General features: G+C 52.8%; 34 protein-coding genes and 12 long non-coding RNA genes across 150 annotated transcripts; 14 read left to right on the forward strand and 32 right to left on the reverse strand.

Annotated features, from left to right (window-relative positions):
- Positions 1 to 3,358: 3,358 nt before the first annotated feature.
- Positions 3,359 to 22,796, reverse strand: LOC308182648. 4 transcript variants are annotated; one of them, XR_013941978.1, is made up of 5 exons: positions 22,325 to 22,796; positions 20,049 to 20,226; positions 17,365 to 17,448; positions 17,013 to 17,216; positions 15,539 to 16,028 (listed from the first exon to the last, which is right to left on the reverse strand). It is a non-coding gene; the product is annotated as an uncharacterized lncRNA (long non-coding RNA). The 4 variants fall into 4 exon arrangements; XR_013941977.1 differs by lacking the exons at positions 15,539 to 16,028; positions 17,013 to 17,216 and adding an exon at positions 3,359 to 4,834 and having other exon boundaries at positions 22,325 to 22,792; XR_013941979.1 differs by lacking the exon at positions 15,539 to 16,028 and having other exon boundaries at positions 16,036 to 17,216; positions 22,325 to 22,792.
- Positions 22,797 to 34,489: 11,693 nt separating this feature from the next.
- On the reverse strand, positions 34,490 to 47,094 carry LOC308182653. Its single transcript, XR_013941993.1, has 4 exons — positions 44,830 to 47,094; positions 44,563 to 44,683; positions 34,793 to 34,911; positions 34,490 to 34,714 (listed from the first exon to the last, which is right to left on the reverse strand). It is a non-coding gene; the product is annotated as an uncharacterized lncRNA (long non-coding RNA).
- Positions 47,095 to 80,252: 33,158 nt separating this feature from the next.
- On the reverse strand, positions 80,253 to 84,612 carry LOC308182576. The gene is made up of 4 exons (XR_013941896.1): positions 84,233 to 84,612; positions 84,011 to 84,072; positions 83,150 to 83,277; positions 80,253 to 81,036 (listed from the first exon to the last, which is right to left on the reverse strand). It is a non-coding gene; the product is annotated as an uncharacterized lncRNA (long non-coding RNA).
- A 16,134-nt stretch (positions 84,613 to 100,746) lies between these two features.
- On the reverse strand, positions 100,747 to 137,106 carry LOC308182649. 8 transcript variants are annotated; one of them, XR_013941981.1, is made up of 5 exons: positions 132,550 to 132,975; positions 110,775 to 113,207; positions 108,512 to 108,689; positions 105,826 to 105,909; positions 100,747 to 101,426 (listed from the first exon to the last, which is right to left on the reverse strand). It is a non-coding gene; the product is annotated as an uncharacterized lncRNA (long non-coding RNA). The 8 variants fall into 8 exon arrangements; XR_013941982.1 differs by lacking the exon at positions 100,747 to 101,426 and adding an exon at positions 101,468 to 101,999; XR_013941983.1 differs by lacking the exon at positions 100,747 to 101,426 and adding an exon at positions 135,939 to 137,106 and having other exon boundaries at positions 104,614 to 105,909; positions 132,550 to 132,670.
- LOC308182655 lies at positions 112,889 to 115,400 on the forward strand. Its single transcript, XR_013941997.1, has 2 exons — positions 112,889 to 113,018; positions 114,092 to 115,400. It is a non-coding gene; the product is annotated as an uncharacterized lncRNA (long non-coding RNA).
- Positions 137,107 to 143,344: 6,238 nt separating the features above from the next.
- On the reverse strand, positions 143,345 to 155,686 carry LOC308182652. Of its 3 annotated transcripts, none has more exons than XR_013941990.1 (3): positions 155,643 to 155,686; positions 154,701 to 154,956; positions 143,345 to 152,255 (listed from the first exon to the last, which is right to left on the reverse strand). It is a non-coding gene; the product is annotated as an uncharacterized lncRNA (long non-coding RNA). The 3 variants fall into 3 exon arrangements; XR_013941991.1 differs by lacking the exon at positions 155,643 to 155,686 and adding an exon at positions 155,429 to 155,631; XR_013941992.1 differs by lacking the exon at positions 155,643 to 155,686 and adding an exon at positions 155,374 to 155,631.
- A 2,961-nt stretch (positions 155,687 to 158,647) lies between these two features.
- Positions 158,648 to 174,612, forward strand: LOC308182654. 3 transcript variants are annotated; one of them, XR_013941994.1, is made up of 3 exons: positions 158,648 to 166,776; positions 167,102 to 167,337; positions 168,406 to 174,612. It is a non-coding gene; the product is annotated as an uncharacterized lncRNA (long non-coding RNA). The 3 variants fall into 3 exon arrangements; XR_013941995.1 differs by having other exon boundaries at positions 158,648 to 164,574; positions 165,577 to 166,776; positions 167,102 to 174,612; XR_013941996.1 differs by having other exon boundaries at positions 158,648 to 163,440; positions 163,578 to 166,776; positions 167,102 to 174,612.
- Positions 174,613 to 212,622: 38,010 nt separating this feature from the next.
- LOC308182650 lies at positions 212,623 to 230,193 on the reverse strand. The gene is made up of 2 exons (XR_013941989.1): positions 227,837 to 230,193; positions 212,623 to 214,293 (listed from the first exon to the last, which is right to left on the reverse strand). It is a non-coding gene; the product is annotated as an uncharacterized lncRNA (long non-coding RNA).
- Positions 230,194 to 263,515: 33,322 nt separating this feature from the next.
- On the reverse strand, positions 263,516 to 271,091 carry BUD13 (BUD13 homolog). Of its 3 annotated transcripts, none has more exons than XM_080567618.1 (12): positions 270,915 to 271,091; positions 270,706 to 270,796; positions 270,179 to 270,263; positions 269,954 to 270,011; positions 268,413 to 269,170; positions 267,848 to 267,989; positions 267,661 to 267,754; positions 267,196 to 267,304; positions 266,561 to 266,699; positions 266,031 to 266,215; positions 265,566 to 265,647; positions 263,516 to 265,046 (listed from the first exon to the last, which is right to left on the reverse strand). In XM_080567618.1, the coding sequence occupies exons 1-12, from the start codon at positions 271,028 to 271,030 to the stop codon at positions 264,953 to 264,955; spliced, it is 1,953 nt and encodes a 650-aa protein (XP_080423744.1). In that variant the 5' UTR covers positions 271,031 to 271,091; the 3' UTR covers positions 263,516 to 264,952. The 3 variants fall into 3 exon arrangements, with proteins under 3 accessions (XP_080423744.1, XP_080423743.1, XP_080423742.1); XM_080567617.1 differs by having other exon boundaries at positions 268,413 to 269,287; XM_080567616.1 differs by having other exon boundaries at positions 267,661 to 267,989; positions 268,413 to 269,287.
- An 87-nt stretch (positions 271,092 to 271,178) lies between these two features.
- ZPR1 (ZPR1 zinc finger) lies at positions 271,179 to 275,797 on the reverse strand. Its single transcript, XM_080567654.1, has 14 exons — positions 275,579 to 275,797; positions 275,334 to 275,495; positions 274,823 to 274,913; positions 274,586 to 274,656; positions 274,311 to 274,397; positions 274,103 to 274,225; positions 273,852 to 273,905; positions 273,685 to 273,751; positions 273,413 to 273,483; positions 272,757 to 272,846; positions 272,529 to 272,639; positions 272,159 to 272,245; positions 271,829 to 271,894; positions 271,179 to 271,485 (listed from the first exon to the last, which is right to left on the reverse strand). The coding sequence occupies exons 1-14, from the start codon at positions 275,714 to 275,716 to the stop codon at positions 271,357 to 271,359; spliced, it is 1,347 nt and encodes a 448-aa protein (XP_080423780.1). The 5' UTR covers positions 275,717 to 275,797; the 3' UTR covers positions 271,179 to 271,356.
- Positions 275,798 to 277,887: 2,090 nt separating this feature from the next.
- On the reverse strand, positions 277,888 to 279,488 carry LOC308182665 (uncharacterized protein). Its single transcript, XM_080567655.1, has 3 exons — positions 279,331 to 279,488; positions 279,051 to 279,177; positions 277,888 to 278,888 (listed from the first exon to the last, which is right to left on the reverse strand). Exons 1-3 carry the CDS (start codon positions 279,377 to 279,379, stop codon positions 277,961 to 277,963), a joined length of 1,104 nt encoding a protein of 367 aa, XP_080423781.1. The 5' UTR covers positions 279,380 to 279,488; the 3' UTR covers positions 277,888 to 277,960.
- A 701-nt stretch (positions 279,489 to 280,189) lies between these two features.
- APOC3 (apolipoprotein C3) lies at positions 280,190 to 281,058 on the forward strand. The gene is made up of 4 exons (XM_080567656.1): positions 280,190 to 280,334; positions 280,455 to 280,514; positions 280,609 to 280,735; positions 280,839 to 281,058. The coding sequence occupies exons 2-4, from the start codon at positions 280,457 to 280,459 to the stop codon at positions 280,933 to 280,935; spliced, it is 282 nt and encodes a 93-aa protein (XP_080423782.1). The 5' UTR covers positions 280,190 to 280,334; positions 280,455 to 280,456; the 3' UTR covers positions 280,936 to 281,058.
- Positions 281,059 to 281,630: 572 nt separating this feature from the next.
- Positions 281,631 to 283,562, reverse strand: APOA1 (apolipoprotein A1). Its single transcript, XM_080567657.1, has 4 exons — positions 283,292 to 283,562; positions 282,983 to 283,038; positions 282,562 to 282,715; positions 281,631 to 282,474 (listed from the first exon to the last, which is right to left on the reverse strand). Exons 2-4 carry the CDS (start codon positions 283,023 to 283,025, stop codon positions 281,877 to 281,879), a joined length of 795 nt encoding a protein of 264 aa, XP_080423783.1. The 5' UTR covers positions 283,026 to 283,038; positions 283,292 to 283,562; the 3' UTR covers positions 281,631 to 281,876.
- A 1,550-nt stretch (positions 283,563 to 285,112) lies between these two features.
- Positions 285,113 to 369,383, reverse strand: SIK3 (SIK family kinase 3). Of its 4 annotated transcripts, none has more exons than XM_080567643.1 (25): positions 369,178 to 369,383; positions 325,501 to 325,617; positions 322,128 to 322,191; positions 315,923 to 316,084; positions 309,827 to 309,951; positions 309,323 to 309,446; positions 307,672 to 307,790; positions 307,211 to 307,321; positions 306,909 to 307,052; positions 306,560 to 306,637; positions 306,334 to 306,443; positions 305,245 to 305,398; positions 304,589 to 304,744; positions 303,918 to 303,988; positions 300,105 to 300,248; positions 296,856 to 297,006; positions 295,963 to 296,088; positions 295,571 to 295,656; positions 294,755 to 294,864; positions 293,880 to 294,237; positions 292,371 to 293,260; positions 288,855 to 289,018; positions 287,954 to 288,086; positions 287,422 to 287,589; positions 285,113 to 287,042 (listed from the first exon to the last, which is right to left on the reverse strand). In XM_080567643.1, the coding sequence occupies exons 1-24, from the start codon at positions 369,376 to 369,378 to the stop codon at positions 287,432 to 287,434; spliced, it is 4,056 nt and encodes a 1,351-aa protein (XP_080423769.1). In that variant the 5' UTR covers positions 369,379 to 369,383; the 3' UTR covers positions 285,113 to 287,042; positions 287,422 to 287,431. The 4 variants fall into 4 exon arrangements, with proteins under 4 accessions (XP_080423769.1, XP_080423768.1, XP_080423771.1 ...); XM_080567642.1 differs by having other exon boundaries at positions 306,560 to 306,640; XM_080567645.1 differs by lacking the exon at positions 300,105 to 300,248.
- Positions 369,384 to 370,327: 944 nt separating this feature from the next.
- PAFAH1B2 (platelet activating factor acetylhydrolase 1b catalytic subunit 2) lies at positions 370,328 to 377,978 on the forward strand. The gene is made up of 6 exons (XM_080567658.1): positions 370,328 to 370,488; positions 370,991 to 371,078; positions 371,608 to 371,697; positions 372,624 to 372,740; positions 373,684 to 373,806; positions 374,402 to 377,978. The coding sequence occupies exons 1-6, from the start codon at positions 370,469 to 370,471 to the stop codon at positions 374,678 to 374,680; spliced, it is 717 nt and encodes a 238-aa protein (XP_080423784.1). The 5' UTR covers positions 370,328 to 370,468; the 3' UTR covers positions 374,681 to 377,978.
- Positions 377,979 to 379,041: 1,063 nt separating this feature from the next.
- SIDT2 (SID1 transmembrane family member 2) lies at positions 379,042 to 386,703 on the forward strand. Of its 2 annotated transcripts, XM_080567646.1 has the most exons (27): positions 379,042 to 379,651; positions 380,192 to 380,313; positions 380,423 to 380,584; positions 380,692 to 380,737; positions 380,817 to 380,918; positions 380,995 to 381,078; positions 381,223 to 381,334; positions 381,436 to 381,501; positions 381,629 to 381,722; positions 381,887 to 381,942; positions 382,337 to 382,408; positions 382,492 to 382,566; positions 382,809 to 382,871; positions 383,148 to 383,269; positions 383,361 to 383,434; positions 383,536 to 383,602; positions 383,743 to 383,816; positions 383,925 to 384,048; positions 384,134 to 384,251; positions 384,318 to 384,454; positions 384,538 to 384,646; positions 384,776 to 384,852; positions 385,006 to 385,052; positions 385,369 to 385,474; positions 385,611 to 385,721; positions 385,797 to 385,910; positions 386,045 to 386,703. In XM_080567646.1, the coding sequence occupies exons 1-27, from the start codon at positions 379,457 to 379,459 to the stop codon at positions 386,105 to 386,107; spliced, it is 2,592 nt and encodes an 863-aa protein (XP_080423772.1). In that variant the 5' UTR covers positions 379,042 to 379,456; the 3' UTR covers positions 386,108 to 386,703. The 2 variants fall into 2 exon arrangements, with proteins under 2 accessions (XP_080423772.1, XP_080423773.1); XM_080567647.1 differs by lacking the exon at positions 382,809 to 382,871.
- A 1,008-nt stretch (positions 386,704 to 387,711) lies between these two features.
- Positions 387,712 to 391,116, forward strand: TAGLN (transgelin). The gene is made up of 5 exons (XM_080567659.1): positions 387,712 to 387,866; positions 389,514 to 389,713; positions 389,800 to 389,977; positions 390,069 to 390,171; positions 390,448 to 391,116. Exons 2-5 carry the CDS (start codon positions 389,534 to 389,536, stop codon positions 390,587 to 390,589), a joined length of 603 nt encoding a protein of 200 aa, XP_080423785.1. The 5' UTR covers positions 387,712 to 387,866; positions 389,514 to 389,533; the 3' UTR covers positions 390,590 to 391,116.
- A 295-nt stretch (positions 391,117 to 391,411) lies between these two features.
- PCSK7 (proprotein convertase subtilisin/kexin type 7) lies at positions 391,412 to 409,707 on the reverse strand. Its single transcript, XM_080567648.1, has 16 exons — positions 409,566 to 409,707; positions 408,358 to 408,852; positions 407,850 to 407,984; positions 407,240 to 407,405; positions 405,173 to 405,263; positions 404,633 to 404,687; positions 402,923 to 403,061; positions 402,028 to 402,128; positions 397,692 to 397,859; positions 396,503 to 396,610; positions 395,425 to 395,527; positions 393,777 to 393,933; positions 393,550 to 393,644; positions 393,225 to 393,318; positions 392,788 to 392,905; positions 391,412 to 392,589 (listed from the first exon to the last, which is right to left on the reverse strand). Exons 2-16 carry the CDS (start codon positions 408,838 to 408,840, stop codon positions 392,179 to 392,181), a joined length of 2,424 nt encoding a protein of 807 aa, XP_080423774.1. The 5' UTR covers positions 408,841 to 408,852; positions 409,566 to 409,707; the 3' UTR covers positions 391,412 to 392,178.
- Positions 409,708 to 409,718: 11 nt separating this feature from the next.
- Positions 409,719 to 418,290, forward strand: RNF214 (ring finger protein 214). Its single transcript, XM_080567651.1, has 15 exons — positions 409,719 to 409,853; positions 409,930 to 410,179; positions 410,285 to 410,344; positions 411,176 to 411,316; positions 412,000 to 412,139; positions 413,138 to 413,206; positions 414,028 to 414,124; positions 414,307 to 414,395; positions 414,876 to 414,966; positions 415,417 to 415,515; positions 415,889 to 416,265; positions 416,768 to 416,903; positions 417,198 to 417,305; positions 417,679 to 417,774; positions 418,035 to 418,290. Exons 1-15 carry the CDS (start codon positions 409,771 to 409,773, stop codon positions 418,098 to 418,100), a joined length of 1,902 nt encoding a protein of 633 aa, XP_080423777.1. The 5' UTR covers positions 409,719 to 409,770; the 3' UTR covers positions 418,101 to 418,290.
- BACE1 (beta-secretase 1) lies at positions 418,196 to 427,766 on the reverse strand. Of its 2 annotated transcripts, none has more exons than XM_080567653.1 (10): positions 427,391 to 427,766; positions 424,654 to 424,742; positions 424,253 to 424,469; positions 423,659 to 423,796; positions 423,377 to 423,511; positions 422,952 to 423,053; positions 422,671 to 422,820; positions 422,387 to 422,558; positions 422,001 to 422,276; positions 418,196 to 418,577 (listed from the first exon to the last, which is right to left on the reverse strand). In XM_080567653.1, the coding sequence occupies exons 1-9, from the start codon at positions 427,637 to 427,639 to the stop codon at positions 422,035 to 422,037; spliced, it is 1,494 nt and encodes a 497-aa protein (XP_080423779.1). In that variant the 5' UTR covers positions 427,640 to 427,766; the 3' UTR covers positions 418,196 to 418,577; positions 422,001 to 422,034. The 2 variants fall into 2 exon arrangements, with proteins under 2 accessions (XP_080423779.1, XP_080423778.1); XM_080567652.1 differs by lacking the exon at positions 418,196 to 418,577 and adding an exon at positions 418,592 to 421,325.
- Positions 427,767 to 427,890: 124 nt separating this feature from the next.
- CEP164 (centrosomal protein 164) lies at positions 427,891 to 475,710 on the forward strand. 15 transcript variants are annotated; one of them, XM_080567630.1, is made up of 36 exons: positions 428,044 to 428,273; positions 429,355 to 429,455; positions 429,828 to 429,939; positions 430,379 to 430,589; positions 431,941 to 433,614; positions 436,060 to 436,218; positions 437,193 to 437,321; positions 437,736 to 437,813; positions 440,562 to 440,672; positions 443,035 to 443,475; positions 445,030 to 445,113; positions 446,775 to 446,858; positions 450,117 to 450,202; positions 451,849 to 451,998; positions 453,999 to 454,217; positions 455,443 to 455,574; positions 456,036 to 456,252; positions 456,852 to 456,929; positions 457,188 to 457,319; positions 457,613 to 457,735; positions 458,170 to 458,313; positions 458,530 to 458,613; positions 459,484 to 459,552; positions 459,907 to 460,085; positions 460,525 to 460,651; positions 461,070 to 461,137; positions 461,334 to 461,541; positions 461,978 to 462,085; positions 463,217 to 463,331; positions 463,570 to 463,923; positions 464,380 to 464,446; positions 464,968 to 465,090; positions 466,016 to 470,379; positions 471,074 to 471,250; positions 472,551 to 472,602; positions 474,315 to 475,710. In XM_080567630.1, exons 1-33 carry the CDS (start codon positions 428,059 to 428,061, stop codon positions 466,113 to 466,115), a joined length of 6,282 nt encoding a protein of 2,093 aa, XP_080423756.1. In that variant the 5' UTR covers positions 428,044 to 428,058; the 3' UTR covers positions 466,116 to 470,379; positions 471,074 to 471,250; positions 472,551 to 472,602; positions 474,315 to 475,710. The 15 variants fall into 15 exon arrangements, with proteins under 15 accessions (XP_080423760.1, XP_080423756.1, XP_080423755.1 ...); XM_080567629.1 differs by having other exon boundaries at positions 471,140 to 471,250; XM_080567634.1 differs by having other exon boundaries at positions 427,891 to 428,194; positions 466,016 to 471,250.
- A 2,358-nt stretch (positions 475,711 to 478,068) lies between these two features.
- DSCAML1 (DS cell adhesion molecule like 1) lies at positions 478,069 to 579,016 on the reverse strand. Of its 5 annotated transcripts, XM_080567640.1 has the most exons (35): positions 578,900 to 578,931; positions 578,784 to 578,826; positions 578,470 to 578,540; positions 567,631 to 567,948; positions 564,645 to 564,791; positions 506,845 to 506,991; positions 505,464 to 505,742; positions 504,414 to 504,689; positions 503,664 to 503,960; positions 501,250 to 501,522; positions 497,696 to 497,974; positions 497,402 to 497,521; positions 497,088 to 497,264; positions 492,578 to 492,777; positions 492,057 to 492,153; positions 491,740 to 491,868; positions 491,142 to 491,309; positions 490,936 to 491,006; positions 489,572 to 489,812; positions 488,682 to 488,828; positions 488,457 to 488,612; positions 487,173 to 487,312; positions 485,536 to 485,689; positions 485,223 to 485,340; positions 484,953 to 485,116; positions 484,766 to 484,864; positions 483,151 to 483,339; positions 482,450 to 482,737; positions 482,209 to 482,364; positions 482,033 to 482,063; positions 481,701 to 481,819; positions 481,289 to 481,441; positions 480,937 to 481,131; positions 480,324 to 480,635; positions 478,069 to 478,744 (listed from the first exon to the last, which is right to left on the reverse strand). In XM_080567640.1, exons 3-35 carry the CDS (start codon positions 578,492 to 578,494, stop codon positions 478,299 to 478,301), a joined length of 6,111 nt encoding a protein of 2,036 aa, XP_080423766.1. In that variant the 5' UTR covers positions 578,495 to 578,540; positions 578,784 to 578,826; positions 578,900 to 578,931; the 3' UTR covers positions 478,069 to 478,298. The 5 variants fall into 5 exon arrangements, with proteins under 5 accessions (XP_080423766.1, XP_080423765.1, XP_080423767.1 ...); XM_080567639.1 differs by having other exon boundaries at positions 578,784 to 579,016; XM_080567641.1 differs by lacking the exons at positions 578,470 to 578,540; positions 578,900 to 578,931 and having other exon boundaries at positions 578,784 to 578,807.
- On the forward strand, positions 506,998 to 529,263 carry LOC308182670. Its single transcript, XR_013942011.1, has 2 exons — positions 506,998 to 513,311; positions 516,385 to 529,263. It is a non-coding gene; the product is annotated as an uncharacterized lncRNA (long non-coding RNA).
- A 3,601-nt stretch (positions 579,017 to 582,617) lies between the features above and the next one.
- On the reverse strand, positions 582,618 to 585,697 carry FXYD2 (FXYD domain containing ion transport regulator 2). 2 transcript variants are annotated; one of them, XM_080567667.1, is made up of 6 exons: positions 584,794 to 585,697; positions 584,084 to 584,122; positions 583,927 to 584,001; positions 583,124 to 583,160; positions 582,992 to 583,022; positions 582,618 to 582,822 (listed from the first exon to the last, which is right to left on the reverse strand). In XM_080567667.1, exons 1-5 carry the CDS (start codon positions 584,885 to 584,887, stop codon positions 582,998 to 583,000), a joined length of 270 nt encoding a protein of 89 aa, XP_080423793.1. In that variant the 5' UTR covers positions 584,888 to 585,697; the 3' UTR covers positions 582,618 to 582,822; positions 582,992 to 582,997. The 2 variants fall into 2 exon arrangements, with proteins under 2 accessions (XP_080423793.1, XP_080423792.1); XM_080567666.1 differs by lacking the exon at positions 584,794 to 585,697 and adding an exon at positions 584,559 to 584,724.
- A 317-nt stretch (positions 585,698 to 586,014) lies between these two features.
- Positions 586,015 to 595,334, reverse strand: FXYD6 (FXYD domain containing ion transport regulator 6). Of its 6 annotated transcripts, none has more exons than XM_080567663.1 (8): positions 595,178 to 595,334; positions 589,277 to 589,336; positions 589,009 to 589,047; positions 588,824 to 588,898; positions 588,683 to 588,719; positions 588,374 to 588,423; positions 588,208 to 588,250; positions 586,015 to 587,735 (listed from the first exon to the last, which is right to left on the reverse strand). In XM_080567663.1, exons 2-7 carry the CDS (start codon positions 589,332 to 589,334, stop codon positions 588,222 to 588,224), a joined length of 288 nt encoding a protein of 95 aa, XP_080423789.1. In that variant the 5' UTR covers positions 589,335 to 589,336; positions 595,178 to 595,334; the 3' UTR covers positions 586,015 to 587,735; positions 588,208 to 588,221. The 6 variants fall into 6 exon arrangements, with proteins under 6 accessions (XP_080423789.1, XP_080423787.1, XP_080423791.1 ...); XM_080567661.1 differs by having other exon boundaries at positions 589,277 to 589,339; positions 595,178 to 595,330; XM_080567665.1 differs by lacking the exon at positions 595,178 to 595,334 and adding an exon at positions 594,093 to 594,480 and having other exon boundaries at positions 589,277 to 589,339.
- Positions 595,335 to 600,723: 5,389 nt separating this feature from the next.
- TMPRSS13 (transmembrane serine protease 13) lies at positions 600,724 to 611,602 on the reverse strand. Of its 7 annotated transcripts, none has more exons than XM_080567672.1 (13): positions 610,287 to 611,602; positions 605,214 to 605,385; positions 604,851 to 604,952; positions 604,180 to 604,302; positions 603,952 to 604,081; positions 603,752 to 603,844; positions 603,582 to 603,664; positions 603,205 to 603,364; positions 602,932 to 603,104; positions 602,545 to 602,643; positions 602,173 to 602,315; positions 601,935 to 602,087; positions 600,724 to 601,846 (listed from the first exon to the last, which is right to left on the reverse strand). In XM_080567672.1, the coding sequence occupies exons 1-13, from the start codon at positions 610,305 to 610,307 to the stop codon at positions 601,832 to 601,834; spliced, it is 1,467 nt and encodes a 488-aa protein (XP_080423798.1). In that variant the 5' UTR covers positions 610,308 to 611,602; the 3' UTR covers positions 600,724 to 601,831. The 7 variants fall into 7 exon arrangements, with proteins under 7 accessions (XP_080423798.1, XP_080423800.1, XP_080423796.1 ...); XM_080567674.1 differs by having other exon boundaries at positions 603,621 to 603,664; positions 610,287 to 611,267; XM_080567670.1 differs by lacking the exon at positions 610,287 to 611,602 and adding an exon at positions 608,367 to 610,149.
- Positions 611,603 to 613,004: 1,402 nt separating this feature from the next.
- IL10RA (interleukin 10 receptor subunit alpha) lies at positions 613,005 to 618,394 on the forward strand. Its single transcript, XM_080567669.1, has 7 exons — positions 613,005 to 614,337; positions 615,188 to 615,308; positions 615,418 to 615,596; positions 615,843 to 616,009; positions 616,398 to 616,548; positions 616,699 to 616,823; positions 616,954 to 618,394. Exons 1-7 carry the CDS (start codon positions 614,271 to 614,273, stop codon positions 617,959 to 617,961), a joined length of 1,818 nt encoding a protein of 605 aa, XP_080423795.1. The 5' UTR covers positions 613,005 to 614,270; the 3' UTR covers positions 617,962 to 618,394.
- SMIM35 (small integral membrane protein 35) lies at positions 616,304 to 630,060 on the reverse strand. 4 transcript variants are annotated; one of them, XR_013942014.1, is made up of 8 exons: positions 629,224 to 630,060; positions 628,854 to 628,988; positions 625,964 to 626,143; positions 624,694 to 624,852; positions 622,453 to 622,569; positions 622,105 to 622,138; positions 621,769 to 621,887; positions 618,546 to 621,007 (listed from the first exon to the last, which is right to left on the reverse strand). XR_013942014.1 is itself a non-coding variant. In XM_080567704.1 (7 exons), the coding sequence occupies exons 3-6, from the start codon at positions 624,707 to 624,709 to the stop codon at positions 621,782 to 621,784; spliced, it is 273 nt and encodes a 90-aa protein (XP_080423830.1). In that variant the 5' UTR covers positions 624,710 to 624,852; positions 625,964 to 626,143; positions 628,854 to 630,048; the 3' UTR covers positions 618,546 to 621,007; positions 621,769 to 621,781. The 4 variants fall into 4 exon arrangements, 2 of the variants coding, with proteins under 2 accessions (XP_080423830.1, XP_080423829.1); XM_080567704.1 differs by having other exon boundaries at positions 628,854 to 630,048; XR_013942013.1 differs by lacking the exons at positions 618,546 to 621,007; positions 624,694 to 624,852; positions 625,964 to 626,143; positions 628,854 to 628,988; positions 629,224 to 630,060 and adding exons at positions 616,304 to 616,439; positions 616,677 to 616,780 and having other exon boundaries at positions 622,453 to 623,795.
- TMPRSS4 (transmembrane serine protease 4) lies at positions 627,201 to 634,464 on the forward strand. 2 transcript variants are annotated; one of them, XM_080567679.1, is made up of 13 exons: positions 627,201 to 627,336; positions 630,095 to 630,128; positions 630,200 to 630,313; positions 630,431 to 630,583; positions 630,688 to 630,817; positions 631,504 to 631,605; positions 631,705 to 631,745; positions 632,232 to 632,391; positions 632,648 to 632,814; positions 633,101 to 633,196; positions 633,309 to 633,448; positions 633,703 to 633,852; positions 634,090 to 634,464. In XM_080567679.1, the coding sequence occupies exons 1-13, from the start codon at positions 627,301 to 627,303 to the stop codon at positions 634,099 to 634,101; spliced, it is 1,335 nt and encodes a 444-aa protein (XP_080423805.1). In that variant the 5' UTR covers positions 627,201 to 627,300; the 3' UTR covers positions 634,102 to 634,464. The 2 variants fall into 2 exon arrangements, with proteins under 2 accessions (XP_080423805.1, XP_080423806.1); XM_080567680.1 differs by lacking the exon at positions 633,703 to 633,852.
- Positions 634,465 to 634,618: 154 nt separating this feature from the next.
- SCN4B (sodium voltage-gated channel beta subunit 4) lies at positions 634,619 to 645,469 on the reverse strand (the record flags this gene model as incomplete). Of its 4 annotated transcripts, XM_080567695.1 has the most annotated exons (6): positions 634,619 to 636,944; positions 637,035 to 637,164; positions 637,326 to 637,551; positions 638,155 to 638,318; positions 641,324 to 641,363; positions 641,542 to 645,469. In XM_080567695.1, the coding sequence occupies 6 exons, from the start codon at positions 641,824 to 641,826 to the stop codon at positions 636,851 to 636,853; spliced, it is 939 nt and encodes a 312-aa protein (XP_080423821.1). In that variant the 3' UTR covers positions 634,619 to 636,850. The 4 variants fall into 4 exon arrangements, with proteins under 4 accessions (XP_080423821.1, XP_080423819.1, XP_080423820.1 ...); XM_080567693.1 differs by lacking the exon at positions 641,324 to 641,363 and having other exon boundaries at positions 641,542 to 641,593; XM_080567694.1 differs by lacking the exons at positions 641,324 to 641,363; positions 641,542 to 645,469 and adding an exon at positions 639,609 to 640,673.
- A 139-nt stretch (positions 645,470 to 645,608) lies between these two features.
- Positions 645,609 to 651,153, reverse strand: SCN2B (sodium voltage-gated channel beta subunit 2). Of its 2 annotated transcripts, XR_013942012.1 has the most exons (5): positions 650,841 to 651,153; positions 648,428 to 648,594; positions 647,978 to 648,188; positions 646,717 to 647,839; positions 645,609 to 646,061 (listed from the first exon to the last, which is right to left on the reverse strand). XR_013942012.1 is itself a non-coding variant. In XM_080567697.1 (4 exons), exons 1-4 carry the CDS (start codon positions 650,908 to 650,910, stop codon positions 647,640 to 647,642), a joined length of 648 nt encoding a protein of 215 aa, XP_080423823.1. In that variant the 5' UTR covers positions 650,911 to 651,153; the 3' UTR covers positions 645,609 to 647,639. The 2 variants fall into 2 exon arrangements, 1 of the variants encoding a protein (XP_080423823.1); XM_080567697.1 differs by having other exon boundaries at positions 645,609 to 647,839.
- Positions 651,154 to 652,568: 1,415 nt separating this feature from the next.
- Positions 652,569 to 660,576, reverse strand: JAML (junction adhesion molecule like). 7 transcript variants are annotated; one of them, XM_080567682.1, is made up of 8 exons: positions 659,576 to 660,576; positions 657,075 to 657,306; positions 655,374 to 655,537; positions 654,779 to 655,004; positions 654,502 to 654,631; positions 653,966 to 654,026; positions 653,352 to 653,447; positions 652,569 to 653,166 (listed from the first exon to the last, which is right to left on the reverse strand). In XM_080567682.1, the coding sequence occupies exons 2-8, from the start codon at positions 657,115 to 657,117 to the stop codon at positions 653,005 to 653,007; spliced, it is 882 nt and encodes a 293-aa protein (XP_080423808.1). In that variant the 5' UTR covers positions 657,118 to 657,306; positions 659,576 to 660,576; the 3' UTR covers positions 652,569 to 653,004. The 7 variants fall into 7 exon arrangements, with proteins under 7 accessions (XP_080423808.1, XP_080423811.1, XP_080423810.1 ...); XM_080567685.1 differs by having other exon boundaries at positions 657,068 to 657,306; XM_080567684.1 differs by having other exon boundaries at positions 654,502 to 654,628; positions 657,075 to 657,363.
- Positions 660,577 to 660,713: 137 nt separating this feature from the next.
- Positions 660,714 to 668,508, reverse strand: MPZL3 (myelin protein zero like 3). Of its 3 annotated transcripts, XM_080567689.1 has the most exons (7): positions 668,372 to 668,508; positions 667,220 to 667,386; positions 666,005 to 666,215; positions 665,188 to 665,353; positions 664,288 to 664,345; positions 663,103 to 663,273; positions 660,714 to 662,292 (listed from the first exon to the last, which is right to left on the reverse strand). In XM_080567689.1, exons 1-7 carry the CDS (start codon positions 668,436 to 668,438, stop codon positions 662,266 to 662,268), a joined length of 867 nt encoding a protein of 288 aa, XP_080423815.1. In that variant the 5' UTR covers positions 668,439 to 668,508; the 3' UTR covers positions 660,714 to 662,265. The 3 variants fall into 3 exon arrangements, with proteins under 3 accessions (XP_080423815.1, XP_080423817.1, XP_080423816.1); XM_080567691.1 differs by lacking the exon at positions 663,103 to 663,273 and having other exon boundaries at positions 668,372 to 668,504; XM_080567690.1 differs by lacking the exons at positions 663,103 to 663,273; positions 664,288 to 664,345 and having other exon boundaries at positions 668,372 to 668,506.
- Positions 668,509 to 668,588: 80 nt separating this feature from the next.
- On the reverse strand, positions 668,589 to 674,170 carry MPZL2 (myelin protein zero like 2). The gene is made up of 6 exons (XM_080567698.1): positions 674,032 to 674,170; positions 672,031 to 672,197; positions 671,187 to 671,397; positions 670,803 to 670,947; positions 670,368 to 670,455; positions 668,589 to 669,853 (listed from the first exon to the last, which is right to left on the reverse strand). The coding sequence occupies exons 1-5, from the start codon at positions 674,084 to 674,086 to the stop codon at positions 670,395 to 670,397; spliced, it is 639 nt and encodes a 212-aa protein (XP_080423824.1). The 5' UTR covers positions 674,087 to 674,170; the 3' UTR covers positions 668,589 to 669,853; positions 670,368 to 670,394.
- Positions 674,171 to 674,218: 48 nt separating this feature from the next.
- CD3E (CD3 epsilon subunit of T-cell receptor complex) lies at positions 674,219 to 685,440 on the forward strand. 4 transcript variants are annotated; one of them, XM_080567700.1, is made up of 8 exons: positions 674,219 to 674,349; positions 677,884 to 678,027; positions 678,927 to 679,041; positions 680,491 to 680,511; positions 680,792 to 680,812; positions 681,330 to 681,518; positions 682,397 to 682,549; positions 683,532 to 683,879. In XM_080567700.1, exons 3-8 carry the CDS (start codon positions 678,957 to 678,959, stop codon positions 683,648 to 683,650), a joined length of 588 nt encoding a protein of 195 aa, XP_080423826.1. In that variant the 5' UTR covers positions 674,219 to 674,349; positions 677,884 to 678,027; positions 678,927 to 678,956; the 3' UTR covers positions 683,651 to 683,879. The 4 variants fall into 4 exon arrangements, with proteins under 4 accessions (XP_080423826.1, XP_080423827.1, XP_080423825.1 ...); XM_080567702.1 differs by lacking the exons at positions 674,219 to 674,349; positions 677,884 to 678,027 and adding exons at positions 678,650 to 678,809; positions 683,934 to 685,440 and having other exon boundaries at positions 683,532 to 683,578; XM_080567701.1 differs by lacking the exon at positions 677,884 to 678,027 and having other exon boundaries at positions 674,230 to 674,349.
- Positions 685,441 to 687,625: 2,185 nt separating this feature from the next.
- Positions 687,626 to 690,534, reverse strand: CD3D (CD3 delta subunit of T-cell receptor complex). The gene is made up of 5 exons (XM_080567696.1): positions 690,145 to 690,534; positions 688,959 to 689,159; positions 688,575 to 688,706; positions 688,298 to 688,341; positions 687,626 to 687,948 (listed from the first exon to the last, which is right to left on the reverse strand). The coding sequence occupies exons 1-5, from the start codon at positions 690,386 to 690,388 to the stop codon at positions 687,886 to 687,888; spliced, it is 684 nt and encodes a 227-aa protein (XP_080423822.1). The 5' UTR covers positions 690,389 to 690,534; the 3' UTR covers positions 687,626 to 687,885.
- Positions 690,535 to 691,325: 791 nt separating this feature from the next.
- On the forward strand, positions 691,326 to 704,438 carry ZW10 (zw10 kinetochore protein). The gene is made up of 16 exons (XM_080567668.1): positions 691,326 to 691,484; positions 692,031 to 692,165; positions 693,346 to 693,447; positions 693,625 to 693,702; positions 693,824 to 693,983; positions 694,531 to 694,680; positions 695,353 to 695,544; positions 695,796 to 695,959; positions 696,783 to 696,965; positions 697,460 to 697,698; positions 698,720 to 698,791; positions 699,643 to 699,812; positions 700,102 to 700,232; positions 700,706 to 700,837; positions 701,375 to 701,577; positions 702,462 to 704,438. The coding sequence occupies exons 1-16, from the start codon at positions 691,368 to 691,370 to the stop codon at positions 702,580 to 702,582; spliced, it is 2,349 nt and encodes a 782-aa protein (XP_080423794.1). The 5' UTR covers positions 691,326 to 691,367; the 3' UTR covers positions 702,583 to 704,438.
- Positions 704,285 to 727,211, reverse strand: TMPRSS5 (transmembrane serine protease 5). 2 transcript variants are annotated; one of them, XM_080567677.1, is made up of 14 exons: positions 719,342 to 727,211; positions 717,580 to 719,001; positions 707,798 to 707,918; positions 707,473 to 707,580; positions 707,206 to 707,328; positions 706,920 to 707,055; positions 706,627 to 706,740; positions 706,411 to 706,454; positions 706,157 to 706,319; positions 705,881 to 706,056; positions 705,422 to 705,520; positions 705,028 to 705,170; positions 704,772 to 704,924; positions 704,285 to 704,566 (listed from the first exon to the last, which is right to left on the reverse strand). In XM_080567677.1, the coding sequence occupies exons 2-14, from the start codon at positions 717,820 to 717,822 to the stop codon at positions 704,558 to 704,560; spliced, it is 1,632 nt and encodes a 543-aa protein (XP_080423803.1). In that variant the 5' UTR covers positions 717,823 to 719,001; positions 719,342 to 727,211; the 3' UTR covers positions 704,285 to 704,557. The 2 variants fall into 2 exon arrangements, with proteins under 2 accessions (XP_080423803.1, XP_080423804.1); XM_080567678.1 differs by lacking the exons at positions 717,580 to 719,001; positions 719,342 to 727,211 and adding an exon at positions 708,018 to 708,197.
- An 8,209-nt stretch (positions 727,212 to 735,420) lies between these two features.
- Positions 735,421 to 750,980, reverse strand: LOC308182587. 16 transcript variants are annotated; one of them, XR_013941898.1, is made up of 9 exons: positions 750,558 to 750,980; positions 748,446 to 750,368; positions 747,451 to 748,251; positions 744,171 to 745,309; positions 742,006 to 743,976; positions 741,683 to 741,815; positions 737,751 to 739,701; positions 735,620 to 737,561; positions 735,421 to 735,438 (listed from the first exon to the last, which is right to left on the reverse strand). It is a non-coding gene; the product is annotated as an uncharacterized lncRNA (long non-coding RNA). The 16 variants fall into 16 exon arrangements; XR_013941899.1 differs by having other exon boundaries at positions 744,171 to 746,090; positions 746,281 to 748,251; positions 748,446 to 750,365; positions 750,558 to 750,979; XR_013941900.1 differs by having other exon boundaries at positions 744,171 to 746,090; positions 746,281 to 748,248; positions 750,558 to 750,979.
- Positions 750,981 to 753,349: 2,369 nt separating this feature from the next.
- LOC308182589 lies at positions 753,350 to 756,698 on the reverse strand. 10 transcript variants are annotated; one of them, XR_013941916.1, is made up of 3 exons: positions 754,631 to 755,793; positions 753,995 to 754,276; positions 753,350 to 753,641 (listed from the first exon to the last, which is right to left on the reverse strand). It is a non-coding gene; the product is annotated as an uncharacterized lncRNA (long non-coding RNA). The 10 variants fall into 10 exon arrangements; XR_013941917.1 differs by having other exon boundaries at positions 753,995 to 754,286; positions 754,638 to 755,792; XR_013941918.1 differs by having other exon boundaries at positions 753,995 to 754,286; positions 754,635 to 755,792.
- An 8,086-nt stretch (positions 756,699 to 764,784) lies between these two features.
- Positions 764,785 to 792,842, forward strand: DRD2 (dopamine receptor D2). 4 transcript variants are annotated; one of them, XM_080567911.1, is made up of 8 exons: positions 764,785 to 765,258; positions 784,220 to 784,532; positions 787,312 to 787,421; positions 788,965 to 789,101; positions 789,744 to 789,934; positions 790,786 to 790,872; positions 791,665 to 791,857; positions 792,348 to 792,842. In XM_080567911.1, exons 2-8 carry the CDS (start codon positions 784,251 to 784,253, stop codon positions 792,539 to 792,541), a joined length of 1,194 nt encoding a protein of 397 aa, XP_080424037.1. In that variant the 5' UTR covers positions 764,785 to 765,258; positions 784,220 to 784,250; the 3' UTR covers positions 792,542 to 792,842. The 4 variants fall into 4 exon arrangements, with proteins under 4 accessions (XP_080424037.1, XP_080424035.1, XP_080424036.1 ...); XM_080567909.1 differs by having other exon boundaries at positions 764,786 to 765,258; positions 790,786 to 790,870; positions 791,504 to 791,857; XM_080567910.1 differs by having other exon boundaries at positions 764,788 to 765,258; positions 791,518 to 791,857.
- Positions 792,843 to 812,212: 19,370 nt separating this feature from the next.
- ANKK1 (ankyrin repeat and kinase domain containing 1) lies at positions 812,213 to 822,095 on the reverse strand. 2 transcript variants are annotated; one of them, XM_080567705.1, is made up of 9 exons: positions 821,796 to 822,095; positions 819,137 to 819,431; positions 818,590 to 818,741; positions 817,605 to 817,654; positions 817,345 to 817,500; positions 816,961 to 817,079; positions 816,156 to 816,179; positions 816,007 to 816,052; positions 814,145 to 815,628 (listed from the first exon to the last, which is right to left on the reverse strand). In XM_080567705.1, the coding sequence occupies exons 1-9, from the start codon at positions 821,981 to 821,983 to the stop codon at positions 814,280 to 814,282; spliced, it is 2,379 nt and encodes a 792-aa protein (XP_080423831.1). In that variant the 5' UTR covers positions 821,984 to 822,095; the 3' UTR covers positions 814,145 to 814,279. The 2 variants fall into 2 exon arrangements, with proteins under 2 accessions (XP_080423832.1, XP_080423831.1); XM_080567706.1 differs by lacking the exon at positions 816,156 to 816,179 and having other exon boundaries at positions 812,213 to 815,628.
- Positions 822,096 to 823,105: 1,010 nt separating this feature from the next.
- Positions 823,106 to 834,804, reverse strand: LOC308182689 (uncharacterized protein). Its single transcript, XM_080567710.1, has 7 exons — positions 834,563 to 834,804; positions 833,302 to 833,539; positions 827,012 to 831,500; positions 826,219 to 826,458; positions 825,374 to 825,530; positions 824,751 to 824,880; positions 823,106 to 824,261 (listed from the first exon to the last, which is right to left on the reverse strand). The coding sequence occupies exons 2-7, from the start codon at positions 833,357 to 833,359 to the stop codon at positions 824,110 to 824,112; spliced, it is 5,226 nt and encodes a 1,741-aa protein (XP_080423836.1). The 5' UTR covers positions 833,360 to 833,539; positions 834,563 to 834,804; the 3' UTR covers positions 823,106 to 824,109.
- A 1,689-nt stretch (positions 834,805 to 836,493) lies between these two features.
- Positions 836,494 to 854,213, reverse strand: TTC12 (tetratricopeptide repeat domain 12). 3 transcript variants are annotated; one of them, XM_080567708.1, is made up of 21 exons: positions 854,012 to 854,213; positions 853,634 to 853,785; positions 852,987 to 853,017; positions 852,403 to 852,480; positions 851,773 to 851,894; positions 850,921 to 850,980; positions 849,869 to 849,940; positions 849,115 to 849,175; positions 848,844 to 849,032; positions 848,190 to 848,259; positions 847,032 to 847,120; positions 845,783 to 845,948; positions 844,098 to 844,190; positions 843,833 to 843,896; positions 842,673 to 842,807; positions 842,040 to 842,141; positions 841,669 to 841,737; positions 840,715 to 840,816; positions 839,732 to 839,831; positions 837,758 to 837,983; positions 836,494 to 836,820 (listed from the first exon to the last, which is right to left on the reverse strand). In XM_080567708.1, exons 1-21 carry the CDS (start codon positions 854,070 to 854,072, stop codon positions 836,745 to 836,747), a joined length of 2,118 nt encoding a protein of 705 aa, XP_080423834.1. In that variant the 5' UTR covers positions 854,073 to 854,213; the 3' UTR covers positions 836,494 to 836,744. The 3 variants fall into 3 exon arrangements, with proteins under 3 accessions (XP_080423834.1, XP_080423833.1, XP_080423835.1); XM_080567707.1 differs by having other exon boundaries at positions 845,783 to 845,951; XM_080567709.1 differs by lacking the exon at positions 849,869 to 849,940 and having other exon boundaries at positions 845,783 to 845,951.
- A 5,662-nt stretch (positions 854,214 to 859,875) lies between these two features.
- On the reverse strand, positions 859,876 to 976,402 carry NCAM1 (neural cell adhesion molecule 1). 4 transcript variants are annotated; one of them, XM_080567594.1, is made up of 24 exons: positions 976,313 to 976,402; positions 973,919 to 975,627; positions 916,324 to 916,398; positions 914,570 to 914,788; positions 913,684 to 913,827; positions 912,688 to 912,825; positions 912,079 to 912,196; positions 911,697 to 911,866; positions 911,022 to 911,164; positions 906,526 to 906,555; positions 902,663 to 902,813; positions 901,910 to 902,094; positions 901,426 to 901,522; positions 900,501 to 900,671; positions 900,193 to 900,324; positions 899,024 to 899,038; positions 897,114 to 897,149; positions 895,319 to 895,360; positions 883,728 to 883,852; positions 882,186 to 882,366; positions 869,211 to 869,418; positions 868,675 to 868,791; positions 866,066 to 866,848; positions 859,876 to 863,664 (listed from the first exon to the last, which is right to left on the reverse strand). In XM_080567594.1, the coding sequence occupies exons 2-24, from the start codon at positions 973,968 to 973,970 to the stop codon at positions 863,544 to 863,546; spliced, it is 3,453 nt and encodes a 1,150-aa protein (XP_080423720.1). In that variant the 5' UTR covers positions 973,971 to 975,627; positions 976,313 to 976,402; the 3' UTR covers positions 859,876 to 863,543. The 4 variants fall into 4 exon arrangements, with proteins under 4 accessions (XP_080423720.1, XP_080423718.1, XP_080423719.1 ...); XM_080567592.1 differs by lacking the exons at positions 895,319 to 895,360; positions 897,114 to 897,149; positions 899,024 to 899,038; positions 906,526 to 906,555; XM_080567593.1 differs by lacking the exons at positions 866,066 to 866,848; positions 895,319 to 895,360; positions 897,114 to 897,149; positions 899,024 to 899,038; positions 906,526 to 906,555.
- Positions 916,405 to 931,110, reverse strand: LOC308182635. Its single transcript, XR_013941973.1, has 3 exons — positions 926,742 to 931,110; positions 926,557 to 926,653; positions 916,405 to 926,416 (listed from the first exon to the last, which is right to left on the reverse strand). It is a non-coding gene; the product is annotated as an uncharacterized lncRNA (long non-coding RNA).
- Positions 976,403 to 983,750: the final 7,348 nt, after the last annotated feature.

Here is a 983,750-nt window from a genome sequence, read left to right on the forward strand (position 1 = left end):
CTGGCGACGGTTCCATGCCAGCTAATTGCATCCCGCTTATCTCTGGTCCAAAGAAAAGACTGATTTAAGTCTTGCTTCTATTGGAAGTGGCATTGCTTATGCACAGCTGCACACATACTTCACAGGCTTTGTGCCGGCCTGTGAAATGTCAGACAGACTTTTGCATGGAACAAGTCTACACACACACACAAAAAAAATTGTATTGTATTTAAATATTCCTTAAGTCATTTTAATGTATTTAAGTCTTAATTCATCTTCTCAAGGTTCCTTTTCACTACATTAGTGTGACGTATTTGACAGAAAGATGAATGGCATTATTAAAGAGTCTCTCTGGCATATTTTTGTAATAAAATCTTTCTTTCCTGTCTGCATGCAGGCCTTTTGCTTCCTTACTCCTCAAAGATTTTTCCTGGGTTTCTGGGAAATGCGTGAAGATGCCTCTAGAACCTTTGCAGTGCAGACAATTCAGTCCCATTTTGGGAGGCTGCAGGGGATCTGGATGGGACCGCACTCTGCCCCCCGCCAGGAGAGCCCCAGGTGTGTGCAAGGCTCCTGGTACGCACGCATGTCCTGCTGCAGGCACCCCGAGCAAAGCCCCGGCTCGGCGCCCTGCTGCGCCCTCACCACCCAGCAGCGAGGATGATGGGGGCCTCCCAGGACGAGCCTTGCATTCCCCCACAGCAGCCCCAAGCAGACACCCTCTGAATTTATGCACTGCTTTCCCATTCCTTCTTGATTTATCATTTCCAGCGTGCCAGAGAAGTCACACGCATTAATCATCCTGACTTTTAAACCATCTCCCCTAAATCATTTCTCACGCTGGGAGCCATTTGCTGGGAGTGCTGGCGAGCCCCTCTGCTGTGTCTGCGGCATGCAGGCCGGGAGCTGGGACAAGCAGCCTTCCTGCTCCAAAGCCACCCCACGAGGATGCTCCTGTCCCCTCCGTGCAGCAAGCCGAGGGGAGGCGAAGCCGTGGGGATGCCCAAGCTTGGGGCAGCTCCCACGCTCCGTAACTCCTGGCTCAGGGGCGGCGTGCTCTGATCCCTGGCTGACACAAACGTAGCTTAAAAATAGAAAAACTCGGATCGAAATTGCTAAGAGAAACTCCGGGCTCTGTGTGTGCTTTATATGAAATATTGAAGAGCCGGCTCAGAACGGAGTTGTCAGCACTTTGGGAGCTGGAGAAGGAGCGAGGGGATGGCTCTGCTCTGCCTTTGTGTTCGCTTGGCTGCATGGAGGAAGGTGATACTGTGAGAGCTTCCCAGGTCACAGCTGGGTGAGGGAGAAGGGAGGCCCCTTGCGTGCTCCCACAGGCTGGGGGAATCCCTCAGCTCCTGGGGAAACCCACTGGGGACTGGAAAGGGAAGGGACCAAGGGCAGGGTCTCCCCAGTGGCCCCGCACCAACGGGGCAGGGGCACAGGCGGCTCCGTGCCGTGTCGAGCTCCACAGGAGCAGGGGGTCTCGCCTGCCTCGCTCCAGCCCAGCCTCAGCACATCCCTGAGTGCCTCGTGTCCCAGGCACGTGAGGGATTTTATTTGCCAGACTTCTGCCTTGCAAGTTCTGCTCTTTGCCCTGAACAGGAGGAATTTTACTAACTTTATCTTCTGAATCCCAGCACGCAGAAGAAAGGAGAATAAAATCATGTCATGACCTCATCTGTCTGACCTCAAAGAGCAGAAGCAGGCTGCAGGCTTAGATGCACCCTGAATTTTCTCCCGGGATGCAGAGCAGCAGCCAAAGCACAGTCAGAGCCCCAGACCTGGGTTTCGAGCGTGTGAGCTGGGTGTGGGGAACAGCAGCACATCCCCTGGGCCCTGCCCTGCCCTGCAGGTTGGGCTGGGGGAGAGGCATTGCAGATGGCAAGGAAATCACAGGAATAAGCTTCTGGATTTTTCTTGGTGTTTCTGCAAGTAGATATTGCACCGTTTGCTGAGACCTCATGTTGGATGCTTGCTATCCTAAATCAGTGTCAGTGATTGCCAGTCACCATTATCCATCCATCTCCTGTCTCTGCAGAATCCAGCCTCAGGTATCTCTCTGATAGCCCGTCCCTGCTGGCACGTTGTTTCAGTGAAATGCCATAGCCTGAAAGTGAGGCATTTGGGAGTTTTGGAGTAGTGAAAAGCAGACTGTGGAGGTTATAGTCCCAGGCTGCCGTGTGAGGGGCTCAGCATTGTGAAAGTCCACATCAAGGCAGGGTCTGCGTGTCCTCCTGATGCACTTGGTTGTGCTGGGAGCCATGAGCACAGCAGGTCTGCAGAAGCATATTGCTTACAACAAAGGAAAGATCTTCTGCTCTCTGACTGTTTAGACTCTCCAAAGCTTCAGTGATCTACCTAGATTAGGCCTCAACAAGCCGAATTTCTGCTCCAGGTATTGCAGCTGCTCCTTGCTGAATAAAACATGCCGTTTGCTCTGCTGTGCCCAGAAGATGAGCTCCAAGAATTCTTTTATTTCTTTTTCTATTTGTACACGCGCTTGCTTTTTGGCAAACCTTTGCGAAGAGGGGCACTGCCTGGTGCTCCTCTTGGGTTGTTTCACACAGGGAAGGATTTTGCTGTTTTAATAAGCCTCCCATCACTTGCACAGCAGATGCAGGTGCTGGCACCCAGTCCACGAGCAGCACGAGCAGTGTGCTAGCCCTGTTCCCCAGGGCCAGGAGCACCAGTGACACCAGTGACACCAGTGACGCCCCCTTGCCCAGCAGAGGCAGCGCCCCTGGGCGCTGGATTTATGCTTCAGCTAAGGTGGGACAAACTGCTCGGCTGGGGTATTTGTACGGCACCAGCCATACGCAGCATTTAAAGCGCTATTCATTTCCATGGCTGTTGTTACCACTTAGAAATTATCTTCCAGATAGCTAGAGGAATTTTCTGCCTGTTATGTTTGGTCCAAGCTGGCCGCTCAGAGTCTCTTGACTTGCTGTTTTCATTTACTTACAGGGAACACAGCTGGAATGGATTGTTTCTGCTTTGCGCTCAGGTCTTCAAGAAATAGAAAAAATGAGAATCAAGTAATGACTGTTGCAGTGCAGCTTTAATTAAATAATAGGACAGTGAAACTTCGGGATTGGGTAGGCATTTTTGCACGAGTACGTGCTGGATACGTGCGGCTTGCGGTAACCATTCAGTAGGTCCTGGGCTCTTCATGTCCTTACTCTCGTATTTGCTGAATTACTGCCACCTGGGCCCACACTGTAGCTAGCAGATCACACCTAAGGGTGTGCAGGTTCGACCAGCGTGCTTGTGTAGGTGAGCATTGAGGGCAGGATCAGACCCCTCACGGCACAGCACCATGGCTTGCAGCAGCGCCTGCACGTGTAAAGGGCTCCACATGCAAGCAGATTTGCAGCTGTGTTTGCATGTGTGCACGCCCCTGGGCAAACCTTCCCCCAGTCCTCCCAACTTGCCAATGAGCTCCGAAACCCCTTTGCAGCAGTACAGCGAGTAAGAGTCTTTTTATAAACATTTAGAGATCTAAGTTTGGCATCTGCTCCCATAATGATATAGCAGATCATTACAATTTGTGACATCCCACTATAAACAGAAAGCTGTAAAACCCTGTAATTTAGAAAGCTGGATCAGGTACTCATGTGTTTTGCATAATCCAAAAGGATAGTGGGTTTCAGGCTGTTTTCCCTTTTTTTTTTTTTTTTTCTTTTCCCCTTTCTTTTTCTTCCTTTCTGGTTGACATGGTTACAGCATCCTGAGGATGGGGTAATAGGACACGACACATGCATTCGGGTAGACTCAGAAATCCACTGATGCCTCCCGGAAAACTGAAAACACACTGTTTAGAGACAATTCGGCTGCTTTATCTTCTTGTATTTCTCTTCCTCTCTTTCTTATTTCCAAAGAGGTATTTGCATGAAAACACTGTTTTCTTTCCTGAAGCTTTTCACCCACCACTGCTCTTTCCCTCCACAAACCCTTTGTTCCCTGCCTGGGACGTCAGAGCCACTTCTGCTGTGACCCACTGCTACAGCAGAAGAGACCCAGGCTTTGGGTTGGGAAACAACCTGTGGCAGGAGCAAGTGCTGACAAAAAATAGATAGATGGAGACAAAATTGTTCCTAAATTGAATGTTTTTCACAGTTCTTCCAAGCAGTGTCTGCAGTACTTTAAGATTATTCTCTCCCGGGGGGCCTCATAAAAGCTGTAAATACTCTGAATAGCTTTCAAGGCTAGCCTTATGACAGTTCAGTTCTCAAGAAAATATATGCTAATGTGCATCGCCATCATTATCTGGGAGACCTCGGTGCTGATGCTTTTGTGTCTACGAAGAAAAGATTTCTGATTGCCGGTGTTTTGCTAAAAGTTAAATACATCCAGGCTTTGAAACTCACGGGGAGAATTCTTAAGCAGAAATCGCCTGATGGCAACTCCCGTGCGCCGTGTCCCAGCTCTGGGATTTATTTAAAAGCGATGGATCAAATCTTTCCTGCTCCTGCCACAGCAGCCAAGGGATGTCACAGGCGCTGGTGGCAGCTGCCCACAGCCCTGAGAGCACCTCCTGCGTGGATGTGCTTCCTGGAGGAGACCAGCCCATTGCCACGCTCACATGGCTCATGCTGTACCTGCTCCGGGTGCTAGGCAGTGGTGCAAACACTTCCAGCATGCTTAGCTTCAGAGCTCTTGGCTGCGACATTTTTGTAGCTTTCCTCTTTTATACATGGAGCCTGGGCAACATACCTCGGAGTTTTGCAGAAAACACAGGAGGCAAATGAGTTACTGAAAGCAGGTTTCTGTAGGAAGAGGAGCAGGTTCTGCAGCATGTGCACACGTGGACTTCCTCACTCCGTCTCCCAGAGAGTTTTGTACCTTGTCATCAGCACTGACATGCAACAAAATGGAAACAAGGCTATTTAAAAGCTTCCCTACAGTATGGTGCTTAAAAAAAAAAAAAAAAAAAAAAAAAACATACACAAAACAAAACACACTTAAGTGTAAATGTCAATGGGACCAAGCTTGTAATGTAGGCACATACTAAGCTACTTTACTTAATTGAGGCTGAAAGCACCAAAAGGGGGAAAAAAAAAAAAGTCAGGGAGCCGTGCAGATGGAAGCAGCAGAGCACCAGCAGATTCACCGTGCCCGCTCCAGCACAAGGTGCCCGTGGGCAGCCCGGTGCAGGCTGCTGTCGGCGGAGGCACCCACGCAGCACCCTTCACTCACTGCTCCTGGGTGAGGGATGCGAAGCCAGGCAGCAGCCTGCAATCCACCTCAGCTGGAAGCAAGGAGCCCAGTTTGCCCTCGGCGTACACGGGGCCGTGCCAGGGCTGCAGGGAGCTGAGCTCACCCTTGTCCACGTCTCTGGCCAGGCTCTGCTCCCTGTGCAGGGCTCCCAGGGGCACTGCTGGGCTCGAAGGGCAGCAGCACGGGCTGCCCAGGGGCCACGAAGCCACGGCTCTGGGGTGTCCTGGGGGCGAGGAGAGAAGGGGGAAGAGCAGTGGGAGGCAACAGGAGGCCCAGCTCCAGAGCCCAAAGCTGGAACCATCCTTCCTTCTCAGACGGGTTTGCAGCTCCCCTTGGTGGAGGCAAGCGGGGGGACAAGGGAGAGCCAGAACAAAGTGAGGGAAGGACTTTTAGGGTCCTGTGGAAAGGAGAGTCCTCTCTGTCCTGAAATGCTCTGCAGAAATGCTTTGCCAGCGCAGACGTTTCCAGGGCTTGGGGTTACTGGTATCAATCTCAAGTGTGGGATGTTGTTTATGGCTGTCTCGGTACAGCAGTTTCTGCAGCAATCCAATTCTTTTGTCCCAGGGGGAAATCAAAGTGCTGGGCTTGCACAGAACAGCAGTGCCTCCAGGAACTGCTGTTAGGGTGGCACCTCTCCCGCACCACCCTGCGGGGGGGGGACCTGGCCCTCACCGGGCACCCATCAGAACCAAATAAATCCTGAAATTCCTCTCTCATCCTTCTGAAGTGTCCTTTGCTTTCAAACTGTGTTTATCATGCATGATTGATATTTGACATTACGATGTACCAGGAACATGCACAACATCGCTCCGCTGGGACGCAGCACCGCTCCCACAAACACATCCATCACAGCTGTGAGTGCCACCCCGGCACCAGGGCGATGGAGGAGCCATCCCGGGGGGGAAACAACAGCTCCAGTCCCACGAGGGACCTCGCCACACATCTGTGGGCTTAGGGAGCAGAGAGACGTACAGGGGTCAGTGCAGCTTTTAAGATGCAGCCCCTGCAGAAAGCCTCCCCGAGCACAGCGGAGCCGTGGTATCGCTGTGATCAGACAGGCTGAAGGATGCTGTCTGCAGTCCTCCACCCTGTGGGCTGCAAGTGCCCTTGAAAGATGGCTGAGAAATCCTTGAAGAAAGCAGAGGAAACGAGGGCTCTGGTGGGTTTGCCTTTCGTTCCTGTGACCAAGGCGAGGGGAAGCTTCGCTGCGAGCAGCAAGCTCCCAGATCCAGGAACACCAAAGTCTTTAGCAGATGGAGATAACAGGGGAAGTATTGATCCCAATTTCCCTTTGCTGTCATTTGAGAAGTGGTTGCTGGAAGATTGCATTATCTTTCTGAAACGTGCCACTGTGCGTGCACATCAGGAAGAGCCAGTGTGCGATTCATTAAGCAATTCTTACAATAGTGCTGAACTACAAGAAATACAATGAACTTGGCTAAATAATTCAAGGGCCTGATTCTCATTCCCAAATAAGACCTCTCTCAGGCTCCAGCCGAGTAAAAGGCTCTCGTGAAGGTCTAGCTCCCCAGCTCTGGGTATGAACATGAAAATGATGGAGTTTCCCTGCCCCAGGATACGCTGTGGAAGAGGATGCCCATGCCGGAGGGAAGGGGCTGGACACGGGAGTCCCACCAGGGCTGAGCTGAGCTCAGCTGAGAGCTCAGGAGCCGGCCAGAATTAACAGGTCTGCATTGATTTTTGTTTAACTTCTCATTTATTACAATGCTGTGGATAGAGATTAACTTTCGGTGCTTAGTATTTATTATTGTTTCAGCTGCTTTCAAATGGAAACTGAAAGCACTTTGATAAATGAATCAAGAGCTTTGTCTGGCTTCGCTGTACCTGCTGTGAAGGTGCATGCTCTGCGCTGATGCTCCTGCACAGCGGTGTGGAGTGGCTCTCCACGGCAGCCAGGATGGCTACATGGCAGCAAAGAGCTTGCTGAAAATACGATGCCCTAGCACAGAAACACAGAGCCCAGGAATTTGTAAGCAAGCTGTGCTTCAGTCCTCCTTCACCACCCTCTCCAGCTGCTGCCGAAAAGAGGGACAGTGTCCTCATGCCCCCTCACACCCCATGCTTGAAGGGCTCCAGAGGACACCTGCACAGTACTGGGATGCTTATCCCAAGCTGGCAATGAGGGAACACAGAGGGCAGATGCCTGGGAGTTTGGCTGGGGCACAGAAATCCCTGCAGATCCCTTGCAGAGAGAACCACCACGGAGCTGCCCCAGGGGGCCCCAGCTCTAAGCTGCCTTCCTGAAGCAAGTCCCACTCCTGCAGCACCTTAGCCTGCAATCCCAAAAGCATCTGCTGTGGGGAGGGGAAGCAATCCAGGAAGCAGTCTGCAATCCCAAAAGCTTTCCCTGAACCAAAACAAAGAGCAAGTGGTAGTCAGACAAAGCTGGTACTTCCTCCCTGCCAGTTCGTGCTCCCAAAGCAAATCATTAATATGCATTTCTCTGACGTGCTGTAAGTCACTTGTGGTGAAGTGCTGCATCTAATTGATTTGAGATGCATCAGCCGAGCCTCACGACTGACTCTGTTAGGCCTGCGTGTAATAAGTGCAACACACTGGAAAGAGGGGAATTACTCTTGACACTGGGATTATATCTCTGCCAAAGGCATCAATATTCTATTAAAGATATGTGATAACATAACACTAATTACCAATTGAGGGTCCATTAAAGGCAGCCTACAAACAGCGGTTCGATCTCACCTTTCAGATTAAAAACACCACAATGATTTCCTGTTCCTTGTACTTTATTTCTGTTTTTTCTACCCATGCATAATTCAGGAATGCAAATTGCCAGCAAATACCTAGAAGATTTCTGTCTTCACCTGCCATCCAGGGGCAACATCTTCCCGAGCCCGGGCTGAGCCAGGAAGGAGATAAGTCATGTCTACAAGCCAAGAGCAGTGCAGAGAAGTCCTCTCCCACTTGGATCTGGCTGCCTGCCTAGGGGCAGCGCAATGAATGGCCGTGACTCAGCAGCAGAGGAAAGCACCAGGCGTGCAGGATGGACGGGCACCAGGCTGGCCCCGCAGAACCTTTTGGTAGCTACGCATTCAGCTCACAGATGAAGCAGGGCTCTGCTTTCCAACCCAAAGGGAGAGTTCTTGGCTGCAAATTAATTTCAGCGAAGCTCCAGGTGGGCCAGGTAGAGGTGGGAAGGAGGCTGGTGCACAGCCAGTTCCTCGTCCCTACCTCAAGCAGGGGAACAGCGTACGGGTACCTGGAGTACTCGCTGGCCACCCGCAGACACACAACAATCCCCACAACGGAGACCCCCGGACGGAGCCTTCCTCCACGGGCTCTCCTGCGGGGCTGCGCAGCCTCCCCCAGCCGGCTGAGCCCTGTGGGGAGCCTTGCGGGGGGCTTGGTGGTGCTGCCGGCCCCCCACTGCCCCCCAGCAGAGGGTCCCCTGCGAGGGGCATCCCCTCCTCTGCGCTCAGCCTGTCGCAGCAGCTGCCTCGCCTTCCCGAGATGCTCCAACTCCCTTCCCAAGGCTCCTGCTGGTGCTGGCAGGAGTTTAACAGAAAACAGTGTGAGAGCTGATCGCAGCCAAGCTCGCACGGAAAGCCGTGCTCGAGGGCAGGCATCCAGCATGGCACCAGGGATGCCAAGCTCTTGCCTTTAAATGCAGCACCTTGATGAGACTTTACAAGTGTCACTAACCCTGCGTGGGGGTTGGAGACGCTCAGCCTGCACCACCGTGCACATCCCGGCAGGAGCCGGGGCACAGCCAGAACTGAGATTCCCCCTCCACCATGAGGACGGCAAGCCAGTCTCCCTAAATGTCATGGCGCATTTTGCAGCAAGAACAAGCAAATTAGATTCTTCAAAAGCTTCATTTCTTAAAGATGTTTTTTTCTGGTTGTAAAGATTTTTTTTCCCCCTAAAGCTACGGAGGGTGGACAGCCTAGAACAATGACCATGAGGTTAATGAAATTGAAATGAATATGAACTCCAGCACCCCTCATCTTGTAGGGGCAAATCTGATTCTCTCAACAAGGCTCGGTGCCCCAAACAGCAGAATATTTTGCAAAATAAGGGCCTAAAAGACAAAACTGGACTCCTCAGACATCACTGTAAGCACCAACAGACGTTAGTGGGCATAGCCCGTCCTGTAATTTAGTTATTGGCAAGAATAATATGAACATTATTGTTAAAGAGGGAATAACTTCCCTGCAGAGAAACAGAGGAATTAGAATCCGTCTCCTACTCCCAGCCGATGTTAATGGCACGATTTAGCTCCAAGCAATGCTTTTGGAGGCCAACGTTGAGGAACACACATTAAATAAATGTCTAATAAGGGACAAAGCGAATCGCTGTGGGAGGCTGAGGAAGGTCATGCAGGAGCCAGCGATGAGGAGCTGCATCGCGTGCATTTCCTCGGCCGGAGCCTCCTGCAGGCTGGTGCAGCCCGGCTGCTCGGGAACTCCCCCCCGCATTATTCTCCTGCATGCAGCAGCAGCTGCCAGCCATGCATTACTTTAATGAGACACAATAATATTCTATCAGTTCTACAAGCTATACATTGGAGCCACGGAGAGAAATAGTCTGAACCTCCATATGATCAATCTTGTCAAAACATGTTCATTTAATCCCTTGCAAATGAAAGGAAGATGTGTTTAAAATGTCGTCCTTGGGGTCTCGGAGCCAGGTTCCTATAAATCAGTCAACTCAGGTAAACTGTATTATTTAGGAGCTATTTGACAGCATACGTGCTGAAAACATTTTTTAAACTATGCACGCAAGGTTTACATTATCTCAGACATTAAAGTGATGTGGATTTTTTTTGTTTTACCTTTCTGTGACTAAGTGCCCACCGTGCAGTGATTGCGCTCTGAGGTGCACACGGAGAAGATGGATAGGCGGAGGTTAAACAGGGACGCACACAACTCACTGCTAAGCAAACGCGCCAGTAAACCCAGGGACTAATAAGCTTACGGAGCTGACAAGGAGGGACAACCGCGTACAAAATTTCAGGCAGTAACTTACTCTGCTGGGGAATTCAGCCCTCAGTCTGACAGAGACGCTTCTGCAAGCAGGACTGCGCACCTGAAGGTATCCTGAGCAGCCCCCAGCCCACTCTGAGCCCTGCTGCTGCCCGAGGAGAGATGCCCAGGGGACACGCAGGCACCCACGCTTACGGCAGGTTCATTTTTCTCCAGCAGCTTAAAAAAGCTCAGCAGTAATCCAGGGAGATTTTCTGGGACACCTCCAGAAAGGACCAACTCTGCAGCCCAGCTGTGGAACAGGTGGGAATTGGGAGCGATTGGCTTTGCTTGGGGATCTGGCATTGGTTTGGCTCTTCTGTGTCATGGGGTGAAGTACTTCACCTCCTGAATCACGTTTAACTTACGGGCTTAATCATCTCCAGCTTTGTCAGAGGTAAGTTGCAAGGCATCATCTGATGCCCAGACGAGAAGCTCAAGGAAACTTACGGAGCATCCTGCAACAAGTACCCCGAGTTGCCCACCTCCAAACTCCACACGACTTTCTTCTGGGGGAACAACGTGGCCTTTTTTGGATGAACACCCACATGCCCATTTAACAGAAAGGATGTTTGACAGATATGACAATGGACAGGGATTGGTTGGATTCTTTATTGGTTCTGAAGGTGCTTATATTTAAAACAATTTGTTAGGCTCTCTGTGATTTACTGCCGAGCTGGAAAATGGGGCTGAGTATTGATTCTTTGCCTTTTCTATTGCAAATGGGTGTAATGTTTTATAGTATGTCAGAATAATAGCAGCGGGCACTTTATCAATGTCAAATGTTAAAAATGATCAGCTATTGTGATGTAGGAGATTAAATATGAAAGCTTGATGGGTATATAAAAGCAAAATGGCAATAATAAAGGGATTTTTATGTTCAACTCGTTGCTCTCCTGAATCTACCTGGGGAGCTATTAGAACCAATTGTGCTGATCAGTGACATATCACCATGGGTTAAAGGACTGGAACGTGCTGGGTTTCGTTCCCCAGGGGGCCTCTATTTGTTGCTGAGCTGATTGAGGGGCTGGAAGCCAGCCCTGCCCTTCCCCGCGAGGACTGGCTGCGCGGCATCGCCCTGCGCGGGGCTGGAGCCTGGTGGCAGGATGAGGTGGCACCCAGGCAGTGCCAGCATCAGTGAGCACAGCTCCTGGGTGCCACGGGGCCGAGCGGCCCCTCCAGCCCCTCATCCCCCAAGGAGGGGCTCCACAGATGGGAAGGCAGAGGGCAGAGGGCTGCCTGCCACGTGCAGATGGGCTCCTCGCTGCAAATAGCCCAAACTGCAGCAAAAACCCCCGTGTTTCTGGTTGCTCCCACGGTTCTGTAACCCAGACAAACCAGCTAATAGGAGAGGAAGTTAATGTATTGATTAGAAAGGCTAAGATGCAATAATAAATGTGACATATTCAGCTAAGATGCAGCCCCTGGACCTGCTGAGAGCAGCAGCGTTGGGTTTTAGCCAGAGTTTGAGCAGCTCTCACTAAAAACGGTTTTGAAAAATGTGAAGTACACCTACTTGGCTTCTTTAATTGAAAAATTGAATACCTTTCAGTGAGGATATCTTCCAGACTAGCTAGACCTTAAATTTTTAAGATCTGAAGCACAAGCGTTTGTCAAACACCTCTTTTCTCCACCAAAGAGTTGAGCTGCTTTAAACTGGCTGCCGGGGCTGGGCTGGCTGCTAGGTACTGAGCATAGCTGGGGAAAGACAGTAGCAGAAAGGCTCAAGCAGCTGTTTCAAGAGCAGAGAAGAGCTTCCTACAGCACAAGTGCGAGGTGGAAATCTTGAAAAGAGCCTGAACCCAGCGAGCCCCCGGAGCCTCATCCACACGCGGCGCTCGTCCCCGGGCGCGCTGCCCCTCTCCATCGCCCGCTCTTGAGAACACGACGCAGGTCTGCCACAGAGACCCCGCGCAACAGCTACTGCCTGCAGCTCTGTCCTCAAACACCACTGTAAGAAACAGGGCTAAAAATAACATTTCCCTCTCTTTCCCCATCTTCCTTCTAGCTTGCAAACCTCAGCCACCACCACTAAAGCCCACGGCGCCCCAGCACCAGCCCTTTCATAGCCAGGGAAGGCCCTGATTCCCCTGGCAAACACCTGCTGCAGCTCAGCTCTGCTGGTCCTCCAGCCAAGGCTGCCCTTAACTCCTTCCCTGCCAGCCTCTGCCCCTGCCCCCGGCGCTGAAGCCTGAGCTCTGCACCGCTCTCGCATTCCTGCGCTGATCCTCTGAGCCACCTGGGTCCAGCCGGCAAAATTAAAGAGCAGTTACACAAGAGAAAGCGGTAATTTGGCTGGTGGCTCTTACAGTTTGCTGGACAGGGGAAAATGAAAAATTCTACCCCCTGGAAAAATACCGCGCTGGAATTGTTCAAGTCAGAGTCAGGCAACGGGCATCGGTTCGAAGCCAACACGCGGTACGAGCACAGAATGGATGCTGCCGTACGCCCCGCAGACAAACCACCATGCAGAGCGGCTGTCAGACACTGCGAGGGCACAGAGGGAAGGTGAGATCTTAAATGCTGATTTCTGGCTGAGTGACAGCTTGCTGGATGGAAGCGAAGCGCGGCCCCTGCCTCCTTAGCCCGGGAGCAGCTCTAGAAAGCAGCGTCCCTGGCACCAACATGTTTGCTGCAGACAAGAGATGCGCCCCACGAGCATCATTCCTGGCGCCCTGGGGGGAATCAGCTGCTTCGGCTGCTATTTGATCTGTCCCCGGGGACTGAGAGCACTCCAGCTCCTGCGCCTTCAACTTCAGAAAAAAACTGCCAGCAAGAGACAAAAAAATGAAAAGTTGCAGAACTTGATCAGTAAGGGCTACTTCCGCTAGTAATTACTAATAGTTTCACAAATATTTTGTTACAAAGAAAAGGTAAAAAAGGGAAGAAAAAAAAAAAAGAGAAAAAACAAATAATTCTTGAAGCCTGGACTCCAATTAAATTTTTCAAATTATTGTAAGCAAGAGGAAAAAAATGCACAGGCAGGACAAACGTTCTCCTAATTACCCAAACACTTTATTAACCAATGCTAATTAAAGCGTTTCTTGGAGTCTGACAAATGTCTGAAATTGCTCAATTTAGAAGTTAGTTTTGACTCCAGTAATTTATGCAGCATTAGAAAGTTACGCGGGAAAAGTATCTTTCAGCTAATGTTTTTTTATTAAAGCTGACAGCAATAATTAGTTATTTGCTACTAATGGGGTGGCCCCTTGAGGGGAATTTTCCGAGATGGATGGATTGGGCTCCTTCCAGCATTAATTGGTCTGAGCCTCGGTCAGATGCTCCAGCAGAGATTGTCCCAAGCACAGCCTCTCCTCTTCAAACTCACCCTTTGGTTCCCTTACAAAGAAAACAAGCCGTATGACTTGATCTATAGCTTAGAAAAAATATATTATTTTTAAAAAATAATTCCAGCCAAGGAGGCGCACCAGCACTGGGCGCACCGCCTGCCCCGCCGGGAGGGGCCGGGCCCCTGGGCTCCAGCAGGCAAAAGTCATGCACTAAAATACAGCTGCTAAAACCAAAGTTCAGCAGTACTGGGAGCAACGCACCGTCTCAGCAAATGAAGCTGAAAGCAGATTTCCTCGGAGCTCTTGTTTTGCTGGAAGTAAGTATTTTGTGCGGTGCGGTCCTAGCAGGCAGTCATCACCCAATTAGTGACGAGCTACTCGCTCAGAGTAGAAGTAATCCACATTACAAACGTCATTTGTTTTGTTCCTGAGAATAATTGATCATCTTTTTAAAGGGACAGTGTAAAAACATTAGGCTTGAAATTAAAGCTTTACCCAGCAAAGAGAAACCCGAATTTAACGCTGAACTGTTATCATGGGTCTTTATACCATTGTGTCTCGTAAATCCCCAGCCACTGGAGTCAACTGATTACGTTAGAACCTCAGCTCTTGTTAAAAGTAGATTTCTGCTTTTCTCAGACACAGAAAAAGCCCTGAACACAGGAAACTAATGAGCTGCGTGGATTCAGAAATCAGAATGCAAAGAAAGAAGATCCAGATTTTCTTTTCATCTCATTTTTTGAGCTTGACACATAATTTTGGATGCTTGGGTTGTCAATACCTTTTGTTTCTCATCTTTCCTATAAACTGCAAATGATCCAATTATAGAGTAAAAAGAACAGAAAGGGGGGAAAACTGGAGAAATAGAATAATCTATGGGGGAAAGAAAGTAGCTGAGATGAAAAGCTAATGAAATGACAAATGTAACACCACTCAGACGAATTAAAAGGGATTTGGTGTCAGACAGAGAAGAGAAGGCAAGAAAGTATGAGATCAGCCCAAGGACTCAGTTCTCATCCCATGGCTCCTGGATCTCTGCTTGATCCACACTTCTTCTCTCAATCCAATGCCTGAGTCCATGCTGGATTAAAAGCATAGCAGAGGAGAGCTATTCCAAGCTCTGGCTGAAAAATATCCCAAGCTACGTTCTCTCTGTGTTACAGAAATGCTTTTCTTTTGTGTTGAACAGATTTGCCATGTTGTAAAACAAACCTGAATTCAACCAGAGAGGATCTCTGGAGCCTGATGTGAAAAGCTCTATTTTTCTTCTCTTTCTCTTTTTTGAAAAAGATAGAAGGGAAATGTGCCATAGGCTGAGAAAGGCACTTAAATCATGCTTGCAGAAGAGGTTAACGGGGAAGCCTTGACAGGTATGCTAATGCTCTGCTATTTAGTCTGTAGGAACTGACATTAAAAGGCCTTGGTTAAAGACACGACTCAGTGTTTGAGCAATTTAATGAGGTGTTTCACATATCCCGACTTTGTAGGAACTATCACAGCTTTCCGAATGTTTCTGGTTGTGTTGGCCATTTGGGCTGACACCTGGACGTGTTGCTCACCTGCAGAAGCTGAGCCCCTGTGCCAGCACCTTCCCTGCGCACAGCACCACGAGCAGTGCGGGTACGGGGGCACTGCGGTCAGCAACGCGCCCTCTCCTTGTGCTAAGTCCAGCAACACCACTCCACCTCTCACCATGTGCTTGAGCCCTCGACAGACAGCATTGACCCAAAATGCAGGAAAATCTATGAAAAATGTCAGGCGCAGAATGTATCAATTTTGACCTTTAAATTTTCGAAGTCTCTTTTACCACTCATTCAGTGTAAGAAAGGAAAGCTGATTTGACTTCAGAAATGGAAAGTTTTGATAAAGAAGTCAAAACCTGGCACTGGGACTATTTCAAAGTTAAGCACGAACTGTGCGTGACAAATGCCACGGCTCGGCAGGTCTGACACTCAACAGGACAGCCAAGTCTGGCTCCTACAACGATGGCAAACTGAAGGTGTCGTGGCTGACGGCACCAGCAAATCCAAGCCAGCACCCATCCTGCCCCATCACTTCCCTGCCCGCATGCCTCAGAAAAGGGTTCTCCTGACATACGATCATCAGTTACTCCTCTTGCCTTCTTTATTCTTATTCCTTTGGAACCAAGTCAGCATGGTACATTTTAGCAATGGGCTCTTAGGACTCACACTGCTTTGGATAAATAGATATACGAGTGACTTAGCATTTAATATTTTAAAGTCTTGGGGAACAGCACAGCATGCAGCACTTTGCCCAACTTGAGCACCGCGTGTAATTTACAGGTTGCTGCATGCTCAGCCAGGAAAGCCTCAGGGTCCATATTTCTCTTCTCTCCCTGGAAGCTGCGTGTGGATGCACTCCTGGCTCTGGCAGCGCTGAGTAGCAGGCACCAGGGAGCTGCAGCAGCTGGGAACGTGAGCTCCTGGTGCAAGTAAGCGCAAAAGCTATTTCCGAGCTATCTCAGGGGCTCAGAAATCCAGCGCCCATTCATTCCAATATGGCCTGGCCATCAAGAAGCCTGAAAAATTATAACCTAAGCCTTAGCAAAGTAGCAAGAGCAAAACACGCAGGGCTCATCTCAGGGAAATCCCTTGCAAGGCTTTGCTCAATTCACCAACTACAGCCCCTCGGCCAGCCCCACACGCAGCCCCCACTGCACCACGCACCCATGGGACCCCCCCAGGGGGCTTGCAGGTCCCTCATGCCCAGTGGACCTGCAAACGCCAGAAAGGAGATTTAGGAACAGAAGAGTCACTTTATTTTAAAGCTTTTAAGGGAATATTGAAAAGAGTGGAAAGGGGTTTTGATCTTTTTTTCTCCCCTCCAAACTTGGAAAAAAAAAAAAGCTTTTAAAATAAATAGCTGGCAATGTCTCTTGTTTGAGTAATTCTTTGCCAGCAATAAATGTGTCACTCTAAAGTGCTTTATTTAGAAATAAAAAAAATGTTTTTCTTTGTAGAGCGCTCTGCATTACATCAAGTTAAAGGCTGGAAGCGAAATTCTCTTCCTCACTCTGCATACCCCTCCCTGCTTGATACATTCATATATTCTCCTATAATCTGATCTAGGTTATAAAAATATATATAAAAAAAAGAAAAAATAGAGAGACATCTGGCTCTCCCACACATCTGACATTTCCCTTTATGCCTGGTTTAACTTTTTTATGACTGCCTGGGTTCGCTTCACTGGAGAATTTCTCCCTTCAAATGAGTTTCCTGTTTTATGTTAGAAAATTTTCCTTTAGACAAACCTGATAATTTTTCAAGTTAAAATGTGTACGTTTTAAGTACTTAGGAAGTTTAAGGATCCTACTGATGGGGACATAAATCTGAGTTTATTCACGCTGGAGTCCCTGTGTCTAACCGATCCTTTTAAAAAAATAAAAGGGAGAGAGAGAGATAGATGGAGACATAGGGAAGAGAGATTTTTTTTTTCCTTGTGTTAAAGCAGAACCCCCCCAAACTGTCAATTCAGTAAGAAATTTATTAGTAGCTGCTCGTACTTTATGTGCTGACGCCGGTGGAAGGCAGTACTTGCAGTTCCTCCCGCACGTACGTGTTCAACAGCAAGCAAAGAGGGGGCTGCCCCAGCATCACCATCACGTACGGGGTCAGACCTGCGGGAGCCCAGGCTTGGGTGCTCTGTCCCTGCTGGGGCACCGCCTTGGCACCAGCAGCTTTGGGCCGAGGCACCGGAATTTTTGTCCCTGGGAAGGCAGGAGGGGCCAGGGCACTCATCAGAGGCCAGGTTTGGTTTTACCCAAGCAGTAGCCATGCAGGCTGCACAATGGAGGTGCCCGATCTGGGCACACGTTAACTGGGAGCAAGAGGGTGTCTCTGCCTTCCACAGCTCACCTCTGGGTCAGCCTTCGTCTCACCCACTGCTCCTCCTCCAGCTCCTGCCTCATCCTCCTCCAGCTCATCACTGACGTCGGGCTGCTGCAACGCAAGATCACGTAATGAATAAAAGCAGGACGAGTCCTATTGTTCAGTAGCAAGGAGAAAAAAAAAAATGATCAAAAAAGCCAGGGACTTAAAAGACCAGAATTATTTCTCACATAGAATAGGGGGAAAAAAATAAAAACCCTAACATGCCTTATCGCAGCGGAGAACAAGCGCTGTGCAAATGTGTGGGCCTGTGAGTGGCGTGCAGGTTGTTTTGAATAGACGTGTGACATTGTCAGGGAACTTTCCATTGTGCCTCTGAAAGGCACTCGCAACATTGCATGAAAATCAGTCATTTGTGTCACCCTGAGAATGGGAAAAGATGCCGTGGAGGTTTTTTTTTTTTTTTTTTTTTAAAGGCAATGTCCCCAGAATAAGACCTTCAAAGCCAGATAAACCTTATTTCTGAGAGGCATGGAAAAAAAGGCAAGAAAGCAAAAGTTTGGGGAAGCTCAACAATCCAGGTTTCTTTAGATAAACAGATACAGCCATCCTTCCCTGGGCCATCAGCCCTGCATCCAGAGCCCCTGGTCCGCCTTGTCCCTCCCCAGGCACAGCTGGGACCACGGCCATAAAAGAGCTGCAGGCACCCACGGCTCCCCCAGACCCAGCCCCGCTGCAGGACCTCACCCCTCCGCGCCTCCCTCCTGCATGCCAACCCCGGCTATCGGGGCAGAAGCGCTCCCCCAGCCCTGCTCCCCATCAACTTAGATGAGAAAACACGATCGATCCCGTCCTCCAGCATTTTGCAGATTGTTCAGGGGAACAACAGCTGGGGAGACTTTTTTTTTTTTGACAAATGCACTTTCATTTTCAGCTGAGTTTCCTCTCTGGGAAGAAAAGATATGTTCTGTCGGTTCTAATTAGCTGCCCCAGTCACTCACAGCAAGGGACTTCTGATTTAGCCTTTGCTTAAATCCTTCCCAGCTTTCTCCCGGGTGGCAACCCCACATTTCCACCCCTGTTCTGCCAGCCCCAGGCCCACATCCCTGGGGAGGATGTGGCCCCAGTGCAGGTCCAGCTCTGCTCGTGCATGGGAGGAAGCGCCCACCGGGCAGGGCTGGGGTGGCTTTGGGCTGTACGTGTCCTCCTCGTGCACATCCTGCTCCATGCCCCATCACGTCCCACCCAGCAGCTCCCAGAGCGAGGAAAAAGTGGATTCAGCCACCCCCAGCACCAAAGGAACACCGCGAGGTCCCCAGGGTGCTCCCGTGTCCCCACGCTCCCCTCTGCTGCTGCAGGGTGGCCTCAGGATAGAGCTGGTGGGGGGACAAGGGGGCTCTGGCGGACTCAGTCCCAGCAAAGGCTCCACTTCCAGGTTTCATCCAAGTGCCTAATTAAATCTTCAGAGCACTAACTGCTTGGGCTCCAACACAAATAGCTGCAGAAGCCAGAGGGAAGGCAGGGGAAGGACAGAGGTGGAAAAAGGAGGGAGAACCCTAAAATAAATAAATTAATTAAACAAATAAATAGATAGAGGAATAACAGAGGGAAAATAAAATAAAACAACCTGCAGTGCCGGATGCCCAAGCACTCATTAACAGCATGAGAGAAGGGAAGAGAAGTGTCTCATTGTCTGAGGCTGTCATCCTTCATTCTGACGAGCACTTAGAGAGTCGCGACCCCTTTCAGCATCTCCACACAGACAATCAGCCCCGCGCATCGGTCACTGCCGTGCGCTCGCCGCATCCCCGCCTTATTACAGGGATACGCGGAGGGAAGGATATCATACCATCGGGGAGGGCTGCGCCCACGCCACCGAGGAGGGAGCAGGGACGCGGGCACTGCCCTGCTGAGCCCTCCGCAGCAAAGCCCCATGCCATGGGACTGCCTTCAGCCCAGCACCTCTTCTCCTGTGCCTGCAGCTCACACACCCCAGCGTGGAGAGAGAGCAGAGAAGGAGCGAGCTGATGGGTCTCCTTCCTCAGCTGGTGCCTGTGGCCCCCCAGCCCAGGCTGCCTTGCAGGAGGACAGGACTATTCCTGCACACACCTATGGGCTCAGGTGTCTCTGGGAGGCCTCGCTGTTAGCAGCTAAACAATTAACAGAACTTGGTTTAAAGAAAAAAAAGTGTCATCTGCTTAGAAGGAGCCCAGGAGGGGGCAAAGTGGCATTTGTGGAGAGGCCAACAGATGGGGGACTGGGGAGATGGACGAGGCAGAGGTGATGAATGAGCAGGAAAGCTGGAGAATCTGCAAACCTGTGTTTTTGGTGCTCTACAGACTGAAGATTTCAGCTGAGGCTGCTCCCTGGCATCACAGCTTGTTACCTTTCTGCCTGAGCTCCCTTTGTGCTTTATTATAATTTTAAAGCATGGTTAGCACTAGTGAGAGATACTGAATTGACAGCCCCAGAGTGATGCCTCCAGCACGCTGCCCTCCCACTTGGGTTGCTGTTGTTATTTGTGTATTTGCAAGCTCTGACAATAGGCTGATCACTGCACGGATAATAGAAGCAACCCCTGGCTCGGTGGGTTCATCTCCGAGGGGGGGAAGGACATCAGAATTCAGGGTTGGTTCCAGCCAGGAAAATAAAGGAACAGGGCACACTGGTGACAACGCTTTTGGGGGGCACGGAATAAATATTTGAAAGACCTGTTTCTGTACTCGCTTGACCACTTGATGAGTCAGCAGCACCAGGAGCCTGTTTGTCAGGAGGGGATGCTCCCCGGGCTTCGGTTCCGTCTGCATCGCCCCGCAAACCGCAGCGATTCCTGCAGCCTGGTCGCCATAGGAATAGCTCGTTCCTCCTTGATGGACTCCTCTACTCAACCTGTTGTGATTTAAATTAAAGACAGCTGGTCTCATGCTGAAACCGGTGTCACATGCCTTTTAGCAGCAGCTTGCCTATCAGTTTGCATTCCCTCCTCCAGTCATCCCAGGATGCTATAGCTCTCTTAGGTGGGGTTTATCATGACACAGAACAAGCACTGTCAGTGCTCGCTCTCAATGAAGCAACAGCTCGGAGCACACTGAACGCCTCTGGATTTTCTCTGCAAACATTGCTTGTTGCAGGGAACTCCCGTTCTGCCGGACTGTTTGCTCCTCGTCAACACAGGAAATTTGGCTGGGTGCTTCAGAACCCCTAGAGCAAACACTGTAGTTATTTAGGCAAAAAAAAGCAAACAGCTTTTAGCGAAATGTGGAGAAAATGGGTCCGCTGCTTTATCCCATGTCCTGCATGGGCTGTCACAGCCCACGAGGCAGGGGGCTGGCTGGGGAAGTGCCCCCAGGGCCACAGTGAAACACCAGGAGGGGACAGGGCCATCGGCCCCACAGGCAGACCCAGGTCCCATTGCCTGCTCCCCGCGTGCTGGAGCAGATTCTGGCTGCCCTGCTGTTCCACCTGCTCCTGCCATTTTCTCCTCTGCGGTGACTAATAGCTGTTCTCAGCTCCACAGCCTCTGCGTGCTTTCCCTCCTCCTCCTTTCCCTCTCTGCACAGCTCCTGAGCCATGATGCTGTGCTTGCCACCAGTTCACCTCGCTCTGCCCAAAAAACACCTCCTGCCTGCCTGCCTGCCCCCCCCCCCCCCCCCCAGGTTGAGGGCAGCAGCCCCCCCGTGTCAGAGCCCAGCACCCCACAGGACCCCGTTCCCCAGCCAGGCACCGCTGGTGCTACCCCAATGCTTGGGGCTCGCACACCAGAAGCCTTCCCCCCCTCGTTTTGGGGGAGCTGCTGCTGCTCCTGGCTGGGCTTCTAACACTTGTTTATTTATCCAATTTTACTGTACTGAAATTGAATGTGTGTTCCAGTTTTTCCCCGATTCCGTAAAGGGACACCAGTTACATTGTAAGTCCAATTTATCCTTTGCAATGTATTCATTAAATCCCAGTTAGGTCCTGCATTATTTAATGCAATTGATGATGTAATTAAGCTACAGGCAGACATTAACAACCAGAACCGTCAGGGAAGTTTAGGATCCTTTACTACCCTGTTCCTGGTGTTATACAGCTTCTAATTTCATAACAATTACTCTAACCAGTTGGTTAAAGCCACACACTTCACGCATACTGAACGCCCAAAGCACGGCTCTACAGCAGGCTGGGGTGCAAGGCTGTGTTGTCTGCTGCCTCACTGCAACATCCCACACGAGATATGTGGATGGCATTTCTGCTGTCTTTGCTTTGCCCATTGTCCTCTATCCACCTAATTCAGAATAGAAATTCCTTTATTTGTATATAAAGGAATTTTGATCCTGAATATATATATATATATAAATACAAAAATCCCCATGCTGGCTTCCTCTGAATTAATCCTGTTTTACTCCAATAGAAGTTGCAAGTACTCTAGCCCCCTTTCACATCTTAAAGTGAAATGCATAACCCTCAGTCTCAGGTTTCACAGCGTGGGAATAATTAACTTGTTTTATTACTGGGGGCTGGAGTAGGAGGAGAAGTTTGGGACCATCTGCAAATTACTCAGAGCTGCGCAGACAGGGTGCAGCAGTGCCATCCTTAAAAGTACATCAGAGCCAAAGACATGAACGCCTCCAAAACGTGCGCGTGACCTGATTTTCACTCGTATTCAGGGGAGTTATTCCAGCACAGCATGGAGGCTTTAGATAGCAGATAGTCCTGCCCAGGCACTCTTTCCTCAGCAGAAATCCTCTTTTCCCCCAACACAATCAAGCCTGTTCTGGACCCTCCACTTCTTATCCACAGGTAGAGGGAAATGTGGAACCAGCACATCAGCTGGAGCACTCCAGCCTACCCTGGGGCTAAACAAGTGACAGCACAGAGCACTTCCAGCCCCCAGCACAGGGTGCACCCCTGCTCCCAGAGCCCCCCGCATCCACCTGGGCACCGAGGTTTCCCACCAGGCACAGCACAAGCAGCAGCTTCTGCAGAACCCAGGCAGATAAATACTCACCTGCTGATGTTCACCGACCACCGGGAGACCTGAGGTTGGGCTTTGCAAGCTGAGGAGGGGATTTTCACCTCTGCTCACAGGAGCTGGCCAGCAGCAGAGGCTGCAGCAGGGAGGAGCTGGTGCTGGGCAATGCCTGGGTGCTGCAGGCACAGCAGGGAGGCTGCAGCTCTTCCCTCCAGCTCCTGCCTTGCTCTTGGAGCACCAGCTTGCTCTTAGTGGCACAAGCACAGGCCTGAAGCTGAACCTACCAAAGGCTTTGTGGGACTGAGGTGAAGCTTTAATAATAACTGCCATTGCATTAGGAGATTGCTTCCTTGTGCCTTATCTGCCCAGAGATATCAGCAGCCAGGATCTTATCACACTGTAATTACCAGGCCTAGATTTGCACTAATTGGCTCTCTGGAGTAAAGTTACCTCCAATCTGTGTATTATGGGTGCTCAGCAGGAAGCGATTTACAGCTGAACAGGTTATATGGGATGATCTAAGAAGGATTAGCTGCAGCTGCAGCCAAGGGGGTGAGGAACAGGGGGGCATAGTGAGAACATGCCTCTGCCCTGGGCTCTGCCCCAGCCCCTTCAGAGGGTGCACAAAGCAGGGTACTTGTGATGGAAGTGTGCTCTGTGAGCTGCTGTCCCTCAGGGTGCACAGCCGGAGCCTGCCGGGGGGACACAGTGCTGTGCTTGGCCAAAAACCAGGCACCCTGTGCTCTTTCTGTTGGTTCACATGTTCCACCTCCAAAGCCTGCTGTGCCTCCCCAGCAAGCTTCTCCTATGTCCTGTTGCCATGCAAAAAGTGCACAACAATTACAGAAGGTCTCTGGGAAAATGCAGAAGCAGCTCCGAACACCTGCGGGGGGCTGGCAGCAGCGGAGCCACGCTCCTGAACCAGAGCGCCTGTTTGGATGCTGCCTTTTCGCTGTAATTAGTGCATATTTGTCTCTTTGACTTCAAGTGATATTTAGCAGTTTAGAGCTTGGGACCCTCATTACTTCAGCAGCGTGATAAAAAAATAGATATGTAATTGAGATGCTGTTCCACTCCTCTGGGACCGCGGCGCTGCCTGGCTCGGCGGGATGCGGAAGCGTGTCGCCCTGATCAGAGGCAGATAAGGAGGCCAGTTGATTAGGCTGGATCCCACAGGCAAACCCTAATCTCGCAGTCTGTTTGTTAACTATCTGCCTTTTTGTGATGTTTGGTTTGCATAATGTGATAATGTAATAATGTGATAGCTCTTTAAGAGGGAAATGAATCCAAATTAGGGGTGGGGGACGGGTGCACTGCAGTGAAGGCAGATCCTTGTGCCTGCCCGTGGGACTGGGATGCTGTGGAAGTGGCAGAAGGGTGGGCCAGAAGAGTTCTCAGGGAGCACCAGTCCATGCCCCAGCCCCCGGGCAAAGGGCCTTTTGGTGCCCTCGGACACTTCCAGCAGCAGCTTTTTGCCCTTCCCTGGCCGCTGGCCCCAGTGCCGCTCCTGCAGCTGCATCGCTCTCTCCTAGCAGCTGGTGTGGAAACCTCATTTCCACCGAGTCCAGCTGCTTTCCTGCTGTCCATCCCATGTCCTTGGAGAGTGACCAAATGTCATCTTTTCATTTATTTATTTTCCCATAACACTATACTTTGGGAAGGCAGGTAGCACACGGCCTTTCCTGGGCTCAGGCACGCCTCGCTCCATCCCTTGCAGGCCAGGTCTCAGCGAGCTCTAGCAGGGACACAGCTGTGTCCTCCTAGCGCGGACAAGGTCATATCCTCAATGCTGTCTGCTAAAATAGCATAATAAAATTACCTCACATGAGCAAGACGTTCCTGCTAATCACAGCTTTGCTGGTTTAAGTGCTGCTACATGAAAGGTTTTGCTGGCCCAGTTTCCCCACTCTGCTTCTCACCTCTGCTAGCGCAGCAATGTCAGCGGAGGACTGTGGCGTACACATGGGTTCTACAAATTGATGCTCAGCAGCCACGTTTTGGGCTCATCTCTTGTCCACAGAAATAAAGAAATCCAGCAAGAGCTGACTTGCCACCTGGGAGCCCACCAGGACACGCGATCAGTTGTTCCCATACCGTGTCTCCGTCCGGCATCCGTCGCCTGCGTTACCAGCCACAGCAACTGCCGACGTCCTCCTGGCGGCTGCGGGTCCTGGTGGGCCCCGTCTGCCACACTCCACAGACCCTGAAAGAAGCAGTCCCAGCCCCGGAGAGTTTAAACTCTGGCAGACAGAAACAAAAGCTGAAAGATGAGCAGGTACGTGCCATCCCCCAGCTGCTCCAGCGGCTGCAGGGTCACAGAAGTCAATGGAGCGAGGAGGCTCCGTGGCACCCGCAGAGGTGGCTGCAGAGGGCTTCAGATGCACCAGGCTCGAGCTGTGCAGCTCCGGGCAGAAAGCACTGCATAAGCCTGGGAAATTACTCTTCTATTTTCTGCTAGCTGCAACTAAAAAACAGAGAATAAGAGAATCAGGCAGATGAGAAGCTAAGTTAGGGATTTTTTCTTCTTATTTTTTTATTTTTAAATTTATTTTCTAAAATAAAAAAAAATCACCTCAGAAAATCATAGAATGATCATCTGGAAACCATGAGGCAGCGGTCGTACAGTGGGCCCTTCCTTGGGGCAAGATTTTTAATAACTTCCTAGCTATGGGAGGCTGCTATCAAATCGCAGCTGGAAGATTTTTTTTTTTCGCCCAGCTGGATCTTGAAGGCTTGTTACATCATTAACTCCCCGAGATAATTTTTGAAAGGGAGTTGTTTGTGGCTCGTTTGATTTCTTTCCTGACATATCTTCCAGGTAAATCTCTGCGCTTCACAGTGCTTTTCTGTTTTCTGAGCCAGAATAAAGCCTCTGATGTGACAATCATCTCCTGTCGGACAAAAACATGGGCTAACATGCTTTTACCATGTGAATATTACATTAACACCAAATATCACGACTCCTTTGCTGGCCTCTGCAGATGAGGAGCAGAAAGGTTCCCTACTTGGTGATGTCTGACTGGTTTTTTAATTGCTGTCCTCGCAGTACTGGCGCTCGGTCACAGCAAGCAGCAGTACAAGCCGAGGTGCACTAACACCGGCACGGCACCACATGGCTCTCAGCTGCCTGGTTGCCATCTTTTGCTCTTTAGCTTATGTTTAAATTGACAGATTTGGGGTTGAGAAGAATTTTTTTCCTTCGGATCATATTAACAGCAATCATAGTAGTCTCTCTTTTTTCTTTAGGTATAAAGAAATTCCTTGCTATTGAGAAGGCCTAAGGTCAATGCTTTCCATTCTCCTGCTCTCACTGTCTCACATTTGTTATGTTTCTCTTTTTCTCTAGATCTGAAGTTTGTAACAGGCACTGAGAGATGCTTCGTGGCCCCCGGTAAATGAAGGCTTTCTGTAAACTCTTCTGAACTGCTGCGTGAACGCCCTAGATAATGGAGGACTTTCTCCTCCTGGTATGCTGCCTGAACAGAGGGAGCAGCAGTCTTTACCTCACGTATAACACTTTCATTAACTTTGGCTGAGGACTTGGGGATTTGATACTTTTTCCTTTAGTGTTTAGTTCCAAGAGCGGAGTACACAGAAACCCATCATGCAAATGAGTCCTCAGAGTTTGGGACCGTTCAGGTTGGCATCCACGTCTTGAACACTGTAAGTCTGGCCCACTTCTAGTCTATTAAACAACTCACAGAAGTAACTGGACATCAGTCATCATTCTTTTACTCCTTACCAAGTTATCACTGGAAAATGACCCTTTATCCATGAGTTGTCTCAAATGCACTTGTGCACCAGTTTTAAATGAGTTGCCTTTTAATTCCATCAAGTGCTCGCTTGGTCCTGCAGCATGGGGAAGGATAAATATTGCTTCTGCTACAGGAAACAAAGTGGCTTTGGCTGAGAAAATATGCCTGTGGGGAAAATTGGTCTGGAGTCGCTGTTATTGATGACTCAGGTACAGAGGGAACATCTCTTTTGAAATCTTCTCCCCCACATGCTCTGTCCTGTCCACATGACTCATCCTTGGCTTAAAGGGATTACTTAAGAGTGACAGGGGAATTTGATCTCCATTAAAACCAAATCATTTGTCACTCTGCAAAGAGCAGTGACAAGGAGGACAATTAGTGCAAACAGGGAGGCAATGTTTATGATGTAGAGGCTTGTCCATTAGTCAAGTGTTTATCAGTGTGGGTGTTTGCCCATCCTTGAAGGATAATGAGATATTTTGGTGGGGTCATGCAAAGGCCTCCCCATCCTTCTCCAGAGCCTCAGCTTTCATTAAAAAGATAATAAAAATAAAATAATAAAGTAGTTTTCTGGCTGTCGTGTGCAGCTCAGCCCTCCTCAGCAGCAGCAGGTGTAGCTGATGCTGGCTGTCCTGCCTGCTTTTGCAGAGAGCCTGAGCCAGGGCATCCAAGTGAGCAGATCTCTGTCCCCAGGTGGGCAGGGGTCCCCACATCAATGCCCGGGGCTTGGTGCACTGCCTTTCCACAGAGCACATGGGGGGAGATTGCAGAGATGCCCACTGGTGAGCCATGGCACAGTTCATATTTTAATCCCTCAGCAGCACAGGGCCACGGGAGGAGTTTAATTCCTTTAAGTGTAGGCTCAGCTGTCAGTAGCACGGGAAACTTTGCATTAACTCACAGAGAGAAACTCACCAAGCAACTGCTCATAAGTCAGGGCACAGTCACGTTCCCTAGGAATGGCTTTGCAGCATCATCCTGCTCTTGGCTGTACCCCACTTGAATCGCACATGAACCCTGCGACCGCTGCATGCCCTTCATGCAGCCCCTGCCCACAGAGGCTCCTGCTGGGGTCCTGGGGGCTCGCCTGGGGACAGTACAACCTGCTCTGCCTCCCCACCACACCCTGCAGGCTCCTGGCACCACGAAGCACCGTAAGAGCAGACAGCATGTCCTTCCTGCTCAAGTGGCCTTGGGAGCGCTTCTGTTCTGCAAACGTCCGCCCCTCGCCTTTTTCACTCCATTGCTTTCCTTTGGCAGACGGAGGAGTTTCCTGGATATAGCATTTGCACTCATCTCTGCTCAAATCTCCCAGAGAAGCTGAGACCTGGGCTTCCTAGGGACGTGTCCCATTTTCTGCTTTCTGCACTAGCAGTGCTGGCAAGGCACTGGCGTTTGGGGAGGGATGCGCTGTGCCGTTCTCTGCCCAGAGCACCTCGCTCTGGGCTGTGGTTTGCATTCTGCCTGCGGGTGGGTGGGGGACTCTGAGCACCCGGGATCACCGCAGCATTATGAGCTTTCACGCCGAGGTGAGTGGCTCTGGATACAGAAGCAGGTCATGCACAGGAGTGTGCTGGAGACGCTTTGATGCACAGGGGAAGGGGGAGGCCAGGAGAGAGGAGGGAGGAACTGACTGCCCGTGGCACAGACACCAGCAAGCCCGTGTCCACCTGCCCTGGCTTTGCTGAAAACTGAATTACTGAGTGCTTGCAGGTCTGCATGGGCTCCTCCAGCTCACATTAAGCAGCCCCTGGGACCTGAAGACTTCGGGGGGCACAAAGCGTGTGCCCAGAAAAGGGAACTGGAGGAAGGAAGAAACCGGGGGCCTACAGGAAGCCCTCTGGCCCGTGGCAAGGGGCACAGCAGCAGGAGGAGGGCAGCTCCGGGGAACGGAGGAGCCCCAGCAGCGGAGGCTGGCTGTGCTGCTCCCCGTTCAGCCTCCAATTTGCTTCAGGAGCCCGAAGCGTCTGTTTCCTCATTTGCACAACGATAACGATACAATTAGTTGTCTTTGCAGAGTGTTGCGCGGTTGGCTCTGTAAGGAGCATGAAACGCTCAGGGATTCACAGACAAAAGGATTTCCATGGAAATCGAAGCCTGCCTGTTTTCAGGGATAACGGAGGGATGCAAGGCGTGGAGCCCCGCAGCAGACCCTCCCCTGCCCGGCGCTGAGCTGCCTGCCTCAGCTGCGCTTGTGCTGGTGCAGGGGGTGCCACAGGCTGCTGGGGGGGAACCGTGCCCTGCCGCTCCCCATCACACATTCCCTTAGAAGTGTTGTGCCACTAATGAAGGAACGTAAGAGACATTACTCTCCGTCACTTCCAGTTACGCACCCCCTCGCCCCCCCGTGTGCACGGCTCTGTCAGCATTCCCCTTCTTTGCAAGTGTAGCGAGCCTCTGCTAAAAAGAAAGGCCATTAATAATAATTACCCACAAAGAAGTGCACCCCTTAATGAGTCCTAAAAAAATAATTCTTAATTGAAAAGCTTTCTACTTCGGAGACAGCACCGACACTTCAGAGAAGTCCAGGCAGCTCCAGCAGCTGAAGATGAAATGAAGAAACTTGCCAGAGAGTGCTGGATAGGGCTGTGAGAGACGGACCTCAAAGTCAGGGGTCAAATGAAAGCCATCACTTAAATTCAAGGAACCATCAACAAGGCAATAATTGGATTGAAAGGAGGCGGCAGATGGAGAGAAACAAAGCAGCAAAACAGCTTTGTAACAAACATCATTAAAAACAAAAGTTTGGGGAAGCAAAAGGAGCAAGTCCTGGAGGCAGAGCGGGGCCTGTGGAGCCCCCACATCCCCACAGCAGGGTCCCCCCCACGCCTCCTTCCTTCCACGCGATGCAGACAAGCCCGGTGCAAGCCAGAGAAGCTGCACCTCGCCCCCAAGGCAGGAAGGCTTTCCCCGAGCTCAGGCGTGGTGCAAAGCAGCTGGCTCGCTTCTCTCAACACAGGGACTTGGCTTGCGGGGGCTGATCCCAGCTGGGGCACACACGGAGGAGCCGGCAGGGGTTTGTCCTGCTGCTCCACTTGGGATTAAAACCACCAGTCGTTTGCGGACACCACGCGCTGAGCTCAGTCCTGTGCTCCCTTCCAGAGCCACAGGCTGGGGACCGGGTATTCACCCAGCCAAGGCCACAAGGTGTGACCACAGCAGAGTTAACTCAGCCCAGTGCTGTAAATCAGGAAGGCTTAAAAACACCAGCCTTCAGCACAGTGCATATCGCTCCAGGCTATTTCCTGTGTCCAGTTCATAACTATTAAGTTAAGGCTTTATCACCCAGCAAGACAGACCCAACAAAGAATCCATCACTGCTGGTGCTTTCCTGAATGGGTCACTGAGAAGTGCCCTGGACACAGACCTCCGTGAGCGGCCATAACTCACTTCCCCCACCATGCACACCTTGCTTCGCGCTGTGCTCGCCGCCTGGCAGCAGCCCAGCCCAGGGCTGGAAGCACTTCCACCGGGGCCCAATCAATGGTGAATCGCCTTTGGCTGCTCACTTGCTGGATTGATGGGACGCGGGATCCAGGATGTGGCCACCCGCTCTTCCTGATGGATTGGCTGTGTCCTTCCTTGCTGCCGCAGGGCAGGAAACCCAGAAACCACCAGGCAGGTTGTGGTCCACGGGGAACCTCCTTCCAGTGCTTCTCTTCAATCCCGAATTCCCACATCCCTCTCCCACCACATAAGCATTTATCATGAGGCCTGAGGTGCTCAGATGCTCCTCAAATAACCCTCTTATTGCAGAGCCAGCTCAGTATACAGGACTGCAGAATTATTTTGGTGTGATTTTAGAGACAGAGAACAGCAGAGGAACAAGCAGGACCCCTGACATCTTGGTGGAGTTGTTCATCTCCTTCCACAGCTTTAGAGGACAGCCAGGACCAAGGCTGTCCCCCTGGATGGCCAGCAAGGTGTGGCAGCCCCCCATGCTTCCTATGGACCCTTTTTGGAAGCTGTGAATGACCAGAGCTAGTCAGAGCAGTTCTGAAGAGCACAACGCCATAAATAAAACAGAAACCACTTTAATCTCCTCTCCACCAAAGTGTGCCACTAGTATTTCAAGTAGGAGCAGTGTAAGGGACCAGAGAGCCCACACCAGCCAGCGAGTGCTGGCTCAGCTCCACCAGAGGTGATTGACTTACTGTAGCTGAGGACTTGGCCTTAAACTTTGTCTTGTGGTTCAATTAATGAGCTAGAAGTAGGGATTAGACTCAGATGCTGGCACAAGGAGTGCAATGGGTCCTCAGAGACTGCTGCCTCCCCGGGGCCAGCTCTTGCACAGTGTAACTCCTGGCTTTGCTGCGACTCCAAGCCCCTCCTTCACAACAACCACTTCCCCACACACAACCCCCCCTCTCCTCCTCCTCAGATGAATCCTTAAGAACTGAGGTTTCTCTCTGTGCAGCAGCACGTCCTGGCATTTTGCAGGCAGTCCCCACGGAGAGCTCAGCAGCACATGGACGCTGCTGTCCTGTGTGCTTAGAGCACCCGGCCAGATCCTGCTCAAGGACGGTTTTCACTCAGTGAAAAGTGCTTGGAAGAGGTGGGAAATTGAGTTTTGGGGCCCAGTGACAGATGCTGTGGCCATGGCCTGCAGGGCTGCAATTCCTCTATCCCAGCACAGGGAGGCTGGGGTGCTCTTGGAGGAGCACCTGGGGAATGTTAGGGACCAGTGCCCCATCCCTCTGCTCGCCTCTGGGCAGCCCCAATGGACAGGGCAGGCTCTGTGCCTGGACACTTTGGCATTCCTCTCCCACACCTTTCCCCATTTTCCATTTCAATTATTTCAAACCACGGCTTGGATACAAGCTGCTGCCCAGCACATCTCCAAGTCCTGTGGAGAAGCTGCTCACATGCCCAGTGCATAGAGATGTCTAACCTTGGCCTTAATGTTGAAGCAGACATTAGGACAGCCTTCAGCCACGCTCTGGAGGATGCTCACCCATTTTCCAAGCAGGTGTTTTGCCTCCCACTTCTGCAAGCGCTCCCCAGATTCTGCTGCAGTTTCCTTTGCATCTTCTCCATAATTACAGCTCTACCCACTCATTTCAAAGGCAGTGTAGTTTTTTCCTGGAGCCTTTAGAAAGGCCACCGCACTTCCTCAGCAGCACATCTTCGCGCTCCCCAGCTCCTTTCGGACAGAGCGCCTTCGGGGGCAGCTTCTGCTGGGCAGATCCCACAAAGGTGAGTCGCTTCCTGGCCCAGAGCCTGCTCGTGTGCTGTGGCTGCGGATGCTATTGTTGCTACTGTGTAATTATGGCGTAGTGTATATTCTATAATTACAAGCAGCTGAAAGTATCTGTTTCATTATTTTTATGCCAGCAAATGCTCTTCCTGTCAGACGCCACAGCTTGGCTGATACACGCTCACTGCACTGTTCCTTAAAGTAGCTATGCAAATTGGATCTTAATATCATTCAGATAAATGGTTTAAGGAAGAAAATGGATACAATAGTCTGTCACAAAGTTAATGTTATAGGCTCTACCTCCCAAATTGGCTCAGAGAAATTAGCAGGAAGGAAGGAAGGATCAGATGAAATAATAAACCTGCTTACCTGCTCATTAATTTAATCTTTTATTTTTTTTCCCTTTCCCTCTTACAGCCTTGTGGTTTCTGTAACCATAGAATAACTAGAGAACAGCAAAGTCCTAGATGAAAGGGAGACTAGGTCTGGAAGCACAAAGATTAAAGGAGAGTTTTTAGGATTAATCTTTGATTATTATTTTTTTTTATCTTGGGTCTGTGGTGATTATTCCTGCTCCTCTTGAAGCAATCCTTCTGGGTGTATCTGACAGCACACAGGCTCTCAGGCAAGCTCCTTGCATTTTTCCAAGGATGCTGCAGTAGAGGTGCATTAGCAGCAGAGCAGGCAGCCGGAGCCCCACACACCTCAGAGACCCATCGTGTTATGTGCCTTTTTCCAGACACAGCCCGCCTTTGAGCTTGACACCCCAAACCTTGAGGCAGCTCTAATTCAGGCCGCTGCTAACTATATGGCAGTGAGCGTTTTTGTTAATTGCAGGTGAATCAGGGAGACTGACCTGGTTAACACAAGGCTTACTGCTTGATGGAAGGTGAGCTCCAGGCAGAGCCGAACATCCCAAGGAAGCGTCCCAAAGAACAGAGCCACCTCAGCTCCATCTGGGGCTTGGCAAGGCTCATTGTCCAGTTATCGTTGCCCAACATTTTCCAATGGATTTGTTTTTTCAACCACTGTTCACATCAGCCCCTTTTCCTTATCCTCACATCCCTGAGGTGCAGCTGGAACCATCCCCTATCGGCAGGTGATTTAGTGACAGGAATCTGCAGGCAGTTAGGCAAGCAGGGGAGGAGATGAACAATGAAATGGAGAGGAAGGGAGCAAGCAGAAGCAGCTGCAGCCCCCGGCGGGGCAGAGCGGGAGGCCCGGCTCCCGTCCCAGCCTCAGCAGCCTGCTCACTGCAGGACCCTGTGGTGGCTGGGCAACACCAGCCACCACCAATTAATTAGCTTTTGTTTAGCCAACATCCTTGGACTGTTCCCAAAGCCAGTGCCAAAATAAATAAGCAAAACCAAGTAATTCCCCTTGTTTAAACAAAGAAAATGTCCTTGCTAGACAAACACAAGGGAAGGCGGTGCGACCATGAGGTCGGGCAGTCCCGCTCTGCTCTGCCCAGCACGGCCCCGGGCACATCCCCACAGCCCCCTGCTCTCTCGTGCAGGGCAGAGCCACAGCTCCCAATCAATGAAGCATCGAGACAGGGAGCAGCCTGCGCCAGGCTCGGAATATGATTTATGATCTGGCAGGCAGTCTGAAGCACTGTGGTTGGGTTTCTTGCTGTAGCGGCCTCTTGGTGAGCAGTATCCAATTAGGTGACCCCCTAGGTCTCCCTATTGATTTTGGCAGGGGGGAAAGGTGCAGTTTTCTCGTTACACCTTCAGCAGCAGCACTGGCTGGGCTGGGACACAAGACCCGTGCAGAGGAGCAGCCTCTCCCTCTCACATGCTCTCTCTGCCCGAAGCCTGCAGCAAGAGGTTCATTTCCCAAGTGACTCCCTCCCCTCTCTCATTAAACAAAGGAGGGGGAAGAGCTGGCGAAGACAGAGTTCTTAAATTAATCAGCACAGTTTCCTAACTAATGCCCTTTATGTTTTACATAATAATATAAAGCTTTATTCAGAGACAACAGCCTCCTACATCAAAGATTCCTCTCTCACATTCTGAACTTTTGAGCCCTTCTCCATGCAATTAATGCAGAAAGATCTAAATAAAGTTACACAGAGCAGCTTGCAGATAATATCTAGAGCTACGAAGCAGGGCTCGCTTTGCACTGCAGGCAGAATCACAAAAGCGGCTTTGCTTGATATTCCCTGCCTGCAGGGACCCATTCTGCTATTGTTAGGCTGCGCGTGTGTATAAAAGGCGAAATTGCTAGAGCAGCCATGGTGACTGGAGGTTGCGGTGCTCTTTATCCCACAGAGCTGGCATCACTGGCTAGGAGGGAGTTCAGAGGAGGAAAAAGTTTAATTTGATTCTACAATATCAAAGCCCGTGCCTGGAAAGCTTTGCATTGTGCACTGTGCAAATACACCAGGACAGGCTCCGGTGCCCTTATTTACACTGCACCCTGACCAGCCCCATTAACACTTCCAGAAGCTCATCGCAGGCTAATGCCTGGGAGCATAGGATCAAGGACAGCCCACCCCAGCCCTTCATTAATTAATCTAGTTCCTAAGCTTGGCCATGAAGCTCAATAGCCCTCTTCAGGTGGGTTGCTGCTGAGAAAGCAAAAGCACAGGCACTGGTTGGTTCTTCAGTGGATTAAAATTGTGGTTTTTTCCTATTTCCAACCTGGGATATGATCACTTTGTGGTCCCCATGTTTCCATGAGCTGGCACAGGGACAGGTCAGGAGTCTGGGGGTCCCTGCTTGGGGTGGCATCACCTCTGCACCAGATGCCGGTGGAGGAGCAGAACCCTTCTGATAAGGAAAGGCAACTGCACGTTTTCTTTTTGCAGGACACACTGGCCTGGTTTGATGACGGCAACCAAAAAGCAGCAGCACAATGGAGGGCTGGATGTATGAGGGCTGCCCAGAGGTCACACTGGATCGTGACGTGGTACAGAAAGCACAGCAGGGTCAGAGCTGCTCCAAGGGGATCCAGGTCCTCCGAGCACCTCCAAGACAAACAGAGCACCCCGGGGACACAGGGCCATGTCCCCCCACCTGCCTTCCCGCAGGCTGAGCTCTGCCACTTCTATTCTTAGATCTCTGCAAAATGCTAATTGCTATGCCTGACCTCCAAGATAACAAGGGAAAACCTCCCCTAATTAGCACCACAGTCTGTGGGTGAAAGAAACCAAATGTTGACTGTAGAGCGACTGCACTTACTGTAAATTCCAACATATGCTGTGGAAAAACGCCGCCTAAATAAGACTTCAGAAGCATGGGGTGTTTAAATAATAATGAATACCCACTGCTGTTTATTACAGAACAGAAACGTAATAAAAGACAAAGCTGCAGTCGCATTTCATCCTTCCTTCCAGGACGTACTGTAACCAGCCTGCAGTTGGGAAGCAGGAGGGAAAAGGAATCCAAAGGCACCAGAAACACAGCAACAGCAATTCCAGGTGCAGGCACCACATTTATGGACATTAGCTAATTAGGCCTTCCAGCATCCCTGCAAGCCGGGTAATTATTATTAGCCTTATTCTGCCACTGCAGAAACTGTGCCAAAGGGGCAGGGTGAATCACTCGCCTGGGGCCAGGCTGTAAGACACACCGGGGAGTCGGGCACTCAGGGCTGCAGTGGAGGAAGAACCTCCAGGGAGGCTGGAAATGGGGAGAGACCAAGGGCATGGTATTGTGGAACAGGAGCTGTGGGGAGCAAAGGGAGACGTAGGAACACCTTAGCAAGTAAAGAGCAGGATGCTTGGCAGCAGGGGGAGGGAGGACTGCACGCCAGCTTCACCTAGGGCTCAGCTCCTTTGTGGTGTAGCTCCACTGACTTGCTCAGCACAGAAATTCAGCCTCTGCTGTTCTCTTTACAGGTGTGTGAAAACCTCCCCCAGCTTTTCATGCATTTATGCACATCCTTCCATCTACAACACGCAGCCTGGACACTGAAGATATCAGCGCCTACTTGAAGGAGCAGCCCTGCTGGATAGGCACTGTTCAGACAAGGCTGCTACCCAGATTGTGCTCTTTGCCTGTGTATCACTTGCTGCCTGCCCGACAGGGCTGGTCCTGTGCACCCGGAGGATACCCACGTCCTGCCCCACTGCACACCAAGGCCCCAGCAGCTGCAGTTCCTCTCGAGGAGCTGAGCAGGGCAGGGGCTGACGGCTTCAGCAAGGACTCACAGCCAGCACAGAGACTTTCTCCAACACTTCTGGGTTTCCACTGGTCACTTGCAGTAGTCCAAAGCACAGAATATTTATTTGCTCCTAATTAGGAGTAATCACCACTTAACCTAGAGGAGGGATGTACCCAGTGTGCCCAGCAGCTCAATACATTTACTGCTGAACAGCCTCTGCTGCAGCTAATTAAAAGAGGAGGGCTCCTGCAAACTTGCAAAGACATTGCCAGGTTTGTTTGTTTTAGTGAGGGGGACCTCGTGTAACTGAGCAACAGAGCTGCTGATACCTGGCCTCAGTAACTCAGGGCAATTTCTTCCACTCCTCTCCCATCCAGTGCCACCTCCAAGCACTGTCCCCTGCGTGTCCCCAGGCATCTCAGGGCAGGCACTTTGGCACAGGGCTGCCCTTTCCCCCACCCTACCCTAAGAGCTGGACAGGCTGAAAGAAGGTTGTTAATAAGACACCCAATTAACATTTCTGTAATAAGTCTTTTTTTTGTAAAATAATTCTCATTGGTAAAGCTTTACTTATTAGTAAAGCTTATTACTATTCCTCTTTACTGCTTGGAAATCCTTCAGGGCAAGAAAAGTTCCAGTAGATCAGCTTTGGCTTTGCTCTCCCTACTGAGCTGCTCGCCACATGCAGAAGGCTGTATCTACTGGACAGATTTATCCCAACACTCTTTTGGGAAAGGGACGTAACCCATCACCCCCATTTCATGCCTGGGAAGTTGCCTCACCCAGAAATCAACTGTAGCTGCTCACACGGAGGGAGCTGTGCGAGCCCCTCGGCTGGGTGCTTGCACCCTGCTGACCACAGGACCCCCGGGAGCAAGCCATGAGCAAAGCCCAGCTGCACATGGACACGGGAGGAGAGCGAGCCACAGCCATGCCTCGCCTGCCTGGGTCCGAGCATTTTCCTGAGGCTCTGCAGTAAAAAAGTCAACCCAGCTGACCTTCTCCCTGACTCCCCAGGGAAAATCCTGACCTCCCGTTCAATGTACAACCCCCAGCACAGCCTGAATGAACAAACACGTCTTGAAAGGTGCCCTGCAGGGCAGAAGACTTGGACTTTTTTGATCCAAGTGAATTCCACGGTTGGGGGATTCACCTGAAAACCAGGGAAAAGGTTCTTTTACATGCTGAGAACTTGATAGATTGAAAATAATAAAGCCCATTTCAGACTGAACTAAAAATTCAAGATCCAAAAGATGTCAGTGAATGACAAAGCAAAATGAGAGCCAGCAAACACCCCTGAAAAAAATCCAGGTAAGACCAAATGAAATATTTTGTTTCCACAATTTAAAAGCATGATTTGTAGTTGTATCCAAATCTTTCACTTGCAATAAATTTCCTTTCCAGAACATCTACTGCTTTAACATTGTTTTGAAAATTGAAAAACACAATCTTTAGTCAATATTATAACTACTCAGACTTCCAAACACAACTGCCATTTCACCTGACCCCTTCTAATAAATTGTTTCGTTTGAATGGACCAGTATTAGCACCAAAGAAGAGTAACTGAAGTGTGCTTAAATAGCTTTTCTACACACACAGTCATCCCGTCCCACACAGATATTTCAGGGAATAGAGTCAGTTTGCTCATCTGCCAGTGCAAACTGCAATAAGGGAGTAATAAGAGAGTTAAACTTTACATGTTTACAAAGGGCTTTGAGAGCCCTGAGAATAGGCAGGAGCTTAGCCATCCAAATGCTTTAGGAGATGTCAGGACGAGGTGTCAGGCAGGTCTCACTGGGCACCACCCCAAATTTTCATGACCCCATAAAGGGGGTCATAAACCATGCAGCAGCAGACCTGGTGGCACCCAGCAGAAGACCCAGACCCTACAGGAAGGCTCGGTCCTGGCCATTCTCTCCAGCTCCCGGCCTCCCTGTGCTCACCCTCCTTCCTGCCAGCCACCATTCACCTCACCCGCGCTGAGTTTTGCCCAGGCACCAGCTCCAAAGCCACAGGAGCAGTTCCCCAGGCTGCTCCCTTCCTTATTCTCTCCTGGAGAAGAGCACTGGGCACGTAACCAAGTTTTAAGGACTTAAACATGTTTGGACAGAGCAGTGTGAAAAATACTCATTTAGACTGGCATGCATGCACACTGTCTCAGGGAAAATACTATTTTCTCACTGCAGCAATGAGGTTAGAGCAGCCTGCGGAGACACAGGCTGCGTATCACAAAACCCAGCGTCTGCGCGTGCGGGAGCCTGCTGTGCCAGTGCCGTGTGCTGGCCTTCCAAGATCATTTCTACTGCAGGCGCTCCTTTTGCTCCCCTCAAAGAAAACCAGCAGTGCCATGGGTGGTCGCAGACACGTCACATCACGCCATCCACCCGGGTCACGGTCCCCGTGGCGTGTGGGCTCTCCTGCTACCACTTGGCTTGGAGCAGCAGGGGCAGCTCCTGGAGGAGCCCCAGCACTCGGTGCCACCATCCCAGACAAACCTTCGCATCCGTTCAAGGACCAGCTGCTGCCGACAGACAAAGGTTTCTAAAACGGTGCCGGACCCAATAAACAGCTGTTCTGCCCTGCTCCTGGCCATCAATCACAGCTGACAGCCTTCCCCCCATGGTCAAGAGTGTGAATTTCACCTTAATTTCTTAGAAGGGCTTTTTCACCAGTTGGAAACTCATAAATACCACTTTGCAAGCCCAGGTAGGGCTAATGATGAATGTCTGCTTCACAGATATGCCAGAGGCTTTGACCTAATTGTCACCGAAATACTTCCTGATTAACTAATAGATAAAACCCAATTAAAACTTCTGCTCTTCCTGAATTCCCTGCTGACTACTTTTTCTCCGCTTCTCGAACTGCTTTCAACCAGATCCAAGCTAAGGGACTGCTCGGGATGGACCACAATGCCCTGACCTTGCGCTCCATGGGTGCCCCTTGGGGAGCCCAGGGCAAGGACTTCCCTTGGAGGGGCTCTGGGGAGGAACGGACAGACCCAGGGAGGTTTCCGAGTCACCCTGCGGTGGTCTCCGGGTGTGAAAACCCCTTGGGGAGCAACTCACAACCAGACAGCCGTAACAGCAGGGAGAACACGATTCCCACTATTTTTTTTTTCCACTTCCTTCTTAAACAGAAGGAAACCACTGCACAGAAAAGCTTCTTTAGCACATTTGCTTTGATGTGCAATAAGTTAATTACCGTAATAGGTTCATCTTTTTCCCCCAGTATTGAATCATGTAGAACATCCATATAAATTGTCATCGAGTTGTTCATTTTGAAACAATTTGTTCTTTAAACAGATCTAGCAGGAATATTCCTGCTGCCAGTTCAGAGGGATATTTTTAAATCCCACATAGCAGGTGTATCCCTTATCATTTGTTCTCCCAAAACTCACTTTGGTTCACTCTTGCCCCGAGGAGACCTCCCGAGGGGATACAGGTCATTTACCCCCCAGCCTTGCAGCTGCCGGGTTAGGGAGATGCTCCCAGGGAGTGTGAGGCTGGCTCACCTCAGTGCCAAAATGCAGGGAGGCTGAGAGCCAGGGTTTGGGGGACAAGAAAGGCCCTCAGGTCACTGGGAGGGACCGGGGGGCTCCACAAGCCCCCTCCTGTTCAGCCTGGCTGCCCCCCACTGCACCCCAGTCCCCTCAGCACACCCTGCAGCCCTCAGGAGACCTCTTTGAGCACTCCTGGCTCTCTCCTTGGGGCTGCAAGAGGAACCTAAAGCTTCACCTCCTGTTTTCAGCATAAAACTCCTCTGCCGGTTACAGCAGGTGAGCAGGACGCCACCCAGGTGCAGGACACACGGGATGGAGCAGGGCTCTCGCCCTGTTCTCAGAGAGCTCAGGCTCTCAGCCCCCAAGCAGCTCGCAGAGCCCCACGCCCGGTGAAAGGCTCTCCGCTGTGCCGAGTGATACACCGAGCAAGAGGGATGAGAGCCTACAGCTTTTCCACATTACCACCTGCACTGCTTTATCTCCCAGACAAATGCTGGACTTGTTTTTAACCTTAAAAGTTAGCATGAGGAGGGCTTGGGAAGTAGCAGGTGATTCACAAGGCAACACGTGCACAGGAAAATTCAATACCTGGGTTTTACTTGTCTTTCCTGGTTCTTCCCTCTTCCCTCCTTCTCTGAAAACAATCTCGAGGTAATGCATTCAGTCCTGCTGGGCTGCTTTATATCACTTGTGGTGTTTGCCAGTTGACTCTCCCCTGCTGAGATCAAGTCTCTTATCACGGATTAAGCCTGTAGCTTGGGAGTGCAGCTCTGAAGTGTGCCGGCAGAGCAGGCAGCTGGGACAAGAGAGCCCAGCAGAAGCCACGAGCACCGAGGGGGCCGGCAGCAACCCCACAGCAGCACAGACACCCCAGCACCAGCCTGGGACCCCCGGGGAAGGCGAGCCTGGAAGCCAGGCTGAGGAAAGGAAGAGCACGCACAAGCAGGAGCACTGGGGGATAAAGGACCTGGATAATATCTTGCCCCCGCCCATGTCAGCTGTTTGGGGGTGACAAAGACACCGCCACTGCTCGCAGCCAGGGCTGAGCTCAATGTGACACAAGCACATCACACTTCTCGTGGTGTGAGCAGAGGTACATCGCTGTCCCAGGCAAAGGGCTCCAGCCCCAGCCTCCCAGCAAGGCTGGCAAAAAGCCTTGTGATGAGATGCATTGAAAAAAAAAAAAAAAAAAAAAAAACATTTTGCCCTGCAAAACCTCCTGAGGAAAAAATTTGCTAGGCACGCCCCAACCACAAGGAGACCCCCTGAGGACACAGGTGGGAGTCCATCCTTCAGCCTGGGAGGTGTTTGCAGAGAGGTTTGCGAGTCTGCCAGCAGCTGCCCCTGATTTCAGGCTGTGCATGCTGAGCTGGGGCAATAACCAAGAGGAGTAGGGCTGAGTTCAAGTGCCAGGACAACATAATTTCCATTCATTAATTTAGCTTTGTCATGGTCCCCCAAAAATATTTCATAAACCTCACACACACAAGGAAAAAAACATTGCAAGCATCAGGATGAGGTAGTTACTGCTACCAAGCAGGTGAAGAGGAGCTTTGGTGGGGAGGACATTTACAACCAGCCAGCACCTGCAGCAGCAGGATGGAGCCAGGTCCCTGCACACAGACAGCCCCTGGTCCACATCGCAGTCACCCCAGGAGCACTGGGCAGCCCCCATGCCCTGCACTGATTCTCTCTTCTTCCTCCGATCCCGTCCTGGGGCCCCTCTGACACTGCTCACAAGCAGGAAGCGCTCCAGCACGTTTCTGAAGGTAGGACACTAAGCTATCTTCTTCCATCCAATTTCCTGTTCTTGAACCAGCTCCACAGGCAGGATCAGCTTGAATGGGCTCATCACAGCTGTTTTAACCTCCGTGGAGCTGCACCGACGTCCGCATGACAGTAGGAAATTGGAAGCAAAATGCTAGCCTCGGCCAGGTCTGCAGCTCGCAGGCGGTATCCGCACATCAGCACCACGCCAGCCTTGATGACCTTGCTGCCAGCACGGCAGGGGCACAGGGGCTGAAGCATCGCCCTCGTGTCGCTGCTGGCCTGGGAGCTGGCGAGGCGAGCTGCGAGCCCCCGGTGCTGGGGGGTCTGCCTGCCCCGCGCCACGGAGCGCCCACCCCACCTGCACTGCTGCCCAGAGCAGCTCCGCAGAAGAGGCCATCACATCTGTTTGCTGCTTTACACAGGCTATCATGTGCTGTGCCTCAGCGGGGGACTGTAAATGACTTTATAGTTATTGTTCCTCAAATTGGACACCCCCTCGGAGCTTAGATAATATGAGACGAAACAGCCCGCAGGAGGCTGCAGTCAAGTGGAACAGTGATAGAGGCTTTTTTCCCCTTCCCGAGAAGAAACACTCAGCATATTTACTTCTCCTCCACACCTCCTCTCCTCTGTCACAATTTCGAACAGAGCCACACCTGGCAGTGACAAGGGTGAACCTGGGTATAATCACCAAGCAAACTGAGCTGCCTGAACCCTGTACGGATGAATGAATTTTGCATGCTAGGATTTGGAAATACAGATTTGACAGCAAGCCCTGAAGAGGAACGGGAAGGGAAAGAGACTGTTGTGGTTTTCACTATTTGCTATTGAAGAGGGGTTTGCAAGGAAACATTATTACTGGCAACGCAGAAATATCATTTCATGTCACTTGGCATCACGGAGCCCGTGTAACCGTCTGAGTGCTGAAGCAGAGGCAGAGATGGCTGCTGGAGGGAGTGGGTGTGGAAAGGAGGCTTTGAGGTGAGAGAGCACGGGAAAGAAATAGAAATAATGAGGGATTTGGGGAAGGAGGATGTCAGGGCTTACAGCAGTGAGAAGGGAAAGGAGCTTGTAATGGAAAAGGGGGGAAGCAGAGGGCTGAAAAAAGGGAAGAAAGTGAAGTTCATGAAACAGTCTGTGTCTGACAAGCAAGGAATGGGTTTAGACAGGAGGGACTTGGATGGAGATGCTCAGCCTGGAAAATAAAGACCCAGAGTGGAGAAATGCAGATGGGGACAGGCAGGAGGGGAGGAAGCAGCATGATGAGAGGCACCAGAGACTTGCAAGACTCCCAATGCTCCAGCTGAATGCCCAAAAACATGGAGCAGAAGAAAAATCACTCTTTACTAAAAGTGGCATTTCATACATTTCACAAACCACAGTGAGACAGGGCCAGACATATCAGGGCAAAGCCATGCCTGGCAGGGGAGAGCTTCTGGGGACCATTTGGGGCTTCCCTGAAAGCTTTTTTTGCAGGCATATAAGTGTATATATCACCTTTCTTTTAGAGCATACAGATTTTTTTTTGTTGTTATACAGACATTAGAGGTCGGTAGCAGTTGAAAGCTGCCTGCGGGTGCCCACACATTAGCGTGTCCCCCCAAGCAGAGAGGGAAGGTTTGCTTTCTGTTCTGTTTCAGCCCTTAGAAAGGAGCATGGTGATGAGAAAACCACCAAGACATTCTGCAGCAGCCTTCCCAGCTCCAGACACTCGCAGGAAGCCAAGCAGAGGGAAAACTCCAAACTGCGTGTGATCACAGTCATTCTGTTTGCCTTTCTCCATAGCAGATCTGATGATTTAAATTAGGTCTCGATTCTTGTTTAAATTATAGTTTACTGTTCTGCGCCCCGCTCAGAAGTGAATTACCTTAAGCAGCAGTATTAATAACACGGTTATAATTAAGCTTCATTACTGTAGGCAGTTTGCTGAAACAAATTGCTTCTTCATTATTATTATGGCACCTTTGGTAAAAAGACATTTCCCCAGAATGCGACCTTGATGCTTTATATAGCAAAAGCTGAGAGATGATAGAGATGTAAGGATGAATTAGCATCTTTTACCTTCTATATCAAGCTCATTAAAAGGAAAGCAACTCAAGTCAAAACCAAGCAGCCTTGATGGAAATTTTAATCCGAGTGAAATGGATAATGAATAGGTTTGAACTTTTCCTGACATTTTTATGGTGGTGCTTTATTTATATTATGCTTCTGCTAAAACATAAATAAATAGCACGGGGGCAGGACTGCAGATGGACAAGGAGACAGGCTGGCTCTCCTGGGTCAGCCCCAGGGCTGCCACAGAGCCAGCTGAGCTGCTCCCCGCACCACCAGCTCCATGTGCTCGCATGCAGCCAGGTGGAAGCCCACTTTAAAGCACACCACACATCTCAGGACAGGGATAACTTTGTGTCATCCCCTTCCAGCCCCACGTACCTCATCTGACATCACCAAAGCGCTCAGTCCTGTCCTCTTAGCAGATGTTTCCCCAGGTCCCCCAGGCTTCCTATGGGGACCGCTTCCTCCAGCAACTGCTGTCACCCTAAGTTTAATTTCCCGTTTCATTTCGTGCAATTGTAACAGCACTGTACACAACTCTATCCCCTTCAGCAGCAGATCCTGACACTTATTAATGAAGCCTTGTCATGCCTGCAGGAAGCAGTGCCATTAGTATCGAGCAGCTCTGGCTACCACAGCACACACGGGGCTCTTCAGGCTACCACAAGCACTCCCTGGCTGTGTCTCCAACCTAAACCACGCAGTGTGCCTCTCTGAAGTGCTCAGGTCCAGAACTTCATCCAGTGCCTAGGCCTGCCCAAATCCACAGGGTCTAAGGCTGCTCAGCACCCTTAAACATGGGCTCTGCTTTGACTCAGCTTCACTATCCCCAACTCAGGTCCAGCAGCAGTAGGCATGAACTGAATTCTGACACCTTTCTGCTCCTCCCATGGTACCAATTTTGATTGTCATCATACAAAGCCTTTCCCACAAATGCTTCTTCCAGGTGAAGCCTGCTTTGAAAAATACTCCTCTGACTCTATTGACGACTTGCTTAGACCAGCTACAGGAGAGGACTGAATATTCTGAGAGCAAACACCCGACCCTTGGGAAGAGAACAGCAGGCTCTGCAGTGGGTGTGCAGCTCCCGCACCCTGCAGCCAACCTCACCCCCAGGTACCCCGAGATACCCTGCTGCACTGCAGCACACCTCGCACCTTGCTTTCCCTACAGCTATTAAAATGGAGACATTAATTTCTGCATTGTAAGTGCTCAACAACTGAAACAAGCCATTATAGGTGGGACGGAAATAGATACTTAGAGTCTAGAAAGATAAAGGTAGAGCAGTTTTGGAAATTATGAGATTAAAAGACTATAGAGAGGAAACAACCTGTTTAAGCATGACATCAGAGGTATCATTACAGGTTAGAGAAGGGGGCACCACCTGAGCAGAAATACTTGTGGAGTGAATTCAAAGCTAGATGATTTGCTCAGCTGAGCCAAAGAAACAGAACCACAAGGAAGCAATCTGAACTGAAAGAAGTGTTTTCTCTTTTTTCTTGCCCCCAAAAGAAGTCCTGAGCCCCACCTCCTCGCCTGGCACAGGACATCCCTGGGAGGTCACTGAGCAGATTTGGAGAAAACCCTCCCAGAAAGAGCAGCACAACTGCAGCCACTCTCCTCTGCCAGAGCTCAGTGGGGGAACTGCTCTTGGCCTCTGCCTTCATGCCAGCCAGGACACCTGGTGGCCCACTGCCAGCAGCAGCAAACAATTAGCCCTTAATTATCACCATTATCACTTTCACCTATGCCGACTCCAAGCCCTTCGGCCATTTAGCAGAGCTGCAGCCTCTCTCCCCCGGACCAGAGAGCAGGGAAATATTTAAGCCATCACTACAAGCCCCGCAGGCTAAAGCTCTGCCCTGCGGCACAGCAGCCAGTCACCTACCTGCAGCAGGACACGGGGACACCTGGGGACAGTGCCCTTGCAGGGGCCTGCAGCATTTCCACAACCAACAGAAGCAGCACTAGGAGAACAAGTTGCGGTGACCGTTGCACACACCATCAGGCTGAAAAGAAAAGATGCCACACTTACCTGGTGGTAGCCTCCTGGCTTCAGAACAGGCCTTGGGGCCTTCCTGGCCTTGTCTCTGCTGGTGAGGGCTGAAAAAGCAGAAGTGAAGTGCCTCCACACCCCTCTGCCCACCTTCAGTACCTCTTTGAGCCCTGAAAGAAGGAGCTCTTGATCCTCTCAGCTCTCCTGCCAAAAGCAAGCTGCCCTGGGCAGCACCAACTTAAAGGCTCCCCGTGATGCGCTGCAGCTGCCCGTCCCCACCAGGCGCTCTGCTCCAACCCCTCACTGAGCAGGGAGCTGGTTCCCTCCTGGGGGACGCACGTGGGGTATTGTCTCTGCCCTGTGCACCGTAGCTCTTGCATTCTGCATACAAAAAGTCATTGAGAAGAAAAGCTCTGGCTTCCCCAAACTCAGCAGATTCCTCTGAAAAACCTTCCATCCCACCACCCTTTCTACACCTGCCCTTGTGTTGCAGGTCTGTGCCAGCTGTGGCTCCTGGCTGCCACGCTGTGCCACCAGCCTGGCTGCAGGGACGCTCCTGCAGCGCTGGAGACATGCCAGACGTGCAGGGAACCCACCCCGTCAAACTCAGCAAAGCCCAGAGTCAAACTTTAACGACCCTTCAACTGTTGTCATTTGCCTTCCGTGTAGCTCCTAGCAGCCCTCAGTGAGTGACTGTTAGCATGCAATTAAACTAGCTTCTCGAAAGGTTACCGATAAAAATATTTCTCCCCATTGTTAAACTGGGCGTTTATTGGGTCTCCCTGTGACCTTTAGCATGACAGAATTTAACACTTTCTCTGCAGGGGTATTGGAGCTTACTTAAAAGCATGCACACGGAGATGCCAGGTGCCACGGGAGGAGCTGGTGCACGCAGGCACTGGGCAGCCTCCTCACGGAGCAGGAGCCCAGGCACCAGCACGCCCGGGGAGAGGCACCCCCAGCACCCCCAGTTCAGTGCTGTACTGCAAACGCTTCAGGAGACGTTAGGATTCCCCACCGAGCTGCTTATTGAGCACGCACGGAGGTGGGATTCCCCCCAGGCCCTGCGGCGAGGGCACCAGCTGCCTGCTCCTGGAGACGTGGCTGCGTGCGGCCCGCTGGTGCCAGCGCCAAGTGCTCAGGAATGAATTCCTGTCTTAATGATTTCCTGGGACATTTGGTCCCGTGAGTTGACAAAATGCTATTACATCAGAATTTCCCTTTCTGTATTCACATGAAAAGTCTCTCCCCTTCTACGCACATGTGTGCCTCTCTATGTGTATATATACACACTCATTAAACAAATGCTAGCTATCAATTTCACTGAGTGCTTATTCTGATAATAGCTATATTTATCATTTAGCATCTCTGGATGCAGTTCAAGTCTAAAATGTATTATGGGTATTATGATATTTAATAACTGTGTTTTATTTTTAAATGCAATAAAAAATACAGATAAGGAGATTTTTTTTAAAGCCACCTCCTGGGTTCTAAATCCATCTCTGTCACTGACATGCTGAGTGACCTTGGATAGGTCGCTCAGTCTGTCTGTGCCTGAGCCTCCTTGTGTGTAGGATGGGGATAATCATACGATCTGCTGCCCAGGGGGGTTGTGTAGACTCATTCTTAATTAATGTTTCTGGAGTGATTCCGTATCCCTAGGCAGAAGGGGAGAGCTCTCGCTGCTGCTTCACCAGGAGGTGCCTGCAGCCCGCGGGTGACGCCGCGAGCCCAGGGTGTATGCAGAGGGTGAGTGTGTGCTCCCATGTTTATGAATAATCGACAGCTCATCAAGTGCTCATTAGGAACACAGAAATCCTAATGACAAGAGTGTGCCCAGGGCTGGGAGGGGGTGAGCCCCTGGCTGGGAGCAGTGCAGGGACCTCAGCCCCTGCAGGGGACAGGGGCCACGGGGACCTGAGTGGGTCCGGGCTCAGCCCTGAGGGACCATTTCCATGGGCTGTGGCTAGGAGCAGGTCTCGGGGGCCACCAGATGCCCCCCACCTGGTTGGAGCAGACCGGGGCTGTCTGTCCTTATTTTGGGGCAGCCCTGAGTGTGGCAGAGCCGCAGCTGAGGGGTGAGGGAAGGATCCCCCGAGCTGCACTGGGACAGGGCCCAGCTAGTGATGGGGCTAGGATGGGGACAGGGGCACGCCATGCATCCCCCTGTGCTTGCCCAGCCCTCGCTTGTTCCTCCTGAACATGCCCACGTGTGATTCAGCTGCATTGCCAGCCCCAAGCCTGGAGTGTGGAACCTGCTCCCTCGTGACTTCCCCAACTGCCATCACTGTGCTGTATGTACATAAGCCCCAGGTATTTTTTCCAGCCAAGTAACAGCAGAAGCATCACCTGCTGTGGCATCCTTTTGTCTTCCGCGCTTGTCACCATGCTGTACAGGTTGGCAAGTCAAGAGCAAGCTCCAGCTGATGCTCTCAGGGCATGATGGTGCTGCAGATGTCAGCCACCATTGAGCCTCCCTGCCCATGTGTGGAGGGGTCTGGCCCTGTAAATCAGCGTGATGAGCAGGAGCCCGTGTCCCTGCTCAGGCTGGGGAGACAGCCTCTGTGTGGCCAGGCAGCAGCCTCTCTAAATCACTCCCTGTGCTGCCAAGAGCCCTCCAGCCTGCCCCCTAAGTGGAGTGTTTTATGGTGGCACAGCAGCTGGGTGAGAGGAGTGGAGGCTGGGAGGAAGGATCAGGGCTGAGGCAATAAACAACGGCCTCCAGCTACCAGCCAGCACCCAGGAAGCGGTGGCCACGGCATCCATCATCCCTGCGGGGCCCGTGGTCCCAAGGACAGAGGTGCAGAGGCTAATGTCGCTGTAGCAGCTGCGAGTTTCCACCATAATTTCCCATAAAAAGAGGGGCAGCGGGCTGCGGAGGCAGGAGGCAGGGAGCTGGCCCTGCCTCTCACCAGGCAGCAGGAGCCTGGCTCTGCGGATCAGGCCCAGGAGGTGGCTCACAGGGGCAAGGAGCAGCCGGTTTGCCGTGTACCGAGCAATCCAGGGCAAGGAGGGCAGGAGGGCAGCGGCAGTGTGCTGTCCCCCCTGCTGTCCCTACCCCAGCAGTGTGCTGTCCCCCCTGCTGCCCCCACCCCGGGGAGACGACAGGAGCCAGCCCAGAGGCTGTGAGCGGAGTCAGCCCTCACCACACCGGTTGTTTATCAAAAAAAATCTTTTGAGCTTTTGCAGCAATTTACCTCCCTCAAGGATGAGACAAATGTGCACCTCCTCTACCCCTCTGAGGCAGGAGATGTCATTCCTTGGCCTCGGAGAGAGCCTCACCTGCAGAGTGTGGCCCCCAGGCCCCAGCGCAGCCCCCAGCCCTCGCGCCCAGCCTCCGAGGACTCGCTGGATTCACTGCCCCGTGCCGGGCGTCTGGCTGAAGTCAACGTGGTGAGAGATGGCAGGAGGAAGAGACAATGCGACAGCAAGGACCGGAGCGATCTTTGCTCCCCAGCTGCCAGCCTCATCTCAGCGAGCGCTGCTGAATAGCGGCGAGGCTTTGTCCTCCTTATCGGCGCCAGCAGCCGCCATGCCATGGTAACCGCAACCCGGAGCGGGCTGCGGCGGGGGCTCCCCGGCCTCGGGGGGAGCTGCACCGCCCTGCCCTGCCCTGCCTGCTGCCACGAGATAAGGTCACCTTGTGCTCCGGTTCCCGTCCCAATCGCCAACCTTGGTGGCATCTCGCTGGGAGGAGAGGCGTCCCGCGGAGGAGCGGGGTGCCGGGGGAGCGGGATGCTCGTGGCCATGCAGATGCAAGGTGCTGGGTCCTGTTGTGGCCCCGCTGCGGTGCTGGCTCGATGGCACTGTGCACAGCCTGCCACAGCACTGCCCTGGCCGTGCTCCCTGCCTGTGGGGCAAGCCGGGGCTGCCCGGTGGGCAACCTCCCTGGTCGCACTGGATGGCTCCTTCCCCATCTCAGACACGCTGCAGGGGAAGAAAACTGTCACCTCCCTCCCTGCTCCCCTGTCCATGCCGTGTGTGTAAACTTCGGCTGTGGTGTCCTATAGGCTTTAGTAAAAAGCACAAGAACCACTGTCAGGAGGAAAGGCAGCGCTTACGCGTTGGTCACTGTTATTATTTTATTATTAATAATCATCCACTTCCTTCAAAAGGTGTCAGGCTTACTGCTCCCGTTCACTGCCCTTGGTCTGCACGGTCCAGTGGCCTTACACCCTTTCACCACATAGTGGACAAACAATTTGCATAACTTAATTAAATTTACAGTAATCTTCACTGAAGTCAGCCTGTAAAGGATGCTGTGTACATGGTCTTAAAGCAAATCACTGCTAGTGATGAAAGAGCCTATTTCAGTTAAGCAAATTACGAGGAGGCGGGCGATGTCCTCAGTATAATAATTCCATGTGAATTATTTATATGGAATCTGCAATTACATTGAGCAAAACAGTGTTGTGTGCATAAAGCACACTTAATTATCCAACCACCTGTTATGAATTCAGGCACAGCCAATGGCAGCATCTCCTATAAATTACCCGCCGCTGGAGCAGCAGGTTAGCGGCGTCCTGGGGAAGGAGAGGAGGAGGAGGGAACAGGGAAGAGCCCAGGCACAGCTTCCAGCGCCAACAACGTGCAGAGCGGGGCTGGCAGGAGGGTGGTGCATTCCCCAGGCACCCCCGAGCCCAGGCAAAATGCATGCCGGGGGCAGGAGGGCGAACCAACAGGGATTTTTCTATTGGTGCAAGAAACTCAACTTCAGATAGACTTAAAAAGTTTAATTTCACTCTGAGAAAGGTCCTGCTTAGTTTGTAACACTTTTCAATCTACTCCCTACTAAATGGCTTAAATAGGAATTTTTTTTTTGAAACAAAAAGCCAAAGTGAAATACTGGAGGAAAAAAAAATTAACGTTATTGCACTGTTTCTACCTGCTTTCACCAATCCCTGGAGAATTACACAGAGCAAACAAACTCACTGAAGCAGGGAACTAAGGCATCGGTCAACCCCATCACCAGAGCAAGCAAAACCCCTCCCATCCCACTGCCAGCTCAGCCCCGCACGCTCTGACCGAGGTTTCTCAGGGCCGATTCGCATTGTGCTTTCGGGGAACGGAGCCTGCTGAGCCCGTGCTTTTGGCCCATCAAGGAACAGACCAGTCCTGAATGCTTAGCAGGAAAGAAGTGAGTGTTTTCTTCTTTAAAGATTTACCATGTATAAATGTATGAGAATATTAAAGGCAACAATTAACTTTATTAGAAACTTTATATTCTCCAGCCTCATTAGAACTGCCAACAAGATCTATTATTAGTATTACTATGCAGATAATGTAATAAAAAGGGTATTTAAAGTGGACAGTTTTGCACTGAAATAAAATAGCTTTTCTTTCCCTTTCTTTCTGCCTTTCTCCCTTTTGCCCTAAGTTGCATTGCACTGCTCAGCAAACAGAAACCTCCCTGGTGCTGGACCCCAGAGGTTATGAGCCTCTCCCAGGTGGCTGGCACCTCAGGGGAAGGGAAAGCAAGAGGGAAGCTGTGTGCCTCCTAAAACAACAGGGACAAAATGAGGAACTGGCACTTTTTTGCCAAAGACAACCGTGACAGCCTAAATATATTGTCCAGGGCCTACTGGACCTGGAATGCTGTAGATTAAGAAAGTATTCAGTGGTGCTTGCCTTTCTGAGGCAAAGCTGTGAACTTTTGAGGGACAAAGACGTATTTCATCAGCCCATTTATTTAATTAAAAACCCTCTTTTCTGCAGGAAAAAGTATCAATGGAAAAATTCCTCCTCCCCCCCATGACTTCAGAGCCAGAGCAGGACTCTGCTTCGCCCTGCTGTGTTGGAGGGAAAGCTGTGCTATGGAGACTGCTTTGCATCATTAAATTGCAAAGAGGGAAGCTTGCTGCTCTTAATGATGTCTAATTTTTTCTGTTTTGTAAGACACGTACATTTCTCTACCATTACGTCTGCTCTTCTTGCAGGGCTTAGAATTTCAGTGTTGCCATCCCAAAGCTTCCTTTCACTGAATCCATTCAGAGCAACAGGTAGCTGCAGGAGAAAAGCCAGCCTTTAAAGAATAAAGAAAAAAAAGGTTTCCTTTTGTGACACAAATGTCAGGACTTCTTCTCCTCTCACCATGGCTTTGCTTTGAGTGATAATTTAAAAACTGAAGATAAAACTCAAAGCAGGAGTCAGCTGAGACTGCAGCTCCCCTCGGCTCTCTAGGGCACCGTCAAGGCCTGGGGGAGGTGAGGAGAAGGTGGCAGCTTCGCCTCTCTCAGTCCCAGCAAAACCCAGCCTGGAAGCACCTGGCCAGAGGCAGGGACACACGCGAGCAGCAGGGCTGCGTGGGGAGGGAGCGACCGCGCTGCACCCGCACGCTGCTCGTGAACAGCGATATTTCAGCTGGCGTCAGCCTCCTGGCGCTGCCGCGTGGAGGGAGAGGTGTTTGGGGACCGGGGACGTGGACTCTATCATCATAAAAAAAGAACCTGTTTAATTTGTGGGTTTAAATTTTAAATAACTGTTGGAGTAGAGCTGCTCGCAGCTCTCAACGTAGCGCTCAGCCGTACTATTCACAGTCTGCTTCTGCGAGAGTCCCTGGTGGGGATTCAAATGCCATTTAAATGAGCTCATTTCTCCTTCCTTTCTTAATATTACTACAGTGCAGAGCAGGGGCAGGTTAGCTTTGCCTCAGGCCCAGCTGCCACCTGCCCCGTGATGCCCCGGGATGCATGTGGTACCGTTCACCTCCTGGGGACTGGGCCCTGGATGAGAGCCAGGATGGGTAACGTGGGGCACAGCAGCTCCGTGAGCAGCTCCGTGCCAGGCTTCAATGGCCTGAGCCCAAGCATTGAGAGGACACGAAGCAGACACTGGAAGAGAGGAGCCCTGACACTTCAAACAGAGAGGTTACTTTTACGAAGAGCTCCATGCAGATGTCCTGTGCTGGCATCCCATTTTCACCCTGTGGGATTGGGGACATCGCTGCCACGCAGCCCCCGAACGGGGCTCATACGTGCGCAGGGTGGCTGCTGGCAACATCTGGCCCACAGCTGCTGAACTCATTTCCAGCAGGGTCACACAGCTCAGTGCTGGGTCTCCTTTTTAATACGATTTCAGCTCTGTAAGCCTCTCTGCCCTTCTGCTGGACGGGCGAGGTCAGAGCTCAGGCTGGCCGCGGTGGCTGCGCCCAGCGCAGCGGCTCCTCCGCGAGCTGCAGCGGCCCCAGCCCCTGCCGAACCGTGCCTGGGCGCTTTCCATCACGTTTATTACACCCTGCAGTCTAATTAACAGAGACGAGTCAAAGGACCCGAAAGCAATGATTGTAATAAATAATCGCTCAGCGACCACGGAGTTAATATTCCACCAGGGTCTCCTTCTGGCCTCCAGAAGAAATGGCAGAGACAGAATGGAAGAGAAATGAAACCTCGCAGCTTGACGTGCCGAGGGCTGCCTGGAAGAAAAGTAGCGCTGCTGCAAAGGCTTCCTGCCCTTCCCCGCTTCACCTCTCCTCCAAAAACTTCACAGCACTTGTAACAACTTTTCTTTGCAGGTTTTCACGTGGTGGCTAGAACTTGGGAACACTCAGGAAATCTTAAGAAGGCAGAAAAAACAGTATGTACAAATTCACATCTTCTGAATGAATTGTCACAGAGAGAATGAGGCCACCACATCTTGGACTACAGCAGCTCTTCTCCTCTCGTGCCAGCCGGTAGCTCCCAGCACAGCAGGATCCTGATCTTGCACCCATGGAAACCTCTGCAGTTGATAAGGAAAAGGAGCACACGGAGGTGTCGGGGTTGCTGCGCTGCTGAGAACAACTGGATCTTGAGGTCTTCATCCTGTCTCCTCCTCTTCCTCCCAGGGAGGGTCGCTGTGGATGCTCCTGGTGCTTCGTTATATGTCCTGTAACCCGCTGTACAACTGAGCTCCAGCTCGTCATGAGTGCCACGGTGCCCAGAGCACCTTCGAACCGGCGGCTGGCAGCGGGGTCCAGAGGCTGCCATCAGATGCTGAGCACAGCCCCATGCAATTATCTGCAGAGAGCTTGGCTTCGCTGATAATTTGTTAGCTCCACACATATCTCTACTAATTATAAATCTCAGCTGAGATTTGCATTTTTATGAAATGCTTGTGCTAGAAATCTTTGTAAAAAACCTGTACATATTAATTCAATCTAATCTTGGTCATTTCAGGTTCCATAAGAAAGCATTTTCATAAAGCTACAAAGCTAACATCTATAACTTTTCAGTTTCACCAGAGAGCATACCTCCATGTTATGTTGTACATTTATCTTTGAGGACGGCATTTATAATGAGCTCTAATGAAGTGAGAGCCCTCCACAGCCCCAGTCAGAAAGCCTGGGCCAACGCACGCCTCAGGGATGCTCTGCCACGGCTGTGCCTATTGAGCCTTGCAGGAGGGAAGCCAGGGGAGCTGTTTATACTGCTGATGCTCAGGTTTTTAGGGGGTGAGATGGAGGCACGAAGGCAGGCAGGTGCTCAGGTGCCCCCCAGCAGCTGCTCCTTCCTCAGGCAGGGCCCCTCCATCAGCTCTGGCACCGTTCCTGTCTTCTGCTATTTCTTGTTTCTGTAACAGTGCCCTGGAGAAGATGAAGAAACACGTGGAACGAGGACGAGGCATCTCAGGCAAACCTGGAGAAAAAGCAACACAGACCTCAGCCTGCGCGAGGCCGTCTGGCACTTGAACTTGGACTTTTTCCACCAGGAACCTTTCTGGGCTCGGCCCCAGAGGAGCTTTCGGGTGCCGTCAGCAGCAGACAGAGTTACTTGATGGTGCAGGGCACAGCCTGGCCAGGCTGCTACACCTCAGACCCCAGAACAACCTTGTCGCCTGCTTTTCTGGCTGTTTCTGACAACGTGGGACAGTAACGAGGGAAGTCGCAGCGCCCACCACGGTGGCAGCGTGGCTGCAGGAGAAAGTCTTGGCCCCCGGCAGAAAAAAGATGGCTTCATCCCCGACAGCGCTCAGTTAGAGTCTTGGAAAATGACTTTCTTCCCTTTAGCAGCGACTCTTTTAAGTGGGCCTTTCCCAGATGAGGCTCAAAGCCAATAATTTCATCAGCAATTTGTATCTCATTTCAAATGCCTTTGTCTGGAGTCAGGGGAAAAAAAAGATTAACTTTTCCTCCCTGAAATATGGCTGCCGGATGCGAGGGAATAGAGAAGGCAAATAAGCAAAGCAAAGTTAAGCTTTCTGTATAGAGCTGAAGGCTTAACGGTGCAGATTACAACAGCAGGTGATGAGCAACTCTAGCCTCTGCTGTGTAGGCTGTGAAAAATCCTGTTAAAGTGCAAAGGCGTTTTAGCTACAGCTCCACATTTCAGAAATGATTGAGCTGAAATCTGAGGGACTGACAGCAGCCAGGGACCAAGCAGCATCTAGCTGAAGGCCAGGAGGAGTCCCGGGGGCTGAGCAGAGCAGGGACACACGGGGTGAGCATGGGCTCGGAGCCTGTCCTCCTCCCTGGCACCAGGGGGGAGCTGCTCCTGCGCCCTGGACCTTTTCGATGGTGATTAATGAAGGGAAAATCTGGCAGGATGAAAGCACAATGGGAAACAAAGCAGCCTAAGTAATGACACCAGCGAGCAGCCCAAATGTAGGAGCAGAAGAGTGTCTTGGGGCAAGCTCAAGGAAAGGTCAAGAGCTTTATTTATTGCCTTAAATAATGTATTAAGTGCCCATCTTCAAAGACTCTGGCACAGAGCACAAAAACAAGAGCAGAGGCACCACAAAGGGGCAGGGAGGGCGCGAGGGGCGGCGGAGCAGCGCGGACGCTCGAGGCTTCACTTGGAGCTCTCCTTCGGATCCCGCTTCCTCAGCAGCTGCCCGACCTGCCAGTGACGGCAACAGATGCCAGAGAAGTTCCTGGCCATTAGCCGCTAATAAGAAATTAATTAGCTAATTAGCTAATATTTGATCTTTTGGACTGGGTTCTGTTGGTGTCTGTGGATCTGGGCTGCCCCACATGGGCACAGCTCTGGCTGAAGTCAACACCACACTGCCACTGACTCCTGGGGAGAGGAGAGGCTTCAGGCAGCCAGCGAGCACAACCCGACGCGGGGAGCATCATCCTGCTGAGCTGGTGCCGATGTTCCCCGCAGAGGTGAACCTCGCTTGTGCAAACCCCAGGTCCTCCCCTGCTGAGAGGGGCTGTCGACAGAGACCCGTGTCCATGTGCTCATCTCACCATCTCTCTCTCCTTTGTCTGTCTTGTCTCATCTCACTTTCTCCTTGCAGCAGCATGGCCGGATCCGGGGCTCCCAGCCCTCCTGCCTGCCCAGGGACATCCTAGTGCGGCAGCAGCCAGCCGGGGCAGGGGGAGCCGTGTTTGTTCTTCTCTGAGAAGGCATCGAGCCTCCCAAGAGGATAAGCAACACCTGCTGCTGCTTCACAAGGGTTCAAATTCCAAGTCTCCTGGTACAACATGAAAGGCAAAATGTTCCCAGGCTACACAGGATATCCCTGGAGGTTGTCCCAGTCTAGGCTTAAACCCACCGGTGCCTTTTGTGCAGGCACAAAGTGAGCGTTTACTCTTTCCTAAAGAAAAACATACTGGGGTGCCCCTGGGTTAGCTCTTGTGGGCTGGGTGTGCAGGGAAGCGCAGCAGGGCATCTGCCCCCCCCGGCAGACAGACGTGCCCCTGGTTCTGTGTCGGGACAGCGGCAGCAGCGCCACCCGCACGGCTGCGGATGCTTGGGATGAGCCTCGGCAGAGCAGCCAAACTTTGCAGGCTTATCCAGACCTAACCGCCAGTCCCTGAGAGGTTTGGCCTTCACTAGAAATTAGAGACAAGTTTCCAGCGCTTTCCTCCGCCATCTGCCCCGGCTTTAGTTGAAATGCAACATTTTACTCCGGCAATCAGTAGGTAATCTTGTCAGCATTACTTAGAGAAGCTGGGTCTGTCCTGCCCATCTGATGCACTGTGCAACAGAGGGAAAATCACGGGTTCCTCTTGAAAGGAGGGAAAAAATTGAGGTTGACTTTGGCACAGGAAAACAAGCAATCCAGAGATGACAATGTGCCACAGGAGCTTAAAATAAGCATCAACTAATTCAAACAAAAACAAATCTGCATTGAAAATAGACTCTTCCCCAGACCACATCCCCACTTTAAAGAGTCTTTGAATCCTCCCAGGCACATTTAGAACATACTCCCCCTTCACAGTCTCTCACTCGCTTTGTTTTGCTATTGCGTAGCCAGCAAATGAGGGCTGAAGTTTGCAATGATGTTTTCCTATTAGCCCTAATGCTAATAAATAGCCGTGCCCCCTGCTCCCCGTGCCAGCACCGTGCGCTCTGCCGGGGGGAGCTGGGAGGGGGGCACAGAAGCTGCTGGCTGGGCTGCCCCTGGCCCAGAGCCCCTCCTGCAGGCAGGTGGGCAGGAGAGCAGGGGAAGGGTGGATGGGCATAAAAAAGAAGTGTTTCTGCTTTTTTTTTCCTAATATTATGAAAACCAGCTTAGCCTGACAAGGGGCACGGCCCGGGCTGTGAGGCTGAGCAGCCAGCAGTGCCCCGCACCCTCCTCTCCCACCTCCTCCAGCTGCTGCTGCAAGCCTCGGAAACACGGCTTCCCCAGCACCACCTGGAAAGAAAAGAGAAATCAAACCACAAGGTCACCAGCAGGCATCAGCCGATGGGCTTGGAAATGGCCACGCTTCCGCTGTAAATGGGTGTATTTGGGCTTATGGTTGTTCGCTCCCTAAGGACTGCAGTTTACGAGCAAATCTCGCAGCTGGCCTGGCCTGGGGGGGGGGGGGGGGACGGGACGGGGCCATGGCTCAGCTCGGGGTGCGGGGAGTAGGGGGATGCTGCAGGCACCAGCACCAGCCCCAGCACGGCCGGACCCCCCTGCGGCTGCCGCACAGCCCGGCCGGCTCACTCCTCTCTGCTGTCCAGGCAGAGCAGCGGGCTCATTCTGCTAATTAAAAGAAAAGCAGGAGAAAGGGAGGAAAAGGATCACCAGGTGAGTCCCCAGGAGGCAGGCTGTCTCCCACACCTGCCAATCCCCTTCAGACGTCTCTCAGATCTCCTCCGCCGACACCACCTCCTCGCTCCCGCTCTCCTCTGCATGCCACGCAGGAGCCAGGATTGATAATTAATAAATCTTGCAGAAGGGAGTGGAAGAGGCTGTCGGATGTGCAAGCAGTGCAGGCACCGCCGGAATTGATTATGGTGGAGGCTGAATCGCTGCCTCTAATTAACGTATTGTTCTTTACGTGCTGCTCTGCTGCGGGCTGCGGATGGGGCTCACAGATCAGCCCTCGTAACCTGGGGTGCTCAGGTCCTGCCCTGCAGCCTCGCAGTGGGGACAGATGAGGGGGGTTCAGGGGGATGTGGTGGGGGCAGACGTGGGGGGTTCAGGGGGATGCGGTGGGGGCAGACGTGTGGGGTGCAGCCCGATGGGCAGTGCTTTCCCATGGAAGGGGAACGCAGAGGAAGCTTCGCCATCCTGGGCAAGCCACACAGGAGCTGAGCCCCTTCTGGGTGCATGGGGAACGTCACCATAACGCTTCCCACAAACCTCATCTTGGGCTGAAATGGCCTGGAACGGATGGCAGCAGCTTGTCGGGTTGGGAAGACAGCAGTGCGGGTGACAAACACCAGCACTGCTCAAGCCAGGACCTGCAGCAGCACAAAGACCGTGCAAGGGCACGGCAACTTCCCAAGCGTGCAAACTTGTACCAAAGCACTGCCAGAGCATCTGACAACAACCCTTTTTTCTGGCCACAGTTCCGAGCAGAAACCTGTATCCTGCCCAGCCCCAAAGCTTTCTGCACGAGACTTGTGGAGGTGCAGGGGAACCTCCGAGGACACGGTGTGTCCGGCACCGCGGGTACAGGGCAGGCGCTGCCGAGCCCCCACGTGCACGGCTGAGGGCTTCTCACTGATAGCTGCTGGTTTTGGGGCAGATTATGAATTGTTTGATATGGAATTTCAAATGATCACTTAAGTAGCTAATTAGTTCGTAACAACTTTGAGCAACCTGGGTGTAGTGTGTATTTAAGTGTTTAATGCCTTTTTTTCCTCTCTCTTCCTTTCTAATTGGCATTTAATTAAAAGAATAAATAAAAAAGAAAAGCAGCTTTGCCTGGGCTGTTTGGGTTTAAATATTAAACAGTTTGCTTCTCCTTGAGGAGCGAATTGCTTCGGCTTGGGCTCCCGCAGCAGAGGCGAGGGGCGAGCAGCTCAGGCACCCCCGTCCCTCGGTGCTGAGTGCTCCTGGGGCGCCAGGCAGCTTGGCTCTGAGGCTGAACGCACCATTTCAGCTCAAATGCATTGTTTTCTTCAATGCCATTTAAATGCCACCCAACTTTTAGACCGGCTCACGTCTCCCTTCTGCATTTAAAGTCATTTTCAGGTTGACCTGAAACGACGACCTCCCCTCACTTGCTTACATTTTGCACCACTCCCAAAATACGGCTTTCTGCACCGGCCCGGTGGAGGTCTGCCCCCCACCAGGGGAACATTAGGAGCCCCTGCACTGCCGCCGTGCAGCTTTTGCTGCGAACCAGCTGGAGACGGTGCCTCCCTCTCACCTTGCAGCCTCCTTCCTCACCACATTTTCCAGCGGAGAGCGCGCCTTGGCAAGGCTCCCTTTGGCTTCCCCCTGTGAAAGCAGTCTCAGTGCCCCCGTGAAGCCCAAGAGGGGATGCTCTAGAAGGAAATGTCCATTAGTGAAGCACTCAATAACTTCTGCTCTCTGATTTATTGCAGTCACTAATGTCTGAAAATCATCTAGTGCTCTGGCTTCCTCTCTTGGCAAGAGGTGGCAGAGCTGGCTGGCCTGCCAGATTAAGTTATAACAGCTTCGGGAAGGCTCTGATGTCTCTGCCGCTGCTCAGACATCCAACACTAACTGAGGACGAGACAGTCCCGAGGAGCTTTTGAACAAAGCAGAGCTTTCAAAGCCGTTCTCTCTAGAGGTGCGATTATAAAGGGGAAGGTGGAGCATGATTCCCCCCCTGCCACATCCCTGCCTCGGGGTCCAGGCTGGTGCCTGCAGGGTCTGAGCCTGTCGCCGTCCCCAGCTTCGCCCTCGCCGCAGGTAACCTCACATCCCCGTCCTCGGGTCAGCACCCCTGGGGAACATCGAAGCCTGAGAAGGGAAAAAAGTCCCTGCTGTGTCTGCTACAACAGATGAGCAAACGTCCACTCAGAAAAGTTGGTGTGCAACGTGTAACCTTCCCCTCCCTCATTAGAATCCGGGTGGATCTGATGCGAAACTCACCAAAAGTGTATGCCTGTGAATACCAAGCATGTTAACAGGTTAAAGTAAATCCAAAGTAACATTTGAAAGCTGAAAGATGAAAGTAGATCACAGGCCAAAGATCAAACAATCTAGAACCACTTCTAAGCCTTTTAGTGCTGCAGATTATTAGCATTTGAAAGTGAAGAGCATTAGTGAAAGAAGAGGATGGGGAGAGTAGGAAGGAATTTCAGTTGTGCAGATAAAAAGTGAAGTAAGTGACAGTGGGAGAGGAAGAATGAGAATTATACGGCTTATTAGGCACTGCACAAAGGGGTGCACACACGCAAGTGCGTGCACATCTGGGAGGAACCAGCGGTTTGTTTTCAGCCCTCAGGTGAACATCTCAGGCTCTGTCCCTGCTGCACTGGGTGTGAAGAGGGCTAAAAACTCCCTCTGGCTGTGGGCTCAGAGCAGTCTGGGCAGCAGGATGGCTTTTCTCTTCGTGTCCCTCTCTTTGCAGGTGCCGGGCTGAGCCCGGCCCCGCAGCGGGTGCACAGCTCTGGCTCCCCCACGTGCAATGCACCGCCTCCATCTGCAGCTTCAGCAGTCTCAGAAGAGAGGCCAGGAGGTAATGGAGCATGGAAACCAAACTCTGCTTTGCAGCATGCAGCAGGACCTTCTGCACCATCGAGGGAGCTTTTGGAAGAAAAATATCCAAAAAGGAGCAGCAGAACTGAAGGCTAGGGCATTTGGTGCCACCAACATCTCAATCACTTGGAGCTGCCCGGTAGAGGAAGGCCTTTGAAAAAACATTTAACTGGAAAATTAAGTAATTTACTTTACTCCTATATTTATAATTAACTTGGTGGTGCTGTTTTACTGCCAGGAGTACTGGCACCTTTTCCAGGGCCTGGATACCCCTCCACTGAGACAGGGGAGAAAAGCATCCTTCCCTTCTGAGGGCAGTGCCCAGCAGAGCTGGAAGGAAGCAGACAGAAACACTGAGGGGCAGGTTGCAAGAGGCAGCTGGGGGATGCAGAAGAGAAAAGCCACGGGAGGATGGGAAATGCAACACCAAAAAGCCACAAAAGCAAGGCTTTCAGGACTCAAGGAAGTTCTGGTTCACTTTTTAGATTGAAATGTAAATGTGAACCGCTGCAAGATAGCGGAGAATGGGGATCTGTGCAGCAATGTTTATGTCGCTCCTGGTGGGAATTTCTCTATAAAGGACCAATTGTTCGGTGCCTGTGCCTGACAAAAGTACAATTGGAAAAGTGGAGGAGAAAAGAAGAAAATCTTCTCGGTAACTTGTGCCCTTCAGAAGCGGCCCCTGTCGCATTCTGTGCCTGGCGGAGCTGCCGCTGCCTTGGGAGTCTCAGATCTTTGTTAAGAAAAGGACACGAAGAGAAACACGAGTCCTCCCGAAGGCTCATTATTCAAACTGCTCCTGACCCAGCGCACAAGTGCCGGTGACTTTGGAAGATGAACAATCTTATCTCCTGGGTGAAAAGGACCATTTGTTGTTTACTGTCCAGGAGAGAAAACTCACAATAGACACGAGAGGAAACTTGGAAAATATCAGAGCAAAACTTGCCGTGCGAGCTGCGACATGCGGAGAGCAAGGAGCGATGCTGCTGAGCGGGGCAGGGCTCAGCACAGCGAAGGGATGTTTTTCTAGCAAACGGTGTGGGCAGCTTCCTGGGCCCCAAAACTTATTCAGACATCTTATGGGTTTCTACTGAGAAACAGCTAAGGAAGGAGATGTAGATCCCACAAAAACCTGTGAGCAACTCTCCTAGAGGAGCGAGCCAAAACCTGCCTAGGCAGAAATTAAATGATCAGATTCTGTTCAAGCATCTGTCCATGAGAAGCATTTTCTCACTGGTTTTGTTCAGCCCAAAACCAGGCATCACCACATTGCAGGATGATAGGTGCCCCTGCACTTTCCGCCCCCAGTACCTGTGCTGCTGCTGGTGAGCAATCCCCTGCCACAGAGCAGCCCGGCAGAGGCACATGGGTTAATTTGGAAATCAGCTCCTGCGTTCATCCCTGCCATTCCACAAATTGTGGGCTCTTTGGAGCCACCTCCCAGAGTGAGCCAGGCCTCCAGAGCTCTGCCTAGCTTAGATATTTCAGCCTTTGACTTTACCAAAAGCACAAAGCAAGAATGCTCTGTTATTCGTTTCATCAAAAACTGTGCACATATAAATGCGTGCATGTAGCTAAAATATAGTGCACATGGAGAGAAACATATAATTTATTCTAGCAACTATATAAACAGTCCCTCAAAGAAAGGGCTTCTTTTACTGAATAATGCACCCAGGACCCTCAGCAAGAACCTCTGGGTGCAGTGGGAGGAGGGAGCACCAGCACCAGTGCTGATTTATCAGCAGCATGCTGGGTTATCCTGTCCTCTGGGGACAGGGGAGGAAGAGATTACACAGAGAAATGCACAGGTCAGCGCCCATCTCCCTGCCAGAGGAATGTGGCAGCAGGAGCACACAGGAACATCATGGACCACAGGGTTGTCCTCCTCCTCCTCCTCCACAAGGAAAGGAAATGGCAGGAGGAGAAGGAAAGACAAGGAGAGAAAAGCACAAGCTGATCGCCCTCACCCACCCTCTGGAGCAGCATCACAGCGAGCGCCTGCAGCACGTCCTGGCAGCAGCCCTGCCTGGCTGTCCTGGGGCTGCTGGCAGATTTGCAGCCAGTGTTTGTCTTCGTCACTTGTTTATTTGGAGAACACGATGCCAGCACTGGTTTAGATGGTCTCTGTGGTAGCTGGAGGAGAGCAATCCAGGTCCCCGGAGAGCTGGCGGCTGGGCAGCGGCGTGACTCATCACGGGCACACAGTTAATCAAAAGAGGTTTTGCACCCCTTCTTCCCCCCCTCCTGAATGGCATCTCTTAATGATAAAAGTCCCCGTGGTTTATAATTACCAGTTTGACAAGTTCACAAGTTCTCTGTTAATTATTATAATTAGCTTTCACTCGGTGAGAATGCAGGAGTTTAACAACAATATTAACAATGGGAGGACTATTATCAAGAATTAACTACAAAGAGCCGACTAGAAAGAGTTCCTCCTGCCTGCCGGGGAGACCTATTAGTGAGGAGCCCTGCTCTGCTGTCCTCAGCCTTGCTTAACTCAGCACTGCCTTGAAACTCGCTTGGAGAGTTAAAAGCAACAGTTGCATCCGCAGAACTGGTAATGGAAGGGAAAAACTCCCCCTGTGCTGCTGCAAATAGGACGGAGATTCCAACCGGCAGATAGGAGGAAATTACAGCCGGAGGCTGCCAGGGACCGCAGCCACACTCCAGAAAGGAGCCTGGTGCCCCGCTTGCCCTGCTCGCATTTGCACGGCCACCCCCCCGGGGACAGCCGCGTGTCACGCGTGGCAGCAGCAGCGGGGTGGCCGGTCCCCAGGTCAGGCCCTCACCCGGGGTGCCCCGTGAGCCCCAGCCTGTCAGCAGAGGCAGGAGGGATGTGCACAGCCCAGCACACAGCGAGGTGCAGGCCGGCACTGCTAAAAGCTGGGCGTTACTCAGCGCGTTCAGCGCGGCGCCTCCTGCGAGCATCCCTGGAGCCCAGGGCCCCCTCACCTCCCCGTGCCCGCCTGCAGAGCCCCAAAGCCAGGAGGGTACCAAAGAATTCCTAAAAAGTGGGAGCAGCCCAAAACAACAGCCCAAGGCTGTGCTCTAGGAAGTACGCAGCACCAGACAACGGGCTGAACAAATATTAGAAAAACATCAGTTTTCTGCACCCCATTTGCTGAAGAAAAACACACTGACTTCTCCAACACAGCGAGACCCAGAACAGCCAACACGGTGCAACTCCCTCGTTTCCAAGTTCAACTGTATACAAAATATTTATCCGAAGCGCAGGAGAGCCCAGAGAGGCAAGCTGTGCGAGTAATTAGTTATCTTAAGCTCTTTCACACCTGAAACAGGAGGTTGGAGGGTTTTTGTTTTGCTATTTTTTTTTCCTGATCGCACCTTTGTGAAGCAGCAGCAATGACCGAGAAGCTTTGGGAATTGACAATGCCAGCAGAAAACACCTTCTGAAGCGCACGTGAATGTACCTGAGCCTGGGACCCCACTTCCAGTTTCCTTGGCTGGAGAGCTTCACTTGCTTGTCAGGCAGCATGCACTTCTACACACGCTGTTTGTGAGAAATACTCAATTTCAAATACACTCACTTGTTTTTTTTTTTTTTGTACTGTAAACATGTTTTGATGAAAGTCTCAGTGAAATATTTTGAAGTTTTTTGGAATGAAGTGCTTTAGTGTATACTATATCAATTTCCTTGGAGTAATTTCTGTCTGAGGGATTTAAATTTGCTTTTACATTCCAAAAGCAGAATGGGGAAAAGAGTTGAAACCACTAAGATTCCCTGCAGAGAGAACAGGCATTTCCCAACTACATCTGTTGAGGGAAGAAGAACTACATAGCTTGAGGTCTGTGAGACAGCAGCAAGATAAATAGCTTTATGCCCTGCCAGCCCGTGCTTAGACCTCTCCCCCCACACAAGTGTCCATGCCGCATGCCAAGCGCTTTCTCCTGGGACAACAACCCCTCAGCACCCAGCCCCGAGCACAGCAAAGCCCCTGACCCCGGGACCTCACAGCACTGCCCGGCGAACACGGCGGTACACCAAGGGCTGAAGCTGCAGCAGGGACTGCGTCCTTGCCAGGACCAGCTGCTCAGCACGCACACCCGCCTCAGTCCTCATCCCCGCTTCACTCTTAGCGGTAGTAATTTATTCATGAAATTCCCCAGGGAATAAATTCTTGCAAGCGTCTCAAAACTACAGACAGAGATAAGGAAAAGACCACAAAAAAGTCAGATGTTATATACACACACACACATATAATATTATATATAGCGAGTGAAAATGCAGAAGAACAGAGGAAACAGTAACAGTGCAGGGTGAGTTCTGTTCATGTGTGGAAAGCATTCATTCTCTTTCCAGGGAATTGTTAAAGGGTTAGCATCAGGGAAAAAATAATTTTTAAATGAAGGAATTCCTTTTGCTTTGCCCTTGCAAACAAATCATTGGTTAACAGGAGCATCAGTGTGGAGATGCTGGACTGCTCCTCTCTAAGCCTTCTGGGAAACTCCTTTGAACACTTACAACATCAGAGCATAGGACCTGATTTGTTAGACAAGCCTGACTTTATTATTTTTTTAAAAGGGGGATATTATCTTCTGCCTCCAAAGGAAAGGGGAAGAGGAAAAAGCCATTGATGCAGAAGGATACAGAAGGGGGTAGAGATACAGAACCTCATTATTAAACAAAATAAATAAAATATACCAGCAGAAAAAGTGTCTTGGCTTTATTACTATATTCTGTCCTCTAAATATTTCATTTCCAACTAATGCACAAGCCAAATGGAAAAAAAATCAAGCAAAACTGCACTACTTAGAATATACTTAATTATTGATTCAGCCAAGAGGAGAAAAAAAGGAAAGAAAATAGAGGGGAAAGAAAGGCAAGGAGCTGTTGGCGAGTTCTCTGTCTTGGAGCTCCTGTTTCAAACCCAAGCAGCTCTCTGGGGACAGCAGAGCATCCCAGCTGCCTGCAGCCCATGCGCTCCCTCAGGTGCCAGGGCTGGGGAGCCCCATTCCTTTAAACAGAGCCAAATGTTGTCCCTTTTCCTCCATTTTGCAGGCAGAGCCCAACACAAAGCAGAGCACGCTGCACACACAGCTCACTGTCACCCACACTGATTTTTCTCATTTTCTATTTCCTTTCCTGACTCCACTTTCTCAGAAGCACAGGCCCAGGCACTGCCAGCCCCAGAGAGGCTTTGCAGGGCAGAGAGGATCAGGACAGCTGCTGGTGCTCCGGCTGGCTGTTCTGCCAGTGCTCACTTATTCACCAGTCCAGAGTTTTGCTTCCTCTTAAAACCATTTGCACAAGACATTCCCAGAACATCATTCCCTCAGAAACACTGCCTCAGCGGTTAAAGCTAGAAAACACACTGGAGCAAAGAGCATCAACTCCTGCTGGCAACTGCCAGCATCCCTCCCTAGGGACATTCTGCCTTAGACAACCCTCGCTGGCTTCCCAGCTCTCTGACACACAGCAGCAGACACGGTACGAGATATGAGATCAGAAGCGACTCACCCGGGCTGTCCCCAACCTTGTCAGCATCCTCATCTTCCTCCCAGGACACAGCAGCACCAAACTGACCCATCCCCAACCAAGCCAAACAGAGGCAACCCTTTGTAGTGTCTATTTATACCGAAGTGCCAGCAGCTGGAAACAGGAGCTTCCCACCGCGATAAAGGGGCGAACCGAGCACACCTGTGCTGGGGGCATCAGCAGGAAAACAGCTTTGGACAGCGGAGGAAGGGAACAGAGAATGGGAAATCAATGGCGAGTTGAGGCCAGAGAGAGCAATTAGGCCTGGGAGCCCTGCCGCTCACTGAGACAGGAGCGAGTTTTTAAGCATGTGTGAACCAGATTTGTGCGCTTACACAGGGCTGAAAATCTGCCAGACAAGGCAGTTTAACAGCATTGCCACTTATAGGGAGAAAAACCTAAGCCTCAGTGCATTTGCAAACAGACTCAAGGGACCCGATTTTCTTCCCCTGCTGGGATAAGCCCAAAGCAGCAGTTCTGAAGTTGTGGGAATTGCACGGGAAGAAACAGAGGGGAAGGGATGACTGCAGCTGGCAACGAGCACAGAGTGGAATGAGCTGTCAGGGCTCAAAGGTGTTCAGCAAATAAAATAAAATAAAATAAAAAAAATAGGCAGAAATACCAGGACTGACATTAACTTTCATGCTTGCTCTCCCTTCCAGCAGGTATTTGCTGTAGGAAGAGAACATTTTGGTCATTGTTTTTTTGTGGAAATCCTGAGGTCCATGTTTTAGAACAAAAGGCAAATGGAAACACTGACAAAACCCATTTCTAATTCACAACAAAACATTCCCCTGAATACATAAGCTCGGAGTCTGATTTCTCACAAGCTTGTCACTGCCATCACCCACATCTGCCCTCCATCTCCTAATCTGGAGAACCATCCACCTTTCCATATTCAAATCCTTCCTAATAAGCTAATTTCTCCCACGAGACACGGTTTATTATAGATGCAGCAGGCTGTTAACCCTGCCTCTGCACAACTCTCCGTCACCCTTCCCAGCGCCTCCCTGGCGCCGTGCCCTCGGGTGCGTCCAGCCCCATGGTGACGGGACGGGAGCTGCTCAGGGCTCTGAGCATCCCGCGGGTCCCACGCACCCCCAGCGCTGTGGTTAACACGAGTCTGCCCATGTGTGTGTGCCCGCAGGGGTGGCGGGGCTGGCAGCGAGTGTCCAGCTGTGCACAGAGCCCCTCCTGCAGGCACGCTATTTATTTATTAGTTATTTACTTGCTCTGGGGCAATTATTGCCTGCCCTGCGCGGCACAAGCATGAGCTGGGGCCGCCTGGACAGGTGGTGGCTCTGGGGCACAGTGGCACTGCCCCTGAGCTCCAATGCAATTTTGTCGGGTTTACAAGGGGACAGGGTGACAAGATGGGATGTGCCAGATGGGACGCTCATTTCCCAGTCACACCAGACTGGGAGTTGTGGTCTGAGTTTCCCACACAGGTGATTAAAAGCCCCTCTTTCAACCACCTTCAGCTTTCATCCCTTAATGTCTATACATGTAGGTGTCTAGATGTCTCAATCTATACTTTCCTCTCTCATTCCTATATGTGCTGACCTTTCCTCATGCCCACTGACAAACACAAAGCAGACCTGCCTCTGAGTCTATAAAGAAGATAACAAAAGCTGGTGCAGAAGGCTTGCATTTCAACGTTTTTGTGGGAGAAAGGCAGCAGGAGAGGCAGCCCTGTGTTTTCCAGCTACCCAGATCTAAATATTTATAAGTGACTTTTGAGAATGCCTGACCTTCTCGAACCCCTTCTGATGAGCTGCCACCAGGCTCAGCGCGGGAGCAGGGGGGGCACCGTGGAAATTACCGGCACGGCCCCGCGGGGCTGGGGAGCAGCTGGGACGTGAGCCGGGGAGCGGCCCCTGCGACGGGCACGCTGAACGGGGAACAGCACGCCTGCAATGCCAGTTGCAGATTCAATTAGAAATTTCACTGAAATTTCAAATTATGGCCTTTTTTTTAAGTGACAGAATTATGCTGTGTTAGAGAGAAAGTGACAGGTAATTTGGGACACTAAGGATTTCTTGGACTCGGTAGTTAATAGGGAGTTTAGCACCAATTCCTCTGTAATTTGCACTTCTGAGAAACCACGTTATTATAAAGTCAGAAATCCCGAGCACTTTCAACTCCGGATCTGCCATACTGAGGATGACCAGGAATGGAGACGGCCTGCGCCCACAGGTCACCCATTTCAATATCTGAGGCTGGGTGGCTTCCAAATGCGGCCGCTCCAATTGAGGAGCTGAAAATTGGAGGTGACATTCAGAAGTCTCTGAAAATTATAACCCTGACTTCCTCCTTGAAAAGCTTATCTGAATCCTAGCTTATCCTTTGATGAGGTTACTGAAAAAGCATTCTGTTCCTAGTACTTGAAAGATAACAGGCAATATACGGCACACTTCTCCCTGGGGGGAAAACACTATCGAACATGCTGAGCATGGGACGCTAATTAAATGGTCTGAATTATGCTGGACATTAAGGTCCTGGGGTGGCTTGGGTTAACCCCTTCCTGTCCTCGCACACACGGAGCTCTTGTTCAGGCAGAGGACTCCTGTGAGGAGCTGTGGATGAGCAGCCTCAAGGAGCCCCCGAGACTTTCATTAGCTAAATAAATTGCCTCCGGAGACCAAACCCACTTTACTTCTGGAGAGACACTGAGCGGAGGCCCTGGCTAATCCTGTCCATTGGAAAAGTTGTGGCAGTGTTTAAATTTTTGCTTAAATTTAAGCAAATGCTTGGGTTTCTTGGATTCTAATGGATGTTAAACCCATAGCTATGACCAAACATCTTCATGAGCTTGAGGAAGGAAAGCAAAGTGAGTGGAGAAAGAAATACTGTCATATCAAAGAAAAATGGCAAATTCAGTAATGCTTAATGGGCTGGCAAAAAGGCTATGAAAATTGACCCAACTCTATTTGTGAGGGAAAATAATGTGCCTACTTTAAAAACTAGAGAAGCAATCGCAGCTCAGAAGGGGGCAGGGAGAAGGAAAGAAAATGCACTAAAATACAAGATACTATGGTAAAATCAGTGCTAATTGCCAGGAGCCAAAGTTCTTCCCTTGCAGCAGTGGCCATAGGAGGAAGCAGCTCTCGTGAAGGCGAACGTCTCATGAGGGCAGTGTCTTCCTGACATGCCTCCCTCGAAGGGCACCCTGCTGCCACCGGCTCATCCCCAAATAACAGCAAACTGGCACAGCGTGGATCTGGGCACGAATTCGGGGAGGGATGGTGGCAGGGAAAAGCTATTCCTGCAGTTTAGCATTTTAATAATAGTAAATTATGCTCTACACAAAGCCTCCTCATAACCCTCTAACATGCGTTCAAGATGCAGAGTGTCATTGCTTCCTCACCTAGAGGCCTGCAGCAGCAGGGCCGTACAAGACGTGCCTTTATGCCACCCGTCCTCCTCAGGCAAAGGCTGCAAATCTCTGGACTTGTGGCAGCCGGAATTACAGCATTATTTTGCTTTACTTTCAACTTTAAATAACTTATGACGATTCAATACCCAATGTAAGACGGAAACAAGGTTTGAAATGTATGAATTATTGGTTACTGAGTGAAAAGCAACTTGCGATAGAGGTTTTCATGACAAGCTGCTGAATGGGTCAATCTCTGTGCAAACATTTGGTATGATTAGTAGACAAGTGCAATCCTGGAGTGCAGAGGGCTTGTTTCCAAATAAAGGAAACTTTGCCTCCAAAGCTCTCGACAGTGCTTGGGCTTTGTGTGCGAGAGTGGTCATTTCATGGGCATTTCAGAGAAGACAAAATTGAAAGGTTCCAAACCACAAAGGAAAGCACAAAGAGAAAATTGCACAAAATTAGAAACTTTTAAGGCAGAGTTTGAATTTGTACCAATCAAACTGTGCTGGGGGAAGTCCTCTGAGAATGCGGAAAGTAGCTCTGGCAGGATTATGAAGTCGGCCCCAGGGATGCTGGCATCTCGCATCACGAAGGGTTTGGATTGGGCTCCAGCGTGGGCTGAGGACCACGCTGCTGCCTGCAGATGGCCGCAAAGGCACAATCCACATCCCATCAAATGCCTCATTTAAAAATATCGGAGCACCATGAGCAGTTGTTTCCCTGCTTTGTCACCACCAGAAGCCACTTTTTGTGTGTCCCTGGCAGGAGCACCAAAGCTCCCCCTGCAGCTGTCCCACGGGCAGCTCTCCCCACCCCGGGGACAGCTCACCTGGACGTGCCAGCGCTGCTTCTCTTCTGATGACTTTGTGGCTGAAAAAGCAGACAAAGGGAACAAAAATATTTTAATGGCATAATTCATTTTAAAATTAGCTCTCTCTTAATGCTGCCCCACCCTCCAAAATGCCGATAATTGTTTTCTGGTTCCCTGCCACATTTCCAGCCAGTGCCTTCAGCACTTCAGGCACCGCTGTGTAAGATTAGCCGGGAAGTGTTCTGAGAGCCTTACATCAAAGGGATTGAAAAACTATAAATTTAGCAGAATGTATTATACAGGTGGGGGAAAAATTGAAGTTCTGTTAAAAAAGCAGAGCTCATTTCACCCTGTTCTGGGGCAGGGCTCAAGGCAGTTAATGTGTCTCTGGGGAAAGGCTCCAGACCGCTACCACTCAAACAGCCGCAAGCCTGGAAAATGGGGGAAGAGCAACAGGTGGGAGAAGTCCCCCAGTCCCCTGAAAATGGGGAAAAGCACGCGTTTTCAGCAAGTGGTGGGAAGTCTCAGGTGGCCAGCATGTGTCAAGTCAAAGGTGAGGCTTCTGGTGCAGCTTGGATCATTGCACCTCCACCAGCAGGCTCCTGGATTTGGCTCCTGAGACGTCCTGTGCAGGCAAGGGAGCCCCGAGGGCAGGGGCAGGGCAGGATGGGGACAGCTTTTTGTGCCCTTCTGTGTCCAGAGGCTCTGCTGCCCGCACGGAGCGCTGGGGTCGCTGATCCACCGTGCGCGAGGGGCAGCGCAGGAGGGTACGAGCAGGGGCAGCATCGGGTGGGCACCCAAGGGGGGCTCCCCCCGCAACACCTCCTGCAGCCACCTGCAAAGTGAAGACGGAGGGTAGAAGATGAAAAACGAGGAGGAAAAGATGAAGCTAGGAGGATCAAAGGTTAGGAAAATGTTTTGTGAATTGCCCGTGACAAGCTGCCATCCTTAATAAACCTCTCCCCGCTCGCCCCAGCCCCCGGCCGCACGCTGCCGGCGCTGCCTGCTGCGCTACGCGGGCTCACAACGGCACGGTCGCTGGCGGCGCTTGTGCTGGCCATGGTGGCCAAAACAACAAAGCCAAGCAGCACTTGGGGGAAATTCTTCAAAGGGCCCTCGCCTCAAAAACGTTGAACATTATTTCCATGGGCCCTTAAACAGAATAATTCATTAGTCAGCTAAGAACAATCAATATCGCGCTCCAACAATTTATACACTGACTCTGTTTACCCAGTAGACCCTCTTTGATAATATTATTTATGATTCTAAATAACTCCATCGGTGTTCAATAGAGCTGGGAGGCACCTAGGGGACCGGGGCACAATCAAATTATGAAGACATATGGTTTACTCAGCGCTGGAAATGTTCAACTGCATTTCATTGCTGTTAGTCCTGCCGCAGCACCTTCCCCAATCACTTATACAACCTTCTTAATATCGTTTGCTGTAAGGGAACACTTCTTCAGGGAGAGGGCTCTTACGCAGCTGACTGAGGGATGTGGCTGTAAAGGGAATTTTATTGTGGCTATTTCTGCATTCTCGGCGCTGAAGGACACGCCAGGCGGCTTGATGCATCCCAGGCCGCGGCGGCAATTAAACCTCTGCCTTGCTGGGGCTTCGTGGAGGTGAGGGGGGGACAGGACGGAGGCTGCAGGCACCCGGCCCTGCCTGACGGGCACACAGCACTGTGCTCCACAGCTCCTGCCTGTATTTATGCTCAATGCGTATACTATGCACATTTTAATAAAGTGCTTCTGATATACCCACAAACTGGCCAAATGCTGAGTCATTATTATCGACAGAACATTGCATAAGTACTCTGCCAAGCGTCCTCTGGGCTTTGAGGGTGTATAAAGCTAACGCTGGTGCTATATTGCTCTATAAACTCTAGTCCTCCCCGCAGAGAAACAATAATTAATCAGACGATGCATGATATGTAACAAATTAAAAAGATAAAACTTCCCAACAAAAATTATGGGACTAGAGAGACGCGGGCTATGCGTTGCAGCAAGCTGTCCCTGGCATCCCATTTCCCTCCCTCTGTTGGCATATAACTTACAAAGGCCGAATCCTGCAAGCACTACAAAACATCAAACCCTGCCGCTCTCAGGCTCCACCGTAGCAAAACACTGAAGCACGTTTATCTGAGGCACCGAGCTGCCTGGCCGATGTCAGCACATCCTCGGGGCTTGCAGGATAAGGCCGCAGGGCAGCAGGCGAGTGCAGGCGCTGCTGCTCGTGCTGGGGAAGGCAGCAGAGCTCGCTATAAGGGGGCAGATGAAAGTCAGCGCTTTCTGCTTTTGAACACATCCTGAAAACATTTCTCAGCAGCAATCATGCTTGTTCGCAGCTAACAAATAGCCAAGGCTATAAAATAAAGTGAGAACAGTTACCACTGTGGAAATATAATCTCTGAGAAAATCCCACTAGAGTAATAATTAAAACAGATACTGAAGACTCTGACAACCCTGGATTTATTTTGGGTTTTAAGCTATTTCTGCTATGCAATTTCCTTTTGAAAAATCAGCATCTCCTTTCCATAGCAGATTCAGATATTTCAGTATCTGTTCCCCACCCCCAACCCCCGAAGTGCAATGGAAAACTAAACAGGGACATTTACTCTGGAATGGAAAGACGAGACATTTTTTACTTGGAAATGTCAGGTTTTTTTTTTCACTTTCATTTTCACATGCAAATTTGCACTTTTGTTGAGACCCTGTTTTATACTGGGAAAACGTTTAGGTGGAAAATATCCAGCCAGCCCCTGTAATTACCCAGGATGTATGGCATGCAGCAGCCTTCTCCCTACTCCTCCTAAAACAGTAACAACGGGAACATCTCTTTGTATTTGCCAGCTGAGGATGATTAAGAAAGAAGCCAGTAGGGGGCCAATATGTATTTTTTTCTTATTTAAAACATTTGGAAATAACCTATCATCATGCATTCGGGCACACGGCTTGGCTCTTCCTCTGCTCCTTCCCATCACAGCTCCTCTCTCCCCTCCCGAGCTTCCCAGACGGACTGCTGCACGCAGCTCTGGGAGCCGCTTTCATCCCCAGTCTGCAGAGCAGACACGTCGGTAACAGCCATTGATTGCACCGGCGGTCAGCAGGAGAGCCAGGGTCTAACTGTAAAGTCCTCTCTGGGCGGCCAGCCGGGTAAGATCCCTGGGCAGCAGTGCTCCTGCTGACCAAACAGCGAGCCAAACTGCCAGCCTCGGGCTCGTGCCTCTCCTCCATCCCCGCGTCATGCGCCCATCGCCCCGCCAGCACTGCTGGGTGGTGCTGCTGGCGGCCCCAGGCCCTCTGCTTGCTGAGCTCCCTGCTGAACAAACTCACAGGCAAAACGTGTCAGGGGTCATCACTGATTGCAAACAAATAGATAAAAAAAATAATGAAACGAGACAGGTTCTGGGAGCGTGTTCCAACTCCCTCTCCCTTCCCGCTGCTCTCTCTTGCCTTCCCTTTCACACTCCTTGCTCTCTCCAGACTTCCCCGATTAGCCAAGGGCCCCGCTGTCCGGGCAATCGCCACCCCAGGAGCTGCCTGTGCAGCACCTTGCCTCCTTCCCCAGCCCCGGGGCACCTGGCAGTTTTTGGGGTAGCTGTCAGCAGAGGCTTGGTGTGGCAGTGTAGTTGTGTCACCCCTCCAGTACCTCCTGCGCAGGAGGCACTCCTCTATCTGCTTATTGCTCCTTAGCCAGCCCCTTCCTTTCAGTGAGCAAAGCCCCAGGCGATGCACACCGGCACGCTGCGCCTCCCAATGGGCCCGCTCACAGCCGCTGATGGGGACCAGGTCCTGCTCCCGTCCTCCTGAAGGTGTGCCTTAACAGCACGCCGGGTACTATACTTCTTATTCCTCCTGCTTAATACCCCGAACTCTTTAAATGGTGCTGAGTCTAACTGAGTGGTGGATAAACATTAGTTTCACAGCTCACAAAGCAGAACTGCCGGCTACTGCCAGTCTAGACGTAATGAGTTCCTCCCGGGGCCCCTGGGAGCGTTTAGAGTGGGCTCTTCTTTACCCAAGCTGCCAGTCAAGCTGGTACCAGGGGGGAAGAAGCGCCGTTAATCTCTTTCCCACCATCCCATCCATAGCTGAAATCCCTTCGAGCATGTAACAGTTTTATTTTAATGTGCCGTCCTGGCGGCGCGCGGACAGGAGCGGCGTGGGCAGCCCGCACACAGCCCCCACGCAGGCTCCTGCGCCTGCCGCTGCCACCCCGGCTGGAGGCTGGGCTTCAGGGGCTGCCATGAGCCGGCAGGACGGAGCAAACGGCAAGGGAAAAGTCTCTCCTGTTCTACTTTTCATCCAGACTGGTGTTGTCACCTCCACAGATATTCCTTAATTAACAGCAGATTGCTGTTCTGTGGAGAGAGACTAATTTAGCGCCCGGAAGAGAAGCAAAGAAAGTTTGCTTGGCAGCCGGTCGCCAGTGGCCAGAGACATCTCCCACTGTGCCGCGCTTTCACTGGGACTCTAAATCATTTGTCAGGAGCTTTTCCCAAGCGGCCGGAGTGAATCAGCTAATGAAGATGATGTCAGGCAGACTTCGAGGCATCCCAGCGGCCCGGCCAGCTGCTGCCCAGTCCCTCGTGTCCCCCTCTGGAAGGTGACACACTGCTCGGTCCCACCTCTGCTTTCCTGCTCCCACCACAACAACAACCCACAGCCAAATCAAGACAAGCAACGCCATCAGTTGTCATCACTTAATGCCATGGGGACAGTTTTAGGAGGAAAAGGATTTGCTGCTCCCCCTCCCCTGGGTCTGGGATGTTACTTCCAGGCGAGGTGACCTGGGATGGATCCTAGGCTCCAGGCTGGGGAGGTCCCCACCAGCAGCACCATCTCATGCAATGCCAGCACATCTCTGGAGCTATTTACAGCTGCTAGTTTCTGCAATTGTGCAGCCATGAGGCTGGACGGCCCCAGCCTCCACTGCCCCCATTTGGGAGCATCCCCAGGCTGGGATGCACTTGTGTGCTCCTGCTGCACGCACGCACGAGCTCACACCTGCTAACAAACACACAGTGACAGCACATGCAGGTGCCTACATCCCGCAGGAGATGCACTGGCTCCCGGCTGAGAGGTGAAAGGAGCCACACGTAGGATTTATCTATTGCTTCTCTGCAGGCCTCTTCCCAGAACAGGTTGGACATATGAGATGGAGAATGAGAAAGAGTCACTGCTAGGCCCTTTCCAAAAGCCTGATGGACTGCCTGCCAAACACTAAATATATCCAAGCTCCGTATGTCAGCCCAGGGCTGCTGCTCCCACATCCTCCACGTCAGCAGAGCAGCAAAAGCAAAAGCGAGCTCTAATCCGCAGAGATGGGCAGGGTGCCAGAGTGGACTTTTCCATCCCTAATCTCCAAGACGATGGACACCTGTGCCTCTCCTCTCTGCCTGGCCGTATTTAGCAGCTGTAATTATATCCTTTCAATCTCTGTATAAATAACTGGAATTCCGGGTAAAGTGTTGGTTTGCTTGATTTACATCCCCAGTAAGTCAATAAGGTTGCAACAAGGATAAATCAAGGCAGAACTGCATACTCAGATGATCTGAGAGGAAGAAAGAGAAACTTCTGCTCCCCTCTCTCTCCCATTACTCATGCTTGTTTATAAAGTGGCTAGGATAGTTTTGGCATTAAATAAACATTATGTGATTGCTAGAATATTTCATCATTGCCCTAAGTGCCCACAGAGGGTTGCGGGAAGGAGGCACTTGTTTTTCCAGACTACTTCTGTTTTCAGGCCACCAAGAGCAGGGCTATAAGGGCAGGCTGACAAACTGAGGCTGCTGAGGGGGGCAAAGCCCCTTCTCCTCACCCCCGCCCGCTGCCCAGCCTCCCTGCCTCCAGCTGCTGATTTGGGCTGAATTTCTGTCAGGACCTGAGGAGAGGTGGGGAGCGAGCTCCAATTCCCCTGCCCTGCTCCTTAAAGCTGCTCATCTCCAGGGCTCCCAGGAATTCCTCCTTGGAGCAACCTTGCTTTTTTCTTTGCAAAACAGAAGCTCGTGGAAGTCAGGGAGCTTTTGCGAGGCCCTGGAGCCCTGCTGTCACTTCCTCTCCTCCATCCTTCTCCTCCAACTCCCCGGAGGTGGGAGCATGCCCTCCTGCTGTCCCACCCACCCCAGCTGCCCTCGCCTGCGTGCTACCCAATACCCCAGCCCCAGGCACCATAACAAATGTTTTCACATCAAACCAGAGCTAGACATTCATCAATACTCCAGTCCTTGGCTGAGGGGAATGTGAAAACAAATCCCCACCTTGCCACTGATTTGCAGAGTTGTTAGTCTCAAGCTAGACCATAAATCGGTGCATATGAGCAGGCAGCAAGAGGGGAACATTAGCTGGTGAAACAGCAGCACTATGCGGTGAATGAAAAATCATTCCCCACCCCATGCCCTTCCAAGAGCAGCACCCATCGCAGCCTGGGCTGGAGATGGAGAGGCCATCACCCCCCAAGGGAGCTGGCAGCAGGGCCGTGGGGCTGGGGTGCCTGCCAGCCTGCTTTGTCCTCGCACCCGGGGAGCGCTGCTGGGCTGCGCCTTGGTGCCATTTCACACCGGTATGTGCTTTGGAAGGGACTGGCCGAGCCAGGTAGAGGCAGGGAAAAGCCATGGCATTAACTGCGGTGTCTGCATCATCGGACAGCAGGCTGCATGGTGGGGTGTGCGATGGTAGATGGACGAGTCTGTCCTGGATGTTTTTCAAGTGGAGATTAACCACTGAGTAGGTTCTTTTTATTTAAGATGCCATATGTCTCTTCCCTCTAAATATCTCTTCCATCAGATACTGCTGTGATTCCCAGTCTGCCTTCCAGCCCTGCTTTTCAGCCACTATTCCAAACACTTCATAAAATCACATTAAATCAGGGATGGAAAATACTTTGAAGACTCCTTCTGTCCAGTCTCCTGCTATATATGTCAGGCCCAAATGTACACACAGCTGCTTCGTCCACTCTGATTCAAAACCTCTCCACTAATAGAGTTTTCAGGCTCGTGCGTTTGTGACTTCCCCATTAGAGCTGCAGGGGCTTCTCCTGGGGCAGGGTCCTACCCGCTCCCTCCCCCTGCCCCACACCATCCTGCTGCTACCCTCGCTCTGCATCTCTGCTCAGCCTCTCCTTCCCAAAGCGATCATTAGCTAGGTGGAATCAAGGGCCCTAAAGGTCACTACACAATACACATTGTCACTGTCTCTTAATGGATTTTTCTGACGCGTGATTATTTCTGAAGCAGCGCGCGTGCCGCCAGCGAGCTGCAGGTAGCGGCGGCGACCAGGAAGCTGAGAGGGGCCACAAGCAAAGGGCCTGGGCAGCCAAATGTTGGCATTCAGTGACAAAGGTTTCACTAGTGAGACATTTAATTACCTGGAGAACTTCATTTCCCACTTCATGGGAAAAAACGTGAGCAAGGACACCGGATGCTCAGAGCTGCACTCACACAGAGGATGGGCCAGCACGCTGGAGCAGCAGGCTGTGAGCGGAGGCAGCTTTTTGTCTGGGGGCAGAAGCCTGCTCTGGCTTGGTGACTTATTTGATTACACTGTGAATTCTCTTCTCCATCTGTGAAATGGGGATGGCAACACCAGCCTTTTCCCCTGCTGTGAGTTTCAATATATCAAGGACTTTGAGGCACTTAATACTATGTAAATGGGAGACATATCAGCTGTGCCTCAGATAAATGAATTTCACTTAGATTGATGGGTGTGAAGCACTTCCAAAATTAGGCCTATTCTTCTTAAATCAAACAGTTTCCCCAAGCCAGTTCAGCTCCATTGATGTAGAGGAAGTCATCAAGATGCAATTCATCATCAGGTTCAATAAAATACCCTCAATAGACTGACCCACCATGTGCTGCCTCTTCTTTACAGTGCAAGTAAAAGTTTGGTCAAACGTACACGGAACATGACTCTCAATCTCTGCAAGCAGCATCACTTGGTCTGCAAACCCTGGACATGCTCTTGACTGGACTAAAAGCACATTAAAGTGTCTTACACAGAGCTGGGAGCATCGCCTGCATATGCAGGGTCATATTCACAGTGTTTATGGATCAGTGGATTTGAACTGCAAAACACTGCTTTCCCCAAATATTTGCCTGATCATCTTAGCCTTCACGGCTGAATGGGAAACAAATCAAACCTGGGTACTTCTGTGACCCCTGCCTCACTACTACAGGTCTCTGCTACTCTTCTGCAACCTAAGGTAGAGGACAGGCACTATTTCTGGGCACTAGGGCTGAAAAAGCAGTGCACAGTAACTGGAGTGCCTGCTCTAATGTTTAGGCTGAACTCTATTTATGACATTAAGTGCTCTATAACAGTATAGATAATGTCATAAACCTCATTTCATTCGGTTAGCAAACAGTAAATCCATCTCACACATAGAAACATCACTGTGAAACTGCAGGTAGCTGAGTAATGTTGTGGTAAACCACCCCGAGCTGTTAACTACAGCTTTATGTTCGCATACATGTTGGTACTATAATTTCTCTACGAGGCAGCGCTCAGCCCTGGCACCAGGTGTGAAATCTCCCCATCCCATGAACAGACACTGCAGCCCGGGGCGGGGGGGGGCTCACACCAGCATGACCAGGGAGTGGGGGGCACGCCAGACCCCGGGGCTGCAGCTCCCCCCCCCCCCCGAAAACGAAGTGCCTCCCAGCTGAAAGCACCCGTATGTTGTTTATACGTGGAGCAGCTCAGCTCTCTCCAACTTTTTTAACTGCAGATAATCAGCAAAGCTGGGCAAATAATTTAGCACGTATAATTTATTCTATGAATTTTGATTCTTTGCCCACAAGCTGCTCATGCTTCTCACAGAGGTCCTATGAAATTATTCAGAGGAACTGGTGCCTTGGCCTATAGCTTGTTCAGCCGGCTGACAGCAAGCGTTTGACACCCCCAGCACTGCCATGCTGCCTGCTTGGTTTGCTCCAATTAGGTGCCTCTATCATCCGGTATCTCTTCTGCTCATAGCCTGGAAGAAAACTGACCTTAGGGGACACTTCCAGTGGTCGAAGCGTTGCAATAGAACCCTTACCTGGGTGCCCAGGACAGCCATTTCCAGTCCCTCGTACGGAACCAGGCATCGTGGTAGACTAGGTACAGCAACTGGTTAGCTGAGTAATCATCGAAATATGGTCACATCATCCATATGTTTGTATCAAAATGCCCCACACTGTCATTAAATGAAACTAAATATACACAGGAACAGCAGTAAGCACAGCTGTGATGTTTTTACCCATTGGCAGTGGAAGGAGATGTTGCTGCAGCCTCACGCCTAACTGCAGTGCCAGTTACCAAGCTTTCCTGTACTTATATTTAAGCTGCGAATTAAATGGCATCTGTTTGGGGCTGTTTTTCCTGTGCCACCACGCTGCACTTCTCCCCCACACAGCAGAGCATTGCCACAGGCTGGGCAGAACCAGGCACAACCACCGGCAGGGGCTAAGAACTGTGCAGTTTGCAACCCCAGGAGCAGCACTGAGGCTACAGAGGCAGGAAAAGGGCTTCGAGGCACCTGGCAGGGCTCGGAGCAGGTTGCAGCATCCTCCTTGGTCGCGCTTCTTCTCCCGAGAGAAGTCACTTGTCTGCTCCCTGCTGCACGGCAGCACAGAGCACGCATCTGTTGCGATCGCTCAGTGTAGCCCTGGCGCTCATCTCCAACTTTAGCTCTGACTTCAAAGTTCAAGAGCGTTGAGCAACATAAAGTAGTGTATAATTCCAAGCTTTGGGAAATACCTATTTCAAGTTTGCTAAAAACTATTTTCACGGTGGCAGACTAGTTTGTTCCTGCCCGACTAACATGCTAATTGCAACAGGGGTTTACAGCCATCATCACACGGTGTTGTCTGTGTGTGTGACAGGCAGTAAAATAGTGAACATAACTTCCCAGTAACAATGCTTCCAAGGTGGGAGTTGATATGTTTGTAAAAACTGCCATATCAATGTCTGATTGTAAATTATCCTACTGGCTCTTTAGGAATGTCTTGATTGTTACCATTCCCAGCCACAGGGAATTCAGATGGCAGCCACCCCACGGACACCCTCCGTCCCCTTTCTTTATCACCTAAACATTGTGATCCTGTCTGCAGGAAGAGCTATGGCCCTTGAAGTTAGACGTGCCTGCCAAGAAAAATGTTGATTTTCTTTCTCCACCTACATTCAGTTATCTGATTAATTCAACGCAAGGAGCAAGGAATTAAGCTATTTTTTTTTTAAGCTCAATACAGAAATATTGATGTAGAAAAATACAGTGGCTGTTAGAGCTGTCTTGTGACCAAGACAGCCTTAAAATGTGTTTTAGCCTGACTTGGCATGCTAGCTTTTAGGAGCTAAGCGGAGAAGTGAACTAATCCGAGGTCTTAATGAATAATGTTCAAATCCAACTTCCATTTTCAAATGCGTCCATACGTTAGAGAATGACTCACAAGGTGTTTGTTGTGTGGCGGAAGAACAGACGAACTGGGAAGGGTATTTTTATGTGTTTGTGAATCATAGTATATGATATTTTCCTCCACTGTGCTTCTCTGCCCTAACAGTTTTCTGCAATGAAATCCATTCAGCTGTACTGGAAATGTAGGCACTTTATAGAAAATCTTTAATAGTGCTAGCACAAATGGATGGCTCTTATTTCCTCCCTGCAAAGTGGCGATTTGCAAAACCACTGCCAACAAATATTTACCCCCCTCCCCCAAGCCATTAAATAAAGCCTAATGGAAATGCCTCCCGCACACGCCACCAAGACAGACGTGCCTCGCAGGCAGCACCCCACCGGTGTGGGCACCCCAGGGGGCACGCAGCACCCACACTCCTGCAGCCTGGCTGCAAGCTCAGGAAGGCAAGAACCACTCATCTGCATAGCCAGATGCATACGTGAACACAGACACGAAAGGCGTTGGATGATGCATGGGTGCACATCCCTGCAGTTTCCCACTGCAGGGATCAATATGGAAACTCACACTCACCAACGCACATCAACACGGACATGTGAACGCATGGCTACACCAGTACCAGCATCCATACAAATGCATGCAGATAGACAGGAAAATGCATAGATCATTTCCAACACTTTCCATCCTGGCTACAGTGCCTGTTTATTTTCTGGTACACTCGTCTTGCTGGAATTTTTAACATTTAATTAGTTGAGCCAGCTGCTTTCGCTTTACAAAGGGCTGCTTAGTTTTGTCTTGTTCTAAATGTGTTTCTTTTGTTAGCAGGATCAATACACGCTCTGGCCGAGCTGCAGAGCCCAGTCCTCCAGAACCCACCACTGTTTATCTGCTGCATTGTGCTCCAGACCAGGGGTCAGGTATAGGCTGCTAGCTGCAGGCTTTGCATGAGCGGTGTCAGCCAAGCCAGCCTGGACTCCAGCCTGGGCTTGGAGAACAAAGCACGGAGCTGCGATACGTTTCCTCTTCATCCTTCTCCACTGAATCGGAGCTGAGAGCGACCTTACACTCTGCAGATTATTGTCCCTTGGAAACAAGACGAAAACCGAAGGATTCACTAAGTAGAAGAAAGATTTCTGCCCAGTCGTGGTGGGGCGTGGATCCTGCTCCCCTGGCAAGGGGATTCTCACCAGCTGGAGCATAATCACTGCCCGTGTGGATGAAAGATGCTGAATTTTTATCAACAGAGCTCAAAGTCCCCCCTAGGAACAGACCACGGGAGAGCTCTCTGGTTACAAGTCCCCACCAGGCAGCTACAAAGGCTCTGTGAGCAGACACATCAGCTGGAGCCGCGCTGGCTCGGCACCGCCAGCCTCTCCAGGCCAAGCAAGGCAGCTGGGCGAAGGCACATCCATCCCTCCCCGAGGTCCAGCGGGGATGCTGGGCCCTGCAGGAGCTGGGCATTTGGGTCTGTAATTAAGGACAGGCACAGGTCAGCTGCTGAGCATCCCCAGAGAGGCTGCTTCCCCCAGGAGCACATGCTCAGCAGAGGGCTGGGGCACAGCTACAGCGTGGCCCCGGAGAGGGAACCCCGTGCGGCTGCAGAGCCTTGGCTTTGCAAAGCTAGTTATATCGGGACCCTCATCCGAGATCAAATCACCAGCAGTGGAGCTGCACGCTGACTACCAATGTTCCATCAAGTGGCGTGCGCTCCGAGCACGGCGCCTGCTTTATGCAGAGCACAGCGGCTCCAGGCACTGCCCTGTCCCTTTCGCGATGCAGCACACATCTCGTCCAGCAGCCGAGCTGCTGATCTCCCTGGGCACTTCGGCAGCCTATGCAAAACCCTCTGGGGAAATACAGCGCATCTGGGGCATGTCAGGAAAGGAACAAGAGTTCCCTTTTGTAGGGCTACAAGGTATTGCTGGCACTCATTACACTTCTGTTAGCGGAGAGGCCAAAACTGCAGAGCCTAGAGAGGAGGTGTCACGCCAGCACAGGGAAGGGCTTGTTCAGACAGCGGTGCAGATGGGAAACAGGCACGACCAGCCCCACAAGCCCTGTACGAGCAAAAGGATGCTGTGAAAAGCCCATCAGCTTTTCACACATGCACAGGCATATCTGACATCCACTGCTGCCGCAGGCTGAGCCCAGCAAGGCAGCGATGGTCCCTAACAGGCCAGCGAGGAGCTGGTGCCGCGCTCGGCTCTGCCGCAGGCTCCTGACAGAGCAGCGGGCAAGGGGAAGCTGCAGATTCACAAGCAGCACAAACCAAAGAGCTCCCCTGCTCCCCGCACAGGCTGCAGTGCCCCGAGGTCTGCTCTGACTTGTCTCAACCCTGGAAGGAGGTCACGGCCTGTCCTTAAATCTTTTGCTGAATTACCAGGCAGGCATGCAGCCTTTAACTATTTTCTAGCTACTGAAGACAGTCACAAGCTACACTTATTTTTTTCCAGATGATCATGCATGCTATGGGTGTAAGATAAACAGTGTGAAATCCAGGAAAGATACTCAGATGACAGGCTGTTTGAAGTACGACATCGCACCCTTTCCCAGAGCAGCATCCTCCCTCTCCAGAGTGGCTCTGCAGCATTAACTCGGCTTCAAGGCTGACTTTCACATCACCTTTCCTTGATTTTGGGTAAGGTCAGTTTTTCCTTTTGGTCTTTCAAGTCTGGGTTTTGCCTCGCTTGCTTTGTCTACTCTGCATGCCCACATTCTCTTTCTAGTCCTAGCCTCTGTAGCTCTTGGAATTACTTTGGGTTAATCACTTCAGTAGGTTCCTTCCTGTCCCAGGTCCCTCTCCCCACTCTTTCCATCAGATTTGGGAAGCTCCCTGCTGAAGGAGCGAGGACAAACAGTTACAGCACCACCGTGCTCCCCATCCCCTGGCAGCTCTACCCCGTGCTGCTGCTAATTCAGCGCTGGCAGAGATTAGGAGAGAAGCGCCGGCCCCATTAAGGTGGCTGAAAAAGAGTCCATTGATTTCAGGGGAGCTGGGATTTCAGCCTGATTATCTCTATCGCTCATGAAAATACTTCTAAGGAGTTTGCCTTTGGAAAAGGGCAGATTGCCTCAAATGTCAGGTGTTAGCAAAGCATTTCTGCATCCCTAGACAGACTCCCTTCCCCAGCTTCAAATGGCACAAAAGGACCCCTGTGCTATTCTATTCAGACCAGATGAGAGCTCATCCCTTTAAAGGCGAGAGAAGTTTGCCTGAAAATACACACACGAACTTCTTTTTTCAATAGTTCTAATAATGTTTTTTCTCCCAGGAAATAAATTTTTAATTGTTCTTATTCTTCCATATCACCTTTGAAAAGGATTTGCTTTTTCATTGAAAGTCCAAGATAGAACACTTAAAAGTTTTCAATTTTCAGGCCCATACGAGCCTATCACTTCTGACATAAACAAACAAAGCCTGAACATGTTTAATGAAACAGTTTGGGCTTTAAAAATGAATGCTTTTGTTTTGCTCAAAAAGCCATTTGTATCTCCAATCCCAAAGACATTTTCCCCAAACCCATTTAATCCAGCTCTAAAAATCTTTTCTTCGAGAGAGGTGTAATAGACACTTGCTCACCAGGCTGGATTTGCCTTCCTCCTCATTAGAGCTACCAGAAGCGAGCCCTGTGCTCGGGAGGGAAATGAATCCGCTACCAGCTGCTCAAGATAGCGGAGGGAGCGTGGCGCTTATCGCAGGTTAGTCCTCTGATAAAAGAACAAAAGTAGAGCTCAGCAAACGATATCTAGCAAACAATAATGTGCACTTTTTCCCTCTATTTCCCTTTTCCAGTTGTCAATAAGCAAAACTTTATCATCTTCCCCAGCACGCTTGTCCCAGTAATTGCATAGCTGACCCCAGACGGGGATTTCGGCCCTGGACACCGTGGCTCTCCCAGGCACCCCTCCAGCACCAGGCTTTGGTTGAAAACCCTTCTCTTTATGAGCTTCAAATTCATTTCTAGCAGGCACTAACATAAAAACTGCTGTCCATGCAGTTGTTCCTGCCAGCAAACTCATTAGCAGAGATATTCATTGAGAATGAGCATAAAGGAGAAATGAACTCAGCCGCTCAGGCTCTGCCGGCTGCTGCTCCCCGAGCAGAGGGGCAGCCGTGCGGACACGCACACCCCTGCTTGCACAACACCCCGCTCACACCTGCCTGAGCTCCTCGCACCCTTTGTGATATCTCGCTCTCAGCCTGGGCTGCTTCAGGGAATGCCAAAGCTCTGCCACAAAACTGCTGATTTTGCAGAGCTCCAGCTCAAGCTAGGGAGCTTCTGGCCGCAAGGCTTCAATAACAACATTCACTTGGAGGTTGGCACCCAGCACAAAGTCACGTCTGCACCTAAACCACCCCCAGGCTGCTGGGCTTGGGCTCTGGTAGGAGATGTCCACATCTCCGGCCTGATACAGAAATGCAAAACGAGGGAACGCTCACTGCTCACGGTGCCCAGCTTGCAGTGGGGTATCCAGTTTGGGGAGATGCTGATACCAGGTCTCCTGCAGAGGAGCAGAGCACATTTCTGTACCTGCAAAGCTTCAACCTTTTTGAAACAGCCAGACTTCATTGCCAGGCAGCTTGGTAGCTCTGGGCATGTGTGAGCCCCCTGCAAGGAGGAACACTCACCCCCTGCTTCCCCAGCCCCGCACCCTTCCCTACCTGGCAGCTCCGCAGGCTCCTGGGGAGCGCCCAGCACCTCACCAGCCCCTACAGCTGGGACAAACCCACTGGAGAAGAGGAGGAGGAAGCACCAAGAGCTTCTTTATCACGGGGACCACCCCTCGTTAAACACCCCCTGTACAGCCTCAGCTGCTCCCAGTGCCCTGGCTGGTGCAGGCGGCTCCCCGATGGGCGCAGCTGGGCACGCACCCTTGCTCTGCCCGTGCTGGGTGAGGGGCTCCGTGTGGGGCTCCGTGCAGGGCTGCGGGGCTCCGTGCGGGGCTGTGGGGCTCCAGTCCTCCCCCAACCCAGCTCTGCGGGCTCTGCCTGCCTGCTGCTGCAGCCTGAGGGTGGTCCCTTCGCTGCCGCAGGGCTACCCCCGAGGGGAACTCCTCCAGTGCTGAGCTCCGGCACCAGCATTGGGAACGTGGTTTACAGTTCTTCACTGAAAGAAAAACAAAAGAGCGTTAAAATCGAGTGGAAACAAAGACAAGAGGGTTTGGAGGGTCTGACTTATGAGGAGACATAAAGGAACATAACATATAGGCCTGTAAAAGAGTAAAGGGGCAGAGGGGAGATGTGAAGGATATGAGAAAGCTATACAAATAATAGTAATAATAAAAATAATGTTATTTATAAATTGCTCACTCAAGAGCATGGAGGGACCCAAGCAGACAATTAAAACACAATAATAATAAACAATAATAATTAAAATCTCATAAAACACATCGTAGGAAAAGGAAGCAAAATATTCTAAAGCTCATGAAATCCTGCAGAGGACATAAAATAAAGGCAAGGGGGAAAACTTGTCTGAGGTTGACCGAGAATATATCACAACCAGTAATGGGTTTCTGCCAAGGGAAAGGGGATGGGGAGAAGAGAGGCTGAGACTAGACAGAAAGGCAAAGACCACTGTGGTTAGGGCCATGGGCGGTGGCAGGACAGCACACAGCTCGTTATGCTCAGCAGCCCCAAGTGCTGGGTGCAGAAGGGTGCTGGGGGTGCTGGCACAGCCCTGAGCACCACCGTGGGCAGGCACGGGCACTGCCCTCCCCATCGGGAGCCTGCGAGTGTGCCAAGCCACATCACAAGCTGATTTTCAGGGAACTGTTCGTGGCTATTGTGAATCATTTGCTTTCGGATAGTGTCTAATCTGCTAGTTTTTCACCAAATATTGGATCACATTCCAGGAAACAGTGGGCATCAAATCTGAACCCAGCAGGATGCCTTTAAATGATGTTGTACTGGTGCGTTCTGTCATGTCGTCCCAAACTTCAGCGCGGCGCAGGCTGGCAGGGGGATAACACGTCCTGATTAGGAACTGAAAGACAAGTGCAAGCTCTCACTCTCTTTCTCCGTGCACTTGTATGTGTACGCGTGCTCAGATCCTCACTGTATATTCTGTGGAGACAGGAGCTGGAGATCAGGGTAGTCTAAAATGCAGCATGACTGCAGCACATACAAGCAGGAGCGCACCAGAATGCCTCTGACAAGTTACACCAATTATATACCAGTTATTTGTCACATCTGTTAACTCATCAGTTTGCATTTCAGGCATGAGACTACGTCTAAAGATAAGACAGCAACAAGAAAGTGGGGCAGACTGACGGTGCAGAAGGGTGATGTTTATGAGGCCTTGCCCAGCACCAGCTCTGCCCGCCCTAGGATGATGCACCATAAATATGCATGCAGCATGGCAACAGGGTATCGCTGCATTTTGACATGTATTATATGTTGGAATAACTCAGAAGGATTTCTGCTCAGTATAATAATGAGCGCACCCGGTAATAGCCAGCTCCAGGAGAGGAGACAAATCTGGAGTTACTGCACCTGCAGTTTAATAGTTGGAGAATTGTGATCTTAGAAAAACAGTTTGCCCTAACGACATTACCCATACAGTGAAAGCCTCTTGTCTCGTTTAAGCTGGCTGTGGGAGATGTTTGCAGCCAGAAGACTCTCAGAAAGGATACGTTTTCTGACAGTGAGAAGGTCACCCAGACCGAGAGCAGTGCTGTGTGCTTCTGCTGCATTGAAATTTCCGTGCCCTCAATTCAGCATCGTGATAGCAGACGAGCATTAGGGACAGGGAGGCCAGCCAAGAAAATGCTTTTCTGATGGGCTTCAGAGCCAGGAGCTGCAGGGAAGCATCAGGGAGGGACCCGCACCCCAGAATCGGGGGGCACTGAGCAGCGGCTGCTGCCCCTGCTGGGGAAGGGGTACCTGCCTCCCCAGTCTGGGGGGCTGTGGCTTCTGTGCAGGAGGAAAATCCCTCATCCCTTGCTTTCCTGCATCCCAAGCGTGCCAGCAGGATGTGGCAGGAAGGGCAGAGGCCGTGTCCAGCGGCACTGCCTGGGGGTGAGTGTCACGAGTCGGCAAAGCCAGGCTGGGAAGAGCTCGGTGGAGGCTCTGCACATCCCTTGCCGTGGTCGGAGGCTGTGATTCATTACCCTCCAGCTCTCCCAAGGTGGCTTTGAATCAAGGGTGACTGGTGTTGAGTTTAATTACATAGAAACACATTATTTGACGGGTGCACTGGTCTGCCGGGGGTGGCATCTTGCCCTGGCAGCAGCCAGTGTCCTGCCCTTCAGCGGGAGGTGACACCGCAACCTCTGTGGGCACCGGGCAGCCCCGTGCGGCAGGGGGACCCTTCCTGACCCGCAGAGCCATTAGCTCGTCACCTCCAGCATGAGAGATGATTAGCCCTCTGTCTTCTATGCACGGTTACAAATGTTATTATTAATCATAAAATTACGCAGCTCCTCTAAATACAGCTACATTTAACTTGGTGACCTCTGACGGCTGCAGCTCTGCAGGCTGCCAGCGTGCCAGGTGAGGACCACGCGCGCTGCTCTCTGCTCTACACCCATCCGACCTCAACCCCCCTGGCCCTGTGATGCAGGGAACGTTTGCCTTTCATCTTCCTCCTCCTCCCCTGAAGACCTCGGGGCGATGCCTGCCCGAGGCCAGCCCTGCTCTCACCAGGGCGCGTGGCCGGGAGCAGGGCGGACGCAGACAAGGCGAGGATGTTTCCAGATGAACCTGGGTCTCTCGCTGCTCCCAAGGTAAACAAACAGATTGTTGTCGAGGGTTTTTAATTTCCTCTGCCACGGAGCTGCTGCGCGTCTTTTATACGGAGAGCGAGCCTTTAAAGACTTTGGGAAGCAATTCCAACATTTTCTATAGGCGCGGGGAGATAATTGAATGCTTTCAAAGACCACTGCATGGCAGGGAAAGTTCAATTTTTGCAGCGTGGTGCATCCTGCACTGACTGAGTTTTATGCTTTGGCAACGCTCCCCTTCTTTTTTTTTATTTCCTAGAAGCTGAATTACTCTCGGTGTTTTTCTGCGGCTTCTCTCTGATGAAGCACTTAGGGCTGAGAAGCAAAAACAAACTAAAAGTAAACCAAGACCCTTGCCATAAGATAAATAAATAAATAGACACAAGCAGAGACTTCTCTGCCTCCTCTGAGAGGGAGGCGAAGGCATCTGCTCCACTCGCGGCACCGATAGGCAGAAAGTCTCTCTGCCGAGCTATTTTTAGTCCTAACATTGCAGAACAAGAAGCAGCTCCAGGCAATTTTCTTTTTCTCTCTTTTTTTTTTCTCCTCTCTTTTTTTTCAAATTTATTCATTCAGAGACAGAACAAAAGTGGTGTTTCGGGAGGAGGGGGGGGGGGGGTCTCTGCGTGTCCTCAGTGCTTGCTTGCAGTGCGATTAGCTCGGGCAGGGAGCTGGCACCTGCCGGGGCTGCTCCTGGGACATGGAGAGGGCTCGTCCCGTGGGTGCATCCCTGCTCTGGTCCCCAGCGTGGCCGCCAAGCATCGCCTCTTGTGCCAACATGTGCCCCCTGTTCAGGGTGTGCTTGCACTGCTTTGGGTCTGCAGTCCTGTGCCCTGGTGCTGGGCTCAGCCGCGGGCACCGTCCTGGCTGCTCCCAGCCGTGGTGCCCCAGCAGAGGCTGTACGGAATTGTGGCCTCATAGCCTGTAAATTGAGATATGTTTCTCTTTCTGGGATAAAGGAGAGAACAGTGGTGTTTTTCACGCAGTAAAATAAATATGTCCTTGTTAATGCATATCCCTTTGGAGGAAGCAGCAGGTGGAAATGTTCGGGTGAAGGTTACCGGCAGACTGGAATTTAAAAGCAGCCAGCACCGAAGCAAAATACCTCCCTCTTCAAGCTTCCTGTTGCTTGCGAAGGGCAGTGGGGATGCAGAAGATTTGCAGGGGAATTCAGCTCTTATGTTCACTCCTGGCGACGGTTCCATGCCAGCTAATTGCATCCCGCTTATCTCTGGTCCAAAGAAAAGACTGATTTAAGTCTTGCTTCTATTGGAAGTGGCATTGCTTATGCACAGCTGCACACATACTTCACAGGCTTTGTGCCGGCCTGTGAAATGTCAGACAGACTTTTGCATGGAACAAGTCTACACACACACACAAAAAAAATTGTATTGTATTTAAATATTCCTTAAGTCATTTTAATGTATTTAAGTCTTAATTCATCTTCTCAAGGTTCCTTTTCACTACATTAGTGTGACGTATTTGACAGAAAGATGAATGGCATTATTAAAGAGTCTCTCTGGCATATTTTTGTAATAAAATCTTTCTTTCCTGTCTGCATGCAGGCCTTTTGCTTCCTTACTCCTCAAAGATTTTTCCTGGGTTTCTGGGAAATGCGTGAAGATGCCTCTAGAACCTTTGCAGTGCAGACAATTCAGTCCCATTTTGGGAGGCTGCAGGGGATCTGGATGGGACCGCACTCTGCCCCCCGCCAGGAGAGCCCCAGGTGTGTGCAAGGCTCCTGGTACGCACGCATGTCCTGCTGCAGGCACCCCGAGCAAAGCCCCGGCTCGGCGCCCTGCTGCGCCCTCACCACCCAGCAGCGAGGATGATGGGGGCCTCCCAGGACGAGCCTTGCATTCCCCCACAGCAGCCCCAAGCAGACACCCTCTGAATTTATGCACTGCTTTCCCATTCCTTCTTGATTTATCATTTCCAGCGTGCCAGAGAAGTCACACGCATTAATCATCCTGACTTTTAAACCATCTCCCCTAAATCATTTCTCACGCTGGGAGCCATTTGCTGGGAGTGCTGGCGAGCCCCTCTGCTGTGTCTGCGGCATGCAGGCCGGGAGCTGGGACAAGCAGCCTTCCTGCTCCAAAGCCACCCCACGAGGACGCTCCTGTCCCCTCCGTGCAGCAAGCCGAGGGGAGGCGAAGCCGTGGGGATGCCCAAGCTTGGGACAGCTCCCACGCTCCGTAACTCCCGGCTCAGGGGCGGCGTGCTCTGATCCCTGGCTGACACAAACGTAGCTTAAAAATAGAAAAACTCGGATCGAAATTGCTAAGAGAAACTCCGGGCACTGTGTGTGCTTTATATGAAATATTGAAGAGCCGGCTCAGAACGGAGTTGTCAGCACTTCGGGAGCTGGAGAAGGAGCGAGGGGATGGCTCTGCTCTGCCTTTGTGTTCGCTTGGCTGCATGGAGGAAGGTGATACTGTGAGAGCTTCCCAGGTCACAGCTGGGTGAGGGAGACGGGAGGCCCCTTGTGTGCTCCCACAGGCTGGGGGAATCCCTCAGCTCCTGGGGAAACCCACTGGGGACTGGAAAGGGAAGGGACCAAGGGCAGGGTCTCCCCAGTGGCCCCGCACCAACGGGGCAGGGGCACAGGCGGCTCCGTGCCGTGTCGAGCTCCACAGGAGCAGGGGGTCTCGCCTGCCTCGCTCCAGCCCAGCCTCAGCACATCCCTGAGTGCCTCGTGTCCCAGGCACGTGAGGGATTTTATTTGCCAGACTTCTGCCTTGCAAGTTCTGCTCTTTGCCCTGAACAGGAGGAATTTTACTAACTTTATCTTCTGAATCCCAGCACGCAGAAGAAAGGAGAATAAAATCGTGTCATGACCTCATCTGTCTGACCTCAAAGAGCAGAAGCAGGCTGCAGGCTTAGATGCACCCTGAATTTTCTCCCGGGATGCAGAGCAGCAGCCAAAGCACACTCAGAGCCCCAGACCTGGGTTTCGAGCGTGTGAGCTGGGTGTGGGGAACAGCAGCACATCCCCTGGGCCCTGCCCTGCCCTGCAGGTTGGGCTGGGGGAGAGGCATTGCAGATGGCAAGGAAATCACAGGAATAAGCTTCTGGATTTTTCTTGGTGTTTCTGCAAGTAGATATTGCACCGTTTGCTGAGACCTCATGTTGGATGCTTGCTATCCTAAATCAGTGCCAGTGATTGCCAGTTACCATTATCCATCCATCTCCTGTCTCTGCAGAATCCAGCCTCAGGTATCTCTCTGATAGCCTGTCCCTGCTGGCACGTTGTTTCAGTGAAATGCCATAGCCTGAAAGTGAGGCATTTGGGAGTTTTGGAGTAGTGAAAAGCAGACTGTGGAGGTTATAGTCCCAGGCTGCCGTGTGAGGGGCTCAGCATTGTGAAAGTCCACATCAAGGCAGGGTCTGCGTGTCCTCCTGATGCACTTGGTTGTGCTGGGAGCCATGAGCACAGCAGGTCTGCAGAAGCATATTGCTTACAACAAAGGAAAGATCTTCTGCTCTCTGACTGTTTAGACTCTCCAAAGCTTCAGTGATCTACCTAGATTAGGCCTCAACAAGCTGAATTTCTGCTCCAGGTATTGCAGCTGCTCCTTGCTGAATAAAACATGCCGTTTGCTCTGCTGTGCCCAGAAGATGAGCTCCAAGAATTCTTTTATTTCTTTTTCTATTTGTACACGCGCTTGCTTTTTGGCAAACCTTTGCGAAGAGGGGCACTGCCTGGTGCTCCTCTTGGGTTGTTTCACACAGGGAAGGATTTTGCTGTTTTAATAAGCCTCCCATCACTTGCACAGCAGATGCAGGTGCTGGCACCCAGTCCACGAGCAGCACGAGCAGTGTGCTAGCCCTGTTCCCCAGGGCCAGGAGCACCAGTGACACCAGTGACACCAGTGACGCCCCCTTGCCCAGCAGAGGCAGCGCCCCTGGGCGCTGGATTTATGCTTCAGCTAAGGTGGGACAAACTGCTCGGCTGGGGTATTTGTATGGCACCAGCCATACGCAGCATTTAAAGCGTTATTCATTTCCATGGCTGTTGTTACCACTTAGAAATTATCTTCCAGATAGCTAGAGGAATTTTCTGCCTGTTATGTTTGGTCCAAGCTGGCCGCTCAGAGTCTCTTGACTTGCTGTTTTCATTTACTTACAGGGAACACAGCTGGAATGGATTGTTTCTGCTTTGCGCTCAGGTCTTCAAGAAATAGAAAAAATGAGAATCAAGTAATGACTGTTGCAGTGCAGCTTTAATTAAATAATAGGACAGTGAAACTTCGGGATTGGGTAGGCATTTTTGCACGAGTACGTGCTGGATACGTGCGGCTTGCGGTAACCATTCAGTAGGTCCTGGGCTCTTCATGTCCTTACTCTCGTATTTGCTGAATTACTGCCACCTGGGCCCACACTGTAGCTAGCAGATCACACCTAAGGGTGTGCAGGTTCGACCAGCGTGCTTGTGTAGGTGAGCATTGAGGGCAGGATCAGACCCCTCACGGCACAGCACCATGGCTTGCAGCAGCGCCTGCACGTGGGAAGGGCTCCACATGCAAGCAGATTTGCAGCTGTGTTTGCATGTGTGCACGCCCCTGGGCAAACCTTCCCCCAGTCCTCCCAACTTGCCAATGAGCTCCGAAACCCCTTTGCAGCAGTACAGCGAGTAAGAGTCTTTTTATAAACATTTAGAGATCTAAGTTTGGCATCTGCTCCCATAATGATATAGCAGATCATTACAATTTGTGACATCCCACTATAAACAGAAAGCTGTAAAACCCTGTAATTTAGAAAGCTGGATCAGGTACTCATGTGTTTTGCATAATCCAAAAGGATAGTGGGTTTCAGGCTGTTTTCCCTTTTTTTTTTTTTTTTTCTTTTCCCCTTTCTTTTTCTTCCTTTCTGGTTGACATGGTTACAGCATCCTGAGGATGGGGTAATAGGACACGACACATGCATTCGGGTAGACTCAGAAATCCACTGATGCCTCCCGGAAAACTGAAAACACACTGTTTAGAGACAATTCGGCTGCTTTATCTTCTTGTATTTCTCTTCCTCTCTTTCTTATTTCCAAAGAGGTATTTGCATGAAAACACTGTTTTCTTTCCTGAAGCTTTTCACCCACCACTGCTCTTTCCCTCCACAAACCCTTTGTTCCCTGCCTGGGACATCAGAGCCACTTCTGCTGTGACCCACTGCTACAGCAGAAGAGACCCAGGCTTTGGGTTGGGAAACAACCTGTGGCAGGAGCAAGTGCTGACAAAAAATAGATAGATGGAGACAAAATTGTTCCTAAATTGAATGTTTTTCACAGTTCTTCCAAGCAGTGTCTGCAGTACTTTAAGATTATTCTCTCCCGGGGGGCCTCATAAAAGCTGTAAATACTCTGAATAGCTTTCAAGGCTAGCCTTATGACAGTTCAGTTCTCAAGAAAATATATGCTAATGTGCATCGCCATCATTATCTGGGAGACCTCGGTGCTGATGCTTTTGTGTCTACGAAGAAAAGATTTCTGATTGCCGGTGTTTTGCTAAAAGTTAAATACATCCAGGCTTTGAAACTCACGGGGAGAATTCTTAAGCAGAAATCGCCTGATGGCAACTCCCGTGCGCCGTGTCCCAGCTCCGGGATTTATTTAAAAGCGATGGATCAAATCTTTCCTGCTCCTGCCACAGCAGCCAAGGGATGTCACAGGCGCTGGTGGCAGCTGCCCACAGCCCTGAGAGCACCTCCTGCGTGGATGTGCTTCCTGGAGGAGACCAGCCCATTGCCACGCTCACATGGCTCATGCTGTACCTGCTCCGGGTGCTAGGCAGTGGTGCAAACACTTCCAGCATGCTTAGCTTCAGAGCTCGTGGCTGCGACATTTTTGTAGCTTTCCTCTTTTATACATGGAGCCTGGGCAACATACCTCGGAGTTTTGCAGAAAACACAGGAGGCAAATGAGTTACTGAAAGCAGGTTTCTGTAGGAAGAGGAGCAGGTTCTGCAGCATGTGCACACGTGGACTTCCTCACTCCGTCTCCCAGAGAGTTTTGTACCTTGTCATCAGCACTGACATGCAACAAAATGGAAACAAGGCTATTTAAAAGCTTCCCTACAGTATGGTGCTTAAAAAAAAAAAAAATACACAAAACAAAACACACTTAAGTGTAAATGTCAATGGGACCAAGCTTGTAATGTAGGCACATACTAAGCTACTTTACTTAATTGAGGCTGAAAGCACCGAAAGGGGAAAAAAAAAAGTCAGGGAGCCGTGCAGATGGAAGCAGCAGAGCACCAGCAGATTCACCATGCCCGCTCCAGCACAAGGTGCCCGCGGGCAGCCCGGTGCAGGCTGCTGTCGGCGTAGGCACCCACGCAGCACCCTTCACTCACTGCTCCTGGGTGAGGGATGCGAAGCCAGGCAGCAGCCTGCAATCCACCTCAGCTGGAAGCAAGGAGCCCAGTTTGCCCTCGGCGTACACGGGGCCGTGCCAGGGCTGCAGGGAGCTGAGCTCACCCTTGTCCACGTCTCTGGCCAGGCTCTGCTCCCTGTGCAGGGCTCCCAGGGGCACTGCTGGGCTCGAAGGGCAGCAGCACGGGCTGCCCAGGGGCCACGAAGCCACGGCTCTGGGGTGTCCTGGGGGCGAGGCGAGAAGGGGGAAGAGCAGTGGGAGGCAACAGGAGGCCCAGCTCCAGAGCCCAAAGCTGGAACCATCCTTCCTTCTCAGACGGGTTTGCAGCTCCCCTTGGTGGAGGCAAGCGGGGGGACAAGGGAGAGCCAGAACAAAGTGAGGGAAGGACTTTTAGGGTCCTGTGGAAAGGAGAGTCCTCTCTGTCCTGAAATGCTCTGCAGAAATGCTTTGCCAGCGCAGACGTTTCCAGGGCTTGGGGTTACTGGTATCAATCTCAAGTGTGAGATGTTGTTTATGGCTGTCTCGGTACAGCAGTTTCTGCAGCAATCCAATTCTTTTGTCCCAGGGGGAAATCAAAGTGCTGGGCTTGCACAGAACAGCAGTGCCTCCAGGAACTGCTGTTAGGGTGGCACCTCTCCCGCACCACCCTGCGGGGGGCGGACCTGGCCCTCACCGGGCACCCATCAGAACCAAATAAATCCTGAAATTCCTCTCTCATCCTTCTGAAGTGTCCTTTGCTTTCAAACTGTGTTTATCATGCATGATTGATATTTGACATTACGATGTACCAGGAACATGCACAACATCGCTCCGCTGGGACGCAGCACCGCTCCCACAAACACATCCATCACAGCTGTGAGTGCCACCCCGGCACCAGGGCGATGGAGGAGCCATCCCAGGGGGGAAACAACAGCTCCAGTCCCACGAGGGACCTCGCCACACATCTGTGGGCTTAGGGAGCAGAGAGACGTACAGGGTTCAGTGCAGCTTTTAAGATGCAGCCCCTGCAGAAAGCCTCCCCAAGCACAGCGGAGCCGTGGTATCGCTGTGATCAGACAGGCTGAAGGATGCTGTCTGCAGTCCTCCACCCTGTGGGCTGCAAGTGCCCTTGAAAGATGGCTGAGAAATCCTTGAAGAAAGCAGAGGAAACGAGGGCTCTGGTGGGTTTGCCTTTCGCTCCTGTGACCAAGGCGAGGGGAAGCTTCGCTGCGAGCAGCAAGCTCCCAGATCCAGGAACACCAAAGTCTTTAGCAGATGGAGATAACAGGGGAAGTATTGATCCCAATTTCCCTTTGCTGTCATTTGAGAAGTGGTTGCTGGAAGATTGCATTATCTTTCTGAAACGTGCCACTGTGCGTGCACATCAGGAAGAGCCAGTGTGCGATTCATTAAGCAATTCTTACAATAGTGCTGAACTACAAGAAATACAATGAACTTGGCTAAATAATTCAAGGGCCTGATTCTCATTCCCAAATAAGACCTCTCTCAGGCTCCAGCCGAGTAAAAGGCTCTCGTGAAGGTCTAGCTCCCCAGCTCTGGGTATGAACATGAAAATGATGGAGTTTCCCTGCCCCAGGATACGCTGTGGGAGAGGATGCCCATGCCGGAGGGAAGGGGCTGGACACGGGAGTCCCACCAGGGCTGAGCTGAGCTCAGCTGAGAGCTCAGGAGCCAGCCAGAATTAACAGGTCTGCATTGATTTTTGTTTAACTTCTCATTTATTACAATGCTGTGGATAGAGATTAACTTTCGGTGCTTAGTATTTATTATTGTTTCAGCTGCTTTCAAATGGAAACTGAAAGCACTTTGATAAATGAATCAAGAGCTTTGTCTGGCTTCGCTGTACCTGCTGTGAAGGTGCATGCTCTGCGCTGATGCTCCTGCACAGCGGTGTGGAGTGGCTCTCCACGGCAGCCAGGATGGCTACATGGCAGCAAAGAGCTTGCTGAAAATACGATGCCCTAGCACAGAAACACAGAGCCCAGGAATTTGTAAGCAAGCTGTGCTTCAGTCCTCCACCACCCTCTCCAGCTGCTGCCGAAAAGAGGGACAGTGTCCTCATGCCCCCTCACACCCCATGCTTGAAGGGCTCCAGAGGACACCTGCACGGTACTGGGATGCTTATCCCAAGCTGGCAATGAGGGAACACAGAGGGCAGATGCCTGGGAGTTTGGCTGGGGCACAGAAATCCCTGCAGATCCCTTGCAGAGAGAACCACCACGGAGCTGCCCCAGGGGGCCCCAGCTCTAAGCTGCCTTCCTGAAGCAAGTCCCACTCCTGCAGCACCTTAGCCTGCAATCCCAAAAGCATCAGCTGTGGGGAGGGGAAGCAATCCAGGAAGCAGTCTGCAATCCCAAAAGCTTTCCCTGAACCAAAACAAAGAGCAAGTGGTAGTCAGACAAAGCTGGTACTTCCTCCCTGCCAGTTCGTGCTCCCAAAGCAAATCATTAATATGCATTTCTCTGACGTGCTGTAAGTCACTTGTGGTGAAGTGCTGCATCTAATTGATTTGAGATGCATCAGCCGAGCCTCACGACTGACTCTGTTAGGCCTGCGTGTAATAAGTGCAACACACTGGAAAGAGGGGAATTACTCTTGACACTGGGATTATATCTCTGCCAAAGGCATCAATATTCTATTAAAGATATGTGATAACATAACACTAATTACCAATTGAGGGTCCATTAAAGGCAGCCTACAAACAGCGGTTCGATCTCACCTTTCAGATTAAAAACACCACAATGATTTCCTGTTCCTTGTACTTTATTTCTGTTTTTTCTACCCATGCATAATTCAGGAATGCAAATTGCCAGCAAATACCTAGAAGATTTCTGTCTTCACCTGCCATCCAGGGGCAACATCTTCCCGAGCCCGGGCTGAGCCAGGAAGGAGATAAGTCATGTCTACAAGCCAAGAGCAGTGCAGAGAAGTCCTCTCCCACTTGGATCTGGCTGCCTGCCTAGGGGCAGCGCAATGAATGGCCGTGACTCAGCAGCAGAGGAAAGCACCAGGCGTGCAGGATGGACGGGCACCAGGCTGGCCCCGCAGAGCCTTTTGGTAGCTACGCATTCAGCTCACAGATGAAGCAGGGCTCTGCTTTCCAACCCAAAGGGAGAGTTCTTGGCTGCAAATTAATTTCAGCGAAGCTGCAGGTGGGCCAGGTAGAGGTGGGAAGGAGGCTGGTGCACAGCCAGTTCCTCGTCCCTACCTCAAGCAGGGGAACAGCGTACGGGTACCTGGAGTACTCGCTGACCAGCTGCAGACACACGAGAATCCCCACAACGGAGACCCCCGGACGGAGCCTTCCTCCACGGGCTCTCCTGCGGGGCTGCGCAGCCTCCCCCAGCCGGCTGAGCCCTGTGGGGAGCCTTGCGGGGGGCTTGGTGGTGCTGCCGGCCCCCCACTGCCCCCCAGCAGAGGGTCCCCTGCGAGGGGCATCCCCTCCTCTGCGCTCAGCCTGTCGCAGCAGCTGCCTCGCCTTCCCGAGATGCTCCGACTCCCTTCCCAAGGCTCCTGCTGGTGCTGGCAGGAGTTTAACAGAAAACAGTGTGAGAGCTGATCGCAGCCAAGCTCGCACGGAAAGCCGCGCTCGAGGGCAGGCATCCAGCATGGCACCAGGGATGCCAAGCTCTTGCCTTTAAATGCAGCACCTTGATGAGACTTTACAAGTGTCACTAACCCTGCGTGGGGGTTGGAGACGCTCAGCCTGCACCACCGTGCACATCCCGGCAGGAGCCGGGGCACAGCCAGAACTGAGATTCCCCCTCCACCAGGAGGACGGCAAGCCAGTCTCCCTAAATGTCATGGCGCATTTTGCAGCAAGAACAAGCAAATTAGATTCTTCAAAAGCTTCATTTCTTAAAGATGTTTTTTTCTGGTTGTAAAGATTTTTTTTTCCCCCTAAAGCTATGGAGGGTGGACAGCCTAAAACAATGACCATGAGGTTAATGAAATTGAAATGAATATGAACTCCAACACCCCCCATCTTGTAGGGGCAAATCTGATTCTCTCAACAAGGCTCGGTGCCCCAAACAGCAGAATATTTTGCAAAATAAGGGCCTAAAAGACAAAACTGGACTCCTCAGACATCACTGTAAGCACCAACAGACGTTAGTGGGCATAGCCCGTCCTGTAATTTAGTTATTGGCAAGAATAATATGAACATTATTGTTAAAGAGGGAATAACTTCCCTGCAGAGAAACAGAGGAATTAGAATCAGTCTCCTACTCCCAGCCGATGTTAATGGCACGATTTAGCTCCAAGCAATGCTTTTGGAGGCCAACATTGAGGAACACACATTAAATAAATGTCTAATAAGGGACAAAGCGAATCGCTGTGGGAGGCTGAGGAAGGTCACGCAGGAGCCAGCGATGAGGAGCTGCATCGCGTGCGTTTCCTCGGCCGGAGCCTCCTGCATGCTGGTGCAGCCCGGCTGCTCGGGAACTCCCCCCCGCATTATTCTCCTGCATGCAGCAGCAGCTGCCAGCCATGCATTACTTTAATGAGACACAATAATATTCTATCAGTTCTACAAGCTATACATTGGAGCCACGGAGAGAAATAGTCTGAACCTCCATATGATCAATCTTGTCAAAACATGTTCATTTAATCCCTTGCAAATGAAAGGAAGATGTGTTTAAAATGTCGTCCTTGGGGTCTCGGAGCCAGGTTCCTATAAATCAGTCAACTCAGGTAAACTGTATTATTTAGGAGCTATTTGACAGCATACGTGCTGAAAACATTTTTTAAACTATGCACGCAAGGTTTACATTATCTCAGACATTAAAGTGATGTGGATTTTTTTTGTTTTACCTTTCTGTGACTAAGTGCCCACCGTGCAGTGATTGCGCTCTGAGGTGCACACGGAGAAGATGGATAGGCGGAGGTTAAACAGGGACGCACACAACTCACTGCTAAGCAAACGCGCCAGTAAACCCAGGGACTAATAAGCTTACGGAGCTGACAAGGAGGGACAACCGCGTACAAAATTTCAGGCAGTAACTTACTCTGCTGGGGAATTCAGCCCTCAGTCTGACAGAGACGCTTCTGCAAGCAGGACTGCGCACCTGAAGGTATCCTGAGCAGCCCCCAGCCCACTCTGAGCCCTGCTGCTGCCCGAGGAGAGATGCCCAGGGGACACGCAGGCACCCACGCTTACGGCAGGTTCATTTTTCTCCAGCAGCTTAAAAAAGCTCAGCAGTAATCCAGGGAGATTTTCTGGGACACCTCCAGAAAGGACCAACTCTGCAGCCCAGCTGTGGAACAGGTGGGAATTGGGAGCGATTGGCTTTGCTTGGGGATCTGGCATTGGTTTGGCTCTTCTGTGTCATGGGGTGAAGTACTTCACCTCCTGAATCACGTTTAACTTACGGGCTTAATCATCTCCAGCTTTGTCAGAGGTAAGTTGCAAGGCATCATCTGATGCCCAGACGAGAAGCTCAAGGAAACTTACGGAGCATCCTGCAACAAGTACCCCGAGTTGCCCACCTCCAAACTCCACACGACTTTCTTCTGGGGGAACAACGTGGCCTTTTTTGGATGAACACCCACATGCCCATTTAACAGAAAGGATGTTTGACAGATATGACAATGGACAGGGATTGGTTGGATTCTTTATTGGTTCTGAAGGTGCTTATATTTAAAACAATTTGTTAGGCTCTCTGTGATTTACTGCCGAGCTGGAAAATGGGGCTGAGTATTGATTCTTTGCCTTTTCTATTGCAAATGGGTGTAATGTTTTATAGTATGTCAGAATAATAGCAGCGGGCACTTTATCAATGTCAAATGTTAAAAATGATCAGCTATTGTGATGTAGGAGATTAAATATGAAAGCTTGATGGGTATATAAAAGCAAAATGGCAATAATAAAGGGATTTTTATGTTCAACTCGTTGCTCTCCTGAATCTACCTGGGGAGCTATTAGAACCAATTGTGCTGATCAGTGACATATCACCATGGGTTAAAGGACTGGAACGTGCTGGGTTTCGTTCCCCAGGGGGCCTCTATTTGTTGCTGAGCTGATTGAGGGGCTGGAAGCCAGCCCTGCCCTTCCCCGCGAGGACTGGCTGCGCGGCATCGCCCTGCGCGGGGCTGGAGCCTGGTGGCAGGATGAGGTGGCACCCAGGCAGTGCCAGCATCAGTGAGCACAGCTCCTGGGTGCCACGGGGCCGAGCGGCCCCTCCAGCCCCTCATCCCCCAAGGAGGGGCTCCACAGATGGGAAGGCAGAGGGCAGAGGGCTGCCTGCCACGTGCAGATGGGCTCCTCGCTGCAAATAGCCCAAACTGCAGCAAAAACCCCCGTGTTTCTGGTTGCTCCCACGCTTCTGTAACCCAGACAAACCAGCTAATAGGAGAGGAAGTTAATGTATCGATTAGAAAGGCTAAGATGCAATAATAAATGTGACATATTCAGCTAAGATGCAGCCCCTGGACCTGCTGAGAGCAGCAGCGTTGGGTTTTAGCCAGAGTTTGAGCAGCTCTCACTAAAAACGGTTTTGAAAAATGTGAAGTACACCTACTTGGCTTCTTTAATTGAAAAATTGAATACCTTTCAGTGAGGATATCTTCCAGACTAGCTAGACCTTAAATTTTTAAGATCTGAATCACAAGCGTTTGTCAAACACCTCTTTTCTCCACCAAAGAGTTGAGCTGCTTTAAACTGGCTGCCGGGGCTGGGCTGGCTGCTAGGTACTGAGCATAGCTGGGGAAAGACAGTAGCAGAAAGGCTCAAGCAGCTGTTTCAAGAGCAGAGAAGAGCTTCCTACAGCACAAGTGCGAGGTGGAAATCTTGAAAAGAGCCTGAACCCAGCGAGCCCCCGGAGCCTCATCCACACGCGGCGCTCGTCCCCGGGCGCGCTGCCCCTCTCCATCGCCCGCTCTTGAGAACACGACGCAGGTCTGCCACAGAGACCCCGCGCAACAGCTACTGCCTGCAGCTCTGTCCTCAAACACCACTGTAAGAAACAGGGCTAAAAATAACATTTCCCTCTCTTTCCCCATCTTCCTTCTAGCTTGCAAACCTCAGCCACCACCACTAAAGCCCACGGCGCCCCAGCACCAGCCCTTTTATAGCCAGCGAAGGCCCTGATTCCCCTGGCAAACACCTGCTGCAGCTCAGCTCTGCTGGTCCTCCAGCCAAGGCTGCCCTTAACTCCTTCCCTGCCAGCCTCTGCCCCTGCCCCCGGCGCTGAAGCCTGAGCTCTGCACCGCTCTCGCATTCCCGTGCTGATCCTCTGAGCCACCTGGGTCCAGCCGGCAAAATTAAAGAGCAGTTACACAAGAGAAAGTGGTAATTTGGCTGGTGGCTCTTACAGTTTGCTGGACAGGGGAAAATGAAAAATTCTACCCCCTGGAAAAATACCGCGCTGGAATTGTTCAAGTCAGAGTCAGGCAACGGGCATCGGTTCGAAGCCAACACGCGGTACAAGCACAGAATGGATGCTGCCGTACGCCCCGCAGACAAACCACCATGCAGAGCGGCTGTCAGACACTGCGAGGGCACAGAGGGAAGGTGAGATCTTAAATGCTGATTTCTGGCTGAGTGACAGCTTGCTGGATGGAAGCGAAGCGCGGCCCCTGCCTCCTTAGCCCGGGAGCAGCTCTAGAAAGCAGCGTCCCTGGCACCAACATGTTTGCTGCAGACAAGAGATGCGCCCCACGAGCATCATTCCTGGCGCCCTGGGGGGAATCAGCTGCTTCGGCTGCTATTTGATCTGTCCCCGGGGACTGAGAGCACTCCAGCTCCTGCGCCTTCAACTTCAGAAAAAAACTGCCAGCAAGAGACAAAAAAATGAAAAGTTGCGGAACTTGATCAGTAAGGGCTACTTCCGCTAGTAATTACTAATAGTTTCACAAATATTTTGTTACAAAGAAAAGGTAAAAAAGGGAGGAAAAAAAAAAAAGAGAAAAAACAAATAATTCTTGAAGCCTGGACTCCAATTAAATTTTTCAAATTATTGTAAGCAAGAGGAAAAAAATGCACAGGCAGGACAAATGTTCTCCTAATTACCCAAACACTTTATTAACCAATGCTAATTAAAGCGTTTCTTGGAGTCTGACAAATGTCTGAAATTGCTCAATTTAGAAGTTAGTTTTGACTCCAGTAATTTATGCAGCATTAGAAAGTTACGCGGGAAAAGTATCTTTCAGCTAATGTTTTTTTATTAAAGCTGACAGCAATAATTAGTTATTTGCTACTAATGGGGTGGCCCCTTGAGGGGAATTTGCCGAGATGGATGGATTGGGCTCCTTCCAGCATTAATTGGTCTGAGCCTCGGTCAGATGCTCCAGCAGAGATTGTCCCAAGCACAGCCTCTCCTCTTCAAACTCACCCTTTGGTTCCCTTACAAAGAAAACAAGCCGTATGACTTGATCTATAGCTTAGAAAAAATATATTATTTTTAAAAAATAATTCCAGCCAAGGAGGCGCACCAGCACTGGGCACACCGCCTGCCCCGCCGGGAGGGGCCGGGCCCCTGGGCTCCAGCAGGCAAAAGTCATGCACTAAAATACAGCTGCTAAAACCAAAGTTCAGCAGTAATGGGAGCAACGCACCGTCTCAGCAAATGAAGCTGAAAGCAGATTTCCTCGGAGCTCTTGTTTTGCTGGAAGTAAGTATTTTGTGCGGTGCGGTCCTAGCAGGCAGTCATCACCCAATTAGTGACGAGCTACTCGCTCAGAGTAGAAGTAATACACATTACAAACGCCATTTGTTTTGTTCCTGAGAATAATTGATCATCTTTTTAAAGGGACAGTGTAAAAACATTAGGCTTGAAATTAAAGCTTCACCCAGCAAAGAGAAACCCGAATTTAACGCTGAACTGTTATCATGGGTCTTTATACCATTGTGTCTCATAAATCCCCAGCCACTGGAGTCAACTGATTACGTGAGAACCTCAGCTCTTGTTAAAAGTAGATTTCTGCTTTTCTCAGACACAGAAAAAGCCCTGAACACAGGAAACTAATGAGCTGCGTGGATTCAGAAATCAGAATGCAAAGAAAGAAGATCCAGATTTTCTTTTCATCTCATTTTTTGAGCTTGACACATAATTTTGGATGCTTGGGTTGTCAATACCTTTTGTTTCTCATCTTTCCTATAAACTGCAAATGATCCAATTATAGAGTAAAAAGAACAGAAAGGGGGGAAAACTGGAGAAATAGAATAATCTATGGGGGAAAGAAAGTAGCTGAGATGAAAAGCTAATGAAATGACAAATGTAACACCACTCAGACGAATTAAAAGGGATTTGGTGTCAGACAGAGAAGAGAAGGCAAGAAAGTATGAGATCAGCCCAAGGACTCAGTTCTCATCCCATGGCTCCTGGATCTGTGCTTGATCCACACTTCTTCTCTCAATCCAATGCCTGAGTCCATGCTGGATTAAAAGCATAGCAGAGGAGAGCTATTCCAAGCTCTGGCTGAAAAATATCCCAAGCTACGTTCTCTCTGTGTTACAGGGATGCTTTTCTTTTGTGTTGAACAGATTTGCCATGTTGTAAAACAAACCTGAATTCAACCAGAGAGGATCTCTGGAGCCTGATGTGAAAAGCTCTATTTTTCTTCTCTTTCTCTTTTTTGAAAAAGATAGAAGGGAAATGTGCCATAGGCTGAGAAAGGCACTTAAATCATGCTTGCAGAAGAGGTTAACGGGGAAGCCTTGACAGGTATGCTAATGCTCTGCTATTTAGTCTGTAGGAACTGACATTAAAAGGCCTTGGTTAAAGACACGACTCAGTGTTTGAGCAATTTAATGAGGTGTTTCACATATCCCGACCTTGTAGGAACTATCACAGCTTTCCGAATGTTTCTGGTTGTGTTGGCCATTTGGGCTGACACCTGGACGTGTTGCTCACCTGCAGAAGCTGAGCCCCTGTGCCAGCGCCTTCCCTGCGCACAGCACCACGAGCAGTGCGGGTACGGGGGCACTGCGGTCAGCAACGCGCCCTCTCCTTGTGCTAAGTCCAGCAACACCACTCCACCTCTCACCATGTGCTTGAGCCCTCGACAGACAGCATTGACCCAAAACGCAGGAAAATCTATGAAAAATGTCAGGCGCAGAATGTATCAATTTTGACCTTTAAATTTTCGAAGTCTCTTTTACCACTCATTCAGTGTAAGAAAGGAAAGCTGATTTGACTTCAGAAATGGAAAGTTTTGATAAAGAAGTCAAAACCTGGCACTGGGACTATTTCAAAGTTAAGCACGAACTGTGCGTGACAAATGCCACGGCTCGGCAGGTCTGACACTCAACAGGACAGCCAAGTCTGGCTCCTACAACGATGGCAAACTGAAGGTGTCGTGGCTGATGGCACCAGCAAATCCAAGCCAGCACCCATCCTGCCCCATCACTTCCCTGCCCGCATGCCTCAGAAAAGGGTTCTCCTGACATACGATCATCAGTTACTCCTCTTGCCTTCTTTATTCTTATTCCTTTGGAACCAAGTCAGCATGGTACATTTTAGCAATGGGCTCTTAGGACTCACACTGCTTTGGATAAATAGATATACGAGTGACTTAGCATTTAATATTTTAAAGTCTTGGGGAACAGCACAGCATGCAGCACTTTGCCCAACTTGAGCACCGCGTGTAATTTACAGGTTGCTGCATGCTCAGCCAGGAAAGCCTCAGGGTCCATATTTCTCTTCTCTCCCTGGAAGCTGCGTGTGGATGCACTCCTGGCTCTGGCAGCGCTGAGTAGCAGGCACCAGGGAGCTGCAGCAGCTGGGAACGTGAGCTCCTGGTGCAAGTAAGCGCAAAAGCTATTTCCGAGCTATCTCAGTGGCTCAGAAATCCAGCGCCCATTCATTCCAATATGGCCTGGCCATCAAGAAGCCTGAAAAATTATAACCTAAGCCTTAGCAAAATAGCAAGAGCAAAACACGCAGGGCTCATCTCAGGGAAATCCCTTGCAAGGCTTTGCTCAGTTCACCAACTACAGCCCCTCGGCCAGCCCCACACGCAGCCCCCACTGCACCACGCACCCATGGGACCCCCCCAGGGGGCTTGCAGGTCCCTCATGCCCAGTGGACCTGCAAACGCCAGAAAGGAGATTTAGGAACAGAAGAGTCACTTTATTTTAAAGCTTTTAAGGGAATATTGAAAAGAGTGGAAAGGGGTTTTGATCTTTTTTTTCTCCCCTCCAAACTTGGAAAAAAAAAAAAAGCTTTTAAAATAAATAGCTGGCAATGTCTCTTGTTTGAGTAATTCTTTGCCAGCAATAAATGTGTCACTCTAAAGTGCTTTATTTAGAAATAAAAAAAATGTTTTTCTTTGTAGAGCGCTCTGCATTACATCAAGTTAAAGGCTGGAAGCGAAATTCTCTTCCTCACTCTGCATACCCCTCCCTGCTTGATACATTCATATATTCTCCTATAATCTGATCTAGGTTATAAAAATATATATAAAAAAAAGAAAAAATAGAGAGACATCTGGCTCTCCCACACATCTGACATTTCCCTTTATGCCTGGTTTAACTTTTTTATGACTGCCTGGGTTCGCTTCACTGGAGAATTTCTCCCTTCAAATGAGTTTCCTGTTTTATGTTAGAAAATTTTCCTTTAGACAAACCTGATAATTTTTCAAGTTAAAATGTGTATGTTTTAAGTACTTAGGAAGTTTAAGGATCCTACTGATGGGGACATAAATCTGAGTTTATTCACGCTGGAGTCCCTGTGTCTAACCGATCCTTTTAAAAAATAAAAGGGAGAGAGAGAGATAGATGGAGACATAGGGAAGAGAGATTTTTTTTTCCTTGTGTTAAAGCAGAACCCCCCCAAACTGTCAATTCAGTAAGAAATTTATTAGTAGCTGCTCGTACTTTATGTGCTGACGCCAGTGGAAGGTAGTACTTGCAGTTTCTCCCGCACGTACGTGTTCAACAGCAAGCAAAGAGGGGGCTGCCCCAGCGTCACCATCACGTACGGGGTCAGACCTGCGGGAGCCCAGGCTTGGATGCTCCGTCCCTGCTGGGGCACCGCCTTGGCACCAGCAGCTTTGGGCCGAGGCACCGGAATTTTTGTCCCTGGGAAGGCAGGATGGGCCAGGGCACTCATCAGAGGCCAGGTTTGGTTTTACCCAAGCAGTAGCCACGCAGGCTGCACAATGGAGGTGCCCGCTCTGGGCACACGTTAACTGGGAGCAAGAGGGTGTCTCTGCCTTCCACAGCTCACCTCTGGGTCAGCCTTCGTCTCACCCACTGCTCCTCCTCCAGCTCCTGCCTCATCCTCCTCCAGCTCATCACTGACGTCGGGCTGCTGCAACGCAAGATCACGTAATGAATAAAAGCAGGACGAGTCCTATTGTTCAGTAATAAGGAGAAAAAAAAAGTGATCAAAAAAGCCAGGGACTTAAAAGACCAGAATTATTTCTCACATAGAATAGGGGGAAAAAAATAAAAACCCTAACATGCCTTATCGCAGCGGAGAACAAGCGCTGTGCAAATGTGTGGGCCTGTGAGTGGCGTGCAGGTTGTTTTGAATAGACGTGTGACATTGTCAGGGAACCTTCCATTGTGCCTCTGAAAGGCACTCGCAACATTGCATGAAAATCAGTCATTTGTGTCACCCTGAGAATGGGAAAAGATGCCGTGGAGGTTTTTTTTTTTTTTTTTTTTTAAGGCAATGTCCCCAGAATAAGACCTTCAAAGCCAGATAAACCTTATTTCTGAGAGGCATGGAAAAAAAGGCAAGAAAGCAAAAGTTTGGGGAAGCTCAACAATCCAGGTTTCTTTAGATAAACAGATACAGCCGTCCTTCCCTGGGCCATCAGCCCTGCATCCAGAGCCCCTGGTCCGCCTTGTCCCTCCCCAGGCACAGCTAGGACCACGGCCATAAAAGAGCTGCAGGCACCCACGGCTCCCCCAGACCCAGCCCCGCTGCAGGACCTCGCCCCTCCGCGCCTCCCTCCTGCATGCCAACCCCGGCTATCGGGGCAGAAGCGTTCCCCCAGCCCTGCTCCCCATCAACTTAGATGAGAAAACACGATCGATCCCGTCCTCCAGCATTTTGCAGATTGTTCAGGGGAACAACAGCTGGGGAGACTTTTTTTTTTTTGACAAATGCACTTTCATTTTCAGCTGAGTTTCCTCTCTGGGAAGAAAAGATATGTTCTGTCGGTTCTAATTAGCTGCCCCAGTCACTCACAGCAAGGGACTTCTGATTTAGCCTTTGCTTAAATCCTTCCCAGCTTTCTCCCAGGTGGCAACCCCACATTTCCACCCCTGTTCTGCCAGCCCCAGGCCCACATCCCTGGGGAGGATGTGGCCCCAGTGCAGGTCCAGCTCTGCTCATGCATGGGAGGAAGCGCCCACCGGGCAGGGCTGGGGTGGCTTTGGGCTGTACGTGTCCTCCTCGTGCACATCCTGCTCCATGCCCCATCACGTCCCACCCAGCAGCTCCCAGAGCAAGGAAAAAGTGGATTCAGCCACCCCCAGCACCAGGGGAACACCGCAAGGTCCCCAGGGTGCTCCCGTGTCCCCACGCTCCCCTCTGCTGCTGCAGGGTGGCCTCAGGATAGAGCTGGTGTGGGGACAAGGGGGCTCTGGCGGACTCAGTCCCAGCAAAGGCTCCACTTCCAGGTTTCATCCAAGTGCCTAATTAAATCTTCAGAGCACTAACTGCTTGGGCTCCAACACAAATAGCTGCAGAAGCCAGAGGGAAGGCAGGGGAAGGACAGAGGTGGAAAAAGGAGGGAGAACCCTAAAATAAATAAATTAATTAAACAAATAAATAGATAGAGGAAAAACAGAGGGAAAATAAAATAAAACAACCTGCAGTGCCGGATGCCCAAGCACTCATTAACAGCATGACAGAAGGGAAGAGAAGTGTCTCATTGTCTGAGGCTGTCATCCTTCATTCTGACGAGCACTTAGAGAGTCGCGACCCCTTTCAGCATCTCCACACAGACAATCAGCCCCGCGCATCGGTCACTGCCGTGCGCTCGCCGCATCCCCGCCTTATTGCAGGGATACGCGGAGGGAAGGATATCATACCATCGGGGAGGGCTGCGCCCACGCCACCGAGGAGGGAGCAGGGACGCGGGCACTGCCCTGCTGAGCCCTCCGCAGCAAAGCCCCATGCCATGGGACTGCCTTCAGCTCAGCTCAAAACCTCTTCTCCTGTGCCTGCAGCTCACACACCCCAGCATGGAGAGAGAGCAGCGAAGGAGTGAGCTGATGGGTCTCCTTCCTCAGCTGGTGCCTGTGGCCCCCAGCCCAGGCTGCCTTGCAGGAGGACAGGACTATTCCTGCACACACCTATGGGCTCAGGTGTCTCTGGGAGGCCTTGCTGTTAGCAGCTAAACAATTAACAGAACTTGGTTTAAAGAAAAAAAAGTGTCATCTGCTTAGAAGGAGCCCAGGAGGGGGCAAAGTGGCATTTGTGGAGAGGCCAACAGATGGGGGACTGGGGAGATGGACGAGGCAGAGGTGATGAATGAGCAGGAAAGCTGGAGAATCTGCAAACCTGTGTTTTTGGTGCTCTACAGACTGAAGATTTCAGCTGAGGCTGCTCCCTAGCATCACAGCTTGTTACCTTTCTGCCTGAGCTCCCTTTGTGCTTTATTATAATTTTAAAGCATGGTTAGCACTAGTGAGAGATACTGAATTGACAGCCCCAGAGTGATGCCTCCAGCACGCTGCCCTCCCACTTGGGTTGCTGTTGTTATTTGTGTATTTGCAAGCTCTGACAATAGGCTGATCACTGCACGGATAATAGAAGCAACCCCTGGCTCGGTGGGTTCATCTCCGAGGGGGGGAAGGACATCAGAATTCAGGGTTGGTTCCAGCCAGGAAAATAAAGGAACAGGGCACACTGGTGACAACGCTTTTGGGGGGCACGGAATAAATATTTGAAAGACCTGTTTCTGTACTCGCTTGACCACTTGATGAGTCAGCAGCACCAGGAGCCTGTTTGTCAGGAGGGGATGCTCCCCGGGCTTCGGTTCCGTCTGCATCGCCCCGCAAACCGCAGCGATTCCTGCAGCCTGGTCGCCATAGGAATAGCTCGTTCCTCCTTGATGGACTCCTCTACTCAACCTGTTGTGATTTAAATTAAAGACAGCTGGTCTCATGCTGAAACCGGTGTCACATGCCTTTTAGCAGCAGCTTGCCTATCAGTTTGCATTCCCTCCTCCAGTCATCCCAGGATGCTATAGCTCTCTTAGGTGGGGTTTATCATGACACAGAACAAGCACTGTCAGTGCTCGCTCTCAATGAAGCAACAGCTCGGAGCACACTGAACGCCTCTGGATTTTCTCTGCAAACATTGCTTGTTGCAGGGAACTCCCGTTCTGCCGGACTGTTTGCTCCTCGTCAACACAGGAAATTTGGCTGGGTGCTTCAGAACCCCTAGAGCAAACACTGTAGTTATTTAAGCAAAAAAAAGCAAACAGCTTTTAGCGAAATGTGGAGAAAATGGGTCCGCTGCTTTATCCCATGTCCTGCATGGGCTGTCACAGCCCACGAGGCAGGGGGCTGGCTGGGGAAGTGCCTCCAGGGCCACAGTGAAACACCAGGAGGGGACAGGGCCATCGGCCCCACAGGCAGACCCAGGTCCCATTGCCTGCTCCCCGCGTGCTGGAGCAGATTCTGGCTGCCCTGCTGTTCCACCTGCTCCTGCCATTTTCTCCTCTGCGGTGACTAATAGCTGTTCTCAGCTCCACAGCCTCTGCGTGCTTTCCCTCCTCCTCCTTTCCCTCTCTGCACAGCTCCTGAGCCATGATGCTGTGCTTGCCACCAGTTCACCTCGCTCTGCCCAAAAAACACCTCCTGCCTGCCTGCCCCCCCCCCCCAGGTTGAGGGCAGCAGCCCCCCGTGTCAGAGCCCAGCACCCCACAGGACCCCGTTCCCCAGCCAGGCACCGCTGGTGCCACCCCAATGCTTGGGGCTCGCACACCAGAAGCCTTCCCCTCCTCGTTTCGGGGGAGCTGCTGCTGCTCCTGGCTGGGCTTATAACACTTGTTTATTTATCCAGTTTTACTGTACTGAAATTGAATGTGTGTTCCAGTTTTTCCCCGATTCCGTAAAGGGACACCAGTTACATTGTAAGTCCAATTTATCCTTTGCAATGTATTCATTAAATCCCAGTTAGGTCCTGCATTATTTAATGCAATTGATGATGTAATTAAGCTACAGGCAGACATTAACAACCAGAACCGTCAGGGAAGTTTAGGATCCTTTACTACCCTGTTCCTGGTGTTATACAGCTTCTAATTTCATAACAATTACTCTAACCAGTTGGTTAAAGCCACACACTTCACGCATACTGAATGCCCAAAGCACGGCTCTAGAGCAGACCGGGGTGCAAGGCTGTGTTGTCTGCTGCCTCACTGCAACATCCCACACGAGATATGTGGATGGCATTTCTGCTGTCTTTGCTTTGCCCATTGTCCTCTATCCACCTAATTCAGAATAGAAATTCCTTTATTTATATATAAAGGAATTTTGATCCTGAATATATGTATATATAAATACAAAAATCCCCATGCTGGCTTCCTCTGAATTAATCCTGATTTACTCCAACAGAAGTTGCAAGTACTCTAGCCCCCTTTCACATCTTAAAGTGAAATGCATAACCCTCAGTCTCAGGTTTCACAGCGTGGGAATAATTAACTTGTTTTATTACTGGGGGCTGGAGTAGGAGGAGAAGTTTGGGACCATCTGCAAATTACTCAGAGCTGCGCAGACAGGGTGCAGCAGTGCCATCCTTAAAAGTACATCAGATCCAAAGACATGAACGCCTCCAAAACGTGCGCGTGACCTGATTTTCACTCGTATTCAGGGGAGTTATTCCAGCACAGCATGAAGGCTTTAGATAGCAGACAGTCCTGCCCAGGCACTCTTTCCTCAGCAGAAATCCTCTTTTCCCCCAACACAATCAAGCCTGTTCTGGACCCTCCACTTCTTATCCACAGGTAGAGGGAAATGTGGAACCAGCACATCAGCTGGAGCACTCCAGCCTACCCTGGGGCTAAACAAGTGACAGCACAGAGCACTTCCAGCCCCCAGCACAGGGTGCACCCCTGCTCCCAGAGCCCCCCGCATCCACCTGGGCACTGAGGTTTCCCACCAGGCACAGCACAAGCAGCAGCTTCTGCAGAACCCAGGCAGATAAATACTCACCTGCTGATGTTCACCGACCACCGGGAGACCTGAGGTTGGGCTTTGCAAGCTGAGGAGGGGATTTTCACCTCTGCTCACAGGAGCTGGCCAACAGCAGAGGCTGCAGCAGGGAGGAGCTGGTGCTGGGCAATGCCTGGGTGCTGCAGGCACAGCAGGGAGGCTGCAGCTCTTCCCTCCAGCTCCTGCCTTGCTCTTGGAGCACCAGCTTGCTCTTGATGGCACAAGCACAGGCCTGAAGCTGAACCTACCAAAGGCTTTGTGGGACTGAGGTGAAGCTTTAATAATAACTGCCATTGCATTAGGAGATTGCTTCCTTGTGCCTTATCTGCCCAGAGATATCAGCAGCCAGGATCTTATCACACTGTAATTACCAGGCCTAGATTTGCACTAATTGGCTCTCTGGAGTAAAGTTACCTCCAATCTGTGTATTATGGGTGCTCAGCAGGAAGCGATTTACAGCTGAACAGGTTATATGGGATGATCTAAGAAGGATTAGCTGCAGCTGCAGCCAAGGGGGTGAGGAACAGGGGTGGTGGGCATAGTGAGAACATGCCTCTGCCCCAGGCTCTGCCCCAGCCCCTTCAGAGGGTGCACAAAGCAGGGTACTTGTGATGGAAGTGTGCTCTGTGAGCTGCTCTCCCTCAGGGTGCACAGCCGGAGCCTGCCGGGGGGACACAGTGCTGTGCTTGGCCAAAAACCAGGCACCCTGTGCTCTTTCTGTTGGTTCACATGTTCCACCTCCAAAGCCTGCTGTGCCTCCCCAGCAAGCTTCTCTTATGTCCTGTTGCCATGCAAAAAGTGCACAACAATTACAGAAGGTCTCTGGGAAAATGCAGAAGCAGCTCCGAACACCTGCGGGGGGCTGGCAGCAGCGGAGCCACGCTCCTGAACCAGAGCGCCTGTTTGGACGCTGCCTTTTCCCTGTAATTAGTGCATATTTGTCTCTTTGACTTCAAGTGATATTTAGCAGTTTAGAGCTTGGGACCCTCATTACTTCAGCAGCGTGATAAAAAAATAGATATGTAATTGAGATGCTGTTCCACTCCTCTGGGACCGCGGCGCTGCCTGGCTCGGCGGGATGCGGAAGCGTGTCGCCCTGATCAGAGGCAGATAAGGAGGCCAGTTGATTAGGCTGGATCCCACAGGCAAACCCTAATCTCGCAGTCTGTTTGTTAACTATCTGCCTTTTTGTGATGTTTGGTTTGCATAATGTGATAATGTAATAATGTGATAGCTCTTTAAGAGGGAAATGAATCCAAATTAGGGGTGGGGGACGGGTGCACTGCAGTGAAGGCAGATCCTTGTGCCTGCCGGTGGGACTGGGATGCTGTGGAAGTGGCAGAAGGGTGGGCCAGAAGAGTTCTCAGGGAGCACCAGTCCATGCCCCAGCCCCCGGGCAAAGGGCCTTTTGGTGCCCTCGGACACTTCCAGCAGCAGCTTTTTGCCCTTCCCTGGCCACTGGCCCCAGTGCCGCTCCTGCAGCTGCATCGCTCTCTCCTAGCAGCTGGTGTGGAAACCTCATTTCCACCGAGTCCAGCTGCTTTCCTGCTGTCCATCCCATGTCCTTGGAGAGTGACCAAATGTCATCTTTTCATTTATTTATTTTCCCATAACACTATACTTTGGGAAGGCAGGTAGCACACGGCCTTTCCTGGGCTCAGGCACGCCTCGCTCCATCCCTCGCAGGCCGGGTCTCAGCGAGCTCTAGCAGGGACACAGCTGTGTCCTCCTAGCGCGGACAAGGTCATATCCTCAATGCTGTCTGCTAAAATAGCATAATAAAATTACCTCACATGAGCAAGACGTTCCTGCTAATCACAGCTTTGCTGGTTTAAGTGCTGCTACATGAAAGGTTTTGCTGGCCCAGTTTCCCCACTCTGCTTCTCACCTCTGCTAGCGCAGCAATGTCAGCGGAGGACTGTGGCGTACACATGGGTTCTACAAATTGATGCTCAGCAGCCACGTTTTGGGCTCATCTCTAGTCCACAGAAATAAAGAAATCCAGCAAGAGCTGACTTGCCACCTGGGAGCCCACCAGGACACGCGATCAGTTGTTCCCATACCGTGTCTCCGTCCGGCATCCGTCGCCCGCGTTACCAGCCACAGCAACTGCCGACGTCCTCCTGGCGTCTGCGGGTCCTGGTGGGCCCCGTCTGCCACAGTCCACAGACCCTGAAAGAAGCAGTCCCAGCCCCAGAGAGTTTAAACTCTGGCAGACAGAAACAAAAGCTGAAAGATGAGCAGGTACGTGCCATCCCCCAGCTGCTCCAGCGGCTGCAGGGTCACAGAAGTCAATGGAGCGAGGAGGCTCCGTGGCACCCGCAGAGGTGGCTGCAGAGGGCTTCAGATGCACCAGGCTCGAGCTGTGCAGCTCCGGGCAGAAAGCACTGCATAAGCCTGGGAAATTACTCTTCTATTTTCTGCTAGCTGCAACTAAAAAACAGAGAATAAGAGAATCAGGCAGATGAGAAGCTAAGTTAGGGATTTTTTTTTCTTATTTTTTTATTTTTAAATTTATTTTCTAAAATAAAAAAAAAATCACCTCAGAAAATCATAGAATGATCATCTGGAAACCATGAGGCAGCGGTCGTACAGTGGGCCCTTCCTTGGGGCAAGATTTTTAATAACTTCCTAGCTATGGGAGGCTGCTATCAAATCGCAGCTGGAAGATTTTTTTTTTTTCGCCCAGCTGGATCTTGAAGGCTTGTTACATCATTAACTCCCCGAGATAATTTTTGAAAGGGAGTTGTTTGTGGCTTGTTTGATTTCTTTCCTGACATATCTTCCAGGTAAATCTCTGCGCTTCACAGTGCTTTTCTGTTTTCTGAGCCAGAATAAAGCCTCTGATGTGACAATCATCTCCTGTCGGACAAAAACATGGGCTAACATGCTTTTACCATGTGAATATTACATTAACACCAAATATCACGTCTCCTTTGCTGGCCTCTGCAGATGAGGAGCAGAAAGGTTCCCTACTTGGTGATGTCTGGCTGGTTTTTTAATTGCTGTCCTCGCAGTACTGGCGCTCGGTCACAGCAAGCAGCAGTACAAGCCGAGGTGCACTAACACCGGCATGGCACCACGTGGCTCTCAGCTGCCTGGTTGCCATCTTTTGCTCTTTAGCTTATGTTTAAATTGACAGATTTGGGGTTGAGAAGAATTTTTTTCCTTCGGATCATATTAACAGCAATCGTAGTAATCTCTCTTTTTTCTTTAGGTATAAAGAAATTCCTTGCTATTGAGAAGGCCTAAGGTCAATGCTTTCCATTCTCCTGCTCTCACTGTCTCACATTTGTTATGTTTCTCTTTTTCTCTAGATCTGAAGTTTGTAACAGGCACTGAGAGATGCTTCGTGGCCCCCGGTAAATGAAGGCTTTCTGTAAACTCTTCTGAACTGCTGCGTGAACGCCCTAGATAATGGAGGACTTTCTCCTCCTGGTATGCTGCCTGAACAGAGGGAGCAGCAGTCTTTACCTCACGTATAACACTTTCATTAACTTTGGCTGAGGACTTGGGGATTTGATACTTTTTCCTTTAGTGTTTAGTTCCAAGAGCGGAGTACACAGAAACCCATCATGCAAATGAGTCCTCAGAGTTTGGGACCGTTCAGGTTGGCATCCACGTCTTGAACACTGTAAGTCTGGCCCACTTCTAGTCTATTAAACGACTCACAGAAGTAACTGGACATCAGTCATCATTCTTTTACTCCTTACCAAGTTATCACTGGAAAATGACCCTTTATCCATGAGTTGTCTCAAATGCACTTGTGCACCAGTTTTAAATGAGTTGCCTTTTAATTCCATCAAGTGCTCGCTTGGTCCTGCAGCATGGGGAAGGATAAATATTGCTTCTGCTACAGGAAACAAAGTGGCTTTGGCTGAGAAAATATGCCTGTGGGGAAAATTGGTCTGGAATCGCTGTTATTGATGACTCAGGTACAGAGGGAACATCTCTTTTGAAATCTTCTCCCCCACATGCTCTGTCCTGTCCACATGACTCATCCTTGGCTTAAAGGGATTACTTAAGAGTGACAGGGGAATTTGATCTCCATTAAAACCAAATCATTTGTCACTCTGCAAAGAGCAGTGACAAGGAGGACAATTAGTGCAAACAGGGAGGCAATGTTTATGATGTAGAGGCTTGTCCATTAGTCAAGTGTTTATCAGTGTGGGTGTTTGCCCATCCTTGAAGGATAATGAGATATTTTGGTGGGGTCATGCAAAGGCCTCCCCATCCTTCTCCAGAGCCTCAGCTTTCATTAAAAAGATAATAAAAATAAAATAATAAAGTAGTTTTCTGGCTGTCGTGTGCAGCTCAGCCCTCCTCAGCAGCAGCAGGTGTAGCTGATGCTGGCTGTCCTGCCTGCTTTTGCAGAGAGCCTGAGCCAGGGCGTCCAAGTGAGCAGATCTCTGTCCCCAGGTGAGCAGGGGTCCCCACATCAATGCCCGGGGCTTGGTGCACTGCCTTTCCACAGAGCACATGGGGGGAGATTGCAGAGATGCCCACTGGTGAGCCATGGCACAGTTCGTATTTTAATCCCTCAGCAGCACAGGGCCACGGGAGGAGTTTAATTCCTTTAAGTGTAGGCTCAGCTGTCAGTAGCACGGGAAACTTTGCATTAACTCACAGAGAGAAACTCACCAAGCAACTGCTCATAAGTCAGGGCACAGTCACGTTCCCTAGGAATGGCTTTGCAGCATCATCCTGCTCTTGGCTGTACCCCACTCGAATCGCACATGAACCCTGCGACCGCTGCATGCCCTTCGTGCAGCCCCTGCCCACAGAGGCTCCTGCTGGGGTCCTGGGGGCTCGCCTGGGGACAGCACAACCTGCTCCGCCTCCCCACCGCACCCTGCAGGCTCCTGGCACCACGAAGCACCGTAAGAGCAGACAGCATGTCCTTCCTGCTCAAGTGGCCCTGGGAGCGCTTCTGTTCTGCAAACGTCCGCCCCTCGCCTTTTTCACTCCATTGCTTTCCTTTGGCAGACGGAGGAGTTTCCTGGATATAGCATTTGCACTCATCTCTGCTCAAATCTCCCAGAGAAGCTGAGACCTGGGCTTCCTAGGGACGTGTCCCATTTTCTGCTTTCTGCACTAGCAGTGCTGGCAAGGCACTGGCGTTTGGGGAGGGATGCGCTGTGCCGTTCTCTGCCCAGAGCACCTCGCTCTGGGCTGTGGTTTGCATTCTGCCTGCGGGTGGGTGGGGGACTCTGAGCACCCGGGATCACCGCAGCATTATGAGCTTTCACGCCGAGGTGAGTGGCTCTGGATACAGAAGCAGGTCATGCACAGGAGTGTGCTGGAGATGCTTTGATGCACAGGGGAAGGGGGAAGCGAGGAGAGAGGAGGGAGGAACTGACTGCCCGTGGCACAGACACCAGCAAGCCCGTGTCCACCTGCCCTGGCTTTGCTGAAAACTGAATTACTGAGTGCTTGCAGGTCTGCATGGGCTCCTCCAGCTCACATTAAGCAGTCCCTGGGACCTGAAGACTTCAGGGGGCACAAAGCGTGTGCCCAGAGGAGGGAACAGGAGGAAGGAAGAAACCGGGGGCCTACAGGAAGCCCTCTGGCCCGTGGCAAGGGGCACAGCAGCAGGAGGAGGGCAGCTCCGGGGAACGGAGGAGCCCCAGCAGTGGAGGCTGGCTGTGCTGCTCCCCGTTCAGCCTCCAATTTGCTTCAGGAGCCCGAAGCGTCTGTTTCCTCATTTGCACAACGATAACGATACAATTAGTTGTCTTTGCAGAGTGTTGCGCGGTTGGCTCTGTAAGGAGCATGAAACGCTCAGGGATTCACAGACAAAAGGATTTCCATGGAAATCGAAGCCTGCCTGTTTTCAGGGATAACGGAGGGATGCAAGGCGTGGAGCCCTGCAGCAGACCCTCCCCTGCCCGGCGCTGAGCTGCCTGCCTCAGCTGCGCTTGTGCTGGGTGCAGGGGGTGGCACGGGCTGCTGGGGGGGAACCGTGCCCTGCCGCTCCCCATCACACATTCCCTTAGAAGTGTTGTGCCACTAATGAAGGAACGTAAGAGACATTACTCTCCGTCACTTCCAGTTACGCACCCCCTCGCCCCCCCGTGTGCACGGCTCTGTCAGCATTCCCCTTCTTTGCAAGTGTAGCGAGCCTCTGCTAAAAAGAAAGGCCATTAATAATAATTACCCACAAAGAAGTGCACCCCTTAATGAGTCCTAAAAAAATAATTCTTAATTGAAAAGCTTTCTACTTCGGAGACAGCACCGACACTTCAGAGAAGTCCAGGCAGCTCCAGCAGCTGAAGATGAAATGAAGAAACTTGCCAGAGAGTGCTGGATAGGGCTGTGAGAGACGGACCTCAAAGTCAGGGGTCAAATGAAAGCCATCACTTAAATTCAAGGAACCATCAACAAGGCAATAATTGGATTGAAAGGAGGCGGCAGATGGAGAGAAACAAAGCAGCAAAACAGCTTTGTAACAAACATCATTAAAAACAAAAGTTTGAGGAAGCAAAAGGAGCAAGTCCTGGAGGCAGAGCGGGGCCTGTGGAGCCCCCACATCCCCACAGCGGGGTCCCCCCCACGCCTCCTTCCTTCCACGCGATGCAGACAAGCCCGGTGCAAGCCAGAGAAGCTGCACCTCGCCCCCAAGGCAGGAAGGCTTTCCTCGAGCTCAGGCATGGTGCAAAGCAGCGGGCTCTCTTCTCTCAACACAGGGACTTGGCTTGAGGGGGCTGATCCCAGCTGGGGCACACACGGAGGAGCCGGCAGGGGTTTGTCCTGCTGCTCCACTTGGGATTAAAACCACCAGTCGTTTGCGGACACCACGCGCTGAGCTCAGTCCTGTGCTCCCTTCCAGAGCCACAGGCTGGGGACCGGGTATTCACCCAGCCAAGGCCACAAGGTGTGACCACAGCAGAGTTAACTCAGCCCAGTGCTGTAAATCAGGAAGGCTTAAAAACACCAGCCTTCAGCACAGTGCATATCGCTCCAGGCTATTTCCTGTGTCCAGTTCATAACTATTAAGTTAAGGCTTTATCACCCAGCAAGACAGACCCAACAGAGAATCCATCACTGCTGGTGCTTTCCTGAATGGGTCACTGAGAAGTGCCCTGGACACAGACCTCCGTGAGCGGCCATAACTCACTTCCCCCACCATGCACACCTTGCTTCGTGCTGTGCTCGCCGCCTGGCAGCAGCCCAGCCCAGGGCTGGAAGCACTTCCACCGGGGCCCAATCAATGGTGAATCGCCTTTGGCTGCTCACTTGCTGGATTGATGGGACGCGGGATCCAGGATGTGGCCACCCGCTCTTCCTGATGGATTGGCTGTGTCCTTCCTTGCTGCCGCAGGGCAGGAAACCCAGAAACCACCAGGCAGGTTGTGGTCCACGGGGAACCTCCTTCCAGTGCTTCTTTTCAATCCCGAATTCCCACATCCCTCTCCCACCACATAAGCATTTATCATGAGGCCTGAGGTGCTCAGATGCTCCTCAAATCACCCTCTTATTGCAGAGCCAGCTCAGTATACAGGACTGCAGAACTATTTTGGTGTGATTTTAGAGACAGAGAACAGCAGAGGAACAAGCAGGACCCCTGACATCTTGGTGGAGTTGTTCATCTCCTTCCACAGCTTTAGAGGACAGCCAGGACCAAGGCTGTCCCCCTGGATGGCCAGCAGGTGTGGCAGCCCCCCATGCTTCCTATGGACCCTTTTTGGAAGCTGTGAATGACCAGAGCTAGTCAGAGCAGTTCTGAAGAGCACAACGCCATAAATAAAACAGAAACCACTTTAATCTCCTCTCCACCAAAGTGTGCCACTAGTATTTCAAGTAGGAGCAGTGTAAGGGACCAGAGAGCCCACACCAGCCAGCGAGTGCTGGCTCAGCTCCACCAGAGGTGATTGACTTACTGCAGCTGAGGACTTGGCCTTAAACTTTGTCTTGTGGTTCAATTAATGAGCTAGAAGTAGGGATTAGACTCAGATGCTGGCACAAGAAGTGCAATGGGTCCTCAGAGACCGCTGCCTCCCCGGGGCCAGCTCTTGCACAGTGTAACTCCTGGCTTTGCTGCGACTCCAAGCCCCTCCTTCACAACAACCACTTCCCCACACACAACCCCCCTCTCCTCCTCAGATGAATCCTTAAGAACTGAGGTTTCTCTCTGTGCAGCAGCACGTCCTGGCATTTTGCAGGCAGTCCCCACGGAGAGCTCAGCAGCACATGGACGCTGCTGTCCTGTGTGCTTAAAGCACCCGGCCAGATCCTGCTCAAGGACGGTTTTCACTCAGTGAAAAGTGCTTGGAAGAGGTGGGAAATTGAGTTTTGGGGCCCAGTGACAGATGCTGTGGCCATGGCCTGCAGGGCTGCAATTCCTCTACCCCAGCACAGGGAGGCTGGGGTGCTCTTGGAGGTGCACCTGGGGAATGTTAGGGACCAGTGCCCCATCCCTCTGCTCGCCTCTGGGCAGCCCCGATGGGCAGGGCAGGCCCAGTGCCTGGACACTTTGGCACTCCTCTCTCACACCTTTCCCCATTTTCCATTTCAATTATTTCAAACCATGGCTTGGATGCAAGCTGCTGCCCAGCACATCTCCAAGTCCTGTGGAGAAGCTGCTCACATGCCCAGTGCATAGAGATGTCTAACCTTGGCCTTAATGTTGAAGCAGACATTAGGACAGCCTTCAGCCACGCTCTGGAGGATGCTCACCCATTTTCCAAGCAGGCGTTTTGCCTCCCACTTCTGCAAGCGCTCCCCAGATTCTGCTGCAGTTTCCTTTGCATCTTCTCCATAATTACAGCTCTACCCACTCATTTCAAAGGCAGTGTAGTTTTTTCCCGGAGCCTTTAGAAAGGCCACCGCACTTCCTCAGCAGCACATCTTCGCGCTCCCCAGCTCCTTTCGGACAGAGCGCCTTCGGGGCAGCTTCTGCTGGGCAGATCCCACAAAGGTGAGTCGCTTCCTGGCCCAGAGCCTGCTCGTGTGCTGTGGCTGCGGATGCTATTGTTGCTACTGTGTAATTATGGCGTAGTGTATATTCTATAATTACAAGCAGCTGAAAGTATCTGTTTCATTATTTTTATGCCAGCAAATGCTCTTCCTGTCAGACGCCACAGCTTGGCTGATACACGCTCACTGCACTGTTCCTTAAAGTAGCTATGCAAATTGGATCTTAATATCATTCAGATAAATGGTTTAAGGAAGAAAATGGATACAATAGTCTGTCACAAAGTTAATGTTATAGGCTCTACCTCCCAAATTGGCTCAGAGAAATTAGCAGGAAGGAAGGAAGGATCAGATGAAATAATAAACCTGCTTACCTGCTCATTAATTTAATCTTTTATTTTTTTTCCCTTTCCCTCTTACAGCCTTGTGGTTTCTGTAACCATAGAATAACTAGAGAACAGCAAAGTCCTAGATGAAAGGGAGACTAGGTCTGGAAGCACAAAGATTAAAGGAGAGTTTTTAGGATTAATCTTTGATTATTATTTTTTTTATCTTGGGTCTGTGGTGATTATTCCTGCTCCTCTTGAAGCAATCCTTCTGGGTGTATCTGACAGCACACAGGCTCTCAGGCAAGCTCCTTGCATTTTTCCAAGGATGTTGCAGTAGAGGTGCATTAGCAGCAGAGCAGGCAGCCGGAGCCCCACACACCTCAGAGACCCATCGTGTTATGTGCCTTTTTCCAGACACAGCCCGCCTTTGGGCTTGACACCCCAAACCTTGAGGCAGCTCTAATTCAGGCCACTGCTAACTATATGGCAGTGAGGGTTTTTGTTAATTGCAGGTGAACCAGGGAGACTGACCTGGTTAACACAAGGCTTACTGCTTGATGGAAGGTGAGCTCCAGGCAGAGCCGAACATCCCAAGGAAGCATCCCCAAGAACAGAGCCACCTCAGCTCCATCTGGGGCTTGGCAAGGCTCATTGTCCAGTTATCTTTGCCCAACATTTTCCAATGGATTTGTTTTTTCAACCACTGTTCACATCAGCCCCTTTTCCTTACCCTCACATCCCTGAGGTGCAGCTGGAACCATCCCCTATCGGCAGGTGATTTAGTGACAGGAATCTGCAGGCAGTTAGGCAAGCAGGGGAGGAGATGAACAATGAAATGGAGAGGAAGGGAGCAAGCAGAAGCAGCTGCAGCCCCCGGCGGGGCAGAGCGGGAGGCCCGGCTCCCGTCCCAGCCTCAGCAGCCTGCTCGCTGCAGGACCCTGCGGTGGCTGGGCAACACCAGCCACCACCAATTAATTAGCTTTTGTTTAGCCAACATCCTTGGACTGTTCCCAAAGCCAGTGCCAAAATAAATAAGCAAAACCAAGTAATTCCCCTTGTTTAAACAAAGAAAATGTCCTTGCTAGACAAACACAAGGGAAGGCGGTGCGACCATGAGGTCGGGCAGTCCCGCTCTGCTCTGCCCAGCACGGCCCCGGGCACATCCCCACAGCCCCCCGCTCTCTCGTGCAGGGCAGAGCCACAGCTCCCAATCAATGAAGCATCGAGACAGGGAGCAGCCTGCGCCAGGCTCGGAATATGATTTATGATCTGGCAGGCAGTCTGAAGCACTGTGGTTGGGTTTCTTGCTGTAGCGGCCTCTTGGTGAGCAGTATCCAATTAGGTGACCCCCTAGGTCTCCCTATTGATTTTGGCAGGGGGGAAAGGTGCAGTTTTCTCGTTACACCTTCAGCAGCAGCACTGGCTGGGCTGGGACACAAGACCCGTGCAGAGGAGCAGCCTCTCCCTCTCACATGCTCTCTCTGCCCGAAGCCTGCAGCAAGAGGTTCATTTCCCAAGTGACTCCCTCCCCTCTCTCATTAAACAAAGGAGGGGGAAGAGCTGGAGAAGACAGAGTTCTTAAATTAATCAGCACAGTTTCCTAACTAATGCCCTTTATGTTTTACATAATAATATAAAGCTTTATTCAGAGACAACAGCCTCCTACATCAAAGATTCCTCTCTCACATTCTGAACTTTTGAGCCCTTCTCCATGCAATTAATGCAGAAAGATCTAAATAAAGTTACACAGAGCAGCTTGCAGATAATATCTAGAGCTACGAAGCAGGGCTCGCTTTGCACTGCAGGCAGAATCACAAAAGCGGCTTTGCTTGATATTCCCTGCCTGCAGGGACCCATTCTGCTATTGTTAGGCTGCGCGTGTGTATAAAAGGCGAAATTGCTAGAGCAGCCATGGTGACTGGAGGTTGCGGTGCTCTTTATCCCACAGAGCTGGCATCACTGGCTAGGAGGGAGTTCAGAGGAGGAAAAAGTTTAATTTGATTCTACAATATCAAAGCCCGTGCCTGGAAAGCTTTGCATTGTGCACTGTGCAAATACACCAGGACAGGCTCCGGTGCCCTTATTTACACTGCACCCTGACCAGCCCCGTTAACACTTCAGAAGCTCATCGCAGGCTAATGCCTGGGAGCATAGGATCAAGGACAGCCCACCCCAGCCCTTCATTAATTAATCTAGTTCCTAAGCTTGGCCATGAAGCTCAATAGCCCTCTTCAGGTGGGTTGCTGCTGAGAAAGCAAAAGCACAGGCACTGGTTGGTTCTTCAGTGGATTAAAATTGTGGTTTTTTCCTATTTCCAACCTGGGATATGATCACTTTGTGGTCCTCATGTTTCCATGAGCTGGCACAGGGACAGGTCAGGAGTCTAGGGGTCCCCGCTTGGGGTGGCATCACCTCTGCACCAGATGCCGGTGGAGGAGCAGAACCCTTCTGATAAGGAAAGGCAACTGCACATTTTCTTTTTGCAGGACACACTGGCCTGGTTTGATGACGGCAACCAAAAAGCAGCAGCACAATGGAGGGCTGGATGTATGAGGGCTGCCCAGAGGTCACACTGGATCGTGACGTGGTACAGAAAGCACAGCAGGGTCAGAGCTGCTCCAAGGGGATCCAGGTCCTCCGAGCACCTCCAAGACAAACAGAGCACCCTGGGGACACAGGGCCATGTCCCCCCACCTGCCTTCCCGCAGGCTGAGCTCTGCCACTTCTATTCTTAGATCTCTGCAAAATGCTAATTGCTATGCCTGACCTCCAAGATAACAAGGGAAAACCTCCCCTAATTAGCACCACAGTCTGTGGGTGAAAGAAACCAAATGTTGACTGTAGAGTGACTGCACTTACTGTAAATTCCAACATATGCTGTGGAAAAACGCCGCCTAAATAAGACTTCAGAAGCATGGGGTGTTTAAATAATAATGAATACCCACTGCTGTTTATTACAGAACAGAAACGTAATAAAAGACAAAGCTGCAGTTGCATTTCATCCTTCCTTCCAGGACGTACTGTAACCAGCCTGCAGTTGGGAAGCAGGAGGGAAAAGGAATCCAAAGGCACCAGAAACACAGCAACAGCAATTCCAGGTGCAGGCACCACATTTATGGACATTAGCTAATTAGGCCTTCCAGCATCCCTGCAAGCCGGGTAATTATTATTAGCCTTATTCTGCCACTGCAGAAACTGTGCCAAAGGGGCAGGGTGAATCACTCGCCTGGGGCCAGGCTGTAAGACACACCGGGGAGTCGGGCACTCAGGGCTGCAGTGGAGGAAGAACCTCCAGGGAGGCTGGAAATGGGGAGAGACCAAGGGCAGGATATTGTGGATCAGGAGCTGTGGGGAGCAAAGGGAGACGTAGGAACACCTTAGCAAGTAAAGAGCAGGATGCTTGGCAGCAGGGGGAGGGAGGACTGCACGCCAGCTTCACCTAGGGCTCAGCTCCTTTGTGGTGTAGCTCCACTGACTTGCTCAGCACAGAAATTCAGCCTCTGCTGTTCTCTTTACAGGTGTGTGAAAACCTCCCCCAGCTTTTCATGCATTTATGCACATCCTTCCATCTACAACACGCAGCCTGGACACTGAAGATATCAGCGCCTACTTGAAGGAGCAGCCCTGCTGGATAGGCACTGTTCAGACAAGGCTGCTACCCAGATTGTGCTCTTTGCCTGTGTATCACTTGCTGCCTGCCCGACAGGGCTGGTCCTGTGCACCCGGAGGATACCCACGTCCTGCCCCACTGCACACCAAGGCCCCAGCAGCTGCAGTTCCTCTCGAGGAGCTGAGCAGGGCAGGGGCTGACGGCTTCAGCAAGGACTCACAGCCAGCACAGAGACTTTCTCCAACACTTCTGGGTTTCCACTGGTCACTTGCAGTAGTCCAAAGCACAGAATATTTATTTGCTCCTAATTAGGAGTAATAACCACTTAACCTAGAGGAGGGATGTACCCAGTGTGCCCAGCAGCTCAATACATTTACTGCTGAACAGCCTCTGCTGCAGCTAATTAAAAGAGGAGGGCTCCTGCAAACTTGCAAAGACATTGCCAGGTTTGTTTGTTTTAGTGAGGGGGACCTCGTGTAACTGAGCAACAGAGCTGCTGATACCTGGCCTCAGTAACTCGGGGCAATTTCTTCCACTCCTCTCCCATCCAGTGCCACCTCCAAGCACTGTCCCCTGCGTGTCCCCAGGCATCTCAGGGCAGGCACTTTGGCACAGGGCTGCCCTTTCCCCCGCCCTACCCTAAGAGCTGGACAGGCTGAAAGAAGGTTGTTAATAAGACACCCAATTAACATTTCTGTAATAAGTCTTTTTTTTGTAAAATAATTCTCATTGGTAAAGCTTTACTTATTAGTAAAGCTTATTACTATTCCTCTTTACTGCTTGGAAATCCTTCAGGGCAAGAAAAGTTCCAGTAGATCAGCTTTGGCTTTGCTCTCCCTACTGAGATGCTCGCCACATGCAGAAGGCTGTATCTGCTGGACAGATTTATCCCAACACTCTTTTGGGAAAGGGACGTAACCCATCACCCCCATTTCATGCCTGGGGAATTGCCTCACCCAGAAATCAACTGTAGCTGCTCACACGGAGGGAGCTGTGCGAGCCCCTCGGCTGGATGCTTGCACCCTGCTGACCACAGGACCCCCGGGAGCAAGCCATGAGCAAAGCCCAGCTGCACATGGACACGGGAGGAGAGCAAGCCACAGCCATGCCTCGCCTGCCTGGGTCCGAGCATTTTCCTGAGGCTCTGCAGTAACAAAGTCAACCCAGCAGACTTTCTCCCTGATTCCCCAGGGAAAATCCTGACCTCCCGTTCAATGTACAACCCCCAGCACAGCCTGAATGAACAAACACGTCTTGAAAGGTGCCCTGCTGGGCAGAAGACTTGGACTTTTTTGATCCAAGTGAATTCCACGGTTGGGGGATTCACCTGAAAACCAGGGAAAAGGTTCTTTTACATGCTGAGAACTTGATAGATTGAAAATAATAAAGCCCATTTCAGACTGAACTAAAAATTCAAGATCCAAAAGATGTCAGTGAATGACAAAGCAAAATGAGAGCCAGCAAACACCCCTGAAAAAAATCCAGGTAAGACCAAATGAAATATTTTGTTTCCACAATTTAAAAGCATGATTTGTAGTTGTATCCAAATCTTTCACTTGCAATAAATTTCCTTTCCAGAACACCTACTGCTTTAACATTGTTTTGAAAATTGAAAAACACAATCTTTAGTCAATATTATAACTACTCAGACTTCCAAACACAACTGCCATTTCGCCTGACCCCTTCTAATAAATTGTTTCGTTTGAATGGACCAGTATTAGCACAAAAGAAGAGTAACTGAAGTGTGCTTAAATAGCTTTTCTACACACACAGTCATCCCGTCCCACACAGATATTTCAGGGAATAGAGTCAGTTTGCTCATCTGCCAGTGCAAACTGCAATAAGGGAGTAATAAGAGAGTTAAACTTTACATGTTTACAAAGGGCTTTGAGAGCCCTGAGAATAGGCAGGAGCTTAGCCATCCAAATGCTTTAGGAGATGTCAGGACGAGGTGTCAGGCAGGTCTCACTGGGCACCACCCCAAATTTTCATGACCCCATAAAGGGGGTCATAAACCATGCAGCAGCAGACCTGGTGGCACCCAGCAGAAGACCCAGACCCTACAGGAAGGCTCGGTCCTGGCCATTCTCTCCAGCTCCCGGCCTCCCTGTGCTCACCCTCCTTCCTGCCAGCCACCATTCACCTCACCCGCGCTGAGTTTTGCCCAGGCACCAGCTCCAAAGCCACAGGAGCAGTTCCCCAGGCTGCTCCCTTCCTTATTCTCTCCTGGAGAAGAGCACTGGGCACGTAACCAAGTTTTAAGGACTTAAACATGTTTGGACAGAGCAGTGTGAAAAATACTCATTTAGACTGGCATGCATGCACACTGTCTCAGGGAAAATACTATTTTCTCACTGCAGCAATGAGGTTAGAGCAGCCTGCGGAGACACAGGCTGCGTATCACAAAACCCAGCGTCTGCGCGTGCGGGAGCCTGCTGTGCCAGTGCCGTGTGCTGGCCTTCCAAGATCATTTCTACTGCAGCCGCTCCTTTTGCTCCCCTCAAAGAAAGCCAGCAGTGCCATGGGTGGTCGCAGACACGTCACATCACGCCATCCACCCGGGTCACGGTCCCCGTGGCGTGTGGGCTCTCCTGCTACCACTTGGCTTGGAGCAACAGGGGCAGCTCCTGGAGGAGCCCCAGTACTCGGTGCCACCATCCCAGACAAACCTTCGCATCCGTTCAAGGACCAGCTGCTGCTGACAGACAAAGGTTTCTAAAACGGTGCCGGACCCAATAAACAGCTGTTCTGCCCTGCTCCTGGCCATCAATCACAGCTGACAGCCTTCCCCCCATGGTCAAGAGTGTGAATTTCACCTTAATTTCTTAGAAGGGCTTTTTCACCAGTTGGAAACTCATAAATACCACTTTGCAAGCCCAGGTAGGGCTAATGATGAATGTCTGCTTCACAGATATGCCAGAGGCTTTGACCTAATTGTCACCGAAATACTTCCTGATTAACTAATAGATAAAACCCAATTAAAACTTCTGCTCTTCCTGAATTCCCTGCTGACTACTTTTTCTCCGCTTCTCGAACTGCTTTCAACCAGATCCAAGCTAAGGGACTGCTCGGGATGGACCACGATGCCCTGACCTTGCGCTCCATGGGTGCCCCTTGGGGAGCCCAGGGCAAGGACTTCCCTTGGAGGGGCTCTGGGGAGAGACAGACGGACCCAGGGAGGTTTCTGAGTCACCCTGCGGTGGTCTCCGGGTGTGAAAACGCCTTGGGGAGCAACTCACAACCAGACAGCCGTAACAGCAGGGAGAACACGATTCCCACTATTTTTTTTTTCCACTTCCTTCTTAAACAGAAGGAAACCACTGCACAGAAAAGCTTCTTTAGCACATTTGCTTTGATGTGCAATAAGTTAATTACCGTAATAGGTTCATCTTTTTCCCCCAGTATTGAATCATGTAGAACATCCATATAAATTGTCATCGAGTTGTTCATTTTGAAACAATTTGTTCTTTAAACAGATCTAGCAGGAATATTCCTGCTGCCAGTTCAGAGGGATATTTTTAAATCCCACATAGCAGGTGTATCCCTTATCATTTGTTCTCCCAAAACTCACTTTGGTTCACTCTTGCCCCGAGGAGACCTCCCGAAGGGATACAGGTCATTTACCCCCCAGTCTTGCAGCTGCCGGGTTAGGGAGATGCTCCCAGGGAGTGTGAGGCTGGCTCACCTCAGTGCCAAAATGCAGGGAGGCTGAGAGCCAGGGTTTGGGGGACAAGAAAGGCCCTCAGGTCACTGGGAGGGACCGGGGGGCTCCACAAGCCCCCTCCTGTTCAGCCTGGCTGCCCCCCACAGCACCCCAGTCCCCTCAGCACACCCTGCAGCCCTCGGGAGACCTCTTTGAGCACTCCTGGCTCTCTCCTTGGGGCTGCAAGAGGAACCTAAAGCTTCACCTCCTGTTTTCAGCATAAAACTCCTCTGCCGGTTACAGCAGGTGAGCAGGATGCCACCCAGGTGCAGGACACACGGGATGGAGCAGGGCTCTCGCCCTGTTCTCAGAGAGCTCAGGCTCTCAGCCCCCAAGCAGCTCGCAGAGCCCCACGCCCGGTGAAAGGCTCTCCGCTGTGCCGAGTGATACACCGAGCAAGAGGGATGAGAGCCTACAGCTTTTCCACATTACCACCTGCACTGCTTTATCTCCCAGACAGATGCTGGACTTGTTTTTAACCTTAAAAGTTAGCATGAGGAGGGCTTGGGAAGTAGCAGGTGATTCACAAGGCAACACGTGCACAGGAAAATTCAATACCTGGGTTTTACTTGTCTTTCCTGGTTCTTCCCTCTTCCCTCCTTCTCTGAAAATAATCTCGAGGTAATGCATTCAGTCCTGCTGGGCTGCTTTATATCACTTGTGGTGTTTGCCAGTTGACTCTCCCCTGCTGAGATCAAGTCTCTTATCACGGATTAAGCCTGTAGTTCGGGAGTGCAGCTCTGAAGTGTGCCGGCAGAGCAGGCAGCCGGGACAAGAGAGCCCAGCAGAAGCCACCAGCACCGAGGGGGCCGGCAGCAACCCCACAGCAGCACGGACACCCCAGCTGCCCCTGATTTCAGGCTGTGCATGCTGAGCTGGGGCAATAACCAAGAGGAGTAGGGCTGAGTTCAAGTGCCAGGACAACATAATTTCCATTCATTAATTTAGCTTTGTCATGGTCCCCCAAAAATATTTCATAAACCTCACACACACAAGGAAAAAAACATTGCAAGCATCAGGATGAGGTAGTTACTGCTACCAAGCAGGTGAAGAGGAGCTTTGGTGGGGAGGACATTTACAACCAGCCAGCACCTGCAGCAGCAGGATGGAGCCAGGTCCCTGCACACAGACAGCCCCTGGTCCACATCGCAGTCACCCCAGGAGCACTGGGCAGCCCCCATGCCCCTGCACTGATTCTCTCCTCTTCCTCCGATCCCGTCCTGGGGCCCCTCTGACACTGCTCACAAGCAGGAAGCGCTCCAGCACGTTTCTGAAGGTAGGACACTAAGCTATCTTCTTCCATCCAATTTCCTGTTCTTGAACCAGCTCCACAGGCAGGATCAGCTTGAATGGGCTCATCACAGCTGTTTTAACCTCCGTGGAGCTGCACCGACGTCCGCATGACAGTAGGAAATTGGAAGGAAAATGCTAGCCTCGGCCAGGTCTGCAGCTCGCAGGCGGTATCCGCACATCAGCACCACGCCAGCCTTGATGACCTTGCTGCCAGCACGGCAGGGGCACAGGGGCTGAAGCATCACCCTCGTGTCGCTGCTGGCCTGGGAGCTGGCGAGGCAAGCTGCGAGCCCCCGGTGCTGGGGGGTCTGCCTGCCCCGCGCCACGGAGCGCCCACCCCACCTGCACTGCTGCCCAGAGCAGCTCCGCAGAAGAGGCCATCACATCTGTTTGCTGCTTTACACAGGCTATCATGTGCTGTGCCTCAGCGGGGGACTGTAAATGACTTTATAGTTATTGTTCCTCAAATTGGACACCCCCTCGGAGCTTAGATAATATGAGACGAAACAGCCCGCAGGAGGCTGCAGTCAAGTGGAACAGTGATAGAGGCTTTTTTCCCCTTCCCGAGAAGAAACACTCGGCATATTTACTTCTCCTCCACACCTCCTCTCCTCTGTCACAATTTCGAACAGAGCCACACCTGGCAGTGACAAGGGTGAACCTGGGTATAATCACCAAGCAAACTGAGCTGCCTGAACCCTGTACGGATGAATGAATTTTGCATGCTAGGATTTGGAAATACAGATTTGACAGCAAGCCCTGAAGAGGAACGGGAAGGGAAAGAGACTGTTGTGGTTTTCACTATTTGCTATTGAAGAGGGGTTTGCAAGGAAACATTATTACTGGCAACGCAGAAATATCATTTCATGTCACTTGGCATCACGGAGCCCGTGTAACCGTCTGAGTGCTGAAGCAGAGGCAGAGATGGCTGCTGGAGGGAGTGGGTGTGGAAAGGAGGCTTTGAGGTGAGAGAGCACGGGAAAGAAATAGAAATAATGAGGGATATGGGGAAGGAGGATGTCAGGGCTTACAGCAGTGAGAAGGGAAAGGAGCTTGTAATGGAAAAGGGGGGAAGCAGAGGGCTGAAAAAAGGGAAGAAAGTGAAGTTCATGAAACAGTCTGTGTCTGACAGGCAAGGAATGGGTTTAGACAGGAGGGACTTGGATGGAGATGCTCAGCCTGGAAAATAAAGACCCAGAGTGGAGAAATGCAGATGGGGACAGGCAGGAGGGGAGGAAGCAGCATGATGAGAGGCACCAGAGACTTGCAAGACTCCCAATGCTCCAGCTGAATGCCCAAAAACATGGAGCAGAAGAAAAATCACTCTTTGCTAAAAGTGGCATTTCATACATTTCACAAACCACAGTGAGACAGGGCCAGACATTTCAGGGCAAAGCCATGCCTGGCAGGGGAGAGCTTCTGGGGACCATTTGGGGCTTCCCTGAAAGCTTTTTTGCAGGCATATAAGTGTATATATCACCTTTCTTTTAGAGCATACAGATTTTTTTTTGTTGTTATACAGACATTAGAGGTCGGTAGCAGTTGAAAGCTGCCTGCGGGTGCCCACACATTAGCGTGTCCCCCCAAGCAGAGAGGGAAGGTTTGCTTTCTGTTCTGTTTCAGCCCTTAGAAAGGAGCATGGTGATGAGAAAACCACCAAGACATTCTGCAGCAGCCTTCCCAGCTCCAGACACTCGCAGGAAGCCAAGCAGAGGGAAAACTCCAAACTGCGTGTGATCACAGTCATTCTGTTTGCCTTTCTCCATAGCAGATCTGATGATTTAAATTAGGTCTCGATTCTTGTTTAAATTATAGTTTACTGTTCTGCGCCCTGCTCAGAAGTGAATTACCTTAAGCAGCAGTATTAATAACACGGTTATAATTAAGCTTCATTACTGTAGGCAGTTTGCTGAAACAAATTGCTTCTTCATTATTATTATGGCACCTTTGGTAAAAAGACATTTCCCCAGAATGCGACCTTGATGCTTTATATAGCAAAAGCTGAGAGATGATAGAGATGTAAGGATGAATTAGCATCTTTTACCTTCTATATCAAGCTCATTAAAAGGAAAGCAACTCAAGTCAAAACCAAGCAGCCTTGATGGAAATTTTAATCCGAGTGAAATGGATAATGAATAGGTTTGAACTTTTCCTGACATTTTTATGGTGGTGCTTTATTTATATTATGCTTCTGCTAAAACATAAATAAATAGCACGGGGGCAGGACTGCGGATGGACAAGGAGACAGGCTGGCTCTCCTGGGTCAGCCCCAGGGCTGCCACAGAGCCAGCTGAGCTGCTCCCCGCACCACCAGCTCCATGTGCTCGCATGCAGCCAGGTGGAAGCCCACTTTAAAGCACACCACACATCTCAGGACAGGGGTAACTTTGTGTCATCCCCTTCCAGCCCCACGTACCTCATCTGACATCACCAAAGCGCTCAGTCCTGTCCTCTTAGCAGATGTTTCCCCAGGTCCCCCAGGCTTCCTATGGGGACCGCTTCCTCCAGCAACTGCTGTCACCCTAAGTTTAATTTCCTGTTTCATTTCGTGCAATTGTAACAGCACTGTACACAACTCTATCCCCTTCAGCAGCAGATCCTGACACTTATTAATGAAGCCTTGTCGTGCCTGCAGGAAGCAGTGCCATTAGTATCGAGCAGCTCTGGCTACCACAGCACACACGGGGCTCTTCAGGCTACCACAAGCACTCCCTGGCTGTGTCTCCAACCTAAACCACGCAGTGTGCCTCTCTGAAGTGCTCAGGTCCAGAACTTCATCCAGTGCCTAGGCCTGCCCAAATCCACAGGGTCTAAGGCTGCTCAGCACCCTTAAACATGGGCTCTGCTTTGACTCAGCTTCACTATCCCCAACTCAGGTCCAGCAGCAGTAGGCATGAACTGAATTCTGACACCTTTCTGCTCCTCCCATGGTACCAATTTTGATTGTCATCATACAAAGCCTTTCCCACAAATGCTTCTTCCAGGTGAAGCCTGCTTTGAAAAATACTCCTCTGACTCTATTGACGACTTGCTTAGACCAGCTACAGGAGGGGACTGAATATTCTGAGAGCAAACACCCGACCCTTGGGAAGAGAACAGCAGGCTCTGCAGTGGGTGTGCAGCTCCCGCACCCTGCAGCCAACCTCACACCCAGGTACCCCGAGATACCCTGCTGCACTGCAGCACACCTCGCACCTTGCTTTCCCTACAGCTATTAAAATGGAGACATTAATTTCTGCATTGTAAGTGCTCAACAACTGAAACAAGCCATTATAGGTGGGACGGAAATAGATACTTAGAGTCTAGAAAGATAAAGGTAGAGCAGTTTTGGAAATTATGAGATTAAAAGACTATAGAGAGGAAAACAACCTGTTTAAGCATGACATCAGAGGTATCATTACAGGTTAGAGAAGGGGGCACCACCTGAGCAGAAATACTTGTGGAGTGAATTCAAAGCTAGATGATTTGCTCAGCTGAGCCAAAGAATCAGAACCACAAGGAAGCAATCTGAACTGAAAGAAGTGTTTTCTCTTTTTTCTTGCCCCCAAAAGAAGTCCTGAGCCCCACCTCCTCGCCTGGCACAGGACATCCCTGGGAGGTCACTGAGCAGATTTGGAGAAAACCCTCCCAGAAAGAGCAGCACAACTGCAGCCACTCTCCTCTGCCAGAGCTCAGTGGGGGAACTGCTCTTGGCCTCTGCCTTCGTGCCAGCCAGGACACCTGGTGGCCCACTGCCAGCAGCAGCAAACAATTAGCCCTTAATTATCACCATTATCACTTTCACCTATGCCGACTCCAAGCCCTTCGGCCATTTAGCAGAGCTGCAGCCTCTCTCCCCCGGACCAGAGAGCAGGGAAATATTTAAGCCATCACTACAAGCCCCGCAGGCTAAAGCTCTGCCCTGCGGCACAGCAGCCAGTCACCTACCTGCAGCAGGACACGGGGACACCTGGGGACAGTGCCCTTGCAGGGGCCTGCAGCATTTCCACAGCCAACAGAAGCAGCACTAGGAGAACAAGTTGCGGTGACCGTTGCACACACCATCAGGCTGAAAAGAAAAGATGCCACACTTACCCGGTGGTAGCCTCCTGGCTTCAGAACAGGCCTTGGGGCCTTCCTGGCCTTGTCTCTACTGGTGAGGGCTGAAAAAGCAGAAGTGAAGTGCCTCCACACCCCTCTGCCCACCTTCAGTACCTCTTTGAGCCCTGAAAGAAGGAGCTCTTGATCCTCTCAGCTCTCCTGCCAAAAGCAAGCTGCCCTGGGCAGCACCAACTTAAAGGCTCCCCGTGATGCGCTGCAGCTGCCCGTCCCCACCAGGCGCTCTGCTCCAACCCCTCACTGAGCAGGGAGCTGGTTCCCTCCTGGGGGACGCACGTGGGGTATTGTCTCCGCCCTGTGCACCGTAGCTCTTGCATTCTGCATACAAAAAGTCATTGAGAAGAAAAGCTCTGGCTTCCCCAAACTCAGCAGATTCCTCTGAAAAACCTTCCATCCCACCACCCTTTCTACACCTGCCCTTGTGTTGCAGGTCTGTGCCAGCTGTGGCTCCTGGCTGCCACGCTGTGCCACCAGCCTGGCTGCAGGGATGCTCCTGCAGCGCTGGAGACATGCCAGACGTGCAGGGAACCTACCCCGTCAAACTCAGCAAAGCCCAGAGTCAAACTTTAACGACCCTTCAACTGTTGTCATTTGCCTTCCGTGTAGCTCCTAGCAGCCCTCAGTGAGTGACTGTTAGCATGCAATTAAACTAGCTTCTCGAAAGGTTACCGATAAAAATATTTCTCCCCATTGTTAAACTGGGCGTTTATTGGGTCTCCCTGTGACCTTTAGCATGACAGAATTTAACACTTTCTCTGCAGGGGTATTGGAGCTTACTTAAAAGCATGCACACGGAGATGCCAGGTGCCACGGGAGGAGCTGGTGCACGCAGGCACTGGGCAGCCTCCTCACGGAGCAGGAGCCCAGGCACCAGCACGCCCGGGGAGAGGCACCCCCAGCACCCCCAGTTCAGTGCTGTACTGCAAACGCTTCAGCAGACGTTAGGATTCCCCACCGAGCTGCTTATTGAGCACGCATGGAGGTGGGATTCCCCCCAGGCCCTGCGGCGAGGGCACCAGCTGCCTGCTCCTGGAGACGTGGCTGCGTGCGGCCCGCTGGTGCCAGCGCCAAGTGCTCAGGAATGAATTCCTGTCTTAATGATTTCCTGGGACATTCGTCCCGTGAGTTGACAAAATGCTATTACATCAGAATTTCCCTTTCTGTATTCACATGAAAAGTCTCTCCCCCTCTACGCACATGTGTGCCTCTCTATGTGTATATATACACACTCATTAAACAAATGCTAGCTATCAATTTCACTGAGTGCTTATTCTGATAATAGCTATATTTATCATTTAGCATCTCTGGATGCAGTTCAAGTCTAAAATGTATTATGGGTATTATGATATTTAATAACTGTGTTTTATTTTTAAATGCAATAAAAAATACAGATAAGGAGATTTTTTTTAAAGCCACCTCCTGGGTTCTAAATCCATCTCTGTCACTGACATGCTGAGTGACCTTGGATAGGTCGCTCAGTCTGTCTGTGCCTGAGCCTCCTTGTGTGTAGGATGGGGATAATCATACGATCTGCTGCCCAGGGGGGTTGTGTAGACTCATTCTTAATTAATGTTTCTGGAGTGATTCCGTATCCCTAGGCAGAAGGGGAGAGCTCTCGCTGCTGCTTCACCAGGAGGTGCCTGCAGCCCGCGGGTGACGCCGCGAGCCCAGGGTGTGTGCAAAGGGTGAGTGTGTGCTCCCATGTTTATGAATAATCGACAGCTCATCAAGTGCTCATTAGGAACACAGAAATCCTAATGACAAGAGTGTGCCCAGGGCTGGGAGGGGGTGAGCCCCTGGCTGGGAGCAGTGCAGGGACCTCAGCCCCTGCAGGGGACAGGGGCCACGGGGACCTGAGTGGGTCCGGGCTCAGCCCTGAGGGACCATTTCCATGGGCTGTGGCTAGGAGCAGGTCTCGGGGGCCACCAGATGCCCCCCACCTGGTTGGAGCAGACCGGGGCTGTCTGTCCTTATTTTGGGGCAGCCCTGAGTGTGGCAGAGCCGCAGCTGAGGGGTGAGGGAAGGATCCCCCGAGCTGCACTGGGACAGGGCCCAGCTAGTGATGGGGCTAGGATGGGGACAGGGGCACGCCATGCATCCCCCTGTGCTTGCCCAGCCCTCGCTTGTTCCTCCTGAACATGCCCACGTGTGATTCAGCTGCATTGCCAGCCCCAAGCCTGGAGTGTGGAACCTGCTCCCTCGTGACTTCCCCAACTGCCATCACTGTGCTGTATGTACATAAGCCCCAGGTATTTTTTCCAGCCAAGTAACAGCAGAAGCATCACCTGCTGTGGCATCCTTTTGTCTTCCGCGCTTGTCACCATGCTGTACAGGTTGGCAAGTCAAGAGCAAGCTCCAGCTGATGCTCTCAGGGCATGATGGTGCTGCAGATGTCAGCCACCATTGAGCCTCCCTGCCCATGTGTGGAGGGGTCTGGCCCTGTAAATCAGCGTGATGAGCAGGAGCCCGTGTCCCTGCTCAGGCTGGGGAGACAGCCTCTGTGTGGCCAGGCAGCAGCCTCTCTAAATCACTCCCTGTGCTGCCAAGAGCCCTCCAGCCTGCCCCCTAAGTGGAGTGTTTTATGGTGGCACAGCAGCTGGGTGAGAGGAGTGGAGGCTGGGAGGAAGGATCAGGGCTGAGGCAATAAACAACGGCCTCCAGCTACCAGCCAGCACCCAGGAAGCGGTGGCCACGGCATCCATCATCCCTGCGGGGCCCGTGGTCCCAAGGACAGAGGTGCAGAGGCTAATGTCGCTGTAGCAGCTGCGAGTTTCCACCATAATTTCCCATAAAAAGAGGGGCAGCGGGCTGCGGAGGCAGGAGGCAGGGAGCTGGCCCTGCCGCTCACCAGGCAGCAGGAGCCTGGCTCTGCGGATCAGGCCCAGGAGGTGGCTCACAGGGGCAAGGAGCAGCCGGTTTGCCATGTACCGAGCAATCCAGGGCAAGGAGGGCAGGAGGGCAGCGGCAGTGTGCTGTCCCCCCTGCTGTCCCTACCCCAGCAGTGTGCTGTCCCCCCTGCTGCCCCCACCCCGGGGAGACGACAGGAGCCAGCCCAGAGGCTGTGAGCGGAGTCAGCCCTCACCACACCGGTTGTTTATCAAAAAAAATCTTTTGAGCTTTTGCAGCAATTTACCTCCCTCAAGGATGAGACAAATGTGCACCTCCTCTACCCCTCTGAGGCAGGAGATGTCATTCCTTGGCCTCGGAGAGAGCCTCACCTGCAGAGTGTGGCCCCCAGGCCCCAGCGCAGCCCCCAGCCCTCGCGCCCAGCCTCCGAGGACTCGCTGGATTCACTGCCCCGTGCCGGGCATCTGGCTGAAGTCAACGTGGTGAGAGATGGCAGGAGGAAGAGACAATGCGACAGCAAGGACCGGAGCGATCTTTGCTCCCCAGCTGCCAGCCTCATCTCAGCGAGCGCTGCTGAATAGCGGCGAGGCTTTGTCCTCCTTATCGGCGCCAGCAGCCGCCATGCCATGGTAACCGCAACCCGGAGCGGGCTGCGGCGGGGGCTCCCCGGCCTCGGGGGGAGCTGCACCGCCCTGCCCTGCCCTGCCTGCTGCCACGAGATAAGGTCACCTTGTGCTCCGGTTCCCGTCCCAATCGCCAACCTTGGTGGCATCTCGCTGGGAGGAGAGGCGTCCCGCGGAGGAGCGGGGTGCCGGGGGAGCGGGATGCTCGTGGCCACGCAGATGCAAGGTGTTGGGTCCTGTTGTGGCCCCGCTGCGGTGCTGGCTCGATGGCACTGTGCACAGCCTGCCACAGCACTGCCCTGCCCGTGCTCCCTGCCTGTGGGGCAAGCCGGGGCTGCCCGGTGGGCAACCTCCCTGGTCGCACTGGATGGCTCCTTCCCCATCTCAGACACGCTGCAGGGGAAGAAAACTGTCACCTCCCTCCCTGCTCCCCTGTCCATGCCGTGTGTGTAAACTTCGACTGTGGTGTCCTATAGGCTTTAGTAAAAAGCACAAGAACCACTGTCAGGAGGAAAGGCAGCACTTACGCGTTGGTCACTGTTATTATTTTATTATTAATAATCATCCACTTCCTTCAAAAGGTGTCAGGCTTACTGCTCCCGTTCACTGCCCTTGGTCTGCACGGTCCAGTGGCCTTACACCCTTTCACCACATAGTGGACAAACAATTTGCATAACTTAATTAAATTTACAGTAATCTTCACTGAAGTCAGCCTGTAAAGGATGCTGTGTACATGGTCTTAAAGCAAATCACTGCTAGTGATGAAAGAGCCTATTTCAGTTAAGCAAATTACGAGGAGGCGGGCGATGTCCTCAGTATAATAATTCCATGTGAATTATTTATATGGAATCTGCAATTACATTGAGCAAAACAGTGTTGTGTGCATAAAGCACACTTAATTATCCAACCACCTGTTATGAATTCAGGCACAGCCAATGGCAGCATCTCCTATAAATTACCCGCCGCTGGAGCAGCAGGTTAGCGGCGTCCTGGGGAAGGAGAGGAGGAGGAGGGAACAGGGAAGAGCCCAGGCACAGCTTCCAGCGCCAACAACGTGCAGAGCGTGGCTGGAAGGAGGGTGGTGCATTCCCCAGGCACCCCCGAGCCCAGGAAAAATGCATGCCGGGGGCAGGAGGGCGAACCAACAGGGATTTTTCTATTGGTGCAAGAAACTCAACTTCAGATAGACTTAAAAAGTTTAATTTCACCCTGAGAAAGGTCCTGCTTAGTTTGTAACGCTTTTCAATCTACTCCCTACTAAATGGCTTAAATAGGATTTTTTTTTTTTTGAAACAAAAAGCCGAAGTGAAATACTGGAGGAAAAAAAAATTAACGTTATCGCACTGTTTCTACCTGCTTTCACCAATCCCTGGAGAATTACACAGAGCAAACAAACTCACTGAAGCAGGGAACTAAGGCATCGGTCAACCCCATCACCAGAGCAAGCAAAACCCCTCCCATCCCACTGCCAGCTCAGCCCCGCACGCTCTGACCGAGGTTTCTCAGGGCCGATTCGCATTGTGCTTTCGGGGAACGGAGCCTGCTGAGCCCGTGCTTTTGGCCCATCAAGGAACAGACCAGTCCTGAATGCTTAGCAGGAAAGAAGTGAGTGTTTTCTTCTTTAAAGATTTACCATGTATAAATGTATGAGAATATTAAAGGCAACAATTAACTTTATAAGAAACTTTATATTCTCCAGCCTCATTAGAACTGCCAACAAGATCTATTATTAGTATTACTATGCAGATAATGTAATAAAAAGGGTATTTAAAGTGGACAGTTTTGCACTGAAATAAAATAGCTTTTCTTTCCCTTTCTTTCTGCCTTTCTCCCTTTTGCCCTAAGTTGCATTGCACTGCTCAGCAAACAGAAACCTCCCTGGTGCTGGACCCCGGAGGTTATGAGCCTCTCCCAGGTGGCTGGCACCTCAGGGGAAGGGAAAGCAAGAGGGAAGCTGTGTGCCTCCTAAAACAACAGGGACAAAATGAGGAACTGGCACATTTTTGCCAAAGACAACCGCGACAGCCTAAATATATTGTCCAGTGCCTACTGGACCTGGAATGCTGTAGATTAAGAAAGTATTCAGTGGTGCTTGCCTTTCTGAGGCAAAGCTGTGAACTTTTGAGGGACAAAGACGCATTTCATCAGCCCATTTATTTAATTAAAAACCCTCTTTTCTGCAGGAAAAAGTATCAATGGAAAAATTCCTCCTCCCCCCCATGACTTCAGAGCCAGAGCAGGACTCTGCTTCGCCCTGCTGTGTTGGAGGGAAAGCTGTGCTATGGAGACTGCTTTGCATCATTAAATTGCAAAGAGGGAAGCTTGCTGCTCTTAATGATGCCTAATTTTTTCTGTTTTGTAAGACACGTACATTTCTCTACCATTACGTCTGCTCTTCTTGCAGGGCTTAGAATTTCAGTGTTGCCATCCCAAAGCTTCCTTTCACTGAATCCATTCAGAGCAACAGGTAGCTGCAGGAGAAAAGCCAGCCTTTAAAGAATAAAGAAAAAAAAGGTTTCCTTTTGTGACACAAATGTCAGGACTTCTTCTCCTCTCACCATGGCTTTGCTTTGAGTGATAATTTAAAAACTGAAGATAAAACTCAAAGCAGGAGTCAGCTGAGACTGCAGCTCCCCTCGGATCTCTAGGGCACCGTCAAGGCCTGGGGGAGGTGAGGAGAAGGTGGCAGCTTCGCCTCTCTCAGTCCCAGCAAAACCCAGCCTGGAAGCACCTGGCCAGAGGCAGGGACACACGCGAGCAGCAGGGCTGCGTGGGGAGGGAGCGACCGCGCTGCAGCCGCACGCTGCTCGTGAACAGCGATATTTCAGCTGGCGTCAGCCCCCCGGCGCTGCCGCGTGGAGGGAGAGGTGTTTGGGGACCGGGGACGTGGACTCTATCATCATAAAAAAAGAACCTGTTTAATTTGTGGGTTTAAATTTTAAATAACCGTTGGAGTAGAGCTGCTCGCAGCTCTCAACTTAGCGCTCAGCCATACTATTCACAGTCTGCTCCTGCGAGAGTCCCTGGTGGAGATTCAAATGCCATTTAAATGAGCTCATTTCTCCTTCTTTTCTTAATATTACTACAGTGCAGAGCAGGGGCAGGTTAGCTTTGCCTCAGGCCCAGCTGCCACCTGCCCCGTGATGCCCCGGGATGCATGTGGTACCGTTCACCTCCTGGGGACTGGGCCCTGGATGAGAGCCAGGATGGGTAATGTGGGGCACAGCAGCTCCGTGAGCAGCTCCGTGCCAGGCTTCAATGGCCTGAGCCCAAGCATTGAGAGGACACGAAGCAGACACTGGAAGAGAGGAGCCCTGACACTTCAAACAGAGAGGTTACTTTTACGAAGAGCTCCATGCAGATGTCCTGTGCTGGCATCCCATTTTCACCCTGTGGGATTGGGGACATCGCTGCCACGCAGCCCCCGAACGGGGCTCGTACGTGCGCAGGGTGGCTGCTGGCAACATCTGGCCCACAGCTGCTGAACTCATTTCCAGCAGGGTCACACAGCTCAGTGCTGGGTCTCCTTTTTAATACGATTTCTGCTCTGTAAGCGTCTCTGCCCTTCTGCTGGACGGGCGAGGTCAGAGCTCAGGCTGGCCGCGGTGGCTGCGCCCAGCGCAGCGGCTCCTCCGCGAGCTGCAGCGGCCCCAGCCCCTGCCGAACCGTGCCTGGGCGCTTTCCATCACATTTATTACACCCTGCAGTCTAATTAACAGAGACGAGTCAAAGGACCCGAAAGCAATGATTGTAATAAATAATCGCTCAGCGACCACGGAGTTAATATTCCACCAGGGTCTCCTTCTGGCCTCCAGAAGAAATGGCAGAGACAGAATGGAAGAGAAATGAAACCTCGCAGCTTGACGTGCCGAGGGCTGCCTGGAAGAAAAGTAGCGCTGCTGCAAAGGCTTCCTGCCCTTCCCCGCTTCACCTCTCCTCCAAAAACTTCACAGCACTTGTAACAACTTTTCTTTGCAGGTTTTCACGTGGTGGCTAGAACTTGGGAACACTCAGGAAATCTTAAGAAGGCAGAAAAAACAGTATGTACAAATTCTTCTGAATGAATTGTCACAGAGAGAATGAGGCCACCACATCTTGGACTACAGCAGCTCTTCTCCTCTCGTGCCAGCTGGTAGCTCCCAGCACAGCAGGATCCTGATCTTGCACCCATGGAAACCTCTGCAGTTGATAAGGAAAAGGAGCACACGGAGGTGTCGGGGTTGCTGCCCTGCTGAGAACAACTGGATCTTGAGGTCTTCATCCTGTCTCCTCCTCTTCCTCCCAGGGAGGGTGGCCGTCGATGCTCCGGGTGCTTCGTTATATGTCCTGTAACCCGCTGTACAACTGAGCTCCAGCTCGTCATGAGTGCCGCGGTGCCCAGAGCACCTCCGAACCGGCGGCTGGCAGCGGGGTCCAGAGGCTGCCATCAGATGCTGAGCACAGCCCCATGCAATTATCTGCAGAGAGCTTGGCTTCGCTGATAATTTGTTAGCTCCACACATATCTCTACTAATTATAAATCTCAGCTGAGATTTGCATTTTTATGAAATGCTTGTGCTAGAAATCTTTGTAAAAAACCTGTACATATTAATTCAATCTAATCTTGGTCATTTCAGGTTCCATAAGAAAGCATTTTCATAAAGCTACAAAGCTAACATCTATAACTTTTCAGTTTCACCAGAGAGCATACCTCCATGTTACGTTGTACATTTATCTTTGAGGACGGCATTTATAATGAGCTCTAATGAAGTGAGAGCCCTCCACAGCCCCAGTCAGAAAGCCTGGGCCAACGCACGCCTCAGGGATGCTCTGCCACGGCTGTGCCTATTGAGCCTTGCAGGAGGGAAGCCAGGGGAGCTGTTTATACTGCTGATGCTCAGGTTTTTAGGGGGTGAGATGGAGGCACGAAGGCAGGCAGGTGCTCAGGTGCCCCCCAGCAGCTGCTCCTTCCTCAGGCAGGGCCTCTCCATCAGCTCTGGCACCGTTCCTGTCTTCTGCTATTTCTTGTTTCTGTAACAGTGCCCTGGAGAAGATGAAGAAACACGGTGCAACGAGGACGAGGCATCTCAGGCAAACCTGGAGAAAAAGCAACACAGACCTCAGCCTGCGCGAGGCCGTCTGGCACTTGAACCTGGACTTTTTCCACCAGGAACCTTTCTGGGCTCGGCCCCAGAGGAGCTTTCGGGTGCCGTCAGCAGCAGACAGAGTTACTTGATGGTGCAGGGCACAGCCTGGCCAGGCTGCTACACCTCAGACCCCAGAACAACCTTGTCGCCTGCTTTTCTGGCTGTTTCTGACAACGTGGGACAGTAACGAGGGAAGTCGCAGTGCCCACCACGGTGGCAGCGTGGCTGCAGGAGAAAGTCTTGGCCCCCGGCAGAAAAAAGATGGCTTCATCCCCGACAGCGCTCAGTTAGAGTCTTGGAAAATGACTTTCTTCCCTTTAGCAGCGACTCTTTTAAGTGGGCCTTTCCCAGATGAGGCTCAAAGCCAATAATTTCATCAGCAATTTGTATCTCATTTCAAATGCCTTTGTCTGGAGTCAGGGGAAAAAAAAGATTAACTTTTCCTCCCTGAAATATGGCTGCCGGATGCGAGGGAATAGAGAAGGCAAATAAGCAAAGCAAAGTTAAGCTTTCTGTATAGAGCTGAAGGCTTAACGGTGCAGATTACAACAGCAGGTGATGAGCAACTCTAGCCTCTGCTGTGTAGGCTGTGAAAAATCCTGTTAAAGTGCAAAGGCGTTTTAGCTACAGCTCCACATTTCAGAAATGATTGAGCTGAAATCTGAGGGACTGACAGCAGCCAGGGACCAAGCAGCATCTAGCTGAAGGCCAGGAGGAGTCCCGGGGGCTGAGCAGAGCAGGGACACACGAGGTGAGCGTGGGCTCGGAGCCTGTCCTCCTCCCTGGCACCAGGGGGGAGCTGCTCCTGCGCCCTGGACCTTTTCGATGGTGATTAATGAAGGGAAAATCTGGCAGGATGAAAGCACAATGGGAAACAAAGCAGCCTAAGTAATGACACCAGCGAGCAGCCCAAATGTAGGAGCAGAAGAGTGTCTTGGGGCAAGCTCAAGGAAAGGTCAAGAGCTTTATTTATTGCCTTAAATAATGTATTAAGTGCCCATCTTCAAAGACTCTGGCACAGAGCACAAAAACAAGAGCAGAGGCACCACAAAGGGGCAGGGAGGGCGCGAGGGGCGGCGGAGCAGCGCGGACGCTCGAGGCTTCACTTGGAGCTCTCCTTCGGATCCCGCTTCCTCAGCAGCTGCCCGACCTGCCAGTGACGGCAACAGATGCCAGAGAAGTTCCTGGCCATTAGCCGCTAATAAGAAATTAATTAGCTAATTAGCTAATATTTGATCTTTTGGACTGGGTTCTGTTGGTGTCTGTGGATCTGGGCTGCCCCACATGGGCACAGCTCTGGCTGAAGTCAACACCACACTGCCACTGACTCCTGGGGAGAGGAGAGGCTTCAGGCAGCCAGCGAGCACAACGCGACGCGGGGAGCATCACCCTGCTGAGCTGGTGCCGATGTTCCCCGCAGAGGTGAACCTCGCTTGTGCAAACCCCAGGTCCTCCCCTGCTGAGAGGGGCTGTCGACAGAGACCCGTGTCCATGTGCTCATCTCACCATCTCTCTCTCCTTCGTCTGTCTTGTCTCATCTCACTTCCTCCTCGCAGCAGCATGGCCGGATCCGGGGCTCCCAGCCCTCCTGCCTGCCCAGGGACATCCTAGTGCGGCAGCAGCCAGCCGGGGCAGGGGGAGCCGTGTTTGTTCTTCTCTGAGAAGGCATCGAGCCTCCCAAGAGGATAAGCAACACCTGCTGCTGCTTCACAAGGGTTCAAATTCCAAGTCTCCTGGTACAACATGAAAGGCAAAATGTTCCCAGGCTACACAGGATATCCCTGGAGGTTGTCCCAGTCTAGGCTTAAACCCACCGGTGCCTTTTGTGCAGGCACAAAGTGAGCGTTTACTCTTTCCTAAAGAAAAACATACTGGGGTGCCCCTGGGTTAGCTCTTGTGGGCTGGGTGTGCAGGGAAGCGCAGCAGGGCATCTGCCCCCCCCGGCAGACAGACGTGCCCCTGGTTCTGTGTCGGGACAGCGGCAGCAGCACCACCCGCACGGCTGTGGATGCTTGGGATGAGCCTCGGCAGAGCAGCCAAACTTTGCAGGCTTATCCAGACCTAACCGCCAGTCCCTGAGAGGTTTGGCCTTCACTAGAAATTAGAGACAAGTTTCCAGCGCTTTCCTCCGCCATCTGCCCCGGCTTTAGTTGAAATGCAACATTTTACTCCGGCAATCAGTAGGTAATCTTGTCAGCATTACTTAGAGAAGCTGGGTCTGTCCTGCCCATCTGATGCACTGTGCAACAGAGGGAAAATCACGGGTTCCTCTTGAAAGGAGGGAAAAAATTGAGGTTGACTTTGGCACAGGAAAACAAGCAATCCAGAGATGACAATGTGCCACAGGAGCTTAAAATAAGCATCAACTAATTCAAACAAAAACAAATCTGCATTGAAAATAGACTCTTCCCCAGACCACATCCCCACTTTAAAGAGTCTTTGAATCCTCCCAGGCACATTTAGAACATACTCCCCCTTCACAGTCTCTCACTCGCTTTGTTTTGCTATTGCGTAGCCAGCAAATGAGGGCTGAAGTTTGCAATGATGTTTTCCTATTAGCCCTAATGCTAATAAATAGCCGTGCCCCCTGCTCCCCGTGCCAGCACCGTGCGCTCTGCCGGGGGGAGCTGGGAGGGGGGCACAGAAGCTGCTGGCTGGGCTGCCCCTGGCCCAGAGCCCCTCCTGCAGGCAGGTGGGCAGGAGAGCAGGGGAAGGGTGGATGGGCATAAAAAAGAAGTGTTTCTGCTTTTTTTTTCCTAATATTATGAAAACCAGCTTAGCCTGACAAGGGGCACGGCCCGGGCTGTGAGGCTGAGCAGCCAGCAGTGCCCCGCACCCTCCTCTCCCACCTCCTCCAGCTGCTGCTGCAAGCCTCGGAAACACGGCTTCCCCAGCACCACCTGGAAAGAAAAGAGAAATCAAACCACAAGGTCACCAGCAGGCATCAGCCGATGGGCTTGGAAATGGCCACGCTTCCGCTGTAAATGGGTGTATTTGGGCTTATGGTTGTTCGCTCCCTAAGGACTGCAGTTTACGAGCAAATCTCGCAGCTGGCCTGGCCTGGGGGGGGGGGGGGGACGGGACGGGGCCATGGCTCAGCTCGGGGTGCGGGGAGTAGGGGGATGCTGCAGGCACCAGCACCAGCCCCAGCACGGCCGGACCCCCCTGCGGCTGCCGCACAGCCCGGCCGGCTCACTCCTCTCTGCTGTCCAGGCAGAGCAGCGGGCTCATTCTGCTAATTAAAAGAAAAGCAGGAGAAAGGGAGGAAAAGGATCACCAGGTGAGTCCCCAGGAGGCAGGCTGTCTCCCACACCTGCCAATCCCCTTCAGACGTCTCTCAGATCTCCTCCGCCGACACCACCTCCTCGCTCCCGCTCTCCTCTGCATGCCACGCAGGAGCCAGGATTGATAATTAATAAATCTTGCAGAAGGGAGTGGAAGAGGCTGTCGGATGTGCAAGCAGTGCAGGCACCGCCGGAATTGATTATGGTGGAGGCTGAATCGCTGCCTCTAATTAACGTATTGTTCTTTACGTGCTGCTCTGCTGCGGGCTGCGGATGGGGCTCACAGATCAGCCCTCGTAACCTGGGGTGCTCAGGTCCTGCCCTGCAGCCTCGCAGTGGGGACAGATGAGGGGGGTTCAGGGGGATGTGGTGGGGGCAGACGTGGGGGGTTCAGGGGGATGCGGTGGGGGCAGACGTGTGGGGTGCAGCCCGATGGGCAGTGCTTTCCCATGGAAGGGGAACGCAGAGGAAGCTTCGCCATCCTGGGCAAGCCACACAGGAGCTGAGCCCCTTCTGGGTGCATGGGGAACGTCACCATAACGCTTCCCACAAACCTCATCTTGGGCTGAAATGGCCTGGAACGGATGGCAGCAGCTTGTCGGGTTGGGAAGACAGCAGTGCGGGTGACAAACACCAGCACTGCTCAAGCCAGGACCTGCAGCAGCACAAAGACCGTGCAAGGGCACGGCAACTTCCCAAGCGTGCAAACTTGTACCAAAGCACTGCCAGAGCATCTGACAACAACCCTTTTTTCTGGCCACAGTTCCGAGCAGAAACCTGTATCCTGCCCAGCCCCAAAGCTTTCTGCACGAGACTTGTGGAGGTGCAGGGGAACCTCCGAGGACACGGTGTGTCCGGCACCGCGGGTACAGGGCAGGCGCTGCCGAGCCCCCACGTGCACGGCTGAGGGCTTCTCACTGATAGCTGCTGGTTTTGGGGCAGATTATGAATTGTTTGATATGGAATTTCAAATGATCACTTAAGTAGCTAATTAGTTCGTAACAACTTTGAGCAACCTGGGTGTAGTGTGTATTTAAGTGTTTAATGCCTTTTTTTCCTCTCTCTTCCTTTCTAATTGGCATTTAATTAAAAGAATAAATAAAAAAGAAAAGCAGCTTTGCCTGGGCTGTTTGGGTTTAAATATTAAACAGTTTGCTTCTCCTTGAGGAGCGAATTGCTTCGGCTTGGGCTCCCGCAGCAGAGGCGAGGGGCGAGCAGCTCAGGCACCCCCGTCCCTCGGTGCTGAGTGCTCCTGGGGCGCCAGGCAGCTTGGCTCTGAGGCTGAACGCACCATTTCAGCTCAAATGCATTGTTTTCTTCAATGCCATTTAAATGCCACCCAACTTTTAGACCGGCTCACGTCTCCCTTCTGCATTTAAAGTCATTTTCAGGTTGACCTGAAACGACGACCTCCCCTCACTTGCTTACATTTTGCACCACTCCCAAAATACGGCTTTCTGCACCGGCCCGGTGGAGGTCTGCCCCCCACCAGGGGAACATTAGGAGCCCCTGCACTGCCGCCGTGCAGCTTTTGCTGCGAACCAGCTGGAGACGGTGCCTCCCTCTCACCTTGCAGCCTCCTTCCTCACCACATTTTCCAGCGGAGAGCGCGCCTTGGCAAGGCTCCCTTTGGCTTCCCCCTGTGAAAGCAGTCTCAGTGCCCCCGTGAAGCCCAAGAGGGGATGCTCTAGAAGGAAATGTCCATTAGTGAAGCACTCAATAACTTCTGCTCTCTGATTTATTGCAGTCACTAATGTCTGAAAATCATCTAGTGCTCTGGCTTCCTCTCTTGGCAAGAGGTGGCAGAGCTGGCTGGCCTGCCAGATTAAGTTATAACAGCTTCGGGAAGGCTCTGATGTCTCTGCCGCTGCTCAGACATCCAACACTAACTGAGGACGAGACAGTCCCGAGGAGCTTTTGAACAAAGCAGAGCTTTCAAAGCCGTTCTCTCTAGAGGTGCGATTATAAAGGGGAAGGTGGAGCATGATTCCCCCCCTGCCACATCCCTGCCTCGGGGTCCAGGCTGGTGCCTGCAGGGTCTGAGCCTGTCGCCGTCCCCAGCTTCGCCCTCGCCGCAGGTAACCTCACATCCCCGTCCTCGGGTCAGCACCCCTGGGGAACATCGAAGCCTGAGAAGGGAAAAAAGTCCCTGCTGTGTCTGCTACAACAGATGAGCAAACGTCCACTCAGAAAAGTTGGTGTGCAACGTGTAACCTTCCCCTCCCTCATTAGAATCCGGGTGGATCTGATGCGAAACTCACCAAAAGTGTATGCCTGTGAATACCAAGCATGTTAACAGGTTAAAGTAAATCCAAAGTAACATTTGAAAGCTGAAAGATGAAAGTAGATCACAGGCCAAAGATCAAACAATCTAGAACCACTTCTAAGCCTTTTAGTGCTGCAGATTATTAGCATTTGAAAGTGAAGAGCATTAGTGAAAGAAGAGGATGGGGAGAGTAGGAAGGAATTTCAGTTGTGCAGATAAAAAGTGAAGTAAGTGACAGTGGGAGAGGAAGAATGAGAATTATACGGCTTATTAGGCACTGCACAAAGGGGTGCACACACGCAAGTGCGTGCACATCTGGGAGGAACCAGCGGTTTGTTTTCAGCCCTCAGGTGAACATCTCAGGCTCTGTCCCTGCTGCACTGGGTGTGAAGAGGGCTAAAAACTCCCTCTGGCTGTGGGCTCAGAGCAGTCTGGGCAGCAGGATGGCTTTTCTCTTCGTGTCCCTCTCTTTGCAGGTGCCGGGCTGAGCCCGGCCCCGCAGCGGGTGCACAGCTCTGGCTCCCCCACGTGCAATGCACCGCCTCCATCTGCAGCTTCAGCAGTCTCAGAAGAGAGGCCAGGAGGTAATGGAGCATGGAAACCAAACTCTGCTTTGCAGCATGCAGCAGGACCTTCTGCACCATCGAGGGAGCTTTTGGAAGAAAAATATCCAAAAAGGAGCAGCAGAACTGAAGGCTAGGGCATTTGGTGCCACCAACATCTCAATCACTTGGAGCTGCCCGGTAGAGGAAGGCCTTTGAAAAAACATTTAACTGGAAAATTAAGTAATTTACTTTACTCCTATATTTATAATTAACTTGGTGGTGCTGTTTTACTGCCAGGGAAACCCACACATGGAGCAGACCCCCTTCCTAACAGTCACCTGCTCTGCGTAGGATCTCCGAGCCTTCCTGTACCCCTCCGAGGTCACGCACACCCTGCCTGTCTTCTCCTCTTTTCCCTTTTCCTCTCCTTCTCCTGGCCTAAAGGACTTCTGTTGCAACTACAGCTGTCACACCACGGAGATGTTAATCCCCTCGGGGGCTCCGTCGTGCAGTAAGAGGCCCGTAAGCTCTCATCCCCGTGGTGCAGCAGGAGCTGGTGCACCGGGCAGCAGCGCTGGGGTGCAGACAGGGAGGCACCACGTTCCAGGTGCAGGGCTTTATCCTGATCCTAACCCGCAGCAATGTCCAGCATCACCAGGAAAGCTTACGGCACTGGCAGTGAGAAAAGAAAACTCATTTTGTGCTCGCAGCCCGGCCAGCCGGCTCCAGAGCCAGTAAAGCAGGAGCTTTTATTTCATGGTCTCTTTACACAGCACAATTGCCTTTTAACCTCTTTCGGCTAAATGTGGTATGTCTCCGGAGTCTGAAAAGGCTCCAGTTAGTTCCTGATGGTTTAGCTCGCGTCACCCGGCGTACGTTCCTCTGAAACAGCCAGGCTGACATCTGGACATGGCCACACACCAGCCTGCCGTGCCACCAGGGGCTGGGACACCGGCGGGCGCTCAGGAGCCGGGGCTGCAGCTGCTGGGGGGGGGGGCGGGGGTCCGCACCCCCTGCCCCAACTCACAGCAGGGAACCCACAACGTCCTTGCTGCCCCTCTGCTGATTTCCATACAGCAGTAATTGGATGCAATTAGGCCCAGCCAAGTGCATGGGTATCCAGCTCACATCGCTCTTGACTGCGGGCTTTTTTCTCTGTTCCAGGGCTGCCAAAACTCTCCCAATGCACGCGTTGTGGGAGTCTGTTAATTGCTGTTTGCAAAAGCTTTCCGTGATATCGTCCTGTGTGTATTCTTTTCGTTACCTGGGCACCAGGATGAAAGCTGCCGCGGCAAATAAGACATGAGCTGCTCCCCAGGCAGAAAGCAGCCCTGCGGGGAGCGCTGGAGCTGCCCTCAGCAGGCAGTGGTGCTGAGCCGGCAGGAGGGGACCCGGCCGGCTGCAGGGGTCTCTGCTTGTCCTCTCCTCGCCCGCTCTGCTGCCACCAGAGACCCTGGGCACCTTTGTTTATCTCAGGTGCTCCTCTGTGTGGCTGCAATCGCAAGTAGCAAATTATGAGAAAGGAGAGAGGGAGAGGGAGGCGACTGACTATCGTCCCTATTATATGCAGCCTTGGCTGTAATAAACAGTGAAGTTGACTATTCCCAGAGGGACTTGCTAATATAGGAGATTGATTCACTGCAGTGTAACCCCCCAAGGGCTTTACACACAACTCCGACTAAACTTCCTATAAAATCAATCCAGCCTTTTCACCACTTTTGACAGGGTGTTCTAATATTAATCTACTCTCCTTGTCAGTCAGCTCCACTAACAAAGGCTTTAATGATTTTAACCAGGCATAATAAATACTACACAGGTAGGTGGAGGATTCCTGGATCCCTCCACAAGAAAAAACATCCCCTCCTTTCCACCGGTGAAGGACTCACATTGATTATGATAACAATAAATAATAGCAAAATAATGATGATGATGATGACGACAATGCAAACAGCTTCCAAGGCAAGGCTGGAGCTGGCTGACGACCACATCGCACACCTCACCCACTCCAGGAGTGAGCACGCAGCGAGGACTCGCCCTGAATTAGGTGCCGTGGGTGCAGAGGCGCGGGGCGCTCGCGGTGCCGCTGCCCAGCGCTGTGAAAGACAGTGCCTGGCAGGCAAGTCAGCCTGATGAGCTCCGGCACCGCCATCCAGGCTGCACTTAGCCTCAGGCACCTGGAGGAAACGGAGGTTTGTTGTAAAAAATGTAAAGCACCTGGCCCCTGTGATTAAGCCCAGCACAGACTATTCCCTTTCTCCTGCATCATTTCCACATCTCTGCCTCTGACTCACCGCTAACTTGTCCTCCCTGACAGCTAGACAGACAAGAGCCCACCTCCGTTCGTTCACACTGCAATTAGGAAAGTCCTTAGCTTCCTAAATGTGTGTGGGGCAGGCTCTGAACACCCGACAGGATGGAAACGCAGCGTGAAGTCCCTTTCCAGATCCACGGAGCCACTGAGTTAAGGAATCCGTACGAAAGCACAGTGAGAGACAGAGCAGCCATGGAGAAAGGGCTCACAATGGCCAGGAGTCAGGCAGAGCACAGCCCCACACCTCAAGACCAGGCTCCAGGTCAGCAGCAGGGTTTTCTTACACCCCTCCAGTCAGCAAAAGCCCCAGGATGGGGCCCTGGGTGCATCTCTGCAGCCTGGCCTCCATGGTCTACTGCAAACCTCTGTGCAGATCCATGGGCACCTCCAATTTCCCCCCAGGCAAATTATTCTTCCCACCTGCTGTGGGAGGAGCCCCAGCACACCTCCTTGTTTTCATCCTAGGTGGGTCTTAAAGACAAATTAAAGACCACAGCGAGTTTTTTTTTTTAAGCAGAAATGAGCGTTTTATAGCAGGCGTGCTCTACCCTTGTGCAGCCTCCCTTTCCAGCCCCAGCCGGCGGTGCTGTGTTGAAGCAGGTGCCCTGAACACAGTTATGTTTAAACAAAAACGCTGTTTTGGGCATGGGCCAATGCTGGGCTGCTTTCAGCCAGGTCACTAGTTATTTGTTTGCTTTGGAAGCAAGAGTTTGTGGAGAGAGGAGCCCTGCAAAGGCTCTGCCACGCGCAGCAGTGCCACGCTGCTCACTAGGCAAGGAGTTAATGGGCGTGCAACACACGTACAGCTCGTCAGCGTGCTCATCGCTGCCCCTGCCACCTCTGATGGCAAGGTGGCTGCCTGGGGCTGAAGGAACTAGATCATTCTCTCCTTCCTCAAGCCGTTCCGGTTTGTGCCTTTGCTTCTGTTTCTTGGGGTGCCACCAGGCGGGCTGGGCTGCACAGCCGCTGGGCGGCACACTCGTAGCTGGGGACACTGGGGACACTGGGAGCCTCCCTCGCTCAGCCCAGTGATCCATCCTGAACATGCACCAGCGTGGCTGACAGCAGCCTTTGGCTTCTAGCCCCGAGCCGTACTGCTCTTGTTGCGGCGTGGGACAGCTTTAGGGCAGATCTTCAGGCGGCGTACGCTGGAAAAGTGCCGCTGAGCTCCGCGGGGCTTTGCGGGGCTGAACGTGCACATCTTGGCTTTCCCTTATTGTAACACAACAGAAATTTTAAAGGGAGACAATGGAAATCGGAGGAGAGAACTCAAAGGGATCATCATCTGAACTGATCTAGCAATTAACAAGTCCAAAAAATCTGCAGGATCCCTTCATTGTGCTTAATTATATGGCAAATGGAATTGCAAATATTTACTCAAAATTAATGTCACGCAGGCATCATCAGGAAATCCCAGAGACGTTTCCTAAGGATCACCTTAATGTCTTTTGCTGAAAAGGAGGTCCTGAGTGGGTATTACACTATCCATAATGTTATAAACAAATCTAATGGTCTGCTTTGCTTCCCCCCTCAACAGAACTCTTAATTATGTATCTTGCAAATGTGCTTGGAAAATGGATTAGCTGCACCAGCTGTTTGCTACCATGGCAGAGTCTTTTCCGAAGCGTTTGTAGTGGCTCCAAAGTATTATCCACGTTCCCTGCTCTGGCAGCGCAAGCATGTGATGAGGAAGGACCCGCTTTGGTTCGGCGTGGAGATTAGCTCGGGCTTTGTAGACCAGACGCGAGGTATTTTGCTGGAATCAGTCACAGCTGTCTCCACTCGCAAGGCAGGAATCAGGACAATTTGTGCAAGGTTGGTTTACTTTGTTGTGTACGCTGCTCTGCAGCGGGATGGCAGGAAAAAATACAGAAGAATTTCAAAAACAAACAACCGCCACATTAAAGGGATTTATCTCACGAGCAGTAGCTGCGGCAAGGTGTAGAGGGGCAGGGCAGAGCAAGCAGGCAGCGACTTTGCACTGGGCTTGGCAGAGAAGGAAGAGCCGAAAGCAAAGGACCGGCCTTACAGCAAAACACCACGCCTAGGAGGCTTCGAGGTGTTGGTGGCCTGGCCAGTCCTGAGCTGCAGCCCCTGCTCGGCTCTGGCGTTTCAGGCGCCTGTAGGAAAAGGGCAACCTTTCGCTGAGCGCCGCTCGTTCCAAGTCCCAGCTTTGTGAGGCTGGGGAGCCCTCAGCCAACACGGGTGATCAAAGAGGATCATTTATTATTTACAGTCAGAGGAGCCAACTTTTTGTTCTGTGTTTATTCAGTGCTTGGCATAATAATGTCCTTGCGCAACCACATCCCAGCCTGGGACCGGGCATCCCGGGGAGCCACAGGCAGGAGCGGTGCCATGCGCCCATCGTGGGGAGGGCAGCGGGTGCTGGAACCGGCCAGACCACCACCCTGCTGGCCCTGCTGCCCCTTCAGAAATGTGTTTGAGGACACGCACAGGTCCGAACTGTGCACGTCGTTTTATCCCGTGCTGAAATGAGGCGGGTGGAGGTGCCCTGCGTGGGCTGAAGCATCGCCTGCAGAAAGAACACAGCCCACAGTGGTCGGCCACATGCCGCAGGGGTGACACGTCCCATGGCTGCTGCCAGCATCCCTCGCTGCCTTGGTTCTTTCCCATGTTCATCTCCAATGCAGACGAGGAGCTATCCTTTAAATAAGCTCCCGAGGACACCCATTAATAAAATGCTACTTATCTCTGCGTGCTCTGAAATAGCTAGGTGGGCAGTGCACCGTAATGGAACTTTTAGCTCAAGTAGCAATGACTTTGACCGTGCAAAATTACACTCTATTCTGGCCAAATTAACTAGGTAATGCCTTGCATTAGTGTAAAATCCTCCATCAAACCATGAAGGCTGCCGTTAAAAACACTCAAGGCCAAAAAAAATATGGTGCTGGGGGGAAGGCATTCTGCGCAGTTAACAACCTGAGAGGCTGATTTTCCACTGCCTGGCACCTCGTGCTGCCCTTTACACGTGGGCGAGGTGGGGACAAGGCAGGGAGGAAACGCAAACGCCCTCGCTCGGGTGTAGCGGACGCTGCTGGGAGCAAGGAAGGATGGAGAGAGCACCACGATGTGGGCTGTGCTTGGGCTCTGACCTGCTGCGGGGCTGGGGGCTCTCCCCAAGCCCAGGCACTGCCTGGACCCTCGGGCACCGGCAGCCCCCCCCTGTCCTCACCCATGCCCACAGGCAGCTCAGAGCTACGCTGCAAACTCCATCTCCGCCTGCCCATGTCGGCAGGAGGCGTGGGCTGCATATATTAACATTTCCACATTTCCTTCATTCCGTCAGTGCTCCCGAATCGCTCTGAGTCACGACCCTGGGGGGTTCCGCTCAGAGATGCCATCGCTGCTTTACCCCTTCCCAGGACGAGCGGCCGGGCCACCCCGCTGTCAGCACCGCTCACCCGCCTGCCCCAGCTGCGATTTCGGCTGGCAGTGGCTGCACGAGGTGAGCGAGGTGACCCCTGGTTGTGGCCGCGGAGAAGGAAGCAGCCGCACGTCGCAGCCCTGGGGATGGACACGCTGGGTCGGGGCACTACCAGCCCTGTTCCCTGGCCAAAAACGCCTCTCGCCTTTAACTCCCCACCCAGCGGAGGGAGACCCTGCTGGCTGCCATTGCCACGCTGCTTTTTACACTCAGTGTTGTTCTACTCTTTCTTCTTTTTCCCTTTTTTGCCTGTAACTTCAGATCAGGCTGGGGGAATTGTCTATTAAAAGGCGATCCAGGAAGCTTGAACGACTCAAGCAGAAGAATACCTGGAAGAAATTAAAGGATCTCTGATGGAAGAATGCGCAGACATCAAATGAGGCTTAATTAGGAGAACACAACTTTTGTATTAGCGCTCCCCATCCATGTGACACAGGCAAAGGGAAAGGGAAGAAACTGCCAAAGAGCTTATTTGTTTTGCAATTACGGATGAAATAAAAAATTACTTGGTCTAATTAGGCCTCTTTTAGTAAGAGAACCATGCAAAATAAACTCCATTTCATTATCAATGCCAACACAATTCTCTCTTGCGCTTTATATGTTTAAGTGAAAATGTGGAAGGTCAATTTGCTATGTAAATTTTCACAAATTTGGCTAAACTAAAACGATTACCCTAATGCTTATGCAAATTAGCTTAATTGATAACGACTTCTCTTGGTAACTTTAAAGAAAGGGAGGGGGGAAATTATTCCAATTGTGACAATCCTCTGAAGTGTTTCTTTGCCCAATAAAGAAATGATATCTTGACAAATTAAAGAGAATATAATGAAATCAGATTAATTAATGCTAAGACCAATTAGCACATGCAAAGAGAGAGTGAGATTTACAGAAGCAAAATTCACTAGAGAAGACTACAGGAATTCATCATCTTTCATAAAGACATTTATATACCTTAATATTCTTTGGAGTACTGAGGAGTTCTTTGCTTACACCAGTAGTTTGCTGTTGAAATAGACACTTTGCTCAGCGGGAGGAAACGAAACAAATCCAGAAGCAAAGGCGCCTCCGCCTGGTGCTTGAGCGATGAGCCCCCTTGTGCCTCTCTTTGCCCGGCCAAGGATGCTCCCCGATGCTGGTGAGCAACCGGCTGAGCAATCCTCCCAGATCCTGCACACACCTACCCCTTCCCCAAAATGTTGCAGAGAAAGGGAGCAGGGCGGCAGGGCACGGGGCAGAGGCACTGGTGTATCCCAGCGCGTTCCTGAGATGCCCAGCATGGTTCAGCAAGCTGGCCCCACGTGCTGTAATGCCCCGGCCCCAGCTCGGCCGTGCTGGGCTGTCCCAGAAAACATTAATTACACCTGGCAGAAAGCAGCGACTCAAAACTCTCCCTACTACCACTATAAAACTCATATGAAGTAATAAAAATAATTACCAGCAACACTGTATGCAATATCCTTCTGTGTCATCTCTCTCCTGTTGGCAATAAAGCTACCTAGCAAATTAACTATAAGGGAGGGCCCGTTTATTTACCTTGTAATTGGACCATGCTGGAAAATGCTTCATAGAAAGCGTCTCTTGGACAGGTATAAATTCAGGATGCTGGCATGTGGCGGCGTCCCCACGCAGTGCATGGGCCAGGGTCCTGTAGGTGATGGAGTGCTCTGGGGCGGGGAATTTTGATGGTATTATCTGAGTTCTTCAGACAGCTGCACTACTGAATAGGCACTACTGCAGGCTTTATGGCACCGCTCTGCTGAAGTTCACATCTCCGATGCATTACCTCACCCTGGCCATTCAGAGAAGGGAGGGGAAAAAAAAAAGGGCATTCTATTTTTTTAAACAAAACAAAAGTCCTCCCCCCATATCACACATCAAAGCAGCAGCCAGAGCCCTGGGCTATGGGGCGGTGGAGGTGAGGAGCAAGGGCCAGGGGAAGGCGGGCGGTGAGCCACTGCCAGAGGCTGGCTTGGGGTGCAGAGCGCTCGCAGGACAGCAGCCCCCAGAGCCCCACAGCACCAAGCCCTGCAGCACCCCATCAGGAGGCACCAAGAAAGCAGCCAGGGCCCCCCCAGGGCACAAAGGGGGCCGAGCTGCCAGCACCCCCACCCCTGCCTCCAGCCCGCGCCGCGGTGAAAGCTGTGCCACCGGGGTGGTGAGGCTCATCAATTGCTAGAAATCGCCCAGACAACACTTTCTGACGTACATTAGACTGCAGCATTTATAAAAGTAAATCAATTGTGCTATTAAACCCTGCTCACAGCCCTTATTTGCTTGCAGCCCCGATCAGCCTCTGCCACAAGCGAGTGCTCGGCCCTGCTTTTTGTGCTGCCGAGCGGGGAGGCTTGCTCTGCGTCTCCCTGCCCGGGACAGGAGCCCTGGCAATTGCCAGCTCCCACCCAGGAGAAGCAGGGCCCTGGCGCTCCTCTTCTCTCCTCCCCCTGCCCACCATCCTGCCCTTCCCCTGGGCATCACCCCAGCGAGGGAGGAAGGCATCTGTGGGGAGGAAAATCCCTCTGGGATGGGTCGAACTGGGTTCTGGGAACATCCCTCACCTGTTAAAATATCTGCACCTGTGGAGACCGCCAGTGACGGATGCATCCATCCCCTCCTGTGAACCCTGCAGAGCTGGGGGTGGTGGAAGGAAACCTTTTGCTCGATTTATTTCACTGCAGTCAATTGTGTGGCGTGTCTCCCAGTTCGTCAGCACCTCTGGAGCAAAACAGGCCCTTTCCATCTCATTGGCGTTATGCATGAGCTAGGATAGGAAATGAGCAAACATGCTGCTTGGATAAATACCCTGAAGAGGGTCTTTCTTTCCTTCCTTTTATATTGCCACCCTCTTTTCTCTCTCTCTCTTTTTTTTTTTTTTTTTTTTTTTTTCATTTTGTTGTCTACAAAGACAGGCAGCAAAAAGGAGAAAAAAGCTGCGCCTTTAGATTCTGCGCCAGCAGAAATTTCTCTTCACTCCATTTTCCTCCGCTATTTGTTAAACTGTACAACATTAAAGAAAGAACTGGAGGGGGGGAGATGTGTTTTTTCGACTTTGTCTCTCATTTGTTAATTGTGCTCATCAGCGAAAATCATTCGTTGTAGAGATGGGGAGCAAAGAAAAAAAAAAAGGAAGGAGCTGATCATATGCAGGGGAAATAACTCAGATGTGAAAATACTTCAGACTAGGAGATTGCACTATTTATTCACACAAGTGTCCTGCTGTGCCTCAGAAATGCAGTGATTTAATGAGCTGCTGCAAAGGTGTTTGTTATTAAGAAATTCTGTCTCTGGTTATTCTCCCCCGTGTGATTAGGACGGAGCGTGGCAGAAGTTCTGACTCGGCGTGTTATTAAAGATTTAGCGGCTCTTCCCTCCCTGCTCCCGGCTCCGCGGCGCTTTTGAGCCTGTTCCAGAAATAAACACCGTACAAGCTGAACGGGGCTTGTTCGGCGCAGATGCCGAGTGAGAGTTAAGAAGAAATTAGGAAGGCATTTGTGTTAACAGATGTTCTTCCTCCCTGCCGGGGATCTGTGCGAGCACGGAGGCAGTGCGGGGCCTGGAGGGAGCGGGGAGGGGACCTGGCCCCGGGCATCGGGGGTCACTGGGACCCGTGGGGACAGGGACGGGTGGGGATCTGGGGGACCACCCCTCATCCCTGGGCTGTGCTGCTCAGCAGGACTGCCTCCATCCATCTCCATATCCCCCGGCAATCAGAGGTGCCCTCTGCAGCAGGATCTCCCATCCCGGCGCTGCTGCCACCTCTGGTGCCGCACCGAGCAGGTCGCCGAAGCCACCTCGGATGCGTCGGGTGCAGCACGGTGGGCACCAAGCCTTCCTCACACCCTCATCCCTCACCCTGGCACCGGTCCCCCCGCCTCGCCCTGCAGCCTCCCGGTGCTTGTGGAACTCAGAGAAATACAAATATCGGGGGGGTTCTGCCGCGCCCAGCTCCCGGCGAGGTGAGGCGCGCGGCGTGTCGGCGCTGGGCGCTTTGCTGGAGCAGAGTGTTTCTCCTTTCAAGTCACTCAAGCACCGCTATTACTCCGAGGCTAAGCAGCTCTAATGGAGAAAGCAGTCCAAGTTTCATTTTCCTCTGTAATGGAAAATGCAAGAGTGAGATTTCAGTCTGTGAGCACTTGTATGAAAAAACAAATATCTTTATTGGCACTGGACAGCCTGCCAATCAGCCACAAAATTGCTGGCTTCTCTTTCTCCCCTGAAGGAATGCCTCTGCATACAAAGATACCGGAAAAACTTCAGGGCCTGGAGGATAAAAGGGCCTTCTCTGCCTTTCATTGGGTGATTTGCAATGCATTGCTTCAGCATAATTTCCCATCTCCACCGCTCACAAAGGGAGCTCTGTTGCTATCTGTGAGTTTAATAATTTCTGTTCCCTACACCTTGCATTCATAATGCATCTTTCAACACCTCAGCTTGTGCTGCCCAACTGGGCTATGACTCTGCCTGGGTTCTGCCTCTGAGCTGGAGCTAAAGCAGTGATAAAACCAGAGGTTTCGCATCCCAAAGGGCCCTCGAGGCAGGGATGAGTGGGCAGCGGGCGGCCTCCTCCCTGCAGCCCCGAACAGGACTCACAGAGCTTCCCAAAGAGCCACGAATAACCTGCCCCTTCACATCTTCCCAGGCAATGGCTATCATCTCCTTGCAGCCTCGGTACCTCCAAAGTACCAGGCACACTCACCCAGGGCCAAGCAAGCTTCATCATTTTGTCCTTTTGGGGCTTTTTGGCTCACGCCACCCAAGCCTGCATCTTTGCCACCATCACCACGAGAGAAACTGCAGCAAACTTGTCACCACCTGCGTTCAGATGGGAGGATTTGCATAAGTTATTCCCCGAAGCCTTTAGTCCCCACAGGACATATTCTTTATCCATTTAGCCAGGAATTCAACTATTAAAAGCCTGCAGACATGCAGCATTTGTAAAATTAGTACAAGAGGCTCCAAATAATCCATGGCTCCATCTGTTACGTGAGCCACGTGTCATCGTCTCTTCTCCTTTTTGCGTTCCGGGAGGAAAACACCAAGATTTCTGGGCTAGGTGCAGCGCTGTGTTTGTGCTGAGCCTGCTGCGTGTGTGCGTGAGCATCACCGAGGGGAGGCCGGGGGTGGACAAAACGCCCCAGGGAGACAGCAGCAACGCGGGAGGCAGCGCTCGGTGCGCAGGGGCACGGCCTGTCCGTCTGTCTGTCTGCGTGCCTTCAAGGACACGTGGCTGGCGGGGCTCGGCTGAAGGAGCAGAGCAGTTCAGGACAGCCTCACTAACACCAGGACAGCCTCGCTGTTCAGGACAGCCTCACCCAGCCCCTCTGGCCAGGAGGGCTTCGCGCAGCAGGGACACCTGGGGCTCGGCTCACGTCCTCCCGGAGGCCCACGGGACGGTGCTCGTTTTGAATTTGGCACGATTCATTATTTCAGCTGGATGCCTCTTCCAGAAGCATCTTCAGATGGTGAAGGCTTTCTGAAGAGATAATTGCAGTGTTAACCTAACAAAATCATTTCCTTCCAGCAGATGAAAACCGAATGTACAAAGCCCTGCTTCCACAGACACCTGGAGTTACCGCTCCACGCACCATGATGCCAGCACCCAGCTTGGGCAAAACCCCAAGAGCTGGGGCTGGAGGCTGACCCTCCGCAGCCCCCAGACCTTCCTCCTGCCTGTGCACGGCCCCAGCACAGCCTCGATCCCCCGGGCCCGGGAGAGGTGAGGCAGAGACATCAGCTCGGGAGCGGGCGAACAATCGCTTTGCAGCGGGCGTCAGCGCCGGGACCTTTGTGTTGGCGGCATTAAATAAATGTCTCCTGGCTTTCACTCACCACTGCCTGGCTCTTTTATCAAAATGCATCAAAAGGTTTCTCCCGCGTCAGGCAGGAGCTTTCACAACAGCGAGGGAAGGAAGATGCTCTATTATTTATTAGGACAGCCCTTACAAAGTTTTGCCCGAGTCACACAGGAGGCGAAGTGCCCGCGAGCCCGGTATTTTCGGCAGGTGCCAGGGGAACAAAACAGAGCCTGGAACAAAACAGTGCCGCAGCCCAGCTGGCTGCACTGGGGAGAAGCTGGTGGCTGCAGACCCCGGGGGTTTCTGCTCCCCAGGCTGGTGCGCTCTCCACCCCGCTATTCAAAGTGAATTGTGGTTTCTCCCCTTCGAGCAAGCATGTCAGCCATTTCCCAGTTTCCATGCTGGGAAACCTCTGGAATTTCACTCTGCCCTGACCCACGAGGCCACCACACATTCCCCTGCAGAACTGAGCGCCTCCGCCTTGCGCTGCCGCCATCCAGCTCCCCGCAGGCTGCGAGCACCTCCTGCACAACACGTAACACACCGGCACCGCCCGGGCTTCACGCAGCTCTGCCTGCGTGCACACCGCAGCAGAGAAGTACATTACAAAGCAATCGAGTTAGAGCCTGGCAGAGCGGTGACTGTGCAGATGGATGCAGCAGCCAGCGTGCTCCCAGGGAGCTCTCCCCCTGCACAGAGCAGCCGCCCGCTGTCAGCGCTCCCCGCGCCAAGCAGGATGTGTGCGGTGGCCGTGCACAGAAACCTCTGGGAAGCCTTCCCTGCCGGGCCAGCGGCTTGGAAGGAAGTTTGCAAGGAATGCATCCAGGTGTTTTGCACAGGTATGGAGTTCTGTAAGAATATTAAATTATTAATCCACCAGAGTTGTCTCACCCTCCGCTTGCCGTGTGAATGGATCGTTAATTACCTGCCGTATGCAACAGAGGAGGCAGAGGATGCGACAGAAAGCAGAATAAGAAGCATTTGGGCCCTTGCACCCGCCCCTCTTCCTTGCAGCCTCCTGGTGTGCAGGATGAGACCCGTCCCGAGGAGACCTGCACCCAACCACACAACCACTCCATTACAGGCGCAGCCTGCTGTGGTCTTATTTATTTTTTTACGGCTCGGTGTGTAGCACAACTGTACACAAATAAATAATTCAGACCACTAAAGACTGCTGCAGAGGCGACTTTCCTGGAGATTTAATGTTCGCATCCCTCACACTCCTGCCACAGCAAAAAAGAAAAATTACAAATTGATCCACAGGACTGGGCTCCCCTCTCACACTCCTCTGCTCCCTTGATATAAATATTGGCCAAGCCCCTCTGGTAGGCTGGATGCACCCTGCAGGATGGTGGGCTGGGGCTGGGGGGACGTGAGGTGCTGTGCTTTGGTGCTGGGGTGGGGAGGACCCTCCAATTTGGTGCCACCTGCAGAGCCAGCAATGCCCCCCGGCTCCTTGAACATCCGTCCCTGTCCCTGCGCTCACAGCTGCCCAGGTGGGCGGCCGAGGGCTGCTCCTCGCTCCCCCGTGCCCCGGGTGCCTCTCATGCAGTCCTTGACATTTTCTTTCTCAAGGGGCAAGTCCCTGGTGCATCCTCACAGAGTAATTGTGAAATTATTATGGTTGGTGATTTTAATTTAAATTGGATGGAGAAATGTTGTACTGCGGCTGACTCATTTGCTATGGATTTTCACTTAACCAAATTGATTAGTCAACCAACTAGACTTAACTTGAAAGTTGTAATCATTCATTATTAGATCTAATTTTCATGTTGCTCTCAGACTACATTCAGAAATTGAACTGCAAAGACTCTAACGAAGTTCAGGTGGAGGGCCTGGGAAACTTGGGCAGCGCCGGGCTCATCCCTTGGGGCTGCGCACCCTCACACCGAGCAGCGGCAGCCGGCTTTCCGTGGAATTACCATTTCTTAGCAAAAGCAAAATACAGCACGCAACACATCCCTCCTGGGGTTTACAATGAAAATTGAACAGCAAAAGGTAGGGAGCCTAGGAGAAATCATCTGCTTCAACAAAACGTCGTGCCTAACAATAAAATCCCCCTGCTCGCACCCGCCCCGTGCACCTGGAGCACCGGCATGGTGCAGAGAGCAGCCAGGGCATGGCCACGGGGAGGACAAGGCCGGATCCAGCCCCAGACGTGCATTCACCCCGATGCTCCCCACCTCTGTGCCCAGCCACACCAGCAGCATCCGTCCCCCCCAGGAGCACATGTGGGGACAGAAGCCCCCGCACCAGCAAAGCCCTGCCACCCGCCTGCACCCGTCGTTTGAGGGCAGCTCCGTGCATCTCTAATTACTGCAGAGGCCACCGTCTCTTTAAACAAGCAGGCTGCATGCCAATTAATACCTTTAATTAACAGCAAGGACTTGCTGGAGGGACTAGGGCTTGGTCTCCCAGATGGACTCTGCCTGTTGATCCAAGTGACAAGGCTCTGTTAGGTTGGGCTGGCCAAGACCCGCTGCCGAATTACTGGCCGTTCCCTGCCAATTAAAATGACCGCGAGGGAAAAGAGACCTGGGGTGGGACAGACGGACAGACAGCGAGGGACAGACGGACAGCCCGGCACCCTGCAGGGCACGGGAATGCTCTCAGCCATTTGGGAAAGCCTCGGCTGCTTCGGGAAGAGAAGGGCTGCGGAGCAGCACTCTGTGGGCAGCCCAGCACTACCCCAAGGAACAGCTCTGTCCAGCAACCGTGCCTCTTCGTGAGAGCCCTTTATAAGCAACTAATTGCACCGATAAGAGGTGTGAGAGCATCCCCTCCTGCCCACGAGCAGAGGGGACGAGGAGCAGGGCTGTTCTGCCAGGCAGGGACACTGGGGAAACCACCACATCCTCAAGGTCCTTACCCCCAGAGCAGAGGTTGCCTCTCACTGCCTTCAAATGCCTCTACAATGGAATGGTAATTGTTAAATACATAATGCTGGCTTAAAAAAGGTAAGAAATGAACACGAAATACAACCAATACTGTATAAAGCAGTAGATCTCCATTTACAGGATGTTATTGGTGTGGATCACTCCAGGAGGTGTGAAATCATCACTAGGAAACTTAAAAAATATTAGACACAGGCCCATTGGAAATGGCGTGGCTGCGCTGACCCCATCCTGGGGCAGGGGGACGGGCAAGACGAGGTCTCCCAGTGCCTCCCAACCTCCTTCTCTGGATCCTGTGGCTCTGCGATGCACAAGAGTGAGCCCCGAGGAGCTAATCCCTCCAAGTCGTCTCCAAGCTGGTCTCCCCCTGCCTGGCACCACAGCACAGAGGCTCCGGGGCGGTAGGGCTGCGTTTCAGCTCCCCACCTTCTCATCCAAATAATTGTCATGGTAGCAGGTGCAGGAGCCGTGGGCCAGAGGGAGATCTTTATTCAAAGCAATGTATGTTAACGTCTCCAAAAGCTTTTAACGGAGGCCATTATTCCCACCCTGAGAATCGATGCATTTTAATTCCCTCCGAGCTATTTGTTTGGCTTTGCTTCTGTTTTTCAAACACGCAAGACACGTTTAACAAAACAAGGGAGCCCTGCAAGAGAGACAGCGCATTGCATTTTCCCTTGAAACTACTGGAAGTTCATTTTCAAAGCAGGGCAGTTTTCTTGGAATCAATGCATATCAACCAAAATCAATAGTTACTTTACGCAGATGGGCTGAGACACCTAAGTGATAGCACTCTATGGCATTGGTATCCAAATCTATATGTTTTCAACAAGTCAATGCATTTTAGCAGCTGCTACTGTCTTTTCACTTAAAAATAATCCGATTGTAGATAAGACCGTCCCTTTCCACTGAGTCCAGCCGTACCCTCTGTATATTTACCGATGCCAACAAACATTTATCGAATCAAAACCTTTCCATTTCCAGCTTTCTACACCCCAACCCGCTCTCCGCAGACAGGAGCTCCAGTTGCCCCTTCTCTCCACGTGGCTGCCCGGATAAGGGCTGGCACCAGCCGGGCTGGGCCACAAGCCTTGGGCACGCCGGGGAGACACCACAGCGTGCAGGACAGCACCCACGGTGCCTTCCCAAACGCTTTTGCTCCAAGCCCCTGCAGGATGGGGACCAGGAAGCCCAGGGGGCACCAGCAGCTGTCTGAGCCCCGGCTGAGGCTCAGACATTTACAATCCAACACAAATCCTGCAGTTAACACTGAGCCCTGATAGTTCACTCCTCCTCTCAATCTGGGATGAAAACCACTGCTGAACAGGCACTCCAGCTCTTGACCACTTACATTTCTACTGACATTTGATAAGCTTTTTCATCTGGCTTTGCTCTTCTGTAGTGCAATCACCAGCGTGTCCAGGTGCGCTGGCATGAAAGGCAGCATGTAAGCATATTTTTGCAGGACAGAGACATTCAATTTAGTTAAAAGGCTCTGCCAAGTGCAGTGCCTTTAAGAAGAGAGAACTGTGAGTCCCACTCGTCCCAGATACTCGGGGAGAACTCCAGACAGGGAGATCGGCCAGGGTGAGTTATTTCCATCAAATGCTTCTGTGATGTTCAGAGGGAGGCATTTTCCTCTGCTTTTTTTCTGTTCCTCTTGCTGTATGCAAATCGCTGTTCTCTGTGAGTTATTAGATAACAAAGGGCTGTTTTCTCTGCAGAGACTTGCTTGTGTCTGAACCTTGTGAGAAGGATAATTAAGGAATGCCGCAGGAAGCTGCACGGAGGATCATTTCCACCCCTTCCCCAGCGCGGTCTCAAGGAGGAAGCTACAAGAACTTTCCTCCCAACTGAAACACAGTGGACCAGGGGCAACAGAGGCAGGATGGGTGCCTGATTTGTGGGGGGCGTACCAGCAGCCCCAGGTCAGCCCTATGGGCGCATGCAGTCACCTGTTTCTTGCTTCCAAAGGTGGCCACATCCCCGGCTGCCCCATCGCTGCCAGCAGCAGGGCCACAAGCGGGATGTCCCGTGCTGGGGCTGTGCCATACGGGTGCTTCTGGCACACAGCAACGTGGGCAAACCAGGCACCCACCCACACCACCAGCTATTTTCTGGCTAATTGCTGTCCCCACAAACACCCCCAGCCCGTGCAGGACTCTGGACATTCACCACGATTTCTTTCTTTGGACAAAAGCAAGGCAACGGGCAGTGCCACGACGTGCTGGAGCCGTGCAGCATCCCTGCTCCATGCCCCACGGGGACATGCCCAGCCCCGGGCTGCCACCAGAGCCTCCCTGCAGCCAGCTGCCCCCGGAGCCCGGTCCCCCCTCGCAGGCATCCTGGAGGCCCGGCACTGCTCGCCACCGGCCGTGTTGCCATGGAGAAGATTTCTGTGCCACCAGCGACACAAAGGAAATTACGCTTTCCCTGGGATGCAGCGCTAATGAGGAGGAGGAGGAGGAGAAGAGTGGGGAAAGGGCTGGCTCGCTTCCTTTCTTTCGCTCTTTATTTCTTGCAGGAGGAAACGATTAAAAAAAAAAAAAAAAAAAGACAAACAAGAAGGCAGCGTGGGGTGGGAGGGGCTCAGCCTCTCCCCTGCCAAATGACGGAGCTGTTAGCAGCAGAGCAGGATTTGTGTGCTCCTTCCTGTGCAACGAGGCCCCGCTGGGCGATGGCAGCGAAGCCGCACGCTCACCGCGAGAGCCAAAGCAACAGGTGACATCCCGTGCTGCAGCCCCCAGCCCCGTCCCACAGCCCCCAGCCCCGTGCCGCAGCCCCCAGCCCCGTGCCACAGCCCCCAGTGAGGGGCTGCATCTTCACCCTGCACTGCTAGGAGCCACCAGGCTGCCCCTGGGGAACACGGCCAGGGGAGGGCAGTTCGGGTGCCCCTGGTGTTCCTCCACCCTGGAGGCTGAGAGGTGCAGAGACGGGGATGGGAGATGGCCAGAGAGAGGCATGGAAACACGTGGCTCCGGACCTGGGCAGCCAAGCCACTTCCCTGCTGTGCCGCCATCCACCTCTGCAAGTTGCCACGCTGAGCCCCGGGGGACGGAGGTGGAAGGCCCTGCTCCTTAATAATTAGCCAAATGAGTCCTTAGCCCTACGTGCAGACAAGAGAGGGAAGGGAGGCTGGGGATGTCAGGGTGGCAGGACAGCCAGACCTGCGGGGACAGGTACATAGAGAGGGGCAGGCGGGCACGGTGGGGAGATGGGGTTATACGGCCTCAAAGAGCCCCCCTTCCCTCTGCTCTCCCCCAGCACAGCCAGCTCACAACACGCTCCCTTTGCTGCCTTGCTTCTCTCTGTATACGTACATGAAAACCAACCCTGAGCAAAGTCCATCCGGTGGCACACCGGTCCCTTGTCCCCCACCTCCCCTCCGCAGTGCCCACGTCTCAGGGCAGCCCAGGGGCACAGCCGTGCCGGTGAGTGGCATCCCGGGCACTGCTCTGCTGCCCTGCCACCTCTGCAGCCCGCTCAGCTTCATAAATTCTCATTTGCTCCATAGCATTTGATTTCTGAGCATCTCCCAGACACTTCCTCACTTTACTACAATTGATGGGATCATGTGTAATTTGTAAATGATATTAAGTGAGGTAATAACACTCTGGGAACCGAGAGAAAATCATAAATTATTAAAAATTACTGCACTGAAATGTTACTTCTTTGCTTTTGTACCTGACTGATGGCTCACGTGCTGTCTTCTCTGCCCCCGAGACCTTCAAACCTACTCTTCCCCATCCATTACACCTCCGTGGGAGCCCGATGGGTGAGGCGCGGGGTGAGCTGCAGGAACAGCCTCGCCAGCACCTCCAGCATCTTCCCCGAGTCCTGTGTGGGAATGGCACGGCCATGCCGTGGCTGCCTTCAGACATCCTCTCTCTGAAGATTGCCCTGGTCTTCTCCTGCCATTAGAGCTCTGGTTGCATCTGCTGCCACCAGCAGCAAGCACAGAACAACACAAGGGCAGCGTACCTGCACACGTTATCACCAACACCACAGCGCTCTCACCACGTACGTAAGCTCCGTCCCTCACCCGCTGCCAAATATTTTCTCCTCGTCTTTGGCAGCGTGCGCTCGTCGGGCTGTGCTCATCAGCACCAGATCTGCTGGAAGCCCACAGAAACCCCGGTCCTTCCCCAGGTCTCCCCGAAGCCCGCGAGCCCCCAGCTGCCCCCGGCTCACCGTGCGGGCAGAGGACAGCTCTGGGGCCGTGGCCCCCGCTCAGGGCTGCCGCAGGTTCCCGTGCTCCAGGCGCTGCCCGACAAGGGAGCAAGCTCATGCATTTTTCAAGGCGATCGATGCAGCCAGGCACCCCGTAGACATAATGACTGCATTGGCCAGGATGCAGAGACAGGCTGGGTGAATGGCTCCGAGTCTGGCGTAATAGTCAGAGCCCTTGGAAAGCTGGGCATTATTTATAATTTAACTTATAATTTGCTGCTCAAACCCAGTGGTTTAAAGTGGTTGGATGTCAGCGTGCCTTTGGAGAAGGGAGCGGGACGGCAGAAAGAAGAGCATAGTTTTTCCCAGCTTCAAAACCCAGGGTGTTTGAAAAGCTCCTCACTGAGGTTCTGACCTACTTTGGAAGGCAAGAAACAGCCTCCATCATTAAAAAAAGAAGTCAAAAACCACAAAATGCAGCCCAGCGGGCTGTAGGAACGCAGACCAAGTCCCTGCACAGCAATCAGAGGCAATTTGGGAACAATGCCGCAGGTAATTATCCCAGATTTCGGCTCCAATCCCCCTGCCCACCATGAGGACGCAGGAAGGCACTGGGGGAGCAGGAACCTGCCCTGGGTGACGGCTGCTCCCCAGGCGCCAGCACCCTCCCCGGCTGCGGACACACATCCCATGCACCTTACTGATGACGGGCAGAGAGGCGACATCCAGTGTGGGTAGCAAGAAAGGAGTGAGGTTGGTATAAAAGTGTTTTGTCAAAACTTTTTTTCTCCTATGGAAAACAAGGTTTTCAATCAAACTGTTTCTGGTTGAAAGCAATCTGCTTTCTTTGAACAGCTTTCCAGATCCAGCAGTTTAGGCCAAAAACTTGTCACTTCCAAGCCAGCTCTTTTCTCATCTTTCAGCAGATTATTTTTTATTTTCAACAAAGTCATAAACCACCTTCTGCCTGGCATTACAAAGGTTATAAGCGTGTAGCCATCCCCAAAATTATTTTCTCTGAACAAGCAGTTAGAGATGCCCATTTGCATTCAGCTCTTGCGCTTCCCTTCATTTTCAGTGAACCCTGGTTCAAGGCTGGACACGGGGGAAGAGCTCGCACCGGGTGGCGGAGAAGGACGAGCTGGGGCAGTGGCTGGAGCACGAAATGCTTCCAGGGTGCTCGAGCTGTGGAGCTGAGCCCTGCTGGGCGGGATGCGACCCAGACAGATGATGCATGCACCCTGGCCAAGGCATCACCCGCAGTTCCCCGCTCCCATGCGACACCCACAGTGGGAATTTGTTCCTGCAGACCAGGTATTGCATTGCTGCCATGCCCATGTGGAGCTGGAGTAGAGAGGACGTGCATGCCAGGCTGGCTCCCGGCCCCTGGGAGCTCTTTCCCTGGGGCCAGCGGCTCTTGCAGATGCACACAAGAGCAGAGGCATGGGGAAGGCCCCCGGGGTGCAAACACCTGCGCCCACATCCAGGTGATGCTTTGCAGAGCCCGGCATTGTGCTTCGGCACGGGACCTCATCCCCCCGCAGGTGCCGCAGCGAGCACGGGGCAGTTTTGTTCTCCCATCCTGGCACCTCATTACAATTGCACGGCGATCCTTCTGGGTGGGTTTGCCTCCTGCCTACTTTAAGCTGAGGCCGTTGGATCGGTGCAACAGCCTGTAAGCTGTCAAATTACATTTTCGGAAGCAAATTGCTTTTATAATTAATTTAATTATTATTACAGTGCCGAGTTTTTGTATTGGCTTAATAAACATAATCAGGTTTTGCCCTCAGTCTCCTTCCCTACTCCTTCTTACTTCCTTTCGTGAGTTGGGCAATTTGGGGAGGAAATAAACAGACACAGGCTGAGTAATTAAAGTTTCAATTGTTGTCATTCGTTAAATGGTACATGTTTTAATTATCCTCTGAGTCTGCCCATGCATTCATGTCACCCGTGGCTTGTGAGAAGAAAAACACCACCCCAGCCCACTGCCAGCGCACACAGAAGCAGGGAGGCTCTTGCGCGAGGGCTGGTCCCTCCTCCCCAAAGTGAGTAATTTTGAGTTGCCATGGAAACTGACGGATGGGACCGCTCACGATTTTGTTGCTGCTGCTGCTGCTGTCAGAAGAGCTTTAAACTTCTGAGCTGGGCAGCCCCGCTGCCAGAGGTCCTGGCCCCAGCCCAGAGGGGCCACGGGGGGTCCCCAGGCACCCCAGAACCAGGAGCAGGATTTCCATTTGGCCATCCTTGGTTGTACCCTGCTTGCACATTGCATCACGTCGCCTCTCGGTGACCTGCTTCCTCGTATGGTAACTCCAACACCAGATCTGCCCACTCCTGCAGGCTCTAGCCCCAACAGCTGTGTGCTTTGTGCTTCTGTCTCAGCAGAAAACCCGAGGCCAGGAGCAGCGCTGAGGGGATGCTGGCAGAGGCGCTGCACCCCCCGAAGATGCCACGTTTCTGCTTGCAGTGAGATCTGCCACTCAGCCTGTTTTTAATCTCGTCAACGTCTGCCACCTTGCTCACCGCATTTCAGTCCCTTTCTCCAAACGCTTCGGAGCACCAACTCAACTGTCTGCAGAAGCTGAGCTGCACTACATCAACATTATTACCTTTATCAAGCAAACTTGTAATGTAATCAAAAAGATATCAACTTCGTTTGACAAGATCCATTTTCCATGTACCTGTGTTGATTGGCATTTATTATATTACCTCCTTTAATTTTTTATTAATCAGATCCTGTATCAGCTCTCCCATTATATTGTCCGGGATTGATGTTAGCCTGACAGGCCTGTAATTACCCACATCATCCCATTTACATCTCTGAAACACTGGCAGGGCTCTGGGCTTTGCACCACCCTCAGCCCCGGACGGGGCAACCAGGGCAGGGAGCTCTGCTGGGGGCCCACGGGGAGCTGCAGCACCGCCGAGCCCGGCCACTGCCTCCCCGCCGGGCACAGCTAGCGGGGCTCCCGGTCCTGTCATCTTATTAATTCCTAATTTCCAATTTGCAGGAGGAGAGAACCTTAGCCCTCCATCATGCTAGCCCAGCAATCACAGCGATGAGCCAAGTATCTCTGGACAGTCTTTAATTTATTTCCCGGCGCACACGGACACTGCTGAGAGACTTGATGGCACCAGCTTAAACATAATAAATTACTCAAGTACCAGAGATTAGTTAATAAAGTGTCAAGCGCCCGTAAAGTGCTGCTTTGTCAAAGATACAAAATATTCCTCTGTTTCTCCCAAGATAAATAGCTCCGGCGGAGGGAGGAACGCCCCAACGCCCGCAGCGCTGCCACCGCTGCCTGTGCTGCCCGCGCAGCCCCGAGCCCCACCTCGGCCGCATCGTGCTGGGAAGATGAGGCCGGGCTCGGCATCAGCGAGCCAAGCCACCAGGACTTGGTGGCCCTTGCCATTGCTCTGGTCCCCCGTGCACCGCCTGCTTTCTGCCCCCAGCTCTCCGGGCAGAGGGGAGCGCGTTGCCTGGGTAGTTTTTTTTCCGGGCGGATTTTGCCTCTTTTGGCTCTGCGAGGCGTCTCTGAGCATTTTCCCTGGCAACGGGTCTTGCTCCAGAAAAAGGCAAGCTGTATCCCTAAAATAACAGTCTTTGGGCATATCAGTCATCTGCCAGCGCGGTTTGTGCCCGTGGCTGCAGTTCGGCACGATGGGGACGGTCTGTGTGCCGGGACCTGCAGCCTCCAGCCTCTCCTGCTCCTACCCACTCCATCCATCCTAAAGGACACGGCTCCGCCTGCCATCCGATCACTGCCCGAGCTGCTGGAGTCCCCCAGCCCCGCAGGAAACCTTCTGCTACCTGCAGAACGAAGCCAAATCACCAGTCAGGCTGAAAATTCCCTCTGACTGGACGGTGTTTGGAGGACATCCCAGGCGAGCAGAGCGTGACCCCCGCCAGCCGGCCGGCCGGCTCGCGGCAAGGGCTGCTGGCAGCTACCAGGCTCTGCGCCATGACCCGCGGGCACCCAGCACCAGCCACAGGCCGAGGGGAGAGGCACGGGGACCCCAGTGCTGTCACTTGGCTCCACATCTGGATGATCCCAGTAACAGAGCCACCTCTGGAGCTCCTGGTGACGGCTGGCACACTGCAGGCTATCCTGAGCATCATCTCCTCTGTCTCTTCCCCAGCCCCGCGTCCCACACCGGGCACAGAGCAGCAGGGGGCAAGGGGTAGCGAGTGAGGGTTCGGAAACCAGAGAGATTAAACAATCTGTTCACAATCAGCGCCGAGCGATGTCTGCAACTGTGCGTGAAAAAAAAACGTGATTGGCAGCTCCGAGGTGTTGACATCATGCCAGATCTGAGCTCACTAGGTGTTTCTGGACTTGTGCTGCTTGATTTAATTACCAAACAACGGATCAGATATCTAGAGAAGAGCAATTACAGAGTGCGGAAGGATTATTTGGGGGCAAAAATATAAAATATTCTGCAAGGAGCTACCAGGAACCTCTTGCAAGCCCCATTGCTGCCCAGAGCCCCTTTGGAGGCAGGATGCTCGTGGTTTGGGAGCGCTCCGTGGTGGCACACAAGTCCCCTGCGAGCACTGCGTGCCCTGCAGCAGGCACGCTGCCCCCGAACAGCGACGCTGCCCGCACGTGGTGCAGGATAGCCAGGTTCTCTCGTCAAGGAGATGTATTTGTTATCCACAGCGACTACGTGGCGGGTTACTGTGCTCTGCGCTAATTAACAGACCTGTCCTTTTACAGCAGGAGTGAGCTAGTCTGTATAGAGCTGGCTGACGTTAACACAGCGCTAACTGCTGTGACTGCCGCTCCGGAAACCCTCGTGCCGATGTTCATCCTGCTGGCAGTACCCGTCCTGTGCACCCGGGAGGTGGCCCTGCGGTGACGCCAGCCCCCGGTGCTCCAGGTGCCCACAGGCACTGCCCGGTGCAGCCCCGTTCACCTGCACCCTGCCAGGCCACCCGGGGTGCGGTGCCACGGCGGGCACCTCTCCCTCCTCATCCTCAGCTCCTGCCCTCCCTTGTTTTATTTCACGGCAATGGTGGTACGCGGAGGAGATAAAATATTCAGCAAGGCTTTCAGATCTCCTGTGTCGTGACCAAGTGTCTGCAGGTTATATTTTGGCTTTTTCATTACAAAGGAGCTCTGTATTTAATCAAAATGTAAGAGTGATTTCATACCGCATGAAATGTGAATCTGCATCCGTCTCCCTCCTCTCTCTCCAACACAAATCACACTCTCTTTCTGTCCACACTGCACACACAGACATCTCTCTTGCTCAGATCTCTTTTTGAAAGCGACAATACTGAATTTCTCTTGTCAAAGCGGTTGTATTTATCCCATTGGTGCCTATCCCAATGTCGCCGTCTGACTCACACGCCGAGAGATTCATTCTGCTCCCATAAAATAACAAATGAGATGAACGGCTTCTAGGAAAGTTTCCTTGATAGGCCGGGTGAGGCTCTTGAAATTGTTCAGCCACGCCGCTAGCACCGCTAACACCCCCTGAGCCCCCACGGGCGGTGCTGTGGGGGTGTCCCCACTCACCCCCTGCTCAGCCTTGGGTGCTGAGCCAGCCCGGACGGCGGCGGCTCCCTCTGCAACAACAGCTCTACGCCAGCATGCCAAGACTGATTTCCTTCTGGGCTCTAAACTCCCTCGGTTTGGATCAATTAGAGTATTGACATGGACGCGCTGCAGATCAAAACTGCCACCCCTGTTTACACGGTGTGTGACTCCCAGTCAATAATCCTTGTCTGAAAGATCTGGTGTATTTGCTCGATACAACCTTTTGGGGCTGGGAAAACCACCAGGGCTTGAAAAAAAAACATTTTAAACAGGATTTCCGTATTTAAGTCTTTGCACAATAGCAGAGTCATTTCCCTGCTGGTATTTCCTCCCTTGCATGGAAGGGGAGCGGTGCAAGGCAGCAGAGAGAGGCGCAGCCCTGGTCGGGATTAATAAGCTGTTAGGGAGCGATGCCTGGGGGAAAAGGGACGCACAAGGAACCGGGCACGCTGCTTCCCTGTCCCCCCACTGCCATGTAAAACCAGAGGATGGTGAGCACAAAACTGCTGCTCTCGTGCTTGGCTCTTTCCACAGGGTTGAGGCTGTGAGTGAATCCCATGGGCGCAGCCAGGATCCCGATGGCCACATCGGGTTGCCACAGCTCCGGATGGGGGCAGGCAGAGAGATGTGGGGGGCAGATCAGCCCCGAGCCATGGCATGAGGAGCAAAGCACCACGCAGAGCAGCAACAGCAGATGATGAGATCGGGGCCAGGCATTTTGGCAAGAAGCGGGTGCTCTGGGGTCCCCATCTCTAGCTCCAGCCAGACCCTTTCTCCCAGGCAAAAGATTCCCCCCCTCACCCCCCTGTTTGCCAAAGGGAAGGAGAGCTGTGAGCCAAGGCTGGGGAGCAGCCCTCGGGGGGATGCCTGCCCTGGGAGCACGGCAGAGCGAGGGGCTGGGTGCTGGATTCAGCACCCGGTGGGAGCGAAGCCCATGGGCGCAGGGAGCGATGCCCTGTGGCACCCAGCAGGAGCTCAGCAGCTGCCAGGGAGCTCGGGGGGCTGAGAGTCTTGGGAGAACCGAGGGCCAAATTTTTGTGTGCTCAGCATCTGCAGTGAAAGACAGATTATTCAGAAGTCTTAGAAACATTCCCCTGCTGCTCAGATGCTCTTGGGAAAATCTGGTCCAACATATGCAGGCAATTAATATGATATCAGAAAAAAGAAAAAAAATTCCAACCCCGAAGACAAAACAGAGCCCCAACTAACACCATTAGCATTAGGCTCAGAGAAGTGTGAGTGCTGCTGGAAGAAGTCCCATTATTATTGTGGTTGAGTTTCTTTAATGAATTTGCCTTGGCCCCCGTTCCTGGCACTGTGGTGTTGGCTTCCTGAGAGCACCCAGGGGTGGGTTTGAGCCCCCACGCTCAGACTGAGCAGCCGCCAGAGCCCCACGCCTGGGGACGCCTCGTGTGCCCTCCAGGGACATGTGCACGAGCGGCTGGGCAGCGGCAGAGCCCAAGGGGCACGGGGACGTCTGCCCAGGGGGCTCCTGACACCACGGCGCAGGCTGACGGGGCACAATGGCACGTGGTCAGCTTCGGGTGGTGATAATTTGGGAGATGATTCTGAAAGGTAAAACGGGTTTGTGGAAATCCCTCTTTCCAGGCGCTCCTGAGCAGAGGCAGGGACCCTTGTGAAAAGGCAAGTTAGGGTTTCCTCTTACAATAATAATCCCAATCAGATTAGTAAATCCCTGAATCAGATTACCACAAAAAAAAGGGGACTAATACGAAATCTATAGAATTTCAATCACATTTTTGAATAGACTACAAACAGTTATGCAAGGATCTGTAATTCCCTTGTGTACATCTTTGCATGCTTCAGTAGAGTTTGTGGAGTCTATTTACCACATCTAAGACCAATTTCCTTCCCTTCAGTTGCTTTGAAGATAATTGAAGGTCCTTGCATTGTCTGCTTTCGAATGTAAAAGCCGGCTAATGCTGAAATCGATGCTTCCTAGTTAATGCTGCCTCTCCACTGGCATTGAACAGCGTGTAACAAAGCCCTGGGTGACTGGATCAGCAGATCTTTGCCGGCCAGGTACTTTGTTAATCAGAGCAGGCTGGGAGCAAGCCCCGGACCCTTTGATGGCACCAAACGTATTGAGTTGTTAAGTCCGAATTAAATATTTAATAGCAAACTTTGCAGCACAGTACGGCTGTGGCGATTGCTCTCGGAGGAGCAGAGGCAGCAGGGCAGGGCTGTGCCGCCACAGGAGCGCCGGGAGCGAGCGCCTGCGGGACCACCCGGCTCCTGGGCACGGTCCCCAGGGAGGTGCAGGAGGAGAGGGAGCAGGGGAAAAACCGTTCAGTGCACAGCTCAGCATCTGAGGGGACAGCTCAGCATCATTCCTGGGTACCGGTGTTATCGCTCCTTCCCTGAGCCGCCGCTCAGCACCTGCTCTCTGCCCACCCGCAGCCAAAACGATGCATGAAAATAAGGCGCATGCTTCTGTACATCATATCGCCATCTCTCCCCCTCCTCAGCCCTTCTTGTCCTGCCCGTCCTTCGCCCCGCGGGTGCAGGGCTGTGCCCAGGGGCTGCAGGCTGGTGCTGGGGCACGCCACAGCCTCCCACCACCACCGAGTCCTCAGGGAACGAGGAGTCAGACTTTCCCAAGCCCGGGCAGAATGCAGTGTGAAAGGTTGTTTTTCCACTTCAAGCTGCACGCATCAGACTTTCTTCATCTCCAGACAACGAAGATATATATCAAACTTAGTTACTGTTGTTACCATTAGTGGGGGAGCCTAAAGGCTCTCGCCAACATCTGCGCCGGGCATCGTACAGCGATGGAGAGAGAAACAGAGGATGTCCTGGAGAGCTCGTGATGAGAGCAGGCAGGATAAGACAGAAACGCACCGCGGGGCGGCTTGCAGCAGGGAGCCAGCACCAGGCAGCAGGTGCCAGCCCTTTTCCACTGTGACACCGCTGCTCCTCTCCCTGGGCTGTCCCCGGGCTGTCCCCGGGCTGTCCCCTTCCTCGTTCCTTGGGGACACTGCTGCTCCAGCAGCACCCACAGTGCTGCATTGGTCACGCTCGCCCTAACACCAGAAATGGCTTTCATTAAAACCCAATGATGTGACATCCATAACTCAGTTTTGTCACCTGCAAAATGGGAAATGAAACGCACAATTGTGCGGGGCTCCCTAAGAGGGGCACGCATCGGGTGTGACCGCGGGACACCCCCAGGCGCCCGGCCCCAAATGGGGCAGTGTGGCACAGCCGCTCAGCACCAGCCTCCACCTGCAGCCCCAGCACAGCTGCACCGGCCGGGCAGCCCCAGGTCTAGAGAAAACATAAATCCTCCAGAGGTTTTGAATTGCAGCGAGAAAGGAGGAAAAAAGAAAAAAAACCCTTTGGGGAACTGAGCTGCTGTATAAAGAAAAGCTTTGAGAGGGAGGAAGGACCAGAAATGTCAGGCTGGGAATGGATTGAATTGTGACACAGTCAATAAAACAAGTGACCCCTGTGTGAAGCTGTAATGGGGTGGTGTTTTTGGTATTTAATTCATAGACTATCGCTCTCGATACATGCCCATCTCTTCAGCTCCCAGCACCTCCGCATCCAGCCGCTCTCCGACTCGCCGAGCCCTCCCACCCGGTCCCCGTGCCTCCCCCAGCACCAGGCACTCCAGTTATGACCAGTCCACCATTATTCATTTGCCAAGTGCCAGGCACCGCTCCCTCCCCCTGGCCCTCTGCTACGCTTTTCCAGGTGCCTGCTTGTATCTATACGCAGCTTCATTTTTTTATAACTTCCATAAACTTTATTGCGCGGCAATGAAAACTCATTATTTCACCTGAGCCTGGTGGATCATAATAATACATAGGGCACTTTTACGAGGCTGCTCAGATTGCCGGGCAGACCTTTAATGAGCGACCCCATGGCTTTGTGGAGAAGGGCTCCCTTTTATTGAGTCACAGGCAGGAGTAACACACAAATAAGCAACAACCACCGCAAAGGGACTGTGCCATAACAAGCTGCCAGCACCTTCTTCAAGTGGGCTGACCCCTTCCCACCTCTCACCAGGGCAAGGACATCTTAAATGGCGGGGATTGTCTGCTGCTCCGGATGCACACATACGCCTGGGGCAGCAGGATGCGATCTGCTCCCCCCGTGCTGTGCAGAGCTCCGGGAAGCTGAGCCGTGCAGGGATTTGGTGGAGCAGGATCGCTCCTATGACCTGCACGCTGCAGCGAAACCAGCGGAGGACGTTTATTATAAGAGCTTTCGGGAAGAACTTCTGAAATTAAATTGTAGCTCGTGAGGGATTCTGGAGAGCAAATATCTGGATTCCTTTACCTGCTCTTACCACTAGACTGGCAGTCAGCCTTCCTCCAGCTCCCCCTCCCTCCACGTCCAATCAGTGCAATTATTTCCTTCCTCCTCCACCTTTCCCGCAAGAGAAGAAGGATCATTGCCAAGGTGGCTGCTCCTCAGAGCGTGAGCTGCCCGAAGGGGAAATGACACCTACAGCATCGCGTGAGGGTGCCTTGCACAGCCCGGTAGGCTCTGGGAAATGCTCTGAGATGCTCCTGGTGCTGAGCAGCAACCACGTTTCAGGGCTTTTCTATCGATCCAGGTTTCTCTGGGTTTCACAAGGACTCGGCGTGACTTCTGCTGATCCAGAGGACCACGGCACCTCTGCGGTCCTCCGCCACAGATCCTGCAGCTGGAGCTACGTGGTTTTGCAGGAGGGAAGGAAGGAGCTCGGAACGCGGGCTACATTTCTTTGTGTTCGACCACCTGTTGGTCGGCCTGGCATCGCCAGAAGGCTGCTGCTCGTACACTTCCCATTCTGTGGGAATAAAGAGGCTTCTCCCAGCCCTGCGCAGAAAGGTCTGTGCGGGTGAACAAGCAGCCCTTTCCCCTCTCTCTGTGATGGCATTTGCAATCACACATAAAGGCAAAAGTAATATGCAGAAAAGCACTTAAACACGGCGCATACAATTTTAATTACAACCAAGTCTGACCCAGATCCTTTCACATTAGTACATACCTGTTCCTGGCAATAACACCCTTGTCCTTGTATGACTAAATTAAAAGGTTTAGAAAGTACAAAAGCGGTGTGGAAGCTAATTGTATTCCTAAAAGACACTTAGAATAAGACGAGTTCAGCTTCATTTTAATTATACAAAGAAACCCATTGGAGCTGCCGGAGCTCCCTGGAAGCTGTTAATGTTTTAAAAGCAGCCACGCAGAAGGACGGAGGGCAGAAAGCAGGGCTCAAACACTGTGCAACTCCTCCAAAAACCCCTCCACAAAGGCAAGCCTGCCCTGCACCGGGAGCCTCCGCCAGGCACCCGCGGGAATTTATCTGCGAGCTCAGTGCCGGGGAGCGCTGCCCATCGCTGCTATTTATAAACCCAGGACACAGAGTATGTAAATATTTCACAATTCAATATTTATGAAGTGCTGACTTGAGCCTGCTGTAAAATACGACGGCAAATGGCCTGAGCACAGCAGAGCGCAGGGCCGAGGCAGCCGGCGGTGCCGTGCTCAGCCCACGTGGCCTCACGCCCACCCTGCCGGTGGGAACCCCAGCCTTCGGGGAGGTTTATCCAGCAGGGAGGGAGCACGAGCCCGGATATCCCAGCCCTGTCAGTGAACTCTGCACCAGGCTGCAATGGAGAAGCGCAGGAGCTGGCCCCAGGTCTGTCCCAGCCCCATCAGGGTGGGCAGAAAGGCGCTGGCAGGTTATGGTGGCTCCTGGGCAGCCCCATGGGCAAGCCGGGGATGGCTCTGCACGCACAGACTGCTGCAGAGATAATCCTTCGCACCAGCTCTCAGCATTATTACTGTAATTTTCCCTCTGCATTTCAAATCCTCCCCACCTGTGCCTTCCCCAGGAGTGGGCACGAGGAAGCGGCACAAAGCAGGATGAGACGAAGGAAGGAGATGGCCATGCCAAGGAAAACAAATGCTAATGGCAACAGCAAGGAAGGAAAACGTAGAAGATGCCCCTTCTGCTGCTCCGTCCTCCCTGGAGCTACCTGCGGCAGCGCTGCCTCCTGTCCCTTTGTCTCCAGGACTGTAAAAGCATTTCTAACCTCCATTTTCTCCTTCTTGGGTCTTGCGAGCAGCTGTTTAACAAAATGGATCTGCACAGAGCAATAATTTTGCTGCATTACTTAATATAGCTCTCGGCTAAAGATATAATTGAGTTGGTTAACTAATCAATCTTTCCATAAGCATAGATTTCATTTTGGTGCCCATTTACAGGAAAAAAAAAAATAAAAATAGAAATTCTGCAAGCTAAAAAGCGGTCATGAGAGGGCCTGGGGACAGCGGAGTAAACAAGGGCTGAGCCTTTCCTGGAAGGGGCTGCAGCGATGCAGAGGACTCAGGCTCCCTCGCTGGAAGCAAGGTGCTTTCAGAAAGGACACCGGGACCAGTGGCTGCATGCACAGAGCTGCCAGCACAGCCGGCGCTGACCCCACAGGGTGCCCGCTGAGAAATCCCACACCCCGTGGCACCAAGCTGGCTGCGATCGCCTCCCCTGCGAGCACCCGGGAGCCAACCTTATGCCAGCCCGGCTATCTCAGAGCAAAGCAAGGCGCTGGCTTCTATCAGAAGCATCTTTTCCAAAAGGGTTTGTCCCTAAGGGTATGGATAACTCCCACGGCTGCTTCCTTCCCTGGGGGGTCACGGCTTGGGAAGCGCCCAGCCTGGTCCCCGGGCACTGCCCCAGCCCGCACACACCTCGCCCTGGCCCCGCGCCACAGACAGCAGATTTGGAGGTACTTCGAAAAATTAAATCAGTGCAGAGCGGAGCTTGGAAGCAAGCTGCTGTCTCTGGCAGCAACAAAGCCGACGTGACCCCGCGAGAGGCTGCGTGCCCCTGCAGTGAATTTTCCAGCACGGAGGGGAACGGAAAGCAAGAGCGAGGAGTTTCTTGGCATGGCTGGGGCTGGGAGTTGCAGTTATCTGGTTTTATCTGGGCAATTGCCCTTCCCTAGGACATATGGTTCCCAGGCTGGGGCAGCTCTGAGAGGACACGCTCCGTCCTGGTCCTGCCTTCATCTGATGCCCCCAGATGGTGCCGAAAATCTCTAGGAGTGAACCTGTACTTGGACAGGTTGCCAGCCAGCAGCCCAGCCTGTTTGCTGTAGCTACATATGTCTGCTTATTTCGCTTCCAACATCACATATTATTCCCCACCGATGTGTAGAGGGAGAGCAAAGCGCACAGACAGGCTTTGCTACGACCTCCTGCGTGGCCTAAAATTAGAGCCCATTTCCTGGGTGCTCCTGGGTATGCCTGTCACACGCAGACCCGACGAATTTGTTAGCAAGAGCCCTGCTAGAGCTGTTGTTAAAAGCTTCCAAAAATAACCCCTGAAGCATCTCTGACTCAAGCCATCTAATTCAGGCTAAGGATTGATCCTCCTCCAACTGTTGTTTCACGGTGTTAAAAGCAAGATTGATTGTAAATTTATGTTGTAAAAGTGCATCATTATTTCAGCACATTAATGCAGCGCCTTTCTGTGCAAATTGATGTTATTTTTATGATGTTGTTTATGGGCTTGAATAATCGGATTGATTCTTAATTTCCAAGGCTCTGTTGGGAACACGAGAGGAGACTCCAAAGCCAGGCTCCATCTCAGCATCTCTGCGCAGGTCTGCGGGACACGGGGCAGGCCTGGCATCGGGATGGTGCTGTCTCAGTGTGGGTCACCACTGGGACTCAAACTGCCCCAAAACGTGCAGTGTTGACTGCTCCTTCCCGTGCTCAGAGCAGCATCCGTGGCCAGCATCACGATGCCAGACCAGGGCAGAGGTTGCCATGGCGAGCCCATCGCTGAGGGCCAAAATACAGACGTGGAGCCATGGACGGGCTCCTCCTCGTGCTGTTTGGGCATCACCGAGGGCCAAAATACAGACGTGGAGCCGTGGACGGGCTCCTCCTCATGCTGTTTGGGCATCACCGAGGGCCAAAATACAGACGTGGAGCCGTGGACGGGCTCCTCTTCGTGCTGTTTGGGCAGCCTCGGCCAGCACCGGTTTGGGGTCGCAGCCGCGTGCTTGTTGTAATCGATTCACGGGTGTACAGGCAAACCCTGCGGAACTGCCTGCCATGAATAATGAATTCCCACACAATCCCAGCCCGGATCTCCTCACTGGGGGGCTGTTCCCCTCCATTTCCTATCACTTTCTTTCTCCACTTGTTCTTCTAGCACAGATATGACAGACACAGAGGGTGAGAAGTTGCTGCTTCTGCGGAAGAACTTTGTTACTAGGCCATTTAAATCATTCTAATTACTCCAGAAACACACCATTAACTTTTCCAATGAGGTCTGCAGAGGGGAGAGAGGGAAAAAATATATATATATAATGTATTTTATGCAGCTTACAGGAATAATGCGGAGGAATAAGACAAGGGCAGAGAGAAAATAAACAGGCAATGCAATGTCCTGACATTAGGAATTCAGAATTCATTAGAAAAGTATTGATTGCCACGGACTGATTTAGCACAGAGTGTGATTGTCAGGAGTACAAGAGAGCCCACAGAAACACATTGTAATTCAGAATTACTCAAAAAATAGCAACGCCATGAGACAAGGGCTGAGCAGCACCGCTCCTGTTCCCTTCCCCATCCCGGCAGGATTCTGCCCTGCTTGGAGGCAGAGCTTGGCCAAAGCAGCGTGTCACGGGGTGCCTTTGGCTTAGCCCCCACAAAAAAATCAGCTTTCTCATATTCGGGTCAGCCCAGACCCCCCTTGCCTGGGGGCAACGCCCCCATGAATGCCCGGATTCTGCCAGCACCCACCCTTCAGCCTTCCCGAGAGGAAAGGAGCACTCCCAGGAGCACAAAACCCCAGACACACAACCTCAGGACCGCTGCCTTCTGTGGGCAGTTCTACGGGATGAGCACCGTGCTCAGCACACTTCAGTTCTCCAATGCGAAATTAGATTTCAGCCGTCCTTCATTTTTCATTCGTATGATATTGTGCAAAATTAAAATTAAAATGAAATGTACCACTTAGTCAAAGTCATTTTCTGGTAATTTTGTTTCAGGATTGTTTTTCTTTTCTTTTTTCTTTTTTCCCTATGTTGGAAAGGCCTTTGGGAAAGCTTCACCTCCAGCTAACGCCCACTGTGCCTGCCCAACGCTAGTTGTGGTTTTGGGGTGCGCACCCCCTCTCCTGCCCCATCCACCAGGACTGCATGGCCCTGCAGAGACGTGGGGATGTGAGAAGCCCAGCTTGGTTTGTTATTTTCCTTGAAAGCCCTCAGAGTCCAGGAGGCAGCTCCGGGCTGTCTCCACAGCGCGAGGCAGGAAGACGAGGCTGTCAGCACAGCGAGCAGGGGGGATGCACTCGCTGCAGAAGTTGTTCTTACAAATCTAATTTATTCAATTACCAGGCGATAATCTAGAGCTCTAAATGGGCTTTTCAAAAGGTTTAGACATAAGTTACCCAATTATCCTATCAAAATCTCCGTCACAGCATCCGCTGGTGGGTGCTGCCTGCTTCCAGGATGATGGGAAACCAGGGGCAAGCAGGAGCTGCATCCTCGCCGGCTCCCCCAGTGCTTGCAGCAGGCACGGCCACCGCAGCCTGCTGGGAGCCCCGAGCCCCGGCAAGTCCCCAGCACCTTCTCATTGCAGAGGACACCACGCAGCTGCTCTTATTTAAACCCAGCTTTCCACAAGGCTTTGGACCAGGTTTTCCCACGCACGCATCAGGGCAGGCAGCAACCCGAAGGGAAGGTGCAGCCCCTGCTGAGGACGGGACCCCAAGCCCGCAGCCCCCAGAGCCCCCTCCAGGCCTGGCCGTGCCCATGCCCCTCGCTCCTCCACCTCCCGCCCTCACGCAGGGATCGTGGGGTGCGCTAATGAGCATCATTTTTCTATACGTCCCTAACTGTTAATTACTCCTCTCCTGCGTTCTGCCTCCCACTGTTAATTAACGGGCTTTTTTGTAGCAGCGCATCCCCACAGCGTCAGATGCGGCTGGCAGATCTGCCTCTCCCTGCAAACTTGAGCGGCGCCTCCTGCCTTTCTCGTCGGTTCGGGGGGGAAGATCAGTCAGCGCCGATAATGAATCCGGCCATCCTCCAGCGCCCGGGGTTTGAGCGAGGATTAGTGTCTGACCTAGCTTGGGAAAAGGCACCGCAACCGTGAAATTAGATCTTTACAAAATAATTACGGGGTTTTGTAAAGTAAATAAACCCCGGATCTTGAACAGAAGCTGGGGAGGGGCCCAAAGCAAGCCCAAGGAGATGGTGCTGCGCTCGCCCAGGAACAACGGAGCTTTGGGGAAGGCTTTGATCCTCCTCCTCGAGGGTAAGGCCGGAGCTGCTACACTTCAGGGCAGCATGGGCAGGACTTGTCTTCTGGTGCACGATAGGGCCGGGAACGGCTCCACACAGCTTTCCAGTTAGACACGCTCTTTGATTCCTCACGCAAGTCCCTCCAAGGTGCTCGGCTCGCCCGCAACGGGCTTTGCTTGGGGTTGAACAAAGCGTTTCATACAAGTTGAAACACTCTTGGGTTGTTTCTGCTTTACGGTTGAACTGCCTGTCAATATTTCGGGTAGGCTTTGCTTTGTTGGGAAACAAAGCCTGAAATCGCTGCCTGATGCGGGGTATACGCAGGCATCCGAGCAAGCGCCGCCGCTCCCCACACTAGTGCTTGTGCCCAGCTGTGTGCCCGATGTGCACGCGTGGACATCCCACACAGGGCACGTGGAGAGGCTCCATCCAGCTCCCCAGCTTGGGTGAGGGCCCCAAGAAAAAGGCAGGAGGGACCAATCCTGCTGCCTGCACCCCAGTGCTGCTGGGGGTCAGCACCTGCTCAAGGTCAACACATCAGGTTCAGAAGCCACGCACAGAAGTAATCGTGCAATTAGCACTAAATGTGTCACTCCTACAGCGAATTATTTGACTTTAATCAAGCAAAAGACAAATTACTGGGGTTTTTAAAAAGTGATATAAAAATGGAGTTATTAAAATAATATTTTTTGCTTCCATGAAATCTATTCCTTTTTAATGAGGGCATAAACGAGCCCTCTTTGCCTGACAGACTCAGGTCTACAGGCGGAGAGGGTCGGGGAGCGCGGTGGCTCCTCCATCCCCACTGAGCAGGCAGCGTCCTGCGGCACGCAGAGCTCTCGACCTGGCACAACTGGGCTGGCCTCCAGGCAAGAGGAGATTTGGGGCAACTTCTGCTGCTCAGCCCTTCCTAATTGCACTCAGACAGCCCTTTCGCAGTGGCTGCGTGCCAAAGGCTTGGTCTGGCTAAGGGATTATTAAAGGGAAAACAAAGAAACTTTACAAAAAAAAAAAAAAAAACAAAAAAAAAGGATCTGAATTTTTTACTTTTTCTCAAGAGGTTCACAAAACCTGTGGCTACAAAAAGAATTTTCTGGGGCTTATTTTCCACCGTTCTTTTGTTCCAATCTTTGTTTTTTTTAAAACCTCATCGAGGACCTCAAAACCCCTGAGTTTTCCCACCGATGTCAGTGGGAGATGCCGGGAGCTCCCTAAGGCAGAGGGCTCGGGCCCCTTCTGGACACGGCTGGAGGTGCAAGGGCAGCCCAGCACCCAGAGGCGCAGCTCCTGCATCCTTCACCCAGGCGGGGGCCCCGCGCCTCCCCCCTCACCTGCTGCGCCGCGGGGCCCGCAGCCGCTCGTCGTTAGGCTGAGTAAGCCAATCTTGTGCTAAATAGAAAAACGGGAGATCTTGGATGTGAAAAGACACTTATTTATCCTTTTACCAGACGGTCTAATGAATAATTTCATGTTTGCAAAAGCTCATTTTGAAATTTGAAGACAAGAGATATATTGCCAAGACGACTGGGAGACTGCGACATTAATTTTGTGCTGAAAGATTTACTTAAAAATTAGATTTTACAATTTTAATGCCTCCATTCTTTTCTTTAAATAAGCTGTGAAATGCAGTTAATTAGACTTAAACCCTAGAAGCTTAGACATTTGGGCTGCAGCGTAAGCTACAAAAGAAAACGATCTTTTTCACTTGCAAATTAAATCTAAATTCATTACGTGGCTCAACCTCCTGTTAAACACAGGCAAGCCTGGGGGGCTGGGGGTGCGGGAGCCCCCTCCCCACAAGCAGAGGCAGGCGCTGAGCCCAGTCCCGGCTTCGCCCCATATCACCAGTGGCAGAGCAACACGAGCAGGGCTGTAGGACGGGGAGCCTTGAGAGGAGGCTCACTCGCCTGCAAGATTTCGGGAGGCTGAGGGGTCAGAAGCCCTCGCGGCCGACATCAAGCAGCGGCATGCTCGGCTCCGGAGCGGTTTGTGTGCCCGCTGCTGCAACAGCTCCCCTGGGACACGCCTTCTGTCTGCCGGCAGCAGCTTCCCATCGCAAGGACGCTAATTAATTTTCTGGGAAATCCGGTAATGGCAGAGAACCCAATAAATCCGGCCCTAGGAGTTCAAGAACAAATGGTGATGGAGGCGATGCAGCACGTGCAGCTCCAGCTGCACATCACCCGCGTCTGGGGAGGGCACCACATGATGGCCATGAAGCTTCGCACACGGCAGCAGGCAGCGGCCAGACCCCTCCCAGCCACGGTGCCTCTGTGCAGGTGCTCTCCTCCCCTCCGAGCACCCCCTGCCTCCAACCCTGCTCTGCACCCCCCTGCACCCAGCCAGGATCGGGGCCAGTCCCTGCCGTGCTCCGCAGCAGCTCCCGGTGCAGGGAAGAGCAGCGTCCCTGACTGCCCCCGCTCACACCTCTCCGCTTTGTTCTCCGCTGGACTGGACCAGTCCAAGCTTTTCTCTTTAATCATTTGGAAACATTTTTTTTTTTTTTGATTTTTCCTATTCTTCACTATGACAAGATTTGTATTTTTGCATGAAAAAAACCCTTCTGAATTTAAAAAAAAAAAAAATCCATCTTCATCAAAAGCATCTAATTTCAGAACTATTAAGGAGAAGAAAATCCAACCAGGAGCCTCTCGGAAGCCCAGCCTTCTGTGCGCATGCACTGAGGAGCCCCGGCCAGCTGCTTGCACCCGCTGCAAGGCATCTGCCTCCCAGACAAACAATTTCACAAGACACATGCTCCAATTTTTAGCCCGTTTTCTTTCCTGCAACCCTGTCTGCTCTCTCACGAATGTTCCAGAAAGCACATTTCTCAGCAGAAGCCCCCACGAGGGCAGCAGATTAGAAGCAAGGAGCAGCACAGAGCATCCACGCAGTGCGGACAGCAGCCAGATGCTCACAGCACTTCACACCAAGCAAGCCTCACTCCAGGCGTAAACGTGCCCCAACAGAAAGACTCAGACCACGTGTCTTGGGGAGCCAGCGTGGCCCAACATGTTTTGAGCATTCCTGGCTGGGTGAATTTTTCACCAACATTTTTTTCTGAACAGTTGCAGGTGACACACGGATACCCCAAAGCCGTGCCCCCAGCCCCGCAGAGGCAGGCGCACCGCTGGGCTGTGTGCACCCCGCGCATCGCCAGCAGCGGGGAGCTCCCGGCCCCATCCCACACCCAGGTAACCCTAATTGCCCGCCACGGCGACCCCTGCACCTTGGCGAGGTGGCCGGCAGAAGGAAAGCCTATTCACCGTACAGCACTCTGTGTCTGATATCACCCAGATCCACACACTAAGTACCCAGAGGGAAACAAATCCCGTGTAAATTGGAGCGATACCAGCCAATCCCTCCCTATGCCCGGCCGGCGGTGATAAGGCCATTGTCTGGCGCCGCAGGGTCTGCGCTGCTGACCCCTCCTCATCACTGCACTTAGTAGCATTTCCCCAGCTCCCGAATTTCGCTGGGACTGGAGCAGGTGACGCCTGCCTTGGGTGCAGACAGGGCTCACCCCACACTGCCCAGCACCAAGGTGCGGAGCAGGGCGCAGGGCACAGCCCCTCATCTGGACACGTTACCGGGTCCTTCATGCCACCAGCAACGAGCACGTCAAGAACAAAGCCTCCAGCCTTGCTCCAGCATCCCTGGGGCAGGCCAAGTCCCTGCTAAACCTGCAGGCTGCCCCCAGGCCATGAGCACCCTGCCCAGCAGCATCAGTGCCCTGCAGCATCCTCCCCTCTCCCTGACAGGAGGTGGAGGCCAGTGTGGAAACAGGGCAGCCCCAAGCTGACCCGCATTAAAAGAAGAGAAGAGAGGAGGGATTAAGAGTTAGAAGAAAGCAGGGGATGCCCTGCAAGGCAGAAGATCCGCTCAGGCCAGTCCACAGCAGGGGACCAGAGGTGGCAGCACCAGAGGGGGATCTGGCTGCTAGAGAACAGAGAAAATTCTCCACGATTAAACCCAAAAGGACACAGAGGGATTTGGCAGCCAGAGAGGAAGCGATGTTTTGCCAAGCCCCTCAAAGGAGAAGAAAGTCTGTGCAGCAACTGCCTTGTGATAAATTATACATCAGGCAGGATGGGCTGGTGGCACGGGCCCGGGGGCAGGCACCAGCGAGCTCACGCCAGCACTGGGCTGCAAAGGTCTAAGGATACGGGGGGGACAGGGCTGGGGGAGCTGACGCTGTGTGTCCTGACAGCTTCTGTTGTTTCAGACAACTTAGTTGTGCGTGTGTTCAACCAGGAGCCAGCTCTTAAGAGGCGCAGCGGGTAATTGGGAATAGCCTAAAATAAAGAAGGCATCTCAGGGCCCTAGGGGAAATCTGTTAAAATACAAAATTATGAATGGTGTTAAACTGTAGAAGACAAAATGATGTCTCTGTTTAGATGTTGAATTTACAGTAAATACCAAGTTCTCCCTGTGGCTGCTGTTGTATTTATTAATATTATTTGAACACATCATAGAGCCTGCATTCAAACAGGCTTCAAAGAGCAGCAATAAATCTTTTCCAGGTGCCTGCAAGGAGAGCCCTCCTCCTGGGGCGAGGGAGCTGCGCCCGCGTGCTCAGGTCCTGCTGCTCCACGTGAGAGCATCCCCTGCTCCTGCGGGCAGCCGGTCCCTGCCACCCCGGGGGTGAGCACCCGAACCCGCCGTGCCCGTGGCAGCAGAGGGGCTGCTCCCTTCCTCGCCCTGCCTTGGGTGGGAGGCCCATTAATCTTGTCACTTCCCACCCGTGTTATAACCATTTCTCTCCCTCAGTCTCATTGTATCGCCAGGGATGACAAAATACGTATTTTAATAAGCACGGTGCTCTAAGCGTGCCCAGGCCGTGTGTCAGCATCAGTTTGCAATACTGGTGGCAGAAGGATCTCAAGATAATAGAAGCCTCTTCATCTTCAATGGAGCTGGATTGGAGCAATTGAATGTCTGCGCAAGATTACAAGCAGTTATGGATATTGCTTGTCATGCTGCCATCAGCAGCCGCCTTTTTCAATTGACTAGCCGCATGCATTTCCAGAATAGGTAATGCCACCTATATTTACTGTAGCAAAATGAGGTTGCGATGGCCCTCAGGAATGATTTCTGGGTGTCGTGTTAATTGGGCCTACGGCACCTTAACCCTTCACCGAGTCTTTTATGGTGTGCTCAGAAGAGCTGTGTCCGTCCCGAGGCACACGGCACAGGGGCAGAGGCTCCGTGGCGCAGACGCACAGCGAGCAGCACGTGGCTGGGGCTGATTTTGGTGCCTCCCCAGGGCACGCAGCACGACAGGGGGTCACCAGCTGGCTCCAGCCCCAGTGACAACGGGAAAGCTCGCACAGCACGGCACAACTCAACGGGGAACAGACGTCAGCAGCACAGCTTGTGCACGAGCACGGTTCACCTGGCAGAGACACGCTGCACAGCTCTCAACCGCCTTGGAAGCACTTTCTGTTTAAAGTTTCCACCGGCTTTTGAAAGGACTGGGCATGGTTTAAGAGCTGCGTCGCAGCTTAATTCTCAAAGAGGAATGAGATTTGTTTGCTCCTGATCCTGAAAGCAAAGAGGAGGGATAGAAAAAGATCACAAGGCTGCGTGCTTGTGTGGGTGTATCTACACACACCTGCAGCCGGGCAGCAAGATTAACAAGCAGAAAACACCTCCCGAGGGGAGAGGGATTCTCCTCCATTAAAAAAAAAAAAAAAAGAAAGAAAGAAAGAAAAAGAAATGAAAATACCACCTGAAAACACACTGGGAAATTACCTTGAAATAAGCACCACAACCCGGTACAACAAGGGGACCTGCTCATACACGTCTCCCCGGGGCAGCAACGTGCGCAGCGCTGGGCCATGGCCCTGATTAAGGAGCCGTATGATTGCATCCATCTTAGGGGCTCAGGGCAGCAGCAGGAAGGAAGGAGCTAATAAATAACAAAAGCAGCTGTGCTCAGCAGCTCAGCCTGCTCCGCACGCCCTGCTCCAGCCCTGGCGGGGCGCTGGGCTCTGCCCCAGCCCGGGACACCCCAAGCTGCTCAGGGAGGCAGCACCCACCCCGGGGAGCGTGGTGTGATGGACAGACACCCATCTCGGGCAGGCTGACCTTTGACGGCAGTACGGCTCTCGGCAACTGCTGCAGTGCTAGTCAGAGCAGAGCCAAGGCGTTTAATAAGGTGTCGGAGAGCTCGCAACAAGAACTTCTGAGCTCTGCAAGTTCTTTTGCTCTTGAACAATGCGGGCAGTGATTAGAGCTGACGAGCTTCTCCCTCCAGACCCTGTCGGCCTGCAGGACTGCACGTGCCCTGCTGCTTGCTGACAGAGAAATGAGGCTGCCCATCCATCCACCGCGAGGCAGGAGCCAGCCCAGCACCAGCCTGGCACGGAGCTGCCTCTCGTGCAGCCTTGCTGGGCAGGGCTCAGATTAACCAGATAGCAAGTGGTTAATTACCGCACTGTCCTGAAGGTAAACACGGGGTTACGTGCCATCTGCCTCCCAAACTCAAACGGTTGACCAGGAATATTCATTCTGTTCCTATTAAGTATAATTACCCACTAATCTGTAGGAGCCTTTTATTTCTAATTAATTACAGGATATTCAACAAATAAGCCAGAGAAGGGTGGAACCGTTTGGGGGATGAGGCTGGGTGCTGCGCTGCTGCTGCCTGTGCTGATGGCAAAGCTGGGACGGGGAGGGGGTGCCAGTGGCATGGGGGTGGGGAAATCAGGTTGATAGGCATGGAGTGAGGTCCTGAATGGGAACGAGGTGGATAAATGCCAGTGGCCATCAGCCACCCTGCAAATGAGAGCAGCACGGCACGTCCCTGGGGTGGCCGGGGACAACAAGAACAAGAAACAGCTCCAGCCCTGAGGTACGACTAGTGTGTGAGATGAGGGAAAGGCAAACACGACCACACAGGAGCTGCTCAGAAAGTTGCAAAAACTGTTTGGTTTTTCTATATAAAGCCAGATCTCTTATGCAACTGGGAGCAGAGAGTGTGAAGGAACACTCAGCAGACCAGAAAGCTGATACGTGTGTGTGCCAGCCCTTATCACACCTTCCTGGTGCAAGCACACGGCCAAGGCTCAGCACAGCCACCCGCTCCTCCAGGCCTGGCGGTGGCACCGGGGCCCAGCACAAGCACTTGCAGCCCTTGGGCTGACCCTACAGGGAGCACTTCGTGCCTCAGTGGCCCCGGGTCGGGTGGCTGAAGTGCCACGACCCTGGGCTGGAAGCATCTGGGACAGGTCCCATGCGCCTGGCACGGGGGCACCCGCTGCACGGCTCCTCCCATGCCCCGGTGTGAGCCCCTTAATATTTATAAATCACAAGATAACCTTAGCCCAACTCACAGCCTGATTTCTGCCTCAGAGAGCTCAGCTGTTTATTTATCACCTCCTTTCCTCGCTCGCAGCGGCCGCCTGGCATCGCCACGGGACGAGGCTCTGCTGCGGCCACGATGCGCTGCCTCCGAGCCGCTGCTGCCAGCGGCACGCGAACCATGGCTGCAGTGGCAGCGGCGGGCTGGAAGGGAAGGCTTGCTCTGCCTTTGGAAAGCAGCTGAACGAGCTCCAAAGACTTCTGATGCAAATCGTGTTCATCCTTTAGGTAAAGGCTGGCTTGGGAAACTGCGTTTGACAGGTGTCTCATCGGGTAGCTCCGGTCATCTTTCTCGGAGCAGCGCCCTTCTCCAGGGGCAGCGCAGCAGAGCCACGCTGTCTCCCTCATTTGATCCCATCATTTCTGCCTCCGCTGCTAAAACGCATGATTTACTCGCTGGGTACTCCTCCATCTTTTCTCTCCAGTGCCCCCAAGTAAGGGGGCTCCCTGTACCCCCTGCTCCCCCTGCAAGCTCTCCCCAGGTTCCTTAACGGTTTCAATCCCAGGTCCGGAATCAGGTGCAGAAAGAAAGGAGGAGGCATTTTTCATGCCCCACCACAGCTCTGCCGTCAGACCTCTGCCAGCAGCACGCCGCTGCCCTGTGCTGCACCACTCACACTGCTGTTATTAAACACGCAACTGAAGCACCTTTAGCCAGCTGGTGTTTTAAAGAAAAAAAATCAAGGGGATAATTGCTTAATTTAAAGTGATTTATTCCATTAAGTAACTCTTTACCATAGGCCTTTTTTAGACATTCAAGTGTATTTTTCATTAGTGCTGCATAATAAAATAATTGCAGACATAGGAAGGAATTTACCTTTATTCTGTAAAACTGTCCTACAGAGAAGCACAAGTATTTACTGCGCTTTCTGCTCTTTCTGCTACAAGCCTGAGTCTGGCCAGCAGAGACAAGGGAGAAAGAAGTTCAAGACTCCCCGCAAGGCAGGGGACCTTCCTGTGTCCCCGGGGTGAAGCCCCAAGAGCCCCCGTCGCCCCCCTGCTGCCCCCAAGCCCTCTCCCCTTGGGGGTGCTCATGGAGGCGCACACCTCGGCATCCACACCGCCGCAGGGCATCAGCAAGCACTGAGAAATGTGCTCCACACCGCGTGGGGCAACCTTGCCCAGAAGGCAGGAGGTAGAGGCGGGGACGGGGATGCTGCGGTGGGCACCAGCCCCGCCACCACGCCCAGCGCACACGCGGGGATGCTGCGGGTGCTTTGGGGCCACGGCCCGAATCCTGTGGTCCCCGCGCAGCAGGGAGCGCCCGCGAGAGGCAGAAGGGCCCTCCTGGAGGCCCTGCTCCGCCGCCTTCCCTCAGCAAAACAAAACGCCGGCAGTTCCCGGCGGCTGCCGGTCGTGCAGGCTCCGCAGAACCGCAATGGTCTGAGCTCCCCCTCACGGCTCTGCAGCAGCGGTGCCTTCCTCCGCGGGCACCCGGGGCCGCTCGGCGGTGGCTCGCCAGCCCCGCGCAGCCCCGCAGCCGGTCGTCAGCACGGAGCAGTGACCGAGGCCGGGCTGGGAAATCACTGCTCGCCAAGTGGAAAAAGGCCTAAAGCGGCACAGAAATGAAATCAATATTCTCCAGGTTCTCCGGGCAATTTACGCACAATGGGAAGCGAGAGGCGAACAAGATGCCATGAACAGCGGTGACTTTTCCGGGTGCTTCCAGGGACACAGCCCCTCCCAGCCGGGGAGCTGAGCCGTGCCGCAGCCCAGGGTGGGCGAGCTGCCCGCCTCGCACAGCAGAGCCAGGGCAGCGTGGGGTGGGTGTGAGGGGGCCGCCAGCCCTCACCTTGCAGCCCCTTCCCATGGGATGCCCCGGTGCGAGCTCTCAGCGGTCCCGAGCCCTCGTGCCCACGAGCATCCTCACCCGTGCCTCCCAGGTGCAGGGGCGGCATCAGAACCAAAAGGTGGTCACATTTATTCTGGAAATTCTGAATTGTTTGGCCTTCTTCATAAACTTTTCCTCCACACCTTCTTGGCCAAAGCTGTTTGCCAAATTCAGCCTCAACCACTTAGCAGCGCTGGTCCTTCCCAGTGAGATAATTGACCAGGTGTTGGGGGAAAAAAAACACAGTTGCCTGGCTTTAGTCACTGGCTGCTTTCAGCAGTGCTCCTTGTCTCTGTGGCTGGTTTCTCATAATTCATTCCAGGTAAAGCTGCACAGATGCATCTCCATATGATTTTTACAGAAGGGCAAAATAAGTTGGAGTTGGATATCCCATGGAAAAAAAAAAAAAAAAAAAAAAAACACACAAAAACATGCCGCTCTTATTTTTCCAGTGAAGACAAAGAGGAGGAGCAGATAGGTGCTCCATGGAGACAGCCTCTCCAGAGCAGCTCACGCATGCACTGAATTTAATAGAGCTGTTTGTTTTCGGAGTACAGCCTGTGCCAGTGTCAGATGGCATTTGAGGGACTGGTATCGCGCCTGACCCGACAAATCTATCCTTTATTGTCAGTCCTGTATTTGCTTCCATGAACTAATTAGGAGAAACGAGAGAGCCCACCAAAAAGGAGGGAGCAGGGAGCAAACCAAGCCCCAGCAGACGCAGCCACTGATGATCCAAAACACTGCGTTTTTGCCCCAGCAGCAGCACAGGTGAACATCCTCAGGCTGGGAGTGAGCATCCTGGCCCTGGGGCCGATCCCCCTGGCACCGACAGCAGCGAGGAGAACCCTGTGCCCCAGCTCACCCTTTTGCAGAGCCAGGAAAGCTCCCGGCCCCGGGGGTCCTGTGCTCCAACCCAGCCGCTCCCTGGCTGGCGCCCGAGATCAGGAAGGCGAGAGGAGCACGGGTCCACGCAGCTGACGAAGTTTGTCTCAGCAAAGCCAAGATTTTCGTTGGCGTCTCAAGAAAGGAGCAACCTCTCTGCATCCCCTTCGCCTCCCTCATTCATCACTGTCACATCTGTAGAGGTTTTTTATTTAACAAGCAATTTATTTCCAATTTGACTAATCTCATGCTGGAGCATCTCACACAAATTCACCAAAGATGCTGGGGTTGTAAATAGACTTACGAGCCACACCGGTTAATATAAACTCCCATCAAAGTGCATCAGACAAAAAGATACTGGAGGGAGACTGCAGGCCACTAAAATATGCAAGCAGCTGCAGTAAACAATCCCTCCTCCTCCTCCCCGTGGCTGCAGGGGCCTTTAAGCGGTTTAGATTTATATATTTGCCTTCCGGATTGCCCCGTCTCACCTTGGGAAGGCAACAAAAGCTTTCATAAACAATTTACAGGGAGATAATGCAGAGGGGCTGGCGGGAGGGTGGGCAGCGCAGGCAATCAGCACCGGGAGCCGTATTTCTCCGGGACCGCTGCACTGTATCACTCCCAGCGCCGCGTTATCGTACCCTTGCCTGTAAGGTCATGTTGCAGCCGTAGATGTACTTTGGAACAACAATTACTCTAGATAAGAAAAATCTAACTGGATAAGGGGACAGCTAATCAGGAGACTACAAGCCCCCGAATTGCTCAAGGAATCCATATTGATCCGAACAAGATATCAAATGTAAAATAAAGGATTTTACTAACTCCACAGGCTGGTTCAGCCCCTGCAGCCTGGCACTGGATCTGCAAGAGAGGAGCTGAGGGTCCCCAGTTCCTCCTTCCCAGGGACGAAGCCTCACCCTCCCACCCAGAGGCAGGCGCTGCTTTTTTAACTGTGACATTAGAAGCACCCTCCCCATTCTCACCCTTCCATAAGCCCACAGATGTGACAAGATAAACAGCTCCTGTAAGAGGGGCCTCTTCTCCTCCACTCTCTGAGGGACCCCCAGGTGCAGAGGAACTGGGAAGGGGACAGTGACAGAGGGGGAGCCGTGTCCCCCACGCTGCTCGTGCCCCTCTTGGCAGAGGAACCCTCGAAATCTCACCCCAGCCACCATGAGAGGCAGAGGCAAACCACTCCACCTGCACGGCGGCAATTACTTTGAGCAGGCATGTCCTAGAGAGATGTCGTTTTTAAACTTTCCCACTGGAAAATGCAGCTCCAACGCTTCCAGCCCTGAAGCAGCTCGTGCCACAGGTTTATGATGTACCCCGCAGAAGATTTCCCCTTTCATCCCTTACCCTCAAGCTCTGTAAATCATAAGAACAATTCTCCTTCTGTCTTTCTACCCCCTTCCCCATCTCCTTATTTATTTAAAAAGCTTTAGCAACTGATCGCCTCTCTGCTCGTTTCATGCTCTCTCTCTACCTTGAACTGCAAAGCTCTTTGATAAATGGATTGAGAGGTTTGCCTGCTTCTGACGGCTCTCCTGTACACACCGCTGAAATACAAGGCTGTAATTCCTCGCCGTAGCTCTCATCACCGAGTCACAACAGATATACTCCCTCCAGCAAGAGCATCTGTCCCCACCACCCCAAACTGCAATATAGACACACAAAGGGCCGGGCTTGCTTTCTGCGCTACGGCAGCGTAAATCAGGAGTTAGGGCGCTGACTTCAATTCACAAACAGCAACACAAGTGAGGGGGAACTCGGGCCTTAATAGCCGGCACGATGCGCTCTCAGAAACCAGCAGCCCCCTGAGCGCAGCCACTCTCCCGGCTGGCCACGGGAGGCTGAGCCCCCGGTCCCTTTCCCCCAGCCCTCCGTGTGTCCAGCCCTGGCGCAGCGCTCGCAGGTCCGGACAGCAGCCGAGGAGCTGGGGATGGAGCAGCACGGCCCTGGGGACCTGGGGGAAAGGAGCAGGGTGATGGTGACCAGACCTGGCCTCCCTGAACCTCGCTCAGCTCTGTGCTTCCGTGTCCACTTAGCAAGGAGTTGGTGTATGCGAAATAAATGCTGCTTGGTTATCAAAAGCATATCTACGAAGGCTCAGCAGTGATGGTAGGAGAGACGTGACCAGCGGTGTGCTGCCCACTGCCGGGCTGCCCAGCGGCAGGGCAGCGTGCTGGGAACACCCCGGGTCTCTCCGCAGCACTGCCGGGAGCCGCAGACACCGGCATGTTAAGCCAGTGCAAAAATCTGGCCTTTCTTCTGTTTGCACTCAGCTCTCATCCTGCCTCTAATATTTCTGCAGCAAGGCCCAGTAGCCAAACAGGACTCAAAGAGCAGCTGGGAGGCTGGAATTGTGCCTTCCTTCACAATTTAAATCCAGCTTTCCTTCCCGAGGTTCTGCTCAGCCTCTGCCTTCTTCTGGGTTGAGGACCAGAAGGGGAGGCACTGCAGCACCCGAGCTGCCGCCCCCCCGGCTGAGCAGGAGAGCATCTCTCCCACTGGTGTTTTGACGTTGCCATGGTGATTGCCAAGCGATAAATCTTGATTATTATTGCCCAGCGCTTTAAGCCGCAAGCAAAAGCAACCTTTCTGAAGCTGCTGGGTTCCCTTTGTTTTCATTCTCCACCCTCTCCTGGCTTTTGTGTGCATAGATCTCCCCTCACCATGGCAAGCACACCCGGGCAGCCCGCGCCGTGCACGAGCATCCTGATAGGGGCCGGCGCGGGTCCAGACCCCCTCCATCCCGAGCACCACGCACCCCTGCAGCACCCACACCCACTCTGCCTGGGCCACATCCACCACCTCGCTTCTCCCTTTTTGCCCCGCAATGATGTTTTCCATGCCATGAGGCTGGTGGAAACAAGCAGGGTCCCCTTGCGGACCCAGGTTGGTGCACTGGGTTGGGGGTGCTGTGGCTTTGTTCCCCAGGTGGCCAAACACAGCCCCACAGCTAGGCGCTGGGTGTGCCTGCACGGGAGAGCTCCCTTCAGAAACATCGTGTTGTTTCAGCCCGCTCCAGCTCTCAGCCCTGCAAATCCTCTTACACTTGCAGATTCAAATGAGTATCCCCGGCTCATTTTTGTGTGGCTTGCCCAGCTCTAATCAATAGCTCTTGAATCAAAGCACTGAGCAGAGCTGAGGGGTCTAACGGGAGTTATCAGCTCTTTTGCAGTACCTGTTTGTAGGTAATACCCATTCTGCCTCCCAGCCTCCAAAAAATCTGGGGGTGTTGGACCCCCAGACTGCACACATCCTGCTTCTGAGCGAGCCCTGTCCCTCCCGGACAGCTGTCATTTGCAATGTATATTCTGGGCTGCGCTTTCATCTCGGTCCCTTTCGTATTTTGCCAGAATATTTCTCTGTGTAATTTCACCCAGGGGGAAACACACGTCTGAAATTCTGCTTTTAAAATTCCCTTTCCTTTGCGTCCCTAGCTCTCTCCCATGCTGGCTCTCCTCTGTGCAGGCACAACCACAACTGGCAGTAAATCTATAAGCCAGCTCCCTTCCCCTTTGAAGTACAACCGGCGCTGCTTGGATTCCCCGACTTTTTGCTCCTTTTATCTTTCCTCCTATTTCACTTGTGGATATTCAGATCCACAGATTACATTTGTCTTTCAAAATTGTTTTCTCGGTTGGTAGCTCCTTCCCCAGCTTGCTCTTAACTGGGTTTGCTCAGCCACTTCTCCAAGCGTCCCCGTTCCTGCTGGCTCTGCATCGCGGTGACACCTGAAATCCCAGCTGAGAGCGAGGACCTGGGGGAGCGGAGCCCCCACGCCACGTCCCCCGGCCACGCCAGGCAGCAGTCCTGGCGAGGAGCCCAGGGCCGCCCCGGTCTCAGCACCGCTCCTTTCATCAGAGACCGTCAGACGGTGACGGCAGGGGCACGGCACTAATGGGGAGACGGAGCTGATGGGACTTGGACGGACCCAGGCTTGGCTGCCAACATCAAAGAAAGATAATCAGAGCTCTGCGCTGCTTCCGGGGAAGCAGATGCTGCTGTGGATGCTTTCTGCTACCCATTCTGGCTCCACTCTCCCCTCCCCAGGTCCCCCCCGCACTCCTTCAGCTCCCTTTCATCTACAAAATCATTAATTGAATTAACTCTCCAGCAGGGACATCAGGACAGGCTCCAGAGCCATCCCAGCCAGCATTTGCCTCGTCGGCTGGGCGCCGTGCAGCGCAGTCAGAGCTCGGTGGGAGCCCTGGACAGGAGGGGAGGAAGGGGCTGGTGCCCCCACCTTTATCCAGGGTGTCCCTGCCACTCGGCCCCCACGTGCTCCCTCCTGTGCCCCCCGCACCCTGCCCTCTCCCACCCTGCTCCACAAATGCCCAGGGACCCCATCCTGGGTCTCCCCAGTGCGGGGACGCGATCTGCTCGCTCAGACAGCACAGGGAAAGCACGGCGACAGCCAGCCAAACATTTCGATCCATTTATCAAACCTCCAGCAGTTCCTCTTTCAGGGTGAGCAAAACAATAAAACACATGGAGCATAGAAAGCGGCATCCAGAACATTGTATTAAATGCAAGGAAAAAATAAAGTAGAGACCTGTTGGCTCATGCCATCTCTTGTTCTATATCAAATGCCTCGCTCCCAGACTAATGGTGTTATGTAGACTGTTATATTGGTCCTTCGCTTTACGGCACTCTACATCCACCCCTAACGCTGGAGATTGATTCCCCTGTGCTCAGCAATTATTTGCCACGCTGTCCTCGAACGCCACCCGCGGTGTCGAGCTGCCATGCCCGCAAGGAGCGGGCGTCCCGCGGGGCTGGGCAGGGCTCGCAGCGGGAGAGGCAGGAGCAGCTCCCACAGTCACCTTGGCGAGTCATTCCTCCTCGTCCCCGAGCCTCCTCATGTGCAAAATCACCCTTTGCTAAGCAACTACGGCTCTGCAGATAAAAGCACCGGGCACCAGCCAGGTGGCTCCTCCCGGCTTCGCTGCTCCAGGGTCCCAGCCCCACGTGCTGCAGGCGGCTGAGCGTGGCACGGCACAGCACGGGAAACAGGTGGGGCGAAACCTGGGGGAGAACCCGCTGAAAGCCAGTCCCTGAAAGCACTCATTTGCCATCCTGAATCAGGAATTGTGTCTAGCACAGGTGCATGCATTCAGATCTCCCCTATCCCCTCCACTGCCCCGTGCTGCTACAGCAGAGCCGAGCGCTGCTCGCTCAGAAAGGGGGTTTTGTCATCTGCAGGGTTATTAGCAGGTGTGCCAGGGATGTTTTTCTGCAGAAGGATAAATCGGTTCCTTCCTCAACATCTGACTCGTCTGAACGCCTCATTTAAACATTTATCATAGGGCATGGCACGCGATCTTCCTTACAAATTGAGGTGTTATACAGCACTGAACGAGCTGACACACTGCAGATAGCACCGCGAGTATTTTGTCACCCTGATATTTCACCGCGGAGTTGTGTAGCACTTTTGACTGCTGTTTGTTCATGAGGTGTAATGATCCCTTTTAAACAGTGCTACTATAATTAAAGTTTTATATAAACCTTCCTAAAGGAGGGGAAGGAAGAGAGAGCCGTCTTTGAAACCTGCTTACAAAGGGATGTCACAGAGGGAGAAGGAGAAACTTTGACGTGTGCCGCGATCACTGTGCCGCGCTGCAGCGCTTCCCTGCAGCCAGGGACGCTTCTCCTGCCCCTGCACAGCCAGCAGGCTCCTGCCCTGCCTCCCCGCCTCTGGTCAGTGACACCTCTCCTAGCAATTAATAAGCAAGCAGGGCCCTTCCCTGCCCCCCAGCTCCATTTATTAAGTTGTTTTTTCCAGGCATCCTCAAGGAAAGCAGTTTCCTTCAGCACGCATTTTACTGAAGCTGGAAGTACCTGGAGTACAAAGATTAAACTGCAGATCTGCAGCGCGGTGCTGGCTGGTGCCTTGGGTGTTGGGGTATGTCTGGATGCCTCCCTGAATTATCGGAAGTTCCTGAAATCTCAGGCCCTGAGCCAAAAGCTGCTCTGTGTGACCCGCACCGCGCAGCACAAAGCACAGCAGGCTCGCAGGCTGCCGCCCAGGTCTGGAGGTGTGCGTGCCATGCAAAGCCAGGCTGCACCTCACTTCCCACGGGGAAACGCTGCAAACCAGCGGCAAGCAGATTTGGGCATCCCAGAAGTCAGGCACAGACGGGAACCACCCCTGCTCTCGAAAACGCTTCCGCAGCCCCACGAAAGGAGCCCAGAGGCTGCGCGCCTCGCGTGGTGCCGCGGCAGGGCTGGCGGCTCAGCAGCAAAGCCCTGGCTCTGTAAGTGCCTGTCCTGCAGCCATGGTGCTGACGGTGGGAAGAATCTGGCCAGGTGCTTTCAGGCTGGGGGGAGAGGCTTGGAAGGCAACTGCACTGCCCCGGTACCCATGCGATGGTGGGGGTTGTCGCCCCTCCGACAAACACTGAAGGCGAGGGGCAGCCACTTCCCCAGGACCACACTGGGGACACAGGCGGGTCCTCTCCTCTCCTCCTCCACCCCCACAGCCCCTATTGACAAACACCACTGTTAGGCACACGCTGCAGCCCAGGGCGGAACAGAAATTACGGGCTTTTAAGTGCAGGAGGAGGGATTTACGATGCAGTGCTATTAGCATTTGGCACGACTTTCCCACAGCACATCACTCGGACACCAAAGCTTGAGAGATTTACGGGAGGTCAGGGTTGGTGGTGGGGGACGTAATCCCTAATAGTGTTGCACTAATTCTCCTCAGGCAGAAAGGGCTGTGACAGTGTGATGGACTCGGAGATAAGCAGATTATCTTGTCCTCCCTCACAGAGGAGTGCCGACCTGTGACTCGCTGAGCCCGAGATTAAGACTGAATTAACCTCCAGGAAGGAGGTTTGGCAGCAGAGGACAGAGTGGGCCGCACGACGACGTCTCCCCAGCCCCTCCTCACCCGACACGGCTCCCGGGGGTCTGCCAAGGCAGAAGGAGCTGCTCCCTCGCGATGGGTTTGGGGAGAGGTATCCAACAGCCTGCAAGAGGCAGGAGACTGATGGTGCAGGCAGACATCCACTGCAAACGTTCACCTGCCCTGGGAATAAGTGAGCTACAGAAATCTAGACAGACAGACGCACAGAGACATACAGATAAATTAAAAGAATTCAGGGAGCTGTCCTCGCACGAAGACAGCCACCTCGATCAGAGGCTGCTGCGAGCCGCCTGTGATAGCAGCGCCCATTCCCTTCCAGGCAGGCTCCACCTCGCTAGGAACAATGCATCATTATCAACCCAGTGACACAGAAATCCGCAAAGAAGCCAAATGGAAAAGACAAGTTAAATGTTGTGCAGGTTCATTTTGCCCCACGGCAGCTCGGGGGGAGGCAGCCCCGCATCACCGCTGCACGGGGCTGGGCTCCCAACTGCAACAGCCCCGCTGGGGAAAGGAGCAGAGGCTGTGCGGATGTGAAATAGCAGTGCAAATAAGCGAGGGCCGTGGAGATGGCATGGCTATAACCAATATACCCGGCCAGCCATGCATTGCTCTGCTCGCTGAGCAGTGTGCCCATTTTTTAGGACCAAAGCTGTGAAACACTGCATGGGTCGGGTGTTTGCTTGGCGCTGAATCAGGAGCAGATTCTGGTGCTCACATTTTAAAGCCTGCAACAATGAAGTTATCCTCTAAGGGCAACACTCAACTGCCTCAGATTTCCTTCCCCTCCACTTTCTGCCATTCTGAAATGATTACAGATAAAAACCCGTGACAGAGACGAGTGCTTGAGCATCGTGGCAAGGGGAAGCAGAGCCCCGGCCCCGCAGCCCCTGCTCCACACTGGCTCCCCCGTGCCCTGTGGCACCTCCAAGGCTGCAGATCATTAAACTCGATGATGCAAGGAAGTCCATGGCCTTCCCGATCCATCCATCACTGCCAAGAGCCCCCCATATTGCTTCCCAAGCCCCCAGCTCGCCGAGGAGGTTTTATTTCCGTGTTACCTCTGCCCAGCCGGGGCTCAGTTGGAGAAGAAAAACACAGAGGAGGGAAGAAAAAAAGAAGAAAAAAAAAAAAGAAAAGGAGCTTTTTCAATGCTGGTGAGCAGGTTTGTTATAGGGAGACATATTTATTTATTTAAGTGCGTGACAACCCGAGTCACTCTTATCTGACCAAAACACTTTGTTGATCAGACTTAGAAAAGCATCCCGGGCAGCAGAGCCATCTCGGCGCTGCGTTGGGAAGTGCTCGCGGACCTGCTGTTGTGTTCAGAGACAAGAAATCACCTCCGAGTTCAAAGACTGGCGGAGGCGATAGTCACCTTGGAAACGCGCCGCGGCAGCCGCAGCCGATCCCGCACGGCCCCGGGGTGCAGCGGGGGCAAGTGTCCCACGTCCCGCATCCCGAGGCCTCTCCCGGGGATGCTGGCTCTGCGAGAGGGAGGGATCCCGGCTTTTGGGCGCAGTCTGATCTTTATGAACCCATTTATTATTCACATCCGTTGGAGGGAAGGAATTTACGTGGCTGGATTGCAGTCCCTGGGCGCACACACGTTGCCCCCTTCCCTTTCCTTTAAACCTGTGGATCTGTCATCCAGCTCTGTGAACAAAACAGCTTTTGCAGATATTTTGCCTCAGCTACAGGCTGATATGTCCATAACTGGCACGTACGTGGAGCTCCGAGCAATGTCACAAACTGGATTTTGCAGCCCTCATCTACGTGTAACAATGGACCGAGGGGATGTTCAGCTCCCCAAGCCAAACAAACGCCTGCTGCAGCCGCATTGCAGCCCGTTAGCTGTCCTGGAGCAACCCGGACCGGGTGAAACATCAGCATATCGCTAATGAAAGCGCACAGCAATTTCCATCAGCTGCCCGCTGACATTATGTCGGGGCAACTTTGAGCCATAACACTAAAAGTTATCTTTCTTTCCTGCAGTAACAGAAAGCACAGCACGGAGATGAAAGTATTTACAAGCCCAGAAAAACTCGCCTATGGTGCCTTTGCAAAGCATTGCTGGCGGCCGAGGAGTAATAACTTGTCCCTCCAACCCCCTGGCCCTGGCACTGCTAAGAGGATCACAGCAGCTCCCGGATAAAAGCCGAACACCCTCCGCCAGCCGAGCTTGCTCTGAGCCGCCTGATACCCCACCGCCGCTGAGCCGGCACTGCGGCACCTGCAGCAAAGGGAGAGCCCGCGATAAGAGTTGTCACTTCAAGTTTGTTGGCTTCCCTTTTCCCCGGTGATCCGATAGGAATCGTCCCCTGGCACCAATGTTGAATGCTGCTGCCTTCTCTCTGTGCGTATATATATATATATACGTGCGTGTGCGTATATATATATAATTTATAACAAACCTGACTTGGAATTGATGATGCCTGGTATGAAGCAGTTTGTCACCTGTGCTTTTATGATTACAGAAACTAAGGGGAAAAAGATGTCCTTTCAGATAAGCATTGAAAGTGGGGAAAAAAAGGAGCTTTCAAAGGGTCTTTGTTCTCTTGAAGTGCTCTGCTCCAGAAGCTGGCAGATTCCTCAGAGGAGGGGGAGGAGGTAAAATTTAAAAACAAAATGCGTCCTCATTTTCAAACTGCTTCATATTAACAGTCATCAATTATGGAATTTGCCTTGACTAATGTTTCAGGCCGTTATATCACCCTCGATGTTTATAATTGGATCCTAAATTAGGATTAATTCTCAAGGAAAGGGTTCCGTGCTAAACAGGTGATTTCTCTCTCTGGAGCTCCAGTGACGCTCTCGTTACTAAAATAATCACTCGCTTTTTAACATATATACAGACAGATTAAAAGCCCCGAGGCACCTCTTGCGGAAGCGCTGCGCAGGCAGCCCGGGGCCAGGGCAGGGCCTTTGGGGGAGGACAGGGCCAGGGCCATGGGGACCCTGCTCGCCGTGCCCTGGCCCTGCAGGGCAGAGACCCCCGCAGCGCGGCCACCAGCTCTGCTCGGGTTTTCAGCTGCTTTCGAGCCGCTGCTGACCGCAAAGCAGGGAAGCGGCAGACACATGTGGCACTGGTGACCGAGGGCATGTCCCCGACCCAGGCTGCAGGGACGGTGGCCCCGTTCTTCACCCACCTGCACCGAAGCACACATGCAGGGCTGTCACCGGCTCTGCTCCTCGCCGAGGAGCCACCGCCACCCACCGGTGCCTGCCGAGGAAGGGCGACCTCTCACGTGCCGTTAATTTACAGACCAGCCCGACTTCCATTCTCACTTGAGGGCGTAATCACATCAATTAAAGCCTTTGCTCTCAGAGTTCTGCTTGCAGGCCTGAGCTCCTGCTCTGACTGAAGGGGCTGAGGGAGCTCGGCGAGGACCACCCGCAGCTACTTTACCTCTGCCTGACGGGGTTCGGGCACAGGTGGGAGGGAAGAGGCAAGTGGCCTCCATCTCCTCCCAGACCCACCCCACTAAATCCCTGTGGGGTCACAGGGATCCCTTCCCCAGGCCCCCAACATCCAGCAGCGCTCACAGAAGGGATCGGCACAGGCAGGGGGATAGGGCAGCACCCGAGGAACGCTGCCACGCCAGCCCTGCCGGGGTCCTCAAACTCTTTGTGCCCCTTCTGAATGGCTCAACAGCGCGGCATTGTTATTATTTATTAAACAGTCGGTGTATTTCTTAATAGAAATTTCATTAGGAGCGTTAGGTATAGATAGTCACCAGCCCAGAACCTACAAGTAATTATGTTTAATTATTATGCCTGTATGTTTGGAATAACGATAGCTCCTGAGCACTGAGATTAAGAAGCGGAGTCAATTGGAACAGGAGCTTTTTTTTTTTTTTTTTGCCTTAACAGTTCTGCTCCACTCCTAATTGGTTTTTGCATTTCTTAACAATCAGTAAGAGTTTGCAAGAGACACCTCGCCATGTCCAGCCCTGACAGAGGCACTTCCCTTGGGATTTGTTCCCCCAGGCAGAGGGCTGCTAGCAGGAGAGGAGGGGAACACTTTGCTGGAGCTGTTTGTGGGACAAGAGTAGAGATGGGTGTGAGCCAGGAGGAAAGCCTGGCTCGTGGGAGCACCATGCCCATGGCACAGGCTCTGGCTCCGTGAAGAGCCTTCCCACAGACTGCTATTGAAAAGTCCTTGTTTTTTCCTCTAAAAAGTAGCTTTGTAGAAGGTTTCCCTTATCCGCACCGAGCTGTTGGAGCCCCTGGCCCAGGAGCAGCTGCCCAGATGGGAGCGTGCCTGGAACAAGCCGGCCACTGCATTTCAGCTCCTTGCCAACGAAGCCGCCCCCGCAAGCTCATTTTGCACTAACGAAGGGCACTGCTGAGCAGGAGCAGCACTGGGCTGCAGAGACCCAGCACCGCCTCTCCCAGCCCAGCCAAGGGCACCACCAACCCACAGTGCCTCCCCAGCTGCGAGCCTGGAGGAATCCGAGTGTTTGGGAAGGGAAGCAGTGCTACAGAGAGACAATGTTGAATGTAAATATCAGTTAAATATGCATTACCATATGCCTGTGCCTTTGCGGTCTGTTAGTAGGCAACGCGAGCCAGGGAGATGTGGGAGCGAAGAGCTGGAGGCTCAGAAAAGCGTGCTCCCCCCCTGCCAGCCCGGCACCCTCACCCCACGCTGGGGCCGTGTAAATGAGCAGCCGTGGACTGCTCCCAGCCTCCTCCCCAGGGAGCACAGCCTGCTGCACACCCAACGCTGCGCCCTGCCGAGGCTGCGACCGCTGGGCTGGGACTGGAAACCTCTCCAAGGGTGAAGCAGAGGAGAGGGAGGAAGAGGAAGGAGCCGGAGCTGCAAACCACTTCCCCGTAGGATGTCCAAGACCACACAGCACAAGCGACGTGGCAGTGGCAGAGTCCAAGGGCAGCATTGCTGCACCCACCCTGAGCCCCTCAAAGGAAACCACCCTGGGACTCGTACCTGCACCCAGCCCTGCCCCGGGCAGCTCTGGCCTGCCAGGTCCATCCGCAGCGAGGAGCCCCTCTGGCGGCAGGAGGGCAGGACACCGCTCCCTGGGGACATGCAGGCAGGGGTGGCAGTGCCTGGGCTGCCCCCGAGCAGCCCCCCACAGCAATGCCCCTGCCTGGGTCTGCAGCTTGCATGAGCGCACCAAGCCCAGATGGTAATCGTGGCTGTCTAATTAGGCGTGCATATGATATTAGCCAAAAATGTTTGATTATCTCCGGAGTTTCAGAGGAGATCAGAAAGCAAGTCTGCTCGGGGTGCAAGGATTACGCAAATGGGATAATTTGTTAGCAGGCAGTGCTGCGTAATTCCATCTTTTGCTTTGCCTTGGGTCCTGCTGCCTCCCTCTCATCTGTACGCCTTCTCCCCGCTGCTCGCAGGTCCCAGCACTGTGAGTTTGCATCCAGCCCCCCGGGGCACTGATTGCCGCCTCTTTGTGCACGGTGCAGCAGGGGGCTTCTCCAAAAGGAGAGCCACGAGTGTGCGCTCCCGGGGGGAGGATGCGCATCCTCTGCCTGCAGGAGCAGCCAGCCCTGCATTTCCCACCTCCCTCCTCCCTAGTGTGGTACAGCAGTCTAGGACAGCATGGCCCCAGCGTGGGGTCTGGGCATTTTCCTTTGCCCCACCATCCCTTCCCCAGGCCAGGCTTTGAAGGGAGAACAGAATCCAAACTGAACCCTTAAAATCCCAAACCTGCCTTTGCAAACTGTCCCACGCCCATAAAACAAGTGCCCGCTCCTTGCCCACGAAAACACAACCAATATTCTCATCCATAAGCCAAGTCATGGCAATCTGAGCAGCAATAAAACTATTTCCCTGCAAAGGTTTTTGCAGCAGAAGTGGCCCTCTCCATTCAGGCTGTGTGGGCAGTTAATGAAGCCCGCATGATTCATAGTGAGACGAAGGACAACTGCTCTCCCAGATCCATCCAGCATCATTAGGTATGTACCTGGACCTGACAATGCTGCTAGTTCTGTAACGCAATTAACCGCATGCTTAAATTCCAGCACATTTTCAAGTGCTTTGGTTAATTGGAAATATATTAAACATGGGTTTAGAAAAGTTAAACATGTACTTAAATACTTTGCTAAACTGCAGTGCAAAGCCGCACGCAGGCAGAGCTGCGCAGCATCCAGAGGTGCAAGAAGGGTGCAGCCACCACGAGTCAGGGCCCTCAGCTACCGCAGAGCCCTGGCCAGGACCAAGGGGGTGGCTGGGCACCGCAGCGATATTTCCACATGTGCAGAGCACAAACCCATCGTGTCCCACACGATGCCTTTACAGGGGCTGCAGGTAGCACTCCCACGGGAGCAGCCTTTGGCCGTTGGTTTAACATCCACCAGCAAGGCCATGCGAGCAAAGAAATAAATAAACAGTAATTTGACTTTTTTTTTTCTATCAGTGTGTTGTCATCTCGTTTAATGGATGCTTTAACAGGTGCCTTGGTGCACCAGAGCAGCAGACTTGGCTGGAGCAGCCTCCTGCAGGGTACAGGAGGTCACCCCATTACATTCACTCACACCAGCCAAGGCTATAATGGAGGTACTTGGGCTGCATTTTTGTAATTATTCTTATGTTTTCTATAGAGTTCCCTTTCCATGCCGATTCTATTTAATCCTGCTGCTTAACAAGTGAGAGCAAAGAAATAAATTCAACAAAGAGGAGAAAACATGGAAACTATTGTCCCAGCATGGCATTAGAGGGGTTCCAAACCGCCACATTTTAGTTTTTTTTGGCTGGCTTTTGGTCTGCTGTGAATCTCTAGAGGCGCACTCTCAACTCTTCTTTAACAAAGGCTCCCTTCCAGTTTACCAGGTATTAATCTGGAGCTTTAAGAACACACCAAGAAGTCACCCGACTTGACTGCAGCAGCACAACATGGCTGGGACTGTCCCAGTTTGACCAAGGAGAGCAAAGAACATCCCACCCAAGGCTCTTCTCTGCCTTCTTCCCCAAATTGGGCACAGACACACTGCATTTCTCTCTGAAGTGCCTGTGTTTTATAGGTGAATCTATTTACATAACATTTATCACTCCCTTCCCACGAAGTCTACAGGGGTTCTCCTTCCTCGCCTTTATTGCGGAGCGCACCACCATTATTTAGCTCCTTTTCACCGCTCTGTTTTTCACCCTATCACGCTGGTGCAGACACTCATTAGGCAGGAGCGCCGAGGTTCCCCCAGCAGTACAGTATCGTTCGTTTAATCCAGGTTATGCATAACTAATGAAGCATGGCACATTGTTGCACGAGGAGACATATCTGATAGGACTGCTGCAGTACACGGGAAGCACAGGACTAGAATAACTTCGCTTTGGTGCCTCAGCTTCACAGCTCAGCTTACAGGGAGTCTCCTGAATCGCTGGTGCTGGGTACTGAGGAATGCAACCTGCCATCAGCCCTACAGACCATGCCTGCACTGGGCGAGGACCATAGGCAGGAGCAAACCTCCCCAGTCCTGCCCTTGCTCTGCAAGGGTCCTCACAGAATCTGACTGCCTGTAGGAACATGCACAGCACTTGTAGGGTGTATGGGCAGGCCAAGGGGCCAGTGCTGCTGCTGGGCTCAGCAGCCTGTGTCTCTGCAGTGTGAAAATACTTTATTGGGTTACATGAATAAGCCTTTCCTGACTCAATCTTGAGTGAAGGGCTTTTAAGAGGTGATGGCGAGCAGGGAAAAAGAGATAGAGTGCAGCAGCAGCTTCACGCCTCTCTCTCTCTCTCTCTCCTTCCGGAGAGGGTCATCCTTAGAGAAGCTGTTCCAAGAAACCAAATTGACACAGGCAATTACAGGGATATCCACAGCAGCCGGGTCCAAGTCCCTGCAGTTCAGTAGGCAAGAGCAGACATCACTGAAGTGTACATGCATGCTCAAACTGCCCGTGCTTTGCTGCTGCTCCCCGTATTTTGGGGTGGTACATCACAGCAGCTGGGGTCAGCACGCAGGCTGTCGAGCTGTGCAAGGACTGCTCCCAGCTCCAGGAGGGAGTGCTGATGTAGCCAGTACATGGCACTGTGTGGCACTAAGACAGGATACGATCAGGTGCAGTCCTTAGCCCAGTGCCAAAGGGTTTGGTCACATCAGCAAGGGCTGGGCGGACAGCATTTACAGGCAAGAAGCAACACTGCTCTAGCCGGAAAGAGCTGCTGCATTTGACCTTACTTTGTTCTGTTCCTCTCTGCAGCTTTTGGCCACTCTCCAGTTTCGCCAAGCATTTTTCAGTTCGTCTCCTCAAAACCAGGCTGGGGCAGCCCAGCAGCAGCAGCTCTGCAGCGATGAACCCAGGGTGCCGGGAAGCACCCGTCCTGCACCACGCAGCTCCTGCTGCTTTCCAGCCGCCACCTGGAAGCAGCACAGGAGCAGTGTGTGGGGACACCGTCCCTCAGACCTGCGAACACCGCTGCAGCCGGCCACCCCGGCCAGGGCTGGAGCCAGCCCACTGCGGCAGCGCTCCAGGAGGAGAGCGGCGCCTGTCCCACCCCAGCGCATTCTCCTCTGAAATCTTTTGGCAGGGACAGAGTCAGCTCTAATTGCAATTTCCATTCTGGTGGCTGCGCTCTGCAGGCAAAATAGGTTCTGTCTATATAATGAGTCACTCCTGAATATCAATCTACGCAGGATAAAATGGAGACAATAGCTGCTTACATGCATAGTGAGTTAATTATGAGCATCTGCTATTAATCTTGCTATCAGACTGCTAATTGCTCCTTCTCCTCCACAAAGACGTGCTGGAGGTGAATCAGCTCCGCCGCCCTTCCCCAAGCCCTGACTCTTTCCCAACAGGAGGTCTCGGCTCGCGGCTCCGCAGCACACAACTACAGAAGGAAAAAGCAGAAGCTCCACGCCGAGGCGTTTCAGCCTTTTCTGGAGCCAGCGGCTCCTGCCCACGGGCCTGTAGGTGCTGGGGCCTGCTCGCTGCTCAGGAACAGGCACATGGGTGCAGACCAAGGGCTCCCACAGCCTGGAGGAGCAGAGCCTCAGAGGAGGATGAGCAGGCTGGCAGGCTGCTTTCTGGCTGAAGGCACCTCCACACCAGATGGAGGGGTCTCACCCTCCCCATGGGGGCTGTGGGGCAGAGGGGAGGGGTGCACAGGTGGAAACCACCCCAAAGGGCAGCAGGGCCAGGAGGCAGGGACACCCCAGGACACCCGGGAAGGCGTGTGGCAGCTCCCCTGTGCCAAGCACCTCCACGAGGACATGGCGGGGACCCTGTCAGACAGCTGCTGCGGGAGATGGAAGCGTTTCAGGAGGTTTGCACGCAGAAGAGATGTCGAGCCGCACTCTCACAGGTGAGGACTTGACATATCGCGTGTAATGAGGAAAGAAAATGCATCAGGAGCATTTGGGGAAGATGACAGCAGATCAGAAATGCCTCCTTCTCCCACAGATTTATTTTGTCAACCAGTCACTCAGAAAGGGGGGTGGAGAGCCCAGTGGAAAGAAGGCACTTTGAGGAGCCAGGGCTGCGGCTGTCCAAGAGCCCGGGCCCTTTGAACCCGCAGGCGCTCAGCGACTGCCTCAGACCAGCTCCTGCTCGGGGCTGGCACCGCGTTAGGTGCCCAGAGGGTGGCCAACTCCCGGCCCGTACTAAGGCTGCTCTCGGAGAAGGGCTGAGGAAGGGTTGGGGAAGCTCCAACAACAAACAGGGCCTGGCACGGGAAGCAAGGACCTCATCAGCATGTGAATAAACGTGAGATTAAATCTGAGCCCTGAACGTGTTCTCCGCCTGATGTAGGAAATGTTTGCTCCTGTCTTCTGAAGAGCTGGAGAGGAAAACAAAGCCGCAGCTTCCTCCTTTTTGCCCGACAGCCCCACCAGCGGGGCGCATCCCACCGCTGCCGCCGCCTGCGGGCCAGGCCCAGGCAGCCGGGGCTGGTGGTCCGAGGGCTGCGAGGGTCGGGACTGTGAGCTCCAGCCCGCTGCTCTCCCCCCACAGCAGCTGGCAGAAGCCAGCCGTGGAACAAAGCGCAGGCTGAGCACAGCTCGTGCTCCTCGCCATGAGCTCGCCTTGCTGTTCTCCACCGAAAACCCCCAGATCCCTCACCTGAAGCTGGCAGGTATGATTTGCAGAATACATATAACCTTTGAAAACGGACAAACTCATTTGTTTATCTTTAATTAGTTCCATTTTTCCGTCTGCCTGAAATCTAAGTTTATCAGGGCCTTTGGAGCACACCGTGGTCCCTTCTCCCAGCACGAGAGCTCTTTGCAGGGCTCCTGCAGCATCCCCAGGGGCACGGCTCTAGGGGTGTGCTGAAAGGCAGAGCCCTGCCACCCTCTGGTTCTTGTGGCCTGAGCCAGCCAGGAGAAGTAAAGTTAAATTGTTCTGATATCCCCGGTGCAAAATGAGTGAGCTGGGCAGGGAGCTCTGCACAGTTACCAAGAAATCCCAGGAAAAACTCCCACGTTCCCACTGAAACTATCAAGCAGCACGATGAGAGCGGAGAATTTAGGGTATTTTAAGACTCTCAGAAATCTTCTGTATTGATTTCCCCTTCTCGGTAATTAGATGTAGTGATTAGACTCTCCATTACATTGCAATGCTGTTTTGAGCAGAGGCAAGTAGAGCTTAACATCCCTGTTGTAAACGCTGGCAGTAACATAACCTAATCCATATGCACGGCAAACAGCCCAGCTGTATGACCAGAGAAACCTCCCTATGAATCTGGATGCTATATACATAATATATAACAAGCATGTTTATCAGATGATAACACTTCGCAGCTGCTGTTAAACGCGCACACAAGCCTTGAACTGCACGGAAACTTCATGTATTATTTAAAATACTTTCCCATGAATGCTGTCAAATCAAAACCAGCTACTGTGCCCATGAGGATAGTGGTCAGGGTACTGCAGCAATGTGTCTCAATGATAATGCCTGCTGTGCTCCTGCCGGCGAGCAGCATGGAGCGCTGAGCCTGGCACATGGCCATCCCGGGCTGCAGGGAGCCCAGAGTTACACCACCAGCAAGCAGGGCGTGCACGGATGGGACCAGTACAGCACAGGTTGCTCTCGTTTCCAGTGGGAAAGAAGCCTCCGTGGCCCCGAGGAACTTGACTTCTGAACCATGGGCCTCTCCTTCCAGGAGAAGAATCAAGCGCTTCGTTTTGAAGGAGATGAAGGGAAGGATTAGAAATCTCCAGTGGGATTTTATTAGATCATTTTAGGTAACTTCCCTCTGATCTCCCCAGCCTTCCCAGGTAGGATCCTGAGCAGCATAGCTCATAGCACCCACATCTTACCACCTGCACAAACAACAGGATGTGGAAGATAACCTAAACCTGACTTTTTTATTTAAGCTTACCACTTCAAAGAGTATTTCTACTGATTCATTTCCTCTGGGGAATTATGTCACATCTGAGACCATCTCAAGTATTGAAAGCTCCCAGAAACACTGCACAGACCTTGTAAAATACTGTGCTCTTAACCTCCCTGCCTCTTGGTTTGTCTGTCCATACAACTCCCCTTGCACATCAAGTGATGTTCAAGTGCTCCGCGCACTCCCAGCCCCGTGCCAGCCAGACCAGCTGTCTCACAACTTGGTTTTGCTTCATCTGCTGAATGAAAATCCAGCGGCTATCCCCTCCCACATGCAGGGCATCCCTCAGCTTGCCTCGTGCAGCCTGGGTCAAATAAATGAGGATTTAGCACCACTTCCTCCAAAATAGCAGCAGCAGGCACAGCACGCTATTGATCCATTCTAAAGCAAGCAGCCAGTGTAACCTTGTTTGCTCGGAGCCGGTATAATTTGGAGATTATGCTTTAATGAACAGATGATGTATGTTTCAATATACGGAACAAGAAAAGTAATGGAAATTTCAGACATGTAAATAGAAAGCATAATTCGTGACTGATGGTAACAAATCCCCGGCACTGCCATAATGAGGTCCTGCCTTCACACTTGGTCACCCGAAGCAGAGGACCTGGCCCCACACCGCCCTCAGCCGGGGCTGCTCTGGCCGTGGATAGTCAGGAAGCCAGCCCATGCTGGGAATGGCAGCGCTCCAGGGAAGGCTCTGCCGTATCCCAGTGAGATGCTCTGAAGCAGCTTCCAACAGATGAAGGCAGAGATGGAGACAAAAGTGCTCCCCTCTCGCTCCCAGCAGCTGCAGCCATCCTGCCCTGCAGAGGCTGCCCCAGCTGAGAGCCTGAGCTTGCTCTCAGGGCTCAAACACAGCAGGAAAAGGAGCCGCCCTACAAGATGGGGGGAGAGCAGTCCCTGCAAAGCAAGGGAGCTGCCTGGAGGGGCCAGACCCTGCAGCGTGCCCTGTCCACGGGGCATTTTAGGGCCTCCCCAGGCTCAGCTGCACCCCATCAGCCCATGCACCCGGGCTGAGCTGCAGCCCAGCTCCAGCACAGCCCCACACAGAAGGGAAACAGCTCGCAGGAAAGCACCCGCCTGCTGCCAGGGAGCCGAGCTGCCCTTTCTTCCTCCTCAGGCATCACCTGTCTGCACTGGCTTTCTCTCAAGACTTGAGGGCTCGAGCAGCCCTGTACAGTTGAGCTCAGCAGGGGAGCTAAAGACAAATGGTTTAATATGTGCTAAATCCAGACTCCAGCTTCAACACTTATTTTTCCTCTTCTCTTTCTTCTTAATATTTCATACTGCTCCAGATAAGAATGAATACAACTACTGTTATTAAAATCTTTTTTTATATTATACACACAGGTCAATGTGGTTTGCCCTACTATCTGCATTTTTAAAGGTATTTCAAATACAGGCTTTCCTTTTCACTGGGAAAATAAAATAAACCTGCACACCAAGCAGGACTAATACATCCCCAGCCACAACTGGGGCCGGAGGCTGCTGCTGGGGAGGATTTCTCTTCCAGATTGTGACACGCTCTCTGCAAGGCCACTTCCCTGCTCCTTGCCTATCCCTTCTGCCAAGAGGAGCAACCAAAGCCCAAGCCCAGGCAATTTCCAGCAGCCGGTGAGGCATCTCCCATCCCTGTTCACCTGATTTTTCTAGACATTCACTGCAGCAGCATTTGCGGGGTGCTGCCCCATCTGGTTCAGCACCCACCACAGAGCCAGGTGCCGACCTCAGAGGCAATGCCCACCCAAACCTCCTCGCCCTGGGGCACTGAAGGAGACCAAAGGGAGGAGCAGATCCCCCGTCCTCCCCCTGCTGCCCCCGGTGGGGCTGGGATGCCAGCACCCAGCCGCCCGCCCATGGCACCCAGCAAACACGGGGCCAAGCAGGGCTCTAGGCAGCCTTTCTGCTTATTTATTTCCATTAAGCCTTCTGCACACAACCTGGAAGAAACAGCCATGGGATTTTTTTCGTTGTTTGAGAAAAGAAAAACTGCCATAAATTTATTTACTTAAAGGATTTCTCACCAGAAAACAGCCCCTCGAGACTCCCATTTTCCGAGAGTGAATCTCTCACCTAATCACAAAGTGCTGCTATTTACTGTATCTGCTATCAAGACAGGCAGTCTCTGTCCCGCCTTTCCTAACATCTATTTACCAAATCCATTTGCAAGTCTAAAATTTAATCAGCCAGGTTTCATCTTAGAGGTATTAACATTCAAATGGGACTCACTCCCAGAGACGGAGCTGGAGTAAACTGACAATTCGGGGGGAGTCTGTGCATTAATAACAGGCGCCTGCGAGCCGGGCGGCTCTCTGGCTGCTGATTTAGGTATTCATCGAGTTATCCACAGGTTATTCACAAGCAAACTCTCCGTGGCAGGCCTGGAGGCAGTATGTGCATGTGTGCAGGATGGGTCCACGCACTGTCAGCCCCTTTGGAAAAAACAACACTGCTCTGCAGTAAAAACCCACAGAACACCAAGGAAATCTATTCAAGAAGGATAAAAAGAAATATTCCCAACCACCTCACTAACACGTGCCTCGTGGGAGGGATTCATTAGCTAATGCTCATAAAGCATGTTTTATGGCCTGCCCTTCTCTCATTGAAATGGATGGGAGGACCACACTTGACCTCAGTAGGAACAGGAGACATTTAATGACAGGAGCCAACAGTATTTTATACAAACCAGATTAGCAGTCCCTTTAAAGCATCCAGGCTGCCAGGCCTCCCACAGGACAGACGGAGGCTGTCTTGCTCTGAGGAGCAGAGAGCAAAAAAAATTAGCAGTCCCATCAGAACCAAGAGAACCCTGATTTTTTGTTTGTTTTGTGTTTTTGTTGTTGTTTTTTGTTTTTAGGATCTCACAAGCTTTTGGCAGGCACACAGCCTCAACGCCACTAGTGGGTGCACAGCCCCTCATCCCTGCTGAGCACCTCTCCTCAGCACTGCCATGAACTTCTCCTACATGCTGCTTTTCCCACTTATTTCACCAGTTCCCCAGCTCATCCCAGGAGAGGAGGTTTTTGGCCCTGCTGCTCCAATGTGCCACAAGTAAGAGATCATTAACTGACATCTCCCCTTCCCGTGCCTGGCCAGGGACTGCAGCACTTTAATGAAGTGTCTGTTCCAGCTGATATAGCCAGGATGTCAGACATCATCTGGGCTTCTTTTCATTATTTTCACTTTTTGCTGTCTCCAGCATTGACAGATTAAAATTATTTGCACCACTTTCTTGCATATTTCATTAGATTTGCTTTAGCATCTCTGGCACCCGGAGCCAGCAGTGCCCAGGCAGTGTGGACGGGGGCTGCCCGCTGGTGCCACACGTGGGGGCTGTGCTTGGGAGGAGGAGAGCTCAGCCAAGAGGCACTGTGCAGGCTGCCCTGTCCACAGCGTATCACGGACTCAACATGCAGCAGCTGATGCAGCACCTCCTGTGATCGAGGGTGGCTTTGGGAAGGCACCAGCACTCTCCCTGTTTCCCCATCAGTAAATACAGCCAGTACATCTGTCTCTTTCCAGGAAGGGCAGCGCAGGACAGCATCAGGCAGGCAATGAAATACTGACACACTTGTTCCTAGCATCCACCATGCTCTGCTGAAGCCTGAGATTCACTGCCAAATCCGAGCAGGCTCAGTGCTACCAGAGGGACCAACAGGTTCCAGGCTCTGCGATATCAAGCGAGCAACGTTACGCTGTGCTGCGTGATATTTCATCTCCGCTGCAGCTCACCTTCCTCCCTGGCATCAGCTCACCAAGCACAAACCCATGGAAGGAGCTGGTGCTGGTTTGAACATGTGCAGGAGCATCGCCTGGGGATGCAGAGCCCAAACCCGCACCCAGCTCCACCAGCAGGGAGGCTCCACGGATGTTTCACCCAGTGCTGCTGGGTGCAGGCCAGCAACAGTCCCTCCTCGTGGAAATACCCTTTGTGTGATTTGTTACAAGTCATCAGAAGAGAGCAAGTGTGAGAGCAGGGAGACATTATGCGTCTCACTACAATAGCGTGCGATGTCTTCCACTCCAATAAAGGCAGAAATATTCCTCCAGGTCCCTCTTGCGTATCTAGCTGATATCACTGGGGATCTTCCATGCAGCAGACAGGAATCTCATCTACTGCCTCGTGCAGTCAAATGGAAGCAGCGGGGTGCCTGCCACTGAGCCTCTGGCTCCTGAGAGGGACGCACGTAATGAAAATGGAAACAGATTACGGCCAACCTGATACCCAAATAACAAATAGGGATCCTGGAGAGAAGCTTGTTTTATTGGTGTTGGAGGGGGATTCTGCTGATTTGCCATCAGCTCATCCCCACTGTGCTCCTCAAACGTGGAGCCAGGTGGAATTGTGCTCCTCCACAAGAGTGCTTGGCAGCGACAGCAAAGGCAGCAGTGCCAGTACCCAAACACTCCCTGCACGGGAGGACATCAGTGCCCACACCTCATCTGCACCGAGGCAGTTTGAGGAATAATTGCGGGAACAAACAGGAGGGGCAGCCACAGGTCCCCATGGAAGGCACTGCTCCGCTCTCACCAGGCCAAGTGCTGCAGGATGGTGCTGACAGCAGGGATGGGGCAGACCCAGAAGCACACAAATTCCTGGAAAAACTGATTTCCAGGGAAACCCAGAGTAAAGGAAAGGAATAGCAGGGGCTGCAGAAGAGACAGTGGCACTGAAATCCTGCATGTCACCCCCTCCGAGAAGCACCAGCCCTGACGTGACCAGACAGGGTTTGAAGGCTTGCTCTCGTCTGGCGTGGTGTCCAGAGAGCAAACGTGTGAGCAGAGCCTCGCACCGTGCTGGAGCTGTGCCTCCGTGGAGATGCCCCCAGCCACATCAGCTGCCACCTCCCACCTTCCTTATTTAATTAACTCCCTCCTGATGTAGGTAATGGAGCTCTGGAGCTCTTAAACAAAGATTTAATCAGCCCAGGCTCTGCACTCACAGCAACTAACTCCCTTTGTTAGATTGGTGTGAAATCCAGGGCATGTTTAGCCCATGACAATGTCCTCACTGTTAATAGCTTCTAGCACCGTGCGTGTCCCTGGATAGTCCAGCACTGAGTCCTTTGGACTCTCTTCTCTGTGCATCAAAGAGTCACCTGGGTCATTGATTTTTAGCATCATGCAAATCGAGCCAGCAGGGAGCTGGCAACTCCAGTGCATTATTATTTAGGATGGATAAACTCTTATTCCTGGTTCTCAGCATCTTGCCGAGACCAAGGGAGGGTTTCTGATTTATCGTGATTGTTTTTAATCCTGCGGAGGAGCCACAACAGAAAAGCAGAGGGGAGGGGAAGTGGGCAAAATTGTTTCCATCACCAAAGACCTCGCAGAATAAGGTGCTGCCCAGGACGAGGGTCCCCACCACATTTCCTGCTCCTCTACAAAAGGCAACATTTTTGACCTCCATCAGCTTTGTGGGGATCAGAGATGGGCACCAAGGGAATGCCCAACAGATTGCCCCGCAGCACGTAGCCTTGCACCAAGATGTCCCTCGGTAAGTCACGGCGAGCCCCACACAGCCCAGGCAGAGGCTGGCACATGCACAGCTCACCGCAGCCACTCCCAGGCTGCACAAAGTGCACCCCGAGTCCCTGCCAGGTTAGCAAATGATCTCCTTCAGCAGCAGACGATGAACAAGACAGTGATCTATCGGCAGAAAGTAGACATCCAAAAGCCCTTCCAGACCTCTCCCCCACCCCCAGCTCTCTGCCCCCACCAGCAGCTCCTTCCCGACCCGAAGCGAATTGCAGATAGATTGGCTCCCGGTAAATGGCAATAACTTCGCAGAATGCCATCTTAATAAGTGCATCTCCCAGCCAGGGGTGAGAAGCAGCAGCTGAAGCGCCGGCATGGATGTCAAGTTACAAATGAGACATCCAACTGCTTCATTTATTAGAGGGAATCAATTCGACTTTTCATATTCACCAGGAGTTTCAGGCAGGAAGGACCCCATCAACAGCCTGCACTCAGCCCATTGCGTTTTAGCACAATGCAACACATGGGGGGGGCGAAGGGAATGAAAAATCTCTCACCGCACAGCATCACTGGAAAACACGAGTGCTATTTTCCAGAGCCAGGAAGGGAAAGCACGAGGAGAGCACGCTGGATGCAGTGCCCCATCCTCCCAGCGCTGCTGGCTGCAGCTCCAGCAGATGCTGGGGAATCACAGCAGGAGCACGGGCTGTGTTCATGGAGCACGATTAAGCTACGTATCTGAGAACAGCAAATGTCATTTTTGTCACTGAAAAAAAAGGAAAAAAATCAGAACCATCCCAGACTCCTTCTCCAGCAAGAACAGCTGGCAGGCTAACAAATGGGAGCACAACAGCACTGGACCCAAATGCTAACAGGGAGCCCCAGCGCTGCTGCCAGTCGGTCCTGAGCCCCGGACCAAACCTCTGTTCCCTACAATCCAAGCCTGCTCGTGTGCATTCTGGTTTTACAGCGTGCTGGCCTCATTAGGCTAAATGGGGTGAGGTAGAAGTGTTGGTTCTCTGCACTGGGAAGCTTCATTGCTGCCCTTTAGACTAAGTTAACAGGTTGTGTGTGTGCATGCAGTTTAATCCTCCAAGAGCTGTAATTGCGACTGTACAAAAATATTACAGGCCACTAGAAGCAATTTAATGATAATAATTTTTTTTTTAAATAGAAAATGAAGCAGCTGTCATCCTTGATTTTCAGGCTTCTTTATCATGCAAAAACCTCCTGTTCGTTTCCCCACAGACAATTAACGTATCTGCAATCACAACAAGAAATCTGCACTAAGTGTAAGGCCCTGGGCAAACCAAACCTCTTCCAAGGCAAGCAGAGAACACTCGCTCAGCTATAAGTGCGCTGGTGGTCTTCAAGGCAGCCCCGTTTCCCACATCTCCAATCAGTGTGCAGAGGAAGGACCCAGTGGGGACCTGGGGGAACACCAAGCAGAGGCTCACAGCCAAATTTCTCATCTGTCCGGCTCCTGACTCCACACACCCGCACCTCCCATGCAAATGGGACTGTGCCCAGCTGCCCCATCACCTCTGCCTTCCCCGCAGCTCCCCAAAGGGAACCCTCACCTTAAACCATACCTAAAACACAGGTAATCGCAGGCATGTCTGTTAATTAACAAATAAATCAAGTTCGTCATGCAAATTAAGAAAAGTATCAAGTGCTGCACTCGTGGCAGGACGCCTCTGTCCCACCCCGCTGACTGATGGTGTTTGCCCCCAGATGTGTGCAGGGGGGCTGCATCAGGAGCAATCCCCCCTCGGTGCGATATTTGTAGCCCGATTCAGAGCACCCCAGAGCTGCTCAAGAGAGACACCTGTAGGCAAAATACAGAGAGACCCTGGAACCCAGCCCGACACAGCCCTGGAGAAAGGGAATGTTTCACTGCCACCGTGATCTCTCCATGGGCAGGGATGCAGCGGGGGATGCCCCCTGAGCTGGGGGGCAGGCAGGGCACGGAGGCTCCCAGTGTCACAATGAGGCCAGGAGCACGGCCCCACAGCTCGGCACCACCGCCGAGGCAGCAGGAAAGGTCACGCCACTGGAGATCACCTCCACGTCTCACCTGCCACGCTGCCCATTACAAGGCTGTCACATCCTCTCCAAGACACTTGTAATGAGAAAGGGGAAGGGAGAGGGGAAGGAAAAACACAGAGCTAAATTAATTCTGATGACAAAGATAATAACAAGATCAGGAAATGGTGCAAAATGAATCCATTATAATTACAGTGTCAGCACTGTCAGCCCCAAGGTCTTCCTCCAGGCTGCTGGAGACGAGCAGAGCAGCGCTCACAGCAGTGCCGGGGCACCAGGCACAGGCAGATCAGCTCCACAGAGCAAGTTGCCATCGAGACAAATGCTCTCAGCTGGTATGAGACCTCTCCTCTACCACCCAGGGACATGTTGATTCTCACAAAGAGGGCTTTAAAGCACCCAGCAAACTCATATCCCACCTGCTTTGCTATTGCATTTATACTCCAGCTGTTACCCTCAGCCTCTGTGCACGGTGCTCACAGCTCCCTGCTCCCCTTCCCAACCCCAGACCCCGCTCCTCAAACCTTTCTCCAACAGCTGCCAAGGCTCACACTGTTCCCAAACCCTGCTGAGCCCAGGGTATGGCCTGGCTCAAACAAACAGTGCAGGATTTGGGATCATCGTTGGGTTTTCCAACATCAGGCTGCCGCCCTCCTGGCCCGAGCACCAACTCCCCGTACTCCACAGAGCCAGGTGCCATGCCCTCCTTGCTGGTGCTACTTTCCAAATGACTAATTGATAGCATTTGGCAATCTTTCAACTCTTTTCAATCTCTTCAAACACCAACTAATTAATCTTCACAACCAGAGCTTGGCTGACTCTGTCACAAATGATTTACCCAATTAATTTGGCCCTTTTCTTTGCTCAGCTAACTGCAATCAGATAGATTTTAGCAAATAGCTTTGTTATTCACAATTGTTCAATGAACCTGCTACGTGAACTTATTTCGGTCTCTGGGCAGCTCAGATGTATTTGCTTCATTTGTGTCATTCCTCGTTATGCCTTAACAATGGTCACAGGATTGGGTCCTCCAGAACAGGAGCTGCACCTCAGCTTGCTGGTTGAGCAGGCGAGGCACAGCAGCCTCCGAGTGTGCAGGCAGCTGGAAACCCTTCATGGGAACACACGTGAGCCAAGGGCTCACACAAGCAGGAGCAAAACAAAAAATGCCAGAGCACAGAACCCAGTGGTTACTGCAGCCACACAGAAGAAATGTTATTTGCTTCCTTATGCACTACCTGCAAACGCCAGTGTCCTGGTGGAGGAGGGAAGTCATCACCTGGGCAAAGCAGCACAGCCATGTGAGGAGCAAACCTCAGCTTTGTGGCCTCCAGTTTTGGCTGCAGCAGCCTGAGCAAGCAGGAACAAGATTTCTGCCAGCACTGCGCTCCCTGTCCCATGTCCCACTGACCCTTTGGGCACTTCTGCAGGGACCATCCACATTCTGCTTTCCACTGCAAAACCTAAAACCACAGATCCCTGCACAGACAGGGCTGGTGCTCAGCAGCTTGGTGCTGCCCAAGCCAGCTGGGGCTGGGTGACAGCGACCCCCTGGGACAGGAGCACAGCCCCACCACGCTCTCACCCCCAGCAGCCCCCGACACCAGGGCACAGAGCAGCACATGGGAGCAGCACAGGTACTTGCAAGCCGCTCACCAGCTCTTGGCAGCACTTTCCTGCCTCGGGGTCCCCTCCGGGGCACAGAGGAGAGCAGCAGGGTCTCGGGGCCCTGTCCCCTCGTGCCATGCAGGCACTTGTCAGAGCTAGGCAATGGCGACACTGTTATTATACATGGCCTCACAGCCCATTCAAGGCACTGGAAGATGAATTATGTTTCATTTATATCAAAGAAGCAATCTCAGAGCCCATTTGTGATCAAATTTGCTGTCAGAGAAACTTTGCTTTATCTCATTACATCTGATATCTCTTGGCTTCTTGTCCTTGAGACTATTAAAGTTTAATGTCAAATTCGAGATGAAATGGAATCTTTGCTGTATCATCTCATCAGGGCCTGGTGCGCCCCGTCCATCCTCACGTTCCTGACAAGTCATTACAGCGGGGCAGCTGGGGGGGGGAAGCCTTCCTCCCCTGCCAGCACTGCCCTGCCCAGCAGCATCACACCTCGGAGGCGGTCAGCATCAAGGGAGCAGCACCCAGATGGGCTCTGCCAGCCCCTCGTAGGGCAGAGCCACCCCCAGCATTGCTGAGCACCTTCACCCATGCAATGCCTTCTCCAGAGCATGGGGCTCAGGGCAGGAAGGGGAATTGTCAAGCACAAGTGGTTTTCTCTTCTGCTGGAGGCCACCACACTGCCATGCCCAGTGCCAGGGACGGGGCACGCTGGGGACATCTGAGCTACATGCCCAGGTAAGCCTGGTCCTGAAAACCATCAGCGAGCAGCTTGCACTTTGGTCCTTTAGGGACCGAGCTGGGCCACAGCACAGGGAGGAATTTGAAATTCAGAGCAAGGCTGGGAAGCAGACCCCTTTGAGGTGATACACCCTTTCTGGATCATTTAGTCTTTGCACAATGTTTCCTGCAAAGACTAAGCATCTTTGATGATAGGCTTTAGTGGGCTCCCAGGAGGCTTTCCTGGAGCTAACTTGTGCAACCTCCTAAATATGTTGTGCAGAAGGGTCTGCTGGGTCTAGATTAAAGCGAGCCCTCCTTGACTGATCCATGAAAGCTTTCTAAGATGAACACGCAGTCATTTTCAGCTCTCCAGGAAAATAACTCGCATATGCTGCTGCTCCCACCTCCCCAAAGACAGACAACATTTTCTTCTACCACCACCAAGGGGGGAAAAAATACCAGACCACAACATTTACAAACACAGCACTCACCCTGCCCGCAGAGGCCAAGTAGCAAAGGAGAAGCAAGCAGAAAGCAGCAATTCCCCATCTCCCCCAGGCACAGGGGGGCAGGCACACCAGCACAGGGCAGAGTGCAGCCGGGGGGGAACACTCAAAAGAGCCAGTGCTTCCCTGGGAAAGCCATTTCTGAGGAGTTACCATCCATCACAGGAGAAAAAAGGAGAGAAAATGAACAGAAACTTTCCAACCGTGGCTAGCACAAGCCCTCTAATCTCAAAGCCCGGTGCAAAAAGGGGGAGAGGAGCACAAAGACGTAATGGGGTGAGTTCTCTAAATACCCTCTCGTTTTCAGGTGCCCAACCTTAGACTCTCTGGCTGGGATTTTCAAAGCAGCCGAGGGACGCAGAGGCACAATTCCTGCCTTATTGCAAAAGTCTCAAGGAGTTCAGTCTTTCCAGATTAACAAAGAGAAGGTGATGAGGTGACTTGATCAAAGCCTTTAAATACCTACACAGAGAACAAAAAAATTGATAGTAGAGGGCTCTTCAGTCTAACAACAAAGGTGTAAAAAACTCAGTTGCTGGAAGTGAAAGCCAGACAAATGCAGACCAGACATCAGGTGCACAGTTTTACAGCAAGGGTAATTAAGCAGAGAAATTTCATAAAAGGGTTCTCAGCACCTGGAAACTGCAACCCCAACGGGGTGTTTTGGTGAGAAATCTCCCCTGCTAAACAAGAAGCCGCTTGGGAACTTCCCCACTCCCAGTAACACAGGATGCACAACTACAGCAGCCACTCCCCAGCTTTGTGATTTACTGGAAAAGTGACTCCTTTTAAATTAAGGGAAGCTGGCTATCTAGGTCCCACGTGTATATAAATCTGGAAACCTCTGTCCACAGAGCTTCAAACTATGATGGAGGCCTTGGTAAAAGCCGAGCTCTCTGGGGCAGACCGAGGGGACGCGTGGCTGGGGAAGTGACCCCGGTTCTCAGGGTAATGAATTAGCCCAGGCAGCTGCCACGTGCCCCTTGGTTCCTCAGCCCTTGTGCAGAAGATCCTGCAGAGAGCAGTTTGTGTGATCTGCTGTCCTGGTGTGAAATCACTCTCTGCATATTCTCCCCTGCTCAACTTCAGGCACTGTCTGCCTAAGAGAGGTACAAGAGGGGAAGCCACTGCCGCCCTGCTTCAGCTTGCACCTTGCCGGAGCTGCATTTATCCAGAGCACCGCACGATTGTGGCGTTTGTCAATGTGTATTTAACCACAGAAACGTAAGTGAACATACACCGACTGTAGCTGCACTCCTAAGCGAGGCTTTACCATTTAAAAAGCAGCTTGCAAGCAGAGCAAGCATAGCCTGACTATTTGCATCAGTAATTTAACACGGAGACAATAAGCGATCCAATCGATGGGAGGTAATTCCCCGAGGGAACTGCCATAGACGCTGTTATGTACTACCCCAGCGCCATATTTTCGGAGCCTGATCCTGTGAGATGTAACCCAGCAAGCTTCAGCCCTGCCCTGCCCAGAGCCCGTCCCGGTGCCCCCCACCAGCAGCGCAGCAGGCTCAGCCCAGCTCCCCCGGCATTACGTGCAGGAACAGCACCCAGGGCCAGCGCTGCCAGGGATGAACACCAACGCCTTTCTTCAATGCATCAAGCAGCTTTTCCAGCCTCGGCTAAACCGCCGGCATCAATAGCTGCTAAACACATCATCATCCACACTTAAAAGAATAAACAGCAGCCTTCATTAGGGGACCCAGGCAGGGGCCAGGGCTTTTCTTTTTTGCTTTTCTGTTTTTAATGGGTTAGTTATGGCACTTTCAAAATGAATGAACTCCCAGCCCAAAACCCACAGTTCAATTGTCAGTTATTGCTGGCAGTTTATCAGCATTAGCTGATTAGACTCAGAATGATGGATTCCCCTGCCTAAGACTGGTGCAAGGCAGAGGAAAAACCTCCTTTCCCTCGGTTTTCTCTGTCACCCAGCAGTAATTGCTGTCTCTAATTCTCCCCAACTGCTTCCCCACCAGCCCCGCCACAGCAACCTCTAACAGCAGCAGCTTTTGTTTTCATCCTCCTGCAATCACAGAGAAATAATAATAATAAAATAAAATTCAAATGAGAAGGAAGCTCAGCCCCAGCAGAATTTAATTGATGATCATTACACTTTGGAATCTAAACTCTTTTAATTTCATTGTGTTTCACAGAGATGAATTATGAAATTACAGCTGGCCAATTATAGATCGTGCCTTTTGCTTTGTGTGCCTTTCAATTCCTTTCTCCCTTCCAAACGTCTGACTCTTTCCTTTGAGACAAGGATTGATATCAAAGGGGAAACGCTGTCCTTTATTATCCACGGAGCATCTTCCACCCATTGGAGGAAAGAAACAGAGGAGAAAAGCAGTGCTGGGGGGTTTAACCTATTTGTTCCCATCGATAATTGGGGATTGATTGTGGTTCCCAACAGCATGAGCTGGGGCTCACCCTGCTCCCCAGCACCACCCCAGGCAAGGAGCAGTGCAGGAATGCCTATGGCTGGGGACAAACTGGGGATGCTGCCCTGGGCTCTGCACCCAGAGGTTGTTTCAGAGCTGGACCAGCAGGTGCCTGGCTGCAGACCCACGGGACACCTTGCTAAAAGCCCTCACAGAATCGAGGGCACCATCCAAGTACAGCGACATGGAGCTGCTGCTCCGTGCAGCCGGTAAGGGAGAGCCTGCCCTTGGGGCAGCGAGCACAGCCTGCGCCAGCCGCTCAGACAGCGGGGCCTCTGCCCTCCTGGGGAGCTGGGGACACTCACTGGGGTCTGGGTGTCCCTGCTCAGCTTTCCCATCGTGGCTCTGCAGAAGTCACAGCCGGCTGGCACTGAACAGGCTTGAAACCCATTTGGCACAGCATAACAGACGTAAAGAGCATCACACCTGTAATCTCATTAAAGGAAGCTTTAAGGGAGCCTGTCCCTCAGGGCTCTAATAACAGTTTCACGCATTAAATTTCTTCTTGTTTTGTTTCATTTGCTGGGACAATTTTCACTATAAGTGGAGCTGTGCCTGCAAGGAAGGGGAGAGATTTAAAGACTCACGTATTGCTAGGCACAGCCTCACAAGCCTCTCCCAGACACCATCCCTGTCCCACCTGCTTCACTCCTTGCCCCTACAGTGCTCCCAGCATGGACAGACCAGCAGCAGGGTGCAGAGCAAGTCCCAGCACCACGCCATCTGCTACCACTGCTCAGAAAGCCCGGTGCCACTCAGCACCCAATTTAAAAAATAAATAGTGGTGGACAACTGCTCCGCCACCTGAGCGGTCCAGCAGTCACTGCACCACTGCAACTGAGCACCAAGGTACCTCCTTTACCTCCATGTGGATTTTATTACAGAGCTGGCTTGCTCCTTCATTTTTTTTTTCCCTCTTAGGGCTGAATGGGAAAATAAAGCCTTTTGCAAAATGTCACTTGAAGAAAAATACATGCCACCGCCACAGACTTGCAAAATAAATAAATAAAAAGTGATAAATTTTGGCTGTCTTAAAAAGACAGGCCAGTATTGCTTATCAACCACGATTTGACCAGATAGCTGCTTCAGAAAACAGACACTGGTCTGCGTGTAATAAATGAAAGCAATAAAGCCAAAGTGCCTCCTCAGAGCTGTAATTAAGAACTGCAGTGCCTCGGAGCGAGCGGAGCCAGCAGGAGCCGCTCCCCAGGCAGAGGGGAAGCCTCCTGGGCACCCCGGGGGTCTGCAGGTGCCTTTGGGGCCCTGCGCCACCTCGCCACACATGAACCAACCCTCGAAGCCATTCCTGCTTGTGCGGGCTGCTGGTGCTGCCGCTCAGCGAGCAGCGGGAGCGAGCCCAAGGCTGCGCGCCTCTCCGATCAACATCCCCGGAGCTGCTTTTTCTTAAAGAGGTGTCTATTTAACACCATTTCCATCACAAGCAGCTGCTTTGCATTTCTTCTGGCTTTATTAAAACTGATTTTCTATTTGCACTATACAAGCTGATCTGATTACATTTCCATTTTTTCCCCTAAAGAGAAGGGGCTCGCTCTCCAAAGACAAAATGGATATCAGGGCTGGCTCCCCCCTCCTGCTGGAGGGCTCTTCTGCGAGGGACCGGGGACAAGGGCCGACGCGCAGAGTTCGAGCTGCGAGATCAGCTCTGCAGCATCCCACATCTGTTTCCATGGGGACAAGCAGACTGCGATTCAGCAGGCCTGATCCTGCTTTTGCTTGTATAAATATCAGTCAGAAGCCATCTCACCAGAGACGGAGGATTTGCCTTGCAGAGCAACAGAAACCAGCGAGCCTGGGAAATAAATGCCTGCAGCCAGCAGCCTGCTGGGGGCCCTGCAGGACACTGCCCAGCGTTTTCCCTCTTCCTCCTCAGGGCCAGAGGCCCGGGCTGGTTAGTGCTGCTCTGTGAGCTGCATGCCCACCCACCGGTCAGGCTGTCAGCAATGGCAGCAGGCACTCGGGTCTGGCATCAGAGGGCAAAAGTGTCCCTAAAATAGGTGTTAATAGATAGGTCAGCATCTCGCCACGCAGCACAGCTCCCTGAGGTTTGGAAAGGCTACCAAGCAGCACTATACATTGCATGAAGAGAGGGGCAAATGCATGGGTCCTTCCAGGCTGTTAGCAAGAGGACAAGTCAGGCTCAGCCAGGCTACCCACACACAAGACCTCGTCCCTGTGATCTCCAAACCACCCATACAGGGATTCTTCCGTTAAGCAGCAACGAGAAGTTTTCATTTTGGTTAAAGACTTCTAAAAATTAGGAAACATCCATTAGTGTCCCTGCATTCTACAAGGCTTCATAATTTGTCCCCATCTTCCTCTACCACTATCACCAACCTTGTGGGAAACCATCACTGGGAAGACACTTTGAAGTACCAGCTTTATTAAGATTGATTCCGCCCGCCTCTGGTTTTGACAAGTCCAAAGCAAGCACATGGGGCCATGGGGAGATTTGGTAATAATTACCATCTTTAATTACTACTAAAACATCAATTGCTCTTGTTCAATTAGTATCACAGATTCAGGCATGGCAAATTTTGTAGCACAAAATAAGCTGAAAATTGATTTCTGAACACTTAATGCAGATCTGAAATTGCTAACCTGATAAGGGGGCAATAGCAGAACAAGCGCACCGTCAGTGAGGAATTTCGTGCTGATGTAATTGCTTTGGTGGAAGATTAATAACTTGTATACTTACATCTTGTACATCAAGTAGGAGTTACTCATTAGGGGGAGCGCAAAGAAGGGGAGAACATGTTAACAAGGACAAAGGCAATTAGACATGAAGCCACAGCAGAAACACTCGCAGCCCATTGACTAGCGAGCAGGGCAGTGGTTTGGGGGAGGCACGGCAGGGGCTGCTGCCCAGCAGCCCAGCACCAGCATCCCCTCACAGCAGCAGCACGATGCCACCCACAGCAGGAGCACAAATTACGGGTCTCCCACCCAGTTCCCAGCCCCACTGAAGCAAGGACAGGGTGAGCAGAGACACCCCAACCACACCACTTATTTTCACCAAAACCAAGCAAGTATTTACAGCAGAACTGAGCAAACATCTACAGCAGAACATTTAAAAACTTCACCCAAAAACCAGCTTCAACAAGCAGCCAATATTTTCATCCCAACTGCAGCAAGGAAGCACCTCCTCGTACCCCATCAGCACTCCGATCCTGTGGCTCATTTGCAGTCCCCAGGGAGGAGGAGAAGGGGAAGGGGTGCACAGGCGAGGGGCCAGGTCTCTCATCCTGCCACCCCCAAGCCACCGAGCACCTTGAGGGAGGCAGCTAATTGCCGCAGCAATAGGCAGGAGCATTTGCATAATGAAGCACAGAAGGGATGTTTAGCTCATGTATTTTTTAGAAGGTTTATCTTTAATTTTATTTAGCTTAAGAAGGGCATGTCACTCAAACTCCGCTGGTCATTTATAAAAACATTTCAATTGTGTCTGTGCGAAGCTGTCTTTAGGCCTAAGTGGCTCTCGCACCAGCGCCGAATACTAATAGGAACGCCATCGACACGCGGGCGAGGGAGCCCGCTATTAAACTGCCGGCTGGGAAGTTTTCTCCCTGCTATTCTCATGCGTGATTTTGTGCAGAAAAATCTCTACCTCTCTACATTGCGAGTAGCAGTTTTCTTTTTTTAGCCTTCTGAGAAACATTTTTGTTAGTGAAATATCAAGATTAAAGTATCGACTGCCTGTAGAAGTCCACGGGCAGCCAGTTTCTGAAGAAAGCTCTAAATGAAGGCTGCTTGCAGACTCTTTATGTAATTTAAAGATAGACTGCCTTTGTTTTTGTACAATGAGCAAGTGGATTAAATTAGCTTAACCCTCTGCTAGCCTGTCCTCAGCACACCAAAAGGCCTGGACTACACGTGTGGAAGGAGCTGCCCTTCAAGGACCACCTTGCCCCCAGGGCCACCAGGGCTTGGGGACACCAAGCCAAGCACCCTCACTGGGGCCCACCAGCAGGCACCAGGCACAGCATCTCTGCCCCCTCATCCTTCCTTCAGCAACAAACCCCTGCAACAGCCCATTTTGGTATGAGGACCAGGGGGATTGGCCAACATCTTCCCAAAGGCCGCCTGTGACTCAGCACCCAGCATCCCGCCCAACACCCCAAAGACAAGGCTTCCTCCAAACCTTTGTGACAAATGAAGGGCAAACGACTGAAAAGACACAAAGAAGGTGCAGTTGCCTATTTGCGTGTCATGTTTTATCCTCTTTTTCATCTGCTCTTCCTTCCATCTTCCCTCCCACACTGCTTCACCTCCCACACCTACCAGGAACTTAAAAGGAGAAACTTAGCTAAAATGTTGAAAGCCAGAAATTCAATACGTGCCTTTATCTGTGTCACAGGTGGCTACAGAGACCTTTTTTACATTGTCTTTGGTCCCACACAACACAGCCCTTCTTTTGCCTTCCAACACTCCCTGGAAACCTCTCGCAGAGCCCATCTGCCTGTTTTGCTGTGGGTTGATAAGGTTTCTCAGCACCCCGTTACTCATCTTCATCCCAGCCACGGCGCAGGGTCTGATGCGTGCCACAGAAGGGCTGCAGAAGGCTCCCGAGGAACGGCTCTCCCGGGGGACAGCAGCACATCCTTCCAGGCAGCAGAGACCCCAGCGCAGCTCCCCACAGCTCAAACCACCAAGGCAGGCAGCAGCTGATTCACTCCCCTGGCACCTGAAGCCATTCAGATGCAAGGATACAGCACAGAGTGCTTCACAACTTGGGACTCAGAGACCCTTTGCAGCACAGAGAAAGGCGGCCCTCACACACACAGCGCCCCACAATCAGACCTCTGCTTCTCCCTTCCAAAGCCCATAAATTGTACAAAAGCCCCACATTTTGGGGAGGGACTTGCCTGGGCTTTCCAAGGCTGGAGAGCAGCTCCTCCTCATCCCAGCAGCACAAGAAGGCCCCACCTGGCCCAAGTCCTGCAGCCCTAGGGCTGGTGGGGGAAGCCTACCTCTATTTCAAGGCTCTCAATCTGCCCAATTATCCCTGCAGCTCCTGCTGAAGCCCTTGGTTGTTAATGAGCAGAACTCAGCTCAGGTGGGCAGCAGAGCTCGAGCTCACCTGAGAGCTTCTCGCCGCTGCTCGGCTCACGATGAGCTGATTAAACTGGCACGCGGACTGCAATGAAGTTGGAGAGAGGGCTCCAAACTAATTAGCACATGTACAGCCACTCATTGCTACCATTACTATGACATTATTAATTTCCCCACCTCTCATCTGCAGCTTTTCAGTCGCTTCATTTCAATCTGCTTTAGCATCGGGAGATGGGAATTAAACCCAAGCTAAACCCCTTCCCGTGCTCCATCGTGCCCAGCTGCCCCGTCCCTGTGCCCTGCTGGCTCTGCCCTTCTCCATCCTGGGCCGGGTCAGAGCTGACAGCCATTTCACCCCTAAAAGTCAGGGTTTTGCTAACAGCAGCAGCATCAGGCACTCCCATCCTCTGCACAAGAGCCAGCGAACGCAGGAGCATGTGGAGGGCAGCAGCCACGCAGGGGAAGAGGATATCGTGGCTGAGACGTATTTGTTGGGAGTCATTAGCTACTCCCTGTGATCAGTCTATTACCATAAACTTAAGCTTCCATATTCTTTCATTTTAAATGAATTTTCATATCGGATTTCCAAATGAGCTCTGCCTCCAGTCAGCTCCCATTTATCTAATAATGCTATGCAAATATTTTGTTATATTTCAATGAAATATGTCGAAAACTATTACCCAGTGTGTTATCTTAGCATCAGCACGAGGGCTCCGGTCCCTGCTGCTGGCAGGCTGTCACTCATCGTGTCCCAAGGGACAGGAGGACACTGACTGCCCCGTGGCTGGAAGGTGACCCGAGGCAGGCACCAGCCCTGCCAGCGGTGGCAGAGATTTCTCAGAGGGACCAACGCTCCCTGCCTAAAATGCCTCTAAGCACGTGCTGAGCCACAATCCTGGAGTGAGAGGAGGGCAGGACGTGGTCGCCCACCCCAAACGTGCCCCAGCCCCAGGGCAGAAGCCCTCCACACACCCTGACCCGTGGCCACGCGGGTGCCTGTTGCACGAGGATGGGTTTGTTGTGCAGAAAGGAATAGCAAAACGTCCCCTGGGGGGTGCAGACACTCGGGGGGAAGATGTGTTGCCAGCCCCTCTGGCTGGGGCAGGGATGCTTTCAGCCACGTGTCCACTCGCAGAAGCTGTCCTGTTTGCGCTCTCAGCAGAGGGAAATTTGGGAGTTTGGAGAAAAAGCAGACACCAGCCCGCTCTCATGGCCTTCACACAGCCCCTCCTCACACGGGTGCTGTGAGCCAGGACAGCTTCGTGGCTGCAGGTCTATTTATTTACTATATGCCCTGTGTCCACTTATAAGATCCACCCTCTCTTTTCCCTGGCTACCAAAAGCTCCCAAACCCCATTGCTGAACCAGCGTTGTTGATCCCTGGATTAGCACAAGGCAGAGCTGCAGCCCCATGGCCTCGTTAGAAGAAGGGAGAAACATCCCCGGGCAGCGAGGAGGCGGCACGGGAGCAGCTGGGAAGGGGAGATAGCTGATTTTACACGCTCGGAGCTTTCACACGGAGAGGCACTGTTTTCATCTCCAGCCCCTTCAGCTATCCTTCCTCCCTCTCCACGTCTCATCCACCCTGTATTTTGGGGAAACGGTGAAGAACTGAAGGGACAGTGCCCCTCCGGCTGCCCGCCCCCAGGGGAGCAGCAGGACACAGCTGCTCGGAGCTCCTCCTGCACCGCCAGGGCCATGCAGAGCCCAAGGCTCCTGCTGTCACCCCATCCCTTCGGGCACGGTGCTTCGTCCTTTTCCCTTGCTCCCCACAAGAGCAGAGACCTTGGTGGGCTCGGTGCCCGCAGGCAGCCTGCGAGGGCTGCGCTGGTCCATCGGCCAGCCCTCAGCGGAGGCTGGGAGCACGTTTTACACGTTAACCACCACGGCGAGCTGTAATTGCGTGTTGCTCCTTTTCTTTCCTCCCCACGTAATGATTTCTGTCAGAGGGGCAGCTCCCCTGCACTCCCTGCTCTGCAGTCCGGGAGAGATGTGCCACTCTGCTGCAAGCCAGAGGGTGAGACACCCGGATAAATAACCCGCCTTTGATTTCCAGCAGACGCTGCTCTGGTACCCGTGCTATATCTCTTCGGTGCCCCTCCTCCCTCCCCTCAACCCCTCAACTTGTTATTGCCAAATGACACAAAGTGCCATCCCCACCCCCCCCCGCACACACACCCCCTTCTCCTGATCTGAGGACTTGGCTTTATAGATTTTTTTGTAAAAGTACTTTTATATTTTTAATTGGTATTCTGCAAACTCAGAGCCTTCCCCAAGGAACTGGGATGTTTGTCTTCAAAAAGCCTTTTTAAAACAATTTTTTTTAAAGTACAAATTTTCCTGGCATGGATGAATGAGCTGCCATGTGCCCCATGCGACCTGCCCGCAGATGAGGCTGCTTCTCCAAGTTTAAAGAGAGAGTTTGAGCTGGGGAGGAGAGGCAGCGCAGCAGCACGCCACCTCCCACCAGCAATTCCTCGGGCTCGTGCCCTCGCCTTCCTCTGGGAGGAAGAAGTGACTGCACGCCAGCAGGGCTCGCCCGGGGTGGAAGAACACAAGGTCCGGACCTGAGCCCCGCAGGAGCCAGGAAAGCAGCTGCAGCCTCCTCTGCCTGCACTCTCCTGCACTCGTACCAAATTAAATAACCGAAACTCCCTTTTTATTTTCCATTTGACAGTAACGTATTGCAAATGCAGCCAGTTTTGACATCCTAATATTCAGACTTGTATCCCTTGGGATAAACACGTCATCTGTTATCTGAGCAAATGATTTGTACCGGGACAGTACAGAGCAGGAAAATGGAGCAGACGGGCAGGGAGGGGTGCAGCGCGTGCGCCGAGCCCGGCACCCACCTGCACCCATCAGCCCAGCCCGGGCGGGCAGAGCAGCTCGCAGGGCTCTGCCTGCAGGCTGGGGAGAAATGTGTCCTCACCCCGGCCGGGGATGGACGTCCCCCTGCCTGAAGCACGGGGTTAATCTGCTGTCTTCTCCGGCACCGCAGGTCACATCATTGCCAGGGTGAATAGGGAAAATGCTGAGAGCACGGTGAATAGGGCAAGAGCTGAGAGCTCGGCGGGGGACAGACGCAGTGATTAGCAGGGCGATGGCATTGCTCTGGCTTTTGTCTTTTCTCCAGCTCCGGCTGGCTGCCTTTTCTTTGCCAGGGGACGTGCCCAGACCATTTCTGGGGCCCGTGCAGAGAGCCCGGCGAAGACGATTGCCCGCTGCGCACCAGCCTCGTCCGGCTTTTCAATGGGCAGCCCTTGCATTTCACCAAGCTCTTTTGTCCCTGCTACAGGACGAGGTACGCAGGCAAAAAAATCACAAAAAGCCTGATCACTCCTTGTCAGCCCTGTGAACCGCTGAATAGCTCAATCACGGGCCCTCCATCGCCTCCCTTCCTGGGGAAGAGTGCGAGCCCTGCTCTGCACCACCTTGCCTCGCAGCCACGTTGTGAGCCCGGCCGTCCTGCGTGAGGCAGTGGGGACAGGACAGGACGGCTCCTGCTCACAGCTCGGGGAGCTGGCTGCCTTGGCAGAGCAGCCACAAAGACAGCTAATTATCTTCGTACAGTGCCCAGCAACACCGGGCTCGCCAAGCCGGCACTGACCCCCTTACAGAGCCCAAAACAACTTCGTTCCTGGTGCGTTAGGCACTCATCCTCCCGCTGCCGGGGCATCCCGAGGGCAGGAGAGGCAGCACCCGCAGCAGGAGACGTGCCTGGCTGCCCCGCGGGGCCTCCCAAAAGCTCAGCACCAGGGCTGCCTTTGGATGCCGGCAGCGTGGTGACCCGATCAAGATGGCAACAAAGCATCTGTCGCCCAGCTAATTTTATTAGGAGAGATCGCAAATGGCTAATTTCCTTTTACTAATGAGTAAATTAGTTGAATCTCTGATCTGTTTTTAAGGCACTTATACTAATAAAACATGGAGCGACAGCTAAATTTGTTATGAAATGTTGTGACATGAGGTGCTGAAGGCGTGAGAAAAACGCCAGCAGGGGATGCGCAGCAGATGCACAGGGCACGCGCAGGGCGCGCACGGGCCACTCGTGGCCCCCCCCGAGGGCAGCCCAGGCTCGCAGCCCCTGCTGGCCCCGGGCAGCCGCGCCGCAGCTTGGCCACGGACCCAGGCACAGGTGGCCATGGTGAGGAAGAGGCAAAGGAGGGATTTGTGTCCTTGCGAGCTTTGTGGTTGAAATGGCAGAAACAGTGAGCAGTGCGGCGCCCCAGCCCTGCTCTCCTGCACGGGCAGCAGCCTCCGGGGCAGCCACACCATGCACTCATCCGTTATTCAGCCCTTCCCGCTTCATAAAGACCTTCAGGCCAAAATGCTCCCGTTCTATTTCCTTTCTTTCATCTCTAAGGACATGGAAGGAATAGAGAAACCTTCCCGCAGCCCAGCCAGGGACGCCAGGGAGGGAGCTGCCCCCCTGGCAGCAGCTGTCAAGCTTTGCTGGTGTAAACGGGATAATTATTCGGGGTGCTGGAAGGCCGTGTGTGACTTCCATGCTGCACCCACCTCCGTGAGTGTCAGGCAGAAGAGACAGAGCCGCCATGCTCAGAAACCCTCCTGCAGAGGCGTCAGGATGCAGCCGAGGCGCGGGGCGGCAGCGCAGGCAGCCCGCCTCTCCCAGCTCGCCCCCAGGCTTAGGCTGTATCAAAAAATCAATTGATTATGTTGCTATATGTTTAAGGAATAAAAGCGGGGCTTCAGAAAAAAAATCCTTTGAGCACGCAAGACAAAAATGATGCTCATGGCTGAGTGCAGAGCAAATGTAGGCTTTATTTTTTATCTTCCCAAGCGCTGTTCTCCCGCACTTGCTCCACGGAGGAAATTGATTGTTGGGTGTCATTTTATCAAAGGCAGAAGCTGATTCCTGACTATCCAGCCTCCCGCTGGGCCCGGCAGCTGAGCTCTAACCCAGGTACCTGTGCAGTGCCCCCTGCCCAGCCGCCCTCGTGGCACGGCCCCCGTGCTCCCGCTCCACGTGCCGGGGAACAGCTCAGCACTGGGGGGGCGAAGAGGCCCCTCTGGGGGGATGCATCGTCTTGGCAGCGGGTGCATAGCAGCTCCGTGTGGTCAGCCACAGGGCTCAGCCGCTTGGGGGTCCCTGGGGTCTCCTCCCTGCTCCTGCCCATCTTCCGGAGTCGGTGTGGTTTGGGACATGGAAGAAGAGGATGGGGCGATGAAGGCCCTGGCAGCCAGCTTAACCTGCCCCTGCTGCAGGGGAGAGCCAGGCTCGCTCTGGGGGTGGGAGAATTTCTGGGATTTTATCCTAGCCAGATCAAACAGCCTACATGGTCCCCACGGGCTTTGAGGTTTCTCTGCCGTGTGGCGCCCTCCTGTAGGACCTCGGCTGTGCCCTAGCCTGGATGGTGGATGGCAGAGGGGACTGCGGGCGGCAGAGGCTCAACCTTTTCCTCTTGTCTGAACACGCCAGCTGAGCATCTCGCTGCTTTGCTCTCTTAATCTTCATTTTGCTCCTCCCTTTTTTGACTGGGAGGAAGGAGATCGCTCATCTCAGATGCTGTTAAGCCACCTCTTCCTGCCCAGAGAGGCTGTGGTGCTTGGACCAGCAACATCCTCACACCCCAGCCAGTGCCTTGTAGGTGCCCTTTGGCTGGGACCAGCACACCAGATGTGGGCTGGGGGCAGGTGAGTTGTGCTCTCCTGGCTACTCGTCTGGAGCCCGGCCCCAGGAACGTGAGTTGGGTGTCCCAGAGCCCCTCCAAGCCTCTGCCTGGCAGGGTCACGCAGCTCCCCTCGTCCGTCTCGGTGCAGGGTGGCCGGGAGAGGCAGAGCAAGCTCCGAGCTGCGCCCCTGGGCTGCAGCAGCCAGAACACATCAACAGCCAAGGCTGCTTTGGGGGACTGCCAGGCTGAACCTGCAACCGTGGAGTTAATCCAACCCGCAGCCTCGGCAGCCCCGCTCTGCTGCCCCTCGCACCTCTCCCTCCCCGTGTCTGAGGATTTTGGAGGGGGGACATTTGCTGGCTGTTTGGAGGTTTTGTATTAAAATCTGTGAGGTAGGAAGAAAAGGGACCGGTGCCCATGAATATTCTGTAGGAGGAGATGGATTAGTGTCTGAGACGTATCTGAAGGGATTTGCAAGGGAATTATTTATGGTGGTAACAAGTAAGCACTCATTTAGCTTATATTATACATTATACAAACAAGGCGTCGAGCTCTGGAAGTTAAGGCAGTAATGCCACTCTAAATTAAATTCATCAGTGCCTTAATTAAGATCTATATTTAGTTCTTAATTAAGGGGAGTGGAGGTGGGGGTTAGATGTTTGTGGGGAGGGATGCTGCGTAGCAGCGAGGACGCAGAGCCCGCGCTTGGCACTCGCAGGCTGGTGCCGCTGCCCGCACCGGGGACGTGCCAGCAGTACCATGGGCTCTCATTCGCCCCGGGAGCAGCCCCATCCCTCCAAAACTGAACAGCACCACCACACCAAAGCCATCAGATGGAAGGTGTGACCATGCGATCCTTTCCTTTTGCAGGTATAAATGTCTGGGACAACTGAGCCGCTTTTCTGCACGCTTCCACTCGGCCACGGGGACCAACGGTGGAAACCGCCCCGGTTCCTGCAGGCTGGGAGGGGAAAGGGAAGTTTGAGAGGAGAAAGTTAACTCGGCAACAATTGGGATATCAAAGCAGCGGCGCATGTGGCTTTCTTCTCCTGCCTCCCCTGTACCCGATTCATCAGCGGCTACCGCACGCAGCTTTGATCCCAGAAATCAAACCCGAGTCTGATGGGTGACTTGAAGTTATGCTAATCCAAGTTGATTGAGCTGAGATAATTACACTTCATCCAGGTTTCCTGGGAGTTTTGAATAAATATTGATGCACAGCTGTCCCCCCACGCAGGTATGGCACGGAGCTCTTTGCCGGCTCTCCCTGCCTGCTCTGGCCAGGCCAGGCTCGGGGCTGCTTGGCACCGAGTGAGCTGCTGGTTTGTGCAGGGGGCTGGGGACCGCCACCGAGGGGGGCCTTCCCCACAAGGGGACCTCCAGGAAAGCAAGAATTCCTAGGAGGTTTCTGTAGCCTACATGTCACAGTCAATGACCAGCCCCGAAGGGAGCGCAGGGTCAATCCCGAGCTCCATCTCCACCGCCAGGCCAGGGGCTGCCTGCACACACGCTCTTTCTTGCTCTTCTTTGGCGGCCTCCTTCTCCATAGCGGGACAGCACAGCATCCTCTTGGAGGCCACCAGCCTCCCTTCCGCACCATCACCCTCTTTCTATGCAAGAATCAGGAGCAACCATCCCAAAAACGCACCGACACCGCCGGCACTGCATTCCCCCAGCTCACTGGGACCAGGCTCCCCCACACTCCCAACCCCTGAAGCCCTGGGATGGGGCACCCCTTCCCAGAGCACGAGCACTCAGCACGGGCACGGGGAGCAGCCGGGGGGGGCTCCAGCTGCCTGGGAGCTGCCTGCGAGCACAGCTCCGTGTCCTCCAGCAACAGCGCCAAAGAGAGAGGCTTGTGACGGCTTTGCTCAAGCCCGTGGCTGTCACAGCACAAACCAGCCAAGCTCTGATGCCTCTTCCCTCCCCGCGTGACATTTAAATAAAATAAATAAGCACAAAGTTGTGTAAATAAATTTTGCAGAAGCAAAACACCACGTTTCCCGCCTGGCTGACAGCAGGCAGGCTCTGCTCCCACGCCTTCGCGCACGCAGGCGCCGCCGAGCAGCTTGGCCGGGCCAGCCTTCCCCTCGCGCCCCAGGTCTGCAAAGGGGGGATGCTCAGGGAAGATTTGGTGTGGTGTGCTGGCCCCGCTGCACCAGTCCTCCCTGGCTGCTGCAGGACATCTCCAGGAGGTTTTTCAGAGCCCACAGGGCCCAGGCTCCATGGCAGGGGAGGACGGGTGGGGACGGGGCTCTCCGGTGTCACCTCCAGAGGCGGAGAGCCCAGCGCCGCGGGGAGCTGGAGAACAACCGGGGAGCCCCCAGGACGGGGCCATCTCCACCAACTTGGGGATGAAAGAGATGCAAGAAAACAAGCTAATCAAATTATACATTCCTGAGAACCATTTATAAGCTGTGTGCATTCTTTAATCTTAATTAGAAATCTTAGCAGCTCCTGCCGACTCTGTAATCAACGTTTAAACACGGCTGACCCCCATCGCGCTAACCTTGAGAGTCTTGAGCAGGTATTTGATGAGGGAGCTGGGGAGAGAGCCGGCTTCGCCGCGCTCATTGTAGCTGGGGAAGCCTGGGGGTACGGAGCCTGAGATCAGAGCAGAGCTACGGGGTAATGATGAGTGTTATGTCTGAGCTCTAATTAAACAGCATTTGCTGACAACTCCACGAGCCCCTAATAATCTCTCTCATTTGGCTCAATAACATCCGTATTTGCAAATAAACATCATTTCCTTGCGCCCCCTGCAAGGGCAGGCGGCTGGGATGTGGGGAGGTGACCCCAGCACCGGAGCTCTGGGGCAGCGGGTGCAGAGCAGCAAGGCAGCAGCAGGTCTGCCTGCCTCGCACACGTTCCCTCTAGTTCTCACTTCCAGAAGCTGCTGGAACAGCAATTCCCCCTAGAAGCCCCCCACTGATCAGAGCTGCAGGGCAGCCCCTGGCTCCCCATCCCGTGCTGGGTCACCGCTAGGCACCGGCACATCCTGGGGACACGCCAGCCTCCAGCAGCTGCTGCGCGCTGCCCTCCCGGCCCTCCCTAGCACAGGCAATTCCCTGTTGGACGAAAACAAATGCAGATGCAACTGAAAGGCCTGTGCTTATTGGGAAATCAATAGCTGGTTGGGCGCTCCCCGGTAAGTATGACATGTTGTATACAGGCCCTCTGCAAACACCATCATCTTCTACGTTATTAATGGGCAGCGTTCGCTGCCTCTTCATTAGTGCTGAATATAAACAGAAAATCGTTTACTTACTGCAGATTCCAGCTTGAGCTAAGCAAATTTAGACAGGGATAGTCAAACACAGCGTTTGTTGTCTGGCTAATTGTGCTCAGGGTGTAAAGTTTAGATGCAGCAAACCTGACAGCTGCCAAGGGTGCTGGGGCCGGCTGGGGCAGCGGTGCTGGGAGCCCAGCAGCAGCGTGGGACAGCCGAGGCAGGCTGGTGTGACTAGGCTGTCGGTTTTTCCCCTCCACCAGTCCCTCCTTATGCAGAGCCTCAGCCTGAGTCCTGCTAACTCGGTGCTAGAGGGGAGCTTTGTTTTTTCCACCAAGCGCATTGATGAGAACACGAGCGCTCGTTTGGCAGCAGCAGAAGCGGGGAGCGCCGGAGCCCAGCAGAGCCCCTGGGACATTGCCTGCGGTGTCAGGACTGCGGCTGCTAGTAGGCTTGCGTCACTAGAGGAGGAATTAAAACAGTCCTGCCTTGTGCAATCAGATGAGCTTTGTGTTTTTATTATTGTTATTGCATCCTGGAGTCCTTCCAGGGTTTGGTGCCCGGCCAGCCCCTCCCTACCGAGAGCTGTGCACCTCCCAGCCCGCAGCACATACCTGCAAGAGGCGTGTTGGATGTAAATGTAAATAAACACAACGCTGCTGGGTTCATCCACACACAGACAGGGCTTTCTGCCTACGCTTTTCCCCAAGGGGAAAGGGGTACGGGGGCTCGGCCAGGCTCTGTGCCCGGCGCACTGCACGCTCCCTGCCCCACGAGCGCAGGGCCCTGGCTGCTCTCCGCGTTTTCAAATTTTTCTATGAAGCTTGGGAGTAAACAAAGCAGTGGTAATAAATAAGAGAACCACCATCCCAGGCGTTACTCATGTAATTTGCAGTTATTTAATAACCTCTTTGTGACTTTAAGCAATGCAGCCACAAATCCTTCCCTCCAAGGGAAAAACTACAGGGCATTGCATCCTGGGTACTGCCATGCATAACTGCTAATAAGCAATAAAGACAGAGTTTTAGCAATAATTAAAGCTACCAACGGAGGACTCCCACGTTCTCAGAGTTAATGACTGCAGCCGCTCGGCACAGAGCGTCGGAAGGGGAAGGAGCATCGCGGTGCCCCTGCCGCCCGAAGCATCGCCCAGCCCCTCCCAGCCGCCCACCTCCCCGCCTGCTGCCCGAACCGCCCCGTCCCCACCGAGGGACTCTGCTTTTGTTTTATTAAGGGCCTTGAAAATAACAAGACCTCACTGTTTTAATCTATTCTATAGATTAAACCAGTTGCAGACTCACGGACTGATTAAGCCGTGTCCCTCCCCTCCCAGCTGGCAGGGAGCGGGTGGCACCATCCCCGATCCCGCAGCGCATCCCCAAACGCGGGTGCCTGCCACTCCTCCACATCAAGAAGGGAGGACTGGTTAGCATCCTTGCTTCTGGTCACAGTAAAAATAAATAAATAAGGGGGAGAAAAATCCCTGTGAACATGAGTAATGGGCCAGGAATGAGCAACCCGAGATAAAACTGAATAATAACATGTCAAAAACTACACGATGTGGGTTTTTATTCCCCAGCGGAGCTTCCTTCCTGCTAATCCATCACTGCGGAAGATGCAAGATTACTGCTTTCAGAAAAAAACTCCGGGAGATAAATGCGAGTAAATTAGGGTTTATTATATTATTTAGGATGATATAATTTCAAACATTCCGTTATTAAATTATTTATACCCCTTGTGGTGGCCATGCTGGGCAGCGGCCCGCCCCGCTAGCATCCCGCATGCCATGTGGCGATGGCTGCGCTGGGGACCACGGTGGTGGCAGCCCCCGGTGGGGCTGAGCCATCACGTCCCATGGCTGGGACACCGATGGGGTGGCTGCAGGAGGACAGGGGCTGCACCCCGGGTGTCAGCACGGCCGGCAGCGCCCCGCGACGATCCGCACGCGGAGTGAATGAGCCCCGTCTCGCTCCCCTCCCCGCCGCCATTGAACCAAGGTGTCGGGCACTTTTCTGTAAATTGCAGCAAAATTACAGTCACATCAATAATGAAAGGCTTGTCCTCCTGAGGGGACACTGGCAGGAACCAGCCGTCCTGCTGAAAGACAAATGTACCCTGTATTTAAATCAAGCGGCACAAATGCTCACTGGTGTATGGCCTTTCTATTAGCGAGGAAGCAGAGCCTCGCGGATAGGTCAGGACTGTCAAAAAAAAAATGAAAAGAGACCACAAGTCCGAGACAAGCAAAGCAGGTAGGGAAAGGTGAACTTTGTCACGGCAGGGAAAAGAGGCTTCTGACAGAAATTTAGTGTGCTTAATGAGCAGTCGGGCTCCTCCGTGTCAGGTCTGACGTCTCTGTTTGCCAAACCAAGCGGCACCTGCCCGTCAGCAGCACGGTGCCGCCCGTCCCCTGCCCGACCTGGTGCCACGATCCCCGCTCATCGCCTGCAGAACCGGGAGCCCTCGCAGCCAGCAGCCACGTGCAGAACCCAGCCTGATGCTCCGGGCTGTGGGCAGGGCTGAGCGGAGCCGGCAGAAGAAACGCCGCCTTGAAGGAAGCCTTCGGTTTGATGCTCTCGGCACGGACGGACCCCAGGGCTGCACGAGTCTCTTTGCAACCTCAGCACCCTCAGCCCCACCCGATCCCTCGCCCTCTGTGCCCCCCGACAGCATCGTCACCGCAGCCGGGGTCCCGGTGGGCAGCAGCGCCCATCCCTCTCGTTAGCAATCCCGAGCGCCTCCGCGGGCGGCTAACTAGAACGGAGCTGACAGGGGAGGATTACCCACTCCCAGGAAGCCGGCGTGATTGTGTTTACTCCGAAACCTGGGCCTATTTAGTTGTCGGTGTGCATCATTAATCTTCTTCTACAATCCCTTCCCCATCTGCTCCCACTTTTTAATGAACTGCCACTTGCCACACTCAATAAAATCAGCGCTTTGCAAGGATCGCGGCAAGAAGGGGGAAGCGAAAAGGGATGGAGGGAGGGGACAAGGATAAAGATATGCGCTTTGGTTTGGGAAGATGCTGTCTTATCTACATGGGCAAATGAATCACAACATTGCTCCACGAGACACTTTTGGCTGTCTTGCCCCCAAGCAAGTTACTAATAACCACATCAGACCGAGCTGAACGCAAATCTTACAATGCAAAATGTCAGCCCAAGTTTGAGCCCAGCTACACTGTTTTACACAATTATTTTCAGTGCATGAATACTGCAGGCGGCACCAAGATTGTAGTTTTCCAGCTTGCTGGCAGCTCTGGGGATTCATCCGATATCAGGCTATTACCTTCTGATTACTTTACTTGGCAGTCAACCCATTCAGAGCTGGCAAATAAACAATAGGGAAGAGTGTGATGGGGAGCTTAGCTTTCAAATTACACTTTTCAATCATTTGTCACACCAAAGGTATAATGAGTGTTTAATACAAAACTCAAAAGACTGAAGGGCTGGGGTGGGGGATTGCTTTATTTCTGTGGCGAGAGCTTGGTTCAGGTGGAGCTCTGAAACTTCGGGAGCCTCCGTTTCTCCACGTCTCTCCTGTGAAGGACTTCGGTCCTGCTCAAACCCTCAGCTGTGCCCTCCCTGCCACTGCCCACAGTGCTCAGGGATGGGGAGCAGGGGGGACAGGTGAGCACTCAAGGCTGAGCCCTCTTGGCTTAAAGACCCTGCAGAACAGGAGATCATCATCTTGCCCACAAGTGGTGCAAGATTCCCCTATCCCTGCCTCTCTTTTCAGAGAGAGGGCTTTTGCAGCCCCTCACTCTGGGCAAACACGCCCTGCAGAAAAGCATCTGCCCTGCGTGGTGGGGGCACAGCAGGGCCCCCCACCAGGCCATCACCGCGTGCAGCACCGCCTGGCACAACGAGCCCCACTTCACCCACCCACCCACCTCCCCCTCCTCCCTGCCCGCGCACCGCCTGCAGCTCCCTCATCCACGCAGTTTAAGTTTTCATGTGCTTCAGTTTGTTTTGTCTGCGAACCGTGCTGCTTTCTAGGCAGGAAGAGAGAGATGCAGAGCTTTCTTTTATTGTTTTCCTGCCTTCTCACCCCAAGACCTATTGCATTCCCTCGCTGCCGCCTCTCTGAGGGCTGCCTGCAGCAAGCGCAGCATTGCTGAGCACTCGCTGGTGGTGCTGAGCTGCTCCTGGTGCTGCCCCATCGCTGCGTGGGCAGCCAGGTACCTGCATGCCACCCACCCAGGCTGCCCTGCCAGCACACATCTGCCTGCAGGGCACCACAGGCTTAGGTAGAAAGTGCAATCAGGCATCCTTCCTGGGGACTCAGTGCTGGAAACACATCTACACATCTACAGCCTCGTACATCACCTACAGAGCCTGGCTGTCAGAAATTGCATCAAACCCAAAGAGAGGTGAGCGCGGGCCATGCGCAGACACGGTGACATGGGTGCCAGGACGCTGTCTTCCATGTGCCCCACGCATGGCATCTTCCAGCTTCCTTCCCCACACAGGGCATGTGAGGGACACACAGGCAGAGCCACGCACCCGCCGCAGCCCGTGCTCACTCTGCTGCATTCGCTGCCGTGATGCTGCGCGACCAGAATACCTCACGTTAATGTGGATCTAATGTATAAATCCATACGAGCTCCAGAGTCATTCACTATTAATTAAATACCGCCATTATATTACTTGGATTGCTGTGTGTTTATTGCTCTCTGCAATTAGCAGATGAAACCTGCGCTGCAGCTGCGCTTGCCTCCCCGCACCGAGCGCCCCGTGGAGGAGCCCTCTGCCTGGCACGGCAAGCAGGGTGCAGGGCAGGGAGCCCGGTCCAGGGCTCAGCAGCTCCCTCAAATGTCCCCAGTGTCACCTATGGGTGGCCTCACCCCCCGGAGCGGGGCCCTGAGACACTCGCAGGGAAAGCAGGGCAGAGAAGAGCCCAGGGGTTTAATGGGCGAGAGGTCTCCCACCAGCCCCAGCACCCGCAGGCAGCCACCTCCTGCCCAGGACAAAAGTTCCTGCTGCAGAACAGGGAAGCAAAGGCAGCTTTCAGAGGCAGGAGGATGCGTCTCGGTCTCGGCTCGCTCCCCCGAGGTGTTTAAGTCCTGTCTCGTTACTCAGGTTCGCAGTCCCTCTGCCCACATGTCAGACGGGAGAGAAGAATAGAAATCGCTCCTTAAAGTTCACAACCCATCACTCCAGCTTTCAGAAATACAAGCAAAAATGGCAAAGCAGTAGGGGGAAAATCCATTTCTTTCGCGATGATCTTTCCCTTGAACATGTCCTGTTGATTTGCAGTCAGGGAAAGGAGAGCGTGTTTGTCTGAGATAGGGGAATCAGATCTGTCTAAACTCTTCCTTACTCCAAACTATCCCCTTCAAAAGAGCTTTTAAAAAAAATAGACAAACCACGAGAGAGAAATCTCTCCTGTTCGAAGGTTGTGAGTGTGCCCCTTGGGAACCTGTGGATTTGGGGTTGTGCCCTTCTCCTGCAGAGGCTGGGCACCGCGAGCAGCACCCGGAGCCAGCCGTGCTGCTGGGCCCCCCCGGGGGTGCCACTGGCGGGCTCCCAAGGGTGTTGGTGCCAGCGGAGACCTGGCACAGGGGATGATGCCCCGAGCCCTGATCTCCTAAGGGACAAAAGGTGTCAGCGGGGCTGCCTGAGGGCGCACAGCCCCAAAATGTGCACCAGCAGGGAGCGGGGGGCGCGGGGTGCTGTGGGACGGTGCCGGCAGCGGGGCCGGGCGCGGTGCGGGGCTGTGAGATGCTGTGCGGGGCTGTGGGATGCTGTGCGGGGCTGTGAGATGCTGTGCGGGGCTGTGGGATGCTGTGCGGGGCTGTATGGGGGCTGTATGGGGCCGTGCGGGGCCGTGCGGTGCGGTGCCGGTGCAGCAGTGCCACCTCCCGGCCGCGCCGTGGGGACAGCCCCAGGCTCGGCCACCGCCACCGGCAACCAGCGGGGAAGTCAGAGGGTGGCAGGTGAAATAAACCGGGGAAAAATGTTAAAAAATAGTATTAAAAAAAAATCAACAATAATGTAATATAATAAATAATAAAGCTAAAATAATAAATAATAAATATTATACGAAATGTATTACTGAAAAAACTAAAAACTGAAAAAACTAAAAACTGAAAAAACTAAAAACTGAAAAAAAACTAAAATCAACCCCCACCAGCCACCCCCCCGGCACAAAGGGGAGGGAAGGGCAGCCTGTGTATGTGTGCCTGGGTACCCCAGAAGTGGCTGCAGAGAGAGAAACCACAGAGCTGCAGGCTGCTCATATTTTCATACACCTGGGAAGCACTTAGGGGTTTGCTCTGCTATTTTGTCCTCCCCGGTCACCTTACGGGCTCTAACAAAAGGCCCCCATGGAAAAGATCAGTGTTAAATTTCCCTGCCATTATTTCGAGGTAAGGCCCCTAAATCCTCACTTGTAAGGGCTGTGCCAGGGGCAACTCGGGCAGAGCTCAGGAGCCTGTTCGTAGCAGAGGCCTGGGAGCCCAACATCCATGACAGCCAGCAACCAACGAAGGTTTTTTATGTCACTTCCCTATGGGGACATTTGTCCCAGGGTGGTACACCAGGAGGAGACCAATTGAAAATTTTGCCTGCCCTCTGGCCACACACAACGAGCTGCCCCCAAGAGAGGAGGCCACAGGTTTTATCAGACAGCCCACGGCAAAGAGGGCCCTGAGAAAGGAAGCGAAAAGCAAAACGCAGAGATAGACAAGCCACATCAAGGGAGAACAAGCTCAGGAGAGGATGGATAAGTGGTTCGGGTAATCTTGGACACCGCAAGCAAACCAGTGGCACAGGGAGCACAGCACCAGGACGGGCGCGGGCACAGCCACAGCACCACCAGCGAGCCCCTTCCCCAAAACTGCCCGTGAACAGGGTGCAGGAGAGCTGGGCAAAGGGCCCCGGAACGGAGCCGAGAGCGTGTGGTTCTGCGGAGAACCAATTTAGTGAAGAGAGAGCAGGAGGGTTAGGGAGATGAGATAAGGGAAGAAAAAAGAAGCAGTGCAGGAAAATAAAGAAAGAGAAGCAGAGAGGAGACGTTGATGCAGGGGAGAAGAAAAAAGATCAGATATGAAATACGAGAGAGCAAGGATAAAAGCTGTAAAGAGGCTGCACCAGCACTCCAGCTACCACGACACAGTGAGAATTGTCTGTCTTGTTAAGCACTATATCTATATTGATAAATCTTAACCATCATCACACTCTATTTCTCTAGAACAAGCAATTTCTGCAGTTCCTTCAAAACTTGGGCTTACTTTTTCCCCTTTTTATTTTTGTTTTGTTACTTTCCATCCCTCCCGTCTTGCTCACTTTTTATTTTTCCCATTTTGCGCAAATCCTCTCGCATCCCACCACGGCTGTCCCTACCTGCCCCTTGCCTCCCGATTCCCCGCGGTGCCTGGGCTCGGTGCTGCTGTGCCATCCCGGGTGGGAAAGGCTGTGCCCAAAGCCCTGAAAAAGCGCTTGATGGGAGCTGGTTTCAGGTGGAACAGCCAGGCGAGGAAGAGCAGAACTCACTACCACCCCCCTTTCTTTGTGGAGGGGTTGCTGTTGGAGCCAATGAGTGAGCCAGGCAGCGTTGGGGGAACATAAGGGCAACCAGGGGGGTGCCTTTTCTGGTGTACCACACACAGTGTTTATGTTAAATAAGTAAAATTAACAAAAAATCCAGATTGTTACCTGTTGGGGCACAGACTCAGCAACGTGCTCTTTTACAGGGAAGCTCAGGTGGGGCCCCAGCTGCCCACACTTGTGGCTGATCAGCCAGCACTGGGGTGAGGCTGAGGAGGTATGGCTCCAGAAAACAGCAGAAATCGATTTGGAAACAAAGCCTATGTTTCTGTTGCTTTGGGGAGAGGTTCATTTTCCTCTTAACTCACTGGAGCAGAGATATTTAAAAATTAGGTTTAAAAATAATTGGTGAGATACAGAAAATCTTGGAGGCAGCACTATTTCTTCCTTCATAACAAGGGACAGTGAGGCAGAAGAAGAAGAAGGCCACACCATGAGCGGGTGACAATGCTGGGAATGGGATCCAGGTGCTCTGCCACCTCCAACCCTTTGCCCATGGCCTCTGCTGCAGCTTTGGGGACAGTTGCACGTCCCCTGCACGGCTCTGGAAGCAGCACCAGCCCAGGGAGCCCAGCTGCTTTCCAACCAACCCAACCACACCACACTTTGCAAGGGACAACTCGGTTAATGTAGGGCAGCAAACAGCCCACAATTAGCTCCCGATCTTAATTACGCACATTACTGATGAGCTCATCAACTTAATCTAATTAGTCTGCAGAGCTCAATTGCCTGTCCCTTTTTCTTAAATAATGTGCTATGTAAGCCTATTATCCCTTTTGACAAAACCTGCTCACTTACATGATCCATCAGCTGGGCTAACAGCCTGGCATGGCCAGCCCCACCTCGCACACCTGTGGCACACCACCCACCGTCACCTCCGCGTCCCCACGGGCTGATGTGCAACAGCAACAGCGTGCCCATGTTCAGGCAGCCCTCAGCAAAGCACCAGGGTGCTGGGGCTCACTCACACCCCCTGGGGGTCCCGCTCCCTGCAGAGGAGCCCTGTAGCATCGGAGCAGAAGGCAGAGAGGAGGCCAAAGGCTGAACATCCTCCTAGAAGCCTTTCTAGATGAGTGCCAAGGAGCCAGCTGGGCGCCCAGCCCAGCCAGGTGCCCAACATGCCCTCCATTCGGACTAAAACAGGGAACAAAGCCCCCCATCGCCCACCCAACACTGTTCAGCTGCTGGCTGACCCTGCACCTCCCTGCTCCTCCTCTCGGCTCCTGGAGGGACACCCGGGCTGGCAACTGACCATGGCCAGAGCTGGCACTGCTGCCCCAGGGGAGCAGGGCTGGCCGAGGGGCAGCACTTGGGGGATGGACGGCTCTGGTCCCGCTTTGGGGCATGACAAGCATGTCTCTGACAAAAACATTATGTTCATTGCTGATTTACTGCCTTTGCTTTCGGCTTGGCTGCGTTGTGTTTCTTCCAGTGAAAGCAATAATCCCAGCGCTCATGACTGTTTAAACAGGAAACCTCTGATAGCAGCCACAGCTTTGTCACCTTTGTTCTGGTCCATCAGTCAGGGCCTGCATGGTCCGGCAAGAAAAATATCAGCCTTAAACAATTTGTTTTTCTTCCCTTAACCCAAAGCTGTCCTCTCCCAAAGCAGGGTGCGTGGATGGAGAACCTCCGGAGGTGCCCGCAGGACACAGCCCCCGCCAGCACGTGCTGCCCTCGTCTTCCCCTGCCCTCTCCCTCTCTGCACAAGAATCAATGAAATCCCCTAAAAGCTCATAACTCGGAGGTAATTATAAGAAGCATCAATTACCCAGCTATGTGGATTTCATGAATTCAATTAATTTGCATAGTGATCGATTCAGGCGGGTCTTCTCCAGGTCCCTGGAGAAAGTTAGGACATTGTTCTGCACGCTATTGATTTTACAATGTAAAACCAAAGCTCTCTCTCCTCTTATTCAGAGCTGCTCATTCAGCCATATTAACTTTCAGATCATTTATTTTTGTATGTCTTTCAACTCTGTTTGTTGCTATCACACAAATGCAGAGTATTACATTGTAGAGAATAATTGAATCAATACAGTCATGGTACTCTGGGTCTCCCAGACTCTCAGGAACGCGAGCTGGCAGGAGCCCGCACGGAGGCTGAGAGGGTTTTTTTTTTAACCTTTCCCGTTATTAAAACGCTCGTCTGTCTACATATTAACTTTCTGCACTGTGTATTTGTTATTGTTTCGCCTGCATTGGAGTGGGAGACGCTGGCGCTTTGCTGAATACAAGGAGAGGCTGGCTGGGTGTCTCTGAGCATCCTGCAGCCTCGGCTGAGGGGCTGTTGTGCAGCAGCCTGCACACGCCTGAGGGAGCGGGGCCGAGGAGGGCAGCTGTCCTGCTGTCCTGCTGTCCTGCTGTCCTTCCATCCCAGTGCCCAGCACCCGTGGGGACGTGCAGGAGCCGGTGGCACAGGCAGCACGACCGCCCCTCGCCCGGCCAGCCCTCCTTCCCCTCTCCATTCTTCTCTGCTGCGAACGGCCACACATGCAAATAAGGGAATCAGAGAGAAAAAAAAAACCTTCAAGTGAAAAGCCACCAAATAAAAAAGGAATCCTCCTTCAGATTCAAATGGCTCTGAAAAGAGAGACAGTTTTTAATTTTGCTTCCCCTCCCATTGGGATATTAGACAGCTAAATAGCAGCATGCCTGTTTCCTTCAGATAACCGGTTCCCAATGAGCACCCTAATTGTCCCCGGACCCTCTCTGCCACTGTACAGAGCAGGTCATTTACTGCACAGCACACGCAGCTAAATACAAATCCATTTTCCAAGGGAAAATTCTATTCTTATCTGAGTTCTGCAAGAGGGTTGCAAGCGGCCCGTGTTAATTGAAGCTTTGATGTTTGTTGGAGGAGGCCTCTAATCAGCTCCACAAAGGGGCCGCCGCGCCACGGTGCACCTAGCCGCGCAGGGAGCGCGGGGCTGCGCCGGGCTCGCCTCACCCAGAAGGGCTTTGAGAGGAAGAAATATAGGCACAGATAAATCCTCCCTGGGCAGCGAGGGGCAAGGAGCCGAGGCCCCCGAGCCCCCTGCAGGGACACACAAGGCTGACGGCCAGGGTCCCCTGCAGCGCCCAGTGCCCAGCCGCGCACCCACGGCACGCAGGCACTTCGGAAGGGAGAAGCGTCTTTTCAGTGCTTTGGCAGGTCTTCTGCAATATCCTCCAGCAAATCAAGCATCCCCTTCTTGGGATGTTTTCAATCTGCTTTATGTTGATTTTAATTAAAGAATTTGAAACTGAACAAACAGTTCGTAGCAGGTGGCCATACAAGTGTGAAATAAGCAAACTGTTTTATCTGCCACAAACTCCACTAGTAAATTCCTTTAAATTAATCCCAGCCTTCGAAAGGCTGCTGATTCCGACTGAAACGCTGAGCAATTTGGACTCTGCCATTCTCTAAATATTTGCCTTCATTACAGCGTCAGGAGCAGGTGTGTCTGGCAGCCTGTGTGTGTGTGCTGACGCTGTTCACCAACAGGTCTGCCTTCCCGTTCCCATGCGCCCAAGCCCTCTCCTGAGGGCAGGATGTTGGGCTTGCTGCTGGAAAACTTGCACGAGGATGGGTGAGCAGCCCCTGGAGCCCTGCAGCCCCTGCCATGCCCACCACTGCTGTTAGAAAGCCACGAGCGCGTGGTGGCACAACCTGCCCGGCACGGTGGCACTTCCTGCATGGCACGGGAGCAGCCGGTGCCGCGGTGAGGCTGGGACACTCTGCACCCTCTGCGGAGCCGAGCGTACTGCAGAGCACGGCGCTGCGGTAACCTTGACGGTACAAAGGCAGCACAGGCCCTTTATCGAGGTAACGGGCCCTGCATATTGATAGAGCCCTGGGGAAGGGAGAAGTGGAGCACAGATGCCCACAAGCTTTTCTTCTTGCAAGGCTGAGCCGGAGATAGCTAGGAAAAGAGTAAGAAGGGAAAAGAAACACATACGCACACTCTTCATCTTGCAGTCCTGCCCTCTCTCACAAATCTTACCGGCACCTCTGAGAGTTCACATTTTGCCACCTGGAAGTGCCACAATTCCCTCCGCTGGAGGGGCAGAGGCACCCCTGGCTCGGGCAGTGCTTTGGGTGCTGTGCCCCTGTGTGGTCACTGGTGCCCGTGCAATCCCCAGGCGGGTGGCAAACGGCCGGGTTTCCTGGGGCTGCCGGTGCTGGTTCTGTCTGTGCTGCTGGCTCCCGTCCCCGTGGCAGAGTCCAGCACCACCCGTTGCTGCCGGCTGTGCAGGAGCGTGCTCGTGCCATGGGGCAGCCGCACGTGGGCACCTCAATGCCCGGTGTCCAGCGGCAGTGGGCTGGCAGGGAGGGCGGCTATCAGCTGCCTGCCCGCTCCTTCCAGGAGGAGACACAATTGTCCGTCAGCTCCTTTTATCCCACTAATGTTCAGAGCATGTTCAACATCAGATCCATCCTGTTTGCCCTCCCTAATGACCCAGATCTGGGAAATTAGAGCAGCGCTCGTGGTCAGCATCCACTCGCGGGAGCCTGTGTTTGCCTGTGCTAGCCAAGCTACTGAGATAATTACAAGATGTTCTGCTTTCCTGGGATTACAGTCAGTTTTTCTTCTCTTCCCCTCAATAAATATGGATGCACAGCTGCTGTTAAAAAGAATCAACAAAAATAAAAAGGGGCAGGCTCCAAACCCTGTGTGCTTCCCTTCAGTTATGCAGTCCCAGTGCTGCCTCTGCCCTAAATTCAGACAGGTTGGACTGGGGGAGGGCGGGTTGTTTGCTGCTTTTTTCCCCCCAAATATCAGGCTCAGGTGGCTGCAAAACCAAAACAATGAGAACAAATGTGTTGGGAAGGATACGGTGTGCAGTGGAAAACGATGCAGCGCTCCCTCTCCTGCACCCTCATCCCGAAGTGCGGTGTCAGACCCGCAGCAGGGCAGAGCCTGCGCAGCTGGGACCCCTGCACCCCCAGCCTCTCAAGGACGTGTTTTGGAAGGATGCGTTCAGATCCCACAGGGCTAGCACCTTTCTGGTAGGAATTGCTGGAGTTTCCCACCCTAACATTTCCTTCTGGCCTTTAAAAACCAGGATATGCTCTGCTCCATATATATTAATCTCCTAATCACTAAATTAATTTCCATCTCAGTTACAGCACATTCAGAGTCTATTAGTAAATCATGTCAGAGCTGCTTAGCAACTTTTGTTATAAGACTCCTATTAGGCCGTGTCTCAAACCAGTGGAGATGGAAGAGCTATAATCCTAACAGGCTGAACTTTGAAGCCACCACAGCAGGGCCGGGCAGTGGCAGGGCCCCGGGCAGCGGCTGCCCCCGGGGGTACCCGTCCTGTGCCCTGAGCATCGCGGTGCTGCAGTGAGCATCCACACCCCAGGGGAATGAAGGGAAAGAAGTCTTTTGGCAAAGGGACAGACCCTGACCCTCAGCACGGGGATGCAGGACCCTCGAGGCATGTTGGGCAGCAGCTCCTTCGGCAGGCGTTTGATTCCCTCAGCCTCGCCCCTCTGAATGAGAAGTGGCAGCCTCCCACGGGGAGGCGGGGGGGGGCTCTGTGGTGCTGCTGAAGGAAGGAATAGCTGGCTATGGGTCCCCAAACTCCTGCCGTCGCAGCACAGGGGGAAGCAGCCCCTCTTGCCGCAGTTGCCTGAGCCTGCTCGGGATGCTGGACACAGGAAGAGCCTTCGCTCGCCATCTCCTGGGGACCAGCCTTTGGCGAGAGCCGCTTTGAGGTGCACATCAGAGCAGGAAGCACGTTGCGGGGATGCTGCTGCTCCCTGTGCAGGGACGGCTGCCAGCTGGTGCTCACAGGCACCCCTGAGCCCGGGCTGACCCCTGAGGATGGGGTGAGCAGGGCTAAGCTGGGGCAAGGTGTGCGGTGTCGGTGCGGCCATCCCCGTGGCATCAGGGCGGGACGGCAGCACGGCATTGCGTCGCTCCCTCCCTCCGGTCCAGGCAGAGCTGTCCCCCGCTGGGCTTCATTTCAGAGTCCGGGGCTGTCATTACAGGGAGAAAAAAACATAACAGTTTGCTCACTCGTCTGTGCACCAATTTTCATCAGACCTCGCCGCTCCTCTCCCGGGGACGCTGCTCTGGAGCCGAGGAGCCCCCGCAGACCTCTGTCTCCTGGCACAGGCAGACCCGGCACAGCATCGGGGCAGCCCCCGGCCGTGGGGCCACACTCCCCCCTTGCTCCCCAGCCGTGGCAGCGCTGCGCCAGCACAAGCAGCCCTGCGGAGTTCAGCCAGCACAGGCTGGGGGCTGCACAACGAGGAGCCCCAGGCAAGGCCCAGCTGGCTGCAGCCCCGTTCGGCACGGCCGGGTGCCCTGCGTGCGCACCGAGGCGCTGCTGGCAAGGGCTCACTGCAGGCAGCCTCACCACCCAGCCCTCTTCCCCCCTCGCCATGCCGCACGCCAGTTCCTCCGGCTCATTGCCGTGAAATTTAATTTGCAACAATCAGCTGGAGGTGAGGCAGGCACGGAATTAACTCGACGTGCTAATGTCGCATCCTGCCTGAGCCCCGCGGCTCGCAGCCAGCTGCGGCACAGCCCCCTGCCCGGCCCCTGCCCAGCCCCCAGCACCCCTAAATTGTGCAAGTCTGAGCAGAGCGAGGGGAAGCACGAGAGCAAGGGCTCTCCCCTGCTGCCAAGCACACGTGCCCCGCAGTTAATTCAGGACTTGCCAGGGCCGTGCCGAGGAACGCAGGAGATTTCAGGACTCCTCCTGTCTCGTTCCACAAGCGACGCAAAGGGTGAGTTATAGCGTAGCTGGATGCACACATATTCTGATAAGGAAGAATAATAACTTGTCAAAGATATATATGATATGTGTTTTCTTTCCAGACAGAATATATATTGGGATAATTCATCAACTTGCCTAGCACTGGCCAGAAGAGAGAGAGAAAAGAAGAATCCTAACAAAAAGAAGCCAGCGTGGAGAAACCCCTTTGCATCAGGTGCCTCCTCCCTGCTCATCCCTGCTCCCAGCCAGCCTGACAGGGCCCCACAGCTGGATTTGGGGCTCGCTGTGGCCCCGTGCCGGGCTGGGGCAGGATGAAGCCGGGGGACACCCACACGGTGCCGTGCAGAGCCGTTTGCTGCAGGCAGGGTGGCCGAGCGGGCAGAGGTTTTAACACCAAGCCTCCGTGTTATCCAAATGGGCCTTCTGAGATAACAGCAGCTTTACAGCACCGAGCCCTAAATCCAGCTCAAATGCTAGCGAGGAGCAAGGCGGCGTTCCCTCCGGGTGGGGAATAAAGCAGGCTGCAGCTAAACCATCCCCTGCAGCTCCCGCCCCGCCGCCAGGGCCAGCCCTCGCCCAGCCTCCATTTCTGCCTCATTTCCTCACTGCAAACAGCGCTGCCCCTCCGCCGTCCGCCCAGACAGGCTGTTACGTCCACGAACATATGCAGAAATACATAGATCTGTCCATCGGCAATTACCTGCTCCCCAAACTGGACACCTGCTAATTATTTTCAGCCAGCCAGATGGTGCAGTCATAAAGCGCTCGCCACAGCCGTACATGTGTGCGCCCACAAAAATGGCCAGATTTCCCTCCTGTGAGCCGAGGGATTAGAAATAAAGCTCTTCGCCAATTAATTAGTAATTACTTTGTTTGAAAAATAAACATTCTGGTAAATAAAAGTCACAGCGAGGCAGGGCGGTGCTGAGAAGCAACGGCAGCATCCCCGGCGTGCGGCCAGCGGGACAGCCCCTAGGCAGGTTTCACGGCAAGGAGGAGCAACACAAGAGTGATGGAAAGAATGATTTGAGAAAAAGAGAACATATAAATGTGCCCCCACACTCTGCTTCGTAACTGAGCAAGTAGAAGTGGTACCAGTGGGAAAACCGTGCACCTCCCGTGTGTCCCCCCGTGGCTGCGTGCGGGAGCTGCTGGCACAGCTCTCCCTGGTACGGGGACCTCAGGAAGCTGCAGAGCGGATTTACAAAATGATTTGTCAACTGACAAGCAAAAATATATTACCAATTTAGGGCCGTGATTTGCCTGCAACTTTTTAATCCTTGAGTTGTTGTTGAATAGATTAAAGTGTCTGCTTTGATCCAGGCTTTTAGATGGAAACATAAATATCACATCGCTGACGCTCCCCGCAGCCCGGCCAGCTCTGCCGTGGTCCCGGGGCCGGCGTGCCGAGGGGCAATGTGTGGCCCCAGCCCCCCAGATCCCACTGCCATGCAGCGAGGGCTTCTCCCACCTCCTGGTTTTAGCAGGCTGCTCGTTGCCCACCTCACCGGACTGCCACGTGCAGGGCCACATTTGGCGTGCAGCTCGCAGTGCGGCAGCACGCATCCTGCAGCCCCAGCCCTGGTCCCTGCCTCCGCCCCCCCATGCTCAGAGGGAGGGCTGTGCACCTCCCAGCCCCACCAACAGAGCAAATCCCTCTGGTGCTGAGCCACCAAACAGCACCGGGGTGCCCACGGCGGTGGTTTCCCCCCTCCGCTGCCCAGGGCTGCGTTGGGGATGCTGCGCGCCCCCACCAGGGCTGGGGCGAGGGGAGCTCGGCTCTGCACCAGGACGATTTTCCACTTTCCGGCTCTCCTCCACATCTCTGCCCTTTTGCTGGGAAAACAGCCTGGTCTGGATGCAGACGTCATGCTAGAAAGCCTCTTCCGTGGCTCACAGCAAGTGCCAGGCCCTGTTTTTATTTCTGTTGTGAGCCCCCAGGCCCAGGCAGAGGCGAACAGTGGGATAAAGGTCCTGAGCAGCACCGAAGTAACAGCAAAGCCCAATAAGACCTGGGGAAATCAGCTCCCAGCAGCATGCAATTAGCTCTCAGACAATGCCCACAGAAATGTCACGGTAGCAGGGTGAGACACGGAATTACCCTGACATTTTATTTAGTGGAAATTTCTGTGGACTTGCCAATGTTTTAATTATGGTATAAAAGCTGCTGGCTCCGGCGCTGCCTCAGCAGGAGATGCCACCTGCCAGGGGCCACTTTGGTTTGTGCCATGCAGAGGGGAACGTGGCCACACGCGGATGTCCCCAGCCCGGTGCTTGGGCACGGGGCACGTCCTGGTGTGGGACACGGGGACCGCGGCCACCGCCACGCACGGCACGGCCAGCAGCCAGGCAGCATCCCCGCCACGGGACGTCCCCCGAGCACTTTTTGCAACCCCAGCGGTGACTGTGCTGCGGAGGCGCAACCCGAGCATCTCTTCCTGAAACAATAAGCAGAGATCAATGTTCTGGGTAATTTTATGATGCAGAAATACGGAGCATAATTCAATTTTCAGCAACAGAAACAAATGAATCTCTGTTTGCTCCCCTCTCATTTTTTCCCCTCCTTCCAGCCCTCATTTGATACCGCTCCATGTGGCAACATCAGACAATCTTTGAATATTTTAGCTCCTGTAAAATATTTATATTATAATGCAAGGAAGGAAATTGGTTGCTTCCAAGCCATGTAAACATATGCCTTCTAACAGCTGGATTCCTGGCAGCGCTCGCGAGGCGAGGAAGCGGTTGTACGACTGTCACACTCTCAGGTACTTGAAACAAAACCACGACGCCTCTGCCAGCTGAAAAGCCCTTCAAGCAGGTGAGCGGCACGATGGCAGCGGGCACGTGGCAGCCACTGGCACTGGCACAGGGCGCACAACCCTGCCCCGCTGGCAGTGCCAGGGGCGAGACCCCCTCCTTGGGAGCTGTGAACCCGCTCCCTGCAGAGCTGCTCGCTGGGGGGAGAGGGGGCAGCCTGTTCCCACTCATGGGGCACAGGAGGTGCAGAATCCAGCCCCGTGGCAGCGAGCTCCGGCTTTGTCTGCACGTGATGTGGTGGCACTGGGTGCCGTGCGTCTCCCCGCCGCAGGAAAGCCTTCTGCAGCCTCACCACCACCTGAGGTTACCAGCTGCAAGGTAACCTCCCCGAAACAGCCCGCCCCTGTTCATCCCGCTCTCCTTAATCCTTTAATCAGCATTGCTAATTAATTATTAGTCTGATCCAGTGCTAAGATCCTACTCAAAGCCCGGCGTCCCTGCCTGGCCAAGCGATCAGCCCGCTTCCTCCTCGTGCTCCCCCGGCAGCGCGCTGGGAATTGCAGCGGCACTTGAGGCCCCGTGTGGCCCCGATGAGCCCCAGCTGCAGAAGAGGCCGTGCCGTGCCGTGCCGTGCCGTGCCATGCCAGGGAGCGTGAGGGCCTGCCCTGCGCCCGGGGCAGGGGCCCTGCCTCCAGCCAACAGGAGATTAATTGAGGACTGCCATTAAAATGTCACCGAGAAAATTATTAAGTTAAGGTAAACCACTTCCACGCGTCAAAAGCAAAGGCAATCAGTCCCAGGCATGTCCCCCTAGGAAATTATGTGGAGTAATTAATCAAAAAGCTAATGAGAAATGTGTTTTCTTTCCCAGCCTAACACCACATCATATTCTTATTAGCCAAGGTTATTACAATAGTAATCATGCATGCTCTGAGTTCAAATTGGGTTTTTTTGCTCCACTGCCGCCAATTTAGAAAGCCATTAATGGAAAAGATAAACCCCGATACACAAACCAGCCCTTTGTGTTTATTCACCTGTCAGGTGATAATCGCCGCCTGTGACCTGCACCCCACCAACACGTGTTTGCTGTGACACAATTACGGGCTGACCCCTGCCCGCTGCGCCGGCGCCTCGGTGCCGCCGCCGTCCGTGCCTCAACCCGGGTGCTGTGCACGCATCGCCCGGCCCAAACAGGGCGAGCACCGTATGCACCATGAGCAGGGTGTGCAGCGGGGCCGGGCAGTGATGCACCCAGCCACAGGGATGCTGCATCTGCGGTGCTAGCACCTGGCCAGTGCCGTGGGTTATGGCACGGCAGGGTTACGGCACGGCAGGGTTACGGCACGGCACGGTTACATCAGCCAAGTCTCTGCACTTCATTTCCTGGGCTCTCAGAGCGGGTGGCAGAGCCTTGCTCACAGCTCCATCGGGCACCGCTCGCCAGGCCCTGCTGGAGCATCCTCCCACCGCGAGCTGGGGCAGGACCAGCAGGTACCAGCTCGGCGGTGCCGGCACGCAGCCAGCTCGCGCCTCGGCACCTTCCCAGCCAGGCTCGCCCCAGGCATCTTGCGGCAGCCAAAAATGCAAAAAGGAGTTGTTTTGGCGGTGCTGGTTTCGGCGGCGCCGCCAGCTCCCCCCGCCGCCGCCAGCTCCCCCCGCCCCCAGGTCTCCCCTGCTCTGCTGTTCCAGCCGTTCCCAGGGATGGAAATAAATGCTCAAACTTCAGCAGATTTTCGTGCCGCACACAAAGAAACGGAAACACTCTGCCTTTGTGGGGAGTTTGTAAGTGTTTAGTGCTGGGTGTAGCTCAGCAGAGCCACTGGGTGCTCAGCACTTCAGCAAATCTGGCCTATTTATTTAGACGCCTTTAAGTGGGATCTTAGTTATTCTGTAAATCTGGCTGTAAGTGGGTAATTTGCTCTGTATTATGGGTTCCCCCTCCGCCCACCTCGGAGAACAACCATCTGCCAATCTTTCCAGACCTAAAGTGCACAGTCAGCAGCCCAGCAAAGGGAAAACATCGCTGCTTAATATTCAGCATTAAATAATTCAGCCCCCCTGCAGAGAGACCGGGGAGAAGAATGAGTCTGACAAAAAATGTAAAGATTTCCTATGCCATGTTAAAAATGCATTGACCTGATTAGCTCGCTCAAGAGATGCTGAGCCAGGGTGGATCAGAGCAGGGAAGCTCACTCTCGGTGACAGGAGAAGCAGAGAGGACATTTGTGGAGCAAATAAAACTCTCCGGCATGATGGCCTTGTGTGCAATTTATAGAGCTTTTCCTTCTTTTCCGTGCTGGTGGAGGGAGAGGTCTTGCTGCAAACGGGAGTTCCCTCGTCCAGGAGCCATCTCCCACCTTCCTCTCGCAGCTCCGTGGCTGCCTTGCTTGGACTTTGCATCCCTCGTGGAGAAGAGAGCTCCTTGCTCCAAAGGCGAGATGCCCTCTGCGTGCCCAGTGCTGTCCCAGGGCTGCTCCCCCCAGCTCCAAGCTCCCTGCACATGGTGCTGGTGGCCTTGGTGTGCGCCTGCCCTGCGCACCGCCCTGGCAGCCGGCACCACCCCTCCACGCTGCTTGGCAGCTCGGGCTCTGATGTGCAGCTTAACGAGAACTGACGAGCTGGAGACAAGCCTTCAGAAGCCCAAAGACAGGGCCCGGAGCAAGCCTGGAAGGGACGAGACGTCTTGGCGCGCTGCCTTTGATTGCGCCGCGCTCGGCTTTGCCTCCGGCAGCGGGGCGAGCGGCCTCAGCGGGGCCAGCACCCGCCTGGCTTGGCGAGGGCACCCGGGCACCGGCGGGCTGCGAGGCAGGGCAGTGCTCTGCGGGGTGAGGCTGCCCCCAATGTGCCCAGAGACACGCCGATACCAGCATCGAGGTGCTCCGAAGAGGAGCAGGTGCGCTCTCATAAACCCCTGATCTGCCAAGGGGGTGACCCCCCGGCACAGCACCTCCTGGCAGCTCAGTGGGCACACAAGGAGCAAGCCAGAGGCAGGGGCACTGCTCGGCTGTGCCCAGCACAACGCAGCTGCAGCTCCAGAGGCAGCCAAGTGCCACTAATCCCCTCCCCACAGGGGGCTTCCCTCCCGCTGGGGCCCACCACCCGCATCGCCCCGCTGGCCGCCCCACCGGGACGGCCCCTGCTGGGCACCACCAAGCGCCCGCATCGCCCCTGGTGCCCCCGCTCTGCATTAAGCCCTCCGACGAGAAATCTATCAGCTGGTAATTACGTGCAGCCTCGAACATTGCGGTTTTATTACAGCCATAAAGCACTCCGCAATTATATCTGTAAGTCCTGGCGCAGGGCGCTTACCACCGGAGGCACACCTGGGTCGCAGCGCTGCGCCGGCTCGGACCCCAGGGCTGCGGATACGCTCGCACGCACCAAGGATGCTGCTTGGAGCTGGATCCAGTGAAACAGCCCCTGGCAGGAGGAGAGGAACTGGTGCTGGTCCCCAGCGGCCAGCCTCCTGCTCCCGCTGCAGCCCCAGCCCCGTGGTGCTGGGGCAGGATGAGCCCTGCCAGCAGCCGGAGGGCTGCGCAGCCGGGCTGCTTTGGCTGATGAAGTTGCAATTTCTGAAGTTCCTCCAGAATGAATATGGATGCACATCTGTCTCCGCTTAGGTGTAACAAATTGTCCGAGATTGTGTTAAATTACCCCAAAACCGCGTCCACCGCTGACATCCCAACTACCACGGGCACGTACCGGTGGCGGCCCGGATCTGCCAGGAGCTGTTCCGTAGCCTGGAAAGAAGCAGCACTGCAGGCTTTTAATGTTTCATCAGCGCCATGCACTAACACCCTCCGCTGCCTCCTCCTCCGGCCGTTCCCCGGGCAGGCAGCCGCCCCTGCAGCCCCTCACCTCGCCGAGGGACGCTGCAGGGAGGCAGCAGGGGCTTGGGGCTCCCTGGGGAAACTGAGGCACGGGGCTGCCCCCGCTGCCCTGCTCGCCTCGTGGCCGCTGCCGAGTGGACCTGACCCCGAGCCCCAGGACGCGGTGTTTTGCTCTAACCACTAGGTAACGCGTCTTAACTGTGTTTATTTCCATCCAGGCTGCTTTTTAATTTGATTATTTATCTCCCGTTTAGCCTTTGACAGATCAAAGGCTCGGCAGAGGGGAAGCAGAGCTGGGCTGCGCATGAGAATGAGCCTCGATACATAATTAATTAACATAAAACAGTTTCATTAGGAGACGGTGTTACACGGCTGCTTGTCTTAAAAATTTAAACTGTGTAAAGAGAATGAGGGAAAACCCATCTCCCCGCCGGGCGGCCGGCGGAGCGCTGCGGGCTGACCCAGCCTGCCCCCTGTCCGTGTCCCAGCCCTGTCCAGTGACACCAGTGACACCAGTAAACACCAGCCCAGCTCCCCCCAGGCAACAGGACCGAGTATGGGAACGCGCTCCCCAACCTTGCTCCCCACCCCTCTGCCTTAATTGCGTGCAGTGTCGCCTCCCGTTGATTATTAATCTGTTTTTAATTCTATTAAGAGATGGCCAGGAGAAAGAGTATCAATTTTAGATTAACAAGGTTATTAGCACTTAATTATGTGAGGTGCCTTTGTAATTGAAAAGGAAAAGAGGAAGCGCCATAAATATCCCCAGCCTCTAAGCTCCTCGGGGTTTGCGGGTGGCTCCTTTTATTCACGAGGATATGGAACCATAAATATTAAATATCTTGTGAAAAAAATTACGAGGAAGAGAGAGGATGCCCTCTGGATATTCCCGCGCTGAACGTTCTTGCATTTACAAATATTCATTAACTGGGATCTGCAAAGTTATTTCCACCAAGACTCGGAGAATGAGCAAGAGAGAGAGGTTATTTAAAAAAAGTAAGAGTCTAGAGTAAATATTATTAGTAATTTTTATCTCGGCATGTCCCTAATTATTCCATAATTAGGAAAAGCGCACACATGCATATACAATCACTAACCTGTCAGGCTTGGTGGTTTTCGCTCCCGGCCCCGCTGCCAGCCTGGGGAAGGGGTCGTTGCGCAGCCCAAAGCGGGGGGCTCGGGGTGAGCCCCCCCACGGTGCCCTCCCCTCGGCCCCAGCTGCCCTCCCCTGCCCTTCCCCTGCACCCCGGGCCCTGGAGGAGGCCGCGGAGGCGCTGCCAGTTGGAGAAAAATTTAAATGACAAATCTTGGGCTCTTTTTAATTAAAAAATAATAGGAGATCTCAGCAGGAACCAGTTACAATAACGTGTCATTTGCCAGAACCTGCTTTATTGGAGCTATTTAAAAAAAAAAAAAAAAAAAAAGAGCCTGGTGGCCGGGAGAAGCCACATTTCCCTCCGTCAGTCTCGCTGATGGATGTCTGCCCCGGGGGCACGCACGGAGGCAGTGGTGGGGGTACCCCGGCCTGGAGAGCTGCGGCAGGGCACCCAGGGCTCGTTAGCTGCAGAGGGGCTCGTTAGCTGCTCCCAGGAGGCCCCAGCACCCTCCTCCCCCAGTCACCCCCTCAGGGCCCTGGTGGGGAGCAGGGGGGGAGGTCGGTGCCCCCATCCCACCTCCTGGTGGAGGCTGTGACCTGCTCAACGGAGCCAGGCGAGGAATTCAGAGGTGAGGATGGGACACCGGGGAGGGCAGGGACTGGGACCAGGAGCCCTGGAGGAGCGCACGGCCTCTGGGAGCCCCCCCAGCCCCTGCTTCCTCAGCAGGGTTTCCCAAAGCAATCCCCAGCAGCAGCAGAGCCCAGAGCAGCGCGGGGACGGGGGGAGCGGCGCGTGTCGGGAACCGGAGACGGAGGGGCTGGAGGAAATTACAGCATTTCAGAGAAACCGCTTTCAGCTGTTTCCCAGCGTGAAGTATCGACACGCATACGTCTCTCTGCCTTCTGCGAACCTGCTCCGTTCATCCGCTGAGGGGGGAGCACAGCGAGGGTCTGCGGCTTTCTGGGGGCTTCCAGCAAAGGGCGACGGGGAGGAGGAGGCTGGCACAAGTGGCCAGAGGGCTGGCTCCAGGTCCCTGCAGCGGGCTCCCAGCCTGCCCGCAGCCACGCCTGACCCCTCAGCAGGACAGGGGGGGCTCTCCTGTCCCCTCTTACGCTGGAGGGCCGGGTTATATCCCCTACATTCACGCCGCTGCACCCAGAGCAGCCAGCGCAGCACTCACCCCTTGCCAACACCTGTGTGACCCCTCCAGCGCCCTCCCCCTGTCCCTCCCTCGCATCCTTCCCGTGCAGAACGACTTTCCCCGGGCCGTGGTGGTGCAGAAGGCCAGAGGCAGGGCTGGAACCCTCCGTCCGAGGCCGTCCCACGCCACCCACCCCCCTGCGACTGGGCAGGGGGCGTGGGGGGCAGCTGGTGTCACCCACCAGGAATTAAGCTCTTAATCTCAACTAAACACATTACTGATGAGCTCATCAACAAAAATCTAATTATTATGTGTGAGGCCAAGCTTAATTGCTTGTCCTTGACATGAATAATGCACCACGTAAGCCTATTAGCCAGTGTAAGCCTATTATTATTATTATCGTGCTCACTGTCAAAAGTATAAAAGTAAAACAGTCGAACAGGGGAAAAAAATAATGTTATGCAATTAGCAGCAAAATGCCAGACAAATAAGCTCATTAATTCTTAGAGGGAGCAAGCTCCACCAGTAATTAGCAACTGCCCGTTTGGGGGCTGGTCAGGGGTGAAGCCTGCTCCTGGCTGCCGGGACAGCGGGCAGAGGGACGGGGACGGCAGCAGAAAGGATGTGATGGGCAGGGGCTGGCGGCCACCCCCAGCACCCCCGGGACGGCAGGGGCACCCCAAAAGAGTGCAAATCCCCGGGGAAGCGTCTGAGAGGGAGCTGGAAGCCGGGAGCTGAAAGTTCACTCCCCGTCCCGGCAGCGGCAGCACGGCCGGGGCTGGCAGCGCTCCCCCCTCACCTGAGCGCAGGCAGCGGCCCTCGACCTCCCCCCAAACCCCGCTCGGCTCCTCTGCAGCATTTGCTAATTAAATCCCGCTAATGAGAAAATGAGGATGCAGGAGCCGGCTGAACAACGCTGCCTCCTGCGCACCCGCTCCTTGCAGACTTATCACTCGTCACAGGATGTTTACAATAATTTTTAATTTGTGCAATTATTAATCATTTTTCTATCTGCCTAATTTGCATAATAATTACTCTGCTTGGTGTTCGCCATGACTGTGAATGACAGTGTTTTAAATTAAATTAAGATTTTAATATTCATTTTTTTTTTTGGTTAAGGCTAATCAAAGTTGCCGGTAGACGCCAACCATGGCTGCTGCCCTTCCAGGAACGGTAACGAAGAGGTTCGCTCCCAGCGGCGCTCGCTCCATCTCCACCACCCCTCTCATCCCCGAGGAGCCTGGAGCATTTTCCAGCTTCTCTGCTGCCAAAAGCACTCACGCAGAGCCACGTCGGGGACAGGAGAGCTGCGTCAAAGCTCAGGACACGGACCGAGGGCGTGGGGGCAAACCAGCCTCCCTCCTCCTTGGCCCAAACGCGTGCCAGGCACCAGCTCCCCGTGCCCCCAGGGTCTCCCTTCCCCAGGCTGGCAGCACCCTCTGCCGGCTGGCAGGGCCCGTCCTCACCCCCCTCCTGCTGCCTCCCCGGGTGCGGGAGCCTTCAGCTTTCCTCCTCTTGCTGTCGAAGCAAAATGTGTGCTCAACGCCATCCTGACAGCGACACTGCCGTTTCCGCTCCTTCATATCCCGGTCTTCACCGAGCGATAAGCCAAGGGCTGACCTGACACGAGCCTCCCAGGCCAGGGCCTGCAGCTTTCACAAGAGCTATGAGAGCTCTGCTCTGCTTCCAAAGGGTGGCTGCCGGCCGGCCCTTCAGCTCAGAGCTACAGGGAAAAGCATTCACACCTACTGTCAAATCTCAAAACTCCCTTGGAGCCACTTCCCACTGTCCTCCCATCCTCCTAACGGAGCCCAGCACAGCGGGACGCTGCTGGCCAGGATGCTCCGCAGCAGGTCCGGGCTCCCCAGCAACTCCCGCTTGCAGCAGGTGCCAGCAGAAGGGGCCCCGCGTGGATCACAGCGCTCGTGCTCCCTCCACCAGCTCACGTTTGCAGGCCAGGCCTGCGCCACGCAGCACGCACCTACCCTGGGGAGGTGAGGATGGCACGAGCGGAGCAGGAGAGCCCCAGACCTGGTTTCTCCAGCGGGCACAGCCCCAGGGAGCTGCAGCAGCAGTGTATCGGCAGGCCCTTGGCAAGGCACCAGCACGACTCGAGGCTTTTTCAGTCCAGCGGCGCTCCCAGGCCGCTCAGCAGACGGGGAGAGGCGGCTCTGCTGTCCCTTCTCACGCTGAAGGGCCATTTCGGATCCCCTGGGTTATTAGGCCAGCTGCATCCACATCAGCCATCACCGCACTTGCCAATTTGCATCCAGGCAACGATATAAAAGGATTCATTTTAATGGTTAAATTGCATCATCTAAGCTCTCCTATACTCTGTTACTTCGCACAGATATATCTTGGCAAGGAAGTATCTGGTAATAAAATTGTAATAGATGTATTATATAAATCCAGTACCGTAGTGAGCTCTGCTCTAAGGTCCCTATGGTAGGAATAAACACGTACCTCCATTTAAAATTTTAAGACTGGAGCCTTCAAAGTAAGTTGCAGGAGCAGAAGTTTATGCTGTTTGCAGGTGCTAAAAAAGCACCGTGCTTAGTACCAGTGCCACGATGGCTCTGCCTTCCTAAACAGCAACTTATGTTCCCTACTTTCATGCTAGCTAGCCAGCTGCGGTCTCCTGCTCCTCTGTAAGAAAGCAGCATGCTTCCACCCAGGCGGGGTGGACAACAAAGTACAAGCATCTAAACACAGCAACAATTCTAAGGTGAATTCAGTAATTCAACATTAACAAAAGTAAGAAAAAAATAACACAAGAAAATACATCTCCAGAAGCACTCTTAAGTGAGATCAAAAATGAGTGTGTTAAAAGTAACTCTGTCCTTCAAGGCTGCAGCTCCTCCTGGTTACAGGAATAAACCAGGACCTTGGTGGTGAAGGGAGAAGTACACGCAGAACCTGCGCGTGACTGAAGAGCGGGTTTTCAATATGCTGCAGCGAGCAGCTCTGCAGCACTGAACCATTACTGCCGCTTCCCACTACTGCCTCGCACTCCCAAACTACCTTCCTGCCTGAGAGGCTACAGCAGGGCCCACACAAGCCCAGCGTTCCTTCACACCGCCTTTGTGTCCGCAAAAAATGAGCCCTGCTCAGGGCTGTTTCCCTCGGTTTAGCTATTAAAGTAGAAACCACAACTCACTCCCACAGGATCTACAAATGGCGCCTCATTCTCCATTCCTCTCCTGACCCCAGTCGCTGGCTGTGGATAGAAGTCCGTGGTTTATGTACTTGCAAGCAGAGATGGAGGGTACCTGTGCCCAGCAGCGAGGCTTTTCCGACTACCCCATAAATACCAGCGGGGCTGTCAGCGCAGCTACGGTCCAGCAAGTTCCCGCTTTTAGCTGGATAGTTACCAACAGACTCAGAAAAAGACGTTAGCAAAGCACAATTTGTTTGGCCAAGCAAACCACGGACTGTGATGGCAGCAGAGGAAATTACATCCAATCCGTTCACCAGCAGGCTGACAATTATTTACCCGCCTCATCCTTGCCTTGGAAAAAAAAACAGCACACGCAAATCAAGTAAAAAAAAGAAAGCTGTTATTTACAAGTGTACATACAGATTTCAGGATGGCTAGAAACATAACAGGGAATGAAAAACAGGGAAGAAAGTCTCAAGGCTCACACACTCCAGAGAAAACTTTGTCATTATATTCTCACCCACAGCCCTCCTACTGCTCGCGGATCGCTGCAAAGAGCAATGCTGATGACTGGCCCCTGATCACTATTGAAGACAAGGCATCTCCATGGAAACTGCTGGCTGCAGTTAATACATGCTCTCTGGGACGCAAACAAGAACAACTGTATTTATTTCCAGAAGTGCTTTCTCGCAAGCAGGGTTTGAGTGAAACACTCTGCCTGGCCTCCAGCTCCAAGCCCGACAAATCTGATCACAAGAGAGGGGTTACGTCCCGCGCTGGAGCGAGCCCCCAGGCAGCAGTGGTGAGGAAGTGCCAAGCAGCACTGTCCGGAGAAACATCTGTGGGGACTAATCCACGACCATTAGCTACTCTGAAGCAAATAGTGGTCAGGGGAAACAGTTGAAGCAGCCTCTGCATGTTTATTTCCACAAGAAATCGACCCCCAAGGAGCTGCTGGAGCTTCTGAAGATTTTGCCTTCAAGTATAACACCGCGTGTTGTTCTTTCAGCCTCTTCCAGGGTAGAACCAGAGCGATAGATACACAGCAAGCAGCTTCCTGCCACAGACCAACCCGCCTGGCACAACTCCAGCAGGACAAGGAGCAGCTCTGCTTTACTTATTTCACTGCAAGCCGATGACTCCGTGAACTAGAGGGCACAATAGCTGCACAAAACGGAAGAGAAGCCCTCTGGGCTCACTAGCAAGGACATGGGGGCAGATCTGACAGGAGCCCAGAGGCAAATCAGCTCACAGTACTGAGTGTTAGGGCACAGATGCTCTCTGGAAGAACTCAACCACAACTGGAACAGACCGACCTACTGGATGAGGTTAACTCTCCAGCGACCAAGTTCTCAGCATACTTTCACCATGAAAAACCCTGAGATTTAAGACACCTGAAGATCTGTAAACCACCTTCAGAGGACAAAGCATTTGGCGTAAAACAATTTAGCATAGCTTCTACAGCTTGTTAGACGAGGAATACATGGGCCAGGAGTCTATGTCTGCAGCACCACACGAGGGAGCGCCAGAGAGCAGCAGCAGGCAGCAGCCACTGCACCTCCCCAGCACACTCGGCCACTGCAGCACCCCACGTAGCACCGCTGCAGCTCTCCACACTAGTCCACGCTGGCTGGCAGGAAATCCTCTTTCAGCAGCTCTCCTCTAAATGCAGCCTTGCCTCTTGGCAGACAGCCCACTGGGATACGCTGAGGGCAGCGCTTGGTCCAGGCAGACGGAGCCACTACTTAGGGCCCCGGCAGCGGCAGAAGGTGGTCCTCCGGTCCAGGCGTGCTGTTCTGCATGGTTTTCTTCTGCCTACATGTCCTCAACGCTCCACTTGTACGCAAGCTCCTGAACCGCCTTCTTGTTGGCTATCCTGGCAAAGCGCTGCTGCTCAAATCCATTGGACCTACAAAGCGATACCAAGACTGCAGTACAGGAGATTTTCTAAAGCAACAACACTTTTTTTTTTAAGAGACATCACAAGTTTTTCACTACTTTTGCTTTGCCGTCTCCAGCTGAGCTTCCACCTTGATCTGTGGTTAACAGCAGCTAGTGCCTTTGATGAGACTTCAGCGACTACATCCTGAGGCTGAGGGGGTCTCTCTGCCTCCTGCCCCGTGTTCACGTCACAGAAGCTATTTGCACCGTTGCTATCAGCCAACAGATGCAACGCTGTGCCAACACACAGCACAGCATGCTCCCCTGGTGCCTCGTCAGAGCCACTACAGGCCTTGAAGGACCTGACCGGATTAGAGCCTTGCTCCTTTCTGTCCCAGGCAAGGATGTATTTACCACCCGTTCATAATTGTTGGCAATGTAAAGGCTGAATATGCTAGATCTCATTCACTGTAAGCTCTTTGAAGTAAAAGCTCTTTTAGTTTTACTGTTATTCTACGATATCAATGTCTCAGGAACATTTATGTACCTGTCCACGCCATCCCAGCGATGCCCCGGCCATATGTTAAATCTGTTGAGTGGAGGTGCTGGTCCATTGTACCTAGGTTTTTCTAGAGACAGAAAGAGCAATACAACCATTTACTACTACAGCGCAATCTTGTGATCACATCACCCTAAAAGTATATATATCTACACAGACCTAACACACAGACTGCCCAAGAGCCAGCTGGAGCTCACAGTGGAAACTCCCAACACTCCCTTAATCAAACTGCAGTGTGCTGACTGCCTAAGTCACTGGATACACTCTCTACGGTAACAAATAACAGTAACAGTTACTAGTAACAAGCCACTAATAGCAAATACTGCTGTGTCACTAACTCCAGACAAGGACTAAGCTGCCATGAAGCAATGTTATGCTATTAATTAAACAGCAGCTGCACTTCTACGCTCCTTGGGCCTTAAAACCTACACCAGCGTAGCTTAATACCCATACCTTTCTTTTCTTTGTTCTCCTTGGCCTTCCTTTTTTTGATGAAGTCAGCCATGGGGTCTCCTTCTCTCTCCTGTTCTCGCAGCATTCGATCCAGATCCTGATCGTCAATATAACGGGCCAGTGGCTTCTGCATCTCTTTTATTGCATCTTCCACATTCTGCTGCTGTTGCCTCCCCTGTGCTAGCCTGAAAATGAACACAAACAAAGCTTTATCCCAAAACCACAGAATCCTTTACTGTGACTTGCAATCACAATCCTGAACTTCCGCTGTGCGCAGCATTCCCAATGCACATGCAGCAACGGACAGGATAATTCAGGGGGTCTCTAAGGCACGTTGGAGTATGTTGTACCCTGGTCCCAGGCTCGAACTCAAAACATTACTAACCTTCAGTCCCTGACCCTGTGAAATGACATGCCACAAAAACCACCGCTATAAGCGGTACCTTTGCTGGTACCAGAACTGGATGAAAAAGCAGGGAGTGGAGTTGTGATGCAAGACCCAGCGACCACAGATCTAGAAAGACCCTTACCCTTTTCCCCATCTGGCATATTGTTCATCTCTCTCGGACTTGGCTTCATCTTTCTGCTTCTGCTCAAGTCGTTCCTGCGCAAGGTCCCTCTTGCGGCCTGACTTGTCTCGGAAGACGGTTTCAGTGTGCCGGGATTCCTCTGAGGGTGACAGATGCCCTAAATCACTCATTTTGGAATATTTCGCAGTCTCCAGATAATTCAGTGACTAACTGTAACTCATCTCAGCATATTTTCCTTTTACGTGCTCTAGCCATTGAAAGAGGTTACCCACTGATAACAGGGAAGATCACAGCCTTTCCTTTTAGCTGCTGCCCCACACAGCCACACTCATACCACGAGCTCTTTGAACACCAGTTCACTTCTTCAGATTAGGACTTGCAGCATAAAAGCCTCTCACCTCCCCAACTATTTCACTAGCATTGCTTTGAAATCACCATTTATAAGTGTTTTTTTTTCCAAGAGGCCCACTGACCCTACCCCCAGGAATCCATCAGCACGTCTAGATGCTGCTCCACAGAGTTGCTCTCCATCACCAACCAGCACTCAGGACAGGGCCTGACACAGCATTAAGAACCAGCAGAAAGCAGAGAAAAATAAAGCAAGCTGGTGCTCGTCAGTGGTTTTAGACCCCTACCTTCCAAGCGCTTGTTACTTCTCTCACGCTTCTTGAGCTCTTGCTGCTCCCTCCGCAGCACATCAGCTGACACCAAGCCAGCTTTGACCCCAGACATCATCATGTTTGCCTGTGAATCAAACAAGAATCACACTTGCTGCTAGCTGAGAGCTGTCCAGTAACCCAGAGGCATAATGAGGGGATGGCCCAAAGTCAAGAGAAGTATCAGGAAGGACAGCCACGTTACAAAGCCACTCTGCTGCCAGCCCTGGGAACAGCTTCCACAGCCCTCCAAAAAAAAACAGCGGACTGAGACAGAGTCCCCTTATGCCTACCTCACGCCTCATCTCATAACAAGTTGACAGTCCAGCACAGCTGCATGGATGAGGTGTATTTCTGCTCTACAGTCCGTAAGCCATTGGACTTTTGAAGTTTTCTATCAGAAGGAACTCATCTAGAGCTCAGATGGAAAGACAAAACCCCTACCTTCTTGGGAGATCCCTTGGAGTCACGGTGGTGATGAGGCGAGAGATCAGTGGGACTCCTCGAGCTCTGCTGATCCTTCCCAGTGGGCAGAGTCCTTCGCAGAAGAGAGAAATCAGAGTCGGAAGAGTTGCTCTGACTCTGTTGAAGAGGACCCTGCTTAGGGGAATCACTACGGAACAGGCCTAACCTGCGATCCTTGCGTTGGGGAGAAAGGTCTGCATCGGAGGCGTTCCGGGTGGCCCTCCGCGGAGGCGGCGAATCGGAGTCATGCCTCAGCCACCTCTGAGGCGAGGGCACGTGCCTAGGCTTTTTCGTGTCTGGGGAAGCACCTGTAACGCAAACACATACCAGAATCACGGGAGGTCTAAACGTGGAGATGCGCGAGGTAACTCACGGAAAAATCAATACCTTAAGAGGTGACAAGCTGCAGGGAAAAGACAAACACGCGGCATCAGTCTTTAAATTCTATTCCTTTGAACATGCATTGCTTGGAGACAAGGTGTAAGTTTTCCTTTCAGACAAGTCTTTAAGCCTCACCCAGCTAACCTGTAGGTTAACTCTGCTCAAGCTAATAACAAGTAGGATTACAAGCACTGGTTTAACCAGCAGAAGCGGCAAACTGCCCACTACCGTTCCCTGCTTACGGACTACTAACTCCACACTGCTCACCCTCAGAAGCATGCAAACACCACCACAGACGGGGCAGCCAGCAACGATCAGCAGAGACAGAACAAGCACTCTTGCAGACTCACCTTTTGTTCTACTCGGCTTTTTCTGACTAGGTGACCCAGACCTCTTTTGCCAACGTGGCGATGAATCTGGGTCAGAATCGTCTCTCTTCTTCCGTGGAGGGGACAGATCTGGAGTAGCCTGCCGCTTCTGACGTGACGAGGACTTGTCAGAGAAGCCATGCCGGAGATGAGGTTGCTCTCCTCCTTGCATCCCCCCTGACAGTGACTTTTCTGTTGTTTTGCAGCCCTTTTTTCCCGTTGCTGAACTGACTCTCTTTGGAGAGACATCAGGGGAGTCGTGGCGCTTCCGTCTCGGCGGGGAGAGATCCGGGGAGTCGTGGCGCTGCCGGTTGGGAGCTGATGGGTCTGGAGAGTCGTGGCGCTTCCGTCTCGGAGGGGAGAGATCGGGGGAGTCGTGGCGCTTCCGTCTCGGAGGGGAGAGATCGGGGGAGTCGTGGCGCTTCCGTCTCGGAGGGGAGAGATCGGGGGAGTCGTGGCGCTTCCGTCTCGGAGGGGAGAGATCGGGGGAGTCGTGGCGCTTCCGTCTCGGAGGGGAGAGATCGGGGGAGTCATGGCGCTTCCGTCTCGGAGGGGAGAGATCGGGGGAGTCGTGGCGCTGTCGCTTGGGAGGTGATGGCTCTGGAGAGTCGTGGCGCTTCCGTCTCGGAGGGGAAAGATCGGGGGAGTCGTGGCGCTTCCGTCTCGGAGGGGAGAGATCGGGGGAGTCGTGGCGCTTCCGTCTCGGAGGGGAGAGATCGGGGGAGTCGTGGCGCTGTTGCCTGGGAGGTAAGAGGCTGGGGGAATTGTTTCTCTCTCGCCTGGGAGGAGACAGATCCGGGGAGTCATGCCGCAGTTGCCTTGGTGGTGTGTTGTCTGGGGAGTCATGGCGCTGTCGCCTAGGAGGAGGAGGGAAACTTCAAATGAGAATTAGCTTGTGTGTTTTGCTTTGCTGTCTCCAGACCGGAAACACGAACAAAATGGAACCTATAAAGCTACCAGGAGGACAGAATAACAGCAACCTGCATGACTGAGCCACAGACTTACCAAAACAGATCCGAGAAACCTTCCAAGACAACTCAGATCACAGGAAAACTCTGTTAGTATCACTTTAAAGTCTACAGGAACCCCCGTAACACTCAGACTATAAAACCCATTTTATGCCCTCATAAAATCACCTTCTCACAACAAAACGCCCCACCAGGCTGTGTCTGAGCCTGGACTCTGATCACAGAACATCCCGCAACTGCTGTCAGAGGAGAGGCACATTGCAATGCTGCCATCCTCACTGTATTTCAGGTCTACAGCCAGTCACCACCCAGATTTCTCTGATATCAAAGGACTGCAGGATGGCTGTTTGCATATCTTGCAAAAATCTAAACAACGTGCCAGCTGACAGCTTTTCTCCCCCATCCAGAGGGGATTCAACAGCGGAAGAGGTATCCCCGTGTATGCTACTTCTCCCACTGCAGCAGACTTTGAAACTGCAGAATGAGACAGAGGATGACCAAAACAAATAAAAAAAGGATTAACTAAGAGAAGAATTTGTAGCTGGAAATACAGACCTTGCGGTAGATTTGGCAGGTACTGAGATGTCCGAACTCTGGGAGTCTTCATTCTGGTCTACAGAAAAACCATCAGTGAGTTACCAGCAGTAAGGTTTTCCACAGACTGTGATCTCTTCAGCACTTAAAAGATTTTTTGCAAGCTAGCAATATTTTACCTTGCCGTTTTATTGTTTAGAACGGCAAAAGCATTCAGGGAGAAGTGACAGGAAGGCCTAGCCTCACCTCCTAAAAGCTTCCATTTCGTATTTGTTCGGAACTCCTCCATGAGCTTTACTTCATCGGGACGCTCATCAACGAACTCTGCCACCTAAGGATGAAACGCCAGAGCAAACAACGCAACTTATAAAAGGAAAAAGAAACGGGCTTACGCTCTGCAAAAGAAGCGAGTAGGTGCGACTACGTGGGTAAGAAGGATGTGTAAGCTGCCTGCTCGTGGGTGACAGCAGCAGCTGCCCAAGGGCTTGGACTCAAGGATTTTGGACTCGAGGCTTCTCTGCCCTTTGTCTTGAGTCCCAGGGGTGTTTGAGGAGAGGCTGGACGTGGTGCTTGGGGACACGGGGACACGGTGGGAGCGGGCGGCTGGGCCGGATGATCCTGGGGGGTCTTCCAGCCCTAACGATGCTGTGACTCCAGCCCCAACGACCCTGCGACTCCCAGCAGCCCCGCTTTCTCTCCCCCCCTCGCCCCTCGGGGCCGTTCCGCCCCTCGCAGGCCCCGCCCGGTGCCCGCCGCCCCCCCGGGGCGCTCACCACGGGCAGGTCGGCCTCGTCCTCCTCCTCCTCCTGCTCCCCGCCGGCGGCCAGGCTGCTCCAGCTCACGTCGTCGTCCACGATCCGCATCCTGCGGGCGGGCCCGGGGCCTCCGTCAGCGGGGGGGGGGGAACCGGGCCCGGCGGGGAGCGCGGAGCCGGGCCCGGGGCGGCACTGAGGAGGGGAGGAGGCCTCGGCCCCGCACTCACCCGGCCCTGGCGGCGCCCGGCGGCTTCTTCCTGCGGCGGCGGCGGGGCTGGGCGGCGGGCGGGCCGCTGAGGTAGCGCTGCAGGTACTGCGCCTTCGACAGGCCCCGCGCCGCCATCGCGGGACGGGGACGGCGGCCGGCGAGGGACACGGCGCGGCGCGGGGGCGTGGCCAGGTGACGTGTGAACAGCGTGTGGGCGTGGCCACTGGAGTGGGCGTGGCCTCTTCCCCCCCCCCCCCCCCCCGCGAGGAGCCGGGCGCAGGGCGGGAGCTGCAGGCGCTTTATTGGAACAACACCCGGAACACCCAAACCCACCCAAACCGCCCCAAAACCACCCCCACGCGGCCCTCGCGGCGCTCCCAGCAGGCCCCCGGGAAGGAGCGAGTCCTGCTGCTGAGGAAGCGGAGGAAGGAGGGGGCTTGGCCCCGCTGCTATGGGTCCCGCTATCGGTCCGCCGCCGCCTCGTAGCCCTCGGTCCTCATGTCGTTGAGGCCCAGCTCCTCGTTCTGCTCGAACGTGCGCTCGTAGCGCTCCACCTTCAGCTCCGGGTCCTCCTCCGGGGCGTACACGTTCTGCGGGGCAGAGAGAAGCCTCCTGAGCCTCCGTCCCCTCCTGCCTGGGGCTGAGGAGCTCCAACCCAGACAAACCCAACACCCCCGGACCCAGCCTCAGGCTTGTCCACCGTGCCCCAGACACAACTACCCCATTCCCAGCCCCAAATCCCACACACAGACACCGCTGCCATCATCCCTCCCCCCAGTTTACCAGCAGTCTTCCTTCCCCAGGCAGAGCCCGCAGAAACACCCTCGTTACACAAGCCCCCAAGGAACCCTGACAGCCAAGACACAAAGGAAAAAAAAAATACACCCCAGCTGTTCAGAACGCTTCAGGAAGTCTGAGTGCACACCACTGTACCTGAAGGTAGCTGTTGCCTGCTGGATCATCCATTATGAAGTGAGCCTTTGTCTTTCCTTCTATTATCTGCAGAAAGAGAGCATGCCAATACATTAAGGCTTTCTAGTCCTTCGGCACTTCTGGTACCAAGAGATCCACGGCACACTTCAGAGAGTTTAACACCTTCCTTAGTTAACAGCAGCTGCTTGACAAACATGTGAGAGCAGAGAATACAAGCATGGAACAGCTCAAAGAGGTTCTGTGGCACTCGCCCTGGAGTTCAGTTAAACACACTCCATTAACTGCAACGACAAAACCACACTGGAGTTTGAGGGTTAAGAGGACACTCACCTCTTGCAGTCTGCCAACAAACTCTTGCAGCTTTTCTTTTTTGCTTGGAGTAGAGCTGTCCCCCAGAGTGAAGGGGTTTCTCTCAACCTGGAAGAGCAGACCCAGCACTTACGCAGGGCAGGAGAAACCCAGGAGAAACCCAGTCCCACAGTGTCCTTACCAGACACAGGCCAAACGTTAATACAGAGCTCTGAGCTCTCATTAATACTGAGCTCTGCTGAGTGTCGAGAAGGACCCTTCAGCACAAGCACAACCAACACACCGTGCTGGGAAGGGAACAAGAAGCATGAGAGGAGCAGTGCACTGCTCTGCAGAGGAATACAAACACTTCTGGCATAGCTCCAGTAGACAGCAGCACAGGACCACTTACCAGGTCTTTGATGTCCTTCAGCAGCCCTTCCAACGTGGTGAATTTCCCTCCCAGCGCTCCCATTCCCAGCTCAAACTCCAGCTCTGGAATCTCCACGCTGCACGTCTCCGACTGTAACAGGGACCCCCACCTGAGTCCTGACAGCCCACCCCACAGCTGGGCCACCAGGCACCCTCTGCAGGGGGGGCAGTCAACAAGCAGGCGGGCAGGTATCAGAAGGCTCTTCACCTTTAGGATGTCTCTTGTCATGTCCGAAGGATCTGTAATCCGAAGGGTAATCCTGGTGCCTTGGGGTTCTATTGCTCCTCCAGACTTCACCTAGGAACACCTGGCAGTCAGTGGCCCCAACTTTTTTACTGGTCAGGCCATAATTTATAATGGAAGTCAGGCCATGACGCCCTCAGAGGGGCTGCTCTGGCAGCTCTGAGCTCGCAGTGCCAAGGCTGAACCAGACGCAGGGACAGCCCCTTACACTTAGGGAACTCAGGCAGGTTTGGAGCTCGATGACCCCCTTTCACTAAACACAGCTCTTCTGTACAGAACTCTCTCCCCTCATTTGGGGAACTCAGGAGCCTTCCAGCAAGTTGAACAGACCCAGCCTAACCTCGCTGTACGCGTCAGCTTCAGCACAGCTTGCAGGTGATCTGGCCCCCACCCATAAGCAAGTCAGTTTTTCAGCTTTATGCTCAGTGCAGTGCACTTCATCAGTGTACCTCATGAAACAGACTGTGAGCCCAGCCTCCCCGCTTGGCTTGCCCAAACTGCTGCGTTTTGAGCAGTGTGAAACACTGGCAGGGAGTCTGAGAAACATCTATCCATAAAAGCACAGAAGAACTCCCCCCAACACACAAAAAGAAGAAGAGCTCCATAGTTTACCAGCTCACCTCATTTGTCCTGTGCCCACAGGAGTCACAGTTTGTGGCCATGATAATCACTTCCTTGAAGTGGGGGATTTCTGGAGCAGGCAGTCAAGGAAAATTCAACAATAGAAAAATCTCAAAGTGGCCTGTGCCCTCTGCTAGATATCATTTATTCATGCCTTATGGATGCAGCAGAATAGGTCTAGGGCAGCACACAAAGCAACCCTCACCCTGGCCTTTGCACAGACCCCAGCAGACGCCACCAGCCTGACCCCGTGCTGTCACTCACAGGATACGCACTAGCTTCATGTTTGTGTTAGCTGGAGCGTTGCACTCGGGGCAGTTGGTGTTGAACTGCAGTACCTAGATCAAAGGAACGAAAAGGGCAGTCAGGGAGTATCAGCCAGCCCCATGTACCAGAGTCACCTCGACACAGTCATCATGAGATTGCAAAGTCACCCACCTCATTCCTCAGATCCTCTGCAGAATCAGCTGGCTTCTCATCCAACTCCTCTCCCTGCAACAGGAGAGGCCAGAAACAGCATTAACTTCTACCTGCACCTGCCTTTTTATTTGGGGTCTCCCTGGCAGCGAGGGACAGAGGAGTGCATGCCCAGGCCATGTGGCCTCACACGTGCAGAAAGCTGACACCACACCACCAGCGATGGGGAGGGCACAGCCGGCCATGAAGGGAGCACAACACCTCCACGTTACCTCAATCCCCAGCATGGCAGCCTGCTGGGGAGTCCTCTTGTAATGAGTAACCACAAGAGCTTCATCCTTCTGTGGTGCATAGGGGTTCTCCACAAAGCTGTTCCCTGAAGGATCATCTATGATCTACAGCAGAAGAGAGCCAAAGAAAGCCTTAGGAAGCCAGCCCACACTTCCAACAGAACGGGTCTGCCCTTCTGCACATACTTACAAATGTGAAAGGGGAATGTACTTCTTTTAGCTGCTTTAATTTACCAATGAACTCATCTATTTTACTTGCCACCTCTTTGTCTGTTGCCTGCAAAGAGAGAGACACATTTGAGAGTGACGTCAGGGGTAACCCAGAGCTGAAGATGATGCTGTCAACAGAACAAACCAGAGCCTGATACGCTTCTAATCAGCAGAGTGGAGAGCCAATAGGTAGGGGAGCAACAAAGTAAGCATGTACCAAATCTCTGAAGAGATTCCTCTTTCACAGCATCTTACCCAGCGGACAGGCTGGTCCTGCTCCAGGCCCGCAACAGCTCTGTCAATTATGCCTTCAATGGTGGTAAGAACTTGAAAGGGAGAGAAAACAGAAGCATCGGCAGCATTAAGTACACCACAGCAGTGGTGCTGGCCCTGCCAGCTCGCACTGACCACACGCACAGACACGAGGCCGGCTCCTCACACTGCCTTGGAGGTGATGGAGGCATGCAAAGGGGGCGCAGGCGCCATACCCACCTCCTTTCTGGGAGAAGGCAGGGATCTCAAAGTCCAGCTCTGGAATCCGAGTTGTGGCGCAGTCAGTCTTCACAACCTCCCTGTTCATGTCCTGCACGCGACAGTTCACGATCGCCACGAGCACCCTGCGCAGGCCCAGCACCTCCCACACCCTGCCGAGCACGCCGGGGCACGCAGCTCTCCCGGAGCAGCAGCCTTAGCCCCGGGCCAGCTCCAGCAGCCTCCCCGCTTGCTGTGGCGCACGGCCGGGACGCCACGCTTGGAGCTGGGGTTTCGGGGACCGCTCAGCGCCCAGCTCAACCCCTGCCCCCCGCGACCCGAGGGGCAGCCTCCTCACAGCCCCGGCGAGGCCGGCGGACGCCCCTCGTCACAGCAGGGCACGCAGGGAGAGCCCCGCACCGCCGCGGCCGCGCGCTCAGCGCCACGCCACCGTTACTGCCGTCACGGCCCGGGGCTCAGCGCTGCGCTCCCGGCAGGATGAGGCCCGGCGCGGGACAGGGGCGCCGCTCACCTGCCGGGAGGCCACGGCCAGGGCGTAGCGCACGCCGCGCTCCTGGATGCTGCCGGCCGCCTGGATCTCGGCGTCGGCCCAGCCGCAGGCCCCGCAGGAGAAGGAGCTGACGATGAGCTCCCTGAAGAACGGCACCCGGGTCAGCAGCAGCCGCGTCACGCCCTGCAGCGGGGCACGGTGAGGTGCGGGGGCCGCTCCCGGCCCCGCCGCCACCACCGCCCCCCGGCCGCCCCCCGGCGCCTCACGTTGCGGTGGCACTTCATGCACAGCGACTCGATCTCCGCCGGCCGCTGCTCGCCGTCCTCGGCGCCCACGGGGCGGAACAGGGCGGCCGCGGCCCCCCCCGGCCCGGCCCCGGCCTCCACCGCGCCCAGCGCCGACATCTTGCGGCACGGCGCGGCCCGCACCGCGCCTGCGCGCCGGGCCGCCACGTGAGGGCGGGGACACGTTGTGAGGGGGGGGCGGCCACGTGAGGGCGGGGCCACGTGGGGAAGGGGGAGGGAATCGGGGGAAGGCGGGCGGGGCGGCGCGTCTGTTATGAATGGCCGCGCCCGGGAGGCCACGCCCACTGGGCGGTGGCCACGCCCCCTCCTCGTGGCCCCTCCTCCTCCCACGCGTGTCCGCGTCGCCCCGCGGCCCCCGCAGAGCGCGTGGAGCCGAGGAGGAGGAGGAGGAGGAGGAGGGGGAGGAGGAAGGCAGGGGTTCGCGGAGCAGCCCGCAGAGCCCGGGGACGGCCACCCCCAGCAGGACGTGGGGCCCGGGTGAAAATCGCCCAAACGTGGGCCCGGGTGGGGGTGCTCTGGGCGGGGGCAGGCGGCCCCCCGGCAGCGCTGGGTCTGTGGGCTCCTGCCGGTGGCTCGGCGAGTCACGGAACACCCCGGGGACACGGACACGGACACGGACAGGGCGGCACGCGGGTATCACGGGACGGGTTCAGGGCACCCTGTGAATCCACCCCCTGAGCCGCGTGAGCAGGGACGGCCGGGGGGGGGGGCCGCTCCTTCACCCCCTGCCTGGCTCTGGGCCGCCCCCCTGCCGCGGGCAGCCTAGGGTAACCGTGGCACCCACCCGGCAGGGAGGCCCGGAGGGCGAGCAGACGCGCAGCCTTCGGGTTCATGATCTGCGGGGTGATCCACAGCAGTGGAGCTGTAGGAGAAGGAGAAAAGGAGGCGTCAGCTCGTGCCGCAGCTCCTGTCCCTTCGGTCCTGCATCGCGCTCCCCAGGCACACCGGGGTAACGTCGGTCCCCAGGGGAGCTGCGAGGCGAGGCCGGCCGTGCTCTCCTGGGGACAAGGCGTCCCAGGGCCGGGCGGCTCCCTGCCCCTTACCTGGCCGCTGCTCACCTCCCACGTCCCCCGTGCGGGGCGCCCGGCACGGGCTCACTTCATACGGGCGCCCGCGGGAGGCAGAAGAGCCCAGCGATAGCGCGTCGGCAGTGGGAGACCTTTTGGACCTCACGCCATGTAAATGCAACGTGGAGGTTCACCGGCGTGCCTGAGGCATGACGTGAGTGCAGGCATCTGACCGCCGCCTGCCCGCGCATCCGTGCCCCGCGCCAGCCCGGACCCCCGGCCGGCCAGCCTCAACCCCCCCGGGCTGCAGCCCCGAGCCCACCCGCTCCCCGAGCATCCACACCTGGGGACCACAAAACCCCAGCCCTGGCAGGGTTCGCCCATTTCTTTTACAGATTTTCCCCCAGTGAAAAACACGTCCATGTCCTCAGTCCGGCTCTTGTCCCCGTGAAGAGCGGCTGCTCCGAGAGGGGCAGGAGAGCCCCGGTGCCAGCCAGGCAGGGGCTGCTGCGGGCGGCTCCCCCCCCGGCCGCTCACCCGAGCTGCTGACACCGGGCTTTGAGTGTTTGCTCTGAAGCAACCCAGCAAACAGGGGCGGGAGCAGACCCGCTGCAAGAGGCACCTCTGGGGCTGCCTCGCACCGGTCGGGCTGGAGGCCAGCACCCGCGGTGTCTCCGTGCGCCTTGGGCAAAGTCCGGCACGCGGGGTGAGGCCCCAGGGGACTCCTCCGGTGCCCACATCCCCCCTGCTCCCGTGCCCCTGCAACAACCCCGAGCACCCCGAGGTGCTCTGCTGGTGGAGCCACTGCGAGGTGTCCCCATCGTGTCCGGGTACCGGAGGGGCTTGGGGCTGGTCGTCCCTCTGGGGACATGGGACCGGAGCAGGGGGTCCTGGTGCTGCAGAGAACCTGCTGGTGAGGCCCGGGGCGCCCAGCCCCTGCCATGGCAGTGGCTCCAGCGGGGATGCTCGGCGTTATGCCTCCCCCTCCGGAGCCCCGGGGGAGCCCAGGTGCCACAGAGACACTGCAGCACCGCGGTGCGGTGACGCCCCAGGCTCAGCCCCCGTGTGGGGGCAGCCAGCCCTGGCTGGTGTGCTCACCTGGCCGAAAGGTTCCTGGCCCCCGCGCAGCACCCGCAGCCTGCCCTGGCCCCCTCCCAGCCCCACGTCTGTCCCCGGGCCCAAATCCAGAGGTGAGGCCAAGAAACACCCGGGGGGTTTCGGGACAGCAGGGTGCAGGGGGAAGGACGGACACAGACCACCGGGTGCATCACAACGCGCCAGTTTATTTCTGCCACGCGGAGAAGCCCTGAATGCTACTGGGGGAGGGAGGGGGGGCTCAGCTCTCTGCCTGCTCTGTGGTGCTGAGGAAGGTGGCCACCTTCTCCCGCACCTCCTTCTCCAGCAGGTCCAGGTGGTCCTCCACCCCCGCGGTGCCCGACTCCAGCTTCTGCCGCATCTCCTCCAGCCGCTGCACCAGCTGCTGCCTGAAGGCCTCGCCGACGGGGGCTGCCTGCCTCTGGAAAGCCTCCACCGTCTGCCCCACGCGCTCCTCCAGCTGCTGGGCCAGCGGGGCCAGCCGCTGCTGCAGCCCCTCGGCGTCGCTCTTCAGCGCCTGCTGCAGCTCCAGCGCCAGGGGGCTGAGCTGGGAGCGCAGCTCCTCCAGGTTGGTGGCCAGGCGGGTGCGCAGCTCCTCGGCCGCCCGCTCCATCTGCAGCGAGAGGCTCTCCAGCTGCCGGTTGAGGCCGTCCTGCACCTCCTGGGCGTAGGGGCTCAGCCCCTTGCGCAGCCCCTCCACGCTCTGCGCCACCTGCCCCTTCAGGTCGTCGGCCAGCGGCGTCAGCTGCCCCCGCAGGTTCTCCACGCTGCTGTCGATCTGCTGCTGCAGCCGCTCGGCGTAGGGGCTGAGGGAGGCCTGGATGCTGCCCGCGTTGTCCTGCAGCCGCTCCCGCAGCTCGGTGGCGTAGGGCTCCAGCGCCCGCCGCAGCTCCCCGGTGCCCCGGTCCACCTGCGAGCGCAGCTCCTCGGCGTAGGGGCTCAGCTTGGCCTGCAGCTCGCGGATGTTGGTGCCGATCTGCTGGTGCACCTCGTCGGCGTAGGGCGCCAGCTTGGCCTGCAGCTCGGCCAGCTCCCTGCGGATCTGCTCCTTCAGCCGCTGCGAGTCCTGCGCCAGCCGCGCCTGCAGCTCCGTGGCGAAGGGCACCAGGCGCCGCTGCAGCTCCTCGGTGTACGAGCTCATGCTCTTCAGGTTGCTCTGCAGCAGGGTGCTGGGGAGAGCAGGTGGTCAGTGCCCAGCGCCCAGCGCCCAGGGTCCAGCGCCCAGGATCCAGCGCCCAGCACCCAGCACCCAGCACCCAGCACCCAGCACCCAGCACCTTCCCCTTCCCCTTCCCTGCAGCCCCGAGTGCCGCAGCGGCCGCTGCACTTACTTGATCTGCTTGGTGATCTCGGCTTCCTGCAGCTGGTCCACGGTCTCCTTGGCATTGCTGCCCAGCTCACTGAAGTACTTCCAGAGCACGGTGGCCACCTGGTCCGCGCTGACATCGGCCTGCGTCCCTGCAGGCGCATGGACGCGGGGTCAGAGCTGGCACTTCCGTGCCTTGAGACCCCCCCAGGGACGTCACACCAGGTCCCCATCCCTCCCCAGGGCAGAGCCCCGTGCTCAGCCCCGCAATCCCCCCATGGGCCCAGGACCCCGTGATGCCTCACCTGCGATGGCAAGGAGCACCAAGAAGAGGGCGGCCGCCTTCGGAGACATCCTGAGCGGTGCAGGAGAGGCTCCCCTGTGCTGCTGCCTCCTGTAGGACCTGCTGAGCCGGGCAGCGCCGCCCGCTATTTATGCTCCCCGAGCAGCCTCGCAGCTTCCACGCAGGCCTGCGCCACGGGCCCCGGGCTTGGACTTTAGCAAGGTTGCGACGTGGAAGCGCCTGACGTGTGCGCGGCGCTGATAGCACCCGCAGCTCTGCCAGCCCTCTGACAGGGGGCCAGGGGCCAGCGCTGCCAGGACGTGTGGGCAAGGCCAGCGAGGGGACGGGGGGAGCACGGGGACCCGGGGCTGAGACCCTCCTGGGACGGGGAGGCTGGGGCAGAGGGGACAGCACGCCAGAGTGGAGGCCGGCGGGGATGTGCGGTGCTGGGGCGCAGCACAGGGATGGCAGGGGCAGGGAGCAGCCGGGCACCGGCGATGCTGAGGTCCAGAGAGCCAAGGCCAAGGCCCTGCGCCGCTCCCGGCCTGAGCACCTCGGGGTGCCCGGGGCTGGGGACGCAGCCTGGGCACTGCCAGCAGCCCCCCCAGGGTCACAGCCCCCTGAGCAGAGCCAGCCCTGCGTTACCCCACGCCAGGAGCAGGTGCCACTGGATGTCACCCTTGTGCTGTGCGAGCCCACGCCAGCCCCGGGCCTGTCCCCACGGCCACCCTCATCCCGGCGTGGCTGCACGCACACGTGTGTGCACATGCACATGCACAGCCCCCAGCCAGCCCCTGCAGCCTTGGCCCCCAGTGCTGGGGGATTTCTCAACTCGGGGCGGGGGGAGAAAAACCCACCCAGAGCAAACCTGGCAGCGGGAAAGGGCTCTGGGAACGCACCCCCTCCCCGCGGCCACTCCGCCGCTGACCTTTGCACAAGCACCCTCGGAGGCGGCTGTTGGGGAGGGTATAAAGTGGGAGGCCGGGGCTGCCCCCGCGGAGCAGAGCCCCAGTGCAGCACGGCCAGGTGAGTGGGGAAGCCCCCGGCAAGCGTCAGGGCCGGGACAGGCGCCAGGCACCGGGGAAAGGGGTTGGGGACGGGTCCCACACCCGCCGCCCCACGCCACGTGCTCTGCTCTCTCCCCAGCCATGAAGGTCTCCGTCCTGCTCCTGCTCGTCTGCGTGGCCGTCCTGGCGGTGGGAGCACGTAAGGGCGACGGGAGGAAGGGGGAGGACGGAGCTCGGGGTGCGCGGGGTGCAGGGGTGCGCACACACCGCTCCCACGGGGCTTGTGCTTGCAGGGGCCGACACGCCCGATGACACGGACACGGTGGTGAGGAAAGTGCAGGAATACGTCAAGCAAGCCACCGACGTGGTCAAGTCGGTCTTCACCACGGTGCAGGAGTCAGAGGCAGCTCAGCAAGCCAGGTGCCCCCGCGCGCCCCCTCCCCACCAGCTGGGCACCCTGCCCCGCGCCCCGTGCCCACCGGTGCGCCCCCGGTGCCGTGCTCTGACCCCGGTCCCCTTGCAGGAAATGGCTGTCGGACAACGCCGACGTGGTGAAGCAGCAGCTGGCCCGGCTGAAGGAGCAGCTCTCCGAGTTCTGGAAGCTGACGCCGGGCGTGTAGCCCCGCCGCGGGCTGGCGGGGGGCGGCCGGGTGCGGGTCCCACCTGGCCACCGGCCCCGGCTCCCCCACGGAGCGACGTGTCCCCTTCGGGGCGGTTCTTGTAATAAAATGGAGCTGAAGCGAGATGGGTGGCTGTGCCGGGGGTCACTGGGGGCACGGGGTGGCGAGGAGGAGTGTGCAGCGTGGGCGAGGAAGGGCGCGGGCTGGGGGTGGGCACCTCTGCCGCGGGTGAGCACCGCGCAGCACCAACACACGCACACGTGTGTCCGGGGTGGCGAGGAGATGGGGGCCTCTCCTGCAAGCTGGGGGGGTTCAGCCGACACCAAAGCAGCCCCTGCCGTGCCTCCCCCCCCAGCAGATGCTTCTCAAGGCGTTCAGCGTGACAGAGCCCGTGCTGGCCCAGCGCAGAGCCCTCAGCACAGGGAGAGCCGCGCGGGGCTGCGGCAGGCGCGGAGCTGGGGCTGTGCCCTGGGCAGAGCTGGGGCCGGCACCTGCAGGGCTCAGAGGTCGGTGGGGGCAGCAGGGAGAGCCCCGGGCACCCACCCTGCCACCTCCCTGTCCCTGCTTCCCCTGGCCCCCCCAGCACCCCCTGCCCTAGGGATGCAGCTGAGCCCGGTGCCACTCGCTGCACCCGTGCGTCCCCCCTGCAGGCTGCCCCCCTCCAGCATCCACTGCAAAGACTGAGTGAGCTCCAATAACTTAAGTCGTGTTTATTTGATAAAAGAGAGGCGAAGCTGAGACAGACTCCGGTTCGGGGAGGGAAGGGGGTGTGCGAGGAGGAGGTCCCTGGGGGGGCTCCCCGGGGCTGACCTGGCCCAGGGCCCCCGGAGCCGGTCCCCTCGGCCACCCCGGGTGCCGGGCAGCCCGGGCAGAGCGGGGGCGGCAGCGGGGGCACTGCGGGAGCGGGACGGGGTCAGTCCCTGGCCGCGCCAGCTGGCCGCTCAGGCCACGGTCTTCTGGAGTTCGTCCAGGAGGGAGATGAAGCGGGTCTTGAGGTTCTCGGCGTAGGGGGTGAGGCGCTCCTTGAAGTCCTGCACCAGGGGGGTCATCTTCTCGCGCAAGTTGCTGAGGTGCTCCACCACCTTGGCCTGGTACTCGGCGGCCTGGGGGATGCCCTTCTCCCGGATCTCCTCCAGCTTCTGGCTCAGCTTCTGCCGCAGCTCGTCGCTGTAGGGCGCCAGGTTCTTGCGCAGCTCCTCCACGTGGCCGCGCAGGCGGTCCCGCGCCTCCTCAGCCACCGGGGTCAGCTTCTGCTGCATCAGCTCCACCTTCTGCTTGGTGAGCTCCTTCAGCTCCTGGGCCACGGGTGCCAGGCGCTGGCGGTACTGCTCCAGCTCCTCCGTCCACTTGGTGGAGAACTGGTCGAGGAAGGGCCGGATCTTCTCCTTCACCTCCTCCAGGTCCTTGGTCAGCTCCGTGCGCAGGCTCTCGGTGTCCTTCAGCCACATCTCCCGCACCTCCTTGTAGTAGGGGGCCATGTCCTCCCGCAGCTTGGCGGCGGCGGCGCCCAGCGTGTCCAGGTTGTCGGCCAGCTTCAGGCTGGGGAGAGCAGAGCCAGGTCAGGCACGGCGCTGGGCGCGGGGACACGGCCGCCAGGACCCCCCCAGGGCAGCCCCCCCCACTTACTCCAGCTGTTTGCCCACGGCAGAGGCCTCGAACTGGGCGATGGCATCCTTGCCGCTGGCCTTCACGGTCTCCAGGTACACGTCCACCAGGTCCTTGAGGCGGTCCAGGGGCGCCTGGGGCTCATCGTGCTGCCAGAAGTAGCGGGCCTGGGTGCCTGCGGGGACAGACGGCGTGCTCAGGACAGACAGCCAGGAGATCCAGGCAGATCCAGCCCCGCTGCTGTGCCCGGGACCCGCTGAGCCCTCACCACCCCGGGGGTATTCCCGGAGCCACAGGAGGCGCGGGGCCGTGGCTTGGCTTTGCAGAGCGGTTGGGAAGCTGGGTGCTCCCCGCAGCGCTTGCACTGGGCTCGGCTGCCCCGTCCGTGGGGGTGAGGAGTGCCTGCCCCGTCCCCGTCCCCGCTGCCCCCCTTTGGACCTACCCGTCAGGAAGAGCAGGGCGAGGGTCACCACCACGACTCTCATCTTCGGGCCGAACCTGGGGGCAGAGCAAGGCAGTTGGGTGAAGGGAGCCCTCAGCAGAGCCAGCCCAGGACCCGAGCACCCCGACCCAGCACCAAACACCCCAAGGGTGCCCCCGGTGGGTGAGCGTGTGGGACGGTCCCTGCGTGGCCCCCTCCCGCTCTGGGGCAGGACGCCGGTCCCGTGCCCCGGCCGGGGGTCCTGGAGCAGCCCCGGAGCCGGGGGCAGCCTGGGCGAGCATCCCGTCCCGGGGCGGCGCGGGCTCTTACCAGCGCTCTCCTGCCACCGCTCTGCTGCTGCTCGTCCCGTGTGAGCCCGCTGCTTCCCCGCGGCTGCTATTTATGCAGGAGGGGCTGCTCCCGCCGGAGATAAGCCAGCGCTGCAGCCCAAGAAATCACTCCCCGGCGCGGGCGATGTGGCGCGGAGAGTTCAAGGATCGTGCGCACAGCCCGGGCGCGGGCCAGCACGCCAAGGAGCGCCGGCTTGGCAGGGCCGCGAGCAAACAGGAGCTCCCCGCGGGACGCGGCGCGCTGGCCAAGGAGCCTGTTTACGCTCCGGGTGACCCAGATTCCTGCCCGCTGCTCCGGCCCCACCAGGGCCCCTCGGCAGCCCCCAGGGATTGGCCGGGAGCCCGGGGACAAGGTTTATACCCGCAGGGATCCGGCCTGCTGAACCCGAACCCCTCGCCCTTCTTCCTCCGCTGTTGTGGGCCCCTGCCCCTTCCTTCCCCAAGCCCCCGAGCCCCTCACTGCTCACATCCCCCCGGTTCCCGGCATGTCCCCGTGCAGAGGGCCTGGAGCCGCGACCAGGGGCTGCTGCGTGCCCACGCCAGCGTCGCCAGGGACCTGGGCAGTGAGGCAAAGGCTCAGCCCCGAGCAAACAGCCAGCCTGGACACAGCACCCCGGCACAGCCACCCCAAAATTCCTCCTTGGTGCCCAGCTGCTCGGCAGCCAGAGCGAGCGCTCCCTGCTTGGTGCAAGGGCCGAGCCCGAGGGAAGGAGCCCGGTGGGGCCTGGGGACAGAGCAGGGCACAGCCCCCAGACAGCGCTGCGGAGGAGCACCAAGCACCAGGAGGGGCTGCTTAATGCCACGGGGAAGCCGCCTGCGGAGGAGCGATGCTCCCTGCTCTGGGGCAGCACGGGCTCTGCAGCCCCAAGCCCAGCCGAGTGGCCGGGCACCGCATCCCCATCCCGGCGGCTGCCCCCTGCTCTCCTCCCCTGCCCGCGGCTTCGGTCTACTCCTGCTCCAGGCCTTGCCCCGGCTTGGGAAGGAGGCGCCTGGCACCGTGGCTTTGACCCCCAGCCCTGCCCTTCCCCGCACGCAGGGGATGGAGAGGGGTGCAGCACACGGGGCCAACGCCGCATCCCGCTGAAGTGCTCCCACCCTGCAGGCTCCCGGGGCAGCCTGGGGATCAGGACGGGCACCTCGAGGCACAACTGGGGAGCAAAGGGAGCGGCAGCGATGCCAGCACCACGACAGCTGCTGGCAAAGCCAGGGTGAACAGCACCCGGCTGCACCAGCCGAGGGAGGGAAGCGCTGCAGAGGGGGCCTGGCTGCCCGCGGGCGCTGGGGAAGCGCCGCTGGGAGCTCTGGGCCCGGTGTGTGTTCGTGCTGCAGGCTCCAGCTCTGCTCCCGGAGCCCCCTCCCCGGGCAGGGCCCCGCAGCGAAGCCCCCGTCACCGTCACCGCGCAGGAATCATCCGCAGGATGAGTCAGCCGGGGCGCAGCGCTGCTCGGCGCCTTCGCGGGAGGCCCTATCGCTGCAGTGGGGGCAGGGAGATAAGCCAAGGATTTCAGGAAAACATCTCCAACCCAGGCTGCGGCTGCGCCTCCGCCATGCCCCGGCGCCCCTGCGGCCCCTGCCAGGAAGGCGCAGGCGAGGCCGGGAGCGAGGCAGCCCCGAAGCACCAGGCGCTGCACGGGGCCACGTGCGCCCCACGCCCGCCGCGAGGACGCGGCGCTGCGGCTGCCCCGTGCCCGGCTGCGGGAGGGGACAGCGGTGCCACCGCGCCAGCCTTCGCCCCCGGAGCCCCCGGCCGTCCCCGCCTCCGCCCCCGGCGTTGAGCAACAAGGCAAACAAGAGAGCGGGGGAAGATCATAATCATGGTTTTATTTGTCATGATCCCACTGTCCAACTAATCGACTAGTTGCAAGTGACCCACAAAAAAATGGACTGAAGATTTACCGAAACTTGTTTTTTTTTTTTAGTCCAACATAAATGAGGAAGAAAAATACTTCTGACATTTCCAAAAAACAGAAATAATAGCAAAGTATATTAATATACATTCAACATATACTGCGCGTATTGATTACTACAATACAAAGCAATGATAAAAAAAAGTGTGATACTGCGAAATGGCACGGTTAAGCGAGTCCCTGCTTTTTTTGGATGCTTACTGTAGGGTGGCTGTCAACTCTCCCAGAAATACAGTGTCATGTAAACAAAAGGAAAACAAACCGAAGGTACAGAGCGAAAGGCTTTCAGTGTTTCCTGGCATCTTCCCGCCGAAGCCCGGCAAGCCCTGCCCGGCTCCCCGCGCCCCCCGGCCCGCACAGGACCCCCTTCACCAGGTGGGGAAATAAATGCAGCAGGACAGCTACGCCCCGACTCAGCCCGAGCAGCTCGAGGGTGCCAGCAGGAACACTGGCCGGGGAGATGCTGCTTGGCAGCTGCCGAGTTTTTCCTCCTTTCTGGTTTTCTGGGCTGCAGATCCGTTTAGCATTATTTTCCTGGGGACAGGGTGGGGAGGGGGTGGGAAGAGGCATTGGTAGCAATAGCGAATTAACCTCTGCCATGCTGGTTTCACACTTCCTTCTGTGCAAATTCAGGAGGGCTGGGTCGATTTTTCCTTTTTTTTTTTTTTTAAAAAAAAAGATTCCCAAAGTGTCAATAAGAAGAATTTCAGCTGTAGCTCGTGAAGTCCCGAAGGCAATGATGACACCAGGTGCTCCCCGAGCCCCGGCTGCTGGGGGTTTGCTTTCTCTCAGTCAAGGAAAGAATGGAAAGGACAAAGAAGAGATCTATGCATGTCTGAACTGTATAAAGGAGAATACCACTTTCGCCACTGGCACGAGAGAGAAAACCAGTCACAATTACAAAGTCATTAAAAGAAATAAAATACTTTGAACAAAAGGTGCAAGTCACAATTCATATAGAACAGAATCTAGTTAAAAATTTCTCTCAAACAGAAATTCCTTTTGCCTTTTATTAATAACAATAATAATAAAACAACATTTACCAAAAAACAATTCCTACATGATCAGGAGGAAAAGCTAAGAAAACAAAGAAAAAAAAATCTGTCTTCCCTACATTAAGCCATGAGGAAAAAAAAAAAAAAAAAGTTGTATGCGGATTTGAAAATAAAAGGTTAAAAAGGGGGAGGGTGGGGGAAGAAGTGATCCTCTTAGCACGATGACAAAATGAAGTAAGAACAAAAGCAGACGAAGGTGAGACAAGAAGCGTATTGCACCAGGGGTAGGTGCTCCCGCGGGGAGGGCCGGGCAGCGGGGCCCCCTCCTTCTGCCCCCGCTCCCAGGCTCGGGTCCCGCCGGGTCCCTCCCCAGTGCAAAGGATTCGGGAGGGAAGGGCAGCACGGCCTCCTGGGGACGGCTCCGCTCCGGGGCTGCGATGGCTCAGCGCAGCGCTCAGCTTCCATCCCCGCCTGCTCCTTCCCCATGCGCCGGGAGGCAGCGGTCCCTCTGCTCCTGGGCCAGAGCAGCCCCGCGGCCCTGCCCGGCCGGTAAAAGCCCTCCAAAACCAGACTCAGTGCTCAGGCTCCGTGAATCCTCTGCTGACGTGTAGGACTCGGGTTCTCTGGTTATTTCTGTGATAGCTGGAGTTACAGGCAAATATGGCAAAAATTAAAGAAACCAAAGGAACAACACACTGGATGAACTGATTATGAGGAAAGGGGCCATGGTATTCCAGTTAGTCAGAAATACTACGGCAATTTGGCGCAATGCTGCTAGATACTGTTGGTTTAAAATGGACCTTTTTCATTTCAAAGCTGTACATAAAACCTGCAACAGAGAGAAAAAGCAGAGATGCGTTAGGAGATACCACAGGATGGCAATTCTGCTCCCACAGCCCCTTGCCATATTCATGGTCCTGACCCACAAGCTATGCCCAGAACAGAGCCACTGCCAGTAACGCGTGGCACAAATGTGTGACAGCAAGTGCGTGGAGGAGGGCACCTTCCCTGAAGGAGCAGAGGGGACAGCAGACAGCCACAGAGCGCAGAAGCTCCGAGTTGGTCTCTTCTCCAGCCTTGCACCAACACCAGAGCAAAGGCACGGGGAAGGAGGCATACGTGAAAGTCTGGCCAACACATCTTTGGGTCTGCCATCCAGGCGAGCCTGGGTGCGTGGTTGGAGAGAAACAGACGACACAGATACTCACTCCCTCCTCGTTACACCCCTGCCTGCTCCATCCCAAAGGGCACCTCCGGGTGCTTGTAACTCAGTAGGACGTCCGTAATACATGTCGACGGGTAACAGGAGGTGTTTAGATGCTGGTTGCCATCACCTAGGTTGGGATGCTCTTGACCTTCCAAACCTTCTCCGCATTCTGTAAGATCAAAGACCAACATCAGGGCTTGCACTAGGAGCACTAAAGAGTCACAGCTTCTGCGGGGGGATCAGGCCAGCAGGTGAGGCTGCCTGGTGTTCCTGCAGGAAGCCCAGATCGCTGCCCCCACCATCTCTGGCCAAGAGCACGCAGGCAGTGAGCTCTGCAAGCTGTCACAGGCTCGTACCCAAAAGTATGTCAGGGCCAGAGAGACCCCCTGCTGCACTGCTCACGGGGAGCAGAGGTGGCTCTGCAAAGCGGACCGCGAGCTGTCAGGACCACATGGATTCTTCTCAGTTCCTGACCCACGCCCTGCGCGGGGTCCCACGGCCTCCATGTCTCTGCAGCTCGGCCACGTCCTTACCCTCGCTCTCCCTGTCCCGCAGCTGCTGGCTGGCCATGAGCGACGACTGGCTGAGGACGGCATCAGACATCCGAGCAGAGCTGAGTGCTTTTCCTGCCATTAAACTCATTCCAGGCAAGTTATCTAACTGCACCTGCGGAGACACCAGTGCACAGGTCAAAGGGGGATCAGAACCAGTCACCTGCTGCGCCCCCTGCTATCCCCAACAGGCTGCCCAGGGAGCTTCTGCAAGCCTTCAGTGATGGCTTCTAGGAAGAAGTAAAAAGCAGACACTGGGGACAGCAGAGGTGTGGCTGATGCCACCTCAACACCTGGGAACGGACGGGACGATCGGACTGCGCCCCAGACCTGCATGTGACTAATGAGGGAAGAGCCCTTCTCCCTCGTAGCAGGAGGAAACTGTGCCAAGGAACACGCCAAGATGCGAGTATGACTGTTCTCAGGGATACAAAACATGGGAAGCAGAGCAGCTGCTCTTTGTTCCTGGTCAAGGTCTGGGCTGTAACAGCCAGGTCATTTAGCAGCACTGCAGAACTGAAAGCTGGGCTTTGGGCTCCTGTAATCCTCCGCAGCCAGAGCCAAGCCTGGGGCAGCCCAAATGGCTTCACCAGAAACGCCTTGGGGGAAAAAGAAGAGGTGCCATAGCTACGGCAGCCAGCTCTGGGGCAAATCAGGCAACACACGAGCAAAGCAGTACTTCCCATGTTGGTCTCCGCTAAAATGTTTTCGGTATTAGCAAACTGATGTGCTGACTGGGGCATCTCAACAGCAATTCGTTCTTAGCAGCCCCGCGGAGCAGGGTGCCGTCCTTCCTACGTGACCCCTCGTCCATAATGCACACACGTCGAGGGGACTCCGCGCTGTCTCTACATCTGCTGGGCACAGGCCTCTTCCGACTTACGTAGGCGTCATCGCTGTTCTGGATGGTGTGATGTCTCTGCAGGGTCCTGGGCCGCGGGTGCTCGCCGGCCGCGGGTCGCGCAGGGTAGCCCAGTCCGTTGTGGTCAGGCACCTGCATCGCTTGGCCGGGGGAGCTCCTGTCCATACAGTTCCCTACGATAGACTCTTGAAAACCAGACAAGACAGAAAAAGGGCAGGTTATTACAAGGCACTGGCAGCTCTCGGTGACACGTGACGCTGTGAGGCTGCGGGTCTGTGCCCTGACAGCAGGAACAAACACCGCTGCAGAGCAGCGCGCTGCCTGCCAGGTGGGACAGAACCGCTGGCTGCTCCCACGCACGTGGTGCAGCATCTCCCCGAGATGGCAGGCAGGCAGACCTCTCCCTCCGTCGCACAGCATGCCCAAGCTTCCTCCCCCTTGGACCCGAGCACGTCCTGCACCCTGCTCCGTGCATTGCCCGTATTACACAAGAGAAGAGGGAGAAGGGTCTCCCAAGCCTCCAACACAGGACGTTCTAGCAGGGCCCCTTGGCAATTGTATGCAACATATCTGGCTGGAAGAGTTGCCAGGATACTAGCTTTTATCAGATGACTTCTCCCTGCCCTCCTACAATCTGGCTGTAGGAGTACAAGAGTGTTCTGCCTGGCAAAGTCCATCTGCACCGCAAGCTCTTATGACCGAGGGTAAAGGCTACATTCCTATCAAGCAAAACCTATCGTCATCAAGTACATGATGTTTTGAATAAAGTCCTGAGGTATGGAGAGGCCTATCGTTGGCTCTGATGCATGTAAACAGTTCTCTCTTGGTGAGGAGTCCTGCAGAGCACAAACATGCAGACGTGGCCACGAGCACTGGGGAGCTGCCCCGAAGTGACACCCCGCAGGTAGGTTCCCGAAGAGTCACTGGGTTTTACAGGCCTTACTCAGCAGGAAGCGATCCCTGCAAGACACTTCCTGGCTGGGAGATGAGAGAAGTGCTCTCTCCGGAGAGACTCGTCCCTAAAATTACCAAAGTCCGGACCAGACTTGGTCACAACCGAGCTCTGCCACCCGGGCTCTCTGCGCTGCTCCCAGGCACGCGGCCACGCCAGCTCGCCCGCTCCAGCATCCCTCCCTGCGCGCAGACACACGGGGCTGCCAGCACCACGTCCAGCAGCCAGGGACGCAGCCGGCCTCCTCTCCTTTGCACAACCGGGGGGTTAAGCTTGGTTAACGGTCAGCCTTCCCGGAAAACACGAGAAGGAAAACATGAGCTAACACCGAGCTGGCAGAGCCGTGCCACCCACGCACCGCTCGGGCCGCTCTTCCAACTGTGGGAACGGCCGCGCGGGCAGGCAGGCGCCAGCAGCCCGCTGCTGCTCCTCCATAAACCAGGCTGGGCCCGGCAGCGAGCCCTGGCACCAGCCGGAGGGAACAGGGGAAGGCCCCTCGGCCAGGCTCTGTGGCCAAACGGGGCCCCAACCCACGACAGCCGCACACCGGCGGTCCCAGCAGCACCTCTGGGTGCAGCAGCACCTCTGGGGACACCGCCGCTCAGGCAGCAGAGGTGGGGAGCCCTGAATTCGGGCTCCTTTCCTCGCCCCAGTGCCGTTCCAGCAGGCTGAGCCCGCAGCCAGAAAGCCTTTTCTCCTCACCCCCCCGGGCCAGGCGGGCTTTGTGTCCCCGCAGCATGTGACGCTGGCACCGCGCGGGGCCACCGCCGCCAGCCTGGCTCCTGCGGCGCGGGGGAAGGCAGGGTTCCCACGGCAGGAGACTCAGCAGGCCCGGCAGAGCTGCTCAGATGCAGCTGGGTCACATCCTGAGTGCAGGTTTGGTTGAAACGGGCACGACCCCCACCCACCACCTCCGGCTGACGCAGGGGGCGGGCATCTCCCGTCCGTCAGCACCCGTGCACGGCACTCGGTAACCCCAGAGCTGTACCACGCACCAGTGAGTGACACCATTATGGGTGCTTACAGGGAGATTTATAGGATTTCAGTGTAGGTAAGTGTGCCCAGGCCGCTCGGATGCCCACTCCGCTGGGAGCCGAAGCAGCACAGGCCGGATTCCAAGTGGGTTATGGGAGCCCGGAGGAAGGCGCTCTGAGCAGCTGCGTCTCCGAGCATGGTTTACTACATGAGCCCTCCAAACAGCCCCTGTCAGAAGTGCTTACACAACACTATTTGTAAACATTTACTTGCTTTTACTCATTTACAAAGTCTTGTAGTCTAAAGTCCTTTTCCCTTGTGTAACCCGTTTTAGCACCATCAGTACCGGGGCAGAAATTTAGCTCTGACTTCACTAACCCCTCTCATTTCACACGTTTCAGCCTTACGATATTATGATGTAAACTCAAGATTGGGTCCAAAACACACTGCCGAGCTTCCAACCTCCGCTTAACCTGGGGCGATTCTTCCCTTCTGCGCTTCAAGCACCGCAGGGAAACCGAGGACTGAGAAAACACCCCGGTAACACAATTTCAGAAGGCTTCAGAAGCACCGTGCCTCGCCCCCACGCCCCTGCCCCCAGGCTGAGGGCCACGGCTTGGCATGCCCGCGCTGCCCTCGGAGCCGCTCTGTTCCAACCCAGTACTTTCCCAACAAACCCATGCTGTGTCCCCAAACAAAACGCTGCCTCCTGTGCCCAGGACACTGCTCCTCTGCAATAGGGCTCTCCGTGCCAAGGGCGAGCTGATGGCTTCAGCCCAGCACAACTCAGTCCTGCAGTGAATGCCGATCCACCCCGCTCGGCCTGGAAAGCCAACCTTCAAAGCCCTTTGAGCTAAGGGGTAGGATTTTGTTTTTCCTACAGAAAAGGCCTGTAATTGCAGCTCAGGCAGGGTTTTCTCTTACAGCACATCTCTGCCAATGCAGCCACCAAGGAGCAAGGGCACAACTAGCAGGGAAGGTCTTCACACACTAATGGCAAGTTTAAACTAACTTTCTTCGGCATCATCCCCTCCAGCTCAAGCGAGCCTTGCTGCTGCTGCTGCTGCTTCCCGACGGGCCGGAGCAGTTGGTGCAAGGCAGATTTAGCAGCAAGTCATTTATCACAGTTCTTAGGGAGCTTGTTTATGGAAGCTTTAGCAGTGCCTGGACTCAGGGGTCTGCTCAGAAGGAATACGCCCCACTGCAGTTACTGCTATACCAGTAACTTAACTTCTGGGCACTTGTTTACACAGGGTGGGGAACATCACCGAGAATAAAGGAGTCAGCAGATCACAGCATCTCTTTGGAGACCTATCTCTTTGGTATCCTGAGACCTGGCCTTTATCTGCCTGCAGAAGTAGGTCAAATTCCAAAGAGAAGAATCTGGTCAAGTTCCCTTCTTATTTAACATTGTTTATTAGAGAGACTATGCCTGCAACTTACTTATGGCCACAGAAGCCAGAAAGAATCTAGGTAATTCTGTGCTATGCAAAATATGTCACGAAATCCTTGCTGTACTGGGTAGGGATGGTGTGCTCTGGCAGAAACACGAGCAATACGCGGCCAACATGGAAAAGCATTTCATCCATGCGAGCAGCACTAAGCCTTACCTCTGCTGGGCACCTTATTCCTACTGAATCCAGCAGCGGGCTGATGTCTGTATTGATGTGTCCCCAGCTCCTGCGCGTGATTAGCAGTTCCTAGCAAAGATTCTGGGTCCCCGTGCCCTCCTGCATTTACAAGCAGAGGGGTCTCGTGGCAACCTTTGGTCAATGTGTTTGAATTCTTACTGTCTGGAAAGCTGTCCCTGGCGCCCTCGCACGCACAGTCCTCCTCCATGCTCTCCGAGTGGAACAGAGCTGGCTGGTGTACGTATCCGTGCGGTGGCACGGATGCAGGTACCTGCTGGATACATTCTTGCGCCCTGATTTTTAAGAGATGCTGGGGGCTGTTCTGCGGATGGTACGTGTCAGCACTCTGGTAAGGCAAAGACAACGACTGACGCTCCGACAGGCTCTGTCCCATGCTGGTGCCCATGTTCCCAGCATCCCCTTGACTCATATGCCTGAACAACTCTTGAAACTCTTGCTGCTGCTGCTGCTGTTGCTGCTGCTGCTGCTGCCGCCGTTTGATGAGCTGTGCAAATTCTGCCTGGGGCAGCCGCATGTCCGTGTGCCCCGTGAGCGAGTGCCGGGGAGAAAGTAGTCCCTGGAGGATGTGCGGTACCTGCTGGTGTCGGCTGTAATCGGGAGGTGTCGGGGACAACAGTGCTTGCTGTAGTGCCGATGCAGTGTAGTGCTGCTGTTGCTGATGTGCATTTTGAGGGAAATTGGGATACTGGTCAAGCTGCGGGACTTTCAGAGCTTGCTGAGCCGGAGGAAACCCAACTCCTCCCGATGGGCTGTAGTTACTGGGGGACACACGAGGCTGCTCCGGGAACAGGTGGGGGTGTAAGTGCACCTGGTCGTAGTTGGCAGGGGAATACCTGTTCACGTTCAGACTGCAAGGAAGAAAACAGAACAAGTGACTGTACTGCGGCAGCTCCAGCTGAACAAGGCTGTTTTCTGTGGTCCTGCCGTGCACAGGGCCCACTTGATCTGCTGCGCCCACGTGAGAGCAGGGAGGCGACAGCTACTCCAATGGCAGAGTGACCACAGTCACCCAAGCGACCCATCAGGGAGAGCTGAAGCATGAGGTGGTGGAGCCCTGTCCAGAGCTGCTAAGTGCGAGGGAAGCAGGAACCCTGACTGTACCGAGAGGAAAACATGATTTGGGGGGGGGGGGGGAAATGTTTTATGCAAAAGCACCCCCTGCTTAGCTTTTCACTTACTAGCCAACAGGCCCCTGGCAGGAGGCAGCGGCAGCCACCCCGGGCAGGAGGTGCTTCCCAAGCCACAAGGCAGTGCAGCCTCGCAGGTTCCCTGAGCCCCCACCCTGGGTGAGGAACTGCTGCTGGTGGCAGGGAGACAGCTTCATCCCCGGAACGAGTGCAGCACAGCCCGGGGCTGCTGAAGAAGCCCCATCTCCATGTGACGGACAGCAGCTCTGCCTGACACCCATCCCCACCGCTGCTCCCCCCCCAGCTCGGGGGAGCGGTGCAGGGCGTCCGGCGGCCTTACCTGTGCGACTCGGCGCTGTCGGCGCTGAGCTGCTTGGACAGCTGCCTGTGGCCGTAGGTGAGGGAGGCCATCAGGTTCGCACGGTGCTGCATCTGCATCTGGTTGGCGCTGGGGCTGATGGACATGCCCCGCGCGTGGGAGGACATGCCCTGCCCGGCCACCGAGGCGCCTTGCAGGAGGTTGTTGCTGACCATGTCACCGGGCTCCTGCACTTGGATGGTGACCTGCTGAGGCTGTGACTGCTGCTGCAGGCCCAGGCACGTCAGCCCCATGTTTGGGGGGGGGGAACAGTTACCAGACTGCGGGAAGATCGTGTTGTGGGACGGCATCCCTTGGAACTGGGACTGGGAGGCTGCACCTACGAGGAACAGAGACTCTCAGCACCTGCAGCAAGGCTCAGGAGAGAGGAGCTGCTGCTCTTTGGGACGTGCTGAGAGCCCCAGCACATGTCTGCAGGTGGTGAGGGGAGAGCTGCTCCTGAATCCTGTCACACTGCACCCGGGTGCAAAAGTCACGGCTAGAGGCCCTCGCACAGAAAGGGAAACAAAGCAGAGTTGACAGTGATTTGCATAAACCCAAGAATATCAGCCCTTCCTCCCCACCCCCAGGAGCGATAAGTAAGGATCTCATGACAAGAAACGCATCAACACATTCCAGCTGGCAGATCCTTGCGAGCTCTTGATAACACCAGCCCTTGCTGCCAGATGGAGAATCTTTTACATCATCAGCAAACCGCAAGGACTCGAACGCAGAGGGACCAAAGCCCCCAGCACCCACACGCACTGTTTTCCCCGGAGCTTTGCTAAGACCATACGGTTCTGCCAAGTGGCCCGCCCCGAGGAGTGCAGATGGCTCAGTAAACCGTCGGTGCTTACCGTGGGGCTGGAGCACACTGCTGCTCACAGGAGGTGGGCTACTGTTTGGTTGCCTGAAGAGATGGTTATTAGGGTGGTTCGGGGGCGGGCTGGATGGCTGAATCCGTAACCTACGCAGGGAAACAAGTGCCTTTTCATCATGCGTGCTCCTCATTAAGATGCCTTTTCAACTGAGAGAACTGACGCCAAATGCTACATCTCTGTTGTTTTAAATAAACACCACAAAGCCCGTGTTTGGGATCCCGAGCTCTCTGCAGCTTGCCTTCTATTTTGGAAGCCATCTAACTTGCCTAAGTCACAGAGGTAGTGAGCATAACCCAGTGGCTAGAACAAAAACCCCGGGGACAAGGACACCGCAAGCTCTCTTCCTGAGTCACTCTGGCCTGTGAGAAAGCCTTCCTTTCTCCTTCCCCAGAATTCTGCCTGCCTCATCCACAAGCCGGGACGATGCAGACAAGGACTGTTACCTAACAGATAGCCTGAAGAGGACTGAGAAGCCCAGAAGCAGCTCCGAGTAGAAAGCATGATAGGAACTGGCTCACTGAAGGTAATGTTTTCAAGCTGGCCAAAAGGCAGAGCTGTCAATCACTTGTTCAAAGCAGTTTTGTGCCTTTGAATCACATTTCTCTACTTCCAGAGGTCCTTCAGACAGAATCCAGCAAACAGGACCTCGCACATTCACCTGGGAACTGGCTCTGCCATTCTAATTTTACACGCTTCCAGCCTGGCCCTGGCCTCTAAGTGTGCTAGCTCACCCCTGGGCTTGAGGTAGAGTAAATCCTATCCCCCGGAGCTTTACTAAAGCCATTTCTTTACCTCTGAAGCTGGTGAGTGAGCAGAGCCGGCTGGTTTTCACATTGAGCTTGCAAGGGTGGAGACGGCTGAGGTGGCCGGATACAGTCCTGAACCAGGCACCAGAAAACGAGAAGTGTTTGTGATCAATAATGGAGCAAGAAATACATTTAGGAAACGCTGCTTGGTGAAGTAGGACATATCCATGTTCTCCAAACACTTGATTCCTGACTGCAGTTTTAGCTATCACAGCAGCTGAGTAAACATCGCTGCTGAACTCCTTCAGGCTTGCTTCTTACTACAGCAAGCTGAGCCATCTACCCTCCTCAGTCCCACAGGGACCAGCTCAGTATTTATCTGCAGCCATGCAGGAAACCCAGTTAGGACATCAGAAGGTCTGGTCCAGGCTCTAGTACCTGAATCTGCTGATGAAGAATCTGATGGTGCTGCTCCTGCTGGTACAACATGTGCTGCTGCTGCGTCTTCTCCAGTGTCCTCTCATCCATGTGCCCACCATACATCTTCTGAAGCTGCTCACACTCCTGCAACAAATGCAACACAGCCTCCAAGTGACTTTTTGTGCATGGCAACAAGGCAGTCTGTTCTCTACCTATCTGAAAAATCCAGTAAAGAAAACCTGATCCATTTGACAGAATCGGGTGTGTAATAACATGGCTAGCTCAAGCCTTAGATAACAGAGAAACTGCACGAGACCAAACCAGCACCATTGCCTTCCCTCAGAAATGCAAGCACAAAGCTTTTATAATGATAGCTTAAAGGTGAAAAGAGCATCTCATATTTCTCCTGTGTTTCAAGGTGAAAGTCCTGTCCCAGTGCCAAATCCCACTGAAGCCACTGATAAGACATACACTGGCTGCAGAAGGAATACAATACAACATACTCCAAGCTCAAGGTGTAGGAACTGCCCTTTGCCCAGACACCCTGGAACAGCCCCAAAACTTTGCTGCCATAGGAAATGTGGGAGAGCAGCAGCGGCAGTCTGGCAGTGCTGATGGGACCACAAGGGCTGGCAGAACAGCCCACGTATGGGCACAGCACCTGCATTATTTCCCCCCAGAAAGAGTGGGGTGGAAGCCCCCAAGGTTCACAGACTGCAGCTGACAGCACATTTAGAGGACATTCGGCAGGGTTCCTGCAGACATACAGGAGGAGGAAGCTCCTCAGCTGGAAGGCCACTGCATGTCCACAGCCATTGGCTGTAAAGACTTCACCTGTTGCTTCCTGAAGTCTGCGACAATAAGAAACCCTTGCAGATGCTCTTTGGAGGTCCTCCACGCCCCTCTTTTACCTGCTGAAGCTGTTTGATGCTGCTGTTATTGCCCATCTTCTCCAGGTGGGCTTTGAAAGCCTGGATGCTGGCAGCACCATCAGAGAAGCGCCGAACCGGGGAGAAGCGTTCAGTGGGGAGGTGCAGAGTATTGGAGTCCTTGTAAATAGAACTGAACACATGGGGAAGTGGGTTAGTGATGCCAGATTTAAAAAACAAGCTCCGGTAGAGACATTTAATTTACAGCAGCCACGCCAAGTTCTACCTGCCCACTCATCCAGAATAAATCATGTTTTAGATTAAGAAATAATGTGCTATCATCACCGTGAACAGGAAACGGGATTACCGAGTATCCTCAGTGCCTGGGCAGATAAATGTGTCTTAGAGGTTGGACATGGTTCAACCACCAACCAGATCGGAGATGGGCAGCAACTCGTCTACCCAAATACATCCATCCCTTAGAGATAGAAAGTTTAGAGAAGCTATTCAGCATCCTAAACACGTAAATTCACCTCTTCGGTAGTCACTTCTGGAGCTTTCCAGCTCACGAGGTCCCTGACTACCTCTCAGGGACTACTGATGCTTGTGGACAACAGAAGAGGCACGTGGAGAAGGGAGGTTTCTCCTGCTCCCAGCCTGACGTGTTCCACGGCCACTGAGGAGGAAGGGGGGCTGGCATCCATGCTCAGAGATGCACTGAATTCAAAAAGAGGGCAAGACCATAAAACTCTGCACAGTAGGCAAAGTCTTCCTAAAGCATCAGCCAAGCTGTCACTTCACTCGCAGAGTCCTGGTTGCTTGGCCCTGTGCAGTCAGAATGGGCACCTTGAAGAGCAGACACAGCCAGCGTCGACTGTGCCAAGAAACTACACACGCCTTCTCTTCACCGTGAGATTTCTTCTTCGCCATAAGAGGGAGCCAGAATAGGATTTTTTCGGGAGCTCATTTCTTCCACAGCTGGGGCTCCCCCTTATCAGAGTCGAGCACTAAGCTCCTGCCCTGCTATCAAGGTGAAACCTGTATTATCATTAACAAGGTTAACTTCCCACATGTGTAAAAATGTGCCCTCTGACAAACAGGCAAGTTTCTCCGCCTGCCCTAATGGTTTCTGTGCAAATTCATTCTACAAAAGTAATCCATGTTTAGTGGTAGGGGCTCCGACCGAAGCCCATCTGCGAGGTCAGGGAGACGTGCTCCTTCCAGCACTTCCACAGCCTGGCCCTGGACCCAAGAGGAGCTCCTCTGCCTGCAGACTGGTGCGATCCTGGTGTGTGCGACTGCAGACGAGTCAGTGTCGTAGCTGCTGTGGGTACTGGCTCCTTGCTGAAGCCTGTTCCAAGAAGAACAATGATTTCTCCTGGAGAGGCTTCCCTTGTCAGAAGGTGACCGATGCCGGAACACTGCCAGCACGCTGGGCTCAGTTCCTGTCACTTGGCCTGGCTGAGCAGGACACACTTCGTTTCTATAGATTACACACGACTTTGTTCCAAGGACAGAGCTGTGCCACTGCCTTCTGATGCTATCCCATCCATTATCCTAATCCGTTTGATCTTTTGTTCTATCAGTGGAAAGCAGAAGCTACAGATAAAAATTACACCGAGGTTCCCAAACACACACGGCCAAGGCAGATCAATGCTGCCTACTGTACTTCCATTCTGCTTCCAGATCCTAAGTCGTCATGACCAAAACTGGTGCTATGTATAAAGAAGATGGCTTAAAATATGTTAAGTGCTAAAATAAGCCCCACCAGCTGTTCAATAGCCAAGGTCTATTTATGTGATGACAAGACTGCTAATGGTTTCTGTGCTGTGTGTCTCAGACACGACTGGGGGAGTCGCTTTGGGCCGTGGTCAGATGAAGTTTCCGTATTTCTCAGGCGAAATGGGAGGCAGGCTTAGAGCATGTTACGACACTGAGGGTGGAATGAACAGATGCCACCCTGTTCATGATGCAACCAGCCTCAGGACTCCAAAGCCAAGAGGCAGAGGTGATACCAACGTATTGACTGGGTAAGCGCGTTTCAACAATTTGTTAAAGCAAAACAAAAACCAGTTCCTGCAACGCGTGAGTGACCCAGCTTACCTTCACGATTTGAAGCAATCCTTAAAGTAGGACACAGCATATTCTGGCTGTTTTGCAAGCTGCACTTCTCTTCCTATCAAGCTTTTCTGTGACCCTAGAAACCTTTCCCCCCCTCCCGCTCTTTCCATCCCCCAAGCAGCTCTGGGGGAGTAACTTCAGCGCACGGAGGTGCTTATCTTGGTTGTCTGGAGTTCCAGCGTGGCACTGACTCTGCCTCAGTCTGCTCAGAGTTCACCTGTCTCTGCTGATTACATCAGTGCTCAGCTCAGCAGGTATCTGGCTACAATAAAAAGCGCTTTGTCAAGCTTGCCAGTGTGAGCTGGCTGAAGGATTTAGCGTGAGCACAAATCCAGCCTGGTAGGCAACTTGCTTTTTCAACAGGGAGACTAACGGGCAGCAAACTGCAGTCTGCAGCTGGCACCGAGAGGTTCAGAGTGCGTGTTTTAAGCTCTCTCTGTGGCATTAGTGTCTCCGGTTTGCTGCTGTGCCAAGCACCCTGTGTCAAATTAACACCTCTCAATCAGGAATGACCCACCCAAACATTCTGAGTGCGTTAAGATACAATCTGCAGCAGTTCCCTCCTTTCTATTGTGATTTTTATTCCCTCCCAAGGTTCTTTTCCCCACATCATTCCCATCAGGGGTTGCAGATCAGAAATAAAATGGCTCTCCAGGAGCTTTGCAAAGAGACTTTGCAGTCTAAACACACAACTCTGGTGCAGAACAGTGAGGTTTTTAAGCCCTGGCATAGACGATTTTTGGTGCAGTCCTGCCCCTGCATCTGACTCTAAAATATTCCATAGAAAACCTGCTACCTACAGCTACCTTGACACCTACCAACACAACAGAGAAAAGCTCTCCTCTAACATGAATAGTTTACTCCCATCCCCTTCAGTGATGGCAGCCCTTCTGGCAAGTCATCTCCAGCCACAAACACGGGGCTGGAGGGGAAGAGCCAGCTGATTGCTGCCCCGGCACTGCCCGCATCTGCGGGCATGGAGCCTGTGCCAGGGCAGAACTCCAACGTCCCCAGGGTGGTCAGACATCTGCCCTGGGGCCTGCTCCTGGTACTTCTTCCTCCTCCTCGCCCCTCCCTGCCAAGCAGGATGTCCTCAGAGCTCCGTTCCCGGTGACATCCGAGCAGGTTTCCTGGCGCAAAGCTGCCCGAACGGCCGGTGCCACTACTCACCGGTGCTGATCGGGTACCAGGTGTGGAGCCCAAGCCCGGGGTCGGAAGGACTGCTGTCCTAGCTGCCTCTGCAAGTCTGGAGGGATTTCAGCTGTAGGGTTGGTCATTGCCAGAGTGTGCCTTTTTGACCTATTTGCCAAGTATCTGCAACAAGCAGGAGCACATTTTATAAGAGACTGATGTGATGATACTCCAAAAACAGGGAGTGTTAGATAATCCAGAGGAAACGTGAAGGAAGAGCGCTTGCTGCAGTGCTCAGGACCGGCTGGGAGCTGCGTGACGCCCAGGGAGAAGCACGCCGCAGACACACTGCCCATGCCTGTCAGATCGCCAGGCCTGCAGTGCTCAGGGGACACCTGCAGCTTCAGCTGCTTGTGCGCTAACACCAGCCTCAGAGGGAGAGAGCAGCCGCTTGCCTTTCCCAGCAGGAAAGCCGCATCTCAGCTCGAGGGGAATGCTGGTTATTCCTTTGGGAATACCAAAATGACCAGCTGCTGTCAGCGTGGATTCACTCCACTACAACAGGCCTGCCTCCTTCTCAAGGCCCTACCGAGCCTCAGGGAAGTCTTTTCATGGAGCCAAGAGACTGGTCATGAGAAACCTCGCAAGACATGGCCGGGGAAGGGGCGCAGAGCAGAGCTGCTGCTCAGCACCCCCTTGCAGGCCGCCCTTTGCACTTCAGACCTGACCTGTCACACCCTGGGCCCAGCGCTCGAGCAGAGGCCAGCTCAGCACAGCACGGGAAGGGCGCGTAAGGGACACCCCACCGGGGATTAAGGGTGAGTAGAGGCTCGGCTGCCTCAGGAGCATGACAAAGTGCACGGCCGAGCGAGGCCTGGTGCCCAGCCCGGTCGCAGGGCGCCATCTAGGCCCTGCTCCGCTCCCCGTGGAGCAGAAATCGCCCAGCGATGAGCAGGGGAAGAGCAGCGAGGGAAGCTGAGCAGCGAGACAGTTCCTTCTCCGGGCCACAGCCCTCGGTGAAAACCCTGGGCTTGCCTCTTGCACCAGAGCCCGGAATCGGTAGTGTAAGCTGAGGTGCCCCCTGCACTGGAATGAAAATCCTGCAGCTCCTCTCCAGCCCCTCTAGGAGCGGGGAGCACGCAGAGCGCAACCCAGAGCCTCCGCTTCGGTAAGGATGTGAGGAACGCTGCGCAGCCCTGACAGCGCCTGCCTGAGCTCGCAGGGACTGGTGGCAACGATGCTCGGAGAGCTAGGGGCACGGGGCCAGAAAAGATAAGGGGTGAAGCACCTACGCAGGGTGCCCTGGTGCCAAGCGCCTGGGCAGCACACTGCCCGCTCAAGGACAGGCGGGACGAACGCCCGCTTATGAACCCAGCTGTTCCTGCTGCTGAGCCAGGAGCAACGCGGCAGCTGTGGTAACTGTGGCAAAGATCGCTGGGCCAGTGACACAAGGGATACTAAGAGTGGATTCTCACCGTTTTTTAACCCTGCTAAGCCTCCTTGCAGCCGCGCCTTCACCTTGTAAAGCAGAGAAGAACAGAAAGCATAAAAGTTGTCTCCTCCAAAATCAGCTTCTGCCAGCTACTACCGCCACGGAAGCAGAAGGTAGCAAGTTAACAGGAGGAGGAGCGCTTAGCATCGTGGTAACTTGCCAAAGTCTGTGCCATTAGCTGTTTAAGAATCATTTGATGCAGACAGGGAAAGTTTCCCAAAGAGCTTTACAGTTGTGGTTTGCTAAGATCATTTTATTTCAGACCTCCAGGGAACAATCCAATCATGAGCTCTAACAGTGTTTCGGGTGGAAGAAAGTTTCCCAAAGCTCAAAGGAGATGTGGCTGTTCCCTGGAGCAGAGAAAAGAATACACGCTGCTTTCAAGGTCAGATTAAGAAGGGCAAAAATTATTCGCTGGTGGCTGCATACAGAGTGTTCAGAGCGCTGTTCTGAGAAGCTAAATATTTGCATCCCTCCCTGATGTTATTGCTATTTACCCTTCTCCTCTGATGACTAGTTATGGGTTGCAACATAAGGGGGTGGAGAGCAAGTTAACACACAACCTGGACGGGGCTTTTGCTGGGCCATCTGGTGGAAGAATGTGTGGTCTGAGAGGACAGCACTGCTGAGAATAGTGAAGTGACCTGCAGGGCTAAGGAGACTGCCCTTCAGAGGGATCTGAACACCTCCGCAGCTTGCACCCTACAAAATACTGCACGTGGGTTTTGATATCTTTCCAACTGAGCTAGTTCTTAAACAAGACTTAAGTGAAACCTGAGCTTTTAGAATAGGAGAAGTGAAAATCTGGCCAGGTAAGATGTCCAGGTGCCACCTTGCCAAGTTGCCAAGAATCAGGCTCATTTATCTGATCTGAACTTCCAGAAAGACTGTCTACCGTGTGAGATGTTGTCAGTGGAGATAAAAGTTGCAATTTTGAGGCCTGTAAACAGCTACCTCGGTGGCACATCTGTGTACAGCTGCCAGCACAGAGAATCTTTGTTCCCGAGCCCTGCTAGGGAGGACAGTGCGCAGTTAGGGTACAGCAGCTGAATGGTAACCGACCACAGCCTGCACTGTCTGGAGGTGCGTGCTCTTCACCTGCTCAAAAATACGACTTGGCCTTATTTCTGTCATCATGTTGCCGGGGGCAAGTGGATGAACTGCAGCTCATGAAGCTGGAAAACACAGAGTGAGCACAAAGATGAGGATGGCAAAGAACTAGAGTACAAGGCTATGCAGAAAATACAAGATGTGTTCTGCTGAAGGGCTGCGTCAATTCTAAGGCAGGGTTGGAAGCACGTTCTTTCCCATGGACCAGCCTTGACTTCCTTCTGAGCTCTGGTAGGCAAAAGGAGTATCAGCACACATTCTGCACAATCCGTCACTGCACACACCCACTGTTCAAATCCCCGTGCTCTGAAGCACTGAAATGACAAGAGCTGGCAAAGGCTCTGGGATATGAGCTCTACCCACCCCAGAGCTTCTGTGCCTGCAACCAACCCCTCATCTGAATCCTTCTCCCAAGCATAGCCCCTGAAAAAATGTTGTCTTACTTGAGGTAATGGCCTGTACAAACTCGGGGAAATCCAGAAAACTTTTCAAGTTTGAGGTAAGAAACAGGAGCACTCCATAACCAAACCCAACACATAGTGCACCAGCTGGTTAGGACAGAAGGAACTACACAAAAGCTACTGAGAAAATGTTAGCAAGGACATGGTTAGTGTTTTCATGGATTGAGAGAGTACAAGCACATTCTACCCACTTCCCAGTATGTGTCTGGAGCAGACAAGGAATAGAAGTTTCCAGCCTGATGTCTAACAATCCTTCTCTTATTGGAGCAGACTGTTTTAAGGCCTACTGCTAAAATTAGAAGCCCAGAGGTACCTACATTTCCAGCAAGCTCACTTTGTTTAAGGCATCAGAGTTGGATGTTTACTGCACGTCTTGATACAAAAGCTGCATTTACACCCAAGGCCACAGATGAGCCCTTCCTACCTCCATCACTCAGCAGGGAGGGGTGAATCACTTAGCACTCATTTTGCAGGTTAGTGTGGATTGCATGCTGGTGCACACTAAGCAAAGGAATTTAGCAGTTTCAGAGTTTCTAGAGAACATACTGCTTAAATAGCTTACAGAATTTCAGGGGAAATCCAGTTTTGTAAGCACCTAGTAGCATCAGAGGAGTAATTGCCTACAGTAATCAACACCCACAAGAACAAGAGAAGTGTTAAGCCTTTGCTGTAATCAACACTGTTGCCTGTAATGAGGTTGCTCGTGTTTTAATTCAGCAGCCAGCGGAACACCACAGGGTGAGCCTCTTTGAGGGTAATAAGGGCAAATGTTAGCAGACTGGGGGTTACCTCTGCACAGCTTCCTGATCTGGCTCCCCGTCGGAGCTCTCCTCATCCACAGGAGTGACAGCTGGGACAGCCTGCGGAGAGAAGAGAAGCCGTGGGCTCCAGAAGGCAGCCAGCGTGCTCCCATCCGCACAGCAGCCACCTGACCTTCCCAAACAGGCTTTTGCAGAAAGATGTGCCAGCCCCTCTGCAGCACCAAGGGCACTCAGCCAAGAGCCCCTTCCCACCTTCCTTTCCCCATACACTACTGCCTGAGCAAGGCTGCTGCTTCTGGTGCTACCAGGAAAATTCATTGATGTAGATGCAACAAGGAAGACAGATTGTGCGCTAACACCCAAGTCTGACATTTTAATTTTCTAACAGCAAAAGAGCAGAAAAACAACTGTAGTAAGAAGTTCACAAATCCTCCGTCAATTCCAACGAGGAAAATCATCCCAGCTTCTGGCTACAGGACACCACAGAAACTCTCCTATGTGGGGACAGAGCCCCCCACCGCTCCGGAGGCAGGGAGCCTTTTGGAAGCAAGCAGGCACTGCCACTGCTGCGCTTCCACAGAGCGCTACAGCCTGAGCCTACTGCTTGGTCTGCTGTGACCTGGAGGCCGTTATCTCTGCCTCCAGGAGAACGTATTTTTAAACGCACCACCAATTCTGCTCTTTCCTTTGGCTACTTACTGGCGTCATAGTGACAAGTGGAGATGGACCTCGAGGACGTTTCAGCAGTTGCTGTGCGTGTAACTGGATGTTAGCTCCGCCATCTGACGCTCTCCGCCCCAGAGGGCCCATGCCATTCAGCAGCTGCAGGGTGGGGGGCTGCAGCAGGGACTGCTCCTGGGAAGCACATACAGTGCAGTTACCAACCCAGTACCAGATGCTTCTAGAACCCTGGCTTAAGGCCAACGACTGGGACGTTAGGACGAAAGAAGACAAGTCTTCCGGGCTTCAGGAGAAATGAGAAATCATCACCAACATCTCCAAGCTGAAGTGGGGCAGCGAGAAGCAGTGTCAGTGGAAAAGTAGCGTTTAACTCCCTGCTTCCCAGCACTCTTCTTTAGTTACCAGGCAGGCTGCCACCTGCAGCTCCAAAGCCAGGGAGCAGCCCTATCTCTCCCCAGCCCATTCAATTTCACATTCCTGTCGCCTTTCATTCGTAGTTTAAGTAACTAACTAGAATCATACCTCAAGCAGCAGCAAGAGTGTAATTCTTGAAGCTTACAGAGTCCAAGGAATTGGCAGATAGAGTGAGAAAGCAAGCGTGAGCACAAATGCACAACCACACGTGAGTTGGTGCGGCACAGAGCGCAGCAGGGAGCACACGCAGCAGGCAGTACCTTGTACTCCAGCTGACCCGTGGGCTGCAGGTTCTGCCTGGGCAGCACGTTGTGCATGAAGTTCACGTTCGGGGTCACCTGCAGGAACGGAGCCTGAGGAGTGACACGAGGGAAGCCAGGCAGGAGCTTCTGCAGATCTTCCATGACTTCCGTCCTGCACAATCATATTTACAGACAGGTGACTTAGCAATGATGCAAAGGGAACACCCATGGGCTCAGCACGCTCAGCTTCCCTTCACAAAAAAGCTTTTTACTCCACTGGAAAGTGGTCACAGAAAGTAGCCAGGGCACTTTTCAGTTTTCATTTATCCTTTTTTTTTTTTCCCCTCCAGGTTGAGCTTTTTCCAGCACTTGCTCTTCGTATTAACCTTGAAAGCACTTATCACAAAGACTTCAGCTAGGACATGACAGCAGTGCAGCTTAGGCGAAAAATTGGCTTGCACAACAGTCAACACAGCTATAAGCTTACACAGAGCTAATCAGCAAGAAGAGAAGAATCTCATCCTCAGCTCAAATGCTAACCAAGTTGTTCAATGGGACTAGGATATTTTTAATGTTTCATACACTTAAAAAGACACTATGGCTGAAGAGACACCTTGCATTTCTTTCCCCATCTAGCAAAAACTGAGTTTGCAGGAGTAACTCCAAGCCACTCACAGTAGGAGCAGAAAACCAAAGGTTTGATACCAGCTACGATACAGATACATGCATTCATCACCACCTGGTCTGGCTAGAGTAAAGCTGAGGTCTGGAATCAACGGGCATATTGTAAGGTGTAACTCTCAGCCTGGTAAACTGGAGACCACTGCCAACCTGAAAGGTATCAACTCTTGTAATACAACAGAGCCTAGAATTTCCCTTAAGGCAGTAACCTCTGATCTGCCAACGTAACACATGAATAAATCTGTGACATCTCAGAAGGACCAAAGTCACATTCTAGGAGTAAACCTTTACTACAGGCGCACTCACTGTTAATAAGAGATCACAGAAACCTAAAAATAAATAGCCCCAAAGTCTAGCTAAGAAAGGGTTTACAAGTAGGAAGAATGCCCTTAATCCTCCATCAAGGAGGTAGAGCCCAGTACTAACCGTGGGTCAGCTACTCCAACCGTGTGCCTTCTCATCGAGAGGTAACGGACCAGAGCTTCAGGTGATGGCTCTTCCCCTTCATCGCTGTCCAAGTTCATTGTTCCATCAGTCTGGGCAGAAAAAATATTGGAGATGTTGAAACATAACGTGAGGGTCAATCAATCAAAAGGCTTCAGTGCAAGCCTGGGAAAAGAACTTGCAGGGGTCATCAAGGGGAGCACCTCACCTCCACAATTTGGTTTTCAGGATTGATGAGCTGGACTTGTGGCACATTGATGCTCATGGTATTGCCTGCCTGCTCTGTCTGCTGAGCAGAGGGATCAAGATCAGAAGACATGAAGGTAGCATCTCTTACAACTCCTTTACAAACACCACTAGATTAACACCAAAGATCAGACCTAACCACTTGGGAACAGAGAGATTATGGCACCCTAAGTATACAAAAAGATCTCAGACGAGGAAGATTTTGACACTCGTCAGAACGAGGATGCTTACAAGGAAGTTCAGGTTTAGCAGGTAAGGTTTAGAAGGCCAGCCTTCTAGGGCTAGAAGAACGTTATACAAGCAGGACATACCTGGATGTTAGCAGAGGTGGGGAAGGTCATGGTCCGTGGTATACTTGGAGATGGTGCAATGCGCAGATTCTTGTGTCTCTTCAGACGGTCGCACAGCAAGCTGTAGATTGCACTGTAGTGATCATAAGCATCAGCTCTCAATGACTAAAAGAAAAGGAGAAAGTGGTCAATCGCTTTCTGTCAAGCAATGAAATAAGCTACATACTGCGCTGAAGTTGCTCAGTTACCAGACATGATAAACAGCACAGACATTTGCTCTCCGACCAGAAGAGGCAGCACAGAACTACCGGCTGTGGTGTTACCTGAATTGTGCGTTCCTTGTCCAGCCCCATTTCTGCCATTGCTAGCAGCACATCCTCGTTCAGTGGCTCCATCTGCCTCTCAGTCTTCAGGTGCTGACACTCTGCTATCAGCTGCAAGAGCACAGACGCAGACTTCAGTGCTTACGTTCCCAAAGGCACACGGATGAGTCACAATGCTCTACAGCACCAATTCACCAGGCTGCAAGCTGCCATGAGCTTTGAAGGCTGACGGTACAGTAATTCAAAGGGGGAAGAAAATATAAAAGCATACAGAGCTGAAGGCTGATGTGGAAAGCAAGACAAAGGGGACACAAAGCAGAAAGGCAGTACGCCGGCACTTGGAACAAGAGTTCCCAAGCAGCTGAAACACACTCTGTGGCACTACTTGCCCAGAGTCTATTTGCAGTCCTATATGCACTAAGCAAACCCCATTCGCACACCAGCTCGCTTCAGCTTCTCACCCTGTCAAACTCTGCATCAGCCTCTCCAAGCTTCATCCACTTGTGTTTGCAGATCTGCTCCATTGAGAGCCGCTTACTTGGGTCCAAGACCAGCATGTGGCGGATCAGATGTTCACATTCTGCAAGAGAACAGAGCTGTGAGTAACTCGCAGCGAGGGGCACAACTTCCGCAGGCGACAGCCTTGTGCTGCAAGGGCAAAAGGAAAAAAAAGGCCAAGTCTTTCTTTCAGAAGAACATGCTTTTCTGTAGGAAGTCATACACAACAAAAATACCGCTTCTCCTCCTGCACTTCGTACCCGTTCAGTCCTCAGTGCGCCACTTGCTGCAGACATTTGATGCTACCTGCAGGCAACCGTTGGGACAAGGAACACGGCCCCTTCCAGACAGAACCAAAGGCTGATGCTCAAAGTTAATGGGGCCACATTTGACACTGAATACCCACAGCCCTCTGGCTAAGCACTGATCTAAATCGGATGACACAGGAATGAAAGTCTCTCTCAAGACACCTCAATAGCTGCTGCCACCCTGACACGGGAGCATCTCCCGTTTTCAAGCTACCAAGGGCAACGGTGGCACTGGCTCCCAGCGCCGAGCTTCCAGCGCTACCGCAGCTCCTACGGGTGAGAATATCCTCAGTCAAGGAATATTTTCAATGGTCTTCCAAAACTGATCTGAAACTACCTTTGGAGCAAGGTTTTCCTGCCAATACAGCTGTAAATCAGTATGCCCCTGTCACACTTCCAAAATCTCACGTAGGATTTCCCCATGCTAGGGAGGAGGCTGGCCAGGCCACGGTGCCCTTGTGCTGTTTGCCGGCGCCCCTAGGTGGCACGCTGTCACCCTGTCCCTGCCCGCCTTGCTGGCATGGGCCGGGGACCCAACTGGCTCTTTGGGGTTGAAGAACAAACCACAGCAGCCATGGCTCAGGCTGCCAGCATGGTGCTCCTAAGGCTTACTGCAGGCACACCTCTCCCAGGCAGCTCCCGCAGAACCGTGTGTGGCACCGCCACTTGAGCCAAGCTTGGAGCGTGCAAGTGTGGTGAGACGTTCAGCTTGGAACCAGGAAAGCGGGCCTTCAACCCCCATTTCCACTTAAAGGTACCATAAAATACGAGCTGCTCTTAAGCAAAGCTGGTTTTACCCGAGAATTAAGCACACTTTTCAGAAACAGGATTTATTACTTAAGTATTCCAAAACACTTTTGCAGAAACAGGACATGGACGTTCACTTGCGGTGGGGCTACTGCTGGAAATTAATGTGCCATAATGCTGTAAAAAGCCTCGTCTAAAGCAGATATAGTGAAAGCCTCCATATTCCTACATCACTAGTCCATTTTTAGCTTTCACACTTCCCAGAATTTAGTAAGTGTATCTTTGCTAACGTTTTGCTATAGTTTGCAATTATGTATACAAGAAAGCAGATTATTTTTAGGTAAGAATATTTGGGTTTCTAAATTCTAGATTCAGAACTCATTTTAGCTTCTGTTACAAACTGCTATCCAGCAGATAAGGTTCCTGGCACATCACTCACCCACCACACAAATCAAATGGTTTATTAAAATTTAAGTGTTTCAAGGGGTCTGTGAGCAGAGATGTGACCAGAGCCCTGCCCGGCGCTGCAGGCAGACTGCGGAGCGTGTGTGCGCCTCACCTGTGGACATGAAAAATGGAATGCGAAACTTCCCGCTGAGCACCCTCGCGCGCAGATTCTGCAGCGTGCTCCCGTCGAAGGGCAGAGCGCCGCAGACCAGCACGTACAGCACCACACCGAGACTCTGCATCCAAACCCAAGGTCACGTCAGCAACAGAGGGAGAGACCGAGAGAGGTTGTGGTTAATAGCAGTAAACGTTGTTTAAATAAAATAGAAAACAAGAAAGAGCAAATCCTTGGAAAGGACCTCGTGATGTCTCGGTCCCAGGCCAGCCTCATTTCTCTCCCCTTCAGGCTTAATTTAGACTTTCTTCCAAGCCTCAGAAGCCAATGGCTAACCCAGCCGACAGCCCAAGCCTGCCCACGGCAGCCCTGCACCACCACGGTGCCTGCGTGCCCGGATCAACGCAGCGTCAGCAGGCTGAGCACCGCTGCGACGGCAAGCATCAAAACCAAACTGAGCAAAACCAAAATCAAAGTAAGAGAAGGAGGTTCACTGCATACCCAAATGTCAACTTTTGGCCCATCGTATTCCTTTCCTTCAAAGAGCTCTGGAGCGGCATAGGGAGGACTTCCACACCAGGTTTTAAGCAGCTGGCCGGGTGTGAAGATGTTACTGAATCCAAAATCTGAAAGAGTAACGAGAGCTGATTAGTGCAGTATGATCCACCTCAACTGTCACGAACAAATGGTACTGAAATAATTCGCTGTGTCTAGTGAAGTCCCACAGAACTCCACAATGGATAACTGATATTCGGACACCAGAAAAATAAAGAGTGCAAAAGAGGCACCTGGAACAGTGTGCAAATTTCTTTCCTCCACACGGAGAGAACAGACAACCAAATATCAACAGCTGCTTGTCCACTTCATACGACAACTCGCCCCATTTAAACAACCTGCTGCAAAACACCCCAGCTTGGGCCTGCTCCACACACTCTAACTATACTGCTTTTCTTTAAGAACACAGATCTGAAGCTTGCTCTCCACTTTTCAGACACGTGATTTCCGAGCTGGAGTCAATAAACAGCAATCAGACCAGCCAGGGATGCTCTAAGTCGGGTGAAGGGGTTGGAATGAGGTTTCCAACTTATATTCGAGGGACCACACACACGTCTGTGTGTTAATTTCCAACCTTCAGCTCTCTGATGACAAGTTTCACAACTTCAGTAGAATCAGGGCAGCTGCCAGCAAAGACAGAACGCGTACAAAGGGGAAAAAACATGCAATTTTTAAAATTTGTTTTCCAGAAAGCACCACATGAACTGAAATCTTCAGTTGCGGTAGGCATCTCTACAAACCTCGTCAAGTCCTTCACCCACAGCAAAGAATAAATCCTGAACGAGAAGATAAAAGAAAGATCTTAACTTTATGGGCAGTCAACCATCAGCTTACGCGGGCACTAACGGCATTCCCTAATTAATCTGCCGCCCCTGAATACAGCTGAGAGCTGCGCTAGAGAGAGCAAAGGAACAGATGTCTGGGTTTAAGAGAAGTGAGCTTCTTCTTATAAAATAAAAGGAATCCCCATTAACCATTTCTTTTTTTCTTTTCCTTTTTTTTTTTTTTTTGACTCATTTGATCAAAAGCAAACCCAGAGAGATAGAGGGTTCCAGGTCCCATGACAGGGTGTCCTTGGGAGCAATTCCTATCAGGAGCGGCACCGCAGCAGTTATTTGCAAACGGCTTTGCCTATTTTTCTGCTAGACTTGTGCCAGCAGGAAGGTGAGTGACATTAATGCACGTGGACAGGGACCCCCGGCCACAAGGACATTTTTCACAACATTTGCAGGAGCAGCAGATCCTCACGGCAGGCCTGGGCGAGAAATGCTGGAAAAACCAAAGGCAGCCAGAAATACGCAGTTTGCAAATTCAAACCGATTAAACCAAAAAACATCGTGGAAAAACAGACAGTACGGCTGCGGAAAGTAAAACTTTTAGGAAAAGCTTCATTTAAATTTTTACTCCATCGCTGTTCCCAACTGCAGCACATCTGGGATAACGCGAGCTGACCCGGCCCCTACCTGTCACCGGAGCACGAGATCCCAAAGCTCTCCAGGAGAATTTGACTGAAAATGCAGATTTCAATACAGGCATGCAAATGGGAAAAAATATTTGACATGCAAAACACAAGTTTTTCCCCCTTATTTTGTGAAAGAAATAAACATTCATCTCGAACATCCACCTTAATTTTATCTGCCTATTTCTCCCTACAGTCTTTGTCCCTGCTTCAGAAGCTGAGGAGCTCGGCACGCGCCCTTTGGCCACCAGTGAAGGTTTGGTTTCCTAGACCACGTAAAACTGCAAGTCTGACCCGGAACGTTTGCAGTTACCCCGCTGAAAGGGAACCAGGTGTCAGCTTTTGGACAGAACCCCCCAGCCCTTGGCAGCAGTGCCCGGAGCTTCCCCCCAGCTCCCGAGCCAGCAAACCCGGCTGGCTTCCCACCAACACCCCGAGCAGCCACTTGGTGCTCCTGCGCACAACCTCCGCTGCCTCGCAGGATTTCCGTGACCTGATTTCAGGGGACTGTGCTCTTCTCCTTCAAAGAGCTGCAGCACTCGGCAAACCACCTCGGCGCAGCTCGGCACAGCAGGGCGCAGCTCGCACAACCGTCTGAGCTGCGTTTTGGGAACCACCTGCATCGCTGAAGCAGCAAACACGTCCCGTCGTCTTCCCAAGCCCGTGGCTGTACGGAAATGTTAAGAGGTCCGGCAGGCCTGCAGCTCTTTGGAGCCGCCAGCACGCTGCCCAGGGACGGGACGGGATGGGAATTGGCATTTTGCTGCTCTAGAATTTAGAGATGGGAACTGCACAGATGCAACGGGCAAAAGTTTCGCTGAAAGAAAAAATGTTTGTACCTATGTGAGCACCAGCACAGGGAAAAAAACTGCACGGGGAAGGCTGAAAGGGCGGACGCTGCAAGCTGCTCGAGCAGCAGCCCCTGGCAGCACCGGCACTCACCCACTGCTGCCCTGGCTGCGGGATGGAAAGCCTGCGGCTGGAGGGGGCTGCAGCTTCCCCCCATGCTCCGGGGCTCAAGCGGAGCCAGCAGGGTCACCCCCACAGAGCTCAAGGCTGGAATCCCTCTTCTAGAGGCCACGGGTGCTTAAGGAACTGAGGCCAAGCATGGGGAAAGGAGACTTGAAAAGCTCCCCTTGCCCACCAAGTCAGTGGGGGGAATTTGAAACTCGAAAGCAACAGGAAAAAAAAAAAAACCATAAAAAGCTAAAGCAAAAAAAAAACCAACACCCCATGATTGAAATAAATTTTCTTAAATACTACAACTCATCCCAGCCCAAGCAAGGACACACAAATTCACCAGGGAGCAACCAGGTCCCATCCCACAAACAGCCGCAAAGGGAAAAGGGAGTTTTTGAAGGACAAACTAAAACTCATGATGCTGCCGTACAGGGAAAATACCTCAAAACCCTCTCTCTGCACTACAAAGAAGTGGGTCCAGTCGTCCAGTCCCTCACGCTTCGCCAGAGCAGAGCTTCAGGGAGCTGACATTAGGCTGTACGATGGGGACTTCTATCCTCCGAAGGCGAAGGAGCGAGCAGGCTCTTGCAAATGAATGCAAAGCAATGCATAGATCGGATTCCTGCCTGAAATCATACCCCAGGAAGGCCTGCGTGTTTAGCAATAATCGCAACTCCTGGCTGAACCCTCGGACTGGGAGCACGAGCGAGCACAGTGCCAGCAGCTACTGACTCAGCCTGGGAGAAGGTACGCGGGGAGAAGGCATCCATGGGAAAAGTGAGAACCAGGGTAACAGCACTCGTACCTTACTGCTCAGGGAAAAACAGCACGGTTACGGTCAACAACAAAGCACACTTGTAGTTACCACCAAGCGGAAATAGCAGCACTAACCCACTTCTAATTGCAAGTGTTAATTACTGAACTCACAGCAAGTAATGCAAAGCTGCAAATGCAGGTCAGAAAGACCAACAGAAGTGCTAGAAAATCTGCACTGGTGGCGAGCTGAAAGGTAAAACTCCAACAGCTGCTGGAATTACGCAAGCTGCTGAAGATTTTACATCTACGTATCGGAACCACATGGCTCCAGTCCCACAGTCGTGCTCTGGCTGCTTGAGGTGATACGCTGGCTCCCTGCGGGCTCTCTGGATTCCTGCTACTCGACAGAAAAGAAGCGACCAGGATTTGCCAAATGGAGCCTTCAGAAGGCACGCTCGGGGCTCAGCTGATGGAAGCTACGGACGTATTAAGTGCATTAGGGAAGAGGTTTGAGTTAGGCAGCGTAACAGGCTTGGCAGCGAAGGTTTTGCTGCTCCTTCGCCCTGTCTGACAGGGCTCTGAGCATGCCTGCAGTATTTATCCTGGGAGGTCCAGAGTGAAAGCGATCGGTTGCTATTGCTTTTTTTTTTTTCTCCTGAAACAATGGAAGAACTGGTGTCAAGTTGTAATTGATGAGTTATAGGGACCAAACTTAATACTCGGAAAATCCTATACCATAAATCAGCTTTTCCAGGCTACTTTTCAAATCACTGCTACAGCCTCCTGCCAAGTAAAACACTACCATCACCAGGGTGGGAAATACCTTCTGGAGGCTGTGCTGGGAACAGCCTTGGAAGGAAAATAGTTTCCACCTCCCCTAGATAAAGAGTCTCCACAAGTTTCAGACATTCAATGAGCTTGTCAGTGTGCTCGCGGACATTTCTTTAAGAAACCCAGCTGCACTCCAGTTTCTTCCTGGGTTAATTTTCAAGTTTTTCTTCTCTCCGGTTTTATTTCCCCTCCACCCCACACACACGGGTTAGATTGTACCCCTTGAACACATGATGTACCCCTTGAACACATGACGGCCTCAAATCGTCAGCGCATCTGCCTGCACGAAACAGACACCAGCAAGCGCTGCCCAAAAAGACTTCCCGTGCAACCCCTCCGGTAGGAGCTCTGCCTCTCATTGCCCAGTACGGTGGATGCCAGCATGCAATGGCTGTTGCCTCCTTCAGCATGGAAGCTCTTATCCAACGCAGGGAACGAGTCTTGCTGCCTGGCAAAACCAAGCCATTTTCTCCACGCTGTCAGTGTGTTTCTCTTCAGCGACTGTAGGCAGCCCAGCCCTGGGAAGCGTGCGCTCTCAGGCTGTCAGCTGGCCAAGAGAGGCACTCGCAGCGCAAGGCAGCACAGATTTCGCTTAAAACATAGGAAACGTTAGAAACCACTCAAGTACTTAACAGCGACACGCCTCTTGCTCAGCTTCTGCTCCCGGAACAGCGAAGCACAGGTTAGTGTCCTTGCACCGAAACAAAGCAGGACGGGGCTATCAAGTGGGCAGGGGGAGATTCATAGAAATCCTTCGCTCCTTTCCCTTCCCTCCCATTCTTTCCTCACAAAGCGAGGATGAAAAAAAAACACAAAGTAATAAAGGAAAAATCATGAGAGATACTACTGTGTGTGTGTTCCATACCATGATTTAAGTTTCCATAAGCTAAAATCTGAGGTTCAAAAAGGAAGGTGAGGAACCTCCTGGTAGATATAAACAAGACTTTCCAGGAAATAAATATGTACATCCTGAGATATAAGCTCCCTAAAGAGTTTAAGTTAATGCATCAGTATTAACATTGCTCTCAGACTGAAGAGTTTTGCAGCAAGTTAGTCTTAGGCATTTTTTTTAATTCAAGTTACAAACCCTTGTAAAAGCTGACAAGCTCTCCAGGGAAGCCTGTTAAGATGGGGAGGAGATAAAGCGCTTTCCAAAAAACACTCTGGTATGCATTAGGCTACAGCAGAATTCAATGGTAGGTATTGGCTGTTCCAGAGCAAAAGCCCATGAAATGGGATGACCAGGGCAGTATTAAATCCTCTTGTTTCAATCAGTTAGTACTTAATCCAACAAAGCGAAATGAAGTCTAGGTAGTGCACCACGGAGCTCAACAGCCCAGGCTCGTTCCTCATGTACAGGAGGAACACAGGCACACAGACGCAGTAGGTCAGCACACAAACTGCCCCAGGTGCGAGCTCTCTGGAGGGGCAGTTAGTAGCAGAAGAAACCTACTGTCCAGCAAAACACCGGGAACAGACTGAAAGGGCCTGGTTTTTACCAACTTCAGCTTCTGCCCCTGCGACGAATAAAATACCGAAAGCACTGGGGCTATTCTCTTGCCCTGTCAGAGCAAGATAGTGAAATTATTCCAAGACTGCTTTTCCTCCTTCACTTATAATACCAAAAATTGTCATCTGTAGTTTTCCCTTCTTCTTCTCTCACCTGGTCTGACCTGCTTCGAAGAAATCCTAAACTGGCAGCAGGACTCAGAACAAGGTCAACTTCTTTATTCTTTGCCTTGCCCATTACTCAGTGTTATGGGACCCTGCAATATCTATAGCTGCATATTTGCCTACGAAGCCAAACCAGCATTTTTTTTTCTTTGATTTTATTTTGCACTACTTGAAGGGAGATATAAATCTCCTGGCTACAACCTGCCAGTTTCAGCTCTGGGCAGCAGGCCACACAGAAATCCAAAGCTTCCTTTAGCTGCACTGCGTTTCCTCCTTTCTGAATACCTGGAAGCAGCCAATGCCTACATTTATTAACTTCTGAAAGCAGCTGCCTTCCTCCCACACCGCTAGTCTTAGCTCACCTGCTATTTTGATGTTGAGGTTAGCATCCAGAAGTAGGTTTTCTGCCTTGAGATCTCTGTGAACGATATTACGGCAGTGGCAGAAGTTGACGGCGGCCACTATTTGTTTGAACTTTCTCCGAGCTTCCTTCTCCGCCATGCGTCCGTGGGCCACCAGGTGATCTGTGGGGGACAGAGCGAAGGAGGGCGGTTAGTCACACCCCACAGGGAGCACCCGGGGCGAGAGCCAGCCTAAATACTCCTCACACACACAGGCCCCCATTAGAACGCTGCAGCTCAGTACCAAAGCTGCTTCAGGAGCTTTTTTTTTTTTTTTTTTTTATTTTACTTCTGCAACGCAACAAAGAAAATTGTCCCACACACTCAAAATATGCGCAGGTATTCCCAGTTTCTGGGTATTTGCTACGGTTTGGGTGCAAAAGTGTATTTGTAATATTCGATACGCTTTAGTATAAAACTGGAGCTTACTTCTGCAAGGAAGTCTGAGCGCTCTGAAGTACTTTGCTGAAGTTATGCTCTCACTCAAAGGCAGGGCCTGTGGCCAGAGAGGCTTCCTTTGGAAGCTACCATTGCAAACAGGGACAGAAAGAGTCTCCAGCTGACCCGGAGATCACACAGGGAGGTATCCAACAGCAAGCAGACTTCAATTAATCCACTTAGAACATGAAAGCACCAGACTTGCAAAAGCCACTAATCATACTAGCCGGTAAGTTAGGTAAACAGGGAGGAGACAGGCAGTAAAACATGTCAGAAAGGAAGCGAAAACACCTCGAGCCTCATCACAAGAGGCAACCAAACTCTACCAGGGAAAGTGTACAAGCCAAAGGAACTGGCAGTGAGTTAGGAAACGATTATTGCCCTTTCTTACTATCTACCATGTAAGCAAATCTGGTTACACCTGATATTGCATGATAGAAGATACGGCTAGGAATAGTGGTTTCCAAGTTCACGAAGTTGAAGACAATGCTACAAAAGGAACAGGAGAAACCTGTGAAGTGCTCTGGAGCCCGCAGCAACCACACGCCCCGGCCCCCACGTGGGACCAGGGGCTGGAGAAACTCGGGAAGAGCTTCCCAAAGCCAGGCCACAGCCAGCGACCCAGCGCAACGATGCTCCCAGAACAAACCGAAGACAAAACGTAAGGAATGGATGCCCAGCATTATCTCCTCGCCCACTTCAAGGGAGCACTACTCCTCACATTGGTCACTGCTGACCTCCGCCAACTTCCAGCCCGAAACAGGCTGAAGAGATCCGTTTCACTCCACAAACTCCATTTCAACTGGAGGGCTCGATGAAGATATCTGCTCTTGAAAATAATAAAAATAAATCACTTCTGAAGGTTTCTCATCAGGTGGCTGTGTTCTTCCCAGCCACCCATTAATTAAAATACCTGCGACATAATTGACTTGCAGTAAATACTAATTACCGAGACATGAAAGCAGGTCTGCCTGCTTCTGACTGAACGGCAACCTGCTCCTCCACGTCTCACTGCGGACGTTGTGCAACAGAGCGAAGGTGTTTCTCAAAAACTTGTCAATCACATTTTATTCACCGGATAAACTTACTCCATGGGCAAATCCGAGCCGGGCTGGGGAAGGGCACCCAGCACCAATTCCAACGTAACTCTTAGTAAATTCTGCTATTACTAGCACGTGAATTACATCGTCCAGTCCCGAATTATCTCACCCAGTCCCGCCGCGTTTCACTAAGCCCTTCCCAGGGCCACGCACCTTTCACTCAGAAGGGCCGTGGCAGCGATGAGCAGAGCTAAGGGCCCGCTCCAACGCGAACATCGCTGCTGATTAACAGAGAGCAGCCCGGCTCCTGAACGGGCCGAGGTCATTCACATCTTGAATGCTCTCGAATCTGGGAACGCAGCCTGCGGATGTAGTAAGCGCTCTTAAACCAAGAGCAAAGTTCCAATCTCTCGACGTTTCTGAAAACATTTAAAGAGTTCCTCCTGCAGGCAAGAAATCAAATCCAGTTACTGCAGCAGGCACGTTTCTGCGAGGCTCTCAGAAGCTTCTTTTACCCAGCCCAGGCTCAAACACAAACTGAAAACACTCCAGAAGCACAGAAGTGCACAATTTGGGTCACTCGGACACACTTCACAGCCCAGGAAGGAAAAGACTTTGACGCTCCTACTTCAGCCCTGATACGTAGTGAAGAGCCAAGCCAGGTTCTCACAAACTGCTGATCGACAGCCCTGCAGGGAGGCGCCCTCTCCGAAGGGATCACAAACCCCTCTGCTCCTGGCCCCGCTGCGGATCTCACTCTGCTGCCGGCTCCCCCTTCCCCGTGGCTCCGGGCCCGGCCTCGCAGGGACACAGGGATGGAGCCGCTCGGTGCCACGGCCTTCAGGCACACGCTCAGGCAGAAAACGCTGCTTCCCCTTCCTTTAATCGTGCTCAGGCTGCAAAAAACTCTTTTAGGTTAGGAGTGAAATTTCACATTTATCGAAGAGATGCGGAGCGAAGGCCCGTCCCCGCGCCCCGCACGTAGGCGCAGCACTTGGAGAAGGCTGACATTTCTGCACAAGCTCCAGAGGAAGGGTAGGAACAATGAAGCTACAGAATGCTCCACATACCACCAAGGGCAACTGTATGCCAAAATTAACTATTGCGAGCTTAGTCTGCATAAACCTCTCCTGCAGAGAGGCTCCGGCGATGACCCAGCTGGGCAGCCAGCACGCCGATCCCCAGCACGCCGCCTCCAGAAGCGCAGATTCTTGCCTCTGGGTCCTGTGTGCACCGAATGCCTCTGCCAGTGTGCTCTTCTGGATTTGAGAGTGCACGGAGTTGCTCCTTGGAGTGTTTTCCATACAATAAGCAACACATGATTTCATTTCACATCCCTTAAAAACAGCAGTTGTTCTCCTGACTCACATGAAGAGCCTGATACTACTCTGCATTAAAAAAAAAAGTGGTTAAAGGCGATGGTGAAGAAAGCATGCTTTTTGACTAAGAGACGGGGCTGATACACAAATTCCACTTCTAACCCCTAGACAGACTCCCTGCACTTTTAGTTGCTTACTGTCTGGAAAGCAAATGCTGCCTAGGCTTCGTGTCTCCGCTGTAGGGTGGATTAAGTCGAATTTGCACAGTAATTGGTGACCTTGTGATCTCAGAAGCAGTCTGACCTTCTCACGACGGCGCTGTTTTGTTTGGTGTCTGCCCAGGTCACAAGAAAAGCTCCTGCCAAGCTGTCGGGAGGGAACACCGAGGCAGGCTGGAGGCAGATGCAGCAGCGCCTGCCTCCCCGTCGCAGCGCCCACCAAGCACAGCGCCCTTCTGCCGACCAGCCACGTACCCGTGCTTTGGTCTGCCAATTATTTGGGACTGCAGATTACTTACAGTATTTGTAGTAAGCAGCTAAAAAGTAAACACACTTTCAGACTGTTGTTTGACCTCCACTAAGAAGGACGCTCGAGAGATGTGGCACAAAGAGCATCCTCTGTTTAGAAGGAGACATTTATTTGTTCATGGTGCCAAATCACCAGCCCAGCCACACGCAAAACATGCACAGGGACAGAACTAACAGTTTACATTTTGCTGCTTTAGTCCCCAGCGAAAACAAGTCTTCTCCCTGATCCCCGTGCACTGCTATGTGAATTATCAGAGCGTTTCCAGTAACAGACGAATCAACGACACGGCGCAGCCTGCCCACCGAAGGAGCTACCGGCCGCGCCACAGCTTTCCTCTTACTGGAATTTCAGCTGGGGAACGTGTGAAGCTCTCTCAGGTGCTGACCGAGGAAACCTGCAAAGCTCAGACCGACGAGGGAGAGGAAGGCAAGCACCCAGCCCTGACTGCCATACTGCAACGGCAGCCATTTAGAGACGCCGCCGTCCCGTCAGCTACAAATTCCATCCCGGTTACTGCCTAGGGAACATTTACAGCTGCAAGGGACAGCTTACGCCTTCCGCAGGCTCTTAAAGCCTCAAAGGAAAACAGCTTAGATTTGCCTCAGACAAACTTGCAGCTCACGGCGCTGTAACGATGTAACTCAGGTTATAGGAGGCACCCAGCCCTACATCCAGTGTGCAACACACACGAAGCCGCGGTCAGCGTGCCCCTCGCACACACACACACACACACACACACACCCCTTTTGCAGCTCGGCACTCGTGCAGACATCGAAACACAACCAAGAAAGAGGTGAACGACTGAGCACAAGCATGTTTAATACAGAGGACTCCCCCCGTGGCCAGAAATAGCGGTAGATAATACAAGGAAAATTGAGGTGTTTCTTCATGTACCCTGGCCCTGGTGCAAGTTTTGGATGCTCCACGAGGGTGCGAGGGGACACTGTTCTGGTTTGCGGGCCACACAGTGAGGAGCTGAGCTTGAGAGCTCTTCAGGTTGTGCACACAGTACCTCTGCAAGCCTGTCTGAGATACTGACGGGAGTTAAGAGTCACTTTAACACGGAGTAAAACCCTCTCCCTCGCCAAAAGACTCCACTTGGCCCTTCCCTGTCGCTGACTGCACTGCACGCACGCCCAGCAGCTACCCCTGCAGCAAGCCCGGCGATTCCCAGCAGGCCTCCAGACAAGGCGCAGATACTGAGGAGAAGAAATACACAAGCAAAATGTTATCCCCAGTAAGCAGCAAGCCCCAGCATCCATCCAGCAGGCAACACTACAGAGGAGCACGAGCAGGCCCGAGGCCGGCCCACGCTGCGGCGCCATCTCTGCCGACACCACGAGGACGTGAGGTCCTTCAGCGCTGGGGATGCCAACAACGGCAAGGAAACGTTTCCAAAATGGGTTGCTGCTTCCTCCCGGCAAATTGCTTCCTCTGTTAGAACAAAGTATTAATGGCTACTCAGGAAACCCTGATTACAAAAAGCTGAAACTTGGGTTTTCCTCTCTCTGCTCTAACTCCGAGGGCTCGCCAGGCCTCGGGCAAGTGCCTGAAATGCAAAAAACAGCCTAGGAGGGCACAGCCTCCCGGCCACGGACCTGAAAAACATCATGGCCATTGAGTAACTGGCAGTGCTTGAGCTATCCGCTCCCAGCTCTGAACGAGGATAAAATGTGGGGCAGTAAAATGGAAATTAGCCATTCTAATGAGCTGAATTTACTACGGCATAAAATATTTCAGAAAGCAATTAGATTTTCACTTCAAATCATGTAGAGGGCTATTTTTGTAACCAAGAGAATTCATTCCAAGTTTGTATATGAGCTTGCACATAGTTCTGGATTTATAAAAAGATGAATTGTCTCTGCCAAATTCAACAAAAGAGGGAGAAAAAGTAAAAAGGAATTCATACTTTTCTGCAGCGATCCACATACAAGTGAAGTCTCACAACCACCAGCAGTGTCTAATAAACATTGAAATGACTTTACTGCAATTATGGCTTGCTGCACAACATAAGATGAGTTTCACAAGCCCTCAGAATTGCTCAGCATCCAGCACCAAGATTAATGTTTGAGTAAACAACTGGAAAACTCAGCTGGATTAAGTCAGTTTTGTTTTTTTAACCAGGCAATCCACAATTCCCAAGCATCGGCCACTGCTCGCTTCTTCCTTGAGCTGTCACCTTCCCAAAGAAGCAGCTGAACAACACGGACGATGTTGGGAAGGAAGCACGACAGCCATCTACAAAGGTACTAAAGAGCTGCCATTAGATTCTTGCAGTTGTGCTGCACAGATACTGCTTTTCCTTTAAGGACTAGCTTCTGTGGTCAGAAAGCTCAGCCAAAACCTCGTTAGCAGACAATGGAGTTTAAAATGGATGTATCCACTATATGCTAAGATAACATCAGATTAACAAAAAAAAAGAAAATACATGGGTTTGAGAACGAAATACTACAGAACTGCAGGACAGCCCTTTTTTTGAAAGCTAACACACGCCAACCTTCGAGCTATAGCCGACAAGTTTCACAGGACTTGCTGTGAAGCAAAGCGCTCAGCACCATGTTTTTTAAAATTTAACTGGTTACTACTTCAACATATTTAATCCCAAAGTCAGCATAAAAGAGGAGCAGCACCACCTGTCAATGAAACCCGAAGAAGAAACGGAGGTTATGGAAGTTATTTTTCCATCAGGTATCATTTATTTCTTTACCCCTCTTGTCAATGGAAAGTTCTCAGCCTGAAGGGCATCTCTCAACTGAAACAAGAGAGCGTGGCAGCTATTTTCAGTTTACTGTAGTTAACCAAGTACATTATCTGATTGAAGAATGCAATAAATGTACTTACCAAATATTTCCCCTCCGCTAGCGTACTCCGTCACTAGATAAATCATCCTCTCCGTCTCCATAACCTGGACACAAGGACAGAAAAGTGACAGGTAAGGAGACTGTTACTTTTTGCACGAGGCAGCCTAATGGAATTTTTTCATTCCTCCTTTAATACATGTAGCTGCTTTCATCACATCAAAACCGTGACCTTCCTATGGTTTATAGAGCAATGCAGAGGAAGGGAATGGAACTGGGAAAAGTAAGAATCAAAAAGCAAGTTTTAAACACTAAAGCTGTAGCTAAACACAGCACTTCACCTGTACCTTCCTCCTCCTTGGGTTCCCTTCCCTTTAGTGTCTGCTCCCTGCTCTCGTCTTGCCCCAGAAGCCCGGGAGAGCTCCCAGGGCTGCTGCCACCGAAGCAGTTCACCTTTCTCATTAAGCAGTCTCTTCCAGGCACTGAAACAACTAACACACTTTTGCCAAAGCAGAGAATACCGGCTCAGCTGGGAAGTGACTTCCGAAGGAGCTAAGACCTACCAGAAGTGAAGCAGAGCTAGAGCTTTGCCTCTGGGAGCCCGCAGGTAGCAGCCCCTCACGTTTTAAGAGTCTGTCAGGACTCTGGAGACGCAGAGCTTCAACGTGCAAAGGCCAGGGGTTAGATGTCATTTCTTTAGAGGGCCATGTGGATCTACTGCACAGGAGAGAAAAGTGCTTGGAAGGAAGGAAGATAAGCGGCAGGGCAGCTGCTTTCCTGCGGCAGAGCAGAGCTCCGGGCGCAGGCACCGGACGGGCAGGGAGAACAGGGACGAGGCGGGAGCGAAGGGCTCGGAGGAGACCTGGTGAGGGCACGCGGGGCAGAACCGAGCTGGACAGAAACCGAGAAGAGAGCCAAGGGCTGAGCTTCAGAAGGGACCCCCTAAGCGAAGAGCCCCACAGCCCTGCCACGTCCCGAGGAAGGGAGGAAAGAGACCGGGCAGAGAGAGGAACGGGCGAGAAGAGCAGCGGGGCCCAGATCAGGGCTCTAAGGCCTCCAGCACCGGTGAGCGCAGCCCTGCCAGCCCGTGGGGCACCTGCAGCCCAAAAGGACCCCGGGGGTCCCAAACGATCCCTATTAGCACCTGGAACTGGGAAAAAAGCATATTGCGAGGCACTATATGCTAAAGACAAGGAAGCAGCACATAATGCCCGTCTTCAGGCACTGGGCCGTACGCTGGTAAGGGTGGCTCCGAGGGCTGTTCTGTGAGCAGATTACAAGATCCGCCTGCGGGCAAGCTCACGCTGGCAGTGTTTTTCGAAGCTTTGTGTTGTTTATTTAACGAGCTTCACAGCTTTGTCAGGGGGAAAACATCACATTGCTTCACTACCAGGGCCTCGAGCCTCTGGTGCCGGGCACAACAGGTGAATTTCAGCTGGGCTGTTTGCACAAGCACGGAAACACTTGGGTTTGTTTTGGCTTTTGTCAGTGCCTGTTTCAAAGACAAGTGAAAGTTCGCCTTTCAGCTGGGATGGACTATTATCTCAACAGAGAGGCTCCCTACTTGGAGCCCTGCGCTGCCTGTTCTCACCACGAGTTAGGAGTCAAACGCGTCGGCTTCGCATTTACAAACCCGCGGCTGGCCTGGCCAGCAGCAGCTGCTTCAACTGCTGCTCTGCTCTTACTGCGAGTGCTCCAACAGGAGCGTCACGGAGACAAACCCCAGTTCTGCTCGGACGTCCCAGGGCACGGCGTGCTGCTCCCACGTACGGTAACGCCACGTGTCCAGAGAACTCCTGGGGGTGGGTTTGGGGTTTTTGTCATTGCTGTTTTAATAGCACAGAGCTGTTCTGGGACAAGCAGAATCTCTTGGGACTATTATTTCCTTTTTCTCCTTTTTCACTTCTACAGTTCAAGTACTGTAAGTTCGAAGAAACATGGTTTTGAAACTCGAATTCCTGATGAAAAACTCTGAATTCCCAACTCCAGGTTTCAGTAGTTTTTATTTAAAAACAAAATGCCACAGAAAGTACCCTCAGAGAACACCCAAATGAAATACGATCCACAGCAGGAAATCTTTTCTCAACTTAGCAAAGCCAAGCCACTACTGTCACTTGTTCAGTACCCTATCAAAAGCTTTAGATGGGACAAATTTATTTTTTTTGGAAAAAAAGGCACGAAGGAATCAGTTTGCAAAGAAGCATTCCCTAAGTACCTTAAAATGTCGAAATTCTGTAGTAGGCATCTCACTTTTGGCTGTTTGGCCAGAAGAGGTAAACATTAACCTCTCTCACGTCAACTCTATTTTAACTCTTTGGAGTCCAAACAATTGCTTACATCTATCAAGCACAGATCAGAAGCAGCCTGGTCTTGAACAGACAAGAGCTGATTCTAGGAAATGGCAACTTCCACTGAGGGTTATTTAACTTCTCCCTTAAAACGCATACGTCAGTACCACATTGCAGAAGGAAATAACCCCAGCATATTTCCCCCCCAAATTTCAAGTTTTCACATTCCAATTCCGTGACTGCGAGCCCTCTGGCATCTGTATTGCTGCATCGAGTGGGGTGGCAGTCCTGCATGCACCAGGCAGGACTCTGGTAAGGAGCCTTTGTCCCCCAGCTTCCAGAAACGGGATCATAAGCAGAGGGAAGTTTGTACAGAGCTCTCGAGTACTCGTTGGTTGTAAGTCACGGTGAGCCCCTGAATCAAGAAGGTTCAGGAAGAGAATCTTTCATCAACAGCTTCCAAAATAGCATTTAGTGTTTCACCAAGGTGTTGGTCTCCTTTATTTCTTTGCCCCCATCACTTTGCTCACCTCCGGCCTGTTGCAACTTCCTTGCTGCTCTAGTTGACCATGCAATCAGAGGGGCACCACCAAAAACGTGCGTAAAAAGCATCATACGTGGATTCTGCTGATGTTGTTTGCAGAGTGAAAATGCCAAACAAGTAAAAAGTCTGCAAACAACATTAAAAAAAAACAACAAAAGCAGCTGCGCCATTGCTATTGATCACCTTCCAAGAAAGCACAGAACAGCCCAGCAAGTCCTCAGAACCACAGGGCAATTGCGCAAGGAGCGGAGAGCAAGGGAGCAGCACGCTTTCGGTCCTGCAGGCAGATGGACTTACTCTCTCCCTTAAATCGAGAAGGGGAGCCCACATCCGGTTTCAACTGGGAAACTGGAAAGCACACAATAGCCATAAACAAATGGCAGGGGGCCAGCCCACAGCGGAAGTGTGATCTCCCAGAAGAGAGAAGGATTAGCCACACTTTTTGCCCACCCCCCTCTAATCGAAGCACTTTGAGACCTTGAAAACAAAGGACTCGAGAACTGGAGGGACAATTCTACAGAACACTGCTACGTGGTGTACAGCTGCAGTGCAGAGGGATGGAAAACCCCCCAGAAAGCTCCTACCTGATATAACCTGATGATATGTGGGTGGCAAAGCATCTTCATGATCTGAACTTCTCTGAATATCTTCTTCAGATTCTCCTCATCCAGCTGCGTCTTATCAATTATCTTGATAGCAACCTAGCAGAAAGGAAAAAGAGAACAAGGTTATTTACCCAATCACGTATTTAGAAAAGCATTTTTAAAAACAAATACTGCACGTAAGAACCGCCTGTGCTAAACGCTGTAGGAGAACAGAATACGTAGTCCGTGCCTCAGAGAGCCTGGGATCTCCGAGCAGCCTACCAAATCCAGACAGCTTGCCATAAATTGGGCAGGAAGAAGCTTTGTTTCCTAATTGTCAGCGTGGTTTCCCTGCAGTGGGCACCTCATTAAGGGCGCAGTGCTGCAGCAGGCTGCGGGACGTTTAAGCTGTTGCCCATTACCGCAGCACAGCCTGTTCACAGAGGCACCCAATGCTGTGCTGAAAAGCAAATTATTTCTAAACTCATGGATACATTGCAAGCAAGTCCAAGCGTTTGTTCAGTCTATTCCAGTCTCCTAGATCGTGCCAGTTCAGCCTTGCCACAGCCGTGTTAACTTACCACTGAAGACGTGCCCCAGCAGCCTGAAAGCTGCAATTCCTCAGCACGACGAAGGGGCACAGAGCAGCTGGGGAGCTTGCCGGGGAGCCTCGCAGCGCGAAAACAGCTCTCAGTGACCGAGATTTGGAGGCAAGTGGAACCAGACTTCACAAGCCCGGGAGCCCCTCGAGCAAAGGGCAGAAGGAACCCACCCCGAATTCCTCCCGACACCAAGGCAGACACCACCAGCCGTGCTCCAGTCTCCCCTCGGCATCAGAGGGGAACGGAGCTGGCTGGGAGCCCCAGATGTCCCCGTACGGTGACCCGTTTCCTACTTCTCCCCAGTTACATCGGGTGAGGAGCTGCTACAGACCTCTACCAGAGGCTCTCCTGTTACCAACCCACGCATCCAGCTGTAATGGATTTATAATGGACTTCGGCTGGGTCGCACAAATCGACAGCTAGGGTATTTCTGATAAAGTACATTATCCAGACGTGTATTATGAGCCCAAGCACAAGAGCGAGGCGTTTCTCGGAAGGAAGGGACAAGCCTGCAGGAGCCTCACCTGTGAAAAGCCCCAGGGACGAGGCCGTTAGAGCTTCTCAGAGACGTGGAGGTGGGGACGGGAGGCACCGAAGGCTGGGAAGGGGAAAAGGCACCAGAGCCCGGCCTCCAGCATTAGCCACAGTGCCTCGCTTACTGTGACACGGCTGAGGAATCAGCAGCGATGGTAGGGGCTGGGTGCACGGCAGGCATCTAACAATCCTATTTATTTGTACAATTTTAAACCAGAAGTGCTCTCTAACACTACGCTGAGATCAGTTAAACAAGCCTAAGTGCTTCCAGTCAGCTGCTCTCCCGGACGTCCCAGCCTCGGCCAATTCCTCCCTTGCCTCGGCTGGAGGCTCCCCGGGGCTCACGGGCACCCCGGGTCCCTATAAATAAGCGAAGGTTTGCCCAACACACGCAGGTAAGAGCAGAGGAACCTCTTCCAGGAGGCCTGGCACAGTGGGGAGGAGAAGCAGCTCCAGCCCGCGGGACCCCTCGGCAGGCAGGAGGCCGAGGGAGAAGGCTGCTCCCAGCGGCCGGGGAAAGCCCTGGAAGCCACCCGGTGCTGCAGAGCCGGGGCCGCTGCGGGCAGGCTGCTCCCGGCAAACATTCGCACCGCCGCTTCTAAAGCACGCGTCAGCCTTGGATTAAGTCCCCTTCCTCCCCACCAGCCGACGTCAGTGCAAGACAGCAGCCGTGGCACGCCAGCCTAGCTCCAGATCCGTGGGCTGAATTAACAGCCACCAGCAAGTTTTCTCGTTCGGGAGGCTGGGCTATACCTGGGAAAAGAGCCACTCTTACACGTTCCCCTGGTTGCTTTCCTAAAGCACGATTTACAAAGCTTCTGTCAAGGAAGGCTGCAGGATCATGCAAAGACACGGGGGAGGGCATGCAAAGCGGCGCTGCGGCGAGGAACGCTGCTGAGGCACAGCCAGCGGGGTTGGACACGAGCTCGGAGCCCGGCTACAGAAAGGCCTGGCTCTAACAGACACCAGCATTGGCTGGGGACGAGGACAGGTGCTTTGCACAGAGGCACGCCACGCTCAAGGTGCGTACGGAACACGTGCTCGCTGCTGGGGCAGGAGGGGAAGCCACTAAACCCCAGCCGGTACCCGACGGCCGGCGCAGCACGCACTGCTGCTCCTTGCGGAGGGAGAGGAAGGGGTGCCAGGGGAGGGAAGAAGTCACAGGTTCTTCCAGCCTTGTTTCCATCAGCAAGACCGTCCCCGTCCGCAGGCACCGACACACGCCCCGCAGCAGCCGTGCTGCAAGAAGCAGTGGTGCTGACCGAACCGCCTCGCCAGCGGCCGCTCGCTGCAGGAGCGCGAGGCCCCGAAGCATCACCTGAAAAAAGAATTACACCCGAAGTCCCTCCCGATCAAAACCCATACCCAAGTGCTGTTTTCTCTCTGGAACAAGATGCTGCTAGCGAAGGGCGGGATGTGAGACTCGGCCAGCCTGCAGGTGCGGCACCACGTGCACCTGGAACCTCCCCAGAGCCCGAGGGAACAGCCCTGACCTTCAAAAGGGCCACGGGTGCTGGTGGCAGGGGAAAGCCCGAGCACAAAGGGACAAGCACGGGGTCCCGGGGAGTGCCCGCTGGCAGCACCAAGGCCCTGCAGCCCTGGGATGACGGCAGGAGCCGGGCGAAGGAGCCCCACGCACGTCCTTGAGCCAGCGGGTGTCAGCCCTGCCGGCAGCCACCAAAGCCCGTGACGCTTCCCTGCGACAAACGCCACGAGCAGAGCCAAACGGTGCTCTGATAGGCAGGGCGCTATGGGGAGGGGGAAGTATGTTCCCTTAAAGATCCTGAATCACGTGAAAATTAAACATTTTATAACATTTTTTTTTTGCCAGGAGGATAACTGCCCTGCATGTAAGCAGAAGAGAGCAGAAGCCCGGAGAGGCACCAGGTGCAACCGGCCGTTTCTTCCGCTTGAAACGCTTGGAGCAGAGGAATAATTCGGACTTGAAGTCACGGAGCGTGCTCACTGCAGCACGAACAGAAGCTGTACGGCAGCCAGCTCTGGCGTGCAGCGTTAGGAGGAGCTGGCAGGAGCAGGGCGAGAGCCAAGACCCAAGGTGAAACGGCAAAGCCAGCCCCCACAACGCAGCTCTGCCGAGCGGCAGCGATCAGCAGGCGATGGTGTTCAAGGACAAAGCTCACGGGTCGGCTGGAAAGCTTCAGAGTCAGAGGGGGCTTGGAAAACACTCGCTGCACGCTTTTCATCGAGGACTTCCCTCGTATGAACAAGCTTTTGTAAAGCTTAAACCAGTAATATTAGAAGAAACAAAAGTAAGAGCTTCCTCAAAGAGCGAAGCCAAGATGTCTACCCAGAGACATGAGTCATTTTCAGGCACAAATATTTAAATGAAAATCCTCAGGTCTGGAGTGCTCCTAAGTTCCTTGCTCCTTTCCCAGCTGCGTATTTGCTCTAAGGAAATCTCATTTCCCAGCTTAATTGTGTGACTCGAGTTGACACTTTTGGCCAAGTTCAAGGAACGTGGAGCATTTGATGGGATATAACGCTGTCAGCGAGTCCAGACAAAGCAGAAGAACCGAATTTCTCTGCTTTTCTCCCCGGTAACGCAGGGCGCAGAGAAGCGTGCTGCCATCCTGCACGGCAGCCTGCCACGCGTGGCACCCGCTATGGGTGGTGTCTTCAGCCTCCGCCCCTGCGAGGCACAAAATGCCTGAGTCCGTGGCACAGGAACACAAGCACCAGCCCAAAGACGTCTTCTGACAAAGGCTCCTGCTTCGAGATCAAATGGGCGGCCCTTGAGCAACCCAAAATCCAGCCTCAGAAGCCAAAGGTGGGGAGCGCTGGCGTTTCTGGAGGAGTTCCTTCGAGATGCGTTCATTCAGTTGAGGTGCCTCCAGCGACGGATGGAATATAAAAGGTAAAAGTCTCCTGAAGGAGCCTGGGGAAACCACCTAGCGCTCCAGTTTCAGGAAATTCAGAGCTTCCTCGCGAGGGTGGAAGTAGGAAATCCCCTCGGAGCGCCCCGCGGCAGGCCAAGCGCAGGGAGTTTCAGGGGTGGGGGCTCACCGGGGCCCGGCGGAGCAGCTCCCTTTGGTTTGTTGCAGAGGTTCTGGATTGCCTTTTTTCCAGGGGGAAGGAGTGGTTTAAAGGCTTTCCAAAACAGACCGAGTTTCTCCATTTCTGCGTCTCCCAGCTGGCTCATGTTCCCGCTCCCTTGAAAGATGATTCAGGATTTCAACACAGAACAGCCTGGCTTCAGTGCTCCGGGCGCTTCAGCCAGACTGACTTCATGAAAACCCGGCCGCGGGGAAACAGCCGCAGCGAATCCCGCCCTGAGTGAGGGTTTTCCTGCCGCTGGGAAAGCGAGCCCCGTCTGAACGCACCCTGCCAGGGAAGAGCTCTTCTTGCAGGGGCCCAGCAGCTTGCCCGAGGCAGCTTGGCCCCGCTGAGGATGAAGATAACCCTGCCGTGGGTTAACCAGCCCCAAAGCAGGGCTGCAAGTTCCCTCCACAGCGCCAGCACTTCGTGCTGTGTAACGCAAACGTTCAAGGGGGTGGTTAACCAGTTCCTCCATACGGCTTTTCTTTGGGTCCTGGGTCCTTTTGCTGGTGCTCCCTTACCAGCCTGACTGCCCCACTGGGGAGCTGCCTGCTCTCGGATCCTGGCTGACTCCCCTCGGATGCCCCACGGTTGCTGCGCTGCCCTGCAGCATTGGAGGCCAGTGGGATCCTGGCTGGCAGCAAGCGAGGGTTTTGCCCCGGTAACCTTTACTTGGTGAGGCTGCAGCTCCTCAGGGACCAAACCCAGCACCATCTCCCCGCCTTCCCCGTCCCTGCTCGGCCCACCAGCCTTCCTCAAGGAGACACCGGGTGGCACGCTGGTGAGCCGGCCAGCACGTGCCTTGGCATCTCCGACCACGTGTGACAGTGCACGCCGCACATCTAGCACAGCACACACGTCCACTGGGGTGCTGTCCCACCAGGAGGGACGCCTGGTACAGTCCCTTGGGCAGGTTTAAGACAGGAGAGCTGCGGTGCTCTGCGAGGGACACGACGCTTCCGTGGCAGAGGCAGCAGGAAGGGGACAGGCAAAGAGGCTCCTGCTCCAGCTGGGACAGCTCACGTGCACGGCCCCACTAGCAGCACTACGGCCCTGTGCTGGCGTCTGTGGAGAAAGAACTGCTTCCAGGTAGCCTCGCGGAGCACCAAGAAACAGCCCCGAGTGCACTCCCTCATCCCTGCAAATACCACATAAAATAGCGAGGGGAGAGAGCAAGGCTAAACACCACTAAAGAAAGTACAAGTCAGGCTGCAATTAAAAGTGAAAGAAAACCATAATCTAATTTCTTAGACAATGAAGAACTATAAAAAACAGTCTGAAAAAATTAACTATTCTTTTATCAAAAGTTAATGAAGCTTACAGGCAGCAGGATCTATGCCAAGTCTGGAGCATACACGCTGCTACCAATTAACAAAATGTTCCCTCCGTTTCTAAACGTTTCATTTTTTGTTTCTTCTTGGATCCAATTAAAACTTACACTAGTAGTCTGCGGAACACACTATTTGGAAGAAAAGTTAAGTTCCCAACAACAGCAGTTTGTAAAAAGGAGGTGAATTGTTCGAGCTGACTGCAAGTCAGCGCGGAGGTCTAGCTCAGAGCCAGGAGGCTTGGCTCGGCCGTCCCATTTCCAGACTTCTCCTTTCCTGGTGCACTTGTGCTGGATGCTGCTCGGTATATTTTTGATCCCCGAGCTGTGCTAGGTGTGTGCGCATGCCAGGCAAAGCCTAATGAAGAGCAGTGGGAGTTTCAGTCACGGATTAGCAGGAACACAGCAGTGGGCAGCTCACTAACAGGACAGGCACTGAGACCCGAAGCCCCGAAGCACACCTCGTTGTCACCGACATCACCAGCACGGCTCGCTGCTCCACACGGGAAGTCAAGAGGGACAGAAACTGCATCTCAAACCAAAACAGTGAGTTGCTTCACTGCACCCCAAAACGCTCGCAGATGTGAACTCCCGGCTGTTCCCCATGAGCTCCAGCAACGTCTTCTGCTCCAACCTCCTGCTGTTCTCTGCATCCCAGGACACGGAGCAGGTTTACGTACAAAAATAAAAAAGTAAACCTTAAAGAGACTTGAAAAATTGGAAAAACTGGAAGTGAAACACAGACTCCAAACTTGGTCCCTGTTCTGGGCTGACTTCATCACGCCGAAAGCCCAGGGCAGCCCAGAAGCCTGGTGCTGCTCCTCTGAGACAGACCAGGCCAATTCAGCGGCTGAACAGCACACGCCAAGTGTCAGCGTCTGAACAGATGCCGAAGTCCTGGTACAGGAAATAATGCCTACTTGGAGGACTTCACATTTATACAGACATCCTGTTTATTAGCCAAGTGTGGCTAATGTTCATCCACACTTCCTTGAATCAATCCTGTCCTGCCAAGAAGGCAGATAAATTCACGCTGGCACTGGAGGACAAAGCAGGCAGAGGCAGGACAGGCTGGGTGCCCCAGCAGGCGTCCGGCAGGAGGAAGACCTGGGGCAGGCTGCGAGCGCACGGCAGCACCTCCCCAAACGGCACGAGTCCTCCGCTGCGGTTGGTGTACGAGAGAAATGCAACTGCAGAGGGTGGCAGAGGGAACGGCTGCTTCTCCGTAAGGTAACCGCGTGTAGCACTTCTTCAGAAGATGTTCTGGCGTTATAGAGGCTTCGTAATCCAGTCCCCATTCGGAGTATTTATTTCTGACCCTCTGAATTGGCTTTCTCACACGTTTTTGAACGCTTGTCATCCCCGTTTTGTTCAACATCTCAAAACCAACCAGCGTTAAGGACACACCGAACAGGCATGCCCGCAGCATCCCCCGTGCACTGAGGGTGAGCAGGGAAGAACAGCAGCCCGGCGCTCGCAGCACGCACACAGCAGAGAGCACGCTGCCTGCATTTGGGCTACAGACGGAGTCCCGAGAAGGAGAGGCAGTAAAACGGCACCAAGCTCACCCCAGAGCCCTCGCACATCGGGTCATCTTCCACCGGGTTCACTGGTAGCGGCGAGGCCGATACCCAGAGCTCACGGACACCGTCCCGGCGCTTGCTAAGCTACGCGCTGCGCGGGAGGGCCCCAACCTGAGGTCACGGCCACGTCCGGAGCGAGCTGGGGAGGCCGAGCACCTACTGGGAACGAACGTCGGGCTGACTGGAGAGCGTAAGAGGGAAAACGGATAGGAAATAGCGGTCTGTGGGCAGTGGAAGGAAGCCCTGAAAAAAGAGGACATTTCCTTTTCCTTCAGTGCAGTGAACACAGGAAAAAGCGCGAGACCCCGTCCTGGGCTAACATCTCCTTCGCGCCACCCTGGCTCCGCTCCAGCTGTACCTAACTCACCGTTCCTGCACCGGGGACCGTTCCGGAAAGAAACCACCTCTTCTAGTTCAGTGCAGTTGTTTCTGCAGCGGCATAAGTTAAAACTCAGGAAAAACCACGCACGCATCTCATACTGTGACCTTGTGATCAATCTAACCAGTGATAGTTACAAAAGAATATTTATGCTGCTAATTGTTCCCGTAAGTCAGCAATTGATCACCTCCGTGTAACGAGCCAACAGATGGCACTGACAAATTGACTGTGTTGAAAAAAATAAAGCTTCTTTTTTTTTTTTTTTTAGGAAAAACATTTCCTAGAATTGTTCAGAGGAGTCCTGTTCCAAATTCCTCCTGGAAAGCCCTCAGACGTTCCCTAGATGTGCTGTGGACGAGCACGCCCATGTGGCTTGGTTCCTCTCCCACAGCCGGCCCTTCACGGCACAGCACGCAGCAGGCAAAGCTGCCACCGAGGTGGGGCTGCGGGCTCACAAAGGGGCTCGCAGGAGGCTGACTGAGACGCAAGAGAGCCGGCGTCCTCCGGGACAGCACCAGGCTCCGCAGGGCAGGCAACCCAGGGCACGGCTCTTGCCGCGACGTCCAACTAACGGGGCCAGCCCGGAGCACCCGCCGTGGGCACTGGGCTCTGCTCACACTGCTGCGCCCTGGGAAGGCTCCTCGCGGAGGAGTCGTCTCAGACAAAACCCACCTGAATTCTTTCTATGCTCACAATTTCGAGCTGTGCTGGCCCGGAAGCCCTCTGCTGCCCGTCGTGCTAAGGCTAGCATCCTCCTGGACACCACGGGCTGTCAGAGGCAGCAACAGGACGACTTCTCTTTCCAGCTGCTCCCGCCTGCCAGGAGCGCCTGGGGAGCTCCAACACAGCCTGCTTGGATTAGGCAGCTGCTGAGGGGGTCACCAGCACCCCAGTAAGCAGATACCAAAGCTGCACGGAGCCTGAAGGAGAAGTCCAAGAGCAGAGACCAGCATCAAGGTGGGGAAGGAGGAACCTGGCCTCACGGGATCCTTCAGCAGGTCAGGATCCTCCAGCTGGTCGGGATCCTTTACTGCACGCCAGAGCTGGCCGCTCAGAAGAGCTCTGCAGACCAGATAAGCAAGCAAGCATACATAGAAAACAAAATGCATGCTGGCTGCGTGTCAAAACACCTCACCAGCATACGGACACAAGTGTGTGATAAAGAAAACTTGAACTCTAGGCCACCGTAGGTCACGTCCCAGTTCAGGAGCTCAGCTTGATGTGCGTCACTCCACAGCAACTCTGCTTTCTGTACGGCCAGCCTGGTGGCACGGACACGTGTTTGTCAGGCAGGCTGTCATCGCAAGTCTGCTTCTATGGTTAGGGTCACTCGGAGTGATCTCTGCATATGCAAATAGGTAATTTGTGGCATTTTAGTCATAAGAAAGTGTCCAAAAAAAAAAAAAAAGATGCACTCCTGACTCCTAAGTGCCATTCTACACAGCTTGACACTAGCATGCTTGTGACCAAAGCAGAAAAAACTTCTCTTGACAAGCTCACAGGCAAGAGGCATCCACAGCTCACAATTAGCAACCAGCAGAACCAGCTTCATGGTGATGCTGCAGATAAAACTAGGCCATTCTGCAGCAAAATTGGTGGCTTTTGGAGGTGGCATAAACACAAATATTGGCAACTGAAAGCAGGAAACCGTGGACCAAAATGCGCATCGAGAAGTTGCATTTGCTCAGGAAGGAAGTTATCACCTTGTCCACATCCCTCGTCAGAATCAATGCAGCGACTTGTCTGCACAAGGTGAAGAAAACACCGATGGTGTTCTGCAAAAAGTCAATACGCCCAAATCCTCTAGGCCTGCGGCACCGTTAATACCCTGCTTGTGTGAGCGCTGCGCTCTGCTACGACCCGTCCGTGTCCCAGGGGAGCAGGGCTGGGATTGCCATGACAGAAGCACAAAACCAACATTCACGTCAACAGCTCGGTACGGGAGCTAAGCCCTGGTACAGACATCTCATCGCCTCAGTGCCCACACAGCAGCCCACAAACGCTGCAGGGCCATCACAGCCAGGAGAAACTCAACTGCACCGCCCTCTGGGAGCCCAGCCTTTACCCACACACAGCCAAAGCTCCAAGTCCTCCTTTTGGTGGGTGCCCACGGCCTCCAAACCACGCTGCTTCCCAGCACGAGCCTCGGGGCCAAACAGTGGCTCAATCCCAGACGCAAATCCCCCTTTTTCTGCCCTGTTCTGAAGGATGAGGGGGATGAGGGGCACACTGCTGCACGTTCAGCCACAGCAAGTTAGAGATTAGGTTCTGCAAGCAACAAGCAGGGCCGACTGCCCTGCTAAAGCTGGCCTGCAGTCCCTGCACCCCCCTTCACTTGTCACGGTTACCTTGCAGCACAGTGCAGTGCTGCAGAGCTTCCCTGCGTATTTCATCACCGTGGTTGCAATGGGCAACAACAGATTCAGAGTTACTCTCGCTGGCTGCTGAGCATGCTAACGCATGCTGGGTCACAGGCTTGTTGGACAGCACCACGGACACGAAGATCCCAGAGAAAGGCAAGGGAAACGTAACAGGGGACACCAGTAAGAACGACCCATCTCAGTACACGAAGATGTTCCGCAAATCCCAAGTGCTGTAGTTTCAAGTTCTCCAGCCCGTAACGGCAACATTTCCCGACTTTCCCCCCCGCTCCGAGTCCTGGACAGATGCTCGATGTCCTGATCCCAAACACCACTGCCCTCTCCTCCTCAGTTGCAGGGGAGGACCACACTTGATTGAGCAGAAGCCAGCAAGCGCTCACAAACCGGATTTTAGATGCCACATCTAACCAGCTCAAACAAAACCAAGGGAGGTACAGTCAATTCCTCTCGCTTCGAAGTTCTGCCCTCATCGTACCATGTTTACACTTCGGCTGATCTCTCCATCTTTTTCTTTAGCACTCTTTGGTACAGGAGAAGGAAAAACCCCAGCTCCAAGGCTCACCGGACGCCTGTGCCAGTGATTTGTGTTTGGCTCGGAAGCCTTTCAGAGCTGTTACGGTGCTTAACAGATGGCAGGAAGAACTTCACGGAGTCAGAGCCATGAATTAGAGCTGGTATGGAAAATTTCTTTTTTCTCCTGGTTGAGGAAGAAAACAAACCCTCCTCCCACAAACGCCAGCCCACACCGAAGGCCGGTATTACTACACGTAGGCACGTCCACGCGTCCATCCGCAGGTGGCGGGCCTGGAAAACTGAACGCCTGCTTACAGGGCTTAGTTCTGCTGCTTCGCTGGACTAGAAAGGCAGACTATCCAAGAACCACTGTTAACGTTAGCTTCAGCACAAGGAACCACGGCCCAGGTAAGGGCTACGTGAAGGCCCCCTGCCCACCCCTGCCGGTCCCCCAGGGCTAGAGCTCTGCCCAGACTTCCTTACGCCCTGCTGCTGCCTGGGGACACCTGAGCTAACAGGAGCCTGCCTTCTGCAGGAGCCGAGATCCCCAAACCAGGGCACGCTTTAATCAGTTCGCAAAGATTGAGTTGCAAATGAGGCCGCTATCTGGCCAAATCTAACCTAGGCTGCAGGTGTAAAACACAGACAGACAGGGAATGGGAAAGCAGCTCCTGCTCGCAGCGTTAGCAGCGGCCCCGCGTTAATCCCAGCGGGATCCACCACGGCAACACAGGCACCGCGTGGGCTTGCTGGAGAGGGGAAGGAGCACTGAGACATGCACGCTGCCAGGGCTCAGCCTTACGATCTGCTGACAGTCTGCAGAGCTACCTCTGCGGGTTTGCGCAAATTAAAAGCAATCTTGGCACTTCGTGCGCAGACTGCACTTGTTAATTAAAACCAGTTTTTGCCCGAGCTCGGTTAAGCCAGCGCAGAACCTAATGGAGGTATGCTTAAACTGATTTCAACCGGTTAACTTTTCAAACCCAACGTGAAAAAGCAGAGCCTGGTTAAGTAAGCATGACCAGCTCCGTAGGCACGGCTTGGATCCTGTCATCGTGACACGCAGAGAGGAATGCAGCATTTTGCTTTGGGTCCAGGTGGACTCCTGCCCCTGCTGTTGCTTGGCCTCCGGCCAGCCTGCATGCACGAGAGGTCAAGAAATGCATCCAGATTTGGGAGGAAACGTGCCCACCTTGGGCCCCTTTCAGTACAGGTTTTCCTTTACTTCAGGGCACCACATTCAGACTGTTTCCTTAGCCGTCCCTCACCCACCACGCACCCAAGCAGCCGAACCTCTGTCTCAGAGCAGATAAACAAGCCGGGGCCGTGCCCGCGCAATGCTGGCCACCAGCACACGGCGCTAACCTCGGTTTAAATCAAGGAGAGGAGAAGGAGGTCTGGGAAAGGTCTGGGAAAAATCAGATGACAACACAGGATGTTCTTGTCTTTATCTGCTGCATTTCCCACACATGTAGAGAAGTGCACATCACTCTGCACGTAGGAGGGGAAACAAAAAGCAGCTTGCATGCGTTCAGCTCTGCACCTCAGCAGCGACGGAAAAAGCTGAGCATCTGAGGGGGAGAGCAGCAAGGACGTCACGGGGACACGGATCCTGCGGGAGGCCAGGTTGCCTGGAGACAGAGCGGGCAAGAATCAGAGGAAAAGCCATTACTGGGGAGAAAGTTGAAACGCCTTTCACAAGCAGAGTTCAGCCCCAGGCCCCAGCACACAGCCACAGGCAGGAGCCTACGCAGAAACGGCGGCGTCCTTCGGCACCGCACAGCCGCTGGGAGCTGTTCTGAACGCCGCGTTTGTGACTCCGAAGGGCTCCACATGCTGCCATTTGTATTTAACAAAGGTTTCAGCGACCTCAGACGTACATCAGGTCTCCCCCGTTTCACACCTTCCAACAAGCTGAAGAAGCGCTGGTGCTGCTCCACAGGTCTGTTCCAAAACGCCGTCCGCACCAGGCGAGACCCGAACCGCTGCAGCTGCCCTCGGGGGGATCTGTGCTCCAGGCCCAGCAGGGCTCCGTTATTTGCCAAGACAGCAGAGGGGAGGGAGGAGACTACGGTGAGCTCATTTACAGCATCGGTCTGACCAGTGCCATCCAGTGCCTCCCAGCAGGCCGTAACAACACCTTTCTGAGAGTATCAAAACGAGCTCACTGTTAGGAGCTGGGCACTCCGAGACTTGCAGGAATTCCCCCCCGAAGGAGCCAGCCCGGCACTGTGCGGAGGCCGACCACCAGCTGGCACAGCCTCTTTTCCTTAATTTGCCCCTGCCTCAGAATCTCCCTGAAAACCCCGGCGAAGGAGCAGGAAAGTAAAACCCGTACGTAGAAGTGTGCTAACATCACCTAGGACTAAAGCCACGAACTTTTTCTTCTGGACTATCTCACACATGAGCCCCTCTGGGTTTACCTCCTCCATTTCCTCCTTCCCTCCCTCTGCAGCCTCTGCTTCCAGCCGGCGCGACGAACGCGTGCTGGGCCCAGCGGCGCAGCCAGCTGCTCGGCCCCGAGGCTGCACCGCGGCCTAAACGTCCAGCAAAGAGCCGGAGGAGCTGACCCACACCTAGCGCCCGTTTGCCTGCAGCACTCCAGCCGGCTCTGGCAGAACACAACTGACTTCCCCTCAGACGCGGGTTTGTGACATCTTCTGAGATTGCCATTTTAAAACGTGAAGCGGCTGCCGAAGAGCCGATACTGCTAAAAATAAAAAGCACCACGTCCGACCAGCGAGGCTCGTTAATACGCATCGCACCGAGCTACGAGCATCCTGCAAAAGCAAGAGTGTGAACTCTTGGCACCACTGACTCGGTTTTGCTTTGCCCAGAGCCAAGCGATGGCTGAAGCAGCTCCGCACCAAAACATCCAGCCCCTTTCAGCGGCCAGAGTCAAGACCTGCTTGCAAGATCCCCCGTAATTACCGTGTTCCTCGTATTGCTAATGCTCCTGCCTGCAGTCAGCAGGGCTGGAGGAAATCGTAGAGGCCTGTTACTCACTGACACCGCGTTAGAGCACCGCTAGGCTCTCGGAGTTGCTTAGCAGCACAGTTTTGGAAATGTAGTCGCATGCAGGAAGAAATCTGTCACAGCAGGCTCCACATCAAGAATGCCGTGCGGCAGTGGCCACCGCTCCGCCTGCTGCGTCACCGAGCCGCGCTTGCTGCCTCGCAGAGCTCTCCTCGAGACAAGGCGGCGAGGAGCAGGACACAGCCACCTTCCGCGCTTTTAGGGAAAGACCTGCCTCAAACGTCCACGGGAAGCCTCCACTTCCAGGATACTGGGAACCGAGAGGGTATTGGAGCAAGCGGGTTTTAAAAGTTACTGAAAATTACCCTGGATCACCATTTCGCTCTGGCTCGGTGATGACCTAAAGACACAAATGAGAAGGAAAAGGAGTAAATTTCAGATCCACGGCTGAAAATGAGCCTCGGATCTGAATGGAAGTGATTTGGGTTATTAAAAAGCAAAAGCTCAGAAGTAAGGAGTTATTAGATGGTGTGCATGAAGTAAAGTGTTAAGAAGCATAATGAACATTTAGTTTTGGATGTTTTCAAGCAGCACGTATAAAGCCAAGTTCACCGCTCAGCTCTAGAGACCTCCAGCGAGAGGACTGCCCTAGCCCAGCTCGGAGGGGATCGCGTTCCCAGCAGGCAGCGCCGACGTGCAGCCGCGAGTCTCCAACACGTAGGGAGCAGCCGGCTGGGTGTTAGTGACACGGGCGGTGTGCGCACGCCACCAGGTCCCCGTACAGCACCAGGAGCTCTGCCCCCTGCGAGCCACGAGTTGCAGCCCCGGACCGGGGCACGCGGCAGGGCCACGGGGAGGGCGTCACACAGGCTCTCGATTCGCTTCCTGAGGCTCCTTAGGGGTTAAAGCGGAGGACTTCTGGAAGATATTAAGCATTGATGTCTTGGCTTCCCTTCTGCAAACAGCAACAGCCTCCCGAGGAATCTGTCACTCCGCATAACCACCCCGTCCCTCAGCCTCGGCCCCTCCGCAGCCCGACGGCCGTGCCCGGGCACCGCAGCACTACCGCACCGTGCTTTAACAGAGCTGCACCATGGGCAGCGATACGCGAAGTGTAATAGCTCCCCGTCAGCAGAGCTGCAGGAGCACGGTGTATCACGCTGGGATCACAAAGGTGCCGGAGAAATCCTAAAGAGGCAGGCGAGGTGGCACAGGAGGCCATACAGCGCTTCAGCCCCGGTCCCTTTGGGAACGTGGCATTCCGGGCTCTGAAATGCAGACACGCACAGGGGCTTTCCCAAGCCAGGTTGGGTCTTTTCTTTTTTTTTAATAGCAAAGTGAATCTACCTGGGTTTTCAGAACAAACCAAGAGCAACAGCTAACGCTACAACGTGTGCTGGCAGAAAAGGGAATTACGATACGACGCTACATCTTCACGGCTGCCCACCAGTAAAAGCTCATGCAAAACACTGAATTACAGGCGCCTCTCGAGAGATCCCAGCTAGCTCTGCTCCCTGTCACCTTCCGTGGGCTCTGTGCCGAGGGACCCCGTGGCAGCTCACTTGCTCCCACGGAGATCGCACCAGGGCCAGGGCGAGCGACCGGTCCCGAGCAGCTGTCAGCTTGTCCCACCCAGCACAAACAAAGGCTGCTGAGCGAGCGCAGATCCCGCGACATCAGCCCTGCACACAGCCCGGCCTGATGCACAAACCACACAGCAGCCGTCACCTATCAGCAAGCCAAGGCTCTGCACCTGACCCTCGGCAGGTAAATATTTGCGAGGCACCGGGCGCGACGCGGCAGCTCGCCGGGAGCACAGCGCTGCCGGCAGCACGCCCGCGACCCAGAGCCCGGCCGGGCTCCCCGTGCCTGGGTAACAGGGCTCTGCAGGCCGGGTGAGAGATGCTGCCTGCAAACGAGCGCCTCTCCCTTACCCAGCACCTTTAACGTCCCGTTAAGGTGATATTATCGCCTTCTTTTGTGATTAAAGGTGTCAGGCGTACGCATGCTACTGGACCGAGTGTACTTAGCAGGACGGGACCGAGACTTGGGCAGGGAAGCGAAGGATAAAGCGAAGCACACGCCGGATCTGGATGATGTATTCAGAAATTTTTAGAGGCTGCACTTCCAGCAACAGCCGTTATAAGCTTGCCATGATTAGATGGCAGTTTCTATGGGAACAAATAAGCAGTGGCCCTGTCACAAGATGTCTCGTAAACTGCGCTTTCTTACGGCTGAGCACTGCACCCGCCATCCACCCGGTGCATCTGGAGACCCCGGGCCCAGAACGGTGTTTGAAGTGCTGGGGGCAGTGCGCGTGTGCATCCCTGATGAAAATCCACTGCTCTGCGAGGCTTTGTGCTCGCCCTCGGGATCAGTCCGCTCTCAGCTGCGGCCAACCCGTTCGATAGCTGCTTTAATTCATGCAGCTTCTCCTTCCCGCACAGACGCCCGTTCTGGGAGCAGCCCTCTCCCACCCGCGAGCTGCGGGCGGGCGTTAGACACAACCAGGACGGGTGAACCCGGAGGGCTCACGCCAGACCTGAGCTAGCGTGCACAGCCCTAGGGAGGCTGCCTGCCTCTGTGGGAGCACAGCAACCCGACGGCGAGCACCACGCTGGGGGCTACGCAGTTCCCAGCTGCTCTGCCAGCTGTCAGGTCTCGGTGTTTCCCCCAGACCGCTCATCCTCTTCGCACCCGAAATGCCCCCGAACCGGAGGGCTGAAGGACTGACGAAGCACCCGAGCCAGCAGGAGCCCCGCTCGCAGAAGACCTCGCGTTGCAGTTATCCTGCTCGGGTTATCAGCTCCCGAGGCACAAGTACAAAGGGCTTCGCGCACAAAGCCAGCGCTGTCACGCTCAAAGCGCCTGGCACCTGCGTGCACGTGCGGCACCAGCACACAGCACCAGATAGCCGAGGCTGGTGTCAAACCCCCGGGCCGTGCCAGACCTCACACCAGGACCTGCACCAGCAGCGAGCAATCACAGAAAGCCAGCCTTAAAACTACCTGGTACTCGGTTCAACCACTGCCTGCTTGGAACAGTTTATGAAAGGCTGCAGTTCACCTCTCCCAGACTTCTCCATCAAATCTGACGTTTACTACGTGCCTGCGAAACCCGGCAACTTGGCTTGGTGCTTGGTGCTTGAAGGGATCAAGTCAGTGGGGCACGGTTTTACCCTTAAGATGTCAAAATTTGTAACTTTCACAGGAAAACAGTAGAAAGTGATTTTCTTCTCAAAACCACTGCCCCTATTTACTATCTCTACTCCTTAATTTAATTACAGATCCCTCAGTTTAGGGAGTGCTGAAATTATTGGTAAACAAGATCTGTTCCAGGCTCCCCCGGGCCTGAAAACAATCGTGGCCGACCCCATCCGTCCCTGCCGCTCACACAAAAGCACGTTTCCAATCTCGGCGAGCAAAGGTTCCGGAGTATCACCACCCCTCACTCCACAACTGTTATGAAATGAAGTGGAAATTTTTAGGAAGAGAAGCCAAAAGCGAAGCTAAGGAATGCAGCCTTCAAGACATTAACCCTCGAGTACCAAGAAAAAGAAATGCAGGCACCCGACAGCCCCTTCCTTGCCCTCACCTCGCGCGTTCCTCGCATCCAAAGCGAACCGCGATGTCCCAGTGCGAGTGCCGCGAGCTCCGGGACAGCCGTGCCCCCGCGCCACCCCCTGCACTCATTTCTAGCTGTTTGCGCAGACCCAGAAAGACGTTCAGGGGATGCAGCCCGAGCAGCGGCTGTCAGCGTGGTTTCCAGCAGCACCTCACTGCAAAGCGGGCAGGCCGCGAGGGGCACGGCCCCCGGGAGCCAGCGCCTGCCTGCCTGCGACCGGCCGCTGGTGCCGTGCCTGCAGCCCGCCCGCCCTGCAGGAGGGAGCACCCCAAGCTGCCTTCATCCACCCTGTGCTTCCAGCGCAGCGGCTACATCGGGGACACGCTGACGGCTTGCTCTCCCAAACCTCTGGGGTTATTTCCCCTGACGGCTCTGGCGACGCCAGAAGACAGCGCCTGCTTCTTGGAGCTTTCAGGGCTTTGCCTCTCCCCTGGAAGCTTCAAGGACATTTTTTGGTGGGAACACGGAGATTAGCTTAAAGTTTAAGTTTGTCAAGCTTGCTGGTTAAACAAAAGCTCCTTTCACAGCCATAGCTGCACAGACCACCTTTATAAAGAGTTACCTTCCACTTGGTCCGGAGCTGAGTTACAGCCTAGAGAAGCGATTTCCAACAATAGTATCTGATTCCCTTATCAGTACAAGCGGCTCAAACCCACAGATAAGGCGCCGAGGAGCTGAAAACATACTTCAAAGCCAAAACGTGGCACGGCAATGGCCTCCCGGGGAAGCAGGGCACAGGAGGGTCCGTGCAGAAGGGCGGCCAGGCTGCAACCCCCCGAGCAGCGAGAGGAGGCTGCGAAGCCACCCGGGTCGGGGGACTCCTGCCTGCCCGTGCCAGGCGGCAGAGGGAAGTGTCTCCCCGGCACGGCGCTGCCGCAGGCCCAGCTTCCTCGAGGACCTCTGTTTATATTTGGTCTTGAAGTGGAAACGAATGTCGTGGACTTATCGCTGCGGCTCCATTTATGCGAGCTGCACACGTCGCTCTGTCCCAGCAAGCCAGCAGCTTCGGCTGGAAAAGCGCGAGGCCCGCGGCAACGAGGGACTTCATCCCTCAGCACCGACACCCTGGCACGGCAAATACCCGGTGCTGCACCCAACCTCTGAAAACTAAAAGAAGGGACAAGCGAGTATTTTTAGAGCAGGGAGACACTGCTATTTTGAAAGCAGGCTGCAGAGCCGTAACAGCGCGGCACTCGCCGGAGCTGCTGCCTCGCCGCTGTAAATCACGCTCCGAGGGAGTGAGGCAGCAGCCAATACACGAGCGTGGGCATTGCACAACTGGGCTTCTACAAGCACTTGGTGTGAAGAATAATGTTCTTAAAAGATTTAATTTCTAGGGAATGTTTAAATACTGAAGAGTAAACACTGAGTCAGAGACAGGCACTAAATACAGGTAAATGCAGCAGGGGCACGTGGAAGCAAAGCCGCAGCCTGGAATTTGCTCAATGCCTCCCCTTGTACACGCGAAATTCAGGGCCCTGCAGAGGACAAAGCCTCTTTTATACCCGCAGAAACTGCAAGAAAACAAAAACCAAACAAATAAAGCCAATCTACAGATCCATTTGGGGGTCTTAAAACAAGCCTGCGATACACAGCTTCACGTCGGAATTCGCAGTATTGGAGCTTTTTCCTACGGCGGGATGGGCAGGGAGAAGGCATCGCAACTCAAGGAACCACGGAGCACGAGAAAAGCTGGGCTGATAATCACTGCGCGTGTCTAAGAAGTGTCTGCGCATCTTTGGGGAGGAGACCCAGTGTTTCTGCAAAGCAAGCATCGCTCCCTTCCATGCATAACCGTAACACCCCAGAAATGGGGCAGTTTTCCCCTTTCACCTTATTTCCTATTCCTCACAGCGACCAGACAGGCACTCGGTGCAGCAGGTGTTAACCGCGCCTGAAATTAACAACACATTTTGATTTTTCTTTCAGCAGAAAACAAAGCATTTACCTTCCCAAGAACAAACTGGTGGAGTTCTGAATTATTTTAGTTATCCTAGACCCTGTAAGCACAGCAAAATGCGCAGAAAAGCAAGAGACCCGTACATTCAGGTAACTCATTTTGTAAACCAAGTGGCAACGCAATTAACGGCTCAAACTGCAAGCACGGCACCAGCAATTCTGCCTTCGTACCCGTCCTCCTGAGCACCCGCTGTCAGGCTCTGTGCGATACAGCCTGCACACCCCTTCTCCTTCCCCAGCCTGCCCCGGGCAGGTTTGTGCTGCTCCCCGCGCTCCTTTCGCTGGGCTGCCGCTCCTCGGGGGGTCCCCCCATCACTTCAACCAGGAAATCAAGCGTGGGGCTGGATCGTTTTATTACAGGAAAAGTTTGGTTCTCTCTCATCCTGCTCAGCTCAGCACTAGGAAGAAAAACCATCAACCTCTTCTAGTCAAATATTTGTAAATCATCAAACCCTTGGTGTAACGCACAGGAACCACGCAGGCAGGGTGACCGCGGATGCTCCCAGAGCTCCGGCTCAGTCTGACAGCCACAGAACTCGGAGGAAGACGTTTCCCACCGATTCCCAACACGCCACACAGATAAAGCTCATCTGCTGTTATCGAAGTGGCCTTCCTGAAGGGCACTGCTAGGAAATAACACTCGGTGCGACAACGCTGGCGCTAACCAGAAGCGCCAAACTTCACCCTGCAGAACAAACCCCTGCAGGTGAGGGCATTTGACACTCTCACACACCTAAACTGCTGTTCCAAACCCAACTTTAACCGCAACAAGGTACGGAAGGACAGCTAGAAGCTTGTATAGCCCCCAGCCCCACAAACACAGCCAAAGGCAGCTCGTTCAGCAGAGCCACGGTGCCGGGTCCCCTGCCTGCAGCCCCGCACGCCGCCCCCGGAGCAAAGCCCCGGCAGCTCCGGGCCGGGGGGGCTTCGCCTCACCAGAAGGGGAAGGGGGCTGCGGGAGGCTCTCTGCAAACTTGGCAGGCCATGTGGGAACTGATACAGCCAGGGTGGGCAAGCTGGAGCCGGGAGAACAGTTTTGGCTCCTAAACTGGAAGCCTGAAAAATTGGAAGTGGCACTCCATTTGTTTAAATTACCTTCTGAAACCATGCTCCATATGTGGGAATAAACAGTCACTCTGGTAGCCCTAAACACAACCAGGAGTAAATTGTTCCAAGATGCACATCTGCATTCACCAAAGATTAGACAGACAGGCTGCCAAGTCAGGATTTGATTTTCCTTATAAGATTTTTCTGAAGGAACTGAGAATGGCAGCGCAGCAGAGGCCTATATATGGAGCAGATCCCCATGACCGCTACCTCGCTCCAGCAGAGATCTCAGCCTGTCCTGCTGCCTTCTGCAAGCGACGACCACCGCACGGAGCGCAGCCTGTCTGTCCCTCTTACAACGCGCTTAAACAGCCCGTGTCGCTGCGGAGTCCAGCAGAAAAATAAAATCCCTCCCCGAGCAGCCGGCAGAAAGAGCCGCTTTCGAATTCAGTCCCACGTTTACGCATCGTGCCCCCACGGACGTCGTTCTGAGGGCAAGAGAAATGCAGCAAACAGCTTTTGCAGTTCAGCTGTGAGGCACCCAAGTCGCCTGCAACCCTCCTATGTGCCACCCCCCAGAAGATGTCCAACCCTTCACGGAACCCCAAGCAGGGGTTCTTTTATTGCTCCCGTGGGACAGAGGTACGGAGGAGAGGTCCCAGCCACAGCCAGAAGATGTCTGCAGGTAAAATCTGTCCTAAGGACAATGTCAGACAGCACAGCACGCTGAGCGAAGCGGGTGCTGGAGAGGGTTTGGGGCATACAAACTCTTTTTTTGCCCAAATGATGCTGTAAATTGAGCCTGGAGGGCAGCTACGCAGGTGCTGGGACAGGGCGGGATTAGGCACAGCCCTCCGACAACAAGCAGTCAGCTCTCGTTTGCACAAACTGGGGGATCTGGAGACAGCTGCCTGAGCTGTAGCTTGCCGACACCTTCGGTGGATAAGAGCTCTCCCTATCTAGGTCAGTGCTGCTCCGGTCCCACATCCATCACTCTGACACTTCAAGCAGTTTTTCCGTGTTCCTGCACAAGAGTAAAACACAACAAAATTAGGAGCACAGGTGCAAGCTTTGCAGTGATTCTTTCACAAGCGTTGCCGGAGTCCTGGCTTGTGGGCACGACCTCCATCCTGGAGCGAGCCTGCTCTGCCCGTATCGGGAACGGGCTTTGTACGCCCTGCCTGGCCCTCGAGCTCTAAGGCTTGAGAGCACTTGTCCCACTTGTACTGTACTCGGAGGGGATTTGAGCTTGGAGCTCACACTGTACAGATATCGAATGGCACGGCCAGTAAAACAAGCTGCTTGCTTTCTAAACCTGGAGTATCACAAGACCACTACATAAATGTCAAGAGCAGCACGGCCGCCGAGCAGCCACAAGCTCGCTTGCTGCCGGCTGGCGCTGGGACGCGACCGCAGAGCAGGGAGGCAGGGGCAGGACGCGGGGTGTGGAAGGGCACACGGAGCTGAGGCACCGCTCGGCTCCCAGGTAACCCTCACGCGTGTGCCGCAAGGCCTGCAAGTAGCTCAGCACGCTTCGAGCAGCGACCTGCACGGTTCCGGGGTCCCCCTTCCTGGAGTCCTCTCCTCTGAGCGCTTTCAGAATGGAAGCTAGCGGGTAACGGGGCTCTCGCTTTCCTCGCGCACCCCCATCGCTCTAACCAACTGCCCAGATTTGGGTCAATCACAAAAACCCACCCCTCGCCCAAAAGCAAATGGCGAATCTTAGGAAACTTCTCACTTGGCACCATTAGAGGTGGCCCTGGCTGTAGCTGTATGGCCGTCTCCTAAAGCTCAGCACCATTCTTCTGCGCCACGCCTGCTAGCTTTGTAGTTCTGTTTACCTGGTGAACGCGCCTTGGTCAACGCGCTTCCAAACGCATCGCTGCTTCTGAGGAGCACGACCAGAAGGGGCAGGGGGCTGAATTAACGAGAGATCGACTGATCTCGAGGAAGACTGATGTATGGCAGCCACACAAGAGAGCGTGAAGAAGCGTAGCCACCCAAACACAGTACCTTGCTTATTCACGTTTGATATCAACCTTTTATCCAAATATTGACTGTTTGCCCTTAGGAAGCCAATTTACAAGTTAGCCGTGCTCTTCCACCGATTAGCATTTTTAACCTAGCACGCACTCAAAGTCCAAGAAGTCTGAAACAGCTGCAGCACCAGAGAAAACCGTGATATTAAAGCCAAAAGGGATCCACAGACCTAAGAGAAATGGCTCCCTAACACCAACTCTCTCCATGCAGCTGCAGAGCGGCACAGAAGCGCTGCGCAGCTCTCCGCTGAGCGCATACTGAACCAATTATACGGGAGCCTCATAAGACCCACACAACCTCAGAAGCTATCACATTATAGATTCTTATGTAAGGCACAGTGACGTAAATTCGGTCTCCCTTGACACACGGAGGGTGCAAGATGAGCGAGCCTGCAGGAATTTCAGATCACATTTCCGATCTCGTCTATTCATTCATTTGTACCATTTGTGATGACCTTGCTCTCCAGGGACAGGCATTACTAGAAGCAGATAAATGAGATTTCTATTAACTTAAACTATACCAGCAGGAAAATAAAGCCCCTATCTGGCAAGGCTGAGCACCATTTTCTCTCTTTAAATGCAGAGGAGGAAAGGCTCATTCGCCAACTGCCAGGCTGGTAACGCTAACAAACTGGTCTTTGCTAGAAACCGGATAACCCAGAGCTTGCGTTTCAACTGCAGTATCTCTTCTTGGAAAGAGAGAGAACCTCACGAGAAGCGTTCAGCCTTCAAGGCAGCATGCTGTTCCTCCCTCCGCCCAGTCCTCCCCTTACCCCCTGCCCTCCCCAATCCCAACAAATTTATTTCTATGCGGAACATTTATCTCTTATCCTCCAGACATGCCCAAATAAATTTAAAACCACATATCGAAATCCCAACCAGCTACGACTAAATAAAAGCACTAAAATAGACCTTCAGCGTGTGGCAGTGCAGTCCCGACACCGTTCAGCCCAGCAGCAGAGCACGGGAGGATGCCGGCCACCAGCAGAGACGGCTGCCTGTGCCTCAGTGCTGCTTTCTCCTCGCTGCAGCACACGCTACCAGACGCAGAGGCCAGCAAGCCGACCTCTTGCAGCAGCCCCACTTGTGCCTGCTTGCATCTGACACGCAGAGATTTGGCTTTGGTCAGGCCAGGCGCACATGCGGGCGGGCGGGCTGCTCCCGTAACCACATCGTGTGCCACCCAACCTTTCCAGGAAGGTCTCTTTCAACACAGGCTTCCCCACCAAGCAGCCACTCTGGATGGAAGAGCATGCAAAGTTCAAGGGTACTTCGAACTGGAACGCTCAGCAGTAACACAACTTCCCCTTCATCACCACGCCAGCCATGCCTGGTTTTCTTTCTGAGGCCCAGCATTCAGAAATGTCATTTCCAAGGGGCTGCTCTCACTGCGAAATCAGCTACAAGTGCCAAGAGTCTCCACCCGAGGCAAACGGGATTCAGCAGCAGCCCTGAGAAACCCAAGAAACCTTCTCCCCAGCGAAGCGACCCAACTCTGGTGCTACAGAACCCAAGCGCAACCCCGCAGCGTGCACCCAGCCGTCCGCTTACCTTCCAGCTCACAGCACAGAAACCAGCTCCACTAGCATAAGCTCACCGCTTCAGATCTGTCAGCAGAAACACCGATGTGCTGCCCCTGCCTGAGCAGCACCGTACAGCATTTCCTGTAAGCAGGCAGAGAGCCTCGGCCTTCCCCCACGCACCAGCCAGCCGAGAGCCAAGCGCTGCAGAACCTCGCCTCGACCCGAGGACCCTTCCCTGCGCGCCCCGCGCAATTCTGTTAGGGCTGGGGAGCGACGAGGAGAAAGTCAGGCAGAGCTGGCCCAGCCACAGGAGCTTACACGGTGCGGGAGAACCTTCTGGAGAGAACGTGAGAGAAGCTGAGAAACGATCTTCAGCCACATCAGCCTGATCTCCTATAAAACAGGTACAAAACGGAACGGAGTTTTCTATCCCAGTAGCTATCAAAAATTCTTTAAATGCAGCAGCTGCCCCGGGGGAAACGAGAACTTTTCCCTGGTTGTGAAATGCAGTAGAGTCTCCGAGAACAACTAACTAACAGTGACATCTGAGATAACTGCAAGGGGCCGGGGCCAGGACGTGCACCTCCTCAAGAAGCCACAAGCCCGCAGAGGGTAACTCATTCCCATCAGCGGGGCTCTGCAAAAACGTGTTCCTTACAGGCTACGGCTTTCACGAGTGCCTGGGAACGGGAAGAGGGACGCGATGCCAAACAGCCACGGGGCTCGGAGGTCAGAGCACAAAACCTGACCACGGAGCAGCCAGCTGCACCACCCCGGCACACACAGGGAGCTGCACGGGGGAGAGCTGCTGTGCCAGCAGGATTAAAGGCTTGGCAAGGCTCCAGGTTTAAAAAAATCACAAAAAGAAGAGTCAAAGGAGTGGATTCACACCCCACCACAGGTGAGTACGGCTTTAGGATTAGCGTCGGGAGTGACGTAGCCCAGCGGCGTGTCACTGCTGCAGCCCCTGCGCTGACGGGAGCCAGGGTTAACGCCGTTACACCTCCGAGCACCGGCCCTGCCACACGCGCAACGCCTGGCGCAGACCGGGCAGTTCAAGATGACCAAGGGGCGCAGAATATTTAAACACTGCCTTGCTGAAGTTGTTTTCCAGCTGATTGTCTGCGAACAGCTCGTCCACGGAGCACAGCTCACAGCAGGCACATCTCGATGGCGAGGAGCAACGGGCGCACCCATGAAGCAAACCAGACCATGAGCCAGCAGGGTACTGCCCGCGTAGGAAGATGCGGCTGCAAACAAGCCACACAGGCGAACAACTCTACGAAGATACGGTGTACGTCGAGGGGAGTTTCAGAGCCACCAAGAAAAAACCTGAGCAAGGCACGGCCTGGAATTATCCACCTGCGGACCCCCCAGGACACGCCAGTCATGTTCCCACCACTGATGCACGCGCTCCGGCACCGGCAGCTTTAGGACAGAGCTTTGGCACAGCCCACGGAAGGCCGAAGAGCCGAGGGAGCAGCTGCAGGAGGAAAACCAAGAGGAGCGCGGTGATGGCAGAGCACCTGACGGGACGAAGACCAAACGTCAGCGCTCCTGGCCCGGATCTCGCCGGCCACCCTTCTCTCCCCCAGCCTTACGGTACTTGAGAACCCTTGGGAAGCCGGCTAGCTGAGGGTAAACAGCTCTGCTTGGTCCCTCTGGGGAAGGAAGAAAAAAGATTTCCAACGTCACTGAAATGGAATGCGAGGGAACCGAGGGCGTTCGGTAAGCGGACAAAGAGGGCAGCGCCACACGCCGACCTGTCTGCCCGCCCCGCGGGGCTACGGCAAAGGCAGAACTCCAGCCACAAAAGTACGGGTTTGTGCTCAAGAGCCCGTGTGCTCCGAGGGTCTGAAGAGATATTTTGGTTCGTAGAAAACTTATGTTAATCAAATGAATCACTTGATAGGAATGTACAGTCATCCCAATGAAATGGAAAATCTAGAGATTAAAATGTTCAATCGACGCATCCAGCATAAAGGTTAGAGTAACATTTCTTCAAAAAGCATTACTCATCCCTGCTTCAGCCGTACATCACTGCAGAGGTGTGGAGAAAGGAGGATGAACAGCACCCATTGCTTTCATCAGCCGCGGTACAAAACAACCGGGTGAGAGTCACAGAAAGCACAGGGCCAGACCTAACCCACCCCGAGCGCCGGCGCAGGGCAGGCACCTCGCAGGCACCGAGCCGTGAAGGGGCTGGGATCTCGGGCTGGTTCTCAGTCCTATCACATCCTTACCATACCCAAAGCCACGCATATCACGGTGTAAAACTCACACGCCTCTTCAAACACTGCAGGAAGAAAGTCCCCGTCTCAGAGACGGCAGTGTTTGCTGGAGCACTGTAGCTATCTATCTAGGGAGAAGAAATAAAACGATGCAAGCCCAGGTTGAAGATCCCAAGCTCTGCATTACACGCACGCCTTCCTGGGCTTCTGCAGCTATGCTCAAGAAGTGCAGATATGCAGTTATGTTTATTCAGTGGCTGTTTAAGTAAATGACTAATTAACAAAGGGGCTTACGTAAAGGGGGTTACATAAAGACTTTTAAAGTTACCCGTTCCAGCTCGATTTTACGGGCCAACAACATTTTATGATCTAAAAAGCAACAGCACACAAGCAGATCGCTGCCTCACAGACCAGGCTCTCCGCACCAGCACCCTGCAGGAAGCCAGGCAGCGAGCTCACCCAAACAGGAGGCACGCTGGAAGCTCTCCCACGCCACACACCCTCCTCAGCCCCCTCCTGGACCGCGTTCATGCCCGCTGAAAAGTAACGCAACAAAGAGCATATGGATAGATCCAAAGATATTCTGATTCACTACGGAACGCCGGCATACATATTGCTGTAATTAGCCTCCAGCGCAGTCACAAAATTTGTTTCTGAAAAGCCTTAGAGCCAACGGATTTGGTTATATAAAGCTCAGACCCTTCGCTTTTTGCATGAGCCGATGGCTTCTTAACGGGGGACGGGTGTCTGCTAGTGAAGCATCAGTGCCTCCGCAGCAGCAGGTGTACCTCGCTGAAACACCTTCCCTGTCCCACAGCCTGCTGGTGTCCAGCCGCCGCGGGCATCGCCCCGCCACGAAGGCCCTGCGGGAGCTCAGCCTCGATCCGAACGGGTCCTGCTGCGGAGAGCGAGAACCGCGCCGGCCTGGCAGCAGCCGGCACCGGGGGCTGTGGGTTCAGCACGAGACGTCGGCGGGCCACCGGTGCCTGCCACCGGCCCGCGTCCCACCCCGAGGCAGCAGGGCAGCGCTTGAGAAACGCGGCTCGTTTGCCCTAACCCCAGCCCTGTGGCCTTTAACGGGATGCGCACCGTGCCCTGAGGGTGACGCGCCCCTGGCTGAGCGCACCCGACCAGCCCAGCGCGCGGCTCAGCGCGTTACCCCGTGCTCTGAAGCCCCTGCAGGTTGCTGCCGAACGCTCCCAGTATCTTTTATCTAAACAAAGTGCTGCAGGACCAGGCTTGTTTCGTGCACCACCACCCCGGCAGCTTCTGCTCCCGACAGCCAGCCGTTGGTTTCGTGCGCCTCTCCGAGGGGCAAGCAGCTTATCTTTTTCCACCTTTTACAAACCCGCGTCTGAAAAAGTAAGAAGGTGTTGGGTCTGTGAGCCGAGCCTCACCTTTTTGGTTCCTTTCTAGTAAATAGACAACAGGGCTCCCCCCCACCCCCAAGATAATGACAAACCTCTTGTGGTTTGAGATTTACTGGAAACCCTGCTTCCTACCCTGCTAGTTTTTCATACTCTCTCTCTCATTAACAATTTGAATACTTAAGTAGAGTTAGAAGTGAAAAGAAGTTTCTTAATCCCGAGATCTACACACAACCGGTCCTTTGTCAGCGCGCGGCTCCCGACAGCTCTCTGCAGAAGCTGAGGCAGTCATCTAACCCTCGGTTATCTTCACACCACTCATCTGAAGGGGATCAAACCAACAGACTGCACTTGCCAAGGACTGGCAGGGCTCCCGTGGCTGGCTGACACTCGCAACTGGGATGTATTAATGCACCAAGCTACAGTAACCCGACTGCCTGCAGTCACCTGTAAATAACCCAGGTCCCCTTCCTAAAAACGCCCGGCAGAAGAGAGAAGCCAAGGACAGCAAGCCTCAGCGGCAGCGGAATACAGCCAGCTATCTGAGCCTGCCCAAACTATTGCTCAGAAACTCGCTGGCTGCTCACAGGACTGCAGCTCTGGCTGTGCTGCATCCAACAGTTCTCAACACAAAATACATAAACAGTCCCTGGAGCACAGATGGAAACCGATGCCTATCCCCTCCCAGGGGAGTTCCCTCATCACCAGGCTACAAAATCATGTTCCCTCTTGCTTTCTGCCTTTGATGATACAAATCTTACGTTCCTTCCTACACAGCACCCCGGTTCCAACATGAGGAGAGCATCCCCTCCCTTATTAGCCTGTGGCGGAGCGATTCGGGCGCTCTCAGGAGCTGGAGCCACGGCTGCCCCAAGGAGGCTCGTCCCTGCTGCCACCCTGGGCGCCGTTCCCCACCTCCCTGTCACTCGCCCCTGGTGACCTCGGGGCAGGCAACGGCCTGCACGCAGACCCCACGAGCGCTCATCTGCCCCTGCAGGGATTTGCTCCTCCCCTGAGAGCAGGGCGCTGAGGAAGGGGGTCAAGCTGTTCAAGAGCAGAAGGACTTCAGTTTTTCTCCTCGTAGGAAAGCCACACAACAGCATTCTGCTTAGAGACCTGGGAAATGAGAGGGAAGTATTAAAAGCCAGCTTTAATCCTCTTTTCGCCAATAAACAAATGAGAAAGAACAGGTTTATTGAGACGCGCCGCCTTATTTATGAAGCTTTAAGATTTAAGCCAAAACGTACGGAGCAAGGTGAAGCTTCATCCGCCTCTAGTGCCGTCACTCAAACCCCTCGGCAGTACCAACATCTCACCACGAACCGGAGAGCTGCACGGAATCAGCACAGAGGTACTGCTCCCGCTTCTGCCTCCCGAGTCCCTCTGCACTTCCACCGGGCTTTTTTTGGACATCACGGGCAGGCTGCAAAGCTTCAACTCTTGTCCCTGCTGTCCCAGCCCAAGTCAAGGCTCAGAAATAACAGAAGCTTGTACTACTTTAATCAAGGAGAGGAACCTTGAGGGGTAACAAAACCACCACTATTCAGACTAAATTCACATCTATGTTCTCGCCGTTTCATCTCCTTCCACCTACTTTCTCCAAGTGAGGCGATTTATAAGGTGTCTTACCAGCAGAGGTACATGTGAGATCGGGTTGTGTAGTTAAGAAAACAGACCCGGGTGAAACACGGCTCCTTTACTGCACATTCCCCTGCCTGGCACCTCGCTGCAGAAAGAGCCCATTGTCAGCCAGCTTCGTGAAACTTCATCTGCACAACCTGAATGTTCCTGTTCAACAGAAAGGCTACAGCCAGCGTGACACTGATGTGGAAAAGAGAAATTAGTCTTCTCGGAAGCCAGCGTTCACCATCAACGTTCCTGCTCCTCGGTTAAGAGCGAGAGAGGACTTTGCAGGAGCCTGGAAGCTACGAGCAACTGATCATAGGAAGCGAAACGAGCGGAGAGAGGCAAGGCCAAGCGGCACAGAAGTGACTGCAAGGCCCTTTGGGTTCTGAACCCTTCCAGGATGGCCTTGTTAGCAGAGCCAATTCCCCTGGCTTTGTTGCTAGGCTCATCGTATTTGGTCAAGTCAGCTCCTGCAGATCAATCGCTGGCAGACCGACAGCTATTTTCCTATTCGTAAAGCAAGTGTCTAATCTTTGGTGTTTCAAACAGCTCCTGAAACACCGACTTGGCTCTAAAAACCTGGTAGCCAAAGAAATCCTTGGTTTTTGCCACCCTTGCAGTTACCACTCCTGGGCTCTGGGTCTAACCTTCTCCGAGACCCCGCGCAGCTGCCCTGCCGGTTCCCAGGGCCAGAAGCACGGGGACGTCTCACCGGTCGCTTTTTCCGTCCAAGCCCCATGAACCCGGGGCGCTGCCTCGACAGCCGCAGCCCTGACAGGGACCTGGGTTTTCACGCGTCTCACCGACGGTCACCTGAAGAGGAGGCAGCGGCTGAGCAGCTCCGCAAGCTCCAGGAGCCTGTTGCAGTGGCTGACAAAATTTGGAAGCACTCAGGTTTCCATTAAGCTTGGGGAAAGCCACCGGCCTTAAAGTTAGCCGTGCAGCGCACAGCCCTGCTGTCAGCACTCCGAGCTACCCTGGGCAAATTTCCCCTGGGCTGCCGCTGTAATGACATTAGCTGGGGGCTGGCCTCCAGAATTATTCATCTGGCAGGATGAGGTACTTCTCCAGCACATTTCCTTCAATCTGCTTTACAAGGGAGGAAATGAAGGTAACACAGAACTGGCCGGATGAATGCAATAAAAGCAGAGGGGTTCAGGAGCTTTCTCAAACAACGCACAGCTTTCCCTCCCCAAGTTTTTCAAGCCTACGGCTCCACTATATGTGGAAAAACGTAATATACTAGAGACCAGAGAAGCCTAACTGAAAATAAATCGTTACCTAGCCACAAAGAGCAGATCAGCAGCAGCTCCGCATCCAGCCCAGCGGCAGCTCCCTCTCTTGCCCGGCTCCCCAGGGGCAGAGATGGCCCCGGACCCCACCGGAGCCACCTCGCCGCTGCCTCTTCCTTCGGCCGGCCCCGGCAGCGAGGCTCCCAGGCCTACCAGCTGGACGAGCACGTCGCTTTCCATGCAGCGCTAAGTTCCTGGGATGATCTGAGGCGCTCGGGAAAAATCAAGGACAAGGCTCATCAGCTTGGACAAACGGCGCTAAGGGCCAGTGCCTTCACGAAGTGTTTATCACGGCCATCAGCACCTGCCCAGCCCCACGCTGGACGCAGCACGGCTCCTTACAGGGATCGCCAGCACCCACGTCCACCTCCAAAGCACCGCAGCTCACCTGGTGTGTGCAGACAGAGCATGGCACAGGCACAAGCAGGGCTGACCTACTGGAAACCATCCGTTTCAGCTAAGAGCTTATAAAATTTCATTTACAGGTCAGAAATTAACGTCAGTTCCTAGACCTTGGAAGTAGTCGTTCCTGACAACGCCGCCCCGGAGTTCTCCTCACCTGTCTGTAAGGCTGGAGTCCAACCCTCACGCTGAACTCACCTCAAAGCACGCTCAGAAGCTACGCACTCAAAATTTTTCCACTTGTAACACGTGTGCTTGCCACCAAACCTCTGCAAAACGTAACTCTTGCTACCTGCGTCCTTTGAAACAGAAGCAAGTTTGACACCACACGGGGACTCTCGACTCCTTCAAAGGAAGATCAAAAAATGAAGCAGTACCTTAAGGGCAGGCGAGCCCCTAAATAAGTTTGGGAGGTGTGGAATTCATTCAGGTTTAGTATTTCTGCCACCGAAGTAGGGGAGGAAGGAAAGAGAGGTGACCAAGAAGGAGATCAGTATCTGCTGAATGAGGCTCACTAAAGAAGCACCGGAACCCTTGCACACGCAGTTACCAGATCTCACTGCCTGTCGGTTTTAAAAGACAAAGCCAATTAAAAAGCACTGCCGAGAACTGCCCCTGTCCGGCAGCCCTCCTTTGCAGCTGCTCCCAGAGGCCGCGCTGCCACGGCTGAGCCTGCCTCGTGGCTGCTACCTGCCCGAGAAGACGCTCTGCACGGCCGCTGCCCCGTCCTGCGTACTGCCTGCAGCGAAGAGCCGGAGGAAACGCTTCCGCGGACACGCGAGCGAAGGACACATTTTTCCAAAACGACGTTAGTGGTTTCAGAGCATTTCCCCGACGACTTCTAATTATACTTCTAACTTCTAATTTGCTTTTTATCGAACGCGGATCTAAAGTGCATCGCAGGTGCACAAGGCAGCTTGCCGAAAGACACAATTCCAGCCCACGTGAATGTATAGGCGCATACATCACAGCTGCGCAGGGTGAGCGAGGGCTCGCAGGGACGCTGGCTGTCATTCTTCCTAAAGCGAGATCTCGGCCTCTGTCCCTCGTGCAACGTCTCCTGCGATCGCACCGGCAGCCCCGGACACCCAGGATCCTCCCGAGGGTGCGGAGGAAGGGAGGCGGGCAGGCTGACTCCACGGGCACCGGCGAGCATCCATCACCGAGCGAGTGACTCAAGGGCTGACTTGTGTCCACGCCAACAACCAAGCCCGCTCCTACATTAGGCATCTTCTCAGGAGTTACTCAAAAGCTGGCAGCTGACTGCCTCCTAGAAAACAAACCGCTGACGTCTGAAGCGATCCTGTCGGCTGCTCGTGCTCACGCTAACGCCGTGAGACCTGGGAAGGAAGCTCTGCACTGCTCCCAACTTCTTCTGCTCCATGAGGCGGCAGCGACCGCCTCGCTGGAGGCCCGCGCGGACAGCTGCCTTCTGGGGATCTGCAGGGCCGGGGCTGAGCTGCCGCCAGCACCGGGCCTCCACCGGGGCCGAGCAGCCAGGACCTCGGCAGGACCCGGTTTCGGGGCGGGCCGCAGCTCTCCTTCGGGCCTCCCGCCAGCTGTGTGATCTTCCGCCAGAAGCACGACCCTGGCTTCTTGCGAGGGCCGGGAGGGAGCCGCGGAGGCACGTGGCTTGGGTGCCCGGCCCCGTGCCGCCTCTGCCGCCAAGGGGAGCGCCGACAGCCAGCAGCAAACACAGGAGCCCAAGGACAGAGGGGCCCGATACGAACACAAACCTTACCCAAAGCCAAAGCAGCGTCCTGCAACGCTTTCAGCCCAGCAGCAGAGCCGGGGTGCTGCCGGCTTCCTAACGGCACCGAAACGGAACCGAAACGGGGCGGTTATCACAGCACCGCTCAGCGGACGGCCGCTCCGCCGGGGCATGGTGGGGAGGCGGGCGAGCAGCCACGACCATGGAAGGAGGCAGAGCCGAGCTGGAGCAGCACTGCAGAGCTGCAACACCGCTGCTTCTCCCCCATGGGTCTCTGAGGGGCTCCCGGGCCCTGCTCACAGACCGCAGCCCCGCCGCGCAGCCACGGAGGTGCCCTCGCTGCGAGGAGCATCAGGCACAGGGTTTCTGGAGCGTGTTCAAGTCGGTGTGGTTGACAGCTGCCTCTGACTCCGGATCAGGTGACTCACTGAAGTCACACATCATAAATTGTTCCTGCTCAAGCTAGGAATTAGCACTGCGGGTTTTTAAAGGAGGCTGAAGACAAAGCCAGGGACAAGTCCTGCTAACAACACGCGGCGATCTTGCGGAGCCACCCGTACCCTCCTCTGCACAAAGCCAGCTGAAGCCAAAGGATCAGAACAAACACGTCTGGAACTACAACTCGCGATCTCAAAACACGTTTAGCATGAAAAAACTCCTAACAAAAAAGAAAAAAGCAATCCTAATCACTCTTTCAACTGGGAGCTGATCTTCGTTCTCTAACAAACACCTGAACATTCAGGCACTGGATTTTGCCACCACCAACTCGGGTGCACAGCTGAGCCTTGCGCAGAGGGGAAGGAGGACGCCATCTCAGGCTGTTCAAAGAGCAGCCTCTGGTTCGGTACCCGGGAAGGAAAGTACGTCCCCCTGGCCCAAACCACTTTTCCCCCCAGCCTGAATCAGGAGGACAGGCAGCTAGCTTTGTTTCGGGCAAGGAGGAGCGCAGCCTTGCCACCAGGACCAATGCGCCGGGCGTTCAAGTCTCAAGCCCTCCATGTGGCAAAACAAAGGCGTTCGGCTGTTTGCCTCGGAGATCTGTAACTCGCTCTAAAACAGCCTGCCTGGGTGTCTCTGCAAAGCGCCTCTTGTTTGGACAAGCACGTTTGCTTTGGTGACTATTTGAATTATGACTCACTCAAACAAGCCAGGGCACCCTACCGTACAAAACCCCAAACTGCTGACTTAGGGTTTGCGATGCAAATGTGTCAGGAAGCCGCGCTTCCCTGCCGAGCGCCGGGACGCGCAGACCTGGCCGCCGGGACGCGGTGCAGCAGCAGCCACCGCGGGCAGGCAGAGCGAGCTCCTCAAACAGCTGCCACGAGAGCTTCTCCAGCGAGGTGCGCGTGTGTGTGACCATTACATGTCGTTTTATGCAATGAAAGAACGGTACCTACGGTGAAACGGCCCAGTTAACGTTAGTGCTGCGAGACTCGGAAAGGGAAGGGGAAGCAGAGCAGTGAAACGCCGAGCCGCCAGCTGAACGGCTGCTCCAGCTGCCACTGCCCGCCTTCAGGACGAACTCAAAGCAAAGAAGGCAGGAATAAGCAAGTTTTATACAGGATTCTCGCTCTCGTTCCATTTCTAAAGTTGCTCCCTTTGTTCCTCTCTCCAATACTCGAGCTCTGCACACCTGACACCGCACTGAAGCTCCTTCGGTCGCCCCGCACAGGGCAGCGCCACGTCCCCGCGTGGCAGCCCCATGGGCCAGCCCCGTTCCCACCCCGGTGGCACCGTGCAGTGGGCCCTGCTTCCACCCCACGAAGTCTGTGAGGGAGCCACAGCCTCGACCGGCCCCGTGGCAAGCGCCGTGTCGATTCCAACGCCCCTCTGGCCAGAGCAGCGCCTGTAACCGAACACCACGAACCTTTTAATGCCCTGCTCAGTGCCAAGGGCAGCCTCCGAACAGCTGCACCGTGCGCGGCTCCGAGCCCGCCACGCTGCTCAGGCAGCGACGGGCAGGCAGGGCTTGCTCCTTGTGGTCTCGCTGGTGGTGTCGGTGCCGCGCAGCCCCTCCGCTGCTGGCCTCAAAGAGCCCAAACCACAGGAACGCACAGATTTCACCTCGCCTCCATATGCCCCCCAAAGCGAGCAGTACCTGCACCCCAACCAGTTATTGCTCCTCGATGGTTTTTTTTTTGCATGGCTTTGACCAAACCACGGTAACCGTGAGAGAAGCACCTGCCAGCTCGTACCACCTGTGTGCAGACAGCAGCGCGAGCAGGCACAAGGGAACACCAATGGGTATCGGCTTCTGTCCGACAGAAATTCCTCCATGGCTTAAGTCTTGGGATTTTAGGTCTCCTGATTTAGTTCTGACCTAGCCGATTCCTTCGGCAGCAAACGCGCACAGCTACGCACCTTTCCAAAAGGGAAAGCGGTGAACAAATTCGCGGCACGCCATCAGAAAGCGATTTGGTGCTGGCGCAGCCCCGTGGGCTGTTTACAAATCCAAGAGAAAGAGCCCAAGAATTAAACAGCTAAGCCGTGCACCGGCCTACAAAGCAGTCGTACAACTGCGCTCTGTTATTTAGGAACAATTATCAAGGAAAGGTAAACAATCTGAATGACTGTTTGGAGTTTGTCAAACATTCCAGTTCGCTGCAGCCATTAAAAAGCAAGCCAGATGCTTCGCTGAAGCGTGACCCAGCTGAGCAGAGCTCCCTCCTAGTCCCTACTGCCAACCCCTGGAGCTCACCGCCACCTCACCACCACCGAGGGCAGCTTCTCTTCCCCGGGAACCGAGGCAGTCACGGCTGCAGGTGCCAGGGCTGCCGCCCCGGGGACTGCTTTGGAGGCGGGCGTGCAGCCTCGCCATGCCCGAGAGGAGAGGTGGCACGGCCCCGCAGCCCCACGCCCGTCGCGCAGCTCTTGAACCATCGCAGCTCACACACGGAGGGACAGCGTACGAGCAGCCGACGCTCCAGCCCTGCCTGCCGCACCGGCCCGGGACCTGCAGCACCACGGCACACCGACAGCGGGAAGTGGAGACGAAGGCCCACACAGCTCGCAAATGACTCAAGCGGCAGGAGCGCCGACTGAGTGGGAAAATACCTACAGTCAGCCCTCGCTCGTCTTTTTACTATGTAATCCGAGTCCCAACTTGGCTGAAAAAAACATTAATATTTTGTTCTGACTAAGCAAAGGTTTCCCCATATAACTCAGCCGCTGTGGGAAATGCACAGCCCCTGCACCTCTGCCAGGGCAGCGGGCACCGACCGCCCACGCGGCAGCAAGCCCCGCGGACGTCAGCGCCGAGGTTTCCTTCTCCTCCAGCAGCCCCGTGCTCTGCTCCTACCGACACGGAGCGGCCAGCTAACAGAGAAAGGAAAGCTTCTTTTCAATCCCACGCTCCTCAAAGCGGCTCAGGCGAAGCCAGATATTAAACCCCCGGTGCCCAGGATGGATCTGGATGATTTCTGTTGGTTTCCGATGAGACCCCGCTCGGGAACAAACTGCTGCTGCGCAGCCGGCAAGCATCGCGCTGCGCCAGAATGCTCGCGAGGTGCAAGAACAGAGCCGGGCTTCGTACTCGAGGAGCACGCTGCTCGCTGGTTGCTGGATGACGAGCCTGCTCAACAATACGTTTACACGCGCAGAAAACAGCACCAACTGCGGCGTGCAGCAATGGGCCTGGGGGGAGCCCTCTGACCCCAGCCGCCAGCAGCCCCGGGGACACGCAGGCACCCGGCGCGGCACCAGCTTCCCGCAGCCACCGCTCCCGTTTCCCAGCCACCTGGAGCCCAGGGAGCCGACCGCACCCTGAGTGGCACAAGCAGGGCACGGGGGGGCCAGGAGGAGTCCCTGCGGTGACCCGAGGGGCTCCGGCACGCGAGGGTGAGCGCGGGCGGCTGCAGCCCCGTGGGACGCCACGCGCGCTGCCCCGGGCGGGATCTGCCGCCCGCACTCCAGGCCAGCCGATAACCTTGACAGAGCCACTGGCGAGATTACTGCTCAAGGATTTCCTACAAGCGTTTCTGGAGAGAGAAGAGCAAGCACAAAGAGCAAAGAGCTCCCGACAGCGCTGCTGAGCTCAAACCAGCACGTCTGAAGCCCAGAGACGTGGCTGGGCACTCACAGCGAGTGGCGAAAGGCGAACGCTTTTCTCTAGCGCTGATTATTCCCCTGCAGAGCTAAGTATGGGCAAGGTTAGGGATTAGTGCCTCCTTATCCCAAGGCAGTGCACAGAGCCGAGGTCCCCAGGCTCAGCCAGCCGGCAGAGCGGCCCCCAGCACAGCGGGGCAGCTTAGCTGCCTCTGCTGCTTCACCTGCGGGCGCTGCTCCGGGCCTCGGGGCGAGGGGGAGCACGGCGCCTTCCTCCCCCAGGCACCCCGAGGAGCAAACACGGCGAGAAGCGGCACCGCCAGCTAAGGCAAAGCACGGACAGACGCCTCGGTAGGAACTCACCCAGGTGACGAGAGGCTTTGCCCACCCAGGTTCCGCACATGCGATACAACACGACCCATAGAAATCCCCAAACGCGACCCCAGGGTCCCCAAACGCCTGCCCCCCCTCACAAGTGATCGCTTTGCCTGGCTGGGGCCACCCCGACACACCTCCAAGCAGCAGCACCGCACCGAACAGCTCGGCTCCTTTCACCCCACCGGTGGCAACCGGCCATAAATCAGGATCCCCGCCGCGGTTCAGCACCTTATCTGGTCGGACTCGCACGGCTACACACAGCTCATCGGCTGATTCCTGCAAAGTCCATTAAAAAGACTTGGATGTTGTTGAACGCCACAATTAGTTTTTAGTGGAAGCCTCATCAGCTCCAACTCGCCCGCCCTCGGCCGCTGGAGAGAAGCCTCTGGGCTTGAGCGAGACACCACGAGGGGGACCAGAAACAGACCTGGAGCCAACCGAGGAGAGAGATTCGGGAGCACCACAGGCTGAGCGTTTCCCCCAGCTGATGGCCGAGCCGCACGAGAAGCCCCCTGCCAGCAGCGCGGTGTCACACTTGTGCGCGTGTTACACGGCCGCTTCTGCTCCTGCATCCTCTGCACAGCGAGGACACGCGGGAAGGGAGGTAGTCCAAGCAAGCACGAGCTGAGAAGGCTGGTAGAGAAGGAAAAGCCTGAAGGAAATGTGTCTTTTTGCAGAAATCCACACACGCTTTCTCAGCCTTGAAAGCATTTCGCCGGGTCCATTTCATCAAGACTGCTTCGCATGGCACTAACCATATTTTCGAAGTTATTGGAAGGAGACACGAAGCATCCATCTGTTTGCTGAAAGGCAGCAGACATTCACGGCCTCAAGATCCAGATTTTATTTGCAATACTCGAATCTGATGCCTGAGCCCCACGTTCTCCTTTATCCCCATCAGCGCCGAGCCGCGCGCCTTCCCCTGGCACCGCCAGCCCTCCCGCGCCTGGCGCTCTGACAAACCACGGCAGCCTCGCGCTCCAGCCCCGCAGTGGCACGCGGATGCCCTACAGAGACTCCTTTTCTTCTAAGTGATCTTCAAACCTTGGTAATTAATGCACTGTAATTGCGTCAGGTCCTTTAAGAAATTGAAGGCACAGCTCCCGATTGCTGCACAGCAACGCAGCGAACACCGAGGAGGTACCGAAATGGCACAAAACGCGGAATTTGGCTGTCGGTAACGAAGCCACCGCCGGCGTTACGTGATACCGACCGGAGGCCGCTCTCCGCATCCACGAGGAACATCTCGATGCCCGCAGATGGCTCCGGCCACCCGGCACACCGAGATGGCAGTGCCAGGACCGGCTGCCTTCTGCCGCCGGTGCAGCCCCGGGATATCCTGCCCGGCCTCCGAGGAGCACAGCCGAGCCGGGCTGGTCTCCCCTCGCACACGCAGCCAAAAGCCAGGCTATTTTTGGGCACAACGTGTCGGTTCCACCGGCTGTGGGAGTTTGTTTGCGTGGGTTAGTATGATTCGACTACTTTGAAACTTGGCTGAAGCCAGCCACATAATTCCCTTTTTATGGAGCCCCTTTGATGGCCATTTAGCGGAGGGCGAGGCTCAGCCTCAACGGCAGAGACTTGGGGTCAGAGCTCCTAGAAGAGAGACACATAATGACTAACAATGAATCAGCCCTCGGTGGTTTCTTCATTTAAGCGTTAATGCAGCGTATTAAGCCCCTGGACCGGGATCAGCAGAAAGGCCCCGTCTGCAATAAACGAGCACAACGGTTTAACTATGGGATTTCAAAATTGCTCTGGTCAGACCCACGCAAGCTCCGAGGGGAGACACTTGAGCCCGTTTAACCCTGGCTGCAGCGTGCGGCCGCAGGACCGACACCTGACAGATGCCAGCGCCCCTCACAGCTCCCAAGGGAAGCAGAATCCACGCAAGAATCTCTTCGGCCAGGCAGAACTTCAACCAAAAACCTGAACCTCTGCTGTGCCGGCAGCCCCGCAGCAACGTCCCCACACTTCAGCTGCTGCTTACCCGTGACAGCGTCCAGCACCACGGAGCCGCTCTTCCAGCAGCGCGCTGCTATTCCCCCATTTCCTCCTAACAGGATTCCCCCTTCCAACCCAAAGGGGAGCACTGGCTCTCCAAACCCTCCTCCGTCACCCGCGGAGCCTTCGCGGGGCACCTCCGAGGAAGAGAGACGGGCACCGCTTGGCCACCTGCTGCGGCAGCCGCAGCGCTCGGGAGGCAGCGATGCTGCGCACAAGGTGGGAGGCTGCCGTGCCGGAGGCACACAAGCCGTAGCCCCCTCAGCTCCCAGCGACGCTACCTCCGGCGCAGCACAGCAGCAGGCACGAATATTAGCTCCGCTGCCTCACACTTCTGCCCCGGCCAGGGGCGGCCGAGCCAGGGCCGGTTCCGCGGGGCCATTCCCCCGCCCTGCCCTCCCCTCGCAGGGCAGCGCTGCCGGCAGCAGCTACGTGCAGCCCTGCTGCTAACTGTTCGCAGCGCTAGGCTCCTCAGGAAGAGCCCCGGTCTCACACGTAACCGTGCTCCTGCATTAATCTCTTGGTAACCATACGTTATTTCCTACGGCGAGGAAACTGCCTTAATGAAACGTGTAATGCCACTATTTCGGCTCGCGGCTGATAGAGTTAATGCCTCTGTGGGGCTTAATAAATATCCCCCCTTATCCCCACTGCAGCAACTGTGCTTAGCCTCGGCCCATTCCTAGCTCCTCGGCTTTCGCTGCACCTCTCCCCCACCTAAAACAACCCTCTTACAGCACACAGATGATGAGAACCGAAGGCCGTGTAAGCGGTGTTACAATAGCTGTGGATCACCAGCTCCTCTGGCATCCATTGGCCCTGCTTATGGCCAAGAGCAACAAGAAGCGGGGCAGATGAAGCACTAACAAGCACTGAAAAAGAGAAGGACCGGAAGAGGTTACCGGGCAGGGCCCTTGCACGGCTCACTGCGAAGGGAACAGCACCAGAAACAATTCCCCTCCGACGAGGCAGGGAACCCGAGCACACGGCCACGCGCACCGCTGTGGCTATCACGCACCGAACACCACCAGCTCCTGGTTATCCCGCAGCCACACAGCTCGCTGCTGCGTGCCACGGGTCGGGAGGAGCAGGACAACGAGCAGCAGCCGAGACTTCTCCAGCGACTCGGCCGAGAGCAGCTCTGCCTTCGCTTCACGGACACAAATCCAGACCCGTCACGGCGGCCGCGGGAGCCTCCCGCGTTCAGCCACCAACGCGCACTAGGCTGAGCCAGGCTCCTCCAAGGGCTTCAAAGCCTCATTAGGAGCAAAGTCTCCCAGCTGGATTTTTATCCTGGTTCCAAGGTGCCTACCTCCACGAACTCAGCGCAAGATTTTGACCGGTAACTCTAGTTCACCCGAACGCAAGCCACAGGAACTACAGCCAGTCTCCGACAGCAGCACCCCCTCCCAGCTACAGCAGCGAGGTCTCCGATTCCCCAGGAAAGGCTCAGCTCCTTAGAAACCTGGCAAAAGAAATCAGCTTAATTACAGCGTTTGTCCAACCGGACTACAGCTGGCCATGGCAGAAGGGCTGCGTCCTGTCACGGACTAAAGCGTCACGGGTTGGGTTGTGACCCGGTAAGGCAGCTCCAGGTAGCTCCTTAGACAGGAGGCCATGATGCAAAACTAGCTCAAACCGTTCTAGCTTTGTCCATTACCCGGCTGCTGGTTAAAGCTCCCAGAAACTTAAAAATAAGTGGAGAGACAGTTGAAAAAAGTAGAGACGACGGAGCAGGCAGGTCGCAGGACTCGGGAGGTGGCGACGCTCTGCCAGCACCGTGAACTCCCATCGCTATGTCGAGAGAAAAACGGAGACGGAACGAACGCTCAGCTCCCAGCGAGGAGCTCAATACGTGCAGCGCAATGGCTTGAACTCAGAGAAACACCGCTCATAAAGAAGGGAAGGCTTAACATTAACATTTACAGTGCCGCACTACTTGGGACAGCACCAGGGAAACCGCCAAGAAGACTCGCAGGCCCGCTCCGCGGCGGGGCTGGCTCCAGCTGGAAGGGCACAACCAAGAGCAGCGGCTCCCGAAGCCTGCAGCGCAGCACCGTAGAGAGGGGGACAGGAGGTACCTGCTCACCCCGTGCTCCTGAAGTCCCCCCGTTAACACGCATCCATCAGCTCTCATGAAGAAAGGCGGCGCTGGGAACAACTCTGAGCGGAGCTGGAGCTCCAGCGCGGGCGCTTGCACGATGCATCAGTGGCAGCCGTGTGGCAAACGGCTCATTCAGCCGCTCGGAAGGTTCTTAGAGCCCAAATGAAAAAGGGTTTCTCGTGAAACGTCAGAAGGGACAAAGGGAAGCAGGACAGAAGCGGGGAGATGCAGCCAGACACCCTGCAGGTGGATGGGTCCCGCTCAGGGAGCCAGCCCCGGTTCCCGTGCCGCTATGGGAGCGGCGCTCGCACAGAGCACAGGATCCCAGCCTCGCGCGGCCAGGGACTGAATGGAAATCGCCGGCCTGGTTAACGCACACATTGTCAACTGTCCCTTGCTATTTCATTAGCTCCAGCAAAGACAATTACGAATACAGGCCTCCTGCCCTTTAGGATGATTAACATTCCCTTTCGGTAGTGTCCCCAACGCTGCTGACCCACATTCAACTTGTGAAATCCAGTTATATGTAAACTGCAATGCTCTGTGTCAGCAGGACGTGCCAGGCCATTAGAGCCAGGCGCGCCCAGCACACGCTCTCCTCCTCCTCTCTGTAAATAAACGCAGTCCTTCAGTTTCAAAACGGCACAGAAATCCCAGTCCTTTAATACAAGAACAGCCACCAAAGCGCTCTGCCTTTTTTTTAGAGGTAAAAGGGAACACGAGCCAGGAACGCTCAAGCTGTTATCTTCAGATGTCACATCAAAGTCCGCTCGCCCTGGTAAATGTCCATAGGAAAGGAAAACAGGCTGCAGAACCTTATCAAGAGACCACCTTTTACATTCGCGAGCAGCAATGAACACAAGTTATTAATTTTTATCTTCACCGTAACCTGAAAAGACAGGGTACAACGCTCTTAAAATCCGCACGGACACTTGTGCTGGAATTCCTCCCAAGGCAGAGGAGCACAGCTCCCGAGGAGGGGCCGTGATGAGCAAACCAGCTTTTCTCTACGGGAACGTGACACGGGGTCAGGTCCGCGCAGGGATTTGGTGGCTATATTTGAACGCCGCCTGGGTCGTCCACGCAGCTACCGCTGGAAGAGCACATCTCTGGAAGGAGCTGCCAGCGCACGCAACAACCGTGCCCCAGTTGTGTTTAACGTCCAAAGGGTTCTTGCAGACCACCGGTGGGAACGCTTCCCAACGCCTTTGCTTTCCCCTAAGCCATTTCCATGAAGCCGAACTGTTTAAAGTATGGCTGGGCTGAAAACAAAGCTGCCAGCGGCTGTTTGCTGTTCCCCCTGCCGTTTCAAGAAGACTTTCCATGCAGATCTGCCCTTTCCGAGGTATTTTACACCTGTACCTCCCCTCTAACCCCACGAGTCCCAGAGCCCGAAGCAAACAGCTCTTTTCCCCTCCCTCCCTCCTCTCCCCGAGCCAGCAGCGACAGCCTCCGCAGAGAAGGAAGAGTCCTGAGCCAGCAGCACTTGGGACCGAAGGCAAACCGAGCCCCTTCGCTTGCGCTCCTCTTGGCAGGGTGGGATTTTAAGGGAAACCCGACCTTGGAGTTAGGAAAGCTTCCAGGTCCAGTTTCAGCTCCCCGCTACTCTGCCAGTTGCTCCCAGCGCAGGTACCTCATTCACCCAGCGCAGCCGCGGGCGCTGGGGCTGCCTCTGCCCCGCCAGCCGAGGGGCGCTTCAGAAGCACAGAGGGCACCGCAGACACCACCTCCGCTGGGCCCGGCGACACAAGGCAACAAGGAGACCTCCCGTCCCACAGCGAACCCAACCACCCGCACCCCCGTCAGCGCAGACGTTCGGGAGCTGCCGGGCAGCACAGCCACATCCCTCCCACCCACCACGATCCCAGTTTCACCTCTCCCATCACTCACACGCAAAGCATCGAACCTCGCTCCCGTCCTGTCAACCCTGAAGACAGCTTCCAAAGACAACTCTGCGTACATTCTGCCCTTCTCCAGAAAAATCAACCATCTGAACGCAAACAAGAGTCTCTGCTTCGGTATTTTGCAAACTTTGAGTGAACGCCATCCAAGAGAAGCCTTGGCTCAAAAAGAGAGGCTGAAAACAGGGATGCGGCTTGGAGTCAAAGGGCTGATCCCTACTCAAGAGGATCAGGCGTTCGTTTGAGCATCCGAGCTGTTATCGCCCCCGTTCCTACGGGGAAGGCTCAGCTCTGTCATGGCGAAACCAACGGCCGGGCCCTGCAGAGCACAACAGGAGCTGAGCTGCAGGTGGAACCGCGGCATCGAGCGCTCGAAGGCCCAGCGGCCGGTGTCAGTCCGCGCAACACGCGCGGATAAAACCCGCTTCCGAACGGAACTGTCTGGGGGGACGTCGGGCAACTGATTTCTGAACAGAAATAACCGAGGTGAATTTCACCCGGTTACCTGGGCAAAAAGCCAGACCGTCGCCAAGCAGAACAACTTTCTGATTTACGCCGAGGTACCCGCGGAACGCGGCTCTTCCCATTTACATAACGACGCCAGCACCGAGGCCAAACCCCTCGTCCTGCCCCCCCCGAGCGAGGCGCTCCCCAGCCGCCCGGGCAGCCCGGTGCCCGCGCGGGGCCCCGCGGCGTCCCCGGCGGGTCCCGAGGGGGGGGGGCTCGGGGGCTGCCACCGCAGCACGGCCCCTGCCGGGGGTGCCCCGGGGGCCGGCCGCCTGTCAGCCCGCCGGGCCCGCGGCTCGCCGGGCAGCGGGGAGGCGCCGAGCCCGGGCCCGGTGCCCACGACCCGGAGCCCCCCCGCTCCTCACGGCGCGGTTTGGCGGCGCCCGGCCCCGCTCCCCCCGAGCCGGCCCCGCTCCTCGCGGCCCCCTCGGGCCGGGCCGGGCCCTGGCGGCAGGCGGGGCCCCGTCAGCCGCCGGAGCGGGGCAGGGGCGGCCGGGGCAGGCCGCGGGAGGCGCGGGGGGGACCCGGGCCGGGCCGGGCCGCGCCTCGCCGGGCCGTGCCCTCACCTTGGCGCGGGTCACCAGGTGCGTGGCCAGCTTGACGACGGCGAAGTTGCCCTTGCCGATGGTGCGCTCGATCTCGTAGTAGCCGATGCGGGCGGGCCCCGGGGGCCGCGGGGGCGGCGGGGCCGGGGGCAGGCGCGGGGCCGGAGGGGGCCCCCCCGCGCCGCTCGCCGCCGCCGCCGCCGCTGCAGCCGCCGCCGCCATCTTGTCGCGAGGAGCGCGCCCCCTCCCCCCCCCGCGGGGCTGCGGCACCGCGTGAGCTCACCGGGGGGGGGGGCGGCTGCCATGGCAACCCCGCGGGGCGGGGCGGGGCGCGTGACGGCAGCGCGGCGGGGGCGGGGGGAGGCGGGCGTCAGCGCGCGGCGATTGGCCGGGGGGCGGGGCCAGAGGGGAAGGGGGCGGGGTTAAGGGGTGGGCGTGGCTTGAGGGAAGGGGCGTGGTCAGAGGGAGGGGGCGGGGCCGGGAGCCGAGCGCGCCCCCGCGCGGCCTCGGGAGCGCGCAGCCCACCTTTGGGGGGGGGGCGGGGGGCACCGGGGGCGGCCCAGCCCGGGATCTCGGGGTCCGCTCCGAGTACAGCCCCGGGGGGAGGCTCGGCCCCAGCCTCCCCGCCGGGAGCAGGGGCCCAGGACCCCCGCGGTGCCCCCGTAGGAGCGTCATGGCCCCGGTACCGCCAGGCACCGGCAGCCCGAGCCCTGCCCGCCCCCACGAAGCGCAGCACGGCCCCGGGTGGGGGCAGGGCACGACCTCGGGCCCCGCCGGGAGGGCCCGGTTTGAGCCTGGAGCCCCCGCAGGCAGCGCTGGTCACGGTGCGGGGCCGCCCGCCGCCGGTACCGCCGGGCAGGGCGCGGGGACGGGGCCTGCTGTGAGGCACGGCGGGCCCCCGGTAGGGCCCTTCCTCACACGGGGGCACAAACGCGAAGCCCCCGTGGCTCCGTGCCCGCAGACAGGGGCCTGAGGCGGGCCTGGAGCGGCTCCGGGACCGGCGGCGGGACCCGCAGCGCAGGGGGAGGGGCAGGGCCCCGGCCCCTCACAGCCCCGGCCCGCACTGACAGAGCCGCAGGAAGCGGCGCGGTGACGTCACGGCCGCCCCGGTGACGTCACGCCGCCACCGCCCCCGGCCCCGCTCCCCCCTCCCCTAGGGGCGGGACTTCCGGCAGCGCGCCCGGAAGCGCCCCGCGCGCGGCCCCGCCGGGGTTGGCCGCGAGGCGGCGGCGGAAGCGGAAGCGGCGGCGGCGCAGGCGCGGAGCGGAGCGGGCCCGGGCCGAGGCAGGAGGGAGGCGCCCGGCCGAGCGCCATGGAGTCGCGGGGGGAGCCGTGAGTGCGGGGCGGCGCCGGGGCCTGGGCCGCGTCCCCTCCGCGACACGGGGGGCGCCGCACCGACAGCTGCAACGCCGGGGGCTGCAGGCGGCGGGGCCCGGCCTCGCCCCGCGGCCTGGCGCTGCCGCCGCCGCCGCCTCACGCCGTGTGCGCAGGCCGTGCCGGGGATCGGGCCCGCCCGGCCCCGGAATTACCGTGTTTTGCCCCAAAAATCATCTCCGCTTTGTCCTCGGGAACGGGGATCCCCGCGCCGCACCCCTGGGGGGCTCCCGTCGCAGCCCGCCAGGCGGTGCTGCCCGCGGCAGAGCACCCGTCGGTGTCGTTTAGAAACCGACGTGCCCGTTAAAAGGTCCCGGGTCGGCCGTTAAACGGTCTCGGGTCGGGCGTCGGGCAGCGCCCCGGGTTTGCTCGGGATTGTGTTTTTTTTGTGTTTTTGTTGTTTTTTTTTTTTCCCGGGGCCAGCACTGAGCGCAGCCCCCCTGCCCTGTTCTCTCCGCAGGAACCGGATGAGCCACGGGGACTCGAACCCAGCGGCCGTCCCGCACGCCGCCGAGGACGTCCAGGGAGACGACCGGTGGATGTCGCAGGTACGGCGGGGCCGGGGGGGGGGAGGCGCGGGGCGGCTCCCCCCGAGGGGCTGGCGGCGCGCTGGCAGTGCGGTGCCCTGCAGCGGCGTTAGGAGACCTGAGCGCCAGGCTGCGGAACGCCTTTAGGAGATGCTCTGCCTGGGCCGTTAACGGAGGGAAATTGCCGGCCCCTTTGTTAAACAGAGTGCAAAGCAGCGCTCCGCTCCGCGGGTGTCTTTGAAAAGAGCAGAGGCAAAGCATCTGCGCTCCCAGCCTCTTGCTGCAGCGCTTCCTCCCGCACTCAGGGCGGAGCAGCCAGAGGATGCTCGCTGTGGCTGCCTGCGGGTAGTGCCCAGAGCAGGCAAAACGCTGCTCTCAGAGCCAAGAGCTCGTCCCTCGCTGGGGCTCGTGCAGCTGGGAGGGATGCCCAGCAGCTCACGGGTTAACGCGGAGAAAGAAGCGTGCAGGGGGAGCTGCTCGGGCCCCGCAGCAGAGGTACTGGTGAGGAGCGGCCACTCTGAGCTGACACGGCGCTGCTTTCTTTTAACAGCACAATAGGTTTGTCTCGGACTGCAAAGACAAGGAACCCGACGTGCTCTTCGTGGGGGACTCCATGGTGCAGCTGCTGCAGCAGTATGAGGTACTGCCCAACAGTAAGGACGGTTGGGGGGGCCCGCGGGTTAGCACCTCCCACCCAGCAGCGTGTGATCGTGTGCGGTCCTGACAGCTTCTTCTGTTCCGTCCTGGTTTTACTGCTGTCTCTTCTGGCTAGCTCTGCCCCGTTTCCTTCATTTCCCAACGCCCGTACAAAGTCTCCCTGGTTTATCTCCGGCCGTTTGCAGTCCTGCTCTGAAGCAATTTATAACGGCCTCCCCTCGGACACGCGCACAGCCCTTCGCTCCTTCCGTGGACCTCTGGTTCCAAACTCCCCGGAGTGAAATCTCTGTAGGTGTGTCTTGGCCAGAGCACGTTTAACCCTCGGCGTGCTGCGTGCACGAACCTAATTTTCTGGTGCCAAAGGGAAGGTGTTAGAGATGCCCTGAGAAGGGAATTTTGTTTAAGGCTCTGCCTAGGTTTTACGCATTTCCTTAATCCCTAAAACTTTGCTGGAGCAAAACACGAATTTTGCTGCTCCACGGTGGCAGTAGCTGAGTAACTGTTTGAGAGCTGCTTCCCAGTGCCCATCAGGTTTTTTTAGTTGTGTTACCTGGCAATAGAAGGGATTTCTTCAGATCCTAGATGCCTTCAGCAGTCATGTCATTAACTGAGGTTAGGGACACCGTGGTCTACAGCAGCTCCAGCGCTCTGTGTTCCTGACACCAAGTAGCTGTTCAAGAGAACTTCCCCTTCCTTTGTGCCAGGACTGAGTGAGTGAACACCAGCAATTCCACCTCTTCTGGACCTTGGAGTAAAGCCCTGTCCTGTGCTTAAATGCCATTTCTGGAAGTGAGTTTTTGGGTATCGCACTGCTCCTTTCAGTGTCGCTGACGACACTGCGTGTCTGTGCGGTATCTCCTTCACGATCAGGCTGCTCCTCTGAAATGGGAAACTGATCTCTGCTTGCAGATATGGCGAGAGCTCTTCTCACCGCTTCATGCACTGAATTTTGGGATCGGTGGGGACACCACCGGCCACGTTCTGTGGAGACTGAAGAACGGTGAACTGGAGAACATTAAACCGAAGGTATGGCCAGGAAGCCGAACGGGCAGCCTTGTGCTGACTCACAGGAGGCGTCAGCGGTGCACAGCCGAGGGAGCTGTTGTTAACTCTTAAGAGACCTTTTTGTTTGAACAACTCTCGGCACTAAGCATGCATAAAGTGCTGAAACGTGTTTGGCTAAACCAGAAGTGTTTGGGAACAGGGCCGTGCTTTCACACACGTGGGTTTCGCTGCTGAGTGTGCAAATGTCAGAGGAATCTTCAGGAGAGATGGCCTTGCAGCCACAGCGCAGGAGGTGATCAGGCCTGTGATTTACCATCACCAGGTACAGGTTGGAGTTGCAGCGTGTCTCAGGCCTGAGTATTCTCAGCCTCTAGATAGGGGTGGTGAAATCTTTGGTAGAAAGCCAGCAAAGATGTTCAGTACATGTAGCGAAGAACAGCTTCCCAGTCTGCACCTGAGCTGAAGTCCTTTACTGAAGGCACCGAGCGGCCTACCAAGGCGCTGTGGTGCGAGGCAGTGACGCAGGGTGTGCTCCAGCAGGAAGGCAGCGTCACTCGTATTTCTGTTATTTAACAGCATTTAATCTTTCCTTAAAGAAGTTGAGCTGCACGCTTGTGCCTGACCTGAAGGAGCGCGTGCTCTGTAAATGTCGCCTTCTTTTTGACCAGTGTGGGCTCCTGCAGCGTGTTGGCCAAGAGGCTTTGTGGGGTGGGGCGGACTCGGGCATCTCCGAGGCTGAACAGGAAACCTTCAGTCATCCTGGTTTGTCTGTACCGAGGCCTGTGAGATGCCGTTCAAAAGGCAGCGTAACTGACAGCTGAAGACCTCTTGCGTTGTGGGTTTATACTTAAATGTTCTTAACCGAGCTTTCTGGTCGCAGATGATGTTTATACAGGGTTTTCAGGGTCAGCAAGAGTATTAGAACTTGTTCTGAAAAAGCTGCAAACGTTTCTTCTCCTCGTAGGTCATTGTTGTTTGGGTTGGAACAAATAATCACGAAAACACAGCAGAAGAAGTAGCAGGCGGAATCGAGGCCATCGTGCGCCTGATAAATACCCAGCAGCCGCAGGCCAAAGTTATTGTACTGGTATGTCTCCCGGAGTGCTGCGAAAACAAAGCGCTGTGAGGAGGCCCTGTGTTCTCTGCGCTGTGTCCGCCTGATACTGGGAGGGGGGGGGGGGGGGGGAGGGCGGTCGCCTCGTTTATCTTCTGCTTTGTCCGTGCCTCCCCTGCCTCGCTCGGCCCTGCAGAAGTTTAGCTCTGCCAGAGGTGGATGCGATCGTTCCCACTAGCAGCATCGCTGTCCCACTTAGTAATTTTGTGGAAGAAGTCCTGTAAGGGATAAAAGCGCCCAGATCGGAGCGGGGATTTGGAAGTCTTGGTTTGCCTCCTAGTTTTAACAGGTCGGCTGGTGGCTGTCCCCTTGAGAAGCTTAGCGGAGGCATTCAGTGCACCACTGACAGCTTTTGGAAAGAGCACAAGCTGATAGCTTTAAAAATGCAAGTGCCCTGCCAGTTGTGCTTATAGCCCGTCTTCAGTTGCATTTGAAATTAGATCTGAATGGACCGATTAAAGCAATGAGATCCCTCTGTCACAGGCACCCTGAGTCCTGAAAGGATGCTTGCGTTGGCAGGGAAATCGTTACTGTGTGAAAGCTCCTCACTGCCTCTCTCTTGTGTCAGGGCCTGCTGCCTCGCGGAGAGAAGCCAAACCCTCTGCGGCAGAAGAATGCCAAGGTGAACCACCTGCTCAAAGCCTCCCTCCCCAAACTGCCCAACGTCCAGCTGCTGGATGTGGACGCCGGCTTCGTGCACTCGGATGGCACCATCTCGTACCACGACATGTTTGATTTCCTGCACCTGACGGGAGGGGGCTACGCCAAGATCTGCAAACCCCTCCATGAACTGATCATGCAGCTACTGGAGGAGACCCCTGAGGAGAAACGAGCTGCTCTGGCCTGATTAGCTGCCGTCAGTGTTAACATCCTCCAGCCCATCAGATCAGTTCTGTCACTGGCACTACAGAATCCTTCTTTCTTAAAGCACTTTCCATTGTAGAATGTTACGGATGCTCGTACCTAGTGTTTTGAGGGGGAAGGCTGATGTTTAACTGGTCTTGTACATACGAGGGCCGGCTTGGTTGGTTTTATTGCAGGAGGAAATTAGCTGAAGAAGAGTTTTACTTTTAAACCATTCCTCATTTAAAATGAGAACAGGACTGTCACTCTGTGCCCCTCTCACGTATTGTTGCTCTGTGGTTGTCCTAGAACCTGTTAGCCTGTCTCTGACAGCCCGTACACAGCTCCTGGCTCACCGTTCCTGGCTGTAGGGGTTGTGCTCTGTGTATTAGCCTGTGAACAGGAGTCACTTCCCACTTGCTAATAACAGATCAGATGCATTTTTTCAGTCTCGGTCCCACCTTTTAACGTTTTCTTTCTTTCCTTTTTTCCTTTTTTTTTTTCCTGCTGGGGGTGGTTTAAGCGACACGTGTCGCTTTCTCACTCCTTCTTTCTGAAGCAGCATGAAACTGGAATTCAGACGTGTAACGAAACAAACCGCTAACTGAGCGTGTGTAACACTGCCAGGTGCTTGTGCTCGTGCTTGCTTCACCATGCCGGGCAGCTGGGGCACTCCTCATTCCGCGCAGCTTTCCCTGTGGGCAGTCTCATTCAGGCGCTGCTGGCTGTCCTGTTCTCTGCTCCTGTCTGTGTATGGTGTTGCTGGCTTTTAACAGTTGTTCAGTTTAGGATTTTTAATTATCCAGTTAATATCACACAAGGTAGTTACTTCCTCGCTACTATAGAACTGACATTTCATTCCTTTGAGTTGCCTGTGCTACAGGGCTCTTCACAGTGCTGTTCATCGTTCTTTTCTTTGTTTTTTTTTTTAAGTATGACTGTTACACCCTTTTTTTTTTTCTAAAGAAAACCCGTATGAATAACCCCTTTTTGCAAGGCCTAAATCAGTCTGAAGCTTTACAGATTCAAAGGTGTATATTTCTTTACTGCTTCTGTTTTACTTGTATAAACATTTTATTCAAGCAACTACAGCCTCTTACAGTAAAAAGCGAAGCCGAGGTGTAGCCTCTTCCTGCCCTGGACGCGGCTCACCTCCAGGCAAGGGAGCCAGTGCAGCGAGCGCCCTCTCACAGGGGCTGCGAGTAGGTGGGATTTTTTTTGTTGTTGTTATGAGAGCTGGTTATAGTCTACTAGTGGTGGTATGAAAACAGCCTTTCATCTAAAAGTGAAAGCTGCTCTTTTTTGAAAAGAAACCGTTTTGGACCCTAAACGCAGAGCCCTAGACGAATAGCTAAATATACTTGCAAATAAAGTAATTTTAACCCAAGTCTGTTCTTCCTCGGCTTACCTGCCGCAGCTGGAGCGTGGCAGCGCTGGGCAGACGCGGCAGCGATTCGCGCTGCGGTAGCTGCCAGCTGCCAGCGCAGATCCCTGCACCTCTCTGGGTGCGAGAGCCGTCTGCAGCCAGGCACGCTCCTCTGGGCAGGTAAACGGGAGAGGAACCGACAGCTTCTTAGCGGGCACTCCGTGCTGTATGCTTACTGAGGGGTGTTTAGGTGTCCAGGTTGCTTGCTGTGCCCTGCTGCAATGAAAGTACATAGGTACTGTATATAGTCTGTCTGCCCTTTTTTATAATAAAGGGTGCTGGTGTTTAACGCAGTCTATAATCTAGCATTAAGGAATACTTTTATGTCCCCACTACATTCCCCTCTTCCTGTAGATTTGATCATAGCAGGATTTCTGCCTGGATTGCATGCATAGTGTGTGTTTTGTTTCCAGTATATGTGATCTACACACAGATGAAGGAAGGATGAAGCTTTCCAATTCCCCGAAATAAAAGTAAAAAGTGTTGGAGTGCTGTAGTAGAAGGAGGATGATTGTCTTACCCCGTGAACCAGGCCAGGAATGCGCTGTTCCCCACGCCCCGCTCAGCCTATGCACTCTGTAGCCCTGCTGCCTTGCAGAGGGGGCCTTAAGATAAAGGTATCCACGCTTCCGATTAGATGCTTGCTGGAGAAGCCGGTGTAAGAAAAAGTGTAAAATCAAGTGTTGAAAATCCATTGCAGTGGAGGATTCTTGGGGAAAAGATTTATTGTCCCCCCTCCACGCACACACCCCTAGGGAGAAGGGATAAAGCGCCCTACTCCCTGCGAGCTTTTCAGCTTTCTAGGCTTTTATGAGAAGGCAGCGTGATAGTTTAATCTATGCATCCCTGCTTCCCTCCGTGCTGTCGCTGCGTTTGGTTAAAGAGACGCTAACCAGGGATGTGTCCTCCAATAAAAAGCTCCAACTTCTCAGCTAAGCGCCCGTGCAACTGAGGCTGTGTCCGGCTGTGAGTCAGCCGCTCTTGGCGGGGCGCTGAGTGGAAGGAGAGAGGTTGGGCAGGTCCGTGGCTCCTCTGCAACGTGACCGAGAGCAGCTCTGCCGGGGCTCTGCTTAAGCTTGGCTTGCTGAGGTGCCACGCTCTGCTTGGTTCGGTGTTCGCAGCCCTCCTCCTCGGCTGCCGTAACCGTCACGGACAGGTGCTGATGCTGCACAAGGAAAGGAAGGACAGCTTTTTTTTTTTTTTTTTTCCTATGAGACTTTAGCTGTGCTTGGGGCTGTCTGGTGAGAAACTGTCCCGTGCAAAATTGAGAAGTTTTGTGTGAGGGCAAGGAGGGATTCTGCCTCCTCACTGAGCAAATACTAAAAACCGAGTGCCTCACCAAAGGAAGCATAGAAAAGCTTCAGTTGCAGCTTTGGGCGACCGATGTCCCTTGGGATCGGGGCTGGGCTGGGCTGCCCCAGCCCGGCCAGCATGAATTATTTCATTGTTAATGGTTGGCTGTGAAAGAACTGGCCCTTTGGGGCTTTTTTCCTTTTGTAAACAATCCAGTTGCGTTTTTCAGTTCTGTGCTGAAGCCTGGTATCTTGTCTGTACAGCGGCCTGCGAGCACTGCCAGTTCCCTATTTATTGCAGCAAAGAGAAAAGATGTGAAAGGACAGAAAAAAGTGTCTGGGGACTTGGGGAGGAGGGGGGTGACGCTCCAGGCACGTGGTGGGGACCTCCGAGGAGGCAGCGGCCTCCCCACCTGCTCGGAGGCGCTGCCCTGTTTCTGCTCACTGACTTGAACCTTCCCAGGAAGAAATTGTGATTCTGCTTTGGCAAAAAAAAAAAAAAAAAAGAAAAAAAAAAGCATCAACTGGTAGAACTCACTCTGTCTAGTGCATATTTCAATATAAATGTAAATGTTTCACCCCAACGTGTTCCGGCCTGTGTGTGTGTGTGCGCGTGCGTCTCCCGTTCCCTGTGCTGGCTGCCTCGTGTGTCCCGTCAGTGCTGGGGGGCCGCCGGACCGGCTGCCGAGGTGCTGCTGGGTCGGGGGGAGCTTCCAAAGAGAAGCCTTTCACCAGGTAAATCCGCAGCGTTCCCTCCCGTGGTTGTTTGGGGTCGTGCTCGTCTGGGTCCTCGCTTCTCGTTTAGTCTCCGTTCTTACTTCTAGTCTTTGGTTTTTGTTTGTTCCTGTGTTTTCCCTTTCCTTTCACCACCGTTTTAAAGCGATGCGGAGTTTTTCTGTACCCGAAGCTCTAAATAATGTTCCGCAAGCGGAGGTAACTGGTGTTTTGGCCCTGGACAGGATGTATTAGCTTGCTTCTGATTGCTCTGTGATTTGATTTTAAGCCTTGACATGAATAGGGAATGCACATCGCTCCAGCATCGACCTCCGAGTCGGTCCAGCGGAGGCAATACTTGGACAGGAGTCGGGCGTTAGCAGCGGCTCAGCTCCTGGCCCTGGCTCTGCCCCGAGCACACCGTGGCTGCCACCAGCCCCCGACCCGCAACCGGGGAGCAGCGTGCGACCGCGGGGTGCTCGGAGCCCCTCACCCCTGGAAATAAAGGAGCGCCGCAGCGAAGCTCCGCGGCCCTGCGTGGGCCGGCCGGGGACCTGGGGCAGCGGCGGTGGGTTGGGGGCTCCTGCCCGGGAGGGGTATTGGGGAACAGGGGGTGCTTAGGAAGGAGGGACATTTAGGAACAGGACATTTAGGGACAGGGGGTGTTTAGGAACAGGACATTTAAGAACACGAGACATTTAGGAACAGGACGTTTAGGACCAGGGGTGTTCAGGAGCTGCCCAGCCCCCTTGTGCTGTACGGCCCCCGGGTAAGGGGGGGAGGCCCGCGGGCGCCCCGGGGCTGCGGCGGTCGGTCTGTCCCTCGGTCCGTCGGTCCGTCGGTCTCTGTCGGCCTGTCCCCGTGCCCGCCCGCCCGTCCCAGGGCCCCGCTCCCCGCGGTGGCTCCGGGGCCGCCCTCGGTCGGCGCCGCCCGCGCGTCACTTCCCCGCCCGGCCCTGACGTCACCGCCGGGACGTGTTTACCGGGCGGCACCGGCACCGGCACCGGGCATCGGCACCGGGACCGCCGCCGGCACCGGGCGTCGCGATCCGCACCGCCACCGGGAACCGGGCACCGGGAGCCGCACCGGGCACTGCCACCGGGAACCGGGCACCGAGCACCGGCACCGCGATCCGCACCGGGAACCGAGCACCGGGAACCGGGCACCGAGCACCGGCACCGCGATCCGCACCGGGAACCGGGCACCGGCACCAGCACCGGCACCGCCTCGCCCCCCGCGCCATGGGTCCGGGCTCCCCGGCGCGCCCCGGCTGACCCCCCCGGTCCCCCCCCGGTCCGCCCCCGGTCCCCCCCCGGTCCGCCGCAGCCCAGCCGGGGATGCTGGCAGGATGCCGCCCGCCGGGGCCGCCGCGCTGGCCTGGGCGCTGCTGTGGGCGCTCGCCCCGCCGCCAGCCCTGCCCGAGCCCCAGCAGCGCCGGCAGGTGCAGGAGAAGGAGGCCACCTTCGACAGGACCTACTCGGACTGGGTGGACGGCGACCTGCTCAACATCTACGCCTTCAACCACACCGTGCTGCGCAACAGGGTGAGCGGGGCGCCGGCCCGAGGGGGCTCGCGGGGGCCTTTTGGGGCCTGGGGCCCGTTTTTGCGGCGCGTTCCCGTTTTTGGGGTGTTCCCCCTTGTTGGGGTGCGTTCCCCTCGTTGGGCTGTTCCCCTTGTTGCGGTGCGTTCCCGTTTTTGGGGTGCTCCCCTTGTTGCGGTGTGTTCCCCTTGTTGGGGTGCGTTCCTGTTTTTGGGCTGTGCTCCCCTTGTTGGGCTGTGTTCCTATTTTTGGGCTGTGTCCCCACTTCTGGGCTGTGTCCCCGCTTTTGGGCTGCGTTCCCCATTTGGGCACCCAGGAGTCGGCCCAAGGCAGTGCCTCTGCCACCCCAGGGAGCCCCGGGCACCAGCGTGGCCGTGCAGCCCCGCGTCACCCTGCCCCGGGTGGCAGCGGAGCCGGGCGCCCTGGGGACAGCAGACGGGCGGCGTCCCCTCATCAGCAAGGGCCAACATGTCTGCCGAGCAAAGTCCATCCAGCGGGGCGCCGCTGCCCGGCCAAAGCGTCGCCTTCGCGCTGTCCCCGCAGACAGAGGGAGTCCGGGTGTCGGTGAACGTCCTGTCCGACCACAAGGACCTGCCCGTGCTCTTCGTGGTGAGGCAGAAGGAGGCGGTGGTCTCGTTCCAGGTGCCGCTCATCCTACGGGGCCTGTGAGTGTCGGCGGGGCTCAGGACCCCCCGGTGGGGGTCCCGTGGGCACGGGGTGGGCAGCGGTCGGTGGCACGGCACGGCACAGCACGGCGGGGTCTGCCTGCCCCAGGTACCAGAGGAAGTACGCGTACCAGGAGGTGAGCCGCACGCTGTGCCAGCCGCAGACCAAGGCGGAGGTGGAGACCCAGCACTTCTACGTGGACGTCTCCACGCTGTCCCTCAACGCCTCCTACCAGCTGCGCGTCACCCGCGTGGAGAACTTCGTGCTGCGGTGAGGGGCCCGACCCCGTCTCCCTGCCCGCTGCCACCCGGGGCTGCTCCTCCCCGGGCAGCCGCTGCCCTGGCCGGCCCTCATCCTTCCTTCCCTGCTCTCCGCAGGACGAACGAAGCCTTCAGCTTCAATGCCACGGCATCGCAGCCGCAGGTGAGGGGCTGGGCTGGCAGGGCACGGGCTCCGCGCCGGGGGGAGCGGCACGGGCAGCGACGTGCCCTTCTCCCCCCAGTACTTCAAGTACGAGTTCCCCGAGGGAGTGGACTCGGTGATTGTGAAGGTGACCTCGGCCATGGCTTTCCCCTGCTCCGTCATCTCCATCCAGGACATCCTGGTAGGTTTGGGCTGTGGGGACTCCCCCGGGGGACCCGCGGTGCTCAGCAGAGCTGACTGCCCCTTGCACCCCGCAGTGCCCCGTCTACGACCTGGACAACAACGTGGCCTTCATCGGCATGTACCAGACCATGACCAAGAAGGCGGCCATCACGGTGCAGGTGGGCGCGGGGCCGTGCCGCTGCCGGCCGGTGTCGCTTAGCGTGGGGACAGGCCCCGGCCATGGGGCTCAGCCCCACGGGGACCCACACGGCCCGGCCCGGCGCTGCTGATCCTTGTCTCTCGCCCCGGGACGGCCGCTGCAGAAGAAGGATTTCCCCAGCAACAGCTTCTACGTGGTGGTGGTGGTGAAGACGGAGGACGAGGCGTGCGGGGGGCCTCTGCCCTACTACCCCCTCTCCAAACACACCTCCCCAGGTAGGCGCCTGGCGGGGGGAGGCTTGCTGCTGCGGGGCCGGTGCTGGGCACGGGGCTGACCCCCGCCCCGCGGAGCTGACCGCTGCCCTTGCCTCCTGCAGATGAGCCCGTGGATCAACACAACCGGCAGAAGATGCTGGAGGTGATGGTGTCCCCTGCCATAACCTGTAAGCCTGGGTGGGAGACTGCTCCGGGCGCTGTTAGCGGCTGGGAGCTGCGGGGTGCTGCAGGGACCCCGGGACAGGTCCCCGGGGCCACCGCTCGCCCTGAGCCTCGTCCCGGCTCTGTCCGCAGCGGAGGCGTACGTGAGCAGCATGCTCTTCTGCCTGGGCATCTTCCTCTCCTTCTACGTCCTCACGCTGCTCATCGCCTGCTGGGAGAGCTGCCGGTGAGCGCTCTGTGGCCCCCCAGCCCCTGCCGACCACCCCGTCCCCTCCCGGTGCTGCGCCCGTGGCAGCCGTGCCCCTGTCCCTGCCCCACGGAGCGGTGCCACCCACAGCCCCGGCACCGCGGCCGCCCTGCGGCGCTGCTCACGGCCGCTTCCTTCGGCAGGCAGCAGAAGAGGAAGGGGCTCCTGGCAGCCATGGACTCGCCCAGCCTGGACACGGGTGAGGGGTACTGGGGGCGGCAGCGAGGGGATGTCCCTGGGGTTGGTGGGTTTTTTCCCCTTTCAAGTAAGGCCAAAAAGCAGGGACGGGAATGTCCTGGGGTTTGGCTTCTCCGCTCTGGGACTGACGCAGCTGGGCTGGGGCTTGAGCACCTGACTGAGTCTCTCTCTCTCTCTTTCCATGACTTTCTGGCGACTCCCAGCATCTTTACTGGGTAGGTGCCAGCGTTTGCTCTGTCCGTGCGAGCCGCTGCCCGGGCCGTGCCCCCATGCCTGGCCTCAGGCAGGGGCGCAGGGCACTGCCCCGCACCGATCGGCTGCACAGCCCCGTGCTGGGGGTGCTGCTGGTGGCTGCCCCCGGCTGATGGAGCTGTGCGTCCCCTCCTCTCCTGCAGGGCACTCCCGCAGCATCCCCGACTCCTTCCTGGGGCACGTCCCCTACGACACCTACGGTTACGGCTCCTTCGGTGAGTGCCACGCGCTGCCCCTCACCTCCCTGCCCGCGGGGGCCGGTGGCCGTGCCGCAAGCCCACCCTGTCCCTCCCCCCAGAGAACGGCTCCTCCGGCAGCACCGAGGCCGCCTCGGGCAGCGTGGGCTCTGCAGAGGTCCCCTACGGATACGTGGGTGAGTCCTGCGCCGCGCCGCGCCGCGGAGCCAACGTGCCAGGGCTGCCCCGAGGGCACCGACCGGTGGCAGCTCAGCTCTGCCTCTCTCCGTCCCCTGGCGGCCCCTGTCCCTCCCTGTGAGCCTGCGTTGGGGTCTCCACGTGGGCACCACCGGCTGGCGACATGCCGGGGAGCCTCCCGAGGTGCCGGCGGTGCGCTGGGTCCCTGTCCTGCCCCAGTAACTCTCGCTTTCCTTTGAAGGGCAGGACCAGTTCAAGCGGCGCGTCCCCTCCGCCCCGATGAGGCAGCTGTGCATTGCTATGGGTAGATGTTGGTGCTGAGCAGGGACGGTCCAATCAAACCAATCTGCCCTGCCCCGAGCTTTGCCCCGGGCGCAGCCCCCGCCGTGCCCGCAGCCGCTCTGCCCCAGCCCCGCACGGCCCAGGGCTGCCACCGGCGCGGCCGAGTCCCGGTGCAGGACCGGGCTGAGCTAGAGGGGAGGCGCGGGTGTAATTGGGGGTGATTGGTGTCGGCGAGGAGGGCTTGGTCCTGCGGGGTGCTGTGGTCCTGGCACCGCTGACCCCCCCGGCTCTGGCGCAGGGGAGCGGTCGCTGGAGAACGTGGCCGGCCGGCCCCGGCTGGACTCGCTCAGCTCGGTCGAGGAGGACGACTACGACACGCTGGCCGACATCGACTACGACAAGAACGTCATCCGCACCAAGGTGTGTCCCCGTCGGGGCTGCGCGGGGCCGTGCCGGGGCGCCCAGCCCTGCCCTGCCGCCTGCCCCCCTGCGACCCTGCCTCTCCTTCCAGCAATACCTCTGCGTGGCCGACCTGGCCCGCAAGGACAAGCGGGTGCTGCGGAAGAAATACCAGATCTACTTCTGGTGAGCAGGGGAGGTGCGGGTGGGGGGGCTCGGGACGGCGACCCCACGGTGCCCCCCGCGGGTGGCAGGGCACCCTGGTGACACCGCTGTGCCCCTCCCAGGAACATCGCCACCATCGCCGTCTTCTATGCCCTCCCCGTCATCCAGCTCGTCATCACCTACCAGACGGTGAGCGGGGTCTGGGTGCCTGTTCCCAGGGAGCTGTCCCAAGCCGTTCTCCACCCGCGATGGGAACGTCCCTGTGCCCCCGGGCGTCCCCCTGCGTCCTCTCCCTGCCACCTCCCGCTCTCACTGTGCCATGCCTGCAGGTGGTGAACGTCACCGGCAACCAGGACATCTGCTACTACAACTTTCTGTGCGCCCACCCGCTGGGGAACCTCAGGTAGGGGCGGCGGGCGTGCAGCCGGGGTGCCCCGCGCGTGGGGCAGGGCTGCGGGGGGATGGATGGGGGGGGTCCTGGGGCACTGACGGGCTGAACCGCTTCCCGCAGCGCCTTCAACAACATCCTCAGCAACCTGGGCTACGTCCTGCTGGGCTTGCTCTTCCTGCTCATCATCCTGCAGCGGGAGATCAACTACAACCGGGCGCTCATGCGCAACGACACGCACGCCCTGGTAGGGGACGCGCGGCCGCGGGGCTCTGCGCCCGGGGGGGCTCAGCTTCCCCAGGCACCACTTCCCCTCCTCTCTGGCCCCGCAGGAGTGCGGCATCCCCAAGCACTTCGGGCTCTTCTACGCCATGGGCACGGCCCTGATGATGGAGGGGCTGCTCAGCGCCTGCTACCACGTCTGCCCCAACTACACCAACTTCCAGTTCGGTGAGTGCCGCCCTGGCGCCGCGCCGGGGGCCGCCCCCAGCCCCGCTGACCGCTGCCGTCCCGCAGACACCTCCTTCATGTACATGATCGCCGGGCTCTGCATGCTGAAGCTGTACCAGAAGCGGCACCCCGACATCAATGCCAGCGCCTACAGCGCCTACGCCTGCCTGGCCGTCGTCATCTTCTTCTCCGTCGTCGGCGTCGTGAGTGCGGGCGCGCGGCGGGGCCGGGCACGGCTCGGGGTGGCCACTTCTCCAGCCCGCTGCCCGCTCCTCTCTCCCCCCAGGTCTTCGGCAAAGGGAACATGGCCTTCTGGATCGTCTTCTCCGTCATCCACATCGTGGCCACCCTGCTGCTCAGCACCCAGCTCTACTACATGGGGCGCTGGAAGCTCGGTGAGGGCTGGGTGGGTTTACCTGGGGGCCTGGCCCCAAGCAGGGCAGGGCTGGGATGGGCAGGGGCTGGCTCCGGGACCCCCAGCACTACCTCCGGGACCCCCAGCACTACCTCCCCTCTCCCTGCAGACTCGGGCATCCTGCGCAGGATCCTGCACGTGCTGTACACGGACTGCGTCCGGCAGTGCAGCGGGCCCATGTACGTGGTGAGTGATGGGAGGGGAAGGGACGTCGCTGCCCGCGAGCTTGCTGGCCACCGGCCTGGGGCTGTGCTGAGACGTGGCACACAGCAGACCCTCCCCAGCCTGGCCGGGTGCCCCCCAGGCCCTCTCCTCACCCCGTCCCGTCTCCCTTCGCAGGACCGAATGGTGCTTTTGGTCATGGGAAACATCATCAACTGGTCGCTGTAAGTGCGGAGCCGGGGGCAGGCGAGGCCCCCACGCTGCTTCCTCCATGGCCAGGCCCCCCCATCCCCGCTGCTGCCCCTGCCCTGCTCCCCCCAGCCCGGGCCAGCCCCCGGGCTGAGGACACCCAGCTCGTGGCAGCTGTGGGCTGAGCACGGCCCCTGCACCCGCGGCACCGCAGCGTCCCCCTGCACCGCCCCATCCCCTGCAGGAGCAGCCCTTGGGGGAGCTGCCAGGAGGTCTCGGGGGGGCAGCAGGGCACGGGGGGGGGGACACCCCAGGCTGAGCTGACCCCGCTGCCTCTCCCTGCCTCCCCAGCGCTGCCTACGGCCTCATTGTCCACCCCAATGACTTTGCTTCCTACCTGCTGGCCATCGGCATCTGCAACCTGCTACTCTACTTCGCCTTCTACATCATCATGAAGGTGCGAGCGGAGCCCAGCCCCGGGCCGGCCGTGCGGGGAGGGCACCGGGGACGGGCGTTTTGGGGGTGCTCAGCCGGAGGCTGCCCGCTGGGGCTGCTGGGCACTGCCTGCGCGGTGACCCCGGCCTCTCCTCCAGCTCCGCAGCGGCGAACGCATCAAGCTCATCCCCTTGCTCTGCATTATCGGCACCTCCGTGGTCTGGGGCTTCGCCCTCTTCTTCTTCTTCCAGGGGCTCAGCACCTGGCAGGTAGGCGGTCGGGCGGCGCGGGGCGCGGGGTGGCTGCGGGGTGGGCACGGTGACAGCTCGCCCTGTCCCGGACAGAAAACGCCGGCCGAGTCTCGGGAGCACAACCGCGACTGCATCCTGCTCGACTTCTTCGACGACCACGACATCTGGCACTTCCTCTCCTCCATCGCCATGTTCGGCTCCTTCCTGGTAGGTGCCGCCCGCCCGCACAGCGCCCGGGGTTGTCCCCACAGCCATGGGAGCCCGGGGGCTCAGTGAGGGGGCGCAGCTCCCGGCCCTGCCCGCAGCCCCGGCCCACCGCGCCTCCGCTCCCCTCTCCGCAGGTGCTGCTGACGCTGGACGACGACTTGGACTGCGTCCAGCGGGACAAGATCTACGTCTTCTAGGGGCCCGGCAGCAGAGGGGCCGCTGCCCCGCGGTGTCGCCGCCTGGGGCTGTGCCAAAAGCCCGGCCGGAGCCCCCCGGGGAGGACTGCCCGTGCTGGGGGTCCGCCAGCCTCTCCGTCCCCTCCCCGCCGTGCCTCCTCCTCACTGTGCTGGGCCCCCAGCGGGTGCCTGTGGCCCCCCCACCCCGGCCTGCCCAGCACGTGTCTTAGCCGAAAATGGGGCCGGGGACCCCCTATGGTGGCCTGGCCCTTCTCTTGCACCGGGGGCTGCGTGGCTGCGTGTTGTCCCCCGTGGCGCCCGTCCGTGGCGACAAGTGACACTGGAAAAGGTGCTGCTGCTGCTGGGACGCGCGGCCCCATACGCACACGGGTGTGGGACCTTCAGTGCCTACTGCCAGTTTTGGGGAGCGGAGCGCGGCGGCGATGCCTTCGCGCCCCGGTGCCGGGGCGGCCAGCGGGGGCCGCATCCTGCCGAGCCCCTCGCCGAGGCTGCCGGCCGGTTTTCTCCTCCCGTCCGCTGCTCCTGCAGCCGGCTGCGCGGGTGTGCTCCGGGCGGCCGTGCCGGGAAGCGGCTCCCATTAAAGTGTCTGCACTTTACCCGTGCCTGCCTCCTCCTGCGGGGCCGGGGCTGGGGCACCCCGCGTCCTGCACCCGGGGGGGGGGGCTCGGCGGGGCTGCCCGCGCTGCCGCTGGGTGTCAGCCGCACTCTGCTGCTCCGCCAGCCTCCCCCTCGCCTCTTGGGAAGCTGAGAGGCCCCCCCAGGGCTGCCCCCCTCCAGGCTGTGGGGCTGGAGCTGTGCCCTAGGGGATGGGAGCTGCTGGGAGCGGGGTTTGGGGTGGGGGGGGCTTGGGGAGACAGGCAGCGCACCCATGGGTGTAGGGGTGCCCAGGGAGGCTGCGGGTCGTGGGGCTGTGCCCCCTCGCTGAGCCCCTGGGCTCCCGTGGCCGTGGGGACAATCCTGGAGCTGTGGCTGTGTCCTGCTGGAGCTCCTGGCACTGCGGGGGGGCCGGGGAGGGCTGGGGACGGAGCCATGGATGTGCTGGGGTGCGTGAGGCCTTGGGGGCTGCGGGTCCCTGGGGCTGCGGGTCCCTGGGGCTGCGGGTCCCTGTCGCATCCCCACCTGGCACCGGGGCTGCCTGGCCGCATCCTGCCCTCCTCAGCGGGGGCAGAGCAATTCTTGGGGACACTCCTGTGCCCTAGCCAGACGCCCGCAGGATGCCCAAGGCCTCGCCACCCCGTGCAGGCCCGCCCTGGCTCGCTGTGCTCCCCAGCAGCCCCCCGGCACACACCACAACCGTCGCGTGGCCTGTCCCTGCCGCTCGGGTCCCCCCCCGCGCCCCCCAGCCCCGCAGAGCCCCGCTCGTCCCGTCCCGGCGGTGAGCGCAGGGGAAAGCCAGCCATGAAGTCAGGGCAGAAAACCTCGGCGAGCGCCTGCCTATAAAAGGACTTACTCCATCAGAGCCCGGGGCCCCGCTTCCTCCCTGCCCCAAAACTGCCGGGGCTGAGGCACGCGGGGAATGCTCCGGCACGGGCCTTAGTCACCGCTTTTCGGAGTCTTTCCCCAAATATGGTGCCTGGGCTGGAGTCAGGGTGCGCTGCGGGGCTGGCGCGCCCCGCGAGGGAGGGATGGGGGGCTGGCCGCGGGCTGGCTGACATCACTGTCCCGGCACCGGCCTTTTAGCTCGGCGTCGGCCTCCTAACTGTGCAGAGCGCCGGCTCCCGCGCTGAGCATCGCCCCTCGCCTCCGTCAGCAGCCGCTCGTGAGTCCTGCTGCTGGGGGGGGGGGGGTGGCAGGCACGGAGGGTGCCCCGCTCGGGGTGCCAGCCCCTGGGACATGGGGGTGCTGCTCCCCGGGATGTGGTCCTGCTCCCCGGGATGGGATCGTGCTCCCCAGATTGGGATGCTGCTCGCTGGGATGGGGTTGTGCTCCCCGGATTGGGTCCTGCTCCCTGGGATGGGATTGCTGCTCCCCGGATTGGGATTGTGCTCCCTGGACTGGGATGCTGCTCTCTGGATTGGGATGCTGCTCCCCAAATTGGGATGCTGCTCTCTGGATTGGGATGCTGCTCCCCAAATTGGGATGCTGCTCTCTAGATTGGGATGCTGCTCCCCAAATTGGGATGCTGCTCCCCAGGACGAGGATGCTGCTCCCCGGATCAGGGTCCCGCTCCCACGGGGAGGGACGCAGTTCCATGGGCTGGGGACGCTGCCCAGGGTGCGCTGCTGCCCCTGGTCCTCAGCACCGCGTCGCCAAGGGGCTCCGCGGCTCACGGGAGCAGAGCTGTGGTGGGCTCTGGCTCTGCCCAGCCCTGGGGCACTCGGGGAGCACTCGGAGCAGCCCCAGCCCCCAGTTCCTGCGGGAAGGGGCACAGCCCAGTGCGGGGGGGATGAGGGCAGGAGGTGGGCACGGGCTGGCGGTCAGTGCCCCGTGGCCAGGCGAGCTGTGATGGCCGAGCGGTGCTGCCTGCGGCATCGGGGACGTGCCCGGGGCTGGGCACAGCCCGTCGGGGGACTCATGCAGCACTGCTGCCTGAACCCCGGGGCTGGGGGCTCCCCGCCCCGCTGGCAGCAGCCAGGCTCGGCGTTACCCGCACCCAGCCCTGCCGCATCCCGGGGCTGTGCTGCCGGAGCCGGGCTGCATCTGCCCGGTGCGCGGGGCGAGCTGGTGGCCGGGGAGCTCAGGGGACGCGGGTTTGCAGCTCCTCCACAGCTCAGCCCCGGCACTCGGCTGGCTCAAACCCAACCAGGAGCTGTGTGGGGAGGAGTGAGGCCGCCTCAGCGGGGGGCTTGGCTGCCGGCTCCCCACCGCCTCTCCCCGCTGGCACCCTTCCTGGCACCCTCCAGCGCTGCCCGCCCCGGCCACCACCGTCCCTGCCCGCACCATGTCCTTACAAGGGCACGGGCACGGCTCCTGGGGACTGGCCTCCTGGCACGGGCACGGGGACACGGAGAGCCGTGGCCACCCCACGGCACCCCGCTGTGCCCCAGGCACCCAGCCCTGCTGCCCAGAGCCCTCCGCTCTCCAGCCATGCCGGTTCCTTCCCGGGCACTTTCCGGGCAGTGTGGCTGCTCCAGGCGCACCACGGCCACTGGCTGCCCGATGCCAGGGACGTTGGCACCCTTGGGACCCGCTGGTGGCTGAGCAGGCAGGGCTGGGGATGAGGCAGCTCTGCTGCGCACCCTGAGCTGGAGAGCGGGGACAAAGCACCTCTGCCGGGATGGGACCCGTCTGTCTGGGCACACTGCAAGGATCACGGCCGTGTGCTCACCTCTGGATGTGCCGTTTGGCGTCGAACAGCCCCTGCTTGGCACGGGGAGAGCAGGAGGTGGATGCCACGGGGTGCCCTGTGCCGGGCGAGGGGGAGGCAGCACCCCCGCAGCCTCACGCGCCCCCACTCCTGCCCCAGGTCTCCCGCCCGCCGCAGTCATGGCCAACAAGGGCCCGGCGTACGGCATGAGCAGGGACGTCCAGTCCAAGATCGAGAAGAAGTATGACGACGAGCTGGAGGACCGCCTGGTGGAGTGGATCGTGGCGCAGTGCGGGGCCAGCGTGGGCCGTCCCGACCGGGGCCGCCTGGGCTTCCAGGTCTGGCTGAAGAACGGCATCGTAAGTGCGGGGCCGGACGGGTGGGAGCGGCGCTGTGCGGCGCTGTGCGGCGCTGTGCGGCGAGCTCAGCCTCCCTCTGCCCGCAGGTCCTCAGCCGGCTGGTGAACAGCCTCTACCCCGACGGCTCCAAGCCCGTCAAGATCCCCGACAGCCCCCCCACCATGGTCTTCAAGCAGATGGAGCAGATCTCCCAGTTCCTCAAGGCGGCCGAGGACTACGGCGTGGTGAAGACAGACATCTTCCAGACCGTCGACCTCTTTGAAGGTGTGCTGGGCGGGGGGCTGCGGGCGGGGGGCTACGAGGGGCCCGGGGCTGCCAGCACCACGCCAGCGCTCACTCTGCTGTCCTTCGGCAGCCAAGGACATGGCGGCGGTGCAGAGGACGCTGATGGCCCTGGGGAGCCTGGCGGTGACCAAGAACGACGGGAACTACCACGGGGACCCCAACTGGTTCATGAAGTAAGTGGGGGACCCTTGCGCCCCGGCCCCCTGCCTGCCAGCTCCCCCCCAGACCCAGCTGGGGCTGGCGCCGTCCCCTTCCCGCTGCCCAGCGGCAGCCCCGGGAGGTTTCGGTCCCTTCTTGGGTGCCCCAGGGAGCAGAGGGCTGGGGCTACGGCCCTGGGGAGGGGAATGGGGGGAATTCCAATGCCAGGGCGAGGATCCAAGGATCCGGCAGCCGGGGGGGGGGGGGGGGGGGGGGGCGGGTGCCGCATGGCCTCTCCCTCCGCCCCGCAGGAAGGCGCAGGAGCACAAGCGGGAGTTCACCGAGAGCCAGCTGAAGGAGGGCAAGAACGTCATCGGCTTACAGATGGGGAGCAACAAGGGCGCATCACAGGCGGGGATGAGCTACGGCCGGCCCCGGCAGATCATCAGCTAGGCAGCCCCCCGCCTCCCCCAGCCCCAGCCAGGACCTCCGTCTTCGCTCCCTCCAGCCCCGCGTGCCGCAGCTGCTGGGGCGCCGGCGACTCCAGCCGCCCCCCACCGATTGGTATTTATTTAAAACCAAAAGCCAGCCAGCCCAAACGACCCCTCCGGCGCCGCGACCGGCACCGAGCCGCAGCCCAGCTGTGCCCCGCCGCGCTCGCTCCGGCTCCCGCTCCCGGGCGGCCTCTCCTCTCCTCCTCTCCTCTCCGACCTCGCACGCTCCCCGCTTCACTCCTGCGAGCCCCGCCGCCAGCTGGTCCCATCCCCCCTGCGCCCAGCCGCGCTCGCGGGCACCCGCGGGTGCCCCGTGGCCCTTCCCCGGGGAGGGCGCGCGCCCCAGCACCCGGAGCCACCCTGCCCGCCCGTCACCCCGCACCAGCCAAGCGCCACTCTCGCAGAGATCCTTGCGAATGGGGAGAAAAGAAAATTGGCCTCGGTTTTGTACTTCGTTTTTGTCAAAATTAAAAGGTTATTCATCTAGCGCCGCGTGCCGAGGTTTCCTCCTGCCCGCCGCCTCGCGCCCGGTCCCGCGGGCACGGCCTGCGGGCGCGCCAGGAAAGCCGAAGCCCCGGAGACGTGGATGGTGCAGACCGGGGGGGGGGCTCAGCCCTCCCCACCCCAAGCCGCTGCCGTTCCTCCTTCCAACCCCTCCGGCCCTTGCCAGGAGCAGCCCTGGCCCCCAGCAGAGCATCCCCCCAGCCCTGGGCACTCGGTGTCTCGGGTTCCCAAAGCGAGCAAGCGCTGGGAGGGCAGAGGAGTCACGGCTCGGGGAGAGGAGGGTTTTTAGAAGACTTTATTTGGAAAGCTACACAAAAGGACTTTGCTGTTTAAAAAACAAACCCCCAACTTTAAAAAAATAAACCAGCGAACCCAAAGACACGTGAACAAACCAGCCCTGCTCGCAGACGAGCCGCTGCCAGAGCAACTCGAGCCTCCCTCCCCAGCCCAAGCCAGGCACCGCGCACAGCCTTGGCGCTCCCCTCGTGCCCCAGCGAGCGGCAGGACGCAGACTGGGGGGGGCAGCAGCCACAGCGAGCTCGCGCTGCCACAACACTGCCAGGGGTGCTCTCGTGTCCCCCGAAGCGACTCCCCAAGCAGGGACATCCCCGGCCCTCCGCCCTCCCTGCAGCATGTGGGAACGGGGGTGTGGGGGAGGCAGCACCCAGCACCCTCGGGGTTGCGTTTACTGCCTGCAGCCTCTGGGAAGGACGATGGAGGAAGCCCCGCTGCCTTCTGCCCCCCCCAAGCGTACGCCTGCTCGTGTGCTTGCCGGAGAGGACGGGGTGGCGGGGTCAGAGCACAGGGGACAGGGAGCAAGCTCCTCTAGGAACGGGCTTAAGGCTTGCTTTGTTTTCCAGAGCAAGGGAAAGGAAAGCTCCCCTTCCACTGCCAGCAGACTTTCTCCTTGTCTGAGCCACTTCCAACACCCCTTTTCGCAGGACGCAGCGGCAATGGTCCCTGGGGGCTCAGGAAGTCTCTGCTGCCCACGCTCAGGAAGGACGTACCGAGGGGGGGGGACGCAGCCCAAGCCCCCAGCCCCAGCTAGCACGCCTGGTGCTCCCTGCCCTCCGAGAGGAGCTCAGCTGCTGCCTCCCGGCTGAGGTACCCTGCTGCGGCGGGGGCTGCCTCGTGGAAGCCGGCAGCTCTGCTGCTGGTGGGAGGCTTGGGGTGGGTGGGGGTCCAGGACCCCTCCTCCCCCCCGCCCTCCTGGGCAGGCTCCAGCTGCTCGCACTCCATCTCGACATCCTCGGCTTCCTTCTCCCTGTAGAGCGGCACAGACTCCATCTCCAGGCCGTTCTCGAGGGCTCTGTGCTTCCCGCCCTGCTGGTACCATTTGCAGGTGGTGGAGCCGCTGCAGCTCAGGTCAAAGCCCACGTTGTTCCTGGTCAGGCACACCTCCAGCATGTAGTAGAAAGTCCAGAACACAGCAAAGCATCCCAACAGCAGGAGGGTCTGTGGAGGAGGAAGCCCCTTGAGAAACAGCCTCAACTACCCCCCAGCTCTGCCCTGTCACCCTGCGCCTCCAGGGGGAGAGGACGCAGTGCCAGTAGGATCAGAGACGCGGGTTTCCCCTTCCCCAGTGACTCCTGCAGAGGGTGGGTACCCCTGCTTCGTGCGCCCCGTGCCTCTCCCCAGCCCCAGCAGGCTCACCTTGAGCGTGTTGGCCGTGACGGTGTAGTGCTGCTCCTCGGGGATCTCCAGCCCCGGAGGGCAGGGCAGGGAGAAGTTGCTGTTCAGGTACTGCCCGCTCATGGCTTCTTCCAGCAGCCTGCAGGACAGAGGCGCCAGTGAGGGTCCCGCAGGTTTGGCTGTACCAGGGAGGATCCCAAACGCCCGTGAAGGCTCCGGAGCGCCTTTCACACCACTGGGGGTTGCCAGCTCTGCAACGGAGCTGTTTTGTGCAGCCCAAGGCCCCCCTCTGCCACCTATTGAGGGCAGCCCTGTGCGAGGTGCCAGCTGCGGGGCCGCAGCCCCTCTTCCTCACCCTGCCATCACCTCGCCGTGACAGCTCCGGCTCAGAGACCTCTGTAACGTCCCCTAGCCTGCCAGCTCCTGCTCCCCACCAAGACGGGGCTGTGGTCTCCTACCTCTGCCGCTCCTTCATCTCCGCTGGGGACCAGGAGGAGCCGTACAAGGTCAGCTGCCACTGCTTCAAGGTCCCAGGCCTCAGGCTCTCATCTCCTGGAGAAGAAACAGGTTGCACCAGTGGGGAACTCTTCCACCTGGCACTGCGTCAGGCTAACCCGCAGCAAGCAGCCCAGGTGCCGGGCTGGCAGCTCCCCAGGGCACGGCAGGAGCCAGGCGCAGGGGTACGAGGGCATACCCAGCAGCTCCGGGAGGGGATGCTCCCACCTCCGCCGCTCCCAGACCCAGCCTGACCTCGCTGCCACCACCCCCAGCGGCAGGACTCACCGGTGTCCCTGATGACCAGCCTGTAGGTGCCCCGTGCCTCCTCGCCCCAGCACCGCACTGTGGAGAAGGTCCAGTCAGCGAAGCCGTTGGGATCCCTGCCAGAGGGGGGAGGAAGAACCCCCTGAGCGTAACGCAGCCTGAGCTGCGAGGCCGGGCACGTGCCTCGGCCCTGCTGCTCGGGGCTGCTGGGTGCCCTGCCCCGCAGTCCCTGCCCCCCCGGCGCTTACGAGTCCATGCTCCGGGTGGTTCCTATCAGGGACATCATGCCGCTGGGGCAGAAGAGCCTGATCTCCAGGTTGCCGCGGCGGGGGTGTGTGATGGTGACGGTGACTGCCACGTGCTCCAGGGTTCTCATACCGGAGAGCTCCAGGTCGGCGGCGCTGACTGGGAAAGGGGAGGCAGGGTTGGCCGAGGCTGGTGGCTGCTGCCAGCCGGCCCCGAGGTGCTGCCGTGCCACTTAACAGGACACAAACTGCTGCCTCCTCCCGGCTGCCCCCGTGTGTGTGTGTGCCGGGGGAGCCAAGCGGCAGGAGCCGGGGCAGTCACACCCCGCACAGCTCAGCAGCCCACGCAGAGCACTTTGGCCACTGCAGTGAAATAATTCCTCGTCCCTCACCAGACCATCCCACCCTGCGTTTGCGCAAGCTTTCGGCAACCCCAGAGGCTGCCCCGAACCGCAGCGACACAGGAGCCGGGTTTGGGGAGAGGTCTGGGATGAGAAACCTGGTGGCCGGACTTGACGTGCCGGTCCCAAACCATTCACAGCTCCGCAGACGCTCAGCCCCAGAGCTGCTAATTATAGCAGGGGAAGCCCTGGCATGGCGCGGAGCAGATGGCAGCCCGCGGCCCCTCCCGGCAGCCCTGGCCACGCAGCAGGTGGGTGCAGGTGGGCGCTCCCCGGCCTCCCCCCAGGCAGGAGCACCCCAGGATGGGGCAGCCCCTTCCTGGCGCTTCCCGGGGCTGCATGGGGAAGGGATAACTCTGGGCCAGGTACCTGGGGGACAGCAGTGCACCCGGCCGCACATTCCCCTGCACATACTCCTCCAAACTGCCTTTTCTGCCTCTTCCCAGGGCTGCTTTGCTGCCCAGCTGTCAGCTCACAGCTCCATTTAGGGCAAAAGGAGCTGCCTGACCCCCAGCCCTTGCCTCAGGGCTGGAGCAGGGTGTCACCCCTCTGTCCCCGGGGGTCCCGCAGTGCTGGTACCTGCAGGGGAGCCGGGTGGCTGTGTGCTGCCCAGGGGTCTAGCCCGCTGCCATGCGGGGCAGGGGCAGGACAGAGGGAAAGCCTGTGGCCAGCACCCGCCCAGCACCTCCCAGCAAGGAGGGAAGGGAGAGGACCATCTGCGGGGAGGCGCTGGCCTGCTGAGCTCCAAACTCCTCCCTGAGGGACCCCTGCGCTTGGGTGCTGCCAAGCCCCAGACCCCTGCCAGGGGGCAGCCAGGGGTGCGGAGGCCCCAGGATGGGACGGGAGCTCCCCAGCTGGGCCCTGGTGCGGGGCCGGGCTGCCCCCGAGCCCGGCTCTCCTTCCCACTGGTAGCAGCCCGAGCATCGCCTTGTTTATGTGGACAGCGGCCGGCCAAGTCGGGAGCTGGAGATTACCTAACATGGACAAAGCCCGAGGAACGGCTCTGGCTGCTGCCCAGCCGGGCCCTGCGCTAGGGCCCTCTGGCTCCTCTGTCCATGGCGGGGCTTATCCAGGGGGCGCAGACCCAGGGACGGGTCCCCTGGGGAAGGGCAGCGGAAGGAGAGAAGGAAAAGCCCAGGCAGCCCGGCACTTAACCCCTCGGTGGTGTGCCCTGCCAGGCCGTCAGCTGGCTGGCTCTGGGGCCTCGGCGTGCACGAGCGCAGGCTGTGGCGTGGCACGCCTGCTCTTACCGTTCCATGTGGCCTCCAGCTCCTGTGGCAGCAGCGGGATGCTCCTGCCCTCCTTCAGGGCAGGGCTCACGTACGAGGCCAGGTAGGGAACGGACTCCCAGATCTGCCAGGTGAGAGGCAAGAGGAGTTAGCACGAGGTCGCTCCCTCCCTGCAGGCCCACCTCCTCATCTCCCACCACCCCTGCAAGCCTCCTGGCAGTAACACACCTCCTGGCAGTAACACACCTCCTGGCAGTAACACACCCCCTGGCAGTAACACACCTCCTACACGTGGACGTGGGCTGCAGCAAGCACCACAGGGCTGGCGAGGGGCGCCCACGTGTCTAAGAGTGGAAGGAAAGCAACTGCCTGGGGGCTGGAGGTGCTGACTGAGACTCAGGACTCTCCGAAACCAGCACCTGTGGTTTTGTCTCTGCGGCCACCTGAGCGGCTTTGAACAATTTCTTGAAGCTGTTTTGTTGCAGCACAGAGGGGCAGGACCCACAGCCCTGGGGGAAAAGCAAGCAGCCTGAAAATCCCCGTGAAAGAGGGGGAATTGCTGGCAACCGGCGGCACCCCTGCACACAGCATGGCGCTCTGCGTGTGGGTGAGGACCGAGTGCCAGGGGGTGTGCTCTGCTCTCCAGGCAGCTGGTGGCACAGGGAGCAGGAGGTGGGGATGTCCCTGCCGGATCTCACCACGCCACACCACATCCCCGCAGGCCGTGGGGCAGGATGCTGCCAGCTGGATCCTCAGGGCACGATCCCCTCCCCGGAGCCCGGTGCACAGGGAGGAAGGTGCTGGGGCTGCTGACAAACCTCCCCAAGCTATGAATCAGAGCTGTTGTCTCCCACGAGCAAAGGCTCTCGCCCATGGCTATATATAGTTGTGAGAGAGCAGCAGCTCGGGGGCAGGTTTCAGCCTCATTACTTCATACCAAAAGCAGCCTCGTAGTGAGGGCCGCAGGGGGACAGCCCGAGTGCGGGCCTGGAGTGCAGGAGTCACCCCGCGGTGCTGCCAGGACAGGAACTGTCCCTGCCACCGCTGCGGGTCTGCCCTAGGAGCCTGCGGAGCACGCACGGGGCAGGGGCAGGATTACCTTGGCAGCGTTAACCAGCCTCCAGGCGTTCAGCAAGCCAAAGCCGTGCTGATGGCTGTGGCTGAAGCCAGCCTGGTTGGTGTCCCACTTCGCGTGACGATCCTCGTACTGGAAAGAAATGCAGGGCACTCGTTACCTTGGGGGACACCCACGGCCCTGTAAACCCAGAGCAGAAGGAACTGGGCCTGAGGGGAAGGTGGCTCAGAAATCTCCTGCAGCAGCAGGGAAGCAAACCCACATGGCCTTATTAGAAAGAAACAGGTTGACCTTTGTTTGAAACAACTCCCAGGACAAACAGGCTTCCCGGCTCCTCGGAAAGGAAATCAAGCAGCACAAAAGGGCACAAATGCCTCCGCTCTGAAACATGCCAGCTGCTCCCTTCTCCATGCCACCCAAGCCACAGCCTGTGGGATGGCAGAAGCCTCGGGGAGAAGGAACCTAGTCTTTTAAATCAACAAGATTCTGGCCAGGATGGATCTGGGTCCCATCACTTATCAGGTTGTCATACTCTGGCAGTGCTTGCCTGCAGTTGTGGAAAACGCTGCCCTGTGCCAAAGTGTGTTTTCTTTTACGTACAGCATTAGCTGGACACAGATTCCTGCTCCCCAGGGGGGTGCAGAAGAAGCCCTGTCCCCGGCCGAATCAGACAGCTCCGACCAGTTCCCACTCTGCCTCTCCGTTGTGAGCTCCACTGGGTCAGCAGGAGCCGGGCAGCAGGCAGGGCTGAGCGAAAGCAGGGGCTGCGTTTGCTGCTGAGCTCTCTGTTATGTCTGTTTCCAAGAGCTCAACTCTCTGGAGAAAACAAGGCAAGGCCGGAGCAGGGCAGAGCTCCTCTCCTCGCCTTCCCACTGCACAGGGTCTGGCACGGCCGGGCACACCACGTGCTCACGTACACTCCCCAGGTCTGCAGGCAGGCACGGTGAGCCCGTGGCAGACCTGTACAGTGGCAGACAGAGGCATTCCTGGAGCAAATACCCCATTTGTTATCATGACAGCGGAAAATGCCTCTGCCGCATTCCTGGGAGGAACGAGGGGCAAGGGGAGAACGCAATCCATTTGCTGGGAGCCAGACATCGGAGAGATTTATGGAGGGGCAGGCAGACATAAACAGAGATGTGCGGCAGGACCGCGGCCATCCCGCAGCATCCTCGCAGGGAAGCTGCAGCAGGAGGGAGGGCCAGTCGCTCACCTTGGTGGCTGTGAAGACGATGATGTGCTGGACGTCTCGCCAGGTGAGGCACGGCCGCACCTGCAGCATCAGCGCGATCATCCCGGCGGCGAGAGGAGCCGCAGCCGACGTCCCCGTGTGGCCCTCCGTGCACCCCGTGCCCTTCTGCAAATCCCAGTCTGTTGTCACCTTCGGAGACAGAGGGGAGAGGCCTCCTGTCGGGCCGCGCTTTGCCATGCTGGTGTGCCCGGGCTGGGAACCGGGCAGCCCACGCTCAGCCTGCAACAACGGCCAGCAAAAGCCCTGGGGGCACAGGGCGGTGCTGGCTGCTCCAGAGGGGCACCGGGAGGAGAGCACTGCCCCCCAAACTATGCCAATAGTGCCAGAGGTGGGGGTTCTGGGGCTCCCCGCCGCTGCCCGCAGCTAAGGAATGAGCAGTGTGAGCACGCCGTGCAGGAGGAGGGCCAGCAGCTGCCCTCCTGGCAGGGAACAAGGCAGATGGTGGAGAGCCTGTGAGTGAGCGCAGCCCGGGGACGCTACGTGGAGGCAAGGCTCCTCATTTCCTGCATGAGCACCCCCCAGCAGTGTGCAGGACGGTGCACAAGCTGGTAGGTTTTCTTGACAGCCCCGCAGTGCTGATCTATTGCTCATGCATTACCATCGGCAGTGCTCATGTAATTGCTGCTGCTCTACCGCAAGTCTGGAGAGGAGGAAAAGATCCCCCAAGGGCTGGCTGGAAACATGATGAGGAGGCTCGGAAAACTGGGAGTGGGAGGGGAGAAAACAGAGTCAGCAGTTGTCCTCATTAGGACCAGGCTTCCCCCACCACCCCCCTCCTGCGCTGCCAGGGGCCCCAGGTTATTATTTGCTCAGGATGGTGAAAACCTTCTCCACCTCGGGCTGCCTTTGCTGGGCTGAGAGGACCGTCCTGGGGGAGCAGCAGCAGTGCACCTCCCTGCCCTCCCGGGCAGCCAGCCCAGCCAGGGGAGTGTTTGAATGCTGCCCGCCTCAGGTGAGCAGATGGGAAGCCTCTGAGCAGGGAGAGCAGCGCGGGGTTTGGCGCAGGGATGCCGGAGGAGTTGGAGCGTGGCAGCCCGGGTAGGGGAGCGCACTGCCCCACGGGGTGCTGAGCACCCTGCAGTGTCCCGGTACAAACACAGCACCCCAAGGCTGCCTCCAGGCAAGCCCCCACATGCAAGGCTTTCACACAAAATGAGAGAGGAAGCTCTCAGGATGCCCAAGGATTCCCCCTCCACAGCACGGACGCAGGGACGTGGTCGTAAACCCCCTGCCCGCACACACCACCGCCAATCCGCCTGTCTCCCCGCCGTCCCTGCCGCATCAGCAGCTTCCCCCCAGACAGCAGGGAGGAATTTGCAGCACGCGAGCTTTCCCTCTCTCTGTGGTTGCTGAGATCAGGCTCGGAGACAGAAGGGGCAGCCAGAGATCCCGTCAGCCTCCCTCAGCCTGGAGCAGAACAACAACAAGAGCGGGGCAGCAGCAGGGGGAGGGGGTCAGGGATTAGCTGCTGGAAAGCCTGAAACGTTTCCCAGGCAGTTCCCAGCCAGGCCTCGGGTATGGAGCAAAAACCAGTACCGGGGTGGGAAAGAAAAGGCCCCAGCTTCCCTGCTGAGAGCTTCGTCCCTGTGCTGGGGCTGGGCTGCAGCTCGGTGAGGAAGGGACCTGAGCAACACAAACGTGCCCCTGCTTCAAGGGACGGGTGCCACTTCTCCCCCGGACACACGTCGGAGGTGCCCCAGCGCCACAGAGCCTGGGCCGGGTCTAGAGAAAAGCTTCGGTTTCAGGTCTCATCCCTGGGGGCCTTTGGAGGTGACACCTCTCAGCTCTGCTGCCCACGCACCAAAAGCAGCACCGGGTCAGGGGCGGGCACCACGCACCCGACACAAATGCTGCAGTTAGGACCAAAATATCACTTTGGATGAGCCACTGCTGCTTGAGGGAGGCACCGCCTATAGGGAGCCCAAGCTCCCCACAAACACTCCCGGGAGACCCTTGTTTCACCAACAACACATCACAGCCATGAAACGAGGAAAGCAGACAGCTTCCTTTGGAGAGAGAAAGGAGCTGGGCCTGAACTAAGCAGCTCCGGGAGAAACTCAAGGCAGTTTCTGTTCGGGACCTTCCAGGAGGGTTCTGAATTTCAGCTGTGCCCATGGCTCACCTTCTCCGCCGACCACGGCGTCGCCCCAGCACGACTGGGGCTCTGCAGAGGGACCGTACGGGGCTGCGGGAGCGCACAGAGCCTCAAAAGAGGCGAGTGTCCGTCTCCCTCTGCTCTCAGTGGGAGACACCCTGCCCTGCCAAGAGCTGTGGTTTTTGTGGCCTCCCGTGTTTGACGCCGTACCGTTCTGTCAGCTGCTAACGACTTCAGCTTGCGCTCGGACACTGCACGTCCGACAGAGAACACCCTGGGCAGCACAAACTTTCAGTAGGAAATGCAGCTTGTGCCAGAAGCTGTATTAAATTCTTCCCATTAAGGAAACCATACAAAGTTTATAGTCTGGTAGAAGGAAAAAGCCCAGCAGACGGCTGCGGAGAAGTTAACTCTGCCATCCCTAAAGCACAGCTACCAGCAGGCGCTTCGGAGCAGGAGGCTCTCGTCCAGAAAGGGGTGTGTAAGATTTAACATGAAAGGAGCTCATAAAGGACGGATCACATTAGTGCAAAGAAAAAGGATGACGCTCTGGCATAAACTGTTCCTAGGCCACGCACAGCCCCTCATTCTGGAGCCCTGCTGGAACAGCAGCTCCCACGTTACTGCAGCGTTCGAAATGAAAGCACGTCTGAGACCTCCAAGGCTACTTCTACAGGAGCAGGCTGTGGGAAGATGGACGTGAAACCAAAGACTCGTAACTCCTAATGAGAGCCCAGCAACTCCTGGTGGGAGCACAGCCCTTTCTTGGCTGCCGCCGCCTTGTTTCCTAGTGTCAAGTTTCCAAACCAGCTTGGGATGACTGCAGGTATTTCTGAAACAAAAAATTAGCTCCGTTCTGGGTTTCGCTTTCCCCGCTGCACGAGCTGAGCCATTGCTGTGGGCAGGTTGTGCCGTGCTCCGGTTTGGGACTGATTTTTACCGTGGTCCCGGACAAGAGGAGCTGCACGAGAGCCTGCTGAGCCTTACGCAGACGGCTGAGAAAGCCAGGCTCTCCCTGTTCCCCGGCGTGTCTCTGTCCCAGGCTCTCCCCGTTCCCCTGGTTCACCCAGCACGCGGAGCAGCCTGTCTGACAGGTCTGCAGTCGGCGCCTCTTCTACCAGGCACGGAGCCACGGCCACAATTCCCTGCTCACGAGACCATCCCTCATCTGTCCTGCCTGGGAATGGGATGCCCCTCGGTGGCCTGGGCTCCGCAGACCCTGGCGGCACCCGGGGCCAGGGGCAGCACCCAGCCGCAGGGGCTGGTTAGGCTGAGAGCCCGCCGTGGGCACCACCACCGAGGGAGGAACACCCAGGGTCAGGCCTGGGGCTGGTGGAAACAGGCTCGGCTGCTTGGCTCGGGGAAAAAAAGGACATTTTGTTGACAAGAAGTCATTTTTTGGCAAAAAAAGGAAAAGCTGATAAAAATATTCAGGAAAAAATCAGCTGGGAGAGGCCCACGTGCCAGAAGAGGGAAGAGCTGTGGCCAAGTAGTTTAAAGAGCCCGATGCTGCTCCTGGCCCTCTGTGGGGGTGACGGGGCTGCCTGGGGGGAGCCCCCACAGAGCCCCCCTGCCCTTCAGAGCCCACGGTGGCACAGGAGCCTCGTTGCAGCCCCATCCTTGCTGTGTACATGGGGCACACACGGATGGGATTGTCTCCTGCTGGCTGTCAGCAGGGCAGCTCCCCAGACGCCACTCCCAGGGACGCAGCGCAGAGGAATTTCTCGGGGGTCACCCAAGTGGCCCCTGTCCCACAGGATGTCTCGCTGCAGTTCCCAGCAGCGCAGGGCAGGGAGATAGGGGTGTGCAATCCCCGTCCCTTTCGGTCTGACGTCCTGCCTGCACTCAGAGGCAGACCTCACAGCCGGGACCTGCATTTGGAGCCAGGCACACGGCGTGCCCAGGAACACCCCTGCCGGGAGAGGGTCGCTGCACTGCGGGTTACCTGCTGGCAGGCAGCGACGACATCGGGAACAGCCAGAAATAGGAACCTGCCTCTCAGAGCACTGCTTATGTAGGGCCCAGATAAAAAGCGTGTTCATTCCCTGCCTTACAGAGAAGCCCACGACGAGCCTAAGGCCGCTGTGCGGCACTCAGCAGACACAGAGCCTCGTCCCTTGTCTGCACCGGGCTGTTACAGCCCCGCGGCCAGGCGAGGCAGGCAGAGCAGAGGGGAGGACGTGCGCCTCGCGTGCTACTCACGATGCTCCTCATCATCTTGTCCCCACCGCTGAAGGTCACGGCTAACATGGAGGCACACTCCTCGGCATAGAACGGCATGGAGCCCATCTCGTCCACTGCGCCTGGGGAAGAGCAAAGGCAGTGACCATACGGAGCCAGTCTCACCTAACTGCAGGAACTGCACGGTGACGAGCCCCTGGGGACCTGTCCTGCTACCTGTGCCTTTTCCACAGGCTCCCCCACCTGCTACCACAGTCTCTACTTGCGGGTGGGCTCTTCCCTTCCCAAGACAGCGGTGTGCGAGCCCTGCGGTCCTCGCCCCAGCCCAGCTCTGTGAGCACAGCTGACCCTTGGTAAGGCTTTCGGAGCGCTGGGGTTGCTTTCAGCGCAAGCACTGCCGGCAGAGACAGAGCCCTGACAAGGCCCGCTGCTGCGAGCGGGGCAGGGAAACCAGACCCAAGGCTGTATTCTTCATGGCCGGAAGATCTACAGGAAAGGCAGCCACAAAAAACAACCCTTCACCGGCCTAAATACTAAACAGATTTTCTACCCCCCATGTAGCTTCTGTCCCCAAGAAAATGGATTAGATGTTTCTGTTCTATCACACGTAACAGGAGTGCTGTATCTCAGGCCATTCCCTGAACACAGCAGCGTGTCTGTCACAGCCTCAGCGACGGATGCCTGAATGCAGGCAACGATTTCTTTGGGCTCCTCTTGCTCTGTAGCTCAAAAGAAAACTGCAGACTTGAGGACGGCAGCCCAGCACCTCTGCACAGTGCCACGTTCATTCCCAGAGGAGGGTTTCCTACATATTCCCACTACCCAGCCAGCCCCCAGCTGGGCAGGTTCTGCACTTTCGAGACGATTTCAGTTCTCCGCGTTGGGAAGGAGCAGGACAGAAGACCCACACACTCACCTATTGTGACGGTGTAGATGGAGTTGGCATAACCATCGTAGTTGCAGTTGTCGCTGTGCTGCCCCCCATTGCCGCTGGCCACTACGAAAATGCTCCCAAACCCCCTGCGACCTGCGATCACGCCGTGCTGCAGGGCGGCCTGCGGAGAAGAAAGGGCCACGGTTGGGACAGGAACAGAGGTTCTCCCTTCCCCTGGCTCCCCCCGGCACCCGCTGAGGGTTTCTGCCAGGAGGCACGGCTGGCACAGGCGGCCGGGAGCCGCGGGAGGAGCGGGCTGCCCCAGACCTCGCTGCCCCACAGGCACAGGACGTGCTGCACAGCTGTGTCCTGGCATCTCCAGCCGGCAACCAAAAAGCACACTCAGAAATTTCAACAACCAGCCCTGCCAAGTGCTCGGGGTGACAGCGGGGGCAGCCGCAGCCCCTCCAGGCTGTGTTCCACCCCGCCAGCGGAGGCAGGGAGCTGCGGCTGCTACAGCCCCGACCAGACGCTGGGATTCCTGAGCGAGCCGAACAAAGGGAGAGATGCGGCCAACATCTGGGCTGGGGAACTGTTCATCTAGAGTTTACTATAATTTTGAGTGGATTCTGCATTAAAAATAAAAAAGAGGAAAAGGGAAAACAACCTTCCAGGCAATCACAGCACAAAGACTGACCAGATTTTGAACTCCAGAAGAAACACAGCATGCCCACCCCTCCCAGCTCCCAGGGTTCACTCTGGGACTGGCTTTTCTGCAGCACCGATGCCTTCCTGCTGACACAGACGGCCTACGCGTGCCTGGTGCCCCTCTGCAAGGCCTCAGCCCTGACATGCACCGGGGCTTTGCCTTTACTGAGAAACACAATGACATCAGCCCCGCTTGGGAAGCCCATTTTCAGGCTGACACCTTGCACAGATGTCATTCCTGCCTCGAGGAAAGACACGTGTCTGATGGACAAGATAGAAAGCACCCTGCTGGAACCCAACCCTCCTCCTCCGCCCATCTTCGGGGGGTGAAGGCACGTTGTGCATTGGCCAGGAAAGCCAATTCCAGAGTGAAGGGGCTCTCTGCTGCTGCAAAGCAAGCTTTGCTTCTGCTCTGTGTCCCAGAGCTTCTTAGAGCTGTTTCTGCATTCAGGAAGGGAATGAATTGCAGGACTGGAAACCATTCGTCACCTTGAACTGATACCTCAGTTGTCAGCACTGCTCTGCACAGCACAGAGCAGCTCTCTCCTGGTTAGAAAAGTACAGCAGGAGGCTGCCGAGCAAAAGAGAAATCAAGCAGAAGCGCATCCCATGAGCAACGCGGAGTCAGTTTTGGGGCTCCCTCCAGTGAGTCCCCTCGCTGCGGGACCTGGGCAGCAGGAGCCATGCACAGGCAGGCTGGCTGTACTCTGCAGGTGATTCTTAGCACGGGGAATGCTTGGTCTCCTGAGCAGAGCGTCCCTTGGGTTGCAAAAGGTGCCAGAATAATACCACAGGTTGCGAAATAGCACGTTCCTGCTGGAACGAGCCTCTGCTTGGAAAGCTCATCTAATAGTGCCTGAACACCGCCCTCCCGCAGCAACGTCACCTCTCCCTACCACACAGCGAGGTGCAACACCTCCGCTGGCAGCGATGGGAGCAAACAGACGCAGCAACACCCCTCCCGGCCTGTTCAGGCAGGGAAGGAACCACAAGCGCTGGAGGGCCAGGCCAGGGGCAACTGGTGCTGCTGGAGCTGCTCTGTACCTTTCCCAGCTGATGGGGGCCATCCACGGTTTTCCCATCGTCGTCTGGACCCCAGCTGCAAAGAGAGACACCACGGTGTAACACGAGTCACAAACAGCAACGCTTCCTCCCGTGGAGGCTTGCCCTTAGAATGAGCAACGAGGTGTTGCAATAATGCCCACAGGAGGCTTACAAGGGCATTGCTCCTAAGAGCAGCTACAAAGAGCACCCCACCTCAGGCACCTGGCTGCAGCCTCTCGAGGTCCAGCTGCACAAAGACCCCGAGAAACCGAGTGCAGGGCGAAGGCAGGCACCGAGCCAGCCCTCGCAGCCCTGCCCAAGGGGAGCAGGCGGCTGCTTGGTGCCGTGAAGCACGGAGCTGCCAGCTCGCAGCCCGGCTGCGTGCCTGCCAGGCACGGCACCGAAAGGTGGCAACTGGTTCTGGTGCCTCCTGACTAACTGGAGGAGCTGGTGGGAGCAGTCAGCCACCAACCGTGACCCTCTCCCCAGGCAAAGCAGGGCGTGCAGCATTTTGCTGGGTACCGGTGTGGCCTGGCTCACCTGCAGCTGTAGATGTCGTTGATCTGATAATGCTTGTTGAAGGCGATGGCCTCCATGCTGTCGGTGAGGGGCCCATCCAGCACTCGGATGCCTGCAGACAGAGGACAATGGACGTGGCTGAAGTGGATCAAAGCAAGCTGTGCAAACAGTGCGCACAAATTCCTCGGCGGGTTCACAGGAGGGACACTCGCTCTCCCAGCCTGACCGAACCAGGACTGGAGCTACAAGCAGAGAGCAGTCTGTGGGGGGAGATTTCAGCCAGGGTCTGGGGGCTGCAGACACATCCTCACGCTCAGCTCCACATCCTCTGCCAGACACGGCTTTTCTGCTAAGCGAGTTGTCCAGTCCCACGGCCAGGACCAAGCTGGTGAGGGGGGACAGGACACCTGAACGCTGGTTGGGCTCACTTCCATGTGCTCCCAAGTCCCCATGCCCAGAGCACTGCCCCCCAAGGGCTTTTTCACATCCCACCCTCAGTTACGGTGCTGCTCTTCAGAGCTGGTCCCTGCCTGGAGCCATTGCAATTCCCCATCCGGGTCACCAAACGGCCAGGCATCGCTCCGGGATGGGTGGCACGCTTGACTGCTGAGGAAAGGGCTCAAGAGATGAGGACACCCCAACCGCTGCGCTCAGACCAGGAGGGCAACCCCACCTGGGGGCTACAGAAGTGCAAACGAAGGCTCGATGCTGAGTTTTCCATGACCCAAACCCATAATAATTACAGTTTTGCATCACAGTTTCGGCTGGCAAAGAACGTTACGAATGGAAGGCAGGCACACAGCTCAATTAAGCCTATTTATAAACAGCACAACCGCCCACCCATCCCCGCTCTCGCCTGGCGCGGCGCGCGGCTTTTCCCTGTCGCATCCGAGCCTTGCCCCGTGGAGGAGCCGCGCGGCCCCGCCAGGGACGAGCTGGCTCTGCCTGCCCCGGCTGGTGCTGTGCTGGCTGCAGCAGTTCCTCGCTGCCGTGGCACGTCTCCCTGTCCCAGCCCAGAGCTCACGTCTCCCCGTCCCAGAGCTCGCGGCTGCCACGCTGCGTCGCCCTGCAGGGCCAGGCGCGCGTTTGGAGAGCCGAAGCCCAAAAGAAACGCCGCGTCCCGCCTCAATAGCCTGGGCTAAACCCTCCCTGCTCCTGCACTGCCAGTGCTGCGGTTAAACCGTGAGCTCGTCCCCCCTCCCGCCAGCCCGGTGTCACCTGCAGCCTCCATCCGCAGCCTCCCCAGCGGGCTGGAGCCCAGGGACTGCGCAGGGACCCGGGCGGCTGCTCAGGAAGCGCCCCACGAGGAGAGCGGCGGGCAGGGCAGGGCAGGGGTGTGGAGCTGCCCTCGGTGCCCCGGGGGAGCCCCAGGCCCCCAGCACCCTCCTGGCACCCCGGGGCCCACCCTGCGCCCCAGCCCGGCCGTCTCTCGGGGCTGGGCCCATCACAGGGACCGTGGCACCACCTGCCGGGTGCGGAGAGAATCACGTCCGCAGCGCTGTCCCCTGCCCTGCCAAGGACACGTCCTGCCAGGCAGACACCTCACCTCCCTCTGCAAAGCGGAGTCGGAGCTCCGGAGGCAGCCAAGGCCACGGCAGCACGTCCCCTGGCTTCGCACAGGACGGCGCAGGGCCCTTCGCACCCTGCATCACCCTCTGCACAAGGCTGGATCGAGACCGCAGGCCCGGGGAGCACGGGGAATTGGGAAAAATCTGCTTCCCTGGTGCCTGCAGACAGCCTGCAGCTCTGCACCGGTGCGGGCACACGTTTGCATCGCTGCACATTCGCTTGGCTTCAGCTGTGTGGCGGGGATGTGCAGCTGCTGCAAGCTCTAGGGGCGGGCAGGCGACGCTGGGAGGATTTGGGAGCCCCCCAGCACGCACCTATCCTGCTCTGTCAGTCAGAGGAGCTGAGGCAGATGCAGGTCCCTCCCTCGGAGGGACAAACCAGTCTGGGCAAGGCGCTGGCTGATTCAGAGCCGCCTGTGCCAGCCACCCCTCCCAGGAGCCGTGCTGGGCGGCACAGGGGAGGAGAGGAGAGGAGCGAGGCGTCAGCTCAGCACGTCGGGGCGCTGTCGTGGGCACGTACCTGCGATGCGGCTCCCGTAGGCAACCCCCACCGTGCAAAAGCTGTTGTTGGGCACGGCGGCGATCTCCCCCGCGCAGCGGGTCCCGTGGTGGTTGCCGTTCTCCTCGTCAGGGTGAGGCATAGGGTCGGGGTCGTTGGAGTTCAAGTCATAGCTGCCTTCTGGGCTCTGAAAACAGAACCACAGTCACAGCTCAGGGACCTGTTCTTCTCTCTTCTGGAAAAGCAGAACTTAAGGGCACTCTGTGAGGCCTGAAACGCGACCTGGAGGTCACAGGAACGTAGAGAGTGCTGCTACACAGGGCTGCAGCTCAAGAGGACTACCTAGTGCTGTGGGAAAGGGACCGACAGAGGCAGCTTTAGCAGCTGCAGTGGGTCAGGAGGAAGCCAGCTCCCACATCCAAGCAGCCACCTACCAGGGGAGCACGGGAATACAAGTGCCGGTAACCCTGCAGCTCGGGTGCAAAGCCCCTGGCCAAGCCTAGGGCAACATCGTGGGCCAGGCTCTGCTGAGCTCTCGCACACTGGAGGCCTGGGTGAGTTGTGTCCCCGCGCCCAGCCGCCTGCTGTCCATCTGTCCCTCGCCCCGTCCCTTGGTAGAACCGGCACTCACGTAATTTGGCTGTATGTCTTTGATGGTGTGCTCCACACCGTCGTCCACCACCACCACCGTCACGCCGCGCCCCGTCACGTTCCGCTCCCACACGCCGGTGACGTTGATGTCCTTCCCGGGGCTCTTGCGGTTGTTCTAAGCACCAGAAAGGACAGTGAGAGCAGAGCACGAGCAGGGCAGCGGGTCTGCCCCGAGGACAGGGGCTCCGAGACCTTTCGTGCGCTCTGGCTACGAAGCACGGGACCAGGGCAAGGCTGGGAGTGACGGTCACTAAAGGTTCGCGCAGGCCACTAGGCAGAGTGCTCCCAGCGCGTGGCCAGCACTGGGCAGGATGCTGCCTCCTCCCGTTATCATGGCGAGCACGAGGAGGGCAGGGCGAGCTCTCGGCCTGCTTCCTCCTGGCTGCGAGGAGAGATAGTCACTGCTTTGCCCACCACGTGACAGCTCGCTTGTAACCACACAAAGGGCCCGAGATCGCTGGCGAGACTGGAGCAGGAAAACCACTCACCAGATGCCACTGCTGGGGGTATTTGGGATCATTAAAGTGCAGGCTGCGTTTGGAGCGTTTCAGAAGCTTCTGTTCCGAATGCCACCGCACGCTGTCATGCTGTGCAAACAAAGTGTCCACCGATCTCCTTATTGCTTCGTGTTCGGGCGTCGTGTGGCTGTCGGGCTGGTAGGCGAAGAGGTAATGGCCCTTGAGCTCCCCGATGCGGCCCATGTTCACCAGCCCCGCAGTCCGGGCCAGCTCTTCTGCCTGCTGCTCCAGTTCCTCCTCCGGCACGTCCAGGCTGACAGCCCACGCCAGCTTGCCGTGCCCGTGCGCCGTGCCCCGGCCGTCAGCGCCGGCAGCGAGCTCTGTGCCGGAGGCGAGTCCGTGCGGCAGCACGAAGGGGATCCAGGCTGCGCTCAGCCAAAGGCACGTGTGGATACAGCGCGTGGCCTCCATCCCGGCACTCCATAGCGGCGCCCTCCGCTTCCGATGCGGCATCAGACAGGCAGGCTGCAAAGAGCAAAGCAAACAGACGGTGAGAGGCTCAGCCACGGCTCCCCAGGAGCCCGGGGTTCGCCGCCGACCCCCCAATCCCCTCCCAGGACAGCGGCAGCGCACGGTGCGGGCACGGACCCTGCGCCGCCAGGCCTCGGGGCCCTCCCGGTGAGGCAGCACGGGGAGAGCCGCCGGTTCCCCGGGCTGTGCTCGGGCCTTGCGTGGCGGGGCCGTCAGGGTCCCCCCGCGCCCCGGCTGTCCCCCGGGGAGCACCCGCAGCTTCCTCCTGCCGCCAGGGCCCAGCCCGCGCCGCAGAAAGCCGAACAGAAACCGCCGGCACCCGGCTCCCCCGGGACAAACCCTGCGGGAAGCGCCCCGCCGCCCGCACCCCGCTGCCTCCTGCGGGCCCCGGGGGTCGCACCGAGCCCCCTGCCCGCCGCCGCCACCGCCTCCCCGGGGCTCCCCCCCCGCACCTCACGGCGGTCACCTCGCCCCCCCCCCCCCCCGGCCTCCCGCCCCCCCCGGCCCGGTGTCCCGGTGTCCCGGTGTCGGGCTCCCGCCGGCCCCGAGCCCTCCGCCCTCCTCCCCGCTCGCTCCCAGGCCCGGGGCCAAAGTCCGCGGCGGCGTGGCCGGCCGGGAGCCTGCGGCGGCCCCAGCGGGACGGACGGCGCTGGTACCGGGGGGGGGGGCGGTAGGAGGGCCGCCGGTCCCCGCCGGTCCCCGCTCACCGGGCATGGGCCGGCGGCGGCCGCCGGTGCCGCTCCGCTGCCGGTGCCCGCGGCCGCTGACAGCCCCGCCCGGCCTCCGCTCCGCCAGAGGGCGGCCGCCGCTCCACCGCTGCCCCGCCGGCGCCGGCGGCGGAAGGGGCGGCCCCGGGCGGGCGGAGCGGCGCCGCGCCGAGCCCAGCCCCGGCCCCGGCTGCCAGCCCCAGCCATGGCCCTGGAGCGGGCTCAGGCCGAGGGCCCCGCCGCCGCCCCGCGCCTCAGCGAGCCCGGCCCCGCCGCGCCGCCCGCCAGGTGGGCCCCGGGGGGCCGGGCGGGGCGGGCCGGGCCGGGCCGGGCGGCGCCGTGACCGGGTGTTTGTTCCGAGCAGCGCCGAGAGCCGCGGCGAGGCGGCGGCCGGAGGAGACGCGGAGACCGCGGCGGCCCCCGGCGAGGCCCCGGTGCCGTCGGGGGGCGAGGGGGCGGCGGCGGAGGACGAGGAGGAGGAGGAGGAGGACGGGGAGGAAGGCCCGGGCCCTGGCGGCGGCCCCCCCGAGGCCGGCGGGCAGCGCGGAGGGGCGGCGGAGGAGCCCGAGCCCGAGGCGGCCCCCGCGAAGCCGTCGCAGAACATCGCGGTGCAGGTGGGGGCTGCGGGGCCGGCCCCGGCCCGGTCCCCGCCGGCGTTCCCCGGGGGGTCGTCGGGGCTGGCCGGGCCGCGGCTTAACGGGGTCCGTGTGCCTTTGCAGACCGACTTCAAGACGGCCGATGTGGACGCCAGCACGGATCAGGACATCGAGAAGAACTTGGTGGGTGCCGAAGCCCCGCGGACGGTCCCGGTCCTCCCGTCTGCGGTCCTGCTGGGCAGCTCGGCTGGGCCGCTGGTGCCTTGGGAGCCCGTGTTCTCTGAGCACGGGGGACAAAAAGGCTCTTGGGGCGCTTCCACGGTCAGCAAAAATGACCCGAATTCTGAACCGCTGCAGAGCAGTGGTGGTGGGGATGGCGTTTGTGGTATTTGGCAGCTCTAGCGTGTGCTATAGTTAATATGCGACCAAGAAAGATCACCCCGGCAATTCAGCGGACACCTGATATGAATCTTGGTCTCTCTCTGGCTGCTCAGCAAGTGAAATGCCCCTGGTTTGTTTCTTTCTAAACATCTTGTTTACAAAACAAAAACATTCCCACCCAAGCAGTGGATTTTCATTATTTGCGTACCAAATCATCCCAGAGAGTTGGGAGAAGCTTAAAAATGTTCACAGGACGTCCCACAGCAAGGTTTTATAGCGATGTGCTGGTAAAGGAAGTAGCCGGAGGCAGGGCTATTCCTGGCAATAGGCATCCTGGTGCTGGCTCCCCTGCCCTTCCCACAGGATGTTTTTTCTCATTTAAATGCCAGCCTCGGCCTTCTTGAGCTGTCCTCTTTAGCAGGGGAAATGTAGTGGTAGCTGCAGCTCCAGGCAGTGCCTCCATTCGTCTTCTCTGAGCTTTGAAAGTGGGAGCCGATAATGTGGCTCTTGACGATATCAACCTTGGCGTCCAGTAGGCTTTCACACACTGCTGAGCTTTCCTGCTTGCACCCGTGCTGTCTCTGGTGTGAGGGAAAGGGAAGGTTCTCCCTGAATTTCTGCTCTCCCCTGCAGGACAAGATGATGTCTGAGAGGGCTTTGCTGAAGGAACGTTACCAGGAGGTGTTGGACAAACAGAGGCAAGTGGAGAACCAGCTACAGGTACAGCTTAAGCAGCTCCAGCAGCGGAGGGAGGAAGAGATGAAGAACCACCAGGTATTTAGCCGAGTCTTCTTCCTGTGTAACCTGCCCCTTAGCCCTACGCGATGAAGGTGGGCTGATTTGACCTCGTGTGCCCATGCAAGCACATTTTTGTAGCATTAAGGATAAGTCCCTGCCCAAATCTGGATGCTGAGCCTGAGCAGTTCAGAAGTAAGTTATAGTACAGCATTTTACGTATATATCTGTTCCTGCTGGCGATCTTGCAGCATCTCTTCAACAAGCACAGGAGCTTTTCCCCATGAGTGCTGGCCGGGTGAGCAGTGTGAAGTGAAGAGAACTAACTCCACAGCATTAATTAGATCTCTGTAGCCACTGCTCACGGATCCCTAGCTTAAATAAGAGATTTGCAACTAGCTCTGCGGTGGCTCAGGTTAGGATAAAAGGAACCATCGTTGGTGTATCGCCTAGAAGTAGAGTAGGGAGCAGGAGAAGGAGTGCCCCAAAGTTCTTCTAAGGAGACAGGAGAACACGTAGTTCAGACTTTGTCTGTCTCCTGTGTTTCCTCGTGATAACCTCTATGAATCACGTCTAGATCTACTAAAAAGAAAGATTCCGATGACGCGTGTAATCTCATAATCTCTCTTCAATTTTGTTAAGGTATTAATGGATTTAAAAACAAAGAAAAGCATTCCTTGGGAATTTTGCTCTTCATTTGTGTGATGCTTATGTTACTCTAGGAGATCTTGAAAGCAATTCAGGATGTTACAATCAAGCGAGAAGAGACAAAGAAGAAGATGGAGAAAGAGAAGAAAGAATTCCTGCAGAAAGAGCAGGATCTGAAAGCAGAAATTGAGAAACTCTGTGAGAAAGGCAGAAGGTATTAATATGAAAAAACAAGTATTTTTTTAGGAAGAAAAGTGTAAGTTAACTTCGATGTATATCTGATCAAGTAAAAGAGGATCACTTGAAACTTTTTGGAAGCGGCAAGTATTTTGCTGAGCATTTCAGGACGGGCCTGTGCAGTTTTGAGTGGATTCAACTACAGCAGAGCAGCTTTTGTATACAGACGATCTCAAAGTGAAATTCCGGGCAGCAGGTTGTTCTACCTGTTAATGGACAGAACTTGGCAAAAATTAACATGCAGTTCTGCTGGGCTCTACTGCATCTTTGTGAGTCCAGAGCCTTTCAGCAGGGGGCAGGACTGTTCAGTTACGGTGTCAGGGTTAGGGTCTTGTTGTTTTCTGTTGTACATTTCTTGGTTTCTTGTTAAGTTTCCCTCTTAAGCAGCCTACCTATACCTAATGGTTTGAAAGACTCGGCTGTGGTCAGACTTTGCTGTGAGGTAGGCAGCATGCTCTGTGCGAAGAGTCTTGCTGGTTTCAGAGGGGTTCTAAAGCAGGCAATGTGATTCCTTTGCAAAGAGCCTAGGGTTCCTTTGCATGGTGAATTTGTGCTTTTATAGAGCCATTCTGACATGTCTTCAAGGTCTGATTTTTTTAGTTTTAATTTTTAATTTGGGGGCTCAGTGACGTTTTTGGATAAACCGTTTTAGTAACGGCTCCAAGTGCTCAGCCTGCTTCCCCCCTGAAGGGACTGTTGCAAAGTACGTGTCAGAGTGGCACAGCTCTGTGGTGGGCTCAGGTTAAATGCTACAGTCGTTGTGCAGTGTCATGATACAGCAAAATTGTTGCTTGTGAGGATGTTGGTGATTGAACTATTCAATACGTGTTTGAAAACAGTCTTCAGAGTGTGCTGTTGCGTTGGGCACACAGCTGTGCAAATACGTTGTTTAAACTTGAGAGCTGCAGCATTAGGGGCTGTGCGATAACACCGCTGCAGTGGATGACTCCATCTGTCCTTTTTTTTCTTGTGCAGGTTGCTGAAAGAACAGGAGGAGAAGGAAAACAAGATTGCTTCTCTGATTGCGGAGCAGTCTGATGAAAAGTAAGGCACTTAGCTGTTTCCAGATTAATAGCGCTGAACACTCTTATTTCATCATTTTGGTTTGGAGTGCATCTTGTGCTTCTGATGGCATAGGCTGCAGAGGCGGGTCTAGCAGTGCTGTCCACCTGGGCGCCCTAGAGGTTTTATCTCCCCTTTCAGCAGGCTGGTGCTCGCAGTCTCTGGATTAAATTCTCTTTGATCCTGGTCACAAGAAGGCTCCTGGATACTTGTTACATAAAGATCCTATAAGATTAGCATTTATGTGTAGTGGATTGACTCAGCTGGTAACTGCTACCTCTGACTGAATTTCAACTTCCCAGAAATCAGGGAAACCTATTCCTCCATGCTGTTCCCTGCAGCTGCCCAGCTGCTCTAAACTCTGGAGCACTTCAGGTATTTTAACAGTGCGCATGTTCTAGATCCAGGCACAGGTGGAAAGGGCCACCTTTGAACTTCTACAGGATCAGAATGACTTGAGTTCTGTGTGTTGGTTCAGGTTGCTTTTTAGTTCAGAGCTGTGCACCGTTCCTTGAAATTGGACAGAATTTGGTGAGGGGAATTCTTGCCTCCCCTCTTTGCTCATCTCTACATGTACATTTGCATAGTGGTTGTCTGCATGCTTTGGAACAGCTCACTCTTGGGACTGTGACTCATGCAGCCTTGGGAAATGTGACTGGTGTCATGGTCTGGAAGCTGTCAGTATCCCACAGTTCCACCCCATCAAGAGCTACGAGGATCAATTGGCTTTGTGGGAGTTTGTCAGCTCTCCTGTTTCAAGTCGTTCCAATGCCGAAGCAGATTTGTTCTGTCTCTATTTGCAGGCAGCTGTGGGAGATGGAGCTAGATAAGCTGAAGAACCAGCACAATGAAATCAACAGGAACATTCTTGAGGAGACAGAACGGGCCTGGAAAGCAGAGGTTAGTAGATGACTTCTTACCTGCAAAGTAGTTGAAGAGGGTCTTTGTGAGATTCTAGATGACAGATTGATTGATGACAGATTATGTGAAATTAGGAGCAGTGAAGGATGAGGCTCTTCATGGGGCTGGAGAAGGGGTAAGCAAATGTCAGTGCAGTAAACGTTAGTTGGGACTGTTGCTAGATCCTGTCCCTGGAGAGCCGAAAGGAGCTGCTGGTGTTGAAACTAGAAGAAGCAGAAAAAGAAGCAGAGCTACACCTCACCTACCTCAAGTAAGTTCCTGTCTCAGAAGTGATAGGCGCACCGGAACACTGAAATTACCTTCTCTCCTCTTCTGCTTATACTAGCGGTTTGACTGAAATAGTTCAGGGTTTCCTGTGGCTTTCTTTATTAATCTAATGTGATTCAGTAATGTCACGAAACAGGGGTTGGTGGGGCCATGCTTATTTATTCCGTCACTGTTCGTCTGCTGAACATCTGCTGTGCTCTAGACTATGTGCTGTAGGCACTGGGTTGTCTGTGGGGTTGATGTCTCTGTCTACCAGATCAGTCTCTGCACTCGGGTAGCACTGTGTGCTCTCCTCTTGTGGGGTTCCTCGCCTGGGTTTGAGCTCTCCTTCCCGCCCAGCCAGAGGAGGGGAGCCCTGCTGGGGAAGGCAGGAGGCTTGGAGGAGTTTGTTGCTTTCAGCTGCTCCCACTTTGCTGCAAGTGAGAGCATGCTTGCAAGAGGGAAGGTTAAATTGTTCTTGCAGGTCTGCGCCACCAACGCTGGAGACAATGAGGCCAAAGCAGGAGTGGGAGATGAGGCTGAACAGGATACGAATGACGAAGGAGAGTGTCAGAGTAAGTTGCTATCAGACAGCTCCTGGCCTAAGAACATGTGGTTCACATCAATGCTGCTTTGCATGCTTAATTTCAACTCTCTTTGAGGGAAGACTTAAGACCCGGGAAAGAGGTTTGTGCCCAAACGCATGGCACAGTCAGTGTGTTTGTGAGCAGCTGCAGAGATCTGCCTGCCTCTTCAGGCTCGTGCGTGTGGATAAGCCACGTGGATATGAAAGCAGTGTTGGGTTAACCACAGAAGCCGTTACTCTTTTTCTCTTTCCAGGTCCTTTTTCATTCTCTTTTGTTCTGTGAAACCAAATGACCTGCTTAGGGCCTGTGACCGTTCTGGGGCTGAGAATGCTTTGCTCAGGCAGCTGCGGCTGGGGAATTTGCCTGTTGTAGGCATTCAGTGCCCAGAACTTCCCGAGGCAGAGGCTTTGATAAATGCGTCTGTTTTCTCTCTGCTAGGACCAGTTCAATGACCACATTCAGATGGTGAGAAACGGAACAAAGCTGAGCAGCCTCCCACAGATCCCAACCCCAACACTGCCACCTCCACCCTCAGAAGTGAGTGCCTCTCCAGCCTAACAAACACAAGCTTTGATTGCTCTGATGCTTCTGTGAGGCTCTGGGGACAGCCTGTTTGTTGGCCTGTGACTGGTACTGCCTGTGCTGTGTGCATTGGAGGAGGCTGCAGGATTACATTTATTGGAGCCCTGGGCTTGTCCCCTGAGGCAGCTCTGTCTGGGCTCACCTGCTTTCCCTGGTGAGAAGGGAGAGGGTCTGCACAGCCCTTCCTGGTCACGAGGAGTGTAGTGGCGGGTGCCCGTGGCACAGCCCGCCTCCCGTCTGGCTGGGGAGGAAGGTGCTCAGCTCTGCTTTCAGGATGGGCTTATTCTAACCAGCCTTTTCTTCCCCCAACCCCGTTTTTCTTTCTCAGACAGATTTCATGCTGACGGCATTCCAGCCCAACCCATCCCTCACTCCCAGGCTCCCGTTTCCCATAGGACCAGTCCCCGTTCCCATGGTCATGCCGAGCGCCGACCCTAGGGCGCTCTCCTTTCCTCTCCTGAACCCCGCGATCTCCAGGCCCAACCAGCCTTCCCCGCCGCTGCCTGCTTCCCAAGGAAGAAACAGCCCTGTCGTGGCGTCGCTCATCGGCACCCACAGTCCTCATATGACTCCTGCTGCCTCCATCCCTCCTCCGCCAGGCCTGGGAGGAGTTAAGGTCACTCCAGAGTTTCACAGGCCGCAGCCGGCGGATAAGCTGGAAAAGCTTTTGGAGAAGTTGTTGACTCGGTTTCCGCAGTGCAACAAGTACGTGCCTCGTGTTGTCCTTCCCGGAGGATGGAGCCGAGTGTGTGAGGTGTCAGCAGGGACAGGGGGAAGTGGAGCTCAGCTTGGGGCTGGAGGGAAGTAAAGGAAGCCTGAAGGCGAGGAGCAAAGGGCGGCTGCTCTCTGTCAGGTTTGCCACAGCACTGAGCAAGGCAGGTTTGGAGCTTGATGCCGAGCCCAGCAGCGATAGGTGAACGCAGCCAGGAGCTCTCTGCGTGCAGCCTTGCCTTAAACGAGGTGCTGCGTGACAGGTGGGCGCTGTCTCTCGCTCCAGCTGGGATTTCCCACTCTTTCCCAGCATTTTAGGGACAGAAGCTCAGCGCGCCATTTGTCTCGCTTGTATGGCTGAGAGCACGTACCCTTGTGCTGTGCCAGAGCCTTCCCCTGGCACAGGGCTGGCTGGCGCGCGGTATCGTCGGCCCTTTGGTGGGGGGGGGACCCGCTGGCGGTGGGTGGGAGCTCTTAGCAGGCTGCTGTTCTGCAGGGCCCAGCTCACCAACATCCTGCAGCAGATCAAGACTGCTCGGAGGACCATGGCGGGGCTGACCATGGAGGAGCTCAACCAGCTGGTGGCGGCCAAGCTCGCGGAGCAGCAGGAGCGGGCAGCAGCCGGGGCTCAGGTGGGATAGCTGGGGTGGTGCTGGGGGCAGGGGGGCTGCAGAGAAGGGCAACCTGGGTGGCAGTGAGAAGTTTCCTGTTCCTTGGCTCCTCGCAGGCTGAGCTGCACGGGGCCTGCTGCTGGATCCACGCAGAGCTCAGGCTTGGGCTGTGTGCACCAGGCGTGTCCTGTGGGTTCCCCTCTCTGCTGACTGGGGCGTTTACTCTAGGGGAGTTTTGCCCTGCGTTAACGTGGGGTAGCTCGGCTGTCCTTTCCTTCTGCACTGTTTGATAATGCCTTGTTTGCCTCCCTGCAGCCCCTCGGTCGAATCAGGGCCCCCATGTTTTCTGCTCCGCTGCCTCAAATCAGCACGCCCATGTTCCTGCCCCCGGCCCAGGTGGCTTACCCTGGAACAGCATCACATGTAAGACTTTCTTTTTTTTTTTTTTTTTTGCCTTCCTAGAGCACTTCAACATCCCCAGGGAAAGCTATCTGGGGAGGGAGCCCTTCTGAGAAGTGGCCAAAGGGACAAGCCAGTGAAGTTGGGACCTCTCGTCACACAGCTACTCGTGCTGTTGGGGTAGAAGGGACGGGTTAGCAGCTTGGATTCTGCATGCCCTGCATTGGGGGAGGAGGGAATGGCTGCAGGATTGGTGTGCAGAGGGAGGAACTGGGCAAACTGTGGCCCCTGGCTGCAGCGGGCAGGACATGTAGCTGGAAGACGTCTTGTGGGATCTGAGGTGGGATGTGGGACTGCTGTGACTATCTGCTCTGTGTTCCCTCGCTGCTTGCGCCAGACCCCCGCTGCCTGTAAGCTGTGTCTCATGTGCCAGAAGCTTGTGCAGCCCAGTGACCTTCACCCCATGGCCTGTTCGCATGTGCTTCACAAGGAGGTGAGTGTGCTTCCCTGCTACGTGCACGTCTTTTTGTTCCTTATAAGGTTCCCGGTGCAGATGGTAGATCATGATGGTCTGCTAGGCTGGAGAGGGCTCCCTTGTGACCTTTCCATGGGGGCTGTTTCTAAGGAGCAAAGTAAACCGTCCCTTAAAATGAGCGCCCCTTGCCAGCACTGTTCTGGAAAAGTAATGCCACGCTCCGTTCACAGCGCCTTTGAGTTGTGCCAGTGGCTCTTGACTAATTCTCTCTCTTCCAGTGCATCAAATTCTGGGCACAAACCAACACAAATGACACTTGCCCCTTTTGTCCAAGTCTCAAATGACGGCTACTCGAACAAAGTGGTCCCACGGGAGGAGTTGCTGTGAATAGACAGGATCAGTTCTAAGATTTCTACAGTTCTATATTTATACGACCATGTATACACATGTACATTTTTATTATATAGGTAATGTGTGTATAGAAAGTCTGTATACATACAAATTCATAAATAAAGTGTGTATATTATGCAGTGATCTGGTGCTGCTGCTCATTTCTTAGTTCGTAGCCTTACTGGCTTCCTTTCTAACGTGTTAAAGCAAAAGCTCCTTGCTGGGGGGCTGCTGTGACTGCCTCTTCCCCCTTAGCTGCGCGTATTCTTCCCTGGGGGCAGCGCTCCCACCAGCTCCACGCTTACCGCAGCCGCTCCCCTTGGCAGGATGTCTGGCATCACCACGCCCCAGCCGAGCAGTTCCCTGCCACGCCACGTCCATCTGGGGCTGCTCGTGCTCTGGATAGTTCCCCTCTTAGCAATGAACAGGTTCTAGGTGAGAAGTATTTTTGTATTTTTCTTTTTAATGTAATAATTTACCGTGTTAACATTCATTGTTCTTACACAGACGATAGGTTACAGAGTACTGGAGTCTACAGCGGCAGCCTGCGGCGGCCAGCCCCATCCCTCCTCCCGCTGGGCAGAGTCCTGCACACGCTTTCACCTGGTGTTTCCTGGTGTAACTCCGGGTCCTGGGGAAGGAGCACTGGGGCGTGAACAAATTTGGCTGTGCTGCAGCTCAGGATAACCAACCAGTTGCAGATTCTAGTTTTCCCTTTCCTGTACTTTCTCCTAAAACACGGGCTGAGGCACCAACCCTTTCTCCATGGATTTCGGTGGGATCACGAGGTGCTCAGCACCACTTAAAATCTTGCGCTTACTCTGTAGGTTTTTTCCTTTTTTTTTTTTTTTCTGCAGTCTGTAGCACAAATTCAGCGCTGCTAGAAGCAGCTTTGCCTTGGGGCTGGTCAGTGCAGGCACTGCCAGAGTACCTACGGCATGCCTGAATTTGGCCATAGCCTGAATCTCTCCACACGTGCGCACACACGCTTGTCAGCACGTTTTAAGGCAGTGGTCCACAACAGAGTCGCTGGGATCCTGGGGAGGGTCCTGGGCAGGCACAAGGGTGTGGAGGTCTGTGTGCACTCTGCAATTGCATAACTTTGCCCTCGCGCTGGAGCTGAATTGCTGGACGAGCAGAGTTTGGGAGCACAGCACGGGAACTGGAGGCTGTTTCCAGACCCAGCAAAGGGGGGTGGTTTAGGGGTGCGTGTAAGGGGCTGTCAGGGCAGTTCCCAGTGTTAGGGCTGGGTTGCCTCTTCTGTGGTCTCCTACGCTGTGCTTTCTCCTGCCTCGCTCACTGGCTCCCTCACTGCTTTTTTGAAGAAATATTTAAGTGAAGGATTTCGTTAATGAGCTTTAACCCTGGTGATTACTGTAGGCTTGTAATGCTCCAGCCCTTGTCCCCAGCTGAACTCGGGGCTCAGCTCTGCCCAGGCCCCAGCACCACAGGTAGCTCTGACTTTCGCTTGCGGGTGAACGTTGCCTTTTTAGTTAGTGAATCTCGCTGCTAAAAACAAAGCGCTTCCACGTCCCAGGCTGAGGCAGAGAAGTAAGGAAACTGAGCGGTATCGACTGTCTGCAAGCTCAAGAGCATGTGCTCTGGGGAAGGGAGGAGGGGACTGCAGGGGGGGCTGACAGAGGAAGAAAGGGAGGGTTGTTTCACTCCATAAAGTCCTCCCTTTGCCGTATGAACAAGTTGAGGGCAAAACTGCCTCCTCTGCCACGTGTCCTTTCAGCCTGAGAACCACCACGCTGCGATCCAGCTGTGCCCTCCTCCTGCACCCCTCCGTCGTTACCACCAGATCCCTTACACGCACTACTGCCTCTGAAACCAACTCCAGGTCGCCCACGATCCATAAAGTGCTTCCATCCAAGCGTGCCGCTGCCGAGCGAGCCCTGGGCTTGGGTGGTGGCCAAGGCCCTAGGACTGAGCAGAGGGCTAAACGTATTGAAAAAAAAACAGAACAGGACCAAATCCCCTAACGGTGGGTTTGGAACAGTGGCTTTCAGCGCTGGAATTAAAAATATAGCTATATGTAAATTTTGTACAGGTGAGAAGCGACCGTTATTTGTACCCGTGAGAAGCGACCGTTATTTGTACCCCTGGGTGCAGTACGGACCTGCTATATACACGCCTTGATTCTGCGCAGCTGTACTACCAGTGACTTGCATTGTAAAAAAACAAACAAACAAAAAAACAAACAACCCCCTAAAATAATAAATACAACCACGTGTTTAAAAAATAATAACCGCTGCAGTCCCCAGAGCCACCTCCCGTTGCCCAGAGCTGCCGGGGTGTCTCATGCCTTGAGAGCAGGAGCCCGGGTCCGAGCGTGTCTGGTGCCGGGGCGCGAGGACGCGTGGCGCGAGCGCAGCAGCACGGAGCCGCCGCGGTTCTGGCCGGCTGGTGAGGCGAGGCAAGGCAGCGGCTGCAGGCGGGGGCCACCGAGCCTGGCACTGGCTCCCCTATGGCTTTCAAACAGGCGAGTGGGCCGGGGAAACGGGCTGGCGCTGGGCTTCAGCGCTCGGCTGCCTCCCGGCGCTCAGTTTCTGCTTGTTCCAGGCTGTGCAGCGTGCGAGGGGAAAGCTCCTTCCTTCGTTCCCCGTGCAGTCCGAGAGCTGCGAAGCGCAGGGAGGAGAGCCCCGTGTCCCGGAGCACAGGCTGTTGTCCCCGGGCCCGGAGGGCAGCAGCCACCAGCTTCTACGCGGCAAACGCTGTCGGTGCTGGAATGGAGGTGAGGCGGTTCCCGGTCCCCAGAGGGGACGTGGTGATCGGAAGGAGCCGGGGGAGGATGGCTGCCCGTCCTGGGAGGCAGCCAGGGCAGGGTGAGCAGGGAGCCTGGGGCTGGCAGCAGAGGGAGGACAGGCCGGGAGGGCAGGGAAATGCCACGGTAAATGTTAGAGCGAGCGGTATACAGGAGAGCAGCAGGATGGGAGCAGCCGCTAGGAAAGCCCCCTGCCTGCCTTCCCACGGCCCCGGGCAGCTCCAGGCTGGCACCGTGGGCTATTTCCCAAAAGCCCGGGGCTGGGGCTGGAGGCTCTGGAGGTGCACTCGCTGGAGTCCAGCTCCCAGGCGTCCAGGGGAGGGGAGCTGCGTGGGGAAGGCACAGCCACAGCGCACATGCACACACGTCACTACACGGAGGGCCCAGGCCAGCAGCTTCCCTGCGGAGCAGGCTGAGGAGGGCAGATACGCAGGACAGGGTGAGGGGGAAGGGGACAGACATGGGATGGCTCATCAGTTTGACTCTGTCACGCTCGGCAGGCCTGGGCAGGACAGCTAGGGGAAGCCCAGCTCATCCTCGTACCGGAGCAGAGACCCGTACCCGGCCCTACCGGGGGCTGCAGGCGGGACAGGGTTGCTGTGCTGTCACCCCCCAGCTCCCACACTGTTTCCGCAGGTCCCAGATAAAAGCAGCTGAAACCTGGGGCTCCCATGGCTGCCCTTGCACATGCTGCTTCCCCACAGGCTGCAAGCACATGCTGAACACGTGCTGGTGGCCAGCTACAGGTCAGCAAGGGGTGGCTGGTGTCAGGAACCAGGGCAAAGCCCTGGAGCACAGAGGGGGATCCTAACGTTAAAGGGATCAGATCTCCGCCTGCTCCCCAGTGCTGGTGTTCCCTCTCCTGTCCTGCTACCCAAATGCTGCCCTAGGCAACGGTGACCCAGGGACACAAGGGCCTAACCTCGAGGCTGGCCTGCTCCTGGCAGTGGGTCACTCCTGGCCCGCTAGACCCAAAGGGCACAGCGTCCCCTGGGGCCAGAAGGGCTTTGGCTGACTGTCTGAGCTCCCCACGCTGCTGTCCTGCCTCCAGAAAAAGGACCTACCTCTCCTTGCCCTGCTACCTCACCTGCGGGCCCCGGGACTGCCCCCAAGCTCCGGTGTCACTTCAGCAAGGATATGTCATCGGCAAAGTCGTCGTGGTCCCGCCGCAGGCAGTGGAAGCAGCGCCACTGAAACACCATGAGGCAGAGGGGCAGCATGAACAGGGCGCAGATGGCTGCCATGACGTACGCGATGGTCATCAAGGTGGACTCGTCCGTCTGCGGGATGTTGTAGCCACAGTCCTCCATGTTGGAGTGCAGGTAGGGCCCCTCCACTGCGGCCGTCCGAAACTCGTCGTGCACTGCGGGCAGGATAAGGCAAGGCTCTGGTCACCGTGAAACCGCTGCGCGTCCGCATCCCTTCCCCCTGGCTCCGCTCCTTCCCTGCTTCCCTCCCTCGCCCGTCCCGTACCGTGGCAGGCACTGACAGCAAAGCCGATGCGCTTGCGGGCGCGGTCAAAGACCACGTAGAAGCCCTCCATGATGACAGCGCCCATGACAGTGCCGGTGGAGGACTGAGAGATGGCGAACTTGTAGCAGTCGTCCTGAGAGGTGGCCACATCCTCCACCGGCCGCAGGTATTGCTGCACGAAGGGAAGCGCCGTCAGCTCTGTCCCAGGGATGCACGTGCCGGGCAGGGAGCTGTGCCCACCCCGCGCAGACCAGCTCCCGCCCGCTCTCCTGCTCAGCGCTCACCTGGGGCAGGATGGTGATGCGGAAGGACTGGTTGGTGGCCTCCCCCATCAGGTAGAGGGACAGGACAGGAAAGATGTGCCAGGGGGTGGTGCCGACCTGCCAGCAAACCAGCTGCTCCCCCAGCCAGAAGCCATCTGGGAACTTCTCTGTCTGCCGGAGGGAAAGGGGAGGTGAGCAGGACCGTGCAGGCAGAGAGCTGAGATGCTGGGGCTGGTGACGGGCAGCCACCCTGCCCGCAGCACCACACCGGGGACGGGGCTGCTTTCAGGGGCCACACCGACCGAGGAAGCTGTTTTGATGGATTTCACCGCAGCCTCAAACACCTTCTTCGGTAGCCGGAGGTTGGTGGTCCCGCTGTCCACGATGCTCTTGTCGTAGTTATACTGGGGGCAGCGAGAGGAAGAGTGACCCAGACTGAACGCCCCAGCCCAGCTCCTCTCCTCCCTCCCGGCACCTGGCTGCTCTGGCTACCCCTGCACAGCTACCGAGGCTGGGCCAGGGCCAAGCTCTGCTTCCTTTGAGCCCATCGCCACGTCCCAGGCTCTGGTCTCGAGCAGCCTGCTGCCCTCAGCTTCCTTCAGCAACGAGCCCCTGAACCACAGGCACCCACAGCATTCGCTGCCCTGGGTGACGTTAGCCGTAATCGAAGCACAAACGCCTCCGGCAGCAGCAACAAAACCGGGCCGGTTCCCCTGGTGCCCGTCACCTCTTTGCAGTCCATGTTCAGGTCCTGCCCGTTGACCTCCAGCCTGACGATGATCACCTCGTAGTACCACTCCTTGCGGATGGGCGTGTACCAGATGTCACCCACGTACAGCGAGCGGTCGATGCCACCGATGATCTGCGACGGGGACGGGAAGGTGCTGCCGCCACGTGTCGCCACCTCCAGCCAGAGCAGCCCCACGTGGCCAGCCCTGCCCTCGGGGACCACTGCGTCGCAGGAGGAGGCCCCGGCCTCCCCCCACCGCGCTGGCTCCACACCACTCACCATGCTGCCTCCCACTGAGGCCAGGGCCTCCGTCTCGTTGAGCGAGAAGCCTGCCCCGCAAAGCTGGAGGGAGAAGATGTTGGGCACCTGGGTCTGCTTCACCAAGGAGTCAAAGAAGGGCTCCAGGCTGTCGTCGGGCTGGTGGGAGGAGAAAAGCAGAGGCAGGGCAGGGATGCGTCAGTGCTGCCCCTTCTCCAGGGGCTCTCCACGCCTGGGGGAGGACAGCCGGGAGATGTCCTCTCGCTATGCCCCCCAGGAATCACGTCTCTGCACGCTGCTGGGGCAGGGCTCAACGTCAGCAGCCCGTTGGGACTGAGCAGAGCTAGGAGGGGATCTGAACCCTTGGGCGAGACGTGCTGTGCTGGGACGGGACGCCCCGGGCCGCCCGTGTGTGCGCGAGCCCCTCCGCGCTCACAGGGTGCTGCGGGGTGGCGCCTGGCAGGCAGGTCTCACGCTGCTCAGCTCCCGGGAAGCTGGCCCTGAAAGCCCCGCTCTGGGTGGCTGGAGGTGCCCGCAAAGCCGGAGCAAGGTGGGGACGGAGGTGCAGGCAGCCTGTCCGCGGGGCAGCAGGGCCCCAGCGCGCCCAGCGCTCACCCGGGCGATCTCAGCGTAGGCCAGCCCCAGGATCCCTTCCCAGTTGGAGCCGTTGATGAAGAATTTGTCCGACTCGGTGATGGCAGCGATGTTGGCTCTGACGGTGACGTTGGGGCCGTGGGGGATGGTGACGAGGTCAGTGCCCAGCTCCCCTTCCCACTTGCCCTGCGTGTAGGGCACGTACACGCCCTTCCGCAGGTCGCGGTAGGTGCTGGACCTGCAGCGGTGTCAAAGAGCCAGAGTGAAAGCAGGGCAGAGGAGCGGGTGCCTGTGGGTGTCTGGGGGCCGGGTCTGGCCCGACGCCCAGCAAGACGTGAGACCACCCGCGGGGCTGGGTCACGGGCACAAGGACCGGTGGCCGGGCCGTTTTCCCCCAGCCCCAGGCCCCGCAGCGTACTCACAGCTGCCGCTGGTAGTATCTCCGGAGAAAGGGGTGAGGCGCAGCTCCCACGGCGAAGTTACTGCTCCCGGTGTCCACCAGGATATTCAGCTGGAGAAGGAAGAGAGACAGGGAGCTCGCCACTGCCGCGGGACCCAGGCTGCACCCAGCAGCACCCAGCTCCGTTCGGCACCGCAGGCGAGTGATGCCCTCCCCGTCCCTGTGCCGTGGGGCTGCCGTGCCCTGTGCTTCCCAGCCCTCCACGCCTCACCTCGGCGGCGAGCCTGGCTCTGCCCTCCCGGCCAGGGCACGTCCCGCTCACCCCCGGCTGGCAGAAGAGGCAGGGCTCTGCGCCTGCCCCCCCTGGGGTGCTGGGACAGGCGGAGGCAGGACAGGGGGGCTGCCCGGGGGGAGCTGCTGCGCCTGGGGAGTGCAGGAGGGGCTGAGCTGAGCACGGCTCGGAGCAGTTGTGCAAGAGAGGACTCGGTGCCGGGGCAGGAGTCGGTGACACCAGGCTGCTGCACAGAGAGCAAACACCGCCGGGCTCTGTGCAAACACCCTGAGCTCCCCTGCCCTGCCTGGCGCGGCCTCGGGCCCTGCAACCGGCGCTGGGCACCCCCAGCTGGAGGGGGCAGCACCAAGACAGGGTCCCCGGGCTCCCCCTGCCACGAAATGCGATTTGCTCACCCAGCACGGGGTGTGGGGGGGGGAGGACTGCTGGTACGCGAGCTGCCACGGCTCGCTGGGGCCGCTAATCGGCCGTCCATATGCTGAGCTCTGCTCCCGCTTCATTTCTGCCGCTGCCCTGGCTTAGCAGCTCCCAGGCAGGGTTGGCAAACATCCCGCAGGGCCACGATCCCCGCCTGCGGCCCCCCCTGCCCCGCCAGCAGCTGGGGCTCATCTCCAGGGCGCCCGGGGAGGCGTTTCCCTGGAGAGAGACCTGCTGAGCTGACGCTGCGGGGAGAGGACGCGGGAAGGGGGGTTTTGCTCGGGAGACTTCGCCTCGCTGAGAACGACGACGGCGTCAGGAAGCTGGGGCCACCTGCGGCTCCCCAGGACCCGCATGCACGCCCCGAGCCTGGCTGCTCCCCCCAGGCTCTCACCGGCGCTGCCACGTGCAGCCTTTTGTGCCGGCGTAAGCGGCGGGGGGAGCTCGCAGGCCCTGCTCTGCTGACTTGGGTTCGCTGTCGCACGCGTCGCACCCGCATCCTTCAGGCTCAGCCCAGGACGCGGCGTGCACCAGCGAGGCCGGGCCGCGCGTGGCAGGGCTGCTTCCCGAACCCGCCCGCAGCTCCCTGGATGTGACGGCCCCTCCGGGCGCCTCGGCAGCAGCACTCGTGGGGTGGTGGGGGGGACAAGTCGGGCGGCTGTGGCTCCGAGCCTCTGCCATCTGTCCCGGAGCTGGCGCTGGCTGCTCCGCTGCCGCCCTCCTCCTGGCGCTGGGCTGGATCGGCCGGCGCCGGTGGCACGGGCGCAAGCGTGCAGCGCAACCGACATGCCGAGGGACGGGGGGAGTGAGGAATTCGTTGTTGACAGAGGCTCTGCAGGCAAAATTAAAGCACGACGGAACGCAGGGGCTCCCTCGTTAGCAGCAGGAAGGCGGAAAGGAAAGGCAAGGAGGGAGGTGGGCTGGTGATGGGGTGCGGTGGGCTGCACGTGGGCCTTCGGAGGGGACGCACGCATCCTCCCGGATAAACGCGCACCGTGCTCCCCGATCTCCTGCCTATGCACAAACGTTCCCTTTCACGTGAGTCTTTTAATCCCATTAAAATGCCTGGAGGGATTTTGCTCCAGCACACGAACGCGCACGCACGCAGGCACACGCACACACCCCACATCCACGGCTGGCAGGAGGCCAAGGCTGGGAGGTGCTGCCCGAACGGGGGGCTGTTTCTGAAATCCACGAGTGCCCGGGAACAGGTGGTTCTCACTGAAATTGTTTGGCAGCTGCGACACATGGCAGGTTCCAGGCAAGAGCTCCAGTAGGGCTGGATGATGAAATCACATTTAAGACCAGATTTCAGAAATAATCTCCTTTCTCCCTAAACGCACCCTGCCAGAGCAGAAAAACACATCCTGAAGACCCACGGACAACACGAAACCGCCTCGAGGGACCTGATTTCTGTGCGTGATGTTCCGTGACGGCGGTACGAACCCCCCGGCCGGGGGGAACCGCTCCTTTTGCTGCTTTTCCCCTGCCGTTCCCAGCGCTGGGAGCGCACCCCCGGCGCAAAAACGTGCTGGGCACCCGAGGAAGGAGGCAGATCGTGCAAGAGGTGCACGCAGAGAAGCCAGCCGCTATTTCCGAGCCTACGTGGGCACGGGGAGTTTTGGCAGAGCCGGCCTACACTGTGGGCGGCAGCAGGACGGAACCTGGCCGTGCACGTGAAGAAACGCGGCCCCCAGGCGTTTCACTGGCACCCTGGCGGGCCAAACTCAACGCTGACGGCGGCGGGCGTGGGTGTCCAGGTGCAAAAGGACGGGGCAGCAGGGAATTCCGCGATCTCACCCGTAACAGAGAGGAGGAGCTGGCTCCTCCGGGCTGCGAGGCCGGCACACGGCCCTCAGACTGCCTCCCGACCCTCGGGCACCCCGAAAACGGTGCTCGAGGGCAGGCAGGGCAGCCCCCAGGATGCGAGGGGTGCTGACAACAAGAGCCCGGGGCTGATGGGGCTCCCGCCCTGCGGGTCCCCTCCCCAGGGAGGCTGAGCCCTGGCGGGGACCTTTGGGTGCAGAGGGGCCGGGGGCCGGGCCCTTACCTTCTGCGGGGGGCTGCCCACCGTCATCTCCACGTAGTAGCCCTGGCCGGACTTGCCGCGCAGGTTATCGATCATCTCCACGAAGCTCCCCCTCCGCTCGGCCTCCTCCTCCGGGGCCCGGCGAGCCCGGGGGCCCGGCGGCGGGGCCGCGCCTCCCCTCAGCGGCAGGCGGATGCGCGGCGGGGCCGGGCCGGCTCGCAGGGCCGCGGCGCCGAGGCAGAGCAGCAGGCAGGGCCAGGCGGGAGCCATGGCCGCGCGGCGGGGGGCTGCCCGCTCCCCCCCGGCTCCCAACGCCCTCAGCGGGCCCGCAGCGCCCCGCGCCTCGGCCGGGCGGCCGCGCCGGGGCGGGCAGGCGGCGCGGGGCCGAGCGGGGCGGCGGGCATGGCGGAGCGACGCTCCCCGCCCCTGCGCCCGCCCGCTCCGGACGCCGTCGCCCCGCCCGCCCGCCGCCGGCGGAAGCGCTCCGGGCACGGAACGGAGCCGCCCGGCCCGGCCCGGAGCAGCGGGGCCCGCTCGGGGCCTGCTCCGGGCCTAGGTCGGGCCGCGGGGCCCCGGGCCCGGCGCGGGGTCGCCATGGCGACGCGCTGCGGCACCCCGCTTCGGCCCGGACTACAGCCCCCAGCAGGCACCGGGGGCGGCTCCCGCCCCGCCCGCCCTTCTTTCGGCCAATGGGACGCCGGGCGGCTCCCCGCGGGGACCAATGGCGCTCGGGAGGGGGCGGGACGCGCGGTTGCCGGGGGCAACGCGACCCGGATGCGGTTGCGGAGCGGGCCCGGGCGGCGGCGGGGCCCGGGACCGGCACCGGTAACCACGGCAACCCCGGCACCGGTAACCCCGGGACCGGTAACTACGGTAACCACGGGACCGGTAACCACGGTAACCGGTAACCCCGGTAACCAAGGTAACCCCGGTACCGGTAACCCCGGCCCCAGCCGCCCCCCGCCCCGCACAGCCCCCCAGGCCCGGCCGATCCCCCCGAGGCCCGGCCCCGGGGCTGCGGGCGGCGTGAGGGAGCCGCGGGGGCCCTGAGGGGCCGGTAACGGGGATCGGGGGACGGGGGGGCGCTCACGGGGGGCAGGGGATGGGGGGGGGGCAGTTTTTCAGCTCCCCGGGGGAGGCCGAGGCGAGCAGGGCGCTGACAGAAGCCCGCCCGTCCCCGGGCAGCGCCGCTTCAGCCCGAGGAGGCCTCGGAGCGCCGCTCTGCGTTCGGGCAAAGCTGCTTGCTTGCTCCTTCTCCTTGCTCCTTCTCCTCCCAGCCCCTTGAACCCGTTTAAAATTGCCCGAAGCAGGCGCTCGACTTGTCTGTAGAAACTTCTGTGTCAGCGTCAGCGTGGCTCCCTGCTGCTGCAGCCCCTGGGACGTGGGGGTCTCTGATGCAGGGCCGCACTGGGAGCGGAGTGGGGAGCTCAGCCCCACCACGTCTTCCTTCCCTCGGGTGCCGCGGGCCCCGTGGCGAGGGGTGATCCGGGGAGCTCCTTCCCCCCCGGCCTCAGAAGAGGTGCAGGAGTGTGAAGGGGGAGAGGTCCTGGCCCTGCCCCGCACCGCGTGTCCCAGCAGTGCAAAGCCAGCAGGCGGGCTCTGTCTCCACTACTAAATGAATAATTAAAAAGCCAAAATTAAGTGCAGGTGGTCTTTACCTTTTGTAGGAGAGGTGTGGAAGCGTGCTTACAAACAACGTAACATCATTCCCTGCTTGGTGCCGTTAATTAGCCCCTAGGCTGTGATTTGTTGCCCGGTGCTTTACCCGTGCCCTCCTGCCTTTCCCAAGACCCATCAGTTCCAGCTGCCTGCGCTTTGTTCCTCCCGTCTGCATCCATGCTTGGAACCCCCAGCGCACCCCGTTCCCCTCCACGGCCCCAGCGCTGAGTTCCTTCTGGGGCTTTGCCACGCACTGTGTGACGAGGGAGCTTTGCTTCTGCCTGACTGCGGTTGTTCGTTGTGATTTTTGGGTTGTTTCCTTCCAGCTGCCAGGTGCAGGGAGCCATGGCAGGAGCCATGGTACGCATTGGTGACCAGCTCATCCTGGAAGAAGATTACGACGAGACGTACATTCCCAGCGAACAAGGTAGCAGATGCCTGTCCTTCTGGGAGCCGCAGTAAGGGGCTCAAGCTTGCCAAACCATTTCTGGGCGTATCAAGGAAATGGGAGCCGGGGAGAGCATGAGCCAAGAGGGCAGAAAAAAATGGAATTTCATGTAGAGTTGAAAAATTAGCTTTTTGATTGGCAAGGATATTTGACAGCTCGCAGCCTCCATCTCCCTGCTTCACCAGCCTGGCAGGACGCTCACTGACACACAGGGCTGTTCTGACAGCTTTGAGCAGTGTCCTTTCAGGATCGGGATTTCCCGTTGTGTCCATCGGTTTAGCTGAGGAAGCTGGCTTTGTTGCGTACTGCCTGGCGTAGTCCAGCTCCACAGATTCCTGTTCTGTTTCCTAGAAATCCAGGATTTTGCAAGGGACATCGGGATTGACCCTGAGAAGGAGCCGGAGCTGATGTGGCTGGCCAAGGAAGGCATTGTGGCCCCGTTACCACCCGAGTGGAAGCCCTGGTGAGAGATCTCTGTCAGAAGCTGCTTTGTAAGATTGCTGGCCTCTGCTGGCCTTCGTGCTGAGCGCTGCCTGTTTGGGTGGCAGAGCAGGGTGCCGGGTGGGAAGTGAGGATAACGTACACAGGCTCTTCCTGGGGGCAGGGGAGCTCAGTTCTTCTTGGGGCGGTGGAAGAAGAAGGAAGGTGTTTGAGAAGTTGGATAAGGACATGAGCAGTCTCCAGGAGAGCTGCTTCCCACACCAATGCCTCTGGGTTCTTGGAGACGTGGTGCTCCTAATCACTGAATGTAGGGTGGTCATGTTGCCCAGTAGGAATATTTTTAGAGCCTTCAAAAACCCTTGAATGAAGCCGTGTCCTTGTGCAGAGCATAGAGCTGCTGCTTGCGTGCGCAGAGCTGCTGTGCTGCTCCTTCACGTTCTCCCGCTGTTTTTGCTACGCAGCCAGGATATCACTGGCGATATCTACTACTTCAACTTTGCTAACGGCCAGTCCACGTGGAACCACCCCTGCGATGACCACTACAGAGAACTTGTCACTCAGGAGCGAAAGAAGCTGCTGGCACGCGGCGGTTTGAAAAAGAAAGAGAAGAAGAAGAAAGACAAGAAAGAAAAGAAGGACAAGAAGGATAAGCAGTCACCGAAGCGACCCACTGTGAGTAGGCCCTGCTGCTTGCGGTGACTCTGGGGAGGAGCAAGAAGGCTGGCGGAGGATGAGTGGCTGTGAATTAGGGGGCGATGCTGTACTGGTGCTGCTTTGGAATGGGAACAGCGATCGCTTGCTTGCTGGGTCACACACACACAGAAAACTTGGGAAGTTTTGGTTTAGGCGGGCACACCCCTAGTGGCTGTGCCACAGCCCCGTAGCGTTGTTGCTGAGAAGCAAGTGGGCCAAGGCTGCTGGGCTAGTCGTAGCAGATATTGACTGTTCTTAAGGAAATTTAGACAAATACCCAAATACCTTAGTAACGCTAAGGTAAAGACACCTTGTGGCAGGAAGGTCCTGGGACTTTTTCCTTAGCCACTTCCATACAGAAACTCCTCCCCCTTCCCAAGCCTGGCTTGTGTTTTATAAATCAGCTGTGAGATTCTGGGAGATCCCAGGCCACTTCCCACGAGAGGGGCTCCCCTGGAAGGAGGCTGCCCTCCTCTGTTGCCCAGCTGGCCTTACCCAGTGCTTTGGGATGCCATCAGAACCAGACACGGAGACTGAGACGGCTGTTTTGCCGTCTGTGGGGTCTTGTCATACCAAGTGCACCCTCTGCCCCATGAAGTCAAGGTTGCCTCTGGCTTGTGCAAACAACTGACCAGAGGTTCTGGGGGATTCTTCTCAAGGACCTTGGATAAGTGTCAGGCTGCCCATTTGGCTTTTGGAATTCCGGTGAACTGGAACACGGATTTCCAGCTTAAAGGCATTAAAAACATTTTTGTGTTAGACTTTGAACCTGAGCTTGTTGCTTCTTCATGACTTACTGTCTTTTGGACAGGGAACAATTATTATCCCGCAGTTGTGTGTGTGAGTGGAGGGAGGGGAGCTGGAAAACACTTGGAGTGCTGGAAAAAATTCTTTCTTTGAAGAAGACAATAAAAGGTGCCTATGCAGGTTCCATGCATACATTGCTGTGATATCTGGGCACTGAACCCAGGTTTAGATGTGCGAGGCTCTCCTGCTCTGCTTTTGGCAGCTGCAGACACAGCCAAATGCGCTTTAGGTCCCAAGTGATAGCAATTCTTTCCTGCCTTCTGTTAGCCAGTCACAAGGTAAATATCAGTGGGGAAAGAGAGTGTTATTACTGAAGGCACAGACGTCTTCAACCCAGAAAACCTCAGGCCTTCGATTTGAGTATTTTCTATTATGTGCATACAGATTACTTAAAGTGCTCCAAAATTTGCACATCGATTTATATATAAATCACTTTAAATATAGCTGTACTTTAAATAAGGGTTATATACATACAGTTACATGTTAAGTTTTAGTTGTTATTTGTTAATATTTATCTGCTTAGGAAATGCAGCCAGGGATTCTTCCTTCGACACCCTTTTGTCAAAAACCCTGCACCATTCTGTCCCCTGGGCAGGAGAGTCCTGAGCCAGAACCAGATAGCCAGATTAGAAATGAAGGCCTCTGTGACAAAGGCAAAGGGAGAGCATCGTGCGTAACGGATTCGTGGAGGCAGTTTGCAGACATGTGGCCAGATAACCTGCACCCTATTCTTATATCAGAGTTCAGCAGGTCATGCCAGACCTTAACTGATGCGGTGAAAGTTTTAGGAAACGGCCCACCTTTCGGCAGCTTTGACGTAGACATCCACCAGGAGCAAGGTATACCTTTGGCAATACAAGAAAATCTTTGTTCCAGTTCTTCTGACTCACAGTCTGACGATGTAGAGGTTAGGCCAACGGTACAACCTTTGCATGTGTTAAAGAAATCCTATTCGCAAGACTTTGAGAATGTTAAAACTCCACCAGAGTCCCCTGAAGACAAAATCCTGCTCTTTGATGAAAAGTTGAAAGGAAAGCAGAAGATTAAAGACATGATGGATGACTGTGTCCGTAAATCTGATCGTCCTTTCTCAGCTGGAGAGAAATCTACAGGACCTGGTGGGGATGTGAAAAGAAGTCCAAGCTTATTGCAAGCCAGAGAAGAAAGATTTTACTGCAGGAACCTTGAAATGACTCGTTTTGATGCCAGTGCCACAAACGACTGGGGTTTGCAGGAGACAGTTGATGCTCCACACGCTCGAGAAGAGCTAAGCTCCCGCACCAGAGTATCTCAGAGCAGAAGTAAGAGAAAAGTTCAAGGTGGTGAGGCTTTGGCTCAAGCTATCAGTCTCTGTGAGAGCGATGAGAGCAGCAGCAGACCTGAGAGAGAGGGCTCAAGGCACATGGATCTGACGAAACCAGGAGTAGACACAAAAGGAGACAGCATGAATGGTGTGCTAGGGAGCCTACCCACGGCCCCTGAAGAGATCGTGGGAACACGACACTGCTTCCAAGGAATAGATGCAAAGGGAGGAACTGATGTGGGTCTTCATTCCGCAGTGCATCCTACGTCAAAACATGTTTTTTCATCTGCCAAAGACGGCTGTAAAGACGACGAAAGAGGTGGTTTGATGTCAGAGTGTGATAGCAGTGATTTGGACAGTTCTCAGAACGATAATGCACCCCAGATACTGGGAGTCTCCTCTCTACACAATGAGTCTGGGAGACCGAAGGACGTGTACTCTGTCACAGAAGAGCCTGTGCTGCCTTGTCCCATCGTGGGATCATCCCTGTCTCAGATATTAAGTCCTGCCGAGAAGTCAGAGAGAGAGTGTAGCTCCAAGGACATGAAACCGTGCCACACGTCGCAGGAACGTGAAGAAGGTGCCAGCCCAGAACCTGACTGTGTTAGTTTTTTGGTGGATTCGTGTGGGAAATGCACTGCCCAGGAGTCTAACGGTGCTGGAGTGCAAACAGAAGTGAAGGAAGAAAATGGCAGGACAGATCAAGCTCCCGGGGCGTGGGGAGATAAAGTCCCAGAAGAATTGCAGCTTCCCCCTGAGTATCTCCGTCAGATGGCTGACTGCCAGGGAAGCACCAGTCTCTGTCAGCACGTGGAAGCGGAGGTGACCCAAACCAGACAAACCGCTGAGAATTGCAGCAAAATAGAGGTTGGCGAAGGAGCAGGGGGGAATGAGGTAGGACTAAATCCTTTGTGCTGGCACTTCTGTTGTAAACGTTTCTGGAGAACTGAGAGGGAAATCTTGATTTGTAGCTAACTTTCAGGAGCAAAGGGAGAAAGCAGACTGCTGGAAGTTACATAAGGAAATGTGACATTTGTTATAGTGCTTTCCCTAAAGCTCAAGAGGTAGGATGAAAAATCCTTTGTTCACAATCCTCCTTGCGTGGCAAACACTGTACAATTTACATCTTGAATTAATTTTGTATTAGGACAGGTGCCTTCTGCACTAAAAAAGAGGTGATGGGCAGCAATCAAATGGGATTGCAATATTGAATACAAAATCATCTTTAATCATGGCACTAAGATCCTTTGTGGTAAGCACAGTATAAACTCAATCTTTTTCTTGTAAATCCCACAATCTAAATTGAGAGTGAAATAAGTTATTTTTAGCCTAATTTTGCTCACTGAATCTCAAGGCCCGGAGCGAGTGAGTTGGTTAAGGCAATATAGAAGCTGTAAATCAAAGCCAGTTCTCCCACGTACACGTCCAGTATCTTGACAAATGGTCTCTGTTCCCTCTTAAATGAGGAAAAACAGGAAAAAGTTTAAATGAGTTAGCTTTCCTTAAAGAGAAGTATTATTCCCAGTGGTTACAGGCGATTGACTTGCAGGCAGGTGCAGTGCAATTTAGCACAATGTAGTCCTTGGACCACTGGTGCTGTGGTCTTAGGACACCAAGATGATTTACAGGTGTGATGGACCATCTATAAACGTAACTTCTCCTTCCTCTGTGAATACCAAGCACCCCAAAAAAGCTATTAGAAGGGGTGCCGCTCCATAAACCCGGCACTCAGCTTGCAGCGGTTGAAGAAAGTGGCAGGTAGTAGGCACAGCTCTCTGACACTGTTTGTACACTAGCACCATGGAATATGTTCTGCACCGAGCCTCCCCGTCACTGGAAGAACGCTCCAGGTTGTTCTGTCTTTGTCAAGAAGTAATTGCCTCAAGTTAATAAAAACTTACCAAATCTCTTGTTCTGAAAACATCCCCCCCACCCCAAACCAACAAATAGCCACCACCAACAAAACCCGTGAAACAAACAAAAACCAAAAAACTCAAAACAACAACAAAAACCCCAGCCCTATAAGGGAGGTCACTGAGTAGTGGTAAGGAATTGCTTTGCTCTGCTAGTGCAGGTTCCCATCTGTGACTCCACCAAATTGCTAGCTTAGGTTTCTAATTAACAGTACGTGCTAGTGCTCAGTTAGCTGATAGTAACTATGCCTATAAATATAGATAAACTGCAGATTATCCTCAAAGTTTTAATTAGCCCAGTGGCAGTGAGTTTATCTTTGCTGAAGGACAGCTAACTTCTACTGCTCTGCACACATAGTTAATGGCCATCTGGTAGGAAATAATTTGTTAAGCCCAGAATATGTAATTTGTTCTGTTACCATTGGCGTGGCAGGGACTTGGTGGAAGAAAGATCGGTATACATTCATCTCTCTCCCCATCCCTCAGTGTGCAAGTGAATTAACTCCGTTTTCAGTCTGTAATTTCGCATTAACACAGAGTACAGGAACTGGGATTTATGAATAAGCATGTGCTCTGCTGAAGGAACAGCGCTTGGCTGTACTGGCATGCTACAGAGAAAATCCTAGCGTACCCCTCCTCCTAGTTTAACCGGTGCAGTGTATCAAAGGCGAGACTTCTTGGGTGGGGAATTCCACAAAGTAAAAGAGAACGGTCCCGCTTCTTGGTGAAGACAGCTCGAAATGTCAGGCTTGCATTGTTCAGAGGTGAGGATGTTGGGTGGCTCCCAGGGCTCTTGCTGTGCTTTGAAAGGTAAAGATGTATTCAGGAGGTTCTTACTGATGTGCTGCTGCAGAACTGCTTTCTACTTTCAGTAGTGGTGGAAAAAGTGCACTTCCACTGGTGTGAGGTAAGGAGGCAGCCCAGGTTTCTGCCTGGAGATGGTAATTGCAGCTCGCGGGGTGTGGGAAACGTTCTGCCGTCAGGGGCTTCTCCTGCACTTGTTCCACGCTGTGCAGAGTAGCAAGGCAAAGCAGGAAGGGAAGCTGCCGAGGTTGCCTAGGGTGGCGTGGTGTCGAGCCTCTCCTGGAGGGTGCTGGGTTTGGTTGCGTGCAGGTGTGTGGGTTAGTGTGGCTGTTGTTGTTCTCTTGCTCCCGTTTTGGAGCAATGTCTGTTTATTTTCCGGATGACCATGCTGCTGTAAGGTGAATCACAGCATTCAGAGGGGTCTTTGGAAGACAAAACATACGAGTAAATCAAGCTGCTACTCCCCACACATGTCATGTGCTGGTAGTTGTTTGGTGTTAGCTCGAGAGCGGTTTCTTGGGCCGTAGGTTCGGTGTTAGCAGACAGTGTTTGCGCGGGGGAGCGCCTTCGTTCTGAAACGAGTGTCAACTGCGAGCCCGTGCTCTCCTCTTGCACCCTCTAGTCTTCAGGATCCCCGCTAGCACCTGTGCAGGCGCCCCTGGGGAACCTTGCTCCGTTGCGTGGCCCCGTGGCTTCTCCAGCTGGCATCCTTCGTGGTTCACTGAACTCGGACGTGGGAAGCTCTGTGGACTCCAGTCTTGCAGCCAGAGGAGAAACTCGGGTAAGACTCTGTCTTCTCTGGAAACATGCCCAGAAAAGCAGGCTCTGCGAGAGGTCACAGGCTTGGCAATACATAGAGGTTTAAAAGGCAGTATTTGTGACCTCTCCTCAGCTTTGAAATACTTCAGACTGTTTAAAAAAACAAACAAAACCTTCCCCAACTATTGCTTGTTTTTTTTTTTGCTATTTCTAGGGAGCCCAGTGCCAGATTTTGTACTGTTAGCAGCTTTAAAGAAAGGACATTTTCAGTTACTGTTGAAATGCTGTTAAGTTCATTTTAGGTGATCTTTAATTTCTATCCAAATGAAGCATGGCATACAGTACAGATGATGTAATCTAAAAAATAAAATTTCCACTCTCCTATCTAATGAGAAAGAAACTGAAAGAACATTTTCTGGATAAAAATAAGACTTAAAATCACAATGATTGTTTATAGAATGTGTCCTTCAGGATAATCAATCAAGAATGCTTTATGTAGTATTTTTTTTTATTTAAAGGATAAATCAAATAATACACTTGCAAAACATTATCCAACATCTTCACTGAAGGGTTTTTTTGCTGACTTAAGTCCTGATTGTCACTGGCGAGTGCAAACATTTTATTTTATTGTGTTCGCTCTGTGGAACTAGCTGTATGCCACTCCCTACCTTCAACAGAGAGATCCAAACAAAACATCTGCTACAGTTGGTCGTGACTGAATCTCTGTTCGGAGGCACAGGAAGGTTTTGCATATGTTCTTCTTTTGGATGGGAGACTCTTTTTTGTAACAGGAAGGTGCACCCTCATAACGAATGTCATCTCCTAGCTGGCTGTGGCTCTGGAAAACAAGGATAGCTGTGTAATCCTGAGCAAGTTCTCAGAACTCAAAAACTTCTTGCCATCGGCAGCTTTCCAAGTCCAGTGGGTTTCAGTGGGTTTGTATCTCCCCTGTTACTTTGCCTGTTCTCTGACTTCCCTTTCTTTTTGACTTTGCAGCCCGCAGAGCCCTGTAAGCCCACTGGCCACACCAAGAAGTTGCTGGGATTGGTCTGTGAAGAGAAGAGTTCCCTGAACACAGTACCTTTAGATAAAGGGAGAAGCGAAGAGGAAGAAAGTGAGAATGAGGTAGTTTGTGTATTGGTTCTGTAGTTTGTGTATTGGTTCTTACTACACGTCAGTAACTGTAACGCATGGAGCCTCAAGGAATGAAAGACTGTGCTGCTACCCCCACTAACAGCTGACTGACCATGGTCATTCAGTTTAACTTCAGGCCTTAAGTTGCCCTGCACTTCCTGTGTGTGTCGCTTGGTTGCCAAAAAGTGTCTGATCTTTTTTCTCCTTGTGCTCTCTATAAATCAGCATCTGCCACAATGCATTTCTAAGATTAATTGACTATAGGCTTATTGCTATCGTGTGTTGCTGTGGCTCTGCTCCCTTATTTCCACTAATTATGAACCCTCAAGTTCCTTCGGTGTGGCCTATGGGATTGCAGAGATCAGAACTCAATTTCAACCATTTCCTTTCTTTGAATACATTTAGAGTCTCCGTGGGACAAGAAGACTGTTCAAAAACCTGCACATGGATGTCAGTGCCTTGGGAGGCAGCTTTGAGTCTGAGGTAAGAAAGACAATGTGAAACAGGCGTGTAAAACTGCCCAGATAGAAGAGGAGCTATGACAGTGCACTGCCCACGCATGGGCTGCAGGAAAGGTGCCCAATGAATGTTTGTAATTCACAACAATTAACAGCCTGGAGCGGGGCTGATGGAGAAAGCACAGCAGCAGTGCTGAGTGCAGTATGAGCATGTGTGAGAAGCCAGATGCAGGCTGTGGAGGGGCATGGTGTGGGTACCAGAAGGCAGACTTGTGCTTGAAGGAGAATGCTTCCAGTCTGAGAGATGGCATTTGAGCTGACTGCACGTTTGCACAAGGCGGAGTTTTAATTATTTCTGAATGAAGAAAGAGAGAAGGTCGCATAGGTGTGATGGGCGAGACAGAACTCAGCTCTTCCAAGGAAGGGCAGAAAGGAGAGGGTCTCAGATCTGAGTGGCACCACTGTGCCCGTTGTGGGAGGAAGGACTGATGAGGAAGAGGCATGGTTTGTTTCCTCAGTGCTTTTTTCAGTTGGTGTAGAAGGAAGGCTCATCCTCTGCTGAAATTGCAGTGGTCTCATTTAGAGAGAGGAGAAGGGAATTTAGTCTGGGAACACCATCCTCACATTCTCATCCCATTCCACAAGAATCTCTTAGGTTCTTCATTGTGGACTGGATATGGCCTCTTTTTTTCTTTTTTTTTTTTTGTGTGGTAATGTGAAACCCGTTTTCTATTTTGCATGCTGATAAATTCCATTGCTCAGGCTCAGAGCATCAGCAATGAGTTTAGTACATGTGTTGCCTTGTGCAGACATCTTGCTTTCCCTGCGGGTGTGCATTCTTTGCCAGCACTTTCTTAGCAGTGATCAGGCTTAAGATGACAAAGGGACAATGTGAAGTGCGTTGCAAGCAGCTCTAGTGATTCAGCCTGTTTGTGCTGACATTAATCCTCTCTTATCACTTTGAAAATTCTGTTTCAGTATCTGAAAGGCAAATTAATTTCTCTTAAAACGTTTTCAGTATTTCCCTCACCCTTTTCACAGTACACAAAACAATCAAGCTGTAAAATACTTTGGAGAACCTATTGAACAGCGCTGGGCAAGAACTGCAAAGGTTTCTGTTAAAGTGGATGTAAAAAAAAGGCTCAACTCTCTCATCTCCAAACAACAAGAAGCCCGTTGGAGCCCAATTTGTCACTGAAATGTTAATGTGTCCGGGAGCAAAGAGCTGTCCTGGCATTTCAGTGACATGGTGGGGCTTCAGGAATCTATTATAAAATGGCAATTGCTGCCCAACAGCCAGGCTCTGTCTCAAAAGCTAGTAAATCAGATTGGTGATATCTCAGTCCTGATAAAATATTAGTGCCCCAATGAAAAATATAATTCACTTGTAGCTCCATGAGATGGCAGTAGAAAAACATTCTTACGAGTGAGCTCTCAGCCTGCATCCCAAACCATTCTCCAGCTTCTTTTCAAAATGGAGAGAAGGAAGGAATTCATAAAACAAGCCCTACAGAAAGTAAATCTGACAAGTAAAGGGATAAAAACAGCTGGTTTCGTGTAGTCTGCGGATCAGTGTCGAACATCCATACTCAAAAGAAATATGTGAGGGTTTAGTGACTTACTGAGATGCAAGGAAGTTGGGTAAAAGTAGAGGCCGCACTGAATGTGACACAACTGTCTGGAAGAGAGGAAGCAGAGACGGACAGAAATGCTACCACTTTCAGTGGCCTCTGGTGGAGCAAGGAGTAATTTAGCTGGGGAAAAAACACTGAAAATAAAACCCAAGAGATGCTGGAGAACTTGAGGTGCGAGGTTTATATGTAACAGCTCAAATGTCCTTTTAGGAAGAGGGCCTCCTCTAGGTGGCTTGGTTTGCTTGGCTGTTCATGGGGTTAGTTCTCACCTGAAGCCAGCTTTCTTGCCTCCTGATTTCCCGTGATGGAATAGTTGCTGCAGATGTGCAAGACTGCTGTTAAAATGTGAAAGAACTTTGGGAACCCCTGAAAGGGGCAAGTAGAGGAAAAGACCTGGAGGCATCTCACTCTGGGTGCGTGGAGAGAGGGTCCAGTGACAGCAGAAGTGATCCGCAAACTGCAGAGCCTGCAGCTTGGGAAGCTTTGGTACTCTGCCTTCTGTACGGGTCAATCTCTGGGTAAACAGTTGGAGTCAAGGGGGTCCTTTATGTGGTGGGGAATTAACATGCAGAGCTCTCTTACCAGATGGAAACGTGTGAAAGAGAGCAGTCTCTGTAAGTAAACATTGCACAATACAGCATACATCTTAGTGCAGAGATGTATGTGCAGGAGGCAGCGTTGCTGGTTCCAAGGCAATTAAGACGTCCATAAGGTATCAGTGCAGTGATGACTAGCTAAGGGGGAGGAATGACTGGTGCGTTCATTGCCTTGCTCTCTCCCGTCCTGGGGAAGCCTGGAGAAGAACTGCTGTAGTAAGTCAGCAGTTCTCACTCGTGGGAAGTAGAGCAAGCCTTGATCTGGAAAGAGTCTGGTGCAGTCTGAACAGGAGGTTCACCGGGCGGGCCAGCAGTAGAAGCAGCACCGGTGTGCGTGTGCTGGGAAGGAGAGTGTGCTGTGTGGGAATCTGAGGCTGTGAGCCCCTGAGTCCAGGCTGGAAAGCTCTTCGGCTGGAGGGGTTTCCACTGTCTGGGTGCACGCAGCAGTGAACAAACAGGGTGCTGACTTGTCACGGGTGGATGGCCCTACCAGTGCAGAGAGGTGTGTGACTATTTGCTAGCAGATGTTACCCCATCCATTAGGAGAGCAGCAAAGCGGAGGAGGAGAACTTTGGCAGCCGCTTAGCTGATGTCACTGAAGCTCGTCTCCAGCACCAGAGGAGCCCCGCAGAGGAAGCTGGCAGTCTGAGAGAGGTGACGAGTGGCTCTCTGACATCACGGTCCCGCTTGCATGATGTCATTGAGCTCTGCATGCCGTAGGCAGCTTCCAGTGTTGTGGTGTGGATCTCATAGTTGCTTGGCTTGTTTCTCTTGCTGGTTAAAGTACGATATTTATGGAGAGGGGTGCAAACATAAAGAACAAATGCTTCCCAGATGAGGTCTGCCAGACCTATCCCACTCTGTACTTCTCTGCCTGAGAACATCCTGAAAACAGGAAGCACGTTCAGCTTTCGAAGGAGTTCTGTATGCAGTGTGAGTATTTTTCTTTTTTTCCCCCTTTTTAGAGATAGAAAGATGGTGAAGGTTTGTCTCATAATCTCTCATGTTCAAGCTGTTACACAGGATGACTGTGCCGCTTTGGACTTTCCTGAGATGAGTAGGATTCAGTTTTGGTGTCTGCTGTTTATGCTGATTGTTTGTCTCTGAATTGGATGCCTTTCTAAAAGCTGGTCCCCATGTGTTTTTTTGTTTTCCCCCACTTATGCTGATCACTTGAAGTCTGGAAGCAATATATCTGATAGGGAGAAATTTCATATTTTTTAGTGTCACTCAGCTACAGGTAAAATGTGTTACAGCTTGTGAAAAGATCAGCTAAAGCCAATTATAGCCTGGCTGACTCTTCCTAGCTCTGAAATCCACAGAAAATCCACCGTCTATTTTTGACAGAAGGAAAACCTCCCTTCCCTTCCACCTGCGTATCTGATTCTCCAGAAGGGGGAACTGTGTGAGTTGCACTAGTGATCATTAAGGCGTAATGTTAACAAAAGTCTTGTCTGCATCTGTCCTTAAAATAGGGTTCTACCAGCTAAAGAGGTTATTCTGGGATATTCTAGTAACTGAGGTGAATTTGCCTGGAGAGAAATCTTTTTGTGCGCACAGTATTAAAGGACACATCAGTATATTGTCGTGTGTGCCCCTCAAAGGGAAACACCTGTTTCCTCTTTTTAAGCATAAGAATCCTGGTTGGTCTCATCTGGCGTACCTTTTCTTGGGCGTTGTCAGATGTCCTGGGAGAAGGTTCTCATAAAAACTCTAAAACCAAACTATCCAAAGGGGAGCACAATCAGTGACTGGTCTTTCCAGACATGCTTATCCCCAGATAAGAGGAATTATAGCAAAGATGGGCCGACTGGAGGATCACTGCAGAGATGAGACCTGCATACAAATTTGTCTGCGTTCTGGACCAAAGGTGTTATCAAGGCCTTTGGAGAGCTTCGTGTGGCTGGCTAGTGATTCAATGGTGTTTGTGAGCCTTCGCTAACCAGGCACTGGGCTGGAAACAGGCCGTAAGCTTTCATTTATTACTTGGCAAATTGCAGGTGAGTCTCTGAACTGTAGTTTTTTTGGAAAGTATCCAGTGATTTGATTTCTCTGTCCTCCCCTCTGGTTTGATTGATGATTCTCTCAGCCCTGAGAAGGTCTCGCAGACAAATGACATGTCCAAGACATCCCTTCGGTTTGCCGCAGCTCCGTGTTTAAAACTGACAGCATTCCAGTTGCACTTTGATAAAAATACATCGTTAAAATATGCAGTCTGTGTATGGTACACGCTGTACACAGGATGCAGCTAATGTTTGACAAGACACCACGGCATTAATAAAACAGCGAGAAAATAGGAAGTGCTAGCAGTTTTGTTTGCATACTGATGAGGGAACCTTTTCCTGCTTCCTCCTGGCTATCACGCTTTTTATTGTCAGTTTTGTGGGCCTCCCCACTGCTGGGAGAGGCAGCCAAACCTTTGGGTGACTAAGCTCTTGGGATTGTTTTTCCCAGGGCCAGTGGGTTCTGCCATTTCTTAGCCTAGAACATTAGCTGGTCCTGGTCTTGCTCTGAGCTCAGAGTGGCAGCTTAAATCAGGGCCTGCCTGTAAGTTTGTGCCACTGGATGGTGGGGTGGCTGCATCCTGCCTACCCTTCTCTAGTTATTTCAGGCAGAAGTTAAATATCTGGTAATTCTCCTGCAAGCTTCCATCTCTCGCTGAACAGACTCGGTGTGAAAGCATGGATGAGCCTATTGCAGAGCATTTAAGGTGCTCCCAGGGACTGATGATCCCTGCAACAGACACTGCTAGTGCTGAGACCCCATGAATACAAAAACAATAGAGTAAAAAAAAAAGTCTCAACCCCAGGAAATGAGTGGGTTTATCTTAACGTTCCTTTCCTTTGAGATGGACGGTATGAAAATAAGTCAAATTGGTCTTGTTGAGGTCACCCAAAGCTTTGTGATTTTTTTGCTTCTTGCTGCAGAAGAACCCATACTATTTTCACCCCAGCATCTTCCCAGAGAAGGGATTAAAGAATGTTGTAGCTATAATTGTGTTTGACTTGTTGCCTAGAAGGAGTCTTTAAAATCAAGACGTGCTGAAGAAGGGCAAGAGTCTTCCTTGGATGCTGATGATGCATGCCCTCCAACGCCGGTTAAAGTCCTTTCCGGAGATGCTGACGGTAGCCTTTCTGGCCAGAACAAAGAGGATTCTGGTGGGAAACTCGCTGGGAATGAACTACTGGGCGAGAAAGATACTGAGGTGGAAGGTGACGTCTCGGCAGCTGATGAGCTGCCACAGTCTCTGGAGGAAAGGAAAGCAACAGGGACAGATGTGCCCGGCAGTCCCGTGCAACCCAGAGCTGCATCTCCAGATGCTGAAGCTGCTGAGGCAGATCAGCTGGCAAGCCTGGCTGTCACCGTTGACACCGTGTCTGTTGATGAAAATATAGTAAATGAAATGAGGGAAGAAGCAGCTGATCTGAAAACAGACAGCAGGCTGGATGCTGGCAAAGTAAGAGACCTGCCTGCACGGATTGGGTTTGGTGTGGAATCTGCTGTGGCTCTTCCCATTGCTTTGTAGGGCCTTGATTCAGGGAAGCACTTGGAACACTTACTCATCTTCTGTTAAGTCAGCATAAGTGCTTTCCTAATCAGCAGCCTGTTCCTGGGGGGGCACGAGTGCTCTGAATTCCCAGATCGGCAACTTTAGTACTGAGCTAGGAAATATTCTTCTATGCAGACACAAAGTGCTGTCCAAAGCAACCGACAGGCAAAAATCCTGGACGGGGCTGTGTGTTTCAAGCCTTAGAGGAGAAATAAGTCTCAGCTTTCAGTGCTGCCATCTGTACTAAGCAAGCAGGTTTTATAATGAAGTTCACACCAAGCCCAGCTGTCCGTGCTGCTTTGTTTCTCTCCTTCTGTTGTTTCTCTCAGCTTATGTAGAGACAGGGCAAAAGTGTAAAGTGAGCTGCCGGTTGTGATGTTTACAGCTCCGCGGGAGGACGCTGAGAGGGAAGCGTGAGGTCAGCGTGGGGAAGGACTGTGGGACTGTACCTGGGGGCTGGCTCCAGAGCTGCAGCTCGAGCCTGGAGCCTTCCTTCCAGTCTGTGCACTGCTTCTGTGATGCTGTCTGAGAGGGAAACGGGCGGACAGCTGGCGGCAGCGGGCTGGAATGAGGAGCTCCCTATGCAGGCTCCGGCAGGAGGTGGGCTGCTCTGCATCACGAGGTGCAGGTGGGGTAACAGCCTGGACCCCGCGGCTGGGGGGTCAGGTGCACACCTTCCAGGTTTGTTCAGTGTCGTGCAGAAGTGTTAGCGTGAGACCTGATAAATGATGCCTCTCCGATCTAATTTTCCTCCAGCTAATTTTGATGACTTATCTCATTCCATTGATGGACAACGTCTAAGAAACGATAAACTGTAAAACTGAGCCTAAAAAAAACATGCTCTGTCCTGAAGAGCTTAAAGCTGAAATCTTTGCTTTTATAAACACCATCTGCGTGCTTTCTTTACATTTCTGGGTAGTTGTGCTGAAGTCAGCAGGACTGCACGGGCGCTAGTGGTGAACAGCTCTGCGTTGTTTCACGATGACTGGGAACACAGGAGTCCTCGCTGCACGGGGGCATAGCACAGCAAGGTGCTGGACTTCTGAAGTCACTGAGGAAGCATGCTGCTGTTCTGGGTGGCTTCGCACGCTTGCTTGGTGGTCTAGGGAGATTTCAGAGCTGTGGAGATTCTTGCAGAAGGAACAGGACCATAAGCAAGTGCCTTTTATCAGGGATATTTGAAGAGCACTTCTTTGCCCTCCCCAGTCCCATCCTCTGCACCTGTCTTCCCTCCCCAGTCCTTTCTCTGTGAAGTGGTGTTTTGTGATTGTCTTGTGGGTCACACCCTTGGTCTTTCCTAAGATGTTCAGTCACCTCAGACGCATGCTATTTTACTTCCCAATGGTATACAGAGACCAGATTTGTCTTCCGAGTATCATTTGTCTTCTTTTTAGTTGGAAATGCCTAAATGAAGTGGCAGGGCTAGCACATCTACAGGCCATAATGCGTATCTCCTTTCAGCTTTCAAAGGCATCTGAGACCAGTGAATGTGTGGAGGACTTGCAGGCTTCCAACCGCTCAGACCACGACCTGATTCAGCATATGGTGAGTCGCTAAAAGCCCCTCGTCCCTTGGGCATGGGCTTTGCATTCCCTGGGAACGTGCAGCCAGTTGAAGATCGTGGCCATCTCGTGCACTCTTACTGCCCTGACTCCCTGCTGAGCAGTGACATTACAGCTGTGGCACAGGCCACCCATGTCGTCCTTTGTGTAGCTTTGGTATTCAGGGGGGTTCTTGAGATACTGAAGCACAGTTGTGCTTCGCAAATTCCTGAGCAAGCACAGGCTTTATCAGATGAATGACTTGACCAGGAACTGCCTGTGTACATAGAGCAGTGTTGGCAGAACCAGCTCTCACTCTCAAACCTTTTGTTACTCCATGGCTATGCTTCCCAGGGAGAAGCCAGCCCCAGGTCAGGCCCTCAGAAGTGTTCACAGGTCTGCTCTGTGAGGTCCTGACGTGGGTATTCTCGTGGTGGGGAGGCTGTGGTATGTCCACGGTCAGGCGTGATGACAGGCTTTTACCGAGCGGGAGCAGAGACTGCAGAAAAGTGCAGGTTCGTTCTGCGGGTGAGGTAATATCCCTGCAAAAGTAGGTCGCTCATAGCTGGGACTCCGCTCGGATAATTGCAAAATGGAAAATAATAAGCAATATAAAATCATGCTTTAAGGGACTAAACAGCTTTTTCTATTGGAAGTGTGTATGGCTGGGGGACCTGGCTTCTGAGCATCCCAGAGGGAGAACATGCAGGAGGGTAGCCCTGAGATGGGGGGTGAAGTGCCCATCAGCATCTCTTTGTCTCTACAGGAAACTGCCGCTGCCATCTGCCACTGGGAGCAGAGGCAGCATGGCCAGAAAATGGCTGAGAATATCATTATTTACCAGTGTTAGTACAAGCCTGTGTTGGCAAGTGGCTGCTGCATCAAACGATACCTCTTCTAGTGCTTGCTTGTGGGCACGTGTACACACACACATGCACGCTGTGTCTGCAGCCAGGTGCACGAACCCACTGCCAGTCGGGAGAACTGTGTGAGTGACCGGCCTGTGGGCAACTTGCAGGAGCTGGCTTTTAGGGAAAAAAAAAAAAAAGCTCAGAAAAATCTGCAACAATATTGGCAATTGGGTCGGGGGCCGAGGGGGGAAATCTGCTGCTTGCTGTAGACGTGCTGTGTGTCACCCTGCCTGCTGTGACCTGTGGCATGGAGGAGTGCATGGGGTGGTATGGCAGAGCTCGCTGCCCTGCAGCAATTCCATGACATCCTTGGGTGGAATTGCGGTCCCCTGGCACCGCAGGGGGAGTTTCCTCCGGGATCATCAGTGAAAAGAGCCTCGCTGCAGCACAGTGCCACTGCCCCACCTGTCATCCACGCAGGTAGCTCTGGGTAACCCATGGCGTCTGCCCGTGCCCCTACAGCACGGGGAGCAGAAAACCCAGCTTGCTGCTGGTCAAGCCACTACCAGAGCCATCTGACTGCAGTACAGCTATGATCTGGTCTTGGATGCAGGCCTGAGTCTTGATGTAGCCGTCTCCTGTGTCCTGTAAACCTTTCTAATTGTAGTAGCACTAGATATTTGAACTGACTTGCTATCAGTGGAACGATGAGCATGGATTCCAAACTGTGTTTGGATTTTATTCTAATCTCTCAGGAGCTCTGGCAAAACCAGCGCATGCTTGTCAGACACTGATCCTTTTCTTTCTTCTTCAGGACTTGGCTTTCCAGAGTCGGTTTTCTGAGCAGGTGTTGGATGTGGGTGTTCTGTCTCCTGTTTTAGACAGCCCCATGTGCAAGGTAAGTGCTTTACATGTGATCAGGGACCAATCTCTGAACCAGCAGGTTAAAATACTGCATTGTGGTGTACTAAGCACAGGATGAAGCTACTGGCATAAGGCTTTGAGGCAAACAGGAGAGAGATGTTAAGCACCCTGCCTTTGGGGCAGGGATTGGAGCAGCAGTTCTGGTGCACTATTTTATCTGCAGAGAAGCAGGTAGTTGCAGTCCTTCCCGTGAGGGGAAGCTATACAATGAACATACTCTGAGTAGAGGTGATTTGAGCGGTGCATGTGTGCAGGCTCACAGACGCATCCTTTCACTGCCCCCACTACAAGTGTAGACAACTGGCTTTCCCACAGAGTGGTGGGAAGCAGAGTCTATTTTACTTTTTTTCTTTTTTATTTTTTTTCCCTTTTCTTTCTCTTAAGCAAATGAAGAGGACTCGTGTAGCAGAACACAATAGTATAAAATGAAGAAAAGGAGGTTGCCTCCCCTTGACAGGTTTTGTAGGGTTTAGGGAAGCCTATTGCTGAGCATTTGCTTGTCTTGCCTGCTTTCATGTAGCTGCGAAATAGGATCCGTTCAGTGAGTCTGTGGCATATGGAGGAGCGTACATATGCCTGCACGTGTCTGCCTCCTACATCACATCGGCCCCATATGTAGCTATGTTAGGGCAGTCCTGACTGGAGAAGATTACTGTGCCTCTTGAGGTTTTATCTTGTCTTCTCAGCATGTTACTGAGTTGTCTTCCGCAGCCCCACATTCCTGTTGAGCCATCCCAGCTACCCCTCTCCTGCACCATCCTCTCAGCTCATCAGCGCGTTGGCTGGAAGAGCGTGCTGCACGGGGAGGCAGAGGGTCAGGCTCCAGCTGGGGTTTACTCAGCCTTGCTCTGATTGTAAGTGAGTTGATCAGCTGCACTGGAGGAGACCTTGAGTGGCAAACTCACCACCTGTCCAGCAGAGAGGAGCAATCCAGTTTGTTAGGTTGTCTGGAGAATACACCTGTCCTCTTGTGCCTAATAATGAGCATAATCAGATGTGAAGGGAAAACAAAACATATGCCTGCTGTGTTCTCCCCCTCTCCCTCTTGCTACAGCACAGTCCTCGTGCATACAAATGTCTTGTTGGAGCAGGCACATTTTGAGTTTATTACAGCCTTGTCTTGAGGAGAGAGAGGTAGGTTTGAAATGGTGCCCCCTGCAGAACTGCAGCTGCTCTTTTCTGTTGAAAGACAGAGGCTATTTTGAAATGAGACTGGGTTGTTGCAATGTGTTTACTTTCATGCAATGAGCTTGCCTTGCTTTAAATCTATTGGCAAAATACTCTCTTTTAAAAAAAAAGACTGCCTCTGTGACACTACACGTGCGCAGCATTGGAAGCTTTTGGTTAGCGTGTTTTGGCAGGAGCTGTGGTAGATTGCAGAGGCAGTGTGGGCTGCTGCCTGAAAGACTTGACTTCTCTGCTGGCAATGGGGAGGTTGATCCTTTCACCCTTCACTTAGCAGGCATTTGAAGTGTTGGCATCCTGCTTTGCTGGCATCGTTGCTGTGATAGCGGTGAGGAGCTGGAAGCAGGCATGGGATCTGAGCTGTTGTGTGCTGGAGACCGTGGAAATCCTCCTGTCGAGGCCCCTTGGGGGCTATGCTCTGCAGAGAGAAGACGGCCTATTATCTGTCATCCTGCTTTCATGTGTCCAGGAGCCTGGCTTTGTATTGCGAGCGCCTGAGATTTTTCCTGTGGGACTCAGCCTGGTGTTTAAGCAGGACAGAAAACCAAGCTGCTAGCAGTATTTGGTGTTTCCTCTGGGACTGCTGGGGATCCTGAGGCAACAAGAGGGGCAAGACTCCAGCAATTTCACAGACAGGGCTTAAAATCCAGCCCTTGTTCCCTGCAGGCAGGCGCTCCAGTCACCTTCTCAGTATGTCTGGAGGTATCTGCAGTCGGTGGTTTCTGCGGAGGGACTGCCCCTGGGAAGGCGGGTTGGGCAGGAGTGTCACGGTGGCCCCAGGCTTGAGCTCAGCAGCTCACTCTGTAACCGGTTACCTTTATTCCCCGAAAGATCTCGTTCTTCATTTGTTTGGCTTCTCTCCTTTCACAGGCGGCGCAGCCTGGTTTGAGCCAGGAGATGTTTGTAGGGCTCCTCAGCTCTCAGGAGTTAAGTCATTATTTAGGCTGGGGTGGCAGGGAGCTGCCTGGGAGAGCTCTGACCAGGCTGATGTGATGGAAGGTGACAGCACTTGCAGGGAATCCTTCTGCTGTTTGCTCTGCTGAACATTTGCATAAATTACTGCTGTTTTAATTGCTTTTTTGGCCCTGCTCCACACTACATTCCTGCATGGCAAGGGAAGAGCTCACCTGCTGTTTCTGTGGTCCCCAAGAGCTTATGAGTGGGCTACTCCTCTCTGGACAAGAGACCTCATATCCAGAAGCCTCAGCAGGCAGGATGAGCTGCTAATCCTTTCTCATGTGGGACTGAGAGCTTGGAGAGGGAAGCTGTTCCCTCTCCCCAGGTGAATTACACAACGCGTGTTTGTGTGGCCCTGCTGGAGGGACAGAGGTGCCTGGTAGCTGGCAGGTGGGAACAGGAGCAGCTGACTATTGAAACAGCAAGTACTTGAATATAAAAGTGTTTCCTATTTCATAAGTAAGCCATCTGAAGTCACTCTGAGTGTGTTACCAAGGGAGCTGGCTTTGTCTGCAGCACCCAGACGGATTTCTGCTGGATGGCGTAGTCAGCAGCCTGTAGGTAGATGTGGCTGCATGAAGTATGCTGCCCATCATCATCTGTTTGACAGTCAGGATGCAAGGCAGGATCAAGTCCTGTTGTGACTCTGGTCACAGTCAATATATCAATTTTATTGTTACTTGGATGTGTTAAGATGACCTTCAGGGCCGGGGGAAATAACCCAAACCTGTGCTAGGAGTGCTGAGTCCTGGCAGAGAGCTCATCTTCTGTACTGAAAACAGCCAACCTGAGCCCACAGTCTGACACCACAGCCTGGAGAGCAGAGCTCCCAGATGTCTCTGGGCTGATGGATCTCTTCCTCCAAGGTGCCCCTGCAATATCTCAAGACTTTGGTTCCATTGCAGGAGAGGAAGCTAACACGTTCAGCTGGGCATTCTGGAGTACTCTGTGATGCAGTTTGGTCCGTGGGCTTGGTGCTGGTGTGTTGGACCAGGGTGGCACCGCTTTTCAGCGGAGCCTCTGTGAGGTCCTGAGAGGCTTTGATGGCAAAGGAGCCAGCGAACTCCACACTGTTTGCTTTTACCTGCAGGCCCAGGAGCTGGGAGAAGAAGAAAAAGATCAAAGCAAAGCCAGTATAGAAGAAGAGCAAAGCAAAAGAACAAAAGCTGCTGAGAGGTATGGTACAACCAGTCAGAGCTAGAAAGGAGGCATGGGCAGCTTTAGCTCCAGATGATTTTCCTGTCTTGTCTGCCTCTGCTGTGCTGTAGTCACTGTAACCTGTACAGGAGCTCCCTGTAGGACATCCTGAGACCCTGCAGCTTCTCACAGGATTTCTTCCATTCAGTCTTTCTCCCACCACCTCTTTAGTATTGTCTCAACAGATTCCAGCTTCGTTTCAGCTTCTGGCTGGGAAGGCAGCAAAACTGCCTGCCTTCCACTTCCTTGCGACTACCCCCAGCCGTGGAGCTGGCCTCTCCATTTCCCTTACAGCTCTCCGACTTTGCTCCAAGGTTGGGAACGTCAGTCTCTTGCAAAGACGGTCTGACTTTGTTCTCATTGCGTTGTGCCTTATGTCATTTACCCGTAGGAGACAGGCACTAGCCATTGCCTGCTAACAGACCTTCAGGTTCTGAGGCAGGTCCCAGTCTTGGTCAGTACTGGTTCTGCTGGGCTGCCGGCTCTTTGCTGGGAAGAGCCCTAGCTGGAGGCTCCTGGGGCCTGGCTCCTGCTACCGATGGCAGGGCAGTTCAGCTCCAGTGGGAACAGTTCCGTTCAACTTCCTTCCACAGGGGTGGCATAGGGGAAGTCACTGTTTAGCCAGGTGTAAGCGGTAAGCTGTTTTATTATCCTGGTGTGTGGACATCTCTAGAATGCAACAGCTGTTACCCCGAGAGCAGCGCAGGCTTTCCAGACCCTTAGTTACTGTGAGAACTTTAGACTCTCTAGGGGAGCTATTTCCCTCCTGCTTGTGGAGACTTGTTTAAAACAATTGGAATATTGTGCTGAGCAGTGAGCTCCATGGTCTCCTGAGCTCCCGCGCTGCCTTTGAGAGTTGTAGCATGTGGCATTTATAGATGAGTTGTGTCCAAACTCTTAGCTTCCACACAGAGCTACACAGCACTCTGGGGCACTGGGAACCAAGAAGCTGCTGCCTGTGCCAGGAAAACTTGTGAACAGAAGAGGTTGCAGTCCATCTTAATGACTGGCTGCGTGCACTTGGGATTCACAACTTTGTGCTTGGAGGAGCTGTTCATGTGAAGGTCCCTGAAAACGTGTTCTGCCCCCAGGAATTGTCTCCTTATCACTTGGTACCTGCTTCCCAGCTGCGTGTCCTCTTGCTCTGCCTGCAAAGCTACCTTGTGCTTGCCTAGTCTCTCTTCTCTGTGCTTCCAAGATGAAGTAGAACTGTAGATGTAGACATGCCTGCCAATATTTCTATCTCTAATTTAGACAACAACGTATTACTAATAGGGCTGATGTATCCTGGGGAAATCCTGTAAGAACTCGCAAAGAGAGGGAGGTAATCCAGCAACGAGATTCAGTGTTTTGAGGTAGACAGATGCATTAAATCCTCAGCTGCCTGTTAGTTTGGCAGAGCTTGAGGTGGTGTGAATGGTTTGGCTCTTGGGAGCTTTGCTGGGGTTTTGGCAGCCCTATATTGGACAATGGAGTCCCCTTGGCAGGCATGAGCTGGTGCTGCCGACTGCCCATCTAAGTCAGCTGCACGTCCCACCTTCCCTCTGTCTTTGTGTACCTGGGGCAGCCACGAGAATCTGATCTGTGCTAATCTGATATTCTGTTACCTTTTTTGTGCTGCAAAGTGAGAGGGATCAGAGTGGTTGTGAAACATCAGGACAGAAGTGTGTTGCTTTAGAAAATCCCAAACAAGAAGAGGCGGTGGCCCTGGAGCTGGCGGAGGGATCGCTGGATAGCCCAATCAATCTGGAAGAGCTTGCTGCCCCACAGAAAGAGTAAGGGCTTTGTTTAAGTTTGTTTAAGTCTCTGGTGTTATAAGCATAACAGCTTTTGTCCTTCCCTCCCCGACCCCATTACTGTTTGAAGGTACTGTGTGGTGTTAGCACGCTAGGAGATGTTAGGCCCCCTGGGGCCTGGGGCGTAGGGCTCTGTGGTGTGGAGAAAGATCTGTTTGCTTTGGTCTTGGAAAAGCCTCCTCAGCGGTGTCGCTAACAAGGCTAAGCACTCACACACCTTGATAAACATTTTCCTACAGATCCTGAGTTCTCTTGCAGAGTACTACTGAGGTCTCAGTGTGTGGGGGGGGAGGTAGCCACTTCACTTTTAGTCACTGGGATCACTGGTTTGAGGTAATGAAGTCAGAGCACACGATGGCAGAGCTCGGGTTCCCTGCAAAAGCCAGTGGTCTCTCATGGTACTAAATTGGTGGTGTTTGCTGGTCTGTTCCTGCAGCTCCACTGCAATAGAAGTGAACGCGCTGACTTTGCTTTCTGTGTCGAATGACAGATCAGCAGACGTAATTGGGAAAAAAATAGGCAATGGATCTGTCAAGACAAAGTGGTGGAGTAGCTATCCTTGGTGTGAGGACAAGCACAGCACCTCCCTTTTTATTAGGGATTGTTTGTGTAGATGTGTGTGTGTTGGTTCGGTGGCTTTTAAAACAAAAATTAGAGCAAAAGCAAGAGATAAAAAGGTAGAAATGCCCGAGTTGCTCTGCAGAGCAGCCTGATAAATGGTACCTTCTGTAGGCATCTGTGCAGTTGGCCCAGAGCATGTGGTGTTACGGGGGAATGCTGGGGAAGCAGGATTTTTTCAGGACCCTACTACCCTTTCCTCTCTCTCGTTCTTTTGCTAATGGCTGCATGAGTAACCTTTTCTCTCTGACTCAAGGTTATATTACTAGAGCTATTATTTCCCTGATTCCTGGCAAGACAGAAGTCTCTCTGCCTTATGCTAGCAGTCTCAGAGCATGATGAAACCTCGCTGCTTCAGTTTTCACTAGCAAAGAATAAAAATGTTGTCCTTAGACTACTCTTCATTTGTCCTCCTTCCCCTTCAGCCTCTTTCAGACACACCTTATAATTTTGCTGTTCTATGTCTGGGAAAAAAAAATAAAACACACACACAAAAAAACCACCTTAATTATAAGCAGATTGGTTCTGAATTTTTGGAGAGCTTAGGGCTTTCTGTTGCCTAGGGCTGGCAAACTCCCAGCACACTTTAGATTGCAATTGCAGAAAAATACCTGGTCCATGAGAAGTGTATTGCCAGTCCCTGGGTTAGAAACCAGTACTGATTGCATCTGCTTTTATGCCTGGCAGTCAGATCCAGGTTTTCAAAGCTATTAGGTCCTTCACGAGGTGCGGCTGTGTCACCCTCACAAGGTGAGCTGTAAGTGTGCCAAAAGAAGAGTCGTTCAGGACCTAAGTGCTGTTAGGGCTAGGGTTAGTAATTTATCAGTCCGAGTGTCTCTGGGAGTCAATGAGAGTTCCAACCAGTGGTGCCTGGGGACACCCCAGGCTGTTATCTGAGATAACATGCTACTCAAAGCTTGGAGCCCGGGCCGTGTATCCCTCAATAGCCTTGTGAAGAATGCTTTCCTGGATCTGCGGCTGAAAAAGTTCAGGGTGTGAGGCCCGTGAGTTTGGCTGGCAAGCAGGTGAACGGATTTATTCTCCAGGAATGTTGCAGGGGACGCTGGCAGGAGGAGCTCTGTAGGAAGGTTGTCTTCTGCCTCCGTGTCCTCCACCTGCCTCCGCTGCTGTTCCTCGCCTCCTGTGAGCTAAACAGCAAGCGTTCCGCAGCAGCCTGCAAGTGGCTGCAGTCTAGGGGAGCTTCTGCACATCCTTTCCCTTCGTAGACTGGCAAGCTTGTAGAGTAGGTGGCTTTGAGATTTTTGGTTTGGAGGTGATACTGTGTGGGGGAATGTTGCTGTTCCCTTCGTGTTACTCAGTTCTCTCACCCTTTTGCCAAAGAAACTTTCTTTTTTTGGTAGGCAACCTGAAAAGGAAATAAAACACGAGCGGTCCCTGAGCCAGCCTAGTGAAGAATCCCTGGAGGAAATAGCCAAGGAGCTGGAGAAGGAGATTGAACAAGAGAAAATGCACTTACTGCAAGCAAAGGAGGAGAAAATTCAGCAGTTCCAGGAGGAGATGCGGCAACAGGAAGAAGAAGAAGCTCAGAAGCTTCATCAGCAAAAAGAAAAATCCCTCAGGTACTCTTCTTTTGTCCTGTTTCCCCCGAGCCTTTCCCAGCTGCAATTCATTGTTGGTGGCAGCAGGTTTGTGCTGTGTTCTAGGCCACCACCTTGAAACGGGTGCTGCTTTGCAGAGCTGTGGGTGAAAGAGGCAAGAAAAGGGCTCTCGGGGTGGGAAGGAGCATGCGACTCTGTCCTGGCCCAGACAGTCCTGTGGGTGAGGATCTGCACATCTTGAAACGAGCAGTGGTCTGCTGTCAGTGCTGTAAATGCTCAAAGCAGCTATGCAGAGGATGCAGTCTGCCTGAGGAAATCTCTCTCCAGTACAGACAAGAGAGCATCTTCCTCATGTCCTGCATGAAGAGCTACCATTTGGTACACGTGCAGCTTTCATATAGCTGTGAACCTGTCTCTTATTGTTAACCTGGGAAAAGTTTCCAGTTCAGTACTTGGAGCTTTACCACCTGGCAGACTTTCAAATTCTGGGCTAAACGGTAGTAACAGGACTGGAAATTGGAACATTAGAGAAGATGAGGTTACCCCAGAGGAACTATTTGAAGCTCTGGTACTGTATGTTTTAAAGAGGGACTTCCAAACAAGACTTTAAGGAATAGGGCATGGATTTCTGTGTAAAACCCAGCCAATGCCTGAAGTTCTAATAGCAATCCAGGGAGCAGGACAGCAATGGGAGTGGCGTCCTCTATTTGGGAGATTTTTCTCTCAGGACTTGTACTAGAATTACCAGGGCCACCCCAAATAAGTTGTTAGCAGCACACAGGGAGGCAGAAAAGGTATCTTGGTGTGAAATGTTGTGGGAATGTTGTCTTGGGTGCAAGGGGCAGCACAGAAGTTGGACCTGGAGAGAGAAATGTCTAAAGCAGTGGGAAAAGAAGGTGCTGTATGCAAGTGTGAAGCTTACAGATGTACTAATGCTTCCGGTTACCTTGGCTGGGAGTCTGGTTTCACTTAAGAGCAGTTGATTTCACTTACTGAAAAAAGTGCCACCTGTGGTGGTACAGTACACTATAAAAATACACCACAGAAGCTTGATGCTCAGGGGCTGCGTCTCCTGTGCCAGCAGCCAGACTGGGAAGGTATGGAAAAGAATTAACTGGCAAGAGTCTTGGGGATGCATCGCTCAGGAGGCACGGGTAGTGGGAGCTGATCTGTAGGCCCTGGGGAGGCAGTTGGAAGATACTAGAGCTTCCTGAACTTTTTGTTGTTGTTGTTGTTCATTTCTCAGCACTCTGAAAGAGGATTTGGCAAAGGTTTCTGAGGAAGAAGAGTTGCGTGTGAGAAAGGAAGAAACTGAGAGACTCTCAAAGCTGCGAGCCAAAATCGCCTCAGAGACTGAGGCAGAGAAGGAGAAGATAAGGTGAAAAGTTTTCCTGCAAATAGTAGGAAGCTATCATCCCTAGGGATATAAACTCGGGGGGTTTGGGAGGGACGCATCTTGCATGCCACCAGCAACCATGCAGAGGAAGTACTAGCCAGCCTGAGCCTCCCATAGCTGCTGCCTGGCCTGGTTAGTAAGTACGAGGGCCTAACTGTGATGCTGTACGTGCTGGGGAGCGGAGTATTGGTTGGAGGTGAAACTGATGGGCCGTAATGGCTGGCAGATACGTCTCTACTTGATTGCTCTGCTGTTTGTTTCCAAAACCTTAGCTGATACGCTTGTGAATCAAAGTGTGCTTTGGTTCTCCATTTCTTCTGGATTTTGCATGTCCTGTCCTGTACCAGTGTATTTTCTTAGCTCTGGTTCCTAAATGGAGCACAGTGTTAAAAGTACCAAATTCTGACCTGCTTCTGTCTCTCTTTTTGTTGCAAACCTGCCAGGGCAGAGCAAGAGTTCATGCTGCAAAAATTGAGAGAAGAGTGGGAATCTCTGCAGGTAACAGAGAAGAAGAGCCTGGAGAGGAAGAAGCAACTTGTTTTGGAGAAAATGAAGCTGGAAATGGAGGAAGCTCAACAGGAAGAGATGGTCAGGCTGGAAGAAGAGAAGGAACAATTCCTGAGGGAGCTTAAGGAGAGATTAGAAACAGAAAAGAGAAAGGTGAGACTTGTTTGTTACCGATTAGGGTCAGACCCATGCTGTTTATGCTGACCTGGCTTGCATTGCAATGCTAAAATTAAATGAGAATAAATAACTCCTTCACGTGCTTTAATAATGACTCAGTTAAAACACAAAGAAAAGATGTTTGGCATGCTGTTGGAGGTATGATTGGGCTGAGGAGGAGTACTCCCCCATTTTTATTACAATGGTGATTAAGTAATGGTTGTTTAAGTGGCCACATTGCATCTGCAGAAGAGCGGAAGAACACTGTGCCTTTGCCAAGCTAAAGCAAACTATTTTACCAGGCTGGGATACCTCTTTGGCTGCTACTTTAGTCCTCCAGAAAGCTTGGGGTTCTTGAATGGAGGCTGTTTGTAATTCTTCCAGCATAGCACAGCATGACTGAGATCCACTGAGGTCTTCTAGGAGGGAAAGCACATACAGAGTAAAAGCACCTTGTATGTAACTTGGTTTGAAAGGGGTTGACTGTTGTGCTTTTTTGATGCTTATGGATAGACGTTAATTGCAACAACATCTTGCACAGCATGTCCCTACAAATAGAGCTTTTCCAGCAGATTGTTTTGCTCGTGTTCCTGTAGGCAACAGAGGAGCTGGAGAAACAGTTTGCAACTGAACTCCAGCAGCTGAAATCTGCAGCAGAAGAGAAGCATCAAAAGGTAAAAGATAGTGTCCCTAGAATGTAAATTGTTTTTTCCTTCCCACAGTGTCTCCAAATGTGGCCAGGGCGGGTGGCACTAGTTTTTTCCACTTCCTAAACATGGTTCTGGTCTGGCTCAGCATTTGGACATGCTCCAAGTAGGGGGTGGTGAGACTGTATACACCGGTTCTTGCCATGCTGTTTGCTCTTTGTGGGGTGGCACTAAATGGATCTTGTCAGAAGGGTGACAAGTCTCTGTGGGTGGTTTTCATGGCAGGCCATTTCTAGCTTACAAACCCAGGCAGCGGAGGCACAGAGGAGTAAGGAGACTCGGCTGCGTGAAGACTTGCAGAGAGCAGAGCAGAAAATGCAGCAAAAAGCATATCAAGTAATGGCATATGAACATGAGGCAAGTATTCGTCTTGGATGCTGACGATTCTTCACCCTCTCTCCTTGGAGCTTTGAGGTCTGAGATGCTGAGTCCCCTGCCCAAGGGTGACTGGTGCATCCGGGGAAGGGGAACTCCTGCACCATCTCATCTCAGTGGGGTGATTGCTTCCTACTGTCCAGGCCATGGCCTGATCCTACTCGCAAGGTACTCTGAACTTCAGTCTTTCTGCTCATGTGGGAAGCTGCTCTCCTGGGGAGCCACTGCAGTGCAATGCAGTGGTTCAGGGAAACCTCTTTGTGTCGTCATTGCAGCTCAGTGAGCTTATGAGAGAGAAACGCCAGGGAGTGGAAAAAGACCATGAGAGGAAAATGGAGAGGATGAAAGAGGAGCACCAGGAGGTCCTGGCAAGGACTCAGGATCAGTATGAAGAGGAGGTACTGCTGGGGGAGAGCAGTGAACTGGGAGGCCACTGTAATGGCTCAGTCGGTCTGTTCCTGGGCTGGCACTGCTGCTTGCCAGGCCTGCTTATCTCAACCACCCAAAAAACTGGGGGATCTCCTTTGTTTTAAGAGAACTGGCTGTTGGTGCCACTATGTAAAGCAAATTTAGGACAGGTTGTAAGGTTAACCTGTCAAAACATTCTGTGCAGCCATGCACGCTTTGACTTCTGCCTAGAAGGGCCAGTTCTCTTAACAATGCTGCGCCTATAAGCAAGAGGTTTTAATCTTGCTTTTAAATTGGTGTTTGCTAAGGAGCTGTTGTGGGATGGCTTTCCAGAGGGTGTGTGTCCTGCGTGTTCGTGGGGGCTCGCTGGAGAACCCTGTGTTTCACTCAGCCACTTTTCTTGTTTGTATTCTGTAACAAACAGGAGAGAAAGCAAAGAGCAGAACTGTTTGAAGGCCTGCGAAGTGAGATGGCACGCCTCCGACAGCTTCATGAAGTGGAGGTGAAAGCTCTGCAGGCAGAGCTGGATGAACGGCTGACCCTATTGCAGAATAGGCATAGGGAGAAGGTGAGGAGACTGCCTAGCAGTTTGTGGCTTGGCTGCTTTGGGTTGGCCGGGGTACTGTGACACCTCAGTGCATCACCCTCTACAACCAAGGGCGATACAAGAGGCAGGTCACAATTTCCCATTATTTTTTTTCCCCCGTTCCCTCTGGTGGCAGAGCTCTGCCTGGTGAGTGAGGAACTTGTGTCGTTCTCTCTTTATGTTGACATCTCTGTGCAGGAAAGAAAACTACAGGATTCAGAAAATGAGCTTGAAATACGTGCAAAGAATGTCAAAGCAAGATCCGTGCAGCTTCTTAGCCAGGTGAGTCAGCCATGTTGGACCTGCGGACATTTCCTAGCCTGAGCTGCTCCTCTGGCTGCTTCCTCATGGGTGACTTCTGAGGAATGATCAGCCAGGATTTTAGCTACCGTCCAAATTACAGGTTAAAACTTCTGTTGTGAGTCAGAGCAGGGCTAAGCATTCTTAGCGGTACAGCCTTATGGCTAGTGGGATTTGTGGTGAGAGTCAGTGCTTTGGGTGTACTCTCCTGCCGTGGGAGGCATTGTGTGGCTGTGACAGAGGGCTCGTAAAATCCTTTCATGGCAGCATGTCCTGTTCAGTGTCACTTTAGATTTCAGACAAACCTTTCCTGATTTACCTCCTCCTTTCTTTTGTGATGAAAAGGAAAAGAGTGTTTCTCAATCTTGGGCACGAGAGTGGGAGGGGGAGGCACTCCAGATGTTCCTGTGGAGCTGGCAAAAATCACTGGCTGATATTTCTGTGTGCCAAATCTCTTAAGTCCCATCCTGCTACAATGGCTTGCTTCTGTTAGCCCTTCCTTTCCAAGGAGCACCAGAGTGAGGAAGGGAAAAGATAGAGAAATGCTGGGTGCAACCGTAAACTTCGCAAAGTGAGGTGCTGCAGAAATGGCTATATGCCTTGAATGCTCTCACAGCTGAACAGAAGGGGGATGTTCCTTCCACAGGAATACAAATTTTTCTAGCAAATATAATGAAATATTCCTACAAGTATTTCTGTTGTTGACGTTAAAGGGAAGGGAATGGGATGGGATAAAGCAAAACTCAGAACAATGCTCAGGTATTTTGAAATGGTCTTGAAACTGCTGAGCATCAGCAGTCTCCTCTGCTGCCATCCCCATGCTCTGACACTTACGCTGTCTACCATATCTAGGAGGAATCTCTGAGGAAGAAAAGGCAGCAGCTGCTGGATGAAGACAGACGGACTGAGCTAGAAAGAGATGTATGTCTTAGCTCTGGAGAGGAGCTGCGCTGCTTTCGTTTTGGGGAGGGTAGAGTGGGCACGCTAGAACCATGGCTTTATAAAAGCAAGCTATGTTGCTCCTTAATTGTGAGTCTGCAAATCCCTCCCTGCCACCTTGCCTCAGCCTGGAGTGCCATCCTGCTGGGAGTTTGATTAGCTTGCAGCTATTTCTCAAAAAGAGAAGACAGTCTTGTTCCCCTAGGAGGGCACGTGGTCTGTGCATTTGTAGCTCTGGGATCTCCTGTGAACTGTGCAGATAGCAAAAGTCTCTTGCACACTCTGCGCTTTCACTTGTTGTCAGGGAAGTCTGGGGGATTTTTTGTTTGCTTCTAGGAAGCTGCTTTAGCTTCTCAACTCCGCCTCGAGGAGAATCGGAAGGAGCACACCAACCTTCTTGAGTCCATCCGGCAACTGCGCAGGTCTCTTGAAGAGCTCCAAGACCAGAAGTCTGAGCTGGAGGCCCAGGTGGATTTGTTGCAGACCCGAAGCCAAAGGCTGCAGAAGCGTATCAGGTGCGTGTGTGTGAGAAATTTCCTTTAGTGTACAAATTCTACCTGATAGCAGTGTTGTCTGGAGGTGTTGCATGAACGGTTCAGCTGTGTTTAGCAGCCAGGGGCAGCAGAAGCTTGTCTTACTGGTTATTCAGCTTGATAGCCTCCATTGTCTGATGTACCCCAGCCCTGGATGTAGTAGTCGGTATCTGCCAACTGCTGTAGTGTGAAGTCTCTTACTTGTGTCTGTTCCTGTGTGGGGGAAACTGTATGAGACACAGCTGCTGTAAGCTGTTATGAATCGCTGTCATCAGTATGTTTGTGTTCCCGCTTGTCTTGCACATCTGGTCCTTTCCTTCCTGGAAACTGGAGGTTGCTTTGGACGCTTGCAGGTAGATTACTGGCTAGATGGACCCGCAGTCTAACCAACTGCTGCCGTTGTTACCTTTTCATGTGACAGTGAGCTTGAGGCAGCTGTCAGGAGCAAGCAGGAGATTTTGAAAGAACTGGAGGCAGAAGAAAGCGTGGAGTCTCCAAGAAGGAAAGCTGAGCTCCATGTTGAAGACCTGAGAGAAACTATTCAAGCTGTGAGTAAAGCTGGCTGCAAAGTCATTTGCCTTGTGAGATTTGAGGCTGTAACTTCTGGAAAATCCCAACTTTGGTTCTTTCTGCCTGAATTCATTTGAGATGCAATGATGCGTTTTCTTTACCATGAGAGATCAGTGTTTTGTACTTTTTGTTGCTTTCTGTATATTAGGGGAAAGGAGTGTGGGATACCTGAGTGTCCTTGGAGTCAAAAGCAGGACTTGAGTCAGGGACGGATATGTCCTTATTACTTATTTTAAAATATCACATAAAGAATATCTCCAGCACTGATCTCGGGTCAGGGTGATAACATGGTGATTTCATCCAGAATTTTTGCCCCTAATTTGATTCTAAGGGGGGCCCTGGGGTTCTGTTTTCCCATACATATTTATTAGCTTTTGAAATGTTTCAACTCCTCAGCACTCATCCAGAGAGTCTGCTTCCCCACCTTCTCAAAGCCACGAGGACAGCAACTTGCAATTTGATCAGTGAGTATCTGTATACCAGCTACTTCAGAAAATGGGTATTGTTTTTTTCTTTTCTTGGGTTTTACAAGCAAATGTTTTTGCTTCAGCTTACGTGCTTTATGCAGACTATCTATTTTTGGGGAGGGAGCTGCATGAGGCTTGCCAGATGGAACAGAGAGCACAGAAAGCCAGGAGCATACCTGTCTCTTTCTTGTAGTGTCAGAAGCTACATCTCTGCCGAAGGGATCTCCATTAGGAATGCCAAGGAATTCCTGGTGCGCCAGACCCGCTCCATGAGGAAGAGGCACACGGTGCTGAAAGCTGCCAGGCAGCAGTGGCACCAAGATATGCAGAAAGCGCAAGAGGTGGTGCAGGATCTTGACAGCTCCCAGCTCCTGGAGGGAGTGCGCAAGAACCTGGAAGAGGTGAGTCACTGGGCGCTGGCAGGTATCCATCCCATCACTAAGTACAAGTTTGCAGCTGTAGCTCTGCAGTGGTTTAACTATTGCATGAAAAGGGATTCCAGAGTACTTGTCAGTTCTGCTGATATACCAACTAAAGACAGGGAAAAGATAATTTCCTTTGCTGCCAGAACACTCCTACCTGCAGACTATAGCTGCAAAGCTGTTGACCCTGCTGGATGCAGCGTTAGGAATTGAAACCTCCTTTTCCTTGGGGTGAACTTGCCAGAGGCATGTGCTCTCCCCTCTGTATACTCATTTCCCTATGCTCTGGAAGACTTGGAAGCAGTTTTATTCCAGCAGCACGATTTCCTGTGCTGAGCAGAAGCAAGACAGTGAAAGTCATCATGACAACTAAAGCAGATTTTCCTCCTTGGCTTGGCTGTTTGATCCCCTGCAGGAAGCAAAGCAGCTGGACAAGATGAAGTCAGTTATGCGGAAAGGACAGGTGCTGCTGAAGAAGAAGGAAGAGAAACTAAGCCAGCTGGAGTCATCGCTGTTGGAGGAGGTAAGCACCAGCATCCTGCTTGGACCTGCCCAACTGCACTCCCACAGTTCCCAGAGCTCTTGACCTCCTCCCCTGTGCTGGAGTCTCTGTAGAGCTTTTGGTACAAATGGGGGCTATTTAGCTGGTGGCAGAAGACTGGTGTTTGCAAGGGAAGCTGGATTATTAGAAACACGTTCTTTGAGAGCAGAATGGTGTGTCTGTGAGAACTGCAGGAGAGAATAGGCTGGTCACGGAGCCGGAGAGAATGACAAACCTGGTTAGGCTATAATCCACATGATTCACTAGGTCTGCAGTCAACTGAACAAACGTAGGCTGAGGCTTGGGATGGTGAGTTTCTGGCTGATGGCAGCTTGCCAGGCAGGGTTGCCGGCATCAGGGATCAAGTTGGCTGGAGAAAACCTGCTGAATGAGCCTTTGATCTTCTTAGGCCAGAAACAAATGCATGTTAACACCAATATGCTGAAGTATCCTACAATATAAACTAAACTCTTGCATTAGAATTGTTATATATTTTATTAGCTGTTCGTGTCTTGGGCAAGGTGGCAAATATTTCCCTCTGCTGAAGACATCTGGACTCACTATTAAGTGTATGACTGCAGAGTAGATACAGAAAGCAACCTGAAAAATCTGCATGAGTTCTGCCTAGAGAAAACAAGGGCAGGTCACCTCATGTGAGCTAGGATCTAGTCTGCTTTCCTGTTCAATGCAAGCCTTAGAATCTGTCCAGCTGTGCCTGTGACTATGTAGCCTTAGGGCAGCATGAAATGTGAGTGTACATTGCTTTAGATGGTCAAGCACTTGTTGGTGCAAAGAGGGAACCCAGCCATGCAAGAATTATAAGGCGTATTTATTGCACAAAACACTTTGACTTCTGCCTAGAAGGGCCAGTTCATACAACTGTTAAATTTGGCCTCCAGTGCATGCACAGCTTCTTCCAGAGACCAGGCAGTCTTTTTTCTTTTAGATCTTGCTGTTGGAGACCGAGGATGAATATCTCTACCTTCACGTGGTCTGTGCCTGACTGTGCAGTCCAGCCTGTGTAGATGAGCTGTAGGCAGTATTCCAATGGCTTTGCTGTTCCAGGGACAGAACAACAGGTGTTATTTGCAACGTTTCCCTTCTTCTGATCAGCTTTCAGATGAAGATACACTGAAGAGTACTGCATGCAAGAAGACGGTGACTTTTGATCTCAGCAACTCTGAGGACACAAACAGCATGTCCAGTGCAAGCTTAGGTCAGCCTAAATGTAAGTGCCTGACTGGTTTGGTACGCTGTACCCGATGTATAATGCTTTAAACAGTGTCTGCCGTTCCCTCTTGCCTCTCTGATGTACCTGATGTTTTTCTCACTTGTGCTCATTTGAGTTTAAAGAGACTGATCAAACTCAGCTCAGTGAAACACTCCAGAAAGTGAGTCTCCTGCCAGGGAGGCAGCGTCTCCCTCACCTTCCCAGTGATCCCTTTATTCCTTCTGTCCTCTGCTAGTTGACTTGAGAACGGATCTACAGGTTGGCCCACAGCTGGACAAGATCCAATGCCTGACAGACTCTCTGCAGCACATCACCAGAGAACTGAATGGGGTCCTCGGCGTTTTGAGCTCTCTGAACAACCGCCAGTCTCCACTCTTCACTTCGACACAGGTGCCCTCCAGTGGTGTCCCCCTTTCTACGTACGCATCCTTGGCAGGACTTCAGGCAGGTGGCTCCTTGGTGCCCCCCTCTGGGGTGTCTCTGGTGGACCAGTGGGTCCGGAGCACTGGGCTGAGCTCCAGTCGCTCTTTCACAGCCGGGCAGACAGTGGACAGCATCCTGGCAGAAAAGTGGCACAAGTACTTCCCAGGTAGGTCTTGTAACCTTAATCCGTCTACTTGTTTGCTTACAACTTTTGATTTCAGTCCTGCAAATTCTAATCAGCTCATCATGCCAGTGCTGATAAGGCCAGATCAGCTGGTGGTGCTCTTAGGAAGAGTGCTAATGAGATCAAGAATGAGAACATCCCAGTGCAACATATGGCTGACCATGTTATCCTGCTTCCAGAGCAGTTTAGGTTCTGATGTACGCAGAAGGAAAGTTATTAAAGAAGTGAGCAAAAGAGAAACCAGACCTGCTCCCCTAGAAGTGACCTGTGGACTGGGGATAGGTTCACCATCTCAGTTTCCTTAACACCACTATGCTCTTGGCTGGTGGCTCAGCTTGTAGGGATAGCGTGTCCGTAACACAAGAAAGCAAATGCACCCAGGCTTAAAGACTGTTGATTTGGATCAGGGGGACCTGTTTTTAATGTCTGTTTTTCCAGGTGGGTTCCCATCACTCAGCGGAAGTTCCGGTACTCTGGACAACAAGCTGGGATACGTACCTGCAGAGTAAGGGTCTTTTTCCTCAAGTGTTCGTGTTTCATTGTGCTGCATTTACTTCTCTGGAATAATTTATAGATCAGATAGGATTTTGTTCTTACCTACCTTGTTATATGAAATAAGCTGGCTATGAGGCAGGTAAGTTAGATAGTGTTAGCAATTCACTGCCACGTGCTCAGCACTGCCTTGTAACAGCAGCTTTCCTGCAGAGTTGTGCTGCTAACCCTAATTAAAGGAGCAGGATCCAAGGGTGCCAGCCATGGGCCAAGTGGAACTCAGGCTGGCTTTGCTGTGACAGGTGATCCTGGAGGCTACCACCTGAGCCTTTCTGATGCTGCACAGACCAAAGTGGGTGGCTGCTGCAGGTCTTCTCCATAATGTGGTTGGACAGAACGTTTGGAGCCAATAAGAAGTTACTTCTTGCTAACCGTGGCTCTTTCTGTAGAGGTTCTTCACTTTTTCTCAGCTCTAGGATTGTTCCTGTCTAGGCATTTTTCCCATTTCCACCGTCTTTCTCTCTCTGACAACAGTGAGCAGATTCGCCTGTTCCAGCACTCCCAGTTCCAGAGCTGTGAGTCAGACAAGATGAGTATTCAAGGTATGATTGAGACCAACAAGAAATGGCTAGAAGACTTCAAGAGGGATTCAAAGGTGTATCCTTTGCCTGAGTTTGGTCTCTAATTGCACTCCAGCTTCCTGCAGCAGGTAGGAGGGAACAGCAGGAGGTGAGTGAATCAGGAGCTCTAAAGCACTGAACAGCAATTTCAAAGCCTTAGCCTCTATTTTAGTGTCCAGTTCTGCAAAAGAATGTTGTTTAGTAGTTACAGCACGAGTGACCTGTTTTTTCCATCTTTGAGCTGTACTTGACTGAGAGTCTCTCTCTCCCTGTCCCCAGTTGTTCTGTGATACACAGCAGCTGGAGCTGGTCATGTGAGAATTTAATAAATAACAAAATGAAGTGCAGAATGGAGGAGGAGGCAGGGCATGGTGCTGGTGCTGGTGGTACAATCCCAGCCAGCGTCAGTGGTTTTGCTGCAGGCCGCCTGCAATGAGGGAGCCATGAGGCACAGCGGAGGCAGCTCCGTGTGTGGTGCAGCACCTTGGTGAGGTGGCGGTGCCTGAACTGAGGCTCGCCAGGAGTCGCATGGACCTGACATGTGGGGTGGCCACGTGGCCGTGCAGGGAGGGTCCGGGCTCAGCCTGTCCAGCTCAGTTTTCTGAGGCATCCAGCTGCGTATGGTTGGATAAAACGAGTGGAACCTCGCAGTGCTATTAATGGGAGTGTTTCCAGGTTTGTGTTGTAACAGCATTATGCTGGGGCTGAAAGTATCTCCTTTGCAGTGTACACTGATATTAGCAGCAAATCCCTCAGGGCCTCTGATAGCGCACGCTGTCCTGAGCACAGTGCTCCTTTGAATTCCATAATCCCTCTTTAATTCCATTTGACTTGGATGCAGCAGGCTAAAGACAGCACGTGTGCGCAAGGCTGGTTCCTGCCCCTCAGTACGTGTCCTGCCTCCTGGCTCATGCGTGCTAATCCCTTGTGTAAGCCTCGCTTTTCCTTCACCCAGCTGCCAGACCTCTCTTCCCAGGTGCACAGAAGCCCTCTGCCAGCAGCCCCAGCCTACTTCAGCTCGGACTGGATGAAAACAGACAAATAAAAGTGTACCATTACTGAAAGGTGGGACTTGGCATTTTCAGCCCTCAGCCTCGGGGTGCAGGACCTGGAGAGGTGGTAGCTGGGGCCTGTGTAGTCCCCCTAACAATTTGTTGGGGTTTGGTCAGAGCCAACACTGTTCTTTGTGCTCTGCCCTTGAAATAAAGTCTCTTTACGAGAGAGTGGAGGAAGGAGGAAGTGAACTTCCCAGGTGGATTCTTCTAATCCTGTAATGTGTCCAAATATACTTTATAGACTGTTTAATCCAGTGGTGAAATATCAGGGCTTCAATAAATCAACAGTTCTCTCATTAGTATTCTAGCAATCATGAAGCAGAGCTGTGAATCATGGAGGACTTTGAGTAACTGGTCAAGGGGGAGGAGGTGAATCTGTCTGAGACTTTGCTGGAGGAAATGTGTCAGAAAATGAGCCCACGCTGATGCCCCACAAATGCTTAATTGCAGGTGAGCCAAGTCATCTGGCTTTTGTGGCAAGTGCACGAGGAGGGGAGAACGAACAGCAAAACGGGTAGAGTCTGGGGGTATAACTGGGGAATAGTAGATTGTAACTCTCTGCAAAATGTTCCTGTCTTCTGGGATGGAAGCAATAGGAACAAAACCAGGGATGGCTTTCATGGCAGATTTTCTAGAAAAGAGCTCCCTGCTTCCTCCTTTTTCTGCCAGGCTGGCCAGAACTGCACAGCATAGCTGTGCTGTGGGAGCTCGTCGCATGTATTACAAATGTGCTGATGGCAATGCAGAGCAGGGATGGCAAGAGAGCACGGAGCAGTTCCTGCTGGTGCAGGCGCTGTTAGGGCTCTGAGCCTAGTGTGAATGTTCAGAGGAGACAAAGCCCCACCTGCGTCCTTCCGTACCCTGGGGAGAGGGATCCGGAGGTCGGCAGCTGGGGTCTGCTCCCACGCAGCAGGGCTGTGCAGGCAAACCTGAGCCCTCGGTGCCCAGCCTGGGACCTGGGCAGCAGCTCCTGGAGCAGCTCTGCTGGGCTGCGGGGAGAGCAGTCTCCCGAGGCCACGAACCAGGGCTTTGCGTGGCTGGGAGCAAGGCTGAGGGGTTGGGATGTGTTGCTCTCAGATACGAGGAGGTGGCACATCGCTCTGCGCACCGGGTGGATGTCCTTGTGGTGCTGGAGGGGCGTTACGCAGAGCGCGGCAGCACCCTGGCGGAACGCAGAGCTGCGAGGGGGCAGATGGTGCTGCTCGAGCCAGTGGGGAGAAGTCAGGCGAGGCTTTCATACTGCTAAGTGGGAAAAGTGGTATTTGGTTGTTTTGTCAGTCTTTCCTCCAAGCTGACTTTAAATATTTAATGCTTTAAAAAATGCTGTACCATTTGCCATTTTGTCTGATGAGGAAGTCTGCATTTCAAGGGATCCCATCTGTGAGAAATCATCTTCAAAGTCGTTCTCTCTAGAGACAGCTGATGCAGGGAGGATGGTAAAGTTGCTGTTCTTCACCCTTCAGTGCTGTTTGTGTTTCTCAGTGTGGCTAATGATGCGCAGCAAAGTGAGGCAGAACTCCCCCTCCTGCTTTGCTTCCTGGTTGTTGTATACTGGCACAACATTGGAACAGTTCATGCTGTGAGTGTGGCAGGGGAATGTTTACATGCAAATAGAACTATATTTTTGATGAACATTTTAAAACTCAAGAAGAATGTCTGTATTTACTTTTTTTTCTTTTTTTTTTGCTGGGCTCTAAAATTTTCTGAATTCCTCCTCCCACCTTTGTCCTGGGATCTTCTGGCCAGGCTCCCGTTTGTGGGTCTGACTAGAGGCTTCAGGCCTCCCCATGGATCCTCTCGCCCCCTGCTTGCTAACAAAGCAGGGGTGGTCCTTGTGTAGGCCCCGTCACACTGGTGTCCTTGCTGAAGAAATCCTAGCCAGCTCGCACTGGCCCTGGACGAACGAGGAGACCTCAGGTGACCACAGGGAACGGCAGCTGGCCAGGGGAATCCCTCCTCCGTAGGAAGGGATGGATCAAAACGCAGATTTCCTGTCTGCTGTCGGATTTACACCAATCCCCATCCGCAGGGATTTTGCTTTTAGTTTCCCAGCTCTTGGAGGAACTCATGGCAGTAGCTCCAGCTGATTTTGTAGTAACCCCGCTGTGCTGGCTTCCTGCAGCACGGGGAGGTTGTCAGTCTCTTGGACACTGTCCGCAAAGCCACGTAGCTGCGCCCAGTCTGTGTCCTGAGAAGCGTGGATTAGTGTGGAGAAATGCCTGCTTCCTTAGCAATAATATGTTTTCAAATACGTTTATCTTTCCTGTTGAAACTTGTGATAGCTGTATCTGGTTTTGTAAGCAAATTAAATCAACATGAGCCTGTTTTGTATGATGGTGACATTTGTAGCTTTATTTTTTCCTTGTTGAGCTGTGCTGTTGTAGCCCTCGATAGCCAGCTTGTACTTACCTTTCACATCTTCCCCTCACTTGTCTCCAGGCTGCTTCATGTTTTGTCTTGTCAAGGTCATTTCTGGCAATTTTTCAAGACCACTTCAGCTCGCTGTAGCTTTATTACCATTATTCTATTAAGTGTCTGGCCACGGTAGCAAATGCAGGGGCAGATAGAAAGCTAAAAACAAAACTACAAAAGCAATTCTTCATGGGGCTTTCAGCCAGCAGGACAGCTTTTCATGGGCTTGTAGCCTGCCCTTTTCATAAAGCAGTCATCCAGACCCATTACAATGGTTATCTCCCTCCTGAGCTTCGTGTCAAGGCTGCAAGGCGGGCGCTGTGCCGGAGGAGACCAAGGCCAGCTCAGCTGGGGCTGAAGGAGGGCGGGCGGAGGGGCTCTCCCGGTGCCCTGTGGCTCTGCCGTGGCTGGCGGGGGCTCATCCGTGGGGCACGGAGCCGGGTCACCCCCGTGGAAAACGGGGCCTTGCTCTGGAGTCGCTCTCCGGTAACTCGGGGTGTGTGAGAATTGGTCCTCTCTGCAGGCTGGTGGCTGCCGCAGAGTTCTTCCTTCCTTTTGGAGCAGTCGTGAATTTCCCCCAGGTGGTGGCTGAGCTTCGGCTGCCGCCGTGGTGTGCTTGCTGCAGTCCTGGTGGCTGGGTCGCTGAGTAACGTTCCCTCCGTCAGCCAAGGAGGATTGGGGATGTGCTTTTCTCTTCCCAGCGCTTATTCCTTCCCCTGCCTCCTTCCTTCCAGCAGCCCCGGGACACCCGTAGCCAGCCCTTCCAGCTGTGCACGTTTGCTCTTTTGGGGCTTTCTTTCAAGCGGTCCGGTTAAAGGCTCAGCTCGTCTGGTCTCCGAGCACTGCAGTGAAGGCTGCCTCTGCGCCCTGCCTGGGGGCTCTCCAGTGCCGAGAGACTGCAGACGTGTAACACGGATGGTGGCAGAAATGATGAGGAGAGAGCCTTTCGGCACGTGCCCTTATCCTTCTAGCTCTGACTCCCCTGGGCCCCGTGCTGTTAGCTGGAAACCCGACGTTCAGATGGCTGGCGGCTGGGGGACTCTGGCAGTCACGAAATGCTTGGAGCCAAAAAGCCAAACGTGGTCCTCAGCTGCGTGGGGCACGCGGGCACGCGGAGGGGCTGGGGTGGATGCTGCTGCGCACAGCAGTGCCTGCCTGCGGAGGGAGGGCTGGGAGGGAAGGAGGATGGCTGCTGCACGTGCTGGGGAGAGAGGAGGGCTGGAGCTGAGGGACAGAGTAGGCACAGGAAGAGCGGTGTGTGGATCTGCTGGCCGTGCAGAAATCGAGCCCATCCTGTAGGTTTTTCCAGGTGATAACTGGAGCAACCGCGTCACTTGGTCCCCTACCCCACTCCTGAAGTAACGACTGTGCAGAGAGCACAGGATGGCCCCGAGAAACCCCAAATCCCATCTGATATATAGATGCCTACTGGGTACGGGAGATTTTGTAATCCTGCGGAGAAGCAGTCCAAGCAGCGGAGGTTTGCTGAGTGCCATGGCTCTGAGGTGTGGGGGCTGTGTTCATGTGGGAGTGTACTGGCCTGAAATGTACGTAGGGAAGAAGAGGATTTGCTTTTCCTGGAATGCCAGCACCATGTATGTTGGAGAAATTCAGCGATTAGAAGAGCAAAAGGACAGTGGGTGATTACTCTGCCGGGATGAACATGAGCCCTAAGCTCATTAAGGGGCTTGGAGTCTGCCTGCTGCAGAAGGGGACGTTTCAGTCGCCGGCTACTCAGCCCGTTGCGCGTCGCTCCCAGAGCTCGGACTTCCCAGGACGGTGGGAGCCCCTCGGAGATCCCAGCCATGCTGGCGACCCTGATGACAGCGCTGTTTTTTGTGGTGAGAGCGTTTGGACAGGTGAGTCTGGGCTGGCCAGGCAGCAGGCAGGATTTGATGCTTTCTGTCTTATTTCCAGGGGTGTGTTATTTTGTGGGCAGCGCGGAATCCAGGCTTGGCTGGTTCTTCAGGCTTGAGGTGCCCCAAGCTCCCTGCAGCACAGCTGGGGCTGTGCCACGAACTGCTGATGATTCTCGGCCCTGGCAGTGGCTGCGTGACCCCGTGGCTCTGTTTGTCCTCCACGAGCTGGCCGCGGTGGTGGCTTGGGTGCACGTTGTGGTTTCTGTCGTTGTAGCAAAGCACTTGGCCCTAGAGAAGCAACTCAGGACTGGGGGAAGAGGCAGAGAACTCTGTACTTGCCCTGGTGGGCACATCCTTCTGTCATCCCTAACCCAGACCACCCTGGCGTGAGGTCTGGGCCACCTGTACTTAACACGGTGCCACGTGGCATCAGCCTTACCCGTGATGGCTGTATTTGCTCTGCCAATTTCCTTAGTTTTAGTTCTTGTCCCTTAAGAGCTCAGCAGCAAAATCCTCCACCTCCGTACCTTTCCTGGGTCCAGGACCCCCTTTTTTGAGGGCAGCTGTGGGAATCGCCCATCGTCGTGGTGCCAGGAAGGGCAGCTGAGCATCACCACAGTTAGCAAGGTCACCAGGGGCTGTGATCCCCGGTGATGTGTATGCGGGAGCAGCTCTTGGTGTTGTTTAATTGCAGCTCTTTCAGTTGCTCATCAGCTTCTCCCCTGTCCTCCTACCTGCTGCACATCCTTTCTCCATCCAGCTCGGGACCAGCCTGTTCCGTGAAGAGCCCCTGCCCTACCTCGTGTACCAGCCCCTGCCCTGGCAGATCCAGTGCGTGACGCAGAGCCGCCGCACCAGCCGGGACAGCGAGGTGAGTGCTGCCTTCCTCGTTTCCTCGTGTGGTCAGCCAAGGCAAGAGATAGGGAGAGAGGGCTCGTTCGCTGGCTGTCCCAGAGCTTATTTAAAACCTGGTTGCCAGCTCTGCCCGTGTGACTTTTCAGCAAGTCCCAGCCTCTCCAGGTCTCCTCTCTCCTCTCCTGCTCCCTCTGCCTCGGGAGGGACCTGCCGTGGGTTATCAACCCTGCGGGGTGCCTGCTGAGAGCAGCACGGCGGCCTCTGCGGACTGAGAGCAAGCTGTCCTCGAGGGGACACCCCGTGCTCCTTGCCTGCCTCTTGAGAGCTCCTGGGGCCAGCTCCGTGAAGCCCTCGCTGGCTGTGAGCGATGCGCTGCCAGGGCTGGCTCCCATCCGTGGCAGCCCCAGATGCTCAGCACCCGGTGCGCTGGGGCTGGGCGGGAGGCGCTGGGTGCGGTGCCCTGCTCGGACGTGCTGTGCCAGCTGGTGACAGCGGGGGACTTGTGCAGCCCCAGGCTGTTCTCTGGCAGTGCGGTGCCAGCCTGGGACACCTGAATCAGACGGCAAGGGAAGGGTCCCCGAGCGTCCTGCCAGGCTGGGTGAGCGCCGGGTGGCCCTCGACTGGCACAAAGGGAACTGGCAGCGGTCAGTGGGGGCTTGGCGTGCACCGGGAGCTGCAGCCGGGGCAGTGGCTGGGGCAGAGCTCAGTGAAGAGCAGCAAACATCTGCTGACAAACAGCCTGCTCGGAACAGAAGGCTTGGGCGAGGGGGAGAGATCTGTGCTTTCCCTTGAAAGACAGAGAGCGGGGGAATTCCAGGAGGCAGGGCAAGCTGAAAAAGGTAGGACCGCTTTTGTGGATTAACAAGCTGTTACCTTCCAGGGCTGACAATATTCCCTGGCAGACCTGACACCCCAGGTGCTGCAGTATTGCGGTGGGGGCTGGAGTTGAGGGAACAAACCTGCCAGGGTGCTTCTGTGCTGGTTGCAGTGCGCACCTAGTGAGGCTGGGCCGTGCCAGTGTGCGCCCGGAGATGTTACCAGCAGCTTTCTCAGATCTGATTTTCGTTACAAAGCTCTTCGCTGATTCTCCTTGGAGGACTTCTTACAAATGCAAATTAATTAATCAGTGCTCTGTAATGCTCTTTAAGGGAACAACAGTAAGTATTTTCAAGGTTCCCAAAGGGAATGGGTAGCAGAAAGCTCAGGGAAGCTGGCCCTGTCCCTCTCAGAGCTTCCCAGCTGGCCTGGCAGGGACTGCTCCCACTGCCTCTGCCTGGAGATGGAACTGATTGTATTTCTGTTCTCTACCTTTCCAGAGAGGCAGGAGCTCTCGTCATAACAGCATCTACTCAGTTTCTGGAGAGAAAGGTGAGTGTGGGGCAGGTGGGGAGACAAGGAATGTCTAAGCAGAGGGGGAAACTCTTGGTGAGACTGGGGGTCATGACAGAACAGGCACTGCAGTACCTAGGTCCTTCCTGGGGTCTCTTCTTCCACGAGATCTGTCCCTGTGACATTATTAAGGGGTATTTTGGAAGTCAGCTTTGTGTGAGGGAAGTCTCCTCCCTCCCCCTTGCCCCCTTTATTTATTTTTTTTCCTTTCCTTCACTTCGCTTTCTGTGGTCAGTTCTCCCTGGGGACAGCCCCCTGCTTGCCACCCCCAAGAGGGTGCGTGAGCATGGGAAGGAAGGTGGCGTGTTCATTAAAACACGGAGTATCATTGAGTGAAGGCACCAGTATCACAAAGTTGAATACAGAGCAGCAAATATGTGCGTGTTTGCAGATCCCTGCCTCCCCCCTCCCATGCAACCTGCCCCACTGAATCACAGGGCTTGGGCTGTCCCCAGAACAGCCCCCCCGTCTTCTCCTCCGCCTGGCAAAACCACCCTGAGTTTGTCCCTTTTCCTCCTCTCTGCTCTTCTTTCTAAGTCCGACAGCTTTACTGAAGTCAAGTGCTCGGCAAATAGGATTTGTCCCCTTCTATTCTCAGAGCAACTTGGCCAGTAATCGGATAAAGGCAGGTACGGCGACGTCTGGCAGCACAGGGCCGGGACGGATGCTGCGGGCAGGAGCGGGCAGGGTGCTGAGCAGCTGGAGACCTCGCTGTGGCAGCGCGGGGCGCTCTCCTTCTCAATGAACCAGCAGCCCCGACGGACCTGCCCGCTGCTCCGGGGGCTTTCACTGCCCCACAAGTAGGGGAAGGTCCCCGGGGCTTTCTGGGCTGGCAGCGGCACTCGCATGGGTTTGGCGGTGGGGTGTTATTGATGGGCCTGCCAGTACTGAGCCCTGCGAGCTCCTTTACTCGGTGCATTTCTCACAGAGCTGTCAGCAGCCCGCACAGCTGGGGGCTTGTTTCTGGAAACATAGAGCAGTAAATGCCCCCAGTGGCTCCCCAGCCTCTGGCATTTGATTTTTGCAGCGGGCAGGATTTACGGCTGACAATGTGTCTTGTTAAGCAGGGCAGGAGGGAGCCGATTCCCAATGTGGACTTTTTTTTATGTATCTTTTTACTTTGCAATTTCTTTTAGGATGTGAATAAAAATGGGTTCAGGTGACATTGGTGAGTTTATACAGCAGCATCTGGCATCAGGATTTCTGATCGCTGCTCGGGGGGTGCTTAGCGGTGACACACTTGGTTAAAAGAGCACTGCTGAGTGGCTTTGATTCAGTTCCTGTTGAATTTCACAATACTTCCCTAATGCCACATTAAGCATGGAGTGGGGAGGGCTCCCATTTATCAGCATGAGAGCTTTATTGCTGTACAGTGCCGGGCTTTTTTTCTAATCTTATTTGTGTGTGTGAAAGTAAGTGAGTATCATACTTGGTGATTAAACGTGGGGAAGCTGAGGTCTTCGGGGAGTAAAGCTGTGTAAATAGAGGGCTTAGTGCTGCCAGGGAGGCTGGGCTTTTCCATGCCTCCCGTTTCCCTGCTCCGTCTCCCTCTGCTCTCCGTGAGCTGGCGGAGTCGTGGTTTCGTGCTGCCTCTGCAAGCCGGGGGCCGAGCCCTGTTGGTGCGAGCAGGCGGTGTGTTCAGGGCCACCAGCACCGCCTGTGCTCGCCGTGACGCTCGCTTGTCATCCTAGGCAACGTCACCCCTGACGCCAGCAGCGAGAGCAAGTTCTTCAGCGACCCTTCAGAGAAGGCGGCTGTCACCATCCAGACCCACTTCAGGAGGTACCAGCAGCAGAAGCAGGAGAAGAAGTAGATGCCTTGGCCGCCCACGCCCCGCACCATCCCTCCTCTTGTCCGTTGTGTACCCCAGCGAGATTTGTGGCCGTGGTGACCGTGAACCCGATACGTAGCTCTTGGTGCATGCACAGCTGTAGGCGCTCTGCTGTTGGTGTTGGCTGCGGGTCGGTGGGGTCCTGGTGGCTCCTTCCTTCCCCAGACAGCACTGCCCTGTAGCCAGGGACCACCAGCAAGGGGCTCTTGGCTGGGACCTCAGTGCCCAGCAGCGCTGGCACTTACAGGCCTTTCCCTGATGGCAGCACCCCCAGCTGCACGGTGGCAGGCCCTGGAGCTGCACGGCTGAGAGCTGTTGTGCCCGGCCAGCTGCCCAGCTGGGGCTCGTTCTGCTCACAACAGCTCCGTGCCTACACTTTGCAGCTGGAGCCGAGGTGGAACAACACCTTTCTTCCCTGACCCAACGCGGTGCCTACAAGCTGGCTGGGAACGGGGTGCTGCCAGGCAGAAAGGGGAGCAGGAGGCGTGCCACGTGCTGAGTGTGAGCTGATTTTTGCTTTTCTTGGGGAGCTCTGGGTGTCTTGGCTTTGGAATGGGGGTGAGACTGTCTCCTGTGGTTGCACGTGCTGGGGCTGAACCTGCTTTTCCTTCCCAAGGCAGCCCTCTGTTAACACCAGGCTTTGGGGCAGCTGCCCGTTACCAGCCACTGTCCCGTTCTGGTCTTTTGCTCCAAACCGTCACCCAGGCCATGAGTTGAACAGGGACATATTCCAGGTCTGGCAGGGACAGGGCCCAAGGTGATCACGTTTTTTAGCACCTATTTCTGAGTACTGGCTTTCGTAGTGTGCAGAGTTCTTGAGAAAGAGGGGAAAATAAAAGCAGAGATGGGAGGAGCAGGACTGGGACACCAGGGATTGTTTGGGAGGTTGATGAGGAGACTGAGTGTGCTGTGGCACAATAGGTGCTCAGGGGGAAGGGTTTGCTGCCTGTTTCCTGTTGGAGGCAAAGTTTGGCTAGCATGGCTTGAAGCAACTGTGTTCTTCAGCTCCTGGTTCATTGCTGCGCGCAGCGGTGAGCTTTGGTGCGTCCCAGGGGAGAATAAAGAGCAGCAGGTTCGCAAGGAGCGGAGGGCGTGCTGGGGTGGCGTGCTGGTCAAGTGCTGGGAGTTAGAATTCTGTTAATGAACGACGCAAAGCCACGGTCTGTAAGTGCTGGGGAAGGTAAAGTGGAGAATTCTTGCGAAGATGTAGAAGAAAATCTGTACTAGCCGATTATAATAAAGCCACGTTAATCTGTTGTTCTTTTTATCTTGCTAATCCACTTACTCTCGCAGCTGAGAACACACTTGCCTTTTCTTGCCTCTTCTATTTAAAGTCTGGGATTGACATTTCAGAGGTGCTGCATGGCTGCCGCGCTGTAACACAGCTTTGAGATTGGGGGGGGGGGGGGGCTTGGCTCCATGTAAAGTCTGTACCAGGAGAAGGGTTTGAAGTTTAACATGCACTTGAACTATTCTTGCAGTCTTAGAAAGGCGCTAGTTTGCTTGTCAACACTTTCCCCTGTTGGTGGGGAGAGCCAGAAGGGGCAGGGCTGGTTCCCCTCTGTTGAAGGCAGGTGCTGTCAGACAGACCCCGCTTCCAGACAGAGCCACGGCCGCTGCGTGCGGATCCTTGGGTTCGCTGGAGGGGCTGCGAGGGGGGCGGCAGGGCAGGGCAGGAGGGCAGCAGGAGGTGCAGCCGGGTGCTTTTTGGGAATCTGCGGACGAAGGAAAGGCCGAGTCACCGCTGACTGCTCGCTGCGCGTCTGCCAGCCTCTGGCTCCCTGGTATTGTCCCTTGATGACTTACCTTGCAGCAAGCCAAATAAACTCTTTGAGGTCCTAAGAGACCATGTCAGAGCCGCATAACGTGATCTGCAGCATTAAATTGCCTTGCTCATGTTATGTGTACAAACGCTGGACAAAATCCATGCCCTCCTTGCATGCTAACTTGGAAAAATGCCTTTTTTTTTTTTTTTCTGTCTCCGAAAACCTGTTAAAGTTGAATGAATAAGAAAAACGTGTAGAAGTAAATCCTATTCACACCAGATCTTGGGATTAACATTTAAAAAAAAAAAAAAAGAGGTTCTGCAGAAGAATCCCAACCCCTTTTCGTGCACGGAATGTTACCGGAATAAGCACCAAAACTGATGAGAATGGGCACAAGACCTTGTCCTAACAGCTCATTTTCTGGGCCCCCCAAGAGGAAGCAGCTGCCCGGTTACTGCCAAGGCATTTTCAGCTTCCCTGGGTTTAAGGAGTTGTTTGACTCAGACAACCAAGGGGCACGGCAAGATCTGCTGAGCGGTGCAGCGACACCAGCAGGGGCTGGGACTGCAAGCTGGGAGCTGAGATGGAAGGTCATGGCACCAGCAAGGCCGGTCACACATCCCATTTCTTCGTTCACTTAAAATAAAAATCTAGTAGAGGTACAAAGTTAAATCTGTAGCACTTGATTATAACTGTTAAACACCATTTCTTTCAAGAGTGTTTTTTTCTTTTTTTTTTCTTTTAAGGAGAAAAAGGTGAGTTAAGGTGAAACAGAAAGTTCGTCTGCTCGCTGTAAGGAAGAAATGAGAAATGGGACCAGCGGGTAACAAGCATGGAGAAGTGCACAGTTGTTTAAAGTACTGGCTGATAAATTAGAGGCACTGAGGAAACAAAGGCAGGGAGCCGATTAGACTTAAAATAGCAGCAGAACCTCCCCTGGATGGCGAGGTTCTAGTTTGGGGAAGCCTGTCCGTAAGTCCTCTGCTATGTTTGCCCTCTCGGGCAGCAGGGGCAGGCGCGGGAGGCTGCCAGCCCTGCCGGCGGTGGTGCTGACGTGCTGCTTGCCTCGGCTCCAGCTGCTCTCATCGGGGCAGGATGCTGGAGCAGGATGCTGTGCTGTGCTCGGCTGCTCGTAGCTGGTGCAGCCCGGCCATGGGGTGCCGTGCTCCACGTCCCCACGAGCTGTGGCCTCGAGGGAGCCGGGCAGAATCGTGCCCGGCTGTGCTGCCACACACCCCGACCTGGCGCAGCGCTGCGCTTCACCGCACGTTGCTGCTGCATGGGGGGGGCTCTTCGCCTTGCTTCTTGCCTTGCTGTGCTGCGACGGGCTCACCACGGTGTGCTGCATCCACTCGGTGTGCTGTGCCATGGTCTGGGTGCCCCGGGGGAGCTGCTGGTGGCTCGCTGCTCTGTGCCGAGCTGGCCTGGGGCTCCTCGCTGGTGCAACGTTCTGGGCTGGGTGCAGGGGGGACCGGGCGCTGCTGGCCGGGGGCTCTGGGTGCTGGGGTGTTCTGCTGCGGGGTACCAGCCCGGCACCCTGCTCCCAGCCTTTCCCTGCCTCCATGGCACCCAGGCTGCTCGCTGCCCCCTTCCCTTCCGCGGTGTCCTGTCCCTAACCCAGTGCCACCAAGCGCTCCTCCGGCCACTTAAGAAACACCCACATATAAACATAACCTTTATTGCACACAGCGCTGGTTTTTTTTTCATAGAAAAAGGTATTAACACATAAGCATTTGCAAATTGAAGCAACTCCTGTTGTTTTCAGAACAGTAAAATAGCATGCAATGTCTTTGAGACGTTCCTTTGTCAAAAACCACCGACGAGATCAGGGAAAAAAGTCGCTGAGTCTTTCCTTGTGCCCCTTTCAAAATGATGTGAAATATATATATATGTTTACATATATATTATATTTTTTTTTAATCTGTAACATCAAATTCTTTGTGCCCTGGTTTCTTTTTCTGTTTGGAGAAGAAGAAAATAGTTTCATTTATACAAAAGAGTTCCTTATGTACAAGTCCGTGACTTAAATAGAAATAGCGCCGGGGAGGAGCTGAGTCCGTGGCGGTGCCCGCGCTGCCCTACACCAGCGTGTAGGACTTGGAGTAGGCGCCAGCCCCCTGTTTCTGAGACCTGCCCACGCCCGACGTGCTCATTTCTAGCAGCGAGTCCCGCGAGCCCCCCACTTTGGAGTGCGTGGGTGCGCGCGGCTCAGCGGGGGCGGCGGCGGCGGCCGTGGGGGGCTCGGCGGTAGCAGCGGGCGCAGCAGCGGGCGCAGCGGCGGTGCCGGCCGGGGTGGGCATGGGGAGAGTCCTCTGAGGTAAGGTGGTGGCGGAGGTGGGGGGCGGCAGCCCCGGGGGCTTGGTGCCGGGCTCCAGCGTCAGGTGCCGGGCGGGCGGGTGGTAGCCCCGGGCCAGGTTGCGGATGGAGGCTTCCCGGGGAGGCACCACCGGGCACGGCTCGTGGGCGTCGGGCTTGCGGAAGAAGGCCTCCGACTTGACGTACAGCGGGAGGTTGCAGTAGTCGCCTGCAAGAGGAAAGGGGGGTGAGGGCGAGGTCCTGTGCAGGTGCTTAACTAAGGCTGCACAGCACTGGGACGGTGCCACGGGGACGTGGTGGCGTGCGCTGTCCTAGGGCTGGGGCGTGCAGCATGCGCTGCGCCTGTCGTGTTTCACTACAGACATGGCAGCGATAAAAAAGGGACTGTAATAGTAATAGTTATCACAGTGTAACAGTGCATTACTCGATGCCACGTATTGGAAGGTCCCTTCCAATCCCTAACATTCTGTGATGCTGTAACGTTTCTGCTGCGATACCGTGTCAAATGTGCTCCGTGTTCAATAATGCGTCCTGGCCAGTGCCTTATCCCAAGGAACAAGGTCCTTGTGCCTCCACCTCTGACACCTGGCAGATGTTGAGCTCATCCGACAGAAAAACACCAGATTTGGTGGTTTTACCCATGGGCCTAGCATCTATCTGTGGCTGAGCCCCCTGTTTCACCGCCTGGCTGCGTTTCTTCAGTGTGTGGGGTCATCTTGCAAACCTCTGGCTATGCTGGGAGACATCTGGCTGCAGCTGTGCAGCATCTGGAAACATCTGGACACGTCTGGTAGAGGCACAGCTGCCAGAAACATCTGGCTGCAGCTCTAAATGGGCCCGCCCCTGCCACAGTTGTTGTACGGCTTGCAAACATCTGGCCACATCTGGAACCAAAGCCCAGCAGTGGCAAACAGCTGGCCACATCTGTCCCCCTGCAATATCCGGCCACATTTCACTAGGGCTGTTAGAATCCGGCAAAATCTGTCCCGATCTCCTCGATATGGAATGATTGCGACAGATTCTGCTAGATTTAACATACGAAGCAATATTTGCTACCACGCATCAGACTCCGGTGAATTCCATTACACTCTGTTAATGTCTCGGATAATCTGCTGCAAGCTTTGAAAAATCCCTGTTAGAATCTCCTGGAATCTGGAAGATGGAGCACGCAGCAGACTTAGTCAGAACCTATTACTCCGTTAGGTTGCAAGAGGTTCGGACACGGTCTGTCAGAATCTAATATATTTGTTTCATAATCTGACAGAGCCACTTAAAACCTAGTAGGATCTGTCAGAATCTATTATAACCTATTAGGCTGCAAGAGATTCTGACAGATTCTAAAGGACTTCTATAGATTCAACGGTCCAACAGATTGCAATAAAACAGTCTTACAGAGTTGATTAAAATACAGGAGGGTTTAAGGACTTCTGATATCCCTTTGGGTTCCGTCTCAACCTCTGAATGTTCTGCTGGGTTCTACCAGAATCTCTTACACCCTCCTGGTGTGCATCAGAAGCTGACAGACCATATTAACGTCAATTAGAGTCTGACACAATCCAACAGATTCTGACATGAGTGTACTACAATATACAGAGAATTTGGAGTTTCATGTAAATAAACACTTAAGAATCACGACGGTAAAACCCAGTTACTGCGCAGGGAGGAAAAAAGGGATCCAAAAAAAGGATTCTTTCCCCATCTCCTCTCCCTGTCCCTTTGCAGGAACCACCTCGTGGTACCTTTGTGCTCATATTTGATGTGCCATGCCCAGACCCCGTGCTACGTACTCTTGCTGGCGCGGTGCGGGATGGGCACGGCCACGCTCTTGCCCCGCTCGCTGTCCTGGGGCTTGGGCGGGGAGGCGGTGAAGCGGCAGATGCCGGGCTCCGACGGGGTGCTCATGGAGGTCATGCTGTCGGCGTTGTCGGTGGTGCCCGTGGTCATCTGGTCGGAGGAGCTGTCGGAGATGAAGCACTCGGTGATCTCGAACTTGGCGTGCTGCAGCTGCTCCTCCAGCTTGGCGTGCTCGTAGGCGCGCGCCAGCTCCTCATAGGTGGACGAGGCGCTCTCCGTCGACACCATGCTGTTCCGGCCCTTGTCTGCGGAGGGAGGACGCGTCAGACACCTGCCTGCTCCGGGACTGATGCTGCCTGCCCCGGGACTGATGCTGCCTGTCCCGCTCTGCTTTGGGGAACGTGTCCCTGAAGTGGTGCACCCAGCCAGACCTCCCCAGCACCCGACAGCCCTTGGGGCTCAGGAGCCACCAAGGAGCCCCTGGCGAGGACAGGGAGATGGCAGCAGGGTCCTGCCTCACCTGGGCTGGGCACAGCCCCACCGCAGGGAATATTATTTCCCCTAACAGTGCATCCTAACCCTGCAATGCCCTGTACTCGCTCGTACCTGTGTCCTGGGAGAGGCTGGCGCTGTAGCTGTCGCTCTCGGTGACGGTGATGCCGTGCTGCGAGCCCATCGTCCGCCAGTCCGAGGTGAGGGTGCGCGCCGGCGTGGACGCCTGGCACTTGGTGAGGGTCCACTGGCTGGAGTACCGGTTGCGGGTGCTGTGCGCGGACTTGATGCTCTTCCTTGACACAGGGTCTAGGAAATGGTGGCAGGGTCACGCAGGCTCAGTCAGAGCCACCTCACTGCAGCGCTGCCTGCTCCCTCTGCCTTGCCTGCAGCTGCTTTTAGCCATGGCAGCACCCGGGGGGTGCCCAGCGCTGTCTGCCCCCAGTGCCCCCAGCCCAGCACTTACTGGTGCCCGGGCGTATGTCCGACATGTCGATGAGCGGCCCCGTGTTCTGGATCAGGGCAGGGTGATGCAGCGACACGCCTGTGCAGAAGCTCTGGGGGTTTACGGCTTGGCTGAACTCGGTGTCTGTCACCGGGATCGTGGCTTTGTCATCTCCTGCGGGAAGCAGCAGCGGCTCAGAGCTCTTTCCGTAGCGAGGTGTCTGTTGTAGCTGCCTGCCAGCCCCTCCCCAGCTCATCCAAGGCATTCCCCAGCTGGTGAGGGGCATCTCCTGCGCCCCAGAGCCCCCCCAGACCTGCCCCCAGACCCATGGGGCTGTGCCAAGGGGACAATGCAGGGACGGGGCGGGCTGTGCCCACCCCTGGCTCTCATCCCTCCCCAGCCAGGTGCTGCTGAGGGAGGGCAGGGTGCTTACCCAGCTGCTTGATGCCCTCCTTGTCCTCGATGAGCAGCTGCACGCGGGGGATGTCGATGTGCAGGCGGGGGCCCTGCGGGGGGCCCTTCACCGGCGTGTCGAAGCTGCGGTTGTTCTTGCTGCGAGGTAAGAGGGGACGCAGACCCGGCGATTACTGGGGAGAGCCCCTGTGGCTCGAGCCTGGCACGGGCTCAGCAGCTCTTCCCCAGCCCCTGCAGCCCTCTGGCCCCCACCAGCACCCTGTGAGCAGCCAACTCAGCTCCCAGCGGGGCTTTATAAGCAGCCCAGGGCTGCCCAGCATCCCCTCCCAACAGCCTGTGAACGGGACCCACCTGATCAGCATTTCTGCCAAGCTCTTGGCATCTGTGGGAAAGGAAAAAAAAAAAAGGGGGGGGGGTTGGGAAAAAAGGAAGCTTTTTGAGACCTCATCCATAACATGCTGGTATAGATGTACATGGGTCTGGGGCCGTGCTTTGTGGGCAGTGCCCCTGGGCCCCGCGCCTCTCACCTCGCAGCCGCTTCAGCCGCTTCTCCTTCCTCTTCTTGCGGATGATGAAGAGCAGGGCCACCCCCAGCGTGGCCAGGATGACGGGGCAGGCGATGGTGAAGAGCTTCTTCACGTCGTCCCCCTCCCCTTGGGCCGACTTGATGGGCGGGATGGTGCCTGGAGCAGAGGCGGGCGGGCGGTCAGCGCTCCCAGCGTGTCCCCCCCGGGCAGCACGGCCCCCGGCCCGGCCCCCCCCACTCACTGCCATCGTAATCCAGCGTGGCGAACTGCGTGCTCTCGTTGCCGCAGCCGGCGCTGTTGCAGGCCTTCATGCGGAGCTCGTACCAGGTGGCCTCGCGCAGCTCGGTCAGAAAGAGCTCCCCGGAGCTGTTGGTGCGCAGGCTCTGCCAGCCCCAGTTGCCCTTGGGCCGGTACTCCAGGACGATGGCGGTGATGGGGCAGCCCCCGCTGCTCCAGCCCTGCAGGTTCAGCCTGGCGTGCGTGGAGTTGATGTGGGTGAAGAGGTGCTGGTCCTTGCTGAAGGAGGGCTCTGCGGGAGAGGAGCCGTCAGCGGGCCGCCGCGGAGGACACGGCCACGGCCTCCCCGTTCTGCCGGCATCCCCATCCCCTGCTTTTTACATCAGGACAAAAATATAAAGCCAAAAACAGCAGAGGAAGGGGCAAAGCAGGGAGGAAAAGGGCCCTGGGGTGCAGCATGGAAACGTGGAGCTGCCCAGCGAGAGCACGGCAGGGAGCCCTGGGGCTTCCCAGCCAGAGCAGGCTCCTTGGTGCCGCAGCACAGTGATGTACGATGGCAGAGGTCATCGGCCAAGGCAGAAATCTCTCATCTCTGGTCAAAGCTACTCGCTGCCACCTCCTCGCCAAGGGTTACAGAGGGTAGGGGGGTTTATCTGCCCCTAGCCAGCAGTAAATCCCAGCTCCCCCCCGCCCCGCGGGGCTCACCCCTGCCGTGGGTCTTGGCCTCGATGATCTCGCTGATGCGGCCAGCCCCCACGCTGTTCTTGGCCGCCAGCTTCACCTTGTACCAGGTGCCGCACTTGAGGCTCTCCAGCTTGAAGGAGCGCTCCGAGGAGCTGATGAAGACGTCCTTCCACTCCTCGCTGTTGTCCACCGAGTACTGGAGCACGAAGCCTGGGGGTGGGGGACAAGGGGAACGGTGCCTGCAGCCACGGCTTTGGGCCAGCACCGAGCTCCTGCAGTGCCCTCCCCGGGGAGCCCGATCCCCAGCTCCATCCCCAGGCTGGAGGCAGCTCCTTGGCCCGGTGCGAGGGGCTGCAGGGAGCAGCTCGGGGTCCGTGCCCATATCCAGCACCACCAGCACAACACCAATTACTTGTTTTTGCACGGGAGCGCGGGGAGTGCGAACCGTGATTGATTGGTGCGAGGCTATAAAGGGAAAGGCAGAATTAACTAGCTCCCTTGGGAAGCTGCTAGGAAGTTGCTTCTGTCATCGAACGCCGCCTCCTTTCACATGATTAAGAGTATTAGGAAGCACACCGTGTCCTAGATGAACAAACCTGTTACGCTGCCGTCAACAAGATGCCTGGTAGCGGCTCTCCGGGCTTTCCCAGGGAGAGGCACACGTGTGCACGGCAGCTGGGACAAGGTGCCGCATTGCCGAGCACGCTGGCGCGGCACAGACCCGCTCACCCGGCGCTGGATGCGTGCCTGGCATCGGCAGCGGGCGCTGCCTGCCCGGCGCGGGGACACCTGTGGAGCCAGGACGCAAACGCCCTGCAGCAGGCGTGGATCAGGCCCGACCCTGTTGCTGTGGGAACCACGACTTTGACTGTTCTGACCTTTTTGGCTATGCAAAAATTCCCAAATTCCGTGCTGCATCACCGGATTTGGCCATTTTTGCATTTTTTTCTTTGCCAGTTCTCCAGCAAAAATAGCAGGCAGGAAGGCTTTCTGCTGCTGCGTGTGCACCACGAGCAGAACGAAGTGTTGTGCACTGCACCGGAGCCTTCCTGCACCTGCCTGAGCTCAGGCACCCCGGGAGTACCTGGGGGTGTACCCGGGGCTGCCCTGGGCAGGCTCCGTTCCCCCCCCCCCAAGATTTCCCAGCCCCGTGGACGCCCACCCAGGCACCCCGCAGCACCCGGCACCCCTGGTGCCTGCCACCTGGTATTTATTTATTTAGTAGATGCAGCATGTTTTTAATATTTCTAATCCAATTATAACCAAATTTATCAACAGAGTCCGTTGGAGTGAAAGGCTGCTGGCTGGGGAGATTTGCTTGTAATTACTTTCATGCTTTTAATTAATTGTAAGCGAGGTCTCCTTCCCCTCTCCCTGCTCCCCCCTTGGTGTGCAGCTGTTTCAAAGTATAATTCATTAGATGAATCAGAGCAGAAAGGAGGCTCTGGAAAGCAGGGATGGTCCTGGGGCCCTCCTGAAGCCCCCAGCCTCCCAGAGACGGCAGACACCGGGGCACAAATCCTGCTCTGGGGTGCTCAGATCCGCATCAGCTCTGGGAGATGTGGAGGCAACACTGGGGCTGGCCCTGGCCACCAGCACCTGAGTAATTAGTGATGTGCCCTTCGTTATTACGTACCTCGGATGGAGCTGCCCCCGTTGTCCCCAGGGATCCAGGCCAGCGTGATGGACGAAGCCGAGGTCTTCGACACGGTCAGGCGCGGCTGGTCCGGGGGCACTGGGGACAGCGCAAACCCCCGTGAGCACCCGCCCCAAACCTCCTCCCCCCAAGGCAGCCGGCGCTGCGCCCCACCGGCGCCCCTCACCTTGCACCAGCAGGTTGATGATGATGGTGTCGAAGCCCCAGGTGTTGGTGGCGGTGCAGGTGTAGTAGCCGGAGTCCTCGGCCTTCACCGAGCGCAGCACCAGCGTGCCGTTAGCCTGGATCAGCCGGTGGCCGTCCACCGTCACGGGGATGGCAGAGTCCTCGCTGCCGGGAGGGGACAGCGGGCCTCAGCCTGGCACGGGACAGGCACGGGGCACCCGGCACCGGTCCCTGTCCCGCGCCGTGGCAGGGGCTGCCTGGCACTCGGTACCTGTCCTTGGTCCACTTGATGGCGGGGACCGGCTCCCCCACCGAATTGCAGGGCAGCCTCACGTCCTTCATCCAAGGGGTGGTGACCGTGCCTCCGAACGAGATGATCTTGGCCGGGGCTGGGGGGCAAGGAGGCAGACCCCAGGCTTGTACCGAGAGCTGAGCCCCAAGGCACTACCGGGACAGGGGGCACCCAGGGACAAGCCTCTGCGTGGGACCAGGACGCTCGTCCCCGCAGTGAGCCGGTGGCCCCGGCGTGTCCCTGCTGCCCGGGTGCCAGGCACAGCCTCTTAGGGTCCCCATCCCCCCCGTACCTTTCCCGGCAGGCTCGATGGTGACTTTCTCGCTGATGTTGCCGCGGCCGGCGGAGGTGACGGCGGCCACCCAGAGCATGTACTGCTGCCCGCGGTTCAGGTGGGCGATGCGGTAGAAGAGCTGGTCGGGGCTGGTCTCGTACTCGCTGGGGGCCTGGGAGGGGGGCAGGAGGGGGCACAGCCACTGTTAGACCCTCGGCTGCATCGCCCTCAGCACAACCAGCCTGGGCAAAACTACCTGAGCTGTCAGTGGAGAAAAGCTCTTCGTGGGCCAGCTGCCTGCACCCCGGCATCCCCACAGCACTGGTACCAGCACATCCCCACCGCCAGCAGGCTCGAGCCCTCGCTCCCATCGCCTGGCAGAGGGCAAAGGAGGTCCCTGGGCGCCCTCCACCCCACCCAGCTCTCCTCGGGGTGCTGGGGCTTTGCTCCCCAGAAGCCGTTCAGCCCCGCTCGGCGTTTCTCAATGCCCGCGTGAGCCGGCTGGTGTCGTCATTTCTCCAGGGAGCCCAGGCCAGATCGCGAGGAACAGATGGCTGCGACGGCGTGGTTAGTTCCAGGGAAACGACGCTGCCCTGGGCTGCAGCAGGGCGCGGGGCAGGGCCCAGCTGGGCAGCCGAACCCCTCTGCACTGGGGGGCAGCAGGGAGGGGGTCCCCAAAATCCCACAGGGGCTTGTCTCAGCATCACCAGCAGCCAACGCAGCGGCTGTCCCGACCCTGTGGGGGTTCCTCCGGCATGGTCTGGCTCCCAACCCCACGACGAGGCAGAACACAAGCTCTCTGCTGGTTTGTGTTGCACTGGGGCCACATCTCCCTGTACAAACCATGCCACGTGGGGAAGAACCACCCTGAGAGCACCGTCCTGCTGTCCTTAGCCTGTCAGCATGAGGCAGGGGGACAGGCACTCGATCCCGAAGGGGCTATTGCTCGGGATGGATGGATGGATGGATGGATGGATGGATGGATGGATGGATGGATGGATGGATGGATGCGTTCTCTCTGTGTGCAAACACGGCTGCGTGCAGGCAGCTGCATGTTCATCATCCGCAAACGCGCACCCTTGTGGGGCCCGCGGATGTAAATGTACCCCACAAGCAGACACCTATATGAATATTGTATAGTATACATAATTTTTTTTAACCAAATGACAGTTTTGACAAGATGCCAAGAAAACAATATCGGATCCCAGTGGTTTTACCAGTTGCTTTGATGAAAAGATTATGTTGCCCTGGAAACCAGAGGCTCAGATAGTGAAATGAGTTTGAGAAGGAGCTTTTGATAAGCACTAGTCTGCAGACCTCCCATCAACCTCTCCCTCGTGAAGGAGGGATGGGACCAGGTTTAATTTCTATTTTATTTTTGGTCAGCTGCTTGCATATTTCCCCTTCTGGAGTGAGTGAGGAGTGGAGAAACGCCGGCAGGAGGCAACAGATAGTTGATGGGACTAACAGAGCACCCATGGGGGCCTTTCCCCAGACACCCCTGAGCTGTCACAGGCTGGATGCACGGCCCCACCTGCATCATCCCCCTTGCAGCAGCTGGGGCAGGTCCCCGTAATCCTATTCCTGCCTCCTGCCACGTTTGCCCAGGACACCAGGGCACGTCCCCAGCCCCGTCCCCATCCCCGTGCCCTCACCGGCTGCCCCGAGCCGGGGCTGGAGCAGAAGATGGTGTACTTGCGGATGATGCCGTTGGGCTTTGCCGGGGGCAGCCAGGAGACCACCACGCTGCTGGCTGAGGATGGCACAGCCTTGATGCCAGCCGGGGGACCTGGAACTGAAGGAGCAAGAGTGTGGCAGAGCCGGGGCCACAGGAGGGACCGGGGGGCCCCTTGCACCCCCCTGCCTGCAAGACAGCACGGCCAGCCCTGGGTCACGGCCACCTCTCCACGGGTGGCTCTGGCCCCCTGCCCACAGGAAGGCTGTTGGGTTAATTGCAGCTCGGGTTTAGAACCAGTGATTGGCTTCTGGTGTCTGGCTCCTTAATCCGCTAAGTGCCCGGCCTCAGCCTTCCCCTGCCCAGCTGCGCTGCCCCAGCAGCTGCTGCTTCCCCGGGCGGCTCCTGGGCAGGGGCTGCTCTGCTATGGAGATAATGGCATTAAAGTAGGGCAGGCAGGGGTGTAAATATTTAAATATCTGCACTTAAGGAAAAGAAAAAAATAAAATAAAAAGGGAAATGTCGTGCTGTGGCTGCACACCGGGGGTTTCCCCGCACACCCACAGCCGTTTCTGCGCGCCCCTCGCCAGCACCCACCCGCGGGCACACCCAGCCCTCCGCAGGCTCGCTGGCCCTTTGGCGCCTTGTGCCTGGATTACAGCGTGCCTATCGGCCTAATCAGCCCCACAACATATGTCTGCCCACGGAACCTCTGACAGATTGCAGCCTGCGGTGGTCAAAAGACAGAGGAAGGGCCCTGGCAGCGCGTCTGACCCATAAAGCGATTGCCCGCTGAGCAGAGCACGCACGCGCCAGCCCTGGCGGCAGCACCCAAGGTGCTCAGGGCTGGACCCGGGGTGCTGCAGCTCCTGCACCCGCTGCTGTCCCTTGTCCCATGCCCAGCAGAGCCACTGCCACTGCCCCCAGCCCACGGATGAGACTTGGGGTCAGGCCTTTTGCAAATCCAGCATGGAGAAAAGGATGGAGGAGCCCAGCTCCCGGGGCTGCAAACCTCTTCTCTTTATTCCTAGCCAGTGGCTCCTACAGCTCGATATTCTCCCACCTGATTAACACATACAACTGTGGTTCATCAGGCAGGGAACAGGGAGGTGCACGTGCACACCCGCCTGCCCTGGGCACAGCAGCTGTGCCACCTCCCTGTGTGCCAGGGGTTTTTGGGGAGCCCTGGATCCCACTGCACCTCCCCATCTGCAATCCCATTACTGGGATCCCAGGGGAAAGCTCCAGGGGCAGTGCCACTCACTGTCCTCCTTGGTCTGGATGTAGAGCACGCTGCTGCGGACGCCATCGCCGGCCTGGGTGTACGCCAGCACCTGCACGCTGTAGTTGGTGAACTTCTCCATGCCCCGCAGCTCCACTCGCTCCCGCGTGGTCGTGATGTTCTGCATCTCGCCCCACTCTGCGGGGACAGCGCCCGTCAGCCCCGCACCACCACCCCCCGCGTGCCCCGTGCCCCAGGGACACTCACCTCCGTCCATGTAGAGGGACCAGAAGATGACCCGGTACCCCTTGAGCACGCCGTTGAGGGTGCTGCGCGGGGGCTCCGACCAGGAGATGACGGCCACGTCCGACGTGATGGAGATGGCCCGCACGTTCTCGGGGGGCTGGCTGGGGACTGAGGAGGGGGCGGTCAGCTGGAGGACGATGCCAGCACCTCTCCCCTCGCGCCCACCTCCAGGAGCTGATTCCCATGTCCAAGCCACCCTATCCACACCCGCCAGGCTCCCCAGCACCTCGGCTCTCCATGGAACCCCTGGCCATGGCCCCATTGCCCTTCTCCCCAAGCCCCTAGCACTGATCCTGCCTCCAACAGGCGCTTTGCTCCTTCCAGACCCCCGCAGCGGGTGCAGCTGCTGTGCTCCTGAGGACGAGGGCTGCCGGGACACGCTGCACTTCCCAGCGAGGGGCGAGCGGTAGAGCTGGCTGGATGCGAGGTAATTAGATCCCATTGCCCCATAAGAGGTAACTCTAATTTTTATGAGCATTTAAATGATAATACATCACCGTAACGATCCTCTTTGAAAATGATTATTGTTTCATATTACTTAGGTGTAAAAATATAAGCACCATGTAATTAGGGACTGAGTATAATAAACTAATACAGATAGTCCGTTTGAACAAAATGAAGGTAATATAATTACGGAAAAGACACTATTGCTAAAACAGGGTCCCTTGAATACCCCAGGAGGAGTGCTAATGTAGCCAGGAAATGAACATGGTTTGACAGGCTAACGAGAGCCTTAATTAAGTATGAAAAACTGCTGAGCAAACGCGCTGCAAAACTTTTTCCTGTTGTTTTTAAGATGCCTGAGGCTGCCCACGACCCTGCCGGGTGGAAACCGTCCCCGGCAGCCTTACCGTCCTCCAGCGTGGTGGCGTTGATCTCGCTGGACGACGGCCCCGTCCCCGCGCGGTTGAAGGCCTGCACCACCACCCCGTACTGTGCGAACTTCTTCAGGTTGTCCAGCGTGTAGACCTCGCTGTCCCCCGTAGCCTTCATCTCCACGATGCTGTACTGCCCGTTGCTGCCCGGGCTGTTCTCCCGGTACCCGATCTGGTAGCCGCGGATCACCCCGTTCTGCAGCTCCTTTTTTGGGGCCTGAAGTATTGGGGATACGAGATGGGGTGGTGTCATGGCCCAGGCTCTGCAGGAGGGGAGGTGGAGGCGAGGCAAGTCCTCCTTCTCCTGCTCATACAGAGGATGGAGGACGAAGGCTCCTCATCAGCAGCGCAGCTCAGGGCACACAGAGGATGGCCTCGGAGAGCCCTGGGCTGCTCGGGCACGTAGGAAGAGTCACAAAAGTGTCACCAGCTCCGAGAGGGCCACCAGAGGGGTCCCACCGGGAGGTGATGGGCAGAGCCTGGCAGCAGGAGGGGACAGCCCCGAGCCAGCCTTAGGAGTGCACGAGGCCAGGTTTAAATCAATCTTAACAATATTCCTCTGAAGCATTAAGAAATCAATAGGGTTGATTGCAAATTTATGTTACAAAGCCAGCGCAATCCATCTCTCTGAAATACTCCTAAAATGAACTGACTTATCTTTCAAGTGAATCTTATTTTTCATTAATCTGTTTTTCAGGACCTAGGAGGAGGGTGGAGAAGCTGGAACCCTAAATTTATTGACTTACCAGTTCATTCTGAAGTCCTAACTTTATAATCAATTTTATTTTTCATTATGCACCTTCTGAAAAATAAATCTGATTCTGAACTATATTGATCTTTGCTTGAACAGTTTGCAACTAAATGTCTCAGTTTTTCCATATTTATTCTCTCTTTCCCCATGGCTCCCCATGGATATCCTGTGAGATAATTAGCTTGTTATTAAACATGATTAATATGGACCCTGCATGATGTAGCCGAGCGCAAGCCCAGCCTTCAAATTTTCATGATGTTTCAGAAATTGTCCTGGCCCTCGTACCTCCGAGGAAACGTCCTGGTCCTGGAGCAGCCTGCCCCATGGGACTTGGGATGGGGTTTGCACCAGGAGCCCTGTTTGCTCCATGTGCCCAGCACCAGGACTGCATTTGGCACAGCACCGACTGCGCTGCCCCACGGGCACGTGGCTGCCGTGGCTCCATCCCAGGGCGAGGGAAGCAGGAAGGTGACATGCCCGACATGGGGAGGGAGAGCAGGTTTTTCTCCCCCTGTGCCCTCGTGCATCTTTGTGCTGCGTAAGACTGCGTGGCCAAGGAAAGCCCCTGCAGTGCCCCAGCCCCACGCACCTTCCAGGTGACCTGGATGCTCTGGGACGTCATCGGCTGCAAGGTGACATCCATCGGAGGCCCATCAGGAGCTAGAGAAAAACAGACCCGAAAGAGGGTGTTGAGAAGGGAAAGGACCCCCTTGGCACAAAAACACTCATCCGAAAGAGAGCTCGGCTGCAGCCAGCTTTACGTCGAGGACACAGCCCCCAGGCCGTGAGCAGCACCTGCTTCCTCCGTGCTGATGGTGAGCTCCTTGCTGGGCTCGCTGCGGCCGATCTTGTTGAAGGAGTACATGCGGATGCTGTACACCGAGGCGGGGTGGAGGTCCACGATGTTCGCCTGGTTGATGGTCGGGGAGATGTTGCGCGTGGACTGTTTAAAATCCCAGGAATCTGGAAAAGCAGAAGAATAAGAAAGGGGATTCAGCACCCGAATGCCATCCCCTGGCCTGTGGCACCAAGAGGGACATGTTCCATCCCAGCCATGCCGGGCAGGTGGATGCTGAAGTCCCCAAAGGCTTTCGCAGCGGGGTCCCCCACTAGAGACTCTGCGTCCCCCTCCTTGCTGTTATTTGGCTCTCAGTTTGGCTTCTTGCAAATATTGTCTCTTTAAATATTCCCTTTCAAATGCTCCCATCTAACATAAATTAACATATTTCATGAATGCCGCTCTCTCCTTTCTTCATCAAAGGAGCAGGGGTGCAGAACATTCCCTTTACGGGGGTGATGGGGCCAGCTCTGCACCTGCCCGCACAGCCCGGCCCCAGGGAGCAGTGAGCCCCAGCCACGCGGTGGCATGGGGGGGGGGTCCGCTGGCACCTACCGGACTTGTTCTTGTACTCGATGTCGAAGCCGGTGATGATGCTGTTCCCGTCAAACCGCTGAGTCCATCGCAAGTTCATGCTCCGGGCTTTCACCTCGCGGATCTCCAGCTCCGGAGGGTCAGGGGGCTCTTGGGGAGACACGGGGGGTCAAGAGCCAAAGCGCGGGGTGACAGGGAGAGAAAAAAACCAGAAATAGCAGGACCCTGTGAAGCTTTGCCACATCCCACACCCCGTGCGCGAGTTTGCATTCCTTCGGCAGCCCTCGTGGGTTCGGTGACAGGCAGCGCACGCTGGGCTCACACACATGGACACGTACCTTGGACGGTGAGCTGGATCAGGCCTCTGTCTTCACCATACGAGTTGATCGCATGACAAGAGAAGAAGACGGAGTCCCCGCGGTCAGCTGGTTTCAGCTATGAATAGTTTGGGGAGAAGAAAGGAGCCACCTCAGCCTTGGCTGCCCCAAGCCCCCGTCTTCCTGCAGGGACCCCAGCCCACTCCTGCCCCGGGGGGAGCTGTGCCTGTGGGCGCAGGTTGCCCCAAACTCCTAACCCCTGCTCAGATGTGCCCAGAGCTTTTATTCTTTGAGGCATCCCTGGCACTGCCCAGCACTTTTAGAACCAGATCCCTCTGCACAGGAAGGCAAAATTTAGTGCAAGGAAAATGTAACCCACTGGATTTCATTTTCAGGGCCATCACAGCACGAGAACAGTGGCTGGTTTTAGCTCTTCGCAAGGCACTGCAAGCAGCTTTTCTGCATTAACTGCCCCTGTGCCAGACATGCAAGGATGCTCGGGAACGGCAGCGGGATGCAACCCCCAGAGCCCAGCCCCTCACCTTGAGGGTGGAGATGACCTCGTCGCCGTTGTCCTTGGTGGTGATGGCGTAGCGCATGTTGCGGTCGGGGTCGATGACGGTGTCGCCCTTCTCCCAGCGGATGATGATGGGCCGCTCGCCCCGCGCCGTGCAGTTCAGCTCCTTGCTCTGCCCCTTGATGGCGATGGTGGTGTTGGGGTGGGATGTGATCATGGCGGGGACTGCGGGAGGGAGCCGGGGGTCAGCGCCCCCTCGGCTCGCCCGGTGGGGACGGCCGCAGCCCGCAGCACCCCGCGGGGAGGCCGTGGGTGCGGGGCTCACCGAGAGGCCACGCAGCCCGAAGTGGAATCGTTTCGCTGCATTATACGGCTCAGGATCATAAAATAATGAAGCAGATAAATTTTATAATGCATAGCATTACACCGGGGTAGACAATAAAACGTGAAAGACAAATAACCAAGCGCACACTATAATGAAGAGAAAGCCTCCAGTCTGAGACGTGCGAGTATGAATTATTGACTAAGGTTTTACACTCCCGAGGATGAGAGGAAGAATGTTTTCCATCACAGATTTGCATAATTCACTCGTATAAACCTGGGCAGAATATAGAGCGCGATTCCACATCAGCAAGGCAGCTTTTGCATTGCAGATGCCGGAGAAATTTCCCCCCCCACCCCCTCGAAGATTCCCCCCAAGATGCAAAGGAGGGGAGGGGAGCCCCCAGCCGTGCCCACCGCCCACCCAGGCGCAGCACCCTGCGGGGTGCCATCGCCACCAGGAGGACTCGGGTTTTGGGTGGGCGAGCGGGGCTGGATGCTGGCAGCGTGGGGCGGCACCGCCGCGGCTCCCCGGAGCAGCGCGCGGAGCAGGAAAACAGGCTGGGGGCGGGGGCAGCCTGGGTAAGCCGAAAAAAATGTAATGCATAAACAAACAGCGCTGCCGAGTCCCGCAGTAATATATGATAATGACAATCCGCAAAGGCAACACACACTGTTATAATGGGACACAAGAGGCTCTAATGAGCTACGACTTCTCGGCTTTCTGTGGCAATGTAATTCAATTAGCAGCTAAGGAAACCTTTCCTCCGGAGCTGCCGGCATTTTCAGGGTGCGGGGCATGCGCCCACGTGGCTGGCACGAGGCGTGAGCCTGGCCGCGGGGACTCCTCTGCCTCGTGACAGCTCTTCAGGAGCCCATGGAAATCCTGCCCGTGGCCAGCCCCGAGGACCCCGAGCTGACATGGAGGGGCAGGAGCGGGGAGAAAATAGCAGAGCCCGACCTGCTCTAGCGTGCGGAGGATCACGAAGGCCGGGACCCTTGGTGGGAGGACGGACCCGGCTCTCCTCGGGGCTCCGCGGAGGAGCCAGCCCGTGCCCTGCATGCGGTGGCCCCAGGAGAGGAGCTCTGTTTCAGGCTCTGCTTCGCTGAAATGCACTTATTGATGTTTGATTAAAAGCAGCTCCTTGGATGTAAACATATCAACTTCCCTCAATTGCCGGGGTCCCAGGAGAGCGGCACGTAGCCCAGAGCAGAGGAAGCAGCAAAACAAACCCGAAGAAAACCCCAACCAGCCGTGCACACAGCACGGACCGGGGCTTGGAGGCAGCAGCCCCCTGCACACCATCCCTGGTGCTGCCCCATGCCTCCGGCACACCCCCACACCCCGTGCTGGTGATGCCCCAGGCCCACGGTGACCCACGGGGTGCTCTGAGCCCTGTGAGCATCCTGCACGGGACCGGCTGCAGGGAGGAGGAACAAGGGAGGGAGGATGATCACGGCTGTATCTCAAGCAGCCTCCTTCTGCCTCCTCACATGTGCAGGATCCTGCACACCAGAGCCTGGGTGCTGGATGTGAGTGGAATCGCTGCTGAGCACCCCAAACCCAGCCTGTGTATCCTGCCCCTGCACAGAACGGCTTCCCTCATGGGCAGCTTGCCTCCTGCACGGTCTGACATCCCATCCCTTGCGCCCAGCCTGCTCGGCTGCCCCGGCACTGCCTCATTGCTCCCTCCGTGCCCATGGGCCGTGTTAACACAGCCTCAACAAGAGGCTGGTCCTGTCTGCTGGGCAGAGATAAGAGAGATAAGACTGGCCACCAAGGGAATTGTCAGCACCCCTCATGCTCTGCCGTCCCCAGCCAGGCTGGGGCAGGAGCAGCTTCACAGCCCGGTGGTGACAACTCAGTGAGAACGGTGACACACCAGTGACAAGGGCTGCTCCTGCCTCCCTCGCCCCCCTCTTCCTTGTTTAGAGCCAGCTCTGTGATGTTAATTTGATTGCACCCGTTTCAGCTTCCTTTCTACACTGATTAGCTGAGTTTCACCTGAAGCATGAGATTAATTCAAATTGCATGGAAGCAATCAGTTATGCTCCTGCAGTAGGACACCGAACGCCCTGGTACCTCTGGCCCTGCCCGGTGCCCGGTGAGCCCCCCAAGGCTGGAGGAGCCCCCGCAGCCCGCACTGCCCCCGGGGACCCGACCCGCTCCATCCCTGGCTCTCTGCTCCTGACGCAGCCATGTGCTAAATGGCATTTATCACGCGCTGTGATCTCCTCACCTGTGCCTGGGCCAGCGAGCCACCCCCCGGGTGGCTGTGTGCTCCTGTGCCCTGCTCCCAGCCTCCAGCCCCCCACACCTCCTGCTCTGCAGCGCACCCGACCTGGCGCTAACAAGTTGCCTTCAACAGCACGGATGAATGCACCAGCCCTGCATGGCAGCAAGGTATTACTGCTTCCAGACCAGTGCCCGTGCTCGGGGCTGAGCAGAGCAACTTCGTGGCACGGTCCCGTGGCCAGCGCATGCCCCGAGTGCTGTGCACCCTGCAAGGGACGGCACCCCACCAAAAGGCCGGCCTGGCCAGGGCCCTGAGGGTTAAATCTGCACGCAAAGCCCTGCGGTTTCCTCCTCGGCACCTGACAAGCAGCAGCTAACTGTTCCTGGCACTAGTGGGGCTGTGCACGCTCCTCTGATTTATTGCTTGCCTGCCTTGGTTAGCCCCGCAGCGCTGGCACGGCAGCACCCGGGATGTGCCGTGCGGCCGGGGACTGCACCTCTGGCCCCGCGTGGTGTGGGGCCGGCGGCTCCCCTCTCTCCAACTGACCGCGGGTTTGGGCTCTGATTAACATTCATTTAACGCTGTCTGCAGTGGCCTGGCTTTAGACGAAAGCCGGTGCTGATCTCGCTTTAATTGGCCTGACATTTCACTAAACAAACAAAAATCAAAAAAATGAAACAAAACAAAGAGCCCCATATAATGCTTAATTGGCTGTGGCGCTTCGTCTACCTATTCATTCAAACCTTTTCAAAGGCTGCTGAGGTCTCCGGGAAATGTAAAAGCACATGCATAATAAGGTTATGTGCTATTCAAGTCAGCAAGCAACCTGTCCTGGGATGCAATTATACCAGATAGCAGGGACAAGGCAACAGTTCAGGCTCCAAGACTTCTGCACACTCACTCGGGATTAATCGCCTTGACTTTGTACCTGCGCCTTATTGAAGTATGTTGTTTGAAGTCGCTCGTTTCAATTCATCAATCAGCGGGATAAATTAAACAGCTGACAGGGAGAGGAAAAGGCTCCCCTAGACCCTCCCCGCAAGAAACGCAGGAAAGTAGACGCTGGCTGGGGAGGGGAGACGCCGGAGCGAGAGGGAGCGAGAGGCTGCCGCAGCCGGGCGGTGGGCGTTTGGCCGGGGGGAGCTGCAGGGGGGAGGCTGCAGGGGGGAGGCTGTAGCCCTGGCCGCTCGCAGGGTTTCTCTTCCCTGCCAGCGCCGGGTGCGAGACCTGGCCGGGATGCAGCACTGTGCATGTGCCCAGGGTTTTTGGGCATTCAAGGGAGCGCCCGCTGCCAGCCCCAGCTCCCTCCTGCCTCTTCGGCACCACCCCTCCCCTCTTTGTTAGGGAAACGACGATTTTAAGATAAATCTAACATGGGAAGCCAGCAAGAAAGCATGAGCCTGATGTTCTCAAAGGGTGCGTGGAGCCAACAGAAGCCAAATCCAGGTGTAAGGACAGCAAGGAGGGGAGCCGCGCGCACCGCTCTGGCACCGTGAGGATGCTGCCACAGGAACCAGCAGGACCAGGCTGTCCTCCCCTCCAGCACCTCTTCCTGGAGGTTTGAACTCTTACGGCAGCAGCAATCAAAATAAATAAAGAGGAGCTGGAGATTATGTATTCTGCTGATAGCAACGGGAGAGGAATCCAATAATAAGCACAGTTCAAACACGGTGTCTAACAACACTTCCCAGCCCATCCCTGTCAAATTAGCGAAGCTATTTCCTTCCCTCCCGTATGATGTAGATTGATTGCCTGGTTTTATTTAGGACTAAGTGTTTATAATCGCATAAGGGAAGCCAGTCCCTGCAGGAGGGCAATCGATGCCCCCCGTGCCCCGCATCGATCGGGGGCTGCGCGGTGCCAGGGCAGCGCCAGGCCGGTCCCTGTGTGTGCAGCGGGCTGTGCTCTGCGGGGGCACCCCCTGCAGCCCCCCCTGCAGCCGTGCCATGTCCCAGCCCCGCCAGCACAGCTACTTACTCTTCACGGTGAGAAACATGGACTTGCTGATGTCCGTGCCCACGCCGTTGCTGGCCTGGCACAGGTAGTAGCCGATGTCCTCCTCCAGCACGTGGCGGATGAGCAGGGAGCTGTTGGGGAGGATCTGGATGCGGCCCGTCAGCGGGATGGGGTGATACTGCTGCGGGTTCCCACTTCCTAGGAGGGGGCGCAGACACGCAGCGATGAGAGCTCAGCCAAGCAGGAGGCTGCTCGTGGGGCTCGATGCTGGGGTGGCCAGGCCGAAACGGAGAGACCAGAGATCCCCAAACGCTGCCGTGTCGCCTCACACGTACCTTTTGCGTGCTTCCACATGACTTTCGGAGGCGGGTACCCATCCACGGAGCAGTTCAGCACCCCAGCTTTACCGTAAATGCCATCCTGGTTGTTGGGCTGAACCACAAATCGAGGAGGCACTGGATAACAAGGACGCAAAGATGGCCGTTGGAGCCAAAACCCCAGCAGCTTCTTGCAGACCATCTCTGCTTACACGTGGCTGCCCTGTCTCCCCTGCCTGCTTCTATCCATGCTACACCCACCGCTGCCCACCCACCCAAGCCCGACATAGGGGCAGCCCCAGGGGTGCTCACCCCGCACGATGAGCTGCCGCTCACGGCTGACGGTGGCGGCGGCGTTGCTGGCGATGCACGTGTAGTTGCCGTTGTGCTTGAGGGAGACGCTGGAGATCTGCAGGGAGCTCATGAACTCCTTGCTCTCGATGGTGACGCCCGAGCCGGAGAGGATGACGTGCCCGTCCTTCCGCCAGGTGATGTGGATGGGCATGTCCCCCGAGGAGACCACACAGGGGATGTAGAGGAGCTGCCCGATGGAGGCTGGGGGGAACTCGAAGGGCTGGATCAGAGGAGGGACTGCGGAGGGGAGAGGCAACACACTGTACATCCCAGCCCTTGCCCGAGGGGACAGGCTGGTGGCACGGGGACAGAGGAAAAGCAGCTGGTCCTGGCTCCTGGCCCTCACAGCGGGTCAGTGCCCACCAGCCCCGTCTCACCACAGGGCACGTCCTTACGGAGAAGCGAGCCTGCTTGCCATCAGCACAACAACTCACAAACCCATTGCATCCCTATCACCCAAAGCATTTGCTGCCCAGAAACTAAGGCAGGCTTTTGTTCCAGCCAGTAACGCTTCCAGGAGGGCGTGACAGTAGGATGTGACCCACCTGGGAGAGCCACCGCGCTCAGCCCAGTGCCGGGAGCCGCCAGCCGCCCCGACCCCCTCTGCGCACACCAGCTGAAATTCCACCTCAGCATTTATCTGCTCGCAGAAAAGCAGTTATTAGATGGATGCTTTTCTTAAAGGCACTGGATTCAGAACCAGCCATTATCTTTCTGATAACTTAATTAGGCAACCGCAGCATCTCTGGCAATGTGGGAGGGGGAAGAAAGCATAGAGAGGGAGACAATTAGCTTAACAAGGCTCAGCACCTGGTAGACGAGATCCTCTTTCCGCAGCCTCCATAATTAAATTAGCAGGCTGCCAATTGTCCCCTCGGCAGAAATAAGATGCCCTCTTGTACAGACGCGGGAGCCCCAGCGGGGAAGGGCTCACTGCGCCACCGTGCACGCCCTCGCTCTCCTGTACGCCGTCCCCCATCTCCACCCACACCTCGACCAATGCTCTCCAATGCTCCCAGTGCTCAGACCAGGCTGCCGGGGGCTCCAGGGCCGGGTCAGAACTGGGCTGGCCATGATGGGGTGGCCCAAAGCCTGGCCGGGCAGCCCCGCAGAGCAGAAGGTGCTGGGGGTTGCTCACCGCCCCCTCGGGGTGCTGCCCATGGGTGCATGGGTTCGGCCCGGCCGCCTGCCCTGCTGCCAGCTGCAGCGACGTGGCTTGAGCTGCTGGAGCCGTGGAGCCAGCAGCGCCCGTTTTCCATAATTAATGAATAATTAATTGGGAATGCGCTGCAGTCTATTGCAGAGTGGGGCCGGGCTTATGCATCTCCAAATGCCCCACGGGCCACTTCCAGCACACGCAGCCTCTCGGCAGAAGAGCTCTCCTGGTTCCAGCTCCCCTTAACCAGGGCTTAACACGTGTCTTTCCTTCCCAATTGATTTCCTGCTGCATATTCTCCTCTTTTCGGCACTTCCCAGGCTCTCCTGCACCCCAGTGCACCCCAGCAGCGCCGCATAGCCCCACATCCCTCACGCTGTGCCTGACTGCAGAGTGGCTGAGCTGGCGTCCCTGCCGCTGTCACCTGGGCAGCGCTGTGTGACAGCACCAGGACAGTCCCAAGCCTGCACGTGATCAGTTAAAACCTTCAAAGATGTCTGCAGGAATAACGAGCACCTCAGAATAACAGGAACAACAGGGCACCTCGGCTGGGTGCTGCTGGGGGACGCATGGAGAAGAGACCCGGCAGCACCCCCAGGCAGCCTGGGAAGCCCTGGGGAGCAGGGAGGCTCTGAGCTGGGACACGGGGACCCGGCAGCCGGGGAGGAGGCTCGGGGACTTCCCAACAGGGGCAGAAACAGAGATCAAACTGAACGGCGTGATCGGGCCAGGCACTGGCGTGAGGGGGCCGTAAAGCTTTTACTACCGCTTGCTTGGAAAGACCTGCGGCGTAACTCACTTGTGGCACGCAGCGTGCTCGCCAGGCACTTGTGGCACTAAAAGCTTTACGGCGCTCATACCATCTCTGCGCACTTCTATTTCTTTATTCTGCTCCTCGGAGCGGGCTCCGAACGTAGTCGAGGGCATTCTCAGTTTTCCTCCCCGGGCTTTTATCCGGTGGCCATAAAAACACCCAGGCAGGCAGGGCCTGGTGTAAATCTCCAGCCTGTGTGCTGCAGGTGGGATGAAGACATCCGGCACAGCCAGAGCCACAAGCCGCCCGGCCCGCACCGCCCAGCACCGTGTGCTCGCCCTGCTCAGGCTGTCGCCAGCCCCTTGCCCAGGCAGCAAATCCAGGCTCAGGGGGGTTGCACGGCGGCCGCTTCCCAAAATATATGGATAAACTTCAGCATCCTGCGTCCGCCTTCGAGCAACTGGCAAAAGTGCAGCATGTAATTCAACTTCGCGTGCGCACATCGCTGTAGGTACTCCTTCCATGAGGATTTTGGTTTAAGGTGAGGAACACAAAGGCTGGCCATGCCCTGCTCTGGGGGTGTGAGGGGAGAGGGGTCCCCTCGGCGCTGCCCTAAGGTTAGCTGCAGCCCACACTTCCGCCTGCAAAGCCTTGGAGAAGAGCATTAGCTAATCAAGGGGTTGCATCTATAATCAGCTTGATGCACTCTCTTGCTAACCTGATTCCTAATAAGAAAATGGTGGATGGAAAGGGAGGGAGGGGGATCAGCATAAAATCCAGTCCATAAATACCCGGCTCGGTGAGACAGAGGGAAAGACAATTGGCCAGCTCCGTCCCCAGCGTGGCTGTGTTTGTCTGAGTGATTTACTGCAAACACTGAGCTGGCGACAGGCAGAGCCGACCCGACAACTCTGAGGACGGGAGATACGATAGCTCCGCGCGCTCATAACACAATCTCAGCAAGTCACTGGGAGGGAATGCATCCGACTCAATTCATTAGGACTGATAGCTCCCTCAATGGGGCTGAATAATTGATGGCCTGGAGAAGCTTTTAAGATGTTCTGTGCGCTTGGAAGACCGAGAGTATTATTTTTTTAAAAGCTAACACACAGAGAAAAACATCAGTGAAGGTGATCCGAGCAAAGGTTAGATGTTTTAATACGCTATGTTTACACTGTAAATCCTTGCTCGCTGCGTGTAACAAGAAATGGATCCGGTGCGGCTCGGGGCAGCAGCAGGCACGCAGGTGGGTGCAAGGTGGGCGGGCTGAGCCAGCTCTGCCTCTCCTCGGTGCTTGGGGAGCACAGCCAGCACCCGGACGCAGAGCCCCCCGCCCGACGCTGCCCTGCCTCTGCCCACAGCAGGAACGGCCCCAACGCTCCCTGAACCCCAGTGCAATCGGAATGGCCCCAACCCAACCCGAAGGAGTTGCCCCGAGGAGCACGCTTGTGCCTTGCCCCATTCTGGGTGGGAGGATGGTGGGAAAGGGGCTCACAGCTCCCGCTTGCAATGTGCCAGAGCTGACCAAGCTTCTGCAGGAAGCACAGGGCTCCCTGGGCTGGGGAGGGGACCGTCTGACCCAGGCAATCCCCACCCGCTCACCTTTCACCGTGACGTGCACGCTCTGGCTGATGGAGAGCTGGGGCTGGATCAGCACGCTGCACAGATACTCCCCTTCGTCCATGCCCTTCTGGACATCCATCAGCTTGAGAGTCCCGTTTTCAAAGACCACTTGGCGGTGGTTATCAGGCAGCAGCAAAGAGTCCTTGTACCACTTGATGGAGTAATAGGGGTACCCGATCACCCTGCAGTTGATGAAAGTGTCCCTACCCGCTACCGCCGTTATGTTCTTCATCGCTCGGATGCTCGGGGGACCTACATAGTGGGGAGGAAGGAAGAGGCAGGCTAGGTTAATTCCGAAGGGCAGCTTGTTTGCACACAGATCAGCTGCTAGTGCAGAGCGAGCTGCGCAGGCGAGTGAGGTGACAACAGAGCCAGGACCCAGCCTGGCCATCAGCAGCCTCCAGCGAGAGCCCCTCGCGCACACCTACAAAAGAACAGCTGCAAAAATCGGGGGCTGCGACCCTTGGCTGCAGCCAAACTTCAGCAAACTCCACCCAATCTTGCAGGCACAATGCTTAGGTTTGAATTTGCAGGCTTCAGCGCTGGGGAAGCCCAGCCTGTGAGTGCTGCTGCCCCTCAGAGGGATGTCAGCCGCTGCCTTGGAGCTCTCTGCTCCTGCCGCGGGGCGCATCCAGCCGGGGCTCCCAGGGGAGGTTTGGGAGACCTCTGGGGAGCACCCCCCGGCCGTACGGCCACTCTGCCCCTCTCAGGAGGAAGCTGTCAGCGCTTTGCCATCTCCTTGGCAGAGAACTGCATGCAGGAGCCTGACTGCCATTTGACAATTTGTTCAATCTCCACTAAAATGCACCGTTCTGAGCTTTCCACGGGCATCCCGAGCAGTGCCAAAAAGCCAGGCAGCCCACTGCTTCTGGCTGGCTCTCGTGCTGCCTGAAGGACTGGAAGAGTATTGCAGGTGAGTATTGCAACAAGAGGTTTCACGCTTCAGTAATTACATTGTTCTCGTGGCCATCGTGTAAAATAGCAAACTAAAGATTAACCCTGTCTTGACTCCTCACCCTAAGCGCATGGCAGGATAACAGCTAAGCAGATACTCAGGGTAAGATCCCGATTGTGAAAGCACGCTCCCTCCTGAGATCCTTCAGCGCCCAGGATCCCGGGAATAAGGGGACACGAGGGGGCCACCCTCACACCCATCAGCTGTTGGAAGGGTTTGGCTGGAAGATGTGGCCTGAGTGCTCCAGCCTCATGGAGGGGGAAGGTGTTTGGAGGCGCAGCAGGGACCTGCCATGCTGGGGAGCCCCCGGCGCACTGTGGAGTGCACAGGGAGAAAGAGCAGGGAAAGAGAAATTAGCAGCCTGCTCTCAGGCCTGTCACAGGGACCTGCTCAATTCCAGGGAAAAAAAAAAAGAAAAAAAAAAAGCCCGAATCTTATCTAGTGACAGGCAGTCAGGAACTGGAAGAGGGGGAATAAAGAAGACAATGAAACATCCTCATTCAGAACGCTGCTCCTGCTTCTTGTGGCTGGGAGATGAACTTGCTCCAAATTTAGCGGTAAGTGGCAGCAAAATTCAGACTCTCCTGGGATTCCAGCCAAAAAGCCACTAGATCCATTTCAAACCTGAGACACAGACAAACATAGCCCTTCAAGCTTCTTCCTCGGTAGATAAATTAATGTTACCTTGACTCTGGCTCCCACCTATAAGACTAGAAGCTTTAACTGGTGGTTATGAATGGGCAGAGGCTTACACCATGCCCCGTGCCTTGGAGAACGCCCTGGAACGCACAGAACAACACGCTCCAGCCGTAACAACGCGGCGATTAACGCGGCCATGGCTTTTAGCAGACAAAGAAAACACAGACATGACAAATCCAGGCTCATTTCCCACGATTTCCCGTGCTGCCTCATCGTTGCTTGTAGCGGGGATCCCTGCACCCGCGGGCGCCATCCTGCCAGGGAGCGGGGCTGGGACCGGGGGCGGTGTGGGGGGCTTGGGGGCAGTGTGGAGGGTCTGGAGATGGTTTGGGGAACACACTGCAGGCAGGTACAAAGGAGCAGGTGGTCCTTGGCCAGTGCAGGTCACTTCTGCACCACCCCAACCTCCTCCCCAGGGTCCTTCATGGGAGGCACTTGCTGCACAGACCCAAAGGCTGGACAGCAGACCCCAGTGGGGAGGCATTGCCCCTCTGGAAGCCTTGTTCTGGGTCTCTGGGGTTCAGAGGATGGCCGTGCACTCAGTTCAGCTCCCTGCTCTGAGCCGCGGGGGCGCTGGATGCCACGGGCAGGGCTGGGGGTGAGCGGGGCAGAAGGGGGCTGCAGAGACCTGCACAGCTGGGAAATGGGTGGGGGTGAGGAGGAACGATCTGCCAGGGAACAGAACACAACCAAAAGCCCAGTCAAAGTCCTATTCTGATATTTAAAAGTAGACAGGCACCTCTTACGTTTATTCGCGCTTGGTATTCGGCGCTGCCCACCGAGTTCCGCGCGGTGCACCGGTACACGCCGCCGTCCTTGATCTGCGGGCTGGTGACGTTCATGTGGCTCACCGTGGTGCCGTCCGACATGGTGTACTGGTTGGTGCGGTGCCCGTTGTCCCGCGGGATGGGCTCGTCGTCCAGGGCCCAGGTGACGGTCGGGGGGGGCGCGCCCTTGGCGGCACACATCAGGGAGAACTGCTCCCCGGGGTTCACCACCTTCTCGCTGAAGGAGGAGACGATGCGGGGGGTCCCATCTGGGGGGACCCAGGGGGAGGGGGGTTAGGGCACAGCAGCCACCGGCAGCAGTCACCCGCACCCCCGTGTCTTGTCTGATTTGGTTCAAGGGGATGCCAGGCACAGCAGTGACCATCCCTGGTCTGAACACCCAGTGCCCTGCACCCACGCCTGCTCATGAGGAGGTGGAGAAGATGGTTCACGGAAGGCAGCGCCTCGGCACAGGGGCAGGGGGTGGACAGGTCACTGCAGGACCCTGATTTTGGCCCTTGCCCCTGCATCCCTGAGCTGCTTGCAGACAGTTTGCACAGCCCAGGGGCTGGGTGCAGCCTGCCCTAGCAGCCCCCACCCCAGTGGTGCTCGCTTTCCTCCATCCATGCACAAAGCATCCTGGTGAGCACCGGAGGTGCGGCAGCTCGGAGAGGGGCAGAGAAAAGCCCCAGCTGGCCCCCGCCCCGAGGAAGCCAGCTCACCCTCCAGCATGATGATGGAGAAGTCCTGTGCCGTCTGGGACTTGCGGGTGGCAAAGCACTGGTAGGCTCCAGAGTGGCTCTTCTGGGCGGCCGTGATGAGGAGGGTCTCGTTGCTGATGCCCCGGATGGAGATGTAGTCATCCACCACCACCAGGTCCGTGTTGCGGTACCAGCGGATGACGTACTCGGGGGACCCGCTGAGGGCACAAGAGAGGATGACGGTGCTGCCAATGCCCGTTTTGAGCTTCTTTGGTGTGAGGGTCACACGCAGAGGGTCTGTGCAAGAGAGGATGAGAGCAGGAGAGGTGTTGGCTGCGTGGTGGTGTTGGGCTGTGGGGCCAGGCAGCCACAGGCCAGCACGCACCGCACGGCTCTCATCCTTCGTGTACTTTCTCCACCTTCCCTTCCCTGGATGTGCCAGCCCGACTACGTGCAAAATGTCACCACACAATAAGGCAGGTGGCTTCCCTGCCCTTCCTCGTGCTGCCAGCCTGGCCTTTAATGTTGGCCCTGGTGTAGGGGCAGGGTGGCTAGAAGCGGCCATCACAGCGGGGACGTGGCTGGTACGGTGGGGCAGTGCCGAGCCGGGGACGTGCCAGGGCGGCTCCGGTGCTGCTGATGACAGCAGGAACCCCCAGGAGCAGAGCAGGCAGTAAATATTTGGCCTGCCCAGATGGTATTTACTGTTTGGCTGGAGCTTATTTTATGCAAATCAGCAAAACAAAGCACAGAGGCACCTAACAGAACATTGCCATCCAGCAATTTACATCCCCTGGTATCGCTCTGCCTTTTCCAGAGGTCCCTCTCTCGGCCCCGATTAAAGCGGTAAATCAGGGGATGTCTGCATGTCCTCGGCTGCAGCATTATAAACTTCCTCCAAATGCTCCGAGCACCGCATCAGACACGCTGTGTAGCGCTACGGCGGGTTCCAGCGCACGACACGCCATGCTGAAATATAAGGCTTGTAATTTATACGGCTTTAGAAAGGCCTCGAGGCTGGATATTTACAAAGCTCGGCAGGACGCAGCTCTCCCCGCCGCCGGCACTCACCTATGACCGTGAGGGTCCCAGTGACCTCTGCAGACCCGAAGGTGTTGGTCACCTCGCAGATGTAGGTCCCGCTGTCCTCCACGCGCAGGTCGCTGATGCTCAGCCCCGTGATGCGCTTGGCCCAGCGGCCGTCGGCGGGCAGCGGGCGCCCGTCCTTGAGCCAGCGGATGGCGGGGTTGGGGTACCCCGAGGCGATGCAGGGCAGCTCCACCAGCCGGCCAGCCTTCACCTCCCGGGACTGGAAGCTGTCTAGCATCGTGGGGATGGACTCCGCCGGGTCTGGGTTGGGAGAGGGAATAAACTCACCCGGAGAAGGAGGGGAGACGGGCTCCTGCCCTGCAGCCAGCAGGCAGAGCTGGTTTTAACGGGGAGGAGCCGACAGCTGTCTGAGCTGCCTGGGGACGCCAGGGGAGCCTGTGCACGGTGACACAGGCACCGCCAGTGACACAGGGACCGCCGGGCCACCTCGGCGTCAGCCGGCACTGAGCGGCTCTGCCCCTCCCTGGGGAAACGCAGCCGACTAGCTGGTGGGACGGATAAACACGGCACTGGAGGAATTACTCAAGGTGACACGTAATTGGTGCAAAATACACAAATTCTGTGGCACATTTCAAAATTTACAAGCAAAGGGGCCCATCAGGCAGCTGGGAAAGGAGAAAATTAATCACCAAGTCTCAGGCGTGAAATTAAATTCCAGGGGAAAGAAACCTCTTTCATTACTCCCAAGCAGAAGTAAAACGCCGTGACGTGTAAATAATGACAGCGACCAGGAGGGGACCGAGGCACCGCGAGCGTGCGGGGAGAGGGGACGATGCATCCCGCGGCCACGCTGTGGGATGGTTTGGATGGGAGCGAGACCGAGCAGGTCCAGCAAGCCTGGCTGTCCCTGACCCTCTGTGGGGTTAATTCGAGGAGTTAGTGCAAGAGAGGAGCCCTGGGAAAGCCATATGGCGGGGAGCAGGGAGCTGCAGCTGACTGGCAGGAGAGGCGATGCGGCTGCGAGTCGGGCGAGCTCCCTCCCTCCCGAGCAGAGTAATTTGGGCAGTCAGCGGAGCCGGGAGCGCCCCGAGACAGGCGGCACTACGGACTGCGCCGCTCTGCTGCAGTATCGCTTGCACGTTCGTCACATCGCGTCAGGCTGCTCACATTGCGGGCTGTCACATCGCATCGCCTCGCGCCCCGTCGCCTCTCGCTCAGCTCACGGTGCCGCGCGGCACGGCGAGGGGCGGCACGGACCCCCTGCACAGCCCCCGGGCACCCTCCCACTGCTAGGATGGGCGGTGGGGATGCCACCGTGGCCCCCTGCACCCCAGGGAGATGGAGGTGAGGCTGGAAACTGTTGCCAGGTGCCTCGGTAGCACCGCTGGCACCGCATGCTCACCTGACACGGAGAGCCGGGCTCCGTTGCTCTGGCGCGTCTCCCCGCTGTACTTGTGCTTGGTGATACACCTGTAGGTGGACAAGGCATCTTCCTTCTGCACGTCCGATATGTACAAACCTCCGTAAGAAGTAATAAAAAACCTATTTTCTGGAGAGACAAAGAGGAAAGGGAGGGGAAGGGTGAGCGAGGTGGCCCTGGTGCCGCACATTCCCTCCCAGGCACCCAGCGCCCAAGGCAGGCAAAGCCTCGTGCTCGGGGCCAGGCACACAATGCAGGTCCTTCCCCACCGGCGCTGTCTCTGCCATCATGTCTGGGGTCCAAATTTTCAGGCCAGCCGGCAACTTCAGGCCAAAACGGGCAAGCAGCAGTGGCTGCAATAGCAGCCCACGCGTGTGCAATATCAGCACGTGGGTGTGCAACAGCAGCCTGTGTGTGTGCAGTATCAGCCCGCCGGTCTGCAACAGCATCCTACGCATGTGCAACATCACCACGGGGGTGTGCACAACAGAGCACGTGTGTGCAATATCAGCACGGGGGTGTGACAGCAGCCTGCGCATCCCTGGGCACTGCCTGGGCGGTGGCACTCATCCTACAGCACAAACACCTGCCCAGGCACCGAGGCAGGCGCAGGGTGTCCTTGTCCCCACCCTCAGACCACAGCCGAGCCCCGCCAGGGCCCTGCAGCAGCACGAGGAGGGGAGCGGGCACGGCCCCAGGCTGGCCGTGGGCTCGCAGCAATTCCGCGGCTGCGGATGGAGAGGGGAGCACACACCACGAAACCCATCTCCGTGTGCTGCATAGCAACGCTGCAATTAAAAGTGAATCTGTCCTGCTGAGTTAATAATTAGCTTAACTTACTTAGAAGCGTGTGAAAACAAATAAGGGCTTGAGTTGATATTTGAGCACCAGGGGGAGATTGCCAAGGCCACCAGGTAGTGCAGCACGGACACCACAGCGCTGGCCAGCAGCTTTCGGGTGGGTGTGCACAGGGGGAAAGGAGTTGTTCACTCTCCTATGAAGCCAGCCTCCCTGTCAAGCCTGACCTCTATAATTCATAATGAATATCAACAGTAATTAACATTAATAGAAAGGCCTGCACTGTGGCGCAATTGAGCAGCAATGTGGGAAGCAGGGCAAGCGGAGGTACTGGGGAGAAGCTCTGGGTGTCTGCGCTCCCCTTCCCACCTGGAAGACACCTTTCATCCTGCTCTACTACCAGCGCCAGCGGTGAGAGCGAGCCTTTGATCCCAGCTTCTGTGGGACCTCTGGGATCCTTTCAGCTGGCAGAAGCTCAGCTGGGATGGGGTGGTACATCTGTTCGGCTGCACCACGTTGCCAGCCAAGCCACCCCCTGCTGAAACACAGCGAGTGCAGATAAGCAGAATGTAATTAGCAGAGCCAAATGTTTGGAGTCGAAACCTCTAAACCTAGATTTTAAGTCAGCAATGGCTGCAAACGGCTCCTTCAAATCCCGCACCATGATGGGTAAACCAGGATCTAGGTGGTGAGGACAAACAGCTGCTTTTTCTTCCAGCACCTTTTTGAAGCACCTGGATATTCTTGATTTAGGTGGAGGACGGTGCCATGGTCAAACACTTAACAGCAGGAGAAATGCACGCGGAATATGGGGATGAAAGGAAAACCCTCCTGGAGCCTCCTGGCAGGATGGCAGAAGCCTCTCCCTGCCTGCTGCAGCAGCACTTGAGGCTACAGATCAACACAAAGCAGGGCTCTTCACCGCGAAACTGGAGCACATCCACCGCAAAAGCCAAGCTGATGGCAGCCCTGAGCCCTGCTGGCACTACCCCACTCCAGCTGCAGCTTAGCTAGATGTATGTATTTGACTCTAATTGTTTGATATGAGAGCATTAGGGACTCTAAACAGAGAAGAAATAGCAGCCTTAATAAGATACGAGCCTAGCCGAAGCTAACAGAAGGCAGAGGCTGGAAAGCCCGTGCAGATTGCCCCTGGAAGGAAAGGGAGCAGCCCTGAGATGCGCCGTGGGCTGGGGCTGCTCTCCCCACACCACCAGCAGCATCCTGCGAGCTCGGGACAAGGCTTGGAGGGGTCAGAGCTCTGCAGCCAACAACTGCAGACGCAGATTTGCCTCCTCACACTGCCAGCAGCATGCACACTGCACCACGGTGCAAGGGGACACAGGCACACGGTGGTGCCAGCCTCGTGCTCCGCGCCCTCGACCAGCAAGGTTTTAATGCAAACCTCTGTAAAAGAGAGGGGGGAGCAGTCCTGCAAGGCTACTGAAACCACATGCAAATCAAGCATTAATTTTTCATCTCCCATCAAACCAGTAAGCAAAGAGCATTGGCTGCACTGGAATTTGAGAAGGGGGGGGGGGGGGGGGGACAGTTTCTATGGAAACAGCTGCTGCGTTTTGCAAAGTGCTCCGCAGCCCCAGCTGGCCTCCCCCCGGCGCAGACACTTCTGTGCATGCCTAACTGCAGCCCCGCTCCCAGGCGCACTCGCTCGTCCTCCGGAAACAAAGGCGTGCAGGAGCGGCGTGCAACGAGGCCGAGGGGCAGCAGGGACCAGCGGCACCGCGTGCCGCCCACCGCAGGGCCCTCGGGCAGCTTCCTGGACAGAGATGTGCGAGAAGGCCAACACGAGGACGAGAGAATTGCTGACCCCGAACACAAAACCAGCCCCGTCTGATCCCACCTAGGGCCCCGCACCAGGATCCTGGTGCTCGCTGGCTTTCCCAGACCCCGTGCCCAAAGTCAAGCCTCTGAGCCAGAATGTGAGCATGGGTTCGGAGCCCAGAGGAGCCGCAGGAAGGCAGCCAACACACCAGCACCCACCCCGATACCTCTCCTTGTGGGGCAAGGCACTCCCTGGGCTCCTCTCCTGCACAGCCCCCACGTGCTGAAAGCTTCCAGACGGGCAAAAAAGCTGCAGGTTTTAGTGCCGGCCTTGCTGCCGCACAGTGACAGGAGGCATCTGCCCCCTTGCAAGCCATGCCATTGCATTAAATGTAAGGTCTACACAACCTGACAGCACAGCTTCCATTTTATTTATTTATATATTTTTTTTCCAACAAGGGACAAATAACTTGGCCGAGGAGTGCTGCACTGGTTCAAGGGAAAGATGCGGGGCAATAATTGATGTAAACGGCTCTGACGGAGACCTCACCGAAGTGACTTATGGCTCAGTTAGCTTGCGAGATTAACGTCGAAGGTCGCGGAATAAAATCAGATCTTTCTGCCTGCCAGGAGGTGGAGAAGCTTTACGGGATGCAGAGGATTAAGTACACCCACAGCCAGGCTGGAGCGATGTGCCTCTAATAACTCTTCCAGGGAGACTTTGCTGCTGCTGAGGCAATGCCTCTCCAAGCCCCCGGCTCCCCTCTCCCCCCGCAGGGCCAGCAGGATACCAAAAACGGGGAGCTGGGGCTCAGAGGGGACGGGGGTAGCTGGGAGCCCCCAGGAGCCAGACGTTGCCCCCATAAAGGGAGAAACAAGGGGGGAGAGCACAGTGAAGGCACAGAGAACGTTAGGGGGGGTCTCCTGCTGTAGGTGCTCACACGTGCACACGCGTTCTCTGTTAGTGAAACCTCTTCCACATCCAGCTGCCTGTAGTGGCCATGAAACCTCAGCGTCAGTCCCAAGGGCCTTCCAATTTCAAGAGAAAAATTACAGTCGATACAGGTTACCAGTTACTGCTCCATCCAATATAGATTTATAAAAACAATGGGGTCAGGGCTTCAGGAGAGAGCACATTTTATAGTTCATAAGACTAATGAGATAACTTTCCCTCAGTACTCTGGGGCCAATATTTCCTTACGCAGTCTATTTTAACTGCAGGAGAATCAATAGGTGCCAGCGTTTATGAATTAGCCATACTTGGAGCATATGCAACCCAAGGCATCCCGGACAAATTCAATAAATGTTTGGTGCTATTTCTGGCCACGTTTAAAGTGACAAATGCCTCCCTGGGGGACAGCCATGGAGAGGGAAGCCCCAAAGTACAAAGCCTGTGGTTTTCCCCGGCTGCTGAGGCCGCTCTCCCCATGCACCGTTTGCCCAGCACGGGACTCGAGCGGGGACAAGCAGCCTGGGCTCACCAAACCCAGCCAGGAGCGACCCCGGTCCTGTGGTCCTGGGGCTGCTCCAGCTGCCGAATGGGAGGCAGCAGGGCTGTGGCCACACACCACGGGTCCCTTTTATCCCTGCTGCCTGACCCCAGGTTCGGTGCCACAGCAAATACCTAGAGCAGAGAGCGCCTGGATTAGGCGCGAAGATTAAAGATCCATCCATCCATCCCAGAGATGTTAAATAGGAGCCGCGACTCAAGCCCAATGCAAATTTAATAAGAGCTGCACGATATCTGACAGATTTATTTACATGTTTCCCTGCACACGGGATCCCAGGGGACGTGTAAGGCAGTCACAGGCTCCCCAGCCCTTTCAAAGGAAACACATTTCTCCTACATAGCCATGCAAAGCTGAGCAGCGCAGAGCAGCCGAGCACCCAGCAGAACATTTCCACCTTGAAGTTCCGTGGGCATCTGTAAAATAACCGACTCCAGCTGAGTAAGTGGGTCATGCTTTGTACCAAAGGGCTCCCTGGCTTCTTTCTCCTCCTCCTCGATCCAGGAGGAACAGGGCTTCACTGCAACAAGAAAAACCTGCCCTAGAAACGTTGTCTCGGGGAAGCTGCGGTACCTGCACCTGCAGCACCCCGGCCACGACACGTCCTGGGGCCGGCAGCGGGGTGGTGGCACTTTTTGGGAAAGGTTCCCTGATGGCAGAGCCCAGCGCTGCAGCAGGGGCTGTGCACTCTCTCCATCCTGCTCACCGGTGCCGGGTGGCAGCTCAGTGTCCAGCACAGCACCGAGGTGCCAGCGGGCTGCAGGCACGCAGGAGCCGGAGCGCATCGTCGCACCAAGCACCAGCCTCCTTCACAAAGCTCCCAAAAAAAAAACAAAAACCAGCAGGCTGGTTTGCATCACTGCCTCATCCAGCTGTGGTGCATGCGGTGGAGGCTTCGGCAGGACCCTCCCCCTGCAGACCTAAATATCATCCATCCCTTCCCACGCACGCTCCCAGGCACCGTCCCCCCCGTGCCGGAGCAGCGGCGGCAGAAGCGCTGAATCACGGTGGCGGCTGTGGGGCACGGCAGGGAATTGAACCCCAAAACCATCGGCCCCCCTTCGCCGGGGCTGCTGAGCCAGGGAGGGGAGATCCACAAAGGAGGGATGAAAGTTGGGGAGTCATGACAGGCTTTCCGCCTCCCCTCCTTAATCTCCTTTATAAGCACGGCTCTATCTCCTCCCGTTACAGGATTAACACCCATCTCTCATTCTCCTCTTGCAACAAGATTTTATTTCTAATTACGCTGTAATAAAACTGGGCGCGCTCCCAGGGTTTCTTCCAAATGACTTGTAGACACTCGGCGAGATTGGATCCTACTTGGGCCCATTGTCAGCGCGTCTGCCTGACATTCATTAGACATGCATGAGGGAGATGTTTTAAGAATGGAATTGCATTTAAATGGGTTTCCTGAGAGGAAGAGATGAAACAAAAAAAAAAAAAAAAAGCACGGGGAGAGAGAGAGAGGGAGAGAAGAAAAAAGCAGGAGCAGTTGAGAAGCGGATGTAATTGTCACCTCCCTGTCACACAGCTGCCAGGCAGCCCCAGCGCCGCGTCCCCGTGCCCACGCACCCCAGGGCGCAGGCGGGGGCGAGCCCTGTGCCCGCGCACCCGGGGCCGAGAGCCGGGGCTGGGGCTGCCCTCTGGGGGCTAATCCCCTGCCAAATCCCACCCCGTGCACTCCAGAGCTGAAGTTCAGCAGCGGATAATTTTCTGGTGAATTAACTCTTAATGCTTTACACAATTACCTGCAGAAGCCCAGCCTGCAGGGGACGGGGGAATAAACCCAAAAGGGAACGCCGTGCTTTCCCCCAGCTTCGCGTCTGGCTCTGACCACCGGATTTATGGCCGGGGGAGAGCCGGGCGAGCGGCGGTGCATGAACACCCTCTGCAAACAACAGCTGTAAAGAGGAGTCACGCACAGCCTCCAGCTGGCAGAAGGCATATATCACCTCCTGCATGGGTGCCCCGCAGTGCCCGTGCCCTTGTCCTGCGGCAGCGGCACCGTGGGCACCCTCTGCCGGCACCGCGGAGCACCCAGCACCTCCACTCCCTGCCCACCGAGGCTCGGGGCAGAGCTTTGGGACACCCCAAACGTGGGGTGTGTGAGGCAGCCGGCAGCGGCTCCCCCAGCCCGGCGGCAGCAGGCACCACGGGGGCCGCACGCGCCGAGCTGGCACCGCTGCCCCAGCCCACCGCGGCCACCGCTAATGACGGCCACCAGCTGCTCGGATGCAATCTGCGCCGCACAAATTAATCACCTGCAGCATGGCGAGAGGAAGTTAATCTGTGCGTGGACACCCAAATCGGAGGGAGCAGAAGCCGATGAATAAATTACTCAGTTCACGAGGAAGCTGCCAGGTGAGAATCACTTTGTTAGAGCTCCCCCACACAGTGGCCCTGGTCTCCCTGCCACAAATCACCTATTATTTCCCCAAATCTTACAGGCCAAACAGCAATCTGCATCTACGTCACTTTATCAGTGCAGTGGGTTTGCTTCCTGCGTTCCTCTCTCTTTGGGCAATGAAGGCACACGGAGAAGTTTCGGTTTTGTGCACGGGGAGCTTTTTAAAACGGCAAAGCTGCAAACACGACCCTGGTAGATGCTTAAGGAAATCGTCTGCAGAAACGTTAATTTCATTTAACACGAGGAAATGAAAAATGTTGCTGTCACTTTAATGTTTTATGCATATATTACTTCCAATGCACAGTTGCCTCAGACATTCTCCTGCTCCAGTTTATCTGCTTGCAGTGTGCGGCCGTCGTGGATCTAACGAGCCGATATCTGGATGCAACTTCCCAGATACGGGGTTAGCAGTCAGCAAACTTGGGAAAACAGATGTTAAGAAAGATCTCTTTCTATTAACTCCCTTGGAAGCAGCATATCCTGCAGGGCTGGTAGGAGTTATTAAATCAAGAGTAATTATTTACCAAAGGGCCAGTCTTGGAACTCGTTTTCGTAGGAGTAAATCCAGAATTATGCTGCCTACAAAATGGGATCCACACGGGTGTAAAGGAGAGCAGAACTCGCCCCCGTGGGTTTTAGGATGCCGATGAGTCCCGGGAGCTGTTCGTGGAAGCGCGGCTGCTAAAACAGGAGCTGGATATGGGCAGTGAAATCCAGAGTATTTGGGGCTGGTTGTGTCGGTTTGGGGAAGTTATTTTGGGAACAAAACACCCATGCTAAACTGAAGGAACGGAGAGGAATCCCCGGGGGGGCGCGGGGGGCTCGGGCACAGCAGCCGGCGCTGTCGAGGAACGAGGAGGAATCCAGCTCCCGAGGTGGTCCGGAGACGCCTAATGCCAGCAGAAAATTACAGAACAGGATGAAGAGCATTACAAAATGAATAGGAGGGGACTAGAGATTTCCATGGCTAATCCTGTTAACGAGACAATTTCTTATCAAACTCATTATGTGGCAGAAAGCGGAGGGGAAGGGCGGCCGGGGAGGAGGGGGCTGGGGAGGAAAGGCAGCGCCGGGGGAAAGGACACCCCTGGGGGGGGCACCGGGGGGCCGGGGAGGCGAGCGGCTCCCCCAGCCCGGCACTCCGCGGCTCCGCGTCGCCTGCGTCACTTCAGCAAAAATTGTATTTTCATTTCCAAGGACAGCTAAATATTACTAGAATGACATTTACCACAAAATAGTGCCGTCTGCTTTCAGATATATTACGAGTCCTCTCCCAGCGCTCAGCTGCAGCGGGTAGAGATTATGGCAGGCATAAAAAAAATAAAAATCCATAGAGATAACACTCATTGCAAAAAATGATTTTTCTAGTGTAATTTTTTTTAACCTCCTATTACGATGAGCCTCGTTCTCTGGGAGGAAGCAAAATGAAAGGCTTCAGCCCACGACGTGCACTCGTGTCGGCACTGGCAGGGGGAGGCAGCGGGGGCTCCTGTGTGGCCGGGGGCTCCCCGGAGGGGCTGGGGAGCTCGGGCCCCCCCTGCCCACCGCTCCGCCGACGGCTTCCTCCTGTTCAGCTGTGCGAGAGCAGAGCAGAGCAGCCTGCCATGGCAAACTGCCACCGCCGACCGGGCTCCCTTATTCCCCAAACCTCACAGCCTCCCCTGGGCATGTTCCCCACCAGCCCCTCCGTTTTCGCCCCCGAGAGTCGCCGGGGCTTTGCTGTAACTTTGCGCGCAACGTCGATTTCTTTTTTTTTTTTTTTAATTTGCTATTTAAAAAATCATGGAACTAGTCAAATCTCATGCTAATGAGAAGAGAATCTGGATCGAGGACTGTGCAAAAATTTGCATCTCAAAGAGGAAAACAGGAAGTCGCTAAGAAAGGAAAATCCACCGCCGAGGTATCGTTTATGGCCATAATTAGGCTAATGCTGCCTCTGCCTCTGTCAGCTCATTTTCATCAGCCTCAGGGTGACGGGGGACAACGGAGAGCCCTTTGCAGCAGGGACTTCAGCCCCTGCCCACCTGGAGCCCTCTCCACCACCACTGGCCTGGTGCGTGCTGACCCGTGGTGGGCTGCTTCCCTCTTCCATCAGCGCCTTCCTGGGCTCTTAAATAAATAAAGGATGAAAATATCGCAAAAAAACTGTGCCAGGTCAGTGCTGACCTCCTCAAAGCACACGCTCGCCCAGGATGGAGACGAGGTGCCCTGGAGCTGCTCCGTGCAGGGCTGGGCACCCTCTGCGAAGGACGCGTGTGACCTCGGGAGCTCCTGCAGGGCCCCCAGCCCCCCCAGCACAAGGTGCCTTCGCACAAAGGGATAAAAAACGCAGCCCTGGCCACCCCCAGGCAGAGCTCGTCTGCCACCAGCCCACCCCGCCTGCCATCATCTGCCAGCAGAAAGCTGCAGCACAGAGCCAGCGGTGATTTTCCCCCAATTTGTATTTTTTTTTCATCAAATTTGCCCTGATTTTTTAATTGGGTTTTGTTGCTGTTGTCGACGTTGCTATACAAACAGTTTTGAATAGCTCTAACCAAGGTATTTGCTCATAAAAATCCATCATGATTGCAGAGAATGACAGAAATGTAAAATGCCTAATGAAAACAATGGGAAAAACAACAGGTACCTCAGTCCTTTCCAATCTATCAACAAACTCGGGTTATTAAAAATAAAGGAGGGAAAAAATCCTAACATTTGCAATCAAACAGGGAGAAATTTTAAAAAGACAAATACCTACATAGGAGGAAATTTGTTCCCCCCACTGAAGTCTGCAGGAGTTTTGCCATGATTATAATAAGAGTGAGGCTGCTGGATAACACCAGAATTATTTTCCCCACTTACATTGTCAAATGATCATTTTGCCCTGCAGTGAAATCTCAATAATTATAATGCTGAACCATGAAAGAACAAAGAAATAAAAAAGCTGTTTTTTCTTTCTTTTTTTTTTTTTTTTTTTTTCTGAAGGATCGGGGGGTATAACTGCAATCATGGGGCTGAGTGCAATCTTTCTCTAATTATCTTACTCAGGGCCGTGCATCAGCAGCGAGATGTCCGCGTCGGCTGAGCAAGGAGCAGCAGAGCCCGGAGCGCCCCGAGAGCGAGGCCAGATGGAGGGGATGTGCTCCAGGACGTGCCCACCGTGCCGGGGTTCCCTCCCCATAAATCCCATGGGTTTAGGGCAGCAGGGTCCCAGCACGACGCAGCCCCAACCCCTTCCCTGCAGGGTTGTGCAGGAGCCCCGCCGGGACGTCCTGCAAACCTGCAGCACCCCATGCACCGAGCTGCACGGCTCCCAGCTCCTAACGGAGGAAAACCAAGGGGAAATAAAAGAGAAAAAGGGAACAGAAAAGGGGGGGCGGGGGGGATAAAGAACGGGAACAAGAAAAACAAGACGACAGAACGCTTGCTCCACAGCCCTCGGCTAAATTACAAACCGGTTTACTGAGGTGGAAAGCTGCAGTGAGCTGAGGAGGAATATGTGGAAACCATCTGCAGATTTAAAAATAATCTATTTTACGATCACCCTCGAACATATTCTATTGCAGAAACCAAATAGGATTTGTTGTTGTTGTTTTTGTACAAACTGTTAGGGAAAAATTACTAGAAACATGCAGGGGGTTTTGCCTTCTTGAGTACTGAGAGTCTAAATATGCCCTTCCTTATGTTGAGAATAGTAACAGTCATCTTAAAATTAACTTGGTCTGCATCAGAGCTTAAAACAGTTGCAATTCAGAGCCTGCAAAAAGCAGGACAAACCTGCGCTGGGATATCTCGCGCTTCTAGCTGACAGATGTCTTCCTACATACAGTAAATATAGGTCGGCTTTTCCTACCCGGAGAACTGTGTATCTTAATTAACCAGGCCACTAGCAGCATATGTAATGATTTTTTGCAGCTTGCTAAGTAAACCTTGCCTTGATGAGACGCAGGAAACATAAAACGCGCGTGTGAACGGAGCCGTCTCCTCCTGACCTCACCTCCAGCCCCAGCCCCAGCAGCTCCAGCGAGCCCGGCGGTGCAGCTCCAGCTGTTATTTCACGCCACAAAATCTGCCTAACAAGACAAAACGGGCGCAGAGGCACGCGTCCTGCTCTGTGCTGAGTGCAGCCCATGGTCTCGCCAGCCATCAGCCCCGACCCCAAGTTGCCAGCCACCCCCAGAGCTCAGCTTTACGAACGGCAGCCAGAGGGGGTCATTAAGCTTTGCAGACTACAACCTCACTCCGCGTTGTAAGCCACTTCTGGATTAAATTATCTCCAGGCTCGGAGAGCCAGAAACAAATGAGCTAATGAAATTCATGCTGCATTATGATGAGGGCTTGCCAAAGCAGCTGCGGGCGGGCGCTGAAGTCGGGGCGGTGGGCGCAAGGACGGCGAGTGGTGCACCCCCACCAGTGCCAGCCCCGCTGTCTGCAGGCACTGGGTGTCCCACGAGGGCACCAGTGAATGCAGACGCCTTGCCACGGCCTCCTCCAGCAGGTCTCCATGGATGCAGACCAGGCCATCCACCTCAGCCCCGTGCTGTCTCCAAGCCCCGTTGGGGCCATGCAGTGATGGCACCGTCCCTCCGCCTCCAAGGCGCCTGCATTTGGGTCGTGACAAAGGTCATCGCTGAAACCTCACGCATGCTCGTCCCGATTCAAAGCACGCCAGCATCCCTTGGGATGAAAGGTGCCACAAAGCATGAGGATGAGGAGCAGACGAGCGTGCCAGGCAGGGAAGGTGAACGCAGCGCTCGGTTGCCTCTCACTAGCACAAGTCTGCCGTCATCTCGGGCATCTGCAGCAGCATCCTCCCACTCTGTTTACGTGCATAAGCAGGGCTCTCACTCGGAGATGCTCGCCATGCTTCTCACAGGGGCTGCCAGCACCTGAGATGGGGAGCAGGGGAGGAAGTTTTACAGCAAAACTCAGCCCCACCTTCAGGACCAGCCAGGAGGAGAGGCACGTGCGTTGAGATGCAGCAAAAGGGAGGAAAATGGACTGACCTGTGGGACCCAAGGGGAGCAGCTGCTTGGCAAAGCCCAAAATGTTTATGCTGGGGATGCTCTGACTCCAAAGAAAATGGAGTGAGAAGTTTCCTAGGACTTGCACAGGGAAGCGTGGAGGCCAGGGAGCTCTCGCTACAAAATGGAAATGTGCAAGAGCCCTGCAAATTGCTGCATTGTACCGGGCTGAAATGGATCCTGCTAAAGCCCAGACCACCTTTTGATCTGACGAGGAAAGCCAAAAGCCTCATACAAGGAGCTTCCGTTGCCTAACGTGCAGGATTAAAGTTGAATGACCCTGTGCTGTTGTTGTGCCACTGTCCCGCGTGTCCAGGCACAGACAGGCCAGCGTGGTGCATCCCCTCCATCCCTCCCTGCTGCTCAATAGGGGGAAAAAACAAGGGAAGTCAACTCGAACAAAGAGCAGAACTTCCTCCCTGCTCATTAGCACTGGAAAAGCAGCAGAAAAAAAAATCCCCAGGACATAACATCCTCTTTGACTGTGAAGTCTGAATGGCTCGGAGAGCGGTTACATTTATTCTTTGCATTCCCCCTTGCACAAAGAGTCGGTGTGCATATTTTTTATTAAGAAAGCACAGATGCGAGCCCATACCAATGAGCGTGCTCCCAAAACACTTAGCCTGCGTGCTGGGTCTGCAAAATCCTGCGCTTGGGCAGGCAGATGTCTGCAGACCAGAGCCCTCCCCTGGGCACAGGCACGGGCAGACCCCATCTTCCCGTGCCACAGGCTGCATGCAGTCACCCTGCCCGGCTCGTGTCATGCTCCGGATCCTTTTTGCTCTGTCCCCACCTCTGGAAGCAGCGTGTCTGAGGCAGCTCCCCCCGTCCTGCCTTTCCCACCTGGCCAAAGCTCATGGAGCTGGCGGCGGGGCAAGGAGAGGCATCAGCTATGCGCACCTCCCCTCTGCTCCCCGAGCACTGTGGCTCACCGCTGGTAATGAGCCCACGGATCGAAGTGCATGGCACGGGTGAATTGAGCCATCTCTTTTGAAGGGGAAGAGAAGGGAGAAATGTCTTTGCAGCCACAAAACCGCCAGTGGTTTGCCATGAGCCCTCCTCTGTTCACCCACGTTTTAGGGTTGGAAAGGTTCAGAGAGCGGCCGGGGAGCTCTGTGCTTTCAGCAGGGGAAGCAACGCGCTGGCTGCACCCGCGCTGCTCCCTGCCGCAGAGATAAGGCACAAATTAAATAAAGAAGCAGCGGTTCCCTACGCGGGGACTCCAGCGATAGCAGTGTGGCTGGGAGGAGGAGCCCTGCTCCTGCACGGCGCACGATCAGCCACATCTTATCAATAATTATTAAGACAAGGCAAATGTATGTTGACCTAGTTACAAGTCCAAGAGAAAAAGCAGCGGCGGGGGCCTTGTTAAATCCCCCGCAGCTCGCCCAGCTGGCTGGCCCGCCCGGCCAAACAATACCCGGGTACATCTGGCAGAGTTCGTGCAGGGCTTTGGCACCTGGACCATGAATTACGGCCACGCTGAGTGCAGCAGCCTGACCCAAGGTGCTCACTCCATGGCACTGAGAAGGCGCAGAGGTGCTGGGCACACAAACCAGGACGGCACGAGTAAGTCCCACCCGAGCTGTAATCCCCCTGAGGAGATCTCTTTCACGGTGAACAAGGCTGAGAGTGTGCTACCGAGGCCAGCTGATTACTGTTATTGTCAGCATATTTAGCGCTTGTCACAAGGCAGCAGCTTTAACAGAGAAGCACACTCAGTGCTGCCCTGCCTCCTTCAGCGGGGCGACAAGCACCGCGGCGCTGGAGGGCCGCTTGCCCCTCTTGGCACGTGGGGACCCTCTTCTCCGAGCACGCAGCCGCGCACCGCGAGCATCGCCTGGTGGGGACGGCTCCTGCCCAGGCCCCAGGAGGAGGGGGATTGAGAAGTGGGGGCAGAAGCAGCAGGGGCAGGAGCAGCAGGGTACCAGGGCTCACTGCGCACCTGGATTTTGCCTCCCCAGGACTCAGCCTAGTCGGGTTGGTAAGTGGCAAAATGCCTCTCAGGTCTCAGCCCAGTGCCGCTGGCTTTGCACCAACCACCTGGAAAACCAACCCTCGGAAATCCTTGCTGGTAAATTTTGCCAGGTAGCAGACTTGCAGCAAGTAATGACGGGGGCAGGACAGCTGCAGCGATCCCAGCAGCAGCTCGCCGAACCCATCGCAGTCCGCTTGGACGGTGTTCGAGTTGGAGGCGAGGCTGCCGGGAGCAGAGGAGAGCAGCAGTGCAGGACGGGGGGCTCCGCCAGACCCCCAGGGACACAGGGGGACGCTCCCAGCCTAACTCCCTGCTATCTCCGCCCGGCTGCAGTCTCAGCAGAGTGAGTAACAGTTTATGCTTCGAGGATGTTGGGGAAACACTGCAGGCAGCTCCAAGGGGGATCACAGAAATGACTCAGGGCTGGAGGAGTTACTCAGATCCCGTGGGATGCAGCACGGTCACCTGAGTCCACCTGTGAGGGGTGACTTGGTCACCGCACAGGCCTGGGGCACCAAGAGATGTCCAGCACCTTCCCTACAGCTGCCCGGCAGCACCCTGGGCCTGAAGCTGAAGTTAGGCAAATCCAACCTTGAAATAAGATGCAATTTCCTAGCAACAAGTAATGAAATGCTGGGGCAGCTTACCAGGAGGGCTAGCAGACTCCGCATGGAGTCTTTAAATGAGATGGGATTTTTAGATGATGTGCTTTCATTTGCCTTCTGAGCACCCCGGGCAGGAGGGCAGGGCGGCCAGCGCCTCGGCCATGAAACGTGGGAAGCCGGCTGTGGGAATCTGCTCCCTCGCTCAGGATGCCACCATCCCTTTGGGGCAGATCAGAAGGGTGCCGGGGAGATGCTCACCCCCCAGCCATGCCAGCTCGGAGCATCCCTCGGGGCAAGGGACGAGAAGACAGTGCAGATGCTGTCACCGCTGGCCCAGGGGGACACCTCCTCGGCCACTGGCCTCCTGCCTGAGGCTCCCTCCTGCTCTTCACGGTTCAGCAGTGCCTCTGCACCATTCCCTGTGCCAGGAGAGCCCAAGGCCTCAGCACCGGCCTCAGCAGCTGTGGCTGCCCTTGCCCGAGCTGGCTGCCATGGGAAAGGGGGCGCCAAAGCCAGGGAGCCACCGGGGCCGGGACAACCCAGGAGCGCAGAGATGGCAAGGGACATCATGCCCTGCTCCACAGGCCACAGACAACAGGACACACAGCCCTAAAGGTCTCGGTGGGAGGCCACCCCCCAAACAAGAGCCCTGCTGCCCAGGACAGGACCTGACCTCCACCCTCCCCAGCCTGGGAATGCTCCCACCTCGCCCCCCCAGCCCCTGCCCAGGTCCTGCTGCCCCTGCGGCGCTGCAGCCAGACGCAGCATCCAAAAAGCCTGTCAGAAGTGTTGGCATACAAATTATTCATCTCTTTCAGCTGCTATTCAAGCCTAGCTGGCCACCGTCCCCAGCAGCTGCTGCCTCGTATACGCGCCTCCAAAGCCCTTCTGCGGGGATGGGCAAAGGGCAGTGTTTCGATTTTGGGAGCACAGGGGAGAAAGCGCAGCAGTGCTGTAAAGCCATGCACAGAGGCTCCTAATCCGAAAGCAGCAAGGACTGCAACATGAGCAGGGTTTGCACAGCCAGCAGAGCAGAGAGCTGTGCCTGTACCGGGCAGGGCGAGCAGGGTTTTGCTGCACAAAGCTGCGCTCGCTGCTCCGAGGAGCTCTCCCAGAAGGGCGCGGGTTGGCGATGCTCCTCCCCGACACGCTGTAACGGGTGCACGAGCTACACTAGCGGCGCCAATACCCAGCCAATTCACAAACATTTTATTCATAAAAACACTGCAAAGTTCATGCGCATTCACTAATTACTCAACCTGCTGCTCTGTCAGGTGAATAATGAAGGGAAAAATAATCAACGATGTGCTCAAAACCACACCGAGAGATGCACTGGCTGCGTTACTGCAGCACTCTGCTTTGCATACAGCCTCTCGGAGCAGACGTGTCCCCGACAGCCATGCTGTTGGTGTGTACAAAAGCACTGCACACCAAAGAGCAGCCTGTATTCAGCTGGTGCCCAGTGCCGGGCAGTGCCTGAAGCCCCCACCCACAGCCTGCAGGGTGAGAGCTGTTACCCATGGGGTGCTGCCCGCAGCCGGGATTTTGGGTAGGGTGCAGTGGCCCCCATCGGACATGGGTGGCTGGCACAGGATGGGTCACACTGAAGGAAGGTGCTCTGCTGCCTGCTTGAGCCTGCACCCCGAGCATACCCGTCCCAGCCCCATGGCATGGGCACAGGGCTCGGAAAGCAGCGAGGAGCCCTCGCCTCCTTGGAGCACTGCGTGAGCCCAGCCGGTCCTTGCTCTCTGCAGCACTGCTAATTACCACGGCGTTTCCAGAGGGTGAGAATAATTAAAGCACCTAGCCTTTCCCCTTGGTGGGCTGCATGGGGAAGGGGAACCAGGAAGGTGACGTCCCGACTTCCCCAACTCCTTCAATCCTCCGAGGAACCAGCCCCAGGCCCCAGCACGGTGTCACCTCCTCGGCCCGTGGTGGTCCCCCATGCCCTTGTCTCGGCACCCACAAGGGGTCTGCACCCCCAGCAAAGCTGGAACCAAGCAGCGGTGCCTCCGCGGAGGGGAACGGGAGCGCACTTCGTCTGAAGCGCCACCTCCCCTGCGCACAGCATAATCACGTATAGGTGAGGTGAGGAAGGAAACAAAAGCCAGCAATAAATCACTACCCTGCTGCTACCCGAGGAGATATAATTAAGTTTATGCCTAGAGTGGCTTTGCTGACGGTAGTCCTGGAATGAGATAAACATAACGCATGAGGTTAGGCTGTAATAATACAAGTGCAGATTGGCAGGTGATACGTTTGCTTAGCGATGGTCCTCAATTAGTTAGCTGCAATTTTCACACGCGAGCAATGGGGGAGAGAGCCAGCAGGTTTCCGGAGAGCCGCGCGCCTGCGGAGGCAGAGCCGGGACGCGTTCACGAGGGGCTCTGCCCGCTCCCGGCACGGGTGGCCCGGCCACCCACCGCCACCCACAGGCACCGGGCTGCCCCTGCTTCAGCCCAGGCTTAACTTTAAGCACAGGAAATGTCCACTGAGCCCCAGGGGATTATTCACGGGCTCAGATGCTTGCTCTGTAGGCCCAGAGCGGGGATGCTGAGCATCTCTGTCAGTGTTTTGGGAGAAAATTTCCTAGCGCTTTCTAAATGTTCTCCTCCGTTCTCTTACAAAAAAAAAAACAAACCAAACCAAACCAAAAAAAACCACCACATATTACTTTTCAGTTAGTTACATAAAAGAGCTTCTTTTTTTTTTTTTTTTTTTTTTTTTGTAGCATGCAATAATTGAAGACGATCCCAAAACAAGAACGAATTTTCAAAGTGGCTTAGCCTCAAAATATTTTCCAGTTCTTGTTATTTTCTATCTGAGAGAGCCTCGTTCCACCCTTCCCCATGCTGCTTGGAAGTTTGCAGGCGGCGTTTTGATGAAGGCACTTCTGCAGGGTTACACAACCCGGTGGGGGCAAGAATTCCACCAAAAAACCATCCCTGGCCCTGCCTGCACCCAGAATCCAGTTCTGGCCATTGGAGATGTGTGGCCATGCCAGGAGGTGCTGGGCACAGCCCAAACCCAGTGGGATCAGAAGGGGATGGTGCCCAGGGACGGATCCTGATGCACGAGGGCTGTGCCGCAGTCGATGTCCAGCCCCAGCCCTGCTCCTGTGCCTCTGGATGCACGCGGCGCGGCCCCGCTGGGATGCGAGCACCCAGCTGCCATCTGGGCAGATAACCGGATTTTTTACATGCGTGCACGAGAGAGGGGGTGGGGGAAGGCTGGGGAGAAACCAGGCTGCAAAATGAATTCAGCATCAATTATTCTAAAATATGCGTGTTAATATGGGAAGGGCTCCACGGCTGCATCCATCTCCACTTCTGTTAATTTCGAGCACCAAAATGTGACCTGGGAAGATGACAGCATCTCACGTCTCAGTTACACAAACACGAGCCTGGGAAAGGGGGTATATTAAAAAGGGAGACAATGCTGCATATTAAAATACCACAGATGGAGCTTTCCGCAGCCCTTGCAGTCTGCCTCGGAGATTATTGCTGGGCCATATTGTATTAAAAATGGGGGGTGGGTGTGTTATTTATTTAATTTTTAAACAAATTCCATCTCCTACTCACGCCGGATGGATAAAGTGAGCTCTTGAGCTCCAGCCAGCTTTTCCAGCAAACCCACATGAAAAATGCATTTTCATTAATACAAACTGTTTGCAGTAGGTAAATTAATTCTGGAAATGGTTTTCATACATGGCAAATTATACGTTCAGTGAAAACACTAGACGACACTCTACAGTCATAATAAAAGCCCTGCGTCTCCTTTAATGAATCGGGATTGCCAGGTAAAAGGAGCCCGCTCGAACAATTAAACAAACAAACCAGTAAATAGCAGGGCAGAAACCCACCAGTGCCAGCAGCGCCGGGGGCTGCTGGGCTCCTGCAGGCACCACGAGCACCAGCCCCGTGGGCACACAGGGGGAAAGGTGCTGGGGAAGCGGGGCTGGAGCTGGGCAGGGCTTGGCGTGGCCAGAGGAGCAGGATCTGACCCCATGGGCTCGGGGAGCAGGAGGGGAAGGAGGAGCCGTGCCCCGTCCCGGTGCCAGCACCATGCAATGGGAGGGGATGTTCGGGAGGACAGGGTGAGGAGCACGGCACAGCCTGCAGGAACGGGACTGAGCCCGAACCCGGGGCTTTCTGCTCCGAGTTTCCATTTTATTCCCCAATCTGACGATGTCTCCTTTAACAGCCCAGCTTCCGAGTGCCTGCTTACGGCAAGGGAAGCGATATATAATTGATGAAATCACGATGTGCTACAGCCCCAGCCCAAAGACATCTGTTCCGCACGTAGCCTCGCTCAGGTGCTGTCACAGCGCATTTACCGCAGCCTGGCAGCGACCGGCCGCGTGCGCTGGCGCCTGCACGCCTGCGATGCTGCACCTCTCGGAAGGCATTGCTGGGATCTTTGTGCCTCTCTGCCTCCTCTGCCCGGCCTTTCAGACTTATTTCCTTAAGGCTGCCCCAGCTGCTCACCCTGCGATGCCGGAGCCTGCACCCAGCCACCTGGCGATGCGTTTTGGGGTGAAGACACTGCTGAGCCCCCCTTGCTGCACCCTTCCAGCACCCCACCAAGTGGCTGCCTTCTCCTGGGCACTGCAGACACCAGGAGCAAGCCTTGGAGGAACTGGGAGAGCGGAGCAAGCATCGATCCCCTCGCTTGCCACGGGGAACTTTGAGAGCCACCGAAGGAGGGGGCAGCGTTTCCTAACAGCCTGCCGCATCAGCAAACAAAGCCTGATAAAGGATCTTTTAGTCACCTCTTAATTACATATTCCGGGTACATTACGGAAGGAGAAATGCATCTCAGGTCACTGCCTGTCACCATGACAAAGGCCTGTGATGAGTTCTGGATTCAAAATATTTGCACTAATTATCAGCACAGCTCCCCTTTGAAAGCACTGGGAGGGAGGTGGCGTCTCACCCTGGGGAATCAGCTCGGAGGCTGCACGGGTTTCGCTGCACTACAGATAAATATACTCGTGCGCCTGTGTATTTTTACCAACGTGCCCGCTTATGTATCCATGGAGAAAAACCTATAAATGCCTAACACACGGCTTGTGGGGCTGGGGAGTGGGAGCGGCAGGAGTGGGGCTGCTTCCCACCAGCGGCAGGCGGTGGTGGCAGGGTGCTGGGCTTCAAAAGGGGGTGCAGGAACCCAAACCCCACGGTGGTTGCTGCAGCCACGGGAAGCGAGCGCCCGGGCACGCGGCAGCCCGGGGCCAGACAAGAAAATGCTGCATGCAAATTCAGACTGACCTTTAATTAGTGCGTAAGTAGGCAAAAGGAAAAAACAAAGCCAAACCAACCCAAACCGATCAAACCACTTCCCCGGGCACCTTCCTTTTGTTAGGCGCAGCAGGAGTCCCGGTGTGCCCAGGCCAGTGACACTCGGCCAAGAGCCAGGGGTGCCACCGCTGCACCAGCCCTGCCACCGCCCCCGGTGGCACTGCCCCAGGACCCCAGGGCTCCCCGCAGGGCAGGCAAGTGCCACATTTCTCCTAGTCACAGGCCACGATCGGAGGAGCAGAGCAAAGTGACACCTTGGGGATGCCGGTCCTTGTCCGGGTCGCACCTTGATGCCAGTCCCGCGGGACTCCGAATGCACCGAAGGCAAGCAGGGCACACGCCGCCGAGCTGCCCCTTTTCTCAGCAAGCATTTAATCTGACTGGACAGGAGCAAAACCATGTAGATATAAATGGGGCAAGGAGAAAATAGCATGCTTCAGGTTCCTCGGGAAAGCATATGGGAACGGGAGACTTATTAATAAATTCTTCTTTGTTCTGTATTGTCTGTGATAAATAGCCACACTCAGCATCAATAACGGCAAACATCCTTGGGAAAGAGAGACACGCAGAAACCCATCACACCGCTGAAAGCAGAGAATGGATTCAATTTCAGGTTTGAAGGCAAATTTCACAGTCCTAAACAAAATTATCTGAGGGGGGCTGCTGCAGCCACATGCGTAATAAATGTAAGGTTATGGCTGCTAAACCAGGAGAACGTCTCCCAAGAGTTGCAATACCTTAAGCTGAAGGACAAGGAAGAATAGCCCCATTCGGGATGATGCTCTTGGAAAAATAACATTTATGTTTCCAAATAAAAAATGTTTTTATTAAGGGAACACAACACTTCTGGAATTTTATGGCCCCAGAGATTACTCAAACTCCCACCCCTTCGCTGGCATCCAAAAGTAAATTTCCATGAGATTTAAACACTGCTGAGGCCTCAATAATTTGGGGGTAGGAGGGAAGAGAGAGCAGCAGCAAGAGACGCTCCTAATGGTGCAGACATGAAAAATGCTGCTTTATTTTTTGATGATTGCATTAGATTTTTTATCGCAGAGATGAAAAACGAGCGGCTCCCACCGCCTAACTCACTGCCTGGGGACTGGAGCCCTCTCCGCGGGCAGCCCGCAGGGTTTTGGAGGAGCCCCTGCTGCGGGAGAGCAGCGAGCTGGGTACGGGCCTGTGCTCAGGGCGTGTAGCAAAGGGTGCTTGCAGGTGGGCTGCTGTAAAGGCAATAAAATAACGGGGAGGAAGGGCCCGGGTGCAGGGATGGCTCTCTGCAGAGCCCAGGGCTCCCTCCCACGGTCGCGCGACCTCCCCGGGGAGCAGCATTGCACCAGCACACCAGGGACACGAGGGGATGCGGTCGGTGCAGTTCACCTCCCAGAGCAGTTTCCTGTGGGATACCACCTGGATGGAAGATGAAGCCCCCGTGGCCACAAGCCCAAGGCCAGCTCTGGCGCTGCAGGCAGGGCAAAGCTTTCCTCCTGCCTCGTGGCTGTGGGGCACGGCGAGCTTGTGCACGCACACTGTGGACCGTATCTGAACAAAGCAGCTCCTCCCAACACCACTAAAAGCTCGGCGCTGCTGCTAACTCCCCGTGGGCAACTCGAGGTTTCAAGACCTCTGCCACAGAGGCAAATGGGTCTTGCTGGAGTTTAACCTGCCTGAAAGGCACAAGTACTAAAGGAAGCAATCCACTCGACAGCCTTGCATCAGGGCAACCCCCGTTTTCTTTCTTGTTAATCCTCTGCTCTGCAACCACTTTTTCTCATGCTTTACCTTGGAGTGCTGTAAGTTTGAAAGGATAAAGTGCATTAAGAGTTTTAACGCCGAGGAAGATATCAGCCTGACACTTTAATAACACTAATGCTCTGGAATTTGCAGAATTATCACTGTAATGCATATCTCAACAACAGCCCCTGCAGCGTGATTAGTACAAGCTCTGTACTGCCTCGATCACCGTGGGCTCTTCTGGTGCTCAGGGTAAAGAGCTCAGCCCCTTTCATGGTGCCCAAGACAGACGCCGATTTTCCAGAGCAACATGCAGAGCCCCCCTGGGCATGTCCTCTCCATCTCTGCACGCTGCCGAGCACTCCACCTTTCTGTTCTGCATCCTGCAGAATCATTCCCAAGTCACTGCTGACACATCCCACAGCTCAGTTTAATGTTCCTCAAATGACTTGGTCCTTTGCCTGTGTCAAGTCTGAAATCCATCCCAGGTCAGGGCACGTCAGTCAGCAAGGACCAGATGCAAATGTCTCTCGGTGTCTCTGCCCCCAAACACCAGCGAAGCTCCATCACCAAAAACCTGCTGAAGCCCCTGGTCCTGCTTCCTCAGAGGAATTGTTAAGGCTTTGCATTTTCTGTCCCCCCCCTTCTCTTATGCCTGAGTGAAATAAAACCCTAAAGGCACTAAAAGCATCCATCAAATTCAATGCAAAAATGTAGATTTACTCAAAAATTATACACCCACTAATCTATAAAAATATAGCCAATATCCAGCGAAAGCCAAGGCTTTCTGGAAAGTTAAGACAGTGATGGAAGGGAAGAAATTGCTTCTTTTCTGCCTGTGAAACACACACAGGCTGCTTTGTAAGGCTGATGGCGATGGGCACCAGGGTGCTCCTCTGACTTCCAACCCACACTCTGGGACAGGGCTTAACGAGCTGCAATTTGAAAGCAAAGTTAAGCAGAGGCTAAAAAGGAGCTTAAGCTTCACATGCAAAGTCAAATGCAAAAGTAAATAAGTGGCAGGAAGCCCGAGGAGTAAATGAGAGCGTTACATCTTGTGTCTAATGAGTGACACCAGGTAACGCTGGCAAATTGCTCACCTAGAGACAGCAGCACTGAATCGCTGATGGATGAACAAGCTCTTTTTTTTTTCCCCTTCATCAGCACACATCACAGGCAATGATAGAGCATGTTTCTCTGATGGTGCTGGAGATTGTCACAATCATTTTCTAAATCCAGTTCAGCTAGTAATATTTTGGTGAAAAAAAAAAAAAAAACAAGAACAAGCAGCACTAAGTCAAATCCTCTGCCGGTGTAAGCTGGAAAAGCTCCCCAGGGGCCGGCTAAAATCAGCTGTGTGCCTCTCACCCTGGGCTGCTCGGAAACACGATCCTACTGGAAATAATCAACGTGTGCGAGGCAGGGGCAGCGCGTGCTTGATGCGATGCCAATGGGCAACATGAAAAGCACCGAAGTAGCTTAGAGAGAAAGACACCTTAATGCACCAGAACAAGCCCATCGTGGCGGATCTTTAGCCAGCGTTACGTAAAAAACCTGCAACACTTCCCCAGCACTTCCCCAAAACCCGGGGCGGTGCGCACGAGGCCCCGGCGCTGCCAGCGGTGCCGTGCCCGGCTGCGGCGCGCCGTCACGTGGGGAAGCCTCACGGCTGGGCTGCGATGCGTAAAGGGATTTACAGATGTAAAGCCACATCTCGATAACGCTTGGAACAAATCCCTGACATTCTTCACACAGCTCTGCACTAACAGGTTAGGCTCTACCAGAGTGGAAACGCCGCGGCTCCCCGCTATCTCGGCGCTTCCACTCCCATTAACCCTTTGGAGACTTCTCCACTCCGAGGCGAGGTGCGGTGGGGTCCTCGGTGCCAGGACTCTCCCCGCCAACAATTAAGCTCCGGTCGGGACTAGCCATTTGCATGCAGTTCATTTGTGATGCAGAAAAGCTTGAACCTGTCATTACTGCTTGGCATCAGTACAGCGCTGTGAAAAGGCACCGCTCGGAACATGCGCACAGCGCTGCACCCTATTTTCTTTAATCTAGGCTAAAATGACAATGAGAGAAAGCAGGAGGGAGGAAGAGGGGAAGGGGAAGAGCATCTTTTCCATAAACAAGAGTTCAGGCCTCTAACAAGCCAGGCGCAAGTGTTCTGCTCAGCTCTCCGAAGGTTTGTACAACTGGGGCCCTTTGCTGGCGATCCCTCCCAGCACACAGGCACCTCGTCATTTTGCTGATGATACTGGTGGATGTCTGCGTTTTGGAAGCACAGGATTGCTGCCTGCACCCAGCCTCTCCAGCATCTTGTCCTCCTGCAACCAGCACCCGACACAAGGAGCAGAGCACCAGGAATCCGCGTGCAGGCAGATGTGGGCTAAGCCGAACGGCCAAAGATCAGCTGAAGCCCTGCCTGCAGCAGGAGGTTTACCCGCTCTGTCAAAATGCATGCCGTTACCTACCCTCACTCTGCAGCATCCCCTAGCATGACAGCATCCATTGCTTCGTGCTAATAACGTGACCCCCGTGACTGCTTGGGGCAAGGCATGGGCAGCGTGGAAGAGGTCTGCCCTGGGCCAGCTGGGAGCTGGAAGCCCTTGGGCCACGCAGAGCACGGTGCTGGCAGCACAGCCCTGGCTGTCACCGTGCCTGTGGGCAGTGGCCCCCCAGCCCAGCCCCACGATGCTCAGGTGATTTAGGAGCCCAGCTCCACCATGATTCGTAGCCGGCAGGGAACCGAACTCCCTTGTTACCTTTCAAATGAGCGGAGCTACACATGAATATTAAACACCACCTCGTTTCAGTCCCAGGAAAAAAAAAAATGAAAAAAAAAAACAGTCTTTGAGAATCCCTCATTAAGATGTGCTGGGCGAGTTGCACAGGGAGCCCGAGAGCCAATTAAGCGGGGCTGTAACAATCCTAAAATGAAGCTGCATGCGTAGATCAGATCCAAGATGCTTGCAGAGCTGGAGCAGGCACGCTCCCCATAGTGCCCGAGCTGCTGCCCTGCTCCAGACCCTCACCCCATCCATCCTGGATGGGCTGCAGCAAGAAGCAGCCACCCGGGAGCTGCTCACCCCCCCAGCACAGGCAGGACCCCAAAACCAAACCCCAAACCCCGCCAGCCCCTCGCCTCCCTGCTCGGCCATCAGGGAGAGGTGCGAGGATCAGCTGCCTGCAGTGGGAGAGGGAGCAGAGCTTCAGCAAAGTTTATTTGCTGACTTTCAAACACCATTATTTCCACGCTGGATCGCAGGTAATGCAATCAGACAAGCCCGACGTTTCTCATGACTTTGGGAGGACTCTATTTTCATTCTGCAGCTCAGCCTCATCCTGCCGGCCTCTGATCCACCCCCTCCCCGCCGACGCAAGCTGCCCCCGCTTCCAAATCAATTTCTATATTTCAGATACAAAGGTTGTTTTCCTTGAAAAATGAAGCTGCCCTTCACAGACATAATAAAGAGATCAATACCAGTTACATCAAGTTTCCTAGTAAAATCAGGGAGCTGGTCGTGCTTCCAGCACCGCCATGCACCGGCGTGGCCGTGCCGGCGCCCCGCGTCCTGGAGGGTGCTCAGCCGGGAGCCCCGGTGCTGAGGGACCTCGGGGAGCTGCCATGCGCAGTCCTCTCCCCCTGCCAGCGATGGGAAATGGGAGAGAAAATTGTGGATATAATTTATAATGCCTCATTAATTTGACAAATGCCGCCTCGCGCGTGCTCTCCGTCAGCCCGTCACTGTCCCAGAAGCCGCTATATCATCAGCCATATCAAAATCCACCTGCCGAGCCCTGCTGGGTAAATGACGGATTCATTGCCACCCGCTCCCCAGGGTGCTGCTCCCACCGTGCCGGCCCCTGTCCCTGCTCCATGTGTCGGGGGGCAGCACGAAGCCCCCAGACCCCCCGGCAGGATGCAGAGCTCTGTGGGTACTGCTTCCCAGGGCGGGATGCGGGCAGAGAGGGAGAAGACAAACATCGCAAATAGCTCTCAGAGAAAGCATTTGACCAAAGCTTTTGTGTAAAATCGATCTCACGGGAAATGCTTCTTCACCAAAATGGAGCTTTTGTGGAAATTTCTCATTTTGGTCACGAACTGAACTCAATTTTGTCTTCATTTGAGAGAAAGTTTTCCTTTCTCCCCATCTCCTCCTTCCTACAAACCCCTCGCTTTCCTACTGGGAAAGCAGTATGATGGAGAGGGGAAGCAGCACCCGATGGGGTGTGCCAGCAGGCACCCCGGGCGGGCAGACCCTGCCCAGCACACCCCTCTTCTGCCTCTCCTCCCCGAGAGCACAATCAGCTCTCGCCCGAGAGATATTTCGGCAGGAGCAGGTAACAAGACATGGACCGCAGAGCTAATAACGTGCGCTGCTGCCTGGTTCCCGAAGGAACAATTTGAGAAAACCTCGCAGCCCCCCAGGACAGCAGCTCCTGACGGGTAGAGGGAAACCTGCCACCTTGGAAGAAGTGAGACAGAGCCCTCCCATCTTCTCCCAGTGCTGCACCAAAAGCAAAAGGTTTTGTGCCTGCTGGCACCCAGGGTTTGGGCCATTAATAGGGCAAAAGCAGCAGGCCGGAGATGTATGTGCACAAGGCAGCATTAGGACAACTCTGCTCACTGTGCATTAAATAACTCTTGCAGGGCACAAGTGACATGGCAGCACAGAGCGACCAGGGGACAATAAATAAATCTGTGGTTATAAATTGTGGCATTGGGCTGGACGATGATATGGCCCTGGCTGGCTGGGACCGCGCACAGCCCAGGAGAGCAGCTTGTGCTCAGGTCCTGCCCTGCCACAACCCCCCAGCCCTGACCACGGTCCCCAGAGATGTCTGTTCACTTTGAGTCCTGCTTCAGGAGCTCCCCAGCATCGCCGCGTAGCTCTCGGGGCAGCTTCAGTGCAAACAAGGAGCAAGGATCCCACCAGGCTCCAAGGCAAAGCACCCGGTGCTGCTCCCCAGAGCATCCCTCAGCACCACCGGCAGGCACAGCCTCTCACCCGGCCACACAGGGTCGAGGGACAAAACCCAGGGCAGGAAGGGTCCCGTGGGTTCGGCAGACACAACACATTCCCAAAGGATTTTCAGGAGAGGGGGATTTTAAGAAGACAGGGATGAATAAAAGGTATCCCTGATTTACCTTGTTACACATCAGCTCTGCCTGCTTGAGCTGTTATTTCCTGCAAATATATTGCACTGTGGGATGCCTGCTATATTTTATAAAGTTAATAACTTTTTTTTAATTGGATGAGTTTATAGAATCGTGTGAGCAATTAACAATAATTACGTTTAAGACACTTAAATTCCAGGATGCACCACAAACACTGGAATATTAAGCTATAAAAACCCTCGATTGTACATTCAAATTACATTAAGGGTCTGTTGGAAGGAATATGCTCTCGGTTTCAAGAGCGCAGCTCTGTTCTGTTTATACAATGAGTTTCCATCAGGGATGTCAGCAGCAGCCCCCGTCCCCCGGAGCGGTTCAGTGCTGGGCCACCACACAGATGCCGAAGCTGCCCGGTGGCCACCAGCACCAGTGAGCCCATGCACTGGGTGCTGGTGCTGCCTGCAGAATGACACCCAGTGCACCCCCAGGCTGCTGCAGGGTGCCCCCAGCACTGTGCCGAGTCACCCAGTGCATCGCCTGCCCTTCTCCAAATTTCTGGCATTTTCGGCATCTGTCCTATGCTCCTTAACACACATTATGGTCAAGAACCCCCACCCTGGCCATTTCGAGAGCTCCCAATTTGAAGACTGAGGCTGGATCATCTCTTTTTTGGCTGTTTCATTCTGAAAGCACCAAGAGCTCGGAGGGACACCACGACGATGCCGGCAGGCTGCAGCCCCTGCAGCACCGAGGCAGTTCTCTGGGAGAGAACTGGGCCAGAGCTTATTTCATTTTAATCACCAGGTGCCAAACTAAATTATTGATGTAGGTTCTCAGTGACAGGTGAGGCATTTTATCAGTGCATCTTTAATAATGCAGGAGTCATGATACTTCACGCTAAAATGTCAAGCAATTCTCAGGTTACCCTCGCCGTGCTGAGGACCTCTCCCTGTCCTGCCCAGTGCTGCCGGTGCCCAGCTGCTGCCTGCGGCCCCAGGGGAGCGCCGCCGGCACGCTCGCGGTGCCCTCCCCACCGCACCTGCCCGGACCCCCTGTGCGGGAGGGGGCACGGCAAGAGTTACAGCAGCAGCAGTGTTAGAGGAATCAGGGAACGGTCAGAGTTTGGTGGTACGGGTGAGAACTACCCCCAAATGCAGTGAGGAGTGAGCAGGGTTGGAGCCAGGCTGCAGCAGCACCCCCCCCGGAGTCGTGTGCCGCACTCCATTCCCCGTGCAGCGCACTCAAACACACTGCTTATAGACCAATTTAATACGTCCCGGCCGCATAAAAGGACAATTTTAGAACCGTGAAGGCTTCAGGGCAGACGAACAATAGCAGTCTAATGTCTCCATTTTGAGCCATGCACGCGCAGCTGGCTTGCCTCCGCCAGGGCCTCCGAGCAGCGGCGTCGCTTCTCCGGCACACTGCTGCCGATCTGCAGGGAGCAGCGGTGCCACCTGTGCCGTGAAGGCCACCCCCTGCCCCACGAGGAGCTCCACACACTGCCAAGAGGGTGCCAGGATCCCTGGAGGGTCCCCAGAGCTGCTGGGAGCAGCGGGGCCGCCCCGTGCCTGGCTCACCGAGCGCACATGGTGGCCGCCAGCCCCTGGCTGGACCCGGCGCAGGGTGAGCTCCAGCCTTTGTATTCCGGCAGCGCAGCGTGACATTTATAGGGGGAAGTTTTATTCCTGCTGTAAATAACCTCTAATAGTGTAGGTCATTACACTAATTACAGAAGATAATTAATTTTCTAATTCTTGTTAGACCGCTGCATATTCCAAGAAGAGCGCAGTTCATTATTTTCCCATGCAATTATGACCTCCCTTCTCCTTCTCCCTGCCAGCCCCGCCTTCAGGATTTTAGCACTTTGTCAAGTTGTTTATCATGCAGCCATCGAGCTGTTGCGAAGCCGAGGCGGTGCGCAGGCTCCTCTCTTCCTCCCACCCCATTTCAATGGGCAGGAAGAGGCACCAGGGCAGTGCCACGCTGCTCGCTATAGTGCTTCCCCTGAGCGCAGAGACCGGCCACAGGAGCCCTTTTTCCAGCACAGGGGGTGCTCAGCCTCTGCTCCTGCTCGGCCACCAGAACATCGTGCTGCAGGAGCCAGCTCAGTTCCCCCCGAGCTCCCTCGCATCTCCCGGAGCCGTGTGGGGTTTCCTGGTGCTGAGGACGGCACTTTGCCATCACTGGTAACAAAGCTCTCTGCTCAACTGCTCCGAAAACGTCCCCTCCAAGAGCCCGACCTGCTGGTGGCTGTTAACGCGCGGCAGATTGATGGTGGCTCTCTCGTTCCAAAGCCCAGCCCGCCAGCACCAACATCTGCAGGATCTTATCCCGCCGTGGGGCTGGGCGTACGGGCAGCTCGAACCTTGCGTGCATATGGCAGGATAAAGACAACCTGGCACCGGCAGCTCGCATAACTTCTCCATGCTCGCCCTGTCCAGGACCATAAACCAGCACCATAAAGCACCACACATCACGAGATGAAGCACAGCGCTCTCTCGGGAGGTCCTGAGCCCTGTGCCCCTTCGGGCTGGGGGCTGCTGGGGGTCCCGCACAGGACGAAATCCCTCCCGTGCCGCAGGGAAAGCTGCCCAGCGTGGGAAGGCTGCGGCTGGGGGAGCGTGCGGGATGCTGGCTGCTCAGGGCTGGAGCCTGCCTTGGCTCTCCAGCCCCGCTGTAAATCTGGGTATCAGACAGGTTTTAGTGGTAATCAATTGTATTAACGAACATGCATCCGTTGACCAGATAAGTGGAATATTATGTTTTAAGTCCAGCTGCAATTAGCAGAGCAGATGGATGTGGGCTGAGGCAGCAGCGAGTGCCTCTTCTCACCCATCTCCTGACGGAGCCAGCCCCAAAACCACGCGTTTGGGGGACCCAGCTCACGCAAATCCCCGCTGGGAGGTGTGCTGAAAGCAGTGGGAAAAGGAAGTTTTTGTCCCATGTGCTGATTGCCTGGGGACTGCTACGGGATGCGCACAGCCCAAGACTTGGGGCGTGCATGGGAAAGGCCTGGCTATGCCAGGTGATAACACGCACACCCACCGTTCTATCAGAAAGAATGAATTTTTAAAAGGCACGTAACCCCCTGACGCTTCAAGGCATCAGCTGAGCGCTAAGGAGGATTAGGAGGAAATATCTCCTGTGGAAAGCTTATTCCACATGAATTCCACTGAAGGGATCCTTTCATCTCCCCCCGGAGCATCTCTTCCCCTGGCCTGATGTGCCTTGGCACTCGCTGAGCTCCTGTAATATATTTGCAGGCGGCGATCCGCCCGCAGAGGTTGACAGCTGTCTCCGCTACGATGCCGCCTCCGACTGACGGCGATGTGACAGGCGGCGTGTGACAGCCCCGCTGTGGGACCACGTCCCTGGGACACTCGGGGTGCCCAGCTCCGGGGTGACAAGTGGGAAGGGGAGAGCACGGCTGGCAGGGGGCTGGCGTGCCTGACCCAGGGGCTTTGGGGTTTATTGGGCAGGCAGTGCCCTGCAAAAGGGTTAAAGTGAGTGCCATCTCCCCTCTCCTTTCCGTTTGAAAGGAGAGGCTCTGAGTGCATTAAAAACTGGGTTAAAAATGGCTCTGCTCTACCTATCTTATCTTCTTTGTACTAAAAGCCCTCAAAGAGTGGCAGGTTTTCACGCAGAATTTTCCCGTCTAATCCCCTTTTGTTAGCTCTGATACCGGCATTGCAATACAAACCTCGTCCGTGCGATTTAGGAGGGATTACACGCCCTCAATCCTACAGCAGGCGGGAGAAAAAAATGTTTCCTCAAATCAAATTTTACACAAACCGGTATTTGAAAATAATCAAAGCGCAAATCCCTGCTGCGGGGATTTCTGGGGGGGGGCAGCAGCAGGACCCAGAGCCCCCACCCCGGTGCCACCGCGTCCCCTGGCTCCCTGCCTGCCGTCCCCAGCTGGCCACATGCCCGCTGCCATGTTCACGCCGAGAGCGAAGGGAACCCCAAGCACGCCAAAACCAACGCGTGCCATGGCCAAAGTCTGCGTGAAAGCCAGCATTGCTAAAACCATTCAGCAGCCCCACGTTGTACGTGGCCAGACTTGGGCTCTGCACGTGCAGAACTGGCTGCGCTTGGCTGACGAGATATTGCTGGTGCCGCTCCTGCAGTGTGTGTGTCACAGATGCTACCTCATTTTATTGATCTCTCATAGCTGCTGGGATGTCCATAGTGGAATTAATACGCCCGCATCTCCACCGAAAAAGAAAAAAAAAAAAAAGGTAAAGCCCATCTGACAGTTTCTATTAGGGAAGCGTGAAGAGCGATTTGCGTAAGAGACGCCGGCTTTGCCGGGGAGAGGAGGGCAGCCCGAAGGCAGCGCGCCTGTAAGCTCGCATCTGGGTAAGTGAAGTGATTTCCTACAGGAAGTGATGGAGGCCAGAGCAGAGCCCCGGCCCCGCTGCCTGCAGCTGACGAAGCGCTCAGCCTGCCCGCTCCATGCGCCAGCAGCGGCATCGAGCCCCCGACCCTGCCCGCGCACCGGGGAGCAGCACGGCAAGGGGAGCGCAGCCAAAGCACCCCCAAATGTGAGAATGGCACCTCAGAGCCAAGGGGCCAGGACTGTCTGCGACCACCGCTAAGGGATCTGCCACCAAAGAAAGCAGGAAGGAAGCAAGATTTCCTGCAGAGCCCCCCAGGGTCCCGGGGGGTCGCAGTTCATCCATCCCCAGGGCCTCGGGTAGGGACGGTGGGGAGCGGGAGGCCTTGGGAGCGTGGCACCTGTCAAGCAAAATTATAACTACATCCATCTGCTGCCGCCAGGCCTGGGGAGAGCTGTGAAATATTCATGCTTCCTGCCGTGCACACAGGAAAGTCTCCTCTGGGTGCTTCCCATCCTCCCCCACCGCTTGGAGGCAGGGAGCCTGCGGCTCGTGGGGCAGAAGCTGGAGGGCAGCGGCTGTCCGGGGGGCTCAGTGCCCCGGGCTGTGCTGGGCACACAACAAAGGATGTGCCCCGCAGAGCTCCCCGCCTTCCTCCGAGCTCTGGAGTGCTCTCCAGGGCCCTGTGCCTTCCTCCTCCTTCCTCTTCATGAATCCCTCCAGGGCAACGCTGAGCAGAGTGCTGCTGCTGGGGATGCGCTGGGCTGGCCAGCTGCATCCTTAGGGGGACTTCTGAGTGGGGCTTTTAGGGACTGTGTGCCATACAGTCCCATCCAAACCCAGATCCTCTGTGCCTACAGGTGCAGAGACTACGCCACCTCTTTTCTCCCTCCTTCCCCTGGATTTGGGGCAAGGCTCAACTCCGCCATAAAATTAAAAGTCGTGCGCCCAGATAAATCAATTAAGATCTTGTTTGCAACAACACCTACAGATAAATCCCACCCAATCCGGGGTCTGGCCAGCTGTCCGAACATTTGGCTTATTCTCAGCAGGACACACAACAACACGAGTGCTTAAAAGCACTCATCGGCGAGGGAAGTAAAGCCCCTTCCTAATCCACTGCCCCCGAGCGCGGGGCTGCTCAGCACCCAGCGGAGCCGCCAGCTCCCGGGGGTGGGCGCGCTCCTGGTGCTGGCCCTGGCGGAGGCATGGAGCTGCTGGGAGCTGCTCTGCCAAGCCCAGCTCCTCTGAAGCCCTGTGCCTTGCACTTACAGCCATCTCCAGCCTGACAGCACCTCCAGCGTCTCCGCCAGGCCAGGAGCTGTTGGATGCATCCCAAAATGCCAAATTGGCTGGCCCCAGGTATCACCAGGCAGGGAAACAAGCCCCGCTCAGCACCTCGCAGCCAAACCTGGACCACGAGGCTCCCAGCTCAGCCTGGCCTGTGTTACCTGGGACAGCACCTCACTGCTGATAGACAATGAGAAATAAAATTCAGGTAGGGCTTGCTGGCTCCCCTGTACATATATAGCAAATAAAGTTTTCCCCTGGTGTCCCCAGACCTGCAGAAACCCTCACGGCGCTGCCTCGCCGACCGGCCCCCCCAGCTCCCCGCAGAAGTCGTTGCGCATTCCCAGCACGTGCACACAGCCCCCTGCGTGCCCACAGCTGGGTTTTCTGGCTCTAACAGCATAACATTACCAGCCACAATTAAGCAATATTTTTTTCTTGGGGGTAATTACATTTAAGCACGTATATTCCAGTCACACTCCGAGGCCCCACGCAGGACTGCGCCAGCCGCGCTGGGCATCACCAAAACCTCGTGCACAGCCTCAGCCTGCCCTGAATTCCTCATGCACCCAGCAGAGACAGGATCACAGAATTGTAGGGGTTGGAAGGGACCTCAAGAGACCATCGGGTCCAACCCCCCTGCCAAAGCAAGTTCCCTAGAGAAGCGGGAAGGTGCTGAGCAGTGTGCACAGCCCCATGGGCACCCTGCTCTATGCACCCCTTCCTGAGCCCTTCTGCGGGCCACCCTCACCGATTCTGTGCCCTATTAACGCCTCGGGATGGTTTCAAGCCACGACACGAGGCGCAAAGAACAAAGTGGCACCAAGCACGGCCTCCCGCCCGCAGCAGCCGGAGCAGCCGAGCCTCCTGCCCACTCCCAGCTCCGCGCGTGGGCACCGCGACAGCCGAGGTCTCGCACACGCCGCGTTGCGGAGGCAGCCTCCGAGCCTTGACTTAGAGGCAACCTGCGGGCTCGGAAGCTCGGGCTGTGTTGCTTCCCCTTCTGCCTTAAACCCCGTGATTAGAAGACAGCTGTACGGTTGTGCCACTTGCAGGCAGCAGCGCCTGTGCCCTCTCCCACCTGTGATTGCACCCAGGCTCCTTCCCCTGATAACCGAGCGGCTCCAGCCCCACACGTGGTGTCTCCCCGCAGCCTCTCCAGCCCTCAGAGCCCCTCTGCAGCCCCTGAAGCAACACACCATGGAAAGCTTTCTTGGGACACCCCAAGAAGGGGGATCAGAGCACCTACACACTCCCCAGGGCACAGCCAGGCCTGGCTGCCCTGCAGCTGCCGGGGAGCGCAGCATCACTCTCATTTTAGGAGCACTGAGCCAAGGGCACGCAATCGCTGCTGCTCACACCTGGGCTGCCACCAGCCCCCAGAAATCAAGCACAAACTGGGCTGGGGGGGCTCTTTCTCTCCTTAAATGAAGCCAACGCTGCGGGGTCTGCATGCAGCAGCCAGCAAAAGAGCTTGCAAAAAATAGAGCACCAAAATCACCTTGGGCAGAGCAGAAAACCTGGGTCTCGCTCCCTTTGCAACAGACCCGTGTTCTTGCAAGCCTTTCCCTGCCATCAGCAAGCCCCTCCTGCATGCCAACCCCTGCGCCTCATCCCTCTGAAACCCTCCCAGGGGCACAGGCGTTGCTCCAAGCAAGCAGCATGCCCTGGTGCAGAAAGAAAGGGGCTCCGTGCCCCCAGCAGGACCCGTCCGTCCGCGGGGAGGCACCGCTGCTGGCTGTGCGGCGCTGCAAAGTACACCGATAAGAATTGATTTACTTCGTTTCAACAGTTTAATCTTCTTCCCTCGCAGCAGAGCTGCCTTCCCTCAGGTCCCTGGCGTGAAGCTTTCTGTGTTGGACGTGAGAAAAAAAAAAGGGGGGAAAAAGGTAAAACACAGCAGAGAAAAAACCCATAACACAACAAAACAAAAAACCCCAACAACAAACTACATACCTTCTGGCAAAACCCAGAGCACCACTTACACAACATCTTTACTCGCTCCATTATTTATAGCACAACTGAAACATTTATTCCTACGCTGAGCTACCCGGAGCAGCAGCGTCTCGGTGAGCTGCAGCGAGCGCTGCACATCCCCAGCAGTGACCTGGGGCTGCTGCTGGACCCCAGTAGGTAGCACCCACCTGCCTGAGTGCACCCAAGGGACTCCCCCAGGGCCACATCCTGCTCCACATGGGGCAGCTGAGAAACCCACGGCCTCTTTCTAATGAAGGGTCCAAGCCCTGGGACCATCAGCTTAGATGCTGAGCGGCTCAGGACCCACAGGAGGCTGTGCTGTGAATACTCCCCTGGCCGAACAGGGCTGCTTTTCAACACAGACACAGCAAAATAACGCCGTGAATGTAACAGTTGAAACCTTCCTGGAAGAGTGAACTCCACAATGAATCAATAAGCAGAGCAGCGAAATTGCTATTAATGATGCTGCCAGGACACTTCCCCGCCCGGTGCTGCCTCTTTTGCAATTGAGGAGAAAAACATCAGCTCCACGGAGCGAGTCTGCTGGTGCTGGGCTGCAACCACAGGGCAGGAGGAGCAGGTTGCGGAAGTTCACCTCTAAATCCAGCTGATCCCGGACCCGCAGCACCCCGTGCACACGAGCAGCTTGCAGCAGGAACGGATCTCACGGCAGGATGCAGGAACTGCTGACGGGGTACAGGCAGGCTGCGCCCCGGCCACCTCAAAGCCACACAGGGCTAATCAATAGCAGTTAATCAATAGCCCGATCAATCATCGCTGCTGGTAAATATATCTCAAGGAGGTGCAAATCCCATTACACATATCTGTAGTGTAAATGCTGGCCCTGGGAACACGCAGCAGGATTAGGGGCAGTGTGATCTCCTATTCCGAGCACACAGCGCCCGAGCCCGGTGCCAAAGCTCGCAGCTGGGCCTGCCCTGCCCACGAGGGGGGAGTCAAAAATGAAATTAAATTAATACAGGCCGGGAGCCAGCTCAGAGAGGATGCTTTGTGCCGGGGGCTGGCACACCTGCGGGGTGGCAGCTCCCTCCCTGAAGGACACGAGGCTGTGTCCCCAGGGAGGGTCCCCAGCGGCAAGGGGACCCTGGTGTCCCCATGTGCGGTGCCAGCTCCCTCCTGACCCACCGCCTGCCCCGGCTGGCATCCCACGGCCAAGAGACACACACGCTGGAGGTCTCCCCTCCTGTAATGGGATCTGTGGTCTGGCAGTGTGATTTCATCGGGGAAATGAACGGAAACAGGCCCCGCTCTGCGGCCCGGCTGAGCCCCATCAGCCCGGAGCGGTGCGTTATTGTTCAGCTGGCTGGCACCAGCTGTGCGAGGGGCGATCAGCACCTCATGGCCACTCCAGCGCCCTGCCCCAGCTGCCACCCCCTCCCCGTGCCACCCCCGAAATAGCCCCGGGGAAGGGGCTGCTCCCTTTGTGTGCCTTTGTGGGAACTGGGCTCAGGGGTGTTCATGAACATCGCACAAATAAGGGGGCAGAGCACACCGTGAGGGCTTTCTTTAGCTTTAAGGGAGGTCCCTGGGTTAAAACCAAATGCCATGACTTTGGAGAATGACAAGCCCTGCGCTGCAACCGCCTGCACCCTTGGGGCCTACTGGTACTAACGGGGCACCTTTTCCCATATATATTATAGTTACGCACTTATAGGGACCATAACCATTTGTCCCCTTCGGGCCCTGTCCAGGTGGAGCAGTGCTGACCAGAAAAACCCAGGGAAAGCCTCAGAGCTGCAGTGCAGGCGCCGGGCTTAGGCCTTTCCTTTCCTTCGTCCCCACAAACTGGGGCAGGCAGAGGGTGACCGACAGCTCCACAGCCAGCCCAGCCGGCAACCCCAGTGCCAAAGCAGAGCTCCTGACGAGGGATGGAGCAGTTTTCAGCAGCATAGCATGGCACTGTGTGAAGGTTTGGGGATGGAAGAAGACAGGAGAGGATGAAAATCCCAGAAAAAAGCAGGCCATGAAAGCTGTGTGACCGTGGGAGGGGCTCACCCTGCTGCACGCCGGGGAGGTGACCTCCCAGGCGGGACAGGCAATGCGCAGCCCTGGCCCAGGCAGGCAGGGAACGGGGAAGAAGCTGCTGGCGATGGGTAAACACCGGTATCAGCAGGGATTATCTCCTTTTGCCTGCAAATATTTGCTAACCGGAGCGGATACAGCAGATGCAAACCCAACATTCAGCCTCGCACACAGCCACACGCGCCCCGGCAGCTCCACAGCCCGTGTCGTGGTGGAAGGCGGCGTGGTCTGCTTTGGGCTCAGCCACCCGGGCTCCGCACCCCCAAATGGGGCTCTGCACTCCCAAACGGGGCTCAGATGTGCTCCCACCCCCTGCCCCGGCCGCACCAGCCCTCTCCCCACTCGTGAGATGGGAACGCGGCACAGCGGAGGGGGTGGGAGGCTTTAAGTGACTCGGAGAAGCCTCCAAGCAAAAAGTGCTGCCAAAGAACTGTGAAGCTTTAGGAATTACAGCACTAAGCCACCTGGGACATGTGCATATTGACTTAGACCCAAGCCTTTAATAAGGCAGCTAACAGCATTGCTTTTACATTCATCCCTGCTACAAGCTGAACATGCCCAGGACAAGTTAATGTTCCAGCTACAGCATTCGCTGGGCTCAACGGGGGGATTACCCAGCCTTGTAACTACGGCACGCTCTCGCCTCTTTTTCTCTTTCTTCCCCTTTTTTGTTCCTTGCTTGGTGTCAGGTCAAAGCAGCTCTTCCCTCTCCATGTTTTGTTTTGTGCTTTGCTTGCAGATCACATGCGTGTCTCGGGGACCCTCCTTCACTCCAGGCTGGAGCCGCAGCGAGGTGCAGGAGAGATGCCTCCTGCCCTCGCCTTCTGTAGCTGCCAGGGAAGGGCAGCCCAGGAGCAGGGCACTGGGGCACTGCTTTATTTCAAGTCCTTTTAAAGGAAGCAAGGAAATGTCTTCGCCACTGGCAGATGGCTCTGGAAAGCCCCAGGGACAAACCAAGTGGTGTAAAAGGCTCCCAAACACATCAGGAGGAGGAAGCGGAGAAGGGCTGAGCCTTGCCAGGGTTTTGCCAAGCACAGTGTCCTGGGAGGAGCCCAGCTTCACCCCACAGCCTGCAGCACTTGGGCAGGAGCTGTCCCCACCCACAGGCTTGGGGTCCTCCCAGGACCGTGCGTTGGGACCTAAGGGCACCGGGGCCAGTTCAGACCCAGGCTGTCCCCACGGCTAGGGTACAGTGGGGATGGACATCAGGCAGCACAGGCAGGTCCTGCTTTGAAGTGTCGCCTTAGTGAAGCTACACAGAGGGCACCGATCCAGCCAGAACCCAAAGTTCCCCATGCAGAGCTGGGCTGCCTGTGGGGGCTTTGCACCAAACCCGCCCCTGGCCGCAAGGTCTAGCATCAGCCAGCAGAGCCCCACGACCTGAATCACGGAGACTTTCATGCAGCATCACCTCCACACCTGCTTTTTCTTAACACCGATGGACTTCCTGCTGGTGTCCTGAGCTGGCAGGAGCACCCCAAAATCCAAGTGCCACCTGCCTGCAGCTCCCGGGGCTCCCACGGTGACCGCTGCACACACAGCTCCATGTCACAGCCCCGCCGCGCCGGCACCCAGCACGGAGAGGTGACAGCAAGGGGCAGGAGGAGACTTCCACAGACATGAACAGGGGCTGGAGCACATAATCAAGGTGCTGCCAGTCAAGCTAAGGAGGGGCAAGAGGGAGAGCAGGCAGAGCCGATGCTCGGCAGGCACCGCGCAGCTCGGTGCGAGCACCCGGCCCACCTTCGGGTACCCTCCGCGGCACGCGGGGAGCCGAGCGCCGGCAGGAGCAGGGGGAGCAGCGGCAGCGAGCGCTCCCCTGACCCGTGAAGGAGGGGCCCGGGGCTGCCCCCAGCCGCACACATGCTGGCTGTCAGCTCCACGCAGCCCCTGCGCCTGACGCCAGCTTCTCCCCCGGCCCTGCGGCTGCGCCGAAACCCAGCGCCGGGAAGTCCCCTCCTGCTCCCCGCGTAGCATTTTATCTTAATAACATTTTATCTTGGATGACAAGCCTGGGTAATGTGGTTTAAAAGCCACGGCTGCGCTGACACTGTTATGGGGGAGAGGGAAAAAAAAATGCTCTTTTCTCCCGTCTGATACATTTGCTAAGGTCACAACTTTAAAACCTCTCACTGGGTCTCGCTCGCCTCGCGGGGAGGCTGCTTTGTGGAGCTCGGAGGGAACGGCAGGAAGCTCAGGCCCTGCTCCTCCCTCCCGTTCAAGGTCTGTGCAATAAAGGCTCCAGCTCTCTCTTCTCCTTCGCAGTTCTTGCTGGGGGAAGGCTTCTTTTTATCCCCCTGCTCCACGCACCGAGCGCTGGAGCTTTGAAGGGGGAGCTGCGAGACTCTCCTATCTCCGAGCCCCATCCCGACAGTGGGCACACACGTGGAGGGACCCTCACCACAGCCCCATGCCCTGCTCAGCCTGGGCTCCAGCAATCCAGCAGCACCAAACCCGCAGCACCACGCTCTGGATCCATCCCTCCAGCACCCAGAGCCCAGCGGCGGCTCCGAGCCCCCTGCGAGGGGCAACGCAGGGCCAGGGTCCCCCCTCCTGCCGCTGAGCCCTGGCACGAATCCAACGTCCCCAGCACTGAAACTTCTCCGGATCTCGTGCCGTGCTGTAAGCACCGCAGCGATATTGCCCAATCCGTTATCGTTAGGGAGACGGCTATTCTGCTCTAATTGCCAGCGTCTCAGGGAAAACATGGCAGCCTCCGCCTGCTCGGAGCAGAACCGATCTTAACACCTTCACCACAAAGGGTACACGGAAAATGGAGTAAAAATAGCTATTAAAACAGAGAGACACCGAAGCAGAGAGCCGTGGGGACCTGGAGGCTCTGGCCTGGGGGAGCGCAATGAGGGTTAAGCTCTAATTTAAGGTCAGGCAAATCCTGCTATGATTATTTGTCACCTCGACCAGACAGAGCAGGGACTTGGCCCCCACAGCCCGGCAGGACCCGGTGAGCGGCGGGAAGAGCTGGCACCAAGGGAGGATTCAGCCCCACACCACGGCCCGCAGGGATGAGGGCAAGAGCCACTGCTGGTGCCAGAGGAGGGACGGGAGCCTCCCCCTGCCCCAGCCTGTCACTGTCACCTCTGCTTCGCTGTGACAGACGGACAGGCCCCAGCTCCCAGCACCATCAATTATTTACACGCACTATTTCTGAATATTGATGTTAAAAGCACGTTCCCGGCCTGCCCCTCACTTGCGTTTCAAATGAGGTTTTCACGCCACAAGGACCCCAGTTCCCGCAGTGCCATTAGGGGCTGCCGGTCACCCAGCCCCTGGCCAGGGCGTGCAAAAAGCAAGGCTTATTTCTGGCTAATGGCACCAAGCAGCGCTTCTCCCTCGTGCTGAGGAGCTCTGCTTTTCCCCCTCAGCCCAGCCTGGTGCACACCCACACCAGCACCGCCACCTCCCGCAGGTTTTGGGGCTGCCCCTTGCCCCCACTGGCACTGTGGGGAAGAGAGGGCTCACATCGCTGAGCCAAAAGGAGCCTGTTCTCCCCCTCTCTTTCCTATAAGAAAATATTTGTAAATAAGTGTTTCCTGCTTCTGTTTATATGACTTTAAAAGACTTTAAATGGAAGCCTGCTCCCCACACTGTATCATTACCCTTCATTATTGCAATTTTCCAGAATTTAGGTGGCTGGAGACAGAAAACAGAGGATGATACGCCACTCCGAGAGCAGTGAAAACAAACAGAGGGAGAACAATCACAAGCCGAACTCGGAGCCTTCTGACCAAAACATTCCCACAACCTCCGCAGCCGATTTCCTCCCCCAGCTCCCCGGCGGCCACCCAGGGCTGCTGGACCCGCGGGAAGGGCACGAGCAGTGCTCAACGCTGCCCAGCTTCTGTGCCCAAAACCGGTCACCTGCCAGGGCTGCACCCACTTTTAGCATGCACCAGGGGATGCAGCACACCATCGGGACATGCTCGTGTCCCCAGCGGTCCACCCCATCGGCCCAGGACCTCCGCGTGTGCTGACCCCATGCTGGTGATGCTGGGCATGCAGCAAGCGCTTGCTGCGCAGCACCGGCGCAGTGATTAGGGTCTGTGCTCATAGACAAACAAGACGCGATGTTGCAGCCTGCCCTTTCCTTTAGGAAGCGAGGCTGACGCCAAAATGCACGTGGCTGCTGAGAGCAGAGCGCCCCAGCACGGCGCGTGCAGCAGGTCAAAAGGCCCCGATTTGCTCCGCAGGGGACGAAGACACAGGTCAGCAGGAAGGGTAAATCAGACAATAAGGAGCTTGGCAGCAACAGGACCAAAATGAGAACATTTTATCTAGTAACCACGAAAAACCCTCTGGAGGAACTAGACAAGCCCTGTTGCGTGGAGAAGACAAATTATTGGGCTGGCATTCAGAGAAAGAGAGCAATTCAGACCCTAGACAGCAAAAATGAAGAGCAAAGTACCGCAGCCACGTACGAATTCAGGGAGCAGGGTGACGGGTTCGAAACGCCCAGGCTCACTGCTGCACCTGGTCCATGTCCCCAGGCTGGGGGACCTGGAGCATCATGGGCTGGGGACGGGAAGGTGCACCCACGGCACCGCATCCGAAGCTGGCCCCGCAGCAGGCAGCCCTATTCAACTGCCCTGCATTGAGCATCCATCACACACGGACAGTTAAGGTGTTGCTGACTCCGTTTTCATCATCATTGGATGCTGGAGCAAAGAACGCTTTTGCTGTGACCGTCACAAACCTAACAAATTGTTGAAAAGATGGGTATTGTGCTACCGAAGAAATCGGTGATGGAGTGATGAGCAGCTGACAAATGCCCAAGCAGGGACAGCTCTTGTTGCAACAGGGAAACGCTCCAAAAAGAAATCTCATTTATAGATCATTGCTTTGATGTCTCAGGCATCTTTTTGTTTTGCATTTCTGTTTTATATAGCCTTGTTTATTGCGCTGATATTTCATCCTGTGGATTCATCTTGGATCATCGTTAAGGTTCCTTCCCTGCTTGCAGATATGCCTCTGCTTATCATAAAAATCTATGTCGAAATTTCAGATTAATTAAAAGCTGTAAATTGTGTAGCCAGATGCTCTAACTCACACCTTCACCCTTCCAAAAAAAAAAAAAAGGAAAAAAAAAAAAAAAAGAAGATGAGGAGAACACGAAGGCCTCCCATGTTTACAGAGTAGGGGGATGTTGCTGCCTTTCGAGAGCCCTAGGAGCTGGTGTGTGCCAGGAGTTATGTCAAAATCCACCTAAAGCATTTTTCTGGCGTCACCCTGAGCACTGGAAGGGGACGGACATGACTTGCCCCCAGGGACATTGCAAGCAGTGCCCAAGGACATCCAAGTAGCTGGGACCACCGACTGCTCGCTGACAAAGCGCTGCCCAGCTCAGGTCTCCGGTGGTGTAAAACAGGCTGAGGGGTCGCACATTGCACCCTGCGCTCCCCAAATCCCCCGCCCCCCAAAACCCTCCCAAGGTTTTCCCTTCCCTTCACTCCACCCGGACAGAGTCAATTCGGAGAGCTCTGGCTCAGTCCCTCCAATTCCTGCCAGCCCCCAGCTCCTCTCCCTCCAGCTCTCCTCCAGACACAGCACCCGACATCCCTCGTGCTTCCTCCCTGCCCTCTTCCCATCACTCCAGGGCGGGTTAGCAGAGAGGCAGGCACCAGCACTGCTCAGTTCGTGAGCTCCTACCTGCCGCAGATCTCTTAATGCATTTCTTGGCCAAGGGTTACGAGATTAAACACTCCATAGAAGGCGAGCTGACACAAGCTGACAGACCCGAATCTTCTGCACATGCATAAGTGCCAGTCCTCATCACAAGGATGCTTATTTGCCAGCCTCATACCTATCACTTTGGCTGGGAGTCAATCTAAATAAAGCAAATTCACTTGTTCTGATGGGGAGAGGGAGTCACTGGGCTGTCATAAGCTTGAACTCAGCCTGCATCATTTTAAAGCGGAAGGTGCTGCAGAAACACAAAGTACTTCAGCCTCCCGGGAGCAGGAGGAAGGAACTTTTGCTTTGTTTCAGAGAGACTTGTGCAGGTACCAGGACACAGCAGCCATCCCCAGGCCGATGCTGCACAGAACCCAACCTCTAAGGACAGAAAAGATCCCAGGAACTGCACCCAAACCCCATTTCTGCCTCCAGCAGTGGGGCCCTGGGGCCCAGCCATCCCCTTTCCCTCTCCTTGGGACACCAGAGGTGAGGAAGGAAGACCCCTGCACACTCATCCTCCCCACCTGACCCCCTCCAGACCACAGGATCTTGCACCCTGCCCTGCTCAGACAGCCCAGCCTCCCCCTCTTCCTCCCGACAGTTGGCTGCGAGGATTAAGACTCATTTCAAATGAAGTTTTCATTATTTTCCGCTCTCCTTCTTTATTCCCAAACTCATTTGCATTACAAAAAAATTAAACAAAAGCTGCTTTTTGAATCTCCACTCATTACTCCCATTACATTTGTTAACATCATTATCTTCAGCTGAAGATGGCAACTATTATCAAATGTTGCAGAGCTTTTGTAGACCTCTTGCTATATTACTCTAGAAAATTGCTTTAATGCTTATGCTTTTAGTGGTTTTAAAAAACTAGCTATAGCATTAGAAGCCATAAAGAAGATAAAAAAAGTGCATCGTTTGATAATATGTGCATTTTTCCCCTTTACATTGAAATATAAATACATGGTGGTAATGCAGGACACAAAAGCTTTCCCTCTACTACAGAGATCTACCATGGATCCTTCTACTTGACCCTTGGGTTCACCCTTCCATCTCCTCTGCAGCTCCTCCCTTCTCCAAAACACTTTTATTCAGGAAGAAGTATCGCAATAAAAGCTTGGATTAACAGAAACATCTCCCAAACACGCCGCAGTTTGCTTTTTCCAGATTTCAGCAAAACAGATTTGGTTTGCAAGAGGAGATACGTGGCTAATGGCTCAAGCCATAGCTGCTGAATCCTTATCTTTAGGCAGGAAAAAAAAAAAAAAAAAGCCTGGATCAGTAGTACTACTCAGGGAATAGCACAGGCTGAAACTGCTCTGGCAGAGAGAGCGTGGTAACGGGGGGCCTTTGGAGCAAGCCCAGAGCCCCAAGGTGCTCTGAGTGTCAGCAGGCTTGAGACAGGAGAGATCGGTGCTGGAGCAAGAGAGTTTTTTGCCTGATTTTAAACACAGATTAAAGAATTGAAATTTTCATTCTAATTAAATACAAACCCCTGTAAGTCGGAGCTCCAGCTGTAACCTCTGGGACGTACCCAGCTCTCCAAACAAGAAATGATGGGTTTCAGTGGGCCCTGTTAAATGCCAAGGAAAGCAGACAGAGAAAGGCTGTGTTCCCACAGATGAGCCCCTTGCAGAGGCCGCGGGCACATGAACAACCCACGGTCCTGACTTCTTGGGTGGAAACGTGTCCGAGGCTGGGGGCATCTCAACACACGCATCACAACAGGTCTCGGGATGTGGTGGAGCAGCTGCAGCGGGCAGGAGCGAGGGGGAGAGGGCTTCCGAGCCTCCCTTTCAGGGAAATTGCCTCTCTGGGACCTCCACTAAAATGAAGGCATCCAGTGTGTCAGAACAAGGGACAGAGTCAGAGTGCATCAGGGAAGAAGAGGGAGAGGCCAGGAATCTCGAAGGTGGCCAGGAAGGATTTCTCTGTGGCTCGAGGCAGCCAGGGCTGGGTCCGGCCCCTCCGCCAGCAGCAGGAGCTGATTTATGGCGGCTGCAAGAGAGGTCAGAGCTCGAGAGGGTTTCATTGATCAATTAATTAAATTGAAACAAAGCAAACATAATGAACGTAAAAATTTACAGCCTCTGACACGGGTAGAGATGCACCCTCAGCTGAGACAGCTCCAGCACTGCCCTCTCATCTCTGCCAACAAGGCCAGGAGGGGCAGGGACCCCTGGCCGGGCAGGACACGGGGGCAGGGGCAGCAGCATCACCACCCCAGAGCTACCAGCCAGGGACCAGGACGAGATGCACGACCAGGACAGGCAGCAGGAGCTAACTCTGAAATAACACAGCTCCAGCTGATTTCATGGCCTGCATCAAGGGTGCAGGACCGGTTTGTTTCTGCCAGACCATCCTATCTGCAGCACTAATGACAGCAGTGGTAATAGCCAATTTCCAAACCTGAGACGGCGCAGAGGTGCCAAATCCTGCCAGGAACAAGCCAGGACGCAGGCCCAAGCACAGGATGTGACACCGAAATGACCTGCTTTAACCATGCGTGAACACAAACCATACAAGCCTATGATATAAGTTCATGCTTGGCCACACAGCCCAGGAGACCCACACAAACAGATTTAAATTATCGCTTGGTTTTCCATCAGGCCTTTGGTGTTGATTTATGCTTCCCAAACAAATAATTACAGTCTTATCTCCATCACACAGCAGCATTAGTTGCAATTCATCATTTTTAACTTCTTTGTTTCACGCATTGTCTACATACATAAAAATAAAGAAAAAATTCAGCCGTTCCCATCACGTGGGATGCTGGCATGGCAAGAAGCTCTTACCAGCACAGTGGAGGTGGGCATTTGGTTAAACCTGCTCTCCGCTACAGCAAACATAATCACAGCACAACTCTTCCCATCGGGAAAGAGGAACATGCGTGCATGTGTAATGGCTTCTAGAAATGAGGTTTGGACCTGTGAAGAATTTGGACCCATGTTGCTCAGGGTACAGAAGTGGTGCTGGAGGACTCGGAGGCTTAAGCATGGACACGATACCGAGCACCCGTGTGGAGAGCACGGTGCAGGGCTGCAGGCAGAGCTTCCTCAGCTCGGTGTCCAGAGCTCTGGAGTGCACACTGTGCCTCCTTCCCTTCCCAGCACGTAATCAGGCGATCCTGCACCGAGTTTCAGGCACACATTATGCAGCTGCAACCTTGAGCCGGTGCCCTCAGCATCCAGAGCACCGGAGAAGCAGAGCAGCTGCTCCCACGTTTGGCGGATGGCGGGGAGGAATCCTGACACAGTCATCATAAAACCTCGCCTGCAATTGATCTTATCCAGCAAGGCAGGACGGGGGTAACTATAACTCACGTGTAATCACCAGATATGACACGACAGGTTATGCCAGAGCTCTGCCAAGAAAGATCACAGCGATGATTATGAAGTTAATTCCTGACACCACCATGCACGCATCGTACATCTATTGCATGCAATAGCCATAGCTCTTGTTTAAACAAGGGGCCGTGCCAGGATGTCTGATCGATTATACAACATCAGGGCTCGGGGAGCGCCGCTAAGCACGTGGAAGTGGGCCAAGAGGCAGCACAACATCACCTGGGGGAGCCAGCGGGAGCCACGCACCTCCTGCTCCGGGGCGCAGTGGGCAGGGGTCGGGGCCAGCTCCAGGGCCAGCTGTGGGTGTGCTGTGGCTGCTTTTGGGCATCCCAAAGGGTCCTGGGGCACCCACACCTCTCCACTTTCATTTCTCAGGGAATGCTCTGAGTTTCTGCCCCGGCCACCCCGGGGGGCAGAGGCTGGCTGCTTACATCAGGAGGCAAAGGGAGAGCCGCGTGGTGGTTTTGTACAGCCCAAGAAAATATTGATGGAGCTGCTTGCGGACACTGGGCTTTGTGCAGGTTTTGTACCGGGCTGCGCAGAGCACGGAGAACAGCACAGGAGCATTAACTCTTCTGTGAGCCCGTGAAGCATTTAAGAGACAGCACCGTTAAACAACGCGCGATGATTACAGGCACCCATTTAGCGTATAATACCATTAAGTTCATCGTGTAATGCCACAAAGAGAATGCAAGCGATCCAAGGCAAACGGACATTAAATGACACACAACAAGCAATTTCCAGTGGTGTCACCAGCCTCCACTGCCTGCAGCGCTCTGCTCCTCCAAGATGCAAATGAGAGCTGCTTTGCAAGGGGAAGCAGCTACAAGTAATCAGGCAGGGGCTGGAGCAGGCTCTGGCAATAACCAGCACAGAGCTCCTGGTTTCAGCCACGACCAAAATTCCCCAGCAACGGGGACAAAAGGCCCTGTGCTTCCCCTTAATGACACACCAAAGGTCTCGGTGCAGTCGTGCCAGGTCTGTCCGATTGACTCGTCAAATTCCCCAGGGCCTGGCAGCTGGGTTGTTGTGCAAAGGGTCAAGGCTGGACCCTGAGTTAAGCAGCACGAGGGGTTTTGGCCGAGCGGAGCACCACACGTGGGGCACAGCACCCGGGCAGAGGGAGCTGGGAGCACAGAGGGAACCGGGTGGCCGTGACTTGCAAGCAGCAGGAACAGCCAGACAGCGGCAGGCTGCAGTTTCAGAGCTGCTCCCAGCAAAAAGACCCAGAGCAGGCGATGGGGGCTCTGGAAACGAATATTAAACAGGGCAGAAAGAGAAGGTATTGCTCAGGAGGAAACATAACAAGGCTGAAGCCCAGCATGGTGCAGCCTTCAGATGAAATGGAGATGAGCTGGGAACCAATTGCTCCCTCTTGAGGGAATTCCTGGCTCGGGAGGAACGTGGGGCAGAAGCACCCTCACAGCACCTTCCCTTGATGCCCCAACATAAAAAGGACCATGACCAGCCCCAGGGGCCAAAGGGGGACCGGGCAGGCACTGCACACAAGGACTGGGCACCATACAAGGGCTGAGCTCTCCCAGGAGCACAGCGCCCAAGGTGGGGGCAAGCCCCTTGCCCCCCATACATCCAGCCCCGCGCCACGCAGCCCCTTCACAAGTCCCAGCCCTTGGTGCCACGTGGCGATGCAGGAATCTCAGTTCCCAGTTAAAAATAACACCCGTTTCTAGCCCTCAGAGGTGCAGAAAAATGTGACCTCTAAAAATTCAGAAACTGAAAGGCAAAGCAAATGAGTCCCAAATTTGTCTACGCTATAAACGTCAATTTCTTTTTGAAAGAAATGAATGTTTTTGATGAATGTTTTCTTGAATGCCTGCTTTTGGCAGTGCTGCCATCTGTGAAAAATCTATGCCACGCTTGCTATTAAGATTTCATTTCCAAGAAGAGTTGGTAGCTGTTTTAATAAACGGTTAAAAAACTGTCACGAGTCCAAGGGGCCAGCAGCTTGTTTACCGCGAGTGGCTCCTGTCACCCAAAGCACCTTTGACTGATGAGCTTAGAGCTGCCAGACCCCATCCGGCTCCCTCTGCAGCCCTCTAACAAGCAACATTTTCAGAAGCACTTTAGCCGTGTTGGGCACTTAGGAACCTAATCCCTATCGACTCTGAATGAGATTTATATTCCTGAATGGCCAGCTCACTTGTGAGAGAGGTCCCTGGGTCATGTAGAGCCTTTCAGAGATTTCACCCGACATCCCCAAGTCGCTTATTAGCTTTTTAATACCGTTCCTCGACAAAAAGCACAAACTCACCCCGGCCAGCCAGCCGAGGAGGTGCAATAGCAGCACCAGGGCTACCAAAAGCCTTGCGGAGGGGCTGAGGTCACATCCAGGGGCTGGAGAGGTGTAGAGCCCCCACTCCCAGGCTGGGAAGGAAGCAAACCCCCATATTTTAAGGCTGCCAAGTGCTCGGTGCAGGGGCCATGGTTTCCTACACATCTGTCACAGCCCAAATGGCAAGGTCGAGTGATCCGAGGAGCCCACCTTCAGCGTGCCAGCACCCACCACCGCGGCTCACGAAATGGAGTCCCGAAATGGCTGGTGTATTTGGAGATCTTGTGCGTGACTAAATCGAGAGGAACAATAAGATCTTTTTCCAGATTCGGCAAACATCAGTATAATAAAAAAATTAATTATATGCTTGAACACATGCACCAGAGCAATGCCCTGTATTTTCTCCTAATTGTTCTCCAAGCCTTACAGAGCCACATTTAAATAAAAATGAAGCAGTTATTTAAACCACAATTAAAGATGGAGCAATTTATTTTTAAACCAGGAATATCGTCAGCGGAGCAGGAGCAGGCACAAGGGCCACGGCCAGGCCGACAGAGGAGCAGACAGGCAGGGCTGGGAACAGCTCTTAGCGTCAGTGTGTGTCCCAGAGGAGTTGTAGGAAAGAGAACAGTGGTCGTGAGCCCATGGAAAGGGTTCACCTGGGCTTGGACAGCTGGGACCAGCTCGTCCTTAGCACACCTGGAGCCCAAGTCTCCCAAAGCATCCCAGGGCCAGGCACAGGGTGGGCAGCCACAGCACCAGGCTCCATCTCTGCTCCCCTGCTGCCCTCTCCACAGCCCCAGGGTCTCACCCCAGGACAGAACCTGGTCCCACAACCCCCAGAAGCCGCAGCCGTCCCTGCCCCGCGCCAGGAGGGAGCATCCTTCCCAGGGGGATGCTGTCGTGCTGCTGGAAGGGGGCTGGGGCGGGAGGAAGAGAAGCAACCACAACAAAAACCCACCCTCTCTTTTCATAAGACAGCAGAATTTATCAGCCTGCAGCCCTTCACATCTGTCTCCTCATACAAAATGAAAGAGGCTTTGAAAAACAGAGGAGATGAAATAAAGCCGTCTGTGTGAGGAAGCTGGCATCTCTGCCACTGTCACTGTCACCATGGTAGGAATAATGACCGTGATTGTTTCTGCATCTGCGTACGCGCGCGGGTGCGCATGGAGGGGGGAGGAAAAAGCACACCCACAGCCCCAGCACCGCTGCTCCCTGGGGACACCAGCCCTGCTCCTGCACCCAAAAGTGGCCGTGTCCTTGTCCCCACGTGTGCGAGTCTCCCCGTGGCCAGGCCAGCAGGGATGGAGCGAGGCAGGGCTGAGTTCGTCGCTGCCACGAGCGGCCTCAGCTCCTCTCCATCCCCAGCCCAAGGGCAGGGGGCTCAAGCTCTTGAAAATGTGACTTAAAGAGAAGTTTTGACCCGCGGGGTTTGCACATCACTTGGCTCTGCTGCAGCAATTACTGCCTGGCCGCTGCAGTGGGCGCAGCTCTCCTCGGGGACCTCGGGGTCACAGGGCTGGGCCAGCACCACCCTCACTCCATTAGGGGGCAATTAAACAGGAGGCATAAAAGGAAAAAGACTGACTGAAGCAGAACATGCCAGCAAGCAGCTGGTGGAGCAAAACCTCTCCCTCTAAACCATTCTCAGAGCCAGCTTGGGCATTTCAGGGAGGTTTCAGTGGTTCCAACCTAAGTGCTTCCCACAGCTTGATCCTGAGGTGATCCAGCTCCTCGCAGAGATCCAGACCCCAAGGACTGCAGCTCTCCTTCAGCAGCAACATCTGTGGCATGCACGGAAGCATTAGCACTTGGCAAATGCCTCCTGAAGGACACTGGGCTGCAGCCCCTGTAATCCCCAGGGACCTGTGTCCTGCTGAGCGCTGCAGGGGTGAGGCAGGCACACCACGGCACCACAGCTCACTGCCTGGCTCTGCCACGAGCAGGACCATGAGCTCTTCTGAGGGCTGGCTCCCAGCAGAGCAGCACCTCCCAAGGACCAGCAGCACAGAGCCCAGGGGTCCTGAGCTCCCCCAGCCCAGCCCAGCTTGGTGCCAGCACCAGGGGTTCACCCTGGACACCAGCAGAGGGCTGCTCCAGAGGACAATGCTCCTCGCCCCAGCTTCTTGGCAATTTCCTGCAAAATTACAACTTGAAATTCAGGGCATAACTGGAAGAAAATCTGTACCAGTGTGCAGAGCCACCCTGGGACTCAGGAGAGTCCACGCAGCATATCCTGCTGTCACCAGCAGACCGTGCTCCTCCATGCGTCTCCTCCTCCCTCTGCTCTCTCCACTTCAGTGTAATTTCTTTCACATAAATCATCTCCTCCTCATGCCAGAATCTTTGCGGGAAGTTTGTGCCCAGCAGGTATCATGGCTGCTGCCTCCAGAAAGGTGCTGCACTCAGGTGCTCCCCTGCGAGGCAGCGAGCGAAACCCCCCTGCAGATGCTCCCCCCACCGCTCCCAGCGGCTTCCCAGGGGCTGTGCTTGGCACTGGGGTGCTGCGAGGGCTCCTTCAGCATCTCTGCACCTCTCCCACCTGGAAACTTGTCCTGAACCTCAGGCCAGCAGCAGTGGAGGCAGAACTGGGGCAGAGCACCAGTGGCACAGCGGGAAGGTGTCGGGCAGAGATTTGCAGCCCACCTGCCTCGTGCTGCTGCTCCAAGCCCTCAGCCATCCATCCCATCCTGCACGCACCGTTTCTCTGTTCCCTCCAGCACCACGGCTCCTCGGGGTGGCGGAAGATTTACGCTTACAGGTAGGCAGAGAGATGGCAGCTCCAAGCACAGACGCCCCTCTGTATTTCATGCCTTGGAGCTTGTCAAGCCACCTTTGGCTCGCGCTCCGTCATCCCGCAGGGCTTGGAGCAGGGGCAAGGACATCACGTGGGGCTGGGACGCCAGGTGCTAGATCAACTGCACCTTTCCTCCGCAGGCGACCGTCTGCATCCTTTCTTCTCTGCCCTGCACAGAAAGCAGTCAAGGACTCGCTTGCTCTGATCTCAGATGAAGCAGCCCTTGCGCAGCTCCAACGGCACAGCAAAAGCCGCCACCAGCTCTCCTGCAGGATGGCCCCAGCTCAGGCGCTCTCAGGCAATCCTTGGTTGCAGCATCAGCATCTGAGCTCTGCTGCACGCTAGACGAGGTTGGTAGCCAAAGCTGCTGTGCCAAGTCAGGATTCAGCCGGGGGAAACGGCCTAGGCTGAACCCCGCCAGGCGCAGCCCTCCTGCCCTCCCGCCCTGAGCGCTTTGCTGCGCAGGGTTTCTGGGATCTGAGGGCCTCCTGGGGCCGAGGGCCTGCCACCCCATCCCTCAGCCACCTCCTGCAGCTGTGCTGTTCAGGGACGCAGCAGCAGGGCAGACAGTGGCCGTGGCCACACGGGTGCAGGCAGAGCCCCGCTGAGCCTGGCGCATCTGGAGGCGATGGGGTGCTCGTCCCTCGCTCTCCACATGCATTTTATTTACTTGTTTTAATCCCCCCCTCTTTTTTTTTTTGGTGCGTGTGTGCATGTGTGTGAGATCGTCTCCAACGTGACTCTGCATTATCAGGGCTATAATGAGTCCTTGTTAAAATGGATTTGATGGAATAATTATATTCCAGAAAAAAACCTGCAGGAAAGCTCTCTCCCCTCTTAAAGGGCAGGATCATCAAACGTTCGCACCACATTATTTGCAGTCACACCTTCTGCTGCATCTGCTCCTTTTAAAATCTCTAACTCCAATCTGATCTGAATATATAAATCTGAATTATCACAGCAAAAGGAGATGTGCTCACACCTTTTTTTATCTGTTGCCATGGCGATTAGATAAAATTCACGCCAAGTCTCTGGGGAAGGATGAAATGATTTCAGACAGAATCTCACCCCACTTGGTGAGAATAACGCCTGGAGCTACTTCCCTCTGTAACAGGTCTGGGCACATGTCGCAGCCAGGGAGGGGGCGAGGGGCGGGGGGACGCCGGGACACCTCCGGAGATCTCGGGACCGACAGCAGAAAAGGTCCCGCAGCACCCCCAGCCAGAGCGGGGCCGGACAACGCTCCTCTGAATCACATCAGGCTGCTCCGCCAGGGAGAAGCTGGGAAACCGAGCTGAAAAGGCCAGCTCCTTGCTGGGCCTTCGCCCAGCGGTCCCAGCTCACGTCTCGGTGCTGTCCGTGAGCAGTGCTCCTGCCCGCTGCAGGCTCAGGGCTGCGCCATGAGCGATGGCAAAGCCAAAGAGCGCCCAGGTCCTGGACCACTGGGAGCTGCTCGCTGCAGGCAGCTCGCTTTGAGCCAGCTGGGCTTACCCTGCACTCAGCAAAACCGAATAAAAGTGCTGACAGCCCGTACCTGTCCTCAGCATCTCCTCTCCTGCCCCTAACAAATATCAACACGCAAACAAGGACTGCCTTTCACCTCGCCGTGTTTATTCGGTCCCAGCTTCCAGCTTTTCTCCAGTAACTCGGGATGGATGTCCCCAGCACAAGGCCATTGATGGAAGGACAATGCTCGATTATCCAGGTCCGGGCTGGCCGGCCTCCTGGATCAGCTGCCTTGCCCCCATCACGCAGCACACGTCTGCCGGCGAGGCAGCATCGGCAGCTCCAGTCCCAGCTCCAGAGCATTGCCCCCATAAATACAGCGGGGTTTTAATTGCCCGTAGCCTCACGCTGTGCCTCTGCACTCATTGTGCGTCAAGACAGATTCAAGTGGATTTAGTGTATGGTTGCACTTCTAATATTTCGGAGAACGGGTGGCAGATGTTGCAAGGTGCAGCAGAAAAGAGCGTACACTTTGGGGTGAACGGTCGTATTTAACCATGAGAAAGCTGTCACGCTTCTCCACGTCACCAAACAGCCGCTGGGATGAGCTCAACAATCCCAGAGTCGGACACTGCTGCAGACAGCACAGCAAGGTCTCCTTAAATTAAGATCATATCTAAGCTACTGTGAACAGACCGGCTTCGATACTTTCTGAATTCCTAACAGGCCGTCATTCAAACAAGAACATTCACAAAAACAATTAAAACTTCACAAAACTGTGATTTTTTTTTCCCAGTTCCATCCTTCTGGCAGGCTTCATGTTTCAGCTTTCAGAGAGAGGGCTTTGTGGCTCTCCATTGACTAAAGCAGCACATCCAAGTACCCGCAGCCCTCAAACAGCGGCTATTGAGAAAAGCAGCACCCCAAGACAGACTGCACCTTGAGAAGGGTTGCATTTAGACATGTTTCCAGCACAACGTATCGAGTACATGACTCCAAAGCATCAAAGAGCAGCTCAGCAATGGGTTCATGGCTGTAGTAATGCTCACTGCCTCCAATAATCACTTTTTCTGTGCTGCCTTGAGCCCCAGGCCACCAATACCCCAGGCAAGATGGAGACAAGAGCCATCAGCTTCCACTTGTGGCTCTGCTCCAGGGATGCAGCCAGGCCAGAGCCCAGCACCCCCCAGCCATCATTTCTGCCCAGCCCAGCATACCCAGCAACACTCTTCAGCACAGCCTGGGCAGACGACACATTTGTGCCAGAAAAGGCAAACCGAGGTGTAAATACGTCTCGAACCCCGCTGAGGGATGGTTTGGGTATAACTGCACACGCACACGTGTGCTCCCAAGGTTACAACTGAAGTTTTGAAAAGCCAGCTAAAGCTCCAATGAGCACACTTCAGAAATAGCAGGGAGCGCATTGCTGGAGAAGGGCTGACAATTCCTCAGAAATCCACTTTGTAGCATTTCAGATTTCCTACCCTCATCACCGCCTTTGTAAGCCGCTGCTGGACGCGCCCCCCAGTGCTGCCCACCTACATCGGGTCCACATTAGCATCACCGCTACGTGCCCAGCCCTGCAGAACCCACGACTGCCAAAATCAAGTTACATTCCTGCAGTACCTGGAGAGAGGACAAGTCCGTGCCAGGAATCTCCATTTCTGTGTCACCACAACTACAGCACAGTGACTCTACGGCACCCTCGGTCGCACATGCAACACATCTCCAACAAACCCAAACCACGCACGTGCTCCCGGACTTCACATCGCCCAGCCTGGAGATGTGGCTTTAAAAAAAGCCGTTCACCACGCCGGGTTCTTGGAGTGGCTCGTGGCAGCAGCTTCCCCCTGCCTCCCCGCGGAGCAGGAGAGGGACGCGGGCAGCATGCTGCTCAGCTGCATCCTCCCCGGCCTCCTCCCACCCCTCTCCCCCAAGTATACATCAAGATTCATCAATAGCAACAGAGTTTGAAATCACAGCCTCGGTGTGAAGTGCAATCTTGTACACAGCCCCCAAATCTGTAAGCGCTGCTGCTTTATTCTGAATAAGCACTAGCCCACGTTAAATGCCAGAATCCTGTGAGTGGTGCTGCACGTGTGCTACCAGGCTGAGAACGAGAGGCAAGATTGATTTGGATGTGAGCACCAGCAAAGCAAATGGGTTTTTGAAAACCCTGTAATTTCTCTGCAACCCTTGACTTCACTAAACACACATTTTTAGACTATGGCACAGTTAGGTAGGCATTAAACAAAAATGAGCTGCACTAATGATGATTTACGTGCAGGATAACCTTCTATAAAGAATTTATCTTTGATTTCAGGGTAAGTTTCAGTGTTCCCAAGTTAACCAAATAACGCGAGTCCCCACCAAAACCCCCCACTGCAGCAGTGCGATACAGACACGAGGCATTTTGCTACAATTGTTTTAAGATCTCTCCTAAAATAGACCCAGTAGGTGCTCCTGAAAAAAAACAGACTTGTCAGGAACTTAAATGAAGAGAAGCCAGGCAGAGGCACCCTCTGAAAGCAGAGCACCACTGCGCCAACAGCAGCGCTCGGGGAGCAGCACGCAGCACACGCCAGCCCCAGGCAGACCCCAAAAAGTCCCCCACCCATCACCCACAGAGAGGGGGCAGTTTTCAGCCCCGTACCCCCACAAAGAACAGAAAGCACACCACAAAGCTCCTGAAACACGTGGCGTGATGGGGTTGCACCTGCAAGACCAGCAGTGCCACAGGAAGCACGCCCTCCCTTTCACAGAGGGATTTCCCCATTTCTGGGCTATAAAGTGTTTTTTTGGTCAGGGAGAGGGATCGGGACACTACAGAAAGCAAGCACCTAGGGTGAAAACAATCATTTAAACGAAAGTTTTCTGCCACAGAGTGCTCTGGATGGAGGATTTATTACAGAGCCTGCTAGGACCGTGCATACCCTGACGCACCAAGGGTTAGCAGGAGGATGCACAGTCCTCCACAAAGCCTAGGAGAAAGTTTCAGAAAGAGCAGTGGCTTGCATGCACTGATATTAGGACAAAAAGCCAGTTTCAAGTAAGGCTTGGATTCACTTCTGAAGGAGCTGCAGTACCTCCACAGACCTTTTGTTTCCGGAGGATGACTGGAGGAGCACTACGCAGTGCTGTCGGTACAGCGCTGGATGTTAGCACACCTCTGGCACGAGGGGGCTGGCAGCGCTCAGCACGCCGGCACAGCATGTTCACCAGCCACACCGCTCGCTCGGAGCAGCAGGAACCCCCTCCTTGCCTTACTCGCTAAGAATTAGGACAGAATCAAAGGCTCACCGGAGGTCAGGAGGAGAGCATGTTTTTGGTAACAGCAAAGCCAGTTTTAGCTCTAGCGATCGCAAGAAAAAAAAATAAGCTTCAGGCAGATACTATATTTGTAATCCAACAGCAAAACATGTTTGCTTGTGTTGACTCTGCACTGTAACACGATTTATATGTTCTGTCTTTAGGGTAATTATTGCTTTAGAATGTTAAAATTGTTCCACTCTAATTAAATCATCATATTAAAAAATCCACCGCAAAAGCGAACTTGGGAACAAGTCTGGTTAAGATCATGCAAGCGCACGGGTGCCCGGGTGACGAACGCGCTGCTCTTCAGACGGAGCGCAGACACCACACTGCTCCCACGTGCCAGGAATGCACTGCAGCACCGGGGGCTGCAAGGTGAGAAGAAAATTCAGGGCAGAGCTGTTAGGATGTGGATCCGTCCCCGGAGCACAATACCAGCACGGCACCAGGCTCACCCGGGGCTCGGTCCATGATGAGGGGTCTCGGCTGCGGGCTCTGCACCACCCGCGCCTGCCAGCTGCTTGGGGACAGGGACACGGTGCCAAGCAAAGCCCCGAGTTTTGTGCCTTCTGCTCCTGAAAGCAGAGCTGCAGTACAGCAGAGCCTGCAGAGCTATTACCAGCGCTGAGCCCAGGCAGTGGTTCGAGCAGATGACGTGCTGTAAGGTGTCTGTGCGCTCCAGCCCCAGGAACCACCACTCGTCCTCCCAAGAGAGGTGCTGGAGGAGACAAGGGCTGAGCAGCCCTGGCCAAGCACTACTCATTTCATTACAAAAAACAGCTTTAGAAACCACCAGAAGCAACAAACACCTGGCATGCAAACAGCCCACCCAGCTCCACCGCACAGCGCAAGTTCCTCAGGGCGGCCGTTTGAGTCCCCGGGGTTTTCATCACCCTTGGGAGCACCCAAAGCAGCAGAGCAGTGCTAGAAATCCCCACCCATCGAGCAAGCCCTGCCAGAGGCAGCAGGGCACTGAAACCCCACCTCACACCCCGCGTTAGGGCAGATGCAGCCATTCCCCAGGGCCGTGCTGAGGCTGTGGCCGAGCCTGCACCCTGCCAGCGCCTCCCGTGCGTCCTTCGCGCGACGGCCGGCCTCAGGGCAAACACCCCCAAAAAGGCTTGTACACGGGCCTCAGAGACCACCCCGGGGTTTCTCACCTAGTAAAACAAAACGGGCATTTCTGTGATACCACAAGACACCCAGAAATGCCAGAAAGGTTTGTATTCAGGAAGGCTGTTTGCTACACCGAAATCTCCCTTCCCGGGCAAAAGGCTGTTGCAGGCGCGGAGCAGCTGCCCGTCATTGCACGAGCATCCTTCCCAACTGCTGCCCGGGGAAGACCGTGCTCCGGAGGCGAGGAGTCTCATGCAATATTTCATCCCGAGACTGTCAGAAGTGGGTCACTGCTGGGGAGGAGGGGCACCATGAACCCAGCTCCTGACCACGGCAAGGGAGCTGGCTCAGCGCCCCGGCTCTGCCGCCCGGCACAGGCTCGGTGCCAGCGCCAGGACCGGCACAGCGGGTGTCTGAGAGGTGTCCTTGCTGCCCCGGCCACCGGCTCAGCACCGCTCCTGGGTGTCACCTGGCAGCCGGCGCTGCACAGACCCCACAGAGCCCCGCAGCAGGAGGAGCGGGCAGCGCTGAGCCAGCAGGTCAGCTGCGCCCCGAGGGGCCGCCACCAGCGAGAGCCACCGCAGCCCTCAGGAAGCTCTTCCCCCTCCAGGTAAAGCACTTTGCTCCTTAAGCTCCTTAGGAAACATCCCTGCAAGGCGGATTAAAGCAAATTCCCTCCCCTGCATGGTCAGCGGCTGGCACCAGGCTGTCCCCCCAGCTGCCACCCCCCGGTGCCCGCCCCTGGGCACGTCCCCACCGCGTGGCCAGCGTGGCAGTGCCCAGCCCCAGAGGAGCATCGGGACTTACTGACCTATGAGCAAATATCAAGCACTGAGCACTCACTCTGGGCAAAATCCTTTAATTCTTTCTGGATCCCCTGGGGAAAGCAGCATCGATTGCTTTGCTATAGCTTACACACGCTGCGCAGGGCAGCAAGCGCTGCCATCAATACAGCCAGGGAGGGAGCCAAGAGGTCACCCCGGTACATGGGGACGCTGGTGGCTCCACACAGTGCTCAGCACCTGCCCGTATCCCTGTGCTGCTTCCCAGCCTGTCACAAGCCCAGCAGGACCCAGCGCACCAGGAGCACAGCACAGCCATGTCCCCTGCTCCTTTCCCCTCCTGCTTGGCCACACCAAGGCGCCCAGGTCGTGTCCCACCCAGGGGACCCGCTGGGGCAAGACTCTGCTTTTAGAGGCTCTCTGCTCTCACCGGGACCCAGGGTGCTCAGTACATGCCAAAAATTGCAGGGAACTACCCAAGGGTTGCAAAGTCCCTGCCAAAACACAGGCGCTGCTGTCCCTCCCATGGCCCCGACCCACAAACCACAACAGCAGCGTTGGTGCTGGGTGGGACACATCCAGCCATGGTGGCCAAGTGGCTTCCCGTGCCAACACAGAGGCACACGATGCCTTTAACAGAGTTCCTCTTCCCATGGCTGAAGCTGTTGTGAAAACACACGAGGAAGGCTGGAATATTGACTTGTGTGCCACTGACGGCAGGGAAAGCCAGCTGGCTGCGGGTCAGGACAGGGACAGCACGGGCAGGCGCTGCTGCCCCAGCCCCAGGTGCCACACAACCACCGAGGTGAGCTGGTGCACCAGGCACGTGGGGGACATGAGGACAGGACACACACTGCCACGCTTACACCAGACACCCGCAAGCACAGTGATGCTCAGAGAACAGCCGTAGCACCACGGACCCCGAACGCAGCACCACCAGGCTTCTCCAGTACGAAGCCCCAACATGTTCAGCAACAAAACCTTGGCTTTGGCAGCAGAGACGATAAACCACAAAAACATCCTCCGCGACACTCAGCCCGACATGGCAGAGTAGGCCAAAACGTTCCAAGAGCAGGAGGCGTTTTCCCAGCAGCGCCTCTCTTACCTGGGATGATAGAAACGGTGTCTTTCTCCCAGGACACAACGCTAACGTATTCCTGCACTGAAGAGGGGATGAGGCACTTGAAAACAGCCACGTTTCCACGCATCGACCTTTGGTCCTCCACCCGAACGGTGTACGGCTCCCTGAAAACTGCGGAGAAGAGCAGATGGTTGGTGGCGTGATGGTGCTGGAAGCAAGCACGCTTCCTTTCGCTTTAATCCCACATCTCACAAACAAACAAACCCACCCAGCCATAAACTGCTTCCATCCACAACACTTGGCCCACACAGAACAGAAGCAGCACAAGGTAACACTGCTGCTCTCCTTCCCAGTCCCTGTGGGGTGCTGTGAGCCTTGTCCTTGTCACGGGGTGCCTGTGAGCTGCCCCGTCCCTCAGGCTGATGCACGCCCCAGTAGCAGGGTGCTCCCCAGTGCCAAGCCTTCCTGCAGCTCTCATTAGGGCAGCTGGGTCTGCCCCAGCCTCGTCAGCACAAACAAGACATCGCTGTGCCCAGGAACCATCACCCTGCCCAGGGACAACGGCAGGCACCAGGAACTCCAAGGATACAAATGCAGGGGCGCAGGTGCCTCCACCTGGGGACAGTAACTGTGCCCTGTAGGACACCTGGGCATTGCCACCACGAGGGGGACAGCCATTTCCTTCATTTAATGACACCCCACGGCCAGAACAAAAGCAGCAGACAAATCTCTTCAGAAAAAAACTCCAAAGGTCACAAAAATAAGATGTTTGCCCCGAGTGGAAGGCACCCCTTGGTGACGCACCCTACCCCAACAAGCAAGCACTGAGGGGTGCTGGAATTTCCACCCTGTCTCCTTGGGGTGCTGGGTGACACCTCCTGCCGGTGCCACACGCCAGCTGGCAGGGAGGTGACAGCCATAAAGCAATAAATGGCCAGCTACAGGAGATGCCCCATGTGTGCCACCCCTCAGCTCCCCTGCTATTTACTGGGTGCCCCTGGCAGAGGGGAGGCAGAGAGCTGAGGATGCAGGGGCAAGGGAGAAGCCCACACAAAGGGACACCAGCACCGAAGCAGATTAGGTAGCAAAAGCTTCCTTAATCACACGGAGCCGAGGCTTATTCACGGGCTTTAAAGGCCAGCAGGGAGCACGAGGACCATCCAGCCCGGCTGCTGCCCCTTGCACCCAGCCCCTCGGCTGCCCCCAGCATCCCCAAACCCTGCTCCATGCTGAGCCAGCCCCGGCTTCCCCTGCTGCTGCCGAGCCTCTTGCTCCCAGGGGTGAATTAAAGCCACCACTGGCACACTGAAAGCCTCCCACTGGCTAGAGAGATTTACTCCATGCACTCACTACCAGGTTTCGCAAGGCTTTGAGACTTTTCCAATTCCTCATGTTTTTAATTGGGTTTTATTTGCTTTCTTCATACAGCTTTAATTGGTTTTACTTGCATGGCCACCACAAAGCAGGGGAGAGCAATGGGGACACAAGAGACTGGGTGGGTGCAGAAGCAGGGGGACGTTTCGCAGCCATTTCCAACCAGGATAAAGCCAAAGCACCGGGAACCACCACAGCCGGGCTGTCCTGGTGGCCCCAGCGCCCCGCACGTGGCCCCGCTGTGAAGTGCCTGCTAATTGTGCCTGCTAATTGCACCTGCTAATGGGGCACAGACGGACAGGCTGCCAGCTGAAGGCCTGCTCACAGGGGGGCATTAAGCCAGGACTGAGCCCTGCCACCAGCCTGCTGCGATCCCAAAAAAGCCCTCAGCATGGGGAAGAGCAGCGGAGGCCGAGCACTGCCCTGAGCTGAGGAGGGCGGGCGAGGAGCAGGGGCAAAATGTGTCCCCTGCAGCACCTCCAGAGCATCCTCACGTGTGAGCCCTGCACAACCACAGCCTCCCTTTCACTCCCTGCCAGGCAAATTTGCAGAAGCTCCCCGGTTTTAGCAAATTCGAGCCCAGGCTCACCAGCTCCAGGACCTCAGAGGCACAAGCTGCCCCCAGGCAGGCAGCCAGGCCGTGCTCACCCCGCACCATGCTTCACCCCACGCTGCCAGCCCCAGGCTGGGTGCCCCATGAGACACCCACCCCGTGGTCCCCAGGGATCGAGGGACCCTCACAAAGCCCCGGCACGAGGAGGGCAGCAGCTCCCTGCTGCACGTCCACATTTATTACACCCTCACCATTTGCTGTCCCTCCTCCGCTCCGCTGTGGTTTATAGGTAACCTGATAATGTTGGTAAATAATTCACTCTGGGGAGGGGGGTTAATACCAATTTACTCTGCAGTACAAGGTATTAAAATAAAAAACCCTGTAGTCACTTCTGTCATGTTCCCTCTGCTAGCCCCACTTTTAATAGGTTACATAATGAAGCCATTCCTGGGCTATTAGCCCTCCTCAGCCTGGTCAATAATTTACTATAATGGCTTCTGGAAGCAGCTCTTTGCCATATTCCTCCTTTTTTCTTTGCTTAATAGGCCTTGGCATGCTTGGGCTGGATGCGGCAATGGGAGCAGGCAGGTTTGAGAGGGGCCGTGGGGCGCAGGGGGGCTCTGTGCTCCAAGCAGATGTGGCCCAGGCCCTCCCCCAGCCGTGGACACCGTGTTTGTGGCTGGATGTGACAGCGCTGATTCACGGGGGGGTGACCTCTCCTGCGGCAAGGATGCGGCAGCACCTCTGTACCAGGCACTTGCTGGAGGCACCCAAGCCCTGCACCGTGGCCCTGCAGCTCGCTCCACAGCTGGCAGCAGACCTGAGCTGCAGAACTTGCTCTTATCAGGAGCAGGATGCTGTTCGGCAAACACATCTCGGGCTGCCTCCATCTGTCCCACACCCGGCCCCTTCTGCTCCCGATCACTCCCCTTGCAGCAGCAGGCACAGCCCTGGCTCAGCACTCCTCCAGGCACAGCACCAGCTCGCTGTCACGGCATCACTGCCCCACGCCGGGTACACAGCACAGGAGACCAGACAGAAGCCAGCACCTCATCAAAATCCCCCAAAACCCCAAGCTCCTACCTGCTTTAACACGGATGTTTGGGCTCCTGATTTTGCCAGCCGAGTTCTCCGCCGTGCAGAAGTAGTCGTTGTCGTGGATGAAGCTGTTGAAGGCTGATGGCGAGAAGGGGTAGAGCTGCAAAGTCCCATTGGCATGGACGTGCCGGATGTGGGGCACATCGTAGATGTCGTCGCCTGTGGCCAGGTACCACCGAAGGACGGCGCTGGGTGACCCCGCGGCCGGGCAGGGGATCACCACCCCCACTGTGCTGGAGAAGGTGACCTGCTGGATGGAGTCGTTCACAAAGTAGAGGCTGGTTCCAACATCTTCAGTGAGAGCTGCGGAGGAAGCAGAGGCCGTGGGTTATTACAGATAACTCTCCCCACCGGGGCAGCTGCCCCGAGCCCAGCCCCGACGCACGGCAGAGCAGAAGGAGGGAGCGCAGGGACATCGGTGCATGAGCTGGAAGCATAAAGGCCACCTTCACAGGCCAGCGCTCTTGCTGGCAGCACGGATCATGGACCACGAGTGCCTAACCAGGACGGCTAGGGGCTGTGCACGCACAAGGGGGTGCCAGGACGCCCCCCCGGTGGGGAGAAGGCACAGCGTGAGGATGCCTCCACACATGGGTGCCCCCAGCCAGATGTGCGGCCCCAGCTGGGGCTGTGCACGCACTGGTGGCCCTGAGCACACGGTCACATCGTGCCTCGGCACCCACAGAGCTGGGGACACCCAGGGGCACCTGCCTCCTGCAGGCAGCTCTGCAGGGAAGGTGTCGGGATGTTGGTGAGCCCCATCTGAGCCTCTCCCAAGCCGGGCAGGAAGGTTTGCTGCTAGCCCCCCGCTCCCCCAGGTGCTGCAGCAGCCCCAGGAGAGGAGCAGGAAATCCGCCTTCGGCCTTGCTGTCCTCTCCTGGGGTCAGAGGGGGGAGCCCAGCCTCAGCCTGAGCTTTCAGCCCCCCCATCCGAGAGGAGCTCTCAGCCACCTGGGTGCCCAGAAGCTTCCCGGGGCACTGGGATGGCTGCGGGGAAGCAGGGAGGAGACCTCTGCACCCCGTTCCTCCTGCCTCCCCTTCCCACTCCAGGACCACGAGCTCCCCTTCTCCACCGCAGCCAGCAAAGCCTCCTATAAATACGGATGAGGCAGCCCCCAGTCACTTTGCTCGTTTTTTTTCTTTTTTTAGCCACACTTTTCCGCGTGGGCGGCAGGACACGGATATAGAAAGCGGCCCTCGGCGGGTGTATTAATAGCTCTGGCTGAGAGCACCGCTCGTGGTGCCGCAGAGCCAACACGCAAATAACACCACGCTGCTGGCTCCCAACGAGCCACCGGGGACCCTCCCTGACCTCAATTCCTTAACTTGGGGAGGAGGGAACAGGAGCAGGGGGGAGAAGGGAAGAGTCTCCTTGCATGAACATCCTCGTGGCCGTGCCTCCGGGGCAGCGCAGCGCAGCTGCTGGGCAAGGAAAGGCTCTGGAGGTGCTGTTGGCCACAGCACCAAGCTGCCCACATCCACGGAAAAGAGTTTTGTTTTCCTCAGGCGGGATCAGCGAGCACACCCCTCTCCTGTTGTGTCCCCAGTATGCTCAGTACCATTCTCCACCAGGTCATGGGCACCACAGCCCCTCGGCCCTTCCTGCACGCAGCCCCCGTCCTGCCATGAGCTGGATGTCCACGTGCCTTTCAGCACCACTAAACCAGAGGTGAGAGACTCCATGTCTTTCTCTCCGGGTACTCAGCACCAAACCATCACCCAAAGTGACCAAATTTCCTCCTTTGCCTGCTCGGAGCCCGACGGTCCCGCACCAAGGACACCGCAGCCAGAGCGGCCCTGCAAGCCATGGATGTAAGGGACCAGCAAGAGGCGAGGTCCAGCACTAGCACCGCACTCAAAACAGCACATTTATAGGCTGGCCATGGCAGTGCCCACCGCCCGAGCTGAGCACAGGGGTCCAAGCACACGGAGCATGCTGTGCACCCATCCTGCACCCCTTGCCCACACCTCCAGACGGGTCTTGGGGTCCGTCCTGGAGCAGCAATGGGAGAGCAGCCGCCCCCCGACAGGGAAGCCTCTCACCAGGCACCCCCCGGGGGGCTTGGAGGTAGAGGGGGGAAAAGAGTGGAGAAATACCTCATAAACAGAAATTCAGCTTAGCCATGAAGCTTTTTCAGGTCAAAGGGGGAAAGGGATTTTTAATAGAAAATGGAAGTTATGGGATTGGCAATAGTTATGTGACAGACGCATAGAGTTAAATCCAGATAATCTCCTTTACCATTTAGCATTGAGCACCATCCTAATTCCATGTTTCATAAAACTGTCTCCAAATCACCGAGAGATTAAATATTTAGAAATAGCACCGCAATATTTTTAAACCAGAAATCACTGCTCACATCTGGTCAGATGTGCTGACCCTAACCTAAATATTGAGGGCATTAATTCACAGGAGCCTGAGCTGAGGCAGCTACGGAGGACTCCACATGCAATGGTTTCTGCTGGGGGAATTGCAGCGAGGCAGGCACGCAGCACCAAACACCACAGCCCGGGCTGCTGGTGAGGCAGATCTGCACAAAGCCCACCACGTAGCTGGACGCTGTCTGGCTTGCTCTGAAAGGCAGGTATTTTAAGTTATCGAAGTGCAATCTTCTTAAATTGTACTAAATTGCAACCTAGAGGTATTGAAATATTAATATCTCTTTCTGAGCTGGGAGAAGCAAGTCATTTCGCTATCATCCCTTAGGAATATTTACTAGTCTTGATGGCTGGACTTTCCAAACTCCGGAACTAGCAGAAGCACGGCCGCTCGCAGCTCTGCAGAGCGATGTGCTGTACCGAAGGCGCTCATTTACTCTAACGAGTGGCTAAGGCAGAGTGGCCATAAATTGACCCCGGGGTTTGTCAGCAAGTCACGTACCTCGCAAGAGGCAGCTGAGATGTAGGTGTGAGCCCTGCGTGAGAGGCAGCACAGGCTGCAGAAGCACAGAAATGCCATCCCAGATGAGAGCCCAGCCATGCAACCCTTCCTCACCCCCAAACCTCACAGAAGAGCTTGTCCTTTTGTCACCAAGTGGATTTAGGACTTCTCAGACAACAACCAGCTGCACGCGAGTGCAATTAGAGACGTTTCTCCTGAAGTAGGAAGCATTTTTTTCCTGCCCTCGATGCACATACATCACCTGTGTTAGCATTCAGGACCCCCCAGCCATCCCCAAACCCAGCTTCTCAGAGCTAAACAAGGTCTTTGCACATCGGTAACTGGATGGAAGCCCCACAGAGATGGGAAAAGGCTAAACAGGATGCATTTCAAGGGTGCACGTGCAATTCTCTGGGCACAGGCAGTCCAGCTTGGCCGATACAGACACCACTGATTGCTGAGGGCTTCTTTATGAGTGACCACTGGTGGCTTGACCGTTTGCCATGTCCGAGCACATTGCCATCATTCACAGGGAGGGCAGGTGCTAGACTCCAGTCCTCTTCATCCCCCCAGCAGCACCTTGCCCAAGACCTCCCTCCTGGGCTCAGGCAGCCCAGCAGCAGCCAAAGGGACCCCACGAGGCACTGGGGCTTCTCCAGCCCCCAGCTGCGACGGGCTGCAGGGAGGCTGTGAAGAACTGCGGGCTAATCACCACCTCGCCACTCATTTATTATCCTCATTAAGGGTGGTTGACACCTGCCCTGCTGAAGGGGAAGGTGAACTGAAGCCTGGCACACACAGCAGGGTGGGAATTACAGGTAGGTGGCAAGTTGTAGCCTTTCCTCCCCGCTGCTGGGGGCTTGGGCAGCAATTCCATCACACGCTGCCTGCACACCTGTAGTGCTGAGATAGCTTTTGGCCTTCCCTGAAACAAGCTTCCATCAAGCCCTCGTCTTCAGGAGGCTTTCTGCTAACGAAGGGAGTGACCTTGGAGCTGGCAGCAAGAAGTGACACCTTGGGGCACCACGGAAGGGCCAGGGAGAGGAGCAGAGGGGCGAGGGGACGAGCACACACTGGTGCCCTTCAAGCTCTCCAACACCCAGCAGAGCCCAGGCGCACCCACCCCCCGCCAGCAGCACAGCTTTCCCACATGGATGTCACCCCACAGCAGCACCTTTCCAGCCCCGAGGGATGAAGCCGTGTCCCTGTCCATGCAGCCTCCCCAGGGACCCCCGCTGGGGGTGGGAGCAGCACCCCTAAAATGCCCAGCACAGCCCAGGGGGCTCAGCAGGAGCCCAGCACCCTGTGAGCAGCGACCCGAGCACCTTCCCCAGCCCTGGCACTCCAGCCCCAGAGCAAATCCCACCCCGGGGCAGCCTCGGAGCTCGCAGCCACCTCCTCTGGGGGGGGAAGATGGAGCGAGGAGAGCCCAGCCTCCGGTCCTCCGCAGGGAAGGGCTTGGAGTGCTGCTGCCTGCTCCTTAATGCATCTGCATGGAAATGAAGGCCTGAACCACCTCCAGCTATTACAGCAGCACCCAGGCAGAAGCTGTAACCCTTGCGTGGAAAAGCAGCGCTCCCCGCTGATTTGCTTGGCCCCAGGAATGTGGTGCTGGGGTCACCTCCTGCTTCAGCTGCCTGAAAGCACCGGTGGCACCACCCCATCCCCGCGGGGCCGGACGCGTCCCCAGCTCTGCCCCAGCTCCCTTCAGCCTCCCTCAGCTCCTCCAGAAGGTGGGGAACAACCCAGGGACCGCAGGCAGCAGCCGCTTCCGTGCCGAATACAGAGTCCAGGTCCCGAGGGGACAGCAGGGACGTGGCCCAGCTGGGTCACAGCACGGTGCCACCAGGGAGGCCGGGCAGGCACACCGGGCAGGACGGGGGATGCACCAGAGGCCACGCACACCTGCTGCTGGCCTTCCTCCAGAGCCACCAGCCCAGGACTCCAGCAAACCACAGCTTGCACGCTCGCTCTAAAAAGCATAGACAAGGATTTTTGCCCCGTGGGTGACAGGAGAGGGAGAGATGTGGGAAACGGGTCAGTAAAACCAAGCGGTGAAAGGGAGCTCGCACACCTCATCCCTTCCCCTTTAAGTTGTGCTTGCTCCCTTCTCTCCCACGGAAACGAAACCCAACAGCCTTTCCAAGAGGCAGCTGCTGCTAGCAAAAGTCAGGAAATGGATTTCCAAAATATTTGGTACAGCTCTGCTAGCAGGTGATGATGGCAATATGCAGATTATATGCCTTCAGGTTTATTCCTAAAGGATCTCCAAGCAGGGAAAGGGTAACTCACAGAATTACAACACAAAAATATGTACCTGGCTATAATTTAGATTTCAAAGACAAGAAACATTCTGGACCCGAACCAGCCACTGCAAACGCTTCCCATTAAAGCACGCTTTGTAGCTGCTGCGACATCCAAACACCTTCCTCCCTCATGCCCTCCTAGGAAGTCGCACTCATTAGCAGTCTGCTTATTTGGGTGTGAGATGACTTCATATCATCCACGGCACAGCTCAAAACTCACATGCTGCCATGTCAGAAGGATTCCTGCCACAAAGACACGCTTCCAGTTTTATTCTTGCTCTCGCTTCGTCAGCTGCTTCAAACGAGGACAGAGCGCTCCTCATCCCTCCACCTCGGACCATATGGGCAGAACCGCGGGCGCTGCAGCAGAACGCGCCCCGTGCCATCGCTGCCCAGACCTAAGCCTGCAGCTCCCAACCAGCCTCCGTCTCCGGCAAGGGCTGCTCGGTAGCACATCCCTGGCACTCGCAACCCGAGCGAGGCAGTCTCTATTCCTCCGGAGAGCAAACGCACCAAGAAATATAGGGTTGCCTATTTCGATTTTCTCATCCAAAAGCAGGAGCAGCCCTAAACCTACGCCGGGTGCAGGTAAGGGCTCCGGGCAAGTTGCCATCGTGGCTCCTTGTGCTGGGAAATGTTGGCTATCCGCGGGCTAAACGCACGCCGGGCATGGCGAGGAGCTCAGTGCTGCAGCCTTCTCCTCCGTGCATTTAATGAGGTTTCCATGTTTCATTTCAGAGAAACGAGCGCTGTGCCACGCTGGGGGGCCGAGATGGGGAGAGATTAAAAAATGCAAGCTGCATAGTTCACTGCACCCAATACAGGAACATAATGTAAATATAATGCCAATATAAATCAGCAGGCAGAGAGACCCAGCAAGAACATGCAGGGAGATGCTTTCCCAGCTCAAAGCCTCTCAGTTTTGACCACTGTGCTCTTCATCACATTGCTCGCCACTCGCATCCCCTCCTCCTCGGTGCGGCTGCTCACACTCACGCCACCAGACCTTCTTTCTGCTCAACTCCCTGCTTGTTTGCTTGCCAAGCACCTATTTTTTTGTTGTTGTTTTACGAGCAAGGGAGAAATAAGCAGATGCAGCCCATTCAGAGATTTCTAAACTTCAGCGGTCCCCTGGATCAAATGTTTATCTGCTTTTAGTTTCTACTCGAGCTCTTGTTCTACAGCAGGAACATATTAAAAGGTTGTGCTTCGATGCCCAGAAATATTAAGTATCTGAAAGGTTTATCGTGCATTAAGCAATTCATTTTTTTTATCCTATTATTATAATGAAACTTCCATTGTATTGCTGTCCTCTCTTTGGAACCATTTCACTTTAACGCTTTCCATCACCAAGACGGCTCAATACTGAAGATACATTTTATTTCTCAAAAAAAGAGAAAATGAGGCCACAAGGACTTGTGCTAATGGAGGCTTTTAATATGCTCTTCTCAGAAGAGATAGCTCTGTGGGAAGAGAGCCCTTTTCCAAAGAAGCTGGGGCTCAAAACATGCAAAAGCAATAACCTGGTGCAGCTCGTTATTATTTTGACTACTGGGGGTGGAGGTAGAGGAACTGTGGTGTCCTCGATGGCTATTTGTTTCCGGTTTTGGTGGTGGTTGTTTTTTTTTTTTTTTTCCTTTTAGCACAGTAAAAATGCAAATGTAAGCAAAGCAGACGCTGGCACGTTCAGCTCAGCAGATCCTAAACAAAAGCGATTTTGGTTAAAGCTCCCAAATGCAGTTTTAGTCCAGCTCCAATAAAGCAGCTATTCCATAATTAATAATTGATGGAATAATTGATCATCGCCATGCCACTGGACAGGATGCCCTATTAAACCTTGGTAAATATTTTTCATTGGATTAGCATTAAGATAGATGTGTAATTCAATAGACAGCAAGAGAAGTCTCATGTAAGGAGCCAGCTCTGTTCCCTTTTATTTCTCTTTCCTCATTGCCTAAAATTCCCCCTTTGCTGTTCTCAAATGTCAAAAAAGATAATTAGGGCAAATGTCATCTTATATCCTCTGAGCACACAATTTTCCAAAAGGTGGGCACTTTCATCGCCACATCTGCGGATCGGGTGATGCACAAAGAGGTAATTTATTATAGGGACATAATTAAAAATTCCCACAGAACTGGAAACGGGCAATTCCTTTATGTAACATCGATTGATTGTTGTAACAAACGCCCTGTGATTTAACTATGCATGTTACGTGCAGCTCCTTGGCTTTCTTTTTTAATTGCATCCGTAGCGGAGACTTGGTTTAGAGTATTACCTCCATAGATTCGGGTAGCGTTCACTTAATCTCCAACTTTAATTTAATCTCTAATCTTTAAGTGTGCATCTCCTCGGCACACTTGTTTCACGATTATTTTTTCCCACCCGATCTGATTTATACCGAACCACCGGGCTGCACTTCACACAGCCCTCCTGGAGGAAAGGATGGGGTTTTTAAAGCACCGCTGGGTTTAGCCTGTCTTATGGGATTAGGATATCGCTCTAAGTAGTCCCGGAAAAGCGGGGACACCAGAACAAAGCTCTCCAAAGTACCGCCGCAAGCCCCGGCAGGTCCCGTCGGGGCAGCGGGCAGCCCGCACCCCGGGGGGCTCCGGCACCGCTGGGGGCTCGGGCTCGGCTCCGAGAGCCCCTGCGCCCCCCGGGGGCCGGGCGGCACCCCGAGCCCCCCGCCGGGACCCCCGGAGCGCTCCGCGGGGGGCGCCGCGCCCGTGGCCCCGGAGCCCCGTGGGGGCGCACGGAGGGGGTGCTGGGCACCGGGGGGGGGGGGGTGCAGGGCACCGGGGGGAGCCCGCCGCGTCCCCGCTGCCGGGCGCCACGTACCTTTCGGCAAAGAGTAGAGCAGGAAAAAAGTTACCAGCCACATGCCATAAAGAGCACCTATGGCCCCGGGGTGCGGCGCAATTGCGGACGGTGCGGTGCCCCCGGCGTGCCGCGCTCCCTGCCGCCGCGCTGCCAGCCAGGTTGAGATGCCCAGAGCCGAGCTCGCAGCCGCTCCTCCTCCTCCTCCTCCTCTCCTCCTCCTCCTCCTCCTCCTCCCCCCCCCTCTCCCGGCGAGTGGCGTCGGGCGGGTGGGCCGGGCTGCGCGCACTGCCCGCCCCCGCGCCCCGCGCCCCGCCGCTCGCCCCCGGGCCCTCGTGCCCGGGGGGTGCCCGCTCGCAGCCTTCCTCAGCCCCCCCCCGGCTGGCGGCAGGGGCCGGGGGCGCGCACGGGGGTCGAGAGGAGGCGGCCGGTGCCGGACGCGCTCCGGGGAGGCGAGCCTGGAGCGCTCCAGGTACGCTCCCCATCCTCTGCGAGCCCGGACGTCACCCGTGCCAAGGGGGCTGCTCCCTCGGGGGAGCTGTGTCCTAGCCCCACAGCCGCTCCTCCAGGCTGTGTGCGCAGTGCTGTGCCCAGGACAGCCGAGGTGTGCAGCACCACTCCGCCGCGGGCCGCCTGGAAACTTCTTTGCAGCCCCGGGACAGAAATGAGGTGACACCAGCCCTGCCTTGCTGCTCCCCGCAGGGCCCAGCAGACCTCCCCGGCACAAGCATCGCTCCAGCCAGCGGGCAACAAATACAAATTGATGCTTTACTTTGGGGTATGTTTATCTAAGGCTTATCTCAAGCCTAGGATCTTACTCCCCAAGTCTTGGTCACAACCAAAGCCTACTTGTCTGGACCATTCGAGGAGCTCAGAATGCTTTTTCTTGAACTGATTATAATGGTTTTGCTTTGCTTTCCCAAGGCAACCTTTTCAATCCTAATTTGTAGGAAAATAAACAGAAAGACTGAAGTATGCTGATTTCAAACAGAAGAATGAGAGAAAAAACACTTTTTTAAAAAAGTTTAGATTTAGTTGAAAACGTAACATCATCTCTCAGTAAAAACAACTGGAATAAAAGCAACTCCTTAGCCATTTCCAACCTGCACCTCTTCACTGCGATCCTTCCTACCTGGGAGTGCTTTGGAATAGCCAAAGACCTCACCATGCCACTGAGGTGCCCCTTGCACTGTGCAGGAAGGCCATCGCCATTTTGCACAGGACGGACACAGAAGCCAGGAGGGCTGAGGCTCCCTCACGCCCACCCCACAGCCCCCTTCCCCTCCCCAAAGCCAGACTCTCCACATCCTTGTTTTATTGATGAGCAGGATGAGGCCCGCCCAGACCTCAGCTCCAAGAAGTCAACAGCAGAGGTGGGAGAGAACCCCGTGCAGGTCTGGCCTGATGCCACAGCCCTTCCTCCTCCTCCTCCTCCTCCCCCCGAGGCAGTGCTTCACCTTCCTGGGTGCTGCGAGCTCCATCACCACCCCCTACACAGCCGTTCTGGGCTGCCTCAGCAGCTCTGTCACCGTGTGTGGGTGTCCCCGCGCGCAGCCCTCCCACCCGTGCACGTGCACCTCCCCTGCCAGCTCATCCCCAGCTGGGGCCGTGCCACCAGCGTCCCCAGACGTGACGAAGCACTGGGTGCTGCCCACCCTGCGCCCACGCACCCCTCCAGGAAGCGAGGTGTCAACAGCCAGCTCCATCCGTGTGCAGATGTTAGCTGACACCTCGCAAGGAAATTGGTATTCAGGCCCATTCCCAAGGCCACAAGCAAGTCCCAGGCTCTGGGGAGTGCCAGCCACATGCCAAGCATCTGCCCCTTCCCTCCCCAGCAGCTGCTGCAGGATGGCAGCACAGCCGAGCCTGCTAACGGGAATCTTCCAGCTACAAAAACTGCCAGAGCCTCCTGCTGCCCTCACACCGTGGCCAGGTGCTGAGCACCGAACAAAGCAGGGGTGCGGGGCTGGCAGGGTGCTCACTGGTGCAGCACCCACGGGACCGCACAGATCTCCCTCTGAGGCACACGTGCAGGGGGAGTGAATGCACTCAGTGCTTCACTATTAGCTCCCCCAGCTATTCAGCACCCCTAGGGGGTTTCCATCACTCCTAGCCCCCACCGAGAGCACTAACCTCACCCTGCCTATAGCCCCTTCCTCCCGGGGAAGGCAGCACCTGCCTGCAAGGCGGGAGGGAGCTCAGGAGGAGACGAGGAGAGCCCAGCGGGGCAGATGACCAGCCCTGGGTCACACTCGGGGAGCCACGGCGAGCCCTTGAGCTGCCCGTGCTGTTCATTCCTGCCCTTGTGCTCCTCCACTGATTGCGCAGCCAAGGCCATTTGTCAGCCTCCCGCGCCAGACGCGCTCTGCACCAGCCCCGCGGGTCTGGCAGCAGGGCAGGCAGCCAGGCCCTCCCGGAGCTGGCTCCTACGAGCCCACACCTGGGACTCCAGCTCCATTTACAGCAGCCACCGTTTAGGGATATTCGACTTCCCACAGCTCCCACATTTGAATGCTCGCAGGAAGCTTTTGTGCATTTCCTTTGCATGAGTGCTCAGCCCGGGCAGCCGCTGTCCTGCTACCAAGCACCCCATCAGCTGGCAGGGAGCGTCATGAGCTTTGTGCAGCTGGGATCAGGAAGGGATAAAGTTCATCGCAGGAATTGTTTGGGCTGCTCCAACCTGCACCAACACACCGGGACACGTGCGTGTCAGACTCCCCTAAGCCACACGCCGCTAACAGAGAGCAAGCAGCCTGCCACGGCCAGCAACAAGCCCAGCTGCACAGATAGCTAAAGGTAATGCTCATGCTATAAAAATACTTACCTGGCCCAAACTCCACAAGACCCATGGGAAATTACAGCAACACACGTCCTGGTCCCTGGCGGATTTCCTCCCTTCAGGCAAGGGACGGTCCCGCTCAGCCCGGAGCACAGCAGGGGCTCTCCCCCACACACTTCTGCCTCTGCCCTAGCACATGGAGCGATGCTGCCCCAGCAGCTCTAGCCCAAGCAGCTTTTTCTGGCTCTAACTTTTTCACTCTGGGTCTGGATCACATTTACACTCAGCTCCCATATCCCCTGTGCCCCGGAGCCCTGGGGATTGCAAGGTGCCCAGAGCTCAGCACCCTGCTAGCTCACCGGCTGCTTTCCTTGGGACGTTTCTTCCCCCAGGAACAAAAAGCTGCTGGCATTCAGAGGAGTCTCAGGGAAAGCGGCCCGAAGGAGGGTGCTCCCAGCCCCCCCAGAGCACCCACATCCAGCTGCAGCCCCCAGCTTCGGCCCCGTCCCGAGGGCCCCTCCAGGGGCAGGGGCGCAGCAGCAGGCACCGGGCACCGCCGCGCCGCGACCCCCGGCCCCCGGGGCTCGGCCCCGCGCCCTGCCCCGGCCCGGCCCGGCTCCTGCCCGCAGCTCGCTTGGCTTCTGCCTCCCCCTAGCGTCGCAGAGCGGAGAGGCTCGTCCCGGCCGGGCCGAGCACGGAGCTGGAGGGCCCGGCCCCGTGGGGATGCTCCCGGGCTCCTCAGCCCCGGCCCGGCCGCCGTGCGCCCAGCCCGGGGTGCCCGGAGCGCACAGGGCGCCACCGGTGACTCCTCGCAACCGCTGCTCCGGGGCGTGTGCAACAGGGAAACGGGGGCTGAAATGTTATTTACTTCACCTGGGAGGATAATTTAAGACCGTGGAGCGCCGCTGCTTTGGCAGCTCCGTTGCTATTGATGGATGCGCTGCCTTTTCCGAGAGCCGAACAAAGGGAGAAGGAGGCATGTGGCTGGCTCCCCGCCAGCCCGGCCCCATCTCCCCACGTCGTCAAGTGTTCCTCTTTGGCTCCATTAGTCACCATTTGCTGCTCTCCTGTTTTAACTAACGAGGAGACATTTTGCTTCGCGTTTCCTCCCAGGCCAAACGCGTCCCTGGCATGGCGGAGATGGCAGAGCAGCGCTGGCAGGCTCCCGGCGGGGCGAGACGAGCAGCCAGCATCTCTGGCTGCTGCTCCTCGTCGTGTCCTGGTGCCTCCCCTCCTCGTATTTACGGTGGATTGAGCACAAAAGGAGCTGGTCAGAGCCCCTCTCCCTTGTACCCTTCCGTCCAGAGGCTGGCGAACAGTTGGTGCCCGGGGGCAGCCGTTCTCACCTGGGCGCCTTCCCCGAGGAAAAGGGCACTCCGTGGTCTGTCCACGGTATTATTACCCGATCCCCTTTGTGTCACAGAAAAGATTTCCTCTCAGAAGATTAATGGCTCAAGGGAGTGTGAGAGAAATCCTCCAAGATTGCCTGGTTGAGGGAAGAAGCTGAATGCTTCCTTCCCAAGGCCAGCAGCTCCCAGCTGACCCTTGGGGCTGGGGCTGGTCCCGTGGGCACCCCCTGATGGGGGCTGCGGCTCCCCTGCCCCAGCCCTGGGGGGAGCAGGAGCCTTTTGCTGGGGCAGTGATGGGAGGAAAGCAGCCGAGCAAGGACGTGGTGGCCTTTCCTTGTGACCTCACCACTCCCCTAGCTCCTGGCACCAATGCCCAAAGTGAAGGACCGCAGAGGTGCGTGCCGGGGAGCGGACTCCCTGACCTGGGGGCTGTGCACGTCCGTGTGCCCACCCCATGGTCCGGGGCTGCCAGCAGGACACCTGCCCCAGCACGGGGAGGCCACCTATTGTACACCTTCCCTTCTGGTGGTCCTGGTTCCCCAGCTCCATCCTGCTCTGATAACAGCCTGGTCTCCAAACGTACGCCCAGAGCAGCCCGCAGCTCCCCGGGGACCGCTCTCCGTGTCACCCCGTGTCCGCTGGCACAGCCCCCAGCCGGGTGTGCAAAGGGCTGTGCAAGCGTGCGTGCACGCGCGCGGCGGCGGTGAGCCGTGCAGAATAATGCTATTAATGCCATCTGGTGCCGAGACAGAGATCCCCCCGCACAGGGAGCCAGACACGGCTTTTCTCTCCCATTAATCTGCCCCCCACCCCCGAGCCGCAGGGGCTGGGCGTGCAGGGCTCTCCGGGGGGGCTGGTGCCAGGGGACGCGCACCCTGAAGGGCATGTGTGTCCCCGAGCCCCCCCACGGCCGCACACGGGGGAAAATGGGGAGCCCTGAGCCTGGAGGCCATGAGGACCCCTCCTGAGGATGGGGTCTGTCTCCCACGCCAGCTGCACCCCCGGATGCTGCGCCCTTGGCTCCTTCTTTTGGGGGGACGCAGCCACAGGGTGCCCCCAGAGCGGGGGGCGGGCAGGGCCAGCCCTTGGCTCGTGCCTCGTCGGTGCCATAAAATGGGGGCTGCTCCCCTCCCCGAGGGGCTCCGGCTCCTGCTGGAGCTGTGCGAAGCTGCCACGAGTCTTTATTAGTGGGTCAGTGTCAAATCAAAATTATATTTCAAAATAATCTCCTTACCGTGTTCAGTAAGCACCTCAGATTATACAAATTGCACGGATTTTGTCTAACAACCCCCCCCCCCGGCTAATCCTATTTTCCTGTCAATGTCTGACCTCGATTGAAGCCCAAATGAACCAGGTGAGCCAGTTTCTCCTCCGCCAGCAGGGTGGGGGCGTTCGGCTTTGCAGAACACGGAGCGATACGCGCTGAAACCCTCTGGGGCCCTGGACCCATCAGGGGCTAAATTAAAAAAAAATAATTTAAAATAAAACAAAGTGAAATAAAGTAAATTAAAAATAAAATAACAGAATAAAGTGAAATCAATAAAATAATAAAATAAACAATAAAATAAATCCAATGAAATAAAATAATATAAAATAATGGAATGGAATAAATGGAATGGAATGAAATGAAATAATGAAATGAAATGAAATGATTTCATTTTATTTCGTAATAAATAAATTATTAATTAATAATAAACGATATTTTATTATTTATTAATAAATAAATAATTAATAAATAATTAAGTAAATAATTAATAAATAAATAATAAAATGTAATTAATAAATAATAAAATATAATATTTATTTAATTAATTAATAATAAAATATTTAACTTATTAATGAAATGTTCTTTATTGTTTTATTTATTAATTAATTGTATTTAATAAAATTAAACAAAAATTTATTTTATGAAATAATATAATTTTACTTTATTTATAAAATAAATAAAATTTTGATTTTAATTTTATTTACAAATTAAAATTAAAATAAAATAAAATAAAATAAAATAAAATAAGATAAAATAAGATAAAATAAGATAAGATAAAATAAGATAAGATAAAATAAAATAAAATAAATAAAATAAAATAAAATAAAATAAAATAAAATAAAATAAAATAAAATAAAATAAAATAAAATAAAATAAAATAAAATAAAATAAAATAAAATAAAATAAAATAATAAAATAAAATAAAATAAAATAGGGGAAGTGCTGGCGGGGAGGGCACCAGAGGAAGCCCCCAGCCCGGCGATGGGGGGCGGACCCCAGCCCCGCGGGGGGCAGCACGGCCCCCGGCAGCCGCGCACCGCCCGCCGCCAGGTGTCCGCCGTGTGCTGCCGGCTGCGGGGCTCCGTGCCCACGGCGCTGGGATTCCCTCCTCCTCAGCACCCAGCTGCAGGAGACGTTGCTCGGTTTTGGGCTGCGAAGCCAAAGATCCGGAGGCAGAAACGCCCCCCCCCCCCCCCCTCCCGTGCCCAGCTCGAGCGCTCCGAGAGGAACAGGCGCGCCCCGAGCCCCTCGCACCCAGCTCGTGCCCGCGTGTGCCCACAGCCTGCGTGGCTCGGGCTGGGCACCCCAGGAGAAGGGCAGGATTTGGGCACCCACCGCCCACACTCACGCAACGGGGACGTTTCGTCAAAGCCACCCAGGTGGCCGGGAACAGGGACGTCCCCCCCCCCTCTGCGGGACCCGACACGAACCAAGGAAACCAAGAGCCAGCCCCTTCGTGCCGCCGGGGTGCAGAGGGACCAGCAGGGACCCGTGCTGGCTCTGCATGGTGGAAGATGCCCGCAGGGCGTTGGTGCTGGGCCAGGAGAGTGGGCGGCCCAAACGCCTGGGGCACAAAGTTTAACCTCTCTCAGCTGGAACTTTATTAGCCACGAAACACTCGCAGGATCTGACGGAGGGGAAAGCACGAGGGCAATTTGCGTCCCGGCCTCGCCCGGGGTGAGCAGGGGAATGGCGGAGGCACTGGAGCGGGGCAAGGGGTGGCCCTTGGCAAGGACAGCTCTGCCTCGGACCAAGCTCTCCTTCCACGGCATCGTGGCAGCTCTGAAACCGGAGGGAGTGGGAGGTTACGGCGCGTCCTGGCTCCTCTCCTCCTGAGCCAGACGCCCACATGGGCATTTCCTCGAAGCCTCGCGGGGCTCCCAGCATCACCCCCAGCCCTGGCAGCCCCGGGGAGCCCGGCTGCCAGCCCGCAGCATCTCCTGCGGCCTACCTGCAGCTACAGGTCCTCCTCGTTTCCTTGTCTGCGGAGCAAAAAGCAAGGGGAGAGGCGTTACACGGGGCGACGTGGCTGAGACGCAGGGAGGGTGAGCCAAGGGTGAGGCCGACCTAAAACCATACCCACCTCCTCTTCTTCTTCCCTCCGCAGTGGAACCGCTGGCCTGGGGGCAAGAGGAGCAGCTGAGGCCTCTCGTGGCTGCAGCCCCTGCCCCAGCTCCCCCCCGAAACCCCCCCGAAGCGGTGCTGCTCCCGGGGCTGTCCCCCCGCTGGGACCACCAGCTCTGCCTCCTGCGGGCTGTCCCTCTGCCTCCGCGCCGGGGCTGGCCCCCTGCACAGCACCCACAGCCCAGTGCTGGGCGGTGCCGACCCCACGTGCTGCCTCCTGGCCCCCCAGTGCTCCCCAGCAGAGCCCGAGCACTCTCCTGGGTGCCCATGCATCTCCCCAAGCTGCCCCTGTGGTTGCAGACGCAGGTGGTTATTCTATATTTCTCCCCAAAACTCTTCAACAACGTCCCTGCACGCTGCTGGAAGCCCGCAGGGGGTGATGCAGGCAGCAGGGGCGGTTTGCAGGAGCCCCGCACGCCTGGCACCACATCCCCCGGGGAGCTGCCGAGGGCTGAGGGCTCTGGGAAAGCTGGTTTCTCACTCTGGGAATGTCAGAGTTTTCTCTGCTATTTTTAATTACTGACCTTCCCTCTGAAAGCCTTGACGCTGGCAGAGAAACTCTAAATATTTATGTGGTCTCCTTCCCAACTCGCTTTCTGTTGGGAACGTGCCCCGGTGGAAATTTCGCAGGCGTTTCGGGCTGCGGAGGGTCCCCAGCCCTGGCGTGGGGGGGCAGGGCCAGCACCCCGAGGAGGGAGGTGAGGGAGGGTCCCCGCAGGGGAGCAGCACCAGGAGGGCACCCAGCCCTCCCAAGGCACTTACTGAGGATGATGAGGAGCCCGATGACAAACGCCACGACGGCGAAGATCAGCCCCCCGTTGCGGATGGTCTCATAGTCTGGGGGGGAGGAGAGCCGCCGGGGTCAGCCTGGGGAGGTGGGAGGTGGGCTGCAGCCCCCGGCCGCCCGGCTCGCACTTACCGTAGCTGAACCTGTCCAGGCCCTGCTCGGGTGCTTGCTCTGGAAGAGAGGAGAGAGCCCAGTGGGAGCCAGAGCCTGGGCCGGGCTCGCAGCGGGCACCTGGACGGGGCGGTGAGGTGGGAAGGACGAGGAGCGAGGGCTGCGAGGAAGAGCGCTCTGATTTCCTCCAGGTTCAGCCGAGCCAGAAAAGGATTCCCAAATTCCGGGTGTCACCCCAGCGAACTCGAAGCTCACCGTGCGTTCGCAGGACGCATTTGCAGGGTGCACGGGTCCTGAGCTCCGGGTGAAGCTGTGCTCAGGGACCCGGCTCGATGGTTAGCAGAAAGCGGTCGCTGTTTGCCCAGGCTGCACGGGGCAGTGGCGCCTCTCCGGAGCACAGAGCAGCCCCCAAGCTGCCACCTTCTCTGGCAGCCTTCCTCCTCACCAGCAGCCTCATCCTCCTGAAGGCTGCGTGTCACCGCGTGGGCCACCTTACCTGCTGGCACATCTTTGCGAGGGGCACTTTGGCCGGAGAAATCCCCCTGGGAAGCCGATCCTGCAGGACTCTGGGGATCCATCCCCGCATCTCCCCCCATTTTCAGCCATAGCCCCCCCAGCCCTGAAATCAGGAGGGCCCAGCCCCGCTCCTCGCACTGCGATGTGCCCGATCCTGCCGGGTGGCTGGGCAGGGTGCTGCGTGCTACCCCCCCTGCGGCCCCCGGCACCCTTACCGTCACCCATCATGTCAGCGTGCCGTCCGGCGGGCGTCTCGCTCTGGGAGCGGGCACCCAGGGGGAAGCGCGTTAATTGGGAGACAAACCTCATTAAACATTAACGGCCTCGGTGTAATGTTTATCGCAGTCACGCGGGGAGGCACGGGGCTCCCGCCCACCCTGGGGAGGGAGGCCCAGGAGGGGAGGGGGGCAGGCAGGGGGTGCGCCCACGGTGCCAGCCCAGGATCGGAGTGTCCCTGTGCCAGCCGGGAGGGGAGCAGCGCGCCCTGCCCCGCTTCCCAAGCATCAGGCCAGCCGGGCTGCCCTCCTGCTGCGGAGGTGAGAGCCAGCACGGGGCAGAGGGAAGGGCTGGGTGGGACTGAGCTTTGCTGGGGAGAAGTGGGCAGCGTGCCCGGCGTGCCAGGTCCCCGCAGCAGCCGGGTCAGCGCTCCCCAGCCAGCACCGAGCCATCCCGGGTGGCCTGGCTGCAGCACGGCGATGCCCGTGCCAGGATGCTGCACCCCTCGCCGGCTGGGCCAGCCCCGGCCTCCGGCAGGCAGCAGGCTGCTCGATCCAGTTTACCCTCCTCCCGAAATCGGCATGCAGGAGTCACGCACCCACGCTGCTTGGCGTGGAGTGCCCCAGCCCCAGCCCGTCCCCACACCTTGGGGAGAAGCCAGGCCCCAGGAGGGTGCACGTGGGGCCCTCCGAGCATCCCTGGTGCCACGAAGCCGAGGCACTGCTCAGCTCAGAGCCTCACCAGCAGGAAGTGCCCAGCAGGCAGGACAAGGGCGCTCTGTGCCCGCGTCCCTCGGGGCTGGCTTGCTGCTCATGCGCTGCCTTCGCCCGGCCTCTGGCCATTGTTAAAAGTGCTGCTGGCTGCAGAAAGGAGCACGGCACTGAGGGAGCTGCGACAGCCCCGAGCACAAAGCCCTGTCTGTGCTGCCCGGGGTGGGGGGGGGCGCTGCCACTGCCCCCACCCAGGAGCCAGGCTGGCGGCACTGGGGGACAGCGTGGGAAGGGACCCGGCTCTCCGTGCCCGGCTCCTTCCCCGCGGGGACGGGCAGAGCTGCGCCCTGCCTTTCTCCCCACGCTGCCCATGTGGCTGCTGGCCCAAACTTGCATGAAACCCAAGTGCCCCCCGCATGGACAGCCCCCCCTGCACCCCATTTCCCAACCCCTCACACCCCAGGGCTGCCCCTGCCCCGTTCCCCCCTGCAGACTACGCAGCCAGGCACAGGTAGAAACCAAGTTTTATTCCTTGCCCCCTCGGCTGACAGCAGCGAACACACCCGTCCCTTCCCACAGCAGCACGCGCTCCCGCTCGGAAGGAAACACGGTAGCTCGGTTTATTTCACAACAGTCAGGGTATTGCCGTTTGCACACACCACGGGGTTTGCTTTGTTTCGTGTTAACACCGACGGCACGCCACGGACACCACGGTCACTCCAACACCGACACCGGGACACGCACACAGCAACACTGGGGGCTGGGGGCACGGAGGGGGCTGCGGCTGGGGAGCAGCACAGAGATGGGGGGAGCAGAGGCTCTGGGTGGCAGCGGGATGGAAGGGACAAGGTACACAGGACACAGTCCCTCTGCCTTGCACGGAGGGGATGGAGCGTGCTCCCCGTCCCCGGTGCCACCAGGGGATGTGACAGCACAGAGGGACAGAGCCCACCCACAGCACCTCCAGAACCCCTCGCAAAGCCTCCCGGAGGAGGAGAGCCTTGTCCCGGCGTGCTGACAGCACCACTGCTAAGGGACAAATGCAGCAGTGATGCAGGCAGCCATGTCCTGGGCCTCAGCACCGGGGGAAATGCCGCTGCCCCTTGCTGCCACAGACAGGGCTTTGTTTCAGCCGTGTTTGTGCCGAGCCCTGGGGGCGGCTCAGCCCGCCCAGCTCCATCCCGTGGCACGCAGAGCAGAGCTGGGGTGAGGAGCTGGTTCATGCTGGTTTTCCACCCTCGCTCACGGTGACCCCGTGCCGGGGGATTTCACAGCCCCCTCTGCCCCCCCCAGCGGCTTCGCATGCTCTGAGCAGCATCCTGCCCCTACAGCATGGTCCTGGCCAGGGATGGAGGGTGCTGAGCAGATGGGACAGGGCCGCACCAGGAGGCTCCCCCTGCCTCACGCCCGGCACCAAGGTGTCCCAGCAGAGCTGAGCCCCGGAATCACCCCTGGGTGCCTGCAGGATTATTGCTGAGCCACAACGTGCAGCAGGGCAGCAGCACCATGCGGGGCAGGCTGCTTGCTGCTGCTCCCAATGCAGCCCACAGAAAGCTGGAAAAGCCCCAAAATGCTGCTGGACTGGTCCACCAGGGGGATGGTGCCCAGCACCGGCACCACCACGCACCAGCCCTCGGCAGCCCCCCTGGTCTGGGCAGGGGGACAGGGGCTGCCCGAGGGGCTTGGTCCATGCGTGGCACCGGGCTCCAGGCACAGCCCCAGGGCTCTCCATGCCCTGCAGCTCCTGTGCCCAGGCTCGGGACGGAGCAGGGGAATTTCTGCAGCACCCCAGAGGTGCTCCACAAACCCCCGGAGGCTGCTCGGCCCCTCGGTGGTCCCTGGGCAGGTCGCCAGGGGCAGGATGTGGGTGGCCAGCCCGGCTCCGAGAGGCAAACCAGAGGGAACACGGGCTGGCCGGGGACATCTCCTGCCCGCACCCAGCCCCATCACACTCACAGCACGAGAAAGGTGAGGAGAAATCACTATTACAACATCGGCAACAAGGAGCCCTAGAGGCAACGATCACCTTACAGGAACGTCACACAGCACTGGAGGCACAGGACGAGGGGAGCTTGGTCAGGCTGGGAGGCAGAGATCTGGTGTGGAAGTACGGAGGGTAACACGGGCACAGCAGCGCCGCATCTCCCTGGGGGGACCTGGTGCTGTGGGGTCAGTTTCCTTGCAGGCAGTTGGTGTCTGCAGTCCGAGCGTCTGTCCTCGGGTCGCTGGGTCTGCGCGGGGAGGACGGCAGCGAGTGAGGCCGGCGGCAGCACCGCATCCCCCAGCGACCCACACTCTCCTGCCACCGCGGGCTCCACGTTCGGCCCCTCTCCAAAAGCAGACCGCAGCCCAGGAGCTCGGAGAAACTCGGGCTGCAGGGTCCTTGGGCAGGCAGGAGGCGAAATGCCCTCGGGGGTTTGCACCCAGCTCTCTAGAAGCCCTAAAAATAAAACCGCTCGGCGGTGGGAGAGTACAATGGAAGGAAATGTGCTGCTAAGGAAAATCCGGGCAGATGCTTCCTTTTCCTGCCGTGCTGCCCAGGCCTTGCAGAACCTGGGGCTCAGCAGCACCGCACAGTTCCCTGCCCCAGCCCCATGCTGGGGATGCTGAGCTGCACAGAGCAGACGGGGGGCCCTGCAGCAGCCCCCCATGCGCAGCCCCGGCTGTGACAGCCCCGGTGCCCCCACCCGTGCTGGGACTCACCGCATGGCTCTGGTTCAGTTCTCTGCTTTCTGTGCTCCCGTTGCTGCAAAGGGAAGAGCAGAGGGGCTGCGGAGCCTGGCCGAGGACAACCCCCCTGCCCAGGGCTGGGTGCTCGGCCAGCAGCCGGTGCCATGCAGCTGCACAGCACACGGACCAGGAGCCTTACCGTTTGAGGCAATCAAGTTCTCCGCCTGAGCCTCTTCATCCCCCGGAGCTCTGCAAGGACAGGAGCACAGTGAGGGCAGCTGGGACCAGCAGCCCATCCCCTGGGGCATGAGGGATGCTGAGGAAGGTGCCCAGGAGCACAAACTGCTGCTTTCCCACCCGGGAGCTGTGCAGCGGGGCGTCCCTGCGTGCTGGGCACCAGGCACCCAAAGCGATGCTCGCAGGGGGCACCCATCCCACCCGGGGTGCTCCTGGGATGAGCTGGGCACGGGGCAGAGATTCACCAAGGAGGGATGCTGCCCTCACTCACCTGGGCTTCTGGTTAAAACTGCACCTGCACCTCCTGCCTGCAAGAGGAGAGAAACACCGTCAGCGAGGCCAAGTGGGACTGGGCCACGGCCTTTCCCGACGGCTGCCCCAGCCCTCCCCCGAGCCCCGCTCCCCAGCTCACTGAGGATAAGCAGGATGCCAACGGTGAACAGGACCACGGCAAACACCAGCCCGCCGATCCTCAGGCTTTGGTAATCTGCGGGAGGAGACAGAGAGACCCGTTTCTGCCAGGTTCAGGGGAGGGACAGCAGCTTCTGCTCCCCATGGCACACACGTGCGCATCCCTGCCAGCATGGCGATGCTCACCGTAGTTAAAGGGGTCTTCCTCCTTCTCCTGGGTGCCCACTGGAAATAACCAGACAAAGAGTGTAAGGCGAGCACACTGTGGGGTGAGCAAGCCTCCCGGCTCAGCCCCTGCACCCAGCACCGCCCTTCTGCTCCATGGCAGGGCTCTGTGCTGCCTCCTGCTCATGGCAAGGCTCTGTGCTGCCCCACACCACCCCCCCTCTGACCCAGCAATTGCCCCAGCAGGTTTCTGCTGAGTTTTCTGGCACCCAGAGGCACCGGTACCCACCATCTGCCATGGCCGCCGGCACCAGCAGGGAGCACAGGACGATCAGCGCCGCGTCCATGGCTGCTGCGAGAGAGGGGAGAGCGGGGTCAGCACCTGCAGGAGATGGGGCACAAGGGCGCACGGGAAGGGCTGCAGGCAACGTGTGCCCGACTGCGAGGGAGAAGCCCTGGGCTGAGCCCCCCCTGCCACCAGCGGGGATGGGGAGAATGAGAAACACCCAGCAGCCCCAACCCTGGGTGCCACAGCTGTGCCCCGGCCACCCCAGGGCACTGAGGCTCATGGGGGGCAAAGGATGTGCTGGGAAGGGCTGCAGCAGGCAGGCAGACCGTCATTTTGTGCGGGACCTGTGCTGCATTTTGAGCAGCCTCTGTGCTGCCGGGGCTGCAGCAGGAACCCCGAGGCGCTGGCCCTGCTCGTGGCACAGCTGCCAGCACCGGCTCAAGGTTGTGTCGCACGCGATGGGGCGAGCAGGGGGGCTGCGATCTCCCCATCAAGGTCAAGGCTGCGTCCTTCACTCGGAGCATGTTTTAATTTATGCCAATTAGCATAGCAATTACCTTCCTACAATGAGGCCTGTGACCCTTGATAGCTAGCTCGTGGCTGCGCTTGCCCCCCAGCTCCCCGCGCTCACCTGCGGCAGCAAGGAGGGCCCGTAAATAACCCGGGCCCTGCCTGACGGCACAGCCTGTCCCCGTCCCTTCACCAGCACAGACCTGCTGTGCCTTGCGCGGGGCCAGGAGGTGCTGAGCATTGCCCCCCAGACTTCTGGGGGACACTGAGGACCCACAGCCCCACAGGGGCTCAGAAAACACAGAGCTGCCAAGACAGCACCCTGCACCCCTGGGCTCTGCCGTGGCCTCGGCTCCATGGATGCAGCTCCTGCGAGGGACCGAGACCAGGAGGGCAGAGGTAGGTCTGGCCCTGCCTCCCCGACCACCTGCAGCCGCTCACCTGTGTGTTTGTCTGCGTTTTGTGGCTGCCAGGTGGTCACCAAGCCCCCAGCGGTGCGGCTTCGCTGCGCTCTTGCTTCCCACCGAGAAGCCAGGGAGTGTCAGGGGGGCACCCACGGGTGCAAAGCATAGAGGGGCCACCACGCTGTGTGCTGGGGGACACGGAGCTGGGGCCACCCTAAAGCACCGGGGTGGGCCTGGTGCCAGCTCCCTGCGCACGGTGCCGGGCGCGGTGGCCATACATGGTGTGGGGCACGGGCAGACATGCGGAGGGCTCGCTGCTGGCGCGGGCAGGACGGGGTTATCGGGGCCCTGCGCAGCACCGATAGCACCGCACGCTGCTGAGCCGCTGCAGCTGCCGTGTTGGATGAGCTCCGATAAGGAAGGGGCCCTCGACAGCAGGAATTCAGCGAGCTAGCGGATGCGGATCCCTTCAGCCCCTCCAGAGCCTGACCCAAGCTCTGTCCCAGCCCCCCCAGCTGTCAGAGGGGTGGCAGGCAGCTGGGGCTCCATGGGCACCACGGTCCCCCGGACCCTCTGTGGTCCCCATCGCACTGTTTGAGGACCCCCAGGAGCCCTGCAGGACCCCCACCAGCCCTCCCACCTTGGAAGCAGCCCCTGGCCCCGCCGAGGCAGGGAGCACGTTTCCACAACCCCATTTATTCACCGTACCGAGTCGCTTCCCATGATAATTCACGTCCTTCCCTCCCTTTCCGTGTCCTGTCATTTTGAAGCAAATGTGCTTTATCTGAACGCTGGAGGCTTTCATTTCCCCTGCCTGCAGCTGCCGCTGCCATTGTGCGGCGCGGGGCTGCGCTGCCGCCGGAGCGTGCCGCTGGCTGCCTCTGCCCAGGCAATCCCCCTCGCTCGCCCAGGCACGTAATGCTGGATAATTACCAGGTTTTAGAAACGCGTACAAAGAGCCCAACAGCTGGTGATACAGTAACTTCTGGTTGCACATTTTCCTACGGCCTTTATCTCACGTCCTTTAACTGTTTTCTGCCCGGGCGGCCCGTGCCAAGCCAGGCACCACCTGGCAGCAGGCTGTGCGCGCACCGAGGGGCCGTGCCGAGGGGGGGCCAGGCACAGGCGCTGCTGTCAGTCCCCTGCTCGCTTTTTGGCTTCTCGAGCTCAGTGCAGCCGAGCTGAGCTTTTCGCCAAGCCAAGCGCACAGCACACATATGTTCTTTGTTTTGCTAACTCGGTTCTTGCAGCTCACACACTTCTGCACGCTAAAACTTAGCTCCACGCGAGCTAACCGTCGGGCCTGGCAGTGTCCTCGCCAGAAAAACAAACACGGCATTCTGGAGTGCAGATGAGCCCGCTTCTCCTCCAAGGCAGCATATGCTTTGTGAAACGTCACAGGTTTTTGGGGTTGTTTCAAGCTGGCCCACCCACTTTTTTTTTTTTTTTTTTTTTTTTTTTGTGAAGCTGAAGCAAAGCGAGAAAAGCAAACACTGCACGGGGTTTGCCTTCAGCCTGAAGCGCTCGGGGCACGGAGCCGCTGCTCGTGGCCAAACCCCGCTGTGCCCCAGCAGAGGGGCAGCAGGACAGCAGGCACTGCACAAGGGGTGGCTGCACAGCCCCGCTCCCCGGCACGCGGCACTGCATCCCCCCCGTTACTGACCCCAAGTTTGCAGCCGCCAAACAAAGCACCAAGGCGCCCGTACAAACCACTGTGACCGGGGAGCGCGGCGCTCGGCACGTGACTTGAATCAAAACATGTTTTTTTCCTCTTAAAACTGCGATCGGCTGTAAAGCAGGGAGGCAGAGCGGCACAGGAAGCGGGGCAGCGGTGCCCAGAGCTCTCCTGCCCTCCCGCCCTGGCCCAGTCAGCAGTTTTAATGGGGAAAACAAAATATTGCCCCCCCCCTCCAATCTCCTATCCCCACCCCTATGGGGCCAGCAGTGCTCCGGGGGCTCAGCCAAGCTCTGCAGGCGGGGGCATCCTCAGCTTTTGGCAGCAGCAGGGCTCTGCTTGGGGCAGGGGGAGACACGAGGTGCTCTTGTGAGCCCGGCGGTATATGAGGACGCAGACGGGGCAGGAGGAGGACACCAGGCATTTGGGAGAGGCTCCCAGGGCTGGGAGCAGCTCCCAGGCACCGGAGCTGGCCGGAGGCTTCCCCGGCCTGCTGCCTCCTCGCCGAGCCTGCAGCCAGCCTGCCTCGCTCCATGTGGGGCACAGCCACTGCCCGCAGCCTCCTGCTTCTGGAGAACCCCTCCTCGCCATTCTGCACGTCGTCTGGGCACTGCCCGCGTGTGTGCTGTGTGTGCGAGGGGGAGGAGAGGGGGGAAATCCAGGCAGAGGGACCCGGTCCCTCCTGATGAGTTCTCCGAAGCACTGCAAATCGTGCCAGAGCAAGGCAGGTGAATTTGTAATGGTCTTGCGTCTTGAAGCACCCTTTCCCTTTCCATTGTTTTGCAGAGATCAGCCCTGTCAAGTCTCAGCGATCACAGCCTAACGCTGGGCAGCCTCCTTCCGTCAGGAGCCCCGAGGGCACCTCCTGGAGATCAGACCTAGTTAAGATCTCCAGTTTCTGTGCAAAGCCCCCAAGACCGTGGCAGCAGCGCTCGGTTGCCTGGAGCGTTGAGGAGTGTGCATGTGTGAATGGACATTTCCAGCTACGCATCGATGTGCTCTTCTGCCATTTCACGTCAGCATCAATCTGGCTATTAATGTGCCTGTTGTTGTGCCTCGCTCCTAAATGAGAGGGAAGGAGGATTTTCTGCCCCCACCATGCCAGCACGGACAGCACTTCCCAGATTTGCTGCCGATTCAAAGGCTGGCCAGGTAGAAGACACAACCGACCCGACTAACATCAGGTTATCCCTCGTGCATCTGGGGCACCGCCCCAAGGCGGAGGATATTCAAAGAAAACCCTCTCCAGGAGCCCCAGGAACCCAAACTTCAGCCCTGCTCTGGCTGAACGAGACTCATGCAGACCCCCAGGGACCCACCCTGACCTCACAAAAACACACGCTCATAGGGGATCACTGAACACAGCTAACCAAGGCTCAGCCCGCACCCCGTGCTCCGTCCCTCACCCACACCTCGGTGCCGAACTTGCCTCCTGGAGGGTTTCTTCCAGCCCCGGGGCGGTTTGCCCCAAAGCATCAGGGACTGCTGGACAAATCCACGTGCCTGTTACGGGGCTCGCTCGCAGCCCCCAGCACGCTGAGCCGTTTCCCCAGGCGACAGGAGCAGGCTCGCCAGCGGCTCCGCTCGCCCTGCGTTTGAGAGCAGCCTCCAGCGCAGTGAGGCTGCTAATGGCTGCCGGCAGGGAAAGCCCTCAGCGCCAGCTGAGCAACAGCCGCCTCCTCCCGCCTGCTGGCTCCTCGTTTGCTTAGATCAGCAGGTGCCATAAAGCTCCAGTTTGCAAATGTCCCTGCCCCGTGCCGCGGCACACCCGGCTGGAGCCCAGGCTCCACTCGCCAAGCTGGTGTGTCGAGGCGGAGGTGACCTGGTGGCTCCCGGTGCTGAGAGAAGTCCAGATCACCACCAAGCACCGCAAGAACAGCCCAAGAGAACTATTCCAAGCTCCCATGCATCCACAGTGCTCCCACCATCAGCTGAGCATCAAATAAGGGGTGTTTTCTGTGGGGCGACCTGCTCCTGGATGCTGTTCCAACCAGGAACCACCACCGACAAGCACCATGAGGGGCAGCCGAGGCACGGCCACCCCACAGGACGTCCCCGCACACCCCAGTGCCCTCCCCATGCTCGGGTACACGACAGCTGCAGGGCCTGGAGGCTCTTTTACAACCTGGAAACACACAAACATCCCAAAAGGCAAACACAGGGGAACAGCTACACACACAGCCCCCCGCTTACCTTACTGGGAGCTGTCCTCACCATGAAGTCTCACCTCCCGACAAAAGCACGACTCCTCGCAAGCCTCAGGAAAGGAGCTCAGCTCCAAGCAGGGCCGTGAAACGCGAGCCTCACGAGAGGAAGACGCGGGCAGCGCCACGTCCCGTGGGCACGGGGTGTTTGCTGGCCGCCCGGCGAGCAGGCTGCAACAGGTGGCCTGGCGCTGCCGCGGCCGCGCTCCGTGCTGGCAGCTTTCCCTCGCGCGCTCCCATATCTCCACCCCGTGCTGCCTCTGAACACAGCACCCAGACGGCACTCCGGAGCCACCTCCATCTCCAGCCGGGAGCGAAAGCACCCTTGGGACTGAAAATCCCAGTGGGAGCCAGCGGCACCTCCGAGCACCGCGGGCTGGCCCAAACGCGTGCCGGGGATTGCTCCACGTCCTAATCCACGCTCGGCTTTCCCGGGGGGCCGCCCTGCCACGCCGCACGGCTCACTCACAACCCCACAAACCACCTGTCACTTTCCCTCCCACGGCGATATTCCTGCAAGATCCGAGTTCCACCGCATGGCCTCCGACGTCTGTTCCTTCGTTCACCAAGCGCTAATTACACACCCGGAGCGCCACGCTCTCCCTCTCCTCCCGCACGCCTTCCCGGGATAACGCGCCCAGCTGTTTACCACCGCCACGGCGTTACCGAAATATTTACCAACATCACCCAAACGCTGCCAGCGGGGCGCAGCCCCCTCCCCTGTCCCCACCATCCCCACGGAGCCCGGCGAGCACCGGCGGGGGCCACGCGCGCCCAGGGTGTGCCCACGGTGGTCTCCGGTGGGCACGGCCGTGCCCGAGCATCCTCCCCCCGGGGGGGGGAGGGGGGGGCCGGGATCCAGGCGACGAGGGGACGAGGGGACCGCGGTAGCACCGTTACCATGGCAGCCGCCGGGCCGGGGATGCGGGCGGCCCGAGGCGCACGGCGATGCCCCGGGCCCCGACGGCTCCCCCCCGGCGCACGGCGACCCCCGGGGGCACGACCCCGGCACCCCTCGGTTGCCCCCCCGAGGCGGTGCCGGGCAGCCGAAAGGCGCTGGGGGGATGCTGGGGGGCGTGAGGCTGTGCCCCCCTTCCCCCGGACCCACCTGAGCTCGCCGGGGTGGGGGGGGGAGAGGGGCTGGGGCCGGCGCCCCCCGCTGCTCCGGGCCGGGAGGGGCCGCGCGGGGCCGAGCGGCGGCGGGCGGCGAGCGGCGGCTGCACAAAGGCGAGCGGCGAGGGGGGGCCGGGAGGGGCCGGGAGGGGAGGGGAGGGGAAGGGAAGGGAGGGGAGGGGAGGGGGCGGCGCCTGCCGCAGGGTGGGGGGCGGCGGCGGCACCGGGAGGGGGGCTGCGGGCTCGGGGATGGGGCTGGGGGCTTGGGGATGGGGTCGGGAAGGGGGGCTCGGGGATGGGGCTGGGGGCTGGGGGCTCGGGATTCGAGATTCGGGGATGGGGGCACGGGAACGGGGGCTCTAGGCTGGGGGCTGGGGGCTCAGGGCTCAGGGATGGGGGCTTGGGAATGGGGGCCAGGGGCTCGGGGATGGGGGCTCGGGGCTTGGGGATGGGGGCTTGGGGATGGGCACAGCTTGCCCCCAGCACCCACTCTGCCCCCAGGTGTCCAGCTGCAGGTGGGGGCCGTGCAGTGGGGGCTTTGCCTTCTTGCCCACCACCCCCCAAGAGCCGTCAGGCAGCCGAAGGGGATCACGCTGCCGGGTGGTCCGCTGTGCAGGGCTTGGGTGGCTCTCGGGGGCCACTTCCAGCCCGACAGCACCCGCTTTGCCCCCAGGGGTGCTCAGGACCTGCTCCCAGTTTTCACTCTCCCCAGGTCCACCAGCTGCAGAAAGCAGAAAGCAGAAAGCTGACCCTCTGGGCTTAGCTGGAGCTGGGGTGAGAGGTGGGCACCACCGGGCTCCACTCCCCATCAGGCCAGGCCGGCACACCCGTGTCTGCTCGGCCCCCATGCTGCCCTGGAGAGCCATTTCTTCATGGAAAAACACTTGGGCAATGCCATCACCGCCAAGACGGTTCCTCCCCTAATAACTCAAATGCATCTGAGATAGAAATCAGCCTCACGGACAATAATGGCACATATTGCACCGCGCGCTCATTTCCCAGTTTCCAGTAAAATCTAAAAAGAAGATAAACCAGCCCTGGCATTTCAAGGCAATTATGCAGAAGGGGCAGGAGATACAGACCAACACAGAGGAGCTGGACAACGTCACGTCTTTGTAATGCGCTGGGATAACATGATAACGCTGTCAGTCACCCTGCAGTGAGGGAGGCAGGGATGGAGCAGTTATAATCAAGTTTGGGGCTTCTCTGACCTTACCCAGCCCTCAGCTGTTATTATCCACCGCACACAACAAAATATTTTGGTGCCATGGTCATGCCTGGGGATGGCAGCAAGGGCGCTGGGTGCCTGCAGGGGTGCGGGCACATAGCCCCAGCATTGGCCATGGCCAGGAGATGCTGGCTGGCTGCAGCTCCTGCAGCGCTGGATAATTGTTGCTTTCTCCTTTTGTTCTAGTATCTTTATTCCCTTTATTCACAAATTTCCCAGGCGCTGCCCAAGGCAAGCAGAATCGTAAAAAATTGTCTCTGTAGGCTTATTTTCTGTACTAACTCAGGTGGATCAGCAAGCAGGCTGTGAGCGCCGCAAGCCGAGGGGCCGCCAGGCTGCTCCCACGGAGGGAAGCTGCTCCAGCAGCCAGCACTCGCACGGCACAGCCATCCCTGCTGGAGGGAACCTGAAGGAGCAGGGGCTCATTTTCTGTCGAACCGGGGCCAAACCTTTTGTTGGTGTAATGTAGGCGACGCTGATTTATGCTAGTGAAGGGGCTGGGGTGACTGCCTCGTGCTATTCGAGTCAGTGGGAACATTGCCAGGAGCTTTAACGAGGACATGATTTCATCTCGGTGTGGGTTGTCTTACGCTGGAGAGAAAGGGATCAGCGCGGGGCAGGCGCCTTCCCAGGGAGAAGGGAGGGAGAGGAGCCGCTTGCTCTCCAGAACTTTCCCCTCTGATTGTAAGACCTTTCTCGGGGTGTTTGGCCATTTCTCCTACTCACAGATGGCCACGAGAGTGGGTCAGGAGACCGAGAGACAGGAGAGAGCTGTGGGAAGGGGCAGGGAGCAGCAGGAGCCCTTTCTGATTTAGCAGGGCCTCAGTGCCACGCGTTCTCCATTCAGACTTTTCTTGCCTTAAAATACCAAAAATATAATACTTAAAATACGACCTCCAATACGTCGTCCCCGCCTGCCGCCTCCCCCCGCAATGCACCCCGCTTGTCCTGGAGCTCCCCCCAGCCGGCCAGAGCCCTGCACACTGGGCGTTTCTTTGTCAGAGCCTGTGCTAATTTTAGCCGTGATGAGATGTTTGGGTTGGGAGCAGGAAAGCCCATCCCAGAGGCCTTGGAATAAAGCAGCGCTGCAGTACGGTAACTTTAAACCAGGGTCCAAGTTTGCTGGGATTAGAGCGAGGCTGGAGCCCCGTGGTGATGCTGGAAGGGAACAAATTCTGTCCCCACCTCGCATAGGGATGCCTGGAGCAGTGCCCAGTGCCAAGTTGTGCAGAGCCATACGGCTACTTTTAACCCAACAGCATCTTCCTGCATTAGGCCTAAGCCATTCCTTGTGGTCTGAGTGATCCTGGGAGGAAACAACAAAGCAGCAGACGATATTAAAGCTTCTCAAGTCCGCGCTCTCTAACAGAGCACAGCCAGCCTGGGGATTGCACAAGCTGAAGTTCAGCGACTCCATGCCAAGCGGTGATGTTACCCAGTGCAGGAGGGAACCAATCTGAAGATTCTTCTCCACAAAACATTTTTGGAGAGAAACGTCATCTCTGAAACCCTATAAACAAATCAGCTTTGACACGACCGAACAGAGAGCTATAAAAGGAGAGTTTGGGAAAAACACCACTAATGGGCGGTGATTCACATGGTGCCGGTCAGACTGCATTTCTGTAATTTCTGTTCCTTGGGGATGCTGGCCTGTGATTTTCAGAGCACAGAGGAACACGGAGACAGCCCGGCCAGATGTGGATCGGAAGACGCAGAGGAGCGAGCAGGGCCCAGCCCTGCTGGAGGTGTTTGCCCACCGCGAGCATCCCCCCACAGGCAGGGCTTGCTGAGAGCAGCACCGAAGCTGGGGCTGCGCAGACAACCACCATCGAAATGCACCGGATTATCCCAAACCCCACTGAGATGTCCGCCCTCAGCTCCTGACAAACTGGATACGTGGAAAAAATTGTTTGGTGCAAGAGATGAGCCACAGCAGAGAGCAAATCCTTCTCCTGGCAGGGCGCTCGGCGAGGCACAGTGCGAGGGGCACCGGGCAGGGAGAAGGGGAAATGTCTCACCCAGCAGGTCCTGGCCCAGCTCCTGCCCTGCCCGTGCCGTGCTGGATGATGGAAAAGAGGAGCTGTTTGCTCAGGTGCTCCAGGAGCGGAGAGGAAGGTGTGCCCGAGGCATCTGCTGCATCTGCACCGTGTTTTCTTTGGGAACAGCAGAGCATAAAACCCCTGGCCAGGCAGCTGCACGAGAAACTAATCGCTTCTAATCTGGTTAGAAAACTTCAGCCCCTGGGGAAACACAGCACAGCTTTCTGTGAGCCTGGCAGGAGAGACCACTGGATGTCAGGTTTAGAAGAAATAAATTAAATTTGTATTAGGGTCTGCAATCACTTCTCTGCTTTGAGAGGCTATTTCAGAGAGCGGAGGAGTAATAACCTGTGAGGAGGTGAAATCCTCAGCAGAGGTGCAGGTCCTCCATGCACCGAAATGGCCCCATTACCAGGAACATAGTTCCAGCAAGATCAGCTCTTATTGGGCTCCAATTTTTGCTTTATTCTCTTTCAGAAGATCTGTTTCTCCAACATGCCATCTCAGACAGCAATAAAACATTATGAGCTGCTGCTCTGTGCTGCACACTGCGACTTTTACGAGCAGAAACGCAGAGATCCCAGAGCGCCTTTGTACAAATGTGAGCTGGTGCTTGTAACTCAAATCCCAGGGAGCTCACGATTTAATCAGACCGGCATAAAACAGGGGAGCCGTGCGGAGCCCCTGTCCGTATCCCAGCCCAGCTGCCTTCGTTCTGGTAAAAATCATTGCCTTCCCTAGCCCGCAAGCGGAGCAGCTGGCAGTAACCATCAGCAAACGGGCTGCTCAGTGCACGGGAGCCAAAGCCCTGCTGCCCCGTGGCACCTCCTGTCCCCAGGGACACAAGCAGGAGGCACGGAGCAGCGCTGCCGATGCACCCAGCCTGGTGCCAGCCCAGCACCGCGGGGCTGCCAGCTCTGCCCTGTACAGCCCGGCGCCCCGTGGCCGCTGCGGCACGTTGGCCCTTGGCTCTTCTTCACGTTCCCATTTTTAGCCGTGGTTTTCAGTGCTATTCTACCAGCGGCAGCTGTCAGAGCAAGGCTGCTGCTCCGGCTCCACGTCCGCAGGAACAAATCGCTCCCTGCCCCGAGCTGCAGCAGGTCCCCTCCCTGCGCTGGCTGAGCTGCAGGGCCATTGTAAAGTGAGCCAAAAACCTTCCCTTGGCCTCCGCGCCTTCAAAGCAGCCTCAGAGCACGTCGTGGGAGGTTTCTGCGTTGCTTCTTTGAAAAGCTGTTTGAGGTCAGGCTGACTCAGGGCTTCCCAAAAGGCAACAGCTCGCATTGTCTGGGTGCAGGGTGAGAGCCACCACCAAGCGCTGCCCGGCCCCCTGGGGCCGGCTCCGGGGCCGGGGGGAGGTAGGTGCTTTCTGCACACGCAGAGCCAGACTTAAAGCAGTTATCCCAAAATTCAACTGCAAACCACAGCCCTCGGCGTGCCAGAACCTTGTCCCCGGTGGGCGGGCGTTCTGGGAACCTGCGGGCGCTCCCGGGAAGCGAGGAGAGGACAGGGACACGCCTGCGGCTGCCCACGCACCACGGCAGCTTCTCGGCTTTGCTTGGCAGGTATTGCCTGCACCTCCCACGGCCGTGCAAGGCCAGAGGTGGCCATCTGTGGTGTGCAAGGAGCCCCCCCGCAGCACCAAGGGTCAGCCAGCTGTCTCTCTGGGCCAGCTGGGGGAGAAACGGGTCAGAAAGTGGCTGCCTGGCCCCGGGAAGTCCTGCGTTCACATCTCTGGGGAGCTGATTTCTGCACCTCCTCCACAGGATGTGCTGCATCCTGCGGTGCTGAGCCCTCTGCCCCGGGTCGGCTCCCCCCTGCCCAGCCACCGCCCCCCAGGGAAGGAAGCAGCAGCTCCGAGGGGCAGAGGCAGGGTGCTGGGACGGATGCGAGGCAGCTCCAGGCTGTTTCAAAGACGGTGCCGCTGATCCCTGTGTCATAAAGAGCTGCAGCCCCCATGGCTGGGGATGCTTCAGAGGGAGATGTTTGCCCAAGCCCTGACCCTCCTGCTGCTCCGTCACCGGCACCTCCATGAAAAAAAACCCAGGAGCCAGTGTGCAATGGGTGCTGACCTCTCTGCACATGCACTGCGTGGCAGCACGTGTCTCAAGCCCCTTCCTTGCTCCATCCTCACTGCACCCCCTGCTGCACGCGTGGCCTTGGTGCTGGAGCCCAGAGAGCCAGGAGGAGGGGGCAGTCCCGCAGCCACACGGCACTGCCCCAGCCTGGGTCTGGGCCCAGCAGCTTCCCCCAGCAGGTCCCAAAGAGCCGTCTGCATGGAGCACTACCGAAACGTTTATTGAGAGCAGTGCGGGGCAGCCGGGCACACGAGGGACCTCCGCAGCCGACCACGCACTGAAGAAGCTTCCTTCCATCCATGCATCCATCCATCCGTCCGTCCGTCCATCCATCCACAGGTGCATGCCTCAAAACATCTGATCTGAGGCACGGGCTGAGCATGGATGTTTCCTTTGGGGGCAGAGTGCAGCGTGGCCCCAGGCCAGGTAGGCTACACCATCCCTGGGTGCTGAGCAGGTGAGATGAAGAAATCCGGCACCAGTTACTGAGCCAGCAGCTGGGAGATGCCGCAACTGGAAGGGGGGCTGCTTTCCTTCATGCTCCACCTCGGGTTTTGGCTTCTATCACCGCAGCTCCCTGGGACCACAGGCCTGCCCCTCGCTCTGCTGAAACCCTTTTGGGGCAGTGGGGAGCCGAGAGTGGCTGCATGCAGTTCCAGCAGTGAGTGCTTGCACAGACCATTTCCACAGAATAGAAAAATAAATATATGGGCTTTTATCTGATGGGGAGGAACTTCATTTAAAAGGCGCTTCCTAAGCCTATCTGCACATGTGGGAGCAACCACCGTTCCCCCCAGCAGATGCCATAGCTGCGCCTGGGGGTTCCCTGCTCAGCAGTCCCCGCAGCGTGCAGAGGAAGGGGCTCCCTTGCCACAGGCACCCTGCGGCTTTCCTGCTCCTGCTTTGCATCCACATCCTCCTCCGCGTGGATGGGCAGCAGCCCCTCGGCCACTGGCCATGCCCCTGTCCTGCTGGTGAGCATTTATGTGGCACCGCAGTGCGGACACTTCTATTTTTACAGGACAAGAGCCGCAGGTGCCAGGCAAGGTGGCTCGGAGCTGGCACATCCAGCACCGGCAGCACCAGGCAGAGCCACCGCCGGCCACCTCCAGCCACCTCCCTTGCCCCAGCTAGGGCAGGGGCACTCCGGAGGTGCCGCAGTTTCGGTCTGGGCAGTGGCAGATCCCCAACAGTGAGGGCAGTCCGGAGATGTGGGGGCACACAGCTGCTGGCACATCTCGCCCTGGCGGCAGCAAAGTGAGGGGGCCGGTGCCAGCCGGCGCAGCCGTGCGGGTTCCAGCCCGGCCTTAGTCGTTCTCGCTCTGCAAGGGAGAGAGGACAGGGTCAGACGCCAGGGCCAGGCTGGATCCATCCCCTCTCCATGCACGCAGCCCCGCCAGGTGGCCTCACCTCCATTTTGCTGTATATCCAGCTGAGGAGCTTCGTCACACGTGTGTAGACCCCAGGCTTGTTCCTCTGGCCGCATCCCGTACCCCAGCTCGTCACCCCAGCCACGTACCAGCGGCCGTTGTCCTCGCAGACCAGGGGCCCTCCGCTGTCACCCTGGCACAAGGGGGGCAGAGAGGTGAGGAAAAGCAGGCAGCTCTGCCTTGTGTCACCTGGTGGGGACCCTGTGCCCCCAGCTCACCTGGCACGCATCCTTCCCCCCCTGCAGGTACCCAGCGCACATCATCCGTGGGGTCAGGTAGCCCTCGTACACCTTGTCGCTGTTGCAGATCTTGTAGTCAATGAGCTTCACCTCGGCCTCCCGCAGCTTCGGGGAGGTGTTTTCTGCAAGGCAGAGGAGCCGTGGGGCAGGGTGAGCCTCGTCCCCCCGCTGCCCCCAGTCCTCTCAGGGAGCAAGCTGCCATTTCTCGCAGATGTGTGCAACCAGGAGGGCACCTGCTGTGCACCAGCCCTGCAGGGAACGGCCCTCAAACCACAGCAGAAACGTGCTCACTCCTCGCATGTGCTGGGGTGCACAGGACCACTCTGTGGCCCAGCCGGCATCCTCCCTCACCTTCGTTCTCCCTGGTCTTCCCGAAGCCAGTGATGAAGCAGGACCTGCCTGTCTGGAATCGCTGGCCGTGCATGGGGAGGCAGGCCGGGCGCACCTGAGCTGGAGGGAGGCGTGATGAAAACCAGGCGAGAAGAGAGGGGTGAGTCAGCCGGGAGCAAAATAACAGCCGTAGTCACCAGCCCTGCAGCTAGGGAGGAGCGTGGGGTGCAGGAAATGCTCCCATCCGCACTGACCCCGGCAGGGTCCCCGCCTGCCCCCGGCCGTGCAGCCCACATGGGGCACCATGAGTGGCACAGCAGAGCCCCACGGGCCCCCGGCTCCCTCTGCCCCCAGCCCAGCACCACCTATCCAGGCCAGCCCCAGGGCAGAGCCGTCGGAGACCCTCACCTGAGAGCGTCAGCGGCCGGGACAGCTTCATGAGAGCGATGTCGTAGTCATCGTGGTCGTCGCTGTAGTTGGAGTTGATGATGACCTGGGAGACGGGGATGCCCTCTGTGTGCTGCTTGAGGTCTGAGACCCCCCCGTACACCTTCCAGTCGTCCAGGATCTTCATGCTGTTCCTGGGGGGGGGTGGTGGTGGTGGAAATCAGCAGGGGGTGAGATGTGAGGGCTACAGGGCTGTGCCCAGCACCAGGGCTGCCGGCACCCAGCAGCACTCACATGAAGAAGCAGTGCGCTGCCGTGAGCACCCACTGCGCGCCGATGATGGTGCCTCCGCAGATGTGGATGGGCCCGTACTGCACGCTGACCTGCCAGGGCCACTTGCTCACTGAGGTTTCCTTCCCTCCGATGATCCGGCCCAAAATCCTCTGCCCGCAGGCTGGAGGGGAGAGCGAAGGGCTCAGAGAGGGGGCAAGCCCCGGAGGATGCGTGCCAGAGTTCCCCCCCAGCGGTGCTTGGTGGCCCAGCAGACAACGTGGGAGTGCAATCCTCATCCCTTTGCATTACCCCAAAATTTTCTTGGAAAATGCCCTGTTTGCCCAACCCATTGCAAAGACAGCAGGAAAACGCTCCCCCAAGCGTTTGTTCGGCCTTGCCTGCCCTTGTCCGTGCGCCTGGCCGGCCAGCCCGCTTACTTGTGCATCGCAGGGAGACGTACTTTCCCGTGAGACACTGGGAGCTGTGGGAGAGAAGAGGGGGACGCGGCCTCAGCCCCAGCCCCAGCGCAGCCCTGCAGCACCAGGGCAGGGCAGGGGCTGCCCACTACCTGTTGAGGCTCTGCTGGATGGTGTCGCGCTCGTTCGTCACCGTGAGGCTCTTGCCGGCGACGTGCAGGGGGATGTATTCTGTCTGCGATGCGCTGGGAGGAGAAAGGTGGTGAGACAACAGTGCTGGACAAAGCCCTCCTGGGTGAAACCACAAGGCTGGGGCAAAGAGCAGAGCACACAGCGGGGTGGGAGGAATTACTTCTGAAAGCCCAGCTGCCGGCACGTCTTTCTGGAGAAGGACTCGTTCCAGGCGCTGCTGCACACCGGCAGCCACTGGCTCTCGGTGCTGGAGTAGACGTGGAGCAGGGACTGGTCGGCCCCGAACCGCACTGTGGGGTTGGAGCACGGGGGTTAGTGGTACCCGGTGCCAAGGGTCTCCCTCTCCCTGGGCACAGGGAATTTCACCTCCCCGTCCCCGCTGCCTCACCACAGCCCAGCTCGTCGCTCCTCTGCGAGCAGTCGACGACACCGTTGCAGCGCACGGGGCTGTCCTTGCAGCTCTCGGCGGGCTCCTTGTACACGATGCCGGTTTGCGACCGCCAGAACATAACTGCAAGCAGGGGCACGGGTGTGAGGCTGGGACCCACCGCGGGCAAGGTGTGGTGAGCCCACCCAGATGGGGTCCTGCGGTCAGAAACATGCACCGGGCCTTCCAGACACCAAGCAGCACGGGTGCAGGGCTGCTGCTCAAGCCGGGCTCCATTCTCCAGGGCTGGGGAAGGGCTGGCCAGCCCTGAGCATCCCCCAGAGCCCACCCAGCAGGAACTCGGCTGCACGCCTCTCGCCCCACTTCTCCTTGGCTCCTGGGGAGGCTGCGCTCAGCCCGCAGCGAGCAGCACACAGAAAGCAGCGGGGCTGCCCGGGGCCAGCCACTTCCCTGGAAAGCTGCGCTCCCTCCTGTCCGCCAGATGTCAGGAAAACTCAGAAAATGGGAAGCGTGCATCTCCCTGCCAGCCCTCCCAGCCTGCCCTCCAGCGGGATGCAGATCGCGCACAGCCCGGAGCGCGTTGGCTGGGGGCTGCGGGAGCGATCCCTGCCCCGTGCCCCCTCCTCCGAGCTCCTTTCGGCCCCCAGGGTGCCCCCCGGGCCCGCACTCACACAGCAGGATGAGGGCGACGAGCAGCACGATGAGGACGGAGACGCAGAAGATGAGCGCAAGCCGCCGCTGGCTCATGCAGGGAGCTCTGAACATCGAGGATCCTGGCAGTGGGATGGAGGCCGGGTCGGGGGGAGCCACAGCCTCCCTGGGTCACCCAGACCCTGCTGCCCCCCCCCCCCCCCCCCAGCATGTGCCCTGCAGCACCCCTGACACCCCCACGGCATCACCAGCTGGTGGCTGAGGCTCGTGCCAGCAGTGGGCACAGGGATGCATTTTCTGCCTCCCTCCCTCCCCGGGGGACCGGGCAAGGGGCTGCCCCAGGCCAGGGAGGCCAGAGGTGACCCTCGTCACCGTCGTCTTACGTGTGCTCTCACAGGTCGTGCAGGGGGCCGGGGCCGGGGCGGAATCTGGGCTGTAGGGCTTGAAGCTAATGCCAAGGACGTTTTCTCGAGGCTGCGGAGGTCGGATGCTGAAGATGCTGCTGGCCGCAGAGGCATGGAGGCTGGGAGGGACGCTGCTGGGCGATGCCGTGGTCTGCGAGCAGAGGACACCGCTGTGGCAGTGACTGTCACCCACTGGGGTGTCCCCACGGCTGCCACCCGCTGCCCAAAACAAAACCAAAGTCCGTTCAGAGCCGAGCTCCCCGGCACCACCAACCTTCGCCGCGGGAGGATATTCACCCACAGCACCATGGGGAGCACGGAGAGTTACTGAGGAGGGGCCTCTTTCTGTACCCCATCCGGGAAGGCTGAAAAACTCCCTGTCACAGAGCTCAGCCCCCTGTGGAGGCTGCTGGCCAAATTTTCCCAACTGATAGCTTCGATGGGAGCAATCAAGTGGGCGTTTGGCATTGGGGCAGTCACAACGTGGCCCAGTTCCACGGGGCTAGTGCCCCAATTTGTGCATCTATCTTTAATTAGCCATTTGAAAAATACACTGCAATTTCCAACTGTTATTTAGTAATAGTTAATAATCGGTGTTTTCCAAGCCCTGAAACGTCCTGCACCCTGGAATGCTGTTCTGCCGTTGTGTCACTCCTGATCTGTGAATTCGCAAAAGAAAATGTATTTGTTTCCTTTCCGCCAGATGTTCTCCTCCAGGAGCTTCCCCAGTTTTGATCAGCTCCAAAAGCAGGAGCCTCTCGCTTTCCTTTAGGGACCTGCTGTGCACGCAGCCCGCCACAAGCACCGTTTCCTACACCATCGTCCTCTCATTTGTAAAATCCCAGGCACATTTTTGGCCACAAGCCGTGGCTGTGCACCTTACAGACGTGCAGAGGACGCGGTCAGCCGGAGCAGGGCAGTGACGGGCCGGCCTGTGCGCGGCTCCCTGCAGGCTGCTGCTTGCCTCCTGCCTGCCTCCTCCCTGCCTCACCGAGCCGTGACCACTGCTGGCACTGCACTGGTTGAGGTAGGCCAGCTGTAAACAAGAACCAGACAAAATTTAGACCAAGTTGTCCCAAAGGAGGAAGGGGACAAAGCAGATCCGGAGCCTGCATTTGCTGGCAGCAGAGCACAGCCAGCTCAGGGACCCAAGCCCCCAGCCCAGGGGGCCACTGTGCCCGTCAAGAGATGGGATAAACACACCCCTCCGAGTCTCTCTCTGCTTTCTGGCCTCACAGATGCTGGAGATCACATTTCCCTCTGACCAGAAAACGATCCCAGCAAGAAGCACCTGGGGGAGGGACAGCACAGTGACGGCGAAGCTCCAGGTGCCACCGGCACTGCCACTACGTCCCCCTTTCCAGCTGGATTTTCCCTGCCCTCACGTTTCCTGCTGGGAGCCCAGGGCCCTAATGAGCACGTCGGGAGCCTGCTCAGGCTCATGCTTTGTAAATACGGCTGTGCCCTTCCTTGCAATGCGGCGCTGTCACTTCCTGGGCATTAACCCCTGAGTCATGCACCCGGCGTGGCCACACGCTGCCCGTGCGGGGTCTGCCACAGCCGCCCCACACTGAAAACCGTGCTGGTGGAGGGAGAAACCCTGAACGGCACTTTTGTGCCTGCTGTGAGCTCTGGCACAGCACCCAGGGCTGCCCAGCAGGAGCACCCAGCCCTGCCGGCACAGACCTCCACCCGCAGGGCCGCGGCACCGCACCGCTAATGCCTCCTGGTTGCCCAGAGCCACCTCCCTGCTCCACATCACCCACCCCGTGGCCACAGCACGCCGGGAGGTGCTCAGCCTGCAGCCAAAGCCCGGTGTTCCCCATGCCAGACTTTCACAGCAGCCCCGGGTGCAAGGCAGGGACACCAGCGCTGCGCTGCCGAGGGCTCTCCAGGTGAGCCCTGGGTTGCTTTTCCTGAGCAGTCCCCGGTGGGATGCAGGCTGTCGCAGAAAGCGTTGCACCATGAAAAATCCCCGGGCAGCCTTGCACCTGCTGTCAGAAAGCGTGTCCAACCAGCAGGAAAAGCTGAGCTGCACCAGGTCCTGCACTGCACAAATAAAACAAAGAGCAGGTGCCAGAAACCCTTCCCAGAAAAAGCTTTTCCTACGCATCAATGGGGTTTTTGTAAAAACCCACGATATCTTTTACGGCGGCGTTTGCGAGCTATCGCCACATATCTGGTATTTTGCACGTCTCCTCCCGCAGCAGGTGTAGCGTTGCAGTTATCAGATGAGCAGGATCACGGTGCTGGGAAGGACAAAGCTCACCATCGCACAAAAAACAACCCCACTTCACCAGGGGCCAGCGCTGCTGGGTGCTAAAGCATCTCCAGCTCCGGGTCACAAGCATTCCAGGTCAGCATTTACGTCCACTATAGCTCCAATTGCTCTTATTACTGCTTAGCAGGAAGCACATGCCCTTTCTTACACTCGGGTGAACTATTAGCTACTGATTTCCTCAACAGTCTAAAGTCCAAATATTTTTTTTTTGAGCTCTATCAGAGAAGCTAACAAAAGTTTTATCAGGGCTCCCAGCAACCAGCACAACTGGTTAGTGTTGGGTGGCCACTGGCACAGAGCACAAACAGCAGCGGCTTTACAAGGATGATATTTCTGCCAAGGAGCGTGTGCTGCCCCGACGAGAGAGCTGTAGCTGCTGCCCACAAAACCTTTACTCATCCTTTGCTGCCTTTTGAATAAAAGTCAGACTCAGAGCAGAGCCTCTCTCACACGTGCGGCTGTGGTTTGAGCCATTTTTTTCTGACGTCCTCACTGCAAATGTTCCACCGGCTGCAAGAACATTTCACACTGTTGTGGCTTTTAGCCTAAAAGTCAGGCAGAAGAAGGAGAGCCGGTAATTTCCGTGCTTTGGTGCAAGCAGAGGTGGGGGCTCAGGAGTGCCCCGGCAGGGCCGGCTGGGACCCTGCTCTGCCCCTGGCACAGCGAGAGGGAATCGCGCCTGCCCGCACACAACCCATGGCTCAGCCTGCACACACACAGTACCTCGGCCCTTCTCGACTCAGCTCTGCATCAGGGCTCTGAGCAGGGTTGCGGAAAGCACCCAAGCTTCAGGCATGAGCCCTGGGGCCATCCATCCCCTCCGTGGCGGAGCCCAGACCCTGCTCGCTCACCTCCAGCTCCACCTGGGATGGAGCCACCAAGCCCACACCAGGCTGGGAATCCCAGGGGAAAGGCGGGCGGGAGGCTCGGCACCCAGGTGTGATGGGGAAGGAAGGGAGGGAAGCGAGAGCAATCAGCCGCAGTTTCGGAGTGGGAGGGAGAGTGGAAGCCAGGCGGCACCGGCGGTGTTGCAACAGGAGCCGAGGCCCAGCAGCATCCTGGAGGAGCATCAGGGTTGAGCAGCCATGCAGAAAAACAAAGCATCAAACCAAGCAGCAAGCAGCCCGGCTTAAATAAGCTGCAGGGAGCTGCCTGAATGGGCGATCATCTTTCCCAGCTGAGCCCTCCTGCCACTTCTCACAACCCCTCCCTGCTGCCCAGACCCCGCCGCCGCCGGCAGGGAATCGCCTTCCACCTGTCAGAGGAGTGCTGATTTTCTGTGCCAGGTCAGCTCGGCGAGGGAACAACGGCGACATTGTCCCTGCACACCTGGGACCAGCCCTCCCGAGCCTGCAGGTGTCTCTGGTCCCCTCGCAGCACCGTATTTCTGCACAAGGCTCTGTGTTTCCAGCTTGGGAGAACCCAAATCTGAGCTGTGCCCCCCCCCGGCTCGCTGGTCACCCCCCAGCTGTGGGAGCCAGGTGCCACAGAGGGGCCACGCACGGGGAAATGAAATCTCGAAGCATGCAAGGGACATTTTGCAAGCGCGGATGACAAGCCGTGCCGATTGAGTCAGCCCAATTGGGCCAGGGACAGGTCGCCTTATGCCAGTGTGCGGAGCCCTTCAGGCAGAGATCAGAAAATGTTGCAGGGGGTGAGTAATCACTGCTCACCCCATTCCACAGATGGGTAAACTGAGGCACGGGCAGGCCAAGTGACTCTCCTGCAGTACCCAGGGCTCCCAATGGCCCATTTAATCCACGCCACAAATCCCAGGTTTGCCAGGGATGCCCAGAACTGGGCAATTTTCCCCACGTGCAGGCATCCACATCCCAGCCTCACCAAGAAACGATGCGGCTGCCTGCTTTTGGTGCCGCTGTCAGAGTCGCGCAGCTAAACGGTGCTGGAGGCGGGCAAGCCTGAGCTCGGGGCCTTGACAAAAGGACAGGGCTGCAGGCTGCCCGGCACGGCGACGAGCCCAGGATGCGGCCACGGCCGCTCCCCATGCTCCAGGCTGCCTCTGAGGCACCCGGTGCCGGGGGGCAGGAGCAGGGTGACCTCTCCTGCCGGCGCTGCCTCCCCTCCAGCCCCGTCCCTGAGGCTCTGCACGCTCTGGCCGGCGCTGGCGCAGCCGCAGCGCTCGGTGCACTAATTGCCCAGCACCGCGCCTGGGCGGGCTGAGCCCCGTGCCGGCCGGGGATGTTTTCCCCATGACGGGATGCTCGTTGCACCCCGGCGAGGCCCTGCAGCCGAAACCAAGCCGACCCGAGCGACCCAACCTGTAAAGAGTGAGGTGAAAACCGCCAGGAGAGCGGGTCAGGGAGGGCAGCCGGGGCCACCCGCGTGCTGCCACCAAAATGCTGAGGGCTCAGGAGAGTGTGGCCCCCGCAGGTGTCACTGGCAGCGGGTCCGACTCACCAGGCTGCCACCAGCAGGCCCCCATCCTCCACAAGTCACCCGAGGCACAGATCCCTCCTGGCTGGAATAGCAGCGGGGCTGAGGGTCCCTGACACCCCCTCCAACAGCACAGGGCTTGTGCTAGGGATGCTGGCAGCAGTCCTCCTCCTCCTCCTCCTCCTCCTCCTCCCCCCTCAGTGCACCCGAGCCCCCGTGGGCAGCTCTTTGCACTCCTTCCCCCACCAGCATCCACAGCCCATGGAGCAGGGGACAGGAACCAACCCCAAAACACCCGAAGCAAAGAGGTCAGGCCCCAGAGCGACCCGCAGTGCCCCAGCCGGCCCCAGGGCAGGGGGGAGCTGCCCGTGCCTTACCGGCGAGGTTTTCCCTTCCATGGGCCGCTGCGGGGCTGGGCTGGGGTCAGAGCTGCGGCACAGCCATCCTTCGGTGCGCAGCGCGGCGCCAAGTCAGGTGCGCAGGGACGGGGCAGGATCTGTTTGGCGAGCGGGCTCGTACGTCAGTGCCAGCGCCAGGAGGGAAACCAGTCGGACCTGCCGCCCGGCTCCACCGCTGCCTCTTTCCCAACTGCTCCAGGCACGGCGTGCAAAACAGCTGCCTCTGCTCCCCAAGAGGAACTGGCCCCGGCCACAGGCCAGGGTCCTGGTGAGGGCTGGCCCCGGGGGAGCGCAGATGCCCACCGGGCACCCCAGGCACCGAGCTCTGCCGCCAGCTCCTTGCTCTTTTCCGGCTGCTGCCTGCCCCATCCTCCCTCCCCATGCATCCACACCTCTCCTGCCCTGGCTGAGCACTGCGAGCACCGGTTGGGGACAGGAGGGGATGCACAGCCCCAGCAAAAACCCACTCCTGCGTCCCAGTGACCAGGCAGTCAGAATGCCATGTTGCAACGGCCATGAGATGCCATCTTGTTTCTCTCAAGGCTTTTTCACTCATCTGCTGGTGGAGCGATGCGCTCAAATTGTGCATGGAAAAAGCAACGGTCTTCGGTTTCCTCTGTGGGTGCAGGCTTGGAGGTGCTTTGGTTTACCCAGAACTCACATTTGGGGTAAACAGGAACACAAAATCTGGATGGAAGGGAAGAAGACCCAGCAGAGCGGGGTGCTCCCTGACGTCCAGGTGGGGCCGGGCTGAGGGAGCAGCACCAAGGCCAGCTGCACACTGGCCTCGGTGCGGGATGCAGGAGCCCAGGGGCCAGACCCGTGTCCCTCAGTGCCATGCCCCCGGCTGCCCCCAGCCCCAGCTGCCCCAGCACTGGGCAGAGGGGATCAAGGAGGCTGTGGGGAGCCTGTAACTGGATCCCTGATGCTCGGAGCTGCTCTGTGGTCTCAGCTCCTCACTGCAGGGCAGGGAGGAACGATGCTGTCCTTCCTGGTGGTGCTGCAGGTGTTTTACATGCCCCATGCTGCTCTCAGCCCCGGCCAGGGTGCGCAGCCTTGGCTGGAAGAGGTCAGTGAGAGAAAAGCCAGCACTCTCTTTTCCAGGCACGTTTCTCCCAGCATTATTCATAGCATAAATCCCTTATTCATCTGGCTCCCCACCCACACATGCTCTTAGGAAGTGCAGCAAACAAGCAGGGCCACCCAAGCTCGGAGGATGCCAAGTTAAAGAGCCCCCTTGATTTCATAACCCTCGAAGTGGGGTTGGGACCCGCTGCCCCTCCACCCTGCACAGGACTCCCTGCCTGATCCCCCCTGACCGTGCAGGACTGACAGCATTTTGCCTGCTTTTTGCAGCCTCCCCATGCCTTCGAGTGCTCTGCCCTGCTGGGGTGTGAAGCCCACGGCAGCAGGGCCCTGGCAGGAGAGATGCTTCCCCGTGGAGAGGTGCTTCCCCGTGGGAGCTGAGCTGGCCCCGGTGCCCTTGCACCAGACACCTCCTCTTCCGAATAGTGGCTCAGAAATTACCTCTGTGGCAGCTCCGGGAATGATGCCTTGCTGCTTTTTCTACAAAGTCACCTACAGAAAGCAAGTTACAGAGAAGTGTGCACCTGGGCTTGACCCCGGCAACCTTGTTTTAAATGCCATGCTCATGCTCAGCACCCTCCTGCTGAAATCCTTGCACCTTCTTGCTGGTGTGAGCCCGTGAGCCCTGCTGCAGCCTCCCTGCCCCAGCCAGCACTTTGAACTGTTAACAATGTACCAGGAAAGCCTGTGGCTGCTCCGCTCCCTGCTCCAACTTCGAGGCCTGAGGGAACTGGGAAGGTAAGGGGACAATGCTGCTCTCCCCATGGCAGTGCTGTGCCGGCGCAGGACCAGCCCAGCAGAGGTGGGCTCGGTGCTCACAGACCCCGCAGAGTGGTGCTGAGCGTGCTGGCAGTGGAGCTGGGCAGGAGCAGGGCACCTTCAGCTCCCGGTCCCTGCCAGGAACCTCGCTGTCTCTCCTGGCAGGTTCAGGAGAAAGCCCTGCAGTGCTGCTCTGACTCAGGTGATTTCCAGGTTATTAAAAACACTGCTAATTCTACGCAAAGCTTAGTCAATTATTTTGAAGATGAAAAGGAAACTCGGCAGTGTTCTCGAGCGCTGGTTAGACCCACAAACTCAAAACCTCTCCGCCCCTCACTGAAAACAGGGGCTGCTCTTTTCTTTTCGCACTCTGGTTTTATCACGGTGCTCCGGTGGTCAGCAGCCCCCGGGGCGAGTGCAGAGCTCGGCTGTGGTTTTCTCAAGGTGCTTTGAGCCGGGGTGGGGGGAGCAGCACCAGCACAGCGTGCTGCTGCAGGTCAGGATGCCTGGGATGTCAAGAGCATTCAGTAGGGGAGGGGAAAGCAGCAGCAGGATGAGCATCCCCAGCAGCATCCATGAGCACCGGCCGGGGCCGTGCTGCTCACCGTGTCAGAGCGAGCCTCCAGCAGGGCCGCCACTTCTGCTCAGTCTGTTTCATTTTCCCCTAAATCATCAGCCATTTCTCCTCTCAGGACTGGCCCCACTGCCTCTTTTCCACCAGGCTCCCTCCTTCCTCATTTTTGGTCCCGCTGCTTTTGTTTTTCATTCCTTCGCATGAAACATAAGCTGTGGCTTGCGTGGGCCGGGCCGCACTTCATCTTGGGACTTCGAAATTCTGTCTCTGCCAGATTTGACTCAGGAGCTGGTCGCGGGGTCACAGGGCATCAGCTGCTCTCCAGAGGAGAACAAAGTGGAGCTGGGTGAAGAGAGAGAGAGCAAAGCAGAGCCTGGCCGGGCTGTGTGCTCCTGGAAGCCCTTGGGCTTCTCAGCAAAGATGAGTCAGGCTCGGAGGAGAGGCTGTCAGGCCTGCGCTCAGAGGCAGGGCAGAAAGCAGAAGGCTCCTGCTCAGGCGTTTCAGATGGCTCTGAGGAGCCAGCCCCACTGTGACAAAGGCCCCGCGCTGCAGGGCAGCCGCTGCTCTGAACCTTTCTGTTGAGTCCGCAGCGCTCTCGGTTTCTCTTGCTGTTTCTGTCTGTCCTTTCCACTTATCCCCCGGTGGGAAATTCCTCTCCACAAGACAGATCACTCCTCGTCACATGAGGGCCCCTGGGTTCACACAGGCCCCAGGAAAGCCCTCAGGCTGTCGTAACTCACACCGCCAGAAGGCAAAGCAGAGGGCTTTTGGCAAAGCAGCCGGCTCAGCTCCTGACCCCTGAGGGTCACCAGCCGGCAGGACACAACCTCGGGGCCCTGCAGTGTCACGGGTGGCTGGGGCCAAGGCTCCAGCTGACAGCTGCTGGAGCCCCGGGGACGGCTCGCAGGGCCTCAAAGCTGGCCGTGCCCTGGCCACCACACATAGGCGTTTACAGGACACACAAAGACCAAGGGGCTGTCCCCCAGCCCCAGAAATAGGCAAACCGAAGCAGGAGGGCAGGGGCTGAGCCCAGGGGAAGGGAAAGTGAGAGCCCTTTCCTGGGGGCAGCAGCTCTGAGCTAGGACATGGCCGGCTTTGGCCGCTGTGGGGATGCGACATGGGCACAGGGGACCCCGTGGGGCTGCTGCTGCGCTCGGTAAGGCCCCTGGGCACGATGCCTGCCCTCTGGGCTCTGCTTCGCAGATCTAATTTAATACCAAGGTGGCAGAGGCAGACATGAGATGCACTCCTGTTTTCCCTTTCTTGGTGATGTGCTGTTTTGTTCGGAAAAGCCCTGCGAGCCCTGCTCCTAGGGGCTGGTGGCAGGAAATGCCCAGCCTGGGCTGCAGGCTAGCGGTGCCTGAGTGGGTGGACAGTGAAGAAAAGTGGAAGTCGCTGCACTCTGACTTTCCTCCCACTGCGCTAACGCCTCCGAGACGTCACTGAGCCAGCCTCCGGGGGAAAAACAAGCGCTCGCAGCCTGCCGGAGCAGAGCTCAGCACCCCGCTCACCAGCCCAGCACTCGCAGAGGATGCAGAGCCGGCATGGCCCCCTGCGCCACCGCAGCCCTGGCCCTGTGCGCAGCCCTGCTCCTCGCCTGGCCGACACACGGTGAGTTCCCCACAAAACCCCAAGCCCCGTGCTCCCAGGGGCTGCTCCGTGCCCCCCACCCCGAGCCCGTGGCAATGGGGACTGAGACGTGGGAAGGCACGGGGGTGGGTGGCAGGGGGAGACGCTGCGATAGGGACCTGCAGATCAGGTGTGACTTTGGGACGGCAGCGCCCACAGCCTCTTTTCACCCGGGGACCCCGCTTGGCCCTCACCTTTCCTGTTTGTTCCTCACTGTTCCTTTTCCCTATCTGTGAGCCTAAAGCCTTCATTAAGGCTCCAGCAGCAGCCTCACTGATTGCTGCTACCCGTTCAGCCGCGGGGCCTCGTACCGCTGAGCGCAGTGAGGTGCCCTGGCCGTTAACGTGCGCTCTGCGGGCGGCTGGCTGTTTGCTGCCAGACGGCGGCTACTGAGGAAGCGAGCACAGAGAGGGTGACAGATGTTATCGAGCGGTGTTTTGCTGCCAGGTGACAATACTGAAATTCAGGCAGGAGGTGTGAAAAAGTCTATTTTTTTTTTCCAGGCAGTAGATGAGCAAAACAGGAAGGCTGAATCCAAACAGAGAGCGTGCTGGCAGGCAGTGGTCAGGGGGCTCCTCTCTGGGGAGAGGAAAGCCCCGAGGTGCTCTCGGCTGGGCCGAGCCGGGCGCTGCCTGCAGGAGGGGAAGAGAAAGAGGGGGGATGAGCAAATGCTGAAGTGTGGGACAGAAATGGGCAAACCCCTGTCCGGGGCTGAGCCTGCAGCTTTTCGGGGGGTGGGTGAACACCCAGGGTCACGGTCCAGGCGAACCACAGAGGTGGCCCCGGCTGGGAGCCCTCGGGGCAGCCTCGCCTGATGCCTTCGGTCCCGCAGGTGAGATGCTGTCAAAACCCACAGCCGTACGCTATGACACAGAGGTGGCGTATCACCTGCTGCGGTGGGAGCCGGGACACAACGCCCCCAGCGACGTCAGCTACGAAGTGGAGCACAAAGTGTGAGTACGGTGGCCAGGGACATAGGGGTTGTCTGCCTGAGATTGATACCGGCAGCAGTAGCCAGCACCACGCCAGCACCGTGCTCACCCCAGGCACTTCTCCCGGCAGCTACGGCACCAATTTCTCCTGGATGCCCATCCCAAACTGCATGAGGATCTGGGAGCTCAGCTGTGACCTCACGTACTACACCCTGGACCCCGAGCGGCGCTACTTCTCACGGGTGCGAGCCGTGTCTGGGAACCGCACGTCCCTCTGGCAAAGGAGCAGCTCTTTCTCCCCGAGGGAAGGTAGGTGGAGGGCACGGTGTCAACCTGCTTTGGGAGAGATGAGAGCAGGGGGATGATGCCCTTGTGCCTTCCTGGAGGGCAGCTGGTCCATGGGTTGGGCCGGGACGGGGCAAAGCTCAGGGTAGGTGGCAGCACAACAGCATCGGGCGTGAGGGATGCTTGCAGCTCAGCCGCCTGCTGCAGGAGCTCTCAGAGCCACAGAGAGGAGACAACCCTGACGTGCTCTTTAAAATCCCTCATCTCCAGCCAGCCTGCGTCTGTCAGGCCAGAGCCTCTCCGTGCTGGGCAACAGCATCCACATGCAGCTGCAGATGCTCTTCAAGGTGGGGAACCGCACCGTTCGCTACGAAGACATTCAGAAGCACGCGAGGCGCTACAAGGTGTACGTCAGGAGGCCGCAGAACAACCACACGGTGAGATGAGTTGCTGGTCCCGTGGGGTCCACAGCCTGCAGGCAAGCATGGAGACCCTCCCTCCCATGCAGTGCAGCTCAAGTTGAAAGACTTTTTAAAGTTTGATTTATTTTTTAAAGCACAGTCCTACATAAAAGCCAATATTGAGCCAGAAATTATAGATATGTTTTACCGTAGATCTATGTAAACATATATAGATAAGTTTTACCTCTGAATGTTTTACTGTAGTGTGTCCTCCAACTCTCATGGGGGTTTGGGGTCTAGCTGCTATCAGCAGCTTTGCTCAGGGACCTTGCCCAGGGGATGGAGGAGGAGGGAGGAGAGTCCCAGCCCCAGCCCTGCCACAGAGGCAGGAGCTCTCCGGTACCAGCCCGCTCTCTCGTTGCAGTTTGAAGTGATAGAGACCGCTTCGGCGTTCCACATCCCCAACCTATTCTGGGACACGGAGTACTGCGTCAGCGTGGAGCCCGACGTGGCCAGCCGGGCCATCCGCGCCGTGCGCACCCCGGAGCAGTGCGTCACCATCGGCAAGAGAGACAGTACGTGGGGGAGCAGGGGACGGGGTGCCTCCCGGGACACTGACCCTCCTCAGCCCCCAGCCCCGGGGAAAGGCTCTGTGCCCACTGCAGGGTGATGTGAGCCACAGACTCCGTGTTTCCCACCTCACCTAGGCATGTCTTCTCTTGCAGGGAGCGCAGAGCTCGTCTTGGACATCGTCAGCACCATCTTGATCATCCTCTTCCTTTCGGGCTTCCTGGGGGTAGTGCTGGCCTGCATGTACATAAGGAAATCCGTGAGGCCGCCGTCCGTCCTGGTAAGGCAGCCAGGCACGCAGGCACCCTTTGCGGCTGGTGTAAGGGTGTTGACTTGGGCAGTGGCTGGGAGAGGCACGCCACGAGCAGGGACAAAGCAAGGCTCACTCCCCTCTTTTCTCTCCCTCACAGAAGAATTTCATAAAGCAGAGCTCGCTCTGGGTGGAGCAGGAGTCCTCGTCCTCGGGGATCACGGACGCAGACCCCGTCCAGCAGCTGTTCCTGTGCCAGAAGGAGCCCCAGCAGCCCAGCGCCCCCAGCAACATCAGCACAGCACAGCCGCCCCTGGACCCGGGCAGCAAGCTGCTGGCATGGCCCGAGGGCTGGGCACAGCTCCTGGGGCTGGCGGGGAGCAGGGACTGCAGCTGCACCAGCACTGACAGCGGCATCTGCCTGCACGCCTCCTCTTCCTCCTCCTCGTCCTCTTCTTCCTCCTCCTCGTCCTCTTCTTCCTCTTCCTCGTCCTCTTCCTCCTCTGAGCTGAGCCACCCTGAGGCCCAGGGCTACAAGCAGCAGCTGCCCATGGGCAATGACAGTGGCGTGGGCTTGGAGAGCAGCATCCATCACCCGGCCAGCAGCCTCGTGGAACCTGGGCACAGAGGCGAACCCAGCCTTGGCCCCGCTGCCGGGCAGGACAGCCCCCAAGAGGTGGAATTTCGTGGGTACCTGCAGCAGTCCAAGGGCACGGTGGAGCCGAGACAGGACCAGACCGATGGGGTGCCCCTCTCGGGCTGTGCAGGATCCCCTTGGGGCCCGGTTGGCACCGACGTTGTGCTGGACATAGACTGCTCCGAGCTGGCTGTGGCCAAAGGGTATTTGAAGCAGTCCTCTCCCGAGCCTCCCCGCAGCCACGTGCTGGACCTTGCTGCCCTGGGGACCTCTCAGGAACTCCCTGCCTGGGACTGCTGCAGCCAGCTGGGGCCCCAAGCCCCCTCTCTGCTAAGCTATGGGGCTCCGGTTGTTTCCCCGGCCTCCAAAGCCAGCCCTGAACTCCTGAAGATCCCCTTTGACCCGAGCATCTTCAACACTGACCTCCTGGGGACGCTGGTCACTTCCAGCCTCGGCACCAACGACTGGCTCACGCTGCAGATCGACCCCCTGAGCGTGCTCGATGGGGGCAGCAAGGACAGCCGCCTGTGAGCCGTCCCACCAGCACCGGCCCAACTACCTCCTCCACCACTGCCCCTCGGGAGCAGCTACTCTGATAAGCTACCGCTGACCCCTGAATGTCGATGCCCCGGCACGGACTCACCCAGGACCGCCACTTCTGCTCCTTCTGGGGCTGCTTCCCAGCAAGGAGCAGCCCCCAGCCAGCGCCCCAGGTGACACTAACGGGACACAGGGACAGGCTGTGCTGCAAGGGCTCCGTCTGCTCCTCCGACTGCCGAGGACAGGCCAGCACCCGCGGTGGCACAGGCTGCAGGATGCGTGCTGGTGTCACCTGAGCCCAGCGGTGCCTGCCGCGCGCCTGGCCAGGGTGGCCCCATGCAGCACCGTGCTCACTGTCCTGCCACTTTTCACATAGATGTTATTTATTCTATTTAATTTGTAAATAGAGAAAGGAAGAAGTGTTGATTATTTGCTCCATTCATCATTCGTCCCCTTCTAAGGCTTTCTGCTTTCAGGTATGGACACCTCCCCCCAGCAGACAAGGGCAACGTGCCTTTGCCTTGCACAGCAAAGTGTTTTCACACCAGAACTAGGAAAAGGCGAGCAAACCAGCCCAGCTGGAGCTTCACACCCCTCAGAGGACCAGGATACGCTTTCCCAAAGGAGCGTGGTTCCCTGGGAGATGCAGCAAAACAGGGCCCTGAACACCTTGTGGTGGTTTTACAGGGGCAGCCCCCAGGGTCGTGGTGCGGGGGAAAGGCAGGAGAAGACAGGACCATGTCCAAGGTAGGGCAGAGCAAGCCTACGGTCTGGCTGTGTGTGGGGAAATAGTTTCTCTGTGAGTGGAAACAAGTGTGAAATGGGGAGGACTTACCGCAGGTTACCTTCACCTACTGCCAGGTCACTGGAAAGTTTTTCCAAAGACGCTTAGTTTCCCAGAAAGTTCACTGTGGGATAGTCCCTCGTGTCGATGTAAACCCAGCTCAGAGTACTTTTTCCAGGTGAAAACATGACTCACCGCAGTTAGGAGAACATTGCTGATGCACTGCTGCTTCCTTCTGTGCCTGGTGCTGCATTACCCGTATCTGAGATGCGCTCTCGCTGCCCGGGCAGCTCTGCCACCAGCTGCAGGGACCAGATGCTGCCACCCACCCGCAGTCCTCGTCCACTCCTCCTCCCATTTCCACGTTATTTTTCCTTGAGATATTTTTGGGGTTGGGGTTTTTGCTTTTTTTTTTTTTTTCTTCTTTTTCAACTTCCTCTGAAAAACGTAGTCATCAGAACTCTGCGTGACTTTTTTTACACTCCTGACGTCAAGTCCTGTGGCCGGATCCAGGGCTGCGTCGGGTGCTGCCGGTTCCTGCTCGCCGTGAGAGGCTCCAGCTGGCAGCACCCAGGGGCCGAGGGACACGGCAATGCCCCCCCGGTGAGCAGCTGGGGCTCTCCTTTCAGTGAAATGGATGAGCTTGCCAGAAACCCACACACCTTGGCTTTGGTCGCTGAGAACACGTCGGTCCCGCTGAGCGTGAAAGCTCCGGGCACTCACATTTTCCTTGCTGAAGTCACAGCCCAACACGCAGAGGATGTTCTTCTCCGAATCCCTCTGCAGGAGGTTTTTTCCTCCCTCCCTTGCTCCATGCGGCATGTGGTGCTGCACCTCGGCCCGGGGGTGGGGGCTGCACCTGAGAAAGCACCTTTTCTCCCCAGCGCTGCCCCACGCAAACATTTCCAGAGCATTTTCAATAGCGTGGCACAAAGCCACCGGCATTTCACGGGAGCAAACCCTGCGAGGAGCAGCCTGGAGGAGGAGAGGCGAGGGGAAAGGCTGAGGGGTCTGCCCAGGACGTGTCCATCCGTCCCACCGCCTGCTGCCCATGGCACAAGCAGCAAGGGACTGGGATGCTTGGGCTGTGCACCCCCTGAGCTTTGGGGGGCAGCCCCATCCATGCCCTAGGACGGAGGGGAGGCATGGCCATTTTGTGCGGCCCCATTCCTGGTGCTGTGCTGAGCCGTGCCCTGCTCAGGTCTCACCCACGGGAAGGCAGCACCAAGCTGCAGAGCCCGAGCTGCCCCCAGGCTCCCACAGCCACCCCCTTGGCCCCTCCAGACCACCCCCTTCCTACCCACGGCCATGCCCCCTGTGGTTTTGTCCCTCCTTACCCCCGCTCCCAGCCCCTCACACAGTGGGGTGCAGGATGGGGCTCCCCACCCAGCTCTCGCTGGTTCCCCTGCGCGCAGCCACAGTGTCCCCGGGGTTTCTCTTCTCTCCTTTTCCTTCCAAGAAAATGATTCATAAAAAAACATTTACAAACGCCTCCCGCGAGGGCTGCAGCACGTATTGGCAGAGGATGCTGTGCTGGGCACCCCCTGGGCACCCGCCTGGATGTGTGCCCGCAGAATGGGGGCTACGAGGGCAAGCGGCACGCAGCGCACGCACGGTGGGACAGGAGCAAGGCGTCCTGGCCCCTTCTTACCAAGATGCCACCAGGCCACGGGCACTGATCCCCACCCCACAGTGGGCTCACGGTGTGCCGGGTGCTCTGGCACGGCACAGAGCTGTCCCGGTACAGCCCCGGGGACCTGTCCTGCTGCGCCCCAGCCACCCTGGTGCCAGGCTGCCACGGCCCATGCAAGCCACACCAGAAAGCCACAAGGGAACCCACAGGGGCTTTCTGACACGTTCGCTCGCAGGGTCAGTGCAGATGGCAGAAATTTCCACATTGGCCCAGATATTTGGCTGAGGGAAATGCGAAGCAGTCTCATTTCCTTGCGCGTTTTCCCCTATTGCACAAAGCCGGCCCTTTCTGCGGCTCCTGGCTCTTCGGCGGGTTCCTTGCCCTTCTGCAGCCCTGCTCCGCCTGCTCCTGGGCGCACAGCCGGCTGGTCCTGAGCGCTGGGATGTCTGAGCCATGGGGACTGTGGGGACAGTTTGCTTCTCTTTGGGTGCTCGGGATGAAGCAGCACCCTGTTTCTTTCACTTCAAGCAAGGGGAGGCTGAGCCCATGCCCTGGCCCCAGGAGAGCAGCCAGCCCCAGGCACTTTTCGGCTCTGCCCATGGCCGGGGAGGGGACCACAGCTGCAGGGAGCAGATGAAGAAGCTCTGTAGAACAGAAACTGCTCTGTTCCAATTTTGGTAGAAATCCAGCATATCTGGGGGCTGTTTTTTGAAGAACTGAGAACAGAGGAACTCCCCCACGGCTGCTTTTGGTTGCTCTTTCTGTGGTTGCTGGCAGTGGGGATGAGACAGCAGGGGGAAGAAGCCAGGGCCGCGCTGGCATGGGGAGCACACGTGCTCCAGCCCTGGCCCCCTTTGCCCCCAGCCACGAGCCCATTCTCAGGCCCATTATAGGGCACAGGGACAGCACTGCAGGGCTGCCCCAGCCAGGGACGGCACAACACAAGCACAAAGCACCCAGCCTGCATCAGCCGCACCCTGTGGGCACCCTGCTGATCCCAAAAGCTGTGGGAGTGGGCAGCCACGGAACCCCCTGGCACGGGGAGCTCGCAGCATGGTCAGCAGAGCGCTGCGGCACGGGCCAAAGCCTGCAAGGGGAGAAATAAAACCAGAGCCCAGGGAAAGCCCCTGATGCCCCACAGGCTTGGGTAGGACTTTTAGAGGAAAAACCTTGGGACTATCCCAGGGAAAGCCACAGCCGGGACTACAAGAGGGGAAGGAGGCAGTGGGGTGCAGTATTTCTCACCCAGCACCCAAACACCGACGGCTGCACGGCTCCGCGCACGCTGCGCCCGGGCTTTGCAGGGCAGCTGGGGGGCCACGATGCTGCAGGGGGGACACAAGTGGCTGGGGACACATGCAAGGAGCGGGGCCATGCTTACCTGCTTGCCAGCCTCACAGCCCCTGCTCTTGGAAGCGCACGTAGCCGCCCCCCGCCTCGCTCAGCAAGCCGCTGATGCTGAATGGTGGGGTCAGCTCCACCGCCACCGACCTCAGCCCGCTGCAGGGGAGGGAGAGGCATCAGGGGGCTGCCGGAGCCTCCCCGGGCAGCTGGGGGGTCCCCAGGGTATCATCATCCCAGGGAGGCACTGCCTGCAGGCGGCCAAGCCCGTATCCCACTTGGTGGGTTAGGGACTGGTGGGTGTTGGCAGCACCATGCAGGGGGCACCCCGTGAGCCCCGGGTCCCCGGGGCTTTGCCGCACGTGGCCTCACTTACCAGCTGTGGTAGAGGTTGAAGACAAAGTCAGGCCCTGAGGAGGAGGGAAGGAGAAGCTGTCAGAGGGCCCTGTGGTGCTCGGCCATGTGGCTGGGCACTTGCCTTCACCTGGTGGTGCAGGGCAGGGCAGGGACAGGACAGCCCACGGGACACGCGGCAGCACCAGGACATCTCCAAATCACTCCTTGGCCTCTGAATCACCCAGCCTTGCCCCAGAGCATCCAAAAATCCAGCATGTGGATTTTGGGGACCGACAAGACGTGCTCCCCACACCCCAGGCCCTGCAGCCCCTTTCCTTTTCCCTCCCTGCCCCGCCAGTGCCCGTCCCCGCACTCTGCCCATACTCACGGCGCCAGCACCGGCCCTGCTGGTAGCACCGGACAAAGGCATAGCCAAACAGGACCAGGATCAGCAGGGCCAGCCCAAGGCCCAGGATGAGCCCGAGCACACTGATGGGCTCTTGCCCTGCAAACCAGAGGGAGAGAGGGCTTTGCAGACAAACACCTGCGGGAGGCTGGGGATTATGAACACCACCTGGGGAAAACGGGGGAGCCGTGGGGCTGGGCTGCATCCCCCTGTGCCATCTATGCCTTTGGCTCAGGGGGCTGTGCTCCACAAGGCTCTCAAGCCTCGGACATGGAGACACGGAGCAGCTTGCTTCCCCCAGAGCCCCGTGCTGTGACCCTGCTCGTAGCACTGCATCCTCCGCTGCCCTGAGCACGCTGCTGGCCGGCCTGCGAGCTGGGAAGGGAGCCCGGAGGGGAGTGTGGGTGACCTGCTGCCCTCAGCCCAGACAGGATGGAGAGGCCGTAAGCAGGAGCCCACGCTCCCCGGCAGCACGTCTGCTCCTGTTCCGGCCCCACTGGGACCTCACCGAGCCCCCGAGCGCCTTTTGGCCCCGAACCCCTGCGCTGTGGGGCCGGTGCCGTGGCGCATCCCCATCCCGCTCCCACCCGCGCTGCCCTGGCGTGAAGCCCTTGTCCGGGGGGGGCTCAGCCCCGCACCTCAGCCCTGGTTTTGGCACAAAGGAGGCGCTGCCGGGGGCCGCGGGGCTGCTCCCCCCCAGCACCGTGCCGGTTCCCGGCCGCGCAGCTCCCCCCAGAGGACGCGGCTGTCCCCGCGGGCCGGGGGAAGCCAACATCCCCGGGGGGAGCGCTGCTTGTCCCCGCTCCCCGGGGGGGTCCCGACTCCTGCTCGCCCAAATCCCTGCCCAAGCGCCCTCACGGAGCCTTCCTCGCCGTCCCAGTGGGTTCCGCATGAGCGCGGTCCCACAGGCACCCCAGCATCCCCGCACCTCTGGGGGTCAGGCAGTGGGGTTTGGGTTGGGAGCGACCTCAGAGAGTCCTGTTCCACCCCCTGCCATGGGCAGGGCCCCCTCCCAGCAGCCCAGGCTGCCCCCAGCCCCATCCAGAACAATTCCAGGGTTGGGGCACCCACAGCTCCTCTGGGCAGCCTGTGCCAGCGCCTCCCCACCCACAGAGTAAAGAATCCCTTCCTAGTATCTAAACAGAGTAAAGAATCCCTTCCTAGTATCTAAATCTACCCTCTGTCAGCTTAAAACCACCCCCCTTGCCCTATCACTGCACTCCCCAATTAAGAGTCCCTCCCCATCTTTCCTGTAGGTCCCCTTTAGATACTGGGAGACCATTCCCCGGAATGTCCTTGCTGCCCAGTACGCTGCCCAGTCCCACCATTACCGAGTGCAGGCACAGCTCTGGAGGCTGCTCTGGGTGCTGTGCCCAGGAGGGGACAGCAGGATTTGGCCACTTCCCTGGTGTGGGGGCAGCCCCCCGGTGCCGCTCACCGTGGGGGGGCTCGGGGCAGGTGCCCAGCACGGGGACGGGGCGCTGCGCCTCGCAGCGTCAGGACTGAGACAGCGGAAAGGGATGACCTAAGAGCAGCTAAATTTAGGCAGATGCCGGTGGGGTGAGAACATTTCCCCTGTGGTCACGGTGTTTACACAGCGAGCGACATCCCAGCCCGTCCTGCAGCCTGCAGCACTCGCTCCACCTGATGGGATGCGGCAGCCGCGGGGAGCAGCAGCGCATCGTGCCGCCAGCCCTCGGGGCGCGCAGCAGACGAGCAGGACCAGCCTGCCCTGTCCTCATGTTGCACCGTCCCGGCGGGGCGCAGGACACGTGGCAGCCCATGGATGTCCTCCTTCTGCTGGGCCAGGGGCGAGCCAGGAGCCCCAGGACCCCAGCAGGGCTGAGGGCAGGGTGTCTGCTCGCGGCGTGACTCACTGGGAGCTGCGGGGCAGGATGAGCGTGGTGCAATCGCCTCCCTGAATCAGCCGGCTGCCGAAACTGCCCTCTCCCCACGCCTGCTGCTGGTGGGAGGACGAGGGCGTGCTCCGTGCCCGGCTCCGCGCCCAGCCTCTGCTCTCTCCCCAGGAGGTGCTCCCTGCCCTGACCTCCGCGCACCCAGCAGTGGCAGTGCGACACCACGGCAGAGCCAGGGCAGCGGCCAGACCTTGAGACCCTGGCCCCAAAGAGAGCAGAGGGCAGGGGAAGGTCCCCAAGCCCCTGCTTGTGCTGGAAAACATCTCCACTTCTGTTCAGTATGGGGAGAAAAGTGCTGTCTGCTTACCTGCCCCGGGGTCCATCCCCTGGTGCCTGATGCCTTCCCGTGGGAGCTGCTGGAGGCTGCCTGGGCTGGGAGCTGCTGCAGCAGAGCCTGGCGCGTCCTGCCTGTCCCCTCCTCGCCCGGTGACACTGCCACCTCACCGCTCCTCGCCCGCTGGCTCGACTGGTTCCCAGAGGAGAAAGCAGAGGAGCCCTGGCAGGCATCGCCCTCGCGCCAGGGATGAGGCTTCGCCTGTGCCCCAGCCCGGCCTCGCCTCCGTGCAGGGCTGGGGGCGATGCGTGCCCACGCAGGCAGTTCTGTGCTCCTGCTGCGGACAGGATCGGGCCCCTGCTGTCACAGCTGGGAGCCCGAGGGACAGAGATCCCCCCCACCCCCAGCAGCGTCCCCTTTGGCACCAGGACCATGGGGTGATGTCTGTGGAAGGGCAGGATGTAGAGGCACTGGGGACAATGTCCTGCAGACCCAAGGCCCCAGCAGCACCCAAGCAGCCCCACAGAGCCTCAGGCCAGCCCTGCCTGGCCCCTGCCTGACCCCAGACGTTGCCTGTGTCACCCCAAGGCTCGCACGGAAGAGGCCAAGTAAGAATGGCTGGGGCTGGGAAGCAGCTGTGCTCCAGGAAGCAAAGCCCTGAAGGCGCTCGGGGCTGTGACATAACATCTGCAAACCTCAGCTCCTTCCTCAAAGCCTTCGCCTAACCTCAAAAGAGGAAAAGCCGCTCCCTGCGCTGCCACCTCCTGCCCCACGGCTGCTCTGGGGCAGGGGGCCAGCGCTGGGCACTGGGATGCTCTGGGGGGCAGCCCCACGCTGGGAGGGGGTCTCCATGGCATGGCACAGGGGGGCAGCTCTGCACGTGGGGCTGAGCCTCTGCCCCATCCCTGCTGGCCTGGCAGCACCCACCTCTTGAGCTGCTTTTGCTTTTAAGTGACAGTTTGGTCCCTGAAAATAGACAGTGTCCCAGGGCGGGCAGGAGAGTTCACTCCACCCTGCTGCCCCTTCAAACCCACCAGCTGCTCTCTGCCTCCACCAGCCCTGACACAGCCATGGCACAGATGCGAGCTCTGCCCCAATTCCCACCGCCGTGCACAGCCCCTGAAACCTGCCCACAAGCCCTAAGCTCCCAGCACAGTACCACGCACCCCCTGCCAGCTGCTGCTGCCCCCATCCACCCCACATGGACCCCACAGGCAGGGACGAGGCTGCAGCCTGCCCATGTCCCCACACACCCCAAGGGGGCCAAATCCTCACCAGTGAGCACAGGAGCAGCATCTCTTACCTGCACGAGGATGCCAGGATCGCTGGTCAAGCTAACAGTCCCCAGGGCAGGCAGGGTCCTTGCTGCACCGGGGGGCCTGGCTCGGGGAGGGGACACGTCCCCGGATGAGGAGCTGCAGGGACGTGATGCTCCGCAGCCTTCCCGCTGGCACAGTGCTCACACCTGGCAGCAGCTCCCCAGCTGTTGGGAAAGCTCGGTTACAAAAGGGGAAGGCAATCAGCTGCTCGGCACATCCTGCACACCCACCGCTTTCAGCAGGAGTCTGCACCAGGCCAGGCTTTCTAGCCAGGAGCCAACGGGGCCAGAGAGCAAGCTGCAGCCTCCCTGACCCCAGCCCTCTCCCTGCACCAACCTGCACAGCTGGAGAAGCGGCTCCTGTGCCCCCAAACCCAATGCCTGCCCTGCCTGGCAGCCAGCCGCTCTTTTTCCCAAAGCATGCATTCCTGGACGTGCAGCCCAGCTGCATGTCAGGCACACACACACGACTTTCACAGCTCCGCGAGCTGCCCAAGCACCCAAAAGAGCTCTCTCCTGAAGCAGAGCTGGGGGCTGTAACCCCTCTGCGCACCCCTGCCATCCTGTGCAACATCACCGAGTTCATCCAGCCCTGGGCAGCGATGGGGGGATGCCCACCCAAGAACATCCGTCTTCCCCACAGGGCAGGGACTTTGGAGAGGCCACCAGCAACCTCTGCTGCGTCCAGCTCACTGGGGCTCCTGCAACCAGCCTGGGGCAGCAGCAGCAGCTCCCACGCGGCCGGACGCCTGCCTGCACCCACGGGTCACCTCCCCAGCACTGCTCGCTTTCCTCCCCACGTCACTGGTGCTGCAGGCACACGCAGACCGAGTGACCTTAGAGGCAGGGGCATGCGACGGCCTGGAAACCTCACGCATCGCCTCTCCTCCTTTCCTCCTCCACCTACAACAATCTCTATTTAAAACAGCCCGGCGCAACGCGGAAGAGCTGGACAAAGAGCGGGGAGGCTGTGGTTCCTCTCATCATCGGGAGAGGGGCACGAAAAAATCCTGCTCTGTCTGTCAGCTCACTCGATAACTTATTTTGTGACAGTGGCTCCATGGGTGAGTCACTCCGCAGCGGTCGATCCTCCGGAGATTAGCAGAGGTGATGGTGCTGCTGATAGACCGGTGTTATATTACAATACAAATCATAATTCCTGTTTCACAACTCCCGTTGTGGGTTTTAAGGAGTGCTCGGGCGGTTCTGCCCCAGTGTTAGCACAGCGCCGGCACGGGGCGCTGGGAGCACCCCCGGCCCCGGCTCCCTGGGCGCTGGGGCACCCGTGGCCTCCCCGTGCCCAGGGTTTCCGCTGGGTTTCTATGGGCAGAAGACCCCCCGGGAGCTCAATGGACATGGTGAGTGCCTGGCAGCCCGCTCCCCCTCCTCTGCCCCTCTCCGAGCCCCCAGTTCCTTCCCCTGGGTACGGGCAGCCGGTGCCACCGCCGGCCGCAGCCCAACTGCTGGGGGGGACCCATGCTGTCACCCCCCTCGCAGGGGCAAAGAGGCAGCCCCAGCCCAGAGCTGCTGCCGCCCGGGCAGGGCAGGGCTTTACCTGCAGCAGCAGCACCCTGCCGTGGGGGTAGAGGCGTCCCCGGGATGTTTCTCTTGGCCCTGTCCCCGAGCAGGGGGCAAGCAGGGCAGGCAGCGCGCCCCCCGGAGTGCCTGGCCCCAAAGAGGGCTGATCCCCATGCAGCTCCACGGTGGGTGCCTCTGCTCGCCTCGCAGGGCAGGGGATGTGCTGAGCGCCGCTTTCCGCAGTGCTTTTTTGTTATTCCTCAAGCAAAGCCACAGCCACCAAGCCCCAGCCTGGCACGCAGCCGCTCCCCGGGAGGGAAAAGCCTCCCTTGACGGAGCAGCCATGCGTGGCCCGGCCTGTGGCACCTCAAAACCCTCCAGCGGTGACACACCGGGACGAGGAGCTCAGCCCCTGCGTGGGACCAACACCCGCAATCAGCCGTGGGTTAAATCCCCTGCAGCCATGGGGTTAGCCAGGCTCAGAGCACCACGCCGTGCATAGCCCAGAGACCTGTGTCGGAGGTGATTTTGCACGGGAGCATCCCCCCTGAGCTTGCTCATGAGCACAGAAATCATCAGGGTCCCCATGGCTCCTGGGCTGGTGTTTGCCCTTGCCCAGCCGAGGGGGTCACAGCTGTATTCATGGGCACAGGAGCACAATGAGTTATGGCAGCAATGGTTTCCCAAGGAAGTTACGTGCTTACACCCCCTGCAGGAGCTGGCACGGCTCTTGCTTCGAATGTAACCAGTGCAGCTCTCGCTTTTAGGGTGGCTTTCGGAGTAAGTGGGTGCTCTTGGAAAAGTCTATTTTGCAGTGAGAATGCTCATGGGCTGAAAGAAATACAAACCAAACCCACACTGGACAATACCTGCTCCAAGCAGCAGCACCTCCACGTCGCCCCTTCCACCTGGGTCCGCCCTGGACCCCCACAGTGCTCCTCAGCCGAGGCCCTGGGACCGTTCCAGCAGGAACCGTTAGCATCCCATTATCTGGGCCATCCCCGGCCCCAGATGACACAGGAGGCCAGCATCAGGAAGGACCAGCCCTGCACGCCCTCGGCCGGCTCCGCTGGAGGCCGGAGGTGGCGTTGGGAGCGAGCCGGGCCGGCGTTGCAAAACTCCCTGCGGTGCTGCAGGCACCGTGCGTGCCGATAAGCAGCCGGCTCGAGGGAATTTCTCCAGGGGGCCCAGGCAGCAGAAGGCTCAGACACAGCCCCACGGCCCTACCAGCAATGGGCAGGATCCAGCCCTGCCCTGCACAGGACACTTCTCCTTCCCAAGCACCGGAGCAGCCCGAACCAGCAGCCCAAGTGGTGCAGCAGGGCCACGATGGGGAAGAAACGTCCTTTTTGCTAACCTGGGGCTGGAGCACGGCTCCTTTCCGGCTGTCCTGCATCTCCAGCCATCCCGAACTGCTCTTCAGAGCCCAGATCTGTGGGATTATTGCAGTCATCTTCGTCTCCTTTGCCTCTATTCACGCTCGGTCCAGGCCCTGCGAAAAAAGCTCAAGTCTTACCTGTGGGGTTCAGAAGCACAGCTGAGGAAGAGGCCTCACTCCAGGCTGGACGGGCATTAAATGGGGCACAGGAGAGCCGCACCCCACCGCCTCCGAAGGCAGGAGGCTGCCTGCAAAACGCACACTATCAGGAAGCAACAGCGAGCTGCACGGCACAAACATGGGTGCAAAACAGGGCAGGAGGAACACGCAGTGTCCGCCTGAAACCCACCCGGCGGGGCTCTGAGCTCAGCCCAGCACCACGCTGGGCAAGGTGCAGCCTGCGGCAGCCTCCCTCCTGCAGCCGGGCATCTCCCAGCAGGAGCTGGTACGGACAAAGGGCCGGGAGGGAACCTAGCAGGATCAGTGCCCCGTGCACAGCTGTGTTTGCCGTGTCTCCTAGCAGCAGCACAGCCCCCCCAGAGCCCTCGTTCCCAGCGCTGGGTCCTGTGGCAGCTCTGCCAGCCCCGTGTGAGCACAGCCATGCCTGCTGGAGCAGACTGGGGCTGTGCCACTGGTTTTCTGTCCCCAGACTGGGCCGGCCGAAGAACAAAACCCCGCCGTGACATGTCTGGGTGGCACGGTCCGGCAGGCACACGCGGTTTGACTCAGGGTTTCTTGGTGCATCAGGAAGTGCTGCTTTCATAAAACCTGAAGTTTTAAGCCTGCGTTGTGTTAGGACAATAAATCTGTGACCGAACAGCTGGGTACTGGAGCTGTACTGGTGATGACCGAGGAATGACCCGACTGGTCACCCCAGGTGGTGCTGCTCTGGGACACGGCATCCTCCTGCCGCCACCTCCATCCCCAGCAGGTCTCTGAAGCAACCTCAGCTTCAGGCTGGGGCAGTTTCCCTGCTAATCCTGCCCACGGGCCTCGAGTGAGCCAAAAAACAGCCGGTCCCTGGGCTGCCCAGGCAGGGCTGGTGCTTGGTGCTCTCTGGCTGCCCTCCGGGGGGGGGGACAGGGCATGTTAAGCCTGGCACTCAGTGTGGCAATCACCATGGGGCAAGCAGGGCATGTTGCTGCAGACCCTTCCCCAGCTGCCACCCCCTTTTCCCTGCCGTTCCAGCCCACTGACTGCTTTTCCCTTCTGCTTTGCAGGACTCAGCCTCCGAGCGGCTGAACGGCAGCGGAGGTAATGCCCACGGGGACCGGGGTGCTGGGAGGGGGGCAGGCAGGGCAGAGCCACCCTCCTCTGCATTGCAGGTCCCAGCACAAGACCCAAAACCTGCTCGGTGCGGCGGTCCTTTATGCGGGTCGGCATCCCTGTCCTGGTGGTCGTGCTCAGCCTCGCCTGTCTGGCTGGGATCGGGCTCCTGGGTGCGCTCCTGCCCCCCTCTCCCTCCTCCTGGCTCGGCTGGGGGTGGCTCTGCCACCATCCCGCTGAGCCCCAGCCGGCAGCAGCAGCTCGGCGCTGAGCTCCCCGTGTGCCCCCAGTCAAGGCTTACCTGGACTACCACTACTTCTTCTGCAAGCAGCCCCTGAGGCTGCTGCCCCTGAGGCGGGTCTGCGACGGGGAGGCAGACTGCCTGCACGGTGAGGACGAGGCCAGCTGTCCCCAGCACGTCCCCGAGGGGCCGCAGGCTGGTGGTGAGTCCCGGGCGCCTTATAAAAGCCCTGCTCGCAGCTGCTGCTGTGAGCCCCCGCCTGCCCAAGTCCCCCCTGGACAAAGGTGACCGTGTGCCTCCCTGCAGCCCGCGTCTCCAGGGACAGATCCATCCTGCAGGTGCTGAACAGGAACACCGGAGCCTGGTCCTGCGTCTGCCACGACCACTTCAACCTGGCCCTGGCCAAGGCAGCGTGCGAGCAAATGGGCTACAGCAGGTGGGGGGCTGCCATCGCCGCACCCTCCCCTTCCCTCCCCTCTTTGTGGTGCACAAACCACTTCTCGTGGGCCTTGCTTTGCTTTCCCAGCCCTGCTCTGATGGGCTCAGCCCATGCAAGCACAGCACCGTGCTCGGTGACCCCAGCACCATCCCCACCCTGCCCTGCTCCCAAAGCCTGGCAAGCCCCAGGGGAGCTGCAGCAGGGCTGGTGTGTGGTGCTGAGCGGGGGTGCTGCGCACAGGTGCAGGCAGGGCTGGGGTCCACAGCTGCAGCGCGGTGCTGAGCCCCAGCTGTGCCTGGATCCTGGGCAGCCTGGAGGAGGGGGGGCATGGTAACACCAGGTTTGCTGCCCTCTCTCGGTGTCCTCTTTCCCTGTCCCCCCAGCCCCTTTTCCTCTGGGGTCTTTCTGCCAAGGGTCCCATCCCCTTTCCTAAGCTCGTGCTTCCTCTGCACCTCGCCAGCTCCTTGTTGGGGCCATGGGCGAACATTCGGGACCTGACTGTAAAGCCTCCACCCCTTTAGAACGGCATAACCCCACCTTTGGCTCAGCCCGAGCCACAAACCAGGTTCCCAGGCTCCCAGAGGAGCTCCAGCCCCAGCCCCAGCCCTCTCCCAACATCCCCACACTGAGCCGGGGCCGTGCACCCCCGTGCCGTGCTCTGACCCGTGCCCCCTCTCTTCCAGCACCCCGACCTTCCGAGCAGTGGAGGCGGGCGCGGGGCAGCCCCTGCCTCCCCGCGACCTGGTGCTGAGCGAGGGCAGCCTGCAGGTGCCCAAGCCAGGCAGGTGAGCACCCGTTGGGGCCGTGCCACCCGTGGGAGCCTGCCCGGCGCCGAGCTGGGGCCACTCCTGCACCGAACCCAGCCCTTTTCCTCCCTCTTCCAGGAAATGCCTCTCCGGATCGGTTGTTTCGCTCGTTTGTTCCAGTAAGTACGGGGACCTGGCTGCGCCCTGCGGGTGTGCAAAGCCTCTTGCTGTTCCCGGCACGGCCCCTTTGTGCCTCGAGAGCTGGGCTCTGGCCCTCGGCCCGGCCCTTCCCTGCTCCCTGTTTGCACGAGAAAACTTAGGTTTAAGTGGTGCTAAGCTGGCAGAAAAATTGAGACACCTAGGAGAGGCTCAACCGGCTGCCGGGATGGGTTTGTTTTTGGTGATGAGTTACCCTGATGAAACAAAGCCAGCTGGTGGGCTGGAGGAGGGAAGGCCGGGATGAGCTGTGCAAATAGAGAACAAAACAGGGGGGTGCCATGTGTCCCACCACGGGGTGGCACGGGCAGCATCACGAGGGGCGAGGTGCCCGGGCAACAAAACCTCCATGCTCCGTGGGTGGAGGGGAGCAGAGCACAGGTTCCTTCCCTCCCCGCCGCCGGAGCTAACATCTCGCTTTGCCCCCTCTCCGCGCCGCCCTGCCAAAGGCTGCGGCGAGAGCGTGAGGACGCCGCGCGTGCTGGGCGGGAGGCCGGCGGCCATCGAATCGTGGCCGTGGCAGGTAAGCCTGCAGTACAGGACGGAGCACATCTGCGGGGGCAGCATCATCGACCCCAGCTGGATCCTCACCGCGGCGCACTGCTTCAGGTGAGTCAGCCAGTGCACGTGGCACCGCACCATGCCGGGGCTCCCCGGGGGCAGGTTCCTCTCTCTGGTGGTAGGTTGAGGCCGTGTGTTGATTAAATGTTCCCTAATTAACACGCCTGCACAGGGCTTTGTGCCCCCTGGTCCAACGCAGCCGGGTGATGCTGAGCAGGGCAGCGTGCAGGCAGGGCTTTGCTGCCTGTCCCCGCAGCAGTCACGGAGGGGAAAGGCAGGAGGATTAACACGTGTCCGTGCCCAGGAACAACCCCATCCTCCAGAGCTGGCGAGTGAAGGTCGGCTCTGACCTCCTCTCGGGCTCCACCACCCTGGCTGTGGAGAAGGTCTTCCTGGCCGAGGTGACGCCACCGTCCCCCAAGAACAACGACATCGCCCTGGTGAAGCTGCAGTCTCCCCTGCAGGTCTCAGGTGACACACGGTGCACGTCGCCCCGAGGGGCTGGGTGAGGAGAGCGAGGCCATGGGTGGCCAAGGCACCAAGCAGCGGTGCAAGGAGTGCCTTGCCTTAGCACCTAAATGCCTCCTAGCGCCTCGCACCCAGCTGTGCAAGCACCCAGGGTCCTGGGCTTCCCCTGCACAGTGTGCGGGGGGATCGAGGCGTTAACTGCCCGGGCTGTGCTGGCTGCACGGGGTGCAGCCAGGCTGGGCAGGGGCACCTCACCGAACGCCTCCTGTGCCTCGCCTCTCCCTCGCAGACAGAATCAAGCCCATCTGCCTGCCCTACTTTGACGAGGAGCTGGTGCCAGGCACGTCCCTGTGGGTGACAGGCTGGGGCTACACAAAGGAGCACGGTGAGCGGGACGACATCGAGGGATGCACCCCTGGAGGAGGGCAGAACCCCCCAGCAGTGCCCTTCCTCCCTGCTCCTGGCTTGCCTGAGTGGCCGTGCTGGATTTTGCACAGGGAAATTGTCGGAGACCCTGCAGCAGGCGGAGGTGAAGCTGGTCGACACCACGAGCTGCAACCTGGCTGCGTACCACGGGGAGGTGACGGAGAAGATGCTGTGCGCTGGCTTGCCGCAGGGCGGGGTGGACACCTGCCAGGTGAGGGGCGGCACGGCACCGAGCATCCCCCCGGCACAGAGCACCTGTGGGGGGCCTGATCCTCAAAGAAGGGGCTGGTTCCTCCACATCTATTGATAAACCAGCTCCAGGGATGAGTCACGGTCCTGGGAATTTGCTCTGAGTCCCAAGTGATTTGGGGTGCGATGACAGCGCTGGGTTTCCCCGCTGCTTTCCCACCCCTGGGAACCAAGCCTGGGGCTCCTCGGCCCTGCTCAGGCACTCGTCCTTGGCAGGGGGACAGCGGCGGGCCCCTGATGTACCTGGGCAGGCACTGGCAGGTGGTGGGCATCGTCAGCTGGGGCCAGGGCTGCGGCACCCCCAGCACGCCCGGCGTCTACACCGGCGTCCGAGCCTACCTCAACTGGATCTACACCGTCCGCAGGGTCAGTGCACCCGCACCCAGCGCCACAGGAGCCCCGTGTGTGGCCCTTGGCACACGTCTCGGGGTGGTCACGGGCTCCTCAGTGGCACTACAGGGAAGGGAAGTGAGGTGATGGGACTTGGGGGGTGCTGGGGCATGAGGGGTGTTGGAGCTGCTGGGACCCAAGCCAGCAACTTAATGATGCGACTATTTAGGCTGCCCCCTGCAATTCCTTCTCTCCCCCTCTTTCTGCTTCCAGTCAGAGCTCTGAGACCTGCCGGGACAGGTCCCCCCCAGCCTCCCTCCCCGTCCCCGTTCTCTTGGCTGCCTCGGCTCCAGCAGCAGCTGGGACCAAACTCACAGTGCTGGAGCTGAGCAGTGCCTCCTGAGCCCTCGCTGGCACCGTGGCCGAGGACGCCAGGGGCTGCCCAAGGAGGCAAAGGGCAGCTCGGAGCAGCGGCCACCGATACCATGAAGGAATCCAAGTAGCTCAAGCTCCCTTCCGGAGAGAGGTTAATTTATTGCCCTGTGCTGATCCTGCACTGTCAGGGTCTGCGCTGCTGTTTGCTCATTATTGTCTTACAGAGAGAAATGATGGTTGCGCTATCCCCATTAAAAGAAAGGATTTGTTTTTTTTCATGCAGCCTCGGAAGGCTTTGTCCCACTTGCTCGCAGGGCCATTTTTGTGCGCCCTGCTGGGAAGCAGCAGCCACCAGCCCAGGACGAGCAGGCACCGAGCTGCCACCGCTCAGCCCCGTGAACACCCACAGCAGTCCCAAGCGGAGAGGTTCCCGGTCAACTCAAACTTTATTTCACTCAAGGCAAAGCTAACTATTCCCCTACAGTGCAAAATGCCTTAGAAGTCGTCGCAGAGCGTGTGGTACACGCCCTGTGTTGATTTGCAGGGATCCCTACATGTGTTTATATATGCTTACACACGTATGTGGCCATCACAGCTCACACCCTGGCCCTGCCTTTGCCCTGGCACAGCCCCTGTGGCTGCAGGGAGCCCCAGCAGAGCTGGCACGAGCCCCTTAGCTCCCCCCAAGCCCACCACACCGCACACATACGTGCATAGATAGAGTTGCATTTCCCAAACTGGTTATGTTGACGTCGTCCATCAAGCCAAAGGAGCAATCCATGCATAGTACGGCACGGCAGAGCCCGCGGTACGCGGAGCTGGGGCCAGGTATCGTCTAAAAAAAGGCTGACGGGTTAGGACAGCTAAAAACAGTTCTTTTAAAAAAAACTCCTTCCTCCCCTCGCCGTCCTCTCCCATTTCTGCGAGGGTGGGCTGGGGGCTCGGGGGGCAGCGGGGAGGTCTCACGCTTCCTCCCAAGCTCTCATGCGTGACGAGGGCACCCCACAGCACCTGGCAGCACCCTGCCTTTCGCCCTGGGGTCTCGGAGCGCGTTGCAAAGCGGCGCGGGGAGCCTCGCACCCCCTGGGAGGTAAATGGGGTTTGCTGCGCCCATTTCACAGATGGGAAGACTGAAGAAGAGGAACCAGTGGTTCGCCTGGGGGTCCCCAGGGGCAGGGGGGGAGTGGGAGCCTGGGCTCAGCTCCCATTTAAGCAGCAGCCGAGGAAACCTGCCCCAGGCCACTGTCCCCACGTGTCCCTGTGTGCCAGGGATGCCCTGCAGCTGTCGGGTAAGGCAGCCCCCAGCCTTCCTCCTCTGATCTGCCCCCAAATCCTCGCCTACCTCCCCTCCTGGTGCAAAGCCTCTGTGGCTGGGGAAGTGCAATGCTCCCCTCATGCTGCTGGGAAAGGGGTGGGAACAGCCCCATCCTGTCAACGAGTGGAGGGGAAACTGGAAGGGAACAAATCGCGCCCTAAAGGACAACCTGAACTGCATCTGTAGGGTTAACTCGTCCCCCTTCCTGTTCCACGTCCAGCTGCAGCCCTTGGGAAAAAGGCTGGTTTGTGTTAAAGTTCTCCTTTCCTCAGAAGCCCAGGGAGGCTTTTTGGGGTCCCCTGCACAGGGGCAGCACGACGGCAGGCACGCAGCTCCCTAACAGCAGCTGCTCCAGGCCTGCACCCCCACTGCAGGCCCCCTCTGCAAGAACCCCCGGCTTCCTGAGCACCCCTCACCCAGCGACCCTGCAGCACCTCTCGGCTGTGAGCTGGGGAAGCCTCACAGCGAGCCCTGAGAGGCAGAGCCCTGTTGGTATCCCCTTTTACAGATGGGGAAAAGTGAGGCACGGCGAGGCCCCAGGGTCACCCCGCCGGCCCGTGGCAGGACCGGGATTGGGATGGGGCAGCCCTGGCCCTGCTCCTCTCGCCAGGGCCCGACCGTGCCAGTTTTCCTCCAGGAGAGGGAAGTGCAACCAGCCCTTTTCCCAGGGGAATCTGATATAAAAATATCCGCTTAACGAGTTAAGCCCTGGCCGCTCGGCCCTGAGAGCATCCCTGCCTTCAGGAGAGGGGAGGATGAGGAAGGGCAGAACTGACACCAGCCCAGGGAGGGAGCCCGGAGCGGCAGCCCCCACGGGGTGCCAGCCGAGGAGCTGAAGCCGAGCCGTTCCTGCAGCCCCACGTCGCCCCCACTCTGCCCCATGTGCCGGCCCCACGGCGAGTTTTGCGCACCCTCACCCTGCTCCCCCAACCACCCACACGAAGCTCAGCATCAGAGCAAAACGAGACACCCCAATCTCATCGCACCCCTGACCCCCGGGCACGCCGGGCCCCCCGGCCACCCCCTGCCCTGCACCCAGGGGTGCACGGCACATACAGCACCCACTGCGGGCTCCCCAAGCACCCAGCCCCGCTTCCCTCGGCGCAGGGCAGGGCAGGGCAGTGCAGGGCAGGGGGCTCCCTCGTCCCAGCGCTGTCCCCGTCTGCAGGATGCCCCCGTCCCCGCGGCAGCCGAAGCCGTGTCCCAGAAGCGGTGCAGGTTGCAGGCACGTGTGTAACAGAAACGTGTCTCGAGCGTCGGCATTTCGGAAAGGAAACAGAAGGGAGAGGCTTCTCCCCGTCCCAGCTCCCTGCCCTGCTTGGGGCCGGGGCTCCGTGCGCTGCTTCATGCCTTCGGGGGGGCTTTTTGTTCCGCCTTGGAGCCCGCCAGGCCGTTCTCCGTGTTGTCGTTGCCCGAGGAGCTGACGAGGCACTCCTTCCTGGGGGAGAGCACACAGCAGCTGACACCCCCGGCCCCCAACCCCCCCCCTCCCCGGCAGCATCCCCAAGGGACCGGTGCCCGCACTCACTTCCCATCCTGCGTCTTCTTGATGATGAAGAGGACGACCCTCTTGACGAGCATGAAGAGGATGAGGAGGCCGAAGAGCCCCCCCACGACGCCCACGATGATGAGCGTCAGGGTGTTGTCCGTCTCCTCCACTGCCGGGGACAAGGTGCAGAGGGGCCTCAGGACGGGGTGGGGGGGTCCCAGCAGCGCTGCCCCCCCAGGACCCTGCACCCCACCATGACCAGGAGCCCCGGGGGCACCTCGGCTTCTCGCCCCCGCCACTCGGAGGAGCAGGACCCCGGCCGGCACTTACTCCTGTGGACCACGGTGAGGATGATGGTGGCGTTGTGCTGCGCATTCTTCTCCCTGGGGTTCTTGACGTGGCAGGTGTACTTGCCGGCGTCGCTGAGCTCCACATCCTTCAGCACGATGGAGATGTTGTTGTCCTTCCCCGTCGTCGAGCCGACGAACTCCACCCGCGGGTTGCGGCTCACCAGGAAGGGCTCGGAGGTTTTGCTCTTTATCTTGCCGTGGTAGATCTGCAGGGGCAGGGGTGCGGCACGGCGGGGTCGGAGGGACCCCGAGCGCTCCACAGACATGGGGACCCCGGCGCCCCCGGCACCGCAGGTGCAGCAGGCCAGCCTCCCTCTTGCAGCCACGGCATGGACCATGCAAAAGCAGGAGCACCGGGGCTGAAGTCCCTTTGCTCTGGGGCTATAAGCACAGACTTGCTCCCAACAGCCCTCCTGTGAACTGTTTGAAGAGCAGAGCGTGCCCAGCAGGAAGCAAATCTGAGCAGCCCTTAGCATCTCAGAGCAAGCACAGGAGGAGCAAATTAACCGTATTTTGCCCTAAGTGCGGACCTGCACCTGAACAGCCAACTTATGACCAGTTTATGGAAAGAAATGAGCCTGGAGGCAGCAGAAAGAGCAGAAGAGCTTTACTCCAAAAGCACAACCATGCACGGGTGCTCGAGTCCCCCTGTTTGCAACGCCCTGTTCCCCCAGAGCTGGGCTGGCTCAGAAGGAGAGCATCCTGCGAGAGGAGGAGGGCAGCCAGCCGAGAGCCTCCGAGCTGCTCTGCACCGGGATCGTTGGAAAGGACCTGCCAGGAGAAGAGGCAAAGCCCGGCGAGCCACCCACCATCTCCGTCGAGTTGAAATACCACGTGAAGACCAGGTCCTGGAAGCCGATGCAGGTGGTGAAGGTGCAGGGCAGCAGGACGTCGGAGCCGTTCAGAGCCAGCACAGTGTTGGTCTTCCCCACCGACACCTCCAGGGCCAAGGCGATGGCGAGGACGTGCAGACCTGGCAGGGAGCAGAGCGTGAGGGCACGGCGCCGGCACGGCCAGAGCATGGCAGGGCTGTGCTGGGGGCCCCTTGTGCGTGTGCTGCAGCCACGCGGGACAGCAAATGCTCCTGCCCCAGCTCCACGTCCTCCTCCTGCAGGAACCCAGCTGTCTGCTGCCTTAAGACAGCGCAGATTCAAAGGGATCCAGAACATCACCGAAGATAAAGATGCAAATTAAAGCCCCGATTCGCCTGTTATCATCACAGAAGTTGTCATCCACAACTCCTCCAGCTAAGCCTTAAAGTTGGGGGGGGGGGGGGGGGGGGGGGAAGCCGAAAGCCAAGCAGAGCTCTCTGTTCTGCAAGCAAGGAGCTCACGCACTAATTAGTATTTCTGCCCTGGACAGCCGCCAGCCTGCCCGTCCTCCACCCCGGCGAAGGGCTCGCGCTCGCCAGGCGGAGCAGCCTCCCCTCCTGCTGGCCTCACCGAGCCTCCCGCTGGAGTTGGGGGACGACCTTCAAAGAGCAGGACGCAGCTCGCCCGTGCCTCTCCCCTGCCTTGGCAGCGAGCAGTGCTTCGAGGGAGCCGGTACAAGCCCAGCTGCGAGAGCCGAGGGCGCCTCCGACAGCTGCCGGGTCCCCCACAGGGAACAGCTCGGCGGTCCTGTGCACCGCCCCAGCACCACAAAACCCCTTTCCTGCGGGCAGGGGATGCTTTGCTCCGGGCTGGGGGAGCAGCCCCACTCACAACAACCCGGCAAAGCATCCTGCACGCTGCTCCCAGACCTGGGACACCGGGGGGACCCCTCCCTGCAAAGCTTTCCCCGGGGACTCGGGCACTTCGCCCCACCGGCCCCGTAACTCCGAGGAGCTGCCCGCAGCTTCAGGCTCTGCTCCCCGCAGCCTCCTCAGCTGCTGATTTATTCTCCCACACATGCCCATGCTAAGAGCTCCCCAGGCACGTCGCAGCCCAAGCCAAGCCCAGAGCCCTGCATCCTGGGCTTCGGGCCCTGCTGCAGTGCTGCAGCGCGAGCACTGCAGGGGAAGAGTTACTTAACTTCACCAACAAGCACTTGGTGTTCTGCTACAGAGGCTTCCTCCAGCACCACAGAGCTACTCCCAGTGGACGGAGGGCTCGTGCATTCATCACGCTCTGAGCCCAGCCCCAGGGGTGCTGCAGGAGGGCTTCACGGCCAGGAGTGTCCTGGGGAAGCAGGGCTGCTGCCTGCAGCAAGGCTGAGGGGGAGGGAGCCTGGCTCTGCAGGGGTGCTGGGGCCGGCGGGGTGCTGCACGGGGACAGTTACTTACAGGAAAGATGATTCTTTGTGGCTCCTGACACTTTTAATCCTGTCTGCCCCAGTTATAACATCATCAGTGTAATCTGAATTGCATGCATGGGGTAAACGGAGGCTGATCCTGTTCCTGTCAAGCTGTGGTCTCAGGAAGACAGAAGCGATAAGTTACCACTAAATAAAGCCCAGAGGAAATGCAGGGGAGATCGCTGCCTCAACTTGCCACGCCACCTGCCACTGTTACTTTTCCATATGCCCAAAGCTGCTGCACTTTGGACCCCAGCACCCTGCTTTGCACCCCTCGGGGCCAGCCCATGCAGAGGGAAAGCTCCTGGTTGGGGTCTGCCTCCCCTGCCTGAAGGAACAAGGCACAGAGACAGGGAGCAGCAGCCCTGCTACTGAGAACCTTGGCTGTCTGCTCTGTGCTCTGGTAGGGACGGTGGGCGCTTGGGGCAAGAGAAAGCAGCAGTAGCCCAGAGCAACACTTTCCCCACAAAGGTTTTGGGGCAGCCCTCCGCTTCACCTGCAGCCCATCAGTAAGCCAGGCTGGGAGTCACGGCCCTGCTGAGCACATGGGGTTCACCTGGAAGGCTGCCGGATGCCTCCACCACCCGCGAAAAAGCTGTTCCGTAAAAACTTCCATCGCCCGTAAAAATCAATGCGAGCTCCTGGCACAGCAAGCAAGCCGCGCCTGGCTGCCCAGGTTCCTGTCCACACGGGCTAAAAGGGAGCTGAAATCACCCCGAGCCCCGGCAGGACATGCTCAGGGCAGGGCAGGACAGCCAGGACTAACCCTGCCAGTGGGCACCGATAGCCCGAGCCACGCTGCGGCTCCCCGGTGCAGCCTGGAGCCCGCTGCCAGTCCCTGGGGAGTCCCAAAGCACCCAGAGCAGCACAGACACCCCCCCCTCCCCCCATCCTGCTCCCAGCCCACCCTAGAAGCCTGGGGGACAAGTTCCCATCTCCCCCCCAGTTCCCTGGTCCCCAGCACCCCCGAGTCTCTCCCAGTCCCAGCCCCATGCTGTGAGCAGCTCGCACCGCACCGAGCTGGGGCACCATCACCAGGGAACAGCACCCAGATCCCGCAGGCAGCCTGGTACTTACACGTCTTTTGGCATCTCCAGCTCACTTAGAATAATCCTAAGGACTATGCCCTCTAAAACACCTTTCAAGGGAGTTTCCCAACAGCAAGTGCTGCGAATGCAGCCTTGGGTTTCAGGCTCCCTGTGCCCCCCAGAGCACCAGGACCAGCACCAGGACCAGCACCAGGACAAGCTATGCAAGCACGGGTGCAGCGGTGGGCGAGCGCTGATGAGGGAGGCTTGGAAGCAGCCCAGGGGCTGCAGCAGGGAGGGGATGGCTGCAAACCCCCTTCCTCCTCTGTGTCCCCAGGGGAACCGGGGACCTCCCCGGACCCGGGGCTGGGCTCATGCTCCAAGCGGTGCGGGTTCACCCCGAGCCCGGCAGAAGCGCATGCAGACGGCTCTTTTCCAAAACGCGCTGTAAAAGGACGACCTGTCGGCGGGCGTGCTGCAGCAGCGGCTGCTCCCCTCCGGCCATCCCCCGGCGGGTGCCAGCAGCGGACCCCGCTCAGCACCGAGCAGGGCAAAGCGGGGCGCGGCCGCGGCGGCGGCAGGAGGCAGCCGGGGTGCTGGGAGCCACGGCTGCGGGCAGGGCAGGGGCTGCAGCCGGCGCTTCGGAGCCCTCTCCCGGACCCTGCTGCGAAGTCACCTTGGACAAGCCACTTATCCTCAGCGCTTCGGGCTGCGGAGCAGGGACGGTGGCGTTAGCGCGCAGCGGCCGCCGGCTCCTCGCGGCGCAGGCAAAAAGCGGGCGCCGGGACGGGGGGAGCCCCCGTTTTGGGGTGGCGGTGGCGGGGGGGGACACCCCTGGGGGCGGCGGTTCCCGGGGGGGAGCTGCTGCTGCTGCTGCTTTCCCCCGTCCCTTACCCAGCAGCGCTGGCAGCAGGCGCGGCGAGGCGGCGGCGGGGCGCGGGGCCATGGCTGCGGCGCGGGGGGGGCCCGGCTGCCCGCAGCGCCCGGCTCTGGCCGCCCCCGCCGAGGGCGAGCCGTGCCGGGCGGAGCCGGGCCGGGGGGAAGGAGGAGAAGCAGCAGGAGGAGGAGGAGGAGGAGGAGGAGAAAGGAGGAGGAGGAGGCGGCGCTGCGCCCTCCGCCGCGCCCCTCGCCGCGCCCCCCGCACGCCCCCGGGGTGTCCCCAGGTCGCCCCCCCGGCATCGTTTGCTAATGGGAAAAGCCCCCCCCGAAAGACGCAGGGCTGGAGCCGGGCAGGGTGACCTCGGCTGTGTCCCTGCAGCCCCCCCCCCCCCCGCCCCGGCAGCCCGAGGAGGCTCCGAGCATCTGTGCGGCCGCAGAGCAGGACGCGGAGCCAGGGCGCGGGGAGCAAATGCTGGCGCCAAAGGGAACGCGTTGGAAACTTCCCTTGTCTGCCGTGAGCTCGTTCCCGGTAATTGTTTGCACAGAAGTTCGCGTACCAGCAGCCTCCCCACCGGCACATCCATTAGAGCCAACCCTGGGCACGCCGCACCCCGACGGGCGGTGGCGGGGGCCCTCCTAATGGAGGCCTCCGGTGATGCGAAGTGCGAGGATGGAGCTGCACCTTACCGCCCCGGTCCATTAGAGAGCAGGACCCCTGCTCGCAGCAGCAATTTGCTGGCGGTGACGCATCCTGAGGCCAGGCGTGGTGGGAAGGGAGGCGAGGTGCGGCACTGCCCGCGTCTGGGGCTGCGCCCCTTCCTGGCACAAGGCACGTGTCCCGGCCAGGCTCCCCAGGTGAGGCTGTCCCCCCCTTGCAGGGTACGGCACTACAGCACAGCTCCCCTGAACAGGACGCTCCGTTGGGCGTGGGATGCCGCATGTCCAAGGTGTCAGCTCCAGGGCAGATCGAGAGACCCCCCATGCCCCACTCCTGCCCCCTTTGCAGCTCCTTCCCAGCCGGTTGGCAGCACCAGGGATAAGGGACGGGGAAAGCAGGGGGCTTTGCAGGGCACTGGGATGTCCTGGGGGACCGAGAGGGTGCCAGCAGTGCCTGTGGGTTGGGGACAGAGGGCTGCAGAGCTGGCAGCAGAGGCAGGAAAAATACCGGCACAGCGGGCTGGGCTTCCCTGAGCCGGCGCTGCGGGAGCGCCGTGGAGAGGAGTGCTGATGCTGTAGGAGGGCTCTGGCCGTGCTGGATACGGCCAGGTGAGGAACACAGCTAGGTGGAAGGTACGGCCAGGTGCTGGGTACGGCCAGGTGCCGGGTAGAGCTCGGCAAGCAGAGCTGCAGCAAGCGGGCAGGCAAAGGAGACAGGAGGAGGAGCGCTGCATCTGCTGGAGCCTTGCTAATTGGGGTGCAGCGGGGGGGGGCACCTCTGAGGGGCAGCTTGGCAGAGAGCTGTGAAGGGGAGGAGGGATACCTGTCATCCCTGTTAGGGTGCGTGATGGCCTATTGCTTGGCCAGACAACGTGAAGGGGCTCCCATGGGTGCTGGCACAAACCTTGGCAGGCTCGTAGCCCAGCTTCCCCCGGGACAAGGTGACCCCAGAGCCCCCAGGGACCCTGCAACCTCTGCAGCTCCCGCAGCCCCGGCATCCCCCAGGGACCCTGCAGCCCCCACAGCCCCTGCGGACCCTGCAGACCCCAGACCCTGCCTCCCCCCCAAGCACCCGGCAGGGGCAGGGGGCAGGCAGCAAGCCGGGGCTGTGCTCCCGCTCCCGCTGCAGGTGGGGGCCAGCCCTGCCCCGGCGGCCGCAGGGCACAGAGCGGGATGCTGCCTGTCACCGCGGCCTGATGGAGCTGTCACACTTGGCAGCTCCGGCCGGTCTCCTTGGCTGGCTGCTCTCCTGAGACATCTGCTGCCACCGCGGGCCTGGGAAAGGCTCTGCTCCCCCGCCAGCCGTGCGCTCCGCGGCCAGGAAGGGCACCCGGGATTTTGGCGCGCTGCTGAGATGTCCGGCGCGGGGATACTGCGGCTCAGCGGAAAGTTTTTGCTGAGCCCAGCACAAGGCTGCCGTGTCTGGTTTCAGGAAGGTGAGCGCTCTCTGCTCAGACGCTGTCACCTCCCTGCTGGGACAGGACGCATGGGCTCGGGGGTCCGACCAGCTGGCAGATCACTCCTGGAGCTGTTCTCGGGGCACGTCTGGCTCTGGGGAGTGAAGAACTGGGAGATGGTGGTGCTGTGCCCCATGCGGGTCTGCCCCTGGCACAGATCCCATGCTGTGCCCCAGGGGACAGCCGACCTACAGGACGTAAGTGGGCTCTGGTGGGCTCCGGCAGCCTACTGGGGGGCACAGCAGCCACCAAGCCCCTGTGTCCCCCTCGCTCGCCCTGCACAGTTGGAGCTGGGAGGGTTAAAATGCCCGGCAGCTCTCCGAGGAGGGCTCCTGCTTCCCTCCACGTGGGCAGGGGAGCGGGGTAGGGCTGAGCAGAGCAGCGTCGGGCTGCAGCCTCCGGCACAATGCAGCAGGCACTGCGCTGGCCCCGGCTGCCCTGGAGCATCCTGCAGGGAGCAGCCCTGGCACCAGCGCAGGGACTGCCCTGGCCCCCTCCCAAACCTCTGGGAGCGAGGGGCGGCAGGCAGAGCCCTCCTGCCGACGGAGGAGGAGGCGACGCTGGAGCAGAGCTTCCCATCAGCACCTTATATTTACTGCAAGGTCCTCTGGCTGTGACCTTTAAAAGACAAGGTGGCCTGGCAGCCCGGAGCCGTCAGCCACTCGGCAGGAGCTGGGCCAGGCGCGCCGAGCAGCGGGCTGGGAGCTGAGCGAGAGGTCCGGGCACGCAGACTGCGGTGAGTGCTTGGCTGCCTTTGTCGCCCTCCGCCCTCCCTTGCCTGCAGCTCTCCCCCCAGCAATGCTTTCCTCTCCCCTGCCTCCCTCTGCCACGCAGAGCCGTCCGTCCCGCTGCTGGCCTGCTCCCCGGGGAGCGAAGCTGCCAGCCCCCCCTTCTGCAGACCCTTTAAAGCAGGGCAAGAGGAGCGGTGACCCGGGAGGCACTGCAGGGGCAGCTGCACTGGGACAGCCGTGTCCCTGCAGAAAGTTTTTGACTCGATGCAGCCCAGGGCCACTTCAGCGGGACCTCGGAGGCTGCGGTGCTGCCCTCACACCCTCCTCAGCTCCCCCGGGGCTGCCCCGGGCTTTCCCCTTTTCCAGGTCCCTCCTCAGCACCTGCATCGTCACTCGCAGGATGGCCAGGACCCCATCCCAGTCGTGTCCCCAAACTGCCAACTGGTCCCCGGTGTCCTTTGTTGCGCTCGCCCTGCCGGAGGGCTGTGACTGCCCCAGAGCAAGCGGCCACAGGGCTGTGTGTCCCCCCCAGGTTGTGGCTTCTTTCCACCACGGTGCTCTGCTCCCCTGCCAGGTCCGGGCACAAGCCCCAGCCCGGGGCCAGCAGAGCACGGTGTCACCAGCCCCGGGAGGTGACACCCTGCCCTTCCCCTGGGAGGGAGAGGAAGGTGGGAGCTTCGTGCTGTGTCACCCTGCGGCACACAGCAGGGTGTGTGGGGACCCCCGTGCCGGGGCGAGGACGAGCTGAGGCTCGGAGCTGTCGCCCTTCCCTCGGTGCACAGAGCATCAGCAGAAGGTGCGAGGCAGGGTCACGAGGGCCTGGCCGAGGCACAGCAGAGTTTCTTTTAGTGCCGTGCACTTTCCGTGGGTGCACCACCCACCGTGCCCCCAGCAGCGGGCACCCCCAGCTCTGTGCCCAGCAGGGGTGGCTGAACCCCCGCAACGCAGCCGGAGGCGCTCAGGGTGAGCAGAGCATCCCTGGAAGCTCGGTGCGGGAGGGTTCGGGCAGCAAAGCCCACCTCCCGGCACCTGCACTGCCCTGCAGCATTGGGCTCTGTGGCAGCCCCCGAGCACACACTGCTCTGTGCTCGGTCAGCACCCAAAGCAAACCCGCTGCCCATGTGGGACCAAGTCCTGGGCTCAGTGGAGCCTTTTAATCCCATGGGCAGACGTCCAGAGAGAGGCACCCTGCCCTGCCCCTCCTGCAGGCAGCAGTACAAAAGCATCCAGCGCAAAGTTTGCATTTTGTTGTTCTTTTGTTCGTTTAACTGTACAAAGAGCAATAAAAACATCCTACATCAGGCTTTGGCAGAACCACCACCAGCAGAGTGCTTGGCAAAAAAAAAACATGGGAAGGCGCAAACCCAGAAGTGCAGCCATGGCCGGTAACGGCGCCTCCTGTACATTTATATTTGCAGAGACTCTCCGGTGTGTACAGCTATGTACATACAGATGCATTGGCAAGTTGCAATCCAAGGACAGTGCATGAGCGAAATGAAAGGCGCGGGACCGGCCACGTGGCAGTCGGAGACCTTTGGCCGCGGGGACGGTGGCTGTGCCCCGAGGAGCCGCTCGCAGCCTGGCCTCGAGCCGGAGGCAGCCCCAAAAACCGCTGGCGGCTGAGCAGGAAAGCGGCGCGGTGTGTGCGTGTGGGCGCAGGCAGCGCTGCTCTGCCCCCCAGGCAGGGGAGCTGGCGGGAGGGGGGAAGCCACAGGACAGCGGGCAGCAGGCGGCGCATCCCTGCTGCGCACGGGCACGGCAGCAGCGCAGCCCCCGGGGGGTCAAGGGGACACGGGGGGCACCGGGGACAGAGCAGGGCACACATAGTGTCCCGGCATCCCCAGGGCATGGGGGCATTGCTTGCGGAGCTGTGGGGATGGCACTCGGCTGGGGACATGGCGGAGAAGGGAGGTGTGAGGAGTGCTCCCCTGTTCCCAGCCGTGCTGCTTTTGGGGGACAAGGGACTGGGCACAGGGTCCCCCGGGGCTCCACGCACTGCCCTGCCCCACGCAGCAGCGTGTCCTGCCTGCAGTGGGACAAGAAACACCTGGGCATGGTGCAGCAGGGGACGTGTCCCCAGGTCACCTCCAGCTCCTCTCGCTGCCCGCGCTCCCCAGCTGGCACCGGTCCCTGCCACGTCCTGAGGCCACCGGACGCGGGCACAGAGAGGCAGGGGCTTGTCCAAAGCCCCTGGGAGGGAGCCGCTGCAAGCAGGGCAGGAGCTGGGCCATGGGTTTTGGGGGGCCCCAGTCAGGAGGCATCTGGCACTGCGGGGCCCCCCGGCCGGGCAGGCTGGCAGTGCGTGGCCATGGCAGTTACAAGTTGTGCAGGGCTCCTCGGGGGGCTGGGAGAGGCAGTTTTGGGATCTCAGGGCTGCTCGGGGTGCCGGAGCTGTCCTGCATGGGGCCCCACAGCTGCACCCCTCCTGCCCTGCACATCCTCCTCCTCCTCCTTCTCCTCCCAGCAGCCGCACGCTGCTGCTCCCCACCGCCGCGGTTTGGCACATCGGCAGAAGACTTTCCATTAGAGCCACCCTCCCCAGGAAGGAAGCAAGCACGCACACAAAAAAAGAATCAGCCCAGCATCTTTGGCGGAGATGCTGAGGCCCAAATATAGCCCGAGCGGCAGAAGGGGACGTCCATTACGCACCCGGAGCCATCAGCGGCTCCAAGTACCAGCAACGCTCGGAAAAACGCCCGGGCTGGCGGTCGTCATCTGGCCTTTCTGAGCAGGTGGGGACAGCCCCGAGGAGCACGAGCTTCTGGTTGTGGCACCTCACACAGGACTTGCAGGAACGGGCACCTCTCGGGGTCGCCTCGGGGTGGGGACGTCGGTGTCCGAGCCCCGGGCACAGCAGGAGTGCCTCCGGGCTGCGGCGTAGCGCTGGGGCTTTGTGCAGCGGGACAGGGCGCGGACACCCAGCCCCTGCTGCCCCTCCTGTCACCACCTCTGTGCGCAGGGACCTCGGTGTCCCTCCCTCTGCCACGTCACGCTGTCCCCAGCGCCCGTCCCGGCCCCGTACAGCACTCTGGCACCAGACGGTGCCCAGCAGGAGCGGGGCCCAGCGGGTCCCAGCCCAGGTGCAGCGCCAGCCCCGCTCCCGGCCACGGCCAGGCTCCGGGGACCTTCTCCTCTCCGTGCCCTGCTCCAGGCGGGGTTGGCGTTTCGATGGAAGGAGGGATGCTTGGGGGAGACAGAAATCCTTGCTCTGGGAAGCACATCAAGGGGGTCACGCTGTACAGGGGCGAAGGGGGGCGGGCAGGGGGCGTTACTTGGTGCCCTCGTCTGGGTTGCCTTCGCCGTCTGTCTTCCCTTCCTCCTCCGTCTTCTGGTCGTCCGTGTTCAGCCTCTGCTGCTTTTTCCGGCGCACGCACTTCACCACCATCAGCACGAGGATGACCACAGCCAGGAAACCGCCCACCGAGGCGCCCACGATGACGGCCACCGTCGAGTCGCGCTTCGGGGGCTCTGGGGAGACAGGGCAGGGTCAGGCCATGCAGCCCCCACCGAGGCAGCCAAGAGGCAGGGGCAGGGCTCGAGGCAGAGCCAGGAGCCCGCCCAGCACCCCTGGGTGCCTGCCAGGAGAGGGGACCGCTCCACACCGACCTTTGGTGAGCACCTTGAGGCTGATGCTGGCGTGGCCCCGCTGCCGGTCGGGGGGGTTGAGGACATAGCAATTGTAGGTGCCCTCGTCCTCCAGCTGCACGTTGTTGAGGGTGAAGGACACGTCGTACTTGGTGGGGTTCCCGGTGAACTCCACGCGGTTCCCGAAGCGGTCCAGCTGCTTGTTCATGATCTTCGTCCGGAACTGCAGGAACTGGGCAGCGGGCACGGGGAGGGGTTGGGACAGTGCTCAGCACCACGAGCGCTCGCCCCCCCCCCAGCTGGGCACCCCCCTCCCTGCTCACACTGCACCCCACTCCCCCCAGGGTGGGCTGGCTCCCGTTCACCAAGAGCATGCATCTGGAGGGGGCTCACGACCCAGAGGGACCCACACGACTGCGCCAAGAGGGTCCCGGGACCCCTCAGCCCATCCCCAGCCCCGGAGAGACTCACCAGCTCCTCAGAGCAGTTCTTGCACTCCTGGTACGTCCAGTTGAGGGAGAACTGCTTGTTCTCCACCTTGTAGCAGGAGTTGAAGGTGCAGGAGAGCTTCACGGAGGTGCCGTTCAAGGCGTTGATGGTGGCAGGAGCCATCACCTCCATGCCCAGTCCCGAGGGCACTGCCGCAGGCACGGGGAACAAGAGCGGAGATGCGGACGAGTTAAATTGGGCCACAAATGTCCACCTCCCCACCCCATCCTGCACAGGGCTGGCTGCACAGGGCTCGCCCTGGAGCCCTTCAGGCCCTCCTGGACGCTGTGGCCAGCCAGGAGTAGGCTTCCTGGGGACAACGGGGGGCCAGCCCCGGCGCTGGCACCGTCCCTCGGCGCACAGAGAGCTGCAGGCTCTGCCAGGCCGCCTTGCTGCTGCGCGAGGGCCGATGGCACGAGCGCTAAATTCTGCTGACTCCAAGCCCAGCCCGCTCCTCGCCGCCTGAACGAGGCTCTGCTGCCGCAGACTCGGCAGCGCTGTGCAAGGGCTGGATGCAGCATCAGCGCCGGGGCTCAGCGCCACGGCTGCTGGGAGATTTATGGCTGCGCTCACCGCGTTTCCTTCCAGGCAGGGCGCCCTACGGCAGCCAGGGCCGGCTCCTGGGGGCTGCAACGCTCCCCCCACCCCGCGGGGCTCAGGCAGGGCTTCTCCAGCCGGGAACGACTGGGACAAGACCTCAGCCTCTCCTGGTGGGGGGCACAAGGCGGTCCCTGCAGCCCGGCCTTGCTGCAGCACAGAAACTGGGTCAGCGCCTGGTGCTGCCGGCAGGTCCGGGAGGCTCGCCTGGCGCACGGGCTGTGCCCCACTCCCTCTCCCACCCCTTCCCTGTAGCTCCCCACATCTCCAGCAGCCCCCAGGCAGCACCCAGAGCTCTGCCCACGGAGCCAGGCCCTGTGCAGGCAGCGGGCAGCCAGCCCTGATGCTATGCCTGCAGGAGGGGGGGACAGAGAGCCCTGGAGGGAGCTGGGACGGCTGAGGGGGCTGTGGCACCCCTGCGGCACCCCACGGGGCAGGGATGACGCCAGCAGCTTGCGCTTTTCAGATCACCTCACCTCTGCCCTTCGCTCTCAAACCTTCTTCCCGAGGTGCTCCCGGTTCCCAAGAATCTTCTCCAGGTTGCAGATTTGGCTGCTTCAAGCCACGGGTCTAGCTGCGGGATGGGAGCTGGTGGCATCCCCACGCCACCTGCGATAGCAGGTGCCCGGCCCTGCCACCCCAGCCCTGCCGCCTGGACACAGCTCGGATACTTTTAAGCAATCCTTGCAGCGGTGGAAGGGAAGATCTGGGCGTCTGCCTGTGCCAGGTGCCCCCTCGCAGACCCAGCCCCGCAGATGGGGGCTGGAGGGGTCTCCGCATAGCCCTATTTGAGTGCCCTGCAGCTCCTGTGCTACGCCCTGGGCTCCGTGTCTGTGCCTGGCTTGGTGCTGCAGCCCCTGCGTGCCCCAGAGCTCCGCAGGGGGCTGAGATGCCAGCGGGAGCTCAGTGGGCATCTCAGGCTCTGCAGTGCCACCAGGGGCTGTGCACGGACACGGGGCACTGCTGGACCACAGCCGGGGGTCCTCGCGGGGTCATGCCCATGCCCTGGGAGCGCTGATGTGCGGGGATCCCATTTCTAGGACCTGGGGCACCCCAGCAGCTGAAGACAAAATAAGTGGGGAAAGACATCCCCAGGGACTGACTGCCCAGGCTGTGTCCTGTGCTCTGTGCAGTCCCAAACGCTGTCACACTACACCCTGCTCCCCGGGGCCTGGGAGGTAAAATTACACGCAGCCTCCGAAGAAGCCCTCGCTGGGTGTTTTGCTCTCCATTCCCCCTCTGTCCCCTAAAGCCAAAGCAGCCCACCAGCAGCTCCAGGCCGGGGCGAGCAGCGCTGCGAGGAGGTGATGCATCCCTGCGCCCCGATCGATACGGCCCCAAAGCTGCTGACACACACTCGTGGCTGCGGGGCCGGGCAGCACGCAGGGCGCAGAGCCCGTGGTTCCCCCTGCCCGCCCGGACCCGGCACCGAACCGAGGGACGGCCGCAAGCCCCCCGCAGCCCCCCGACACCCAGCCAAGCAAACCCAGAGCTGCCCCTCTCCCCCTGCAGGGTGTGCAAACAGCCCTGTGTTTGGGGGAACCTCCAGCCAGCGGGATGCACGGCTTTGTATGGGGACGGTGCAGCTGCGGCGTGCCCCCCACCCTGCCCAGCAGCAGCAGCTTGGGCAGGGCGCGCAGCAGCCCAGCTCCGTCCCATCCCATCCCTGCAGGGCAGCATCTCTCGCCCCTTCCCCGGGGCCAGGAGGGGCTCGCAGGGTTTGGGGAGGGGGCTTCTCCCCAGCCTAGGTGCTCTCCCCTGGCAGCCGGGTGCATGCAGGGCTCGGGTCGGCACTTACCCAGCGAGAGCAGCAAGCTGAGGCCAGTGAGGTACAAGGTGGGCTGCGGGAGCCAGGCTTCCGGGCTCATTTTGAAGGAGTTTAGGGTTTGGAGAGGGCTTGGTGGTGGTGTGGGTGGTGGTGGTTTGGCTTTTTTCGAACGCCCGGGTTATTTGCCGGTGACATAGAACACGAGAGCTGCCTTATTCCCACAATATGGCCGGCGGAGCGGTGCGGGGCTGCGAGGAGCACTAAATGCTGTGGTTGGCGGATCGCAGCGCAGGAAGCGGGAGGGCAGGAAAATTTTCCCTGAGCAGAAGGCAAACACTGTCCCAGCGTGATGCTGCCCCGCGATGCAGCGTCAGGTCCTGAGCTGCGCCTGAGGGGCTTCATCCCCCCTCAATGGGACCAAACAGCTCCTCAGCTCCGTGCCCAGCATGGCCAAGAAGATTTCTGCTGGGATTCCCTCTTGGTGGGCAAGTTTGCTGCTGGAGCAAGCAGCGCTTGGGGCTCTTCCCCCAGAGAGCAAAGTGCCCCAGGCATCACCCCATGGCACAGACCTCACCATGGAGGCTTCTGTGAGCTCCTGCAGCCCCCCCTACCTCTGGGGCCAAGCACTGCATCGCTCCTGGCCAGCCAGAGGCTGGTGACCCCGCGGCAGTTCCCCCTCCTGAGAGCCCAGCTGGGCCCAGGGACCCCAGAAACGCTCTCCCCGAGCCGGGCAGAGAGCAGAGGGACTGGCCTGGCCCCAAAAGAGCAGAGGATCCCGAGGAGGCCGCCTGCACAGCAGCCCAGGCAGCGTGCCTCAGTGGAAGCAGTCCAAGCCTGGGTTGAGGCTGCTGAGAACAGGGCTAGAAGGAGCCCACACGTGGCCTCATGGGGAGCAGAGCGCTGGTGACAGCAGCCCCTCGGCCACCTAGTCCTCCTGCCCGGGGCCACAGGACAGCGTAGTTTGCTGTGGCAGCACCAGCGAGGAGAAAGGTGAGGGAGGCCCTGGAGCCAGAGCACATCAGGTCCCTGTGCATGGGGGCCCTGGGGAGGGAGGGAGGGGACAGGGGAGAGGCCGGAGGGGCTCTGCATCCAGGAGGGGAAACCGCCAGAGAAAGAGCAGGGTGAACACAGACACTGCTGAGCAAACACACCGCACACTCAGCACAGTCTCACAGCCGTGCAGGGCAGGCAGAGCCCGCTGGAAGGGGTCCCACCTCCCTGCGAAGGCAGCAGGGGGTCACGGGGCACCCCCAGCACCCCGAAACCAGCTCTGTTCGCTGGTTCCTCCTGCTCAGCCTCAGGCAGGGAAAAGAGAGCAGGGTGTCGACGTGAACCAAGGAGTGCAGAGCGGCGCGGTGCTGCAGTGTGCCATCCAGCAGGGCCGGGAGGTGGTCCCCAGCCGCAGCGCTGCACCTGCAGGTGTCAAACATCTATCTTTAGGGCCAGGACGGCAGCCAGCACATGCCAAGACGGCGGCCCCGGAGGCCTCAGAGGGGTTCCTGGACTCACCCCGTGCAGGGCAGAGAGGCCCAGGGTTGGGCTGCGAGCAGAGGGGCGCGCAGAAGATATGTGTGAGTGGGATGCACGGGGGGACCCTGCTCCCCTCCATCCCTCGCAGAGCCAGGGCAGAGCAGGGGGTCTCAGTACAGCCCAGGCAGCCCCCTCCTGCTGCAGAGGGACCCCCCCTCTCAGCCTATTTCAGCTTATTGCTCCCCCCAGCCAGGCAGGTTTTGGCGCGCTTCAACACCACATGTTTAAGCAGGAGGTTAAAGGAAGCCAGCAAGAGGGAAGACCCCCTGGGCCTCGCTGAGTTTTATTATTTTCAGAAGATAACCACTGGCACGCCTGCACGGCTCCCACTGCGTCTCCCCCTCCCTTCCCCACCAGGCTGTCCTCGGAGTTCATTATCTCTGGTCCCGGAGCAGCATGGGCTGGGATCGAAGCTGGAGAGTGAAGGCTGTGCCCCCTGTGTCCCCCTCGAGAGAGCAGGAGAAGAGAGCAACACATCTCCCTTGGTCCCGCTGCAGATAACGGGGATAGGACAAGCCCCAGCAGCAGCTCCGGCACGGAGATAAGAGCGAAGCAGCGACACTTCTTAGAGGAAGGGCTGACAGCAGCATAATGCTGGCCCACCAAAGGAACAAAGATGTCTTGTGCACACAGCTGGTTAAGGAGTTTACGTCCCCCAGCATGGCTACTTCCCGCTCTCCGGGGGACAGGGAAGGGCCTCCTGTGGTCTGCTGTAGGGGTCCTCGCTTGGTCTGTCATCCCATCTGCCCTCTTCCATCCACTCTGCCGGGATCACCCTCCTGGCCAGCTCCACGTAGATGCCGTTCTCACGTAAGAAAGAGGGGTGCTGCAAGGAGACAGGCTGTGAGTCCCTCAGTAGGCACCAGGGCCCATTTGGAGCGGGCAGGGACAAGGGATGCTGTTGGAAGTCCAAGGCCTTGGACAAGACCACACTGGAGGGGAAAGACCCTACAGGTGCAAGAAGCCCCTGCCCGTGCCTGCCGCAGTTTGGGGCAGCTGCTCCCCCCTCACCATGGTTATGTAGGTCTCCTCAGCTTTCCTCTTCTTCCCTGTGTCCTGTTCCGCCTTGGGTACCTCAGCGCTGGGCATTGAGCAGTAAATCCCTTCCTGTGAGGGGGAGAGCAGGATGAGAGCCTTCTAACCCCAGTCATTTGGGCAGTGCCAACAGCCGCAGCACCTCATGAACAGCCAGCACAGGATTCCCTCCCGCAGCCCTGCGCCCCGTAGCACCCACCCCATGTCAGGAGCATCCCAAGGACACGCAGCTGTGGCTGCTCAGGAGGCAAGCTGCAGCCGTCCTGTGGGAGGACAAACCTGTCCCCAGCCCCAGTGAATGCCGCAGGAGCACTAACTCACCCCTGCATCAGTGCCTCCCCCTAACCGGGTCCCGAACTGAGTGGTGTCACCTGAGGCTCATCCCAACCTCCACCCAGTCGGTGGCACAGCAGGGAGCCTAGGTGGCCTCACGTGGGGACGGCCTCAGCCCCGGCCTGGCAGTGCTGGCTGTCCCATCCCTCCCCTTCTCTCACTGCACCTCCCTCTCTGGTTCCCACCAGGTGCGGACGTGTCCCCACCAGGGCAGGAGAGCTGTGCTCCCCTCCACTTGGCTCTGCCTGAGCTCTCACCTTGGCTTTGTCCTTGCTGCCTTCATTTCTGGTCCTCTCCAGGGCCGTGTTGGCTGCAGACCTTGAGGGAAAGCAACACTGGTGTCACCTCCGGCAGGACGCATCACCTGCTCCTGCTGTCCTTGGTCCCCCCCCTCCTAGGACACTGGGACCCCTTCAGATGCATCTTGGCCAGGCCATCCCTGCTGCTGCCAGGCGAGGCTGGCTACCGAGGCGCACAGGGAGCTCATCGCGCTTTGCTCCCGTCCCACGGACCCACAATGCCCAAAGCTGGCCCCCACCAAGAAGGGCGCAGGCTCTGCAGGCAGCAGAAAGCCCGGCAGCTTTGGGAGAAAAGGGGAGACCGGGCAGGGCAGCGTGACACTAGAGGGCAGCAGGAGCCCACACCCTGCTTCGGGGGCAGGAGCACCCAGCGGGGCCGTCTGCTTCCCCGCAGCTCCAGCAGGTCAGGGTAGTGCCTGGCCAGGGAGAACACGGCAGGAGAGATACAAGGAGGTGCTCTGCTCACCCCATAAACCCAAAGCTAATGTCAGTACCTCTTCCTCAGGGTGCGTCCTGCCAGGAATGCCAACACGATGGCCACAGAGCCACAGCCCACAGTCACAGACCAAAGCCCGGTGTCTCCCAGGACCGCAGAGCCCTGGGCACTCGCTGCTCCTTGACCTGCTGGGGAGACACCAAGGCAGGGGCTGGTACCCGCAGGGATCTGGCACTACTGCCTGAGAACCATGGTGGCAGCTCTGGAAGCCTCCCGGAGCCTCTGCGAGGGGTCAGAAGGGTGACAAGCGAGGGGAGGCACTGCGGGACACGTACCTCTCTGTGCCATGGGGCTGATGTGCAGCACCGTGTGGTTCTTGAAGATGCTGCTCTGCTGGAGCAGCCGGATCTCACACAGGTACTTGCCGCTGTCGTTCACCTGCACGTCCCGCAGCTCAATAGAGCCGTCCCAGCGGGAGATGTCCCCCTGCCACTGCACCCGGTCCCGGAAACGGCCCACGGAGATGCTACAGTTGCTGTAGTAATAAAACACCATCTCCTCCTGCCGGGACACAGAGAACTTCAGGTGAACGGAGCCCAGGGGACAGGGCACTGCCCTGCATTCATTCCCTGCTGGAGAGCAGGGTCTGCAGTCTCTCCCTCTCCCCCCGTGCAGCACTCGCCACGCACCAGAGCCCGCCTCACACCCACATCTTCCTGGAAAGCCCCATGACACAACACCCAGTGCCAGGGTTCCCCAGCAGCCTGGGGCACGGCAGCACACAGCTGGCAGATGGGGAACCTTCCTCCCGTGGCAGCCGGGGCCAGGCAGCTTCCCCAAAGCCCCCCAAAAGCAGCAGGGCTGCTTCACTCACCCTCCCCTGCCACCGGCCCCCCTCTGCCCCCCACCGACCCCCTGGTCCTGACCCACCTTCTGTGTGCCCGCTCGTGGCACGTGCAGCCAGTCCACCTTCACCATCGTCCAGCTCTCGTCTGCCGCGTCTCGGAGCAGGCACTGCAGCAGGACAGAGTTCCCAGTGCTGGCCTGAAGCTGAGGCTCTGTGAACACCCAGCCAGCCGACCCGCTGCATCTCTCTGCCAGGCACAAGGACAGCAGGATGAGTCCGGGGAGGACAGCCAGGTGCAGCCCGCCTGTCCCCATAGGCGTCTCCTCTCCAGACAAACGCGGGGCTAGCGGCACTGCCCAGTCCGGAGCACAGCAGGGAGGCCCTGTGGCCGAAGCCTCTCCCTGACCCCTGCTTCTGGCGTGCCTGGGATGCGGGGCAGCACATCCTCCCAGCCACCAGACACCAAGGGCTGCTGCGCTCACTGAACAAGCCTCATAGAAGGGAAGTGGGGAAGGCACCTCAGAACTTGTCGCTCAACCCCAGCCCTCTGTGTCTTGGAGCCAAAGGCTGCAGCTCCTGCATGGTTGCTCCTGTGAGTCACTGGCTGGGAGAACCAGTGCCACTCTCATCTACAAGAGGCCAGGGGCAACTCAACCCCTTCACACGAATTTCAGTTCCTCCTTTCACAACCTGCCCATTTGCCTTCCTTACCTCTTGCTCACAGGCTCCTGACCTCGGCTTGAATGCATCTGGCCACATAACTACCACTAAGGGTTTCTAGAGAAGTGGGGCAGTGGAAAACAAGACCAAAGCAAAACAAAACAAGACAAAACAGAGGAACATCAGAAAGGACAGAGCTGACAAAACTAGCATGAAGAAGTTGCTACCATGGGGGGGGGGGGCACAAAATATGTGTTAGGAATGGGAAACAAGCAGGGCAGAAAAGATGCCTTAAATTTGTCATGAGAAAGCCTCCGTGCCCCCAAGTCTGTGAGATCAAAATGGCAACAGAGAGAGGCACCTGCTTGCCTGGTGAGACAGGGCAGAGCAGAGCTGTGGAAATGCTACAGGAGGGCAGCTCCACCAGCTGCAAGGGAGAGAGAGAAGCATTAGCAGAACCCAGCAAGAAGAGCAGCTGAGTCTCTATCACTCGTCTGTCCAGGACTAGGTGAGCTGGTTCAGCTGGGAGCCACTCAGGCAGGTACGTTTTACCTGGTGCCTTAGCCACTCTGCTCAGTCCTTCCACGAGCCACCAAGGGCTGGGCCCTGGCAAAGCCCCAAGTACTTGTCTGATGCCCTGTAAATAATAAATGCAAAGTGCTACAGCTTCCCAAACTGGTTTCTTTTGGGCTTGACCAGCTGCGGAGCCAAATATGAGCAATATTTGCCAGCAGCAGAGACCAAGCGAGCCAGTTGCCTTGAGCAGAGCCAAAATCAATAGCTTGGAAACCTTTCCCTGTACTTATGCTTGGTAAAGCTGTTTTACTTCTTCCAAAGCCTTGGAGCCTCTTAGAGTAAATACAGGCCTCCACACAGGGATGATGGATGCTGTTGCAATTCCAAGCCTATATATATATATATATATATATGGGAGTTGTGCAGGAAGGAAATATGCAGCACACAGACACCAGGGAAGTCATTGGTATGCTTAATGTTCCCAGCCCTGTGTACCTGCAAAGTCCCAAGAGGTTCTCACAGCAGAAAGAGAGGAAACGAGGTCTTTCAGCAAAGGCAGAGGAAAGCTGGCAAGGTAGATAAAGCCACCAGAAGGACTTACAGCTTACCCAGCAATGCCAGCACCAGAGTCAGGCTCAACATCACCTTCATCCTATTCTAAGCGGAGCAGCAGAGGTGACACATGCACCAGACTCCCCTCGGGAAGGACACCAGCTGCTTGCAGCTGAGCTGGACCCCTGGGTTAGTAAAAGACTTCCTCTAGTTCTTCGGAGGCGGACACGATCTTTGCTCCCCTGGATGTTCAGCTTCTCAGAGTTAGCCACCGTCCCAGCTAGGAGCCTACGATTCAGTGAAGCACAGCTGTCAGATGTGTCTGGTTTGAGACTGCTCCGAGCCCTAGAAAGGAAGAAAGAGACTGGGGGAGGGCTCAGTCTGAAATACCTTTGCATTTCCCCTAACTAATGTATCTTTCCGGTGGTTTGGGGGTCGAGTCCCCAGTATCTCAGCTGAGATCTTCACGATGTTAACTGCTGAAAAAACAATGGGATGGTTTTTTCTCCTACAGACTCAGACAAGTTTGAATACGGATCCCAAAATCACAAGCTCCCTGCCCTAGAAATAACCTCCTTGCTCCAGGGCGCTGCACATCGTGAAAAGTTCTGCCAGAACCTTTTGGGATCTATCCAAACAGTGCCACGTTTTGACACTGTATTCCGTTTGACCCACTGCGTGTCTTTAAAAATCAAGTTGTGCCTCCTTTCTATACCGTGCAGACATCCTGCAGCCCAAGGAAGAACCGCCTGTCACCAGCAGGAACGTGCTAGCCGGTGTTCATGCACAGATCACAGGCAGGTAAGAGCCAGTACCCTGCTGCTCGTTGCGTCTCTGCTCCATGATTCAAAGCTATGCCTGTTCAAAACTGGTAAACATTGTTAAGGGCAAAAAGTTACTGAGAAAAACCCTCCAGCTTGGGGAGCCTGCGCTTGCAACTGTTTGACCTTAGGCTGCCATCACCCATATATGTTTTTCAATACGGGCACGTCTGCTGCAGGAATAAAACCAAGAAGAGATGAATCATATCCGTAATCTCATTAGCTTCTCTCGTTTTTCCTCCGCTGTAAAAGCCAGAGGCCCTCTAGACCAGCTTCACTAAAGCTTGGATTTGGGAAAGGTCCCAGCTGCTCGCCCCAACAAACCATCCAGAGGAGTCAGAGGAAATACGTAAGGCGAACACCTGAAATTTCTCCTACCACCCGGAGATCCACTGCTCCCTTCAGCACTGCGCAGCAGAAAGCCACAGCGACGGCCCTGCAGCTGGGGGCACCAAGCTTCTGGAGACAGCACCTACACCCTCTGCACTCCCTACAGAACCGAGAGTGAAAATAACACCGTATGCAAATGGCTGGCAGGGGCTGCAGGGTGGCAAGGGGGACATGCCAGCCCTGTGCAGCAGCACGACAGCGAACACGGATCAGCAAGAGTGAGCAGGGTGCAGTGAGCGCCTCCGCCCTGCCACTGCTGATCCCCTGCTAAAACTTCCGTCTCTTTTCATGGCCAGACTTGTTTCCCAGACTCCTTTTTTATTTCTAAATACATTTTTCTCAGTGAAGGAAGCTCAGAAACACTCTTACAGGCTCAGACAAGATTGCAGGCCCCGAGTTAGCTGCATGGGTCTGTTCTAAGTTGGCAAACAGTCACGAAGGTTTTGCAGGCAGCACACGGCGTCGCTGCCTACAGTCCGTGACGCAAAACCACCTCTGCTTTTCACCATCCTCCCCTTCCACAAACAAAACCCTTAAAAGTGGCTGCAAGCCTTCTGTAATTCTCTCAAATGCGCCTTTCAAAACCCATGACCTGTTTGGGGGCTGGGTTTTGTGGAGGTGGAGGGGAGAGAGTTGTGTGGTTTGACTACGCTGTTTGCATTTCTGCCAAGACCCAATTTGCTGCATAACCTGCACTTGTGCACACATGACCTAGAAACACAGCACAATTCATGCTCACCTCGTGCACGGCACCTCAGTGCAGCAGGCCTGAGCAGCCTACTTTCCTCCTCTTGTTTGTTCAGCTATGCTGCTAAACGCCTTAGAACTCCACCAGAGATACGCTTCCCCAGTACCACCCTCAATCCAGGAATCAAAACTACACCGAGCTTTTAAAATCCCTCAGCACACAGAAGCCTGTGTGCAGGATACGTACACTCAGAACTTCAAAGGTTCTCTGTCGCTGACTTAGTGAAGCTTTGGTTCTTATTTGCCGTCAAATCCTTCCTGGACTTCTTACACTATTTCTCAGAATAAATTCTGGTCCTGTCTTGGAACACACTTTTGCAGGCTCTCCCTCAGCAGCAGCAAGCAGGTGCTGTGCGTGCACCAGCTGAAGACAGCACCCAACGACCCAGACTGTTACAGATATTACAATGCTGACATATCCAAATCCCTCTGCAGGACAACAGACTTTACTAAGTGGATTGAAGAAGAAATACGTAGATGCCACATTGCCTTCACATTTTCCTACTTGGGATCTGAATTCTGAGCACTCCTATGTCTTCCTAATCTTTTCAGGACAAAGAAACAAAATAACGTAAGTACTAGAGCAAAAAATTACTCACCCAGTGTGTTTTGGGGCAGTCAACTTGTCTCTTGCACAAAGGGCTCTTCAGCGACTTATTTGGAGCCTCTGAATTAATCAGGTGCTAAATGTTCTTGATGTTGTGCGTGCAAGACATGGAAAACATAACAGTCTTTGGTTTCGTGTCTCTTATTTAAAGTTCAGTTTGGTGGTCACTTTTAACTCGCAAGAGGAAGTTGAGAACTACATCGAGGGTACTGGCAAATCACAAGGCAGAAGCGACTGCTACAGAGGTGAGAAGAATGACAGATGCATTTGCCTTGGAGCACATGGTGGGAATGCAGCTTCCGAAGAAGACAGTCCAGATAAAAGATGTAGCTGGGTCTGACTCCTTTGGCCACAGCAAACTGAGCCATCATTCATTACGTGAGAAGTCAAGAACAAAGAAATTCTTGGCAAGCAACCCTTTTGCAGCCTGTGCTCCCTTCTGGCTTTCTCTTTGGGAATCCAGTTCAAGAACAAGCAGTGCAGCACCTCATCAGTCCCATAGGCTGGGTCTTGTCCCGGTGAGGTATCACCAGGAAGCAACACCAAGTAACTCTGCTGAGCGTTCCTGCTGCTACGGTCAGGGGCCAGAGATAAGCACGCATCTTACTGGTGAAAGAGCCACTGCCAGGATGCTTTTCACATGATGGCCAGCTTCTCCCTTTTGTAACACAGACAGGACACACAGCACTGACTGCTTTGAACTTGCACCCCCTCCTCGGTCACTCTGAAAGCTTATTTTCATCCTTCCTTTTCCTATGGAGTACCACAGCATTCACTGTTCACTACCCCAGCATCAGTGGTACACAGAGCAGCTTCCACTCAGCGAGCAGAGGGAGAGAAAGATAAATCTTATCCATGCTCAAAACCATTTTTGATCCAGAACACCATTAGCTTCAACGTGGCAATTCAGCTTTGCACCAGAAAGATTTGCCCAGGATTTAGCCTGCTCTTTGCAAAGAGTGGAAGGCACATCTTCTGGAAAACAAGTTATTCATTTCCACAAAGAACTGTCTGATGTACTAGGGCCGAAAGTGGAACAATAAAGCCACTTCCTCTAGGCTGCAGATCCCACCAACATCCTTTCTCAGGACAGTTTTAGTTGTAGAAACATTGTGTCATCACAGAGCACAACCTTTTTAAATATTACTTTATTGTAGACAGGAGAAAAATAAATTTCTTTATCTCAAGAAACAGATCTACAGCTAACCTGCTTTGCAGGCAGGAACTCCACACCTGCGAACAGCAGCCGTCACTGAGCTGCTGAAGGGGGCCTCAGTACGCCTTTTCCCAACATCCCATGGCAGGTTTTATAGCTAAGCAACAAAACAGGATGGCAGTTTTACACGTTCAACTATATCCACCTGTACTCAGCCAAACAAAGTCTAGAATAAAACAATGCAATTTATTGGCAACGGCACATAAAAGCCACCAGTAAACTTGAAACATATGGAAGACGACTATTTGATTGGTGCCACATACCAAAAGGAAGAAAAAACCAGCAGCTCTTTAGGTGTTAGAACAGAGCTGTGAGAGCCCCCCCGGAGTACTGCACCCAGACTGCGGAGCCCCCAGCACAAGGAAGATGTGGATTTGTTGGAGCAGGCCCAGAGGAGGGCCACAAAAGATGACCAGAGGACTGGAGCACCTCTCCCATGAAGAACGCCATTCTATGAATTCCGCTGCTCCCTGCTATACGCTATTGCGCAAGGTTGGTGGTAGAGAAAGTAGTCTCTTTTCTACAGGGCAGTAATGACACATGTTTAAGTGTTTCCCAAAAATGAACCGTTTCACTAGAAGAGGGGAGGAACAAGACAGTTCTTCTTAACATGGAACATCCCTTGGCACGATTCCTTGAGTCAGTAGTTGAGGTAGACGGGGTTACATTTCCACAGACACAGAGTCCTCATTTGCATTTCTGATTTAAAAAGAATAAGGTGTATATGAATTGTGCTTCATGTCTGCAAGTAGATGTACCTAGTAACGCAGCTGTTCCAGTAAAAAGATAAAGCTCAACAATTTAAGGTAACACTGCTGTGCAGATGGCAACTTAAAATAAGAAGACAGTAGGAACAAAATGGTGATCCTGTAATTAAGTGGTAGATCAAGCCAAGAAGCAATTAAAAACCAGTAGGTTCTCTTTGCTCCAAGACAAAGGATGCCATATACCAACTCAATCAGGCTGTTTTAAGTCCTTTGCTAGTATGTTGCAAAAAAAAATGAGAAGAATATGTTGTCAGTGCTTGACGACGATCACCTTACAGAGCCGACGTGTCACTCTGGAGTAGTCTGTTCTTCAGGCAAGTTGAATTCAAGGGTGCAGGAAAGGAGGGATATCACCAACCACAGAGGAAACAAATTAGGAAGTAAACTAAGAGACAAACACTGTCAGACTGCTGGTAGGAAATAGGCTGTACAGCTGTAGGCACCGAGGTTTCTGTAGGCACTGGAGAAGGGAGGTTTCAGGAAAATTCCCCCCACCTCCCCCAATAAGTTAAAAAGAAGCTCAAAATAATGATTTTTGAAATATGTAAGAGTGAATTATCCCATCAGCATTATTATTCCCATATACCAAGATGAGAACAGGTCCTTCAATCTGCATTGGTTATCCAGCAGCCTCCGTATTTTCTAGCCAAGATTTTCAGCATTGTAATTTTGTTCTTTATCCATAAATTTGATCTTTTATCAGTACGGCTCTTCCTCATCTGTGTCCTAAAGAGAGCATATGAAGAGAGAAATTGAGACTACATACAAAGACATGAAACAAGTAATGAATTTGACAAAAAATTTAAGTCTGCTAGGCTTCAGACAAGAGCATAAATGCTTTCCAAATTGCTGGTGTGCTTGAACAAATTAGGACTTGTAGTTATATGAACACTTGTAGCTAAATCCGTTTGACTTACCACAGACAGACAAATTGCCACTGCATCAACACACGTAATCTGTTTTAAAAGAAGTAGCAGCTAAAGCTTAAGCAAAAGACAAAGTGCAGAAAGACGTCTTCTTAAAATGCACCCCTAACTCCTGCAGAGCAGATCCAGAGCAGAACAAGCTGTTGGGTTTTTCAGCTCTGAACAACCACGTACTCTCAGATCCCCATCATCTATTGTTCTAACCACAGTAATGATTTGATGGCATCCTCAGAACCCAGCTCTGCAGCCCTCAGCTTGAAAGAAGCTCAAACATACGAGCCCTATATGGGAAATCTTACCAATTTTGCAGTAATCTCAATTACAAACAATTTTTCATCAACTTCGCTATTTTAACTATTTGGTAAAGTATTAAGCATGAGGAAGTGTTTTACAGAAACCTCAAAAAGTAGACTCAGTATAGTGAGTGAGATAGTGTTCAGAGAGTTGTTAAGATGAATATCAGAACAAAGTATCAAACCAATGACAAATTACTCAACGCAAAAGCACCAGAATTACATTCAAGTTTGCCTGCTCTCAAAGGATGAGAAAACATTTTTCAATCTTTAAAATCTTCATCTAGTAGCATGTCTCACTGTATCTGAGCTCCCACCTTTTCCCAATCTCTCCACTTGCAACAAAGCAAAGGTACCTCCCTGCTCCCCAGCACGTCACTTGCAACAGCCTTTCCACCTCCCTTTGCAACATTCTCTTTTGAATAAAGCATCTTCTGCTTCCTGCGTCTCTCAAAGCTCTTGTTGCCAATACTGCTGCTTTGTAACTGCTGTGAAGAATTATAAATATTTCATACATAAATTGTATATTTGCTCATTCTTCATTCTATATCTATTAAAGCGTAGAAACAATCAGCACACATCAGTCTGAAAGCTCATACATTTACTACATTTTAAAATCACTGGCATTAGAACAGTGAATCAAGCAATACATTTAAATCCTCCTTAACATACTTCCTGACTGCGTATAAAAGATGTAAAGCTGCATCTGTGGTAAGCTTGCTCTGTAGGACACCAGGTTAAAAAACAAGCACACTCTCCAAGTATGCATATTAGTGAGCTTACTCTGGAATGTGTCACACTCAGTGTTGTGGCTGCTAATGCTAGCACACACAACTCAGACATATATTTTGCACAAGAAATACAGCAGATGGCAAACATCCAGTAGTTCCAGCACAACACATCGGATTATCAGAGGCTTGTTGTTAGGGTATAGCAAGTGAACAGTTAGAGAACACCACCCATTTCACGAAGCAAACAAACTAAACACCCCACAAAAACAAACACAAAACCCACAAGAGTTCAGCAGGACTCTGTTGTGATCAATACGTTCTAAGGAAGACCCGTAAGAAAGACAGAAGGCAACACCCTACCATCCTTGCAGGAAACAGGGTATAGAAGCGTTACTGCCTCCACACCTCACCATGGCCCTGTCAGACCCCAAACTGGTTATGCAGAGCCTGATAGAAACTACACAGTACAGTGGTTAGCACTTAAAATTGTTAATATTCGTCTTGAAATGTCAGCTTCCATCTAAAGTCAAATGAAAAAAAAACAGTTTGGGGGATCTCAGGACTGCTCTCGCTACCAGTAATGCAGCATGACCAGCAGTTCTTATACCCGATACCCAAAATGTGGAAATCACCACGGAGCATAAGCATAGCCAAATGGGACTGTTCTCTGAAGCCCAGAGAAATTATCGACAGCTCTGCCTGCTACTCTTGCACCTCCTCTGAGCGCTGATCTTAACAAAACCACTTATGAAAACACCAACTTTCACTTACCACACAGTTCAAACACCAGGCTTTCAGTCGCCCTGAGCAGGTGTCTGTGTGTTCAGACCTGGAGAACAAACACAGGATGAGGATGGACTTTTCCCCACCACCACACACTAATATCTCCTATGGACTACGAATTCTACTTCTATCACACTGAACTGTGGCTCTGCATAACAAACCCCAAAAGAATTGAGAGTGTCAGGTCTTTTTTTTCAAAGGCAGACATTTCATACAACAAGTGCCATGAAGAATGCAAGAGGTGACTTTTGGCTGGAAAATCTTACTACAATAAATCAAAACATTGTATTAAAAGTCCAGTTCTAAAATTTAGAACAGAAGGAATTATTTGCAAAAACAGGTGCAACTCCAGCAGTTGCAGCGTGGCTTTACTGCTGTCACTACAACACCATGCGGACCCTTCCCAACACACAATCCTCTCCAATTCAGATGGAAATCCAGTCTCCAGAGCCTGTTCAGGACTTGGCAGCTGTGCTCAGGCCATCACTGAGGGAACCAGATAGCATTATTCGGTTTGTCTCGTTGCTACGGATCTTTCACACACCAAAACACAACCCGTAAAACCCACAAAAGCAAAATATCTTTTGCTGATTTAAGCAAAATAAATCTGACTGCAGAAGTGAAAGACTACCTAATCCTTAACTGCTTCAGTTTCGTGGCTTCACACCATTGACAGAAAGAGGGATGTACTGCACTTACTTCATGCTCCAAAATAGGGATTTTCCAAAGCTTTCTACTCACTAGCTAAATTATGCTCATAGAGAGGAAGATCTCAGTGGCCAACCTGCAGATGCTGACAGCTATGAAATGAAGGACTGGAGAGAATCATTGGCCGGTGTCAACAGGCCGAGGTGGAAAAACAGGCTTTAGGTTCCAGACACAACTTACTCATCAGACACTTCAATAGAGGATTTCTTGCAGCCAGATTTTTTTTTCTCCTTTAGCAATCCAGATTTCCTTCCCAACCTCACCAACATCAGAATGACCACAATGATGGAAGGGAGAAATACTAAAATGGACAGCAGCACCGCTGAAGTCAGCTGGAAGGAAAGGCCTGCGGGATAGACAAAGAACAGACCAGCTGTAACAGTAGTAAAATACTGCTTTCTTAAGTCTCTGTGAAAAACATTCATCCAGGAAGGACTGAGAGCCTTTTCATACACAGCCCAGGGCTCGTAACTTTGAAACAACTCGTCTCGGACTCTGTAGGACTCTTATCACATATCCAACACAGTAGGATGTTTTTTATATGCAAAAAAATCCAAAGGCGGGCAGGTCATGACATAGCTTTGTCAGCGTGTCCAAACTTCAGATTCGGGGTAGTTCTCACACACAGAGCAGACAAGGAAACGAAGTATTACTAAGAATCAGCGTTTGTGGCGTGACAGTATTTTTAGACCAGTACTTCCCAAAAATCTCACTTATTCTACTGCCGCAATATTTGGAGACTGGAATTCGTGAACAAGGACTGATTTTTGATTTGTTATCAGCACAGCTTCCTTCATCCCTTCCTGCCCCCAATAAATTCAGTGGTTCTCTACGTATTTAGCAAAGAAAGAAGGGCTGAGGTAATTCTTGCTGTAATTCTTACATGGAAATCCAGGGAACCAATCTCACGTGCAATGCTCAGATTTTTAAGGTTCTGATGAAGCTACAATGCAGCTGTATCACACAGGTGAGAGCACGCCATGAAATGGAGGCTTACCCCTCTCCGTAACTATCAGCACTGTCTGGGGAATGTTGTGGTAAACATCTGGAGGATTCTTCACACTGCAGATGAACGTCCCATTGTCACTCATCACAGGGCTTTGGATAGCGATGGAAGCATCACCCTTGGCAACATTCCCAACCCAGGATATCCTGTCTTTGAACTTTCCCACTGTTGTTGGGTAGGCAACTGACTGATAATGAAAAATCTAAAAGAAGGGAAAGACAATAATTGCTGTAATAAAACACTCCTCTAAGAAATCAAACTACTTTTTGGATTGTAAACGTAAAGGAAGACATACTAACAAGTCAGAAAGAATAGCTTGCACACAGGAGACTCTCCAAGTTCCTATCTGGTAATTCTAAATCTGTCCCATTTCATTAGAACTCCAAAGCTTTTATCTACCAGCCATGGCACTGACATATGTCATCATCACCCTTCTGACCAGCTTGTTCCCCTCAGCAGATCTGCAGCTGAGGAGTATGTTCCTTGTGTCACGCAAGACAGAGCATGGCAGTTCTTCAGAATTTGCTTCCTGCACTTTGGCACTTCCTGCCCTACCAGTGAAGACTTAGCAGACCTGATTTCATACGGGCAGCACCCTTTTATTCCAGATACAGGGATACCACTATGAGTTCAAACTCTTCAGGAAGTGTTAGTCACTGGTAAACTGTAAAGATACGCATTTTCTGTTTCTGCCTTGAATGAGAGGCTTCCAGCTGCCTTTTTGATTTGTGTATTTATGCTTACATTTCAAAGTGCTGCTGCCAAGACAAGTAGCAGCCCATAAACCTCAGAGGCTGTCATCATCACTGTCTTCAGTGTCATTGCACACGTTTTTAGCACTCCAAGGTAAAATCAGGAGTACATTGCATCACAGAATTAATAGGGTATAGCTGCCTTCAAGAAAGCTCCCACTCAAATGTTTTACAGTCATTCTACGTATAGCTGTAGCGTACAATGCAGTGCTTGTGTCAAAACCCAAAGGTTTACAAAATTACCTCTGTGCAACTACACATTTACGTTGAAAATTTTTTGCCCAAAGAACACTAAAGCAATTTCTGATGGGAAAGAAGGCAACGAGCAGAATCCCGCACTTCAAAGGGCAGAATAAGCATAGCAGGGCAAACGGGAAAAAAATACCATCAGATTTTCAACATACACAGAGACCTGGTCAATCTTCACTAGAAGAAGATTGCCTCCTTCACTTACTGTCTCCATGTGACCACCCGTGAGGGGCCGGTACGTCCAGTCCACTGTCAGACTCTCAGTGATGGGAGAAATGGACTTGAACGTGCATGACAGCAGTACTTTTTCACCAACGAAAGCTCGCACTTTAGAACTGGCTTTAATATCCAGGGAAAAAGCATTGCAGATACCTTTTGGAACAAGCACAAAAGACAAGGATTAGGTTGTTGTTATTTGTGAGGCACAAGAGTGATGATGCCCCAAACATACTGATGGATGTGCAGCTTAACCCCAGTCTGAAGAGTGAAGCACAGTAGTGACTATCACCCCCATAATGAAACCAAAGCAAAGCAGATCATTTCCCTAACCTATTCTCTACGGGATTGCAATTAGCCTCGAAAAGTATTTATCTTGAAAATACCACCAAAAGCATACAGAATTTTAGACATGGAGGTAAGGAAGTTTTAGAGGCAAGAAACCAATTCAACCAGCCCTCTGAGGAAGTGCAACCTGCTAGCTTTAGACTACCTCAAGGTAGTTCTGACTCAGCGTGCCTTACCCCAAAGTGATGCAGCCAGTGACTTGCACGCGCACTGGGTTACGAGGCATACTGCAATGGTAAATGACCTTCATTTTTCGTTTTCAGCATGTCACGAAACTCCCGCCTCGTTCCCCTGCTGCGATGCCCCAGCCAGGGAGGCAAACTGCCTGCCCTGCAGGAGCATCGTCCGAATCCTCCCTTTCACAAACCTCCGGCTCCCGTTCGTGAAGACTTTCAGGGCAATACCCTGCCTTAGGCTCTGCTCTAATTTTCACAGCTGACTCTTGAACGATAGCAGGCGCACATTTCTATCGAGCGCCGCCAATTCCTGTGCAAGTTTGTAGTACTGCAAACACCTCTGCCAATATTCAATTCAAACAATACAAAACATAGCGTCTCGAGAAAAAAAAAATACTTTTCTTGCCAACTGGAAATGTTAATATCTCAAGCGTACCGAGCAGAGAGGGGAATAAGGTGGCATGGGAGCGGAGGGCAGAGCGCAGGGTGAGGAAAGCAAACCCCGCAGCCCCGACCCGCGCCGTGCCCCGGCCGGGGGCGGCCCCACACCGCCCCTCCGCAGCTCTTCTCCCCCCACCCCACCGGAGGAGCAGAAAAACCCGCCCCGGCCCCGTTACCGAGCAGGATCAGGGCCCCCCGCGGGAGGAGAAGGCCGCCGGCGGCCGCCGCCCCGCCGCCCCGCATGCCGCTCAGCGCCGCAACATGGCGGCTCACCTGCCCAGGTGAGGGCGGGGGCCGCCCCAAGATGGCCGCGCCGCGTCGCCACGGCGACGGGGCCTCGCCTCGCACCCGGGGACAGGGCCCAGCGGGGCTCGCCGAAAAATTAACGCTCGCTTTTATCCACAAACCGTGTTTATTTACGACGAACAAAATAGAAGGCAATATCGTACAAACAGATAATGTGGCCAGCACATTACAGGTAGAGTTATAAAGTCATAAAGTTAGTCTTTAAACAAACAGGCTGATATTTTGTTTTAGCGCTGGTTAAATACAGTAATAGCTCAGTGGTTTTTAATGATTTGGGGCTTCATTTGCCTTGGATTGATTAAGTCAATGGAAGTACAGGGTATGTGTTAAATAAGATTGAACACAGGAGTAAGGTGTGCTGATGGCAGCCTGGGGCAGTAAACAGCATCCAGAGAAATACTGGTGATAGTGTTTTTGGAAGACTGGTACAATGCTAGCAGCCACCGAGTGCTGTTTTCGAATTCAACTTGAGTGTGGCAGCACACCATTATCACTTCCTTGGGGCAGCCTCCAGCGCAGCCGCTGCCAGCCCACGTCCCAGGGCACCGCAGTGGGGTGTGCAGGTCTGCTGGGTCAGGGCAAGAGGCGTTGCACCTCACAGCTTGTCATCCACCAGGAATAATGGGGAGAAGCAGGACTGGAGCAGCAGAGGGAAAGGAGGGCAGTCTGGGCTGCACCAGGACAAGGGGAGTGGGAGAAGGGGAGCTGCCAAAGCACATGGCCACGCTGTGCGCACTGGAAGGCAGCCTTTTCAGCTGTCACATTTACAAAGTGTACTGAAGTTGAGAAAGATCAACATGAAAAACACACCCACTGGGAAATGTTACCCCTAATAAGAAACAGCATGCATTCCCAAAGACTTTCCGCTTAAAGTAGCAAACAGACAATAAAGGTTGTAGCAGCTAGCGGCCCCTCTGATCCCTCACCTAGCGAGTCCTCCTTTTAGTGACATCAAACAGGTTTTTGAGGGTGGAAAAATTGGGCACCACAAATGTACCTTCCAAATTTTAAGGTGCACAAGTGTGTCTGCTCAGACACAGCAAATATTCAGTCAGCTGTCTTAGCATTTTGTTGACTGTGTTGACTTCTGTGATTTTTTCATCCTCAGAGCCAATTTGTTCACGTTCAGCAGCTGTGAAGATTAAGTAAACTTCCTTGTTCATGGGGCAAGTTCCTCCTGTTTTGCTTCAATGAAGGAAATAACACTTTACAACTTATGTTAATGTCACCCTCTTTTCTTGCAAGAATTTCAGGTTGAGCAGGGATACCACACTTGCAGCATCAGGCGTCTGTAATTCAGCTTTGTTCTAACATCCAAAATTACAAGCTCTCGCCATCTGCTTCAGAAGTACCTAAGAAGAAAGATTATAAGAGAAACAAAACAGATTGATTACTCAGGATTATTGTTGAAAATAAACATAGTAGAGGCATCTGCCAACCTCAGAAACTGAGTGGTTAAAAATTAGGCTGTTTCAGCAAAGCCAGCAAATCTGGAAAGAGTTTCAGTCTTCCTGTAGCAATTTAAAATAAAGATTAAATGAATCCAAAAATAGATTCAAAACTAGTGAAAGGAAATTAATTCATTTCTCCACCCACAAAGCAGACAAGCTATGGAAAGCAGCAATAACGGCTTTCCTACAATGATCCTCAACAATAAGGTGGAGAAATCCCTCCTATGGTTAAGAGGCAGTTATGTTGCCACTGCTTGTTCAGTTGTCAGTCTCTCTCTGAAGGCTCCTCAAGAGCAAAATGTGACTATAGTCTCAGTTGTTCATGTTCATGGCTACCATGGCCTGTTGACTGTGAACAGAAGTGAAATGTTTAAGTAACACTAAAGCATTAATTAGAGAATGTTTGAATAGATACCTGCATTGTATATACTATCAAAGACCTCTAGTCTTCTAATGGAGTGGCTTCCTTTTCTTCTCTGATCTTCAGCTTCTCCTTTTCTCTACTATTATTTAAAAAAAAAAAAAAAAACAGCATCAGATATCCTGAGCAGCAGTCAGGTTCTGAGTTATGTATAACATAGATAACATAAAACAAGAAGTTATGCAGTCTCCTCCTCGAGTGAGGAGCCACCTTAAAGGGCAAGAGCAAAACAAAGACTGCAAACTTCATTCAGCCTGGGGCTCTGTTCTGACTGCAAGTAAGCAGCCAATTACTGCTAATTGTGTTAGCAGTTTGCATTGTAGATGCTTAGTGTAGGGTCCAAGCCAATGAATCAGAGTGGCCATGAAGATACATTTGACAAGCTTTCTTTCCCAGAAGCCTTTCTCTCTCTCTCCCCCTTGTCCTTACAGTTCAGTATCTGACACCTCGGTCGTCTTCTCTTGCTTTTTCTTCCGATGGTGTCGACAGATAATCACAACTGTCACCACAATGATCATCAGAATACATGCAGACCCAATGGCGATGACAAGGAAGTGGATTTCTGAGAAATGCACTGCATGGAGAAAAACACAAGAGGGACACACTGAGGGCTGCTGATATTAGGCTGGGTACCTGTATCCACGAATATAACCTTTTCTTAAGCTCCCTTTTCTGTTATACCCATGAACTTTCATCATGCTTTCTCCTTATAATGCTTTTGCTTCCATACATTTTTCCAAACGTGGAGGAAGATCAGCCGATGTTCTGCACTGGCTAAACTCATAACCTCTGTTGGGTTTCTTGGCCTCTCACCTTTCTGCACAACTCTGAGTCGCACTTCACCAATTGTGCCATCAACGTCTGGTGGGTTCTTCACCTGGCAGGTGAATGTCCCGTTGTCAGTGGGCTGTAAATTCCAGATAACAATGGAAACATCATAACGCTCAATATTCCCATCCCAAGTGGCTCGCCCTTTGAACCGTCCAGCAGACAGCTTGTAGGGCTCCTTGAGGTAATAAAATACCTACAAGAAGGAAAGAAAGTAAACTGTCATTCCTGTGGCTTGTGCAGTGTTTCTGATGGAAGCAGCACGTGAAAGTGGAGTGGCACCAGCTGAGACACACGGCCTAAGATAAGGAGAGTTGAGTTGGCTCAGTTTCTCTCAGATGAACTCTGAGGCAATTCCAAAAGATCATACCCTTGCTCCAGCAGCCATGCGATCTCAGTCCTGCGCAGGCCTAAGGCTTTGTTAGGCTGTGTTCAGTGTTATTTCAGTTATACTACAGTGCTTGTCGATCTGCTTACCCTGCCACGTTGGCCAAAGAAAATCATAAGTCGTCAGGTGCAAGATGTTAACTAAGACAGGATTCAGCTGTAAACATGTACAGTTTCATCAGGCCCCAAATCTTTTAACCACGATTTCCCAAAACTAAACATAAAAATTGTTTCTCGAACCAGGTTCTGTAAACAAAACTTCTTGCTTAGAGTAATCCTTATGAACTGCAGAGAAAAGGGCCGAGATGTACTTACTCATGTGTTTCGGCTGTGCTTGCCCACACCAACACCTGGAATTGTTACCCAGCCAGTGCTGGGCCCTAGGAGTGGTTTATTTGAGCAAGTGTGCATCAATGAAATGGAGCATAAAGGTCTCACTCACTGGCTCATGAGAGCTCAGGTCCTCAGGCTGGAAGTTCCACGTCACTGACAGTTGTGGGCTAATAGGGCTGCTGCTGGAGAAGGTGCATTTTAAACGTAGGTTAGTTCCATTCAGAGCATCCACCTCCTTGGAAGTGTAAACTTCGAGGGCTGTGATGGGCCACAGTGCTGCAGAGAAAACAACAAGGGGTTAGAGGTAAACAAAACTACTGTTTACGAGTAAAATCATCACTTATCCTTATCTTTGTTTGATCTACGCAGGAGCCTGCTTTATCTGTCCTTATTAATGTTTAACATAACATTCAAATCCCATAGATTTAATTACTGAGGGAGGTAGTCCTGCTTATGCAGAATCCAAAAGATCCCATGTGCCTCAAGGTTTTTGTCAGCTGATATGCAGGTTGCACAGTGCTCGTTTTACTGGAGTTTGCTTTCATCTGTATTGCTGATACAATGCTTCCTTTGTAGTTTTGTGGCTGCACAGTTAAACACTGACAGATCTGATACCTAGTTGAGAAGGGACCACTGAGAGGGACTTTCCTATAGGAACAATACACATTGGTTTGTTTTCTGGGGGAAATGTCTCCTTCAGGCATGAGCAAACAACATCTAGGAGGTACACTTGTAAATGGCAGCCCTCCTGCAATATGCTCTGATTAGCACTAAGGATGCAGTATAACTTCATGTGCTTGTCCTCATCACATGACGGCAGGTGATTTACACTCTACTGCACTCAATTCCCCACCCAGATTTCTCCAGAAAACCAGCTCTTTTCCTCCAAGTAGCATTGCTAAGCACCTACGAATGGTTGCCACTTCCCATCCCAGAACTTTCTTTTATACACTTTGTATTATCAGTTCGTGTGGCACAAATACCATGGTGAAAGCTGCCCTTATTTATGTAAGAAGTGTCTGTTGAGAAGGTTAATAACACCACTGGACAATTATAGGGAAAGCAGGTTGATAATTTCCACCAAACAGCAGTGCCAGTTGAAAAATCTTGCTATTCCTGCTCTGGAAGGGGACAGTCTTCCCTGTTCTTGATAATGTACTCCCCTTACTTTCCTTTTACCCACTTATAGAAGGAAAAAAAATGCTAACACTGAAAAAAAAATTCCTGTCACTTTAGGAAGGTGAATTAACTTACCCCATTGTGACTCAGGGAAAAAATAGCTTATCTGGGGCTGTAAAATATGGTTTCATGGCAAAGACAATTAATACATTTCCTGTATTTGAAAATAATTCATAGCCAAAGAATTTCTTGACAAATATTTCCTTTTCCCAAAGAAGAAAATATTTGAAATGCCAAACCACTGCAGGTGCTCACACTTGAAAATTTCATTGGCTGAGATCATGTTTCTTTTCCAAGTGTTAAGTTGTCCTGATTTCATTTTAAATTTCTTAAAAAGAACAAGTGTAGGAACTAAGTGTAAAATATTTTTTTTCAAGGCAAATTGCTAAGAGTATGGGTGCTGATGCCTTTAGGTAAGGAGGACATGGTGGTCCCAGACCAAATTTTGATTCTAGTTATACTGATATAAACCACTGAAAATTCCAGTGAGTTTTTTGCTGTCATTCTGATTTATTGCTGTGTCTAAACTGTATAAACTGTATAAACTTAGGATCTAAACTGTTTAACAATCTCTGATTGTCTAGTAACAAAGGCAGTGAAAAAAAAAAAAAAAAGAAAAAAGAAAAAGAAAACAACCATCCCAGAGTAAAGTCCAGATTCCTGCTGAGTGAAGGCAGGAAAGGCAAAGATGTGTAACCTTAGCTCAGAATTAGAGCGGTGCTCTTCCTCCGCTCAAACACACCTAAACCTGTTTTGCAGAGAAATTCAATCACTTGCAAGCAAACCCAGGACCAAAAGAATCGCAGCAATTGTCCACAACAAATATCCGAGACTCCTACAAAGTCACTGCCTTAATGAAGATGATAATTAAGGGATGAGAAGAGGAAAGTCAAGATGGCAACTGAGGCCAGGCAATATCAGGTTTCCTTACCTCGGAGCTGTACCCCAAGGAAGAGCACAGCTCCCAGCCAGGTGAGGCCATGCATCAGGAAGACAAGTCCGTACTCTGGAGTTGAGCAGTGCAGGGAAGAGAAGTTTGTTTCAGGCTCTCAATAGCTGGACGAAGGACAAATTTCTCAAAGCCTTCTCGGGACAGTTGAGCAAATTCCTTTCCCTCGGTTTGGGCTGCAAGGCAACGTGCGCGCTTTTTCCTGTTTGAGTCACGGATTGCTCCCAGCCCATGCAATGAAAGGCAAGGTGCGGCCGGGCAGTACAGATCACTTGTGCGTAAAACAGGGAGATTTTCAAGGTAAGATTAATTTCTTCTGCCTCCCATATTCCTTTGCTCTTTTGTGTTGCAATCATCCCTCCTCCCAGCTTCCACTTGAAACCACTCCCCTCTTGGGGGAGGTAATTTTGCTCATAAATTTGCCCTAGGTTATTTATAGGTAGCCTGAAGGAATGAAGGCCACTTGTTTGATAAAAACCTGCAAATAGTGTACATATAAAAAATAAAAATTAAAATTAAAAAAGGCCAAAACAGACTGCCTGTAGCAGTAATCTGGGCATGTATTCAGGGAGCGGAAGGGTCCTACTGCAACACAGATACCTATAGTTAAATTGAGGTGATCTTCATCCTACAGAAGAATGGAGAAACTGCATTAACTAGTGTTTGTGAAATTCTTGGAAAAGTCAAAAGAGAACTACATTGGATATGAGTCAAGCCCAGTGACCGTCCAGGCACAGCTGGGGAAGCCCCACTGAGCTTAACAAGCAGCACAAAGCACTAGAGAAACTCAGTGGGACACAAAATGTTTTCCCAGCAGCACGTGGATGTTGTGAGAGCATGAAAGTGAGTTGTACAGGTGTGTTAGCAATAGCAGAATGTTTGTGTTATCAGACCATAAATCATATAACAGCATTTAACTTGCTACTGGCTGTGGCTGTGTTTGTGTATGACCCTTGGTCTCGTTCCAAGCAGCCATCCTGGGTTAGGAGCTTTAGTTGTGACTGCTGCTAATTGCCTCTGCAGGGATGCCAGGGCAGGAAGGGGGAGGATGCCACTAACATTTGGGCGTTTTGAAGGGCTCCCTTCAGCTCAGAGCTCAGAGTGAGGGCAGTCTTCTCATGCAGCAATGTGGCCTGCAGTCGGGAGGTTTTGTATTGCCTGGGACACACTGAGGTGTCAGTGCTGGTCAGAACAAGGTGTTGATGGACAGAAGACAGCAGCAGGACTCTCAGAATTCCTGCTAATAAGCAACCACGCAAACATCTCTCCTCCTGTTTGCTCATCACATCCTGGCAGCAGTTTCTGAGGAGAGTACTGAAGCTATATTTAACTTATAAATTTCAAGCTAAAACTTTGGCAATACAGAAAAGCACTGAGGACATCAGTCTCACAAGCTGCCCACAGAACAGCACAGCGAATCTTGTCTCTGCTAATAGCTCTGAGATACCACGTGTCTATTTTCCTTGGAATAATTTGGCCCTGTGTTAACTCTTCATCACTGCATCTCACTAGATTTCCATTCAGTTACTATTCCAAAACATCATTTCCATTTCTTTCATTGCCACTGTAAACATTTATTAGGCTGGGTTGTGTTTTTGTTATTGTTGTTTGTTTGTTTTGCCAGCAGAGGATACAACCTGTTTTCAGATTTTCTTTCAGGTGTCTGTAAGAGTGCTCAGCAGGCAGTTTGCTGGAGCTGATTTGTTGTGGAAAAAAGCATCAGTCACACTGAGGGTTAAAAGTTAGCCTGGAATGACGTTAGAGGGTTTTGTGCACAACTGAGCTGATCACTTTCTGTTTGCTCTGGAAAGCATGAAAAGGAACTTTCCAAGGTTCCTATATTGCTGAAAGAGGAGTTTTATGATGATAAAAGATGTGGGAGGAAATGAAGTTATAGGAATGAAAAGGAGTGTGCAAAAAACAGTTCTGAAGAGGAAAATTGGCAAGAAGAGAATCTGTAGGAGAGAAAGGGAGTCTTCCTGTGGCTTAAAATATCAACTTTATGCTTATGGTTTATGCATAAACATAAACTCTGTGTATTATGTTTCCTGAGTTCTGTCATCTTTTTCTGCCCAGGAGATCTTTATCTTGAGCACTAATTATTGTCTGTCATACGACTCGTCATTTTAGCATGTTGTATGTAGACTGACATATCTCAGACATGTGGACCTCGCTGTGTGTGCTCCAGGTATGATCAGAGCATGGGCATTATTTTCAATGCATTCAAGTAGGATGTGCTGGAGGGGTTTAGCCCTTGCTATGGTTGATTGTTCTGCAGAATTACTTGAATTCTTGAATAGCTTGCAGATCTCTAACAGTCCTAGGAGATGTAATTGCTGCTCGGCAACATCAGCTCAGGTCTGAACTTGAAGCACATCCGCACAGGCTCTGTTTTTTAACCACTGGATTCTTGCTCAGGTGTGAGAGGCTGGTCCAGGCTTTCCAAGCAAGACTTTCTTGATTTGAAAGAAGCTGATCTGTTGTAATTGCAGTGGTGTCGGATCAAATATTTGGGTCTTGACTGGCTCTCCTTGGAGGAGAGAAATTATTCACTGCATATGTAGAAACTCTGCTGGGAAGCAGGGAAACGTGATCCTGATGATGGCTCCTAGAGTTTGTTCTTTGGGGAACTGATGCTGTCAATTCTTCTAGTCTGAAAATGTATTTTTATAGTGGTCCCATGGGGAAAGAAAACATACTTAGTGCAGTGGTGCAGCATCATTTTCTGAGGATGCTGAGGCAGATCTGTCCCATGGAGAGTGCAGAGCTGCAGCAGGCTGCCTCTGGCTGGCTGGCTGTGCAGGGACCGTCTCTCAGGAATCTTCTCTACCTGTCAGCTCAAGCAGTTGGCTCTAAGTGGAGCTAAGTATACAGCTCTGGTTCTGGGACTTTCCCTCACACGTGTTCAAGGAGAAGCACAATTGTGTGGTTAGAGCAGCGTTAAACAGCACGACTCCACAGCTCCCTTCCTCAGCCTGTCATTTGATTTTGGCTCAGTCCCACTGGGCTGGTTTTGTGTCCATGGCTTTCTTCAGCGCAGGATGCCACCAATTACATGCTGATCGCTGCAGAAAAGCCCGAGGCACCCCCAACTCCGCATGGATCAGTGCATCTGTGTTACAGGTAATCGACTCATCCGGCAAGGCAGTCAGGCTGTAGGAGTTTCCAGTTTAGCACTTTGGCCTTTTGTTGTGCTTCATTCCAGCAGTCGTCTACACAACTTTCCCGCAGACTAGGCTGGCACCTCGTAAAATCATCTGTCTGCGTAGCAGCAACTTCTTATCCTCAGGCAGCCCGTGCAGAGTCCAGTAGGACAAGTATGTTTCTCGCTGTCGCTGCCCTTTGGCCACTGAACAACAACACTGGCTCTCAGTTAGGACCACATTTGTTTAATGCACACACTGGGGACGAGGGTCTCCTCCAGCCTTCACTTGCAATCTTTCACTAACCTTCAGCATCTTGTTTCAAAACGTGCTGAATCCAGCTGTTAACAGAGCACCAAGTCCCAGGCACCATTACTAGTAATGTAATTATTTTTCATTTTGAAAGAAAGTAAAAGAAGTCTGACAACTAAGTGGAGCTCCTCAATAAATTAAATAAAGGCCCGCAGCATTATCATTAGCCATGTCGTTAAATAGCACGTTTTTGGGAAGGAGCAAGAAGCCAGCTCCATCCATCTGGAGTCCCTTGAGATGTGCACGACAGGTGCCAAAGCATAGAGCACCCTTGTGGAAGGGGAAGCTTTGGCTTGCCTTGAGCGTCTGCTTTGGGCAGGTGCCCTAAAAATCCCCAGTACTCTCGCAACCGTTAATAGCAGCTCTGCTACCTCTGTAGGCTTCAAGCACAGGAAAACAGAAAGACAGTGTGTTCTGCATGCCTCTGTCCCTGCAAAGCCTGGAAAGGTCCCAGCCCGAGGAGGCCTTCGCTGCCTGAAGCCCAAGTTTGCAAGGAGAAAGCTCCCCGCCGCAGGCTGCAGAGGTAGGCATGCTGAGCAGGGCACGTTGGCAGGGGCAGGAGCCCCCTCTAGTGGAATCAGGTCACTTTGACTCGTGTTTTTGAAGTCGGAGTTAGTCCACAGAAAAGCTCTGAAAGGAGCCAGTGCAAGCTCTTCGTCAGGGTGTGGGGTGATGGGACAAGGAGTAGTGACTTCAAACTAAAAGAGGATAGATAGGGTATATTAGATAGTAGGGAGACATTTTTATATGAGGGTGGTGGGGCACTGGAACAGGTCACCCAGAGAAACGGTGGCTGCCCCATCCCTGAATTGTTCAAGGCCAGGCTGGATGGGGCTTTGAGCAACCTGGTCTCATTGGAGGCGTCCCTGCCCACGGCAGGGGTTGGAACTAGGTGATCTTTAAGGTCCCTTCCAACCCAAACTGTGATTCTGTTAAAACCTCCGATGGGACAGAGAGTCAGATGTGTCTGAGCACTGCTGGCCACGCGGTGTTTCTAGGTGTTGAGCTTCTTGTAGTGTTTCTGGTTCCTTTGTTGATTCCCTCAGTGTGTTAAGTTGCTTGCAGCAGTTTGAACTTCAGAAACACTCATATTGAAAAGTTGTTATGAATATGGGCTTGTTTATCTCTCCGGCTGCTCCTAAAGCAGTTACAACGGGTCTCCAACTGCGCTGGCGCAGAGCAGCCACCCCTTGCTGCCAATGACGTGATAGGAAGACATTTTGAGCCTCCACGCTTCCTGAACTGGGTTCATTTTATCGTTTGCGTTCTGTCTTTCTTGGCTGCTTGCTGGTTTCACTGGAAACAGTGAGTCTCCTCGGCACTGCTCCATTCATTGCCGTACGCAATTCTAGGAAAAAATCTTGGGCCTCTTTCTTGTAAGCGAGAACTTGAAACGCCAACGTGTTCTTTCTTCCTTCACAGCCAGCCTTAGTGATGCCAATCTGATCGGCAATGGTAGAGAAGAGCAAGAGAAGGAGGAACACAAGGATGAGGTTTGAGCTGTCCTTGCCCTTCCTGGGACTCCTGCTGTGTGTGGGTGAGTAGAGCTGGCCAGAAGTCCGCTGGGATCCGAAGGGTGGCTGCCAGGGGTGCAGCAGAGAAAGCACGGGCGCATGCAGCTGGTTTTGCAAAGTACATGCACCCACATCTTCTGAAACTGGCAAGTACAGCTGCTGCTCTCCAGAGTGAGTGTTTCCCTCAGAGGACAGAAAAATGGGAATTCAGCCCTCTCAGGCTAGAGGAAGAATCTAAGGTCCCTAGGGAGCTTTTGCTTGCTAGCACTAAAACACCTGGTCTCCAAAATTTATGCAACAAGGTGGGTGAAGTTAAGAGCTGGAACTTCAGGCACTACTTTCCACAGCAGCGTGAACTATGAGGGTCTGAATTTTTAATTCTTATTTTATTTCTACTCTTCAGTCATGCACTTTTCTTAAATCATTTTGTGATCAAGGGTGAATAACTTCCATTCTGTGTTCAGATTCACTGTGATATCATGGGAGGGGCAGCATTTTCCACGTTACCAGTTTGAACTGACCAGAGTTTAAAAAGCTGTTTTAAGATGAAATGAGGAGTATCTGTAAAGGCTATAAAGAAGCTGGTAACTACAAAAGATAATTGTGAAAGGTAACTAAAAGGTAACTGCTGTAAGACTACAACTCCTGTGCCAATGTGCTGTAAATACCAACTGCTATTCTTTGAGAAAACTGAGAACATTTGGTTTGGCAATGTCCTGTTCTTTTTCAAATTTAAATTGATTTTATACAAAGAAAAAAATCATCAGATAGCCTTCTCTCCAGCCAAGTCCTATGCCTGTGTAATTTCAAATCTACAGTTTTGTTATAAGTAGCTCCTACTGTACAGCAGGCATTACCTGGATTGAGACAACAGCACTAAACACTTAAATACACCTCATTCCTTTACTTACTTAGGTTACTTTCTATCAACAAATATCTTTAAAGCAGATCACAAGTCTAATGCAGATCTCCTAAAAACTTTTTATAATACTTCATCTCCAGACTTCAATGGGGCTACTTGTTTCCTACAAAGAGAGAGAAAATCATGTAGGTAAATCACTTTACAGACTTAAATCGAGCATCAGGCTCCATTCTACCAGTGGCATACTCTTGTAGAGCACAGCTGCTCTCACTGCAGAAAACAGGCATGATTTTCCAGCACTCCTTGGCCCATGGTGATAAAGCAAAATTGTTGGGTGTACTCTGTGCAATAAATCTTTTTCTAAACAGGCTCAAAAATCATTCAAATTTCTGTTCTGCATTACTCTATGTTAAAAATGGCTTCCAAAGAAAAATACTTCATTTTAAAACAACATCCTCTCTCAGTTAACAGAATGTTTTATTTAGCACAAACATAAGAGTATTAACATGTCTTTCAAGCAGCTGAATTCAGAAACAATATCCTTGAAATAGGAAAGGTATATGATATCAGTGGCTAATTTGCTTAACACATGTTTTTCTTTCTTTTGTAGTTGGCACCGCAGCTCAGGAGGGTAAGTGTATTTTACCAGCATTCTTAACAATTTATTATGCTAAAAAGACCAACTATGCCTCACAAGTGAGAACTCCTAGTCAAACGGAAGTATTTGAATTATAAAAATATTGTAGGATAGGAAAAAAAATCCCTGTTCACTGGCTGTCTTGAATTGTCACTAATTATTGTTAGTGATCCTGAAGTAGGGTTGGGCATTTTCAGAGAGTGGTAAGCAATGGCTTGTTGGGTGGGCTGATTTGTGGGCTGATTTGCCAACACTAACTATTTGTTTCCTGCAGTTACTGATGAAGAACTGAAGGGTAAGTGTATTTTACTGGCATTCTTCTATTCATTCTAATACGGTATGATATAAAACTTCGCAGGCAAGGACTAGAAATATTTGAATTCAAGCAGTGCATTGGGAGGGAAACATTTCCTGTTTCTTAGTTGCTACTTCCATCACTGTTCGGAGAAATCAACTATAATGAGTTGCCCCTAGTTGCTGTTAGTGGTCTTCAAGCAGGGTTGGATATTTGCAGGGACCAGCAAACACACGGATAAACAAAACTATCAGTGGTGCGTGGACAGACTCCAACATAAAGCTGAGCATTCTGTGATGGTATTTTGATACTGCCTAGTGTTGCAAAGAGATGAGCTTAAAAACTAAAAGTAAATGTGCATGCAGAAAATGCATACATACAGAATTTACATTGTTCAGTAAAGTCAAAGAATGAGCAGAGAAAACTGTTGTGGTGGAATCAAGGGTGGGCAGGGAAGCTTGCCAGAAGCTCTTTGTAACGATGATTTCCCTTCTTGTTGGCCCATCTTCCCACGAAGAATTCCAGGTGGATATTTCTGGAACCACAGTGACAGTCGTATGCCCGTTGCCTGAAGAAATAACATGGAGTCCAAAAGGTTTAGAGGCTCAAGGCAATACGTACGTGAAAGAGAATCATGACAGTTCTCCTCTCAATTTGAGTTGTACATCAGGTGGCAAGACGATCCAAATGTACCTGAAGGCCAGAGGTGAGTGAAAAAGCATTTGGTCTATGAGAATCTACATGGGCTAGAGGTAAAGCCTACATCTTTCACTGACAAATGTTAAAAGAGATGAGGCGTGATTCTCAGTGCTGTTGGGCTGAGTGAATGCTATTCTGCAGAGGTTATTCCTGCTCTGTGTGGACAATAAAAGAGTCCAAAAGCACAGTTTTGGCAAAATGAATCTCCCTGCAATCTGCGCCTTTCCCTTCTGGTCTCCTCAGTCCCAAGATGGTTTCATATCAGGGGTTCCCACATACATAGTTCACAATGTTTTCTGCACAGCTTCTGCCACGTGACAAGGCAAGAGTAGTCTGCCATAAGGGCTAGAGGCATTTCCTATCTTGTAGAGTGGAAAACTCCAGTCTGGAGCACACAGCCTTGTTCTGTGACCCAGCAGCCAGGAAGAGTTTACCTCCGCCCTGACACAGTGTTTTAAGCCTCTGAGCCCGGTGAGGTTTGGGCAGCTGCTCTACATTCAGTGCTTAGAATGCAGCCAAGGCAGCAGGGGTTAAGGCTAGACAGGCATGAGAAGAGCACTAATGTTCTAGGAGATGCTTTGCTCAGGCCATGCAAAACAGCAGAGCGTAGTGAAGGTACTGCACACACTGATCCCCGAGACCGTATGCAGATTGAAACGGAGAGGGGATATAATGGTCTGTGCCTTCCTCCTTCCTTTCTGTTTGCTCTTTACTCCTCACTCAGAACCATTATCTTTTCTGCTAGCATTAACAGATACGTAAGGCCCAGACATAGTGAGCAGAAAGCACTTGACTAACATCTTGGGTTTGTAGCCTTTCCCTTAGCCCTCTGCTGACAAGATGGGGTACCTGGCTTCTGAGCACCTTTGTCTTTCCTCCTGGCAGTGTGCACCAACTGTAGGGAGCTGGATACCTTGACTGTGACAGGGATCATCATTGCAGATCTTCTCATCACCCTTGGGGTGCTGATTTTGGTCTACTACTTCAGCAAAGACAGGAAGGGGAGACCAAGCGCTGGTGCTGGCAGTCGGCCACGAGGTAAGAGCTATTTCAGACATTTCTGCTCTCTGTGATGTCCGCTAAGTGCTAAACGAAGCACTTCCCCTGCTGAGTGAGAGAATCCTCTGCTCCCCGCAAGTCCCCAAGGCCTTGCCAAACTCCACTCCTGATAGCCACATCTGTTGCTCTGGACAGCCTTCTGTAGGGGCCAGGTGTGGCTGCTGTGTTGTGTCAAAGGCTTCCTGCCCATAGGAAACCATTTCCCAGCCTGCTGTGAAGCAGCACTGAGTTTGTGATGAAGCAAACACTGTACAGCAGATGCTTAGCTTGTGAGTGTGGCCTGCCGACCCAGCCTGACCCCGGCCCACTCAGCTGCTGTCCCAGGCATTCAAAGACCCAGAATCAGGCATGCATTCAGGCATGAAATCAAAATCATGGTCTTACTGAAGTTGTACATTTGAATTCCTGGCTTCCGAGGCCACGGTTTGGTGGCCCAGTGAGTCCAGCAGAGGGGCTCATAGATTATAAATGCTGGGGCAAGGTGATGCAGGGTAGTGACTTCACCACCCTGGCTTTGTGCAGATCAGACGTTGCCATTTTTTCCGTAGCACCCACAAAGCAGATATAAATCTTTCGGCAGGTCTGAATTCCCTACTGTATGCTCATTGTGCCTGTTGTGTGTTGGGTTTGACAGAAATGTGATGTGCTCACACCTATGCATCTTGCCAAGCCAGGGGAATATAGATCGGGTAGCCATTTGTGGAGCTGTAGCCTGGGCCTGTGGTCATGGGGCTGTCATGTTTTCAAGTAGTTCTTCTTGAAGAAGAAAGATGGATTTCCTCCTAAGTGATCAGAAGGCCTCCTGACTGCAGCAGTGGGTCTTTAAATGCTTTATGCTCGTAATAAAGCCATACAATGTTACCCACGGTATGCATTACCCTGGGATCAACTCTGTGAAAGTCCATCGTGATATGTTAAAAGAACCATCACCAAGGCTGACCCCTCTTTGCCTCTGTTGCAGGTCAGAAAATGCAGCGTCCTCCCCCCGTTCCAAACCCAGACTACGAGGTATGGAGAACCTGCCTTTTTTTCCACCTCTTTGTGGGCTGGGGAAGGGTAGCCAGAGCTAGGAATCTGTAGCATTTGTCCTTTGTTTCTCCTTTGGAGAAGCATCCAGTCCACCTCCAAGTTTTCCAGGGGGTGGAGGAAAAAGGTGGTGAGGACGGAGCCCCTTCTCTTGGTGATGACACAGGGAGTCAGGAGCAGAACTGCAGCTTCCTGCAGACTGCACAATGCCAAAGCAGCGCTGTACCTGGTCTCTCTGTTGTGTTTTTTTCCGAAGTATTGTGTCGACCAAGATCTTGGAGTGTTTGAGGATATATGAATAAAGATTCCTGAACTAACACCTCTGCTGTTCCCACAGCCCATCCGGAAAGGCCAGCGGGAGGTGTATGCAGGCCTGGAATCCAGGGGCTTCTGACATTCCCACAGAAGACAGGCTGGATGGAAAACAGTGGCAGAGGAGTCGCGTGCTTCTGCCCAGCTTGCTACCAGTTCTCTGCAGGCCTGCTGAGGCCCAGGCATTTTGGGGTAAGCCAGGTGGCTGGACAGGACAGGCGCCCTGCTGCCCTATGCTGTCCCACCCCAAGATGTTCCTTCAGTCTGACATTAGGGATAAGAAACAAATGAGACTATTGGCAAGAGAAGTTTTCCTTCTCATTAAAGGACTGGAGCCTCACTCGTAGTTCCTGGCCTCCTTTCCCCTTGTCCTCCTCCCTCTCTGCTCCAGTATCATGCTCTGATTTTCCCTCCGGTTTCATTTCTGCCCCGAGTGCCTCCACTTGCTCCTTGTGCCTCCTGGGTAGCTGGTGGGTGAAGAGCGGGTCCTTGTCAGAGCGACTGGCCTCTGACCTTATCCTGCTCTCAGGCTCTTAGCTTTTGCTGCCCATGACTGTAACGAAAAGGAACAGAGGCAGTCAGTATATTAAAAAGAAAATGTACATTTTCATAGCGAGGCCGCTGCTTTGAATGAAAATATTTCAGTTAAAAGAAAAAAAGTAAGTTTTCCTTTAAAAAAAACGAGAAGCGTTTATACCAGTACATGCCAGCAGGCCCGCCCAGCCCCCTGCCCTTCTGGGAGAAATGGGGGGGCTGAGTACCCCTTTGCATCCAGGGTCCTTTGTGTTTCAGACCTTTGTCTGGACACCTTTAATGGGTCACACGGGAATTTGGCACCTTCCCATGTCATCTGAAAGCCAGCTAGGAAATTAAAGTGCTTGGCTGAGCGTTAGATCTTTGTTACTATTAAATTATAGGGCTCTTAGATATTACAGCTAAGATTTGACCCCCATTTAGCAATCAATGAGTATCACCTCTGCAGTCTGACTGAGACAGCACAGCAGGGATTTTTGTGTTGCCCAGATTAGAACTGAGACCCTTTGGCTCAGCCCCAGGAGCAGCACTCTGTTCTGCAGCAGCTTGTTTGCTGGAATTGAAAGGAACGTGTTGGGGCCACAGAGGCAATGCTCAGGACCCACAAAATCCAAGGGAGCATCTAACTCTTTTGCTGTGTTGTCCTTCTCATCCCAGAGACTTCAAGGACTCCGTTTTTACTGATATTGTATAGTGTAGTCTAGGATAGCATAGTCTAGGATAAAAACATTTCTTTGACCGGCTTGTGTCCTGAAGGCTGTACAAGTACATTTGCTGCTGGAGTTTCATTTTCCAGAACTATTGTCACTTGCAGATTCTCATGATCTGTCCTTGTCGGCTGCCCTTTCTCTCCCCACTTGAGTTCTGCTTGGGCTCTATTAGAAAGATGGCAGGCTGCCTTGCCATTGGTAAAGGTGTTTCAGCTTTCTTTTTATACATTTAAAAATTGCAATGTATTAATAAAATGGGAGACCGAACCTCCAGATATGCATTGAAAAGATTTCCTGTGTTTATGCTTCTATTAAAGAAAACCTATTTGAACTCAGCATAGCAGTTCCAAATCTGCGTGATGTGAAGAGCCGCAGTTCCCAAAGCAGCAGCAGTGGGACAGGTTGTAACTTAAGGAGCAGAGATGCTTAATGTGTGGGAACATTTCTGGCCTGAGACTGGCTGGCTGAGCAAGCCACATTTCTGTTGCTCTGCAGAGAGCAACAGCTCTGCAGGGAGGAAACAGCAGCAGTGGTGGGGGTTGGGGGTGGTTTAGCCCTAGAGTTTCGGCATGGGGAGATGAACACCCCAGCGAAGTTCATGCTTGAGACTGCTGTACTTACCCTGCAGGATGTGGTTTAAAGGCAGTACAGCTGGGTTTACCATACAAAGCATTAAACATCAAGGAGGGAGATTGCAAGATACAGAGAGCACTAACCCCCAGCAGCTCTGAAACTATTCTGGGTCAGGTTCTCATCTTTTGCAAATCAGCACTGCTCCAGGGAAGCTTACTCAGCCTAGCCATCGGGACCACTGCCACGGATGGGATGTGAGAGGCCTGGATCGCTCCGGGTGTACAAATTTTGCTTTGAGCTACACCCTGGTGCTTCTCCCTTTTATAGGGCCTTATACTTCCCTAGTGTTTGCCCCAACCAGTGCCATCCCACGCTCTCCTTATCTCAGTGGGATCAGCGCACATCCACCGACAACATCCTCTGTGTTAGCTGCGCTACCGAGCATTGCTGTGTCCTCCCAGGGGTGAGGCGTGGAGCCTCCCACAGCCAGCGCCGTTGTAAATGCTGCCCCTGCTCCTTGTCTGATGTGCGCAGGGCAGGCTTGCCCTGCTGGGGGTTTCTCCTGCTGTCTGGGTGTGGACAGACATCTCTGCTACATGTTTTTGAGGTCTGATGGCCATGAAACCGCTATGAACCAGGCAGTCTGATGGTCGCTTCTTTTAATGAGGTCCTACTCGGGTGGCTTTGCCGATGGAAGGAGGATACAGCACATTCGGCCTCTAATGGCCATATCAGGCTCACCCTCCACCAGAGCAGTTTAAAGGGAAATACCATGAAGATGTGAAGAGCAAAATGTTGTTGTACAAAGAGCTGACACCACAGGAAAATGGTTGCTTTCTTGTTCTCTAAGACTGATCACTCAGTGATTCCTGTACGGACATGTGCAGTGCACCCACAGCTGTGTACAGACACAATGTTGTTTGCCATGTCAGACATGCCAGATTTGTGGCCAGTTTTCATTGTGTGAAACTGCATGTGAGCTCATTTGGTGCTTGCATTGCACCATCGAGTCACAAGTCAGCTCAGAGCCTGGTGCCCTCTAAAGCCTTAGGTACGTGGAACCCAGATTCTGAGAAAAGCAGGAAAACAGCCTACAGCTGTATGCAACTGGCACATGGGGGATAACCTGGTTTCTGAGGTTTCTAACTGCTAGCTGATCCTGCCTGCAACCTGCCTCCCGTTTTGGCCATGCTCAGGCAGAGGAGTATGGTGGAGCCTCCCAGGAACATCGGAGCTGAGGGGACTGAGGGCTGTCTCTGGCCTTCACTACCCGGCCAGCTCTGCTGCCACGTGTTTTGCATGGTCTGTGCTGCAGTTTTCATCCCCTTCACAGTTTCCATTTCCTCTTTGGGTCTAGCCCACACAAGCTCTTCTAGGCAGCTAACCCAGCTTGCTTCTTTGCTCATGCTTCACTCCCCGAAGCACTGAGGCTGCTTGCAGGCTAGCTGGGTGCCAGGGACCTGGCAGGCCTCTGAGGTCTGGAGAATGCAATTAGATGCCAAGCCCTGCATGTGCAGAGGAAACATCCTATTGTTCACTGCCTCCTGCCACCCCCAGCTCTGGCCAGGCACTTAGCAGGAGTGATGCAGACCCTGCTGAGTGTTGCTGTGCTCCTGCTGTCCCTGTTCCCCAATTCTGGAAGAGAATTTAAGTGAGTCAGGAGCAGCAACCCTCTCCCTTCAGAAGGTCCCCCATCCCCAGCTTCAGCAATGGGCCTGGATGTCACTTGAATCCAGGCACTGCCACGGACCCCTGTCTGCGCTGGCACAGCAGTGTCCTATCAGAACAGGCAGGAACCTTAGGACTCTAAAGGGATCCAAGCAGATCACATCCAACACAGACCTTCCCCAGTGACCGCATGGCTCCCCGGGCCTTAACACAAGTGATGGAGCGGGGAGGCTACGGAACAGACTCATCTTTAATGAGAGGAATACAGAAATGCAACAGGTCGTGGAAAGAGCAGAATGTTACAAGCAGCCCATCCTCGCAGAGATCTGGAGGGCTCTCCAGGCAAAAAGCGACACCATCTTCTGCCAGCAGTGAGTTCACAAAGGCAGTGCCAGGGCCAGGTGTTGGTGCTCTTTGGTACTGGCAGTGGCTTTGCTGTAACAGTAAACCTGGTGTGAAGGAGTCAGTCACTGGCCCTGCTGTCTTCCCGCTTCACTTGCGGCCTTTGGCATGTGCCAGCCGGCTGTATTGTCCATCATCCCGCTCACCAAGAGGCTAAGGGGAAAAAAAAAGGCAAAGTGAGCAACAACTGTGTCTATCCAGCCCTGGGTACAAGGTAAGCTGGCCTAAACCTCCCTTTTCCAAGGTTCTGGCAAGCTCCCCTCACACCCCTGAGTTTAACAACCCCAGAGCGTAAGAGGCATGGGGTAGCTGAGCCTGCCCCATCCTCCGCATCACTCTGGGAGAGAGAGCTGTGAACTCCCCAGCAGAGAGTAATCTCCAACATCGTACGCCACTCCCCCAGCAGCGGTGCCATCGTGGCTACGCCACTGCAGCCCCGTGGAGCTCCTTCCACCCATGCACACACACCCAAATACGTACACACGTGCGCATGCACGCTCACCTGGTAGAGCTGCTCGTTGGCGATCAGGTTCTGCCTGTCAGAAGCTAAATAAAGAAAGACAGCGGTCAAAGATCGGGGGAATCATGGGCAGCGTGGTGAGCATTTGCAGACAAACCCAAGTGGCTGGCTGCTTTGAGCTCTGTGCTTTTATTTCTTCTGGGAGACATGGTAGAAAGCCCCTGCATCTTGCACCCTGAAAGGCCACCACGCAGCTCCTAGAGAAGCGCAGGCACTTGTTGTCCCCAGCTGCAGGCAGCTAGCAGGGCTCTCCCCTCACCTCGTGACATGCGTCCCTTGTCCTGGCCACTGATGCAGTACACAGCAACCATCAGGAGGACGGTGGCGATAACATCTGCAACCACAATCCCCGAGATGGTGGGAGCGTCCACTTCGATGCAATTCTGGCACACTGGAAACACAAAAGGACACGAGGACTGAGAGCAGGACCCCGACCAGGACCCTGACCCTTGCCTCCAACCGCAGTGGCTGCCCTGCCACCTGGGCCCATCCGAGCCGGGACGACCTAGGACAGGAGCTGGCAAGACTTTCACCAACTGGCAGAACCAGCCACAAGCTCTGTGAAATCAGTATTTCCCTTAAAAATTTGCATAAAAACTCCAAGCAGTCCTGTGGCTCTAGAAACAGGGCTTCTGACACTTACTTCGATAGTACACCTGGAGAGTGAGCTCTTTGTTTTCCTTTATACAGGTATAGATGCCTCTGGGATCGTCATAAATTGCACCCAAGTCCAGCTCCGTTGCGTTTGCTATCTGCTCATTACCTTTCTTCCAGAGTACATTTTTGTCTGATCCACAGGTCAGGAACACCTTCTCGTTTTTTTCTTTCACAATTATTGTCTGTCCTGTAAAATAAAGGAGAGCAGAGAGCTTGACAGCTCAGTCCTCAGCCCTCGCAGTGGTGCAGAGCTTAGGAGTCTCACTCACAGAGACGGCTGTTGCAGACAGCATCGCATTAGGCTGTCCCCCGAGACACGGAAAGGACACTGCAAACAGAAACCTCTGCAAAAAAAGCAGATTGCCCAGTGCAAAAGCAGTCCAGTGTTCAATAGGTGGTTATTTAATGCAGCTCTGGGTAGTGTACAGATCCAATTTTCCTTTGAGCGAAAACCAACTGGAACCAGGTATCTATCTGGACCCATTCAGCCTGCGTGTGTCGGAGCCTCATCCTGCACAGAGTTTGTTTTGGTAATGAAGTGCAACTGCAGCAGAGACATTTTAACAGCGAGTGAAATGTCTTCACCAACAAGGACAGGAGTTGAGCCCAAACAAGCGAGGCAAAACCCCGCAGAGGGTGACACTGAAAACAACCATTCTTAGTGAAAACCATCCAAAAAGAAAACCAACAACATAGAATTGCTTCCTTGGCCCAAACACATCACCCTCAGAGCCTGCATGTGGAGAGCAAATTCCCTGTCTTACTTGCTGGGCACTGGAGCAGAGTACAGCGTACAGCCTCTCCTGCTTGAGTACGCGTGCTGGTACAAAGCCCATGGCTACTTCAGTCTAACGCCAGAGTACTGCCATGTCCAACCACACGCTGTGTCACCGTCAGACAAGTCTGCGCCATCAAAGACAAGCCACGGCATCCAGACTGCCACAGCAATGGCCCCAGTCCTAAGCGGGCTGACCGAGCCACGAGGGTGAGCCCATCCTCAAGACTTGTTGCACCAAATCGCTCCTTCCTCCCTACCCATGCCCGTCAACCTCACACCGAGGAGCTGTAATGGAAAACCCCAGCCTCAAAACCCCGGAAAAGCAGCACGGCACGCCGGGGGTGCCGTCCCCATGTCCCCACGGGGTTCAGCACCCGATGCCCTGGGGACTTACCTTGGACACCCAACCCGGCCACGGCCACGCTGGCGAGAAGCGCCCAGGTGCCCAGGGCCTGTCCCCTCCGCATGGCGTGAAGCAGCGGCAGCTTTTCGGGGGGGAGGAAGAGGAGAGAGCTCCTCGGCACGGCGCGGCGCGATGCGCCACCCAGGTCTTTGTCAGGCAGCGGAAACCCGGGGGCTGGGGCCTCCCTCCTCCGAGGGCAGCGAGGACTGCCTCCTCGCCCAGCCCTGACACCCATGGGAGGGCACGATGGGCCTGAAGCAGCAGGTCCACCAGGTGGCTACGGGCCCCCACAGCACCCATGGGTCCCTCAGAACCTGTGGGTCCCCTCAGTTGCCATGGAACCCCCAGCACCCATAGGTCCCCAGCTGTTATGGTCCCCCCTGGCTGCTATGGGCCCCTGGCTGTCATTCCTTCCCCCCAGCACCCATGGTCCCCCCAGCACCCATGGACCCCCAGCACCTCTGCGTCCCCCAGCTGCCATTCACCCCCCAGCACCCACAGGTCACCTCAGCTGCCATAGAACCCCCACCACCCATGGGTCCCCACCTACCATAGTCCCCCCCGGCTGCTACAGGCCCCTGGCTGCCATTCCCTCCCCCCCAGCACCAATGCCCCCCCCCCCCAAGCTGCCACAACCCCCCAGCACCCATGGGTGCCCGGCTGCCATATGCTCCCCCAGCTACCACAGCACCCCCTCAGCTGCTACAGGAACCCCAGCTGCCATTGCATCCCCCAGCTGCCATTGCCCCCTCCCCCACCACCCAGGGTCCCCCCCAGCACCCATGCAACCCCCTCAGCACCCATGGGTGCCCAGCTGCCATATGCCCCCTCAGCAGCTGTAGGACCCCCCAACACCTCTGCATCCCCCAGCTGCCATTGCCCCCCCCAGCTGCCACTGCCCCTCACCACCACCCATAGACCCTCCCACCATCCAGGGACCCCCCCCCAGCACCATTAGGACCCCTCAGCACCCATGGGTGCCCAGCTGCCGTATGCCTCCCCAGCTGCTGCAGGACCCCCAGCGCCTCTGCACACCCGGGCTGCCATTGCCCCCCCCAGCATCCAAAGGCCCCCAGCTGCTCTGGGTACCCCCCCAGCACCCCTAGAAGGAGGAGGAGGAGGAGGAGGAGGAGGAGGAGGAGGAGGAGGCGAGGCTGTCTCCCGCCGCCTGCCGTAGCGCCGCCTTCCCGTGGTGCCGCGCGGGCCGCGGGACCATGGCGGCTCCCGCGGGCTCGCTGGTGGCGGCGGTGCTGGCGCACTCGGGCCGCCTGGACAAGGAGGGGCTGGGCACCCGCATCGGGCGGCTCTCCCGGCGGGTGGAGGAGCTCAAGGCGCGGCTCGGGGCGCCGGGGGGCCGGGAGGGGGCCGGGGGGGAGGAATTTGGGGGATTTGGAGGGGGGGGGGGGGGCGGGAGGGGCCGGGGGAGGTCGTGAGGGAGGAATTGGGGGTCCCGGGGGGGGGAGGGGGGGGGGAGGGGCTGAGGAGGGCCGGGAGTAGCCGGGGGAGAGGAATTGGGGGTCCCGGGGGTAGGAATTGGGAGTCCCGCAGGGGGAATTGGGGGTCCCAAGGGGAGGATTGGGGGTCCCGGGGGGGGATTGGGGGTCCCGGGGGGGATTTGGGGGTTCATGGGGGGGCCGTGAGGGAGGAATTGGGGGGTCCCGGGAGGGGGAATGGGGGGGCCGTGAGGGGCTGGGGGGGAGGACCTGGGGGCCCTGGGGGGAGGAATTGGAGGTCCAAGGGGAGGACAAGAGAGGCCAGGGGGAGGACTTAAGGGTTTTGGGGAGAGGAATTAAGGGTCCTGAGGGAGGAATTGGGGGTCCCGAGGGTCCCTGACAGGGCTTGGCCGGGCGGTGACTTTGCCCCGTGTGCCCCCGCAGGGAGAGGTGTGCTCCGCCATCACCAGCAAGTACAGCGAGTTCCTGCCCAGCGCGCAGAGCGCCGAGGAGCTGGTGTCGCAGGTGGACGGGCTGTCCGGCAGCATCGAGCTGCTCAGGGCCGGCATCGAGGAGCAGGTGGGACCTGCTGGGCTTCCCCGGCTGCTGGCAGCTTCTTCCAGTCCCACCACGCACCTGCGGGTCCTCGCCTGCTGTGTGCAGGGGGGACAGGGATGGAGGACACGGGCCTGAAGGCTGTGGATGGCATCACCCCAAAAAAATGATGGCATGGGTTTACGTCCCGTCTGGGGTGTGCCTGAGAATAATTAAGGGGTTGTTAGTTGTAGTTTGCTTGTTGTGCCCTTGGAGAAGTGTGTCGCACGTCTCCAGAGGAGAGAGAAGGATCCGCCTGGTTGCATCGCGGTAGGGTGTGATGCAGTGACAGACAGGCTGAGTGTTGGTCCTGCGGGGATTTGGGGCAGAGAGGTCACTGATGTGCACCACCCAAATCATGGCACATGGCAGCGCATATTCACTGAGCCATTGAGGAGAATGTGAGCAGGCCCTACCGGCTGGATCCTCTCTGCTTTTGTGCTGCTTTGATTGATTCCAACGTGACTTGAAGGAGTGCCATGTGGTGTTCTTCACAGAAAAGCATGATGTGTTAATAATGTAATGAAAACCAATCTAATGTAAATAAAAGGTAATAAACAACAGCAGTTAAACACACACACACAAAATCATGTTAACTAAACCAGGTTAAAAAAAAAAAGTTTCAATATCTAGCTTCTGGGTCATACCTTACCAGCACTATGTATGAGGTTTTGGTACCAGGCAAGTCATGTTCACTTCGCTGGAGTTAGTTCTGCCTTTGGAGACCCTAAAGCCAAGTGTTTCCCGTGATCTGGGGTTCTGTAACGTTGTCAATTGAGTTAGCTTTTGGCTCACTTCCAGTGAGCCTGCATTTAAAATGGCTGTGTTAAAAGAAAACTCAACTCCTTTTGATAGCCTTTTGATACTGAGTTTCCTTCTAATGCCTTGACAAAGCGTGTAATGTAATAAAAAAAGAAGCCAGCATGGATGAGTTTCCAGTAGGGAAATTATAAGGATCTTTCTAACAGAGAGTAAAATCGAAGGCCATAGAAACCGAAGACAAAGTCATTATCAAATGCCAGAGCAGATATGTTGTTAACATTGAGTCTTTCGTCTTTCTCACCAAAGTACTCTATTAACAGAAATACTTTATATCTTGTTGTCACTTTTAAGAGGAAATCTATTAATGTTTGGCAGATGTCTGATGAAAAATTTCTTATTTTAGGTTCAAAGAGACCTAAACGTCGCTGTTGCTGAATTTACTGAATTGAAGCAGCAGCTGGAGCGAGACACACTGGTTTTGAGTATTCTGAAAAAGCTACAAGAGGTGAGGAAGGGATGTGCATCTTAAAATCATTAAGTGGTGGTTGCTGCTCAGTTCGTGGCTTTATTCGGGGCTTCTCTTTTCAATAACTAACGGTAACTCGTGTGTCTACTCTTGTTGTTTAAAATTATGTAGTCTAATAGATATGCTGTTACATACGATCCTGTTTGATTGTTGCAGTTTGATACAGCTATTAAAGAGTACAACACTGCATTGTTGGAGAAGAAGTATGTTGTAGCAGCTCAACAACTGGAAAAGGTAATGACTTCGTAAGCGTGTGGCAAAATTGTTGATAAATATTTTCAATAAATTTCACAAGGTCCTTTTCAGTAGCAGGGGCAACAGTTACCCATGTTTTGTGTTTGTCCTTTACTGCCAGGCACGAAGCAGCCTGAAAATGCTGGAATCCCGCAAGGGCTTTGAGCTGAAGATCCTGAAGGCACTAGGCACAGAGCTCACAGTGCAGACACAAAATATGCTCTATCATCTAGGAGAAGAATGGCAGAAGTTGGCTGTATGGAAGCTTCCTCCTTCAAAAGGTGCCCGCAATTCTAGTTTGTTGCACTGTTTTTGCTTTGCTACTTCAAATAAGTCTGGTTTCAAGCACCTACAAGTTAGGAGATACTGTAATATTGTTGAATTAAGGTTGGTTTAAGGAGAGATTTCCAAAGTTTTTATTCTGACTGTATATATTATCCTACTAGGGTAGTTGTAAGAATACTTTATCTTCTCTGATAGGTTTTTGGCTGCTACTTTTGTTGCAGCTGCTCTAGAATTTGTATGTTGGTGTCTTCATTAAAACACAAACTTTTCCTTTGATCAGATTTGGCTTACAGTGGGGACAAGGGGGGTGATTGTCACTAAACGTCAATTTCATGGCAACTGAAATAAGAATTCTGCAGATTTGTCCTGTACTGAAACACAAGGTATTTGGTACTCTTCTGATGCTTATAGGAACTTTGTTTTGTGTAAATGAGGAGAGGTAGCATATCGCTTTAGCTGCCAGCTGAGGAATGTGGTAGGTTCTCAGATCTGCTGTATCTCAGACCACATTCTAACACAGAGATGTTTCTTCCTTTTCTCTAGAAAGTAGCAGCCTGGAGTCAGTGATGCATTCAGAATTGCACTTATGCACACTGCCATCAAAAGAGGAAGAGATTGCTGGCCCGCCTGTTGCTTCTGTGCTGCAGGCATTTGCTGTCCTAGGAGAACTGCGCACCAAGCTTAAAATTTTCGGTAAGACAGACCTTGGATCCACATAGCTGTTGCAGCCTGAGTGGATATCAGTTTAGGCTTGTTGTAGGATGGATATTGCGATCCAGTTCACTTTAGTCGTACATTGGGAGATGTCTTCGTCGGTTGCCTTGTGTTTCCCACTGAGCATGAGGTGAATCCTCTGGTTTTTACAATATGAAACTGCCCAGAATTATTTATCTTTTCCTGTCAGGTTATTCTAGTATACTGTTTTGATCTGTGGCTTTGTGGTTTCATGGTCTGATTAAAGGGTTTAAAGGGCTTTTCCAGTTAAAGCTTCCTTATCTACAAAGACCAAGACTGTTGGTTTTAGTCAGCTTCTGGGCTTTTCCGTTCTCAGGTGTCAGCAAGAAGTAATCAGGAAGCATGACAGATGCTAGGACAGGATTTCATACTTCTGGCTTTGTAATTGTTCATTTTACATCAACTATGCAGCAATTTGTTAGGCCTCCATATGTGTTTTATAGGAGTCAAGTGGTCTGTAGTGAAACCAAAGCCAGCGTTTTACGTCATGAATGTTCTCTGACACAGCTAGTCTAGACAGTGCTTCTTCCACTTCACTTGAAGAATCTGTGCATCCAAAATACTGCCAGTTCGGCCTCACTGGAACAAACTCCTGCTGTAGGAAAATATCTTTTTTTTTTCATATCTTAGGCCAGTTGTTGCTGAAATACATCCTCAAGCCGCTGATTTCATACCCATCTCTTCAGCCATTCACAGAAGAACTGTCGGATGTGGTCATCCTACGTTTTAGGTGTGAAGATCCTAACTTGGATCATTCCTCTCCTGTGGAGGTTTTTGACAAGATCAAGTTCATTCTTGAAGTTCTCCACAAATACTTGCTGAGTAGGTAGTCCCTCCCTTTGGAATTACTGGGAAAGTGGGCTCAGTTTAACCATAAATTCAGTTGTCTTTTGATCGGGATGGAGGTTGTTCCACAGTCACAGCACATGGTTTGGATATGAAGAACATCTCCTTTATAAAATTATGGAACAGTTGAAAGATGCTTTTTTGACAGGAAGGACTGAGTGAAATGGTGGAGGGTCGTGTCCAGGAAGCAGGTATATTAAAATCCATTTCTGTTCTCTTGAATTCAGATGTGCCAGTTGAGCAGCGTGTGGAAGACAAGAAGGAGTGCAGAGTGACACTGGCAGAACTGCTGGGTGATATGATATGGGAAGAGTTGTCAGACTGCCTCATTCAGAACTGCCTAGTGAATTCAATCCCAACCAACAGTAGCAAACTAGAGCAGTATATAGAGGTAGGCGTGAAATACTTTCGAATTTATATAGTTGAAATGCCACATGGCCAACCTCATCAGAAAGCTGTCTTTTGCTGATCTAGAACTGTGTTATTTATCTCAGGTAAACCGTGGCTTGTTTTTCCTGTCCTATTAAGGGTGCAGGGTCTCTGATCCAAGGACCTCAGGCCAAATTTAACTAAGACTTGGAGGTTCTCAGGTGTGTGGCATAAGGCTCTTGTGTGAGCCTCTGTAAGAGGCTGAAGAGGTCTTTTACATGCTGATGCGGGATCTCTGGCTTCTTGTGAATGAACTGCTGTGTTTGACTTTGTTTTTTTTTAATTGTCTAATGATCACGGGTTTCTTGTGTAGGCCACTTTTTTAAAAACTTAAAACTTTAAAAAAACTTAACTTTAAAAATCTTAATAATAGTGATATCTTTACTAGTGAAGAATGCCAAAAGATACTTTTCCTGGAGAGGCAGCTGTTTGAAACAGCAGCGATCATAGGGCAAACCCCCCAGTCCCTTTGCCCCAAGTAGCCCAGCGTAATGAAATCTAATCATCTTGCTCCTCTGATTTTTGAATTAGGTTGCCAGCAAAGTCAGGAAACAAACTTGCAGCTAGAGGACTGTATTATTGTACAATCATGGCCTCCAACTGAGCCAGCTTCTTCCAAAAGATTGCTGTAGAACTGTTAGATAGTTCCCTCTAAACTTAATTTCGTCTTTTGCCTTCAACTGAGTGGAGGAATTTATACCCAGCTTTAATTTTGCTCTTGGATTTTAGGAGATTATAACTGGCAATTCACAAGTATCAATGTAGAATGTGTCTGCCTTTCTCAGGTGATTAAATCCACAGAGGAATTTGAAAAAGCCCTGAAGAACATGCAGTTTTTGAAAGGAGACACGACCGATTTACTGAAATACGCTCGTAACGTCAATTCCCACTTCGCCAATAAGAAATGTCAAGATGTGATTGTGGCAGCCAGAAACTTGATGACCTCAGAAATACACAATACCGTAAAGGTGCCTGTTGTTGCAATATCTTGTTTTCCTATGTGGAAAAATAGTGTAGCAGGTGAAGAAGGCTTCTCTAGGACAGTTGAGGGTTTTTCGTTTGTTTGTTTGTTTTGTAGAGCACTGATTACTTGTGATTATTTGGTGCTTTTGGCAAACAACGGTGTTGAAGTTGTTTTTAATAGTGCTCAAGCGGGTTATTTCACTACCAAGATGTTACTTAACATGTTTGAAGCTTACTTTTGTAGGCTTTTCTGGCTAGTATCATAAGCGTAAGAAAATTCAGAGGATCACTTACAGACCTTGCTTCTAGGCATGAAACACTGTATAGATTGCTTCATGGTCTGCTGTGTAGTTCATAAGCCATGAGACCTCCAAGGGTCTTAGGGGACCTCTGCAGCTTTGTATTAATCTTGAGTCTTAAATCAATATTTTGTAGTCATCCACAGCCTCTTTTCCGTGGGCTGCAAATAATGTTCTGCCTTTCTTTTGTTTTCCCTTAGATCACCCCTGATTCGTGTGTAGCCCTACCAAAGCTTCCTGATCCTGGGTCAGGAGATCACTTAAAAATGCAAAAAACATCTAAACAACTTCCTAAGGAGATGGTGAATTTGGAGAATGAGACCAAACTGAGCCAGTACACGTTCTCTTTGCCCACATGCCGCATCAGTTCATCGGTGGAGAAACTGATGGAACTGGCTTATCAGACGCTGTTGGAGGCTACAGCCAGCACAGATCAGTGGTAGGAATTATATATCAGCGGGTAATTCCTGGGAGTCAGATATTTATTGCCTTTGGCAATTCTAAGCATCCGTTAATCGAGTAAAAGAAATATAAAAGAGCTGAAGATACTTAAAAATTAGAATGAATCATTAAAGTTACACTGTGTTTTGGCTGGAGGCTGCTCCCTGGGTTTGTGCGGTAGACTGGTACAGCAGGAGCAGCTGCTGAATATGTTCCCTGCAATAATCTTGTTAAGCAGTGTTTGAGGCTTATGTTCTGAGGGAGCATTCAGGTGGGTTTTGCCATATTGTAGCTACTGCAGCAGTGAAAACGCAGTGAATCCCTAGGCTGCACAAGGCAGCTCATGGCTTCAGTCTTTTAGTTGGAAGAAACTCTACTGCTGTGTTCATTTTTATATTTTATCGTGTGTTTCGATTATTTAGAAAGATAAAAAAATGTATCTTTTGTTCCATCCAAATGGTAAGTTATGGCACCTATTCTGAGGAGAGTTCTTGCTTTCTTTTTTCACGTGCTGGATGAAAGCAAAAAACTCCAGCTCTACATCTGGCAGGGCTCTTCAGAGAAAACAATTAAACATTCTGAGAACCTACATAGAGTCGGTTTTAAAAACCGGAGACCACAACCCTGAAGAGGGAGAGTTTCCTAGGTACTGAATGCCTTTCACTGTACTGTGGCAGAAAGAGGGCTGACTACTTATGCATACCTATTGGGAGAAAGGACACTGTTCCCTTTGTTTGCAGGGTTTCATAATCTCTGTTCTGACATGTGGCTTGAAGTTCATCTCTTCCACGCTGAACTTACAAGGTCATCACAGCTTTTGTGAGAAGCCTTTGTGAATTTTCCAGGATGCTGCTTTTATTGACATTGCTGTAATTGATCTTGACAATTTATCCCTTGTTCAGTAAGAAAAACGTGCTTTACCACTAATAAAACCTTTTTTAAGAAAGGCTTGAGAGTCGCTTGGCAGACGAGATATAAATTCCACAGACAAACTAACACGAACCTTATTTTCTTTGTAGCTGTATACAGCTCTTCTACTCCGTACGGAATATATTCCAGCTGTTTTACGACGTAGTACCAACATACCACAAGTAAGTGTATGTATGTGCATTACTTAGGGCCTGTTTGGAGACACAGCAGTGCGATTGGAATAGCCCCGCTTTCCATGTTTGTCCACCACAGCCAAAGATTACTAAGGGCTTCCTCCAGTGGGAAAAAGCTGGTGCTCCTAATGCATTATTAAATTATACCTGCTGCAAAATATTTGCCTGAGAGTTTCTGAGTTGGCAGTCTTATGACCAAGGAGATAGTTTTTAGTGTTTCCTTGATGTGAATGAAATTGGTTCTGTGCCTGATGGCCCTTGTGTATGTGGGAACACAGGAAACACGAGCTGAAGTTGCATCTCGAGAACATAACTGAGTTTTGTAAACTGTCTTATCCATCCATTTACTAGAGTGATGCTTAGGTAACTAGAACAGAGTCCTCATCCTTGGCATTGACAGGGGTTAGCCTTTAAGATTGTTCACGATGCTTTTCCTGTAATAAAGAGCACCAGTGAAGATTTAAAGTATACAATTGTGTCAAAGAACACTGAAGTATTACTGAAAAGGCCTTCTCTCTTTTCCTCACTGTTATGCTGTAAAAAAGAATCTTCCTGTTTGAAAATTGGTTGTTAGAAACAACCAATGTGAGTACAACACGCAGCTGGAATGCCAAGGTTCCATTTCACTAGCCATAGAACTTCTTTTGTGTATGTAAGCTCTTGTGTGGATGTGGGAGGAGTTTAAATACTTCTTTTCCAACTGATGGCTTTACCAAGCATTCCTTTCAGTTATTTACAGCAACAGCTAGGACAGATGGGCTGTTTAGTGTACATATGACAGTTTTCTAACGGGGTCAGGTCTAAATGCATAAATTTCTTCTTCCTCCTTCGTATGACAGAGAAAACCTTCAGAAACTCCCGCAGCTAGCAGCTATTCATCACAACAACTGCATGTATATTGCTCACCACTTGCTCACCATGGGACACCAGTTCCGATACCGCTTGACAAACATCCTGTGTGACGGAGCGGCTACTTTTGTAGATCTGGTACCTGGTTTTAGGAGACTTGGTAATTTTACCTTTCAGTATTTTATGGAGGGAAACTCTGAGATAGATAAGCTTGTACCAGTTTAATGTTAGCCTGTCATCTATAGTTAATTCTGCTACTCAGCTCTTTTTCAAAAGTGCTGTAGCAATCCATGCTGTGCAAAAGCTTATTAAGTACGTGACCGAGCTTGGTTAAATTGGCCCAAAATAATAAGTTTATTATTCAGCACTTACAGTCTCTAAATTGGCATAGGCAGAGCAAATTTAATAATTGCTTAATTGCTTCTCTCTGGTTGTTTTTGCTTCTAAAGGAATGGAGTGTTTTCTGGCCCAGATGCGAGTGCAGAAAGGAGAAATCCTGGAGAGGCTGTCAAGTGCCAGGAATTTTTCTAATATGGATGATGAGGACAATTACTCTGCAGCAAACAAAGCAATAAGGCAGGTAAGCAAGGCAAACAAAGTCAAATATGCTGTTGTCTGTAGATGTTGTCCTTGGAAAGGTACAGTATGCAATATTAGTCCTGAGAACTGTGCGCTGTTTCTGCAGAGTGAAACTTTGCAGAAGATGAATTTTCTGGCATGCTTTTTTTCCCCCCGGGCTGTGTCTCATTGTGTAGAATGCTGAGTTCAAGTCCACATGCTCCAAGATGACATAGTTTCCTAATCTTGAACTTTTGTTTATAGTGCATATCTAGGGTATTTCATTTTTCAAGGGAAAGATCCACGAGCCATAATGCAAACTGAAATTGTGGCATTTTTTTCCAAGAAGGTCTGCTTTATGTGGTAGCAGGATGAAGTCATAGCCTTCTGCTTCTGTAAAACTTTTCTGTCCACGTGCGCTCACCTTATCATTTTGTGCTTTTCTTAATGTACTTCTTGATAACACGTAGAGAATGTACAGCTGTTGTCTTCCAGGTATTGCATCAGTTGAAAAGACTGGGGAAAGTTTGGCAAGATGTCCTTCCAGTGAACATATACTGCAAGGCCATGGGGACCTTACTGAACACAGCGCTCTCAGAGATTGTCACTAGGATTTCTGCCCTAGAGGTAACTGCACGAGGTGGACATGCCAGGCGTAGGGGTGGTGTGTGTGACCTCTAGAAATTCTTTCCAAATTGAGGTTTCAGGGGAGCCAGTTGTAGTCTACATGTTGAAGAGCTCCCCCACTGTGAATTGGGTGGCCTCTTTTCCTTTAATAGCTAGGACACTTGCTTATGCCATGCCTGCCAAAAAGCTTTGCTTTCATCATTGTGCTGGCGTTACCTGAGCGCTTTCCTTATAAACTGCTCCAGACCTTCCTCATAACCCCTCTGCCTCACAGTGAAATCCTTGTTAGTGCACCAAGATGCGCAGTTCAGAAGCAGAACCCTTGTTCTGAAGCAGTTGCAGAGAACTTGATGAAATAGCTATTCGTGAAATCAGTTATATTAGCTTGAGAATGTTAAATGCAATCCAAACCACTGCTTTTCATCTTCACACACACAGTCCCATTTAAAAAAAAAAGAAAAATTTCATTTAATTTACTGCTTGGCACCTCAAAGACACTTCTAACTGCTCTTTTTGTTTACATTTGTTCAATTCTAGGATATCTCTGCAGAAGATGCAGATAGGTTGTACTCCCTCTGTAGGATCATGGTAGAGGAAGGACCCCAGGTTTTCACCCCCCTACCTGAAGAGGACAAAAACAAGAAATATCAAGAGGAAGTTCCAGTCTACGTGCAGAAATGGATGACATTCAAAGAGCTGATGATCATCCTGCAAGCTAACCTCCAAGAAATAGTAGATCAGTGAGTGTCTTCCTTGTCGGTTAGTTCTTCACCTGCTAAACAGGGAGCTGGGAAGCGGTCTGATACCAGCAGGGCACCACATTTAGAAGAGCCTTTTCAGATGAAGGAGAATCACTTTTAATAAGGATCAGATAGCTGCTCCTAGTGCCATATTTTGGCTGTGTGTTTGTAGTCTATTTCACTGGTCATATATTCAGCTGTCTCCTGCAGGTGAAAAAGCAATGGTTAAAAAAAAAAAAAAAAAGTGCCCTGGGAGAGCCAACCGCAGAGCAATTATACATCCCCCCTTGACGTCTCTAAATTCAGAAGTACGCGATGCTAAGCAGCCAGGCATTTTGCCCACTGCTTTTGATGTTAGCTGTGCCTTGCAACTGCAGCTATCATTCCACGTAATTGGTCTTCAGTTTCTAGAGACCGTTTCTTAGGTCTTTTAACTTGCAAGGGGTATTCATCTGAATTATACATGAGGATTTGCATTATGACTCCTATTACTTTAGTTGTCATGAGTTGTCAGAAGCTAGATGTTTCTTGTGCACACTCGCTTCACATGTACATCTGAACGACAAGGAGACATACTGTCCTCTAAACTGCAAAGTTTGTACTAAGTGCAAGAAACACCTTAAAACCTGTTGCTTTTCGTGCCTAATTAAATAATTCTGGACCTAAGTTGCATGAAGCTAATAGGCTGCTAACTAGATTTGTTTTGCTTCTAGATTTACTACTGTAGCATGCCTATAAATGCTTTATGCTTTTAATTTTACTTGAACCATTCAGTCATCACAGGAGTGGGAGAACTGCAGTGGTTTGTTGTGAATGCTCTAAGGCTTGTTTTAACGTGAAGTTTCCATGCAGTTTTATTAAATGAAGATCTTTCTTCCTTGTAGATGGGCAGATGGGAAGGGGCCTCTTGCAGCTGAATTCTCCCCAGCTGAAGTGAAGAGTCTGATACGAGCCTTGTTCCAGAACACGGAAAGAAGAGCAGCAGCACTGGCCAAAATCAAGTAACTGTTTGCTCCTACATGTTGCATCTTCTGATAAAGCAAGAATGAACTGAGAATCTTAATTATTTTTTGGATTTGATCCTTCTTGTACTGGACTACAAAAAGCTTAGCATTAGGTGTGTGCTTCCTGGAGGCTTGACTAAGGGAGGAGAAAAAATTCTTAGCTCACTGTCAGCAAGGCCCATGGGATGGCTCTATGAGTCTGAGAACAGGAAATCAAAGGTGGGTAACACGTGGGCACTAACTGCAGCTGCTTTATCTGCTACACACGTGGAGTTTGGGCTTGAAAATTCAACTTCTTGCCCTGCTCCCTGAAGGTGTTACACCCAGATTGTAGTTTTGCTTTAGGAGCTGATGGGTATACAGTCCTGGTGAAGAAGAGATGCTTTTTGTGATGTTTGCTAAATTCCATCTTCTTGGATTTCATCTTCTTGTAAGCCCAGCATAGGCAAGTAAGTCCTTTATCCAAACTCCTTGTGAGACTGAGCACTGCTGGCAGGTGGGCCTCTCATGCAAGGTGCTGTACAATGTCATCTCAAGCTTGCTTGCTTAAGGGTCCTGTAGAGGGATTGTTATTTCTCACTTGTGAATCTTACCTATGCAGTTTTACAGCAGGGGACGTGTACCCCCTTTGTGTCTTACCTCTTCTGTCCCTGCAAATTACATATAAAACTCACAAGCAGTGGTAGCTTTTGGTGTCCTTCTAAGAATGCTGAAGTGCCAAATTTTGCTCTTACCCACCTGTTTTGTTCATGTTTCCCTGAACAGCAGATGTCAACAAAGTGAAAATTTTATTGGGGGGAAGAGGAAACCCTGTTCCAAGTGAAATGTTTACTGAGGCCGAGTGTTTTGCACAACCGGCAAAATTCCTCATGGCTTTATTTCTCATGGGAACTATCTCACAACTGAATTCAAAGTTTTCCATCCAACTTTGCCAGCTGTGGAAGCCAGTTCAGCTCCTTCCTTTAACTTTTGATTTGTGTATGAATTAAGTAGGTCTGGCATCTATTGTCTTTTTGATAGTAACCTTACTGTATTTTAAGAATGATATAAATGCTAGTAAATACAAGAAGGGAATTAAAAGGAATTAAGTGTGCACTTAGAAGATAATGCTTGAAGTTACAAAGGCTGTTTGAGACTTCAAGAAACATACCTTTATTTTAGTTGGAAACCTCATCAATAGCAGTTGTTGAAATGTAGCCCAGAGGCCAAGATGTGCCCCTTGCTGCACACAGATTATTTCCTGCTATGTAATGGTTTGTAAGCATGTCATGACCTGCTTACAAAAGCTTAGATCATAGAGCTACACATTTTAATGTTACCAGTCATTGTATCCTTTTCGTTTGGACTTTTGTCTGACTTCTCTTTACATTCCTGAGCATTTTGGGGGATACCAAAATTACAGCTGGCTTTCACACTGCACCCAAATTTTACATTGCACCCGAATCACAGCAGAACCTCATGGCTGTTCTGGGTGCTGGGTCAGGCAGGAACAGCCAGGTCTGGGGGCAGGGAGACTGCTTGTTTCTGGCCTGAAGGGGTATAAGCACGCGGAGCGGGCTGGTGCAGTCAAGTTCCCATTTACACCAAGTCCAGCCTGTGAGAATGAAAAAACGAAGGCAAACATTGATCCAAACTCTGACTGTCACTAGCTTTTCCTTTTTTTCCCCTTTCACTACTTTAAGTAATTCATTTGGGGGTTGAGAATGTTCCCATGACGCTTGCATCTCTTGGGAGCCCTTGCCCTTTTTATAAATAGGAAACCAAAAAATTGATATTTTGAAAAACGCCACTTCTCTCATGTGGATTATTCACAAAAATGTAATATGCTATTTTCTTTAATAAACTATTTATACTGGCCCTGTTTTCTGGTGTTGCCTGGGGAGACTGATTCTCTTGTGGTTACAGTAACACAGTATGAAGCTGGACCTTCGGAAGGGGCAAGATGTTGCTCTGTGACGTCTCTGCTTGCATTGCTTCTAGTAGATCTAACAATAAGAAAATAAAAAGGAAAAATAAAGAATTGGTACTATGCTGTGGGGTGGGAGGTCAGCCCAGAGGTCATGCATCAAGAGCGAGCGTGGGGTAGTAACAGGTAAAGCTAAAAACAGGATGCTAGCACCTGGATTTTCCTATGCCACGTGCCTGGCTGCGGGTCAGGCTGAACACACACCTTCACCTGCCCCAGCTTACCTCTGTGGTGCGATAAATCCACGGCAGAAGCTGAGCCACGTTGGTGTAAACCCCGGGGTGGTTGGGCTCGGCACAGCCCTGGCCCCAGCTCACTACACCTACCAAGCGCCACGTGAGTTCGTCCTGGCAAACCAGGGGGCCCCCGCTGTCCCCCTGCAAGACAGCAAGGACTGGAGCACAACAGGGATGTAACGCTTCTGCTCATTTCCACTCCGGCTGCGCACACCCCACAGCACCAGTTGCTCCCTCCCGTTACCTGGCACGCATCTATTTTCCCCTGCGGGTAGCCGGCACACAGCATCGTGGCCGTGAGCTCTCCTTTGTACATGCACGAGCTGTTGCACCTCCTGGTACTAATTAGGGGAACCAGAGCTTCCTGCAGAGTCTCCGTTAGCTGTGCTGCGGAGGGAAGAAACCAGGAGGGAAACGAGATCTCCAGGAAGCAGTCAGGGAAGAGCACGGCACTGTAGCTGAAGGGTCAGGAGGAAGATGGGGGTCTTATGGGATTAATGGGGCTGCTGAAGGGGGGTGCAGGCTACAGGAGGGGAGCAGTGCAGGACCAAGCGCGGCATGGAAAGGGCTGCACCTCAGTGGGGAGCAGGGAAAGCTGCAGGTCAGCACCGAGGGACAGGGACAAGCCGGGCGCTTACCTTGGTCTGGTCTGGTGTAGCCCCAGCCTGAGACCCAACAGGGGGTGCCCTGGAAGAGGTCGCGATGGGAGGGTGGCAGACACACGGCACGGATGGCATCTGCTGGGAAGGGGATGCGGTGAGCCCCGGGACAGCGGGGCCATGCAGTGCAGGCGCAGCCGAGGCTGTGGAGCTGCCAGCCTGCAGAACTCAGCCTGCAGAGCTGCTCAGCCCCACAAATGGAGGTGAAACACCCTTGGACCAGGCCCCTGGAGGCCTCAGCTCCCACAGCCACCTTCCCAGGCACAGCTGGGAGCATTGTGCTGCTGGGCATGCTGCCTCCAGGTGCCCAGAGGGGCTGGGGACCCTCTTAAGCAGCTTCTCCCAAAGGGCACGGTCAGAGCAGGCCGCTTTCCAGGCATTTCTTCATTGCAGGTCCAGACAAACTACAAGTGGGGGGAGGCCACAACAGCATCTTACCAGAGAAATTCAGGGGGGTGCGGAGCTTCATCAGAGCAATGTCATAGTCGAGGCTGCTGCCGTTATAGAGCGGGTGGTAAATAACCTTCTCCACCGGTACCCCAGCCTCCTGCTCGATGGAGCCACGAGCAACACCGGCACCCACCAGCCAGCCGGAGGCGTGCAGCCGCCTGTAACTGAGCACCACGGGTAACAGAGCACCACAGCGCCTGGCCCTCACCCCAAGGCTCCCTGCACAAGGCCTGGGATGAGGACGGGCACCCAGCTCCCCGCTACCTGTGCACGCAGTGCGCCGCCGTCACGATCCAGCTGGGCGCCAGCACAGAGCCTCCGCAGTGGTGCCGGGAGCCGTGGCGCACGCTCACCTGCCAGGGCCAGCGCCCAGGGGCTGCATCCATGCCCCCAACCACCCGCAGGGCCCCGCGGTGCAGCCCGCACTCTGCAAGGCAGCCGTGAGGGATGGGACAGAGGGGAGAGGGATGGATGCGGGTGGAGATCCTGGGGACTCACGAGGAGAGGGAGGCACTGACCTGAGCACTTCAGAGCCACGATCCGTCCCGACTCGCAGGTGCTCCTGCGCAGGGCAAACCTCTGATCAGAAAACTGCAGAGTGCTTGGGGAGCTGCAGCAGTCCCCGACGGGGCTGCTCGTTGGGCAAAGTCAGCACGGTTTTCTGCCCATCTTAAGCCCAAAAAGGTATTTTTGTGCCTCCAGCAAAGCCTGCCGTAGCCCAGGCCTGCCCGTACCTGACCTGCCACATGTCTTCCAGGCTGCCTTGCTGGCCGGGTCTGAGCTGGATGAACTCCTGAGCGTCCTTCACCCTGACGTCCGTCAGGTTCACTCCCTTCTGGTGGGTCATCCTGCAGGAGCAACCACAACCATCCCAGGAACCTTCCCAGGAGTGGTTCCTGCCCTATAGCAGCCGTGGTGCCACCACCCTCCCTGTCCCATGGCCAGGAAGGTGCCCAGGTGGCTGCAGCCAACTCCCACAGCTCCCCCCAGCCCCGCTCAGCACCCCGAGCCCCCAGCCCCTGCCCACCGGAGCGCCCCGAGGTGCCGGCAGAGCTGGGTGCCCAGCCTGAGCCGCCAGCGCTCGTGGCAGGCCAGCAGCCAGCCGGGACGGCCTCGCACCCGCGCTTCCAGCAGCGAGCTGTCTGAGTTGATTCTGAAAGACACTGAGGCCAATAGAGCAGGATTTAAAAACCAAGTGAAACGATTGCAGCATGCAGCTGAAATCAGCTACTGGGTCAGCAGGACAAATTCATTATTGAAGAGTATCTTTTCTGCTCCTGCTGGGCTTGCCAGGGGTGGGGGGGAATGAAAACCTCTGCCAGAAGCCCCACGGACCACGGGCTCATCCTCTTCACCCTCAGCACACTCCGGGATCGCACCCGGCTCCTGTGGTGGGGCGAAGCCCTGGTCCGGCGGTGGCATCTTGAGGTGCCTCGCTTCAGGAAGGAGAGGGGAGAGCAGGGGTGAGACTGCAGGGCCGGGCAGCCCCCAAGGGTCCACGGCAGTGGGAAGGGCCCTATGCTGCCCTGGCAGGGGCGCTGGGCACCCACAGGCAGCACCGTCCCGGCACAGGCACTGACCCAGCAGCCAAGCCCCCGCCGCCAGCCCCGCCAGCAGCACCACGGCCCCCAGAAGCAGCAGCAGCCTCCAGACGGTGCAGAGACTTCTGAGAGATACCTCAGCAGAATCTTTAAGAAACAAAGGGAGGGGATGGACACGGTCTCATCCATCCCTCATGGCACCACCAAGCCCCTGGCAAGGTTCTCAGGTCACTGTGGCCCTGTTCCTGGGGCCCTCCCGACCCTGTGCCCCCAGTGCCACGAGGGGATGACCTATGGCCATGGATTCTGTGGAAGGTCAGGATCTGGGGGCCCCCCTTGCTCCCCAAGTCTGTAATTGGCTCACCGTGTCCTGGGGACGTCCCTGTCCTTGCTTCCCTCAGCTCTGCCGTCAGGCTCTCCTGGCTCTGTGCCGCGTCCCCGATGCCAGGCAGGTTTTGGGGACAGCTTTCAGCCTCAGCCGGCCCCTACGGAGAGGAGCAGGGCGCAGGTCAGTGGCAGACCAGACTCCTAGAAGGGAACAGCTTCATTTGAGGCAGGGGGGGCCGAGAGGAAGCGCCGCTCACCATGCCAGAGAGCAGGATGTCTCTGCTGAGCCGCTCAGGTTTCCTTCGGCACAAACCCAGCTCCCAGCCCCTTGTCCCTGGCTCCCCACCGCCTCCCTCCCCAGCTCTGTCTGAGCAACCCCAGCAGCTGCTGGGCTGCCCCAGCCCCACCTTCCACCTGCCGTCCCTCCTCTCCCCGCCTCGCTTTGCTCGCCTGTACACAAGAGACACTGAAGAGCAGCAGCAGCCCCTGGACACTAGCAGAGGGCTGCAGTGGTGGGCACCAAGGCACGGGTAGACCTGGGACCAAGCCCCCCTTAACAGCTACGTTTCTTAGAGCAGACCTTGGGCAGCAAATTGTTTTAAGCTAGGAAAAAATCAGAAAAGACGGCCCGCAGGTGCTCCGTATCGGCCCCACATCTCACGCCAGGTGCCTGCCGCCAGGTGCAGCTTTGTCTCCGCAGGCTGCTTCACACAGGTGCTGGGGGGGCCGGAGCCCCCCTCACTCGGCGAGCCCCTCCGTGCCCGACAGGGCTGCAGTGAGACCCGCAGGGAGGCAGCCCCAGCTCCCCAGGTGCCGGGTTCTCCAGCTGGAATATCCGAGAGCAGCAAAGGTCGGCCCGCAGCTCCCCGCTCAGCTCCTTTCTCTGCTCAATTTCTTGCTGCTGACAGACGCCGGCTGCGCCCCGCAGGAAGAGGGCACAGGGCCTCCTTCCGACCAGCAGTGCCAGCCTCTGCTACAGAGCTCGTCCAGTTCCCGGCGCCCCAAAATTCCTCATGGAAATCAGCCCCAGGCCGCGAGCTGTGGGCTCAGCTCGTCGGCAGCTCCCGGGGTCCTGCAAAGAGCCCCAGTGCCCGGTACCCTGCATGGCCTCGTCCCTCCAGCCGTGCTGCTTCTCCAGCTGGCTACACCCCCCCAGAAATAACAGTAAAACCATCTCCAATTAAGTAATTCAAACCCCACCTTCTCCTCCAGGAGAGAGGAGACTGAGCACCACTTTCAGCCCGTCTGAAAACCAAAAGGCAGCCGGAGCAGCCTGGAACAGCTGTGTCATGAAAACAAACAAGCAAAGGCCCCTTCTTGTTTACACGCTTCTCCAGCCCAGAAGACACAGCTGATGGCGTGTTACTCAAAAGATCGATGAATTTTTAATGCCATTTACTCGAGGAAACTCCCATGAATATTCCATGACAGCCCTGCCTCGCAGGTTCGGGCTGAGGCTTGGTGGGGGAACCTGGCGGCCCCTGCAGCTGCTGCCCTGCGGCGGGGAACAGAAAACCAAGTGGTCAGGACCCCACGGGGCCCCCAAATCAACCCTGCCTCTTTCCTGGGAGCTGCTGGGCCCTACCCGGTGGCTCCGGAGCATCTCCTCGCTGCACTGAGGACTGTAGATGGTGCTGGAGGACTGGGGAGCCCGCTGGGAAGGCTGAGGCAGCCGCCCAGGAGCTGCTGAGCCCCCTGTGCTGAGGGTGCCTGGGTTGGGGGCTCACGGAGGTGCTGCAGGAGCAGCTCCATCGTCCCCTCTCTGCGCACCCCACACCCAACCCAGCACCGACCCTTGCAGGAGCTGGACGAGGATCTGGGCTGTGAGCGGCCGGCCAGCGGTCCCAAAGGGCAAACACCTTCCCTGCACACACCAAAAGGGAAGAAGCTCAAGAAGCGAGTGCCTGTGTGGGAAGAGGGCGAGAGCCAGCTCCAAAACGGTGCCTCAGGAGCAGGTATCAAAGCCGAGGCACATCTCAGCCCGTGCTGCCTCGCTGCTCTGAGTCACGCGTCTTTTCCGCACTTAAAACTCATTAAAAGAAGATCAATATTTCTATCAATTCTGCCTACCTGCAATAAGAAAGTAGTGACTAAAACGAGAGAGCTTTCAAAATTAAACACTGGCACACGCGTGTGAAGGTGGGAAGGAGAAGAGCATTACAGCTTTATCTCCTGATTCCCACCATCCTGCTCTGGCTCTGGCTCTTTAGAGACCTAAGATAAAAAAAAAGCAGCCCCCACCTGCGGGTGCTTGGTGTTGTTTAGAGGGAAGCTGGCAAAATCCTGGGGTTGCCTCCTCCCTGGCCAGGGCTGGGTCCTCAGCTCCCTTGGGCTCTCTGGGGAGAGCAAACAAGGCGATGTGGCCACCAGCTCAGGACATCGCCTTGCCTGAGCCTCTTGTTGGATCATTTCCTTCCTTACCTCATTCCTTCTCTTTCTCCCTCAAGTCCCCTCTCTAATAAAAGTGCCTCTCAGTGAGATAAGGCAGCTGCTGTAAGCCCATAATGAGAGAAATGGCCAAAAGCACCAGCCTAAAACCTACCTAATCCTGGTAGCAGCCTGCCAAATCTCATCACGGATAATGAATCCTGGATGTTCTGATTGTGGCTTCCCAGCAGTGATGCTGTGGTCAAAAAAATAAATAAAATTAAAAATCAACAGTAGCCCCCCCAACACCCTCCCTCCCCCAACGTGTTTCCTAACCCCTTTTCACCTCCTTTTCCCCCTCCCCACCTATTACCATCTTTAGGGGGGTTTAGCAGCAGGATCACTGGGCACCTAAGGGGTTCAAGCACCCTTGCAGGTGGGGGCAGCATCTCGGCGAGGACAGCTTTGTGCACAGGGCTCCTGGCCAAGCTCTCCGTGCTCTGCCACCAGCTTCAGCAAGGAAGCCCTGTTGAAGCTGATGGCACCACGTACGGAGGGGCTCCAGGTCAAGGGTTTGGGCTGTGGTGTGCGAAGGGACCGGGGCCTTGGTGCCAACCCCATGCCCTTGGACTCGAGCATCGTCACCCCAGCTGGGTGCACGGGGTGCAGCTCAGCCCTGATGCCCTGAGGGCACGCAGCGTACTTCATCTGTCTGCAAGTCCCCGGAAGGGGGGTAAAGCGGCTGGCCCTAGACCGGCTGTTACAGTCGTGGCAGAGTTTAATCTCAGACTTGCAAAACGTCGCACTCGTGTCACCGTAAGAAATAAGACCTGCCAGAGCAGATCTGACTAAATCATTCATCTCGCCCTGCGTCTCGTCTCCAGGAGAGGCCAATATCCCAAACCTCATAACGGGAAATTATTCAGTAAGACTCTTTTTAACCCCAGGCAGTGGGGTGTAGTGACACGAAGGAAGATAGTTTATATCTTGTATGCGTTTACCCTGTCTAATGGAAGCACACATCTCTCCATATTTCATATAAATGTCCAGTCCTATTTGGACATTTCCTCGGAATAAAAAGTTGTTACTCTAAACTTGACACGTTGTCACCTTATTGTTCATTGCAATGATTTATTCCACATCCTCTGTTGTCGGAGTGCTCATCCCAAAAGACAGTGAATAAAGTCCTGTGTAAAATAATTTCTTAAGGCTGAAACCAGCAGGGAAAGGCTGGTCCACAGAAAGAGAGCACACAATGCCTCTCAGAGCTGCTGGTTCCTGCTCTGGACCACCCTGCCCTCTGGTCCTGGCTCTGTAACCTGTTTTTGGAGGCTGAAGGAGAGGAAGGGGCATCACAGCCTCCCCAGACACCAGGTTGGGAAGATGCAGCATTCAGGCTATGCAGCGTGCATGGCCTCACCCCCTGGAAGCTGGAGACAAGATATTTTGGGGTGGCTGCCCCATGCCGTGCCACTGAGCCCCCTTGTCCCCTTGTGCCAGCCCCGTTGTCACCAGGAGATGTCCCTGGTGCCGGGCAGCCTCAGGCATCGCCCCTGCCTGTGAGCCTCCTCCCTGGGGCTATGTGCTGCTGGTGATTGCAGAGCTGGGGGAAGGCAATTTCATCAAAATGAGTTTCTCTGTGGAAGGAATTGAAGGGAGAAACTCCCGTAATAACCTGCTAGGATCATTTATTTAAAGAGCAGCTGGCACCGCATGAAGCGAATGGAGACAACTCGGAGGCAGCTCTCTGCAGCACCTTCCTGGCGCCGGGGCAGGGGGCAGGAGCTGTGCCTGCCCTGCTGGTGCCCCAAACGCGGGCTCCTTCCCCGTCCCAGCAGTCACCAGACAAGGGACAACAACCCGCAGGGCCTGTGAGTGCCTGTCCACCCTCCCACACACCAGGGAACACGGTTGGGCCCTGGATCCTCATCCATCACCCAATAAATGCAGAATTTACAGATGTCAGGGCTGAAATGGTTTCATTAGCTGTATCATGTTCTGGTGCAAACACGCCCTGAGGGATTTCTTCTCAGAGAAGAATCAAAGTAGAATAATTGTTAAGGAGCAATTAATATTATGTTCATTCTTCTCCATCTCCAAACATTTCGATTGGTTGCTTTGCAGTCTGACCCTGCCCTTACACGTTGCTGGGGACCCACGGAGATCCAGCAGGGAACAAAATGAATTTAAGAGCAGAGTGAAAGATGTCAACATCCGTGTTCATGTGCAGGAATTCTCAAAACTCTCACGCACAATGCCTTTTACCCCGAGGCCCCCCCGCCAGAGCTGGAGCTGCAGGGAGCACACCTTGCTGCCACCCGGGGCCGTGCGGAGCAGGAGGGAACTGGTGGGGCTGCAGCTCCAGCAGGAGGCAGGCACCAAGGTAAGGTGGTTGAGGCGGGCAGGATCAGCAGCAGTGCCTGGGATTTGTGGCTGGTGCCGCTGCCATGCAGTGACACCGACCAGCCTGAGGTGCACCCGGGAAGAATGCAAGTAAATCTCACATTGTGCCCTGCCGAGGTTTGCAGAAGAAGAAACGCAGATGTGTGACAGTTCCCTACAGAGCAGCTATCTAAGAGCAATCAAGAACACTATGGCCGGGTTGAAGTTTAGCTAATAAACCCTTTCATAAGACGGCACTAAGCACCACGAGGGAGCAGGACAGCAGAGTGCAGTTGGACACATGCTATTATTCCATCAGAGGACAGCTAAACAGTCAGATGTACTTATCTGGATCCTAAAAGCATCCTTGAACATACAGCCTGCAGGTACTAGGAGTGCATTTACATTGTTATCTCATTTTTTCTCATTTCCCTGTGCAAGCTGTAATGCAGGCACTTGGCATGCTGCAGGACCATGGGCACCTGCCTGCATGGCGTGCCTTTCACCCTGATGGTAGCTGAAAACAGCCTTCCCTCTAAGTGCTTTTCGGAGTGTGACACTGCACGGGTTATTGGCACTGAGAGGAGGCAAGGCTTACAATAGATTGCCTCTGGGGCTGCAGAAATGTCTGGCGTAGGGACAAAAATACAGACCCGGGGGTGGAAAAACGTTCCCGATGCACCTTGCTTATGTCCTCGTCAGCCCAGGACCGTCTTCCAGAAGTGCTCGACTGAAAAGCACCTTCTGCACGTCCATGTGCAGCCCTGCCTCATCTCTGCTCATCAACATATGCTCTTAATGCCTTTATCAAACAACATCTTAAAATTGTTGGATTGCTGGCTCCCAAGACTCCTGTTAGCAAGCTGCTGCAGAGCCTGAGAGTTCTGCAGGTTCGAAACGTCCTGGATTTCACGGGCTTCATACTGGAGTGCACTTGCAGCACAGCTTTTTCCTTTAAGGAGTTTTTCCTCCCTCTTTTCAGTTTGTTCTCCTTCTAAGTGCATTTATAGCCTGCAATCATTTCTCCTCTCAGCCTTCATTTCACCCATCCAAACAAGCTCAGCTTCGGGGAGCCCGTTCCCCCCTCCCGTTCCAGGTTGAATTCACCGTCTTCGATATGAATGACCCATTATGCCAATGAGGTTTCAAGTCTATTAACATCTCCTCATTCTCCTGGGACCACCTTCCTTGATGCAACTTTTCACAGCCCACTGCGCTTCTATTCTTACCCGCTGAGAGCCCCTCACTTACTGCAAACATTACCATTACTCACTAAATACATGAGCTTTCCTTTTCTCCAACCGAAATCATCTCCCGGATTTGATCAGGAATTGTAAATAGCTTAATTTCCTTCTGAAGCTCAATTGCTCAGGGAAGGGAGGGAGCATTTATTACTCATTTAAAACATCCATCCTGGCTCTGCTTTCCCTGCTGTTGCTCCAGTGGTGGAAGAGATGCCCTTCACTAACTCTGAGGGCAGTAATCTGATAAATTATATGCCTGGTCTCTGACACCGTACGTTAAATCTGCTTTGAAAGCTCTCCTTTTGGGTCAGATTTGTTCAGTGCAATTACACAACTACTAATTGCATTTCATCGGAGTCCAGCCCTCTCCAGCACATTGAGTTTTCCACCCTGGTTCGTCGGTGTGAATTTCAGCCCGTTTCCTTCAACAGTGCACACACCCTGAGCAGAAAGGGCTGAAATCTATGATTCTGTGATTCTATGAAATCTGAGCAACAGTAAAGGCAAATCCTACAGCAGCAGCAGCTGCAAGCCTCCATCTCCAGGTTCTTCCCTGTTGTCGCTCGATTCTTTACTCATCACACATCCTCAATTCCCCCCTTCCGTGGTTAGAGGTGGATGCAAACCCCTGGCACAAGAGGCAGCTCTGGGCAGCTCAGCAGCCAGCTGGAGGGGACTTTTGGAAGTCTGAACAGGAGCCCCCCACACCCCCATGTGCACTGGGGGGTCTGCAGGTTGCTCCATTGCTCGAGCAGTGCACAAGCTTTGAGGCCAATAATCCTTGCTGAGCCTCACACCAAAACCAAAGCGTGCGATTTCAAAGCCTGCTTAGCATCCAGGAACCCCCTGAGAGCTGTATTTTAACGCCTAAAGCAGCAAAACAGAAGAATTAAATCAAAATGCGTTTTGAATAATGAACAAAAAGAAGAAACAAGCTTGCTATGGGCTTGGGGGCCTTGAAACCAGGGAAATACGGGAAGAGAGCAGGGGAAGGTGTGTGGCCCTGCGGTGCAGGATGCCCGTGGGGCAGAGGGCCGTTCCCACACCGAGACCACCGACAACTGCTCAGCACCAGGGGCAGATGCTGCACATATGTTTTCTTCTGTGTTTGTTCAGTGTAATTTTGCTAAAGGCTTTTTCTTGCTACCAAGAGCATGTCGACTTTTGTCATTACTACCTGCAGGCTGAGTGCATGTTGGGGTTCAGTACTGCGATCCTACGTGGTACTGGTGGATGGTTCAAGAGCTCTACAGCCTTCACCTTTTCTGCGAGGAGATGCTCCAGCCCCATCCACAAGGTGCCATTTGCAGCAAGGCCTCCCCAGGGAGATGTGGGAGCAGGAGGAGCACCAAGAGCACCCCGTGAACTGGAGCTGCTGGGAGCGAAGGAGGGCCAGGTGAAGGATGCCTGCAGTGAGCACTGCCTGCACGCGCTGCTCGTTCCTGCAGCCCCAGGGTGCTGGGGAACCTGGCTCAGGGCGAGGAGCTCTGCTCGCACCACCACTTGCATGCTTTTGAAAGCAGGCAGCTATTTCCCCAGCTCCGCAGCCTACATGCTGCCCTGCAGGGATCTCTGCAGCCTGAGCAAACACAGCAGCAAGGACAGCATCCGCCTGACCTGCAGAGCCCCCAGCCTTCTGGCAGTCCTTCCACCCCATTAGCTTCTCCTTTCCCCTGGGAGCACAGAGGAGCAAGGGGCAGCGAGATCTCCATCAGCTGTCGGAGGCTGCAGTCGCAGCAGATGCTTTCCCCGAACCCCTGGCCCTGCCCTCGCCTTCTCCCCCTCTGCAGCACCTGCGAGGGCAGCGGGCGCTCACAGCAGCACCCGTGGGACACAGCTTTAGCCGCAGCCACCCGGCCTGCTGCAGGCTCTGCTCCCTGCAGTCCGTGCCAAAGGAGCAGAATTTGCCCATTCTGGCTCTTTCTGAAGGCCTGAGGAGAGAAGTGTTAGGTTTGCAGATCCCTGCCTGCGTGCTTCCCTGGAGATCCATCTTTGGCAGGGCTTTGGGTCCGTGAGGTCTAAAATCTCCTCACAATCAATGTCCTGCCAGAAGGTTATCCACCTGTAAACACGGATAGCTCTTTCAGTTCTCATTAGAGCCTGCTGAACTCCCGGTAAAATTAACTCCATGCACTCGAGGGGAGCTTCCACGTTCTCTGCATGGTTAACCTGACAGCGGTCCTGCAAACCCCTCAGTGCTCAGCGCGGCTGTTCCTCGCTCAGCACCATCAGGGTGTCTCCAGCAGCAGCAAACACTTCTCTTGGCTATCCAGGTAAGAGGTCACTAAGGTGAGGTCATCTTGGGGGAAAAAAGGACGTTTCGATGCTTCCCCACGCCAGCGGCATCACTCCTCAGTGCTCGCATCCTGGCGGTGTGCGGGGGCTGAGGTCCCTGCCCTCCGGAGGGACAAAGCCACGGCCAGCGTGGCTGACAACATCTGCCTCCAAGCTCACACTCGTACTAGTTTTTAATCCACATTATGGATCCTAATTAGCTAATTATACATTTTAATTAGAATGTAATTACAGCCCCTGCTTATGTAAATAAACATACTGGCTGTAATCACTGAATTATGAAAAACGGCTACGAAGTGTGGACTCCGTGAAAGAGAAAACCCCTTCAGAGAGCTTCTGTCCTGGTTCAAGCCCCTCTGAACGTGCCTGCACCGAGCTCCAGGATTACGCACCTCAGTCCTGCAGCCACAGTCACACCAGGGTTTATCTGTCTGTGGGAGATGGGGATTTTTCTTTCATTGTGCAGTTAAGAAGGAAAAGGGAAACAGCATCACGCTGCTTTGTTTAATGCGGTTTTAAGGCCCTTAGCTCGTGTTTTTTGGTCTCTTCTATTGAAAGGGTGGTGTCATTTTATAATCCGCCTTTTCCATCATCACGGGCACCAGGCGCTGTTATGCAAAGTACCAGTGAGAGCTGGACACACGCAGTAATCCCCTTTCATCTCCTACACTCGCTTGAAGTGTTGATGTATAACACGGGGAGCAGCGAGCAGTTCCCTGCAAAGCACCCAGGAAACAGGCACAGAAAGAGCCTGCCGAAATAAAAACAAACCTTTCTGGAAAAGGATGAAGAGCCGAACTCTGTCAGATGGAAACAGTTCACACACACAAAAAAATGGTCTGGAGTTGAAATAAGTATCAGTGGATTTGACCAGCTCACCTCCAGTGTAGGCATACCCTGCGTCTGTCTTTACATCCTGCATCTGATACTCTACATCTGTGCTGAAATGGAGCTCGTGCCACTAAACAGTACATCTAGGTGAGACAGGAATGGTCAGGATGATGATGGTAAATATTAGGAACAAACCGCAGCCCCGGTGAGCAACTCTCCAGCTCCCCTGCCAACAAACTCCTCCTTCACCGCCCGGAGAGTCCCAGGGGAAAAAAAAACCTCCCAGCCCCATTCGGTCTGCATCTCGCTTCATCACCACTGAGCCGTTCATCATCTTCCACATCCTTCCCCAGCTCCAAAGCACTAAGCCAGGCAATAACATGTGCTCAGCATTTCTCCCCGCAAAGGACTGATCTTGTTGTGGCATAAATAGCACAGTTTTAGAATAATGGGCTATTATTTCCATCCTATTTCCAGTGTGACTAATTAGCACGTTTGTTTTGGTAGGCATAGTTTGATAACAAAGCTTTGCAAATGGACCGAAGTTAGGGCTGTATTAGTAATTAGATTCCCAGTGTTTAATAGCTTATCAGCAAAAGAGGCTCTCGTGCTGCTCAGCCTCGAGGCACAATCGCAGCGATGTCGGCGTGCGTGGAGGAGGGCAGAGGAGGTGGGGAAAGGAGGCACGTGAAGACATTACCTGAGGTGACTTCAGGCTCCCGGGGGAAGTTTCCAGCCAAGTTAGGAGCTGAAGATCTCTTCGTCTGTGGGATGAAGTGGAGCTCACACTATCCAAAAGGTTCCGGAACAGATGAATCCAGGGAAGCGACATCGGTGCCGAAGGGACAGCACTGCCAGCCCTTTTCCCGCTGCTGCAGGGGCACGGCTCTGCCCCTGCTTCTCCCATGTGTGCCTGCAGGTCAAGTTCAAGACCACAACACATGAAACACGCCCCTTTCAGTTCTTTATAGAAATGGAAGTGGGACCAGCTGCGTAGGCACGAACACAATCTAGCTGGTGCACCCCTATTGCTTGCCAGATCAGGTAATTTTACTGAAGCAGCCCAAGCGGTTGGCTTCCCTTACCCCTGTTGGGCAGCAAGGGGCTCGTGAGAGCATCGGCATTTCTGGTGGTGCGGGTGGACATGGAAAAGGTGCCCAGCCCTTTCTGAGAGCACAGGAACAGCAACCGCCCCTTACCTGTGCTATCAGCCAGGACAGGGCTGCGCAGCTCAAGGAACAGCTGATTTACGTGCAAGTAAATGCCTCAGTTTCAAACCGAAAATAATTATTTCCAGTGTTTTCCGATTTCACACATCTTCCGAGTTCAGTCCAAATCTGAGCTCTGCTCCTTGAAACAGTTTGCGATCCAATTAGTCAAGATCACATCAGGCTGGCAGAAAAGCCTTACGTTGCTTTAAATGCTAATTAGCATTCAAATTCATTGTGAGGACCAAAGTGTCCAGGGGTTATTCTATGGACTATTAACACCTTATTCCCTAGTTTTAACTCACACCACTTTCTGACATGGAAGGAGAACGCGTCACCTCATCCCACTAACATTTCTACAGCAGGTGTTTGACATTTTCCACAAATATTCCTAATGGCAGAACAAACGTAATTAAAAGAACAAATAACGTAAATAAATAAATAATTGTGTAATTGCTCCCAAAAGTGCTGAGCTAAGGAGGAAACCAAGCGGAATGCTAAGAACAGAGCTGCCCGGAGCTTACCAGTATTAGCCCCAAGGCTGAATTTCCAACAAAATCCGCAGCGGTACACAGACACAGCTCAGGTTGGCGAGAAAAGTTCTCCTGCTACCAGGGAAAACATCGCTTTTGTCAGCGGTGCGATGATGGAGGCAACCCCACAGGGCTTTGCCTCCTTCCCCCTGCCTCAGAGCAACAGGATTTGGCCCTTGGTGTGCAGGGAGCGGGGCCTCAAGGTGCTGGCCTCAAGCTGATGCCTCCGTGTAGCACCACGCAGGATGGTGCAGCTCTCCAGGGTGTGTTTGCACCCCAGAAAAGATCCTGGCCCAAGGCCCTCAACCTGCAAAACTTCCCGCGAGGCTGCTGCTGATAACGGGCTTATTGCTTCTTGCTGGCAATTTCCAAGGTGCTTATCTAATGAGTCATTAGAGACAAATAAAAAATAGGAGAAAGAAATTGACTTAGCACTTCTTGCAAAAAAATACTCCAAGTGGAGAATTTTAAGTAGAGCAAACCAGAGCAATTTTAATAATATTAAACTTAAAGTGACAGCGAAATGAGTGAATACAAAAAAGCAACAAAAACCCAAATATATATAAACCATAAGGCATTGTGAGAAGAATATGATTAAGCTTTCGGAGTTACACATTCAAAATTCAGACAGCGCTGGGAATGAGATTTTTTTCTCTTCTTCCCAGGTTAAGAAATACCCTACCATATAATCACATAACAAAGGCTATAGAATAATTCATACAAAGGGAGCTGGCGCCTGCAGCCTTCATCCTTCAGTGCCTGGTGCCCAGCCCTGCAGCAGCACGGCCACGCTTTCGCTGCACGGTGTGAGCTGTGCATTTCTGTGCTCCTGGCTGCAGGAGCCTGCTGCTCGGATAACCCCCACGGCCACTCCACCGTCCCTCCTAATGCTAAAAAGCTGCTAAAAAAGCAGCCGGGGAGCGAGGGGGCTGTCCTGAAGCTCTGGGAGGTGGAGGAGGGACGCCAGGAGCTGCTGCTGGAAGAAGGACTGCCCCCAGCAGTGCCCCTATTTTTCTGGGCAGTGAAAGAAATATGCGGCTAAATGCAGGAGCAAATTCCTTCCACGGTGCAGGAACACCTCTTACATCTGCCAAACACTAAATGAATTGCAGCTCAGCAAGGGAATATGCTCCAGAATATTGCAACAAGGTCCGAAGTGATGTGAGCTGCGCCCTGTGCCCCTTGGCTGGTTTTTCTCCGCCTCAGGTAGAAATCACAGGTTTGTAGTGCACGAAGAAATGCGAAAATTCCCACATACATTCCCTGCATTAATTTTCATTGTTAGAGCAGTGACAATGACAGCGAGGATGCACAGCTGTCAGGCACGGATTAAATCTCCCAGCAGTGTGCGGAGCAGCAGGAGGCTCTGCTGGGGCCGGGCAGGGACCGGCCGCCCCCAAAGCACCCCCGGGAACCCATCGCCCAGGGCCAGCGCTGCCCTCGTGACTCTGTGTCCTCGTAACTCATTTGGAAGATGTCGATGGAGCAAGAGGAAGGAAGGATGGTGACAAATTGCCCTGTTTTGCATGGGGAATGGTAGGAAATCAAGCAAGGTTGGTTGCTGGGAGGTCCTTTCACCCTCCGTGCTCGGTGTTCACACTTGGGAGGGAACAGCGCTTCTCGGCTCTCTCTGGGGGTGTCTGGAAAGTGATCTGTTGGTGCTGCCAATAAAATGGAGCAGCACGCCCATGCGTGTGCAGGAAGAGAGGTTGGACTGAGCTGAGGGGCCTGGGGGGCCAGGAGGGCTTGCATTAATGAGAGGCCCATCTCTGCGGAAAATGCAGGCAGCCTAGGAAAGGTGTGCCTGGCACAGCTCTTTCTGCTTTTCACTTCTCAAAGATGGCCACAACGCCAGGCCACATCTTCAGAGCACCATCAGATCAAAAAGAGCTTTCTACCCTCTCATTTTCGGGCAAATCGTGGCATTTCTCTCGGCTAAACGTAGCCTAGAGGAGCCGGCTGCTACCAGCTCCTCACCTGTTATTAAGGGGTTCTTAAGTTTTGCTTGTGCAATAGCTCTATCGATCACAGCAGATAATTGCCTGTTAATGACGGCGCTCCATCCCGTGTTCTGCGGGAGCTTTGTCACTCCTCTGTGGGTGAGGTTTGCAGCGTTTGATAAACTGCTGCTTCATGTTTGAAAGCCTCACGGGTTTGCTTTGGGTCCGTTTATTTTTTCGAGTGAGTTTGGAGTGATGTTTACATGCAAACCGTGATTGCAGACATTAAATCAGTTTTCAGCTCGAGCTGTTCAGCTGATGGTTCAGGAGACAGAGAAAAAAACATAGCAGGGACATGGGTTTTTCATCACACATGGGATGCTCTTTAGTGCCTTGTACTGCGTGGCAAAGGGCAGCAAAAGGCAGAGATGCACGCAAGTGGAAATAAATAAGGATATCATTACTGAAGTGCTTTGTTTGCCACTCCGCCATATAAATAATAATAATATACAATAATAATAGCACAATATTGCCAGATACCAGGGGGATTAAATATCAAATTAATATTTAGCGTGGTTTGGATTAAGCAGAAATAACAGCTTTATGATTAGAGTCTGAAATTGCTGCTAATAATGACTGATTATGCTGCTGCAGAGGAAGAATTATAAGCACTCGGGGACAAGTAACCTTCCCAAAGTCATTAACAGCGCAGAGCAGAAAAGTGCTGAGAGGACCGAAGAATTGCCTGCTCCCAGGCAGAGGGGCAAGGTGAGAGGCTGTGATCGTGATTTCCAGTAGCTCAAATGGGAGCTGCTGGTCTCCGTGCCCACAACTGAAGTATCAGGGGAAAGTTAAACCTCTGAGCAAAACAGGGAAAAAATCCTTCCCCCGGTCCCGCTGTGCGAGGGAGTGATGCAGACTCATCTCTCTGCATGGGACTTTTATCCCCTGGATGCAGAGAACTTGATTATTTGAAATGGTTTTAGCTGTAACTTGGCAAAGCCTCGCCTTTCTGCCAGTTTCCAACTCATTAGGTTTGTCTTCATGAAGTTTGCCACCTCCACTGGGCTCCTCTCGACAGTCTATTTTTTCAGTTTATTTTCCTCCCAAACCGCTATCACTTGGCAACACGCAGCAAGGCAGAGGCAGCAAATTCGTTCTGCTGTGTAAAGCTGGAAGCAAAGGGGAGAAAAATCCTGGAGGGAATCCCCAGGGCCGCTGGCTGCAGGAGGGGGCAGGGGCAGCTCCCGGTGCCCACGCACCACCAGGGCATTGGCGATGCCCCCGGGGGGGGCATTTTCTCCGTCGCCTGCCAGCTCGCCCAGGGCTTGTTGAGCATTTTCTGGCCACTTTTTCACCAGCTGGCACCCTAGAGCCAGTTTGTTGGAGCAGACCGAATTACAAATTGGGATGCTAAGGGCTCCTGCTAAGCAGACACCTGTTAAAGCTGCAGCACATGCTAGAGCATGAAGACGCTTGGTCCACTGCTAGGTGGTGGGAATAAAGCTTCAGCGTATTTAACTGGTGCTGAAAAGCGTAGGCAAGAAAGGAATAATCTCACCCTGGCTTCTTCTGTGCCATATTCTTAATTCTATTTGACATTGCTTGATTCTCTAGAGCCTTCCTATGCTTCTCCTGCAGTGAAATCCCTCTGCAGAGAGGGGAAGTTGGTGTCAGTAACTATCCCTCATTCCTGGAACAGAACGGGGGGAGGCACCCGTGCGGAGCCGGGGTGCTCTCTGGCTCTTGTGCTACGATTTGGGAGCAGATGTGTACCCAGATGGAGCAAACTCCTCCTCCTGCAGGTTCCTGTGCAGCCCTTGCTAGAAACAATGCAAGTCTGGGTGCTGCCAGAGCACGGGGAGGGAGATGTTCATCCAGACGTTGCTTTAGAGGACCCAGGTGGCGAAGAGGAGAAAGGAGAAACTGCCACGAAGTCCCCCTCTGCTCGCAGCTGTTGGTTTATCTGCGGACGTAGCACATCACACCGCTCAAAGCAATGGGAGCACATCACTGATTTAACTGGCAGAAAACACTCTGCTTCCAGTAAACCTTTGTAAGCACTCAACTGATAACAAAAATTAAAAACAAGCATCCCTCTAGAAACGTGGCAAATAGCTTCATAAGCTGATGTGTGTCTGTTACTGGAGTAATTAACGTTCTCCTTTTTATTTGACTACTGTAAGCTAGCCAGTCAATAATGTCAGTAATGACAGGTTGTTATAACTGGGATGTATTTTTTTCCAGTATATGTGCTGATATTTTATTTAAACAGATCCGCTTTTGTGTCATTCTGACTCGTGGAAGGTCAACGATATGGAGATTTATGAGTGCCAATTATGTTTATTAATATTTAATCAGACTCCGAGCTAAATCGTTACTATCTGGTTACTGCTTCCATATGAACTGTAGCAGCGAGACCCAGCCAGCACGATAGGAAGTCAGAAGCTTTGGGAGCCAGGAGCCGATGCAGTGCCAGACTCACACCGTAAGCGCCGCACGGGCGGTGTCCCATGGCCACGTCCGTTCGCACAAAGAAGCTGGCGTGCCTCTGCTCTTGTGTCGGGAGGGAAGACGCATGGGAGGTGCTGCTGCTGAGGCCGGGGGGGCTTTGGAGACCTCCCCGTCCTTCCCGACCTGCAGCTGGAGCACCGTGACCCTCAGGTGTCTGTGCCCTCCTGGGCAGAACAGTGCACCCAGAGCAGTGGAACTGAGCAGAGAGAGGTGTGTGAGGCTTTGAGGTCCCGGCCATGCCCAGCCGTGGCCCCATGGATGGTGCCCCTGGATGTGCGTCCCCAGGGTGAGCCTGGCGGGCAGGCAGCCCAGCGGATTTGGTGTTCCTCGTTTTTATTGCCGCATCTTCTTTCATTTCCCCTTAGCTGGGAACAGTTTCAGATAAACACCGCTTGACATTTTAAAGGATGAATTTTTTTTTTGCTCCCTGTAATTACTCCAAATCTCCAGGAAAGCCTTAGGCAGCTCTCAGCCTGGATTTCTCTTGCCAGCTGGAGTCCCTGCCTCTTCAGCAGGGGCGGAGGCTGCCTGAGCTCGGTGCTTCCCCCCAGGGCTGGCACCCACAGCGGGTGCGGAGCCGTCCAGCAAAGAGCCCACCCGCAGAGGGGGAAGATGAGCAAAGGGAAAAGTCAGGAGGAGAAAAACGGTACAGGATGGGGTCTCTTGGTGGGCAAACTGAAATCCTTCTTTTTCCCAGGATGCACAGTTTGTGGGCTCCACCGTGCAGAAGGACAGAGAGGGAAGGAGCGCTGCAGCAGGTGGTGCTTTGGCAGTGCTGGGCGAGGGACGGCTGACACCATGCAGGGCACCTATGTGCACGGTCACCAGGCGGGGCCAACCCACCTGGATCCTCTCCAGGGCCTGAAATAAACGCTCAGGACTCACTGGCATGGCCAGCATATGCAGGCCAGCCTGGCCAGCAGATTGCAGGCAGAGCACAGCAGATAGAAGTGGCCCATTTAATTACAGCATCCTTTAAGAGCTCCGGCCCCAGGCACGAGGCACAGCTTAGGAGGCTGAGCGCGAGGGAAGTTTCTCCAATGCTAGCAACACGCTGGTGGCTAATTGATTCCGCTGCAGGATTAGCGATGAAAGGCAAGCCGATGGAAACCTCTCACTGAATGTTCTCTTTGCCTCTGCATCTGCCTCACAGCAAATACCAGTAAGATGTTTTGTGATGTATCGGGCTCTAAGATTAAGATAAGAAGAATCAAAGTCGGAAAGAAATCAACATAAACTTGCTAACGGAGAGAATGAGTGGCACAAGGGGGAAGGGGAGACCTAAGGGCTCCTGGTGTTCATATTGCACGGAGTACAGCCCCGGTTTTAAAGCCCTGCTCTGCGTGCAGTAGTGGTGCTGACGGCAAAGGGAACTTCTGATCTGCAGCAGCCTGGCAGGGCAAAATGTGGATGGCATTGTGGTGCAACAGCACCAAGACAAGCTGGATGTCAGGCTGACAAGGGGAAACCTTCTTCTGGTTTGCTGGTCACTTCCAAGCTAGGGATTATCTAACTTTCTTCTAAGACACTGCAAGCACGTTTCTGCTCATTGATTGCTTGTAACTTTGATTTATTTACTGCACCCAAGACAGTCTGCCCAAGGAGCTCGGCTCCTCTGGCTCCAGCAAGCTGCTGTCTGGGGGAGAAGTGCCCCGTCCCTGCCATGACACCCCCAGCCCTGGCCGTCCCGCTCCTATCCGAGCTCGTTTTCCTCCTCTTTGTCCCATCTCAGGTAGGTGATGGAAATTGAGCTGTGCAGCCAGCATACGGAGGGCTCTAATTGATGGGCTCTGCCTGCAAGAATATTTACTGCAACATCGTAATTAACCTGACGTGCAGCCGGAGTGTGGCAGCTGGGAGCTGTGATTCATGGCCGACATCAAGCCTCCGGTAGCACAGAAGCAGGGACTCGTGCCTCTTCCACTTAGCTAATCAAATGAGAATAAAAGAAATTAAGTCTTCAATTAATCTTCCCCCCACCCCTGAGCCTTGCCTTGCCCGTGGTGAGGAGCAGATTCACATCCATTTGCCAGAAGCCAACAGGGAGAGGGGAGCACGGGGGGGAAGAGGCAGATTTTACTGAAACCCCAGCAGCAAGGCGGGGAGAGGAGCATGGGTCGGGGCTGCAAGGCTGGCTTCAGGTGACCACCGCGGTGTCGCTTGCTGCTTTGAGCCGTTTCCTAAGGGCAAAGTCCAGCAAAGCCTCCAGTGCATCCCCAGGTGGGAATAGGTGACCCCGAATCAAACAGGCTACCATGGGGCAGCGATGGGCAAGCAGCAGGACGGCAGGGCGGCCCCATCCCAGGCCGTGGGCATGGCCGTGAGGAGGAGATCTCCTCCTCCTCCAGGTGGCTTCGCAGTCCTCGGCACCAAACGGGGCTGAGTCAGAGGCAGAGCCACGAGATTATTCTTAGAAAATCAATCAGGGGACAGTTCATTTGCTTTGCTGGTTGGCCGCCAAAGGCAACGAAAAAGAAGTTATAGGAAATATGAAATTATAAAGTTACATAACAATTGATGGCTCTACCAGGCATCATTTTCCATATGAATAAAGTTCTGCCGCCAGGTTCCTTAGGGAATCGGGTGAGTGGCATTAATCTGAGTGACCAAGACTCGTAGCATCTACACATCCAGGTTCAATTGCTTTGACGGAGACTGAGGACCAATGTCACTGAAATGGTGCTCGGCAGAAGCCCGTGTGCTCAGTGGCTGGAGGTGTGCGCAGCCAGGCCCTGCACGAAAGCAGCTCCCTGGCCTCTGGCAGGTGACCTGCACGCATGCACGTGTGGTGTTACAACGTGACCGGCTCTTCCTTCTCCCCACTCCTCAGGAAAAAGGCAAGGAATGTTTTCAAACTGAAGAATAAAACTATGCAGATGAATGTCCTGCACAAGCCTGACCTGTGCGGCTGACACCAGACCAGCTGCTCTCTCACTGCGCTGCAGATGGGAAGATTTTGCTGTTTTCAGTGCAAGGACCAGTGTGTCGATAGGGCTGATCGGTGCAAGGCCGTGTCGGATCAGTGTGCCAGGAGCACTCCGTGCTGAGCTGCCCCTGTCCTTCCCATTCTGCCACGAGTCCATACAACAATTCATTTCTAGTTTGATTTTAGGAAGAAAAGGTCAAGGTGAGGATATCTCCGTTCATTTCGGAGCCATATCACAGAGATCACCCCCTGCTCATTTCTGCCATGCTCAGCAGTGCTGAATTTCATCCAGATAGAGAATTTTAATATATGTTCTCCACGTCATTCCGATTCTTCTTTTCAGTATCTGCCATGCCAAGCAAGTGGAAGGAGAGTCTGTTATTTATTATGCTTTAGAATCGGAAATGAAAAGAAACTGTCATGAACAGCTTTGCTGTTGTGTGAAAAAGAAAAGGCTGAAACCTCCGGTGCCGTGCGGCAGAGACGCAAGGCAGCTGGAAGATTTCGCTCAATTATAGTTCAGCTCTTCTGAGAAAAGGGCCCATTATGAACAAAACGTGAGGCAAGAGGGAGATTTCCTTGGCTGGATCCAGTGCTTACAGCTGGCTATTTGGCTGGGCCGGCAGGGCCAGGACTGTTTGAAACGCCTGGGGCGGTGCAGCTCTGTCAGCACGGTGCAGGAAGGCTGAGCTCGGGAGGAGAAACACATGCCCGTGTGTGGTGTGTGATGGGGAGGAATTACACCTTAAAGTGTGACCAGGAAGGGCAATGAGCGTGTGTGTGTGTGGTGGGACTGTAAAATGAACACAGAACCATACGGCAAGCTGGCCTGGGACAGCACCCAGAGCTGGGAGAGCCACTTTGCTCAGCTCTGCGCAAAAAGAGCTCTGGCACTGGATGGAGACTGCTCTTGGTATTTATTTCCCCCCAAAATCCAGCATCCGAATGAAGCTGGGTGAAGAGTTCTCCCTTCTGCCCCCACACGTAGACTTGGGCTCACAATTAAAGTCTGGATTTTAAAATACGAGCCTGTGTTTGATTGCTGTGAGAAGGAAGGGTTCCTGGTGAAGTGCCACCTTCCTGGTGTACCTTCCAGCAGCTGGCAGTGCTGTGGAATAACCCAGGGTCAGCTCCAAAGGAAGGCTGCCATCTAAAAATAAAGTATGGATGAGCTTAATGAAGCTGCAGCATAATGATGCACCACCAAAGCACGTTCCTGTTTGCAAGTTAATCATTAAGTATAATTAAAGATTCAGGCTGTTGCTCTGGTTGTTAAATCAGTCTTCTAGCTGCTTGTAGGGAGCCTCAGGAACTGCTTTTGCTGCTACAATTTGGGGTGGAAACCCTCCTCTGAGAGATTTCCAGCCTGGACAGCTGAGGACGGGCAGGCAGGCTGTCAGCCTGGTGCCACAGAGGCCTGCCTACAAACACTGAAGTGCAGGAGGGACTTTCTCTTTCAGTGGGGGCAGACTTTTACTTGTTCTTTTATCCACACTAGCTTGCCTTCATCTTCCATTTAGAGAGAAGCGGGAACTCCGCTGCAAGCTCAGCGAGAGGTTTCTGCAAAGCAAAGTTCAGTAAATCCAAATATTTCCTCTTGATGATAAATACGAGGTAAAATGGAAACTCGTGTGATTGCATAACACTGGGTTCACTTAGCAAGCTTATCTTATTTCATAGGCTACCGAAGCAAAAGCTCATGGAAATTACTCAAGGCAGCCATGGGAAATCAGGCACCAAACTGATTGGATTCCTGCAGGAGAATTACACTTACACTTTTCATCATTATTGATATAGCTGGCTTCATTCCTTTATGGGCATCTTAGCACTTACTTCTTGTAAGTGTTTGCAGCAAGACCATGAACGTGCTGATTAAGTCATTAAGTCATTTACCACATTGAATCTCCTGAAGTGCAGAGAGCATTGCCTTTCTCTGATATTTTTGCTCTGCTGCTCTTTGCAAACAAAAGGGGTGCCCAGCACCCAGGGTCTGCATGAGACATCTGTGCTTGGTGGTGCAAGGGGCGAGGACACGGAATTGTCAGTAAGGAGCCTCGAGAGGCACCTTTGGAGCATGATTCGTGTTCGTTTGCTGATGAGCGTGCAGAGGGCAGGCGTTCAGCTGCCCTAAGATGTGGTGGGCAGGTGCAAAGAAAGAGATGACAAGGAGATATCACCCTTCATCCTCAAAACCTAGGAAAAGTGTTATTACTTGTGAGGTTTCTGAACTGATAATGCCTGGAGAGAGATGAAAATTTTATTACGACATAAAGCAGAGATCCCTTCTTGCGGGCTGGGAACGGCGAGGCAGATCTTATGGACTGAGAGTCGGCATGGGCAGTCCCAGAAAGTCCTCTGAAAAATTCCCGTGCCTTATTTTAATAACACAAAAAATAGTTATAATTTCTGTCATTTGAATTTCAAATCCAACTGAAAGATCTACCTGATGCTGCTATTTTAAAATGCGATTCTTTCTTCTCTTTTCTTTTCAACCCCCTTTTCAGAACCAAACATCATGTTTCATCTCCAAGCACCGAGATTAAAAAAAGCCAAAACAATTAGTGGGGAGCTGATGAAGGTGACAGGGTCATAATTAGTGCTGTTCCTCTGCATCATGTGTTTATCATGCCAACAGAATCAGTCGCTCACAGGGTGCGAGTCATGAGCTGCAGGAGCACACATGCCTTTTGCAGCGGTAGCACTGCTGGGTTTGTTCTGCAGGGAGCAGAAACGCAAAGGAGAGGATTTTTAAGGTGGGATAGCTTGTTATATGCACAATGAGCACTAAGGGCGGAAGATGTTGGAAGCAAACCCTGCGGGAGCCCTTGCCTGGCACCCCAAAACAGCCTCTTTGGTGTGCAGAAGGCAAACAAACTCACTCAGATACTCAAGACCTGGGGTCAGAAGAGAGAAAAGCCGGCTTCAAGCTGTGTGCACAACGGCATACTCTCAATCTGTGAGGCAGGGCAGTGAGGAGACTCAAAAGTTGCCCAAAAAGGCAACTACTAAAACTGCCCAGCTGGGTTTTGAATGTTTACAGAAGGACAAGAAAATAAGTCTTGGGAGTGCTGCTGGTAGAAATCTGTCTAATTAGCTGCTCGGTGAGCTTTCCAGGAACTCTCTGTCAATAGCTTTTTCTCACTCTCCCCACTCAAGCCCTGATCAAGTAGGGTTCAGCTACTGGGTGCTGCCAGGATTTTGTAAGGACTTGATTAAGCTCCTTAAAAGTATTTTTCTTCTTGTGTTCACAGCTGAAAAATGAGTGGCAATTACCCAGGGAGGGCTTCCCTTACTAATTAGGTCTTGTTAAGTGATTGGTTTGCCTCCCATCCTGCTGCAGATTTTTATACTTTCCCCTGGCGGTGGAAAGCCAGTCGGAGAAAAAGAAACAGCCAGCAACTATTACGTGACCATAAGCAAATGCAGGTCTGGGAGTAGTAGGGTGAGTGGAAAATGAGAAATGCCAAGGCAGTGGAAGGAGCACTGCATGGTATGTGCAGATGGCCACCGTTTCTTACATGGAAAATATATTCAAAAATCGGATGTTTTGGGAGGGTTAAGACCCTGCCTACTTCAGCATACATCAGTCCTCCACTGCCAGGTCAATGATAAGCATTCCCTGATTACATAGTCCTGTCGTTGCAGAGGGCTTTGTGCTTTCCTCTGAAAGGAGCGGACCCGTAGGAAGACCTCCGTGTCATGACATTCAAATTTAAGTTTTCCGCTGAAATCTGACAACTCCCCTGCTTTAGCTTTGCAAGTGTCAGCTGGGCAGAGCAGCCAGCCAAGCGGCAGCCACTTTTCAAATAGTTCCCAAACTAGCTCTATGCTTTCATCGTGGTTTGGCACGTGGCTGCAGAAAAGCGCCCCGAGCACTCAGCAATAACTTTAAATCATCCTAACAATGTGTGCCCTGCTGCAGGATGGCTTCACACTTCAACAGTTATAACTAGAATAGGTACATTGTGGGTTTAATGAGCTCACATTTTTTCACTGATGGCCTGCTCAGTATGCTGAGCAGAACTGGGCTGGTCTGGGGTTAATAGGAGTCCCCGGTTTAGAGTCCTAATCCGAGAGGAAGGAACTTTCCTAATTATAGTCACTGACACCTGCTGGTGTATTCACACTGCCTGTTACGTATACTGCTTAACGTTACTGAGATTTCTTTTTTATAACATATGGGCAAAACTTAGTGCGAGGGACACCTGGGAAGTGGAAGCCACACGTCATCTACCCGCGAGTAATGGCAGTGCTAAAGCAATCTCCGTTCATCTCTGCTCTTACCCAGCTGTTTACATAGCACCTCTGTGCCTCCCAGCCTCACCTGTTCCCATCACAGCCCTCACCCTGGAAGGGACAAGGCGCAACGTCCAGCTGGTTCCTTTGCCGGTTTTTCTGTGCCTTCAAAAGTGTCTTAAAAAGGTACTTTTATGCCAAGAAGGAAAGCAATACCTGAGCGTTTGGGGATGCAGACGATAGATTATGTTGCACTGACCTTGTGCTAGAGACAGAGGACTCAGTGGTTGGGATGCTGGGCACACACAGACTCTGGGTGGCGAGTCAGGAAAGGAAGGATGCCCTTTGTGTGCACAGCGTCATGGTATTTCAGATCTGCCTAAATCCTGGCCGGGATTAGGCATTTGGGTAGCAGCCTTCTGGCTTCCCTGGTAATGTACCCCTCGGTTTCTGTGTTTACCAGAGTTTTATTATTTGTTCTCCTTCACTTGCCTCCCAACAAAATAAACAGTCTCTCAGCTTGGGTGTGCTTTTTGGAAATCACAGTGAAATCAGCTTGGACTCCTGTGCTCGGCCATTAGCACCTGCTGACAGCCAGGGCCACGTGCGGGAGGAGAGGACAGAGGAAAAGCAGAGAGAGAAGAAAGCTGGGGAAGGATTTTTCTTTTCCAAGTGAACTGGACACACGGCCCAAGAGGTTACAGGCAGGATAAAGGCGTGCAGATGCGCTGGGTGCGGCACAAGTACGTGACAGCATCTCCTCCTTCCCTGCTGCCAGCCCGGCAGCCAGCCAGGAGCTCTGCCTGTGAGGGTGAACTAGGCTAACCGTGAGCAAAATGAGCACCACGGACAGTTTTAAAAGAGCGACAGGATTAACACGAGGGTTGCAGCTTCCCTAGTGAAAGGAGGGTGATTTCCTTACAGGCAGTAATGCTCTGCCCTGCGTATCCACGCTGCACAGCAGCGGGATCCGGGCTCATGTCAGTAAGAACAATTCTAACCAGGGGAAACAAAAGCTGCAAAGAAAAATTCTCAAGAGTGGAAAGACACATCCAAAGTAGCAAGGAACAGCACTCACTCTCCTGTAAAACTTCTGGAGCCTTACCTAAAAGTTTCAGTCACAGCAGGGGAGTGTTTGGGCAGCACCAATTGCTCACAGAATGTTGCTGGCAGATCCTAAAGACAGAGTTTTCTTGTTTGTTGGTTCAATAAAAAGCACCCTGTTCTGATATTTATCAGCTGATTCAACCTAAATTACCTCTGAGAATTTCTCTGTGCAATTAGCAGTTCGGTCCCTCTCTTTTTAATAACATACCTATTGTGATTGCAGCACCATTATGTGCTGCAGACTAGGTGGTTAAACCTGAAACAAATGCAAACTAATAGGCAAATTGGTGCTTGGAGATTATCTGCACGTTTTTTTCCTTTTAAAGATCAGTTACTAACTCATGAAACAACCCTTTGCTAGTAATGGAGGGGGGAGGAATCAGTAAGTGGAGACGGTTGCAATGTTCTTGCCGAGATGTTCTTTTCCTCACGCTGTTTTTTTCCAGCATTTTTACAGCAAGTTCAAGCAAAACTTGGGGGAGAGAATAAAAGAAAATCCCGGTCCCTGGGATGTTGGCCTCAAATGCAGAAGACCCAAAGGCAACTCCTGTCTTTTGGGCAAGATCCTGCAAGATCCAACCTACCTAATCAGGCATGCAGCAGTGACCTTTACTGGCTTTTATTGAACAGGAATGAGTCTCCTAAAGGACTGAGGCTCGTCACTGCAGGTGAGCTCTGTGCAAACAGAGGCAGGTCTGCTACTGAACTTTGCAGAGGCTCCCACTGGAGAGACAAACACACACGTGAGCGAGGAGCATCCCAGCACTGTAACCCCTTCTTGCATGCGTTGTAAGCAAGCAAAGGCTGCAGCCTCCACCCTAGCATGCCTTTTAGATGCAAAGACTGATCGCGAGGAGGAGACTTCCTTGGTAGCCCTGCACCAGGACAGTCAAACCCTGCACTTTGTCATGTCAGCTACTCTGGGAAAGATGCCAAGGAGAAGCTTCCATCAGCACCATCACACCAAGGGCTGGGTGAAGGATCCATCTGCACCCAGCAATCTGGCACTCGTGCATGAGTGGAGGAGGAGGCGGTGAAAAGCTCTGGAGACCCTAGGAAAACACCTGGACTGTCTTTAGGCTTAGCTACTAGGCCTTTAGTTTGCTGTTGAAGTTAAAAGTTAAAGCAAAAGATTAAGTCCCCCTAAAATCTTAAATAAAAGATCTCAGCTGCACGTGGCAGATGCTGCTTGTGGGGTTGTTCTTTCCCACTATCCAACCGGATCCCCAATGAAGAACTTCATTAAAGAAGTCTACTACATACAGCTTGAAAGAGAGGCTGAGCTGTGTTTAAGAGTAGGTTTTCATTCCGCTAACAAAGGTCTTTCACATCAAGACACGTGCAGGGTAAGTGGCTTTTGTGTCAATGACGGACCAGGCTGGGTGAAAAGTTGGCACAGATTTTGCATCCTCTGCTTCGACTTTCTCTTGCTCAGAGCATCTCCGGGTCCTGAGGACAGATATTTTAGCATTCCACGGGCTACACTACCACAAGAAAATGCTCCCTATGTACAAGGTGTCCCAATTGTAAGGCAAATGCAGTAACAATAGGAACGTGAACTTGGCACCTGGTTTTCTTCGCGTGACAATTCAAAGGCATAATTTCTGTGACAGTTTCTTCCTTCTTAGAATCATAATTAAAAACTGCACTTCAAAAAAAAAAGGGAGGGCTTTCTCTTTTCCCATTTAAGGGAAGAAAATCCTTTCATGCTCAGTTTAAAAGTGAGACCGTGTGAGAGGGACTACTGGTGGGTGTCCCTCGGAAACAGATGTAGTTGAGTTACTGCCCTCTTGAACAATCCAGGTAAGTGCTTTTTCAAGGTTAAGTAAAAGTATTTATCTTTCCACCCCTTGAGAAAGCATTCTGGGACTTGTGTCAGATGCTCATGCTTCCCCCTCTTCAAAAGGAATCCAGAAACATCCTGTGAATTAATACAAGGCAGAAGGAATACAGGAAGTGACGAAGAAGAGAGGCAAAAGCTCCTGTCTCACCTTCAAGCAATGACTATGCCTAAGCAAGGGCAGGCCGACCACCTCTGCTGTTACCGCATGAGGACATAAATGGCAACACTGAGAGCACAAGCCTCACGAGTTAAGGATCCTACACTGCTATACAAATAAATATACACAAAATGTGAGGTGGAACGTTTGCTGCTTGTGGCTCACCTTCCTTGATAGTTTCATGACACAAAGCATGAAAGAAGAGTCAGGTGTCAGTGGTAGACACGGGCAGAGTCTAGGAGAAAATGTAGAGGGAAGCCAAAGTTGGGTTGAAAAAACAGAACCAGGGCAGGATAAAAATACGCAATCTCAGAACATGACTTTTTACACCTATCTTGCCTTTCCTGCTGCCACTGTAAAATAATGAAAAGAAAATAAACAATTAGAGCTCAGACTGATACCCATGAAGCTTTCGCTGATTACTGCTCCAATCTCCCCTGACCATATGAATTACAGAAGGAAAACTCAGGAACTGCAGCCAAGTAACACCAACACTCACAATTGCAGTGGAACAACCCCATTTCTGTGATGACAGGCAGAGAGATTCAGAACACTCAACTAATTACAAGGTGGTGGTAATTATTGGTATAAAACCAACGTTAAAGGCAGATGAAAAGTGCTGGTGTCATTTTTTTCTGCAGAGTTACAAGGCTCAGAAACGTCAAGTCAAAATTTAATTTTGAAATACAATTCCAATCCTTTTGTATGTACTACTTGGGGCTAATGTCAAACTGAAACACTCACTGAGAATAGCTTTAAGAAAACGGATCTGTTTTTAATGCATCTTGTTTCTTCCCCAAAAGATGAAAAACGATTAGGCACAGATGGCCTCAACCAAAGATATTTTGCAATACCTGAAGTAAAAAACTCTAATGAAATACAAGGGGGTCAGGACAATAGCAGACCTGGGGGATGATAGCAACAGGAAAAAGGACAGCATCATACAAGGAGAAGTAATATCGCTGAACTTCTGTAGACACAGCCCTAACTTATGAAGAAAAGATGCTGTCTCTGCTAACAAAGCACAGACTGCATCTGATAGTCAAAAGGTGAATATCACAATTTTCTTAATTACTGAGTTACATAAAACTTCTAGTTGAAATTAACCACCAAGAAGCCCAGGAGTAAGCAAGAGCAGTCTAACAGTAATAAAGGAGCCAATGACGATTACAACAACAATTTTATTCCAAGCCAAGTTATGTATCACACTAACCAAATAGGAAACACACAGTAGAACAAAGTAGTTTATTGTGTAACCTTAAGGTAAAGCACCTGGGATGAAGTACCTGCCCAACCTCTTCTGACCCATCACTACCCCAAAACATGGAAAGGAGCACCAACTCTAGAAAGGGTCCTGTATTACCCCCCCAATCCCAAAATCCTGCTCCCAAGTGCTCTAGCACAGCACTTTACCTGCAGGGAAATGACTAAATGAAGAGTAAGAAAGCATTTTCCATTTGAAAGTGAGTGGTCCACTCAGCTCCAGTGAGTGAGAGAAGCACAGTACACTGCTACAAACCCAAGGGTAACAGAAAATGCCCTCCCCACCAATCCCATCTTAAAGCAGCTCTTCTGACGATGCTAATAAGCAAAGGAGCTCCACGCATTGGTGCAGGAGAGCTCCGTAGCAGGCACCCTGCTTTGAAACTGAAGCCACTGTGAGTGGACATGCCCAGCAGGAGCCCAAGAGCCTGGACCCCTACTTAGGGAGCAGAAACTTAGGTCCGTTTACCCTTTACAAAGGAAGACTGAGAGGGGATCTCACCCATGTTTATAAATACCTGAGGTACATGAGAAAGAGAGATATGGCCAAGATCATTTCAGTGGTCTGTGGGGACTGGACAAGGGGCAATAGATACAAAATGGAGCACAGTAAGTTGTGCACCACTAGCAGTGAGGGTGATGGAGCACTGGAACAGGCTGCCTACAGAGGGTGTAAAGCCTCCTTCTCCGGAGCTATTCAAGACCAGTCTGCACCCCCACATGTACTATACGCTCAAGGGAACCTTCTCTGGCAAGGGGGTTTGACTCCACAAGCCCTCGAGGTCCCTTCCCACCCCTACAATTCTGTGATTTTTTTCTTCTGCGCTGGCTGCTGCAAACAAAGACAAAACCATCACAACAAGATTGGAAGCCCCGAGTCCTGTACCTGAAGCCAACATGGAACCGAAGGCAGCTCCTCATAAGGACCACCCTAACCAAGACACCCTCAGAGGTGTCCCCCCCCCCCCCTCCCCTTACCGTAACAAAAACACCTTAGAAGCAGCTTTTCTCACCGTGCTGACACACAGATCAACTCCATCCGGTGCTGCAGCAGGGCTCCGAAGCAAGCTCCCTGGGCAAAGGAAGCTGGGCACACACAGCAACAGCCCAAGAGCCTGCACCCCTGCTTACAGGGGGGCTCGAGGAGCTGTTGACAATTTAAAGCGCCCAGGAACCCAGGGCAACAGCACCCTGAGCTACAGGGCTGCCCTGGGCCCAGAGGCCAGGGGAGGCTCCTTCTCCCCTAACTGGGGAATCCAAACCTCAATACCGCTAACGGCTCAGGCACCCCACAGCTGCCAGCGGAGCAAAAGGCTCCCAGACCTAAGCCTGATTACAGGCAGGTCCACAACACCCAGGGAACCCCAGAGCTCAGCCTTCCCCCGCCAGCAGGAAGGACAGGCAGCGGAGCGAGACGGCCGAATGCCGGGGGTCGGGCCCCAGCCCTGGTTACAGGGAGGGTGAAAACCCGGACCCACTTCTAGTGGTCCCAGGCCCATGTAAGGCGGGGGCTCCCGGCAGCAAGTGACACAGGGGCACGCTCCACCCTGCTTACAGGGCTGTACCCCACGCCTCAGCAGCGCCACAAAGCTCCACAGAGCACGAGGCTCCCACCTGTGGCCCTGCTACGGGCCGGCCCGCCTGGCTGAGCCACAACTCAACCGCTTCAGGAGCCCTACGGGCAGACTAAGCCCACGCTATAGGAACTACAAACATGACCCTGACAACACGAGCAGCGCCCCAGCCCGCACCCTCTAGAGGGCCGGGAAGGGGCTGTTCCTGCTGGCTGACTAGAGCAGCTGGCTCCAACACCTGCTGACAGGCTGGCCCTGCTCCCGGGGACAGAGGGCTCCACAGCTCGTGACACAGACCCCGACTACGGGGTTGTCGCTCGCACAGGTCTCCGGCAGGACAGCCAAGCACACGGGCGCAGACCCAGGCCCTGGCTACAGGGTGGCGGTGCCCATACTACCGTTGTGCCACTTGACTGCCCTAAAAAAATGGGTCAAGCCTGGGCTCCGTCACTACCCACGGGCTCCCTCGTCAAGCCGCACCGAGAACTCCGTCCCCCCAGGGAAGTTTAGGCTAAGCTGCAGCAATTTTAAGAGAGCCCTAAGGAAAAAACTCGCTCGCTCGCTCACACCGACCTGGAGAATGGAGAGGGAGCACAGAGGACAGGACAGGGACAGATAACGTCCCAGTGAGGAAGGAGAACCAACGCAACCAACTCTTGGGTAGCAAAACGCCACCCGCAAGCAGAAGGCGAGAACCTCAGACCTGCCCGGAAGTTACAGTGATGCCGGAGACCTCCAGAGGCCAAAAGGGCTTCTGGTGTGGCCAAACGGTACTGCACACCCCAGCTACGGGGCAATAATACACAGAACACCTAATAATAGGTTGTTCCAGCAATAGCTCGTCTACTTCATAGCATAGCTTTTCATATAATTCGTATTTATCATATTATATATATTATTATGTAATAGCTGATGTTATATATTACATTCTATATTATTTATACAGTAGTTTTTAATAGTTCATCATGTTTGGACAGACAAGTAGTTTACACAAAGAGCTAGGTGGCCAAAAAAAGGGGGTGGGGAAAGGCTCTCCCCTGACTACAGGGGGGCCTTGGGGTCCAGAGAGCTCTGAGGCCCCGCCGGGTGCGGAGAGAGCGGCTGTGCCCCTGCTTCCAGGGGGCCGCTCCCCCCAGGCAGCCAAAGGAGCAACGAGGCAAAAGGCCAACTACAAGAGCAAAGACCCGAGCCCTGCTTACAGGGAGGTCGCCCAGCACAAAACCTACCCGGGCACCTAAGGTGCCAGCGCTACTGTCCTCTACTTAGAGCCCTGCTGACAGGGCGGTGCCTTTGCCCAGGGTGCCCTCCTCTTTGCCCCTCTTCCCGCTCACTCTTGCCTCGTCGTTCCACACGACGCCTCTTCGTTCCTCTGCGCTGGCTGCTGCAAACGAGGACAAAACCATCAGAACGGGGTTCGAAGCTCCAACTCCTGTGCTGGAACAAAACAAGGAACCGAAGACCCCGAGGCAGGACCCCACTGCAACCAGGCCCCCAAGGAGAGACAGCCTCAGAGGTTCCCCCCCCCCTCCCCTTTGCCATAACAAAACCACCTTAAAGCAGCTTTTCTCACCGTGCTGACGCACAGATCAACTCCATCCGGTGCTGCAGCAGGGCTCCGAAGCAAGCTCCCTGGGCAAAGGAAGCTGGGCACACACAGCAACAGTCCAAGAGCCTGCACCCCTGCTTACAGGGGGCCTCGAGGAGCTGTTGACAATTTAAAGCACCCAGGAACCCAGGGCAGCAGCACCCTGAGCTACAGGGCTGCCCTGGGCCCAGAGGCCAGGGGAGGCTCCTTCTCCCCTAACTGGGGAATCCAAACCTCAATACCGCTAACAGCTCAGGCACCCCACAGCTGCCAGCGGAGCAAAAGGCTCCCAGACCTAAGCCTGATTACAGGCAGGTCCAAAACACCCAGGGAACCCCAGAGCTCAGCCTTCCCCCACCAGCAGGAAGGACAGGCAGCGGAGCGAGACGGCCGAATGCCGGGGGTCGGGCCCCAGCCCTGGTTACAGGGAGGGTGAAAACCCGGACCCACTTCTAGTGGTCCCAGGCCCATGTAAGGCGGGGGCCACGGAGACCCACCTGGCTACAGGGGGCTCCCGGCAGCAAGTGACACGGGGGCACGCTCCACCCTGCTTACAGGGCCGTACCCCACGCCTCAGCAGCACCACAAAGCTCTGCAGAGCACGAGGCTCCCACCTGTGGCCCAGCCCGCCTGGCTGAGCCACAACTCAACCGCTTCAGGAGCCCTACGGGCAGACTAAGCCCACGCTATAGGAACTACAAACATGACCCTGACAACACGAGCAGCGCCCCAGCCCGCACCCTCTAGAGGGCCGGGAAGGGGCTGTTCCTGCTGGCTGACTAGAGCAGCTGGCTCCAACACCTGCTGACAGGCTGGCCCTGCTCCCGGGGACAGAGGGCTCCACAGCTCGTGACACAGACCCCGACTACGGGGTTGTCGCTCGCACAGGTCTCCGGCAGGACAGCCAAGCACATGGGCGCAGACCCAGGCCCTGGCTACAGGGTGGCGGTGCCCATACTACCGTTGTGCCACTTGACTGCCCTAAAAAAATGGGTCAAGCCTGGGCTCCGTCACTACCCACGGGCTCCCTCGTCAAGCTGCACCGAGAACTCCGTCCCCCCAGGGAAGTTTAGGCTAAGCTGCAGCAATTTTAAGAGAGCCCTAAGGAAAAACTCGCTCGCTCACTCACACCGACCTGGAGAATGGAGAGGGAGCACAGGGGACAGGACAGGGACAGATAACATCCCAGTGAGGAAGGAGAACCAACGCAACCAACTCTTGGGTAGCAAAATGCCACCCGCAAGCAGAAGGCGAGAACCTCAGACCTGCCCGGAAGTTACAGTGATGCCGGAGACCTCCAGAGGCCAAAAGGGCTTCTGGTGTGGCCAAACGGTACTGCACACCCCAGCTACGGGGCAATAATACACAGAACACCTAATAATAGGTTGTTCCAGCAATAGCTCGTCTACTTCATAGCATAGCTTTTCATATAATTCGTATTTATCATATTATATATATTATTATGTAATAGCTGATGTTATATATTACATTCTATATTATTTATACAGTAGTTTTTAATAGTTCATCATGTTTGGACAGACAAGTAGTTTACACAAAGAGCCAAAAAAAGGGGGGTGGGGAAAGGCTCTCCCCTGACTACAGGGGGGCCTTGGGGTCCAGAGAGCTCTGAGGCCCCGCCGGGTGCGGAGAGAGCGGCTGTGCCCCTGCTTCCAGGGGGCCGCTCCCCCCAGGCAGCCAAAGGAGCAACGAGGCAAAAGGCCAACTACAAGAGCAAAGACCCGAGCCCTGCTTACAGGGAGGTCGCCCAGCACAAAACCTACCCGGGCACCTAAGGTGCCAGCGCTACTGTCCTCTACTTAGAGCCCTGCTGACAGGGCGGTGCCTTTGCCCAGGGTGCCCTCCTCTTTGCCCCTCTTCCCGCTCACTCTTGCCTCGTCGTTCCACACGACGCCTCTTCGTTCCTCTGCGCTGGCTGCTGCAAACAAGGACAAAACCATCAGAACGGGGTTGGAAGCTCCAACTCCTGTGCTGGAACAGAACAAGGAACCGAAGACCCCAAGGCAGGACCCCACTGCAACCAGGCCCCCAAGGAGAGACAGCCTCAGAGGTTTCCCCCCCCCACCCCACCCCTTTGCCATAACAAAACCACCTTAAAGCAGCTTTTCTCACCGTGCTGACGCACAGATCAACTCCATCCGGTGCTGCAGCAGGGCTCCGAAGCAAGCTCCCTGGGCAAAGGAAGCTGGGCACACACAGCAACAGTCCAAGAGCCTGCACCCCTGCTTACAGGGGGGCTCGAGGAGCTGTTGACAATTTAAAGCGCCCAGGAACCCAGGGCAGCAGCACCCTGAGCTACAGGGCTGCCCTGGGCCCAGAGGCCAGGGGAGGCTCCTTCTCCCCTAACTGGGGAATCCAAACCTCAATACCGCTAACAGCTCAGGCACCCCACAGCTGCCAGCGGAGCAAAAGGCTCCCAGACCTAAGCCTGATTACAGGCAGGTCCACAGCACCCAGGGAACCCCAGAGCTCAGCCTTCCCCCGCCAGCAGGAAGGACAGGCAGCGGAGCAAGACGGCCGAATGCCGGGGGTCGGGCCCCAGCCCTGGTTACAGGGAGGGTGAAAACCCGGCCCCAGGCCCATGTAAGGCGGGGGCCACGGAGACCCACCTGGCTACAGGGGGCTCCCGGCAGCAAGTGACACGGGGGCACGCTCCACCCTGCTTACAGGGCCGTACCCCACGCCTCAGCAGCACCACAAAGCTCTGCAGAGCACGAGGCTCCCACCTGTGGCCCAGCCCGCCTGGCTGAGCCACAACTCAACCGCTTCAGGAGCCCTACGGGCAGACTAAGCCCACGCTATAGGAACTACAAACATGACCCTGACAACACGAGCAGCGCCCCAGCCCGCACCCTCTAGAGGGCCGGGAAGGGGCTGTTCCTGCTGGCTGACTAGAGCAGCTGGCTCCAACACCTGCTGACAGGCTGGCCCTGCTCCCGGGGACAGAGGGCTCCACAGCTCGTGACACAGACCCCGACTACAGGGTTGTCGCTCGCACAGGTCTCCGGCAGGACAGCCAAGCACACGGGCGCAGACCCAGGCCCTGGCTACAGGGTGGCGGTGCCCATACTACCGTTGTGCCACTTGACTGCCCTAAAAAAATGGGTCAAGCCTGGGCTCCGTCACTACCCACGGGCTCCCTCATCAAGCCGCACCGAGAACTCCGTCCCCCCAGGGAAGTTTAGGCTAAGCTGCAGCAGTTTTAAGAGAGCCCTAAGGAAAAACTCGCTCGCTCGCTCACTCACACCGACCTGGAGAATGGAGAGGGAGCACAGAGGACAGGGACAGATAACGTCCCAGTGAGGAAGGAGAACCAACGCAACCAACTCTTGGGTAGCAAAATGCCACCCGCAAGCAGAAGGCGAGAACCTCAGACCTGCCCGGAAGTTACAGTGATGCCGGAGACCTCCAGAGGCCAAAAGGGCTTCTGGTGTGGCCAAACGGTACTACGCACCCCAGCTACGGGGCAATAATACACAGAACACCTAATAATAGGTTGTTCCACCAATAGCTCGTCTACTTAATAGCATAGCTTTTCATATAATTCGTATGTATCATATTATATATATTATTATGTAATAGCTGATGTTATATATTACATTCTATATTATCTATACAGTAGTTTTTAATAGTTCATCATGTTTGGACAGACAAGTAGTTTACACAAAGAGCTAGGTGGCCAAAAAAAGGGGGTGGGGAAAGGCTCTCCCCTGACTACAGGGGGGCCTTGGGGTCCAGAGAGCTCTGAGGCCCCGCCGGGTGCGGAGAGAGCGGCTGTGCCCCTGCTTCCAGGGGGCCGCTCCCCCCAGGCAGCCAAAGGAGCAACGAGGCAAAAGGCCAACTACAAGAGCAAAGACCCGAGCCCTGCTTACAGGGAGGTAGCCCAGCACAAAACCTACCCGGGCACCTAAGGTGCCAGCGCTACTGTCCTCTACTTAGAGCCCTGCTGACAGGGCGGTGCCTTTGCCCAGGGTGCCCTCCTCTTTGCCCCTCTTCCCGCTCACTCTTGCCTCGTCGTTCCACACGACGCCTCTTCGTTCCTCTGCACTGGCTGCTGCAAACGAGGACAAAACCATCAGAACGGGGTTCGAAGCTCCAACTCCTGTGCTGGAACAAAACAAGGAACCGAAGACCCCGAGGCAGGACCCCACTGCAACCAGGCCCCCAAGGAGAGACAGCCTCAGAGGTTCCCCCCCCCTCCCCTTTGCCATAACAAAACCACCTTAAAGCAGCTTTTCTCACCGTGCTGACGCACAGATCAACTCCATCCGGTGCTGCAGCAGGGCTCCGAAGCAAGCTCCCTGGGCAAAGGAAGCTGGGCACACACAGCAACAGCCCAAGAGCCTGCACCCCTGCTTACAGGGGGCCTCGAGGAGCTGTTGACAATTTAAAGCACCCAGGAACCCAGGGCAACAGCACCCTGAGCTACAGGGCTGCCCTGGGCCCAGAGGCCAGGGGAGGCTCCTTCTCCCCTAACTGGGGAATCCAAACCTCAATACCGCTAACGGCTCAGGCACCCCACAGCTGCCAGCGGAGCAAAAGGCTCCCAGACCTAAGCCTGATTACAGGCAGGTCCACAACACCCAGGGAACCCCAGAGCTCAGCCTTCCCCCGCCAGCAGGAAGGACAGGCAGCGGAGCGAGACGGCCGAATGCCGGGGGTCGGGCCCCAGCCCTGGTTACAGGGAGGGTGAAAACCCGGACCCACTTCTAGTGGTCCCAGGCCCATGTAAGGCAGGGGCCACGGAGACCCACCTGGCTACAGGGGGCTCCCGGCAGCAAGTGACACGGGGGCACGCTCCACCCTGCTTACAGGGCCGTACCCCACGCCTCAGCAGCACCACAAAGCTCCGCAGAGCACGAGGCTCCCACCTGTGGCCCAGCCCGCCTGGCTGAGCCACAACTCAACCGCTTCAGGAGCCCTACAGGCAGACTAAGCCCACGCTATAGGAACTACAAACATGACCCTGACAACACGAGCAGCGCCCCAGCCCGCACCCTCTAGAGGGCCGGGAAGGGGCTGTTCCTGCTGGCTGACTAGAGCAGCTGGCTCCAACACCTGCTGACAGGCTGGCCCTGCTCCCGGGGACAGAGGGCTCCACAGCTCGTGACACAGACCCCGACTACGGGGTTGTCGCTCGCACAGGTCTCCGGCAGGACAGCCAAGCACATGGGCGCAGACCCAGGCCCTGGCTACAGGGTGGCGGTGCCCATACTACCATTGTGCCACTTGACTGCCCTAAAAAAATGGGTCAAGCCTGGGCTCCGTCACTACCCACGGGCTCCCTCGTCAAGCTGCACCGAGAACTCCGTCCCCCCAGGGAAGTTTAGGCTAAGCTGCAGCAATTTTAAGAGAGCCCTAAGGAAAAACTCGCTCGCTCACTCACACCGACCTGGAGAATGGAGAGGGAGCACAGGGGACAGGACAGGGACAGATAACATCCCAGTGAGGAAGGAGAACCAACGCAACCAACTCTTGGGTAGCAAAATGCCACCCGCAAGCAGAAGGCGAGAACCTCAGACCTGCCCGGAAGTTACAGTGATGCCGGAGACCTCCAGAGGCCAAAAGGGCTTCTGGTGTGGCCAAACGGTACTGCACACCCCAGCTACGGGGCAATAATACACAGAACACCTAATAATAGGTTGTTCCAGCAATAGCTCGTCTACTTCATAGCATAGCTTTTCATATAATTCGTATTTATCATATTATATATATTATTATGTAATAGCTGATGTTATATATTACATTCTATATTATTTATACAGTAGTTTTTAATAGTTCATCATGTTTGGACAGACAAGTAGTTTACACAAAGAGCCAAAAAAAGGGGGGTGGGGAAAGGCTCTCCCCTGACTACAGGGGGGCCTTGGGGTCCAGAGAGCTCTGAGGCCCCGCCGGGTGCGGAGAGAGCGGCTGTGCCCCTGCTTCCAGGGGGCCGCTCCCCCCAGGCAGCCAAAGGAGCAACGAGGCAAAAGGCCAACTACAAGAGCAAAGACCCGAGCCCTGCTTACAGGGAGGTCGCCCAGCACAAAACCTACCCGGGCACCTAAGGTGCCAGCGCTACTGTCCTCTACTTAGAGCCCTGCTGACAGGGCGGTGCCTTTGCCCAGGGTGCCCTCCTCTTTGCCCCTCTTCCCGCTCACTCTTGCCTCGTCGTTCCACACGACGCCTCTTCGTTCCTCTGCGCTGGCTGCTGCAAACAAGGACAAAACCATCAGAACGGGGTTGGAAGCTCCAACTCCTGTGCTGGAACAGAACAAGGAACCGAAGACCCCAAGGCAGGACCCCACTGCAACCAGGCCCCCAAGGAGAGACAGCCTCAGAGGTTTCCCCCCCCCACCCCACCCCTTTGCCATAACAAAACCACCTTAAAGCAGCTTTTCTCACCGTGCTGACGCACAGATCAACTCCATCCGGTGCTGCAGCAGGGCTCCGAAGCAAGCTCCCTGGGCAAAGGAAGCTGGGCACACACAGCAACAGTCCAAGAGCCTGCACCCCTGCTTACAGGGGGGCTCGAGGAGCTGTTGACAATTTAAAGCGCCCAGGAACCCAGGGCAACAGCACCCTGAGCTACAGGGCTGCCCTGGGCCCAGAGGCCAGGGGAGGCTCCTTCTCCCCTAACTGGGGAATCCAAACCTCAATACCGCTAACAGCTCAGGCACCCCACAGCTGCCAGCGGAGCAAAAGGCTCCCAGACCTAAGCCTGATTACAGGCAGGTCCACAGCACCCAGGGAACCCCAGAGCTCAGCCTTCCCCCACCAGCAGGAAGGACAGGCAGCGGAGCAAGACGGCCGAATGCCGGGGGTCGGGCCCCAGCCCTGGTTACAGGGAGGGTGAAAACCCGGCCCCAGGCCCATGTAAGGCGGGGGCCACGGAGACCCACCTGGCTACAGGGGGCTCCTGGCAGCAAGTGACACGGGGGCACGCTCCACCCTGCTTACAGGGCCGTACCCCACGCCTCAGCAGCACCACAAAGCTCTGCAGAGCACGAGGCTCCCACCTGTGGCCCAGCCCGCCTGGCTGAGCCACAACTCAACCGCTTCAGGAGCCCTACGGGCAGACTAAGCCCACGCTATAGGAACTACAAACATGACCCTGACAACACGAGCAGCGCCCCAGCCCGCACCCTCTAGAGGGCCGGGAAGGGGCTGTTCCTGCTGGCTGACTAGAGCAGCTGGCTCCAACACCTGCTGACAGGCTGGCCCTGCTCCCGGGGACAGAGGGCTCCACAGCTCGTGACACAGACCCCGACTACAGGGTTGTCGCTCGCACAGGTCTCCGGCAGGACAGCCAAGCACACGGGCGCAGACCCAGGCCCTGGCTACAGGGTGGCGGTGCCCATACTACCGTTGTGCCACTTGACTGCCCTAAAAAAATGGGTCAAGCCTGGGCTCCGTCACTACCCACGGGCTCCCTCATCAAGCCGCACCGAGAACTCCGTCCCCCCAGGGAAGTTTAGGCTAAGCTGCAGCAGTTTTAAGAGAGCCCTAAGGAAAAACTCGCTCGCTCGCTCACTCACACCGACCTGGAGAATGGAGAGGGAGCACAGAGGACAGGGACAGATAACGTCCCAGTGAGGAAGGAGAACCAACGCAACCAACTCTTGGGTAGCAAAATGCCACCCGCAAGCAGAAGGCGAGAACCTCAGACCTGCCCGGAAGTTACAGTGATGCCGGAGACCTCCAGAGGCCAAAAGGGCTTCTGGTGTGGCCAAACGGTACTACGCACCCCAGCTACGGGGCAATAATACACAGAACACCTAATAATAGGTTGTTCCACCAATAGCTCGTCTACTTCACAGAATAGCTTTTCATATAATTCGTATTTATCATATTATATATATTATTATGTAATAGCTGATGTTATATATTACATTCTATATTATCTATACAGTAGTTTTTAATAGTTCATCATGTTTGGACAGACAAGTAGTTTACACAAAGAGCTAGGTGGCCAAAAAAAGGGGGTGGGGAAAGGCTCTCCCCTGACTACAGGGGGGCCTTGGGGTCCAGAGAGCTCTGAGGCCCCGCCGGGTGCGGAGAGAGCGGCTGTGCCCCTGCTTCCAGGGGGCCGCTCCCCCCAGGCAGCCAAAGGAGCAACGAGGCAAAAGGCCAACTACAAGAGCAAAGACCCGAGCCCTGCTTACAGGGAGGTCGCCCAGCACAAAACCTACCCGGGCACCTAAGGTGCCAGCGCTACTGTCCTCTACTTAGAGCCCTGCTGACAGGGCGGTGCCTTTGCCCAGGGTGCCCTCCTCTTTGCCCCTCTTCCCGCTCACTCTTGCCTCGTCGTTCCACACGACGCCTCTTCGTTCCTCTGCACTGGCTGCTGCAAACGAGGACAAAACCATCAGAACGGGGTTCGAAGCTCCAACTCCTGTGCTGGAACAAAACAAGGAACCGAAGACCCCGAGGCAGGACCCCACTGCAACCGGCCCCCAAGGAGAGACAGCCTCAGAGGTTCCCCCCTCCCTCCCCTTTGCCATAACAAAACCACCTTAAAGCAGCTTTTCTCACCGTGCTGACGCACAGATCAACTCCATCCGGTGCTGCAGCAGGGCTCCGAAGCAAGCTCCCTGGGCAAAGGAAGCTGGGCACACACAGCAACAGCCCAAGAGCCTGCACCCCTGCTTACAGGGGGCCTCGAGGAGCTGTTGACAATTTAAAGCACCCAGGAACCCAGGGCAACAGCACCCTGAGCTACAGGGCTGCCCTGGGCCCAGAGGCCAGGGGAGGCTCCTTCTCCCCTAACTGGGGAATCCAAACCTCAATACCGCTAACGGCTCAGGCACCCCACAGCTGCCAGCGGAGCAAAAGGCTCCCAGACCTAAGCCTGATTACAGGCAGGTCCACAACACCCAGGGAACCCCAGAGCTCAGCCTTCCCCCACCAGCAGGAAGGACAGGCAGCGGAGCGAGACGGCCGAATGCCGGGGGTCGGGCCCCAGCCCTGGTTACAGGGAGGGTGAAAACCCGGACCCACTTCTAGTGGTCCCAGGCCCATGTAAGGCGGGGGCCACGGAGACCCACCTGGCTACAGGGGGCTCCCGGCAGCAAGTGACACGGGGGCACGCTCCACCCTGCTTACAGGGCCGTACCCCACGCCTCAGCAGCACCACAAAGCTCCGCAGAGCACGAGGCTCCCACCTGTGGCCCAGCCCGCCTGGCTGAGCCACAACTCAACCGCTTCAGGAGCCCTACAGGCAGACTAAGCCCACGCTATAGGAACTACAAACATGACCCTGACAACACGAGCAGCGCCCCAGCCCGCACCCTCTAGAGGGCCGGGAAGGGGCTGTTCCTGCTGGCTGACTAGAGCAGCTGGCTCCAACACCTGCTGACAGGCTGGCCCTGCTCCCGGGGACAGAGGGCTCCACAGCTCGTGACACAGACCCCGACTACGGGGTTGTCGCTCGCACAGGTCTCCGGCAGGACAGCCAAGCACACGGGCGCAGACCCAGGCCCTGGCTACAGGGTGGCGGTGCCCATACTACCGTTGTGCCACTTGACTGCCCTAAAAAAATGGGTCAAGCCTGGGCTCCGTCACTACCCACGGGCTCCCTCGTCAAGCTGCACCGAGAACTCCGTCCCCCCAGGGAAGTTTAGGCTAAGCTGCAGCAATTTTAAGAGAGCCCTAAGGAAAAACTCGCTCGCTCACTCACACCGACCTGGAGAATGGAGAGGGAGCACAGGGGACAGGACAGGGACAGATAACATCCCAGTGAGGAAGGAGAACCAACGCAACCAACTCTTGGGTAGCAAAACGCCACCCGCAAGCAGAAGGCGAGAACCTCAGACCTGCCCGGAAGTTACAGTGATGCCGGAGACCTCCAGAGGCCAAAAGGGCTTCTGGTGTGGCCAAATGGTACTGCGCACCCCAGCTACGGGGCAATAATACACAGAACACCTAATAATAGGTTGTTCCAGCAATAGCTGGTCTACTTCATAGCATAGCTTTTCATATAATTCGTATTTATCATATTATATATATTATTATGTAATAGCTGATGTTATATATTACATTCTATATTATTTATACAGTAGTTTTTAATAGTTCATCATGTTTGGACAGACAAGTAGTTTACACAAAGAGCCAAAAAAAGGGGGGTGGGGAAAGGCTCTCCCCTGACTACAGGGGGGCCTTGGGGTCCAGAGAGCTCTGAGGCCCCGCCGGGTGCGGAGAGAGCGGCTGTGCCCCTGCTTCCAGGGGGCCGCTCCCCCCAGGCAGCCAAAGGAGCAACGAGGCAAAAGGCCAACTACAAGAGCAAAGACCCGAGCCCTGCTTACAGGGAGGTCGCCCAGCACAAAACCTACCCGGGCACCTAAGGTGCCAGCGCTACTGTCCTCTACTTAGAGCCCTGCTGACAGGGCGGTGCCTTTGCCCAGGGTGCCCTCCTCTTTGCCCCTCTTCCCGCTCACTCTTGCCTCGTCGTTCCACACGACGCCTCTTCGTTCCTCTGCGCTGGCTGCTGCAAACAAGGACAAAACCATCAGAACGGGGTTGGAAGCTCCAACTCCTGTGCTGGAACAGAACAAGGAACCGAAGACCCCAAGGCAGGACCCCACTGCAACCAGGCCCCCAAGGAGAGACAGCCTCAGAGGTTTCCCCCCCCCACCCCACCCCTTTGCCATAACAAAACCACCTTAAAGCAGCTTTTCTCACCGTGCTGACGCACAGATCAACTCCATCCGGTGCTGCAGCAGGGCTCCGAAGCAAGCTCCCTGGGCAAAGGAAGCTGGGCACACACAGCAACAGCCCAAGAGCCTGGACCCCTGCTTACAGGGGGGCTCGAGGAGCTGTTGACAATTTAAAGCACCCAGGAACCCAGGGCAACAGCACCCTGAGCTACAGGGCTGCCCTGGGCCCAGAGGCCAGGGGAGGCTCCTTCTCCCCTAACGGGGGAATCCAAACCTCAATACCGCTAACGGCTCAGGCACCCCACAGCTGCCAGCGGAGCAAAAGGCTCCCAGACCTAAGCCTGATTACAGGCAGGTCCACAGCACCCAGGGAACCCCAGAGCTCAGCCTTCCCCCACCAGCAGGAAGGACAGGCAGCGGAGCGAGAAGGCTGAATGCCGGGGGTCGGGCCCCAGCCCTGGTTACAGGGAGGGTGAAAACCCGGCCCCAGGCCCATGTAAGGCGGGGGCCACGGAGACCCACCTGGCTACAGGGGGCTCCTGGCAGCAAGTGACATGGGGGCACGCTCCACCCTGCTTACAGGGCCGTACCCCACGCCTCAGCAGCGCCACAAAGCTCCGCAGAGCACGAGGCTCCCACCTGTGGCCCGGCCCGCCTGGCTGCGCCACAACTCAACCGCTTCAGGAGCCCTACGGGCAGACTAAGCCCACACTATAGGAACTACAAACATAACCCTGACAACACGAGCAGCGCCCCAGCCCGCACCCTCTAGAGGGCCGGGAAGGGGCTGTTCCTGCTGGCTGACTAGAGCAGCTGGCTCCAACACCTGCTGACAGGCTGGCCCTGCTCCCGGGGACAGAGGGCTCCACAGCTCGTGACACAGACCCCGACTACGGGGTTGTCGCTCGCACAGGTCTCCGGCAGGACAGCCAAGCACACGGGCGCAGACCCAGGCCCTGGCTACAGGGTGGCGGTGCCCATACTACCGTTGTGCCACTTGACTGCCCTAAAAAAATGGGTCAAGCCTGGGCTCCGTCACTACCCACGGGCTCCCTCATCAAGCCGCACCGAGAACTCCGTCCCCCCAGGGAAGTTTAGGCTAAGCTGCAGCAGTTTTAAGAGAGCCCTAAGGAAAAACTCGCTCGCTCACTCACACCGACCTGGAGAATGGAGAGGGAGCACAGAGGACAGGCACAGATAACGTCCCAGTGAGGAAGGAGAACCAACGCAACCAACTCTTGGGTAGCAAAATGCCACCCGCAAGCAGAAGGCGAGAACCTCAGACCTGCCCGGAAGTTACAGTGATGCCGGAGACCTCCAGAGGCCAAAAGGGCTTCTGGTGTGGCCAAACGGTACTACGCACCCCAGCTACGGGGCAATAATACACAGAACACCTAATAATAGGTTGTTCCAGCAATAGCTCGTCTACTTCATAGAATAGCTTTTCATATAATTCGTATTTATCATATTATATATATTATTATGTAATAGCTGATGTTATATATTACATATTATCTATACAGTAGTTTTTAATAGTTCATCATGTTTGGACAGACAAGTAGTTTACACAGAGCCAAAAAAAGGGGGTGGGGAAAGGCTCTCCCCTGACTACAGGGGGGCCTTGGGGTCCAGAGAGCTCTGAGGCCCCGCCGGGTGCGGAGAGAGCGGCTGTGCCCCTGCTTCCAGGGGGCCGCTCCCCCCAGGCAGCCAAAGGAGCAACGAGGCAAAAGGCCAACTACAAGAGCAAAGACCCGAGCCCTGCTTACAGGGAGGTCGCCCAGCACAAAACCTACCCGGGCACCTAAGGTGCCAGCGCTACTGTCCTCTACTTAGAGCCCTGCTGACAGGGCGGTGCCTTTGCCCAGGGTGCCCTCCTCTTTGCCCCTCTTCCCGCTCACTCTTGCCTCGTCGTTCCACACGACGCCTCTTCGTTCCTCTGCACTGGCTGCTGCAAACGAGGACAAAACCATCAGAACGGGGTTCGAAGCTCCAACTCCTGTGCTGGAACAAAACAAGGAACCGAAGACCCCGAGGCAGGACCCCACTGCAACCAGGCCCCCAAGGAGAGACAGCCTCAGAGGTTCCCCCCCCCCTCCCCTTTGCCATAACAAAACCACCTTAAAGCAGCTTTTCTCACCGTGCTGACGCACAGATCAACTCCATCCGGTGCTGCAGCAGGGCTCCGAAGCAAGCTCCCTGGGCAAAGGAAGCTGGGCACACACAGCAACAGCCCAAGAGCCTGCACCCCTGCTTACAGGGGGGCTCGAGGAGCTGTTGACAATTTAAAGCGCCCAGGAACCCAGGGCAGCAGCACCCTGAGCTACAGGGCTGCCCTGGGCCCAGAGGCCAGGGGAGGCTCCTTCTCCCCTAACTGGGGAATCCAAACCTCAATACCGCTAACGGCTCAGGCACCCCACAGCTGCCAGCGGAGCAAAAGGCTCCCAGACCTAAGCCTGATTACAGGCAGGTCCACAACACCCAGGGAACCCCAGAGCTCAGCCTTCCCCCGCCAGCAGGAAGGACAGGCAGCGGAGCGAGATGGCCGAATGCCGGGGGTCGGGCCCCAGCCCTGGTTACAGGGAGGGTGAAAACCCGGACCCACTTCTAGTGGTCCCAGGCCCATGTAAGGCGGGGGCTCCCAGCAGCAAGTGACATGGGGGCACGCTCCACCCTGCTTACAGGGCCGTACCCCACGCCTCAGCAGCGCCACAAAGCTCCGCAGAGCACGAGGCTCCCACCTGTGGCCCAGCTACGGGCCGGCCCGCCTGGCTGAGCCACAACTCAACCGCTTCAGGAGCCCTACGGGCAGACTAAGCCCACACTATAGGAACTACAAACATGACCCTGACAACACGAGCAGCGCCCCAGCCCGCACCCTCTAGAGGGCCGGGAAGGGGCTGTTCCTGCTGGCTGACTAGAGCAGCTGGCTCCAACACCTGCTGACAGGCTGGCCCTGCTCCCGGGGACAGAGGGCTCCACAGCTCGTGACACAGACCCCGACTACGGGGTTGTCGCTCGCACAGGTCTCCGGCAGGACAGCCAAGCACACGGGCGCAGACCCAGGCCCTGGCTACAGGGTGGCGGTGCCCATACTACCGTTGTGCCACTTGACTGCCCTAAAAAAATGGGTCAAGCCTGGGCTCCGTCACTACCCACGGGCTCCCTCATCAAGCCGCACCGAGAACTCCGTCCCCCCAGGGAAGTTTAGGCTAAGCTGCAGCAGTTTTAAGAGAGCCCTAAGGAAAAACTCGCTCGCTCGCTCACTCACACCGACCTGGAGAATGGAGAGGGAGCACAGAGGACAGGGACAGATAACGTCCCAGTGAGGAAGGAGAACCAACGCAACCAACACTTGGGTAGCAAAATGCCACCCGCAAGCAGAAGGCGAGAACCTCAGACCTGCCCGGAAGTTACAGTGATGCCGGAGACCTCCAGAGGCCAAAAGGGCTTCTGGTGTGGCCAAACGGTACTACGCACCCCAGCTACGGGGCAATAATACACAGAACACCTAATAATAGGTTGTTCCAGCAATAGCTCGTCTACTTCACAGAATAGCTTTTCATATAATTCGTATTTATCATATTATATATATTATTATGTAATAGCTGATGTTATATATTACATTCTATATTATCTATACAGTAGTTTTTAATAGTTCATCATGTTTGGACAGACAAGTAGTTTACACAAAGAGCTAGGTGGCCAAAAAAAGGGGGTGGGGAAAGGCTCTCCCCTGACTACAGGGGGGCCTTGGGGTCCAGAGAGCTCTGAGGCCCCGCCGGGTGCGGAGAGAGCGGCTGTGCCCCTGCTTCCAGGGGGCCGCTCCCCCCAGGCAGCCAAAGGAGCAACAAGGCAAAAGGCCAACTACAAGAGCAAAGACCCGAGCCCTGCTTACAGGGAGGTCGCCCAGCACAAAACCTACCCGGGCACCTAAGGTGCCAGCGCTACTGTCCTCTACTTAGAGCCCTGCTGACAGGGCGGTGCCTTTGCCCAGGGTGCCCTCCTCTTTGCCCCTCTTCCCGCTCACTCTTGCCTCGTCGTTCCACACGACACCTCTTCGTTCCTCTGCACTGGCTGCTGCAAACGAGGACAAAACCATCAGAACGGGGTTGGAAGCTCCAACTCCTGTGCTGGAACAAAACAAGGAACCGAAGACCCCGAGGCAGGACCCCACTGCAACCGGCCCCCAAGGAGAGACAGCCTCAGAGGTTCCCCCCCCCTCCCCTTTGCCATAACAAAACCACCTTAAAGCAGCTTTTCTCACCGTGCTGACGCACAGATTAACTCCATCCGGTGCTGCAGCAGGGCTCCGAAGCAAGCTCCCTGGGCAAAGGAAGCTGGGCACACACAGCAACAGCCCAAGAGCCTGCACCCCTGCTTACAGGGGGGCTCGAGGAGCTGTTGACAATTTAAAGCGCCCAGGAACCCAGGGCAGCAGCACCCTGAGCTACAGGGCTGCCCTGGGCCCAGAGGCCAGGGGAGGCTCCTTCTCCCCTAACTGGGGAATCCAAACCTCAATACCGCTAACAGCTCAGGCACCCCACAGCTGCCAGCGGAGCAAAAGGCTCCCAGACCTAAGCCTGATTACAGGCAGGTCCACAACACCCAGGGAACCCCAGAGCTCAGCCTTCCCCCACCAGCAGGAAGGACAGGCAGCGGAGCGAGACAGCCGAATGCTGGGGCTCAGGCCCCAGCCCTGGTTACACGGCTTCTAGTGGTCCCAGGCCCATGTAAGGCGGGGGCCACGGAGACCCACCTGGCTACAGGGGGCTCCCGGCAGCAAGTGACACGGGGGCACGCTCCACCCTGCTTACAGGGCCGTACCCCACGCCTCAGCAGCGCCACAAAGCTCCGCAGAGCACGAGGCTCCCACCTGTGGCCCTGCTACGGGCCGGCCCGCCTGGCTGCGCCACAACTCAACCGCTTCAGGAGCCCTACGGGCAGACTAAGCCCACACTATAGGAACTACAAACATAACCCTGACAACACGAGCAGCGCCCCAGCCCGCACCCTCTAGAGGGCCGGGAAGGGGCTGTTCCTGCTGGCTGACTAGAGCAGCTGGCTCCAACACCTGCTTACAGGCTGGCCCTGCTCCCAGGTGCTTTTGGGTGCCTTTGCCCAGGGTGCCCTCCTGTTTGCCCTTCTTCTGTCTTCTGCTCCCTCTTCCTGCTCACTCTTGCCTCGTCGTTCCACATGACGCCTTTTCTTTCTTCTGCGCTGGCTGGTGCAAACAAAGGACAAACCATTAGACATGCGTTGGAAGCTCCAAGTCCTGGGCCTGAGGAAAGTAGTCCCCATTTCCAAGTCTGCCTTCATTTGGGTGGTCGTTATGAGGAGCTGCCTTGGGATCCCTGACTTGGCCCTACCAACACCCACTTAAAGCAGCTTTTCTCACCATACTGACGCACAGAGCAGCTCGAGCCACTACTGCAGCAGGGCTCCAAGGCTGGAACCCTGGGCAAACAGAGCTGGACATGCATAGCACAGCTTGAGAGCCTGGGCCCTTGCTTACAGGGTGGTCACGCACTGCAAAACAAACCTGGGCACCTAAGGTGCCAGCACTGCTCTCCTTACTGTAGCCCTGCTGACAGCGCGGTCCCTTTCCCCAGGGTGCCTTCGTTTTTGCTCCTCTTCAGTCTTCTGCTCCCTCATCCTCTTGCTGCTCATTCTTGCCTCGTAGATCCACATGATGCCTCTTCCTTCTTCTTCACTGGCTGCTACCAACTGAAGTCCTTACCTGTTGACAGGGCAGTACCTTTGCCCAGGCTGCCTTTCTCTTCAATCATCATTGCTGCTGCTCTGCTCTTCTTTGTCACTCATACCGCAAGTTCCCCTAGACTGTTTTTTTTTTCTGTTCTAGCACTTGCTGCCAAAGGAACAACATACAGCTTAGAGATTGTCATATACTAGTATCTACTACCAAAAAGTAGCCATCTAGCACATAGAATGTTACTGCACATTAAATTCTTCTCAGCATTCTTGTTTTTCTTCCTGTATATACTTTCATCCCACTATAGCAAGAGATATTTGTGGTATTAGTGTCTACCTACCAGCCCCAAGCCTGCGCCATACTACCGCCCCCTCTCATCCCCTCAGCATGGCCCTGCCCTCTCACCACTCTCCCTCCCCGTTACCTCAGCCCAGGCAGGCTCTCCCCGGATTTCCTCGCCCAGCCCCCCAACACTGCCCCATCTCGCTCCCGTCTGGTACTGACCACTCACCACCTCCCTGACAGAGCTGCCCGCCACAATCTCCTCAGTACTTCAGGATAACGCAGCACAGACCGACAGCATATTCATCCGCTCCTCGGGCAGTACCTCACCCCGTCCCTCACAATGCTTTATATACCACGCCGGCCCGCCCGCCAGCCAATAGCAACGCGGAACGGCGCCCGCCACTTTCGCCTTGGCGATCGCGCCCGCCCATTGGTGAAAACGGACATGCGGCCCGGCTTTGATTGGTTGAGGCCTCTGAGGGCGCTGTCGTAACAGTCGGGGGTGGCAGCGCCGCCGTGCTCGCTGCCCTGCCCGTCATGGCGGGGCTCTCAGAGGGGTCTGCGTCCCTCACAGCAAACGGGGGCCTGCGGATGGGCGTTGGAAAACTTGTGCGCAGCTAGCCAAATAACATCTAAAAACCTCGTGGTTCCAAGTGTCTAATTAGGGAAAATGTTGCATGTTCCTTCCAAAGAAATCAGTGTCCCCAAATAAATGAGAAGTATATATTTTTGTTATTTAGTTCTCCACAGAAATTTCTAATATCACTGCCTCCACACAAAAAACAAACAAACAAAAAAACTCTTTGAAACTCAGAAATATTACAGAGAAAAGGGAATATTATTACGGAGAAAACAGTAAAAAAAAAAAAAAAAGTCTTACCTCAGATAGCCCTCTCTCAAATCTTCTTACAGACTGTCATCTAACTTGCTCTTAAAACTCAACAGAAAGATAATATCCTATTGCAGCAGTTTATTCCTTAAAATCAGTCTGCAGTTTTTGAGCTTTTAGTGCCAGTGTCACAGGAGTGTCTGAGCAGCTCAGCTGTGGCAAAAAGCATACAGCTGAGATCTACTTGGCACCTGTGCATCCTTAACTCTTAATGAGTGAAAGGCATACTAAAATGCACTTCATTTTACAAAAACATTACTGAAATCAAGTATTTTAACTATGTATCTGTCATGAGGAAAACAAACAATTTTAAAAGTTTTGTAAAAGTAATTGAGTGAAAAATGGTAAGTTTCAATTAAGTTGAAGTGAACAGGCCCAGATCAGGGTAGACTTCAGTAGTGCAGCCTCACAAACGTGGTGGTATTGCTGCACCCCCATCCATTGTGATGTCAGTGGTTTTCGTTTCCTGCAGCTGGTGACAAGTTGTGGCTGGTACTGGGAGAGAGGGGGTCTGAGAGCTTTCCAGAAGGTACCGAAGGATTTCTGTAGCTTGTGGAGCCTGGAGCTTATCCCCCAGGCGAAGTCGACACTTACCACATGGTTTCTGATGTTGCAGCAATTTGCACAAAAGCACGCATTATAAATCATATCCACGTATCGGTTCTGCCTGCAAATGTAATGCTTTGTACATGTTTCTTTGTTTATTGGCTTTTGACAAAGGTATCATTCCAACAGTCCTTCTCAGCTCTACCTTGCAACGGTACACAGATTCTGCCTATTAACTAGCTTTAGTAGCTGTCAGTAATGCAGGAACAGCTCCCTATATTAATGTGATTTACACTTAAGTAGTACAAGACAGTAAATTTTCAGTATATTCTAATGGATACCAAGGTCTCCTGCAACACAAGGTGTAAAAACTACGGGATCCTACCACACATGGCACAGCCAGCTGCTGATAGCAAGCCCTGCTCTAAAGATTTTGATGCCTTGATTATGTAAATAAGGGAGATTATTCCATCCACAAAACTCTAGCAAGATAATCATCAAACAATAAATCATCACAACTCAGGCAAACGCAAATGAATTTTGAACATTATCACCATAATTACAACTGTATTGCTGCTATTATCTGAGCAGGATAGAGGACATCAGGCCCCAGATATTATTCCCTACCGGTTGCGATTTAAATTGGTTGACATTATTTAGCCTGTAGGGACATTGCATAGAAATGTCTTGAGTTTTCAGACATTTCAGCTTCTCTGCAGCCATGATTTCCACTTGCCTAGCACCCTGGTTTCTGGCTGATTTAGAGACGTCAAAGACCTAATCCAAAGCATACTGAAGGGAACAGCAGCCTTCCTACTGCTATCAAGAAACCCAAGATCGAGTCTTAGCCCCCCCACCCCACCCCATTTGCTAAAATTACCACAGTCGGAGCTGAAAAACTCTTTCAGTCTCTCCTGCCTAAACTCAATTTGATCGTCACCCTTAACTGACTCTAGTTTTGTAAGATCCAAGCACAGTTCAGCAGAACTTACGTGTGTATACACACACTTAACTCTTACTAACACGTCCCCTCAGCCTTCTTTGGAGTGTGCCCCACTGCAAACACCCAGAAAATGATATATTCTCAAGGGTAAAGCATGGTCATTTGCAGCTCTTTCTAGCTGCTTTTTCTTTGGAACAGCCACTTTCCAAGCAGTAAGAAAGCCAGGCTTGGAGCTCCCTAAAACTATGCTGCAGCAGGAGTTCCTTGTTATGTTAAGTCACAGGTACCTATAGTGTTTCAACAAATTAGATGATGTTTCACTAGAGGTTCATTTATATTCAAACATAATCGACTATAGGGATTTGGGACAGACCTATGTTTTGAATTTAGGTGACAAAGGATGAGATTTGTTATAAATACATTTATAAAGGAGGAAAATGTCTGATGGCTTGGGAAATTTAGAGATATTGAAAGAAGAATTTGACATCTATATTAACTCAAAGCCCTAAATGGGCTGGGCTTGTTTACATTGCTGCAGTCTTATTACAGGGTGAATTTTACCAGCTGTCTTGCTGAGCAGTCATTTAGCCTTAAACTATAGTTAAAACTGTCATGGTTTTAAGCAAATTATATTGCGTAAAGTAATTATTTCCCTAACTGCAAAGAGGATCCAGGTAGCTTGTGAATCTCATTTCCGAAAAAAAGAGCTAGCAGAGCGCCCTCTGCACAAAATATAGGAATGCAGAGTTAAGGATTTGGAAAGGTCTCTGTAATCCAGAAAAGGGTAGGAAGGCTTGATTAGTTAGTGGTATACATTTGGGTATGAAGGAGACAGGAAGGAAGTAGATTTCTGCCAAGCCAATCTGTTAATTAAACAGATTGACTACTACTTCCCGAACATCGAGGCAAAACTTGTTTCCTTTACAAGGTGTTCCTGCATCAATAAATGTTAATCCTCATGATTAATACAAACTTTACACTTACTTTGTCTGAGGGGAAATTGCTGAAGAGCCATTTTGGAGAAATAAACTACAGCAATTACCAGGATACCCAGGATAAGGAGGCATGCAATGGGCAGAGGTCTCAGAGAACCCTAAAATCACCGTTTGCAGCTGACACTCACCACGCGTAACAGGAAGGCTCCAGTATGCTCATTTGAAACTGCTGTGGGGCCTGAAAACCTTAATTTATTCAAAAATGTGATGGCCGTTCTGCTGTATGCATTGTGGCAAACCATGGCTGGTGTTTGGAAGAGATGCTTACTTCTGCTTGCTTCTTACTTCTATCTTGCTTGCTTCTTACTTCTATCCATACTGCATGGATAAAGAGCTCTCAGCTACTCATGCAAATAAGCCCTGTGCATGGATTTACCGTTTGTTTGGTTCATTGCTGTATCCCTTTCTGATCACTTCTCCTTGGAAATCAGTGTGCGACCAGTGACTTTCTTTTATATAATCAGATTCACCTCCACACCTGGTGCTGGCTCTCACTCTGTTTTTAATTAGGAAGGAAAAGCTTATTGCAGACAAGTGTTTCTCCAGGACAATCCTCTTGCAAGGCTGAATTTTACACTATATATAGTTTGTCTAGTGGCCATTTAACATTGCCATCAAACATTCATTATAACATCAGAATGGAAGTTGCATCATATCTGCGTGCTTCCTTTAAAATGTGTGCTGCCTGAGAATCCAGCAATTAATTCACCCAGCAGCAGGAGCTCATACAATTGCTATCAGCAAGGCAGAGCACCACTGAATCACTGCCTGTCTTTACATGGACTGCATTGCAGTCCACTGAGTAACCACTACACCAGCCCACAATGAGGGTAAATTAGACGTTTTGAGGGCTATTCAGCAATGTTCCTTTAGCCAGAAAACAAGACAGGCTATTTAACGGAGGTACTTCTGAAATCATGATTTGTCAGAAAGGTACACTGGAGCTAAATTCACAGTGAGGTCTAGATTTAACTGTGGAATGGGACAAGACTGTCTTTGGTCCCATAAGAAAGTGTCCTCAGTGTCCTCTTCTGCCTTGGGGTTGAAATCTTGCAGCCGATTTATTTATTAGTACCAGCTAATATTTTTTTTCTAGCATAGATAAGGCAAATCACCACTTACAGACTTCAAAGAAGGCCAAATGGAGGAAGACACCTGTTTTATGCTCATTTTTGAATGAAGTCAGGGTGACAGGGAGAAGCAAAGTGGGAGTGAGAAATCACAGATAGCGCATTAATAATACTGTGATAACAATGTTTAGATAAAAATTTTTCATTTTGATACTTTTTAACAGAGGTGGGATTTTCAAATGCATATATTATTGTCTTTCTTGGAAAAAGTTTTACATTACATAGAAAACAAGAAGTTTCTGAAGATCCCCAAATCCTCCAAGACAAATTGCAGTTTGATTGTTCCCGATTGCTATTTTGGTAAGCAGGCTTCCAAGACAGGCTTTACATAGTGTATATAGTTTCTCCTCTGGGCAATGGGGAAACCGCTTTCCATTCAGTTTTAGTGATGACCTGAGTTTAAATCTTTTCCTGCACAATTACAGTGGTGTGTATATTTGTATTAATGTAATGTCTAGGGACTGCAGTCAAGAACAGGATACCAGCAAGTACAGAAAACCTCTGCCCAGAAAAGCTTATGATCAAGACAACAAAAAGACCCTTTTAACTCCATCTTACTGATGTGCCACACAGGGAGTCTGTGCTACAGCGAGGAATGAAATCCCCGTGGGCTGATCCATGTGTTAGCTGCTCGACCATGGATCGGTCACAGCCAGCCACGCTGGGCAGGTATTAAAACCCTTGCAAAAAGTGAACTCCCTGGCTCCTGATGCTGTCGGAGTGTACAATTGCTAGGCTTACACAGCCAGAAGTGTCTTCAGTGCCAGTCCAGCACTGTCACCTGCACCTTTGTCAAGTGCTGGAAGCACGGCCAGACTTGATGGTTATGCCAAAGGATCCTCCTGGGGGACAAGGTGGGATTGCCCACCTCTCCTCGGGAAGTGTGCCTGTTTGTGCTCACAGGCAGCAGCTGTGTGAGCGCCACAGGCACCCTGAAGCCATGTGTGGGCATCACTGAGGAGTCACAATTAACTTTAATTACACCTCTTCACTGGCTGCTGAGCTTTGGGAAAATAACAAGGGGGTACAAATAATAATAATAATAATAATAATAATAATAATAATAATAATAATAATAATAAAGGAAGAAAAGAAGCTCTTGCAATCCAGGTGAATTTTTCCAAGCTGATTGCCAAAACTCAAGGTTCCCAGGGGCCTTTGTTAGCAGAGAAAAAAGCACCAGACAAAGAGATGGATTGAACAGGGAGACTTTTTTGTCTCTCTTTTAAAATAACCTAGCTAGCATTCAAAATCTGGGACATTTCTACCTCTACTCTGCACCTGTCTTCAACTGAACGGTGGCCATCACAGTTCCACATTTCTCCACTCCCCTGATGTGTGACAGGGGATGTCTGACAGCACCTGCTCAACTCCATCTACACTGAAATACTTCGGTACTGAATTTTCTTAAGGTTAATCAGAATTCATAAACTGCACCTAGACAGGTGCTTCCAAAGGCACCAACTGGTGAAAACCAATGGTAATACCATGAAATCGTGCTAACTTTTAGCAGTGCATTTTTTATAGTTATCCACAAGAAGCAAATTAACTCACTTTAGTTTCCAAGCAGCCACCCTGAAGGAGAGGAGTGTGCTCCGCAGCCCCAGGAGCTTCGGTATGCATATTTCTGCCCTTCATTCCCTGACAAATTGTTATCGACAATCTGCTTCAAACCTGGATTCGCTCTCTAGAGAGCTAAAACAAATGTTTTTAAAACAGCTCCAGCAAATTTTATTTTACTTGAATGTGCACTGATAGCAGTTCCCCTGTCGGGAATCCTGTGGGAACTGAGTAGACCACTTTAGAGAAAACAGCAGCTGTAAGGAATACTAAATGGTTAGAGGAGAAACAGCAGAAGTGGCATAGTGCTCTTGTTGGATATTTTCATAAATAAAATGGAGTTTGGAAAGTCTTCAGAGCACCCTGTGCATTGAAGTAAATGTGTTAATTTCTTTATTCTCCTTTTGCAGAAAGGCAAAGAGGCAGAGAGATGAATGGCAAGGTGTTCACCATACCTGCACTTACACCGTGTTTCCTTTTTTATTCAGAGGCCTCAGCTTAAGACATCAGGGTCAAATCTGGCTGCCTATGCTTGGTCGTGTCAGGCTACTCCGTAACGGCACACAGAGCAGCTGAAGTCACATCAAATATTTAGCAGTAAATCCATCTGCACGGAGACAGACCTTAGTCACCAAAACAGGTAGAGAGCACAGATCAGGCGGAATCTTGGCTGAGCACGAGATGCTAATTTATACATAAGCTCCAAGTCCCTGGTAATCCAGAAATTTTGTCCTAACTTTAAGCTATGACAGAGTAAAACAATACTTTGAAGTCAATACTGACTCTTTATCCATGGGAGAAAGTAGCATTCTTCCAGCCTGTCTTTCGAAAAGATGTAAGGAGATGCGAATTCTTCTTTTCCTATCCAGAGAGATGTCTATATTCATCTTGGCTTATAAGAAAATTTCCAGAAAAAAAATAAAATAAATATTTAAACTTGAAATGAACTGATTCAGTCATTTCCTGCATATTATAACCAGATTGGATGATAGCTTGAATGCACTGAGAGTGCCACAGGTCTTTTGCAAGGAAAAATTCTTCTACAGAAGAAATAAGATACAAGAGTCTGGTACTGTTAATTGTTTGGCAAATAGACTAAAAAAAAAAAAGCAGACATTTAAGTTCACAAGACACGTTCTGACTAACCTGCCTTCCTGAGCTTCGAGACTTTTATTCAGAAATCTGACATGTCTGCTCTGAAGGGGAGCATCTCGGGCCAAAAAAATTAATAAATATTTAATAAATTAAATTTTAATAAATGCTTGTGTGCTCTTTATTTCTAATACAAGTGGCACAACTTCCAGCCAAAAGACTTTGCACCAGTCCTCTGTGACGGAGCGCTGAGCAGGAGGTGAGAGAGAAGCCCTGCCAGCTTCCATTCAGGCACGCATGCGGATCCATCTCGACCTCTCTGCAAGCAGTCAGGCTGCTCGTGGGTGTCCGTAAAGAGATGAAGAAAGAATGACAGCCTGAACTGTGACTAGGCAGTGCAAGAGGCAGTGGGACTGGCATTTCGGCCCTCGTCCGGGGTCTCGGTTGCTAAATCTGGAGTGTAATATTGGCTGCAGGGCCACAGAGAGAGGAGTTGTGGGCGTGAATGGCCTGGGCTTATGATTTTGTTCCTCTGACCTTGCCTCTAGCGGCACAGCGCTGACCTTGGGAAGATCGGCGTTCTAGGAGCTTGCAGATCCGGAGTTTTTTACAAGATGCTCGCTCCTGGGAGCTAACAAGCCCTGCACCGTGACCAGGAGATTTCTGCCCTGCTCGGAGTTAGTTCTCCTGTGACGGACTTCATGAGAAGTCTCAGCACCATTTCAAAGTGTGCGGGAAATACTTGAATGAATTACATCATATTAAGGAGTTAGATTATCTTTGTTACCCTTGAGTGAAAACAGTGCATGCTGAAGGAGTTTGCTTTGAAAATCCTCTCTGTTTTTGTATTTATTTAACATTGATTCCAGAAAGACAAAGCCAAAGAGACAAGCCTGACACAGAAGAGAACACAGTTGTGACAAAGCCTCAGTGAAGGTCCGTCCGTGGTTCGGGACTGGACCCTAAGAAACCTCCGCCTTGTCCTCAGTGGACTCAGAAACATTTCATCCTCTGCATTTTTTGCCAGCTTTTCCTCGCATCAGAGAAATAAAGCTGTCAGTCAAGATCTTTTTCTTCAGAGATTTCCACACCAGCAGCATGTAATAGAGGAGTACCATAATAAGCTATCCAGCCGTGATGATCCTGATGACTGATATATCACTGCCATTTTACTTTGTCAGTGGCATGGTGCAAAGCAGGAGGTATCTTATCTTAATCTGCTTCCAGTGCTGATCAGATGACTAAGTATTCTGTCAGAGAAGCAAAAGGAGAGAACACATGTTGAAGAAATATTGCCGAGCACTCATGATATTTGCCTCAGGAACTGTACTCCAGTAATTATACCCCTAAAATCAAAGAGGAGATATGTCCCAGGAGAGATGTGTCTACTCCAAATTAACCAGTTACAACCCCTCATGATTGCCTGCTTGCAGAGAGCTGCTGCTGAACAACCTCCAACCAAAGAGCAACTCATGGAGCCTCCTCGATGAGCAATCACAAACCAGAAATGCATTGCGGAAAAAAAAAAAAATCTGCTTGCGGACAAAACTCTTATAAGAAGGTTATAGTTGTGGTTTCGAAGTTTCATTTTACTTTGGCTTCAGGTTCAGGGTTGGGTGTTTTTTTGTTTTTTTTTTTTTGGTGTTTTTGTTTAAATGCATCACTTCTTGCTGTTACTGTGTTTCGTTCTCTCCAATGATTCATCTAGCTCTGGGGCATTTATTGAAATTCTTGATACAAAATCCAAGGGAAGTGAACCTCACTTTAAACTTTGCAAGGACAGCTGCCTAGTCCATGTAAAGCCTCTTGCACTTTTCTTCAGCTGATGTTTCCTCTACAGGTACTGAGAAGCAGTTCAGAGGAAAATGTCCAGGTTACTGCAACGTTACAGCAATGCCCGTGGCTGTTTCTAGGTTTTGTGCTGAAGGTTTCAGCTCTGGTGTTCATTTGTCTCCCTTGGCACCACACGCAAAACTCACAGTGTAGCATTACTTGGACAAAAAGGACAGTATTTCAATAATGCTTGGAAAGCCGAACTGATTCGGTGTGACTGAGATGCCTCAGAAAGACAAGTATATGTCCATTTCACAGCAATTCATGTGCGTGATATCCTAAAGGGGTCAGTAGTTCTGCTATAACATGTTTAAGGTTCCACATTCAGAAAAGCTTGAAAGCACTGTTCTGGGATCCACTCCTTTGTAGAAAAACTACTAGAAATAAATGCTTTTTGAAACCTAACCAAAGAGATGGGTTTCATTCATTTTTCTCTCTGTGTAGGGTTATATGGTAATAAGAAAAATACATTCAGAAAAGTAAATCGAGCCACTTCTGTAAACAGAAAAGCTTTATTAGGAAACACCTTGAAAATTATGGACCCCTAATACTCTGAAAGTTAGCCAGCATGAAAGATATTAAAGTATAGGGTAATAAAATATTGCAACTGCAGCTACATTTTCATCATCCTTTCAGGAAATGGTTCATCTGAGTTGCAAGGAGACCTATTTACCATTGCAGAGGGTCTGAGCACCGCTGGGGATTTCAGCCCGGGCGCTCAGCAAAGCCCGGCCCGTGCTGGGACTTTGGCTGGGGAAGGATGCAGAAGAGGGCTGCTCGCTCTCTCTCTCTGCCATCGATCCGCTCCTTTACAAAGAAAGTACACGAGCTGTTTTCAGCAGAGATAACGCCTAGAGGCAGCATCCCGACTCGGAAATTCCTGCCTTCCTTCCCTTCCCTAGCCGTACCAGGGGGGCACTCTGCTTTTGCCTTCCACCTGAGACCCGGCAGCCGTGCCGGGAGCCGGGCTCTCACCCGACAGAGCGGCCAGGGGCTGCCGCATCCCCTTGCCATCCCCTCGCCATCCCCTCGCCATCCCCTTGCCATCCCCCCGCCATCCCCTTGCCATCCCCTCGCCATCCCCTCGCCATCCCCTTGCCATCCCCCCGCCATCCCCCCGCCATCCCCTCGCCATCCCCTCGCCATCCCCCCGCCACCCCCTCGCCGCCCCCTCGCCGCCCCCTCGCCGCCGGGGACCGGGCGGCAGCCCCGCAGCAGCATCCCTCGGGGCGCGGGGCAGGGCAGGGCAGGGCAGGCGGGGAAGGGCAGGGCAGGGCAGGCGGGGAAGGGCTCCTTTCCCCCCCGGGGGGGCATCTTCGGGGCGGGGGCCGCCGCTGCCCTCCCCTCTGCGGGGCTGCGGCCGCCTCCGTGCCAGCCCCGCCGGGCGCCCCCCGGCCCCGTCGCCGTCCCCGTCCCCCCCCCCGGGGCCAAGGGAAGCGCCGCGGGTCCCCGCAGCCCGGGGGCAGCCCCGGGGGTCTCGGGGGGAGCAGGGCGCTGGGATCGAGGCGTGCGAGGAGGGGCGAGCCCAGCCCAGGCTCGGCGAAACGGGGCCGGAGCCGCCGCTTCTCCACCCAGCGCTGAGCCGGGGGAAAGGGCCGGGGGATTTCGGCAGGAAAAAAAAAAACCGCTCCGAAACCGCTCCGCAAGTTCCAGCGGCTGCCAGAGCAGCTTGGGGTGGCTTTGGGTTTGCTCCTCTGCGTGAGCGTGGTCGGGAGGAGCGCCAGCGAACACCCAAAAGTCTGCCCCCAAAACCCGGGAGAGCCGGAGGAAAGCCGCGGCGGAGAGTTGGGGTGCTGTGGATCTATTCGGCACAAAGTCCTGCCACCGCTGCTGGAGACATTCGTATGGCTTGAAGGTAAGAGAGAAGTGCTGATGCTTTTCTGCCAGAAACCCAAGCGTTGTGAATATGCCGGGAATGCGATAGAGACAACAGCAGATGTTGTAAACCGCCACTGCCTAGCAGTGCAAATAAAGACAAGCAAAAAAGAAAACGCTTGGCATTGTACCGTCTGGTCTGTTGAGGCTGTTCTCTTTTAAAAAGAGTAGGTGAAAGCAAGTTTTGAAATGAAAAAAAAAAATACAGAGTATCCTGATTATTTTTTTTCTTCGAAAACACTAACTGCAAACCAATGAACAATTGCTTTAAATACTAAAGATGCATTTAGGGATGCTAACAAATTAGGGTTGTTTGTAGAAGTTTGATGCTCGGTGTTGCTCTCACGTACACACAATGGAAATAAAGTGGCAGGGAAAACTGTAGGAGGAGGACGCGTAGATGGAATATCGTGTAGGTCCATTCCCCAAAAGAATGAGAGTGTGCAGATACAGTGTTTGAGGAAAAACACTCTTACCACACTCATTTTTATAGATAAAGCAAAGCTTCTGTCCCTTCCCTGCTTCCCAGCACCAGTGTTGATGTGGAGCTATCCTTCCCAGTGAAGGACGGCAGACCCGTGCTAATCACGCTTTCCAGTGAAAGCCCTGAAAGGCAAGCTGTCAGAAATTCTCCTCTAAATACTGGGAAGAGATTTTCTGCGAGGTTTGGAATAACCTCTGTGGCATGAAGGAAGCCCGAGTTGTTCCTGTTTCTGTCTTAATATTTTCCGTTGTCCTTCAGCTACAAGTTGCATCTGCCTTTTTGCAGACGGCATAAAGCAGGGAGATGGGGCAGGCAGGCAGACAGTAAGGTTGTTTTGGGTCAGCACTGTATTGTATTCAGCACTGAAGTATTTTTGTTGCAAGTTGTTGACTGTAGGTGGTTTCTACACAGCTCACACATCCTCACATGTTAATTGTCAAGTCTCCTCAGCCTGACTTACGCACATGCAGAGCCTGGAGCCACAGAGCTAACAGCATGTGGAGCATGAATCACTGCTCTTCAAGTAGGGTTTGGAGTCAAAAAGAAAAAAATAACTTTATTGTTTTATAAATAACCAGCCATGAAATTATGATATAACTCATCAAATAGATTGCACACACAATTCACGGCAAAATAGCATGGGTTGTATTTCTCACATGTTCAGTGTTTCGCTTAGTTGTTCCTCTTTAAGCACACAATGGTGTTCAGAATTCACGTCTTAAATTAAGTAAAAGTCCGTGAGTTTCTCTGTAGCAATTTAGAAAAAAAAAGTCTATTGACAGTATTATTAAATCCATCAGAGGAGTGTAAAGAACCCTAACAAAGAAGTGTGAATAGCACAAATTCCGTAGTTTTTGTGTATTTTTTTCTCCATTTATCTTCTTTTCCATGCTGCAGAAATTCTGCTCCCTTAGAACCTTTATTCTTTATGTGCCATCCTTCCGGGCAGAGTTGCTGTGAAAGTATTTCCACTGATCTGTGTAGCCTGCGATTACCTGCTGCTTGCATGGACAGTGGATGGCATTGCATGCAAACGTGGTGGAGAGAGGAAGAAAGAAGGGAGGACTTCACCGTTAGAAATGGCAAAACTGTAAATAAGCATCTATCTACAGATTATACAGGTGTGAGTTTGGACACTGCCTTTCCCCTTATTATTATATCCTGGGAAGTCCCCCATACGTACTTCATGCAGCTGTGCATACCTAAACCCATTGTGTGTAGCCTGCCGAGCTTTCCATTTGCGTGTAACTTCCATGGGCACACAAATATTGGGATTGCTTGAGTGTAAAACAGCTTCAGCTTGGTGCACAGTGGCATTCATAAGGCAGAAGTGCATGTGTCAGACCTAGAGGGAAGTACATGAACCTCTGGAAAGCAGCTGAGGCTGGGTTAATAGTACAGGTCAACTTGTAGCGAACATGGACCGTATCCAGAAGCAAACAGCTTCCTTTTTACGTTGCATATTCCTTCTGTGTCACTCCCATACTCTGCATGAAAGCCTAGGTTATGATTAGATAGGTGGTCACCCGGTGCCCATCCTGGCAGTGCTGCACAGCCCCGTCCCAAATCCTCACCCCATCCTAAATCCTCGTGGAGCCTGCTGACGTGGGCAGGCTCTATCCCTGCAAACCTGCAAAGCGAAGGCGATTTCCTGCATGTGCTCCTCCCGCGAGGGGATCGCAGCTGGCCGTCCACTCGCTCTGCATGCGCTGCATGCATGCACGCAGCAGGCACGGAGATTGCTCTTGAATCCTTCCCAGCTTGGCTGAAGTAGGAGACACCTGCCTGGGAAAGACACTCAGCATTTCCCTTAACGGCACTTCATTGCGGGTTCGGTGTATTCTTCCTCACGTCCTCGCAGGGCAGCAGACTCAGGCTGTTCCTGCTGACCAAAGGCACTGGTCAATAGATAACAGGAGCGATCAACGTGCTGCTAAATGCAACTGGAAGAGAACAGCAGCGTGCTGCAGTCAGGTTGGAAGGTCTGAGCACTGGCACAGGCTGCAATGAACAGGAAGGCCCTGCACATAGCTGCGAGTTCTTGTGTGTTCTTCTAAAATCACACCTTTGTATTAAAACAAACAAAATCTCACCCTCCCACTCTCTGTTTTCTCAAACTTTGGAATTTAAATTTGCCTTTAAAGAGCTTATAATGCTTATACTTTGGTGTGTCTCAAAAGGCCACAGGGAATTGCGCTCTCTGTGGTAAAACCTACTCTCGGAAAGCGTAATTACCCTGGGTGCCTCTGTGTTCACCACTGGACTAAACAAAAAAAAAAAAAGAAAAAGAAAAAAAAAGAGAGAAAAAAAAAAAGGACTGCCTTATTTTAAAGCCCCTTGCTGCCGAATGGGTCACTTCAGTCCTACTGGATAGACGGAGCCCACACTGTGTAACATCCGAATCGCCCTGGGGTTGTGATAACCCCAAGGAGCAGATAAGAACTGCCTTAACCCGAAGCTTTCTCATCCTTGGCATCTGAGGTATTATACAGAATTATCTTCTGAAGCTGCTTCTGAAACTGCAGGGAATAGTTGGATGGGAAACAAACAAACAAACAAACAAACAAAACCAAACAAACCTTACAAAATCAATCTTCCTCCAGAAGGGAGCAGAATTTATATTACTTGGAAACATTTGGATGTTTTTATTTCCACTGTGTAAATAAAGCCACGGAATGCACTTCTAAACCCTACTCTCTCTTTTTACAAACCATTTGCTTGCTCATCTCTGACAACCTTTTGCTTGACTTACCCTTTTTCTCATATACTTCTTTATGTAAATCAGAATATTTTTGACAAATCTTACATACAGATTCTCTAATACAACAAGGAACTTAAAACAAAATACTTATCTTCAAAGGCACAACTGTTCGTAGCTCTTTGGATGTGAATAAGAAGGATTTGGCTCATGAACCTTACAAGCATCTCATAATAACTCTTTTTCAATTTCACCCTCTGTGCACAAAGTCCTTCTGAACACTTAGGAAATCTGGAAATGAGCATTGGCTCTCTCACACGGACACAGCTGACTTTTCATAGCTAGGAGATGTAGGATGGGGAGCAGGTTGACATAACATGCAATTTAGCTGTAAAGCTTCTTGCCACAGGATGCTAAATGTGCCTAAACGCTGTTGACCAAGGTTTAAGGGGAGACTAGGCAATATCAATGCCAACGGAGGAAATCCACTGATGGTTAATAACTGTATAGAAAGCACCCTTGCTCAGTGAATGCCTGCAATATAAACTGTTGTATGATGAGAGAGTGTTTGTAAAAACACGTCCAGTTGCTTCATTCTTATGCTCTTGCCCAGGCAATAGTTTTTGGTTAGCACTGGGGAAAAGATGCTGGGCTAGGTGAACTTTGTCTGATCTCTCGTTGTTATCCTTGTAAGGCTACAGGCAGAAAATACAGTAGGCTACATTTTAAATCACATTACAGTTTGAAATTTATGGAGGAAGGATTTATAAAGATTTGTTTGGGGTCTAATGCCGCTGTATTTTACGAAGGAAAACTTTTAGTAACTGCATTTGCTTTGGCTAATTCTTTAGTCGCGCACAAATGAGACTGATTAATTTGTGCCATGGAGTTGCTAACAAGCTTCTCTGGGGAAGGGGGAGGCAATTGTTTAAGTCCTGTCAGATGCATCACTCCTTGTGCTGTTACAAAACCAACCTATATTCAATCTAAAATGGTTGCTAATAAGTATTAACTCCCCTACCAATTGTTCCACCTCAATCATGTTTTCTCTTGCTGTCCTTCATCTGGATATTTTTAGCATTATAATTTTTTTAAAGATGTGACTATGTGTTCAATTGCTTCTCTGCTGTACATCCCTCCCAATTATCTTGGTGGGTATTTTTCTCTCAGCCCCCTAGAACGGGTTTATTTCTGGTTTACTCTTCCCTGTTGGTTTCCATGTGGTTATGTGGGAGGCTGCACACTCTTTATCAAAGCAGAGAGCCGTGATTAGTCCATTCAGAAAATGTAAATGCAGCCTGATGTGTTATGTAGCACTGGAGAAAAAGAGATAGACTGTGAGGAGCAATAAAAGCAGGCAGGCACAGAACACAGTGCCGAGCCCTGTAGGTAGGCCTGGGTGATCAGAATGACGTCCACACTTCAAATTTCTAATGGAGCTAAATAAACACCCAACCTGTGCACTGCTGTCTGGGGAGGGCTAATCAGAGTGCAATGCAGTCCTGCTGAAGTAAGTGAAATCCGCTGTGACTGTGCAGCCCTGGCAGTTAACATTCATTTTGATTCGTACCTCCCTTCCTGTGCGTGTTCCATTATTTATCCCAGATCTCAGACTCTGTAGCCTCAGCTGTTCCTATCTGAGATGTCCCAAGAGCTGAAAACACACTTATTAGCTGATAAATACATGTATTTGATTTTACTCGCTGCTTCAGGTTGCCAACTGCTACCGCTGTGGATGTATCAGCAAAATCAACACTATTGAGGACGCGCTGCACAATTTGCAGCTTTATAGAAAAATGAACTCTTCACCAACATCGCAGGTTTTTGAATCATGTTCCCTGGGATGCTAGAACTGAGAAAATGTCTCGGAAAAGTTAAATGCATTACCTCATATATTACACCTTGCAAATTACTTGTCTGAACAAGTAATTGGGCTGAGTACCGGCCCCAAACACTATTTACATTTATCTGATAATTTGGAGTTTTAACAAATTACGGTTCTGTCTGGTGCAGGCACTCTGCTGACCTCCAGTTACCTCCCTATCTGCATATTTCAAGCTTTCACGTGTTTCTGTAACAATCCAGAGAATTGTGATTATCTGCAGGATTGCAGAAGCCTGAAGTTAGACGTCTAACCTTTTTATCTGCTTTCTCTGGTGGCCACTCCAGGCAAGAATACCTCTGAGGTAGAGCCTTATCTCCACGCTTGGAAATCTCGCCCTCTCCCACATCAGAGAGAGCAGGGTGCCTGCAGCCAGCCTGCTCTGCCTCAGACATCTACGTGCAGAGACTCATTTCGGTTAATCGTGCTTGAGAAGCTTCAGTTATAAAGATCTTATTAATTTAAAAAAATTAAAAATTGGGAAAAAAAAAAAAAGCCATATATATGATTAAAGAAGAACCACCCTGGTCCCAGTAGGTGCATCATTTATACTCTCTGTGGGGCCGTGGATGCTTTAAAAATGAGTTTGTGGTGGTACAGGAATACCTCGGCACACCATGACTGTGTGAACGGGCTGAGCGTGTGTAAGCTCCTTACTTGTGCTTTTTAATGGCAAACTGACAGTAATGATTGGAAGGTTTTAATTATCCGACTAACTGGGGAATCACAAAGTCAACATCCAAATCCCCGTGCTGGGAAAGATTTCTGCGTGTCATTAGTTAACATCGCTGTTGTTATTCACAGAGCGTGGCTCGCGTTGGCCACAATCCATGTCTGGGGACCCCAGACCTCAGTGTAAAGAAGGAAGAGGAGGTTATTGAAGCGTTGGGGTTACTGTTACTCTTTTACAACTGCACACAAGGGTACCAGGCAGCCTCTGGGCTCCCCATGTAAATGGCGAGCCCCCAGCGCCTGCCCAGGTGCAGGACAGGCTCTCCTAGGCACGGGATGGGGCACTGGGCGAGCTGTGTATTTCCCAGGCTTAGTTAAAAACGTCAGCTCCCCACAGGTGCAAGGTGCAAAAGGTGTCAGGCTCTGGCCACACCGAGTGTTTCCCAGAGCTGTACGGCCCTGGAGCCCTGCAGGATGCTGCGGCACACGCGGAACTGGCGCGCTGGGAATCACATCGTACCGAGAGCTCGGCTGGCACAGGTGTGGTTTCAGGAAGCTTCGAGTAAACTGGGAGATGTTGCTATGCTTGGTGCAAAAGGAAAAGTGCTCGTTCAGCAGGCTGGCTGGGGGGAGGCAGCACTCATGGAAAAACGCTGATTTGGTGCCCCCAGCCACAGCACTGCTTCTGCAGAGCTTTAACAGCCAGGGCTTGCCAAAAACTTCATGGCCAAAGCCATTTCCATTGGAAGTTGAACTGAATCAATGTTTCGCAGAAAGTAATCCCTTTTCTCACAGGTTTTCTTGCTTGCTTTTTTACCCAGTACAAATTCAGTAATATTTCCTCACTAACATTTGGTTTAGCTTCAAAAGTTCTGGGTTCAGAGCTTCCGACAGAGATTAATGGTCCTGAAAGAGAGATCATCTCTGTCACTAGGATTTTACCATCCCCTTGTTCCACACCACCAGTAAAGCCCCAATATTCTTTCTAAAATAGAGGCATATGCATTTCCTTTGAAAGATGCTTTACTAATAAAAAGAGAACTCCATGCGATGACGCTCTGCAATTACTCGCTATGTAGGAGGATGTTTGTCTACATGTGATGTCTATTGCTTTGCAATTTCCTTTGCCGTCCTTCCAAGTGTTATTTTTATTTATCTGTAGATTTTTTTTTCTTACTGTGAAAGAAGAATCAATTAGGAAATTACAACAGCAACAGAAAACGATGAAAAAGGATAATAATATACTTAAGATCCTTTGGCACTTCACATTGCAATTCAGCTAACTGCTGAATTTCTGATTCAGAAGGCCACAGAAACAAACCCACAAAACCTCACGTAACAGACGGTTTATAGAAACAATAAATGTATTTTAGAAAAAGAAAGAAAAAAAGAACATTAAGAGGAAATTATAAAGAAAAGCAGCGACTAAATATGTGCTGGAGACAGTCCAACACTGTGGCCATTTCTACCAGCATTTCACCCCACAGGTCTTTTCCTGAAGATGTCCTTCACGTGCCAGGCGTGGCAGCACCTCGACCACTACAAATGTGTCTGATTTTCAGCTGAGTGAAAAATTCAAGTCAGAAACAACAACAGCAACCCATGCTCACACTGCAAACTGTTTTACTTACAGACGTGGGTTGATTTTTTTTTGGTTTGTTTTCTGTTTTTCCTGGAGAGAACCACACACACCAAGGCCGTGCAGACTGCTACCCTGGCACGCTGCTGCTCCACGTCCTCTGTTGCCTCTGCTCAATGGGAAAGGTGCAGCTTTATCATTTCATGAGATTCCCATCCTTGCTGTAGATGTGATTTCAGCCACAAGTACCAAGTTTCAGCAAAACAAATATATCTCAGAGGTCCCCAAGGCAAAAAGAGATGTAGAATATAAGGAGGGGTATAATGGAAGTGTTCGCATCCATCACTCCAGAGGCTCTGAGATAAATGAAAGGAGGGCTTATCAGTGATGGCAGCTGGGAAGAGGGCTTAGAATTTGTCCAGCTCAGCATTTGGTCCGCTGGATATGGGGAACCAGTAGTTTCCCCTGCAACCCTTCCCGTGTGTGTGTGTTCAGAACCAAATAATAAGTGCTGGTGCTTGCTCTTTGCTTCAGCCTTGCTAAACACAGCAGAGAGGCCACAGATGGCGGCAGCACCGCGAGGCAGCAGAGGCAGGCCGGTTTACATGCGCGAGGGATGTCACATTCACACGTTCCTGACTGAGGCTTTCCACTCTTCTGGCTTGTGTTTATCAGAACGAGAAAATATTTAACACTAGGAGAAAATTCACTGTTATTTTGGTACTGTTACACAACAGTTTGGAGAGAAGAATCAGACACGGGTTTGCTAGAAAACAGCAATTAAAACCTCCTTTGAATCTCATTGCAAAGTATTTCTTCAGAAGGGGATGCCAACACTGAGCTTTGATGGGAGGATGAAGGGGACTGTGTCTGCAGGATGAGCTTGTAAGAGAACACAATCCTTCTTGCAATGTTACCAGGCATTTCTGTTGGGAAGGCTGGTGCCTGCTGGAAGGTTTTCCTTGGACTTCTCCGCTTGTTTCACCTTCAGCAAACAGGGCATGTTTGTTCAGACCATGCACATTTTGCTTTTAGTCGTCCCTGCTCCCTTATTTATACTGCTGATGAATAAAACAGCCCCTGAAGATAGCACTGGGTTTAGTCCTGCTTTAGCTGTCACAATTACTTGTGCCAAGCACTCCATAATTAAAAACATTAGTGGCTCCTCGTAATGTTTCATCGGAAAGAGTATCTGCTCCCCCCGAGATAGGGTGGAAATATTCATGACTATCTGGAGCCCCATTAATGACGTTCTGGATTAAATGAATATGCAAAGGATATGGAAATCATAACTAGAGCAGGTCCAGCTTACTGGGTGCATGAATTGGACTCCTTACGGCTGCTGTTTGCTGTGGCTGATTTAAAAGCTTCCGATTAAGCCAAGTCCTTGTTGTGTTAGGTGGGCACCTAGGCAGTGCTTTGGGACAATGGTCACAGCCACAGCATTTTTCCAGCTGCACCCACCCAGGGAATTGTACTGCGGGAGCTGTCGGTGCACAAATCATCCCCAGCTCTCTCTCTTCCCTCGCTTGCACGGAGGGAAGCTGGGGACGGTCCCTGGGGACCGAGGCATTTCTGCAGTGTAAACAGCAGCCGTGAGGATGTTTCCTTTCTCGTCCTCTCCCGGTGTTTGTTCTGCCGATTCAGTTTACTAACTTTTCAGGGCAAAATGCCTGCTGTGTATACTAATGCCTTTTGTACATTAATGGCTCGCAGCAGGAGGAAAGTTTCACAGAGGACGTGAAAGCCACCAGGTAAAACCCCCCAAAGCGGCTGTTCAGTGTGCAGGGAGCCAGAGGAGCACAGGCAGAAGCCTTGACCAAGGTGGGCTGTGAGCAGAGGCCTCGAGATCCTCAGCCAGTGTGTGTTGAAAAGCAGCACTCGTGTGGCCGAGCTCCTGCAAGCAGCTCTGCCAACTGCGGCTGCTCCGAGCTGGCCTCTGGAGCCACCTCCTGCTTGCAGTAGCTCTTTTCTGCGGGTTTCAAACCCCAATGACTCAAATCACTCAGGGGATCAAACATCTCTCGGATTTTGAAATTGCTTTTGGAGCTTTGAATAACATTTTTTCCCCTGGCTAAGGATTTGCTGGTGATGCTCCATGGCAGAAGGGGGGGCTTCATTTGGTCTCAGAGCTCCCACCAGCCCTGCTCCGCTGCTGAAGGATCAGCCCAAGGGCACCAGCTGGGCAAAGGGGCTGCAGCAGCAGGTGGGTTTCCTTGGCCGTGAGCAGCACATGAGCTGCAGCTGGACTTCAGCATGCTAATGAGCTTATGGGGTGCTAATGAAGGCCTCTGTGAGAAGCTCAGTTTGGTACCTCCTGACCAGCAAAACCGAGCAGGACAGGCGCGATCTTCACCCCCCCCGCTTCTCCCATCTTAGCTCAGGGTGAGGCGAAGCAGCCACGTGGTCACCTGGAAAATGAGTGCACCCTGCACCAGGGAAGCACAACGTCACCTGTGTCACCCACACGGGCTCTCGGAGATCTCTGACGAGGCACAAGGAGGTGGCTGCCTTCTTCTCCCACTACCAAATTCCACTAAACACGGAAGCACCTAACACGCAGTGTAAACCCCCTGTGGTCTCATGCAGCTTGTTTGACACCAGGCAAAGGGTTCATAAGAGAAAAATGCACCCCCATCATAGACAAAAACCTCCCCTCCTCCTGACCCTGCTCAATGCAGCCAGGCGAGCATTGCCATTTAGGAAACCAGGAGAAAACCACTCAAATCAAGCTGGTGAGGGGTTCAATAAGACACTTAATTTCTTTGGCCATGCTTGAAATCCCATCCTGAGACACTGGTGGGATGAAGGCTGGCCTCTCTTCAGCCCCTCTGCCTCCACGAGAGGCTGGGACCGCGGACGCTGGGTGCTGCAGGAGGGCACAGGGCAGCGCTTGGCTCCCACAATCTCAGCGAGGGAGTCAGGCAGGGGCACCACCGGCATCTTACGGGGCCGTCTGATCACGAATGACACTCCTTGTCACATCGCATCTCCAGGAGCTCAGCCAAAAGGCTGGGGGAAAACGCGCCTGAGTCTTCTGGAGCCTGCCCCCCTGCCGCGTGTGCCAGCAGGAGGGGCTGTCCTCGGGTACCCCAGGGACAGGAGGGGTGGCAGCGGGGCGTCACTGCCTTGGCATCACGGCCAGGCACAGCAATTCCCCTCCCCAGCCTCTGCAGGGTGAGGGAGGACACCAGGGAGAGGGTCCTGCCAGCGGACCTGATGCTGGTAACTCTCTGCAGGCTCACTCTCTGTACAGTTTATGTGCTTTCTTCCTTTCTTTCTTCCTTTTTTTTTTTTCTTTTCTTTTTTTTTTTCAATCAGTGCCCTGGCACTCCTAGGCAAGTTTTATCTTAAATATTGCATGTGGCTCTTTCTCTCACTCCCTTACATGTCTGCTTGAGATCCAAGTACATATGCTATTTCTGCTCCGTGAGCTGGGGGCCAAATCCATTTGAAATAATGACAAAGCTCCCACTGGGAAGGAAATCATGCCTAGTAGCAATAATTCTTATAGGAATGCGCGCTTCTGTATCACAACAAGTAGCAGCAAAAAAGATCTCTGCCTCCATGGGCCGACTGAACTGAACGAGGAGGGGGACACGATAACGCAGCATCATTAGAGCTGCACATATATTGCTTGTATGAAAGGGAACGTGCTGCTTTGCATATCTGCAAGATGCTCAGGAAGGCTGGATTGAGATGATCAGACAAACACCTGCCGTGCAACGGCCGTGGTGCAGAGCAGGACCCCCACGGTCCCTCCCTGCCCTTTCCAGCACTACTGCTAGGACGGCAGATGCCAGCTTGCTGAGGATCCAGCCCCATTCCTGATGGCTGAGCGCCCGCTCTGCGGCAGGAGATGTGACAGGACAGGTCCCGGCCTGGATCTCTGTCCTGCATCCATTTACATTTTGCTTGCAAAGCTGACCAAGGTGGGTGCTGGAAGTCAGCATTTAAGCTGATTTAGGCGGAGCTGATTTGGGTCAGGGATTAACTGATTAAAGATCATTAGGATGTGAAATTTGAGAAGCACTGGTGGATGTAGGAGGAATACACAGAGGCTCCTCGCCTCCCCTGCTCTGACTGCGGCTGCCCTTTGTGGCCGTTCGGCAGGAAGGACAGGGCAGAAATTCATCTCAGGTACCCCTGAAGTTACAAACACAGGGAAGTGGCACGGGGAGCGAGATGGAGTCACGGGATCTGCTGTGTGATTGACACGGCTGCCTCGAATCTGCACAAAGAGTCTATTAAAAGGGGCTTCATGGAAACTATTAGTCACGTACAGTTCAGGGCAAACACCCACAAAATCTTGGAAAAAGGGGAAGGGAAGGGAAGGGAAGGGAAGGGAAGGGAAGGGAAGGGAAGGGAAGGGAAGGGAAGGGAAGGGAAGGGAAGGGAAGGGAAGGGAAGGGAAGGGAAGGGAAGGGAAGGGCTCGGCTCTGCTTTCCTTTGGAATTTGCTTCTTTTGGCAAACATTTTTGCAAACAAGCTTAGTGACAAGAGTGGCAATGAAAAGAGCAGATGTTAAATGAATGTTAGGTGGCATAAGTGGAAGGCAAATATTTGATCTCCTCAATCTGAATTATTATTATTTACTTTTAATAAAGTGTGGCTGAAGGCCTCGGTGCTGAAACATCCTTGTGCTAGGTGCTGCATAAACACAGCAAGCCTGACTGCAGGGAAAAATTGTTTATTCAACCGAGGAATTAACACAATCTACTTCTGCAATCAAATTAAGTTATACTCTTCAAATACCAAGCATCAAAATGTGGAGCGAACGTTAAACAGACAAAACCAAGTAATTTTTAAAATCCTTCAACATTTGCCACATTTTAACCAGGACTTAAATAAACATTTTGTTCAAATTTCAACCACCTCTGTAGATAACTCCCGCAGATGGGAGAGAGGAGATTCATCCTTTTCATTTCCTCAGAAATAATGCAATTAGCTCTACCAATGATTAAGGGTTATTTGCAGACATTGGTGGATGATCTCAAATATATAACAAAATCTAAAAGGATCACCAGCATCATAAGGCTGGGAGGTTATTAGATTAGTCAGAGTCTCTAGTCAGAGATTTAGCATTGGTATACGTATAAAAGAATTAGGGAAAAATGGTCTTCTGTACCAAACAGGATGCTAGGTCTATAGTAAAGCAATAGTTAATCAGAACCGATGTCTTTCTAGTCAGAAGACCTGTCGCTGACAGCAGCCATCTCCATGTGAGAACACTGGAGCGAAGCGATGTGCGATATCTACCCTATTAATTCACAGCCTTATCTGTGGCTGTTGCAGACTTCGCTAGATCCTGCGGTACAAGATCTGGTGGTTTCCACAATTAGCTTTTGGGTGGGCCTGACAGAAGACTTTGGAAGGGGTCTTTGTTTTTGGGACGGGAATTGTTCAGCCTTAAACACTGAAAATCGAGGTCTGTGCAGTATCTGGCTGGGTGTCCAGAACCCAGAGCACATACAAGTGATTTAAATCCTTGTCTGCCCATCCTTTCCACCAAGCTGAGAAGTGTTCAAGTGGGCTGCGTTTGGAGCAGCTCCAGCCTGCAAAATTCTTAATCTGCCAAATGCTCAGAGGATTAAAGCTTGCCCTGTACCCACGTCTTCTTCCAGAGTAACAGGAATCAATGGCTCTGCCCCAGCAGCCTGCCAGGCAGGAGCCAAACCTCTCCCGAATTACGTGGGTAAAGGGAGGGATGGGGTTTTCTGGAAGGAGATTATTGCTGGAGGAAGCTATTTATACGTACTTCCACTTTGGAAGGAAAACTACTGATTTGCAATGTAAAGTGCCCTTCTGCCTTCGAGATGCCTGTGAGCTGCCAAGCCTGCTTTCAGGAGGGCCAGCAGCAGGAGCGTGTGCTCTAGCGGCTGCCGGGGAGCTGGAGGTGCCAACGCTGCAAGGCTGCGGAACCTCACCAGGGCAGGAACAGCTCGGGATTGTCCATATCACGATAGAGGATCAAATCCCTAGAAATGCTCACAAAATGTGTTCCAAACTCGGATAACCAAAATGTTTTGAGTTAAAACGTTTCAAAGAAAAGAGCATGATTTAACTAAAATTTCAGAGCAGGCACTTATTTTATGTTTCTTAAGTTTTATTTCTTCATTTTGATGCAAGATGTAACAGGTTTGAAGTCTTGATGTACTCTGAAAACTTCACTTACTCAGAAAAATCCACAACCTTTTCTTGCTAACATTATTATTTTTGATTTTAATATAAAAATGGTAAAGTTGGAAAATTCCAAGTAAGTTCTGGTAAACCCCTTTGAGAAGCTGCAGGTCTTGAATGAAGAGATGGCCTTTTTGGAAACAAAATCTGCATTTCGTTGGCAGAAAGAGATGCTAAGGCAAGGTGTATGTGCACTTCCCCCGCTCTGGGGAGAACATCACCGAATTTCTCCCTTCCAGTAGATCTTGCAAGAGAAAAACAAGCCACACACCCCATGGTGTCAAGCCCTTAGTTCTGGGCACTTACAGGAGGAGCTGCCTCCGTTAGGTGCTTTACAACATGCTCCTGGGGGACACACGCATGCTTCCTAGTAGGAAGACACAATTAGATATTACACAAGACCAGGTGAAACGCAGCAAGGTTTCTGACTCAGAAGTGAACAATAACTGTGGTTAAAATGCCGTGCACTTGTATTTTGAATAACAAAGGACTTGAAGAGTGGGGACCCATAGAGGAAGGCAGGAGAGGAGGAAGCTTTTCAAGAGGCTTTTGCAAGGAGCTGATGGGAAGAACTGTTGTATTGGGTAGATACGAAGGCTGTGTGATGCTGGAGAGCTAGATTTCAGCTCCAAAAAAAAATCTTTGTCTCCAATCTCTGTACCTCTAGGAGCAAAGGTAGCTAAGACTACTGCTTGCACAGTGCTTCTGAACAGGGAGACAAAACATCTCTTCTAAACCAGTTTCCCTTTCTCTTGCTCTTCCACCACTTCCCTCCAACATAACATGTCATTCCCCTTCACTGAAGTGCCTGAGCAGCATTCTCGGTGGAACCCAGTAAACAGCATCAAGAGGCATCTTTAGGACAGAAAGGATGGCAGTTTGACAGCTTTCCTGTGGCCCACTGATTCCCAAATTTCAGAGGAAAATGACAATATTCCGGGAGGCACTGTACTGTGCAAACATCACTTAGACATTGATTTCTGTGAAACTGCCTTTGGAGCAATTCTGTCCCTGAACACCTTTCCTATCCAGCCCTAGGCTAGGTGCTCGGTAACCTGCTGGGCACCTCTGGGTAGCTGCTGCAGGGGGAAACAGGCAATGTGGCTGCAAGAAAAATCTTGGGAAGGGAGGCAGGGGATGCTCTGGGGCTGCAGGAGGAACACCTGCCAGCAGGGTGCTGCTGCTGGTGGGTTTTGTCGTCGTGCTGCTGGTGGGTCTGCGCAGAGCTCAGCCACCGCAGGTGCTGGCAGGCGGCAGTGGAGGGACGGTGATGAAGCTCGGTCCCCCTTGATGTGTTGTGCTGGGGCACAGCCTTTGTGTTATTTTAGGATGAACCAAAGGCTGGCTGCACGTTTTGGCAGCCTGGACCAACTCAGCCCCTCACCAAGGGTCCTGGGGCCTGGGTTGTGGTGTCACAGGCAAACGGCTTCGGGGCTGCCAGCGCTGAGCACCGCACGAGCACCAGGGTTGCGATGCCTGTTTGCCACAAATCTAATGAGGTGATCACCAGGAGCCAAGGAGAAATACCTGCATTGCAAACAACTCCATTTCCAGTTTTCTCTCCAAACAGAGCAGGGAGTTAGCTACAGAGGGGAGAAAATCCCTGCGCTCGCAGCCTCCACCCAGCTGCATGCGGACCCGTGGGGAGAGGCTGATTTCCTCAGGATGGCAAAGAGCTCCCAGGCAGGCCGTGCCGACCAGGGGTTCTCGAGGAAGCTGGTGTGGTAGGGATCAGCCAGGGCCGGCCACACGCAGCTCCCATGCAGGGGAAGGCAGCAGAAATGCTCCGGGTGGTGCTGGCTCATGGCTGTGCCGCGGCATCAGGTGCAAGGCTGCAACCGTGCTGCTCCGTCCTGCCCTTGACCGCTCGGCAAATCCGCAGCTGGATTAGCCCCGGCACGCTCACAGTCTGTGTGGGCTCCGAGTGGGAATTAAAGAGGCTTTGCTGCAGTTAATTCACCAAATAATTTGTTCTGTTTCAGGACTCTACCCCCACCCACGTCCCGAGTCACTGCACTGACAGACCCCTGAGGTTCCCTGCTTTGCCTGGGGCTGCTGACACTCCACAGGTCACACAGGGAGGGCCCTGAGACCTCCTTTCCTGTGCATTTGTGGTCCCTTCCCTCGGCCACTGTAAGAGCATGCAGGTGCCTGGACAAAGCACTCTTTTCTCGAGTCAGCTTTGCAAAGTGCTGCCGTGAGACTGTCAGCAGCAGAAGAAGCAGGGCTCCGCACCGCAGCGCTGAAAGTCTCACGAGATGCTCTGATGGCCACTGTAACGCTGCCAAGTGATGCCAGTCTGAGTCGGGAGAAATTAAGGTTATTTTTAGGACTGAAAACTCAAACTGTCCAAAGTTAGGAATTAACAGAGATTAACAGAGTTGTGCCTGTAACTGTTGTTTTCTACCATATAGATATGTACTCGGTACAGCCTTTAATTACACGATCACAAATTGTGCTGTTTCAGTTCCCTTATTTCAAACAAAATATTTGGAATTTTGTGTTTTATTTCCCCATATATATATAACAGAAACACCAAACCTTTCAATTTTTCCCATGTTCAGCCATAAGCTTTCAACTTTTCCCGTGCTGACCAGCTGCCTGCAGGAGCGCAGAGGAGGCAGAGCAGCTGCGCTGTCAGACAGCCCCACCGGCATCTTCCGCAGAGCCTTACACAAACTCCAGCCTTTGCTTCTGTTTCTGTGATATTGTTTGTTTGTGTGAAACTGTGGAGAAAAGGAAAATAATTCCCTGCTGACCTCATCTCTCTGTCTAGCCACACCAGAAAACCAGAGCAGACCTGCTCAGAGCCTCTTATGACAGCGGGTTTGGGAAGGGTGGCAGGGACATACACCTGGGGTTTGTCCCTTCCATTGACCTTCCAAGCCTTCCATTGACCACCTGAGCAGCAGGGAAAGAGGGGTTGGGTTGCAATTCTCTCATCAGGAAATGTCAGGCAGCATCCATTGGGTTACCCTAATTAGCAGCTACTGAGAATGTGTCACGACTCTAGATCCAAAAACTTAAAAATCCCGGTGTACAAAGCCCTTGTGAAAAAGAGAAACAAAACAAAACAAAACAATTTGCTGCATAGATGGGTCTATTTAAAGAAAAAAAAATCTTGCAGAATCTGCAGAGGAAAATGGAAGCGAAGTTTTGCTCAGTTTATCCAGGGTTTTCAATATCCCCCCAGCCTTGCCAGGTAAATCACCGATACCTGGACCTAGGGGACTGGCTGTGCACAGATCCTCCACTTCCTCATTTCACAACTCATTCCTGAAATGAAAATAAAGGTTGAGGATGCTGGTGGCTGGTGTAACAGTTCTGTGGTGCAGATGTGTTTGCAACCAAAAGCCAGTCCCATGCTTTCCTCTTTTTTGCACCAGGCTAAAAGCTGAAACAGAACAAAGCCACCACACAGAATTAGGAGAGGCACAAGGTTGCCTTATTACTCGGCTCTCTAAAACAACCTTGCTGTTCATCAATATGATGCCACTGTGGCCTGCACAAAATGGTCTTGAAAACACCTCTGCAAGACATGCTGTAAATGAAAGCGTTGTAGTTTTAATGCGTGAAGCCTTTCTGCCCTTATACACCGTGAACTTCATGCGAAAGCCACTGACCTGGGCAGGGTGCTCAGGGAAGGGATGCGCACGACCCTGAGCTGTTTTTGTTCCCCAGACCAGAACTGAGCCCGAGATGTTCTTTGTGACTCCCACTGGGAGCAAACACCCTCTCACATCACTTCTTCTTCTGGGTTCTGAAGTGAACCTGACTTGTGGTTTTGAAATTTTGTGGAGTTACCAGGTTGGAAATGAACTGCGGTCAGAGCTCAGGTGCTGGAATAGCCACGGGGCTGATCCTGCACATACCAAGTCATTCCACTCCTTTTATACTTTCCAGATACTTTTCTATATTCCTGATTTTTTTTCTCTATCCTGCATTTTATGCATGTTTCTGCCTTCTGTAGATAGCTTTGCATTATCAAAGGGCAATGGGAGAAAAGAAAAAATTGTTGCTGCATTTAGCATTGATTTTTCCCCTTCACTCTGAGTCACATAAGCTAACATTTAATTAATTTCTGACACTTTGACAGTTTTTAAGAAGACATTTGTAGAGCTATCAAGTGCCGCTGATAGCACTGTCAGACAGACACTTTTTGAATTATCAGCTATTAAGGACCCATATGCAACAAATTTCCAGGGTTTATTATACAAATTGTTCTTTGAATGAAAAAAGCACACAAAAGCTCAGTGAAACATAAAGAAACCATTGTTCCCAGGTGAATTTGATATTTGCAAATGTTTTGCTATTTTGATCACTTGCATGGCTTTATAAATCTAATTCGCTTTGTCTTTTATTAAGAAAATGAAATGGCCTGCTTTAGGGTGTCTTGAGAACATGGGCAGATTTTCACATCGCAGTGGTCTTTATGGAGATGCAGCTTGAGAAATATGAAACCCTTGATTTTAGGAAGTGCTGAGCAGTGAAATGAGGTCTGTTTAAGATCTCTCAAAGCTGAAACTCCAAATCCAAAGCAGCCAAAATCTCCAGTTGCTTTTAAACAGCTCTTGCCTTTATACTTTAACCGTGCTCTCTGACACGTCACCAGTTCTTGATATAATGACTGCTTCAGGTAGAGACCGCAACCCTTTGCTTTTAAACACACGTTACCTCGGGAGGGGTGTGAAGCATGAGGCCAGCAGCCAGGAACAAGGGGACAACTTGCCATGGTGCCCCAGGTGCCCGAAGTGACTGGTCCTCCCAGTGCCAGATCTGCAGAAGCTGGGTTCTGGGAGGCTCCCAGGCGTGTCCTCCTGTTCTCCCCTTTGTGCTGCAGCCTCACCAGGAGATCCACAGAAGGCAGGCACGGTCCAGCACTGACTTCCAAACTGCTCTGTCAGGTCTCATCTTCATCACAATTCAGCCCGTGGTTCTTTTATTTATTTATTTCCCTGCTGGGGGGGAAAAAAACATAATGAAAAGCAAAGAAAAAGAAAAACAAACAAACAAAAACAGAACCCAGCCCAAAGCCCCATGAAAAATAAACCAACTGGGTCATGGCTCATCTGCTCTGAACCTTGTGCACCTAACATAGAGCAGTTAGCAGACAGGGAATGTCAGGAGAGCTGATGCAAAGATGGCAAGCTCTCTGCCTGAATTAGCTGTGGCACAGAGCAACTGATATCCCGCACCACGGAAACCTGGGGATGAACTGCGAGTAGAAGCAAACTTCCTGAATCCCTGCCTAGTACCTGACCACCAGCTCAGCCTCCCCTCTGGCTCTTCATCACATTTCCAGCCCGCCAACCATCTGCACATAATTCAGGGAAGGGGGAGCAGGATCTGGGGAATCCCAGGAGTCAGGTAGCACATGCACAACCATTTTATTCTTTATTTTACATGTTGACCTTTGACTGTCTTTTCAACATCTTTTTTGCATCAGGGTGGAGCTGGGACCTGGCACATTTATCTTCATGGATCCCCTAAACCTCTCCTGGTACAACGGTGACATCGGGGACAGGAACTGGAGCAAGCCGCTCAACGAGACCAATGCGGACCAGAAGCCTCAGTATAACTACTATGCCATGCTGCTCACCCTCCTCATCTTCGTTATCGTGTTTGGCAACGTGCTGGTGTGTATGGCTGTGTCCAGGGAAAAAGCCCTTCAGACAACCACGAATTACCTGATCGTGAGCTTGGCAGTGGCAGATCTCTTGGTAGCAACTCTGGTCATGCCGTGGGTGGTCTATCTGGAGGTAGGTGACCCAGCTGTTTCTCCCAGTACTGAACGTTTCTGGCAAGTGGATGGAGAGAGGGAAAGTTTAGCAGCCCAGACATCAGCTATTTCAAGGCCTCCCGATTTTCACCAGACAAAGGTGTTTTACATTTCCTAACAGTTGATCAGATCTTGCCAGGAAATGGACATGCTAACAGATGACAGATTCATTTGAAAATACACTGGTGTTCAGAGGGCTGAATTACAACCTAATTACATTGAAAATCTGGCCTATAAATGTGGAGTGAAAGGACCCCAAGTTTGTTTTCAAAACTACGCGGGCAAACTATACGTTCCCAAGCATAAGACTGAATCTGCAACTACGTCACGGATATCGCATTAAAAAAACTGCAACAAACAGTAATCAAAAACGTCTTTCTGAAGGACTACTGTAGTAAGAGGAGCACGCAATTGTAGAAGTACGATGTAAATCCAGAGCTTTTATGTCACAATATATGAGAAACAGAATCACAAGTGAGCTACTTGTCACATTCCTGCCGTTAGCACGTCGCTTCGGTACAAAAGAGCTCTATGCCTCTGCATACAGAGCCATATTTGAGTGGCACAGTGTTTTGTGAAAGCCAAATACTCCCAAGACTGCTACCTGTTTACCCGACAGCAAATTATCCTTGCAACAGTAAATAGCAGGAAAGAACAAAATACATCTCTAGAGGAAAGAGCAGGAGAAGCTACACTTTCCCCTTGCTGGGAAGCCCACGTTCTTCAGCCAGCCTGGAGCTGGAACACCGTGCATCACGACCAAGAGAGAAACCATAAGGCTGAAGCTCCGTTCAATTTGCAATTTATATTCATGCATTTGTTTAGGAGAGCAAATGATGAAACAGAGAGGCGAGCAGTGGAAGCCATAATCAATCAGTCCATTAAGTATTAATGCGAAGCAAAACAAGCCCACTGACATGATATGGGCTGTTGAGAAGCCACAACACTAATTATCACTCTAGTTAATTATTGTTTGTGTTGCACTTTAAAAATGTAAAGCATTGTGCATGTGCTAAAGCGTATTAACATGACCACAGGCTGGTTGTGATTGTAGTTAATGCCTCTGGGATTAGTTACACTCATCTATTGTATTTCTCTCTTATAACACTCCACTTTAAGCAGAGGCTCATGCTGTGAGGAGCTCTGGCTCTCTGAGGGCCAGCTATGAGTCTCTCAGACATGTTGTATATAATGTGGAAGAGTAAAGCACAAATGATGTAAGATGCTCCCCTCTTTCTGCACTCAGATGTGCACAGAATTGGCCAGGAAGCTCAGATTTCTCAATCCGCAAAGTGAGACAAATCCAGCTCTCTAGATTGCTGCTGTTATCGATGGACTTTTGCACTCTCTGCTCATATCCACACTCTGCTAAGCCTACTGGTAGCTTGAAGCAACAAAACCCCTGACGATACTTGCTGGCAGAGACGGAGCTATTGCCATGATGTGTGTTAGGCACACTATGGTGCCTCGCTGGCTCTGCAGTCTGAAATGAAAACTGTCCAGAGCCCTTTGTTCTGTAAATATCTTCATGGTTTTTAGGCTTTGTGTCACAAGGTGGTGCAGAAATGAATGTCAAAAGACAGAAAATGCTTTTAAAAATCCTTCTGGGTGCAAACAAACTTCCTACCTCCAAACTTCTGACGTTTCCCCTACATAAATGAAAGCACTAAGAGAAAGAACTGCTGTAGTTTGCAGCATCTTCCATAAAGTCAAATCTGGGAGTTCAGGAAACTGATTTTGCACAGGCTTATGTCTGGCTGGAAACCTTTGCCTTCGGGCAAATTCTAGTCAAAGTTACTGATGTGACTTTGTCTCAAGTGCTTTTTAAATCACTGAGTGTTCATCTGTCACTCAAGCTTCAATGCAGTCATTCTTTCTTTCTTCTTCATGCTGCCTATGGTTATGTATATCAGAGCAGAAATAACCAAAGAATAGATATCTTATTCATTCTATTTTCAAATGCAGTAGGACTCTATTTTTATTAGAGGGAAATATACTTTTTTCATCACATGCCAAATACAGTAGTCCTAATAATTGCTATTAAACTTTATTTTCAAAGTTTGGTTTCAACAGCAAGATATGGGAAAAGAAAAAGTCTACTGGTAACTAGAAGTGTTATCATAAATTATTTGTCTTTATCGCAACATGTAACACATCAAAAAAATTCACTATGAATTAAATTCATTTTGGTCACAAGAAATGATATGCAAGGAATTACTTCCCCAATTTCTAAAACTAAGAAACAAAGGAAAGCTTCTGCTTCTCTATTACTGATCTTTGCTATGTATAATTAATAAAAAAAAAAAGTGTCTAACAAAAAACTACAAATACAATTGGGGTTGCTTATATAAATAATATAATATAAAATTAATGTATTTCCTTTCTGATTCTTATTTGTAATGCTTCAGAGACCTACATAAGTTACTGCATAGTTCCCTGGCTTTGAGGAGACTTGCGCTCCCATGTCTCACTGCAATACGAGCCAAGTCTGTGTTTGCCATTTGGGCTTTGCAGCCTGCCCTACAGACTAACAGGCTGGACCCGAGAAGGATAAAAACCCCACCAGACCTCAGGGAAATGCTTTAGAGGATGGTTTGGATGATTTTCCTTCTGGCAGTGCCATCATTTGAGACACCTTTAGTCTAGAGAGAACAAAGACCTCAAAGGGATCAGTGGACAATCCTGCTTGGCTCAGCATGGGACCGATCGAATGCGACCTGATTCCAGCTGCAATTTGACCACGTTCCCTCTCTTTGCAGGTGGTTGGTGAGTGGAGGTTCAGTCGCATCCACTGTGATATCTTCATGACCCTTGATGTCATGATGTGCACCGCCAGCATCCTCAACCTCTGTGCCATCAGCATTGACAGGTGAGGGCTCTGCGGCAGAAAGCCATGGCCATCTTGACACGGCCTGGGGGACTCAAAGACTCGGGAAGGGTGACAGCTAGTGGTGCTAAAGTCTTTGGGAAGAGTGATTTAGAGGGCATAAATGACTTTAAATAGTACAGTAGTCGAGGCCGGCTGCAGCACCCTGCCCCAAGCCGCAGGTGGTTTGGGCCCTGCCTCGCCAGAGGCTGATGGGGGGGCGGGCTTTGCCCCTGGCCTCTGCCTACAAAAGGCCCTGGGAGGGCAGCTCCCTGTGGAGAGCTGGTTTTTTAGTGAAGGAAAGTTTGCAGTGTGCCTGGGCCATGGATATCACCAGCACACTCCCCAGCCTGGTACGCTCCACAGACTGCTGCCTGCTGCTGATCTCCCAGGCAGGTGGGGAGAAAGCTGTGTCTCATGGGCTGAGGGGAATGAGGAAAGGCCTCAAGGCTTTGGGATGGTTCATGAAAGAGTTTGGGGTGCAAGTGTTTTTCTCTTCCCCCCTGCTTCTGTTCTGGGGTGATGATGTGGGACAGAATATAAAAATCCAGTCCACAAGTGATTGGCTATGTGACAGGTGCTACAGGCCTGGTCTTGGGTTCTTTCCTAATGGCTAGTTTTATAGGGCACCAGGCCTGGCAGTAAAATGTGGGAAAGGTTTATCTCCCAGGGGCAAAACTGTTCTGGGACAGGAATTAGCAGGGCTTGTTTGCAAAGCTGTAAACTAGATCTGAAGGGGGATGGGGTTGCAGCTGGGCTTGCATAGGTGGGGCAGAGCTTTAGCAGTGAAGAGCACCTCTGTGATGAGGAAAGGCTGTGGGAGCTGGGTTTTTTTCTCTTGGAGAAGAGGAGACTGAGGGGTGACCTTATTAAATGTTGATAAATATGTAAAGGGGGAGTGTCAAGAGGCTGGAGCCAGGCTCTTCTCGGTGACATCCAATGATTGGACAAGGGGCAGTGGGTGCAAGCTGGAACATGGGAGGTTCTGCTTAAATATGAGATCAAACTTCTTTGTGGTGAGGGTGACCAACCTGCCCAGGAGGGTTGTGGAGCCTCCTTCTCTGAAAACATTCAAAACCCTCCTGGATGTATTCTTGTGTGATGTGATCTAGGTGTTCCTGCTCCAGCAAGGGGATTAGACTAGATGATCTTTCAAGGTCCTTTCCAATCCCTAACATTCTGTGATTCTGTGAGGTCTGAGCCCAATTCAGTCAGAAGCAGTCATAGAAACACCCCCTGAGGATGTAAATGGCTGGCTGTGTGTATCCCCATTAGTTCAGTCCTTCTGTTTATAAGCTTGAGTGATGGAGCAGTGGGCAGGCAGAAGCAGGGAAAGAGGGGAAGAAAAGAGCTATGCTGAGCAGACCCCAGCATCGTGCCTTCCAAAACAGGGAGTGTGGAGATCTTGGAGATTCAGCAGCCTGACTCACCCTGTGCTCTCACGCTGCTCCAAGCGTTCAGACACAGTAACCAGCTGTGATTTCCTGCAAAGTTTGTTGGCACTTGCAGAATAACCAAAGCCTGGGTTTGTATCTTCACTCCGCAGGTACACAGCGGTAGCGATGCCAATGCTGTATAACACCCGCTACAGCTCAAAGCGCAGGGTCACCGTCATGATTGCTGTGGTCTGGGTGCTTTCGTTTGCCATCTCCTGCCCTCTCCTGTTTGGCCTCAACAACGCAGGTGAGTTCTGCCACCTGCAGATGGCTATTGGCATCAACCTGGCTTTACTGGCTCCCCAGGTAGTCTTCTGTTACAAGATAGGAATAAAGGCGTGAGTCTGGTTTTAGGTGTCCTAGGATGCATCCATCCCTGTTTCAGGTATGCCCTCCCCACACCAGTCCAGGATACGCCAGCTGCTTCTAGTCCTGTTTCATCTCTCGTTGTTCCACACCAGGGTGGCAGAGGCCTCAGATCTGCAGTGACACGAAGCTTACACGATGCTTGTCAATGTCACAATGTTTGTCGGCTACAAAACCCAAATCTGTGTTACATTAAAACGTGATAAGGAAAGGCATGGAGCAGATGTCTTCAGCGAGACTGGAGAGAAGGGAAATGGCAGTTCAGCTTGCAGTTTCATGGGAGGACTGGATTGCGAATAGCATGGCATCAGCACGCTCTCAGCTGTTGGCCAAGTAATAGCCAGGGCTCTTGGGTCTGTGTGTGACTGGCAGTGATACATGTGAGGGTCTCTGGCCTTGAACTGCTTCTAGCTGATGTGGTGGGCCCTCCACTCTCTGGGTATCTCTCTTCAGAGAGAGAGAGAGGAGGGGGAAGCTGGTGCTAGCCCTGAGGGATGATGAGCCCAAACTTTTTGTCTTCCAGATGATAATGAGTGCATCATTGCCAATCCTGCCTTTGTAGTGTATTCGTCTATCGTCTCCTTCTACGTCCCCTTCATCGTCACCCTGCTGGTGTATGTGCAGATTTATATCGTGCTCCGCAAGCGGAGGAAGCGTGTCAACACCAAGCGCAGCAGCCATGGCCTGGACTCAGACACGCAGGCACCGCTGAAGGTAACCAGACCCTCTGCCTCGCGCTCGCCTGCCACCGTCCTTTCCCTTTCCTGCCCCACTTCATCCCCAAAGCGCTTCCTCCTCTCCCCAAAAAAGACTGTCTGGAGGATGTGAAATATTGGATTACAAAGGTGAATGCTGTGTCGTGAGCTGTTTGGGAGGCCCAGCTGCACACGCTGGATTATCAGGTCACAGGCTGGTGCTTCACAGGGATGCTTCAGCAGGCCTGCGTTAGGAGCCATGTCATTACCTAGACTGCATTCCTTTGGCTCTGCTGAGTTTGGGTACCCCAGACTACAAGCTGTGCCACCTTCTGAGTCAGCTGTGCTGACAGAGATGCAGAATTTCAGTGGCAGTCAGTTGTTGCATGGCTGGGGTACCAGCTCCATCCCTGGTAACAACACATCTGCAGAGCAAGCAGCCTCTTGAAGCATGCAACAGGCATGATGCTGGTGGAGTCAAGCTGAGCATGCTTAGTGTGAGACGGTGAGAACTCTACTCTTGCAGCATGTGCAAAGCAGCTAGCAGGGATATGTAGTCCTGGAAGTGCTACCTCCAGCCCACATCGCCCCAGAGGCCAGGGCCATGGCAAGCAGAGGAAGCAGCGAGGCAGGGTGGACCAAAACGTAAACAGATCTCTGTAGCTTCCTTCCTTTCTTGAAGAGCACAAGGGATACTTGCCTCCACTACTGCTTCTCTAGGGTAGTTTTCCATTGCTGTTAGCACCTTAGTCAAACTGATGAATTTCTGCTTCATGCCCTGTGTTTGTATTTTCACTCGCCTCCCTTACCAGCTACCCTTCCTAATTACTATCTGCTTGTGTAACCTATGAGCTGGTGCTTGCCCCTTAGGACAAATGCACTCATCCAGAAGACGTGAAGCTCTGCACAGTTATTGTGAAGTCCAATGGGAGTTTCCAAGTTAATAAGCGCAAAGTGGTGAGTGTTAAAGAGAAGTGGTAGCTTTTCAGAGTGCTTAGCTTTCCCCTTTTCTCTTCTCAGGACACAAAATGAATTTAGGCAGTGTGGGAGAAAATAAGCTAAGAACAAAGGTTACCATTCAATCTAAAAATTTAAATATTCTTCCTGTTCCTTAGAGTGAAGCAGGGGGTTTAACATCATAGAGCTCAAAAAGCCAGACTAAGCTCACCTAAAGATCAGCTATAAAAGCCATGACATTTTAACATTTTTTCTCTTTGATTTTCTTCTCTCTATTATTTATTTTAAGTCCTGGACTACATTGGCTATGTTGGGCTTTGCTTGTTAATTTTGTTTTCATTTACCTACATTCTGAAATAAAATACATGGGGAGTGGAGACAGCGTCTCCCATTTCTCAGCCTCCTTGTGCAATACAGGAGTCAGAGCCATTCTCTGCAGTTCTGTCAATCTCATCTACCCAAATGTATCCTTATGTGTAAATGATTTATAGCCCATTCTTCAAGCATCTACCAAAAAAGGTAGGGAGGGAGAAGAGGGGTTGGTTGTTTTTCAGCATCATCCAGCTTCACTCTGTAAGAAACGTTCATTGCTGCTCCCTGTATATTTACCTGTCTTTATGTTGTGGGCATTTGATTCTTGTTCAGGAGGCAGAGAGTCACATAGAGATGGAAATGGAGATGGTGTCCAGTACCAGTCCCCCTGAGAAAACCACCATCAAACCAGCAGCCCCAAGCAACCACCAGTTGGTTGTGCCGGTTGCTTCTAATCGGGGCACCAACTCAACCCTGCAGGCACACTTGGGCAGCCCTGGGAAACTGGAGAAGAATGGACATGCCAAAGAAAACCCCCACACAGCCAAGGTCTTTGAGATCCAGTCTATGCCCAACGGGAAGCTAAGGACCACTCTTCTCAAGGCTATGAACAGGAGGAAACTGTCACAACAGAAGGAAAAGAAAGCCACTCAGATGCTAGCCATCGTACTTGGTGAGAGTGCGCGTTGGATTTGTCTCGTGATCCTGTAGAAAGCCAAGAGCTACCCAGAATTAGGGCATCCATTTTGAATGTCCAGTGTAGACTGTTATTTTTTTCTAGGCCTCCACAGAAATAGTTGCACAGGATGCATCAGAGTCTGTGTGGCTCTCAAGAGGAAGGCGACCTCCCTCCCAGCCAGGAACAGCACACAGTGCTGTACAAGGGGCTCACAAAACTGTCCAGCTGCAGGGTGTGTGCATTGCCAAAAGGCATGGGTGCTACAGCTACAGCACAAGAGGCAGTGTAGTTCAGCAACAAGCTGGCACCTCTGCAGGACAGATTTCTTTAATGTAACCAGTCTACTTAAATCAGCAAATAAGTTCTTTGCTACTTGGGCACTCAGAACGAAACCAGACATAGCAAACAGATAGAAGGCTTACTGTTCTCAGTCTCAGAAATTTTCTAGTTTTCAGCAATCAAAGTCTGTTTTTTTTTCCCTCAGGTGTTTTCATCATCTGCTGGCTCCCATTCTTCATCACTCACATCCTGAACATGCACTGCGATTGCAACATCCCCCCAGCAATGTACAGCGCCTTTACGTGGCTTGGATATGTCAACAGTGCTGTCAACCCAATTATTTATACCACCTTCAATATTGAATTTCGCAAAGCTTTCATGAAGATCCTCCACTGTTAAAAGGAAAAACAGTAACCACATTTTTAAGAATGAGTGGGGGGGAAAAAAAGAATCCAATGCCATTCACGCACACAGACAAGTGGGCAGCCGTGGAGAGGTCTCAAGCTGTTGCACTGGGCATGGGGAGTGCAGTGCCACAGCAGCGCCGTGCCCATGCACCTCTTGGCAGGGACGTAATGAGGACCTTCATGCGGGAGGGAGGTTCTCTTGCCCCTTGAGGTGACCTTTGGACTCCAGGGCATTGATCCCAAGGGCAGTTCTAAGAGCTACCCTCACACGGTGTTTGAAGTGGAAGCAAAAATGGAGGCTCTCACTTGATTGTTCCCTGTGGCCACCTGACCTGGAGTGCATTAAACAGACGCTTGCAGAGCCACGTGCAGGCAACAATGGGTCACTGCCGCTGGCTTGCGTGTTAAGTCATTGACACAATCTCACCAAAGACAAGACCATCTTTTCCGCTTTGCAATAGGAGCCAGACAGAGCTTGCGGAAACTCCGTGCAATAGCTTTGCCTTCACCTCCAGCTGACTTACCCAGTATTAAACTGCTGCAGCCTTGAGGGGGAAAAACAAAACAAAAAACAAAAACAGGTCCGCAGGTGCGTTCGGAAGGTTCTCCCACCTATGGATCCAATCCTTGCAACAAGCAATGGGTAGAATGAAGAAAGGGAGCATAAGTCTCAGGTGGGACCGCTACATCAGCGTAAATACAAATAAGCAAGATGAATAAGATAGAAGCCCAAGCCAAAAAAAAAAAAGTGGAGAGAAATTAAAGAAGTGATACCTGGTACTGCATGGTATGCACTTAGATCAAACAGGACCCCACCTCCCATCAGCCAGCCCAGCAGCAATTTTTGCTCACCAGCATTTCATCTCCAGTCGCTCACAAGAAGTTACAAGGCGAGGTGAGGAGTGATAGCATGATGAATGTAGAAACATGAAGACTGTGCCAGGAGCAGCATCTGGAGCCATGTCCGTCTCAGATGTGAACTTGGACAAGTCAAAGTTAGGTCCAGTTCTTCCTACCTAACTTGAAGGCATCATAAAGCCAAGGATCACCTCAGATATGATTTGCCTAAGTCTCTCAATAGAGAGTGTGCAGAGTGACATCGTGCCTAATTTAAATCAATAGCAAATGAGATAAAGACTGTGTATTTTGGAAAAAAAGCCAGAATAAAAGCCCAAGTATATCCTTACCTAGATCTGCTTCTGTGTCCGAGGTCGACTGTTGAAAGGTCTGGATGTTTCCAGCTTCCCTTACCCTCTGCTAGCTCTGTTTCACAGTTTAAAACAAGTGGAAATCCATAACAGCATAACTTCACCGTGCTGACTCTGGCATTGCCAAATCCACTCTGTACTTATTAATTGTACTCAGTTCACAATATATTTTGTAATATCTCTGTAAATAAAATACAGTAAGACGAATAAAATGACACAGAAATAGGTCTGGCTAGAAATTAATGTAGGCTCTGGAGAGCTCAATGATTACAATAGCCATATGCAGAGGCAGGCTCCCACGTTTTAGTTACCTGCTGTTTTCTAAAGATGTTAAAATATAATCTAGAGAGCAATAGAATCCCTTTTTTCTCTATGCAGTTTGTTGAACATCCGCATAGTTTCTGCTTCAGAAGAGATAAAGACCGCTACCAGGGTGGACTTCTTTTGTTACCTTTTTTCCTCTATTGTTAACAAAGCATTTCGCTGTGGGATGGGCTGTGCTGGCAGTTGTGTTCAGTATGTGTTCCAGCTGCATAGCAGGGAGAGACTGTGTCAAGCAGCTGTAATGTACGCTCTTGGCAGTCTTCTCACGTTGCAACAGGAGTCCCACCTTGATCCAAAGGTTTCCTATCTAATCCTTTTGTTGTGGAGGAGGCCGATAACCAGTGTTATTAGTATTTAGCCCATGGGTTGTATAACATTTGAATGTGGCTCTTCAAGATCTGGTCATAGCTGTAAATTTAAATTACAAATGCCTAAATGTGTCCTGCCTTAGTGAGGGGTTTTTGCATATACTTTCTGCAGAAACAGATCCTGTGTAGGAAAAGAAGAGCAAGCCCCTGCTTATCAGAGCAACCTTTTCTTGACGTACATGAACCAGCTGTTACCTGATGCTGCCAGAACCAAATGTTATGAACATATAGGATGTGGCCAGTCACTCCTGTGTTGGCACTGTAATGCACATCTCGGGAAGCTTTGTACTTTGTAAGTTAATGGGATTATAAGGGTAAACGGTTTTTACAGACTCATAAGAAAATTGTTTTTTCATTTGAAGACTGGAAACACCAACAGAAGGGGTTTCAGGCACAAGGTTCAAAGACATTAACTGTTCTTTTTATGCCACTTTTAACCATGCACATTCACTCAGGGATGGGAATCATTTCAGACTGGCCCGAATTAAAAGAGTCAAAAAATCATATAAAGTGTAAAAAATAGTAACAAGCTACTACTCAGTTTTCTAGCATATTTATAATTGCAAGGTAAAAAAAGTGCCATTTGGCTTAGTGAATTACCGGGTGGGGAGCTGAATCAAAATAGAAAATAATAAACTTTAAAGCATTTTGAAGTTGCCATAGGTGATATTTTCCCTGTACTAAAAACCGGTGTAAGCCCCAAAAATAAGTTGAATGTGAACAATGTCTTAATTTTATGCCATACCTTTACTTCATGTTTAGTGTTAACCCAGGATGGGACAAAACCATCATCTTTGATACTCTGTACCTTTTCCTGATATTTTTTTTCTGATTTGAACCTTATAGCTCAACACACCTGAATTACTAGATGAACAACTCTTCCAAAGCATCATGGAGAAAAAGCTGCTGAAGAAGGGCCTCCGTCCTTCTTAAGTTCTCTAAATTGTACCAAAAATAACAGGTATCATTTCCTAGAGATTAAGTATTAGTTGGAAAAATTACCTGCAGCCCATCATTCATCCCAATGACATTCTAAGCCACTTGTTCCTAACACTTCGGACTCAAAGGTATCCTATGGATTTAGGGTATCTGTATGTGCATCCCCACTGCCCTTGGAAAGGAGAACAAACTACAGCACTTTCCACCCATGAGTCAAGCCTTCATAACTCTGAGAAAAGACAAGAACACATCATCTCTGGCTTTGCAAAGAATAAATGAATGCCGAGAGCAAGCACAGCCTTTGCAACCTGTGTTTGTACGGTTCCTGGCACAGTGACATGCGGCGCTGGGTTGTGATGGAAGGTGCTTGTAGAAACTTGTGAAAGCGACGAGGAGTCAGCTGCAGCACGCAGGGCTCCCAGGCCTCTTGCCCCCAGACCTGGGTCTGGCAAATGCTGTCCTCACTGTCACTTCCCTCTGAAAAGTACTGCTTTCCTCAGGACTTCAGATGGCAGAACATGATGATGGCGGCGAGGGTACTAATTTTCTTATTTTTTTCCTTTTTTCTTTTATTTTTTTAAACACAATATGAGAAGGTTTTATTTCTCTGTTCCTGAAGCAAACTAAAAATTGCAAGGAGAATTCTACTAAGAAAAACTTGTTTAGACCCTTGCGGTAGTCCCTATTTTGTGATTCATTATTTGTGTTTGAAGCTTTAGTTCTGCTTATTGAGTCTTCCCATTCCTGCTTTTCCTCCCTGTGATTCACGGCTCGCTGAAGCCCAGGTGGCTCTGCACCCCGAACGGGTTTTAATTAAGAAGCTGGTGAATCCTGCCTGCACTGTATCGGCGCTTGCCTGCTTGCTCCCACCACAGTCATGAGACTGTTTATCTTCCTGATTGAAGAGTAAACTAATTACGGTAGCTCTAACCAGCTTGTTACGTCTTGGTGAAATAAAAAGGAAAACAGAAAAAAAAAAAAAGCCACTACCTCTGTGGTGAAAATCTCCAGTGAGAACATGACTCCCTGAAGAGTCGGGAATGTATATTACCCATCACAAATACGTGTGACGCCACCAAATGTCCTCATCCAGCACTGTAATTAAATAGAGACTTGCACAAGCTACCCTGATGTCATATGCTTATTTTGTTCTTTTTACCAGAAGCTGCAACAAAGGTGCTTTGCTGTAATGGGTCGGTCTCTAGGGACCTACGGTCATGCTGTACATCACACAGACTCATAACAGGAAAAGATGGCCTTCAGGTGAGATCTTGCCTTTTTTCTGACTTGCTTTGCAGACTAGTTGCATTTTCTTTTTCTCCCTTATCTCAGTTTCTGCTCAAGAATCCTAGCTTTTCTCTAGACTGAAGCCTAGAAGCCTCAGACTGGGAAAGAAACAGAGACACAGGCAGAAAAGAAATGGCTCTAATCTCCCCAGCTCTCCTCTCTTCTAGACAAAAGCAGACCGGGGAGGATTTGGGGGAGGAAGGGATGAAAACCAGATGAGTACCCAGCCAAGAGCAGTCACGCTGGTGCTTTTGGCATCACCACGGCTGCCTGCATTTACTTCTTGGCACTGCGCATTCTGGCACATAGCAGTGCAGGTTGAAGGTGGTGGTTAAAAGCCACTGCTCTCACCAGGGCGCCATTTGTCAACCTGGCTTGTAAGAGTCAGGAGAAACAAACAGAAATGAGTCAAACATAAGCACCAACCTGTTACGAGCTTGGTTGGCAGCAGTAAAAAATTTATTCAAGAACTAATCCAATAGATGCATGTGAACCTCAGCCAAGCTTAGTCAGCACGACAGCAAAACCTCAGCCTTAGCTGGCATGCAGATGGGGTTTTCTCCGGATTACTTTTCTTCAAACAAACAAGCAGAACAATACAAACAAACAAAAAAGAAGAACAAAACCACCAACCCTTCTTACTGCTAGGGTAGAAAACTTTCAATCTCCAAGAACTAGCAAACTGAAATTTCAGCTTAATGGCAGTTTGCATCCTTGGCATGAACCAAAGGCTTTGGTCTACTTGGTTTTGAAACAACACAGAACAGAAAGGTAATCCTTGCCCTGAAGCCTTCAGTTTCCACAGTAAGCAGGATTTCCAAAGCTACCACGTTAAACACGTGCTGAACTCCCCTTGCTGTGTGACCCAGCTCAGCGCCCCCACAACCACCCAAAAATCAGGCACTGAGATGACTTCTCCTTCCTAACATAGCAGAATTAATGGTATTCCCAGATGAGACAGCAGGACACACACACACCAGCTTGTTTTTAGCATGTCTAGCCCCAGCCCGTCAGGATAAAAGGCCAGCGACTATGGAGGTCCTCCCTTCCAGCAAAATTTTATTTTGGAGCCTGCAGACTACAAAACAACCCCAGCCACCAGCGCCAGCCAGAGCTGTTCACACCACTCAAAAGAAATAAGGCAGAGCTGATCTGTCCATCTCCTGGGGCATCTCAGTGAGCCCTACAGTTTCATATCAGCCCTGACAGATTAATGGAGATGCTTTCTTCTGCACTTCTAGGAGGGGGGAAACAAAACAAAACAAAGCCAAAAACAAAAACACAGCCAGTTGTACCTGTTAAATTAACTCATTCTCTGTAATCAAAGCTTTTTTTAATAATTAAAACAAGTCCCTCAACTCGCATCTTTCTGAGGATACCAGACTGTCTGTTTCATAAATAGCTTTTGACTCATAAACAAAAACTTTCTTCACCAAAGAAATAGCGACGAAGACAGACTAAATATAATTAATGTATGATGAATAATTAACAGACCTAGAAACGAGTTTAAAGAGATTTAAAAAGCAAAGCAAAATCCAGGCCCTTTAAGTGAGGAAGAACTGCCCGCATTCCCAAGCCGCCGTGCTTGGCCAGAGCATTTACCCAAGCTTAGCGGCGCTTCCCTGCTGCATGCAATCAGCTGTGTCCGTAGCTTTGATGAGTCTGTGAAGATTGTGTCACTTCAGCCCCAGCTGCAGGATTTCATGCCAGGCGTGCTGAAGGGAAGCGAGCAAGCAGCACGGGGGCTGTGATGGCTGTGCGGCAGGAGCCAGCGCTCCTGGTTGTAACCAAGCCACCGCAGGGAGATCAACGCGCTGCCAGGGGAGACTGTAACACGTAACTGCAATACGATGTGCTGTATGTTCGCAGTGAGCTTTATAAAAATAAAGCCCAAAGGGGGTGACTTTAGCCCTCTGGGGCCAGCATTGGGTGCCTGTCCTGGGGCTGGGGACAGTCACTGCTTAGCGGTGGTGCCAGGGATGCCCTGAGGCACAGCAGATGCCTGCAGCAGGGCCTTGCTGCTTTCCAAAAGCAGCAGCTCCGGGCTGGCAGCAGGACAGGGAAGCACCAAACCTGTGCCTGTGGTCACAGGTCTACTGCCAGGCCCCAGCTCCTCGCACTCGTGGAGCAGGGCTGCACACATCCCGTGCGAGGGCTGTGCCGCGTCTTTCTGCAGGCACACGGGGCACGACTGGGACGTGTCAGGGTCAGGGGCTATGGCCATGGGCTTTGGCAGTGGCTCCTGCGTGTGGGGAAACAATTTAGTAGATGACAACTGTCTTCACAGACCTCTGCTTTGCTTATCCACCTGTGGTTTAAGCACCACGCGAACCCTCTCGAGTTGTGTGCAGAGCAGATGGAAAGGCAGCAAGCCTCACCTGGGGGAAATCAGGCCATAGCTCCAGGCTTTGTATCTGCATCAGGCATGTAGTGCTAACTATTTTTAATACAGATTTATGAATGCAGTCATGAGGTTGATTTTACAGACCACAAGAAAAAGCTAGGAAACCCCCAAATTAGCATTAGCAAGAAACCTAATCCTGTCTCCAAATAGTAACAGTGACTCAGGAGTCAACAACCCAGAAAACCTCTGCAGAGCTCGTGAGCACTGTCAAACCAAGCTGTAAAATGTCCAGGGCTACAGAGGAAAACACAGGAGCTGAGAAGATGATGGAAAGAGACAGGTTATGAGTTTAGAGCTTGTCTATGTGAAGAAATCAGCAGTCACTGCTAATCTGAATAAATATTCCTGCACATGGCTTTCAGAATCCCTCCCTGCAGGACAGCTTTAGTGCAAAACAAAATCGGCTTTGATCAGACATAATTCTTCTGGTTTACTAGAAAAAAAAATATAAAATAAAATTAAAAAAAAACATGAAGGCTGCAGAATGGCTGCGATGGTTCCTCACAGGGCACCAAAAGGCTCCAGCAGCAGCAGGGCGGCCGATGCCTGGTCTGAGGCTGATCCAAACCCTGACATAACCGCGGTGCCAGCAGGTCAAATACGCTCCGACGTGCCCACGTCTGGCCAGGATGAAATCCATTGCATCAGATGATTCAGTGGCACATAGAGCTGATGTTAAAGAGCTGAATTACAGCTTTGACAGCCCCCTGGGCCGTGGGCTGGGCTCACTGACAGAGAAGAACATGGATGAGGATGAATGAAAGGGTTTGACCAAAAACCAAAACTGGTGAGTCTGGAAAGGGGCTGATCCAAGCCTAATGAGTAGGCTGGCTAAAGGCGGGGACACTGGGGACAGGGACTTAGGCACATGTAGCACAGTGCACTCATTTTGCTGTTACGGAATCACAGCATCATGAAGGTCAGAAAAGACTCGGAGAAGACGTTTTGCTATAAATGACAGTACAAACGCAGAACAACAGGGAATCGGCTCCCGCAGTATATGTGCAGGCTGGAGTCTAGATGAGAAAGTCACACCAAATTAACCTGGGGATGCAGATTTATGACTGAATTATTGTGGCCTGGCAATTTACTGCGCTATGGTAATTGAGTTTGGGCATGTTCTCAGCTGGTGGCAGATGTGCAGCAAAATGCTCTGGGTTACGCGCTTTCATTGCGTTTACAATAACACACTTACCTTGCACTTGCTTTGAGTTAAGATTACACAGAGTGATTTACTGTGGCTCAGGTGCATGGAGTAACCTGTTTAGCCACGGAGCTGTGCCCGTGTGTCTGAGCCCAGCTATGCACAGATCCCCCAGGCCTGCATGGGGGATCTCAGGGCACGTCCGACTGCCTTCTTGGAAAACAAGCTCAGTAAGTGACTCGAGGGATGAAAGCAGAATCACACAGGAAGATTACAGAGAGTGAAGCACCAGAATGCGATCCAGAGAGCTCAGTGCAAGGGAAAGGATTGGCAAACTTTATCTACTTAATTAAAAAAGCAACAAAGTTTTCCATGAAGCAGCCTAATTTTGAGACTTTCTTCTTCACCCCCAGTCTGACAAATACAGGCTCTCTGAGTGACGCAGCGTGGTTGGAAACAGATATTTAGGTATAGAAAAGTAGACTGATTGTTTCACCCTGTCTGCAAATGCAGCTAAGCCAAGTCCCAGAGCGAGAGGGACGCATCAGAGCTGGACTCCAGACCCCGGTCTGCAGAGGAAAACCTCTGCTCTGGTGGGACAGGGACCGCCAGCTGCTGAGCACAGCACGCACAGCACGCACATCTCCTGCTGCTGGAACACATCCTGCAGCTTGTAGAAAGGAGCAGGCAGCCCCCTGGGCCAGCGGTCCCAAAGGGGCTGTTGGCTGGTCCAGTGCAGCCCCCTGCACGCTCCGTGCCTCCTCGCCCAGCACCGTCTGCCTTGCCCCCGGTCTCATTCGCCAGCTGCCTCCGGAGGCTGCCCCGACCCGCTCAGCACCTCTCCCGCTCACCCGAACAGTCTGAAACCCTTTAATCCCTGCTGATAACCAAAGGTGTGCGTCTTTCCACACGGAGAGGGCAAAGAGTAGACGAGCTGAAAAACATTCAATAACAACAATCTGGGAGTCATTTCTCTGTCGGACGTAGGGCGGAAAAATCCCTGGTAAAGCTTTGGCCTTTCTGCTCACATCATCTAAAGCTGATTTCCTCCTGAAATGAGAGTGCAGCCAGCTCCCAAGGAACTAATCCTTGCAATTTAGCCCCTGCTACCCACACTAAGACAGCTGAGCACAGGGCACTTGACTCCGAGGTTCAAGCAGCAGACCAGGCCGTCTTAAGCATCTGTTGTATTTGCTGGGTTCAGCTAGATCAATGCAGCATAAAAGAGGCAATTAATCAATTGTGCCCAGCTGCTGTGACCCAGGAAATCCAATTGGAGGCAAAATAATTAATTATCACAATGACCCTGGTATGTTCTGATGGGCTGCAAGAGGCAACGCCCCAGGGTGTGCACCCAGGGGACCGGCTGAGGATCCCAGCACTGCGCTTATGGGCGGCAGCAGGCAGCAGTCCCTCTGCCACCCCCAGGAGCTCAGCACAAGCAACTGGCAAACCTCAGCCTGGCAAACCAATTTTGCCACGCAAAAAGGCCAAAGAGATCCATTTCAAGCCAGGGAAGGAACATCAGAGAGCCTTTCTGAGCTGGGGAGGGAACAGAGCTCCTGTTGGCATGCACAGCCATTCCTTTCTAAATTCAGAAAAGCTCCCCAGCCCAGGTGCAAAGGGCAACATGGGGTTGCTCCCTTATGGATGTTTTTCCATCAGGAAGTGCCCATTTCTCCCAGCCCTTCAGCAACGTGAAGAATCTTGACATCCTGAACATCTTGTTAACGTGAAAACGATCTAGAATGCTCTTCTTCTGCCAGAGCCTCAGCAGGTTTTGGACAAGTTCCACCTTTTGTCTGCTTTTTTTTAATGGTGGCTGTTGGTTTTGTTCCCCCCATTACTCTTTAGAAATGTCTCAGAGGGTTCGTGCCCTGTGACGTCTCCCTGCTCTCACTGGGGTCCCTGGGGACGAGCCCTGAGCGGGGCACAACCGTAGGCAGGCACCGGGAACGAGCTGGCTGCCAAACGGACCCACTCAGCTCCCACGGGAGACAATAAATATCCCAGCAAAATAAAGGCAGGTCAAGCTCTCCAAAACTTTTCGGCAGACTTGTGTCGCTTCCAAAACAACACATTATTTCCCCAGACCTCTTATAAAGATTTTTTTTTTCCTGTTTGGAGCAGACAGACACATTTATCCAAAGAAGAGCAATAACATCTCCAGTTATATGAAAACACTGCTCTGCCTCACTGAGAAGCAAGCTTTTATGAAGAGCAGAAGTGCTGTGGAATAAGCCCAGATATGCCCCAAACTTAAATGCTGTCGAAGCCAAATTCTGTCTGCATCCATGGGGTTTCTCTTTCTGAGGCAATGGCACTGTACCACAACATTCACAGCGGTGAACAAAGTCTCGTTTTATCCTTTATTGCAGTTAATTTCTGTACCTCTTTATTATCGACCCTAGCCTGACCATCCTTTCCATAATTGCTCCGGAGAGAGAAGGAATATCTTTTTCATTTTTATTTTTTTATTTTAAGTTCAGAAGCACAATTGCCACAAGTCTCTATGCTGGAGAACCAACTCGGGTTCTGTGGGGGCTGGCTGAGATTTCTGTCCATTGGAAAACTTTGATCTTCTACCTCCTTCATTTTCCAGTTTTGAAACCTTTTTTTTTTTTTTTAACAAAAAGAAACCAATTAGCAATTAAATAACTAACAGGCTAATGAGCTATCACTTACGTGATTCACAAATTGCCTCTGTTACCTGAATGGCACTCATGCAACTCAGGGTATCATAAATGGATATTTGTATTCTCGAGATATTGCAGCCAGCAGATCAAAAAAAATCTCTGGGATATTTATCCCGGGAGTTCACACCTGCCCTCCTTAACAAGTGGCATGAGACAGAAGGGAGCTGTAACAAAACCAGCGTTAAGCTCTTCACACCGCCCTGCTGTGGAAATTGGTTAACTTAGGCTGAGCACGTATAGGGTTGACTCGGTTAAATGGCTGCACATTACAGATTCGGGACCCAAAGCCCCAGTCTGTTAACCTGCGTTCAGAAGTTCCAACTCCAGCAATAAATCTCGGATACTCGCTTACAGAAAAGCTCCACCGTCACCTCCCTGCAGAAGAAGAGCAACTTAATAAATGCAGCAGTGCTTATTAGTGACTCATGAAAGCATCTGCAGTCTTGCCTGCGAACCAAACAGAGCACAGCTTTTCGACAGGGATACAATGAGCAACTGCCTCTCTGAACCATTAGGTGATTAATTCTGTTCTCATGGGATTTTAGCCAATTTGTAAGCAAGCTATACAGGAGAGCTTGGCCCATGATCCACGGCTTGCTAACAAAAATAATAATGTTACGTATACTTTTAGTTTGGGACTGACTTATTTGCAGGTGCAATTATTTGAATCCTTATATAAACTACAGCAGGGAAAATACAGATTAACCTCTAGGTCTTTTTTTAGTTTGTTTTTAAACTGTAACAACAGTGCAGCATTGGAGCAATTGGAAGGGGAAGATATCTCCTTGCCAAACTGTCCCATGCTGCTCAACTCAACTACAATGACACAAAGCATTAAAAAGAATATTTTATTTTATTTTATTTTATTTTATTTTATTTTATTTTATTTTATTTTATTTTATTTTATTTTAATTTTATTTTATTTTATTTTATTTTATTTTATTTTATTTTATTTTATTTTATTTTATTTTATTTTTTCCCAAAAAGGAGAAAAGGGTTTCATGCTTTGCTCTAAGCCAGAATAAAGGAAAGCAGCAGCTGATGAAAGGATCAAAAGATGTTCAACTTGCTGGGGACGAAATGCCTGGCAGAAGAAACCAGCACATGCTCCTTGATGCCCAGTCAGGCATTTCTTCCCCTTCCTCTGATGCGGGGATGGAGCCGGGTGGAGAGCTGCTGCTGGGAGCCGTGAAGCCTGGCCCTGGGAGCTCTGGTTCCCCACATCAGCCCTGGCCAAGCCCACGAAGGATGAGCAGTGTTTTGCTCACCTGGCACCCGATACATACAGACCCTACAGCTGCCTCCTTGTAAACACGCAGAATTCACCACTTCTTACATTAAAATCACATCAGTGCTGTCAAACATCTTGATTCACTGCACCTATGGGGCCATGTGGGAAAAAAACAACAACAGGCATTTCCACTGAACAGACTTCTCCTCCAGCTGTATTTTATTCAGATCTCCCCTCCCCACCACGCAATTATTTTAACTTAATCTCATATCTATCGTAATTCCACTGCTGCTGAACAAACACCTTTGTCACTGCAGGGCAGAACGAGTTTTCCCCTGGGGATTTCCCACTGCCGAGAAAAAGCCACTTAGGGAGGCAAACACTGGAAACGCAGCCAGGAGAAAGTGGCGGCTTCAAAAGGTTTCTGTTGTGAAAATCCAGGGCTCTAAAACACTTCAAGCACAACAGCGCCTATGGGGTGAGCGCGGCTTCAGCCCGAGCTGTCTGGGAGGAAGCGCCACGGATGCAGACAGTCTTTGAAGACGTATTTGTGTGATAAAGTATGTCAGGAGCTTTGGAGACAGCAGGGAACAAAAAGACAGAGGTTGTGACAAAGTTTGGCGCGCTGAAAGATCTCATGTCTTACACCAGGGTGCGGACAGGGTGGACAAGGAAGAGCCTAGGTTTTAACGGGCAATTTTTAAAAACAAGAATTGAGCAGCTGACAGTAGAGAGGAAGAGCAGTGTGTCGCAGGCAGACGTGGGGCACCCCAGGCAGGAGGTGCAACGATTTAAATGACGCCGTGCTGTGATCCTCTGACCAGATTCGTCCCGACAGAGGAGGTCACCCTGCAAGCAAGCTGACTCAGCATGTAGATAACACCGGGGATGGATTTGTACTGAGGCAGGACAAAAACTTTCTGATTCCTTTCCAGAGCACGACATCCTCCTGTCTGCACTGAGCTGAGGGCAGATATATATTACTGGGGAAAGGGTTTTCTTCCCCTCATCCTCTCCCGCTCTGGACCACCCTCCTACCAGTCTCTGCAGCAGAACCGAATGGTGAAAAGGGCAGGAAACACTGAAATCTTTTCCTTCTTCTGCCTCTTCTTATGAACGACTTTTCAAAAGAAACACAAGATGATGATGGGAGGTTAGAAAGGTGGTTCCCAGAGCTGGACCTGAATTTAAAGGTTGGGAATATTTTTTTCCCCAGAAAAGTCTCTTGGTACTGAAGAGTGTCCTCGTTCCTTTAGTGATGTTTCCCAAAGAGCCACAGTGAATCAGGAGGGATAAATTGCAGAACTGCTGGAGAACCATAAATCATGCACTTATGCACGATAGTCCTTAGTCTGGAGAAGAATCTCTTGGGGGAGTTTTTTCCCCTGGTTTTGGAAAGGGGAGGAGATAACGGGAACAACTGGCCAGTCCTTGCCTCTAGCCCTGTTCCTAGGAGGACCCCAAGACTCGTCTAATCACAAATGGAAGTTAACCCTCCTCAAGCCAGATACTTTACAGAGCTCTAGATACTTTCTTCTAGAGGAGAGGTTCTAGGTGTGACAGCTGCATTCATTTCAGATCAGAAAAATGCCAAAGCGTTATCAATTTACATTGACCATTATTTTGATTTCAATAATATTGAAACAAAAATATTTCACGTTTCACCAGTACAAAACACAAACTGAAATACTTCAAGGCATTCTGCTGTAAAGAGTTCCCCACAGAAAACCTAAACCTCTTACTGAAATTCCCACAAATTATTTTGATCACGACAAAAACACCTCTCCTGCAAACAGATTTTTCATCAGAACTTTTATTGTTCCATGCTAGGCATGACGAATGCCACTTGCTCGCTTTCCCTTAGCCAGACTGTGAATTTCTCATGTGAAAAATTGTTTGTAGTCAGATACAGCACTAAGAGAGCAGACAGCACTTAAGAAATCGATAACAGCCCCAGCTTTCACCCCTCTGGTAAGAAAGTGAGATGTGGCAGGACCATTCCCTGCTCCTGCAGATCTGTTACCTCTCCACTGAATATATTTGTGGTGTTTGTTGAGAACTGTGTGTGTTAAGAGTCGGAGAGGAAGCAAAAAGCAGGGTACTAATAGCATCCACTGCACTCCGAGATGCTCCTTGGGATGACTGGAGACCTTGGCTTGCTATGGATACAGCTGTTTTCCTTCGCTTAAATAACCTGAGGAGATTTAGGAGGTTTGGGAGATGCTATGGGCATTCAGTAATATGGGCAGAAATCCTTGGTCACTTAAATGTCTGGAAGTGGCCATTAATGCAGACGGTCTCAGTGCATGGAAAGCCTCTGTCCTGAAAACATGGGATTTCCCCACTTACATCGTGTTAACACCCTAGCCATTTCTCCATGGATCTCCTGGGTGGAGGCAGTGAGAACTGAACTGAACGCAGACAGCACGTTCAGCACTCCCAGATTAGACCGGTGTGGTTAATTGAGTGGGAATTGCTGCAGGAAGAGCAAATAGGATCGAGGTCATCGGTGCCTCCAACCCAGTGCAAAAGGAAATAAAATATCCATCTGAAAAAATAAGTGACCAGAGTGGTTGTTTATTTTATTGAAGAGCTAGTAGAAGCTGCTGGGGTCCAGTCTCATCACCAGAGCTGTAGAGAAATACTTTAAAAGCACCCCTCCACCCTCTGCATTTCAGCAGCAAGTATTTAATTAACTAAAGGCATCTGAAATTGTGTATGAACCCAGTTGCCTCTGGAGCTGATTCTTCAACATCTTCTACAATGCATAGTGCTAAGTAAATGGAAAACACTATGAAATCAGACCGGGAATGAATTGCACCAATTACCCATGTGCATCTATAACTCTGCGAGGTGCCAGATGACAGAGGTTCAGCCTGTCTGGCTTTAGCTTTTCAGCTTCACAAGTACAAATCACAGAAAACCCGAGTTCCAGACACATTAAGTCCTTTTTGTACCACGCACAGCGCTGATGTAATCTGAACGTTGCCCCCTTGCACTGTGAAGCGTTGCATTTCCCGAGGGATTTGAGCAACAAGGAAAGAGGTTTTGGGGAGGGTTGGTTTGGGACCGGCGCAGCGGCAGGGGGCAATGCACGGGGTAGAGGTGTTGGGGTGGATCTCCCAAGCCATCCTGCCTCAAGCACAGCTCCACAGAAACCCCGACACAAAGCACCCATTGCAGGAGGAAGCTGCTTGGGGTTGTGGATTGCAGCAGATACAAGTGAAGCATCCATTCTCTGCCCGTGTGTGGGTCACCCAGGGCTGCTCAGCCTCACAGGGACTGATTTCCCTTTCTCAGGTTGCAGCCAGCCTGGAGGGTTGTAGCACTGCTTTGTTCTGCCAGCTTGAGCCCCAGATCCAAATTTTTCTCAGCTCTGGGCTGCTTGCAATTTGTCCTCCAGAGCAGCTGTGACCAGCAGGGAAAAGCAGCAGCACAGCCATGAAAGGTGCGCCCATCCCACACACCCCGTGCCCAGAGCAAACTCAGAAGCTTCCCTCCAGCCTCAGTCTCACAGCAAGATGCAGAAGGTGCTCTCAGTGCAGGTCTGCTGTGAAAAACATCACGAGGAGCCCTGCCATATAAGATCACTGACAGGAGCATGCTGCTCAGCACCATTTACCAATGGCACTTTTCAGATGGAAAAGAGAAAGTTCGTTTCCAAGCGCACGGGTCCAAAAAGAGCCAGGTTAAGTTTGGCCTACACGGGCTGATGAGAAATAAAACTTGGCACTCCTTCCTTGATTTCCATCCACAAATCTCAGAGCCTTTTACAAATATTAGCAGAGCAGTGACCTTCCCGGCTCGATTGCAGAAACCAGACGCTGGGAAAGCCTCATCCAACCCCCCCACCCTGTATGTGGTCCTCACACTGTGGCTGCAATAAAAGCATTTCTTCTATTGCAATAATAATAAAATATAATAGCACTGCAGGAAACGAGAAGCACAACATGACTGTGTTGTGTATCGGGGCAGCGAGCAGCACTGCTCTGAGTTCTCCCAAGCGACTTCGGATACTTTAAAGACATGATTTTCGTGAGGCTTAGGGCTCGACAACATAGGTCTTTAAAGGAGCCGAAGCGGTGCACTCAAGCAATGAGCTGTTCGGAAGATTTACGTCCTGCTACTGCTCCTTTCGAAAGGCACAGCTGATGTGCTGCCTTGGCTGTCAGCGTTGGCAGCCCTTGGTTCAGAACATGATATAATCATCCGTATATTTATCAGCGGGGACAAAAGACTAAAATGTATTTGAACAAGGGAAAAGGGGGGATGGAGACCCACGATTAATTTTAGAAATAACAAGCTGCAAGTTGCACAGTCACAAAGCGGGGGCTGGAATGCAGTTTTCCAGAGTTTGTAAAGACTCATTTAATTTCTATAGAAACTGAGCAGCAAACAGGTAATTTTCTCTGAAAATTGCTTCTATCACCTCCGTAATGCTCTGTAAGAGGAATACATTTCCCTTGTGCCTTCTTAATCCCCTGTTATTTTCATTATAAATTTAATTAAGCTCTTCTGGAGAACGCTCTATGACATACGAGCTGAGTTTTGTTTTTCTATCAGGGCGATGATAGAAATGAGCTGCTGAATTATGTGGCAATTGCATTTCTTTATTCTGTGTTAATTTTTCAAATGAGATTAAGCAGTTTGCTCCCCCAGGTCAATCTGTACCACCAAAGCTGAGTGCAGGAGCCGCGTGGGGATGCCCAAGGGGCCGAAGTGCCTCCAGCCGCTCCTCTCCTCCTTGGTTCAGCGCTGCGGCTCCCACCTTGAAGAACATCCCCAAGGAAAGCAGGTGAATTAAAGCAGCTCTCAGCGCCACAGCAGAAAGGAATCCAGAAGCATCGCACTCCTTCTGGTGAAATCGGTGTTTGAGGATCCTCCCTGCACTAGGGCTCAGCTGAACACCGCGATGCCTTCTGCTGTGGGCACTGGCCCTTGGAGCAAGGTGTTGGTGCTGTTCCTGGGGGGCTGCAGCTGCCCTGGGCTTTACGGGGCCAGTTACCAAGCAACACGTGGAGCATCTTCCCTGCTCCTCAGAGCGGGACCAAGGCACCTCGCCTTGTTGTTTGCCTCTCTGCACATTTGGAAGAGAAGATTTATTCTAGGCTGATCCCCTGCTTCTCAGCATCCCGCTTGCTTCATATAATTAGTTGATAATCCTGGATAAAATCTATCGAATCATGAGATTACCAGCATCTGCAGTTGTACAAATTACGTCTGAAGGCATTATAATAATTACAATTTATGTTACCAACACAAGGGTTCTCAACACAGAATCTAGGCTGTCTCTTGTGCGAAAACCAAACCCGTGCCCCCTAATTTTCCATTTTCCCCAAGTGGCAGCTGAGAGCAGCTGCCTCTCCTCCCGCCCGGCAGGCGGCTGCAGCCCTGCCTCGAGCTCTGCTCGAGCTCAGCACCTGGCTTGCCAAAGACACACACGCGGTCTTTCCACATCTCAGCCACAGGGTTTCCAGAGCTGGACACAAAGATCAAGAATAAAACCTCAGGTGGCACCATCGTTACTGAATAATTAAAGACTGAATGCCTGTCATTGCTCAGCATTTGTCAGGGATGCTGCTGTCCTAAAGCCTTCAGTTCAGTTTGCTGGAAACAGAGGGGCAATGTAACATCAGCATCCCTGAGAAGGGAAGGAAGTAAGCAAGAAAAGCTCATGTGACATGGGCTGACATCAAGGATGAATAGGTAAATATATATATATATAATTTAAAAAAAAATAAAAATTATTAGTATTAATAAAGTCTTAATTTTACACATTAACACACTCCCTGGTTGCTTCTCCCCTCATCCATCATGACAAATGCCATCACATGTAGGAGTACGGAGGCCAGCAAAGCAGCTAACATGTATGGATAAGACACAGGGAAGGGAGCTCCCATGTCCCTGCCCCTTGCTGAAAGCCACAACAGCACAGACAGGCTGGGACACAGGCCCTGTGCACGGGCAGAAGCCCGTCCTTCACGCCTCACTTTTCTCCCTCTGCCTCTCTATCTGGAGATTATAGCGCATAAAATGAACACCAGAGGTTCCTGTCACAAATCTGGGCCCCTGGGAGTGCACATTGACAATCCCCCCCCCGACTTACTTCAGTTACCACTGATGGTTTGGGTTGTTTTTTGGGTTGTTGGCTTTTTTCATTAGCAAGACACTACCAGTGCAGGGAGACAGACATGCCTGCTGCCAGCCACATCCATCATCTCGCAGAATTTCAAGCATCACTGCTAAGAAAAACATCTTCAAAGTGGTGTTGGAGAAAAAATGTCACACCAAGGGAGAGCTATCTGTCTGCGCCTCATCCTTCTTTAATGTTACGCCTCTGACAGCTTAACAACAGCTAAACAGCTTAGGTCTCAGCAAGAGATTTCCAAGCTGTTTGAGAATGAGAAACAAGACGTTTTAATTAGAGGCAAAGCTTCCGCTTTGCTGCCGCCGCCCCTAGGCGTGAGGCTCGTGGTGAGGAGCGCTGCGGCGGCACGGCGTGCGGGCCCTGGGCGTCACTGCACACGCTGCCTGTCCCCAGGGAGGACACCCGTCCTCTCCAGCAGGCATGGAGCATGGTGGTGGCATTTTAGCCAGGCACCCATTCCCAGCTTTGCTGTTGTCGATAACAGCGCAATGAGTTTTGTCTCCAGCACGCCCAAGAAGTAACCGTAACAATTGCAAGATGCGTGCAGAGGTATTGTCCTTTTTATTCTCCTGCAACACAGACCCACAAGAAATAGAAGATATTTGCCACGGTTCTGCTGTCCACACGATGCGGTAAAACTGCCTTGGATTTCAAGCTCCCATCAAGGCGCCAAGAAGCACAGGGAGGTAATTTCAGTGCATTAAATTGCAGGCTTTCCCCTGATTAACGAGAAAGGGATAACCCCACCCAGCCATCCCTGCCGGTGGAAGGTCCCCAGAAAAGTGGCTTTGTGAGAGTCACCGGGGACACCGGCTTTAGTCTTTGGTTAGCTGCCTCCTCCCCATTTCTTGGGCACTGACTTTGTGCAAGAAATGCAGTTATCCTTCCACCCTTACACTCCAACTGTTAAGAAAAGCACCAGCAGCAGCACAGCCTCTTCCGAAGCCCAGCCTGTGTCCATGCCCCGGCCTGAAGTCAGGGCACATTTAGCAGCCAATGTTGGGAAACAACTTGGAATTTCAGAACTGGGCTCCGAAGCTAAACAGACGGGTTTAGCTCTTTGTCAGGGAACTATCTGAATGGCGGAGAAAAGCATGGGGACCGAACTGAGCTAATGAAGCTCCCCAGTCATCTGCGGGGCAGTTCTGCAGATGCTCTCTCTGCACACAGTGCTTCATCCTTACAAAGGGAAGCTCATCCATGAACAGCCGCTAACGGGTCTGTCTGAAGTGATACAGCTGATATATATATACAGTCTCCACACTGCACAAGGCGTCCCTTAGGGAGATGTAACTGGGGAAAGGAAGGAAGGAAACTGAAGAGATAACAGCACCATCTGATAAAGGCTTCACCCTGTACTGCACAAAGGGCACAGGCTACAGAGTTCCTTTGTCTCACTTACGGCAGCCTCTGAACCCACCCTGAAAGTCCCCTTCCTCCTCCAACTCTTTGGAAACTCACATCAATATCTGTAGTTAATATAAAAAATAAAATGAAATTAGTAGATATTTTTTAATCTTATCAAGATAGAATATTTAGGTTTTACTAGGGAGCAGTTAATGAACCACTTCATTTTTTTTCCCATAAGTAACATTATCCATTTCCCCACAGAAAATGGTTCAATTGAAAACAAAGTCAATTACATCCCATCATATTGTAATAAAGTTAGTCTTCTGAAGACAGCCAGAAGAAGAAAACCTTTTTGGCATATGAAAAATGGGGAAGGTTTCCTTCAGGATCCAAAGGCAGAGAACAGCAAAGCCGTGTTGCAGACGCCAGCCCTATTCCCACCAGGTGAGGCAGGTTCCAGAGCCCAGCCGAGGACGCTGCTGCCCCCTCCCTCTGCCTGGTTTATGGCACAGCCCTCGTTACATCTCCAGCTGGTCAAATATCAAAAGAAAATAAACGTGCAAGGAGTGACTAAGAGATTTTTAATAGCAGCCATGGTCATTACAGCCATCCCACCTGATCTTTTATTTAGCGCAGTCCAGAGAGCTTCAGTGGGTTAAAGCTAATGTAAGGAAAAGCACGCTGTGCCGAGCAGTGAAATACAGTTATGACTCACACTTGACAATATATCATCGTTTCCACGGAGCACTTGAAGACTGATGTTTCTGTTCCATCTCCCTGCTCTGTTCTGCCCAGCCAGCTGCCAGCTTTCCCCATACAACAAGCAACCCTCGGGCACAGCGAGCCTGTGGGGAGCTGCTGGGCACAACCTCCCCGTGTTAGGGCAAGTCCAGCTTTTGGCCAGGGAGGGCGAGGAGCTCCCTGTCCTCTGCCATTCACCCTGCTCACACAGTACAATATTTCTGAGTGGGTAAAGCACCAAAAATGGCACTGGAATACCAGCAGAGCAAATGAAAACAGTAAGAGCCATCCAACTGGAGGAGATGGAGCCTCCAGCACAGCTATGTTGCTTTTCAGCCTGAGCACAGCTACCGGAGCTCGTACAGTTATTTTTCTAGAGCCCACCGTTGGCTCTCTGCTGGGGCAAAATGACCTGTTGGCACGATGGCTGGGACCTGGAGCAGGGCTGCTGGGGGTTGTTACTTGTAGGGTACTGCCTTCCAGTCACTTTACTGCGGGGTTTGAGACCAACGACTAATCACTGTGCACATAAATTGACATTTCTGTCCCTTCATCTACAAAGGCTGAGAAGCAACGCTTGCCAAAGCAATGGCTCCCAGCTACTAACGTCCATAAGGAAAGATGCACCCGCTCTGGGGAGCTGTGGAGTGTTTGGTTATGTTGCTGTATCTTTCTAGCTAAGACGAAGGAAGAGCCATCATCCCATGCGTGCTTTGGAAGTCCTTAGTAGATCACAGTGGGATTGGCACAAGCTGTACTAAAATACTACTTACTAGGACAAAATAATCAAATCCGTGAGGACTGCATGTTTTCCAGAAAGATAATCAAGCTTTGTGTGCTAACTACCTGAAGCTAATGGGTGTAAGCAAGCCCCATCTGACTGCTTCCACGGAAGTGCTAAGTACACTCCCAGCTACTCAGTGCCTTTAAAAAAGCAGGCCATGAGATTTGGTTACCCAGATTAAATACTGCTTTTCTAAGAAGGAACTCTTTTAACCTGTGAAAATCTTAAAGCAACATTTTGTCACTAGGACTGGAGGTTATTGGCAGCCTTCATGGCAGAGAACAGGATCCAGAACTGCACCCCTTTCTTGGCTTATCCTTCAAGTCCTTCAAGCCATCTTTCCAATGACAGCCTCAGTGCTGAAAGTCTGAAGTGTGGAGGTGGTCAATAAATAATTTGAACGTTCATGAAAAAAAGCTCTTGGATCCTTTTTTTATTTTCTATGAAAGGATTGGGTGGAATTATTCTGGAATTTCTTTTCCCTATGTTGCATCAATTTAAATCCTTCTTACTAGTGATTTTTCTTCCTAGTTTTATTTTTAATAAAGATTCTTGTTACAAAAATGAGATGTCAGAAAATCTGACACGTTGCTGTACCATATGCTTAGTGTCTATTTCCAGCAGCAGGTGAGAATCTCAAGATTCAGTTCCCACCTGTGCCAAGCCATTTTACACCAATCTGCTCTGTAGGAAAACATGGAATAAAAGCAATAAAATCTGTGGAAGACATGTATATATGTGCACTGCTGTGCAGTTTCAGCATTGTCCTTATAAAAAGGGAGTGCATATATCCATTTCCATCCCCACACAATGAGTATCACAACAGGAAAGCATTGCCTAAAGCCAACATCACAAAGTCAACTATAAACTTGATCAGACTCAGCTATTAACTTCTATAAACTTGGTCAAACTCTCAAAAATAACCTGTCATCTTCCTTCTATAGCTCTGTTTACTTTTACTTTTTTAGTGTTTATACTTAGGAACTTCCATTAAAGAAAAAAATAAAATAAAATCTCCTGCAATCACCAGGTGCCAGGAGATGGTGGTTTAAGACATACCACCTGATGTTGGAAAACTCAAGTCGTAAATACCAGACTTGATGAGTCTACAAATCTGTCCTTCTTGGAACAAATCTGGGTCTTGAAATCTTTGCATCATTCACCAGAGTCCTATTCCCTGATTTATTCATCAGTGAGTCCTTGCCTTGCAGCAGCGTAATGATATTTTCCTTCTGATGTCTAATTGCCAACTGGAGGGCTGTACAGCCAGTAATATCTTCCACATCCAGCAGAGCACCGGCCTTAATCAAGGTCTTGATAATGGCCATATTGCCCTTGAGGACAGCAAGGTGCAAGGGTGTCCAGCCCACTTTGTTCTTAGCATTGACATCTGCCCTGCACTCCAGCAGGTTGATGACGGTCAGAAAGGAGCCCCGCTGGACTGCAAAATGCAGGGGGGCCCACTCCGACTTCTCGGCTATGTTGGGGTCTGCCCCACATCTCAGCAGCTCGCAGACCACCGGCTCTTCGCTGTAGCGAGTGGCCAGGTGAAGCGGCGTCCAGTCCATGCTTCCTCTGGCGTTCAGCTTGGCGTGGCTGTCCTTCAGCAGGTGGATGATTTCAATGTGCCCTTTGAAAGAAGCCAGGTGCAGCGGGGTCCAGCCTTTGTCCGTCCTCAGCTCCACGTTGGCTCCGTATTTGATGAGCTTCTCGCAGATGAGGTACTTCCCCCTGGCCACGGCCAGGTGCAGGGCACTGTAGTGGTTTTGATCCAGGCTGTTGACAGAGGCCCCGTTCTTCAGCAAGTAGTGGACGACCCTGAACTTCCCCCGCTCCACCGCGACATGAAGCGGCGTCCTGTGGTTCTTCTGCTTCTTCTCCAGGTCTGCTCCTTGGCTGGCAAGGAGTTTGACCAAGCTGACGTGCCCGAAGCAAGCTGCCACATGGAGGGCCGTTTTCCCGTCTACCTCCTGGGTGTTGGAGTCAGCCTGGCGAGACAGCAGCACTCGGGCCACGTTCTCGAAGTTGTTCTGTGATGCCAAGTGCAGGGGGGTCCACCCGTCGTGCTCCTGAGCATTGACCTGTGCCTGGTGGTCCAGCAGGAGGCGGACAATTCTGTCGTCCCCATTCTGAGCTGCGAAGTGAAGAGGCGTCCAGCCATCCTCATCGGGCATGTTGATGTCTGCATTGTGCTCTATCAGCACCGAGCAGATCTCCGGGGACCTCCTCTGAACAGCCATGATGAGCGGGGTGTAGCCGCAGACTGCCTGGCTGTTCACGTTGGCTTTACAGCTCAGGAGAAACTTCACCTTGTCCACGTCTCCCTGGATCACCATGACGTGAAGCAGCGTGAGGCCGTTGTCGTGGACTCTGCAGATCTCCTCGGACAGGATGTCCTCGGGACTTTCGGTCTCACCCTGAGAAGGTGGCACACGGACCTCCTCTTTACCCGTTTCTAAAGGTGGGGGAAACAAAACAGCAGGAAGGGAGTGAGACCAAGTGAAATGGCTTGGTGTGCACAAAATGGGAGGGAGGGACGGCAGGTGAATCTTCATACTATGCGATGAAATAAAGAGCATCTTAGAGATAAAGAACATGAAGTTAGGCAAGACGGCTACAGGCAGTCTCTTACAAAGCAAAGAGGCCAACCTCTCCATCATGGGAGCTCTGCTATTTCCTGTATGGTTCATTTTCCTTCACTTAAAATGAAAAGTCACCCACATGGAAAACTTCCTTGAGCCACATGCTTATCTGTGGAGAACAAGGAAATAGGCTATTCTTGTGGTTTTTCCCTTCTTTACCTTTGAAATATGAATAAAAGTTCCGTACTCACCAGCACTTCTGGGGACTTGGGAGAAGATAAACTCTTCTTTGTCACTCTCATTTTCAGGAAGGGGAAAAGAAAAAGCCATAAGAGAAAGTTGCCTATTTGCATTATATACTTTTTGCAGATTTCTTCTTTGCTCTAGAATTTCATATTACCATTAATGCAGTTTTTATCCAGTCCTGTGAAAGTCAGCAGAGCAAATCATGACACTAATGGGAATACAGGAACTTGAAAATGATCTCTGGATATCAGTGAGGTTTTGCCCCTCTCACTCCTCTGCTCCCAAACATACCCGTACTCTACCTCCTTATTTCAGCACGTGCCCATGGCAGCATCTCGTCTGCTCATTTCCCGTGTTGTGCAGAGAATCCAGACACACCCCCCCCCCCCTTGATGTGCTGTGCTGGATGCTCTCGTTTCTTGCAGACTGCACAACTAGGCAACCCCCCAGAATAGCACTAGTCCTCAACTACTAATTCTGCTGAAACCTGATTTTTTACTAGTCACAGAAACAAAGGGATTTTAAACTCTTTTTTTTTTCTTTTTTTTTCTTTTTTCCCCCAGAGGTTATTTAAACCAGAATGTCCTCAGTTCCCTGAAGATAGAAAATGATCAAGTGAGCTCATATGCCAGTGCCATGAGCAGAACCTGAGTGAATCTGTGTCTGCTTGAGCTTCTGTTAATGACCAAGGCCTCCGTGACAAACCCCCTTCCTCTCAGCAGGCAGAAAGAAGGGTCTTCCTCTTGGACTGTCTATCATTTAGCACACTGGCCAGCTTCCTAAATTTGTTTATTTATTTTCCCATCCCCCTAAAAGAACCATGGGCTTAACCCTATGCAAACAAACTGGGCAAAGTGTGCCCAGTGATGGGAGAGGAAACCTAGCCTCGGGAAGTAGTAAGACGAGGGAAAGGTGTCAGAGAAACTTCCCGAGGGCGCTGGGAGGCCTCCAAGGCTCACCTGCTGGCTCCCCGAGATGGCAGGCTTGTGGGACATCTTCCTGACAAGGCGCTCGTTCTCCGGATCTACTACGAGGCTTTGTATCAGGGACAGCAGCATGTCTGTTTCCACAGGGATATCTGCAAGGGGACCGTGAGCTGCACCGACTGCCCACATGCTCAGAGCCCAGTCGGCGCCCAGGGCTGTGGAAGTCCTCCGCGCAGCCCCCGCATGGGGAGGGAGGAAAAAGGGAGAAAGGGAATGTGTTGACAGCAGATGGGCACCAAGCATTTCCACGGCAACAGGCAATTTATCTGGCAACGACTTTTACACAAGCTTATCCCCCCCTTTGTGAATCCATGCAGCTGACCTTTCCCTAATCCGTGCCACGTTTGGTTACTGCACCTGTAAAGCTTGGCCGCTGCTTAGGGTCCTGGTCCCAGCACCTCTTCATCAAGTCTACCATCTGCTGGCACTCCCCCGGCCAGTCGTCGCTGGTGGGCTCCAGGCAGGGCCTCTTTCCTGCTGCAACCTTGACTATAATGGCCATCATGTTGGCTCCTGAAAAAGAGCCACGGCGGTGTGTGCTGGGCTTTTCTCCGTGAAGGTGGGTGTAATAAACATTTCATAAGTGCAGAGCATGTAAGAAGTGCTCTCATATTTACCTGCATAAGGTTTCTTCTGCATAAGCACCTCCCAAATGACGATTCCGAAGCTGCAGGCAACGAGAGATCATGAGCAATCATTCCCATCGTGTTCTCATTGTGCATGGACATAAAATCCACTTATTGCTTTCATCTTCTTGAGAAATGGAAAAATTAGGAACAGCGTCCTTCAGGATGGAAGAACTAGGATTGCATCCCCCATGCCCCAAAAGGACAATATCTTCTGAATCACTGCATACATCTCTAATGTCTCAGCCGCAGGGCTGGTGCAGTGAATGAGTGACTTACAGCATTTCCCATGAAAGTCAGGCTCTAAGTCCCTTTGTAGTCCATTTTATCCCTATTTTGTCACAGAGTCCCCGACTAGTGCAAGTTCATGTGCCCATGCAAATCCTTTGCTTTTTGTCTTGGGTTGCTGTGTAATGCAGTAACCAAGGAGCTGACAAATTTCCATAATGTACCTTGTATATGTGGGTTGCACAGCAATTTGGCCAAAAGGAAAAAAAAAGTAAAGCTAAACATCTTTTCTCCACCTGCTACTGACCAAAATGAGGCTGAATACCCAAGTAGCCAAGCAATGTTACAGTTGTCTTAAAAAATCAAAATAAATCTTAGCAGTGACTGCTACGAAAGAGCAGACGCCGTCTGCTCTGTGCTCTAATCCTACTCCTTTCCCATAAGTGCTCCCAGCAGCCTAGCAGGGTGCGAGGGAACCTAAGGCAATGCAGTCTGCAGCTCACATGGGACCTGGAGAGGCTCCTGGAAAGGAACAGCTGGTTATCCACACACCATCCCCTGCCCCTTGTTTCCACCTCTGAGGTCAGAGCAGCACACATCGCTCCCAGTGCTCCCAGCGTGTCCCACACCAAGGACATTTGCAAGGCAGAGAGCCAGGGGGCAACAAAAGGAGGCGATGCCGCAGTCTCTCTTCCTCTGTGTCAGGTGGCAACCCCGTCCCATCTCTGCACAGAAGGGCAGCCCTTACCTGTACACATCGTATTTGATTCCTGGGGGCTTGGTGTTCTGGAGGAACATTTCTGGGGGGATGTAGCTCAAAGTGCCTCTCAGTGCAGAGCTTTCAATGTATTGCATTCGGCTCGACTGCTCCATCCATTTGGAGAGCCCGAAGTCTGAGATCTGCAAGCAGAGACAATGAGAGGCCCCCCCCCAGCACTCGCACACCTTTCCCTATTTCAGCTGGGAGATACCTCCGTCCTTTGCAATGAGGAGGCTCCTAGCAGCTGAAACACAACAGGACCCTGGTAAGACTGAAGCCAGTGCTTTCCTCTGAGTCCAGCAGATCAGCATTTGCCACAAAAATGGACCCCAAAGCTCCCACTTCTGGCACAGATTGCCTGTATGATCCTGGAGTGCACCAGGCAATTTGTTTACCAGCTGCTTCTTACAAGCCCCAGTGGTCAATTGTTCACTGAGTGTTCCTGAACACCCCACCTCTTTAGGTTTCTGGACTGAAAACAATACGCACTACTACTAAGCGAAATAACCTGTCCCTACAAGCATTAAGGCCGTACCTTGACATGCATATTCCCGTCTAGGAGAATGTTCCCTGGCTTTAGATCTAAGTGAAGCAAAGGAGGTGTCATGCTGTGCAGGAAATTCATAGCCAAGCCCATCTCATGGATAACCCGGAATTTGAGCTGCCATGACATTTTGTGAGTGGGGAGAATTTTCTCCAAGGACCCTCTGGCCATATATTCCATCACTATGCCCAGAGGGCTGTTGCAGACCCCATAGATAGTGACAATGTGCTGGAATTTGATTTTCTCCATCTTGGTTGCCTCTTCCATTAGACAGTTCACACTGGTTCTGGAAAAAATAAACAAACAAAATAAAGTTAAAATAAATAAAATAAAAATAAAAATAAAAATAAAAATAAAAATAAAATAAAATAAAATAAAATAATTAAATTAAAATAAAAAAAGGAACCAAGGGGTGTCATCAGTGTTGGTCCACAGGCAGAGTTACTGAGAGACTGTATAGCTTAGGGATATTCAGCCTTTCCAAGCAGCCCTGCAGACCCCAGAAAGATTCATTCCCACAAATCTAACGCACGAGGTGTTAGGACTTTACAAAATGACCTGAGGATTTTGTGGGCAAATTCAACCGCCAGCCTCCTAGAGGAATCCTCGTCCACCCGCTTGTTTTCACACCTTGGTGCATTCCCCAAGTGCCGCTTCCCCGCGAGCACGACATGGGGAGCAGCAGGGTGCTCCCTGCCTTTTCCATGCCCCCTGTCCCCAGGACACGCACGCCGGCTCACGAACCTGCAGGAACCTGCCCACGGCTAACCTCTGCCTGCAGCTTTGGTCCCAGGGCAGTCTAGACGTGTCTGCCCATCGTTGCCAGCTTTGCCAGACCTGTTCCACTAAACCTTCGCATTTCCCAACCTGTTGAACAAGCCGGGGTGCTCAGAGCACACTGACAGCAGCCGGGCAGTAAAAGTGCCAAACCTGCACTCATAAAGCACGCCTGGGAATGGATCTGGGCTTGCAACTACATTATGCCAAGACACTGATGTGTCTAAACTTAGTTCAGCTAAGCAAATCCCTCTGCCAGACTTCCTCCAGCAGGCTCCCCCCAGTAAAACACAGCTCTGAAGGAGTTGTCTCAGGTATTTTGCTTCCCACGGAGGAAGAGAGGCTTACCCCGGGAAGGCAGCTGCTACCCGCAGCACGGAGAGCGGCCCCTTGGTGCTCGTCCCTCCCAAAGAAAGAAGCGATACGAGTGGCCTCTGGTTCCCTTCCTGGGACAGGACCAGGGCTGGGCACAGCAGGAAGGAGGACGCTGGAGCCCCAAGAAATGAGGCTTGTCAGGGAGAAGAGCAACAGCCCCGAAAGCAATTCTATAAGAATCCAAGTGCTTTAACTGTCTGGGAAACCTGTGACTGCATCTGTGGCTCTATTTTTTTTTTCTATGTGTTCCCTGGGATTTTTTTTTTTCTTTTTTCTCCCTAAAAACTGTCATCCCCAGCAGATCTGCAGACTAAAAGCCTTTGCAGCTGACAAGGGTTGAAGCAAGAGCACCTGTCAGACACCCCTGTCCTCCCAGGTGATGCACAGGTTCACCGAGCTCCTGCCCTCCTTGCATGTGCGTGCCCACTGGGATGTCTTGGATCATCCCACTAAGCCACTGAACAAAATCCCACAGATTCGCAGGGCTGTGGGACGGATGCTGGTCCTTCCAGCCCTCCTGGAAAGGAAGGATTTGGGGCAGAGCCATAGTATAGGACAGGATGCTCTTGCCTCGTAATCCAGAGCTTGTGGGGGTGACAAAAGCATGTCGCTAGCCAGAGCAGTCCCAAGGCTGCTTGCCATACGTAAGGGGAAGGAAGGCCTTTGAAAAACGTACATTAGAGTGCTAAATTGTTTTAAGGACAAAATAGAATAACCTCAGTCCCTAGGAGACCCGTACAGTAACTCATAAAGGCACATGCACTGCCAGATATTTTTCCTAAACTCAGATTTTCAGATTTTTTTTTTCCAAATCCTGGTGACTGCAGAAATATTTTTTAAATCAGCTAACATTTCTGCTTGCATTCAACAATTCTTCTGGAACATCTACTAGGAGTTGAGATAATCCACAAGATCAAACTCATTAGAATGGTACACACAGAATTAAAACTGATTGACTTGACACATTTTTTTTTCCCCAGAAGAAAAGTGCAAATCTAACATCTAAAGAGCGCAAGCATCGCAAACTAAAGGAGACAATCATACAATCTATGATCCCATGAATCACTGCCCAAATGAAACCACCTCAACTGTTGTCAGCAATGTTACAAGAAAAGTCCTATCGCTATGTGATTTTTAACCAGACAGGATCCTTTCAGCTTGAACACAACAAAATTTTAGATAAATAACTTCTTTGTCTCAGCAAGCGCAGCAAAAACAGCTGGAAATTCTCTGTCCCTGGGCTTTAAATCTGGCGACTTTACTAATTTAATTTAAAGTCTACTCCTAACTCCCAGATTTCAACGCTGGCTGTCAGAAATAAGCGCTCCTTTCCCCTTGCACGTGCACATACACGTATAGGAAAGAGAGTCAGACCTCCAGGTCGCCGGTGCTTGCTGAGTACCCAAAACCTCTGGGGTCCCCCTGTGGACACCTCGGCCAGTTTTAGCACCACGTCACTGCAGACGGCTGTCCTTGGTGGAAGAGAGCTGGCGGTTACCTCTCCGCGCTGGAGTCCTGCAGCAGGTACGGCGAGCATTTCACCGCATAGACCGTCCTCCACCTCCTGTGCTTCACTTGGTACACGCACCCAAAGCCTCCGCTGGCCACCTTAACCCAGTCCTCTTCGAAATCCTCCTTGCTGAAGACGGTTAAGCTGCCCAGTTGCGGGTCTGCCTCCGCAGTCATGACAGACAAGGCAGCCTGGCTGGCTGCCTCCCGCTCGGGCGCTCTCGGGGAAGAACCAAGGAGCTCCTCCGCTCCCGATTTGCATGGGGAGGTGGGGAGTTACCCGAAATGAGCCATGTTACTCACTGCCAAGAGGTGGATCCCGAGCATCGCCCTCGCCCCATGCGAGGAGCCGCACTGCTGCAGTGCCTGGAGCCTCGCTGGGCACAAATCCCCATCCGCCCGCCTGTCCCACATCACGCAGTGCTTACACCAAGCCAAGGACTTTCCAGCTTCTCGCTCTGTCCTGCCAGCGGGCAGGCTGGGGGTGCAGCAGGAGCTGGGGGGGGTGGGGCAGACCCGACCCAGGACAGCTGACCCAAATTAATAATTAATAATAAAAAAAATAATAAATTAATACGGGGTATTCCGTACCATAGGCCATCATGCTGAAAAATTATATTGGGGGGCTGGCCGGGGTGGGGGGACCGGTTGCTCAGGGATAGGCTGGGCATCGGTCGGTGGGTGCTGAGCAGTTGCGTTGTGCATCACTTGTTTTGTACACATCGTTATTAGTAGTACTCTTATCATTGTTGTTGTTATTTTCCTTTATTTTCTGTCCTAGTGGACTGTCTTTATCTCAACCCACAGGCTTCATTTTTCTGATTCTCTCCCCCATCCCGGAGAGGGGAGGGTGAGGGGGCGGCTGTGTGGTGCTGAGGTCAAACCAGCTCCTCCCCCAGATAACTCTGACCCCCTCCACCATAACCATGTTACCATAGGGTGCCTGCTGAGCACCACCCCGACAGTTCCCCGCCTGCCCCAGAGGCAGCTGCTGCCCCCCGGGCCCTGGTCCCACCACGGAAGCCCCCCCTGTGTGTCCCCCCCACACTGCTCCTGGCCGTGCTTGGGCACCGTGCCCAGCTCCTGAGCCACGACCAGCTTCTCTCCATGTTCCTGAGAAGCTGCCATGCTTCAGACAGGGCTGTGTTTTGGGCGCACATCGGTGCAAAAAGCAGCACGGCTTTCTGTGTCACTGCTCCGCTCCCTGCTGCTGGTGCAGAGCCTGTTGTTGTAGGGAGGAGGGCAGTCCTTCGGCTAAACTGCAGGGCTGGGGTGCAGGAGAGCCAAACTCTTTGAGCTATGATGTACACAGGCTTTTAGTTTGCTTTATGCCTTGAAAGCTGTAAAGAGGGTTTAATGACACTTGTCTGAGGCATAAATGGCATTAACAACAGCACAGGGACGGTGTAGGTAAGTCACTGTCGAATACAATGTGGTGCTGATTTCCTTAGCACTACTGCTGTGCAAATAATAATTAGTGTTTCTGCAGGGTAATTGCCATCGGGTTTTGACCTAGAATTTGTAGCTACATAGCAGATCTGCAGAGATTCTTGTAGGGAAATGGACCCAGGTAGAAGTGTGAGCTACTCCTCTGCTGCATTTGGCACAGGTGCTCTGGCAAGGGCCCTTTTGCTGCCTGCATCCTGGCCCCAGGGGTAAAGAACCTTAGGACTTAGACGGTGAATGGGGTTTTTTATGTGCTCTGAAATGCAGACTTACGGACAAAGCTTTTACGTGCTGAACTTTTTCCCCATTATGTAGATTTTACTAACAGGCAGACACTGGAAACTTGCTTCCACCAAAAGCAAGAGACCACCAGCATGAGCACAGGCAAAGAGAAAGGGGACCCAGCTCCTGAGACGTGAGACAAGCCAGTGAGATGAGCTGCTGAGCTGGATCTCTGAAGCTCTTGGTTCCTGTCCCTGTTCCCAACCAGTAACCTTGAGTTTTTTTATTTTCTCAACAATCTGGTCTCCCTGATGGCATGGCTCTAGTCTAGTGCTTTATTTTAGGTAGATCTACTGCACCCTGACAACTTTTCCATTTCTGTGAACAGACTGTGTGCTGGTGCTTGCACATATGGCATTTTAAGCTCTGCTCTCCCTTTTAGCTGAGCTGCTCCTACAGCCCTCTCCATGCTGCAGCTTGTGGGTCTCCTTCACACTTAAAGCAGAGGCTGGAGAGCTTGCTCCCTGGGTCAGCAGAAGCTCTACAAAAGCAATACAGTGTGCAATGCAAAATCAATCGCTCTTCTGATCATTGTAGCTGTGGTGTGGGATCTGCAGAAGTCAGCTGCTCCTAGTTCACAGGCCGCGGATTTCTCCAAACTGTGGACAACCTAGGCTTTTGGTTTTCCGTCTGTGGTGCAGCCAAAGGCTGATGAAAGCACTGCCCAAAACAGCAAAGCCAGTCAGGGACCCCAGCAGAACGGGCACCAGCATGGCAGAATCAGGACCTGGAAATAAAGTAATCGAGCTGTGAACAGCGTTAAGGAGGTAAGGAAGAAGAAAGGGGAGGCTAAAACCCCATCCATCTTTACAGCACACCAAGCAGGTAGGGCTGCTTCTTCCACAGAGTAATCTGGATGGGTAGTTCCCTTTCTTTGGGAAGACCCAAACACTTTGCCTTCAGATCTCACAGTAAATAGTCTTTGCATAAGAATGTCAGACACAAAAGTTAAGTGACTCTCAGAGATGGTGCCACTGATTTAAGTAGTCTGTCATGCTCGTGACATGCCGGAATGAATCTCTCTCCTTTCTAACTGCTGGACAACAGCTGATTAACATAAACCAGCTGCTGTATTTCACCTGCGGACAGAAAGAAAAATGAAAACGCTCCCAATTGGTGACCAGCCTTATTCTGCTATCATTTTTCTTACAGCAGAAACACTGAGCAGAGACTTCTGCAGGAGAGAGGCAGAGAGAGATGCAAATCAGGGACCCACCTTCCACAGGTTTATAGAGAAACCTGTCCTTGGTTCGCAGAACTGGACCAAACGAGATCAGGTTGTGCAGCTGCCCAGGGCTGTTCCTGTCACCTGGCTGGGGAAGCGGCTCCACACTGTCAAAGCAGCCCTGGGGAAGATACGTGGAAGGCTCTGAACGTGTCCCGAACACGGCAGTGCCTGGGCAGAACCCCGCACCAGCGGCTCTGCTCTGTCCCCATAGCTGGAGCCGTCCCCTGGGCTCGGGCTCCGTCCAGCTCTGCTGCTGCTCCAAGGATGATTTGCCCAACACTTGGACCTGCCCCTGTGTCAATTCCATAGCTCCTTTCCCTAGCGATTAACTTGCTTGTTATTATGCTTCTTAGGTGGACTACACGAGGCAAAGGTAAATCATCTGTGGTCAGAAAGTGAAAATAAAGCACGGCGAGCTCAGTTGGCTTAACCAGGTGTAGAAATTCACCTGGGGCTTTAGGAGACACACAGAGTGCAGGAGATTAAAAGGAGGGCAGGAGGCAGAAGGTGGAGCTCTGTAGCCTACCATCAAGGCTCTTTACATCAACCGCACTTGCTGGAAGCACCAAATCTTTTCAAAAGACCAGCGAGGGCGGACCCTTCCCACTTACCTGTTCGCAGCCCGGTTTGCCGTGCAGACAGACATCGAGCTCGCAGTGCAAATAGGCCACCGAGTGATTCAGCACCTGGAACGGCTGGATGGTGAAGCTCGCAGCTCTGGGCTCGCTGCTCTGCAGTAACTGGATGTGTCTGCATTCGGACAGCAGCCTGGCAAGGACAAACGGAAGCAGCTTCAACTTCCAGCACCCCCCGAGTAAGGGAGGGAGGAGGGAGATGTGCTGGCACTGCTCTGCACAAGCTCTAGGCCAGGTGTCTGTAGCTGCAGGCAGAGTCAAACAGAAATCCAGCAGCCTCAGCACCCCAGCCTGGACGTGTACGTGCTGTGGAGGCCAGCACCCTCGAATAGCAGAACTGTTTCTTGGAGGGTTATCATGCTAAACCATAACAAAGGCTGCTGTGATGTGATGACCCTTCCCTGAGCCAGACATCTTCAGAGGCAGTGCAGAGGTGACCTCCCCAAATGTCCAGTACAGGTAAATCTGAAGGCCCTTTTTACTGATGGCAATAACATGCAGCACTTCCAAGACACATTTCATGCCCCGGTGGCTTTATAAACATCAACCCATGAATCCTCCAACACCCCTGTGCTCAACCCAGACAGGTTAGGCAGCAATAGCCGTGAACTTCACGTGGAAGTGGGACGGCTCATTGCATAAAATAACGGGTGAAGGGAGGAGAGCCCCACGTCTCACGGAGCCCTTGGTGCTGACAGCGAGGGGAGCAGGGCGCTCCTGGACTCATTCCCACCGCTTTCATTTTGCTCAGCACCAAAGAGGCCGGGCTGCAGCCCTGGGACAGGAGTGAGGGGTGTCCCCAGGCCAAGCCCATGCCGTACCTGGGGAGCAGGCAGCACACGGCGCCGGGGCCCCCCGGGCTGCTGGACGGCGTCACGCAGCAGGAGCGGACCCGCAGCACGGGCTGGCTGCTGCTGCTCCGCACGGCCAGGGAGGCCAGGAAGGCGTCCTGGGGAGGTGCTGAGCCCTGCAGCTCCGGGCTCGCTTCTGCCGCAGGGCGCAGGCTCATCTGCACCGTGTAGTTGCCAGAGCCACAGGCCTCGTCGCTGACAACTGCGATCCTGGAGGGAAAGAAGGAAAGAAGCTGAAGCCCAGCCCAGCTCTGCATTAGGATCAGGTCCCTCAGTGAAACCAAGCAGATCGGTGAGCTCAGTTTGCAAACGAGCTGAATCAGGTGAACGGCAACTGGACCCTGGCATGGCAGAGCCTGCCATGGACAGAAGAGCCTCCTGCGGCTGCACAGGCACCTCGTCTGAGTGAGGGAAACGTGGGAGCGTGGCGCTGTGCGGGGATATCTGCCGCTTTGCTAGCACATTGATCGTACTAGCAGATGCTTCCACTTGCAAATCTGCACGTAGAACTGTTTTGGGAGGCGAGGCAGAGAGTCAAAGGCTACTGTGAAAAAGAAAGCGAGGTCCAAAGGACAGCATTAATATCTGAAACATGAAAAGATTTTTTTCCTGTAAGATGTGAGGTCATTGCAGAATGAACTAAACGTTTTGGAAACAACAATACATCATACCCATGATGCTGAGCTCATGGAGCCATTTGGATATTAACCCCTCACACCCCATAAATCACACAGCCCAAACACCAACTCGCCGTGACAATTACCCGCTGAGAACGGCACCGTCCTGCTGCAAAACCCTCCTCTGCCGGGATTCACTCAGCAGCGCCCTGGGCTCCGAACCCGGGGGCATTAGAGCAGATTCTGAGCCTGCGGGGTCTCCGTGGGTCACCCCGTGTGGTCCGGCCTCCTCCTCGGCCTCTGTGCCCGGGAGCAGCCCCTCGGTGGGTGCGGTGGCCGTAGCACCCGGCCAGGGATCGCTGGCTGCTGTGCGTGCTGCCACGGCCCCTGCAGGACGTGAGGGGCTCCCCGGGCTTGGAGGCAGCGGGCTCAGGTCTCTGGTTAGGAGCATCTCAGCACCATCAGCAGCGGCTTTATTTAAGGCAGCTGGCCGATTGGTAACCTTACTCGCAGGTACAGAAAGTGATTTTGCTGTAGATGGCCCCGCGGCCTGCCCAGCAGCGTGCTGGCTGGAGTGGCCAGCCTCCTGCTCCGTGCTGGCTCCCAGGGGCACCTTCTCCTCCCGTGCCCGAGGTGCTGAGGAGGTGGCTGCCCGACCAGGCACCTGGCTGGCGGTGGCTGTGTCCCCTTTCAGAAACACGCCCTCGCTCTTCGCCCCCGATGCAGGGACCTTAGCTGAGCTGCTCATTACGGCAATTGTAGGAAACACCACGTTCAGGTCAGATTGCAGAGCTGATGTTGGCAGGAAAAACACTTTCTTTTGGCTAAATGAAGCGGTGATATAATCATTCTTAGCCGCAGAGAGAGAAGTCACCGCTAATGGAGATGGCGAGGTGGTCTGTGTCAATTTAGGCTCGCTCTCGAGAGCAATCACAGGCTCTGCAGCCGCAGACGGCTGTGCAGGAGCCACACCAGCCTGGCTGCCGAGAGCTGCTGCGGGGGGCTGCTCTGTCTTTGTGCTAAACACTGCCGGCAGAGACGTGCTGGTTCCCAAGAATCCACCAGCTCCCATTTTTCTCGGGCTTGCACTGCCTTCGGTTGGTTTCCCATTTTCTCCCACGTTGGCCGGTGAGAACAATGCAGAAGGTGCTCGACTGCTTTGGTCACGTTTCACAGCCGATGGCAGGGGAACGTGGGCAGACACCGGAGAGGGCAGGCTCGCGGGGGACCTGCCGTACATCCTCGGGGGGGTGCTGGTCGCCAGCAATTTCCCAGAAGCTGCTGCTTTGACCTTTGTTGCAAATAGGGTACGCGCTGGTACTGGTGTTGGGGTCTCCATCCTGACAACAGGCTTGGGCACAATGGTAACAAATTCCAAGTGTTTGGTGAGATCAGGCTTTATAGAGGTGGGGGGGACGGGTGCTGCTTTAGCATGCAGGGTGACTCCAGAAGAGGCAGTGCTGCCCGCTGCCGAGCCTCTGCCATCATTGCCAGCTGGAAATACTGAGAAAGCCGACACAGTGCTGGGTACAAATGGAACTTGTGACGGCAGCCTTCGGAGCGACTCGGTGCTTAGCTGACTTTGCGACGTGGACTGCAAAGGCACAATGTTTGGGGACATCTTTAGCGGGTATTTTACAGTTCTAGCTGAGCTCAAACAATCTGTGCACGGTGCACGGGCAGAGGAAGACGGGCTCACTGAGCCCTGGCCATGGGTGGTGGTCTGCAGCGTCAGTCCCGTACCGTGCTGCACCTGACCCACAGCCCCTGCGACAGTAAACGGAGGCTGGGCCGGCATCGGAAGACCAGCGAGCCCCACTGCTGACAGCAAAGGGGTTACAGAAAAAGAAAGCGGCTTTTCAGCTTTGAAAAATCCTGTGGGGGCTGTAGGGGGGCTGTGCCGCGCCGGCATCAGTACTGGTGGCCCCGGGGAGGCGGGAGGCTCGGTTGCCATCCCACCAGGGGAAGGCACCTCAGCCCCTGGGGAAGGGGCAGCAGCTGCCTGCAGCTCCTCAGGCAGCCCCTGTAGGTGAGGAGCCTGCGCTGCTGTGCTCGTCCTCAGCTGCGGGTCCAGCAAGCGAGCTGCTGCTGGGGCAGCGGCTTGAAAAGAACTAGGGATGGCCACGTAACTCGCAGTAGTCAGCACTGGCTGAGAAGTAACTTTGGCTTTCTCCGCTCGCTGGTCAGAAGCAGTGGAGAGAGTAGTTTGAGGTCTCAGAGACTCACTAGTGGGATGCGAGGAACTAGTTTTCTCTGGGATATCACGGCTGTGTTCATGGGTAACCACGGTCTGACCTTGCTTGTTTGTGAATGAGAGGGCGCTTTTGTGGTCATCTTCACCCTGAGGAGAGGGCACCATCTGTAAGTCTGCTCTGTCCGTGGGAAAAAGGACAAATACAGGCTTAACCAGAATTAAGCTAGAAGGGCTCCCATTTCGCAAGTTTGCAAGATCTGCTAACGAAGAGTTTGATGCTGCCAGGATTTGCTGAACAGAAACCAGAGTCCCAACACTGACATTAGGGAAACTTGCAGGCAAAGGGGACTCTTGCATGGGAAGCAGGCATATCATGCCGTCGGTATTCCTAAGCAAAAAGGACAAATACAGGGATGACGGGAGCATTTTAGGGTGATCGGTTCTGAGAGCACTGAGGTTTTTGGTAGCTGCATCATGCGATGCACCAAACTGCTGCAGCAGTGCTTGGGCCAGATGTGCTGGAATCTCAGAAACAACAGGTACCGCTGGCTCAGGACGTGCTGTTGTTGTGCTGGACTGGCTTTCCTGTGCGTGGGGTGGGTGCAGTCTGCCAACAAAAGCTTCCAGGCTGCCAGCGTGCTGGATGGGGGAGGCTGAAGGGGCAGAGCTGTCAAGAGAAGCTTTCTGGTTCTCATCCTGCAGTCCAGAGGGGCTGGAGACCACGCTGGCTTGTGGAGTCAGGGGAGGAGAACCAGCCTTATCTATCTGATGTGGAAAACTTTTCTGTCCCTTGGAATCTCCCACCGTGCTTATCTGCGGCACCACAGCGAACGCTTCCCGAGGTCCGGGATGGGCCGAAACGCCTCGAACCTGAGACCCAGAACCAGCAGCAGCAGATGAAGTCAGTACGTGGAGTCCTCTCGCAGCAGAGGTGGGGACACCCATCGGCTGCAATCCAGCATAGGAAGCAACAGATGTAGCTAGTGGCTGAAGTGCTGCGTGAACAGCAGCAGAAGTGGTTACAGGTGGAAGGGCTGCCTTCTCAAAGGTAGATGCACCTGGAAGGAGTGGAGATGTTGCTCCTTTTAGCTCTCTAGTAGTTTGGGAGAGGTTTAACGTGAAGGTTTGTGACTGGCCCGATGAAGATGAATTAGAAGAAGCCTGCGGGCTCTCAGAGGATCTGGATTTTTCAGGCTTACTTGTCATCATCAGGTGATCTGCATCTCTTTGTAAAGCTAGGACTGTGCTTTCCTGAGCGCTCCTGTTGGTGTCATGTGAAGCATGGTGTTTAGTACAGTTGAGAGTCTGGGACAAGAGGAGAGGCTGTGGTTTATCGGCTGCATCAATGGGCCCTTGAAATGGAGGTGGAATCAATTCATCATGACCTAGAGCTTCAGGACGCATCAGTAATGAAGACGACTGTGCATTGCCTTGCAGGAGCTGCTGAAGAGCAGGCAATAGGGTTGTGTGTCTAGAGCCATTTATTACAGCTGTTACTGAGTTTCTGCCTTCACTGCCTGCCGGTTCTTGGTTCAGAGATAAAAGAGGGGAAAACTGAACAGCAGTTGTCTGTGTCACTCTGAAATAGGCTGCATCAAGGCCCACCGAAGCTGGCTTTTGTGGGAATGCAGAAGTAGTAAATTGAGCATCCACACTCCGAGTCCTCCTCACGTATGCAGGTGTCACAGCAGCTCTGCTGTCAGGCTGGACTTGGGGACTTGCATCCCTTGGCCTTTTGGTAGTGGGAGGTGCTAATGGTGGTAACCGGCCCAGCCCTGCGCTTACAAGAGCCATCTTAACGCTGGTCGGAAACGGAGATGGTGCTGTTTCTTTTCTTGGAGGATGGAAATTTACCGTTGAAGTCAGAAGTGAAATTTTAGGACTTGGCACCTCCGTCTGCTTGATAACAGGAATGGGAGAGACAGCTGCAACCCCCCGAGAGCCTTGGTGCACCCCCCCAGTGGGAGTGGGCTGGGGCAGCCCAGCGCTGGAGCTGGTTGGGCTGACAGCAGCCTCAGGGACAGTCTGTGCTTTGCCTGGCACTGACCTCTCTGACTGTTCAGGATGGGTGGTGCCCTGTGAGCCTCGTGCAGAGGTGGGGACACTTACATTACTCAGGAGATCGTTAGAAAATGCATCTCCATCCTGCAGTTTTAAAGCGGGCAGTTGATCAGACCCCTCCAAGTTTCTAACCGCCTCCTTAGGCAGCGTGGCTGTTGCTCTTGCAGCTGTCTCTGTGCGGACAGGAATGAAGTCAGCTGTCATTTCACTGGTAGGATCAACCCCCGCAGTCTGGAAGTGGAACGTCACCTCCGCCGAGTCACCTCCTGTAACGGGGAGCTCCTCGCTGGGCACCGGGCTGCTCTCGGCTCTCAGCTGGGCTCCTCCGGGAGAGCCCAGGCCTGGTGCTCCACTGACGGGAGGCTCGTCTCTGGAAGCACCTGATGAACAGAAAGCAAGCTTTTGTCTATTTCCTCGTAGGTGAGCTTTTCACAGTTTGCAGCAGGCTGAGAGGGAAGCAGAAAGTTTCAGAAGAAGGACGGGCAGCTCCAGCACTGCTGTTCTTATAGGCATTACAGAGAACGAAGCCCCCAGGTTGCCCAGGAACAGGCTGGTAGCTCTTCAATAGCACCACAAAAATCAATGTATCTGTGACTGAGCTCTCCCACGTGGCCCCCCAGCACCCCAGTCCTGTGATGAGTTTCCCCATCCATAGTGAGTGACCAGGCTGTACAAAGCTGTTTTGTTTTGAAAAAGTGACACAGGGCTTAGTAAGTTTGCTACCTTTAGCTTTTCACATCCAAAGCAGACACTGTGTCATTTTAGAGGCAGACCTAAGGTTTTAAATGCTATTGTTTTGTCCGCACATTTTATTTTTTTCTCCTCACATTCAGAAGGTTGACATTTGCAAGGATGCTTTCAAAGCCATGGACTAAAATATTAATGTACTCTCCTCCCCCAAAACTTTACGCATTTTTCCTTAGGCACCTGCCAGCAACTGCATGCATCTAAAAACTAAGATGTGATTATGCATTTAAGTGCTATGCATTTAAATTGTGTTTTTGACAAAGCCAAAGCAGAGGCTGGGCAGCTTCATTTCAGATAAAAGCCCTGGGGTTGGTGCCCAAGTGCAGTGCCTTGAGAGGAGATGATGACTTGCCCATGGTCACCTGCAGAACCAGTACTACTCCAGTAATAATGAGCAGGGGAAGCTGATAAAAGGGAACCCAGGGCGCTGATATATTGCTAAAAAACAAATGGAAGTTAATGGGTGATGGAGACAGGGATATTAAGCTTACAAAATATTTTGAATTGTGATTTTGCATAAACAGACAGAATTCCTGTTGTTTAGCCCCAGCTCGGCAAAGCAACACAAGTGATCTGCCTAAAGATATGCATGCACTCAAATGCTTTACTGAATCAAGGTCTCAGATTAAGAAAGTGTTATAAATATACATAAATACACCTCGCAATGGGACAAGTTAATTTAAAGACAAGACAAATCGAATTACAAATTTGGTGGAAAATTCCTTGAACGCCCACTCCTAAGTTTATCTTTACAGAAGAAACTACCCTGCCTGAAGACACAAGGCTGCTTTCAAGAGCCAAGTTTAATTTATGCATCCTTGCAGGGTATGCTCAAAGGCTCACAATAAGAGGTAGAAAGTGAAGACTGACTGGTGCCCTGCTATGAGTGACAGTAGCCCTAGGAAGTTGCTTGAGGCACGACAGCATTACAAACTCACCACTGCTTTCAAACTGTCAGAAATGTTTGGCCAGCCAGCTGTACCCAAAGAAAATGCCGAACAGTGCACTACTGTACGGTGAACAGGCAAGACCATGCTTAATGTAATGAACAATGATGCCTGGAAATATATTTTTTAACCTGGGCTGCAGCAGACGTGAGTTTGGCCCCCAGTTCTGCTATTGACAGGCTCTATGAGAAGTGGCTGTTTGGCTCTGCTTTCCCCCACACCCTTCAGGGAAGGGACCCTCTCCCAGTTCAGATTCATATCACAGCTGTGCCCTGATCCCAACACTCCCAAAGCAGAAACCATTCAAACCAAATCTTGAGCCTTGCAGCACAGCTGCACAAACGAACAAGTTGCTCCTTCATCTCCTTGCTGTCTCACACCTGAGACTGATGGCACAGTACCTGACATAGGTTTTCTGCTCACTGACACTACAGGAGAAGGAGACAGAAAGACAGCACATGAGATTAGGACAGGGCACATCACTCACCAGATAAATCCAATAGTTCAGATGCAATCAGGATAAAGATGGGAAACTTTTCCTGCATTTTGTGAAGCAGCTCCTGAGTCACCCCAACAACAGTCTATCCAGATCGGGAGCAGCTTGCTAAGGACTCACTGCTGCCCCGTAGCAGTGAGCATTTGCTGGGATTGTTCTGGAAGAGTTTTGTTTTGGGCAGAGTATTGGGTTACTTTATAAGAGCTTAGGCCAGGCAGCAACCAATAACCTGTTCCAAAAAAAAAAAATAAAAAATTAAAAGCCTTCACCAATTGGAATCAAATGATTTTTAACAAAAACTTGTGTTCATGTGAATGGCAAAAATAGAAAATGTGAACGTGAGAGGTTGCCTGTGCAAAGCAGCACTTTGTTTCTGAATTAAAGGTTAAAATGGTGCCTGGGCCAACAAGGGTCTGAAGTTTCTGACAGTTTGTGCTGAGGCAGACATACACAGGGATCGGCCTGGATGCCCGACGGAGGCACCTCACTAAAAACCAAACCATTCTGACTGCTCTTTGCCACCGTGAGCCCAAGGGGCACACATTCTCTCCCCACGACCTGTCGGGTAGGACTAGGCCATAAAGGAAAGTGGCTGTGGTGCTGCCACCACCACCCCGCTGTGCCCAGCCTGGGTTTCTTCCCCAGGCCGCAGGATGAACCAGGAGAGGCGGGTCACAGCATGGGCCTGACCCTTCGGCTCCTTCTGTGAGGCTGGAGTAAGGACCACGGGGAAAGAGCAAGCATGACAAACAGCTTAACAAGTACAGCTTAAACGTTCATAACAACAGAAAAGGCCAGAGGCTTGTTAAGCAGTCACAGTTACGCCCCTTTCTCCTTCGGGAGTTAGGCCCCAGCATCCTCGCAAATGTTGGCCTGAAGTTTGCAGGCAGTAGGGGTCAGGCACCCTTTTAGCACCAGGCAGCTGCACACATACAAAAGCAAGAGAAACTCTGGGAGATGGGAAATTTAGAGCAATGCAGGCTAAGGAGATAAGAGAGAACATTATTACATAGCCACGAGTGTTGTGAGTGCAGTGGAAATCGCATCTAAAAAATGAGCAAAATTCAGATAAGCAGCATAATGACAGCTCAGAAAAGCACTGTAAAGGACACCAAGGAAGAGGTGATTGCTCTTGAGGGTTATAACAATAAACCATTATCCGCCCTTCAGCAAACTGATGAAGTGTTGTGCAGATAGCACGGCAGGTTCGGTACTGACAGACCCCATTTCCAGTCCCAGCCACGTCACTCACCTGAGCAGGATAAGCAAGGTCAGGCCACTTCATCTCTTTCCCACTCTGTAAGATGTTTGGAAACGGAAATTATCCTGACTGGCATTTGTATAGCACCTGACACACGGGGACGCTAGTTTGAGTCAGTGCCTTAACCCCCGACCAGCACACAGTAATTTGTCGTGTTAGCTAGCACACACAATGCTCCATTTCCAGGAGCTCCACACCTCCCAGCTGCAGCCTCCTTCCTCTGCTGCTCACTAGTCTGACCCCTGCCTGGCCTTGAGTGCACACAGCTGACAGCAGGCCCGGTCCTGCATTTCTTAGATTAGAGCTGCTCTTTCTGCTTCCGAGGGACTGTGATCAAAATTTGAGATCTGCCGTTCAACCTGTATCACGCTGGCAGGTTCTTCGTACTTCAAATGGGATTATAGCTTGTACAAGCTCAATGACCCTTCAGAAATGGCCCATTGGCTTGGGTCCATGCCCCAATCCCAAATGGCAATAGTGCCCGGCCTGCTCATAAACACTCTGCAGTACTAATGCTTTTTGATGAGGATGAGTGAGTTCAACGACCTTTTGCAGAGGGAAGTTAGAAGCAGTTCTGTTAGGAGTTCACCATTTTCTTTCGGGAGCAATAGCAACTGGAACGTCAGGGCTTTTTTTTAAGCAAAACCCAACTTGTCAGTCAAATTCAAGACCTTTAGCTTTCAGGCTTTTAAGGGGATTTCAACTCCTGCAATTTTCTGGTGACACAGTACATCTGCAATTCCCCTCTGACATCCTACCTCTGTAAACACAGGGTTCAATGGATTTTTTTGCTAAAACAATGCTTGGCATTTGTCAAAGTCAAAGAGCAGTGCTTATTTGAACTCGAACACTCCACGAAGGTAGCAACGTTTGTTACATATTTGCCTAGGCAGCACATAATTTATAGGTAGTGGTTTTAAAAAAACCAGGGAGATTATTGATTTTCATTGTGAGTGGAGAAAAAACAGGCACATGAGAAATCCTTCTTCTGAAGCGAGAAGATACAGCTGCTTTTTGAAAAAGGAGATGATCTGTAATTTGTCAGCCACTGTTCTAAAGGGATAAGTTTACATACATAGACTTCAAAGTCTTCAAGGGATATGTTTGAAGAAGCATCTTAGAAACCCACTAAACCCGTGCTTTTTTTGATTTACAGATGATTAACACACACTCCTAGTACTTTGCCTTGATTCTAAGGCTGTGTTTTATTGCTGACGATGAACTTTGGCAATAAAGCTGCTATACTTTAATGCACAAAGCAGGTTCTTTAGACTAAACTCTTCTTCATGTGATTTAAACTGCCTTTTTAGAAGAACACATAAGAGCAGCAATGGATTAATGCCTTGCTTTTCAAATTACACTTTCCTTGCCCTTACCCTTAAGTCATTATTGACCTCTCCAGAAAACAGACATTTGAAGGATGCACTACTTGTGTTATTGTGTAAAAAAAATGACCATAGAGCTGATTAGAGAGGAACACAGAGGGCCACAAGAAAGTACTTAGGATCAAGATCAACTACTGTTCTTACTCTGCACAAAACTAAAGGGCAATGGAATCTGACTAAATTTACCAAAACAGCAAAACTGATGCTTTTAAAAGCAACCACCCCTAAATCGTACACAAACTGCATTACCATAAGTTATCACAAAGGCTCACAGCTTAGCGAAATTAAGACCGAAGTATTTAACCACCTAAGAATGATGTTTAAGCAAAGCGGGAGGTGATATCACACATGCAATACCAAAGCATAATTTAGCAATCAATGGAGAGTGCATGGGGAAAAGGATTCTCCAAAGTGACACCCTACTCCAGAAGTGTAGAGGATTATTTCTTTTCTTCTAAACATTGGGTTCTGTCACCAACTAGAAAGTAGACGACCCATTGCTCAATAATTAAACAGCAAGGAACTTGCCACTAAGAAAGGGTGACATCATTTATTAAGGTAAATACAAGCTTAGCAGAACTGTTATTTTTGTAAGCTTCGATAATAAATTAACTTCTTTCTCTTGATATTTACATTGATGTTGTTTCACTGGCTTCTTTGTAGGATGAGCACACACTTCTGAAAAGTGGTTGAACAGGTTATCTGCTTTGAGTTAGTTTTATTAGGAAAAGAAGATATTCAACAGCAAGGGCTATTAAACAGCTTATACAAAAACTTTCTTGAGGACATCAGATGCTATGTACATATTTCATAGAGGAGTTCAGGATGGCCATGCCATTGAGTTCACGCAGTTGAACGATATGCCTGAAAAGACAACAGAAAGGTTGCTCAGAGATATGAGGTGACTAACAAGAGTTTTAAGCTACCACTGCTCTGCTGTACCCCATGACCAAACCATCCGGTATGTTTGATGCTAAATTTGAAGTAACAGGGCAAAGTGTTTCTAAATTATTATTCCTCACAAAAAAAAAAAAAGGAAAACAGAAGTTCTAAATAATACTTGACAATTGTTCAAATAGGTGAAATTCCAAATTAACAGAACCAACTAAACAAGGTCTTTCCCTTTCATTCTTGCGAGTGTTTTGCAAATCTCAGAGCAGATAGTTTAGCTATTGCTCATCTGAGAGCTCCAGCAGGAGCAAGGTCCTTGAACTTCCAGAACCTAAACGTTATCCTTTGCTTTCTGCAGTGGTTCTGCAGGAGTAGGAAACATGCTGGAATTCAGTTCTACCAGAATGCAGCTCGGTGTCCAACTGACAGTTTGCAGCTAGCTAGGACTCGGCACACTCTTGGTAGGCAGCAGCACAGGCATTCTTTGCTGACATACTTTTGTTTTGCGTTTATTTCTCTGACCTCTACAAAGAGAGCATCACTTCTCCCATTCTTCCAGCAGAAGCAACAACAAACAATGCAAAATGAACTCCAAGAAACAACTTACATAGGACAACTAAGAACACAGAAATCCTAAAGCAAAGCTGTGTGGACAGTACCACAAATGGAAATTCCATTGGAGGAAGAGTGATACATTTCACAGAATAGTTAAACTGCTCATCTGCTCTGTACCTGCCAGGTCTATGAATGGAATTGACTTATGCTGTTTTGGTGTTACTAGATTTCCTCATTTTTCCCCGCACCAGACTCTAGTTCCCAAATAAGTTCCCATATCAGTTTAAGAATTATCAACTAGTAACAAGTGAACAGTGCAGGAGAAGAATAGTGTTTTTTTTTTTTTTTTGAATACCTTGGTTCAGCGACACACAGCTTCCCCAGCGCAATTGCAGCATTCTCCTGCACTGAAGTTCTCGTAGCGTCACCACCAGCATGTTTCAACAAAGTCATCACAACATTGGAATTCAGTAAGGATGTCGCTGCTCCAGGAACTACAAGGCACTGGCCAAGGCAGAAAGCAGCATTTCCCACAATGATTTCATTCTCTGATTCCAAGAGCTTCAACAGCACGCTGAACCCTGTGAGCAACAGATTGCTTATACAAGAAGTACAGACTTGTTCAAATAGCATTGATATTTTCTGTTGCCCTTACCTACACTAGAGGGCAGGCATTGTTCCATGGAGTGTATTTTTCTAGATTTTTTTTTTTTCTAGAAAACTTGGAAGAACAAGGGAATTTCTTAGCAAGGTTCACAGTCCAGTACACTTCACCTTCAGGTCCAGTCCTGCTTCACCTACCCAGATATTTTTCTCACAAAACTCAATCTACACTCTACTCTCCATTTGTTAAGTTTTCCCCTGAAACTGAACATGCCACCTTTGTTGCTTGCTAAGGGATATTGCACTGAACTTGAAAAAGCAACCCCTCTCACCCTACCATACCAGCAAACCAAGAACAGGGCTGAGATTGTGGAAAGAGCAGCTGGGAAAAAAAGGAAAAGGGACATAAAAATGCTCTGTGTGTGTGTGTATAAATGTATGCTTAGCTAACACACAGCAGCTCAGCTCCATGTACTTCTGTAACCTACACTAACGTACAGCAGCAGACTATTTGGGCTATACTCCCGACACAGAGCTGTAGAGCAGCTGCTGCTGGCATCTGTGAACAGCAGCCCCATCTCCTCAGGCCATAGAATCTAGAAAGAGGCTGCTTTCAAAATAAGATACACCCATGGCCTTCACATGCATGAAGTCTCCTTGGGGTTACATAAGTTTGATTTTATTTCCTTTCCTGTCCCCATCTGTTCTTCCTAATCACATTATGCTTCTTCACTTTTCTGCTGCAAAAATACCTTCTGAAAAGGGAGGGCTGCTCCAGACTGCCACAGTGGTACCAGCACGGGCCAGTGAAGGCGAACTAACTGGCCCAGCTAGAACATCATTTCATGTCATAGGCTTTATAGCTTGATTTCAACAGGCTCCTAGCAGCAGAGCAACGTCTGGGTTGGCAAACTGAGATGACAAAAATAGTGACTTTTCAAAAGATGAATATCCAGGGTTTTGGCAAAAGCAAAAAGAATTGCTATCGCTAATCTGAGGTAACGTAAGCTTCATCTGCATATGACAGTGAAACTAATTTAGGGTCTACAAAAGGAAGACGGTGCTCTGAGAGACTTTTAATGAGGATAAATCCTTAGGGTTCAAGTTGAACTACACGAGCTGACAATTTCTTGACAGGTTCAACCATTTAGATATCACCTAGGTATTCTCAGTTGTAATTGCATAAGCATTAGTTGAACCTGGATTTCAAAGCCATTCAGGCAGTATTATACCATACAACTAGAGCAAATATTAGTAACTCAAACATACTCCAAGACACCTACCTGACCGATAGCATCATTCCATCTCCACTGCCATTTCCTTTTAATAGCAAACTCTAAACAACTTCAACCTCTTGAAATCAGATGTCTAAATGAAGTTGCTTGTTTTAGCCACTAACATCTGGAAATATGACCCAACTCAGTTAAACTTTACAAGTACTGTTTTCAAAGATACAGATTTCTGGCCCTGAAAATGTATAGCAAGCTATTTTACAAAAGTAAAGCACAGTTTGTCTACATCAGGCTCATTATCTGACGTGCATGTTTCCATCCACACACAGAGCTAAGGCTCATTAAGCATTATGTCAGGCTTTGTTATTCAGAAAACATCACTAAAGTCTTGCAAGAGTAAAAGTGTTCAGTTCTGTTCTAGGGAAGAAAGTCATTGGATGATGCTGAGATTTCATCTCTGCATTCAGTCTCCAATTAATGAAGTTGTCACTTACTTTTATCTGACTTCACCACCTCTTCTTGAGCTTGTTTGTTACTTCTTGTGCAGATGGAAAGAGTCTTTATAGCGTAATTGGATGTGATCTGTCCTCCAGCCTAGATTTTGATTAGAATAAAGTGTACACTAACAACCATACAGTTCATGCCCCAACTTGCTCAAGGTTACAGAATAGCTTAGGTACCATGGATACAGTTATTCCTTACGCCTAAACCCAAATACAAAATTAAGACATTTGTAGAGTAGGTATCTCAAGATGAACAGATGCTGAAAACTAGGACAAGAACCATCTCTTCCCTGCCAACAACACGCACACACAATTCCTTGAATCTCTGGAGCCCAATTCCTTTCAAACTAACAACTCCTCTGATGCTGGTTACTTACAAGAGCTAAACTGAACACCACAGCCTTTTTCTAGACTTATTTTATCCACTGGATAGCAGGACTGTGGCATCTACACCAGCCCGGGAGGATATACATTCCACTAAATATGTAGACACTGTTTTGCTGTATGTCTGTAGATTCATATATGTATATATTTAGGGATAAATTCCTCCCTGGCTCGATTCAACACTCACTGGTAATCAGGGTAAAGGGTTCCATTGACTTTCGGTGGTCCAAATTTGACCACTCCTATTTTAAGCTTGAATCCTCCAACTGAGCCTGCAGTAGCAGATTCTTAAATTTGCACGTCCCTGCAAGTACAGTTGTACACAGGTAGAGACAACTGGCTCATACGTAAACCACTGAAAAATTTGGGCTACAGACTACAAGGCAGAAGCCTAGGCTCAAAACTCCTTAAAACTGTATCAGGGTAATGGTGGTCTCAAGTACAATGGACAACATAGGTGAAATTCGTGCAGTCAGAGTGACTGCACGGGTCTTTTTCCTTAAAAAAGAAGGCTAAACACAGGGGCAACTACAGTTTTCTTCAGGGACTATAATAACACAATTAAAGCGAAGTCAGTTGACATAATTTACCTTCAAGAATTTGATCATTTTCTTCACCACCCCTTCTTTCACTACTGCTTCTACTGCCAAAGAGGATGCCGGCAGGACACGACTTAACACTCCAATGGCTCTCTTAGCAAGAACAGTGTGGGAGGAAAAAAAAGTAATTTATTTATACAGAAAATTTTATTTAAGGAATTTTCACATTATTTTCTTTCTGCAAATTGTTGAATAAAAGCAAAGTAATTAAAGCAATAAAAGTAGAAGTTTACAGAAATATTAGGAACATTCAGGACATGGCTTTATTTTTGCTTACTGGAAACTCAGCTCAGCACAGTTTCTAAAGATTCAGTGTAGAGAGAGGTGAGACCAAACCAAGATCGGGACAACTCCCGGCATACTTATTTATTGAAACAAATACCTAGTAGAAACCAGCCCAGAACTGCTGGCATTGAGTCAAAGTAATTGCAAATAAAACAGATCAGAACAGTTCATGTTAGTTCAGAGAGGTGAACCGACTCCCAGCTGAGACCACATCTGCTTCTACCCATTTGCCTTGAATAATTGCTATCTGTGGGAGTTACACACCATTAATAGGAGTACAGCCTCCTAGGAATGATTCACATAGAGGAATTGTAAAAAGAAACAGCTGTTAAACACCCAAATTGTTCCTGCTCCTTTGCATCTCCATTGATTTAATGCTTTATACTGAAAACGAGCCTAAGGATGAAATCTTTTGTATAAGCTTCTATTCAACAGATTTCAAGGGAACGCTGAAAACTCTTGCACTAAATGGCGTACCAAAACCCAAATAATTTAAGTGGTATATTATTTCGTTAGTAATAACAATACTCAAATCTCATTGTAGGCTTTAAAGCCTGAAGTACAGGCTTCCACAAGAGTTGCACAGGGCAGTAGTTTGCACAGTAGTGTTCAGGACAGATCATCTGTCAACCTCTTCTTAGTCTACAGATATCTACTTACAGTCACAATTCTTCCATCCTTATCCCCGAGGAGAGACATGCATCTGCCACTTATGTCCACAGCAAGGCACTGAAAAACAGTGTCAAGAACTCAGGAACAGCCGATTGCCGGAAAGCATTAAAGCAGGAACAGGTTAATAGACAAATTACTCTACACGAGAGAATCCAGGGGAGATTAGGGCACCCACGGCTCTGTGTTACTAACAGTTCAGCACCCTGTTGGAATGTTCCTGTATAGCTTCAGAGACTCGCATCAGGCCCATTTACAGGGACAAGGGAGGAAGATGCTCCAACTGCTCAAACACCTCTGAATCTCCAAGAAAGTGATCATAACAAGAAAGCTACCGAAGAACATTCACAGATCTTGCATACCTGGATGATCGCATTTGATTCAAGCAGTAAGTTCATCATTAGGCCCAGCACCGCAAACAAACATTCCTGATACTTGGGAGTGTTCACATCAAAGTACTCATCCTATGCACAAAGGAGAGAAAAGTGCAGTCAATTCAGAGGTTCCAAATGGGGGCTTCCTCAGACTTCTGTGTGCTCACCTAGTGACCAGTGTTCCCCGATGCACCAAAAACTCCAGGGAAGAAAAAGTTCTGTCAGCACCAGTGACAACGACACCTTTTTGATATGGATCTGTTCATGTGCATGTTTCACTTTGAAACTTATGATGTGTAGGAAGTTAACAAGATCCTTTCCCAACCCCTGAACTCTTCAGTTCCTGAGGACTGAGTTCATATTGCATCCTCATCCTGAAAGGGGCTGCCTACAGTAAAGGACCAGTCATTCTCCTCTGTCCATCTATTGAGCCACAACTGAGGTGAACAACAGACTGCTTTGAGACTTCCTATTATGCTATCAGATTTAAAGGATATCAGTCAAGGGTCCAGGGCTACTACAGGAGGCAAGCAAACCCAAGTCACCAAGATCACACAAGTGCCATTTTCCAAACCAATAGGGTTGAAAACACTGTTGTAGGGAGCCATCAAGTCTCCTTACCACAAGCTTTATGCAGGCTTGCCAGCACTCTTTGCTCTCAGCCATCTGCATTCGGATGACTGCATCTGCACACAGATTCCCCATGATGCCAATGCATTGGGCAAGGGCTGCCTGGTTCACAATCTTGGCAGAGGTCTAAAAAGAGAAAACAGAAGAGTAGTGTAAGAAATTAAGAACACATGACAGGAATACCTATATGTTGTTTGCTTACCCCCGTCTGGGATTCCCGAATCTTTCTTGCCGGTATTAAAGCTAAACTGCACAAAATTTGCAAATCAATCCCATTTTCACAGCTAATCTCCCGCTGAAGTTCTGACAGTCCTACGTCTCAGGAAAAAGTGACTGGCTTCTGTAGCCCCTAACCTCGAACTGGGAATGTAGCCTCTAACCTCGAACCTCTTACATGGGCCACCGAACAGAACAACCTCTGCTTCAGTTGCAATTCCAGGAAGTTCCGTTCAAAAGGAGAGAGCAATAAGCCATATAAAAATGGTATAATTACTGCATTTTCTTGGTGCTCAGCTGGAGAAGTGGAAATTTCTGAGCAAAGTGGAAATGTTTACTTTCCAGCTGCACCCGCTCTTCTGCAACAGAACCCGTCTCCCCTGTCAACTTCCTTCTTCCTGAGGATGAATTTATGTGTCAACAGTATTTTAAGTTTGTATAGTTTAAATAAATGATAACCAGAGAAGGGATCTGAACAACCCAACATCTTTTACTTGTAGCCTAATGTGATCTTTTTACCCTGATCTCTTCTTAGGAGAATACAGAATAAGCCACTATCCAAGATCTATTTAGTTAGTGACAGTGGATTAAAGTCTCATTACGAAAAGAGTAAAACAAAGCTGAGGGGTGAAATCATCGCCTGACAGATTACCAGCGGGAACCTGCAGCCAAGTCTAGAGCTTTCACTGAATATGCAACATGTAGAAACAGCAACATGTAGAAACCAAGCACTAAATATTGAAGACAGAGCATTTTCCTGAGGGAAGCGTATGACAAAATTGGATTTATTACGCCTACAGAACTCGAAATGTAACTACTGTAGTCCTGCCACAGAGGAGTTCTGTCTATGAGCATCTGGCTATAAAACTGGAAGGAGTCATGAGATGTGGTACAGGAGAATAAACCAGAGATATAGAAACTGAGACTTTTCGTACCAGTAACTGGGTGAATAAAGGTAAAACACCTGTGGAAAACATGATGCGACACTGGGTTTTGAACCTGTTGGGGATAAAGAAAGCCATATTTGGACACTTAGAGCTTTAGACCAAAGTCACACAGAAAGGCAACAAAACAGCAACATCCAGAGAAGGTAAAACAAGTCAACAATGTACCCGTGCAGCAAAGACCAACAGCCTCTATCAATAGGTCATTTAGTACATTTCAAAGCACAACTTATCAAAATGAAGAAATGCAAGTTACTTCTCCTCTTGAGTTAAATCAGACAGTATATTCATGGCACTGCTAGCTCTGGCATCAGTGTTTTTGACGAACATCACCAAGATCTGCAGCCATCTGTTATTAAAAAACAAACAAAACAAAACCAACAAAACTTACATCAGCTCTGCCTTAATAATTAAAGATCAAAATTTTATTTTAAGTGTACCAACACAGTTTATAATCTTACGAGCTACTCTCCTTGAGCTCACTAGATTTTGCCCAAGTTTCACGTACTAGGCCCTACAAATACATTCAGTCACCTAACTGCCCCTAGGATTTTGGCACTATATTCTCTCGCAAGGTCATACCTCTTTGCACAACCACAAGTACCATGTTCCATCAGCATCAGAACACTTTATCAGCATCTAAGCTTCACAAGACATTTGAAGCCTAGCTGCTTTGCCACTGACAAACATCTTCGAGATGGACAAGTAGAAGGTAATAGTCAGGGCGGAGAACACTGTCAGCATAGCCTAGTACTGAACAGCTTCCGCAGATTGTAAAGGCTCACAGGGAACGTGAGTGACAATTGCATGGCTTAAAAGGACATGCTGAGCAAACCCAACAGCCTGTGAGTGCGCGCGTATGGGTCAGAAGGTGTTAACTTACAAACTTTATAGTAGCAAAGAAAGATTAATCTCCTGCCTGAATAAAAACATCCTACCAGTCACCTTTTGAGCTTTTGGAACAGCATGCTTGCTGCTATGTGATTTGGAGCTGCATGGAATTTACAGGACTGCAAACCCATAACCTCTGCCCCACAATAAGCACCTTTGCAGACGTGCTGGCATTTCCACTTGCTCCTCTGGTGAGCTGAAATTCCCTGCTGCTCTTCTCCAACTTCGTAGTTTGGTAAGAGAACCTATAGTTATCAATTAGCTCCTGAACATCCTAACTCTTTTATAGCAGTCAAACCCAGGATCTCTTTCAGAAGCTGCCTGAAGTTTTCAGACTCCTGATATTCCAAGGCAAAGTAATATTATTTGCCTCTTTTAAACTTCCCCTTAGACATGGCTCATTTCTTTAGCCTTTCTTGCAAGGAGAAAGGTCTTGTGATTAATGTTGTATATAATACAGTGAAGTGTGTACATCTGTTGGAGAATATTTTCTGTTCACCCGTCTCTTTAAACCATTTAGTGCAAACCAGTACATTAAAATTTCTCCTCTGCTTAACTCTAGAATAAAATAGCAGGACAATAGCACAGAGGTAATAGACTGTTTCTTTCTCCACTCAGTGAGTCATGGCAACACTGAATAATCATAAATGCCAATTACCAGATGAGGAGCGATTCGCAGCTTGAAACCATGAGCTATTAAGAGACAGCAATGTAAGCTCTTGCTGGAGTGCTAGACAAACACACACTTGTGGGTTTAAAAAAAGGTAATTATGCCTCAAAATTACGTTACTGTCCTCAGAAATAAGCCCTTTCTACTTAGTTGCAGAGGCCTCTGCAAGTATAAAGTCTACTGAAGTTGCTTTCTCCATATGCCTAACTTCCACTTTTGCTCAACTAGGCCTAGCCCTCTAGGGCAGAGCCCTCAATATCATTATATTCCTTTCAGGAAGTCTGACATTTATTGCTCAATGTGGTGCTAGTGGAATGAGTTCAGGATCTCTGAACCCAGGGATTAAGCAAGCTTTGCTGAATTTTAGTTGCATTAACTACCTGGATAGGTCCTGATGCCTGACCAACAATCTCCTCCCATTCTCGTTCTCCGAGTAGAGCATGATTAGTGCCAATGTCTCCTTCTGGATCTCCGATGCACCAGAAGCAAGTAGTTTTGACAGCTGTGCATTTACATCAGGGTGAGTCAATAGAAGCCGTTGATTTTCTTCTGAAAGCAGAGCACATCTAAGAGCAATGTCACACATGATGAAATCCCCATTATTTGATACTTCTTTCTCTCTAGGTGCTGATTTAACCGGTTTAATATCTTTATTTCATCCACTAACGTACTCATTCACTCTGACGTGTTCACCTTGCATAACATTCCTGCAGAGCAATGGTAAAGTAGAACTCACTAATCTGCTCTCAGCTTCATGACTTCATCACACACACAAGTGTTGGAATTTCTACTCTCACAAGCTACATGTTAGCTTCTCAGGCACCGTACGTTGCTTCAAAGGAACAGACACCAGAACCGTGAGCACAAAGTGCTCCTCTCAACAGATCTACTTTGTCAGCCGCCTGCAAACTGCTAGCAGCCAGGCTGTTCAGGCGCAATAGCACACTGCCCCACCAGGCGAACATACGTAGCTGCACAGGAGTCTGTTACTTTCTTTTAGCTACTGATAAGAATATAAAGCAAGTTTTCCTCCTACCATGCTGCATGAATATTCTCTTGGGCATCAGTTGTAACCCAGCCTAGGTGCAGATACCAAACTTTCTGTATTGCCCTTGAGTGGCAGTCTTGCCACACCAGTGGACACTTCGCTACCCCAGCCCATTTCTGGGCTGCCTATAGACTTCATAGAAATAGAGGCTAAGGCTACCTAACCGGTCACTGCTTACTGTGAATGACAAAGGAATTCACCCTTCCCTAATACTACTTCTACACAGCCCTGTTTTTCAGTGGTATAACTGCTTAAAAAAGATAAAATCATAGAAGAGGTATTGTCTTAAGAGCCAGCAATAATCACAGGGAATTTACTTTCTGCCCCTTCAGTAGATTTAAAAAGTTCATAGAAATAGCCTGTAAGTTTCATCTCACGATAGACAGAAGCACCACCGCTGTGGCTGCTGTTAGCAGCATACACCCAGCACTCGTGTTTGACCTTTAAATCTTTGTTTACAATAAGGTCTAGACCCAAGTGCTCTGGGAAAGTGATGTTCATGCCAAACAACCATTTTAGACACAGCAAGTGCCATATTAACAGTACATTAACAATGATTAATGTCGGTTACACCGTTTTACCATTCCCGGCGCAGACAGCTTGCCAAAGGAAGAGAAGAGAAACAGACAAATCCACTTCAGCCATGTTTTTTCTCTCTGCACAGAAGCCCCTAAATTAGAAACGTGAGCTTGTAAAAAGAACTAAGGACAGATGAAACAATTAGGGTTAGCTCTTTGACTAGGAGAAATCAGCAAAGCCTCGCAGAGATGAGGCTCTGCCAAACGAACACTTCAGCTTATAAGCCCCAATACCAGCTTATTAGTTAAACATTCTTAGGACTCCCACACTTGTTTTCCCCGGGACCTCTTCTGAGGCCAGATTTATGAACTACTAGCTCTACACGATCCTCAACACACACAGACCCTACACGATCATTGTAAACCACAAGTAATAAATTCAGTTCTGCACTGACAAAGTTGTGGCTAGCCAGGGCATACCAGCTTGGTGCAAATTTGGAATTATGCCTCAGGAGAAGAATAGCTCTCGTGCCTTGTTTAACCAGATCATGCTGCTCTGAACCAACTTGGCTGTGCAAAATTTTCAGATCGCAACTTCTGCAGAACTATTATTTGTTTCCATCATCTGTCTGGAACTGACTCAGATATACATTCAGACAGGAGATTCCTTATGAGGCAAAGATTAGAAAGCAATTTAGATAGGTATTAGTCAGATGTGTTTCTTATTTACCAAAACACGGTGTAATGGCTGCCAAGAAAATACAGCAGCAGAAGATACAGGTCTCCAAAGAGAATCCTCTTCCTTGATTACAGGAGTGAAAAGTTTCACAGGTTACATTATAGAGCTGAGGCTATTTACCTACATGAATTACTAGCACCACGGAGTCCAGCCAGCATACTTAAAGCAACTAACTTCTTACATCAGATGTTCTTTTATGGAAAGCTTTTACAAAATTGCTCTCACCACTAAAGACAGGGTAACTGCCGAAATAGGAGATCACAGACAGAAGCAGGAACTCAGGAATTCTGTCCACTGCATCTAAGAGAGCACTATTTGTTTGAGTCAGATATAAGCCAGTCTATTCAGACATTAAAATCAGTTATTCCATTATTATGTGATCATTTCATCTGCATTTCATGAGGTGATTGTGTTTCTTGAAAACAATATTTTCATTTCCTTATGCTGTAACATGCTACTGTTCTCTTTTGGAGAGCTCTTACCGTCTTACGACCTCGTTGTCATTGATGATACTGAATCCATTGTTTGTTCTAAATAAAGTTTGCTCAGTGCCTGAAAAAAAATCAGAGATAAACAAGTCAGCTCTGTGAGCCATCTGGCTGATGCATCATTGTGAAGGCAGACACCTGCTCTTCTGTAATACAGTGTTGAAGGAAAAGGTCACTGGATCAACAGCTTTGGGGAAAGAATGTTTGCATCATGAAAAGAAGGCAAAATCTTCAAGAAAATACTTAAAGTAGAAACTGCTTTGAAGCTGAAGACTACTGTAATTCATGCCTGGTGCTGTAAAAAATGATAGACTTCACATTAAAGGCTTTTTAGGATGGCTTAAAAACGAGAATAGCTTTGAAAATCCATATACTTTAACCGAGAATTACCTACTTAAAAAAACAAAATTAAATACCTCTTAAATGACCCAAATACTTAAGGAAGTCTCAACAGCTCTGCTACAGTATCAGTTTAGTTATTCAAAAAAATAAAAAAATCTACTGACCATAAATTTTGAAATATCAAACAATATTGATTTTATTTTTTCAGAGGAACAGTGCTTTTGTTCCTTTAAAAACTACTCCAGTTGTATTCATCTAGTTGGATTACAACTCCCATGACCAACCACCTTTGCAACAAGTACTCACAGTCTTTCACGGCTCCTGTCAGAGCTCTGATCCCTCCTGTATAGAAGAGGATATTCTGGTCAGGTCTGTCAAGTCTCCGCAGCAATTCTTTTACTGACAGAGCCTCAAGTTTTCCGGACAGAAATTCCTTCATTGCTCTGTCTTCTTCTTTCATTCTTTTTTCCTCCAAGTTCACCTCATTTATACAATCTTGGAAATCAAAAGAAAACAAAGCAAGTTGGTTTTTGATCAGAAAACAAGGGTCAACAGTATAAAAATTTATATTTCTTACCTTTGAACAAACTTTCCTTTTGGGGATCAATTTCTAAGATCTTCTGGTAACAATGCCTAGACTTAACTCAGAAAAGAAACAGGCTCTTAACTTATGATAAAAATGGCAAGATGATAAAAAAAATATCCTAGTCAGAATCATGCTGTTTAAGCTCAAACGTTTTTGGGCTACAGTACTTAGAAAGTCTGAAGAACAAGATTTACGAAGCAAGGCAAATCAAAAATTTTTTTTTTAACCAGAAGTGTGAGATAAATATTATTATCAGTCCCTAGATCTGAAACAGCAATAGCCTGCTATTCCAAATTAGAAGGAAAAAAGTTAAGTACAAACCTGGGAACACAACAACAAGTTCCAGTGACAAAACAGCAAATAAGGCATAAAACGAAAATTGCACGAACTCTAACTATCATTGCACGAACTCTAACTATCATCTGGGATTCAACTTGTGTGTCTTGTTAGCATGCTTGGAATTAAACACATCAATAGGCTTAGGATAGCAAGAACTTTCTTCACAGACCAAACTGCCAACAACACTCTCACAGTGGACTTGTATAGACTTCTGTGGTCCATCCTCTATAGCTATTTCTATTAGAATCATTTCTGAAAGGTTTCCTCAGCAAGGCTCTTTGTTAGTTTTTGAACCCTATTTTTTTGTCCAGTGCACAAGACCACAAATTAGTCCCTCTCACTCACAATGTCACACCAAAATCAAACTGAAGCACGGTCTCACAGCCACAAGATTTAGTCAACTTACCTCACTGTAGTGCTTAAGGGCCAGGTGAGCTTTCCCCATTAGAAAATAGGCTTTAATACATTTTTCACTGCACTGTGTTAAAAAGGAATTATTCGTAAAGTATTTAGAAACTTGAGACATTAAATACTTTTTCAGATTTCTAATTAATAGCTAAATGTTGGACTTGATGATCTTAAAGGCCTTTTCCAACCTACGTGATTCTGTGATCTACTAGAGACATCTAAAGTTTATATGCTGAATTAGTACCCCCTGGTACTAACTTCTCTTCTGCATGCAAGGAACACAGGCTTTGGTCTGGTTAAATGCTGAAAGCCGCTACTGCTAATATCCTTCCCAGAAAAACTTACCCAGAACAAGTTAGGTAATGTTAAGGCCTGCATCAATAAGTCTGTAATCACAGAACTTGTATAATAACAGAACTTCCAGACGTGTTTTTATGAATTCTACCATGAATGAAATGAGTAGTAATTTCCATTAGCTGTACACAGATAAATAAATCTAATTGTTGAAACATCTAAGTCAAAACTAACAATCCAGGTGACCTTTTGCAGCTCAATTATGTGTCAAGAGTAGTGATTTCTTTAAATGATGCTGCCAGTAATATTAATAATCTGTTAATTGCATTGTACTCATGGGCATCCATGGGCATCACTGGTGTAACACAACTCAATTTGGATTCAGCTATTTGGCATTTTATGTAATATTCACCTTTCCACCTGACACCAATACTTGCTCTTTGTGAGCTTAAAGACTCACTTTTTCCGTTTCTGAAGGATGGGCAAGGTATTGCTTGCCAAAGTGCATAGTTATAGTTTATTGTTACTTTTTTTTAAATGACAAGTTCTTAAGAGCTAAGAAAGTTCCGCATACAGGTAGCACTGAAATATAAACTGCCTTACAGCATTCAGGTTAACTCAGGATGCAGAAGTCTGTGCAACACCACCACATACTTCCATTTCCATTAGCAAGTTGTCTCCGTATCATCAGCTATACACACATCCTTCCTGCAAGAGCATTTAACCTGATCATAAAATACAGACTGCTGAACTTACCTTCAATGCCCATTCGCAATCACCAATGGCTTTTTCATATTCATGCATTTTCAGGTAGGCCTGAAATACGACCAAGAAAACCCAGAGAGCAGAATTAGAATACGTCAAATGATTTCCAAAAACTATTGCACGAACATTAGCTAACTAAAAAAAATTACATTGTTGATATGCCTAGCTATTGATTTTGCAGGGTAATTGCTAGCTGTTTTTGAATTTCTTTTCCTTTTCACTGGAGTTTGTAATTTAGAATACATGTAATAAAACAAAATTTAAATGATACATATGGATTAGACCAGGCACTAAGAGAACGCAAAGTAAATGTTAACATTCTACAATTATAAAAGTGACCCCTAAAAAAAAGGAAAAAGGTAATGCATTTAAACAAAACTATACTCCATAATGATTTTTCCCCCCATTTATTCTGGGGGGAGCAGGAAGAAGGAGGCATGAATACCTCCCCAAGGACTTGCCCCTGCCAAAGGGAAGGTTCCTGGGAGCATCAAGTACCTTAATTAAGAGGAAAGAGTTTACAGCTCTAATCATCTTCTTTGTGCAAGTCTTTCATCAAGTGTGTAAAAAGATTAAAAACTTCAGTCTGTACTGCCTTGCTGTTAACTTGTAGCCACAGAAGAATTTACCGTTGGTAGTATTGCAGCAAAGCAGAACTCACTAATTCCTGGAAGCGGAGAATGGCCACGAAAAACTGCTTGCACTGCACTTTAAGCCTCTCTATAAGGCGGCATATTACCTTCTATGAAATTCACTTAAGTAACAGAAAAATCCTTTTTGGATTCTATCCTGGCAATGTAATACTGAAAACAGTACACTGGTAGCTCACTTTCACGTGCTCACCTGTGCTCTGTTGGTATAGAGCTCCTGCTTGTCTTTCAGTTTTTCCAGACCTTCAGTGTATCTCTGAATGGCTGTGTCATAGTCTCCTTTCCTGAAGGCATCGTTTCCTTTCTCTTTCAGAGCTGTATAACAACACGTATGCATTCAGAATAACATTTTGGCATTTATTTTTGTCCCTAAACGGTGACTGAGGAAACAAGCCATATTCTCCTGTTGGAATAATCATCAAAATTCCAGTCCAGCTCCACTGCAGCTATCTTTGTTAGTCATTATGTGCAAGGGACCTCTGAGCTCTTCAGTGCACAGGGTGCCCAGCCCTCTTTCAAAGAGGAAGCTGAGCGTCTTTGCCTAGCCCACCTTTTAAGCACTGAAACCTCCCTGCATCCCAAACCCCTCTTATAAGAAGGAGATTATGGAGAAGAACAGGCTGCAACGCTATATGAAGTATATAACCCTGTTATATCCTGCTAATCGGCAATGTCCACAAGACCACTGTCTCAGAAAAGCAAATCATTGCCTCAGTGTACCTAAGAATCGCATTAACAGAGTACCACAACAGACACTAAAATCATCCCAGTTCCTGCTAGGTAGTTTCTGAAGGCTTTAGCTTGAAAAGCCTTTAGCACTTACCGTTCGCTAAACGTTCATTTCTTTTCCTTCGTTTAGCTCGTTCTCTTGCATCTTTTTCCAAAGCTGCCAGAAAGCCATCTTTGAGACAGAAAAGTTGGCGGCATTTTAGTTACAAAAATAAAAATAATTGCATTATTAAAATCAATCTGTAGATGAGAAAGAAGTCATTTCTAGGGGATTTCTTCGTCATTTCTCTACATAGGGAATCTTAAGGGGATATTTCAAAAGTTAAACTGCAATGTGAATGTCACACTACTACACAAAAAGACCATCTTACCTTTCAGGATTTGCATACTTGCCACAAAATAGCTCATGTCTAGATATAAGCTTGTTTCTTTTCAAATTCAGAATACCAGCTTTGTACATGAGGCCAGAATATGATGACAAACTACACCAACAAACTTCCTACTTATGAACAAATGCAACCATACTGGTAGATTTCTAGATGTGACTGAATTCTAAAGAAAAGTTAGCTTGGATTTTAGTGGGAGTGGAATTCGGTCTTGCATGAAGAGCAATCCTCACTCCATTTCTGCTAAAACAGATGGAAGAGCTGCTAAATGCTAGAGGGAACACTGTCCTACCTGGGTTCATTGCCTCTGCAGTTGGCACGTCCTAAAAAAGAGAAATACAGCACACAGATGTACACACACAGATGCTTCAGTGAAACAACAAAGGAACACGTGGTTAAGTTGCTCAAAGCTACAAGGGCTCTGAAATACCTGGACTGACACATTACGAATGTCAGTTTGACGCTTTACCGAGAGATGGCAAGGACAGACTTAATTTCTTCCAGCATTACCAGAAAGCTTCCATATGCATCATTAATGAGGCAGGTCACTGAAATCCAGACCTCCCACATGAATCAGAGCTTAATGAACTTAGCAAAAAGACTCTTGCGTCTTCAACTGGTTTAACTTATACAGCTCAAAGCCCTGAAGTGCAAGTAAAAGTTACAAGTTTTAGCAACCCAATACTTTCATCCAGCTTGAATAAATCCAAGGGAAGTACTTTGTGTCATTAGCAGCCTTAAGACAAAGACAACTTGACATCAACTAATTCCCAATAAGATAGCTAGGGAAAAAATTTTAAAAAAGGTTACATTCAGAAGAGGTTTTTATGTATTGTTCTTTTTTTTTTTTTTTTCCTACTGGGCAAGGTATGTGAGTTAGTATTAGCTGAGAACACCTAAACTGCATACAGCTACAACTCTAAAGGGAAAAGCCCTTACAGAAGCCCGCGTGTTGATGACTGTTCTGTTCACCGTAGTCTTGCTTTCTTCCTCCTTGCCAGCCTCCTGCTCACGGAGCCTTTTCTCTGTTTCCACAATGGCATTTTCCTTCACAGCTGGGTCCGGAGAGTTCAGGCCTTGAAGTAAGTTGGCTAAAAACGGGATAAAGGAACCAATAAAGGGATGAAGAAACCAATAAAGGGATAAAGGAACCAACGGCTACCTCTGGTCACAAAGCGACTCCGGGCACCAGCGGGGCCTCGACACAGGGAAAGTTTTCCCCTTTTTCTCCCTTCCTGCCCCATTTTTCCCCACCCAGTTTTTCTCCCGGCGCCCTGCCCGGGGACTCCCGGCCCCCTCCGGCCCGGCCCCGCTTACTGATGTCGTCCACGCGGCGCAGGAAGCGCTGGAAGTCCTCCTCCTGCCGCCCGGCCAACATGACGGCGCGGTGCCGAGCCGAGCCGAGCCGAGCCGAGCCGAGCCGAGCCGAGCCGGGCCGGGCCGAGCCGAGCCGGGCCGGGCCGGGCCGGGCCGGGCCGGGGCCTAGCGCTGCCCGCGGGCCGAAAGATGCGCAGCGTCCTCGGCGTTGTTATGGAGACCGCGCCCCTGACGTGGCGGCTGCGGAAATGGCGTCTGGGGGCGGGGTTCTGCAAACACAGGGGCGGGAGGGAGGCGGCCGCCATTTCGCGGCCCCTCAGCGGGCTGAGTGGTTCAGGGCGCCGCGGCCCGGGCTTGGTTTTCTCACAAAATCATGGAGTCATTAGGGTTGGGAGAGACCTCCAAGATCATCTGGTCCAACCATCCCCACCGATGTCACCCACTAAGCCATGTCCCCAAGCACCACGTCCAACCCTTCCTTGAATGCCCCCAGGGACGGTGACTCCACCAACTCCCTGGGCAACCCATCCCAATGCCTGACCGCTCTTTCTGAGAAGAAATGTCTCCTAAATCCCAACCTAAACCTCCCCTGGTGCAACTTGAGGCCGTTCCCTCTAGACTGAGGCCTCCTGCTGCTGCTGCTCTGTCAGACACCCACTGGGGCTGCTTTGGCAGAGCAGGCAGGCTGTCTGTCCCGCGGGCAGGCTGTCTGTCCTACTAGCAGTCTGTCAGTCCTGCTGGCAGGCTGTCTGTCCTGCTGGGAGGGAGTGCAGCAGCAGCAGTACAGGCCCTGCTTTCCTCCAAGGAGCATTTCAGATCCTCTAGCCTCCCCAAAAAGAAAACAATTAATAAATAAATAGTGAAAAGGGGTTTCTTGGGTCAAAATAAAAGTTACCAGGCATGGATCAGCAGAACCAGCCACAGGGAGAGGGGGCCTCTTTTAGGAAACGTGCATGCTCATCCACAGCGATATCCTTGAGCCCTTTGTGCCCTGATTTTTATACCACACCGAGTGTTTTTTAAAGATACCCTGCAAAGACTTGGGCACAGCGACTGCTTTCTGTCCCTGGGAGGGTCAGGCCCCGGGTTTGCAGGGCCTGGGGGCTCCATTCTCAGGCGGGACACGCAGCCTGCCAGCAGCGAGACAGCCAGAGGATGGCACCATCCTCCAGCACAAACACATCTGGGCATCTCTCCCAGAGCTGTCATTTCAGACCTTCCTCTGCTTTGTCTCCCGAGTCCCCAAAGCAGCCTCCACGCACCCACCAGTGCGTGTGCAGGCAGACCCCAGCTGTTCGCCCAGCTGTGCTGCCGATGCCGGAGCCCTCCGGCTGATGAAGATGCAGGAAAGGCGACGCGGGGACTGGCTGATCTCCGGCAGCACACACGCCGAGGAGCAGCTCTCAGGAGCTGCCCAGCCCTCCTTTACACCATGTGGCCCTGCTGGGATGCGTCAGATGTGAGGTTCAGAGCACTCCCTGCATCCAGGTCCCCCCTCATGGGCACTTCACCCAAAGCACGTCCCCATCAGGTCACGCACGAGAGCTCGTGTGGCTCCAACAGCCCGATGGGGCCTTGTCACCACGCTCTGGAGACACGTTATTAGAGCCAGAAGGTTGGAGATTGCAGCAATTGGAAGACATCAGCCTCAGAGCATCACTGAGTCCCTGCTGCCCCAGGGTATTTTAATCCCAGACATGGTAACGCAGCCATCTGAGGAGAGGAAAGTGAGGAACGGAGAGGGAGGTGCTCTGGCGAGTCTCCTGAAAGCGGCAGCGTTGCCTAAGACATGGAATACCAAGGACAGGCCACTGCGGTGTCTGCTGGGCGTGAAATTAGAAATCTCACTGTGAGCTTACAAATCTCAGCCACGTTCATCCTCCTGCCCATCAGCGCCCCACTGCACTGCTGGGAGGAGAAATGCGTTCCTGGGCTGTGTGTGCCCATAGGGTGCTGAGCTGCACCATCCCTGCAAGCCCCTGGCCCCAGGGGCTGCCAGGAGTTGCCTTTCGTGCACATTTAATAAATACGCTTCCTCCTCTCCTCTCGCTGCAAGGCAGCTCTGCTCATGCAAACCTCCATCCCAGAGGCGGGGCTTGGTTCACTAATGAAGCTGTTTCAAATCCAGTGTCTATGGTGTCCAATTAAAAATACCCAGGAGGCAATAGCTATATTGCTGAGATGCTCAGCAGTCTAGCTTGTATTCGTTATCCTAGGAAATCAAGGGAATAAAGCCACCCCTAAGGTCTAAGAGAATAAAAAATGTTATAAATAAGCCACAGGCAAAACAAAGAGCTGGGCTTGTCGGTTCATTAAGTCTGCTTTGGAGGTGCTGAGCTGCAGCAGGCAGATGCGAGGCAGGCTTCCCCGCTTGCCTCTCTCTCCTGTCCCTTGGGTGCTGCATGCGAGCAGCAGCATCGAGCCCTGTGTGCTGATGGAGAGGGAAGCGTTGGGTTCTGCCTCTTCCTGCCACAGCACTGCGAGACAGAGAGAGGGAAGGGGGGCACTTCGGAGGGTTTCTGAGCGCTGAGAATTTGCAGATGTACCCCTGCAGATGGGCGGGAGATGGGCAGGCGCTGTTCCTGCAGGCTGTCACTGGGTGCTGCAGTCCAGCTGCCCCTGCACTCTGCTGCCGGCTTGGCACTCTGCTTTGCTCTATCCTCCTCTCCTGCCTCCCGGATACCCCCCTGGGTCAGCGGCCCGGATCCAAAGCCTTTTGGATTATAGCTGTGGCATCTCACATCACCTGCATGAAAACGGCCTTTACTTCTGCCCCTCCCATTCAGCTTCCCATTCTCTCCCCGTGCAAGAAGCTGCCGCTCATTCTGCTGTCAGATCCATTGTTTATTCCTCCTGCTCCTCAGGCTCGGCAGGAGGGCTGCAGAAGAGAGCAATTTGCTAGCGCTGCACAGAGAGCCGCTGCTCGCTCCCCGTGCCCTTCACATGCTCCTGTAGAGTAACTCCCAGGGCAGCCGCGGTGCTGTTCTGCTGTGGGGCCCCTGCCGTGCCAGTGCCCCCGCACAGCGCCGTGCCCACCAGCTGCACCCAGCAGCCAGAGAAGCCCGAGGAGAGAGCTGAAGGACGTGAGCCTCTTGTGGGCAGAACAAAGCTAATAACACGGCTGCGGAAAGTAGAGTTGGGATTCATTTAGCAGCCGGGCAGAGATTTCATTACAGCAAACGAAATGAAAATCTTGGGTCAGCTGTGCCGTTCAGCTTATGAAGAAGGCAACACCTCCGCTGTAAGCAGATCTGCTTAATCCCTCCCGGCGAGCGTGGCTGTGGCGCCTGCTCCCCGTCTCAGCTCGGTGCAGCCCTGGCAGGTGCAGGATTTTCCTGCCACTTCGCAGCTAACGGGGAGAGCTTACCTGGCGACGTGCAGGGCGGAGAGCTGCCTTCACGGAAATGGTGCCAGGGAGGTCACGTTGCCATACAGCTCTGTGCAGAAGCATTTAAAATGATGTCCTGGAAGTGTTTGCAAGTCTATTCATAAATCTGTATCAGTTTTTATTATAGCTATGGATCAAAACATATTAGGTATATATGAAAAAAATATCTGTCAGGGATTTATATCCTATCCAGGGATTATATCCTATTTATTAGGATTGGTGAGGTGAATTTGGGATCACACAGTCATTAGCGGAGTCTACCAGCAACAGAAGGAAACATCTTCAAGCTCACTCTCCCCTTGCATCTGTTCTCTCCTTGCACCTTCCTGACGTACCCATTGCCTTGCTGCAGGCCTGTGGGTTGCTGATGCAGCAGCAGTGAAGCTGGCCTCCCCCTGCCGAGAATCCAAGAACCATTTAATTTGTTCAGGGGGTATGGGAAGGTGGGGGCTTGAGAATATCTCCAAAAATTCAGGCAGCATAGACTTCCTTGTCAGGTGGAAATTTCCACTTCGCTGGAACAGAGCCGTTTTCACACTGATTAATAGTTCCGTTAGGATGATCGCGCTTGTACTTTTTATTCCTTCCCCACACTGATGCACTTTCTGCCACCCGTGTCCTCCTTCGTGCTTTGCTTGGAGTCCAGCACAGTGTTTGATCCTGGTTGAATTTTCCGGGTACCACGAGGATGTGAGTGTTGCCCCATGGGCAACAAAAGGGCCCTGGTGCTTTCAGCCCTGCTGTTCTCCTGCTCTGCTCTCAGCCCAGCCTCCCTGCCTTTAACCGTCGGAGAGAGAATTACTGCCACTGGCAGTACCTCTTGGACTTTCTTTGTAATTACTCCCTGTAATTCTCAATGATTTTTGTTTTCAGTTTACTTCTGTCCAGATCTCGTGTCATGCAGTGTTCTGGTCCACTCCAGTTGCTTTTTGGTTACCATTATACAGAAATGAGAAACGTGGCTGTTTTCCTGCAGGATCTCACTGTGCTGAAAACAGTAATTATGCTTGTTGGTACTACTATTTAATGGACACGCACCCTGCTTGAACCCTGATTCTGCTCGAACACCTTTCCCAGCAAATTCCTTTCCTCCAGGAGTTTGGACTCCGCAGGTTTCAGGCTTTTGAACGGTGACGGTGTTTGCACTGGGGTTTATCGGTTACATCAGCAGCAAAAACATTTCCCAGTTCCCGGGGGATTAAAGCTTCCAGAGAGCTGAGCGGGGCTTCCAGACCAGACCAACGGCGAGGCGATGGTCCCACAGCGTGCTGCTCCGCCACTGCACGCGCTTCTGGGCCATTGTCTCAAACAGGGGGTGGGAAACTGTGATCCCTCATTAGCAGACCTGCTCTGACATTTGCCTTGCAAGGAGGAACTGAGAAAGGGTTTTAGAAGAAAATGATGCCAGCGATGCACCCTGAAGCACAGCGTACACACAAATCTTTTGTTCAGCTGCATTCATTTGGAAATGAAAGCAATAAAGGGATTGGATCTGCGTTGCCTCGGGCTAGGATTCAGCCCCCTGACTAGGGTGTGTTCAGAGCCCGAAGATGTGGTTTTCCTACGGAAGCCATGTTATAAGCTAACATCGATTTTGACTGCTTCAGGCTGCTGTCGTTTTCCAAGAGGAGACTGGGACAGCCTTTTCGAAAGCAGTAGCACCAGGCACATACGGGGCCAGTCACAGCAGCTTTGCTCAAACACTGACCGCAAAACACATCGCAAGCTGCGTTCAGGAAGAGAGAGGAGCACTGGCGAGGAAGCAGAAAAGACAAAGCTGTTCTCTTGGGATAACAAGTGCTTTAGCTCAACACACTTACCACTTTTTTTTTTTTCTGTGAACAATTCTGGCACCTGTGTACTGCCACGTACCAGAGCTCTCATTTCCCCGTCCACATCTCCTGGGAGATGGGTGCTTAGGACAGAATTGAATTTGGTTACGTTGGTCCAACATTAGCCCCGGCCAGGGCCCTGATCTGGGATGTGATAATGCCACTTTTATAGCCACCACTTGTGCACGCACACACACAACACTCACAGCCAGTGAACAGAGCAATGTTTTTATGGGAAACCCGGCTGACTCAGATCCACAGCGGGCATCAAACAGCATTTGTGTGCTAGTGATCTCAAGGACAGAACCCGAGGTGCGACAGAGGCTCAAGCTTCAAAAATACTCCTCTTGTAGAGCATTCAGCACTTGGGAAGCGCTGCTCAGTGGGGACACGTGCGGTCAGGTGCTCCTTCTGCACATCAGGGGTTCGGAAAGGCATGCAGGGTGCCCACTGGCATCGTTACGCACCTGGTTGTGTTCCCTGCTTCGCTACAGCCCAGGGCCTGGCTCATGCTGCCGGCATCCCATGGTGGGATGATAAACACTGGGAGATGAACATGCATGCAAATACAGCCCAGGGAACCCATGCTTGTGCACGGGACCTAGCAGAGAGCATCTGAAGAAGAGCAGACGGTAGGCGTGAGCTTTTTTTTTTTTTTTTGTAACTTTTATTTGAACACAGTATTCTGACAGAATGCAAAGTCAAAATCCTCAGTTAGTATCAGTATTTACACCAGTGAGAATGGGAATAAAGGTGGAATCGATGTTTCACTCGGTAAAAAGATTTTTTGTTTTTTCGTTTTTTTAACAAGATAGAAGGCCCCCAAAAGTAGGGAATGCTGGGTAAGGATGTCAATGGAGGGTCTGAGAACAACTATCAAAACAGCCTAGTGTGAAAATCTGGGGTTTGAAGGCTCCATAGAAAAGTGTGAAAATAAAACTCCACTCTAAAAGCTGAACAACTGGATGCACTATTATCTCATCATCTTTACGTATGGTGCAGCATGAAATGCAATCACTCCACAACTAGAAGCTGATCAGTCTGAGTTGCCATATAGATATATATATGTATGGCATGGATACATATATAAACATATACAGCGCAAACGGCATCAGGTTGGTCCCTCTTCAAAAGGTGAAATAAAACCAATGAAGCCTAAGCTATCTTCGGAGCGGGATACTTCTAAATTAAAACAAATTCTTCTCTGGTAAGGGGAAGTATAAAAACACTCCTCAGAATGGATCTACAAGCACTGGGTGTCGGGCGGTGTCACGGGAGCACTAACAGCAGGAGGACAGACAGACCCAGGGCTCAGGCACCACGGGGGAACTCCTGCCTTGGGACGATGCTCACTCCAGCAGTTGATAAAAACCCGCTGCAGCCAGCAGGGTAATTTCTAAAGACGTGGCTGGGTGGTGGATCGGGCCCTCAGCTGGTTACCTGCTACGACAGAAATGCCAGCCCAAGGTGAGAGTCACAACTTTCACCCGGCAGGCGCTGACCAGCGTCCTCGGACAGGTTTCTGGTCATTAGCATTTGTTCCCTATCGGCTGCTCAGCTCTCAGCGGGTCATAACTTATGAGGTATAACATAAAGAGGACAACAGCAGTCAAAAACGTCACAGAAATGAGGAACAAGCTGTTGTGGCCATCCCAAGGAACAGAGGTACGTATTGCCTGCCACCAGTCAGTCCTCCGCTGCCCCAAGGACTCTCCCCAGCTGTAGACCATGGTGGGTTTTTATGGTGGACTGATTTCTTAGAAAAGAAAAAGCCCTAGGGAACACAGACCAAATTTTGCCTTACTTACACCAACACTGCTGTCCTGGGTCAAGCAAAGGCCAAATCAAGGCTTTGAAGTGAGGACCTATCCTGCCCTGATGTCCTGCTCGGGATGGGTATTGCATGCGTGTCTGTGCCTGCATATCCAGTCATCCTCCATTTCCATCCCCAGGAGCTGAGGAAAAAAAATGCAAAAAACCCCACACTTAGCAAATGACAAAACCATTATTTTCACAGCTTGAAATTCTGCGATGCCACTGGAGAAGACTGCGTACTTAGAAGAGTACATCAACGAGAGTGGCTCACTTTAGCTGAGCCAAACCGCAGTCTCTCTGCCCCCCATCATCCTTCTGTTTGTCACCTTCGCACATCGGAATGGATGCCATCGTCAGCTCGGTTTTGTTTTTCATTTAAAGGCTTCTGTTCCTCGTAAGAGTTGTTCTCTTTTTTTTCCTGAATAAATTCTTCAAATCTGAACTATCCGCTACACCTTCCACATTCAAACTATGTTGAAGCTTTTTTTTTTTTAATTATTTCAATACTATGACAAAAAACACGTTTCACACTAAAATAGTCACGCACCCACAGTGCACAAGCTTGCAGATCTAAAATAGAATTAAAAAAAAAAAAGAAAAAAAAAGAAAAAAAGAAAAAAAAAGAACAAACAACCCCCCCCCAGAGAAGGAACAGCTCTATACAACGGGCTGGTCTACCCCTGTACACCTCTGCCTTCCTTCTGCTCAAGCGTCTTCTCACCCCTAAGTCTCGGTATTACTCCGTGACTCCCAATGATAACTCCCACTGATAAGCTCCCCCCTGCACAATGATGCCGCCTCAGCCCCTTTTCTGACTCTTAAAGACATGATCCAAAGACCAGGGAATCAAGGGGAGCCTTGGCACCGCTTTCCAAGCACTGATTGCATGGTTTTGATTCTGCAGAGCACCCACGGACAGACAAGCCCTGCTGGGGCTCCCTTTGCAGGAGGGGGCTCACACGCTGCCAAGCATCCTTGTGCTCAGGAACTTCACCCACATGAGAGAAGGACGTTCCTTTTTTTTTTTGGTGTTACCACTCCTCAAAAGCAAACTTCATTTTTCTCTAAGTGCAGAAAGTCATTGCTTTTAAATCAGCTTTCTGGGGTCAAAGGAAATGGCGTTTACTGACGTATTAAGGAGAAACTGATGTCCTCGAACATCTGAGATAAGACCAGCCCAGCCCTAACTGTACAATCTCTCTTCTGCCTCTCAAAGCTCTGGGAGGGTTCCATGAAGGAAAAGGGAGAATGTCCTAAAAAAGCAGAGATGATATTTTTCTTATGCAGTCAGGCCCAGGTCCAGCAAGGGACTTACACTCTTCATAAATTTAGGCATATAAGGACTCTCGCCAGCAACTCTCTCATTCCAAGCTAAGCGTGTGTTTATGTGGACTGCTGGGTACAGACCTCGATTGGTGACAAGTGGTTGGAATATCCCCACCCCCCGCCCCCCAAAAAAACAAACCAAAGACCAGCATTACTCTTTTTCTTACTCCAGTAAGAAATAATAATAATAATTATAATTATTATAATAATTAAAAAAGATAAAGGGGAAACTACTGTAAACATCGATATTTAAAAATGTCTCCCTTTGCAAAGCAAGCATGCTGCTAACCTAGTATCTATAGACTGGATTCACTTAAAAAAAAAAAAAGGCAGCTATTTTACACATACATTTAAACACAACAAAACTTAAAAAAAATATTTGTCAATTGTAAACACTGGAAAGAACAAAAGTTGGCAAAAATTAACATAAAATTTAAAGAAATGTAGAGTCTGAATACTGCAAATTGAAATATATCCCCCGAAGCTGCAATTTTGGCATTCTTCCTAAAAAAAAAATAATAACCCCCCCAAATAAATGTCTAACGTGGAGAACAGAATTCAGCCACAAAGAGCTCAAGACACTTTGCATACTGAACAAATACAAGGTGAACAGAAATTATAACTTATTTATGAGGCTTTACATATTTCAAACTCGACTGAAAAGTATAAAAATAAATTGTGGACTTTGTTCATTAAGGACCATCCGTACCAAGTAGTCAAGCAGTACAGTGGTTATATCTAGTATACTAACCAAGGAAAGAACAGGGTCTTTTTTTCTTTCTTTCTTTTTTTTTTTTTTCTTTGTCTAAGACTAGTTGATTTTGAGCTCCTCAACGATGTTGTAACTGGTATTTGCAATTTTGCCTATTTGAATATACAGGGTCAGCTAAGCCCTGGTTTGGTTGTGGGTTTAACCCTGTTTTTAAAATGTATTACTTTTTAAAAGCAAGTGCACAACAAATAGAACCTTTCTAAAAATCTTTTTAAAAAAAAGAAAAAAAGAAAAAAAAAAGAAAAAGAGAGAACCCCCCCCCCCGTTTATGCATTTTCTGTTTTGTTTTGTTTTTTTTAAAAAAAGGCAACAGACACTAGAGGAATGAGATGTGTGTTGTGTTTCGTGTTTTAAATGCTTGGGTGAAGTTGTTCTGTCATTTTTTTCATCTGTCGCTGATCATGCTTTGCTCTCATTTTCATTTGTTTGTGTGGCTTCGTTTGGGACCGTCTTGACTTCTGCTGGAGGTGTCTTAGTTTCCGTTGCTTGCACTTCAGATTTGTCTTCTACTGGGGTTTTCCTGAGGAAGAATCACCAAAATGGCACAGTTTAGAGACAGAGAAATACAGACCATCGATGGTGAATTAGCGATAAGGAAAGAATATGTTCCTGGAAACATTCAAACATAGCTCCTTGACAAATGCAAAGATAAATAAAACCAACCTCCCGTCCCCCTCCCCTCCATTCCCCCCAGCATTTAGCTCTAGGATTTCCCTCCTGCCCTGAGCTGACACACGAGCAGGATCTGGTCTTAGGCTGCAGCAGAAGCACGAGGCGTGCTGCGGTGTGAAATGCCACGGGAACGAACAGGAAACCTCACACAATCGCACAAGAACTGGATTTTTACCATCACGAATTACGTCACCCAAACGTCCTGTCGGAACAGACTGCCCCTCTAGCAGCAAATCTCTTTTTCTACAGGAGCTCGTTCTCGGAATTTCACAGTACGCAGAAGGAAACGCAACAAGGGGATTCTGTCAGATGCCTTTTCGCAAGCATGCGGAAGGCCAACAGCTTCCCAGGCTACAGCTCAGATTCATCAGCCTGCCTTTGGCACTTCACTGAAGAACGAGAGACGCCTGCCTGTCCGACACTCTCTTCGTAGTCAGAAGCGCCACGTCTCTGTAGCACCCAGCAGCACAGGGCGGTAGCTTTTACCCGCAGGGAACTGAAGCGGACGGGGGTTTCTCTGCGCCCATCAAGCTGCCTGGCTCCCTGCAGCCCCAGGGCACCTGGGGAGCCACCAGACATCCCAGGGAGGATCCGGAGCTGGGGGGGGCACAAGGCAGTGCTGTGGAACCATCACGTGGCAGCACGTCCCCTGATTTAGGAGAGGACAGGAGCACAGCAAGGGAGATAGGGAGACCAGGGCCTTAGGATGAATAACAGAGTAAAACAGCATGGGTTTTCACTCCGCTGTGGGAAAAAGCCTAACTCTCGGCTCTGCGATGTCTGCCTGACTTCCCTTCTGAAGTGTGAGCACCACGGGAACCACAGTGTCAAAGCAAGACAACCCAGGCCCGTGCTTTATTTTGGATGAAATGCAAAGCTTCCAGAATGAGGCGATCTTCCTGGAGAAATGAGGGTGGAAGAAGTTCTAACCAAACCTGTCGCTTAGGATATGCGTTCACTGTGGTAGCTGCAGCATAGCTTAGAGGTATCAGCGTGAGCTGCAAACCTGGCTCACGAGCAGCTACTTAGGGCCTGGCAGCAATCTAGCTGAGGCAGTGTAGGGCCCCGTGTCACCAACACGCCTTCCTTTGCCAAAGCCCAAGATGCGGTGTGGACTCAGCCTTCCGGGAGCTTCTCCCAGACCAGATCTGAGCTGCCTGTTCAGGAGTCTTTCTAGTTACAAAGCACAGCCCCTGCTCAGGCAGGAAAGAGGAGGTGTTCCTTCTATTTGATTCTCTGCCTTTGTCAACATGTGGAGAACACACAGGAAGCCCGAAGGAACGGGGAACTTCAGTGCTTGTGTCCTAAAGAGAGGCTCATTCAGCCAGCATTTTCCAAGCTTCTGCTCTAACGCCTCTGTCACCACCACTGCCCAAACTGCCACACCAAGAGCGCTCTTGTCCGCCATCTGCCTAACAGCTGAGGACCCTGCCCCCAGTTAGCAGGTGGGGACTTCAGGCTTTCACTCTCCAGTTACGGCATCTCCTGCCAAACAGCAGGTGCAGACTCATCTCAGCTGAGAAAAGTGCGTCCTGGCCAGAGGGAGTAAGGCTCCAAAGGACTTGTATGGCTGTCCCGCCTCGGGGCGTGCCGGTGCTCTCTGAATGAACCAGCTGGGTATAAAGGTGACCAAGAATGGTGGATGGAGACTTGTCTCTGATGAACCAGGACAACAAAGACACCACCCAGTTCTCCTGACCCAACTGTGAGTGCTCTCCCTCTCCCAGACAGGATCGCATTGCATCCCCTTACCCCTCTGCCTTATCCTGTCCCTTCAAGCACAAACGCAGAGGTACCACAATTTAGTTTCACATGGCACTACCTTCTGCCCTGCCTTACACTGACGTCAGTTCTGACTGGCTCCGCTGATCTGTTAGGAAATGGAATCTGGGTGGCTGCAGGAACTCAGAGCCTCTGAGGACAGCGCTTCCTTTGCACCAAACCAAACTGTTTCCAATCTCTTTCACAAAAGAATAATCTATGATAGATAAAACTGCAGAAAAATATAAAGAATCACACGTTCATGATAAATTCCTGGGTTTGTCTTTTCTCTGCTGCCCTGGCACAGCCTAGTCCTGCTTTCCTCCTGGACCTTTAAAGCCAAGCCCTGCTTAGTTGGTTCACTGGTGAGTTAGTTTGCTATGGAAACAACGAGATTAGTTCAGAGAACACCCAACAAGAACACAGCACAAGCACCAGTGCACAAGAGAGACAGCACACAACCAACAGAAGATTAAAGGCAGCCATACTCGGTCTTTGCAGGTGCAGCAGGTACAGAGCTGTCTGCAGTGGAAGAAGCAAGCTCACGAGCTTGCCCGCTAGTCACACTGGCAGGAGTAGTAGTGCCAAGAGCTGCAAAAACATCCTTTGCAAGATCAATGTCTGGTGTCTTGAAGGTCCCTTCGTCCATTTTAAAGTCCTCATTCTGGGAAGGGTTTGTGGTGCTGCCTGAAGCAGCCTCGCTCTTCACATTGCTTGGGTTCTTGGTTGTCTCTGTTGGGCTCTTCACTGTGCTGGGCTGCACAGTTTCCTTCTCGGGGCTCTTGGTGCTCGAGACCTCCTGCTTGGGCTCTGATGGAGCTGAAGGGCTAGTGAGGTTTGCAGGGGTCGGGGCAGCCGACTTGTTACCAGCTGCCGCTTTGGAGGTCTCGGCCACATTAGCAACAGTGCTGGGGCTGAGCACTGCGCCTTGGTTGGACAGGACACTTGAAGACAAATTATTAGCAGCTGGAGTAGAGCTCGGGGTGTCGCTGAGATCGACAAGGGGAGCCACTTTGGGGGTAGAGGAGGGCGGTGGTGAAGAGACTGAGGCGGCTCCCCCTTTGGCTGGAGTAGCCTGGCCAGGCGACATGGAGTTGGAGTCGGGAATGGCCGCGGCTGGCATGGCAATACTGGAGGTCAGTGTGGTGGTCTCGCTGGTGGGGCTGTTCTGAGCAGTGGCAAAAGTTTCAGTGATAGTGTCAGAGTTAGTGGTGCCCGTAGTTACAGAAGGCAGCATGTCCTCAACGGTAGCTGCGGTATCGGCGGTGTGCCTGTGAAGAGGACAGGAGTAGAAGAGAAATAGAGACAATGAAGCCCATAAACGACAGCAAGGGAAAGGGAAGCAGAGCGTAAGCATGAGAAGGCAGGTGGGTGGCACGGCAGCAGCAGCAGCAGCAGCAGCATGGCATGTGGTTACGACACAAACACAACATGGAGGCAGAGAACGAGAAACTTTTCAGAGATCGTATGTGCAAAGGGTAGCAAGGGCTGGCAGGGACGACTGAAGGACAACTAGGAAGAGAAGGAAGAGCAGAGAGGACACAACCTTCAGGAATGGCTTGTTCGCGCAGATTTTGCTTCAAGTCTTAGTCAACGTAACCCCATCGACTTGCAGAGAATCTTCTCTTTTAGCCTAACTTCCCTGTCATCCTCTTACAGCTAACCTTACAAGGAAGCTTTCTACAAATTCCCTAAGCTTGCAGCCTGGTGCCATCTGTAACCATGCAACAATGTCCCGGTGTAGGACCCCTGAATTCTCTCCCTTGTCTTGGCCATATCTTTTTGCCAAGAAGTCTCAGATCTTCACCACACAGCACAGAATATTTTCTCATACACACACTTAATATATATACATACACACGTAGCTTTGGGATGATGTTTTCCACCCTTCTGAGCAGATTCATGTCTGCCTATTGTTCTAGACGGAATAAAGCTTGCTTCAGGACAACGTCTGACTCTAACTACGCTTTAGTAGCCGTGCTATAGCACTGATCAGTGTAAGAAGTACACAGATGAGGCTGGAAAAAACAAACAAGAACTCTTACTGCATGAGAAACCAGCGTGCCTCAGAACACCACCACAGGCTTATTAACTAAGAGAAAACCTTTGTAGAGGAAGGTAACTGAGCTAAAACCCTGGTAAGACAAGGCAAGAAAATCATGACAAGATAAATCCCAGCTATTCTACAGTGCGTCACTTCTGCATTTCCGTACCGCTTGTGGACACGGCCTCCTTTCTCCTCTCGCCTCACACAGACTTCCAGCAGAGCCGTAGGACCAGTGGGCGCCACTGCTAACCTAATCAAAGTTGGTGAGACAACGAAGGTGGAAGAACCTGACCACATCACCACTGTGGTGACTCTGCTGAAGGAACCCAACTTGTTCCATCAATCCCAAACCTGACCCAAACATTACCAAGCATTTCAGCAGCTTCATGCAGTGAGCTGCTGCTTTTATTACTCCAGAAGTTCTGGAAACGTACTTGGAAGGCTCTAGAACCTCACCAATTTAGGAAACAGTTTAATGTAGGCAGTGGGCAACACTTAAACCTTATCGAAACTCTGTTAGCAGGGATTCACAGATTCAGGTCCTGAACAAATTCTGATATGAACAAAACTTGTAGGTAGTTTTCAGCCCTCCCAAGGAATAATCAGACTTACCACGCCTCCCCCAACATGCAGAGCACAGCTACTCTGCTGCTGTCAGTATAGAGAGCTACTTTCACCACAGGGTGTTCACACGCTCATTAGACATCGGTAGGGCTGAGCTCAGACAGGATTCAGTGCCATCTCAGGTCTAACTTTTGCTCTGGATCCCTTGCAACAAACCACAACGGGTGCTGGATCTACACACTGGACTGGACCAGCAGAGACAAGCCTTTCAAGCAATACTGCTTCATTCACCCTCCAGTGCTGGAACTAGGAGTCAGTCAGGAAAAAGAGGAAGCGTTTTCTCACCAGTATGTTGGGAATCAAATACGGAGATTTTACCTGTCTTCCTCTCTTCCTGCCCTAAGTCACGTGCATTAGAGATCAGGGATTAAGGCAACTAAGGGCACTGGACTGACACTGCGCTAAGATCAATGGTTATCAACATACTCTGGCTCTGTCAGTGGGGTGGTCTCGTTGGGCTCTGTGTGTTTTCCCCCGTCATGGTTGGGGGTCCGCTCCTCTTCAGTCCGCACTTCCACGATAGGCTCCTTGGACTCATCTTTCCTGTAACGAGGGAATTACATAGAAAATGTTTCCCATTCATGTTAGGAATCCTCCTGCAAAGACATACTTGAAATACCAATGGTGACTGACAGAAACAGGTTGGCTTGGTCAGCAGATCACTTTTTTTTGTCACCCCTCCTTCCAATTATTAGCTACGGTACAGAAGACCACTATGATGTCCAGCATATGGGTCAGCCATTTGATAGCTACTCAAAGGAACGGGACAAAACCTGAGAAATGTCTGAAGGAATCCCTTCCCGGAAATAAAAAGCAGAAACAGCATGGCCCCGATTATTTTCAGTACCCTCCCAGCAGAGATGGGAAAGCCAGAACTCCCTGAAACACAGTTTCTTTTCTGGAGTTGCTGCTGGGACACATTGCTCAACAGAAGGAGTGAGAGAAGTGATAACAGTACTCACGAAAAGGCGGCTTTGCCCTCCTCCATGTCTTTGCCCTTGGCTCCTGGTCCAGACTTGCCACATAAGTTGACAGCAATGCACATCAGCAGGCCACATTTGTTCAGGAAGTAGCAGGTGACATCCACAGCCACCAGGAGCAGCACAAAGATAACAATGAGAATGCCTACAATGGCAGCAGTCCCAAGGCCTGATGTAGGGCTAGTGCTGGCTTTAGAGACCAAAAGAGAAAAAAGAAGGCGTCGTAGTTAGAAAAAGGCGACTTGGGGCTAGCTATGGCTCAGATTTGGCAATACTTAGGTTGCAAGCATGGGAAACTTAGAAGGCATGCACTCTTTCCCTAGCAGCCACGTGTTATAATTAGTACTTTATCCTTTAGACATGCAGGACAACCTACCTGAAAAGACAGATTCACTGGGACCTGACGGGGCTTATCTAATCTCTGCTGGACTAAAGCCAGGAAAGCAGACTACAGAGAACTCTCCTGCTGCAACGTACACCCAGCTGGAGCTCTGAACTGCTCCTGCTCTCCTTCACCACCTTCCCCAGGTGAAGGCTGCGCCTGGGGTACACAGCGACTGCCACTGTCAGCCAGAACAGGACTAGTGTCACAGCTGGAAGCGAAGCCTAGGCTCTGGAGCGTGATGTACGCTGGTGGGACACAGAAAGCTGATAAACACCAGCGAGGCCTGAAGGTCGACTAGCCCCTTACGTGGCAAAAATGAATGCGGTGCAACCAGCTATGCAGCACACAAGCTTCGTTTTCACAGGGGTCGTGCAAAGGTGCTGCCTGTCTCCCCACATGTTCTTGTTTCCAAGCAAGCACTTGTGTGACCAGGGACTCATGAGCTCTGCCACCTGAGACCAACTTTCATCAGCATGAAGGAGGCAAAGAGCGGCCCCTGGCAGGGACAGATCAGCGTCTCTCAGGGTTCAGGGATGTGAGCAAGGCAGGCAGCAAAGCCGGGACTCACTCCAGGAAGTAAATGACATTGCTGGAGGAACCAGACTCGCCAAGGTTCTCCCTTCTGCTCGCCTTGCTCTAACAACTGCAGGCTGGGGAGGTCTGCTAGCTTATCCAGTGGGGTGCTTGAAACAACCTGGTGGTGGCAGATCACCCTGAAGAGGAGAACTAGTGGCTCCCTAAGGAAAGCTCCAGGTTAAACCCCAGATCCATCCTCCACTTCCCCTGCCCCCGTGAGAGGCACATGCTTGCCTCAGAGCACAGAGGGACCGGTGCCAGCAGGCTCCTCAGCAGGTCAGTCGCGAGAGTACGTACAATTTGTACCAATGAAGTCTGAAGCGATTCTTTAAGGCAGCAGCCAGGCAATAAGCAGCAAAACCCACAGGCAAGATATGCATGTTCACATGCGCTGCAGTAGAGAACTAGGCCCAAACTCATGCTGCTATCCGAAACTTACAATCTTCGATGATTTCAGTATTTGAATACAAAGGCGAGACATTTGTACAAGGCAAACCTCCAAATTTACAACAGCCAAGGCAATTCTGCAAGGCTGCAGGAGCGAGCCCTCTAGAACCAGGTCAGGAAACACCTTCTGGGCACGGTGCTGTGCAGGTCAAGCACCGATAACGCTGCCTGTGGTGCTGCCTGGTTGCACCTTCCCCTGCCAGCTTCCCCGACCAGCATTAAAGAAAGGACACTTAAATAACTGTTTGGTTATTCATTTCTCTCTTACCAGCTAAAACATTACCTGCAGAAGGTTAACACAGTCCGGAGCATACCTGGCCCACAGAACTGTGCTATCCTAGCAAGAATTGACCCCTTCCTGAAGGAAACTCTCCAAACTCTATGAATCGGTTGTGGTTTGCAATATAACAATACCCTCCTTTGCTGAGTGATATCCCAATATGTACCTAAAGGAGGAGCTGCTCCTGAGACAAAAATCTAAAACCCCACATCAAATCTGCCCCCCCGACAAGCCTCAGAACTTACAGACACTGTTATCTGCAGTATCACAGGCAGCTTCAAACAGCTGGGCGGTGTTACTTGGGGCCTTGGGCTCTGCGAGAGGCATGGCCTCAGGTTCTGTTGGTCTCTTCAGGAGGGGGAGATGACTTTTACTGTGCATTTGACTTCTCTTTTGTGTATTCCTACTTTCTTATTACCTCCTCTTCCGATAGGAGGTGACAGCAGAAATGACTGAATATGGATCAGGGTACAGGGAACAGGCCAAAGGAGGAGGCTCACCCCTTCCTCCGGTAAGACCCAGCTATCCAGAAGTGAACCAGAAATGAGAGAGAAGTCACAAGCTGTTCACGTCTAGTCCACAGACTGCTGAGCCGACCAGCGAATGCTCTACGAATATTTTGGCTTAGGTATAGCCAACGGCCCAAGCAACCTTCTAAGGAAGCAAATGGCAAAGGCAGGCAAGTTGTCACTCTGTTGACGCCGACCTGGTCACAGCAGCTGCCTGTGCCAAAACCCAACCTCCACCATGTTTCCTCAGCTGTGAGACAGAAAAAACTCCTTTGCCTTTTCTGGTAGACAAAATGTCAGCAGCTGAGAGGTGCTGAAGGAAGCCTGGATAACACACGGGGTTGCCCATACACTACTAACCTTCAGACAAGTGGTTTTGACTTCCTACCTGCTTATCAAATGCCAAATACTTCCTTAGAAACAGGAGCAGATAAACATGAGTTAATCCTGGCAAAGCATTGGATTGTCACAGAACCAGTAAGAATGGCCTTGAATGCTGTCAGCTGGGGCTTCCCAGCCTCTTGCTAGCACGCCCTAAGCACAAACTACTTTTTGTTCCACTTGTTTTATTCAGTGATTCTTCCCAAGCTGACCTGCAGGCAGAGATTTGGCTGTTGGCTCTCAGGCAGTTCAGCACCGAGCAGATGTACCGAGCCACCCCAAAGAGCCTGCTGGTTTCAACCATCACGTACCCTGCGCCTCGCTACGGGACCGTGCAGTGAGCAAAGGCCTGTGCATGTCACAGAGCTTATCGCTGATGTTTGCAGAGACAGCTGAACAGGACCAGCACGCTCATCGTTGTCCTTGGAACCTGTTATTTTTCGTTCAATTAAGATGCGATTCTCTTTATTTCTCATACATTTTCACCACTGGATGTCACAACCCCCAACCACTTGGAATCTCTTTGCTGAAGAGCCCTGCAAAGCACCCCTTGACCTGTGAGGCTAAGTGATGTTGACTTTGGCACGTGGAGAGATTACTTCCAGGGCTCTCACAAAGAGGGTCAACTCCTGTTGCTGTTCTTTTATTACTTAAAACCAGGAGGTGGGACGTCCTTAGCACGAGGTAGGTAGGTGTTGTTTCATTTTGTAACACCAACGTGTACTGAGAAAACCAGACTCCAATAGGAAAGGTTTTTTTGCTTATTTTATTGTATCTAGAAGTCTCTCTTAGGCACCCAACGCTGACACTTCCATCACAAGTCCTTTAAATGCTTGGCAGAATGTCTGTGCCACAGACCAGCCCCAGCCAGCACCTTGCAGGGAGCTGCATAATTAAACAAATGAATGAACCTGTGGTACATGCAGGAAGCGAGGGGGACATACATTTGGTCTTCTAATGTATTCAGTATTCTTTCATGGATTATTCAATAGGTAACACGATCCCGTTCCCAGCAGCTCCTGGAGGAAAAACTAAGGATGTGTCAAACTTCTCATCTGCAACATCTTTCCAGGAACGAGCTCCTTGTCATGCTACTAAAGATGCATAAGGGAACGCATCACCCGTGAGCTACGCAGTCATACTTTCTCACTGCACCTCCCAACTGTACCTCATCCCAGGCCACCACTGCTGGAGTGACACAGAGGCAATCTTCTCACGTGACAGAAACCGTCTTCTGGAGAATTTCATTCAAACACGATTCCTACTCTTGGCTTCCATTCTGCACCAGCTTTTTAAGGCCTGTCAGTATCAACTACAAGTCTCAGGTCAGGAATTTTCTGTGGCATAGATCACACGGATAGCCTTATCGCTACGCTGCCCACACGCTGCAGCCCACCACACATGACCCACTGGATCGGTGAGGACTGCAAACCCAAGCCATGGCAACCAGCCTAGGTCTCTGGAGCACAGCCACCACCTCTGGTTCCTCAGCAGGCAGTGCAGTAATGTTTTTTTCAAGTGATTTAGTGTTTGCACATCGTATGGGACTTGGGCAAGCTGCTTTACATTAAAGGGATGGAACCGACTTCTTCCCCAGGCAGGAGGCACAGTTTGCTGTACCACAGGAGATCAAAAGGTTGAGGCATTCCCAAGGGAAGGCGGGCTGGCCTCTTACCACTTCACTTCTGGCAATACCCAGCACGTACATAAGCAGGGACACAAGGAGCTAGAGATGAAAGTACAGTTCTCTGGGGCACGGGTATGACTAATGGGGAAAAATTCAGGAGTATCAATAGTTGCTGTTCCCTACCAATGCTGAGGAATAAGGCTAGTCAGGGAAATTAAAAAATAAAATAAAACAGGACTGACTTAGGAAACTCAGCCAATATAACTTAACAAAAGAAATGTGCAGGAATGAACTAGGTCAGCGTAACCCTAAAAATACCTAAATGCAGCAGAACGGCACATACAATAAGGCACTTTATTCGAGAAAAGATACAACAAATTTCAAAAGCTGGAAACAGAAGGTGGATGAGCTCAGGCTAGAAATAATGTATGAAATTTTTACAGAAATTCCCGCAAGAGCAGAATGCCATGTCTTCCTCTACCAACACGGTTGCACATATCTGCTTTACTTACTAACCAGAGGTGTTATGGAGATTACTAAGCACTACTGCAGAACAGGCTGTCTGAATACTCACCTTGCTATTTAGGATTAGTAAGAGAAAGCAAAAACAGATGAAAAATGGTTCCTGTTCCAAGTAACACTTGCCGCTCCACACAAAATGACAATAGCAGGTTCTCCTGTTTGCATCTGCGTGTTTGTGCACAGAAATGTTTGTGCATTTCTGTGATTCATGTTTGGGAAGCAGAGTATCGGGTCTCTGATAGCCCTTGGCAAGCATGAAGATCCATAAGGGCAGCAGACTCTCTACTTTGCAAAAAAAGCAAGCAAAAAAAAACCCACAACAAAACCAAAGCCAAACCACCAGTGAGTATCAGGCCCCACGAAATGACTGATCTTGCTAATTGCAACGTGTGCAATGGAGAAATTGCCAGACTTGTACTCCAAGGCCCAGTGATGGCTCCATGATTTGATCTGCAGCCTCAATTTTGCTTTTCCCTAGCTTCCGTTAGCTTTCTTGAGAGGCACTGAAAACACTTGCAAATGGAACGTGAACAAAACCCTACAGGTTTACAAACAGAAAGCCTGGAAACTGTTGCAGGTATCGGAGGTTTGATGGATCTTGTCCAAACCATAGGCACATGCTACCAGATAACCTGCAAGGCTTTTCCCACAGCAAAGGTTAGATATAATTGAGAAAACATGCTTCTGTGAGTAACAACAGATACAGATGTTCAAGCCTAGCATCAGTTCTGTGTTATGCCACTGATTTTCTTTGCGACTCTAAGCATCCATGAAAAAGCAAAGCTTCAGACACTGAATACTATATATAACTGCCAGAGATCTGCTGAAAACAATATAACCAACAGTTTGTGTCGAAGATGAGCCCTGCTGTCTTTCCTTCTGCCTTGCAGAGGAATCCAGATCGACTGGAGCACCGGGCAATCATCAGCGGGATGAAATTCAACAAGGGTAAATGCCGGGTGCTGCGCCTAGCTCGGAGCAATGCGGGACACAGGCACAGCCTGGGAGCTGAGCGGCTGGAGAGCAGCCCTGCAGAAAGGATCTGGGGGTGCTGGCTGACAGCAGGCTTAACGTGAGCCAGCAGGGTGTCCTGGCAGCCAAGAGGACAAACTGCATTTTGGGGTGCAAACGCAGCATAGCCAGCTGGCCCAAAGAGGTGATTTTCCAGCTGTATTTAGTGCTGGTGCAGCCTCACCTTGAATATTGCATGCAGGCCTGAGCGCCACAATCCGAAAAGGCTGTTACGGTCCTTGAAAGCGACCAGAGGAGGGCAACAAAGCTGGTAAAAGGGCTGGAAGTCACGTCCTGTGAGGAAGGCCGAGAACTCTTGGGTTAGCAGGTCTGCAGAAAATAAGGCCAAGAGGTGACCGCATTGCTCTGCAGCTTCCTGAGGAGGGGAAGTGGAGACAGAGGCACTGATACCTCCTCTTTTGGAATGGGTTACAGGACACATGGGAACAGCACAAAGCTGCACCAGGGGAGCTTCAGACCAGATATGAAGAATTTATTTACTGTGACGGTGGTCAAACACTGCAATGGGCTTCCTTGCGAGGAAGGCGATGCCCAACGCCTGTCAGTGTTCCAGAAGCATTTAAATAACGCCCTTAGCAAAATCCTTGAATTTTTGAGTAGCCCTGAAGTAGTCAGGCAGTTGGACTCAATGATCTTCGTAGGTCCCATTCAAGTGATCTAATTCCAATCTCTCTTAGGGCCCTTTTGTATTTAGGAAGCAGGAGCATAAACCTTCTCTACTGCTACGCTAGGAGGGCTCCCATATAACTACAAAATAATTCCAAGTCTCCTCAGGGGTCCTTTTGGTTTCGTTAGCACGCGGATACACTTCTAACAGAGACTGCTGCTGTCTTGCAACCACAGGAAATGATCTGCGGCCAACCCACAAACTCATCACGAAGAACACCCAAGTTATACTGAACGTGCTGTCAGTGAAGCTCTTCAGCATGAGGTGCTGCAGGACAGCAGTCCTGAAGAACTGCTGAAACCTCGTGGGGCACTGACTAGCTCTACACGTTTGGAACCCACTGCATAAGGCCATAAAAACCACCGAGCACTTCTGTTTACAAAGATTCGGTTTCTTCTGTGATAGCTACAAATAACTCCTTTGTCTCTAAACACCCAGAGGACAGCTCCGAATGGGAGATCTCCCTCCTTTCTTCTCCAAATCCTATCTTTCCTGCTCCGACCCTCTGGCCCAAGGGATCCCAAGTAGCTGCAAGAGGAAAGGCAGCCAGGCAGAAGAGTACAGGGAGAGTAAGGGCAGATCTGCAGAGGAATGGCCTTGTTTTTGCACTATTCTCAGGTTTTGTATTTCAGACAATGAAACTGGGCCAAGTTAATTTCCTGCAATTGACTTGGGCCCAGAATTGTTTCTTTTCTAGGTTGGGAAGAAAACCCTGCGATTTTCATTAACTTTCAAATCTCCTCCGCTAGTTCTGGTCTCATAAATTCTAATTCACAACACAAATTGACATTTCAAGCCTTTCACAGACTAGCATTAAAAGTAATATAAGAATCCTTATAGACCTCATGTTGTTGATGCTAACCTACTTTGTCTGTGTGCATTTCGTAAAGGAATTTTGCTGTTGCTATAAAATGCAGGAAGCATGGAGTATATTACTCGGCTTCAGGGACCGGTGCATTTGATTAAATTCCACTGATCTACAAATATTTTAAGAACCACTCATTCCACCCTACAGCTAAAATGATTTAGTATTTAATCAAATTAACATTTAGAGTCTTAATATCTCTAACTAGTTTGCTGGAGCCCCAAACAATTAAGTATACAAAAAAAGCGTCTCTGTACATAAAATGCATCTCTGTAAAAATGTAGAAACTTAACAACAAACTGGGAATACAGGTGCTGGAATCCCATGGGCCAAGTAAGATCCCGCAAAGCTCTGCAGTTCATCACACACACATGGAAGCACCTCTTCTAAAGCCCTCCTGTAAGTATGAGTTATTCCCCCAGAACATTTACTTGCAAAATTGTACGTGTGCTGAAAATCTGAGTGCTTAAACCTCTTCTGGGTCCAGATCTGAATCTCTGTCTCATCTCCGAGTCCACAAAAATAGCACTGGCTTTTCTGCAGGCTTTTAAAAACTTTGTTCACATCAAGAACAAGACTTGGAATCTTGTCCAGTTTTGACTGTCAGACCTCAAGGATCTAACATGTTACAACCTACATAAACAAGAGGTGAAAACACCACTTATGCTCCTTATTTTTGCAAGCACAGGGATAGGAGCTCTTTTTGCTTATTTTCTATATCAATTGCATTTTCAGCTCAATAGGGGATTCATTTCAAATAACTTGAGCCATGTAAATGATCTGGGCTTTGCTTAGTCACTAAAGGGAGCAGCCCATGGGAGGGTAATGCACCTCCAAAGTCTTCAGTGGGAAGAATGGCTTCTGGAGGCGGTGCTCTCTCTTCACCCAACAGTTATGAACTCTAATAGTTTAGGCAAGATCATTTTAATACTCTGAGTTGGATGCTTACTCTCACCTAGTAACCTCTGTCTGTGGATAAAAAAGAAAGCCACAGGACGAGCTGGCGTCAGATCTACAGATGAGCTTAAACTCAGCTAGGTGGAAGTTCACACGACTTAGAATTACTTAGAATTACATTTACTTGAGCTGTACTTCAGTAACGCTAAGGTGTAAACTCAAGAGATCAAACAAGTCTGCTACACTCTAGAATACCAGAAGCAAGAATGTGTTGCGTTTTCCTGTTTTTTTTTTTTAAATAAGAAATCCACATGCTTTTGTGTGCGATGCCTGCAAAAAGTTTTCATTTATAATTTCGACAGACAAGAAGTTCACAAATTATCATGAACAAGGTCTGAATAAACACAGCAGAGTCTTATGTGCAGAGCATAAAATGCATAGTTAGACAAGACTGATGGCAGAGTTTGTTCTTTGTCCCTCTTAGCACTTTGTTAGGAAGATTAATCCCATCCTGGACAACTGACAGAATTTGAGATGTTCGATACAGACAGCTCAATAACTACATCAACAATTCATTCTTTTCAACCCCAGGCCCACTTTCAGAGAAAGAGACCTAGATGGAGAGAGCGCCCTTTTTAGAAGAGCAACACATCCGAATGGATTTCCCATCACAAAAGACAATTCATGAGGGGCACAGGGTTTTGTTGTTTTGTTGTTCTTTTTGAATAAAAACAGCAAAGAAGAAAGTCACCTGAAACTTGTTCATCAAAATGCAATACACAGAACTCGGTAACAAAGCTGCATATTTACACCATGGATTAATCCTGTCTGACAGCGTCACATGCACAGTTAACCGTGAATATGATTAAGGATCAGTAATAATAAGCATTTAGATCATCAGGTCACTTGATCCAAGCTAATCCTTCCTGTTAAAATGGCAAAGAAAAAAAAGGATCTCTCTAGGAAGTTGGTAATACAGTAAGTGGAGGAGCAGAAGACGTTAGACAAGCATCCATTGCAAACTTCAATGTTCTTGGGCTGCATTACGCCCCAGAGATCCGCTATGGGTCAGGAGATATTTGACTGCTCACAAGGGGCCAGTGAAGTCCCAAGGACTGAACCACATAGAAGGGGAAAGAAAGAAATGTCTTCAGTGCAATTCCCACGAGATGTTTATATTCAGGCCACCACGTCAGGAAAACTTTCTGACGGCCATCAATTCGAACCCACATGCAGAAGCCCACAGAGAAATATGGGCCACCAATAGGTTTCTTTCCTTTTTCAGTCTGCCAGGTTACATTTGTGGGTGAGGCTTTAGAGAAGTTTTGCACAACACAGTGGTGATCAGCACCAGGTGTGTGGACAAATCAGTAAAGATCAGTTTGCATGGGGTTTTTTCGTTTGTTTTTAAAAGACTTTCAATATTGTACCTTCTTATGACAAAAAAAAGCAAGCAAACAAAAATATCTTCCTTTACATCCATTAAAAAGGACAAATTCATTACAAGTAACAAAAAATTGTTAAAACACTTGGCTTAGACCATTTTTCCTCATTACAAAATATTAACTCTTTCAAATCAAAGATTTTTGTTTCCTCCTGAACTGACAGGATCCTCTGAAACAAAGTTATCTGCTTTCACACCTTGGCAGGACCCAGGCCTTTTCAAGCAAATATTGCTTTATTTTAAGTTTCTAACAGAGCAAAAGCAGAGTCACTGCAGAAAGAAGCAATGAAACAAAGGAGGACGACGTTGATGGACTTCCCAAGGTCGCTGCAGGTGCCAGACAATGGTTCCCAGGAGGGGAAAATATGGTTGTTTAAAAAGCAAATTTGGTGCATGTGGCAAGCGTGGATGTGTCCCGTGAGATCCAAGGTGACATGTATGACGACAGACATAGAAAAGGAATAAGGGGGAGAGGGGAGGGAAGAAAGGACGAGGAAGAAAGAAAGAAAGAGAGAAAGAGAAAAATAGATAAAAAAAATTAGGTCATAAATATAGAAAACATAAGAATCAAAGGTTTCTTTAATTTAGTAAATTAAAATGGCTAAAGGTTAGAGGATAGCATTAGCACATTCACACCGACAAAAGGGTCAGGTTCAGAAGCTCAGCAATGTCCAAAGCCGCAGAGCAGCGTCCGGGTCAGGGCTTACGGGGTTAGCAAGCAAATGAGATTAAAAATGATGGAACAGAAGGCTCAGTGATCAACACGAGAAAATGGCTGGCTGGTATTTGAAAGGACAACACTGCCTTTTACAAATAAAGAAAACAAAAGCTTTTGTGGAGCAGACCATCCACCTGCCTGTCCAAGTTCTTCCCCCAAAGCCTGCTGTACCAAGGATTTGGATAACAGATCCAGGTGAGCAAAACCTCAGAGGCAAGATGGACTCAAGAATACGGGGCTGACTTCCATTCGGCCTTCTAGTTGCGTGTGAACTACTGTAATGCAATTATTATTCTTTTCAGCAATACTCTTATCCTTCCATCCACTTTAGGAACACTGTGAAAATTCTACAGATGATGGTCCTACAAAGGACTCTACTCAATAAACATACATTTAGTTTGCATAAAATATCTAGCTATTACTGTCAAGCACAGCAATGCTATTTTGAAGGTCTTGGCTCTGGCTTTGCTTATCCAGCTCATTTCGAAATCAAAACACAAGCTAAACTCTATGAAAACAAGAGATGCTAAAGCAAAGTAGCAGACAGAGCCTCTTCCCTACTGCAATTGGGCATAGCTGCCTTCATCTCCAGAGAGGCCGTGTCAGAAAAAACTACCCTGGCCTCCTGAAGTATTGTGCCAAACATGATCAGTTTGGAGTACAGCTCGGGGAACCAAAGGATCTGGAAATACCTTGAAAGGCCTAATGTAAGCCGAAGTTCTGTACAGAATGAAGACAAAAAAGCTAGAGAAACTGAGTCACCCATCCAGCATCGGCAGCAGTAACCATGTCACTGCACAGTGCTCTACTTGCTCCTTAACCGAGGCACGTTCTTCCCGAGGATCAGCTGCATCCATCTGCTGGGTCAGCCCTGCAGCAAGATGCAGTTTGAGAACAACTGCTTTCCTACGTGCTTCCAACATTTCCAAGCGCAACACTGGAAGCTGCAAACTCAAATACTGATTGCTCCTGTGCTTCACATAGTAATTCCAGAGAAGCCAAAGAAATTACACCCATGAAAACAAAATGGATATTTCAAAAATTCCCATCCTTTTAAGGAGTCCTTGCCCATGTTTCTGCTGCATTTAAAGGGCTCGGTGACAGCTGTGCTCATCGCTCCTCACATGCGATAGACTACAGCACAAACTGTATATCGCAAAGGAAACAGAGTTCTCCAAGATTGCTCTTAGACCTGTGTAAATCATCCCAGCTGTCCCAGGTACCTCTTGGCATCCCACTGGAGCATGTAACAAAGTCTAAGAGAAAATACCAGCACCAGAAAGCATCACTGGCTGCAACCAAGGAGCGTGGAAGAACAAAAATGTTTATCAGTGCTTGTAACTTTTCCCTGAGGAGATATACAAGAGTGTAAAGGAACCATCTATTTGCTGTTCCAGCCTACTGCATTTGACTGTTCTGGTCTGAAATACCATTAAGGCACGCTTTGCCAAATACTCCCCACCTTCCCCTGCCACATTAGTCACAGTTGTCCTTCAAATATGTGAGGGTAGTAAGTAGTAGTGCTGCTGAAAATGAGAATCAGAGGGTAAGTTGCTTAATGAGTTACTGAGTATTCTTCCAACCAAAACTGCAGCCCTGTTCAAACACACGTCCCGGTCCCTTTTGCCCCATTTCCCCTCACTCTCCCTACCCTCATCTTCCCTGCCACAAACATTTTCGAGCCCCAACCACCCAGGTCACTCCTTTGTATGTCCAACAACGCTATCTGACTTAATCCAGTGGAGTTTCGGCATGCAACTGCACGAGCTCTCAGCTGTTTACTTCAGACAGGACAGGAATAGGGGCAGGTTAAGGACTGAAGTCTCAGTGCAAGGCGAACACTGATGAAAACTTTCTGATTGTTCTAAGGAAAACATGAGACTGAGTTAGAATCTAGAGGACAGAATGAAATCAAATCACTCCCTTCAGCACAGACTGTCAGCACCAGTCTCGGCACGAATATGCTTAAATGGGGCTGCGCAGTCAGGAGGTGGCTGACACATCAGCTTCAGGCCAGCTGAAGTTCGTCCATCTGCCTTAAAGCAATCAGAACTTCAATTCACAGGTGGTCCAGCAATTTCATCCCTGAAGTTTTTGTTTTGTTTTGTTTTGTATTTTTAAATTGTGCATTACTATACCTGCGCAGAAATAAATAAAAGAAGGATGAACTGGATGGACAAACGGGCAGTAAGCAAGCACCAAGCAGGTTTGGAAGGGAAATCTGTATCGTGAAAAGCATTGCGCCAGAGAGCTCTTCTGTGTCAGTTTAAGCTGGGGATCCTGTTTTCAGAAAGCATTTTTCTGTCCACTGCTTTTCTCATCTGGTAATCCCGTTACCCTGATACAAAAAGCCAAGGTTCCCTGTGAACAGTCAGACAGGGTGGTTGTGCAGCATTCCTGCCCGTGTACTGCTAATGCTGTACATACTGTAACAGGGACTGCAGTACACGTATGTACGTGGCAAAAACTAAGCTTTAGATGGGTAACCAATTATGATAATGGCTTTAAGCAAGCAAGTTGTCAGGGTTACTCAGGCACATTAAAAGATGCAGCACTGTTGCATTAATTGGAAGCAGAAAACAATGGTAAAGCTTATGACTGCTGTACCTGGGATGACAGTGGGCTGAGCAGACGTTCGGAAAGCGTAGTGAGCTGGTTTGGACTTCCCTTGCTGGTTTTCAGCTATCACATAAACCTCGTACTCTGCATTCCAGTCCAGAGACTTGAGCATGACGTGGTCGCTGCCAGAAGGAAGTCTGATCTCTGGTTTCCATTCTGAGGAGTGCTTCTGCAGAACAGCAACAAGGCAGGCAGAGATACAAAACATACAGCACAATGTTAGCAGCCAGCTTTGTGAACAAGGTAATACCTAACTAACAAATGGAAAAGTGGGGAGGCTTCTACAGAAGGCACATGCTTCTCAGGTAATTCAGAGGTGCAAAACAACATTTGCTGATGGCTCTAAGTGGACAGGATAAGAGATGCTGAAGCAGTCTCTTTCCTGCTCGGAAATCTGTTTTCTGCAGTATTACCATGGCTGAATCTGTCAATTCTCCCTCTCGTCTTTGTCACATCATGAGACTACTTCAATTTTAGAGGAGAAAAGCTGCAACTTCTGTACGTCTCTGCTCCACAAAGCACTTTAAGCGTGTTCTTACATGTCTTTAAGTATCAGATTTTTATCATCTGCAGGACACACTGACCTCTTACCAGGGGGCTGGCACAGCTTATCATGACCGTTCTACTCTGCACTGTTTAAGAAAGATTTTAAAAGGGGCATAGAACTATCAACTTTGATAATTCCTACTCCAATTTTTCAGGGAATCCAGATGTCCACTTTGCTTGCACTTATTTGAAAAAAGCTATTTCCAAGGTAGTCATAGGTAGTTATGGGGCAAGCGGAGTGGACTAACAAGCTGCTTCATCTCTGCTGGAATTTATGGTTCTGTGACACTAAATAATCCTTTTGATACTCCAAAGACGCTCTCCATTCTAAGAAGCTCTTGGTAACCCAAAAAGCACAAAATGACGGTTGTAAAGAACCACACTGCAGGTCAATTACAAATGAGATCTGATTTAGTTAGCCCTAAAAGGGAGTTGCTTCCAATAGCATCTCTTACCTTATTATTTGGGTCTAAACTGTTGACGCTGAATGTTTTATTCCATAATCTGGAGAAAAATTTGGTACTGAAGCACCTGTTACTCAATAATACGTGACAGTTTTAATGACCAATTGAAAGCTGTGGTTAGACACACCTCTGAATATGGGCAATGCTCTACTATGAGCCTCTGGTCTCGTTCCAGTTGCTGCTGGCAATCCTGTCTCAGAAGCATATGTAATGAAAAAAACCCCTAAGTGTATGTAATTATCATATGCTGACAGCTCCACAGAAGATAGAATGGAGAAATAATCTTTTATAATCAAAGTGAAAGGAAAGAAAATGAGACAAAATATTTTCAGTTGCTCCTGCGCATATCATGTCTCGTATCCTGTCCGCTTCCACTACGCCTGCTCAGCACGTACTTCTCTACTGGCCTACCTGCAAGATCTAGCTTCAGGGTTGTCTGCCAAGGTATCTGCTTGCATCATAAAGCCTGAGCACTGAACAGGCTACATACAAATCAGGCTTGAGTGTCAGTCATACTTACGGCTTTGTATTTGATCAGGTAATGTCTAATTGGAGAGCCACCATCATCCTGCTTGATAACATTCACTTTAATGGAGTTTCCGTCTTCTCCCATCTGACCTTCCAGTTTGGGTGCACTGGGTTCCCCTGAAACAATGGTGGATTTACATTTGTGAAAAACTCATTAGGAAAAGAGCACTCAAAAATCAGAAAAATACTTCACTACGCTAAGCTGCCAGGGTGTTGGCCTTACCCTGGCTCAGACACATAGGATGCTGCATGTCTAGAGACACAAGTATTTGCAAGACTCAAGTACTTCTTGAATTTGGTAGTTTGTTTCCACTGATGTACTTTACCACTTCTGTATGTGCCTAAATTGAGTCAGAGGCTAAGTGAAAAAGACACAATCATTCTGCAAGGATACCCTGGAGCAAACCCCAATTCTTCCCTTTTTCTGTTCAAAAATGCTTGTGTGAAACAACCTGGAAAATTCAAGTTACAGAACGTCGCGAACAGGCAGGATTCTCCTGTGCAACATGGAAAAAGGGAGCATCACTGATAAGGGACATCACAGCTGTCATACAGACCTGTGTTTGCACTTTGAATGCTGTTTAGGTTTTATAGTCCCTGGACCAGAGACTCACTGTTTGTGGCCGCTTAAGCGGGTGTGAAAAAGTGGTACTGCATTGCAACAGTTTCTGTTTTCAGTCTGTTTGCACTGGTGCATCTAATTGCAATAATGAACACAGGCTGGAGAGAACTAGAACCCTTTCGCTCTTCTGTACATTTTTGAAAAGAAAAAAGCCATCGTTTCCCAATTTGCATCCCTGACATCAGCAGAAAAAAAATGAAATTTCATTCTCCTCTTCCGGGCACGGTGATTTAAAACAACATCCTTTCACACCTGTGTCTCTAACAAGTGCCCTTTCCTAGCCAGTTTCTCCCTAACTTTCACAAGCAACCTGCAGAGGATGCTTTCTCTCTCCCACATGCAATCATCCTGTACCACTTCTAACAAAAGTAAAATCCACAGGTTGATTGTATATTCACAACATCCCACTTCAGAAATACTGCAGCAGACTGATAAAGAGACATTCTTCCTCCTTCCACTTTCGTACTACCCCAGGGATCAATTGTTTCTCAAGTGCTCTGATAGCCTGTGAATGCACTGTGCAAGAGACGTTACTACGTGCTTATTTGCTTTTATGGAATAAGAAACCAAGCAACCAAACAACCCCAATGACATAAGCATCAAATTAGCAAAAGTACTTAAATGATAAAAGAGCATTGGTCTTTTTTTAAAAATGACACGGACCACAGGAGAGCTCAGATCCTGCTAACTTTGTCATTGCCTGGATGCTCGCTTTGCTCCATTTTATGCAAGATAGAGGCACAGGTTCCTCTATGCCAGTGCTCATCTGAGAGTGCACCTGGAGCTATTATTTCTACAGCTCCGAAATGTCCCAGGAGCTTAAATGCTAATAAAAGGCTGTAAGATTTGAGAAAAATTATCATAAATCTTGCTGAAGCTTGCCAGGCTGTTTTATAGTACTTACTGACTTCTTTACTATCGGCTGCAGTCTCAGTGTTTCACTCATGAATTCTGGGCTTAAAAGCTGTTTAGGAACTTCTGACCATTTCAGCTGTTATTCTCTAAAGGCTAATCTACCCAATTTCTTTATGGGTAATTTGAGCAAAAGCAACACTGCAATTATTTGCAAATTAAAGCTTACAAATCAGCTGCAGTTGGCAGTTCCAACAAACTCCTGAAATTAATTGCGCTACGTTGACTGGTCTCATTACAGGCTCCTAATTCTTACCAGTATTTTATACATCTATTAAAGTGGCTGGGCGTTAAAAAGCAGAAAAACACCTCCTACACCTCCATTTAGCCACAGTCTGTACAGGTCTGCTAATGCTGAGCACGCACCTTACCATTCTAGCTTCAAGTGGCTATGGTTCTGCTAAAGCACTTTTGTCTTTACTGGTAGTGCTGCCTGGGATTTGGACAACAGGCTTTCTTAAAGACATGCCGACATGTGCCCCAAAGTGTGGTGAAATGTACAATTACAACACGTCCAATTCTGAATGTATCCCCCAAGGAGAACAAGACCAAAACTCAGTGACGTTTGTGACTTAAGAGCCTGAACGACTGAGAACAAAGCCAGGACTCTGAAATAACATTTGTGACCTTCAAGTTCAGCCCACTGCCTAAAACAAAACTTTTAAAATTTAGTTCTGCTATATTACACTAAAAGTGGAAATAAATAGTAAGTCAGCAGTTGTATTAACTTTGGCAGGCAACACCAGCTACGCAAACTTACAGGAGCTTCTGTATTTCAGCCCAAAAACCATTCTCAATTCTAAATCTCTTCTGTCTGGATTTGTATTCAGCTGTTAATGGAAAGCACATGCAGTTTTGACTGGCAAGAGCAAGGCTAATGTTCCAATAACTTTCAGAGTTCATCTTCAGAAGTAATTTGAAGCCCTTCCCCTTCCACCTCCAAAGCAAGAAATCATGGGGATTTATTTTTTTTTTGGTGAAACATCAATGAAAAAACCCCAAGACCTAGACTGAAACAGTAATTTTAGATTAATTCCATTTCCTTGCAGGATAACACACCAACTGTTCCAAAAAGGTAATTACAATCCACGGATACACAGTTCTTTAATGTAAAATGCATTTGTGTCTCACAAAGTCCTAACTTTTCTTAAAGATGTGAAGATGGAACGCTCCTGTTTGCCATGCTTTTCCATGTTTTTCTGTATTTCTCTTTTCCAAATCCTCGCTTCTGCCTACATCCCCACGACAAGGCTTCCACGGCAGGAGGAGCAGACACAAAAGCTCTGCATCCCGACATGTAGCAAGTTTCTCCGTGGCTGTACGTTGAAAGCACAAACGCAGGGCTCTCAAGGTAAGTGTGGAGCTGCCCTTGCACGGACCTCTAGTGCAGTTTGAAGCAGCCCGAGTTCTATTGCCATGTGCCATATTTATCTTACGGGAGGTGCTATGTGCTCCTCTGGAGCTGTCCGGGTTCACGCAGTACAGGGCCAACTGCATCATGTCCTCAGTAAGGACAAGAGAATTTCGTGATTAACTGCTGACCGCATTTGCCATCTACCGTACAGACAAAGGGGTGGATTTTTGTCTCTGCTGCCAGCTGAGGCTGTATATTTGAGAATCTCTTCCCAGCCCATGTTTTTCCTGGAATTATGAATGCTGAAATCAGGGAATGCATTACAGTGAAAGAAGTGTGAACAGGTGAGTTCTTGATGAGCAGAGGTACCTCACCCAGGCATACTGAAAACACCAGGTTAACCAAACTATTATCTGTCTTTCCTCAATCCTGAAAGAAAATATCACTGAAAAGGCTTTGATTTCGAATACTGAGATGAAGAAGCTATTACTGGAATAACTGTCCAGACTACTAGCCAACAGTGAAATGAAAGCAGGAGCAAATGTCGTGCTCTATGTTTATTTTCCCCATGCAAGCAAACTAACTCCCAGTAACAACTGGGCTGTTCAAGGCCTCTTACTTTGCTAGATGCTGAGACACCTGACGCTGCCAAAACTTTCATGAGCAGCAATGCTCGACTTCTGCCTTATTTGTAACAGATTTGATGAATGGCTTCACTGATAACTAGACAGTACAAGATCAACATCTCCTTGGTACTCTTTCCCATCCTCATCTCAGATAGAGAATTATTACTAGGCAAACAGATGCTGAAGTCATAAGGGAATACTGTAAATAAAGAATCAGACCTCTTATCTGATATAGCCTAGATTTTTTTTTCCAGTGATTGAGTACCAAGACTAAAACGTGAATTACCATCCCTTGTAAAGATGCTCATTTCTGATACAATGCTTTTATAAGCTAGATTTGCCGCTGTACTTTATACGCAGCCATTCCAATGACTAATTACCCTCCCTGCTGAAACCTTTCTTCATTTTGAATCGCCTAGTTTCCACATTCCGGTTCTTTCTTTTCCCAGTTGTTTAAATACGCTCCTGCTCCAAGAAACATTCCCTTCAGATAAGAGAACACGGACCAGTCCTAGGGCTAAAGCCCAACAGTTCTAGAGGTGCAATACCTAGTGAAGAATATTTGACATTTCTTTCTCCATGAATAGATAGAATTTAATTGATCTTAATCATGCAGATACAATCCAGATAGAGAGCTGAAAAATTAAACATGGGTTAGTGTGTAGTTCCAAACAAAGGAGGAAGAGGTTTAGTGGGAGAGGTTTAGTCCAGCAGAATCAGCATCTCTATAATAAGTCAGTGTCAGTAGCTGAAGAGAAAAGGTTGTCGTAAGAAGGTTAGAGAAAAACTCATGCTCTTGGAACATGCATCCTCCCTACAGGAAGAGGGGCTGAAAAACAAAAGTGCATTATGAAGGTGTGCTACATGCCTGGGGTCTCCCATTTACACTGGGCCCACTGGACGCATTGCAGAAAACAGCCTGTTCCAGCCACACTTTGTGGTTCTTTTTAAAGAATCCTCCTTGTGACGACACTGCTTAGCTTACTGAGAGCACGGCTCCAAACGTGCCAGACTTGCTCCACTTTGAATTCGCTCTGCTGCAGAGCAAGGGATGCAGGATCTTATGCTTTCACTATGTGGGGTGCTGATGCTGAGCAGTTACGCCTGAGCCATAGGGCGCCCTGCACGCTCCTGTGACTGCACTGCCCCACGCTTAGCCCAGCAGTCAGAGCACCAAATCGTACAAGCGGAGCCCACTGGAGGGCAGGATAAGGCAAGTAACTAAAATCTTCCCACACTTCACTTGGGAAATGGTGCATTTTTGTTCAGAGATGTAAAGTTTACAGGTTTCAGCAACCCTGTAGAGTTTGCTAGAGCTTGACAACTTCCACTGACTTCAACTTCACCCACAGAACACTTTTCCGAAAAGGAAGAGAATAAACCAAATAGTGTTTTACACAGTCTGCTTCTCCCAGTTGAAACTATATTTGAGCAAACCCTCTGTGAAGCTGAATTCAAGGCAGCTCAGCTTTTGACACGGGGAGAGAAGAGCCATGGAAGTGCAGTACAAACTTTTCCCTGGTCAGAGGGCACTAAATTTGTGCTGTACGCCAGAAGTAGCAGTGGTGCAACGACAGACTGTCACCTCTCTTCTGTTGTCCTACCACGTTTTCCTTTTGCCCATTCATTGAAAAGTGGGTCAAATGTGGCACTAGACAACTGCACCGCTTGAGTCTATGAGCCTAAATCCTTGTCCAGCTGGCACCCGAGAACAATCCTGCATCCTTGCCTTGCGTAGAGAATACAACTGCAATCTGTCTATGGTAATTTCTGCAATGCATGAATGAGGAAGCAGCTGATTTCTGCATTTTTTGACCGCCATGTAAATGGGATTAGACTGTGATCTACAGTGTCACCATTTGAAACTAACATCAGCCACAGTTATGCAAAGTCTCCACGAGTGGTAAATACACAAGGGTGAAAAAGAGTAGGACGGGAGTCTTCACAGTGTACACAAGAGAAACGAACACTGACAGTAAGAAATAAGGAACAAAAACAGAACATGCGAAAACGAGACAACCAAGCCTTCAACCCTCCTGGATTTCACCCAGAGATGGAACAGACCAGGGAAAGAGGGGCTGCCTCCACTCATGCAGTCATGTGGGAAGGTTACTGGTGTTAGTTTTGTTTTCCAGGCAAACCCCACCTCAAATCCTTTCCTGGTGGTGGTCCAAGACAATAAGGTCATTTCAAAACTCATAGATTGAAAAAAAAATTGCTTCCTGGGTTTCAAAATGGTTTATTTACTTGGGGAAGCAGAGAAGCAGGGTTTCCCCACCTCTCTTTAAATTATGCACATAGTAGCAAGTGAAGTTGCAAAAAGCAAAAGGTTACAGAAAACGTTTGTGCTACCATATGTCTTACTTGGAGACAAATTTCATCTCCACAAGCTGCAAGGGTCAATCATTTGCTTCTTGATTTCATGGAAATCACCAGCCACTCTAACTGTTCCTGTTAAATGAGTTCAGACCTGGATTAATTCCCTTGCCTGGCACTGAGACACTGTGTGGGAGGAACGAGGTGCTCTGGCAAGAGAAGTGCAATAGTACTTCTCATGCATATAGCGTGAAGTGCAGTTCCCATCATCTACTCTGGGCGTGCCTATACATACCCTACGCTATAAAAGCATATTTCCTGCTCTAGCTACGGTTAAGTTTTGCACTTGAAGGATTTCTTTCTTAAATCATAATGTGACATGCTTACCAGTAACTGACTTTGAGAGACGAGGAATTTCTTATCCTTTTGATAAGCGACTAAACGTGTAGAGCATGAACATATGTACATAAACATATAGCACAGAGTCAAAATGTCGCTGAAACAACAGCAAATACAGTGGTTTGTATCACCTGAGCATCTCACCCCACAATTTCTCCAAGAGCCTGTAGTTGGCACACCGATCATTTAAAATGCAAAAGGATTTTTGCCATCGGTATTAATGGCAGACACAGGCTTGGATGCTGACTGGGGGATTCTGCCAGGGAAAGAAGCAAATGACTGAGCTGCACGATTTTTGTCGTCCTGCCCCCCAGCTAGCTTCAAGCTCAGCGCAGAAGACCGAAGTTTAGTTCTTCGCGTGCGGACAGTGCTGGGCAGCTTCTCCAAAAGGCCTGCGGGAGGATTTTGGAGCGATGCAAGTTGGAGGGCCCTGGCCGCTGACCGAGGGGCTCCTCCCCCAGAGCTAGGCAACCCGTCAGAACAAAGCGTTTTACCTTCTGTTCACCAGCGAGGACGACATCAGCAGCACCATGCAAGGCACATGACAAAGTCACATGATACGCACGCACATGATGGGTTGAAAGGAAAGTGGAGTAGGTCACATGGAAAATACAAAAAAATCAAAAAACTGATGTAAACAATGGGCAAGGGAAAAAAATCAACAACAGAATTACAGACTAAATAAAACAGGAACCAAATTAAATTAGCCAGTATATCTCAAACACTGGGGAGACAGTAACAACGCCTGCAAATAGAGAACATTAACCCACGGGCGGCGCGGAGTTAGGGTGCGCCAGGCACAGCCACACCACTGCTCAGTGACAAATACCGAGTCGAGGAAGAAACAAAAACTGCAAGAGGAGGACTGCGCCCCACAGCTTGGGCAGCTGAAGGACTCCACGCGACTGTTGGAAAGAAAAAGGGAACACATCGTTATTCAGAAACACTCCACGCATCAGAGGTGAAATAGTCAAAATCGTAGCTCACAGTTCAGTGAAGACAAACCTCGGCACTGCACATTGTGGTGTTCTCCCTTCTGCTGGAAGAAATGCCTTCCTAAATATTAACAGTATCTTAAAACCCTACTATGTGCATACATTTCCAAGGACAGGGCTTTTTGTCTCAGCTGCAGCCAGGGTTTGGTCAGACGGCCAGTTACCACTGAGAGTGCCCAAGCTCCACCCAACACACGAGCCTGATGATTCAACGATACACAATGAGTCCCGTGCAATGCTTTACACTGGTGATTTCATGTCTGCGAGGGTATTCTCTGACAAGGAGGAATGAAGTGCTCTGCACTGGAAGTTAATGACAGAGATGGCACGAGGAAGACAGCTACTGCTGGCAGAGATGAAGAAGCCTACAGACTGTATGGCAAGAGTAAAAACAATCAAGTGTCAGACAGGAGCACACCACTACCTCCATACCCAGTTTCTCTTCCTAAATTATGATCTGATTTTTCACTCGCCTCATTAAAATGAGGCTACTTCACACTGCTCTGGCACTTCCCCAGTAATTTTGTGTAAAGGAGAATGAATCCCTTAATCTTTCACCTGCTCCTGTCTGACAAGATTAAGGGCATGCCGTTATTGGGAAAAGAACTGATAATACAAAACGTAAAATCAGTTTGTTTTATCTGAGCTTTCAAGCCATTGTTTCTAGTTACAAACATAGACTCATGGAACTCCAGGCAGGTGCACAATGAAGGAGGGAAGTTTAGAAGTTGGACTGCCTGGAAGGGCATTCAGCGCCTTCTGCTCACGAGGAAACACACTGCCAAATCCCCACTAAGTGCACTATCAATCTTTACGTGCTGTAAGTACATGAGTAGGTTTAAAATTAGACGAGAGAGGTTGCCTTTAAAAATCACTTCCTCCCGAGGGAGAGATTTAGTTAAAGATCAAGGGCGAATTAGCAGTATAAATACGACTGAAAGCAAATTTGGGTAAGGCTTCTAAGACACAGAAGACTTCTGAAAATATTAGTTAGCTTAAAACCTTGAAATTCATCCTATTGTCATAGGCTGAAGCCAGACAGTCAGAGCACTGATTGCCTTGGAGCATTCAAGAGAAATGAGGCCCTGGTACGCACGGGCTGCTACTCCCAGGCAGTACTTACCGTGTGAATTTGGAAATGCAAGGGCCTTCATAATCAGACCTGTCTCTCAGGATTACCAGTCCAAGGAACACGATAAAAATGTCATTTACAGCTACTGTGATTATCGTGGCTTGTTGAGAGATATGGACCATTGACCAGCTTACTTGCAGACCGTATTTAAACAAAGCACGAAAAGCGGAGACGCCGTTTTGTCTGCCCTGTGAGAACGCTTCTCCCTCACTCCCTAGCTTCGCTAGCCAACTAGATCTTCGATTGCAGTTGTCTATGAACATTAAATTCCTTTGGGTGCAGCGACCCAGGGTAGATCTTTCTGGTAGCATTTTGGTCAGAGCAGCAGAAAATATACATCTGTACTTACTTCCTGGCAAATCTGAAATGAGTGAAAGGAAAAAGAAAAGGAATATGAAAGACAAATTACTTAATGGACAACTGCTATTGAACTTTCATTTTCTTGTAAATTGGCTCCCTCCCCTGCCATTTTTATCTTAATATAAATAATACCTAGTGGCCAGCCTCATTTCTTGGGGAAAGAAATTGCAAAGCAAAAAGAGTCACCAGCACTATGGGATGCCAACGTGACCTTTTTCCCCAAGACTGCAACCTATTTTGACTGGACACACTGTGCAAGATAACAAAGATTTTATAGAAAAATGCACTTGGCTTTCCACCTGCATGTCACTTGCTCAGTGTCCTCAACCTCCCTACCTCCCTTACCCTGCAACTTTGGAATCCATTCACTTGTATCTAGCAAATATGACAGAAGTTCCCATAGCTTCTGGAAAAACAGCAGCCTAGACAGAGGAAAGACCCAATTCACCACCTCAACTGGAAGAAAAGAGGAAAAAAAAAACAACCTTCTAATGTGACCTCAAACATTTTGCTATGCAAAACAGATTCTACAGTGGAAACAGCTGCAAGAAAGCCATCTTCATCACTGTCTCTGATACAGAACTAAGTCAAATGAGGTGCATGTTCCTAAATCCCTTACTAGGCTCTAGACATCTCTTCCCATACATTACTGATCACACATTGAAGTAAAAAACTCACTGAAGTCAGCTAAGAAGCTCTCTTCAGCTTCATTAGGTTTCAGTTATATCCATTGTTCATTTTACTGACTTCATGGTGCTACACAGGAGCTTCAATTTCTAATTGCTCTCACTTCCATTCGTTTACCCACTGAGGTTATCTCGGAGCAAGACACAAGCTCATTCAGCAGTGTCATCAATAATTAAATGAACCGAAGTTCTAGGAGCATCTGCCTTGTGCAAATGCCCTTTTATGCTGTTGTGTATAGCATATTCATGTGCTGCGGAACAGCTTAGCGTGGAAAACAAATGTGCCTATTTGCATAAATCAACTATGTACACAAATGACAATGACACAGTGAGAGGCCACATCTGCTTCTGCTCAATAGAAGAGCATGAACTTCAGCGTAGGTGTAAACGCAAACTTTTACCCTTAAAATAAAAAAATAAAAAAATAAACCCACCAAAAGAACCCTCAGAAGAAACAAACGAACAAACACACACACAACAAAAACAAACTACAACAGCAAACAAGCAAAAACAAACAAATCACATGGAAAATGTCTATCATGAACTAGCTCCTGGTATCTTTTCTGGATAAAAAGACTCATTTTTTTAAAGAACAAGGAATGTCCTACAGAACAACAGCAACACATTTTCCTTCACAATTAAAGCCTACCCCCACACATGTAAAACCAGAATGGGGTACCTGCCTCCTCAAAAGCAAACTCTAAGACCATTAGTAGACCTGCTGCTTGCCCTCTTTTCCCCTGCCCTTCATCCTCTCTACTCAGCCCCAAATCTGATTAGAATTAAAAGTTCTCTTCAGCAATGCAGAACTGCTGTCACTTCAGGTGTGTCAGGAATTAGTTTGACATATTTATCCATAAAAAATTCAGCAAGAAGAAAAGCGTTTCCTGTAGTCACCAGCATGTAAAAAAAGTACATTTCACGTCATGAGTAAAGGCCATGGAGCGTGCCAGTCGTACATAGTAATGCTTTTATTTTTATTTTTTAAAGCTTCCTTTGACAGTTGTAGATTAACTTTCCCTCCATCAGAAAACCGCCAAGTAACCACGTATTTCATGCTTTTAGTATTTTCCATTTAGAGGTCACGAACCATTTCTAACCCACTACATGTAAGCACACCGGTCTTTATCTCAAAGACCATAGTCACAGCCATACGCTTTATTGAATCAAAAGAAAAACATTTGGGTTTGTCTAAATGATTAGTTGTTGAAAGCAAGCACATGCACTAGATAAACCTCTCTCTTCTTAAACTGGTTGTCTTCATCTTCCAGGACTGTGTGGCAAATATTTAGTTGACTTCTGTCTGCATGTGATAGGCTACAGACCGTTTGCAAGCAGGGTCTGAAGTTGCCCATCTAATACATCCACTCTGTGCCAGGAAGGTGGATCACTGAACTGGGAGCAGATAATCTAAAACAGACTTTTCGCAATGGCTCTTCTGCCTTCGAATCAACTAATTCAAGTTTTATCTAGTTTTGGTGACTACTTGGATCCAGCATGGAAGCGTCTGCTTACCTGACTCAACCTCACGAGGAACGGCTCAGTACCAACCATGTACTGAGCAAGAACTGAGGGGATCCCAATTCCATCCCCAGCTGAGACGAAGACTCGTGAAGTCTTGGACCTCTTAATGCTGGCAGGGGATCACCGGCACGATGGGAGCAATGCTCCCTCTCCCTGCAATGCCCTCTCCTGTAAGATACTCTGTCTCCTCATATACATCTCCTTTCAACATCCAGAATCAGAAGTTGCAACGCTACCTCTCTGTCCCTAAATTCACAGAAAATAAGCAAGACAGGATATCAAGAAGGTTATCCAGTCCACGTCCCTTTTGTGAGGGCAGCTTTAACTCTAAAATTCACTAACGGAAAGCATGAAAAGAAAACATTCCTTTTTGAAATCACCATCTAAATTTCTTTCTTTTTTTTCCTCTGTGTGTCTTCTAAATCCTCTATTTCAATTTTTTACCACATGCTTGGTAGGATGACAGGAAGAAGAGGAGTCAGAGTGGTACCGTGCTGGGTTCTTAACAGCTACGTGCTCACATAACACTTTAATGCCAGATTGTTGGTTAGCAGACATCAGAACAACAAAGCATAGCGCTTTAATTCCCTCGACGGAAGGGCTGCAGCATAACAAACAGCACTCCGGACCAAAGGGGAGCAGTTCCCATCTACTCACTTGGCGGCTCTGTGCTCTCGGATTCAGTAAGAGGCCGAGTTGCTATGGAAACACGAAGGATAGATAGGACATGTAAAGGTGAAGCATAGCATGAAAGTGAGTTATAAAAGGCAGGGAGCAGGGGTGATAGAAAGGAAAGGGAGCAGGCCTAATGAAGAGAGAATGATACTGAATCCTCATGGCAGATGTTTTTTACCTTAAGAGCCTGCAAAATTGGGCCGTACCGCTGCTATTTTCCAACCTCTCTGAATATGATTTCAGAGGTAGCTACGGTGTTTCTGACTAATTTTGACCCAAATAGCAATCTAGGTTCACATCCTGTCATCCGCTAAGTCCTAGAATTGCCAGAGGCCCTCCAGAACAGCATCCCATTGCTAGCTTTGGCCAGGCCCAGCTTTAAAAGACAAAGGAGCAAAGATTCCCGACAACTTACCGTCCTGATACAGAGATCTCTCTCACCTTCATGCGCTGGGGCCACGGTACAGGCAGAGAAAAGGAGGAAACAACGTGTCTAACAGCCCCAAAAGAACTGCCCTGAACTTCTCTTTCTGTTCACAGGATGGCCACTGAAAGCAGAGCTCTCCAAAGACCAGCACTAATCCACCTAGCTAGCTTTAAGGGAGAACACCCTCCGTTTTGGTGCTCATACATAGCCACCACATTCTGGTTCTCTTCTCTGCACTGTGCATTCATAACTTCTCTTCCTCGCTTGTTAGCCAGAGCTCTTGCAAAGAAGAAAAAATGAAGCAGAATATGATGGAATAATAGATGACTGCTCCATTGCTTTCTCAAAAAAAAAAATAAATTAGGGAAATACTGAAACGAAGAGAAATAAGGCATTTTTTTGAGAGAAGACCGCAGACTGAAAGCCCCTTAGGATTGTTGCTAAGCACTCCACTTCCAGGAGCTAGGGCAGACTGTACAAGTACCAAATACAAGGATTAGAGGGAAAGAAGGACAAAAAAGAATGTCTCTACTTCCAAAAGCCCTTGGGAGAACACAGCATGAGAGATGTGAGTTGTGATGATTTCTCTACTATAGAACATCTTGAAAAACAAAAGAATCATCACTGGCATGTCTTTGTGACTGAGCAGAGTACAGGTACAGCTACAGAATGAGGTCAAAATCAGATCTCTGGGGTTCATTTCTTTTCCTTACCCATCACAGCACCAGTCCTACTGGCATGAGGGGCGAACAGGATGGACCTTTGTGCGGCTTGCAGCCTAAGTCTGATTATGCAGATTAAAAAAAAATGAAGCAGGATATAAAGAAATGAGTTTCCTTACACAGCTCCTGAATGTGACTAACTAATAGGGTTAGTAAAGCACATGTCATTCACTGCTGATCACTAAAATATACTCCCCCTCTATTTGGCTCTGAAACTAGACTCTTGTATGCTGGGCTAAGATGATTTCAAGAAATTTAACCTCACATCACAAAAGCTGAGCAAGTCTCATAAAATGTTGCACAAAATGGAAAAAGCTGATCTGAAATCTTAAAATCAAAGGCCAGTGACAACACTTTTACCAGCTTTCACATGGGCAGGCTTTCACTCTGCGACCTTCTCTTGATCCCTTTCCCTCCACCAGGCCAGCACGCCTGGGAGCTGTCTGTGTTTTTTCTCTGTCCTGGAAGCTCCTCTACCAAGAGACTCAGTTTTTACTCAGGGGGAAAATATACATAGAAAGAGAAAAGAAGGAAAACACCCAAGGTTGTTAGCCAGACCGCACCACACTCAGTGAGGAGCTGCATGCAGAGCAAGGCGGAACAAGACAGCCTCTTCCATCATACTCACTCTCTGCTAAGCGGGAGGTGGGGGCAGCAGTACTTGCTAAAGGAAGAGAAAGGAAAGTGAGGAGGGGAGTTGACTCCTGTTCAATGCTGCCAAAAGAAGGACAACTAAAGAGTAAAGTGTTAAAGTTTTGTCAGATCGAACCTCTCTGGACACAAAGCCCAAGCAAAGCAAGTACTGCCTCCAACTCCAGACTCGGCACTTTGCCAAACCTGTATTCTGGACACTGAATTCTTGCTTTAAACCAATTTTCTCATAATGTAGGATCACTGAACACATACCATTGGGCCTTCATTTGCCTCTAAGATAGGGAGAAACTACTTTGGGGGAATGTGCCTGGGGGAGATGGAAAGGGTAACAACAGAGACATCTCAGCAGGCTTTACAGAATGCCCTCAGTTTTTAGACTATTTGAAGTAGAAAAAATTGGTTATTTTCTCTGGTTTTGACTTGGCCCATAAACTGGTAATATCGTGTGGCCATAATTCAAACACAGATGAAAAAACGAATTTTTGCTATGCCAGTGATCTCTTCACCACTGCTGCAACCCAGTTTGGGATTTGAGAGCCCCATAGAGCACAGAAGAATTAGAGAACCAAATGCTCGGGTGGAACACAGCTGCAGGGCACAAGCTTGCTTGAAAGAGCATCAGCAGAATTGAATTTGGAAATGAAAAAATGCTATACTCCACTAAGAAGGGAAAACAAAATAGAGCTTCCCATACAGGGGTGCAGAGTTACGGATTACAGACTAATTAATGGCTGATTGCCACATTAAAAAAAATAGCAAAAAACAATTGCAAAAAAACCCAAACCACTCTACAAGAATTGTGATTTAATATTCTCCTTCAAAGGCACCTACCTGTCCCCAAGTGGTGAACACGAGCTTTGGCACACAGGTCTGTGGACGTGGCTGAAACAAGGCTTTTAAATATTCTTTTTCCTCTCTGCTGTTGGATCTTTTCCCATGGTACTGATCTGCACGGAGGCTAAATGCCTACGGTCTTATCTCCCTTGTGTATCGTTGATGATGTTCAAATTTAGAAGGGCCTACCAAACCGTTTGCCCGATGGCTATAACACCAACCATGAATAACTTCATTTAAGGGCCGAGTTACTTCTGCTGAAATTAACAGGCTCTGAACAACTTTAGGCAGCATTTTGCGCACGCAGTTCAGAACCACGTCTTCCAGTTGACTCTGCAGGTACTGAAATTTGCCATTCTGCCTGTCCATCTGTCCATTCAGCTCCCCACCTTGACTACCTGTCTGTCTTGTTAGTAGTCTGCTAAGTATGAGCTTTTGTATTACACAATCTTCAAGGAAAAACAGTGCAAGTGTGGTTCAGTTAGTTTATTCAATTAGTTTAGTATACAATCTACACAGTTACTGGAAGACTGCTCAAAGAGTACTACATGTAAAGAACACTAGGGAGAAGAAGGGAAAAAAGTGATGTGGTTTTTTTTCCTCAAATTTTTTGCTTGTTTCAAAGTTTTGTAAATATTCAAAATTCGGAAGTTTTCGGTTGGCTCTTAATTGGTATAAAACACCTGAAATTCAGCCAAAGCTTTTGCCTTAATTTTTGAAAATTTTTAATAAATTCCTAAGCATGAAGCCTTCCACTACTCCACTGTCATCAACAAGCTAACCTTTATTATTAGGCAAGCACTTTAAGTTAAATGTTTGAATCACATGCTGTACAATAAAGACTAAGATGTTAAGCCCATAGTTCTGTTCTATAAACGACAAGTATTAACCAGCACAGGATGACTATTCTAGTGTCAGTTTTGTTAGGAAACAGACAGTACCAGACACTTCATTTCTAACGACCCTAGAAGGAAAAAGGCACTAGATTAAAAGCTAGTGCTATGTATGTTAGGAACAGAAAAAGTGAAACAAATGCAGAGAGGCACTTACGTGAGTGAGGGATACCTGCAGTTTTTCCATGGATGGAACACAAACAAAAAGAAGACAGATAGAAAAAAAAATGTAGAAGAGGTGAGAAAAGGAGAAAATGAATATGGAGCTGGAAATTCAAAACACCATCAGCTGTCCCAAATCCAACCCTAGGGAGTGGGGTAGGCAACAGGAGTTACTGCAACCAACTGGATATTTATTGGGAGGGCTGGCTGACTGCACAGGGCCTGGATTTCTAGGCAGCAAGACGCGTACTGTTCCATTACGCTCAGCAGCTCTGGTGAGGCTGAAGTCGGCAGACCAAATCAAGACCATGCACAGATCTCGGGGCCTCCCAGCATGCACATACATGGGGTAGGAATAACGCCAGCTCTGAGTTCAGAAGACAGTCCTGGACAGTGGTTTCAGAAAAGCTATGAAATAGGTACACAAGTATGTGTGCGATGGCAGGAAGAACAGGCTCTAGATCTAAATGCAAGGAGAGCAGGGAAGAAAATCCCAGGAGTTGTGAGGGGTTGACTGCAGATCCTAATATTTGGATAAGGCTGGGTACAAGGATAAAAGACGACCTCTTCCCTTCCTGCTTTTGTCACATGTCCCCTACCCACGCTACACTCTGCCGCAGCAGAGCATCCCGCCATCAGAGTGGAAGATTGCCCAAGTAAAGCAGATGAGAGGCTGTGGAAATTGCTCACATGCTGCATGGACATCTTAAAGCAGTAATCTGCAGAAGAGAGAAATCCTCCTCCCTCCTGCCACAGTTCACGGCCACTCCTTTGCTGAACTTATTAATTTCTGATTTGCAAAAAAACCCGGTCTTGCAACAACGAAGAAACATTACATTCTTTATGAGCATGCACTTCCCAACCCACTGCTTGTTCTTAAAACATCGTTGAACTCTCCATTGCATAACCCCTTTTCTTGACAGTATGCAGTTTACACTAGTAACCCAGGGCACACACTAGTGCGAATAGCTTCTCTGCCTCCCACCTTCAATGAAGATTTTTAATTAGTGAAAGAACTCATTATTATCAAAAAGTACCACAAAAACAATGGGTGCAGCAAGGTCTGCGAGAGAAGAGGGCGTTGTCCATGCATGACAGAGATTCCCTGGAAAGATGCAAGGAAAGAGAACCAGAGAAGCAGAGGGAGGTCTCAGTTTTACTTACGAACTGGCTGCGTCTTGAAGTCGGATGGCAGGCTGATCTCACCCACACCCTTGCCGTTCACCGCAGACAGTCTCACAGAGTAGGTTGTCTCGGGCTTCAGGCCACTGATAGTGATCGTGCCCTCCATATTTGCTGTGACAGAAACAAAAGAGGAAAAACAAAGAAAGGCTCAGGCCTGAGACAACAATAAATGCCATTTTCCTACTGTACTCATGCCATGTTTACGCCACGTAACAAAGCCGCCTTCTGGGTCCAAGCTCACAGTCACGAGACGCAGATGGAAGAGGTAACTTCTTTTATCACCCTACCTTCTTTTGCATCATACAGCCTCGAATGCCATTCCCCCTCGCCCAGTGCTCTCCACTCTGCCTTGTATTTGAGGATGGGCACCCCACCAGTAGCTTCAGGTTCATCGAACCCCACCCGGGCGGTACTAGAGTATGGCTCCACTCTGTCAATAGAAGGAGAGGACGGAGTATCTGGGGGAGGAAGGGGAAACAACCAGTGATACATAAGACAGCGGGAAGAAAGGGTCCCCAGCTCCAGTGGCAGAGTAAGCAGAAAACTCAAAATATCAAGAACACCTTGTCATGGCTTGATAAAGGAGAGAAAGGCAGGCCTGAGGCTCCCCTCAAACGGCTTTTAAGAATGCTAATTAGTGTAGAGACCTTAATCTTGTGCCTCCTCTAACATGTCAGAGCCTCGAAGTACATTCTCCAAAATCACATCTTTTCTTTAAGAAAAAAGGACAGCCTGAACGGAGCAGCAAGAGCGTTCTGGATGCTGTTCTGTCTCTACAGAACATCAAAAGAGTTGATGATTTAGGAACACCAGAGGCCCTTCGGGTCTGCTGTGCAGTCAGACAGTGGGCCTTTTCATTTGGTACATAGTGGCTTCTGTCTTGCATTGCTTATATTATTAGGTGCATTTTCCTAAGTTTGAGAAGCACACCCACATGCATGTGCACACTGACAATGTCTGTCAGAAATCAAAGATCATAGCTCTGTCAAAATGTACTGAAAACACTGAAAAGAATGAGACCCTTCAAAAACAAGGAAACAGATGGCAAGATCTTGTCATCTATAACCCACCCCAACTCAAAAACCTACGAACAATCTCTTTCAAAGTGGAAACTGGCTGTCCTGTTAACCTGAACTAGAAAAAAAATGTCACTGTCACCCCAGCTCAAGGGCTGCCTTTGCCTTTCCGTATCTCCCTGTCTGGGATGCTCACCCGCCTGCACAAGAATGAACTCTGAGGACTCCTGGCCAATGCGGTTCACAGCAGTGCAGTTGTAGTTTCCAAAGTCATTTTCAGAGTCTGGTGTCACCTGTAGAAGGAATGAAGGTGCATGCTCGGATCAGAAAATACGTTTCACTCTGCCAATTACATTTGCCTTTTTATGTTTCACTCTGCCAATTACGTTTACGTTTTGCCAGGGGAAGAAACAACAATATAGTACGTGTGCCGACACTCTGAGGGCTGTCCACAAAGGGTAGAACTGCAGTGGGCAGAAAGTCAAAAGCAAGGAGGGAGTGGTGTTTTCCATTACCCGATGCCCTTTGCATTTGTTTTTCGGAAACACCGCACAACTTCCTGCCCACTAACAGGGTGCCCTGATGAAAGACTCAACTTCATCTACATCAAAAACAAATTACTTGATAGCACTAAGCCTTCCTGGCTGCATATCCCTTCTCCCCTCCATGCTTATCCTCACCTCCAGGTAGCTTGCTGATGGGGTGTTGTAGATCTTGATGTTGCTGTAGTTTGAGCTGGGAAGCAGCTGCCCATCCCGGAACCAGGAGATGACAGCACTGGGGTAAGCAAATACCTCGCAAGTGATATTCACTTGATTCCCTTCCCACGTATAGACAGCCACAGGGCCCTGAAGCTTTGGGGCATCTGAAAGAAACATATACGTGAAGGCAATATGAGCCAGAAAAACTCTGGAAGTAGTCTAGTCAAATTGACTGTAAATATTCCTTGTCTGGGGCCCAGTCTGATGTAGGAAAGGGAAACTAATGTAGGAAGAGGACAGCCTTCTCATCCGAGGGTTGGTGGTGGTGCTGGTCTTTTGCTGAAGGACGTAAGGAAGAAGTCAGCTCGGTCCCAAAGGCTGTTCCTAACGCAGTGTTGGAGGATAAACGGAGAGCATGCTGTGCATCTGAGGAAGTGCAACACTGACATACCCAATGAACGAGGCTGTGGCAGATTCACAGCCCTTAATCTTCCCGGGGTGCAACCAGCACCTCAGCTGGAGTTAACCAGTGCAACCGTTTGTGTGTGAGCACACTGCGAAACGCGACTCCAACGGTAGCGTTGTTTCAGACTGAGCTGCTTCTCATGCCCTCTACCAAGATAATATTGATTTCCCTAGTTGTACGTGCCTCTGCCTCACCAGGAGACAAGAAATCAGAGGCAGCCCCCTCCCCGCCATCTAAATACACGAACCACCCCCCTCCCTTCTTACACTGCACTTCGAGGTACATGGCTTGGGAGTCCTGCCCGATGGTGTTGCTGGCTGTGCATACATACTCTCCGGCATCTGTGTACTGAATTTCTTTCAGAGTCAGGGATGACACCCGGGCGTGGCTCCGCACTACGATGCGCCCATCCAGGGTCTGGCAGAAAAGGAAGAAAGAGTCAGAGGCTGAGCTGTGAGCCTGCGGCGCAGACTACAGGGAAAAAAAGAAACGAAAGTCTACCTCGCGCCAGCCCTCCAGTGCTCAGAATTTCAGAAGTGATCACCTGGCAGGTGAAATCACGAGCATGGAGCAGCATTTCCAAAAGCCACTCAGCCTTGTTGCACAGGACCAAGTGTCGTGAGTGATTAGAAGGACTCGGGTGATGGGAAAAAAATTTAAATGAAAGACCAAAGTACCAGATGTGTCTGAGGACAGCTGGATAACATCAAGCTGCTTCTCAAAATAACAACTGTAGAGATCCAGCTCTGTTAAAACATTTTTGCTAGCATGCTCTTGCAGAAACCCTCCCCAACTGGTTCTGTGTTTTCACTCTGAGAGAATTCAAGACTTACTCTTCTCTCACTGATACTTGTTGTATTTCAACATCCTTGAAATGGCACTAATGAGAACACAGATCCAGCCGTCAGAGCTAAATCAGACAAAATGAAAGCTCAGAGCTTTCACCCGAATGCGGCACTGAACAGTGAGCAGGGCAAGAAAACTACATGACCCCTCTAAACACAACCTGCTTCAATGTGTTGTGACGCTTCAAGAGAACTCCAGAGCAAACTCCACTGGTTACATGCCAGTTCAGAAATTGCTCCCACAAGCAGGAGAGTGTACGGACATCAATGACAGAGAAACAAGAAATGTAAAATCCAGGCTACCATCTGTTCCAAGGGATTGCAACCACCCAGGGGTCCCAACCCATATACCATTCCGCCCCTCCGAAATTGGATTGCGGCCTCTTTGGCCTGGGACCAAGCCCAAGCGCTCTCTTAATACATGAAGCACAAGTGGCTCTGGACTCCTTTCTCCACACTGGTGCTTGTGCAAGCTCTTGCTGCTTGTGATCAGCTCGGAAGCTTTAAAGGACAAACTTTCTCATCTTGTTTCCAAAACGACATAAGTACAGGTGAACAAATTAGATGCCCTTATTGCTGTGCCTGCTGCTGCAGACCGATGCCACAAACTCTACTGCCTCTCCTGCACTTGTTTTGTAACCAGTTTTGTGTTCCATGAACACACACCATGGTGTACGCTGTTTCCTAGAAATGGAGAAAAGTCCCTTAATGTGGCATTAGTCCGCTGTGGTATCTTACACAACTGAGCTCTGCTTTTGTCTTTCTGCGTTGGCCAGTTATGCTGCAATCACTTTGCCTGACCTGTGATCTGACTCCAAAATCCAGCTCACTTCTGAAATTATTGCAGCAGGATCCACAAATGTAAAGGCTCCAGAACTGCAAAGGCTACCAGCCTTCCTTCAGCTCCCCAGTCAGGTGAATGGTCTCTTTGTCTCTATGACTCCAGTAGACAAGAATATGAAGATGGCAAAATATCAGCCCACGAGCATTGCAGCAAAGCTAATTGTACGTTGTGTCACCTCCTTTCTCCTCACTGCCAAGATGCCATACGAACAAAACAGTGCCAGGCAGTTAAGATAAAACAAAAAACTTTAGCAATAATACAACCAATCCTGAAGAAGAAGCTCTACCTCTTAATATAAAAGGCACATGTAAAGAGAAAGACAGATTGGGAAAAATATTCAGAGAGAACAATATCCACACAAAAAAAGCACACCATCACTTTTCTTTATCGACATTTCAGCCCAGCAGATGCTAATAATTCCTGGCTATTAAGAGGTACAGGATAGGTAGAAACTTGTGAGGCAGAGACGTGGGCAGCTGTAATCCCTTTACCTAGCCTCCCTGGTTCAGCTGTTTTGCATCCCACTGTGTCCTAGCGATGGTGAAAGCACCTAAGAGAGACAGGCAAGAAGTCACGCCATACCAACTGCCAACGCTACAGAAAAGGGTACGATGGTGCTCCACACTGCCGACTGCTACAGGTTATCCTGAGATGCACACAGGTGTTTTTCTCCAAATTCTGACAATGCCACGGCATACAGTCGCTACGTAAACAGCTGGTGGAGATTTTAACACCCTAGTGTTAAGACAGGCAAGAAATCTATTTACCGTCTTTCCCTCCAACTGAAGGATTTTTCAGTCCTTTCATCAACAAGCATCCGTGACAACTTCACACAGGCTCCTCACCCATTTTCCACCCAGGAGATGTCATTATGGAGCAGCACCTGAAAATGCTGCCCACAGCACCAACTCCTGTGAAGGAAGATGAGTGCTCCTAGCTCTGTGCTCGCACTTCACTAACCGGAACCCATCTGCAGCTCTTCCCATCTGTAAAGTTGGGCTAACTCCCAGTTACCAGCCTGTGATGATGCAACAGAGGTGCAATTTTGCTTGTAACTGAGTTTTTGTATTAGCCACTTATTTTCCAGATAAGTCTACACACGCTGCAATAATATGCTTCAAGAAGTTCTCACTGACAAGTCAGATACTTTAAGACAGAGAAAATAAGGAATTGAGAGACAGCAAGCTTATTAGTATTAGTGTTCACATTAACAAAAAGCTTGAGATAGAGAGTACACTGAATACACTGAGGGGGGAAGGGATAGACAATTGTAACAGGAATTAACAGGAAGAAATTAACTTGAAATGCGACTACTCAAATTCCAAATTCTTGAACGCAAACTGATCCGAGTCTGATGCTTTCACTTGGCACAATTATTCTGTTTCAAGAGATTATTTCAAAGGAAGAATGGACAGTAAGTTCTCAGCCCCAGATAAGAGAAAGACTGGTGGGGCTTAAGTTAGAGCTTCAATTTCCCTCTGTTTAGGCTACATCACCCTTAAGACAGCTTAAAAAAAAAAAAAAAAAAAAGAATTCAAGATAGTCAAAGTGTCCACAAAGCTGATTCTAAACATACAGATTGGAGTCATCATCCGGTTCTGGTAGCTCATTTTGTTCTCCACCTGACCTCCATTTATTTGCTTGGAAACAGTTTCTGGTCCATTTTGAAGCAAGCATTTCTACAGATCAGGTGAATGTAAGGGTGTACTACTGTGTATAGAATACACAGATGTATATAACGATCATTATTATGTTTAAAATACAGCACTGAATGTGAAACAGAACAAACCAGACTTGCATCAAACATTTACTGTATTATCCTGTACCCTTTCACTGACCCTTGCAAATTAAAGTCAAATAACAGTAATTTGGGAACTGGGAGCATTTTTTTTGAAAAATATAACTTGTGAAAGATTTAACTGCATTGATTTTGAAATGGAACGTGATGCAGTTGTCCTTTAAAAGAAGGTCAAAACTTAAGAAGTGCCATGAGCAAACAGATGAGTTGGCTGGAGCAACAGGCTATGCTTAGAAAAAAAATACCATCCCAGACTGCATGCTGTGGCTAATTCTTGAAACTCTAGAAAAGAAACAGGATCCACGCTCGTAGCATACAAGAAAATCATGGAAGTGGTATTTGTCAGGTTTCGCATTGGTCTTCCCTACCTTCCCCCTTCCCCCTTTTTTTTTTTTGAAGTGCCAACCAGGATTACTCACTCCCAACACAGCTAGTTTGCTCATTCAAAAGCACATCACTACATGCCAAGCAACTTCTAACTATTAGCTGTTTCTTTTACGTATTAATATTTTATTTACTCATAATATTAATGCTGGTTTAGTTGGCGTGGTTGCTGGACTAGAGATTTGTTAATCTGTAATGCTTAAAAACAACAACAACAAAAAACCTAAGAAGTTTGCTAAAGCTCTGGTAATCTTATACCTCTTGCTTCTCGGGCCGGGTCCACGAAGCCTGGAGAGAACAGATATAGAACACAACAACAACAGGGAAAAAAAAGCAATAAAAGTTTATCAAAGGTTGCTTTTAGGTATCATAGCGTATGCACCACACTACTTTCTTAGTACATGCAGGCTCCAAGTTGTGTATCTCGTGCGTGGGGTGGCTGTGATTTCCATTTCCCAACCTCAATTTCCATTTGCCTTCGGAATATAATATCCTAAAAACTGATCTTCAAGTGACTAAACAAAGGCTAATCATATCTAGAGACTCTGCTTCTGTTCTTAAACTTGGGTGACTATTTCCTCTGTCACATCTCACCAGTTCTAGAAACAGGCCCCCAGCACACAAGGTAAATGAATCTGATGACCTACGTCACTTAATTGCAAAGTTCTGCACCAGTTTGTTAGCCACCCGAACATACTAATTATTATTAATGCTCGTAGCATTGAGCTGATCATGCATTTGTACAGGTTTTTACATGCAAACTGTGCCAGGAGTAGGAGCCCTCAAGCTGCGGAGCACTGAAACACTCCGACCCCTGCACAGGAGACCTCAGGGCAGAACCGTGTACCTCCAGCTGACCATGCCCAGCTCATTACGGCTGGGGATGTGCACACCCAATCCTTACTGGGCTCGGGACAACCAAACGACAGGCATCAGTGAAACATGCACAAACCTTACTGGTAAACATACATTTCCCGTTCAGAGAGAGACAGCAACAGCGTGGACCATATTCACTCTGGTTTGGAAAGACCAAAGTTGCCGAGTTCCCTTTTTCCCCCTATGAATTTCATATGTTTTCCTTCTGGTGCCTATTTCAATCTCAATTTGATCCTTTTCAATTTAGGAGGCAAAAATCACCTGCTAATATCACAGCTATGATAGCATTTTTGAATGCGGGGCACAAGCATTGCTGGCATGTGGATATAACAGCATACACAAAAGTGACGTTACAGAAATGGAGATGAAAGTTAAAGAAATGAGAATAAAAAGCACAGTATTGTTTCCACAGTGCTTCCAGTGAAAAATACAAGACTTAAGTATTAACAAATGGTACAGACAGTCTCATTTTATAACATTTTAGATAAAAGCAGGCTATTTACTTCTAACTTGAGGCCTGAGGTGGATCCACCTGAAGAAAAAGCTCACCAGCACACGCATGGGCTGGGACTCTGCCCAGCACTCCCATAATCTCATCAGTTCTATAGATCTAGATCTCTTGTGCACAAGTTACTGAAAACTGAGCAGGCAACCATCATCAGAATTCAGCATAATCCCTTTTTCATGTACGAGTTATGCTCTCTACCTGAGCTAGCCAGGGGACTGCCTCATTCGTATCACCCCTTTCAATCCTCTCCAATGAGTTTCTATAGCATCAGCACAGAGGGATGGAAAATTAGATGTGCCTTTGTCCAGTGGTGTTCACCGCCTGTCAACCTAGAGGAAGAGGGAGGGAAAAAGCCCGTTTCCACACTCATTGAGCCTGCTGCTTCTTTGTACTGGGGCTGGCGGGTGTGGGGGAATGGCAGAACCACCAGCTCCATCCTGGAGAGCTTCAGCTTAGCTCTTCCTCACTGAGACTAACAGATACACAAGCTCACATCTGTAGGATGCACCTTCCCCAGAGGGAGAACCAAGACCCTCATGCACACCAGCATCTTCCCTTCAACTAGGAAGCAAGGAGTTAAATGGGAGCATCTTCAATTGCAAGGGAGTTTCGGGGGTCTGCCAATGTCGTCTACTCTCTGCATCACTGAATATATACCTGCTGCCGGCAAGATGTTAAAAGACCTGCAGAAAAGCATCGCCTGTTCCCCATCCCTTTCCTCACACACTGAACTACGCTGCTGGGCAAGAAACCCAAGACTGTCTCAGCAACTGTTCCATGGAAGTTCACGTAAGAGTAGTCAGTCACTGCCTCATCCAAAAATCTGACAGGAAGCATAACTGTGTCTGCAATGAGATCATAAAACCTGCACACACCAATATACAATAGATTAAAACTACGTAGACACTGAAGCGGAGTTGATGTTCTGCAAGAGAGAGAGAAGAAGCATGTCTCTTTTAAAGGGTATAACGTCCAGTGAAGGCGATGAGGAATACAGCATACTGGCCAAAATCAGCATTACGAGTGGTAACAACAACAACAACATTCTCCTCCCCACATCGGCACAGCAATAAATACTTGAGGAAAGACAAAGCCAAATCATTGCAAATAATTATGGTAATAACTTTCCAGGGCTGTTAGCTCTTGCTGTGTTCTGCAGCAGATAGAGAGGAATTTCAGTCTGAAAGGAAACAAGTTTTTCCTAAATAACGTGTTTCTACATTTGCAACCAAAGTAAACCACTTTTTTTTTTTTTTCCCCTCCTCTCAAAGTACCAAGTGCTCTGAAGTACCTAATTCATGGGAGTTAAGGCACCTGTACACCTTGAAAAATAAGGACTGCTGTATGGTTACTGAAGTAAACAAGTAAACACCCTGTAGCAAGACAGATGCATCCAAGTTTCTAACACATGTTCAGAGTTAGGGCTCAGTATTTTTAGAAATTGTTCTGTCTCTCCCACACCATCCATTTACCTGTGCTGTCCCAGAGCCAGTAAGTGGATGGTAAACTGAATGTACACAGCGTAGCATGTCATCAGAGCCATTCTGACCTGAGGATTTTCTGGAAGTCTGTACCATTCACCTGAACTTGCAACACAAGATTGAGGATGAGAAAAAGGAGAGAGAGAGAGAGAGAGAGAGAGAGAGAGAGAGAGAGGGAGAGAGAGAGAGAGAAGAAAAGCCTGCCTTGAAAGCGAATGGCATATGATAGCACATCTTTGTCGCAAAGGTTTGAACCAGTACATGATGAACATGATGGTACCTCAAACCTTTGATTTTCTCCTCCTCTGCTAAGCAGCTACCAGAATATATAACATCATTCCTTAATATCCATCACTGCGTTGAACAAGACATGTGAGAGTCTCAAAAATGCTTAGCAGTTTTGCCACTGAGATCTCATTAGTTTAATTGGGCTGGACAGACAGGACTCTCTGTAAACAGGCTCTCCGACAGACTTCTGCTTGATTTAGTCTTATTTCGGTTCTTATATTCTTCTCTGTCAAAGCTCTTTTCCCTGGCTGGATTCCAAATTCTAGTGCTAGAAGCGCTGGAGCATTTAACTCTTCTCATCACACTCCTAGACTGAGACAAGACCATGAATAACCTTACCCTATAAAAACAGGCCCGCCAATCATGCTGTAGTCAAAGCCCAAGCACACAGCTTTCAAAGGCAATGGGAATCTCTCCCTAAACTTTGCAGGGATTTACACAAACCTTTGAATCCAGAAGACATGAAGATTTCTCTGCTGGGGGGAAATTAAAGCTACAAATCTTTGGCACCCCTGATAAAAAAGTTACACATTACCAACATCGTGAAGAGCTGACACCACGGAGATAATATAAAAAGCTCATTTGGGAGGCTGTAGTGCAGAATGGTAGCTACGTGGATGTCTGACAGTGGTTACCTCTAAGACTTTAGATGTCTTTCAGCTGCTACCTTCATGAATCAGAATCCCTCGTATTCACAACGTAGCTCAGCCTTGAAGTATCTTGTCACTAGAAGATTATTAACGAGCAGTAATTCCTTATTCCAACTTTTGTCTAAGTTTTCTTCAGCTCTAAACTATGCCTCCTAGTCAACTTACTACACAACCATTATGCAATATTCAGAGTAATAAAGCCCATCCTATTCTTGTCTGGTAAAGGGGAATTCTGCCCAATAAAAATCCCAGCGCCTTTTTCAAAAGAAAAAAACTGCTAATTATTTTTGCCTTTTAAGAACAAAATGATGCGATCCACAAAACAGGTGAACACGAAGGCAGTGAGGTTTTTGTGCTCCTAGTACATGCAGAGTTAGCATACAGAAGGGCAAGAATGAATTAACAGGTTCATTTTGGTCCACTACATCTTGGAGAGAATACCCCACGCCTCTTCACCTGCCATACTCCCGGATGATATCATTATCATGATGACAGCATGGACAACACTGAAATCAGGGTACTCATTCCCACCTCCCAGCTTGGAAACAGAAGACAGAAACCCCATTCACAAGTCCCCTGCGACTGTATGTCCCTTGGCAAACTCCTCTGAAAAGGAGCCAGGGCCTAGTGCTTTGTAAACGGTTTCAGCTCGGACCCACACAAGCAAGAATTACAAAGCATTTGTCAGTTGTTACAAATGGTGATGGCTCTTTGCACTAAAGGACACCTATGGCTGTGAGAGCTGTGAGAGCTCCACCTTGAGCTGTGGAGCTGGCCCTTTAGTAGACAGTCTGCAGGACCACAAGTGTTCTCTCCATGGAGGCAGGGAATCACCGTGATTTCCACGTGCATCTGCCTGTTGCCATCATGCAGTGTATATCAGCAAAGGCACGAAGGTAAGAGCAGCACTGATCCCTGCCAGTGAGCCCATGGTTTGGGGAGTGGTGATACCTTCTCTTCATTGCTGATGTTCCGGGTTGAAGTTCTCCAAGTGATGGAAGGGATTGGGTCCCCCGATGCCTCACAGGTCAGCGTGATCTGATCCTCCAGCTCCATAGCTGTTTTATTCTCCACGTATGTGATTTTGGGTTTTGCTGAAAAGAAGGAAAAACAACCTTCATTCAGTTGCTGGTCAGAACAAAGCTTGCCTGTAAACAGCGATGTCTGAAACAAGCAACATGGGGGAAAAACGCTTTTAAACTGGCAAAAGTTTACTGCCATACGGAGAAGGGGACAGAGCGATGTGTGAGTGATGCCCAGGATGGGGGTGTCTCCTTGCAGAACTAGAAGACCTTTTCTACCTCAGCTTACAGCTTTTTTAGATTTGGATTCAGCCCTCTGGGCCTGGAAGAAGCCTACGAACCTCACACCACCCCCACGCACAGGACTGTATTTATTTGTTATCAATGAAGCAGCAGAATGGAGTGGGCAAATGTTTCAGACACAAGCTCAGAAATTGTTTTGCCTAGCATGATGGAACAGAGGTGCACAGCACTATTTGGGAAAGAAGCAGTGTTGGATAAGCCCCATCAGGCAGTATCTGGGATAAGGAGGCTACTTCCAGCTTCCACTAGTGAGCTACCAACAGCCAATGGGCTTGAAAAGGGAGGATGAGACCATGCTTACCAAAGACTTTCAGATGAATGGTGGCATCCTGCTCGCCAGCCTTGTTCTCAGCGATGCAGATGTACTCTGCTTCGTCACTCTTATCCACCTTCTTGATGATAAGCTCGGACCCATCATAGTTAAAACTGTATTTCTCTTCATCATCCTCCGGCTCTATTGGCTCGCCATCCCTGCAGAGCACAAAGCACACTGGCTGTGTTGGGGAGAAGCAGTCGAAGGCTACTTGTTTGAGGTTTTATGTTAATGAGAACTGTATTATTACCCTGAAACACACATCATAGTCTATATGTAAGAGCTATATACACCACTGTGTTTATAAACACCACCTTAGTGAAAACCTTCACAGTCACACAGAATCAGCACACTGTGTGCAGTATCTTACTTTGTCCACGTCATGGTTGGCTCAGGAAAGCCATCAGCATCACACGCTAAGGTGACAGACTGGCTGAGGTTGGCAGTGGCGTTCATAGTGCTCTGCCTGGCACGCACAGAAGGAGGTACTGGAAGAGAAGGAAACCACGCTGAAGTTAGCAAGGGGAGACAAAAGATGTAAGCAAGAATAAGCCCTGGAAGGCTCACTGTAAATTTCTACAATACAGACAGATGCCACTAGTGATTTAAACCCTTGAACTGTCACTTGCACGTTTCGGCCAGCAGGTTTGATGCATGAGCTCTCCAATCAGCTTAGGGAAGGAAAAGCAGGGGATGGAGAGATGCACGGAAACTTGGTACCGTGGACAAAACCACTCGTGAGTCTCAACTGGATCAATACCTCACTAAGTCATTAAGCTTAAGCTTTTTCTTGGTATGATGATTTCCTGTAAACAGCTGGTAAACACTCATGGATGTTTTTACTTGACACAGCAGAGAAAGCTTAGTAAGCTGTCGGTAACTCCTGAGTGTGAATCTAAGGCAACGTTTCCATCAGCAGCTTGGAGTGCAGGTACTATAGGCCTCTACCATTTACTAGTCTTAACTCTGTGCTACTCACCATTTACGATGACCTGAATATCTTTGAAGTTGATCTCCCCACGAGCCAAGATCCGGCCCTCACAGCGGTACATCCCTTCATCTGTTTTCTTGATTCCCCGGATCTGCAGGTAGTTGTTGGACAGGACTATAAATCGAACTAGAAGAGAAAAAAGGAAAGTTCATCCAAGGATCCTCAGGAAAGCTCAGTGCAGTTAACAGGTTCTTCACCTCTCCTTGCCCTTTCTGAGTTGGAGATGAGGCTTAATGTAATGAAACTTCCCTTCACATCACATTAAAATGGAGATACTGCAGTAATCAGATCTGACATTGTCAGGAAAGAAAACCAGACAGGGATAGCAGACAAATTGCTCTGGTACTGTAGTATACACGCAGCTATGAAAAGATAAATACACACACACACAAACACATTTACATTTCAGTACTATCAGAGAAGAAGCAATTTCAAACTTGACCCTCTTGCCCAAGGGTGGCCGAATTCAAGTCTTACTACAGTTCCCTTGTGCCTGCAACAAGATGTCGGAAACAGCCGAGGCACTAATGCTCGGCTGGAGGTGGGGCTCTGGAATCCTCACTGCCAGTGAGATGCCACTCTGAGCAAGACAGTCTGTAGCATCTTGAACTAAAAGGAAAAGCTCTCGCCAGGAGCTTTTAGCCATTTTTCCTTAGGACTACTGTAAAGCGTCACAACACGCAGCTCTTCTGTCTGATGACATTTTCTGTTCATCTGAAAAATGCTTCCAGAATTCCCTAGCCTAAGCCATTGTAAAAGCCTGATGACCGTCTGTCTCTGTGGGAACATCATAGTCCTGCCTCTGCCAAATCACAGCACCTTGAAAAACCATATTCACATCCTAAAACCTAGTGTTACATGCAAATGACTTTTTTCTCCCTTGTGAGTGCTACCACTTTGTTTTCCTGAAATGATCTTGAGCCCTGATGGGAGGTGGACATTTGACCCCTAAACAGACAAGCACCGACACATCTTGCACCTTACCATCTTTTTTTAGGATAACATCCCTGCCTTTGTGTTTCCAAATGATGGTAGGAGGCAGCGAGCTGACCACATCACACACAATCACAGCATCATCTCCTTCCTTGAATTCCTGAGGAGTGGGAGCGTTCTTGAACATCAGCTTTTCTGAAAGCAATGGAAGGAGAAAGTCACTGCAGCTTTTTCAACACACCTCAAGCTGTGCTCCCAGCTCAAGCTTGGGAAAAAAAAAAAAAAAAAAAAGAAATCCGAAAGGGCATATTTTCCAGAAATCTGCTTGCCCCAGAGGGCAGGATACACAGGATAACCTGACCCAATACACTGCACTGCGACCCAGGAACCCCATTTTCCAGCCCTGCCTCCCATGCTTATCAGCGGGCCAAATCAACACTCTGCTTAGCTCACAGATTTGCCCACAAGGTGAAAAGAAAATGTCAACTTGGAAGCTACTGCCCAGCTCCCCAGCAAGAAGCGGAGGAGCTGCTATCACGGCTCTGTTGGACAACATGCCAATAGCTAATTATAAGCCTTCTGAACGTGTGAAGCACTTTACTAACATTAGTCTTATCTCCTAGCATGTTTGTCATCCACAGAAGCTGCTCTGTCTGCTTGTTCCTCCTGGACATTTATGATGCACCAGAATCTTTTCCTTCTGCTGTCTTGTCTTTCGGAGTAATTTAAGCAGCAGACAAGCTGTTAAACACTTGACAAGCAAAGGTCTCAATATCTGTTTTCCCCTCAAAACCAAGGAGAAGAATCTTCTTAACACCCTCCTTCCTCCCCTTTAGCAATAGCCTTTTCTAGGAAGGTAAGGTGTCTCCCCCTCCCCAATCATGCCTCATACATGTGCAAAGCAGACCAGAAAATAGCCTCAGAATTGCTCTCTTACGGAAAATTTTGACATTGACGGTGGCCTCGGAGTCTCCCTCCTCCACGCTGCTGACAACACATTTATAGATGCCAGCATCATCGATGTTGGCATTGTAGATGGTGAGGGTGGAGGAGAAGTCATCGTTTCGCACCACTGAGATGCGCTGTTGGTTGGGCGTCAGCTTCTCACCATTAGGAGAAAACCAGGAAATGTCTTTGTATTTGGCTTCCCCTGCCACTAGGGACAATAAAAAGAAAAAGCAAATTCAAATGAGTTCCCAACAAATATGCACAGAGGGCATTAAATACAACCAGGAGCACTATGTGGAAGACTGAACCAAGGGAAGGGCTTATCGTACCTGAGAAGCAAACAAAGAAAATTATCTTTCACCACTGTGAATGGTCAGCTGCTGTCCTGCAAAAATGATATTAGTTGTTTGCTTGTTTTTCATATAATCTAAACGGGAACAATTTTGTTTCAGGTCACAATGGCCTTCCATGCATCCTGGGATCCCCTGTCCCAGCCCCTCCACCACATATGCAGTTTGAGGGGAAAAAAAATATATAACTTCCTGCTTCAGCTCCACCATGTTTTGAATAACTGCCTGTATTTGCAGGCTGGGCTACTTTGTGTATCCAAATGGTGACACTGCTGTAGCAGCAGCTCTGGCATTGATCAGCTTAAACCTCCTGCCGCATTGAATGTAAATTAGTATTGGTACTAACTGGTTCCAAGCTGTGCCTCTCCTGCAGCTCCCATCTCTGCATTCCTGTGCTGCTTCGTTCTTTGGGACAAGCTCCTCCTACTGGGGAGGCTTTAACTGATCCCCAAGTTTTCTGAATGCAAGTGTCACCAAAACAGCACTTGCAGAACACTTCCGTTTTCAAAACAGCAGCATTAACAAATTGTTCTGCAGTTGAGCATCCCTGGATCAGTCAACGGCATTACTTGTCCCAGCTGGTATGCTCCAGAGGAAGTGTGGGCTTCTGACAGCATTTTGCACCCAGAGCTCACGACATCATCTATCTGATCTGTGCCAAGCTCCGTGATGCGATTATTGGTGTGCCAGCATACCAATTCCTCCCACTAGAAGCCAGGCTAGCTGCTTTGAAGAGGACATGTAGATAGTAATTCAGATAACACCATAAAATTGTAGATCCCGCTCTGGGAGACATGGAATGTGTCAGCACTGCACCTCCTGGTGCAGGAAAACAGCCTGGGGCAGTCAGGAAGCTAAACAAACACTAAGTTTTGTCACAAAGAAAAACAAAACTACAGATTTCCAGCAGCATTAAAATCCTTAGCTGCAGAGATGACGACTCTGAAGTGACCCAGCACTCCTATTAGTGCTCTTAGCAACTCATTAGAATAAAAATTTGGGAAGAAAAAGTACCCAGCAAAACCAAGCTTAATTCTAAATTCAAAAGATCAAAGAGCTGCGGAAAGATGCAAGGTGCCATCGTTGTGGCTATTGCTCAAGCTTAGAGACAACATTTCAGTTGCTGTTTCTTTTGTTTTTCCATTTTTAAAGCTGTTTGCTGGAGCTGCTCTCTGCTACCAGCTCTCAAGGGAGAGTGCATTTAGTGTTCCTGGTAAACAGCATGTGTTGCCTCTGCTCCTCAGCCTCATAAAAATATAAGGGCATATAAGAAAGAAAGAGCAAACAATCTTGCAGCTAGACCCAACAAGAGAGCTTTTACCAGACTTAATACCTTGATCAACCTTCCAGCAAACCCAGATGTAGACACCTGACGCCATAAGCCATCACTCACCTTGACATAAGAAGAATTTGGATTCTCCAACGCTGATCTCCCCCTGGCTTGGAACGATATCCACTTGTAGAGATGCTGGAAAAGAAAGGAGCATGCAGGATGGGGTTAGACAGTAAGAGTTGTCTACAGTCAAAAAGCTTGGCCAGGCGTCCGACCCCTGTGCCGGCTCTACACATCCAATGCAGGAGCATAGGGTGGAAGGTGCTTGGCTTCATCATCATTGCTCTTTGTCAGTATTTATCTGAGCGTACAGTGCCGGGGTCCCTGAGGATCCAAGAGAACTTGCTAACATTCCGTCACTTCCAGTCCATCATAAAACTACACAGAATGACACAGTGCGATTGACCTTCGAATCGGCACCACACTGCAAAACACAGGAGTGCGGATGGGGTGCACACCAGAACATCGAGTGGCTTTTAGGGACACCTCTGAATGTTAACTGGAACTGGCTCCAAGACCTATTCTGGCAGCACTGTACACAGGTTATCTTTGCTTTGGAGATGACTTCTTGCTCTGTAAGGTACTCGTGCCAGTCCCAGTCACCAACCATCACAGGTGGGAGTCCCTGGCTCCTTGGCAGTATCTTCCAGTCTAAGCCCACGCAGCCAGTGAATCCAAGGTGCCCACAGCAGCCAGAGCATAGCTGGATGAAGAAGGCAATCTCCTCCAGGACGCATTGATGAGGACTGCCGACAGTTTGTGATTTCTGCCTTCACAGTAGTGGCTGAGACTTGCTTCCAAGTTCATCCAGGCACTTTTCACCTAACTCCCTAGCACAGAAAAGCACTAGTGCTATACTTTGGTGTATTCTGCTGTCTTCTCACAGAATATCATCAATCCTTTGGCTTTTATGTTAGAAGTGAGTTTCTGTTTGTTTGTTTTAAATAAGAGACGGAAGGGGTTTTGGCAGCAGAGACACAGGAGGCGTTCTGTTGACCCCTGTGGGTGAAGTATCCATTACATGCCTGTCTGGAACCAAGGGAGCCTGGAGTCAGTGAAAGATGATGTACCTCCTGAGATCCCTGCAGCTCAATCTCCAAAGAATCATTTAAAATAATCTAAGTTAGATAATGATCCAGACAAAATATCTGAGGATACTGTTGCTGAAAGAAATCAAAATTAATCCTAGACCTTTTAGATCTCCCTTTGGACATCTTTATTTAATTCACATGTCTTGTCTGAGGGTACTCTCTCTCTTTCCTGTTTTCAATGAAGTACACATTGCCCTTTTAGCTCTTGCATTCAGCCTGTTTTATTTCTGGGTAATCTAATTCCTCTCAACTATACTACTCCAATATAATTCACTCCCAGACAGAACTGCAAATACAAAGAACCAAATATAATAAAAGGCTAAAGGTTTATTAGATTCAGTGCAACAAGAACTAAATAGCCTCCTTCTGTAGGCTTATTTTTTTGTTCTTGTTGTTCTATAAATCCTTTTGACATCTGAATATTACATCTGGAATCACATTCTCAGGTGCTCTTCCTGGGAAGATCTCTGCCATGTGGAATAACTGCAAAGGTACCGCAATGACCTTAGCATCAAATCCAGACAGCTGAATTCCTCCAGAGCAGATTTCTCCTTTGCGGCGCTAAAAAGACCATCTAGAAAGACTCTGCTGCACTACTATAGATTTGGACTTAACCTTCTGCACTACTATGGCGCTACTACTAGATTTGAGCACAGGCATCGTTACAAACTCAACAAATGCCTTGGGACAGCAGCTGCAGCAATGTGCAGCGATGCAGACACCCAGAATGACATTACAAAAGTTTCCAGTACGAACACCGTAGCAGCCAGAGGAATCAGCAGAACACAGACACATTTTAATAAATACAAACCTCTACTGGGACCTCTTCCCAGTGTTTTCAGATTGTGTACCAGTAGCAACATTCCTTATAGGACTTGGGAAATAGTTTGGCCCACAAACTGCGGGGCTTACACAGCAAGCGTATAGCCTTATGCAGAACGAAGGACCTCTGTCTGCTACCGTTAAAAAAAGGACATAAGTAATAAGATTTTCTGATAAGGTGTCTGAACTCAGGGCTCTACAGCACACTAGGAAAAGGGATGGGTTTAGAAGGCGGCTGTGCGACAGATGACATTCTGCAGGCTCGTATCCCAGTGGGACTTAGCTCACGTGTCCGTGGTTCTGGGTCACGCTGCTGGGACAACCTGGGTGCTTCTATTCTAAGATGCTCTCTCTGCTTTCATCTCTCCTCTAGCACACATTGACTTCCTTCAAAGGACAAGCTGTGTAAAAAAAAAAAACACGCAGAAAAGGCCCCCCCTCAGATGCTTATTCTAAGAAAGTGCTGACACACTTGAATCCATGCCCTTTACACTTGATTTACCTTACCCCAGAAAAACTGAGTAACACCAGTGTCATTCAACAAACTGCTGCTGTCAGAAGCACTGATTTATCTTCTCAAATTGTCAGTGTCTTCTTGAACGTTGCTATTAAACAGTGACAACGTGACTCCGAAGTCAGTGGCAGACAGTGCTGTAGTAGCACGCTGGCTGGAGAAATGGTGCAGGAGAGATGTAGCAGCACTCGGCCAGCCTAGGTCTGTGCTACCTGCTCTTGTTCTGGCACACTTGAGTGTTACAAACAACCCTCTTAGCATCCAGAGCCTGCAATTACCTACCTACCTTTCTCTTCACAGCCACCACCAGCTGCTCTAAACTGCTGCAAAACGTGACCAAAGGAAGCCCATCAGCTTCCTGCCCTTCCCCGTTCCATTAGCAAGTCAGACAGTGGCTCGATGGTAGCCTCGATCAGTGGCTACCATCACGTACCTCATTGCCCATGTCTGTTTTTGTGCCAGACATCCAGACTGTCCCTATGTTTCAGTGCCATCCTGCAGCACGGTAAGGGAACTAAACCTGTGTGTTCTCGTCTTTTCTCTTGTCTGCAGATACCAAACCAGACACCATGGACTGAGTTCCCTGGAACTTCAGAAGACGTAACTAATGAATGCCAACATTACTCACAACATTTTAGTTTCTCATACAGCTCTTTGCCCACTGTCTGCTGCTCTTTTGCATGGCCTTTAAGGAAGCCACCAATGCATTGGTGTTATCAACAAAGCTCCTACTCAGATTTGCCAAATACCTACCCAGCTTCTGCTGCAGAATCATTTATGTAAGCAACTAAGAGCAACACATGCTAAAGAAATCTGATAGACGGGCATTGCTGGCACTTAGGAATCCAAGTCTCTTTACCTTCTGACTAGCGTGCAGTCCCAGCTTTGGAGGAGTTGAGATGTTCAAGTGCTTTTCCACCTGTTGCACTGGAATAAGCGATTTAACTTCTTGCAGAACTGGAGCTTTAAACTCTCAGAGAATGCAACTCAAAAGAGATGTTGTGGCTACTGTGTTTTGCAAAGCTAGCTACGCTGTGCAGTAAAACACAGCAATTTTTGTGTTCCTGCATTGACTAAACAAAATACACCATAGACACTTCTGAAAAGACCTTCATCCACTATCAATGTATTTTGGTTTCCCGACCGTCAGCACGCTTTCTTGTAAGATGATGTCAGCACTGAACAGAAGCAGGTTCCGCCTGCACACACCCAGCGCCCTGTCAGCGCAAGGACATTCTGAGAAGCTCCCCCCATGACTCAAATGAAGTGCCAGCTTGCAGCTTTGGTGATGGGAACAGCAAGGACGAGGCAGAGACAAGCACCATAAATCCATCTGTGCTACCAAGGAACAGCTATGACACCGGGGCACCTCGCAAGGGAAGAGCTTTCTGCTGCGGTGGGCTCTGGAGCTGGCCTTGACACTTTGTCCTGCACCCCTGCCTTGGAGCCCCGGCTGAAGCCAGCGAGGCGGGGTGATGTAAAGCTTACCTTTTCAGCAGGATTGTGACTACCTAGTGAAATCAGTGACAGCCAGGATGGGGTTTGTTACATCCCAGCCAAACTAATCAGACCTCTTGATTTCATTTCAAATACAGTAAGATATTTTGGATTTTTATCAATTTTTTGGAATGGAGAAGTGTACATCTGGCCTCTTTGCTTGCACTGGGCGGAGCATGCTTTTTTGTCAAAGCAGTTCCGCAAAATCAACTTTGTTAAACTGATTAAGGAAGGGGACGGCTGCGTGTCCAGAAGCTTTCAGTCAAGGAAACTGAAAAACAGATCTGGAAATTAGGTATCATCTGAGAAGCAGAGTTCCCCTGAATTATTCATGTCAAGCTCATCCCTACTCTTTATTTTACACCAGGGAGAATTCAAACCCAATTGTTCTACTGATAAAGATAGGCTGGAACAATTTGCTGACATCATAACCTGGATAAACGGGTTCATCATAACAATGAACCATGTCTTAAATTACACAAACAATTGTTCCCTACCTGCTACTTTATTGCTTAGTCTATGATCAGGCTCACGAATCCAGCACTGACATGGATTGTAATCACTAATTATTATTTTTACTTTGCAGTTAAGAGAAACAGAGACTATTTTTTCCCACTCTTCATTTAATAGACACTGTAAGCCCATTTGTATTCTGCTTCCAACTTCAAGCAATAAAGGCCTTTTTAGCAACACATAAAAACTGCATTAAAAGGCCTCTTCATAATCACACAATAACACTTTTTATAGGTCTGCCCTCCCCCGTACCTTTTATCTGGTTACAAAGTTCCCTAGCCCCCCAGAAATGCTGAATAACTCCCCTTTGATTCGAAAAACTCCGTTAATGCAGCTTCGCGTTCATCTGTAGTTAAATATAATTAGCTTTGCATTTCAACAAAAGAAATGAGCTCAAATTAAGACATGATTTTGGTAAGAAGCAGGGAGGACGTCCTCCCGCTGGGCTAGGACTAAGGCTAGCACAGCAGGCTGTACCTGCTAAGCAAATAACGTGCCACGTGGAGCAGAGGTGAGCCTGCTAATTGCTGGGTAGCGGTTCGGCGTCTCTCTCAATTCACAAGGACTCGAGAGAAGCAGAGTACAGGAGCGCAGTGAGCGGCAGAAGCACACCCTCTGATGCGCACACACGCTGCTCTCGGAGACCCCATGAGTGTCTCAGGGCCCTGAGTAACTACTGGGAAGGACGCAAGGCCCTCCGCTTCCAGAGACAGGAGGCACTGGCACTAACCTGGGATGTGGCTAAGGCAGCATGAGCAGTCCCTTTCCCCCTTCTCTGACTGTTTGCCTGTCCTCTAGGCAAGGCTCACGGTTGAAGACCGAAGATGTTGCCACGCTGCTTCACCCACCTGTTGCCTTTGCTATGCAAGAATTTATCAATCTGTTTGGAAAAAACAAACTGGATGTTCATTCTTCCGCGGGTACTTTAGACAACTAATCTTTGGAACAAATGTTGGCAGATTCTACATGGATTTTCTGTCTTTCCTCTAATTACCCTACATCAACAGCTGCCACATAAATCACCTTCAGGGTGGTGGAAAAAATGAGGGAAGGAATCAGCTTCCCTCTCCGTATCAACTCTAACATTCTCTCAGCATAATAATATTACGAACTGAAACTTTTACTGACCCATGCTTCTTTTTAACCTCATCTGAAACGTCTCTTATTAACACTCCAAGTCTCAGTGACAGTCCTGAGACACACTTCCACTCGTCCAAAAGCTCACCCTAAATAAGGTCAGATTTTCAGTCTCTTGACCACTGAGAAAAATACCATGCAAGCTGAGAAAAATGAAAAAGAAATGAAAAAGAAAACTTGGACTTGAACAATAAAACTCTACTTGTGCCTACAGCCAGCTCAGCTCACATTTTCGAGCTCCTGCCAACAGATTTATGACCTATGCATGTGTGTCGCTTCCTCAAGCTCTTCTGTGCTGTTCCTGTCACTGAGTATTACTGAAGCAACTCTCTGCAAGCGCAGGCTCTCTACAGACAGCAGTTAGCATGCTATGAATTCACAGTATGAACAAGCTTCCCCGAATACCAAAACGGCAAACAAGTATCAGTGAACAAAGTACTAACTAGCCTTCGGAGAATTCTTGTGAGATTAGTACCTCACTACCCGGTCTGTCTGTGAAAGCCCGCCGTCTTACAAGAAGAAAAACAAGGCAGAGTTGTTCCCCTAAACGTGCAGGTAACGTACTCAGGTACAAATTCAGATTATTCAAACCCCTGGGCTACCACACTGCAGCTACTCTTCTGTTAGACACGTTTACAGGAGCCCCGGTATCCCAGCAGCTCCTCGTCTACATCCTCCTGCCTGGCTTCAGCGCAGCCCCCTGCAGCCACCAAAAGCAGCAATTCCTCTTCCTGTCACGGACGTGCCCGGGACAACTGTCGCAGCAAGGCAGGCGCTCTTTCACTGGACGTGCATCATTCACTGTCACTGCAGCGTTAAGAGGAACCACCGCTCAAAACAATGCCTGCTTTAAATAACACGGAGAGAGATTTGAGATGGGTTAGAAGTGTATACAGCTGGAGATCCACGCCTGAAACAATAAGCCCCCTTGGAACTGGCGTATCGCGGAGCAGCCGAAAGCTGCAGCAGTTGTTCCGAGGCTCATCAGGCTCCCTTTTCCTTCCCAGCCGTTAGTCCAAACAAAACCAACCCAGACAAGGAGCCATTTGTTGGTTACAGCTCCTGAGAGGCAATAAGGAAAGGAATTGCAAAGAATAATCTTCCAGGTAGGAATTTGTCACATCCCACAACTATGCCTACGGGATCAGCTTACTTGTTTGGAATCAGAGAGGGCAATGCCCCCGAACCTTCCTTAAACTGGACGCAGGCCATAAATCTGAGAGTCACAGCCATCGCTTTTGTGACAGCGAACACCCAACAAAGCATTGCCTCTGCCAGAACTTCGCCAAGAATCCCACTTTTATTCTGCCAGATGAAGAATTATTGGGATCGACTGGATCTAAACAGCGTTCAGCACCTTCCAGTTTGATGGAACAATTTGCAAAAAGCTCGGGATGCTCACCTGCCTTGCTGCAGCAGTTCTAATAATAGCCCAGGAAGCAAACTGACTGAGCACTTTGTGCTTAGAAGAAAAGAGCTGCTGTGGCCTCAGCAAGCACAATGCCCCAGGCAGGTAGAGAAAAGGAGATAAAGAAAGCTGGACTCATCTGTTTATACAAACACAGCAGGCAGGACTGCAAAGAAAAAGCCTGGAACCGTGCAGCCATGACACAAACAGAACTGCCATTTGCAGGAACCCACCAGTGGCGCTCTCTCACAGGAGGTCACCCGTTTCTTTAGGTCCTCCAGTCCCTAGGAGGCTTGGCTAAGCAGGTACGTTGGCTGCTCTCACTGCTTTGAAGAAAATAACTTCATGCAGAAAGAGTTCCAAAATATTTCCCAAAACACCGTCCTTACTATCTCTTTGGTTTTTCAAAAAGTCATTAAAAAATGAATTATTCTTCTGAGAAGGAAGTATGGGCAAAGAAAATGAAGTGCAGAGCAACAAATAACAGCCAACCCAAGACTATTCCCAGCTTTCTGAATTCACTGATCCAACTCCGCATCCACCCTGTAACAGAAGAGCTCACAAAAACCTGACTGAAGCAGCACCTGCAGGGAGCCTTGGTTTATGGCCTCAGTACAGAAGAACAAAGCGAATTTAGAGGCCCGGGGCCAGACCGCACTACCTTCTGTCATCAGGCTTGTGGAGTCTGAATTACGCACCTCGCTTCTGCTGATCTAAGGGCAGCTCTAAATACGGGCAGCTAGAACCAGCTGGGGCGGGACTCAGCATCCACGTATAGGCACTGGCTTTTCAAAGAGCTCGCCCTGCCCGCTGACACCATCTTTGACACCTGGCAACAAATGGGTTTATGGAAATTGCTGGAAAGAAATGCAGGCTGAAAGTCGAAGTCTAGAAGCAAACCAGCTCACAGCACCAACCTTCAGTTTTCTGTCCCCATTGCTTTTTTTTTGCATTACATTTCCCTGTGACATGCAAGTGAAGCTAAGAGAAAACGCGTTAGCTTTTTCCAAATGAGAAGCAGGAAGGTTTGAGTGAGTTGTAGTGGCAGAACCCTAAGTTCACTTCTTAAAGACCGTACCTTTAATTTGGCTCATTTCTAGCTAAAATTCCTCCATTAAACTGTGAAGTGTATACAAAATTCCAGAAATAAATAAAATTGACTAGAAAAGAAAATAGTATCTACGGAGTGTAATGCACACAGCTTTGTGAGTAAGGGTAGAATTTGTAAAGCTGGCGAGTTTGGCAGATTATGGTGAAAGCATTCAAGATTTAAGATACAACAAAGGCTTAGCAAGACAAAGCCATGCCTCCTGTACAGTGCCGTGTTATTAAAAATGCACTGGCTGCTCAGGAATAGGAGGCGGGCAGCCGGGATTGATCTCAGCTGGTCTGCTGATCCAATTCCTTCTTCCCCAGTCACCATGGTAACTGCTCAGTAATTCTGACACGAATCGGAGGAGGGGACTGTCGATACCTTTGGGGAATAGCAAAACAAAGATTCACAGGGGAAGCGAACAGCAGCTTACCACAGTGCCGTGACAACACGCAAAGAGAAGGACGTGGCCACAGCAACACCCAGAATCAGGAAAAAACAAAGCCACCAGGATCTTCTCTTGACTTTCCTCCAGCCTCCGCGGGATAATGCAGCACCCGAAGTAGGTCCAAGGTGATTTTATAGGAGGAAAATCCCCCTTCCAAAATGCCTTTTGGCTGCTGGGAGTGGGAGAAAACTCGCTCACTTGTTGCTTTAAGAAACCTGTCTGCTTTCCCAAGGCAAATACGTCTTAATTTGCCTCCTAACAGAGTGTAACCTATCCGATCAGGAACCTAGCTGCCTGCGGGGCTGGGCATAGGCCCACGATGCACCCCACGAGGGACAAAGCCATCCGTCCGAGCTGAAAGCCTCACACAGCAGCCCAGCCCATCTGCTGCCCTGCAAGTGGCCGCATTAGTTAAGCTGCACCCTGCCAAAGGACGATGTCCTGCCGAAGCAGCTGCTATCAGCGAGCCAGCCAGCCCGTGTAGCCATGAAAACACTGACAGGGAATTCAGAAAGACTGCTTCTAAGCTTAATTTAGGTCAATATTGTTTTAATTCCGGACAAAGTGATATACCTAAGATGATGCAGGCAGCGTGGGGCAGAGAAAAGGAAGAATGCAGATTCTGCCCTTCCCTTGCCCAGGTTGTGACCCAGTCCTTCATAAGTACGGGACGTTTCCAAATATTGCCCAGAAGTGCTTTTATTTTTTGATAAAAGATACACTAAAACTGATACCATTAACACCTTCTCCTGCAGAAATGTATAAAACAAACTGAAGCTTCTCAGACATATCAATAGTTTTATGGGGAATGGTTTTATGCCTCTTCTGATGACATTCTTGATAAAAACGTTTTATTGCTAAATAGCCCTATTTGCCACAGCAAATATTTTCATTTACCAAACTAAGCCAAGATGTTTTATGGATCCATTAAATCACAGAATGGACAAAAGTAATTGAAAACTAAGGAAGTTACAATCTTCTGCTGAACAGCAGCAGGATGGATGAGTGGCATTGCGTTATGGGTATAGTAAGGAAGAAAATGAGAACAGGATTCGTAAAAGCTCAGGATTCTAATCTTACTGCAGCTAGTTTGTCTTAGCAGCTCTGCTGAGCACCACGTACACGTTCATTAGTCATCAGGAAGCTGCAGTCTTCTCTGGAGCAGAATTACTGCTTCTCTTCCAATGCAGAAGTAGCTAACAACCCTGGAAGAGCTCTTGGGATGTCAGAGTCATTCTGAAAAAGAAACAATCCCCGTGATGTGCATCCGCTTCCACTACAGTCTACTGCAAGTTCACCTTACTCAAACTGCAGTAGCATTAGAGCACGAGATATGATTCTCAAGTCTTGAAAAGAATTCTTATACCACTTTATTAAAATGGCAATCTTGTTTTGGAACACATTTTTAGCAACAGTTAACATGGGACTAGCTGGGAAGTTTGAAATTAAGTCTTGTCTTCACAGAAATGATTAATTTCACCGTAACGTTCCTGTCACCGCAGTCATCCAATTTGCTCGAGGAAGCTGCATTCTAGGTCTGGCTCATTCTTTCCGTGGATGGACAGCAGCTCCCATTCTGTGTAGCAATTCCTCCATCTGCCTGACCTATCACACGTTGGCTCTGGAATTCCTCAAGAGGAAAACAAACATCTCTTTTTGGTCACTTTGGTTAAAAGGAAGAGCAGAGAAAACATGAAATGTTTTTTCCTGCTTGCTCCTCCCAAGTTTCTCACCTTCTGCTTAACATTACACTTTTCCTAAAGCACTTACATCAAGGTAACAGCAATCAGTCCTCATCGATACACCTGCCATGGCAGGCATCTGTTCTGCCACAGACAATATCTGTTTTTCATCCGGCTCGCTGTTTCTGTTCAAAATTAATGAGAAAAGTGGCTGTAACGGTACACAAAAGATCAGGTCAAAAATCAATTCTGTCACTTGGGCAGCATTGTTACCTGGCCATAAATCAAGCGAGCCCATAACACAGCGGTGCCGATTTGCTGACAGCAGCATCCAAGACTAGCTGCACGCACAGCCACTCCTAACCCACAGGGCACGAATTTATTATCTATGAACCTGTCCTTTGGCAGCTCAGGGGAAGACAAAGAAAATCTGATCATTAAAGGGAGAAGACAAAGGACTATTCTGCAGAAGCAGAGCACCTCAGCTGTTCCTCTGACATCTTTCCCTCCAGACCCTTCACCATCCTTGCAGCCCTCCTTTGGGTGCTAACTACTATTTCACGTCCTGCTTACACTGCAGGGCCCCAGCCCGCACCCAGCGCTCGAGGTGAGGCCGCAGCAGTGCGGGGCACAGCGGGACAATCCCTTCCCTCGACCGACTGAGCCTGATGCACCCCAGGACGTGGCTGGCCCAGAGACTCAGGTTCAACAACCTTCTGGACAAGCCTTCGATGACGATGAGCAAAGCCAGCCCAGGCACTTACAGCCCAGAGACAAAGCACTGCCACGGGGTGGAAAAGTCGATACTGCTGGAAATTTGATTGCTTGCTAAGCACATCACCGTCTCTTGAAATACCACTGTAATTTGTGGGTATGCTGCAGTAACATTTAAAGTAGTGTGTGTTAACTGGGAGACCTTTTGCAACTACCACATTTATATAATCTCCAGAATTTTAGCAAACCATTAGGGTTATTAGCATTATCAAGACATCTTGGCGTTGAATAAAACCTAAAGCATTAATATAATGAAAACGCAAGTCAGAAGATTAGACAATAATATGCTAATACACTGGCCTATTTGCTTAACAAGCACAGGAACTTAAAATGCCTTTAGGCAAGAGTGAAACGAGCTTGTTTACTGCCTCTTCTCTCTGCTGCTGCGCTGCTCTTTCAACTACGCTGTTATCGGAATCATCTCTCTCAAGTTACAGGCAAAAAATCAGTGCTTGTCCTCATTCAAGCACTACAACATTCAGAAGAGGAATAGAGTTCTACACGAACTCAAAATTCAAAGTTGTTTACAGCTATGAAGCTCGAAAAGGCACAGTCCCAGGAAACTGTCAAAAAGCCCAGAACCAACCAAACTTGTCGCCTTCCCCCAAGTCTACCCAAACTTGTCACAGCATCAGCTGCAGCTGAGGGGATCAAAGTAACCAGGCAGAAAACAGGGAAATGCTCCGTCTCCTCTCCTGAAGTTCTGAAGTGTATCCAAGACTTGCTAGACTCAAACCCTTACATATAAAAAAACATAACGAGACAAACAGGTGTCCAACCGGAGCCCTTGAACCAAGAGATTTTTCTGATACGGCCTAATTCTCTCATTCCATGTTCTCTCTGGTAATTTATTCCATATAAGCAAAAGAGTGGATCGAATTTATTTAGCTCTACACAATGGTTTGCATCTCCCCGGTACGTTGGTCTCTGTGCAGAGTTAGAGCAACATAAGTCAGCGCAGTGGCTTCAGGCATCGAGCAGTCGGCGTGTGTAATTTATTCTGCGCACAAAATGGCCCATAAAGATGATCGCTCTGCTACAGCAGTTTTGATGGAATGGAAAATAACAGGTGAAGGTTGTAAATTACGAGAACTCAGCCTAAGCCATAGCTAATCACCAAGATTACTAAGAGGCAGCCTTGTATTAAAACCGTAAAAGCAGAACAAAACCAGGACATATTTAATCTGTCCTAAAACCACTGCAACTGTACGGAAACTACTGATCAAAATTGAAGCGCAAATCTTTAATCCTAGGGAAGCAAAATCAGCCCGGCCAAGCCGCACGCATCAATCCCTTATTTTTTGTAGCTTAGCACTTGGCTACGCTCACATTTTTTGTTCCACCTCACCCTGACCCGCCTAGAGCCTCTCTCCCCAGGAGGGTAACATCCCAACGCCTCGGCCTGTGCAGCTCGCTGCCCGCCAGAAGCGGCGATGTCTTCTGCGTTCTGCAGAACCTCGCAGCACGCCAGCACGCTTCCCTGCCCGTTCTCTCTGAAGCAGGCTGTTGGTATTCCCTGCACCGCTCCGAGTCTGTTCTAGGATGCAGCATTTGTTTCCATAGTAATGTCACTTGCTTACCCTCCTTCATTGATTTTGACCAAGGAATGGCTCTGTCTTGGCTGAACTTTATCTCCTCAGTATAATAAAATCAGCACGAGAAGCGAGGCTGCAAGTGCCTTGATTACTGCAATAATGCGAGGGGCCTGCAGTGTTCTTAATGAAACTGGCTCATAGATTTATTTAGTGGCTAGACTAAATTACTGCATCTGAAGAAAGGCAGCAAGAATCCAGCTTCAAGCTTTTATAAGACGCAGCATTTGCTTTTTAAAAGCCGTTTCTTACACACAGGAAAGGCAAGAATGCCCATCAAATACCTTCTGAGAACTGGTGAACATCCAGTTGGCTCTCGCTAACAGCTGGTGATGAGCCTGATGGCAAAAGCTTAAATTAGGGGTAATATAATAAAATGTAAACAACTAACATACTAGAGTGGGTAACCAAGATTTTCGGAACAGCAGGTCTTAATTTAAGGATCGCAGAAGTTGGTCCTGAGTTAAAGAAGCTTTCATCCTTCAGGTTCCATGAACTACCTCAGACCCTGAATCATTTGGGTTCACCAAGCAGCCCAATATTCTGCACAGAACACCCAGTGTCAAGAGGTGTTTGGTGCCTGCTCTGCACTTTCAGAAAAACCACATCTTTTTATTGAGAAGTGTTCCCTAAATAGGAAAATAGGGACTGGCACAAGGGATTATACAGACCAGAACTGCAGCTAAGCTCTTTAGGGCAGGGCCTGTTGTTTTGTTCCTGGTTTAAAGAGCACTTAGTCAAAGAGCACCCTGGTCTCTAATCACAGCCCAGTGCTCTCCACAATACGGCTGAGTTCGGTGCAATCGCTGGGCTTGAATGTTACTCAGCACCAGCTTTTGAAACAGAAGCAGGCAAGGTTAATCCCTGGGGTAAGGTGTAACCAGGGAAAGCCCCCGCCTGAGCCCTACCTGCTAGTGGCTGGGGTACACCCTGAAGCAGGAGGATTTCTCGGGCTTCTAAAGCTCCCGTGTGTACATCCATTTCCTTTGTAATTCTGTCAAGCTCTTCCTGACAGAACTTTTGCCGAGAGGTCTACGAGCTCCAACATCCAGGTATCACTGGTGAACACAGATGTATCTCGTTCAGAACAGCAACCACCCAGTACGGTTTGGACTTGGAAAAACAACGCATGACAACTTCAGGCAACTGGACATTTCCAATCAAGTTATTCGTGACACAATGGGGTCTAAGAAAGCCTCAAAGCCAGCAGAGCAAATTAAAATGTTTCTCTAAATGTAACAGCTTCATAATTCAGCTGTCCTTCCTGCCACTCTCTGTCATAATTAGGCTTTTCATCATCAAAACTGTGAGGGAATACTAGCGCAACCAGTCCTGGAATACAGAGCACAAGCAACATATTGTTAGACTGTAAATCAATGCTGACATTAATAAAATACTGTTTATTGCTAACGCATTAAAACAGTGCTTTATAGGGGGCTTTGTGGGGGGCAGACAGAAACGACTCTTTGAACCCGCTGACATTTGGCTAGAAGAATTTTTAAGAGAACGTATTTCCTCTCTGCTTAGCCAGCTCAGGAAAGAAAATGTCAACTAAATGAATCCCAAGTGAAGAATTAATTTCAATCTACATGATATAAACTATTACTTCTACCAGCAAGGTTAACTCTTGTATTAGTCTTAATAGAGCAAAGTGTCCCAACTTTCTCTTTTCCTTTAAAACCCGGCACAACCAGCAACCACACCGACGAGCTGCTCATTGATGCTTTTTGATCCGGCAGGCGACCGGCCAGATGCCACAGGAGGCTAAGGTAACACTTCTGGAAGGAACAGCATCAATTCAGTGTTCACCTTGTATTTCGTAACCAGAAATGAAAGAGGCAAAGAAAATCTCTTTCTGACGAGTACGGAGCGGAGATATGTGCCTAACCACTGAGCACAGCAGTTAGCTCGGTGTACGGACAGTACCTGACTACTCATCGTGCTGCCCTAGGACGTGCTCCTACCGGGCACACCGACCCCATCCCCAGCTCTCCTCTAACACCTTCCTACCTCCACACGTGCATCTCTGAGCTACTCACTCACCCCCAAATTATCTCTTCATCACACCTCACTGAAGTCAGACACCAATGCAGTACAGACTCAGCTCACTTTCAAACCATTTCAATTCTCTGACTGTAAAAGGGGGACTGTGCTATCTTCTTGTCTTGTCTCACCCATCTAGAACGTAAACTGGGGCCACTCTGCCCATATACAGAGAACCACCTTGCACACAGCACCTACTGCAGTTAGAGCTAAGTCTACCATGTTTTGCTACTACTTACAATGTTTGTATTGCAACTGTAGTGTAGGAACTCCAGTGAGGCAAGCAGGGGTGGGAGGGCTGAAGGAGAAAGTTGGGCTGGAGTGCTCTGTCCACGCTGGCTGCAGTGATCTGTGAGGGCAAAGACCTTTGAGGCCACCTGAGGATTGCCCCCCGAAGAGCTTTCCTCCCCCCATCACTTTCCGGGGCATGAAATAAAAGCCCAAGAAAAACACCAATGTTACATGATATCTAACAGCAGAACAGAAAACTCTGAAGAAATAAGACAAATGTCCTCTGGGAGTACAAGAAGAATGCAACTGCCCTCAAACAGAGGAAAATCATACACACAGAAAAGAAAAAGTAATCAACGCAGAGTCTTGCTGAAAGAATAAACCTAAGTATCAATGCACTTCCGTGATTCAAGTAGCAAAAGATAATGTACCACTAAAAAAGCTTTTATAATAATTGTTACCGTTATTAATTGCTCTTTACTATAAAAGTCCCCAGGGACTAGTGAGATGCGCGAGCGTCTGACTCTCCCAGATACAATATCCTGCCTTTTATCTCCATCATCAAAAGCCAATGTTTGTTTTCATAGATGGAGTTTCAGTATTTCATTTCCTAACCTTACCCAGAACCACAGCTATGCAAATAATCACCAGCAACATGAGTCACAGATGAACACAGGTCAGTCAGTCTCTACCGATCTGACTTGCGCTTTCATTTCAGACCGAGAAACAGCGGAGCTGTAACGTGCAGAAAGCCAGACACTACAGGGACGAGGGGCATCAGCCAGCTCTCACAAAGCACTGAGGATGATGCATTACATAAAAACTAAATGGATACAATAAAGTTGTCAGAGGTGATCAATAATTTCCATTACCAATCTACTTTGAAAGCCCCAGCAGCAGCAGTTAACAGCTCCGGGCAGCAAACTGAGCCCTCCCTGCAATAAAGCCAGGTCTTCGGGTCCAGGCAGCTTCCGCTTCCCACCCAGAAACTATTTCATACGACCCACACTCCTCCACAGACACTTCCAGTGATCCAGAGAGAAAAGAGACGCAGTTTATAGAGGGAGCTGTGAGGACAGAGTAATTGCTTCCACGTGTGTATCTATCACTGAAATGGTGGGAGCTCAGTAATGGAAACAAGAGCTGGAGATGTTGGTGCAAGGGCTGGTGTTCCGCCGCGTACCTGTGCTCTGCGGCACCGTCCTGAGCAAGCCACGAGAGGGAGCGTATAACCCACGGCACGGGACAGCCTGCTGCGTGCGCTGCTGCGACCGCCGTGGGCAGCAGCCTTCTCTGACAACTCAAGGCTGGGGAAACTTGGGGGCAAGGCCAGAAAGGAGCCAGAGAGGAGAAAAGGGTGCAGGAGAATCCAAGCCGTGATGGGATGAGCTATGCCCCAGCAGTTCTTTAGCAAATGGGCAGGAACGACGTTCAGCACAGCAAGTCCCCATTCATCCCGTTGCTCAGGCAGTACCCAAAAATCTATTGCAATCCACCCCTGTGCAGGCGGCCTGTTCCTTGGACAGAGCTCTTCAGCCACAGTGAACATCTCTCAGCCCTGATGGCCACTGTCCCGGCCGCATGATGCGTCCCCTCCAGCTCTCAGGTATCTCCAATGCAACGTGGCTGGAGTTCTGTTTTACAACCAGGCACTAGCACCACAGTGCATGTCCTGCCACAGCTGAGATGGTGCAAGCTCCACAGACCATGCCAAAAAAAGTCATTCTTACATTTGCATCAAGAGCATGAAATGTACGGCGATCCCAGTCAAGGACTGGAATTCAACTCATCCAGCGTGGCAACGCAATTCTGTATTTTATGCTTCCCGTGAAGTATTTGTAATTAACGTCAGTCAGAAAGAATAGCTTTTCAGAGACTTGGCAAAAAAAGTACTAAAAAAAACCATCAGTGCCAATAACTTAACAAGAAAAGAAATCCTGCAAAGGATCTTCCAGGAAAGGAAAAAGGATATTTATGCCTCCTCCCCTCATCCTTTGCCAACCAAGCACACAAAATAATCCTTCGTCACTGCCCATAAAAACGTCCCAGATGGCACCAAGACAAACTGTAAATACACATTTTTCTCCTCTTAAGCCCATAGATTTTAAGGCCAGAAAGAATCACTGAGCTTATCTCCTTCTTTGAAGGATCTGAGGAGGAAGAAAGGCAAAATCTGTCAGCAGTGGTTTAGTTGAGTGGACCCATCATTAACTGTGGCTAGTTTGGGCCCTAATGTATACAGGTAAAGCAGTTTGGGTCCTACAAGTTCAAGTGCTTGGTACTTCTAAGCCAAACAGGGGAAATGAATAAAAAAATAAATCAGCACATCCCCTTGGTTATTAGAAGGCACAAACACTTCATCGGAGAGGAGAACATTTACTGTCAGTTCCCCAAATGGCTGCTTCTGCTTTCCAGCAGAGAGGGAGCGAGCACGAGCAGTGCCTCCGCCAGCTGCTTCTCGAGCACATCCCTGATTTCTTCAGACACAGACACCTGGGGAACATCCCATAAATCGCGCAAACAATAGCAGCCTTCCCTCCATTTCAGTTTTGCACAGAAGCCACCTGCTCACAGATTGGGCCATTCAGATATTGCATGACAGATTAAGAAAGTGCCCTAATTTCAATGAATTTTAACCTAATTTTCCTGTGCCTCCAGTGAGCTCTGCTGTTCTGCCAGCCAGCCATTCATGACACGCATCCACCGCAGATGGACCGGCTTGCTGTCCATATTACAAAGGGATCTCATTCACAATTATACCATCGCATTTCCACGTCCTTGGAGCTAGGATCAGAGCTGATACACCACAGACTGTAAAAGCCAAGACAGTAAAGCATTTCCTTAAATATCTGCATGGTGGGAAGCTGCACGGTGCTCACATCACACCGTTAGTACCAGGGCGGTCTCCTGGGTCCCATTCCTCACCGTCAGAGCCACGCAACCAGCAGCTGCTGCTTTCAGCTCTGTGCCTCACGGCTTCACCCGGCCACACCGGTAACCTTCACCGAGAGCAGAGCAAAGCCTGCGCGGCTCCTTCTGCTGAAAGGACTCGTGAGCACTTGGGTACTCGCTGCTCCCGAAGTGACCTGCTGCAGTAGCTAAGGTAGGTTCTGCCTGGTACACTTCATTTATCTAATGAAACCTCGAATCATGAGTTCACATGTGATGAGAAGAGCAGGAGCCTGCTGTAGTGTTTCCCAACGGCAATACTGCGGCACCAATGTGTCATTTGGACTACCTGCCGTTTCAGGAAAGGCACGAGGCTGGAATGCCTTTCTGCACATTCCTCTAGAATAAGGAAACACGAAGTCTTCACCTTCCAGGCTTTTTCCGCACCACTCCATTCCTCATTCTCTTTTCACTTCTCAGTCCATTCCAGTCCTGCCAATTTATCCTTCAAGATGAATTAAGTTCTCCAGAAGTATCACCTGTTATTCATATCATGTTCACACAACACTTCGTAAATTAAGACCCTAAACCTTGCACAACATTTTAAAGCAAAATCAAAGCTCAGGATGAAAACAGACTTGAAAGTATCCATCTCCCGGGAGCCCAAGCACAATACATACCATCCATTACCAGGACATCAAGGCATTATCACCACGGTCAAGGACAAGCGTACATTCCACTGTAATTCAGACAGTGGTTTGGCTCAGGGAGACAACAGGAGATCAACAGCCCCGAAAGGCAAAAACTGACCTTATGTTCCCATTTTCCACTGTCTGAAGACACCGTCATGTGGAAGGAAGAACTGACATCAAAGCTATTTCAGTCTAATGGAGAAGTAATATTAACCTACTCCCAGCAGAAGCAGCAGGTTTGAGATGTCCGGTTCCATCAGAATGCTTTACCAGTTCAGACCGTAGGATATTTGCGTCCCCAAACTTGCTCGCTCAACTGCCTCTGCCAAACCCCAAATACAGTGCGAAGTGCCAAAAGTTATTTTTCAATCTTTGCTGTGAATTCTAGTGTTTATTACGATTCCAGCAAGAAGATGGCAGATCATTAGTGGACTTCAGTTTGAAAACTGTTCTTCTGAGATCCTTTAATATCCCTCCTCTCTGTACTGCTTCCTCAAAGCATTGTACCTGCAAATCCTGGATGGCTGCACTTACCTCTGGAATACAGTGATGAAGTTAAAAACAAACAAACAAGAACAAAAGCCCCACAGACAACAACAAAAAACAGAACAAAAGCCACACTGGCGCCCCCCTCCCCAAATTTTTGCCCTTCATGATTTAGAGTACGCGCACAAACTGAATCATGGAGCAGGAAAGAGAACACAAGAAATGCAGGATTAATGTTCCTACTGAATCTGCTGCAAACTAATTGGCTTGGGACATTTGGGATCCAGCTAATGAATTTTGGAGCTCACAGGGCTATCAAGATGCACATTTTACAAAACCTTGTCCTCTGTGTCACTAGCTCTCATTTAGAAAGTAAGGTATATTTAGGATTCCTCGAACCTTTCTAATGATAAACCAAGCATGGGCTTCCTAGCTGCCCCTCCCTTCTCATCCTTTCTGTGACTGGTTTGCCTACAACTAATCACAGTTTTATTATAGATTGCTACCAATCTAGAATTAACAGACAATAATTTATAGCTAGTATACCACTGCCTGCAGTCTGTGACTTTCACATGAAAGCAAGGCAAATGAGTTCTGAATACCTCCTTACCAAATTAATCTCATTGTCCTTAAATTATACTGCTTTATTTTTAACTGCTGTAGAGGTGATAAGAGTTCCATCAGAATTCCCACCTCACCCTGCTTGAGTCTAATAACAATAATCGCCAGGCATTGCAAAACGTTCAGTAGCAGAGGCCTGACCCGTACTGTTTATCTGTAGAAACGGGATCCACCGTGTGCTGGGGGTTACTGTGCTCAGTGCTGCGTGGGCTTCGAGAGATCCCTCGCTGCTTGGTTTCCCCGGACTGCAGCCACGCACATATCCTACAGCTCCTCTGTCAGACAGCACTCAGGGCGTAAATAACAATGAGCATTCTCAGTAGAAATAAGAAAGAGAGAGGGAAAACCGCTGCACCTCTCCTCCCTCCTTCGACGCTCCCCTCTGATGATGAGCACACAGAAAGCGAGGGAGGGGAAGCTGGCGGCAGACAACTGCTGGGACTCGCCTCCCAGCGTGCACGATACAACTGCTCCTGCCTGCCACTTCGGCATTTTTTTCCTACATGTTTTATTAGGAACAGATGGGGCTCCTGGCTATTATATTATCAAGTCTCCCTACACAGCTGCGCAACCCTGAAATTGCAGGAATAGCAATCTCCTGAATACATTTCTCCTGCTCCTAACAACTGCTTCCTTTGCTGCGATGCAGACCATAGTGGGTCTGGAAAGCGTTCTTCCAGTGTCGAGAGCCACGGATGGGTTTATTTTGAGCCACAATGCATTTCTGTATTCCACAATTGAATTCTATGAACATATGCCAAAAATCCTCCTCCTCCCACCCCTCCCAGCCCCCAAAAGCAGCTAGTACAGTCTGTAAGAAGTATGAAGCCCATGGGCCCACAACAGACCACAGAAGTAAAATAATAAGCAATTCTTACCCACAGTCACTTGACAGAAGAGAAAGACACATCCACTAATTCTAAATTGCTTCTGCTCTGCTTGGATCAACCCCGAAAGGAGCCTACACCCAAACCAGAAGTTTCCAGAGCAGGAGCAAAGCTGCAGTGAAACAACAGCGGTGGGCACTTAAAGCTAAGCAGCCAGTCCTGTCTGCACAGAGGCCGAACCCTGGGCACAGCAATCCCCATAAAGCCAGATTTTTGTTAAAACCTGGAAACCAAGATTTACATTTGCAACACAGGAACCAAACCAAACTGAAGTTGACACTGAAATTTGGCGCAGGAATGTGAAAATATAGGACAAAACAAGCAGTTTTGCGAGGAGTGAAACAAAAAGTCTGGTTGTCAGCGGATCAAAAGGTTTCAATCCTATATGGATTCTCTGATGCGCAAAACAAGCAGTGAGCTGCAGATTTTCTCTCAATGGGAAATGAAGGCTTTTCCCTTCCCACAGCTTAAGATATTTACAACCTTACCAAAACCGGTTAAAATAGTTTTAGCATGTTAAAAAGTGCTAAAAGGAAAGAGGCATATGCATCAAAGTGCGTTACGTCTGTAGGAAACAAGGCTAGAAAGACCACAGGAGTAAAAAAGAATTATACATAAATGATTAATTGTATAAAAATTTTACATGGGTGACTCAGAACCAGAACAGTGTCGGGTTCTCCTGACTAACTGGAAGGTGAACAGCAATGGCAGCAAGAATCTTGACTGCTGTTGGCGAAATTGTCAAGAAATGCAGTTCTGCTCACTCCCCAGTTGGTCCTAAGCTGGCCTAGTAAATAAGCGTTTCCCTTTGGCACAGGTGAGTCATTTATTTTTAAATGAACGTCTCGCTGAAAGAATTAAAGCCAATTCTCCTTTGTCCTGCATAAACCACATGCTGCACGTATTGCATTAAGGCTTAGCCAAATAACTGGGATGTTCCCAACTGAGCTCTCTCAGACTGATGTTCAAGATTTTAATCATTGCCTCTCCCTCTTCAAATTAATTTCCACGACGCCATTTGCAGCAGAAATGCTACCTTCTCAGAAAACATACAAAGAGCCGTGGCACAGAAATTAGCATAGAGAGCAATCAAGAACAGAGGTCAAACTGAGCCGCTGATAATCCAGCACAACTTCACTCCATTTACTCTGACACTTCAAGGAGCAAAAGGAAAACAATTCCATGTGTAGCAACTGAGAAATGCTTGGATTTTATCCATGCCAGTAAGGTTCCTTAAAAGATTTTCCTTAATCACAATGATTCCAGATCTTAACTCTCTTTGATTGTTGCTTCTGTTTGGCTACCGTGCCACAAGGGACATGAGGGACAGGTTCTGTGGGTACCATGTTCCCATGCATTCAACTCATTTGGCTCTGCTCTTAACCAGGCTGATCTCTCCAGTCTTTTGGCTTTTATTTTCAATACCACAGACGCTTGGGCGCATCTCCTAGTGGCACGTCCCAGCACAATTCACTAAGGCTTCTGTCCTGTGATACGGTAAGAACAGTGGCAAACCTCTCAATGCCAAGGGTTTTTTTTGAGGCCAAGAGGACGAAGAACACTGAACAAGGTGAGCTGGATCCTGGGACTTGCACTCTGTGATTTTATTTTTTGATTTTTATCAACTTCACTAGATCTCTGATACCAATCCTGAAGAAAAACATACATACAAACAAGCCAAGCCTGAAAAAAAAAAGAAAAAAAAATCACAAGCAAACAAAACGTCTTCCCCTCTGCCCCCGATTCACCTCCAGCACGCCGATGGGACACGTCCACAGCAGCAGGCTCTGCGGGCAGCTCCCCCAGCTGGTGCTGAGCAGAGCCAGGGGCCCAGTGGGCCTCCGCCAGCAGGGTGCCCAGTGCCCACAGGGCGCCTGCTGCTTCCCTGGCAGGAGAGCAGATTTTGATCTCCAGGACCAACCGCGCTCGCCTATGTTGGTGTGCAGCATGTTTCCATACACATAAATTATTAACCCAAGACCCTGGAGCTTGCTCACGCCGTCTCCCCCCAGCCCCAGTAGGAACTGAGATATGAAACAATGCTTTGCTGGAGCCCCTGGCAATTACCTGGCATGCTGCAGGACTCCGACACACAGCTGACAACGCAATTATGCTCCGAACGCTACAGACGGTGTAAATTATCCATGTGCTGTGAAAGCTGGGCTGCCTTACACTCACTGCAGCTCTCCCCTAGGATCCAGAACTGCCGCGAGACACCAGATTCAACCTTGTCACTGCACCCCAGCAGTTTTTGGAAATACCAACAGAATCTTCGTTTTTTTGCCCTCCTTTTCTCTTCTTGCATATCTTCCTATGCTCTTTCATCTCTAATGAGAAGGGGTAGTGCGAAGAGAGCTGTTAATCAGGCAGCGCTCACAACAAGACAACTAGATAACCTCCAAATAGCAAACCAGCCTGCCAACAAGTGAAGGGAGTGCAGGAAATCTGCAAAGAGCCACCAATTAGGAGCTTACGGGAAACATGTCAGAGAAGAACAAAACCAAACCGTTACAGCAGCATCTTAAGGCTAGCCCTAACTCGCATTCTTAATGGTACTGTAGCATCCAATTATTTACTGGCCAGAGTGTGCTGTGAGTGTTAATGCAAAGTGCACCCCCAAAAACGACAAACCCATGTGGTTTTGGTGCCCTTCCCTTCAGAGCGCACAACAAAGGCAGTAAAACAATCTGTGCTCCATGCGGGCGTGTATTAAGGCAGAGAGCAGGTAACTGAATGAGCTGCCCCTATGAAGAAAAGCATGAAAAAGCAAGGTCTCATTGGGATGTTAATGAATGCAGCATCATTAACACGAAATGACTGGCTGCGAAGTTAAGCACCGAATGTAAGCAGACTTTGAACCAAGCCAAGCAAGCTAACGGCTGCATCAAACAAGGTCAATCATTCCACTGCCCCAATTATTAAAGGGGGAATTCTTGGTGTTATAGGATGACATGAAAAGGAATTTACTGTCGCTTTTATGTTTTACATTCACTCTGGGTGCTACAGTTATTCCAAGTATTTGGCATACCGCGTTTACAACACAAAGGGATGTTTTGTTTCTGGTAAAACGAAGGACAAGACAGACTGACAAGGACAGAGAAAAATAAGAGGGAAAAAAAGATGACAAAGCAATGCGCCTGCAACGTTGCACTGAAGGGAGCATCACGCTGAAGGTTGGAGTGGAAACACTTAAAACAACAGAGCACCACACAAAAGAATTACATTGCCAAGGGCAATCCCACTACTTTTCAGTGCAGTCAAGTTTTACTATATGCCAGGCATAATAAATAAGAGCAGGGAAGCCAGAAAAAGACATTTTCAGTTGGAGCTTCCCTGCTGTCTGTGCTGCACGAGCACACCATTTTACAACAATACTCCGAAAAAAAAAATAATCCTCTTTCTTCATGGTTTATTTTGAAATTAATCTAGCTGAAGGTTGGATAAAATTTCAGAAAAATAATGTAGCGGCCAAGGTTAGGAGCCTGAATATAAACTTGATCCCGGGTAAAGGAAAGAAAAAATGAATCAATTGCTTCCTCTCCCTCTCGGCTTTGGGCTTTTTCTTCCAGGCAGAATTCTTTTTGTTGTGCAAGGTCCTTTAATTTATTAATTTACTGATTTGTAAACGAGAGCACGCAGGTCACTGCAGTAAATCACAGCCCTTAATTTCATGTGAAAGAAGGGAACGTTACACTAACACGGGGCCCTCAAAGAGCCCTTTGTTAGGGTGGAGGCTTGCACATAAATAGGTTTCAGAAGCCCAGAGAAAGGGGGTTTAGAAAAGAAAATGCCTCTAGATTTTTGTACACTTTGTTTTATCACCTTTCAGAGAGCAAAGCAGCTGAAAATAATCAAGCAGAGATAAACCCGACAATTAACCTTCACCTAGCACACATGTGTAACCATTTGCACTATTTCAGGAGCAAAGAGCTCCTCCAAAGAGCCCTGCTGCATCTTTAAAGTCCCAAGAGCACAGAAGCAGCAGAATAAAAGCGCAAAACCGATGGCATTGTCTTCATTACCACAGCAGATTATACCATCATCAGTGATATGATCGATGCAGCTACCCACCCCTGCCATGCTGTTCCACCAGATGAATTCGTAATCGAGGACAACTGTTGCACACTGCACCTCTGTGTTAGCTTAGGTTGTCGACTCGCGCCTCCTCCTGCTCCCCTACCTCCCAGCTGGTATCTTACGGTGGTTTTTTAGCATTACAGATCTTGTCTCGCATAAGAACTACTACTCTTAGTAAGACCGCGTCTGAAATTTCCATGTCAACGTCTGTGGAAAATTGGGGAACGCTACCCGAGACGTTCAGCCAGCACTGTGCTGTCTGGGACTTCTCCCTTGACACTTGGTCGTGGGCTTCCCATCACCTAACTGAGAAGGTCCCAGAAGGTCACGTGTGGCCAAAGGGTAACCCAAGCACCGCAGCTGGATTTCCCCCAAGCTTAGCACTGTGTTCTCCACAGCCACTGAAATACGCTAGAAAAAAGCTTTCAGATAAAAACAGCCAAAAAGCCAAGGGCATCAGAATGGAGCTGACAGACATGATTTAAAACCCCGCAGCAAAACGCCACATCAGCAATTAGTGGATGGACCATTAAAGGGAGCAGTGTATTTTTACAGCTGATTAACGTAAGCAGTTGAGAGAGGAAAGCAATTCCCTGCGCAGTGACCATGCACACGCACAACCGATACGTGCTCGACTTGTACCAACAACTGACAGAGCAACGTGCACCACCTCCACCGCGCTCTCCCAAAGCAGATTTCACATCTGAAATTTTTTTTTTCTTTCTTTTTCCCTAAAAAGGAGGATTTGTGTGGGAATGGGAACATTTCTAACACGCAATGAATTACCCTATTCTCTGACACAACGTGCTGGTGTCTATAATTAAAGATCTTCAAAATGGATGCAGCAGTTTTCTAAAACTGAATCCCACATTAATTATACCCTCACGCGATGATCCTGCATTGTTACGCGTTATAAATGGAACAGTTACCAGCACATGATGTGACTGGTCATTAAATCGTGCAGGAACGAAGTAGCTCAACTTGGTTCACATAGGCACGTCCTCTGCACTTCTTCCCAAAGGAAGAGAGAGCGCTCAGCTGGTAGCCAGCAGTCCAACATCATTTTATCGCAGGCTTAGCTCGCTTGCCAGCAGATGTACCCGAGCACAAGTCAGGCACAGAGGACATGCTCAGCCACCCTTCATGAGATCCGTTGCCCAACGCTACTGGTAGCGGTCTGATAGAGCAGCGCCTTTCCAACTGTGACCTGGTTGTCCCTCGGAAGCCTTCAGCCCTTAAGCCAGCGTAACCGCCTCCGGCTTCAGGAATCAATTCCACCGTCAAGCCTTAAGACTCGTACTGTAAAATTCAACAAACGTCTGCTCCGTTAAAAGGGCGGCCTCACAAATTTCCACCATTTCTCTATTTGCTTGAAGACCAGAAACAAAATCGTGGCGCTGGAGTAAAAGGGCATCTAAGGTTTTTATGTTTGTTGGTTTCAATAAGCACCTCAGATGTACACGGGCCCTTTTCTTATACCTCCCCCACTCAACTCCTCCTCCCCTTAACAAAAACACCACTAATAAGTTTTCATATAGGAAATACTACAACATGGTAGTTATCTCCACAAAATTAAGGAGCACCTTCTGCCTCAGTGAAGACTGCAGTCCTACAAAACCACCTCCAGTCCAGCGTGAACTCCTCAGAGCAGACAGATGCCAGTAACGGTCACAAGTCCAAGTTTCTTGACATTGTGGGGTTGGTATTACATTTACTAATTTGAAATCAATTCCAGAAGCATAACTTATATTACATACACCTGGCCAGCAAGCTAAGAAAAGATTCCATCCAGTCAGAACCTTTCCAGGCTTGCTAGGTCTCTCATGGAGAACCTAATTTTCCACAAACTACGTTAAAATCTACATGAATTTTCTAAAGAAGAATGCTTTCACTTCTTTTGCAGTTTAGTTTCTGAAAAGAGAAGCCCTAAATACCTCAACTTGCAGACTTTGCTCATAGCTGCAAGTCTGCTGTTCACATCTCCTGCCGAAGGCCTCTCCGTGCTTTACCAGCCCCATCTACAACACCAAACCAGCAATAACGTAACCACAGGAAAACGATGTCCCAGTGAATGCTAACTCAACTAATCCTTACAAAAACTTCTCCTCTGGAGAAATCAGTCCTTCTTTATAGGGCTCCTCTAAGTGAATGCTTTCTTTACGTGATCAAAAGAAATGCTTACACGCAGCACACAGAATAGCGTATCAATACTGCACTCACTGGCTTTAAAATAAGCATTTCATCAGTTGCCCATTAAAGTTCAGAAGGTTTCTGCTTACTTACCAACGTTTTATCAGACAGCACGTGTAAATCAGTATGGTAATCGTATGTTAAGTCTACCAGTCTACGGTTGATATTAAAAAAAAAAAAGCATCAAATCAATTGGTGGTAGTCCTTCCTTCATCCGCCTTACGTTTCTTTTTCCTTTTGTCAGTTATGTCATTGCCAGAGTGCCTCGATTGCATACCTCCATCCACTTACAGAGCAGTGCCCTTGGTATGGAAGAGGATGTAACACCTCCTGCGGTCACGATGATGAGCTTCATTCATACATTTAGCCAATGAAACAGGACGCGCGGTGGCCTCCTATCTCCAAGTGTGGAGCACAGAATTGTACACGTCCCCAGCTCGAGTCAAAACCACTGTGCCATGTCCCTTCCAGCCCCAAGGAGAGGCTGCTCCATACTCATCATTCCTACCCCATCCGTGAGCAGCTCTGTCAAAGTTAATCAAAGCGAGAGCATAAGACGTAATAAACAGTGAATCGTGACATTTGTGTTGAATTATCACCAACTGCATTTCATAACAGCCTAATGACTTCATGTTCATGATCAAATTAGCCTTTGAAGATGTTAACTCGGAATCAAGCATAATGAAAAGCTTAATTCTGATGTCTCAACAATGCACATTAAATGTATGTATTATAAACAGCTCGCAGTTTATGGGATATGACACAACTGACTACAGTCCCTATTTGAGGCTGCAAATAATGTTAATGGGTTTTAGTACAGACAGATGAAGATTACTGTATTACAAAACAGTTTAATGGATCCAGAATCATTTTTAGCTGTCACACTAAGCAGCAGTTTGCTGTCCTCTTAATAAGGCATCACAAACTTGCGGAACCCATAAATGGTCAAAATCCCTCTAGAAGCAAATACGGTGATGTGAAGTCTTGGCCTACGAACCGTCGTTCAGTAAGCACTATAAACCCTTAGGAAGAGCTAGAACTAAAACCCAGACATTACCTGAATATAAACACAGTAATTTGGCAGAAATAGAAGAGAATGGGAAACGAAAGCCTGGACTACATAAACAATAAACACCGAACAAACAACAGCATCAATGACAAGTCAGAAACCAATCTGCACAACACAGATATTGCTGTACAGAGCCACCATGCCTAGCTGTGACGCAGTGCACAAACCATTAAATACATCTCAAAACTAAAGACCTACCCTCAGTCACATAAAAGCTGTGAAAAAAAACCTGTGTGTTAATGGCAACCAACCCTTGGAAGCAAGAGAGCTAGAACAGTGATACTTCCATTTATAAAACCGTGCTTTCAGTAAGAAACAAAACTGGAACCCAGCTATCGAGTATGCTGGAGAGAGATCTGGAACAAGTTGGTTGTCAGGGAACAGCTGATTTGTTTTACAGAAAATGCAAAGATCCTCCTCCTGCTAACCCATCAGAGGGATGAATGGATAGCTGGACAGACAGTCTGAAAAAAAATAAGACTAGACATACTGCAGGGAACAGTCTTTCTGAAGTCCACAGGGAATGGATTATACATGGCTTAAACAGTCTAATCCACTTTATTTCAGCAGGTCCCATATAAACAAGGCTAGAATGCATGTTAAATAAAAGCCCCATGAAATTTTAATGAAAAGCAATATGCAGTTACATAAACTAATCTTCTAAATGGAATCACTTCACAAGTGGCAAATTTCACAAAGCCAGAAAGGGTGTTTGAAATAGAAGTCATGAAATAAGCTTAGCTAACGAACACGAGCAGAGATGGCAATTTCCATACAAACAGGCATTCACACACAGACTTCAGCAGTGATTTTGCACTGAATTTTTAGTACTCACATTACTAGTTGCCTGCCAAGAGAAAGAGACAAGTAAGGGAGACCTGCACTTCCCACTGCAAGAGGAAATAATGTTAGCTACACAGTTCCAAAAGAAACAAAAGATGACTGACAGATCCAACACGCCATCACGCCGGCGCAGATTTCAAGGCAAGTCAGAGCTACACTACACCTCCTCCGAGCTCTGACACAGTTTACCAAATTCTCCCGTGTGACACAAAACGGCTTTGAACTAGTTCAGCTCACCGGTACAATGTGACTCAAGGATACAAATCTGAAAGTAAGAAGAAAAGTGAAGGCCACAATTCCACCACTTACTTACTTTCTCAGACTCCAGTGCTCCCTTTGCTCTGCCTGCATGCCCAAAAAAGCACCAGCAGTCTGCAGGAAGTCTGTCACTCAAGTAACTGCCGTATGATGTACAGCCTCTAACTTTGTGACAGGTTCAATAACGCTCCAGTCTGGCCACGATATTGACGATCACTATCATACAACTAGCAGCAGACAGGAATAGAAATATTTCAAAGCAAGTTCAGATGCTGCTTGCTGAAAACCACCAGGTTTTCCAGAAAAAAAATCTTCGCAACAAATAGCAAGAATCTTCCTCTGGGAGAAGTGAGCAAACTACTTCGTATTTAGATGTACTTTTATATTATCCTGAAATCTGTCTTCACAAGGAGGGTGAAAATACACCCTTATCTACCTACCTGTATCATCATAAATCAAAATAGCACCATAAAAAAAAAAAAAAACACATTCAGGTATGCAGCATTCCAATCAGGAGTATTACAGGAATGAAAGAGAGTGAAAAAATGCAGCGATAAATTCCATTAGTCTTCTGTTCACTGTGTCACATCAGAGTCTCTTGAAAAATATTAAAAGATGACTGTGTCAAGAAATTGGTACTGTTTTATCAATTCAGCAAACAAACACCAAAGAAAATAGACAAATAGTATTTTTTTTCCTCTAATGGGTAAAATAATTGCAGTAAATCATATGCTTCATTCTTTATTTGTTTTGAATAGGAAGAAATAACAAAGAATGAAATACTAACTAAAAAAATGGGCTGTAATAAAATGAAAATCAGAAATAACCGTGCTCTACATAGGCAAGGATATCACATGGGCTTCTGCTTTCAGTTGCTGACAAAATCTGATTCTTTCAGATCCTACAAGTGTGTTCCCAATTCAGAACTTCTAACTGAACATCTGCATCTTGCTATGTCTTCTAAAACAAACAAACAAAAAAGAAAAACACCAAAACAAATAAAATAAACCAACCCCCCACCAAAAAAGCAAAATGGAAAAAAAAGAAGAAAGAAAAACAAACATAGGAAGAGAGACACTAACTACATTAAATTGCCTTCAAGTTCCAAGGGAAAACACCATCTACAGCGCTTACTTCTTGGTAAGACACACTTGGTGTATTCGCCCAACAGCCAACTATGGCAGAGATCTTCACCGGCATCTGTCACAACCAGGCAGCCACACAGTGTGGCAAAGCACATCTCGTGGCTGCTTCGTAGGAAAAAATAAAATCAATGCATATTCCACAAGCTCATAACAGAAGGATGTTTTCTATCCGGATTTGGGGCTGTTAGTACCTGAAACCATCACTCTTGAACACTGGGTGAGAATCTTAAGACATTTCCTTTCTTTTTTTTCTAGGAAAAGCTCCGTTGTTTGCTTTGAATTGCTTTTAGTTTTGCTTATTTACATTTCAGAGTAAATAATAGCATGCAGTTGTTTGTTTTCTAATGAGTCCCATTAAAAACTCGTTCCAGAAAGTGGCTTTTTCAGGGAAGCAGTGATGTTACAGTTCAGCTGGTTATACATTTAGGCAACTAACCAGCAGGACTGTCTCAGTAATCAAATGAAGACAGCAAATTACCTTTCTTTATTAATATCTCAATAGAAACACGGTTAGCAAAAGCCAGCTAATTTGGAAAAGCCGTGCATATGCTGCAAAACTTTCAGCTTCCTTCCTCGGATGGCTTGAAGACTGCATCTTCCCCAGCTGCGTTTGTGAGAGCTCTCTGTAACTTCCATCACTCCACAGCCAGCAGACAAGGTGCCTCTGCTTGCCACAGGAATGTCACCCGCCTTACCGACTCCATACAGAACACACGCGGCTGAACGATGTCAGCAGCGTAAAACAAAGCCTTGTTTGGCCAACAGCGCAAGTCTCCCACTCATCACCGAAGGAGCTCCCAAGGCAGAACTGCTCCTGATGGCTGCAAGCGCAGCTCTGCACGAGCTCCCAGGAACATATGCTTCCCAGGCTGCTTTCCACGCTGCTTTCCACGCAGGAAAGCCAGCCCGACGCACACAAAGAATGCCACAAGGTACCGCGCGCAGCATTCCCAGGGCACGGCGCTTTCATTTGATCCCTCCTGAGAGTTTTGCTCCCTCCAAAAAACAGAGACCGGTTCCTGAGAGCTACAGCAAGAGAACCTGTGACACGTCCCAGAAAGAACCGAACCCTACCAGCTCCATCTCCTCACCCCTCCGCTCCCTTAGAGAGCCTCCTTGGCCAGGGGTCAGTGCAGACTGACTGCACTAGCACCGTTCTGAGCTTTCTGCAACACCAAAGCCTTCAATACACAAAGACACAAATACGTGTCACACCTGTCTTGGGAGTGACCAACAAAGAGTCCCTCCCTTCTTCCTGGAGTATCAATTAAGAAGAAGTCAAACCTATCAAATACATTTTCAAACAAGCAGTGATACCATAACCTTCCGTATTTGTTTCTGCAAGAAAGTTGTCATGATGAATAGCTCTCTTGTTTGCTCTGTGGCACCATGAAGTGCAAGCGCCTAGCCAAATCCTTCACCAAGCTGTGTTAGCTTCAATTGAGGATGAACAACAAGGAAACGGGTTTTTCTCTGCATCACACTGCCCCCTTCATTAGAGTCACAGCCACAATACTGCCACTAATTGCAAGTCTATTAACTCCTCAATGAAGAAAAGAAAAAGACCAAAGGAGTTTCCTTCAGAGCAGATGTGTAAAGAGTTCACAAGAACATTTTGTACAGCAACAATTATTAAAAAGAAACCACATCCAGATTAGTTTGAATGCCCTGAGAATTATATTTCATACATAAATAAAACAGTCTGTGCTTCCTGAAGGCTGAGGCACTGAGATAGTGACAGATCTCAGTGACACTTCTGTCAATGACAAGAACTCCCTTCAGTACCTGTCCCTATGAAATGCTGTACTAAAGGTACTATATTCCTTATAAAAGAAAGAAAATTATCTGTTTCATGACACTAAATTAAATAAGAGCAAAGAAATCAACTGGACACTGACAAAAGTGATAAGGTTACTTTAAATACAATGAAATCCTTATACTTCATACAGGCATACAGGGCACCAGCTAGAGCAAGCAGCCATCAGACCTCCCAACACACCAATTATCCCACGGAGAAGAGGCTCGCGGTGTTCCTTAAGCAGAATCCTTCCTTCCTCCAGAGGTCAATCGTTACCCGCTTCCTGTGCCCATCCTTTTGCACGCCCGTTACACGTGTGGCTGTGGCAGGCACCCGGGAGGCCGTGCGCTGCTGTGAGGCTGCGTCCAGCACCCTGCCGCATGACACAGAAGATGCTGCGCCCAGTAACGCTGCTTTGCATGACTGTAATCACTCAGGAACGTGCCTTTCGGCAAAGCAAACTGGATAAAATCAGCTGCTCCTCCAATTGTAAATCCCAGTCTCCGCAAGGCCACAACAGAGACCTCCGCAAGCTCCTTGGGAGCAAACTACAAAACCGCTCTGCTGCCGTGGTCCTTCCCAGGAGCCCAGTGCAGCTGGGAGGGCTGTCCCTGCCCCAGCACCAGCACTTGCCTTCCCTTTGTATTCATCACAGTGAAACCATCAGCATTTGCCAGTTATTTTGACAGAGCTGTATTTTCCCGGTCCCTTCGCTCTACAAGGAGACACGAGGACCAGCTTTCCCGCTCGTGGCAAAACCCAGCATCATCACCCTGCTAGCTGAATTACAGCACTGACAAAATCTTATCTGCAATTGAGAATTTGCGGGTTTTTAAGCTGTTCCTATCAAATGGAATAGAACTTACGTGCGTAATTTTGACAAGCCTTAAAACATAGATTTAGCTAAGTGTTTTCTAGGGGAGGGTGATCATTTAAATGAATTAAAAATCAAGCAACTGCTGCCAAGTTAAGTCTTGGCTCTAACTTTTTCTCTGGAAGTGCTTTGTGGGTAGACAGCTGAATGGATCGCTATACAACTTGTGCTGCTGGCATCTAATTATTTCCGTTTTTCTGTTCTTTGGCTGCATATGATAGTTTTGCTTGTACAAGAAGTGTCAGCTCTGTAAAAGGGCATCTGTACTGAACAGTGTTTTAATGTTCATTTTATATGGGGGAAAATGCTCGAGCTCAAAGATATGCAATCAATTGTCTGAATGCCAGTTATCCAGAGCTTTCTGCTAAGATATGAACAGCCAATACAAAACAATGTGAAATTAAGACTTTTCAGTAGAAACTGTTTTAAAAAATTGCAAAAACTCCGTGGCACAGAGGAGACTGATAGGAACCAAACACAGTATTCCTTTTACAAGCATACCGCTGATTAGAAGACTGGTGTTAAAATACTGCCATTATTTTATCTCCTCCTTTATCCGTATTGGGAGTTGCTTGTTTCAACTGTAACTACACCAAATTTTGCATCGCCTGATACAGCTTTTATTTTGTTTCTATGAGTAGCTGAGCTTTTCCCCAGCTTCTTTCTCTAGTGAAATCAACATGCAATAAAACCCATGATAGTTCCTGCTATAACTTTCTGAAGCAATAGCAAAACTTCTGTTTTTAGACATTTAGGTATAGAACAAATTAAATAAATCACATCTTCTGTCAAATAAACAGATAAGAAATAACAGGGTTTAGAAATGAAAATGGCTAGAGGCTGACAAAAATTTTGTCTGACAAGACTACAATTATTTGTTTTATGGTGGAGATAAGCAGAGCAATACTCAATAACATACAGTATAAAGAAAATGTTATAAAAGCAGGTTTAAAGCTGTGTCTAACGATCAATAAAAATTTCAAAGGACAGAGAAAGACATCTTATAAGTGCTGTTAGCATTTCAATATCAGCCTTTGCAGAAAACCTAATGGTGGCCCAGAATGCTTAGTAGCTGCGGAGCAGAATTCTGCCTTCACCGTCATGCTAAAGACATCCTCCATGAGATTCTTCCAGATGTCAAATATTATTTTCCAGAAGAGAAAATTTATCAAGAACAAGGACAGGTAAAAAATACCCCTACTGGGGAATCATGTTTTTAGCATCCAATGCAAGACACCTGGAATCAGCTGCTGCCAGAGGCAGGAAGGTGGGCTAGGTGGTCAACAGACCTAGGTAGGCATAGTAATTCGTCAGTGCTAAAAAAGTTACCACTACCTAAATCAACACAGGCTGAGCCAATGGTGTACTTTCACACCTTTAAAAAGGGTTACCTTGAAGAACTTTTCTTTCGCGTACAGCCACTGTGATGTACTTAGACCACTAATGCACCAGGAGGCCAGCAGGAGCCCAGGAAGCCGCACACCTTCCAGGATCAGATCCTCAGTACACGGCCACTGCAGACACCCAGGAAAGCTACCAGAGCACCGAGTATTTCACAGCTGTTTGATGAAGAATTTCTCTTATGAGCGTATCAGCAAAGTACACAAAGGCATCTCCTACAGAAACCACAAGGGAATAATCCAACTCAACAGCTTTTATTTGTCTTTCCATTGTCAAACAGACAATGAAATTCCACGCTATATTAATTCAGTACTGAGATCACCCAGTGACGAACTGTAATTAAAAAAAAAAAAAAACAAAAACAAGTTCATTACTTTCTTTTGACCAATGCTTTTACACATCATCTCCTGCTCTTTAATAATGCTCAGTTTGTTAGCCTTGAACATATTGCTACCAACCAGGGCTATTTTCCCCAGACTGCTGTAGAGACTTTGTAAGTTTTCCAGAATTTACAAATGGAATTCCTAAAAAGATACCTCAGGAGATTCTGAGCCAACTTTCTGACCTCCACCTTTGCCAGCAGGCACAACCACTCACACAGGGCTAACTTGTAGCTAGGTGTTTTGCACTGTGGGTAAAGAGAGTAAATAGTAGCTGTAAAAGTAGCAAAACCAAGAACTAAAGCAGATAAAAGGCACTATCTCAGGAGCAGGAAAATTCAGGACTGGAAATTTCCTGCACCCTCTATTTCCTTGGGTGTGTACAAAAGCCTTTTCAGTCTTCAGTTCACGTGCTGGATACAGTACTGCAATACTAGTGCGGGCCAGGATTTCACCTCTAAGGACAACAGGTGCTTAAGTTCTGCCAGAAACCTAAACAGCAGGCCTGTGACAGAACTGCCTCGTATTGCAAAGCGCAAGTCAGTGCCTGCTCACACCCCCAGCTCAACAGCCACTGGAGCGAGGGCACAAAGCAAAGCGTGAGTGTTGCTGCACCTCAGCCATGGACGTTCGTAGATCACTCACAGGGCTAGGACTAAGCTCCAACCTCTCGCAGAGATGCCCACGTTTCTGTCTCTCTTTGCACAGAGCAGCAGTTTGTCAGCAGAAGCGATGGTCGTCACACTGAGACAAACATCAAGCTGTCACGGTACGATGAGGGAAGCAAAGGAGTTCTTCCTTGCTTTCCACATTACCTCTACTCGGGGTGTAGCTGTCACTTCCTGCAGTAAAGCCAGCTGGCCTTCGAAGTGTTTAGCTTCCACCCACACTTTCTGCTAGCTGGTGCTGAGACACCACTCCCGAGTCCCACTGGAACCTCCCGAAGACGTGCAGTGGGCTGGCACCGCGCACGCCGCATCGGCTCCAGCACGTGACGAGAGGGAGGTTAAGTCCAACGGCAGACTGCAGCCCATCTGTGCCACTCCTTGTCACAAAATACCTCCCACAGCACCAGCACCATGACAAACAACCCAACTCATTAAGAATATCAAAGACACTGAAGAAATACAATTAATGCACATGAAACGCACGACCCTTCGTTAGCATTACAAACCTGGAAGCAGTTAACGGTGGTGAACACACACACACCACAGAAGGCTCCTTGGCCTCTCCCATCCCCTTTTTATATTCCAAGCAGAACAAAAAGAAAAAAAATAATGTGTTTTGCTCTAACATGCCATTGTTTTATCCAACAGTATATGAGAAACACAGGAAGCTGAGGCTGATCAACCCACGCGAGCAGAGTTATTCAGCTCAGCTCAATCTACTCCTGCTTACCACCTGTACGCTGTTCCATCTGGAGCCATCCAAGAACAGGGACAAATGCCAGTACAGACTGAAACACGAACCTATACCATGGAAGCACAAATAAATCTACGTAACACCTAACCTTATCTGTTTTAATGCAGTTTAATGCAGGGACAAGTTCTCTGTTTAATGCAGAAGTGCTTACGTTGCCAACAAGGGTTACGAACGATTCTCAGGATACGTCAGTACCATCAGAGAACCTCAACTGTAGGGAACCATGTCTGCTCAAGACAAACACCACAGTACGTCGTAACAGGAAAAAATATATATATAAAAAAGGAAGCTCTCTAATTGGGGAAAAAATACTGGCATTCTCCATTCCTGTAATTTACGTTTCCATTTAAACTGAAGACAAAATTGGCTCTTCAGATGTACGAACCTTAGGCACAATTATCAGCTGACAGAACCGCGCTCGACGCAGCAACACGGAAACTCACACATCACCCCTCTTACTCTCGGTACCTTCCAGGTCTGTTTCTCCTCAGAAGACTCCCTATGCCAGTGAAGGCAAACCACAGGCGAGGGCAGGCAGGCCAGCAGCTCTGTCCTCCAAGTGAAGCCCTGCCTCCAAAACCCCTTGGTGAGACACCAGGCAACATCAAAGCGCTGACATCTGTATGAACAGGGCACTCATCTCCTGACCACATTCGTTCAGTAAACAGACCTCCTTCTTCAAGGGATTGCATACTTTCATTCAAGGCAACGCCAGAAATCGTTTCTCTGTGATTACAGAAAATGCAAGAACTATAGATAGTTGCAAGAGGAACTGGACACATAGTAAATGTTGTGTTTTCAACACTTCTGCCTGCAATCACGCACTGTAACACACAATGCAGCTGCAGAGTTATAAATATCCACGGTAACCAAAGATAATTTAAACTCTGTGGCAGTATCTATGTACTTATGTCTATATCAAACATTCCTGAAATCAGTACCAACTCGTAGATGACAGGGTGCTTTGGTTTTTGTTGAGAAGCATTTCCTCTCTTGATGGAAAAACACTAAGCCTTGTTGACTCTTGCGTTGATTCTATTTCCTCAAACGATTGTTTCAAAGATTGTAGCAAACAGTAAACTGGAAGCTTTACACCACCAATACACAAATAATTAAATATGTACTTCAATGAGTCTCGCTTTCGCAGCTACTGCTGCAAGAAAAGCTAAAAACCAAATGACGACTACCATAGCAAGCAAAAACCACTGTCCAGCCAGGGAGCTCCAAACCAGGCCAAACTATGACTTGTTCGTAGAAAGAAGAGAGTGTCGTCCTGGTGGGGACGCTCATTAAATGCTGCGCTCAGGGGGATGGTTTCTGAATTGGAACAAACAGGCAAGGTGATTTTGTTATCAGCCATTTCCTCCTGGGACATCCTTTACTTTGTCAGAGATAATGAGCTGCAATTACAACAATAAACACCTTAAAAGAAAAAACAGATACTAGCTACTAACAGGGCACGCATTGTAAGTGATCTGCACTACGCCAGAAATGTCATTTATTTATTTTAAAGGAAAAATCTTCTGTGGAAGGCTAATGATCAGATGAAAAACCCAACACACATACTTCTCTTACCATTACACTAACACTGAAACACGTACGATGCTTTGCATCACTGAAACCCCATCAGAGTTCCACTCCTAATGACCTTCTCTATTTCTCCTATTCTTCCTAAAATTGCTGCAAACTGGTAAAAAACAAAATCTCAAAGTTTGATAACAGATGGCATGAGAATGTGGTATCTGATATATGAATAAAGCATGAATTTAGTCAGTTCTGTCATTTTGTTAAACAACAACAAAAAACCTGCGAGAACATGACTCATTGTGGTTCTGAAACAAAAATTATTGCAATTGAAAATATCAATGTGACTGCATTGTTAAGCTTCCTTGAAACCTGATAAAAAGTCACTGTCAACTGTCCAATCCCATCAGAAATCTCTGAGTACAGAACCAAGTACTTTTTCTGTGTTATAAATAACAGAACTTCTAATCCCCAGGTAAGAAGATCACCACACGGTGATCACTACGTGTGAAGCTCCTTCTTGCTATCCATGTTTTACGTTCCATGTTCACACCCATTTTTATTTACTTATTTATGGAATTCAGGCAGCCTTTGGCTGGCTGCAGTACCTCAAGACCACCATCACAATCACTTCCCCATACACCGGTACACAATACATGAACAATCCCCACCTAGTATCAAGGCATTCCACTACATTTTTTTTTTTTGAATATGGGATTAATCTTTGCAAACATTTACAGGATGCTGCTTCAAGTCACTGTTTCTTAAGTTGAGAGCTGCTGTTACATCACACCAGGCCGCCTATCTGAACGCCCCAACACGGGGCGTTCTCTTTTAAGCGCTTGTAAGTAACCAACATCTTTCAAGCTGCCGAGTCCAGCTTGAAACAACATCTGCCACAACTTTTGGAGACATTAAGACGAGTAAGGAGACCGCTTAGTTAGAGACTAACTTAGTCTTAGCTGACTGCTGTTTTACACCAGTTCTACATCTTAACCCAAGCCACTCTTCTGATGGTACTTCTCTTATCCATCCCTTCCAGTCTGCATCGTTTCCCCATTCTTACAAACACGCAATTAACCGATGATAGCCCCGCTGCCTCCAGTCTTCTTACTGATTTGTAAAGCGCCTAAATCTGAGTGCAACAAATAACAATTTTCTGCACTCAGAGACCCCCGTCACTTGAACATATCGGAATGAATCCCCAGCTCTCTCACATACACTGGCCTGTCCACTTCATCAAATGCCACAGGGAAGCGTGTTCGTATTCTCTGCAATTCCAAACAGAAACAGTGAGATTTTGGCAATGCACAACCAAGGTCACTTCAATCACAACTTTTTTTTCCTGAACCTTCTCCCTCAGCTCTCTCCAGCTGTACTAGAAATATTTCCCCTTTAAAGTACAATTCCCTCTGAATTAACTTGGATTTCTTCCCCTTCAAGAAGGACAATTTTTCCTCTTCTCATCTTAGCATGAAAAGCCTGCTGCTTGTAAAATGCAACTCAACTAAAATTCTGACATCGTACTGGAGTTTAAATTTCTAAGCAATTTACAGCCAAAGACTTGTATGAAGTGTTCTCCTTGGCATCTTACTCAGCATTATGAACTCAACACTGAACAAAGAAAAGAGCAACGAAAAGCAGTTCGAAGTTGGAGCAGCGATCCACCTGTCTCTCCGAGACATCAAAGCACATGATGCAGCTGCTCATAATGGGCAAGCACTCAAGGGAACACGAGAGCTTGTGCGTGAATTTGATTAGTTGGAAATGACATCATGATTTATAACACAATTTTCCAATTCTAAAGCAGTAATCTATAATGAATTAGACAAGGCTCATATGGGACCTGCTTAGCTTTAAACCAGAAATAACTGCATTATAATTTTCCCCTTTTTTTATTTTTTCCACGCTAAAGGGGAAAAAAGTGTAACCTCATGACAGAAAATGGAAAAAGCAAGTCAAAGCTTCAGAGGTTACAATTAATCATTTCATCAAATGATGAAAATACACTATAAACAAGAATGATAGAGTGCAAGTGGCTGATATCCAAGCCTTCCATTAAAATGAAAATTCACTGGAGATGCATGAAGACATGATTTCCCTGCTTCAATTTAATATTGATGTTCATGCTATATTCTTATTTGTATTAGAATGAAAAAAAATCCAAAAAACAATCAAATGAAAATATTGAGTCACCTCCACAGTTGTAAATCTCAGTCTCCAAGTCAAACACATCTGTGATGCACATCAACGTGTCCAGGTATCATGGGATTCTCGATCTCCTCCATACCCAGCTGACCTCATGAGCAGTTACTTCCTCCCTCTAGGTGTTCTGAGGGCCTGCTCGGCCAAGCTGCACAGCTAAGAGCGCAGTCACAGCGCCTCCAACCACGCAGCAAGGCTCCTCAGACCTCCCAGAAGGTGGAGCAGGGCAGGTGTGCTCAGTGATATTGCTCCGGTCAAGCATCCATTTGATCCCACACTTCCCATGGCCTTCTTGTTTTATTCACGCATTTGCCATCTATTTGACACGTTCATGTTGAATCGTTTGGGGACTTTTTAAATGTGCTATCCATCTCACCAGCAAGACTCACCTTCACGCCACAGAAGCTTGTTTCCCATAACAAGGACGGACTCAACTCTTCTGTTTTTCTAAGCATGCGAAAGGGTGCAAGGGGGGCGGGGGGAGGACATATGCAAAGCCTGCTTCCAAAATTCTTTCCCTTGCAAATTTATAAGCATAGTGTTTTCCATCTGTTTTCAAAGAATGTCAGATAATAAATTACCGTTCCACCTTCTGTTCTGGAAAGCAGACCTTGTACTCGGCCCCCGCCATGTCTCCACCCACCTCAGCCAGCAGTCCTGACTGATCATCCCAACAGAACAAACCAAACAGGCTGAGATACGCTTCAGTAAATTTCCTCTTTTTAAGTTAATTTACAATGAGATTTGTGGTTGTCCGAAGAACAGCAGGCATCCGATCCCCATCAGCCTCACGCAACAGAGGCTTCTCCCAAACGCTTGTCGCCGCACTTGACACAATCAAGTCAGTACCAACGCATTCATTCCTGTCTTGAACAGTAATATCCAAGCTGCAAACTGGTAAACAGTATGCTGCAAACTAGAAGAAAAAAAATTAAAAACAGAAAAAATGGCAGTGGAAAAAGCCTTTGGGAAATAATGATTATAACCCAGAAGGGTAATCTATTTTCACTAACTCCATAAAACCTTTGTTTGGTAGCGTATGCCTGAATAAGGTTCAAATAACAAACGTTTTACCAGCTCATACGTTTTATATACTGTCTGAAAATTCCATGTACACTGTGAGGTTTTTACAGTGTTTACCTACAAGCATTTCTAATTAATAGGAAAATCTTTGCAGCATTAAAACGAAACTACACTAAGATAAAAAAAGCTGAATCACCTGGACTGGCATGAAATTCAAAAGCCATGAATAATATTACCAACTGCCTCCTCACAAAGGGTTACATTCTGAAAGCACATACATTTATGTAAAAAATAATAGCATCATGATGGGAAAAAAAAACTAATTTAAAAAAACCAACTGTCATTTTGACTGGAAGGAGTCTGTGCAGATCGCAGCGTGCTGTGCCTGGTGAAGGATAACTATAATTACATATTAGAAGCCAGACTAACAAATGAATCTACAGCTCGAGAGGGTGGGGAACCACACAACTAAAAGCGACAAAGAATGTCAACACATAAATCAAACTGTTTCATGGTACTTGCAACATAAATGCCAGAAGGCAGATTGCCAACTAAACTGAAATGTATTTTAACTCCCTCATGCGCATCACCATGGTGTGTCTGATGAAGCCACTATCAGCGTAAACATCTCGATAGAGATTTTCAAGGATTACAGCCTTGTCATTTGGGTTTCAAGCTGCCCTTGCCCTGTTTCATGAATAACTTCAAGCAAGGAGCTGGCTGGCACAGGTTAGATTTGAGATCCTGAAAACTGGTGTCGGATGTTAAACGTTTCTCAGTGTTACAAAACCCACGCTCCAGACAGGAGGACACAAAGCCACCAGCTGCTGGCGAAGTGCCTTGACCTAGCCCAAGAGCACAGCAAGCCCCCAAGGAAATGGTTTTGCACAACTCCAGGAAGTGCAACCGAGGCACAGCTGAAGGATCAGAGGCCTTCAGGCGTAAGCTGTTCAACATTTCCAATACTGATAAACGGACAGGGATTTGCTGTCACATTTATACTTCTCTGAGTCTCCAAGTTCTTCTGAAAGACTTCACGCCTTCAAATACAGGCTGGACAAAAGACAGACATTTCAAGAGCAAAAAGAGACGTCTGTTTTCTGTGAAAGAGCCACTTACTTGCAAAAATTGCTTGCCAGAAAGGTGAAGGGAATAACTAGTGTTTATTTAGGGTGGGAAGGAGATCGGAGATGGAACTATACGCACTCTGCAAACACAAGGGCAGGAACTCTTCAGCTCAGACAAAAATCGTAAGAGAAGCTCCATTTATCTTGCATAGCACCAGATGAAAATACCCACCAGTTCTGGATTCTAAGCCAACAGAGGCAAGACTACAACCCTGCTTATAACTCCTCCCCAGCTTCCCTGCAAACTAGATTAAATGAAGAAAATAAGTCACTGTTTGGTAGAACAAAGCCTTATTCAGCATTTATTCTCAACTAGCATCCTAAAAATCTCCCCTACTGGCTTGAAACCAAGGCCCATATGAGGCTCATGTATTTACAACGCCATTAGAGGCACTATTTGGTAGGACTGACATTGTAGGAGCAAGACGAGAGAACTGAAGTTCCTGCATGTCCTCCTCACGCCCCAGCTCTACTGAGCACACTCGCTGATTTTCTACACTGCCACAAACGTCGTTCTCAGCACCGCATCGTCACCGATGGCAAGGGATCGTTGTAGCCTGGCTCCTCTGAGCAGGCTGTCGCCTTTGCGCAGCACCCGAAGAGCTGGCTCTACGTGAGTCAGGATCTCTGCCGAGCACCCTCTTTGTATCAAGTGCACAGAAATAGCTGTCATGGCCCTTTCTACCCCTAGTGTCGGAATAAAATATGCTCATGTCATACCCAATGCCCTTCAACAGGATCATGTTTAAATCATTTTGACACTAACCAGAAGATAGAGAACTTGGATGATCATAACCCACTGGAAATACTCGTGCCTTCTGCTCGTCAGACCGAGCTTCTGAATACTGACTTGTTTTGAGAAAGCCTTGGAAAATTTATCTGCCCATTAAATGCTTTTGATATGCTGAAAGCCGAGATGTCAGAACCACATGCAGCCAAATGGTTATCCATCTATTCAGGAGGAAAGATCTATCCAGCTGGGTTCTTGCCATCACTGTTACAGATCCACCCCCTTCTCTCTCACCTCAATGTTGATGATGCATTTCCAATCCCACAGTGAAATCCCATCCCTCCCTCTTTTTTTGAGAAACATTTTTCCCAAACACTCACACAATACCAGATTATACTGAATTTCCTTTGGGCGCTTCTCCCTTCAGGTAGTCAAGTAGATTTCACAGATATTTTGCGAACAACCTGCAGTGCAACTTCAAGTACCACCACTCTGGGGAGGACGGGTTATTCTACCTCAGAGAAATGACCATATCACACCAAAAAACATCTGCAAACTGCCCACAAAAAGCATCTACAATAGAGCTGCACAATTCACAGGGTCTTGAAGGATACTTTAGTTGTATAGACAAGGTGAACAGAGAACTGTTTGTTATCATCGATGTTTTATTTATACTGTGCTATTCCCGAATCAAAAACCTCCCACCATAATTCACAAAGTGCATTGCCTTTTTTTCTGGAGAAAGCAACTTGATAAACAGAACAATAAATTAGTGCCACCTAGTGGAGTTCAGAATGTTAACCTGGACCAGCTTTCAGATCGTACCTGTCTTTTACTGCACTGTCTGTAATTTATGACCTCTATAAATACCACAGTAAAATAGAAGCAGAAATAACAGCAGGTCTTCCCTGCAGCACACACAGCTAACCAAATGTATCAGTGTAACATGCATTTAAGTCTTCCACAACGTCCAGGAATCTGTAGAAACAGCAATCGAAGCCTGCTACGTGCCCTTACTTATCAGAAACTCATCTTTCCAGCTATTAAGCACGCAGCCAAAAGTTCTGCAATCTAAGTATGGGCCAAAAGGAAAAATCAACAAAAAAAAAGTTCAGTAGAATGGAAAAAATAAATTAAAAAAATACATATGTATAACTGCTTCCAGAAGTTTTGAAAATACAAGGCATGGGGAGGTGTAACACAGTGACATCATCGCACCCTATTAAAAAAATGACCATTTTTGTGTGATTGTGTAGTTCCTGGTTCTCATCCCTCTGCAAGGGCACCAGGATCATTTTTCTGTTACATGTCAATAAAAACATGGCATTTCCACCGACTACCATTAACCCACCAGCTACTGAGTGAATTCAAGCAACGTTTATGTGAGCTTCCCTACCACTAGATTGAGAATGATAAGCCTGGCTGCAACACTTATCTTTGTTAATGCTTACGTGCAGAATTGGTTTGAAACCTGTGTAAGAGATATCAATACCCCACATCCACAAAGCATACGGAACGCAAGGTGATCATCCTTACCCAGTGATCTTCACACAGGACACGAAAGAAATACAATGCAGAATAAAATCCCAAACCACTCTAGGCACTTCGCCTCACTTTTTCTTGACAACGGCCTCTTAGAGAACAAATACGTCTCAGCACATTGTGCCATTCCTACAGCTAGCTGCACAAAAACACCCTACAGCACAGAAGTGCCGCGACTCAAATGAGGAAAAAATAAGAGGGATACCATAATGTATTCTTCCCATGTCTAACCTGATAATATAAAGCAGCAGCATAACCAAAGTTACCCCCATTTCACAGCACCTGCTTCCGATTCACGTAATTGTAAACAAGACAGAAATATGGAATTAAGTCCGCTCACCAGAGCATCCTGGAAGACAACGAGCGCAGATCTCATGTATAAAAACGGAAGGCAATTTCAAGGGCATTTGTCCAGCACCCAAAGATGAATGTGCTTTTCTGTCTCATACCCAACAAACAGAACACAGTTCAAACAAAACGGGAACACGTACCACAATTTCGATCAGAAGATTGTCATTTGTGGTAATGCATTTCCTGGCTTTTTGAGAAGCACAAAATACGATTATTTCACTTTCCATTGATAAAACATCATCGTAGTTTTTTTATGTGATTATAAGCAGAAGTACATATTTAACCATAACGCAGTGCTAACATGCCATCCTTTAAAAAATAGGAGCTAGTTGGCACTAGAAGTCATAAGTAAGGTTAAAAAATGAAAAATCCAAAACCAACTCATTTCCTTGAGAAGAACCCATGTAAGCAGCCAGCCACTCCTTCGTGTTGGCGCAAGCTACGTATTCTTTTCTCATGCACCCACATTTCACTCATTTTGCAGAGGTACAGAGGGCTACAAACTGCACAGCAGGTACTTCAAAACTGCAAGCAGAATTACACATGGAATGCTAAGATTACAGTCAAGTTGCTGCAAGCTAGAAAACACCCAAAAGTTGCAGAAAGAGGTTAATGTTTGTTACAGTTTCCACATAATTAAGGAGTGAATTGTACTTCCTATATGTAACAAAGATTACATTTTCTTTTGGATACCCTTGGATGGGCTTGTGTTTGAACAAAGTATACGTTAATGTTACGATTCTTTCCAATATTCAGATGTTCTAATAAGACTATTGACTCCGAAAGAGCTTGCATTTACGTCATTGGTTAGCTCAAATGGGGAAATCTTGTTAAGTTTACATCAAATATGTAAATGCAGATACTTTAAAATGCTTCTGGATCTGTCACACTGTCAGGCAGAGATATTTTTAGGTCTAATCCATTTAAAGTGCTAAATTCCACAGGAATAAGCAGCATTGCTTTCACTCACCACTTCAACTAAATTCACTGCAGTCTGTAAGGAGGAGGAGATAAGATAAAACCATTCACCTGATGAGAAAATATCTTACCTTTTTTTTTTTTTTTTTTTACTAATACTTGCAGGTACTTCTGTATGTCCCAATAAATAATAAACCAACTGCACTCCTACACAAGGCATTACAAAAATACATAAACAATGCCGGGTCTTAACACGTGAAATAATTTAGTGTGGAATTTGCTACTTGTATCTCACGTCTTATTTGCATGTACTAATCGAGCTTCATGAGAAGCACTACCACGAATACACAAAACCTCAGGAATATGGCACTAGTTCTTCCCTAAACCTGATGCTGTGACTGTAGCTGGCTACAAAGACACAAGACAGAATCTTAAGTTCATGGATAACAACAACCGAAACAGACGATTTCAGAGAATAAAGGTGTATTTTTTTAAAGAAGTTAACCAAACCAAAACACTTCAGTACACTGCAAATTGTCTTCTGGCAGAGAGACCAAATGAAAGAATATGGGATGTGACAGATGTGACAGGTATTAGTTTGGTTAATGAATTACTTGATGATGTTCAGATTTGCTGATGATAAGTGAAGAGGAAGATTATCTTTCTTAGAGCAGAACAGAATGTGTGAAATACCACAAAATGTTGGCAGTCTAAGTATTTTCATTACTAACACTGCTACCATCTAATATTTCTGAGTGGGAAAAGATCATTATATAAATCAATTTCCTATATTTCTTCCTGAGAATCCACAGCAAATCATTATTGGAAACAGCAGGCCCAGCGAATTGTAGCATGAGCAGTTAAGGCAGGTTTGATATGGAAAAAATGCTTCCTAATTAGGCTATTTTTTCCTCCCTTTCCATTGAAGAAAAATCTCTATTTTTTCAGCAGGTATAAGAAAGATTACCACAACCCATTGAAGCTCACAGGAACGCCCACGTAGGGGAAACGTAGTCTTTTTGGCCAGTCTGCAGGTTTACACGGCTCCTCAGCCCAGGAAGGACTGTGAGCCTCCAGCTGTGCTCGCTGACGGCTGCCCACTCACCTCCATCCCTCAAAAAAGCATCACTGAGGTGAGGCAGGATCCTCCCGGGCGATCCCACCCAGCCAGCACTGTGCGGGCAACGGCTCTGAACACGTGCCAAGGAGCAGGATGCGCTTCCTAATGACTGACACCATGCAAAAGCCAACTGAACGAGGCCGTGACCATAAAAAAGACATTTCTTTGCTAGGAATGGGAGCGTCCGATCAACAGAGGCACTCATTTCCCTCTTAACTGGTCACAGGACGTGTGGGACCAGCACGAAGCTGCACCAGGAGGTTCACACCGGACAGCAGGAACCATTTCTGTACCGTGAGGGTGGTCCACCACTGGAACAGGATTCCGAGCGAGGCTGGTGATGCCCCACGCCTGTCAGTGTTCAAGCAGCCTTTGGATAATGCCATTAATAAAGTGAGCCGTGAAGTAGTCAGGCTGTTGGACTCAATCTTTGTAGGTCCCTTCCAACGGAACTGTTTTATTCTATTTTCAAGCATTAGACAAAATAACTTTTATTCTATTAAACAGAAACATATCACCACATATCCTTAATGCGCAATTCGCGTTAATTTGAAGCAAAGAATGACAGCCTCTTCCTAGCTATAAATACAAGCAAACAGAGCAGTTTGCAGCATTCTTTGCAGTACCTATTCCATAAAGCACAAACTGCTCTGAATTTGCTTGTAGAAATTAAGTATTTTATTAAATACTCATTTTGGAGGAAAAAGGGAAAAACGATAGAGCTAACCAGCCAAAGGGAATCCACAAAAAGCAATGGCAAAGCAAGGGAGTGAATCCATATTAAATTAAATCTCTACTCCATACGCCAAACCTCTTCTTACAGGTCAATGAGTTTTCTTAAGCAAAACTCAGCTTACAGACGAAGGCTGAAAAATCCTGCTAGTGACAACAGGAAGAGAAACTGAATAGGATTCATATCTCTCCGTAAAATTCAGTAAGGTTGTTTATTTTCCCTTACAATGATTTTCTTAGTATCCACTCCATCTTGCGAGCTAAGTGTCAGTAAGAAATACACATACACATTCTTAACAGTATGCCACGACGACTGTTTTCCTCTAACAAACACCAAACCGCTCGGGAGTATATAATAAATGCTGAACACCTTCAAGTCACATCCCACAGATCATGAACAGATTAAACTCCAAAAGGATTTGGGGAATTGTGCAGTAATTCTGTATGTCTGTTCACAATCCCTAAAAGCATGTTATACTTCTATGAGATTATCTTTTGAAAACACCACAATTGAAATATGTTTACAGTAGTCTGTTCTTTTGAATTTTGCAGGCTTATAATAATTTAATAAGTTACTTGGACAAGCAGCTGTTGATTATATTTTCTAAAATGGTATACACAAGTGTCTGATGACTGTTTCTCCCAGTATTAACATATTCAAAAACAGAAAATCAAGTTCTTGAAAAATTATAATTAGCCAATACTGTCAGCATGCATTTTGCATTCTAGATCATGAACTGCGCAAAATGGATGTTTTAAGCACATTGATAAGTGCTATTTCAACTAACAGCGACAGAGAAAGATTTTAAATGGATTATTTTAAAGGCTTTCAAAGTATACAGAGGTTGACTGTATAAATGCATTGTTTTATCATAACAATGCCACACCTTGCACAACCATCCAGTAAGTTCACTCTCATTAGAACTCATCACAGATAGAACTAGCACTACCATCAGTTGTATAGATTATTTGCTGCTACACTTAACCTCTGAACGCTGCAAGTGCTAAGTGCTTTATCTAAACCTACAAAGAAAATAAATGAACAAAGTAATGGAAAACTATCACCTGGGGCTTTTTGTTTTTCTTCTAACTATAGCTGAGCTAACAGCAACACAACACAAGCGAAACTTCTGATTCTATACTTTACGAAAATCTTTCCATCTCTACCTTAGAATCTATGTGCTTGTACATATGCACTATGAATCTGTCCTCGCTAAAATACAAAAAATGTGAAAGCAAATCAGAGAAATGTTCTTCCTGTCTTCTTGCAGTAATAGCATTACCAAATTGACGCTCAAGTCCTCATGGTCACAAAAACAATTAAGAAGCAAAACAACAACAACAACAAATGACCATCTGTTCAGCTAAAAAGATATCATTTTGTATTACAGAAGACAACAAAACCACCGAAAACTCAATTCTTGCAATTAATTTCCGGAAAGATTTTTACAGATAAAGCAACTTCACCCCAGCCAGAATACCAACACAAGATTTTTCTCCTGGCTTTAGTTCAGAGAAGGATAACTGTTTCTAAACCTCCCCTGGTTTACAGTACTTCATTCAGCACATTGTGAATTTCACATTAAAAGGAAACTACCTGATATTTTTCTAGCTAAACAAAATTAATTTCAGTGTAAGAAAATATGCCCAAGTAGTTCATAATTCAAGGATAAGCAAAAGAAAGAAGACACCAAAGACTTCAACAACAGCAGAGCTCAATATTATTGATTAAACACAAACACATGATAACATCTTCGGATTTGGAAGTAGAACCATTATTTTAGTTATCCCAGCTACAATTTCTCCCTTCAACAGATGTCTGTATTTCCTCATTGCCATCAGCATAAACAATGGCAACACAGGAACAGATTTAGATTCACCTGTACTTCAAGCAGAAGCTGTTGATGATACTACTCATAACCGCCCCAATCACAGACTCAGTTGGCAGGCCAATGTTCTTACTCATTGTGCCGCAGCTCCTTTCGAAATCGAGTTCCCACTGCAGTGGAAAAGATGTATATTTACGTACACACAGGTTTTATCTGTACATCTTCCCATTTAGGATACCAAGCGAAACAGTTTGAGGGCTATCACTCAGCGAAACATCTCTACCATGTCTCTTCAGACACAGTTTCATTTCTAGGTAGTCTGTGGAGCCAGAAGTTGGACTCGATGATCTTTGTGGGTCCCTTCCAATTCCGGGTGTTCTCTGATTCTACAATTCTACCATCCTCTTAAGTTCAAGTTTCAAAATCTCAAAATAAAAGTGATGCTTGTGTGTGCTTTTGTTTTGGCTTGTACTTTCTGTTTCGGTTTGTTTTTTGAGACTGCAGACATCTTCCTTGCTTAAATGAGGATATCTAACGCAGAAGAAAAGCTCACCTTCCCTGAATTTGCAGCCAGAAGACAAAAAGTGCAAAGAGAGCAAGACTCATTAACTTGTCACCCCACTTTCCTCCAAAGTAACAGCTGCGGTAGTGTAAAACCACATTACCAAAGGAATAGACGAGCCCTAAGAAATCTTGTTATGCCAAAACTTAGGCAACCTGAAGACCACCCCAGCCTTCACATCTCCCACATATTTTCCAAAGGTATCAAAGGCCTGGTGCTTTGGTCACTGTATTCATAAAAGGAAGGTGCTAAATGTTTTGCTAATATTTTAACTTAAATCCTAATTGTCTGAAAATCCAAGGAGTACTTACAGATTTAATGGAGAGGATCTTGCATCCTGTAGATTACATCATGCGATGATGAGTCACTCCCCTCTTAACCCTACCCCCAGTGCTCAGCCTCCTTACGCGCCAGGACTGCTCCACATGAAACGCGATGACCAAATGGGACTGTTCTTCCACAAAACACTGCACTAATTCTCCTGCATTCAGTCTTTCCACTTGAATGGAATAAAAACCCTTTTCAGAACAACAATTCCAATTCCTCCCCCCCCCTTTTTTTCTCAGGCACACTATGGGACTCCTCAGAGCATGCACAATGCAAATAAGGCAAACTTCCTTTGAAAGAGTGATTAATATGCAAAGACAGCCTGCTTTTTAGTGGGATGTGAAGAACCACCAACAAGCATTTCCAAATTCCGAGGTTTCTTCAATTATTTCCTCTGTTTATTTTAAACATCAGATTATGCAATAATACCACACATTAAGACCAATTTGCCAATATTATGTAAACAATACCAAACTGACTGCTCATCTTTCGTATCATATTTAAATGCAGCCTCGGGTATACTAGCTAGGAAGGCATCAAAATAAAGTAGAATTTAAATTTGAGTGCATCATATGTCTCAGTCTTCTTGTTAAAAAGATCACATTTAAAAGTCCTGTATAAATAGTTGCACTTTTTTTTGTAAAAAATACATGCGTGTTTCTTTAAAATAAAGCAAGAAAATTTTACAAAACCTAAAATATTTAAAATTATATTATTACTTTATTACAAACTCTTTTCAATGAGAATTAGTTTGTGTCTCAATATGTTACAATTCCAGTACCTTTCCAAAATATTTTTTCAGGAGACATCTGAAAATCCCATTCAGATTTGAAGACACCAATTTTCTATTTCCATTGTTTCAAATTTTCATCGCAATTTTTCATCACTTATCACCAGGTCAACTACATCGCCTCTGTACAACTCAGCTAGGAATCTCCTATGGCAAGAACCTTGCACCTCGAGTGCCAATACACCATACAAAATCAGGTCAAAAGGCAGTTTAAACACATTAAGTGACCCATTTCTTATTCTAGCCCTTCACTTCACACACTTCCCAATCATTTCGCACAGCTTTAAACACTCCCTTCCCTCTCTTCGGAAGGGCATTCCAAGTTAGTGAGTGTTGTAAACTATTATTAAAGTAACCAATAATTAACGTTCCTGTTTACCTTAAAGATTCCAAGGTTGATACGTACCATTAATACAAACAACAAAAAATCAAAGTAGATGAAATCTTCCAACAAGAGCCTACTGCACCCCTTTTACAGCAGCACCTGCACGAAAACCACAGAGCCGCTGAGCTGGGGGGGCTCTGGCCCAAGGCCCCAGCGGGCATGGGCAGCCAGAGCCCCAGCAGGTTGCGCAGGACGGGTGCAGCTGGGTGCTGAGTGCTACGACGCAGGCTCCCCGGCCTCTCTGGGCAGCCTGTCCCATGGCGCAGCCGCCATCCTCGCAGCAACGTGCTGGGTTCCCTTGGGTTTCTTGTGGGGATGCAGGAAGTCAGGTCTGAACAGTCTGTGCCCAACGCTTCCTGTCCTGCCACTGGGCATCGCTGAGAAAAGCCTGCCTGCCTTCTTCCCTCCCTCCCCGCAGGTATTTACACACATTCAGATCCACAGAGCCTTCTCCCGGGCTTAAAGGCCCCAGTCTTCTCAGCCTCTCCTCGCACAAAAGATGTTCCAGTCCCTTCGCTGGACTCTCCCCAGTAAGCCTGTGTCTGTTTGCTGCTGGGGAGCCCAGAACTGGGCACAGCACTCCAAACGTGTCCTCACCAGTGCTCGGCTCTGTAGGCAGATTGTAAGGAATCACCAGACCTCCAGACTTTTAAAAGCAATTAAGAATACTGAGAAGTATCTATCTTCATTGACAAAGATCCATTTCTTCTAAAGGTCTCAAAAAGTAGAATGTAAAGAGAACAAAATAATTTAAATTCAAGAAATTATGAGACTGACGACTCTGGAACACTTAAGACATCGAGGAGTTTCTTTGTGTGTGTTCTGTCCTAGCAAACAAGACGACGAGAAGGTGACGGATATCTAACTCAGAATAAACCAAATGGTTTCTCCATTCTAATAAAGTAACACTTTCAATGGCTTCATTTTTTCTAAACCCTGCAAACAATACTTTGAAAACCCTTTTCCCAGTAAGTCAAAGCTCATTATAATCATCTGTAGAAAAACTACCACCACTACTAGCAAATATATTTAATTCTTTTCGTAACTTTTTAAACCTTTACAAAGATGATTTCCAATTCATTGATCAGGACTGCATTCACTCATTGCAAGTAACTCTCTCCCAAGGCTTTACTACTTCTGCATTTTGAAACTTCATGTGCCACTTAGCCCATTGCCCTCTCAAAATATTCACCAGAGCCCTGGTTCACAGAGCAGGGAGCAGACGATACAGCTTCTGAAACTTCTATTCCTTGGTCTGTGAAATAAATCTCAAATATGTTCTGTTTAGAATTCGAGTGCCTTTTCCAATTTTTCCCTCGCATCATTCCACCACGTTTGTACTAAATCAGGCAACTCCCAGTTTTCACAACACATCCCGCGGATCTCTACAGCTGTCTTGCCATAAGACATGGGATGGAAATAGCTGGAGGATCAACCACAACACGTATCACGTTACTGTCTCTAGCCTAAACTTAATTTTCTTGCATCAGATTTACCGGCACAGGACTCCATCCCGGCTATTATGAACTGCTGGCGGAAATAGCTGTAGGGTCAGTTTCTGTCATCCCCTGGTTTTGGGTCCCTCGGGGGCCTGACTTCAGGCCAAATGAGGGCACGTTTGCTACTGATTTCTGGGGGCAGACGTATCCTTACAGACCTTCAGTACCTCAGGAACCTGGACAGGGAAGAAACACAGGACCTGTCCTGCAGAAAAGCTGAACTATCACAGACTTGAGCCGAACACTTCTCTCTCCCATTTCTAAATCTGAGGTCTAATTTTGAATATCCTGTAGAAAGCTGAGGCACATTCATCTTCAGGAGCAAACACCTTATTTCTCCAAATGCTGCAGGACTGCCTTCCTTCTGATGCAACTCACAGTTGACTTGCAAGTCTAAATGGCAAGCTTCGCAGATATCCATACCAACTATTCACTTTTTCAGTGTGATGGCTTAAGAATTTGGACAACTCATCCAGCTCATAAGTACAGTACTACGTGGCTATTCCCCACAGTTCCTTCCTCGGTGTAGCTACTGAGGCATGGTTTCATGATACCGCTCTTCTTGTTGGAGAAGGATGACTGCCTAGCAAGCTGAACGACGTGTTACTGCAAAGATGATCATTGCAATGGCTGCTGTGTATTCATTTCATTTGCTCCTATCTCAAGGCCTATAAAAACTACGTATTTTCAAACCCCACAACATAAAGCACGCTTGAAAGTAACCTGCAGACGTTCCACTCTATCTGCTTCCAAAAAGCGCTCCTACGATCTAGAATTTGACTCACTCCACTTTCCAAAACAGTCTGGCAAAGCTCAACATTTCCTCAAAACATGTGTTGGCGGTCACCAACTAAAAGAATGAAGCTCAGAATCTCCCAACACCGCCATGCAGAGGAAGGAGCTCCATCACTGTATCCAAAGCCATTTTCATCCCCAGATTTGTCTCCACACTGCAAATAAAAACATCCCTACTGTGCAGAAAGAGAACTATCTGTGGGCCAAACTCAGCAAATTACAACTCTCCTATTCTAAAGCAATTTGCACATGCTTAATTGGGCAAAACCTTCCATTAAGAGCTATTCCAAAAAAATAAGCTTTTCCATCAGCAGCTGCCTGAAGATCTCAAGTTACCAGGACTAAGGCCACCGAATTTCTACATCGGTCCAAACCGTAGTTTCTCAGAAGAATCTTTCATACATATACATCACGTGATAATACAAAAGCAACCTCGGATGACAAAGCCCTCGCTTTCCAAAACAAAAAAATTGCTATAACCAAACCTGTTGGCTAGTTTGGGTCATTTTCAAATACATCACCATCTCCCCTGTGCACGCCAACATGTTTTGACGCAAGCTTTTCTTTCATCTCTCCTTGGAAGGTTCTGAAGCTGCAGGTATGACTCGCTGTGGATAGCAATTACCCGCCGTCTCATCTTTTTCTTAGACAGATACAATGAAGACCCTCAGACTTGAACCATAAGTGAAAAAAGCATTCTAACCTGTAGTTTATCCTTGCTTTCTATCTGTTCCACTTCCTTTAGGCGCCCGTCCTGTACACTAAAACCCACACGGCACATCTCATTCCAGCACCTCGCAGGAGCTCAGACACGCAGCGAGGCCGGGGGTATGGGGAAGGCCCGAGCGGCGCCGTTTGGCTGGGGGTAACTTCAAAAGAACACGCTCCGAATGAGCAGCTGCAGTGGGAAGCTGCATTTCAACCCCATGAACTGAAAGGGCATAATGGCACTGCCCCAACCCACCTCATTTACATCCCTTTGCATCAGCAAGGGCTTTAAACTTCGCTGATGTGGTTTCCTAAACAAAAGAAGCCAGAGCCAGCGTAGGTCTGACCTTCAAATTTGCTTCTGTGATTTTCATGTCTGACAAAAGTCTATTCGTCTGGCGGCTCTTTTTTCCCCCTTGAGAATTGGAGAACACGGATGAAAACCAACACACCCAGACCCATGGAAACGCGTGCAGGACAGCGCTCGGAACAGTGGAGGTGCCTGGGAGCTGCAGTTCTCCGACAGACGCACCCGCAGCCAGGTGACTCCCAGACCTTCTCCCCGTTACAGAAAGCCAGTGCAGAAAGCCAGAAGACACAATTTAGTCCCAGCCGTTTTCAAACTTTTATATTTACAATTGAGTTCTGCTACTTAATCCATCCCACTTTGCAGATCTTCGGGAAGATATAAAATGAGGAAAACAAAGACAGCATCTTTTTACTTCACCTCATAAATGCTGTGATGGACCTGACAGCTCCCTGGGTACAAGCTGTGATCCACGCTTCCAACGAACACAGCTTCTCCCCAGCCTGGTTACACGTGCGGGCTGGTTAAGTTGTAACATCCATCTCCCAATTTGCGAGTTGTGAGTACAACAGAATTGCGACCGACAGATCAAACTCATTCGGAAATACATTGCCCTGCAAATCCAGTACTTCAAAAGCTACACACAAACACACACAAAAAAAACACCAGAATCATGCATTCTCTACAGAAATGATCTCAGCAGATGTGCGAAATAATGAGCAAAACGCAGCACAGCCTTTTAAACGAGAAAATAAAACGTACTTTTGTCTCTTGCTAATGCTTTTCTCTGTTCCTTGCAGACTGATGGCAACAGATGCACTGTTCCTTTCTCCTGCCCCCAGCGATTGGTTCTGCTTTGCTGCCAGCCAGCCAAGGCAAACCCATGGCTACCAAAAAAACAACCCCCAAAAAACCTAAAACACACTACCACGACCACCACCAAAAATATTAAAAACAAACAGCCAGGCCACTCTGTCACAACAAGAAACCAATCACTTCTCCCCAGTGCAAGAAGGTCTACCCGCAAAACATTTCTGGAGATGAGCCGAGAAAAGGGAAGGCACTTTCAGTCTGGAGAGCAGCCACAATCTTTTAACGCTTAAAAACAGGGTATTCATTCCACTACTGTTATATTAAATGTCCTTTTAAAAAAATATTCACGTCAGGACTTCTCAATTTCATATGCCAAGAGAATAAAGTTTATACAGAACGCTGTATTATTTAAGAAACCATAGTTCTCAGGATGTAAATGAAAGGAGATGAGCCATCTGCTGTACCTATAAATCAAGTTCTAAGTTACAGGAGAATGCACTTTTCATTTAACAGTAAATTAAATCATCGTTGTCCCAGCCAAAAAAATACATACAAAATACAGAATTACTCTAAAAGATGTGAATGTTTGCTTTTGTTCTCAATCTGTCACGTAACCACTTCTCAGACAACGCTCTGTTCAGGTATTCTTCACTAAAACGCCCCTCTCTTGCCCCCTCCTTCATGTTAGCTACTGCAAAACTGTAGTGAGGGTTTCTTTATTAGCATCATCACAGCTGCGCCCCTCCCCTTCACTGACTTCAACATCCCAGCTGCCAAAGCCCCACGCGACAGCCCCTCTCTGCCCTCCAGCCCCGAACGTGGTCCGGTCAGCAGAAAGGAAGGAGGCACAAGCTTTAGCAGACCAAAGCATCCTTTAACGTGGAAAACGTAACTGATACGCTGGATGCCGTTTTTACCATAAACAGTGCTGCTGCTTTGTTCTGGCTTTTTAATATTTTATTTGGCTTTTGTATTCTGCATTTTGTGCTGCTTTAACAGTCCTGTTCCAGTTGTGCAGCTCTCTAGGCACTCTGCATTCATTATTATTATTATTATTGCATGAACGTGTATTTGAGTGGGGCACTAGATGATCTAGAGATCATTTCTCTTTGCCTACTCCCATCTATTTTCCCTGAAAACCTACTTCATTCTCTCCTCCCACAGCTGAGAAAGCCTGTGCGAATGTGTCAGAGAGGTGGCAGCTAAGGAATCACAGACAGCAGTCTGGCATCTCGGAAGGGTCGAGATGAAGAATGTATGCAGAGATGGTGATCGGAGGGCGTGGCCGAGCCAGATGCAGAGCTAGCTGGAGCCGTGCTGGAAATGGGAAGACAATCCCCCTTGTTTGGTGATACGTGCTCCCTAATCAGCAGTAATCCTGATTTTTAAAACTATAATAAAGTATATAATAGTGCTTATGTCACGGGAGAGCCATGTATCATTAAGATTGGGCGTTGCGCTGATGTTAAACAGGTGGGTTAACTTGGCAACAGGCTCAGGCACACTGGTGGCAATGGTCCGGCACGAAGGGAGCTGGAATTGAGCCACAAGATAGCGATGGTCGGTATGTACGATGGTTCCTAGCCAGCTACGGCACCGGCAATTGCTTGAGGAGATAAGGAGCCACCCGTACGGGGATGAGGCAGCGAGGAGTTACGGCCAGCACCGAAGTGATGGGTGAAAAGGGGCTGTGGTTTGCGAGAGCAACGACGGGCACGAGCTGGGAGCAGGGACACGGAGCTGGGTGCAGGAGCCACCCGAGCAAGCAGCGAGCTGCCGGGGAGCGCTGCACCGAGCCAGCACCGGCGATGCTGGGGAAGCAGCTCCAAGAAGCGACGGGCTGGGAAGGGGCTGGAAGAACCACAGGCGGTGGCAGCTCCGGGGGCTTCGACCGCTGATGCTTGGAGAGAGACACCGGGGGGCTGGGGGGGAGGCACGGCGTGGGTGCAGGGCGGGGGGTGGCAGCCCGGGGGGGGCACAGAGCCTGGATTTGGGGGCTCACCGCCCGGATTTGGGGGCGCACAGCCCCAGTCTGGGGGGGGACACAGAGCCCGGATTTGGGGGGCAGGTGCAGCCCCCCCGGGAGGGAGGGGCGGGGGCTGGGGGGGTGCTCGTGCACGGCGCCGCTCCCTTCGCGGCCGCTGCGCGCTCCCCTCGCCCCCATCCCTCTCCCCCCCGCCCTATTTTTTTTTTTAATTATTAATTCCCCGCAGCTGCTCGTTAATTGCAGCCGCATCCCTTCCCCTTTCTTGCAAGGGGAGGGGGGGGGGAACCCGGCGGCGCTGCACCCCCCAGCCCCTCACACCCCCCTCATTGTCTGAGCGCCCCCCCCCCGCCAACAAAGCCCCCTCACGGGCACCGGGAGCCCCTCACGGGCTGCGCCCCCCTCGCCTCACGGCCAGCACCGTCACCACACGACCACCACCGCCACCTCCATCACCACACGGCCGCGACCACCGCCCGGCCGCCCCCATTGTTCGCCCCGCCGTACCTGCGGCTCTGAGGAGAAACAACGTCCAGGGCAGCGCGGTGGCTGGCAGCATCGCAGCCGGCTGAGGGACGGCGGCCGTTGCACCTTTTCCTGCAATTCGGGAGAAGCGCGGCTCGCCTCTCGGATCTCCCCCCGGATTTTTAATAAGGCTTTTATTTTATTTTTCTCCTTTCTCCCCCCCCTCCCCCGACGCCTCAATTCACGTCTTCCCCAGCCGCTCCTCGACGGGCTCCGGTCCGCGCGTCGTCCCCGCACCGCCTTCTGCCGGCTGCGCCCCGGCCGCCTCCCGGCGCCGCCGCCGCCGTGACTGACAGGCGGCCGCAGCACCACCGCCGCCCGGATCCCTGCGCCGCCCGGCCCCGCGCGGCGGGTGGCACCGCGCCGCCGTGTCCTTCCACGCGCGCCCGCCTCAAATAGTGCGCCGCGGGGGGACTGGTGGGCGCCGGCGGCCGCCTGCAAAACCCGGTGCGGAGCGAGCAGCGCGGAGCCGGAGCGGCCGGCCCGGGGCTGAGCGCGGCCCCCCCCCCCCCCCCCCAGCGCTCCCCGTGAAGGGGGCTGTGGTGGTAACGTGCAGAATAAATTGGGAGGGTTAATAGGTCGTAATTTCTGTCTTAAAATGAAGTTTGAAACGCCGCGAATGGACAGTTCTGAATTCATCAGGACTCCCGCCGGCAAAGGCTTTGACAGAAAAGTGACAGCTATAAGCCATCCAGGCCCAAGATACCCTACATAAAGACAATATCCTCTAAGTACAGTTATACATCATCAGTATTTCAACGCTATTTTAATATCATCAATCCATTCTAGCACATCCCTATTGCAGGCCTGAAGGATCTCTCCAGGCCAGAGCCTGTTCTCTCGGTTTAACTCTTTTCTGTTCGACAGATCCCTTCCCCCTTTCCATTTTATAAAAATGCTTCCCTAGAAGAAACAACAAAATTACTTATTGCGATCTGATTGAAAACATGCCTGCTCTGCTGCCTTGGCCCGCCTAGCCCACGGCGTCATATTGCAATGATTATCTGCAGAGCAACCTTGCTGCGCCGTGCCACGTGCGGTGCCTGGCCGCCCCCTGCTCCTCCAACCCCCTCAGCCCCCAACACCTCACAGTCCTGGGCTCCGTGTCCCCCCTTATAACACAAGGTCACTCATTTGGATGGGTCCCAGTGGTCACTGAACATTTTTCAGGTCATATATGTTGGTAACAAAGAGCCAACATCTCAGTGTTTGGGATAAAAACCCTCCAAAGAAACAGTGCCTTCTATCCTGACATAAGTAAGCCAATTCTGGTACACACAAGGTACTTCTCTTATAATGAAGAGCATACTGAGCGTACATCAATTATTACATACCCGTAGCAGATTAAATGAACTGGTGGCTGTAGAGCAGAGAGGCAGGATCCCTGCCATCCATCACACCAAAACATCTTGCGAGACTCCCACCTTGTTTCTCCAGCCTTTCAACTGCTGGTTGACAAATGTGGGAAAACATAGTGGCAAACCATCTGCTGCTCCCTCAACTCTGCCATCAACTCTCGTAATGAGCCTGTCCTGTAAAAGTCCCCCCAGAAGGCAACAAAACGTGGTTTCGTGAGATGCGGTGGTCTTCGGACACCAGCTGGATTCCTGGCACTGGGGGACGTCTGCCTCTGCCCTGAGCAGTTAGGTAAACTCCTCGCCATTCAGCAGGATTGAGAGCCCAATCATTTCCTAAAGAGAAGAGACAGAGCTGTCGTACTTTTATTAGCACTGTCAGAACCAGTTTGCAGAGTTAGTTCTAGTTCCCAGAGGCCTTACACAAGTGTCTCTTTCTTTCCATTCACTGCAAAGAGCATCTATGTAGGTAGCAACCTCATAAAAATTACATTTATAGCATTCATAATAAGAGATCGTGGGAGTGCACAGGTCATTATATATTGAATGATGAGGCTATAATACTACTTTAGAAGCTGCAACTGTTCATGTCAGTCTTTTCCATGAAATTTGAGTCAACTCTACAAAAGTCAGAGTATACCTGCAAAAAAGAATTACTTGCATGTGTTGAGCTATGGTCTTGTAGAGAATGTTACATCAGTTAACAAGAGTCTATGGGCCATGCATTTTTTTGCTTAATCTGTAAAAAAAAAAGGGAGGGGGGCAAATCACACAGGCAGGTTTTGATTGTTGACTTCATTTGGTTCTTGACATAAACAAAAGTGAATGGTAAATTTGGATTGAGTTTTCTCCCTGGGTTAAAACCAGCAGCAGTGGTGTCTATGAAACTAATGCTACCTCTGCTCTGCAAACGGGAGAAGAAATGAAGCAGAGTTGTAGCTATGCAGGCATTTCACAGCGTCATGAGACGGCAAAAGGACTCAAAAGCCAGCGTTCCCCTTTTCTTGACGTGACTGCTCACCGGTTGCTGTTTGAGGCAGGGTTGTTACAGGATGCACTGGAAATTCTCTCTGCCATCAAAGCATTGTGTGGGGTGAAGAGAGGACTTCAGCTGTCAAGATGAAAAAAATAACAGAAGAGACAGTTATACTTCATAGTCGGTCTTTGTGAAGAAAAGCGTACTATCTAAAATCGCTGCTGAGGTCAAATCCCGAGATTCAGACCTGATGCAATAGGACAGTAATAAGCACTGCTGTACAGGCAGGTGGGTATGTTGCTGATGCTTTTCATCAACCCGTCCCTTATGCTAGCATCATTAAGCAGAGGTAATCTACAAAAAAATTACTTGCGTTTTTCTGTGAGAACTGTTAGACCCAGGTATATAACCCACAAAAATAGACATTACTTATTTGTAGGTGTACATCAGTGGCACACCAAGGAAACGCACTTTAATAGTCTCTCTGGTCAAAATGTTATTCTATTCTATTTATCGTGACACATAACACTGTGCAAAACGCACCTCAGATCAATACTCCACAGATAGACTATGCAAGCAGAGATGGTCCCTTCAAATACCCTTCTGTTTGTAACTGATTTTTGTTTAAGAGTTTTAATAAAGGGGAAAGAAAATAGCATCTTCCCTTCCTCCTTTAAGCAATATGACATACAAACCTAACTATTAAGGCTCTTCTGGTGATGTCACTAACCACAAGAATGAAGGTGAAGTCATCAGGATTGGGAGAGAAAGTTACGATTCAGAAATTCAGAATCTTGGCATTAAAAACATGTGTCTTATCTACATACCTGGCACAAACTCTGACATTGATCTCAACATTTGTCCTGCTCTGGGATTTCGCTTGCTACAGCTGTGTGAGCAGGTAATAGTTCCATGCACAGAACAAAGAAATATGTGCATGCCTGCTGTTAACCTACTCGTGAAAATATCATGGGAAAGAAACCTCATGAAAATAGCCTGTCAGTCTGACTCACAATGGAAATGTCATTGACAAACTAACAGCATTTTTAGAAAATATCTGGTAGTTACTTGCCACACTTCTTATCTCCAAAACACTTTCATTCTTGGAGTTAAAATTTGAAATTTCATGTGCACAATTCTGTACAGAGAACCATTACACTTACAGCGTGCAGTGCATGTCTCATCTTAATATTCTTAATTTGTGTTAATCTGTACAGTCACTCAGATGTTTCAGTTTGGAAAAGAGAGACTCCCAGCTGATCAGAATCACAGAAAATAACGGGGCTGTAAAGAGTGCATCAGGATGAGCTGCCTGTTTTTTCCACACTCTTCCCATGCCTTTACTAGAATCTGTTTTAATTGGAGCATTGCAATTAACCAGGGCATCACCCAGTGCCTCTAAATGATAGCGGTATAACCAGCACCAATACCTACCTGTTTTAGAAGAACAGCTGTCCTAGTTCTGCTGTTATTTATACTAACTTTAATTAGAAGACTCACCATCATCATATTATGTGGAGTAATACATGTGTAAAACCAGTACATGCAAAATTAGAACAGAAGAGACTAAAGCATTAGGGTGTCCCTAGCTAAACATTTGGTAGCAAGTAAGAAATGGTTATCTTAATTGGAAAAATCCATCCCTCAACCTGCTTTTGTTTAAAAAGTATAAATACGCCTGACAGGAATTTTCAAGCACATAAAGTTATGAGAAACCACATTCTAGCAACACGGAGCTCCATTTCACATTTAGACCCAGAATAAACAGATTTTTTTCATACAAGTGGATCCGAAACGTATAAATGACTGGGGGGGTCTACTTAGCAACTTAATGACAGTACTCTCGCCCCCTTATGGTAATAATAATAAAAAAAAGGTTTTGCAAGAGGCAGCATAAAAGGGCCGTTTATGACCCTTCACCCTTCTTCTCCCTTACTGCAAGGGTGGTTCCTGCTCCTCTTGGAAGAGGGCAGAGGTACTGAGTGTGCTGACACTCGGGGACATAAAATCCTAGGGTACCCAACCCACGTTCTGACTCATGTTACTTCCAGAATCCTCAGCAGAGGCAGGACTAGAAGCCAGCAGTCCAAGATCCCATTCATCAACCCTTGTTCCTTGATTGCTACCTCCCAGCAGTGCCTGAGGAGTTCCAAAATCTTTTGAGACAGAGATTTCATGTCTGTGAGGCGTTCTGTGCTCGATAAGCCATGGAGGAGGGATAGGAATGGTGGCTTACCCTTCAGAGCTTGCCCTCCTCTACCAATCTACTTAAAGCCATCAGCTTTCATTCAAAGAAAAAACAACACACAAAACAAAAAACACCAAAAAACCACCATAGCTCTTACCCACAGTCTCAGTATGAAGGAAATCTAATCATTTGCTCAAGAGCTTTTTCATTTGCTTTCTGTAACACTAACAATGGTAGCTTGGCCCTTGATATAACCAGTCCCTTGTCACACAAGGAAAACTCAAGAGATTTTTCTCTTCTGTAGTTGCAACATGAAACAAGGACAAATTTTATGCAGCTATGTACCAAATTGCTGTTTCTTTCAGCTATTATTATGCAAATAGAAATACAAAGAAGTTTATGATTATAATTATCAAAAGACTTTTCTAAATCCCCCTAAAACTAAGTTGCTCAGAGAGGGCTCCAGGTGACCCTATGGCTAAGGAAATCCATTTATTTGTTCTTGGGCAATGTTGCTGATACATCACAAGCAGCTTTCATTTTTTCTTTCATGTGCTTTCGGGTCCTTCTGTTGGGATATTACTGGATGGTCATGTGTTGCTCAGACATAAGGCTCAGACTTTTATGAGAACAAATAATTTTATGAGCTGACAGAAGGCAAAGAAATTACACTTGGACTTACTCTTAAAATGAGGATTGGCGACTGGGTTGTTCTGTGAGTAAATAAAGTCCTTGAAGAAAGCACTGGAATTTATGATGGTCTGAACAATCACAGGTCATGAGGTCCACCAATTAAGTTCTCTCCCTAATTGCTGCTATGTGCAAGAAAGAGAAGAGTTGCTTGTCTTCCCTATGCTGCACTGGAAAACACAAGTCTTCGCACTTCTGCAGAATAAATTGTGCAAGTCGATGATGTAGTAGGAGAGAGAATAATACAATGAGTGGTAGGGGGGTGCAAGTTATAAATAAAACGCAAACATGAACCTTCGTGAGATGGAGAAAGTAAAAGTATAGGGGAAAAAATAATTTGAAAACATGATTCTGTAAAGAAAAAACTAAAGAAGCGGTAGCAGCCGTGCAAACAGTTTTCATGCTGCTGAATAACTGGCACACAGTGCATACTTGTGCCTTTTGGAGAAGACCCATCTGCACTGTAACCTGTTAAGACTGACAATTATTGGGGATTTTTCTGCTTTGAAAACATAGTGCTAAGCTGTTTTGTTCTCATAATCCCTCAGTCCTGCCCAAAAGGAGGTCTTCTGCTTCCTATGGGGAGTCTTCACTGTTCCCCTAAAATTCTGTTACTTACACCCTGCTCTTAAACAGTGTTCGGGGGGCTTTGTCCTTGGCTTGAGGGACAAGCCATGTGACAATGTACAAGTTGCATCAGCAGCTAAAGAACTGCGCCCACTTCCCAGTCAGTGCATGCAGCCCCGTGCTCGAAGCTTTCCTCTACCTGCAAGGCAAGTGAACAGGGCTGTGCTGACTGCATCTAAACTCATGGGTAGGCAGTGACTCAAACAGAAAAAGGAAGAATTCCATTTAGAAATCAGCCCCGAGCACAGCTTAAGGCAACATGCAACCATGCAACATCTTCCCCCTGTCTTTCAGGGTTATGTCTTCGGTTTCCTCAACATCTTCCGTTACAACTGGATTTAAGGCACAGAAGAATAGCACTGGTAATAGAATCTCAGTCTCTGATTCTGTATTATCTCAGCCTTACATTGCTCTAAAAATATTGTAGAGGATAAAAATGACAATAGTGGTGTTTCTATTTTTGCATAATGGTCTTAAGATGGTGCTGAAATTCAATGAGAAAGAAAACATCCTAAAAAAATCCTTGCTGGTGAGGCAGGATCATTGTTCTTGAACTGAATTTATCCTCCGCTTTAGTAATAAAGACTGGATCAAGACATCCTGGAATCAGATCTGGCCAGTTTTGATAGGCACATTTTGGTAACTGCCCCATCCAGGATGACAAAGTCCAGCAACGAAACCCTTCAGTACCCCATTAGTATTTTAGTCCTTGCCATAATCAGCCTGGTGGGATGTGCAGGGGCCAAAAGCACTTAGAGAATCCCCAATGATGCCACTGCAGCTGTTGCATATTCAACCCAGATTATGACTTTCAAAGGTTGGTCTGATGAATCTTCCCTTGCTTTTCAAAGCCAGTTTTTATCACTGCTCCTCTTGTAATGTAAATCTTGGATCCAAGTTAACATAATATTAAATAATCACCTGGTTGGAAGGATGTAGACAGGCACTTCATTCCTTTGGAGGACATTGTCTGTTTTATGAAGCATTTCACATTAATAGCTGTGGCAGTTGATATCTCTATACCTCGAAGTGAAAGGGCTTAGGCTAGCATAAATGCTAATCAAGTCCCCAAAATAGGATTAGAGCCATGCCTTGGATGTGCGGTGCTAGTACTTTTCGCAGAAGGAAGTTTCGTCCCTAATGAGGTGGTTGTTAGGTAACACATAAATGGCTCTGCGCCCATAGTAGTAACATGAGTAATAGCAGATGATGGAAGATGATGCATTTCTTCTGCAGATGTCTACCATCTGCACAGCAGCACCAGCTCTTTTTGGAGAAGGGCCGTGCTTATTATGAGAGGGGAAAAAAAAAAAGAATACTTGCTAGCAGCCAGGATCCTCTGCGATGACTTGGAGATCCTAGTCAGGTAGGATAAATGTAGAAAGAGCCTGCATTTAGCAGAGTTATGCTAGCCTCTGCAAGGGTGGCTTTTTTTCCCCCTGTATGAATGGATTTCTAAGTAGAAAGACATTAGACAATTTCAGACAAGCCAGAGGTTATAAGATCTATGCATATCACTGGCTGTACGCAAGCCATCTCAACACATGACATGACCTAAGAGAGACCTGGTACCTCTCTAGTCACCTGGTGCCCTCAGAAAACCTGACAAATATCTGAAAGCTTCTATTTAGAGCTTTGGAAGTGTCCTCACCAACTTAATTAAAAAATAAGAAGCCAAACGGAAAAGGTAACTTCCTTGCAATTGGGATGTTTTTACCTTCTCACTAACTTAGAGAAAGCAAGAGCACAGTTACAGTGCCAAAGCTTTGCACGCACTGAAAATTTTACTTCCCAGTTATTTCCTTTCTTAACTCCTTCACATCAAACCTAGGAGTCTCTGTGCCTCTGTAAAATAGTTCATCCTGCTAAGAGGTGATTGCCTTGGGCTGGATAACAGGGTGTTCAGACGTACAGCATACACTGTTTGTTCCTTTTGTCTGCGAGAAATCATTGTTACTGTGTTAGCAATATTCTACTCACTGTGCTTAAAGACAAAAAGCACGTTTCCACACAAAACAGAAATTAACATTGATTTTGCATGTAATTTTTTTCAACAGTCAGTTTGTCCCTTGGGGATAAGATATTTCGTTAATTCTCATGAAGAGGATAAACATCCCCTAACACCTAAACGCAACGTACTTTGGGGGGGATGTCACTGCATTCCATCAGCACCCATTCGCTAAGTAGTGAGATTCTACATCTTCCTTTCTATTACTACATATTTCTGTCTATTTTTACTCTTGCTGAGGATTGCCAGTATAAACTTGGGGTTTGCCAAAGCTGTTGTTTTAGCAGAGCACTCAGGAGAACCAAACCAAGTGCTTGATAAAAGCGCAGTGAAAGGCAGCCCCTGCTCAGGACAGCATTTTGCCTAAATAGGTGAGGCAAAGAAAGGGAACTTGGCCGAACACATTGAGAAATTCGCATTAGTGATGTGCCTTGTGCGTCCACCTAGGAGATCCGTGGCCAATAGGAAGTGAAAACAAATCTCCTGGGCCTCAGTCGAAACCATTAACCAAAAGGCCAGTCTTGCATTTAATTCCATCCTCCTGCTTTCAGGAACAACAAAAGATGACTTCCCCTCCCCCTTGCCCACTCCGCAGAAAGCCCTATTGCCATATTGTTGGTAATTAAGAGGCTGACAGCAGAACAACCGGGGGCTCGTGCAGCTTAGCCGTCTCCTACGGGCGCGTGGCATCGCTGACCTCCCGCTACCCACCGCACCGCTCTGGGCTGCGAGCTCACCCCGCGACTTCAGCAGCAGGGCTTGGTTTACAGCAAAATCTCTGTCCTCTGGTCTAGATCAAGGAGTTGTTTTGTTCTCAAGTGCTTCTTGGATCACCACTTGAAGCTTCATTACTTGTTTTCAGCATCCTTCAAAGACCCAGAATCGAGCTGATTTCCCTGACAGCATCTGCGGGACAGTTCTCCACCCTGCTTTATTTTCTTATGTACCAAGTGAAAAGTTTGGCTTTCATTGACATGCCAGTTAGAACAGCTGTGTGAAACTCCATATGAGAAAGCAGGGCCCAAATATGTTATTTACCTGTGAAAATCGCTTCTTGAAAGGAGAGCAGCACAGAACGTTCACACCACATAGATGGTCCCAGATCAAACCATGTTCGAGGCTATTGCATGCCATATTTCTTGCAACAGTTCAATCCAATCCAAGATTTGTTCTTTCAAGTATAGACAATGTTACAAAGCCTTCAGATGTATAGAATCTAGCCCTCTTTAGACATTTTTAACCTTGATTTCTTATTCTCTAAGTTCTGTAGTGAAAGGGATCTGACTCCTTTTCTACTCAAAGACAAGATAGCTTGTGAAGATGTTTTCTGAATGGAAATCATTGCCACACTACAAGCACCCTTCCTTTCTGTTTCCATTTTTTAACCTAAAACAGCCCCTTGGGCATCCTAACCTCCACTGGCACAAGCACTCCATCAGAGGAAGTGACTCATAATTACTCCAGCAATCAATACCTACAATGCATTTCTTTCACGGTATTACTAAGAGTCAGATACGTCCATATAATCAGGCCATTAAATATAGCCATTTGTAATGAGCTTAAGTTTGTTGTCAGCATTTACTTTATAGATGCCAAAACGGTTATGGAAGTTGTCATGAAAGGAAATCACAGGGCTAATTTTGTAAGCTTCTATCTTCTGTTTCTGACCAAGCATGCTTTCTGAAATAATCCTACCCCAAAACTGTCTTCCAGCTCTGACAACAGCCAAAGGACTATCTGCCTGGGGTCCGGCTGGTATTTCCTTAGTGAGATAATACTTTAAATGTACATGTGCATGCTTCAAGTATTAAGAAAGCAGCCACTTCTTAAAAAGAAATACCAAAGGGCCACGTTCACACAACCACAATTCCAGCTAGGCCAGCATTTTCCAGGGCACTTACCACTTGACACAAATCCTCTGACTTGCTCGTTATGTGTAACTGGGGACCTACGTAAAGTAAAAGCCATTG

This window comes from Anser brachyrhynchus (assembly GCF_964034855.1).
Source record: "Anser brachyrhynchus genome assembly, chromosome: 25".
Classification (NCBI taxonomy): domain Eukaryota; kingdom Metazoa; phylum Chordata; class Aves; order Anseriformes; family Anatidae; genus Anser; species Anser brachyrhynchus.

Excerpts from the sequence above, each read along its gene's own strand:
- BUD13 (XM_080567616.1), bottom strand. The coding sequence starts at position 271,030 with ATGGCGGCGCGGGGCCTGTCGAAGGCGCAGTACCTGCAGCGCTACCTC. Across the intron at positions 270,012-270,178 it reads GAAATGGAAGCTTTTAGGAG|ACCAGAATGAAGACTCCCAG; the intron begins GTGAGGCTAGGC and ends GTTTTTCTGTAG. Across the intron at positions 265,047-265,565 it reads CGCTGGGATGGCGTGGACAG|GTCCAATGGATTTGAGCAGC; the intron begins GTACATAAATGT and ends ATCGCTTTGTAG.
- ZPR1 (XM_080567654.1), bottom strand. The coding sequence starts at position 275,716 with ATGTCGGCGCTGGGCGCGGTGGAGGCCGGGGCCGGGCCGGGGGGGGCC. Across the intron at positions 275,496-275,578 it reads GCATGAAGTGCCACCGCAAC|GGCGTGACGCGGCTGCTGCT; the intron begins GTGAGGCGCCGG and ends GCCCCGCTGCAG. Across the intron at positions 274,226-274,310 it reads TACATTCCCCTTTCACATTT|ATCATAGATGATCCTTCAGG; the intron begins GTAAGTATGTGC and ends CTTCTGCTGTAG.
- LOC308182665 (XM_080567655.1), bottom strand. The coding sequence starts at position 279,379 with ATGTCTCCGAAGGCGGCCGCCCTCTTCTTGGTGCTCCTTGCCATCGCA. Across the intron at positions 279,178-279,330 it reads GGTGCTCCTTGCCATCGCAG|GGACGCAGGCCGATGTCAGC; the intron begins GTGAGGCATCAC and ends ATGCGCCTGCAG. Across the intron at positions 278,889-279,050 it reads GAGATCACCAAGCAGATCAA|CACCCTGCTGCAGAGCAACC; the intron begins GTAAGTGCAGCG and ends TGCTCTCCCCAG.
- APOC3 (XM_080567656.1), top strand. The coding sequence starts at position 280,457 with ATGAAGGTCTCCGTCCTGCTCCTGCTCGTCTGCGTGGCCGTCCTGGCG. Across the intron at positions 280,515-280,608 it reads CGTCCTGGCGGTGGGAGCAC|GGGCCGACACGCCCGATGAC; the intron begins GTAAGGGCGACG and ends TTGTGCTTGCAG. Across the intron at positions 280,736-280,838 it reads GAGGCAGCTCAGCAAGCCAG|GAAATGGCTGTCGGACAACG; the intron begins GTGCCCCCGCGC and ends GTCCCCTTGCAG.
- APOA1 (XM_080567657.1), bottom strand. The coding sequence starts at position 283,025 with ATGAGAGTCGTGGTGGTGACCCTCGCCCTGCTCTTCCTGACGG. Across the intron at positions 282,716-282,982 it reads CGCCCTGCTCTTCCTGACGG|GCACCCAGGCCCGCTACTTC; the intron begins GTAGGTCCAAAG and ends CTGTCCCCGCAG. Across the intron at positions 282,475-282,561 it reads GCCGTGGGCAAACAGCTGGA|CCTGAAGCTGGCCGACAACC; the intron begins GTAAGTGGGGGG and ends TGCTCTCCCCAG.
- SIK3 (XM_080567642.1), bottom strand. The coding sequence starts at position 369,378 with ATGGCGGCGGCGGCTGCAGCGGCGGCGGCGGCGGCGAGCGGCGCGGGG. Across the intron at positions 307,791-309,322 it reads TCCATTTTTCATGTCCACAG|AATGTGAACATCTGATCCGC; the intron begins GTGAGGCGCACA and ends GTTCTCTTGCAG. Across the intron at positions 306,444-306,559 it reads CTGAAAACCAAATTGTGGAG|ACTGATGGAACAATGAACTT; the intron begins GTGAGGTGCTCC and ends TTTTCTGCCCAG.
- PAFAH1B2 (XM_080567658.1), top strand. The coding sequence starts at position 370,469 with ATGGAGTCGCGGGGGGAGCC. Across the intron at positions 370,489-370,990 it reads ATGGAGTCGCGGGGGGAGCC|GAACCGGATGAGCCACGGGG; the intron begins GTGAGTGCGGGG and ends TTCTCTCCGCAG. Across the intron at positions 372,741-373,683 it reads TGGAGAACATTAAACCGAAG|GTCATTGTTGTTTGGGTTGG; the intron begins GTATGGCCAGGA and ends TTCTCCTCGTAG.
- SIDT2 (XM_080567646.1), top strand. The coding sequence starts at position 379,457 with ATGCCGCCCGCCGGGGCCGCCGCGCTGGCCTGGGCGCTGCTGTGGGCG. Across the intron at positions 380,738-380,816 it reads CCACGGCATCGCAGCCGCAG|TACTTCAAGTACGAGTTCCC; the intron begins GTGAGGGGCTGG and ends TTCTCCCCCCAG. Across the intron at positions 381,335-381,435 it reads CTCCAAACACACCTCCCCAG|ATGAGCCCGTGGATCAACAC; the intron begins GTAGGCGCCTGG and ends TGCCTCCTGCAG.
- TAGLN (XM_080567659.1), top strand. The coding sequence starts at position 389,534 with ATGGCCAACAAGGGCCCGGCGTACGGCATGAGCAGGGACGTCCAGTCC. Across the intron at positions 389,714-389,799 it reads TCTGGCTGAAGAACGGCATC|GTCCTCAGCCGGCTGGTGAA; the intron begins GTAAGTGCGGGG and ends CTCTGCCCGCAG. Across the intron at positions 389,978-390,068 it reads GACCGTCGACCTCTTTGAAG|CCAAGGACATGGCGGCGGTG; the intron begins GTGTGCTGGGCG and ends GTCCTTCGGCAG.
- PCSK7 (XM_080567648.1), bottom strand. The coding sequence starts at position 408,840 with ATGCCGCATCGGAAGCGGAGGGCGCCGCTATGGAGTGCCGGGATGGAG. Across the intron at positions 405,264-407,239 it reads CTACGGGAGCCGCATCGCAG|GCATCCGAGTGCTGGATGGG; the intron begins GTACGTGCCCAC and ends CTCTGTCTGCAG. Across the intron at positions 403,062-404,632 it reads GCCCCCATCAGCTGGGAAAG|GCCGCCCTGCAGCACGGCGT; the intron begins GTACAGAGCAGC and ends TCTTCTCCGCAG.
- RNF214 (XM_080567651.1), top strand. The coding sequence starts at position 409,771 with ATGGCCCTGGAGCGGGCTCAGGCCGAGGGCCCCGCCGCCGCCCCGCGC. Across the intron at positions 409,854-409,929 it reads CCCGCCGCGCCGCCCGCCAG|CGCCGAGAGCCGCGGCGAGG; the intron begins GTGGGCCCCGGG and ends TGTTCCGAGCAG. Across the intron at positions 417,306-417,678 it reads ACCCTGGAACAGCATCACAT|ACCCCCGCTGCCTGTAAGCT; the intron begins GTAAGACTTTCT and ends TGCTTGCGCCAG.
- BACE1 (XM_080567653.1), bottom strand. The coding sequence starts at position 427,639 with ATGGCTCCCGCCTGGCCCTGCCTGCTGCTCTGCCTCGGCGCCGCGGCC. Across the intron at positions 423,054-423,376 it reads TGAACATGGACTGCAAAGAG|TATAACTACGACAAGAGCAT; the intron begins GTGACGGGCACC and ends CGCTGCCCCCAG. Across the intron at positions 422,277-422,386 it reads TGCTGTCAGTGCCTGCCACG|TGCACGACGAGTTTCGGACG; the intron begins GTACGGGACGGG and ends TCCTGCCCGCAG.
- CEP164 (XM_080567622.1), top strand. The coding sequence starts at position 428,059 with ATGGGACGCCGGGCGGCTCCCCGCGGGGACCAATGGCGCTCGGGAGGG. Across the intron at positions 454,218-455,442 it reads CAAAAAGAAAAATCCCTCAG|CACTCTGAAAGAGGATTTGG; the intron begins GTACTCTTCTTT and ends TTCATTTCTCAG. Across the intron at positions 459,553-459,906 it reads GGACTGAGCTAGAAAGAGAT|GAAGCTGCTTTAGCTTCTCA; the intron begins GTATGTCTTAGC and ends GTTTGCTTCTAG.
- DSCAML1 (XM_080567637.1), bottom strand. The coding sequence starts at position 575,709 with ATGTGGCTGGTAACTTTTTTCCTGCTCTACTCTTTGCCGAAAG. Across the intron at positions 492,778-497,087 it reads CATGTTTCTCACCGTGAAGA|TCCCCGCCATGATCACATCC; the intron begins GTAAGTAGCTGT and ends TCCCTCCCGCAG. Across the intron at positions 491,007-491,141 it reads CATCAGCACGGAGGAAGCAG|CTCCTGATGGGCCTCCGATG; the intron begins GTGCTGCTCACG and ends GTTTTTCTCTAG.
- FXYD2 (XM_080567666.1), bottom strand. The coding sequence starts at position 584,658 with ATGGGGGGAGATGCGGGGATGGATCCCCAGAGTCCTGCAGGATCGGCT. Across the intron at positions 583,161-583,926 it reads CGGGCTCCTCATCATCCTCA|GCCAGCGGTTCCACTGCGGA; the intron begins GTAAGTGCCTTG and ends TCTTGCCCCCAG. Across the intron at positions 583,023-583,123 it reads GGAGGGAAGAAGAAGAGGAG|ACAAGGAAACGAGGAGGACC; the intron begins GTGGGTATGGTT and ends TTTGCTCCGCAG.
- FXYD6 (XM_080567660.1), bottom strand. The coding sequence starts at position 590,953 with ATGACAGGACACGGAAAGGGAGGGAAGGACGTGAATTATCATGGGAAG. Across the intron at positions 589,370-590,898 it reads TTATCATGGGAAGCGACTCG|GTGCTGACCCCGCTCTCCCC; the intron begins GTACGGTGAATA and ends CATCTCCTGCAG. Across the intron at positions 588,720-588,823 it reads TGGCATCCTGCTTATCCTCA|GCAGGAGGTGCAGGTGCAGT; the intron begins GTGAGCTGGGGA and ends CTCCTCTTGCAG.
- TMPRSS13 (XM_080567670.1), bottom strand. The coding sequence starts at position 608,585 with ATGCTCCTCCAGGATGCTGCTGGGCCTCGGCTCCTGTTGCAACACCGC. Across the intron at positions 605,386-608,366 it reads CATCCCAGGTGGAGCTGGAG|ACCACGGCATCGCCCAGCAG; the intron begins GTGAGCGAGCAG and ends CTCTGCTCGCAG. Across the intron at positions 602,644-602,931 it reads CCGGCCGCTGACGCTCTCAG|CTCAGGTGCGCCCGGCCTGC; the intron begins GTGAGGGTCTCC and ends GCCTCCCTCCAG.
- IL10RA (XM_080567669.1), top strand. The coding sequence starts at position 614,271 with ATGGCCCCCTGCGCCACCGCAGCCCTGGCCCTGTGCGCAGCCCTGCTC. Across the intron at positions 615,309-615,417 it reads TACGAAGTGGAGCACAAAGT|CTACGGCACCAATTTCTCCT; the intron begins GTGAGTACGGTG and ends TTCTCCCGGCAG. Across the intron at positions 616,549-616,698 it reads CACCATCGGCAAGAGAGACA|GGAGCGCAGAGCTCGTCTTG; the intron begins GTACGTGGGGGA and ends CTTCTCTTGCAG.
- SMIM35 (XM_080567703.1), bottom strand. The coding sequence starts at position 622,675 with ATGCAGCCCAGCCCCACGGCTCCCCCGTTTTCCCCAGGTGGTGTTCAT. Across the intron at positions 622,139-622,452 it reads GCAGGGCCGGTGCTGGCGCC|GGCCTGACTTTGTCTTCAAC; the intron begins GTGAGTATGGGC and ends CCTCCTCCTCAG. Across the intron at positions 621,888-622,104 it reads TTCAACCTCTACCACAGCTG|CGGGCTGAGGTCGGTGGCGG; the intron begins GTAAGTGAGGCC and ends CCTCCCCTGCAG.
- TMPRSS4 (XM_080567679.1), top strand. The coding sequence starts at position 627,301 with ATGGGCAGAAGACCCCCCGGGAGCTCAATGGACATG. Across the intron at positions 627,337-630,094 it reads CCGGGAGCTCAATGGACATG|GACTCAGCCTCCGAGCGGCT; the intron begins GTGAGTGCCTGG and ends TCTGCTTTGCAG. Across the intron at positions 630,818-631,503 it reads GAGCAAATGGGCTACAGCAG|CACCCCGACCTTCCGAGCAG; the intron begins GTGGGGGGCTGC and ends CCTCTCTTCCAG.
- SCN2B (XM_080567697.1), bottom strand. The coding sequence starts at position 650,910 with ATGAGCCCGGAAGCCTGGCTCCCGCAGCCCACCTTGTACCTCACTGGC. Across the intron at positions 648,189-648,427 it reads AGAACTGCTCTGAGGAGCTG|TTCCTGCAGTTCCGGACGAA; the intron begins GTGAGTCTCTCC and ends CCCGCTGCCCAG. Across the intron at positions 647,840-647,977 it reads CCTCAAGGTGCTCACCAAAG|AGCCCCCGAAGCGCGACTCG; the intron begins GTCGGTGTGGAG and ends CTGTCTCCCCAG.
- JAML (XM_080567682.1), bottom strand. The coding sequence starts at position 657,117 with ATGAAGGTGATGTTGAGCCTGACTCTGGTGCTGGCATTGCTGG. Across the intron at positions 654,027-654,501 it reads GGACGCACCCTGAGGAAGAG|GTCTGCAGCCAACACGGCCC; the intron begins GTACTGACATTA and ends CTTTCCCTCAAG. Across the intron at positions 653,448-653,965 it reads GCAGCAAGGACAAAGCCAAG|GAAGGGATTTACTGCTCAAT; the intron begins GTGAGAGCTCAG and ends TCCCCCTCACAG.
- MPZL3 (XM_080567689.1), bottom strand. The coding sequence starts at position 668,438 with ATGCGGGGCGGCGGGGCGGCGGCCGCCGGCGGCCTTCTCCTCCCGCGG. Across the intron at positions 667,387-668,371 it reads GGGGGCCCTGATCCTGCTCG|GTATCTGCAATGCTTTTTCC; the intron begins GTAACGGGGCCG and ends TTGTTCCAAAAG. Across the intron at positions 665,354-666,004 it reads GCTGATAGTTACGGAGAGGG|GCCTTTCCTTCCAGCTGACT; the intron begins GTAAGCCTCCAT and ends TCTATCCCGCAG.
- MPZL2 (XM_080567698.1), bottom strand. The coding sequence starts at position 674,086 with ATGCATGGCCTCACCTGGCTGGGAGCTGTGCTCTTCCTTGGGGTACAG. Across the intron at positions 672,198-674,031 it reads CCTTGGGGTACAGCTCCGAG|CACTGTGGCCCATCACAGCC; the intron begins GTAAGGAAACCT and ends TTTTCTCTGCAG. Across the intron at positions 671,398-672,030 it reads ACCTGAGCTCTCATGAGCCA|GTATTTTATTACCTCAAGGA; the intron begins GTGAGTGAGACC and ends TCCTTCTTGTAG.
- CD3E (XM_080567700.1), top strand. The coding sequence starts at position 678,957 with ATGGTAGAGAAGAGCAAGAGAAGGAGGAACACAAGGATGAGGTTTGAG. Across the intron at positions 680,813-681,329 it reads TACTGATGAAGAACTGAAGG|AATTCCAGGTGGATATTTCT; the intron begins GTAAGTGTATTT and ends CTTCCCACGAAG. Across the intron at positions 682,550-683,531 it reads TGCTGGCAGTCGGCCACGAG|GTCAGAAAATGCAGCGTCCT; the intron begins GTAAGAGCTATT and ends CCTCTGTTGCAG.
- CD3D (XM_080567696.1), bottom strand. The coding sequence starts at position 690,388 with ATGGGTGTCAGGGCTGGGCGAGGAGGCAGTCCTCGCTGCCCTCGGAGG. Across the intron at positions 689,160-690,144 it reads GGCCGGGTTGGGTGTCCAAG|GACAGACAATAATTGTGAAA; the intron begins GTAAGTCCCCAG and ends TTTATTTTACAG. Across the intron at positions 688,707-688,958 it reads TCTCCAGGTGTACTATCGAA|TGTGCCAGAATTGCATCGAA; the intron begins GTAAGTGTCAGA and ends TTGTGTTTCCAG.
- ZW10 (XM_080567668.1), top strand. The coding sequence starts at position 691,368 with ATGGCGGCTCCCGCGGGCTCGCTGGTGGCGGCGGTGCTGGCGCACTCG. Across the intron at positions 695,545-695,795 it reads TCTCCACAAATACTTGCTGA|ATGTGCCAGTTGAGCAGCGT; the intron begins GTAGGTAGTCCC and ends TCTTGAATTCAG. Across the intron at positions 698,792-699,642 it reads GTAGTACCAACATACCACAA|AGAAAACCTTCAGAAACTCC; the intron begins GTAAGTGTATGT and ends TTCGTATGACAG.
- TMPRSS5 (XM_080567677.1), bottom strand. The coding sequence starts at position 717,822 with ATGTGTTGTGGTCTTGAACTTGACCTGCAGGCACACATGGGAGAAGCA. Across the intron at positions 707,919-717,579 it reads GGAGCCTGAAGTCACCTCAG|GGGCCGGCTGAGGCTGAAAG; the intron begins GTAATGTCTTCA and ends TCCTCTCCGTAG. Across the intron at positions 706,741-706,919 it reads CGGCACCTCGGGGCGCTCCG|GATGACCCACCAGAAGGGAG; the intron begins GTGGGCAGGGGC and ends TTGCTCCTGCAG.
- DRD2 (XM_080567909.1), top strand. The coding sequence starts at position 784,251 with ATGGATCCCCTAAACCTCTCCTGGTACAACGGTGACATCGGGGACAGG. Across the intron at positions 789,935-790,785 it reads ACACGCAGGCACCGCTGAAG|GACAAATGCACTCATCCAGA; the intron begins GTAACCAGACCC and ends CTTGCCCCTTAG. Across the intron at positions 790,871-791,503 it reads CCAAGTTAATAAGCGCAAAG|TGATTCTTGTTCAGGAGGCA; the intron begins TGGTGAGTGTTA and ends GTTGTGGGCATT.
- ANKK1 (XM_080567705.1), bottom strand. The coding sequence starts at position 821,983 with ATGACTGCGGAGGCAGACCCGCAACTGGGCAGCTTAACCGTCTTCAGC. Across the intron at positions 819,432-821,795 it reads CAGGACTCCAGCGCGGAGAG|AACCAGTGTGAACTGTCTAA; the intron begins GTAACCGCCAGC and ends TATTTTTTCCAG. Across the intron at positions 815,629-816,006 it reads CCAAGTCCCCAGAAGTGCTG|AAACGGGTAAAGAGGAGGTC; the intron begins GTGAGTACGGAA and ends CCCCACCTTTAG.
- LOC308182689 (XM_080567710.1), bottom strand. The coding sequence starts at position 833,359 with ATGCAGGAAAAGTTTCCCATCTTTATCCTGATTGCATCTGAACTATTG. Across the intron at positions 826,459-827,011 it reads GACGGTGCCGTTCTCAGCGG|GATCGCAGTTGTCAGCGACG; the intron begins GTAATTGTCACG and ends CTTTCCCTCCAG. Across the intron at positions 824,262-824,750 it reads TCTCTATAAACCTGTGGAAG|GTCCTGATTCTGCCATGCTG; the intron begins GTGGGTCCCTGA and ends CTTTATTTCCAG.
- TTC12 (XM_080567707.1), bottom strand. The coding sequence starts at position 854,072 with ATGTTGGCCGGGCGGCAGGAGGAGGACTTCCAGCGCTTCCTGCGCCGC. Across the intron at positions 853,018-853,633 it reads TCATCAACACGCGGGCTTCT|GACGTGCCAACTGCAGAGGC; the intron begins GTAAGGGCTTTT and ends TCTCTTTTTTAG. Across the intron at positions 845,952-847,031 it reads AGCTGTCTGCGCCGGGAATG|AAGAAAATCAACGGCTTCTA; the intron begins GTAAAACGGTGT and ends CTCTGCTTTCAG.
- NCAM1 (XM_080567594.1), bottom strand. The coding sequence starts at position 973,970 with ATGCTGCCAGCCACCGCGCTGCCCTGGACGTTGTTTCTCCTCAGAGCC. Across the intron at positions 902,095-902,662 it reads CATGTACCTCGAAGTGCAGT|ATGCCCCAAAGCTTCAGGGC; the intron begins GTAAGAAGGGAG and ends TGTTTCTTTCAG. Across the intron at positions 883,853-895,318 it reads CGAGAGCACAGAGCCGCCAA|GGGAACCCAGTGCACCCAAA; the intron begins GTGAGTAGATGG and ends CCATTGTTTCAG.